Source organism: Triturus cristatus, chromosome 5_2 (assembly GCF_964204655.1).
Source record: "Triturus cristatus chromosome 5_2, aTriCri1.1, whole genome shotgun sequence".
NCBI classification, from domain to species: Eukaryota; Metazoa; Chordata; class Amphibia; order Caudata; family Salamandridae; genus Triturus; species Triturus cristatus.
In genome coordinates this window covers 676191596-677345028 of record NC_140588.1, presented here as the reverse complement: position 1 = coordinate 677345028, position 1153433 = coordinate 676191596, and positions in this window count along the sequence as shown.

Sequence of the window (1153433 nt, the reverse complement as noted above, 5' to 3'; positions counted from 1 at the left end):
GCAGTAGTTACATATATTCCTGAACGACACAAGGCATTTTAGCACCGCCTAGGTAGAACTTAGGTCATGCAAAGGGATACGAAAATAGGTACAATGGGTAATTCCAGGCTGAAAGATGTAGCATTTCGAAAACAGTATTTCTTAACATTCTTCTATTCCACCAGCACAAGTACAAACGCAGAATGCTGAAATTACCTGGGTTGAGTGACTCGTTTTTGGACAGGCTCCAATCTTTTTGTTGAAATTCATACCCTAAGGGATATAAAGAAGAATGTGCAAGGTGCTCCCATGATAAAAGGATTTTTTTTGTGAATTTGAAGTCAGTTCCTGCAATTTTCTCTCTTCTGGCATGTTCAGGGGGTTTTTCGCAAGTAATTTTCATGGATTTCTAGCACAACTGCTCAGCTATGAAAGCTCCAGGCTTAAACAGAAACCCATCTAAATAGAAAAGGCTTTTTATCTATGAACCTTATAAAAACAAGAACTCTCACTGCTGTGCTTTATAGCTGACAACGTTATTATAGTTGTAGCATACGGGTTTATAATGCAGTCTCTGGGTAGCTAAAGTCCTAAAGAGAAGAGAAAAAATGTACAGTGAAATTGCATTTCTACTTCTGCTTTTATTGGCAACTTCTGGGGCATATAGGCATACATTTTAGAATATGCGATTCGACCTTGATTCGCTATGCCAATATCTTACAGGTCGAGTCTGATCATTTAACCGAAATATCCCCATGAATATTTCTAGATCATTTTTCATTATAATATAACATGGATACAGAGTAAACGCATCTATTTTCTTGCCATAAATCATGATACCCATTAACAAATCCTTTCCGAAAATGATTTCACAGATGGGATTTTAGATCTTGGCATTTGATATTCAAAGCCCAACTCGTTGTGTACATAGCTTTTCACAAATACTCCAGTTATTCTATTGTATGTCTGAATTTCATCCCATTTGATGATTTGATAAGCATATTTGTTACTCTGCTTAGCCCCAGTCTGAAGACTGAATACATTCATTAGCATCGATTAGAGCAATATGTGTTTGCTTCTATTTCCCTCTGTACAATATCCCTGGGAAGGGAATATGGCGTAATGGCCAGAGCTGCCGACTTTGGATCTGGGGAACCAGGTTCGGGCATGGGCTCAAAATCCTGTGATTCTGGGCAAATCACCTAATCTTCCTGTGCCTAACAAAATGGATTTTGTCCCTGTGTGAAAGTAACTGGTACTCATGGAGGGCGCTCCAATACTTTCGGGTCGAGTTTGTTCTATATAAAACTGCAAAAAAAACATTCCTAGCTCAGCTTCCGCATGAATTAATCAATTGTCCTGATAGCTGATTATACTGCAGAGTTTAGGGTGTTCTACACAAATTTGCAAAATGTTGTAATACTTTGAGACTAACAGGCTATTTACAAAGGTAATTTACACTTGTGAGCAATATACATGTGTACTTTATTCCCACACAGAAAATCCAAGGGGTATATTCACAAGAACATGTGATAACTACCGCAAGAGTAGCTTAATGCAACACTCAACATCACAGCCTATAGTGGGAAAATTACGCCGTGCCAACCAAGTATTCACAACGTGGCGGTAGCATGCAATAGTCACCAGAAAACGTGTCAATTGGCCGCGCAAAAATCAACGCAACGCCGCAAAAATGCAAAACGCGAATGCAAAAAATCATGCGAAGAGGCCAATCTCAGTACAAAAAGTAGCGAAAACCAGCCACAGGCTTGCAAATCTCACGCGTCTGGCGGGAAAATGCACCACAGAAACAACACACCAGAAACAAGCCAAAGCACGTAGCAACATGGATACACCCTGACCCAGCGCAGAGGCCAAAGCGAACTCCACAACCCCAACAGACCACTAGCAAGGAAAAACGGGGACGGGGACGGCCGAGGAGAGGAGGAAAAGAAAGACGGAGTGCAGTCCACAGAAAAACCAGAGCAGCGTCACAGAGGTGACAGAACACTACCATCAACTGACCCACAAGTAGACCACCTGGAATGCAGTCAGAGAGCCGAGGAGGCCAAGAGGCGCTGGCATGACGTGACAACCTAAACCAGGCACAAACCCGCTGCCAACAGGAAGGCTGCTTCCTCTCTAAATGTATTGCATGTACTTTAGGTACACCACAGATTGGATTCTGGGGTACCCTTATAAGTCCCTAGTATATGGTATACTATGTACCCAGGGCATAGGTACCCCAGAGGCCTCTCAGGGGCTGCAGCATGTATTATGCCACCCCTGGGAGACCATTTAAAATGACACAACAGGTCTGCTACAGCAGCCTGTGTAAGGTGGTGTATGCACCCCTTACTCAGATATAGGTTCCCTATATTTATGCATATCACTGCACATATAAACCTATCAGTTGGGTTTTATGTGAGAGGGTGCCCATGCATGAGCTGAGCCCCTCTGCAGCCTTCAGAACCTTTATTCCGGGGTTGTTTGTGATGCCGCCAATCCATATACTCTTAAGTGCATTATAACCTCGTGGTAAATGCTAACTTTGGAATGGCTGCATGGAAACATGTAATGTTTAGTGTCAAACACCTTGAAATCATACCTCCCTGCCAGGTATGATTCCACCCTACTAGAGGGAGAAACATGACTTCACCGGAACACCCGGTACCACCTTAACTAAACCCTGGCATCACAAAATGGATGCTGCCAGCTACAGACACAAGTCTGCCCTCCTGCTGCTGGATGAAACTCCGGCAGGGGAGGCCTGGACAATAGGTTTCCTGTCACAGGGAGGTGTAACCACCTCCCAGACAGGCATTAGTGTATTGGGGCTGGGTGGGTGCACTCCAAGAGTGCTTTGATGTCTGCACTGGGGGCACATTTGGTGTCCCTGTGCATAGTCCTGCTCAAACTGGTTGCAGGGGCTATCAGCCCCTGCTCTGGCATGAAACTGGACAAAGAACATTGGTGTAGCCACCCCTCTGGCCTGACCCTCCCATAGGTGGGTCCCCAGAGTTGGTCCCACCGCTTCCCCGGGTATAAAGTAGGAACCCCTGACTACAGGACTTTTGATTTACATGGACTAAACTCTGCTACAGAATCTCAGGACTTCTGCTATCTACATGACGTTGGATGACCGTAGAATCTCCCTTGGAGTAAAGAAGTTACTCCCCTGCAAGGCACAAAAGACGCATCTGTCCGGCTTTTATCTACGCATCTCCTGAAGGACTCCGAAGACTTTGCAACACAGGAGGTGGGTTTCCAAGCTTCCCCAAGGCCGATCCATGCTCTCGGCAACCCTGAGATCCTAAGCCCTCATGGGGACCATGCAGCCTGAACCCCTGGACACCGTGCACATTTGCAGCAGCATATGCTTCTTGGCGATCCCTCAGGTTTTGCTTTGGGCTACTTATATTTCAGACCCCGAGCAGTGATTCCACTGAAGATTACTGACCTACACTCCTCGAGTGACCCGTGGGCTGGTATTTAGTGATTCCTCTCGAGGTCCCTTCGCGATCCCTTGTCAGTCAATTTGTGGGTCCCTGAGAAGGGTGCTTTGACTTTCAATGGGCTTACCTGGTTGCTCCAGATGTGCCCTGACTCTCCATTGCTTGGGGAGTCCACAGGACCTTGCTGGTCCACACCGAAGCCATTTAACTCTCACCATGTGGGTTTCCGTTGCCAAGGCTTGTTGGTCTCCAATCTGGACACCGACCCCCCAGCACTCAACATCTTTCATGGGGCAGCTCACCTGCAGACTGTGGTTGTTGTCGACGCCTCCTGGTCTCCGTGGCAGTGGAGTCAAGCTTCTCCTCATCGCACCTGAAACACCTGACATCGGTGGGCATTCGTCTATCGTGCCCCTGGTCACTGGCAAGTGACTCAGACTCTGTCCCCTCTGCTTTCACGTTGTTCACATCTTCGATCCAGGCTTGGATCGCACCAGACACTTTTCATTTAAACTGCAGTAGCACTTTGAAGCAACCCTCCATTGACTACATCGAAGATTCCCGACACCATTTGACACCTATGCACCCGGCTTCCCTGGGTTAGGTAACACAAGTACTCCAGTGCTCACGTGGGTGCTGGCCTTAGTACCTTCTAAGTCTAAAAGGGTTTTCTCCAAGTCCTCTCCTAAGTGTCCTTAAACTCTAAAATTGCAACTGTGACTTTCCCATAGGATTGTACAGAGCTCGCGGCTGTGTTCTCACACTGCACGCATCCCCCGTGGGTCCCCTGTGTCACTACCTTGGGTGGTTCCTTGTGGTCCCAGTGATTCTACGTGCTCTAGGCACTGCGTCTAGATAAGTCCTGGTTCTTATACCACTTTCTTAATATATGGTTTGGTGTCCCCCTGGGGCCCATTGTATACTGTGCTATTTACTGTTGTTTTAGAACTGTATTGTTGTGTGCCTTGCTCTCTAATCTCACAAAGAGGTTAATAGAGAGTGTTTAGAAATGAATATATATATTTTATATATATATCTCATGTGGTTCTCCTTTCATTTAGTTATTTAAGAGGTTATAATCTGGTAAACCAAGCTGCTTTACTCTCCTTCAAGACTTAGCCTGAAGGCTGCTCTCCATAGCTACCACTAGGATAGCTTCCAATAAAGGTTGTCTTAAACCTAATCATCAATAAGGATTGTTTGGACTGGTGCAAGGTGCCCACTATAACTAGTGGACAGCATATACCAAGCCAACTTCTCACAACTGCACACCCACAATTACCCAGGATCATGTCCCTGATCCCCTTGGCACACTGCAGCACCCAAACATAGCAAGAACAGCACACCCATATTGACAACAACGTGGTACAATGCGCAAAGCCGAAACTGCAGAACAGAGGACACAACTGGCTCCGCACATGCACAGAAACATGCCTAGTACATCTGACAGAGCAGGAAACTGTCAAACGGAAATGTCCGCTCACGACCTCACATCTGTCATGTAGTCCAAATATACACTGTCCCGCAGCAGTATTCAGCACCTCCCAAACAATCACAATGTACATTGTCATACAGGCTGCATGTAAACCAGAACAATGCGCCAACATACATGTCAAAACAATGTCAACATGCATCTCCCCTTCAAATTTCAGAGGGGCACACAACATCTCCAGCAGAGCACAGAAAACAACACAAATGTGATGCCGGAGAGGACCACCAAACCTTTGACACCGATGCCCTACAACAGCCCATAGACATCCCACGCAACCTGCCACCAGGACCCGGGCAGCCAAGCTACTTAGAGGAGAACACAGAGCCTGCAACAGACCACACAGCAGGAAGCACCCGCAAGCACAGCTGGCTCACGACACTTCCCCCACCGACACATGGCACCCCAATGCTATGTGTCAACACCCCAAAAGGAGGTGGCCAAACAGGTGTGGGTGGGGTCTGAACCCATGGAAGGCAAACTAGATCACATACGTTGGTGTCTATTACCCTTCAGGGACCACCCGCACCCCACAAAGGAGACCCACACTGCCATAGAGACACATGCAAATGCACATTCACAGTACAGAACCACGCCCAGGGGCATGCAAATAGCAGTCACACACCCTCGTTGGCTCTGTTATACACAGCACAATGTAATTTCATAGGGCCCAGGGCCCTCATGCATACAAGACCACAGGAACACACGCAGATATTATGTTGAACGGGCCACGGGCACGTGCACCCAGCCCCTTTATTGGCAGGGCCACATGTACAGTGATGCCTGTGCTAGATGTGTGTGGGGTGAGTGTAAGCCAGCCCACACGGAGTGCTTGTGCTGGCAACCACTTGAACAGTGGACACCAGTGCAACAGAAACTGAAAACACCTGTATAACAGAGTCAACTGCTGAGCAACATGGAGGGAGCCAGAGAAAGACCAGAGGACACCCAACATGCAAGCAGAAGTGTCCTTGAGTTGCAGTGCACTGAGGTTGGGGCACTACAGCTTAGCGCGCCCATGTGAAGAAAAAGTCTCGGATTGTGTCCCTTCGAGAAATTCCTGATGCAGATGCAGTGGGGTGTGTTAGACCTGCATCATCTTCCGCATCAACGTCCCTGGTCTCCCACATTGCTTGAGGTGACATTGCTGCACAACCTCTCCACAACACAAAACTCAATCAGTAATGAACGAAGGCTTGTGGTGCACTGAATCAGTGGCACCTGGAGTGCCGAGCAGGGTATCAGTCTGATGATGGCATCCATGACAGGTGTGAGCAACTCCGTAAGTCTGTCACGACCACCATTTCGACTCTGACAGATGGCGGTTGGAGGTGGTCATAGCGGTGGTGGCGCATGCCTCCTGCAGTGATGCGACGACCGGGCTGGTCAGGACTTGATTTGATGTGTGAGCCCTGGTGGACCACAGTTGAGGCTGGAGGCAGCGGACAGCGCAGGGTCACAGACACATGGCGTTGATGACCCTAAGACCATCGCTTCAGAGGCCATCCAATATCTCAGAAGAAGGGGTCCCGGACCTGACCAGCACAGAGTTAGTGGCCCCGGATGCACAGCGGCCGGAACAAGCAGCCTGCCGCAGGACCGTGACTTGCGGTGCACGGAGGTAGGTCCAAGTGCAGTGAGTGGGTCCTCATCGATGCCAAAGGTGAATGTGGCGGAGGCTTGCGGGGGACAGAGGAAGGTGTCCTCCAGGGCATGATGCGGGAGATCTGAGGTTATCAGGAAGCAGTAAATGGTGGAGTGGAAAGCGACAGCCTCATTTTCACCACCAATTCTGTATCAGCTACATGAGGATGAAAACTAGCCCCTAGTCCATAGACTCAGACTCCACCAATGTGCGACCAGAGAGTGTCCATGAATGTCGGGGAACAGACTTAGTGGCACTGGTGCTGAGAGGGGATGCAGTCTGCGATACGATGATGCTGGTACACTGATATGAACTCCACCATCGCTAAATCAAGACTCTGTGACTTACTGGACCGCAGTGTAGGCTGGAGGCAGCGGTCAGCAGTGGCCCACACCCACCTGTCGTTGGCTCGCGATGCAAAGAGTTAGTGACACCAGGGCAGTTGTCGGCAGTGTTCGATCACCTCCTTAACGATTATCCTATTCCCTCCGGACTGCAATGCGCCATCCTCTTACACCTCTCCTTGCTATGTATTCTGCCTTTGAATAATTGATGTTCAGTTCCAATTCTGTGACCTACTCGTGCGCAGCGCAGGCCAAGGCAGTAGTCCGCGTAGGCCCACAGACACTTGTGGTTGTAATGCTATGCAGAGACTTGGTGACACCACATCGAAGGGAGTATAGTGACATGAACTCTGCCTTAAATAATGTTCACTGCCATGGTGTAATCAAGACTCAGTTCCAAATGTGTGACCTACTTGACCGTGGTATAGGCCGGAGGCGACAGTAGAGGACGTCAACGAGAAAGGAGTAAAGCGGGCCTATGTCGTGGAGGCCACGATGGTCTGAGGAGGCTGCCAAGGTCACGGGCCTCGGGCTTGGAGCTTGCGCAGGCACGTGGTGGGCCCTCCTTGACACACGCCTGTCCCGGAAGGTGATCAGTGAGGCCTGGCTGCCCAGGGGCGGGCCTGAGGGGTTAGGTCCAGTGGGCCGGGGTACGGCAGGCGCACAGGATCGCAGGCAACTCCTCTCAGATAGAAGGCATCGGCCTTGTGGCGTGGGGAGAGGTGCCGCCCTGGCAGAGACATTGGGCTTTCCGGAAGAGGACCACACCTACAGCTACCTGCTTTTTATTCATACTCCTACGCTGGCCTGGCGTACGCCGGGCCATCCCACTCCGCTAACGCTTACGGGGGGGACGTAACAGGCAACATTTCAGCGAACTCCACCACTGGCCGGGGTGACATGGTTGCACCCACTGACCACTACACTCCATAAGCCAGAGGTGTATGTCACCATGGATATGTGTGTGTTCTGTTTACTGCGGTCTGTCCAGCACATCTCTGCCACTCTTGGCATTGTGTACTTTCCCAATCATGGTTCTCCTGCATCATTCACACATGCCTGGTTGCCACCTCTCCCCACAACTGGCTAGTGTGTGGCTGAGGTGCCATGCCATTGATGGCTCATGTTCACAGCTTGCCCTGGTTACCATTATAAGTTGTTCTGTCGTGTCTGGTGGGTGGGCATGTTCTTATGCATGTTGGTTTTGATTTTGTGACGTGTGCATTGCCAGAGTTGTGAGTTGCATGGTTGTGAGGTTGAGGTGAGTGGGGTGTTCATTTGGAACTTGCCAAGGGGCTGTGCATTTCCCTTGGTGCCATCCAGGGAATGCTGGTTGCTGATGGACTGTCGGAGGATGAGGGAGTCATGCACACTGGCTGGGTATTTAGAGGTGACATTGGTGGAGGTTCCACGGTGTTCGGATGTTGCCTGCATATTGATGTGAGATAGGATAGGATAGGATAATCATTTGTATAGCGCAACGAATGCCGAAGACATGTGCTTTCTGTTGCGGTGATTGTGTGCTGTGTCACCAGGGGGCACATGTAGGACATGTGTGCTGTGGTGTGCCCCCAACATGTGCATGGATCCAGCTATGGCGTATGGTCCTTGCTTGGTCTCCAGCAGATCCTGCGCATTGTGTTAGACGTATAGGGACTGGAGTACCAGGCTGATGGTGATGTCAAAGACAGGTGTGAGGGACTTGGAGGTGGGTGGCTGTGAGATTCCTCTGAGTCTGGCGGGTGTTGGTTGGGGGGGTAGCAGGGGCCAACAGTTGCAGCACAACCAGCAGCTTTGTGTGGGGTGAGATGTTGGTTGTCCGCTGTGTTTGTGCCATCGGCCTGTTGGGCGATGTTGGTTGTGGTTTGTGCCTGTAGTGGGCAATGACATTGTCAGGTGTTGGGTCTGTGAGGCTGGTGCGTTTCCTGGGGGTCCGCTGTCTTTGTCTGCGCTGCCTCAGTGGTGGTCCGGGTGGGGTTCCAGGTGGGTGTTGGGGTCCTGGGGTGGTGGCAGTGGGTGTTGTGGCCCTCTTGGGTGTCCGGGCCACAGGACCAGTGGCTCCATGGCATCTGTTGGTCTTCCTATGTGGCTGTGGGCTGGGCTCCCTTTTGTGGTGCAGGCTGTCGTCCGCCTTTGCACCAGGTCTGAGCAGGTGTTAGTTTCCGGGTGCTAACACGCCTTATCGCCTGTTTTGTGTTCTTATCGCTGATCTGGCTGGTCGTTGAGAAGGTTAAGGTGTGGTGTTGTCATGGCTTTTGGCACGGGCACGCCTACTCTGCATCTCATTAGCGATAGTAGCTGGGGTCATCTGTGGCGATGTTTTTGAGGCTGCTATCGCGGGAATACAGGTGCTGTGGGCTGTTAACACCAGCTTGTTATTGATGCGATAAGTTTATCGCAACTTTGGCTGCGATAAAGTGCCGTTAACTCGGCGATAGATCCTTGTGACTATGCCCCCAAGAGTACTTGGATGTCTTGACAACCTGAAAATGGGGGTGGAGACAAATTTACAAGAGTACATTACTACCACCAGAAAACAGTAGTAAGTCCAGCACCACACTCAGACAGCCACTGATATTGAAAAACTCTGCCATGGAAATAATGGAGGTCGGTACTTAAAAATAAAACCCCGTAGAAAATAATGTTGAATGAAATTGCGTTACCTAAAAAAGGTAAACATGTAAGAGGGCTAATCACAAAGGTAATACACCATGAGTAATTTTAATACTTGTGGCTATACAGAAATTCAAAGCGTAAAGTTATTCAAAAGTGTAGACTTACATGTCTCCACCCCACAAAAATTTGGATGGAGTGAAATGTATGGGTAAGTTGCTACTGCTAAAAAGAAACAGTAGTAATTCCTGCACTATACATGACCAATCACTGATACTGCAACACCCACCCTTAAAAAATATTGGACATAGGGTCTTAAAAAAAAAACCCATTGGAAATAATGTGGAATTACATTGAATTATTTATAAAAGTTATAAATATATATCATTTAAGTATTATTATTTAATATTAAACAAATCTAAACATAGAACATGTATTCCATAATTATAAAATATTGTAATCAGCTTCTTTAATGTATAAATTAATGGAACATTCTTTTGCATTAATATATAATTAATCTACTTTTAATTAATTTATACATCTCTTTTAATAATTATTAATGCGTAATAAAATGCATTATCTTCACTTTATGTGGAGTTTTAATTCCAAATTTAGTTAGTAGTGCTATAGCCTTTTAATATTATCTTCTACTACATGTCACATAAATCTACAAAATTAATTTGCAAAAATATTAAACATTTAGATATTTACTAATTTACTATAAATGTTATTAACTTTTGTTAAAGTTACCTTAAAATTGGAAATTTCCAGAGAAAGTCTCCCCATTGAAAATTATGGTGGAAAAGTAGAAAATTGTTTTAACCTTTATAATTTAATTAATGTAATTTAACATTATTTTCTGTGTGATTTTACTTTAAGTCTCTGCATCCATTATTTTCAATGGGAGAGTATTGCAGGACTAGATGTTGACCGTGTGTCTTGCTGGACTTACAACCGGTGTGAGCTGTAGTAACAGTAGAAGCACAGTCTGTGAATAGGAATTGGCTTACTCTTTTGAGGGTGGGTACATGCCTCTCTCTAAAGCCCTCCATAGCCTTGCTAAAACCCATCTCACTCCTCCCTTAATACCTTCCATTTAGAAGTAAGTATGCTCCATTTCCAGCCAGTTCCTCTTGTCCCTCCTGCATGTACTACTAAGTAATAGACATACATGTGTGAGGATTTCCTCCTAGAAAATGCAGGAGACGTGGAGATTTACACTCATATGTTTGTTAATAGCATTTTTAGTACTTTAATAGTACGGTTGTAGCACTACTAAATATATTACTAATGCAGTTTGTGAATAAGCACCGGAGAGTATTTCGGTCAGTTTGTCAATCCACCAGGGCAGAGAACTGATGTCCTCTGCTGGTCTCTAATCGGTTGATTGCCAGGCCAGTTAGGTGAAGATCTCATCAGCTTCAGCGGATCCTCAGGTGTGCTGTGTTCCCTGATTGCACTGACAATTTTCTAAGTAGGCAACGTGTTTAATGCATCTGCTTATCGAAGTTTTTTATTTTTGAAAAACAAAGTCCCAAAGCGGGAGTTAGTCACTAAGCAAGAGTTTGTTATTGAAAAACTAAAAAGAAATGTCCGTGATATTCTAGAGTTTTCTCATAACATAAGTAGGTAATTTGCTAGGTTTTCTGTTCTGATTACCAGGCTTTCTTTGGCGGTCCTGATCAGGAAATTACATTAAAATGTCTGTCCTATATAAGACAGATTTTCTAATGTGCCCAATATACATTGAGCTATCTCTTCAAGATTTCCACTGGCAGAGCCAGTGTAAGCTCTGCTGTAAGAAACGTGACAGTTCCCTCAACTCAAAATACAGCTGAGGACTATAGGTTTGGTCGATGGGACATCTGCCATGTTTTTGATTGAGTCCCTATCTGACAAACTCTAAATCAGGCCTGTAGTTTATAATAAGTCTTCATCAACTTTTCCTGTTGCCGATGCTATGAAATGTGTCCTTAATTACCATCTTAGTCTACATTGGCATCCATAACCATTCATTTCCCAGATTTGAGTATAACTTTTTCTTTAAGGGTAATATTTGCATATGAGTCCAAATCTCTTTACCAGTTTTTATTTATGTGTGGAACTTTAAACACCACCTTGAGTCAGGCCATTTGGTTATTTGGCACAATCAATCAACCATAGACAATAAAGAATTACAAATGGAAAAAAACCAATTCTGATCTTGGAATGGGATGTTTTTTCAATAAATCAGTACTGTGTCTCATTTCTTGTTTTCTTTGTGGCTTAATGGTAATCAGGAGAAATAGATTCTATGAGCAAAATAGCATTTCTTGCATTTAGTACACAGGTTGATGACTACTTTATTTTAAACTTCCCTCTTCAAAACAATCAGAATGCACTGGGTAACGGGGAAACCTGTTTACGCAGTTTTTCAAAAGCTAATGCATATCACAGAAATGCTAACCTGTTAGATCCTAATATCCCATTGATGCTTGACCACTTTTTCAATGAAAAGAGTCACAATTTGAATTCTTTGTATTTATATTCTCAAAGATTGAACGACAAATTACAATTTTTCAGAGTTCTGCTTAAAAGTGGTGTACATTGTAATAAATATGTGTTTATAGCATTTTTAGTTGATGACCTGGCAATTCCTCTGTAAATTGTTCCTCCTTTTTCTTGGCTAGGAGCGAAGTCTGTGACGGACTTCTTGCAGTGCAATGGTTTTATGTCTTATGCATTCTACTTGTTCAAGGAATGAAAAGTAGATATTTAGGTGTGGCCACTGTGTGACTATTGTGACTATTGTGTGAAAATTACTACACAGGAAGGAATTGTTGACCTCCACAATTTGTCCATAAAACCAAGTGTGGCCAATGTGCTCCTTGCACTGGGGACTCAAACAAATAACTACTGGCTGCAGCAGTATATCCTCTGGACAAGCTTCACATTTTTAGAATGTTTCAGTCTCAGTTTTTACTCTACCTCTCCCCCTCCTATTCCAACATCCGCATTTTGGAATTCATAGAGTTGATTTTGACAATAAATTGACATTGACTTTGTTGCAGGCCAATTCCAATAATATTCTTTCCCACTGTCATATGCACTGGTATATTGGGAAACGTGGGATTTTGTGCTTAATGTTCTCATTGTATGAGTGGAAGGGAACTGCAATCTCATATCCTTTCTAAGCGAGGATTTTCTTTAGTGCTGACGTCAAAACGACCGCGCTGGGATTGGACAGTCGGTCAAAATTGTGAAACTCTCCGGATTGGTGCATTAGTGTACGCCGCGCTAGGAGTGGAGAAATACAGGGTGATGTAGACGCTCCTTATTGGTGCGTTAGTGTGAGTCGTGCTGGGATTTGAGGATTGTGACAGTGATGTAGACGCTCCTTATTGGTGCGTTAGTGTGAGTCGCGCTGGGATTTGAGGATTGTGACAGTGACATAGACGCTCTGAATTGGTGCGTTAGTGTGAGTCGCGCTGTGATTGGCACAGTCGTAAAGAGAGACGAGTGATACGTGAAAGGCAAGAAAATGTATTACGATCCACCAGAAAAAGAGAGAAAAACATGATTAGGAAGAATCAAGATGTGGTTTAAGAAGGACAAACCAGTAAAGACTAGGGAAGGACAGTTACTTCCTCCACCGAAAACCCCTGCATCTTTTATGATTGAGAAATATGAGTATCATACTTGTATTTGGTTAGATAACTGGGTGAGATATAAAAAGGAAGACAGAGTATTAGCTTTTCCAGAGCATGGTTCATTTAATTTGGCTGTTTTGAGAAATTTGAGAGAGAAAATTATGAATTTAGAACTAAGACCTAGACCAACGCAGTTTGAGGCTTTGATGGAATGGGAAGACGAAATGCATGAACGAGAGAGACAAAGAAATGGTAAGGGATATAGGTACCTGTTTGGAAGACCTTACGGACATGAAACGCATAATGATCGAATGAGAAGATGGCGGGATGTGAGTATGACTGAGGGTGTGTTCCCTGTAAGAACTGTAGGAGAGAATGAAGGACGAAAGTGTGTAGAAAAGAGGCATAATGTGGAGTCGAGAGGGTATGGAGTGAATGAGTCCGAGGATGATGTTCTTGATGATATGTTCTATAAAAATCCACCACAGTATCGATCAGAACCAGAAATATTAACTCCAAGTGCCCCAATAAGAGAAACCAGGCGAATTATTAAATTGGAACCAGAATCCTAAGTTTGAGTAAAAACAGTGCTATTAGGGAAGTGGAAAAGAGGTCGGAAGAAAAAACAGATGGAGAAAATTCTGTAGAATTAGCAAAAACAGCCCTGGAATTAACTGAGAAAATAAGAGAATTGACTAAGAATCTAGAAGCGGTAACTGTTCCAGTAACAATAGGTCCAGTAATGCCTATTTTTGACAAACAGAAGGACAGTGAGCATTGTTTGACAGTTCCTTACAGAAGTAATAAACCAGTAGAACAACCAGGAGTGAGTCAGAATGAGAATCCATGGAGGCAGACTATGAGTGTAATGGAACTGAATTTTACAAATAATCCATTTGTAGATCAGAATTGTATGACAATGATAGAGACAGTGTCAGAAAAACAAAACGATTTTGGAAACAGAAGTATACAAAAACCAGTAGGACCATCAACAGAAGAGTTAAGTGAATGGTTAAGAAGCTTGCAGAGGAAAGACAAAGAATCCCAATCAATTGATGTGGCCAAGTTACGAATGGTATTGGAAGAATTAATAGTAGGGACTATCCCAACAGAAAAATTTAAAACCTATCAGGATGAAGAATTACTATTTTTGTGCAAGAGTGTGACCTGGAGAGCAAAAAACTTACATGAAAGGTTAGAAGAAGTAGCAAATGAGATGGGCATTGACATTGAAAAGGTAAAAGCCTTACAGAATGAGTTGTATTGCAGTGAGAGAAATGGATGTGCACTTTCTGTGTTGATCCAGAAGCATGGAAAACTGAGAAGACCAATTGCATATTTTTCATCGATGCTTGATCCAGTAGCTGTAGCTTTACCTCGATGTTTCAAAGCCGTGGCTGCAACATGTCGTAGTTTGGAGCAGAGTGAAGGAATTGTGATGGGATATCCATTGAAAGTGTTTGTACCTCATGAAGTAGCGATTCTGTTGACAAGGAGTCGTACTCAGTATATGACACACAGTCGACTGACTAAATATGAGAAGGTCATATTGGGTGCAACTAATGTGAGTCTTGCAAGATGTTTGAATGTGAATCCTGTAACTTTGTTGCCTGATGCTGAGATTGTGGAAGTAAGAGATGAAGTAGATCATGATTGTCTGGATGTACTTGATTTTTGTACAAAACCACGACCAGATATAAAAGATGTACCTTTGCCAGAAAGTGAGTTTGTGATGTTCGTTGATGGGTCATGTTTGAGAACAGATGAAGGAGTGCTGAGTGCAGCGTATGCAGTATGCACAGTCGCAGCAGTAATAGAAGCATCATATCTGAAAGGAATGAAATCAGTCCAAGTAGCAGAACGTGTGGCTTTGACTAGAGCATGCAAGATTGGGAAGAGTGTGAGAGTGACTGTGATAACTGACAGCCAGTATGGCTTTGGAGTGGTCCATGACTTCGGCCAACTATGGCTACAAAGAGGTTTCCTGACCTCGAGTGGAACTCCTATTAAGAATGCAGAAGTGGTTGGAAAGTTGCTTGAGGCGATACAGCTACCCAGACAATTGGCTGTTGTAATATGTGCTGCTCATTGTCAAGGTGGTGATTATATCGCCACAGGGAACAGGTACGCCAATGACATGGCACAGTATTGCGCACAAAATCAGAATTTGGTCAATCGGGCTAAGGAAAGAGAAATGTCTTCTTGCTCATTGATGTTTACTAACATTGTAGGGACTTGGGAAGAGGTAAGGCAGTTGCAAGAAGAGGCAGGAGATGAGGAAATGAGACAGTGGGTAAAAGTAGGATGTGCCCCAAGGGAAAAGGATCATGTGTGGGTCAATCGAGATGGAAGACCAGTTATGCCTGATAGCATGATGTCTACCATGGCACGGATGTATCATGGCCAGGGACATATAGGGAGAGATGCCATGATCAGGTCATTTAAGCAGACCTGGTACAATGCAAAATTCAGACTTGTAGCTGAAAGTCTTTGTCAAAGGTGCTTAATATGTCAGCAATACAATCCTGGAAGGAAGACAGTAGTGAGTCTGGGAACAATAGGTCGGGAAGGAGGGCCTTTCACCAGAATGCAAGTAGATTTCATTGAGATGCCTCCCTGTAACAGACTGAGGTATGTTTTGGTTGTGGTCGGCCTATTCTCTAGGTGGGTGGAAGCATTCCCAACAAGAAGAAATGATGGATTGACAGTAGCCAAGCTACTGCTGAGAGAGTTCATCCCTAGGTTCGGGTTCCCAGTGACAATTGAGTCAGACCGAGGAGGACATTTCCATAATGAGATTGGAGGATTAATTTGTGAAGCATTGAATGTACAACAAAAACTACATTGTGCCTACCGACCAGAGGCTTCTGGTGTGGTTGAACAGATGAATGGTACTATCAAAAATAGAATAGGGAAAATGTGTTTGGCCACAGGTATGAAATGGCCTGATGTCTTGCCTCTGGTACTCATGACAATTAGGTCAATTCCAGACAGAACTACAGGATTGAGTCCTCATGAAATAATCATGGGACGTGCTATGAGGCATGTGTTTATACCAGTCAACAAGCTGATGACTATAACTGATGACATGGTGTTGGAATACTGGAAAGGCCTGGCTGACGCAGTTCATTCTGTGTTTCATCAGGTTGGAGCAGATGCCACCACACTTGAAAAGAAGCCAGCCCATGATCTGAGCCCAGGTGACTGGGTAAGGATAAAGGTCCACAGAAGAAGAAATTGATTGGTTCCAAGGTGGGGAAAACCACGACAAGTCATTCTGACCACGAAAACGGCTCTGAAGTCTGCTGGACTGAAAAACTGGATCCATGCAAGTCATACCTTGAGAATTCCGAATCCGGTGGACAGCACAGGAAAAGAATATTTTGATGAATCAGAATCAAGTACTGAGTCAGATGACGAAGGGTCAAAGACACAAGAAAACTCTGAAAGGGGGAATTAGAACCAAGTCCAGCTTTGGTCCCCAGAAGTAGCTCTCTGAGAACAAGATTGCAGATTTCTGAATCCAGCGATTCTGGAAACGAGCAAGAAGCGCAGGGTTCTAAAAAGGAACACAGAAAGAAAAAAGGAAAGGGTACTGAAGATACAATAAGAGAAATTTGTGAAAAAGAACTACCAGACAAGAGACTGAGAGAAATTCCACCTGAAATAACAAATTTAAGTGAACAAGGGACAGGTACAGAGAGAGAGGGACAGATTTCTGCGGAAGACCCCCGAGGAGGTGTAGGGAACTGCAACATCCAGTTAGGTGAAGGGACAAGTAGCCAGCAGGAAGATTGTGTGTCAGAGAACCGAGGAGGGACAGAAGTAGGGAAAACAAAACAAGTGGTGGAAGAAGAAGTCGTTGAAAAGACAAAGCAAGTTGAGACAGAGTCTGAAGAGACTGAAAATGAAATGCCTGAAGGTCGAGTTCTAAGAAAGAGAGCTTGGAGGAATGAAAAGAATGACAAAGGAAGTAAAGTAAAAATAATTGCAAGAGATGATGTTTGGCCCAATAAAATAAGGCAACTGATATATCGACTGACACAAGTGAATTCACCAAGAGCTGAACAGGTGAATGAAGTGACAAGTCAAGAAAAATCAAAAGAAGACGAAATAACTGAGGATAAAGGGAGTAAAAGTACAAGGAAACCTAACCAGAAGTTTAAGTCACCGGAATGGATGTACGTGGCTCTGCCTGAAAAGTGAGAAGAGGCAGATAGTCAAGGAAATCCAGAGGAGGCTGTACTGAAAATGGTTGAAGAAGAAGTAGAATTGGAAATCCTGAGAGTTCTCTTGTCCGACATTGGAGAAGAAGAAAGTTCAGGAAATTCTGTATTTGGATGACGAGAGGAAAGTGAAGAATGATGAGATGCCAAACTGAATAAATCAAGAAAACTATTGATGAAGAGAACAAGATATTGAATCAAAAGATAGAGACGGGTAGAACCAAATAGGTGTTAGAACCTTAGGTTGGAAAACTAGTTGTGAAGTGAAAGAGGCTAAGTCAAAAGACACGGTACATTTTAACAGAGATGGCTAATATAGATAGTAGCAAAGGTAGAGTACATTCATGAAAAGATGGTGTAAAATGTGTTGTTGTTGTACAGGATTATTAATGCTTTTATGGAGCATCCTTGCTCTTGTCATTTCTTTTAAGGTTACTCTAGATACATTAGAAGGACATAGTGAGAACAAAACTAATATAGGGAAAATTCCAAAGGTAGTTCCAAATTGAATAGATAATAATTATTTGCATAAAGACAGGTCAATAACAGATTTTTCTAATAATGTGTTTTAAAAATTATTGTATGAATATGTAAAGACAATAGATATACGGGATTGCTACGTATGTATGCAGTTACCTGCATCTGTTTCTGAAGGAGTGACTTATCATCACCTTCCAGCAATGTATGGAATAACATGTAGTGTGATAGCTAGTTTATTTTATCAGACAGGGAAATTAGAATATTTTTTTTCTGATGTAGATAACATTTTTGCGCAAGTGCCTTCTTATAATAAATTAAACAAAGTAAAACCTGCTAGGGTATTAGGTGAATTTTTCTTAGGAACTAAAGAACTAACATTAGAGTATATTTTTAGAAACAATTTGACATGCAGTTTGAAGAAGGAGGAAAAGACATTCTTAGACATGGTTGAGGAAAGGAGATTGAAAATGAAAAGAAAGGCAGCAGAAGGGAAAGTGGAGAAAACAGTCTGGGATATAGAGAAAGAAAAACATTTGAAAGGGGAAGCTAGTCCAAGTATAGCTTTAGATTGGCCTCAGAAAGGGAAATTCTGCATCCAAAGGAATCAAACTGTGTATGATAATTATTTCCTAGGTAATAGTGAGTGCCATGATACATATTGAATCGTGGGTGGATGGGGATTTAAAGGTGGTAAAGATCCAGTCTTTCCTGGATTATATTTAATTTGTGGGAACAGGGCATATTATCGTTTGCCAGACCATTGGTATGGCACATGTTACGTAGGCCTGGTCTTTCCGCAAAATTTTCATATGGATAGAGGAGAATATGGTGTACATAGTTTAAGTAATCATTTAGCGAGGAGTAAGAGAGAATCTTGGGCAGAAATTGTAGGTGACATTTTCGAAAGGCATTGATACCACCAGTGGGAATAACCCTGAATGCAAACAAAATTTGAAAATTATCAACAGTAGTGGATCGCTTGTCAACAAGCACCGTTGAAGGATTTTTATTGGTAAGCACTGAAATGGTTGCCATGCGTGCTATGGTAATGCAAAATCGACTTACCCTTGATATATTATTGGCAAAAGAGGGTGGAGTCTGTGGAATGCTGAAAGTTCAACATTGTTGTACTTAAATTCCTGACGAACGTAAAGATCTGAAAATTTATATTAAGAATATTACTGAATTGCATGATGAAATTGTACCACTGGAGGTTGAAGGTGTTTGGGAAAAGATTGGAAAGAAAATAGCTGCTATTAAAAATTTCTTAGTAAAGCTTGGTAGTACATTTGTTGGCAAAATATTGTTTCCATTAACATGTGTAATTTTCATAATATTAGTAATTAGATTAGGTTGTATGTGCTGTAAAAATAAGAAAAATAAGAAAAGAATAAAAAGTGAAAAATTAAAAAGAAAGGACAAGGATCAAGATAGAGATTTGGAAGAGATAACATTAGAAGAATGGAAGGAGAGTATGTATAAAACAGCAAAAAGAGAAGAATTGGGTGAAACTGAATTATGATTAAGAGCAAGAAAACATTCTAAAAATTCCGTAAGACAGAACAAAATATTTGGGTGGCATGGTGATAAAATCACCAAAGGGGGGATTGCTGGAGCGGGTAATTCTAAAAAATATTTGTATACCCACCCCATTTTTGCATGTTTTTTATTAATTAGATTAATTAATTAATTATAATCAAACTAATGGATTGGAGTGATGTGGAAAATACTTACCAACCTAATTAATATATGAATTACATGTGGGATTTGCACTTGCATGGCCTAATTAATACATGAACTAAATTCTGTACGCATATTAATGATAGACAATTAGAAAATTGCATGATATATGTTGCTTTAAGTCGTGTAATTGTGATTTGTGCTTTATTCAGTAAGTATAAACCGTACTGAGTGTTGCTTTTGCTAGATAAATGCACACACATATGGGTATTAGCGAGGGAATAACATTTAATTAACCATTTTAATGTATTAATTAAGTTTTTGTGTTTCTTTGCTTAAGTTGACCATTTCGAATGGCCACAAAATGGCTGACTTCTGTATCCGATGAAACCGGCCCCATTGCACAAGTTTCTGGGTGAAGTGCGCATGCGTCACCGCTAGCAACTGTGGCCTGGAACCGACCCCAGATGAACATGTACCCTCCAAGGACAGCCTGGGACATCAGCCAAATATTTTGAACAAAGACTGTTGTGTGAACCGGAACTGACAAGGGTCATAACTAGGGGTGGGCGGAATTTACGAAATTAACTTTCGCAAATTATCGCGAAAATGTTTAAAATGATCGCAAACAAGCGGAAATATCGCGAAGATGCGGCAGTTTTTTTCAGGCATGTTCGCGAGATTTTCTGCATGGTTGCGGGTCGCCAACTTACCCATGTGGTTGCTTGCGGGCGCGGCCATCTTGTTTTGAGTTGTCTCGCGGTGCATGATCGCGAGAAGAAAGACGTGATCGCGCGACGCATGACGTCACTGCGGGCGCGAACTGTCGCGAGACAGCGCAAATGGCTAAAAAAATACAACATCTCATGGAGAACGCGACCGGATCAAGAAAACTTGTCGGCGAACGCAGGGATTCAGGTAAGGCGATCGCGCGCGCGTGAGAATATATTATTTTACAGCGCGAGCAAGAAACAAATTATCGCCAAGCTGCGGAAACCGGAATTTTTGACATTTTCGCGCTCTCCGCGGAACGCGAAAATGTCAAATTATCGCAATTTCCGCGAACGGAACGAAATTTTCGCCCAGGCCTAGTCATAACCCAAAAGACACTTTCGTCAGAAACCAAAAGGATGATCCCTGATTGTCCAATCAGCGAACTCAGATGCCCATACTTTGATACTTTTTAACATTGATTTTACTGTAAATTATGGTAGAATAGAGAGGTAAAAAAAGGTTGTTTCCAATTTCCTGATGTTATGCTGACGGAGAGGACGGTGACACTGCAGGACAGCTGTTTCCCTGAATCTTTGACAGACTGATCGGATGCCCAATTTCCTGATGAACTGAACTTTCAAATTTGACGGGCATAGATTGACGAGACTACTGGATTTGACTTAGAAGACGATAATTAGCCATAATAGGTAAATATGATGGTCAGCTGCTTGAACAACTAATGAAATTACCTGCATTAATTAGATAAAGAATTGATTTGATTCATTACAGAAATGAGTTGGTTTGTTTATTTATGAAAATGTATTAATGCGAAGGGAATAGAGAAATAGATAATCATCTAAACTGCAACTAGCAGATCCACCGCCAATATTATGAGAGGAATACTAAAGATGGAATATAGGGCCTAATGAGCAACTGAAGGTGGTGTAGATTTGTCACTCATTAGGGTAAAGTGGTATTTTCTTCTCATACTAGCGCCTGGAAGATAATCGCCTCCCACACGGATTAATGGTGAGTGAATGTTGGTGTTATGGGCCCCACCAGGGAATGTATGGCTGATGCGTGTATGTGAGATCTTTGGTCTGTGATAGAGGGAGGGATTTTGCACTCCACGCTGGAGCACGTGCATGCCTGACGGCTGTGCGGCGACTCAACAATTCTTCTGAGCCGCAACAGACCCTGCGACATGTTTCTCCGGTGATGCAACGGCATCTGATGCGACGGCGACACTCTTCTCCGGTGATGTGAAGCGCTTCGGCGATGTGATGCGACAGCTGCAGCTGCGATACCCTTCCTCAGTGATGCGACGACAGCAGCTGCGGTGGCGACACGCTTCTCCGATGATGCGACGGCGTCTGATGGGACGGCGACACTCTTCTCCGGTGATGTGAGGCGCTTCTGCGATGCGAAGCGACAGCTGCTGCGGCGACACCCTACTCCAGTGATGTGACGACAGCGGCTGAGGTGGTGACATGCTTCTTCTTTGTGAGTCGCGCTTCCAGCTCCTTGTGACACACAGTCCCTCAGATGGCCCAGCACTTCAAAAGAACTCTTGGGGAGCTGGTTGGTGAAGTCTGTGGTCCCTGAGACTTCAGCAGGAGGCAAGCTCTATCTCAAGCCCTTGGAGATACTTCACAAGTTGATTTGAAAGTAGCACAAAGTCCTTTCTCCTTTCTTTGGAAGTCAGGCAACCACTGCAGGTCAATCCTCCAAACATCACTCAGGTAGGGATAGTCTCTTCCTCAGTTTCTCTGGTTCCTCTCCTCAGCAAAGGTTCTTCTTACTTCCCAAAAGTGATCTAAAGTATTGGGGTCTGAGCCCCAGTATTTATACTGCCGTTCGTGCTTCTGGAACTCTGTCAGCTAACTTTGTGTTTGCCCTGGGGGTGAGGGACTGCGAGGCTCTGCAGCGGTGAAACCAGCTACAGCTGCGGCCTCTTCCCGGACACTCCCCTTTGCCTGCCTTCATAAGACGACTCACGGCCCCCGCTTCGGGAGCCGTTCGTGCTTCTGGAACTCTGTCAGCTAACTTTGTGTTTGCCCTGGGGGTGAGGGACTGCGAGGTTCTGCAGCGGTGAAACCAGCTACAGCTGCGGCCTCTTCCCGGACACTCCCCTTTGCCTGCCTTCATAAGACGACTCACGGCCCCCGCTTCGCGGGAGCCGTTCGTGCTTCTGGAACTCTGTCAGCTAACTTGGTGTTTGCCCTGGGGGTGAGGGACTGCGAGGCTCTGCAACAGTGAAACCAGCTACAGCTGCGGCCTCTTCCTGGACACTCCCCTTTTTGTTCCCGCTACTTATAAATACTGAGTCCAGTGACGCGGTGCGGGACGCGCGCCAGGCGAAGCCCGTGCCAAGGGCGGGCCCGTTCTAGCCCGTTACAGACCGAGCAAGACCGACCGGGCCCCCCCTCTAATGTCCTCTATTACCAGGTGGTGCATACTATACTTTGTCGCTGTCTAATACTATTTGGTTGTTTAATTATTTGTTCTTAACAATGGCGACTACACGAGGGAGTAGGAGCAAGGCGATCATGGATGCTACCAATATTACTGGCCCATTAGATAATTTCATTGTAAGAGCCAATTCAGTTATTGATCAAGGGATTGCTCTTATGGAACGAAGAGTGTCACAAGACTTACTACTAGCAAAGCGTTCCTCTATGGGCCATTTTGCAACAGCTAGAACTCCCGACCAACAAAGTAATAAAGTAGTCCCAATTTTAGCACATGCGGATTTACATAGTATCCCAAATGTAGTAGACTTGTCACTGTCAATGACGGAATGTATATCCTTCTCGCAATTGGAGAGGTCCCCGGTTCTTGTTGCAGAACCTTTGGTTCCAGTACCATTGTCACAAGACCCAATCAATAGCCAGATGAGGGGAGTGAATGAGGGTGCTATTCCAAAAACATCTAAAAACCCTAAGAAAAAGAAAAACGCAAATAAAGTAAAAAAGACTAGGAACTTACAAAAACTTACTACATCTGTGGATAAAGGGTTAGGTGAACTTCCCCTCAGGACTGTAGAGCGAACTGAACGGCAGTCAAAGGATGGTATTAACCATAACTGCCCAAGTGTGAATAGCATGAAATTGGATCTGCCTGGTGCTGTGGTCTCTCCTGCTATTTCTATAAATCCCAAGACTTCTGAGTCTGATCACAAGCTTTTTGAGCACATAAGGGAGCTTTTTAAAACATATCTTTCCTCCTTAGAAATTAGATTAAAGAAGATTGAGGCGCAGCTAATAGATTTGGCTGCTTTCTCTAAGACCTCGATTATCACCGAGGCATCAAAGGCTGTGACTGGAATATCAAAATGTACAAAAAATGCAATAGTGGGTTCTTTGATAGCTAAATCGCCAGCCCCCGTTACAAAGGTAAATAGAATGACTTCTGCCAGGACAGAGAAACATCCAATAGAAAAAATTAATAATCTATCTGTTAATAGTGTACAGGAGCCAAATACACTTAAAGATCGTAACGGGGGCCATTAATTTGCCTCCGGAAATATCTCCTTTCTTGGTGATTTTGACGGGGGTCCCCGAATTGAAGGAGGATAAAGAAGAACCTTTTGGATCATTAAAAAATAAGGTCCAACACTGCCTCAATACAAATCAACCACTCCCTCCTAATAGGATGAGCAAGATTTTAATGATCCGTAGGGTTCCCTGGATGGGGCCAGAAAGAAAATCAATTCCAGGTGATTGCGTTTTGGTCAATTTTGAAGACGCAGGTTTGGTTGATTATATTTGCTCCTGGGAGACGCAATGTAATAATGAGAGTATCGAAACCAAACGATTATCTTTCCTTTATCCTCCCAGACCTTACTCTTATCCACTTTATGACTATAACTGGGTTACTGTGGGCACCCAAGATAGAAGAGCGGTTACAAGGGAATGGGGAAGACAACCCACCAGGGATCTAACATACAGGGACTCGTGGAGAGGAATACCAACTTCCAACCGTTATAGTAGTCTGGAGATGGTGGATTGACTCCATTGGACTGGCCAAGCTTCACTTGATCATTGCTCTAGCCTTAATAAACTGCATAAAAGTTCTAATTACCTGGTAAATGGCCCCTCAATGGATGTCGATGAGGGTAGGGTCAAAAAGCTACTAGCTACCCCAATAGTTTCCCAATCTTTTTTTGAGGAATCATTTAAACAAGAGTATGAAATGTCTATACATTCTGTTCTTGATTCAACAAGTGTTCTAGCCTCAAAAGAACTCAAATCTTTCGTGGAGTTAGATATTGAAAGTAACTCTCCTCTGATAGAAACTAATGTTTGTGTTGATTGTCCCTCTGTCTTGGAGCGTCACGGAGATGTTGTCAGGGGGGAGTTGGCTCTTCTATCCTGGAACATAGTGGGCTTATCAAATAAGGTAAATGATCCCATTTTCTGCGATTTAATCGAGAAAAATGATGTTATTTGCCTGCAGGAGTGCTGGGAACAGGTCGAGATCCATCTTGCAGGGTACTGCACATATTTCTCCCCTGCAACTCAGTCAAGGAGAGGCAGAAGTTCTGGTGGGCTTTGTACTTATATCTCTAATATGGTTAATTTGGCTATAAAGCAGCTGACTATAGGAGGGCGTAATTGTTACCAGGTCTTCAGTTTAACTGCAGGAGGAAACCGACTCATTATTCTAGTCAATTTATATAATAACATCCCGAAGGATGATCAGAACAAAGTCTTCGAAGATTTAAATAACTCACTATGTTGTGCTATTGGCTCGATACAAAATGATATTTGTATCATTTTGATGGGTGTATTTAATTGCCATTTGTGCACTCATAGTAATTCTGGTATATGCGGAATGGTTAACCTAATTGGTGACCCATGCACACACTTCGAGCATACTTCACTGGGAAACTTGTTTAATAGTTTAATTTTTGATTGGAATCTGGGTTTTGTAAACGAACTATGCTCCCCCCAGGTCCAATTTCAATCCACTTTTAATGGGCGTGGTCTACAGTCTGTTATAGACTACACTTTGGTTACTACCACTCACCATCGTAATGTCCTGTCGTTTAAAACATTGGACATTGTGATGATTGGCCATTTTCCGATTAGCTCAACTTTTGAAATAGAGACGCGTCCAAGACCTGCCCCTAATGTAGCTGAAAATTTATATCGCCATGCTATTTCATTGGCAAAACAAAATGTATATGCCATAAAATGGAATACGGTTGACCCTATAAACTTTCTCCAGAACTTAATAGTGGATCAATACAACAATTTTAAGATTTGCCTAGAGGACTATCCTGATCCTGGTGCGATTACTTGTGCCTTTGATCAGATTACATTATATATTGGTAAAAAGCTAACAGGAACAATACGAGAAGGGGCAAGACAAAAAACAGAGGGATGGGTCAACTCGGATTGCACTAAAGCACATTCCAACTTAAAGCAGACCCTAAAGAAAACACCCAAAGATATGCTAGACGTTAGAGCCGCTAGGGCAGCTTACAAAACTTCGTTAAATAAACGGAAAATGGAGCTGAAGGAGAATGCGTGGAATTCATTAGTAAAGGCTAGCTCACTGAGAGATAACACTGCCTTCTGGAGAGCAGTTAATGCTCCCTTCTTCGTAGAAAGGAAATCTGATAAGATAGAGCTCGCCATTGAAGAATCAGCCTGGGTGGATCATTTCACCGAGCTTTATAAAAAAAGATGTTTTATTTACTATAAACTCTAATCCTCAAAAGCAGCAGGCTGTTATTGAGCCTATTCCTTCTGTTTTATTTCCACTGAGGATATTATTCTCTGCCTCCGAAGTGGAACTAGCTTTACTTGAAAGTGCAAGAAATAAAGCCCCCGGGCCCGATGGGGTCCCTATAGATATATATAGAGATACTGTTTCCTTATGGACTCCATTGTTGACCAATGTGTTAAATAGTTTTAACATTAGGGGATTTCCGCCGACTTGGCAGGAAGCCATAGTGGTGCCTATTTTTAAAAAGGGAGATCGAAATGACCCCAAATGTTACAGGCCTATCTCGCTACTTGATTCTCTGATGAAAGTAGTAGGTAGAATTATTTTAAATAGATTGCACACGTGGGCCGAGGAAAATGACGTTCTTTCTAAGTTTCAGTATGGCTTTAAGGCAGGTTTAGGTACCATTGAACAAGGACTCAACTTAGCTTTAATAACCGGCAAATATATGGTGGATAAAAAAGGCAACCTTTTTATGACCTTTGTTGACCTTAGTTCAGCATTCGATTGTTTGAACCATGAGGTATTATGGGATACTTTAATAGGGCTGGGTATAGATTTAAATATTCTTAATTTTATCAAAGAATTATATAGAGGGGCAGGGGCAAAGGTACGGTTTGGTAAAAATGGAGAGTGTACCAATAAGTTCCCAATAATGAAAGGCGTTAGACAGGGCTGTATTCTGGCACCTTTCCTTTTCAATTTGTATATAAATGAAGTGGCAGAATTTTTAATTAAACAAGAATTAGATTATCCTCAAATTGATGGCATGGCGGTTCCCATTTTACTATATGCGGATGACGCGGTTATCATGGCTAGACCCCAAATGGGCCTCCAAAAGGCTTTAACTAGCTTCTCTTTTTTATGAGTTCTAGGGGCCTAAAAATAAATATAGGGAAAACTTTCTCCATGTGCTGCTCATCAAAGAAAATTCTTTCCTGTAATATTTATATCGAAAAGTCTAAGATAGGACTCACAAGTACCTTCTCATACTTGGGGATTGTTTTTAACCAAAAATGCACTTGGAATGCAGCAATTAGGGCTAGGAATCTTGCATTTGCCCGTACCCTAGGTGCAGTAAAGCAGTTTGCTAACAAACTGGGGGGTAGGCCCGTCCGTATTCTAATGGATATCTATAAGTCCAAATGTGTGTCCACTGCTTTATACGGATCTGGTATATGGGGTATCGCTGATTGTCAGGAAATGCAAGTAAAATAAAAAAAATTCCTGCACTACCTGTTAGCGGTTCCCAAATCGACCTCCACATATATCTGCCATAAGGAATTGGATTTGGTTTATATTTCTGATCTTATTAAAATCAACCCATTACTGTTATGGCATAAGATATGGACTTCAGAGGCAACTGCTTTTAATAGAATCATCTTGACTGATTGCCTTAAATTAGAGAGATGGAAAGACATCCAGTGGATTTTTTATGTAAAGGAGTTTATGACCAATATGGGGTATTCAACCTTCTTTGATAATCCCTGCTCGCTATCCACGATCCCCAGAAAGGCTTTTAAAAAAAGTTGCATTGCCTTCCTGGAGAGCAAACGATGGCTTGAGGAGAGAAGCAAGATATCTGTAATTCAACACAACTTACTTGTGCAGGGCTCTGGTTTGCAGCCTTATCTGTCTTCAGATTATCTTAGCTATGACAGAATGTTGCTAACTCGATTGAGAACTGGCACTTATTATAGGCTGATAACATTCCCAGATAGTAATGATCGGTCCTCAAATTTGATTAAATGTCCTTGTGATGATCTTGCTATGCAATCGTCAATACATTGTGTCCTATTTTGTAAATTTTACATTTGGGGAAGAAAGAAATATTTGATTCCCCTCCTTAAGACCTGGGGCTTAAGGCAGTGTAGACCTGCGTATTTAAAGTTGCTTTTACTAGAAGATGAAATAACTATTACTGCTGTATCTAAGTTTTTAAAATTTGTAATTCGGTGTAGATCTTCTATGGACTAATTTTTTAGAGACTGTTTTTATGCTGGACACCCCGATTATGATGTACTTAAGTTGTATGTACTTCGATTTCTACCTTTGTATTTTAAATTGTATCTATTATTATTGTGCTTTTATGATTTTAACTTTGAAATCGAATAAAGCCATCTTTGACTTGACTTGACTTGACTACTCATATTCTCTTTGTTCTCTGAAGGCAGAGAGGCCTTTGTCTAGTCCAAACCAGTTCTGGTCAGCCCTGGAGCACTTTGTTTACAAGTCTCCTTCTTTCCTTTCACAGTGTAGGCCAGGGACATCAGACGCACCACAGGAGGTGGGGCCAGAATTGTGGAGGGAAGGCACAGCCCTATTCAGGTCCCAGGTGCAACTCCTCCCACCCATCTACATGCAGACCTCTCTATTCTGCCCTGTGCTGACTCACCCTGTCTCCTGGAATTCCCCAGCCCCTGTCACTCAAACTCCAGACAACGAATACATAACCTAGCAGAGGCAAGCTTGGATAGTTAGGCAAGAAAATACCTACTTTCTAAAAGTGGTATTTTCAAACACAGAATGTTAAAAACAACTTCACTAAAAGATGTATTTTATCATTTTGGGTTCAGGCATACTAAACTCGAATTTCTACCTAGTTCCCTGAGTCAGTTAGGATTATAAGATGTTATAATCAAACTGCCCATTCTGGCCTATGGGGAACAGGTAGCCATGCAATAGTGAAAAAACGAAAATGGCTGAAATTCACTATTAGGTGTAGTGAATCAGCCACTTTTGTGGTCAGACACCCTATGATGACCCTCAACCACCACCATTCTGTACTGACTTAAGTGTGTTCTGTCTTTTAGTGGAATAGTCTTTCCAAGAATAGAAGGTATGGGATGTTGAGGTGCAGTCTTGTGGGTGGTGGTGCACACATGTGCTCAATGTTGTATACTGAGGGATTAAGTGTATAATGTTATTTGGGTTAGGTGAATTATGACTTTGACCTATTGGCTTTGACGTTGTCTAATGTCATTCTACCTTCTGACTTTACCTTGCTTCAAACTTTTCTGTGTGCACAGTGGTGCTTGTAAGTTGTGTGGATGAGAATTATAGGTGCGGACTATTGCCTTTGACAGGGCCTCATGTCTGACTCTGCCTTGCTGCTGCGTGCACAACCGTGCTTGCAAGTTGTTTGGGTTATTCACATTCAAGGTCTTGGTGTTTTCCTGAGCGATTGTTTTTGTTTAGTGTACTGTGGAAGGCCTTGTGAGAGCTTCGTCAAGACAGAGGCTGGAAAAAGTGCGAATGGAGGAAGAGACTTGAGAGCTCCTTACTGCCATGGAGATGCTTGCTTGGAACTTGGCCAGTTCTGGTAAAATTCCTCTGGCGGTGGGAGGAGGTCTTTCACGAATCTTCTAGTGTGTTTATAGCTGAGGGTTGCAGGCTGAGAAACTGGGAGTTTGGATTCCGAGCGAGGGCAGACGTGTCTATCTCGGATTGAACCCTGGCTTGCTGAGCTCTGATCCCCGGCTGTAATTCCCCCAGTCAGAAGTGGGCAGTGTATGCACCAGGTGATGTATTGAGTTGTGTGGTTCTTTGATCATTGGAGGAGTTTTCTTTGTGGTGTGGGAGGTGCACATCCAGAGTACTCCTCTGCTCTCTATATATGTATATCTTTCTGATCTCTTGCAGGACATCCAGTGTACCTTATCTTATATCAGTTATTGCTTGTTTATTAATCAGTATTATAGTTTGCTCAGTTATTGATTCATGCCTTTAGATTATAAGTTTGCTACATATATTTGAATCTTATGCATTTGGTATCTGAGATTGCCTTTGCTTAGAGAGTATTATGTAATAAACCCCAAGCCTTATTCTAAAAGTGATAGAGTCTTTGCATTTTGTTATTTGCCTCCCAGGTGGGAGTGCAGGGATTGGGTGTGGCTTATTGGTGAGAAGCCACATTCAAAACATTAGGACACGCCACACACACCAGAGCATGTCCTACCTTATACTTACAATGCACCCTGCCCTTGGGCCTACCATAGGGGTGTCTGATATGAAGAAAAGGGAAGGTTTAGGGACTGGCAAGTGGGTGCACTTGGCCAGCCAACATGGCAGTACCAGACTGCACATGGGCTCTGCAATGGCAGACCTGAGACACACTTTTACAGGCTGCTTCTGTGGGTGGCACAACCAGTGCTGCAAGCCCACAAGCAGCATTTGATTTACAAGCCCTGGGCACACTCAGTGCACTGTACTAGGGTCTGACAAGTAAACCAAATCAGCCAATCATGGAATCACTAATCCATACATCAAGTTACCAAAGAAAGCACTTGCACTGTGGTATTGAATAGCAGTGGCACAGTGCGCAAAGCATCTAACACCAGCAAAAACAAATGAGGCAACAGCAAAAAATGGAAGGGAGACCCACTCCAATGGTGCCAGGTCTAACAGTCATTGATACCTCCTTAACCTCTCCCCACAACGATTGGTTTTCTGACAGTAAATTCATTGTAAAGGGCACGTTATTAGCCAGTATTAGCCTTGTTGATACTTCTCCGTATGCAGAGTTCATAAAATGACCAGCACGCTCACCCAGCCCATTGTTGATTCTGTAGGCATGGTTCCAACTGTAGGTACGTTTAATTATATTAAAATCACCCACCCTTAAAGAGAAACCTGCTTCAATTCGCTATCTATTTGATCCAGGAGAATGATTATGGAAGGGAAGAAATTGTGTAAGTGATAGGTCAATATTGGAATGGAAATAGCACCAATGATTCCACCACTAGATGGGATGCACTCAAAACCACATTTTGAGGTACCATGATTCATCTGATGTCCATTAAAAATAAATTCATATCCAAACAGCTAGCACAACTAGAATCCAAGATGCAGATTCTGAACAATCAACTCAGATATTTTAAGGGCTCTGGTACTCTAATGACCTGTGTACTTGCACATGAATACACCAAAATCCTAAGTATAAGAACATGAAAGTGGGTGGAGATCTCTACAGCTGGTAATTTATGCAACAGAAAGAGGGTCGGGAAAACACTGGTTACTTATCAGCAACATGCTAAAAATGTATTCCTTATACCAGCAAAAAGGAATGCAGCTGGGGAGGTTGTATCAACAACTCAGGGCATTCTGGAATGGATGCTTTTAGAACATTCTACAACAACCTGTATAATTCAAACCAAACAATCCCTTCAAACAAAAGCAATGAATACATAGACTCATGTGCTCTTCAGTTTGCATCCCAATAAGACCTGCTTACTCTCTTAATTCACCCATTGAGGAAGGGGAGATTGTGTCAGCTATCCATAGTCTTAGATCTGGGAAGCCAACAGGTATAGATGGGTATTTAGGTTGGTTTCATGAAAGGTATGCAAAGCTGGTTGTGGGCCTACTAAAGGCACAACAGCCAGGGCGGCCGACTCCAGAGCATGGTGCTCACGGTGCAATCCCCAGCAGTGGTCGCAGATCAGCTAAGCATCATGTGACTCTGTACAAAAGCTCGCTTAATCTCCCCGATGGCCCACATCACCTTGTGACCCTTAGGGGTGATTAGTTTGTGCTTTACAAGTACCCGGTTATTTAAGTCCATTTCTCATCAGTATGTGGACTCAGTATCTATCTTGGGGTTTGCAACCGAAACCAGGATTGTAGTCATTCTGAATGATGGGACATTTACAACTACAGACCCATATCTCTCATCAAATGGTGGGTAAAAAACGATGGATGGGGATGAGGACTAAGTAATGGACAGTGGCTGAGATTGATTAAAGTATTCCATCCATCACCTTTTTCTGACGCAGTTAAGGCCCTAAGTGCCAAGGGTATTCCCAGACGTGTGTCCCTTGTTCACCGTGCCACTGAAATCAAGCTATACCTGGCTGAAGAGCCCTTAATAATGCAACACCAGTCCTAGGTTGCTCGTTTTATGGTTCAAGGAGGACCTGTATTGGCAGTTCATGCTGGACGGTTCTCATTGGAGCAGGGCCACAACTGATTTGCATATGTCTGGGTCAAAACTGAGCTGTTATGGTGCGTGAAAAATGATGGATGCAAGTGTGGCCCAAACAATTGCCAGTTGCTTAAATTAACTCAAGCATTCTATCTATCAAATTGTTGTTGTTGCTATTCACAAATAACAGCATTAAGATTCATCAATATGCCGAAGATATACAACTCTGCTTGACAGTTTCTTCTGCTTTGCACATCCAATGCCTCAAATACTCTTGAACGCTATCCAGACCTGGATGTCCAGAACCTACCTAAAGCTCAACCCAACCTAGACAGAATAGGTAAACCTGTCTTAATGACATGAACCTTAATTGGTTTGAGCCCAGACTCCAACTGAGAATTAAATCACTTGGCTTCACCATGGACACCAACCTCTCCTTCAAACAACATGTTGGTGAAAAAACAAGAAGTTTTGTACCAGCTCTCTCTTCTAAATAATTCAAAACCATTTCTTCCAGATAGCAACTTGAGAACTACTGTGTAGGCCCTTGTACTATTGCATCAGGATGGTGCCATTGTCCTACTCCATGGCCTCTGAGACTCCATGCTGGCACCCATAAGGGGCATCATACACGCCACAGCATGTCTGATGCACAGCCTGAAGAAATATGATTACATCACACCCACTCTGCACCCCCACCCCTAGACAATGGGCCTTTTCCTTCTATACACCCAGTATCTGCAATATCATCCCTCCATCCAATAGTACACCCCAACACCATTCCAATGCAGGAAACAGATGGCAACTCACCTCTCTAAAGAACACTGCATCACAATGCATTATCCATATACAACTCAGCTTCCTCTCCAATTATTTGCTGACTTTAATCATTCCTTTGACTATGGACAGAGCTGTACTGCCTTATGGCTAGGTTCATGTTATAGAAGCACTATAGCCAAACATATATATATATACAGACATACATATAATTATATCTTCCATTGATTTATGAATAAACATGAGTACTTATAGCAGTACATCAGTGCCTGTCATTGCAATTGTAGAGACTCAGAAGGATGTAAAAGCATGTTGACATTCCATATGAACACCTAACAATGGTGTTAACATTCATCAATGTTTGCCTTAAAAAAACACAATCTTCTCTTAATGAACCAACTGGAAATGAGAATATATTGTCTCAAATCTGTATCTGAAATTATAAAAAGCATTACAAAAATAAGCAGGTATAAGTTAAAATGCAAAATATAACTCACACCATTACATGACTTCATGTCGACTGTGATATTCTCATGAGACAAAATTCCGCGAGAAATGTATGCAGGTTTCTAGCTAGTCTCCTAATTAGACTGTAAGCATTTGACTCCATTGAAAGGGTCATACTATGAGGAGATAACTTTGGCCAATGTGTACATTATTTCAGCCCTAATGCATACATTTTAAATTCTTAATATATTTTGAGCACTAGAGGCAGCTAATTAAGCATCTTCATTTTATTGCAAGAAAAATGTTTTAGCACATTCCAATGCTATTGCTAAATTCCACAACTAAAATTTGAAAACAAGAAATTGTTCATGTTACAGAGGATGTGCATCTCTGAATTGTGTTTGCCTATAACTTAGGCAACGTTTAACAAATCTTCACAAAACTTTCCTTAGAAAATATTGTTCCACCGCAGCTCCTTCCTGAAAAGTTTTAAGGTGATGTGTCAAATGGGGGGGTGGGAGGGGCAAGAAAAAGGATGGGTTCCAAAACATGTTTACCCCATTTATTTTCTCTTGGGGAAAATTAGACACAGCTACAGTCCAAACGATCAATGCAATTACACCAAATTTGGCATAAAGAAAGTTCTTGGTCCAGGAAGCATGAATTATATAATTTGGAGTAATTCTGTTCAGTATTTTCAAGATTTAAATAAGATAGATATTTCACACTGCAAAGGACAAAAGGATCTGACATATCTCAAGATGAGATCTGATTGGCTGCCCCTACGTAATGATGGGCATTTTAGTACTCAGGGACTCAGTCCCCTGTACTATTAAAAAGAAATAAACAAAAACATATATGGGACAGAGTAGGGATACCATGTCTCTCTAGGACTGGCGGGAGTACTAGGGGACCATCCATAATTTTCTTTTTATGATCGCTGCTGCGGATCGTGCCTTTTTATTTTACCCACAGGTGCAGGGCCCAAGTTGGCAGTGCATTCTTTTAATAAGGGTATAGGGGCATGCAGTCTACTTCCCAAAGCCTTGAATTGGCTCTGAGTAACCCATCTCCCAGGGGCAGTCTAATAATTTAAAGGGGTAGGGGTCACACAGCTCTCCTCCCCATGCCTTGCACAGGCCCTGAGGACCACATCCCCCAGGGATGATAAATTATCATTAAAGGGAGGGGCAGTCACAAATAGTTTCCATAGGAAGACAGTTTATTCATGTGCCAATAACTTTGGTGTTTGTTTGACAAACCTTTGTGAAAGTTTCAAAACAAATTTGCCACTCACACCAGCTACTGCGTTGAAAATTTCAGAGTGATCCATCAAGCAGGGGACGAGAAAAAGGGGGTCACAAAATGCATTTTCTCCATCTTAATTTCCGTAGGAAACTATAGACATGGCTACAGCCTGAACTGCTAATCAGAATTACACCAAATGTGGCAGAAATACAGTGCCTTGAACCCTCATGGGTGAGAAGCTCTGCTACAAATTCCTATTTGATTGGTCCAGAATGCGCCCTTTTTGTTAAATGGTGTAAATCCGTTCAATAGTTTTGGGGATATTTAAAGAAATTTCCAGTTGTATATCTGGGGATACGGAGGTTCAGTGACCCATCCTGATCTCATGCTCAGACCTGATTGACTGCCAATGATTCAAACCAGTAAGTGCTGGAAGCCATCTTGTTACTCAGTTGAATTTAGTCATATGAATTTTCTTTTTAAAGGGACCAGGGCAGAAACACCCTGACTCCCTATACCTCTTGGGGAGGAAGGAGTCCCACAGGGACCACCCATAGCAGAAAAAGTCACACTAGATCCGCAATTCCCACCAAAATCTTTTTTTTTTAAATAAGCGCAGGCTTCTGTACTTCGTTAAATATAGGTCCCTGTGTGGGCTTGGTCCCGGGGTCAGTTTTTATAGTAATTTGAGGGGTACCAATGAAGCACCCCATCACCCCAGGGACTGCCACCTCCCTGGGGCAAACATATGTAGAGTGATGTGGGGGGTCCGCATGACCCCCAGCAGCCCCAGGGACTGCCACCTCCCTGGGGCTAATTATCAAATAAGTACAGATAGGCATGTATTGCTCACCTGCAGCCCCAGGACCTCCTCTGGGCTATTGTAATGGAGGGGCCTTGCTGACCCAATGCGCTAAGGATCACCACCTCCCAGGGGCTTTCATTATTTGATATTGTTAGAATAGAAAAATAGGCTTTCACATTGATTTATGTAAGCTTAGCATTCGCTGCACCATTTTGTGTATGGCCGCCATTTTGAATTATAATCAAAACGAATCCTTTGCCATTTCCAAGAAACGGCATTCTCTAGGTTATGCACTGTTCTTATTAGCTCATACATTTCCTTTTAGATATAGGCCTTCTACCACTTGTCTAGCGGTGGGTACCGGCACAGTGACCTTGAATAGTAGATAATGTATGCCCGGCCTCAGAATCGAAACTTACTCCTTTGTAATTTAATGTCCAGCTGCATCTCTTTGGAAAATTCCATGGTGGGCGTGCTCTCATTGGTTTTCGAAGTGTACATATTGTATTGTTATGCTTGCTGATGTCAGTCCCTCTGTACCACTCCTAGCGACTGGGCAGAATGGGCTCCACTCTGAGTGTACCTAAATAAATATATATTTAGTTTGTATTCTTTACTGTCTGACCGACTCTTCATTTGGTATGGAAGGCTGAGAGGTGGTCGTGAGTGACCCGGATGACACTAATCGGGCCATTTCCTTGAATTGGTGCCTGAACAGGGAGTCCTTTGGGTGAGTGACCCATCCCCTTCCCCGGTTGGGGGGAGGTCGAGGTCATTTTTGGGTCACACAGACGGATCAGGGATTTCCGGTACTCACATCTGCCACTTCTGTCCTGCCAGACGGTGCCTTGCCCAGTGATCATCCCGACTGGAGTTCTGTACGGCGAAACCCTTGGATCTGACTGTTTGGTCTGAAGAGTCGCAGTGGAGAATTAATTTGTTTGACCTGTATATATCAGGTGAGTTTGTTTTGGTTCTTTGTGGATATGGTACCATTTTGGTTTGTATTCGGTAAGTTCTAAGGACCGTCTTTTGGATAAAAGGATTTGCAATTGCTTTACCAGGCATAAAATAGTGAACTTGTCTTCTTTTGAGAATGCCTGGGTTTGGTAAACTGTTTTCTTTGTGCTGTTACTTTTGTTCTGCAGATGCTTGATTGGAAAAAGTTCAGCCGGCGCCTCTAGAAGGCACTCCAAATGTTGATATGCATGTGAAGCATGGCCTTGGCCCTATTATGTTTAGTACATTATGGCACAAACATACGAGGGACAATACAGAGTTGCAGCAGCTGTTGAGAGGCACTTTCAATGAACAAAAGATTGAGTATTTACAAGAACAGTTGTTCAAGAGGCGAAGTAGGCAGTCTATGTTTGGCTCCCTCCAAACATGGCAGAAAGCAGCTAGTAAGAGGCGATCGAAGGAAGAAAAAGAGGCCCAGAAAGGGAAAATGCAGACATTGACTCAGAAAGCTGTGGCATATGACAGGGAAAAACAGGAAAAGGGTGTTGAATGTGAAGATAGAAGGTTACAATTACACATTGATAAATCATATGTGGTTCAGTAAGAATATGACACTTTTGTGGAAGAATTGTTATATACTCCATATGCCCTGCAAAGAATAGATCCCACTGTTCCGGTGCCATCACAGCTGCCCGGTACAGTTGCGTCCACTGTCTCTGTCCCTACATCTACTGTTGTTATTTCAACGGCTGTGGCTTTGGCTCCTCCTCCTCCTCCTCTGTTTCTTTGCCATCTGTGGCAATGGTGACTGTTAGTACCCCTGCCACACCTATTGTCTCAGCGCCCCTTTTGCCAGCTCTTTCTCCTGCGACATAACAATCAGCGACAATAGTGCCTGTTACTTCTGTTGCTTCTCCCACTATGGTTTTTCATCCTCCGACATTAGTAAGTACTACCAGTATGTGGATTTGAGGATAGGGGTTGGATGAAATAAAGAAGCGCATGGGACAGTTAGTGCGATCTGATGTGAGAGATAATGATAAACAGGTAATAGCTAACCAGGCTGCATAGTGGGCTCGTAATCCTATTTATAGTGTAGAGGATGTCAGGGCGACTATGAGAGATTTTGAGCCCTTATATAGCAGCATGCCCTTAAACACATGTGTGCAACTTTAATTGGTCTTCTGCAACAGTACTTTGAAGAAGAAGCGCCTCACATTTTATATGACATCAGAGATCGGGTGTATTTTGAATTGAGGCCAGAACAAGTTTTTGTTAATGTTATGACAATAATAGCTTATAGGGGAAGACTACATGAGAAAAGTCCGAGGTCAGTGTCTCAGTTTCTGATGCAGGTGGTTCATCCTATATATTATCCAGAATTGCCGTAATTAACAGATGGCCGTGGTAATATTACTAGGTCGAGGGAGGCGGGCCGTTTTCAGGAGCAATGGGTTTATACTCTCTGGAAAAGAAGTTAAGTTTTATCACTTAAGACTCATTTGCCTGACCCTAGGAAAAATCCTACTGCATATTATAAGGAATTGACTGAAGCTGCCTCTTCTACTGTAATGACTCTTGCTGATATTCAAATTGTTTTTGGTTTGCTGGTTCCGGTTGATATTTGGAGGCAGGTACGCACACAAGACCATGTGGTGGAGTTGGGAGGCACATGGGATCAAATTAAAGCATAGGACCAGGAAAGAAAGCCAGGTTATAAGCCAGCCCTGAGCAGAAATTTTAGCATTGCCAGGTCGTATTATTACCTATATGCATTCCCTTATTCTGCCAAGAAAAGTAGATTGGAATAAACTGTTGGCTTGTCGACAAAAGAAAGATGAGAGTGTGTCTGATTTTTTTACTCGGTTTGGAGGTAATTTTTGGGATTGCAGTGGGCAGGATTAGACTATTGAGCGGGGTGTTCAGTTATTTGTTCATAGATTTGTTTCTAATCTGTTTTCTGATATTGCGACTCGATTGCAGACCTCTAAAAGTACTTGGTCCACCTCTCCCCCCTCTGTTATTTTGAATATGGCACAGTATTATGAGCATAGGGATAATGAGAAAAAGGAGAGGACAGAGAAAAGGCATAAGGATTTAAAAACAAAGGTGTTGTTGCAGCAGGCTTTTAGAGGGAATGGCAGAGGACATGGTGGTACTGCTCGACAGCTTCTGCGTACTAGCAGGCAACCGAATACTACGCCTTTGGGGCTGAATCAGTGTGTGTACTGTAAGGAGGAGGGACATTGGCATAGCAAGTGTCCTGTGCTTTTGCAGGAGGTGGCAGTCTCTAGAGGATGAGGGTTTTGTGGTGGAGGTCGTGGAGCTGGTGGGGCTGATAGGGCACAGAATGCCGCAGCCTCACAGGGTCGTTCTGACAATAATGATTTTGAAGACCCTCGGGATGGACAGTACTATCATGATGATTATGATATGGATGAAGTGACGGGGATGTCTTACAGCTAGGACAGCCAGGAACAGAGTGGGGGGCCAACTCCAATACCTGTAGACCAGCGTGGTGCTTATGTAACAGTGGAACTGCAAGGTTCGACTAAGTCATTTTTGGTGGACACAGGTATGACAAAAAGTTCTGTTTCTCGAAATATGGTCCCTGGGGTCTGGCCATAATAACGTTTCGGTAGGTTTTTCTGGTGTACCGGTTGTAAGCCCCATTTCAAGACCCTTTGCTTTGACTATTAGTCCTTTCACTGTGGATTCACCAGTCTTGTTGACATCCAATTGTGGTGAAAATATGATGGGTTTGGATTTATTGAAGAAACTGCATGCTACTATTTATTGTTCCCGGCAGGAGTCTCTATGACAATGGGAAATGCAACCCCGAAACTGGTACTAGGATGCTTGATTCCGGTCCAGGGACAACATGGCTTGGCATTTTGAGCTGGACTGTTCCCATGAGGCACAGGGTCAAGATTGATTTGCATATGGCCATGTCTGAACTGGGGTGTCGTCGTGAGCAAAATAACGGTGGATTAAACCCAAATCTGTGACTGGGAGTGAATGTTTTGCCAATGTGCAACACTCCGTCCATCATCTTGTGTGTTTTTAAATATGACAATGGGACCAAGAGACGGGCAGGGGCGGATAACCTGAGCTCCCTAGATCACTTTGAGATACCCTTGGTGGAGAATTTCAACAGAGTAGCTCTAGGTGTCCCCTCAGGATCCCCTATGGACCCAATAATATGCAAAATTTTGAAGGAATTGGGCCCAGAAATTTTCCAGATACTCAGGCAGATCTGTAACCAATCTCTGACCAGTGGGCTAGTGCCGGCTTTCTGGAAACAAGCGATGGTGACACCACTCCTGAGAAAAGCAATGCTTGATCCAGCTTGCCCAAAAAATTTGAGAACCATTTCCCTTCTACCCTACCCGGTAAAGATGATAGAGCGTCTGTTTAGTAGGACACTCTCTCAGTTCTTAGAAACTAACAACAAACTAGAGGACGTGTAATTTGGCTTCCATTCAGGACATGGAACGGAGACCGCCCTGGTGACCGTGTTGGACGAACTTCGAATGCGAGCAGACAGGGGACAATCAGCCATGATTCTGCTTGACCTGTCAGTCGCATTTGACACGTTTAACCATGAGATCCTTCTGGCCAGGCTCAAGGAGGTTGGGTGAGAGGGTACATCACTGAAGTGGTTTCAATCCTACCTGTTTAATAGGCAACAGGCAGTTGCTGTCCCCCTTATCAATCTGAGTTTATTAACATACTGCACAGTGTTCATCAGGGATCTGCGATCAGTCCAATACTGTTTAATGTTTACATGAGCCCTTTGATTGCGGTCATAAGGGCTCATAATGTTAATCTTGTGAACTACGCAGATGATACTAAGCTTATCCTATCTCTAGAGGGAGACCAATCCATATCATTGGAAGATTGCCACGCATGTTTGCAGGACACTGCACATCGGCTGAGAGAGAACTCTTTACAATGTAATGCCGATAAGACAGAGGTTCTATGCTGTGCAGCTGGGAAAGTTCCTTCTCTACTTCCAATTAATTTTTGGCCCATTCCTATGGCCACCCCATTGGTACCCTCAGAGACGGTGCGTAATCTGGGAGTCAAGTTTGACGACAAACTGAGCCTAGAATCTCAAGTGAACACAACAGTTGGGTGTTGTTTCTCCCTAATTAGAGTACTCCGGAAGATTCTTCCGATGCTATCAACACAGCCTAGAGCATTGATAGTAAGATGTATTATCTCGAGCCGGCTGGATTATTGTAATGCTTTGCTGCTGGAGTCTCCAAAGTTTTTGATTGAGAGACTCCAGAGAATCCAGATAATGGCGGCTAGGTTACCCTTAATGATGCCACGATGCTCATCTGCCTCTCAGACTCTCTTGGAGCTGCATTGGCTCCCAGTATCACAAAGGATACAGTTTAAATCACTCTGCATTGTGTGTAAAGCTCTGCATGGTACTGGACTGAAATGAATGCAGAACAAATTAGTATGGTATGTTCCTACCAGGAGCCTCCGTTCTTCTTCTGCCAAATTGGTGAATGTGCCCAGATTTAGAAGAACAAAATCAGGAGGTAGGGCCTTTAGCACTGCAGCAGGGCGACTCTGGAACAAACTTCCAACTGATATCAGACAGTTGGAAGACTTACTTCAGTTCAGGAAAAGAATAAAGACATGGCTCCATCCTAAAGCTTCATTCCTATTGTTTTTTAGCCCTCCTTTGTCTAAATTGCTCACTGCCTATTTTTATCATCTGTTGACCAGTTGGGCACACGTATCATAAGCGCCAGGGTACCGGTAGGGTGATAGTGCGCTTTATGAGTGTCGATAACATTAACATTAACATGTAGTACATGCTAAACAGTGTTTGTCCAAAGATGAGCCTCTTCCTGTTGAATTTGCTGATGTGTCACCCACTTTGTGGGCGACAGGTGATACAGACGTGGGGCTACTGCAGATACCACCAGTTTCGATACATGTTAAGGATCGTGCTATTTTGCCCCGTATCCCTCAGTATAAAATTCCAAAGGCAGGAGAGGGAGCCTTATTGCCAAATATTCAGTACTTGATTAAGAAGTAAGTGATTGAGGAGATGTCTGCTAATATTTGTAATAGCCCTATTCTTCCAATTCTTTAATGGACACCTCAGTTCTCCTGATTATGATGAAGATACTCACCGTTTTGCGATTGATTTACGCGAAGTTAATAAAATAGTGGTTCCTCCATTTCCAGTGGTCTCTGACATTACTACTACTTTGAGAATGATTATTTCTGCTTCTAAATTCTTCTCTGTTATTGACTTGAAAAACATATTTTTTAGTATTCCTATTCATCCAGATAGCAGGTACTTGTTTGGGTTTACTCTAGCTGGCAGGAGTTTTAGGTTCTGTCGAGCTCCTCAAGGCTATACTGAGAGTCCAAGTATTTACAGTCAGGCTTTAAAGTCTCAATTGGATTCCCACTCGCTTCCCACAAGTAATATATTGGTGCAGTATGCTGATGACTTCCTTATTGCTTCTGATACTGAGCAGGGTTGTAGAGACAGTTTAGTTAAATTGTTGTTGCATTTGGCCCAACATGGACATAAGGTGTTTCTTATTAAATTTCAGTATTGTTGACAGGAGGTCACCTACTTAGGTCACCTACTGTCAAAGGAGGGTAGGAGATTGACCCCTGAGCGCATCAGTACTATTGTTAAATTTCCCATCCCACAGACTCAGACAGATGTGCGCGATTTCATAGGTATCACTTCCTACTGTCGGCAGTGGATACCTAACTACTCCTTACTAATCAAACCCTTGCTTGCACTAACCACTAAAGGCATGTTTGAGGCCCTGCCTCGGATGCCTGAATGTCAGCAGTCTTTTGAGCACTTGAAAACTGCGCTTTGTTCAGCTCCAGTACTTGCCACCCATGACTATAACAAACTGTTTGTGTAGTCCGTCCATGAGATGGCTGGTTGTGCGCTTTATGTTTTAACACAAAAATGTGGAGATAAGCAACACGGGGTACTTATTTCTCTTCTGTTCTTGACCCTGCCGCAAGAGCCCTCCCGAGCTGTCTAAGAGCGGTCGCAGCTGTGGCTGCCTCGATAAGACAATTGGCTGGACTTGTACTTGATACTGATCTCACAGTTATGGTACCTCATGCTGTAGATACACTCGTGAATAAGACAAAGACACGGCACCTCACCAGTGCACGTCTGACTGGCTATGAATTAACATTGTTCGCTAATCATATTACTGTTGGACTTGGGATTTTTTGCAGGGTTATCCCCAAACATTTAGCTTCTTCCTCCTATTTTTTCCTGACCTGTTGTTGTTGGTTTTAGGACTCTGGGCACTTTACCACTGCTGATCAGTGCTAAAGTGTATATGCTCTCTGTGTAAATTGTTATTATGATTAGTTCTCCCTGATTGCCATATTTGATTTACTGGTCAGTCCCTACTAAAGTGCACTGAGTGTGCTGGGGCTGGTAAATCAAATACTACTAGTGGGCCTGCAGCACTGATTGTGCCACCCACATGAGTAGGTCTGAAACAGTAACTCAGACCTTCCATTGCAGTGTCTGTGCACAGTTGTTAACTGCCATGTCGACTTGGCAAGTGCTCCCACTTGCCAGGTCCTAACCGTCCCTTTTCTTACATGTCAGTCACCCCTAAGGTAGGCCCAAGGTACTCCTGTAGGCAGGGTGCAGTGTAAGTGAAAGGTAGGACATGTACTGGTGTGTATGACATGTCCTGATAGTGAAATACAGTCAATTTTGTTTTCACTACTGAAAGGCTGTCTTGCCCTATAGAACAGACTGGAGAATGCTTTGTAACATTTTACAAACATATCTTCTCATAGGGATAAGATGGAATAATCAAGATAAGGCTCTCTGAACTCAGCATTTAATAACACATCTTTTACTAAAGATGGTTTATAAATTGTGTGTTTGAGAATGTCACTTTTAGAAAGTAGGCATTTTCTTGTTAAACCATTCTGTGTGCCTCTGCCTGTTTATGTATTGACTTTATGCTTTTGGAGTGACAGGGGCTGGGGAGGTGCATTCTCTCAGACAGCCACCGGGGGGGGATTGATGTGTGCCCTGCCTTTCCTGAATGAGTCAGCACTAGGTTGAATAGGCCTGATCTGCATATGGAGTGGTGGGAGGAGTAGCACCTATACCTGAATAGGGCTGTTCCTGCCTTCCACAATGCTGGCTCCGCCCCCCTGTGGTGTGTTTGGAGCCAAGGCTCACACTGACAATGGATGTTGTTGCGCACTTGCACAGTGCCCCCAGAACTGGTTTGAACTGGGCTCAGAACCCCTTGCACAAGGAGAACAAATACATTTTGGGGTGGAAGAGGTGTGGCGCCACTGCCAAGGCGACTGACTCTGGAATCTGGGGATCATGGTTCGATCCCCAGCACCGGTGGCAGATTAGCCCAGCACCATGTGACTCTGGGCAATAGCTTGCTTAATCTTCCCGACGGCCCCCAGCGCCTAGAGACCCTTACGGGTGATTATTCGCGCTTTACAAATGTGGATTATTATAAGTATAAGACCTAAAACCCCTGAACTTTAGACAACTTCTGTCATCAAGATGAACCTTTGCTGAGGAGAAACTGAGGAGAATTATTGCCCTTGCTGTGTGTCTAGGGTTGGCCTGCAGTTGCTGTTTCTGTCAAAAAAAGGAGAAGGACTTTGCTGTTTGCTGTGTCAACTGCTTGAGGAAAGTCTCCAAGGGCTTGAGTAGAGTTTGCCTCCTGTTTGGAAGTCTCAGGAACACAAAGGCTTCACCCCCAGCTCCCCTGGACTTCCTTGCTGGGAGTTCAGACCTGCCAGGAGTGCCTGTGACTGTGTGGGGCCTCTGGCGGTTGTTTATGCTGCGGGGAGTCGGAAAGCAATGTAACAAACAAGGAAGTCGATGCATCGCTCTTCTGGCAACAGTTTTCTGATGCAACACTGTACTGCGAGAAGAATCTCCTGCACCACTGCTGAGACTGACGCAGCGCCTGTCGTCACTGCAAGAATCAAAGCATCAAGTTATTGCAGCAGAAAAGGGTTGATACAGCGCATCGTTCGCCACCATATCCCATATTTCCATGCATTATCCCTGTGCCGCACATTTTCCCCGACGCATCACCCGTGATCGGAGTTGTCTCTGAACTGACGCATCACTCCCCCCTACAGACTGGACCCGACACATCGCTCTCCTGTGTACAGCAGAACTGTTGCATCGCATCCACGATGGTCTCAGGAACAACGCATCTCTTTGTTTTTCAACGCTTCTCATCACTGCGGCTGTTAAGCTTGGTGAACTTTGTCGCAACAACAGGTAATTTGCAAAAAATCATGCATCCATAGTTTTCTATGGACTCAGTTGCTAAAACCTTTTGAAAGTCATTTTTCTTAATACTTGTATGTTGGATTTTTGTTTTTTTGGTATTGTCAAGTTTAGATAAAGATACTTTATTGTTCTAAACGGGTGTGGTGTCCATTTGTGGTGTTATCACTGTGTTACTGTGAGTCTTGGTAAAAATACTTTACACATTGCCTTTGGGATAAGCCTATCTGCTCGTGCCAAGCTACCAAGGAGGTGAGCAGGGGTTATCTAAAGTGTGTATACCCCTTACCCTGACTAGAAAGAAGGGTCCCTATTTGGATAAATAAGGAAGAGGAGTTGGCCTAATAGCGAGGGTGGTCGACCTTGAATCACGGGAAATGGGTTCGAGTCTTGGCAATGAAGCTGAACATCCTGTGATTCTGGGCAAATCACTTAATCTCCCCGTGCCTAACAAAAATGAATGTGTCCTCATGTAATGCAACTGGTGCTATGTAAAGTGCTCTGATACCCAATTCGGGTCAAGTTCGTGCTATATAAAACTCTGTAAAAAAATATAATAAATAAACAAAGGTACCTACCTCTGCCAACTAGAGACTCCCATTTCTAACAATTAGGATCAAAAGATGTGCCGCTCTGAATCCAGCAACGTTACTGCCCCTCCCTTCTGAGAGTGGTGAGATTGACAGACAGAAGAAGAGACGAAAGGACTGGTAGACTTGACTGATGTTCCCTTATCTGACCAACAAGGGCAACTATATGTTGATGGCTCTTTTTTTAAATTACCAGATGGTACTACAACTGCTGCGTATGCTATCACCACACTGCGTACAGTAGTTGAGACATCACAAGTTCCTCATACAGTAGTTGAGACAGCACAATTTCCTCATCAGTCTGCCCAAGCTGCTGAGCTTGTTGCCTTAAAACAAGCTTGTGAATTGAGTGAGGGACTGGTTGTTAACATTTATACTGACAGCCAGTATGCCTTTGGCGTCACACATAACTTTGGTTGTCTCTGGGCTGAGACAGTGTTGCTTACTTCGCATGGCACACAAATTCAGCATGGGCACATCATATTGAGGCTTTTGTCTGCTTTGATTCTCCCTAAGAAATCGTCTGTAGTAAAGTGCAGTGCCCTTCGGAAAGTCACTGACAACGTAGGTAGTGGAAATGCTTTTGCATATCAGACAGCTAAGGAAACAGCCCAAACTAAAATGAAAAGCATGTTCGTAGCAGGTCCCGCTAGGTGGGTGCTTGAAGTTACCATGTTTGAGGATACACTCGAGAATGTGAAAGAGATACAAAGTGAGGCCACCATAGAGTAATTTGCAAGGCGGCAAGAAAGTTCAGCACAATTGAAGGATGAGGGATGTTGGATTGATAAGAAAGGGAAGCAGAGATGGATGTTGCCAGATGCATATGTTCTTCCTGTAGTCACAATGGCCCATGGCCCAGTCCATATAAGTGCTAAGGGTATTTGCAAGTTATTAGACCCTGTATGGCAGAATGATAACATTTCGAAAACATCTGCATATTTAGTGAAGTACTGGATGGTGTGCATGATGCACACTCCTGGAAAAGGTACGCCTACACCACCCGGTAATTTTGCACTACCCACTTTTTCTTTTGATGTCCTTCAAATGGATTACTAGAATTAGATAGGTGCAATAATTTGAAGTATGTCTTGGTTGTTGTTTGTACATGTAGTAAATGGGTTGGGGCTCATCCTACCAAAGATAATACAGCCATTATGACTGCAAAGGTACTCCTGAAGGAGTTCTTTCCCCGTTTTGGCTTGCCCCATTTGATCTGGACTCATAAGAGAAGTAATTTTAATGCCAAAGTGATTCAATTGATTTGTGATGGTCTACGCATTAAGCAAAAGTTTCAAGCTGCCAATCATCTACAGTCAGCAAGTTTGGTTGAGAAGTACAATGGTACTCTCAAACTGAAACTGGCAAAAATGCAGAAGAAAACAGGGTTACAATGGTCAGATGCTTTACCATTCGCTCTTTTGTCGACAAGAACAATAGCTCATTCTAGACCAGGTTTGTCACCGTACAAGGTCATGTTTGGATGGTCGGCAAATGTCTGGAGCATCCCACGCCCTCTTCAATTTTCCGATATTGAGTACCCATTGTTAGTGACTACCTTGCTCAGTTAATTGAAAGTTTTCGTTCTATTCACCAACAGGTCCGTGAGGCCCTGCCAGTTACACCAGAGGGGCCCGGACACGATATTCAGCCTGGCGATTCATGCTGGTAAGGAACTTCCAGCAGAAGAAGAGTTTGGAGCTATGGTGGAAGGGGCAAGAGCAGGTCCTCCTAACAACACGCACAGCATCCAAGGTTGCCAGCCGTAAGAACTGCGTGTACGCGACTCACTGTCGCAGGATACCTCTACCCTTGTCCTACGATCAATGGGTGAGGGATGGAGTAGCGGATTCCGAGTGTGAGACGGTGCCTCCGCTTGTCTCCTTCAGTGACACCAGGCTGATCTGGACCAAAACGGATGAGGAAAATGATGAAGTGATGAATGCAGCAGTTCCTCCGAAATACGACCTATCCAGGAGCCCCTTTTTGCTGATCCTTCTGTGCCTGGAGTCACTAGGTACAATCTGCGACCTCGGCTGAGGAACGGTGCACGAAAGGAAAAGTCAGATTAGTTAGGGATGGACTGTCTAAGTTAGGGTGTACTTAGCTATAGTACCAACTGCGTTAGTTTAGGGTGATGTGAGATTTGTGCACTGTTTGAACATTGGACAGGATAGATCGAATGTATCCCCTTGAGGCTACATTATCGTGGTCGACGTGGGAACCGGAGCTTACGAGAGATTTAGCTCCAACGCCTGTGCTCAAGAGCGCCAACATTTTGATGGACAATAGGAGCCTGTACCTGTGAGGCTCTGATGGACACTAGGAACTTGTGTATTCTTCTTGCTGGCATTTTGTCCCCTTGCTTCATCATTTGCTATGCATCCCTGTGGCAGAATGGTTACTGATGAAGAGTAGCCAGTCATTCCCCTTGTTCACACACGTATATCTTGGTCTACCAAGAAAAAGATATTATGTGCTAGTCTTGGGATTTTGCTGCTATTGACTCTGGGTGGGGTGTCCTGGGTTTTGGAACGTGATCAGGATGCGCCTTCATATACTAAGAATAAGGATGTTTCCCAAGTCCGCACAAAAAGGACAGCCCAGACTAATGTATTTCTAGACACACATAAAAGATTATTTGGAGAAGGTACAGCTTGATATCTGTTACAAGTTTATGGACTGCTTATCCATTGTCACTTGTCAATTATACGTATACCCGCCCAGCCCAGAAAGGGCAAGGGGTGAGATTGGTATGGGTTATTCTGGCCCTTGTTTGTATTACAGGAAGCCACGAGGAAGGGGATAGCCGGGTGTGACAATAATACCTATTGTGATCATTTGTATATGAAAGCACAGAACGTTACCTTAGTGGGCTGGCACTACCAAGATTCTACAGTCACCCCGAAAGCTGGTTAATATCCTGCCTGTTGTCCGATAATAAATGGTACTGACAAATTTCTGTATATTAATTGTTGTGGCATAGTGTTGTTCAAAAATACTATGGGGCAGTTTTACAAGAACTGAAGCATCTCTGCATATTGTGTCGCATGTACAATGCGGCGTCCCATGGAGCAAGGATTGACAGATGCGTGACGCATCCATTAGCGTAAAGGCAGCGCATTGCTGAAATCGTGTCACAAGCACGACGCAACTTCAGCAATGCTTCGGAATGCCTATTTCTATTATGCTGCGTCACTCCTTATGCCTGCTTGATGCAGTGGCATCGTAAAAGTGACTCAGTGAAATCTTGTAGATTTCACTGCGTCACTTTTACGAGGCTTTCTTGCGTCGGAACACAGGTATAATGTGACGCAGGGCTTTACAACGTGACACATCTCCATAGATGCATCATGTTGTAAATGTGTCACAAGGTGGCGCATTGTTTACGACGCTGCTGGGTCACAAAAGTGATGCAACGGTGGCCTAAAAGTGTCGCAAGGGCCTTATAAATCTGCCCCGATGTCTTTCGTGAAAGATAAGGACCCGAGCACCTTTGGAATGAATAACAGATATGCTGCAGTAGATTCTGAAGGACCACTTTATGCACACCCAGTATTTTATTTCTTGTCTAATGGTACCTACTCAAATGGTTATAATGGCATAGATGATGTTGTTCTAGGGATGGTGCTCTCTCTAGGTGTTCCATGTAAGTACAGTAAGCCAAGTGTAAGATGGGTACAAAAAACATTGACTGCAGAGCTCTATGACGGAGTGACAGATTTGGAAGTCAATAATTATAGCAATGGTATTACCTTTGGATATATTCTCTCCTACATTGTTACCTTTGGTGTTACTCCAATGGCCAGGGGTGAAAACTAGAGAATATTTTAGATGTAAGCTGCAGTTACAGTCTAATTCCACAGTAACAGCCTTGTGTGACATCACCACCCAATTGGGAAGCATGCAGATATATTCTGAACAGACTAGATATGCTGTTGATTTCTCACACACTGATAAGACGGAAAGTACTGCATTACATAAAGATACACAGAAAGGAAAAAAAGGACCAAAGGACTTGTGTCTCCGAAACTTGTGAAAATGGCTTCCATTTTGAAATACCAAGTTCATGTTACTAGTGTTACATTTATACATAATATACATATACAAAAACATGTACAACTTGAGGATTGGTGGTGCTATCTTGAACCTCCATCTGTATAATGAAAACCTTTAGGTCAGGAGGTGGAGAAATATGTCCACAATAGATTAAACGATATGTAGATTTCAACTGTGCTGTTTTGTACCAGACAGTGTGATCAATGTAACATTATAATCTAGTGCCTTAATAGAGGATGTTCCCAAATACTATAAGATAGCTTGCAATTTTGTTACGAGGTAAACAACGGCTTGGTCTCTAGATGCCCCAAGTGGGTTATGTTATATTGCTTGCAATCCCGTGGGTACTGTCGCCCACCACCTAGTGTGCGGCGCAATGTCTCAATGGAAAGCTTCTATACTTGTGGTACCCCAATCGCTAGAGTAAACATGCTGGTACTGCTTCTAAAATTTTGTTCATCAAGTGCTGTGGATGGTTGTATGTGATCATGTCTCTTGGGGTACCCTGCTGCGTCGTCCAGTAGTGAAACTCCGGACCTGTTCTGCAAATGCTATAGTATGTTAGAGTACTTTACTGATGCCTCTGTTGCCGTAATTTACATAATTACAATTTCTTTTCAAATCCTCCTTATTTTGCATACCTTGCCCACAACCATCAGCTGTGGATTCCACAAACAGGTAAAAAAGATAAACATATAATTCAGATAATATTGCATAACAATATGACAATATACCCCCTACATAACAGATGTCATGAAATATACATGTTTAAAAGACAAAGAGGTATCTCTTATCTGTCTTGGGCTGCCCTCAACCCAGGTGCAGGTGTGGACAAAATAAAGGGTAGGGGGTAAGTCCTGGAGTCGGACCCTTCCGTTTCTCCGTGATGAAAAGAGAGAAAATCCATAAATGTTTTATGGTAAGGTTAAAAACATGAAAATCATATGCATTGTAGATAGAACAAATTATGGTTTCAAAGCAGTTTAAATAGACAGTTGTAAAAGTTTGTAGAAGTATGTATCACTGTGCCAAGACCAACCAGGCAACTACTCAGATTATATCTTACTCTATTGCAATTCCTAGTATTCATAGAGATGGATACCTAATTCCTCATCCTGGTTAGGTCCACCAGGGGTCTTAGTTTGGAGGTTTATGATTTGCCAGGATTCTCTTTTATGTAGGTGAAGTTCCCTGTGGCAACCCATAGGATTCTGTTGGATTTGCTCAATAGCAAAATACATCAGGAGCGAGTTGTTCACGAGATGGTACTACGCAACGTGCCTCACAATAGGGTAATGGGGTCTTTGTTACTGATCGCTCTCATATGCTCAAGAACTCTTTTTTGGCAGCTAGTGTGGTGCTCCCTATATAGCGTAGTTTGCATGGGCACTCTAGTATGTATATTGCAAAAGTCGTGCCACGTGTGAGAAATTGATTGATGTTTTTTTCTCCTGTGGGTGTGTGGTAAGACGTCCTCATAGTGCTATTGCTGCATGCCTTGCAGTGCCAACATGGGAAAAATCCCTGTAGGCCATGGTGGGTGCTCAGGCATTTGTTGGTAATGTCTCCCTTCACTAACATGTCCCTGAGGTTCTTCCCTTTTCTGTATGTGATTTGCGGGTGATTTGGTAGTTTGACGCCAATGGTGGGGCCGGTCGTTAAGATGATCCAATTCTGGTCAAAAATTTTGGAGATATCTTTGGATTCTTCATTCTTGATTGTAAGTGAGAATGACACTTGTGGTGCCTTCTTCAAGTGATGTGGCTTTTTCTTGGAGTGTACCCTCTCTGTCAATTTTGCTGACCTTTTCCTTAGCTCTTTTTAGTACCCATTTAAGGTACCCATTTGGAGTAACCCTTTCCCTGAACCTACAGATCATGTTCTGTCAAGAAGTCATCCTACTTTCTGAAGTTCTTTCTCGCTCTCAGCAGCTCCCCATAGGGGATGCTCTATTTCAGGGCCTCTGGGTGACTGCTGAGAGCGTGGAGGAGACTGTTACCTATCGTCAATTTCCAGTGTAGTTTGGTACATAGTTGGTTGTCCCTGACCTGAACCACAACATCCAAGAATTCAATGAATTCTCTACGTATTGTGCATGTCATTTTAAGATTAAACACATTGTTGTTAAATTTGTTGATGGTTCTTTTTGCACTCTCTTCACTGCCCTTTCAAACAATGAATAGGTTGTCTATATACCTGAGCCATTTTACTACCTTACCCCCGTGTTTTCTGCTTCTAGATTTTTTTAACCTCCTCCTCCCATACTCCTAGGAAGAGATTAGCAAAACTGGGGGCAAAACACGTCCCTATGGCAGTACCAAGGATTTGCTTGTATAGTGTACTGTTAGCAGGTGTTTCTTTTTTTGAAAAAATTATGGCAACACTGTATGCCCAAAGTGTGGTCAATTATTGTATACCGGGAATTCACATCCATCGTCACCAAGAGGTAGTCTTCCTCCCAGGCGATGTCCCTGGTTTTTCCCAAAGAATTAGCCAGGTCTTCAAAATGACAACATCAGCACTTCACCAAAATGTTACCAACGCATTTCAATCCTTCCTGTTGTGTTCATGGCAGCTGTGTCTTGATTTGCAAATTACATCATGTGCTGTCATCCTGGCCAACTCGACCAATACCAAGGAACTTTTCAGTGTCATCCAAGAATTCACCAACCCACTCAGCGAAGCCACAGACATCATCCTATCCCAAGACCTCTGTGACAAGCTTGGAACCTATTTCCACCTCAAGATAAAAAACCTCTACAACTTCATCGACCATCCACCAGGTGCCACAGACAGCCCTCAACCCCAGAAACACCAGCCAGCCCACCATCTCCAACTGTACTCCGATCACGGCCGAAGACACCACCTCGACCATAAAAAGCATCCAATCGGGGGCCCCCACCAACCCCTGCCCCCCTCACATCTACCACAGAGCCACGGCTGCCATCGCACCCAAACTACAACGCACCATCAACACCACCTTCAAATCAGGCACCTTACAAGACAACTGGAAGAGCGCAGAAGTCAGACCTCTGCTCAGGAAGCCAACAGTTCACCCCACTGACCTCAAGAACTATCAGCCCATCTCGCTCCTCTCCTTCGCAGCCAAAGTTGCAGAGAAAACAGCCAACAGGAATCTGATGCGATTCATTGAAGAGAACGCCGTCCTTGACCCGTCCCAATCCGGATTCCGAGGCAACCACAGCACAGAGACTGCCCTGCTCACCGCCACAGATGACATCCGCACCCTCTTGAACCAAGACCACTCCGCAGCCCTCATCCTACTCCACCTATCAGCAGCCTTCGACACCGTCTTCCACCGCATACTAGTCACCAGACTACAGGACGCAGGCATACAAGGAACAGCCCTGGACTGGATCCGATCATTCCTTACCAGAAGAAGCCAAAGGATTCAGTCTCCCACCCTTCCTCTCTGTCCCCATGAAAATAACCTACAGAGTCCCACAGGATTCATCCCTTAGTCCCACCCTCTTTAACATCTACATGGCCCCCCTCGCAGCCATCGTCCGACAACATGGCCTCAACATTGTATCCTATGCCGACAACACCCAGCTCATCATCTCCCTCACCAAAGACGCCACCACAGCCAAACTCAACTTCCAGAAAGGAATGCAAGACGTTGCAGTCTGGATGACCAACAGCTGCCTGAAGCTCAACGCCAAGAAGACAGAAGTCCTTGTCATCGGTACCAACCCTTCTGCATGGGACAGCACCTGGTGGCTGACTGCCCTCGGAAGCCCATCTACCCCCTCAGACCACACCAAGAACCTCGGCATCGTACTCGACTCATCACTCACCATGAATCGACAGGTCAACGCCATCACCACCAGCTACTTCAACACCCTCTGCATCCTACGCAAGAACTTCAAGTGGATCACCCCTGAGTCAAGGAAGACAGTCACCCATGCACTCATCAACTGCAGACTGGACTATGGAAACACACTCTACGCCGGCATCAACAAGTCCCTACTCCGCAAACTCCAGACAATACAGAACACCGCCGCCAGACTCGTCCTTGGCATCCCCGACATGAACACATCAGTCAACACCTACGAAGTCTCCATGACTCCCCGTGGAGAAAAGAGTCACTTTCAAAATCCTCACTCACGCCTACAAATGCCTGCACAACAACGAACCCAAATAACTCAACGACAGAATCAACTTCCACATACCCAAAAAAAACCTCCGATCTTCCAACCTCGCACTGGCCAAAACCCGCGCATCCACAGAGCCAGAGCAGGCGGAAGATCCTTCTCTCACATTGCAGCCAAGACCTGGAACAAGCTACCGGCAGACATCAGACGTGCCCCCTCCCTGAACACCTTCAGGAAGAACCTCAAGACCTGGCTCTTTGGCTTAACAGATCTGTGGACCCCCCCCCCCCCCCCTCAGCACCTTGAGACCCTCACGGGTGAGTAGCACGCTCACAATTTCCTGATTGATTGATTGATTGATTGATTGATGGCTTTTATGTGCGTAGGCCTTCTGGTACTTGCATTTTCTTGATTATGTCGCTTCACCTTCACATACTTCCTGGGTTAGATGCATCCTTGTGCATCAATTAACAGCCATTGTATAATCTATTTAACTGGTATTTTCATACAGAGGAATATTGGCTTACATCCTCATAGCTTACTGCTGATATATTTCAATCTCCATTCACCTCATTCTGTCTTTTAGCGAAAAACGTTAAATAGCCCTTGCGTGTAATATAAAGTTTGTTTCCCAGCCGTATTTTCTGATTAAAAAGGTTTCCGTACAGTAACCAGTGTCTCTGGTTTTTTTGACATTCCTAATTGTCTATCATGCCACAGTGATGTAGAAAGCCCCTCGACCCCTATTATTGTGGGGTCGCAGTGGCAGAAAATGCTATTTAACCTAAACCACACACTCACCTCTATCCATGAGGCTGTCAACGGCATAACGGTGGTTGCAGAATTCCCCAAGGCACCTTAGAAGTTCTGGCTTTTCCAAGCTGTAATCGTCTTCCAATGTTTAATACACATGAAAGAACTGGTATTCCTTGTTCATTTCTGCACCGCCTACAGGTAAACAGTTCCTTAAACACCAGGCGCAACCTCTATATAAATCATGGAAAGCAAGGCAGTCTTTGACGGCGCGCTCTTACTGCAGGTGCGAGAATTTAAGATATGACCAGTATCCCCAAAATATTGGAAAAAACAGAATTAATCATGCTGCACTCCACAGGACTTCAAAATCACAAAGATTGAATTGGCATCAGCACTTCACCAAAACACTACCAACGTGTTTCAACCCTTCCTGGCTTGTCCACGGCAGCTGTGTCTTGATTTCCAAATGACATCATGTGCTCTCATGCCTTTTATGTGCACAGGCCTTCTGGTACTTGTAGTTTTTTGATTATGTTGCTTCACCTTCACATACTTGCTGGGTTAGATGTATCCTTGCTCATCAATTAACAGTCATCATCATCATCAAAATACGCTATTCGACTCAAAAAGAGCCATGAAAGTAGCCATGCATACATTTCATTAAAAAAAATGAATTTAAAAACAGTAAAATACAGATTACTAAAAATACCTAATATTTACTATGAATTTTAGAAACAGTAAAAAGGTAGATAATAATATCATTTATTTCCTAAAAAAAGCAGGTAAACCATCACCAGCTCATGAGCTCTAATCCCTGATGTCAGTAATAATGGACAAATAGACTGCCTCCTCTGGGGAATATAAGATTTACAAAATAAAATAAAGTGCTTAGTGCTTTGCGATGAAATGCTGTCACAAGGACAGACAGGAAGTGAGGAAAACTATGTGCCCTTGGTAGGAAATGAAGCCAAAAAATTTATGGTTTTGACACAGGACCTGGTCAGCAGAAATGTTTGACTTTCTTTCAGACTTATTTGCAAATAAAGGGCAAGTTCTATTTGTGCCTGATGAGAAAGCTCCAAATGTCCACCGGTATTACACACTGAACTTCGCTGCTCTTGGCTTTGATAAAAAAGTGATTTGATTGTAGCAGATGAGACATTTCTCAGGGTGTCGGTATGTGTGTAATATTCTGAGACTCCCCTCTTAGCAAAACTCGTTTTAATGCATGCAGGGTATGTCTAAGCAGTTGTCCAATTTCACTCAGTCTTCTAATATTGCTCTACAAAAATCAGCCTCTGGATTATTCTAATTTCGTACCCAGAACAATAATGGCTGCAGTGTAATGCCAATCTTTAAAAACAAAAACGTAGTCCATCTTACTCATGACAGAAAGAGGTGGAAGCACTCTATGGCACTGCAAGAAGTCTCCTTATACACTTATTTTCTGCCACTTGGAGTGAGTTACAATTTACATATCCCCAAACACCAGCCCCAAAAGTTACTGCTGAAAGGCTTTTGCTGTTATAGATACATAAAATGTCTTTGATTGGTTTATGGCCTAATCTCGTTGCAAATCTAAAAATGGTGTCAATTGACTTTTGAAATTGCATGGCTCTAACGTTTAATAGGGATTTCCAATTAAAATCCATGTCAAATGGGAATCCCAGATAAGTGAAATGAGGGCCTTTCTAAATGTATTCATCGCGAGTAAAAATTTCCTAGTTTTGGACTTTTTTGGCCCACATATCATTATGTATGATTTGGAACGATTGACCTTAAGTCTTAGATCATTCATGAAAGCAATAAAAGTTTCAATCAAAATGTGTAAGCCTTTAGCTGTTCTGGCAAGTAGGGCATAGAGCTATACAGGAATTCAGCATGAGTTAGTCCTCAGGGCCACCTTCCCCACCTTACATAATTGTTCGCCAAACCCATGAATTTATAATAAAAAAGAAATGGGGTCAGAAAACATCCCTGCCTAACCCCTATATCAGAGGAGAATTCTTCTATTAAATCCCCCGTTCTGTCATACCATTCTGAGGCTGATGTATATTCGTTGAGCCTACTAAGCAAGGTAAAAATTGCTCCATCGATCTCTAACTGTGCCATTATGGACCAAAATTTGGAACGGTCCACTGTATCGAAGGCACACGTTAAGTATTTGAAGCCTAAGTGTACACAGCCCTTTTGTGCAATTGTATATTTTTGAGCAATTAGTGCCAGATTTAGTGTCTGCTCCATTGTTCTGAGTCCTTGCCGAAACCCAAACTGATCGAGAGCACTTGGGACTCGATCACCCACATTTTTTATTTAGCCAAGATAACCCTGCCCAAGATTTTAACTAAGCCATCCAACACAGAAATCAGGCAATAACAATGGGGTTGGCTTTTATCCCCTTTTTTATAAATCAGGACTATAACGGCTTCTTAACTAAGGGTCCCACTATTGCAACTTTTATACATCAGTTATTAATGGGGCCCAAAAATATGGTATACATTTATACAGATCAATAGGAATGCTGTCCAGCACGGGGCTTTCTCTGGGTGGCTATTCTCTATTGCTGGAAGTACATCACTTACCTCTACTGAGTTACTCAGAGCCTGGGCTGTTCTTGTATCAGTGGGAGCTTTTGAGTCTGAAACCACATTTGCTGGCTGAGTGTTATGAGAGAATATTTTCAAAAGTGTCCTACCCTGTCTTTAGCTAATATTGTGGTATCTAGTTTGGGCATTTCATCACCAAGCAAGCAGTAGAGTGAACACCTTCCCAGAAAGCATGTAAGGATTTTAATGTAGAGGCGGTTTTTTAATCTTCCCAGGACTTCTCCTTCAGATACATTTTCCTAATCGTCTCTTTATAACCTTTCCTAGCTTTTGCTACTTCATCCTTATACCTCTGTATTTTTTTAAAAGTACGCCTTAATGTCATATGAGCTTTGGAGCATGCACCAATAAACCATCTTGGGGTATCAGATGTTCTACTGCCACATTTAGTTCATTTATCTGCCATACATCAGTTAAGGGTTTTAAAAGGCAATATCACATCCTCTGGGGTAGCAGAATCTGAAAGGACTAATTAAATGTGTGCCTGGTTATTTGCCATAAGATCTCTGAGGTTGGCAGCCTAATTGATTTTCTCCCATTTAATATTCACACCCTTATTTTTGTTACATACGGTCTTGTGTTGTAATTTCTTGTCCCTCTTATTACTCGAGGCGAAGATTAGAGTATTATGGTTTCTCATACAGCTAGCTATTACCACACATCCTTTAAAAAACTGTAATAAATCTTTACCAATCAGAATTTAATTAATAATTGAATTGGATGTGGCTCCCATATATGTTGGAATCCGGGGTAGGATGGTCATATCCAGATCTTGAGCAAATATCAAATTGTAATAAAAACAACTCTATTCAGCGAGTCCCTATAGGGTGTGTGTTTAAAGTGAATCTGGGACGGGTCTCTCTCCTCACAACTACCACATGATGCCTGAGCCTTGAGGTCACACATTTCTATATTAAAATGTCCGGTCCATATTATTTGAAGATCGTTTCAGTGGTCATATTGGGCTTGAGATATTGCATCCTCTAGGCCATCTATAATCTTGATCATCCAATCAAGAGAGGAGGGAGTTAGAAGAGATAGTTATCCATTCATTTTCCAAGGCATATGTCATAGATCAAGGGGGAATGGATCACTTGTAACCAAAAGTGGCGGTTCGTAAATCTGAATTTGAAAATATTAACACCTAGATAGGTTAAAAAGAGAGGTGGTGCTGCAGGATAGATTATGTACCCAAAACAGTGCTTTGGGTACATAATCTATCCTGCAGCACCACCTCTCTTTTTAACAGTCTCCCCACACGCCCACCAGAATAAATCTTCATTTCTTCAAGGTAGTGTGGGTACGACACTTTTAACCTCACTATTATCACTATTTGCACAATTATTACTGATCACTACCAAGAAGCAGTGGTTCCCTCCAGGTGGAGGCAGCATGATAAAAGAGACCCAATGATAATGCTGATGCGTATCTATAAGGCGGAGAATCAAGATAAACCGCCAAGAACCGCCCATACCACTCAAAAAATACGCTATTGAGGGTTCTCATTAACACCTATCTAGGTGTTAATATTTTCAAATTCAGATTTACGAACCGCCACTTTTGGTTACAAGTGATCCATTCCCCCTTGATCTATGACATCTATAATCTTGGTCACGGTTGGATCAAATACATTATAATAATAATTAATTAAAAGCAAATCAAATGACTTTTGCAGAGGGATTAAAAGCAACTGAAAATCAGCGATAAAGGACTGGAAGGAAGATCTGGACTGAAGCCAGCAGGCGGAACAGACAGTATACCTCTCCAACGGTTTCCCATGTAAATCCCCAAAATTATGGGATGACAATGGATGCTGTATCGGGGGTGCCCAACCAAACTGGGTGGGAGGCTGGAAATGTATTTGATGCTTAGTGAGGGGGGAGGGGGCCTTGAGATTAGCTAGGTAATACGGTGAGTACCACAGAGTCTAAGAACAAGCCAGAATCGATATTTGAAATTATATTTGCCCCCCTGCGAGTGGCCTGTTCATGGAAAATGTGTTCCATTGTAACTGTTATGTGTCATGAACCAACTGCCAAATAAATGAAAGTTAAAAAAAATCTCCTGAAAATTTGGGGATGTACAAAGTTTTCTAACCGTAATGTCCATCAGAGTCACTGAAATAAAGTAATCAGACCTCCTTTCGTTCGGTCTGGACTTGACGGGATTGCTGGAATGCAATAGGACTTATAAGAAAACAGTAGTTCATGCAAGGCCAAACAAGTCCTAGAGCAGCAAGAGCTGTTCAGTTAAGGAACTGTTAATCAATATGGCTATAGCATCGGGCATATACAGTCAATTAATGGCAGGAGGAGCAACATTAGGCAATTTTCTGAATATACGTAGGGAAACAGATGGGCTTTCGCATAGTAGAAGATTTATTTATAAATAATATTGCAAAACTTTTTTATGAGAGATATAGTTCAAGTGCTTACAAGAAAGGTAAGATGAGCATGATGTGGCGAAAGACGGTGACATTTAAAATACATACATCACATTGACAGCAGAGACAGAAAATACTGATTGCAATTGTAACAGGAAAGGAGTTGTTTGTTGTATAGAGGTTGACGGCGTTTTGATCGCACTGATTTGAAATCATCATTAGCACAAAAACTGGGAGCATGAAGAATCTATAGGAAAAACATAATAATGTACAAATGTTTTAGGCAAAGTCCCTGAGTCATAAGTTACAAAAACAAATAAGTTTTTATGCAGTGCTCCCAGTGGATCTGATCAAAGGCGTCATAGTTAATGAACCGGCAATTAAAATTAAAGTAAATCATAACAATGCAAATTCATGCAGTATGATGAGAGTTGAAAATATAGAGGAGAGATGAGATAATAAGAAAAAGTAAGAAAGGAGGCAGTGCTAAGTGTCTAAAAATCAGCAGCAGTAAGGTGAGTTAGCTGTAACAGAGGGGCAATTGTATTGTGTAGGGTTACTTACTAGGTGACCCAGAGGAAGCCGATGAGTAAAATGAACCCGGCGCTATTTAACCAATAAACCATGCAGGGTCACTCTCTGAAATTCCGGAACTGACTGAAGCATAAAAGGAGGGGGTGAACAATAACCAGGCTATCGGCATGCACAAGGAGCCTCTGATTATAAAATTAATAGGGGTGCAACCCACTTACAAGATTAGATAATACCAGGTTAATCCAGTGGGTATTTGATGGGGCAGGCGCATTTAGCGATTAAACAGCTTTGGCATGGGAGTCCATGTTCAAGAATGTGGGCAACCACCACGTAGTCGGTTGTCACCGCAGTCTAACCTGTCAATGGGTGAAGGAAGTGTTTAGGTGAGGCAGGCCGTGCGTGGCGCTGAGTGCAGGGCTACGTCACAAGTAGGTGCTAATTGGTACTTACTTAGTAGAGGGAGACCGCGTGTGTCGGTCGATTCCTAGGGAGATGGGCAGCCACTCCATCTCGATCCTTCGGATGAGTGACTGAAACTAAGTCAAGGAAACTGGAAGTTTTAGCAATATGCTTCCGGTCATCTCTAGAGTAACTACAACGCGCTTTGCGTACCCATTCGCAGGGGATGGGTGAAGTGACAGGCGATTGGTGATAGTCAATCCAACCAAAACCGGGGCTGATATCCAATATGCAATTAATGTACACGCATGAATATGAATATGGGGAGGGTGCAGTATCTGGCGGTTGATGGGTGTCAATCCACCCATAACCTGGGCTGAATTCAAGATGCAACTAATGCGCAAGCATGAATTGGAGTGAGCGGGTCTCATTTTGTGAACGTGCTGACTCCCTGGGCAAGGTCAATGATAACCGTGAGGCATTAGGGAGGACACAGGAGGAGGGACATAGAAAATGGGAGAGGAAAGAATATAGGGAGACCAATGAATGGGTGACATATCAATGATTACAATAAAAAAGGAGCGGGCTAGTAAAATAGAGTGAGTGGTGCTAGACTTTCAATTAACAGAGAGTACATTTATGCTGGAAAAAGGAGACAATAAAAGAATTGCATTCCACTCTTCTAGTGTGTTTACGCCATGATCGATAGAGCCTCATTTAAAGATCCATTTGCATTCAAGTCTATTCAAAGTCTGTTGATGCTCACCACCTCTGTGATGAGGGTGTAGAGCGTCAATAACTTGCCACGTGAAGTCCATTTCTGAATGTCCTTTCTCCATGAAGTGTTCCACCAGGGGGGCTGTGATGACCTTGCAGCGGATTCTGCTCTTATGCTGGGATATTCTTGATTTGATATTTTGAGTCATTTGACATATATACAACAAGTTGCAAGGACAATGAATGTGTGTTTCACATTCCCATATTCAAAGACTTTTGTATTTTCTGTAGAGACACATGCCAAACAATTGCTGCATTTGGAATGCCCCTGAACCGGGGGAAGTCCTAAGTAGGACGGATTGGAGGTCTCGCTGGGTGTGGGTTTATAGGCTCTCACCAGGTGGTCCTTGATATTGCGGCCTCTTTTGAAGGAGAAGAGAGGTGCTTAGCCTGCAAAGTTCACAGGGGCACGGACAGACCAAAGTTTTTTGATCATTGTTGTCAATTTATTGCAGACGGGGCAAAATGTTGTGAAACATGTGATTTTAGACATCAGTACTCTTTGTTTGGTTTGGAGCAGAAATTTTTAGTGAGAATACCAGGCACGTTTCAAGGAGCATTTTACCAATCATCTAGGGTAACCTCTGTCAGTGAGTTTTTACACAAGACCTCTGCTTCCTTAAAGAAATCCTTTTTAAATTTGCGATTCCTAAGGGACTGGCCATAGGGAAGTCCATCCCTGAGAGCTCTGGAATGTGAGCTGTTGTATTGGAGCAGGGTATTGCGTTCAGTGGGGTTGCGAAAAAGCATGCTGTAAAGTTCACCATCAAGACTTTTAACTGTCACATTGGTTGACAGTTGTTGAGCCAGACTCAGAAGTTGTGTAGTTCTGTATTGTTAACTAGCCAAATCATAAAAACATCATCAATGGGGTAGATTAAAAAACAGTTACTTTCCCAGACTCATCAGCCCACTCCGACACCTCTGACCCCGGAGCAAGTCCCAGTACCTCTTCTCACACCCCACATTTTTTAGGGAGAGGCCAACCATTCCTAGGGGACTGAGGCAGGGGCAAAGCCAATGCCAGGTGCAAATTGCCACCAGGGGAGCGTCAAACCAGATTAAACCTTTTTTAATTTATCACTACATTTACAACCACTCTAGTATGAAACATCCTGGCTCTGATTTCCTTAAACTGCTTCTGTCTCCTGGTTATGTTTGCTACAATATTTTGTCATCTTCCAATGTACACATTGTCCACTCTTGTTGCTTCTCATAGTCAATCAATCAATCAATCAAGGCATTTATATAGCGCACTACTCACCCAGAGGGTCTCAAGGCGCTAGGGGAGGGGGGTTTGCTACTGCTCGAACAGCCAGGTCTTGAGTTGTTTCCTGAAGGCGAGGTGGTCCTGGGTCAGGCGGAGGTGGGTTGGGATGGAGTTCCATGTCTTGGCGGCGAGGTAGGAGAAGGACCGTCCCCCTGTGATGGCTCTTCGGATGCGGGGGACGGTGGCGAGGGCGTGGCCGGTCGATCGAAGCTGGCGTTTGGGAGCGTAGAAGTTGAGGCGGCTGTTGAGGTATCCTGGGCCTTGGTTGTGTAGGGCTTTGTGTGCGTGGTTGAGGAGACGGAAGGTGATTCTCTTGTAGACCGGGAGCCAGTGCAGGTCTCTCAGGTGTCCGGAGATGTGGCTGTGACGGGGGATGTCCAGGATGAGTCGTGCTGAGGCGTTCTGGATCCGCTGGAGTATCTTCTGGAGTTTGGCGGTGGTTCCGGCGTAAAGGGAGTTGCCGTAGTCCAGACGGCTGGTGACGAGGGCCTGGGTGACCGTCTTCCTGGTCTCGGTGGGGATCCACCGGAAGATCTTACGTAGCATGCGCAGGATGTTGAAGCACGACGAGGAGACGGCGTTGACTTGTCTGGTCATGGAGAGGGAGGAGTCCAGGATGAAGCCCAGGTTGCGTGCGTGGTCTGTTGGTTGGGGGGCGCTGCCTAGGGCGGGGGGCCACCAGGAGTCGTCCCAGGTGGAGGGTGAGGATCCCAGGATGAGGACTTCCGTCTTGTCCGAGTTCAGTTTCAGGCGACTGTTCTTCATCCATTCGGCTACCTCTTTCATCCCTTCGTGAAGGTTGGCTCTGGCGGTGGCGGGGTCGTTGGTGAGGGAGAGGATCAGCTGGGTATCGTCGGCGTAGGAGATGATGTTGAGGTTGTGCTGGCATGCGATGTCTGTGAGGGGGCTCATGTAGACGTTGAAGAGGGTTGGACTGAGCGAGGACCCTTGAGGAACGCCGCAGATGACTTTGGTGGCTTCAGATCTGAACGGGGGGAGGCTGACTCTCTGTGTCCTTCCGGCGAGGAAGGAGATGATCCATTCCAGTGCCTTCTCCTGGATTCCGACGTTGCTGAGTCGCTGCACTAGTGTACGGTGGCAGACAGTGTCGAAGGCCGCGGAGAGGTCTAGGAGGATGAGGGCCGCTGTTTCTCCGTTGTCAAGCAGTGCTCGGATGTCATCGGTGGCTGCGATCAGGGCGGTCTCGGTGCTGTGGTTGGCTCGGAAGCCAGACTGCGAGAGGTCGAGGGAACCGTTTGTCTCGAGGAAGGCGGCCAGCTGCTTGTTGACGGTCTTCTCGATGACTTTTGCAGGGAACGAGAGCAGCGAGATGGGGCGGTAGTTCTTGAGGTCGGTGGGGTCGACTGATGGCTTCTTTAGTAGAGCGCTGAGTTCGGCGTGCTTCCAGCTCTCTGGGAAGGTCGCGGTGTCGAAGGAGGTGTTGATGATGTCCCGCAGGTGGGGTGCGATGACAGCGTCGGCCTTGTTGAAGACGTGGTGAGGGCAGGGGTCGGTCGGAGATCCGGAGTGGATGGAGTTCATCGTGCGGATGGTATCTTCGGCGCTGATCGGGGTCCAGGCGCGGAGGGTGGTGTTGGGGGGTGGTGGTTTGGTCGTGGCGTGCGTCGGTTGAGTGCTGAAGCTGTTGTGTATGTCTGCGATCTTGTTGTGGAAGTAGGAGGCGAGGGAGTTGCAGAGGTCTTGCGAAGGGGTGATGTCGTTGTTTCCGGCGTTGGGGTTGGAGAGCTCTTTGACGATGTTGAAGAGTTCCTTGCTGTTGTGTGCGTTTTTGTCCAGTCGTTCCTTGAATGTAGTTTTCTTGGTTGCGTGGATGAGTTGGTGGTGTTTTCGGGTGGCGAGCTTGAGGGCAGTCATGTTGTCCGGTGTTGGGTCTCTGCGCCAGGTTCTCTCGAGGGCTCGGCAGTCCTTCTTGGAGCTCTTGAGTTCGTCGGTGAACCATGGGGCTTTCTTGCTGCGGGGTCTGCTAGGCGGGGTCCTCAGGGGGGCGAGGTCATCTGCGCAGTCGCTGATCCATTTTGTGAGGTTGGTGGCCACTTGGCTGGGGTTCGTTGCGCTGGTGGGTGGGTTCTTGCTCAGGGAAGTCGCAAGCTTGTCGGCTGTGATCTTGTTCCAGCTTCTGCGTGCAACCTGGTGCTGTTGGTAGTGGATCGTGGTCCTTTTGAAGCTGAAGTGGACGCAGCTGTGGTCCGTCCAGTGGAGTCCGGTGGCGTGGCTGAAGGCGATGTTCTTGCTGGATGAGAAGACTGGGTCGAGTGTGTGTCCGGCGTTGTGGGTGGGGGTGGTCACCAGCTGCTTGAGTCCGAGGTTTGCGAGGTTGTCCAGCAGGGTGGTGGTGTTGCGGTCATTGTTGTTCTCCAGGTGGAAGTTGAGGTCCCCGAGGAGGATGTAGTCAGCGGAGGGGAGGGCGTGCGGGCTGATGAAGTCGGCGATGTCTTCGCTGAATGTTGTGCATGGTCTCGGGTGTCTGTAGATGAGGGTGCCTCTGAGGGTGGTCTTGGGGTTGATGTGGACCTGGAAGTGCAGGTGCTCGGCGGGTGCGAGGGTGTCGTCGGTGTTGGTCGTGATGCGGATGGTGTTCCTGTGGATGATGGCGATGCCTCCTCCGGTCTGGTTGATGCGGTCCCTTCGGATGATCTTATAGCCGTCTGGGATGGCGATGTCGGGCGCTGAAGAGGCGTTCATCCAGGTTTCCGTTCTGGTGAAGTAGTGTCAAGCAGGTTCCAGAGCTCGATGGCGTGTCTGTGGACGGAGCGGATGTTGAGTAGGATGCACTTTAGGTGGCTGCTGCTGTTGCTCGTCTTGGTCTTGGTCGGTGCAGGAGTAGTGCAGGTCCGGATGCAGGTGAACTTGCAGGAGTGGCAGCAGAAGGGTCCGTGGGTGCGTCTCGGGGTGGCTCGGTAGCAACCCGGGGTTCGGTCGGCGTTGAGTGCGTAGAGTTCGGTGGCGTCATAGGTCCGGCGGGAGGGCTGGAGTCTGCGGGGGTCAGGGGTCCTGGCACTGGGCGCGGTCCAGGCACGGACGGGCGCAGACGGGCTTACCTTTGGCGCACCTTCGGCGCTCAGTCGGTGCTCCCGCTGCGCGCGTCCGCTGCGCGGTCGCTGAGGGGGCGTCATAAGAAGGGAGCCGGGAGGGCGGGTCAGCTGGGAGGCGGGATCGTGGTAGTCAATCGTCTGGTGTGGGGGCGGGGCCGCAGGCAGGCAGCGGCGGGAAAAAACGGGTGCAGGCTAAGCGGGCGGCCCAGCGGCGGCTGGGGCGTTGCAATCGGCATCGGCTCGCAGCGGCGATGTGCTCAGGCAGCAGGAGGCTCAGGAGCTGGAGAGGTGAGGAGCGTGGGGGCGACCAGGCCGAAGGCGCAGTGGTCGCTCCCAAGTGGCAGGCAGGGCCCCCTTAAGAAGGGAGCCGGGAGGGCGGGTCAGCTGGGAGGCGGGATCGTGGTGGCCAATCGTCTGGCGTGGGGGCGGGGCCGCAGGCAGGCAGCGGCGGGAAAAAACGGGTGCAGGCTAAGCGGGTGGCCCAGCGGCGGCTGGGGCATTGCAATCGGCGTCGGCTCGCAGCGGCGATGTGCTCAGGCAGCAGGAGGCTCAGGAGCAGGAGAGGTGAGGAGCGTGGGGGCGACCAGGCCGAAGGCGCAGTGGTCGCTCCCAAGTGGCAGGCAGGGTCCCCTTAAGAAGGAAGCCGGGAGGGCGGGTCAGCTGGGAGGCGGGATCGTGGTAGCCAATCGTCTGGCGTGGGGGCGGGGCCGCAGGCAGGCAGCGGCGGGAAAAAACGGGTGCAGGCTAATCGGGCGGCCCAGCGGTGGCTGGGGCGTTGCAATCGGCGTCGGCTCACAGCGGGGATGTGCTCAGGCAGCAGGAGGCTCAGGAGCAGGAGAGGTGAGGAGCGTGGGGGCGACCAGGCCGAAGGCGCAGTGGTCGCCCCCAGTCATAATTGTATTATAAAAATATTGTAATTTTTATGAATGTCCACATACATTTTTAAGAAATGGCTTTGTCCAGTAGCTCTTTTATCTTTCAGCACTTTTTCTCCATTTTGCCCCTTTTGAAAACTCATGTCTGCAGAGATACTGTAGATTTTTCTGTTGCTTTTTTGTCTGAGCTTTTGCAGGCCTTCTAATTGTGTGTACTTATGTATATCTTGTTCTGTTGAAAAAATAAGTATATTTTGATTTTTACCATAGCCAACTTACAACCTACTTTAGTACTGACTTACACATAAGAGAAAAACATTTTTTATGGTATGTTGCAGTTTTTAATCTACAGACGAACTTAGAAATATTACTGCATGCACTTACCTCAATATATCTAACCCAAAACAAAACACACAACTTTATTTATTAGTTACCTTTTAACATTTTAACACCCTTTCCTACAACACAGCTGCACTATATCTCACTTCTAACTTATACATGGTGAAAGGCCAGTTTATCCGTTCTGTAGTACATTTTCAAATAAACATCAAGGCAAGGGAGTATATTTACAAGACCCATGTGCCAAAGCGTCACTTTTTTTCACCATTGGCATGGTGTAATGCTCCAAATTTTGAAGGCCACTTAAACACACTCTGCATAGCTTCTCGTGGCCTTGTAAATACAGGCCCTTTTCCGACAGCACGTTTTGTGAAAAGAGCGTTTCATGGGTGTTGCTGTGAGTGTTCCCATGCAACACCCAAGCATTTTCCCACATTTCCAGATTTTCGTACACCTGAGAATACGTCAGAATTCTACTCCTCCCCAGGGGAGATGTAGGGAGGCACAACAAGGAAAAATACTTTCATTTCTCCTCGTTTTTCCTCATTATATGTGTGCTGCATTTTGCAGAACACACAGAAAGAGAAAAACAACTCTTGTGAATGTTTTTGTGTAAGAAGCTGTGGCTTCCTGCACAAAAACAATCATCCAGGCAACACAGGCACCCTTGCACCATGCTACAAGGGTGTCTCTATTGGAGCATGACAGCCAGCTGTGCACCAGTGCAGGGGAGAGCACAGTGATCCATCATATTGTTGTAAATATGACGCATCCCTGTGCTTTGAAAGTAATGCAGCACGGCACAGCCAAATGGCTAGCATTGTCCAAGTAATTGCAAAGACTGTGTAACAGGTTGCATATATGATTCCCCACATGGTTCTAAAAGACTACATATTCTTCAGTAAAATTTGTAAATACATGGGTTTGTGGTTGAATACATCAGTACTACCTGGATAATTAAATGAGTGCATAGGTAGGGCCTAGGTGATTCCCTGGGTATACAAGTAGTGCCCAGATGATTTTCTGACTATGTCATAACTCCATGGGTCATTCCATTAACATGGGTGTTAAAATGAGCATACCACTAGTATCTGGGTGTTTGGATGAGTGCATGAGTAAAGCCTGAATGATTAGACTTGTGCCTGACTAATGCATCAATAATTCAATACATGCATAGATACTCATGGGATGGTTAAATGAGTGCAATTCTAGAGTCACCTGGATTATTGCAAGACTGTGCACATAGTATATTGGCGATTTTTGCACACTAACAGAGGAAGCGGGCTGTTTGAGCTCCACTGTTAGCATTTTATTGTTTTAATGTTTTAAAACGATAGAACCTTTTTAAAATAAAATCCGCTTCCCCTACCTGGGCGACCTGCTCGGCTGAGCCTTCCGTCGCGCCGAGGGGGTTAGCTTTCTAGTGTGCAACCCTGTGGCGGCTATATTACGCTACGCTGGAGCGACCGCGCAGCGGACGCGTGCAGCGGGGGCGCCGGCGCCGCGCCAAATGCAAGCCCGTCTGCGCCCGTCCGCGCACCATCTGCGCACAGCGCCAGGAACTATGCCGTTTCAGCCTACATGCCTGTAGACACTTCTAGATATCGCTACTCTAGAGAACAGCTGTGCGATATAGGTAAGCGCAGCTCTGTACCTGGTGTAATGGTCTTAAGTCATTTGGTGGGGACCGGTCTTGAAACATTACAGGTGGATGCCTTGACTTGTGGCCTCCTTAATGTAAGGTCGCTCCCTAAACACGCTACTGAAATTCAGCTGTCAATTGACATGTATAACTTGGATGCCTTGTTTATGACAGAGACCTGGATGGAGTCGGGGCTGGACCTTGAGCTGGGGTTAACATGCCCTGTAGGATTTAAAGCTTTTCACAAACCGAGATCCAGCGGCAGAGGGGGGGAACCGGGATCATATATAAAGATTCCTGGGATTTCGCTCCTCTGGACATAGATGAGATCATGCATATTGAAACCGTAGGCTTTTCTCTGAAAGATAGGTCAGGGCATATCCTGACTGGTATGGTCTGCTATCGACCCCCAGGTGTAGTGTGTGCTCAATCACAGCAGCAGTTACTTGAGGCGATTAGTAATTTGGCTCTCACTCACCATAGACTGCTGATATTGGGAGATTTCAATCTTTGGCCTAATGAGAAGATGGCGACAGCCTATAATAATTTTATTCAATCTTGTGTTAACCTGAATCTGCCGCAATTGGTCCTGGAGGCAACTCACACTGCAGGACATGTATTAGATTTGGTATTTTCTGGGGACAACCTATTGCCATGGATGGAATTTTACCAATGGGATGGTCTGATCACCATATGGTTAAATTCAGAGTGACTCTTGTCCATAGAATTAGGCCTTCTCCCCGGGAGGAAAGGTGTGCCCTGGGCAGGGACTGGAAGGCCTTATTGAGGAAAGCTCGAATGGCGCCGCTCTTTGGTCTTGACTCCTTTTTTGATCCTGGGAAGTCGGTTAACGAGAATTACTTGGCTGTTTGCAGGCACTTGACGGATACTATTGATCTGCATGCCCCCTTGAAGAAGATTAGGAAACGGGGGAAACCTTCTGCCCCCTGGTTTACGGAGGAATTAAGGAGCTGTAAGGTGCAATGTAAACGCGCTGAGAGACAGTGGAGAAGGCATTACACGGATAACGATAACGTTATTTGGAAGGATTGTCTAGCCAGGTATAAAAAAGCCATAGTGGCCACTAAGGCAACTTATTATGCGGATCTTATATTAAAAGCACCAAATAGTGCTAAATTTGTTTTTAATATTCTGAGAGATATTGCTAATCCGGACTGTGTTAGTAATAAGGTAACTCCGTCGCAGGAGTTATGTGACGGTCTAGCAGTTTTCTTTCAGGATAAGATCAAAGGAATTATTGAAGGCTTGAAACCAGATTCCCTGCCGGGCACTATTGTAGGGGAGGAGACAGTGTTAGACAATCCTCCATGATGTAGGGCACTGGGACGAAGCTGTCAATGCTAGGGACCTCCCTTGATTACTGGGTCCTTCCTACAGAGGAGGAGTTTGTCAGGGTGGCAAAGGCTATGTCTTCTGGTTCGCCGTTGGATCCCATTCCTCAGAAATTCTTGAAAGAGTTGGGCTCTGAGATCTTTCCACAGCTCTACCAGATGTGTACCCAATCACTCAGTAGTGGAGTGGTTCCGTTCTGCTGGAAGGAAGCGATGGTTTCACCTCTTCTAAAGAAATCTTTATTGGATCCTACTTGCTATGGGAACTACAGACCTATCTCCCTTTTGCCATATTCAGTAAAGATAGTGGAGCGTTTGGTGAGCCATGCGCTCTCTGGTTTCCTGGAAGGGAATAATAAGTTGGAGGAAGATCAATTTGGTTTCCGACCCGGTCACGGGACGGAGATCGCTTTGGTCACCGTGCTGGATGATCTTCGGATGCGAGCGGACAGGGGACAATCTGCAACGTTGCTGTTGCTGGATCTGTCTGTCGCATTCGACACGGTTAACCATGACATTCTGCTGTTAAGATTAGAGGAGGTGGGAGTGACAAATTTGGCTCTGCAATGGTTCCGCTCTTACCTGTTAGGTAGACGGCAGGCTGTGTTTATGCCTCGGTATCAATCAGCTTTTTTTCCTAATGAGCATGGTGTCCTTCAGAGATCTTCAATTAGCCCTATTCTGTTTAATGTATACATGCGGCTACTGGTGGAGATTATTAAAGCTAATAACATTAGTGTGGTCAATTATGCTGGTGACACTCAATTTATTGTATCCTTGGAGGGAGACCATGCTGACTCCCAAGAAATTTTCCATAAGTGTATGACTGAAATGGTGTCTTGGCTGAGGAACAACGCTTTGCAATTTAATAATGCCAAAACAGAAATTCTGCACTGTGTAGTGGGTTCTACCATCTAACTTCTGGCCGTTCCCCACGGACACACCTTTGGTACCCGCGAAGACAGTGCGTAATCTGGGGGTCAGCTTTATTGAGAAGCTCAGCTTGGAATCACATGTGAATAAAGTGGTTACGAACTGCCACTTGATTATCAGAGGCCTACGTAGAGTCCTACCACTCTTACCCTCTAAGGTAAGAGGTACAGTAGTCAGATGTGTTGTTCTTAGCCGCCTGGACTACTGCAATGCTTTGCTGCTTGAGTCTCCTGGCTACTTGGTTTCGCGGCTCCAGAGCATCCAGGCAGCAGCAGCAAAGCTTGTCTTAATGAGAACACGTAAAGCATCAACCTCTCAGGCATTAGCGGAGCAGCAGCGGCTCCCGGTGAGACAAAGGATTTTGTTTAAGTCCTTGTGCATTGTTTTTAAGGCTCTTCATGGGCTCGGACCTAGACCGCTGCAACGGAGATTCAGCTGGTATGCACCTACGCCCAGCCTGTGCTCCTCGGCAGCTAATTTGGCAAGGATCCCAAAGATAAAAAGATCTACCATGGGGGACGAGCGTTTAGCGTTGCAGCCGCGCGCCTGTGGAACAGTCTTCCATTAGAGCTGAGACAGATACAGGACATGTTGCTGTTTCGCAAGCAAGTTAAGACCTGGCTATTTCCCAGAGCGTAACCAGCTGTCCAGCTTAGCTCGCAGTTGTGTTTTACTTTTTGCTGTGTATTAGCCCCAGGATACCCGTAGGGTTACAGTGCGCTCTACAAATGTAAAATACATACATACATACATACATAGGGGATATATGCAGTGTATTGATAGTTCCTACATTATTGTTTAAGCCCATGCATAGCACCTAGCCCATTGGATGAGTGGATGAATAGTGTTTCAGCAATTGGATGCTGCCCATTTGCTTTTGGTTGAGTGAACAGATAGTGCCTGGATGTTTAGATAACAACATGGGTAATGGCTGGAGAATTGAATAAGGGCATCAGTAGTGCCTGGCTAATTAGATGAGTGCATGACTAGTATATGAGTGACTGCATGACTCCATTGTTAAAGCTTGCGAGATTGGATGGAAGTAATTGTACTGCTGGGGTGATTGTATATTAGTTGTCTCATTCCTTCCTCAATATAATCACTTACTTTCATGGCAACCACTGCACCATCTTTGTCTGCCGGTTTTATAATAACATCCATTCTCTGTTGAAGGAGGTGAAGAGCTTTTCTTTCTTCTCGGGTGATGTTATCAAAAATCCGTTTAGGTGTTGATTAACAAAATGCAGATGCTTAAAGCCAAGCTACAAAAAGAACTGGAACTTTTAAAGAACAAAAAAAGTGACTCTGAAGTGGCACACATACTACAGAGGATTGCAGTAGTAAAAAAGATGACTGCCAGGAAAGCTATTGAAATTAAATCTGCAAAACTAAAAAGAGATCTGTTAAGATTTCATATACCTCCTCTTCCAACACACCACTTCATAAATCATTCTGTTTTTGAAGATTTTCTTGTCAGTGAAAGCCCTGTGAGTAAACAGCATAAAAAGAATAGAAGATTTATAAGACAAAAAAGGCTGCATAGCATCAGTCAGCTACAACCCTTCCAGACATCCGACCCAGTTATTGACTTGACTGGAGGGCTCCTATCACCAGGCAAATTGAACCTCTTGAGCAAAGGCCTCTATTTCTGTCCTGTACCGAATGACCATAATACTGCCAACATGATGAGAGACCTAAAAACCTTGGAGAGAAGATGCAGACTTGCAGAATACTTTTACAATAATTCTAATGTTGATCTGCCAAGCTACCTTCCAGATCCATTTAAGAAGTTCCGCCATCCCAAATCATGGACTCCACAATGTGTTAGAAATCCTGTCCTTGATACATACATTTTATTCATCAAGAAACTCATCAAGGAATCAACACCTAAAAGGATTTTTGATAACATCACCCGAGAAGAAAGAAAAGCTCTTCTCCTCCTTCAACAGAGAATGGATGTCATTATAAAACCGGCAGACAAAGGTGGTGCAGTGGTTGCCATGAAAGTAAGTGATTATATTGAGGAAGGAATAAGACAACTAATGGATATCATCACTTACAAACCTTTAGAAACTGATCCCACAGAAGACTTGAACAAAGAAATGAAGGACATGGTTGTAAGATACAGGAGCTTAAACCTTATTGAGGAAACAACAGCAGATATACTTGTTCATCCCAAACCAAGACCTGGGAGATTTTATATGCTTCCCAAAATTCACAAAATGAACAATCCTGGCCGTCCCATCATCTCTGGCAATGACACAGCCACTGAGAGACTATCTTTATTTGTCGACCTGCACCTCCAGCCCATTGTACAGGAACTTCCATCATTTGTTAAAGATACCAGTCACTTCCTTCAGATTATTGAAAAATTAAACCAAACCTACACCTTTAAGGATGATACTCTTCTGGCTACATTTGATGTTACATCATTATACACCAATATACCACATGAGGATGGGTTTATGGCATTATCTGAAGCTCTTGATAAAAGAACTGTGAAAAAGCCATCAACAAATGTGCTTACCAACTTTGCGAGAGTTATCCTTAAATCCAACAATTTTACATTCAATGGTAAACACTATCTGCAGATACAAGGGACTTCCATGGGCATCCTATACAAATATCTTCATGGGCAAACTAGAGAACTGTATACTTGCTACTTCTAGCATCAAACCACTGGTATGGCTACGATACATTGATGACATATTTATAATATGGAATGTAGGAAGTAGAACATTGGAACAATTTACAGCTTATATAAACAATATCCATCCTACCATCAAATTTACCAGCAGCAATACCAAACAGAAGCCTCATCTCCCTTTTCTGGATGTGCTACTCACCATTCATGAACACAAAATTACAACTGATCTGTACCACAAGCCTACAGATGCTCATTTGTATCTAAACTGGACTTCATGTCACCCACACCACACTAAACTGAGCATCTTCTACAGCCAAGCATTCAGAATAAGACACATCTGCAGCAATGAGGAAACCTGTAAAGACCATCTACAGGAGCTTGCTACATTATTTAAAAGGCGAGGCAAAAGGTTTTTTCCAAAACCACCAGTCATTGCTTACCGCAGAGCTCCAAATTTACGATCTCTTATTGTGAGAGCTGAACTCAAGCAAGCTGTAACAAATGCAGGGGTTTATTGCTGTGACTCTAAAAGGTGCATCACATGAGAATATCTTTTACAAACATCATCTGTAACTAGTTCTGTTACGAGAAGGACCTATGCAATAAGGCAGCATCTTACATGTCGCTCAACATGCATTATTTATGTGATTCAGTGCCAACGGCAAAGCTGTAAAAAACAATATGTAGGCCAAACAGTGAATGACCTCCGTACACGATTCAGGAACCACAAATCTGCAATAATTAATAAGAAAATTGACCAGTCTGTAGCCAATCATTTCAACCTTGTGGATCATTCACTATCAGATTTGAAGATTTTCCCCGTGGAACATGTTTCAAAGGAAGAACTACTGGACTCCAGGGAAAACTTCTGGATATACCGTTTAAAATCACTGCATCCAGATAGACTGAACATTACTGACAACACAACCTGATTACTGCATATCTCAAGAGCTCTCAGGACTGCATTGAATCCACATTCCAAATGGAATCTTCACTCATGATGCTTTTTGAAAATTCTGCTGTGGCATCTGTGCAGCCACAGAGCAAACCATCTTGTACTACCTGAGGAAGGCGGAAGCTGAAACGTTGTAGTGGAAATATATTTTTGTTCTTTGGTGAATCTATCTGTTTGAGTCACTTCTTTCTTGGATATATATATATATATATATGTATATTTATCTATATATATATCACTAAACTAATCCAGCACCGCCACTGACAGTCAACAGGCGAAAAGAACGCTGGCAGGGACCTCTTCGAAGTGCTCACGCTGATAGAAATGAACAGGAATCCGGAATGGGTGCAGGCATTGATTTATTTGGCAAAGGCAGGTATAAGTCCATTACAATCATCGGACGTAGTGTCCACCATGACACGTTTCGCTTGCATCCGCGAGCTTGATCACATGACGCGCTCGGGAACGTCCTTGAATAAATGATAGCACAAGCACAATTTGCTTTAGAAAGAAACCTTAATGTATGCGTGAAACTAAACAACAGACTTCAAAAACGAATGCTATCAAGCCTCGAAACTACCGGCAGTCAAAAAATTCAATATTGGTAATAGATTACAATTTAAATAGAAACCAATGTTTTATAGCTGCTGAGATATAACAAATAGATATGGCAAATATTAATTTACATTCCTATTGAATAACACTTTGTAAATACCATCACTAGAGTCTCATCATTGGTGTAGAAAAAACAGCAAAGTTGCTGTTTATAAGTGCAAAAGATGCAAGTGCAAAAAGTCAAAATTGATGTGCAAATACCGCTAAGTTTTAGGCAAGTGCAAAAAGTCAGAATTATTGTGCAAATACCGCTAAGTTAAAGGCAAGTACAAATTGCCAAAGGAACATAAGTATGATCACAATGTGCAATAACATATGACAATTGAGTTGACAGTTGGAATTCTCAAACACTGTGCAAATAAGCATATCTTTTTTTTTTTAAATGACGAATAAGACTCATATATATCATGAATAAATAACATAATGGTATAGCAATGGATATACCATATACAGTACTACAATATAGTGCAAAATACAAAGGATAAAAAAAGCCAATCTAAATCTGATATACAGAAATAGTTGAAGAAGCAGCAATACAGAGAAACAATTCACACAAACAACTGTCAAGTCTATCTTGTTTGCATAAAAAATACCAAGAAGTCAAAATATGGTAAAAAGGTGCAATGTGCAAATCATAAAAAGCTGATAGCTAATATAGTTAGAATGAGGCAGTATGAATAATTTGCTCAAGCCTGAACAAATATACGGAGGTAAGTATTAAGAGCCTAACAAAAGTTCTCAGTGAGATATGTAGATATCATAGGGTAGATAAAAAATTAAAATAAATGACGCAATTAGCACAAATGAGCTGTTACAGAATATTAGAAGAGACTATGGCATAGTTAAAACAAATCAGGGCATGGATCCAAACTGGGGGGACTAAAGTAAGGTGGACTACAGAAAATTATGTAAGTCCTCACTAATATTAAGGCCATAGGGCATCTTAGTGTCGAGGGACATGATAAAGTGAGTCTCTAATTGGCGGAAGGTTTTCTCGCGGTTACCTCCTCTCACAGAATTTGGAACAGCCCCTAACACAGTGTATTCTAGATCCTTAAGTTTATTGTCATGGACCATTTTAAAATGCCTCGCCACTGGGTAGTTTGGATCCGAGTTAACGATAGCCCTGATATGTTGTAAGATCCGCTTATGTACAGGAAGTTTCGTGCTTCCAATGTACTCGAGGCCACAAGTACAGCGCAGTTTATAAATCGCAAATTCTGTGCGGCACGTGAGATAGTCCCGAATTGGGACTTTCTTGTTGTCAAATGCAGTGGTGTAGTCAGTGCTGTTGATGGCAAAAGTGCATGCACGACATGAATTGCATTTATAAAAGCCTTTTTTAGTCAACAAAGTTTTTTTAGGGGAGACTTCAGGACTAGATTTAACAAGGGAATCCCTCATTGAGGGTGCCCGTCTAAAAGTAATCGCAGGCAATTCTGGCAAAATAGGTTTAAGTGTCATGTCAGTGAGCACAATTGGCCACTGAGTATAGATCATTTTGCGAATTTGTTTATCCTGCTGACTGTAGGTGGTAACAAATCTGATGTTAGTTGAATCTGTCTCACCGTTAGATTGTAAAGAAGGTGTCACTTGTGCTTTTTTAACAGTCAAAAGATCTACCCTAGGTAACAAATTGGCCTTAATGAGTGCAGAGTCCAAAATTATTCTGGAATAACCACGAGTGAGGAAACGAGCGCAGGCTTCTGATTGACAAGTCAGGCATTGTGATTCCTCACTACAGATTCGGCGAATCCTAAGGAATTCGCTGTAGGGAATACTCCGAATAGTGTGACGAGGATGAGCACTCTCTGCGTGTAGAATGGAGTTCCCTGCGGTGGTTTTACGATGTAGTCTGGTGTGGAGTTGGCCATTGCTAACATAAAGGATCATGTCAAGAAATTCCACTTTAACATTGTCAATGGTTGCAGTGAATTTAAGATTTAGATTATTCACATTAATGGAATCAACAAATTGTAACACACTCTGTTTATCACCCTTCCAAATCATACAAATATCATCGATATATCACCAGAAATACATCACATTGTTAGTCCATGTGGCTTGATAGTGTAATCTGAGGACATGTTCCTCCCACCAGCCCACATGTAAACATGAGTAGCTGGAAGAGAAACATGCCCCCATCGCCACACCTCGCAACTGCTGATACACCTCTGTACCAAACAAAAAGAAATTATTACAAAGGCATAATTCGATCATCATTAGCAGCATTTTGTTGTGATCACACATACTGATATCTCTTTGCGCAAGGTAATACTGCACTGCTGCTAAACCATCGGAATGATTGATACTGGTGTATAGGGATTCAATATCCATCACGACCAGCAAGTAGTCTGGCTCCCATGAAATATTTTTGATTTTATTAAGAAAGTCAGGAGTGTCTTTGACAAATGAAGGAAGGGCAAAAACAAAAGGCTGAAGAAAATAATCCACATACTTAGACATCCCTTCAAGTAAACTTTTTTGAGCCGATATAATGGGTCTCCCAGGAACAGGATCAGTTTTTTTGTGAACCTTTGGCAAAAAATATAAAACAGGAATCACTGGAAAGTCTACTTTTAAGTAAGTAAATTCATCCTTAGTTAATAGACCTTGTCGTTTCCATTGTAGTAAATGTTTAGTGATAGTTTCTTGAACAAGTCGTATCTCTTGACGTGAAGATTTGTGGTAGCAAGTGTTGTCGCTAAGATGGCGCATAGCTTCTGCACAGTATTGATCTTTATGCCAGAGGACAACATTTCCACCTTTATCCGACTTGTTAATTATGATATCACATTTTTACTTAAGTTTGTTAATCAGAGTAAAATATTGGGCACTCTTGAAAACATGACTTCTAGTTCTGGGATTAATACCTCGGTTCAATAGTTTCAACTCTTCGATAACTTTCTCACTGAAAATATCAATTGCATCTTTTTGCATGAGAGGTAAGAAAGTGGAAGGGGGGCGAAAAGGACTGGGGGCAGGTTAGTTAGTGATGATGCCCATGTTGAGCAGTTGATCTTGAGTCACCATATCTTCCACATTTGCAGAATCCATATCAGAGAGGTGAAAGAATGTTTGGAGCAAAGGGACATCATTCACTTGCAGGGGCTCACCAGCTGTTTTGTTGACAGGAGTAGTTTTGGGTCCAGGGACTTTTTTGTTTAGTTGATAGAATTTTCTGAGTTTGATTTTTCTAACAAATTCGTAAAGGTCGATTCTTGTATGATTATTGGAAAAATTATTAGTAGGACAATAAGAAAGTCCTAGACTGAGAATTTGGGTTTCTGCATTAGTTAATTTTTCTTGAGTCAGATTAATTACTGTTTGGTATGGAATGCTTGTTGGTTCCTCCATTTCTTTCCCCTGTACCCTCTGTTGAAACCTCTTGCGACATTTGTTCTGCCTCTCCCTCCTACTGCGATTGAGGCTTGTTCTAGTTGCCCTTGCTTCATAGGAGGATGTCTCGGTCGCAAGGTTTGTCTCCGATCCTCTCTGATAAAATTTAGTTCCTCCGCTGGTGTTATAGGATTAATGGTTGTTGCCATGTTGGATAGTGAGTTCGGACCATTGTCATCAGAGTCACCATGCGAGGTAAGGGAATCGATATCCGAGATTGTGTTAGATGCTTGAGCTACCCCGGAGTTGTCAGGTTCAGTCACGGGTCTCTGGGTGGAGAGTGCTTGTCTCTTATAATTATCAAATTTTTGGGAAAATGTGAAAATACGCCCAGTAGCATAGTCATTGAGGTCACGAGCAAATTTGTAAGCCTTGCGAGTCTTGATGGTTTCCTCATGTTTTTTAATGCGGATATCGATCTCAACCCGACCTTTAGTGACAAGGTCTTTATCATTGATTACGTCCAATAGCTTATTAATACGTTCGATTTCAAGTAGTATTACTTCTCGGTCAATCTCTGCGTATTTAATTAATATATGGACCATATTCATGGAGGCCTGTAGGTTGTTATCAGCCCATTCCTTTAACATAGCTGGGTTGGGGTTCTCAAAAGTCGGAGCGATAAGGACTCGCAATCCTCTAGGTACACGATTGACCTCTCTGTATTTTTCCAAACTTTTATTTTCCCACCATTTAGTGAGTTCGTTTCTGAGGAGCTTTTCCAGTAATTTCAAGAGTGACCTTAAATCTTGATTGACAGGCTCACTGTTAATAGATGGTACTGATGAATTGACGTTAGGTAGGTTCAAAAAGAGTGCCTCCGCAGCTGCCTCTCTATCCCGAAGTGCGTCATTGGTTGCCATAATTGGATAATTAATATTTGCCTCAATTTTCAATGCACCAATCCATAAAAGATTTGAATATATTGATTTATAGTCCTGTAACAATGTTCATAAAAACAGAGTATATAATACCGCACCCTACTTGATAGCTGAATAAACACTGTAGCCAGAACTCACTCTTACCGTATGGGTGACCGTCGATCCCACCAGTCCTCCGACTCCGTGTGAAACACGGGCTCCCAGCCACTGTCCGAGTGAGAAAACGTGCTACTCCGTGAAAATAACAGATCAGTAGAGGGGCACAGCTATGGGTTACTTTTGAGGAAGAAATGGGACCAATTGAATTGGAAAAAATGGTTTAATTAAGTAGAATATCAGCAAACCCCAACAGCTGCCTCCTGATCCACAGCTGTCCTGTCTCCGTAACTCCACAGACTGGCCTCACGTAGTAGAACCCCTGTATCCAAGTTGCAGCTGCTAGGAAACCATTTAATGACATCACCAATTAGAATTTACATAAGATCACAACATATCCCCTTTCCATAACATATTTATAATAACATAAATTAAAATTCTAAAACGAATATAATCACGAAATTTCGCTGGAGTGATTCTCCTTCTTGTACTGAGCCTTGAACTTTTAACATCTTCCTCATTCACCTTGGGGTGTTTGATCCCTACATTACCTCTGGGATTAGATATAATTGCACAATCAGTTGTAGAACCTTCACTATCTTCCCCTACCTTACTTTTCAACCATTCACTAACCTCAGTCTCATTGCACTTAGTTACTCTATTAACATTCCACCACTTGCCATCTGATAATTTAAAAAAAAAAAAAACATTGTCAACCAAAACCTTCTTTGGCTCAGATAATTTAGAATTCCCTTTTCCAGGAAAAGAATCCAATTATACTCTAACCAACGTTCCTACACTAAATGATCTAGGTTTCTTGAGCGGGCTGTCATGCTTTTGTACATAAGATTTTTGATACATCTCAACTTTTGTCCTTAGATCTTGCTCATTTATTGCTTTCTTGCCCCCTCTACCCATCTACGCAGGAACGGCAATGGAACATGGTGACCTGCCCTTCAATAAACAAAAAGGGGTTTCACCCATTACAGAATGCGGTGTTGTCCTGTAATTCCATAACATGTTTTTTATATCCTCCTTCCAACAACCGTTATTTTGGAGAGACATGTGAATGCACTCACCAAGCACACGATTAAAGCGTTCAATTAATCCATTTCCCCTGGGGTGATATACAGGAGTTTTAGAATGTCTTATACCCCACCTTTTGAGAAACTCATAGAACTCACTAGACGTAAATTGTGAACCATTATCAGTGAGAATTTCCGCAGGACAGCCCTCTCTACGGAATACTTCCTCACAAAATTCAATAATGTTAGTGGTCTTAACCTCCCTGGCAAATGTTACTTCCGGCCACTTGGAAAAACAATCCATCATTACAATTGCATATCTGTTGCCCAAACCCAATATGTCAAATGGACCACTAATATCCATTGCCAACTTCTTCCATGCACGTTCTTGCCACTTAGAGTGATGGATGGGACTCTCTTGTACCGTATGAGTTTTATCACTTCGCGAACACGCAACACAATCCCTCACAAATCTCTCGATTTGTCTGTCCATTCCTGGCCACCAAAAGTCATTCCTAGCCTTCCTTTTCATTGCAGTCATTCCCCCATGTCCTTCATGCAATAAATCAATTAGTTTTGGTCTGAGGGAACTGGGCACTACCAACTTGTCACTTCTCCTCAGTACGCCTTCTACTACGGCTAATTCACTCCAAACTTCTTTGTACTGTAATAAATTCTCATGAAGTTTCCACCCATCAACACTGGGTAAACACTCTAACATCTTCTTCATGACACTATCTGCAAGCATAGCTCCCTTCCATTCCTCTTCGCTAATAGCTTGACACACTTCAGACAATTTCGCCACAACCCAATCATTCATCTCATGATCCAAATCCTCATTGTCAGGTTTGTCCACCCGAAGACGTGATAAGCAGTCTGCATTGATGTTCCTCACACTGGGAACATATTTCACACAAAAATCATATTCTTGTAAACGATAAATCCACTCAGCTATCCGAGGAGAAGCTTTACCTGCTCCCGAAGTGGAAAACAAATCTGTTAGTGGTTCATGATCTGTATGTAATTCGAAACTCGTTCCCCACACAAAGTTCCGGAAGTGTTGTACCCCCACCAGCATGCTAACGCCTCTTTTTCGATTGCGGAATACGTGCTGTCTGCTCCCTTCAATGTGCGTGAGGCAAAGGCTATCACCCGTTCCTTGCTATCATGCACCTGCATTAAAACTGCACCAATGCCATAGCCACTAGCGTCTGTCACTATTATACTTCTGTCTTTAGAATTAAAAGGTTTCAAAGCAATGGTATTTGCAACTGCTTTTTTTACAGACTCAAATGCTTGCTGACACATTTCAGACCACTCAAAATGTATTCTTTTCTTCATAAGTTCTTGCAAAGGAGAGACACATGTAGAAAAATTATGAATAAACCTCGAGTAATACTCTGCTAAGCCTAGAAATGATCGTAATTGATCTTTATTATGTGGAATAGGTGCATTTTCTAGGTCTTCCACTAGTTTAAATTTTGGTTTGACTCCCTCTGGTGACAACGTGTGACCCAAGTATTCTACTTCAGTTTTGCGGAATTTGCATTTCTGTAAACCTATAGTTAGTCCCGCTTGTTCTAATTTGCTCAACACCGTCTCTAGAACCTTATCGTGATCATGATTATTAGCAGCCCAAAGCAAAATGTCATCTTGAAACACTAAAACATTTGGATCATCACCTAGTATATTTTGCATAACCCTCTGAAACACTGCCGATGCCGAAGCTAACCCAAACAATGTTCAACACTCCGTCCATCATTTCCTTTGGTTTTGCTTTGTTCGCCATAAGTTGGCAGGGTATGCTCAGACGTGAGTCCCTTGCTCACTTTGCCACTGGATTCAAGCAAGCCTGGCTGAAGACGGCTGAAATGCCAGAAACTGGTCCTAGGAAGCTTGTTTCCGGTCCAGGGAAGACATGGCTTGGCAGTTCGGGCTGGACTGTTCCCATGAGGTACAGGGTCAGACTGATTTGCATATGGCCATGTCTGAACTGGGGTGGCAGAGTGGGCTAAAGAACAGTGATGGATTAAACCCAGATCAGTTGACTGGGGGTGAGTGCTTGCAATGTTCAACACTCAGTCCATCATTTCCTTTGGTTTTGCTTTGTTCGCCATAAGTTGGCAGGGTATGCTCAGACGTGAGTCCCTTGCTCACTTTGCCACTGGATTCAAGCAAGCCTGGCTGAAGACGGCTGAAATGCCAGAAACCGGTCCTAGGAAGCTTGTTTCCGGTCCAGGGAAGACATGGCTTGGCAGTTCGGGCTGGACTGTTCCAATGAGGTACAGGGTCAGACTGATTTGCATATGGCCATGTCTGAACTGGGGTGGCAGAGTGGGCTAAAGAACAGTGATGGATTAAACCCAGATCAGTTGACTGGGGGTGAGTGCTTGCAATGTTCAACACTCCGTCCATCATTTCCTTTGGTGAAGCTAACCCAAACGGCATGCGCACAAATTGGAATGCACCTTCAGGTGTGATGAATGATGTTAGATGTTTTGATTCCGAATGAAGCATTATTTGGTGGTAGGCACTCGACAAATCTAGTGTGGAGAATATGTTACCACCCTCTAATGTTGATAGCATTTCATTTATGTGTGGTACAGGGTGACGATCGATCCATATGCACTGATTTAGGTCTCTCAAGTCCTCACACATGCGGATACTGCCATTGGGTTTCCGTGCAATAACAATGAGACTTAACCAATCCGAGGCCTCAATGGGTTCAATGATCCCTTCCATGCATAACCTGTTCAATTCCTCTTTGAGAGGACCTCTAAGGGCCAAAGGAACATTTCTCACTTTGTGTACCCTGGGGACAGTCACCTCTTTCAAAATAATACGATTTTTGAATTTCTTCAAACATCCTAATTCTTTTTTGAATAGATTCGGAAATTTGGATTTCCAAACCTCAGAATCTGCAGATTCAGTTAACAAAACTTGGGCCGCATGGTTGGGATTCAAAATAATATCTAATTTTTTTTGTTCCCTCCATCCTAATAATGATTTACCTTTCTCCCCAACGTATATCTTCGCATCCGTTTCTCTGTCTTGAAATTTAATTTTTGCAGAAAATAACCCAACACCGGTAATCTCTGACCACAATATCCTACTGGATTCACATCCGTAGGTGCAAGTGTTTTAGACCCTAATTTTTCCCAGACTTGCTTGTCAATTATAGTAAAAGGGGAACATGAATCTGCCCATATTGGAATCATAGTATTGTCTATAATGAGATTACACTTTGGTGGAATATAGCTGTCACTCCCTTTCGCTCCAACATCATTAACATCGTCTATAACATATATTTCAACTTCACTCTCTTCAGAACTTTCTACGGAAATTTCTCTAATTGCATTTACCTTTGCAGGTTGAACTACATTAGACGCTTTACACACTCTAGAAAAATGGCCTATCTTTCTACATTTGTAACATCTAGTTTTTGCAGCTGGACAGTGAACGGCATCAGCGGAATGTCTATTGCTTCCGCACCTATAACATACTTTGGTTGCGTAGAAAGTTTGTTTCTTTTTGTGATCAATACTTTTGTTGCTTTTCTTTTCTGCTACCACCTCACAAACCTTTGTGTCGTTAGTTTCACTTTGTGTGGGATTGGGATTCGTCAATTCTTTAACATATCTTGATGTGTTTTCAATGCGTTTTGCTATCTCGATGGCCTTGTCCAAGGTAGGATCCGTTAAGTCCAACAGTTTTTCTTGAACTTTTTTGTTGCAAGTAGCATTGATTAGTTGATCCCTTATTATCTCATCCCGTAGATCCTTAAATTTGCAAGAAATGGCCAATTTCCTTAGAGCAGCTACATACTGCTCAATTTTTTCTCCCTGTGCCTGTTTACGCGAAAAGAACTTATGTCTTTCCACTACAATGCTCACTTTCTTCCCATAATTTTCCTCTAACATAGCCATTGCTACCTCATAGACGTCTTCATCATCCTCATCGTCAGAGTTTGCGTTTCCTCTTCCAATAGACATAGGTTTCGGCAGTGTTTTAAGATTGTTTCTTCCTTCCACCCCCAGGTGATGTTTCAAAATTGCTAACTTCCTGCTGGCTACATAAATATCCGCACCTATGGCTTCTAAATAGGTGACAAAGGACTCTTTCCAATCCTCCCAAATCATACACGGTGCGCCAGGTTCTTGCAGAAAGGTAGGGGGAGGTGTAATGGTTTGGTTCGCCATATTCCTGGTATACGATTTGATGTGACTTTATTTATTTGAATGTTTCAACTAGTAGCAATTAGACTTGTGCTATATTCCTAAGGATGACTACAACATGAGGAGGAAGGTCACGCTCAGTCCTCGAACCACACGCATGCGCGTTATGCGATGCACAATGCTCGGCGAGGAACGGGAATAAACAACAAGAAATGGTCGCATGTCCAGGCAACCGACTCGCTACCAACGGTAACGTTTCCGTGTTCACTTACAAAGACTTGTAGACTTGTATGTCAATACTGCGCTTAAACTGTTTCCCAGCTCTTTCCCCACGAGAATAATTGCCTTCTCTTAGTTGTACATTCCTCCTAATCAGGTTGCACAGTTCATTAGTCGGCGCTTGCGCTATTTCCAATATAATAGCTCCAAGCTCGGTGTACACATATTGCGCAAACCAAAAGTCTTCCCACTTCTCTTTCTCCGATGTTTGGAAGCAAACTCAGCTGAAATTATGGTGAACGCTCACCGGTATTTCCAAGTTTCACTTGTCTTTTCAGACTGGCTCCCGAGACAGTTTCAAGGCCACATCAATCACTCGAAACACTTTCCGTGATAAAACAACTGTTGATGCTTCCTCAACTGGATGCTTTCACGCCTTGGGTTCGCCGATGACCTCCTTTACGATCACTCTGCTGTATTCTTCACAAAAGGTCTAATACGTGTTTTCTTTTAAATGTTCTTGTTCTTCTTCCCTTCACCAAATGCTGGATCCCATCCTCGTCGCCAATTTTGAGGAAGAAATGGGACCAATTGAATTGGAAAAAAGGGTTTAATTAAGTAGAATATCAGCAAACCCCAACGGCTGCCTCCTGATCCACAGCTGTCCTGTCTCCGTGACTCCACAGACTGGCCTCACGTAGTAGAACCCCTGTATCCAAGTTGCAGCTGCTAGGAAACCATTTAATGACATCGCCAATTAGAATTTACATAGGATCACAACACTTACTCCTCCAGGAGTTATGCACGATACGCTTCAAACAAAACGCAGATGACTGACATCAGTAGTGCCTCTTAAGTGCGGGAGGGTCCCAGAGTCCGAAGTTAGTCTGCCCCGGCTTCCGCAATATCACAAAACTAATCCAGCACCGCCACTGACAGCCAACAGGCGGAAAGAACGCTGGCAGGGACCTCTTAGAAGTGCTCACGCTGATAGAAATGAACAGGAATCCGGAATGGGTGCAGGCATTGATTTATTTGGCAAAGGCAGGTATATGTCCATTACAATCATCGGACGTAGTGTCCACCATGACGCATTTCGCTCGCATCCGCGAGCTTGATCACATGACGCGCTCGGGAACGTCCTTGAATAAAGTATAGCACAAGCACAATTTGCTTTAGAAATAAACCTTAATGTATGCGTGAAACTAAAATATAGACTTCAAAAACGAATGGTATCAAGCCTCTAAACTACCGACAGTCGAAAAATTCAATATTGGTAATAGATTACAATTTAAATAGAAACCAATGTTTTATAGCTGCTGAGATATAACAAATAGATATAGCAAATATTAATTTACATTCCAATTGAATAACACTTTGTAAATACCATCACTAGAGTCTCATCATTGGGGTAGAAAAAACAGCAAAGTTGCTGTTTATAAGTGCAAAAGATGCAAGTGCAAAAAGTCAAAATTGATATGCAAATACCGCTAAGTTTTAGGCAAGTGCAAAAAGTCAGAATTATTGTGCAAATACCGCTAAGTTAATGGCAAGTGCAAATTGCCAAAGGAACATGAGTATGATCACAATGTGCAATAACATATGACAATTGAGTTGACAGTTTGAATTCTCAAACACTGTGCAAATAAGCATATCTTTTTTAAAAAAAAATGATGAATAAGACTCATATATATCATGAATAAATAACATAATGGTATAGCAATGGATATACCATATACAGTACTACAATATAGTGCAAAATACAAAGGATAAAAAAAGCCAATCTAAATCTGATATACAGAAATAGTTGAAGAAGCAGCAATACAGAGAAACAATTCACACAAACAACTGTCAAGTCTATCTGGTGGCATAAAAAATACCAAGAAGTCAAAATATGATAAAAAGGTGCAATGTGCAAATCATAAAAAGCTGATAGCTAATATAGTTAGAATGAGGCAGTATGAAGAATTTGCTCAAGCCTGAACAAATATACGGAGGTAAGTATTAAGAGCCTAACAAAAGTTCTCAGTGAGATATGTAGATATCATAGGGTAGATAAAAAATTAAAATAAATGACGCAATTAGCACAAATGAGCTGTTACAGAATATTAGAAGAGACTATGGCATAGTTAAAACAAATCAGGGCATGGATCCAAACTGGGGGGACTAAAGTAAGGTGGATTATAGAAAATTATGTAACTCCTCACTATTATTAAGGCCATAGGGCATCTTAGTGTCGAGGGACATGATAAAGTGAGTCTCTAATTGACAAAGGGTTTTCTTGCGGTTACCTCCTCTCACAGAATTTGGAACAGCCCCTAACACAGTGTATTCTAGATCATTAAGTTTATTGTCATGGACCATTTTAAAATGCCTTGCCACTGGGTAGTTTGGATCCGAGTTAACGATAGCCCTGATATGTTGTAAGATCCGCTTATGTACAGGAAGTTTCGTGCTTACAATGTACTCGAGGCCACAAGTATAGCGCAGTTTATAAATCGCAAATTCTGTGCGGCACGTGAGATAGTCCCGAATTGGGACTTTCTTGTTGTCAAATGCAGTGGTGTAGTCAGTGCTGTTGATGGCAAAAGTGCATGTACGACATGAATTGCATTTATAAAGCCTTTTTTAGTCAACCAAGTTTTTTTAGGGGAGACTTCAGGACTAGATTTAACAAGGGAATCCCTCATTGAGGGTGCCCGTCTAAAAGTAATCGCAGGCAATTCTGGCAAAATAGGTTTAAGTGTCATGTCAGTGAGCACAATAGGCCACTGAGTATAGATCATTTTGCGAATTTGTTTATCCTGCTGACTGTAGGTGGTAACAAATCTGATGTTAGTTGAATCTGTCTCACCGTTAGATTGTAAAGAAGGTGTCACTTGTGCTTTTTTAACAGTTAAAAGATCTACCCTAGGTAACAAATTGGCCTTAATGAGTGCAGAGTCCAAAATTATTCTGGAATAACCACGAGTGAGGAAACGAGCGCAGGCTTCTGATTGACAAGTCAGGCATTGTGATTCCTCACTACAGATTCGGCGAATCCTAAGGAATTCGCTGTAGGGAATACTCCGAATAGTGTGACGAGGATGAGCACTCTCTGCGTGTAGAATGGAGTTCCCTGCGGTGGTTTTCTGATGTAGTCTGGTGTGGAGTTGGCCATTGCTAACATAAAGGATCATGTCAAGAAATTCCACTTTAACATTGTCAATGGTTGCAGTGAATTTAAGATTTAGATTATTCACATTAATGGAATCAACAAATTGTAACATGTATATATATATATATATATATATATATATATATAACCTACTGGTTGATGAATCTTCGCGAAATTTCTAAAACTAATGGCCCGTTCCGGTCAGCTCCTATCCTGAAAGTTTGGGGGTGATTCATCAAGCGGGGGCCAAGAAAGAAAGGGGGTCCCAAAATGCGTTTTCCCCATGTTATTTCCGATAGGAAATTTTAGACACGGCTACAGCCCGAACGGCTGAATGGAATTACACTTAATTTTGCAAAAAGGTAGCCCTTGGTTCGGAAAGTGCTCTTTTTTAAATGGTGGAAATCCGTTCAGTAGTTCCTGAGAAATTCAAAAAATAGTGGTGAAAAAATCATTTTCCCATAGGAAACTTTAGACCCAGTTATTGCAAAAACTGCTGAACGGAATTACACCAAATTTGGCAAAAAGGTACTGCTTGGCTCAGAAAGCGACCTTTTTAAAAATGGTATAAATCCATTCAGTCGTTTTTGAGAAATTAAGAAATAAATATAGTGATATCTAGAGGCACGGTGGATCTGCGTACCCTCCCGATCACGAGCTTTATTCTAATTGGCTGTCAACACTCCAAACCAGGAAGTGTTGGCAGCCATCTTGTGCCTCGGTAGAACCGAGGCACAAGAAAAGAGAAAAACTAACGTGCAAAACACGAAAAGGGGGCAGGGTAGAAACACCCTGACCCCCTAGGCCTGCTCAGGGGGTCCCATAAGGACCCCCATGGCCAAAAAAAGCATTTTTTTTTTTTAATCGGCGAGATTCGCGCACTCAGCGCAAATTTCGGCCGAAAATAACAAAAAAAAGAAGTGCGGGCTCCCGCGCTTCGATTAATTAAGCCTCCGGGTGCTCCAGGTCCCAGGGGCAGTTAAAAAATGTGTGGGGGGCCCCAATCCCCCCCACACTGCCCCGGGGACTACCACCCCCAGGGCTTTCCATAAGCTATGGATGGTCTCTGTTATTCGTGACATGCCGTCCTGTGTGTTGAAGAGTTCAGAGGGTTGAGAAGGAATGGGGTCTCAACAGCTGTGACCCTCAATTTGGGTTCTGAGCCCACAACCTGGCATGGATCGTGTGTTCGGGGCAGTCTACGAAAAAAAGCGAACGCTCCCCCACTGCAGTCGACAACAACACCGGGGCTGGGTGACATGGGAGGGCATTCAACTGAGAATCAGCGCTTGGAAGTGGTTGAAAGCGGGCTGCGTTGGAGAGCGCTTCAGCCTTCCCTGCTGGGGGCTACAGGTTAAAAAAATGCAAAAATTGGGTCTACAGGTTGGCAGCTCAGCGCTTGGAGTTGGTTCACACCACGGAAGTATCACAGTTTATTACTTTCAAATACAACATTAACTTGCTTAATAAAGCGCTTCGAGTCTGCCAGGTTGTGGCAGGTTAACGCCTAGAGGGGTGCCAGCTGACAAGCTTGTCTCTCCGTGCTTGGGTATAGGCTGGGCTCTCCTCCACATAATCGTGCACAGATAGTGAGTGTTGGCTTCTAGGCGGTACTTTATTTTCCGAAGCCGGGTTGTCTGCATCTGGAAAGTCTGAGGCTGTACCTCCATGGAGCGGAGACTGACCTATGTTCGATGAGACGGGACCGGTTAGAAGTTTTTAGTGAGGAAAGACTGATCCGAGGCACAGAGGACAGACTCAGACAGGTACGAGGTAGCGCGGGCCATGACGGGCACAAGGAGGTAAAGAGTGAGCGATGGAGGTAAAGTGTGAAGCAGAGGTACAATTGATGCAAGAGGAGAGTGGAGGGCAGTGGGACAAGAGATTGATGTTCCACTTGGCAAATAACTGCTGACACCACAGACACGAGTCCCTAACAGTGAGACGCTGTGACGAGGTGCAAAACGCGAGCCTGACCAGGAACAGAAGTGGACGTTCAGGTGGCTCAGTGAGTTAGGCATTTGCTGCTCAGTGAGCCTGGACTGCAACAGAAGTGGCCATTCAGGTGGCTCAGTGAGTTAGGCACTTGCTGCTCAGTGAGCATGGTCTGCAAAAGAAGTGGCCATTCAGGTGGCTCAGTGAGTGAGGAACTTGCTGCTCAGATAATTTGGAGCTAGCAGATCATAAACAGGCCCCCACCATGACCAACCCACACTGTCATCCTTGTATTGGCCTGAGCACCAATAAACTGGGAAACGCCAACGCCTTTTACATACAGGGCTTAGAAACTAGACCTGCGGTACTAAGTGCTATGTAACACACATCACATGTTCATGCTATAGGCATTCCACCTATCCCCTCTACTACTTGTATTCTTTTCTACCTCCCTTTTCATTTACCTAGCCACTCACTACTGTATCCTGTTCCCCTGTCATTTATCCGGAAGGGATCTATCTTCCGGAGCCACCTACTCCATCATTTCACTTTAATACTTTCTTTTCACACTTTAACTTATTGTTCAACATGCCCATTGTCCCTTGAGAGGCCTCCGAGAGTCCTTCTTTTCTTTCTAAGCACCCTCCGCTTCCGCCTCATCTCTTTCATTCTGCCTCAAGTTCAGAGAAAGTGCTTCATGCTGTGACACAGTGTTTAACACGTGCAGAAGTGTATGCTACACAACTGGACTGTGACCCAGACTCTTCCCAAGAGAATATAGCGCAGGGAGACATTCACTTGCTGTTAAGGTGAGTGCTTGTATATGTGTGTGAAATCTGCAAGTCTAAGACTCATCCATTCATCCTTCCGAAGTAGATACATTGATTAATACTAGCGCCTAGTATGTACAGTGCCACAAACTAGCAGAGCGTCTTAGCAACCAGTATAAAAGCAAGTTATCAGGTTTTTGGGTTGTAATATTTAACCCAGTCATGCAGTACTATATACAGTGAATTGTCTAGAGGAATGAACTTCACACTTTTTCTGATGGCCACCAACCCTTTGTGTTAAGTAATTTCACAGCCCCTGTCCCTCCAAAATGACCAACTATCACAGTTATTTTATAAAATGTTAAATAGTGCACTCAAGTTACAGAATTTTATCGGCCTTTTGAACACACTTTCTGATAAATATAGATTAAGGTGATGTGAAGTGGCGCTTTACAGCTTCACACACCAGATGTACAAGGGAAGGGCAAAGCAAGTCAAACATTTGAGGAGTGCGTTTTCTAGACTTCATCTTTCCTAAAATGAATCCAATGTGTGAAATTGAACAATAATTGTGATCAAGTGAACAAAAACGTGTAAGGGACTTATGACGACTTCAAAGGAATGTTGACAAAAATGATGCTTATTTCTGCCTTATATTTGGTCTCATCATCTTTTGCTGCCAGTCGGTCTCACACCTATCCTGGCCTTTTAGCGAAAAACACTTTGCAAGTTGGTATTTTTAAGCCCATCCTTACAATTTTAAATATCAAACTGCAAGTCCCAAAACTCAGTGCTCTGTTGGCGAAAACATTAGGACTGGATGAAGATGTTTCACTAGAGATGGGGCCACAAAACTGCTCTGGCATATTTAGCAATCTGAACATTGCTTCCATGTTATTCCCTTTAACAGTGCAGTTAACACATGATAGTAAGCATGCTACAGAGAAAGGGGGCACACTAAAAGTGTCACAAGTGTGACCCTTACTGGAGGTAAGTGGTGGGCTTGTTGGCCCCCAGGGACCCTCAGAACTCAAGGGGACTTAATTCCCCAATTTACAATGCACCAGGGGGTGCATTTGGGCAGTGGTGCAGGGAGGGGGCGTGGCCTGATGTCACAAGTGCGCATTTTAAGTTGGGGAATTAAGTCCCCTTGAATCCTGAGGGTCCTTGGGGGCCAACTAACCCACCAGATATGTCCAGTAAGTGCCACAGAGTTGCATTGCGGAGAGGCGTAAAATGGGGCATGGCCTTGGACCACCTCTTTGCAATGCAGCTCTGTGGTGCTTACTGGAGGTACATGGTAGGCTAGTTGGACCCAGGGACTCTCAGGATTCAAGGAGACTTCATCCCCCAACTTAAAACGTACCACAGTGCGCCTCTGCACAGTGGTAAATGGAGGGGGTGGGGCCAGAGGTGACGTGTGCAAACACGCCCTGTGGCGCATTTTAAGTTGGGGAATTAAGTCCCCTTCAATCCTAAGGGACCCTGGGGGCCAGCTAGGCCACCAGGTACCTCCAGTGGGTGGTGCATTGCGGGTGCACAAGTTACAATTAGCTCAACTAACTATAACAGGCAAATTTCTCTCTGGTTTTATATGAGTCAAATGTTCAGCTAACTATAACATCCCTGAAACCTATGTTTTTTTAGTGAATTTCAAAGTTTTTTTTTAATGCTAATTCCTAACTATAACGTCTGTAAAACCTATGGCTTTTTCAGTGAATATATATATCTCACTCTCTAAGTATATGCAAAGCGGTCATATACGTTTAAAACTACATTTCCAAACACTTCTCAATACATACCAAACAAATACTACTTCTCTCAAATTCATATACAGGCAGACAACATGTTCTCATCTTATATTTCTCACTACACATAATGTTACTAAAAGTAGTACAACTCTCAGAATGAAAATAACAGATGTATCAATTATGCACATGATATTTAGACATTTAAAACATTCTTAGTTCCTCATTGCAACTTTCCACATGACTATACCTTTATTTTTCAATAAAATACACAATGTAATGAAGAGGTAGTAATTCATTTAAGCATTCACCACTAACCTCTTAAACACATACCATCTAATAGATTCAGTTCATCTCATATATTTTTTCACATCACTGTGATACTCCTTTTAATTAAACTCCCATATGCATCTTGATTTCTAATATGCATTTTTAAAATATTTACAAAGTTATATACATATCAGTGAATTGAGTTTGCAGATTATACTGCTGTTTTAGCTCTTTCTGGATAATTTTTACACTGTTAAGATTTGTAAAAACTAAGAACAAGAATGGTACACCATTCTCATACAAAGCAACTTTAAAATAGCAGCCTCTTAAACTTTCCACTATATTATCATGAATAAGGCAGCAAAGGAAATCATGTCTTTCATTTTAGACTACTGCATCTCCACTTGTGAATGGTTAGCAATCATTCCCCTCACTTTCAAAACGAGGTTCCTGTTGGTGCGTTTTCACAATGTTTTCACGATCATCATGGAGAAATCACAAAAAAAACATGAGTTCAAATCTATATCTAGCTTTATTTTTCTGCAATGTAAATACTACACAACAGTTTATAACATAATCCTGAGTTTCAGATTAAAACTTATCATTACTTTAAAGTGTTTCATCACTCCTCCACTTTAAAAAATGCTACGTCTTTTACACCCTTTCCCCCGTACAGTCTTAACTTGGTGTACCTAGCAAAACCAGTGGAACCAGTAGGTCACAAGTTCACAACACATTCTGAAGGAACATGCTGCTTCCAAATAAGATACATCAGGTGTGCTTCACTCCCCAGATTCAAAAGCACAACCATGTCTGTATTTCATTTCTTTTCTTAAACAATAGCCGATAATAAGACTTATTTCTAAGGCATCCGACAGACTACCTAATATTATTCACTTTCATGCTGACAGCATCAAATTTATTATATTTTTTTCAAAAACAAAACACCTTCATTTTAAATGCTTTGCATTGGGAAAACTACCTCAATGAGCTCAAGCCTTCTTGTGGCTACTATTGCTCCTTGACTTTAAAATGCTTAGAGTATGGATTGTGGGCCACATCTTTATATATTGGGCTATTGAGGCTACAAAAAAGAGAGGTATTGATAGGGACTTGGGTTTGCCAAATGTGCAGATTACTTGGTTTGGCCAGAGAGGGTTGAAGTTTCATCAGTTGTTGGTTTGGATCCCCAGCTCCACACCTCATGATTGTGCACTGAGGTGGCAATGACCTAGTGCACATTGGCTGGGGTAGGGCTTGAAATCCTAATGAAAGAAACCTTTGCAAAACTGATGTCACTTTTCCCTCACACTGTCTTGCTGTACACCAATATATGCCAATGACAGAAATGGAAGTGGTCAAACAAATCTGTCCACAGTTTTACAAAGCCAGGAAACATGTTTCTGCATTCCTCAGAGACCATTGCATGGGCTTTAACCATAACAACAATCTGCGTTTTGACATGTACGGAATTTATAGAAATGATGGAGTGCACTTTACAGATGAAAACATCAGGGTGTTTCTAATGACCCTGAATCTCTACCTCCGGTCTTATGTATAGCAGCCATATACACACAACCAACACAACAGCTCTTCTCAGAGTCACCCTAGAACCCAAATTGTTGTTAATTTTTATCATAAAAGGTATTTTTTTATTTAGTTTTTGGAGATCTTCGCAACAATGCCATGATTCTCGTGGACAAGTTGTGAAAACGGAAAATAACAGCAGACATTTAATAACCACCAAAACACCCCCAAAAAATGTAAAAAATCAATTTTGAACATTACCCTACACATTTTACTATATACATACTTCTATAATAAGATATTTTAACTCATGTTTTTGTACTACGTTTCTTTGAAATCAATCTTTAAGACCTATTTTCCATTTTCACGGTGATTCGGAACATCACAACGAAATTGTTAACCGTGATGACCGCACCTTTTCCATAAAGTCTAGAACACATATATCCACACATACTACAGTATTTTACACATTAGGGGTTTCTTACACTATTCTCTAAAGTCATGTTTTTGTAGAGAGTTATCTTTTCACTGTGACTACGGAGACCTTGTTGGCATCGGTAATCATGATCGCCGCCGTTACGTCGTGAAAATGGAAAACAAAAGCAGCCACTGAATGGCCACTAACATATCCAAAAATAATATGTAAAAAAATCAATTCTGAATATGGCCCTACACATATTACTATATGCACACGTCTTTCAAACTATGTTTAAACTCATATTCCTCCCAATGCTTTATAAATCACCACTTGCTTGGAGGTCATTTAGAAATCTGGCAATTGGGAGCTCTACCATGGCAGCAGAGGACTTTACTCTGTCACCCTGGTGGGACAATGGCCGAACCACTGAAATATAAACCGAGCCCTAAATGTCTCTTATTGAAGCTAAAGTGTATCTTAAGCATGAATTTCCGCCATTAAGAATTCCATAAAGCAGGGTTCTGATTCACAAAGCTTTAACCATGAGTAATCATGCCTTACAATAGAACATTTGCAAGTAGAGTAAACTATGACTACTCAAATAAACACAGGAAATGTTATCTGTGTAGAACTCCAGGTTGTAGGTGTAACTTGCTGTTCTTGCCATGAGCAGTTTCAAAGCTAATGGTTCAATACAAATACAGATGGACATTTTCACCTCAGTTCACTACATCGGTTATTTGGGGGTAAAGCAGACCAGAACCCTCACAGAAATGAAAATTGATCAGAGGTCCTGAGAATTCTATACAGGTGGCTGTTCGAGTGCACTATTTACAGGTATTTGGCAGTACTACAGTGACTGACATCTGCATATGTGTCAGTTTTTTTAGGTCTTGAAACCTCTTTGTGCTTTTTATCCCGCAGACCATTTTGCAATTTGCTGAAACAGAAATTAGCAGAATGCAACTGGCTGATCTTTATTTAGCATTTATAAAAATATTTGCAATAGAATTTTCGCTGTTACTAATTACCAAAAAATAACATTTGATACAGAGAAAAACTCCCATGTCCCCTGCTCTCAGAGCTCGAATCATCCATTATTGGTATATTAGCCGCATTGTGACTATTTTCTCCAGGCAGCACCTGTATCCAGCGTGTTAGAGGACTACTGTGCCCAGGATCCTTAGCGGGACTGCTAAGCTGCCGCACATGTGTTCAATCAAGGGCTTCAAAAGCGCCTCGCCGCTCCCGCTGTGCGGGAGCAGCATCGTGACTATTTTCTCCAGGCAGCACCTGTATCCAGCGTGTTAGAGGACTACTGTGCCCAGGATCCTTAGCTGGACTGCTAAGCTGCCGCACCTGTGTTCCATCAAGGGCTTCAAAAGTGACTCGTCGCTCCCGCGGCGCGGGAGCCGCATCGTGACTATTTTCTCCAGGCAGCACCCATATCCAGCGTGTTAGAGGACTACTGTGCCCAGGATTCTTAGCGGGACTGCTAAGCTGCCGCTCCTGTGTTACATCAAGGGCTTCAAAAGCGACTCGTCGCTCCCGTGGCGCGGGACGTGCGTGGGCGTGTGCCGGGCGAAGCCCGGGCAAAGGGCGGGCCGTCTGTGGTCGTCAGGGGCCAAGGGAGGCCTGGCCGGGCTGACTCCCTTGTTGGTTCCCAACGATTCAGAAGTGGGACTTTACTTTGGTACTATCTAACTAAACTGCTATATATTTGTTCAGTCTGAGCTAGGCGTTATAGATACGTTTTTAGCTTATTGTTATTTGGTATTTAAGTTTGTAAAGATATTACCGTACGTTGTGAACTACGGGGTTATTAGGCTTCTAATTATCAAGTTTGCAGTTGTTACAATATGGGTAAAACAAATCCTTCTACTTCTCGCCCGAGTACCAGACAAAATACAGCCTCAGTGGCGCAAATTCCAAGCTTAACTGCCATTGACAAAATGTTGCAAAAAACCATAGGGGTAGTAGCCTCAGGAATTGAGAATACTGAAAGACGTCTTTCTATCACTCCAGTTATACCCCAGGTATTGTTACCTGGAAATGTATCTTTAGGCACTTGTTTTTCATCTGATTCACTGCTAGCTCCTTCCTTTGCTGAGCTTCCTTGCGCTCAGACAGGACAAGTTTCTGGCCAAATTGTGCCAAATTGTCCCAAACTGGCTACTGAATCAGGTCCTAAAGTGACTAAAAAGCGCTATAAGTCCTGCCCTAGGAATAAGAAATCTAAATTGAAAAAAAAATCCAGCTAAGGTTACTACTCCAGCATTAGATACCGCCCAGGATGAGTTAGGCACCCCCTTTTCATCTTTAGCTCCCCCGATCTGGGTTACTCATCTATTCATCGATTTGCAAGTACAATGGAACAGCTTATCAATTCGCAGTTTAAAACTCTATCAAGTAGAATTGATAAAATTATTTCTTTGATTAATAATAAGTGCCATGGGGGAGAACATTTGCCATCCTTATGTAGGAACAATCTACAAATAGTGGCTGTAGGAAATACTGATCGTCTGGCACTCGATCCCAGTCTTAGTCATGGGTCACGAATTGTTAACCAGGCATCGGGTTCGTTATTAACGAACATGCCTGCATGTTCCCCTAATACTTTAAATGCCGGTCCTGATAACAGTCCCAGGGTACTCCCGGATAACTTCACTCTATCTATTCCGGCTCCACTTCCATCTCACAAACCTAATAGTAACCCGCAGAGGGTGGGGGGCCGGGTGCTCCAAAAAACAAACATCAACTTCCCAAAAGATGGAGATTGCCGATTAACATTATATCCCCAGTTACCCCCGAGGCTTCTCCATATGTGGTGGTATTAACAGGTCCCCCCCCCGCTGTTGGGCGATTGAGGTGAATCACATAGTGAGTTAAAGAATAAAATAATCTTTTGGCTAAATCGTCATAGACCATTAATGAGATCGGGACAGGGGGAAATTCTCCTTGTTAGAAGAGTTACTTGGTTGGGGACCAAATTGAAAGATATAGGAGGGGAGTGCGTGATTTTTAACTTTAGGGATCCTGGAGTGGTTAAGTATATTCTTGATTGGGGTGGCTGTGGTGAAACGGGTGATATTATTCCACTTCCTTTGGGGTATTTTTATACTAGGGATACCACATCCGGGGGACTTAGACCAAATCGCCACTATAAGGACAATTTGGAGGGCGAATACCATGTACCTATAGCCAACCGATATAGTGCTCTGAGTTGTGTAGATTGACTTCCACAACTACCAGGGCTTAACATATCTGCCTTTCATGCTTCGGGGGTCATTGTGGAGGCTACAGTGGCCTTGGAAGAAGGTACGGGATTAGCCCCTTCCTTAAATACTGGTGCAAATCCAATCACAAGCTTGCCGTTGGAGGGACTCGAATTTGTTAACCCCGCAGAGTCTTTATCCATCCATATGCCCCTTTCAGTCCTGCCTAGCCCCCAAGTAGCGGCCTCTCCAGGCCCATTAGTGGGTTCCTGGAATGTAGCAGGGCTGAATTCTAAGTTATGTTAACCAGATTGGGGGGAGCTGGTGGATCAATACGACTTGTGCTTGTTCCAAGAAACTTGGATGTTGCATCCGCCCAACAGGGTGGGTTTCGCAACATTGTATCTACCAGCAGTTCAGGGTCCTCGAGGAATACCCTCAGGGGGACTGTGTATTTGGGTATCTTTGTCCCTGGGGTGTTCGGTGAAAGTAGTTGTTTCTCACTCCCCAGATCTTCTTTCTGTCGTTCTTTAATTCCTGGATGGCTCATCAGTGTCGGTTATTAACATATATCTGCGTCGTTCCCCCAATGAGTTGGGGTTATCTATGCTAGAGGCTCTCGATGAGCTTCTATCATCTACTTTACCATCCCCCATAGAATCATTGGGGCTGACTTCAATTGCCACTTTGAACCCCTGGTAGAGATCCCTTCGGTAACCTTGGATGAGGATTCCATCTGGCACATCCACGAGTGCTTGGTGTATCCAGCCAGGGGTTTATCGCCAGTGGCTTTGCAGATTAATAAGCTTTTGGTAGCCCACTCTCTTAGGGCCGGTAATGGTAGAATCCCTCCTGACGTTCCAGGGAATTTTACATTTAACAGAGTGGGGAAGAGTCCTACTATTGACTATATCATAGTCAGTGTAGAACTTTGGTCCCAAATAAGGGCTTTTTGTGTTATCCAGAGGGTTGACAGTGATCATAACCTTCTCTCTCTGGAACTAAAACATAAACTGCGCCACTCACATGGAAGGGGGGAGATGGAGACCTTTGCTGACACGAACCTGATCTCAGTGGCGGGTAGCAGACGCATCAGATGGGCTAGGTTCGTGTTAGCTTCTGGAAAAGTGGCCGAGCTCTATTCATGTGTAGCGTGCAAATTAGCGGAGGCTTTCGATCTCCCTATTGGGAATTACGATCCTTCCTATTTCCAATAATTGGACCGCATCCTCTTTAGTCTAACTAGTAAATTGGCAGATTACTTCTACATCCCAGCAAATAACAGGTCACGAGCAAAAAAACAGGCCCAATGGTATAATAAAGCCTGTAGACAGGCGAAAAGTGTACTGGTCAGCAAGGTTAAAACTGGCCTTGTACAGAGCATTCAAGTGGCAAGAACTGCATATAAAGCCATAACAGCTGTGGCTAAGTTAGAGTGGGAGGAACTAAGATGGGCTAACATAAAAGAAGCCTTGGACAGGCATGATTATACCGAGTTCTGGAATCTAGTGAGATCAGGATCGCCAGAAGGGATTCCCGCTTTTACACCGAACCTGAGTGAAGAGGTTTGGTTAGCCCATTTTAAGCCGTTGTACTCCCTCTCGAATGTTGCTTCGGTGGCAGACCCAGGCCTCCCTGTTAGGAGCCCATTGTCTCTAGCATTGTTGGAGGAAGATGAGTGCCCACCCTTTTCCATCCAGGAAATTATGGTGGCCCTTAAAAGTCTGGCTTCGGGGAAAGCCCCGGGATTGGATAGAATCCCAGGAGATTTATTCTCGAGTGAGCAGCAGGTCTGGGTTCCCTGGGCTCGCACTTTACTAACAAGGTTGCAGAGTTGGAATGATGACCAACACATCCTGACCTCCCTTCAAGCGGTCTTTCGCTGTAAGGTCTCTACCATCGACCAACTGTTTAGACTTCAATTGGTCTTCTGGAAAACGGTGACTTTGGGGGCCGGTAGCCTGTATTTGATCTTTGTAGATCTCCGATCTGCATTCGATCTGGTCCAGAGGGATAAGCTCTGTGCCATTTTGAGGGAGATGGGAGCTCCAACATACTTGTGTCAATTATTTAAACGGTTACACCAAGGCACCTTCGTGGGGGTGAGGTATGGGAGAAACGGGGAGCTCTCCGCCCCATTCACGGTGGAACGGGGAGTGAGGCAGAGGTATGTGTTGGCCCCCACTCTTTTTTCTCTGTTCCTTAATGGATTGATTGACCATCTCCTGGGGGCAAGGGATTTGGATTCCCCCAATTTGGCAGCTCGGAAGATCCCAGCCCTGATGTTCGCTGATGATTCCCTTTTGCTATCAAAAACCTCTATGGGTATACAGCGAACACTGTAGGCGTTCTGCCTATTTTGGAAGTCAAGGAACTTGGAGATCAATTTGGCTAAAACCAAATTTATGGCTTTCAACGCAAAAATATCTAGTTGCTCGCACCCCCACTTGGATGGAGTGGCGTTGGAAAGAGTCTCCACCTTTGATTATCTAGGTGCAACACTTAACGATAAGATGGGGTGGGGGCCTCAGGTTGCCAAGGCAAATATGAAGCTGGCCCAATCCTCTGGTGGAATTCTAAAAGTTCACAGTGAGTCTCCACTCAAATCCCTGGGACCGCCCCTAGAAATATATAAGTCCCAGGCGAGAGGTGGGGCACTCTATGGGGTGGAGCTATGGGGCCATTTGAGCGCCACTTCCTTGACGATTACTGAGAACATCTTTATCAGGCGCCTAATGAGTCTTCCTCAGAGTACACCATTACTCCCCTTACGTTTAGACTTGGGTTTAGCCCCCATTCAGGGGGTTATCTCGAATCGTCCTGTGTTGTTTTGGAGGCGGCTCTGGTCAACCCCGGAGCTGCTAGGTTATAGGGATGATCTAAGGGATCTACTTTCCTTAAGGGAGGCTGGGAAAATTCCCTGGTTAAAATATGTTAAGCATGCGTGCCAGACACTGGGTAGGAGAGACATCTGGCTCGCTCCAGAGCAGAAGTGTCCCTTATTACCTAGGAGAGAGTTGGTCATTTTATTTAACAAGTATCGATTGGATCTTGCTCTTACTAATCCATCATTGGGCAGGCTGACTAACAGGTTTCTGGAGGTGAAGGACCACTATTGTTTCGAGAAATGTTTGGACGATATTCAACCCGCACTGGCAAAGAAGCTGTATGTTCAATTGAGACACGGGACACTTCCTCTGCGGGCTGCGATAAACAAGTGGGCAGTCGTCCCTATGGTTTCTAGCTTATGCGTAGGTTGTGAAGGTTGTGAAGAGACGGATCTGCATGCTCTGCTTTTTTGCTCCTTCTCACTAGGGCCAGAGCTAAATGGATTATTCCGCTCTGTAAACTATTGGGTCTTAGAGATTATAGGGGAAAATTTGACACTACACCCCTAATTGTTTACGCGACTTCTAGATACCTTTGGGCTATGTGGTGCGTTTGAGGTGCTAAAATTAAACAGCAATTACTCGCTTTATCTGTGCCACCTTAGACACAGCATAACTAAGGATTGATCTTATTCTGTATATTTTATGTTTTTATTGTATAGAATTATTATTTGGTCCTATCCACTTTTAATTACCTTAGGAGTATTTTATCTATTCATGAATTCATTGTGCTGTGGGATGTTGGAAATGTTGTATTTTTTTTTCTTGTGTGTATACTGCTCTTCTGGTTTGTAGCCAATAATAAAGCTTTATTGACTGACTGACTGACGGTATATTAGTGATGCTGTGGCATTATCATTTGTGACTAGTGTGGGGAAAAGTCATGTCCCCCACGAGAGCAACTAAATTGCAACACTAAATTTGCATTGAGATTTTTGCCTACACTGTTTCCTTTCCATATGTAGAAGCCTTAATTCTTGAAGAGGCGATATAATGACATGTGTGTGTGTGGGAACCATACTGTCTCCAATAGCTAGACAGGATCTAATACCTTAAGGCACACATCACACTTCATAGTAGACAGATGGTGCAGAATAAGGGGTGTGCTATATTTGTCCAATTTGCTTTCATGTAATGATGTGAAACGTCTGTACAATTATGTGCCATCATTTTTAATTATACACTTAAGGATCCACCAGTCAACACTATATGTTAACATGAAATGCATGCTCATGGTAATTTGTGACACGAGGATGCATATTACTCTTAAAGAAAGTTCAACAATACAATAACACCGTGAGCAACAGCCACTTGTGTTCTGTTGTTCCCGTTCATTCATGGTAAATTGTTCCTACAAGTGATGCACCCATTGTACATTTTTACCGCAAATGCAACTTAATTACGTGAAGTGGAGTAACGGTGTACTTTGGGAAATTAGTTTAACAGCATAACGCAAAATGCCTGAAATAACACATTATGCTAAGTCATTTACAATTCGCTCACATCTATGCATAACATCATCATATATGGGTAGCTGATACTTTAAATTTTCTTATGGACATTAGATTGAATCAGGACTTATTGCCAATGCCACAAATGCTTGCTTTGTGGACAGATCCTGTGATGTCAGCGGATGAGCAAAACTGCCTGTTGACCTTTGTCAGTTCATGCAGCAGTTGCAGAACTCTATCCCACACAAATGTTGCCAACATCATGAGTGCAAGTTGAGATGTAAGGGCAGATAAGCTGGTAATGTATTTCTGTACCACTGATTCAGAGATTCAATGCAGCCAAACATTTTCAAAGCAAGACATGTTCAGACTGTTACAATTTGACTTACCAGGTTCTGTAATTTGTCTGTTATCTGAAGCAGGTCCACATGAGAGCATAGCAAGTGCAAAACCTGTGGAGGTGTTGGCAGGTGGCTCAGGGACTGGAATCACAGTGCCTTCAAAGTTACAAATTACATGAGGAGAATGTGCATTTATAAAGCCGTATCACAAAAACTGTGCTTATGTTGCATGGATGTTTTATCAGGCAAATGCACACCCGTCTGTGTAGGAAGTGACATGACTGGGTATGCCATCATCCATCTGAACATGAAGTGACCTCACTGGATTTCCCATCATCCATCTGCATAGGAAGTGAAATATCTGGTTTCCCACCAAAACATCTTTAAAAGAAGAAGCCAATCAAGTGGATGTCGTTTCCCATCATCCATCTTCACAAGACGTGACGTCACTATTTTCCCGCCGACAGCACCGTGAGCTCTTTCTCCGTCCAAGGACCAACTTCAAGGCAGCTGCAGATCAGATGCAGTGTGTGGGCGTGTCACTGGCACGGCTAAAATGTACCAAAGGCAAGTTTGTCTGTGCCCGTCTGCACATGGATCATGCCCAGAACCGGAAACTCTGGTTCTGCCCTTACCCACCGCACCACATACCATGGAAGGAGCATTCGCATGTGCTTTCTGCAAGTTCTCCTGCAGTCTTCTACTCACTACACCCACCACTCCTGCAGCAAAAGCACCCCACTTGCTCACACTCACACAAACCAACCACCTGCTCACATTCACACAGCCCAAACACCATCCACACAACACGCCACACTAGTGTGTGTGCCCCCTATCACCTGCTCACTCACCAAAAATGCTCTGAAGATATGGGGCCTGCTGCATGGCCATGCTCTAGACCTGCTCTTTGTCACAGAAACATTGCGAAACGCAACCTTTGTACTGGACATCTCCACAGCCATCCCCATCAGCTACAAAACTGGTAGGCAACATTATCAGCACAAGCTCAGGGGTGAAGTCCGCCACAGGTTGTAGGCAGTAATCTGTCCCTGTGCAGCAGGCTAAACACTATAGCTTGACCAGACAGTCAGGTCATAAAGAGCGAATATTTGTGCGCAATCAAGATTCGTTTTCATAAATATTGACCCTCAACCAGACCCCTTCACCATCACAACTCAACTTCTCATCACAGCTGAAGAACACATCTTAACCTTGTAGCCCACCATCACTACTGTCGGAATCACTATTATCATGAAGACCATCCACTGGGGGTCCCATCTTACCCTTGTGCCCACCACGCCTTCCGCAAAGGACTCTTATCATTCAGCGAAACACTAACACCCATCCTCAACACCTCCATCAATTTAGCCACATTTCTAGACACCTGGAAACAGGCCATTGTCACATCCCTGTCCTCGTAACCCTCCACTGACCCAGCCAACCTTTCTAACTACAGACCTGTCTCTATCATACTATACCCAGCAAAGGTCTTAGATAGGCTAATCAACCAATTCCTCACCAACCACCTAAGCAACCACTAAATCCTTGATGCAATGCTGTCTGAATTCAGGCCTAACCACCATAAAGAAACAGAAATCATCACCACCTCAGATGACATCCACATGATCCTTGACAGAGGAGACATCGTAGCCCTCATTCTCCGAAGCCTCTCTGCCACAGTTAATACAGTATCACACCCCATCCTGATCACGTGCCTGCCTGAGATTGGAATCCAAGGACCCGATCTCCACTGGATCGGTTCCTTCTTAATGGATAGAACACAACCTGTCAGCCTGACACCTTACCCCTTAGAAACCTGCAAACTAATTTGTGGGGTGCCTCATGGTTAATTACTCAGGCCACATACCATCTTCAATGCATACATGATCCCTCTGGACAACCTCATCAGTGCACACAACATCAGCATCCTATCCACGCTGATAGCACACAACTCATACTCTCACTCTTGGACAAGATCCCTACCACAAGAAAAAAGTTCACCGCCTGCATGAGCAAAGCCGCTAACTGGATGGAAGCCACCTGCCTCAAGCTCAGACCCGACAACACAGAAGTAGTCATCTTCAGCAAGAACACCTCACTATGGGACTTCAATTGGTGTCCCGCTGCACTCTGACCTACAACCACACTAGGAACTTCAGAATAATCAACGACAAACTGGACATGATCACACAAGTCAACTCTGTCATTGCATCCTGCTTCCACATCCTGAAAAGCTTCAAATGGCTCACAAGCAAAAGTAGAAAAAAAAACGTTACTCATGCCCTATTCACCAGCAAGTTGGACTACCGTAAAACCCTGTATATCGGGATTACCAAGCCACTTAGTAGAACACTAGATACCATTAAAAAAGTAGAAGCAAAATTCATCCTCAATCTCCCACACAAAACTCACATCACACCATATCTGAGGTGGCTCCCAAAAGACAAACCTAAACATTTCTAACACTTCACATCACATTCAAGGCACTACACAACCTAGGCCCTACCTGCCTTAACAGTTGCATCTCCTTCCACCAGCTACAAAGACACCTTTGCACCGTAGGGCTCCTTTTCACATACATCCCACACATACAGTTCAGGAGGATGGGTGTTATCATATATGACTCCTAAAGCGTGAATAGGCCTCCCACTCCATATTAGAGCCTCTGCTCTCTTCTTTAACTCCTCAAGAAGCTGAAGACATGTCTTTTTAATTAACCAACCTACCGTAGGCAGGATTAGGCACACAGACCTGCTCAGCATCAGTATACCCTCGCAGGTGATAGTGCACGTTACCAATGCACAAAACATAACAAAACAGGTAGCTTTAGGGAAGTATATGGTATAGGAAGCTGGCTCTGTATGTATTATACCAAAGTAAGGTATAGTGTGCACAGAGTCCAGTAGATCCCCAAAGGTAGGCTGAGGGTAAAGTAGAGAATACCTTACTCTCTATTTGTGGTAGTGTGGGTGAGCAGTAAGGCTTTACAAGAGGGTAGTGCTAGGCATTTATTGTACACATTCAAGCAAGAAATTATGTCACACACTCAAAGACTGAACTCAGACTCTTGTTTGTATAAATATATATTTATAATATATTTATATTTACTTTCTAGAACCAAGCCGGGCATATGCAGTTTAAATACAGTTTGAATGCAGTGAATTAGTTACAGTATAATTACTTTAGTATTTGCAGACAGTCAGAATTACTTTGCAATTACTTTTCTTACGCAGCCAGGTATCTCTAGATGCTAGGCTGGTGTATTTCCTGAGGGAACGAAAAAGGAGACAATGCATTTTGCAAACTCATCACTAGTTTACAGTATTAATCATGAGCCACATTTAGTCCTGAGAAGGCAGCACATGGTTTATGGGTTCGTGGGTAGTATTCGGTCAAATAGGCACTTGAGTCACACTGCCAGCAGCACGGAGGTGGCTGGGTGCAGAGTGCAGAGACCACATGGCCGTGGGCTTTGGGAATACGGTGAGCAGGCCACCAAGTTGGGGAACATAAGCTCCTGGGGTTGAGGTCAGCGCTGTAGGGCCCAATGGCCAACACAAGAACAACATCACCAGCAACAAAGTGGCAGCGGGGGGAGGATGCGGTCTTGGCTGATGCTGTACATTCAGTTGGGGATCCCTCAGAGTCGGTCAGTGGCTGACGAGGCGAATGGGGTCTTTGGGAGTAGTCATCTTGTGACCACAAGCGTTCAGAGACGGAGTCGGACGGACAGTCATCTTTGATCTTTGTGGACTGCTTCGACTACAGAGTCGGTCAGGGTGTTGTCTTCGTGGCGGTTGAGGGGTCCAGGCTAGAATCATGGTTGGACCTCCTTACGGTATTGGGTCACTCAGGCTCGGATGCCGGGAGTAGAGTGTTGGAGACTCACGGAATCGGCCATAGACAGAGTGTGTTGGTTTTGAGCAAGTCCGGTGCTAATGGGAGACAGAGTATGTTTGGTTGTAAAGGCAGTGAAGGTTCTCTGGGTTTTTGAGGGCTGCTTGCTGCAGGAAACACCGAGGTTCTGCTTGAGAAGTCTGAGGTCGGACAGGCTGGTAGGGCTGGGACCAAGTCAGTGGGAGTCCTCCTCTTTCTCTTTCAGTGCGGCTGTTTGGTCCTTCTTCGTGTTTCTTCTTGTTTCTTTGGTCTGAGGAGGCATGGTTCTGGGTTGCCCCTGAATACTAAATGTAGGGGTGTTACAGGTAGGTACAGGTTGGGACCAATAGGTCCCTTCCTTGGGCTGGGTACACCCCCTATTATGCCACCCTCCATTGGGGTATAAGCCTCACTCTGGTTGGCTTGGTCCCCCCACCTGCAAGATGGCAGGGACTGAGACTTGTGTTTCACCGTGCCTCCCCCACCGGAGGGGTGGGATTGGCAAAGGTGGGCACACCACTCTTCCTAACTTGGTTTTCCCACCGATTCTCCCACCCAAAGTGGATGTCAGAACCGGTGGGGGACAGTTGCTGGGCGCATCAAATGGCTGGGGTAGCTCACAAAGGCGGTAGGCCTTTGAAGCTTCCCCTTCATGGACCCTGCCCATCTGTGTGGGTTCAATGTACTGAGAAGTTTGATATCAAACTTCCCAGTTTTCAGTAAAGCCATCATGGTGCTGTGGAGTTCGTAATGACGAACTTCCAAACCATATACTCTTTATGGAATGACTGCTCTTACAATGTCTAAGAATTTACTTAGACACTGTTGGGGTAGAGGGCTTATGCACTTGTACCCTCACCACTGGTATAGTGCACCCAGGGCAGTTGGTTATAGGAATGGCACACAGGGATTTGTGCCATGCAGACTCCTAACTTTGTTCTGTGTCAAAACACGCAGCCTGTAATGACAGTGTGTGTAAAGGTGCAGGGCTTCTAAGGGTGGCACAATGAGTGCAGTAGCCCTTAGTGGTCTTCCCTGGTCACAGTGCCCTTGGTACCTATGTTACCTTGTACAAGGGGCTTACATATGGCCAGAGAATTGCCAATTTGGTTTGGGACAGTACACTTTAGGAAAAGAACATAGGCCCTGGATACCTGGTTGGCAGGAACCCAGGGCACACTCAGTCAAAGTACATCACATATGGGCAAAAAGTGGAGGCAACCATGAAAAAATGGATACTCTTCTACATATGGTTTTGGCCATCATATGACACTAATAGCAGTAATGCATTCTTGGCTAGGCGATTGAGTTCTTTATAGATGCTGGCACTGGTTGAGCTTCTGCTGCAGGTTAAGGTGGTGCTTTTATAGCTGTGGCCTGCAAGGCAACACACATGGGCACAGTATAAAGGAGAGATAAAAGCCGTCAACACCACTATTTATGATTTGATTCGATTTTTGGGATTATATAGCGCTTGAATGCCTGGCGGCGTCTTGGCGCTGGAGTGGACAGGTGTGGCGTAGCCTGTAAAGCATAGTAGATACTTATTATCGGCATGTGAACAGCTTCTGAAAACTCAGGAAGTGGGAACACTTTTTAATAGGTAATGGTAAGGCATTCCAGAGTGTGTCCGCCTTCAGAGTGAAACTCCTACACCCCAGACCAAAAGCTTTGCTCTGGGGGTGGATAGAAGCCTCGCTTCAGAGGTATGAGCTTTCTGCTTGGGGAGTACCAGGCCAACTTTCCACGAAAGTAGCTAGGTCCAGAGGTATGCAATGCTTTAAAGGTTATGCACAGTGTCTTGAACTCTAGACGTTTTACTATGGGTAAGCAGTGCAAATTGACCAACGTTTGGGCTGCTGATTTATGTCTGGGAATTCCGGCAAGAAGTCTGGCTGCCGCGATCTGTAATGTTTCTCATTTATGTAATGACTTTTTGCGGGTACCAATGAGGAGCGCATTTCCATAGTCCAGCTTGGTCAAGATAAGTGTGCTAACAACCGTTCTTTGGAGCTCATTCAGGATGAACGGTCTAATTTTCTTTATCAGTTTTAGTGTAATAAAATACAGAAGAAGATAGAGCTTTTACTTGATGATCAAAGTGGAGCTTATCATCAAAGATGCCTCCCAAGTTCCTTCCTTTTTTTAACCAGTGTTGCCAGGGGACCCATGTTCTGGGGCCACCAAATTGGTGACCAAACAGACCTATCAATTCCGAAAAGTAGCACCTCTGTTTTGCCAGAGTTTAATTTTAGGCAAAGTGTTTTCATCCAATAATCAATTTGCATCATACAAGAGATGAATCTATGGCCCACCTCTTTCAGATCTTTGTGGATAGACACCACAATTTGTGTGTCATCGGCGTAAGACACAACCAAAAACTCCAGGGACTTTGTCAGTTTGACCAGGGGGGCGACGTACAAATTGAAAAGTGTGGGGCTTAATGAAGAGCCCTGCAGCACCCCTCATGGCAAACTGAATTGCTCAGATGTAAAGTTTCCCAATGCAACATGGTTTCTTCTATTTGTTAGGAAATCTTTCAGTAGGATAAAGGCTAATCCTCATATTCCCATCTCCCTTAGTCAGTTGATCAAGATGGTGTGGTTAACCATGTCAAAAGCCACCGAGAGATCGAGTAAAATCAAGACAGCTTGATCACCTTTATCAATGATCCAGCTGATCTCTTCAGAGGCGACGAGCAAAGCAGTTTCTGTGCCTTTCTTAAACCAAATTGGAAGGGGTTTAGCAGATTATTATTGTCAATACAGGCCATCAATTACTTATTTAATGCTTTTCCAAGTAATTTGGCTAGGAAGAGAAGTACGGAGATGGGTCTATAGCAACTAGGTTCGTGGGGGTCCAGGTTGCTTTTTTTCAGTGGTTTAGTTCGAAGGAAATGAAGACCTCCGTGACTTTACCTTGAAAGAAGCTGGCAAGGGTGTCACAGATAGTTTAATTTGATGTACTATCCTTTTTGGTTTCGATTTCTGATGATTTAGTTATCGTCTTAAAGAGTTCCTTGGCTGAGTTCTCAGCCAACAGAATTTTTTCTGTAAAGTATCTAGTTTTCTCCCTATGTATCAGAGTTTTAAATTCGACAATGGCTTTTTTGTAGGTCACTCTATCTCCAGGATCATATTTGGATCTCCAGTTTTGTTCTAGCCTCCTACAGCTTTGTTTCTGTGACCTTAGGGTCTCGGAGAACAGATGTTCAGACAGGGTGTCCTGCCGGTGTTTCTGCACTTTTTCGGGTCCTAGAAGGTCCTTGGCTTCTTTTATCCAGATAGTGTATTTATGGGCAGCTATCTCCACATCGTCATCCACTATATTCATTGTAGGGCGTGTATCTACCAGGGTTCTTTCGAGTTCATGTGAATTTATCTTGCTTCATGATCTGAAATTGAGGGCCCCTGATGATGACGCTCTGGCCCCCTTTTGTAACTGTGGAGGGCTGATAAAAAAGAATACAGCCTTATGATAAGACCATAGTAGGGGAAGAATGTCTGTGACTGCTAGGCAAGTATTATTTGAGAAAATCCCGTCCAGTCTATAGCCCGCCTTGTGGGTGGGAGCTTCAATCCTTTGGTCAAAGACTAGAGCCTCGATGAGTTCCAACAAATGGATAGTGCCCCGGTCGTTATCGTTTTCTAGGTGAAAGTTAAAGTCACCAAGTACTAGATAATCGGAACTGGTGACACAGTGCTCTATTAAAGTGCTCATATGTGCGAGAAATGTTTCTCTTGGCCCCGGGGGCGGTATAATAGTATTCCATTTAGGGAATAGTTTTTCGTTAGTTCTATTTGAAAAAAGATATTTTCACAGCTTGCAACATTTGTGCCTGCAGTGTACTTAATATTAATAGAATGTCTAGTAATGACAGCAAGCCCCCCTCCTCTCTTTATTTTTCTATCCACATGCACCATTTTATATCCTGACGGTATGGCTTCAATCATGTCTGGGCCTGATGCTTTGTTTGCCCATGTTTCGGTAATAAATATTATATCAGTGTTATAGGTGTCAACATGGTGTGCGAGTTTGTGTCTGTTCTTAACAAGAGACCTTGCATTTATTAATGAACATTTGAAGGGCTTGTTTTCATGTAAGTTATCTTGTGTCTTAGATGTCCTAGTCTTATAGTACCTGATTGGAACCTTTGTGAAGGATAACTTGCAGTAAGAACAAGTAGAAATATTTAGGTCATGGTGAGCTTTTAGTAGGGAGCGATTTCAGTGCTTACCAATTGTCCCAAATGCCCGAAGCTTATCGTTTGAGTAAGATAATGGAAGTGTTTTTCCTGGGATGAAAAGGGCAGGTGTTAGTTTACATGTATGAAGCTGTATGTCACTGGCATTTGTGACATGTACACCTCTGGCTGAAGTTTGAGATGTCTGCTGTTTGGGGATAGGGTGTCATGAGTTAGGGATCAGGAGAAAGTTGACATGCAGAGGCACAGTGATCCTCCCTGACCTGCTATTGATATTCCCTGCCATGGTTAATGGTTATCCCCTTCATCCAAGGGGCGTGATGGAGGGACATTCCAGGGCTGTCACCAGTAACACACTTCGCCATCATTATTCTGGTAAACTTGTCCTTCACCTGCCTCCTCATACTTCCATTTCTTTTGATGTTTTCCCATAATGTCCTCTTCAATCCCCTCCTGCCCCATGGCTGTGTCCTCTGTTCTACTGAGGGTGTTTAGAGGGATTTCCTCTCTAGTGGTTAACTACACAGTTCACCTCAGGGAAGTTCATTTTACTCTTCAGTGGGATGGTCTGGACCATGGTGACTGCAGCTGGTGTCTAGCTTCACGGCGTCACCCAGCATAAGGGGAAAGCACAGAGTCAAGAGCATGGATTTTATCTATTGGCTTGGAAATGTAACAATTATCAGGTGTGCCTTTTTTCCCCAGGTGATGACAGTTTACATATTGTTTTATTTTGTAGATTTACATAGAGTAGCCAGAGATCTATGGCTACACTATGTAGAACTATAGTTGGCCCAATATTGCTAAATGTACATCCATATAGATAAGTTACAGTTGTATTTTGAATTGCATGTCTCCCCATTTCCTCATTTATATCATTACAAGGGGATGGACATTTCTACGCCTCCTCCTAGGCGTACATCTTAGCCCACAGTTTGTGATTTGCATTCCCGCAGGTAATTACACTCATAGTGTCTGATCTATACACCTGTGAATTACCTTTGTGAATCATGCCCTGTGTGTTTTAGAAGATAATATTTTATCACAAGGAAGCCCATTTCCTTTTATCAAATGTACTTCGACATACTTCTGCCTTTAAATGTTTCATCAGCAATAAATACTATGAATAAAATACCCTATAGCGACAACCTTTGTGTGTCCATGCGTTCGGATGGGAGAAGGGTAACAAAATACTTTTGGTTAAAAATTAAGGTTAACTTTAACCTTCAGCATTGATGCCCTTTCTGCAATGTGAAATCAATGCAGAACAACGATCAACACATATTTCATATGCACAATACAGTGAGCACATCAATGACTGTGACAGATTGATGGAAAGTGGAAACGCTGCATTTACAAGTGAAATCTGAAATTAGTCATTCTCACCGATTTTCATGAGCCAGAATAAGAACTCTAACGCTGTTTTAAAACTGATTTCATTACCAAAAGGATAATGAACAAGAAGGCTATTTCCTTGTAAGGCCGTATATGCAAGGCTAGGTTGTGGTCACCAACCGCAATATAGCTTTTGGGTATGTATTAATCTCGAATTGTGATTTAGTAACACGTTACTGAACCACAAAATCTGTTTCAGCATACATACCGAATCACAAATTAAAAGGGGCATGTGTAGGGCATCCTATCCCATTTACAATTTCAAGGTATTTATCAATGGTTTGCCATCACAATTGAAGTATCAAACCATTGATTGGCTGCCAACACTGTAAATGGGACTGGATACCGAAGGGATCTTTTCCCCTTGGAGATTGTTGACGAAATCATTTTTTAGGACTAGGCAGTAATCCATGACTATCAATTTGGTTACTAGCTTTTACATGAGCAATGCATTCATGTGAAGGAAGAACATCTGAGCCTATTGCCATCTTGTACGTATACATTGCCATGTCAAAACGTAGGAAAAGAAAGGCCGTGGGCCCGATTTAAAAAGGTAAAGTTAGACAAAAGTCTAACTTTACTACTCTCCGTATTCACAAAGGGCAAATTGCCCTTTGTGAATACCGAAAGTATGTGACTCAGGCCGTGTGTATTAACCAAAATGGCGCAATGTGTAACCCTCTACTCTAGGCAAAGCCCTCTGTAGGCAGTTACTTTGGTATGGTATGTTGTTATGATGATTTTACAGCGCACTTTGCAGGTATGTTTAACTTGCATCAAGTGGACTGTGGGAGAGGTGTGGCGCCCCGGCCAGAGTGGCTTACTACAGAGCACGCGGATCAAGGTTCGATCCCCTCAATCACCTGGATACCCCTAGGGGTGACAAGTTGCGCTTTACAAAACTGGAATTCTTATTATTATTCATAGAGCCCTATCTTCAACTTTTTGCGTAATTAAAGAAGCAACTAGGAGGCTCTAATGTGGTGTCAGACGTTGTTCCATGCTTTAGGAGGCAAGGGTGAGAAGCTGAGGCCTCCAGTTGTGCTTTTGCCTATTCATGGTACATGCTCTAGTGAGAGTCCGGCTGAGTGCAGGAGCAGGCTGTTCAGGTAGGCAGGACCCATGTTTTGTATTGCATTGTATGTGTGGGGGAGGAACTTGAACTGTGCATGTTGATGTATATTGAGTCAGTGTAGTTTCCTGGGGTGTGATGTGACCTGAGGCCAGCATTGGAGGTTGAGGAAAAGTCTGGCAGTGCTGCTTTGTTTGAAAATGAGTCTCCATTCATTGTATTTTCAGAGGTAGTATTATGCGTTTATTTATGTCTATAATTCTCACAGAATCCAAACATTTAAAGAAAAAGATATTTATCTCTGTTTTCTTCTCTGGTTTCAGTCTGTTATCTCAGGAAGAGACATATTACTTCTTTGGTAAGTAGGTTTCTCTTCTCCCTTTAGGTCTCTGACTCTGCTCCCGGCAAGCTCATCCTAACTAGTCTTTTTTTCTGGAGCTTCCTCTTTCCTGTTTTTTTCCTTGTTTCCTTTTCTTTGAAGTCAGTCTCTTTTTTCTATATAGCTTGATGAGTTTTGTATCACTCCCTAAAAGTAAAAAAAATGAGAAGTGGACATCGCAGCCCCTCCAGTCAGGTACTGGCGTCTCTGTGAGGCCTGTGGGGTGCATATAGCTGGCTTGTGCTCCCTCGCGGATGGCTCTGAACTGTGCAGTTATTTCAGTCTGTGTGGCCCTCCAGTCCCTCCTTCTACTTGCTAGGGACTTGAGGGCATTATGCTCTCAGGATACAGGGCAGCAACCTCTCTGGAGGACCCCGAATTAGACTTTGTCGCTTTCCAACGGTCTAGTGTGACCCCAAAAAACATTCACAATAAGAGAAACATTTAAAGCATTGTTTTCCATCCAGGCTTTAAAAAGGCATAACTTTGTCCATGTATATTTGATTTTTATTGTTTTGATCTCATTTTACTGAGATAAATATTGACCATTTTTATAAACTGGTGTGGAGTACTATTGTGGTGTTTTCTCTGTGTTATTGTGTGTGTGTGTTAGTGTGTGTGTGCACAAATAATTTACACAATGCCTCTTTCGGTTATTCTGACCGCTCTGTGCCACGCTACTAAAGGGTGAGTACCGGTAAACTTTTAGTGTTATACGACATTTACCCTGACTGGGATTGTGGTTTCTGCTTGGACAGGGTGCATACAGACAGAATAACGCATCCAATAAAGAGAGGTGATGGAGCCTTTTCTGCTCAGTGTATAGCTGTTACTGTCTAGAAGAAGACTGTAATCTCGACCGGAGAGAAGGGGAGTCAAGTCTGCCTTTTCTACCTCACAGCCTTCCTATTTTGTGATTATTATGTGAACAGCTCTTTGTTGCCCTATTAGTCTATCTATCGCAACACAGGATAAGTTGTCTTTTTGCTCAAATGATCAGAGACCCTGTCTGGACTGCCAGAACAGTAGGGTCTATGTTCTGGCAGGGGAGTTAGAAATGTAGGTGTTGTGTGATGTTACCCAAGTGCACTTGTCTGAGCATGTGTGATGAACCATGTGTTTTTTCTAGGTGTGTCAGAGGTTATGTGTGTGTGTGCGTGTATGTGTGTGTGTGTGTGTGTGTGTGAGGTTGTGTGTGTGTGAGGTTGTGTGTCCACTTCATTTTGTGCATGTGCATCTGTGCTGCAAAGTGGTCTGAAAATACACATACAATTTTCCTCATTGCAGCATGCAGTTCTCGAAGTGTTTTAATAATTAGAAATAAAATGTAGTAAATGATTTGATGCAGATGAAGAAATGTACCAGCAGGTAAGCTTAATTGCAGACAGGGAATGCGCATCGCCGGCTCCGTGGAGGCACAATAAAACAACTTCCCAGCATTCAAACCCCAAAGTTCTGTTGTGGAATGCTCACACCAAGTAATCACATGGGGCTTGCATACAGAGGGAAGCACAAGGAGAGACTACTACATTATTTACCCCCTCTAAATGCATTTCAACAAAATAACTGGGAAACGGGACAGTGGAAGAGAAACAGGAAGGAAAAGAAAAAGGGGAGGAGCAGAACAAGCAAGGAACAACAGAATGGAAAAGCATAACAAGGGAGAGCCAGTGAGAGCAAGCTTACAAAAAGGTCAAATGAACAGATTAGCGAAATGTACTTGGAACAGAACTTTGTCTCCCACTCCTATGCAGTCTCACAGGTGAAGGAGAATTAGAGAGAAAACCATTTGACACATCAGGAGGACAGAAATAAGAGCTACTGTTGGGACAACTTAACAACTCTGGACATGTTCCACCAGTATTTGTTGTTCACCCTGACAGCATTTCCACAAACCTTATCCACAACCATGGGATCAGAGAATTTAGCATCCCCTTTCTTACAGTGCACAGGAATCTTTACACACTGTCAGACTCTAATTACGGTACTCAACTTACACAGGAACAGAGATGCTAGTTCCCAAATCCACCCCGACAGCAATCCAGAGCTTAGTGTGACAAGTCTCTAGAGTGGCTATCTAGGGGGAAGGGGGAAAATGGATAAAATAACAAAAGAGAGAAGAGACTGTTCTGCGGCTTCCTTCAGGAGTCCGTCCAGCAAACTTCTATTGCTGAAGAGATAACCTGTAGACAAGAGTTATTGTTATCATAAACTTTTAGTCCTTAACCTCTATTATCTCTTAACCCCTATTGTCTTATTTCCTTACCATGCCAATTTCAGAACTCAGCTTCTCTTCTATTTCTTTTCTGTGTGTGCTTTTATTCCTTAACTATATTCTTCGTCTGCAATTAAAAAGGAAATAGCTAGAACCCAAGGTTTATCTGCCTCATATAAATCTTTCTCTCTGTGCTTCTTACTTACTTTCCTATTTTTCTTTTCACTCTCCTATGTTTTATCTTCCTTGGTATCTGCCTTAGTTCACAGTTTCTTTTTCTTTTTGCACACCTGCAATGTATTTACATTTATCTGTTAAGAACTTCTGCTTTCTTTTTAACTAGGTGTTATCTATTTTAATTTGGTATTCTACTTACTGAGTTTGAGGTCTTTTCCTATTGGTAATTATTCATCTGTGTATTTAATGCTTTATCTTCTTTTCGTGGTGGAATTTTACTCTCTGTACTTAGCTACTGTTCGACGACTTATTTCTGTGGTAAGTATGGTTTTATCCTATTCTAATTATTAGTAGTTGCTCAAGCGTTCTAACCTGTATTGCAATTCTCTCTTCGTTTTTTCAGCACTTGCCGTTACAACTCATTACCTCTGTGAAGAATTACAGTAAAGCCACTTTCCTCACAGTAAGTTCTATGACTCTATTGATATCAGTAATTTACTTCAGTTCTCTGACGTGACAAATATACACTTGTTAACTTAGCTTCGTTTTTCTTTTTCTTCCTTCAGATGCTCCTGTTGACGCTGCTTCCTCTCCCTGACGACTCGGTGCAAAATCTTCACAAACTGAGATTTGCTGTTCTCCTCAAACGTCACCTTACTTCATTGAACTCGGATTTCAAACTTGTATCTACTGACTTCCGAAAGCCCTTCAGTTTAGATTCTGAAAAGCCTTCAAACGAAACCTGAAACACTTTTTGTCAGCGCGCTCTGAAGTGCGCACCTGACTCTCTAGAATACTTGGTGAAGTGCGCAGTTCCTAAGCAGCGTGAGCCTCACCTAGGATTCCAGCGCGTTCTCTGCCAAACACTAGAACGCTAACAGCTACTCGGTTCTGGTGGCCTTTTCTGGCGCCATTTCCGAGTCAGCTCCACCCATGTACCTTCCATTGCTCGGGGTGTACAAACTTTGAATCTTCGATGCGCAATTAAACCTATCTGTAATCTTGGGATCCTGGCACACGCACAGTGTCACCAATGACAAATGTATGTGGAACAGATCTTTTCCTAGCATCAAAATAGGATTTTTGGCATAGCTGAGCTTGGGAAACGTTCTTCCTCACGAGATCATCCACATCCACAATGGTATCCATTTTCACCCACTTAGGCATCCACCGAGGACACAACTTGTCGTTGTTGTTCAATACCCTGTTCATTCATTCCACAAGACCGTTGGATTGTGGGTGATAGAGTGAGCTCTGGGAGTGAGTAATTCCACCTTGAACTAGGAAATTAAAAAAATTCCTGACTGACGAACTGTACTCCACTGTGGGAAACAATGGTGCAGGGGAAACCCTCCCAGGAAAATATCCTTGAGAAAATCAATGACATTTTTGGAGTTCGGCTCACTGGAAGAAACAGACTTCCGGCCACTTTGAATAGTTATATATGGCAACCACAGCAAACCAGGAGGAAGGTGAAAAAAGATTGAAAGGGCCCACCAAATCAATTCCAATTTTTTCTCAGGGCCTGGCTGGAAAATCAATGGGTAGAAGGGGAGGAATTCTCACTTTCAGAGCTTTTTCAGCATTGGAACACACAACACACTCTCCAACATAAATATCAACGTCCTTGTCCATAAAGGGCTATCAAAAACACTCATGTAACCTTTGTTTGGTGAACGTTTATCCCAAATGCCCTTCATGGGCACCACTGACCAATCTGCCCCTCAGTTTTTCTGGAGGAACCAACCTGTCACCCACACCAAGACACCATCTTCCACAGAGAGCTCCATGGAGATTTTTACAAAAGTTTGTAAAGAGTAAGGTACGTTCTTCTCCGTGGGCCAACCATTCCTGACACACTTAATGACCTGGCAGAGTAAAGCATCTTTGGACAATTCATGGCTCCATTCACCCTCAGCCACAGCACACATATCACCCAGAACAATCGAAGCAATAAAACAGTTATCCTCATCATCGTCACAAGGAAATGAACCAATGTCTGTTACAGGAAACCTCGAGAAAAGTCTGCTCTGCCACTCTTGTTACTTGGAAGATAAGAAACTTCAAAATCATATTGAAGCAACTTGGTGGACAGTCTGGCGATCCTCGAGTATGCTCTTTGATTTTGTCCCCAGAAAGAATGGAGACCAGCGGGCTGTGATGAGTGCGAAGCTGGTTATGGTTACCCCAAATGTAGGGGTGAAATTGTCTGATGGCCCACCAACAAGCTAAAAGCTCTTTCTCAATAACAGCAAAATTCAACTCTGTTCCACGCAACACTCTTGATGCATAACCCAAAGTGTACTCCATCCCGTATAAGGTCTGAGTGAGAATGGCACCTAACCCAACACCACTAGCATCCACAGTGATGGTGCACATGACATTAGGATCAAAGGGTATAAGAATGTTCGGACCCACCGATTGGGTCTTGATCCATTCAAAAACATCCTGACAGTGATCATCCCAGACAAACGCCACACTCTTCTTCAACATGTAGTTTAGTGGTTGCACCTTAGAAGCATAATCAGGCACTAACTGTGAGTAAAACTCACAGAGACCAATGAAAGTTTTCAGACCAACCTTATCAGTAGGAGCAGAGCTGTCAACTATTGCCCTGACGAGACCAGGCCTCTGTTCCACACCATGTTCTGACAACACATGAACCAAGTACTTCACCTTCTGTACCATGAAAACACCCTTCTCTTGCAGGATATCAAGAACACAATACAAAGATTCATCATGTGACTCCCTAGACGCACTATAGATCAAAACATCATGTTGAAAGATGGCAACACCTTTGATCCCTTTGAGCATTAAGCACATGATCCTTTGAAAATGAGGCAAGTCCGAAAGGCATCTGACAGAATTGAAAAGTACCGATAGGTGACACAAATGCTGTGAGATGCCTTGAGGAACGATCCAAGACCACCTGCTGGTAAGCTGACGCTAAATCCAACTTGCTGAACCATTTGGCTCCATTGATCATGGACAACATATCTGAAATCTCAGGAAGGGGGTGAGAATCAACCCAGATGTTTTTGTTGAGGCTGCGTACGTCAATACAAACGCGAAGATCCCCATTCTTCTTCTTGGCCACAACTAAAGGAGAAAGCCAGAGAGTGGACTCAATAGGCTCGATTATGCCTTTATGGCATAAGCCATTAAGTCTGTGTTCCAGCTGATCCCTGACACTAAAGGGAACACTCCTGAGTCTGTGCTTGACCGGAATGGCGTTGTCCTTAACTCTAATCTGATGGGTAAAACCCTTAATCTGACCCAACCCTCCAACAAACACGGAGGGAAAACACCCGAAAAGGTTATCAGCAAAATCATTAGAGCTGACAATAGAAACCTGTTCCTTTGTTCCAGGTTTAAGCACCATCTCAAAAAGACCTTGGTGAAACCATCCTAGAATGGACAACCCCTTGATTACTATGTATACCTTCACAAGGTTTTTCCTACCTTTGAATTCAAGAATGTCATCAAAATAACCTGCCAGCTCTATCCTCCGCCCCTCATATGAAACAGGAGACATGTCAGGAGGTTCCAACGTACGAGAACCCCACACTTCACTGAACAATTCCTGGGTTAGTCATGGTTATTCTTGCACCAGAATCCACCAACAAACACACTTTTTTATCTCCAATGCCAATTTCAATTTATGGATCCACACATTCAGTGATATCACCTTTAAGAACATTTTCCTCACAAACAACCATACCATGTCTCTCAGCTCGTTCTGGATGCTGTGGTAACTATCAGAATCAGCACATTCCTCAACTGACACATTAGCAGTAGAAGAAGAAGAAGTGACCTGTTTGCCAACTTGAGAGGACACCCCACTATGTTTACTAATTTTACAAACCTTACCAAAGTGCCCAAGTTTCCCACACAACCTGCAAATAACATTCTTGGCCGGGCACCCTCTACCTATCTTGGTATGTGAAAGATTACCACAAATAAGCATATATTATTTTGTTTGAAAAAGCCATTATCAGAACATGAGGTGACATTGTTTTTAACATCCCTGTATCTAACAGCCCCCACCAGTTCATTGGATCTGTCCTCTAACTCTTTCACAGAAACTTTAGACAGTTCAATGCCCTTTGCTGTGCGAATAGTCTCTTCAAGAGAAGGATTCCCATGGACTGTAACTTCTGTTGGATAGTCTTGTCAGAACACTTACAAATGTACTGATCCCTGACTAATTGCTCCGTGTACGCTTCAAATTGACAATCAGCACTCAATTTGCAGAGAGCAGGAACAAAAGCGTAAATATCTTCTCCAGATCTCTTCTCCCGTTTGAAGAACTTGTGCTTGATTACTACCAGACTGGACTGAATATCAAAACGTAACTCCAACTTCTTTACCGCCTCTACATATTCATCAATGTCTTCTTCATTTTAGGCTCGTACCAACGTTGGCAAGTGTTTGAATATCGACCTACCTTCGAACCCTAAAGAATGAAGAAGGAGACATTTATTTCTTTCAGCTGTATAACAAGACGCTCCTATGGCACCTAAGTAAGTAACGAATGCATCATATCAACTTTTCCAAGTTATTGGTGGGTTACCAGGCACTTGGAGAAAAGGAAGTGGAGGTGATACAGACTGCATTGTAGAACTTAAAGTTAACAAAACAAAACTTCCAGTCAAAACCACTGTTTACAGCTGACCTATAAAAAAAATATGTCTAACAACAATAGTCTCCTGAAAAGCAAAAACAAGTAAATTAATTAACAAGAAACACGTTTCAAATGTCTCTTGAACCCCAAAAGGACAGTGTCATCGATAAAATTGCAAGTGTGGATGACATTTTTTTCAAAACAGAAGTTTGCGACACACAAGGTGTGCGTATCACCGCTGTTGAGACAAATACCCTTAGAGAAAATAAAAACAAAGAGTTGACTGGGCAGGAGCGTGCCACCGTAAACAGCTGAGTTGTAATAAACAACAGATGACACACAAAACGTGCATGTCACCAACACAACTTGGAGACTACTAGAACTTGAAAAGCATGACAAAATGATGCTGATGTTGTAAATGTAACAGCAAATAATAGTCAAAGTGTGCGTGTCACAGGTACCAACTGCATACTTAGTTCAGAGTTGTTCAAATTACTTACTAGGCCACAGTCAACATAATACCACAGCCAGCTTCCACTGACATCTATTCAGACGTGTGTAATTTTATTTTACATGAAAGGGCCTTTCCAACTGCATGTGTGCTTTTCCATTCTATACAATTCAGCGAAATGGAATCTCCCTCCATGGTGTTTGTTTGTTCATAAAATACAATATAATTAATTTTCCTACTCATGAGGAAGCTGTGCCAGAGATGTTCCTGTATATTGCAGCATTTAAGAACTTTACCTAAACTTCAGAAAGAGAGTTTGTTAAGATACATAAGCACATTATAATTTCCTATGAAGGTCAAACATATTAATAGGCAGCAAATTAGTTGTTTTCTCGAGGTAATTTATTTGATATATGTTTTGTATTTGAGTAGTCATTGGGTAAATTACAAGAAACTTTGTTAATCCAGCCCTACCATGTCATTTCTAGGACTGGGCTAAATTTCCGTTCCGCTTGCGGGATTGCGATAATTTGACATTCTCGCGTTCCGCGGAGAGCGCGAAAATGTCAAAATTTCCGCATTCCGCAGCTTAGCGATAATTTGTTTCTTGCTCGCGCTGTAAAATAATACATTCTCGCACCCGCGCGATCGCCTTACCTGAATCCCCGCGTTCGCCGACAAGTTTTCCCGATCCGGTCGAGTTCTCCACGAGATGTTGGATTGTTGGTAGCCATTTGCGCTGTCTCGCGACAGTTTGCGCCTGCAGTAATGTCATTGGTCGCGCGATTACGTCTTTCTTCTCCTGATCATGCACCGCGAGAAGAGTGAAAACAAGATGGCCGCGCCCGCGAGCAACTGCAGGGGTAAGTTGGCGAGCCGCGACCACGCAGAAAATACCGCGAACGGGCGGGAAAAAAACTTCCGCATCTTCGTGATATTTCTGCGTGTTTGCGGAGATTTTTAACATTTTCGCGATAATTTGCAAAAGTCACTTTCGCAAATTCCGCCCACCCCTAGTCATTTCACACCATGTTGATTGTGCGGCATTTCTTACCAATGCCTTGATGTTGGTAATTTGCCTAGAGGCATACTTTATGTCAGTTCTCTTGCTTGACTATATTTTGATTCTGGCTGGTACTACTCACTTTGAAGGTTACCTTACGTTGACGCTGTTACATTATTTCATTTTGACTTATTAAAAATGTTGATTCTTTATGACTTGACTAACAATCTTTTAGCTTTTTGTAATTATTTCAGTTTTGAATAATTCTATTTGATTTTGACTTGGTGCTAACTGTTAGTCTTCCTACGACATGCTAGGTCTTATGAAGGTTCAGACAATCCTGCTTATTCATATCAACCCTCTAGTTATTTAATTAGAGGGTTAACACAATCTTGCAACTCTGTCTGATGAGATGTTGCATCACCAGATCATCACCTGGGTCCGGCTAGCCAAACATTTTTAGATGTCACTATTTCATGTCCTTTGTGCAAACACTTATTACTACTGTATTATGAAAGCAGATATATGGAGGTGGTAATATCTTACAAAGGCAAAGTACATATTTAAGCCGAGGTTATAGATTCAGCCATACCACAATAATACACCACTATATTATAATAGTGCAATATGACTCACAAAAACAATCCAACAGAACAACAATACAATGACAAACCAAGAGCAAAACACAGCAATACAAGAGAACATACCAAGGCAAAACATCAAATAGACTTACCACAAATATACACAACATAAACATACACATGTGTAATTGTGTTGAGTTAAATTATGATATATGGTTTTGATATTGCACTTTTGTAGTGTTATTGTGCTGTGGGTGTGCTTGTGTTCTTGTGTGTGTTGTATTTTTGTGGTTTGCTGTGTAGCTATGTTTGTCACAATGTTCTATTATTGAATGATTATTCTGTTTATAGTGTTGCTCTGTTATTTTGTATTGTTCCATTGTGTTGTTTTTGTACTGAATTGTTGTATTATATTTTTAAAAGGTGTTGCTGTGTTCTTTGCCCATGTTGCTGGTTTGTGCCATTGTACCTCATTTTGTTGTAGTGACGCATTATATTGTTTTGTGCTATTATTTCTTTGTTGCATTGTTACATTGTTGATGTGGTGCGCTGTGGTTGTTGTGTTACATTTATTTTTGTTGGTTTGTTATGTTCTGCACTGTTTTGTTTTTAATGTTATTGAATAGTTTTGTGATATTTTCCTTTAGAGATACAAGCAAATGTTGCTTACTGTTCAATCAAAAAAGCAGCAGATTCCTTTAAAGATCCGATGAGAACCATTTTCCACTGTGTAAGATGGTAACATCCCAGGCCTCTATCTCTCAATAATTTAAGGTAGTATGAGGCAGAGACTATGCCTTAACTTACACCTTACACTCCTCACTTTATCTGATCTAGACTTGTGTGCCCAGGGTGCAGAGTTTGTGCATATTGTCAGATTCCACTTTTTGTCTGATACTATGGAATCAGCATTGAATTGAGTGTTCACAACCAGAAATGTTCAGAACTGCATTATTATGTTGCACACCTTTGAAAAATATGAAAATTCTGCAAACTCGTATGTATGGCACACAATACAACGTGCCAGTATCTTGTGGGACTTTTATACATAGGAGGATGCATGCTACATTAAAAAAACTTGTGAAATTCCAGAGCAACCCTAAATTATGCACTAGCCTAAAGGGTACATACTGTTAAGCTGGTATATACTGTTTTGTCTGGGCTATGAAATGAACATCAGGCATCATTTGAATTTCTTTTAATAAAGACATACCCCCCTCACCTGTAGTAAGTGTTCAGGTCCAAACCCATACCATGTCTCAACCAGTAAACCTTTCAGGGTCCTTTTCAACTTATGTCTGATTGCTATTAAGACTTCTTTATATTCTGGGTTCAATTGCCTGCAATCACCAGTCCCTGTCTCAGCCCAGTATTTGTCCAACTTTAGCACAGCTGCTAGACTCACCACGCCATCATGGCCTCTTTCCCTTTATTCTCTTTACTTCTACTGTTCCTCATCTCATCTTGTAACCTCTCTCTAACTTGTATCTTCACCCTAAGCAGGCATTCCTTCCTTAAGACATCTTCCTGGCTCATTCATACTGCTGCATCTAACTCTCTACATATTCAGAACCTTTCCTAAACTCCTTTCTCACTCATGCATGTGTGTTCCATTCTGAATTCCAGATTTTACCATGTCTGATTTTGCCACTGCTCACTATGCTCAGATAGCTTGCCTAATCACATCCTTCAACCTAGACTTTATGTATTCCTGAACCCTGGTTAAATGACTTCCCCTGTTCCATTCTAAACTCTCTTGTCCCCAAGACCTATACTATTATTCACAAAGACAGGCAATCCAAACTTTTTCTGGCATCACATTCATCTTTAAACTGTCCCTGTCAGGAGACTACCTGGGTGAGATCTGTTCATGATTAAATAACTACGGGTGTGTGTTCTCTGAAGAGAAAGGAATTTCCAGGGTATACAATTACATTTGAAAAAGTTAGAACTTGTTACTGTTGGGTTGAAAAGGAACAAAAGACAGATGCTAAGTACTGGAGCAGGTTGTGATCAGGTCCAGATCAGGTCCATTTTGGGCTGGACTGTACCCATGAGGCACAGGGTCAAGACTGATTTGCATATGGCCTGGTCTAAACTGGGGTGGCATGGTTAGCAAAAGAATGATGGATTTAACCCAGATCTCTTGACTGGGGGTGAATGTTTTGATTTGTTCTGCATTCCGTCCATCAATTGTGTGTCTTTTGCTTTCTCACCTTAAGTGCACCCGGTATGCCCAGACATTGGACCTGGGCTCACTGTGCCATTGGAATAAAGCTATATTGGCTGAAGAGGGGTGAAACCCTGAAACCAGTCCTAGGATGCTTTTTTCTGGTCAAGGGAACCTGGCTTGGAAGTTCGGGCTGGACTGTTCCCATGAGGCACAGAGTCAAGACTGATTTTCGTATCACCAGGTCTAAACTGGGGTGGCATGGTGAGCAAAACAATGATGGATTTAACCCAGATCTCTTGACTGGGGGTGAATGTTTTGATTTGTTCTGCATTCCGTCCATCAATTGTGTGTCTTTTGCTTTCTCTCCCTAAGTGCGCCAGGTATGCCCAGACGTCGGTCCTGGGCTCACTGTGCCACTGGAATAAAGCTATCCTGGCTGAAAAGGGGTAAAACCCCAAAACCGGTCCTAGGATGCTTTTGTCCGGTCCAGGGAGGACCTGGCTTGGCAGTTCGGGCTGGACTGCTCCCATGAGGCACAGGGTCAAGACTGATTTGTATCTGGCCAGGTCTTAACTGGGGTGGCATGGTGAGCAAAAGAATGGATTTAACCCAGATCTCTTGACTGGGGGTGAATGTTTTGATTTGTTCTGCATTCGGTCCATCAATTGTGTGTCTTTTGCTTTCTCGCCCTAAGTGCGCCAGGTATGCCCAGACGTGGGTCCTGGGCTCACTGTGCCACTGGAATAAAGCTATCCTGGCTGAAGAGGGGTGAAACCCCGAAACCGGTCCTAGGATTCTGTTGTACGGTCCAGGGAGGACCTGGCTTGGCAGTTCGGGCTGGACTATTCCCGTGAGGCACTGGGTCAAGACTGATTTGCATCTGGCCAGGTCTAAACAGGGATGGCATGGTGAGCAAAAGAATGATGGATTTAACCCAGATCTCTTGACTGGGGGTGAATGTTTTGATTTGTTCTGCATTCCGTCCATCAGTTGTGTGTCTTTTGCTTTCTCTCCCTAAGTGCGCCAGGTATGCCCAGACGTGGGTCCTGGGCTCACTGTGCCACTGGAATAAAGCTATCCTAGCTGAAGAGGGGTGAAACCCCGAAACCGGTCCTAGGATGCTTTTGTCCGGTCCAGGGAGGACCTGGCTTGGTAGTTCGGGCTTGTCAAGGAAGTTGCGCCAGAATCCCACGGAGGCAGAATGCTGCTAGCTCCCAATGCCCACCTCCCGGAACGCACTGTGAATACAATGGCTCCAGGCAGGGGGAAAGGGGAATGGGACAGAGAAGAGACACTCAAGCGTTTCTGGGCTCCTTCTTCTTTTCTTGATGAAACTGTCTTGGAGTACCTAATGCACAGAGGGAGATGTCACTTCAATCTTATTTACTCTAATTACCTGGCCGTCTCTGCTCTAAACATCTTTATTACCTCCCCTACCCAGATTCGCTGGTGTTTGGGCTCCTCTTCTGATTCAGCTGACTAACCTCTGGTAGGTGTGATTCTCAACCTAATGCACAAAGGGGATATAAGTGGGGTTATGTAGTCACCTATTCTACTCACTCTGTATTCTAACTGATCTACCTCCCTTTAACTCTTCTCTTACCTTGTGTTAGTCTGTCTGAATGGCTATTTAGTTACTCATGCCTGAGAGGACGGCGTAGCAGTTGAATAGTTGATCTCAAAGTCTTTAGTGAACCTTAGTTCTGATCAAGGCGGTGTGAACAACTGGAAATATTTGGCTTCAAGAGGAAAACGCGCAAAAAGGGAAGTGTAGGAAAACAAGGAAGGAAAGAACAGGTAAGTACGCCAGGGGAGGACAGGGAAGAAGCCAGCGTGCGTGAGTCTTTTCTTCTGTCAGCAAAGTCTAATACATGAATTCAAATATTAATTAGAATCGTTCTTACTTGTTTCCTTTCTTGTTCAGTCTCAAGTTCTTGGCCTCCCTTAGCTCGACGATATCCTACCGGAGCAGAGTGAGAGCCTCTGTATACCTTCTGGAATCTTCTTCGGCTTCCTGAACTCCAGGAAGACTGTTGCTCTCTTCTGGAGTGAATCTTTGCCTCACTCGAAATTCCTCTGGAGAATAGTTCCACTAGGGGAATATAGGAATTTATTCCCCACAATACCTTAACTCAGGACTCCTTCTTGCAAGGACGACTACTCCTTCGCAAGCGGACAGTAGCTCGGCTGAAAGAACGTGACGCGCACTAGAATTTACTCATTTTCTGCGGAGTGCGCCCAAATGCAGCTTCCCTCACTGGAGTCAAATTGAAGTGCGCACTAGAACGTTCGTTGCCGACGCACGAAACCTCGTTTCTCACGAGATCTCGAGCGTCAATCAGTCATGTGGATAGATCTTGGGGAAACAAGCGGCCATCTTGAAATGGTGTGGCTAGACCTAATAGGCTGTCATCCAGACATTGCAGCAGGAGGGCTTAACCGTTACTCGAGATCTTTTCTCATTCCGATTTACAGAAGCAACGGCATTTGCCTTTTTCCTGACAGGGCTGGACTGTTCCCATGAGGCACAGGGTCAAGACTGATTTGCATCTGGCCACGTCTAAACAGGGGTGGCATGGTGAGCAAAAGAATGATGGATTTAACCCAGATCTCTTGACTGGGGGTGAATGTTTTGATTTGTTCTGCATTCGGTCCATCAATTTTGTGTCTTTTGCTTTCTCTCCCTAAGTGCACCAGGTATGTCCAGACGTGGGTCCTGGGCTCACTGTGCCACTGGAACAAAGCTATCCTGGCTGACGAGGGGTGAAACCCTGAAACCGGTCCTAGGATGCTTTTTTCCGGTCCAGGGAACCTGGCTTGGCAGTTTGGGCTGGACTGTTCCCATGAGGCACAGGGTCAAGACTGATTTGCATCTGGCCAGGTCTAAACTGGGGTGGCATGGTGAGCAAAAGAATGATGGATTTAACCCAGATCTCTTGACGGGGGTGAATGTTTTGATTTGTTCTGCATTCCGTCCATCAATTGTGTGTCTTTTGCTTTCTTTTCCTAAGTGTGCCAGGTATGCCCAGACATGGGTCCTGGGCTCACTGTGCCACTGGAATAAATCTATTCTGGCTGAAGAGGGGTGAAACCCCGAAAACGGTCCTAGGATGCTTTTTTCTGGTCCAGCGAACCTGGATTGGCAGCTCGGGCTGGACTGTTCCCATGAGGCACAGGGTCAAAACTGATTTGCATATGACCAGGTCTAAACTGGGGTGGCATGGTGAGCAAAATAATGATGGATTTAACCAAGATCTCTTGACTGGGGGTGAATGTTTTGATTTGTTCTGTATTCCGTCCATCAATTGTGTGTCTTTTGCTTTCTCGCCCTAAGTGCGCCAGGTATGCCCAGACGTGGGTCCTGGGCTCACTGTGCCACTAGAATAAAGCTATCCTGGCTGAAGAGGGTTGAAACCCTGAAACCGGTCCTCGGATGCTTTTTTCCGGTCCAGGGAACCAGGCTTGGCAGTTCAAACTGGACTGTTCCCATGAGGCACAGGGTCAAGACTGATTTGCATATGGCCAGGTCTGAACTTGGGTGGCATGGTGAGCAGAAGAATGATGGATGTATCAAGATCTCTTGACTGGGGGTGAATTTTTTGATTTGTTCTGCATTCCATACATCAATTGTGTGTCTTTTGGAGCATAACAATATGGCACAAGCCAGGAAACAAGAACGCCAGTAATGGAGAGTGGTTCAGAGCCAAGCATGAGAAAGGTCCAGAATGTAAATAAAACAGGGTAAGAATAATTGTGCTCTCCATGAACCACGTTAGTGAATGGAGAACCACCAACAGGAAGTGATCTAGGAAGGAAATGTCTCATGGTAGAGGGAAGTACAAAGACCTCAATGTATAGGGTAGATGGACCAAAAAATGGACAGCACGATGTAGAGAAAGTAAGTATTACAAGTGGAAATGGGCATATTTTCCCTTTAATGATGTAAAGGCTGCTTCCTAAAGGGCCCTTGTGTGTGACAGCTAGTGACAGGATTTTGAAATCCTTACAGTCTCACAAATGCTCCCAAGTTCCTACATTATTCTTTTCAGCATTTGAATGCCTCAGTGTCTCCTTTAAAGCCTCACCTTCCTAAAACTTCTGTCTACATATAATCTACCATCCCTCTACCCTGAAAACAGAATTTGATTTTTAAATCTCTGACTACACTGCCTCTTGTCCATTGTCTTCACTCAATAACATCTACTGTGGAGCTCTAACATTGACTGAGAAAATGAAAGATGTTATGTTCCGATTCCGAAAGTCATTCATACACTTCCATGACCTGCATCATCTCTCCCCATTCCTCCCCATAACATAGGCTGCATCCTCAACTTCATCATTGATGTCAATGCTTCCCTCACCCACTGATTTTTCATGGCTCACCTAAGTGCTGCCACTTAGCAAAAATAGCTCAGACTTGGCCCTGATCGCCCCTAAAAGTTACCATAAAGATCATAAAATTTCCTTAGTTAGTCAGGACTTTGGAAAAATGTTTTTCTCTTCAACTTGCCAACCGTATCAATAGGGGTAACCCGTTCACGGTTCATCAGTATGGTTTCAGAACTGGTTACACCATCCAAACTGGCTGTCTAGGAATTCTTGATGATATTCATGTATTCTTGGTTGAGGTGGCCTACTTAACATACTGGACTTCACAATGGACTTAATTACCATTGATCATACTGAAAGTTATCCTTTCTTGGTCAATGCTTAGGAACGAAGGAATATGTCCTAAAATGTTTTGAATCCTTTTTCTCTAAACAGTCTCAAGTAGAAGGGATTGATGCCAACATCTCTAAGCCCACTCTCCTAATATGTGGTTTCCCTCAAGGCTTCGTACCCACACTTTAAATATTTTATTTAGCCCCTATCTAAAATTTGCCAACATGCAGGGTGCCTACCCTTCAAAATGCAGAAGATAACCAAGTCTCTCTCAAAACGTCTTCAGTTCTAGGCATATTAACTCTGTGTTTTGTCCTTCTCAATATTAAAGCCTGGATGTCTTATAACTTTCCCACTCTAACCCCACAAAATGGATCTTATTATCTCCAAGTTCAAAAAGTCCTTCAATCCAGATCTTGTAAGTAATCTCAACATTGCTGACATTTCACTGTCTCTATCTCTCTCTCACTGTTATGTCGCTTGTAATAACCGTGGTTCCAACTGGATCTTTCCTGCACCATGCTGGTTTCTGCTGAAGTGATCCTTCACCTCCAAGTGCTGTTCCTGAGGTCCTGAGGTCCTTAGATCCTTGGTTGTTTCAAGGTATACTCATCTTAACATCCTGAAAAATCTGGGACTTTACAATTTTCTGGCTCCAAAAGCCATTGAAGGACGCGTGACTAACATGCCAGGTTAATCTGACAAAGGTGCATTGCCACTGGACCAAATTTTCTGTTTTGTCTGGAGCTTCTCAAAAGCAGCAAATCTGTTTCAGCTGGATGTCACAGATAGGGTATTTAGTCTTGTGGAGCCCTGTTTGGCTAAAGCATACAGGCTTGTCACACTGGGGGAGTCAAAGCTAAAACAAAAGTGCCTAAGGGCCTAATTCAGAACAACGGCAGATAGGTTACTCTGTCACAATGGTGACAGATATCCTGTCTACCGCAATATAAATCCCATAGCAAATAATGGGATTTATATTTTGGTGGATGGTATCAATGTTGTGATGGAGTAACCCATCTACTGGGTGAGATTGCCAAACATTATTCAGTGAGCAAAGAACCTTCATGGGGTGCATATTTTTAAGTTCTCTTGCTCAGAGCTTTTCTGTCAAAAGTCAGAAGTCAACAGGTTCACCTGGACCTCGTCCCTGGACATAAATGATTGCTGTGACCTGGTGGGAGTTTTATCACTCCCTCCAAGCCTCAGCAAATGCTCTGCATCCAGCACTGAAAATGCTCCTGCTTGCTGGAAGCAGGGAAGTTTTGCCTTCACACACAGGGAGCTGCCTTTCAAGCAGCTTCCTATGTGTGAAAGCAATGCTGGCTTCTGCAGGAGACGGGGAGCCATCAGGGAGCTGCGGGGGCCTTCAGGCTCCAGCCTCAGTCCCAGTAGAGAGTGGGTGCACTGGATGCGCCCACTGTAAGATGGCAACGACCGAGGGGATGGGGTCCCCAGTGCCAGAGTCAGTCTGGGGAGGACCCAGCATGGCCCTCCTGTGCCATTTTCTAATGGAGGGGCCCCAAGGGATGGGGTCCCCAGGGCTGAAATCAGCTCAAGGAGGGGGGTCATGTGCCCCCACTGCCCTAATAAAAATAAATTAAATAAAAGTCCATGCCCTGGGAGAAACGGTCCCCTTGAACGAGATCAGACTGGTTACGACCCCCTTACCCCTTTGACCATACCCACACACTCACAGACCCTCTCAGAGACTAATGCAGTCACTCACAGACCCATTTAATCACTTATGCACCCACTCACAGACCCATACAGACACTCATGTAGCCAGTCACAGACCCACTCAGACACTCATGCCCCAGTCACAGACCTACTGAAACAGTGACTCACTCACTCACAGACCCACTCAGACAGCCATGCTTCCAATCAGAGACATATTCAGACACTGACACACCAACTCACAAACCCACTCCTACACTTATGTACCCTCTCACAGACCGACTCACACTCATGCACCCACTCACACACTAAGTGAGAGACTTATGCAGACACTCCCAGACCCATGCAGATACTCACACACCCTCTCACACACCTATTGAGATACTCATGCACTCAGCCACACACTCACTCTCACTTAACAAAACAAAGGTTACAGGAATGTTATTGTTAGGCTCAGATTTCACTCATACAAAGCCATAGAAATTCAGCAGTTGTAGTTATCTGAGCTAACTAACTACAACGTATGCCACCACAATGCACTGATGTTGTTCTAATGTGCTAAGTTCATGATTAAGCAATTGGATTTCTCTTCATAGTGACTCAAGATCCATTTCAGCATATTTCACCACGATCTGGACCAAATGAGTTGATGCCTCCCTATTGCAGTCGGCGAATTATTTCAAAATCACTGGGTTAGCTTTTTTATAAGTCGTTGCCAATAGAATGCGTGCTCCACAAGGAATATGCTCTACCTCCAAATACTTTTATAGGGATCTCCACTCCCACCTTTTAGCTTGTTTGTTTTTCATACATTTTACCAGTGTCCTAAATTTAATTTCCATATCTTTGAACCCTGAGACGGTAACCACTGTGCGAGACCGGCTGCTCCTCCAAATCAGACAAGTTCCCAAACAATTCATCAGCCACTTCTTCCCATGATCACAGCGCGTCAACAGACATCTTAACTGCAAGTATATTCAAACTTGCCGGATGTTCACACTCCTTAATCACAGCAAGATACAAGACCGCCCAAACTGCCCTCACTCACTCACCAGAGTGTATCACCTCCATAGGCCAGGTCCTCCAGCTCACACAATGTGATTCTTCTGCTGCAAAGCTTTCCAGGAGCAGTTGGTTGGTGATTTCTTCTCTTCTAAGCACTCCTTTGAAAATCAGCAAAGCCGAACCAGCTGCATGCCACCTAGCCTCCATAGGGAGGGGGTCTTTGCAACTGAGACTGCTTCAACTCTGTGTAAGTATCGACAACGTCCGTTAATCGTCCACGAATTTGGCTCAGACACTACTTCACTTTCTCTAGTTTGTTGCAGTATCTTCTGTCATGACACGTTTCGACAATCCTGGCCTTGATTACATACATGCCGCAATAGTAGAACATACTTTTTTATATTGATCACATAATGTGTGAACATAGAAAACATGCTATAAAAAACAGATCATAATGAAAATCTTGTGAAAATCAGGCAGTGTGCTCAAATTTATATAAATATTAATAAACCATCTAAAGCCAAATAAGACACATAGTTAATTGTTGCACATACTTAGAATGGGAATATTAATAGATTCCTGGATAAATCCATTAATGTATGCTAAAATTATCAAATTCTTCACTTAAGGTATTAATTTAATGTACCATTCACGTAAAACAAAAAATCTGAATTTGAAACAATTACTTTTAAAGGCCGAGCCAAACAAAGCAGATGATTGTTTATAAATTTTATTTATAGATGTGCCAACTAGATATATATATATATCACTGGATAAATTCATAATTTCAGTAACAATTCAATTAGCCTAGACAAAACCCATTTGCTTGTCAATTTGGCCCTGATTATGCAAATAGGTATTTCCCACAGCATAGCCACGGATGAAATACCTACAATCCACACAATAACATAGTGGAGTTTATATAAAGTATTGTAACCACATAATCAAAACCCAAAATGCAAAATAGCAAGCAAAAGTGTCATAATTCTAAATTGGCTCAAATGATGTTAAAATATATTCTCAATTAATCCTAAACAATTGCCCGAAACCCTAATCCACACACACACCTCTAATGTGAAAACTATACAAAAACTGTAAGAGATAGATAGTAGCTCAGTTGTTTCCCTAATGCATGATTCATTTCATATAAAAATCTGAATATATCGGGAACCTTCAGAAAATGTGTGGAAAACATACTCCTGATTTAATCTATTAGGTTATTTGGGGTCTAAATTCCAAATATATCTAGTCTCCAATTGCCTTAGCAATCTCTCACAATTGCCACCCTGAATCAATTAAGGAATTGAATCAATGACAAAATATTTATGCAATGGGGATTGCTATTGTGACGCTAGGCAAAGTGATGAGCCACCAGGTAAGATTGATCCATATTGATAATGGCTCATAAGTATTGCAAAAATGTTTGCGGACCTGCAACTTTGTACTGTCCATATATTTCAACAAGAAGTCACATTCCAAGATGTATACAGCATTCTCAGTGTTACAATTGAATACGCCATTGATGTTTTTACCAAAATTGCAATCCGTAGCAAAGCTACACCTATAAAAGCCATTACTCAGTTGTAATCAATTTTTTCTTTCTAAAAATTCTGGGCTGCTTTTAACTAAGGCGTCCCTCATAAATGGAGCCTTTCTGAATGTAATAGATGGTGACTTAAGAAGAGTGGGTCCTAGTACAGGATCTACCAACAATCAATGTCTCTTGAAGATAGCACTTAGTTTCCTCTCCTGTTTACTCTACATAAGGATCAATATAGCGGTGGAATTATGTGGATGTGTTTTCTAAATGTTTATGTGTGTTAAGTATATCTAACTCTTATAATTGTATTGTTTGGTTAATTTGTTATTTATTTATTTATTTAATTTTGAAATGAGAGCCAGATCCCAACTTGATGGACATAAACAGCTACATCTGTGTTGTGTTGATCTTTCTAATCCTCCCTGATTGTACATGAAAGTTTATGTTGGTGTACTTTTCCTTTTGAATGGATACACTGTATTGTTGTTAATTATTAATAACTTACGCAACTATGCTAAATTATATTGTTTGTACTACTAATTCAAGTCGCAACAATGCGACGTTTCAGTGATGTTCTTCTTGCTTTTTTGCTGTGCACATGATGTGTGACCACACAACATGGACATCTCTTAAGCTTGTGAAGCTAAGTGCCACTGCCACTGACAGTTTCAAGATGGCCCCATAGAAAGGTGCTACAAAGAAAGTGGTCAGTGATAAGAATGAGCTTACCACCACTGGTATGATGACCCCAGACCTTTTCCAGGCAAAAACATGTGTCTGCTGCATCGGCCTCCGAGGAACAAGTTGGAGCAGCACTCCTACATCAACGGTCCCACCCCAACCTGGGCTCAAGCCCATATCTGGCACAGAGGCAGCCACTCTAATTATGGCAATGCCAATGAGCAGTTACATTGAATTGGAGTTATCTCTTTTGCAAAGTAGTACTCAATCGTTGCCACAAACTCAGCTAAGAGAACAACAACAGCTGCAGCCAGCAATAATAGTTCCTCCCGAAGTAGGAGCACTTCAGGATATTGAGCTTCATGCTGAGGAAGTAGAGGAAACCCCTTTTTCAGAAGATCCATTGTATTCCAGATATCCAGCAAGAAAAAGGAAGAGTAGTCCATCACCTTCTTCTCCGAGAACCCTTCTGATGATCAAGACTCCACTTGGATGCCGCCTCAGTCTGGCACACACTAGGAGAGGCTAGTGAAAAGGAAGGTTCCTGAAAAACTTAGAGTTATGGATGAAGAAGAGCATGACTACGACCTAGGCATCATGGATGTTAGCCCAGGGGAAACTGACGTTACCTCATCTCAACCTGCTCTGAGGGATGTGGCGCTGACAAAACCACTGCCAGCTGCCATATTTGCATGGCCCATACAACCAACATCCATAAACATCTCAGAAGAAGTAGGCACTGCAGAAAGGCAAATGTCAAAACACCCACCTACCACCACATCTTCCGTTATTAGCAGTGGTAGTAGAGTCTGTAAATTGACATCCCCAGTTTGGGACTTCTTTATGGCTAGCAAGCAGGAGCCAAACTTTGCCTTATGATCCATTTGCAAAGCAAGCGTTAGTTGGGGTAAGCTTGGTGCAAACTATGGTACCGGAGGCCAAATAATCCATTTGAGAAAACATCATGCAATCCGCTGGGAGGCTCACCCTAGCCCAAATAATGCAAGTGGTGTTGGTGAAGGTGGTGATAGCAGGGAATCTGATCTGATCATGATGGAAGTTGAAGGTGGAAAAGAGGGTAACAATTTGCTACAAAAATCAGCCCTGTCCCTAGCAGTGCAGTAGTATCGCCCACTTCAGCAACACCACAATGGCACAGGACTTTGAGTTAGGAAAGAGCATACAGTGACTGTCCCGCTGAGATGCATATTGAGCCTACTACCTTCTATTCTCAAGAAGTTGCCTCCAGCAGTGGCACCAGAAAAAAAAAATCCAGGCTACTATTCCTGGCAGATTTTTAGTCATGAGGGGCATTACAAATGCAACCATCCAATGATACGTTTGTACAATGGTAAGCTGGCTAAAGTAATGGCGCTAGACCTCCACCCAATTAGTACTGGATTTTCGTATATTTGTGGTGGCCATTTGTCCAATATGAAAGGTTGCCAGCCGGATCTATTTTGGCAGAGTTGCTGTTACAATGCTACATCACGATGTGCTGGAATTGGTTGTACAAGCTTTGCAGCAGAGTGCTGTTCAAACTATCCACCTGATGGCAGACATGTGGACAAGTTGCCAAGCCACTGTTTACATGCACATCACTGCACACTGGATCTCTTTTGTTGGAGTCAAAGAAATGATATCTGTCGGTGTTGAAACTGCTGAAATGTTAATGGTGCTCAGAAGCATTCCATACAGCTGCAAACATCTTAGATGACTTTAACAATAAGGTCTCTGAATGGCTGTGACCCAGAGGGCTTAAGATTGCATTTTTTGTCATGAACAATGGCAGTAATATAGTTAAGGCCATGTCAGATGATGGCTATTTCAGGGTCCTGTGTTTGGCCCTCTGCATTAACATCATTGTACAGGACTTTCTCAAAAACGAAATCTGAGTCAGCAACTTACTGTCCACCTGCAGAAGAATCTGCTCTAATTTCAATCCTCCTTTTAAAGCCCGGAAGCAGTTCAGGCTCCTTCAGCGTGATAACAGAATGCCAGTTAAAAACACTGATATTGTAGATACCAACATGTTGGAACTCAACTTATAACACGTTGCAACATCTGTTTGAGTAGCAAAGACTGCTCAATGAAAATGTAATGCAAAGAGGAGATGCACTGTGACAGGCATGATTATTGAGATGGACCAATAGGGCTTAGTCAAATGCCTGACAGAGATGTTGCTTCCTTTTGAGGATGGGAAATCAACAAGTAACATCGGCCGAGCTATCCCACTAATGCATATGCTACAGGAACAGCTGAAGGAGGTGTCTGAAATGTATGCAGGTTTAGACGAAAGAAAAGATGTGCATGAGTTGGTGGAGAGCTTAATACTTCACTTGGCTGGTAATAAAAGGTGAAAAAATTAAATCTGTGCCACAAATATTGTTCCACAATACAAGCAATTACTGATCATTTTAGTTCCTTTTTCAAACATGGATATTTCGAACTACAAGACATGGATTGCTGAGCAGGCCAGCGACCTAAAAAAAGAACAGCTGGGAATACGAGGCCCACTCCTGGGCAAATGATCTGGGGCACAGCCTTCAACTTCCACTGAGCCTGAGAGCAGTGCTGTCGGCTCACAGCAGCCAATAACAACTACACCAGCAACAACAGTAGTAACAGGAACATTGCCCCCAAAATCTACATTTGCTTGCTTTAAAAGGCATGGATTAAGTCCAGTGTGGAGGTGAAGGCAAAAGAGGTTGAGCAAGTTGAAGCACCAATGAATTGAGAGGATGGTTCAGTTCTATCTGGATGACCCAACCAAGGTTTGTGTGGATCAAAATCCATTTGTATTGGTATGGAAAGAGGTGCCAATGGCCAGTGCTCAGCTTGCTTGTGTGGTAGCCAGTATGTCTGTTGAGCGTGTGTTCATTGCAGCTTGTGCATTTGTCAATGTGAGAAAGACTGGTCTCTAGCCATAAAACGTGGAGAGATTAACCATGAACAAAATGAATCAGCACTTTTTACCACAAATTACACCATACCTAAAGTATGACAGGAGGAGTATGGTGGTGAGTGATCAGACTCAGGTCATGGTAGTGAGTTATCTGACCAACCTATTGGTGAACCACATGATTTTGAGGACAAACCCTTGTTCCCTGACTATTGATTAGTCCTGGGACACCATAGAACTTTTTATTGTCTAATTTTTTCAACAAAGAAAAAAAGACATAAATACATTTAAAAAAAGGATATAATGGGGGAACATTATATTGACATTTTGTTTGTTTGTGTCTCACTGACTAATGCAACTTACTGTTTTAGACAAATGTAGTGTTCGGATTCTAGTTGGACCAGTGTGCAGTGAAGAACCCCTTCACCCCATTTTCTTCAAGGACATTGGAGAGACAAATCCCTGAATCCATCCAGTGCCTATCCTTTCTTTCATGTCTGACAGGATTGCCCCAGAATTTGATTTACAAGGCTGGCCAATGTGTGTTGCGTGAATCAAAGTGGATCGGTAATATACCACTGTGCTTGAATTGGAACAGGTAAAGAAGGCACCAATCAGTGATATATGAGTTATTTTTTGTGAGTTTTGAGATGATTCATGCAGTGGCAGACAGTGAAGGTGGGTGTTCAACTATAATTTGTAAGATTGATTGTTTTTGTGATGATTTACAATGTTGATGGCTTTATGGGTGATTTTTTTCCCCTGATTGTTTTGTTTTCCTTCCCCTTTGACACTTAGCGATATTTGATTACTGGGTACACACTGCTTTCTTTTTGGTTCACACTCCTCAAAGACCCAACTAATCAGTTTAGCTTACAAACAAAATCTAGTCTTCCCCAAAAAATGACTCAATATTTCTCTTGTTGTTCATCAACAGCATTGCATTACAGGTCATTCTCTTGCATTTAGGTCGGAAGTCTGAACGGAGTTGGACATATTCATTACTCAGAGTCAGGAAGATGATGGTAGGACTAAGAGCGTGACTACCACAACAACTGCCAAAAGAATGAAGTTACTAATTTCGTGGAAAACAACATTGTGATAACTTTAAGAGGCCTATTCAACTCTGTGGACAGGTGAGAGGTGCGTTGACTACTTGATTTGGGAAAGGCAAATGCTGCTGAGTGTGTGTGCTGGCTGGCTCATATTTAAAACTAAGGGGTCGGTGGGAGGCCTGCTGTCGTAAGTAACTGAAGACAGGCATGTGATGATGTCACATCACATCATCACATTATGTACATGCTAAGCTAAATGTTATGATGATGATCATGACAGTTGCAAGTTTGATCAGTCGAGACATGCAGTCACTTGCCTGTGTCTCAGGAATGCCATTGCAATGTTTGTGTGCAGTCTAGTACTGCCCATGTCGACCTGACAAGTGCACCCACTTGCCAGGCCCTAACCTACTATTTTCTTACATGTGAGTCACCCCTAAGGTAGGCTCAAGGTACCTCTGTGGGCAGGGTGCAGTGTATTTGAAAGGTAGGACATGCCCTGATGTGTGTGGCATGTCCTGATAGTGAAATACTGCCAATTTTGTTTTTCTCTATTGAAAGGCTGCCCCATAGGATAGAATAGGGAGTTTGCATATCACATCTTATAAGCATAACTGCCTATGGGAACATGATAGGAAAACTGAATTTCGTATGTTTGAAGTCAGAATCTAAAGCTGCATCTTTTACTAAGGATGAGTTTTACATTTTGGGTTTGGAAATACCACTTTCAGAAAGTAAGTATTTTCTTGCTTAGCCATTTAGTGTGCCGCTGCTAGGATTGTGTATTGACTGTCTGGCTTTAGAGTGACGGGGGCTGGGGATGTGCATTATATTCAGAAAGCCACTTTGGGGGGTTAGATGTGTCCTGCCTTTCCAGGGTGAGTCAGGGCTGGGCTGTATGGACCTGGGTTGCATTCAGAGTAGGGAGAGGAATTTCATTTCATACATGAATATGCCTGGTCTGCCTTAGACAATGCCCTCTCCACCTCCTACCAGGAATCTGCACGAGAGAGGACAGAACTGGTTTTGGGTGTGCGAAGAGCTTCTCTGTCGCCAGAGAATAAAGGAATTTGTGCTATAATAAGTGGGGCTCAGACCCCTGAGCTTTAGATTGCTGCTGAATTAAGGAATCTGCCAAGAAGAAGAACCGGGAAAGCTGGAGGAGGAGTACTGCCCCTGTGCTGTGTGCTGTTGTGGTTGGCCTGCAGTGGTTGCTTCTGTCTTGGGCATGGAAGGACTTAACTGCTGTTAGAATTGTCTCCAAGGGCTTGAAGTAGAGCATGCCTCCTGTTGGAAGTCCCAGGGATAGAAAAGACTTCAAAGATTACTTCTGAGATTTAGGAGGAACCTTTGCCAAGGAGAAGAGCTGGAGAAACTGAGGAGAAGTACTGCCTTTTTGCTCTGTGCTGTTTGGGGTTGGCCTGCAGTGGCTGTTTCTGCCAGGGAAAGGACAAGGACTTTGCTGTGTGCTCGTTTTCGTTTCAAAAACTTTATTCGATTCAGAACAAAAGAATCATAAAAGTCAAACAATTTCATTTACAAACATTATTTCAAATTCATTTTTAAAAGACAGTCTTACAATTATAACACTAAACTGTTAAAATTCATTAGCTAAAATAATCACAAATGAAGACCCCATAGCTTTTACTTCCAATCAAATTAGATGATTTCATAGATTCTTCGTACCAGGGCATATATTGAAGGGCCGGTTGAAGTAAATAAGAAAATCAGAAAATCACGATGCAACAATATACAATATACATGATCAAAGGGTCAGCTTCTTGGGGCCAGATTTAGCCGTACCGTTTTCTAATCAAGTGACACCCGTATAAAATATAACATTGCACAGCAGATACCAGGTGAAGACAGAGATAGTAAATAATCATAACCCTCTTTATAATGGCATGGTTGCTTTTCCTTGAGGATCGGCTTAATAAACCTGATTCTCGGGTCCTTATATAGGGAACAGAAAAGAACAATAATCATCGTGCTTTGGCTATCTTTGTCATTACAAGGACAGGGGGGCAGTCTCTCACACCAACCCCCCTGTTTAGGGAACGCAAAGAGAAAGTGCAGGATGTGTAACCTAAACCTTGTCAAGTAGAATCGCCATTGCACATGGTTTGTGAAGGATAAATAAAACTGGTGCAGCAAAGTAGCCTTAGGAGCATAAGGGCTAACCGGGGAATTCACAAACGGTGATTTCCAATAAGTTGTTTTGATTACAGCTTTAATGTCTCCCTGTATATTTTCGGGGTTGTCAAAAATGTCACCCAGGCCTATTTTATGAAGCATTTCATTTACATAAGATAGCCAGGGGATCTGTTTCATGTTTGCCAATTTTAAACAATCCCGGAGGATATCTCTGGTGAGCTGCAAGTCCTCTGATTGCCATATTTTGCCCCATAACAGTAAAGGGGAAAGGCGGATGGTGTCACTCACATAAATTAGACCTATTTCGTTGTGGAGAAATCTGTTTGAGGAGCCTGATGGAATAGCCAATACACGCTTTAAAAATTTGTTCTCCATGATCTGTAATGTGTCAGGGCTTTCGGTCCCCCAAACTCCTGCCCCATAAGTAGCAACCGACAAACATTTAGCTTTATACAAAGTTTTTAAATGTATAACAGGTTTTTGTCCTAGTTTGCCACAGAAACGAAATAGACCCTCTATAGAGCGACTAGCACTTTGAACTCGAGTCTGCATTAACGGGGCCCAGCTTAGTTTGTTGTTGAAGAGGTTACCCAAATAATTGAAGTTTTCAACCTTTTCAATGATGGAGTTATTAACTACAAACTTTCTGGTTTTAGTACCCTTTGGGCCACAGACCATAGCAAAGGATTTGGCAAAGTTTACCTTAAGGTCTAGGTCCAACATGAATTTGTGGAAGGCATCAAGACAGTGCTGCATACTGTTTCCTGTGAGTGTCATAAGTACCGTGTCGTCGGCGTAAGAAAGCATTGGAATGCTCCTGCCGTTGACCTTTGGAGAATCATGGCAGTTGTCCAACAGGTATTTTTCCAGACCATTGGTGTACACAAGAAACAAAAAAGGAGCTAATATGCATCCTTGTCGAACGCCCTCAGTTGAGGGGATAGACTTAGTTTTCTCTCCCCCTGGCCCAAACCTTATGGCTACAGTAGTTGATTCATGGAGTCTACGGAGCAAGGTGACCAAGGGTTCCTCGAAACCCATGACCTCCATCATTTGCCACAGCTTGCTCCGACACACAGTGTCAAATGCACTTGAAAGGTCCATGAAGGCGAGGTGGATGGAGGATTTCCTTGCCTTCATGTATTTCCCTATGATCAGGGCCAGGTTCAGGCACTGTTCAACAGTACCTTTACCTTTCCTGAACCCATATTGGGAATTCACAATAAGGCCCACCGAATCTGCCCATGTTTCTAGTCTAGCTAAAATGACCCTACCCAGTATCTTACACGATGCATCAATTAATGAGATTGGGCGATAGCATCGGGGATCTGATCTATCGCCCTTCTTAAAGATTGGCACCACTACTGCCTCCTTCCATGATGCCAGAATACGGCTAATGACAACTGTTCTAAAAACATTTAATAACAGAGGGGCCCAAACCTTAACATTATGTTTAAAAAAGTCCAAAGGCACTAGATCAGGGCCGGGTGCTTTTAATGGTATGCCTTTCGACAGAGCGTCTTCCACTTCTTGTAAGGTGAGCGATGAGCTTAAGGACAAAGAAGATTGAGAGACCACCAATTCCCTAACGTCTACTAGTGATGGTTCATTGGATAAAGTGCCATGTGGGTTAAAAATGTTCCCAAAATGTGATTCCCATGTTTCACATGCAATCTGCATCACAATGTTATCCTTACCATTACTTGTAAAAAGGGGGCGATTAATAACTTCCCAGAAAAGCCTGCTGTCCTTCAATTCCGAGGCCTTTTCTAGATCTTCCCAGGCTTTGTTTTTTAAGTCCAACTTCCTTATTCTTATGGCTTCTTTATAGGCCAGTCTAGATGCTCTAACCAGTTCTATGTCCCTGGGTTTTTGTTTTAATGCCGCTTTCAAGGATCTGTGTGTTGCCGAACATGCGGCATCAAACCATCTAGGACCTAGCATTTTGCTTTTACCAATTGGTTTTGTGAGGCGTTCGGCTACATACCCACATAGAGATTCAAAATTCCCTATAACCTTTTCAGGGGTAGTTGTAGGTGTTAAGCATGCCTCGTACTCAGAGCTATATCTATTTAGGATCTCAGCCTCAAGACCTGCCGCGTCTATTTTGCCCCTTTTAAGTGTGATACCTTTGTTCCTACTATACTTTACAGGTTGCTCCCAGACAGAATGTTTGGGTTTAACGGGACAAAGCAAGGATAAATTTAGAGGGTTGTGGTCACTAGCAGCATTAGCGATTACTTCCAACTTATCAACATGATGGAAGTGCCCACTAGAGACAATTACAAAGTCAATAAAACTCATCATACCTCTACTTCCCTGAAACGTCGGTATTGGAGCAGAATTTAGACCAACCCAGGGCTCCACTATGCATAGATCATTTAAAATAATGATGTTGTTTAAAGCGTCCCCCTGGGGTGTATGCTTGAAGTGTAACAAGGGTTGATCATGGGAGTCTCTCAAACCACACGCCTTCGAGTCCCCGTAGGTGCATAATGAACAGTTGAAATCTCCCACCCAGATGACAAATAGTAGGGGTTGCTCGAGGCGTGCCCTGGCTATGGCCTCCTCCAATTTCAACATTACGCTTGTCTCTTTGTTGTCAAAGATGTTGTAATACCAATTAATCAGCAACAATGGTTCAGGAAACAAATTAACCAACATTAGCACTTGAAACCATGGGGAGTCAACTATCTTAGAAGTTACAAGTTTACATAGTTTTAAAGAGGTTGCCATCATTAGGCCACCTTTTGCCCTACCCGCTTGTGAAGGTATCGCTAGGGTATTAAAAGCTTGAAAGCCCTCGATGTTCTGAGTGGATCGGCTCCATGTTTCCTGAAGGCACAGGATGTCATAGTCACCCACAAAGTCTAACCATGCCTCGTCCTCCAATCTTGAGGCGAGCCCAGCAATGTTCCAGGAAATAAGGCGCATCCTTACATCGCTTTGGTTTTTTCTGCCTAGTTCAGGTAGTACTTCCGGGTTATGCCTTAAGATGATTGGACTTGATTCGCTTTCTTTTGTAAGGCCAGCCTCAGGGACTTGGGGGTTAGATGTACGATCGTCACCAACGGAAACATTTTCCCGTGAGTTATCGTCACAGCTTTCTCCCTTCTCCCTCTGGCTCGGCTCTCCTGTTGTCAAGGTATTAGTATTGCCGGGAGAACTTAGTGATAGTCAGTCTATCTCTTCCATGCCCGCAAGTGCATCAAAGCGGTTTCTTAGGGGGATATTGCTTGGAAACCATCCTAGGTAGTCTTCCCCCTGGAATCTTGGTCTTAGTTCATTATACCGGGTTTGCAAGGAGTTGTTATTGTTATAGATTGATCCCCTAAAGAAACCGTCGCTCTGTTGCAGAGGACCCCAGTTGTTTTGGTTTGGCCATACGGCTCTATTTCTCCGGGCCCACCCAAGATGTGTTTCGCTGTTCGATGTCTGCCCAGTGTTTTTATAAAGCAAAGTCGCGGGAACAAGATTCAAATTTGGATAAAAATATTCTAGACCTATACATTGAATATCCCCAGCTCTAGCAAATCTTGGTTTACAACAGATGATATTTTTTACCCAAGTATCGCTGAAGTTGATCAGAATACAGTCCCCCTCTAGGTCCTTCTCACTTGGGCCCACCCAGGGAACTCTGCGTACACTAAGTATTTTTGTTTTAGAATCAGGAGGGAGTGGTCTGTTATTATTGAGCCAGTATATTACTTTGTTTTTTAATTCCTGGTTTGATTCCATTTTATTAAACAAAACTGGGGGTACTCCTGTGAGTATTGCCATAAAAGGGGCTGAATCTGGAGGCAAGTTTACAGGTGGTAATTTCCTTTTATGTGCTCTCTCGTTGTCATTATTTGCTGCAGGCCCCTGCTGTGTGCTATATCCCCTGCTTGAGGAAGATCTCCAAGGGCTTGAAGTAGAGCTTGCCTCCTGTTTTTTTAAGTCTCATGGATACACAGACTTCACCCCCAGCTCCCCTGAACTTCTTTGCTGGGAGTTCTAACTTGTCAAGAGGTGCCTATTGCTGTTCTAGGCCTCTGGTGGTTGTTCCTGCTGTTGGAAGCTGGAAAAGCAACGCAACGACAAGAAGTGCGACTCATCCGCAGCTGTTTCTGATGCATCGCCGAAGAAACTGACACAGGGCCTTCCCATGGCTTGAGAAATCGCTGCCCGGCACATCAAGTGCACCGTTCTACGGATTCCAATATCAGAGCACTGATTTCGATGCAGGCCCTGCTGTGCAGCTGTAAGAACCAACTTATTGTGGGACCTCAGCTGGAGAAACCAACACAGTGCCATTGCCACTGATGCATCGACAACCAACGCATACCCGATCCTCACGCATTGCAGAGGGGCGCCAAGTCTACATCAACAATGGGGCCACAGTCAGAAACCAACGCATCACTTCCCCTTCAGTAGTGAACCAATGCATCACCTCCCCTGCGTGGCAGCAAGGAACTAAAGCATCACCTCCCCTGGAGTAAGGAACAGACAGATTTCCTTCCCTGCGCGTAAGGAACTGATGCCTCACCTTCCCTGCTGGTGTTCTTGTTTATGATTTTGAAGCATCCAAGGTACTTTGTGTTAAAAGTGTTGCATCCATTGTTTGCAATGGACAGAACTGTTTCTACTTATTAAAAGTTGTGAATTTTTGTCATTTTGGCCTTGTTTGGTTTAGAAAAGATTACTTATTTTTCTAGACTGGTGTGCTGTCCATTTGTAGTGGTTTCACTGTATTTCTGTATATGTGCACAAATGCTTTCACACACTGCCTCTGAGATAAGCCTGTCTGCTCATGCCAAGGTACCAAGGGTGTGATCATGGGTTATTTTAGATGTGTATCCCCCTTACACTGACTAGGAAAAAGGGTCCCTACTTTGACAACGGTGCCATTGCCACCTAGAAACCTCCATTTCTAACAACTATGCTCTTGCTTGCCTCGGAGTCTTCTTGGTACACTACTCATGAAACATACCTTCTGTCCTTCTCCTTTACTCTACAATATAATTTCTGTTTTACAATCCACAGACCTTCTCTTCTCCTGCACAACAAAAGGCAAAAGCACTATAACACTCATGCTTACTTTACCAGACTGCTTCAGCCAGGCACCCAAGATTGACGGACAATCCAAGAAAAATGCAGATACACCGCCGAATTTGGCATCACAGGGAGTTGAATTTTTCTTTCAAGAATCCTTTTTTTAAAACTGGGTGGGTTTGCTTCACTCCTTCATAATTTGTATTTACTATTTTTAAAACCTAGGTGACAAAAAAGGTAGATATATATTAATATATTAACTTGGGTCTCTGGAGCTGACGGACTGTTTGAAATGCATTTAAATTAAATGTGTCATACTCATTCCTTCATTTCCTTCCAGAACACATAGATGATGTATGGCTGCTTATCACCCAGATGAATATTGTCTTTGTATAGTGTTTGTTTTTGTCACACCTTTCCCCAAATCCCCTTTCCAATCCATTGATCAAACCACTAACCCTCATCCTTTGGGCTCTGTAAATTATTGAGGTGTGACTTAATTTACAACATTAATTGATCACACACTTGGTGGGGGGACATTCGGTGAAAACAACACCGACTCACTGGAGGATCTTCAGTTCTATTACCTAAACAATAGCCCACACTGGGTCCATTTACCTACCCACACATAAAAAGTGATAGATATTTTAGATATAGAAGAACAACAAACGTCAGCATCATCATTCAGGCATTGTGCTGCGTGAATGCCTAACCTTTTCCCACTAACTCAGTGCTTTTATTTCAATTTAGTTGCCTGCAACAAGTAATCCTTCCAATTGATCCTACAGTTGGAGTGAGGCCTTTCTTCTGATTCGTTTACTGTTAGTGTCATAGAATGCTACTACTACCACCACCATAAGTAAAATAGGCACCATGGGAAACAATGTAGCCCTCACTTCTTCATATTCAGGAAAGAGAAGTATGGAGCATTGTTGTAGATAATATAGGCAGTGGCAACCCTTTCTTAGTTGTCACAATAGTTGCAAACTGCAGAGACCGGGAGACTAGTAAGACAAGGGTACCGAATAACTAATTATTATACATTATAAGCAAATGTTAAAAACAGGCTATGCAAAAAAGGAAGCAGTGCAAATTAAAACAACCAATATTAGATTTGAGGCATAAATGTGGTAAAATTAATATTTATTGCTCTTTATAGAAATATAATAGAACCCACCTCTTCCACCCACTACTCTCCCACCCCTCTCCCCAATCAAAACTCCCTGTCCCAAACCAATTACCAAAATGTTCAGCAAAAAACTAAAGTCCAAACTGTGCAGGTTCCAACTCTCATCACTCCCACCCACTTCACCCACAACAATTGCCACCCACCAAAACAAATTTTAAAAAGGGGGTAAAGAAGAGGGAACTAGACAAGGCAACCCATGAGCTTTCTGAGGTGCCCCTCCATGTGTACCTGCTTTGCTTCTATGCACGCTACCCTCAGCAGGACGCAGCATATACAGTTGCGGTCTGAAAATGAGGGGGGCACCAGTGATGGAATGACAGTGGGTGACTTCCAGCAGACGGCGGCACTGGTGTTGCTGAGAAGCTGAAGGTGCTGATGGTTGGCTGGGGCCCTGGGCAGCAGCCTCTTCCTCTGTCTACTGGGTCACCAGCTGCTGGTACTCTGCCTGTATGGCTGCCAGGTTTTGCTGCCACAGCCGAGCTGCTAGATCCTGCCGAGATGGACCAGCAAGAGTAGCTATATAAAAAAATAAATGTAAACAATGCTCTGTGCAAAACACTTGTTTAAAATATTGTAGTAGCACCTTAGCAGTACAGTGCTGGTACCCGAGGGCCATTCGATTAGGATGTGATTAGAGTCACAGCCATTATGCACACATGCCTCACATAAAACTAAAGGAAAATGGCAAATGCACTAAATGACAGGAATTAAGGAAGAATAAATAGCACGCCAGTTTAAAAAAGTTATTTTTTTTCTTTTGAAGGATTTCCTAGTTAAAAAAATAAACAGATATTTTGTGTGGGAAAATAAAATAAATTACCCCTCATTAATGAATAGTATTTCTCTCTTGTTGTCCTAAATTAATGGAGGCATGCTAGCTGGTGCACTAGTCATATATATTAGTCATACTTAGCTACTCTCTGCAGTCTGCAGCTGGGGCAGCTGTAATAGACAATTATCTTTTTCCAATGGCCCTGCTCTTTTCCAAAATGCCTTTCAATTTTACCCGGACTATAAGGCAGATAACTAGTAATGAATGATACTGTTAGAAATGGGATTTCGGGTTGGCTAGGGCTTGCGCCTAAGCCAGGCAGAAACCACCACTCTAGTCAGGGCAAGGGAGTTACACACTGAAGATAACCCCTGCTCACTCCCTTGGTAGCTTGGCATGAGCAGTCAGTTTTATCACAGAGGCAATGTGTAAAGCATTTGGGCAACACACACACAGCAGCAACATACTAGGCGTACCACAAAAGAAACCCCACACAAGGTTATATAAAAGGCTCCGGTCCCGCTTCTCCTTTACAGACTCCGTGGGGACTCTTTTCTTCCCCTAGGTATCTGGCAACGCACTAAGGCGGCTGGAGTTCCCTCACTTGGGTAGGCGGCTAGCTTCTCCTCGGCTGTGCGAGGCTCCGTCTCTCCTTCCGGCTTCACTTCCTCACTGCCCTCGGCATCGTAGGCCTCGCGCACAGTCAGGCATCCGGCACCTGGCTTCAGGGTCACTGGTGGCGGCGGCTTCTCTCTCTGGCTCAAAAGTGCGGGCTAGGCTCCCGCAATTAAACTGACACAAATGCGGGCTGAGCTCCCGCTCCACCAAGCATCCATTCCTGCAGCACAATCATGCTGGGTGTGCTCCGGCTCTATTCCCATGCCGTGCAGGCAGCGCAGGGGAATCCCTTTGTCTGCCCTGGCACAGGGCTTGGGGGAACCAGCCTCAACTGGTTCTGGGGGGAGGTGGAGCACTTTGTGTACAGTGCTCACACCCTCCTTTGTCAGGTGGGGGCTCGGTCATCAGACACTTCATAGGGGGGGAGGAGCCAGCATTCACCCAGGCAGACACAGACCTATTCAGGGAACTACTCCCCCCACTACTCCAAATGCAGATCTCCCATTCAAGCTAGCGCTGACTCACCCTGCCCTCCCTGGAGCCACACACACCCAACAGCCCCTGCCACTCCTGAGCCAGACATGCAATACACATCAGGCAGGCAGACAAATAGCACACAGAAATGCCAACTTCTAAAAGTGGATTTCTAAAATAGTGATAATAAATTTGCGCACACCATTGCGCAGCATTTATTATTACTATTCCAACCATACCAAACTTCACCACGCTGCTCCTCTCATATCAGGAATTACCACTGAAACACTTGCCAGGGAATGCATACCTATGAGAGGGCAGCCTCACAGCAGTGAAAAACCAAAATGGCTGTTTGTCTCTACCAGGACATGTCATGCACGTAATGTACATGTCCTACCTTTTACCTACAATGTACCCTGCCCATAGGGCTAGCTAGGGCCTACCTTAGGGGTGACTGACATGCAATAAAAGGGGTGTCACAAACGTGGCATACACTTTAGGTGTCACATCACAGCAGCAGTAACACTGCGCGCACAGGCCCTGCAATGGCAGAGGCCTGAGACAGGCTTGGAAGGCTACTGGTGGGTGGCGCAATCATCGCTGCAAGCCCACCAGTATCATTTAATTTACCGGCCCCGGGTATCTGTGATACCACTTTACAAGGGACTGCCAGTTAAATTAAATTAGCCAAACAGGTGTAGACCAATCATACCATGTTTACCACAGAGAGCACATGCCCTTTACACTGGACAGCAGTGCTAAAGTGCCCAGAGTCCTAGAACCAACAACACCATGTCAGAACAAAGGCTAGGAGGAAGGCAAACATTTCAGGAATAACCCTGCAAAAAGGACCAAGTCCAACAGACACACATTCAGACATTCTGTCTGCTTTAAGTAGACGGTGGAAAATGTGATGCACTGCCTGGCTGATGACTCAGCCGTCATCAGCCAGGATAGCTTGACTCCAGTAGCGTAGTGAGCACGGGTCCCACGTCTGGGAATACCCATCCCACTTAGGGCAAAAAGCGTTACAACAAACAAATGATGGACGGAATGCTGACAATGCAGACATTCTCCCCCAGTCAAGAGATTTGGGTTAAATCCATCGTTCTTTTGCCCACTACGCCACCCCAGTTCAGACATGGCCATATGCAAATCAGTCTTGACCCTGTGCCTCATGGGAACAGTCCAGCCCGAACTGCCAAGCCATGTCTTCCCTGGACCGGAATCAAGCATCCTAGGACCGGTTTCTGGCTATCAGCCGTCATCAGCCAGGATAGCTTGACTCCAGTGGCGTAGTGAGCACGGGTCCCACGTCTGGGAATACCCATCCCACTTATGGCGAAAAGCGTTACAACAAACAAATGATGGACGGAATGCTGACAATGCAGACATTCTCCCCCAGTCAAGAGATCTGGGTTAAATCCATCGTTCTTTTGCCCACTACGCCACCCCAGTTCAGACATGGCCATATGCAAATCAGTCTTGACCCTGTGCCTCATGGGAACAGTCCAGCCCGAACTGCCAAGCCATGTCTTCCCTGGACCGGAATCAAGCATCCTAGGACCGGTTTCTGGCTATCAGCCATCATCAGCCAGGATAGCTTGACTCCAGTGGCGTAGTGAGCACGGGTCCCACGTCTGGGAATACCCATCCCACTTAGGGCAAAAAGCGTTACAACAAACAAATGATGGACGGAATGCTGACAATGCAGACATTCTCCCCCAGTCAAGAGATCTGGGTTAAATCCATCGTTCTTTTGCCCACTACGCCACCCCAGTTCAGACATGGCCATATGCAAATCAGTCTTGACCCTGTGCCTCATGGGAACAGTCCAGCCCGAACTGCCAAGCCATGTCTTCCCTGGACCAGAATCAAGCATCCTAGGACCGGTTTCTGGCTATCAGCCGTCATCAGCCTGGATAGCTTGACTCCAGTGGCGTAGTGAGCACGGGTCCCACGTCTGGGAATACCCATCCCACTTAGGGCGAAAAGCGTTACAACAAACAAATGATGGACGGAATGCTGACAATGCAGACATTCTCCCCCAGTCAAGAGATCTGGGTTAAATCCATCGTTCTTTTGCCCACTACGCCACCCCAGTTCAGACATGGCCATATGCAAATCAGTCTTGACCCTGTGCCTCATGGGAACAGTCCAGCCCGAACTGCCAAGCCATGTCTTCCCTGGACCGGAATCAAGAATCCTAGGACCGGTTTCTGGCTATCAGCCGTCATCAGCCAGGATAGCTTGACTCCAGTGGCGTAGTGAGCACGGGTCCCACGTCTGGGAATACCCATCCCACTTAGGGCGAAAAGCGTTACAACAAACAAATGATGGACGGAATACTGACAATGCAGACATTCTCCCCCAGTCAAGAGATCTGGGTTAAATCCATCGTTCTTTTGCCCACTACGCCACCCCAGTTCAGACATGGCCATATGCAAATCAGTCTTGACCCTGTGCCTCATGGGAACAGTCCAGCCCGAACTGCCAAGCCATGTCTTCCCTGGACCGGAATCAAGCATCCTAGGACCGGTTTCTGGCTATCAGCCGTCATCAGCCAGGATAGCTTGACTCCAGTGGCGTAGTGAGCACGGGTCCCACGTCTGGGAATACCCATCCCACTTAGAGCGAAAAGCGTTACAACAAACAAATGATGGACGGAATGCTGACAATGCAGACATTCTCCCCCAGTCAATGTGATGCACTACAGTACAGGGAAAGGATTAAGGAACGGGATATAGATTATATTTGGTGTGTTTGTCACAGACTATCCCATCCATAAATGTCAAGGCACTTACTTAGTCCCACTTTACTCTCTGATTTCACCCTCCCCCAAACTTTAAAATTATTTTTTCCAACAAATACATTTCCCTGTCAGTAAGGAAAGGAAACTTAACTTACTCTACTAGAGTGTAAGTTAGAGGGATTAGGCTGGGCAAGTAGATGCTTTAATACAGATCAGTGGGGTGTCACAAATCTTCATTATGAGCCTAAGCTTTGACCAGTAGATCATTGTGACTGACAAATGTTGAAAGGGAAACATTTAAACAGGCTTAAATCAGTTAGGAAAGCCATGATGAAATATATCATTTGGCCTAACAAAGGTGCCAAGAATGGATTTTTATATTTTTGGGAAGGCTGGGACAGAATTTAGGAAAGAATAAAGGAGTAAAGTACAAGGAAGTGACTAAGTGGGCACTGTGGCGAGGAGAAACACTCCTTCTTTTCACTTTGCCATGCATTGAAAACTTTCTAAATGCCACATTAACCGAAGCACACGCACATTCCACAGCCAACATTGCAGTACCAGCTTTGAAAATGAAGCAGTTAGGTCATCATGGGTGGCACTCATGAAATGCCATAGATAGGGACGTACATGATGATTGATGAAGGGTGGAATAAATAATATCTCCCCCGCTTAAGAAATACGGGGATTCAATGGCGTTGATAGAAATACCGCCCCAACCCTTTGAATCAAACCTTTGATAAAACCTTTCCGAGCAAATGAAGAAGGTGAGCCCGGCCCTATCCAGAAGAGCTCCATTTTTTATTCTTCCAAGCAATTATCCATTCAACATTTCCTTGTTCTTGGCTTTGATATATACCATTTATTCTTTACATTCTCTCATCCAGTCTTTAACTATTGAAATCATCTATCCATAAATATCCATCCATCCAAACATTGCTCTCATTGAACCTTTACCAACATCCATTTACCCACCCATGTATCTTTCGCCCATTCACCCATCCTGCTTTAACCTACCCATCAATTCCTTTCACCTACCCATGCAGAAATCTTTTCACCCACACCCTTTCTCCTACCTGGGCAGGGATACTTTACCCCAAAACATCAAATCTTCATCCACACATGCATCCTAAAACCAATCTATATGCAACCTTTCACCCATGCATCCTTTCACTCATATTACATTTAACACATCCTATCTCCTCCCATCATTTTTCCCTCTTCCATCAACCCATTGTTTTTAAAGTTCATTATGAAACTTTGTCTGCTGAGTTGCAAATTAAACAGGCTATTAACTACTCAACTCCTGCTGTATCTTCTAAAGCGGGGTGTTCATGAGTCAACACCCCTGTGGAGAGTATATTATTAATTGTCAACAAGCAAGCAATGTGAATTGCCACCGCCGTCTCTCGCTACAGGCCCCGTCACTGTTGATCTCAGTAGCTAGAAAAAACATTACACATTTTAGATGCTAGATTTCCCTTCAGACTAGGCGGATCTCGATGTGACTAACGTTTAAATGATTCCCGCACGTGTGGGTGGTGGCTTCTCGGATTTGTTGGGCGAGTGGTACGAAGAGAGCGGACTTGGAGTCAAAGAAGTAAGCTTCTTTCTTGGGAGGGTCCTGCAGCCTCGAAATAACAGTAGGTGACGAGTTTCGTCTGACCTGGTATCTTTCTTTTCAGATTTTGTAAGCGCAGACGAAGGTTGCCGCTTTATGTAAGTACAGACAGACAGCATGTTTACAAACTTTCGTATTGAAAGAGGTCCTTTGAGGTGATTTAGGACTTTCCATTTTGTTTTTGTTTTTGATTCTGGTTTTGATTTAGTGCTCTCATAAGGAATTGGAATACGTGAGCCAAAGGTTTCACATGAAAGTATGAGTAAGTGTTTCTGTTTTGATTCAGGGAGGCACAGTTATAATTTGGTATCTCTTGAGAAGACATTATTGGTGGCAGAAATTATACACTTTATAGTTGACTCCACGGCACATTTTTGGTGTTACTTGGGTACTCGTTATGTGGGTTCGTCACCCCACTTGTTTTCTTTGGTTGTTTTGGGTCACTATGGGAATTGACGCTGACATATTTTATTGGGTGGTTTAAATGGGAGACATCTGTTTTCCTTCAGTGAAGTGACAATAATAATAGATGAGCTCAGATGGTGAAATACATTGGTAATTTATGTATGTTTTTATGATAGATACGTGTTGCAACTTGAGTCCTGATGATGGTCTCGGGAATTGAACTTTAGGAGACCGAAACGTCGACGCTGTGACACTTCTTCAACATAAATAATTTTCATGTGATGTGTTGCATATATTACAAATATGTTAATTGATCTTATGTCATATGACCAACTGTGTAAGGTGCATATTCTTGTAAAAGTGTCAATAACTACTGCTTAAGTTGTGAAATAAGACAGTAGTCTTGGTTGCCAATGTTCGAATTGAATGATGTTTTTTTACTTAATCAATGAAAGGTGTTGAAACATTCTAAAAAAGATTTATTTTAATATAAAAAGAACACAAAAGAATGAATTGTGGTCTTGTCTGAGTTCCTTGAAATGATGTTCACTATGGTGACTATTTAATTAACAAATATAAGTTAAATAAATCCTCAAGGTTTATTTTTGTGTCAAGATATTATACCCAATCCCTTGGGGTTTAGTGGTTTGCCCTATTGTTGTGTACGTCCCGGTGATACAGCGGCATCTGATGCGACGTCGATACTCTTCTCTGGCAATGTGAGGCGCTTGGTGTTGTGAAGCGGCAGTTCGGCGACACGCTTCTTGTTCTTGAGTCGCGCTTCCAGCTCCTTGCGACACGCAAGTCCTCAAAATATCCAGCACAACTGCAGGCACTTCAAAAGAGCTCTTGGGGAGCTGGTGGGTGAAGTCTGTTGGCCCTGAGACTTCAGCAGGAGGCAAGGTCTTTTCCAAGCCCTTGGAGATCCTTCACAAGTTGAATAAAAGTGCACACAAAGTCCTTTCTCCTTTCTTTGGCAGTCAGGCAAACACTGCAGGCCAATCCCCCAAGCAGCACTTCAGCTTAGGGATAGTCTCTCCTCAGTTTCTTCTGGTTCCACTCCTCAGCAGAAGTTTCTTCTTGTTTCCCAAAGTGATCTAAAGTTCTTGGATTTGGGTCCCAATATTTATACCTAGTTTCTCTTTGCTCTCTGAAGGCAGAGAGGCCTTTGCCTAGTCCAAACCAGTTCTGGTCAGTCCTGGAGCACTTTGTTGACAAGACTCCTTCTTTCCTTTCACAGTGCAGGGCAGAGACATCAGATGCACCACAGGAGGTGGAGCCAGCATTGTGGAGGGAAAGCACAGCCCTATGCAGGTCTCAGGTGCAACTCCTCCCACCCATCTACATGGAGATCTCTCTATTCAGCCCTCTGCTGACTCATCCTGTCTCCGGGAATTCCCCAGCCCCCTGGAATTCCCCAGTCCCTGTCACTCAAACTACAGACAAGGATTACACAGCCCAGCAGAGGCAGGTTTGGATGATTAGACAAGAAAATACATACTTTCTAAAAGTGGTATTTTCAAACAACTAATGTTAAAACCAACTTCACTAAAAGATGTATTTTATCATTCTGAGTTCAGATATACTAAACTGGAATTTCTACCATGTTCCCTGATCAGTTAGGATTATAAGATGTAATAGTCAAACAGCCCATTCAGGCCTATGGGGAACATGAAGCCTTGCAATAGTGAAAAACGAAAATGACTGTAATTCACTATTGGGACATGCCACACACACCAGGGTATGTCCTACCTTATACCTATAATGCACCCTGCCCTTGGGCCTACTTTAGGCGTGTCTGATATGAAGAAAAGGGAAGGTTTAGGCACTGGCAAGTGGGTGCACTTGCCCAGTCAGCATGGCAGTACCAGACTGCACACAGGATCTGCAATGGCAAGACTTAGACACACTTTTATAGGCTGCTTCTGTGGGTGGCACAACCAGTGCTGCAAGCCCACCAGCAGCATTTGGATTACCAGGCCTAGGCACTTCTGGTGCTCTGTACTAGGGTCTGACAGCTAAACCAAACCAGCCAATCATGGAGTCACTAATCCATACATCAATTTACCATAGGGAGAGCATATGCACTTTAGCAATGATCAGCAGTGGTAAAGTGCCCAGTCATAAAACTAATAAAAACAGGTCAGACAAAATACAGGAGGAAGGCAAAAATTTCAGGGATGACCCTTCAAAAAGGGCCAAGTCCAACACTAACCCTATTCCAAATTCCCCAAACAACATTTTGGAACCACTACCAAATTGAAATTAGTGATCGTTGCTTCTTGTCTCATTCTCAATTCCCTTTGAAGGTCCAACTCAGTCTGCATGTTTTTCAAAGCATAGATGCATGCTTAGTACACATCAATGAGAGATTGCTTGGGACTGTATGCGCTACAAACAAAAAAGGCACAGAGAAGTGAGAGAACGCTAACTTACTAATACTAATAGCTACTGCTATCTTAGTGACAGGACCGAGGAGTCAATAATTAGCCCAAGCCAGCACCAATGAGTAAGATTAGGTAGCGCTGAGCACCTGGCTAGATGATGATCACATAATGTTTGTAACATAAATTTAATTTACCTCTGAGAGTGAGCACATACTTGCTATTTGGGAAAAAATATTAGCATAGTGCACAACAAATAAATTATTAATATTCACAGAGCACCACAACCTCCATGGCCAGCAAGTCCTGTTCCCTGTCCAGGAAAACGGTCCAATGGGGCTACCCCAAAGCTACTGTGCATAGCCTGGCAGGCTCTCTCCCAGTGCTGCTGATGCTCCTGGAGGCCATACCCACTGCTAGGCCTGCTGCTTCCATGATGGAGGGCAGGTGATGCTGCACATACAAACCTAGCACAGCCACCTCCACCTCTGAAAAATGGTGCTTGGCTGCACCCCTTCACTGTGCTCCCAACACCAGGGTTGGCAGCTGGTGCTGTGGGTGGTTCGGGGGGCCCGGCACTGCCACTTCCCTGCTCTGCCATGGCGCTGGGTAAGGGGTAAGATAGAAACAGGAAAAAGAAGGAAGGAAGGGAAAAAAGAGGAAGTGAAGTGAGAAATAAAAGTACAAAAGTATTAAAAACACCCAAAAAATTACAAAAAACATAAAATACCCAAACATAAAGACACACACTATTATAATAAATAAACATGAGGGGTAGATAAGTTAGATAGGGGGAGACTGAATTAAAGAGATAAAATAATGATTGAAAAAATAGGTCCAGCACCATAAACAGATCAAAAACAAGATGTCCACACCCATGCAACTCACATGGTGCCATTTGCAAATGATTTCCATTGTGAGAATGCACTTCACTTTGAAGAAAACGTAATACCTTATGCGAATGGGCATAGCGAGTAACTTTGACCACTTGCGGAAGTTGCGTAGTGTGAAATAGTTTATTTAACACTTCGTGGAGTTCTACACAATGCGACTACCCAAACTCCACCCAGGCCTAATGTAAAGGTTAGTGATGGGGTGTGTAAGTGGCTGTATGGGGGAGTGACTGGTTGCATAAGTGCTGCATAGGTGAGTAAGTGAATGTTAGAGTGTCTTTATGGTGAGCGTGTTCTTGTGTCAATGACTGTATAAGTGAGTGTTATTATGTGTTAGTATCTGTATGAGGGAGTGGATGTGTGAGTGAGTGAATGTATAGGTGAGTGAGTAAATGGGTGAGAAGCTATGGGTGACTTACTCAGTGTGTGAGTAGCTACATCAGTATGAGTGGATGTGTGTCTGTATGTCTAAATAATTGAATGTGTCAGTGGCTGTATTGGTGGGTGAGTGGGTGCATGATTGGCTATATGGGTGGGCTAGTGGTTCTGTGAGTGGCTCTATGGATCAGTGAGTGGGTTTTTTGAGTACTTGTATGGGTCTGTGAATGGGTATGTGAGTGGTTGTGCAGCCGTGTGGGAACGTTTGTGAAGTTGTATGGTTAGGTATGTGAGTGGGTGTGAGAATGATTCTGTCGATGATGTCAACAGTGATGTCATTAGAAATGTCACCAGTGAAGTCACTGAGCATGTCATAAGTGATGCAATATTTGAGGTCATAAGCAGAGCATGGCGGGGCTATAAGTTATAGTTAGCTCAGGTAACTATAACTGCTTAATTTCTCTTGTTTTTGTACGAGTAAAATGTCAATCTAACTATAATGTTCTTGTGAATTTCTAAGTTTAAAAAAATTATATTTCCTAACTATACCATCCCTGTAGCCTTTGGATTTGTCAGTGAATTTCCAAGGTTTTTTAAAATTTCTTTCCTACTATAACTTCCCTGCAACCGTTGGTTTTTCAGTGTATTTCAACATTTGTTTAACATTTATTTCCTAACTGTAACCCATTGAGGTTTAATTTTTGTGAAATAAGCATTGTGTCGGAATGAACCCTACCCTGCATATTTATCCAAGAAGAGGCCACCATTTTGTGCAACACCTCTACCCAAGTGGAGTACTTTCTGCTGGCTAATTAGTAAGTGCTACCCAGTTTGGTGATGAATAGTGCATCTCCTACACTACAGCTGTATGAAGAATGTAAAGGAAATGTCTCTAGTGGCCTTGTGTGTCTATAACTTTGTCACTGTAATTGATGCTTGAGCGTCTTCAACATATAACTTTACAAGGCTGAATGGCAGAGATGAATGATTTGTACTTTACCAAAGTAATTGCTTCTTTGTTTGGTTAAGATGCAATTCAATTCCTAGGCACCAAGGAAAACCTGCTCTCTCTTCAATGAAGCAAAGCAGATTGCTTTTGAGCAAGGGGAGCTGCATGTCAGCAGCTCCCCTTGATCAAACGCAAAGCTGGCTCCCGCAGGTGCCAGGGAGCTGGCTGGACCGTGGGGGCATTGGGGCTCCCCCCATGGTCCCCACGCAGGCCGGCCCCAGGGGATGGGGTCCCCGGGGCCAATATTGGCCTAGGAAACGAGGGCCACGTGGCCCCCTTCCCAATGAATACATTTAAAAAAGAAGGCCAGGCCCCAGGGGATGGGGTCCCTGGGGCCGAAACTGTCCTCGGGAGGTCACCTTCACATTTTTATCTTTTGTTTTTTAAAGAGGGGTCAGGCCCTGGGGGATGGGCCCCACAAATAGTAAAAGAAGGGGGCCACACAGCCCCCCTTCTAAAAAATAAATTTCATTCCAGAGGCCTCACCCCCTCCCTGCACTGGGAAAACACACCTCCTGGCGCATTGTAAGTTGGAAATTTAAGTCCCCATGAATACTGAGGGTCCCTGGGGACCACCTCTCTTCAATCCAGCTGTGTGGCTCTTACTGGAGGTACTTGGTGGGCTAGTTGGCCCCCAGGTACCTTCAGTATTAAAGGGGACTTAATCCCCCAACTTAGAACGTGCCATGGGGTGCGTTTGCAGAGTGGTAGAGAAAGGGGGCATGGCGTGTGTCCACCTCTCAGCAATCCATTGTGTGGGGCTTACTGGAGGTGCTAGGTAGGCTAGTTAGTCCCTAAAGGACCCCCAACAGCGAAGGAGACTTCAATCCCCATCCAGGAGTGCGCCAGGGAGCTGAGGTTCTGGACTTTTAAGAGTCCAGAGGTGTCAGGGAAACAACACCCGAAGACCCCTGAGTTCCTCCTGTCCCGGTGCACAAATAAACAGAGACACAGGCTTCTCGATGGTGGCGTCAAAGACCAAGGTTTATTTACTGCAGGGACACAGAAATCATAGGAACCACACAGAGGCAGAATCTACGAGACTGTTCAAATTGCATTAAGTGGGTTTCTCTTTAAATACACGCAAATTGTCTTTAGGCAACATTACACGAATATTTCTCCTGCCCAACCCGGTATCCCAAACAAACAGTAAATTTGACATCAAACAATAATTAGTTGTAGGTTTTCGGTATTCGATCAGGTCCTCTCGACAGTTTTCCATTCTTCGCCCGATCCTCCCCATCATAAAAATCGTAACCTCCCCATTGTAAAAGCCCAGAAGGAAAGGAACAGAGCCAGGTGAAAAGGATTGAAATGTAGGATAAGAGGTGTTTATGGATCATAAACGGGCATGGCTACCGTCTTCGGCCTTTCAGTCAGGACAACGGACACGAGAACCAGTATAGCAGGACTGGCCTCAGGCAAGGGAGGCAGCTTGATTCTGCCTAGTCATGCAGCGTCAGCCTTTCTCGGGCTCGAGCTTACGTGTCCTTAACAAGGTGACTCTGCCGGGGTCATCGTCCGTTCATTGACTATGTGAGGGCAAGAAACAAGATGGATGCCGTAACCAAAATGGATGCCATGACTTTTACGACAGAATGCCCTATTTTCCAATGAATTAATGCTAGTTGCGCAGCGAAAACACTGTCATGTATACAATGGATCATTTGCGGTTCATTGGTACCGAAATCGTGTCAGTACTACGATACCGAATTCACGGGTTCGGATCGCTACAGAACCTCAGACCGTCCTTTTGCCCTTACATAGGCAATAACTCACTCTATGTCAGAGTCCATTTCTATGTTCATCAGGTCACTGATGTGTTGTTGCAGCATTACTTTATCTCGTGGCGTATCTCTAAAAACAGGTGGTCTTCTTACGCATGTAGAAATGCAGAGATTACATAAGGCAGGACCACACTGAACAATGAGACAGCACGAAAATAAAAATACTAATGCAACACCAGTGACTATCAGTACCTTCCATCCCCATGCGGACAACAGGCTCCAGAACCATCCCATTAATGACCAGTCACCTTCCTCTACATGAATAGAGTCAGAAATCTTATGTAACTTAGAGATGGCCTTGTATACTGTTGGCGCATTATCTGGAATAAAAACGCAGCAACTCGATTGGATCATCTTACATACTCCACCTCGATCTGCAAGTAACACATCAAGAACCATACGGTTCTGTAACGTCATGAGGCGATCCGCTTGAAGCTCAGCTGTCAGGTTACTAAGGGCACCCGCAGTTTCAGTGATGGTGGATTCAACTACCCGTGTTAGTTGACGTAAGTTTCTACTGTTGGCCATAGGCCCCCAGAATGGCCAGCAGTATCTTCTTTACTGAAAACACCTCTCACAACTCTAGTTTTGTGATAGTCCGGTGCAGCAGTGTATGTCGGAGGTAACAGTTGAGCGATGTAACATGAGCCTGAGAAGTCAGCAGGCAGCCATGTGTATGCTCTGTCTTGGCAAACAAAATAGGTACCCTTAGCAGCTAAGAATGCAGGGGAAGACTGTGACGGGAAAACATATGTTTCGATACAGTCACTTTTCCCTAGTCGAGCTTTCGGATTCCTCCCATTTCCTTGCAAACAGACTTGACCTTGGTGGGGTACGACCCAGATCGGAGTTGAGCTCTTACGTTTGTTCTCACACAGAGTAATGCCGTATTTCGTAACATTCCAACCCATGTAAACTCGCAATTCATCCTTGGGAATGTACGGAGTATTATTGACATCTCTCACCATGTCAGTGATTCCTTTTACCAAGGCTCTATTAGCAGAGTTATACCGAGTGGAACGCGGAGGTCGTGGGGGATAGGTCTCTAGGGCATAAGCGAACATGGTCTGAAATGCCCAGAATGATCCATTATAACTAAAAGGCAGAACCAAATAAGGGATGCCCTTGTCCATGGTATGTGGTATCAAGCCACACACCCAGCAGTTTGTTGTGTTGACCACTAGTTGATGTTGGTGCAAGAGCTGAATGAAAGTGTTATTTATAAACTCAGAGCGTCGAGCTTGCTCGTGGGCAGGAAAAGGATGGAAAGAATGAAGAGAAACAACAGTCGGAGAAACAGGAGCATGGGAAGATACTGTAGATGCAACAGGTGTAAAGATCAACTGAATACCAAAAATAATTCCGCCTACCAAGGTTATTAAGACAATCAGAAGTGTCAGAGTACATTGCATTAGGAAACATTTACTGTACAATATGTCGTATAATTTTGTCTTGTGCACATTTATGACATTAACCCGTTGTAATTCAGGAAGCTCCATCTTCTACAACCGTTCGCAACGGATGGTTTGTACCTGTTAAAAACCTGCCTCTGTTTATCCTGGGAGTTCCCAAGATAAACAGAAGAACCCGACCTAGTGTCTGATTCCCTGCAAATTAAAACAAGGCACACGTTACGACCCTACGGTAACCCAGATGGTAAGGTGAGAGAAACAAAAAAAATAAAAGATAAAAATTCTAGCAAACTTCCTGACTGAATGGAATGCAATACGATCAAAACAGTTTTACAGTTTTCAAACAGAAAGGTAATAATGCAATTTCATTAGTTCATCACATGAGAACGTAGGTTATATCTGTACTTCCCGGGTCTTGTCTGGTCTTGGAATAGCTGGTCTACAGGTGCGGAAATGTTCGACTCCACAGGTGACAAGTGTTCACTTTGTACAATACTCGGTTCAGGATTCAAAGGCGCGGTTCCTGCTGAGGTGTCAAAGTTCTGTGTTTCCGTTCGTGGGTGGTCCGTTAGGTACTCTGCATCACTGAAAGGGATGTGCCTAGGAACAGGTTCTGTCTCGGATACACCAATTCCCTGTCTAACCCAGTTGTCATAGGGGAGTGGAAGAGGGACACGCTTCGTATGGCTGGCGTGCACCCAATTTTTCCTGCCAGCTAGGCGTACTGCAGTTCTGGTTGTGAGGAGGACCTGAAACGGACCCACGAATCTTGGCTGAAGGTTCCGAGTACGTTCAAAGTTCCGAACTACGACCTGGTCGCTGGGTTTCAACGTGTGGCCTGGACTCTCCGGCAGTTTAGGCAAGGATTCGAATACCTGTTGATGAATAAGGCTCAATTTAGCAGTCAGATCATGAAGGTAATCAATCAACATTGGGTATTCAATCTGTTTGAATTCCTTTGGCCTAGGGACTCCCCAAACATTAGCAGGGTGGCCGAACACAATCTCATATGGGCTAAGCCCTACTCGAGAGTGTACAGTCGCTCTGGTGGACAGTAAAGCTAAAGGCAGTGTGTCTGGCCAAGAGAGACCAGTGGAAGCCTGAATTTTCGCAAGTTTCAGCTTCAGGGTGCCATTGTACCCTTCAACCAAACCCGCTGACTGTGGGTGATTCGCACTGTGAAATTTCTGGGAAATACCCAGACCCGCACACACACTCTTCATAACTTTCCCTACAAACTCACTTCCATTGTCCGACCAAACAATCCGTGGCATACCATACCTAGGGAAGTATTCTTTGAGGAGGATTTTGGCAGTGGACATAGCAGTGTTATCCTTTAACGGATATGCCTCAATCCATCTTGAGAAGGCACAGACGACCACTAGAACGTATTTGAGATTATTACACCTGTCCATGTGGATAAAATCCAACTGAATCACTTCAAAGGGACAAGAAGGGGGAGCAAAATGGCCAGTTGGGGTTGGGGTTCCCTTGCCAGGATTATGCATCAGGCATATCATGCAATTTTTCACCACTCTTTCTGCACACTTAGTAATTCCATCGTTCTTCCATACTGGAGCTAACATTTTACAGATCCCTTTCGAACTTATGTGCGCCGCTCCATGCGCCATTGTGACTACTGCAAGTACATACGCATCAGGTAACATCCAACGTTGCTGCTCAGACAAATCGACCCAATATCCACTTGAATCCATTTTACCCGTTTTCTCCTTCCATTCATTCTTCTCATTTTCAGTTGCTTCATTCTGGATTGCTTTCACACTTTCAATCGTATTCTCACACATTCCTGATTCCGCAATCCATCTTGCAGACGTTGCAACGTACATTCGACTCATCATGTTCTTGGCCGTTTCTTTAGCGACCTCATCAGCAAACGCATTCCCACGGCCAACATCATCCGTAATCTTCCGATGTGCACTACACTTCACAATTGCGACTTCATTCGGTAGAGTCAGGGATTCCAATAGATCGCTGACTAGCTGTCCATGTTGGATCTTAGTCCCATGGGACGTGAGAAAACCTCTTTCTCTCCAGAGACGCCCAAAATTGTGTGCAACGCCGAAGGCGTACTGGCTATCAGTAAACACATTCACTCTCTTTCCCTCAGCTAAAACACACGCTCTTGTTAATGCAATTAATTCTGCAGCTTGGGCAGAATTCTGACTCACTCTTGCAGTCTCAACAATTGTACTCAAAGTCGTAACTGCATACGCGGCCGTCACATCACCATTCTGTAGTTTAAAACAAGACCCATCGACATATAACGTGCCGTCTGGGTCTAGTAACGGAGTGTCTTTTAAATCAATCCTACCTTTTGTCTCTTCCTCAGTTCTGAAACAACAATCATGGGGCTCTGAATCACTCGACTCCTGAGTAGTCGGCAACAGCGTTGCTGGATTCAATATGTTGCATCGTTTGATCTGAATGTGACTTGCCAAAAGCGTCAGCTCATAGCCTGATAGTCTAGCACTGGTGAGGTGCTGAGTTTTCGTTCGATTCATGAGTGTATCCACAGCATGTGGAACCATGACTACTAACATGTTGTTCATGACTAGTCCGGCAGACTGTCGAATAGACACTGCAGCTGCTGCTGTAGCTCTCAAACAACTTGGCAATGCTCTGGCTACCGGATCTAATGTGGATGAGAAATATGCACAAGGCCGCTGCTTGTCACCAAATTGTTGCGTTAATACACTCAATGCACAACCTTCTCTTTCATGGACATATAGAGTAAATGGCTTACTGTAGTCAGGAGTACCCAACACAGGAGCTGAACACAGCGCATCACGTAAGTCAGAGAAGCTCTGTTGACATTCATCAGACCATGGCAAAGGGCTCGGAACACCTTTTCCAGTCAGGGCTACCAATGGTTTTGCCATGAGAGAAAAATTTGGGATCCATTGCCTACAGTATGACGTAATACCCAAAAACGCACGTACTTCTCTCTGTGTGCTTGGTACAGTCATCTGTGAAATTGCTTTGATTCTCTCTGGGGTCAACCTTCTTCCCTCCTTTGACAAAAGATGACCTAAGTAGGTCACTTCTTGGCAACAATATTGCAGTTTAGAAGGTGACACCTTGTGATGTAAGTCTGACAAATGATGCAACAAAGAAATTGTAGCTGCTTTGCAAGTTTCCTTGTCATCAGCGGCTAGTAAAAATCGTCCACGTATTGGATCAGAGCAACACCACGAGGAAGTACAAGGGCATCTAATTGACTCTTTAATGCTTGTCTGTAAATTGAAGGGCTTTCACAATAACCTTGTGGAGCGCGTTTAAATCTGAAACTGCGACCTCCTAAGGAGAAACCGAAAATGTCTCTACTTTCTTCGGCTATGGGAATGCTGAAAAAGGCATTTTTCAAGTCGATCACTGTAAACCATGAAGCTGAGGCAGGAATCAACGTCAGTAATGCAGTGATATCTGGTACCACAGGAAACTGTGGAATCACTATTTTGTTAACCTCTCTGAGGTCAATCACAAATCTGTAAATTGGAGGTTTGGAAGGGTCAGTACGTTTCAAAATCGGCAGAACAGGACTATTGCAGACGTTTCCTCTAGTTTCCTCAATCACATCTTTCTGTATTAAGTCTTTCACAATCAGCAAGAGTGCTCGTTCACCTTCATTCGAAATTCGATACTGTGGGATTCGTGGAAATTTAACATTCGCTTTCAGACTTACCACATAAGGGGGAATTTCCAAGAGGCCTACATCGTTAGGAGCAGTCGCCCAAAGAGTATCAGGGAGAGAACGCAGCTCCGGTGGGAGCTTGTCCATCGACATATACATTGGAGAGATGACTCGTTTGCCTAATGTGAGCTGTACTCCCGAAGGAGAACAGTACAGTGTCGCGTGCAGGCGTTTCAACAGATCTAAACCAAGCAGATTCTCATTACAACCGGTTGTTAGGATAAGGGGTGCTTCTAGTTCGCATGGCCCAACAGAAATTGACAAAGGACTAGAAACAGGATTGTGAACAGGGGCGCCTGAAAATCCTACCGAAGTGTTCGTTAAGCCAGACAAAGGTGCGCCAGGGAGTTTTGCATGCATAATTGAACTTTTTGCTGCACCAGTATCCAACAGAAACGGTTCGACCACGCCTGAGGTAACTACTGCGACATAAGGTCCACTCTGATCAACTGGAACTGATACTACTCCCTCTCTCTGCCTGCGCCTGTCCTATTGCTCGCTTCTTTGAATCTCTTCATTATGATCATAGTAATCTTCAACATGATACTGTGGAGATCTACCTGGTTGCGTAGGTTGTATATTTCGCTGATCGAAATAATTCGATTGGCGATCAGTCTGTGGTGTCATCGTACCACGCCCTTTACCTAGCTTGCATAAACCCAACATTACCTCTCTGAGCTGGGACACCACTAGTTTGTGGGTGCAGTACTGGACACTCATTCTTATAATGACCCTCCTTTTTACAATAAGCACACTGATTCCATGCTAACTGTTGTCGGGAAAAGCTATAATTAAATCTTTGGGCCGTCCCTTGCTGGAATTGTGGCTGTGGCTGAAACTGGGGTCGCTGCTGTGAATCTGACTGATTCGAACGAGGCGGATACGCATGTTGCAGAAGAACTTTGGTCTTTAAATCTTTCATTTTCTTTTCTGATTTTTCCTTCTCTTCTTTCTCTCTATTCTCGTAATACTGAGCAGTTGCAAGTATCTGTGCTGTCGTCGATACTGCCCATGCACTTTCAGAATCCTTTAACTTGTTACTAAGCTCAGGTAGTAAATTAAACACAAACTTGTCGACAAACAATCTCTGGCCTCCCTCAGTACTCATATCTTGCCCACTGTGATCTACGAAGGTCTCTTCAAATCTAGTGAAGAAGTCAGAGACGCTTTCGTCCTTCTTTTGCTTGCATGCCGATAATTTATCCCAATTGACTCGTAACGCTGGCATCAGCGTTTTCATCAGAGTAATTATTCTGCCAGGTAAGGCAGCAATCAGAGGTTCTGGTTTAGCACCGCCAACTTGTTGCGCATCTGCCGCTATAATAGCTGCCCAATCACCTCCTAAGGCGACTGGGTGGTTCTCTTGCCGAATTTTGGCCCATATAGGCTGTGGCACTACATTACCAAACAACATTTCAATGTCTGCCAAATTCATGACACACGCTTGAACTGTCTGCGTTAACTCTTTGTAATAACCAGCAGGATTTTTACGTGGGTCTGGTAATGCTTGTTTTACTGCTAATACTTCAGCCCGTTTCCAAGGGATGTGTATCCACACTCTCTGGAAATGTGCCGGGGCAGCTAAAATAACCAAGTTCCCATCAGCTTGAACTGCATCACGCCATATCGGTGGAACTTCCCTCATTGGATATTGTCCTCGTCGTTTCCTAGTAGTAATCGGTGAACCATCAGGGTCTCTTGTCGCTCGAAGAGGGGACTCATCCCTATAAGCTAAAATCAGTTCTATCGCTCCCCTTACTTCTGGACCTATCACCATTCCTGCGGCAAATTTCTGTTAAATATTTATCAGGTCAGAGGGGACGGAGTCTAAATCATCATCTTCCCATTCTTCACGCACAAGAGAACACATCACGTCAAAAACATAACGTTGAGTCGGTTCATTCCATTGCATAAATGTATCTAACACTCTTTGTGCATCATACTTCGCAGCTTTCGACATCCACCTAAGAGCTGTCGAATCTAAATTGTCTCGTTCTTTGGAACCAGGAAGCTGGCTACGTCTCTGTATAGAGTCAGAAACGGGGGTCCCAATTAAAGACCTGTAGAGAGGAGTTAAGATATTAGTTACAGAGTCGGTTATTTTCCGACGAACGGAAAGCGGAATCAGAATATTCACAGGGTTCGGGAGCAGGGCAGCTGGAGCAGATGAAATAGTAAGGGTGGGAGTAGCAGGTAAAGTAGTTTGCGAAACGACAGGCAAAGGCGGAACGGGCAACCCAGGAAGAGGGGGTGCCGAAGGAACATTAACCACGGGAAGGATAGGAGCTGTAATCAAAGGAAGTGGAGCAACTATTCCAGGCTGACCAGCAGCTGGCTGTACAAAAGGTAGCAATTGTGGTACTGTAATACCCTGTGCATACGGTGGAGGTGAATTCAACAGGTAAGACAACAGAGGATCCTTTTCATGATCCTCCATCGGCTTAGCGGGACAAGATGGCAATACAGGGTAACATTTATCAATTGCCAAATTATATTTTCTATTCGCCATCTCCATTGCTTTCTCAGTCTCGTTGACATGCAACTGCCTAGCAGACTCCATTAAAGTCAACCCTTTCTCTTTCTGTTCTTTCTTCGTTTTCCTAATTTCTCTCTGTTTGGCTTCTTTGCGCCATACGCGAAAAGAATCAAACACTGCCGGCCGGGCTTTTTTCTTGAACAACTTCATTTCTAAATTATCTAGTATTTCCGTTTCGAAGCTACCATGCGATGGCCAACTAAGGACACCATCTTTTTTGGTATAACGGACCCATACTTCATTATACGTAATAGGACCCACACCATGTTTACAATAGAGCTCATATGTAGGAGTTCCAATCGGAGGAACCGAACACGAATCTTCCAACCGGGAATCCCCGTTGCAACGTAACCAGGACAAGAAACAATTACTACTGGTAGTCATGACAACAAAAACAAATTCCAACAAAAAATGCGCAGAGAACTTAGGCCTACCAAAATGAACCAATACCAAAACAAAGATTATCTAAACAAGAGCAACCAATGATAATCTACTAATCAAACCAGAGCAACAAGGAACAACCAAATCGAGCGTAACTAAATACTTAACTGAAATATGGAAGACGTCACCAAGGAGAACCCGTCTACGTCTCGCCGTACTAAGGTCTGCACCTCGGGTCCAAGACAGGGCGACAGTCAGGGCAGCGGTCCTCTGTAGCCGTCTGGGAACGGGAACTCTCGTGGAAGAGATCGTCGGGCCACTTTTACGACATGCAGGGATCGATGAAGCGGGGTACCTCCCTCTGGAATCTTCACACGAAACTTCTCGAACTTTTCAGGCTTTGGACCGGTACCGGATGACGTCGCCCCACGTTGGGCGCCAATTTGAGGTTCTGGACTTTTAAGAGTCCAGAGGTGTCAGGGAAACAACACCCGAAGACCCCTGAGTTCCTCCTGTCCCGGTGCACAAATAAACAGAGACACGGGCTTCTCGATGGTGGCGTCAAAGACCAAGGTTTATTTACTGCAGGGACACAGAAATCATAGGAACCACACAGAGGCAGAATCTACGAGACTGTTCAAATTGCATTAAGTGGGTTACTCTTTAAATACACGCAAATTGTCTTTAGGCAACATTACACGAATATTTCTCATGCCCAACCCGGTATCCCAAACAAACAGTAAATTTGACATCAAACAATAATTAGTTGTAGGTTTTCGGTATTCGATCAGGTCCTCTCGACAGTTTTCCATTCTTCGCCCGATCCTCCCCATCATAAAAATCGTAACCTCCCCATTGTAAAAGCCCAGAAGGAAAGGAACAGAGCCAGGTGAAAAGGATTGAAATGTAGGATAAGAGGTGTTTATGGATCATAAACGGGCATGGCTACCGTCTTCGGCCTTTCAGTCAGGACAACGGACACGAGAACCAGTATAGCAGGACTGGCCTCAGGCAAGGGAGGCAGCTTGATTCTGCCTAGTCATGCAGCGTCAGCCTTTCTCGGGCTCGAGCTTACGTGTCCTTAGCAAGGTGACTCTGCCGGGGTCATCGTCCGTTCATTGACTATGTGAGGGCAAGAAACAAGATGGATGCCGTAACTAAAATGGATGCCATGACTTTTACGACAGAATGCCCTATTTTCCAGTGAATTCATGCTAGTTACGCAGCGAAAACACTGTCATGTATACAATGGATCATTTGCGGTTCATTGGTACCGAAATCGTGTCAGTACTACGATACCGAATTCACGGGTTTGGATCGCTACAGAACCTCAGAGTGCGTTTGCAGAGTGGTGGGCAAAGGGGACATGGCCTGCTATGAGAAATAGGAGGGGTAGTTGGCTCCCAAGGTTGTTGTTGGGGGCCAACTAACCCTCTTGTTACCTGTAGTAAGTCCCACACAGTAGGATTGCTAAGATGAGTAAGGAGGACATGCCCCCCTTTTTCCACCACTCTGCAAACGCACCTCCTGGCAGACTACGGGATGGGGGATAAAGTCCAATTTACTCCTGAGGGACATTGGGGGCCAAAAAGCCCTCTTGGTACCTCCTCTAAGTCTTATGCAGTAGAATTCCTGAGCACTGGTCAGAGGCCAAGCACCCTTTCTCCACCACTCTGCAAACGTGACTAATACTTAAAGCAGCATCTTTCTGCACCTCTGACTTAGAGGAAGTTTTAATCCCCCTTCCCTATTATGTACTAGGGCCTTACAGAGGAGGTCATGCCAATCACAGGGGTACCCCAACGCATAGTGTTCCCTAGAGTATGTGGGTGTTTTCACTGTATTCTAAGTGTCTTTTACCATAGCAGTGGCTCTAGGCCTGGTTAGTCAGAGTCAGTTACCACCAGTACCAGTCAACAAAAAGTTGGGGGCACAGGATGACTTTGCAACAAGGCCTCTTTCTGCTCCTCTGTTGGCTCTTTGTGCACATCTCTTGCTTCTTTCTGTACCTTTCTTCGGCTTTCTGGACTTCTGTTGCCTCTTTCTGCATTTCTCTTGCTTCTATCTGCAGCATTTTTCCTCTTTCTGCACATGTCCTACCTCTGTAGGCATAGTTATAAATTAGCATTTAAAAAACCTTTGAAATTCACTGAAAAAACCACAGGTTTCAGGGACGTTATAGTTAGAATTTAGCATTTAAAAAAACATAGAAATTCACAGAAAACAACACAGGTTTCAGGGACGTTATACTTAGTTGGACATTACACTCGTACAAACCAGAGAAAATCCACAGTTATAGTTAGTTCAGCTAACTATAACTTGTGCCCCCGCAATGCTGATGACTTCATATATTACATCATGCATGATATGGTCAGTGACATCACTGATGACATCACTGATGACATTGTATTGATGAGTGACTGTATGTATGATAGAATGAGTGGATGTGTGTGTGGACCTAGGAATCAGTAAGTGCATATGTATTAACTTGTATTGGTGTCTCTATGGTTTCGAAAATGGTAGTCTGTATTTCAGAGTGGGTGTATCAAAGGTTATATTAGGGTATTAGGAGGTGCATCCGATTATCACGTGGATGATGTCATCAGTGATGTAATTTGCGATGTCATCAGTAATGTCACTGACGATGTCATGAATGATGTAATATGTGACATCATCAGCAGTGCATTGCGGGGGCACGAGATATAGTTAGCTGAACTAACTATAACAGTAGAATTTCTCTGGTTTTGTACGAGTGAACTGTCCAGCTAACTATAACATCCCTGAAACCTATGATTTTTTCAGTGAATTTCTAAGGTTTTTTATATGCTAATTTCTGACTATAATGTGCCTGAAACCTATGGTTTTTTCAGTCAATATATATCTTAAATAGAAATAAAAAAACCTCAGAAGTTTACTTAAACAATCAAAGGTTACAGGGACATTATAATTCGTTCAAAACCAAACTAAATTCTGTAGTTTTAGTTACCAGAGTTGACTATAAATTAAACCCTAGCAATGCACTGCTTATGACCTCACATATTACATCACTCATGACATGGTAGGTGACATCACTCATGACAGCACTGATGACATCTCAAATGACACCACTGATGACATCAAATGAGCATAAGTGTTTTTCAGAGTTTATGGATGTTAAACCTACCACAAAAGTTAGAAGTAGTCTACTAGGTGCACTACCACTGAGTGCTACTATTTCTAACATATATTATGTGAGTGGCTATATCCTTTTGTGTATGGGTTTGTGAGTTGCTGCATGGGTGTATAAGTGGTTATGTGTGTAGCTGTGTTGGTGAGTGAGATGCTGTGTTAGTGGCTGTATTGATGAGTGAGTGGTTAGTAGTGACTTTATGGATTTGTGAATGGGTATGTTAGTGATTTTGTGGCTGTGTGAGTGTGTTTATGGGTGAGTGAGTGACTGTGTTGAAAGGATTAATTAGGGAGTGAGTGTGTGTGAGTGAATATGTGGTACTGGGAGTTGCTGTGTGGCTGAGTGTGCCAATGTGTGAGTGGCTGTTTGGATGAGCGACTGGTTGCATCAATAGCTATATAGGTGAGTGAATGGTTATATGAGTGGCTGTATAAGGGAGTGAGTGTGTGTGTGAGTTGCTCTATGTATGAGTCAATGCAGGCTTGAGTACTGGTATGGGTCTGTGAATGGGAACGTGAGTGGTTGAGTGAGTAGGAATACAAGATGTTGTGTGGGGTATGAGTGGGTGCATGAGTGGGTCTGTGGATGATGTCATCAGTGATGTCATCAGTGATGTAATTTGAGATATCATCAGTGATGTCACTGACCATGTCATGAGTGATGTAATCTAAGAGTTCATAAGCAGTGCATTGCAGTGGCGTAAGTTATAGTTAGCTCAGATAACTATAACTACTGAATGTTTTTGTACAAATGAAATGTAAGCCTAACTGTAATGTAGCTCTAACTTTTGTTTTTTCCAGGGCATTTTAAGTTTAAAAAAAAAAATCTATTTGCTAACTATAATGTCCCAATGATCTTTGTTTTTTCTATCGCTGGGCTTAAAATTCCACTTCGCTCTCGGAGATTATGGAATTTGACAACTCTGTATACTGGTTATGTGGAGTAACCAATAAACTCCTCACTCTGCAATGGAATGGAATTGTTTCTTCCGTTGGTGCACTCATCAGGTCCTTTTGCGCATGCAGTGAGTGTGACAAGACTTGCCAGGTGCTCACCAGCAGCCAGGCAACCCTAAGCAGCCAAGGAGAGTTCATCTCCCAACTAGAAGTGTACCAGGAGACCCCTGTGCAGAGTGGTTGAGAAAGGGGGCAGGGCCTCTGAAGACGTCTCGACAATAAGCCTAAGCATATACATGCCCAGGACCCTGAAGGGTTTGCTGGGTGAACCCCAAAACGTTCACCTCCATTTTGTGAGCTGCAGTTTCCCTATGCCCCAGAGTGCAGTGAACCAAATACCAGGAGGTGGTAAGGAGGCAGACAAGTGCAGACTTTTTCCTAAAAATTTAAAACGCGATTTTCCCTACCCATGATTGCATAATTTCAAACTTTTTTGCATATGGTTTTTACAGTTTAAAAATTGAAGTTTTTAGCCTGCCTGTGATTGCATCATTTCTCAATTGTTTTAGGTAAAAATGTATGGTTTTTATTTGCCTGCGACTGTCTGATTTAACCTGTTGAATTGTGGGATTTGAAGTCCAAAATCTTTTGGTCTTTTCCATACATTCCTTGTGACTATCTGTTTTACCTTCCTAATTTCTCCCTTGTTCTGTGCTCAGACCTAAATGTTAAGCAATCCACCCCAGCTCCTATTTTGTGCTAGAAAGTGAGTGAAACCAGACCCCCCACCCTTTTCCCCCTTAGCAACAGGGATATTCTACATCAGAGAGTGAACAGAGGGTGCTCTGAGACAGCAGTAATCTGCTGTTGGCTATTTAAGCTGTGTTTTGTAGGGATTGTGCACTCGTTTTTTGGCTAGGGGTATGAGTAAAGTATTATAAAAATGGTATTGTTAGAGGACAAAGTTTGATAGGCCCATACCTGCAGAAGTACAAAGTGTGGATTGATGTTGTCTGTCTCCTAGGAGATTCTAAATAGAGGAGCAGCTTCCAACTCCCTGGTCAGCAAACCTTGACTGAGGTCGCAGGGATCTTATATTTTCTGCTATTGGATTGTACATGTGTGCACTGATTGGTGGCTGCATCTAGTGTTTCTAATGGTTTAGGGTTAGTGTTCTCATTGGCTAGTTATTTGAGGGTTCTGATTGGTACCTGGGTCAGTGATTCTATTGATGTAGGGCTAAGGGTTAGTGATCTGATTGGTAGATAGGTTTAGGGTTTCAGATTGATTCCAGGGGTGGGGCTTTCTACTGGACGTAGGGCTTAGGGTTTGCTGTGTGATTGGTTGCTGGGTCTAGGGATAGGACTAGGACTAGGGTAAGGCTTTCTATTAGATATAGGGCTTAGGTTTCCTTGTGTGATTGGCTGCTGGGAACAGTGTTGGGACTAGGGTTGGGATTTAGGCTTTTTATTAGACATAGAGTTTAGGGGTTTGAGCCTGATTGAGTGCATGGACTAGGGCTCCGATTGGTTGTAAAGGCTTGGTTTTCTATTGGTTCTAAGGTTCAGGGCTAGTGTTATGATTGGTAAGGGTTAAGGCCAGGGTTCCCATTGGCTGAAGGGGCCACCTGATTACTAGGGCTATATTAGGCCAGGGCTTAGGGTGTCTCAGCCCAGGCATCACGGCTAAGAGAGGAAAGGACACGTGTGAGTGCCTGTTTGAGCCTGTTCGAGACTGGTCGGGACTAGGGCCAGAAATACTGCCCAATTTAATATGCTCCAGCACCCACACAATGCCACCCACATCCACAACCAGATTAACACACTTACACAAAATGTACTACACACATTTACTACAAACTAACCCTATGCACAAATCAATGTCTCAGCACCCAATACAAAACCTCACAAACCACACCTATATACCTTTCTATCCCAGCTACCACACATTTCCACCATCACCTACAACCAGTACATGACTCTACCCTATACCACTAGCCAATCCACTCATGACTAACACAACCCAATTCCACACCACACTGAATTATATCCCAACCAGACACACACTGCTTTAATTATACCCAACAGACCCCATTTTATCACTAACAAACCTGTATTCAGCCTTCCATCACTCCCTGACTAACACTCTCCTCTTCTTTTGCCCACAATTAAACAACCACACAACATCTACACCACACATAGTACCTCTTGCAGCAAACAAGTTTAAGAAAAACACACAACTCTAGTTCATTCCCTCCTACACACAACATAAACTCTAATTGCAAACATATCACCACCCCTTTACCTTCCAACTTTCACTCACAAACAATACTAAACTAACAAATCCATCTCTTAAAACAAATACATCAGCAACCCTTTTTCAATACTCCTCAAAAACAAAACATATCACGCACATCAGCACAACGAAATCTCTCAAGCGCAACACCTCTTAATACTTACCATCACAAACTACAAACATACAACCACCTTTCAAATGACACAGATGAACGAACTACAATACCAAGCTTTTGCTCTTCCCCACACCCAAAACATATACAGCATCACAGCAATTCTCTTTGAACCGCATCTCATCCAGTAGACAATTTAGAACCTTACTACATGACCTACTTTCTGCACTGCCACCCCTAACTCATACACCTTCCGCCCTAAACAGACACAAACAAAACATGCAACGTGCCACACCTCACAACTTTGCTTCTCCATGTCTATTGCACAACAAGGTTACACAACAAAAACAACACAGCACACCAACTCACTCTCAAACACCGTCTTCACCACCTATGCACGCAGACCCATCAAAATGCCTTCTTTGCCTGCTGGACAAAGAACACAATACAGAACAGTTACATGATTGCTATCATCATATACCTAGTACCAACACTAAGGACACCCCAGCTGCAAGCCAACAAAATACTGCTCACACCTCTACAAAACAGAGCCATGCTATCTCCAAAGCACATTCTCTAAGCTGTCAACTAATAAATGCTTGATCACTCTCTAAGAAAAGGCATCACATTCATGACCTTCCCACTGACGTAAAACCAGACATTCTATTCATTTATGAACCTTGGTTGGAGATGAAAGGGCGTCAGTCCTTTGTGAAGCCATTCCTCTAGGTTATCAAATGATCACCCAAAATCGCATAGGAAAAAAAGGAGGTGGCCTAGCTGTTATGTTCAGGCAAACATTACATATCACTAAAGTTGATGACACCTCCATACAAAATTGTGAAGCCCTTTTCACCAGATGCAATCCTACACCATCTTCCTCCTGTAGCTTCCTGCTTCTTCACAGACCTCCACCTAGCAAGGCAACTTTCCCAGATGCACTTCTAGACATGGTTTTAAACCTGATAACACTGCACTCCAACCTATGCGCTTTGGGTGACCTCAACATTTGGTGTGACAAACCAAATGTGCCCCAGATGAAAAAAATAATCGCTGGCCAAGAAGCACTGAACCTGCATCAGATCATCCATGAACCCAACCACATCGCTAGACACATTCTAGATGTCATTTTTGCTAATACAGAACTAGTTACCTTTCAAACAATGACTCCAGTCACATTGTCAGACCACCACTTGCTTGCGTTCCAACATAAAACAACACTAAGCGATGCACCTAAAACCACCTTACATGCATCCACCTATAGGCCGTGGAACAAACTCAATTTTGAACACTTAGAAACACAAGTAACATCCAGGAGAGAACTAGAAGCAATACATTTTTTTCAAAAACCATATGAGTGGCTACAGGAAGATTTGGTATCCTGACACCACTAAAAACCACACAACAGAGCAAAGGAAAACAAGCACCTTGGAGAAATGGAGAGATAAAATAGATAAAACAACATATTAGAAAGCTGCAATGTGCCTGGTTCAAAACAAATGCCAAACAAGATAAACTACAGATAATTAACAGATTGTACAAGTCAGCTATCAAAAAAGCAAAGAAAAAATACTATTCAGACAGAATTCAAAATGTTAAATGTGCAAATAAAGAATTCTATACATTTCTCAATGAACTTTGTAAAACTAATTGCCTAGAAGCAGCTTATCCCGTTACTCAAGAGTTCACAGACAAACTGGCAAATCATTACACAGACAAAGCAGACACGTTGGACTCATACTTACAACAGACACAAAGCATCAGCACTAACCCTTTTACAAAGCTACAATCCAAGAATACTCTAACCCAGCCTTTCCGTTCATTTCAAAACATTTCACACAATGAATTTATGGACCTGGTCAAAGCAAGCAAGCCTGTGGGCAGCCCTTCTGACCCATGACCACCACAAACCTTCAAGACTATTCTCCAAACAACCTCTGCTGCCACTCCATTAAGGAGAACCATCAACAACTCCTTAACTACCGGAATATTTCGATAAGAATTCAAAAAGTCATACATATGCCCATTACTGAAGAAAACAAACTTGGACCAGCTGAACCCTGACAACTACAGACTGATTTCAAATGGACCTTTCCTGGGCAAACTGATAGAAAGAGCAGCTTTCGCCCAGGAGTCACAATTCATTAAAGAGAATTCCATACTTTCATACTTCCAAACTGGGTTCTGTCCAGCAAGAGGCACAGAATCTGCCCCCCTTGCCATCTGGGATAACCTGAACACTGTTGACTGCAACAGGATTGCTGTGCTACGTCGCTTGGACCTCTTGGCAGCCTTTGACACAGTTGACCCTTACACTCTGAAACAAAGACTCTACGAAGCCGGCATAGAGGGGACTGCTCTAGACTGGATCGCGTCCGACCTTTGCAATACAACTAATGTCATCCATACCCCAACTTTCTCGTCTAAACCGTACTTCACAAAAGCAGAGGTCCCTCAAGGCTTTATTATCTTGCCCATGCTTTTCAACATCTAGATATAGTCATTACAGGCACTGATCAATCAATTTCACTTTTTTTTTTAAAATTCATATTTAACTTTATTGGTCACAGTCACAGAACAAAAAAGGGATGCATATCATTTTGTCTTTCACAAACACAAGAATACAAATCAAAAAGACATTCTTCTATTACATTAAATACAATTACAAATAAGTAAGTAAATACAGATGGATAAATGCACTGAACACTTATATAAATGTCATATCAAATCATATCATGTCAAGTTTCAGCAATAATTACAAAAATACTTTTAATCCCACTGAAGGCTAGACCAAAGCCGTCCAAATTTGACACATTATCTCAATCCCCTTGCTTTTGCCAATGCTAATTCCATTTCGTAGACTCCCCTCAGTAACAACCAAAATTCAGTAATAGTGGGGCTGGATTTTTCTATCCATACCCTAGCAATAGTCAGACGAGCACATGCCATAAAAATTGACACAAAAGAATTTGTCACATTACCGGTATCCAATAGTAGCCCTAATAGGATTTCCTTCTCTGATAAGACCGTTGTTTTACCAGTTAACTTTCTCAGTTCCTGGGCGATCCTACACCAAAATTCGGCGAGCTTAGGGCATGTAACAAACATATGTTGTAAATCTGCAGCAAATTCGTTACACTTGGGGCAATAAGATTTAATAGAATTACTTGAGACAGCCCATTTAGAAATCACATTTAGGGTATAGAACAGCATAAAAAGAATGCGGTGCTGTTGTAATTTTAAATTAATTGAAGTGACAGAGGAACTTATTCTAACAAGTGAGTCTGAAACCTCATCGGAAGTCACCTCTATACCAAACAAAGTATTCAATTTAGCTGTAATCTGTAACATATCATCGTCAAGTTCGTCCATAAAGCAGCAGTAAGCTCTCCCTATAAGACCACGATTACCTTTCTTAAAAATTACACGAAGGACTTCTGTTGTTAAAGGGAGAGCCAGCAATCCTTTCTCTTGCATAAAAAAATTCCTGATTTGTAAATATTTGAAAAAAGAATTATGCGTGAGCCCATATTCCATCAATAATGACTGAAAAGACTTGAAGCCGTGTTCATCATAGAGCTGCCCCAACATTGTAATTCCCTGTTGTTGCCAAAATTGCTTGACTGAATCCAAAAGAATATCAGGAAGCTTCGGATTACCCCAGAGATAAGTGAATTCGTGCCAATCAGGAAGATTACACTTTTTACAGATGTCTTGCCAAATATGGAAGATATGTCGAATAATCTTAAATCGGACTCTTTTGTAGTTGTTGGGATCTGACATAGACTGTAGCAAGAAGCCAGTATTTGAACCATGTGCCAACTGGTACGATAACCAAAATTTCCTTCCCTCAGGTCCCTTTATGAAAGACTGAATTCGGCTAATAAAGGCGGCCCAAAAATAAGTTCTAAAGTCTGGTAGTTTGAAACCTCCCTGCTTAAAAGATAGCTTGATGTATCTAAGCGCCCGTCTTGCTCTCCGATGATTCCAGATAAAGCTTCCAACAACACTGTCTACGCGCTTAAAAAAAGACACTGGAATTCTAAGGGGAATGGCACGAAAAAAATAGAGGATTTTAGGCAATACATTCAACTTTACTATATTGCACCTCCCAATAATAGTCAGCGGGAGCTTTTGCCACCTACGCAGGTCATTAGTGACCTTTTTCAAAAGCGGTGTATAGTTTAAGTCAAATATATCATCGATACAGGCGCTAAGGCATACCCCCAAATACATAGCCGAAGTTGTAATACCTAATGAAGGTGTGGCAAGTGTCGGTGTGAAATTTAAAATAGACTGTGTCTTATTCAAGTTCAGTTTATATCCAGAGAAGGACCCAAATCGCTGCGCTTCATGAGTTAATTCTGAGATAGTTTCTACTGGCCTTGTGGAAAAAACAGCAATATTGTCCGCATATGCGGTGACTTTCAAGGAAATACCATTAAAAACAACTGGTGATATGGACATATTATGAAGTAGATGTTTAATAAAAGGCTCGATATATAATGCGAATAATAGAGGAGAGAGCGGACACCCTTGTCGTGTACCGCGGGCAATACTGAACACAGACGAGGCAAAGCCACTATACTTAATCGTGGCAGTGGGTTTGTAATATAGTTTCTTAATAGCTGAGATAAACCTCCGACCGAGGCCGAAATAGCCCATCGTACACCACAAGGAGCCCTAGGCCACCCGGTCGAAGGCCTTCTCGGCATCTAGCATAATCATCCCCATCTGCTGATCCAGCCGATTTGCAACATCGAATACGGCAATAGCAGTGTTAATATGCGCAACAGTGTCCCTACCAGGTATAAAACCGTGTTGCTCCTCAGACACTAAGTAATGCATCAAAGGAGCAAGGCGGGATGCCAAAAGTTTAGAACATTTTTTGGCATCTGAATTAATTAAAGATATCGGTCTGTATGACCCGAGATTGTCTGGTGGCTTGTCTTTTTTGGGAAATACAAAAATATTTGTCTTATTCCAAGAAGGGGGAGAATCCCCACCCATAAGTATCCCATTAATCAGATCTAGCAGAATTGGGGCTAAAAGATCCTTGAATGTTTTGTAAAACTCGAGTGGTAAAGTATCCTCCCCAACTGCTTTACCCATGGGCAATGCCCCGATTGCGAAATTGAGCTCTGCCAGATCAGCATTCTTTCTAAGCTCGAAGTCTGAGAAGAATCCAATAAAGGCAGATCACTCTCTTGTATATAAGTAGTAGCTAGCTGTATATTAAAACTCATCGCTTCTCTATACAAGTCAGTATAAAATAAGCAGAACTGTTCCACAATCTCCTGCGGTTTCGAAAAGACGTTGCCATTTACCCCAATAACTTTTTTTATATATACCTTAGCTTTATGATCTGCTAACTGATGGGCCAGTACTCGTCCAACCCGTTCCCCATACTCATACTGCCGATTTCTATACTTAATATAATTAGTTGCCACTTTATCTTTAAGCTTTCTGCCAAGCTTTGCTCTCATATCTACGACCTGTAAATATATTCTATGTTCCTCCGCATCTTTTAGAACTATGGATTGGGCATGAAGCTGTTCTAACTCCATATATTTCTTATGTTCACTATCCATTAGGTTAAGGTTAGACCGATTTTGTTTAATTATATATTGGAGTGTAGTCCCCCTTACATATGCCTTCAGACAATCCCAAACAAATGCCAGAGATGTAGAGTGTAAATTATTGGCAATGTATTCCTTAAGGGCTTCTTGCATAAATGTAATATATTCTGAGTTATTAAGAAGATGCTTAGGAAATGAGAAGTCTCTCTTCTTAACGCCCTCATCATTACCCAACGCTAACATAAACATAATGGGATTATGATCCGAAGTGATCTTGGGGCATACTACCATACTAGATTTCTCCAACATATTATATTTGACAAAAATCATATCTATCCGTGAATAATGTTTGTGCGGGTGAGAAAAATAAGTAAAACCTGGCTGTATAGGATGTAGCACTCTCCAAGCATCCTCTAGTTGGTGCAAGTAAAGCAGATCTTGAATTGCTGTCCTCGCCCGACTCATTCTATTTCTAACTTTAATATTTGTAGTATCGATTTTCTTGTCCAAAATACAGTTTAAATCGCCCATCACTATAAGGTCCCGGACCAATCTAATAATTCCGAACTAAGAAAAGTGAAAATATAAGGGGAATCATTATTCGAGCCGTATACTGTACAAATTGTCATATTGTGCTTAGACACAGGAATCTGAACTATCACCCATCTCCCATTAGGATCAGCCATAGTCCGTGAGATTTTGAACACAGAATGCTTAGCTTTCAAAAGTGCTACCCCCCGAATAGACGCCGCCTGTGATGTACAAATAATTAAATCATAGCCTAATTGTTTGAGATGGTTTCTATCCTTAAAAGCCACATGCGTTTCCACAAGGCCAATGATATTTGGTTTAAAAACCTTCAACTCTTCCGCGACCAATCTTCTTTTATTAGCTTGATTCAGTCCACATACATTCCAACTCATAATTTTAAATATACTACTTGACATAAAATAGATTCATATTATTTCTAAGATTTCTAGATCCATCTGTAAGTAGACTGACATAATGAATTTGCAACCAACATTTTTTTACTTTACCCAATGTGCCGTGACCCTTTAACCCCCCCTTCTCCCCACTCAATCTGCAAACTCGTCCCACCCCACCCAGAAGGAACTTCCACCCAGTATCCATGGAAAGGAATCAACCCCCTAAACTTAGCTGTCCAGATGACAGCAAAAATAGAGCACCTCTCCCCCACCCCCCCCCACTGAGACCCACCACTCCCACCAGCCCCCAACCAGTTCAAAAAATAAAATATCATTCCACCAAAAAACCCTAAATCAATAAATTGTGATAGTAGAATTGTACTAGCATCGTCAAGGGAGAGTAACGAAGACATTAAACATAACTCAATCCTTTACTACAGGTTGCCATTTATGAAGAGCTCTTTTTGCATCCTGCTCATTAAAGAAGAAATAAATATGACCATCTTTAATAACTTTCAGACGGGCAGGTTCCTGTAAGATGACCTGAGAACATACAGCTTTGAGGGGATCCATAAGTTGCCGTAAAAGCCAACGCCTCTCCATAGTGGGTTTTGAAAGATCAGAACAAACAAATATAGAAAAAGAACCCACTTTGACAGGAGCTGTTGGGCGAGCCTTACAAAAAATGGCCTGTCGTAACAAAAAATTACCCAGAAAGACCAATATAGGCCTTTCAAAATTTCTTTTAGACTGTGTATCCCGCGGGAGAAAAAGTGGTAGCCTGTGTGCTCTTTGGACTTGAGTGTCCATGTCCCAGTCCTCTAAATCTGGAAATGCTTTTTGGGGAAGACCGACAATGTACGCTCGTGGATCAGTCCCTTCACTGCCTTCCGGGATCCCAAAAATCCTCAAATTCATGCGCCTCTGACGGTTTTCAAGGTCTTCTAGCTTTAGTTGGACACTGGTCAACTGCGATTCATGTATGCTAACCTGCTTCATAGTAAGAGAGTTATCCTCTTCTACTGCAGCCACCCTATCTTGAAGGTCGGAGACCTCTACAATTAGATGAGATACTTTAGTGGTGACCTCGGCCAGTGACTTTATAATTTCGAAGCTATCAGCCCTGACTTGTTGATAATGTTGTTGTCTTTGAATCTTAAGTGCTTGCATGATCCCAGATAAATATGGCTCCTCATCAGAAGTTTTATCCTGAGGACAACCTTCGAGACATTTCTCCCCCCTGATGGCTCCTGCAACCCCTAAGTCTGATAGGTCTCTGAATGGAGAGGGATAAACAGGGGTCATTATTTGGCCAGTAACAACTGTTGTAATTTCAGCTTCGAGTCCTATCTCCCGCGATACAGTCTGAGACCCATCCTGAGAACTATCCACTGCTGCCGCACTAACAGAAAGTAGGCCGTCTGTTTCCGTGACTAACAATCTCTTTGGAATGTCGGGAGGGAGGCCGCCTGGAACATAGTCAATTTGGTCATTTAAAGTAGTGGTTATAGTTGTGGTAAGAGGAAGAGGAGCAGGAATTCCTAAATTAGAAAGCCTGGAGACAATTGATCTGATTTCTCCCTTTGTAGAAACCCATTTCCGAAGAAGGCTCAGCTCCAGACCTGATTTTGTAACATTTACTGCCCCTTTCAGCCGTTCCCTTGTCTCTGATAGATAAGCCTTAGTGTTAGCCCCACTCATACCCCCTCGTCCACTGCCGCCTTTTCCAGTCCTGCCATGTTTATGCGTTTTCCCTTTCTGGGTCCTCCAATTCTCAGTGATGCTATTAGTAGTACCATGGCCTAACTCCTGAGTATCTAAATGTTGATTAGAGCTGGAGGGCGTCTTACCCGACTGCCTAGAAGAACATTTATTAGCCTTCTCCTTACCATTGGTGGCATTATCACTGACCCCAATTAGGTCCGCATCAAGTGGAGACCCTGGGCTCACAATAGTGGGATCGGGACAAGACCGCTGCTGAATGGAAGCAACACTAGCCCGTACCGATGAAGTAGAGATAGACAGATCTCCACAGACTTCATTAGAAGGAGATGGCCCTATATCTTCTCGGTTATGGTTATGACCTTCATTGTATAGCTCCTCAGATTGTGTTTGCAGGACCAAATCAGCCAAAGTGGAGGTTTCTTTGACAAGGGCAGGACTGTTACTACCCCCATTAATATTCTCAACAGAAGGGGAGATGAGTGTTTTAGTTAGTTCCTCTGCTTCACCCCACCTCTCATTCACTGCAGCGTTAAGCACATCAGCCATTTGATCAATAGGGGCAACTGAGTCCGATCCACAAGAGTGTAAAAGTGCGGATACTTTGCCGGAACGAAGCAGCTTTAACATGGGCTTCCCCAACTGCGGATTGAGAGTTGCAGCTTCCCTTTGTACCTCATTAATGACACAAGCCGCTTCAGGCGTACACCCACAGTTTAAACAATCTGACCTGACCACCTCTGCTCCTCCTGTCTGGTTGGGTGCAACTGCTGCTGTCTTCGCTGAGAGCCCCGCCCATCCTTGGCGGGTCGCTTGTGGGGGAGCCACTGTTCTCCGATACCAATGTCCACCTCCCAGATTGCCAGACAAACTCTTGCAGGAACTGCGGAAGCTACAACACACCCCACACCTATATGCACCTCCGTCCAGCTCGACAAAAGAACGCCGGTGATGTCGCTCACGATGCTCCAAATATGAACCAGCTTGCTGCGCGGATCCCCACCACCGCACAGCTGATCTCAGTTACCCGGCACATCGACAACGGCAGTGGAGGCTAACGGCTAAGGCAGCTGGGGGCGGCTGAGGAGCGATATTAGTAAAGTAAAAAGTCCATTCTCGTTAGCAGTCCTTTTCTGTATAACTCTCCCTTATCTTTTCACAGCATTCCTCTCGAAAATTCTTCAATCGGACAGCAGCGGAGGTGAGCGGGAGCCATTGGTGATGGCCATCAGTCGGGAGTGGGCGGAGGTGCTCTCAGGGGCGGAAACATTCCGCCATCTTCCCTTCCAGTCCTCGTTCCTTATTTTCCCCAATCAATTTCACCTCATGTGCTATAACTATGCAGATGACATGCAAATACTCCTTCAACTGCAATGCCCCAAAGACATTAGAAACATGCCAATTTTCAGTTGCCTCAGAGCTGTGGATCAATGAATGATGTGGAGCCATCTCAAAATGAATGCTGCCAAAACGGAATTACTCATGTGTGGCAATTGAAATCATTATGACCCGCTTGCCTCGTGGGCTGATGATCTGGGAACACTGCCTAAAATATCAAAGGAAGGAAGAAACCTCAGAATGACTATGGACTCCAAGCTATTGATGAATGCCCAAATGGACAAACTAGCCAGATCAAGCTTTGTTACTATAAAAATTCTGAGATGAATCTTCCCCCATTTGGGATTTCCACACAAGGTCCAGGCTACCATCTCCCTTGTTTTGTCCAAACTCGATTACGCCAACAGCCTCTACCATTTACCATACCACCTTTAACAACCATAAAGACTACAACTGATGCAGAACTCGGCTGCCAGACTACTGTTACATATAAAACCATGAGCCCACATCCCCCTGCTTTGAAAGCCCTGCATTGGTTACGGGTTTCCAGAATATCCTTGTTTCAGATGCTTTCTATCACCCACAAAGCATACATGGAATGGGACTTTCCTTTCATCAGGAATAAAATCACCAAACACATCTAACGAATGAACTTCCACTGTAAAGTGGCACCTCACCTAAAAATATCAAGATGCAAGAAAAAAACAATGGGTGGCAAATCATTTTCTGTTTAAGCAGCCAAATTATCGAACTCTCTACCCCCAACATAAGATCCACAGATAACCACCTTTTCTTCAGAAAACTACTCAAGAATTGGCTCTTCCCCACATAACCACCATACACAAACACATAGAAATATACAACATACCTCTCCGTATGTAAGCATTTATTTGTACTATAGATATGTATCTATATATGTGTATTGCTTTGTATAAACGTGTAGAAAATTAATGCTCAAAAAAATATAATAGGTAGACAATCATTAGTTCTTCTTAACAAATGTACCTATTACTGATAGTTACAATTCTATGTTTTTAATATGTATATATGACTGCATGAACAAGTAAATAATTTTATTATAACTATATATATGCAATTGCTTCACTATTGATCTAAAACAAATATAAAAATAAATACATAATAAAACAAATTTAAAGTACAACAACACTTGAAAGCCAGAGTTTCTTTAATGCATCTTTAATCTACATATACTACCTTAGTGTATGCATCTATATACATTCCATGTAGTTATGCATCTATATCTCCATTACTTTTGGATCTACATATTTATTAATTTAACTTATTTATTGCTTTTCTTCTAATTCAGCATATCCAATGCACTTCCCTATTTTTCACCCTATACCACTATCAATATATCTTCTAGCTCAACTCTCTGACTCATCTCAATCTCAAACCTCTTTCTACTGATCTTTCCAATGCACTACCCTATTTCTCACCCTATACCTCTATCAATATGTCCATTACCTCGACTCCCTCATTCATCCCAGACCCTACTATGATCCCCAAAATAACCCTTTCCAGACTCTTCCCCACTCCACCCCTCCTTGCATCATCTCATACCACATTTTAATATTCTGATCCTCCAAATCAAGCCTTTCTAAACCATCCCTCTGACTCCTCCCCCACCACCTCCCTTTTACTCATCCCAAACATCCTCCTACTGGTATGAGCTTCAAAACAAACAAAGGAAATTCTAAATCCTTCCACTATCCATTTCAATCCAAATAACAGACTTACATGTCCACTACTAAAATGAATTTAATGTTTCACTATACGTATTCACCGCTAACCCTTTATGAGTTCCGGAGTAGCGTGCTACTCGCCAAAAAAGCATCCCCAATCAGTAGTATGCGAGGAGACGCCTGTACAGAGTGGTTGAGAAGGAGCGGGGCTTCCAACAGGGTCTCAGAATTTCTCAGAAAGCTTGTTTCTGACCTTTATTCTGCCTTTTTCTGCTCGTTTATCACCTTGCCTCTTGCTGTTCATTTCTGTTCCCTATTTTCCCTCTTTCTGCTCATTCTGACCTTTATTTTACCTCTCTTTGCTTGTTCCAGACCTTTATTTTCCCTCTTTCTGCTCATTTCTGATTTCTAGTTTGCTTTTCGGCTCAATTCTCACCTTTATTCTGCTTCTTTCTGCTTTTTTCTGACCTCTAATCAGCCTCTTTCTGCTCGTTTCTGACCTATATTCTGCCTCTTCCTGTTCGGCTCTCACCTCTATTTTGTTTCTTTCTGCCCATTTCTGACCTCTATTTTACTGCTTATTTCTCACCTGTATTTTGCCTCTTTCTGCTTGCCGCTGACTCTATTTTTCCTCTTTCTGCTCATTTCTGACCTCATTTCTGCCTCTTTCTGCTTGTTTCTGACCTCTATTTTGCCTCTTTCTGCTCGTTGCTGACCTTTATTTTGCATATTTCTGCTCATTACTGACCTTTAGTCTTCCTCCTCCTGCTTGTTTCTTAACTTTATTCTGCCTCTTTCTGCTTGTTTCTCACCATTATCTTGATTCTGTCTGCTCTTTGCTGACCTTTTTCTGCCTCTTTCTGCTTATTTCTGACCTTTATTTTTCCTCTTTTTACTGCAGGACTTCATGGGGAGCCTCAAGGCCCTTGTGGTCCCAGCTCGCTCCCGACTCCGTCACAAACAGCGTGCTGCTGAAAGACAGTCTCTATGTGTCTGAGCAACATTTTCATCTGTTTCCCGGAAAGCATATTTGTGTGCTGAGAAACAGATGAAAAACTCTACATTCTGTATGTTTCTGTTGTGTTTGCTTTTACTTGGTTGGAGTGGTCAGCTCCTATTAAGCTAAAGCAAACAGCTAACTACTGAGGGTGGGCCCCTCCGAAGGTATTAGGAGCTGGCACTGGAGGGTGGTGGTCCCTATGGCCATATATGGCTCCAGGAAATGGGAAACGTGTCCCCCTTCCTTCTTTAAAATAGACAAAAGTCCCAGGGAGGAGGTGGTCCCTGGGGTGTGTGGGGGGTCCACGTAGCCCCCCTCCATAAGTAAATTAGCCCAGGAAGGTGGTGGACCCTGGAGTTCAGGGGTTTGGTGAGACTCCATAAGCATTTAAATAGAAGCCCTGGGTAGGTAGCTGTCCACTGGGCAATTTTAAGCCTTGGAGGGGGCCCCATGCACCCCCTCCATTTTTATATTATTCCTACATGCATGCAGGCACACACCGGCACACCCGGGGCTATAATAAAAACAATCATGAGAGCCTGCATTTGTTTACTTATACTTTTCTGGTTCACATTTGTGATATTTGTGAATGTGCAGCAATTTTTTATTAGAAAAATGCTTTTATTCCATGGCAGCATCCCAGGGGTTCCTAAGACCAAGGCTTTGGAGTTCAGGGTATTCTTACTCTACCCTCTTTTCTTTTGTTAAAATATTTCTTTTGGGATTTGATTGAAGCGGAGACTCAAGATGGTTGCCAACACTAACCAATTAGAGCGCTGTATTTCCCTGCATGAGCTTGTTATTTTTTGCAACTTAGTCGCAGCCACAGATATCACTATCTTTATTTTCTTACATTTCTTAACAAATACTGAGCAGATTTACACAAAATAACAAAAATCAAAATCTGCAGAACCAAATTAACTTCTCTGTCAAATTTAGTGCAATTCCATCGGGCAGTTCGGGCTGTAGTCATGTTCAAATGTCATATGGGAATTTATGTGGGAAAATTCACTTTTTTACACCCCTTTTACTCAGGCCCTGCTTGACGGACCAGCCCAAAACTTTCCATGCATAGATTTATCAAAGATCGCCAAATAGGCAAGTTAATAAATTCTTCCCCTATGAAAACATGGTTCTAACTATAACTACCTACTGGTGATCGGCAGTAAGCGATGCATGATATATATATATATATATATATATATATATTTATATATATATATATATATATTCACTTAAAAAACCATAGGTTTCACACATGTTATCGTTAGCTGGACATTTCACTCGTAAAAAACCAATGAAATTCCCCTGTTATAGTTAGTGCAGGCAACTATAACTCACGCGACCGCAATCCTCTGCTGATGACGTCAGATATTACATCACTGTATTTAGACACTTATTTACCCATGTCTTCTGCCATTAACCTTTAGCTATACATATATTACAAATATTTATTTTTCGGAAAGACACATATGTCATCAGTGATGTAATATCTGACGTCATCAGCAGAGGATTGCGGTCGCGTGAGTTATAGTTGCCTGCACTAACTATAACGGGGGAATTTCATTGGTTTTTTACGAGTGAAATGTCCAGCTAACTATAACATGTGTGAAACCTATGGTTTTTTAAGTGAATTTGCAAGGTTTTTTAAATGCTAATTCGTAACTATAACGTGTGTGAAACCTATGGTTTTTTCAGTGAATTTCAAAGGTTTTTTAAATGCTAATTTATTTTTTAAATGGGATTTTTAGCGTGCGCGTACGGTGCGCGAACCTTGCTTAATTTTCCGTTAATAATTTTTAAAACAATGTTTACGTGCGTTTTTTCAGCGATTTTTCGAAAAACAAAAACCATCTTTTTTTTGCCCTTGGGGGTCCTTCTGGGACCCCCTGACAAAGGTTAGGGGGTCAGGAACTGTCCACCCTGCCCCCTTTTCACGTTCTCCACCTTTGTTTTTCACCCCCTCAGACTGCGTGAGACAAAATGGCGGCCGACACTTCCTGGTTTCGACTGATTCGAATGTTTACCGACATCTAACAGCCAATCAGAATTGCGCTTGCGCACGGCAGGGTGCGCGCACCGTGCGCGCACGGTGCGCGTGTATAGATATTTCTATGCTTTTAAATGCTATTTTCTCAGGAAATACTGAACAGATTTACACGAGACCTTCAAAAGGCACTTCCTTGACCTTATGGCTACCTCTCTGCCAAGTTTCACGTAATTCTGTTCAGCCGTTCGGGCTGTACCTTTGACTAAAGGTCCTATGGAAAAATGCATGGGGAAAACGCGTTTTGAGACCCCCCTTTTTTTCGGCCCCCGCTTTACGAATCACCCCGAGACTTTCAGGGTAGGAGCGGAGCGGAGCGCCCTACCTAATTTGAAAATTTTGCGAGGATTCGTCAACCGGCGCCAAAGTTATTCCAAATAGAATGTTGCGGATTTCCTATGGAAACTAGGTTGTAACTATAACTATCTACTGGCGACCGCCAGTAGATAATATATATATATATATATATATATATATATATATATATATATATATATATATATATATTCACCAAAAAAAACATAGGTTTCAGGCCTGATATAGTTAGGAATTAGCTTTTAAATAACCTTAGAAATTCACACAAAAACAATAGGTTTTAGGGGTGTTATAGTTAGCTGGACATTTCACTCGAACAAAACCATTGAAATTCCTCCAATATAGTTAGTTGTACTAACTACATCTCACGCGCCCGCAATCCACTGCTGATGATGTCACATATTACATCATTCATGACATGGTCAGTTACATCACTGATGACATCTCAAATGACATCACTGATGACATCACTGATGACATCATCCAGTGAATGTGGTTTGGTTCGTTATTTAAATATGTATTATATATATATAGCAATTTGCATTGAAGAATGAGTGGATATATAAATATAAATATCTGGATGGAGGGGTTAGTAGTAGTGTGATTGACTGTTTACTTGACTATTTTATAGTGTCTCACTAAATATATTGGATAGTGACTAAACTGTGTGAATATCTGTATCACTTTGTCAGTTGTTATGTAAACTGCTGCACCAGTTGGTTACTAGCTACGTGAAAGTCTGTATTAGATATTGATTAGTTAACTGACTATTTGTATGGGAGAGTGAATGTGTGTGTGGTTCGGTGTGGGGTGTGTGACTGCCCAAAGATGTGTGAATAGTTGATTCAGTAGGTATATGAAGTTAAAACTACATGTTATAACAGTTGTTTGGGTGAGTAAATAAATATCTTTATATGTGTGGCAATGAGCCAATATATGTCTCAATGGTACATGTCCAACAAACTAGAAAAATAAACGCCAGTGTATGTTTCAGTTGTTGTATAGAAATAAGTATACATAAGAGTCAGTGATTGTATGAGTGACTGTATGGATAACTGTATACTTGTAATAGTATTTTTATAACACACTAAGTATGAGTTATTATCTATATGAATAGATGAAGTGGTGTTTTTATAAGTGTATAGCTAAGTAAAAGTAAGTTTCATCCATTGTTTGCAAAAGTGAGTAGGATGACTTCATAAGTGATTAGGATGTGTGCTGGTGTGTAATGTCGATATAGGTGTATAAGTTAATTTGATACTGTTCTATTGATCATTGACAGCATGTATGAGTGAATCTATAGGTAAGTGATTAGATGTGTGTATAGATCTAGGAATTACTGAGTGGGTGTTTAGAAATTTGTATTGGTGTGTCAATGGTTTTAAATCAGGCACTCTGTATTTTACAGTGAGTGATGAAAGGTGATGCTAGTGTATGATGAGGTGTATCTGGTTGTCACGTGGATGATGTCATCGGTGATGTCATTCGAGATGTCATCAGTGATGTCACTGACCATGTCATGAATGATGTAGTATGTGACATCATCAGCAGTGGATTGCGGGCGTGCGAGATGTAGTTAGTACAACTAACTATATCGGAGGAATTTCAATGGTTTTGTTCGAGTGAAATGTCCAGCTAACTATAACACCCCTAAAATCTATTGTTTTTTCAGTGAACTTCTAAGTTTTTTAAAATGCTAATTCCTAACTATATCAGGCCTGAAACCTATGGTTTTTTCATTGAATTTCAAATGTTTTTTAAATGCTAAATTCTAACTATATCAGGCCTGAAACCTATGGTTTTTTCAGTGAATTTCAAAGGTTTTTTAAATGCTAATTCCTAACTATATCACGCCTGAAACCTATGCTTTTTTCAGTGAAGGTTTTGTAAATGACAATTTTTAATGTATTAATTGTTATACTGTTTTTTATACTGATTTACTATATTTTTTTTAACTATTTCTTTTTAGATATTTATTTTTAATTACATTATAATTACATTATACATTACAATACAAAATATACTTTCTCAGAATGAATTACTTTAGTTTAAATACTTTGCAAATAGGCAATAGACTTTTAAGTACAGTAGTTACAGTTGTTGCAATGGGCAACACAATTTCAAACACAATGCAACATTGAGCTCAATGTGAATTTCTACTCAAATGCAATTAGTTACTTTATCCACAGGACTGGAGCCTAGATTCAGTCCTTGGACATCACCTGAACTGGGTTGCAGAGAGGTGTTCAGAGGCCACGGCCCTTTTTACAACACTCTGCAACGCAGCTCCGTGGCACTAACTGGAGGTACCTGGTGGGCTAGTAGGCCCCCAGGGGACCTCAGGATTAAAGAGATATTAATTCCCCAACTTAAAACGCACCACAGGTGTTTGCACACATATCACCTCAGGCCCCGCCCCCTACCTTCACCATTGTGCAAACACGCCCCGTGGTGCGTTTTAAGTTGGGGGATTAAGTCCCTTTGAATCCTGAGGGTCCCTAGGGTCCAACTGGCCCACCAGGTACCTCCAGTAAGCACCACAAGGCTGGGTTGCAGAGAGGTGTAAAAAGGGGTGTGGCCTGGAACACCTCTCTGCAACGCAGACCTGTGGCGCTTACTGGAGGTACCTGGTGGGCTAGTTGGCCCCCAGGGACCCCCAGTATTGAAGAGGAATCAATTCCCCAATTTAAAACGCGCCACAGGGTGCGTTTACAGAGTGTGCTTGTGAGGGGGCGGGGCCTAGGGACGATTGCGTCTTGTTTATTTTATTTATTTTTAAAGGGGAGCTGTGTGGCCCCCTTCCTTTTACTTTTTTTGTGGCCCTGGGGACCGCATCCCCCAGGGCCTCACCCCCAAATTCAAATTTCCACAAAATATTTACGGGAAGGGGGCCGCGTGGCCCCCCTCCCATGGCCAATTCTGGGCCCCAGGGACCCCATTCCCCAGGGCATGGCCAACTTTTTAAACCTTTTTATGGAGGGGGGCTGCGTAGCCCCCCTCCTTTGGCCACTTAAGGCCCCGGGGACCCCATCTCCCGGGGCCGGTCATTGATTTTTTATTTATTTTCATTAATGGGGAAGTGGGCTGCCTGGCCCCCCTCCCGGGCCACTTATGGCCCCGGGGACCCCATGCCCCGGGGCCTGGCCACCTCATTGGGGACTGTGGGGGGGTCCCAATCCCCCCACGGTCCCAGCCGGCTCCCCGGCTCCCTGCCTCCTGCGGGAGCCGGCATTGCTTTTCCACATGGGGAGCAGCTAACATGCTGCTCCCCATGTGGAAAAGCAATCTGCTTTGCTTCATTGAAGCGAGAGCAGGTTTCCCTGCTCTCGCTTCAATGAAGCAAAGCAGTTTGCAATGGCAGGATAGGAGCCACGAGGATCCCACCCTGCCATTGCAAAGAGCAGTGTCCCGGGGAGGGCTCCCGGGGACTCTGCAGGAGCCGTACAAGTACATTTTAAAGTTGCCCCGGGGGTGGCGGTCCCCGGGGCTGGGGGGCCTGAGAGCCCCCCACCCGTTTTAAACAAGCCCTGGGGGGTGGCGGTCCCCTGGGCTGGGGGGGCCTGAGAGCCCCCCACCTATTTTAAAGTTGCCCTGGGGGTGGTGGTCCTCAGGGCTGGGGGGCCTGAGAGCCACCCCACCCATTTTTAAGAAGCCCCTGGGGGTGACGGACCCCGGGACTGTGGGGGCCTGAGAACCCCCCCACCTATATTAAAGTTGCCCTGGGGGTTGGCGGTCCCCGGGGCTGGGGGGGCCTGAGAGCGCCCCCCACCCATTTTAAACATGCACTGGGGGGTGGCAGTCCCCGGGGCTGGGGGGGCCTGAGAGCCCCCCACCTATTTTAAAGTTGCCCTCGGGGTGGCGATCCCCGGGGCTGCGGGGGGGCCGTGAGCCCCCTCCATATTTTATGTTAGCGCCCCAGGGTGGCCGTCCCCGGGGCAGTGTGGGGGGGATTGGGACCCCCCACACATAATTTTTAAATATGCCCCTGGTATTTGGCTTCCCCGGGGCAAATCACCATATGTAGCGCGGGAGCCCGTGCTGATTTTTTTTGTATCGGCAGGATGCGTGCATCCTCCCGTTAAAAAAAACAAATTGGGGCCTTGGGGGTCCTTGTGGGACCCCCTGAGCAGGCCTAGGGGGTCGGGGTGTTTTTACCCTGCCCCCTTTTCGCGTTTTGTGCCTTTTTGTTTTGGGCTTCTTGTGCCTCGGAGTGTTGGCAGCCAATTAAAATTCAGCTTGTGATCCGGAGGGTGCGCGGATCCTCCGAGGCAATAGACATATATGTACTTTTAACTCTAGTTTTCTCAGGAACTACTGAATGGATTTACACCATTTAAGCCATAGGCACGAGTCAGAACTGAGATGTAATTCCGTTCAGCAGTTCGGGCTGTAGCTGCGGCTAAAGGTCCTATGGGAAAATGCATGGGGAAAACGTGTTTTGGGACCCCCTTTTTTCTCGGCCACCGCTTGTCGAATCACCGTGAAACTTTCAGGATAGGAGCAGACTGGAGCTGGCCAACAGTTTGGAAACTTTTGCAAAGATTCATCAATCGGCGCCAAAGTTATTCCAAATAGAATGCTGCGGATTTCCTATGGAAAATAGGTCCTAACTATATCTACCTACTGGATACCGTCAGTAGGTAATATATTTATATATATATATATATTCTGCTCGGTAGGGTCCATTAAATAAACCACACTCGAACGCGGGTCCGCTTCCCCAATAGCTTTTTATTAGGTATGGAAAACATCCTCCTTCAGTCCATCAAATGTCTGACTGCAAAGCTGACGCGTTTCGAGACCTTCCCTTCTTCAAAGCGCAGGCAGTCAACGAGTGCAGAAAGAGCTCCGCCTACCTATTACATATATATATATGAATTCACTGAAAAAACCATAGGTCTCAGGGGTGGTAAAGTTAGTTGGACATTTCACTCGTACAAAACCAGTGAAATTCCCCCATTATAGTTAGTTTAGCTAACTATAACTTGCGCGCCCGCAATGCACTGCTGATGACATCACATATTACATCACTCATGACATGGTCAGTGACATCACTCATTACATCACTGATGACATCTCAAATGACATCACTGATGACATCACTGATGACATCATCCTTGTGGTAGAGTGGCAGACCTTCTCTCACCCTAATATAACCTTTGATACACACACTCAAAAATAGAAACTAAAATTTTAAAAACAATGGACACACCAATACCAGTTACAACACACCTATTCAGTAATTCCAAGATCTACACATACATCCACTCATTCAGCAACAGTCCTATACAGTTATTCATACATGTACTTACTCATCATATGTACTCATAAACCTATACATCCTGTTACACACCACCACTCATCCATAGAGTTACTCACACACATAGTGACACATGCAAATAAAGTATCAAACATACATTTACTTGCACATACAGTTATACGCACACTACCACACTTACTTCTATAGAAACTTACACATACTTACTCTCTTAAACAATCACTTATAGAAACACATATTTATTTATACAGAAACTCTTCCAATCTCTCACTCTCACATATACTCACTGATATACACCAAAACTCACATATACTAGTTTAAAACATATGTAGTTACTCATAAAAACACTATTGAGACAGTCATTCACTCACTAACACACCCACACACACACTCATCCACCCATACAGTCCTACACACATGCTGTCTTCAACACATACAAACAGTGAGTCACTCATTCATGCATCTATGCGCTAAGTAATACCCTCCACCGAACCATACAGACACTCAGACACTCATAATGATACTCAAAAAAACAACTAATAACCCACATAGACACTCATGTAGCTACTCACCAACCTATGCAGCCACTTATGCACAAAGTGAGAGACTGATACAGATATGCACATATTTAAACATTACTTGCTAACCCACGTATTCACTAGGTAACACTTAATTAGTCAGTTATACAATCAATTTTACAAAAAAAATCATCCATTTAGACACTTATATACCCATTTAGTTTTCCATCGACCATGAGATATACATATATAAAATATATTTAATTTTCAGAAAAACACACATTCACTGGATGATGTCATCAGTGTTGTCATCAGTGATGTCATTTGAGATGTCATCAGTGATGTCATGAGTGATGTCACTGACCATATCTTGAGTGATGTAATATGTGACGTCATCAGCAGTGCATTGCGGGCACGTCAGTTATAGTTAGCTGAACTAACTATAACGGGGGAATTTCCCTGGTTTTGTACGCGTGAAATGTCCAACTAACTATAACGCCCCTGAAACCTATGTTTTTTCAGTGAATTTCAAAGGTTTTTTAAATGCTAATTTCTAACTATAACATGCCTGAGACCTTTGGTTTTTTAAGTGAATTTCAAAGGTTCTTTAAATGCTAGTTGCTAACTATCCCTGCAGAGGTAGGACACGTGAAGAAAGAAGAAAAAACGCACAGAAAGAAGCAAAAGAAATGCAGAAAGAAGCAACAGAAGTCCTCAAAGACGAAGAAAAGTGCAGGAAGAAGCAAGACATGTGCAGAAAGAACCAACAGAGGGGCAGAAAGAGGCCTTCATCCTGTGCCCACAACTTTTACAGACGGGTACTGCTGTTAACTGACTCTGACTAACCAGACCTAGAGCCAGTGGTATCCTAAAAGACACTTAGAATACAGTGAAAACACCTACATACACTAGGGAACACTATGCGTTGGGGTACCCCTGTGATTAGCGTGACCTCCTCTATAAGCCCCTAGTATATAATAGGGCAGGGGGATTAAAACTACCTCTTAAAACGCACCATGGTGTGCGCCTGCACACTGGTGAAGGGAGGGGGGGCCTGAGATGAAATATGTGCAAACACGCCCTGTGGGCGTTTTAAGTTGGGGGATAAAGTCCCCTTAAATCCTGAGGTTCCCTGGGGGCCAACAAACCTACCAGGTATGTCCATTCAGTGCCACAGAGTTGCATTGCAGAGAGGTGTAAAATGGGGCATGGCCTCGGACCACCTCTCCAAAACGCAGCTCTGTGGTGCTTACTGGAGGTACATGGTGGGCTAGTTGGACCCAGTTGACTCTCAGCATTAAAGGGGACCTAATTCCCCAACTTAAAAAGCGCTAAAGGGCGTGTTTGAACATGTCACCTCAGGCCCCGTCCCCTCCCTTCACCACTGTGTAAACACGCCCTGTGGCCGTTTAAGTCCCCTTGAATCCTGAGGGTCCCTAGGGTCCAACTAGCCCACTAAGTACCTCCAGGTTTCGATTTCGATCCTAACACGTATAAGGTTCTTAATATGTACATACATTGGAGAGCTTTTAAATGATACCCGGCAAACCGTGTCATTTCCATTCTCATGACTGAATACATCTATTAATTGCCGTAATTCAAAATAGAAGACATAAAAAAACTATCTTTCAAAATAGAAGGAAAAAAACATGCTAATATTACTCATCTGTATGGTTTTAAATTAAAAAAATGCGAGCATTTGTAAAGCGTAGACCTTCTACTGGAAAGGTGTGTCGGCACTCAGGGGCGTCAGAAAGATTAAGCAAGGTGTTGCCCACGGTGACATAGTGGTGGGCTAACGTGCCGCTGGAGCCGAGAATCAAACTGTGAACGCTGTTGTTTGAAGTCAGGTATCATAGCTGTTGCGTCACACTTTTTCCATGCTTATATGTTAATTACTGCTAATTCGGTTTCAAACATTGTTAAATTATAACTTATAACAGACTACTGTTACAGTTAGTTTTTCACTACAAAAAGTATGCACGTCTTTTTAAAACTTACTTACAATATAGGTTTCAGGGACATTGTAGTTAGAAATTGACATTTATAAAACCTTTGAAATTCACTGAAAAAAACATAGGTTTTACAGACGGTATAATTAGAAATTAGCATTTAATAAACCTTAGAAATTCACTGAAAAAACCATAGGTTTCAGGGCTGTTATAGTCAGCTGGACATTTTACTCTTACAAAACCATAGAAATTCTACTGTTATAGTTAGTTCAGCAAACTATAACTTGTGCACCCGCAATGCACTGCTCATGACGTCACATATTACATCATTCATTACATGGCCAGTGACATCACTGATTACATCACTGATGACATCTCAAATGACATCATTGATGGCATCATCCACAGGACCACTCAAAAACCATTCACAGACCCACACACCCGTACAACTGTTCACAGGCCCTACTCATCCAAAGAATCATTCACACTCACTCACACATACATCAACTCGCATAGCCCTTCACTCACCCATACAGCCACTTACAGATTCAGGGCCGCATGTAGGTAACATACTATTTACCGATTCCTAAATACCGAATTTTACCGATTCGGTATTTAAGAATCGGTAAATAGTATGTAGGTAAATAATCGGTAATTATTACCGATTCGGTAAATATCGGTAATTATGAATCGGTATTTACCGAATCGGTAATAATGCATCCCTTCCCATTCATTCCTATGGGCCTGGAGGCCCATAGGAATGAATGGGAAGCCAGTTACTATTACCGATTCGGTAAATACTGAATCGGTAATAGGGGAGGCATTATCATGGGTGGCAGGGTGTCACATTGACACCCTGTCGCACCCCTGATTCGTGCATGTGTGCAAATGTGGTGCACATACATGCCCTAAGGGCATGTCTGTCTGCCACATGGCACTTTACAAATAGCACAAAAATGCTTTTGTAAGGTATTCGTCATTTACCATCAACTTGTAGTTGGTGGTAAATAACGAATCCAGACACCAATAATGCACTCACTTGAGTGCCCCCTACATTGCATTTCTGGATTCGGTATTTACCGAATCAGTATTTTACCGATTTCTTAAAATTCCGATTCGGTAAATACCGAATCCAGAAATCAGCCACCTACATCTCAAGTGCCTCAATACCGGTCGGTAACGGGATTTTTACCGATTTTCGGACGTTACCGACCGGTATTGAGGTACCTACATGAGGCCCTCAGTCTTACAGTCAATCACACACCCACTCATACACCTATACAGCCACTCACAAATGCAGACACTCATTCATACAGGCAGTCACACACAAACTCACTCACCCATGCAGCAACTGACTTACCCACTCATTCATCCATGCAGGAACTCAGACACCCACAGCTGGTCAGAGTGCTGAGGTCTTGGAAGCTGGTGAGCAAAGATGAAGGGGGGCACCTGATAATGCACCACATAGAGGGACTTACAGGTAAACCCTGAGTGTTTTCTTAGAGTGAAGAGGTCACAAGGGCGCGGGGACCACAGGAGCAGGACTGGTTGTTTGGTGCTGGACCGGGTGAGGAGGGGTGCAGAGTGAACAGGTCTTTCTGGGATCAGTGCCTGCGGTGTGCAGGGGAGTGATAACTTCAATCCAAGGGAGCTTCTCTGTGCTTTCTTGAAGGTTGGAGGTGCCCTGGGGTTCTTGGAGTCCTCTCAGGTCTCATGATGACACAACAGCAGTCGTTGTCGAGTCCTGGGAGTAGCACGCAGGGTTTGGTGCCTTTTTCTTCTGCAGCAAGGCTTCAGTTCTTGTGCAACCGATCTTCTTTGTCCCAGTGTTTTCATGCCCATCGTATCTGTTGTTCAGGTTTAGGGGGGCCACCTAAATACTGCATGTAGGGTTATTACAAGGGGAGACAGATAGTAGCCAATGGTCTACCTACCATTAGAATGACCACTTCCTATGAGAAGAGGCACTACCCTGAACCTGATAGGATGTTTTCCCATCATCCTATGATGGGGGAATTTCAGGAGAGGAGTTCATGTTGCCTGCCTGGCCTAGGGGAGGTGCAGGCTAAGTGGGGACCCTCCTCCTAATCTAACAAATTTTCCCGCCTTGCCTCCTGGCAAAAATGGAGCAGGAAAGGGGGCTTGGCTTCCCCCACTATCTGGAGGTTCCTGGTTGGATTTCAAATAAGGCTTCCCGCCTGGGATGGCCATCCTGTCCTAGAAGAGGTGTGAAGCACATCTGCCCAGAGAATACTTTGTCTCAGTCCTCTGAGAGTGCTGGCTCCCAACCTATGAGGTCAGAAACATGCCTGGTAGTAGCAGGCTCACAAAAGTAAGTCAGGAACTATACTAGTACTTGGCAGGTATTCAGGGTACCCTGTGAAAGGGTCTCCTGTGTGAATATATTAATAAATCCACAATTGGCATCAGTGAGGATTAATGAAGGCAAGACTTTTTGTACCAAACACCTTATAAATCAGCGAGCCATCATGAAGCTGTGAAATATGTGCTGACAAGTAGCCAGCCCATGTGCTCTTCAAAGCTTTTCTGTGCACTTAAACATCTCAGAATAGACTTGACATTGTAGGGGCATATCGGAGAATGCTGATATGCCCACATAAAGGAAATAGTGCACCATGCCTTAGGGCTAAAGGCTTGCAGTAGGGGAGACTTACCTATATTGTATGCAGTGTATGGGTGGCATGGCATACACGGCTGTGTGCCGTGTTGACTCTTCAGATTTTTCTGCTCCAAGACATGTAGCTTGCAATGGCAGAGAGCATAGCCTTGGTGAGGGGTCTCTAGGGTAGAACAACTAGTGCTACAGCCCCAGAAGACCCTCTTAAGTACCCATACCCTAGGTACCAGGGGTACTATTTAATAGGGACTTAAAGGGGTGATTGAAGTTGTGCCAAACTTGGTACAGGATTTAGGAAAGATCTGCCAGTGGATACCTGATTAGCAGGGACCCAGTGCACTTACAGGGGGCAAACCTTGTCAAAAGGGGTACTTTCTTACAACACCCCTTCATGCTTCCTTGTATTTAAAGTTTATTCAGGGTTGCAAAAACCCTTCTATGAGTCATAAGGCTGGTCTGACTCTTAAAAGGTTTTTTGTAAACAGAAAACAGTATTGTGTGTTCGCAATGAGTTTACAAATTCCGGGATTTGTGACTAAAAAATACTTTTGAACATTAGGCCCTATATCATATAATTGAGATCCCTATTAATTTTTTTAAGAAATCCATTAGCACATTGAGGCTTTTGTTTCACTCTATTTAAAAAAAATGTTAAACTGGCATATTAATTTTCGATTTTTTCTTGATTGTTAGATAACTACTACTGGACAGCCACCAGAGTCTTCACAAAAGATCTCTCTTCCTAATCCCAACATGAAAATGCATGAACTGTACTTAAGAAATGTACAATCATAATCTATGGTATGCATGTGAGTAATATATAACATGACCACGGTATGCATGTAAGTAATATACAAAATGACAGCTCTCTATTATATAGTCCTGTCTTTTTTCTAGTTCAGCTTACTTCATATTCTCATTTGTGGAGAAAGCCCATTTTTGAGAGTTACAAACAGGATTACATACAAAGGGTGTTGATAGACTTAAGTCACAATATACATTTTTTGTTTGTGGTACCATACTGATGTTATATATTTCAAGGTGATTTTAAAAACGATGTTCGAGAGACAACTGATTTCTCTTTTGATTTTCTCACTGAGGTTATGGAGGTGATCAGAAGCTAAAACCAGAACATATTTTCTTTAAATTCACACTATCTTCTTCAGCCAGTCTAACATTGTGAAGAAAACATATGCTTTCAACAGAACAAGAATCCTGGCAGTTGATTCCCCAGTATTCTACCCCACACTGCCAGAGTGCTCTAATAAACAACTAGAGTGACAACTTTCTGTATTTATGACAAAAGTGTGGCATTCATGAAGCCATCTTGAAGGTCACAAAGCTGTAAAATGTAAAACTTAAAGGAGTTCCTTTACCAATGAACAAAATTAAGGGGCTTGTTTTGTCATTAAAATGATGGCTAGTGCTCTAGAAAGCTAAAATGAGGACATAGCTTCCAGGAGTTCTCAGATATCTTTTTCTTCTTTATCAATAAAATATCCTTACAAGCAGACAGAAACCTGTACTTTCAAGACCAGCAGTAGCCTGTCACTTAACTTCCTGGTGCTCTACTGAAGCCTGCGACAGAGTTCTTTGAAACCACTGGAGCACTAACACACTGCATTGAATATACAATTGTGGCACATCTGAAGCCGTGCTCATGTAATGAAACAAAGTTGTTAAAAATAAAGCATTTCATTTAGAAATTAATAAAATGAGGGGATTCTTTTTGTTATAGAAATTATGGTTAAACTCTAGAAAAGCTAAAATAAAGATTAATTTGCCATAAATACTCAAATAGCATCCTCATCTATTTCAGCAAAACATTCTGACATGCAGATTGAAATAGGTACTTCTAACATTAGTGGCAACCTGCTTGTTAACTCCTAAGTGATCAACTGCTGCTTTAAGACAAGGTTTTAATGAGCAACAAGAATTAAGGCATTCAGAATTTATAACAAATGTTTGGAATGCCTGTACCCAATCTTGATGGAATCAAAGCTGTACAACTGAACACATTTCAGAGGCTACTGTAGTAACTGAAGAAATGAGGGGGTTTCTTATTTATTATATAACATATGATCAGTGCTCTAAAACACAAAAATGTAGTACCATCATTATCTATTTCAGTAAAACATTGGGACTAGCACTTCTAAAACTGGCAGCAGTCTGTCAACTAACTCCCTAGCAATCAAATGCAACGTCACCACAGAGTTCCAATGAACAACTAAAGAGGTCACTTCACAAAAGAAATCCACTCCTGAACATCATTTTGTTTGGATAGAAGGTGTTGAACTTAAAGTCTTTCCTGAAGAGCAGAGTGAAGTAACTGAGCATTGCCATGTTAATGCAAGTATGAAACCAGAGGGTTAACACTGTGAGGGGAGGTGCGAGTTGTTAATAATTTGAGGCACAATGTTTTTCAAAGGGGCAGAAATTGTTAGAGCATAGTCTACATAAGCTCAGCATCCTTTTCCACATGTCTACTCAGTCTACCCATCTTATCAGTCACATAACAGCTCCCACATTTTAAAATGACAATACTTTAGTAGACACACAGGCACACACACGAGTGTGTGTGTGTGTGTGTGTATAGATATATACATATATATATATATATATCACTTACTAGCAGTGGATGTCTTGAAAATTTGAGGGTGATCCGTCCAGTGCAGGCCATGAAAATTATGACACAGCTACAGTCCAAACTGCTGAATGGAATTACACCAAATTTGGCAAAAAGGTAGCTCTTGGTCCAGAGTTTCAGTGGTTTCTGAGAAATTTAAAGATTTCTCAGATAAACAATTGAGTCCATGGTAGATCTGTGACCCGTCCTGATCCATAGCTTGAGATCTGAATGGCTGCCAACACGTCAAACCCGGAAGAGTTGGCAGCCACCTTGTGACTCGGTTGAACCAAGTCACAAGCAAAATGTAAAAAAAAATAAGATAAGGGGGCAGGAGAGAAATACCCTGATCCCCTAGACAGGGACCCACCCAGGCCAAAAAAGCATTAAAAAAAAATCTGCAGGAGTTGCTTCAGATTCGCACCTCATGCTAAAAATGAAAGAAAAGACAAAGCACGGACCAGGTCCCAGGGGCATTATTAAAAAATTGATAGGGGTCGCATGAGACCCCCGCAGCTCCGGGGACTGCCACCTCCCAATAGCGATATTAAATATTAATATGTGGTGGGGCTCCAGCCCCCCATGCAGCCCGAGGAATGCCACCTCCCCAGGGAAAATTCACTCAAATGCAGGTGGGCCACACAGCACTAGGGACCACCACCTCACCGGGGCTGTAATATAAAGTAATGCATGGGAGATCTAGCCCTCCCATGCAGCACGTGGACTGCCACCTTATCGGGGTAACTCTATATTAAATTATATACAGGGGCTGCGCAGCCCCAGCAGCCCTGGGACCACCACCTCCCAGGGCTTAATTAATGTTGGAGGGGGACCATGTGGTCTTCGTCATAGAGCTGCAGATGGTCGTGGGGACCACCATACCCCAGGGCTGTCTCCAGCAATGTCCTGGGGTATCCACACAAGGGACATTGCAGTTTGCTATGGCTTGGCAGGCCTGTCAAGCATAGCAATATAACCTTAGAAATTCACTGGAAAAACCTGAAAAGCTACAGGGACGTTTTAGTTAGGGTTTGATTTCACTCGTACAAAACCGAAGAAATTCAGCAGTTACATTTAGCTAAGCTAACTATACCTCGTACCCCCGCAATGCACGGCTTATGAACTCAAATATTACATCACTCATGACATGGTCAGTGACACCACTGATGACATCTCAAATTACATCACTGGTGACATCATCCAGTGACTCTGAGTGTTTTTAAAATGCTTATGAGTGTTAAAAATATATACCAATGTGTACTGATGAATGAGCGGCTGTATAAGTGCCTGTATGGATGATTTAGCTGAGCTAACTATACCTCGCTCCCCTCAATGCTGCAAAAGAAAAGTGATGAGCACTCCAGGCATTTGAAATTTCTGAATATTTATTTTATAAGTAACGAATTGTGAAACACACTGACAGACATGTTTCGGGCTCCTGGCCTTCATCGATGTCAGTTAATCAAAGTGAATGACCCCCTTATAAACCTACATTTCATTGGTTCGGCAGATTATTTCATGTAACATAAAAAGCGGTCTCAGGCAGTCCCCGCCATTAGATAGTATAGTAAACACTATGGCCATCTTGAAGCAAATACTGCATAATTTCCTGTCAACCATTCACATTTATTATGCCTTCTAATTCATTGTTTTAGCACACATCATGAAGAGGAAAGTCAATGATGATATGGAGAATTGGGATATGTTATCACAGAGTTATGGGGATCCTGTTAAATAGGAGACAGGTGTACACTACTCTGGGTGTCAGAAATAGTTCTTCTACCACTGCTCAGTCATATGATGCAATATTTAAAACAATAATTTATTAAATTAAACAGGAGGCCCTGAATGGGCTTAACGATGACCCTGTCACATGGTGCATTAATTGCATGTTTAGACGTGAAGCACTGTATGGGCTTAAAATACCTCTTCCCAGGGGCTATACTCCTGATTGTGTAAAAGAATGGTATGCCATATGTTCCCTATAAATGCCCAGTCTTGATTCTCCCTCATAGACGCTATCTCTGTTGTTGGTCCCCGATATATCGCAAATGTATACCTGGATTTAATAGTCTAATAAATAACCTCCTGATGGTTACTTATTTCACTTCCACCGCAGCCTGCGTTCACACCCTATATGTATCCATACTTCCTCATCACTATTATAATAATCCACATTTGTAAAGCGCGAACAATCACCCGTAAGGGTCTTTAGGCGCTGGGGGCCGTTGGGAAGATTAAGCAAGCTATTACCCAGAGTGACATGGTGCTGGGCTAACCTGCCGCCGGCGCCGGGGATCGAAACCGTGATCCCCCGATTCCGGAGTGAGTCGCCCTGGCCGCGGCGCCACACCTCTTCCCAGTACCTGTTGAGCCCTGTTGGTACCTTGATTCCTAATTCAATTATATAGCTGGACTCCAACTGTCTCAACAATCTCACTCGGTCTCCACCCCACTCCCTGTGTGTTACTTGATTGATACAAAAAAACCTAATCTATCACTCCTGCTTTGATGATGTTCAGCGAAGTGTCTCGCAACTTGAAAGGTGTTGTCTCGATTCTTAATCGCTCTGGCATGCTCTAGGACCCGTTTCCTAGCAACATGGACTGTGCTGCCACATACGTTTTCCCACAAGGGCAGATTAGACAATACACCACAAAGTCCAAATTGCAATTAAGCAATTTCTTAATTTCTTAATTATTTGTTTTTTATTTCTATCTATAACTTTGTAGTCCTTCACTCTAGTTCTATGTCTGCATGCATATATATATATACATATATATACACATTAGGTTATATATTTATCTAGGACGTCCTTGGGGCAACTACCCCTCCTGTTACCTCCAGTAAGTCCCACATAACAGGATTGCTTCAAAGTTGTCAGAGGCCATGCCCCTTTTCACCACCACTTTGCAAACACACCACCTGGTGCACTACTTGTTAGGCGATGAAGTCCCCTTGGCTCTTGAGGGTCCTTGGGGCTAGCTACCTCTCTTGTTACCTCAAGTAAGTCAAACACAGTTGGATTGCTGAGAGGTTTTTGGTGGCCACGCCCCATTTGTTCCTAACTCTGCAAACACACTTCCTGGCACACTACTAGTTGGTTATGAAGTACCCTTGGCTCTTGAGGGTCCTTGGGACCAACTACTCCTCCTGTTTCCTCTAGTAAGTCCTACACAGCTGCATGGCTAACAGGTTGTCAGAGGCCACACACTCTTTCTCCACCACTCTGCAGATGTGCCTCCTGGCACTTTGATGCTTGGGGGAGAAGATCACTTTATTCCTGAGGCCCTCAGGAGGCAAGTGGATGTCATCCCCTCACTAGCAGTGCACCGAGAGGAGCGTTTGCAGAGTGGTGGAGAAAGAGGTCATGGCCTCCGACCACATCTTACCAATCACACTGTGTGGGCTTACTGGAGGTACCAGGAGGTCTTGTTGGTCTCTAAGGACAGTCAAGGGGACTTCATACCCCAACCAGCAGTGTGACAAGGGACATGTTGGCAGAGTGATGGAGAAAGTAGGTGAGCCTCTAGCGAGTTGTCGTTTTATTTTCATTTCTTTGTTTCTGCAAATTTTTAGATGCAGCCCACTTCCCTGGGCTGTTTTGGGCCCCCGGGGACACCATCCCCTAAAGCTGGCCTTTGCAATTTGTGATCTAAAAAAAGAATACTAAGGGGATGGGGTCAAAATGGCCCCCTCCTGGACTGATTTTGGCTTGGGACCCCACCCCCCGGGGCATGACCTTTTAAAAAAAGAAAGTGTATCAAAAAAGTGAAGGGGCAGCACACAGCCACCTCTCAGGCCGAATTCAGCTGAGGGACCCCATCCACCAGGGCCTGGCTTTTTTTTATTATAAAAGGGAGGAGGGCCGAGCACCCTCCCACCCGGGGCCATTTTCAGCCCTGGGGACTCGAGTGATGGAGTGTGTTTGTAAGTGGCAATATGAGTGTATTAGTGGAGGTCTGATTGGCTTTATGGGTTTACGAGTGGGTGTGTATTGGTTTTATGGGTATGTGAGTGGGTATGTGAGTGATCATATGGGTATGTGGATCGCTGTGTGATTGGCTGTATCAGTGAGTGTTAATGGATATCAGAGTGGCTGTATGGGTCTATGAGTAGGTTGATAAGTAGTTTCATGAGTTTGTGTGTGGGTGTGAGTAACTGTATAGGTTTGTGAGTGATTGTGTGTGATCTTATAGATATATCAGTGGATGTGTAAGTGGTTGTGTGGGTTTGTGTGTTGGCCTGTAACTGGCTGAGTGAGTGTCTCTGTGGGTCTGTGACTGGGTGTGTGAGTGTCTGTGTGAGTCTGTGATTAGATGTGTAAGTATCTGAGTGGTTCTGTGAATGGGTATGTGAGTGTCTGTGTAGGTCTGTGAGTATCTATACGGTTCTATGAATGTGTCTGTGAGTGTGTGAGTGGGTCTGCAAGAAGATATGTGAATGAGTGTGTGAGTCTATGTGTGGGTCTCTGACTGTCTGCTTAGGTCTGTGACATCATTTTAAGTATACCAGTTACACTTTATCTTAAGTTAAACAAAACCTAGAAATTCATTAAAAAATAATATAGGTTAAAGTGATGCTATAATAAAGTGTTGCAATAAGGGAAAAACTCACCAGTTACATTTTACTGAGCTAATTATACCTTGCACTCCTGCCATGCACTGCTTATGACCTCACATATTACCTCACTCTTGAGGAGGAGGAGCAAAAACAAAACCACAGGCCACTCTGCCCAAATTGTGACCCGGAAGGTCTGCAACTGAGTGGTCTCTAGGGGGACTTCTTAGAAATATTTCCTCCAATTTATTGAATGTGAAACACATATGAACGAACCATACCAGACAGCTATTTGCTTTGAAGAGAAAGAGGGATGCTGATGATGGAACTTCTACATTAGCAGGTCTTCTTTATACTAGCTACAGACATTGTTCCTAGTGTGCTGCTATCATCTATACCAGTGCATTGCTCTGTATGCATGGACTGTGGGTAGTTCGTGTCTGAAGGAGAGAAGAATAATTCAGGCGGAGACAGGCTATTTGCTGCTTACAAGAAAGCCTGCAGAAAACATTTCGTTTTACCATTTAAACTGCCATAGCTCTTGTTCACCATTTTGTGTTCAACCCAAACATTGTTTACAAAACAAAACAGTAAAAAACACCTTCACTAAAAATAGAAAACAATTATATTGCTTGTGTGCATGTTTGTCTATTAATGTTAGTATTTTTTTATAGTGTGGTAAAGTAAGCTAGACTAACAATAAAAGGCCAGTGAACTGTTATAGTTGTAGGCAAAAGGAAAACACGTATAACAATAGATTTGCATTTTAATAGCAAGAATGCTGTACCAAACTATAAATGTGTAACTTCATTCAGCTGTATGATGACATAATCTACTTAGACATCTTTGTAGCATACAATAATTAGACATGTATATAAGGATATACTGGTCATAAAAGACCAACTGTAGAGGAAGTGATCTAAATGTAAAAACGAACGTTTAAAGCAAGGGACTGGCCCTTTAATAACTAGTATGTGATACTATGATTGCATATAAAATGATTAGAACATTTCCATCGATATGTGTGAAATGGTGTAATAGACAGCAAAACAGACTTCAGCGACATGTACAAGGGTTATAGCTTTCCTAAGTTTTCCTCTGAGGGAGGGTGGTAGTTACCAGCAGTCATAAACACAGAGAAAAGCTTTGGTATCTTGAGATAGAGGTCGCTCAGTGAAAGATTGTGCACAAGGGGAAAACCAAGTGCACTAGGAACTTGTCCACTAGTTTCCACTTGGCTATCAGCAAAGGTATTGGTATAGAATGAAGGCTTTGCATAGTAGGGGATTGGCCACCTAATGGGTCTCTGGTGTCTGGAGGGAGTGGGATCTATGTGAACAGTTGTGTACAGGGCAAAGTAAGTGCCTGTTAGGGGCTTTATCAAAGGGGATTTGGGAGTCTGTAGGGTGTGTGCTCTCTGTGACAGGTGGTGCACAATATGAAAAATATGTGCAACGGATACTTGACTACCTATATGTGGCTCATAGCCCACAACAGATACACTGTCTACTTAGGCATAGGTACAGTGCAGTGGCTGTGCATAGTAGTGGCCTCACCAGCTAATGGAGCTTGTGTGTTCCAAAGGAATGGGCTCTCTATGAAGATTTGCACACAGGGCAAAAACATTTTCAGCTGGTACTAGTCCACCCATGTGTAGTTGATTGCGTGCAAGAAGTTTATCTTTCTGCAAAGGGTTTGGTACGGAGCTAACACTATGTGCAGTAGGGGTTTTGCCTCCTAACTAGACTTTACTGTATGCAGCTGGTGGGCTCTCCATGTGCAGATAGTGAAGATGGTGTGCAACATGTACTTTCTATCCATATGTGGTTGATTGCCTATGAGAGGTCTGCTACCTACAAATGGCTGGCATAGTTAAGGCTGTGTGTAGTAGTGGCTTGGCCACCTAAGGTGGTATAGTCATCTAGAAGGAGTGTGTTGTCTTTTATAAGTTGTGCACTGGGTGAAGACTGTGTGAAGCAGGAACTTGACCACCAGTGCATGGTTAGTTCCCCGTGAGAGGTCAGCCATGCACAAAGGGTTTAAAACAGGGTTATCATTCTACATTCTACATAGTAGGTGTCAGGAAAGAAAGCAGCATAGCAGTGGTGTGTCCTAAAGGGAATATTTTCAGTGAGTTACCACTTATTTTAGGTTGGTCAAGTTGGTATTCAAGTATCCTGTTGCAAATCAAGGGAAGTGCCTGTGGAAAAGAAAACACCAAAATGTATTAAAAGATGGCAACTGCATCACACTATAAAAATCTGCAAGTTTCAGGAGCACTTCTCATGCTACTTGCGATTTGAATGTCTTAAACACTTGAGCCTTTCACTACACACTTCAATTGTCAGAGTTTACAGAGAGATCAGTGTCTCACGTTCATGCTGAATCCTGTTAGGACTGTGACATAGTTCCCGATTTTCTTAAGGCATCAATCCTGATTTGGTCTAACCTCCCCCTTTTGTACCCTAGTATCTTGCTCGGAATCGCAGTTCATTGTTACTTCAATCCACGTCCTGAGAAGAAGATGGAGGCAGCCTCACACCTATGTTTCTAGCGGCCAGCTTTCATTCTCTCATGTGTAAGGTGGGTTTTTTCTTATCGTTCCTCCTAAGAACTAATCTTCTTGTGATGTCTCAAGTAGTGCCATCTGTCTCTACATGAACATTGAAAAAACTACAAGAACTGTTAACTATGAACTGTTAAAGATTTACTTTCAATTTACATTTGTGTCACATATTTAAAATGCTTGCCAACTGCTTACAAGTTTCAGAAAAGAGGATAAAGTACATTGTTTATAGCATATGTAATAAGTTACAAGGCTCCTCTAACTACTTCTAAGTATACTGTGCATAAAGCTACAGCTTATATAGTTACTAATAATATATGTGTATATAATTGCATGTATTAAAATGTTGTTCTCTAAAAGATGAAGTGAAAGACAGTTGAACAGGATATAGAATATGAGAATAGAATAAGAGCAACCAGATGCGGGGAAAACCAGACAGAAGACTTGGAGCAGTCTCTTCTTAATCCCATTCCCTTTCACCCCCACTTGTTTAGCCTGGTAAATATGAAAATTTGGAGCAGGCTATTTGGGTGAAAAGTAGGTAATTTGTATACACTTTAATATGCACACTTGCTACTGTTTGAAGGGATATTATTGGAGATGGTGTTATTCAGAGTCTTCCATCTACTTGGGAAGAGTTGAGAGTAGAGTACATTCTCTTCCCACATCCTTCTATGCACACCTATGATCAGGGAGAGGGGTGTTAGCATGGAGGAAAGTTCCTCTCCACTCACTACTACACACACCCATCATATGAGAGACAGTTGTCAATGGAGAGGCACTCTCCCTCAACACACCCTACTATGGACACCTGTCTTCTGTGAGGGGGTCTGCCTGGAGAGGCAAGTCCCTCACAACACACTAGTATGCATATTCTTCATGTGTGAGAGAGGTCTGAAAGGCCAGGCATGTCATTCTCCACATACTACTATGCACACCCGTCATCTGTGACAGGAGTCTGAAAGGAAAGTCTAGAATATCCACAGACACTACAGTGCACATCGGTCATCTGAGAGAGGTCTCAGCCCAGAGGCCAGTCTCTTTCCACACACTCAACCATGCAGACCGGTCATCTGAAGGAAAGGTCTGAAAGGAGAGGCCAGTCCCTCCCTGTACCCTACTACACACATTTGCCATCTGTGAGAGAGTTCCAACAGGAGAGGACAGTCCCTCCCCATACACTACTATACACACATGTCATCTGAGAGAGAGGTGTGAACAGACAGACCTGTTAGTCTCCACACACTACCACGCACAACCTTCATCTGAGAGAGAGATCTGAAAGGAAAGGCCAGTCTATTCACACCCCCACTATGCACACTCATTATCCGAGTAAGGGGGTATCAGCGGTGTGGACAGTCTCTCTCCACACACCCTACTACACACACCCATCATCTGAGAGAGAGAAGTCTGGAAGGAGAGGTCTTTCTCTCTCCACTCACTACTATGTACACCCATCATCTCTGGGAGAGGTCTGAGAGGAAAGAGCAGTCCCTTCCCACTCATTACTATGCACACCCATTATCTGAGAGAGGTCTCAAAGGAGAGTTTACTCCATCCACATACCCTACTATGCACACCCATCAACTGAGAGAGAGGTCTCAAAGAAGAGGCCAGTCCCACAACACACCCTACTATGTATACCTGTTATGCAAGAACAGGTTCTTAGCACAAAGGCCAGTCCTTGCACATGCCCTTCTATGCATAGTTGTTATTTGAGAGAAAGGTTTGAAAGCAGAGGGTAGTCCCTCCTCATACTCCATTACGCATCCCCATTATCCAACTGGGGGTTTTTAGTGGAGAGGCTAATTCTTCTCATGTACTATTATTTCCCTAAAATTTTGTTGTGATCCCATGAGAGTCCCACAAGTGTAGAGTGCAATCATCAGGAAATGAGGCTTGTTGAATGTGGCCCAAAACACTTGCGAGACCCACATGGAAAATTGCTTAGCATGCCAAAAGGCATTTTACAATCCCACAAGCCTCTCGCGAGACCAGCATGGGAAATTACTGAGCCTGTCACGAGGTGTTTTACGATTCATAGCAAGTCTTGCGAGATTGTATGAGGAGAAGTAAAATAAAAGGCCAAGTCTCAATCAATAATTATCATTCTTATTGCATGGTTGAAAAAATTCTATGATGTGATTGGGTGCAGAACAAGAAATAGCTCAGTTTGTCCTTGGTGCTTTGGAGGAGAAGGAAGTCTGTTTAATTTGTGCTCAGCGGTAGTGAACTTATGGGGAAATGAAAGAGACTGGTATCTTCTTTAGCATTTAAGAAAGAACTTCAAGTTCAGGTATTTAATATTATATTTTATAAACTTTGTTATGAAGTGTTAGTAAGTGGGCTAATGTTGGTAAACGTATTCTACACCACGTTGACCTATTGAAAAGCTGTTTGGTGGGGTGCAGATGTGTTAATAGCCAAGGTGTATCAAAATGAATGTTCTGCTTTATAAACTGTTATAGAAGCAGAGTTCAAGGTGTATTATAATCTAATAGCAAAAATAAGAAAAGAGACTGGTTGAGAGTGAGGAATTTTTCTGGAGATAGCAATAACAAGTTACAGCTGCACTAGATACACATATCTGATTGTGGGTGAAAAATATAGTAACTTTAGACAATATAGTGATATTAGTGTTATGAATTATTGATCAGTATTTAATTTTCATATATTTTATGTCATCTTTTCTTACGAGGAAAATAGAAACTTGTTTCAGCAAAAAAAGAGCCTTGTTAACATATGCAGGATCATTGTGCTGTTCAGCTATAGCTACTTATCTTTATTCAGGTTTGGAGGGTGTGGAAGTGCCTGAAGAGTTGTGCAGTTCAGCAGCATGAGCCAACTCTGCATTAGCTAGGCTTTATGAACTGTAATTTATAGATATCCTGCTTTACTGAGATTTTCTTTCCAGCTAGCCTGCTATGATATACCAGGAAACTGAAGACCATTTGGCAGGCTTAAGTACCTAAAAGACTGGAAAAGAAGTGTTACATAAATCAAAATCCAGAAGGGAAATAAAGCTGAAGGGGGAGGGGGGCATTAGCGACTGCTGATGAGCATCAGAGAAAAATATGATATATTATATACTTGTTTGTTTTGTTTAAAGGTTGCTCATATAGTTTGGCAATAAAGTTGTAGTTTTGTATTGTTGTTAAATTGTTTAGCTGTAATAAAAAACTATAATGGTACTTTGATTTCTTTGCTTAATACTTATTATAAATAATAATTTTATTATGGTATTGCAATATTCACCAACACTGGCTGGTACACCTTCAGGGGCTGTACATATGGTGCTGGATATATATGTATTTCTATGGTACTTGCATGTCTTTTATCCTACAGAGAATTGGTAATTGAGAAGCCAATATTTTTGTTATGCAGCTATGGTGAATTGTCCTGCCACAGGGAGGTGTCAGTACACAGATCAGTCCTTGTCTATGCTATAGTAAAGGGACCTCTGATACAAGAGATTAGTCTTGGCACACAGGGCAGTGCATCTTCATACTCTAATATGCACTCCTATCAGCTGCTGTGCAGACAGTATTACGTATGACTGACACCATTGGGGGATGTCTGAAAAAGAGGTGTGTATGCTACTACAATCAAATATGGATACCAGCTGTGCAAGCCACAGTTTTTAACATAGAACATACTCCATGTTATACTATACTATGGACATTAATCACAATGAAGAGAGGAATGTACAGAGAAAACAGTTTTTACCCACAGTGTTCTTTGCACATGTGTTACTCTTGGGATCTATCTCAGCTAGCAGGGCAGTGTGTTTCTATACCATAGTCTCTATGGTTGTTAGGGAAGACAGACTTCTCAGTATGAAGGTAATTTCATCCCTAGATCTTACTTGTACATCTGTCATCCTGGGGAGAGGTGTGACCAGAGCATTAAGTACCTTTTAACACCACAATTTGCATACTGATCATCCAAAACACATGCCACAGGAGAGGGCCCAGGTGGCTGGGAGTTTGGGTCCTAGCTCAGCCGACACCTAGAGAAATCTAGCAAACCTTCACATTATTGAAAACTAGACACCCAAAAGAACACAGGCTGAGCTGACTTGCATGTCTCTCACCAGGTAATCTTACCCAGAAGCCCAGTTAAACCTCAAAGTTTAATTAAAATACATTTTCCTTACATTTCTCTGATGGAGAGTTCTGGAATCTGTGGGATCCACAAATGGTGTACTACCCACCATTCCCCACAGCTTGTCAAGAAAAATAGTACCTCACTTGTTAGCTCCCATGACAGGAAAGGCCCCAAAATGCAGCAACGACACATCTCATTTTTCCACAGAAAAATGTCCCTTTTTTGGTATGTGGGTAGCTGTGGGTTTTAGGCCCTAGCTCAACTGTTAAACCTAGAAAATCTGCAGTTTTTTTATAGCTAGACACCTTGGGGAGTCCAGGGTGGGTTGATGGTAATTTTTACCCAGAAGCCCTTGCAAACCTCGAACTTTGGCTAAAAACACACATTTTCCTCCCATTCCTGAGAGGAAATCCTCTGGAATCTGAGGAAAGTCACAAACTTCCTTACACCTTTTGTTCCTCCAAGTCTCCTGATAAAAATGGTGCCTCAATTGTGTGGGTAGTCCTAGTGACTGCATCAGGAAATACCTAAACTACAATGTGGAGACATCAACACTACCTGTCACAGAAATGGTCTTATTTGACTAGGGGAGGGATGCAGTTTTTGAGACATGGCTCGGCAGACAACCAAACTAAGTCACTTATGAAAATTAGACATCCATGGTAGTCCAGGGTAGTGTGCCCACTATAGATCCCACAAAGTTTCCTTACCCTCAATGCCCAGGCATCCTCAAACTTTGCCTAAGAGTGTACATTGTCCATGCATTACTGTGATTTAAACTTTTGGAATCAGTAGGATTTCACTAAATTACCACCACCCAGCGTTACCCCACTTGCCTCAATAGAAACATTACCTCGCTTGTGTGACTGGACCCAGTGCTCCTGACAGGAACAGGTCAATACACTGCCAAAGAAATGCCTAAAAACCACAGCTACCCATTTTTTTGATGTCACCACATTGCATCTTGGACCCCTTCCTTTTGTGGGTGCTAGGCATATCCACATAGGTGAGGTAGCATTTTTATTAAAAGATGTGTGGGAATGGTGAGTGGTAGGAAATGTGTGGCCCCTCGCAGATTCCAGTATTTTGACTCACAAATATGTTTGAGGTTTATAAGGGCAACTGGGCAAGCAAGTCTTGTTGGATTGACGTGAGACACACCACCCTGGAGACTCTTGGGCCCAGATTTACTCAAACATCATGTAGCACAGCAAGACAACATGATACTCTGCGTGACTGGGAGAGAGCAGGAATGAGCCATATACTAAGATATGATGCATTCCAGCTCTCTTCTTGGGCTAGGCACACCAGCCTAGCACAAATGCAGGCACCCTGGTACCATGTTGCAAAGTTGCCAGCATTACAGGCAGTATTGTTTTTGTGCAGGAATGGACACCTTCCTGATCAAAAAGAATCCTCAGAGACATTTTCTTGAGAATGCAATCTCCTTGATATGCCTCTGTTGGGAAGGCCTATCATTATGATACTTTCACAGATTTACAAATCAGAGGGTGGTTGAGGGCAATTGTTCCTAAGAGCACAAACTCCCAGTAAAGTGTCATATGCTCTAAAGAGAGTTTTTCTAGAGTGAAATACAAACCATATAATTTGTCAAATAAATACAGATACTTGGAGAGTGTATTCTAGACTACAAATCTCCTTGTCTTCTTTTATTTTGATACATGAGTGATTTACATTTGTTTGACATAGTTAATTTAGCTGAAAGTCACTTGTACAATGGTATCCCATATCCAGGTCCTGTACATTAAATGCTACTAGTGAGCTTGCACTGCTGCTTGTGTCACCACTTTCAGATGTACCCTTTTAAACCTGTCTAAGTCCTGCCACTCCAGTGCCTGTGTGAGCAGTTTACTGCCACTTCAACTTGGCTTTCAAAACTACTTGCCAGGTCTTTAACTCCCCTTTTATTACACATAAGTCACTCCTAAGGTAAGCCCTAGGTAGCCCTATGGGCAGGGTGTAATGTAAGTTAAAGATATGACAAATGCCCTAATTGTGTGGTATGACCTGGAAGTGACAAACAGTCAATTTTGTTTCTCACTACTTTAGGGCCTACTGCTCTCATAGGCTAGCATTGGGAATTCCCTTATATATATTTAGGTGGTAATCACTGATCTGAAAGGAGCCAAGTGGCCATCGTTGGTATGTTAGAATGGTAGTGATAAAGCATGCGTCTGGTGTAGGTGGATTTTTCATTACTATTTTAGAAATGCCACTTTTAGAAAGTGGGCATTTCTCTGTGTTTATAACTCTAGTGTTTTGCAGTCTGATTCCACTCTTTGTCAAGGGCAGAATGACGTTTACTCTTTGTGCATACTTTTCAGACAGCCACAACACAGGAAGTGCTGGGTGTGACAAAAGAGGTATCTGTATCCATCTGCATACTGATGGTCTTCCTGGGCTGGGAGAGAGGCAGGCAAGGTACACGTACATTTGTATAGGATGTGTCATGTTCTCACACAAAGGGATGATTTACTACCCTGCTATGCTTCTGGAGCCAGGGCTGAATGAAAGGACTCTGACCCCATGATGGGTAAAGCACTTTGGGAATGGGGACTGAACCTCTGTCAGACACATTGCTGCACTGCACAAAGGTTCATCCGGACTGCTCTTCTGCTGTTGCCTTGCATCCTGCTACTTGGGCCGGGTCTAAGTTACTCACTGAATTGCTTTTCTGCTTGTTGCACTACTGCCAGCTGCTCCCTGACTTTAGGTGCATTCAGCCCTGCTGGATTGGTAAAAAGAATGACCATAAAGTTATATCCCTCATGTGCCAGCCTTCCTACCCCTTCATGTCCCTTAGGTGCATACCAAGGGGCCCAGTACATGAGGAGAGCTGTTTCTTACTCCTTGGCTTCCCCTCATGTTCGTTGGGTGAGTGCCTTGTTTTTTATTGGCTCTGTGTCCTGCAACAAAGTGCACGATGAGCACTTTTCTCCTCATCCCCCGTGACAAGTTAGCACGTGATGAGCTCTTCATAATCCAGCGTGTGGTGAGCAGTGTATGCTGAATTTTCACAGCTCATGACAGCAAAGCATTTTTACACATACAGTACAGCACTTTTTTCGAGGGCCCCATGCACAAGGCTGGCTTCAGCTGAAGAGTCACCATATCTGAACTAGGTGTGTGCCCCCCGTAGGAGGTCTGCCCGAAATACAAAGTGGCTGTTTCCTCCCACCAAGTGCATATCATTCCTGATTCCCACAGTTGGGAAGCCTGTGTACTGCACGCAGCACTTCTGAGGCTGAGCCCGCCACCGGAGACACTTGTAAGTACTGTAAAGGTACCAAAAGGCACTATTTGAGAAATGTTATCAAAGAAGTGGCACCATTTTTGGGACCCACGGTGTGTTCAGGGGTGGCCTAAGTCGCTCCATGCCTTAACTCACAATGCTTTGTCCTGAATCTTGCATGCACCAATCGAAGCACCACAACCTCTGGGATTGTCTTGGGGGCATCTTTTCCTCTCCGAAGCAACCTACGAGGTGTAACCTCGACAGAGATCCTCAATCTTCATTGGAAGCTTGCTTCATTTGGGACGTTGCCTAAAATTACTGTTTATCTCATAACAGGCACTTGGGTGTACCAGTGCTCTATGTTTTGGGTTCGAAATGTCCTGGTGTCCCCAGGTCCCCTAAGAATCTCCAATATAACATGTAACAGGAGTGCAGGTGTGCTGCACCCTATGTTTTATGGGGTATTTGGCGATCCATGAGTTTATGGTGTCTTATAATAAAGCTGTGGTGATTTACATGCATTCATAATGTGATTCATGTAATATTGCGGATCAATACTGATTCCTGTGATTTTATAACTGTTGTATTACTTGTCCTGATGTAAGGATGTATGTAATTCTACCCCTTTTGCTGCCATGCCTTCCCCCCTCCCCCATGCCATGCCCTTTTTGACTATTTGGTGTAGTTCGCGCCTAGTTCCCCATGGTTTTTTGGGCCACAAAAGGCATCCATGCCAAATTTGCATCCTTTTTTTTCAACATCCTGAGGATTCTAAAGGTACCAGGGGGTTGTGGATTCCACTGGAGAGGACTGAGGAATTAGGCAAAATACAGCTAAATTGCTGGGTTTGCAGCAGAAGGAAGGATCTCTTATTTTTCGCTGCATATAGTATCAACAAAGGGTTTGTGGTGCTCAAATCACCATCTTCCCCACTTTCAGGAACAGGCAGGCTTTTGTAAGAAAACAAAAACTGTCTACACAGATTTGGCATTTTACTGGGACATAGCCCATATTTCCAATTTTTCGTGCTTTCAACCTCCTCCCAGTTAGTGGTAGAAATCGGTATGACACCAATAATGGATTTCGGAAAACTATACATATTTAGAAAGTAGATACAATTCTGAATTCAGCAAGGAATCATGTGTGTAGATCCTTCAAGGTTTTCTTATAGAAAGTAAGAGTTGAAATAAAAAAACATTTAAATTGAGTTGAAAAAAACCAGCCATTTGTGCTTACATTTTCACCTGTAAATTCTTCTAACTATGGCAGATTTTTAAATCAATATACTGTTACATCTGCAAGGCCCTTCTGGATGCGGGGCTTGTAAGGTCACTAAGAATCCGAGGTACCCAGAGCCAATAACTGAGCAGCGCCATACAATTGTTTCTCATTGTGTACCGGGTATACAGCAATTCATTTGGTAAAATATAAGGAGTGAAAATTAGGCATCAAGGATAACTATATATTTACCAAATGGGAACAAGATATGGAGTTTAGAAGCAGTTGTTGTTAGCACATCTCTGAATTGTGGGGTAGCCAGACTAGCATGTGAGCTCGAGGGACACTGTCTTACATTTGGAAGGTAGAAATGCATAAAAGGAAAACTGGTCAAAACACTTGTTCTACTATTATATTTTCCCCTAGGTCTCTTGATCAAAATGGTGCCTCATTTGTGTGGGTAGGCCTAGTGCCCATGACAGGAAACGGTCAAAAAGCAACATGAACACATCATATTTTTACACTGAAAACTCAGCCTTTTTTGCAATGTGCCTAGCTGTGGATTTTGAGCCCTAGCTCAGCCAGAACCAAGAGAAACCTAGCACACCTGTACATTGTTTGAATCTAGACACACAGAAGAATCCAGGATGGGGTGACGTAAGTGGCTATCATCAGGTGATGTTATCCAGAATCCCTTGCATACTTCAAAATATGTCTAAAAAACACATTTTGCTCATATTTCTGTGATGGAAAGTTCTGGAATCTGCAGGGAGCCACAAAGTTCCATGCACCCAGCATTTCCCCACATCTCCCTTTTTTTGCAAAGTGCCTAGCTGTGGATTTTGGGCCCTAGCTCAACCAGCACCTAGGCAAACCTAGAAAACCTGAAGATTTTTGAAAACTAGATAACCATCCAGGACTGGGTGACTTGTGTGGCTCTCAACGGGTATTAATACCCGGAATCAGTTGCAAACCTCAAACTTTCTAAAAAAAACCAACACATTTTCCTCACATTTCTGTAATGGATAGTTTAAGAATCTGTGGGGAGCAACAAACTTCCGCTGCCCCAGCATTTCCCGAAGTCTCTCCATAGAAATGGTACCTCAATTGTGTGGGTAGGCCTAGTGCCAGCGACAGGAAATGACCCAATAAGTAACGTGGACCCATCATGTTTTTCCACAGAAATCTGACCATTTTTAAGGCGAACTGGGGGAACGCTGGGTGGTAGGAAACTTGTGTTGCTCAGTTATCTTACAACTGTTCCACACAGAAATGCGAGGTAGCATTTGTATCAGGAGCCCTGCGGGAATGCAGGGAGGTGGCAAATTTGTGAGGGCCTGGTAATAACACAACTTTCCCACACAGAAATGTGAGGAAAATGTGACTTTGTAGCTAGAATTGAGGTTTGTAGGGGATTCTGGGTGAAAAAGCGTTGGGGTATCCACACAACCCACACATCCCTGGACTCCTCTCAATTCCTAGTTTTCAGAAATGTCTGGGTTTGGTAGGTTTCCCTAGGTGGCCGGTGAGCCCGATACCAAAAACCTAGGTACCCCCTTTGCAAAAACAGGTTGTTTGCTGATAGATTGGGGGTAACTAAACACCTGGGGGAGTCTAGGGATGTGTGTGTTACATGAATCACCCAAAGTTTTCTTACCAAGAATCACCTGTAAACCTCACACTTGGCTAACATGACAAACTTTTCCAAAATATCTGTGTGGCAAGGTCGTGAGATCACCGCACCGGCACAAATTTCCCACCACCCAACCTCCCCTCAGTCTCGATAAAAATGATACCTCACTTGTGTGGGGGCACAAAGCAGAGTCAGCCTAAAAACATACGAGAAACAAAAACTGCCCTTTTGGATCCACCTTAGTTACCCCTCAGTTTTTCATTTGATACAATTTTAGTTTCTCTTCTTTGGGCACCCACTAAAGTATCATGTTTATCAGGACTGAAGGGAACACTGTGTGGTGGGAAATTTGTTGTGCTGGTGCGGTGATCCCTCAACTTTTCCACACAGAAATGTGAGGAAAGTGTGACTTTTTAGCAAAATGTAAGTTTGCAGGGGATTCTGGGTAATAACATTCTGGAGGATCCACACAAGCCATACCACAAGCCAAGCGCCATCCATGCACACCACCAGCCAAGCTCCATCCATGTACTCTGCCAGCCAAACACCATCCACGCATATCACCAGCAAGCGCCAGTCGACACACATACCACCAGTCAAGCGACGGTCCACACTCACCTCCAGACATGCCATCCACACACACCACTGGCCAAGGGACAGTCCACGCACACTACCAGACAAGCACTAGTTTATGCACACTGCCAGCTAAGCGCTGAGCCACACACACCACCAGCAAAATGCAGGTTCACACACAGCCAGCCTAATACCAATACACACACATCATCAGCTGAACTCCAGTTCACACACACACAAAAACCTTCACTAGAGTCTAGTGGTTTTCTGCAGAGGAGCCTAAAAATATTGCTGATCTGACCCAAGGGGAGGCAGAAGCAGTCACAATGTGTTCTCAAAAAAGGGGAGCATCCCTTGACTAAGGGGCCACTGCCTGACATGCCCATAAACACATCTCTGGTGCCTAGTGTGCTTTCTGCCCCCCAGGGGGGGGCAGAAATACTGGGACAATTTTTTGGGAAGGGATCATTAGCCTTGTCCATTAAGGGCAGCCCACACCTCTCTTTTATTAAATAACTCCCATCTGTCCCCTCAAGGTGGGCAGAAAGTCTGTCCCTTTTTGTGTGGGGGGAGGGCCATTTTGGGCAGTTCCCACCCCCTATAAATTCAAAACAAAAAATCCCTGGTACCTAGTGGGTTTTCTGCCCCCGTGGGGGCAGATCAGTGGCTAGTACCCTCATATACTCCCCCCATGAGGGCCAGAAAGACTTCTGTTTTTATAATCGTGGGTGAGGGCATGGCCTTGCCCATTCTGGGCAGCCCCTACTCCTCTTTCAGATCAAAAAAATATCCCTGGTGTCTAGTGGGCTTTCTGCCTCCCCCTGGGGAGGGTATTGGAATAATAACCGCATCTACCTCCCGGGGCAGAAAGACTGCCCCTTTTGTGTTAGGGGGTAGGGCATTGGCATGCCCATTGTGGGCCCCCCACCCTTCAATTATTCAGAAAAGCAATAATCCCTGGTGCCTAATGGGCTTTCTGCCCCTGTGGAGGAGGGAGATCGGAGGCTATTGCCCCCATCTGCACCCGGAGAGTGCAAAAAGTCTACCAATATCAGGAAGGGTGGGTGGGGGCATTATAATGCCCATTTAGGGCACCACCCAGCCCTCGGTTTTCACACAAAAAAGAATCCCTGGTGTCTAGTTTCCTTTCTGCCCCCCAAGAGAAGCAGATTGGGGGCTACTGCACCCATGGCCCCCCCTAGGGAGGGCGGGAAGATTAAAAAAGGCCACACTTTTATGGTGGGAACAAATGCCTTTTCTAAAGGGACCGCTCCTCTCTCCGGTGTCTAGTGGGTGGGTCCGTGCTTAGAGATCACCCTTCTGCGGCAATCCCCAAGCAGGGATCCACTAGGGAAGGGTACCATTGGAAAGGAGAGATTGTCTCCTTTCCAATGATACCTCTCCCATCTGCCCACATGCTCAGGGCAGAGATAGCCCCAGGAGCACTTGATCAGTGATAGTGAAATGATCACTTTCACTTTCAGTGTAATGACGTCTACACTACACTGAAAATAAATGCCTTAGGTATCTTGGGAAGCTTGTACCCAGCTCCCGAGGCCGAATAAAGAAAAATAAATCTCTCTACTGTTTACAGTAGAGTGATTTCTGACTGCTGTGCCTAGGATGTTATGGTGAAGTCCTTGGTACAGCAGCACCACAGCAGAGGAGTTAACCATTACGTCCTTGGCATGTAAGGGGTTGATTCTTGCAGTGTCAGGATAATGAGTACTGACTCAGGATCTGCATATTATGCACAGTATTTATGATTCATATCCTTTTGGTCGAACTTTTATGTGCAATATACACTATGTATTTCAATATAAACGAGTGTGAAGTGTCTTTTGTTGCTTATGCATTATGTTTCTGTGTGAGTGTGTTGCTCAAACACTTTACTCATTGCATCAGATGACAAGCCTTACTGCTCAGACCAAAGCTACCAGAAGGTGAGCCCAGGTCATCTTTGGTGTGTAACTTACGTGCCCTGATTAGATTGGTGGGTTCTGCCTCACTTAGGTGCATACCCTAGCCAACCAGAAACAACATTTCTAACAACCAATCTATTGGTAGAAGCTGAAATATCAAGCATATACAACTGATGTAACTAAGCAAATAAAGCTACTGACAACTAGGTACCAAACAGAAAATATATAGCAAAAAATAGCACAGTCAGTTCCCTTTTACTCTCATGATTGTTCCCAATACTTCACTTGCATATGGTACAATTTAAAACATGTGGCACACATTGGTAAGGCTTAGAAGGACACTCTGCACAGTAGATACAACTCTACTTTTTTACTCATCCATCTTTGGGCACAGACTCTACGTCTCCCACAAGGAAAGTGTTTTTGGGTTGTTGGAGGAATGTATTCAGAACAGTGGAGATCATTCATTCTAGCCCCTTCCTTCACCACTCCGGTTCTAGGAACACTTGCATGGTTGACTGCAACTGGGCAGCATATTATAGACTGCTAAAACTGTACAAAAGTGATCTTGGAATCTGGAGAGCAATCTTTGAAAACAACATAAGCATTTAAGGATGCCAAATGAAACAAATGAACAGCAAACATCTTGTACCAGATGTAAAAATGTTGTAAGGCTCTATTCTTTGATCTGCTCTGTCTCCACTTCCCATATACGTGTTATGATAAAAAAATGCACACAGGTTTACAACCTTCTTCTTCCTGACTCCAAACAGTCACAGGTGAAGTGTTTTCATCGTGAATAGTTCTGAGCATGTTGACTTCTGCTCCATCTGAAAATGTCCAAGCAAGAAGTTTAATTCTACACAAAGCACTTCTCTGACCCCTTACATGTTTTTTACACAGAAGCTCTTTAAGGTAACTTTAACACATTTTAGCAGATCACACCACATGCTACAATGTTCAGTTTGAGCAATTCCTTAATTTATTGCACACCTGTGTAGAAATTATCCAAAGCAGAAGTGATGATCTTTAATAAAAAAAAGTCTTCTGACAAGTTTCCATACAATTTTATTACTAACTCCAAAGGCGGAAGGGTCAAGGTCAGGCCAGATCTTGAAGAAATGGTCACAATAAAGGTGATCTTGAAGCAATGATGTAGCATTTTCACCAAAATTGCAGCATCCGCTGCGGAAGCAAATACGGACCTCAACTCATGGTTGCTGATAATATAGAAGTTGCCATTGCTGGAGCGGGGATTCTTGTCTCTCAATCTTCAAGTATAATCATTAAATAACCCCTACTATTGGTTGTATTGACCTTTGTTCGTCAACAAGGAGAATTAAGAAGGAACACCCATTTCCCTCAAACACCATGGTCCATTTAGGGCTTCACATGAATAAAACAAAAAAGTTGATGTGAGTTAAAGGGTTTTATTAATTCTAATTGATTTATTTTGGCAGTAATTAATATTATTAAGTCATCATCATTTCAGATTCCTACAATCCATTATTGTTATGGTCCCAGCCATAGCCCAGCCTAATGAGGGTCCTCAACATACCCCAATCACATGATCCCCCTGTCACATCGCATGCTTGTTTCCTGTTACTATGTGTCCCAGTCCACAGGTCACAGAACCAATCTCCAAACCAATGCCCAGTGTCCAGAACTTAATTTAGGGACCTTCGGGCAGAAAAGGGCATATTTCATTGACTATGATAATTTATCCAATTTTCCCTGTATCCCTTATGGTAATGTAGGTTCCATTACACTTAAACATTTAAAGTAATTAAATCCACGTATTCCTGGTGGTAGTGGAGGTTCCATTACACTTAGAAAGCTATGGATGTTTCAACTGTGACCCTATATCCCTGCTGGTAGTGGAGGAACTGTAAGTTAAACAGCGCTACTTAAAAGTATTAAGATTCTACAAGAGCTCAGGAAGACACGTGATAGGGCAGCTATCTTGGATCTTCACCGTATTTAAACCACACCTGAGCTCAAGGCATCGATTAGCCTCATTGAGAAGAGAGACTCAACTGAACTACCAGCTTTCTGCAGTGTTTGTGGGTGGAACCCCTGACCCCTACTCCCTTGTGGGCCACGGTTACCTGTAAAAGACAAAGAACACAGAGAAATAACATTTCCTGTAAGGTACCAATCCCCGCGCATGCATGTGGAGTGCCCGGTGAGCAATTGCATTGCCATTTCAAAAAACCAACCTTGATAAGGCCTGACAGTGCTCATATCCCACAGACCAGTTGCAAGAACTCCAGCAAAGTGAAAATCTTCCCCAATGCAGCGAGCCATCAGTCTGTGAGCTAGTAAAAACTAGAAGTAGCAGTGTGAAAGAACTGATGCAAGAATGGGGTGCCTAACCCCGATTTATGATTTTGTTTATTTTGATCTCTTCATTTTTGACTAACACAAAAGAGACTTTGATTACCCAATAAAGTCTGTATGAACAAAGCCTGTGTCATTTGGTTCTAGGATCTATATAGGTTGTTCTTGTTAACTTGAGCAGGTAATCCTGAAACATGTTGCCAGTACAGCGTGCCATCCGCTGCCCCTGAGAACATTTCTTGTGTGTATAGGAGGTGCAGTGTCACCACATCGGAACATCTTGGGATTCTGGTGAGTGGCTCACCATACCAGAAGGCTAAGCCACAAAAATCAGTGTTCCTTTTGGGTGACATGGAGTCTCATGAGCATATTTATTCCTAGGACTTAGCTCACGCCTTGGCGGGGAAAACGCCTCGGGTGGCATAATTGGCCAGAATCTTATATCACTTGCAGAAAGAGGTTCACAAGTTAAAAGAGGAAAACACAGAGTTATGGGGAGAGCTGTTGTGATACAAACCTAGATATGTTGCTTAGGGGGATAATGCTTTTAAAGGCCCGCGCTGTGTTCTTCATCCCGTGAAATTCGGAGAAACGCTCCCATGGGGACACTGCCACTCCCCAACCTACACTCAATATCACTGTCACAACGCCTATTGCATTTCTTCTTGCAAACTTAGAACAATTACAATGAGATAGTGGCAAATTTGGAGTCTCCATGAGGTAATGCCTATTACACTTCATGTGTAAACCCAACAGTTTTACTAGAGATGCCACCAGCTGGTCCATTCAGTTGATCACTATTTTGTATAGCTTCCCTGCCTTCGAGGCTGCCATGAAGAAGCTATTTGCTAAACACGTCTTCTTTCAGTCCAGTTACAAGGAACTGTTGAATTTAAAACAGAGGTCAAGGAACCTCCTCATGTATATGACCATATTTAACAGCTTAGTAGTGGAGATGCATTGACCAGAAGAGAAAATAACTTCTTTCTTCTACCGAGGGTTGAGTGAAAAATGTAAGGAATTTGTGTCCCACATTGTTGACTTACCTGATGGCTGTGCCAAGTTCATTGACCTAGTTGTCAAGTTATATCACCACTTAGTGGAATGCAAAACCTTGCAGTGATACATCAGTAGTGGTAGTTGAAGCAGGGAATAGAGAAATGGACACGTAAACAACCAATGTCAAGCCTATGCAGACAGAAGACATTAAGGGGCCCTTAACAGATGAGTTAAAAGAATGTAGGTGAAGACTGCATCTCTTCCTATATTGAAGGAAACTAGGGCTGTCATGTGCCTGTGTTAGACCCATTAGGAATTAGTATTATTCTTGCATATACACAAATGCTTTTCCTGAAGTTGACTTCTATTTGCCACATTAGCATTTGACACACATTTTGCATTCATGATGCTTGGACTGGTTTTGCAGAAATACCGACCTTGGTGACAGAGAACACTTTTTGAGAATACTATCATACTGCCTTGGCATTAGTGCAAGACAGCTCACATGCGTAACACAAATGAGTTTATTTAACATACAAATGGTGATACCGCTATCTGTAGAACACAAACAATGGTTGCCCAATCACAATCTTGGCCCAAGGCAAGAATGCCATTATTTATATATAGCCTTTTGTTCACTAACACAATCAGAGGAGACACTTCTGCTGATGTCGAGGGGTCCCTGCATGCCTAAGCTTTCACCTAGCAGCTCACTGACATCCCTGTGAGGGTTGTTCAGTTCATGAACAAGACAGGGTCGTACACTCTTACCAATCAGGTAACGGGGTTAGATCATCCAGACGGGGGTCTCTTTGGCAGACCATACATTCATACCCAAGACACACAGGTTAGGGTTAGCATAGTATGGGTATGCTCAATTGTTATAATCGTTTATATATATTTTTATAGAACCTGTCTCAACAAATGGTGGGACTCTTTGTTTTATTCTCTGTGTTGACACTTATTATAACTGCTTCTATCTATTAGTCATTGCTGCCCATATATTCTATACAAGAATCAATCTGGTTAGAAAAATATTTAAAACACCCTTATGTGTGTTCTTTTTATATCTCACTGAGTGAAAGAAAGCATGAGTGACTGGACAAAAATACTTCCCGTATTCAGTCAGTCTCATCAAGTCCAGGCTGGCTCAGATGGTCTACTGGTTTTTCCTTGTTCAGGGGCGATCTCTGGCCTCTCGCATTGATAGGTGGGTCTCTTTCAGTTCAGGGCCGGTCTTTCTGCCGCTCACAGTACGGGCCTCCGGCCTCTCGTATCACTATGACATGTCTACAGCCTCTTGCACCACAGGGCTGGTCTGCACCTTGCACACTACCTGGCAAGTCTCCAGCCTCTTGCACAACACGGCAGGTAGACTCTGACCTCTTGCACCAGATAGCAGATTTCTGGCCTCTGACACCACAAGGCAGGTCTCATCCCTTTAGCACCACAGGGCAGGTCTGCTGCTGATCATCGCTGTATAAGACTGATGTTCCTAGGCACATTGTTTCATGGTGCTGGTGCCCTGAGGCACTGGGGTCTCCTCACACCTGACTACAGCCGGGAGCCGCCGGAGATCAGATGGTGCGAGCAGCGCACGAGGCTGAGTCAGGACTGCAGCCGGGAGTGGGGAGCCGCCTGAGCTCAGCACGAGTCCGCTTCTCACCAGGGCGGGGGACGGATGCAAGGACTGCCGAACTTCGCTTTTCACCCAGGCGGGGGCTGGTGCAAAGACTGCCGGAGTGGCGGAGTGCATCTTTAAAGGTTTACTGAGTGAGTGCCTGCTCCACTAGCCGCCTACATCGATCCGTGACTATTTGCCTTTCACCGGGGGCTTGCCGTGTTCACTTCGGTGGGAAGTGTTTGTGAACCTTGGGGCTGTGACCGACGGTGGAGGCTCACCGGAATACGTCCTTCCTATGACACAGCACGCCATCGAACAGACGGTGCTCATGGCGTAGTTGGGTGGCTGAGGTGGAGGCTCTCTTTTCCAGCAACCGCTGTGTGGTCATCATGTCTGACTGGGCGCCCATGGTGTCTACACTTTGTGTGCTGCCTCCTGCCCTGATTGGTGGTGGTGAGGTGGTGAGGATCCCATATAGTGGATCTGCCTTCATTGCTCCATGCACCACTTGCCGCTGGGACGCGCTCCAAGTGTCCTGACGCAGCTATCGGCTTGGCCTGGGGCGGCGGCTGGATTGGTGCTGCGCGCTGGCTGCCAAGATCGCAGCGGTGGACACTGCCTGAGTAGATGCCCCTGCGGGTGGTGAGTGTGACGCTTCTGCTCCTCCTCCCGTTCTGAATCGGACTCCATCTGTGTCCCCTGGCCCGACCATGGTTGCCAGTGCATAACCCCACCCCTCGCCCCAGGTGCTGTTAGACACTCTTGTGTGTTTCCTCTTGGGTTTGCTGGTGCGCTGTCGCCTGCCAAGAAAAGACCAACGCATACACAGACTTTGTTTTACGAATCCCAGGGTAATCTATCATCTGATTCCTGCTACTCGGAGGGTTCCTGGCAGTGAGCCTCACAGGAACTTCCAGTCCCAGCATCCTTAGCGGCGCCACAGGTGCCGCGAGTGAGGGGGAGGCATCACCCATCGCGCTTATAGCGCCATCTCTCCCCGGTGGCGCGCGGGACGTAGCCCTGACGAAGCCTGGACCAAAGGCTGAAGGAGGCTGGGCTAGGTCAGGTATCCTGGCTTTGGCAGAAGTGACTGGCCATTTGTTCTGACCCCTGTTTTGGGAATTTGTACCTCGTCCTGGATTTGAGACTGAAAGATAAGATTTGGGTAACAAGGTACAAGGAATTTGAACTACTTGCCATTATAACATTGTGCACTAAAGCACCTTCCTTGGGATCATGGCGCAGAGGGAATTAGCTAAGAGGAATTCGTTGGTTGGGCAGGGGGTGGCAGGCACTTTAGATGCTTTCTCAATGAGGGCGGAGACAGTGCTTATGCACGAAATTGCTCTTACTGAACGTAGACTTTCCTTTGAGCCCCAGCCCTCCCCTCCACATATTGATGCCTCTAGTGGTACTATCTCGGTCGTTCACCCTGACCCCGGCTCTTCTGCTGGATCACCTGCACCTTTGGCATCTGTCATTCCATTTGAACAGGTTCCTGCGCTATGTATTGCCCCAGTGAAAAACAAAAACAACTGTTAGATCCAAAGTGCACACTAGAAGGCAATTAAATAAGGATCCCCAAGGGAGTAGCACTTTATCCCAGCCTAAGAAACGGGAAAGGGCCGGACCCTGGCAAGCAGACCTCCCCATTATCTAAAAGAGGGCGTAGAGGTGTAGTGAGAGTGGCTATCGAGGTTGTTGAGGACATATCTGGCATTATAATGGATAATTTTGCCCTGGCTCCACCTCTTGTAGCCTCTTTGCCATCTATTGATGGCGAAGAGTTTTGGTCAAGATTGGGTGACTTAGTATCTGTTGCATTGAACCCACTGATGCAAAAATTGGCTATACTAGAAAAGGCTATCGATAAACTTGTGAGTCTGCTTCCTTAGATTCACAGAAGCAATTATGCCCTATAAATGCCTACCCTTTCCAGCCTCCCCTGTTCGGTGCCTCTAGTGCTAATTCTGTTCAGTATTCTGGGACCAACTGCAGTCGTATAGGCGAACCTACTTACTCTGGCACGGGCTCTTTACCAGCCCATAACCCCATTTCTTCTAATGGCCAAGATACTAATTGCACGGGGATAACATTACCAAGAGCAATGGACCCAGCCCATATTCCTAGTACAAATGAATCGTGCCCCAAACCCCAAACAATAATTTCCCATAAAAAGCTCAAAGACGTATGCACTGATGAATTTCAGTCAAAAAGGGGAAATGGTCCCCCGGATAGAGCAGGGAGTGATACGAAAGGTAATGACGTGCTCCATCTACCTCCCGAGGCGACTCCCTACACAATAGTGTTGGCTAATGTTCCTAAACTGCCTCTGGGGGCGCTGGAACACTGGTCCAGTTTGAAAAACAAATCTTTATTCGAGCTAACCAGGAGGGTAGGGTTAGGTAACCCGCTCCACTCAAACTTTAAAATGGTGAGACATGTTGGTTGGGTCGGGAATTCGATTAAGGCCAGGGATGGCGACTGTGTAGTAATCTCCTTTGGGTCACCCGAACTTGTTAATGCAGTCTTAGAAAGGGTCAGCAACTGGACGATGGCACAGACAGGGATTAGTGTCTTACCTCTTGGTTACTTTTATAAACACCATCGCATGATACATGCACCATTCGGGGAGCTTTTAGGGGAGGGGCAGAGGCAGGCTAGATATGCGATCCCAGTTAATAACCAGTTTGATATCTTCAACCCCCTGGATGAGAATGATTGACTGTTCGCATCGAATCCAGTGGGAAAAGGGCACTTTGATCATAAAGCCCCAGATAGGGGTATGTCTTCTGAAATTCATCCCTATACCTGTGTGAAAGATGTGGGGACCTCCGATTTGAGAGAGGTGGATAGTGGTTAATCTATGAAATCTATCATTGGTAGTTTCTGCAAAGTGAGTGGGCATACTGTTAACTTTTATACAAATGAGTTGCCCTTGGCTACCCGGCATGACGTCTGTGCCTTAACTCCAGGGTTTCAGGACGTCATTCTTTACACCGAACTAACAGTCGGGGATCTCCAAACCGTACCTACTGAAGAGACAATCATAATTAACTCTGATGGAGTAGCCGGTGCATCCGGGAGTGCCACTGACAGCAGTTCACTGGTAAATAATAGCTTAAGTATACTATCCTGGAACCTTGCAGGGATACAGTCTAAAATGCAAGATCCCGAATGGTTTACTGCCATGGGTAACATTGATATATGTGAATTTCAAGAAACCTGGGCCATAGACAAGGTGCACATTAATGTCTATACTTCTTATGGTGTGGATGCCCTCCCTCCAAAAACGTTTGGTAGGGCCAGTGGCGGCTTACTAACATTGGTAAAAAACGACATAGCCTGTAGTTATAAGCAACTCACTATAAACTCACCCGATATACTGGGTATTGAGCTTATCTTTCCGTCTGGTCTAAGTTTGACCCTGCTTAACGTGTACGCCATGTCCGAACCTTTTAATAGCGAATCGGTAGTAGTTTCACTGCTAGATGACTTAGTGGGAGGTTATCAGGTGAACTCTAAAATCATAGTTGCAGGAGATTATAATGCGAACCCAATGCCCTATTAAGTGCTTCCCTTGAAGAAGAGGACGAGATTTGGGGTGTTCCCAATTTGGTAATAGGTAAACCTGCCCAGCGTTGGTCTAGTGTGTCCTTGCAGATTGCCTCCCTAACTGCCGGTAGGAATATGAGGGCATGTAATCGGAGAACCCCTTCAGATTTAGCAAGAAAGGATACCTTTAAAAGGGGTGTCTTCACTAGCATTATAGTCTAACTGGCACATGCATCAAGAAAAGCTTTTGCGAGTCCTTAATTGCGAATATTAAGGACTCGCAATTAAGGACTCGCAAAAGCCTATGCATGTAGGAATCGCTATTAAAGTAGCGATTCCTTAACATTCATTAATTGCGACTCACAAATTGCGAGTCGCAATTAATGAATGTCTTCCCATTCATTCCTATGGGCCTCCAGGCCCATAGGAATGCATTGGAGATTGCGGGAGCAATTTGCGAGTACCAGTAGGTACTCGCAAATTGCTCCCGCAATTTCTCGGGTGCAAAGGTGTCAAAATGACACCCTATTGCACCCATGTATTTGTACTCTGCACACATGTTGCATACACACATGCACTAAGGGCATGTGTGTGCGCAACGTGAAACTTAGAAAAATGCAAATAAGTACATTTTTCTAAGTTTTAGCAAATTACCATGAAGTCCAGCTTCATGGTAATTTGCTCCCGCTAGTAGCGAAATCGCTATTTTTAAAACTTTCATGCATTGCATTTAAGGAATCTCAATTAGGGATTCCTTAAATGCAATTGCTATTTAAGGAATCGCTATTTTGAGATTCCTTCAATAGCGATTTTTGCATTTGGGATGATGCATCCCAAATGCAAAAATACCGGTCGCAAAGGGGCAGATTCTGAGAATCTGCCCGTTTGCGACCGGCTTTGTGGTTGATGCATGTGCCTGTATATCTTCGTTGATGTTAGAATATGGTCTTTAGTTGAAGATATGTCAATTGAACTAAGGACAGACAGTGACCAAAATTCTCTGTTTTTAAAATTAAAGGGTAAGGACCTGCTCAGGGGTGCACACTGTTATATTTCTAATTTAACTGAGCTAAGTCCAACTAACAACCGTAGGAGAGTTAGATGGCCCAAAATTCAAGCCGATCCAGATCTCCATGCAAAATTTACAAGTCTGTAGCAGTCACCCTATCTAATATGTCTAGTTTAAGGATAGTTCCATCCTGTCCAATGCTTTGTATGTCACTGCCGCACATAAAGAACTGTTTGAAGTTCTGCAGCTAGCCTTCCTAAAACCCAGTGGAGCTGGAAAAGTTACCAGTGTAAGGGCCCAAAACTGGTGTAATGATGACTGTAAGAGTGCCAAGAAAGCACTACAAATAGCAGTTAGAATCTGTCTAATTGTATATTAGCTGGTGGGTCCATCCCGGAACCTGGAGGGGGGCAGAGGTAATAACCATTTTTAAGAAGGGCAATCCTGCTATCCCCTCTAATTATAGACCCCTCAGTCTGATAGAAAATTTACAAAAGGTGTTTGCTAGACAAGTTTTAGATAAACTCCAAAATTGGATGGATGATAACAAGATATTGTCCTCAGCTCAAGCGGGTTTTCGTGCAAAAATTAGCACATGCGACCAAGCCTTCAGATTTTCTCTGTTGGCCGTAGGAAACAGCGGCTTTATGTGGCCTTTGTGGATCTGCGAGCTGCGTTCGACTTGGTACCACGCAACTTGTTCTGGAAGACTATGCTTGACCAACGTACCCCGGCTGATTTTGTGACTATGATTGCCAGGTTGCATAAGGACACTTATGCGCAGGTTAGGTGGAGGGTGAATGGGGAACTGACGGAGAGGATTCCGATAGAATGCGGGGTCCGCCAAGGATGCGTCCTTGCTCCCACATTGTGTTCTCTGTACATTAATGATGTGGTGAGCTGCTTAATGGATTGCAATAATGATGCCCCCTCGCTGAATAGCGCAAAAGTACCTATCTTACTCTTCGCAGATGATTTGCTTTTAATATCCACTACCCCCATGGGCTTACAAGTCTTATTGAATAAATTCCTGGGTTTTTGTAAGGATAGGAAACTGGAACTGAACACCACGAAAACTAAATTTATGGTGTTTGGTAAAACAAGGGGTGGTACTCGAGAGATTAATATCATGCATGAACCCCTGGAACGTGTATAGGATTTTGATTACTTGGGCATAGGCTTAAGTGAGTCACTTAGCTGGGATTATCAATTGAGGAAGAGCTACTTGACCTTATGCCAAAGATCGAAATCAGTATTAAGATTCTTTAAATAATCTTACACCCAACCCCTCTACCTGGCCCTCGAAATATATCGTGCAAAAGTCCAGAACGGAGCGGAGATCTGGGGATTCACCCCTGTAACACAGATAACAACCTGCGAGAACAACTTGGCAAGGGATCTGATTGCACTACCCGTCACAACACCACTTACCCCACTTTTTTGTGACCTTGGGCTAAAAAGAATCGGTGACTTGGCTGCCCTGAAACCCTTAATGTATTGTCTGCGCCTATGGACTACTCCCCAAATATCTGAATATCATAACTCTTTACGGGAGGTCCTGGCACCTAAGGGGTCAAAACAACTTCCCTGGTTCAAGCATATTGCTAAATGGTGCAAGTCACTGAACCTAATGGGTCTATGGGAGAATCCAGAACGGGCTACCGGACGTGACATTCTGTCCCTTAAAGCTATTTACTGGAAGGTGGTGGGGGAGCACTACACTAATAATATAGCTAGTGGACAGCTAACAGCAATTTTTTTAATTATAAAATCCTGCTCCTCTTTTGAACCATTCCTTGACTTGATCTCGCCTGCACTGGCTAAAAGTCTCTATGTCAGGTTTAGGTATGGTAACCTATTACTGAAATTTCCAGGGAAAGGGGAGAGGGGTTTAGTAATTGACACCTGCCCTGCATGCTGCAAAGCTGACGAAACAGAAGAACACATATTATTTGTCTGCTCCAAGTACAGGCAGCTACGCAGGAGATGGATTAGACCTATTTGCATTAATATGGGTGTCAGGAAGTATCAGACCGTGTTTAGAATTTTTAAAGTAGACACTTCTGGACCAATTGTTTTTTCCCTTAGTCATTTTCTGTTATTCTTTAGGTTCATCCATAAAAAATTCCTTCCCTAGCCGATTGATATGGTTTATCTTTCTTATGTTTGTTGGTTGCTTTGTTCCTCTCCATAAGCATGATTAGACTGATGGTACAAGTATTCATGTTCTTAAATTGATTCGATATGTCATTTGTATTCACGATTGCAAAGGTTTAATACTATTTTTATTGTAGATATATTAATGTTTTATATTTTGTATACTTTGATGGTTTTTACAAATGACCGAATAAAGATATGATGATGATGATGACTGATGTTCCTATGTTGTGCAGTGTGAGCTGCTTTCTGACATCTGTACACTGCACTTTCGTCGCAACTTAAATATCCAAGGTATGTTTTAGTTTGCCCGGTGCCCCTCCTGCTGCAGGCCATTACCTGTCTTGGGCTTCCTCCATGTGCCAGGCTGAATCTAGTCAGAGTCAAGGTGGGGACAGTCTGAGGCAGCTCACTCAGGGACCAAGCTCTTCCCTATGTAGATGCAGGAATTTTCCAGTGTGTTGGTATCACTTGAGAGTTGACACAAGCCCTCATCACCAGCTATCTGGACTCTGGCAATGCCTTATATGTAGGAATCACCACACACCTTCTACAGAAACTTCACACCATACAGAATGCCAAGCCAGACTAATCATTGGCCTTCCCCAATGGACCTACATCACACCCCCTCAGGAAACTCCACTGGCTCCCTGTACAAAGGAGATGCTAATTAAAACTGCTGGCCCACACACACATGACTCTACACAACCAAGGGCACACCTACATTAACCACCTCCTGAACTTAAACCATCCATCGAGAAGACTACCCTCCACCTCCTTTGCACTTAGCCATACTCCCAGCACCTACTGAAGCAAATGTGGAGGATGCTTATTCTCCCATATCACAGCAAAAACCTGAAACAGCCTCTCCATGCACATCTTGATCATCACCTCACTTCCAGAATTCCATATTGTCCTCAAAACCTGGCTTTTCGAATAAGCCTCCGGGGTTTGCAGGCACCTGGATACCCTATCAGTTGATTAGCCGCTCTAAATATAATTCCTGATTGATTGACTGACTTTGAAGGACCCTATGTAGTGGCTCACATGGACCTTCACCTGAATTTGAACGAGATGTGGGTGCATTCTTGCACAGTCAAGTCCACATGTTGTTTCCCCTTACAAACAAAAAACAGATGTCTTGAGGGTGCTATTTTATTGGGTTTACCATCTCACTTAATGGGGTGTCACGCTGATGACTCATTACACAGTGTGGGGTTGTTGTTTTGGGGTTCTGGGTAGTTAAAGGTTACTGGGCAGTATCACGCTGTGGTACTGTCATTTACTACTGGCTGTCAAAATTGGTTGGAAGAAAGCCCACAGGAGATGTTTGTTGGCCCAGCATTTAGAGCTATCAGTAGCAAAGCCAATATGTCACTTCACAGAGATGCACACACATAAACACAGTATTGATGAACAAACCAGTTCAATATGTTCTGTATTGCTGTATAGCCATTTCAATGGCTTTGAAATTATATGAAAGGCCCTGCTCTCAGCCTGTAACCGCTTCCTTTTGGTTCACCACCGGGATACAGAAAGAAACAAGTTCAACGTTTCACAAGTGATGTAAACGGACTTGGCGTAAAGGTCGATTCATTTGCGGGACAAGAACGGAGCTTCACGGTATGGACTGCATGGTAGCTGTCACTTAATTTCGTTAGTTTCAATGGACTATCTCTGAATTCTGTGAGTGTATAAGTTCACCGCGTTACGCTTCAGCAGGGGAACAATATACAATTGTACCACGCAGATTGGATATTGTTCCCCTGCTGAAGCGTAACGCGGTGAACTTATACACTCACAGAATTCAGAGATAGTCCATTGAAACTAACGAAATTAAGTGACAGCTACCATGCAGTCCATACCGTGAAGCTCCGTTCTTGTCCCGCAAATGAATCGACCTTTACGCCAAGTCCGTTTACAAGAACTGGACTAAAATTATTGAATATCGGCTTCCAGCTGAGTCGTCCCTCATCGGGCACCCAGCCTGGGCGCCTTGTGAGTTATTTTTTTCACATTGAGCACGGTGACACTACATATTCATATTAATTGAAACGCTTACCGATCAGGTGTCCCTACATTAGATTGTCCTGAGGAGACCCTTTATTTCAGACAGGGTCGAAACGCCGTTGACGAGACAGGCGAATCATTCTTTGACACTTAAAACGATCAAGTGTTATTTATTATTTCAATTCTTCTTTTGATCGCCTTTGTAATGATAGATTGAAACCGTTCTATGTTGTATATTTTTTGCTATTTTTTCTTTGGTTTGGTTCACTCACCGGTTTCATTGGGACACTTTTCATAATTATGTATTAAGACTGTTATTTGCTTGTGCTATTGAGACTGTTATTTGTTTTGACTGTGTACTATGAGATTGTTTTTGTATTTTTAATGTGCTCCTTCATTATAAATACATAAAAAATGTTTTCTACCTAATGTTCGATGTGTGGGGCTAACTTTTCTTTCTGACGTCACGTTTAACCCCTTCTTCCATTGTGATTTTTGACATATATTATATCATTGATTATTAACCCACGTGAGCCATTGTTTCCTTTCATAAACTATTACCCAGGCTCTATGTGAGTAGGGTTTCCTTGTTCCCTGGTTAGAGTGTTGGAGCAGGAGGCATCTGGGGAGAGGTGGTCTGCCCCGTCAGAAGTGTACTGCCCCTTGAAATCAGGAGGAAGGGCCTGGACCCCTGTTGTCTGCCCTCTCCAGTGCCTGCGTGACCTGGAGCATGACTTGTGCCTGCATCACCCCAGTCTGCCTTTGGAATGTCGTGTGTGCCTTTTGTGTCTGGAGTTCATGGGAGCAATCTGTGCCCAAGAGGACGGTAAGAATTTCACAGCACAGTGTATCCTTTCCTTGTGCAAAATGTTTACTTCATCACAGCATGCAAAGAATGCAGTGTCTTCCAATCAGCCGTCTCAGTGTACACCTTTGAGCCGCTCAACACTTATACTGGCCTCGCAATCCTTTGTAAGCAATTATCTTCCATATACTCCCCAGTACTTTCATCAGCTAGGTGCAAAAAGAGAGTCACGCTGAACCTAACCCTCCTAATACAGTACTCTGCCTGCTCGCAGAACTCCCCAGAATTTCACAGAGCTTTTCGGTAACTCCATGGAATTCTGTGGAGTGAAAATGCATGAACGCTGCCCAGACAACTTTGAAACCTGATGTGTAAAATCAATATTTTAATAAGACATCAGTAGTGAGGCTAACTTAAATCAGTACATTATGTTACATAAGTTATGTACTTACAATGCCTAAATAAGTTTTCCTACTTCAAATGTGGATTTATTATACACGTAACTCAGCATAAAAGTTTGCATGTTTCAGTTAAATGTGTTTTAATTTGCAAAATGAGAACATTTGCTCCATCACTATCAAGGGACTGGTAGACCAATATAAAGACAGTGATGGCTTCCTTAGCCATCCCATTAACACATTTACACCCTAGAACTGCATAATATCATGGAGCTTTGTGGGAGTCCACATGGTAGCTCTAGAGTGGGTATTATGTGTAGCACTGTTGTCCAGCACCGTTGTTCTGCATATATATTATACACATCATCAATAAATAGCCAGGAGAAATTGATAGGCAACAATCTCAGAATAGAAGATGGCCACTCTGTCGCCAGTTTAGGGGCAGAAAATAGCTAAAGCAGATACCTCTAAATTGGGGAGCTACCCTTTTCCAAGGGGCTGCTCCCCAGAGCAAACAATACATTAGTGGTGTCTAGTGGGTGAATTCCTGATGTGCAATTATGGTCCCAACCATGATCCTGCAGTAGAAATACACTTTAGAGAGACATCGGTAGAAGGGAAATAATATTTATTTATGCCCACTAGATCTCTGCCCTTCTGATCCCTCCCCAAGTGAGAACTTACATGGTTGAAGTCCTCCTCCCTTGACTCACTGAAAGCAAACGGATTCCAGTGTATCCCCCGAAAATGTTGATGAAGTTGGCGCATCGTGCATGTGCTGACATCATCAGATCACTGGGAGAGGAGTCAGAGAGGCAGCAGAAGAACTTTTACTTCCATCCCGGAAGAAGCCTGAGGGGGGAAAGGTGGAGTCCCAGCACTTCTCCCATGGGCAATCTCTAGAATGTGCTTGAGCCCTTCTGTTCACCTGAGCACTGGAGCTGTGGATGGCTCCAGCATGTCCACAGCACCCAATAGGTTCATCTTTTTTTATATTCATCAGGCCATATACACAAGCTGTAAACCCAAACAATGAGCCTCTCCTTTTCCAAGCTAAGGAGCAAAAGCTCCAACTCTGGGAATGCTTTAAAACATCAATAACTTTCCTTGGGGTCATATTCTAGATACCACAGGAAACATAGGGTTATTTTCCTAGGTATTTGTGGGTGGCTGCTGAACTCCCTCCAGCCCCCTGCACTACTCAAAAAAGCATGCTGATGGTGCCCCTGCCCATATTGGGGGCAACATCAGCAGAAAAATATATACAACTTAGTACATTAAAGTCATTATGGGTTGCTCCTTGCTAGGAATAGTGCAGTGAATAATAAGTGAGGGGCTCTGGCCGCTCATTTATTATTCACTGTTTTCACTGCTAATTTTTTGTGGTGGGACACACAGATTTAGTTTTTGTGGGGGCTGTGGGGAATACCCCAGGGCCCCCATGGTCCCTTGCAAGTCGCCCCATAACACAGCATTGTGCAGATTTTAAAAAATTAATCTGGTGTACCCGGTGCACCCCACAACATTTTTAATGTTGTGAGCTTTTGTGGGCCATGCAGGAGCCAGAAACATGAATGTTTTAAATTTATGTTTTTTTTTACTAGTTTGCCTCAAATCCACCTGGGTACCCACACCATATTCTATGGTTTTTCATCTTCTTTCACAAATTCTTCAGTGCTGGCACTACATACTCGGCTGCACACCCTGTTCTGCTATAAAACAGAGTGTGCTGCCCCCTGGGCCCAGGACCACCCCATGACAGGCAGTTTGGTGTTTTACAGTGCAGGTGTCTGTGCTTTTGATTTTTTTTAATTTGCTGTGGATCCTCCACTGATCCACAGGTCTGCTGAAAATGTGTGGTAAAATGGTATTTAAATAAATCATGTTTGGCCCCAGTGGGGTCCCCAGGATCCTCCCACCAGGCCTAGGGGGGCAAGCTTTCCTTGCCCCCAATACAATTTTGTAAACTTTTTTTCAAGACAGGACTTAGTCCCCTGAGTTCTAAAATAGCTACCATCACATATTTGCTGATGTGGTGTCAGCTAATCTGATCTTATCTCTAGATCTGTCAGTTCAGCAGATCCTTTGTGCTGAAAAATATCTATTGTATGGAATTACATCAAATTGCAAAAAGCATGCTTCCTGGACAAAGATATTGTTTCTGACAAATTTGGTGTAATTTATTTCAGCCGGTTTAACTATAGCATTGTGTAGTTTTAATTATAAATATATGTATGTATGTTTTGACACTTAAAAAACCAACATTGGTGTAGCAAGGTCCACCTTCAACAACAGTGTACCACAAATTGCCTAGTTTGGACAGCAAGCACCACAAGTGAAGTTATACCTGGAGTAGGGCGTGGCTTGATGCCGATGTAGGGAGCAGCATACCTCGGAGCTCCTCCGTGGCCTCCCTCCAACGCAATTACTCCTGATAAGGTGGGGTGGCCCCTGGCACCATAACTTGTGGCAGAATACCTGGTGTCCTTCTGGGTACACTCCCGAGGCGCTGGGGAGCCATGGTGCGGAGAAAGCAGCGACTTTCTTCCCTGCTCGCACTCCGGCTGTATTGTGGACAAAATGGCGGCCGCGACTTGCAACAAAAACCGAAGTGAAGGTGGCTGATGCGTTGGGTGCGCCTACTGATCGGCGGAGCGGTGTGCGGGTCTAGGCAAACAGCGGGAACCCACTCGCAAGACAGATGAACCGCAGAAGAAGCCTGACTCTAAGATGGCGGCGCGGGGAGCTCATGGCAGGATGCGGTATTTATTTTATTTATTTATTTATGTTGAAGGATTTATAGAGCGCGAACAAGATCCTTGCGGATATCAGAGCGCTTTACATTAAATCAGGCTAATTATACAAAACAGATAAATGCAGGTAAGTCACGTATACATAACAACTCGTGCAAAGGGAAGCATTAGGGTACAGAACAAAACATATCCGTTATGTCAGATAAAGTGACTAGAGTTTCTAGTTGGACCCTTGACATAGTAGGGATTACTAGTAAGGGTACGATTGATCTACGGGTCTCTTTAGTCTATGATCAGGTGAATTTTGCCATGAGAATCGCTTTTACTTCCTTTTTGAAAGATGCGGTAGAAGCATTCAGTCTGGTTTCTGGGGGAAGTGCATTCCATATCCTGGGCGCCATCCCAGTGAAGGATCGTTTATACGTTTTTTTCTTGTTGAATCTTTGAGGTTTCAGTAGCAGGTTCTCCGCACTTCTTGAAGATCTTGACCCCCCAGAGATCGTCAACTTCGGTGTGAGGTAGCTGGGTGCATTGTGATGTATAGCCTTATGCGTCATGCAGGCTATTTTTAGGTGAATTCTGGCTTCAAGTGGTAACCATTTCAGGGCTTTTAAGTTTGGGGAAATATGGGAACTTCGTTTCGAACCGGTGATGAGTCTCGCTGCAGCATTTATTGAGGTTCTTAGGGGTGCTGTTGTAGTTTTTGGGAGGCCACACAGAGAGACACTTCCGTACTCTACACGAGGGACGACTAGAGCTTGTACTGTCAGCTTGAAGTCATTGACTGGCAGAAATGGTTTCAGCTCCCTCAGTGTGTTTATCTGGAAGTTTGCTCCCTTTGTTGCGTTGCTAATGTGTTTCTGCATAGTAAGGTTGCTGCCCAGAGTTATTCCCAAGGATTTCGCTTGGTTTGAAGACCACAATGTTTGGTTGAACGTTGAAAGCAGTTAGATGTTTGATAAGGTCTTGCATAATGGGGACTTTGGCAGGAGGAGCTATAAGGAGAAATTCGGTTTTTAGAGCGTTCAATTTGAGATGGCTTTCTGCCAGCCAAATCTGCATGTTCCTGAGCATTGTGTTAGGCAAATTAATGTCTTCTAGGGTGTGAATCTTAAGATAAAGTTGTGTGTCGTCAGCGTACATATGATATTGCACGTTAGACACATGTAGCATTTCGGTGAGAGGTTCCAAGAACAGGTTAAACAGTGTCAGGGAATGTGAGGACCCTTGCGGGACCCCCAGCGTAACTGGTACAGGTTTGGAAAGAGAGTTGTTGACCTTGAATTTTTGTGAGCGATTATGGAGAAAAGAGGTAAACCAGTTTAGCTCTGATCCAGAAAGGCCCATTCTATGTTTCAGAATATATATCAGAGTCTCGTGTTTGACCGTGTCAAAGGCTGAGGATATGTCAAGCAGGATGAGTAGGCATGAATCGTTCTGATCAAGGATTTGTAGCGCATCGTCAATAATGTGTGTCATGGCTGATTCAGTGCTGTGACCTGCTCTGAAGCCTGATTGGTGTTTGTTAAGAAGGTCAAAGTGATCAATGTGTTTAGACACTTGGTGGTGTACACATTTTTAAAGTAATTTGGCCAAGGTAGGAATATTGGAGATGGGACAATAGGTATTTAGGTCCATGGGGCCAGCTGTGGGTTTCTTTAGGATGGGTGATACCTGTCCGACTTTGAGGGAGTCCGGGATGCAGCCTTGTTGGAGTGAACTGTGAAGTCATGGGGTTAAGTCTTTAACAGTGTTTGCCGGGAGAGGATCGGTGAGGTGATTGGCAGGCTTCAGAGCATTAAAAATCTTGCCTAACGCTTCTTCAGTGTAAGTAGAAAAAGATGACCAGGCTGCGCCGTTTTTTAAGTCAAACTTTTAGGGGATTTGGTGTGGCATGGTTGGTAGTGGAGGGGGTTGTTCGTGGGAGGACCTGAGAGTAGTAATAGGTCATTTAGGAGATCCTTCTTGATGTTGTCAGTCTTCTGATTAAAGAAGGTAGAAAATTATTCGCAGTTGGGTTGCGGGCGGGCTATGTCCAGTAGCCATTGCAGAGCTTCCTTAGATTGGGTTTTGATAAGCTCGAAAAGTTTTTGGGGACGATTTCTTGCTTGGTCTAGTTGGTGGCTGAAAAAGTCAGTTTTAGTGCGCTTAATCTTTCTGTAATAAGCATTTCTCATTTTCCTTAGTAATTTGAGGTGAGTAGAAGATGGGATTGATCTCCAGGTGCGTTCATGAGTTCTGAGAGACCGTCTATCCTCGTTAAGTAGACTGTTGTACCAGGGTTTAGAGTCTTTAGTGGAATCTCTCTTTAGTTGAAGGGGTGCTACCTCGTTAATAATCGAGGTCATAGAGTTGAGGTAGTGGTTGGTGAGATCATGGACGTCGGAAGATCCTGCGGGGGGAAGAAGAAGGTTGTAGCTGGAGGAGGGTAGTATGTTGTGGATGAGTTTTTTCAAGTCTCTTTTCCAAATCTGGTTTGGTTTTGTGAATTGAGTGGAGTTAAGTTTCAATGTTTCGTTAATAAAGAAGGCGATAATATAATGGTCTGACCAGTCACAGGGCTGGATCGACTTCAACTGAATGACGTCACTTTTGGAGATTATTAGATCCAGGATTGAACCTTTTTCATGTGTGGGGCTGTTGCAGATTTGGGTAAGGGCTACATCATCGAGGAAGTGTTTGAGATTATTGACAACTGCGTCATTGTGGTCGTTCCAATGGAGATTGAAGTCGCCCAGGAATATTTGGGTAGTTTGCCGTCCGGTGTTCGTTGAAACCATATCCATGAGGTGTTCGGTGAAGATGAGGTTGTCCCTAGGTGGATGATAGATGATGTGCAGCGAGCATACTGGTTTGCCGTTGCTGCTAATGTCGAGGCATAGGTATTCGCAAGAGGGGAATACAGGGGAAATGGCTCTATTTACATTGATGTTTCTACGACGTATACAGGCGATACCTCCCCCTATCTTATCGATTCTATCCAATCTAATGATGTCATAGTTAGGGGGCAGTAGAATGTCGATGCGTGGAGTGGAGGATTCCGTTAGCCAGGTTTCGGTTAATATTATTAGGTCCAGCTCCTCTGAGATGATGAGTTCTGCTATGTCTTCCGTGTGTCTAGAGGCAGATCTACAATTAAGGAGAGTGCATTTAAGACGGGGTGTGATGAGTGAAGAAGTGGGGTGCTGAATGAGGGGGACTCTTCTTAGGTTGTTATCGATGATTCCTCTATTGTTGTATGTAGAGGGCCTGTGTGGGTTGAGGGGCATAGTAGGTATGTACCCCTGAGTGGGAGTTAAGGGGTTCATAGGAGTGGGTTCGTAAGAGTGAAGTAGAGAGAGAAGATCGCTCTCCAAAAACAGGTTGATGCTTCGCCTTGGGCGGGTTAAGATATTACGAGAGGGAACTGTTTTCCAACTAGGTGGAGTAAATTTCAAGGTGTAAGTTGGGCGATTTGGGCTTTCGCTAGATGTAGAAGTTCTTGGGAGAGTAGTGTGCCATGATTGTCTCGACATCACCTCCTTAAAAGATTGGAGTTCCTTTTTGATTTGGTGAAGTGTGGTCATAATCCCACCCAGTCTTGGGTCTGATTAGGTTAAGAGTGAGGTGGGTGGCTGTGATATGCATGTGGATGGCTTAGAAATGTTCCGGTTTGGTGTGTGATCCGGTGTCGGTATGAGTAGTGTTGGCGGCAAAGTTGCGAAAGTGGATGGATGAGTTGAAGATGTAGATGGTTGTGTTATGCATGCGGATGGTTGCAAAGTGGTCCAGTTGGGAGTGTGATCAGGTGTAGGTATGAGTAGTATTGAAGGCAATGATGCGAGTGTAGGTAGATGGGTTGTGGATATAGATGGCTGAGTTGTGGGGGTGGCTGACTGGAGTGTGGATGTGGGTGGGGTAATTGGGAGCGGGGTGTGTTCTGAGGGCAGCGAGTTTTCAGAGTGGAGATGGGGTGTCCTATTATGTGCAAACAACTGAGCTGGGGGGTGGCCGTGATGCGGGAGTATGTGTCATACGTAAGATTATGAGGCAAAGATGAGGTAATAGGGGAGATGGATATGGGGGATGGTGTGAGGGGAACTATGATCTTACCCTGAGGGGGTTCACTATCAATTGGGGGAGCGTATGCTGTCTTAGACATGCTGGGAAGTAGGATGTGTGGGTTAGGTGAGGAGATGTGAGGTGTGTTGGTGGGAGGGGTAGTCTGTGTGGAGGTATCGTATGAATCAGATACCAGTAGTGGGTGGGGTGGAAGAGGGGAGAGGTTTTCCAACATGATGGGAGGTGTTAAATCTTGTGTACTGGTGATGGGAGCAGATTGGGTAGCAGCTTGGGGTTTAGACACCGATTTTTTTAATGATGGGGAAGATGTTGTCCAAGAGATATAAACTACAAACAGTGGCTTGAATGAGGATAGTTCCGTTGTGGTAGATGGTGATGGTTGCAGTGGCTTGGAAGAGCTGGGATGGGGAAATACAAATAACTAGACCATGTGCGGTTTTCCTCGTGGAAGAGATCGATAGTGCATCTAGGAATGCTTTCCTCCATTGGGCTCTTCGTTTCATGTGGAATATGATATCAGTGGTTGTAATCCCGTTGTGTGGTGAGAAATAGGGGTCAGAGAAGAGAGTTTCAGGGTGGTGTGTTATAAAATTGTGCTTTAATCGTTTGGCTGATTTTTTTGATAGGTTGGGGGGATAGATGATGTTGTAGGTGTGCTAAGACCAGCAGAGAAGGTGAAAAGGGATGGGGCGCAAGGTGGGTATGAGCCTCGTAGGGGTGTGTGGAATGTGGCGAAGAGTGCATAGGGGTGGGAGGGTAGGGAAGGGTGAGGCCAGTAAGAGGAGGTGGCTAACAAGTCATGGACTGAAGGGGAGACGGAGGGTTGGATCGCAGGTATCCTGGTGGATGCACCAGGGTACCTTGAGTAGAGTAGGATGTGGGGGGAAAAAAGGGGCTTAGTAGTAGAGTATAGTGGAATATATAGAGGGAAGAATGTAAAGAAGTACTGGCATGAGGTGCTATGTCCGAGTGGTATGTATGCGCGGAGATTGTGGGTTATACCTCTATGGAAGAGACAGTCTAAGATGGCTGATTCACTGGGAGAGGTCTTGCTAACTAGCTATGTGGTCCTTTGTCTGTGTCCATTAAGTGTGGGAGAGCCCATGTAGTCCTATTTCCCTGTCTATTAGGCTGATGGGGAATTGTGGGCTATCCTGTTTCATTGTCCATGAAATAGTTGTGGCAAAATAGTCCTCTTTCAATTGTGAGTAATTGTATATAGAGGAGATGCTGTTAGGCATAGATAGGAGTGTCCAATGGATGGGGGAGGCCCCTTGTCCTTGTTATTTATGACCACGGCCATTTTAGAAGATACCAACCCAGAGCCACTAGTAGTGCTGTCAATCTCCAATCAGGAGCGGCGTTTGAGAAGAGCTTGGTCCCCCTGAAAAGGCACCTTGTAAACTGCTCATAGAACCTGGATTCAGGGATGCTTAATTGACGGCGGGGGATCGGAGCCGGCTGGGAGCCTCAACAATAGTGAATGTAAGAGACCAGGGAGAACGCGTACCTGTGGTGAACCGAGGGGGTGGAACACGTGGAGCCCAGAATTTGCCCGTGACGGTGAGAGGCCCTGGGAGAAACGCGGCACTCCCTGCTAGAACGGAAAGCTGACCGCGGCGTAGAGACACCCTGCAATCAGAGGAGACCGAGGGGCGCATTAGACTACCTAGGGTGCAAGTTGAGCAACACCCCCGAGGCTGGGGACTGCTAATCTGAGTGCTTTAGTCCTTGCCCAGGCCTCATACACAGATAAGGGGCACCAGAACCAGACTCTGTTGAAGGGAGGCGATTAAGGGGTAACACTGCGCTCCTGCCTGGTTGCTGAACCCCTGCATGGCATTGGACCTACGTGGCTGACTAGGCTAACGCCGCAGACCCATTGGATGCCTGCTACATATCCCTGCAAGACCTGAGGCGACCACCTAGAGACCTTCCGTATCAAATATATTCCTTTGGTCTGTGTGCGAGAGGCTTCTCCACCGCCCTCTGTACGGAGGTGCGATTATGCTTACCGTGGGGCGTCCACGGGTGATAGAGAACTGACGGTATTGCACCCATTGTCGTGTCATACCCTGGCTCGGGGGTTTAGGGTTTACGAGACTCCTGCACCATCCCACTACTTCTTTCAACAGGTCACATGATGGGAAGAGTGTCCAGAAAAAAGGGATTTGAGGTCCTGCGGGTGGACGAGCCAGAGCAACCCACTGATGAAGATGAGAGTGCATCTGGTGGGTGAGCGGAGGGAATACCCGGGGACCCTACCCCGGCCGACATCATGCAGGCCATCACCTCCTCGAGAGAAGCACTGGAGACGAAGATTGACACCATAGGGGCAGATCTCACCCTGTTAAAGAACGATCACCGCAAGCTTAAGGAGAGAGTGACTGCCAATGAGAACACCATGAAGGACATTTCGGAAACCGCCGTCACCCTACAACATGCACTGAAAGTGGTAGAAACCAGGATCAAATTGTTGGAAGTGAGGGCTGAGAACAGTGAGGGGCGCTCACGAAGAAATAATCTGCGCATAGTAGGGGTTCCGGAATGTGAGGAGTGGGCAGATGCTGTCCAGTTCTTGGAGGCTTGGCTAAAAGCGGAGGTGGCCCTGGAGTGCCTCTCCCCCTTCTATGCCCTAGAGCGTGCCCATAGGGTCCCGGCCAACCCACCTAAACCTGGTACCTCGCCCCGGCCACAGGTGGTGCGGTTGCTACATTATCGGGATTGAGACTTCCTCCTACAGCGAGCCCACGAAAAGCAGTCCCTACAGATCAGAAACAGCAGGGTGATGATCTTCCCAGCCTACACTAGGGAGGTGCAACATCAGAGATCTTCCTTCCTGGTTGTTAAGCGAAAGTTGCGCCGGCTTCATCTCCCCTATGCCATGTTGCTCCCGGCTCGCCTTAGAGTGACTGCAGATGCGGAGACACATTTCTTTCTTACCACGCATGAAGCTTGGGACTGGCTGGAAACTCAACCCAGCAATGGATCAAGCTCTCCACACTTAGATTCACCCCGACGGCAATCAACCTCTTCTTCGCCTCCTCAGAGGGCCCCTTCGCCTGCTGGAAGTCGCCAAGAACAAGATAGGGCGGTGCAAGCAGTGGTGGAAATTAGTCATGGAGATGCAAGCCCGACCAGCAATACTACGGACTCTGAACGAGACAGATCTGGGAGCTCGAGATCAAGCAGTGTACATGGGCTCTCAGACACTGAGCTCCCTGATGTTACATGACAAACAGCGGAAGGCGTGTTCGGCTGACCAGACAATAGGTTGTATGTGCTGAGGATTGCCTGTTGATGAATGTTGGCCCTTGGTTCTAGAGGTTCAGATTGAGAACTGCCATAGGGCACACTTGCACTATTGGGGCTTGCTGAGTGTTATATTTCTGTGTGGGGGAGGGACCTGGGGTGTTCTGGGTCCAATGGTATCGGAACACGTTCTGCCACTTCCATGATTCACTGTTTGAGTGCCTTAGTTTGGATGGGGACCTGTTTGTGTAATCCTGTCCTGGGGAACAGGAGTTGGGTTATTTTACTGTTTGAGGAAATTGGTTTGGGCTAGGCATGTCGCTATGGGAGATTTACACCGAGAGGGACTGGGGATTGTACTATGGGTTCCACCATAGGTATCAAATGCATAACCTAGTATGTTAGGGGGATACACACCATGAGCCGACGGCACAAAATCCATGCTTATCTGGAAAGAAGAGGGGTGCAAATTGCATTATTACAAGAAACCCACCTAACGCAGAAGGAAGAGACAGCACTACAGCGCCGCTAGAGAAGACAGGTGTTCCACACCACATACTCAGCTTTTGCTAGGGGGGTGCGGGCAGAAGTCCACCTTTCAATGTGTAAGACAAATATTAGACCCAGAGGGCAGGTTTGTGGTGGTGTTGGGGCACCTAGATGGCCGGCATATAACTATAGGGAGTATATACACCCCTAATGTTGACCAACCCGTATTCTTAGCTCAGCTTTCACAGACACTAGCGCAGGTTCTGACTGAATCAGTACTCCTGGGAGGGGATTTCAATAGCATTACTGATGTAAATCTGGACCGCTCACACCCACCACTCCCTGACGCTCTTACACACAGGGTTGCAGAGGCCCGGCGGGATTGGCAGCGACATTGGGGGCTGACAGACACTTGGAGAGCCCATCATCCGATGGAGAGGGACTAGTCTTATTTTTCAGCTCTACATGAGCTACATGTACGATTGGACTCCATTCTCTGCTCCCCGGACGTACATGTAGGGATAACTTTTAGTGAGTATTTAGCTAGGACGATATCTGATCACAACCCCCTACTGGTATCCCTGAACTGAGTGTGGACTAGGCCTACAATTCCTAGCTGGCGTCTCCGACCGGAGGTGTTAGAGGATCAGGTATTTCAAACCACAATAGGCACTGTTATAGAGGAGTATTTCCAGATTAATACTAACACGGCTACCAGCCCCCACATTGAATGGGATACTTTCAAAGTTGTGATAAGGGGTCATTGTATTGGCGAAGCAGTGGGCGTACGGAGGGTCCTCCTAAGCGATGTACAGAAAGCGGAACAACGGCTCTGGGAGGTGGAAAGAGATAGACCGGGAAGAGTGGACAGGCAAGCAGATCTACTGGAGGCCAGGGAATGCTAGCAGTACAGGTGGAATGGCTGAGATGCTTTGACCACAGGGCCTATGCGGCCCGGGCCCATGCTGAGAGGGACAAGTCTGGGGCGTTACTGGCTTGGCTAGCCAATCCAGCGTGCAGAGGGACGACAATCCTAGAGTTCAGGGGGAGGGATGGCGTGACTCATTATGTACAACAGGATATCAATACACAGTTTTTGGAATACTATACTACCCTGTACCAGAGTCAACAAGACCCAATGGTGTTAGAAGGCGAGGGATTTTTAGATGGTATTGAACTTCCTAAAATTGATGCAGATGCAGCGGAGACCCTAGGCTGGGATATAGAACTAGGTGAGATCAGGGGGGTTATAAAACACATGGCAAGAAACAAAACCCCTGTTACCGACGGGCTCCCGGTCGAGTTCTACTCCACATGTGTGGATGCCTTAGCTCCCCGCTTGATAGCCCTTTACAATAGATCGAAGCGAGATGGGTGTTTGCCCGTATCAACGAGGGAAGCGGTAATTATACCGCTCTTAAAACTGGATAAGCCAGCCTGGTATCGCACTGCATACCGCCCCTCGCCATGCTCAACCAAGATTATAAGATATTAAGCCGCATCTTAGTTAACCGCCTGATGATTCACATGACGGCGCTTGTGCACATAGATCAAGTGGGATTTATTCCATCCCGGAACACGGCCATGAATATAAGACGACTGCTCCGGCTGCTGGATGCCCCCACTTGTGACAACCATGAGGCGTGCATCTTATCGACTGACATCGAGAAGGCCTTCGACAGCCTTGAATGGCCATATCTTTTTAGAGTTTTGATGGCCTTTGGGCTAGGAGAAGGATTCGTGGCCTGGACAGCAATACTGTATAAGAGCTCCACTGCCAGAGTGCGCACGGTAGGTGTGATCTCAGAGGCCTGCGCTGTGGTCAGAGGAACGAGACAGGGATGTCCGCTGTCTCCCCTCTTGTTTGCGCTGGCAGTGGAACCTCTGGCTAATTATGTGCAATTGGGGCGGTATTACTGGGGACTGGACGGGGTGGGCCAATCCCAATTTATTGCATTATATGCAGATGATCTTCTAATGTTCCTCGTCAACTCTGCAGAAGATCTGCAAGGTGCCAAGGACTTACTGGCCAGGCTGAGAAGAGTGGCGGGCCTCAAGGTCAACTCGAATAAGACGTGCCTTTTTCCTGTTTTAAGTGGAAGGAATGACCCTCCAGATGGATTAGATTTAGTATGGGAAAGCTGATGTCTGACTTATCTGGGAGTACGTATTTATCACACAGCCACCGACTTATTGGAAGGTAACGTTGGACGAGCGATACAAGCCACCAAGAGTAACTTTGAATTCAGGGGGACTCTCCCGCTCTCAGTGGCAGGACGGGTGGCACTGCTAAAGATGGTCACACTACCCCACTTGCTCTATTATTTTGGCTTGTTACCACTATGGATCCCGCGAAAATTCTTAACCCAACTTAACACCATGATCAGAGGATTTTTAAGGGGCTCTGGGAGACGCAGAGTAGCGCTCACCACCATGATGAGACCTAGACGGGAGGGTGGCTTTGCAGTGCCTGATTTTGAGGCCTACTACCACGCAGCTCAACTTCAGTGGTTCACAAAATGGATGGCGGGAAGGCTTCGCAATGGGGCGGACCATGGGGTACAGATCCGGATCTGGGACAGCTCTCTTGTGTGCTGCTTCGGCTCCCCTTGAGCGAAAGAGAAGCTCCAGGGGACCTGTGGGTGATGCGCCGATGCTGGAACCGGGCTAGTAAAAGATCCCAGCAGGGACCCCCATATGCGCCTGAGATTCCGCTGCTGGTTTGGGAGGCACTACCCCACGGGGGAGACTGGCAGGGACTACGGATCTGGGAAGAGGCAGGGATCTCCACTATCAGAGACCTCTACGAGGACAATACCCTGCTACCCTTTAATGATTTATTCGGGCGTTGCGAGCTTCCCAGGAGGGACTTTCTCTTACATGCCGCTCTGACGGCAGCCATCCATAAGCATTGGAAGAAGGGGATGGTGGAACTGCCGATCTCTTTACCATGCCAGTAGGTAGTATCAGCAGCCAGGACAATCAAAGCAGTCACTTGCCTTTATAGGCGGCTCACCCAGGAGATAAGAAGTCCCTTGGAGAGCCTGCGTCTTAAATGGGAGCCAGACCTCGAGATGCCCATAGATGAGAAGCCAGGGGAGGCACTAGTAGAAAGAGCATGGAAAAGTTCCAGAAATGCGCAATTCCAGCTAATCCATTTTTTTGTCCTCCACAGAGCATATCTCACCCCCCAAAAGATTAATGAGTATTTTGGGGCCCGATCAGCCTGTCCGCGGTGTAAATTAGAAAATGCAGAATTTTTACATATGTTCAGGGAGTGTCCATTACTAGAGGGGTTCTGGAAGGAGGTATCGACTAAGCTAAGCGAAATACCGGAAAGAGACAGCACACTGACCCCGGGATATTGCCTACTACACTGGTTGCCTCACACTGCCCGGAATAAAGTTACCAGCAAATTTATAGACCTGGGGTTAGTCCTGGCTAAACGAGAAATTACCAGGCACTGGAAGGCGGCCAGTGCCCCTAGTGTCTCGAGGTGGCTGTGGGAATTTATAAAATGGGCAGATTGTGAAGGGATTCTTAGACTGCAAATGGCCCTGAGAATAGGCAATGAAAAAATGCTAGACACGGCGAGAGCATGAGTGGCGTTAGTAGAGTTGCTCAAGCACCTGACTGATGATAACGAACCACCTCTTGAATGGGTAGAACTGTGTGTGGGGGTTGAAACTTTGTCCTCTCTGGACACGTAGTCTGATGGATTGAAAGCATATATTGCATAGCGGCTTCCACTTTTTGGATTCCTTCCTACTGGAATGATTGTGCCTGATGCCTTACATGACTGGATACTATTCTCCACAGAGACATAGATGATTAAGCAACATGCCTGGGGGGGCAGGGGTGGGGAAGAGTTGAATAGGTGGGGAGGGGGGAAGAGAGTGTTTCGTTATTTTATTATTTGCTGTGATTCTTTCGAATTCGTACTGAACGGACTGTTGAGATGTCGATCTCCCACCACAGGGATGTAGAGCATAGCTCCCCTGAGAACTCTGATTTGACCAACAAATACTGTTACCATTTTGTGGAAGGACCACACATGGTGAGAACCTGCAACTGGTAATGTGCGACCGTCAGACATGATTATCGATAATTGTTGTCAAAAACATGATATAAGCTCTAGAATCCCATTGTATTGCTCCTACATGCTTGGATATTACTGAATAAAATCTGTTTACAAAAAAAGAGAAGTTATACCTAGAGATCCAAGATGGTCACTGTATCACTAGACATATGAGAGTTTGTAGACCACTGGGAAATGCCGTTTGCTGCAGTGGCACATTTTCAATGTGTGTGCACCTTGAATCCAGTCAACGCCTAGAGTCTATACGGACTGCACTCCTTTCCCTTGCTTGAAGTAGCTCAGCATAAATTATCTTAACTCACTGCTCAAGGTACTGCTTTCTCACACACAAACCTGCCATGAAGGTAAGTAACATGTTCAGTGACACATCATGACACTAGCGCAAAGAGGTCCAGTAGATGATAAAATATAGCATCAAGATTAGTTTTCTTTTTTTTCTGTCTAGAGCCAACAATTGGATTTGTCACTGTTGCGTGAACAATTGAATGCCACACTGTATTAAAAAATGAAATGTGAATTAACTACCAATAGTTTTCTGTATCATTTGAAAAAAACATAGCCTTGTCCACATCAGAAAGAGTGATCTTACCCAAAATGTAACATTTTAGTTAGACACGTAAAACTTGTGAATATCCTCCAACAACTTTACTATCCGACCATAATTTATCATAGATTTTGCTTCTTCTTGTTATCAGTTGATTTTGATCTACTAACTCTCTATTGTATATCTATTACCAAACACATTCACTTTAGCAGCAGTACAAGAACCTTAAACACAGGAAGCCTGATTCACAAAGGGAAACTTACACTTTTGTGTTGGTTAAAAATGTGTTTAATGTTCACAAATGAAGAGTTAATAGTAATTTTATGACTGCAGAGACTGCAGTGGGGCAGAGAACTCTGCACATAAAATTGTAATATTTCACTGGTAGTGCAACAAGGCTTTTGAACTCACGACCACCACCTCTTCGTTCAACCTCAGCTCACATTTAAAAGGTAAGTCAAAATCTCTTATTTGAGAGACACCTTGGTTAAAGTAGGGATTGTTGCTCGCATCTCCAATGTTGACTTGAACTATCCTTCATCTAATTAAATATTTGCTTTCCCTTCTTTTGTGATTACTTGCTGCTGATTTACCATAATGTTTAGCTGATTACTTCTTATCCCGTAACGTCCCTGCTGGTATGAACAGTCTGCTTCTCATTTTCCTGGTGCTCACTGGATTTCTTATGATGTTTGTTTACAAGAACTTAATTCCTGCTTTCTTGTAATACACTATAAAGACTTTGTGCCAAGTCAACACTTTATACCAAAATGAATAACCATTACTTGAGTGTCAATGCAAATATTCATCCACTTCAACATTGTAATTCCATCTATCTGATCAGTGGAATACATTTGTACAATACTTAAGGAAACTCGCAATACACATAGGCAGGTCAATCAACCTCTACTTGATTGCAAAAATGTGTTTTAAATTGGTTACAGCTCTCTCGCAGCATACACCATGTGCAATTGAAAAAGTACTCCTTCAGCGCATATTCTTTCTTTAGGGAAGCAGATTCTAGCCCATAAAAATATTCCAACATTTTGCTTTTGGAAAGCTGGTTTTGACCCAGAGTAATGAGATCTAGAAACACATGAATGGAGTGCTCTGAGTGCTTGCACATGTTGTGGACGTGTAGGGCTTCTGTGATTCATGTCCATTTGTGTTTGTAGTTTGTGAATAAGATCTAGTAACACTTTCCTTATTGATCTACACATCCTATAGATTTGTTGCTACTGTGTTGCAAGGTAACCTTTTGCTTATACATCATTTGTACTACTGTAATATACTCATCAGTCATATTTGTGAGCTGGGATGCATTGTACTTTTCCTTTATATAGTTTGCATTTTTTGCCTCTGGAGTGGCCTAGAGCATTTTTTCCTGCATGTACATAGTGATTCACAAATTGCTATTCCCTAACTTTCTCAACAAAAAATGTGGGAGAGAAAGGTAGAGGCTAGGTTTATCCTCCTTATCGATATGTATTCTCAAAAATAGAAAGATTAAATAAGCCTAGGGAAGACTGTATGAGATACGCAAATCTCCACTGAGATCGTTTAGTAGGAAAAAAACGTTTTTCCTAGAGACCCCTCACCCACCAGAGTTGCCCCATGGTGGCATGCTTCAGCATTGGGGTTCATCCCAATCCTCTACGAATTGAGGCAAGCTATGACCAAATGGTTACGCTGGAGCACTTACAGATTAAGTCTATGATAAAGGCAGTGTAGGTGAATGGGAGTGGAAATTAAGTGCTGGTAGGATAAGAATACCTGACTAGTAGGATTATTGTTTTATTCCTGCCTGTAGCCGGTAAGATTAAAATCAGGGGTTGTGACTGAAGGAGTGGACTGTAATGAGTCCATTCTCTTCAGTAATGATCGGTCAACATGTTTTGAGCCGTTCCCGTAATGGCTCTTCTTCAGGACCTGTAGGAAAACTAATCCCATTGGTACCACTCCTCAAACTCCTCTAATAAGGATATAATGGATAGCATGCCATACGCATACCCCTATCATACATACGGTAACTTTTGTGGCATTCTGTATATTTTTGATGCCTTACTAGTGTGTCATGGTCTTGCCAGGGAGGAGGGGCCTATAGTCAAACCTTTGTCAAGCCCGTCCTCGGTCTTCTGATAGCTATATTATATTTGCAGGCCATGCCTTCTGTAAATGCTTGTTTTGCTATTCTTTGTTATATTCAATACATTCTCAGGTCTAAGAAAACCAGTCTGTAAAGTAATTTGAGTTTTAATGTTCTTTTTTTAATTTAAATGCATTTTACTTGTCTTTTGTGGCTCTGAGTCATTTTTATATGTATTTCCGATTCGGAATTGTACTGCACTAGCTTTATTTATCAGAGCAAGTGCTTTTTCTGCCACCCCAAATTATTAACTGTTAAAACATCCTTTGTGATTCTTTATGAGTCCTTCTTTATGGACTATTTCAAGGTTTTTTGTTCGTCTGGATTCGTCTGAGCTTCGTGGCACTTTTTACTGCATTTATCATAATTGTAACTTATCCTATATATTTGCACTGTTATCTGTATTTATTGTGTTTTTAATTTCTATATTGTGCATTGTATGGTTCATAGAGCCGAAATAATGTTGTGACTGCCTGATTGACCTTTCAAAAGTCAATGTGGGAGGCTACACAAAATCTGGCAAATTTTCCTCCAGTCCCTTGGCAGGAGAGATGATTCAGGTGACCGAAGTTCTTCCAGTTAAACTCTACATCAGGCTCATATTCGTACCCTGAATCTGTGCCTACGGACAAGACATGACTATTCGCAAGATGTCTTTAAATCATATCATAATTGCTGTACCATCTATGCAAAGTTCACCTCTCTGTATTCTAGACAGCTGTCGTGTTTTCGAAAAGACAGTCCTGGAAAATCTACAATGCAATCACGCTGAAGTATGCAACTTGAAAATAGGAATCCAGCAACACTGATCATAACATTCTGTAAAAATCTGAGATTTTTTTTAATAAAAAAACCACAAACGTTTTTATACGTAATGTGACTCACATTCAATGATCTTCATATTGTTTAAAGGAAGTCTCAACGCTTTAACCACCAGGGAATAGAGCGGTGCTAAAACAATTTACTTTTTTTCATTCACTAAAAGAAATATGATTCGATTCTTCTCAGTATTGAAGCGAACACATTCATCAACCATAATTGTCAAGGAGCATGGGAAAGAGGCAAACGAAAATGTACTCGTCGAGCCACAGTAAACAAACCTAAGATAATAATCGTCAAACAGTCCAAACTCTTGTTTAATCCGAACCCTAATGAAACCAGGGCCTTTCTCTGCCAAGCACCAGTTTGCAAAAATTAGAATCTTAGGTTCCATATGCGTACCTGTAATTTCCACCTCCATGTCACAGCTGGTCTGTTTCCTAGCTAAATCCCTTCACAAACTCTAAATTGTTGATTGGTAAAAAGGATTATTCATCTGAAACCTAAGCTCGTGCCTTTTGATATCAGTGAAAACACCACAATATAGTTAATTATCCATTTGAACATGAAATGATGCTGAGACGTCCATTTTGGATTCATAATTTTCAAAAGAACAAACATAAGGTTGTGTCATTAATGGAGTACGTGCTATAATTTATTCTTCAAACTGCGTGTTTGAACTGCTCAATCAATGTTTTACGATGCAGAATAACTATCACTTCAGGTACCTTTTAACCTCAAACAAACCGTGCTACAAACGAAGACTGTGGATTGCGGGGTACCTTCATCTTCATATCTATAGAGAACAAAGTACAGTAGAACTATTTTCTTTAAATTACCCTTCCGTTGCATTATGCTTTAGGACAATGTTGCTTAGATTAGATGCGCAACAAACAGAGATGCAAAAAGGAGGGTAGGTAAACAAACACTGATAAATCAAATAGTGTCGGTTATGTTGATCAATGTGTATTATATTTTAATGTATTTTATGTTGGTAAATTTTGTTGATAAATGTTGATACATTATTTCTCAAAGACTAACATAAACATGAGCAACTGAAGCGAAAACTCCCTCATGTGCAAGACATCACAAGCAGTAGCAGTGAAACGAGTACACTACTGGCAGCCGCAACACAGGCTCTTGTCAAACATCCAACCGGTACAGCACTGGCAGCAGGAGGGCAATATGGACCCCAAAACAGAGAACAGGAGCAGCATGGGAAACAGCAAAGAAAAGCAGCATGGGAAACAGCAATGAAAAGCAGCATGGGAAACAGCAATGAAAAGCAGCATGGGAAACAGCAATGAAAAGCAGCATGGGAAACAGCAATGAAAAGCAGCATGGGAAACAGCAATGGAAACATCACACACAATCAAAGAACAGATCCTGCATTGGTACCGTTAATATCCCACCATCTTGTATCCCCTATATTGTGGCATTATAATTATGTTGTTTCGGTTGTTAACTATGTCTGTTTTAGATAACTAACAGCTGTGTATGGTAAGCTCTCAAACACAAGGCATAATCGCCTTGGTCAAATATTAACAGGTGACACCAGTGGAGTGGGCGGGTCTTTCACTGGCAATTTGATGACTAATTTTATTTTAATTGTTTTTTACAAGTCAAGGGTTTTTAGGCATTCATGAAAAAGTAAATATTTCACTGTTGCTGCGTAAACCCAACTTGGTGCAGAGGGAAGAGACTACAATGAATTTGAAATAGGACTGGATTACATAAAGTATTCTGCAACACGAATTTACTCACAGATACAAAAAATACTCTAGATATGAAATCTGACATGGCGTCCTATAATATTTCAACTATATAAAGCATATCCCTACATTCTTTTTCTTCTTTCTTTCACTTTCTTCTCCTGAATTGCAGGTAATTTCTCTCCCAAAATCTGGCCTCGAACATGGTAGATAAAGATATCCCTGGGGACAAACAGATTATACTGGTTCAAACAGCAGACATATTTACAGACTGTGCAATTATCCAGCAAATTATAGAGACCGCTAATTGACAAGTAGTCCACACAATCGTTTGGTTACTTTAATATTACAGGTTTACAAATGAACCAGCAGTTATACATGCGGTACTGAATTGCCTTCGCCTGTGTTGTGAAATAACCACCATGGAAGCAAACAGGTGTTCTCTTCTACCACCAGCATGCTCTGTCAGCAATTAAAGATTTAAATGCACAAATATTTGCAATCAAATAGGTTTGGCGTGTTTCAGAAAGGCACACATTCTTTCCCCCAAATATTGTTTTGCTATTTTCAACAAATACATTTTGTTCTAAATTATGAAATGATTATTTATTCAACAAATAATTTCTCGTAATTGTATGCGAGTACACTATTTTTTATTTGTCCTTCCTGAATAATTTTAGCTTGTCATTCATTGTTTGTCCTTGCCGTGTTTAATCGAGCCCTCATTTTTGTCTACAAATGCCAACTTTGCAATTTTCTAACAAATACAAAATAATTTTCTCAAATACTATATTGCCATTTTTCCAAAATACATATATTTCACCACAACCATAATTTTTCTGAAAAAAGTATGGTGCTTTCAAATATTGCCTTTTTATTTTAGATACATTTCCTACTTACATACTCGAATATCGACGTGACATTTATCCTTGTCCCATACAGCAATAATCTACGTGTTCTCTTTTACTGTCACACATACTGAGGTTCAGGCTTGCATACAAAGAAGCAGTCTTAAAAGCCGGGCATCCTAACAATACGTCTGTGATGCCACTGATTGCATCATATTATGGAGAGATGGGGAAACCAAGTTTCAGGGATAAAGTCCACATTTATATAGGGAATGATCGTCTCAATGCGAGAATGATAACCGTAAAGCTAGAAACGCCTACCGTGATATTAGCACTGCAAAAATATACTATCTAGGGTGCTCGTCTTAATGGCAGAGATTGTTCTCATCATCATTTTTGTGATGACAAACGGTGGAAGACCAAGTGATCTCTGGAATCCGTAACAGGAATCACTGGAAATAAGAAGCAGCTCTTTGATCCTCCCATCTGACTTAAATTAGGGCATATAAACCCCAGTGATCAAGGGGATCCCACAATGATTATGAGATGACTGAGAGCGGGACCCTATCGGACTTACAGTACGGTTTCAGAGCACATAGAGGGACCATGGACCAATGTTTAAACCTTCACCTTATCATTAGTAAATACACTGTGGCGAAGGGTGGGCTTCTTTATTTGGGATTTATGGACTTATCTTCTGCTTTCGATTTGGTAAATCGCTCAAAACTTTGGATTATTTTGCGAGACATGGGTTTGGATAGCACCTTGGTTAATTTTTTGCACGACCTTCACCAAAATCTGTCGGCCTCGGTTAGGGTCACAAGGGAAGGGAGATGCACTGCGAAGTTTAGGTCAGGAAGAGGGGTCAGACAAGGCTGCATTCTGGCCCCTCTCCTTTTTACACTATATATTAATTCCTTGGGGAAATCCCTGGATTCAGCTACCTTGGACATACCGCATATGGGGGGGCTACCCATTCCGGTACTGCTGTATGCGGACGATGCCGTCCTTGTAGCTCGGACTGGTACGGGCCTGCAAAGATTATTAGATCATTTTGGTGGTTTCATGGAAGCCTTAGACCTAAAGATCAACACCACTAAATCCCATGTTATGGTTACAGGCTCACGGAGGAAAAACATGAAGATTAGGGCCTTTAGCTGTAACAATTCCCCAATTTCGAGGGTACCCTTTTTTTGTTACTTAGGAGTCACTTTTGATGAGAAAGGAACTTGGGGTGCCCAACTAAAGTTAAAGGAGAATGGTGTAAGTAGATCTACCACAGCTCTTATGCATTTTGCTAAAAGATTGGGTTCGAGACCCATGGAAGCCATGACTTGTATTTATAGAGCCAAATGTGTGGCAATTGCATCCTATGGGGCAGACATATGGGGCTACGTTTCAGCCCCAGGCATTCAAATCGTGGAAAACAATTTTATACGAGCCTTGTTATCACTCCCGAAATCATCCCCCACATATTCAATACATAACGAAATAGGTTTGGGTTATGTCACCGATCTCCTAAAAATGTCCCCACTGTTATGTTGGATTAAAACCTGGACAAACAAGGAGATCACATTGAACCACTGCATTCTTAAAGATTGCATGTCTTTGGACAAAGCAGATAGTATACCTTGGCTAGCGTATGTTAGAGCGGCATGCGCTAGGCTAGGTCGCCCGGATATGTACTCTTCTCCACAGAACCTTAAAAAAGAAGATGTAAAGTGGGTCAAGCAGCACTTTCGAAATCTGTTGGAAGCTGAGAGGGAAACGGTTGAGCTTTGTAAACCAATGGTAAGATCACTTTACCAACTTTCGTCGTCTTTGGCCATGGAACCTTATTTAAAATATGTTACTAAACCATATCATCGTTTTCTACTTATAAGGTTCAGGTTCAATCTGATACACCTTGTGCTTGGCTCGTATACAAAGTGGGGTATCCCAGAAGAATCCCCACCCTGCTCCTGCGATTTTTTCTCTACACAGGATACCCTGCACCTAGTGATGCTTTGTGATCATTATTTGGTGGCCCGCAAAAAATTTCTTTTTCCTATTTTGAAAGACTTAAATTTTGCGCAGGTACGGCCGGCTCTATTATATTTACAGATGTTGAACTCGGTACAGGTTACATATGGTGTAGCGTGTTTTTTGGTAGCAGCCGCTAGACAAAAGAAAATCAGTCTGGCCACAAAGATCAATCACCAAACCTGACATTTGTAAATTTGGCACTCATTATTTTTATTGATATGTTCCTTTTATTTTAGGATTTGCAATCACTTCTTAAATCCGTTTTACTGAATTTTTAATGTTATCTTATGTATTTTGTATTGCTTTTATGGTTTTTAGTAACCGAATAAAGTTCTTTGACTGACTGACTGACTGAGGTCTTCAGGCGGAAGATAAAAATGCACCTATCTCATAAGCAGCACTTGCAGGGCCTCAGTCAACAAATGTAGACACTATGCCACCCTGGCCACTTTGACAACAAATCCATGTTATTATATTTGGTGTCTTCTTTCTGTACGTAGTCCTTAGATTACATACAGGTTTTCCGGTTTTCTGATTCTCCTCACTAATGTCACTGGCTGCGCCTAAGTAACCCTCTTGAGCTCTCTGGACTTCAGCCAGTCATAATAACCAGGACCATTTGCTCTAGAAGGCAACCCTCTCAACAGCATAAATGTAATTAATAACGTTGTGAATTGTATGATATTGTAATAAATGAAAGGAAAAACATGGTACTAAGCTGTATATCACGAGAAGTGGTTCTTGCCTGTTAGGAATTTTTGGCCAACACTATCTGTGGTTGACCTCAAGGGCAACACAGATTTATTTAATAAAGGGGTTAATAAGACACTTAATGTTTTGATTCCTATTGATGGAGCTTCGTATTGCATTTTACATATCTGTAGGGGTGCATCTTAATCATGTGTAGAGTGTACCCGCATGTGAGTGTTAGAATTGTGAATCGTGTTAATGTTTCTACGTAACATATTTTAGTTTAATGACAAGTAGTATGAGGAGTTAACGTAGGAAATACATCTAACTAGCAGAAAGCGTTAGTTAACAAGAAGAACGAGTATTGTGAAGTTTGACACTCCTCATGTGCTGAATGTGTTTAGTAATGATACTTTCTGTAATTAGGTAAAGGAGTTAGTTGAAATGTAAAATTAGATATGCAAACGTGTAATGCTTAAGTGATACGTTATTATGTTAGCCAAAGCTGAGGCCTGAAAAGCAAACCCCTGATACGCTCTTGCTTTAGGATTTCTTTCTCACATGTTGGATTGCAGGTGGAGAAGCATTCTCTTAGGCAAACTAATGTCTTTCTTTTGGCAGCTAAGCAAGAAGAGAAGAAGTTACAATTCCATGGCTTGAAGACACTAAGGGAAAAAGTCGGTTTCACACGGGAGAAGGCACGAGAACCATGGACAAATTGTTGCAAAGGATCTACATAGACAACATTGTGGAAAAGTGCGCTCATGACTGTACCCATTATGGAAAACGTGCAAGAAGTGCATCATGGGAATTCTACTTATGAATAACTGGTTGGTGGAATTAGGGATAGTACCACACATCTTTTTGCCTTCGGAGAGGGAGTATCTCAGAATGAGCTCTTCCTCTTTTGATGGTGGCTTTATGCTGCTTGACCCATCTGAACGGTGGAGAGACTTTTCAGGAAGACTGTCACATTTCCTCCTGATACGAAATGCTTACTTATTAACGTAAGGATGTCATCTTAGCGATAGAGTAGGGATAGCTTTAAATGCTCTTCCTTCACCAACGCCCGATGCAGGGAAGTTTTGACTCTTGCATCTTGATTGTTTGTATCCTCCTTCCTTAACTAATATTTCTGTTCATGTTGCACCATCTGAATTGGGTGTGTAGGTTTGTTTTTTCCTTGTATTTCTATACCCTCATGGTGAGGTGTGTCTATGTTGAATTATTTTAGGGTTTGTAATAAATCTAACTAACCATCCTTAATTGTCCTTTGACTATTATGTATCAGGAAGCAGCATTTCTAAAGTTACTGAATATTAATAATTTTCTCCCCTTCACACTTTCATGCTGCTTAAAAGACCCATCAAAGTGCGTCTCTAGAAAAGTTCCAAAATGAATCAAAAACAACCCTTTCAGTTGGCAGCAGATAGGCCTGGGTGGTGATCTCCGCTCTGTTCACGGAGTTTGCGGAGTTTTCTGCACTACGTGCATCGCAGAAAACTCCGCTCTGCATAGTGCAGTGTAGTTTTTTCCCCGCTTCTGCTCGCGAACGGTAAATTGGTGAGTGCGAGCGGTAGAATTTCACCTCGAGCGGCAAGAAGATCAGCATGAACTGCAGTTCCCACTGCACTCTGCCACTTGCAGAACTCCGTGGAGTTTTTTTGGAACTTCACAGAGTTCTGTGTAGTGAAACTCTGTGAACTACGCCAAGGTCTTGTTGTAGAGTAGGATGGATTGCACATAAAGTAAGGGGAGAATCTAGATTTGGAAGCATAGGTGGAACCTAGAACTCCAAAAGCCCTGAATTAGAGCCCAATAGTTGAGAGCAGAAGAGAATGGAATCAGGCGGATACGGACGGAGTTTGACCATAGCAGCGAGATCAGCAGTAGAAGGAGGATTGAGTATTAACAGTATGTATGTAGAATGTCAGATTGCGGGAATGGTTTGTTTGTGTGATGTCTTGTGGAGATAGAGTGAGAATCCAGTGAATTGGGTTTCAGGTCTGACATGGCCCAAGGATTGAGATTTGAGTTGTAGGTCCTGGAGAGGCCTAAGATCCTGGGATATTGAAAGGTGTAGAAGACACTACAATTGTCTGACTGGAGAATTGATGAGCTGTCGCGAGTCGTCACCCGCAGTTCCACCTATAACAGGGAACTTTGTGTGAATGGGGCCTAATGAAATTGTCTAGTGGACCTTGTGTACAGGGGTTAACTTTACTGATATGGGTAATCCACTCTGGTTGAGGGTTACTGTGTGTGAATGCTCCTGAGTGGTTGAAGTCTATTGATCTTTTCGAATGGCAGACAATTACGAACTTAAGATGATTGTTGAGTGAATGCGTACAGAGAAATTGTGAAGGAGGGTGAGCGCTGCGAGGAGTAAGAGTGATATTGGATTGTGCTGCGTTGTGATAGGTCGGTTGATGTAACGCCATGCTGGGCTAACGAAGATAATTTCATCTTATTGATTGAACAAATATTACATTTTGTTGGGGAAAGTTCTGAATAGTGTTAGAAAACATGTGATGCTTTAGGATGTTACAGGATCTCGCCAGAGGTGACGAAGGGGTTGTTACTCGAGTGTGTAAGGAGGTGCCACCCGAGGATACTCCAGCTCACTATGTGTCCACAAAGGTAAGGCACAAAATCACTGAAAAGGAGGGAGAATTGTCATTTCCATGCTTTAGCACATTCAGTCTGGAGGCATTGACCCAACTTAGGTGGACAATGTTTTCAATGTGACCTTTGCCCAGACCCACAAAGGTTGAAGCACTAGATGCATGGATACATGCAGCTCATGCTAGGCAAAGGGAGAAATATCAAGGGAGGATGAAGAAAATGATGAATACATATCATGGTGCACGGTGAGATGCTAAGCTTAAGAGGTAGAGAGCAGATATATTATTGAGGAGAGAGGATATACCCAGTATTGGTGGGGGATGGAGAATTGCATCACAAGGACAAGGGTAGAGGGTGAATGGGAGTGACAGTAGTGATACTGAAGAAGCTTGTTGGATAAGTTGTTAGCTGAGCGTCCACCACCTTACAGTTTACAACTGGGAGAAGTGGGACAATGTCCTGAGGGCACTGATAATGTGGGAGGTGTATTATCCCAAGTGGCTCCTGATCCAGGGGAAGTGGGAATGATATCTGCAGAAACAAGGGGGACAGGAGTGTCTATCTTAGGAGCTATGAAAAAGAATGGTGCTGACGCTACTTCACAGGTGCCTGAAGCTCTTACTTTACCTGTTACCATTGGACCTGTCAATACTATTTATTACTCAGGCCCGACAGGAAGCCTTAGCCTGAGACCATCCATGCATGTGGAAGGGACACTTTTAGGTAGAGCATGTAGTGAGAATGGGGGTTTCTCTCCTTTAGCTCCCATGGAATCAAATACCCCTCTGGCGGTTACTGACGACCCTTCCAGAGTATGGCTTGGTTTCAGAGCAATAAGATCTATACTGATGTTAAGTGCCAGTTTAGATCTGCAAATATGGGATCCTCCTGTGAGAGGATCGAGTGGTATGTCTCCAGAGGCAAGTAGAAGTCAGAGTACACTTGAGAACCAGCACATCTTAGACATTGCAGGCTTGGAGTCCTGATTGAGGGACCATAATGACAGCAAAGAGAGCCTGAATATTAAGCAGAGTCAGGATCCCATTGAAGCTGTAATGAAGGTGAAGATAGTGGATGTGGTGAGAATGAAAATGGAACTAAATTAAATTATCAGTAGGAATCTAGCTCTAGAGAGGATAGAGATTTATGATCCAGGCGAATTGTTATTCATGGCTAAGGACATCACTCGGAGGGCCGAACAAGCACATGAGAAGTTGTCGGATTTGGCTCAGAAGTATGGGGTAGATTTATCCCGAATGAAGGCATTGCAGGGAAGCACAGGTTTACTTACACTGACCAAGAGATAGAGGAAAAGAAAGTTCCTGGCTTGAAGATGCACATCCGGGAAATTGTAATAGGAAAAAGGGCTTGGAGTATGCTGGATAAGTGAGAAGAGAGGTGGTCAAGGAAGAAGAGCTCAAGAAAGGTGACAGGGAAGACGCCTCCTCCGGGAGGGAAAACATAGGGAACAGAGGCCTACCCATTACAGCAAGTGCCTAGTGAAGGGTATGTGCATGTTCCTTAGAGTCGAGGTGATCTTGCTGTGTTCACCAATGATTTTCCAAGATTAAGAGAAAAACATGCTGAGTAGTATAAGCAAGTAGATCAATTTGTTAAGATCTCAAAAGTGCTGTGGATCAATTTAAACACCTTGTTTGAAAATGCGGTACCTAGTGATCTATGGTCTACTTGTAGGATAGCTGTCGAGTGGCATAGTGCTGAGCCAGAAAGGGACTCAGTAACTCATGACCATTTGCCGTTGGACATAAAAAATAACGATCATGTGACCACATGTTTGCAGTCCAAACTAGCTCCACAGGACATCGATTGGGTCAAGATAGATCAAACGACCCAGGAGCCTAAGGAGTCGGTGCATGCCTACTATGAATGGCTGTTACAAGCATTAAAGCAGTACTTTGGGTTAGATACCCTTGACCCCAAAAGATATGGGACAATTTGTGTCCAAGCTTGTGACTTAACTGAGGCCGGAGATCAGCCATTGATCCAACAACATCTAATCTACTAGGAAAACAAATCAGTGGACAAAATTCTACGGTATGCCAGGTACTGCAGTGAAAAGGTGGACTCCAAACATCAGAGGGTAAAGGAGAAATTGATGTTAGTCCAGAAAAGAAAGCAGGTGCAGGGAATGATTGGAGCTCTAACTCATGGTCAGAGAATGCTCGAGGAGGCGTACAAGTACAACTTGTTGGAGGGCCCATTGGTCAGGGAAAGGGAGAGGTATCCCTATAGATCCAAAGACAGAGATAGACGTCGCCACCCTGAAGAAGTCCACTGCGTGTTTCTTATGTTGCAAGATGGGCATTGGAAGGGTGAGTGTTGCTTCAATCCTGCAAACCAAGAACAGGGAGGAGAACTCATCCACATGGCAGATGCTGTGAACCAGTTACAGACAATGATCAGGCCAAGATTGTTTAGTGCAGAAGGGAATCATAACCAATTAGTGTAAGTGCATTAGCCTCTGAGAATTTCACAGGGCAATTGGACATACCACCAGATGCCCTTGATGGAGTCTCAGGATGGATTTGGTCTGGAGCCGTCCTTATGACGGTGCCTGAGAAGGGAAGAAGACTTGGCACAGTCTTAAAGGTAGACCAGAATGGATGCTATGTAGAAGCAAATATGGATGGTCATCCCATTATACTCTTGATTGATACTGGTGCTACCTATTCTACGGTGAGATCTACGGTAGCCAAAATTGATCCAAGTTGTAGGAGTCGCTAATAAAAAGATGACAAACCCTTTGACCAAAGAGCTGCCTGTAAAAATAGAATCCTTCCAGGATCACCATCAGTTCGTGGTATGTGATTCAAGCCCAGTCTGTCTCTTAAGGTGTGACCTGGGTAAACTGATTTGTACCATCTACTTCATACCAAAGGGAACTGAGTTGCAAACCAATGATGCGTATGTCGCTTTCAAATTGGTGAGCAAGAGCCTTTGCACTATCATGTTTCCTTTACTGACAGTGGAAAACATGCCACTAGATCTCAGAGACACTGTCTCTGCAGTGGTGTGGGACTTCTCAGGAAAGGAAATCAAGCTTATTCGAGGTGTTAAGCCAGTCCACATACATGTCAAACCAAATGCAGAATTTACAAGAACACCTCAGTAGAATCTGACCCCAGAAACGGTGGCAGGGATTACACCCATTATTCGAGTCCATGATTGTGCAGTGCATTCTACAAAAGATCATGGGAAGTGCAAGCAACTCTCCTTTTATAGGTTTGCAGAAACCCAATTAAAAATATTGCATTATCCAGGACCTCAGGAAAGTTAACAGCGTAGTGGTTCCATGTTGTTCCATTGTACGGAATCCCTCCCTGATCCTTTTCCAGATTCCTTTTTGAAGCTCGATGGTTTCGGGTGCTTGACCTCTGCCAAGCATTTTTCTCGATTACATTGCATGAGGAGGGGCAATTCTTATTTGCTTTCGGTCTGGAAAATTGTGTCTTATTGTGGTGTTGCATCCTTCAAGGGTATACTGAAAGTACATGCATTTTTAACCAGATCATGAAAAAAGAACCTTGAAAGTCTGATTCTGCCCCGAAACTAGTACTGGTCAAATACATTGATGACCTTCTCATTGCGTCCGAGAAGCAAGATTCTTGCAGGGACGATACCATTACCTTACTGAACCACAGGGCTGAGAATGGGCATAAAGTGTCTCCAAGCAAGCTTTAGTACTGTCTAAATGAAATACAGTACTTGGGCCATCAAATTGAAAAGGGCAAAAGGAAGGTGTCACCGGAAAGAGTGGAGGCGATCATGAGATGAATCCACCTAGTACCCAACCAGAGGTCAGAATGTTCTTGGGAATGGTTGGCTACTGTCGACTGTGGATTGCGAAACCTTTGTAAAAGCTGCCATCCAGACCCTTGGAACAACGATTGCCTACTTGCCTTCCCAGAGTTCAGAAAGTGCCTGTGTCACGCTCTGGCTTTAGGAATGCCTGATTACAACAAGGCATTTTTGCTGTTCTGTCATGAAAGGGAAGGTGGTGCTCTATCTGTACCCAGACAGACACATGGAGATGCCTATTGACCAGTGGCCTATTTCTCAGCTACTCTAGATCCTGTGGCTTCAGCGTCTCCCGGAAGTCTCAAAACTATTGCTGCAACAAGTGTCAGAATTAAACGATGCGAGAGCACTGTGATGGGTCATCCTCTTGTAGTGTATGTACCACGCTTCTGATGATGAGAACCAAGACACAGCAAAAATAACCAATTGATGAGGTACGAGCAGGTGCTTCTCGCCACTGAGAATGTTACCCTGAGCAGTGTTCTGTGTTAAATCCTGCTACCTTGCTACCCATTCCAAGTGCTGATGGGGAAGAATGTGAAGACCTTGACTGTGTGGATGTCACTGAACTATGAACAAAACCAAGACCTGACATTGTCATTGTCGATGAACCATTATCTGATCCTGATCAAGTCTTCTTTGTTAATGGCTCATGCTTAAGAGACAATGAAGATAATCTGAGAGCAGCGTTTTCTTTCTGTACCATTTCTGGAATGGTGGAAGCTTCTTGGTTACAGGAAGTATTTTCCACACAAGTGGCTGAAATATTTGCCTTGACACATGCCTGTCGCATCTCTGAACAAATCCGAGCCACGATCTACACCAATAGCCATAAGCAAATGTAGAGCACTCCCGCATATAATCTTGTTTTGTGTAAATGTGAGTGCTAGAATTGAGAACCATGTTAATGTATCTAAATGACATATTTTAGTGTACTGACAAGTAGTATGAGGAGTTCATGTAAGATATAAATATAACTAGCAGAAAGTGTTAACATGAACAACCCATGTTGTGAAGCTTGACTAATATACTAAATGTGTTTAATAATGACGCTTTCCATAATTAGGTAAAGGAGTTAGTCAAAATGTAAAATTAGTTATGCAAACTTGTAATGCTTAAGTGATATTCTAATATTAGACAAAGCTGTAGGCCTGAAATACAAACCCCTGATACACTCTTGCTTTAGGATTTCTGTTCTGAATTTCATGTTTACTGTGGAAGCTGTTCTTTTTCACAATTTGCATTTCAGGTGGAGAAGCATAATCTTTGGCAAACTAATGTCTTTGTTTTAGCAGCTAGACAAGGACAGAAGTAATTACAATTACATGGCTTGAAGGTGATAAGGGAAATAGTCGGCTTAACACAGGAGAAGGCACGGGAATTATTGCAAAGGATGTACATGGAGAATATCGTGGAAAAGTACACTTATAACTGTACCATTTGTGGAGTAGGTGTGTGAAGTGCATCATGTGAATTCTACCCGTGGATAACTGGTTGATGGAATTAGGGATAGCCCCCCACATCTTATTACCTTTTGAGAGGGAGCATCTAAAAACAAGCTCTTCCTCTTCTGATGGTTGCTTTATGCTGCTAGAGGAATCTCAACGGTGGAGAGACTTCTTAGAAACACTCCACAACCGACACCTACTGATATGAAGTGCTTACTCATTAACGTAGGGATGTCATCTTAGCGATAGAGTAGCGATAGCTTTAAATGCTCTTCATTCACCAACCCTCGAAGCCGGAAAATTTGGGGGCATATTATCAAGAACGGCGTTAAAATGATCGCTGCTTTAGCGGCTAGAAACTGCCTCTAAAGCAGCGATAATGGGCTTGATAATATGCCCTTGAGAATTCCAATAGAAGCCCAGGTTCACACCAGAACATGGGCTTCTATTGGAATTCTCAAGGGCATATTATCAAGCCAATTATCGCCGCTTTAGCGTCAGTTTCCTGCCGCCAAAACGGTGATAATTTTAATGCCGTTCTTGATAATTTGCCCCAGAGACTCTTGCTTCTTGGTTGTTTGTATCCTCCTTCTTGAACTAATACTTCTGTTCATTTTGCACCATCAGAATTGGGTGGTTGGGTTGGCTTTATGTTTTTTCTGTTATATTTCTATTCCCTCATGTTGAGGTGTGTCTATGTTCAATTATTTTTGGCTTTGTTGTAAATCTAACTAACCTTCCTTAATTGTCCTTTTTTTTTAGTATTATATAACGCGAACTCGAAGAAAAGGTATCAGAGTGAATTACATGAACACCAGTTGCGTTACAGATGGACACATTCATTTTTGCTAGGCGCAAGGAGATTATTTTGCCCACAATCACAGGATGTTGAGCATCTCTGCTGAGACTCAAACCCGGTTCCCCAGCTTGGAGGTCGACCACTCAAGCCATTAAGCTACATCCTCTCCTTTGAATATTACGTATCATTAAGCGGTGATTCTAAACTGAGTGTGCCTTAATGATTTTCTCCCATTCACACTTTATGCTGCTTATAAGAGCCATCGGAGTGTGTCTCTAGAAAAGTTCCAGAACGAATCAAAAACGTCCCTTTCACTATACAAAGGCAAGTTGCCTAATGACCTCTGGTCCATGGCTCTCTTTGGACTTGAACATAGCTAAAGGCTATTCTAAATTATTAGAGAGTGTTTTGAGGTAATATTTTAATCCTGAAGATCTCGAATTTTGAAGACTTTAACTCCTTTGTTACAAATAAGTAGTCAGGATGGCTAAAGTTAATTGGTATAAAGTCAGAATATCGATGTTTAAATATCGATATGCCATAATATCGATGTTTAAATATCGATGTGACACAATATCGACCTGTAAGAGTATTGTTGACAAGAATATCAACATGCAGGTAAGAAATACAGTTTTTGTTAATATCGAAGTTGGTAATATCGTTAGTCAAAATATCGTTGTTAATAATATTGAAATTTATTTTAGTGTTCTGTATTTTAGTATATGTGTTAAAAGTATAGTTTATTTTTCAAATGTATGTTTGAAATGTTTAGAAGTAATAAATTATATGTTAAGTAATTTTTACGTATTTTAGTTCCTTAGTGTGTTGTGGGTTTATAGGGGAATAGGGTGTGAAGTAATTTAATATATTTATTAATACATTTTTAGAAACTATACATTTTTTAAGAAATTAAATATTGCGTTTTAGTTCCGCAGCGGGTTGTGGGTTTATAGGGTAATAGGGTGGGAATTGATTTAATTAAAAACAATTAATTACTAATGTTAATTAATTAATATTTTTGTATTTAATAATTGTTAATTGTGTTTATTGATTTTGATATTAATTTGTTATTAATTGGTTGATAATTATTAATAATTAATTGGCAAATATGATAATTGTGTCACTTTTTTAGGAGTGGGTTGTGGGTTTATAGGGGAGTGGGTGTGGAGTAATTTAATTATAATTCATTTATCAATATTTGTATTAATTAATATGTATGTATTTAATGTTATATGTTGTTAACTGTGTTAAATATTGTGTTATTAATCAGTGATTAATTGGATGTTAATTACTATTAATAAATTGGTAAATATCTTAATTCTGGATTTGTTTAAGAGCAGGTTGTGGGTTTATAGGGGAGTAGGCTGGGAAGTAGCTGAAGTATAATTATTTAATTCACAGTGTTTATTAATTAATATTTGTGTATTTAATATTTCATATTGTTAATTGTGTTAAATAATTTGTTATTTATTAATTATTAATTGGTTATTAGTTATTAACCCCTTCTATGCCACGCCCTTTCCCCCTCCTGTGCCGGGCGTTACATTAGTGGGTGGGGTTCATGACGAGATAGTCTCGTCATGGGCACAGCGCGACCGTGCTCCATGACGAGACTATCTCGTCATGGGCACAGAAGAGGTTAATAATGAATTGTCAAATATGTAAATTGTGTACATTTTTTATGAGCAAGTTGTGTATTTAGAGGGGACTAGTGTGGCAAGTTATTGAAAATTGATATCATTTTTAAATTTTTCAGATAATATTTATCTTAATAGTATGAATTAATTTATTACTGATTGTTTTTAATATTATTGTTTATTGTTATTAGTTAATTAATTAATTGTTCAGCAATTTTGTTAATTGTGTCATGTTTTACAATAGTGGTGGTGTTATTTATAGGGGTATTTAGTGAGAGGTAAATTATTTTTTATTATTTAATATTTGTTAATTAATGTTTATTATTTTGCTGGAGTGGGAATAGTAAATTATTCACCTCCACTACCTAATACACTTTCCCTATTTTTGAAATTGTTGGAGTGGGAATAGTAATTTTATCCCCTCCACTATCCAACACTTTCCCTACTGTAGCTCTTGCTGGAGTGGGAATAGTAAATTATGCCCCTCCCATATCCAACACTTTCCCTACTGTTGCATTAGTTGGAGTGGGAATAGTAATTTTATCCCCTACGCTATCCAACACTTTCCCTACTGTTGCACTCTGTAGAGTGGGAATAGTAAATTATTCCCCTTGGCTATCCAACATTTTCCCTACTGTGGACTTGCTGCAGTGGGAATAGTAAATGATTCCCCTCCGCTATACCAATACTTTTCCTCCTGTTGCATTTGTTGGAGTGGGAATAGAAATGCTATCCCCTTTGCTATCCAACACTTTCCCTACTGTTGCACTTGCTGGAGTGGGAATAGTAATTTTATCCCCTCCGCTATCCAACACTTTCGCTACTGTTGCAGTTGCTGGAGTGGGAATAGTAAATTGTTCCCCTCTGCTATCCAACACTTTCCCTACTGTTGCATTCCCTGGAGTGGGAATAGGAAATTATTCCCCTCAGTTATCAAACACTTTCCCTACTGTTGCACTCGCTGGAGTGTGAATAGTAATTTTATCTCCTCCTCTGTCCAACACTTTCCCTACTGTTGCACTCCATGGAGTGGGAATAGTAAATTATTCCCTCTGCTATCCAGCACTTTCCCTACTGTTCACCTGCTGGAGTAGGAATAGTAAATTATTCCTCTCCACTATCCAACACTTTCCCTACTGTTGCACTCCTTGGAGTGGGATTAGTAAAGTGCCCTACGCTATGCAATATTTTTTTTTTAGTTAATGTAGTGTAAAATGTTGTTTTAAAGATAAATATTTATTTTAATATTTTATTTTATCATATATATAATTTATTTTTATATTTATCTTGCAGGTTTATATATATATATATATATGTGTATTTATAATTTTTATTATGCTTAACGTTTTATAATTTAATACCAATTTTTTATTAATATTATTAAGTAAATATATATATATATTTTTATATATGTATGTTTAATTTATTTTTATATTACACTTATTATTTATAATTTTCAACATTTTTAAATAATTCTAACTATGAGGCCTATAGCATGGCGGGCGGACCTCCTCCGCCTGTCGGGCGGTGGTGATCCGCCCACCAAAACACCCCGCTGGATGGCCATTTACCCCTGCCACATTACCATGGCAGGAGGTACCGTGGCGGACGGAAAGACCGTCCGCTGCTTTTCTGCCGGTAGGCAATCGGCACGATTGCCTGCCGGGCTGAAAAGGCCCATAATCACTATCATCCATATTATGATGTGTGTGGTGGAATGCCTTTCCATGGTGGAGACTCCGCCATGGAAAGGCATGCGGAGTTTACTTTGAGGGTCCGTTGTGGGCCCCAGGGGATGTGGGGGCTACACTTAGGGGGGTACCCATGGTATTCCCCTACATTGGCACTCACAAGGTGGCAGGTACCGTGCGGTGCCTGTCACGTTGTGTATGCCAATGCACAACATGCATTTTCAACATTGTGGCGGGTGCTGCTTACAGCACCGCCCGCCACAATGTTGAATATGCGGGATGCGACCGCCAGGGTGGCGGCCGCACCCTAATTGGCAGTGCAGGACCGCCGCACCACTGGCGGCCAGTCCCAGCACCGCTAGGGTGGCGGGCGGACTTAAGTCCACCCACCATCCTAATGGGGGCCTATGTTTTTATTTATTATATTTAATTTTTAATTTAATTTATAATATTTTTAAGACATTATAAAAAACGATATTTTGAACAACGATATTTTAAACAACGATATTTTTGTTTCGATATTTTTGTACTTACCTTTGTAGAGACAGGATGTTGATATTTTGTCCATCGATATTCTTGACACAATTTTCTGGTAAGGCGATACTGTTGTCGTTGATATTATGTCAGTGATCAAAGTTAAATACCTTCGAAATTATATTCTTCAGTCCGAATATCCCCATGCTCAAGTAAAGCTTGGCATCGCCCAATGAGTATGCTTCTTGGATTAAGTCCACTCAAGAAACTTGTTCTCAGTTAGCACAATTTTAAAAAAAGAAAGTAATAAGTTCACTGGCTGACTGTTAGTGTGCTTTCTTTCCCACTTTTTATAGATTGTCTCTGTCTCGCCAAGTCTTTCTTGGACTTGTTTTGTTTTAGCCATTGCAGAACAGGTAGCTTCTAAACTCTTTATGACTTCTACTTCTCCACATAACTGTTACCCAAGACACCATCTTTGGTAATTTATATATTAACTGCCCTATGTAATTCCTCTCTATTTTCTGGAGTCGTACCTACCTCTTGTCAATTAACCTTTATAATTCTGTTACTTAAAAGATCAAGGGGCCGATTCCGATCCTGGAAAAATATTCCCCGTACGAATCGTATCTGGATTTTTTACCTACGAATCGTACAAGTCCCGTACAAACTGGCAAGTACGATTCGTATGTTAAAAAGTCCATACGAATCGCATTGGGTAAATTCCCCGACACGTCCTCTGGTCGGAAAAGGTGTCCGACACGTCCCCGGACATTTTTACGTACGAATCTGAAAACTGAAGTCCGAGCGCGCAAGTACGATTCGTACCGTCCGTCCGATTGTACAACCGTATGGTAAAAAGACCGCCCGGAGCGAACTCCTATAGCAACCATGGAGACATCCAAACAGGTGTCCGGTACGCGCCGTCCCCGCCCAGCCCCCCGTATGTACGCGCCGTCCCCCCCAGCCCCCCGTATGTATGCGCCATACCCCCAGCCCCCCCGCGGATGGATGCGCCGTACCCCCAGCCCCCCCTGCGGAAGGACGCGCCTTACCCCCAGCCCCCCCACGGAAGGACGCGCCATACCCCCAACCCCCCGCGGAATGACGCGACGTACCCCTAGCCCCCCCGCGGAAGGATGCGCCGTACCCCCAGCCCCCCACAGAAGGACGCGCCGTACGCCCCCACCCCCGTGTGTACGCGCCATACCCCCAGCCCCCCCGCGGAAGGACGCGCCGTACCCCCCCCAGCCCCCGTATGTACGCGCCGTAACCCCAGCCCCCCGCAGATGGACGCGCTGTACCCCCAGCCCCCCCGCGGAAGGACGCGCCGTACCCCCAGCCCCCCCTGCAGAAGGACACGCCGTACCCCCAGCCCCCCCGCAGAAGGACGTGCCGTACCCCCAGCGCCGCCCGCGGAAGGACGCACCATATCCCCCAGCCCCCCGCAGAATGACGCGCCGTAGCCCCCCAGCCCCCCAGTGTGTACGCGCCGTACCCCCAGCCCCCCCGCGGAAGGAGGCACTGTACCCCCCCAGCCCCCTGTGTGTACGGCGCGGTCCCCCACCCCCGTAGGTACGGTGCGGACCCCCAGGGCTACGTGCTGGGGGTCCGCACTGTACCTACGGGGGTGGGGGTATGTGCCGTACATACATGGGTGGGGGTACGCTCCGTACATACACGGGTGGAGGTCCGCGCCGTGCCTACGGGGGGTGGGGGTACGCGCCGTACATACACAGGTGGGGTTCCGCGCCGTACCTACGAGGGTGGGGGTATGCGTCATACATACACGGGTGGGGGTCCGCACCGTACCTACGGGGGGCTGGGGGGGTACGGCGCGTCCTTCCGCAGGGGGGCTGGGGGTACGGCGTGTACACACGGGGGGCTGGGGGGGACGGCGCGTACCGGGCCCCCTATTCCGCTCGCATCGCGGCGTACTTCGCTTTTCCGGCACTTTTTGGGTGCCGTAAAAATATTGCCGTCCGGACTGCTGTCGGTACGAATCGTACTTGCTGGGACATAAAAACATGCCTAACTCCGTCCGGACGTCACGTCCGCGGTGTCCCGGATCACATTCGTATGTATTTTGCAGTCGGTCGGGGTTTTTTCCGACTCGTACGGAAATGGTGTTTCCGTACGAATCGTACTTGCAAGTTTGTATGGTGTTTTTACCGGGTACGAGTCGGACAGAGAGAACGCTCCGACCGATAGTTCGTACCTGGTTTTTACAGGATCGGAATCGGCCCCCTAATGTCTATCCTTCCATCCTCTTTCGCTATACCGCTGGTTCTTCCTTTTGGTGCCAAATTAATGAAGCATTTTCTTAATTTGAAACTGATTTTTGATTTTTACACAGCTTGCAATCTGGCTTCTGCACGAATGTCAGTACTAAAAATGTTCTCACGAAGGCCTCTTATGACATGCGCATGATTTTGAATGCAGGCGCGGTTTCAGCCTATTCTTTCAGTCTCTTACAGGATCCCTTCAAGCAACTTGCATAGCTAGGTGTTGGTGGCCAGGTCTATGACTGGTTCTCCTCCTTCATAGCTACTCATACACAGATAGTAACCTTGTCCCTCTTTCCACTTTTAAGTCGTTTAAGTCCATCCCGTGGTGCCAAGGGGCTCGGTCTTTAGTCCTACCTTATTCAGTGGGTATGTCTTTTCTAAATCGGGTGTGATAGACTTCTTCGACTAAAGTTTTAGAAGTGCGAAAATCATCCTCAGGTTCGATTGTGATGTGCATTCATCTCAGGGAAAGTGTTTTCTTGCCAGCCTCCTGAATGAGAGATTCAACTATCTAATTCTGATGCCGGAAAAGCACATGTTCTCATATTGGCAAGACAGCATTATGGCCTCCTGAGTGGGGCTCTGGTATTTTAGGCCCTCTTCCTGCTCAAGCTCAATGCGCATGGAATCTAGGGGTCTTTTTTTATCGCCCAGCTCACTTTTGATATTCACATAAACAACTCTACTTATTTCAATGTATTGAGTCTCATCATAATACCCCTGCGGTATCTGCACTCTTTCCCCAGGAAATCTTTGGTGCGGTATACAATAATGTCTAGATTAGATTAGGGGAACTTCTGCTCATAGGCCACCCTGACTATCTGACCGAGAGACTTCGGGGCAGATTTACAAGCCCCTTGCGCCTCTTTGCGCCACCATTGGGTCACTTTTTTTGATTCAACGGCAGCGCAAACAATGCGCCCTATTTACAACGTGACGCATCAAGGGAGATGCGTCACGTTGTAAAGCCCTGCGTCACTTTATACCTGCGTCAGGTATAATGGGGCAGATTTATGAGCCCCTTGCGCCACTTTTGCGTCACTTTTAACATGAGAAAAGTGACGCAAAAGTGGCGCAAGGGGCTCATAAATCTGCCCCAATGTATGCAGGGGGGCGTTCCTAAGCAGAAAAGCATCGTAAAAGTGACGCAGTGAAATCTACAAGATTTCACTGCGTCACTTTTAGGACGCCACTGCGTCAAAACCTTACGCCTGCTTGAAGCAGGCGTAAGGAGTGATGCAGTGTAGTAGGAATAGGCCACGAAATCCATTGCTGGAGTTGCGTCGTGCTTGCGACACCACTCCAGCAATGCGTTACTTTTGCCCCAACAGATGCGTCAGAATTTCTGATGCATCTGTCAATTCTTCCGCCATGGTGCGCCGTATTGTAAATACGGCGCATCCATGGTGGCGCAAGCATTTTTCCTGGTGGCGCAAGGAAAGTGACGCATCTCTAGAGATGCGTCACTTTCTTGTAAATCTGCCCCTTCATTTGTTGAGAAACTCGTAATCGTATTTTGGTTTTGTGCCTGAAAAAGCAGTCTTTCATCTCTTCCCACTTGACTTCATTTCAGTGGCAAATGATTTCTAAACGCAGTCGATTTAAGGCTGTGAGTTTTACTCCCCCGCTTCTAGAAATTACACCTCTACATGTTTTTCTCTGTACAATCCAATACGCACTCTCCTGTACAGATCGATTTATTTTCTGTCTCTACCTAGATACAGAAAGGTCATATCGAGTGGCGAATATGTTGCTGTGGTAACACAAAAAAGCCTGGAACACTTTGCCACTTAAGCTTTATGAAGCATTTGAAAAAATGGCTTTTTTCACTCTCTATGTAGGACCGTCTTGTTGCTTCCTGTTCCAATCAGCGCCATAACACTCTTTTTTAGGGTAACTGTGTGCATCACAGTTCTATCAAAGCAGCAAAATTGCCACGCAGCCCAGGGCAACTTCCCAAACTTATATTTGCAGCAACCTAGAAGAATTATCATCCTCCACGCCCCTTTCAATAGGGAATCAAAGACATTGGAAAGGCCTCAGGTGGCTGAAACATAGCACTGATGTAGAGAGGGTGCATTTAGCCGTCTAAATAGTTGGCTTTTGGTCCCCAACATGATTGGTGCCCCCATCTCTTATGCAATTTGCTTTGTAACTGAGACAATTGCTTACCCGCTGAAAGTGAACTTCAGCATGGTGTATTCTAAGCTAGGGGATCCCGACCAAGCCCACCAGCTGATGTCCACAAGCGTTTTATCTTACTAGTAGCACACCGGAGGCTCCAGCAACCGAAGATATCATTCATTCATGATTGATACATGTAGCCGATGTGCATTCTTCTGACATGAGCCTTTTAGTGTTTTCACTCTGGCCCCAAATGGAAAACCATTTGTATCATTGCCAACTTACTCCGAGGCATGGATGTGCCGTAGTAAGAATGAATGCACCCCTAATTGTGAGCCAGCAATTCACAGCAACCAGCTGTTCCTTCATTGCTTGTATAAATGGCAACCATAAAATCCCTGGTCGGTCAACATCAGTCACACCCTAATTGCCACTCCACAATGAAACAGCACGTACACTCCTACCACAAGCCTTGTGATCATTCAGTTGGCAGCCTAAGCCACTTTTTGATACAAGCAAGCATCAGGACCCACGGCTGGCATGCACACTGTGTGATTCCATGAATGTGCAGTGCTTCCATCCATGCAGAGCCATCTTGTGCAAACATAGTTATTTGTCAAACACTATATTTTCTTCGTTACAAATAAAAACAAGGCACATATAAAAATGAAAAAATGACAAAAAATCTCAGAAAAATAGATAACATCATGCAGCCAAAAGCTACCCATGACAATAGCTGCTGTAATCCTGCAGGGTATCAGACTCAAACCTCAATTACTTGCAACATCAGCACTAGAATAGTGCATATAAAAGAAGCAAGGAGTATTTACATGGATTAAATCATAGCTTTGATGGACCGTGATGTTTCCTAATTTCTTTCAAGACAAAATCTAGTCCCTGACAAAAATATTAAAGGAATGCTTTATGACTTCAACACTAAGGGATTAAATGAATTGGAGCAAACCAAATGATATTGCTAAACAGACACAATGAGTACCTGATTGCAGTCTGGTAACTAACGTTTGATGAGACAAGCTCAGTCCCAGTTTCCTCTGAACTACTACACTACTCCTTCACCAGCAATAACCAGTACTAATGCACAGAAGATCAGCATGTACACACATTTAAACCTGCACAGTCATCTAAAACTGATCAGAATTGTTCCACAAATAAACTGGGCCATTAAGGTTTAGGATCATACACTAGACAACATCAAAGAAAGCCTTACTCAAAAAGAGTATGTGGGATGCTGAATTGTGCTATCAATAATCAACAGGCACAGACACACACAGGCAATAACACAGTCATTAAAATTGTCTAATGTTTCAAAGTCATCCTATAACCAGGGCACCCCAACATTTTTGCTGACTGGTACTGGTCGTAACTGACTGTGACTGATTCTGGGCTCTGCCTAACCAGCCCTAAGGCCAGTGCAATGCTGAAAAGATACTTAGAACACAGTGAAAACACCTACACACACTACAGTACACTATGGGAGAGAGTACCCCTATGATTGGCATGATCTCCTCAATAAGGCCCTAGTACATAATAGAGCAGGGGGATTGAAACGTTGTTTAAGTCCCTAGTATATAGTAAGGTAGGGCAGCTTGGAGGCCAGCAGCTTTTCTGCACTTGCATGTGTGCACTGCTGAAGCCTGAGGCCAGTTTATAAGCATCCCAGTGTTGCAGGACTGCTTTTAAAATGCAAATTTTGCCCAAACTCGACTTTGGTGTTTGGGGCACTTAAAAACTAAGAATCTGCAATGTTTGGGCATATTATTAAGTAACCCCATGTTCTCCCCTAGGTGTCCCAGGGGTGGGGGGAAGGTATTTATAAGAAGGGTCCTCATAAAAAGGTTATTATATGCCCTGGGGTTAGTGAAATTGCACAGTTTACTCCCCACATTACAGTAAAGTGCTTCCCAAAACCGTGCTAAGAACACTGTGAAGTGAGGGTCTGCAATATTTTAACATATTCAGAACCACTTAAGTCTCCCCTAGGTTTTCCAGGGGTGGGTGGGGGGGAGTCCTGTAGATATAGGAAGGGTCTTTATAAAAGATGTTTTAGAAGCCCTGGTGTTGGAGATATTGCCAGTTCATTTTCCTCAATGCAGAGCCCCAGCCACATAGGTTAACATGACAAGAAGTTATTAAATAATAACTAACTACAAGTACATGATGAAAATATAATTCAAGGACTTCCTAGAATGGTATTCATAAATCCAACTATATGATATTATTGAATTTATCCTAAAATGTACAGACAAGAAGTTATAAGACTTTCTTGTCTGTTAGTCAAAATTCAGCCCTATAGTGCTTTGATCTGATTGGCTAGAGCTAAATGGCTTAGTCAGGCTGCTTTGATAAGGTGATACCTAGCCCAGACATTTCAGGGAGCCATACTGCGTTCTGCTACATAGGAGTGCTATGGCTGGGGAGGGGTCGTAAAACATCTTCTTCAAAGTGAGGAGGGGGCAGACAGTGTAACTCAGGTCCAGTCACAGCCCAACCCTGTGAACCCAGCCAGATTCCAGGTGCAAAGGGGAGGGAGCATATGTAGATGAGCCATCCTGTAGGCTGGTTTAGTTAGCTCTTCTCTCTATGCTGGAAAACCGGCCATGATGAATTTTGGAGAAATGGTGCTCTCTGGGAGAATACAGTAGCACACTTTGGAGGATGTAGTCATACCCTGGGGTGTTGCCCTGTGCCTCGTTGGACAGGAATGCCCTCCTTCTTGATCCAGAGAAGTTGGAATAAGTATCAGAGAGGGGCAGAGCCTCTCAGATCTGCTGTTTGAAACTTAAAGAAGAAGAAGGGTCCATGCTGGAAGTTTGATTTGCACCAACCAGGCTCGGCACTCTGACTGACTGCACCAGCTCCACAATCTGGAACTACAGCCCTGTGGATCAAACCTGATTCAAAAGAACTATAGAGTGTACTCCGTGCAAGCTACAGGTTAACAGAGCTCACCTGGACAATCACCACCAAGAATCCCCAGCCTGGAGTATTGCCAGTGGATTTGTAGGGGTTTTGCTCAAGGGGATCATGGGAATTGTCCAAAACTTTCAAGGACCTTCTTGGAGCTTCCAGACTCTTGGAGTAAGTGTTGGATGACACTGTGGTACCCTCAAAGGAAGAACAGGAAGAAGATCCAGAAGTTTGAAGAAGTTTGGAGCAACTGTGGAAAAAAGCTTTATAAGTGGACCAACTCAACCTGACCAGCCAAGCCGTGACCCTCAACCGCGAGCCATCCTACCGTCCAGGGTCATCGAGCTGAAAAGCTCCTTAGAGTTTGACTGGGATTAAGCTGAAACTCAAGCTGGTGAACCCTCACCAAAGCTGGCTTGGTGAGAGCAGTGAGGGACACACAAAGAAAAAGCTCCATAAAAGTTTCTACGTCCAAACATAGGCGAGGTGACCAGGACCAATTGCGAGAGTTAAACCACCATCCTTCAACCGTGAGCTGCCCTGGATCCTTGTTTCTTCCAGCTGAAAAGCTCCAGAGGTCTGACTTCCACAAGTTTGACCGGGAGCTTGTTGCAAGGCACCCTCACTGAATCCGATGGGCTGACAGCTTCGAGGGACCCCAGGAAGAAAAGCTACAGAAACGTTTCTAAGCACAAACGTGAAAACTTTGACGGCGAGGGGTAGTCGTGCAGGGCTACAATGCAGTCAGACTGAAACTTCGACTTTGTCCAGGTCTAGTGCAAACAGATGTCCCACTAGGCGATATAGGTTTCTGTGCACTATATAGTGATACATCTTTAAAAATTCATATCTCCAGTTCCCTACAGTGGAGTTCTTACCTTTTAGAGTCATTTTGAAGATCAAAATATTTCCTATTTTAATAAATTGGTGTTGGATTTTAATTGTATTTTGTTTCTTAATTATTTACATATTTGTTGTTTTTTAAATACTTTACATTCCAGTCTTTGAAGTTAAGCCTGCCTGCTCACAGCCAAGCTACCAAGGGTTGAGCATGGGAATAATTTTCTAAGACCTATACTGGGCCCTTTATTTTGTTAATTGTCTTATTGCCAGTGGTAGACATATACTTACCACTGCTAATAAGCCACTCTCCAACATCTAATAAACTAATTTCCTATGATAAAGCACACTTTTGAAAATATCCAGAAGCAACACACAGTTCCCATTCTACTATCATATACGTTTCGTTATAAAACACAACCTACACAAACCTAAATGGAATGTTTTATCAGATCTACAAGATCCTTCCAATATAAGACACTCATACTTTATTCGCGGAATACATGATGTACAGCATATGAATGTGCACCGTCATATGTATCTCGTGTTTATTGTTTTGCCATAAGTATTCAATAAAGCTGGTTTACAAAAAAATCTGATCTACAAGAGCCCAGTCATAAACTTCTCCAATGAACTCCATCTATTAAAGTAAAAGACACTTTCTGTACGAATCGTACAAAACTACGTGCGGCTAAAAATACCCACAATTCCGATCCGGGACATCGCGTATGTGACGTCCGGACGGAGTCAGGCAGCGTTTTACGGACCAGCAAGTACGATTCGTGCCTACGTCACTCCGCACGGCTCATTTTTTAAGGCAGCCAAAAACTCCCTGGATATTGAGGACGACGCGAAGAAGGAGCACCTGCACGCGACAGACAGCCATGGACCCCATCCTACGTGTAATCCCGGCCCTCCTAGCCTACGACCTGGTGCACAGAAACCGACGCAGATGCCGCAGAAGGTCAGAACAACACCCATGGTCAAAGGGGGGGGGGCGAGGGACATGAAACTTAACCTCTACCCAAATTATACCACATATATCATGTACATACAGTACCTCCAGGGTCTGGTCTCTTCGGGCGGTGTGTCCCCCAATCCATGCGTCCCGTCACAACGGAAGTGGACATGGACGCGTCCCGTCACCACAACAATGGTGGTACGGCCCGTACCCATGCCCTCAGAGCGTGGGTACGGGCCGTACCACGCGTACCCCTACATCACCACAACAATGGTGGTACGGCCCGTACCCACGCTATGGGGGCGTGGGTACGGGCCGTACCACCATTGTTGGGGTGATGTAGGGGTACACGTGGCGTACCACCATTGTTGTGGTGATGTAGGGGTACAGCCCATACCCACGCTCTGAGGGCGTGGGTACGGGTCGTACCACGCGTACCCCAACGTCACCCCAACAATGGTGGTACGGCCCGTACCCACGCCCTCAGAGCGTGGGTACGGGCCGTACCCCTACGTCACGCTCTGAGGGCGTGGGTACGGGCCGTACCACCATTGTTGTGGTGACGTAGGGGTACGGCCCGAACCCACACTCTGAGGGCATGGGTACGGCCATACCACCATTGTTGTGATGACGTAGGGGTACGGCCCGTACCCACGCCCTCAGAGCGTGTGTACGGTCCGTACCACCATAGTTGTGGTGATGTAGGGCTATGGCCCGTACCCACGCTCTGAGAGCGTGGGTACGGACCGCATCACGCGTACCCCTAAGGCACCAGCACATTAGTGATACAAGGCATACACATGCCACGAATGTTGTCATAGGGCCTGGTGCAGCATCTAACCAGTATATTGGGGGGGGGTGTATGCCCAGGAGAGCAGTGTACTGCACCAAGGGTGCAGGTGGGTGGGTGGGTGTCTGCCTCGGATTCACATCAGTGGACAGAGTCATGTGAGGGGTGGGTGCCTATCACTCCCAGCAGTGGACAGAGACATGTGAGGGGTGGGTGCCTATCACTCTCAGCAGTTGACAGAGACATGGGGGTGGGTGCAGAGGACTCCCAGCAGTGGACAGAGACATGGGGGTGGGTGCCCATCACTCCCAGCAGTGGACAGAGACATGTGAGGGGTGGGTGCCTATCACTCCCAGCAGTGGACAGAGACATAGGGGTGGGTGTAGAGGACTCCCAGCAGTGGACAGAGACATGGGGGTGGGTGCCCATCACTCCCAGCTGTGGACAGAGACATGTGAGGGGTGGGTGCCTATCACTCCCAGCAGTGGACAGAGACATGTGAGGGGTGGGTGCCTATCACTCCCAGCAGTGGACAGAGACATGTGGGTGGGTGCAGAGGAATACCAGCAGTGGACAGAGACATGGGGGTGTGTACATCATCCTCAGATGACCACAACTCCATGGGTGTATGAACGCATCCCCAATGTGCGACTACGTTGAGAATGCCATAACAACACATCACTGACAGCAGTGTCCCACTCCCATGAGGATGGATGTCCTTCCCCCACTGCATGACACACCACATGTGTGTGTGATGACAAATGACACATGCATACCCACCCCTGGCGGATGCAGCACAATACACACACTGAGATCATGCCACAAGACTGTATAGTCATGTTAAAGCCTACTAAACTAAGAGAGCCAAAGGGAACACACACTGTCACGCACATTCCAGGACTGATAGGAATGTACAGGTGCTGGAACAGCCACCAAGTTGTTTTCTCCCATGGAAGGAATAGGGTGGAGTTCCCACAGATACAATGCCCACAATTATGAGTCAGGTGCCCAAATACCCTGCAGAACAAGTAACATATGTGTGCTAGGCTGGGAGTACACACATGCATAGTGCGTAAAAGGGACAATTTCTATGTGAAGGCATGGCAACATACTCTATACACAAGTACAGTGACTACCAAGGATGGCACAGATGATGCAGGCGGAGACATTACTCAGCAGGCATGGCCATAGTTGAAGGGATCCGTCACCCACCAAGGAAATGTAGACACAGGTCAGCACAACAATTGTGCAACTCCCTGCAGGGAAGGTATCAGGTGCCACAGAGGAAGGAACACTCCTTGGGACAATGTCTCCAAACACAAAGGGCATACACGACCAAAGAATTTTTGCAGAGACCTTGTGATGGCACGCAGATACCGGGGTCCACCCCATGAGCAGCAGACTTCAACATTTCCCAGACACCTAACACATTATCACCACCCCAACTCATGGAGCATCAGCACCAACATCAATACCAGAAAAGCAATAGTGTTCAAAGGAAAAACAAAATGCTTTATTCAGCATTAAATTAAAACGGATAAAATGACACTATTTACAAAGGCCATAGGCCAGTCCAGATGTGAAGTCCTGGGAGGGGACACATGGCCACGTGTCTCCCCTAGCTTGCCTGCACATTAGACACTTCATGTTCATCGACTGGGGGGGAGCATCATGTGGGGAAGGACCATGCACTGCAGGGACAGGAGGGGGAAGGGTAGGTGTTGTGGGTGCAGGGACGGATGACTCCACCACAGGGGGTGGGGCAGCGCCAAAGGTGGTGGTTAGCACGGCGCTGCACACTTCCGCAGGCTCGTCCAGCGTCCCCCCTGCACCCGAAGAAACCACTGGCCCCATGGAGGGGGGGTCGGAGGGATGGGTTGCAGCGCTACTGGGGGAGGTGGTGGACAGGGGGGAGACTCAACTCCCCTACCCGTGGAGTGCCTTGCCCGTTTGCGGGCTGGTGAATCAGTGGGGCTGAGGCCCAGCACAGCCAAGTAGGTCTCCTTCTCAGATTGTGGGGCAGGGGAGCCGAGGGGAGTGACATTGGAGGGACTGGGGAGTGAGGAATGCGGACTCCAACTGTGGCTGCGTGTCTGCCTGTGTGCCCCAGACCCAGTGGGTGTGCCTTCTTCCCCCTGAGTGTGCGTGACAGAAGGTGTGCGCTTGCCCTTCCGTGTTGGTGTGCTGCCTGTGTCTGGTGGGGTGCGTGCCTGGGAATGTCTGGGTGTGCTTGGGACAGGCATGGGAGTGGGAAGTGTGGATGGTGCAGGGTTAGGGGGGGACGAAGCACTGCAAGAGACTCACTGCTGCCGTCAGTGACGAGTCCATGGACCTCAGTAACATCTGTTGGTCAGACATCGCTGATGACATGCCCTCCATGTATGACACCATCTGTGTCAGCAGTCTGGTGTGGCCATGGAGGACACTCAGCAGCGATGTCTGGCCAACCTGCAACTGCCGCTGAATGTCCACAGACTCGGCAGTGAGGGCAGCAGGGGAGACAGGGGCAGGGGGTGCGGTGCCTGGCACGAAGGAGACGTGTTGTTACCCTACACGGACAGAAGGGACCGGAGCAACTGGGAGGGTGGAGATGGGAATGGAGGGGGCGGTGACAGATGTAGTGCTGCTGCCAGCTGTTGGAGCAGCCTCCGCCCCCTCTGGGAGTTCAGCCTCGGACCCGTCAGCGTCGTAGTCGGTGTTGGTACTAGACAGGTCCTCCGCCTGACTCCCCTCGTCCTCCGTGCCACTTGCTGCGCCAGACTCGCCAGCACTGGTGGCACCGGTGCTGGATCCCTCCTCCACGTCCGTACAGGTGTCTCCCTCGGTGTCCCCCGATGATGCTGTGGGCAAGGTGAAGAGACAGGAAATAATCAGACACCTGTATACATATGACACATGAGTCCAAACAAAATAGGTCACAGTGCATATCAGGAAATGCATCATGAGTAACATCTAGAATACTCCACACATATGTAAGCCCTGCACTCCCCAGTTGGTTGACCCATCATGCCACTTGGAAACAATGAAAATTAGGACACAACAGCAAATAACTCGATATCCAATTATACAGAGGATATGGTGTCTGGGAATTGTTGAGCACAGCCAGACTATGGAGGCATGCCACCTCTTGTTCACTGTGAAAGAAACAGTATTGGTGCACCCAAGGCCAAATAACAGACGCCAATGCTGAAGGTGTCCCCACACTCAGAGACCTGTGAGTAATTTGGAAAGTCAAAAGAAATACATTGTGAACCCTTGGGAATCACAAAACTTTACACAATCGACGTGTTTGGAATGTGTGAATGTGCCCCTTTTTGATCAGAACACACATGTGCCTGTATAACAGTAGTCCTACAAGGAGGTGCACACAAAACTACATTTACACAGTCATTGTATGAGCTGGCAGCCTAAATCAAATAAGCCACTGTAAAGAAGAAATGGGGTATCAGTAAGTACATATACATGGCACCATGGTGGTCTGGAGGACTTGACACTCGTAAGTTGGTATCAGCAACAACCAAGGACTTACCCAAATGCAACCACACTGTGGGAACATGTGTATGTATAATCTCTAAACAAATTTTTTCCTAACTGTGCCTTTGTTTTAAATGTGCCAGCGTGTCCCAGAAAAGTGTAAAGGTGGTGTCTTGTGCACTTCCTTGGGAGACATCTGTCATGCAGGCACATTATTGTCATTCACTACAAAACATCAAAGTCATGCATATCAACTATTGAGACATGTTGACAAGTGTAGTGAGTGCCAACGTACAAAACTTCTTGACTAACAACTTGAATCATGCCACCTGTCACATGGCCATCCGTACCATGATGACACATTTGGCAACACATCTGACCCACTACCTGTCATGTGGAGTGGCACACATGTCCAAACACAGGACAATGCATTAGCTAATGGCCCTGCAATTGTGTCGGAATAAGGAGCACCTGCACTGAGGAGACACCCTCATGGGAACCAAGATTGTCCACACAGATGTCAGCACACACAGACCAAACTACGTAGCATCTGGACCACACACCGGTGCCAAAAATGGATGAGCAGGAACCATGTATTTTAACTTTTGACACATGCTCCAAAGCACAAACATTAAACCCTGCACAAAAGGACTGGGTCACTGCATGTTGAGTGTCTGTCCAGACAATTATCATACACAGGTCAGACCTGGCAAGGAGACATAAGTTATGGACATGTAGGCCTTGCCCGCACAAACACCCCCTTCCTGAGACAATGTGATTGAGACAGAGCAAGTACTTACACCTCTTAATCTGGGTTTACTAAAATGTGCATCAAGAACTCCTAAATGTACTCAACATCACCTCGTCACACATATTAGTGACAAACAACCATCATCAGATAGTTGTACATAGACTACCAGGCACTGGCCAGTGTGAGTATGCACAAGCCAAATGGGGTCACCCTGTACAGTGGACACATGTAGCACACTTTACGTAAATACAAATGAGGCCAGGGAACAATGCCACAGAGGCCAACCTATGCTGAACACACCGAGAATGGGCACAGTGTTGGATGACACACATGATTCCTAGGAAAAGGTGTTTCAGGGGACTGTAGTGGGCACACTGCTCCATGGTCCTGGAATGATCTGACTGTAACAGGAGCAACCGTCCTGGCACTATGCATATCTCCCACTCATGCACATCATGTCTGAGGCCACAACATCGGTCATGCATACTGCAAGTCTGTTCCTTTTAAACCTCACACTCCTATGTTGAGACTCAGCATCAGTGCCAACAATTATGGACCCCCAAATTACTGAACAGGACAGGGCACAGGCAAGGTACCAACACATGTCACAGACCACCCCCACACATGATTCAGCAAGCATTGTGCACTTGGATTAACTGGCAGCCTAGATGACCATGTGCAAGAGTGATTACACACAGACCAGGAAACACATGTCAAGGAGAGGAAGTGAGGAAGAACAGCCCCGGTTGACTTGGGGAAACAGGATATGCACTGCACATATAAACCCTGGCAGTGTATCCATGCGAATGAGCACTTCCTAAAGCTGGTGACACACAACAAACACACATGTACCTACCACCTCCTTGCTGCTGTCCCTCCTGTAACTGCCTATCCATGTCAGGGAAGACCACCGCCAGGACACGCTTCATCTGGTGAGTCAGTCGTCGACGCCTGCCGTGGGGGCGTGGAGGTGAGTCCCCCAGCAGGACCCGGGCGATCCTCCTGGTCCAGCACCGGATGTCCTGCCAGCGTTTCCTCACTTGGGCTAGGCGCCAACTGCGACCCTCCACCGACATCACGGCCCTGACGGCCCCCTTCCAAATTCTCCCCTTCTCATAGGCGGTTACCTGTGAGGATGACAAAGTGAGACAACATCACTACACCTGCTCCATGTCACAGAGACACACATTTGAACATCTTTGATTTTTTGAACAGGGCATAGTATGCTGCCAACTAATAGTACCTTTGTCATAGGGACATTATCCTCTGGGGAAGCCCCAATGCACTACATGGCATTGAAAGTACACAGGTGGCATGAGGGGTGCAACCAACTCCCTGATCATGGCTCACATTGTGCATCACAAGCAACACAAGGCTGATGGACAGCACCTCAAAGCAGTCACATGCCCCAGGCCACTGATGCAACCTCAGCAGAGTACACAGACACACACAGGCACAGATCAATCACCTGCCATTGGCAACAGCGGATACAAACCTCACTCTGCACATGTGCCACTTGCCTGGGGGGTGTCACAGGTGTGGGGCTAGCTCAGCACGTCATACACACAGCACAGCTTCCTTCTCACATCAGATGGGTAGAGCAGTTGCCTCCTCCATGCAGCTGTGGTGCAACACTCCACATAGACACTCACCCACATGAGAAGTAACATTCACACACATCAATGTCCAGGGGGCGTACACATCATTTGGACACTCTCACCACAGCTCCACTCAACTCACACACATCTGTGGGTACAGTCACCTGTCACACCGGGGGGACCACTGAATCACCTCAGGACTAGGCCTGGGCTAAATTTCCGTGCCGCGCGCGGAAATTGCTATAATTTGACATTTTCGCGTTCCGCGGAGAGCGCGAAAATGTCAAAATTTCCGCAGTCCGCAGCTTAGCGATAATTTGTTTCTTGCTCGCGCTGTAAAATAATACATTCTCGTGCGTGCGTGATCGCCTTACCTGAATCCCCGCATTCGCCGACAAGTTTTCCCAATCCGGTCGCGTTCTCCACGAGATGTTGGATTGTTGGTAGCCATTTGCCCGCGAGCAACCACATGGGTAAGTTGGCAAGCCGCGACCACGCAGAAAATACCGCGAACGGGCAGGAAAAAAACTTCCGCATCTTCGCGATATGTCCGCGTGTTTGCGGAGATTTGTAACATTTTCGCGATAATTTGCGAAAGTCACTTTCGCAAATTCCGCCCACCCCTACTCAGGACTATAGAACAAAAATGCCCAAGAGGATTAGCCAGGCTGAATGTGCCATGCACCATACAGTGATTGTCACAGTAATCACAATGCAAGTGAGGAGTGCAGACATGAACTACATCATGCTCTGCATGAGAGACATAAGGCATTCCTCCCCCCTGGGACCCACTCTAAACAACATTGCACGTCTGTCACACCTGGACACAATGCCAGAAGTGACAGCCACAAAAAAGGTGCACAGTCAAAGATAGTGGAATCAGCACTCACCTGCTCCCCTGGTCTCCCATACAGACTGGGGTACTGTGGGAGGATGACGTCCAGCAACGCCTCATTCTCCTCCTGGGTGAAAGGCTGGGCCCTCTCCACAGACCTGGACATGGTGACAGAGGAAGCAATGACAGCAGCAGTGGTGTCCAATGACATGTTGTGCAGGCAAGTGCCCTCTCATGGGTTCTGGCTGCCTTATATCTGCCTTGCTGGGCTGTTTCATTTACAGGAGTACAGAGTGATTGGTCAGACTCATTTGCATCCTACGTTTCCTCCAATCCCTTTAAACATACACCAGTGAGTGCCTTTGCATGGTTCAAAATGTGAGCATCATATCAAGTCAACAACCACTTTGCAACATGGTATATTGTCTCCAACCGACTTTTGCTAGCCCCCCGATGGAAAAATTTGAACTGGAAACTCGGTCTCCATGACAACCAGCATGCATTTAGGCCATAATACTTGTCCCTCATGTGTCCCCTATGTAATTTTACAATCCACACACAGGTACGGTGCGTTTCACACATACCCCTACGGCACCAGTTGCACAGTGCATTTGACACGTACGTGTACACACTGGTCGTACACGTATGTGTACACACTGGTGGTACACGTACGTGTGTACGGTCTGTACACACACGCGTACTCCTACGCCAAGACCAATATAGTGATACGGACCGTACACACACCCTCAGAGCGTGTGTACGGTGCGTTTCACATCTTCCACTGGTGATAGGAGGTACACAGGAAAGGAATGGAGGTCTCAGACTCGCACAAGGCTGTACATCAAGTCATTGTCAGTGCAGTCCTTCTTGTGCAGGGCCTATTTGTGACATATATGGTACATGTCTCCTCATGTTTTTGCACAATAGATGTGTGATGACCTGTGTACACATGCCATGTGTGCATGTAGTACAAACGTATCAAGCACTGCATCACTGGTATGGCACAGTCACCAACACCCGCAACTGTCCCCTGATGCCAGGGACAGAGACCCTAACACCTGACATCTCACTACCAGCGTGCCCCGATGTGACTATGTCGTGTGTGTCATGTGCTCCCATGAGCTTGCTGTTGGTGTTCCGTCAACTGCATCTGCTGTTGCTGCATCCAAAATGTGTCTGTGCGTAGATGGCCATGGCACACATATCTGCACACCATGCCACATGTGGATTCACACATTACGTGTGTCTGGATGCTTCGAACATGTTCTTTTGACATGAGGACATATCTGCGTCATCTCCATGTCTGTGTTTTCTTTTTTCACGTGTGCCCCTTCATCGCAATGTGTGTGAGCTGCTAATTTTTAATGACATGTGCCCTGTGCATCTAGCTTGCCGCCAGCTGTCTGTATGAGATGACATCCTTCAAATGCAGATATGTGGATGTATGTCACTCCTGTGATGTTTCTGGCTGTTCACTTACACTGGCCCACAGCTTGTTTCAGGGCATGTAATGTAGAACTTGACAATCAACGGTTGTAGCTGGCTCTTCGTAGGAGTCTCACCTGGCTGGCATACGTGTCCTGGATGTATTGCACAGACCAGACTCTGTATTTAGCAGATGTGTATTAGCTGTTGAACATGTGCTCAGTTTATTGACATTGGTGTTGTAATGTACTCACTCTTCGTTATTCCTTCCAAATTTCTGCAGGGCACCGCCTCTCCCCCGACCAATGCCAGACTTGGGTGCCATGAGGGAACGTGACTGCATAAGACGCTACCGCTTCTCACAAGAGTTGATTGAGCACTTGACCGCCCAGCTGGAACCACACCTCCAACCGCTACACAGGTATCCTACTGCACTGACCCCCAAGATGAAGGTGATGGCAGCCCTACATTTGTTTGCCACCAGTACGTTTCAATACACCATAGCTGATGTTGGTGGCATGTCCCAGACCATGTTCAGCCGTGTCCTGCATGATGTTTTAGAAGCCATGTTGGAGCACCTGGATAAATTCATCCATTTTCCAACTCGTGAGCAGTTGACAGGTGTCAAGGGTGAGTTATATGCCCTGGGATGGATGCCCCATGTAATTGGGTCCATTGATGGGACACATGTGGCTTTGGTACCACCACAGGCACAGGAGGTAGCCTATCGAAACCGAAAACATTATCACTCCATTAATGCCCTTGTGGTGTGTCTACCTAACATGCTGATTTCCCATGTGTGTGCACGTTTTCCAGGGTCAGCACACGATGCCTACATCATGAGGCGTAGCAGGGTGCTACAAATGATGCTGCGGCTGCACAACGAACGAGCATGTCTTGTTGGTGGGTAAACTCTGTTTGTCCTGTATTTAGCGGTATCTTTGTATCTTACAGCATCTCCTGACCCACTTCTTTACATGATGTTTCCATATAGGGGACTCTGGCTATCCCAACATGCCATGGCTGATGACGCCTCTCCGCAAACCCAGAACAGCTGCAGATCACCGTTACAACAACACCCACGGGAATACCAGGCGAGTGATTGAGAGGACGTTTGGCCTCCTGAAGAGCCGATTCCGGTGCCTTCACAAGACAGGCGGCTCCCTCCCATATGCACCGGTGAAGGTCTGCAAAATCTTCATTGTGTGTTGCATGCTGCACAACATGGCAGTGGAGAAAGCTGTGCCACTCATCCTGCATCCGGATGAGCAGGAACATCCACCCGTGGAGGATGAAGGGCTTGGTCATGAGGCAAGTGAGAAGGAGGAGGAGGAAGAAATTTGGAGTCAGCTCATGCGCAACTTCTTCTCATAATGGTAAGTCCCTGGGTCTGAGTGTGCACGCTATGATCCTTGTCTGGCATGTGTTGCAATGTGTGTGTCCAGCTGACTGTATGCTAAGTGACTTAGAGGTGTGTTCTGATGTGTCACTCGAGTGATGATGTAATTCCACACATTGTAGCTGAGACAGTAAATTTAAAACTAGCATGGTGACAACCTTATTCCTGTAGAGTAAATGACCATGCATGCGGTTAACTATCTTTTCGCTGACTTCTTGTGTGTCTGTCATCCCCAGGTAGTTGCGCATGCTGTCTGCTTGTGGCATCGTTGGGCTCCTGCTATTCCTCATGAGTATTGCAATGTGTGCTGAATCAGCGTTATATGCACGGACATGGTGAAAAGTCTCCTTTGGGTAAGGATTGCAGCAAGGCATTTTGGGTGTGGTAGTTGTTTGGAATGTGTGGGCACTGCTCCTGTGCAGGTTTTGTTACTATGCATACATGTCGACACACCCTGGGGCACATGACATGTAGCATGACTCACATGAATTGATAGTCACCCTACGTGACAGTCATCTGTCATGGGATTGTGGATTGTGATGAAGGCATCAATGTGTGTAAAACTTCCCTCTGAAACATACAGGAGGCTACGGGTGGACATAGTGTGGGACATCCCCATAAGAAGCTCAATGAGGAATTGCAGCCTCTCTGTGTGCAGCAGGGGTTGTTTGGCTCACCCTCTTCACTTGTGTGCCACTTCAATGGATTTACAGCATCTGTGGTGTGAAGGGGGTGTCCAGTGTAGGTCCCACATGTTCAGCCAAATGACCTGTGAGTATGTTCATATTGATGCATTTCCCTAGGTGTGAGCCTGAGTAATAAAGGTGTTCCTCACCCTCCAAGGTGCCTCATCTCTGTCAATGCAGGTCTCTTGCCACTGTGCATATGAGTCTATGTGTAGATTAGCAACATGCATGCTGCTCTTCATGGATTAGAATCTCTATTGTGCATGAAGTCCATGGTTGTGTATGTATTTGGGCATGTTGGTCCCCACAACGGGCCCTCAACACCTGCTGAGGGTGTGTTTCCTGTGCGCAGCTCGGCCTTCAGTTTCCTGATCCGGTGTCAGTCATCTTTGGTGATTGTGCATATATTGTCTCTGGGTGTGCCATGGAAAACCGGACACTCCTTCCTTTACATACGCCTGTTGCAGTTGTCCTTTCTGACATCCTTGTCTTTGTGTGCAACTTGTGGCATATTTTCCAGGACATGCCGCCTGCTGCTGCAGCCCCTGCAGCAAGGGCACACAGAGTTTCCGGATTTGGCAACACACACGCCTCAAAGATGCTCCTCCCTTCCTCCCTCCACCCATTCATTTGGCTGTCATCAGCTTGTCTGTGCCACTGTTGCGGCCACGCGGTGCCAAAGGCTGGACCGTCTGCACATGCAACGTGCACATTACACGACCCTTATGTCCTTGCATGACCCACATCACACTACAGTCTGATGTTGCAGCCACCCTCCAAGCAATGTCCATCCGCATATCTACCGCCTTCTCTCAGGCATACACTAAGCGCACACACAACACCTTTGCATGATGAGTGTGCAACTCCGACTGCCTACACAGCGCTGCCATGCCTTCCAAGCCCTGTCACACCAACCAGGTCATGTCCCTCCTACTCCCCACTGGCTCTGTACCCCAGCAAGGCCATGGGAGTGGGATTCAAGGCTTCTGCATGTAGTATGGTGTCGTCGTCTGGCACATGGCACTGGTATCATCTCTCAGCGTGTTAATCTACAATGTGTCCAGGACCCCCCTCACCACCATCACATGCGCACAGCACCTCATCATTAGCTCGTATGCCATTGACAGCCAGGTGCTCCTCACACTCACCAAAGACGCAGACATTGCTAGTTCCAATATTCAAGACTGCATGAGATCCATTGATGAATGGCTGAACATCAGCCACCTGAGGCTGGACTTGTACAGGACTGAGGTAATCATCTGCGGATTGTCCCCTTACAGCTGGGTCAACTGCTTGTGTCCCACCCGCAAGAGCCCTGCACAAGCACCCAGTGGGCACGCACACAAGATGGTGTGCATCATGTATTGCTCGCTCACATTTGCCATGCTAATCACCAGCATCTGTACCTCAGGCTGCAACACCCTCTGCATTATGCACATGATCCACAGATAGATCCACTCCAAGGAAAGACAGACCATCCTCCAGGTCCACGACAACATCCGTGTCAAATACTGCCCTGCCCTCTATGGAGCAAGTACATCCATACTCCCGGGAAACTTGTACACATCCAGGGTGCATCTACACACCTCAGCTTCAACATCCAGAGCCCCAGCCACATCATCGTCCAGCAGAGATAGCTGCAATGGATCACTGTCTGCTGCAGGATGACCTTCTGACTCCCCACCCACACTCAGGAGGCAGGCCACAACCCCAACCCCAAACCATCCTTGTACCACTGTCATCCGAGACCCCGTTGGGCCATCTCCGTGCATCCAACTTTGCCCTGGCCACCATTCTTCACATCCACCGTACTCCAGCATGCAGGACCTAGTTCTCCCACCTGGCAAAACATACCGGGGACTCCTTCTCCGGGAACCTCCACATGAGCCATGACCTCTACGCCTTAATGATACTCTTCCAAATAGGTCTGTCCGCACAGTATTGCAAGCCCCCCCTCAGCAGCTTGAGGCCATCACAGGTGAGTATTGTGCTCCATGTCTGCATTGAATGATACATTGTGACCCATGTGTGTCCTGTACCAGACTCAGATCCCAGGGTATGGATGGGTGGAGTTAGTTCAACACTCAGGCATAGTTTGACATTTACACACACATATGTTGTGGACTAATGCAAAATGACTGCAACATCTCATTAAAAAAGATAAATCTTTTTATTTGCGGTGGGGTACGTGTTTTGGTAGATAAAATAAGGTGCTCTACCGGGTGCATGGAATCCAAAGTTCACATGGGGAGATGGTATCCTTGGCATTTAAAGTCATCAGAGTCCAGACAACAGTGTTGGTCATCATTGGTCAGACTGTGACCAGCAAGTCCATGTGGCAGATAATGTCATTGGATGTGGTGCTGCTGTTGCGCCAGAGGGCCAGGTGCCAGGCCAGGTGACCTGGGAGATGTGGATGGTCCGCTGCCTCTCACGGTCTTTTCCGTGGACGACCCACCTTCCTCCGGGGACCCTCAGATGCAGGTCTTGACGATGTTTGGGATGCTCAATCGGACGAATTCTCCTCCTCCTCCTCCTCCTCCTCCTCCCTCCCTGTGGCTGGTGCTGGTCTGCGCCTGGTGTCACAGGGAGGGTTGCCCATGTTGTCGGCGATCCGACGGAGTGAATGGCTTATGTCCCTTTGCACCGCCAGGAGCTCAGCCAGTCTTGCCTCCATCCGTCCTTGGTGTTGTTGTTGACTGGCATGTTGCTCGGCCTGCAGGTTCTTCATCTCGTCGAGGGTCCCCTTCATCTTGTGAGGCTCCCCACTACCTGGCTGATGCCCCTGGTGTCACACCGGTATGGGTCCAGGATGTGGCGTATGTTTGACATACCGGTTCCCTCAGCTGGCTGGTCAGGTTCGCGCCTCTGCCTGCCTCCACTCCCACCACCCCTGCCCACACGAGCCTGGCCTGCCGTTGTGGGCACATCGGGTCTACGGGACCCCTGAGGGATGACATTTTCTAGGTTGCCTGCCTCCTCCTGGGTGCCCGGAGAACCTTGTCCCTCCTGGTCAGACTGGTTCTGTTGTTCAGTGCGAGCAGGGCTCCTGGGTGTCTCCTGGGATGTGACAGGAATGGGAGTGGTGGTTGGCACAGATGTACCTGAAGCAGGTGCTGCAGGGGCTTGGGCACCTGAGGGTCCAGGTTGGTCGGGGTCATCCACGGAGTGGTGAGAGTCGTCGCTGCCGGTGGGATCATCTTCACGCCGAGCCTGGGACTGTGATTGTTCCCCCCCATTGTTGGGGGGAGATCCATGACGTTGCCCTGTGTGTGAGAGAGAGACAATGTCAATGCTGTTTCATGCGACATCCATGTTTCATACATATTCAAGTTGGCACAGTTCCTCCAGGTAGTGTGATGTGCCTAGCATTCCTCTCAATGTCCACTTGTGGATGGGTATGTTGCGGGGGACAGATTGATATGTTCTCCTGAGTGTTTGACCTGTAGAATTGTGGCTAGGATGCTTATTTGGCTATGGATTGATCTTGTTGTGTCACATGTCCATTGTGAGAGTGGGTAAATCCGTTGCCTGCCCCAGGGGTGTGTTCTTGTGTAAGGAGGGGGTTGTGACCGGGCCTGCTGTTGTGTGTAGTGTGATTTGTCAGTGGGTCTCCCAGGTGATGTGTCTGTCCCCTCATGGTGCATGCTGGCATGACAGTGAGTGTGTGTGTTCCTGTGCTAGATATCTGAGCTTGTGGAGTTGGTGTTTGAGTGTACAGTGGTCACAGGAGGGCCTTGTGCTCCATACAGCAGGCCAAGTGTCAGCTACCTTGTCAGTACTTTGCCAGTCCCTGTGCCTTGTGCATGGTGCATGGGTATTTACCTAGGCCATATGGGCTGAGGGCATTGGTGTCTGCTTCTGAGTGTCACAATGTGTTTTGTGAGGCTCACCCTCCCAGCATCCCGTACATCCAGTCTTGGGTTTGTGGTTCGTGTAGCCTGGGACATGGCATGGCCTTGCTTTGTGAATGGGGCATGGACATGTTAGTGGCATGAGCGTGCTTTTTGAGTGTGGTTGTGTCTGGTGAGGGCCTGGGGGTAGTTGCGTGCATTTGGTGTATTTGGGGTGTGGATGCCATTGATCCCATGTTACGTAAGTAGTTTGTGTACTCACCAGGCTCTGCGACTCCTTCGACTCTGTGTACTCCCACTGGCAGAAGCAGGGCCATCACCTTCTCCTCCCAGGGATGGTAATGTACGGGTCTGTGGGGCAGCCCACCTCCAGTGATGTTGCTCTGGGCGTATTCCTCGTTCATTTTCCGCTTGACTGCCCTGCGCAGCTCGTACCACCTGGCTTGGCATTCATGCCTGGTCCTTCGGATGGGCGCAACAGCATTCACCTTACTGACGATCCTCTGCCACAGGCTAGTTTTTTGGGCTATGCTGGTCTGTCTGACCAATGTTCCAAACAGCTGTGGCTCGACTCTGATGACTTCGTTGACAAGGAGGTCCAGCTCCACCCTTGTGAACTTTGGATTCTTGTCTGTGGGCATGGTGTGGGGTGTGGGTGTGGATGGTTGTGGGTGTGTGGGTGTGAATGTGACGGTGTGTGTGTGAATGTGAAGAGGGGGTGTTTGTGAAGGAGGTTGTGTGAAGGTGTGTAAGTTAAGGTGTAGTTAAGGTGTAAAGAAGGTGCAGTTGTTTGTCTGTGGGGTCTGGCAGCAGTGGGTCTGTTGCAAAGGCTCATGGGTTGTGTGTGTGGGCCCTTTTTATTGGTCCATTTGTGGGTGTGGCTGGGTTTGAATTTTTGGTGGGTGTGTTATAAGAGGTGGTTGTGATTTTGGGCCTCTGTTTGCCTGTTTGGATGTGCCAGGTCAGTCATTGAGATGTATTTTGTCATGTAGACGTGTTTTGTGGTGTTGTGCGAGTCGAATTGACCCTCCTTGTGCTGTTTTACAGTGTCTTGGTTCTGTACGAGTCTTTTTCGCGTAGGTAAGGTCCGTACATATGCGATGCTGGGTGAGGGTGCTGGGGTACGGTGTTGGGGTACGGTGCATACAGGTACGGTGCTGGGGTACGGGCCTGGGGTGCGGCGCGTACAGGTGCGGGGCTGGGGTACAGGCCTGGGGTATGGTGCGTACAGGTACGGGGCTTGGGTACGCGCCTGGGGTGTGGTGCATACAGGTGCGGGGCTGGGGTGCAGTCCTAGGGTACGGTGCGTACAGGTACGGGGCTGGGGTACGCACCTGGGGTGTGGCGCGTACAGGTGCGGGGCTGGGGTACGGGCCTGGGGTACGGTGCGTACAGGTACGGGGCTGGGGTACATGCCTGGGGTGCGGCACGTACACGTGTGGGGCTGGAGTACGGTCCTGGGGTACAGTGCGTACAGGTACGGGGCTGAGGTACGTGCCTGGGGTGCGGCACATACAGGTGCGGGGCTGGGGTATGGGCCTGGTGTATGGTGCGTACAGGTACGGGGCTGTGATACGGGCCTGGGGTGCGGCGCGTACAGGTGCGGGGCTGGGGTACGGTCCTGGGGTACGGTGCATACAGGTACGGGGCTGGGGTACGCGCCTGGGGTGTGGCGCGTACAGGTGCGGGGCTGGAGTACGGGCCTGGGGTACGGTGTGTACAGGTACGGGGCTGGGGTACAGTGCGGACAGGGGGGGTACGGTGCTGACATATGGGGGTACTGTGCTGACATATACGGGGGGAGGGGGGGCTGTACGACTCGTATCCGGGCACAAGTTTACCTGTGTACATGTGAGCTACTGCGTTCGCTCCGTACGGGGCCTTTTACATGCGGTTGTGTATTCGGATGGGCGGTACGGATCGTACTTGCGCGCTCGGACTTCTGTTTTACGATTTGCACGTAAAAATGTCCGGCTCCCTCTCGTACACTTTTCCCGATGCTATTCGTATGTATTTTTAACGTACGAATTGTATTTCGCCGGTTGTAGGGCACTTGTACGAATCGTACGTAAAAATATACAGATACGAGTCGTACGCCAATTTTTTTTAACGTATCGGAATCTGCACCTTTGAGAATATATTTTGATCGCTCAGTCTAATAAAGATCAATAAAGGCTAAATGTTCAATAGTCCTAGCAATCATTTAGAGGGTTCAATGATCTGATTATAAGGATGTTTCACCATGTTCAAGCAACTACAATTCTCAGATATGTGAATAGTAATTGTATGAGACTTTAAAATACAGGAAGGTAATAACCCAAAAATTGTCATCCTGGAAAATGGTGCTCTTCCTTGAAATTGTGTCACAAATATGTTCAGTCTTTTATATTGTTGATGAACTATTGTAATGTCATTTCACTTGTAGAACATCTAAAAATAATATGACACGCTGATCCAACACCTGACACTGCCGTGAGGGGAACGGCTTCATTTATCCTCTGCACAGCAGCCATGAGGGGAACGGCTTACCTGCGCGAATATCCCGCCATGAGGGGAACGCCACCAGGTGGCAGGCAATAGATCTCCCAGCAGGCATGGGCAGACGTCTGCTGACGAAGTCATCTGGAGCACCGGAAGACGTGATAAGAAGCACGCCGGGCTCCAGCAGCACGGGACGCACGTGGGCCAAGCCCGGGCCAAGCTTGGGCCAAGGGCAGGCCCGTCTGCGTCCATCCTAGACCAGACAAGGCTGGGCCACCCCCCTTGGTGTCACACTCGGATGATCGACTGTGGGATAGTGAGAACTCAGCAGGCAACTTCAAGGTCAGTGCACTTACAAACGCACACTGCTTGCTTTTCCCTTGAAAGCCACTAAGAACCTTATGTACTGTTGAGGACTATTCCACAAGCAGCCATAGGTAAACGCACTCCCCCAGCGAAAGGTCCCGTCACCCGGCAGAAAGCTCCATCTGCACTCTTAACCGCTCAACCGACCTCAATTGATAAAATGCTCCAGCGGGCAATCGGAGCAGTGTCTAACGAAATCGAGTGCACCGAGAGATGCCTCACTTTAACATTGATTCTAGGCCCAAGTCCAACTCCATCTGAGACGGGGACTTTGTCTTTATCTCTAACATCAAACGTGATCCTAGACCCAGAGCCTCCATGTACTGAAGCACAGACAGGAGCGGGCCATGTCCCTAAGAGGCGGTGGAAAGAAGAAGAAAGGAGGGAAACGGAAACCTGTCACACACAAGGGAGCTAAGCAGAATACACAAGCCCCTGAAATGCTCTCAAGCAGGTCCCTGGGGGGACAAGGAATAGAGGAGCAATTGCAGACGACCTCAGAGCAGCCTCTGTGGGTATCCAACTTGGTATCGGAACTTAAATCTCACTTTACCTCGACTGTAAGAGTTGAACTCGATGCTTTAACGATACAAATTGATAAACTATCATCATTGATGGACCATTGGGTGGGCAAAGCTGATTTTATTCTTAATACAATTGAGTCCATTAAATCCCCTGCTCCAGAGCCGGCCTTGCACCTAAAGAAGGTAACAACAACTGCTCCAGACGTATCGTCTGTCCCAATAGGGCCTAACATAATCGTGCAAAAGGATGAAGCTTTCACTCATAGACTATCCGCCCCGCAGAGCTGGGATCCGGTTAACCCTCAACAGAGGCCTTTTCGTTGTCCCCTCTCCGAGACTGTAAACAGGCCAACACTGATCACATCAGGCCCTCCTGATCAACAACAAGTTGGAAATAACCAAGATGGCTATAAGAGGACCCCATCAAACAAAAAACCAAGGGAAATCCAATCTGCACTACCACGTATTGACCTGACCCGACCCTAGCCTCCACTCCCTATGTCATTGTATTAGCCGGAATACCTGAGCTGGAAAGAGGCTTAGGAGAGACACATTCTGAACTTAAAAACAAATGCATTTGTTGGTTAACCAAATACAGGCCTCTTCCTTATTAAGATCAAAGCGATATTTTATTCACTCATAGGGTAAGCTGGCTGGGGTGGAGGCAAAAGGACATACCTGGAGATTGTGTTGTGATCAACTTTAGGGATACCCAGGCTGTCCAACACATCTTAGATTGTGGTTACTCCAGGGAGACTGAGAGTATCCTCTCCTCGCCCCTGGGATACTTCTATCTACCCAGGCAAATGCCGCATAATGAGGGAAATATGGTCAAGGGCTGGGGGCGAACGACCAGAGTGGTGCCAGGCCAAAAATAGGCTGGGAATAGCCAACACCAATTATGTATAACTTGATCCCTCTAATAAATGGTCCAGTGATAAATACGAGGCTAGATTGGGATACATGCATCAGGATGGCCTCTCACACAAGGTTGGACACTGGAAGAAAAAAAAACGTTTTGAAGAAGATCAGTGTGGGTAGCGTCTTAGATCATACACCCACCCTACTTAGTAACCTAAACTGGGCGAATGATTGTAGTCATAAGGGAGGGGTAGGGCCAAAGATACACACCAAGCTCAACTAGAGGAAAGCCTCACCCCCCAGGCCCCTTTAGCTAACTCAGTAGAACCATCAAGCACTCGGATCTTATCCTGGAACATAGCAGGTCTCAACTCGAAACTGGATTTCCCAGATTGGGGGGTATTCATAGACCAACATGAGTTATGCTTGTTCAAGGAAACATGGTCGAGGTCAGTCACATTTAGAGTGGGCAACATGTCGTACTGTATTCCAGCAGTTTAGGTGGCTAGGGGGAGACCCTCGGGGGGGGTCTGTGCACATGGGTAGGAGTGCACTTAGGATGCAATGCTAAACAGTTTGAGACCCCATCCCCTGACATTCTGTGCGTCCTTCTCTCCTTTCCTAACTCTATGAGGATTGCAATAATTAATGTCTACTCACGACCAGTAAGTTATGGGCAATACTCTCACACGCTTGATTGCCTAATCTCATTTCTCCCCACTATACCAGAGAACTGCAGGGTCATTGTAGGAGGGGATTTCAATTGTCAATTTGAGCCCCTGAATAACCTATCTACTAGTATTACAAGTGAGGAGGACTCGGTATGGTCAATTCTAGAACCTAATACTCAACCAATACGGGCAAGGACTCCTTTAGTCCTACAAATGAATGCAATTACACTTAGCCATTCACTAAGGGCCTGTAATGGTCGATTTCCATCCAATAGTCCCAGTAATTGCACTTTTAATAGACCTGGGCAGGCATCAATACTAGACTACACCTTGGTAGACGTTAGCCTCTGGTATAGTGTTATCGATTTTAAGGTTGTTCCCCGTCACGAGAGTGATCATAATACTTTGATCTTAGAAATATCACTTCTGTTTGCTGTAGACCACCCATGCACATCCCCAAACCCTAACCCAAGCCTAGTATTGGCTGAAGGAGGGAGGAGGGTACGCTGGGGAGAACTTGCTCAAAAACTGGATAAAGTGGCCTCTCTTTTTCAACAAATTGTCCCCTTTCTTGAAGCCGCGTTTCGAATATCAACAACTAGCAATAGTATAGCGTCCCAACTGACATTGGAAAAAAACCACCAGGATCTGTTTTCGGCATTAGCGCAATTTGTTTTTAACCACAACAGGCCCTGCCCGAATTTTAAACAAAGGCACCCATGGTACAACAAACATTGTAAGGTAGCCAAGCAAGCCCTTCTAACTTCTATCAGAACAAACGATAGGCCACGAATTAAGGAAGCCAGGAATCAATATAAAAAATTATAACTGGAGCAAAAACTAACTGGAAAAATGATAAATGGGAAGCAATAAAAACCGCACTGGATAACCATGACATGAAAGCCTTATGGAATTTAGTTAAGACAGGAAAGTCCGAAAGCCAATCGGTTATAGGTCCAAACCTAGGGGAAGCAGTTTGGAGATCTCATTTTAAATCTTTATATTCAAGGTCCGCAGTGGAAGAGGGCAGGGTAGAATCAGTTACCTTAGATGTGAACCTCCCAAATTTAGATGCTCCTCTTTGTACAATGAAGGAGATAACAGTGGCATTGGGCAATCTACTCCTAGCTAAAGCTCCGGGGCTGGATAAGATACATAGTGACCTATTTCGCTCTGAACCCACTGTTTTGGCACCCTACCTGTGGTCTTTATTTAATGCCATTTTACAAGGCATGGCTCTGCCCCCTACCTGGGCGGGAGCAGAAATTATCACCATCTATAAAAAGGGTTCACCACTTAACCCAGCAAATTATCGCCCCATAAGCCTCCTGGACGCTACCCAAAAAATCTTCGCTCCCGTACTTCTGGGGTGCTTGCAATCTTGGATAGAAGAGAACAACGTACTAACACCTTTACAAGCAGGATTTCGGGCCAAGATCTCCACCATTGACCAGATCTTCAGATTACAACTCATCCATTGGAAAACTGTGGTCCTAGAGGGTGACAGCCTCTATCTCACATTTGAGGATCTTAAATCCGCTTTTGACTTGGTGCAGCAAGATCAGCTGTGGGGCATACTTCTTGATTTGGGAGTACCAGAATATCTTTGCCACCAGCTGAAATGCCTACACCAAGACAACTACGCGAGAATTAGATATGGTAAAAATGGTGAACTTTCTGCCCCTTTCGCTGTAGAGAAAGGGATGCAACAGGGATGTGTCCTGGCCCCGACACTCTTCTCTCTTTTTAAAAAAAGTCTAAATGAAACTTTGTGAGATGGGAAAGACATTGATGCACCGAGGCTGCTGAATCGCAAAATTCCTGCTCTTATTTTTGCGGATGATACGTTACTACTCTCTAAATCATCCATGGGTATGCAGAGGGTCCTCGAGGTATTCAGCTCTTTCTGCAAAAAGAGGGGACTGGAGATCAACCTCCAAAAAACCAAGTACATGGCTTTTAACGCTAACACTGCAAATTGCCCACATCCCTAATTGGATGGAAGGGCCCTAGAAAGGGTGTCCATTTTTGATTATCTAGGGATCACACTTACTGAAAAAATGGACTGGGGGACACAAATAAAGAAAGCCAGTCTAAAATTGACTCAGTCCACGGGGGTCATCTTAAAAGTCTATAAAAGTTGCATGCACAAAGTGATAGGTCCCGTAGCAGAAATCTACAAAACACAGGCCAGCGGAGCATCACTGTACGGGGCATAATTATGGGGCCATTGTCCATCAACTTCCCTATCTATGCCAGAGAACCTATTCCTTAGGCAAATGCTGGGCTTCCCAACGAGTATCCCATTAACATCAGTCAGGGTGGATTTAAGGATTTGCCCTATAGCAGATGTAGTCTCCACTAGACCCCTTCTATACTGGCGACGCCTGTGGAGTACACCTGAACTAGCTAATTATAAAGAGGAGCTGAAGGATGTTATGAGCCTTCTAGGTGCAGAGAAACTCCCTTGGCTAGCTTATAGCAGGAATTCTTGCCAGGCATTAGTGAGGGCAAATATGTGGACAACACCAGAAGAGACCGGTCCCACAATCTCCAGAAAGGCACTACTTGACTCCCATAGAGAACACAAACTGGCTTTACTATGGCAGGGGACTAAACAGAGCTGCTTGACCTCCAGGTTTCTGGATATCAAGCAGCAATACAGGTTAGAATCAGCACTTGATCACATCAAACCCTTTATGGCAAAGAAACCTTTTTTTCAATTCAGACACGGGGTGCTCCCGCTTTGAGCATTTACTAATAAATGGCAGGGAGCCCATAAACTTGACTGTCTGGGGTGTGACAGAATTGAGGAAACTGAATTTCATGTCCTTTTCTTTTGCCCCGCCTAGGGAAAGCCAAGGTCTCGGTGGCTGTTGCAACTGTGCAGAAACATGGGGATTATACACTATGGAGAGGTTCATAGGCTTTTTAGGCATGAAAACAATACTTTTATTGTGTTCACCATTTCTCCGCTCCTACACTCAATGTGGTGCATTCGTAGAGCTAAACCCTTTTAGTAAACTTTTAGTTCCTAGCAACCTTTACATATGCTGCTATGCCATGTTTGCACATATTAATTGTATGATCATTTCTACTGTAATTACCCCCTCTCTAGTTTTTTTTAATTGTATAATGCTATTCGTTTTAACGTGGATTTTTTAACACTGCTACATATATCAATCATATAAAGTCAAAAACTTTGTAACAACCGACAGGTGTTTCACTTACCATTGAATTGGTTATCTGTTTAAACATGTGTTACTCTATCCCCTCCTGCACCCAAGGTAGAATCTACAAGCTCTGTTGTACATTGCACCGTACCCAATCATAGTACCACGAGTTGTCATGAGGGAGCGTACTCAAGAATGTACTAGAAAACTTTGCACAATTTAGAAATGTACTATTTTTTAATATAGAACTAATGTACATAGTTTTTATGATGATATATTCTAATGTCTTCTCTTTTTATTCAAATTGCATTGTATTGTCTATTTTATGTGCCTTTATGGCCTGTATGGTCGAAATAAAGCTTTTTTGACTGACTGAATATGAACAATTTGTTAATCATTACATGTTTTAGTTATAATCAATTTTAGATATTGCTGTATGTAATTTTATGATATACATTTTAATAATGTTAAGTAATTAATTACATACTTAATAATTTATTGATTTGTTTTATTATTTATGTTGTTTTGACAGTGTTGTAGGAATAGTAGGGGAATTGGGTAGGAAGAATACTTTTATAGTTGTTATTTTTTTGTGTTCATTTGCAAATGATTAGTTTTTTTGCCTTACATTTCAAGTATTTACTTTATCTTTTTAAAGCATAACTTAATTAAAACATGTTTTATAACATTTTGGTGCCGATTCCGATCCTGTAAAACCCGGGTACAAATGGTCGCACGGAGTGTTTTCTCCGTACGACTCGTACCCGGGAATTCCACCGTACAAACCAGCAAGTACGATTCGTACAGAAATACCATTTCCATACAAATCGTAAAAAACACCGTACGGCTAAAAAATACATACAATTCTGATCCTGGACAGCGCGTACGCGACGTCCGCACGGAGTCAGGCAGCGATTTACGGACCAGCAAGTACGATTCGTACACACAGTACTCCGCACAGCTATATTTTTACGGGAGCCAAAAAGTGCCGGAAAAGCTAAGTATGCCGCCATGCACGAGGAAAATGGGCCCCGCTACGTGACGTACATGCCATCACCCACATCGTACGTTTCATCATGTATGGTGCGTACCCCAACATTGCATATGTACGGACCGTACCCCCCACCCCCGTATGTACGGACCGTACCCCCCACTCCCCACGTATGTCCGCACCGTACCCCAGGCGTACCCCAATCCTTGCGTATGTACGGTCCGGGGTACGGTGCGTACATACGCGGGTGGGGGGTATGCCTGGGGTACGGTGCGGACATACGCGGGTGGGGGGTACACCTGGGGTACGGTGCGGACATACACGGGTAAGGGTACACCTGGGGTACGGTGCGGACATAGGCAGGTGGGGGGTACGCCTGGGGTACGGTGCCTACATACACGGGTGGGGGGTACGCCTGGGGTACGGTGCGGACGTACGCGGGAGGGGTGGGAGGCTGGGGGGCCGTACGACTCGTACCCCAGGCACAGGTGTACTCGGGGTAGGGCTCATACAAAGTTCGCTCCGTACGGAGCCTTTTCCATGCGCTTGTGTGTTCGGACGCGCGGTACGGATCGTACTTGCGCGCTCGGACTTCAGTTTTACGATTTGTATATAAAACTGTCCGGGGACGTCTCGTAGACTTTTCCCCAGGCGATTCGTATGTATTTTTCATGTACGAATCGTACTTCGCCGTTTGTACGGGACTTGTACGATTCATACGTAAAAAAATACGGATACGAGTCGTACGGGAAAAAAATATCCAGGATCGGAATCGACCCCTAAGTGTTAAAATATTGTTATGTCAAAATATTGTTAATGTAGTATATTGTAATGTATATACAGTTTGTTTGTAGTATAATAATATTAAGTTAGTGTAATAAAATATTAATTTGTATATTTTTTAGGAGCGGGATGTTGGGTTTATAGGGGATAAGGGTGGGGAGTGTTTTAAAATAATTGATTTGAATGTATAAAAAATTTGAAATCAAAACTTATAATTCAGATTATATAATTTCACATTTAGAATAATATTTTTTAGGAGCGGGATGTTGGGTTTGTAGGGGAGAAGGGTGGGGAGTGTTTTAAAATAATGTATTTAAAAATGTTCAAAATTTAAACTTATATTTTAGAAATTATATTTTTTCAAATAAAAAAAAAAAATGTAGTAGTGGGATTTTGTGTTTATAGGGATAAGGGTGGAGAGTGTTTAAAATAATGTATTTAACATTTTAAGAAATTAGGAAGTTTAAATTACAATTTGGAAAAAATATTGCAATTAATTGTAATAAATATAGCACTAATTTATTATGGGTATTGTGAAACAATTAAAATTTAATGTATATTGTAGTTAGTTAGATAACATTAATTTTAATAGGAAAAGAAATATAGGTATATTTTAATTGTCTGCCAATCCTTTTTATTTTACTGTAAATATAGTTGGTATAGTAAATTCATAAAGTTTACTGTTCAGAATTTACCATTCATTAATACTAACTGGAGTGGGAAAAGTAAATTAATTAAGTTTAGTGTCCAGCACCTACCCCCGATTAATACAACTGGAGTAGGAATAGAACATGAATTTACTTTAGTGTCCAGCACCTATCCCTAATTAATACTTACTGGAGTGGGAATAGTACATTTATTATGTATTGTGTCCAGCACCTTTGCCAATTAATACTAACTTGAGTGAGAATAGTTAATTAATTAAGATTAGTGTCCCCACCTACCCTGATCTAATCCTAACTGGAGTGAGAATAGTTAATTAATTAAGTTTAGTGTCCAGCACCTACCATGATTTAATATTAACTGTAGTAGGATTAGTAAATTAATTTACTTTAGTGTTTAGCACCTACTCCAAGTTAATACTTACTGGAGTGGAAACAGTAAATTAATTAAGTTCAGTGTCCAGCACCTACCCTGAGTTAATACAAACTGGAGTAGGAATAGTAAATTAATTTACTTTAGTGTCCAGCACCTACCCCTAATTAATACTTACTGGAGTGGGAATGTTAAGTTAATTAAGTTTAGTGTCCAGCACCTACCCTTAATTAATACTAACTGGAGTGCGAATAGCAAATTAATTAAATTTAGTGTCCATCACCTACCTTTAATTAATACTAACTGAAGTACGAATGGTAAATTAATTTACTTTAGTGTCCAGCACCTACCCCTAATTAATACTTACTGGAGTGCGAATAGCAAATTAATTAAATTTAGTGTCCATCACCTACCTTTAATTATTACTAACTGAAGTACGAATGGTAAATTAATGTACTTTAGTGTCCAGCACCTACCCCTAATTAATACTTACTGGAGTGGGAATAGTAAATTAAATACGTTTAATGTCCAGCACCTACCCTTAGATAATACTAACTGGAGTAGGAATAGTAAATTAATTCACTTTAGTGTCTAGCACCTACCCCTAATTAATACTTACTGGAGTGGGAATAGTAAATGAATTAATTTTAGTGTCCAACACCTACCGCTAATTAATAATTACTGGAGTGGGAATAGTAAATTAATTAAGTTTAGTGTCCAGCATCTACCCTGAATTAATAATAACTGGAGTGGGAATAGTAAATTAATTACATTTAGGTGCCGATTCCGATCCGGCAAAATAAATTTGCGTACGACTCGTATCCGTATATTTTCACGTATGAATCGTACAAGTACCGTACAAACTGCGAAGTACGATTCGTACGTGAAAAATACATATGAATTGCGTCGGGAAAAGGGTACGAGAGGGAGCCAGAAATGTTTACGTCCGAATAGCGTCGGGAAAAGTGTACGATAGGGAGCCAGACATTTTTACGTGCAAATCGTAAAACAGAAGTCAGAGCGCGCAAGTACGATCCGTACCGCCTGTCCGAATACACAACCGCATGTAAAAGGCCCCGTATGGAGCGAACGCTGTAGCACACATGTACACGGGTAAACATGTGCCCGGATACGAGTCCTACAGCCCCCCCTCCCCTGCATATGTCAGCACCGTACCCCCGTATGTCAGCACCGTACCCCCCCTCCGCACCGTACCCCAGGACCGTACCCCAGCCCCGCACCTGTATGCGCCACACCCCAGGTGCGTACCCCAGCCCCATACATGTACGCGCCACACCCCAGGCCCGTCTCCCAGCCCCGTACCTGTATGCACCGTACCCCAGGCCCGTACCCCAGCCCCGCACCTGTACGCACTGTACCCCAACAACGCACCCGAGCCCCCCACTGTACGTGCCTCACCCCAGGCCCGTCTCCCAGCCCCGTACCTGTACGCACCGTACCCCAGGCCCGTACCCCAGCCCTGCACCTGTACGCACCATACCCCAACACCGTACCCCAGCTCCCACCTGTACACGCCGCACCCCAGGCCCGTACCTCAGCCCCGTACCTGTTCGCACCATACACCAACACCGTACCCCGGCCCCGCACCTGTAAGCACTGCACCTGTAGGCACTGTACCCCAACACCGTACCCCAGCCCCGTACCAGTATGCACCGTACCCCAACACCGTACTCCAGCCCCCCACATGTACGTGCCGCACCCCAGGCCCGTACCCCAGCCCCGCATCTGTATGCACCGTACCCCAGCCCCCCTCCTGTACACGCCGCACCCCAGGCCCGTACCCCAGCCCCGTACCTGTACGCACCGTACACCAACACCGTACCCCAGCACTGCACCTGTAGGCACTGTACCCCAACACCATACCCCAGCCCCGTACCTGTACGCACCGTACCCCAACACCGTACTCCAGCCCCCCACATGTACGTGCCGCACCCCAGGCCTGTACCCCAGCCCCGTACCTGTACGCACCGTACCCCAACACCGTAGCCCAGCCCCGCACCTGTACGTGCCATACCCCAACACCGTACCCCACCCCCCACCTGTACGCGCCACACCCCAGGCCCGTACCCCAGCCCCGTACCTGTACGCACCGTACCCCAGCACCCTCACCCAGCATCACATATGTACGGACCTTACCTACGCGAAAAAGACTCGTACAGAACCAGGACACTGTAAAACAGCACAAGGCAGGTCAATTCGACTCGCACAACACCACAACACACGTCTACATGACAAAATACATCTCAATGACTGACCTGGCACATCCAAACAGGCAAACAGAGGCCCTAAATCACAACCACCTCTTATAACACACCCACCAAAATTTCAAACACAGCCACACCCACAAATGGACCAATAAAAAGGGCCCACACACACAACCCATGAGCCTTTGCAACAGACCCACTGCTGACAGACCCCACAGACAAACAACTGCACCTTACTTACACCTTAACTACACCTTAACTTACACACCTTCACACAACCTCCTTCACAAACACCCCCTCTTCACATTCACACACACACCGCCACATTCACACCCACACACCCATAACCATCCACACCCATACCCCACACCATGCCCACAGACAAGAATCCAAAGTTCACAAGGGCGGAGCTGGACCTCCTTGTCAACGAAGTCATCAGAGTCGAGCCACAGCTGTTTGGAACATTGCTCAGACAGACCAGCATAGCCCAAAAAACTAGCCCGTGGCAGAGGATCGTCGATAAGGTGAATGCTGTTGCGCCCATCCGAAGGACCAGGCATGAATGCCAAGCCAGGTGGTATGATCTGCGCAGGGCAGTCAAGAGGAAAATGAACGAGGAATACGCCCAGAGTAATATCACTGGAGGTGGGCTGCCCCGCAGACCTGTACATTACCATCCCTGGGAGGAGAAGGTGATGGCCATGCTTCCGCCGGTGGGAGTACACGGAGTCGAAGGAGTCGCAGAGCCTGGTGAGTACACAAACAACTCACGCAACATGGGGGGAATGGCATCCACACCACAAATACACCAAATGCACGCAACTTCCCCCAAGCCCTCACCGCACACAACCACACTCAATAACCATGCTCATGCCACTAACGTCTCCATGCCCAATTCACAAATAAAGGCAATGCCATGTCCCAGGCCACACCAACCACAAAGCCAAGACTGGATGTCCGGGATGCTGGGAGGGTGGGGCTCACACAACAAATTGTGTAACTCAGAAGCAGACACCAATGCCCTCAGCCCATATGGCCTAGGTACATACCCATGCACCATGCCCAATGCACATGGACTGGCAAAGTACTGACAAGGTAGCTGACACTTGGCCCTGCTGTAGGCATCACAAGGCCCTCCTGTGACCACTGTACACTCAAACACCAACTCCACAAGCTCAGATATCTAGCACAGGAACTCACACTCACTGTCATGCCAGCATGCACCATGAGGGGACAGACACATCACCTGGGAGACCCAATGACAAATCAAACTACACCCAACAGCAGGCCCGGTCACACACCCCCGCTCACACAAGCACACACCCAGGCAACGGATTTACCCACACTCACAATGGACATGTGACACAACAAGACCGATCCATAGCCAAATAAGCATCCTAGCCAAAATTCTACTGTCAAACACTCAGGAGAACATATCAATATGTCCCCCGTAACATACCCATCCCCAAGTGTACATTGAGAGGAATGCTAGGCACATCCAGCTACCTGGAGGAACTGTGCCAACTAGAATATGTATGAAACATGGATGTGGCATGAAACAGCATTAACATTGTCTCTCTCTCACACACAGGGCAACGTCATCGACCTCCCCCCAACAATGGGGGGGAACAATCACAGTCCCAGGCTCAGCGTGAAGATGATCCCACCGGCAGCGACGACTCTCACTACTCCGTGGATGACCTCGACCAACCTGGCCCCTCTGGTGCCCAAGCTCCTGCAGCACCTGCGTCAGGTACATCTGTGCCAACCGCCACCCCCATTCCTGCCACATCCCAGGAGACACCCAGGAGCCCTGCTTTTACTGAACAACAGAGCCAGTCTAACCAGGAGGGACAAGGTTCTCCGGGCACCCAGGAGGAGGCAGACAACCCCGCAAATGCCATCCCTCAGGGGTCCCGTAGCCCTGATGTGCCCACAACAGCAGGCCAGGCTCGTGTGGGCAGGGGTGGTGGGAGTGGAGGCAGGCGGAGGCGAGAACGTGACCAGCCAGCTGAGGGAACCGGTATGTCACACATACACCACATCCTGGACACATACTGGCGTGACACCAGGGGCATCAGCCAGGTAGTGTCGAGCCTCACAGAGATGAAGGGGACCCTCGACGAGATGAAGAACCTGCAGGCCGAGCAACATGCCAGTCAACAACAACACCAAGGACGGATGGAGGCAAGACTGGCTGGGCTCCTGGCAGTGCAAACGGACATGAGCCATTCACTCCATCGGATCGCCGACAACATGGGCAACCCTCCCTGTGCCACCAGGCAAAGACCACCACCAGCCACAGGGAGGGAGGAGGAGGAGGATTCATCCGACGGAGCATCACAGACATTGTCAAGGCCTGCATCTGAGGGTCCCCCCAGGAAGGTGGGTCGTCCACGGAAAAGACCGCAGGCCATCCACATCTCCCAGGTCACCTGGCCTGGCACCTGGCCCTCTGGCGCAACAGCAGCACCTCATCCAATGACATTCTCTGCCACATGGACTTGCTGGTCGCAGTCTGATCAATGATGACCAACACTGTGGTCTGGACTCTGATGACTTCCAAAGCAAAGGATACCATCTCCCCCTGTGAACTTTGGATTCTATGCACCTTGTAGGACATCCTAGTTCATCTACCAAAAGACTTACCCCACCATAAATAAAAACTTTATTTTGTCATGAGATGTTGCTGTCATTTTGCATTAGTCCACAACATATGTGTGTGTAAATGTCAAACTATGCCTGAGTGTTGAACTAACTCCACCCATCCATACCCTGGGATCTGAGTCTGGTACAGGACACACATGGGTCACAATGTATCATTCAATGCAGACATGGAGCACAATACTCACCTGTGATGGCCTCAAACTGCTGAGGGGGTGCTTGCAATACTGTGCAGACAGACCTATTTGTAAGAGTGTCATTAAGGCGTAGAGGTCATGCCTCATTAGGAGGTTCCCGGGGAGGGAGTCCCTGGTATGTGTTCCCAGGTGGGAGAACTATGTCCTGCATGCTGGAGTACAGTGGATCTGAAGAATGGTGGCCAGGTCAAGGCTGGATGCACGGAGATGGCACTACGGGGTCTCGGATGACAGTGGTACAAGGTTGGTTTTGGGTCGGGGTAGTGGCCTGCCTCCTGAGTGTGGGTGGGGAGTCTGAAGATCATCCTGCAGCACACAGTGATCCATTGCAGCGATCTCTGCTGGATGGTGATGTGGCTGGGGCACGGGATGGTGCAGCTGAGGTGTGCAGATGCAGCCTGGATGTGGACAAGTTTCCCGGGAGTTAGGATGTGGCTGCTCCGTAGAGGGCAGGGCAGTATTTGACACGGATGTTGTGGTGGACCTGGGAGATGCTCCGTCTTTCTTTGGAGTGGATCCTTGGTGAGGGTGAGGAGCACCTGGCTGTCAATGGCATAAGAGTTGATGATGAGGTTGTGTGCGCATGTGATGGTGGAGAGGGGGGTCCTGGATACATTGTAGATTGACACGCTGAGAGATGATACCTGTGCCATGTGCCTGACGACAACACCATACTACATGCAGAAGCCTTGAGTCCCACTCCCATGGCCTTGCTGGGGTACAGAGCCAGTGGGGAGTAGGAGGGACATGACCTGGTTGGTTTGACAGGGCCTGGAAGGTGTGACAGTGCTGTGTAGGCAGTCAGAGTTGCACACTCATCATGCAAAGGTGTTGTGTGTGCGCTTATTGTATGCCTGAGAGCAGGCGGGAGATTTGTGGATGGACATTGCTTGGAGGGTGTCTGCAACATCACACTGTAGTGTGATGTGGGTCATGCAAGGACCTGAGGGTCGTGCAATGTGCACGTTGCATGTGCAGACGGTCCAGCCTTTGGCACCGCGTGCCCGCAACTGTGGCACAGACAAGCTGATGTCACCCAAAAGAATGGGTGGAGGGAGGAAGGGAGGAGCATCTTTGATGTGTGTTTGTTGCCAAATCCGGAAACTTTGTGTGCCCTTGCTGCAGGGTCAGCAACAGCAGGCGGCATGTCCTGGAAACTATGCCACAAGTGCCACCCAAAGACTAGGATGTCAGAAAGGACCACTGCAACAGGTGTATGTAAAGGAAGGAGTGTCCGGTTTTCCATGGCACACCCAGAGACAAAGGATGCACAATCACCAAAGATGACTGACACCGGATCATGAAACTGAAGGGCGAGCTGCGCACAGGAAACACACCCTCAGCAGGTGTTGACGGCCCGTTGTGGGGACCAACATGCCAAAACACATACACAGCCATGGACTCCATGCACAATAGAGAATCAAATACATGAAGAACAGCATGCAGGTTGCTAATCTACACATAGACTCATATGCACAATCTTTGACAACTATGCCAGAGATGCCACATGCACAGTGGCAAGAGACCTGCATTGACAGAGATGAGGCACCTTGGAGGGTGAGGAACACCTTTATTACTCAGCCTCACACCTATGGAAATGCATCAATATGAACAGACACACAGGTCTTTTGGATGAACATGTGGGACCTACACTGGACACCCCCTTCGCACCACAGATGCTGTAAATCCATTGGACTGGCACACAAGTGAAGGGGGTGAGCCAAACATCCCCTGCTGCACACGGAGAGGCTGCAATTCCCCATTGAGCCTCTCATGAGGATGTCCCACACTATGTCCACCCGTAGTATCCCGTATATTTCATAGGGAAGTTTTACACACATTGATGCCTTCATCACAATCCACAATCCCATTACAGATGACTGTCATGAAGTGTAACTATCAATTCATGTGAGTCATGCTACATGTCATGTGCCCTATGGTGAGTCGACATGTATGCATAGTGACAAAACCTGCACAGGAGCAGTGCCCACAAATTCCAAACAACTACCACACCCAAAATGGCTTGCTGCAATCCTTACCCAAAGGAGACATCTCACCATGTCCGTGCATGTAACGCTGATTCAGCACACGTTGCAATACTCTTGAGGAATAGCAGGAGCACAACGATGCCACGAGCAGACAGCATGCGCAACTACCTGGGGATGACAGACACACAATAAGTCAGGAAAAAGATAGTCATCCGCATGCATGGTCATGTACTTTACATGAATAAGGTTGACACCATGCTAGTTGAAAACTGAGTGTGTCAGCTAAAATGTGTGGAATGACATCATCACTCGAGTGACACATCAGAACACACCTCTAAGTCACTTAGCATACAGTCAGCTGGACACACACATTGCAACACATGCCACACAAGGCTCCAAGCGTGCACACTCAGACCCAGGGACTCACCATTATGAGAAGAAGTTGCGTATGAGCTGACTCCGGATGTCCTCCTCCTCCTCCTCCTCCTCATCCTCCTCACTTGCCTCGTGACCAAGGCCTTCATCCTCCACGGGTGGATGTTCCTGCTCATCGAGATCCAGGATGAGTTGCACAGCTTTCTCCATTGCCATGTTGTGCAGCCTGCAGCACACGAGGAAGATTTTGCAGACCTTCACCGGTGCATATGGGAGGGACACGGCTGTCTTGTGGAGGCACCGGAATCGGCTCTTCAGGAGGCCAAACGTCCTCTCAATCACTCGCCTGGTCTGCAGCTGTTCTGGGGTTGCGGAGAGGCGTCACCAGCCATGGCATGTTGGGATAGCCAGAGTCCCCTACATGGAAACATCATGTAAAGAAGTGGGTCAGGAGATGCTGTAACATACAAAGATACCGCTAAATACAGGACAAACAGAGTATACCCACCAACAAGACATGCTCGTTCGTTGTGCAGCCACAGCATCATTTCTGGCACCCTGCTACGCCTCATGATGTAGGCATCGTGTACTGACCCTGGAAAACGTGCACAGACATGGGAAATCAGCATGTTAGCAAGACACACCACAAGGGCATTGATGGAGTGATAATGTTTTCGGTTTCGATAGGCTACCTCCTGTGCCTGTGGTGGTACCAAAGCCACATGTGTCCCATCAATGGACCCAATTACATGGGGCATCCCTCCCAGGGCATAGAACTCACCCTTGATACCTGTCAACTGCTCAGGATTTGGAAAATGGATGAAATCATCCAGGTGCTCCAACATGGCTTCTAAAACATCATGCAGGACACGGCTGAACATGGTCTGGGACATGCCACCCACATCAGCTATGGTGAATTGATAGGTACCGGTGGCAAAAAAATGTAGGGCTGCCATCACCTTCATCTTGGGTGTCAGCGCAGTAGGATACCTGTGCCGCGGTTGGAGGTGTTGTTCAAGCTTTGCGGTCAAGTCCTCAATCAACTGTTGCGAAAAGCGGTAACGTCTTAGGCAGTCACGTTCACTCATGGCAGCCAAGTCTGGCATTGGTCGGGGGAGAGGCGGTGCCCTGCAGATAATTGGAAGGAAGAACGAAGAGTGAGTACCTAACAACATCAATGTCAATGAACTGAGCACATGCTCAACTGCTAATACACATCAGTGAAATACAGAGTCAGGTCTGTGCTACACATCCAGGACACGTATGGCAGCCAGGTGATACTCCTACAACAAGCCAGCTACACCCGTTGATAGTCACGTTCTACATGACATGGCCCGGAACTAGCTGTGGGCCAGTGTAAGTGAACAGCCAGAGACATCACAGGAGTGACATACATCCACAAATCGGCATTGGAAGGATGTCATCTCATACAGACTGCTGGCGGAAAGCTAGATGCACAGGTCACATGTCATTGGAAATGTACAGATCACACACATAGCAATGAAGGGGTACACGTGAAACACGAAAACACAGACATGGATACGGCGCAGATATGTCCTCATGTCATAAAATCATCTTTGAAGCATCCAGACACACGTAACGTGTGAATCCACATGTGGCATGGTGTGCGTATATGTGTGCCATGCCCATCTACACACAGACACATGTTGGATGCAGCAACAGCAGATGCATTTGACGGAACAACATGTTCACATCGGGGCACGCTGTTACTTAGATGTCATGTGTTAGTGTCCCTGTCCCTGGCATCAGGGGACATTTGCGGGTGTTGGTGACTGTGCCATACCAGTGATGCAGGGCCTGACACGTTTGTACTACATGCACACATGTGCATTGTGGGAAGGGGAAGTGTGCCACATACTGCCCCATCACACATGACATGTGCACACAGGTCATCACACATCTATTTTGCTAAAACATGAAGAGACATGTGCCACATCACTGCCTGACACACCTAGGCCCTGCACATGTAGGACTGGAATGAATATGACTTGATGTACAGTCGTGCACCAGTCTGACAGATCCATTCCATTTGTGTGCGCCTGTTATCACCTGTGTAAGCTGTGAAGCGCACCGGAAACAGGCTCTGAGGGGGTGTGAATGGTCCGTATCATCACACTGTTGTTCCCCCGAGAGTACGGGTGTGTGTACGGACCGTACACACGTACGTGTACGACCAGTGTGCACACGTACATTTACGCCCTGGTAGTCCACGTACGTGTACACACTGGTCGTACGTGTATGCCCTGGTAGTCCACGTACGTGTACACACTGGACGTTCACGTACGTGGACTACCAGGGCATCCATGTACGTGTACACACTGGTAGTCCACATACGTGTACACACTGGTTGTACACGTACGTGGACTACCAGGGCGTCCATGTACGTGTACACACTGGTAGTCCACATACGTGTACATACTGGTCGTACACATACGTGGACTACCAGGGCGTCCACGTACGTGGACGCCCTGGTAGTCCACGTACATGTACACACTGGTAGTCCACATATGTGTTCACACTGGTCGTACACGTACGTGGACTACCAGGGCATCCACGTACGTGTACACACTGGTAGTCCACGTACGTGTTCACACTGGTCGTACACATATGTGTATGCCCTGGTAGTCCACGTACGTGTACACACTGGTCGTACACATACGTGGACTACCAGGGCATCCACGTACGTGTACACACTGGTAGTCCACGTACGTGTTCACACTGGTCGTACACGTACGTGGACTACCAGGGCATCCACATACGTGTACACACTGGTAGTCCACGTACGTGTTCACACTGGTCGTACCCATATGTGTATGCCCTGGTAGTCCACATACGTGTACACTCTGGTCGTACACGTACGTGGACTACCAGGGTGTCCACGTATGTGTACGCCCAGGTAGTCCACGTACGTGTACACACTGGTAGTCCACGTACGTGTACACACTGGTAGTCCACGTACGTGTTCACACTGGTCGTACACGTACATGTACGCCCTGGTAGTCCACGTACGTGTACACACTGGTCGTACACATACGTGGACTACCAAGGCGTCCACGTACGTGTACACACTGGTAGTCCACGTACGTGTACACACTGGTCGTACACGTACATGGCTAACACTATGTGCAACTGGTGCAGTAGGAGTACGTTTGAAACGCACCGTACCTGTGTGTGGATAGCTAAATTACGTAGGGACACATGAGGGACAAGTATTGGGGCCTAAATGCATGCTGGTTGTCATGGATACCGATTTTCAAGTTCAACTTTTCGATCATGTGGCCTGGAATAGGCAGTTGGCAACTAAATACAATGTTGCAAAGTGGTTGTTGACTTCACATCATGCTCAAATTTTGAACCATGCAAAGGCCCTCACTGGGGTATGTTTAAAGGGATTGGAGGAAACTTAGGATGCAAATGAGACTGACCAATCCCTCTGTACTCCTGTAAATGAAACAGCCCAGCAAGGCAGATATAAGTCAGCCAGAACCCATGAGAGGGCACTTGCCTGCACTACCTTACACTCGACACCACTGCTGCTGCTTGTGATTCCTCTGGGAACATGTCAGGGACTGTGGAGAGGGCCCAGCCTTTCAGCCATGAGGAGAATGAGGCATTGCTGGATGTCATCCTCCCATAGTACACCAGCCTGTATGGGAGACCAGGGGAGCAGGCGAGTGCTGACTCCACTAGCTTTGACAGTGCCCCTTTTTTATGATTGTCACTTCTGGCATTGTGTCCAGGTGTGACAGACATGCAATGGTTTTTAGCGTGGGTCCAAGGGGGGAATGGCTTATGTCTCCCATGCAGAGCATGATGTAGTTCCTGTGTGCACTCCTCACTTGCATTGTGCTTACTGTGACATTCACTGCATAGTGCATGGCACATTCAGCCTACCCAATCATTATGCTGAATTTTGTCCTATTGTCCTGAGCTGATTCCCTGCCCCCCCCGGTGTGACAGGTGACTGTACCCACAGATGTGTGTGAGTTGAGTGGAGCTGTGCTGAGTGTCCAAATGATGTGTACGCCCCCTGGACATTGATGTGTGTGATGTTCCTTGTCATGTGGGTGAGTGTCTATGTGGAGTGTTGCACCCCAGCTGCAAGGAGGAGGCAACAGCTCCACCCATCTGAGGGGTTTAAGTATGCCGTGCAGAATGTCTGACTTGCTGAGCTAGCGCCACACCTGTGACACCCCACAGGCAAGTGGCACATGTGCAGAGTGAGGTTTGTATCTGCGGTTGCCAATGGCAGGTGATTGATCTGTGCCTGTGTGTGTCTGTGTACTCTGCTGAGGTTGCGTCAGTGGCCTGCGGCATGTGACTGCTTGGAGGTGCTGTCCATCAGCCTGGTGTTGCATGTGATGCACAGCGTGTGCCATGATCATGGAGTGTGTTGCACCCCTCATGCCACCTGTGTACTTTCAATGCCATGTCCTGCTATGGGGCTTCCACATAGGCTAATGTCCCTATGAGAACGGTGCAATTGGTTGGCAGCATAATATGCCCTGTTCTAAAGATCAAAGATGTTCAAATGTGTGTCTCTGTGACATGGAGCAGGTGTAGTGATGTTGTCTCACTTTGTAATCCTCACAGGTAACCGCCTACGCCAAGGGGGAGATATGGAAGCAGGCCGTCAGGGCCGTGAGATCTGTGGAGGGTCGCAGTCGGCGCCTCGCCCAGGTGAGGAAACGCTGGCAGGACATCCGGTGCTGGACCCGGAGGATCGCCTGCTCGCAGCTGAAGGACTCACCTCCACACAAGCACGGCGGGGGCCGATGACTGACCCAACAGATGAAGTGTGTCCTGGCGGTGGTCTTCCCTGAGTTGGATAGGCGGTTACAGGAGTTGCAGCAGCAGGAAGGGGGTAGGTACATGTGTGTTTGTTGTGTGTCACCCGCTTTTGGAAGTGCTCAGTTGCCTGGATACACAGCGAGGGTTAATTTGTGCAGTGCATATCATGTTCCCCAAAGTCAAACGGGGCTGTTCCTCCTCCCTTCCCCTAAATGACATGTGTTCCCTGGTCTGTGTGTAATCACTTTTGCACATGGTCATCTAGGCTGCCAGTTAATGCAAGTGCACATTGCTTTCTGCATCATGTGGGGGGGGTCTGAGACATGTGTTGTTACCTTGCTTGTGCCCTGTCCTGTACAGTCATTTGGGTGTCCATGTTAGTTGGCACTGATGCTGAGTCTCAACTTAGGAGTGTGAGTTTTCAAATGAACAGACTTGCAGCATGCATTAACAATGTTGTGGCCTCAGACATGATGTGCATGAGTGGCAGATATGCATAGTGCAGGGACGGTAGCTCAGGTTACAGTCATATAATTCCAGGACAATGGAGCTGTGTTCCCACTACAGTCCCCTAAGACACCCTTGCCTCTGAATCATGTGTGCCATCCAACACTGTGCCCATTCTCTGTGTGTTCAGCATAGTTTGGCCTCTGTGGCTTAGTTCCCTGCCCTCATTTGTATTTCTCTGAAGTGTGCTACATGTGCCCATTGTACATGCTGACCCCATTTAGCTTGTGCATCCTCACACTGGGCATTGCCTGTGTGTCTATGTACAACTATCTGTTGATGGTTGTTGGTCGAGATGCTATGTAGTTTGGTCTGTGTGTGCTGACATCTGTGTGGACATTATTGCTTGCCATGAGGGTGTCTCCTCAATGAAGGGGCTCCTTATCCAGACACATTGCAGGCCCATTAGCTAATGCATTGTCCTGTGTTTGGACATGTGTGCCACTCCACATGACAGGCAGTGGGTCAGATGTGTTGCCAACTGTGTCATCATGGTACGGATGGCCATGTGACAGGTGGCATGATTCAAGTGTTCAGTCAATAAGTATAGTACCTTGGCACTGACTACACTTGTCAGCATGTCTGCTTTTTTCCTATGCTTCTTTTTGCTAGTTGGTTGTGAGGGACAATATTGTGCCTGCATGACAGATGTCTCCCAGGGAAGTGCAAAAGAAAGTACTTTTACACTTTCCGTGGACACGCAGGCACATTTCACTGGAAGGCGCAGTTTGATTACCAGTTGTCTTCTGAATATACATATCCATGTTCACACAGTGTGTTTGCATGTGTGTAAGTCCTTGGTTGTTGCTGATACAAACTTACGAGTGTCAAGTCATCCAGACCACCATGGTGCCATGGATATGTACTTACTTCTACACCATTTATTATTTACAGTGGCTTTTTAGAAATTGGCAGCCAGCTCATACAATTACTGTGTAAAAGTATTTTTGTGTGCACATCATTGTGTGACTTCGGTCATGCAGGCAGATGTGTCTTCTGTTCACAAAGTGGCACATTCACACATTCTAAACATGTACATTGTGTAAGTGTTGTGAGTCCCAAGGGTTTGCAATGTTTTTGGCTATGGTTTCCTAAGTACTCGCAGGTCTCAGAGTGTGGGGACACCTTCAGTATTGAGGTGTGTTATTTGGCCTTGGGTGCACCAATACTGTTTCGTTCACAGTGAACAAGAGGTGGCATGGATTAATATTCTTGCTGTGCTCAACGGTCCCCAGACACTAGTTTCTCAGTATGATTCGATATCAAGTTATTTGCTGTTGTGTCATGATCTCCATTGTTTCCAAGTGTCATGGTGGGTCAACCAACTGGGGAGTGCAGGGTTACATATGTGCGGACTATTCTAGATGTTACTCATGATGCATTTCCTGATATGCACTGTGACATTTTAATTGTGACTCATGTGTCTGTTGTATACAGGTGACTGATTATTTTCTGTATCTTCACCTTGCCCACAGCATCATCGGAGGACACTGAGGGAGACACCTGCATGGACGTGGAGGAGGGATCCAGCACCGCTGCCACCACTGCTGCGGAGTCTGCGGGAGCAAGTGGCACGGAGGGCGAGGGCAGTCAGGCGGAGGACCTGTCTAGTGACTACACTGACTACGACACAGACGGGTCCGATGCTGAACTCCTCGAGGGGGCAGAGGCTGCTACGACACCTGGCAGCAGCACTACATCTGTCACCACCCCCTCTATTCCCATCACCGCCCTCCCAGTTGCTCCGGTCCCTTCTGTCCGTGCTAGGCAACACCGTGTCTCCTTCGTGCCATGCACCGCACCCCCTGCCCCTGTCCCCCCTGCTGCCCTCACTGCAGAGTCTGTGGACATTCTGCGACAGTTGCAGGTTGGACAGACATCGCTGCTGAATGTCCTCCATGGCCAGAGCCGAATGATGACGCAGATGGTGTCATACATGGAGGGCATGTCATCAGCGATGTCTGACCAACGGATGTTGCTGAGGTCCATGGACTCTTCACTGACGGCAGCAGTGAGTCTCCTGCAGCGCTTCATCCCCCCCTACCCCTGCACCATCCATACTTTCCACTCCCATACCTGTCCCAAGCACATAAAGACATTCACAAGCACGCACCCCACCAGACACAGCCAGCACACCACCACGTAAGGGCAAGCGCACTCCTCCTGGCACACACACTCAGGGGGATGAGGGCACACCCACTGGGTCTGGGGCATATAGGCATACACGCAGCCACAGTCCGAGGCCGCATGGCGCACTAACCAGTCCCTCCAAAAAAAAACTCCCCTCGGCTCCCCTACCACACCTCCAGAGAAAGAGGACTACTTGGCTGTGTTGGGCCTCAGCCCCTCTGTCTCCCCAGCCCGCAAACGAAAACGGCACTCCACGGGTAGGGGAGTTGAGCCCCCCACCCTGTCCCCCCCTCCCCCAGTAGCGCTGCACCCCATCACTCCGACCCCCCCGTCCTTTGTGGCTGTGTTGTCTTCGGGTGAAGGGGAGACGCTTGATGACCTGGCAGCACTGAGCTGACCTCCACCTTTGGTGCTGCCCTACCCCCTGTGGTGGAGGCGTCCGTCCCTGCACCCACCACACCTACCCTTCCACCTCCTGTCCCTGCGGTGCCTGGTCCTTCCCCACATGATGCCCCCCCCCAGTCGAGGAACCTGCGGGTTCTAATGTGCAGGCAAGGTAGGGGAGACGCGTGGCCATGTGTCCCCCCCAAGGACTTCATATCTGGACTGGCCATGTGCCTTTGTTAATAGTGTCGTTAACTACTTTTTATTTCATTGCTGAATAAAGCATTTTATTTTCCGTTTGAACACATTTGCCTTTCAGGTATTGATGTGGGTGCTGATGGTCCCGGAGTTGGGGTGGTGGTAATGTGTTATGTGTCAGAATAAAGTTGTCGTCTGATGCTAATGGGGTGGACCATGGTATCTGCCTGCCATCACAATGTCTCTGCAAGGTATATTTTGTCGTGTGTGCTATTTGTGTTTGGAGACATTGTCCCAAGGACTGTTCCTTCCTCTGTGGCACCTGAAATCTACCCTGCAGGGAGTAGCACTTTTGTAGTGCTGACCTGTGTCTAAATTTCTTTTGTTGGTGACGGATCCCTTCAACTATGGCCATGCCTGCTCAGCAATGTCTCCGGCTGCATCCTCTGTGCCATCCTTGCTAGTCACTGTACTTGTGTATTGAGTATGTTGTCATGCCTTAATGGCGACAATCAGCATTTTCAACACTATGCATGTGTGTTATCCCAGCCTAGCACACATTTGGTACTTGTTCTGCAGGGTATTTGAGCACCTGCCTGACAATTGTGGGCATTGTATCTGTGGAAAGTCCACCCTATTCCTTCCATGAGAGGCAACATCTTGGTGGCTGTCCCGGCACCTGTACATTCCTATCAGTCTTGGGATGTGCTTGACAGTGTGTGTTCCCTTTGGCTCTCTTAGTGTAGTGGGCATTGACATGAGTATACAGTCTTGTGGCATGATCTCTGTGTGTGTATTGTGCTGCATCCGCCAGGGGTGGGTATGCATGTGTCATTTGTCCTCACACCCACATGTGTGGTGTCATGCAGTGGGGGAAGGACATCCATCCTCATGGTAGTAGGACACTGCTGTCAGGGATGTGTTGTTATGAAACTATCAACATAGTTGAACATTAGGGATGCGTACATACACCCATGGAGTTGTGCTCATCTGATCATTATGTACACACGCCCATGACTCTGTCCACTGCTGGGAGTGATATGAACCCATCCTTCATATGTCTGTCCACTGCTGGGAGTCCTCTGCACCCACCCCTCATATGTCTGTCCACTGCTGGGAGTCCCCTGCACCCACACTTCATATGTCTGTCCACTGCTGGGAGTCCTCTGCACCCACCCCTCATATGTCTGTCCACTGCTGGGAGTCCCCTGCACCCACCTCTCATATATCTGGACACTGCTGGGAGTCATCTGCACCCACCCCTCATGTCTCTGTCCACTGCTGGGAGTGATAATCACCCACCCCACATATGTCTGTCCACTGCTGGTAGTGATATGCACCCACCCCTCATATGTCTGTCCACTGCTGGTAGTGATATGCACCCACCCCTCATATGTCTGGGCACTGCTGGGAGTCCTCTGCACCCACCCCTCATATGTCTGTCCACTGCTGGGAGTCCTCTGCACCCACCCCTCATATGTCTGTCCACTGCTGGGAGTCCCCTGCACCCACCCCTCATATATCTGGGCACTGCTGGGAGTCCTCTGCACCCACCCCTCATATGTCTGTCCACTGCTGGAAGTCCCCTGCACCCACCCTTCATATGTCTGTCCACTGCTGGGAGTCCTCTGCACCCACCCCTCATATGTCTGTCCTCTGCTGGGAGTCCCCTGCACCCACACTTCATATGTCTGTCCACTGCTGGGAGTCCTCTGCACCCACCCCTCATATGTCTGTCCACTGCTGGGAGTCCCCTGCACCCACCCCTCATATATCTGGGCACTGCTGGGAGTCCTCTGCACCCACCCCTCATGTCTCTGTCCACTGCTGGGAGTGATATGCACCCACCCCTCATATGTCTGTCCACTGCTGGTAGTGATATGCACCCAACCCTCATATGTCTGTCCACTGCTGGTAGTGATATGCACCCACCCCTCATATGTCTGGGCACTGATGGGAGTCCTCTGCACCCACCCCTCATATGTCTGTCCACTGCTGGGAGTCCTCTGCACCCACCCCTCACATGTCTGTCCACTGCTGGGAGTCCCCTGCACCCACCCTTCATATGTCTGTCCACTGCTGGGAGTCCTCTGCACCCACCCCTCATATGTCTGTCCACTGCTGGGAGTCCCCTGCACCCACACTTCATATGTCTGTCCACTGCTGGGAGTCCTCTGCACCCACCCCTCATATGTCTGTCCACTGCTGGGAGTCCTCTGCACCCACCCCTCATATGTCTGTCCACTGCTGGGAGTCCCCTGCACCCAACCCTCATATATCTGGGCACTGCTGGGAGTCCTCTGCACCCACCCTTCATATGTCTGTCCACTGCTGGGAGTCCCCTGCACCCACCCTTTATATGTCTGTCCACTGCTGGGTGTCCTCTGCACCCACCCTTCATATGTCTGTCCACTGCTGGGAGTCCCCTGCACCCACACTTCATATGTCTGTCCACTGCTGGGAGTCCTCTGCACCCACCCCTCACATGTCTCTGTCCACTGCTGGGAGTGATATGCACCCACCCCTCATATGTCTGTCCACTGCTGGGAGTCCTCTGCACCCACCCCTCACATGTCTCTGTCCACTGCTGGGAGTGATATGCACCCACCCCTCACATGTCTATGTCCACTGCTGGGACTCCTTGGCAGACACCCACCCACCCACCCACACCCTTGGTGCTGTACACTGCTGTCCTGGCCATGTACACACCCCAATATGCTGGTTATATGCTGCACCAGGCCGTAAGCCAACATTCGTGGCGTGTGTACGCCTTGTATCACTAATGTACTGGTGCCCTAGAGGTACGGGTGATGCAGTCCATACCCACGCCCTCAGAGCGTGGGTACGGCCCGTACCACCATTGTAGTGGTGATGTAGGGGTACGCGCCGTACCCACGCCCTCAGTGCGTGGGTACGGCCCGTACCACCATTCTAGTGGTGATGTAGGGGTACGCGTAGTATGCGCCGTACCCACGCCTTCAGAGCGTGGGTACGGCCCGTACCACCATTGGAGAGGTGAAGTAGGTGTACGCTTGGTACCGGCCGTACCCACGCCCTCAGAGCGTGGGTACGGGTCGTACCACCATTGTAGTGGTGATGTAGGGGTACACGCCGTACCCACGCCCTCAGAGCGTGGGTACGGCCCGTACCACCATTGGAGTGGTGAAGTAGGTGTACGCATGGTATGGGCCATACCCACGCTCTGAGGGCGTGGGTACGGCGCGGCCCCCTACATCACCACTATAATGGTGGTACGACCCGTACCCACGCTCTGAGGGCGTGGGTACGGCGCGTACCATGCGTACCCCTACATCACCACTACAATGGTGGTGCAGGCCGTACCCACGCTCTGAGGGCGTGGGTACGGCCCGTACCACGCCTAAACTTACTTCACCACTCCAATGGTGGTACGGGCCGTACCCATGCTCTGAGGGCGTGGGTACGGCGCGTACCGCGCGTACCACTACATCGCCACTCCAATGGTGGTACGGGCCGTACCCACGCTCTGAGGGCGTGGGTACGGCACGTACCACGCATACCCCTACATCACCACTCCAATGGCGGTACGGGCCGTACCCACGCTCTGAGGGCGTGGGTACGGCGCGTACCACGCTTACCTCTACATCACCACTCCAATGGTGGTACGGGCCGTACCCATGCTCTGAGGGCGTGGGTACGGCACGTACCACGCGTACCCCTACATCACCACTCCAATGGTTGTACGGGCCGTACCCACGCTCTGAGGGCATGGTTACGGGCCGTACCACCATTGTAGTGGTGTCGCGTACGCGTACGCGGGGATTGGTGGACACGCCCCCCGAAGTGACCAGACCCTGGAGGTAATGTTAGGACAGTATATGGTATTTAAAAAATTTGGCGGAGGTTATGTTTCCTGCCCCTCGTTCCCCATTTACCCCTGGGTGTTGTGCTGACATTCTGCGGCATCTGCGTCGGTTTCTGTGCATCAGGTCGTAGGCTAGGAGGGCCGGGATGACACGTAGGATGGGGTCCATGGCTGTCCGTCGCATCACACAGCTCCTTCTTCGCTTCGTCCTCACTTTCCCGGGAGTTTTTAGCTGCCGTAAAAAATGATCCGTGCGGAGTGACGTAGGCACGAATCGTACTTGCTGGTCCGTAGAACGCTGCCTGACTCTGTCCGGACGTCACGTATGCGATGTCCCAGATCATAATTGTGGGTATTTTTTAGCCGGTCGGTGTTTTGAACGACTCGTACGGAAATGGTATTTCTGTACGAATTGTACTTGCGGGTTTGTAAGGTGGTTTTCCCGGGTACGAGTCGGACGGAGAATTCGCTCCGTACGACCATTCGTACCCGGGTTTTACAGGATCGGAATCTGCACCTTAGTGTCCATCTTCTACCATGTATTTATGCTAACTGGAGTGGGAACAGTAATTTAGCTATATGTGTATTAATTTATAATGTACAAAAATTATCAGAGTTTAAAGTAGTATAATATTTTAATTATAAGATAGTTATAAATTAAAATGTAAACATTGTATATATATTCCTACTTAAAACATATTATTTTAAAAAATATATTTAATACAAAGAAATGTAATATATAATATTGAATATTACCTTAAGAAAATTATAGACAAAAAATTTGACATTTTAAGTTTTTTAAAGAAGTTCATTTTTCTTAAAGTACTTGGAAACCAACAAGAAACATTTATTTTAATAAAAATATGTTAGATAAATAAAGACATAGAGATGGAAAATCATATTTATTTAACCAATACAAAATGTTTTGTACGTATGAATATTTTTACATGTAACCATTAAAGGAAAACATTTGTTATAACATTGATACATTCTTTTAAACATTTATGTAAAGTTTGCAATAGCAGATAATGTAGGTTAACATTTTTTTATATACATTAGAAAAAATATATATTTATTTATAACAGTAGTTAGTTTCAGTTTGGTATTGTGAACATGTTTTTTTAGGTACATCTTTTGGTAACATATTAATCATATAACAATGTTTACTATTTTTTAAAGCATTTTTTAAGTATAAACTTAGTTACAGTTTCCCCCAAAAATTAATACATTTTAATTAATAATATTAATATATAAAATATTAATGGTATTAATTATTACCATGTTTAATTTATAAACTTTTTTTAATAAGGTACACATTTTTTAATTATAAAAAATATTAATGTTTTATAAATGTTGTATGTAACTTGTAAATAAATAGAATTATAAAAATATATATTAGGGGGTTGATTAGGATGGGGGTCGGAAAACCACCATGGTAGCGGAAATCAACCGTCCGCTGATACCGCGGCAAAACCGGCGGTCCAATTAGGATCAACTACCAAAATATCCCGACAGCGACGGAACAACACGACAAAAGACAGACGGTAGCAGGCAAAGCTGGTGAAAATCTGTCCGCGTTAGTCGGATTCACGGTGGAAACACACTAAACCGAATGGAAAATTAGGATTCCCCCGATGTGACGGCGGTACGTTCTCTGTTTCCGAGTTCCGCGATCGCAAACAGTGATGAATGGGAGAGCCGGCGGAAGGGCTGTTGCATAGCCACCGATGCGGACGCTCCGTGACAAATGTGGTGCTCGACAAAACAACACACCACAAGGCCACCAAGTGCACACATCAAACTAGCTCTGCCCCCAAAAACACCTAACACACCCCAATGACCCACCCCCATAGCAACTTCAAAAATACAAATCCCCGGACAACCCACACAACATACCTGACAGGAATACCCCATGTTGACACACCCACATAGCTGAGTATAAAACCGTCCGCTGGTACCGTGGCAAAACCGGCAGTCCAATTAGGATCAACCACCAAAATATCCCGACAGCGGCGGAACGACACAACAAAAGACAGACGGTAGCAGGCGGAGCTGGTGAAAATCTGTCCGCGCCAGTCGGATTCACAGTTGAAACACACTAAACCGCATGGAAAATTAGGATTCCCCCGATGTGACGGCGATACGTTCTCTGTTTCCGAGTGCCGCGATCGCAAACAGTGATGAATGGGAGAGCCGGCGGAAGGGCTGTTGCATAGCCACCGATGCGGACGCTCCGTGACAAATGTGGTGCTCGACAAAGAAAACACACCACAAGGCCACCAAGTGCACACATCAAACTAGCTCTGCCCCCAAAAACACCTAACACACCCCAATGACCCACCCCCATAGCAACTTCAAAAATACAAATCCCCGGACAACCCACACAACATACCTGACAGCAATACCCCATGTTGACACAACCAGTCACAGGGAGGCGAAAGCAAACAGGTTAAGCGCCCCTGTGACTCGTTGGTGGCTGGTATGTGGGCCCATAGCTCCAACTAGGTAATAGACCTGAGTTCATAATCGTGGAATTTTTTCCGTGATTAACTGTGAATATACCTCCTGTTGAACTAACTATGCTGTATGTTGTTTCTTTGTGTTTGTCAGTCCTTTTTATTGGTATGTGTCCAGGGAGGTGATCTTTGACCTCTTTTCGTCCTGATGAATTTGCCACAAAATAATTGGCAATGAAACATGTTGGCCGTCATTAACAAGGTATTCAACATGCTGTGTTTTTAAACAGCGGGATAGACTCCTAACAATAATAAAAAGTACATTTGAGAGTCTACCCCCTTCTCTGTCTTTGTTGGCACATCTTTTGTGTTCGTCTTCACAATACACATTTTTTTGTTATGTGTGTGTTTTTCTTTGCACTGGACACTGCACATTTTTCCTAAGAGAAAGTTACCAATGATGAAATAGATGTGGGCAAGCTGGTGAGAACCAACCAGTAGCTCCTCTGGTGGTGCGCACGTGAGGTACTTTCTCTGTCTTTACACATTTTTTCACCTACTTTTTTCCATTACTGAGGGTGTGTGTAGAGCGAATTAAGTTGTTTGAGTAAGCTGTGGACTGACTTTACACCTTCTTGCTTTTCCCTTGTCTGTTGTTTTTACAAAAAAATTTAAATGCTTGTAGCACACTGGATTGGGTTATACTATATGATTCAATGAGTACTGGAGGTTTTTGATAAAGCATTCTTTCTTCCACTCATTCCAGATTACATAAATTTTTGCTAATTGGTGCCAGTTCTTGTGTGTTGAAGCCATCGTATTACAACAAACAAACCTACAGGTGGGTATCCATCTTCCCAGGGAGTGGTGTTTTGGGGTGGGAGGCCTGAACTACAACTCCCACCAGGGACCCCTGTCCCACCCCTGAGCAGGATGGAGCACTCAAACACACCCAAAAGCATGTGGCAGCCATTTGATTAAAACAAACAAACTTACATATAGGTTGCCATCTTCCCAGGGAGGGCAGTTTGGGGGTGTGAGGCCTGCACTACAACTCCCACCATGCACTTCTGTCCCACTCCTGAGCAGGTTGGAGCACTCAAACATACCCAGAAGCATGTGGCTGCCATTGCATTGTTCACCTTCATATAACAGGTAGGTAGCCATCTTCCCAGGAAGGAAAGTTTGGGGGTGGGAGACCTGCACTCCAACTCCCGCCAGGCACCCCGTCTCACCCCTGAGCAGGATGGAGCACACCCACACCAGAAACATGTGGCAGCCCTTGTATTACAACAAACAAACCAGGTGTGTTTTGGGGTGGGTGGCCCACACTACGACTCCCACCAGGCACCCCTGTGCCACCCTGAGCAGGATGGAACACTTAAACACACACCCAGAGAGATATGTCGGAAAGTCCACCCCAATGTGACAACAGGTAAGTAGACAGTGCATGCATCCCACCATTCCTCTCAAAAAGCATGGAGCCATATGACAACACCAGCCCTCACATTCCACCAAAAAATTGACACAGATACAATAAAAAATTACAGTGTAGACAGCTAAGTGTATGTAACTGTCACAGAAACAAAAGTGTGACTCACCAAATCCCATGTTGGAGAAAATCAGGGCACAAACATGCACAGCACTGAATGCTATCTGTAAGTTCCATGGGGGCTGAGCTTGAAGGACCATATGAAAACAAAGCAAGCACGGTCTGTAGAACAGATAAATCCACGCAGAGGACATGGCAAAGGTATGGATGAGATGACAATGGCTAGTTCATGCCCAGATGTAACGCCTGCCAGGCAGAGTAATTAACAAAGATGCTTCACATCAAGTTGTTTTGCCGCTAGTTGTCAGATGACAACATTTCCTCGTAATCACAAAATCTGCACGTGGGGCATGGTATCCATTGATGTGTCACACCATGTAAAATTAATGTATGTACCACCACATCATGTCATGAAGCACATTACTGTGCAGACATACAATGTGAGAACTAGTAAACTGCGTGTTGCATAACCTGGAAATAAGATACATTGAACACCAAGGGGGTCATTAGTATGGCGGGCGGACTTTGTCCGCCCGCCATACCCCCGGGAAATAGGACCGCCCGTAATGAATGCGGTGGTCCCGCAACTACAATTAGGATGCGCCTGCCACACTGGCGGGCGCATCCTGCATTCATGACATTGCACCTGTCACAATGCCACAAAAGCAAGATGTGCCTTTCAATGCACAACGTGACAGGCACCGCGCGGTGCCTACTACTTTGTACATTGAAATGCAGGGGGTACCATAGGTACCCCCCATGTGCACCCCCCACCCCCAGAATCCCTGGGGGGCCACTACGGGCCCCCAATGTCGAAGTCCGCATGCCTTTCCGGGGCGGTGTTGCTGCTACGGAAAGGCATGTCCCCGCCTGCATATTGATATGGATGGCGGTGTCTACCAGACACCGCCACCATGTTAACAGCTTTTCTGCCCGGTAGGAAATCGGATGGATTGCCTACCAAGCGGAAAACCGGCGGACGGTCTTTCCGTCCGCCGGGGTCCCCTCGCCATAGTAATATGGCGGAGGGAATTGGCATACAGACGGGAAAGAATGTCGGGTGGATCACCACCGCCATGTGGGCAGTGGCGGTGGCGATCCGCCTGACATTCTAATGGGCCTCCAAGCTTGAGGGGTGCACGTCAATGACCATTTCCTCTCTGTTCCACAGGTGACCAAGAACTGACTGCAGAGGATGACAACACCAACCTGCAGGGCCAGTCTCCAACCCCAGAAAATGGACTCTCTGATGATGACTCCCTGGATTTTGAGGATGCGAAGCTTGAAGCTGGCCCATCTGGCATGCCAGGGCGCAGCAGGTCCAAGGACCCCACTGTCCCCCCCACCTCAGCAACAACAACAATGACGCTGACCCCTGCTGTAACGACCTGTGTAGCCTCCACCACCACCACCACCAGTGCTGCCTGCAACACTCTCCCTGCCCCGGAGGATGACCACCCTACACCACCAACTGTGGAGGGCAGGGAGAGTAGGCGGGTGCATACAGTGGTGAGGCAACAGGTCTGTGAGAGCAAGGCAGGTGGGAGGGCAAGGGGGAGTCGAAGCCAACCGGACACTGGGACCAAAGCCCTGGACAACATCACCAGAGTCCTTGGGGCCTATGTAAGGGCCCAGGGACAAATGGGCCAGGCTCAGGAGGATTCCCATGAGCTCCACCTGCTGCTGAGGTCCATCGACACCCATAAGGGCCAAATCGTGGACCTCTTGGGCCAGCTAGTGGTAGTTCTGAGGGACAGGCCTGCGGCACAAACAACACCTCCACCTCCTTACAGTGGCCCGCAGGTTGACAGTTCCACATCCCCCCCTGTGGCCACGGAGAGGGGGGATTCCTCAGAACCAACTGGCCCGTGGCAGAGGCCCACCTGCCAAATGACCAAGGGGCCATCCAAAGAAATCCAATAGAGGAATCCATGGCAAAGCACTTGCCAAACGCCAGTCAAGGAGCCAGCCATGATGTCACCCCTCTTCACCTTGCCATTGACTTTATTGACTGTCCTTCCTCACACTGCCTAGCTAATGGCATCCGTCTGTTGGACTGGGCCACCGCATCAATGTGGTGACTACTTGATTGTCTCATCTTCTTTCACTGACAACTCATTGCTTCACTATTCACCTTTTTGTAAATATTCACTCCCCTGTCACATGTACCCATTGTAAATAAATACTCCTTCACACCTATGTCTTTGTGTATGCTCCATGTTTATCACAGGATGTGCAATGTTCACCATGATTACAATGTACCAGGAGCACAGATTGTTTGTAGGCAAGGAGAGGCTGAAGGGACCTCAGAAAACACAACAGAACAATATTCACTAGTCAGGCGGTGGCATCACAGCCATCACACAACACTTGTCATCAAGGTACTCCAATCTGCACACATTACAATGAGCAACAGTACCGACATAGACATCCTGTATCTGTGCCAAACTACCCTGTCCCAGAAATATTGGCAGCCAGCACTGAGTCACCAACAGGCTGCAGTCACAAAGCTCACATAGACCTTTTCACCAACAATGACATCAGCAGACAAGGGCCCCATTGTACATTGTCACTCACCTTCAAGTGAAGTAGCGGTTGATGATCTGTTGACGCAGGTCGACACATTCCTCCTCTCCACTATCCTCATCACTGGACATGGGTTGGTTTGCAGGCAGGGGCCTCGGCTGCTAATCAGCGTCCAGAAGCAGGGGGATCTCCTTGCGCAAGGCCAGGTTGTGGAGCATACAGCATGCAACTACAATCTGACACACCTTTTTGGGTGGGTACATCAGTGCACCTCCGGTCTTGTCCAGGCAGCGAAATCGTGACTTCAGGAGACCAAAAGTACGCTCCACCACACGACGTGTTCTCCCATGGGCATCATTGTAGCGGGCATCACTTGGGGTCCTGGGATTCCACAGTGGGTTTAGCAACCAAGGACAGTTGGGATATGCAGAGTCACCTAGGTGTGAGATACACAGACCAACTTTGTAATATAACTGTGGCAGAGGACAGCATGTCACACACACAGCACGCTAGTTGACTCTGCGTACTCACCCACAATCCATGCACACTTCGGAAGCACATTAGCCATCAGCTGCGGCACAATGCCGTTACGCATGATGTACGAGTCATGGGCTGAGCCAGGAAATTTGCCACAGACGAGTGAGATGATCATATCCACCTGGCACACCACTTGCACATTGATGGAATGGAAATGTTTCCTGTAGATGTTCTCACGTGCGTGTGGTGGAACCAGGCCAACATGTGTGCTGTCAATGGCACCAACAACATTGGAGATGTGCCCAAGGGCATAAAAATCCCCCTTCACAGTCACCAATTCATGCCTCCTGTGAAATGGATGTATCTGTCCTTGTAGGTCATCATAGAGGACAGGACATCACGTAGCACCATGCTGAACATAGGTTGCAACATTCCCCCTGCGCTGGACACTCTGTACTGGAATGATCCAGTAGCAAACAAATGCAGGGCCGCCATCACCTCGTACATGTTTTAATATAGCTAATATGTGTTCACACTGAGCTCTTTATATCATGATCTTCTTCTTGCAATGAGTTGTTGAATCATTTGAACCAATTGACTGCCTCGGGATTTTGTTTTCAATTGTTCTCATCATCCTCCATGTCTGCCAGCACTGTGAAGTGACGATGCACATTTGGTCTCCTCCTAGGTGCGATGAAAGGGGACACATGTCAATGCAATCAATCATGAGATGTGTCCAACATCTTAAGTTTTGACTGACTCAACGCCAACAATGACTGTCATCACAGTTCAGCTTACAGCCCAACTTACATGTAGGGACACCTTTAGCTACACTAGTCATACACTTGTCCACTTTTCACACAGCGAGTACCTCCAAAACAATATCTGACTATGTGAATGCCCAAAGCGATATGTGCGTAAGTAACTGGAGCTGAATGCTCTAGACAGGGGCTGCACTACCTATGTACACTCAAAGGTGAGTATGTAACAAATTAGGCAAGGCTTATAAGATACTTAAATCACTGAAATTAGTAAACATCATCAAAATCAATGTATGTGGTTGGACTTAACAAGAACCATTCACAAATCTGAAAAACGGATCAAAGCTTCTTCTTGTTGAAGTGTTGTTTAATCACACTCTTTTCAAAGTTCAACAGTTCGTGATACTGTGATCCACATCAAATGGAGAGTCATATGTCAAAGCTCAATTGTCCCAATGCATTTCGGGCGTGGTGTTTCGCCCTTCTTCAGGGGATTTCTATTAATGAAAAAGAAACACTTGCATTCACTAATTCGAAACGAATTGATAGCAAAGTTAAGGATAGAGAGGCTCTATGCCACCTGACAGTATTAAATGAAGTCTGAAAATTGAAGATTGATAACACGTCACCGATAGAATTGAGAAAAATAGCTGTGTATACGGGAAGGAGGAGCGGGTTGTCCTGTGCATGAGAGCAAAGGGTCAATAAAGATCACCATGTGCAAAAAAGATCACCATGTGCAAAAAGAGCTTAGACCCAACACCTACACAAATTATTTAAGAACACTACCTTTAAATATTGATTGAGCCGGTTTCAACAGCAAGGTTGAAACAATGGAGTGAAGTTGCCTATAAGGATATATAAAGGACGGTGTCACATAGGATGTTGGTGATACTGAAAGGCGGAGTGGGCACTCCGATAGTGCGCTGAAAATAAAAATAATAAGATGACTCACCGAGCGTTCGTTGAACACTTAGGTCCAGGTTGCTATGAGACAAACGCTACGTGCGGTTGCACGAGCAGAATAGCACTGAGAAACTTGGCGTTGTGTTGGAGTAAACAGGGAAAAAGGGAACCTGGAAAGAGCGTGAGAGTTCGAAGGTTAGAAGTTGTGTTTTGTATGTCTGGATGTGCGTATTGTGAAACCTGTAAAGTGTGTGTGAGTGGAGAAGTTACCTGATAAGATACTCTCTGTCTCCGCGCGCTGAATCCGAAAAAAGTCAAGGTGTTAGAGCAAACTGGAATCTAGATGTAGCGGCGGCGTCCAAACCACGTCAACGTGGGGAGGTGCCGGTGCCAAAAAATAAAGAATGGACTATGGAGAGTGTTGTGGATGCAAATGGGTGGCCATCTTAAGTTGGGAGATGTCCTAAGTGGAAAATGACGACAATGTTGGAAAAGTAGGGATATGTCTACATCTTGCATGAGTAGCCCTGAGAGTAGTTCATACAGCAAATATGTGAAACTGCAACACTACTCTCTCCTACCTATCTGCTGTACCTGCCACACCTTGTGTATGTCGAACAGGGCACACATCAACAACATAATGATCACAGACTGTGCGTTAACAGCAAGTTTGTGCATGAGCCTAGCAAAGTAGACAGTGACATATGCACAATGTGTAGTCAGACATTCATCACTGTGAGTTGCTCAGCCCTATCACACATTGACATGTGTACCCATTGGAGAGTCCATCACACGACTATTCTGTGTACATGCCCAACAATATCACAAGTGACATGTGAGGGAGTACATGCCAATGTTTTAAATCATATACACCAACATGGCATGTGTAGTCAGCAGTCGGGTAAATGTTACATTGGCATTGTGTGCACAATCTTGTGCCATGAATCATGTGTCTACTGTGCACTGTTGAGAACTGGCCGTTGGCCATTCACAAAGCATGATGTGTCCATATGTGCTGTCAAAGTGCTCCGCAACACAAATCAGGGTCACTGGCTCCAATGTATAGCAGCCATTCCGTGGTAGCGACCGCCTGGCCTCAGAGGTGTGTAACTGCCAATGCCAAAGCCACACTCGCGGTAGTGATAGATATATATTTATGGTCAAATGGCAGTTGTCATGCTCCGCCATCCAAATCACAGTCATAGGCAGCAATGTATAACAGCCATATCGCGGTAGCGACCGCCTGGCCTCAGCGGTGTGTCACTGCCAATGCCAAAGCCACACTCGCGGTAGTGATAGATGTATATGTATGGTCAAATGGTGGTTTGTAGGAGAGTAGGATCTGCTTCTCATGTTTACCCCCACTTTTTGCTGGTGTTTCACTGTTTTTTGACTTTAGTCTGGCTGGAACCCTGCTATTCAGGGTCCCAGCCTAGCTGCTTCCTCTCTAAATTGATTGCATGTACTTTAGGTACACCACAGATTGGATCCTGAGGTACCCTTGTGAGTCCCTAGTATATGGTACACTATGTACCCAGGGCATAGGTACCCCAGAGGCCTACCAGGGGCTGAAGCATGTATTATGCCACCCCTGGAAAGCCACCCAAAATGACACCACAGGTCTGCCACTGCGGCCTGGGTAAGGTGGTGCATGCACCCCTTACTGTGATATAGGTTACCTATATCACTACATATATACACACATTTAAACCTATAAGTCACTCCTATGGCAGGCCTTATCAATCCTGAAGGCAGAGTGCTTGGTTCTTATGTGAGAGGGTGCCCCTGCATGAGTAGAGCACCTCTGCAGTATTCGGAGACCCTTCTCTGATGCTGTTTGTAGTGCAGCCTGACCATATACTCTTAAGTGCATTATAACCTCGCGGTAAATGCTAACTTTGGGATGGCTGCACGGAAACCTGTTGTGTTTGGTGTCAAACACTTTGGAATCCTACCCCCCACCAGTTCTGGTGGCGGGGGTAGAATTCCACCGTTCTAGAGGGAGAGACATGTGCCCACTGGTATACCTTGTAGAAACTTAATAGAGCCCTGGCATCACAAAATGGATGCTTCAGCCACAGACACGGGTCTGGCCTCCTGCTGCTGACTGAAACTCTGGCAGGGAAGGCCTGGACAATAGGTTTCCTGCCACAGGGAGGTGTAACCACCTCCCAGACAGGTTTATGTGTATTGGGGCTGGATGGGAGCACTCTGAGTGCTTTGAAGTCCTGCACTGGGGGCACATTTGGTGTCCCTGTGCAGAGTCCAGCTCAAACCAGTTCAGGGGCTTCCAGCCCCTGCTCTGGTGCAAAACTGGACAAAGGTTATGGGTGTAGCCACCCCTCTTTCCAAACCCTCCCATAGGTGGGTTCCCAGAGCTAGTCCAACCCCTTCCTTAGGTATAAGTAAGGAACCTCTGTAACCAGAACTTTAGATATCCCTGGACAAAACTCGGAAGCTGAATCCTGGAACTTTGACACTCGACTCAAGACTAGAGGACTGAAGAAATCTCCCTTGGGGTCAAGGAGTGACTCCCCTGCTTGGCAGGCACCAATGAAGCAATTTGCCAGTCTGCATTTCTGAAGCTCCTGCTGGACTCCGAAGTATTTGCAGCCAAGGAAGAGGATTTCCAGACATCTCAGAGGGTGACCCGAGCCCCCAGCAAAGCTGAGACCAGCAGCCCTCGTGAGTAGTGTGGAACCAGAACTGCTGGTCACCGTGTACTTTTGCTAGTGCATTGACTTCTCGACGTCTCCTGAAGTTGTGCTTAGGCTGACGTGTAGCCCCCACCTCGAGCACAGAATCCACTGAAGATTGTTGGCCTAGTCACCCCAAGTGACCCGTGGGCTTCCATTTTGTGTTTTGTCTTGAGGTCCCTTCGCGATCCCTGGTCTGTCGACTGGTGGGCCCCTGAGGGGGTAGTTTTGAATTTCGTTGGGCTTCCCTAGTTGCTCCAGATGTGCCCCGACTCTCTACCAAGTGGTGAGTCCCACAGACCTTGCTGGTCTGCCCCGAAGCATCTTTCTTGTTTCTGTGAGGGTTGCTGTTGCCAATGCTTGTTGTGTCCAATCCGGGTAACCAAGCTGCAGCACTTGACATCCTTAGTTGGACAGCTCGATCCACCTCCTGGTCATCCTCGACACCTCCTGGTCCTCGTGGCTGAAGAGTCAAGCTTCACCTTCTTCACCTGAAATCACCCGACATCGGTCAGCATCTGCCTATCGCCTTCCTGGTCACTTGCTAGTGACCCAGACTCTGTCCCCTCTGCTTTCAGGTTCTTCTCATCTTTGATCCAGGTTTGGATCTCTTCGGACACTTCGCATCTTACCGGCAGCAGCACTTCTTTGCCTGCTCCCATTGAAATCAACGACACGACCTGACACCATTTGACACCTTTACACCTGGCTTCCCTGGGTCAGCTAACACGACTACTCCAGTGCCCCCATTGGTGTTGACCCTAGACCTTCCTAAGCACCAAAGGGTTTGGTCCTGACTCAATTCTAAGTGTCCCTAATATTTAAAAATCTAACCGCGACTTTCCCCATAGAAGCTAACGGGAGCTCGTGGCTGTGTTCACACACTGCACACAGCTCCCGTGGGTCCCCTGTGTCACTACCTTGGGTGGTTCCTTGGGGTCCCAGCGATTTTACAGGCTTTAGGCCTTGTGTCTAATTAAGTCGTGGTTCTTATACCACTATTTTAGTATATGGTTTGGCTCGCCCCTAGGGCCTGACGTGTATTTGTGCTTATTACTGTCCTATATGAAGTGTAACTTATGTGTTTTGACCTCTAGCCTCATAAAGAGTCTAGGTAGGTGTGTTTAGAAATAAATACATATATTTTATATATCTATACCTGGTGTGGTTGTCTTTCATTTAGGCACTCAAGAGATTATAGACTGGTAAAACAACCTGCTTTACATTCCTTCAAGACTTAGCCTGAAGGCTGCTCCCCATAGCTACCACTAGGATAGCTTTCAATAAAGGTTGTCTTTCACCTATAACCAATAGGGGCTGTTTGGACTGGTACAGGGTGCCCACTATAACTGGTGGACAGCATATACCAGGCCATCTTCTCACATGGTTTTCATGCTCCGCCACCCAAATCATGGTCATAGGCAACAATGTATAGCAGCCATATTGTGGTAGCGACCGCCTGGCCCCAGCGGTGTGTCACTGCCAATGCCAACACCACACTCGCGGTAGTGATAGATATATATTTATGGTCAAATGGTGGTTGACATGCTCTGCCACCCAAATCACGGTCATAGGTACCAATATATATCAGCCATATTGTGGTAGCGACCGCCTGGCCCCAGTGGTGTGTCATTGCCAATGCCAAACCCACACTCGCTGTTGTGATATATATGTAGTAAGATGGCGGTTGTCATACTCCACCACCCAAATCACGGTCATAGGCACAAATGTATAGCAGCCATTCTGCGGTAGTGACCGCTTGGCCCCAGCAGTGTGTCACCGCCAATGCCAAACCCCTTACAGCCAATGGGAACCGCAATCGCGGTAGCCTAATGCAATTTAGAAAATCACGGTAGGCGTGCTCCACCACCGCGGGCCCAGTCTTTGGATGCAATTGAAAGATGCACAACCACGGTAGCGACCGCTTGGCCCCTGCGGTGTGTCACCGACAATGCCCAAGCCCGTACAGCCAATGAGAACCGCAATCGCGGTAGCCTAAAGCAATTTTTAAAATCATGGTAGACGTGCTCCGCCACCGTGGAGCCAGTCATTGGATGCATTTAAAAAAAAAAACGGACCTGGAACACCAATTGCAGCAGCTTAGAACCACTGAAACTACCCCAGGGGGCTATATATGTGTGGGAGAGAGCCTCACATTTCCACTGCTTCCAGACACTGCTGCCTGACACCCCTTACCACCAACCTCTGCTGCTCCTGTCTCCAGAGCCTCCTGCCTGACACACCTCACCACCAACTGCTGCTGCTCCTGTCTCCAGACACTGCTGCCTGACACCCCTCACTACCAAATGCTGATGCTCCTGTCTCCAGACACTGCTGCCTGACACCCCTCATCACCAACTGCTGCTGCTCTTGTCTCCAGACACTGCTACCTGACACCCCTCACCACCAACTGCTGCTGCTCCTGTCTCCTGGACCCAGTGATGGCGAGGACTGAGAAGATCAGGGTCTGCCCCTTCACCAACAAGGAGCTGGAGGTCCTGGTGGACATTGTGTTCACACAGTATGGGAGGCTATATGGTGGTTCAGATATCATGGTAAGTGTTTCAGAGTGGAAGTGAGATGCAGGGAGTGCACACATGAAGTTGATCTGCTGCAGTATGTGCCAGAGAGTTTGGGGTTGCGTCATACACTGCCTAGCATGCTGACTCCAGGGGAAAGGGGTGTGTAGCCTATTTCACACGTTTCCCTAGCTGCACATCAGATTGGGAGGGACATGTATTATTTTGTCAGTCATACAGTGATGCAGCAAGTAGGTTAAGCAGGTGTCAGGACAGAAATTGCCTGTGTGAATGGATGTATGGGTCCATGATGTTCTTCACAGGCTCATGTGTGACATTACCCAGGGTTTATGTCCAGAGGGTACTGATGGAAGTGTCTGTCTCAAAATTGCCATCATGTATAGGCCAGCACTATGCTCAGGAATTAAATGCCAGAGAGTGACACTCTTGGTGGTAATTCACCTATGACACAGCAGATTGTTGTACTTTTGTAGAGAGCCCCTTCCATTTTCACCAGCATGTGTACTGACTTGCTTGTGTAAGCTCTGTTTACGCTCTCATATTGTCCCTTCATGTGACATTTCTGATGCCCCACGTTGGACCTCAGTGTGAACCCACCTGGCCTGCACAGTCACTGCCCAATCTGACAAGGACACATCACAGAATGTACAGAGTGAAACATATGGGTTGTCTGCTAGACTATCCATCAAAGAGCTATATCAGCCCTGTAGATTGCACATGACAGACATTGTGAGAAGGGTGTGAAATTGTAAGATCATGTTCCTAAACGTGACCTCCTTGACACTGTGAGCCACTCACAGGGCAAGGACATTGAGGGCTGCGCATTGTTGGACACAGTGAGTCTGCCCCGAAACATAATTTCCAATGTAATGTATGTCTTGCTCATCCACAAACTGGATAGCAGATGTGGGCCCCCTACACATAGCTTTCTGTGCTGGCATACTACATGTGTATGAGATGGGCAGGTACTGTGTCCACCCTCATACCTGCATGCATTTTTGTATGATTCTCCCATGCTAATGTACTATGAGAGATGCTGTATTGTCTCTGCTAGACATATCTGTGAAGTAGTGCTGAGTTAGTATGATGTTCCTGTACTGAGAGATAGTGATACATAACCCTGTGTTACTGATTTTTCCCCTCTTGTCTCCAAAGCCTGCAGCTCAAAGTCCACCAGCGTAAGGCCAAGTGAGGGCCATTGCATGCAAGGTGTGGGCTCTGGGTGTCTCCAACTGACGGTGCACACACTGTCACAAGAGGAGGGATGACATCTGCAAGGCTGAGCAAAAATATGGCAGAGATGACGCTGGGGCTGCTCCCTCGGACTGGAAGGTTGGCGCGCAGGAGCATGAGACCACTAATGGCCCACATCTTAAATGTGATACAGCATGAGCTGGATGAATGTTTGTAGGACCATCAACAGCAAGCTGGGGGTGAGTATTCTAGGAAGGGTGACTTCGGTTGTGAGTGACTGCATGTGTTCCAAGCCTGGGCCAGTGCTGAGCTCTGTGATGTTGCTAGTGTGATGCAATGGCTTGTAAGTGGCCTCTGTGTTGGGTGCAGATGCCATGTATTTTCCCTACCTGTACTTTCTCATATCAATGAAGTAATGGCCCTTGACATTGCATTCTGAGTTGTGGCCTTCTGGCATCGTCTGCATTGGGGAAGTCAGGGACATCCCATTGAAGGGAACGGCAGTGTGCATCATCTGATTGTTCTTTCATCAATGTGTGCATTGCCTGATGTCAGAATTGTGAGGACTACACATCTGACACCAATGTGCAACAGTAGTTGTGCCCCAAAGTATAGCATGGTGGATGGCATGAGCTCATGGCCATTGTGGACTGATATGTTGGAGTCTGTATCTGTGTTGTCCCCTTCTGCTGCCTCCAGATTTGACTGTGGCAACATGTTGGGAGGTACATCTTTTCCCTCCTCAGGGCCCTAGGTTATTTGGCTGTGTGGTCATCACATGGGTCACTTATGCCAAGTTTTGCATGATTACAAGAAAACAATGGTTCTGTCGGGTTTAAGTAAAACAATTGCTTTGTTATGCAAACGAATCAAAAAATGACCACACAATCTAAAAGTACAAATCACGTTAACGCTAGATTTGGGGGGTGTGATGTCATTCTTTATATATAAATTTCATCATTTATATGAAAACACCCATATCACTTGTAACGCAAGGTTACCAACGTAATAAACTGTAACGTGAAGCAGTGAATCAGTGACAAGGTGACAAAAGTGACAGATTTGTGCAAAATATGTACAGTGATCAAATACAGAAAAAACTTTCTATGTACATCATATACAAGAGGAGGGCCAGTATCAAGGAAAATCACAATGACACTGTTTCACGAGTAAATCAAAAAACATATGGAAAACAGGTCTTGAACTGGTCCTAGCAGTTATCGTCGACGTTTCAACCCAGTGTAAGCGACATTAAATCGTCATGCAGGGTCTTCATCAGGACATTAAAATAACGATGGCAACCTGCAAGGGCAAGTAAAGTGTGTGTCAATATCGTAAAATGCTTATATTTTAATGTGTGGTCCCTAATAGAATGGCCGTAACTCACCTAGCCGGTGGTCTAGGATGGCCTGGCAATCAGTTGTTTGCGTTTCGAAGGACAGAGCGCCTCATCAAATGTGGTCTCTGTAAGTTAAGGGTGTCATGCCTTCATTAGTCCAAAATGAGAAAGCACCTCTCTAATATCACAGTGAAGGGGAGTATGAGAGGGGAGTGGGAGTTAAAACATACACCGGTTAATCCCCATAGTGATTGGGTTAACGTATAGAGGAACAGAGCGGCTCATCAACCGTTGTCTCTGTAAATCAAAGCGGAGCGTGTGCTGCCGTTATTAAACAAAATGCGCCTCTAAATTGTACAAAAAGGGGGAGAGTGATGGTTGGTGAATACACTAATTAACCCCTATTACGACAGGTTTGGGAAGCTGGGCACGGCAATCACGGGTTGTCGGAGACCAACAACGGTGCTTCAAACGGGGGCTCACCTCAACGGGCGTACCGAGTCCGGTGAGTGGGATGCGTCAGAGATTCGAAATGAATTCTGTAACAAAAAACATTCGTTGAGGGCACAACCATGACCGGGTGATTAATCCAAGAAAAACAACAAGGGGGCGATTTAGTGCTTACTTGATTTGGAAGTCGAAGCTAAGCGATCATGACTCACGCTGCGGCACCTCCTCTCTTGGTCGGAGGAAGCCGCAACTGACAGAACGACTGCTAAATGAAAGGAATCCGGGGCAGTCCTGTCTGACGTAGACAGTGTGACGTGTCAGGCGAGTTGCCTAGCAACCGAGCGCGCTTCAGAGAACCGAAGCAGCTGAGACCAACATGAGAAGGATCGCGCGCTAGGCTGACGTCAGTAGCTGTGTCAAATTACGTGGTTAAAAATAAGAGAACCGGCGAGCCTCATAAAGAGTCTAGGTAGGTGTGTTTAGAAATAAATACATATATTTTATATATCTATACCTGGTGTGGTTGTCTTTCATTTAGGCACTCAAGAGATTATAGACTGGTAAAACAACCTGCTTTACATTCCTTCAAGACTTAGCCTGAAGGCTGCTCCCCATAGCTACCACTAGGATAGCTTTCAATAAAGGTTGTCTTTAACCTATAACCAATAGGGGCTGTTTGGACTGGTACAGGGTGCCCACTATAACTGGTGGACAGCATATACCAGGCCATCTTCTCACATGGTTTTCATGCTCCGCCACCCAAATCATGGTCATAGGCAACAATGTATAGCAGCCATATTGTGGTAGCGACCGCCTGGCCCCAGCGGTGTGTCACTGCCAATGCCAACACCACACTCGCGGTAGTGATAGATATATATTTATGGTCAAATGGTGGTTGACATGCTCTGCCACCCAAATCACGGTCATAGGTACCAATATATATCAGCCATATTGTGGTAGCGACCGCCTGGCCCCAGTGGTGTGTCATTGCCAATGCCAAACCCACACTCGCTGTTGTGATATATATGTAGTAAGATGGCGGTTGTCATGCTCCACCACCCAAATCACGGTCATAGGCACCAATGTATAGCAGCCATTCTGCGGTAGTGACCGCTTGGCCCCAGCAGTGTGTCACCGCCAATGCCAAACCCCTTACAGCCAATGGGAACCGCAATCGCGGTAGCCTAATGCAATTTAGAAAATCACGGTAGGCGTGCTCCACCACCGCGGGCCCAGTCTTTGGATGCAATTGAAAGATGCACAACCACGGTAGCGACCGCTTGGCCCCTGCGGTGTGTCACCGACAATGCCCAAGCCCGTACAGCCAATGACACGTAATTTGACACAGCTACTGACGTCAGCGTCAGCCTAGCGCGCGATCCTTCTCGTGTTGGTCTCAGCTGCTTCGGTTCTCTGAAGCGCGCTCGGTTGCTAGGCAACTCGCCTGACACGTCACACTGTCTACGTCAGACAGGACTGCCCCGGATTCCTTTCATTTAGCAGTCGTTCTGTCAGTTGCGGCTTCCTCCGACCAAGAGAGGAGGTGCCGCAGCGTGAGTCATGATCGCTTAGCTTCGACTTCCAAATCAAGTAAGCACTAAATCGCCCCCTTGTTGTTTTTCTTGGATTAATCACCCGGTCATGGTTGTGCCCTCAACGAATGTTTTTTGTTACAGAATTCATTTCGAATCTCTGACGCATCCCACTCACCGGACTCGGTACGCCCGTTGAGGTGAGCCCCCGTTTGAAGCACCGTTGTTGGTCTCCGACAACCCGTGATTGCCGTGCCCAGCTTCCCAAACCTGTCGTAATAGGGGTTAATTAGTGTATTCACCAACCATCACTCTCCCCCTTTTTGTACAATTTAGAGGCGCATTTTGTTTAATAACGGCAGCACACGCTCCGCTTTGATTTACAGAGACAACGGTTGATGAGCCGCTCTGTTCCTCTATACGTTAACCCAATCACTATGGGGATTAACCGGTGTATGTTTTAACTCCCACTCCCCTCTCATACTCCCCTTCACTGTGATATTAGAGAGGCGCTTTCTCATTTTGGACTAATGAAGGCATGACACCCTTAACTTACAGAGACCACATTTGATGAGGCGCTCTGTCCTTCGAAACGCAAACAACTGATTGCCAGGCCATCCTAGACCACCGGCTAGGTGAGTTACGGCCATTCTATTAGGGACCACACATTAAAACATAAGCATTTTACGATATTGACACACACTTTACTTGCCCTTGCAGGTTGCCATCGTTATTTTAATGTCCTGATGAAGACCCTGCATGACGATTTAATGTCGCTTACACTGGGTTGAAACGTCGACGATAACTGCTAGGACCAGTTCAAGACCTGTTTTCCATATGTTTTTTGATTTACTCGTGAAACAGTGTCATTGTGATTTTCCTTGATACTGGCCCTCCTCTTGTATATGATGTACATAGAAAGTTTTTTCTGTATTTGATCACTGTACATATTTTGCACAAATCTGTCACTTTTGTCACCTTGTCACTGATTCACTGCTTCACGTTACAGTTTATTACGTTGGTAACCTTGCGTTACAAGTGATATGGGTGTTTTCATATAAATGATGAAATTTATATATAAAGAATGACATCACACCCCCCAAATCTAGCGTTAACGTGATTTGTACTTTTAGATTGTGTGGTCATTTTTTGATTCGTTTGCATAACAAAGCAATTGTTTTACTTAAACCCGACAGAACCATTGTTTTCTTGTAATAATTCTACCCAGGTTCTGAGGGACACAGGGTCACCCCATTGCTTATACATTAAGTTTTGCATGATGACACGCAAAATTTGAGTTTTTAATTGAGGTTGCACAATGTTACTGCACAGGGTGGAGCGCAACATGGGGATATCATCATCTTGTTTAGTTATTTGCTTGCATATGATGTTTGTGTTAATGCCACTGAACTGACCCTACATCTCTGTCTCTTGCAGCATCTAGCGTGGGTAAAAAAGGACAGGGGACGGACACCAGTGGTGGGCATCAAGCTCGACTGCTACACATGAGCACACTGACCCTGATGTGACCAGCGCCTCAGAGGGGGACAGGAGTCTGCTTGAGGAATCACAGCCAGAGACACCAACCTCAACGTCATCTGACGCCAGCGGTGACACATCTATGTTGGCGGGCACAGGGAGCGGGATCCCTGCCTCCTCTTCCACCTCACAGCATCCAGTGCCCTCCCTCCCAGCTATTTCCACTAGTGCTGCACGTGCTCGCATCAGTAAGAAGGGAAGAATGTCCTTCATCCCAGGCACCGCTGCCCCTGCCCCTGTCTCCCCTGCTGCCATCAGTGTTGAGTCTGTGGACCTTTTGCGCCAGCTGTGTGTGGGTCAGACAACTCTCCTCAATGCCTTCTTAGACCATGACAAAAAGTTGGCACAGGTAGTTGCCTTCATGGAGGGTATTCATTCAGATGTGGGTGGGCTACACAGGACTGTCCAGTCTTTCTCCACCACAGAGACGGCAGCGCCATTCAGCTGTCACAGTCTCAGAGTCCAGCTCCAGTCCCTTTGGCCACCCCCCTGCCAGTGGCTATATCTGACGATAGTGACCACACACCACAGTCCTCAGGCTCAAGATACAGCACACACAGCACACAACAGCAGCAGCCCAAGCGGGCCAGAGTGCAGACACCATCCCCCCAAAAAACCAAAGCCACCCCAGAGCGCAAAGGCAAAAGCCCTTCAGGCAACACTCAGGGGCATAAATCCAAGAAGCAGGATTTAGGCTCACATGCCTCAGAGGCATCCCCAGCCAAGGACTCTCCTGTACCAAAAGCATCTCGCAAAGAAAAACAGTCAGTTCCCATTCCTGCTGTGAAGCTGGTGCCTGCTAAGGGTCCACAGAAAAAGCCTGCTAAGGCAGATTCACCCACAACCTCAACTCCCATCCAGACTCCTGTGAAGCAGGGGAAGGAGGTCAGTGTAGGGGGTTCACCTGGTAAACAGGTGGTGGAGTTGAATAGGCAAGGCCAGGTCAAACATGCCTCCAGATCCAGAAGGCCCCCAGAGGGAGGCCCACCGGCTGCACCTGATGCAGCTTTGGTGGTGAAGGTGCCTGTAGCGCCCACCCCACTTACCACTCCTACCAAGATTCCCCATCGACTCCCCAAGAAGTGGAAAGGCACCCCTCCACAATCTCCCACCCACACTGTGTCTCACAGCAGCATGACTTCACCACCACATGCCACCACACCACCTGGTCAAAACAGCCCTCCTGCTTCCAAGGCCACTGCCTCTACCTCAGTCAAATTCCCCCTCACGCACCTGTCTTTCCCACAGCAGTGTCTGGACTGCTCATTGTTATCCCCCTAACTGTGTTGCTGACCATGGCAGTGTACAGTCTCACCCATCCCCTGTGCAGGATCTAATGCACACATGTGCCTACTCTGCACTTTGTACTGACCACTGACCTTGCTGTTTATTACTGTGTTTGCCCATTCCTGGTGCAGCTTCTCATGTACCTACTCTGCACTTTGGACTGGCCACTGGCCTTGCTGTTAATTACTGTGTTTGCCCATTCCCTGTGAAGCTTCTCATGTACCTACTCTGCACTTTGGAGTGGCAACCGGCCTTGCTGTTCATTACTGTGTTTTCCCATACTCTGTGCAGCTTCTCATGTACCAACTCTGCACTTTAGACAAGCCACTGGCCTTGCTGTTATCTACTTTTGATGCCTATCTGTGTAATATGTGAATGAAGACAGTTACTCCTGTTGTCGGCTTTGTTAGTGTCCTTGCTAAATGAAGGGTTTTATGTGTGGGCATGCTTTAATGTGACACATGCTCTGTATGCCACTTAAACATTGCCAATGGCTGATTTCATTTTTTCAGGGTTTTGCAGAGGTGACAGGCACTTCAGTTCTTCTTTTTGACTCTGAGGCTTGGGGGTGCAATGATGGTGTGTTTGTGATGAACTGCTGTTTTCATACTCAATCTATGATGATGTTAGTTAAATTGTACATATGTCATGTTTGGATGCACCGCCAGCAAAGAGTGGAATTCTATCCACAGGATTGCAGGCAGGCTGGCCAGGGTCCATCATGTCTGTGTGCTCTTTCTTGATGTGTGAACAGCAGTGTTGGTGTATGCTCATCTTGTGATGGCCAGTCATCCTAGTCACATGGCTAAATTTCAATGTGTGCACTTGTGTGGTCATGAAGTGTGCAGTGTGAAGGGGTGACTTTGTCAGTAGTGTTGATGTGTGTGTGCCCCTGCGATGGCAACTGCACACGTGTCAACCTGGATTGGAGTGCCTGTTAGTTGGATTGGTCAGCCCTGTGCTTGTGATTGTGTGCACACGTGGGAGCTGCAGGCTGTGCAGTGTGTTGGTGTGTTCTTGCACTTCTGGGGGACACCTACTAGTTGTTGGTGGCAATTGTGAGTATGCAGAGTGTGTGACTGGCAAGTCAATGTTGTGTTTTGTTGATCAGCCGTGTGTCTTGATACTGTTTGTGCTCACTGTGCAGACCTGCACAGCCACACTGACATTATGGGTGTGTTTTCTCATGCATTGCTGTCACTCAAGTCATTTTTTGATCCTGTATGGCATGTGAGATGTGGAGTTGTACCACTCCTTATCTGTGCTTGTGATACCTACCCATTGTGAGTAAGCACTCCATCTATTTGTGTATGGTGTACTCCTGCCATGTCCACTACTGATGTACACACCACTTCACTCTCATGTCAGCTCTCCCCTTGAGTTGCCAGTGTGTGTGCCTCCCCACAACTTCATTTGTTACACTTTGCTTTGTGGTGCTGATCTGTGCACAGGGGAAATGTGCCACTCAGGACGGTCTCCTAATTGTTTAATTGGGATTTTCTTATACTGGTTTGCTGTAATGGTTGCTCATGTGCAGTGCAACTGTTTGGGCAGCACAGTCCTCTAATCATGTTGTTTGCATCTGGGTGTCCCCGACTCGTGCATCTGTGGGTGATGGGTAAGCTGTATATGTTTGCTGAGGTACTACTACCCTTCCTGAGTGTGATGGTGTCTGTGTTGTGGGGGTTCATGATGTGGCACTCAGATATGTGTGCTACTGTTTTGGTTAGTGTGCACACACTGCTTGTTGTGCATGCAGTGCTGTGAGTGTATTTCGCCTTGTAATTGCCTGGTGTGCATCCCCTGATGTCCAGCTGTGTTTCAATGTGAAGGACTGTCATATACATCTGTTGTGTATTTGCTGAGAATGTGTGCAATATTTGGGCTGTGTTGTCTCTTTCAGCTGACAGATGCTTTGTGTGTGATGTTCTATTTGCCTGTCATTGTGTGTTGTATGTTTGTGCATTGTGATACTTTCAGATGTGTGTTGCAAGTGTAGTGTGCATTACTTGTGTGTCTGTCACATGCACTTAGGAGTATTCTTGTTCCTGAGCTTGTTTTGAGTGCACCTTGGTGGTTTCTCCTTTCATATTTGACCTGTCACTTGTCAGGATTGTGCATGTGCATGCATGTGGTATGCTAATACACCATGTTGACTTAATGGGTGATGTGGTATGTCTGTCTGTGTTTTCGTATTGGCCCAATGCTCCCAGTTTGTGTCCATGATTGTTTTTAGATGATGCACTTCTTGTCTGTTTTGGGGTATGGTGACTGTGCATTGGTCCTGAGTGGTGGTTGTGTACACCTGTTCTGTCTGTGATCCCATTGTCTTTCCACTGTTTGTCTGCACAAGTCTGTGCATGTTGAACTTCTGTGTCTGTTGTTTGTGAAGTTTGTGTTTGGCTATTGTATTTGTGCCTGCATTGGTCCAGGCATCCCTGAGTGTGTGTGTGTGATGTGTGTACACCCCAGGGAGTGTGATTGTTTGTCAGTGTATTCACAGGACAATATTTGCACCATTCCATGTGTTTGACACTAGTGTTGAGTGTTACAGGTGTGTGGTGGGTGGAGGAGGGGAATGTGTGAAGGGTCCAAGTTGTGTTTGACAGTCATGGAGTGGGTAAATGGGCCCTGTGTGTTGTGCTGATGACATACACATATCAAGTAAGTAGGTACAGTTGAGTGACTGCTCACTATTTGACTTCACTCACTTCCTATCATCCCTTTGCCTATGCATGGCTTGCATTGCTGTCTCCCTGAGTTGTTGCACAGAGATCACTGTGGTCTGATTTCACTCACTGTGCCAGCCATGTTTTATTGGTTGGCCTAAGGGTGTTGTGATCTGTTCATTCTCTTGCATGTGATGTACAGTTGCTTTGTTGCTAGCTTCTTGTGTTCCCATCACTGTCCACCTCAGTTTTGTCTCGCCTACTTCTTGTCCTCCATTGCTGCTGCCATCTGGTTTGTGTATGTGACTGTGTGTCAGGTGGGGTGTGTCTGGGTGGCTTGACAGGCATTGTGTACAGTTAGGGTATTGTTCATATTCAGTGTGAGTGTTCATTTTGTGATTGGACTCAGTTTGCTTGACATGAGTGGAGTGTGGATTTTGGGTGTTGGGAGGAGGCTTGCCCTGGTCCTGTGCTTCTGTGCTGCGTGTTCCTCTTCAGCCCCACCTGCTGCGACTGGCTCCCTGGTTGTTTGGTGTGTGTGGTGCAGGGTCTGGGTTCACCTTGCTAGTTAATTGTGCAGGGAGCACACAGCATGTCCCCTGATGGGTGTGGGAGGCCTAGTGTTTGAAGGGTATAATTGTGTTATGTTATGTTAAACTGGATTTGTAGAGGGCACAGCTACTTAGAAGAGTATCCCGGCACTAAGACAAAAAGATGCAGAGGCCAGGGATGGGGCATCGGTCTCTGGGTGGTCGGCCATTATACAGCTTGTTGGAAAAGCCAGGTTTTCAATTGTTTCCTGAAAACCATTATGCTTGTGGCCTGCCTCAGCAAAAGAGGCAGCTTGTTCCAGAATCTAGCCACTAGCACTTGAAAATAACGTCCGCTGCAGCGGGCTCTAAGACACTTAGGGATAACGATTAAGTGTTGGTGTGCTGACCTAAGGGATCTGCCAGGTACATAATGTGAAAGTTTTCAACGGATGTAAACTGCCCCTATGCCATGTAGAGCTTTAAAGGCAAGGACAAGAGCTTTGAAAAGTATTCTGCATCGGACAGGCAGCCAGTGCAGCATCTTCAGGTCGTGGGAGATCCGGTCTCTGGGTGCGAGTCTCAGGACTGGCCTGGCTGCAGCATTCTGGACGACGTGCAGTATATTGAGTATAAACTCCGGAAGGCCCAGATAGAGGACGTTGGCATAGTCCAATCTGGAGGTGATAAGGGCCTGAACGACCATCTGTCTGTGCGAGGTTGGTAATAGGAAGAGAAACCTACGTAGCCTTTTCAAGATGCCGAAGCACGTGCCCACAACTGACTGTACTTGGGGCGCCATAGATAAGGCATCGTCAATTTTCACTCCCAGGTTTTTTACAATCTTAACTGCTGACTGGGGGGGGAGACATGTCAGTGGGCCACCATTGTTTCCAGGTGTCCAGAGGGGGGGTACCAAAAAAAATAATTTCAGACTTGTCCAGGTTGCATTTAAGATGGTTATGTCTGAACCAGGCAAAGATTTCTCTCAAGCATTTGTTAATCTTCTCCCCGTTAAATTCCTCCCCCTTCTTGCAAGTGAAGAGCAGTTGAGTGTCATCGGCATAGGATATAATCATAGCCTCACCCGCTTCCTCCAGGGTATCCAGGGTAGCCATATACAGATTAAAAAGTACAGGGCTCAAGATAGATCCCTAGGCCACGCCAGCCTTCAAGGGCGGAACACTGGCCGAAAATGGGGTCAACCAGACCTCCTGATTTCTATCCTCCAAAAATGAGGAGAACCACTTCAACACCTTGCCCTTGAGTCCATATTCCCGTAACCTCTGCAGGAGGAGACTGTGGGGCACGGTCTCGAAAGCCACAGATAGGTCATGGAGTACTAGGACATCTTTGCCCCCTTTATCCAGGGTCTCCTTGATGGAATTGGAGACCTCCAGCAAAGCTGTCTCTGTGCTAAGGTTCTGCCTAAAACCAGACTGACTCGGGTGGAGAAGATTATTGGCTTCTAACACTAGTTGTGGCCCTGTAAATCTTTGTGGACTGCCCATGCCTGGCACAGGCCCTGCCTACTACATTGTGCGCATGTTTTCCCGTGTCTTCACCGCTGCGGTGACGTGACAGGGAGATTGCTGTGATTTCGCAGTTGACGGGTGACCTGGATGCAGAGGGGTGGTTTTGTGACATGTAGGACATGTGTGGGTACACTTGTGGATGTGTTCCTGTCCCCCCGAGAGTGTCTGGTGTGGACAGGAACCGTACATCAGCCCAGGAGTTGTGTGTTGTGGTTGTGTGCAGAGTTGTGTGATTGAGTACCTGCGACGTTGTCCGCGACGGTGCATTACTTGCTGGTAGTGTATCAGGTGCAGCACCGGGAAGACGTGTAGAGCTGGATCCATTGCGGTCGGGACCGGGTGGAGGGGACCTGGAGTCTTGTTTCACACTCCGGTGTCATGCTTCCTCCATCTCTGGTTGTGTGGTTTCTCCGCTCCAGTGTGACGGACTGTTTGGGGCATCCTGATTTGTACGGCCGACGTGACATCATTCCGTATGGCGGTGGGTCTCTATTGGCTCCCACTGCCGCGGTGGCGGGCGCATTTTTGCGGCAGTTCACGTCGCACCATGGCGGACAGGAAATGGGCTATGTTTGCCCATTGTAATATGGCGGGCGTGAGGACCGCTGCTCGCGTGCAGAAAATGGCATTGTCCGCCACCGCCAGCACCGCGGTGGTGCCTCCGCCCGCCATCATAATAGGCCCCTATGTGTTTAATAATATTTATTGTTATCATTTTACAATGATATAAAAATAAAAAATACATTTAAACAAATAAGATATCCATTGTAGTATTTAGATTAAATATGTTAGCAATTTAAATATAATGTAATGACATTTTTTACATTAACTTATATTTACTTTATATATTTGAAGCTGCCATATTTGTTTGGGGCTTTTACTTTGGAATGCTCGCCTTTTAGTTGGATTATTTCGAATGTGAGATGGTCACGGTCGGGAGCTGCTTCGCGTCGTAGTTATTTAAAATAGATATTTGTTTTAATTTGAAGGTGGTTAACTTGTAATTAGTGTGTGTAGAGTTAGGTATTCTTTATGCGCTTGTTAGGTTTTAATGATTTGTGTATCGTTATTTTCTGAGGGCTAGTTTAGAAGTGCTAAAGTCTGGTAGGAACTGTGTTATTATTTTGTGAATAATGTTTGTAATACTGTTATATTGTAAATTATGTGTATATTTCTGTGGGTGGAAATGTTTGTGTGTTTTTTACAGGTTTTGGTCGATCGGAGTTGCGGTTACTACAAGATTGACGTTTTTTTAAATTGAGGAAGTGTATATTAGTTTAAGTAACTAATCATTATTTTACATTTCCTTAATTTCTCAGGTTTTCCTGGAGCGTTTTTTTTTTAAAACACTTTTTCGGGTTTTATTATGGTTTATGGATTGTGGATTTACGGATCGAGGATTACTTTTTGGAACAGTTGGATTTTTTCATTTTTTGGGGGGTAATTTTTCTTCTATTTGGAACATGAGCTACCAGCTTTGTTTTAGAAGATGTGGAATTTTCTGTCTACAGCTACGGAAACGGTAAGTTAATTTAATTATTAATTGTGGGAGGGAAATGCTATAAGATTTACTGTTATTGTTGTTTTTTTCTAAAAACGAATTATCATGTCTATATATATATATTTATTTATTTATTAATAAAAATATATTAGCCAAATTATTTAGTTTGAGAGTTTGGAGTAGGCTTTGGCAATTATTGATAAGTATTCTAGGCCTCTTGTTGTAGGTATTCAAACATTTGTTTAGTTTGTTTGGATAGTTTAGGCTTGATTTGTGTGACTGATTGCTCCATTCTTAGCTGTTGGTAGCTCTGATCTTTTTGTAGGGAGAGCATGAGTTTGTGTAGAGTAGGTGTACCTCGTCCTGTTGTTGCTTGGAAGGCATTATGCCAACCTTCAACAGCATTGTTTGTTTTTGGTTCTTGATTTAGTGTGCTAAGGTAGACATTCCGCATGGAATTTGGTATTTTGGTTGTCTCCTATCAATCAATCAATCAATCATACAGGGTATTTATAAAGCGCGCTACTCACTCGTGAGGGTCTCAAGGCGCTGAGGGGGGTGGGGGAGCGGATACGGATCAGTCAAAGAGCCAGGTCTTGAGTTCCTTCCTGAATGTGTGCAGGGTCAGGGAGAGTCTGATGTTCACAGGGAGCTTGTTCCAGGTCTTGGCTGTGATGTAGGAGAAAGCTCTCCCGCCAGTTCTGTTTCTGTGGATGTGGGGGACCTCTGCCAGGGTGAGGTTGGCGGAGCGGAGGTTCCTCTTGGGTACGGCGAAGGATACTCTCTCGTTGAGGTACTTTGGTCCAATGTTGGTGAGGGATTTGTAGGCATGGGTGAGGAGTTTGAAGGTGACCCTCTTCTCAATGGGGAGCCAGTGGAGGGCACGTAGGTGTTGGGTCATGTGTTTGTGATGCGGTGTCCCGAGGACAAGTCAGGCTGCGGTGTTGTGGATGGTTTGGTGTTTGTTTAGAAGCGTCCTGTTGATTCCGTCGTAGAGGACGTTGCCGTAGTCCAGTCTGCTGGTTATGAGTGTGTGGGTGACGGTCCTTCTGCAGTCGGGGGGATCCATTTGAAGGTTTTACAGAGGATCCGAAGGCAGTTGAAACTAGTGGAAGTGACGGCGTTGAGCTGTTTGTTCATGGAGAGGGAGGAGTCCAGGACGATGCCGCCATGGAAAGGCTGGCAGGGATTGGTTTTGGGGGCATGTTGCGGGCCCCCTTGTGTGGGGGTGTCGCTGCACTGGGGGGTACCGATGGTACACCCAGTCATTTCCATGCACCAACTGGCAGTACCTTTAACATTGCGGACGGTGCTGCAGCCAGCAGCACCACCCTCAATGTTAAAGGCCAATGATGCGCCCACCATGGTGGGTGCATCCTAATTGCAGTGGTGGGACCGCTGCTTGTCTGGCAGACGGTCCCAAACCAAGTCCACCCGCCATCGTAATGAGACCCTTAGTGTTGATTTCTGAAGGTGTCTTCATAGAAATTGACTGAAATTATAGTAACATCCCTGAATTGATGTATGTGGGTAGGACTTTAGAATAGCACTTATCATAGCTTGCTCAAAAATATATTATTATTTTATGTGGAAAATATTATTTGTTTCCTGTTTAATTTTACTTAGTACTTCCATATATGTGGAGTTCTGTTTATTGAGTAGCAAAGCATAGACAAGGGGATGTTGGTGTTCTGATATAGGTCATGAACAGTGTATAATTGACAGAATGGTTTGGGACAGATTTTAAAAGTGCTGTCCATCATCCATGTTGCTGATTGTTGTAATTTTATTAAATTATTTGCAGTTGTGGCTTTTTTTGTGCGAGCTATCGTTCTTTTCAATGAAGAAATTGAGGGCATTTGCCCAGTAGCATGTTTAGGTTCTCTAGGCAGCAATTCCTCAGGTATTTGAGTTGCAGGTGTCTGTGAGTGAGTGCTAGCTTCTTTAATGTTATCAAGGGCAGTCCTAACTTCTATTTAAGTAACATTTGGAGGATGGTTATGATCCCTTATATACAAAACAGTTGTGTCTCTAGTTTTTGCCCGACCATAACACTTATTTGAATAGTACTTGCCACATTTCCTTTTTGGGATGTGATAAATTGGGCACCTTCTGTCATTGTGATGTGTTAAATTATACAAAAAATGTATATCAAAAATATTAAAACGAAGGTTGCACATGTTTTTTTTCTTAATAAATACACATTGTTTTTAATATACTTACAATGTTGGTTTTTAGCTGCTTTTAATTGGAGATGTTTTTTCTTTGTTGGTTGGATCTTTCAAGTTGATGATCTTTCTGTTGGAAGAGGAAAACATATTTTTACTTATCTTGTAAAAATGTATATGGGGTGGGGTGGGTGTTTGGGATGGATTTGGGGTTTGGTTGGGTGTTTTATAATTTTTAACAATCCTGTTTGCTGAATACTTACTTTATTAGTTAGGTGATTTTCGAAGCTTATCTGCAATTTTGGAGATGGTTTGCGAGTTACCTGTGGATGCATTATAAATTGAAAAAAGATATATATTAATTATTTGAGTATGATAAAAAGTAGTTTTTGAGTATTAGTATTACATTTATTTGATAGATGGTAATGTACTTACTTTTTGAAGAATGTAATATATTTTTCTTTGAAGAAGTGCTTGCTTCTGGTAGAAATCCGACAGAGTTTTGGCTTCTTTAACGTTTTTGGTTTAAGGTGTAAACTAAGAATACGTTTTTCTTCTTTATATAGTCTTTGTATTAATTGTTTTGTTAACCTCATTAGTTTATTTAAATTTTGTGTGTTTTTATTGGTTAATCTTTATTGTTTTAATCATTGTGGTAGTTGTTTTCCATATATGGAAAACGCTAATTAAGAGTCAGTTTTTTTTTACACATGTTAAATTAATTAAATGTGTAATATATTATATGTGATGTTACATGATGTGTGTACATAATCTAAATATAACATTTAATTATTATTAATAGAGTATTTAACATGTCATGTTTTAAAATATGTTTTAGTATTTGCTAAAATTATGAAATATATTGTATTTTATATGCAGTGTATGTTTAATTATTTAAATATAATTATGGTGTTTAATTTTGTTTGTTTTATGTATTTTTGAATTGTCGATATTTTTACAAAAACGATAATAGTGTTGTCTATAATATTGTGATCGATATTTTGTATGTGTTGTATTTTTAGAGAGGGTGTTCGATATTTCTGTTGCCGTTATTTATGTGTTCGATATTACTGTAATCGATAATTCTGATTGACGATATTGTGGGGTCGATAATAGTTTATGTTGTTAATTTAGTATAGGGTATCGATATTAGTGTTGTCGATATTTTTATGTCGATAAAATTGTAGGTCGATATTGTGTCTGTCGATATCATGTCAGTGATTCCCCACAGGTACTCCATGACTGATTTGAGTGGCTGTTGAAGCTGTGAGGCAGCACTATACTGAAAAGAATCTTGCTTCCACAGCTGCCAGAGCAGGTGACTTTGTACACTCAGTTGCTTGATATGCACCATGGACATGGTGTTTTCCATTTGCATGACCATGTCCATCTGAACGTGAGAAGAGAATGCCAGCAGTCCCTCACAGATGTCAATTCCCTCTAATCTCATTGGCTCCACACCCCTAAATATTCATCTGACTGATTTGAGACAATGGTGCCTGTGGTATGAACTACAGGGGCTCATCAAGCTCAAAAGAAACCTCTGTGCTGGTTCAATGTATTTAACCACCATTGCAAATGGCTGCAAAAGTAAGTGGTAATCAACTGGTGTTGACCCAACTTGACATCAAATTCTACATACTCATGTGAACCAGAGGAGCTAAGGAGTTAGAGGTATTGAATACATGAAAAATCTAAGGGACCAGAAAGACTGTGGAGCTCATGTGAACCATGGCTCACAGTCACTTTTTGACAAGAGGAAAGGGGCAGAGAATGAAGAAAATGTTGCACAGACAGAAAACATCACGAGGCAAGACACACTTTCCTCTGTCAGAAACAAGACCTCATCGAATTCCATGTCCTGTGATGGGAGAGATGTGACTTGCAAAGTTTCCACAGAGACCATGCTGATAAAGCACCTGGTAAATCCTTCCGGTCACCAAAACCGTTTAATCAGCTTAAGTAACCCTGATCAGGCAGTGATCCTGATGAGATTAAACATCGAGTCCACTTGAGTACAACAAGCCCATCCAGGGAGCAAAGACTTTTATGAAGTTCCTGTATTTGGATTTATGTCAAATGGTACAAAAACAAATTGAAAATTCTAATAACATAAACATTTCCAATGACACTCACTTTTGGGACACAGAGATAAGCATCCTAGGGGGACAATGGTAGAATGAAGCTCCGGAGCTTCATCAGGGATAATAATGATACCCCTGATGAATACTGATAGGATCTTGAGCAGAAACCTTATCTTCTTCAGTCCGAGAAGCAGCTGAAACCCAAAAGTGACCTGTCATGCAATGAAGTTAATATAGCCTAACTCTTGACCCTCCTTCACTGGGCGAATTGGAACATCTGTCTTCTTCATCAAAGGTTTCAAACTACCATCCTCCAGGACAACTTGGTGTCCCAGATACCTAGGCCAGGGAGGGTCCCTCCAAACACCATTGAATGTGTCATTGTCACAATTTTGCATTGGCCTGAAACCAAGTACATTCAGATGTCCACCAAATAGGAGTTTTCCATGGTTAACTCAACCTCCACTCTATACAGCTATGGTAATGAGTCTTCTCCTACCCCAAATAAGATCCAAACCTTGGCAGTTCCAGTGCACTTATCAGTGTTCTCAGGCTAAACTCCACCCTGGATTTTCTTTGGAACGGAAAGGTATACTAGCAATTCTAAAGGACTTCCTCTCACATCCTTAATGCTTGAGGAGTATTCTCTTTCTTCTTCCGTTTGAAAGAGCAGTATTACCATTCCCTAACAAACAAATAGAATGTTAAACCCACTGGCACAACCCTTCTGCATCTATAGGGTTGCCATTATTATAGGCATCGTCTGCCAAATCAAAAATCTTTGTTAATGAAAAATGATCCAATCACATCAAACAATCTGTCTTCACAAGGCTTTAAACCTCTATTCAGACCTTTATGGGGGGTCCCTTTCTCCTTTAAGTATAGAAACTAGATCTTAGCAACTATCACTGGGTTCAGAGCAACATTATCTGGAATAGTAGGTCTTTGGGACTCAGACCTCCCTCTTTAACCAATAAACCACATATTGGTCCACATGAGAAAAATGTGTCTTTTCTGGAGACAAGGGGTGATGATCATGTGTGAATCAATCATGTTATCGCCAAATGGGTCTACAGGAACAGCTTTTGAGCCCTTTCCTACCTCCTTGGTAGTCTTTTGTATTTCATCGCCAGAAAATATGGAATTTTATTCAAATCAGATGTGCATGAAAGCTTAATTTTCTTCAGTGCCAGAGAGCACTAACCCGATCTTTATTACTTGCTACTGAGTTCTTCTCTTCTTCTTAGGGCCAAATAATAGGCTTCCTCTGATCCTCCTTTCCATTGCACACTGCCAATTCATCCACCACAACGTATTCCTTTGTTTACACCAGTTGTTTGATTCACAATTGCCTCAATAACTTTTTGACCTAAAATAGGCTATAAACACATTTTTTTAAATATATGTACTCTGTGATCAATTGCATCAATTTTACCTCTTGGTCAGAAAAAAGGGGTCATCGGTGAAAGGAGGAACATGGTGGCTGGCTAAGGCGGGTTGCAGAGAATCCTCTGTGGAGAGGGGAATGAAGAAGTCTGAACACAGTTAAGCCATGCCTGTCATGGCGGGTAATAACTGGCAATATAGGTGGTCACCAAAATGCTGGGAAAGTGCCCCCTATGGCATCCTCCAATTACAGCCTTCAGATTAGACCTCCAAGGCTGAAGTTGAATGTGGAGATCTAGTGTCTGAGGTCTAGTCTCTTGCCTCTCGGTTGGAGGCAAGTCACACCCTTGGTGCTGTGTGGCTATGCTGTGTCGGCCTTGGTCTCCCTGCGGGGAGCATTTGGAAGCATCAGTATAGGAATAGGGGGATTAACTTCCCTCATAGGGATTTTATTGTTTAGGGGAGATGGATGCAATCGGATGGAGCAAGCCAAGGAGGCACAGAACTTGCTATCCTCCTCTCCCTTCCCTACAAGACTGGACTGGACAATGTAGCAAAAGGAGTGGCAGAATGATCTCCCCACCCCATCTGACCACAAATGAGATTAAGTACCAGTGCGTGAACTGGGGAAAGGGGAACTGGACTACATGTTTCAACCCTGGAGGGGGTGCAAATGTGAATGCAAGTCAGTAAAGAAGCTGATTGTCCTCTCACATCCCTGACTCCTGCCCAAGCAAAGTAACCACCACACCTAAAGAAACAATGTACAGTAACAATTGATACAGCCTCGTGTCAACTAAACTGAAGGAAAGCAGCTCCTTGTATGGAGAGAAGAAGGGGAGGTCCACTACAACCACTCTACAAATCCCCAAGATCCTCCATGAGTGGTACAGGGGTTAAGTTGTGAGGCAAAGAACTGGTAGTACAAGAAGCCAGGTTAAAACAAATAAGGTCCACTCCATCAGTGAGTTCATATTTTAAGATCATGGAGAAGCAAAGTAAAGAGACTAGGGACCACCTACAGAGGGTGAGCTCAAATGAGCATGTTATTTACCAGAGGCATAAACCAGGAGTAATGGAAGGGGCAGTCAAGGGGGCAGTTGGTTCACATACCCAGGCTCCCATGGCGACAGAGGTAGAAGTAGCAAACAGGTACCAAGTGCTATCCACTCTCGCACCTGTAAAAGGAGCTAGTAGGAACAAAACGTCTCATGTGGGCTCCAACAGTCTGCCTTCTGTAGGGAATATCTCTAAAACATCTCAGGGTGCAATGTCACAGGAAACTGATAGCCCCTCTGTAGCAGACTTTTTGGTATCTCTAAAGACAAATGTTATGCAGAGATTCAGGACCTCTGAACTAAACCAGAAAGAGGTACAAGGTATCTGCCGCACACTGGGAGAAAAGCTGGATGGACTGACTCAGTGTCCTAATGCTTAACAAGGGAGAATTGCCCAAGTATCCCTGGAGTTCTCCAAGAATGCACAAGGGCTGAAGGCCCTCCAGGAGCAAAACAAGCTGCTGAGGGAAGATGTCAAAAGGTTAGAACTACACTCTGGAAAGAACAATCTAAGAATTATAACTGTCCCATAGGGTGCAGAGTGCCAAAACATAAAAGCTTTTATCATCAAAGCCCTAAAGTCAGGTTTTTTAAGGGTAAGCCCGATACCAAGCTGGAGATCAACATCCAGAGAATAGATAAGGATCCCTTCAGGCAGAACCCCAACCAAACAACACTGAGAATGAACCTGGTAATCCTTTAGACCAATGCATTAAAGGAGCAGATCCTTTTATCCACCCTAAAAGCGAAGTCACCAACATACGAGAACTACACTTACCAGATAAGGTCTGACTTTGGGAGTATCACAAACCAAAGCCAACGTGAGCTGTGCCAGAAAATGGAGGAGTTGAAGTTCCTTGCTGTGTTGGTACAATTTAAGTTTCCATCCATGCTGAAAGTTATGTGGCAGAACGAGATGCATAAGCTCAAGAAAGGGACTAGGTTGATGAATTGATCAAGAAAGTGAAAGTGAAGCAGTCAGGTGCCCCCAAAGGCTGATTGATTGAAACAACAAACTGTTTTTTTTTCCATTTTTTTTTTTACACACTCATTGGCGCTTTCTGTGGCTCACTATGCAGCGGAAGGGGATTGGCCCAAATTTCATCAGGGCAGTTAGGACCCTGTATACAAACTCAGTGGCTAGAGTTAGTATAAACGGGGAATCATTTAGACCCCTAAGAATTACAAGAGGGACGCGGCAGGGCTGTCCATGCTCTCCACTGCTTTTTGCACTGTATATAGATCCCTTTTTACAAAAACTGGAAGGCAATTCAAACATAGCCTCCGTAATAACTCAATGCTGCAATACCTCAGGTTCTGGCATATGCCGATGATGTGTCATTGGCCACCCCTGACCCTGATCTAGCCATAAAAACCATTGAGGGAGAAGCAGCCGTCTTTAGAGTGCTGTCAGGGTACTCCCTGAACAGGAGGAAAACACAGATAGTTATCAAAGAATATGTCACAACAACGGACAGTAGGGTATTCGAGAGTCCTAACTTCCTGAGGGTTATAATTAGGGTGGACCTGGACGCTATTGTATACGAAAACCTAACACCCGTAGCGGAAAAAAACAAGCTGAATTTGAGGAAATGTGATAATCTGCATCTAACATTGGTAGGTAGGTGTAAATTGATAAAATTGGTTTAATTCCCCAAATTGTTGTACCTGATGAGAGCTATTCCCCTTTTATTCCCTGACTACTGGTTAAAAAAATGTGAAAATATATTTTCTCAATTTATCTGGGCCTACTCGAAACCCAGACGATCAGCTAAATGGCTGACACTACCCAAAGAGAGTGGTGGGTTGGCATAACCTAAACTAAAGTTATATTAATGGGCTACGGCATTAGTCACTCTACAATCCTTCTGAGGGACTTTCCCAGCGCTGTTCCACTCCTAACTGTATCAACTTCTGATCGGTATTGAGGCCTGGGGATGCCTGTGGCGCTAGCTAGAATTGGGGTACTACAAAAGGGTTAGATTTAAGACCATCATGGCAGCCTATAAAATATGGGTCTCTATTTGTCGGCTCCGGGGATTATACAGGCTCAACTTTTATACTCCAGGAAAACCCACATCTACCAGAGATATTCTCTGATACATGCATGACTAGATGGTTAATGTCTAGGATCAATAAAGTTGGGTGCTTTTATTTTGCTCTAGGTTTTGTTGTGTATAACAAACTAAAGACTAAGTTTAATCTTACACATACAGAGTTTTTAAATTCCTCCAGACAAGGGACTTTTTACAGAAGAAAGAGGGTGGGCCAGGGAAAATAACAGAAAGTGAATATTTACCAAATGGGGGAATTTTTCAGAGATAAACTACGACTGAATGTAGTTATGATACCTGCCTTGATCCTACTGGGTATGCAAGAGGGAGTGAGCAACTACGAGGGAAGATAATTATTGTGTATCTCAGTGGCTATTTTTAGGTTATGTGTTCCCTAGGCCTGGCTGGATCCAGATACAACAGCCTTTCAGCAGTGGCTGGTCCGACTGCTGTTCACCCACAATCTGGAAAAAGACATCTATGCACGGAAAGGTTCTAGGGTGCGAAAAAAGGGCCTTTTAAATATGGGAGCACTTGGCCTGTTTGGTAGACCAAGATAAGGGATAGCTCCACATGCACTTTATAGGTTTAATTGCACAGAAGAAGTAGCTTTTTAGGCTACTGGGGATTAACTACCCTTCTCTTTTATGCCCTGTGTTTTACTTGGCCTGATAGTTGATTTTCGATCACACATGCACTTTATAGAATGCACTGCATTTAATATTTGCTTATACCTAGTAACTTGATCGTGATTGTGTGAAATGCACATGTATTTACTTCTCCTTGTGATTTGCATTTATTTAGGTTATAGAATATGTTCTCTGTAGAGTCGGTTCCCTTTTTCTTATGTATGTAACATCGCCATGGGGGAAACGGTGGGGTGCAGAAGGGGGGCAAAAAGAAGGGGGGTAACAACAACAAAAAAAACGTGTTTAACCCTTCCGCTGCGGCGGGAATTCCGCCGCAGCGCTGGGGGGGGTTTGGGGGCAGCGCGGTGGCGCGGTGCTTATGACGGAACCACTCCGTCATGAGCCGCGGTTGAGCTGTGCTCATGACGGAGTGGTTCCGTCATGACTCCGCCCACTGCGCTAATCGCCCGCACAGGCGGGGAATTAGCGCCGCGTGGGCGGCGCGGCCGCCAACGGCCGCAGCATGACGGAACCACTCCGTCATGAGCACACGGCGACCGTGGCTCATGACGGAGTGGTTCCGTCATGAGTGGGGAAGGGGTTAAAGCAGAAAGTACTAAGACTGAAATAAACACAGTGGACAACAGATAATTAACAAAGTTAAATAAAAAGAATTAAAAAGAAATCCCTAGGGCCAAGATTTCAGTAGAAGATGAAGGATAACACATCTAGAAGAAGATGGAGCAGTGCTAGGGTTGTCTCATGAAGATTTTGAATGAAATAATTGCAGTTAATCATCAAAGGTTTTGCTTGTTTGCACATGTAGAAGCCCAAGCAGAAAAGTGAAAAGTGAATCTGCCTGATTCTATATTCTACTAAATGTCTGACTATAGACAAACATGTGTAACCTTACCAAAGCTAGTTGTAGAATAGTGGGTATTGGCATTCTAACAGTTGTTGTAGTAGCAATTAAAGTCCTTCTAATTGGAATGAGTTTTACACTAGAAATAGAAACATGTACACCTACACCTGCACCTACAATGCCTGCTCACATAGTAGATGAGACTCAATTAATAGCTTTATGTATAGATTTCTCAAAAGAAGAGTTTTTGACCAATGTTTATTGTAGATTAATTGAGGAATACACTCAAGCTTTAGACACTAAGGGGGGCCGTATGGGGGTGGCCATCTGCCCACCATTCTCCACCACCCGCCAAACATTTCCCCCGCCATATTACGATTGTGGTGGGGACCCAGGCGGACAGAAAGACTGCCCACCGGTTTCCCCCAGTAGGCAATCCGCCTGATTGCCTACCGGGTGGAAAGGGCCAGCAATATGGTGGCCGTGCCTTGCAGGCACCGCCATCCATATTAGGATGATGGCGGTGAATTGCCTTTCCATGGCAGAGACTCTGCCATGGGAAGGCATGCAGTCTTTTCTTTGGGGGCCCGTTGCGGGCCCCCAGGGGGTTGGGGGGTGGGTGGCTGCACTTGGGGGGTACCCATGGTACCCCCGACATTTGCAGGTACAAGATGGCAGGCACGTTGCGCATGCAAATGCACCACATGCAGTTTTTACATTGCGGCGGGTGCTGCTTGAAGCACCACCCGCCGCAACGTAAAATATGCTTGATGTACCATTAGGTACTCGCAAATGCAATTTCAAGGGTGCCAAAATGACACCTTGCTGCACCCCTAAAATAGTGATATGCACGCATGTTGCGCACACACATGCCCCAAGGGCATGTGTTTGTGCAAAATGAAACTTTGAAAAATGCACTATAGTGCATTTTTCAAAGTTTTTGCAAATTACCATCAAGTTCAACTTCAAGGTAATTTGCGCCCCCTATTAGCAAAATCGCTATTCTAAAGTGGTTCTTGCATTGCATTTAAGGAATCGCAAATTGCGATTCCTTAAATGCAATCGCAATTTGAAAAATTGCAAATAATTGTGAATTCTCAAATTGTGTGGTCCTTGAACCATGATGCATCGCAAACGCCTTTTTCGTGGGCGTAAACGGACACTTTTTACGAATCGCACCGTTTGCGCTCGAAAAATGGTTGATGCATGTGCCTGCTGGTGCTTTGCTGGTTGTTAACACATAATTAGTTGCTATTATATCAATGGTTTTGAAAAATCAATAATCTTTAGATATTTTGTTGCCAGAGAATTGAAGAGTCTGTGAAATGTTGAAAACTCAATATTGTTGCTCTTACATTCCTGGCAAAAGCATACAAATAGAAGAATTAGCAAATAGCATTTCTGACCTGAACCCTGAATTAGAACATTTAGAGACCATTAATATATTAGGGAATTTAGGCAAAGGAGCTTCTCTCATTGGCAATTGGTGTGCAACAGTAGGAAGAGGACTTTTAAGAGTTATATTGAGACCTGCACTAATCATTGGCATTTGTTTAATATGCTTTGTATGACGGATTTAGATATTATATGACAAGGAGGAAGAATAAAGAAAGATTAAGGCAGATCAGAGGAGAAACAAATAAAAGAGAGAAGAAGAGAAGTATAGAAAATATTAGGTTTTGGAGGAAATTAGAACCCTGTAAAATACAAAGAATAAAAGAGCACTCTAAAGATTCATTTCTGAAGAAGAAATGGCTATGTTTTTTCCGTCATTGGAGGGTGAATCTGCCAGCGTGGAATTTAATTACAAATCAATTATTAATAATGTGCATAACCTATGCTTAAATGGTACTAAAATGAAAAGATTTTTTGTAGTAGGCAATCATATTTATTAATATAAGCCTGCAAGGGAAGATAAAAGGTACTGGTTTGAGTTAGCCTGACTGTTGGTGGCATGGTAACTGAAAAAAATTATTAACATTCAAAGACCTGTTTTCATGTTGAAACGTTGTTTACACAGGATATTTTTATCTCTTTTCTGCAGATGTTGTAATTTTTTAGAAGCCTTTTGTTGGCTAGTGAATAGGCACTCGTTTTGTATTAGATAACTGATAGTCAGGTTCTCACTAGGACCAACACATAGAAGGGGCAGGGTAGGGATACCCTTATCTCCTAGCCCTCATGGATGGGTCCCACTGGAGGACCCCCAACTGAAGGGTCAAAAAGCTAATTAAAACAAAAGGAAATGTTACAGTGTTGTGGTCCAACAGGACTCCCGCAGGAGTCAGCTTCGTCTCCCCCCTCCCATGTGACCCATGGGAACCCTAAAAAAAAAAAAAGAAGGAAAAGAAAATATGGGCGTTCTGTGGCTGGCTGGCTGGTCCTGGGGAATTGGCCTCCCGCGGGCAGTTGGGGGCAGGGCCCAGCATCAGGGCATGCTCTCCAGAAAATACCCTGTTGGGCACGGCCGAAGAAACGTGCATTCCAAATCCTAGGTGAGACAGGGTGTACTTTACTCAGAATTTTTTTTAATGAAATACGCACACAGGTATTGGTATTGGTATTGGTATTGGAATTGATGAATCATGTTTTGATTTCATTGTCGATGTGTATTTTAATGAAAGGTGTCCTAACAGGATCACTTCAGAGTTCCTAATTGTTTTAGCTGGTTTGGGTCACACATCCCCGCTGCTTGCCAGAGGCAGTAGATGTGGACCTTTTTTCTGATTGCCACATAGGTGTCTGTAGGATGGAGCTAAATCTCCTAAAGTTGCAATTCATTGCATGTGACGTTTTGTGGTAGTTATTCAGTCAATAAGATGTAATTTGGAATATTGAGTTAATTCAACCACACACACAGACAACACATTCATGATGTCTAAAACTAAGACAAAATCTCTGTGTTTTAATAATAGAAAGAAACTGCTAGAAACATGTCCGGATCCACTTGTCCTCTGACTGAAAGATATTGGAGCATACATGTGATGGATTTGAAACCTTTTGATGAATAGAAAAATGGGGCCATATTTATGAAGATTGTGGTGCAGGGTAGCACAGCAAGTCACCTTTCTGCACTGCCCTGCATCACAGAGAAAGGGAAGGAATGTACTGTATTTAAGGCGTGGACCTCAATCCTGCCCTCTCCTCCTTCACTGGCGCACAATGGGAGGCATACAGCCAATGCAGGCACTCTTGTACCATGGTGCAGGTGTGCCTGTGTTGCATGCAACATTGTTTTTGTGCAGTAAAGAGCATCTTCTTGCAAAGAATCAATCCTTAGAGGCATTGTAATCTTTCTATGTGTGCTGCAAAATGCAGCACACAGAAAGATGAAGTAACAAGCAGAAACAAAGATATTTCTTCTTGTTTTGCCTCTCCTGAGGAGGTGTGTTATTTTGGCATATTCCCATGTTTATCAAGTTTGGCAAATCTGTGAATGCATCAAAACCATGTAATTTGCATTGGAACTCCCACCACAATGCCTAGAGAACGCCTCACTTGCGCAGAGTAATTTCGCTCCGTTGCACCGCTCCATATTTTTAAAGCCATGCAAAGTGGCTTTGCATGGCTCCAAAAATATGACTTAGAAGTTTGCCCCACGCATGTATCATGTTATGTGGTACAAGCATGACACAAAGCTCTCGCAAATATGCCCCATGGTTTATATTATTATGGGGGCATCCTAGAGCTGTTTATGTTCAAAGATGATTTGACACATAGCTACAATTGCCCTCAATTGATCCAATGTTATCCTAATAGGTGAAACAAAAGTGCCTTATGTCTGGATGTCTGATTAATATAGTAGAAACACAAGAATGTAACCAGCTGCTGTTGGAAACTCACCTTAGATACAATTTCAATTCAGTCATCAATTTGAAGAAATATTCAAACCAAAATGAATTGGGCATTACATAACATTAATCCCCTTCCTAATATATGTTCTTTTAGGATTATCCCATAAACTATTTTCTCTCTCGAAGGGTCACCTGTGAGTTGTTTTCAACTTAGAGTTAATTGGACACTTTCCAAAAATATTCTGAAAGTAAGTTAATGTCAATATCAAAGTAAAGATATATAATTGAACTGACAAATACTTTCCCTTCTTTCTAAAACACCTGATGAGCAATAATTCTTGGTGATGGTGCAGTTGAATGTGAATTTGTTCATTTCCATATGTACTTATCAGGCAATGGATGACGCTCTGAGAGGATTGTTCCCAAGTCAAGATTTGAGAAATCATATTTTGTAATTTATTGTTCATTCCTATCTGCATGAAGCACCACTGGAATATAAATTAACCTGCATAAGAAAGGGCATTATTTTTGTTGTGGTTATTCTAAAAATATAAGAATTTGCATAACACCCATTGTGCTTACACTGTAGAGCAGTTTAAAATCACTGCAACAACACATGCCAATGAAAAGGAATCTTGCCGTTCGAAAACGACATCTACAGTGGGAGTTTGATTAAAGATTATCGAACATTGAGGAACCTTTGCTGATTCAGCATCCTGCTTTGCGACACGGATGGAATTTCAGCTCCAAAAAAGTGAACTAAGAACCCATGTAAAAGCTTTGACAGATGCTGCCAGCTTGGCCAATACGACTCCTGCTTCATTGCATTTAGCCTGGAAGTGTGGCTATGCTAATTGGTGCGTTAGGATTTTTTGGGTGCTTTTTGCCTTAAAAATCTAAAAATCATATCACTTGTTCCCCCTATCCTATTTAAATTGTCTTGGTTTCTTTTTGCTTCTTATATTTTGTTTTCTTTTCCTAAATTGGTATGGGGATTTTGTGTTGTTTTCCTAACTTTAAAAGTGTTGCTACTGTTTGTACATAGCACACATTTCTCTTTGGAACTGCTTGCTGTTCATTCAATAGCTACTAGGGTTGAGTAGTGATTCGCTTATAACTGCGCTGTGACCTATCCTGATTGCATTTATTAAGTTGGTAGTGGCTTAACCAGACTGCATTTATTAAGCTGGCAGATGTGCCACTTCCAAAATTAATACCTCCAGTTCTGACAAGGAGTGTGTCTGTTCACATTTTCAAATGTCTGGTAAATGTTCCACTGATAGAAACATTATGTCAGGCCACTGCAGTTTTGTATTTGGAATTCTAGTCTTATATGTGGTCCCCTGCAGCTGAAGGAGGTGAGAACCTAACAATCCGCATGGAAGTTCATGTTGTTAAGGTGCAAATGACTGGACAGACCAGCAACCATTGAAGTAGGCAGTACTGAGTTTCACTGTTAAGACAGTTTCCTGTAGAGAGATGAAACTTGTAAATGGATGAGAGTTCTTCCCTGCATCTACATTAGCACTTGAACAGTCTGCCATGTGTCTGAACTAAAAAAATGAAATACAAACAGGATTTTTTTCTGATTTGTCACAGCCTGCACCACAGCAAAGGCCTTCTGCTCACCGCTATTCCCTGGGAAGTAGCTGTCTGCAAATGAATGCTACGTGTTGGTTCTGTCCTCTTCATTAACCTGAGAATGCCCTTCCCCTACACTGTGCTCTGAAGCATCTGTCTGCATTGCAAATCATTTGCTGAAATTCGTGTCCTTGAGGGATGATGCATAAAACATGGGTCCTGATCTACTATTTTGTGTAGGTTTACATTTTTCTTTTGCTATCACCAACTACAAGTTAATAGTAAGTTTATGACTGCAGAGAGTCTGCACGGGGAATTCTGCACATAAAAATATAGAACAGGTCTATAATTTTATGTGCTGTCCTCTCCACCCTGACAGCGGAGACTCCACAGTCATAAACTTCCTATTAGATTGCAGTTCTGTGAATACTGAACAAGTGTATACTTACACATACATGTACGTTTAACTTTGTGAATCAGGCCCATGGTTCCAAGTTCTTATAATACTCTGCTGTGCAGATCGATGTTTTGAGTGTCAATTATGTATAGTGATTGCTGGACCTGGAACTTTTTGCAGGGTTATTCCCAACCTTCTGCCTTCCTCCTGTATTTTTCTGACTGTGCTTGTGCTGGTTTTAATACACTGGGCACTTTACCACTGCTGACCAGTGCTAAGGTGCAAGTGCTCCCTGTGTATATTGTATTGCTAATTGGTTTATCCGTGATTGGTATATTTTATTTACTAGTAAGTGCCTAGTAAAGTGCACCAGGTGTGCCCAGGGCCTGTAAATCAAATGCTAGTAGTGGGCCTGCAACACTGATTGTGCCACCCACATGAGTAGGTCTGCAAACCTGTCATAGTCCTGCCACTGCAGTGTCTGTGATTGCAGTTTTCAATCACCATTTCGTTCTGACAAGTGCACCCACTTGCCAGGTCCAAACCTTCCCTTTTACAACATGTAAGTCCCAAGGCTGCCCCATGGATGGGGTGCAGAGTATTTAAAAGGTACTGGTGTGTTTTTCTCACATGGCCCGTTGTCTTTTTCCCTATGTTAGCTTAAGTATGCAATTTATAGGCAGTTTTGGTTTTTGCACTTGTTATTAAATATCACACTTGCTTTGTGCCACATTGTATTTTCGCTCAGAACCAGCACATTTTTGCATATTATTCTTTTCCTGAGATTTAGTTTGAACAACCTAAGCAAGGCCAACCAACCTTGCCCCTTATTATTTTCTCTGGTCAGTCCAAGCACCTAGACTTTGTAGGAGGATGCAGCTGCTGTTTTGAATACACATATCTTGTCATATACTTAGGGACTGGGGTTCTGGAAAACAACAGACTCACCAAGCAAAGGTCCTGGGATAAGAACGCTGCATCAGGCAAGATGTAAAACATCCACCTCTGTATGCCATTGTATGGGGTCCGCCACAGAACACAGAGATCTATGATCTATAACCATTTAGATCTAGTAGTAGGAGAGAGTTTAGGCAGATCTGTCAGATAACATGACAGGGTTCTTAGTTGTATATGGTTTATTAGCCATGTTGATGACGGTATTGACATGTATGTGTTTAATATTTGTGGCACAATTATTGCATCTTAGAGCACAATAGTTTAGATAAAAATGGTAAACTTCTTTCATGTCTCTTTTTTATCATACTGTGGACAAGTACGTGCGAGCGAGACAAAAGTGTGTGTCCTGTTACTGCGATCCCTGAGAGGGTCCGTAGTGTTGTGTTCTGGGGTGCCAACTCACTTGTCTCTCTGGAAAGGTTAGGAGGGCAAGAGAGGCACTATAGCTAGTCGGACTTGAGCTCATAAATCAGTGATACTCAAAGTATGACACCTTCATGTGTGGCCCCCTGTTCAACAGCAGCACTGGGCTGCTGTTTATTCAACTCAGTACAAACCTTAAAATATGTTATATAAATGGGGAAGCATATATTTAAATGTTAATTACACTTAAAGAAAGGAAGTAACTAGATGTTGTGCACTGCTTAACTTTAGGAACACATTGATTTATAGACACCTTGCAGCAAATGTGCAAAAATATGATGTAGTCTGCTCAAATTAAAAAAATTGCAGAACCTTTTCTTTTTGATAAATCAAATGATATCAGGGCATTGAGAAGTATTATTTTAAAAGTGATAGTTTTCAAACATGAACTTCAGAAGCATTTATGCTTCTCTCCTCACCTTGACAACAATGCCTATAGTGAAATAAGAGGCAAGTCAATTTATATGTGTACCCTTATTGTGGTCAGGTTTGCGATTATACACAAACAACATTATAGTTTATTAAATCAAATACAGGAGACGTTTTTGGACAGCGCACATCGTGAAGTCATGTATTTCGAGGTCCTTTTATATGTGGTGATGAATAAAAAGGAGGGAAAGTAAAATAAAACAATTGCCCTGGATCACACAATTTGATCAAGTGGGGAAGCCAAGATTGATCCCAGGTTTTCTGATTTCACATTGTGCATTTCAATTCAGTCACTAGATGTATATACTTCGAATCGACTACAGCCATCTTAGCAACCCCCAACCAACCCCCTGATCACCACCCTAACGACATCAGTGTGGCCCTTAGTCCATCCAGTGACCAAACATTTTGGCCAATGGGAAAATGTTTGCGAGAACCCATGTCATAGATACTGATCTGGTATGGTGACTCAGTACCCTACATACTGATGTTCAATAGTCCCAAACAAAGGTCGTTTCCTGAGCAGCATCCCTGCAACAGTAGGACATGTACTGTTGTGTTTTACATGTCCTAATAGTTAAATACTGCTAATTTCGTTTTTCACTATTACAGGGGCACTCTCTCCCCCATAGGGTAACATGGGGTTGCCTTGAAATATCTTTTATGTTTAATTTCCTATTGGGAGCAGATAGAGATTTGGAGTCTCTGCACTCAAAATCTAAAAATTCCTCTTTTGCTGAAGTTGATTTTTATATTGCGTGTATGAAAACGCCACTTTTATAAAAATGGGCATTTTCTTGCTTAACTGTTCTGTGCCTCTGCCTGTCTGCAGAATACATGTCTGGGTTGGCTGATAGTAGGGCTCTTGTATATTCACTCTAGACTGTCACACAAGGAGCTGAGGTATGCCTTGCATATCCTGATGTGCCATCACCAGGCAGATAGGCGTTGGGAGTAGTTGTCCCTGACACCTGAATAAGGCTGTACCAGTCCTCATACAAAGCTGTCTCCACCCCCCTGTAGTGAGTCTAGAGCCAGGTCAGGGAAAGGCAGGGTTCGGTGCACTACAACGACTTTCCTTTGTAGTTTGCCTACTTCCACAACAGAAAGGGGTATAATTATTGGACCTCGGACACCCCAAAATCATACTTCTGGACTGAGGACATTCTGCCAAGAAGAAGAGCTGGATGCTGTAGGAAGGACTGCCACTCTGCCTGTTGCTTTTTTGTGCTAACCTGCTGCTCGCTGTATCTGTCTTTGAAATGAAAGGACTGGACTTTGCTTTCAATACCCTGCTTCTAAGATTCTCCAAGGGCTTATGCTTGCTTTCCTCATGTTAGGAAGTCTCATGGCCATCAAAGCCTTCACCTGCCAGTGCCTGGGCTCTTCTGCTGAGAGTCCTGACTTGCTGAGTGGTGCCAAATTCATGTCCTGGGACCTTGGAAATTGAATCTAGTGATCTGAAGGAAAAGTGTCCACACATCGACTCCCAGTGCCTGTTTTCTCGATGCATCGCTGCCCAAGATCGACGCATGGCAGTTGCCTGCACGAAGCATAATTCCTGATCAGTGCATAGACCCCTTCTTTCACCTCAAGCCGCAGCTTGCCATTGCAGCACGTCAGAAAACGTTGCTGTAGCGTGAGTTTTGAGCACTGTGTCACCGATGTCCATGATCCCTGCTCCAACTCCGACGCAGCACCTGCTTGAGGCTGTGAAATTGACACAACACCTGCTCTGCATCTCATAAATCATCGCAGCACCTGCTCCGCTGATGTTTCATCGACGCTGAGTATCTGGATTTTTGACACATAGTCCCTGGGTGCCGATTCTTCATTGACACGGCACCAAAGTAAGGAACCGAGCTGTTTGTCCGAAAACCAACACATCACCTCATCTGTCTGTAGGGAACCAACGCATCACCTCCCCTGCCAGTAAGGAACCAAAACATCACCGCTTCTGCCTAGCAGTGGAGACCACAATCATGACCTTCCCTGTTAGTCAGGAACCGTTGCATCACCTCCTAGAGCTTCCTAGGTATACTAGCAACCCATCATCAATGTTTAACTAATTTGTGACTCACTTTGAAGGGAAGCAATTCATCGTGTTCTTCTTTGACATTACGTTATTACAAAGGGTAAACCCACAAATCACTGGGACCTGGGTAATAGAGCAGTATAAGAGAGAGGGTCCCAGGGTATACAAACTATTTGTTATAAAAAAAAAAAAAAAAAACTAGCACAAGATCAATCACAGAAAAAAGCAAAAGAAATGCAAAGAAAACTTGCCAAAGTGTTATTTAATCACACTTTAGGAAGGTACACATTTACTAATAAATACAATAGACTTAGATCAAATAGTGCGGGGTGCCAAGGAAGGGAAAGAAGTGGATGGTGATTTGAGTGAGGAATGGGGGGTAAGTGACATATAAATTATAAACACGTCACAATTTAATTGCAAGGCAAAACAATTTCAAGCCAAAGCATCCAGGTCAAATTCATTGAAATGAATATCAGAATTATTTACAAAAACCATGTACAAGCAAAAGCACAGTGTCTATTACACTGTTGGCAGTACTGGCAAAGAAGTGTTGTCGACGTTTCGACCCCTGGACATAGGTAGGTAAGTCAGCTCCTTACTAACGGGGTCTTCTTCAGGACAGAGACAATGTGACAAGGGGGGTGGCACCTAAAAAACATATATATATAAATTAATGACAAAAATTCGAAATCCCAAACTGGATTGATTCAAGGGGACTCCAAATAGGACAAGTAACCATATTTACCCAAAACAGGGATGTACAGGTGATCAGTATCTTCTTGGCGTCAAATGACGCAAGGGCTGAAAAGCTCCAGAGAGGGGGTAGAGTGAGTGGCACCTAAAGGGAAATTATAAGGTGTCTGAGTGGAGATCCACAAAAGCACATATAGGATTCAAAAGTTAATTCCACGAAGAGAACTTACTTAATTGTCAGTCTTGAAGGAATCGGGGAATGCAATATCTCCCGAATCAGACGCCATGGTGCATACTCAAAAGGCGACAAAGGAATTAATCGCAGGAAAATCCAGTCTCTAAAGGTAAAAACAAAGGAGTAATATAACTAAAGTCTTAAAAAACCTTAGCCTAGGGGAAGTACAGCTAAAAGAGCAAAGAAACCACGCCATGTCATCAGACGACATTGCTTTACAAGGTATGCTATTAATCGGCCCCTAACGAAAAGGGGTTCAGCAGAAATGAATAAAGTTAACCTAAGGTATCTGGTCAGCAAATTGAATGGGTAAAAACAGGTAGGCTCAATCACAAAACCCACTGTGTGATGTTACACAAAGCCAGCGGAGGCTAGAAGGGATTAAAGCAATGACCAGCGAGAGGTAAATTGAATTACAAAATAGCCCGAACTAGCGAGCAGCGAGCAGCCGGACAAATGGAAAAAGTCTCGGTAACTAGGCATACAGTAGCAGGGGAGTGGGGGCGGGGGTTGTTGAACCCTTACCGTAGGACGCGGCAACACCGACTCGCCTCGTAATCATTCAGAAGTCACAGAGAACTGCACCGTTTGTGCATCTAAATAGGCAGACGCGCCGCGTGACGCTAGACGCGGCGCAGACGCTAGATGCCTGCAGTCTGAGATGAATTAGAAGAAAGACAACCGAAGTTGCTTTCTCAAGGCAATTTCCGCTAAAGTCAAAATTATGGTAAAACAGGGGGGAGAAGGACACATAATTGCTGATTTGATGTTCATGTGCATATCAGTAATAAAATACAGATTGGCCCCAGAGGTGGACAGTGTCAAAGCGAAACAATGGGGCATATACAGACTAACAAGTCTGGGTCTGATTAAAGACAACATCATATCACAACATGCATTGGTAAACAAATACACAATCGATTGTTATGTCAGTAAATTAGACAGCAGTAACTGAACCTTGCCAGGGAGGGTACAAAAGTAAACATAAAATCGACAGATGTTTAACATAGTCAGTAAAGTGAACACAGTTAGACTAAGTGTATAAATAGACACATAGGTTTTTTCTGGCCCCCGAACAATGTCATAGATAGTAAAAACGAGAAAGCCATGGTTCACCATAATAGACATTTGTAGGAAATTGAGGTAGTTGTCGAAAAACAACAGATATATACAAAAATCGATCATGGGCGAAATACACAAAGATGTACAGTGGGCGAGTACACAGACCTAAAGGGGAAACCTCTAAGAGGTCTAACCCAGCATCAGGGTGATTTGCAGAAGGCTAAGAGGCCCAGGAAAACGGGGTACCTAGGTGTTTAGAATAGCTAGCTGGGCATTGCTAAGGTCCTGCTCATTCAGACCCAAGTTAATTGTATCAAAACGAATCATCCATTTGCACTCCCTGACCGTAAGTACAGAGGATATATCACCTCCCCTTGGCCCCAATCTGGTTTTTTCTAATACAATCCACTGCATTTGTTCTGGGCGGTGTCCCACCTGTTTGTAGTGTTCGACTAGAGGTGCCCCAATGACCTGACATCTTATTCTACTTTGGTGCTGTAATATTCTCACTTTAACCTTCTGTTGTGTCTGGCCAATGTACAGTTGGCCACACGGACAAAGAATCCCATAAATAACGTCAGTAGAGTTACAGTTGGTGTGGGAATCAAGTGTGACAACATGATGTTTGTATGCAAAAGTTTTAGCTTGAATCGTTGTCGGACAGGCCTTGCAGGATCCACATTTGAAATGGCCTATAATTGGTGGCAGGTTCCACAGTGACTGTATCGTTGGTTCCACTGGGTCTTCAAGAAAAGAATGAACAACATGATCTTTAATACTCATTCCTTTTTTGAAAGAATGCATGGGTAACGATGGTTGATCAATTTCAGTGGACACAAGGCTCCAGTGTTTATTTATTATCCTCTTCACTGCGTTGCTTCTAGTAGAGAAGGTAGTGACGCAAATCATTTTTTGATGGGCTGAGGCGGTAGGTTCTCTCGCCGTTAGTAAGGTTTCCCGTGGATTGAACCACGCCCTCTTCTGGGCCTTTTTCACCAGGCGCTTTGGGTATCCCCTTGAAATAAGTCTGATGCTCAGATCTTCAGATTCCATTAAGTAATCAGACCTCTTGGTGCAATTTCTACGGATTCGTAGGAATTGGCCAACCGGCAAGTTATCTCTTAAACCTCGTGGGTGGTGACTACTGTATCTTAGAAGTGAGTTCCGTTCAGTGGGTTTTCGGTACAAGGTCGTACAGAGCTTTTCATCTTCACTGAAAATTTTTAGATCCAGGAATGGTATCACCCGGGGGTCCGACTGAATAGTGAACTGAATGTCCCGATCACACTGGTTCAGCCATTCGTGAAATGCATTAAGTTGAGTTATATCGCCATTCCAGATTAGCAATATATCGTCGATATATCTCTTCCATAGTTCTATTTTTCGAGAGAAGGGGTTGTTGTTATCGAAGATATGACGTTGTTCAAAATTGTCCATATACAATATCGCCAGATCTGGGGCAAATGCAGCTCCCATCGCTACTCCCTTCTTTTGGATGTAATAGTTTCCTTGAAAGTAGAAAAAATTCTTTTTCATTGCAATAGCAAGAAGTGCAATGATGAAATCCGTGGGTACCCTCATTGGTGCTGGTCTGGAATTCAAAACTTCTCTCATCACATTTAAAGCTGGTTCCTGAGGGATACTAGTATAAAGTGATACGATGTCACAGGTGACAAGTAATTGTTCCGAGGGGTTGAAAGATTTTTGGTCAATGATAGTAATTACTTGCATGGTATCACGTAGGTAAGTTGTTGTTTGTTCAGCCAGTGGCTTTAGAAAGAAATCAATATATTTACAAAGAGGTTCTAGTAATGAACCACAACCGGACACAATGGGACGGCCGGGTGGGTGAAGGAGGTCCTTATGTATCTTAGGTAGGGTGTATATAGTTGGTAAGCGTGGATTCCTCTGATTGAGATAATCAAATTCCAAATTGCTTAGAAAGCCAGAGTCTAATGCCTCACTAGTGATGTGGTGTATTTCCTCCGCCAAATCCTTGGTGGGGTTAGACTTAAGTAAAGAATAGCTGACACCATCGTGAAGTTGTCTCATGATTTCAGACTTGTATGTCGTAGTATCCTGAACAACTATTGCCCCACCCTTGTCGGCAGACTTAATGACAATGTCCTTATTGTTCTTGAGACTCAGAAGGGCCGCTTTCTCAACTTTGCTAGTATTAGGTATCGTATGCTTATAGGCTGACAGTAGGTTGTTGACATCACTTAGAACCATGCTCTCAAAAGCCAGAATTCTGTTGCTCATTGTATGAGTGGGCGGTACGAACTTAGATGGAGGACGTAGTCCAGTGATAGATTTAGAGGGAGTATCATCGGAGTTCTTAAAGAAATATCTCAGACGGATCTTTCGAAAGAAACCATGGAGTTCGGTTTTCAGGTTGAAAGCATTAGGGTGGGCTGTAGGAACAAATGACAGCCCTTTGGAAAGAACCGATTGCTCCTCTGTATTCAAAGAGTATGTGGAAATATTGACTACTGGGTTGATATTAGAGTTCACCACCGATATACTTTGCGTCTCGTGGAGATCTCCCCGTGGTTCTCTGGTTGGAAACGGACCTGTTTGGGGATCGCCCCCCTGCCTCTGTCCCAGTTCGTGCTCCCTGGGTTCTGTTGGCCTCTCGATGGTCCTCTTGGCCAATTGCCCCGGCCCCGTGGTGGTCTCCATTGGCCTTCCCCTAAAAAAGGAAGATATCCTTGAGGGGGGTACCAATTATCCTTGTAGGTGTAGTCGTAGCCTTGGCCCGAGGCTTCCTGTTCACTATCCGAGCTCACCGATGAGTTAGAGAAAGTGGTGTAGTTCCTTCTTCCCCTGAAGGCTCCTCTACCTCGCCCTACGAAACGGCCTGAATTATCTTGTTTATAATAATCCTCGTTGAGGTAAGGATAAGTGATCTTTTTGTCGTAAAATCTGATATCTTTGGAAAGTTTATCCAACTTTTTGTTCTGAGTTGTAGTCTCAAAGTCTTTTAAGGATTTGCCAAGATTTTCCAGGGCACTTTTTGCATTGATCAAAGTGGCATCACCCGCTATTTCCTGTTTTAGGGCAGCGATCTCTCTCGACAACACTTGAACCTGTTCTGCCGCTGTTTCCACCCCTAGTACCATCCAATGTCGTGAGGCATTATTGGCTATAAAACTAAAACCTTCTTTAAATTTAGGGATATCAACAAAGATTGCTGGTTCAATTTTAATCTGCAAACCAACAGGTATTATGTTAGCCTGAAGGTATTTGGTAAGTAAGTGACCGTGAAGTTTAGTACGAATTAACTTCTTTTCTAAACGTTCAAGTTTCGCAATTTTATCATTGAGTGTAAAGTCAATGTTAGGGGTGTCTGAAGAAAGGAATAGGTTCCTCGGATCTTGTAGCAGCTGGTTAATGTACTCCTCGGTATAGGAAAGGGTCTCACTCTCCACCATTTTAAGAAAGGGGAAGAGTCACATAAAATACCTCGCAGGTATGCACCTGCCCATGAGTACGTTATTACAAAGGGTAAACCCACAAATCACTGGGACCTGGGTAATAGAGCAGTATAAGAGAGAGGGTCCCAGGGTATACAAACTATTTGTTATAAAAAAAAAAACTAGCACCCCTAACATTGACTTTACACTCAATGATAAAATTGCGAAACTTGAACGTTTAGAAAAGAAGTTAATTCGTACTAAACTTCACGGTCACTTACTTACCAAATACCTTCAGGCTAACATAATACCTGTTGGTTTGCAGATTAAAATTGAACCAGCAATCTTTGTTGATATCCCTAAATTTAAAGAAGGTTTTAGTTTTATAGCCAATAATGCCTCACGACATTGGATGGTACTAGGGGTGGAAACAGCGGCAGAACAGGTTCAAGTGTTGTCGAGAGAGATCGCTGCCCTAAAACAGGAAATAGCGGGTGATGCCACTTTGATCAATGCAAAAAGTGCCCTGGAAAATCTTGGCAAATCCTTAAAAGACTTTGAGACTACAACTCAGAACAAAAAGTTGGATAAACTTTCCAAAGATATCAGATTTTACGACAAAAAGATCACTTATCCTTACCTCAACGAGGATTATTATAAACAAGATAATTCAGGCCGTTTCGTAGGGCGAGGTAGAGGAGCCTTCAGGGGAAGAAGGAACTACACCACTTTCTCTAACTCATCGGTGAGCTCGGATAGTGAACAGGAAGCCTCGGGCCAAGGCTACGACTACACCTACAAGGATAATTGGTACCCCCCTCAAGGATATCTTCCTTTTTTAGGGGAAGGCCAATGGAGACCACCACGGGGCCGGGGCAATTGGCCAAGAGGACCATCGAGAGGCCAACAGAACCCAGGGAGCACGAACTGGGACAGAGGCAGGGGGGCGATCCCCAAACAGGTCCGTTTCCAACCAGAGAACCACGGGGAGATCTCCACGAGACGCAAAGTATATCGGTGGTGAACTCTAATATCAACCCAGTAGTCAATATTTCCACATACTCTTTGAATACAGAGGAGCAATCGGTTCTTTCCAAAGGGCTGTCATTTGTTCCTACAGCCCACCCTAATGCTTTCAACCTGAAAACCGAACTCCATGGTTTCTTTCGAAAGATCCGTCTGAGATATTTCTTTAAGAACTCCGATGATACTCCCTCTAAATCTATCACTGGACTACGTCCTCCATCTAAGTTCGTACCGCCCACTCATACAATGAGCAACAGAATTCTGGCTTTTGAGAGCATGGTTCTAAGTGATGTCAACAACCTACTGTCAGCCTATAAGCATACGATACCTAATACTAGCAAAGTTGAGAAAGCGGCCCTTCTGAGTCTCAAGAACAATAAGGACATTGTCATTAAGTCTGCCGACAAGGGTGGGGCAATAGTTGTTCAGGATACTACGACATACAAGTCTGAAATCATGAGACAACTTCACGATGGTGTCAGCTATTCTTTACTTAAGTCTAACCCCACCAAGGATTTGGCGGAGGAAATACACCACATCACTAGTGAGGCATTAGACTCTGGCTTTCTAATCAATTTGGAATTTGATTATCTCAATCAGAGGAATCCACGCTTACCAACTATATACACCCTACCTAAGATACATAAGGACCTCCTTCACCCACCCGGCCGTCCCATTGTGTCCGGTTGTGGTTCATTACTAGAACCTCTTTGTAAATATATTGATTTCTTTCTAAAGCCACTGGCTGAACAAACAACAACTTACCTACGTGATACCATGCAAGTAATTACTATCATTGACCAAAAATCTTTCAACCCCTCGGAACAATTACTTGTCACCTGTGACATCGTATCACTTTATACTAGTATCCCTCAGGAACCAGCTTTAAATGTGATGAGAGAAGTTTTGAATTCCAGACCAGCACCAATGAGGGTACCCACGGATTTCATCATTGCACTTCTTGCTATTGCAATGAAAAAGAATTTTTTCTACTTTCAAGGAAACTATTACATCCAAAAGAAGGGAGTAGCGATGGGAGCTGCATTTGCCCCAGATCTGGCGATATTGTATATGGACAATTTTGAACAACGTCATATCTTCGATAACAACAACCCCTTCTCTCGAAAAATAGAACTATGGAAGAGATATATCGACGATATATTGCTAATCTGGAATGGCGATATAACTCAACTTAATGCATTTCACGAATGGCTGAACCAGTGTGATCGGGACATTCAGTTCACTATTCAGTCGGACCCCCGGGTGATACCATTCCTGGATCTAAAAATTTTCAGTGAAGATGAAAAGCTCTGTACGACCTTGTACCGAAAACCCACTGAACGGAACTCACTTCTAAGATACAGTAGTCACCACCCACGAGGTTTAAGAGATAACTTGCCGGTTGGCCAATTCCTACGAATCCGTAGAAATTGCACCAAGAGGTCTGATTACTTAATGGAATCTGAAGATCTGAGCATCAGACTTATTTCAAGGGGATACCCAAAGCGCCTGGTGAAAAAGGCCCAGAAGAGGGCGTGGTTCAATCCACGGGAAACCTTACTAACGGCGAGAGAACCTACCGCCTCAGCCCATCAAAAAATGATTTGCGTCACTACCTTCTCTACTAGAAGCAACGCAGTGAAGAGGATAATAAATAAACACTGGAGCCTTGTGTCCACTGAAATTGATCAACCATCGTTACCCATGCATTCTTTCAAAAAAGGAATGAGTATTAAAGATCATGTTGTTCATTCTTTTCTTGAAGACCCAGTGGAACCAACGATACAGTCACTGTGGAACCTGCCACCAATTATAGGCCATTTCAAATGTGGATCCTGCAAGGCCTGTCCGACAACGATTCAAGCTAAAACTTTTGCATACAAACATCATGTTGTCACACTTGATTCCCACACCAACTGTAACTCTACTGACGTTATTTATGGGATTCTTTGTCCGTGTGGCCAACTGTACATTGGCCAGACACAACAGAAGGTTAAAGTGAGAATATTACAGCACCAAAGTAGAATAAGATGTCAGGTCTTTGGGGCACCTCTAGTCGAACACTACAAACAGGTGGGACACCGCCCAGAACAAATGCAGTGGATTGTATTAGAAAAAACCAGATTGGGGCCAAGGGGAGGTGATATATCCTCTGTACTTACGGTCAGGGAGTGCAAATGGATGATTCGTTTTGATACAATTAACTTGGGTCTGAATGAGCAGGACCTTAGCAATGCCCAGCTAGCTATTCTAAACACCTAGGTACCCCGTTTTCCTGGGCCTCTTAGCCTTCTGCAAATCACCCTGATGCTGGGTTAGACCTCTTAGAGGTTTCCCCTTTAGGTCTGTGTACTCGCCCACTGTACATCTTTGTGTATTTCGCCCATGATCGATTTTTGTATATATCTGTTGTTTTTCGACAACTACCTCAATTTCCTACAAATGTCTATTATGGTGAACCATGGCTTTCTCGTTTTTACTATCTATGACATTGTTCGGGGGCCAGAAAAAACCTATGTGTCTATTTATACACTTAGTCTAACTGTGTTCACTTTACTGACTATGTTAAACATCTGTCGATTTTATGTTTACTTTTGTACCCTCCCTGGCAAGGTTCAGTTACTGCTGTCTAATTTACTGACATAACAATCGATTGTGTATTTGTTTACCAATGCATGTTGTGATATGATGTTGTCTTTAATCAGACCCAGACTTGTTAGTCTGTATATGCCCCATTGTTTCGCTTTGACACTGTCCACCTCTGGGGCCAATCTGTATTTTATTACTGATATGCACATGAACATCAAATCAGCAATTATGTGTCCTTCTCCCCCCTGTTTTACCATAATTTTGACTTTAGCGGAAATTGCCTTGAGAAAGCAACTTCGGTTGTCTTTCTTCTAATTCATCTCAGACTGCAGGCATCTAGCGTCTGCGCCGCGTCTAGCGTCACGCGGCGCGTCTGCCTATTTAGATGCACAAACGGTGCAGTTCTCTGTGACTTCTGAATGATTACGAGGCGAGTCGGTGTTGCCGCGTCCTACGGTAAGGGTTCAACAACCCCCGCCCCCACTCCCCTGCTACTGTATGCCTAGTTACCGAGACTTTTTCCATTTGTCCGGCTGCTCGCTGCTCGCTAGTTCGGGCTATTTTGTAATTCAATTTACCTCTCGCTGGTCATTGCTTTAATCCCTTCTAGCCTCCGCTGGCTTTGTGTAACATCACACAGTGGGTTTTGTGATTGAGCCTACCTGTTTTTACCCATTCAATTTGCTGACCAGATACCTTAGGTTAACTTTATTCATTTCTGCTGAACCCCTTTTCGTTAGGGGCCGATTAATAGCATACCTTGTAAAGCAATGTCGTCTGATGACATGGCGTGGTTTCTTTGCTCTTTTAGCTGTACTTCCCCTAGGCTAAGGTTTTTTAAGACTTTAGTTCTATTACTCCTTTGTTTTTACCTTTAGAGACTGGATTTTCCTGCGATTAATTCCTTTGTCGCCTTTTGAGTATGCACCATGGCGTCTGATTCGGGAGATATTGCATTCCCCGATTCCTTCAAGACTGACAATTAAGTAAGTTCTCTTCGTGGAATTAACTTTTGAATCCTATATGTGCTTTTGTGGATCTCCACTCAGACACCTTATAATTTCCCTTTAGGTGCCACTCACTCTACCCCCTCTCTGGAGCTTTTCAGCCCTTGCGTCATTTGACGCCAAGAAGATACTGATCACCTGTACATCCCTGTTTTGGGTAAATATGGTTACTTGTCCTATTTGGAGTCCCCTTGAATCAATCCAGTTTGGGATTTCGAATTTTTGTCATTAATTTATATATATATGTTTTTTAGGTGCCACCCCCCTTGTCACATTGTCTCTGTCCTGAAGAAGACCCCGTTAGTAAGGAGCTGACTTACCTACCTATGTCCAGGGGTCGAAACGTCGACAACACTTCTTTGCCAGTACTGCCAACAGTGTAATAGACACTGTGCTTTTGCTTGTACATGGTTTTTGTAAATAATTCTGATATTCATTTCAATGAATTTGACCTGGATGCTTTGGCTTGAAATTGTTTTGCCTTGCAATTAAATTGTGACGTGTTTATAATTTATATGTCACTTACCCCCCATTCCTCACTCAAATCACCATCCACTTCTTTCCCTTCCTTGGCACCCCGCACTATTTGATCTAAGTCTATTGTATTTATTAGTAAATGTGTTCCTTCTTTGACATTTGGCAGAACTTTCATAATGTGCTTACTAATCTTTTGTAGCAGAACCTCATTTTCCTGGTCTTGTCTCCATTCTAATTCTTCCAATACTCTACTAAGTACTGAACACACCTGATGAACCACACAAACTCACAGGTTCTTTGTCTTGAGAAGCGCCCTGGATAAACTATCTGCAGCACTGTTTTTAACTCGCACTGTGTTAAAGCCAACACTAGTATTTCTGCAAAAGGTGCTACGATTTAGCAATGCAGAGAGTGGCATACCCTTCTCCATGAGTGCTAAGCAGACCTACGGGAGATCCGTTCTTAGGATGAATTTATATCCCCAAATAAATCGTTTGAAATATTGCATTCCCTATCACATCACCGATGCTTCCTTCTCAATAGTAACGCATGTGGATTCCCCATTTCTCAATGCTTCAAATGCAAAGAAACAATCTAATTTTTCCTGTTATGCCTTTTTTGCTTCAAAACATCTCAGAGATCAATATTACTTGCATCACTAACTATGATGCTTCTGTCATTGGTATTGAATGTCTTGCGAGATTAAGTGCTGAAACTCCCCCATTTAATTTGTTTTCGAAGGCCACACTGTACTGATCACTCCACATGTACTACTAAAGTTTTCAACAACTTCCATAGCACACTTGATTTTTCTGCCAAATTCAGAAGAAATATTGCATGGTATTCTACAAGTAATACAAAGGAATGTAGCTGATCCTTTTGTTGGGTGGCTGGTGCACACTCAATGTAACTAAGAATCTTAATTTTTGGTTCAATACTTTTCCAGATTTTGTCCTAGGTAGTCAACATCACCTTCCATAAACTTGCATGTACTTTTTTTAGGTGTTAAGCTCTTGGCTACAAGGATTGTCAACACCTTCCTTAATCTTTCATCATGTTCACAACTATTTTTGCCATACGCAAGGATGTCTTCTTGGAAGTAAGTTACTCCAGCAAATTCCTGTAATAATTCTCCCCATCAAAAAATGGAGGCAGTGAACATCAGACCGAACAGCATGTGCATATAATGGAATGCACCCTCCAGAGTCACTACACATTGAGAAGCCTGGAATCTATATGTAACTAAATTTGATGATATGCCCGAGCCATATCAAGCAAGGTGAATAAGTCAACAACTTGCTGATGTTGCACTTGAAGGTCGAGAAGCAGTCTCAAAGATTTGTCAACTTTGAGTGCCAGGACAACTGAAGCCAACGATTTAATTCCCTCAATGAGTTCAATTATGACCAATCCACACAACCTTTCACGTTCAATTAAAATCTTGTCCTTCATATTCAAGAGCACCCTGTGAATCTTGAGCACTACAACTTTTGCAACCTTTTTTTTTAACACAATCCTATCTTGAAATCCCCCCATTGTTCCCCAAATGTGGTAATGAATACTTCAGGAAATTTCTTGGCCCCTGAATCTACAACATCCTCTGTCACTCAAATATCTATTATGAAATAGTTTTTCCCTAGAGAGTTGGGATGATTTAAATAAAGAATTATATCTAATTATCCTTGCTTATCCCACACTGACAAATTAGACCCATTCTTGGCTATGTAGACAACACATTTTGCAACACTAACTTCCAACCTCACCTTGGCATCAAACCTGCCTAGTATTTCTACTTTATTATCTACTTTTAATCGCTCCCCCTAACAAAACATCCACTATCCTGGACTGGATGAAGCACCTAACAGCTATCAAAGAACAACCTCTCATTGTCGAATCAGCGAAATCGTTAGGTGTGACTCTGGATAGTAACCTAAAGATGCAGAAGCATTTCAGCTCTTCCACAAAAGGAGCTAACTTCCACATGAAGACCTTGCGAAAACTGAAACCCTTCCTGCCAGCTTACGATTCTCATGGCTAAATTCACGTGAATTTACTGGCTTATTACTGTACTTTAATTACTAGCTCTGTGTTATGGAGCTCCGAATCTCAATCGCTAGTTTTTACCTTTTTGAGTATCGTATATCTGAATCAACTATAACTGTGTTTGTTATGTCTATTCCTGTTTCCTACTTCTGACATGTAAAGCGTTCTGATACCCACAAGGGTCTTGTTCGCGCTATATAAAACCTTCGAATAATAATAATAAACAATAATAATAATAATTAACCTCATAGGCAAATAAACTGATATTAGAGTGCTTCAAAATAATCTGACCAACGTTTTACAGTTCTTTATCCCCTATCAAAGTCGAAGTAAATGGTAACCCAGAGTTTGCTGTGACCCTTACTTCACAAGTATTGTTTGAAGTATTGCAGATTGAGGGGTTTCCTTTCAATGTTTTACAGTTGCCAACTTACCAGTAGCAGCAATTTGACCAGAATTACCATTCATCATCAATACATTTACAGTTATCATCCTTGCACTTACTTTGTTCAATAACTTTGAACATGTGATTACTACTAACTATGCACATGATACCAATTTTGCCTATGTGAGCAAAATGTTTTTTTTACTACATTTAGAACAAAATTGACTAGTTGTTAAAATGTGCTTTGCTCCCACAATTGAAGAACAAAAGTTATTATTATATTCTCGTGCAATTGGTATTAAGGAACTGAGAATATAGTTTTGCAAATTGATATTGGTGGGGTTTTCACTGTTCCAAGTTGTACAAATGAACACATTTCTCACTACTTTGTAATCATCATTTGCACAGGAAAACACTTATTTCACACAGTGTTCTGAATGTTCGATTCCTCTGCCTAAGGTCATAGCTGTTTCAATATCCAGATCGTCCATAGAGAGTAATTTCACTTGAATCCTTTTCTTGTTTGTCTTTTTAATTAATTGATCATGAATGATCTCATCCTTGAGATGGTGATAATTTCAAGTGCTTACAAGTGTTCTCTAAGGTGTTATAAACATGAAAAATTAATAATTGTAGCAAAATCAAAAGATTGGCAGTAATAGGGTGCAGATTGACATTTGGAAAGAACAGATTACTGCAGGATAAGTAGTCCCATAAGTAATTATTCTGCACACAGATTAAAAATGTAAAATAACCTGCTTTTCACAGAGCTTATAAAGATGCATACAATGAATTGTGCATGCACTGGTTAGTTGTGTCCTGTACCTCTAGGTGATTTTAGCCATAGACTTTCATTTACCATTAGTATCTTGGGACTGAAAAATCAAAGCATGAATTTCAGGATAGCTCCTTTGAGCCCATCCTGTCATGGGTTCACATTATTAATGAGACTGCATTCAAAAATCTGCGAAACAAAAATACAGTACATCTTTATTGGTAAACTTTGTTTTCCACAAGATTAAAAGGCTTGACAAAATAAGTAGAGAAATTATATCTCGATAGAAAAGATTACACACAGTAAAGAGTCTCAAAAAAGAGCAGGCGTGTTCATTTAGAGAGCAGCAATCAAATGATAACTAGTTGGGCCTCTGTTCTTAAATAAGGCTTGTTAAGTAGAGGGTCCTGCAATACAGAAGACATGATTGAAAACAACACCTATAAATAAGCATGCATGTTTCTATAGAAGAAGGTAGCATGTGGTTGTGAGTAGGCCTGGGCAAAAATTTCGTTCCGTTCGCGGAAATTGCGATAATTTGGCATTTTTGCGTTCCGCGGAGAGCGCGAAAATGTCAAAAATTCCGGTTTCCGCAGCTTGGCGATAATTTGTTTCTTGCTCGCGCTGTAAAATGATACATTCTCGCGCGCGCGCGATCGCCTTACCTGAATCCCTGCGTTCGCCGACAAGTTTTCTTGATCCGGTCGCGTTCTCCATGAGATGTTGTATTGTTTTTAGCCATTTGCGCTGTCTCGCGACAGTTCGCGCCCGCAGTGACGTCATGCGTCGCGCGATCACGTCTTTCTTCTCGCGATCATGCACCGCGAGAACAACTCAAAACAAGATGGCCGCGCCCGCAAGCAACCACATGGGTAAGTTGGCGACCCGCAACCATGCAGAAAATCTCGCGAACATGCCGGAAAAAAACTTCCGCATCTTCGCGATATTTCTGCTTGTTTGCGATAATTTTAAACATTCTCGCGATAATTTGCGAAGGTTAATTCCGCAAATTCCGCCCACCCCTAGTTGTGAGGGTATACATGTATGAGGAAATCCTCACTCTGAGAAAAAGCAATGCTTGTTCCCACTTCTCCCCCACACATTCAAGAAACTATCACATTAGGCCGCACCTACCTGAACAGTAGCATCTCCCTCCACCAACCACCCACACACCTCCACTTTGCAGGACTCTTACTCGCACATAACCCATTCTTTCACAGAACTAGATGAGGAGGGTGTGCTTTGTCTTGCATCACTCATAAAGCCTGCAACTGTCTCCTACTCCAGATCTGTGCCTCCTCCGCTCTTCTTTAATTTCTCAAGAAGCTGAAGACGTGGCTTTTCAAACAACTAACCTCCCTCAGGCAAGGGTAGGCACACACTCCTGCACAGTGCCAGGATACAAACGCGGGTGATGTTACGCTTTACAAATACACGTAACACAACACACCATAACACGGTAATTTGGTTAGGGTCTTGCCAATGATGATCTGCGTCGATGGGAGACTGAAATTATGAATCAGAAGTGTGCATTTTATCAAGGCTTGTGAGTAGAGCAAGAAGGATGACGGTGTAGGAGAGGTTTGCCAGCATAGATAAAAGGACAAAAGGGGAGTTGCCAAATGAGTACTGGTGACTGTCCCACAGTCCAAGAGACTGCATGACAGAAGACAAAATGAATGCAAAGAAATTAAGAAGGTTATTTTGAAAAGTGAGCATAAAAGACAACGGGCCCGATTCACAGAACTAACTTAAGACAAAATCCTAAACTTACTACCATTTTGGTATTCACAGAAGGCACTTACTCATTTTGGTATTCACAGAAGGCACTTACTCATTTCGGTATTCACAGAAGTTAGGAGTCCTAACTTTAGGACTCCTAAATGCCTTCTGTGAATACCGAAAGTCTTAAAATTAGGATTTTTCGCAGTTTAGTAATAGTATAGTTAGGACTCCTAACTTTAGGACTCCTAAATGCCTTCTGTGACTACCGAAAGCCTTAAAATTAGGATTTTTCTCAGTTAAGTAGTAGTATAGTTAGGACTCCTAACTTTAGGACTCCTAAATGCCTTCTGTGAATACCGAAATTCTTAAAATTAGGATTTTTCTCAATTTAGTAGTCCTAAGTTTAGGACTCCTAACTTTAGGACTCCTAAATGCCTTCTGTGACTACCGAAAGCCTTAAAATTAGGATTTTTCTCAGTTAAGTAGTAGTATAGTTAGGACTCCTAACTTTAGGACTCCTAAATGCCTTCTGTGAATACCGAAATTCTTAAAATTAGGATTTTTCTCAATTTAGTAGTCCTAAATCTAAACTTAGGACTACTAAATTGAGAAAAATCCTAATTTTAAGGCTTTCGGTAGTCACAGAAGGCATTTAGGAGTCCTAAAGTTAGGAGTCCTAACTATACTACTACTTAACTGAGAAAAATCCTAATTTTAAGGCTTTCGGTAGTCACAGAAGGCATTTAGGAGTCCTAAAGTTAGGAGTCCTAAACTTAGGACTACTAAATTGAGAAAAATCCTAATTTTAAGAATTTCGGTATTCACAGAAGGCATTTAGGAGTCCTAAAGTTAGGAGTCCTAACTATACTACTACTTAACTGAGAAAAATCCTAATTTTAAGGCTTTCGGTAGTCACAGAAGGCATTTAGGAGTCCTAAAGTTAGGAGTCCTAAATTTAGGACTACTAAATTGAGAAAAATCCTAATTTTAAGAATTTCGGTATTCACAGAAGGCATTTAGGAGTCCTAAAGTTAGGAGTCCTAACTATACTACTACTAAACTGAGAAAAATCCAAATTTTAAGACTTTCGGTATTCACAGAAGGCATTTAGGAGTCCTAAAGTTAGGACTCCTAACTTCTGTGAATACCGAAATGAGTAAGTGCCTTCTGTGAATACCAAAATGAGTAAGTGCCTTCTGTGAATACCAAAATGGTAGTAAGTTTAGGATTTTGTCTTAAGTTAGTTCTGTGAATCGGGCCCAACTTCTTTACCAAGATCGATTGTCATGTCACTGATTTTGTTTTAGGTTGGCGTACTAGCTAACATAAGCAATGTCCCTTACCCATATGTATGATGAGACCACAGATTACTTAAGCCTGCAGCCCACAACACACTTTAAGAAAAAGTAGTGCAACAAAGCTCAGAAACCAAATGTGCGGCTCTGCATATCCATATCTTCAAAGATATAGTGCTGCTGTTCTCTTCCCCAGTGCTGTCACACAATCAGGCTGCTTGCTATCCAACACACACCTTTGCACTGTCCAGCACAAAATACCATTCTGAGATTAACTTCAAAACTTTTCCAACATTGAATGTGATGAAGCAGATAAAATGCTGAATCCCTTTAGTTAAAACCAAAGGAAATGATGGACGGAGTGTTGAACATTGCAAGCACTCATCCCCAGTCAACTGATCTGGGTTTAATCCATCACCGTTCTTTAGCTCACTCTGCCACCCCAGTTCAGACATGGCCATATGCAAATCAATCTGACCCTGTGCCTCATGGGAACAGTCCAGCCCGAACTGCCAAGCCATGTCTTCCCTGGACCGGTAACAAGCTTCCTAGTACCGGTTTCTGGCATTTCAGCCGTCTTCAGCCAGGCTTGCTTGAATCCAGTGGCAAAGTGGGCTAGGGACTCACGTCTGAGCATACCCTGCCAACTTATGGCGAACAAAGCAAAAACCAAAGGAAATGATGGACGGAGTGTTGAACATTGCAAGCACTCACTCCTAGTCAACTGATCTGGGTTTAATCCATCACCGTTCTTTAGCCCACTCTGCCACCCCTGGGGTGGCAGAGTGGGCTAAAGAACGGTGATGGATTAAACCCAGATCAGTTGACTGGGTGGCAGAGTGGGCTAAAGAACGGTGATGGATTAAACCCAGATCAGTTGACTGGGGGTGAGTGCTTGCAATGTTCAACACTCCGTCCATCATTTCCTTTGGTTTTTGCTTTGTTCGCCATAAGTTGGCAGGGTATGCTCAGTCGTGAGTCCCTTGCTCACTTTGCCACTGGATTCAAGCAAGCCTGGCTGAAGACGGCTGAAATGCCAGAAACCGGACCTAGGAAGCTTGTTTGCGGTCCAGGGAAGACATGGCTTGCCAGTTCGGGCTGGACTGTTCCCATGAGGCACAGGGTCAGACTGATTTGCATATGGCCATGTCTGTACTGGGGTGGCAGAGTGAGCTAAAGAACGGTGATGGATTAAACCCAGATCAGTTGACTGGGGGTGAGACTTATGAGGTGACTCCCTCGTTCATCCCGCCTTCTTCCCATAACTTTACCCTACCAGGACCCGGTCAAACCTTTTCACCGGTGTTTCGAACACAGCACTGCCATGTTTCACTTACAGCCCTGAAGAGTCACAAAGTGTAACACGTTGTGACGAAACTTGTGTCGGCTGGTCTGTTGTTTCACACTGTATTGATCTTGATGAAAATACATATAAAAAATCCTTGCATATGACATATCTGATGTGGATCCTCATGATTTCGAGAACAAGAAAACTCCTTGATTTCTGTGTAATTACCCGTTGGGTACACTTTTAACTTTTACTCCAATACGTGTGCACAGGACCTATTTCTTTTTGATGGTGTGGGTTTCGACCCTCATACTTGCAGGGGCTGTTTTCTTTTGGGTTTGGTTCCCCTGACCTGTCAGCACCGTTTATACCTTTCTTAGCAACAATCCAGATGCACACACATGAGCGCCATTGCTTCCTTCACTCTAACGAAACCCTCCAGTATTGTTAATCACTGACACAATACCGACAGACCAAATATCGACATACAAGATTATTGAGTCTAGAATATTGATAGACAGAATATCTACATCCTATCTTTAAAAAGGTAAGTACAAAAATATTGAAACCGAAATATCGTTGTTTAAAATATTGTTGTATAAAATATAATTTTTTTTAAATGTCTTAAAAATAATATAAAACTAAGTAAATATATAGGGATCTATTAGAATGTCGGGTGGATAGCCACTGCCCGCATGGCGGTGGTGATCTGCCCGACATTCGCCTCCGCCCTCATGCCATTTTCCCCCACCAAATTAGTATGGTGGGGGGACCCCGGCGGATGGAAAGACCGTCCGCCGGTATTCTGCCAGTCACACAGGTGACCGGGCAGAAAAGGGGCCTGATATGGTGGCGGTGTCTGCTAGACACCACCATCCATATCATGAAGGCAGCGGGAAGCAGCCCAACGCCACCACGGAAAGGCATGCGGTTTCCTCAGTTGGGGGCCCGTTGCAGGCCCCCAGGTTGTTGGGGGGGTGGGAGGGCACATGGGGCACATATGGTACCCTCCTGCATTTGCATGGACGACATGACAGGCCCCGTCCGGTGCCTGCCACGTTGTGCATGCAAATGCGCACATGCCTGTTTTGTATTGCAGCAGGTGCTGATGCGCCTGCCTGTGTGGCAGGCGCATCCTAATTGCCCATGCGGGACCGCCGCACTCTAAGCGGGAAGTCCCATTTCCATCATATTAGACCCCAAAATATAATTAATAAAAACATTTTTAAATGTTAAAAATGATAAATATAAAATATAACATTAAAAAATAAACATACATATTAAAATATATGTAGTTGGGAGTTTCGTCCTTAAGCTCTGGGCATGTTTTGGACACATTTTTCACACTGCGGCTCCGGCCGAGAAGGATTGCACCACCCGCTTACCGAAGATGCGGGACTGCCGGTTTGGAATTGTGCCAGGCCGATTCACAGCGTGGGGTTCTCACTGCAGTTGCGGCCGCTTTCTCACCCTGAGGCCCACTGGAGGGCATTGAACTTGTTTTTAAAGCAGATGAATTATGTCAGGAATCACGGACCCCACTGAAGGGGAAGCGGAACTACAACACCCAGCATGCTGCAAAAGTATTCACCTGTGAGCAGCATGTAATTGTAGTATTAAGATCAAAGTGTACCTCGTGACCTGACAGCTGCTTCCTATGATTAAGGGGCGGAGCCCCAAAACGCGTCAGGAAAGTTAAATAAAGTCAGAGTGGTAAGGCTGCTGTTGAAAAAAGTTCATGTTGAACAGAACTCCTGGGAGTTGCATCCTTAAGCTCTGGGCATGTTTTGAACACATTAAAATATATATATATATTAATTTAATAATATTAATATATAATTATTTTATTTAAGTATAAAATGTTGGAAACATAATAAAAATTATAAATACATATATATACATAAACCTGTCTAATAAATATACAATTAAAATATATATAATAGATTAAAATATTTTCATTAATAATTATCCGAGAGCTGTTCGTAGCCTTACCTTGCGACCGACCCGTACCCGGAGCCGGTCCGTCCTGTTGATGAAGTACAATGCACAGAACTGCAAAAAAACCCGACCGACACGTAGGCTGTGATTCAAGCTTCATTCTCCGTCCGAGCCGTAACTCCTAACGCCGAACCGAGTCGCCCGGAAGCAGTATCCATAGCAGTTTCCGCCCTGACAAGTACGATGCGTACTTCCTACGTGCCGGACGGGTCGCCACGTACGGCATGTCACAGCATCCGGAAAAGAAGCATATCAGGTACGATTCGTGCCAGAACTCAATCCACGGCTACGAGATGGACCAGCTTGCAACGTAGGCCTGGGAGGTAAATTCTGTTCCGTTCGCGGAATTTGCGGAATTTGGGTAATTTCGCGTTCTGCGGAGAACACAAAATTGCCCAAAATTCCGCTTTACGCGACTTCGCGAAATTTTTGCTTGTTTGCGTTCTCAAAATGCGTGTTCGTGAGATATTTCTCCCCGAGCACGCAAACAGCGATTGTGAACAGGAAAAAAACATCGTGAAAAAGCAATTCCGCGTGTTTGCAGAATTTCTGCGTGTTCGCAGAGATTTTTTACCGTTTCGCGGAGATTTGCGTAACTCGATTACGCAAATTCCGCCCACCCCTATTGCAACGGGTACAAGACGGAGCAACAAGCTGCGTGTACGATATGAACACATCATGAATCCCATTGCGCAGGTCATACCAGTACTCCACATCTATGACCGGATCAGGAACAGACGTGGACGGCGCAGACGGTAAGTCAGACACCTACCGCACAAACAAACGACACGTACCCGCAAAATGGCACACACACACAGGGGATCCATATCCTGGCCACTAACAACAGGCCATCATAGGGGTTGTATGGCCAGCACCACTACCACTCCCACCCATAGGGCTCATGTTGCCCATCACTACTGCCAACCCCACCCATAGGGACTATGTTGCCCAGCACTCCTGCCACCCCCACCCCTACGGACAATGTTGCCCATCACTCCTGCAACCCCCACTCATAGGGCTTATTTTGCTCATCACTACTGCCACCCCCACTCATAGGGGACCTGTTGCCCAGCACTCCTGCCACCCCCACCCATAGGGGACCTGTTGCCCATCACTCCTGCCACCCCCACTCATAGGGTTTATGTTGCCCATCACTAATGCCACCCCCACTCATAGGGGACCTGTTTCCCAGCACTCCTGCCACCCCCACCCATAGGGGACCTGTTGCCCAGTACTCCTGCCACCCCCAACCCTAGGGACTATGTTGCCCAGTACTACTGCCACCCCCACCCATAGGGACTATGTTGCCCAGCACTACTGCCACCCCCACCCATAGGGACTATGTTGCCCAGCACTCCTGCCACCCCCACCCATCCATAGGGGACCTGTTGCCCATCCCTCCTGCCACCCCCACTCATAGGGGACCTGTTGCCCAGCACTCCTGCCACCCCCACTCATAGGGGACCTGTTGCCAAGCACTCCTGCCACCCCCACTCATAGAGGACATGTTGCCCAGCACTACTGCCACCCCCACCCATAGGGCTTATGTTGCCCATCACTACTTGCACCCCCACCCATAGGACTTATGTTGCCCATCACTACTGCCATCCCCACTCATAGGGCTTATGTTGCCCATCACTCCTGCCACCTCCACTCATAGGGGACCTGTTGACCATCACTACTACCACCCCCACCCATAGGGGACCTGTTGCCCAGCACTACTTCCACCCCCAACCCTAGGGATTATGTTGCCCAGCACCTCTGCCACCCCCACCCATAGGGACTATGTTGCCCAGCACTCCTGCCACCCCCACTCATAGGGGACCTGTTGCCCAGCACTACTGCCACCCCCACCCATAAGGACTATGTTGCCCATCACTCCTGCCACCCCACTCATAGGAGACCTGTTGCCCAGCACTAATGCCACCCCCACCCATGGGGCTCATGTTGCCCATCACTACTTGCACCCCCACCCATAGGGCTTATGTTGCCCATCACTACTGCCACCCCCACTCATAGGGCTTATGTTGCCCATCACTCCTGCCACCCCCACTCATAGGGGACCTGTTGCCCATCACTACTGCCACCCCCACCCATAGGGGACCTATTGCCCAGCACTACTGCCACCCCCAACCCTAGGGATTATGATGCCCAGCATTACTGCCACCCCCACCCATAAGGACTATGTTGCCCAGCACTCCTGCCACCCCCACTCATAGGAGACCTGTTGCCCAGCACTAATGCCACCCCCACCCATGGGGCTCATGTTGCCCATCACTACTTGCACCCCCACCCATAGGGCTTATGTTGCCCATCACTACTGCCACCCCTACTCATAGGTCTTATGTTGCCCATCACTCCTGCCACCCCCACTCATAGGGGACCTGTTTCCCATCACTACTGCCACCCCCACCCATAGGGGACCTGTTGCCCAGCACTACTGCCACCCCCAACCCTAGGGACTATGTTGCCCAGCACTACTACCACCCCCACCCCTAGGGACTATGTTGCCCATCACTCCTGCCACCCCCACCCCTAGGGACTATGTTGCCCATCACTCCTGCCACCCCCACGCATAGGGTTTATGTTGCCCATCACTACTGCCACCCCCACTCATAGGGCTTATGTTGCCCATCACTCCTGCCACCCCCACTCATAGGGGACCTGTTGCCCATCACTACTGCCATGCCCACCCAGAGGGGACCTGTTGCCCAACACTACTGCCACCCCCAACCCTAGGTACTATGTTGCCCAGCACTCCTGCCACCCCCACCCATAGGGACTATGTTGCCCAGCACTCCTGCCACCCCCACCCATAGGGACTATCTTGCCCAGCAATCCTGCAACCCCCACCCGTAGGGGACCTGTTGCCCATCACTCCTGCCACCCCCACCCATAGGGGACCTAGACACACTAATCAATACAACCTGTGCAGACTGTAGGTGTCCGGTCACAAACTCCCATTCCATGCCAGCAATGGCACCTAACAACCAGGATGAATGTGCAGAATGATGTGATATGATTCACAGGGACAGCAGGGTAAATCACAAAAACAACATCCAGACAATGGCCCACAACAGCAATACCAATGCACTGGTGCAGACGCACAAACACAAACAGGCAACCTCACACTGCACATCTGACACAACATGTGTGTGTGTGTTTCAGTATCCCCATGCAACTACACAACACATGAGGGGGGGCTGAACCACAGTGACACAGATGTGGACACAGTGCCATACAAAAGTAACCCATCAATGGGCCCCCCTTAGTGGGCAATCAGGCATTGTGAGATGAGCAGCAGCACAAGCTGGAATGAACAGCAACTGACACAGCAAGAGACTGACACGCAACAGCACTACCCCCAGGGACCAGACATTGGGGTGACACAAGCATGCATGACACCTCCACTGTGCTGACAAAAGTAGATGTCGTACAAACTGAGAAACCCAGACATGTGTCCTGTGCCTCAAACGTACATCACACCTACACAAACACATATCACTCAGCATGGCCATTCATCCATGGACAAACGGGAGCTAGGGGCACATCCATGCAAACATTTACATCAGTGCACCCTCAACACCACACACTCTGAACTGCACCAATGTGCATCTGTGAAGCCCACATGGACAGTTGACATTGCACATGCACCCATGACAAACACAGTAATGTCGGGAGGAACTAAGATGCACTGAATCATCACACAAGGACAGTGTACAACCCTGGTGAATGACAGACATACTGCAAAGTATGCGGTACATGGCCATGACGTCAAAGCTCACGTAACCTGCGGAATACCTGCCACAGTCCCAGGACAATGCAGAAGCCAAGAAGAACCACAAGGCACACATGCTGACACCTGTAAACATTGCAGCCCTGAACCGAACAAGTGGGAGCAGTCACACACACATACACATGTCTCAAACACTGAAAGGTACCACCTAGGGTCAACTACATGATTTTGCGAGCAAACAAGTGCCTTAGGGACCCCTGACTGCATCCCATCTGCGTCTGACAACATCACCACCACTCAGAAGTGACAAATCCCAATGATGAAACACCAATTAACAGTAGTGTGTCATGCACCCACACATCTGGTAGCCCATGGCAAAGTTGGGGGATGAACACAGTACCACTCAGCAAGCATAAACAACAGGAACATATCAAGGGAATACTGCCTGTGTATGAAAAGGGATGTGGACACACGCACACATGTTCACACAACACACACCATGGGCCCAGGCAATGTCACGGACCAACACACTTACTTGAGGGGACTCAACTGCTGTGGAAGCTCAGCATGCCAAACATAGTCCCAGCAGGTCTGAGTCATGTCAGCACAACACTTGGTCAGTCAGCCATCAGTTACCACACAATGAAGCCTCGGGTCACAACAGCCTGTGTACGGGAGTGTCCCTTAAGTCATCTGCACATACTCAACACTTATGTCCAGCAAGTTGCACAGAGGACCCAGTTGCTCCAACACCAATGATGTCCACACCTGTAGGTCCATTGGAGATGCTCCCCAAGTCAGGGAAATAGACAAATTGGACAATGGGAAGCACATCATATGTGCATGTGTGCAAGCCACATATGTGACCAGTCAAATGAAATGTTCACAGAGATGTTCACAAATTGTTGATCATGACACACCCAGTTAGCTGCAAAGGATGACATGGATACCGACCAGAATAGGATACATATCTCATGGACCACATGGAGTACCTCACATCAACATCTCAGTATTCAACAATGGAAATCCAGCATTAGAACTGCAAGGTCATGGTAAACATAATCAACATAATGTGCAGCTAAATCAAATTCACAAGGATAAAGAAAAAAGCTTTATTCAGCAGATAAAAAATTAAATGTCTGTTCAAAACAAGGGCCAATGGCCAGTCCATTATCAAATGACAAGGAGTGAACTTGAGTGACAACTGTCACACGTTGCTTGCCTGCACTGCTAAGGACAGGGGACATCCCCTCGGAGGGGCATACATGGGGGCAGACCTGGCACCGCAGGGACAGGATCAGGGCGCAGCATAAGGAGGCAGTGAAGGGGTGGTGGATGCAGGAGAGTCACTGGCAACTGCAGTGGAGCTGACTGAAGTGGTGGGTACAATCACAACTGTGGGGCACAAGTCAGATGGGGTGGGTGCCGGCACAACTTCTGTGGGCAGGTCAGATGGAGTGGATTGGGTCCCCACTGCAGTGCCCAAGTCAGACGGGGTGGTCGTGGACTCCACTGCAGTGCCTAACTACATGGGAGCGGAATGGGGTTCAGGTGAGGTCGGCAGGACAGAGGGGGGACACGGTCCCCACATCAGTGGCACTAACCGTCTGACTGGGGGTGGAAGAGCAAGTGGTAGGGGGAGGGCCTCTACATTTTGGGGATGGTGTATCTGTAGGTGGGGGAACCCGGGGCAGGGTGTGGCGGGAGAACCTCTGGAGTGGTAGCCTGGGGATGGAGGATGGAGACTTTGCTCTGGAGCAGCGGGGCAGGGGTGGGGTCTTGCTCTTCCGGCTCCTGGTGGGACTTGTGGGTGGGGGCTATGTCTGACTCCGCCTGGGGCAGGGTGTGCGGGGCACTCCCCTCTGTGTGTGGCGACTTCCTCTTCCTCTTGTAATCTGGATCTGCTGGGTAGGTGGGGAAGAGGCCAAGGTCACAGAGGAAGAGCTTCTGTGGAGATGGGGTTGCAGGTGAGGCAAGGGAAGGGTGCTGGGAGGGAGAGGTATCAGAGGACTGCGGAGTGGTTGTGGATGACTGTGTGTGTGTCTGCATACCATCCCCTGTGAGTGTGGTATCAGTCCCCTGCGCTTGCTTGTGTGCACATCTTGACCTTGTTTTGGGTGTTTGTGTGCTGCCCTGTCTGTGGCTTTGTGAGAATGTGCAGGTGTGTGTGTGCTTGGGACAGGTAGGGTGCTAGGAATCGTGAGTGGTGCAGGGGTAGGAGGGGTGCAAGACTGTTGGAAGAGGGACACTGGTGACATCAGGGAGGAGGCCACGGACTGATTGGTCCTCTGTAGGGCAAACATGCCCGATGAAATGACCTTCATGAATGACACCACTTGCATCAACAGACTAGTGTGTGCATGGAGGACACTCAGCATTGATGTCTGCCCTACATGGATCTGTCTAAGCAAGTAGACAGATTCCTCACTCAGGGCAGCAGGGGACACAGGAGCAGGGGGTGCGGTGCCTGGCACAAAGGAGACATGCTCCCGAACACGGGAGCCTCCACGGACCTCTGGGATGGGAGCCAATGTGAGGGTGGTGATGGTGGTGGTGGGGGCGGTGGCGGGGACAGCCTCACTAGCTGGGGTTTGGTGGCTGCTGACACCCGCCTCCACAAGGGAGTCATCCTCCTAGCTGCTGTGGCCCTCAGCTGGGGTGGATGTTGCTGAGGACTCCTCAGTGTGGCTCTACTCGCCCCCCGTGCCACTGTGTCCCCCCGACTCCTCTCCTTTTGTCCCAGTCAGGCTCTGTGCTCCTCCTGGTCCATGGAACTGTCCCCTCCTGTGGCCGTTGATGTATCTGGATAGAAATAGGAAGAAAGAGAACAACATCAGTCACCTGCATTGACTGCACACACCACAGTGAGTACATCACATCACATGGCAAGGCCTGGCATCCTCAGCTGAACACTGCTCAAAGTGCTCACACTGTTTAGAATAAGCCAATTGTCAGTCTCACCATCAACCATGGCACACATATCCCTCCTGGACTTGCACCCATATGTCTGTTGCATGTTGGATGCTAATACCCCAATGTGCCGACATGCACCACTCACACATTTTTTGGACATGCAAGTGAACATGTAGGAGTATGTCACTATACACACAGCACATCTCTCGCCACTGACTCAGTACAGGTGTGCGGATGAAGGGATGGCCAGAGAGTCATTTCACATGCTTGTGATGCATGCCAGCAACACACACTATGATGTCCTCATGTCCTGATAGTCAGTGCCACAATGGGGTGCATGGAGCACACTTGAACACAATGCAGGATCACTCATAGCAAGTTAAATGCCATGGCACTGGCATACCTGGAAAGTCAGTCAACACTATCTCCTGTCACAAGGACAGGGCATCCAGACAACAACAGTATGCACTGTGTCACAATCATAGCTCAGAGGTAAAGCAAACTCTGCAGCTAACAAGTGCACTTGCCCATCCCCTGCAGACAACATATCCTGGACCCAGAAGACCCTCATCATGCAAATCAGACATATGAGTCTCTGCAAACACAACTCCCTGTACATCAGCACATCACAGTCTGCTGTGCATGTAACCCAGCTGCCTGAAGTGCACAGTTGCATACACCATTGTGCGCTGTCAAATGATCACACACCTATATGTCCTACAGGTCTTGTCTCTCATAGTCACATCTCAGATGTCCTGCTGACCCTCAAACTCATGAACACCCCAGTTGTACGTAACAGGAAGCCACACCACAATGACAGAGGCAGACACCTGAAGGCACATGTCACTAAGCACAACCTGTAAATTGATACACAGGAGTGGGATTGCAGAGTGTTTGTAAATGCCCTTGAGTAGGCATGACTGCCCAGGTCTTTGTGAAACAGTGTGTGGCCCTGGACAGTTGTCAGGTGGCTAAGCAAGTGTGACATACTTTATATACGTACTCCTGAGGCCCACAAATTGGAGTCCCCTGCTGCATGGCTTTGTTTGAAATACCCCAGCCACATGTGGTGACTCAGACCAGCAATTGGAACACATATCAAGGGCACACACAGATCACATGTCAGATCTCAGGCATTGGGGAAACAACTGAACCACCCATGAAACGCACAACAGAGTCACGGGAACAGATGCTGTCCAGAACCTGAAGCATAGCTGACTGCAGGGACACAGTGCCCAAGTGACACAAGCAACAGACTGTAGGGGCCACACCTGTGGATCAGATGAGGAGGGTGCCTCACACAATTTAGGGACCTGAGAATTGGACTACAAGACCTACATAATGTGGAAGTGTGACCAGGCCAAAAGACTGCAAATAGCATGTCAGACATAGTACACAGATTAGGCATGGACTTAATCCCTCCTTGCTGCTGTCTGGCCTTCAGCTGTCTATCCAGGTCCAGGAAGACCACCGCCAGTATCCGGAGCATGTGGGGGGTCAGGGTCCGGTGTCTGCCCCTCCTGCGAGGAGGCGACAGCTTCAGCTGGACCCTTGCGATCCTCCAGGTCCGGCCTTGAAGGTCCTGCCACCTCTTCTGGCAGTTGCGGATCCGGCGCTTGTAGACCCCCACCGAACGAACTGCCTGGGCGATGGTCAGCCATATCTCCTGCTTCTGATGGGCATCAACCTGTGAGGATGACAAAGTTAAAAGTACATTAACACACATGCCCCATATTTGTGCTGCACACATTTGGATATACATGTCATCATCACAAAGGGAAATGAGTGACACAGGTAGTGCACCCATAGAAAAGGACAAATGGCCTGCATATCTGACATGTTAACAATGCCTGGGAAGATTAAGCTTGCACAAATGCACTCAACTGCAAAACACCTGTTCATTACATGAACCTACACACTTTGGGGGATGAAAGTACTCAGGGGCATATCAACAAGGCGGCGATAAAAAATTATCGCTGCCTTGGCGCCAGTTTCCGGCGATAAAGCGGCGATAATTTTATCGCCCTATCAACCAGGCGACGCTAACCCCTGTTAGCGTTACTTTTCCGGCGATAGCGACCGGAATTTTATCGCCTTTCAAGCCAGCGATAATTATTGCTAATGACATGCAAAGTAGGCGTTCCTGACTGAAAAACCACGAAAAAAGTCGCTAACACAGCTGCTCACTATTAGTAAGGTTATCGCCAAACCGCTTAGCTACAAAAAAACGCACGCTAACTCCAGTTTTTAACACCTGATAAAAACCTGACTTAAACTGGAGATAAGTGGGTGTATATAAGGGAGAGTTGGCCCGAGCCTTCCCAGAACAGCCACAGAAGCCATGGAGATAGTCATCATGTAGCTTGGAGTCCCACCAATGCAGCAACAACAACAACCACCGCCAATGCCACCACCACCACCCATGCAGCAACGAAGTAGACAGCGGTTACTGTGCAGACGTGTCTACCTCACAGACTTAAGGCCAGAGGAAGTCATAGCCCACTACAGGCTCAAAAGGACATCCATCCAGCACATCCTGACCCTCATTGCCCACAGGCTGACGACACCAACACAGCGGACAACCAATATCCCTCTGCAGACAAAACTGCTTGCTGTGCTGCACTTCTTGACCTCTGGGATATTCCAACCAACAACAGCCAGAGTCGGTGGAGTATCACAGGCTTCCTTCTCAACCTTCCTCCCCACTATCTTAGATGGTATACTCAGCCTGATTCCTCAGCACCTACACTTCCCCAACACTGTGCAGGAGCAGATTGCCATCAAGCAAGGATTCCATGACATTGCTGGCTTACCACAGGTGATCGGTGCAATTGACTGCACACATGTACCATTTATGCCCCCTGCGCACAGGGAACGCATCTACCGCAACAGGAAGCACACCCATTCAATGAATGTGCGGCAATAGTGGACCACCGCGGACTATTCACAAATGTCGTTGCCAAATTTCTAGGGAGTGTGCATGATGCATTCATCTTCCGACACTGCATCATAAACCAGCGCTTCCAGGATGGCACAAATGGAAATGCATTGCTTATCGGTAAGTACCAACTGAACACACCACATGCACAAAAAAACACAACATGTTGACCCATCTAGAGGGAGGATGTAAATACATTGCCTAGGTAATGATTGGGGGGTTGCACAAAATGCATGGGCACATGCTGATGTATTGTGTACGAGGATGATGTATACTGGCTCCACTGTGTAAAGCAGGGCTACTCATAGTATGGCCCACGTGCTGCCAGCGGCCTGGCAAGTATTTCTTGTTGGGCCGTGGACCTTGCAGACATTGTACCTGTGTGCCATGTCTGCAGATTTCATAAGAGTGCCACCAAACACTGCTGCACCAGCGCAGACTCCGAGAGACTCTGCACCATGGGGGCTGTGCGAGTCCAGCGATAGTCAGAGTGGAGATGCATGTGCGCCAAGAGGTGAAATATAACAAAAACTCGTTAACAAGTAAATGGTCCATGAAAGACCTCTGAAGTACTGGGGTGTGGCTGTGTGTGTGTGCCCATGAAGCTGTCCCAGCCCAGGCTGCCAGGAGGGGGAGACAGAGGGAGGGAGAGATAGAGCAAGGGAGGGAGCGATAGAGCGAGGGAGGGAGACAGAGAGAGGGAGGCAGAGAGAGAGAGAGAGAGAGAGAGAGAGAGAGAGATGTGTGTATGCCAGGTCTAGTGGCTCAGTGAATGAGTGGATCTGCACCAGGGGCCTGTGTCGAACCACATGGTCAGTCTACATTCTCACTAGCCCTGCCCCCTTCCCCACTGACCCCGCCCCCACCCGTTTGGCACACTGCCACAAACCACACTGCAAATTTTGGACTAGAGAGAAAGTATGTGATTACCCATGGTGTAGAGTAACCCCCAGCACCTGGCCATATATGTACCTAATCAAAGTCATCCTCATTGGTATCCCAGTCCAGTGTGTGGTCGCATTGTTGATGAAGATTATCATGTTGCAGTTCTTGTTGCTGGTGACCTATTAGTGTGAACCAACGTTGCATAAGTATTCACCGATGTACAATCAGTGCGCCCGATTCACAGAACTAACTTAAAACAAAATCCTAAATTTACTAATTTTGGTATTCACAGAAGTTAGGGTTTTGTCTTAAGTTTATCTTAAGACAAACTTAAGACAGACTTAAGACAGTCTTAAGAAAGACTTAAGACAGACCTAAGACAAACTTAAGACAGTCTAAAGACAGACTTAAGACAGAATTAAGTTGGGATTTTGTCTTAAGTTTGTCTTAAGTCTGTCTTAAGTCTGTCTTAAGTTTGTCTTAAGTCTGTCTTAAGTCTGTCTTAAGTTTGTCTTAAGACAAACTTAAGACAAAATCCTAACTTCTGTGAATACCAAAAGTAGTAAGTTTAGGATTTTGTCTTAAGTTAGTTCTGTGAATCGACCCCAGTGTGCCAATTCAGAGGTCTGTTGTGACCACGGTTGTAACAATGCACTTTGATGGTAGGAAGTGCAGAGTGTGGCAAATGTGCATGCATAGCTCGGAAAATCTGTCATGAAACCACCATACAGCGCCATTGGTGTTGACTGCAGAGTTGTTGGTGCTGCTGTTGATGGTGTCTAGTAGCATCTCCTCTCTTACTATGTCACACATATTTCTCAATCTCACCCCTGTGATATGGTGTGTCATGTGGTTGGCCGATGAGTAAGTGGATGTCTATTCAGCCAATACTTGTGTGTTGAAATAGATAGGTCAAATGCTAAACAATTACAAATGCTAAGAAGTGTGCAAAGGTGAGCTATGCCATGTGTATCAGCTTGGTGAAGTGTGTGGCCAGTCATATCTGGTCAAATAAACCACATAGTGTAAATGATTTGGAGAAGTGGAGTCATGTGAGTTTCATGCCCTGCTAGTGACAGATGACCCAGGCCATGAAGTTTACGTTGTGTCAAAAGTTAGTGTTGATGGTGTTTTCAAACCTTCACTGTCTCCAGTGGGCCCTTCAGGTGAGGTGGCTGTGGACTGTCCCTCATTATCTCACGGAACATACAATTGCATGGCTTGTGTGGTGTCACAGGTCTGCCATCAGCATGAGATGCATGTCTGAAAGTGAGCTGTGTCATGCAAGGACGATGGCATGTTACCATTCACATGGAGGTGACTGCAAGGAGTGTGGATCAGTGCCCTGGCTAGATGTCCGGAGAGCCAGGCTGCCTGTTGGTGTCTGTGGTTTTAGGGCAGGTCTCAGTTCCATTGTGTACATTTGTAGTGACGCGTATGCAACTGTGCAGCAAACACAAGCTAAATGGCTGGTTGGACGATCAACACTGAGGCAATGTACTCAGCATTGATGCCGCTAAATAGCTAGAAGCAACACGTCTAACCTAAGTCTAAGGATTGCTAAAATCACAAGATAATAAACTGTCAACACTGCCAACGTAGTATGCCTAATGAATCATGTACCCATCTATCCCTCACATTTCATAGGTGATCAAGGATATGGTCTGTGTCCATGGGGGATGACACCCGTCCGAAACCCCACCACCCAGGCACAGAGGCAGTACAATGCTGCACATCGCCGCACACGTGGGATTGTGGAGCGTACATTCGGCGTGCTCAAGTCACGTTTTCGTTGCCTGGATGTTAGAGGTGGCAAACTGCTCTACAGTCCAGCAATGGTAAACAAAATAATCCTGGCATGTTGTGTACTGCACAACATTTGTGTGCGCACAAATGCACCGTGGATACAAGTGCCTGCAGCACCGGGCGATGAACAGGATGAGGACCAGCAAGGTGGCCCACACCCCACAGCCACTGTGGCTGGAATTGCCCAAAGGGACCGGATCATAAATAATTTCTTCACATGAGCACATAAGATTGTCATTTACAAAAGCAAATACATGTATTTAGAAAAGGACCTCAAGTTCTGTTTGGTAAAATAAACAAACTCAACGCACATAGCCTGTCTGCAAGTTACTCTCCTGCATCTGTATATCACTATGAAATGTTACCATTGTACAATAATTGCAAGTAAGAGTACCAAAGTAAAATCATGCTGTGTATGGTTCATCATCCCAGAGAGTTCCAATAGTGCGTCAAGCGTGCACAAGCTGACTTTACAATTAGAAAAATCGGGCACACAACTCCTCAATGGTTGTGTCAAATACTATGTAATACAAAATTCACAGGGTGTACTTGACATGATAATTTATAATGTATGGTCTATGAACTGACAAAAAATGATTTCATTGGTTAATTAGTTGTTTAATATAACTGTTAAGGCTGTGATAAGGGGGCCAAATTAGAAAGTGGGTGTGGAATGGTGCTCAAATATGAGAGGTGGGTATGAACTGTGTGTTCCAGCAGAAAAATGGGTGTGAATTTGGTGCTCAATTTGGTAAATTGTGTCCTAAATTGGGTGCAAATCTTAAATGCGGGTGTGAACTGTGGGTCTAAGCTGTAAATTGGGTGTGAAATGGTGCCAAATGGTGGAAAGAAACCCTGCATGCATCCAAGACATTGAATGAGCCAACAGCAAGGCTCACATGCACACCTTCCCTAGACACCTTCATGAAGACCGTCAAGACCGGTCACGATGTTTAACAAATTGGCTCATTGGCAGTATGACCCAATAGACAATGCGAACTATCTGACCATCTCCCTGCAACCCGTGGTGGACAAGGTCACTGAGAGACCCAGAAACACCCAGCTGACTGGCTACATTGAAGAGAACTCCATCATGGACCACTCCCAGTTTGTTTGGGTCTCAAGCACAGCACCAAGAATGTACACCATGCTGACAATGCTTAAATATGCATGCCACTTGACCTGTGTCACATTGCGGACAACACATCCTACTACACCTCTATGCAGCCTCAAACACCCTCTCACTCACCACACCCCAGATGCCAGACACCACCACAAGGGGATACGAGGAACAGCCCTCACCTGTATCCACTCTGTCTTCCACGCAATAAGCCAAAGGACCCTCACCCACCCCTATCTCCTAAACCACAGGCAACAACTGCGGAGTCTCCTCCACCTGCTTCAACACCCTATGTATGCTCAACAAGATCTACAGATGGATCCCGACAGACACAAGGAAAACAGTCACCTAGGCCCTCGTCAGCAGCAGACTCGACTACAGAAACGCACTCCACGCCGGAGCCACCACCAAGCTCATGCACAGACTGCAAAGAATCCAGAATGCCTCTGCACGCCTGATCCTTGATGTCCCGCGCTGCAATCACATCACCCCACACCTGAGGAACCTACATTGGCTCCCCGTCGATAAAAGAATCTCCTTCAAACTCCGGATCCACGCACACAAGGCCCTCCACAAGACCGGCCCGGACTATCTCAACAGTCGACTCTCCTTCTACGTACCCAACATGAAACTCTGCTCCGCAGACCTCTCCCTGGCTACCGTCCCACGCATCCATAGAACCACAGCCGGAGGCAGATCCTTCTGCCACCACGCCGCAAAGACCTGGAAGACCCTCCCCCTCAACCTACGACAAACCGAAGACCTTCTAACCTTCAGGTGATGACTCAAGACCTGGCTGTTCGACCAGTAGCAACAGCACCCCCATCTCTACCCACCCTCAGTGCCTTGAAAGCCTTGCGGGTATGTAGTGCGCTGGAAAAATTATTTGATTGATAAATTGATTGCTTGAGTACCACATGGAGCGTCACTAATTCACACGTCTTGCTATATGCACATGTCCCCAATCACTGCCATTGCTAGACAGCACTGGGTAAGCATATCATCCCACACAGACAACACACAGCACATCCTCCCCCTCACGAAGAACGCAGAAGACACAAAAGCAAGCTCCCTGGAATGAATATCGGAACTGAATGAATGTCAGATGACACACCTCTGCATAAAGATCAACTGCGAGAAGACTGACCTTCTCATCTCCGCTCCATCCACATCCGCATGGGACAACCTCTAGTGGTTGTCTGCCTTTGTGAGCCCGCCCTCACTGACAGACCATGCACGCAAGTTTGGCATCATCCCAAATCCACCATCATCCTGCACAGCCAGATCTACTCCATTGCGTGCTACAGCTGTCTACAGATCTAACCAAATCCATCACAATGGATAACCCCAGGATGCATAAAAATTGTCACTAACGCACTCATCCCCAGCAGACTGGACTACTGCAACAAACTCTACTCAGGGAGATACAAAATGCCACTACACAAGTTCTAACACAGCCTGAAAGCTGCAGACACACCTGTCTTCAGAAACCCATGTCACAAACACAAGAGGCAACACATACAGAACATCCAATGTAGCACCCACAAGGAGAAAGTAAGCCTAAAACTACTCACACACACCTCCAATTCACTACACATCATCAGGCACAAAGACATCCAGGAGAGAGTCAACCTCAACATACCCAAGAGGAACTGCTGCTCTGACAACCTTGCTCTTGCAGACTCAACTGGGATCGGAAAATCACAAGGCAGAGGAAGAGCTGCCACCTACGCCGCCTGAAAAGCCATGGATGAGATGAAAGTCAACTTCAAACAATCTCACACCCTGCATGCTTACATGCGGAACCACCAGACATGGCTATTTGGCTGAGGCGGTGCTGCACACCCACTCCCCCACAGTGACTTGGGAGCCTCACGTGTGAGTAGGGCACTTCATGCCCACCCTTATTATCGGATTGATCTGCGCACATACTCATCACCTACAGACCACCCCAGGTGAGTAGTGCCCTTACATTTCACATCTCTTTTTTGAATGAATGTCGGTGAAATTACCAAAAGAGGTGGTGATAAGTAATGTCACATGCCATTTTGGGTGTCAACTGTCTTGGAACATAAAAGGTAGTCTGTGTATACCCTTGAGGAAGTGATGTCTATGGAACAACAATTCCCATTCTGTTGGATGCAGGGGGATACACAGTACCTGGGCCTACAACCTGCTCTGACTCTTAACTGTACAGCGAAGCGTAAATATTCAACACTGTTGGATGAGACGGCTAAGGTGCTGGACGCCTGCTCAAAACTGAGCTTCACATGGTTTGGATGCATAGCGGGAGTGAAAATGTAGATTCTTCCACGCATTTCCCATGTATTTCAATTTGGACACATGGTGTCCCACCCCCGTGCACTCACACAATTGCAAGCCCTCATTAATAAGTCTGTCAGGGAGGGCAAGCGGACTTTCCTCTCACTTGTACAGCTTACACGGCCGAAAATGCAAGGTGGCCTGGGATTGCCCCTCATTGGTGGCTACTAACAAGCCACATGCCTTTGATATATAGTTGAATGGAATAGGCTGCTATGGGAGAAGCAATGGAACTTCATGGACCAGTCTGTGGCGGCTAAAAACATCTGGATCTAACTGTGGCTAGCCCATAAGCACTGCCCCTGGGGCTTGTACTCTTTGCCGGTTAGGGCGACCACCCACAAGGTCTTGGACAGGGGGGCAATATGGAAGGGGTGGACCTCTTTCCCCACACTGACGAACTACAGCGTGGATATCCCGGACTTGCCGCCGGATCAGGAATCAGCGATATTCCTTCGCTGGCAAAAACAGGGCTGAAAGAGCATAGGGTCTATCTTTGATCTAGAAGGGCTTGTGCCATATCTGCGGCCCCTACAGGATTATGATTTTCCCGCTGCTGGTGTGTATTCATAATGCCAAATAACACACTGGGTCACAGGACTCGACGTTGGTTACGTCATATGCGAAGTGGTTAGCGCGTAAGGAGGACAAACATTCCCTCATATCTGAGCTGTACAAAATGCTTTTCACCAGTCTGAGTGGTCAGTGCACAAAAGTGCAGGTTATGTGGGAAATGTAGCTGGTGAGGCCAATTTCATCCAAGCAATGGGAACGTATCCTGTATTACGCAAACCACACTGCGCACAGTGTAGCGGGGATGGAACCCCCTTCAAGGTTTGCTCTCATTGGTGTTTCACACCTGTGCAACTACATGTCTGGGAGAAAAGCAAGCCAGATCGCTGCTGTCGGGGATGCTGGATGACTGGTACCCTCGTGCACTTACTCTGACATTGTCCAAAATTGTAAAGATATTGGGGTGAGTCCTTAGATAACATAGATACAGCGTGCGACATTGCAATGCCCGGCGCACCGGAGTACACTCTCCTTGGCCTCTCACATCCGAAGGCCTTCCCACTAACATCCCCCAGGGGTAGGCAAATAGTCCCAGATTGCTGGCGGACAGGCCGGTTATCCTAGCACAGTGGGGTACAGTGGCCGTTCCAGGGCTCCTGTCCTGGTTACAACGTCTAAGGAACCTATTAGCTCTGGAGCGTCTGTCTCGGGGTGAAGAGGGAAGGGTGAGAGATTTTGCAACTTCGTGTTGCCCCTTTGTGATTTCATTGTCCAGAGATATGAGGGAAGTCACATGCCCAAAGTACTTGCAGGTCTGACGCATTGCACCGATGGGGCAATCATCCTCCGCCGCTCACCCAGTGGAGTGACGAGGGGGCTCCCTTCCACACATATTGTGCATGCTTACTATCACAGATTCTGATCACATTTCATGAAACTGGTCGCATACACCTTACAGTAATGTAATGTAATGTAATGTAAGTGCCAATTTGTATCGCGCGGCAATCGCTCCAAGGAGCATCTAGGCGCCCAGAAAGGACCACCAGATGTTAGGTAGTCCCTATGCTTACTTGACCGAGAACCCGAATTAAACTAGGCTTCTGGCAGTTATATCTTGGAGATTAAAGATCCAGGTTTTTAGATGTTTACGGAAGTCTATTTCTTTATCCAGTAATCTCAACTGGGGGGGAAGAGTATTCCATGCTTTTGCTCCCAGTACCGCCAGGGATTTGCCCCCTCGAGTTTTGAGTCTAAAACTCGGGACGGTAAGCAGGTTGGCCGTTGCAGAACGCAGTGCTCTGGTTGGACAGTATCTGCTGAATTTTTTCCTCAGATAGGACGGGCCTAGGTTGTGAACAGCTCTAAAAGTAATTAACAGTACTTTAAACAAAACCCTTTTTGTAATGGGCAGCCAATGTAATGCCTTGAGGGCTTTGGTTGCAGATGATCTTTTCGGCCATTTTAGAACCAGCCTCGCTGCTGCATGTTGCACCATCTGAAGTTTGTGTGTGACAACTTTATTTGTACCAGCATAGAGGCTGTTGCAACAGCCTCTATGCTGGTACAAATAAAGTTGTCACACACAAACTTCAGATGGTGCAACATGCATGCGCGATGTTACAAGTGCAACCGTAACTGTTTTCCTTGCTTCAAGGGGCAAAAGATCAAAGAACTTTCTCAGTCCCTTTATTACCCCAAAGCACATGCCTGCCACTCTAGCTGCTTGTTGTCTAAAAGACAGGTCAGAGTCAAAATGCACCCCCAGATTACGGGCTGAGTTGGTTGTATGAGGTGGTATTTCAGCTTTTTCTGGCCACCATAATCGTGGGGTGAACTCATTTTTTGGGCCTATAGGCATGATCTCTGTTTTACCTGTGTTGCATTTCAGGTGATTTAGGCGCATCCATTCAAAGGTGGCCGTTAGGCAACCTTTGAGCTTATCCTCCCAGGCTTGGTTATCCTTATCCATTACCAGGATAAGTTGTGTGTCATCGGCATAGGCTATAGCGTCTATGCCAAATGACGATATTAGTTTTATCAGGGGTGCAGTATAAACATTAAACAGGGTCGGGCTCAGGCTCGAACCCTGCGGAACTCCCGTCAACAGCGCTTTTTCACTGGAGCAGAATTCCCCCAGGGTCACCACTTGCCTCCTGTCACTTAAAAAGTTTCTTATCCACTCAAGCACTGTCCCTGTGACACCAGATGTTATTAACCGGTCTAATAGGATGGCATGTGAGACCGTGTCGAAGGCCGCCGATAGGTCTAATAAAATCAGGACGGCCTTCTTGCCTTGGTCTAGGGCTGAGCGGATAGTTTCTGTAGTGAACAGGAGGGCCGATTCGGTGGAATGTTGGGCCCTGAAACCTGCCTGGTTGGGGTGCCATACATCACTATCTTCCAAGAAACGAGTAAGTTGTTTATTTACAATTGACTCTGTGACTTTGCACAGAGCCGGAAGTAGTGAGATGGGTCGTAGGTTCGACAATGTGGTGGGGTCAGGGAGTTGTTTTTTTTGCAGTGGTTTCACCGCTGCCAGTTTCCACTCTGGGGGGACTTTGGCTGTGGACAGTGAGGTGTTGACAATGGCATTTATTATTGGATTGGCAATGTCCACAATGAGGTGTAAAAGTCTAACTGGGCATGGATCGAAGGGGGATCCGGATTTTGTTGCCAGAATTCCTCTTTTGGTATCCTCCAGGCTAACTGGAAGGAAAGTTGTCAACTGCGTGGCCCCTTGCCTCACTATATCATCCTCTGTTCTTGGCTCTAATATAGGGACATCGAAGTCCTTCGTCAGCCCCTGTACTTTTCCCTCAAAGAAATCTGCGATCTTGTCACAGAGTGCCTGCGAGGGCGGGATATCCTGCGCTAAACATTTAGGCTTATTAAAGCCGTTTACAATTTTAAATATTTCCTTTTGTTTGCTGCTGGCTGTTTCTATTGCCAACGAGAAGTACCTTTTTTTAGCCTGTTTAATTAGCGCATGATAGGCATTTTTTATCCTTTTGTATTTGCTACGTTCTAGGCTAGAGTAGTATTTCCGCCAGCTTCGTTCAGCTCTTCTAAGCTCCCCTTGTTTATCTTTGAGATCTCGATCGAACCAGGGTGCAGATGTTTTCTTTCTACCCTGCCTCGTTCTATTTTTTCCCTGCCCAACTGTACCTTTCAGATCATTCATCCATGTTCCAGTAGGCCTATGGACATTAGCGGGCCCTTAGCGTGCAGATTCTGATCGCATGTATTCAGCCTCATGACATTAGCTGCCCCGTAGCGTGCAGATTCTGATCGCATTTCATGAAACTGGATGCATACACATTACATTAGGCCTATGGACATTAGCGGGCCCTTAGCATGCAGATTCTGATCGCATGTATTCAGCCTCATGACATTAGCTGCCCCGTAGCGTGCAGATTATGATCGCATTTCATGAAACTGGATGCATACACATTACAGTAGGTCTATGGATATTAGCGGGCCCGTAGCGTGCAGATTCTGATCGCATGTATTCAGCCTGAAGACATTAGCTGCTCCTTAGCGTGCAGATTCTGATTGCATTTCATGAAACTGGACGCATACACATTACAGTAGGCCTATGGACATTAGCGGGCCCTTAGCGTGCAGATTCTGATTGAATGTATTCAGCCTGATGACATTAGCGGCCCCTTAGAGTGCAGATTCTGATCGCATTTCATGAAACTGGATGCATACACATTACAGTAGGCCTATGGACATTAGCGGGCCCTTAGCGTGCAGATTCTGATCGCATGTATTCAGCCTGATGACATTAGCGGCCTCTAACACACAGGAAGTGATGTATGCCTGCTTCCTGTCTCCTTGTGTGTGGGATTCACTTTCACTTTCTCTTTTGAGCACATTGTGTGTTATTTGGCTGAGTGAGGAGGTGTTTTGGGGATTGTGCTGGTGGAGAGTGTATTTAGGAGTGTTGCTGTGTTGCTGTGTCCTGTCTAACGTGTTTTTTTGGATTATTTCACATTTTATTTACTTTTTACTGTCTACTGTCCTCAGTCTTGTTGTGTTTGTTGTGGGTTATTTTCCTTTATTTGTATTATTGGGTTTTCTTTTGGTAGTCTGGGGTGAGAACTGGGGTGTGTGGAGATGGCTGCGGTGGGAAGGTCTGGGAGGATGTCAGAGGGGGCATTGGGGGCTTCCTGTGGCTGGTGCGGTGCTACCTGCCTCTGATGCTGGAGAGGTGAGGACGTATCCTCCAGGGCTATGGTGTGGCAGTGCGGAAGTTGCGGTGGGAGCGTGTGCGGGTGCAGATGCTCCGCTGCTTCAAGGTGAACAGGACCGTGCGCAAGTGGAAGCACCACTGGCAGGACATGCTGGCGCGGGAGGCAGACCTGCTCGACTACACCAGAGTCATGCCTGGCATCCAGGGTGGTAAGTACCAATTCCCTTGTTGTCCACAACTAATGTTACGTACATATATGAGTGACGTGTGTGAAAAGAAGATAAGATGTCTTAATGCTGTCCCAAGACCGTGACACTGTAACAACGTGGTTAATGCAATGTGACTTGCTATACTTGCGCATGATGGCCTTGACCTTGGATTTGCATGACTCACTCTTCCCCTACAGTGTGTGCAATAGTACAGAAGGTGTTGAGATAGTCAATCAAAATACACATTATTGATGTGCGCCATGCAGTGCAAGGTGGAGTGATGATTGGCATTGCAATGACCGCGTAGATTACGTTTGCCATTGGAAATACCACATAGAAATGGAGATCCCCGGTGTTAAACATCCCAAAATACACATGCTTAATGTGAGTGTATACTCAGCAGGAAGGGTTGCAGGGGCGTGGCGGTGTTTGCATGTTGAAGTATAGCAAGGGGTGTGTCTGTCGAAGAGCAATGTTCAGAGTTAGTGCTTGGAGATGGGGAGCAACGTTGCCTGTCACAGGTGTAGCGGAAGGTTGCCACAGGCCATATCTGCAAGGTAGGAAAAGGAGCAGACTCACAATCTGGTCTCTCTGGGGCGGTGGAACACGGCATAGGCCAGCTGGTCGGGTCGTCGGGTCCTTTGATGTGCCATGGAAAGAGAGTTGTACGTTAAGGTATGTTTGCCCAGTGTTGTGGATAGCTGTGTGAGCCTGGGTGCACATCTTGAATGTGACTCTAGCTTTGATGTGGAGACAGTGGAGTGTGCGAAGGTGGTGGGAGGTGTGACAGGGTCCTGGCAGTGTGAGGATCAGTCCAGTGGTTGCATTTGAGATGTCTTGCAGCTTGCAGATGTGGTTCATGTAAAATCTGTCATGGACTGTGGTGCCGTAGTAGGGTGAGCTATTGCACAGGGCATGAGTGAGTTTCTATGTGTGTTTGAGTAGGAGTCATTTGAGTGTCTGACATAGGAGGCAGAGTGTGTGGAAGCACGATGATGAGACCGTGTAATTACATGTGTGGATGTTTTTGCGCTTGATGGGTACTTATATTTTGTTGTTGCTCACTTTTGTGCAGCTCTTTGAGATTCATCTAGAAAGCTCTTGCATGGATTCACAATACTTGTGTTTGCTGGAGTTGTGTTGGCTGGATGTGTCGAGGAGGAGTTGCCAGTCACAGGGACCGCACCTACGGAGTAGGACTAGGAATTGCCATCGTCAACAGGAACACTCTCAGAGTCTCAAACAACAACGACAACATCCTCATCAACGTCGAACACCTGCACTTCCAGGTCCACACCAATCCCAACACCACCCTCAGAGTAACCTGCGTCGACATAGCCTCCAGACCCCTAACACAGTTCTGCAACTCCATCACCAACTTTGTCAGTACACACGCCCTCACATCCACAGACTACATCCTTCACGTTGAGCTGAACTTTGTGTACATTAACGGCACCATATCCACCACCCTGATCGACACCCTGGCCAACCTCGGCCTCATACAACTTGTCACAACACCCACCCTCCACAACAGCCACACGCTTGACCACATATTATCCACAAGCTCCCACGTCTACTCCAACCACACAACCATCCTCCACTGCAACAACCATCGATGCATCAACTTCGCATTCCATGAAGACACCACATGCCACCACACCCAACAGATCCACTGGCACTGCTGGAGCAAAGTCACAGAAGCACAGCTAACCAGCAGCCTTGCCTGGAGCACATCAACCACCCACACTGACTTCACCGCCCAGGACCTCAGACAAGGGATCGGCAACTGCGCCAACACACTCGTACAGATTAAGACACTCCAACAGACACACCAGCAAGTAAGCCAGCTGGTTCAATGCAGAACACCAGGCCTCCATGCTGACCTGCCATGAGTTAGTGAAGAAATTGCACCATGCACAGACACTGGACAGCTACGCAACCCACAAAGACGCCACACGCAGACACCATCACCTCATCAGATACGCAATCGGGCCTCCTTCAAAGACCGCATTGACAACAACGCACACACCAGCTAAGTGCTCTTCAACCTAGTGAAAGAACTCTCCAACACCAGCTCCAACACCAACACCATCCCACCTTTGCAAGACCTGTGCAACTCCTTGGATACTTTCGTCCATCGCAAGGGTGCAGACATCCACAACAGCTACAACGCCACGACTGCCACAAATAGCACTGAGACCTCCATCCCCACGGATCCCATACGCACCAACCCCCTGCTCTCCTGGACCAACGTAAACGACACAAACACAATGCACATCTGGTACAACATCCACTCCAGATCAACGTCAGACACATGCCCACACCACATCTGCTCCAAAGCCAGCCCCACCATGGCACCCCATTTCCAGATGAGCCTCAACATCTCCCTCATGAATTCAACATTCACGTAGAGCTGGAAGCACGCCAATATCAAACCCTTACTCCACAAACAAAAGACTGACCCCAAGGACCGCCTGAACTTATGTCCCATCTCCCTGCTACCATTCCTGTGAGGTGTCATTGTGAAGAACATCAACAGACAACTGACCCACTAACTCTATGGGAACAGCATCCTGGATCCGTCCCATTCATGCTTCAGCAGCAACTCCTGCAGCAAACTGGACACATCTCCGCCACCAATTACAAAATGCCACGGATGGACAACAGTGAAACAGCAGCACTCATTGTCCAGGACCTGTGATTTGCCTTCAACACTGTCTTGCACCGCACACTATGCACACGCATACACAACACCAAGATCCAAGACAAGGCTTGTGACTGGACAAACTTCTTCCTCTATGGCAAAATGCAGTCTGCCCACCTCCACCCTTCCTACTCAGAGTCCACAGTAATCTTCAGCGGATTACCCCAGGGGTCATCCCTCACACAACATTGTTCTACATGTACATGTCACCACTCGCACCCGTTACCCGACTGCACAACCTCAACATCATCTCCTACGAGAATGACAGCCATCTGATCTTCTCCCTCACCATGGCCATCCTCACTTACACAACCATACACCATGTAGGACTGTAAGACGTTGCTGAGTGGAGGAAGAACTGCCAACAGGAGATAAATATCAGACAGGACAGAAATGCTCATCCTTGAATCCACCCCCTCCGCATGAGACACCTCCTGGTGTGCAGCCACCCTTGGAACAGATCCAACACCAACCAACCACGCACGCAACATGGGGTTCAACATCAACTCTACTCTCTCCATGTCAAAGCAGGTAAACGCTGTCTCGTCCTCCTGCTTCATCACCCTCCAGATGCTTGTCAAGTTCTGCAGGTGGATTACCACCGAAACATGGAGAACAGTCACACAAGCACTCAGCAGCAGCAAGTAGGAATATGGTAACACCCTCTATCTAGGAGCCTCGACTATACTCTAAAAATGACTTAAACGCATTAAAAACGCCTCTGCACACCTGCTCCTCAACATCCCTCGCCGACAGCACATCACACCCCACCTGGGAGACCTGTACTGGCTCACCACCTACAAGTGTATCACCTCCACGTGCAAGAACCACGCACAAAAGCCACTCCACAACACCGGACATGCATACCTCAACAGACGACTCAGCTTCTGCACCCCAATCCAGCAGGTCCACTACGCTGACATTGCAATCGCTACAGTCGCCCGCGTCTGGAAAGCTAAGTCCTGCAGAAGATCATTATGCCACCTCAATACAAAGAAATGGAACACTCTCCCCACCCTCCTGTGGCAGACACAGCACATGCTAACATTAATGTGACTCCTCATGAACGGGATTTCCAAACAGTGGCAGACTCCCACCCCCCCGCTCCTTGAGACACTCACGGGTTAGTGGTGCACTATAAAGATGTTGTCATAGGAAAATTATCTAGATTGCTTTTGCACATACACGGCCATCTCACTGCCTATCCGTGTCAGGTGACACATGTACATTGATTGAATTAGCCTTGCTGGACCTTCTTGTGAATTCACGGCCCCTTACTTATTGCCTTAGTTAAATACTTGCTTGTGCATGGTAACACGCACCTGTGTGATTTAAGGGAATTTATTTACAAGACAAGGTTTTGCATGTAACAGAAGTGGCCCATAGGACATGGGATTGGCAGGATGCCTGTTGGAGTAGCAGTCCATTGTGAGTGACAGAACCAGGGGAAGAGGCAGATTTTGCTGTGCCATTGTCAATGAACAAGAGGAGATTTGCTGTAGGTCAATGTGTGGGTCTAAGCTGTTGGTGGACGTCGGCAGAAAGTGGGAGAAGAAGGACAGTGAAATGTTGGTATGTACAAACCGACATGCCTTTGTACATCACTGCTAGCTGGACTTGCGCATTACCATGGTGGCAGTTTCATCCTCAGATTCGTCCGATGATGTGTCGTGTCTCACATGTGGGTGGTGGTATGGTGGGAGCAGCACTGTGAGGCACAGACACATCAGGGTGTGGAGCTGAGGATGTGGATGCGCAAGCAGCAGATGTTGTTGCAAGACCGTGGGGAGGTAAAGATGTCATAGGGAGAAGCATGGCCTGCCATGTCTGTTCCAGATTATCCTGGAGTTGAGGCGTGGAAGGCATCTGTTGGAGCTCCCTCCGCTCCCTGGCCTCCGTTATCCCTGCCAGTCTCGATAGTGCAGCATAGACACTGCTGGAGCTATCCTGCCGGGACAGTGTGTCCGCTCTCCAGATCAGGACCCCAGCAATGTCATCCAGAGTGCGTTGGATGTTATTGAGGGTTGTGTGGATGTCTGACTTCCTCGCAAAGTTGTTTTCGAGGCGATTCAGACACCCACTGAGTTCCTCAGATTTGGCTGCCAGGCTCTCCAAGCCCACCCGCACAAAGTCCCGTGTCTCCCGTTGGACCTCAAGCGCCATGTTGTGAAAGAACGCATATGGGTTGGCTGGGTCCTGGGAGGCAGCTGTGGGAAGAGATGCTTGCTGCTGGGTGGTTTGTGCAGGGGGTGGGCTGGGCGCAATGCTGCTGGGTAACCCTGCTACTGGAGTTGGTGTGTCGAAGGAATCGAGGAGACGCTGAAACTCGTCCACATTGATGGTGGGTGTTTCGGACGAGTCATCGTGGCAAAGTGGGTCGTCCGGCTGTCCAGGAGGTGTTGTCGCTCCTTCTGAAATGTTCATGGGAGATACTGTTTAACAGTGGTATCCATGTATGGGCATGCATTATTTGACTTAACAATCAGACTGAGGGAGACTGTGCATTATAGATATTTTGTACAATATGCATGCTAGTTTCTGGATGGTGATTATTTCAGAGACATCACGGATGTGAGGGTGTACTTGTATGTTGTAATATCACAAGTTGGCTAGGTGAGAAATGTGTCTTGATAGTGTCTACACACAAATGCTACCTGTTGTATCCTGGTTTGTGTAGTGTGACTAATGCAGTCCGCAACACCTATTAGGCAATGTTAATCTACTCAAATTGGTATGTGTGTACACTGCATTGTGTGATGGTGGCACCTGCTGCCTTTGTTTAGCTGCCCCTTGTCCCTTTCATGAAATGGGCCTTTGGCTTCCATGTATGGACAATGCAGACATGTGGAAATCTGTGTGGATTGTGTGTCCTTGTCAGAGTTGTGACACTTGTGCATAGTAGCTCATCAAGTGTCTTGTTCACATCGGGGGTTGTGTGTACATGAGTTTGTGACAGGGTGTGACATGTTCCCTTGAGGATGAGTTCCACACTCCGCAACATCAGTGAGGTGTCCTGCACTATGTGAATCTCTTTTTCCTGCAGACATGCTATTCATCATGCCCTATCACATGCATTATCAATGTGGCTCAAGGAGTTGTAGCTTTGCAGGCGCTTGCACATGTGCATGTGTTTAGTGTGCTAATAGTAGTGTGTGATGAGTGCCCACTTTTGGCACATTGGCAATGGGAGCCTACTTGGGGGCATGTTATCATGGACGGCCATGGTGCTATCGGTGCTTTACCGGCAGGAAACTTCCGCTACAAGCGGCAAAGATGTTCTTGGAAATATGCAGCATAGAAATCCAGGAGAAGCACATGTTCTTGTGTGAACATGGGCTTTGATTGGAATTCTCTGCAGCATGTTCTCAGGCACATTATCACCACTTTGGTGGCAGTTTCATGCCGCTGAAGTGGGGATAATTTTAAGAACGTCCTTGATTATATACACAGTGTTTTTTCTACAAGCTGCACTGTGTAGGACACATGTGCCTCTAAGTCGCTTTGGCTCCTTGCAATTTGTGTTGGGTGTATTGCGTCTGTCATGTTTAATCTTGCATGGTTTGCTTCCTGTACTTCTTTTGGATTACCCTTTCAGAGTATGGTGCAGCATGTACAGCAATTGTTGTTGCTGTCTGAGCAGACTGTGTCCACACCCATTACCCACAGATTTGTTCCCACATATGGAGTGTGTGTGGCAGTGGTGGGCCATTTTGTGCATCATACCAGGCGCTGACCTTCTAGACTCTGCATGAGCGCTTTGATTTTAGAAGGGGGGACTACATACTCCATGCAGCAATCACAGCGGATATTCGTGCGCATTGTAAAGGGGACCAAGCAGGACCTGAGCTTTCTTTAGGGTGCCAATACATATTGACAGCAGCTGTAAAGTTTAAGGCAGTCACATGCCTGTACATGGGCATGGGTCTCGTGGATCTGCCCACTTTGGACATACTTAATTGAAATGGGAGGTAGATGTAGGGAGAGAGATACCAGAAAGGGCTTGTGCTGAGATTGTAGAGTGAGCATGGAGGTGCACCAGGCACACCTGCTTCCAAAGGCTTCTTTTCAATGTTTTACATTGCCTTACCTCACACCGGCAAAAAGTCCAGGCATGTTTCTACACTGACTCATAGGAATGCACAAGGGTTCAGGGGGAGGGGGCAAACTTCCCTCAACTGATTTGGGGGTGACCACTTTGGGCTACTTATTGGACCGTAGTGATGACACTATTGAAGGTGTTGATGGACAGGGAGGTGGATCTGTCGTAGGGGGCTTGTATCCTACATTGCTTCCCACACAGGGCTCAAAGTGGGCTTGCCGCATGTTTATGGATAGGGGATTATTAGTGGCCAGGGGGGGATATGACGATGCACTGGAAGGCAAGTGGGGCCTGGAGTTTAGATCAATGTGAGTGTGAGTTCCACCTAATGGGCAGAGTGTGGTGGGATAGTTAGGCTACTACTGGTCAAGGGTCCCGTGAGAAAGGGATCACTTGAGGCAGCTAGGGCATGGGACCATTTCTTTGGACCATTGGTGGAGGAAGACAGTGAGAGCAATGTTAACACTGAGCCAGGTGAGCTGGTACCAGGGTAGGGCCTTTATAGCCCGTAGATGTGACCATTTGACACCATTGTAGACATGCATGAGGGGTGAATCTAAAGCGGCAGCCTGTATATTGTGTTGTTAGTGTTTACCCTCTGGATACCACAGAATACGCACTGCTAAGACTATCAAGGAGTACAGAGCAACATGGGTAGTGACATGCCTTGAATGAGTGTGAAATAGACTTTCGGATGGATTTGGGATGATGATATTTGTTTATATGGCCTGTGTTGTGAATTGGTTGTTACTCCCCTTTTTGCATGGTTCTTAATATTAAAGGTAGTAGAGGAGACATGTCATAGCAACAAGCCAAGGATCCTATGCTCAGAAAGTTGAACTTCATAGTGAGGGGAGAGGGACTAGGGGCCATATAATCAAGATCCGTGTTAAAATTATGGCTGCTTTAGTGGCAGGTAACTGCCACTAAAGCGGCAGTAATGGGCTTGATGATATGCCCCTGTGAATTCCCATAGAAGTCCATGTTCTGGTGTGAACATGGGCTTCTATGGGAATTCACAGGGGCATATTATCAAGCCCATTGCCGCCACTTTAGTGGCAGTTTCCTGCCGCTAAGGCAGCGATAATTTTAACGCTGATCTTGGTAATATGTCCCTAGGTTGGCGCAATGGTTAGATTTTAAGATCTAGCTTTCGCAGACATGAAGAGTTTTTTAATTTGCTAGAGAAAATAGTACATGCCATGCGTTGACATGGGGCGGGAGAGGGTGGTGAGTATTATGGACAGGGCTATGTGTGAATGCAGGTAAGTTTCCTTTGGATGACTGAATGGATTTTATGGTGCGCCCTGCATCGCATTTTGCAATGGAGGGCACACGACTAAGGGGCATATTATCAGGGACGTCATTACAAATTATCGGCACTTGAAGGGCAGAGAACTGCCGCTTAAGCGGCAATAATGGGCTTGATGATATGCCCTGGGGAATTCCAATAGAAGTCCATGTTCTGGTGTGAACATGGGCTTCTATTGGAATTCTCCAGGGCATATTTTCAGGGCCATTATTGCCGCTTTAGTGGCAGTTTTCTGCCGCTCAAGCGGCTATTATTTTAACGCCGTCCTTGGTAATATGCCCCATAATCCGTATTTTTGGTGTGACATTGCATGTGTTGTCAGTATGCAGAGTCACTCATTACTTTCTCATCTTGCTGTACACAGTGCTGCATAGCATGTACAGGCAAGGGGGCATTTTTGTAGTATAGGCATCAGGTTGTCACAATGTCCCCCTTGCCTCATCACCACACTTATCCAAATCTTCTTCAGAAGTCCGCAACTCCCATGGGCCAAAATTAGTGTGCAGTGTGAATGTGACTGGTCACGTGCACGGGTAAGCATGCCAGTGACAGGCTTAGCACACCTGCAACATTGCACATGTGTCTGGCTCGTGTGCAAGGTTGTGTGTGGCCCTCCAAGTCACCCTTGTTGGCCACGCACATCCTTGCACATAAGTCAGCCACATGTGCTATTTTGCAGGTGTGCTGGTCTTGCTGTTGGCATGCTTACACGTGCACGTGATCAGTCACATTCACACTGCATACTCATTTTGGCACATGTAAGTAGCGGCCTTGTGGAGATGATTTGGATATGCGTTGTGATGGTGCAAGGGGTGCATTTTGGCAGCATGCTGCGTCTCTATGTGATGTGGCATTTTGGTATGTGATGTGGCACTTATTTTGTGGTCTGATGATGTACCTGGACTGTGTTTTTCTGATGTTTCAGCGCACATTTCAATGTCAGTGTGTCCGTCAAAGTGTTTCTAGCAATGTTTATGTTGGATCAGTTGATGTGTGTCCATGCCACCTTGCACAGGGCTATCTGGGACCTGAACCACAGTAATTGTGGGCATGCAATGCTATTTATTGTACATGTGTGCCATTGTGGCCATCCACCCCCGTCCACCCACTCCATGTTTGTACTCACCCTGTGGTTGTGTCTGTTCACCTGCAGCGGTGTCCCGACCCGGCACTCCAACCACCATCTCCTCGGTGATGACTTGCGCCACCATTTCCTCCTGCTCATCCAGCTCCAGAAGGGGCACAGGGCTACCACCTCCAGTGGCCATGGCTGCCCTCCCGTTGGTGGCCATCTTCTCCTTAGTGTTCTTTTTGCTGTCGTTCCTGCGCTTCTTTACCTCCTCCACGGTCCTCCTCTTCCTCTCTCCCACAGCATTGACCTTTGCTGTGATCTCCTCCCAGATCAGTTTCTTCCTGGACAATGGCACTGTCCTCCGGATAAAGAGCTCCTGCTGGTGTTCAGCCACCAGGCTATACAGGACCTGATTCTCCTGGTGGCTGAACCTGGGGTTCCTCCTCCTCTTTTCCTTCCCCTGGCTGGCTCCCTGCTCCTCCTGGCTGGCTGTGGGGTTTGCTGTGGTCTCCGTGCTTGGCCCCGCTTCATCCATTTTTTTTCCTGGCCTGCTTGGGGGCCTTTTATAGTGCATATTCCCACTTGCTGCGTGCAAAATGCAGGCCTGTTGGCAATTGTTGGGCTGATTTTGGAGATAATTGGCTTAGCGCGAGTTTTCGCGGTTTAGCGTGCGTGTTTTTTTATCGCCGGTGCTAAGATTTTATCGCCATCCATTGGCGCTGGAACTGATTGTTATCGCTGGCTAGTGGCACCTTGTTAATACGTCGCTACTGCGGCGATAAAAAAAGGACTTCGCCGGCGATAACATTTGTAGCGCTAACAGCGCTTAGCGATAATTATCGCTATTTGTTGTTGATATCCCCCTTAGTGAGTATGCTTGCCACTGGTGTACACACTGCTAGTACTGCTAGTCAGGCAACATCCACAATTAGGAAGGCAGTGGACTGCACACTCACCTGCTCCCCTGGTTTCCCATACAGCTTGCTGTACTGTGGAAGGAGCCCCTCCAGCAGGGCCTGGTTCTCCTCCTCAATGAAGGCTGGGGCCCTCTCCAGAGTACGTGCCATAGCAGTAGCCAGAGGATGCAGGGACAGCAGCAGTGGTAGCAGGGATGTCGTCCAGTAGCATGTAGTGCAGGCAAGTGAGCTCCTTGGGGGCCAGCCAGCCTTATATCTGTGCTGCAGAGGCAGACTCTGTGCCATGTGTCCCCAGTGATAGGTCCAACACGGTTGAATTCTATGAATCAGGCCAATCCATGGAAATGTACGACTCGTACACGTCTTCCCCATTGTTCAAATCTTCACCTTCATAAAACCCTAGGAATTGCAACATTGTTGTAGGCATCCAACTGAATTTCCAGCGCACAACTCGTACAAGTTTTGAATCCGCATCCGTCTCCATGACAGTCCAGAGCCAATGGGTGCGTATGGCTTGGTCAACTGACTGTACAACGCGTATTTTGAATATACACATGCACCCATCTCCATATGATCCAATGGCCAAGGCGTACGCCTGTCTCGGAACATGCCTGCCCGATGCACATGCATGATAGTCACCCGTGTCGGACCTCATTGCAGTCAATGGCAAAGCGTACGCACGGCTCGGTCATGAACCGTGCAATGCGTACGCATTGTCACCCACGTTGGTGCTCATTGCAGTCAATGGTAAAGCGTAAGCAAGGCTCAGTCATGAACCGTGCAATGCTACGCATTGTCACCCGCGTCAATGCTCATTGCAGTCAATGGCAAAGCGTACACACGGCTCGGTCATGAACCGTGCAATGCGTACGCAGTGTCACCCGCGTCGGACCTCATTGCAGTCAATGGCAAAGCGTATGCACGGCTCGGTCATGAACCGTGCAATGCGTACGCATTGTCACCCGCGTCGGACCTCATGGCAGTCAATGGCAAAGCGTACGCACGGCTTGGTCATGAATACGCCTGGGCGAAAATTTCGTTCAGTTCGCGGAAATTGCGATAATTTGACATTTTCGCGTTCCGCGGAGAGCGTGAAAATGTCAAAATTTCCGGTTTCCGCAGCTTCGCGATAATTTGTTTCTTGCTCGCGCTGTAAATTAATACATTCTCGCGCGCGCGCGATCGCCTTACCTGAATCCCTGCGTTCGCCGACAAGTTTTCTTGATCCGGTCGCGTTCTCCATGAGATGTTGTATTGTTTTTAGCCATTTGCGCTGTCTCGCGACAGTTCGCGCCCGCAGTGACGTCATGCGTCGCGCGATCACGTCTTTCTTCTCGCGATCATGCACCACGAGACAACTCAAAACAAGATGGCCGCGCCCGCAAGCAACCACATGGGTAAGTTGGCGACCCGCAACCATGCAGAAAATCTCGCGAACATGCCGGAAAAAAACTTCAGCATCTTCGCGATATTTCCGCTTGTTTGCGATAATTCTAAACATTTTCGCGATAATTTGCAAAAGTTAATTTCGCAAATTCCGCCCACCCCTAGTCATGAACCGTGCAATGCATATGCATTGTCACCCACGTCTGAGCTCATTGGTGTGACTATTTGACAGCTTCAACACACAATTGCTTGCCAGGGACACATGAGCACACTTACCACACTACAGCATTGGCCACACAGTATCCCATGGCATGTAAGGCTGCATTCCCAGTGTGTTGGGGGGGGGCAACATTTGGTTTGTTGTGTGGCACTTTTGGGCAGCCACTCCCAGGCTGTGCATGTGTTCATGGGGGCAGAATCCTTTGTGTGTTTTACACATTACCAATGTGATGTCCAACTGTATAGATATGGGCATGAGTAATGGACACAGTTGCAACTTGGATATGTTTAGGACATGTCACATACACCCTGAGTCCTGGGGGTGATGGCATGTACGTCACAGTGAGACGTGTAGCCACAATTCTGATGTGCACCTACAGTCTGTGCACATGTTGTGTCTCAGATGTGGATGATCAAATGTGCCCAATGGGAGACAGTCTCCACATTCATGTGGTATGTGCAGCAACCTTGATGGTGTGTGTGTGTCTCAAAGACATACATGTAGGGCCTTCAGAGACAACAGTGGCCACTACCTGTGGGATTCATGCTTGCCTTGTGGTGTGTACGTGATATGCCATGTCATGACAGTGTCGATGTGGCAATACAGGGACCCTGGGTATCTGCATGGCAAAGCTCTGTGAAGCCTGGGAGACGTCAGGCCTCACTTGTCACTGTGGTGTGTGTTTGTAATGTCACAGCAGTACATAGGTAGGGTGACACAGCCCAATGATTGGCCATTGCACTACATGAGACTTATGTGGACATGTGGAATTGAGATGTGAGGTGATGATCATGTAGGTGACATATGTGTCCATGTCCAACAGCACACACCTCAGTACATTGTGTAATGTCATGATGTATCATGTGATATTTAGCCTGGTCATAGCCACATGGGTGGATGAACCGACAATCTTCCTTTGTGCATATCTGTTCTGCAGGGCACCAGCTGTCCATCGACCGTTCCCAGACCTTGAAACCATGCAGGAACGCGACTGCATCCGACGCTTCACCAGGCCACTGATTGAGGAGTTGGAGGAGCAGTTGGCGCCACATCTGCTACCTGGCCAGACATACCCTACAGCACTGACCCCAAAGGTGAAGGTGATGGCAGCCCTGCACTTCTTTGCTACTGGTACCTTCCAGTACACTGTGGCTACTGATGGTGGTATGTCGCAAACTATGTGTAGTCATGTGCTACGCGATTTCGTGGAGGGGATGTTGCATTTCCTTGACCTGTACATCAAATTCCCTAGCCCAGCTCAACTCCCTGAAATAAAGGATGCCTTTTATACACTGGGGAGGATGCAGAACGTCATTGGATCTATTGATGGGACACATGTGGCCCTGATACCACCACAGGAACATGAGCAGGCATACCGGAACAGGAAACATTTCCACTCGATCAATGCTCTGGTGGTATGTCTTGCAGACATGTGTATTACACATGTGTGTGCACGTTTCCCCGGTTCTGCACACAATGCCTACATAATGAGGAGTAGTCGCATTGTAACGCTGATGTCACAGATGCCAGACCAGCGTGCCTGGCTTGTCGTTGTGTACTGACTGTTTACCATTGTGTGTGTTTGGCAATGTTGTATTTCGCACTCCTACAAAACTCAGCTAATTGTTCAATTATTTGTGTGTAGGTGACTCCGGATACCCCAAAATGCTGTGGTTGTTGACACCCCTCAGGAACCCTGTGACACCAGCGGAGATGTGCTACAATGAGGCACAAGGTTGGAGCAGGAGGGTGATTGAGCGGACATTTGGCCTCCTGAAAAGCTGCTTTAGCTGCCTGGACAATACCGGAGGGGCCCTCCCATATGACCCTTCAAAGGTGTGCAAAATGATCCTTGTATGCTGCGTGCTACACAACATGGCAGTGCGGAAGAAGGTGCCTCTCATCCAGGATTACGATGACCGACCTCAGCCACCTGTGGAGGATCAAGGTCTGGGCCACGATGCCAGTGATGATGAAGATGAGGGTGACGTCCGCACACAGCTCATCAACAACTTCTTCAGCTGAATGTGAGTTTACAGGGTTGTTATATCAATGTATGGAGTTAGGGAAAACCAAAGGGGATGATGGACGGAGTGTTGAGCATTGCAAGCACCCCAGTCAACTGATCTGGGTTTAATCCATCTTCATTCTTTAGCCCACCCCAGTTCAGACATGGCCATATGCAAATTAGTTTGACCCTGTGCCTCATGGGAACAGTCCAGCCCAAACTGCCAAGCCATGTCTTCCCTGGACCAGAAACAAGCATCCTGGGACCGCTTTCTGGCTAATCAGCCGTCATCAGCCAGGCTAGCTTGAATACAGTGGCAAAGTGAGCAAGGGACCCACGTCTGGGCATACCCTGCCAACTTAGGGCGAACAAAGCAAAACCAAAGGGGATGATGGACAGAGTGTTGAGCATTGCAAGCACTCACCCCCAGTCAACTGATCTGGGTTTAATCCATCATCATGTATGGAGTTAGCCTGAAATGTGTTGTGGCTGCTCGGTTGCTGTCTGAGTGTGTCTGTGTGCCACTTGACTGGATGTGTGCAGTGATGTGTCCATTCAGGTGGTCTGTACTCCACAATAGGGTAGTACTGCTAAGTTGTTTCTGTGTAGGGTTCTTGTGACATGTTTTTGCATGCGTATTGCATTTCTCTCCTGTTCTGCTGTTCTTTTGACTGTGTCTTGTGTCTGTCCTTCCCAGGGTACTTTGCCTTTTGTTTGATCAACACTGACCCCCAACACCCAGAATACAACACCAGTGTGGGATGAGTCAATTGACATCAAGTGATGTGCCACACACCCCTGGACTTCAATTCTCAGACACCTTGTGATCGTGTGTCCACCGTAATGTATAATTGCCTTGCAACTATTTTAGAATAAACATGTTGCTGATGTGTAATGAACCTGTGCTATGCCTTGTTAGGTGTGTTGTCTGTTTTCCCACATCTGAGTGACATTTGCTTACCTCACCTGTGGACTTGTTACCACTGACTGTGGATAGGTGTTGTGTCTGTGCATACCAATGTGTTTCAGGTCGACATCATTGTGTGGGATGAGTAACATGGCCATGGTGAGTATGTGTTGTGGTGCCATAGTGGTGTGTCTCCCTCACATGTGTCACATCATCATGACTCACCTAACGGTGGTCACGTTGTTGTAGTATTTGGCATGCACTGTGTTGTTTAGCAGATCAACATCTCCATGACAAGTTGGAATCACAACAGAGGCAAGTATGGTGTACTGGTGAGTTTATTTTCGAACACGTGTGAGGAAAGTGCACAGGATGGTGGGTGCTGTACATTGGGTTTTAAATCCAAAGTTCACAGTAGAGTTGGAAGGGTTGGTAGATGAAATGTCCAGAGTAAAGTCCACAGTCATCTGCTACATTGGACCAACATGAACCCTCCATGTCATATGGGCGAGTTGTGTGCGATTGGACAAGGTGAACGGGTTGCGCACAAAGAACATTGTCCAGAACAGGTTTAGAGGCCCTGGGGGATGTGCAGGGACATCTGCATCTCACATGTCCTCCTTCGGACGACCCCTCTTTTTCTTGGGGGGGATCCTCCGGTGCAGGCCTCTGCGGTACAGGGGACTCTCCGCCAGAGTCCTCCTCCCTCCCTGTGGCACTGGCAGATGGTGTGGCAACAGATGTTGTGGCCACACAGGGAGGTGTGGACATGCTTGTGGTGATATGGCGGAGGCATTGGAGTATTTCCCGATGCACCGCAGTAAGGGCATCCCACTTTGCCTCCATGCGCGCATGGTGGGCAGCCTGCTCCTGTTGTATGTCCTTGAGGATCCCCACTACCTAGCCAAATTCTCCAGTGCTATCCTGGTACGCATCCATGATGCGTGCCAGTTGGGGGTCATCATGCAGTCCAGACCTCTCTGCAAGGTGCACCCTCTGCCTCCCACCCCTCCCAGCACCCCTATCCACACGGGCAGGACCTGCGGCGGCACGCACAGGTGACACTGGGACCCCTTGGGTGGTGTTGCTGGTGGTGTTGACTGCAGCTTACGGGGGGTCCTGTGTCCCTGTGCTGTCGGTGTTCTGTGGCCTTGGTCTGTCCGTGTTTATGGGGGTGCCCTGTCTGTTTCCAGATGCTGGAGGCGTGGGTACAGGGGGTACAGATGTTGGTGCTGCTGGTGCTGCATGATGACTCACACCAGAGATGCCAGGTTGTTCTTCGTCATCCGAAGAGGACAAAGACAGAGTCAAACCAGAGAGCTGAGTGTCCACCAGACTCTGGGACTGGGAATCCTCTTCAGTTGGTGCTGTGTCCCCAGCACCACCTGTGTTTGAAAGAGACACACAATGTAAGTTATGTTACTACAGACATCAATGGTTCACAAACATGACATTTTCTACTGTACGAACGGATGCCTGCCTGTACAACAGAGCCCAGTGTCAGACATCTTGACATTCCCTTCCTACTCCCTGTGAGGTGAGCATGGTTCAGTGTGAGCTTGCTGGGCCATGTGGGTGGCTGGGGATTGTCTGTGACTGCAACTCCCATCATGCTCCTGGCTACACCCCCTTCCCAGCATGCCCATACTTCCTACCTCTTGACTCTGCTTCTCTGTGAGGGTGTGTGACAGCAATGGCAAGATGGCTGACTGTGAAGTCCTGGTGTTTGTTGTTGCCCAGTTCCCAACATGGCCTTGTGCTCCCCACAACAAAGCCAAGTGTCAGACATCTTGACAGTCCCTTCCCACTCTCTGTGAGGTGAGCATGGTTCAGAGCATGGTTCAGTGTGAGCTTGCTGGGCCATGTGGGTGGCTGGGGATTGTCTGTGACTGCAACTCCCATCATGCACTTGGCTACACCCCCCTTCCCAGCATGCCCATACTTCCCTTCTTTTGACTCTGTTTCCCTGTGAGGTGGTGTGACAAGATGGCTGACTGTGAAATCCTGGTGTTTGTTTGGCTACAAGTACAAAGAGAGCCCCTGTGCTTCACACAGCAGCACCCAGTACGGGGTATCTTTTGCTGATATTTCACTGAGATGTGGGTCAATGCATTCACATACAAATTAAGGTAACAGTTCCTAAAGAAATATATATGCCAGTATGGTCTACTAAGCAGGGAAGAAAAAAAAGGGGAGGGGAAATGACAAGTTGTCTCAGATGAGGTTCGCAAGTGGTAATGTGGTGGAGACTAGAGACTCCTGGATGGTACTAGAAGTGCCCTCACACACCCTTGCGGGTGCAAAGCATCATCATCGGGCTGTGCTCCTCGTGGGGGTGGCGCTGCAGTCCCTCACGGGCCCTAAAAGGGCTCTCTATCGGAGATCTTTTGGTGGAGTCGCCGTAGTTGTGCGTGTGGGTGTGTGGGGAGGGGGGGTGTGTGGTGGTGAAAACTAAAAAGACCTAATGGTGCCCTAACTATTTATTGGTGGGCCCAGGAGGTCTATTAAAAATTAACGGGGATTGATGTTATATAAACATACAGAGTGGGGAAAAATGGTAAATACGTCCCACTACTCTCGACCCGTAAGAGTGAGGGTTTAAAGTGAGAGAGAGGGGGTACAAGTGGTGGTCAACATGTTTCGCGCTGTTGCCGGTCCCTAATGGATCCTAGCGCTTCGTCAGGACCGAGGTGGTGATTACAAGGTAAGGGATGGGATTCAGAAAAAAGAGGGGGAGTATTCTGTAATCCCAGAGACACACAAAAAAGGATAGTTGGAGGATCACGGGTTATTCGTGTCCTAGACGTCGAACCCGCAAGAAGTCAGGGTCCAAGCTGTACCGGATCTTGACAAACTGGGGCGGGGGCTACAGATCTGCCCCGGGAAATCGCGTCGATAACCTAAGGTGCCTCCAGAGTCGCCGGTGACTCTGGAGGCATACCACTCTGTATGTTTATATAACATCAATCCCCGTTAATTTTTAATAGACCTCCTGGGCCCACCAATAAATAGTTAGGGCACCATTAGGTCTTTTTAGTTTTCACCACCACACACCCCCCCTCCCCACACACCCACACGCACAACTACGGCGACTCCACCAAAAGATCTCCGATAGAGAGCCCTTTTAGGGCCCGTGAGGGACTGCAGCGCCACCCCCACGAGGAGCACAGCCCGATGATGATGCTTTGCACCCGCAAGGGTGTGTGAGGGCACTTCTAGTACCATCCAGGAGTCTCTAGTCTCCACCACATTACCACTTGCGAACCTCATCTGAGACAACTTGTCATTTCCCCTCCCCTTTTTTTTCTTCCCTGCTTAGTAGACCATACTGGCATATATATTTCTTTAGGAACTGTTACCTTAATTTGTATGTGGATTGATTTCAGGAGCACCGGTACAGGACCTTCTCCCTCTCCTACTTATCCCGCTCCTTGTCCCCCCATTCTCTTTACAGTGTGTATACACGGTCAATGCATTCAACCTGGTGAGTTGTGTGGAGTTTGTGTTAAGGGGATGGGGTGTCTCCACATGCTGGTAATTATGGTGAGAGCTGTCAGTCCTCCTTCCCACCCGGCCAGACATCCCACCATGGAACGTGCTTCCATTGGAGGGCGTGCAAGTTGTCTTTCAGGATGTCGGTCAGTGGTGGCCTGCTTCTGATTTGCACACAACCCCTACCCGGGCCTTGTGCTCCCCACAGCAGGACCCAGTGTCAGCCATCTTGTCAGTCATTTTCCACTCCCTGTGATGTGGGCATGGTTCAGATAGGTCTTGATGGGCCAATTGGGAGGGGGAGCAATATCTGTGACTACAAACCCCATCATGCTTTTAGAACACTCACTTCACCTGCATACCCACTATTCCTTCCTGTCAGTCAGCTGCACGGTGAGGTAGTGTGTTTGGGTTGGCAAACTGTCTGACAGTGTTTATTTGGCTTTATGCCACTGGCTTGCTCTATTTGTTGTTAGGTTTGTACATGTCATGAAACAGTTCCAAGTCACTATCAGATAGCAGGTATTGTGTTTGTCTCACTAGCATACACATCTTGGGATGATTATCTATTGGTTACTGTGGCTTTGCTTACAGTGCATGGTTTCACTGTCCCCTTGCCACACAATATTGAGTATGTTGGTTGTGTACTCACCAGGCTCTGGTATGTCTGTTAGACTCTGGACGCTCTCTGGTGGTAGGATGTCCCGCACCTTCTCCTCCCAGGTCCTGAAGTAGACTGGTTTGGCAGGAGGTCCACCAACGGTGCGCTGACTCAAGGCATGATCTTTCTCGATGAGTTTCTTGACCCTCCTGCGCACGTCATACCACCTGTTCTGGATATCGTCTTTTGTGCGCAACGTTGGTGCTTGTGCGTTCACCTTGTCCACAATCCTTGCCCACATCTTTGTTTTCTGTGACATGGGGGTTCTTTGGACCAATGTACCAAAAAAAGTGGCTCTACTCTGATGATCTCGTCTACCAGCACTTCTAACTCATCATCTGCGAACTTTGGATTATTCTTTGGAGGCATGGTGATGGGGGGTGGTAGTGAGTGATGTGTGTGTGAGGGTGCAAGTGAGGGTGGGTTAGTGTAGGTTTAGCTAGCTGTATGTGTGAGTGCTTTTGGTGAGGTGCTAATGGTGTGTGAGTTGTGTGATGGGTGAGTTGTGAATGTGTCTGTGGTTGCTGTGTGGTGGTGTTTGCTGCTGGCTGTGTCTCCTATTTGCAAAGGATCATGGTAGTGATTGATGTCCTTTATATAGGTGGAGTTGTGGGTGTGTCTTTATGCCAGTTTTTTTGGGGGGGATATTTATTGGCTTTGTCATTGCTTATTTGGTCCTTTTTTTGTCTTTTTTCCTTTGGGTTTTCTAGGCATGAAAGAGACGTTCTTCTGACCGAGAAGGATGCTGATGTTGGCTCGTGGGGGCTTCTCCGCCTCGTTCACACTGACTTTCTTCTGTGTTTCATACACGTCGGCCGCAGAGTTCTCTATTACTTGTGGGCCCTGTTTTCTGTGCGTGTCGGTCATGCGGCTTGGGCTCCGTGCGAGTCGGTTTGTGTTTACACGCATTGCATCGTACTGCGCGGATCGGACATCGCAGGTACGTGTCGGTCGGGTTCATTCTGGGTTTGTGTCGGTCAGTGCAACTCGCATCGGTTTTCCGTCTGGATCACTATTTTCCCTACGGCTCGGTCGTATGGCTTGTATTCCGTACGTGTCGGTTGTAATTCACACTCTTTGCATCATACTGCACGGGTCGTACGGCGCCGGTCCGTGTCGGTCGGTCTCCGGTCCGGGTCTGTGTCGGTCGGTACGTTTTGCAGCCGGAATCGGAATCGGCCACTAAATAAAATGTTGGATAGTGTAGGGGATAAAATTACTTTTCCCACTCCAGAGAGTGCAACAGTAGGGAAATTGTTGGATAGCGAAGGGGAATAATTTACTATTCCCACTCCACGGAGTGTAACAGTAGGGAAAGTGTTGGATAGCAGAGGGGTTAAAATTACTATTCCCACTCCAGTAATTGCAACAGTAGAGAAAGTGTTGGACAGCGGGTGGGTAAAAATTACTATTCCCACTCCACTGAGTGCACCAGTAGTAAAAGTGTTGGATAGCTGGTTGGTAAAAATTACTATTCCCACTCCAGCGAGTGCAACAGTAGGGAACGTCTTTGATAGCGGAGAGATATACATTTATATTCCCACTACAACATGTGTAACAGTAGGGAAAGTGTTGGATAGCGGGTTGGTAAAAATTACTATTCCCACTCCAGCAAGTGCAACAGTAGGGAAAGTGTTGGATAGCGGGTGGGTAAAAATGACAATTTCCACTCCAGCGAGTGCACCAGTAGGGAAAGTGTTGGAAAGCGGGGGGGGGGGGAAATTACTATTCCCACTCCAGCGAGTGCAACAGTAGGAAAAGTGTTGGATAGCGGGTGGATAAAAATCACTATTCCCACTCCAGTGAGTGCAACAGTAGGGAAAGTGTTGGATAGCGTGTGGGTAAAAATGACTGTTCCCACTCCAACGAATGGTACAGTTGGGAAAGTGTTGTATAGCAGAGGGGTAAAAATTGCTATTCCCACTCCAGTAATTGCAACAGTAGGGAAAGTGTTGGATAGCGGGTTGGGAAAACATTTATATTCCTACTCCAGCGAATGCAACAGTAGGGAAAGTGTTGGATAGTGGGGGGGGGAAATGATTATTCCCACTCCAGCGAGTGCAACAGTAGGGAAAGTGTTGGATAGTGAGTGACTAAAAATGACTATTCCTACTCCAGCGAGTGCAACAGTAAGGAATGTATTGGATAGCGGGTGGGAATAATTTACTATTCCCACTCCATCAAGTGTGACAGTAGGGAAAGTTTTGGATAGTGTAGGGGAATAATTTACTATTACCACTCCAGCAAATACAACAGTAGGGAAAGTGTTGGATAGCGGAGGGGAATAGTTTATTATTCCCACTCCTGCAAAATAATTAATATAAATTACCAAATAATTAATTTTTCTAAAATAATTTACCTCCCACCATATTCCCCTATAAACCACCAATATTGTTAAATATTACACAATTAACATAATTAACTAACAATTAATAAATTAACTAATATGAATTAACAAGCAATTTAAACCCCATCAAAAATAAATTCGTTCACACAATTAACACTGTAAAATAACTTTAAATAAATATTATATATACAAATTAATAAAAAATGTATTACAATTAAATTACTTCCCACCCCACTCCCCTAATAACCCACATCCCGCTCCTAAAAGAATTACACAATTATCATTTTACCAATTAATTATCAATAATTAATATCCTATTATTAACATTGGCAATATATTTGGCCCTATCATTAACATAGGATTTGCCAGTGGAATTTTCCCTACTCAATGGAAACGGACCTCAATTCTCCCTCTCTTAAAGAAGGACAATCTTGATAGTTCAGGACCCGGTAACTACCGCCCGATTGCATGATTACCCTTCGCTGCCAAATGTATTGAAAATGTAATGAATAAACAAATTACTCAACACATTGAATCTAATTTCATACTAGATGAAACACAACACAGATTTAGGAAGCATCACGGCACTGAGTCAGCCTTAATTATTGCGACTGAAGACATTCAGTCAATTTTAGATGAAAGAGGTACGGCCGCTCTGGTGTTGCTTGATCTCTCGGCGTCCATCGATACGGTCAGCCATGAGATCTTGGCTGTTCATATGTAAGAAGCAGGAATAAAAGGCACGGCACTCGAACTGTTAAAATCCTTTCTAAGCAATCGGCAACTTAATGTAGCAATGGGGTCGGCAACCTCTAAACAATTCTCGTTACCATGTGGAGTTCCACAGGGCTCTGCCCTGAGTCCCACACTTTTCCATCTATATGTTGCACCACTTGCCTTGATAAAAAAGCAGGATTCTTCTTGGCTTCCTATGCTGACGACACACAGATTGTGGTGTCTTTAACAAAGGGAGCAAAGCACCCGGGTGAGGCCTTTAAGATCTGTGTGAAGAATGTGAGTGATTTGATGGATGTCAACTGTTTAAAATTGAACAAAACTAAAACAGAGGTCATCATCTTTGGTAATAAACCTTCCCTCTGGACACCTGACTGGTGGCCACCTGCACTTGGTGTGCTACCAACACCCGCTGCCAAAACCAAGGACTTGGGTATCATTATCGATAAAGAACTTAAATTTAAAGCCCAAGTTAACAAAATCACAGCCATCTCTTTTTGTGCTATTAGACTAATTAACAAAATAAAGCAATTTATACCAGAGGATCTCCTAAAAACAGTGACTTTGGCTCTGGTCCTCTCCCGTCTACATTATTACAATAGCCTTTACCTTACCATCAATTCAGGCCTGATCAACAGGCTCCAGATTGTACAAAATGCGGCAGCTCGCCTCATTCTGAATATCCCTAAGAACGTCTCAGCCAAAGAAGCCATAAAAAAACTACATTGGCTCCCAGTCAGGCAGAGATGTAAGTTTAATGTCTTATGTCTGGCTTTGAAATCATTGCACAATCTGGGACCAGCACAGTTCAGGAACAAACTAAAATGGTATGCTCCCAATAGAACCCTACGGTCCGGAACAGCTAGGAGCATGGTAATTACCCCCTTCAAAAAGGCTACTTTGGAGGCAGGAGCCTTTTCAGATCAGCAGCTAGGCAGTGGAATACACTACCCATCACCTTAAAATCAGCTCCCTCTTTGATCTATTTTAGGAAAGGTTTGAAAACCCGGCTGTTTACACAAACCATCTAACACGCTCAACCAGATTACGGCCTTATGCGTATGTTCTCACTGTTCTCAGATCATGCATAGCGCCAAGACGCCTTCGGGTATATGCTGCGCTTTATAAATTTAACTCAATTCAATCGAATTCAATTCAATTAATAAAATAAAGACTGACACAATTAACAATCTACAATATTAATTACATAAATATTAATTATTACAAATCTTAATTAATTATTTATAATTAAATTACTTCCCACCCTACCCCTATCAACCCAAAACCCACCCCTAAAATAATTACACAATTAACATATTTACCAATTAATTATTAATAACTAATATCTAATTATTAACTACTTAATAACATTTTCTAACACAATTAACAACATAAAATATGAATTACATAAATATTAATTATTTAAATATATATATATATATATATATATATATATATATTTATATATATATATATAATTAAAATACTTTCCACACTACTCACCTATCAACCCACAACCCGCTCCTTAACCTATTACACAATTAACACATTTACCAATTAATTATTAATAACCAATTATTAAGTAATTAATAAAAAATAATTAACACAATTGACAATATAAATTATTAAATACAAAAATTACAATTAATAAAATTAATATTTAATTAATTTCAATTAAATTACTTCCCACCCTATTCCCCTATAAACCCACAACCCCCTACGAAACTAAAATACGCAAAAATTAATTAACATAAAATAAATTATTTCTAAAAAATTCTAACATACATTAAAAAACTAAGCTGTACTTTTAATGCATATACTAACATACAGAACACAAAAAAAGTCAATATTATAAACAACTATTTTTACTAACGATATTACTAACTTCGATATTCAGTAAAACGATATTTCTTATCTGCAGGTCGATATTCTGTCATATCGAGATTTAATCATCGATATTTTGGTATATCGATTTTTAAAACTCAATATTATGACTGCATACCTCTTTACACACCTATGTGAGCTCCATCTTTATCACAGGATGTACAATATTGATGCCTATTCCAATGTACCTGAAGCTAGGATTGTGGTGAGGCATTGAGAGGGGAAAGGGATCTAGAAAGACACGAGAGAATGACATTTACTTGTCAGGTAATGGCATCACAGCCTATACACAACACTAATCATCAAGGCTCACAACCCAACACACATTACAATGAGAAACAATTTCAACATAGACATCATGTGGCCGGTCATGACTACACTGTGCCACAAACATCAGCCATCAGCACAGAGCCAACAACAGGCAGCTGTCAGAAAGCTCCCCTAGGCCTTTGCACAAACATCAAAGATAGCAGACAATGTCACTGTTGTGCAATGGCACTCACACTCAAGGGAAGTAGCGGTTGATGAGCTGTTGACTCAGGTCGACACCGTCCTCCTCTCCACTATCCTCGTCAGTGAACATGTGTGGCTTTGCAGGCGGGGTCATCTGCTGCTCATCATTGTCCAGGAGCAGGGAGATCTCTTTGCACAAGACCAAGTTGTGGAGCATGCAGCATGCAACTACAATCTGACACACCTTCTGTGGAGAGTAGAGTAGTGCACCTCCGCTCTTGTCCAGACACCGGAATGTAGACTTTAGAAGACCCAAGGTACGATCCAAACAAACGACGTGTCCTCCCATGGGCCCATTTGTAGCGGACTTTAGCCTGGGTCCTGGGATTACTCAGTGGGCTCAGCAACCAGGGCCGGTTGGGATATGCAGAGTCACCTAGGTGTGAGCTACACAGAGCAATTTTGTAATATAACTGTGGCTGAGGACAGCATGTCACACATACAGCACGCTACTTGACTCTGCATACTCACCCAAAATCCACGCTTGTTACGGATGCAGATTTGCCATCAGCTGTGGCACGATGCTGTTACGCAGTATGTAGGAGTCATGTGCAGATCCTGAAAATTTGGCACAGACCTGGGAGATTTTCATATCCGCTTGGCATACCGCTTGCACATTGATGGAATGGAAATGCTTCCTGTACCTGTAGATGTGCTCACATGCCTGTGGTGGAACCAGGACAACATGTGTGCAGTCAATGGCACCAACAACATTGGGGATGTGGGCAAGGTCATAAAATTCATCCTTCACAGCTGCCAATTCATGTTTCCTGGGAAAATGGATGTAGCTGTCCTTGTAGGTCATCATAGCGGACAGGACATCACGTAGCACCATGCTGAACATTGGTTGAGACATCTCACCTGCACTGGCCACCGTGTACTGGAACAAACCAGTTGCAAAGCAATGCATGGCTGCCATCACCTTACACGTTGGTGTCAAAGATGTCGGATATGTTCTGTGAGGCCTCAGATGGGGCTCCAACTGAGAACATAGGTCTTGGAGGGTAGGTCGGTCCAAACGGAATTTACATATGATGTCCTCATCATCCATGAGCACAGTGTATGCATTAATATCAAGTATAGACATAAGTCCAGCAATCTACACAGTGAAATAGGCACATATGGAGTAAGTCCATCATGAATTTGGCTTGCTTAGCCATCTCACACATTGACATGTGTACATAGTTGACACACAACAGATCTGTGTTAATGCACAACAACATCATAAGTCACATGTGAGGGAGTACATGCAAATGCATGTAATCCTGTGCACTGACATGGCCGGTGTAGGCATCAGTGAGTTATATGTCACACTAGCAATTGATTACACTATCTGGTGGCATGATTCATAGTAAGTGTCTACTGTTCAATGCTGAGAACTGGCAATTGCCATAGACACAGCATGATGTTTCCATAGGTGCCGTAAGCCTGCACCTCCACCACTATCACAGCTATTGGCCACAATGTAAAGCTGCCAAATTGCGTTAGCGACCGCCTGGCCCCTGCAGTGTGTCACTGCCAATGCCCATGCCCCTACAGCCAATGGGAAACACAATCGCGGTCGTGTCGACACCTTTTTAGAATTATACACGGGTTGAGAGCAGCGGGACTACGTTGTGTCTCCCCCGACTCATTTTTAGCGCAATCTGCGCTTACATCCCCGGACTACTTTTAACCTGACCTTGAGGACCCACGAATAAAATTATAGGGTACTGATAGGCCATTTTAACACACCACTCACCACCTTACCCCCACACCCGCATGCACAACTGCAGCGACTCCTTCTAAAAGATCTCCGACAGAGTGCCCTCGACGAGGGCCCGTGAGGGACTGCAGCGCCACCCCCACAAGTAGCATTGCCCAATGATGATGCTTTGCACCTGCATGGGTGTGTGAGGGCACAACGACCAACTGCACAGGAGTCTCGTCACCCTACTCTGCATACATTTCCGAACTCACCTCTTGGAGATACCCACCACCAGAAGCAGCACCTACCAGGACTGCTAGAGTGCATACTCATCCCAACCTTTAGGAACTATTACCCCCAGTGTTCGCACTTGAGTAGTCAATTCAATTCAATTCAATTGAGTAGTCATACAGTGGGAATGGCCTGTCATTGTCAGTAGTGTTGATGTGTGTGTGCCCCTGCAATGCCAACTACACACATCTATGACCCAGGTAATGAGTGCATGTTTGTTCAAATTGTCAGCCCTGTGCTTCAGATTGTGGGCACATGTAGGAGTTGTAGGTTGAGCATGTAGAGTGTGTGACTGCAAGGTCTGTGTTGGGTTTTGCTGAACAGCCACGTGTCTTGTTTCTGTTTGTGCTCACTGTACAGACCTGCTCAGCCACACTGACATTATTTGTGAGTTTTCTCATGCATTGCTGTCATTTGACCCATTTTTGGTTACAGTATGGTATGTGGTATGTGCAGTCATGCCATCCCCTATAGGTGCTTAGGATGCCTACACATTGTGTGTGTCTCCTCTATGTGTTTTTGTACAGTACACTCCTCACCTGTCCACCCCATGGCTTGCCAGTGTGTGAGCCTCCCCACTACTTCATTTGTTACACTATGCTTTGTGATGCTGAACTGTGTACAGGACCAATCTGCCACTCAGGACAGTTTCCCAATTAGTTATTTGTTATTTTCTTCTGCTGATTTGCTGTCATGGTTGTTCATGTGCAGTGCATACGTTCGGGCAGCACAGTCCTCTAGTCTGGTTGTTTGCCCCTGGGTTTCCCTTAGTTGTGGATCTGTGGGTGTTGGGTAAGCAGTTTGTGGGTTTGCTGTGGTACTGCTACCCTTCCAGAGTGTGATATTCTCTGTGTGCTGTGATGATTTGTGTTGTGGGCGTTCATGATGTGGCACTCATATGTGTGTGCTACTGATTTAGTTGGTGTGCACACACTGCTTGGTGTGCATGCAGTGTTGTCAGTGTATGTTGCATTGTACTTGCTTGGTGTGCATCCCCCTGATGTCCAGCTGAGCTTGCAATGTGATGGATTGGTATATGCATATGTTGTGTTTTTGTTGTGGATGTATGCAGTGTTTGGCCTGTGTTGGCTCTTTCTATTGACAGATACTATGTGTGTGTGATGTTCTAGTTGCATGAAATTGTGCGTGAGTAGTTGTTGCTGTGTGATACATTCAGATGTGTGTTGCAGGCGTAGTGTGGATTACTTGTGTGTCTGTCACATAAGGCAAGGTGCATTATTGTTACTGGGCTTGTTTTGAGTGCACATTGGTGGTTTGTCCTCCTATTTTTAACCTGTCATTTGTCAGGATTGTGTATGTGCATGCTTGTGGTACATTATGGTACCTTGTTCACTTTATGAGTGGTGTGGTGTCTCTGTTTGTGTTAGCTGATTGTCCCATTGATCCCAGTTAGTGTTCATGATTGATTTTTGAGGATGTACTTTTTGTTTGTGTTGAGGTATGGTGTCTGTGCATTGGTCCTGAGTGACAATGTTGTGTACTCCTGTTCTGTCTAGGGTCACATTGCCTCTCCACTGTTTGGCTGCCCATGTGTGGGCTTGTTGGACATCTGTGGATGTTGTTTGCGAGCTTTGAGTTTGGCTATTATTTATGTGGCTGCATTGGTTCAGGCATCCCTGTGTGTGAGTGTGATGTTTGTGGATGTACCACAGGGATTGTGATTGGTTGTCATTGAACTCACAGGACACCGTTTTGACCAATATGTGTGTTTCTCACAGAGTGTTGCAGGTGTGAGGTGGGTAGAGGATGGGTATGTGTGAAGGTCCTACTTGTGTTTGACAGTCAAAGAGTGTGACAATGGGCCATGTGTGTTGTACTGATGACATACAGATGTCAAATGAGTTGAGACAGATGTGTGACTGGTCACTGTATGACTTCAGACACTTCCTATCATTCCTGTGCATTTGCATGGCTTGCCTTGATGTATCCCTGAATTGTTGCACAGAGGTCACTGTGGTTTACTTTCACTCACTGTGCCACCTATGTCTGATTTGATGGCCTAAGGGTGGTGTGATATGTTCCTTCTCTTGCATGTGATGTACAGATGCTATGTGGCTTGCTCCATGGTTTTCCAGCACTGTCCACTTCCCTTTTGGCTGCCCCATTTCTTGTCCTCCATTGCTGCTGCCCTATGGTATAAGTATGTGTCTGGGTGTCAGTGTTGGGTGTTTGTGTATCAGTTTACAGGCAGTGTGAACAGTTCCGTGGATGTTCATAGGCAGTGTGAGTCTTTATTTTATCATCATACTCAGTTTGCTTCACATGAGTGGGAGGTAGTCTTTGCAGACTGCCCATGCCTGGCGCGGGCCCTGTCTACTACATTCTTGTTGTTGTATTCTTCATGTGTTCTTCATCGTGATGTCACCATGTCTTGTACCCAGCAACTGCATCCTAGTAACTGCTGTTCCGCAACGGGAATCCAGTCTGTTGGAGTCATGGAGACGGAGGAAGAAGTGCACTGGATGACAGCTGTTGGGGGTTGCTGCAATTACTCCAAATAAACCTTCTTCTTTGAAATTAATCAAGCTTGATTCTTCAAAAATGGCGACGAGGATGGGATACACCATTAAAATAGAAGATTAAGCGTCTCTGATTAAAAAGAAATAATCGTGCAGATACATGATTCCCTGAACCATTGAAGACCCTCAACAGAAGAAAAATAAATAATTCCAGTGTTGTCAACTTCTGTATCTCCTATCGAGGTGTGACCTTGTGAAGACGCTCTGTATTTCGATTTTCGTACAGACGAAGACAAGAGAATTCACAACCTAGGAGAACCAGAAATGTGCATTGAAGGATTGTAGCAGCACTAATATTCTCCCTGGTGAAGGACCTTGGTATAATGTTTGCGTTTCAACTTATGAGTGCAAGCGGAAACAAGAGAATTAAAAAACCGGGAGATACTCGAAGAGTGCATAAGAAATCGTTACAATATATGAGGCGCATTTGAAGATTGTTTCCACATTCCAACAGTGTTATGTCAGCGGAATTTTTATACGTGCAAGTTGAATTGTAATTTCATCGGACCAAGTACCTACAATGTAAGTACAGACTATACTTATGTTTTGTCGTTATGGATGTGCATCGGCGAGACGAGTTTTGAACAATCACAAGTGGAACGCGCGATCCTGTCTCTCGCTCAAGGTGAAGTTCGAAGCTCAAAAGCAACGCGCGTTGCTGGGAATCTTACTACGGACATCACGTGACTCACGTTACGTTAGGGTCACGTCGTGCGTGCCGCCACTTTGTTTAAAAAAAAAATAAATAACACCGATACGGATTATCCTGCTTATGTATCGGAAGTGTGTCTGCAGAGAATACATCGTTTTAATGTGATCAGACACGGCACATTTTAGGTGAGAGTTTACATTTATTTAAATACCCCGTTTTGCTATTCAGTGCGATTTGGTGAAGCTCTGCCAGTTTACACTAAAGCATATTGGTAACAAAAGATCGCTGGATTTTTGTGGCGATCCCTTTAACATCTATCTGCATCTTTGACAAAATACAATTCAGTGTTGGACCTTAATGATTTGAACAAATATGTCCAATCAAGCCATTATTCCTCCCCCCCCACATTTTTACAAGAGCCTGGTGCACCTTGCATGGCTTGGGAAGATTGGAAAGAGTCTTTTGCCACATATTTGGAAGCAATTGGTGCAGAAGTTTATATTTCCAGTAGAAAATTAGCGATTTTGAAACATCATCTAGGTGTAGAGGGAAGGAATGTATTAAAAATCCTTCCAAAACCTTTAGCAGCTGTAAGAAGCGGTGGTAATAACAACTCTAATTCGGATGATGATGACGAAGATGTATATGAAGTTGCCATGGTTATGTTAGAGGAAAACTATGGAAAAAAACTGAGTATTGTAGTAGAAAGACACTTAGGGGCATATTATCAAGACAAGCGATAAAATTATCGCCGCTTTAGCGGCAAAAAACTGCTGCTAAAATGGCGATAATGGGCTTGATAATATGCTCTATGGAATTCCAATTGAAGCCCATGTTAGATGTGAAGGACATCTAACATGGGCTTCAATTGGAATTCCATAGAGCATATTATCAAGCCCATTATCGCCGTTTTAGCGGCAGTTTTCTGCCGCTAAAGCGGCGATAATTGTATCGCCTGTCTTGATAATATGCCCCAAAAAATGTTCACGTAAGCAATTGCAAGGAGAAAAAATAGAGCAATCTGTAGCGCCATTAAGAAGATTAGCTACCACATGTAAATTTAAAGATCTACGTGACGAAATTATTAGAGACCAGTTAATCAATGCCACGAGCAACAAGAAGGTGCAAGAAAAATTATTAGATCTGATGGATCCCACTTTGGACAAAACTATACAAATTGCCAAACGAATTGAGAACACATGACAATATGTTAAGGAGTTAACAAGTACTGGACCTTCTCAATGCGAATCAAACACATCCAAAGTTTGTGAAGTGAACGTCGGTGACAAACAGAGCAACAAAAATGTAGAAAACAAAAGTGAAAAAAAGAAACAGTCTTTTAATGTCAATAAGATATGCTACAGATGTGGTAGTAACAGACATTCTTCTGACGCTATTCATTGTCCAGCAGCGAAAAGTAGATGCTACAAATGTAAAAGAATTGGTCATTTTTCTAGAGTGTGCAAACCATCTAATGCATTTCATCCTAAACCAAACGTGAATGCGATTAGAGATGTGTCCACTGCTGATTCTTATGAAAGTGATTTAGAAATATATGTTATTGATGATGTTAATGATGTGGGTGCAAAATCTTGCGATAACTATAACCCTCCCAAATGTGACATTATTATAGAAGACAAAACAATTCCTATGTGGGCAGATTCATGTTCTCCATTTACTCTCATTGATAAACAAATTTGGGCAAATCTGGGTTCTAAAACACTACAATCTACCGATGCTAATCCAGTTGGATACTGCGGATAGAAGTTACCTGTTTTGGGATATTTTTCATCCATGATTAAATTCAAAGACAGGGAAACTGAAGCTAAGATATATGTTGTAGAAAAAGGAAAATCATTACTGGGTGAAATATGCACCCTTCCCTCTTCCTGCTCTGCAGAATTCCTCCCTCCACAGACACTCTAATGCTTAGCCCTGCTGAGTGAGGGACTCAGAAGAGGGCAGCAAGGATGAAGGCAAAAGGGTAAGTGTAACAGGGAAATAATGAGGGATGAAGGGAAAGTGATACCAAGGTAAAAGGTGAAAGAGAGTGAAAGAGAGAGAGGAGACAATAAAGAGGAACAGCAAAATGAAACCAGGAGCACAGAAGACACCGAATGATGAAGGCGCTTGTGGCAGCAGTGCTGGGCTGACGATGCTCTTCATCCTAGACTGTAAGCATTACCATCACTCCGAGTCAAAGCGCTTTATAAAACAAGGTGATGAGAGCCTAATGTAATGCACAGCGAGTACTGCACCGTCGCTAGGCGTTTTACCAGCACTCGACAGGTTCAACGGCTCTGTTATATTAGTTCTGAAATCATAGAGAAAAGATGTTTAATTTGTCGCCTAGGTCTCTGAATCTTTGTCGTTCGGATTCGCTCATGGCAGCATTATTCTATCTCACCCCCTGGCTCCTGTGACCCTGTTTATTCTGCACCGTTGTCTCTATTTCGTTACCTTGGGGCTCCCGTTATAGGGTCTGAGTGTTCAGAATTTTGAACTTATACTTTGGGCGCATGATTTTGAGAGCATAAGGTGTGCCCAGGTATGCCTGAATGCCAACAAACATGGGAATCTTTAGGGTTTGATATAATAGCCTGTTCTAAGTCTCCAGAGTCAAACCCCTCACAACATGAGATAGTAGGAGAACCGATTTCAGGGGCTTTGTAAATCCCCCTGCCAGGCTAAAAGAAGGCAGTGAAAGGTCTGTGGCCCTCGGGATGTGTTTAGGCTCAGCAGAGCTCTTTAATCTTTAGTAAGTTCGTCATTATTTGCATTTTTCAGAAAAAAAACATCATGCCAATATAAAAGTGTATCCTGCAGTCTGGGCATGTAGCCAACCATCCTCTGTAGTACGTGCCAGCTACATCGCGCTCATTCATCAACTGCTGAAGTAAGTACTAACCTCAATGCACTAGTTCTGCACATCACAGGACTACACACACAACTCTATACCAACTAGCCATTGTCACAGATCATGAACGCTCAGAACAGATTAGTCCGTGCCATTTCTAAGAAACCAGTAAGTGTTTGGTAAATTCCTGACGGTGGGAAAAAATCAATGTGTGATTTAGCTGAGCTAGGGCCAGGAGGTCATTTTATAACTCAAAGCAGTCAGCCGGGGCTTGTTGTGTTGCTGCTGTACACATAGAGGCGGGCAGATTGCGGTGAATGTCGAGCGGGCGTCTATGATAAAGCCTGTCATGCTGTTGCATTTTGTTTGCTTTGTTTTAATAGCGCGAGCAGCCCCAGGGCACTAGAGCTTTTTAAAAAATTCCTCTTTTTGGCAGAATAACACAATGTACCGAGGCTGCGATTAGAAACTTGTTCCCCATGTACCAGAGTAGGCAGATTTAGCCTATAGATCACACCCTTTCCCATTTTTCCGGCATTAGGTTTCACCAGGGTATGAAGCCTTGATTTTGTGAAGCATACATAGGGCACTGAAACTTCAGAACCACTGTAAATTCCCTCAAGACATAGGTCATCTAGTTTCAAATGCACTGCTTCCCCTCCTGTTATCCTCCCACATTCGTGCCCACTTACATACTTCTATCTCCTCTCAGATATTAATCACTTCCCATCTCTCCTGAACTCACTTCTGTGCTGCAGAAAAAAATATGTATAGGAGAGTAGGATCTGCCTCTTATGGTTACCTCCACTTTTTGCTGGTGTTTCACGGTTTTTCGACTTTAGTCTGGCTGGGGCCCTGCTATTCAGGACCCCAGCCTAGCTGCTTCCTCTCTAAGTTGATTCCATGTACTTTAGGTACACTCCAGATTGCATTCTGGGGCACCCTTGTGAGTCCCTAGTATATGGTATACTATGTACCCAGGCATAGGTACCCCAGAGGCCTACCAAGGCTGAAGCATGTATGTGCCACCCCTGGAAAGCCCTCCATAATGACACCACAGGTCTGCTACTGCAGCCTGGGTAAGGTGGTGCATACACTTACTGAGGTATAGGTTCACTATACCTCACCTATCACTGCACATAAAAACCTATCAGTCACCCTTATGGTAGGCCTTATCTATCGTGAATGCAGGGTGCTTGGTTATATGTGAGAGGGTACCCAGGCATGAGCTGGGCCCCTCTGCAGCCTTCGGAATCTCTTGTCTGGGGTTGTCAGTGGTGCAGCCTAACCATATACTCTTAAGTGCATTATAACCAAACGGTAAATGCTAACTTTGGATTGGCTGCACGGAAACATGTCATGTTTGGAATCATACCCCCACACCAGTAACTGCTGTGGGAATATGATTCCACCCTTCTAGACGGACATGACAGCACCGGTATACCCGGTAGCAACTTAACCGAGCCCTGGCATCACAAAATGGATACTGCAGCCACAGACACGGGTCTGGCCTCCTGCTGCTGACCGAAACTCAGGCAGGGGAGGCCTGGACAATAGGTTTCATGTCACAGGGAGGTGTAACCACCTCCCAGACAGGCTGATGTGTATTGGGGCTGGGTGGGAGCACTCTCAGAGTGCTTTGAAGTCCTACACTGGGGGCACATTTGTTGTCCCTGTGCATAGTCCAGCTCTAACCGGTTCAGGGGCTCCCAGCCCCTGCTCTGGCGCAAAACTGGACAAAGGAAATGGGTGTAACCACCCCTTTTTCCAAACCCTCCCATAGGTGGGTCCCTAGAGTTAGTCCAACCCCTTTCTTAGGTATAAATAAGGAACCCCTGGCAGCAGGACTTTAGATATCCCTGGACGCAACTCTGTAACTGAATCCTGGAACTTTGACTGAAGAAATCTCCCTTGGGGTCAAGGAGTGACTCCCCTGCTTGGCAGGCACCAACAAGGCATTTTGCCTGTCTGCATCTCTGAAGCTGCTGCTGGACTCCGAAGTATTTGCAGCACAGGAAGAGGATTTCCAGACTTCTCAGAGGCCGACCCGAGTCTCCAGCAAAGCTGAGACCCACAGCCCTCGTGAGTAACGTGGAACCGGAACTCCTGGTCATTGTGCACATTTGCAAGTGCGTTGACTTCCTGATGTCCCTTGAAGTCGTGCTTTCGGTTACTCGTAGCCCACATCCCCAGCACCATCTGCACCGATGATTGTGGGCCTACACTCCACGAGTGTTCCGTGAGCCCGCTTCTTGCATTCCAGCTTGAGGCTCCTTCGCGATCCTTGGTCCATCAACTGGTGGGTCCCTGTGATGGCAACTTTGATTTTCTTTGGGTATCCCTGGTTCTCCAGACTTGCTCTGACTCCCCACCGTGTGATGAGTCCCTCAGACCTTGCTGGTCTGCACCGAAGCATCTTTCTCCTTTCTGTGTGGGTTGCTGTTGCCAAGGCTTGTTGTGTCCAATCCGGGCACCGATGCTGCAGCACTCGACATCCTTTGTAGGACAGCTCAAATCCAGCTCCTGGTTGTCCTGGACACCTCCTGGTCCTCGTGGCTGAAGAGTCAAGCTTCACCTTCTTCACCTGAAATCACCCAACATCGGTGGGCATTCGTCTATTGTGCCCCTGGTCACTGGCTAGTGACCTAGACTCTGTCCCCTCTGCTTTCAGGTTCTTCTCATATTCGATCCAGGCTTGGATCTCTTCGAACAGTTCGCATCTTCCCAGCAGCAGCACTTCTTCGCCAGCTCCCATTGAAAACGACGACGCAACCTGACACCATTTGACACCTATGCACCCGGCTTCCTTGGGTGAGGTAACTCGAGTACTCCGGTGCTCCTCTGGGCGTTGACCCTAGAACTTCCTAAATCGAAAAGGGTTTGGTCTCATCTCTAAGAGTCCCTAATCTTTAAAAATCTAACTGCGGCTTTCCCCATAGAAGCTAATGGGAGTTTGTGGCTGTGTTCTCAAACTGCACACGGCCCCCGTGGGTCCCCTGTGTCACTACCTTGGGTGGCTCCTTGGGGTCTCAGCGATTCTACAGACTCTAGGCCTTGTGTCTAGTTAAGTCGTGGTTCTTATACCACTATTATAGTATATGGTTTGGATCACCCCTAGGGCCTAACCTGTATTTGTGCTATTTTACTGTAATATTTGAAGTGTAACTTATGTGTTTGGACCTCTAGCCTCATAAAAAGACTAGTAGGATGTGTTTAGAAATAAATACATATATTTTATATATATACCTGGTGTGGTTGCCTTTCATTTGGTCATTCAAGAGATTATAGACTGGTAAAACAAGCTGCTTTATATTCCTTCAAGACTTAGCCTGAAGGCTGTTCTCCATAGCTACCACTAGGATAGATTTCAATAAAGGTTGTCTTTAACCTATCATCAATAAGGGGTTGTTTGGACTAGTGCAAGGTGCCCACTATAACTAGTGGACAGCATATACCAGGCCAACTTCTCACAATATGTATTGCATCAACCCACAAGTTAGAAAATTAAGAGGCTCTAAAAGGAAGTTTAGGCAGGAAGGGAGGCGAAAAGAGGAGCAGAGTCAGTGGCAGTCCACCTCAGGATCGGATTGAGACAGAAAATAGACACAGAGCCAATAATTTAAGTTGCCCCTATTCGCTAATCAGATAGCTAAACATGTGGCCCACATTTGCAAGATGCAGCAGTTTTCAACTTGTACAGACATGCTGCACGGGTGCTATGCAAGGTTTGAAAGACTGCCTGACAATGTTAATGGTGATATCAGGGAAGTCAACAGTACAAATTGCCCCACAAGACCATATACCAGAACGAAAAACAGCCAAAAAAGCCCCATACACTGGCCCTTCTGGCACTGCCAAATTGCACAGTAGGACAGGGTGACTCAGTTCTCTATGGTCTGCCTAGTAACGACCATTCCATATGCAATATTTTTATCAAGTATTCCCCTCCGAAAAGTTGCAGGATAAATCTGATTGTAAAGCTTTTCTTGGCCTACTTTATAGGTGAGGCTACTTTATAGGTCACAGTCTGTATTTAGAAGATGCCAAGAGGATTAAGACATGCAATATCTATCCAAAAAGACTCCAGGTAAAATACTGCTAAGGTAACTCGGGTGATTAATGCATGTGATCGAGATCACCATGTAGTCTCTGGTCGCAGGTTTAAATTATCATAAAATACCTTGGAACTTTAACATTTGCCTTGTACGTACCCAATGTTTCAGAGACAGATATTCTATATAAGGTCGGCTCATGGATTACATGCACTTTTTACAGAGATCCTTGTGCATCGTGTAGTTTTAAGTTTTAATATTGGTCAAATAGTTTACTGGCTTGTGTGCTCACGGTAAACAGTTGTGTGTAAAATTCAAAGGATCAATTTGAATCCTTGCAGGTATGACCTTATTCTTTAGTCTTCTAAAGTAAAATTAATGGATGTCTCCGAGAGGGTAGTAATAAACATACAGACAGGATGAACCTTTATCTGCATCTGTGGCCCTAATCAACTCACCAATCATCTTGATGACGCTTTAATGTTTTTTTTTGTTAATGTTACAATCTTTTGTTTCTGAATATAGGCGTGTGCCACATCCAATTACATTCTTGAAGAAGTATAGTAGTGTGGTGACTGAAATGATGGCTCAGTGAGCTGATGGTTGGACATCAGGAAGAACGTTTCAACAGTTATAAAGTCATAGCTGTTCAGGTGTGTTTCTGTAATACTTATAGTTACTTATAGTTCTGCCTTACGATAGGACCATGGACGTTCTCCAAAAGCTCCATCATATGCAAAGTAGTATCTGTCTGTGTCACGCGTTACAGGCTTATATTCTTCCGTGTCCTAACTATAATTGCTTTATTAACAATATTGCTTTCTCAAATTTGTCCACTCTTTTTTCAAAATATTCTCGGGGAGAACCAACCGAACCGCCCCTTATGAAGGAGTGCACTCATACCAAACATATATGCCTACTACTTTGAAATGTTACCAGCCGTCACTGGCACATTAAAAAATTTGGAAATGGAAAGTCGAGCACACAAATTCCCCAGCATGGTGTACAGCAGTCACCGAATAATTGCATTAATTGCGACTGTCACTAAGCTCTGCCCATGCTCCGCAGTGGCCGCAAAGCAGGTCCATGGCATGATTTGAATTCAAACACAGCTGATGTCCATCATCAAAGTTGACACACCTACAAATCAAGTTTAAAAGCACACCTCATACCAGACCATGATTCTTTGACCCTACTTTTGAAAACTGTCAGAACTTGCATAGAACTCAGCCGTTATCATAACTGCAGCACACACTCAACACACATATACTACACAAATCACCATCACATTCCTTGTTTAGATCACTATTATAGTTTTATTCACTGTCATACACCTCTTTTTTTTGTTTATTTTCAACATGTCACCAGCCAAGAACCCACATTTTACGGACACAGAGTTGTCAGAGTTGGTTGAAAAAATCGTCCGAGTAGAGCCACAATTCTTTGGATCCAAAGTCTAACAAACCTCTCAAACTTGAAGAAATGCTATATAATACCATATTGTCATGAAGGTGAATGCTGTTGGTAGCACTGTTCGTACAAAGGAGGACATCAGGAAGAGGTGGCATGATCAGAAGATGAAGGGGAAAAGACAGGTCTCCAGACACCACCTTGCGGCCCTCTAGCCTAGCGGTGGTCCAGGAATGCAACTCACTGCCAAGTAGGAGGAGAATGTGCAAGCCATCCTTCAGTCAGAGGGCTTGAACGGAATTCCTGGGTGATTGCAGAATGGTAAGTAACACTCCAATTACTCTTTTCAATGTATGAATGCACACATCACAGCTATTGACATTGTAATGTTCATTTGCTGTACAACCATGCAAAATGTTCTGTTGTTTGATCACTAAGCAAGATAGATAAGTGATGTTTGTCAAGACCCACTTGTCAGCCATCTTGCAGCTTAACAGCAGCTCACATGCAGGTAGCCATTGCTCCAGTTTGGGGGGGCTGGGAGACTGAAGTCACCACACCTACTATCAGGCCCTGTTGTTTTTGACACCAAACAAGATATACTAGTGCTGTTTGTCCAAACCCACTTGCCAGCCATTTTGCAGCTGAACTTCAGCTCACATGTAGGCAACCATTACTTACGTCAAGGGAGGCTGGGATACTGAAGGCATTACATCTACCATCAGTCCCTTTTGTCTTTAACACCGAACAAGATGTACCAGTGTTATCGGTACGGCTGCCCAGAGTCAAGACACACCCCAGACTCCATATCCAACCCATGATCAAGCCTTCAGTGATGCTGGCTCTTCTGGAGGAGAGGACGAGGAGGATGGAGCTGGCCCATCTGGTGGGCCTGGGCAGACAGCAGCAGTGACTCTCAGCATGACCACAACCATATCTCTCACCCCAGCACCAACATCTGTGCCGACCTCCGCCCCAACAACCTGTGCACCTAGCACAGCCAGCAACATCTCCTGTCTCCCAGTCAAAACTGAGGAGGTGAGGATCAACAACCCTCCCAGTGAGTCTGTGTGAGGGTGCAGGCTGTGTGAAGGGCACAGTGTTGGTGTGAGAGTTTCAGGCAGCCAGCTAAGTGAGGCCACTGCTGCCAGTGATGCCCAGGCCAACCTTGAGAAACACCTTGGTGTCTATAAGGACAATCAAGAAGTGACGGGGCACATAGTAGTAGACCTCTGGGAGATGAAGCAGCTACAGCGGTCCATAGATCAGCGGCTTGAGGCCCACAATCAGAATAGTGTTAAGCTGATCGAGGTGCTGAGATAAGTATCACACTCTGCCCCCTCGTCTGGTACCACAACATTTAACTCATCAATACCTGTAGCTGCCACACGAAGGGAGGTCCTCAGCAAATCAATCAATCAATCAATCAAAACATTTGTAGAGCGCACTAATCACCTGTAAGGGTCTCAAGGTGCTGGGGGGGAAGGGGTGCTGCTACTGCTCGAATAGCCAGGTCTTGAGAAGCCTCCTGAAGGTTAGTAGTTCCTGGGTCTGCCGTAGGAGGATGGGGAGGGTGTTCCAGGTCTTGGCGGTGAGGTGGGAGAATGATCTGCCACCGGTGGTCGCTCTTCAGATGCGGGGGACAGTGGCGAGGGCGAGGTCGGTGTTGCGGAGCCATCGGTTCGGGGTGTAGAAGGTGATCGTCTGTTGAGGTTTGCCAGTCCGGTGTTGTGGAGCGCCTTGTGTGCATGGGTGAGGAGCTTGAAGGTGATCCTCTTGTTGACGGGAAGCCAGTGTGGGTCTCTCAGGTGTGGTGTGGTGTGATGTGGCTGTGGCGAGGGATGTCGAGGATCAGGCGTGCAGCGGCGTTCTGTATGCATTGTAGTCGTTTCAGGAGTTTGACCGAGGCTCCTGCATAGAGGCCGTTTCTGTAGTCCACCCTGCTGCTGACGAGGGCCTGGGTGACCGTTCTTCTTGTTTCGGTGGGGATCCACCTGTAGATCTTACCGAGCATGCGGAGGGGGTTGAAGCAGGAGGACGAGATGGCGTTGAATTGCTTGGTCATGGAGAGTGTTGAGTCGAGGATAAACCCCAGGTTGCGTGCGTGGTCGGTGGGTGTCGGTGCTGCTCCCAGAGCGGAAGGACACCAGGAGTCGTCCCAGGCTGAGGGGGTAGAGCAGAGGATGAGGACCTCTGTTTTGTCCGAGTTCAGCTTCAGACGGCTGTTCTTCATCCACTCGGCAATGGCTTTCATTCCTTTGTGGAGGTTGTTTTTGGCTGTGATGGGATCCTTGGTGAGGGAGAGGATCAGCTGGGTGTTGTCAGCATAGGAAATTATGTTGAGGTCGTGTAGTTGGGCGACGTGGGCGAGCGGTGCCATGTAGACGTTGAACAATGTCGGGCTGAGGGATGATCCTTGGGGTACGCTGCAGATGATCTCGGAGGCTTCGGAACAGAAAGGGGGGAGGCAGACTCTCTGGGTTCTGCCGGAGAGGAAGGGGGTGGTCAGAGGAATCCTCAGACACATCTGGCCTTTTAGCAGTGGATCCCCCCACACATCAGGGTCCAGGACATCCTCATATGAAATACAGGAGAATCAGGTGGCAAGGCATCAACTAATGCCAGAAATAAGCATCACACCGGATGTCCCACTTTGTTTCCCAAAGCTTCCCTTTGCAGACTCTACCATTACACATTTGCATTCTTATTTGGGGAGTTTGTTGGACTTTGAACTAGAGAGTATGTGGCTACTAGCATATTGGTTTCAACCACCAACACTGACTACTACTTTCTTAATATCACTCTTGTTTTCTATCCAATTTTTAATTATATATCAGTTTGTGTAGTACAAAAAATTCACTAATCACAATGTCTCAGGCGCCTGTGGTATCATTGATATCTAGCAAGGTTCATGTTTTCCCCATGTGTAATTCAAATTCTGACTATGACCAATGCGTGGTTATAATAACATGTGGTGTGTCTACTATGTGCATCGGAGTAACACAAACATCTCACACCAAGATAGACACACAAGTGTGTAGCCTCAGTCCAAGTTTATTTCAGAGCCCAAACCTTAGGCGTGCATTATGTTAGTTACAGATACAGTAGCATACAACAGTGAAATGGTCAGTGTCGAACACAACAAAGATATGTTGAGTAGTGTACAAAATGGTAGGAGGTGATACATTTCACAATGCCAAACCATGTTGGCCCAAGCCAATTAGCCCATGTCTACAGCTGGGGTGATAGGTATTCACTCACACGTGGAATCGCACATCAGTGAGGACAAATGAGACAAGAAACATTTGAAATACAGGTGTCACTGTAAAGGTCCTTTTCAAATCTCTGTAGCAGCCTCTGGTAGTATGTATTACACAAATGTTAGTGGTATACCACATGCACCGTGGCTCACAATGTGCATCATCATCAGCAACACATCATCAGCTACATCCAGTCCATACACATAGAGGACTTGGCCTGTGTGAAGGGAGAAACGCATGAGCTGGTTGACCTCCCACAATCTGTTGGAGCACATCATGGCACACATATGGCAATATGAACACCGCACAACAGGAAGCAAGTCCAATGGATTCCCAGAACTTCCATCCTATCAAAGTGCAAGCAGGCTTGGTACCAGAGTTGCACATCCAAAGGCTGTACCAGACATCTCCTGGAACAGTCCATATCCACTTCTTATTTTGTAACAGGATCAGATACTTGTGGATGTCACAACCCAGAAATACCCAATTGAGGATGACATTGTGAAGTTACCTGCAACAGATCAATACATAGATTAGCAAGGAAGCCATACATTTAACACAAAACACAGTGCAGTCATGGAATACACAGTAGATGGTCAAATATAAACTGCACGCATTAACAACTTCAATGTCAACATGTATCATGAGCTAGCTCCACAGGCATACTATGCACCGATTATTAGACAAATGTACGTACCGAACAGCTACCCAGCACCAATCTCCTCCCATCATCACAACTACCGTCTGTAACAGGCAAAGTAATTGTAACACACATCATACTTACACTCATGAGAAGAAGTTGATGACCCCTTAACACATTAAATTTACTCCTGCTTCACCATTGATATCATCATGTGGCATTTCTGAATCCTCACCCTGTGGCACCTGCTGGTCTCCTTCCTCTGCTATGAGAGGGATGTTTCCTCGCAGTGCAAGGTTGTGGAGCACACAGCATGCAACGATGATCTGACACACCTTCCCGGGTGAGTAGAAGAGGCCAGATCGCTGAAACTGGCCTTCAGGAGCCCAAAAGTCCGCTCAACTGCCCGCTGTGTTCTTCCATGGGACCCATTGAAGCAGACTCCCCCTGGCCTTATTGGATTCCTCAGCAGTGTTAATAACCATGGACAGTTAGCACATGTGGGGTTCCAAAATGGAAGACAGACGGAAGTGCAATAAATATGTAAAAGATTTACTTATCATGCAACATGACATTACAAACACACAAAGGTTGGACATGTCATTCTCACCAACAAGGCAGACCCTCTCCGGAAGTAGTCATGACATCAGCTGGGGTACAGTGGTGTTACTCAATATGAAGGAGTCATAGATAGAACTGGAGAATCTGGCAAAGACATGTGATATGTCTAAATAGGCTCAACAATCATCTTACACATTGATAGAATGGGAGTGCTTTGTGTTCTGAAACACCTGTTCATTGCCTTGGGTGCCACCAAGCCGATATGTGTGTCATCTATTAATCCAATCACACGACAAAAGCGACCCAATCCATAAACGTCTCCATTCACATTGACCAAATCTTGATGCCTTCAGAACTGAATATAGCTGTCCATGTGTCTCACAATGGCTGTAAGTACATCCCGTTGTGCAGCACTAAACATAGGTTATGACACTCCTCTCGATATGGCTACAGTGAACTGAAAGGAACCTGTCGCAAAAAAATTTAGTACTGCCATTACTTTCACCATTGGTGTCACAGCCCCGAGAAAGTGTCTATGAGCACATAAATCATGTTCCAACTGTGCAGATAAATCATCTATTTTCTGCCTATTATGGAGGAACTTCATGATTACATATCGTTCTTCCATAGTTTTGAGGTCCGGGAATGGTCAGTATACTGGAGGCTGTTGTCTCCTCAATCCACCACAGAACCTATATATAGACTGAAGACACAAGGCTAGAGCTCAATATGTCTACATGAAGATGTATCAAGACACACACACAACTGATAGGAAATCTCATTGATTTTTACTTGAGCACATCCACTGCTCTTCACATCATGTACAACTAAATACTTTCATACATGGATTCTGTACATAAGATAAAAGTGACTGCGATGTATTATACCGAGATGTCTTCAACATTTTCCAACTGTGTCAATCACTATACATATATATTGTCAATATTGTATGTAGAAAACAGTCAAATTTTGTATATATAGTTACACTGACAATGTAGAGGCCAAAATTCACTAATGGGACATGCAACCTCCGGCTGATTTGTACTGCACAGTAGCTGTGTCTGACCAATGCATTCACAGCCATTGGAGCAAGTTTTTACTTGCAACCGCCGTGTCAGATGTGATATTTTGTCGAACATAGCAGACTGCCTAAGGTGATGCATGAATTCCCTAATAGAATATGCCCCTCAGGCATTCACCCACTGATTTGAGCCACGCAGTAGGCATGTCCGGCCAATACAGTCAAAGCCATTGGAGCAGGTTTTTACTTGTGACCGCGGTGTTCAGAAGTGATGTTTTGATGGTGATGCATGAATTCTCTGATAGAATATGCTCAATCGGCATTCACATGCTGATCTGAACCTCGCGGTAGGCGTGTCTGACCAAGCGATCACAGCCATTGGAGAAAGTTATAAAATGCAGCCTCTACGGTCCTTTGTACATGGCCATCTACAGTAAAGACCGCCTGTGTATTGTATATATAGGTTGCTGTTGCTAACATTTCCCACTTGCCTTAAGACACTGCTGCAAAGTATACCTCTTCATATGTAGCTGCTGTTTCGCATCTCTGAGAGCTACCATGACATGGTGTACAAGTCAGAGGGCTCCTCTCTTCTTTCCAGAGGAGCTGCAAACGCTGGTAGAAGGGGTCCTTCCCCTGTACCGCCAGTTCTTCGGCACATCAGAAGAGCAAGTGAGTAAAGCACTTATTTTATTTCTACTCCATATACATAAAGTTTGGACTACACCATGACACACAAAGTGGTTCTAATTACCATGCTGATGTACATTTTTAATATATATTAGGTGAGGGCCACAACATAGGACTCTGACAGTTATGGCTCATGTGGCACAGCTAATTGCGGAAGTGACAGATTCAAGGTGATGTTCCTACATTACAGGGCCATACACCAGTTGTCTGTATATAGCTAGGGATGCACATACCTATTGTGTGAGACCACAGACTTGCCGCATCATGTAATGGCAGTCATGACATGTTATGTGGTTTCCTATTCAAAGTTGATTAGGTGTCCTGTGAGTAGTATGTAATGCTAGGAATGAACGTATTATGCAGGCCCACAAAGTATTCACTCAGCACACGACGAATAAGCATAGTTGTCTTCAGTCAGGTAACAAGACCTAACAGACAACCTTACTGTGACCCACTATGCTATATTGACATATATGATGGGCAGTAAATCTATGGTTTTGGATGGTATATATGGCCATGGGATGCCATAGTGGGTATAATGTGCACATCATATAGAGATCATGCCACAACATCGATATGTAACTGACATCCACCATGGCCCTGGCTGGAGCAGTGTATATTCCCTAAAATGTCACAGATGTACATAGAACTCCCCCTGTGGACCTGGAGTTCAGCAGATGTGGGCAACAACAGAATAACTGGAACATGATTTGGCATCAATGTACCTAGTGAGACTACATTAGGTATGATGCATGATGACAGACACATCTGAGACCTATTCTCAGTGTTTGTCATTGCCTTAGCACAGGCCCTTGGCTCCCATATGCTTTACATTTTGACTAATAAAAGGTTGCATATGCAAACATACAGGAAAAAGTCAATTTTTAAATTATTTATGTCTGATGGACAAATCTGAATTGCTGTTCAAAAGAGCATCAACAGCGGTGTTAGAATGTGCAGTTGTGCAGTATGTACAATGTTATATAGGTGTTTGCCAAATAAACTCTGCCACATATGGCATACAGAGTATTCCTTGATTTCAGTAACGAATACTCAGACACATGCAGTTGTCGTCTGAGGATCACTTCAGGATCTACATATCCATTGAGCCACATACTCAATATAATCTTTTACATGCATGTCAGGCCTCTTTTGTCCACTCTATCCAACAAATTTAATCTACTAAGTGCAATGGTGGTATTGATGTTTTGGCCACATGAGATATAAATCCCGTTTCCACCCTGCACTGGTTTCTGTGCATAGGAACAATACAAGTTCAGCCTTCTGGAGGACACATTAGTGTATGGCATTCATTAGAAACACCTTACATAGCACATGTCTTGAGTGCCATGGGTATGTGATGTCAGGGATGTGGTGGGTACAGACATAATCAGGATTTATGGTAATACATATAGGAGCAATAAAGATATTAGTAATGTGATGTCAGTAGGTCAGCATGTGCACTTCAAACATGCCATATATCTAATGTTGTGTATTTTCAATGTTAGCTATGCAGTATCTGTGTCACCCTAGCTGATGACTTATATTGTGGCATGTTGACTCTGTATATTCATCTGTTGCATCTATACAGAACAAGGCCCATCATAAGGCAAAGATGCGGATAGCCATCACCCGGAGGGAGCGAACCCCGGGGGTCAAGCATCAGTGCAGTGCTCATTCCAAGGAAAGGTGGTAGTACCTTAGAAGATGGACTATGAAAATTGCAGAGGTCAAGCTGGGCCTATCCTCCCCCGGCAGAAGGGGTGCCCTGCCGAACCATGAACCCCCTAATGGCCCGTCTACTGGTGGTGACATACCCCAACCTTGATGGTCAGTGGCGAGCCCATAAAGCAGCTAGGAAGGGGTGAGTATTTCCCTTAGTGTAATGTCATATACATGACCAAATCTTCTGTTTGTCTTACAGGCAGCTATTGACTATTTTAGGTGGACGTTTACACATGTCCCACTCAAGGAGTACATATTTGAATGTGTATGTCTGGTTGTAGGACCATGTTTTTTTAAAGAAACTTTAAATGTCACCATGATCTAAGCATTCTGAAGTCACATGTGTCCTATTTTCGAGCTTCCACTTGTCTGGTTATTTTCTGATAGTAACAACATCATCTTTGGTAGCAATACCAGACAATGATTCACTTATCAGCTTTGTATCTTGACTGTTGCTCCCACAGTACTGTGTGTCTTTTGATGGTGGACCCATCACTTATGGCATGTGATACAATGCACTGTGGATGCAGACATTGAGCACTAAATCTTCTTGGTAACAAGATTTGGCTACAACACATGGTAGCCTATATGTTGCTGCCTACATTCTGGAATGTGTTAAGTACTGTGTTGTACTGTCATATGTTCCACTGATCCATACATAATGAACAGGGTGTCCAAGTTGTCCTGACAATTTCCCATATCATATCATGTGTTGTTCAGTGTGTACATGACAATATTAATAAATGAGGGGTATACAGAGTATGTCAGCACGTATTTAATGTGCAGACATCAGTTGGTGAGTCACACATCAGCATTAACTTACATCATTACACAGGTCTAATGTGGTGGTACATACACACATGTTTGTACAAGCTACAACGTTTTTGGAACAATGATCGATTGCAGAATATTTTTAAGCGTATGCAGTAATACAAAATTGCATCTGTATATGGCCATTATATGGCTGGTGAGGTACCTCAGGGATTGGTATGCTGACATGTTGGGCTCATATATGTGTTGCACCAGTCAGTGCTATATTGATATATTTGTTAGCTATTCATGACATTTGAAGTGAATAGACTCCTCTATTGGACATGTGTAATCCTGCTTTGTGGAGTAAACATTACCAATACCTCATGTACAACAAATGTACTGATGTCGTTGAGACATTTACATATGTAGTAAAGTACGTAGGCTCACCACAGTCAATATGGACATTTACCTTGACAACAGGCACCAAATGGAACTGCTAGGTCTATGTTTAATTCTTCTGTGGTACATTTGGCACTGACCCAGGCTTCTCTGAGTAATCTAAGCAAACACAGGAGATGGACGGAGTGCGGAAACTTTTCAGACACTCACCCCCAGTCACAGATCTTTGTTGAATCCATCATCGTTCTTTAGCTCACTTCGCCACCTCAGTTTAGACCCAGCTATATGAAAATTAGTCCTGACTCTGTGCCTCATGGGAACAGTCTAACATGAACTGCCAAGCCAGGTCTTCCCTGAACGGAAACAAGCATACCAGGACCAGTTTCGGGGTAACACCCCTCATCAGCCAGGCTAGCTTGAAACCAGTGGCAAAGTGAGCAAGGGACCCACGTCTGGGCATACCCTGCCTAATTAGAGCAAACAAAGCAAACACAAGGTGATGATAGACGGAGTGCTGATACTTTTCAGACACTCACCCCAGTCACAGATCTGGGTTGAATCCATCATCGTTCTTTAGAACACTTCACCACCTCAGTTCAGACCCAGCAATATGCAAAGTCGTCTTCACCCTGTGCCTCATGGAAACAGTCCAGCCCGAACTTCCAAGCCAGGCCTTCCCTGAACCAGAAACAAGCATCCCAGGACTGGTCTCGGGGTCACCCAGACTGATTTGCATATAGCTGGATCTGAACTGAGGTGGTGAAGTGAGCCGAAGAACGACGATGGATTCAACCCAGAACTGTGACTGGGGCTGAGTGTGTGAAAAGTTTCAGCACTCCGTCCATCATCTCCTTGTGTTTGCTTTACTCTGAGTAATCTGTCAGGCATTGAATACGAATAAATGTGTCACATGTGAAGTGTCAACAATGTATAATGTATAGTCACTTTTATGTTCATGTTGTGACTCTGTAGATACAGCCACTTCTCTGTAGCAGGGGCCCAACTGTCCTATTTGTAGTGTCTCAATGAAACCTGTGCTAAAGTAGATTGCAGGGCCTTATGTTCGTATTCCTTACTTTTAATTATGCATCCCATTAGATGAGCTAACTTACCATTGGTATGAGCTAAGGACCTAGGTAGACAGCTTGAGGACATCATTTGATATCCAAATAATGCAGGATTATGGACAAGGTGCATTTGGAGCTGACAATGGCAATGACGCCATTATTTGAATCTGTGCACAGATCATTCACCATTTATATATGTCCTCATGAGACTGTAGGGGTAACGTAATTTTTTCCTGACGATTTGATTAATCAGCTACTGGGTGATGTGTTGTGTAATGAAATGTTATTGTAGTGTGGTCAGGCTATTACAGCTTACATTTTTCTCTTCTTGTTTTAGCATCAACCCAGGGCAGTGCAAGAGATAGGGCTGAGACAGGTGGTGACACAGCTGACCACAATGGTTCAATTCAACCAAGTGACACAGAAGGACCCTGTGGCCCAGAAGATAGTGGGGATTTCAGAGAGGAGCAACAGGATGACTCTACATCAACATCTTCATCTGGCTCAGGTGGACAATCCCCAGTGGTGGTGGACTCCCCTCGACATCAGTCTGCTGTACCTGTATCCACCATCATCCCTACCATCTCCATCCTTCCTTCTGTTCCCCAACCAGCTGTCCAGGCCCGCACCCCTAAGCATGGAGAGTCTCTTTCACCCCAGGTACCTTACCCTCTGCCTCAGTCTCTCCTGCTGCCCTGATTGTGGAGGCTATTGACCTCCTAAGGCAGATCTCTGTGGCCTTAGACAGCAGTGCCGAATGCCCTTCAGGTGCAAACATCACATCAAAACATGATGGTGTATTACCTGGAAGGAATTCATGCTGACATGTCTGTTTTACAGAGAACTAGTCATACTCTGGCTTCCACACTCATGGCAACCTTCCAATGTTCCCAAATTTCCACCCCACCTCCTGCCCCTTCCCCAACCACTATCCCTATCCTCCTACCTGTCCCGAGCACACACAAATGTCATACATCTACATCAACAGTCACACGCGGCACTAACAAAGATAAACATAAGATGCCAAAACCAGCTCACCCACTCTCCATGCAGTCATTAAACATTTTCTTTCCATTCCACAACAACACACACAGACACCACACCCACAACACCAGCCAGAGACACATTCACCATCACACAGACAGACACCACACCCACGACACCATCCACAGACACATTACACACTTCCAAACACAAGACACACCCAGAAATATGCACACACTGCACATGCATCCATGCATCCACACCTCAATACTCACATCCCTCTAACTCCAAAAAACAACCCCATGCAATTCCTCCTCCCCGAATCGCAATGCTCGTACCTTGTGTGCCCTTGACTTTTACCCTGCCACAACTGGCCCCCAACACAAACCCAAAAAGTCTGGATGCCCACCCCTACTCTATCCTTCTACATTCAACACCCAAAAAAACCTACCTACTCTGGTTCAAAAAAACCTTCATCAATCAGATCAGCTCAACCTTTGTCCTACATTTGGTACTGATGCTATTAGTTACCCAAGAAACTTTTTTGGGTGTGTGACAACAACAGGCTTGGTTTCCCCATGATAGCTTATCCATTTGCAGCATGAGCCAATTTGCGCCTTGGAACATAGTATAGATTGACCAAGGACATGGGTCTCTGTAGTGTGATTTTTAGGCCTGGGCTAAAAATCCGTTCCGCTCACAGAAATTGCGATAATTTGACATTTTTGCGTTCCGCGGAGAGCGCGAAAATGTCAAAATTTCCGCAATCCGCATTTTACCGGAAATGTTTTGCTTGCCCGCGCTGTAAAATAGTACATTCTCGCGCGCGCGCGATCGCCTTACCTGAATCCCCGTGTTCGCCGACAAGTTTTCCCGATCCGGTCGCGTTCTCCACGAGATGTTAGATTGTTGGTAGCTATTTGCGCTGTCTCGCGACAGTTCTCGCCCGCAGTAACGTCATTCGTCACGCGATCACGTTTTTCTTCTAGCGATCATGCACCGCGAGACAAGTGAAAACAAGATGGCCGTGCCCGCGAGCAACCGCATGGGTAAGTTGGCGAGCCGCGACCATGCAGAAAATACCACGAACGGGCGGGAAAAAAACTTCCGCATCTTCGCGATATTTCCGCGTGTTTGCGGAGATTTTTTACATTTTCGCGATAATTTGCGAAAGTGAATTTCGCAAATTTTGCCCACCCCTAGTGATTTTACAATTTTACTATATCCCAATTGTGTCATACATTTCTTTGTGTGTCATATGCCATGCTTATTAGATTAAGTCGCCTTGAGCAATGCCCTCATCTATAGGCTTCCAGTACTAAGGGCCGGATTCACAGAACTAACTTAAGACAAAATCCTAAACTTACTACTTTTGGTATTCACAGAAGGCATTTAGTAGTAGTAAAGTTAGGATTTTGTCTTAAGTCTCTTAAGTCTGTCTTAAGTCTGTCCTAAGTTTGTCTTAAGTTTGTCTTAAGTCTGTCTTGAGTCTGTCTTAAGTCTGTCCTAAATTTGTCTTAAGTTTGTCTTAAGTCTGTCTTAAGTCTGTCTTAAGTCTGTTCTTCTACTTTTCGTATTCACAGAAGGCAATTAGTAGTAGTAAAGTTAGGATTTTGTCTTAAGTTTGACTTAAGACAGACTTAAGACAGTCTTAAGCCAAACTTAGGACAGACTTAAGACAGGCTTAAGACAAAATCCTAACTTTACTACTACTAAATGCCTTCTGTGAATACTAAAAGTAGTAAGTTTAGGATTTTGTCTTAAGTTAGTTCTGTGAATCGGGCCCTAAGAGAGCTGTGTGTTGGTAATGTGTGACATCTGTGCAAGTAGGTTCTAAGCAAATATTCTTGTATGATTGTTACTTTTTGAGGCACATGCGTGCTTTTTCGTGTGTGCTCTTGCAACATTCTTCACATGGTTGTTTGACCACAGTTGGTGCTCTGGGGTTATTAGTAATTTATTCCACTTACACATCAGCCACATCAGGATGGCCAATATATGAGAACATTAGTTGTCCCATTTCCAGCGTGTGCCAATTATCCTATGGACATGTTGACATTGATGCAGGTGAAACCTGCATTGTATCCTTGGCCTGTTACCTTCCAGGAGTAGAACTGACTTGGATGCCCACATCTGCAGAGTGTCTTTACAATGTGGCCTTTACATAAATCAGACTGTAGTTATCGACTAACCCATTGACCTGACTCATCGTATTTATGTGTGTGATGTAGGAAGGTGCACTACAGTGGTATTGTAGTGTAGTACTTCAGATTGTGACACAGACATTCATACAGTTCTTTTATCTTTGTCAATACAAGAGTTAGCTTTTGTATAATGTGGGTGTATCACAACTTATGAGAGTTATGTCCTTCGTGAGGAGGTGCTGTTTTGTGACACTGTTTATTGCACTGTGGTTCTCACCTGTTTTTGAACTGTCCACACATGTGTAGTATGAGAGTAGGTGGTTGTAGATTGTCACTATTGTGGACCTATGCTACACAATGCAGATGTGATAGGAACATACATTCAATGATGTTACATACAAGGTCCAACTACTTATATTTGGACCTGGAATTCCACACCCTAGCCTTATCCACAGTGTGGTGTTTGGGCAGGGGGTTTTGTATTGTGTGGAAAACATTATTGATGTACAATGTGGGTCTAAGTTGCCTGGTGATGTTATCAGTAAGGTGATGTGCATTGTCTGTTACTTTGCAGTGGGGATGCTTCACATACACTGACATATGCACACAATCTCTGTCATGTGTGTAATGGTTGTTTTTCACTGTTTGGTGAAATGTGTGTTTGTATGTGTTTTTGGTGTACTCCACAACAGTACTTTGAGTGTGATGAGTGTTTTGGGAGAACTCGTTCAGGTGCGTGGGTCAGGTCCATGAGAACATGGCTTACAAGCATGTAAGCTGCACATATGTAATTGCCATATTGTCACAATCATTCGAACATCAAAGTAACTGTGGATAGTATTTGCATTGGAGTGTTGCTTTTTGGCCTTTTGGGTGTTACTTGCGTTGGTACTAGTAGTTACTACTCAGACTTTTTACTAATATATCTATGGTGATGCTTATCTGGCTTACAAATACTGCTAATTGACTTATAAGGGTCTTACTGGTACTGCTGCTGAGTTGGTTATAGTTCACACCCTGATTGAGGGGATGATGCGGAGAATCTGATGGCACGCTTTTCTGCATCATCTTTTTATACCTGATGTAAATGACTACCAACGACCCCAGAAAAATTAATTGACTTCAACACGAATGTCATTACTCAGTCTTTCAAAGGTCCCTTCTGTCCCTGTCATTTCTGAGTTCTCATATATGTTGTAGTTAGTAGTCAGCAAGTGTTCATTTGGGGACATGTTGCTTGCACCCTATGAACAATAGTACAGGTCTGCTCTAGCATGAGAGTCACTGAATTTGGTTGTGGACCATAAATGTGCCTCTCGATGTGTCACTTACTGGTGATGGTGTCCACGAAGATTTGATTTGGTCTGTGGAGAAACAGCTACAGTATCGGCATGACGTGCAGCATAGGCTCCATATCAGCACAGGAAGTGGAAAACTTCTTGTCAGACTTTTATACCCTCCTTTCTACATACTCTGATAAGGTGATTGGACCACTACGCTCGGCTCGTCTGAATGACACATCGTAATGGGGAGGGCAGTCCATATGCTAGTGTGCTCTCCTACAGCCTTCATTGATCCATTCTGAGACCATTGCGGTCGGACAGACCGTGGCAGTCGGACTTCTGTGCAGACACATGCATTGTAATCCGGCAGTCGGAGCGACTGCTTCTGACATGACAGCGGTAGTCAGTCCTCTGACCGTACTACAGAAGCCAGTCCGACCGGCATTGTAATGACCCCCTATGTCTCTTAGGGAGAGTTTATGTTTGCATACTAGGACTGCTCGCAAATATGGTACTTTGGGAACATCTGCCATGCAAAATTGTCTTTTTGAGCTCACTCATGTGCTTTTACAAAGAGACTGTTGTTTAGAAATTATGCATACTGGATGGTTCGACAGCATCCGTGATGACCACCACCTTTTTTGCTATAATATGTGTCTTTTTCATGCTCCATGACATTTACCCTATACAAACTGACCAGTGGACTGAGTGGTCTGAGCAGACGAGGTGACCCAGGAGGTGTCACCCCGGAACTTGGGGATTATATTATAAATTGAAGTGACAGAAAGGACTCAACACATTTGGCTCTTTCTTGCGTGCTGAGAGACATATCATTTGCTTCTTTCCTTGCAGGCTTTCTTGTCTTTCCTTTGGCTGATGCATACGCTCTGTGCGTAATTCCCAGTCCTCGTCCCTCATGGGAGAGAAGCTTTAAGCTGATATGGTTCATGTCCCTTCCTTCATTCTTCCAGGACTTTGGTAATTGTTAGCAATCAAAAGAGTAATTTTATCATTCTGCACTCCTAAATTTAAATGTCTGATATTAATGTATTTACTCTTCCTAAATTTCCTGATAAAAATTTTACTTTAACTAAATAATGTTTCCATCTCTTCATGTTTGTCTCTTATAAATTGATTGTGCATTCCAATTGATGAAGAGAGGGGAATTCCAGTAGAGAGATTTCTGGACAGCAGATTCTAATGTTACTATTCTGCATTGCTCTAACTGAATTTTTTTTTGCCTCATTCTAGTTCAACTAAATTTCTTCAGGATATTTGATCTAGCTGTGATAATTCTGTACTTGTAGCTTAGTTTTATGAGTTATTATCCACTTGCGGTTGCCAGTAGATAGTTATAGTTAGGACCGAGTTCCCAGAGGAAATCTGAAAATTCTATTTTGAATAACTTTGGCGCCGGTTGACTTATCTTCGTGAAATTTTCAAAACTAATGGGGCTCTCCACTCAGCTCCTACCCTGAAAGTCTCGGGGTGATTCGTCAAGCGGGGGCTGAGAAAAAAGGGGGTCCTAAAACGCGTTTTCCCCATGCATTTTCCCATAGGACCTTTAGTCGAAGGTACAGCCCGAACGGCTGAACAAAATGTTCTTGAAATTTGGCAAAGAGGTAGTCCTCAGATCAGGCATGTGCCTTTTGCTTAAATGGTGTAAATCCGTTCAGTAGTTCCTGAGAAAATCAAAAGTAAAATCACATATATATCTGGGCGGAGCCTAACCACACATCTCATCGTGAGATCTGATTGGCTGTCAGCACTTCATCCAAGAAGTGTTGGCAGCCATCTTGGGACCAATATACATGATAGCACCTCATTAAAAAGCATTGCAGTTAATAGAAGGTTTTAAGACTTTAGTTACATTATAAATCATTTGTTGATGGTACCATACTCATTTTAGGAATTGTGGTGTGTTCTAAGGTGATTTTACCATGTGAAAAAGCCTTCTGCTGTGATATCATGAATCATGTTTGAGAGAAAACTATTTTCTCATGCTTTTCCCACAGAGGTTTGAAAGGTGATCTATAAGCTAACTGAGAGCATATTTTCTGTAAATTCACATTATCTTTCTCAGTCATGTGAGAATGAAGTCTGACATTCTCACTAAAACATGTACATCCAACAAGGGCAGAGACTGTCAGTTGATTCCTTTGTGTTCTACTGCAGCTTCCCAGAGTGTTCTAAAGAACAACTAGAGCGCTAACAGTCCTACTTATGACAAACGTATGGCACAACTAAAGCCATCTTGGTTGGAATAAAGTGGTAATTCTTAAAACATTTAATTTAAAAAGGAACACAATGAGGGGGTTCATTTTGCCATAGAAAGTATGATTAGTGCTGCAGAAAGAAAAATTAGGGCACATTTTGAGTGACTTCTCAAATCCTCTTCTATTTCATTAAAAAAATCTGACATGCAGACTGAAACATGCACTTTCAATACCAGCAGCAGACTTCCCTGGTGAGCAGTAGCATTACTACAGTGATCTAATAAGCAACTAGAGTGCTAACATTCTGAATTTATGGCAAATTTGTGACACATCTGAATGCCTTCTTGATGGAATCAAAGTAAAAAACTGAAAGTATTTCCTACTGAGGAGACTGTAGTAAATGAGGAAATTAGGAAACATCATAACAAATAAGTCTCCCAAACTGGCTGCCAGAGACAAAAGAGCCCAAATGTAGCCCAAATATCACCCAGATGTAGCCCAAGTATAGCCCAATGACAGAATGTCCCAGAGTGTTCTAACGAACAACTAGAGCGCTAACAGTCTTACTTATGACAAAAATAAGGCACACCTGAAGCCATCTTGAATGGAATAAAGTGGTAACACTTAAAACATTTAATTTACAAAGGAACACAATGAGGGGATTCATTTTGCCATAGAAATTATGATTAGTGCTGCAGAAAGAAAAATTAGGGCACATTTTGACTTCTCAAATCCTCTTCTATGTCATAAAATATTTCTGACATGCAGACTGAAACATGCACTTTGAATACCCGCAGCAGACTTCCCTGGTGAGCAGTAGCTTTACTACAGTGATATAATGAGCAACTAGAGTGCTAATATTCAGAATTCATGGCAAATGTGTGACACATCTGAATGCCTTCTTGATGGAACCAAGTAAAAAACAGAAAGTATTTCCTACTGAGGAGACTGCAGTAAATGAGGAAATTAGGAAACTTCATAACAGATAAATCTCCTAAGATGGCCACCAGAGACAAAAGAGCCCAAATGTAGCCCAAATATCACCCAGATGTAGCCCAAGTATAGCCCAATGACAGAATGTCCCATAGTGTTCTAACGAACAACTAGAGCGCTAACAGTCTTACTTATGACAAAAGTATGGCACACCTGAAGCCATCTTGATTGGAACAAAGTGGTAACACTTAAAACATTTAATTTACAAAGGAACAAAATGAGGGGGTTCATTTTGCCATAGAAATTATGATTAGTTCTGCAGAAAGAAAAATTAGGGCACATTTTGACTTCTCAAATCCTCTTCTATTTCATAAACAAATTCTGAGATGCAGACTGAAACATGCACTTTGAATACCAGCAGCAGACTTCCCTGGTGAGCAGTAGTTTTACTACAGTGATCTAATGATCAACTAGAGTGCTAACATTCAGAATTTATGGCAAATGTATGACACATCTGAATGCCTTCTTGATGGAACCAAAATAAAAAACTGAAAGTATTCCCACTGAGGAGACTGCAGTAAATGAGGAAATTAGGAGACTTCATAACAAATAAATCTCCCAAGATGGCCACCAGAGACAAAAGAGCCCAAATGTAGCCCAAATATCACCCAGATGTAGCCCAAGTATAGCCTAATGACAGAATGTCCCAGAGTGTTCTTAAGAACAACTAGAGCGCTTACTGTCTTACTTATGACAAAAGTACGGCACACCTGAAGCCATCTTGATTGGAATAAACTGGTAACACTTAAAACATTTAATTTAAAAAGGAACACAATGAGGGGGTTCATTTTGCCATAGAAATTATGATTAGTGCTGAAGAAAGAAAAATTAGGGCACATTTTGACTTCTCAAATCCTCTTGTATTTCATAAACAAATTCTGATATGCAGACTGAAACATGCACTTTTAATACCAGCAGCAGACTTCCATGGTGAGCAGTAGCTTTACTACAGTGATCTAATGAGCAACTAGAGTGCTAACATTCAGAATTTATGGCAAATGTGTGACATATCTGAATACCTTCTTGATGGAATCAAAGTAAAAAACTGAAAGCATTTCCTACTGAGGAGACTGCAGTAAATGAGGAAATTAGGAAACTTCATAACAAATAAATCTCCCAAGATGGCCACCAGACACAAAAGAGCCTAAATGCCGCACAAATATCACCCAGATGTAGCCCACATGTAGCCCAATGACAAAAGTGTGCAAAACACTTATTTTTTGTGTATTTGCAGTTTTATATAGTGCAGACTTGTCAGGTATTGGAAGACTTTACATGAGCATTGGTTACATCACACTGGATCAAATTCATTTTGGTTGTAGACATGGGGAGATTAAGTGATTTGACCACAATCACAGAATGTTGAGCTGAAGCAGAAACTCCAACCTGGTTCCCCAGTTGCAAAGTCTGCAGCTCTGGAAGTAACACCACATCCTCTAGCCAAGGTGCAACATTTAATCAAGTGGTCAACTGGATAAAAAAACAGAAAGATTACAAATAATTTAAAAGTTCTTTGTCGCTATTTGAAAACTCAGAAAATATGTCCTCATTTTAGTTTTTTAGAGCACTAACCAAATTTTGATGCAAATAAGACACTCTCATATATGTAATTTCTAAAGGAAATACTCTAGGTATTACAGTTTTGATTACATCAAGATGATGTCAGGCGTTCCACACTTTTGTAATAAATATAGAATGTTAGCAATCTAGTTGTTCATTGGGATACTTTTGAGAGGCAGAGGCCAGGGGCACGGACTCTGAAAATTGAAGGCAGGTAGGAGAGTGCAAAGGCAACAATTTGACCACACTGGGCAGGCAGGAAGGGCAGTGGCAGCAACAACAGACTATGGAGGGCAGTGGAAAGGGGGGCAGGGGCAACAAACCAACAATACAGGACTGGCAAGAGAGGCTGTGGCAATATAAAGGACCATTGTGGCCAGAAGGAAGAGGCAGTGGTAGTACAACCATACATGCCAACAGACCCGTTTCAGCCAGGAAACGTCCAATGTTTTTAAGCTCAAATGGGCTTTATTTGATCTGTCTCCTGTCTACAATCTCCTCTTTTTCAATGTAACTCAAAGGGGAAAATCAATACCCCATTTTTTTTTTCAAAATCTCCCTCTTACCAAGTTCAAAATGTTCGCAAGTATGGTACATTGAATCATGGTAGGCAGGAGGAATTGGGGTAGGGATATGGACTCGGGTAACAGAGGACAGGAGGGACATGGAGAGGTGCACCAAACTGACCCTACAAGGCAGGCATCAGGGTTTGCAGCAGCACAATACACCACAGAGCGCATGCGGGACGGGAGTGCAGCACAAAAATCCATAGAAAGCAATAGGGAGGGGACAGGACCATGCACATGGACAACAGAGAACAGATGGGAAAGAGGCAATGGTAGCTAGCTGACCATAATGGACAGACAGGAGAGAAAGCTGCAGCATAACAGACCATAAAGGGCAGGAGGGACGGATCAGGGGCAATACAATGGAACAGACAAGCCAGGAGGGAGGGAATAGGGGGTCTGTACATGGAAACAGAGGGCTGGGGGAAGGTGGCAGGGCAGGAGCAGCAAGATGACCATGGAGGTCAGGCAGGATGGGCACTAGAAACAAGACACACCATGGAGCGCAACAATGAGACTATGGTGGCATACACACAGACCATGGAGGGAAGGTGGGAGGGGGTCAGGGACGGCTAGCTCTCCACAAAGGGAAGGTGGGAGGGGCCATGCCAGCACAGAAGACCATGCATGGCAAGCGGGAGGGTTAGTGGCAGCACAACGGCTATGATGGGCAAGAAGGAGGGTGCAGGGGCATGCACAAAGGACCATGGAGGATAGAAGGGAGGGTCATGACCTGGGCACAGACAAGAGAGTTCAGGGGAAGGGGCCTCACAACAGACCATGCGGGGCAGGCAGGAGTAGCAGTTGCAGCACAACAGATCAGGGAGGGCAGAAGGATGTGGCAGTAAAATGGACCATGGAGGACAGCAGGAAGGGGTTAGGGGCATGGCATGTGGACAGGCAGGGTGGAGGTGGCAGGGACAGGTTACAGTCATCTGACAATGCTAGGCAGGTGGGAGGGGAGTGGCAGCTCAACAGAACACTCAGAGTAGATAGGAGTGGCAGGTCCATGGAATATAGTGGGCAAAAAGGATGGAGCAGGGGCATGCACAAAGACATCGGAGGGCAGGGGGAAGGCGAATAGGGGCAGCAAGCTAAGCACAGAGGCTAAGCAGGAGGTCAATGATGGGCCATAGAATTGGGCAATGGAGGGCAGGAGGAGTGGACTGGTACATCATGCTAAATGGAGGGCAGTGGCAGCACATCAGATCATGCATGGCAGGAGGGAGGAGGCTAGTCCATGGATTCAGACAACAGAGGATAGGGAGGAGGTGGATGGGGCAGCAAGCTAACTGTTCAGAGAAGGTGGGTATTAGGAACTTTATTGTTTTTAAAATGTGTGTCTGTGCGAACTACTTAAAATATGAACAAGTATGCAGCACAATCTCACTTTTATTCAGGAAGAAGAGGACGTTTGTGACTGTGACTCCGGGCTCACTTGGCAGAAACACCCCCTGACCCTCCACCCCCATCGCAAAATGTAATGCCCGTGAAAAGGGTAGGTGGACGCAGTGTTATATAGAACATAGTCCAGAGAGCCCGATTGAAAATGAAAACTAGATGTAGTATATGGTATAAACTATGCACCAAAAAGTGTGATATAAGATGAACCGGGGCGTGAAATATAATATGCAATACATTGTGCGCAATGACAGATTCATTGGAGAGCGCGAGATAGCACAGGCACTAGCGCGTGCTATGCGATATGCGCCTTGGAGTGTAATATGCACAGGGCAGTGTTGTGTAACATAACTAGTCTCTAAAGTTGTAATATAAAATATGAGTTGGGGAGTGTAACGTTGCATATGCACTGTGACAAAGATATGGATCCCAGATTGTAATATGTATGGCTAAGCGCTGTGCGTTATAACATACACATTGAGGAAGGCACGTTAGATGGGGCAATATAACCCGTGCGAAGGCAAGTGTGGCATGACATATTCACGGGGTGGTGTTACAGTGCACATGGGCTAGAGAGTGTCATAGCATACGTACTAGCTGGTGGACTACAACACAGAGGTGTGAGGCAATCGGCGGGCACTGGTGGGTGTAACACAGCATTGGGCTCAGCCAGGAGCACGCCGTGACTCTCAAGTGAGGTTTGTCTCCTTTCCAGAGAGTAAAATAAAAAGTATTACACATCCGGCGGTGGATGTGTTTTTTATTAACCGTGAGTGGGGTTTCTTGCATAGTTTGGTCGAATTTTTGTCGAATCCCCTTTGAATGGCTTGGTGCGCGTGTATATTAAATGTGCCCGTCAATAGCTACCCATGTTTGTATAAATAAACGACAAGGGTGTCTACTTGGAGAGTACCCACCGGCGGGGGCGCTGGGATTAGGCACGTTAGGGCGTCAGATACGCCAGTGCTTCACTAGCGGTGTAAATACATTCCATGTGGATTCATTCTATGCATAGTCGCCTTTTAATGAATATCACACAAATTTTCATGGTGATAGGTACATACGGTTTGTCCAGCATGTCCTAGGTGTTTCTATAAATATATATTTTTTAAAATAATAAAAAACAAAGGCCGGCCCGAGGGATGGGGTCCCCGGAGCCATCAGTGGCCTGAGGAGGGGGGCATCGCAGCCCCCTCCTAAAGAATTTAAATAAAAAATGGCCATGACCCGGGGGTTGGGGTCCCCGGGGCCGATTAAGGCCTTGGGAGGGCCAAATTAAGTTTTTTCAACAAAAAAAATTAGGGTGCAGTCCCTGGGGAATGGGGTCCCCAGGGCCAGTAAATTAGAAAAAGAAGGGGGGGCCACACAGCCCTCCTTCTTACAAAAATAAAATAAATAAAAGACCGGCATCGCGCTGGAGGCCACCAGTAAGTGCCACTGCTCTGCGTTGCAGAGAGGTAGTGCAGGCCGTGCCCCTTTTTACACCTCTCTGCAATGGCGCTTACTGGACGTACCTAGTGGGCTATTTTGCCCCTAGGGATCCTCAGGATTCAAGGGGACTTAATCTCCCAACTTAAAAAACGGCCACAGGGCATATTTACACAGTGGGGAAGGAAGGGGACGGGGCCTGAGGTGACGTGTGCAAACACGCCCTATGGCGCGTTTTAAGTTGGGGAAATAATTCCCCTTCAATCCTGAGGGCCCCTGGGGGCTAACTAGCCCACCAGGTGCTTCCAGTAAGCGCCACTGAGCTGCGTTGCAGAGAGGTGGTCCAGCCGTGCCACTTTTTACACCTCTCTGCAACGCAGCCCTGTGGCGCATACTGGAGGTACCTAGTGGGCTAGTTGGACCCTAGGGACCCTCAGGATTCAAATGAACTTAATCTCCCAACTAAAACCGGCCACAGGGCGTGTTTACACAGTGGTGAAGGGAGGGGACAGGGCCTGAGTTAACGTGTGCAAACAAGCCCTGTGGAGCGTTTTAAGTTGGGGAAATAATTCCCCTTCAATCCTGAGGGACCCTGGGGGCCAACTAGCCCACCAGGTGCTTCCAGTAATCACCACTCCGCTGCGTTGCAGAGAGGTGGTCTAGGCCGTGCCCCTTTTTACATCTCTCTGCAACGCAGCTCTGTGGCGCTTACTGGAGGTACCTAGTGGTCTAGTTGGACCCTAGGGACCCTCAGGATTCAAGGGGACTTAATCTCCCAACTTAAAACAGCCACAGGGCATGTTTACACAGTGGGGAAGTGAGGGGACGGGGCCTGAGGTGACGTGTGCAAACACGCCCTGTGGCGCGTTTTAAGAGGTAGTTTTAATCCCCTGCCCTATTATATACTAGGGGCTTACAGAGGAGGTCATGCTGATCACAGGAGGACAGCAACGCATAGTGTTCCCTAGTGTATGTAGGTGTTTTCACTGTATTCTGAGTGTCTTTTAACATAGCACTGGCTCTAGGACTGGTTAGTCAGACTCAGTTACCACCAGTATCCGTCTGAAAAAGTTGAGGGTACAGGAGGATTTTGCAACAAGGCTTCTTTCTGCTCTTCTGTTTGTTCTTTCTGCACGTTATCCTTCTTCCTGCACTTTTCTTCGTCTTTGAGGACTTCTGTTGCTTCTTTCTGCATTTCTTTTTTTTCTTTCTGTGCGTTTTTTCTTCTTTCTTCACATGTCTCTGTAGGTATAGTTAGAAATTAGCATTTAAAAACCCTTTGAAATTCACTGAAAAAACCATAGGTTTCAGGCACGTTATAGTTAGGAATTAGCATTTTAAAAGCCTTAGAAATTCACTGAAAAAACCATAGGTTTCAGGGGCGTTATAGTTAGCTGGACTTTTCACTCGTACAAAACCATTGAAATTCCCCCGTTATAGTTAGTTCAGCTAACTATAACTCGCGCGCCCGCAATGCACTGCTGATGACGTCACATATTACATCACTCATGACATGGTCAGTGACATCACTCATGACATCACTGATGACATCTCAAATGACATCACTAATGACATCACTGATGACATCATCAATGTGATAGAGTGGCATACCTCCTCTTCCCCTAATATAACCTTTGATACAAACATTCAAAAATAGAAACTACAATGTTCAAAACAATGGACATACCAATACCAGTTAAAACAACCTATTCAGTAATTCTAAGATCCACATACACATCCACTCATTCACCAACAGTTCTATACAGTCACTCATACATGTACTCACTCATCATATGTACTCACACACCTATACATCCTGTTACACAATGCCACTCATCCATAGAGTTACTCACACACATAGTCACTCATGCTAATAAAGAATCAAACATCCATTTACTTGCATTTACAGTTATACACACACCACCACACTTACTTCTACAGAAACTTACACATACTTAGTCTTTTAAACAATCACTTATAGAAACACATACTTATTCATACAGGAACTCTTTCAATCTCTCACTCTCACATATACTCACTTATATTCACCAATAGTCACATATACTAGTTTAAAACATATGTAGTTACTCATAAAGACACTATTGAGACAGTCTATCACTCACTAACACACCCATGCACACACTCATCCACCCATACAGTCCTGCACACATGCTGTCTTCAACACATACAAACAGTAAGTCACTCATTCATGCACCTATGCACTACGTAATACCCCCCACCGAACCATACAGACACTCAGACACTCATACTGATACTCAAAAAACCAACTAATAACCTATATAGACACTCATGTAGCTACTCACCAACCCATGCAGCCACTTATACACAAAGTGAGAGACTGATACAGATATTTACTCATTTAAACATTACTCACCAAGCCATGTATTCACTAAGATACACTTAATCAGTCAGTTATACAATCAATTTTTCAAAAACAAATCATCCATTTAGACACTTATATACCCATTTATTCTTCCATCCACCTTGAGATATACATATATAAAACATATGTAATTTTCAGAAAAACACACATTCACTGGATGATGTCATTGAGATGTCATCAGTGATGTCATGAGTGATGTCACTGACCATGTCATGAGGGATGTAATATGTGATGTCATCAGCAGTGCATTGCAGGCGCGCGAGTTATAGTTAGCTGAACTAACTATAACGGGGGAATTTCAATGGTTTTGTACGAGTGAAAAGTCCAGCTAACTATAACGCCCCTGAAACCTATGGTTTTTTCAGTGAATATATATATGAATCTAATTACGAGTTTGTAGGTCAGTTACCCAATTTCTGGTCCTCAATGGGTAACTGGATTGGATCCCCTATATCCGACCCCTCAGCACGATTCAAGATCCATCGGAGGACCAAGTAAATTAACCTGAGATGTGGTGTTAGGAGTTAAAGTGAGACAAAGTAAATGGGTCCAGTCGCGCTATAACAAATGTTTGTTGTACAGTACAACACTTTGTTGCACTGGAAAGTAACTACTTTATCAAGACCTGCACTAGTTTGTCACACTTTCTGTCACATTATAGCAGCCATGGCTAGTCCATTGGGGCTGAGGGGCCATGCCCCCCACCTTTTGCCCCTCACGAACAGTGTCTGTCAGGCAGAACAGGGAACACTGTTCATTTTCAGTTCAGGCAACTAGGAGGCAGACATGTGCTAAATGTGAAGACTCGTGGCTGCCAGAGCTTAAATTTGCTGGGCTGAGGAATTCACAGCTCCTGTGGGCATGACGTTCTCAGCTCAGCAAACGTCCCTGAAGCCCTCCCCTCAGTGACGAGGGGTAGCGTCACTGATTGCCTCGCACCTAGGTGCTTCAGTTTAAACCCTGAAGTGCCCAGGGTTGAGTGTCAATCAGTGACACTTCATCACAGAGTGGTGTAGGGTCAACAGTCTCACTGACCCCATCCAATTCTGCAATGTTGATGGGATCACTGCCTTCCCTTCTTGGCTGACCAAGCCTCCTAGGACCACCAAGGCAGAGCTGCAGGTAAGTGTATGTTTTTAAAAAAACGTAATGTTTGGTGCGTGTGTGAGTGTGCATATATATGAATGTTTGGTAATGAGTGTTGTGAATGCATGTGTTTGTGTGTGGGCACGCGGGTGAATGCATGGCTGTGAGTGTGTATGTGTGTGCGTGTTTGTCCTGTCCGTCCACCGCCTCCCACTGAAAATTTCCGCCCACCTGGGCCTTGTACTGGTTTATTAAATCTTGAAAAATCTTCTCCTTATATATTTAGGAACAGTATGTGAGAGCAGCACGTGGCATACTACATGGCTCTCACGTGGCACGAAAGACTGTTTTAAAATCTGGAATTTGCAACCTGTACACATGTCAGCATCGTGATTATGGGCCAGGTGTACTAAGGGGTTTTTACTCTAGCAAACCCTGTGATTCACAAAATACCAGTGATTGTGGCTGCAAAATACCTTTTTTATATGTTCTACCTCCATTTTGAAATTCAGAAATAGTTTTTTAAGAATTTCAAAATGGGTTATCGGACCCATATCAAGTCGCAATGTTCGCAATGTGGAAGGCACATGTCAGGGGTGTTTCTTTCAATTGAGAGTCGCTATGGTATGTATCAATTGTTTGCAACTGAACTTGCCTTTGCAATCCAATATTCAGTTACTGACTCCCAAGTTGGGTTGCTAAAGGATTTGCAGAGTGTCCACTTTAGGAACTTAAGTGGCAGCTTTGGAGGGGTAGGCCTGTGGTCTAGGAGAGCACTGCCTACTCCCAAATGTTTTCAAAGGTTTTAAGGCTGCTCCAGTTTCTTAAAGGAATTCGGGCTATTTTTAAAAGGCTTTCTGCTTTTGGAATACTATCATGATGAAAGTCTTCTGCTCTTCCTTGCGGCCAATTGCAGGGGATTGCAGTCTTTTACCTGCCTAATGGATGTTAATTTGTCAGGTCATTGTATGAATCCCTGTGATTATCCATATTGCAAATCAATCTATTATTATGAAAGTTGGTTTGTAAAATCTGATTTGGTCAGCAGAATGACTGTGTGCATCACATTTTTAGAAAAATCCAACCGTAGGTCTGCTGTGAATTATGTCCTACTAAATTGGATTAATGGTCAATAGATGGCTTGTGTCCTAGTCCCTTGTAGCCTTATAGCATTCTGCCAAGATCTATATCGGTTGTTAAAGGCCCTGGACCAGAGTTATTGGCCTGAGCTGCAGGCCAAGGGCTATAAAGAGAGTGAGGGCCCTTAACAACAGGTATAGTCTGAGACATAAGGGGTATAAAGCTATTAGAACATTCCATTCACCAAGGGTAAAATGTTCTAAATTAAAAAAGGAAAAACATGAAGACAAACATTGGAATGTTGAAGTCCTGGGTTTATACAAGCTATTATGAGCTCAGAGCTACTCCAGTGTCTTCATTGGAGCGTTTAGCATTCCAATGTTCTAACAAGCAATGGAGAATTAGCATATGTCTACTATGAAGTAATTGTTTGTAATTATTACTGAGCAAGAAGTAAGGTCTACTTATGTCCTTGGAGCTCATTGCAATTGGTCCTGTGAACCCACAGCTGTAAATTACAACTCCTCTTATAATTCTACATAATAATTTGAAAAAAACTCCTCTCAAACAGATCTGGGCAACATTTATTTCACAACATTATAAGACCATTTAATATTACAACATTTGTGAAAGCAAAGTAACAAAATATGTTTAGCAGTGTGTTGAGAAAAATGAATATAATCAACTGCTTTAAATTAATATTTGTTATCTGGAAGCTGACAAAATAAAAAGATATGGCAGCTTAGAATTGGTAATGTACTTTGCATAATAAAAAACCTTCTGTAGCTCACTCAGTAGTAAGCATAATGAAAGGGACTACACAGAAAGCCATTTGATCTTTCAAAGCAAAACGCTCTCCATTAAGGCAAACAGTTACAATTATGAATATAGTGCGCTTCAGTTGAGGAATACGACATTTCCATTAGAGAAATGTGGATGCAAGTTGAGCACAGACGGTTTGTAAGAGCAAATGAATTTTGCGAACTGACCTATGTACTAATAGGTTGGGTCACAAATTTCTGAATCATAGTGAGCCACAATCCCACCTATCTCATCAATATTCTTCGGGTAGGTTGTAAATTGCGACTTACTAGTACTGCATACCATCACAGTGATGGGGCCTGCTGGGGTCTGCCGATCACCTGGCTGGTATTCATTTTAAATAAAGTCAACTTTTATTTTTTTACAGAGCCTATTTTCCTTCAAAGAAAGTTTTTGTGTTGCTTTGTTCGAGAGTGTCAATGGTCCTATGGATCACAGCCTAATCCCCAATTATGTTTTTTTAACATTCACGACCTAGTAGAGGTCCCAGCAACCCATTTCCACATGGTTTACCAAGCCCTTTTTGGTGTTCCTAACATTTCAATGTTTTGCGACTGACTTTCAGTTGCACAATATTGATAGATACCTCAACAAATCGCTATTTGGAAGGGATATCCTATGCACCCCATCCAAACAGCAATTCATTTTGGGTTTCTAACCCCACTATGCATTTTAGTAATCTATTTCTGAATCGCAAAATGCGCTTTGTATAACCAAAAAGCTATTTTGTAAATTGAAGTCCTTGCAACTGCAAAGGAGCTTTGTGCGTCATGTTCATTGTGTGCTATGTTGACATGTTGCTTTTACTGGGTGCTTTCAGTTTCAATGGCTATAGACAATAATGTTTCTGTCATACAGCGAAACCAAATATTTCAGACACGAAGTTGGCCTCAACACATAGGGGCAGATCTATATTGGAGATGCGCCACTTTTACGCCGCCGTTGCGTCACTTTTGTGACGCAGCGGCGGTGTAAACCCTGCGCCACGTTGCGCCATATTTACATCGTGACGCATCTATGGAGATGCGTCACGATGTAAAGCCCTGCGCCACGTAAAACCTGCGTCAGGTTTCACGTGGGCGTGTCGACAGAGGGAGGGGCGTTCCGTCGCAGGAACGCCCCTGAAAAGTGACTCAGTCAAATCTATAAGATTTGACTGAGTCACTTTCCCAACGCTGATGCGCCAAAACCCTGCGCCTGCTTGAAGCAGGCGTAAGGCTTGACGCACCATGTTAGGGATAGGGTAGGTTGGAACAGTGCTGGAGTTGCGTCGCGCTTGCGACGCAACTGAAGCACTGCGCCAACCTTACACCATCGGATGCGTCACGCATCTGTTTATTCCTGCGCCATGATGCGCCGCATTGTAAATGTGGCGCATCATGTGTGGCGCAAGGGTAAACTTGCGTGACGCATCATTCCTGGCGCATCCTTGCTGATTTGCAGGGATGCGCCAGGAAACATAAATCTGCCCCCATAGTCCCTTTAAACCTGAATAGTGACGTAGTACACTAATTTGTCTGATGCCAACACATGAAGAGCTGACATTCTGTTCATTATCAATTTAACAAACAAGTCTCAAGGTTTTTGCTCTTTTTAAAGACACAGTTCAATTTAATTAAGACTGTGTAGAGGAAACACAATGTTCTGGTTTGGGAGAATAGGGTCTACATTAGTCTTCATTTTCGAGACTACTTAATTATGAAGGAAATATTGAATTGATGCATTTAATAATTTCATTTGTGAGGAAGAAGTGCCGTCTAAGTGATCTCTCACACATCATGAGAAAAAGGATAATTTTTCTGCAATAACATTTTTTTTTAGCAAATTAAAATGTTGTTAAATAATCGCGAATGGGATAATTACTATGGGAACATTATACATGATGTGACACTCATTTCATATAGTCTATTCATGAAGGCAACAGTAGAATTTGCTTTGAACACAAGTGAAACCTGTCTTACTCTACCAATGGCTGGATGCATTACCTGCATTCAGATGTCTGTGTCACATTTATGCTGATGCTATGAAGCTGCTGTCTCTATTCAAAATACCTTTACAGTAACGTGAAGGGGACTCTCCTGCATAAGAAAAGATTATACAGTTCAGCACTTGTCTGACCTTGTTTGCACTGTTTCAGACATTTTGTCATTTGTGACACGTCAAAAGGGTCATTGCCCGGCCACCTGTGAAAAACACTGCATATTGCCCCTTGACTTTGCCTACACTTAAGTGCTCAAGTTAGTATTGTTCAGTAAAACATGACTTTTGTTTCTTCATGAACACAGGCAGTGCCCAGGTCAGCCCTTTTAGCCTCTCCAAGACTCTGAGACAGAAGCGAAAGTGTTACGCCAGGATCCATCCACAGAGTGCTTTTTAAGAACACAGCACTCTGTAGATACCTGTCTGGATTGCACATGTGTGAGTGTCGTAATTAAACTATTGGTCCCTTACACAGGAACACGTCATTTTATTTAGCAGACACACTGCGCATGTCCTCAGGTAATTCTGCACATCTGCTGAAATGGGGCTGGCAAGGCACTCATCTGTGCATCCCTGAGCCAAGTGAGAATCCACACAGAGCAGCAGTGGTGGGGGCCTAAGCCCTGACCAGGGCTGGGAATGCAGCACTCTCTGAAACTGGATGACAGCTTGAGACACGTGTTCCTCTTGTGTGTGGCTTTTCATTGTCATTCTCATTCCTATGTCCAGTGCCGAATTCCTACACTGCTGCTGCATTGGTGGAGTCATCAGCAAATGAGAGGTATCAAGGTAAGAAAAACATATTCCAAAGTTTTTATGAGGTAGAGAGTTTGAGAGTGAAAATGTAGAAGTGGGTGTGTGACAGTAAGTGTGTGAGAGTATGTGGTAGGTAGGTAAGTAATATTTTATTGCATAATTTAAAAAAAATCAATACAATACCACAAATTCTAGAAGCAGCCTAATAGATATTTATAATGTCAAATGTGATTGATTGTCATCCATCAATTAAACTTCATATGCATGACTTTATCAGTTAACACAACCAATATATATTATTTCTAATGAGCCTTTAAACACAAACCCGCCAACTACATAAATGTGCTTATAAACTCAATTGATTTGTTGGGACGTCCTGCAGTGTGGCATCTTTGAGTTTCCTTGTATCCGCATGTGAAAAGAGTGTTTTCAGGTACTTATTTCCTCAAGTCCTGTTGGCAGAGCATATGCTCTATGTTTTCATAGAATATGTTACGCAAGAAACAATGTCTGTTATTATCCCGTCTTTTTCAATGACATCTCAAACTGCAACATGGAATGTATAAAAGCTTAAAATGCAAAAATGCCTTTTTTGTTTATGGATTTAATTTAGAATCTAGATGAAGTTGCCTCTTTTTCAGAATTTTCCATATGTCTAGTGAAAGTTTTTATATTTAGTTATAGCAGTTACATCACTCTCATAGGATACAAGTTTTATATTCTTTTTAATATACAGCTTACAATTTATCTTAGGTTCCTATTAAGAGTCTGGTGGTCTAGCGGATCCAGCCATCGCCTCACCGGTGGTCCGACCCCCCGATTATGACCTGAGCAATCGGAACACCCTGAGACCACCAGCTCTGGCAAGAAACCACTGTTCCCTGGTGTTGGAGCAGCAGTCAGTGGCTGCAATTTGCTTGTCAGGACCGCCACGTTCCTGCCAAGCATGATATATGAGTTTCCTCTCTTTCAGGGTTTTCATGGCAGTTCAACTGCCATAAAAACCCTGGCAGAGAGGAAACAAAGGCGGCCTGGTAGGGCCCCCTGTGCCTCCACCGCATGTGGTTGCACACACGGGGACATAACATGTGCCCCCCGGTGTGCATGCACGTAGGCTTCTCCATGGCATGGATGTTCAAGTGCTTGTAGTGTGGTCCCATTACGGTGCCTTTTTCAAAGGTACAGTTGTCTTTAAAAGAGGCCCCACCATGGGACCCCCATGCCGCCCACCTGCCAGACTACTTTTAATGTGTAATCTGGCAGGTGGGCAGGACGACCTTCGGCGGAGTGCGGGTGCGGCGGTTTACACTATCGCTACACTGAAAAGTCATAATCGGACCCTAAGGGCTATATTGTGGGAAGCTGATGGTTCCCTAGTAGATGCTCTAACTCTGGGTCAGAGGCCTCCGTTCTTTCTCTTTGGTGTATTTTCAGATCTTCTCTGATGAGGACTTTTAGACTGAACGATGATGCATTCTGACAATCACATAAATATTTAACATTTATTTAATTTAAAACATCACGCTGAGTGAGACCAAATCCTAATCTTATCAGAACATGTGGTTTCAAAGTTTGTCATATGATTTTTAAAAAAATGGTGTTTAAAGTCTCCCTCATTTGTTCATTCAATTATATTGCCCCTATAGAAGTATTGGCTAGATTTTCATTGCTAAAACCATTCATGTGGGGCCTTTGCTACCCCTCCATACAGGGGTGCAAAGCATGCAATGGCTCTCAATGATTATGTCAGTGTATTCCTGATCTATTTACAATGTGACAACCATGTTAGTTTTAAGTTATAGGTAACTATTAAATAAGTATACTCCATAGCTTGATCAATTCCCTTATCCAATTGCCAAGAAAATTTAGACTTTGATTTACCAAACAGCATAATTTTTGTTTTAGTGTAGTTATTAGAGACACCGGGCCCGAACTAACTTAAGACAAAATCCTAAACTTACTACCATTTTGGCATTCACAGAAGGTACTTACTCATTTTGGGATTCACAGAAGGCACTTACTCATTTCGGTATTCATAGAAGGCACTTACTCATTTCGGTATTCACAGAAGTTAGAAGTCCTAACTTTAGGACTCCTAAATGCCTTCTGTGAATACCAAAAGTCTTAAAGTTAGGATTTTTCTCAGTTTAGTAGTAGTAAAGTTAGGAGTCCTAACTTTACTACTCCTAAACTGATATAAATCCTAATTTTAAGACTTTCGGTATTCACAGAAGGCATTTAGGAGTCCTAAAGTTAGGACTCCTAACTTCTGTGAATATCAAAATGAGTAAGTGCCTTCTGTGAATACCAAAATGAGTAAGTGCCTTCTATGAATACCAAAATGGTAGTAAGTTTAGGATTTTGTCTTAAGTTAGTTCTGTGAATCGGGCCCTATGTATTTGGAGGTTGCAGTATGGTTACACTATTTGGTATTATTCAGGGACATTGCCAGGAGATATATGCTTCCATGGATGAAAAGTAGTTCCTCTCACAACCTCTATTAAAAAAGCCAAGCTAGCATTTAAACAAGGTATCAAAGAGTAGTAATCCTCATTCTTTTAACCCCTCTATTTTCACTTGATCAATATTCATGCTCACCCGAAGCCACTGACCTCAACATAGGTCCATGTCTTGTCCAATCTTCTTTTCTTCTTTAGAGGAATGCGTTTGGAGTGGTTACCAAAAAGTAAGTACATGGAAATGCATTCAAAAGTGAGCAAAGCTTTACCCTATAAAGTCCTTCACTTAACAGTGAGAGAATTTGGTTATAAGTGAAAGTACAATAAGAAGTAGCAGTAGCAAACGCATGGTCGCCATTTTGAGCATGGATGAGTAGTCATTCGAGGAAACAGCAGTCAAAGGTTTGTCACCACCAATTTCTACTACACAACTTCACACCACACAATTCCATGCTACACAATTCCACAACAAACAATTCCTATCCATATCTCTCTCACACTGCCACTACCCCCTCTCATCTCGCAATCCCACTGCCCCCTCTCATCCCTCCCTCACACTCCCTATCTCCTCTCTATACTGCCTGCTCACACATACTAAGCTCAGTTTCTTTCTCGTGCCTTCTCGAGGTTTCCGTCCCTCAAACCTGCGCTCTCCTCCTCTTCTTATGGTGCCTTCTGCGTACACCGGTCCTCCCTCTTTATGTGTCTCTGGACTGCTTACCCCTTCTTTGCCTCTTTCTCACACAATCTTTCAGCTCCTCTATCTCGAGTTCATTCACAAATTTCTGCACAAACTACGTATCCCTTTCTATCTTCCTTTCTATCAATTCTGTGCTGCTCTCACCCCTATCTATTCACCATGCCACATAATTCCACTGCACAAATACACTCCACGCCACGCAATTCCACCCCACACAGTTCCCCAATTGACAATTGCAATAGACCCCATATAATTCCATTCCACATCATATACATCCACTACACTCCAAACCCCCAAAAATAGGTGAAAGACATTGTAATTTACAGCGCCAATAGCTCTAACTCTCGGTATTGTGAGACCTACTGCATTGCAATTGCTTGTAATAGAATTGCGTTTGGAGAGATTACAGGCCTTTAAGTCTTTTTAAACCCTCTCATCGAGATAAGGAAACCAGAATTGATCTCGGAGAGCTTGTTTTGTGGGAACAATTCCATGATGTCCTTCATCTGCCACTTCAATTATTTTCTATTGCAGACTGTCCGGAATTAGGATTCTTAAACCTCACAGTACAACTCCTTCCTGAATTATGGACAGTTCTTTGAAATTTTAGCTTTCTTGATATTCACCATCACTGGTGAGAAGGCGAGTGTGTTGGTCCCATGACTGTTGTGTAATTGTGTCCTTCAACTTTAGCATGTCACAATCATGGCTCATGGCAATGATAAATTGGTCTAACGAAACAGCTGCTAGTGCATTTGATTTTACAAGGAAACCGATATAGGCTTCAGCTGTCTTGGATGGATTACCATGACCTTGTATAGGTACTCTGGAAAATTAGTCAGCAGAATTCTGATTAAGGCTGGGCGGATTTTGCGAAAGAGCCTTTCGCAAAATGTTGCGAAATGGCAAAAAATCTCTGCAAACACGCGAAATTTTGCGTTCTCGCAGAGATTTTGTGCTGATTAATGCGTTACTGAATTTGACCTTCAACTCGGGCACCTGCTTTATTTATATCTGTAAGTGCTTCCTGTTGAGGTTTAATTTTTGTGACAGGAGCATCGTGCCAGAAGGAATCCTGCCTTGCATATTTATCCAAGAAGATGCCACCATTTTGTGCAATACCTCTTCTCAACTGGAGTACTTTCTACCGGCTAATCAGTAAGTGCTACCTCTTTGGGTAAATGTATAGTGCTTTTCCTACACTACAGCTGCGTAAAGGGCCAGAAGAGCTGTCTCCAGTGACCATGTGTGTCTGTAACTTTTGCCACCGCGCCGATGGCCACCGGGGTCCCTCGAGTGAGCTGTCCATCATAGTGGGGAAAGGGCGGGAAGACGTTGCACACCACTGGTGTGTGGGCTGGGGCCAAACAGCGGGGCTTCTATGCAGTTCACATGCCTCTTGTTTATAAAGGTCAGAGACCGACCAGCGCAGCAGATGAGGAGACAGAACCTCCTGGTGTCAGGAACTACACAGGAATTGCGCTCGAGAAACTCATGGATGCACAGACCTCCATCAAGGATTACAGCAAATTGTTGACGGTAGATATGGGGAGAAAGCACACCTGCCTAGCCTCCACTGTGCTCACGAATCTTTTGGGCTGATTAATGCATTACTGAATTTGACCTTCAACTCGGGCACCTACTTTATTTAAATCTGTAAGTGCTTCCTGAGGTTTAAAATGACAGAAGCATCGTGCCAGAATGAATCCTGGCATGCATATTTCCGTTCCGCCGCGGATCGTGGAAGTTTCGACATTTTTGCGTTCTGCGAGCGGAACGGAAATTGACGCCCACCCTTAATTCTGATCCATCCCTGGAGGATGCACAATGGCATAATTGTACTCTTGTAATCGTAGTCTCCATCATTCAATGCAAGGAGAGATTTTAGCCTTTGGATTGCCAAATATAGTCAGCAAAAACCTGATGATCAGTTACCAGCATGGGCGACTTTCCTTACAGGAATATATAGAAGAGTTCACAAGCCCAACCCACAGCTTACGTTTCTTCTTCAGGTTATGAATATTCTGTTTATGACAAACATTTACTTGCATATGCCACAATATGCCTTCAAGCAGTCAGGTGTCTGCTGTGCCACGCAAGGATAGCATATAATATGACTGAGCTAGCATGAACAACAATCTCTGCATGAAGTTTAGAATTTAAATATGCTATTTTATTAGCATTCTCAATGGCCTGCTTGATATTCTCCAAACGTTTTGCACATTCATCTTACTAATGCAATGGAACATTCTATTTCGTCAAGTCTCTAACAGTGGCAAAGTCTTCTATGTAACTGGCCGTGGACAAGAAATGAACGCACCTTGGAAACATCTTGAGGGGGATCAGCATTTGACAGTGCTTGTACCTTAACAGGATCAGGTGTCATACCCCCATCAGAAAAGATATGGGCAAAGAATGTTAGCTTTGTCTCGTGAAACTCATACTCATCTGCATTCAAAGTCAAACCTGCACCAGCAAGTAAATGACATACTTGAGTGAGAGTATTATCATGCTTTTCTGTGCAGGCTGTATGATACATCGAATAGCGTCTTGAAAAGGTTCTGCAGCCAATGACACACCAAAATGTATTCTTTTGTATTGAAACAAACTAACATGTGTAAAAATGTTTGCAATGTACCTGCAATTTTCTTCGAGTTCCAACTGATGATACCATTTACTTGCGTTATCATGTCATCAAAGTGTGGGCCTGGATGTCGTTCTTGTAAGTAACCATTCAAGTTCTTGTTCAACAGCTTCTTGTAAATGTAAAGCAATTTCTCTATGTCTTTGAGCAACAGGATGGACATCCTTATTGATATGAAACTTTACTCACATAGCCTCAAGCTTTCCCAAACCATGAAACAATGAATGTAATTGAGCTACTATTTCATAGTTAGCATTCATGTTGTAGTTCACAGAAATCATTCCCATATTATGGCTGTGCTGAAACTGAGTAGGATGTGCCTTGAAGCACATGTATGGATGCTTGCACCTTAGTTTTCTTGTGTTTCATTGTCGCTGCAAATGAACCCTGACTTTTAAGGGCATCAATGCAGCCCATGTGTACATTTTGGTTTTCAATGGCAAAAATTCCAGTAATGGAGACAAGTCATTGCACTTCTCCTCAGGCATAGCGTTTATCGATGCACCACGGTCGATAATGTAAACTATTGTACAACCATTCATTTTCAGTGCAATCTTCAGACAATGTTTGAGTGACTTAGGTGCTTTGGCATGCCTACTTTTCTTTGATAGACATTTTTCTCCCCATGTGGCCAGTCCAACATGTGCATGCTTTTTTGAGGTAAACATCGCCAAGACGCAACCATCTTTTTCACTTTCACTTGATACTGATATAGAAGAACTGTTTAAGGGTGATTTAGATGATAATCAACTTCATACATTGATTTTTGTCAAAACTGATGTCGCTGCTTGGCCTTGTGGGTGTGTGTCGAACGTTGCTTCTGCTATGGTCAGGTGGCAATTTTGTCTTTGCATCTTTCAATCAATCAATCAGGGGTTATATAGCATGGCTACTCAACCTTGAGGGTCTCAAGGTGCTGAGGAGGGAAGGGGCTGCTGATCTGTTTGGGCGCAGGGGTTCAGTCGAAGAGACAGGTCTTCTTTTAACATGTAGACATCACTTTGTGCCCTTCATGCTTTTGCTTTGGCTTACTTTTCACACTCATGACTTATTCTTTCAGGGCACCTCCAGCTTTCATGTTAGCAGCCTCACTATCAACATGCTCTTCAGCTCTGGCAGGCCTCAATATTCATTCCGGACTAAGTGTTTATCTCAACACTCGTCATCTGAATGAATCTGACAAGCATCCATCAATAATTGTAAGACGTACAGTTTCTTCATCATTTATTGAACTTACAGTGTATTATGACTGTGTCAAACCTCTTTACAAATTCCTCAAAGTTTTCTCCAACCTTCCGGTGTTCTTGGTTGAGGATGTATCTTCTCCAATCAACATTTGGCATTGCATTAAACTTGAGATTCAAAGTTTCTTTAATCTGACGGTATGTGTCATCAGTTTGTGGCATTTTCTTTATGACTTCTTTTATACCATCACCAGCAAGATTTTTCAGATACTTAATCATCTTTTTTTAATCAGTCTATTTAAGTGCTTCAAATTAAATCTTCAAATGTCTCTATTCAAACATACTTCTATTGCCAATATTTAGATTTTTTTAAAGTATCAAAAGGTGGTGTTGGTTTCAGGAGTGCCTGCTGCATTGTAGAGCGTTGGGGAACTTAATGAGGCAGGAAGCCTTGTTCTTTCTGATGGTGTATGATGATCGCTGCAGGCTTGTTTGTGCATATCACGCATTAGGGCTTGCAATGTGCTGGCCTCAGGGTCGTTGCAATGTCCTGGCCTCAGGATTGTTTTTGACATTGACTGGAAGCATAGTTTCTTTCTTTGCTGCCATTTGTACAATTTCACAAATCGAAAAGTCACCTTTGGTTCTTTAATTTTTTGAAGACCCATGAAGTGGTTCTGAGCCCCTCCTGGCAGCTTTGGTGGCAAGCCATTTCAGGTATGGACAGCTCTGTAAGTACAATCTTTGGCACTTCTCCATGAGCCACTTCACAGAGCGTTGTGGTATAATGAATCTCTTTAATGGGTTCGGTAAGTCAATTATTTCTTTTTTTCTCAATGTTAGTTTGCACTATGGGACACCTGGTTGATCTCTGCCTTGCAGTGTTTCTGTACACAGTGTTATCTTGCAAATTGTGATTATCAATGGCTGCTCTTTGGAAGCCTGGTTGTATCCACCTTCAGCATTAATACTCCATATGACCATTTGTGGCTGCACAAGCACTTTGCCCTCAGCCCAGGGGATTACATCGGCCATTGCACAACACACCAGGAGGCGCCAATGCGAATCCTGATGTGCCAGCGGCGCATAAAGTCTTCCTCGGACTTCCGTGGCGCTGAATACACACGGGCATGCCAGGGCCAATGGCGGGCCCATCTGTGCCCGTCAGCGGCTGGAAGAGGCTGGGCTGGGCCAGGTCTCTTGGCTCCCACTACGGAACTCTATGGTTGGGCCTGGATCTTTCCAGAACACTGTTTTTTGGAATGAATCTCCAAGGTCAGGAACAAAGTACTTTGCACAATTCTTTTTAAAGGTGTTTTTTGACTGTATTCCTTGGTACTTTACTTCTTAGTTCCTTAAGATATCAAGCAAATTGGTGGCAATAGAGTCATGAGGAAGTCTCTGCGGACAAAAACCCCACCACTAGCTGAACACAATGTGGAGTTGCTGCTGGAAACCCTCTTTGTAAGGCTAGAGACTTTGACTAAAGATCTTTTAGCATCTATAATCTCAAAGCTGGAACGGGTTGAGAAGAGACTTAACTCTTTTGTTCCGATGTGTAATAACTGTCTCCTAGGGCCTGAAATAGCAGTGTGAGGGAGTTTCTTGTTTGGCGTCTGGTGGTCTGACCCAAGTCCTCCAAGTGAGTAGTACCCAAGAACCAGTGGGCATGGTTTTGTCCTGTAAAACTAAAATCAATTGTATATTGGGGGCGATTATTGTACCCCAAGTGGCCCATATGGAAGGGCAGCCAACACCTAAGGAGGGTCCATCATCTACACGTTCTTTGTCCCACCCCTTAATGGCCATGGCTGAAAACCAATGTATACTCAATCTCCCCCCAAATCAACACCCCTAGTTGCTGTTCTATTAGGGGTTTCATCAAGTCAAGTCAAGTCAAATCAGTCTTTATTTTGATCCTTCTGATCATAAAAGACACAGATAATATTGACAATAAAGCATTGTGACTGAAAAAGTTAAAACGCTGTTGATGTGAAAATATATAGTGCATTTTTGGACAATAAAAATAAAACGAAGTTTAAAAAACGGTCATGTTAAACATTAAAAAAGTTATTAAAAATTGATAAAAAACAGGGAAGCACATTAGTCTAGCATCTCACCTTTAGCTACCATTTTGAATACAGACTTCTGTTTCATCATAAAACTAAAACATTCTATAAAATAGGACATAATCCTACTAACTATGTAAACAGGTCCCAATAAGCAATATACGTTATATTCTCGGGCAATAATCACAGTGCTTTATAAACAAGGTTACCATTGGTTAGGTCTTGCTTCTTCAGGTTATTAGCTTGGATGCCCCACGTCCAGCTCAGAAATTTGGCCATGGCTATCGCTATGTGCTCTTGTGTATTGGTCTTCAATATTCGAAGAGCCGTTGTACTTGATCTAGTACCCATATTAGAGCAAATTGTCTTAAGCCATTTATTTCTGGGAAACTTGTACGCTGGACAAACAAATAATATATGGGGAATTGACTCAACCTGCTCTTGACACGATACACATTTATTGTCCAATGTGCTGTGCTATTTTTGTGTAACTGATTTGACCAAGAGTGTGCCTGAATTGGTGGTACAGCTTTCTGTCACAAGGTTTAGATATGAAATCCCAGTAATCCTTGAACTGGGTGTAATGTTTATGCTCCAGGAAAATGCCTGACAAAGAGGAATTCTTAAAAGATGTCAGACAATTTTCTCTGGCCATATTCCAATAAGCTTCCTTGAAATCTTTTTTAGAGGGAAAGGAACTACCTAATGGATCCTCCCACAAGTGGCTAAGCCCCAAATTCACCAGAGTGCACTTTATATTTTGTAAGTCAGCTTTTCTAACATCTTTTAGCACATTTGCGTAAATTGACAGCTCCGGGGTGGACCAGAGCCTTCTCCGGAATACCATGGTCCTATATCGAGCTATCTCCTCAAACGTACAACAATCCAGGTATAGGTAGAGGGGCTTAAGTAGGGTGGATTGCGGTAGACCAGTGTGGGCTCTCAAAAATGTGTCCTGGGCTATAATTAAAGATGTCACATTATCAAAACTCCAGAGCTCTGCACCATATAAAATTGAGGCCCTGACCTTGGTGTTATATATCTTTAATGCAGGGCCTACCGGCTTTGTTTGAGAAAGCCTCTGTTCTTTTGATAGCGCTCCTGCAAGTTGTGCATGCTTAAGGGCTATTAGGTCGATCTGAGGTTTCCAATTTAGCTTCATGCCCAGAGTAACCCCCAAATACGTAAATACGTCAGTTTGTTCCAGTTGTACATTGTTCATGAAGACTCTCCCTTTGATCGCTTTATATTTGTGGAGGACCATGAATTTGTTTTTTTCCACATTAACCACCAACTCATGGTCAACACAAAAATCCTCAAATCTGTTCACTTTACGCTGCAACCCTTTTTGAGTTTTTGATATGATGAGGGTGGCGTCAGCAAACATAAGTAAGGGTACCTTCATACCAGCAAGTGAGGAAGCGTCTGTGGGGTAAGTAGAAAAATAGTTAACAACCCTATTTAAAAATAAAGAAAATAGGGTTGGAGCCAAGACACACCCTTGGCGAACCCCTTTAGATACTAAAAACCTGTCTGTAACGTTTCCCTGTGAGCCCCAGCGTACCTGTGCAAAATTTGACTTATGCAACTTGACTACCAGGGAAAGTAGTTCTAATGGCATCCCTAAATCTTTTAGTGCCCCTCATAGCTTATTGCCGCATAAATGGTTTCTCCTGCAATAATTGTGACTCACCAATAGATTAATATAAACCTAAAAACCTGGTCTATAGTACTAATGTGTGGGCAGAAGCCAGCCTGTAAAGGTGATAAAGTATAATTATCTAAAATCCAGGTTTGGATTCTGCTCAGCACTAGCCTGGCCATGATCTTTTGTATGGAGTCTATTAAGCTGATTGGCCTGTAATTCCTGGAGCTAGAGTGGTCCCCTTTTTTATAGATTGAGAGTATTTCAGCACCGCGCCAGAATTCTGGTATGGGAGCTCTACTGGCTATCGCATTAACAAGTATGTGAATGTACGTAAGCCAATTGTCTTTATCATATAGGAACAAATCTGCCGGGATGCAATCGGGGCCGGGGGCTCTTCCTTTTGGTATCGCATTCAGGGCAGATTCAACCTCACCCTATCAAAAAACACAACAGTATCTGGCTTAGGTATTTGTAGCTGATCTATGCTGGCACTTGTGATGGCAAATTGTGCCTGAAAATGGGAAACCCACTGGTTGGGGGCCACGTGATTAAGGGGGGGTTTGTCTAATTTCACCACTACCACATTTCACTATCTGCCAGAATTTCTGAAGGCTTTTTTCTTTACTCTCTTGCAGGAGGTCTTGCCATCGTTGTTCAGCCGACTCCTTTTTAGCTTTATATTGGGTTATTTTATACATTTTCCGCGCATATTTAATATCGTCCATTATTTTGGATTTTATGGCTTGGGAGAGTTGCTTGTAGGCTTCTCTACAAGCCTTGTTATAACATTTTGCTGACTTAGGAGAATCTCTACGGTTAGGTTTATGGGTTTTGATGAAGAAAGATTTAAGCTTAGCAAAAATGTTGTCGTGTACATGCGTAATGATGGCATTTATGTCATCCTGAGTGTCTAAATTTGTAAGGGCCATTAATGTGCACTCCACCACTGCCTTCATCTGCTCTAATGAGGTGTCATTTTCGATTAACATGGCCCATTTGACCCTTCTCAAGTTATTTGATAGAATAACATCTGCATTCACCCTCTCAGTTATCTGAGGCTGTGTATGTAACCCCTGCATCTGCAATGATAACAACAGTGGGCTGTGGCCGCTTTCGCTTCTCTCTTGGACCAACATGTCGATAAGGGAAGACCACAACTCCAGGTTAATAAAAAAGTAATCAATATGGCTGCTTCTTAACCCAATACTGTAAGTGCAAGAACCCTTTCTATCTGAGGGTGTCCTCCCATTTGCTGCCCTGATAACCCTCTCCAGACACAGGCTTTTTAATTGAAGGGCAGCCTCTGTTCATTTCATTATCTGTGGTAAGGTTAAGGATGGGATGCTCCACTGGGTGTCGTCTTCATCACTAAGGCTGCCGTCCTCATGGTCAGGGGGCTCAAATAAGCAGTTGAAATCACCTGTAACCACCATATTACTTCTGCCCCTATATTTGTCTATAAAGCTGTCAAGTAGGGAAACTGTATTAGATAGTTCAGTACCCACCACCCCTCTTGCATACACATTAATTACTAATACATCAGGGGGGTGCTTCGGGCGTAAAAGTATAGCCAAGATGTCAGAGCTGTCAGTCATTACTTCCTCAACCCTATAGCCAGAATGTTGCCTGACCCCAAAAGGTGAGCCCTCCCGAGGGTCTACCTTTTTGACCACCAAGGGCGGGTTTTTAGAAATTCAGATACCCTGGGTGGTAGATTTGGTTCAATGGACCACGTTTCTTGAAAAGCCCATAAGTCATGGTCCTCAATAAATGCGGACTAGTCTGCTGACACTATTTTCGATTGCAGTCCCGCTATGTTCCAGAAGGCAAAAGCTAACCTTGACTTGGTGGGTTCAGGGGTGATAAGACTAGTGTCTACTTAAGCACAGTTTTCCTGAGCACTTGACAACTCTCCTTGGTTTTTATTAATGGGGGGGGGGGGGAGTGATAAAGCTGACATTTGGATTTTCTATGGGCCTAGCCACCCCAGCCACTGACCCTGGCCCCTCTGTGCCAATACTAAAATAAGCCCTGGGATGACAGATAGTTTTACCCTCTTGGGTTGTTTCTTCATTATACTGTATTCGTGGGGGGTGTGCCTTAAACATCAATCTACCTTTTCTAGGGAAGAACCCTCATTGCAGATTCAGGTTACTTTGTTACAGGTATTGCTGGTATTCGGTGCTGGGGGTGTTATATTTTATCCTGATGTTAGATGTGGTCAGATGGGATGTCCTTAATTCAAATGCCACTAAATTGTCTGCTAGGTCTACTGAATTCAGTGTAAGACACACATAATCTGTACTAGGGCAAATCGACACAAATCTTTTAGCAGAAAGTATGTCTTCTCTTATTACTGATCTACACTTCCTCACATGTCGTAACCATTGGATACTTTTATTGATCAGGGATTGTTCATCTTCCCTATTCAGACTAGGGGATGTTTTTGGAATGGTAATGAAGAAAATTTGGCATTTGGAGGAGCTGGTCAATAATTTATCTTGGATTCTATTGACCCCTTGCGGAAAAGGGCCTGGGTTCCTAGGGAGATTGGAGAATGATCTTGCTTAGTCTCCATGCCCCTTAATCTGCTGCGGAAGGCTATTCTGCTTATCTTGGCTCATATGAGCGTGCACATACAATCTGCCCTGAATTGACTGAGATCTTTCGTTAATAATTGGTTGGGGAACTGCTGAAGAAACAGCTGGAACGTCATTTATCCTGCCCATACTGCCGATGTTGGGAACACTGTCAGTTGTATGCCTAGGTGTAGATGATCTGGCAATATCTTGGGAAGTGTTTTGAGCTGACAATTTCATGGTGTCAGTTAACTTGTCAATCAAAACCTTTAGAGAGATAACAAGCTCCATGAACATACTGGTCTGTGCCCTTAGTCTCACTATCTGATGTGTAAACTGACCCGTGCACAAACACTTGCATGGCCCTAGGGAAACTACAGCGTGCGTGTCTCCTGCTAATCCTATGCTGTCTGTTTGCTGTGAAGGCACAGTATCCTTGACTATGCTCATCAGGGGGGCAAATCTATTACTACACTCTATTACACATCCAAATTGGTTACTTTGTCTAATTTGACACACGAAGGTGGGGATGGAATCGGCTATGTTAGTGGTTCGTCCGCTGAAGCGGATGGTGGGGGTTCTTTCTGGATTGATCTTTTGAACATATGGGGGATAGATTTGAAAACCTGGGTGGATAGGGGATACTTAATAGGGGTTGCATCAGGTGTACCACTATCAGTGCCCAAGGGGGCTGTTAGAATCTCTTCACAATTGCTAATTAGATTGTCTATGCGGGTCATAACACAGTTACTTATTTTGAGCGTTGGGTGTTTGATCGACCTTTTGGTCTTCTTGCCCTTCCCTACTACTCCTCCCCCAAGGCATCCACAGCCTTCCTTTTGCCCATACTGAACGGTAATAATATCGGCTACACAGTGGCTAAGAATAATACAATCAATATGCAGCAGTGCAATTAGTAGTTCAACCAAACACAGCCTTCAAAACTAACTGGACACCCAGAGGGCTGATAGCGCATAAAATATTGCTTACATTGTTCTGGTTTCAGTCAGTTGAATCCTCTGGGCTGGATGCTGTCATCGGTATGATGAAATTGTCTGCTAAAAATGGAGGGCCAAATAACAATAATAGGGTAACAGTACCTTATAGGTGTCCCAGTCCTGAGGCCGTTGTTAGGGGGGTGGCCCTGCCCTGCCTCTTCCTTGTAATTACAGGCAAGGATCGGCCCGCCCTTGGCCCGGGCTTTGCCCGGCTGCTGCCCACGCATGTCCTGCACCGCGGGGGGAGAGGCAGCGCTTTAAGCGCAATGTCAGCTCTAGTGCCTACCCCTCACTTGCGGCACCTGCAGTGGGAGCGATGAACACTGGGACGGGTAGTCCCCTGCAATGGTGATGAGCACCTGGAAGTGCTGGCGGCACTAGCGTGGATGGACCCTGGGACTCCAGTCCCACCAGGGCATGATGAGGTGAAGGCTGTGACCCCAACCAGCAGGAAGGCGACAACAAAGGCTGAGCAGGCTCCCACTTAGGGGTTTCATCACTTACACAAGGCACTAAGGAAACCTCTTTGGATCTTATCCATAAGACTTCCCATTGCTGCAACAACAAAGTGGGTAATGGTCTTAATATATATCCTCTGACATCATTATGGCCAGAAGAGTGGGCTGTATTGGATGTAGGACTAGGAAAAACATTGAGGGGGACTGCATAATTGTTAATTTTAAGCACTCCACGCAGGCCAAAGCGTTAGCAGGATGCCAATCAAGGGATGACACCAAAACAAAAATTAGAACAGTTTTTTTTTATTCTTTTAAACAACCCCTAGCAAACCTTTCAATGGCAGCTGCCTTTTAGGTTGGCTAAGCCCACCCAAGACAGAAATGTGGACCCAAAAATACCTTTGATAAATCAATACCTATCTTTACATAGCCCACAGGGCCTTGATAAAAATTACTGACTAACGCCGGTGGCAGAAAAAACACATGGCCATAAATTGCCATCTAAGGCTTCCACTAAGCTAAGACTACCTGCTTCTATCCCTCAACTCCTGCTGGATAATCCTCCCTATTCTATTCCCACTTCAGCAATCTCTGCTCCTCACATGAAGGTACTCTCAAGGAATACAGCTGGCCTTAAGTAAAAGAAGGGCAATATATCTTGGTAACACTTTCTTGCTAGACACCATATTATCACCCTGCAAGAAACGTGGGAGTCTAATAACAGTTTTTACTTGGATGGTTTTACTTAATTTTATAAATATGCCAACCCCACGAACATGGGAAGAGCTAGGGGGGGTCTCCTTCTAATGTTTTCACTCAAACTTTCTCATCAAGTCAAATTAATAGACTGCTGATCACCCCATGTGCTAGCAGTGGAATTGTCATGTGAGAACCTCCCCACTTTGCTAGTTGTTAATTTTTACAATTCCTTCTCTAGAAACCATGAGACAGAACATCTATGGAAAACTACGGGGAAGGTAGACAAGCTTATCATGATATGATAATTTTAGGGGATTTTAATACCCACCAATGTTGTTTTAATTGCATTTCCATGTCGGAACAGGGGGATGGCTCTCAGTTGACAAATCATTTTGAGCACACACCATCAGGCATTTTTTGAGGTTTCTTTCAGTCTGTAATCTGTACTGCCTACAGCAAACAGATGTATCTGTCTTGGTCCCTACCTATGCAAGAAGTGGCAGCCCTACCATAATTGACTATATCATGCTTTCAGCCCTATTAACCCCGGTTGTGGAAAATCTAAGGGGTATATTCACAAGTACGTGTGATAACTACCGCAAGAGTAGCGTAATGCAACTTTCAATATCGCAGCCTATCACTGGAAAATAACCCCATGCCAACATGGAATTCACAACAAGGCGGTAGCATGCGCTAGTCACCAGATAACGCGCCAAATGTCTGCATCAAAATCAACACCACGCAGCATAAATGCGATACGCGAACGCAAAACAACAAGCGATGAGGCCAACCGCGGTACAAAAAGTAGCAAAAACCAGTCGCAGGCCTTCAAATCCCACGCGTCTGGCGGAACAATTCCCTCTAAAAACCACAGAAAAAATACACCAAAAACAATCCAAAGTGCATAGCAACATGGATGCACCCTGACACAGCGCAGGGGCCAACCCGAACCCCAGAACCCCCAGAGACTACCAGCAAGGAACAACGGGGTTGGGGAAGGCCAAGGAGAAGAGGGAGAGGAAGACAGGGTGCAGACCGCAGGAAAACTAGACCAGCGCCACGGATGTGACAGAACACTACCAGCAACTGACCCATTAGCAGACCACCTGGATTGCAGTCAGAGTACCCAGGAGGCCAATCCAGGAGGCCAATAGGTGCCGGCATGAAGTGACTACCTAAACCAGGTACAAACCCGCTGCCAACAGGAAGGCAGCAACGGCGACAGGAGGTGGCAGTCCAGCACCAATGGAGAAGCTGAAGGAAACCCAGTACACAGTCATCAGTGTGGAGACGGTGCAAGGAGTAGGGAGTACGGACACAGCTCGAGAGGACCTGACACAACATCAACAGGGAATGGGGGACGGGGGAGTGGGCACAATGGCATACAGGCACAACGAAGTGTAGCAGACTGCACACCCACAATCACCCAGGTCCATGTGCCCGATCCCCTTAGCAGGCTACAACACACACACATAGCACAAACAGCACACCCACATTGACGAGGAACAACGCGCATAGTCGACACTGCAGAACAGAGGACACAACTGGCTCCGCACATGCACAGAAACATGCCTACTACATCTGACAGAGCTGGAAACTGTGAAATGGAAATGTATGCGTAAAACATCACATCCGTCATGTAGTCCAAATGTACACTGTCCAGCAGAAGAATCCAGCACCCCCGAAAACAGTCACAATGTACATTGCCATACAGTCTGCATGCAAACCTGCACAATGCGCCAACATATATGTCAACGCAAGGTCAATATGCACCTCCCCTTCACACCACAGAGGGGCACACAACACCATCAGCAGAGCACAGAGTACAACACATCAGTGATGCCAGAGAGGACCACCACACCGTCAACACCGACGTCCTACAACAGCACATGGATATCCCATGCAACCCCCCACCAGGACCGGACAGCAAAGCTACTCATAGGAGAACACCCAGTCTGCAACAGTCCACACAGCAGGAAGCACCCGCAAGCACTGCTGGCTCAAGGCACTTCACCCACCCTCACATCACACCCCGATGCCATGTTCCTGCACGACAAAAGGAGGTGGCCCAAAAGGTGTGGGTGGGAGCTGAACCCATGGAATGCGAATCAGGACACATACGTAGGTGTCCATCACCCTTCAGGGGCCACTAACACCCCACTAAGTTGACTGACACTGCCACATGCAGTTGCACGTTCACAGTACAGAACCACCGGCAGGGGTGCTCAAATTCCAGTCACACACCCAAGTTTGGCTCTGCGTACAGCAGACCTGGCCACTCCCCTTACAAATTGAGTGGGTAACGAGAAAGCTACGTGTCCAAGCTCCAACCCGCTGCCTGCGGTGACACGTCTGCATCCGATGTACACAGCACAATGTAATGGCATCGGGCCCAGGGCCCTCATGCATACAACAAGACCACAGGGACACAATCAGATACCATGTTTAACTGGCTACAGGCACATTCTCCCGGCCCCTTTATTGGCAGGGCCACATGTACAGTGACGCCTGTGCTGGATGTGTGTGGGGTGGGTCTAAGCCGTTCCACATGGAATACCTGGTGCTGGCAACCACTTGAACATTAGACACCAGTGCAACGGAAACAGAAAACACATGCATAAAAGAGTCAACTGCTGAGCAACATGGAGGAAGCTGGAGAAAGTCCAGAGGACAGCCAACATGCAAACAGAAGTGTCCATGAGTTGCAGGGCACTAGGGATGGGACACTAGAGATGAGCGCGCCCATGTGAAGAAAAAGTCTTGGATCATGTCCCTCCAAAAGACACCTGATGCAGATGCAGTGGGGTGTTTCATACCTGCATCATCTTCCCCATCAACGTCTCAGGGCCCCCACACTGTTTGAGGTGACATAGCTGTGCAGCCTCTCCACAGCTCATAACTCAATCACTAATGGACAATGGCTTGCGGTGCACTGAGTCACTGGCATCTGGAGTGCTGAGCAGGGTATCAGGCCGATGATGGCATCCACCACAGGTCTGAGCAACTCCACAAGCCTGTCAGGACCACCGTTTCGACTCTGGAAGATGGCTGTTGCAGGTGGTCCTTGCAGTGGTGGCATGTGTCTCCTGCGGTGATGCCATGTCCGGGCCGGTCAGGACTCGATTTGGTGTGTGAACCCTGGGGGGGGGGACTCTGTTGGGCGTACAGTGCAGGGCCACAGAGAAATGGCGTTGATGAACCCAAGGCCAAATCTTCAGGGGCCATCCAATATCTCAGTAGAAGGGGTCCCGGACATGACTAGCACAGAGTTAGTGGCCCCAGATGCACAGCGGCCAGCACAGGTACCCAGCCACGGGATAGTGACTTGCAGTGCAGTCAGATGGGCCATGCGACCCGAGCGGGTCACCATCAATGCCTGAGGTGTATGTTGCGGAGGGTATCGGGGGACAGTGGAAGGTGTCCTCCAGGGCATGACACCGAAAGGTTTGATTTTATCCGGAAGCAGCAAATGGAGGAGTGAAATGGGACAGCCTTGTTGCCACCACCAATTAGGTATCAGCTACATGAGGATGAAAACTGCCCCCTAGTCCCAAGGCTCAAACGCCACCAAGGTTTGACCAGAGAGTGTCCATGATTGTCGGGAAACAGACTTAGTCGCACCAGGGCTGGGAGGGGATGCTGTCTGCGATGATGTCGGTACGCTGATATGAACTCAGCCATTGCAAAATGAAGACTCTGTGACCTACTGGACCGCAGTGTAGGCCGGAGGCAGCGGTCAGCAGTGGCCCACAGCCATGTGTCATTGGCTGGCGCAGCACAGAGTTAATGACCCAAGGTCAGTTGTCGGCAGTGTTCAAACATCTCCGTAACGATGATCTTGTTCCCTCCAGACTGCAATGCATCATCCTCTTACACCTCTCCGTGCATGCGATGACATGTATTCTGCCTTTTGAATGACCGATGTACAGTTCCAAATGTGTGACCTACGTGACCATGGTGTAGGCCTGAGGCAGCGGTCAACAGGGCCCATTCATCGAGTGTTGCCAACATAGGTTGGATGGCCCCACCAGCCTGTTCAGTGGCACCAGGTGTCGCCGGCTGGCGTTGAACAAGGTTAGTGGCACCACATGTCGCCGGCTGGCGTTGAACAGGGTTAATGGCACCACGTGTCCCCGGCTGGCATTGAACAGGGTTAGTGGCACCACGTCTAACAAGAAGCACATATGGAACTATGCCTCACTGATCGAAGTGAGTCTGGTGCTGTTGCCAGTGGCCCAGATTTGGGGTCACTGCCATTCATGACTCAGGACACAGTTTAAAACATGGGACCTACTGGGCCAAGGAGTAGGCCTGAGGCGGCAGTAGAAAACGTCAACGAAAAAGGACTCAAGCGGGCCCGTGTTGTGGAGGCCGTGATGGTCTGAGAAGGCTGTCAAGGTCGCGGGACACGGGCCTGTAGCTTGAGCCAGAACGTGCTAGGCCCTCCTTGACACATGCCGGTGTCGACAGGTGATCAGTAAAGACTGGCCGAGCAGGGGCGGGCCTGATGGGTTTGTGATCAGGCAGGTGCATAGCTTCGCAGACAACTCCACTCTAGAGGATGGCGTCGGACTCGTAGCGGGGTGAGAGTCACCGCCCTGGCAGAGAAGTTGGGCTTTCCGGAAAAGGACCACGCCCAGGGCTATGTGCTACTTATTCAACCCCCTACGCTGGCGTGGCGTACGCAGGGCCATCCCACTCTGGTCACGCTTAGGGGGGGCATAACAGGCAAGATTTCGTTGAGGTCCCCCACTGGCTGTGGTGACATGGTTGAGTCCACTGACCACTACACTCCATACACCAGAGGTGTATGTTGCTATGGATATGGGTGTGTGCTGCATACTGCGGTCTGTCCAGCCCATCTCCGTCACTCTTGGCATTGGGTACTTTCCCAATCATGGTATTACTGCATCCTTCAAACATACCTGTTTGCCACCTCTCCCCACATTCGGTTGTTATGTGGCTGAGGTGCCATGCTGTTGACGGCCCATGTTCACGGCTTGGCCAGGTAACCATTGTAAGTTGTTCTGTTGTGTCTTGTGGGTGGGCATGTTGTTGTGCATGTTGGTTGTGATTGTGTGACATGCGCATTGCCAGAGTTGTGATTTGCATGGTTGTGGAGTTGACGTGAGTGGGGTGTTCATTTGGAACTTGCCATGGGGCTGTGCATTTCCCTTTGTGCCATCCTGGGGACCCTGGTTGCTGATGGACTGTCGGAGGATGGAGGAATCATGCACACTATGGCTCTGTATTTGAAGGCGACATTGTTGGAGGTTCCACGGTGTTCTGTGGTTGCCTGCACATTGGGGCGGGACGTGTGCTTTCTGTTGCGGTGATTGTGTGCTGTGTCACCTGGGGGCACAGGTGGGACATGTGTGCTGTGGATTGCCCCCAACACGTGCGTGCATCCTGCTATGGCGTATGATCTTTGCTTGGTCTCCAGCGTGACCTGTGCATTGTGTTGCACGTATGGGGGCTGGGGTACCAGGGTGATGGTGATGTCAAGGACAGGTGTGAGGGCCTTGGATGTGGCTGGCAGTGAGACTCCTCCGACTCTGGCAGGTGTTGGTTGGGGGTACCAGGGGCCAAAAGGTGCAGCCAAGCCTGCAGCTTGGTTTGGAGTGGAATGTTGGTTGTCCGCTGTGTTGGTGCCGCCGGCCTCTTGGGCAATGATGGTCGGGATGCGTGGGGTGGTTGTCCCTTTCAGCCTGTGGTGGACAGTGACATTGTCAGAAGTTTGGTCTGGGTGACGGGCACGCTTCCTGGGATTGTGCTGTCTTTCTCTGCGGTGCCTCTGTGGTTGTCTGGGGGGGTGTTCTGGGTGTGGGGTGGGGTCCTGGGGTGGTGTCGGTGGGTGTTGTCTCCCTCTTGGGTGTCCGGGCTGCATGATGGGTGGCTCCTTGTCATCTGTTGCACTTCCGATGTGGCCCTGGGCTGGTACCCCTATTGTGGTGCTGGCTGCCGTCTGACTTAACACCAGGTCAGAGCAGGTGTAGATTTCCTAGTGCTAATGCGCCTCATCGCCGGATTTGTATTATTATCACAGATCTGTCTGGTCGTTGTGAATGTTGAAGAGTGGTGTGGTCGCGGCTTTTGGCACAGGAACGCCTACTCTGCATCTCATTAGCAATATTTGCAGGGGCCCTGTGTGGCAATGTTTTTTGCGGCAGTTATCACATGTAAACTGTTGATAATGGCTGTTAGCACCAGCTTGTGAATGGGGTGGTAAATTTATCACGACTTTGGCTGCGATAAAGTGCCGTTAATTCAGCGATAGCTCCTTGTGTTTCTTGGAACTGCCATAGTGATCACAATCCTCTAACAATGGATCTTTTCCTTTCAGCTGCCCTAAAAGGGGTGGTGGCCAGCCATTTCTCTAAAACAAACATTAACACTAAAGATCAAGCACGGAGATTGAAGTGGGAAAGGATTACCCCGGACAGTTTCTGGGTAAAATTTCAATCAGACATATAAAACATCAGTTTCTGGACAAGCGGCAGAGGTTCATGGAAGAGGCAGAGCAGCCATCCCTCCGTTAGAAGGTTTGCCACATTGAGCTTGAATCAACAGATGCAACCATATTTATTTTATGTTCACAAAGCATACTTGTTCTGACTAGATTCCATTTGAACTTGGTCCCCTGGCTATTGGCATTTCCTCAAGGATATGCGAAACCCGGTACACTAAAACCTTGTCCTTGTGACAATTTCTCCGAGCAGGACACTCTCCATTTTACGTTTTTCTGTGCCTAGTACACCCTCCTGCGCAGAAAATACATACTTCCACTACTCAGATATTGCCAATTTGTCCAATTCAGGCCTGCTCTGTTTTTATCTCCAAATGGTATCTTCCCCTAATGGTCTGCTTTGAGGTGGCAAGTTTCTCAATAGGAGCTATCAGACATAGAAAAAAGTTGCCATTGCAGTAGCCACCCTGTTTTTCCAGGCTGTGGCAAAGCGCTTTTTAATACAACACTATATGTAGTTTATGAGATAACATCTGTAGCACTTGGCCTCATGCATAGCACTGCAGCACTTTACATGATGTATTTTCTGTGGTTTAATATATGATCTTTGAAACAGCAACACCAGTCTTTTTTATCGCCTCCTAAATTTATTTTTAATATATTTATGTGATCTAAGCTCTATGTATAGAATGTACCCCATTGAAATGTGCTCCTTTTATAATTGTTTGCTTTTATGGCTCTTGGCTGCCGAATAAAGTACTTTTGACTTGACTTGACATTATATTACATAGCTGCATGGTACATTTATGTACTGCCTGACCAGCAGGTTCTCAGCAACCGATATGTAGATTTATCTGCAATGCTTTAGTTCTCTTCAACTTCAAGCAGCTGGAGCTGCGCTTTGACTCCACATGCATCAAGCGTTGATTTTGTACTTCAACAATGGCACATGTGGCATGCACCGGCAGTCTGCTTGGACCACAGCAAACTTTCTTGGAGAGCACTGTTGATCATTTGGTTACTTATCCCTTTTCTCATTGCCAGTTGTAGTGTCCTCCCCAGCCAGAGTACCCACCAATGACTGCACAACACACAGCGCTTAGCACCAGACATTTCTTTTCATTGGTGTCTAACTGTAAACCCAACATTCTAAAATGCCCTTCACTGCAGTCCATCAGGAGCCAAAAGGGTTCCGTCATTGGTTACTCTCAAGACACTAAAACATGGTGGTGATATTTTTTGGGTTTACGGTACTGGATCTGGCGCTTCTTTTGGATTGTTTTGTTTGTAAAATGGCAACTTTGTTGCATGTAATGAGCAGAGTTAGAGAGTATTGATAAGGGTGAAGGGTTGCCCTGATGCTTGCCACCGAGTGCTCCTGTATCCAAAATCACTCTATCGAACACCAGCACACTTTACAGTTGCTACACTGCTCACAAACACTACTATCTGGTTTTTGTGCATGCAAGGTGCTCCTGCAGGTGAAATTAGCACATACTCATCCACCTTTCCCTTTGAATTTCTTCATCCCAAACCTTTGACTGTAGAAATCCATATACTGCGTAACCCTGGTTAATGCCAGATTGTGTTTTCCATCTTACGTTTCACTGCCCAGTAGTGGAATATTTCTCGAGTCTTACTGTGAGATTCGTAATGAAACAGCAACTCTAAAAATATAGGAATTAAAGCAGGCTCAACCTTTTTAATAGGCCTACTAAACAATGCGTGTGGATGTCTGCCACACAGTCATGTAAATATTTATTTGTTAACAAGTACCACCTTGATAGAAGCCCACACATTACTTGAAAAATGCAGAAAAAGTGCATTCAGATTTTCATGAAGCAAAAAATGCCTTGCCAACATTCTTTGGATGAACCTTCTAAGCGTTCACGGTGCCAGAATGTATACTCATGTTTTAGAAGCTTTTATAAACCTACAGTAAATTCTAAGCAAAATAAATTAACTATATAACATATTTTTCCTAAAAATGCATGGCTGCTAATTCCGGAAATCAGTGGTTGTAAAATGCCCAAAGTATGTGATTATCAATGAACCTTTCATTCAAAGAAGCCATTAGGCCTTAAAGGTACCACATCAAAAACGTAGGGCCATATTATCAAGAACGGCGATAACATTATCGGCGCTTTAGCGGCAAGAAACCGCCGCTAAAGCAGCGATAAGGGGCTTGATAATATGCCCTTGAGAATTCCCATAGAACCCCAGGTTCTGGTGTGAACCTGGGCTTCTATTGTAATTCTCACGGGCATATTATCAAGCCCCTTATCGCCGCTTTAGCGGCAGTTTCCTGCCGCTAAAGCGGCGATAATGTTATCCCCGTTCTTGATAATATGGCCTGTAATCTTTTTTAATCTTCAGTTGACACAGAAAGACAATTCCCATCCGAGGTTGCCATTATTCTTACTTTAGTACAAAAACAAATATTCAATTGGCATTTCTTTTAGAGTATGATTGCCGGATTATATCACTATACCTATTAATCCGAATAGTGTGCCATTATAAAATGCTTTGAATGATTGTTCCAAGTTAGAAAGTAGAATATTGTTGTCTCTCCTTTAATACACACCTAAATGTTGGAACTAGCTTGAGGGGCTGCCTGTCTCACCCTGGTGCTACGACAAATAATCTGTCTGTGCGAGTTCGATTCATCTAACATATCTGAGAAATCAGTATCCATATATTTAAATTTTCTTTAAAAATGGATAATGAGTTGTTCTCAATTCTCAGCCTGGTAACAGATTCTGTTAAGTAATTATAAAGACACCCCCGAAGCTATTTTTGATTGACTTCCACTGTGACTTTTTATAACGCCTTTTCCCAGCTGGACAGGAAAATAACGATGTCAAGAAATACCTCTCAGGACATTTGCATTCATGCTTTGAGATTTGGTTGAAAGTGCTGTACCTAAGTAGCACTCCTGCTGCACAGCGTTTTTCCTTCCCTGTTTCAGGCCATAATTGTAATACCTTTCAAACCCACTAATTACATTGCAAACATACTGAGGCCTCAGTCAGTTCAATCTTCCAATGCCTAATGTACTTCCTTTAACACGTCGTTGCCATCAAGATTTGGATGCATTCACAAATGATAATATTGAACAAAGTCTCCGAAAAAATAAAGGATGGGGCTATTGCATTACTTCTCCTCCTTCCTGTCACACGCCAAATTTTTCTGTTCCTGAGGAAGAAACTTTCTAACTTTATTGTTGTATTTCTTTTGTTCCATCTGGTAATGGTAATGCATGTGGGAGAATATGTGGTGTAAAAGATAAAAAGAGGGTAAATGCAATATGTGTCTGAGTCAATATTGTTATGGCGTGATTCACAAAGTATTTATCACACCTAAATTACATATGGATGCACATAATGAGCACTTTCAATCTTAGTTTTCAGATCCAGGATTGATAGAATGTTACATCCATAAAGTGCAATAACAAATGTAGATGTTCTACTTCTACAATGACATTGCTGCATTCATAATTTTTGTAATAAGGCTTGTTACCAATATGCTGTGGCTTAAATATCGTCTAACAAAAATAGACTGCTTTAAATATACTTTACAAAATATGACCCCATTGGAGCAAAATTGTTGTAAAGTATACATAGGGTGCAATATTTAAGAAAGGCTATATTTCAAAATGTTAACATATAGCCTTGGGATAGGGCGTGGATTTTCTGCACTTTTTAGGTCGAGCCTAGAGGCAGCACGCATGTGTTGCTCTACGAAGCATACTGTATTGGAGTATGCATTAGAAGCCCCCCCCACTCCCCGCCTATATTTTTTATTGGCTTGTGTCATTGCCCTTCGTAAATGCTGGCTTCTGATACGTAAATAGTTAACACATTTGCCGAGGCACACATAAACTGTAATGAACCAGAGAAGCTGGTATCAACAAATAGTTTGAGCGTGTCAAAATTCAATACACTTCAACATATATGTGCCAATGTTTATTCATAATACAAAATATTTATGTTTGACGAACTATGGACATCATCAATGCAGTCATTTACTTGTGTTAGGTGAGAGTACTTGATAAGGGATCACCCTATACTTTTTTCTTTTCTCTGTTCCTTTAGTCCTTGGTGTTGGTTTCGGTTTTTTGATAGTGTTACAGGCACTTTTTTCTTTGGTGTTGGTTGTCACTCTATGAGGATGAACAAGCATGACTCTGTCTATCATAAGACAAACTGAGTGGTGTATTATATATGTTGAAGTGTATTGAATATGAAACATGATTTATCTATTATCTTAAAAAGTAAAGGGTTTTAATATTGTAAATGCCTTGACAGCGTATGCAAATGATTATTACTATGTTAATGAGGAAATATATGGTGGGTGACTGCTTTTTTTGTATGTGATGGTTTTCTTTTTCTATGTATTGTTTACAGCCTTGAAAAAGTCCTTATGGACGAAACACGTGTCGGCTGTTTTGTGCACATATCTGGATTGTGAAAGAAGAATTATTAAAGAAATATGCAAGCGAAATTTTGAAAAACCACTAATGGACTTTAATTTTGACACGCTCAAACTAATTGTTGATACCAGCTTCTCTGGTTCATTACAGTTTATGTGTGCCTCGGCAAATGTGTTATAAGTTTGTGGATTCCAGAGAGATTTTTGTCTCTTTTGGAGTTTTGGTTTATCCTCCAAAGGCAGAGGAGGATTACATGCTTGAGAGCACCTCTAATACAAATTGTATGGGAATAAACCTATTGACTATAGGACTTAGTGGATGTGCATTTAAAGGTTCTGGCTAGCTTCTGCTTGGTTCTTCGTGTGAAAGCTGATACGTAAATAGGCTTGTTAGTCAATCCTTAGTACCGCCTTGTCTTGATTTTTAACCTCCCATGGTGACTGCCCCTTTCACTTGGCTTGTTACACAGTGTGCATTATAAGTAGGTGAGCACTATTTAGTTTATTGCTGATTAATGGGGACAATGGCGGCTGCCTTTTGTTGTATTTGCAGCGTGTCCACACAGGACAATGGCGGCCCCTTTCGTATTGAGCGCTATGTAGCTCTAACTTAAAAAGTGCCTGCCCCCTACCTCCACAGTACATTGGCAACACTTTTCTTTTTTTGATTACTTTTAAGAAGAACTTTACTAGTGAGTGTGGCGCCCACTTCAGGGACACGTGCTTTGTTTTTTTGATTTTTTTACTTTAATAGTGAGCCTGGCGCCCGCTTAAAGGACACTGCGCTCTGCAATACAATAGGTCTCTCTTTTGGCAAAATCTGACCTATTGGTATGGTAAATGACAATGCCTTTAAATAAAATTACAGACATTGCCATTTACAAAGCCAATAGTTCAAAACCTTGCAATTGCAAGACCTTTCACATTGTAAATCCTTGTTTGTATTCTTACACAGTTCAATGTACATAAACTCAAAAGTTTGTGAGTATTCGGGATATCTTTTCTGATCCTAAAAATACAAAATTGCTCCTTAGGCAAGGAGGTGTATAGCTAGGAGGAGGTAGAATATTTTCTGGTTGGAATTGGTATAATAACCCCATAAATCATGGCAGTTTAAATGGCACCTTTATTCTATGAGAAAAAACATATTTTCCAATTGGAACGAAATGAAAATTGGAACAACTACATTTGTATTCCATTTACATATAAAGCAGTATTTTACAATCTTAGGTTGGGATAAGCCACCTGATGGTCAATTTTAGAAATCTACCCCTTTTCTAATGCAAATACGTATGCATGTAGGTTCAGGTTTTTGTCCAGATTAAAGCTGAAGCATTTTGCATTGCCTTCAGTAGAAGGTTGTCAGTTAAGCAGATTATTTTATTTCCACCAATCATGTATTGATATTGTACAGTGAGAGGGGGGGCGTTGGGGATTCTGCTTGAGATGGTGTATCATCATCATTGCCTGTAGATCGTCTAGGGTTTCTGGAACATCAGCTATAACATCAGTTTAGGATACCTTCAGACGTAACTAGGAGGTCACAACCAATAGGTCAAGTTACACCTAGATCGAAATGTTGGGTCTGTCTCCAGCTGTACAAGTTGAATGAAATAATGATCTTGAAGCAGGTTCCCCTCGCACTCTTGTAATTAACATCCTCAAAGTGCAGGTTAAGATGACCCACAAATGCAATTTTGTTCCTATCAGAACTAAAAAAAGATTGCAAAAGAATTGAAAGTGAGTGGAGGGGAAACTATAATGCGACTGGAAAACAGAATTATAAGAAAGCAGCAAAAAGCTATCACTATGCTACAAGAGAAGCATGTTCCACCTTTATTGTTACTCAGATTGATAATGCTTCTAATTCAGCAAAAGAGTTAATTAAAATAGGTAACTATTCATATTCACATTGGTGATGATGGTCTATGCTCACTCGATCAGAGAGAATATTGCTTACTAATACTACTGGACCCGTCAGTGATATTCAACGCTGTCAATCATGAAACTTTTCTGAATCTATTAGAACTCAGAATAGGTCTCTCTGATACCGTGTTAGAAGGGTTCATCTCGATCCTTCACAACAGCTCTCAGTAGGTTCTAATCAACCACACTCTTTCTGGTCTGTGGCCAGTTACGCTAGACCTCCCCAAGGTTCCACTCTCTCCTTGACCCTGTTCAACCTTTACATAGAGCCCCTGACCAAAATCCTCAAACTCTCTTGCATCTCCTAGCACATGTCTGTAGCTGATACTTAACTCTACATGAAAATCGGCTCTTCCGATGACATTAGTATCCAAAACAACACCTTGACTAAAACACAACATTGGCTGAGACACAACCTCCTCATATTTAATACTCTCAAAACAGAATTCCTTCTGATCTCACCACACGGTGTCACCCCTAGTATGAAAGACTGGCTCCCACATCTTACTACTTTGAACTGTACACCACACATCATTTACTCAGCTATATAGGAATAATGACAATGCCCTCTCCATGCAAAATCACATCAGTACCGCCAATAGAGGAGCTAACGATCAACTTCCAGCATTAAGGAAACTAATACCTTTCCTTCCCATGGCAGATCTCAAAACAGTGGTTCAAGCACTTGTGAAAGCTAAACTAGACTATGGTAGTGCTGCCATTATTGGACTTCTGAAAAACAAACTTGCACTGCCACCTGCTCTCCAGGTCCCACGTCAACGACGACAACACCATTAAGACCATGAACACCATCCACTCAGGCTCACCATCTGACCCCTGCACTCACCACATCTTCAACAAAGCAAACTGCATTATCACACCTCAACTTCGGAAGATCATCAACCGCTCCTTCGAGACCGCCACCATCCCGGAAAGCTGGAAGCACGCCGAGATCACCGCCCTACTCAAGAAACCCACAGCAGACCCAAAGGACCTCAAGAACTTCCGGCCCATCTCCCTTCTTCCGTTCCTGGCGAAAGTCATCGAAAAGATAGTTAACAGGCAACTGACCCACTTCCTTGAGGAGAACAACATCCTGGACTCGTCCCAAACCGGATTCCGCAGCAATCACAGCACCAAAACCACCCTCATCGCTGCCACAGATGACATCAGGACCCTACTGGACAACAGCAAAACCGCGGCCCTCATCCTCCTGGACCTCTCTGCCCCCTTTGACACCATCTGCCACCACATCCTATGCACTTGCCTACACAGTGCAGGAATATGCGACAAAGCCCTGGACTGGATCACCTTCTTCCTCACTGACAGAACACATAGGGTCCGCCTCCCCCTTTCTGTTTCGAAGCCACCAAGATCATCTGTGGTGTGCCCCAAGGATCATCCCTCAGCCCTACCCTTTTCAATGTCTACATGGCACCGCTCGCCAACATCATCCTCTCGCACAACCTCAACATCGTCTCCTACGCCGACGACACTCAACTGATCCTCTCACTCACCAAAAACCCCGCCACCGCCAAAACCAACCTCCAAAAAGGAATGAAGGCCGTCGCCAGTTGGATGCAGACCAGCCGCCTGAAACTCAACTCTGACAAAACCGAGGTCCTTATCCTCGGATCCACTCCCTCCAGCTTAGACGACTCTTGGTGGCCTGCCACCCTGGGAGCTGCACCCACACCCACTGACCACGCACGCAACCTGGGGTTCATCCTGTACTCATCACTCTCAATGACCCAGCAAGTCAACGCCATCTCCTCCTCCTGCTTCAACTCCCTCCCGAATGCTCCGCAAGATCTACAGATGGATCCCCACCGGAACCAAAAGAATGGTCACACAGGCCCTCGTCAGCATCAGGTTGGACTGCGGCAATGCCCTCTATGCGGGAACCACAATCAAACTTCAGAAGAGGCTCCAATGCATACAGAATGCATCCGCACACCTCATCCTCGACATACCCCACCACACCCACATCACGGCCCACCTGAAAGACCTGCACTGGCTTCCAGTCAACAAGAGGATCACCTTCAAGATCCTCACCCACGCCCACAAAGCACTACACAACGCCAGTCCAGCTTACCTCAACAAGCGTCTCACCTTCTACACCCCGAACCGACATCTTCGCTCCGCCAAGCTCGCCCTCATCACCATCCCACGCATCCACAGGACCTCCACTGGCGGCAGATCTTTCTCCTACCTCGCTGCCAAGACATGGAACACCCTCCCCACACAGCTGCAACAGAACCAGGGCCTGCTGACCTTCAGGAGACTTCTCAAGACCTGGCTGTTCAAGCAGTAGCTGCACCCCCACCCACCGCTCAGCGCCTTGAGACCCTCATGGGTGATTAGTCCACTCTACAAATATGTGATTGATTGATTGATTGCTGAAGGCTAACTTGAATGTGGCTGCAATCACATGGCTCAAAAAAAGAGATAATATCACCCCCACCTCAAATTAATTGGTTACCCAATGAGGACAGGATCCATCTCAAAATTGACTGTATGTCTCAGAAAGTGCTACACCACAACACCCCTTCTTCCCTATCCCAGAAACCAACCCTATATGACAGAAACAGATCTTCTAGAGGCACAAGCTTGTTTCTATAAATTCAACAAAAAGAAAACCTACAACTGATCCTTTTCCACAATTGCCCCTGCAATCTGCAACTCCCTTCCTCCTTGAGATCAGGTGCAACCCTTCCACTTCTATCTTCAGGAATGAGGTAAATCTTCTCTAATCCAATAGATTCCTCTCACATTGAGGTCATAACTCATGTTCCTCTTTCACAACTTCTACCTGCCTGTCTGCCGTATTTCTTTATCATGCCTTTGTCCACATCACTGTGATCCGAACTATTTTTCTGTTTCCCATCTTTCTATACACTGCATTGACACCTATCAGACTCAGTCCATGCCAATATTTATGAATGACTATGTGTTCGTGTCTGTCTTCCTATTACTTGCTCATGTACTCATACCAATTTTATGTATGTACTTTTATGTATATCGCTTATTGTTTGTGTCATAATTCCCTTTCGTTATTAATGTAAAGCATTCTGTCACACAAAAGGGTCTTGCTCGTGCTATATAAAACTCTGCAAAAAAATAAATATAATTCTTGCAAAAAGCTTACTACACCCCCTCCATCTGAGTCCCACTGTCATATGCTAGCTAAGTGCTTTCTTGAAAAAGTCAATAACATTTACTCTGCCTTTGCAGAGAGAGTAGAGCATGATAAGACATTTAGCTGGAGTCCTCACAACAGTGTATTAAATGGTTATTCTCTTGCCTTTCCCCATATCAGGAAGGTAGATATAGATGCGTCAATGAAGACAGTGAAATCAGGCTCTCCATTAGATCCTGCTTTTTGTAGCGATTATGCAAGGAGGAAATGTAATCTACCCTCTTCTAGCTGACATTTTTAAACCTTTGCTGGATCTTGAATTTGCGGGATGGAAAACTACAGGCCAATATCCCCGATACTGGGGTTAAGTAAAGTGTTGAAAACCTATGTTAACCAACAGCTGTCATAATTTTTGGAAAAGCATAAGGCTCATCACGTCACTCAAACCGGCTTTCGCCCAGGATGTTGCATGTAGACAAGGCTTTTAGCTGTCATGGAAGAGATGAGAAAAATTCTTGACTCAGTTGGATTGACTTCAGTGATATTATTGGATCCCAGATCAGCCTTTGATATAGTATCGCACCCAATCCTACTACACAGACTAAAGGAGGTTTGAGTAACCAGCCTAGCTTTGAAATGGCTTGACAGTAGTTTCCAGGTTATAAGGAATATGAGGAACCTTTTTTATCAGAATTATACCCCTGGTGTAGAGTGCCCCAGGACTCATTACTAAGTTCCAATTTCCATCTATATGGTCATCCTTTGCCAGAGATTATCCATTCACACGTGTTTTCATATGCAGATAATACCCAGATTGTCATCTTGCTTACTCGCAACACCGTGGAAGATTCATACTAGCTGAGCATCTGCTTAAATGAGGAAGCAGAATGGATGTTGGCCAATTACCTTAATCTTAATGGATGGATTATCAACAACAAGGGCAACCCTGAGACCTGAACCAGCAGGAGACAAAGATTCAAGACGCCAGTAGGTATTTATAGTTAGGACCTATTATCCATAGGAAATCCGCAACATTCTATTTAGAATAACTTTGGCCATCTTGGAACCAATATACATGATAGCACCTCATTAAAAAGCATTGCAGTTAACAGAAGGTTTTAAGACTTTAGTTATATTATACATCATTTGTTGATGGTACCATACTCATTTTAGGAATTGTGGTATGTTCTAAGGTGATTTTACCATGTGAAAAAGCCTTCCGCTGCGATATCACAAATCATGTTTGAGAGAAAACTATTTTCTCATGCTTTTCCCACAGAGGTTTGGAAGATGATCTATAAGATACAGTGAGAGCATATTTTCTGTAAATTCACATTATCTTTCTCAGTCATGTGAGAATGAAGTCTGACATTCTCAGTAAAACATGTACATCCAACAAGGGCAGAGACTGTCAGCTGATTCCTTTGTGTTCTACTGCAGCTTCCCAGAGTGTTCCAAAGAAGAACTAGAGCGCTAACAGTCCTACTTATGACAAACGTATGGCACACCTGAAGCCATCTTGATTGGAATAAAGTGGCAACACTTAAAACATTTAATTTACAAAGGAACAAAATGAGGGGGTTAATTTTGCCATAGAAATTATGATTAGTGCTGCAGAAAAAAAAATTAGGACACATTTTGAGTGACTTCTCAAATCCTCTTCTATTTCGTTAAAACATTCTGACATACAGACTGAAACATGCACTTTCAATACCAGCAGCAGACTTCCCTGGTGAGCAGTAGCTTTACTACAGTGATCTAATGAGCAACTAAGGTGCTAACAGTCTGAATGTATGGCAAATGTGTGACTCATCTGAATGCCTTCTTGATGGAATCAAAGTAAAAAACTGAAAGTATTCCTACTGAGGAAACTGTAGTAAATGAAGAAATTAGGAAACTTCATAACAAATAAGTCTCCTCAGATGGCCACGGTAGACAAAAATGTAGCACACATATCACCCAGATGTAGCCCAAGTATAGCCCACTGATAGAATGTCCCAGAGTGTTCTAAAGAACAACTAGAGCGCTAACAGTCTTACTTATGACAAAAGTATGGCACACCTGAAGTCATATTGATTGGAATAAAGTGGTAACACTTAAAACATTTAATTTGCAAAGGAACAAAATGAGGGGGTTCTTTTTGCCATAGAAATTATGATTAGTGCTGCAGAAAGAAAAATTAGGGCACATTTTGACTTTTCAAACCCTCTTCTATTTCATTAAAAAATTCTGACATGCAGACTGAAGCATGCACTTTGAATACCAGCAGCAGACTTCCCTGGTGAGCAGTAGCTTTACTACAGTGATCTAATGAACAACTAGAGTGCTACCATTCAGAATTTATGGCAAATGTGTGACACATCTGAATGCCTTCTTGATGGAACCAAAGTAAACAAGCATTGAAAATGCAATAGGTCTCGCCCTCGTTTAAGTTAAAACAATTCTGTTTGTAATTAGGTGGCTCTTTAGCTTTGCATTTCTTAGTGTTTTTCAAACTTTCATGTACATAACATGCATATGCATGCATATATGTATATGTATATGTATGCATGCATTTATATTTGTATTTATATTGACATGCAGATTATAAATATGTTTATATATGTATGTATATATATATAAAAAATCAAAAAGGGAGTGGACCAATTGTCCTGTGTAGCCAGGGTCTTTTCGCTGTTGGTTCCTTCATAAAAAAACCCTCATAACTATACACAGGTACGACGGCGGCATAAACTGGGTTACCGCTTACGTGTAATAGTGCAGCATCATCATTGGGTCTTTTTTGTAATGTATGCTGCCCTCCACCTGGAGGAAGACCTTCTGGTTAGACAGTAGCATCCAGACATAAAAAATAGGGAGGGTGTGAGAGGGTTCCTATCTGGTGAATTAAAATCTCTTGGTCATGGTTTCGATTGTGACTTTATTCTTGAAATCTTGATCAGAGAATGATAAAAAGAAAGGAGTGCGGCGTGAGACCGAGTTACTGGTCTGCCGTACTTTTCAAAATGTAGGGGTCAACATGTTTCAGCCTTCTGTAGTGGTCTAAAGGCTTTCATCAGGACCGATAAATGTAGGAAGGCGCATTGTCGCTCCTAAAGCGAAAAATGTTTTCCACTTGTTCTGATTAGTGAGGTCAGATCAATAGTATCTGTACCTAGTGGGGTAGAAAAAGTTATATTCACATATTCTTAGGTGGCTAAAAATCATGAGATACTGCTTCATGAAATTCTTTGGTGGAGCTACTTTCGTAGGTGGGAGAAGTGAGGTTAAAAGTGAGTTTAACAATTGGCGAACGGGGGAGGCGGCTATGTGAAGAGAGGGGACCCAAGTTATAGTGAGGTGAATTTAAAAAGTGACTATGAATACGTTCTCATTGGTTAAGACTGGAATGCGGACACTTATCTTAGGGTTAATCGGTAAATACATAATGATCATTATCGTGTGTAGTCGATATGTAATTTCGTGACCAATATTGTGTATAGTCGTAGGTGACCCTTTACATAAATCTATGAATACATTATTGAAGGAGGGCATTAAATAACATTTTAAGTGATAAGAAATCGCCTCTATCAGTGGTTTGGTCATAAGTAAACAAATCATGATCTGTGAATTCGTCATACAAGTTTACCTTCGAAAAAGATATTTGTGTTCTTTAGGTGATGCCCGGGGGCAGGTGGAGAACTCCGTTGCTAGAGTTAAAGGGAAGCACAAGTAGGGAAAATTAGAGGCATCTTACTTCAGTTTATCTCATAGTCCCACTTGTTCTCCACCTGCCCCCGGGCATCACCTAAAGAACACAAATATTTTTTTCGAAGGTAGAGGTGTAGAGGTAGAGAGGTAGAGGTAGAGAGGTAGAGGTAGAGAGGTAGAGGTAGAGAGGTAGAGGTAGAGAGGAAGAGAGAGAGGTAGAGAGAGGTAGAGAGGTAGAGAGTAGAGGATGAGTAGTAGAGAGTAGAGAGTGAGTAGTAGAGAGTAGTAGAGAGTAGTAGAGAGAGTAGCAGTGAGTGAGTAGTAGAGTGAGTAGTAGAGAGTGAGTAGTAGAGAGTAGTAGAGAGTGAGTAGTAGAGAGTAGTAAAGAGTAGTAGAGAGTGAGTAGTAGAGTGAGTAGTAGTGAGTAGTATAGAGTGAGTAGTAGAGAGTAGTAGAGAGTAAGTAGTAGAGAATAGTAGAGAGTGAGTAGTAGAGAGTGAGTAGCAGAGAGTGAGTAGTAGAGAGTGAGTAGTAGAGAGTAGGACTAGTAGAGAGTGAGTAGTAGTGAGTGAGTAGTAGAGAAAGAGAGAGTAGTAGAGAGTGAGTAGTGAAGTAGTAGAGAGTGAGTAGTAGAGAATAGTAGAGTGAGTAGTAGAGAGAGTAGTAGAGAGTGAGTAGTAGAGAGTGAGTAGTAGAGAGAGAAGTAGGGAGTAGTAGAGAGTGAGTAGTAGAGAGTGAGTAGTAGAGAGTGAGTAGTAGAGAGAGAGTAGTAGGGAGTAGAAGAGAGTGAGTAGTAGAGAGAGAGTAGTAGAGAGTAGTAGAGTGAGTAGTAGAGAGTGAGTAGTAGAGAGAGAGTAGAAGAGAGTGAGTAGTAGAGTAGTAGAGAGTGAGTGGTAGATAATGGAGAGTAGTAGAGTGAGTAGTAGAGAGTAGTATAGAGTGACTAGTAGAAAGTTGTAGAGAAAGAGTAGTAGAGGAGAGTAGTAGAGAGTGAGTAGTAGAGAGTAGTAGAGAGTGAGTAGTGAGTGAGTAGTAGATAGTGAATAGTAGAGAGTGGTAGAGATTGAGAGGTAGAGAGTGAGTAGTAGAGAGTAGTAGAGTAGTAGAGAGTGAGTAGTAGAGAGTAGTAGAGAGTGAGTAGTAGAGAGTGAGTAGTAGAGTAGTAGAGAGTAGTCAGTCAGTGTCAGTCAGTGTCAGTCAGTCAGTGTCAGTCAGTCAGAGTCAGTCAGTCAGTCAATCAGTGTCAGTCAGTGTCAGTCGATCAGTGTCAGTCAGTGTCAGTCAGTCAGTCAGTGTCAGTCAGTCAGTGTCAGTCAATCAGTGTCAGTCAGTCAGTTTCAGTCAGTCAGTGTCAGTCAGTGTCAGTGTCAGTCAATCAGTGTCAGTCAGTGTCAGTCAGTCAGTGTCAGTCAGTCAGTGTCAGCTAGAGCAGCTCTGCTGACCTGGTTCTCTGGCTCTAAAGCAGATCTGCAGACCTGCTTCTCTCCCTCTAAAGCAGCTCTGCTGACCCAGTTCTATGGCTCTAAAGCAGTTCTGCTGACATGGTTCTCTGGCTCTAAAGCAGCTCTGCTGGCCTAGTTCTCTGGCTCTAAACCAGCTCTACTGACCTGGTTCTCTCCCTCTAAAGCAGCTCTGCTGACCTGGTCCTCTGGCTCTAAAGCAGCTCTGCTGACCTAGCTCTTAGGCTCTAGAGCTGCTCTACTGACCTGGTTCTTTGGCTCTACAACAGCTCTGCTGACCTGGTTCTCTGGCTCTAAAGCAGCTCTGCTGACACGGTTCTATGGCTCTAAAGCAATTCTGCTGACCTGGTTCTTTGGCTCTAGAGCAGCTCTGCTGACCTTTTCCCTTGGCTCTAAAGCAGCTCTGCTGAACTGCTTCTCTCCCTCTAAAGCAGCTCTGCTGACCTGGTTCTCTCGCTCTAAAGCAGCTCTACTGACATGGTTTCTCTGGCTCTACAGCAGCTCTGCTGACCTGGTTCTCTGGTTTTAGAGCAGCTCTACTGACCTGGTTCTAAGGCTCTAGAGCAGCTCTGCAGACCTGGTTTCTCTGGCTCTACAACAGCTCTGTTGACCTGGTTCTCGGCCTCTAGAGCAGCTCTACTGACCTGGGTCTCTGGTTCTAGAGCATCTCTGCTGACCAGCTTCTTAGGCTCTAGAGCAGCTCTGCTGACCTGGTTCTCTGGCTCTACAATGGCTCTGCAGCAGCACTGCTGACCTGGATCTCTGCACTCATGATGCACGCACCCGACTTCACGAAAATATAAGTTTATTATAAGTACAAATATATTATCTTAGATAATCTCTTGTCCTAATACGACACATACATACCATTTTGGAACCTACATTTCTTGGGCAGGAGTCACGCACCCAGCGCGCCCCAGCACATATTTCACATCACGCGGGACCCGCAACCACGCAAGCATTTCGTACCGTAAAGCGCTTGTGTCGCAAATGCGCGGGAGCAGGAGTTGCGGACTGGTCGCATACCAATCGCGCACATCACGTAATATTAAATGTATATGATATAACTGAAAAACATGCAGCCGTCGCACACAGGTTTCAGGGACATTATAGTTAGCTGGACATTTCACTCATACAAAACCAGAGAAATTACACCATTATAGTTAGTTCAGCTAAGTATAACTCGCGCCCCCGCAATGCACTGCTGATGACGCTACATATTACATCATTCATTACATGGTCAGTGACATCATAGAGGACATCACTGATGACATCTCAAATGATATCACTGATGACATCACTGATGACATCATCCACGTGATAATCTGATGCACCTCCTCATACCCTTGTATAACCAGTGACTGTGTGTTTCTGTAAAGTTTAAATATGTTTTATATATATGCCAAGGTGTATTGAAGAATGAGTGGGTGTATAAGTGTCTGGATGGAGGATTTAGTAGGTGCGTGACTGACTGTATAAGAGAGTGATTAAATGTGTCTTACTGAATGAATGGGTTAGTGACTAAACTGTCTGAATATGTCTATCAGTATGTCTGTTGTTGTGTAAGCTGCTACATGTGTTGGTCAGTAGCTACATGAGTGTCTATATGGGTGATTGATTGGTTGCCTGAGTATTTGTATGGGAGACTGAGTGTGTGTGTGGGTGGGTGGGAGGTGTGTGACTGTGCATAGATGTGCGAGTGGTTAATTCACAGGGTGTATGGGTTCAATAGTGCATGTGGAAACATCTGTATGAGTGGGTGAGTATGTGTATGGATGTATTGGTGAGAGATTGGATGTCTCAGTGGTACATGTTCAAGTAATTACATATGTAAAAGGCAGTGAATGTGAGAGTTCGAGTCTATAAATGACTATACGTGAGAGTCAGTGGTTGTGAGAGTGCCTGTATGGATGAGTGAGTACTTGTATCAGTGATTGTATAAGATAGTAGGTATGTGTTAATATATGTTTGAATAAGTGAGGTGGTGTGTGTATAACTGTATTGGTGAGGAAATGGGAGTGTGAGTAACGCCATGGATGAGTGGCGGTGTGTGACTGTCCGTATAGGTGTATGAGTGCATATGATAGTGTTGTATTGATGAGTGACTGTATGCATGAGTGATTATATAGGTGAATGAGTGGATGTGTGTGTAGACCTAGGAATCAGTGAGTGCATATGTAGTAACTGGTATTGGTGTGTCGATGATTTCGAAAATGGTAGTCTGTATTTTAGAGTGGGTGTATCAAAGGTTATACTAGGGTAAGAGGAGGTGCATCAGATTATCACATGGATGATGTCATCAGTGATGTCATCAGTGATGTCATTTGAGATGTCATCAGTGATGTCATCTGTGATGTCACTGACCATGTCATGAATTATGTAATATGTGACTTTATCAGCAGTGCATTGCGGGGGCGCGAGTTATAGTTAGCTGAACTAACTATAATGGTGGAATTTCTCTGGTTTTGTATGAGTGAAATGTCCAGCTAACTATAACGTCCCTGAAACCTATGGTTTTTTCAGTGAATTTCAAAGGCTTTTTAAACGCTAATTTCTAACTATAACGTTCCTGAAACCTATGGTTTTTTCAGTGATTTTCAAAGGTTTTTTAAATATGAAACTACTATTCTGCTATTTGTCTTTAGTACTCTTTTTTCTAACTTTTCCACAATATAAAAGAAAATAAACTGTAAAACTGTTGTGTAATGTAATATATTTCAGAAATTACAGTGTTACTTATCAAATAATACAACATAATTTATCATTTTGAAAACATATGTTTCTCCCTTTTTCTGCTGTTATCAGATTCTACTTAACTTCACTATTCACAGTGATGTCAGTGTAGTATCATCATAAGCAACTAGATTGTGAAAAAAAAACAAATAACTAATTCTTGCAAGTACAATACGAAATCAACACAAATAACACATCCAATACTATTTCCAATTTTTAAATCTTACTCTGTAGTATCCGTTCGCACTTTTCCTCAAGGCCAAATAATGTGTCAACCTATTTTTTTTTAATTATCCAGTACGAATTCCTTAAAGCTTCTTCCCATTTTCCCGCTAGGCCGAATAATGTATCTAAAATTTTTGTTTGAGAAATATTAAATAAGAGTTCGGTAACTTATAAGGCAATCTCGGTTTTATTTCCAAGTGTGTACCGTGACAGTGACTCCAACCATTATTGCATTTTAAATATACATTATAATGTCCACATGCGGTAGTAGGTCCAGCATGGAAAACAATAGCCAGTGTTGTGAAAGTTCTTCCAGAAATAGATACCTGACTAGCAACAAAAAATGTAATTTTCATTTCCACTTTTCGTCCATTTGGTCTACAGCGTTGTAGCATTAAAATTAGATATTTCCCATATCTTTGTGGGCATAATGCAGATAACATTTCTGATTGACAACAAGATCATTTCATATAATGATTTGCTTCTTTTACTAATTTCGGAAAAGTACAGATTTGCAGTCAGATATTGTTAAAAACAGAAATAGTTCTCTGTCGACTATAGTGCTGGACGTTAATGAACTCTGTTCACATTTGTGATCCCATTTGTAACTGAGTCAAAATAAACTCTCAATCTGGATTCCTTCATCTTCTAATACTCCAAGTATAACCATCAGAAACTCTTGTGTATCTTGTTGAATATTAGGGCTGAACGTTAAAGATCCAGTACATGTATCCACAAGTTGGCGAATACCAGAAGCAGTATGGATCTTACTTCTGTCAGTTCCTAATTGTTCAAATAAAGTATAAAGTGCAAAACATAATCTTTTTTCCTGACTTTCCATAATTTCACCATAAAGATCTTCTAGACAAAATGTAACATTTAGAGTAACATTACCATAGCAGTTGACACCAGAAGCATTTTCTAATTAGTATCCCACATCATCACTTTTTTGTATTTTCTATTTCTTTGCATCTTTCCTTTTCTCTTTATTTTTTTTCTGCTTTTCAACCAGACTTGATTCATCAACATTTTTCCGTTTTGAACACACAACATGTTTTTCATAAATAGGATATTCACCTAAAGTTGGTGCATAAAGTCTTCTTTAACGATTATACTCTCTTACACAATTTACATCAGCACTAACGAAATCAATTAAATACAAACCAGACAATGTTCTAACTCGAGATAATGCAACGTATGCCATTCCCTCTTTAAGCACAGTTCTTCCAACATTTACTAAAGCACTATCTATACTTAAACCTTGAGATTTATGAATGGTTATTGCATATGCTAAACAGAAAGGAAACTGTTTCCTACGAACATACAAGTCTTTTACCAGCAAAAAACATAGGTCATTATACCTTAAGCTTAGATATGGTACTCTACCTCTACACGAGTTTCAGACAGGGTGGAGTGGCAAGCAGGGTGCTGCAAAGGGCTGTCCGGGCTGCGCCTCCGCCACGGAATCAATTGCCCACTTTCTGTTTGCTTGTCGGGCATACAGCCAGGTACGATCTAGATGGCTGAAACCAATCTGTTCAAATCTGGGCTGCAGGTCAGCCAGGGTGGCCCTGCGCATCCTTACTTACGAGACAACAGTCCCTAGTGTTACCTGTGGGACTGCTAAGTTTTTTGGGGGGGCATGGAGGATTAGACAGAGGCTACTTAAGAACTGTTAGCCTTTGCGCCAAGTCCAAATGTTCCCTGTCTGAGACTAGCCCTAGCACCATTTGAACGGGCCTTGTTGCTGTACTTGTCCTTTTTTTACACTGTATTGATTGCTGATTACCTCTCCCCTTTGGGCCATGAATTATGCTGCTATAGATATTGTAACAACCTTCTCTTGCTTTTATTTATCTTAATCTCTGATTTTATATGTTTTATACTTTTATGATATTTTATATGTCGAATAAAGTTTTTTGACTGACTGACTGAAAAAACATACAGCACAACCCCATATCTGTCTTACCTCTGTAATCTGACCAAATTTAATTTTCAAGAATTCAATTGCATTTCTGTTTTGATATTTTACAAATGCAACAATTTCCCCATTGCTCCATTCACTAAACCTACTTCTATATTAAAATTACACCTCAAAATGACCTGACAGTTTATACTTACATCTACATTTTTTTCTAAGCCAGCAGTTTTTGATACAGACTTTTCCAAAGAATCCAATTTAGTCTGTAGTTTATTTGAAAGAAGAATTGTTATTCCTTGATGCTTGATTTTAACAATAGCTTCAATGTGAACTATTTCTTCATTTTCCAATTTCAGAAGCTCTTGATTAAATGTAGAACACTCTTCCACTCTAGGCATTAAGCAAACTATATACTTTTTTTCTGCAATGTTCTTGTACAGGACTGCTGCTGGTGTGTTTTCAGTTGTAAACAAGTGCTTTAGTAGATGACTTTGTAAAGCTTTTTTACCATGTTTGCTTAGAAATCAATTCTTACATCTTTCAGAATATTTCCATACTCTTCATCACTTGCTTATCACATATTCTGAGTGAGTTCTTTATATTTTAATTTAACCAGAGATTCACATTTCCAATACTTCCCAAAGATTTCCTAGTGTCTTCATGTAGAAGAGTTTCAAAGACTGGTTCTCCTTTTACAGGAGTTAGTTGTAGCAGATCTCCAAATACAATTAAATGTTTTTCTCCAAAGAGAACATCGTAATCTGTTTTTAATACCTGTTGCATTCTTAAATGCACAAAAGCAAGCATTAAGTTTGAGACCATGCTCACCTCATCAATAATTAAAAGTTTCATCTTCTTCAGCACTCTTGACACTTCATAAGAAGCTTCTCCAGACAACTTCTGATATTCAAATGTTATCATGCTCAACTGGTAACATCAGTAACCTATGCAAAGTTATTCCTTTAACATTGTGCCCAGCTAATCCAGTTGGAGCTGTTACCACACAAGATAAATGTGAACCAGTAGTTTTTTTAAGATAACTGGTCAAAACTTTAATTAAAAAACTTTTACCTGTTCCAGCTTGACCACTAATGTACATAAGAATCGGTTTGAATGATGAACATACACATTCTTTTTTTCATATAACAAACCATGTTCTATCTGTTCTCTTACTTGTACATATATTTCTTTCTGTTCAATATTTACTTGTTCTTCTAACTTTTCCAATATAATATTCTCCTCTTGTGCTTGTTGCATTGCAATGTCAACTTCATGCATAGCAATCGCTGCTTCATTTTCCACTATTGGCTTCCCAAGTGGATCTTGACTACATGTACCAGAACTTTGACTATCTTGAGAACTATAATTCGCAACTTCAGCTGTAACAGTCTTTTCCTGTTCAACTTCATAATTCAACATTTTTAAATATGTAGGGAAAATTGAAAATGCAATGCTATCTTTACATGCATTAAAAGAATCTTCATAGCACTCAAAATCTCCATGTAATTCACTTTTGCGACACCATGGTTTGAACAGTTGGAGAATTGCTTAATAGTAAATTCTCGCTCATCTGGAGTTTCACAGCTGAGTTTCTTGTGGTTGATACAGTTCCCTTTTGTGTGTTTTACTAAACATCCATGACATCCAACTACTGCATAATTTCCTTCTTTTAAATTCTGTTTAACATTTCTTTTGAAGCTGTAATGTTGAAGTACTTCATACAGACATAGCTGTTCCAGATGTCGACTCCTTTTCAGATAGTATGTATCCAACATAATAGTTTTAAGAATGTCTGTACTGTCTGGGTTATTTGCTGCTAAGTATTCCATTTCTTCTAATGATTTCATCACTTTATTCCGTGAGCAGGCAAGACCTAAACTTACCCAAATGATCCCACGTGATTTTGAATATAAACTTGAAGAGGACAGGTGGTCTGAACATTCATAGGATCCAATTTCTCTGTGGGAAAGCATGTTTAAAGTAAAGCTGTACAATGTTTTGCTAAGGCTCTTCTCTGGTGCAATTTCCTCCCACATTTGTTTCCTCTCATTTTTTTCTGATTTCGTTATGTAAGTTGTTACATAGCGTTCAACAGCAATTGAGTTGTCTGCAACATACTGGATGTCCATATTTACATTCCACATTTTTAAAATAACCGGATTGTAGTCATTAATATACTTTGTCAGTTCTGTTCTTTTTAAGTTGTAGGTATTCTTTGGAGATTTGCGAGTTATTGTGTGCCTTACAGAAGAAAAAAAAGAATTTACTCTTTCTTGAGAAATTACTGGATGTGGAAATCAAAACCGACACTTGGTATAACATTTTCCTTTAGACTTGTATTTTCGTCGGCAGTACTTTCCACAATGGTGACTTTGGAAACTCAAAACTTGCTGTCTCAAGCTTCTATCTCCACCTTCTCTTGGAACCTCACATGTCACATACTGTTCAAAGAAAGACAATAATATTTCATCTGAATCACTTCCAAGTTTAGGTGCATCCTTGATCCACAATGACATATGTATTTGAGGAGCACCTCTTGCTTGGTACTTCATTCTCCAAAAGAAATAGGTAACTTCTCCAAGAGGTGATTCTTTTTATTGCAGATGAAAGACATCATAGCTTGAAACCTATGATTGAATCTTCCCATGCATACTCTGCACAGCTAAGTGTCACAAACCATGTTGGTGTACCTAAGTTCCGTAACATACACTTCCGTTCTCCATGACGACGATACCAATACTCATTTGTTCTTCGTTGACATGCCATCAAGTTTAATTAACTGTGCTTCTAAATTTTCATCTGTTTCTTGAACTTTCTCTACAAATTCTTTTGCTGAAAGAAGTGATTGATGAACGCCAGTTTTCAGTATGTGGTTCACTGCATAGGGCAGAGAAGACAGATCACTTTCAAACCAAAGGTGAAATATATATGGAATACATTGCCGGAATCTAGGATCTTTAGAGTATAATCTTGTTGAGCGATATTCTGAAACTGGAATCCGTACAGGCCGGTCATCATATCGTCCACCTTCTCCAGTAGGAGACAGCTGTGGAAAACAACGACCTTCTAAGCTTTTCTCCCATACACTCATTGGAGTTCCCTTTGCTTTTTTCATTTGAAATAGCTCAATGCTGTTTCCTATTACTTGTTTTGAATGTAGAGGACATATTGTGTAATGTTCATAATTCTCTTCACTCCTTGACTTGTCCACTTTCTATATTTGACCACTTGAAATTTCAGTTTCATCTTCCAAACGTCTTACCTGTTCTTCCACATTTACATTTTTATAAAAAAAATATTATTCTCCACAAGATATAAAGTAGCCTTTTGAAGTTTTTTAACATCAACAAATTCTTGCCATTTTTTCCGACTCTTCGTTGGTACTCCATTTACTAGAATGACTACTGCTTCATTTTCATCTTTGTCTCCACCAACAATTTCAATATTTTTCTTAAAATCCAAAGGTAAGTACACCACTCTTCCTTTCAGCCCTCTTTGTAAGTCTGTTGGTGGCAGTTTACCTGTTTTTGGCTCCATGCGAATTATAGTTTAAAATGGATTACCAGATTGAATTAGAACTGACTCATGTATTCAAATCTGCAAGTTCCTCTGGAATAGCTACTAATTCTAACTTATTATGTACTGCTCTAGCGGGCATTTTGTTCTCTTCTAATTTGTTGCAACAATATTTACAAACACGATGATCACTGCCTAATTCAAATTGACCTTCCACTAACAAGTAAATTGCAAATTCCTTCCATTTATCGTTATTCTTCTTTTCATATTTGAAATACAAATCAACATTCCTAGTTTGAATTTTATAATTAGTATGTCGACAACAAACACAAACATAGTTTGGAATGTCAAAGCACACTTTTGTTAAACTTTCCAATTTCTTCTTCAAACTGATCAATGCTAATCACTTTCCCATCTTCTTCAACATCTGTAATTGTCAATCTTTCACTTTCTATGCACTGCTCTTCAGAACCAAAATATCGGAATTGAATATCATCACACTTTTTTTGTACATCTGATAAACAACCGTATAAAAGAGCTGTATTTAGTTCACTTAACATAATGCAGGATTTTTTACATAGTACACTTTCCTTACAAACTTCCGCATTTCTGAATGGTGCACTGCTAACATCCTCAAGTGATGATAAACACTTTTACACATTTTTCTTAAAAGACAAGCCAGAGAATGCCCAGGTTTCTCAGTATATTTCTTACATTACATGGATCTAGTGTTTGTAACAACCTAATCTTCTGTTTTACACTTTTCTGTGCACATTCTCATAACAAATTGTGCATTATATCAATAGATTCCTGTTGAATACTACAAATACTACTACAACCCCACTTATACACAGTAGCTTGTGTGCGTTCCTCTTGCACTTCTTCAGCTATTAACTGTTCTGCACTAATAGTAACCATTTCCTCTTTTGGAACAGGACAACCATTCTGAACTTCGTAGCAACGACTTCCAGTATCAACTGCAAAGGGTAAACTATTTTCTTGGAAGTAACACTCTTCATTAAAAAAAGGTTCACTATTAGATGTATGTTTCCATTGTCCACTGAAGATTTTATAAAAGTTGCTTCTGTTTCCACGTCTTTTTTAGTTTTACTTTTGTCTTTCAGAATCTTCATTGTTTTATCCAACACTTTCATCCTCTTCAAAATCAAAATGAATATTTTTGTTTTAACTTAAAAGCAGTATCCACTATGATTTCAACACGCTGTTTCTCTTTCAATTGCATCACTTTATTTTTCTATTTGCAGCATCCTTTTATTAAATTCTGAATTACTCTATTTCAAAAAAGTCTTTGACGAATTTCTTGAAATTGTTTGTGTCTATGGGTAACAAATACTCTTCCTTATCACGATTTTTTTTCTTGCAATTTGAAGTCGAATTTTGCTTCTCCTTACTTGACAAATCCTTCTTTTTCCTTTTTGTGCTGTTATTTTCATTAAATGTTCGTAATACTTTTTTAAAACATGTTCTAGTGTTTTTACCAGAAGACACTCTTTTTGTAGTACTCTCATTTACTTGTAATCCACATTTTTCACTTTTCTTTAAGTAGATTGCCTTTTTTTTATTCTGTTCGTCTCAGAAAATGAATAAAAGTTTCAATTGTTTGTTTTATCTGTTCAATATGTCAAAATAATCACATACATTTACATAAGTTCCACTGGCAGCTTGCAGAGGAAATGCTGCATGGTACTAGAGCAGAATAAGGGAACAGTAGGGTGGCAGGTAGTGTCACCGGACATACAGCAAGTATTTATTAAAATATTTAGATTCACCTTCCCATTCTATATGTGACTCCACTACCTCCTACTTTTCCCCTCTCCCCCCGCCCCACCCAACCATCCCACACACCCCACTGTCCCACAGCACTTCCTCTGCAACCCACTGCAGATGACTTTGTAGATACTATTTTTGTAAAATTGTGATCAGTATCTTTAGAGCCATATTTTCAACTAAATGGCACATGTACACGTTACCCTTATTAGTTTAAGACTTCTATCAGTAACTTAGCAAGCATAACACTGCACCATATTAGCAAAGATATCGTACAGACTTATATTTCATTGTGGATGTACATAAACAAATACAGATCAACTGTTAGAGATCAACAAAAACGACCGACATGGAGATGGAGAGGGTGGAAACATTAAGTAAGGTGCTTTTCCCATTTTGGTAATGTGCCAGCGCAGTCCTGTACGGAGCTGTAACACAGCAGAAAACCGCGTAAGTATGTTAATTTACATTTATGTGTGCTTTACCACTGCAACCAACACTTTGGACCCCTGAGACCATTGTCTTGAAAAATAAACAAACAGAGGTTTATCTAGTATAAAAATAGCGAACAGTGGAGTGAGACGTCCCCTCCCTCCCACACGACCAGGCTCGTAGAGGGAGAGCTGCGGGCCACTGGCTCCTAGAGGGACAGCTGCCTTCCCGCTCGCAGACGGAGTCACATAGGGAGAGCTGTGGGCCGTCGGCTTGCAATAGATTACCTGCAACCGCTAATGTGGGGTGAGGGAGGGTGAAGGGAGTATCTGGCAGCGGGAAAACTGCTGTATATTTCCAGTATTGGCTTGCAGAGATAGACCTGTGGGCCTGACGGCTTTTAGAGGGAGAACTGGGAGCCGTTGGCTTGCAGAAGAACAGTTGCATGCCAATTTTCAGAGGGAGAGCTTCGGGCCGGCTCGCACAGCAGCAGCTGTGGGCCACTACAGGTCGGTGATGTGGGGCGAACGAGGGTGAAGGGGGTATCTGGCAGAGGTACAACTGCGGTATATTTTCAGTGGTGGCTTGCAGAGTTACAGCTGCGGACCCGATGGCTCACAGTGCAAGAGCTGCGAGCCAACAGGCTGCCTCGTAGAGGCAGAGCTGTGAGCCGACGGCCTGGCTCGCAGAGGGAAGGCTGCGGGCCCTACCGCTCGCAGACGAACACCTGCGAGCCGACAGGCTGGCAGGCAGAGCGACAGATACGGTATATTTTCAGTGTTGCCTTACAGAGGTAGAGCTGCGGGCCCGACGACTCGCAGAGGAAGAACTCCGAGCCAACGGGCTGGCTCGCAAAGGGACAGCTACGGTATATTTTCAGTGCTGGCTTACAGAGATAGAGCTGCGGGCCCGAGGACTCACAGAGGAAGAGCTCCAAGCCGACGGGCTGGCTCGCAGAGAGAGAGCTGCGGGCGGGCTTGCATAGGGACAGCTGCGGGCCGACTCGCTTACAAAGAGCTCAGAGCCCTCGGATACCTGCGACCGCTGATGTGGGGTGAGGAAGAGTGAAGGGAGTATCTGGCAGAGGGAAACCTGCGGTATATTTTCAGTGTTGGCTTGGAGAGTTACAGCTGCAGGCCTGACGACTTACAGAGGGAAGCTGCGAGCCGATAGGCTGCCTCGTAGAGGGAAAGCTGTGAGCCGACCGGCTGGCTCATATGGGGAGAACAGCGGTATATTTCCAGTGTTGGCTTGCAGAGGCAGCCCTCCCCCTACGAGCCAGCCAGTTGTCTCACAGCTTTTCCTCTGCAAACCACCGGTCGGCTCACAGCTCTTCATCTGTGAGGCATCGGGCCCGCAAGTTTATCTGTAGAATCCGTCGGGTCTGTAACTCTACCTCTACTAGTCAACACTGCGAATATAACGCATCTCTCCCTCTACCAGATACTCCCTTCACCCTCCATCATCCTGCATCAACAGTCCACAGCTATCTCTCCGGAAACTAATAGTGAGAATATACCACAGTTGGCTCTCTCCGAAATACCACCTTCATCCTCTCTTGTCCCGCATCACCGGGCATTCCATATTATATTTAACACTATGATCAAATATTTCAAACCAATATGGGGGTGACACATGAGGAGAGTAAACGGAGGTGTAATTTCTAAACTTTTATTCTACTGTTCCTTCAACATACGTATATTGAGGGTTTTAAGTGGGATGAAAAAAATTGTGGGTGTCTAAAAGGGATACCAGTGTTCAACACCGGTAAGACCCAGCCCACTTAAAGTTCTGCGTACATTCAGCACAGAGACACACCATAACAATTTTCATCACTTTTAATCAGTTTACAAGTGTGAAAAAATCGTACAGAAAATGTACTAAGAACATTTTTATTTCTTTTTTATCTCACAAACATTTATAAAATATATCTTGTAAAGAAACGCCCCTCTTCACCTTTATTTGGTAAGAACGAGCAATAAATAACCCCTTTACCAGCATTTAGTCACTAACTACTAACACTGTGCACTGTACCCAATTGTAAAGCAGAAACAGTGTTTAGATTATATCTTAAAGTATCATCAAATGATTCAAACCCTATATACATATATAAAGTAACGTGCACGTTTACTTTGTCCCTTTACTGTCCATATAATCTGTGCACATTCTGAACGGGTTTGCAGTATATCACCTGTCTTCACTTATACTCAAATGTACTTCACAGTGAAAAAAATGACATCCCAACCTATGCATATGAAATATTTCCAACATGATAAAGTGATGTTTATTATACCATTAAACTGATTGCAACATTCTCTATATAGTACAAATCCTACGAATATGCCAATAAATCTATAAGTTCTAGTTTTTTAATACCAAAAGCTGTATTAGATTATTTTTATAAACAGTACTGCTGGGGGCACAAAATGGTGGTGGAAGGTGGACACAGTAAATGAAGGTCGGACCATGCATTTATCGATTTTCAAGTGCAGGGACCCTCTGAACTACAGATACCTGTTCCCCGCACTCAATACTCATATAGACAATGGTATAAAATCAACCCAGAGCCTTTTGCACTAGCCTTCATACCTCCTAGGTATTCTCTAAGCCTGGGCGTTGAACTACGCTCCGTTCGCGGAGCTTGCGAAGTTTAGGTAACTTCGCGATTCGCGTAGAGCGCGAAGTTGCAGATTGCTACGCAATCTAGCGTGTAGCATAGTAGATTTGCTTCGTCGCGCGCTCAATATTCATTCTCGCGTGCGCGGTAAAGTCTTATCTTTATTCTGCGATCGCCAACTTGCTTTTCTGTCTGTTCGCGAGCGCCACGAGATTTGTACTATGGCTGCCCAAGCCCGCGAGAGTGTGCGACCCTGAACACGTCATTGGTGCGCACTAGCAGACTTCCGGCGGCTGTTTTGGTAAGATCACGATCCCGAACATGGAAAAACTGCAATCTGGCAAAGAATATCTCGCGAGCTTCATAAAACCTTCTCTAAAATGATAATTTTGCTCAGAAAACTCCTCAGATTGTGATCTTGCTGTAGTCTTTTGTGTAAGAAAGAGTCCTTTAATTTTTTTAACTCTTTTTTTTCAAGAGGATGGAAGTGCCCCTGAGTCTACAACTTCCTGTTCCTGTCCAGCAGGCTCCTCCCACGTGCTTTGTGCATGTGTTGTTCACTTTCATTTGGATTTGGAGCTGGAAGGATCACTTTTTGTGTCTGTCTGCTGCATCATACCATTGGGATTTGAGATTTAATTTACTACAAGTAAGTTGGAGAATTGGTGTGTTTGTTTCATTGGGGCTTGTTTGTACCTACCTTTTTCTGGGATTTTTATTGTTTTTAAAAATTATTGTTGTGGTGGGTGGCCTGTACTACTTTCAATAGGGGCCTAGTTGTTTTTCTCTGCAATTTCAGCCAGTAGGGTACTCATGGGTCCATGTTTTGTGGTGTCTTTAGAATTTCTACATCATGTAGGGCATGGATGGCATAGGATTGAAATGCTAAACGTGGCTGTGGTGTATTTCACTGTTGGTGTGTGTGTGTGATTTACCTTTGTTGGATGTGTGTGCTTGTGGCCTAGTAGTCTTCCAGTAGGCCCAGAGGTAGTCAGCCTCCAATCTGTGGTGCGTGATTTAAATGTACAGTTGGTGTTGTCTGGTGATGTTCCTTTACTCCATGGATGGCTTTGGATTTTATTGCAAAAGGTGTGTTTGGGGTGGAATAGCATTTTTTGGGTGTGTGCTAAATAAATTGGGCTTTTTTGGCCAGTATGTAAGGCAAGGGATTCAGCTCGCGAACTTTCGGTAACTCTGCACAGCGCGACAACGCGGACTTACAGTTTTCGTCATTTTTGCGCTCGCAATATGCGTGTTCGCGCACGCGAGAAAGCCTTTTTGTACAGTTCGCGATCCCGAACACGCAGCTTTTGCAATCTGGCAAACAATATCTCGCGAGCAACATAGACCCTTCTCGAAAACGCTTTTTTGTGCATTTCTGCACAAAAAACTCCTCAGGCTGTCATTGAGCTGTAGGTTTGGAGCAGGGAGAAGCTGTTATTTGTCTGGAAAACATTTTTATGAGAGGGATTAAGTTCCACAGACACTACAACTTCCTGTTCCTGTCGTTTGCAATCACTTTTAGTTTATTATTGTGGTGGGTGGGCTGAGCATGTGTGTGGCGGCCATTTTAGGAAGGCATGCATTGTGCCTTTGCCATAGGCGTACATTGACTGTCTCCCATTTCTTGTGGTTGTTGTGGGTGTGCGGCGGCCATTTTGTGGAGCCATCCAAGCAGTGTGCTTGCTTTTGCCATCCGGTTCCAAGCTTGTGGCCTAGTAGTCTTCCAGTAGGCCCAGAGGTAGTCAGCCTCCAATCTGTGGTGCGTGATTTAAATGTACAGTTGGTGTTGTCTGGTGATGTTCCTTTACTCCATGGATGGCTTTGGATTTTATTGCAAAAGGTGTGTTTGGGGTGGAATAGCATTTTTTGGGTGTGTGCTAAATAAATTGGGCTTTTTTGGCCAGTATGTAAGGCAAGGGATTCAGCTCGCGAACTTTCGGTAACTCTGCACAGCGCGACAACGCGGACTTACAGTTTTCGTCATTTTTGCGCTCGGAATATGCGTGTTCGCGCACGCGAGAAAGCCTTTTTGTACAGTTCGCGATCGCGAACACGCAGCTTTTGCAATCTGGCAAACAATATCTCGCTAGCAACATAGACCCTTCTCGAAAACGCTTTTTTGTGCATTTCTGCACAAAAAACTCCTCAGGCTGTCATTGAGCTGTAGGTTTGGAGCAGGGAGAAGCTGTTATTTGTCTGGAAAACATTTTTATGAGAGGGATTAAGTTCCACAGACACTACAACTTCCTGTTCCTGTCGTTTGCAATCAATTTTTGTTTATTCTTGTGGTGGGTGGGCTGAGCATGTGTGTGGCGGCCATTTTAGGAAGGCATGCATTGTGCCTTTGCCATAGGCGTCCAAACTCGTGGCCTAGTCGTACAGTAGGCCCAGGGGTACAACTCAGCAATCATCACGGCGGGTGCATGGAATGTAAACAACTGTTTTTGTGTTGTGCATTGAATTTCAACATCATGTATGGCTTTGGATTGAATTGTAAAATGTGGCCTATACTTTTTAGATTTCACTTTTTGGGTGTTGTAAATAAATGCCTTTAGTTTTTATGTGTATATGTTCGTTGTGTTGTTGCTCCCTGATGCTGCATCCATCCCATAAGATTCACACTTTTATTTAGGTCAAACAGGCTAGACTACATTTATGTTTTTGTTCCTTGCTATTCTTCTTCCTCAGTGTACACAGTACAAATACAACAGGATCCCTGGCCTTGTCAGTCTCTTAAGAGTCTTAATGGCTGGCTATACTGGTGATGTTGTTCACTAACTTCATAAAATTTAATAATTGTGTTGACCACCCACCAGACAATAATAAGTTATATATTAAATTATGGGTCTTTTGACTGATGTTCTTCTGGCTTTTTTGCTTTTAGGTGCACAAAAGACAGAGGAGGTGTGTCATCACCATCCACTGTTGTGGTGCCAGACCGACGTCCTGCTGCTGTACACAACGTGACGTGTCAGTGACCTGACCAGGCATCTCTGCAACTTGTGCAACTGAGTGCTGTTTTGACATCTGTTGAAGATGCCCCCAAAGAAAGCAGGTAGCAGGTCCTCCGGTACCAAGAAAGTTGCCATGGAGAAGAAGGAACAGAAGAAGAAGGAAGTGTCACTTAAGTCTGGTGTGCCTCCCAAAACCTTTTTTGGTACACCAAAAATGACGCCTGCAGCAGCGGTGTCGGGGGGCCAAGCTGGGGGCAGCACCTCCACATCAGTGGGCCCAACCCGCCAACCCATGCCCAAGCAGATGAGTGTGGAAGAGGTAGCCAGCCTTATGGTGGAAAGCAGCGATGCTGAGCCTGAACTACACTTATCGCTATCTCAAAGTAGTACACAATTAACGCAGGAGGGAACATCATCAACACAGCAGATAAGTGGTCAACAGCCGCAGCCACCGCCCGCAATAGTAGCTGTTGTTCCTCCCGAAGTAGGGGCAGTTCAGGAAATTGAGCCTCATGCAGAGGAAGAAGAGGAAGCCACTCCTTTAGAAGTTGCATTGCCTTTTAAATCACCAGCAAGGAAAAGCAGGGTTAGTACATCAAGTTCTTCACCAAGCCCCCCTTCTGATGATCTAGATGTCACTTGGAAGCCACACACTGAGTCTGAGAGGGAAACACATCACAAGAGCAGGCATGGGAAAAGGAAGGTTCCAGAAAGCCTTACACTTATGGATGTTGATGTAGAAGAGCAGGATGATGAGGATGATGATGATGATGAGCCAGTCATCACAAACATCACTCCCGGGCCTGAGGAGATGGAGACCAACATTTTTACACTATCCAAAATGGATGCGAGGGATGTAGCACGCATACCTCCAACACAGGTAACACCAACACGACCTCCAGCTTCCATATTTACATTAGCAAAGGGCCGGCAGCGTCCTACATCCAGCACAACTAGCACCACCTCAGCAGAAGTAGGTAGTGGTCCCGCACAGAGTCAAATTCAACACACAACCTCCAGTTCATCCGGCATTGGGAGTGGGAGTGGCACCTCCAGCAGGAGACAAAAGTTAAGCTCCCCAGTGTGGGACTTCTTTACGGTTAGCGTAAAGGAGGAGAACATTGCTGTATGCTCCGTTTGTCATACCTCTGTTAGTCGTGGAAAGCTTGGTACAAACTATGGTACCGGAGGCCAAATGACCCATCTGAAAAAACACCACGCAATCCAGTGGGAGGAGCACCTTAGGCTCATCAAAACTGGAACCATTGGTGTTGGGCTTAAACGAGTAGAAAGTCCACTCACGGTGGAACAGGAAGAAGAGGGAGACATTCTCTGTGCTAGTGGTACACAAAGTAGCCCTGTCCCTAGCACTGCAGTGGTAACGCCCACATCCTCAGCCACATCTCATTGGCACAAGAGTAAGAGTCAGCCTGAGACACCAAGGAGCACTGCTGGCCCAAAAAGTGCGACGTTGACCACAGGAAGGAATACCATGCAGCCTACCATTCTGAGCATGTTTGGTAGGCCGGAGGGGCAGTATGAACGCAACCACCCAATAGCACGTTTGTACAATGCAAAGCTGGCAAAAATGTTAGCACTGGACCTTCTCCCTTTTTCTTCTGTTGAAGGGGTGGGTTTTCTTGAGTTTGTGACCACCATCTGCCCAAAATGGAAAGTTCCCAGCCGCTACTATTTCGCAAGAGTTGTTGTTCCAACACTACATCACGACGTGCTGGAAATGCTTGGAAAAGCCTTAAAACAGAGTGCTGTTCAGAGTATACACCTGACAACAGACATGTAGACCAAATGCCAAGCCACTGATTACATGTGCATCACTGCACACTGGGTCTCTTTTTCGGGTGTTAAAGATAAGGTATCTGACGGTGTTGTTGACACCACCGAGATCTTTAAAGACACTCGCAAACATGCAACTGTAGCCATGTTTGCTATGGAGAAATCTCATACTGCTGTTAACATTTTGGATGAGTTTAACAGCAAGGTGTTTGAGTGGCTGCGACCAAGAGGTCTTACCATTGGTTTTGTTGCCACGGACAATTGCAGTAATGTAGTTAGGGCCATGAAAGATGGTGGCTATTTCAGGGTGCCATGTTTGGCACACTGCATTAACATTGTTGTTCAAGACTTTCTGAAAAATGAAAGCAAAGTCAGCAGCTTACTGACCACCTGCAGAAGAATATGCACACATTTCAACCATTCTTTTAAAGCCCGGAAGGAGCTGAGGGTCATTCAACGTGACCATAAAATGCCAGTCAAAGCACTCACCCAAGAGGTGCCAACACGTTGGAACTCAACGTATTACATGCTTGAGTGTCTGTTTGAGCAGTACATACCACTTAATGCTTATGTCATGAAAAGGTCAGGGGATCCTACAGTGAAAGGCATGAGAGTTGAGATGACCCAATGGGACCTTGTCAAAAGCCTGACAGAGATGCTACTTCCTTTTGAGGTCTTCACACGTGAAGTGAGCAGGGAGGACTGTACTATGGGCCAAGCTATCCCATTGTTGTACATGCTAGAGCAACAGCTGAAGGAGGTGTCAGAAATGTACGCAGGTGTGGATGACAAAGTAGACGCACATTATTTGGCAGACACCTTATCCGCTCGCTTATCTCACAATACAAGGATTCAAAATAACATTCTGTCACATCCACATTACATTACTGCCTCAATTTTGGATCCACGTTACAAATTATTGCTGCGCAGTAATGAAGTCATTCCTTTTTCAGAAGTGAATGTTGCCCAGTACAAAACTTTGATAGCTGAGGAAGCCACTGAGTTTGAAAACGAAAGTATCTCCATTAAAGGCCCGCCCCCCCAGGGCCGAAAAAGTACTGCAGGGCACCCAGAACAAAGTTCTACTTCAGAGGCCAAGAGCAGTGCGTTTGCCTCCCAGCAGTCAACAACACTGCCAGCAATAACATCAACAGCACCAACAGGATCATCAGGCACATTTACAAAAACGGCAGGTGATTGGTTTCTACGGAAAGGGTATTGCACATCCATGACTGATGCAAAGGCAAAAGAGGCCCAGGAAATCGGAGCACCCCTGAACATTGAGCGGATGGTTCAGGCCTATCTAGATGACACAACAGAGGTCTACATGGAGCAAAGCCCATTGGTGTATTGGTATGGGAAAAGAAGCCAATGGCCAGCGCTCAGCAGGCTGGCAATTAAGTATGTGGCTTGCCCTGTTGCAAGTGTCTCTTCAGAGCGTGTTTTCAGTGCTGCTGGTGCCATTGTTACTGTCAAAAGGACCAGTCTCTCGCCCAAAAGTGTTGAGAGGTTAACCATGATCAAAATGAATCAACACTTTATACCACCAGAGTACAAAATACGTGAATCACAGGAGGAAGAGGAGAGCGACTTTGATGACATAAGTAGTGGGTTGTTAGACGTACTTCTGTCCGCACCACCAGAGTTTGAGGACGAGCTCCTCTTCCCTGACAACTAGGCTTTCAAATTGGTCTCCCTTCCTTTATTTGTGTGTGACTGTGTGTATCTGTTTTTCTGGTTCAAAATCTACATTCACAACAAATCCATCAACAGTCTCCTCTTTTTATTTCCCTATTGGAGTTGCACGTCTGTGCATAACTGTCCACTCCAATCCTCAGGGTCCTGCTCCATGTTCCTTACTCTCCCTAAGTACATTTCAAGCAAGTCAGACATTGGATGGAGATGGAGAATAGTACAATACAGGTTGCCTCTAACAGTCCCTCCATAAGAAGTGAAACGTGACTCCACCTATATTCCATTTTGTTTCCAAGCCGAAAGAAACTCATCACTGACTGGCAGAAGGCTAGGCAGGCATCAGATCAGACAGCCAAAGAGAACACCAAGACAGGTAATGAATGATTATTGTGAATGATGGTGGCATGCATTGCATTGGATGCTGGCTGACTACGAAGAATTGTGCATGCCATGAAGTAGAACTATACTAGTTTATCGACAAAGTAAAAGTGACTCAGGTGTGGTGACAGTTAATGTTTCCTTGTTGTTTAATAATGACCACATTGTACTCCTACCACTGCAGGTGCCGGCCAATATCCGTTGCAATTTGGTAATATGGAATATATTATAAACTAAATCAGTCACTACAGACTGAGTTGGTGTTGGAGAATACGTACCACACGGTCACCATCATGAGGATGCTGAGCATACTGTCTTTGCACACAGTCAGTTGGATTGGAGAAAATTGATGGAATAACTGCGTTTCATGGGCTGACTTAAAAGGTAAAAAGTTTGAACAAGAACCACAGCAGACCTAGGCTAGATGTCCGTGTAGTGGTGTGGACTGGAGTAGAGTGTAGTGGTATGACGGACAGTGGCACATTGATTTAGTCACTTCATTGGGAAAATTCTAGGTTGCTGCAGTGCATATGACATTTCTCTTGCTCTGTCAAAATGTAAGTAAGGGGTAGGGTGCCTGGCCTGTGCCGTGGTTCTCCTGTTCTGTGGCTGTGCTGGCTCCTGAATCCTGTCCCGTTGTTGTTGTACCTTAATGCTGTAGAGTAGACACTATGTAGCCTATCCAAGCTGCCTCAGTCTGAAAGTGTTCTCTCCAGAGTGTTGTCTTGCACTCCACTGTAATTGAGTTTATTGTTGTAAATGCTGTAATTTTTCAATACCCTGTTTGTTTTTCCATCTAAACTTACAGGCCAGCCTTTACCCTGTGCTACAGTGGGAGAAACAACTCACACGTACCTTACCAATCTGCATCAGGCAGGCAGTGGTACCCAAGATTGATGTGCGGAGTGCCCATGGAAGGGAGGACCAAGAGGAATGACGAGAAGGATGCAACTCCACATTTGGACCAGGATAATACAGTAACTTTAGTATCATCATTCGTCTTTACATTTATTTGCTTGCTTTTTTCTCTTCAATCATTACGACTGTGTGTTGTGGTTTGTTTGTTAATTGATCCAACTTTTTTTTAATTTCCTTAGCTAGCTTGAAAAATAAAAGTAAGCCCGGTACAGCATGTAATTGGGTTCGGTCTGAGCTCTGAGGGCGGCAGACAGGCAAGGCAAATTTCAATTTCGTCCCTGACTGTACTGTCTCATTGGGTCATAGTAGTTATAGTACAACTCATTATCATTAACCATCAAGTTATCCTCCTCAGCATGCATGCATTTGCTTTCTCTCACTTCATACTTTGATTTCTTTGATAATGGATCATGGTCGTCTTACAAGATTGTGTTTTACTTTTGTTGTGTCCATGCATATTGTCTGTTTTTCTTTCTCAAACCTTTCCCAAAACCCCCACTTCCCATCCAATCATCAATCCCTAACCCTCTTCCCCCGGGCTGTGTGATTTATATTGAGGTGTGATGTGATGACTATGTACACCAATTGATCACACGCTTGCTGGGGCAGATGTGGTGAAAGCAACACTAATTGAAGTTCAACTAAGGCAGGGCAAGGATCTTCTTCTGCTTGACCACCCATGCTGTAGTTTACTTTGTGTTCTGTTCTACTACTCCTCCCAGAGTCTCAGTCAAGTGACTTTCTCTTTCTTTTTTCAAACGCTATTGCCAGTGTCTACTACCACCACCACAATAATGGCATCTACTCCGTCAATTTGGGAAACCAACCATGCAGCCATCAGTGTGCCGAACTTCATCATCAATCACAGGTAAGATACGTTTGGTGGGAGGTATGGACTAGGAGGAGAGACTGACAGTACTATTATGACAATTAAAAATAACTCAGTGAGGGGTACTGCATCTATCGGTTTGTGTGTTACAAAATCGGCAGATCTTTTAAATCAAACACTGGCTGTGGTCATGCAGCAGCACGGAAACAAAGTAAACAACCATGTAACTTACATTGAATTCGGAAAACTGTAACCCACCACAAAACATTAACATTGTATAAATAAATAGTAAGTATATTTTTAATGACCCCTAACAAAAATAAACTATCCCGCTCTGACCTAACCCACCCCCCTGCCTAACCCCAATGAAAAGAAACGAAAGTCCCAAGTCCCAATGTCTGTAGAAATCCCCAATGCCCACAAACCCACCCACCAACAAAAGGAATTAAAAAAGGGGCAAACAACGAGGTCCTCTATTGTCGGCGGGCCTTAAGGTGTTTGTCCACCAGGATCTTTACCCGCTCTTCCATGTTCTCCTCCAAGCGGGCCATCCGGCGGAGCAGCTGGTGGCGAAATGCCCTACAGTTACATCCAGGGTGGGGGACAGCAGTGCTGGAAATAGAGGCGCGGCGGCGGGCGGATGCCGGACCATGGCGCCGTGAAAGTGGAGGCCAGGCCTGACTGGGGCCCGGGGCATTGGAGGAGGCTGCAGCTGCAGCCGCCTCCTCCTCCTCCTCCTCCTCCTCCTCCTCCTGAGCCACCAGCCGGCGATAATGCTCGCAGATGGCCTCCAGTTTCCGGCGCCGGGCCCTAGCGGCCAACTCCTTCCTTGATGGTTTAGTGGAAGGAGTATCATCTATATCAAGAAAGAAAAAGAACATGTTGGAGCCAATACTCTTAGCAAAACAGGAACACTAAAATCATTTAACACATAGTGCCACAGTATCACTAGCAAGCACAGTTCATAACATTTGTGATTTGGTGGTGGGGTAAGTATCTCTAATCCTACTTCCTTGGACCCTAACATTTGTGACAGTTTCAGACATTATTTATAAATATAATCGTACTATGTATGTACTCCGGTACACCAGTCGTGCTGTTCTTATCTGTAGTTTAGCCCAATTACATAACCTTGTTGTAGGCGGCATGCCAGGTCCATCAGCTAAGCTTGCACCCAAGAGAAACAGATATGAGCCACATGAAGCAGACTCACGTTAGTTTTATTTACTACTACTGTCTGCAGGTGGGGAAGCTCATCTTTTTGTCTGACGCCTTACGGCCGTTGGCACTGGTCATACTCTGTTACATGAGGGCAAATGGCATGCACAATTTCACTTACACCCTGCCATGGGTACTACAAAAAGGCTGATTATTTATCGGATCCAACGATCATTGCTTATATTCATATTATAGATGCTGCTAGTGCTAATACGATATACGACATCAGGTCGGTAGCGGTCGGTGGTGGGAGTGCTGCCGGTCGGTGACGTGGGAAGGTGCAGGGTGGGGATAGTAAACGATGGATTAAGGACATTCACAGGTAATTAAAGAATACATAAAAAAAACATTGCTGCACACAGTGGCACACACTGCATCGCATTCGGCGGTGCAGTGCGCACCTTGAAAATAATTTTATTTATTTTTATGTTGATTACCTGTATTTGGCCGTAATACACAGTTTACTCGCCAGTGCCACCCACCCGTCCCCTCCCCATGTCACTGCCCACCAACAATCCCACCACCAACCACTACTGCAGAGGGTACTTTGCTTTCATTGATTGTGTAACCAATATCCATAAACAACAGATAGGCCACCCTTTGCAGGCTGGCTGCCCAATTGAAAATACATTAATAATAATAGGTAGGGAGTGGTCCCCAGAGTGGGAGGAAGGTGTTTCCGCTTGATAATATATGACGTGCTTGCAAACTACTGCAAGTGTACTGTATGCTCATAATACTACCTTGATTCCCCTAGGCTTTGCTACTGTCGCGCAGTTTCTTTTACATTTTCTTCAAAGTAAGAATCTCCAGTGACACTTTCCACCTATACTGTCTCCTGGTGATAGTACATCCAGGCATACATCCATTAAAGTAAACGTCTATCCTTTTTTATATATCTCTTAACAAACCTTAGTTGGTTTCACCAACAAACACCCATGCTTCTGCTCCTTCCTTCCTTACCTTGGCTTTGAGTTTGAACCAAAAACACCGCTGATTCTTGCTATCTAGTACTATCCACCCATACTGTGTCGCCCACCCAGGCAGGCATTCTTTCACCTTCCACCCATCCTTCAACAACCCATGCATCTGATCTTATTACTATCAGCCACCTATGCATGCTTCCAACAACATATCCTTCTCTGCCAGTCAGTCATATTGTTTATCTCGCCCGTCCTTCCACCCTTAGTGCTTTCCCTCTTTGTTCAACACATCCATGAAGGTCATCTGATCTGAGTTTGTCTTCTCCATAAAACATTCACAGCTGATTTTGGAGTCAAATAGAAGAGGCCATTGGTTACTCTACTCACGCTGGTAATGCTACGTAAAGGGTGTCTTCTTCAACCGCTGTATAATAAGTCGCACAGTACAGTGAAATAGTGAACACAGTTCCATCTAGCTGTAATGTCAAGAAGTAATGAATATGACTTACCGCCGCCGGCCATTGCTGCTGGATCCCCCATGGGCCCTGTGTCTCCTGCAGGTGCCGCCAGTTCGCCTGCTCCCTCCGGAATGGCCGCATCGCTGGCCCCGACGGCACTGGTGGATGGTAGTGTGCCTAGAAAAAAGGATCACAAATTTTTTAGATGCCTGTAAACCTCCCCCTATTTTAAGTGTTCACTTGGAACATTGAAAAAAAAGTTAATGCGATGCAACATACATCAGCACTAGACAGTAAGTACAGTCAGTAGACAGACACTAGTAGGATATGGTTCCACTTCCTAGGGTCATGTAGTCCTACTCTACTCTTTTGAAAGTTAGCCTGAGCCATGAGTAACCCTTTTAGATTCATCATGTCGACTACTACTCTTTTGGTGCATATTATACCTGCCAGCTTATTGACATGTGCAGTAGATGCCTTTAAGGCCGCTTGACTGTTGCGTACAAGTGAAGAGGTCGAAAAAAACCCAACTTATATTGACTTTGTTTAGTTTATATTGCTTAGCCATCACACATACATGTTACACTTTTTGGCATGCCTGCAAAATGCTAGCATTCACCAGTATACTATCTAACGGCTAACTCGCAGCGTTTTTCTCATATATCATAGGCGGAAGATTCCCTTCTACAAACCAGAGATTTACAGAGCATATTGGATGCAAGATGATGTAACCAGTATTTCTACGTTCTACGGTGAGGGGTCTTCCAGAATTCAAAAGATCTTGGCTCTTGTTCTTGTTGTCAATCATGCACTTGTAAATGTTTACTGTTTTAATGTTAGGCTTTTTGCTGGCTTATTGACTATGGCTGTAGTAAATTAAATTTCATATTAACGATGTACAGAGTTTGATACTTGTTTCAAATAAACCTTTTGAACTTACACATAGACTCTGTGGTATTTGGTGTGGTGGAGTGGACTTACACAAGTGTGTGAGCAAAATGGTGTTTGTTATTATGTTCTGGGTTGTCTCTGTCTCAGTCATCATCAACATTGTGTATCGTCTTCGTGGGGGGATCGGGAGTGGGACCCTAATGTGAGACACTATAGCTAGTCGGTCAGGGGATCCTGGGTTCTTCGGACTGAGGTGTGATCAGTAAGATCCAACCTCCCATCAGCAACATCCTATTTTGTTGTGCATAGTTCTGTATGTGGCTCTGCAGAATCCTAGACAATAGTAGTATCATGTACTATCCGATCAAAAATACTAGTCAAATATCTGGTTGGGCATTTTGTTTGTGGTAATTGTCAAAGCCTCAACATTGAGAAGACTTGAAGAGGACAACCCAAAGGACAGGACCCAGTGGCTAGAGCTATTGGTCAATCAGAGTTTTATTGTTGCAAAGAAAACCTTCTATTAAAGAGTGGGCAACTGTGCAAGCTTCGCTACACACAGAGTAATAATAGTAATAGTAGTAGTAGTATTAGTAGTACAGAGAGTCATAGCAGAGGGAGTTAGAAGCAACTTAGAGGCCGGGATACACAGAATTAGTAAACAGATAGTCAAGGTCAAAGAAGTAAACTTTTGTAAAAAAGAGATTCAGAAAGTGGAACCATAATTTAGAGTTTGGGAAAAAAAGATGCAGTAACATAACATTTAGGGAAATATAAATGTCAATCTAACCAATGGAGGACTTACTGGGGCCAGCTGCAGGAGCCTCAGTAGAGGAGCGGTCCTGGGGTTCCCCCGCCGACTCCGACCCCGTCGTCTTGCCCCTGGGTGGTGCTGATGATCATGTAAAATATAATAAAGAAAGAGACCAACATTAAGGAGTGCTGTGAGAAAAATAATAAATCATTTGGAAAAATAAGTCAAAGAACATTTTAGGAAACAACAAGTCCAATAAAATTGACCTATCTAATCAGATGGATCGTCTACTTATTTATGAACACTCCAGTGTTCCATGATCATTCTGATTCCAAATACTAACAAAGCCTAGTAAGTACCACCTGACCTACACCACCTATTCCAGACGTGCCAATTGTTCACTAAGTCTGCACTTCAATTTTTTTCAGCCATCAAATGCATAGATGAGATGGAGGACACATGCATAGTTGCATACATTAGTGCATACATACAACAAATTGTGGGTTGGTTGCATAATTCTGATCTAGTTCTGCTACTGACTGACCATGCTAAGCCTACCACTCACTAAACAAAGTACAAAACGTTCGACGGAGGACTGGAGTAAGCAGCACTCAGTGACAGAGGCTGCGTCACGCAGACCGCATAAAACAATTAGTAACTACTACTAACAAACTAAACCTAGTATCCAATATCCATCCACCACTATTTCACAGTAGGACAATGGAAGGACTAGAGTCTCTCTAGCAAATCGCATTACCTAACTTCAGTTCTATAAAGTAAACTCTTACATAATCGGCATCAGCACAAGCTAGCGCAAACTAAGTTGCAAACAAGTAAGAGTACCACCGTGCACCTGGGTCCTTAAATCAAAGAACATTTTGCTTTTTTGAACTTAATTTACCAGCAACGCTTGGCACGCAGCAGTAATCTTGTTGTTCATCTAATTTAATATACACAATCAGTTACTCACCAAGCCCGACGACCTCGACACCTAGCAGGTCCAACAGGTCCTGCTCCCGGTCCAGAATGTCGGACCACCGGTGGGCTAGCTGGTTGTGGGTGCGCCGGATCCTAGTGCACCGGAACACGGCCCGGCGCACCTTCGCCCACCAACGGTGCCGCTCCTGGGTAGCGTACCCGGAGCCGGGCCTGCCGCCTGCTGCCAAGGTCAAGGGGAGGAGGCGCTGGATGAAGAAAACAAGAGCCGCCACCTCCTCAGCCCCAAACAGTTGCCGGGACTGCACCCCTGCAGGACGCATTCTGCCGCAAGGCAGGCGGCACTTCTCTGCGCCTGCAGGTCCCTTGCCCTTGGGACTTGGTGTGCCCTTGGCCATGGTTCTGGGGTGGGTGGGAGGCGGAAAAGAAAAGTCCGAAGGGGAAAAAAAGTTAGGGGGAAGGAGATAGAAAGAACTTTATAAAAGTAACAAAAACGCAGTAAAAGTAGAAATAAAATGCAAAATATAAACTGAGGCAAACAGAGAGATAGATAATAACTAAAAAAAGTCAGGAAAAAGGCTTTAAAGGCAAAGGATTGCTAAGATAAAGGGAGGATACAAAAGTAGGCCCAGAAACATGGCATAGAGTGAAAAACAAGATGGCCACGCCCATTCCCGACCGCGTGGGTAAGTTCGCGCGATATTTCTCGCGAACATGTACTATTCATCGCTAACAAGTAAAATGCGCTCCCGAACACGTCAATGCACATCGCGAACACGCTATCCGCGACCCGGAACAGGAAATAAGGCATCGCGAGCGGGCGGGACTATAGAAAAACAAGATGGCCGCGCCCATTGGCGACCGCATGGGTAAGATCGCGAGATATATCCCCCGAGCAGGCAAACAGCTCCCCGAACATGCTTACCACGCTCGCGAACAAGAAAAAGCCATCGTGAACAGGTTGCCACAAGCAACTACGCAAGCTCGCAAAGCTTCGCGAAGGTCGCGTAGTGCAATGACATCTTCGCGAAGCTTCGCGAAGTGCGACTACGCGAACTACGCCCAGGGTTAGTATTCTCCACGAAGCAACATTGAAGAAAACCTAACCATATTTAACAAAATGGCCCGAGCTGTCATTGACTCGATTGCCCCACTGAAAATCTGCTTGAAAGCACCTAGACAATCCCAGGCCATGTGGTTTACTCCCGAACTTCACAAGAATAAAAGCCACTACAAAAATTTGGAAAGGAGATGGCGACAAACCCATATTGAAGCAGATAAAGAAAATTATAGGGCTGCCCTCGCCCTCTATCTCAAAAATATTAGGCGGACTCGCAAAACCCATATAGCCCAGCAATTAAGCCAGGCTGACAATCCACCTAAAGTCTTATACCAGAACTTGACAAACTTCACTTGCCCCAAAGCCTGCGAACTAGAAGAAAATTTCTCCCAGCCTCTTTGCGATAAAATTAGTGCCTTCTTCATACAGAAAATTGACTTCATCTATAATAAATTCACCAAGACAAGTTGCTCCTCACCATTAGATAACACATCAGTACCCCTCAGCACTGGGCCTAAAACACCGCTGGCCTTCTCTCCTCTATCGCAAGAAGAGACTGCAGAGTTAATGTGCAAGGTTAAATCAGGCACACCCCTAGATGTCTTACCTGCAAAAACTTCAGCCTCCCTCACCAACCTGCTATCCGATCCCATTTGTTCTTTATTAAAATCATCTCTGAAGGAAGGTCACTTACCTTCAACATGGAAAGCGGCTCAGATCATCCCGTTGCAGAAAAACACCAAAGCTCCCATGGAAGATCTTTCAAATCTCCGTCCTATTTATCTCCCACCCTACCTTAGAAAAGTCCTGGAAAAACATGTCAATAAACATCTATCTGACCATATAAAATCGGCTGGCTACCTGGACCCATCTCAGTCAGGCTTCCGCCCCAATTACAGTACAGAAACTGCATTGGTGGCATTAACAGACAACATCAGGCTTGCGCTAGATCAGGGCTAATCTAACCTCCTGGTGCTTCTAGATCTCTCTAGCGCATTCGATACGGTCAACCACCAGACTCTTCCCAGAAGAGTGAGGGAAGCAGGGATTGGGGGAGTGGCACTGCAATGGATAACCAGCTTTCTCTCTAATCGCACTCAGACTATCAATCTGGGCCCATATCGGTCCAATACAGAAAAACTGACCAAGGGAGTGCCTTAGGGCTCGTGTTTGAGCCCAACTATGTTCAACATCTATGTTGCCCCCTTGGCAACACTGTTAAGGAGCCACGGGTTTGTCCCGATATCCTATGCAGACAACAACCAACTCACCTTCTCATTTAATAAATCATCCCGGACAGCCCAAGCCTCTTTTTCTTCCGGCATGCTGGCCATCTCACAATGGATGAGTATCAACTTTTTACAACTGAATGCTAGTAAGACGGAAATCATGCTTTTCGGAGAAGCTCCGCTTTTATGTGCACCAAGCTGGTGGCCTAAAGAGTTGGGAACTGTTCCTGCCTCAAAAACGACACCAAAAAATCTAGGGGTGAATCTCGACCAGACTCTAACAATGAAAGAACATGCTACCCACACGATTGGTGCATGCTTTCATGTGTTGGGCCTTCTGAGAAGAGCTTTCCCCTACCTCCCGGACTCCTTACGAAAGACTCTTATAAAAGCCCTGGTACTGAGTAAGCTAGATTATTGCAACGCTCTCCTGATCGCAGCCAACGAGTCTGTCTTAAATCGCCTTCAAGTGGTACAAAACACAGCAGCACGCTTAGTTGCAAACGCTTCCCACAGGTCAGCCTCGCTCCCTCTTCTACGACAACTACACTGGTTACCTGTACGGAAACGGGTGAAATTTAAGATCTGCTGCCTGACACACAAGGCAATATGGGGAAACAGTCCCTCCTACTTGGCGGAGAGGCTTCACCAATATATCCCCCCAAGGGACCTGCGATCTTGGTCGAAATCCCTGCTCAAAATCCCTAAGATTAAAAAAACACGAACAGGAGTAAAAGCCTATTCATACCAGGCACCTTTAATATGGAATCAGCTCCCTTTGGCCTTAAGACAATGCCCTGATTACCTGAAATTCAGAAAGGCCCTGAAAACCACCCTTTTTTAGTGTAGCATACCATCACAACTTCTTCTGAAATTCTGCAAGTGCCGAGATACCCCCCTGGGGGTGATTCATGCGCTATATAAGCTAATAATAATAATAATAATATTAATTCCAAACTTTTTATGTACTGTCCCTTTACTATACGTATATTAACAGCTCTAATTGGGATGAAAAAATTGGTGGTTCTCTTAAAGGGGTGGCGGAGCTCAGTACCGATAACACCAGCACCACTTAAAGGCCTACGTATATTCAACAGAGGAACACGCCCTGACAATTACTATCACTAATAATCACATGTACTTCAGCACTGTGAACAAAATTGTACAGAAAATATACAAAGAACATTTTCATTCCTTTTGTATCTCTCACATCTTTATAAAAAATGACTTCTGAAGAAACGCTCCCAAACAACTTAGATTTCTTAAGAACACCCAAATCCAAAGCCTCGCAGTACCACACCATCCTTGACTAATATTGAAATCTATCTCTCAGTGTAAAAAATGAGACCACAAACTGTGCACATAACATTTCTGGTTTTTGTTCCATCTCTGTTAAGTTAATAACATGTAATTTTCTACTCTCACCCCTTCCCCACTATTTCCAGACTAAGCATAATTTGCAGACATACAACAGTCTGTTTATCTCGCCGGAATAGATATACATATCCAAATTAATGCTACAGCAAATTTTCAAAACCATACAGTCTTTTACTGATGACAACTTACACCTTTCCTTTGAGAAAAACTCCTAAACATATTCTTGTTTAACAACTAGTCACACCTTTTACATATTTTAGAACCAATAAAACACCAGACTTTACTAACACTATGTTATTTAGTAATAAAAAAGTTAAAAATATCGCCTCAAATACTGGACCACTACTACAGAACACATAACACACCTTCTTAGTTTCTAACTTACCTTCGTAGTTGGTGCGCAGATTTCAAATGTCACAAACAGATGCAATTCTTTCTTTGTCACACAGTACATGTACTGCAACGCTTTCATCAAGGATGGAACCAGTAATGGCACAATTTCCCTGTTGCTCCACAAATAAATACATGTAAAGAACAAATAAGAATGGTTCCTTGATTTGTTTGCATTGCTAAACTTCTCTCTATTGGTTATTTTTGAACTTTCCATAGAAACAGTTTTTTAAGGACACATAACATGCAGGTTGAAAGTTCATCATTTTTTTAAACCAAACGATATGTTTTTTGCAACATTTTCTCCAACATTTAACGGCATGTGCAGGTCAAAAGTTCACCATTGTTCCAAATTCAAACTGCACCTTCCAAATACAATTATCAGGTGTGGTTGACCTGAGCAAATTTTATCCTATAATATATACTCCACATATATACTGCTTTCTTATTAACCAATGACAAAGATGCTTTTCCTCAAAACTAATATGCAGCCTACTTTTTAGGAAACAAAGCACTTCATCTCCCAATCGGTTAACGTTTTGTATGAAAAAAAGTAGTTCCCCATCTTTAAACATATCTATCATTCTACGAACGGACTGCATGAGCTACAGACATCTATCCATATCTTCCATCCATACCTTCAACGCAGGGCAAAGACCACCCTGAAGAGGTCCATGCTCCCTGCGGACCTTATGAGCTGGGATTGATTTAAAAGGAGCGGGACCCGCCCAAAGTGTTCCAAACAGTAAATGACATGGAGGATTCAAGCCGAGAGATTTTGGTAAACACCGTGAGGCAAGGGAAAGTGAAGCGCATCTGCCCTTCACGTTTGGACTTCAGGCTTTCAGGTTCTTCGTAAAATTGAAAATAGCAACAGCCTTATAAATATTGAGCATACAAACATTGCTTTGAATGAACTCATTATGTTACACGTTGCACTGCGGAAATACCCAATATTTTAATACTATGATGGGAAATGAATAGCAGTGAAAACACTTAAAGACAGTGAGACTTTACATTCAAAGTGCATTGTGGGAATTGCAGTAAGTTAGGACTATGTGAAGATATTCGTAGTCCAATGGAGGCGTACAAAGCACGCAGTCACGCCACAATTTCATGTAAGCAGCTCACCTCTGATCAAGGCACCGATGTTAGCTGAAACCCGTAAGGACTTTGAACGAGGCTGTTTCTTTGTGGAATAAAAGTGCAAGTTAATCCCTGAAGACTGGTCGAGCGTGCTTCTTTTCAGTTGAATTGGAGTTTTGTTGGATTTCTATAGGGGTTGTCTGCCCCTAGCACCAAGACCGCCCTGAAGAGGTCCATGCTCCCTGCGGACCTTATGAGCTGGGATATATATATATATATATATATATATATATATATATATATATATATATTATCTACTGGCGGTCGCCAGTAGATAGTTATAGTTATGACCGTGTTTCCATAGGAAATCCGCAACATTCTATTTGGAATAACTTTGGCGCGGGTTAAAAAATTCTCGACAAATTTTCAAAATAGGTGGGGCGCTCCGCTCCGCTCCTACCCTGAAAGTCTCGGGGTGATTCGTCAAGCGGGGGCCGAGAAAAAAGGGGGGTCCCAAAACGCGTTTTCCCCATGCATTTTTCCATAGGGACCTTTAGTCCAAGGTACAGCCCGAACGGCTGAACAGAATTACTTGACATTTGGCAGAGAGGTAGTCCTCAGGTCAGGGAAGTGCCTTTGCAGGTCTGGTGTCAATCTGTTCAGTAGTTCCTGAGAAAATTAAAAGTAAAATCATATATATATATGTGGGTGGAGCCTAACCACACATCTCATCCTGAGATCTGATTGGCTGTCAGCACTTCATCCAAGAAGTGTTGGCAGCCATCTTGGGACCAATATACATGATAGCACCTCATTAAAAAGCATTGCAGTTAATAGAAGGTTTTAAGACTTTAGTTACATTATAAATCATTTGTTGATGGTACCATACTCATTTTAGGAATTGTGGTATGTTCTAAGGTGATTTCACCATGTGAACAAGCCTTCTGCTGGGATATCATGATTGAGAGAAAAATATTTTCTCATGCTTTTCCCACAGAGGTTTGGAAGGTGATCTATAAGCTAAACTGAGAGCATATTTTCTGTAAATTCACATTATCTTTCTCAGTCATGTGAGAATGAAGTCTGACATTCCCAGTAAAACATGTACATCCAACAAGGGCAGAGACTGTCAGTTGATTCCTTTGTGTTCTACTGCAGCTTCCCAGAGTGTTCCAAAGAACAACTAGAGCGCTAACAGTCCTACTGATGATAAACGTATGGCACACCTGAAGCCATCTTGCTTGGATTAAAGTGGTAACTCTTAAAACACTAAATTTAAAAAGGAACAAAATGAGGGGGTTCATTTTTCCATAAAAAGTATGATTACTGCTGCAGAAAGAAAAATTAGGGCACATTTTGAGTGACTTCTCAAATCCTCTTCTATTTCATTAAAAAATTCTGACATGCAGACTGAAACATGCACTTTCAATACCAGCAGCAGTTTTCCCTGGTGAGCAGTAGCTTTACTACAGTGATCTAATGAGCAAAAAGAGTGCTAACATTCTGAATTTATGGCAAATGTGTGACACATCTGAATGCCTTCTTGATGGAATCAAAGCAAAAAACTGAAAGTATTTCATACTGAGGAGACTGCAGTAAATGAGGAAATTAGGAAACTTCATAACAAATAAGTCTCCTAAGATGGCCACCAGAGACAAAAGAGCCCAAATGTAGCCAAAATATCACCCAGATGTAGCCCAAGTATAGCCCAATGACAGAATGTCCCAGAGTGTTCTTAAAAACAACTAGAGCGCTTACTGTCTTCATTATGACAAAAGTATGGCACACCTGAAGCCTTCTTGATTGGAATAAACTGGTAACACTTAAAACATTTAATTTAAAAAGGAACACTGTGAGGGGGTTAATTTTGCCATAGAAATTCTGATTAATGCTGAAGAAAGAAAATGAGGGCACATTTTGAGTGACTTCTCAAATCCTCTTCTATTTCATTAAAAAATTCTGACATGCAGACTGAAACATGCACTTTTAATACCAGGAGCAGACTTCCATGGTGAACAGTAGTTTTACTACAGTGATCTAATGAGCAACTAGAGTGCTAACATTCAGACTTTATGGCAAATGTGTGACATATCTGAATACCTTCATGATGGAATCAAAGTAAAAAACTGAAAGCATTTCCTACTGAGGAGACTGCAGTACATGAGGAAATTAGGAAACTTCATAACAAATAAATCTCCCAAAATGGCCACCGGAGACAAAAGAGCCCAAATGTAGCCCAAAATCACCCAGATGTAGCCCAAATATAGTCCAATGACAGAAGTGTGCAAACCACTTATTATTTTGTGTTTTTGCAGTGTTATATAGTGCAGACTTGTCAGGTATTGGAGTGCTTTACATGAGCATTGGTTACATCACACAAGAACAAATTCATTTTGGTTGTAGACATGGGGAGACTAAGTGATTTGACCAGAATCACAGAATGTCGAGCTGAAGCAGAAACTCCAACCTGGTTCCCAAGTTGCAAAGTCTGCAGCTCTGGAAGTAACATCACATCCTCTCCCCTAAGTGCAACATTTAATCAAGTGGTCAACTGGATAAAAAAACATAAAGATAACAAATAATTTAAAAGTGCTTTGTCGCTATTTGAAAACTCAGAAAATATGTCCTTGTTTTAGTCTTTTAGAGCACTAACCGTAATTTTGATGCCAATAAGACCCTCTCATATATGTAATTTCTAAAGGAAATGCTCTAGGTATTACAGTTTTGATTACATCAAGATGACGTCAGGCGTTCCACACTTTTGTAATAAATATAGAATGTTAGCAATCTCGTTGTTCATTAGGATACTGTTGAGAGGCACGGACTCTGAAAATTGAAGGCAGGTAGGAGGGTGCAAAGGCAACAATTTAACCACACTGAGCAGGCAGAAAGGGCCGTGGCAGCACAACAGACTATGGAGGGCAGTGGAAAGGGGGGCAGGGGCAACAAACCAACAATACAGGACTTGCAAGAGAGGCTGTGGCAATGTAATAGACCATTGTGGGCAGAAGGAAGAGGCAATGGTAGTACAACCATACATGCCAACAGACCCGATTCAGCCAGGAAACGTCCAATGTTTTTAAGCTCAAATGGGCTTTATTTGATCTGTCTCCTGTCTACAATCTCCTCTTTTTCAATGTAACTCAAAGGGGAAAATCAATACCCCAGTTTTTTTTCAAAATCTCCCTCTTACCAAGTTCAAAATGTTCGCAAGTATGGTACATTGGATCATGGAAGTAAATGGGGTAGGGACATGGACTTGGATAACAGAGGACAGGAGGGACATGGAGAGGTGCACCAAACTGACCCTGCAGGGCAGGCATCAGGGTTTGCAGCAGCACAATACACCACACAGGCCATGCGGGACGGGAGTGCAGCATAACAATCCATAGAAATCAAGAGGGAGGGGACAGGACCATGCACATGGACAACAGAGAACAGAGGGGCAAGAGGCAATGGTAGCTAGCTGACCATAATGGACAGACAGGAGAGAAAGCTGCAGCATAACAGACCATAAAGGGCAGGAGGGACGGATCAGGGGCATTACAATGGAACAGACAAGCCAGGATTGAGGGAGTAGGGGTCTGCACGTGTAAACAGAGGGCTGGGGGTAAGGGGGCAGGGCAGGAGCAGCAAGATAGCCATGGAGGTCAGGCAGGATGGGCACTAGAAGCAAGACACACCATGAAGAGCAACAGTGAGACTGTGATGGCATACACACAGACCATGGAGGGACGGTGGGAGGGGGTCAGGGGCAGCTAACTGACCACACAGGGAAGGTGGGAGGGGCCATGGCAGCACAGAAGACCATGCATGGCAAGTGGGAGGGTTAGTGGCAGCACAATGGCTATGATGGCAAGAAGGAGGGTGCAGGGGCATGCACAAAGGACGATGGAGGATAGAAGGGAGGGTCAGGACCTGTGCACAGACAAGAAAGTTCAGGGGAAGGGGCCTCACAACAGACCTCACGGGGCAGGGAGGAGGAGCAGTTGCAGCACAACAGACAAGGGAGGGCAGAAGGGTGTGGCAGTACAATGGACCATGTGGACAGGAGGAAGAGGATAGGGGCATGGCATGTGGACAGGCAGGGTGGAGGTGGCAGGGACAGGTTACAGTCATCTGACAATGCTAGTCAGGTTGGAGGGGAGTGGCAGCTCAACAGAACACTCAGAGTAGATAGGAGTGGCAGGTCCATGGAACATTGTGGGCAAAAAGGATGGAGCAGGGGCATGCACAAAGACATCGGAGGGCAGGGGGAAGGAGAATAGGGGCAGCAAGCTAAGCACAGAGTTTAAGCAGGAGGTCAATGATGGGACATAGAATTGGGCAATGGAGGGCAGGAGGAGTGGACTGGTACATCATACCAAATTGAGGGCAGTGGCAACACATCAGACCATGCATGGCAGGAGGGAGGAGGCTAGTCCATGGATTCACACAACAGAGGATAGGGAGGAGGGGGATGGGGCAGCAAGCTAACTGTTCAGAGAAGGCGGGTATTAGGAACTTTATTGTTTTTAAAACGTGTGTCTGTGCGAACTACTTAAAATATGAACAAGTATGCAGCATAATCTCACTTTTATTCAGGAAGAAGAGGACGTTTGTGACTGTGACTCCAGGCTCACTTGGCAGAAACACCCCCTGACCCTCCACCCCTATCGCAAAATGTAATGCCCGTGAAAAGGGTAGGTGAACACAGTGTTATATAGAACATAGTCCTGAGAGCACGATTGAAAATGAAAACTACATATAGTGTATGGTATAAACTATGCACCAAAAAGTGTGATATAAGATGAACCGGGTGTGAAATATAATATGCAATACATTGTGCGCAATGACAGATTCATTGGAGAGCGTGAGATAGCACAGGCACTAGTGCGTGCTATGCGATATGCGCCTTGGAGTGTAATATGCACAGGGCAGTGTTGTGTAACCTAACTAGTCTCTAAAGTTGTAATATAAAATATGTGCTGGGGAGTGTAACGTTGCATATGCACTGTGACAAAGATATGGATCCCAGATTGTAATATGTATGGCATAGCACTGTGCGTTATAACATAGGCATCGAGGAAGGCACATTAGATGGGGCAATATAACCCGTGCGAAAACAAGTGTGGCATGACATATTCACGGGGTGGTGTTACAGTGCACATGGGCTAGAGAGTGTCATAGCATATGCACTAGCTAGTGGAATACAACACAGAGGTGTGTGGCACTCAGCAGGCAATGGTGGGTGTAACACAGCATTGGGCTCTGCCAGGAGCGCGCTGTGACTCTCAAGTGATGTTCGTCCCCTTTCCAGAGAGTAAAATAAAAAGTATTACACATCCGGCAGTGGATGTGTGTTTTATTAATCGTGAGGGGGGTTTCTTGCATAGTTTTGGTCGAATTTTTGTCGAATCCCCTTTGAATGGCTTGGTGTGCATGTGTATTAAATGTGCCCGTCAATAGCTACCCATGTTTGTATAAATAAACGACAATGGTGTCTACCGGGATTAGGCACGGTAGGGCATCAGACATGTCAGAGCTTCACTAGTGGTGTAAATACATTCCACGTGGATTCATTGTATGCATAGTCGCCTTTTAATGAATATCACGCAAATCGTCATGGTGATAGGTACGTACGGTTTGTCCAGCATGTCCTAGGTGTGTCTATAAATATATATTTTTTAAAAATAATAAAAAACAGTGGCCAGCCCTGGGGATTGGGGTCAAAAAAATATAATTAGGAGAGAGGCCCTGGGGGATGGGGTCATCAGGGCCAATAAATTAGAATAAGAAGGGGAACCACACAGACCCCCTTCTTAAAAAATTAAAATAAATAAAAGACTGGCATTGTGCCGGAGGCAACGCCCCCTCCTTGCAGCACTCTGCAAATGCGCTCCCTGGCGAGTTGTAAGTTGGGGAATTAATTCCTCTTCAATACTGAGGGTACCTGAGGGCCAACTAGCCCAACAGGCATCTCCAGTATGCGCCAGGGAGCTGCGCTGCAGATAGGTGTTCTGAGGCCAAGCCCCTTTTTACACCTCTCTGCAACGCAGCTCTGTGGCGCTTACTGGAGGTACCTAGTGGTCTAGTTTGACCCTAGGGACCCTTAGGATTCAAGGGGACTTAATCTCTCAACTTAGAACAGCCACAGGGCGCGTTTACACAGTGGTGAAGGGAGGGTACGGGGCCTGAGGTGACGTGTGCAAATACGCATTATGGCACGTTTTAAATTGGGGATATAATTTCCCTTCAATACTGAGGGCCCCTGGGGGCTAACTAGCCCACCAAGTGCTTCCAGTAAGCGCCACTGAGCTGCATTGCAGTGAGGTGGTCCAGGCCGTGCCACTTTTTACACCTCTCTGCAACGCAGCTCTGTGGCACTTACTGGAGGTACCTAGTGGGCTAGTTGGACCCTAGGGACCCTCAGGATTCAAATTAACTTAATCTCCCAACTAAAAACGGACACAGGGCATGTTTACATAGTGGTGAAGGGAGGGGACGGGGCCTGATTTAACGTATGCAAAAACACCCTGTGGCCTGTTTTAAGAGGTAGTTTTAATCCCCCTGCCCTATTATATACTAGGGGCTTACAGAGGAGGTCATGCTAATCACAGGGGGACCCCAACGCATAATGTTCCCTAGTGTATGTAGGTGTTTTCACTGTATTCTAAGTGTCTTTTAACATAGCACTGGCTCTAGGACTGGTTAGTCAGACTCAGTTACCACCAGTATCCGTTTGAAAAAGTTGAGGGTACAGGATGATTTTGCAACAAGGCTTCTTTCTGCTCTTCTTTTTGTTCTTTCTGCACGTTATCCTTCTTCCTGCACTTTTCTTCGTCTTTGAGGACTTCTGTTGCTTCTTTCTGCACTTCTTTTTTTTCTTTCTGTGCATTTTTTCTTCTTTCTTCACATGTCCTATCTCTGTAGGCATAGTTAGAAATTAGCATTTAAAAAACCTTTGAAATTCACAGAAAAAACCATAGGTTTCAGGCACGTTATAGTTAGGAATTAGCATTTAAAAAACCTCAGAAATTCACTGAAAAAACCATAGGTTTCAGGGGTGTTCTAGTTAGCTGGACTTTTCACTTGTACAAAACCTTTGAAATTCCCCCGTTATAGTTAGTTGAGCTAACTATAACTCGCGCGCCCGCAATGCACTGCTGATGACGTCACATATTACATCACTCATGACATGGTCAGTGACATCACTCATGACATCACTGATGACATCTCAAATGACATCACTTATGACATCACTGACGACATCATCCTTGTGATAGAGTGGCAGACCTCCTCTCACCCTAATATAACCTTTGATACACAAATTCTAAAATAGAGATTATAATGATCATAACAATGGACATACCAACACCAGTTAAAACAACCTCTTTAGTAATTCTAAGATCCACATACACATCCACTCATTTACCAACAGTCCTATACAGTCACTCACACATGTACCCACTCATCATATGTACTCATACACCTATACCTTCTGTTACACAATGCAACTCATCCATAGAGTTACTCACACACATAGTCACTCATGCTAATAAAGAATCAAACATACATTTACTTGCATATTCAGTTATACACACACCACCACACTTACTTCTACGGAAACTTACACTTACTTAGTCTTTTAAACAATCACTTATAGAAACACATACTTATTCATACAGGAACTCTTTCAATCTCTCACTCTCACAAATACTCACTTATATACACCAATAGTCACATATACTAGTTTAAAACATATGTAGTTATTCATAAAGACACTATTGAGACAGTCATTCACTCACTAACACACCCATACACACACTCATCCACCCATACAGTCCTGCACACATGCTGTCTTCAACACATACAAACAGTGAGTCACTCATTCATGCAACTATGCACTACGTAATACCCCCACCGAACCATGCAGACACTCAGACTGATACTCAAAAAACCAACTAATAACCTATATAGACACCCATGTAGCTACTCACCAACCCATGCAGCCACTTATACACAAAGTGAGAGACTGATACAGATATTTACATATTTAAACATTACTCACTAAGCCATGTATTCACTATGATACACTTAATCAGTCAGTTACACAATCAATTTTTCAAAAACAAATCATCCATTTAGACACCTATATACCCATTTATTCTTCCATCGACCTTGAGATATACATATATAAAACATATTTAATTTTCAGAAAAACACACATTCACTGGATGATGTCATCAGTGATGTCATCAGTGATGTCATTTGAGATGTCATCAGTGATGTCATGAGTGATGTCACTGACCATGTCATGAGTGATGTAATATGTGACGTCATCAGCAGTGCATTGCGGGCGCGCGAGTTATAGTTAGCTGATCTAACTATAACGGGGGAATTTCAAAGGTTTTGTACAAGTGAAAAGTCCAGCTAACTATAACACCCCTGAAACCTATGGTTTTTTCAGTGAATTTCTGAGGTTTTTTAAATGCTAATTCCTAACTATAACGTGCCTGAAACCTATGTTTTTTTCTGTGAATATATATATATATATATATATATATATATATATATATATATATATATATTATCTACTGGCGGTCGCCAGTAGATAGTTATAGTTAGGACCTATTTTCCATAGGAAATCCGCAACATTCTATTGGGAATATCTTTGGCGCCGATTGACGACTCTTCGCAAAATTTTCCAAACTTTTGGCCAGCTCTGCTCCGCTCCTACCCTGAAAGATTTGCGGTGATCCGTGAAGCGGGGGCCGAGAAAAAAGGGGGGTCCCAAAACGCATTTTCCCCATGCAATTTCCCATAGGATCTGTTGTCGCAGCTACAGCCCGAACCGCTGAACGGAATGACACCAAATTTGGCAAAGAGGTAGTCCTTAGTTCGGACTCATGCCTTTTGCATATTTGGTGTGAATCTGTTCAGTCGTTCCTGAGAAAATTGGGGTAAAAAAGTTAGTGATATCTATGGCCGCGCACCCTCCCGATAGCGCGCTGAATGCTAATTGGCTGTCGAGCGTCTCTCTACATTCGAATGAACTTATCTTATCAACACCCCCGCACTACCTACCTGGTTGTGCAATGCATCCTGGGACTTGCAGGCCACAAGAAACCCGCGACCTGCAACAGGTGATCCAACGTAATTGGGGTGGAGCGGTGCCAAGCCAATCAGCTTGAGGCGGGACCTTCATACAGTGATGTTTTTTGAAAATGCCTCCCAAACACCCCTGGCGCTGATGAAGGCTGATGGAGCCGAAATGCATTCGCCGATGTTACTGCTGAATAAATGATGTTTCCTTGGTTTCCCCAGTGCGGCCTCTGCTCTTTCTTTTGGAGGAGAATTATGGTGATTTTCAAGCGTCAGCCAGAGACGCTTTCCAGAGGTCCCTGCACCACAAGATGTCCTTGTCTTCACTGGCTGCTGCTACGGCAGCGTTCCCTGTGTTCTCCGAGGTATTGGAGCGACTTGAATCCACCCCAGTGTTCGGAAGGAGAAGGGGCGGTGTTGAGGTTATTAACCTCACGCTGGGTGAGGTGGATTTCCATTTCTGTCCCCGCCGATTGGACTTTTGAACCCGTGGGTTGGTGCAGTTTGGGGAGATAATGAGGCGCATTCATTCAACAACAGAAAAACAGGAGTATAGCAACTTTCAGCATCACAGACTGTCTCGCTAAAGCCCGCATAGCCACAAGGTCTTATCAACACCCCCGCACTACCTACCTGGTTGTGCAATGCATCCTGGGACTTGCCGGCCACAAGAAACCCGCGACCTGCAACAGGTGATCCAACGTAATTGGGGTGGAGCGGTGCCAAGCCAATCAGCATGAGGCGGGACCTTCATACAGTGATGTTTTTTGAAAATGCCTCCCAAACACCCCTGGCGCTGATGAAGGCTGATGGAGCCGAAATGCATTCGCCGATGTTACTGCTGAATAAATGATGTTTCCTTGGTTTCCCCAGTGCGGCCTCTGCTCGAATTATGGTGATTTTGAAGCGTCAGCCAGAGACGCTTTCCAGAGGTCCCTGCACCACAAGATGTCCTTGTCTTCACTGGCTGTTGCTACGGCAGCATTCCCTGTGTTCTCCGAGGTATTGGAGCGACTTGAATCCACCCCAGTGTTCGGAAGGAGAAGGGGCGGTGTTGAGGTTATTAACCTCAAGCTGGGCGAGGTGGATTTCCATTTCTGTCCCCGCCGATTGGACTTTTGAACCCGTGGGTTGGTGCAGTTTGGGGAGATAAGGAGGCGCATTCATTCAACAACAGAAAAACAGGAGTATAGCAACTTTCAGCATCACAGACTGTCCCGCTAAAGCCCGCATAGCCACAAGGTCTTATCAACACCCCCGCACTACCTACCTGGTTGTGCAATGCATCCTGGGACTTGCAGGCCACAAGAAACCCGTGACCTGCAACAGGTGATCCAACGTAATTGGGGTGGAGCGGTGCCAAGCCAATCAGCATGAGGCGGGACCTTCATACAGTGATGTTTTTTGAAAATGCCTCCCAAACACCCCTGGCGCTGATGAAGGCTGATGGAGCCGAATGTATTCGCCGATGTTACTGCTGAATAAATGATGTTTCCTTGGTTTCCCCAGTGCGGCCTCTGCTCTTTCTTTTGGAGGAGAATTATGGTGATTTTCAAGCGTCAGCCAGAGACGCTTTCCAGAGGTCCCTGCACCACAAGATGTCCTTGTCTTCACTGGCTGCTGCTACGGCAGCGTTCCCTGTGTTCTCCGAGGTATTGGAGCGACTTGAATCCACCCCAGTGTTCGGAAGGAGAAGGGGCGGTGTTGAGGTTATTAACCTCACGCTGGGCGAGGTGGATTTCCATTTCTGTCCCCGCCGATTGGACTTTTGAACCCGTGGGTTGGTGCAGTTTGGGGAGATAAGGAGGCGCATTCATTCAACAACAGAAAAATAGGAGTATAGCAACTTTCAGCATCACAGACTGTCCCGCTAAAGCCCGCATAGCCACAAGGTCTTATCAACACCCCCGCACTACCTACCTGGTTGTGCAATGCATCCTGGGACTTGCAGGCCACAAGAAACCCGCGACCTGCAACAGGTGATCCAACGTAATTGGGGTGGAGCGGTGCCAAGCCAATCAGCATGAGGCGGGACCTTCATACAGTGATGTTTTTTGAAAATGCCTCCCAAACACCCCTGGCGCTGATGAAGGCTGATGGAGCCGAAATGCATTCGCCGATGTTACTGCTGAATAAATGATGTTTCCTAGGTTTTCCCAGTGTGGCCTCTGCTCTTTCTTTTGGAGGAGAATTATGGTGATATATATATATATATATATACATATATATATATATATATATATATATTATCTACTGGCGGTCGCCAGTAGATAGTTATAGTTAGGACCTATTTTCCATAGGAAATCCGCAACATTCTATTGGGAATATCTTTGGCGCCGATTGACGAATCTTCGCAAATTTTTCCAAACTTTTGGCCAGCTCTGCTCCGCTCCTACCCTGAAAGATTTGCGGTGATCCGTGAAGCGGGGGCCGAGAAAAAAGGGGGGTCCCAAAACGCATTTTCCCCATGCAATTTCCCATAGGATCTGTTGTCGCAGCTACAGCCCGAACCGCTGAACGGAATGACACCAAATTTGGCAAAGAGGTAGTCCTTAGTTCGGACTCATGCCTTTTACATATTTGGTGTGAATCTGTTCAGTAGTTCCTGAGAAAATTGGGGTAAAAAAGTTAGTGATATCTATGGCCGCGCACCCTCCCGATAGCGCGCTGAATGCTAATTGGCTGTCGAGCGTCTCTCTACATTCGAAACCAGGAACTGTTGGCGGCCATTTTCTGCCTCGGTAGAAGCGAGGCTGAAGATGGAAGGGAAATAAGTGTGTAAAAGATATAAAGGGGGCAGAGTGGAAATACTCTGACCCTCTAGATCCGCTTAGAAGGTCCCAGAAGGACCCCCTGTGGCCCCCCTTTCTTTTAAAAAAAATGCGGCGAAATGCGCGCACGGTGCGCGCATTCTATCGCGTTGGATGCATGGATTCTCTCGCGGTGGGTTCGCAGATCCAAGGAAAAAAAAATGAAATTGTTGGGAGATAAAGATTAAGCTTAAGTGTTTTGTTCTTGAGTGACTCTAAATAGAGCCGTTGTGTTCATTGAGAGTTTTTGGTACTTATAAGTAAGTACCTATACAGAGTCTAAAGTTGTTGAGGAAGATTCTGTTTCCTTCATCAGTAAAGTGTACTCCATCTGTCCTATACATCTCTTGCATATGAAAGCGCAGATTGTTATTGTAAATGGACCCCATTCTGTAGTCTCAGAGAAAAGCAGAAATAGATTTATTCACATGTTTCCTAGCTTTCTCAATCTGTGGACAAAAATGATCGGACCAGTTCCATTTCTGTCTTTGGCATATGTTAGAATACACAAAGGCAGTTTTAGGGAAAAGTGAAATCAGTTGTGCAAAGGTGTCCTTCATAAGCATTTCCAGACCTACCCCAGTCAAAGTGCCTAGGTCATTGCCACCACAGTGCACTATTATGAGCTCAGGGTGTTGGACTTGCATGAAGGATTTCACCAATGGCATCAATTGGTGCCACTTTAACCCTCTCTGTCCAATCCATTTAATGTCTACATTTGGCAAACCTAGGTCTTTGTGAATGCCTCTGTTTTCTGCATACCTTTGGCTCCAGAAAATGTAGCTGTGTCCCACAATCCACACTGCAATTTTGAAAAAAGACAAGAAATCATTGGTTGTTTGACAACCTTCTACGCTGAAAGGTAGGGTGCATATTTCTGTTTTTTAAATGCATGATTCTTATTGGTTAACAAAAAGTGTGTGAAAGGAACATTATATATGATAAGCTGATATGTTGAGAAGTCAAGCACACTTGCTGTTTTGATTAGCAATATTGTGTGTGCTGAACTTGTGACCTGTGTGCTCAGTACAGTGTTCCATGACCTGTTTCTATGGTAACGGGCAGAAGGCAGATTGGGGGAAGGGTTGAAGTTTATGTCATTTGAAAAGGATTGAAATGTTTAACCAATAGAAATGTGTGTTTGCTTTTGAATTTATGTAGGAAGGAATGGGATTTGATGTTTACATGTATATGTGTGGAAAATGAGAGGGAAACTTTGCCATTCTTTGGTTCCGCTGACAGGTGCACAGTGCAGAGATTCTGTATAAGAAAATCTGGTGTGTGACTGATATCTGGTGTGTGACTGATATACTTCTTAATCTACAAAACATCTTGAAAGGTGAGTTATTTAATTGTGAGGGGATATATGTAGACTTTTTATTTTAATCAGACTAATGTATTTTTTCTGCTAAAGTGTAGGGAGTATTTTCTTTCTCTACAATCTTATTGACAGTGTGTGTGCATGTGGAAACCATTTTGTGATAAGGATTTGTGTTTTTTCATGTGTTTGTAGACAGATAACTATGCAGTTCTTATATTTTGGTAGATTTAGAAACCACTTATTGTTTATGAATTTGTGAAATGAGTTATGTTTCTGCAGTAAAATGTAGTACTCCTTGTAGATGAAGAAATGTGTTTTGGTATAGTGCAAAGGATAGTGTTGTTTGTCTAGAATCACACAGAGAGCCTGTGTGCATTTGAGAACCACTGTGGAGAAGCGTTTGGTAACATCGTACATTTGCTGACAGATAACTGTTTTGAAACCTGTCATGTTGTCAAGTTTTAGTAGCATTAGAAGACCGTTATGGCTTATGCTTTCATTAAATGAGTTAGGTATTGACAGTAAAGTGTAGTCGTGAAATGTGTAGATTGTGTGCAGTTCCCTTACCACTTCCAGTGTAGTGAATGAGTTTTGGTAAACTCCTAGGGATACTGGTGCTTGTCTAGAATCACACTGTGAGTCTTTGTGCATTTGGGAACCACTGTGAAAGAAGCGTTTGGTAACATTGTGTATTTGCTGACAGAAAACTGTTTTAAAACTTGTCATGTTGTCAAGTTTTAGTAGCATTAGAAGCCAGTCTCTGCTTATGTGTTGATTAAATGAGTCAGGCATTGACACTAAAGTGCAGTTGTGAAATATGTAGATTGTGTGCAGTTCCCTTACCTCTTCCACTGTAGTGAATGAGTTTTGGTAAACTCCTAGGGATAGTGGTGCTTGTCTAGAATCACACTGTGAGTCTGTGTGCATTTGGGAACCACTGTCAGAGAAGCGTTTGGTAACATCGTGCATTTGCTGACTGAAAACTGTTTTGAAACCTGTCATGTTGTCAAGTTTTAGTAGCATTAGAAGACAATCTTTGCTTATGTGTTGATTAAATGAGTCAGGCATTGACACTAAAGAGCAGTCGTGAAATATGTAGATTGTGTGCAGTTCCCTTATCACTTCCAGTGTACTGATTGAGTTTTGGTAAACTCCTAGGAATACTGGTGCTTGTCTAGAATCACACTGTGAGTCTGTGTACATTTGGGAACCACTGTGAGAGAAGCGTTTTGTAACATTGTGCATTTGCTGGCAGATAACTGTTTTAAAACATGTCATGTTGTCAAGTTTTAGTAGCATTAGAATCCAGTCTTTGCTTATGTGTTGATTAAATGAGTCAGGCATTGACACTAAAGTGCAGTTGTGAAATATGTAGATTGTGTGCTGTTCCCTTATCACTTCCAGTGTAGTGAATGAGTTTTGGTAAACTCCTAGGAATACTGGTGCTTGTCTAGAATCACACTGTGAGTCTGTGTGTATTTGGGAACCACTGTGAGAGAAGCGTTTGGTAACATTGTGTATTTTCTGAGAGAAAACTGTTTTAAAATCTGTCATGTTGTCAAGTTTTAGTACCATTAGAATCCAGTGTTTGCTTATGTGTTGATTACATTAGTCAAGCGTTGACATTAAAGTGCAGTCGTGAAATATGTAGATTGTGTGCAGTTCCCTTACCTCTTCCACTGTAGTGAATGAGTTTTGGTAAACTCCTAGGGATAGTGGTGCTTGTCTAGAATCAGACTGTGAGTCTTTGTGCATTTGGGAACCACTGTGAAAGAAGCGTTTGGTAACATCGTGTATTTGCTGACAGAAAACTGTTCTAAAACTTGTCATGTTGTCAAGTTTTAGTAGCATTAGAAGCCAGTCTTTACTTATGCGTTGATTAAATGAGTTAGGCTTTGACACAAAAGTGCAGTCCTGAAATATGTAGATTGTGTGCAGTTCCCTTACCTCTTCCACTGTAGTGAATGAGTTTTGGTAAACTCCTAGGGATAGTGGTTGTTGTCTAGAATCACTCTGTGAGTCTGTGTGCATTTGGGAACCACTGTGAGAGAAGCATTTGGTAACATCGTGTATTTGCTGACAGATAACTGTTTTACAACCTGTCATGTTGTCAAGTTTTAGTAGCATTAGAAGCCAGTCTTTGCTTATGCGTTGATTAAATGAGTCATGCTTTGACACTGATGTGGTGTACTTAAATATGTAGATTGTGTGCAGTACCATTAACTCTTCCAGAGTAGTGAATGAGTTTTGGTAAACTCCTAGGATAGTGTTGCTTGTCTAAAATCACACTGTGAGTCTGTGTGCATTTGGGTAAGGAATGTGAGAGAAGCATTCGGTAACATCGTTTATTTACTGACAGATAACTGTTTTAAAACCTGTCATGTTGTCAAGTTTTAGTAGCATTAGAAACCAGCCTTTGCTTATGTGTTGATTAAATGATTCAGGCATTGACACTAAAGTGTAGTCGTGAAATATGTAGATTTTGTGCAGTTCCTTTACCAGTTCCAGGGAAGTGAATGAGTTTTGGTAAACTCCTAGGGATAGTGGTGCTTGTCTAGAATCACACTGTGAGTCTGTGTGCATTTGGGAACCACTGTCAGAGAAGCGTTTGGTAACATCGTGCTTTTGCTGACAGATAACTGTTTTAAAACCTGTCATGTTGTCAAGTTTTAGTAGCATTAGAAGCCAGTCTGTGCTTATATGTTGATTAAATGAGTCATGCCTTGACACTGATGTGCTGTACTTAAATATGTAGATTGTGTGCAGTCCCCTTACCCCTTCCACAGTAGTGAATGAGTTTTGGTAAAGTCCTAGGATAGTGTTGATTGTCTAAAATCACACTGTGAGTCTGTTTGCATTTGGGTAAGGATTGTGAGAGAAGCATTTGGTAACATCGTTTATTTACTGACAGATAACTGTTTTAAAACTTGTCATGTTGTCAAGTTTTAGTAGCATCAGAAGCCAGTCTTTACTTATGTGTTGATTAAATGAGTCAGGCATTGACACTAAAGTGTAGTCGTGAAATGTGTAGATTGTGTGCAGTTCTCTTACCTCTTCCACTGTAGTGAATGAGTTTTGGTAAATTCCTAGGGATAGTGGTGCTTGTCTAGAATCACACTGTGAGTCTGTGTGCATTTGGGAACCACTGTCAGAGAAGCGTTTGGTAACATCGTGCATTTGCTGACAGAAAACTGTTTTGAAGCCTGTCATGTTGTCAAGTTTTAGTAGCATTAGAAGTTAGTCTTTGCTTATGTGTTGATTAAATGAGTCAGGCATTGACACTAAAGGGTAGTCGTGAAATATGTAGATTGTGTGCAGTTCCTTTACCTCTTCCACTGTAGTGAATGAGTTTTGGTAAACTCCTAGGGATAGTGGTGCTTGTCTAGAATCACACTGTGAGTCTGTGTGCATTTGGGAACCACTGTCAGAGAAGCGTTTGGTAACATCGTGCATTTGATGACAGAAAACTGTTTTGAAACCTGTCATGTTGTCAAGTTTTAGTAGTATTACAAGCCAGTCTTTGCTTATGTGTTGATTACATGAGTCAGGCATTGACACTAAAGTGTAGTCGTGAAATATGTAGATTGTGTGCAGTTCCCTTATCACTTCCACTGTAGTGAATGAGTTTTGGTAAACTCCTAGGGATAGTGGTGCTTGTCTAGAATCACACTGTGAGTCTGTGTGCATTTAGGAACCACTGTCAGAGAAGCGTTTGGTAACATTGTGCATTTGCTGACAGAAAACTGTTTTGAAACCTGTCATGTTGTCAAGTTTTAGTAGCATTAGAAGCCAGTCTTTGCTTATGCGTTGATAAAATGAGTCATGCTTTGACACTAAAATACAGTACCATGTAGTATTGTCTTTACTGCACCAGAACTGAAAATTTAATATTTTTACCCAGGCACTGTCCTAGAAGTAGTCTGATGATTTAGTCAGTTTCTAAGTACTTATGTTGTGAACCGTTAATTACCAAATAGACTGCTTCAAATGTCCATGCAGTATGCATGTAGTTCTCTAACCACCTACACAGTTGTTTTTCACACCTTCAATTCTCTAGACAGTTCCCATACACTTCCAGGAAACACCCTATCACTCTCTTTGTAGTCTTCTAGTGACCCATTCAGCACCATGTAGTAATTCATTCACTGTGCCAAAACCCCAAAATTTATAAATTCACCAAGACACTCTCTTTCCAGTACTCTAATGATTCAGTTACTGTCTAAGTATTCATGCACTGAGCCAGGACTTAGCACATGGACTGCTTCAAACCCTTATGCACTATGCAAGCAGTCTTTTAACCACCTAGAGATTTGTCTTTTATACTTTCAATTCCCTAGTCAATATCCATATAGTCCAGCAAACATCTTGTCACTCCCTTTGCAGTCTTTTAGTGACCATTTTATTACCAAGTACTAATTCATTCCCTGTGCGAAAAGTCTACCAGTTATAAATTCATCCAGGCAGTCTCCTTGCTGTAGTCTAATCATTTAGTCAGTACCCAAGTACTCATGCAGTGAGCCGGGCCTTAGCACATGGACTGCTTTAAATGCCTATACAGTATGCATTCAGTTCTCTAATGAGCTACACAATTGTCTTTTGCAGCTTCAATTCCCCAGTTAGTATTCATACACTTCTAGCAAACACCCTGTTACTCACCCAGTGTGTCTCTTTTTAGTACTGTAATCATTCAGTTAGTTAGCATGAAGTCTTTTAGTGAGGTAGGCTTTAGGGCATGAACTGCTTCAAAGTAGTATGCATTATGTATGTAGTGTTTTAATCATCATCACACATGTGGTTCAGGGCTATAGTTTTTTAGTCTGTTTTTATATAAAATGTGTTTGTACAGTAATGGAATATTGTAAATTTGAAAGTTATTAATATACATTTATTTGTGACTCTTTTTTGCAGATACTGTTTTTCAACTTTAAAATCGAGAAAGTATGCCAGAAAGAAAAAGAAAAGAACAGAGACAGGAGGATTATTTGAAGAAACATCAACCACAAGTATTGAATGAAAAAGATAATGTGGCTAAAAGGAAAAAATCTTCTGGTAAGATCACGAAGCAATTTATTAAAAATGTTTGTAGGAGCAAACAGAATGTAGAGAATGCTGCAACTTCAAATTATTTTTTAAGTAAGAAAAAAAATCAAAATAAGAGGAAAAGTAAAAAAGCAAATGTTCAGTCAAAGGCGATAAAGTATGGTAAAAGAAGACAAAATCAGTATAAGGAATTACGCAAAAAAATATTTTACAAGAGAGTAGTGCATAATTTGCTGAAAGATGTAAAGAAATATAAAAAGAGAGCTTTATTTTATAAAAAGAAGAAGCATATTGAAAGCATTGTGGAAAAGGCTTTTGAAGTAAAAAGGAAACTGTTTATTTTAGTGTTAAACAGAATTCGATCACTAGATCATTCAATATATGTAATGAAGGCCAAAGGTAGGAGGAAAAGAGTTATTAATAAAAAAAAAATGTGATTTTTTTTGGGAGAATGGAAACACAGTTCTAGTTCAGAGCCTTTTTTTAATGAAGAGAGTTATTCACTAAGTGAAAAATTATTGTATGCAGTTGACACCAGTGGTAGAGGTTATGAGGTTAGTGATGGTTGTCCGATGGAGAAAGAGAAAATGGTTGAAAGAAATGCAGAAGAAGTGATAGCTGATTAAGTTTTAGGGAGACCTGCTAAAGACCCTGTGTACACTTGGGATTGCAGTAGTGTTTGTAGTGTATGACAGGAATCTATTGAAAAATTATGTCGTTTTTTACGAGTCTATACTAAAAAAAGTGTAAAACGAAAGATTAAGCTGATGCAAGGACTAGACCCTTGCAGAGTGAGAAAACATACTGGTTTGCAAGGTCATTCTCTGGCTTGTCTTTCTAGGAGAGTTTGTGAAAGTGTTTTTCACCATTTCAGAATGCTGGCAGTACATAATACTCAAATGCGGAAGTTAGTGAGAAGGTTGTATTATTCAAAAAGTCCAGCACTAAAGTTAAGTGAGTTGAACAGTGCTCTTTTGCGTGGGTCAGTTTCAGATGTGATGCAGGTCTGTGAGGATATTGAGTTTTGTTACTTTGGGCCTCAGCAAGAGAGTGAAGAAACTGACACATTAGTAGAACAAAATGTTGAAGACAATGTAGAACCTGTAATTACAGAAAAATTTGAGGATGAAATGACAAAGTTTAAGGTAATTTCAGGTGAAAGACCAAATGTTTCTTGTATTTGTTGTCGGCGAAGTCACTATAAAAATCAAACTAGGGGTGTCAATCTGTATTTAAAAAGTGAAATAGAAGATAATGATAAGTGGATAGAATTTGCAACTTATTTGTTGGTAGAGGATTGTTTTGATTTGGGATGTGAGCAGCGTATTTGCAAATATTGTTATAATAAATTAGATGAGAATAAAATGTCTGCTAGAGCTGTTCATAATAATCTAGAGTTGGTTGCTATTCCTCCAGAGCTGATAGATTTAAATATGTATGATTCTATTCTGATACAATGTGTTCACCCATTTCAGGCTATTGTTCGTATGGAGCCCAAAACAAGTAAATTACCTCCATCAGAGTTGCAAAGAGGATTGAAAGGAAGAGTTGTGTATTTACCATTAGATTTAAGGAAAAATGTTGAAACTATTGGTGTAGATCCTGCAGAAAATGAGCCACTAGTCATTCTAGTTAATGGTGTTCCCACTAAGAATAAGAAAATCTGGCAAGAGTTAGTGGATGTTAGAAAAGTGCAAAAGGCTTCATTATATCTGATAAAAAATAATGAGTACTATAGAAATGTGTTTGTTGGAGAAGAAGAAATAGATTTAGGAGGGGGCGTGGCTAAGCGCCCGAGGGGAATGGCGGCGCCGGAGTAGCGCTCCGTCGGACCGAGGTTCAGCTGGCGGTTCCGTGCGTTACTCGCGCACACCGAAGGGGAGCCTCTGCTACATAAGTACGGCGAGCATGCCCTGAAGTTACTTTTACCGCCGTGAGGGCATTTCTTCAAGCGTTGCTCTCCTTCATGTCCCGGTCGCGGGTCTGAAACGGCCTCGACCGCCATTTTTTTTTTTTTTTTCTCTGACCGGGATCTCTTCAGCAATGCGCCCAGCGCGCATTAAATTCCTGGAACTCTAACCATGCCGATGTTATTCATGGCAGTGCAGGCGATACAGTAGTTTCGACCAAGCACTTTCAGGTGACTTTCTTTCTTATTTTCATGGCTTTTTCCTGATTCAATGGTCGTTTCTGGCTCTCCTCAAACCCGGCAGTCATCTTGAGACTTCTTTCTGCTTTTCATGGTTCTTGGCATTTTTTTTTTTTTTTTTTTTTTGCTCTTTCTGGCCTTTCAAAGTTCCTTGGACTGCGCAAAGTGCCTGTTTTGATCTCAGTTTTTGAACTGTCCCTGGTATATTTGCGCTTCATAGGCGTGTCGATGGCTGATTGCTCCACTAAGGTTCACAGACGCAATTATATTAAGAATTCCAAGCTCTTCACAGAACTGGCTCACTTTGAAGCCTCCCAGGCTCTGTCTGTTGATGAGATGACGTCGCACGTAGAAGCCTCTTCACAGCCCGCAGCAAAAACTATGTCTAAGAGGCTGAAAAAAGATCCACCTTCACCTCCCAAATCTTCTACGACCATCTCGATGGAGTTACTCCTTGAGGAGATACGAGCCTTGCGCCCTTTATGGAAGAAACCAACGCTAAGTTGCAGGTCCTTACTGACAATTGGACTTCAATGAATGAAAGAGTGTCGTCAGTGGAGCGTGATGTCTCTTCTCTTCAAGAATCTTCCGCCAAAACCACCCATTTGCATGCGCAGGTTTCCTCTCTCCAGAAGCAGGTGGAGGAATTGGAAAATCGAAATCGGCGCAACAACCTTCGCCTTTATGGCCTGGTGGAAGGATGCGAGGGGAGCGACCCTATCAATTTTTTTAAGTCATTTCTTCCCAAGCTTTTACACCTGCCCGAAGACATATCGCTTAACATCCAGCGTGCCCACAGGCTGGGTCGTGTTTCCTCCTCTTCATCTGCGCCAGTGAAACCCAGAGGGGTAATAATGTATTTCCTGGAATACACAGATCTGCTGAAGGTTCTCTCAGCGGCTAGTGTCTCTCCTCGTCTTACATGGTCGGGTTCCACCTTGTTTTTTGCGCAAGATTATGCCAGAGCTACCGCAAATCGACGCAAGGCTTTCTTGGATATGAGGCCTGACCTCCGCTGACTTGGCGCTTGATATGGCCTCTTCCACCCTTGTTTGTTTAAAGTAACCTATAACAATAAAACTACGACATATGAGGACCCTACGCGACTTCGAAGCTTCCTGAATTCCTGCAGTCAGCATGCCATGGAACTTTCTGGGCCTTCTTCTTCTCTTCCACCGTGACTCTTATTGATGCTGTATTATGTTGCTCCAGCTTCAGTTGAACATTGATTTCTCTCATTCAATTGTTCTTTTGCTGAGTTTATATTTTTCACTGAATTGTTTGCTATTTTTGTCATAATCTCTAGGCTTGCCCTATCCCATGTGTGTCTTCTGTTTTTGCCATTCGCCGTTGTCTAACCCTGTTATCTTTCTCCCCTTGTAGTTCAATGTCCCACGCTCCGCCCTGTTCCTTTTGGTTCGACGCCGCACTGACCCCGAGTGTCCTGCCTTCTCCAGTTGGCCTTACCTCCCTCCCCTCATATCCACGTGCATCTCTACATGTTCCTGTTCCTGACCGTACCTCCCCAAACCCACCCCTCGTAAGTATCCCTCATATCCTTTATTATATGTCTATTTTTGTTCTATTACTACCGACCTTGATTTTTCCCGTCATGTTCTCAGTTTTTTTTTTTTTTGTTTTTTTTTTAAAACCTTTATTCGTATAATTCAGATACACTGCTATTCAGCCGACAACCCGGAGGTTCGGCTGCTCCTCAATCGACACGTGCAGTCATCTACAGCTCTCATACAGGATAAAAACAAAGGTTCCAATTTTTACAAATGAACACAACAAGCAAGGCAATATACATCATGAGTTCGCGTCAGCTCCCAGCGAGGGGGCGGCCCCATTTCCAACATCAGATCAAGCCACCGATTGAGAGGAGGAGAGAGAAGCAGAGGCGCTAACATTCTAGCAGAGGTGCATCAGAAAGACCCAAGTCGGACGCGAGGCTAGGGGGAAAGTTACTCCTCTAGTGGTTCAGTGGCAGGAGGCAAACATATGTACCCCCTATACTGGTTCCAACCTCCCCATACCTTATGCCATTTCTTGGGCCTCCCCCGCGCACTATACACCGTTTTCTCTCGGAATATGCACCAGTCCATGTTGTCCTTCCAAGCATCCAGGGTGGGAGGGCTAGGGGATCCCCACAATCTTGCAATATCTCGCTTAGCCACCATATTACCTAGGGTCACCCATTGAGTCTGCGCTTCGTCGTAGTCTGTAGGACCCCACACATTCAAAAGACAGCGCCGCGCCTCTGGGTGCAATACAATGCCCGTGACCTCCTGCATCACAACGTGAATCCGCTTCCATAGTTCCGCAATCACACCACACTCCCATATAATGTGCAGAAAGGTGCCCACCATCCCGCAGCCCCTCTTACACAGCCCATCCTCGGAAAAACCCATGTGGACCAATCGGGGCCCAGTGACATAGACTCTGTGGAGTATCTTAAGCTGGACAAGCTGCAACCTGGCGGGGATTGCGACCTCCTTAGGAGAGGAGACCGCGTACTGCCAATCCTCATCGTCCAGCTCAAGTCCGTCTCTAGTCCACTGGTCCCGCACCCCCAGGAGGAGATCGGTCCGAACGTTCACTAGCTTTTTGTAAATTAGGGAGATTGTGCTCTCCGGCATATGGCCGTCCAGGATCCGGTCCTCCAATGGAGAGGACTCAGGCACCTTTTCCCCCTCATCGAGGACCGACTGCAGCGCATGGCGCACCTGCGCATACCGGAAGTATTCCGTGCCCTCAAGCGCATATTCCGACCGCAGCTCATCGAACGACTTAATCCGCCCCTTGGTCAGCATATCCCCCACCCTGGAGATGCCAATCAGATCCCATTTGTCGAATCCCTTAGAGTGCCAGAGGTTCCCCAACATGTCCGAATCATACAACGGAGTGGCGAGGGTGAGCCTATCCTTCCATCCCAGGGAGTTCGTGACTGTCTTCCACACGTGCACCGCCACCCCGGTCGGCCCTGTGAGGGACCCAGCCGGTGGCTTTGAATAAAGTGCTCTATAATAGCCACCACCCCGCAGCAACCACCGGTCCATAGCAAAGCCAGGGCCAAGCGCCGGACCGTAGACTCCATGATTGATCGCGCTCAGTTGGGATGCCCAATAGTATCTTCGGATGTCGGGAAGCGCGATACCCCCGTCGTACCAAGGGAGAGTTAATTTTGCTATCGCTATACGCGGGCGGCCGTCCCACAGCAGCGAACGCTGCAGACTCTCAACCTCCCGAAAGTAGCTGGCCGGAACCAGCTCCTGGGTGTTCTGCAGGGCGTAGAGAAAACGGGGAAGAGACATCATTTTGAATAGCACCGCACGGCCAAGGAGGGAAAGCGGCAGCCGCCGCCAGCCCGCCACGTCCCGCCGCAGGCGCGCCAACGGAGGGAGCAGGTTCCTCTCATACCGTACCGTTGGGTCGGCAGAGATATAAATCCCAAGATACAGGAAACCCTCCCGGGCAATCTGGATCGGGCAATTCCGCGGGGGAACCGGGACGTCCCCACACAGGGCATACAGATATGACTTACCCCAATTAATGGTTAGCCCCGAGTTCATCCCGAAGGAAGTCAATATGTCGCAGACAACTATAAGGGACTTCCAGGGTGAAGTAAGATAGAGCAGAATATCGTCGGCATAGAGGGAAATGCGGTCTTCGTGATCAGGGGACCATCGAATCCCCCTCACATCTGGGTGCCATCGTATCCAGGCCGCCAGCGGCTCAAGGGCGAGAGCGAACAACAGCGGCGATAGAGGACAACCCTGCCTTGTACCCCTCCCCAGGTCGAAGGGACGGGACGCCCTACCGTTAACTGTGACTTTGGCGAGAGGTCCTTCGTATAATAGCTTTACCCAGCCCACAAATCCGGGCCCGAAGCCGAATTTCGCAAGCGCAGCCCACAGGTATGCCCACTCCACCGTGTCAAATGCCATCGTCGCGTCGAGCGCAGCCACCATGGCCGGCTCCCGCATCGTCCCCACCCTTGCGATCACTCCGTGGATGCGCCTAAGATTCAACGCGGTATTACGATGCGGGATGAAGCCAGATTGGTCAGGGTGGATCAGATCCCCGACCACCCTGACCAGCCGGTTTGCGAGGATTTTGGCAAGGATCTTCGGCTCAGCATTAAGGAGCGAGATCGGCCTGTATGAGCTGCACCGGTTCCTGGGCTTGCCATCTTTGTGGATGACCACGATCGTTGCCAGGCGCTGGTCAAGTGGGAGGCAGCCCGTCTCCCGCGCCTCCACAAACATAGCCCGCAAATGCAAAGCGATCTTGTCCGGTCGGAGTTTGTAAAGCTCAATTGGCAGGCCATTCGGACCCGAGGCCTTGCCCGGACGCAAAGAGCGGATAGCCCCCGCAATCTCGTCGACTGTGATGTCGCCATCAAGATCGTCTCTGTCTATGTCGGAGAGGCAAGGCAGGGCAAGATCGCGCAGGAGCTCACATGAATCCTCCACTGGCCTGTCAGACACAGAGGTATAGACCGTGTGGAAGTAATCCGCAAAGCACTGGACTATGCCGTTCGGCTCCGTGACCATGACGCCATCCTCCGTCACAAGGTCCGGCACAACACGATTGGCCCGCTCCTTTTTATCCAGCCACGCGATCAATTTCCCGGCCTTGTCCCCGACGTCGTACAGACGGCCCCGCTGTTCCCTACTCAGGGCTTTGGCCGCATCCGTCACGAGGGCCCTGTACTCCGATTGTTTAAGGCTCAACTTGTGTAGCGCCTCCGGCGTGACCTCCCCTTCCAGAGCCAACTCTAGATCCGCGATCTCCGCCTCAAGCTGGGCGACCTCCGCGTCTCTCCGACGCTTGGCCGCTGTTATCAAGGAGAGGGCCTCACCCCTAATCACTGTTTTGAACGCTTCCCACAAGGACACCGCCGACGTGACCGAACCGAGGTTTTCTTGAAAGTAACGGTCGACCGCCTTCAGTACCGCACTACGAGTCGCAGGGTCCCTGAAATACCACAGGTTAATTGGGGCCACCCTACCACCTACTCCTCTGCCAACATCCATACAGATCCACACCGGGGAATGGTCGGAAATACCTCGTGCCATGTGCCTGGCCTCAGAGACAAAGGAGGCGTGTGCAGCTAGGGTAAGGACATAATCAATTCTGGAGAGACTGCCATGCGCCCCTGAGTGGAAAGTATATTGTCGTTGTGTGGGATGCAACAGTCTCCAACAATCAACCAGCCCAAGGGTATCTATAAAATCAGGAAGCCACTTCTGAGCGCCCCCCGAACTCCTCTGCGGGTGTCTGTCGAGCAGGCCAGAGCCAACCGCATTAAAGTCGCCACCCACCACCAACATTCCCTCTGGGAGATCCAACAATGTCCTCTCTAAGTCCGCTAGTGTAGAGGGCTGCAATGCAGGGGGGACATAAACCGACACCAGGACCAGGGTCCTACCCTCCCACCGCCCCGCTACTGCCGCAAAGCGTCCCCTATCGTCAACGGTAGTGGAGTCAACCTCGAATGGCAGAGAGGACCTGACTAGTATTCCCGCCCCTCTAGAACCCGAGGAAAACCCGGAATGTGCAACAAATTTATAGCCTTTACGATTGAGTGCATAGCACGTGTTACCAATCAAGTGCGTCTCTTGCAATAAGACAATATCAGGGGTACATCGCTTCATGTTCTCAGTTTTAATGGTGTCAATATTTTTTCCACAACCTTTTTCTTCTTCTATCTCTCTTTCCTTGTTTTTCTTTATCTTTTATTGGCTCCCTAGATCATGCTTCTTTCTCACTCTACATTTTACTTCCTTATTACTTCATCTCTCCTTTGACTTACATCCACTCTCTTTTCTCTCTGGTTGTTTTCTCTCTCAACATACTTCTTTATTAGTCTTATTATGCATGCTCGTTTTTCTCTTTTTTTGCACTCTTAATATTATTATCTTTGGACTTTATTCTATCATTTCACTGATTTTAATAACATCTTGGTCCTCCCCTATCTTTTTGACTTCTCTTAATTTTCTCTCATTCTTCTTGCTCCTATTCATTCTATTTCTTCTCTACTTCTTTTTGCTCTCTCTCTCTCCTACGTTCTGTATTTTTCACGAGGCTTTTTGTCAATGCTTTATTCTTTCTCTGCATTATTCCTTTAATAACCTTTGATGTCAATACGTATTGTATCCTGGAATGTTAAAGGTCTTCACTCTCCCATTAAGAGGCAAAAAATTCTCTCTCATCTTGCCAAGCTGAATGTAGACATCGCCTTTTTGCAAGAAACACATTTGTCTGATGTTGAAGCTGCTAAACTCAGGAGGGGTTGGGTTGGTGATGTTTTCTCTGCTCCTGGGGATGGTAAAAGAAATGGTGTGGTTGTTCTAGTTCGTAAATCTATCTCTTACTCTCTCTTATCTTCTGAATCAGACCCCGAGGGCAGATGGCTGTATGTCAAACTTTCCTCGAAAGGCACTCCCATCTCCCTTTTCAACATTTATGCACCTACTGGTGGGGACCCGGCCTTTTGGCGCACAATGGCCTCCCGTATTTCTGAGTACGTTGATGATAATTTTATTATGGCAGGAGATTGTAATTTACCTCATGACCCTTTTTTAGACAGGCATTCCAAAGTATCTTATATCCCCAATAAATCGCACAAACTGTTTGTTCAAGCAGTATCCCAACACAAACTGGTTGATGCTTGGCGATTATGCAATCCTACAACTAGGGAGTTTACCTTTTATTCCCCATCCCACCAATCGCAGTCCCGCATTGATTACATTTTTCTTTCCCATCACATCTCTCAGTCCCTCACTCACGCCGATATTGGCCCCATTTTGTTTTCTGATCATGCCCCCGTTTTGGTTAATATTGACGTCTTGCCCAAATCTACTGGGCCAAAGCGATGGCGCTTTAATAATACTCTCCTTCTTGACCCCAAGTTCACAACCTCCTTTGTTGAATTCACTACTGAGTTTTTTGCCATTAATGACACGCCCAATCTCCCCAAGCATGTTATTTGAGACGCTTACAAAGCTGCAGCCAGAGGTTTCATCATTGATTTTGTGGCCAAAAAGCGTAAATATGCCCGTAACCGTACTAATGATCTTCTCCTTACAATCAAACAATTGGAGCATTCTTTTTATACCTCCCACTCGCAGGAAAGTTTGACTGCTCTCATTGAAGCAAAGATGCAATTTAATAAACAATCCACTGATGATGCTTCGTTATATCTGTTGAAATCTAGTTCGAAATTTTATGGGGGTAAGAACAAAGCAGGGAAGATTCTAGCCAATTATTTAAAAGTTCAGCAACATAAACTGAATATTGAGTCTGTTTTTGATGTTAATCTTGTTTTAAGGCGCACAGATGCTGATATTCTGGAAGAATTTTCACGCTTCTATGCTACGCTTTACTCCTCTGAAACCCACCCTACTCCCCAATCCCTCGCTACTTTCTTCTCCAGCATTCAGGCTCCCCCCAACTTCCCTGTTGATTTATCTACTCTCGAAACACCCATCTCTAACCTCGAACTACACACCGCACTTCAGACACTTAAGAAAGACAAAGCCCCGGGTCCAGATGGATTCACAGTAGAATTTTATTTGCAATTTTCTAAATTACTTCTACCCAGATTACACTCTCTCATTGATTCCTTTACCCTTAGCAGCACCTCCTCTGGCACTTTTTCTGACGCCCACATATGCATAATACCCAAAGAAAGAAAAGATACCCAATTTTGTAAGAATTATAGGCCAATCTCCTTAGTTAACATTGATTACAAAATCTATGCTAAGTCCCTTGCCATAAGATTAGACCCCTTTCTTCCTGAATTATTAGCTCCCGAGCAGTCTGGATTTGTTAAGGGTCGTTTCATGACGGATAACACCAGACTTTTGTTCAATGTCCTGTCTAAATCCTCACGATTCCAAGACTCTTTAGCAGCAATTGCCTTGGACGCAGAAAAAGCGTTTGACAGGGTAGAATGGACTTTTCTTTTTTCCGCCCTCAGATGGTTTGGGTTTGGTCCTAATTTTATTTCTTTTGTTTCTTTCCTTTACTCTAATCCTAGAGCGGCGGTCTGTGCTAATGGCCTAATCTCTCCTTTTTTTAATTTGGGTAGAGGAGTCCGTCAGGGCTGTCCACTTTCCCCTTTCCTCTTCAATTTGGCCTTAGAACCATTCCTCTCAAAGCTCCGCCAAAATCCCAATATACACGGTTTCCATTTTTCTCAGACGCACATTAAACTTGCTGCCTATGCAGATGACATCCTTCTTTTTATTTCCAACCCTGTCATTTCCATTCCTGCTTTCCTCACTGAAGTTCACGAGTACTCCCAAATTTCCGGGTATAAGCTCAAGAACGACAAGTGTGAAATCTTACCCCTCACAAAATTTACCTTCAAACCTGATTTTGCTGCGTCCAATTTCACTTGGAGTTCCTCACATATCAAATATCTTGGTCTGCACGTTACCCCTTCCCTTTCAGATACTGTTTCGCTATGCCTTAGCAAGTGTACTCAGAGACTGTCTGACCTCACTTCCAGGTGGCACCCGCTTTACCTTTCCTGGTGGGGCCGCCTTGACACGATTAAAATGATGCTCGCTCCAATAGTTCTTTATACTATTTCTAATATACCAGTTCCTATTCCAGCTAAATTTTTTAGGAAAATTAATGCTATCCTTTCTTCTTTCCTTTGGTCTGGTAAAAAAGCCCGTATGTCCTTGCTCAGACTACAACTCCCCAAACCAGAAGGTGGGGTCAATTTTCCAGATTTTCCCTCTTATCACAAAGCTTTCCTTCTACGGCAAGCTTCCCTTTGGTTACGAGATCCCGCTGAATCTCCACCTCTATTGCTTGCTGTTGAGCGTCTCTCTTTATCACCCTTTACTTTTGCTGAATATCTCTCATTTTCTCGTAAACCCCAGCTCACTCTTACTCCCATCCATAAGTTCACTGCCAAGCTTCTTCTTTCCACCTCCCCAAGCCCTCCTTCTTCTGTAGCTGAATTTCTCAATACCACCATTTGGCACAATAACAGCATCCTCATTAATCATAAGCCCTTTTACTGGAAATCTTGGAAACAAAAAGGATTGATCTGGGTTTCCCACCTTTTCTCTGGCCCTGATTTTCTTCCTTTTTCTGTTCTTTGCCGTAATTTCCATCTCCCCTCCTCCTTTGCCCGTAAATATCTCCTGCTCAAGGAGGCAGTCATGTCCACCCATACTCAACTCTCTAACTCTCCCGCCCAACCAGTCTCCTCCAACTCTACTCTGCGCCTTCATTCCCTACTCCGTACTCACAATACTGCCTCCTTTATTTACCACTCATTTCACAAGACCCCCACCCCCAGGCCAAAATCCAAGGTAGAGGAACAATGGGAATCTGATTTTGATGTCTCTTGGCCCACTTCTCTATGGGATAAGATGTGGACCAAACTCCGCAAATCTTCCAGGGCTGCCTCCCTCACGCAAACCCTTTTCTTTATTTATAACAGGCTTCTTTTTTCACCCCACATGCTTAATAAGAAGTTTCCTCTAATTCCTGACCATTGTTGGTCCTGTTCGACGCCCAAGGCTACTCTTTTTCATATGCTTTTCTCATGTGCTGCCGTGTACAACTTTTGGAAACAAGTTTGGGCTCAGATTAATGCCATATTCCACACTGCTTTTCCCTTCTCCCTTGTTAATGTTTTTCTAGGAAGCCTCTCTTCTTGCTGGGCCGATGTTGATTTTAATGCTCAGATTGTTGACCTGTTGTTAGCTGTCGCATTCCAACAAATTACTGTAAATTGGAAAAATTTTGCTAATATCTCTTTCAGAGCATGGTGGTACAACGTATGCCATAACCACAGGTTAGATACCGTTTTTATTTATCCCCTTAATCTGGCTAAAAAACGACATGATCTCTGGCTACCTGTGACTTTGTACCTCGATTTTTGTGCTAAGCGCTCTTCTCATTTGCCTCCCTCTCAACAAGAGGTTTTCAAGCCTCCCTGATAGACCTTTTTGTTCCTTTGTATTTTTTTGTAACTCATTCTTACTGCATATTGTTTCCAGTATTGCTTTTGTCATATAGCCTCAATCATTTGTTATTTCTCAATTCTATGTGTATTTTTACAGATATGTTTATTTTATCTATTATACTGTGGTGATATTTTAGCCTTCTTTCCTCATGTTTTTGACACCTCTATTCCTCCAATAAAAATCTTTTGAACTTAAAAAAAAAAAAAAAAGAAATAGATTTAGCAGAAGACAGTGAAACATTAAGTGGACAAATTGAAAAAGTGGACATGTCCAGAAGTGAAGAGATCTATGAACATTACAGTGTACATCCACTTCATTCCAAAGAGGTGATAGGGAATACAATTGAGTTGTTTCAAATGAAGAAAGCAACAGGAAGTCCCATGAGTGTATGGGAAAAGAGTTTGAAAGCTCGTTGTTTCCCTCTGTTGTTTCCAACAGGAAAAGGTGGACGATATGATGAACGTCCTGTGCAGATTCCTGCATCTGAATATCGGACAACAAGATTATATGCAGAAGATCCAAGATTTCGACAATGTATCCCTTATATGTTTCATCTTCTGTTTGAAAGTGACTTGTCTGGACTTTCATATGCAGTAAATCACATTTTAAAAACTGGAATGCATCTGCAAAATGTAACTGCAAAGGATTTTATGGATAAAGTGCATCAGAGAGATGATCATTTAGAATCTCAGTTGATTAATCTGATGGCATGTCAGCGTGGGACTAATTAATATTGGTACCGTCGACATGGAGAACTGAAATGCATGCTACGGAACTTGGGAACTCCTACATGGTTTGTTACACTAAGCTGTGCTGAGTATGCTTGGGATGATTTACTTGAATTTCTTCGAGAGGCAAATTCCAATATAAATAATATTGAATACAAGACACCTGGAGAATTGTGCTCTTTGGATCCTGTCAATGTATGCAGATATTTCAATCATAGATTTGAAGGTATAATGTCTTTCATCTGCAATAAAAAGAATCCTCCTCTTGGAGAAGTTGTGGATTTCTTTTGGAGAAAGGAGTATCAAGCAAGAGGTGTTCCTCACATACATATGTTGTTATGGGTCAAGGATGCCCCCAAATTTGGAACAGATTCAGATGAAAGTGTTTTGTCTTTCATTGAAGATTATGCTACATGTGCTGTACCAAATCGCAGAGAAGACAAAAACTTAAAAGAACAAGTCTTACGATTTCAAAGCCATAGGTGTGGAAAATACTGTCGACGAAAGTACAAGTCAAAGGATAAGTTCTACACCAAATGTCGTTTTGGATTTCCACGTCCTGTATTAGCCAAAGGAAGAGTGAACAGTTTCATGTCAGCTGTACGACATACCATCACAAGAAAGTCTCCGAAAAACTCCTACAACTTAAGAAGAAGCGAAGAATCAAAATACATAAATGACTACAACCCAGTAATTTTATCCATGTGGAACGCTAATATGGATATTCAGTATGTTGCGGACAATTCTATTGCTGTTGCTCGATATGTAACGACTTACATTACTAAATCAGAAAAGACTGAATTGAAAGAAATGTGGGAAGAGATTTCTCACGAGAAGAGTCTAAGTAAGAAATTATACAGTTTCAGTTTGAAAATGTTATCGCATCGTGAAATTGGAGCATATGAATGTTCAGATCGGTTATCATCTGCAAGTCTATATTCCAAAAGTAGAAGAATCATTTGGGTGACTCTAAGTCTTGCAGGAATGCGAAATCGGGTACTGAAATCTGTTCAAGAAATTGAATATTTAGCAGAAAATGACCCTGAAAGTACAGATATTTTGAAAACCAATATGTTGGACACATACTATCCAAATAGAAGTCATCATCCTGAGAACATGTGTCTCTATGAAGTGTTGCAAAACTACACTTTTAAACGGAATATTACAGAGAACATCAACGATTGAAAATATGGAGTGATTGGTTCTGAAGGATGTCTGGTGAAACAAAGGAAAGGAAATTTAATTATTCACAGAAATCTGAGTTGCGACACTGCTGACAAAAGGGAATTTTACTATTTAGCCCTTTTGCAAATGTTCAAACCATGGCGTTCTGAACTGGAATTACTTGGAGATTTTCCCAGCTATGAAGATTAATTTAATGCTTGTAAAGATAGCATACAATGCAGTGCATTCGCAAATTATGTGAAAATGTTGAATGATGAAATTGATCAAGAAGCTACAATTGCAGCTGAGATTGCTACAGAGAGTTCTCAAGACAGTCAAAGTTCTGCTGCACTGAGTCAAGATCCACTTGGACAACCAATTGTTGAAAATGAAGCAGCGATTGCCATGAATGAGGTGGAAACAGCAATGTATCAAGCACAAGAAGATGCAATACAGTTAGGAAACTTGGAAGAGCAACTAAATGTTGAACAGAAACAAATATATCAGCAAGTGAAAGAGCAGATTGACCATGGATTACTTCATGCAAAGAAAGACTGCTCATGTACATCATTTCAACCTATCCGAATGTATGTGAGTGGTCAAGCTGGAACAGGAAAGAGTGTCTTAATTAAAGTAATTACAAGTTATCTGCAGACAACAACTGAGCCGCATTTGTCTTGTGTTGTCACTGCTCCAACTGGGTTGGCAGCACATAACATTAAAGGAATTACTTTACATCGTTTACTAATGCTGCCAGTAGAGCATGAGAACAAATTGGAATACCACAAGCTATCTGGAGAAGCTTGCTGTGAAGTTTCAAGAGTGCTGAAGAAAATGAAACTTCTCATTATTGATGAGGTGAGCATGGTTTCAAACTTGATGCTTTCCTTTGTGCATTTAAGAAGGCAGCACATTCTTAAAACAGAGTATGACGTGTTATTTGAAGGAAAACACGTCATAGTTTTTGGAGATCTACTGCAACTGACACCGGTAAAAGGACAACCGGTATTTAAAACACTTGCCCATGAAGATACTAGAAAGTCTCTTGGCAGTGTTGGTAATGTGAACATTTGGAGTAATTTAGAATACAAAGAACTGACAACAAATTTGCGACAGGCAAATGATGCTGAATATGGAAGTATTCTTCAAGATATAAGAATTGGAATTCTTTCAAAAAAAGGGAAAGAAGCTTTGGAGAGTCGATTACTTTGCAATGTCTTTCCAAATGAAAATGCAGTTGCTGCAAAAGTGTACATGGAAATTGCTAAAAATAAGTCAGTGATTTTAATGCCAACACTGCGTGAGTGTTCAATATTCAACGAAGAATTATTAAAATTGTCAAAATGGAAGCCATCGATAAAATACTACATGAAGGGATCACTATTATTTTAACGGGTAAGTTGAGATCAAAACTAGATTGTTTAGAAAAAAAAATATCTAACACTGCTGGTTTGGAAAAGACACTGTATGTGTGTGTAAACTGTCGGGTAATTTTAAGGCGTAATTTGGATGTAGAGAAAGGTTTAGTTAATGGTGCAATTGGCAAAGTGGTGGATTTTGTGAATTATCAGTAAAAAAGAAGGAATTGAATTTTTAAAAATTTAATTTGATCAAATTGATGAAGTTAAAGAAATTGGTCGTTGTTCAGTTCGTTTTTTGCTTGTTAAAGATTTATATGTCCGTAGGAAACAATTTCCATTTTCTCTGGCATATGCAGTGACTATTCATAAATCTCAAGGATTAAGTGTAGACTGTGCATTGGTGAACATTGGATCTACTGTATTTAAAGAGGGTATGGCATATGTTGCTTTGTCGCGAGTCAGAACATTATCTGGTTTGTTTTTGATTGATTTTGATGAGACAAAGGTTACTGCAGATGCAAACTGTGTAAAAGAGTATTATAGGTTAAGAAGGGTGTATGCTCCAAATTTAGGTCAATATCCTGTATTTGAAAAGCGTGTGGTTGGTCGAAAAAGAAGGTTAGAGAATATCTGTTCCGAAGGTATCAAGAAAAGAAAAGAACAAGATAATGTTGTGATTGCAGGTAAAAAGAAATTGGACACTGTTGAAGAGATTGTTGGTTATCAGTTTGAAAATAGTTCTGGTGTCAACTGCTATGCTAATGTAGTGGTCAATGTTGTTTTTTATCTTGAAGATTTGCAAGAGCAAATTATGGAGAATCGGCAAAAAAGATTTTGTTCTCTGTTGCACTCTGTTTATGAAAAATTGACAACAGATAGAAGTAAAATACAATCTGTTTCAGATGTTCGTAGTCTTTTGGATGTGTGTTCTGGTTCTACACAATTTACACAAAATATCCAACAAGATGCTCAGGAATTTTTAATGTATATGCTTACCATTTTTGAAAATGAAGGTGTAGAAATAGAAAATATTTTTGGCCTTTATTACAAATGGGAACATCATTGTGAAAATTGCACGTATACATGTAGCACCAATGTAGACACTGAGAGATTTTTGTATTTAACATTACCAGACTGTAAATCAGTGGCTTTCAATAAATTAGTGAAAGGTGCAATTCAAAACATGGAGTGTAGCCAATGTAAATCAGAAATGTTATCCACATTATTGTTAACAAAATATGGAAAATACATAATTTTAATGATGCAACGTTGTACAGCTGATGGAAGAAAATTGGATCCTTTAATAAAACAATTTGTAGCAGCACAAATATCAATATCAGGAAGGACTTTTGTAGCAATTGCAATAATTTTCCATGATGGTCCTTCCACCACATCTGGACATTACATCGCCTATCTAAAATGTGACAAAGGCTGGACACTTTGTAATGATGCCCAGTTGGTTTTCAAACAACGTTTGCCTAGGGAATTACAAAATTCCTACCTAATATTTTTGAAGCCAAAGTTTTTGGAAGCTAATTCACTCTCTGAGGAATTTATTATTATAATTTAACAGAACTACCATTGAACAGTTTACATAAAGAAGCAGTGCAAAAATACCATTTGGCCTCAAGGAAAGGTATATTTTTGAATTATTGACTTTTTGGTGGTCATTTATTCGGTGATTATGTTAATGTGGCAACATTTACAGTTTTTATAAGTTAAAGTTATAAAATGTTGTAATCTGTAAGCATTTCATATATGTATGATTTGTATTTTCTGGTACTTTACTGAGAATAGTATGATGGTTTTTTTTTAACAATCTTTCTGATTGTTTTTTTTTTGCCCGCTGTTAAGTGATGAGTACCATTGAAATCACTATTTCGAGTGAAATTCAATATATTCTGAGAACAGCAAAAAAGGCAAAAAATTACTTTGTGGAAATGATGTTGTGTTGTAAAAAATGTATTATTATGGTGCCGATTCTGATCCGTTATACCCTCATCCGTATTTTTTTACGTACGAGTCGCACAAGTACCGTACAACCTGGCAAGTACGATTGGGACGTGAAAAATAACTATGAATAGTGTTGGGAAAAGTCTACGAGCGCGCGTTTGGAAGTGTCCACGTCCGAATATCGTCGGGAAAAGTGTACGAAAGTGATCCGGACAGTTTCACTTACAAATCGTAAAACACAAGTCCGAGCGCGCAAGTACGATCCCGACCGCCCCTCCGAATACACAATTGCACGTAAAAAGGCCCGTACGGAGGCAACGCAGTAGCACACATGTACACGGGTAAACTCATGCCCGTGTACGAGCCGTACAGCCCCTCCAACCCAAAATATGCCCGCACCGTACACTACCCTGTCCGCACTGTACACCAGCCCCGCAACTGTACGCGCCGTACCGCCCCCATGTACGTGCCGTACCCCACCCATGTACGCACCGTACCACCGCATGTATGTAGTGTACCCCCAGCCCCCCACCGCATGTACGCAATGAAGCCCTGCACTGCATGTACGTACTGTACCCCCAGCCCCCACCGCATGTACGCACCGAAGCCCTGCACTGCATGTACGTACTGTAACCCCAGCCCCCCACCGCATGGACGCACCGAAGCCCTGCACTGCATGTACGTACTGTACCCCCAGCCCCCACCGCATGTACGCACCAAAGCCATGCACCGCATGTACGCACTATACCCCCAGTCCCCCCACCGCATGTAGGCACCCAACCCCGGCACCGCATGTACGCGCTGCACACCAACACCGTACCCCAGCCCCCTCACCCAGCATCGCGTATGTACGGATCGTACCTAAGCGAAAAATACTCTTACAGAACCTGGACACTTGAAAACAGCACAAGGAGGGCCAATACGACTCGCACAACAACACAAAACACGTCGACATGACAAAATACATCTCAAAGACCGACCTGGCACATCCAAACAGGCAAACAGAGGCCCAAAATCACAACCACCACTTATAACACACCCACCAAAATTCAAACACAGCCACACCCAAAAATGGACCAATAAAAAGGGCCCACACACACACCCCATGAGCCTTAGTAACAGACCCACTGCTGCCAGACCCCATGGACAAACAACCCCACACAACTGCAACCTTTGCTACACCGTCACTCACACACCTTCACACAACCACCTCCACACAACCACCTTCACAAACATCCCCCTCTTCACATTCACACACACACACACACACACAACCATCCACACCCACACCCACTCCCCACACCATGCTCACAGACAAGAATCCAAAGATCACCACGGCGGAGCTGGAGCTCCTTGTCAACGAAGTCATCAGAGTCGAGCCACAGCTGTTTGGAACATTGGTCAGACAGACCAGCATATCTGCAAAATCTGCCATGTGGCAGAGGATTGTCGACAAGGTGAATGCTGTTGCGCCCGTCTGAAGGACCAGGCATGAATGCCAAGCCAGGTGGTACGATCTGCGCAGGGCGGTCAAGAGGAAGATGAATGAAGAACATGCCCAGACCAACATCACTGGAGGTGGGCCGCCCCGCAGACCTGTACACTACGATCCCTGGGAGGAGAAGGTGATGGCCATGCTGCCGCCGGTGGGACTACACGGAGTGGACGGAGTCGCAGAGCCTGGTGAGTACACAAACAACTCATGTAACTTGGGGGGAATGGCATCCACACCCCGACCACCCGAGGCGCAACTAGAGCAAAATTTCGGGGGAGGCTAAGAAAAAATTACGTGAGTGGATGAATCTTGTAAGCCATAGGCAGAGTGGAGCTGCAGGGGCTCTTAAAGGGATGAAACAACAGCGAGGCCTCATTAACATGCAAATGGCCTGTTAAAGACCTGTGATGTGCTCGGGTGCGGCTGTGAGTGCGCCGGGAAGCTGTCTCATCCCGGGCTGCCACACACGACGGGGGGGGGCTGAAGCCCTGTGAGTCCAATGGTTGTTGCGCGCCTGCCAACCACAACAAATGCACGCACCTACCCCCAAGCACTCACCGCACACAACCACACCCAGAAACCACAGCCATGCCACGAACGTCACCATTCACCCATCACAAATCAAGGCAAGGCCATGTCCAAGGCTACAGCAACCAATAACACAAGACTGGATGTCCGGGAGGCTGGGAGGGTGGGCCACACACATTGTCAAAATGAGACGCAGACAACAATGTCATCAGCCCATATGGCATAGGTACATACCCATGCACAATGCAAGGGACTGGCAAAGTACTGACAAGGTAGATGACACTGGGCCCTGCTGTATGCCGCACAAGGCCCTCCTGGGACCACTGTTCACCCCAACACCAACTCCACAAGCACAGGTATCTAGCACAGGAACTCACACTCACTGTCATTCCAGCATGCACCATGAGGGGACACACACATCACCTGGGAGACCCAATGACAACTCACACTACACACAACACCAGGCCCGGTCACAACCCCCCCCTAACACAAGCACACACACCGGGGCAGGAACGGATTTACACACTCCCACAATGGACATGTGACACAACAAGACCAATCCAGAGCCAAATAAGCATCAGAGCCAACAATCTACAAGTCAAATACTCAGGAGAACATCCCAATCTGTCCCCCGCAACATACCCATCCCCAAGTGGACACTGAGAGGAATGCTAGGCACATCCAACTACCTGGAGGAACTGTGTCAAATAGAATATGTATGAAACATGGATGTGGCATGAAACAGCCTTAACATTGTCTCGCTCTCACACACAGGGCAACGTCGACGATCTCCCCCCAACACTGGAGGGGAAGAATCACAGTCCCAGGCACCGCATGAAGACGATCCCACCAGCAGCGACGACTCTCACCACTCCGTGGATGACCCCGACCAACGTGGCCCCTCTGGTGTACAAGCCCCTGCAGCACCTGCATCAGGTACATCTGTGCCAACCACCACCCCCATTCCTGCCACATCCCAGGAGACACCCAGGAGCCCTGCTCGCACTGAACAACACAGCCAGTCTGACCAGGAGGGACAAGGTCCTCCGGGCACCCAGGAAGAGGCAGGCAACCCTGCAAATGCCATCCCTCAGGGGTCCCGGAGACCCGATGTACCCACAACGGCAGGCCAGGCTCGTGTGGGCAGGGGTGGTGGGAGTGGAGGCAGGCGGAGGCGCGAACCTGACCAGCCAGCTCAGGACCCCGTCTGACACACATACGCAACATCCTGGACTCATACCGGCATGACACCAGAGGCATGGACCAGGTCGTGGCCAGACTTTCCGGGATGCAGGGGACCCTCGATGAGATCAAGAACCTGCAGGTCGAGCATCATGCCAGTCATCAACAACACCAAGGACGGATGGAGGCAAGACTGGCTGAGCTCCTGGCGGTGCACAGGGACGTGGGACAATCACTCCGTCAGATCGCCCAAAGCCTGGCAAACCCTCCCTGTACCACCAGGCGTAGACCAGCACCAGACACAGGGAGGGATGAGGATGAGGAGGATTCGTCTGATGGAGCGTCCCTGACATCATCAAGGCCTGCATCTGATGGTCCCCGGAGGAAGGTGGGTCGTCCACGTAAGAGACCGTGAGAGTTACCGGACCATCACTGTCTCCCAGGTAACCTGGCCTGTCACCTGGCCCTCTGGCGCAACAGCAGCACCTAACCCAATGACATTCTCTGCCACATGGACTTGCTGGTCACAGTCTGACCAATGATGACCAACACCGTGGTCTGGACTCTGATGACTACAACTGACAAGGATGCCATCTCCCCCTGTGAACTTTGGATTCTATTCCCCCGGTAGAGCACCTTGGCACATCTACCACAAGACTCACCCCACCAAAAATAAATTCACATTGTTCTGCACATGAGATGTTGCTGTCATTTTGCATTATTCAACGACATATGTGTGTGGAAATGTCTAACTATGCCTGAGTGTTGAACTAACTCCAGCCATCCATACGCTGGGATCAGAGTCTGGTACCGGACACACATGGGTCACAAGGTATCATTCAATGTAGGCATTGAGCACAACACTCACCTGTGATGGCCTCTGGCTGCTGAGGGGGGGCTTGCTAAACTGTGTGGACACACCTATTTGGGAGATCATCATCAAGGCGTAGAGGTCATGGCCCATGTGAAGGTACCCGGGGAGGGAGTCCCAGGTATGTGTTGCCAGGTGGGAGAACAATGTCCTGTATGCTGGAGTACGGTGGATGTTAAGAACGGTGGCCAGGGCAAGGTTGGATGCACGGAGATGGCCCAACGGGATCTAGGATGACAGACGCACAAGGTAGAATTGGGGTCGGGGATGTGGACTGCCTCCTGAGTGTGGGTGGGGAGTGTGGAGGTCATCCAGCAGCAGACAGTGATCCATTGCAGCTATCTATGGTAGACCGTGAGGTGGCTGGGGCGCAGGGTGTAGAAGCTGAGGTGAGCAGATGCCCCCTGGAAGTGGACCACGTTCCTGGGAGTGCGGATGTACTTGCACCGTAGAGGGCAGGCCAGTATATGAGACGGATGTTGTCATGGACCTGGGGGATGGACAGTCGTAACTTGGAGTGGATCTATCTGGGGATCATGTGCATGATGCAGAGGGCGTTGCAGCATGAGGCACAGATGCTGTGGACTAGCATGGCATATGCGAGCGAGCCAAACATGATGCACACCATCTCGTGTGTGTGGCCACTGGGTGCATGTGCAGGGCCCGCAGCAGCAGGCGCCACCTCCCTGAAAAATGCCCCATTTTGCACACAAAGACTAGGATGTCAGAAGGACAACTGCAACAGGCGCGTGTGTAAAGTAAGGAGTGTCCAGTGTCACATGGCACACCCAGAGAAAATGCATGCACAATCACCAAAGAGCCATTACACCGGATCAGGAAACTGAAGGACGACCTGCGCACAGGAGACACACCCTCAACAGCTGGTGATGGCCCATTGTGTGGTCGACCTTGCTAAAAAACATACACGACCATGTACTTCGTGCCCAATAGAGAGCCTAATCCATGAGCAACTGCATGCATGTCGCTAGACTACACATGGACTCCTATGCATTATAGACAGCAAGTATGCCAGAGATGCCGCATGCCAAGTGGCAAGAAACCTGCATTGACAGAGACGAGGCACCTTGGAGTGTGACGAACACCTTTATTACTCAGCCTCACACAAATGGAATTGCATCCATTGGAACAGTATCACAGGTCATTCGGCTGACCATGTGTGACCCACACTGGACACCCCCTGCAACACACAGATGTGGTACATCCTACTGAGCTGGGACACAAGTGAAGGGGTTGAGCCTCACACCCCTTGCTGCACACAGAGAGTGTACAATTCCCCATTGAGCCTCATATGGGGATGTCCCACACCATGTCCACCATTGGCATCCCGTATGTTCCTGAGGGACGTTATACACACATTGATGCCTCCATCACAATCCACAATCCATGACAGATGACTGTCAGGAAGGGTGACTATCAATTCATGGGAGCCATGCAACACATCAGGTGGCCCATGGTGGATCGACATGTATGCACGGTAATACAACATGCACAGGAGCAGTCCCCACATATCACAAACACATACCACCCACAAAACGCCTTTCTGCACTCCTTACCCAAAATGACTTTTCACCATGTCTGTGCATGTAACTCTGCTCCAGCCCATGTTGCGAAACTCATGAGGAATAGCAGGAGTGCAATGATGACATGAGCAGATGACAGCCGCAGGAAGCTGGGGAGGACAGACACACAACAAGTAAGCGAAGAGCTAGTAATCCGCAGACATGTACATGCACTCTACAGGATTTATGTTGTCACCATGCTAATTATGAGATATGTGTACCCGCTGAAATTTGGGAAATGACATCATGACTTGAATTACACATCAGAACACACCTCCAAGTCACTTAGCACACAGTCAGCTCGACACATACATTGCAACACATGCCACACAAGGCCCTAAGCGTGCATACTCAGAAACAGGGACTCACCATCATGAGAAGAAGTTGCGGATGAGCTGACTCCAGATGTCCTCATCCTCACTTGCCCCGTGCCCGAGCCCCTCATCCTCCACGGGTGGATTATCCTGCTCATCCGGATCCAGGATGAGTGGCACGGCCTTCTCCACTGCCATGTTGTGCAGCATGCAGCACACAAGGAAGATTTTGCAAACCTTCACCGGGGCATATGGGAGTGCACCGCCGGTCTTGTGGAGGCACCGGAATCTGCTCTTCAGGAGTCCAAACGCCCTCTCAATCACGCATCTCGTCTGCCCATGGGTGTCGTTGTACCGGTGTTCTGCGGCTGTTCTGGGGTTGCGGAGCGGCGTCATCAGCCATGGCATGTTGGGATAGCCAACGTCCCCTACATGGAAACATCATGGACAGAAGTGGGTCAGGAGAAGCAGTAAGATATGAAGATACCGCTGAATACAGGACTAACAGAGTATACCCACCAACAAGACATGCACGTTCGTTGCGCAGCTGCAGCATCATTGAAGGCACCCTGCTACGTCTCATGATGTAGGCATTGTGTGCTGATCCTGGAAAACGGGCACAGACATGGGATATCATCATGTTAGCAAGACATACCACAAGGGCATTGATGGAGTGGTAATGTTTGCGGTTACGGAAGGCTACCTCCTGTGCATGTGGTGGTACCAAAGCCACATGTGTCCCATCAATGGCCCCAATGATGTGGGGCATCCCTCCCAGGGCATAGAACTCACCCTTGACACCTGTCAACTGCTCACAAGTCGGGAAATGTATGAATTCATCCAGGTGTACCAACATAACCTCTAACACATCATGCAGGACACGGCTGAACATGGTCTGGGACATGCCACCTACATCAGCTATGGTCAATTGAAACATACCCGTGGCAAAGAAATGTAGGGCTGCCATCACCTTCAACTTGGCTGTCAGTGCCATAGGATACCTGTGGAGCGGTCGGAGGTGTGGTTCCAGCCTTGTGGTCAAGTCGTCAATCAACGGTTGGGAGAAGCGGAAGCGGCGGATACAGTCACGTTCCCTCATGGAAGCCAAGTCTGGCATTGGTCGGGGGAGAGGCGGTGCCCTGCAGAAATTTGGAAGGAATGACGAAGATTGAGTACAGCACTACACCAGCTAATACACATATGCTACATAAAGAGTCTGTACTGTGCAATGCATCCAGGACACGTATGCCAGCCAGGTGACACCCCTGCCAACAGTCAGCTACACACGTGGGTGCTCAATTTCAACATGACATGCCATGAAACTAGCTGTGGGCCAGTGTAAGTGAACAGGCAGACACATTACAGGAGTGACAGACAAACACATATGTGCATGAGAAGGATGTCTCATCATACAGACCGGTTGCGGAACACCAGATGCACAGGTCACATGCCCTTGAAATAGGACAGTCCACACACCTTGCCATGAAGGGGTACATGTCAGGAATGATCACACATACATTGAGACTACGCAGATATGTCCTTGTCTCGCAATACCATGTGCCATGCATGCATACAGCCGTTACGTCTGATTCCACATGTGGCCTGGTGTGCGTAATAGTGTGGCATGCCCATCGACACGCACACACATGCTGGATGCAGCAACTGCTGATGCATGTCATGGAACAACTACAGCAAGCTCATGGGAACACTTGACACACACATGACATAGTCACATCGTGCAACGCCGGTAGTTACATGTCAGGTGTCATTATCCGTGTACCTGGCATCAGGGGACAGTTGCGGGTGTAGGTGACTGTGCCATGCCAGTGATGCAGTGCCCGACTGTCCACAGAGGGTAGCTCCTCTGTATCAATTGATATCAAGTAAATTTGCTGTTGTGTCATGCTCCCCATTGTTTCACAGTGGCATGGTAGCTAAACCAACTGTGTGGTGCAGGGCCTACATATGTTTGTGGTATTATAGATGACACTCATGTTGCTGTTCATGCAATGCGCTGTGTCCTATGTAGTTTGGACTCATGTGTCATATGTCTACAGGTGTCTGATCATTTCCTGTCTCTTCACCTTGACCACAGCATCGTTGGGGGACACCGAGGGAGACACTGACACAGACGTGGGGGAGGGATCCAGCACCGGGGCCACCAGTGCTGGGGAGTCTGGCGCAGCAGGTGGCACGGAGGCCGAGGGGAGTCAGGCGGAGGACCTGTCCAGTCCCATCACCGCCCTCCCACTTGCTCGGGTCCCTTGTGTCCATGCTAGGCGACAACAGGTGCGTGAGAGGCGGCAAGGAGGTGTATTTAAAAGGTGAAGGGTGCACTTCCACTCCGGATCATTCTGTGGTGTGTAGGCAGATTCAATTGCATGGTGCAGGTCATATGCACGCTCATGATTTAGCTTGTATTCTGAAGTGGATTCGTGTGCCAGTCATGACCCCGTCTTGTGCACTGCTTGATAATGGTAATTATGTGCTGTTCAATGAAGAAGGTTGCTGTGGGATTGGTGAAGAGTGTACTGTAGTTACTTTTCTTCGACATTCTGATTGTGTTTTTTTGTTTTTCCTTTGCAAACGTATGTTTTTCTGGTATTGCTGTTGGTGCTGCGGCTCCCTGAGTTGGGGTGGTGATGATGTGTTGTGTGTCTGGGAAATGTTGTGGTGTGCTGCTCATGGGGTGGACCCTGGTATCTGCATGCCGTCACAAGGTGACTGCATGTATTCTTAGGTGATGTTGGCTCTTACTGCATGGTGACATTGTCCCAAGGTGTGTTCCTTACTCTGTGGCACCTGCCATCTTCCCTGCAGGGTGTTTCCCAATTGTTGTGCTGAGCTATGTCAACATTTCCTGGGTGTGTGACACGTCCCTTCGACTTTCGCCATGCATGCTCTGCTATGACTCCACCTGCATCGTTTGTGGCATCCTTGCTGGACACTGTACTTGTGTATGGAATGTATTGACATGACTTCATGTGGACATTTTCCCTTTTCTGCACTATGCATGTGTGTACTCCCTGCCTCACACACATGGGTTACGTGTTCTGCAGGGTATTTGGGCACCTGACTGACAATTGTGGGCATTGTATCTGTGTGTCCTCCACCCTTTACCTTCCATGGGAGGCTACAACTTGTTGGCTGCCCGGCACCTGTGCATTTCTATCATTCCTGGTATGTGGGTGACAGTGTGTGTTCCCTTAGGCTCTCTTACTTTAGTGGTGTTTGACATGAGGATACTGTCTTGTTGCATGATCTTAGTGTGTGTATTGTGCTGCCTCCGCCAGGGGTGGGTATGCATGTGTAATTTGTCATCACACCCACATGTGGTGTGTAATGCAGTGGGGGAAGGACTTCCATCCTCATGGGAGGGGGACACTGCAGTCAGTGATGTGTTGTCATGGCACTCTCAACATTGTCGCACATTGTGTATGCCTTCATGCACCCATGGAGTTTGGCTCATCGTAGGGTGATGTACACACCCCTCATGTGTCTGGGCACTGCTGGGAGTCCTATGCACCCACCCCTCATATGTCTGGGCACTGCTGGGAGTGATAGGCACCCACCCCTCATATGTCTGGGCACTGCTGGGAGTGATAGGCACCCAACCCTCATATGTCTGGGCACTGCTGGGAGTGATGGGCACCCACCCTTCTGTATGTGTCCACTGTTGTGGTACGAGCCATACCCACGCGCTGATGTCCTGGGTACGGCCCGTATTCCTGCGGCACCCCAACTTTGGGGGTGCGGCCCGTACCCATGCCTTTGGGACGTGGGTACCGGCCATGCCGCCATTGTTGGTGAGACGCAGGGGTGGGCGTGGTATGTGCCGTACCCACACGCTGATGCCCTGGGTACGGCCCGTACCCCTACGTCACCCCAACTTTAGGGGTGCGGCCCGTTCCCATGCCTTTGGGACGTGGGTGCCGGCCGTGCCGCCATTGTTGGTGTGACGTATGGGTAGGCGTGTTATGTGCCGTACCCACGCGCTGATGCCCTGGGTACGGCCCGTACCCCTACAGAACCGCAACTTTGGGGGTGCGGACCGTTCCCATGCCTTTGGGACGTGGGTACCGGCCGTGCCGCCATTGTTGGTGTGACGTAGGGGTAGGCATGGTACAGTCCGTACCCATGCTCTGGGGGGCGTGGGGACGTCCCGTACCACCATTGTGGTGGTGACGGGTACGCGTCCACATCCACTTCCATTGTGGCGGAATGTGGGATTGGTGGACACACCCCCCGTAGTGGCCCGACCATGGAGGTAATTATTGTGCAGGTTGTATTTGTATTTTGTGGGGTGTGGGTTATGTTTCTTGCCCCTTAAACCCCACCCCCACCCCTTTGCCCCTGGGGGTTGTCATGACCTTCTGCGGCGTCTGCGTCGGTTTCTGTACACGAGGTGGTAGGCTATGAGGGCCAGGATGACGCGTAGGTTGGGGTCCTTGGCTGTCCGTCGCGTATCGTACTCCTTGTTTGCGTCGTCCACAATTTCCCGGCAGTTTTTGGCTCCTGTAAAAACTGCTGCATGCGGAGTGACGTCGGCACGAATCGTACTTGCTGGTCCGTCGAACGCTGCCTGACTCCGTCCGGACGTCACGTATGCACCGTCCAGATTCAGATTTGTATGTATTTTTTTGCCGGTCGGTGTTTTTTACGACTCGTACGGAAATGGTGTTTCTGTGCGAATCGTACTTGCGAGTTTGTAAGGTGTTTTTCCCGGTTACTAGTCGGACAGAAAAAATGCTCCGTCCAACCATTCGTACCCGGGTTTTACCGGATCGGAATCGACACCTATATATTATAATTTTTATTTTATTTTTTTTCAGAGATCCAAATTTTAAAATGAGCAATTTTTAAGAATTTATATTTTATTGAAAAATAGGCAAAAATGAATAAAAAATTTTATTCCTATAACTGTGAAGGTAAGTTTAACAAAGTCTCAATATGCAGAATGAAGAGGCCTGCAAGAATCTACAAAGTTGAAACACGTTTCTTAAAACACTTTGTTTATGTAGTTTTGAAATCTGACCATAATCAGATATCAAGTGACCTGCAAAAAAAGAGATTTGAGGGGTTCATAATATTTCATCTTTTTAGCTGTTGAAGGACCGCAATCATTTCAATCATTCTTCTTTGAACATCTTTGCAGTCAAAATTCTGTGCTTACCTTCTATCATTCGCAAGGAAATTTAAAAACGGAAATATGTCACTTTTTGTAACATAGTTATTGTGTAAGATACTCTTTCATATTTTCAAAGAGAGGAAAAGGCACTCTGTGCACTTTTTTATACTCCATGAAAATATAACCTCATCATGCAGACCACTTTCCGTTGAAAGGGTGTTCTATAAGTGTTGTTGTGCATGATTGCACTTAATACTCATAGAACAAGACACATCTCGATATGTGTGTGCATGGTGCACCATTCTACAATTGGTGTAGGAAAGCACACCAAAGAGAGTTGTTTTAATTTCTCCACATTTTTATATCTTCAATGCATGCTGAAATGTTCAGCATACATTGAAGGAGAAAAATCCATTTTCTCATTGTTTTTGTACAGGAAGGTGTGTCTTCCTGTAGAAAAACAAACAGCACATGACACAGATATCCTTGCACTATCGTGCAAGGGTGCCTGTGTCACCACATGGCTGCAGTTTGAGCAGCCGTGCAGAGAGAAGCATAGATTTGCAACATATTTATGTACATATGTTGCATCCCTGTGCTTCGGAAGTACTACAGCACACTACAATTAAAGAGGTTACTCTGTGATGCTGCAGCACTTCCTTATAGTTCTGCACTTATACATTCACCATACGCTACTAATGCATTCATTCAGTCAATTACGTACTACACATACATTCATCTAAACTTTCACACACTAACAAAGAAATGTAGCTCTTTTTTAAACCAGGAAAGTTAGTTCTTACAAGTTTTTTGGGGGGTTTTCTGAACAATTTTGTGATTTTTTTGGTTTTTCTGAAAAAAAAAACACAAAAAAAACCAGGAGAAACCAAACAATGAACTTCAGAGAACAGTAAAAAACAAACAAACAAAAAAAACGAGCAAATATGACTTTCCTGCCGGCGGAAGATGAGGTCGATTGACTGCTCGCCATAGCACAAAGTCTTATTGCACTTAGTGCAGAGCACTTTTAAAAATTGAAATTGAGGACGGATGTCCATGGTTTGGTCTGAGGGATGCACTCTTGACATGCTCGGCTGCGATGAGGTGGATGGTGCAGGAGCAGGAGTGTCTCTCATCCGTCGGCACTCTTCACGTGCAAGATTGTTTGGATGAAGGCTCCTTATGTGCTTCATCATACTTGCCGTGCCGCAAGAGTATTTCTTGGTAGGATCCCCTCTCGAGAAGACTCTTTTGCAAATCTTACATGTGACCAAGGTGGCATTGGTCTTATTCTGTCCTTCGGGAAAAGTAAAAAATGTCCACACCACTGAAGCTAAAAGTTTTTTCTGTGGTTCCTCCGGCAAAAATTCATCCTCAGAGGTTTGGGGTGATGAAGGTGATGCCTGCTGTCCTGCAGCCATTTTTGGTTGCAAAAAGTTAGAACTAAGTGTATTCTTAGTCTAAAAAAATCTTCTTCTATCGAAAGAGGTGGTTCTCCAAAGAAGCTCAAAGAAGAATGATTGAAATGGATGGGATCTTTCAATAGTTAGAAGAGGAAGTGTAATGAACCAATAAAATCTCTTTTTTTGCAGGTCACATGGGATCCGCGCACCGTGCACTTACGCAGCACGCACCCAGCGCGCACCCACGAAATTGAATTAAAAAGAAATATAGGATTAGATGTCAAAATATATTAGTTTTAAGACTAGTTTAGAGTTTGTCTTCAATTAATATTCACATGCAATACATAAATATGTTTTTTTAAATGTTAAATACTTTGCGGGATCCGCGGACCTACCGCGTCACGGACGCATATGACGCAACGCAGAAGCGCGTAGACGTCGCGTTACGTACATCGAACGTATCGCGTATAGGCTGGGAGTCGCGTACCGGTCGCATAGCGATCGCGCACTAAACACGTACCCAACGCATACCATGCGCGGATGCTATCGCGTACGGATCGTGAACGGTGCACTTAGGGTGCGCGGATCCAAAAATATTTAAAAAAATATATATCTAAAATAAAGTTTTGCACATATAGTTAAAAAAATATTTTGAAAAATATAAAAAAATATGTTTGAAAAACCCATTAAGTTCAAATAATATTTTAATTTTTAAAAGAATTAATTGAAGAAATATGTTTAAAAAATGGTGATAAAAAAGTATTTACAAAAAATAAATAATTAATGAAATTGACACACTGAATTTGAAAAATATAGAAATCCAATCAAAATCATTAAACATGATATCTTTAGAGATAAGTTATAGATAGGAATTAGCATTTAAAAAACCTTTGAAATTCACTGAAAAAACCATAGGTTTCATGCACGTTATAGTTAGGAATTGGCATTTAAAAAACCTTTGAAATTCACTGAAAAAACCAAAGGTTTCAGGGGCGTTATAGTTAGGAATTGGCATTTAAAAAACCTTTGAAATTCATTGAAAAACCATAGGTTTCATGCATGTTATAGTTAGGAATTGGCATTTAAAAAACCTTAGAAATTCAATGAAAAAACATAGGTTTCAGAGGCGTTATAGTTAGCTGGACATTTCCCTCGTACAAAACCCTAGAAATTCCCCTATTATAGTTAGTTCAGCTAACTATAAATCGCGCCCCCGCAATGCACTGCTGATGACGTCACATATTACATCACTCATGACATGGTCAGTGACATCACTGATGACATCACTGATGACATCTCAAATGACATCACTTATGACATGACTGATGACGTCATCCATTGAGTATGTGTTTCTGAACAGTTTTAATATGTTTAATATATATAGGGAAAGGCCTGTTGAAGAATAAGTGGGTGTACAAGTGTGTGAATGGGTGATTTTCTAGGTGCGTAACTGACTCTATAAGTGAGTCATTAAATGTATCTTACTGCAGACTAGTGACTAAACTGTGTGAATGTCTGTATCTGTCTATCTGTTGGTGTATAAACGGCTGCATGGTTTTGTGAATAGCAATATGAGTGTCTCTATGGGTTATTGATTGGTTGTCTGAGTATCTGTATGGGTGCCTGAGTGTATGTATGGGTGGGGTGTGTGTGACTCTGTGCATAGATGTGTGAGTGGGTGATTCTATGGGTGCATGGTTTTAAGAGTGCAACTGTGATGGACTGTATGGTTGGGTGAGTGTATGTAAGGATGTGTTAGTGATTGAATGTATAACTCAGTTGTACATGTGATAGTAACTACATATGTGAAACACAGTGTATATGTGTATAAGAGTAAATAACTATCTATATGTGAGAGTGTGTGATTGCGGGACTGGCTGTATGGATGAGTGTGTGTTTGTACTAGTAATTGAATAAGAGTGTCAAGATTTTTTAGTATTTTTATGAGTAAGTGAACTTGAGTGTGTTTAAATGTATAGGTGAGTCAATTGGACTGTGTTTAATTATTTGCACAACTGACTAGGTGTGTCAGTACCTCAATGGATGATTGGCAGTCTGTGAGTGTCTATATATCTGTATAAATGCATATGCTAGTCTTGTACGGAGTGACTGTAAGTATGAGTTACTGTACAGGTGAGTGAGTGGAGGTGCATGTAGACCTAAGAGTCAATGAGTGGGTATGTAGTTATTGGTATTGGAGTATCTATGGTCTTCAAAATGGCCATCTGAAATTTTGAGTTGGTGTATCAAAAGTTATATTAGGGTGTGAGAAGGTGTACTAATTCATCACATATATGACGTCATCAGTGATGTCATCAGTGATGTCATTTGAGATGTCATCAGTGATGTCATCAGTGATGTCACTGACCATGTCATGAGGGATGTAATATGTGACGTCATCAGCAGTGCATTGCGGGGGCGCGAGTTATAGTTAGCTGAACTAACTATAACAGGGGAATTTCTAGAGTTTTGTACGAGGGAAATGTCCAGCTAACTATAACGCCCCTGAAATCTATGGTTTTTTCAGTGAATTTCTAAGGTCTTTTAAATGCCAATTCCTAACTATAACATGCATGAAACCTATGTTTTTTTCAGTGAATTTCAAAGGTTTTTTAAATGCCAATTCCTAACTATAACGCCCCTGAAACCTTTGGTTTTTTCAGTGAATATATATATATATATATCACATACTGGCAGTCGCCAGTAGGTAGTCATAGTCCATAGGAAATCCGCAACATTCTATTTGGAATAACATTGGCGCCGATTGACGAATCTTCACAAAATTTTCCAAACTTTTGGCCAGCTCCGGTCCGCTCATATCCTGAGAATTTCACAGTGATTTGTCAAGCGGGGGCCGAGAAAAAAGGGGGGTCCCAAAACGCGTTTTCCCCATGCATTTTCCCGTAGGACCTGTTGACACAGCTACAGCCCGAACTGCTGAACGGAATTACACCAAATTTGGCAAAGAGGTAGTCCTCAGTTCAGACTCGTGCCTTTGCTTAAATGGTGTAAATCCGTTCAGTAGTTCCTGAGAAAATTAGAGTTAAAAAGTTAGATATATCTGGGCGGAGCCTAACCACACATCTCATCGTGAGATCTGATTGCCTGTCAGTACTTCATCCAAGAAGTGTTGGCAGCCATCTTGGGACCAATATACATGATAGCACCTCATTAAAAAGCATTGCAGTTAATAGTAGGTTTTAAGACTTTAGTTACATTATAAATCATTTGTTGTTGGTACCATACTCATTTTAGGAATTGTGGTGTGTTCAAAGGTGATTTTACCATGTGAAAAAGCCTTCTGCTGTGATATCATGAATCATGTTTGAAAGAAAAGTATTTTCTCATGCTTTTCCCGCAGAGGTTTGGAAGGTGATCTATAAGCTAAACTGAGAGCATATTTTCTGTAAATTCACATTATCTTTCTCAGTCATGTGAGAATGAATTCTGACATTCTCAGTAAAACATGTACATCCAACAAGGGCAGAGACTGTCAGTTGATTCCTTTGTGTTCTACTGCTGCTTCCCAGAGTGTTCTAAAGAACAACTAGAGCGCTAACAGGCCTACTTATGACAATCGTATTGCACACCTGAAGCCATCTTGATTGGAATAAAGTGGTAACTCTTAAAACATTTAATTTAAAAAGGAACAACATGAGGGGGTTCATTTTGCCATAGAAAGTATGATTAGTGCTGCAGAAAGAAAAATTAGGGCACATTTTGAGTGACTTCTCAAATCCTCTTCTATTTCATTAAAATATTCTGACATGCAGACTGAAACATGCATTTTCAATACCAGCAGCAGACTTCCCTGGTGAGCAGTAGCTTTACTACAGTGATCTAATAAGCAACTAGAGTGCTAACATTCTGAATTTATGGTAAATGTGTGACACATCTGAATGCCTTCTTGATGGAATCAAAGTAAAAAACTGAAAGTATTTCCTACTGAGGAGACTGCAGTAAATGAGGAAATTAGGAAACTTCATAACAAATAAGTCTCCCAAAATGGCCAACAGAGACAAAAGAGCCCAAATGTAGCCCAAATATCACCCAGATGTAGCCCAAGTATAGCCCAATGACAGAATGTCCCAGAGTGTTCTAACGAACAACTAGAGTGCTAACAGTCTTACTTATGACAAAAATATGGCACACCTGAAGCCATCTTGATTGGAATAAAGTGGAAACACTTAAAACATTTAATTTACAAAGGAACAAAATGAGGGGGTTCATTTTGCCACAGAAATTGTGATTAGTGCTGCAGAAAGAAAAATTAGGGCACATTTTGACTTCTCAAATCCTCTTCTATTTCATAAAATAATTCTGACATGCAGACTGCAACATGCACTTTGAATACCAGCAGCAGACTTCCCTGGTGAGCAGTAGCTTTACTACAGTGATCTAATGAGCAACTAGAGTGCTAACATTCAGAATTGATGGCAAATGTGTGACACATCTGAATGCCTTCTTGATGGAACCAAAGTAAAAAACTGAAAGTATTTCCTACTAAGGAGACTGCAGTAAATGAGGAAATTAGGAAACTTCATAACAAATAAATCTCCCAAGATGGCCACCAGAGACAAAAGAGCCCAAATGTAGCCCAAATATCACCCAGATGTAGCCCAAGTATAGCCCAATGACAGAATGTCCCAGAGTGTTCTTAAGAACAACTAGAGCACTTACTGTCTTACTTATGACAAAAGTATGGCATACCTGAAGCCATCTTGATTGGAATAAACTGGTAACACTTAAAACATTTAATTTAAAAAGGAACACAATGAGGGGGTTCATTTTGCCATAGAAATTATGATTAGTGCTGAAGAATGAAAAATTAGGGCACATTTTGAGTGACTTCTCAAATCCTATTCTATTTCATTACAAAAATTCTGATATGCGGACTGAAACATGCACTTTTAATACCAGCAGCAGACTTCCGTGGTGAGCAGTAGCTTTACTACAGTGATCTAATGAGCAACTAGAGTGCTAACATTCAGAATTTATGGCAAATGTGTGACATATCTGAATACCTTCTTGATGGAATCAAAGTAAAAAACTGAAAGCATTTCCTACTGGGGAGACTGCAGTAAATGAGGAAATTAGGAAACTTCATAACAAATAAATCTCCCAAGATGGCCACCAGAGAGAAATGATCCCAAATGCAGCACAAATATCACCCAGATGTAGCCCACATGTAGCCCAATGACAGAAGTGTGCAAAACACATTTTTTTGGGTGTATTTGCAGTTTTAAATAGTGCAGACTTGTCAGGTATTGGAGTGCTTTACATGAGCATTGGTTACATCACACAAGATAAAATTCATTTTGGTTGTAGACGTGGGGAGATTAAGTGATTTGACCAGAATCACAGAATGTTGAGCTGAAGCAGAAACTCCAACCTGGTTCCCCAGTTGCAAAGTCTGCAGCTCTGGAAGTAACACCACATCCTCTCCCCTAGGTGCAACGTTTAATCAAGTGGTCAACTGGATTAAAAAACATAAAGATTACAAATAATTTAAAAGTTCTTTGTCGCTATTTGAAAAGTCAGAAAATATGTTCTCATTTTAGTTTTTTAGAGCACTAACCATAATTTTGATGCAAATAAGACCCTCTCATATATGTTATTTCTAAAGGAAATGCTCTAGGTATTACAGTTTTGATTACATCAAGATGACATCAGGCGTTCCACACTTTTGTAATAAATATAGAATGTTAGCAATCTATTTGTTCATTGGGATACTGTAGAGAGGCAGAGGCCAGGGGCACGGACTCTGAAAATTGAAGGCAGGTAGTAGAGTGCAGAGGCAACAATTTGACCACACTGAGCAGGCAGGAAGGGCAGTGGCAGCACAACAGACTATGGAGGGCAGTGGAAAGGGGAGCAGAGGCAACAAACCAACAATACAGGAATGTCAAGAGAGGCTGTGGCAATATTATAGACCATTGTGGGCAGACGGAAGAGGCAGTGGTAGTACAACCATGCATGCTAACAGACCTGTCTCAGCCAGGAAACGTCCAATGTTTTAAAGCTCAAATGGGCTTTATTTGATCTGTCTCCTGTCTACAATCTCCTCTTTTTCAATGAAACTCAAAGGGGAAAATCAATACCCCAGTTCTTTTTCAAAATCTCCCTCTTACCAAGTTCAAAATGTTTGCAAGTATGGTACATTGGATCATGGTAGGCAGGAGGAATTGGGGTAGGGACATGGACTCGGATAACAGAGGACAGGAGGGACATGGAGAGGTGCACCAAACTGACCCTACAGGGCAGGCATCAGGGTTTGCAGCAGCACAATACACCACACAGGGCATGTGGGACGGGAGTGCAGCACAACAATCCATAGAAAGCAATAGGGAGGGGAAAGGACCATGCACATGGACAACAGAGAACAGAGGGGAAAGAGGCAATGGTAGCTAGCTCACCATAATGGACAGACAGGAGAGAAAGCTGCAGCATAACAGGCCATAAAGGGCAGGAGGGACGGATCAGGGGCATTACAATGGAGCAGACAAGCCAGGAGGGAGGGAATAGGGGTCTGCACATGGAAACAGAGGGCTGGGGGCAAGGGGGCAGGGCAGGAGCAGCAAGATGACCATGGAGGTCAGGCAGGATGGGCACTAGAAACAAGACACACCATGGAGAGCAACAATGAGACTATGATGGCATACACACAGACCATGGAGGGGAGGCGGGAGGGGGTCAGGGGCAGCTAGCTGACCACACAGGGAAGGTGGGAGGGGCCATGGCAGCACAGAAGACCATGCATGGCAAGCGGGAGGGTTAGTGGCAGCACAATGGCTATGATGGGCAAGAAGGAGGGTGCAGGGGCATGCACAAAGGACCATGGAGGATAGAAGGGAGGGTCAGAACCTGGGCACAGACAAGAGAGTTCAGGGGAAGGGGCCTCACAACAGACCGCGCGGGGCAGGCAGGAGGAGCAGTTGCAGCACAACAGACCAGGAGGGCAGAAGGGTGTGGCAGTAAAATGGACCATGGAGGACAGGAGGAAGGGGATAAGGGCATGGCATGTGGACAGGCAGGGTGGAGGTGGCAGGGGCAGGTTACAGTCCTCTGACAATGCTAGGCAGGTGGGAGGGGAGTGGCAGCTCAACAGAACACTCAGAGTAGATAGGAGTGGCAGGTCCATGGAACATGGTGGGCAAAAAGGATGGAGCAGGGGCATGCACAAAGACATCGGAGGGCAGGGGGAATGAGAATAGGGGCAGCAAGCTAAGCACAGAGGCTAATCAGGAGGTCAATGATGGGCCATAGAAATGGGCAATGGAGGGCAGGAGGAGTGGACTGGTACATCATGCTAAATGGAGTGCAGTGGCAGCACATCAGACCATGCATGGCAGGAGGGAGGAGGCTAGTCCATGGATTCAGACAACAGAGGATAGGGAGGAGGTGGATTGGGCAGCAAGCTAACTGTTCAGAGAAGGTGGGTATTAGGAACTTTATTGTTTTTAAAATGTGTGTCTGTGCGAACTACTTAAAATATGAGCAAGTATGCAGCATAAACTCACTTTTATTCAGGAAGAAGAGGACGTTTGTGACTGTGACTCCGGGCTCACTTGGCAGAAGCACCCCCTGACCCTCCACTCCCCATCGCAAAATGTAATGCCCGTGAAAAGGGTAGGTGGACGCAGTGTTATATAGAACATAGTCCTGAGAGCACGATTGAAAACGAAAACTAGATATAGTATATGGTATAAACTATGCACCAAAAAGTGTGATATAAGATGAAGCGGGGCGTGAAATATAATTTGCAATACATTGTGTGCAATGACAGATTCACTGGAGAGCGTGAGATAGCACAGGCACTAGTGCGTGCTATGCGATATGCGCCTTGGAGTGTAATATGCACAGGGCAGTGTTGTGTAACCTAACTAGTCTCTAAAGTTGTAATATAAAATATGTGCTGGGGAGTGTAACGTTGCATATGCACTGTGACAAAGATATGGATCCTAGATTGTAATATGTATGGCATAGTGCTGTGCGTTATAACATAGGCATCGAGGAAGGCACGTTAGATGGGGCAATATAACCTGTGCGAAGGCAAGTGTTGCATGACATATTCACGGGGTGGTGTTACAGTGCACATGGGCTGGAGAGTGTCATAGCATATGCACTAGCTGGTGGAATACAACACAGAGGTGTGTGGCACTCGGCGGGCACTGGTGGGTGTAACACAGCATTGGGCTCAGCCAGGAGCACGCTGTGACTCTCAAGTGAGGTACGTCTCCTTTCCAGAGAGTAAAATAAAAAGTATTACACATCCGGCGATGGATGTGTGTTTTATTAACCTTGAGGGGGGTTTCTTGCATAGTTTGACCGAATTTTTGTCGAATCCCCTTTGAATGGCTTGGTGTGCGTGTGTATTAAATGTGCCCGTCAATAGCTACCCATGTTTGTATAAATAAACGACAAGGGGGCACCGGGATTAGGCACGGTAGGGCGTCAGACACTTCAGAGCTTCACTAGCGGTGTAAATACATTCCACGTGGATTCATTGTATGCATAGTCGCCTTTTAATGAATATCACGCAAATCGTCATGGTGATAGGTACATACGGTTTGTCCAGCATGTCCTAGGTGCTTCTATAAAAATATTCTTTTTAAAAATAATAAAAAAACAATGGTCGGCCCCGGGGGATGGGGTCCCTGGGGCCATAAGTGGCCTGAGGAGGGGGCAACGCATCCCCCTCATAAAGATTTTATTTTTAAAAAGGCCATGACCCGGGGGTTCAGGTCCCCGGGCCCGATTAAGGTCTTGGGAGGGCCAAAATAATTTTTTTCAATAAAAAAAATTAGGGTGCAGGCCCTTGGGGATGGGGTCCCCAGGGCCAATACATTTGAAAAAGAAAGGGGGCCACACAGCCCTCCTTCTCAAAAAAATAAAATAAATAAAAGACCGGCATCGTGCTGGAGGCCACGCCCCCTCCTTGCAGCACTCTGCAAACGCACCCCCTGGCCAGTTGTAAGTTGGGGAATTAATTCCCCTTCAATACTGAGGGTCCCTGAGGGCCAACTAGCCCAACAGGTATCTCCAGTATGCGCCAGGGAGCTGCATTGCATACAGGTGTTCTGAGGCCACGCCCCTTTTTACACCTCTATGTAACGCAGCTGAGTGGCGCTTACTGGAGGTACCTAGTGGGCTAGTTTGACCCTAGGGACCCTTAGGATTCAAGGAGACATAATCTCTCAACTTAGAACGGCCACAGGGCGCGTTTACACAGTGGTGAAGGGAGGGACAGGGCCTGAGTTGACGTGTGCAATCACGCCCTGTGGAGCGTTTTAAGTTGGGGAAATAATTCCCTTTCAATCCTGAGGGACCCTGGGGGCCAACTAGCCCACCAGGTGCTTCCAGTAAGCGCCACTGCCCTGCATTGCAGAGAGATGGTGCAGGCCGTGCCCCTTTTTACACCTCTCTGCAATGGCGCTTACTGGACGTACCTCGTGGGCTATTTTGCCTCTAGGGACCCTCAGGATTCAAGGGGACTTAATCTCCCAACATAAAAAAGGGCCACAGGGCGTGTTTACCCAGTGGGGAAGGGAGGCGACGGGGCCTGAGGTGACGTGTGCAAACACGCCCTATGGCGCGTTTTATGTTGGTGAAATAATTCCCCTTCCATCCTGAGGGCCCCTGGGGGCTAACTAGCCCACCAGGTGCTTCCAGTAAGCGCCACTGAGCTGCGTTGAAGAGAGGTGGTCCAGGCCATGCCGCTTTTTACACCTCTCTGCAACACAGCTCTGTGGCGCTTACTGGAGGTACCTAGTGGTCTAGTTGGACCCTAGGGACCCTCAGGATTCAAGGGGACTTAATCTCCCAACTTAAAATGGCCACAGGGCGTGTTTACACAGTGGGGAAGGGAGGGGACGGGGCCTGAGTTGACGTGTGCAAACTCACCCTGTGGCGCGTTTTAAGAGGTAGTTTTAATCCCCTGCCCTATTATATACTAGGGGCTTACAGATGAGGTCATGCTAATCACAGGGGGACCCCAACGCATAGTGTTCCCTAGTGTATGTAGGTGTTTTCACTGTATTTTGAGTGTCTTTTAACATAGCACTGGCTCTAGCACTGGTTAGTCAGACTCAGTTACCACCAGTATCCTTCTGAAAAAGTTAAGGGTACAGGATGATTTTGCAACAAGGTTTCTTTCTGCTCTTCTGTTTGTTCTTTCTGCACGTTATCCTTCTTCCTGCACTTTTCTCCGTCTTTGAGGACTTCTGTTGCTTCTTTCTGCATTTCTTTTTTTCTTTCTGGGCATTTTTTCTTCTTTCTTCACATGTCCTATCTCTGTAGGCATAGTTAGAAATTAGCGTTTAAAAAAACGTTGAAATTAACTGAAAAAAACATAGGTTTCAGGCACGTTATAGTTAGGAATTAGCATTTAAAAAACCTTAGAAATTCACTGGTAAAACCATAGGTTTCAGGGGTGTGATAGTTAGCTGGACTTTTCACTTGTACAAAACCATTGAAATTCCCCCGTTATAGTTAGTTCAGCTAACTATAACATGCGCGCCCGCAATGCACTGCTGATGACGTCCCATATTACATCACTCATGACATGGTCAGTGACATCACTCATGACATCACTGATGATATCTCAAATGACATCACTGATGACATCACTGATGACATCATCCTTCTGATAGAGTGGCAGACCTCCTCTTCCCCTAATATAACCTTTGATACACACATTCAAAAATAGAAACAAAAATGTTCAAAACAATGGACATACCAATACCAGTTACAACAACCTATTCAGTAATTCTAAGATCCACATCCACTCATTCACCAACAGTCCTATACAGTCACTCATACATGTACTCACTCATCATATGTACTCATACACCTATACATCCTGTTACACAACGCCACTTATCCATAGAGTTACTCACACACATAGTCACTCATGCTAATAAAGAATCAAACATCCATTTACTTGCATATACAGTTATACACACACCACCACACTTACTTCTACAGAAACTTACACATACTTAGTCTTTTAAACAATCACTTATAGAAACACATACTTATTCATACAGGAACTGTTTCAATCTCTCACTCTCACATATACTCACTTATATACACCGATAGTTACATATACTAGTTTAAAACATATGTAGTTACTCATAAAGACACTATTGAGACAGCCATTCACTCACTAACACACCCATGCACACACTCATCCACCCATACAGTCCTGCACACATGCTGTCTTCAACACATACAAACAGTGAGTCACTCATTCATGCACCTATGCACTACGTAATACCCCCCACCGAACCATACAGACACTCAGACACTCATACTGATACTCAAAAAAACAACTAATAACCTCTATAGACACTCATGTAGCTACTCACCAACCCATGCAGCCACTTATACACAAAGTGAGAGACTGATATAGATATTTACATATTTAAACATTACTCACTAAGCCATGTATTCACTACGATACACTTAATCAGTCAGTTATACAATCAATTTTTCAAAAACAAATCATCCATATATACACTTATATACACATTTATTCTTCCATCGACCTCGAGATATACATATATAAAACATGTAATTTTCAGAAAAACAAACATTCACTGGATGATGTCATCAGTGATGACATCAGTGATGTCATTTGAGATGTCATCAGTGATGTCATTGCGGGCGCTCGAGTTATAGTTAGCTGAACTAACTATAACAGGGGAATTTCAATGGTTTTGTACGAGTGAAAAGTCCAGCTAACTATAACGCCCCTGAAACCTATGGTTTTTTCAATGAATATATATATATATATTCACTGAAAAAACCATAGGTTTTACAGACGTTATAGTTAGGAATTATCATTTACAAAACATTCGAAATTCACTGAAAAAACCATAGGTTTTAGGGACATTATAGTTAGTTGGACATTTGACTCTAACTATAACTCGCGCGCCTGCAATGCACTGCTGATGACGTCACATATTACATCACTCATGACATGGTCAGTGACATCACTGATGACATCTCAAATAACATCACTGATGACATCATCCAGTGAATGTGTGTTTCTCTAAACTTTAAATATATCTATGCCATGCCAATGTGTGTTGAAGAATGAGAGGATTTACATGTGCCTGAAGGGATTATTTAGTAGGCACATGACTGACTGTATAAGTGAGTGATTGAACGTGTCTTACTGAATGAATGGGTTAGTGACTAAACTGTGTGAAAGTCTGTATTAGTCTCTCAGTTGGTGTGTAAGCGGCTGCATGGGTTGGTAAGTATCTACATAGATGTCTATATGGGTTATTGATTTCTTGTCTGAGTATCTGTGTGAGTGCCTGACTGTCTGTGTGGGTCGGTGGAAGGGGGGTGACTCTGTGCACAGATGTCTGAGTGGGTAATTCACTGGTTGTATGGATTTAAAAGTGCATCTGGAAAGGGCTGTATGGGTGACTTAGTGTGTGTATGGTTGTGTGGTGAGTGAATGAATGTCTCAGTGGTATATGTGTGAGCAAGTACATATGTTTTAAGGCAGTATATGTGAGTGTTGGAGTATATAAATGACTATATGTCAGAGTGGGTGTATAAATGAGTGTCTGCTTGTATCACTGATTGTATAAGACAATAAGTGTGTCTTAGTATCTGCATAAATAAGTGATGTGGTGTGTGTATAAATAACTCAGTTGGTGTATATAACTGTAAACATGAGTAAATGAGTATGTAATTTATTCTTTGCATGACTAACTAGGTGTGTGACTAACTCTATGGATGAGTGGTAGAGTGTGAAAATGTATAGGTGTATCAGTACATATTATAGTACTGTATTGATGAGTAACTGTATGTGTAAGACACTGGATGTGTGTATAGACCTAGGAAATAGTCGGTGCTATGTAGTATCTGGCATTCTTGTTTGTATGGTTTCAAAAATAGTAGTCTGTATTTTAAAGTGTGTGTATCATAGTTTATATTAGGGCATCAGTATGTGCATCAAATTATCATGTGGATGATGTCATCGGTGATGTCATTTGAGATGTCATCAGTGATGTCATCAGTGATGTCACTGTCTATTTCATGAGTGATGTAATATGTGACGTCATCATCAGTGCATTGCGGGTGCGTGAGTTATAGTTAGCTGAACTAACTATAATCGGCGAATTTCTCTGGTTTCATATGAGTTAAATGTCCAACTAACTATAACGTCCCTGAAAACCTATGGTTTTTTCAGTGAATTCCTAAGGTTTTTTAAATGCTAAATCCTAACTATAACGTCTGTAAAACATATGTTTTTTTCAGTGAATTTCAAAGGTTTTTTAATGTTAATTTCATATTTTAATATTAATATAACCTATATTTTTTCTAATTGTTTTGTAATATTTTGCAACTCTATTATTCTTTTTTAACTTTAAAAATTATGTAATGTTTTATATCTTCCCCCAAAAATATGCATTTCAAACTTTTTTTTTTAAAGAAAACTACAGTCCCGTACCGGTACTCTACCAACCTCGATCAGCACGCGAATCCTATCCACCACATTTAAATGATGCGTATTTCGTATCCAACAGGTTTGTGACACCACGTCCTGCGTAACAACATGTACGTGTGAGGTCGCGCCAGCTGCTACTTTAGTATGCGACGGGTACGCACTACCAAGTCGTGCATTACGTCATGTACGTATGGGGTCGTGCCCGCTGCCACACTCTGTGTTACATCATAAACATACGGTGTTGCGCCGTGTACGCCATTCCCTCATTTTTTTTCCTCAAAACTATATCTAAATAACTAGAAAGTGTATATGAGAGCAAGCGATAATCTAACATATTTTAAACATTTATACATTTCTAACTGCAATAAACGTATATTTTAGCAATTATATTTTCTCAAAATCACGTCAGGTGCGGTCTTCTTGTGCACTATGTGCGCGATTGCCATGTGACCATAAAAAAAGCACTTCATTCGTTCATAAAATTTCCCATTGTAACAGTTTGAAAACGCCACCCATTTTAGTCAATCTCTGTACTGCATTTAATGAGACACACCACTTCTGCATAGAGAGCTTCTTCTAAACTTTTTGCAATGCACACATATCTTACACTACACAAAAAATGCAACCATCATCTTCATCAATATTCATCGTCTGTAAAGTAGCCTTCCACCTGTGATAGACATACACCTACAAGTTACATAACCGAAGTTTTCCCCACTACCTGAGGTAACCATAGGTAACATAGTTACATACACTGCCCACAGCACAATGTAATATCATACGGGCCAGGGGCACTATCATACATAGATAATGAACACACGGACATAGATAGATAGTGGAAGTGGGTATGAGCACATGCGCTCAACACCTTTTTATTACCAGGGTCACATATCCAGTAACGTCTATGGTGGATGCGTGTGGAGTCAGTGTAAACCATTGCTCAAGGAATAGTTCCTGCTATCATCCACTACAACAGTAATCATTGGATCACACACAGACATTCAATAATAAAAGAATCAATAGTTTGTAAAGTGAAGTAATACAGAAAAATATTCTATCGTAAGAGAAACACAACTTATGGTATACTGAGACACAATTAATAGATCAGAAATAATACACAAAAAGATTTTATCATAAAGGGTCCATCAGTTTTAGTGCACTCAGAAAGCCACATCAAAATCATTCAGCATGTCAACAACCAGCAATGATGTGTGCTGTAGACGAGCAGGCCGTACTTGGAGTAATATCTGTTGCCATCAACAGAACATCATCAGCAATAGCAACTCAATCTAAATTGTGAACACTGCTGTCTACAGTGTAGGCCAGAGAGAGCGGTCAGCAAGGGCCCAAATCTACATAAGGTGGAATTCAGCTACACAGTTTGTCGTACGCGAAGCAACAAAAAGCGTGTCTCGAGCCTGTAATAATACGTATTCATGGTGTGGACAGAGCGCACTGGAGCAATGTCTTTTCCAACAGAACTGCGTCATCTACAAGACCAACTCGATCTGAATTGTGAACACTGCTATCTGCAGTGTTAATTGTAAACAGTACTCACACAGACATTCACAAATACTTTCTCTCACTTCCTCATAACAAAAGACAACAACATAAATTGCAGAAAAATCTGCAATAAATAAAACAAAACAATTCACATACCATTTCTGCTGTCTACAGTGTAGACTATCCAGTGTTCCTTTGCACTTGTAAATTAAATTTGGTCATTGTACTAAACCTATAAGTCATTTCAAAAAATGTCCTCATAGAAGTACACTAAAAATATAATATGTATATTCCAATAGACGTTGAACTTACTTGACTACTGGATTCTATAATTAAACAATCAGCACTCGATCTGAATTGTGAACACTTCTGTCTGCATTGTAGGCCAGACTCACTATTCATTAACACCTGACAGCCATGTACCATTCAATTTGAAAGCATGGACTTACTTGCAGCAGATCAGAAGGGGTACACAGAAATAAAATCAAACTTCAACTTCTGACATCCTCAATCATACAATCTAGACCCCATTACACAGTTCGGACCTGCTGGAGCACAGTGTACTCCACCGACTAGTGTCAACCAAGCACAAAAAAAATGTGCAACAGTTAGCTATGGAAACATAGAGTCTGATGCACCTCAACAAAGGGAGTTCTATGAAAACCAAGCAACAAGTAATATCGGACATCTTCCATTGTGGAATCAAGACACGGTTCCACTATTGGTACCTACAGCTACTTGCACCTGGTCGAAGGGAGTACCTTCATCTCCACTCTCAGATAAAGTTCTAACATCCTCCATTGTCAGATCAAGACACCATTCCACTGTTGGGACCTAGAGTTTGATGTACCTCATCGGAGGGGGTATCAAAAATCATCACAAACTGTAACTTCTGACATCCTTAATCATAGACTCAAGACCCCGTTCCACTGTTCGGAACTGCTGTACCGTAGTGTACTCCACCAACTACAGTCAACCAAGGCCATTCATCATGTGCAGCAGTTAACTACGGAAGCACAAAGTCTGATGCACCTCAACATGAGGACCTCTGAAAATACACATGCACGTTATATCGGACATCGTCCATTGTGGGATCAAGACACCGTTCCACTGTTGGGACTTAGAGTTGGTTGCACCTGGTCAAAAGGAGTGCCTTCATCTCCACTCTCAGATTCAGTCCTAACATCTTCCATTGTGGGATCAAGACACCTTTCCACTGTTGGTACCTAGAGTTTGATGCACCTCATCAGAGGGAGTACACAGAAATCATCACAAACTTAAACTTCTGACATCCTCAATCATAGAATCAAGACCCTGTTTCACTGTTCAGACCTGCTATACCACGGTCTATCCCACCGACAGCAGTCAACCAAGCCCAATAATCATGTGCAGCTGTTAACTACAGAATCACAGAGTGTGATGCACCTCAACAGAGACAGTTCTGTGAAAACCCAGCAAAAGGTTATCGGACATCGTCCATTCTAGGATCAAGACACCATTTCACTATTGGGACCTAGTATCTTCATCTGCACTCTGAGATGCAATTCTAACATCCTCCATTGTGGGATCAAAGGACCGTTCCACTGTTGGAACCTACAGTTTGTTGCACCTGATCAGAGGGGGTACACACAAATCATCACACACTTTAACTTCTCACATCCTTAATCACAGAATCAAGACCCCGTTTCACTGTTCGGACCTGCTGTACCACGGTGTACTCCACCAACTGGTGTCAACGAAGCACAATAATCATGTGCAACAGTTAACTACTGAAGCACAGTGTCAGATGCACCTCAATGGAGGAAGTTCTATGAAAACAAAGCAACAAGTAATATTGGACATATTCCATTCTGGGATCAAGACACTGTTCCACTATTAGGAGCTGGTTGCACCTGGTCGAAGGTGGTACACATAAATAAACACAGACTTTAACTTCTGACATCTTCAATAATAGAATCAAGACTCTGTTTCAGTATTCGGACCTGCTGTACCGCGGTGTACTTCAGTGACTACACTCAACCGACCCCAATAATCCTGTACAGCAGTTAGCTACGGAAGCACAGAGTCTGATGCACCTCAACACAGTGAGTTCTGCGAAAGACAAGCAGCAGGTAATATCGGACATCATCCATGGGGGAATCAAGACACCGTTCCACTGTTGGGACCTAGAGGTACTTGCACCTGTTCGGAGGGAGTACCTTCATCTCCACTCTCAGATGCAGTTGTAACATAGTCCATTGTGGGATCAAGACGCCATTCCACTGTTGGGACCTAGAGTTGATTGCACCTGGTCAGAGGGGGTACACAGAAATTATCACAGACTTTAACTTCTGACATCATCAATCATAGAATCAAGACCAGGTTTCACTGTTCGGACCTGCTGTACCGCATTGCAATTTCAACCTCATGCATAGCAATGGCTGCTTCATTTTCCAGTATTGCTCGTCCAAGAAGATCGTGACTACATGGACCACTAGTTTCACTATCTTGAGAACTTTCATTACTAATTTCAGCTGTAATAGTCTTTTTCTGTTCAACTTCATCATTCAACATTTTTAAATATATAGCAAAAATTGTACATGCAACGCTATTTGTACATGTATTACAAGAATCTTCGTAACAGTCAAAGTCTCCAAATAATTCACTTTCACTACACCACGGCTTAAACAGTTGCAGAAGTGCTAATTAGTAAAATTCTCCCTTTTTTAAACTTTCACAACTAACTTTCTTGTGGTTTATGAGATTACTCTTTGCATGTTTTACTAAATAACCATGACATCCAACTACTGCATATTTTCCTTCTTTTACATTCTCTTTAACATTTCAAGCTGTAATGCTGAAGTACTTCATACAGACATAGCTGTTTCAGATGTTGACTCCTTTTCGGTTAGTACGTGTCCAAAATATTAGTTTTAAGATTGTCTGTACTGTCTGCTTCATTTACTGCTAATTCTTCAATTTCTTCAAATCATTTCAAGACTCCATTTCATTTGCATTCAAGACCTAAACTTACCCAAATGATTCCTTGTGACTTTGAATTTAAACTATAAGAGCACAATCAGTCTGAACATCCATACAATCAGTCAGTCAGTCAGTCAAGGCTTTATTTCGATAAAAAATATATCATAAAAGCATTACAATAAGAAAATTGTTCATCACAGCTTTAAAAATCATCATTATATTTACATTAAAAAGTGAGAAATATCATAAATAGGTGATAAAAACGTATTAAACAGTTATTTTAAGCCTATTAATTCTAATACGCCATGCCCAAGATAAATATTTGGAAAGGGCACAGGCGTAAAGTGGCCGAGAGTCAGACCTTAAAATACGTAGGGCCTCAGTATGCTGCCGAGTGCCTAACAAGCGGCACAAGTGTTTGAGCCATCTGTTTCTAGGGAGTACATAAACCTGACATTCAAATAGAAAATGTGCTACAGTTTCAGGTCTATTGATACAGAAAGGGCAAAATTCTGTGGTCTGTGCAGGGAAATTCCAGCCAGATGTAAAGGCATAGAGTGGGAGGGTCCCAGTTCTAAATTTAAAGTAAAGGGTCCTATCAAACGGTCTCTCTATAACATCTAAGTAAAGTTCCCGGAGCGGCAGGTCTTTGAAGCTCAGAAAATCCTCCGTGAGTCTGCCCAGGGCATGATTAGAATTCTGCTGGGATGCAATCCAGTTCCAGTACAGAGTTTTTAGCGTAGCTTTCGGAGGGGAAGACCTGCTTTCCCATGCTGTACTTAGACCAAGATTGCAAAGGAGGGTTTTCATGTCTTTTAACCATTTGATCTTATACCATCCGGGAAGTGACAAGACTTCAGAGAGGCCATTAGCGTATTTTTCTAATTCCGGGACACGCCATAGTCGGGCCCATAGCAATAGGGGGCGAAATTTCGCCAGCTCATCAATTGGGCGGCAGCCCAGATCAAGCATCAGTGGGGTCGTTGGAGTACCCTGGGGGAGAGACATAATGGCCCTACAGAACTTTCTCTCCGATCTTGCCAACTCACTAGAGTTACATGAACCCCAGAGTTCAGACCCATAAAGGGCGGAGCTGACGCCCCTTGCTGTATAGATTTCCATAAGAGGGGCTATAGGTCTAATTGCGCAAGAGCGCTGCTCCTTCAGGAGTGCCCCTGTCACCCTCTTATGTGCTAACAGCATTTTACATAAATGGGGGGCCCAAAGCATGTTGTGTGAGAGGCGAATGCCTAAATAATCAAACACATCCACCCTCTCTAAAGGTACATTATTCAGCCTTGGAGGACGTACAGGTTTCTTGGGTGGGTTCATCACAAGGAATTTTGTCTTGTTCGTATTAATTACTAGACCCCTTTCTCCACAAAAGGACTGGAATTTGTTTAATAACTTTTGGAGGCCCATAGGGGATTTAGAGAGTAGGAGTGTGTCATCCGCGAAGAGGAAGGTCGGAATACGATCCCCAGCCAGGGAGGGTTCGTCTGCAGGATCTTTCAGCAGATGCTCTACCACACCATTCACATACAAAGAGAACAGGGTGGGAGCCAACACACAACCCTGGCGAACCCCTCTCTCCACCGGAATTCTATCAGTTTTTTCTCCGTCTCTGCCCCATCTGATCTGTGCATAGGTGTTTTCATGCATCCTGATGATAATGGATAGAAGGTAATACGGGACCCCCAAATCAGTGAGTACTCTCCACAGGGTCGCTCTCGGTACGAGGTCAAAGGCAGTCTTCAGGTCGATGAATGCGAGATAAAGACTGCCCTTGGCCAGGACCACGACCTTCCAGTACACTAGCAACAATCTAAAGGCCTGTTCGATTGTCCCAGTACCTGATCTGAAGCCTGCCTGGAGGTCGGAAAGGATGCTGTTTTCCTCAATCCAATGGAGTAATCTTACCAACAGCACCTTACCGACGACCTTTTGCGTTACATCAAGGAGGCTTATAGGTCTGTAATTAGATGGATCATCCCTAGCCCCTTTCTTAAAAATGGGTACGACCTCTGCACCTTTCCATGAGGCGGGAATGGGTGCACCTCTGTTGATGGCGTTAAGGAGAGTGTGGATCAATTTCCCCCATTTCTTGATGTCAAAGCGCAGCAGGTCCCCAGGAATGCCATCGGGGCCAGCGGCTTTTTGAGGCCTGATGGAGCTAATTGCATGTTCAATTTCTTTAATGGAAAAAGCATGAAACACCAGCTCTGGCCCTCGGGCAATACAAGGAGTAGGCGGGGATAAATTGCCTGCGGGATGATCAAATCCCCTAGAAGGGGCAACAGAGTTGATACACTCCAACAACTGGACTTGTTCTCGATGAAACGGAGTTGAGGCAATATCACCATCATGGTTGGAATATAATTTGGAAAAATGAGTAGTCCAAGCCTGGCTAGTGATATTGCAAATTATAAGCTCGTTGTCTGGTCTGTTTCTGGTTCTAATTATTTCCCAGAAGCGTCTAGAATCCTTCCCGGAACTAGCCTCTTTTAACGTAGACCAATACTCTGAGTCCCATTCTTTTTTAGCGTGTGCCAGGACTGCATTATAATTTTTCCTGGCTGCCTGAACCTCTGCTTGAATTTTGCTTTTGACAGCCTGGATTAGAATAGTTTTGGCCTTTCTGCAGGCAGGTGTGAACCATTCCTGCTTACCCCTAGAGTTTCGCACTACAGTTTTCTTCCCCACGCAGTTTTTTTTAAAAACGTTTCCAATAGTTTCAAGAGTTCCCTCAAAGATAGATGTTGTCCTCTCTGTATGTGAAGGGGCTGGGTCAATAATGTCCAGTTCAATTTGAGAAGCCATGAGCATTGCATTAATAGAATTAAGCTTGGCTTCATCCACTGCGACCGTTTTCCACTTTAAGCGCCTCCCGCACGGCGCGACAGAGATAGTGTCTGACGACCTGGAGGATAATTTAGTCGCTTCATTAGGCCAGGGATTCTTAAGAGAAAGGGAAAGCGAATTATGGTCGCTTTCAACTGTGGGCAAAACTATCATGTCCCGTACAAAGCTCCAAACGGAGAAATCAAGCATAATATAATCAATTCTTGAGGTATGCTTGTCTCTGTTGTATGTGGCCGCTCCCATGGAATCGGAGATTGTGCGGCCATTAGCAGCTCTTAAACCAAACTCCAATGTAAGAGCATTCAACTGGATTGCTGCTTGTGTCCATTTTCTAATCGGGGGGATAGATAGGGTTGGGATGCCCCATCTAGCATCGTCTTCACCGGGGTCAGAAGAATCATCCGTTGTGAGAGGCTCATAAGTACAATTGAAGTCTCCCGCGACCAGGATTTGGGTTGCAGCTATGTTGTTCCTGAGTTCCCCTTCAAGGGAAGCCACTGTCGGGGACAATGCTCCATATTTAGTGCCTCTGGCGTAAACATTATACAAATCAAGGCTGGGACCCAGATGGGGGCCTCTTAGAGAGATGCCTAGGATGTCTGATGAATTAATCTTTTTCCTGTCTATTCGACAATTCAGGGCAATGTTTACTCATATAAGCAGGCCACCAGATGGTCGGCCTTTGCCATTCCTGGGGAGATTGGCTGGGACAAAGTATGTAACGTAACCAACCCGATAGGTCGGTTCGAGAGACCATGTCTCCTGGAACAGGCAGATCATGTGAGACTCCACAAAAGCACTCCAGTCGGGTAAACACAATTTCCTTTGAATGCCCGCTAAGTTCCAGCTTAGGATCTTTATCGTATCCAAAGGATAAGAATAAGTTTTAGGAAAGCTAGGACAATCATTGAAAGGTATAGGGACAACAGCTGTTGAAGTTGAACATGGACTTATGTGTGGAACCTGCGGAAGATCATAAATGGCGGGCTTCTGGATCGAGGGAATGAGATTAATATCTGTAAAAGTATTTTGAGGGCCATTAGTAGACAGCGAATGGCTGTGGGGGATGTGGTCAGAAGCCACCATGCCCTGTCTTATAGATGGTGATGGTCAATCCACCAAATCCAGGCAACTATATCTATTGGTCAAAGGCAAGTCACTCCAGCCTAAGTTGAAGGGTACCATCCTACCCCTTTGAACCTGCCAGCCATCCCACGCCCTACTGCCAACCCTATTGGAGTCCTCAGGGCCATCCCTTCCTGAGTCAAGGTAGCGATTAGAGGGGGGATAAAAGAAGGAAAGCCTTCTTGTCTCAATTCCATCCTGCTTGGCACTTAAGCCGCGGCGGCAGATAAATTCCGCCGTGTATGGGTTGTCGAAATTTACAACAATACAATCCCCACAGGTCCGTTTTTTTCCACTACCTACCCAGGACACCCTTCGTACCATTAAGATTTTACTTGCGCAAGAAGGCGGGAGCGGTCTGTTATGGGTAAGCCAGTGTTGGACCTTATTTTTTAGGGAGCCCAGGGGTTCCTCCGTATTAGACCTTAGGCCCGGAACACCTGTCATTATGACAACGTAGGGGTCAGCTTCAGGTGGTAAGTTTAGATGCTGACCATTCAAATCCCTATCGTTGTCAGGATTATTCATTCCCCCAGGAGATTTAGATGGTACGGAATTCAAGTGTACAATTGGGGGTTGGGGTTTGGCTGATTCGACAGCCTTCTTACGTTCACCCACAAGTGGCTCAGATCTTTTATTCGAGTTCTAAGGTGGTAGTAAACCCGTCCCAGTGGGTGGATTGATGGGTTCCATAGATACAGTCAACTCGCCTCCTGACCCTGCATTCAGAGGGATAATCGAGGAAGATATGTTCCTAGATGACAACAATTTTTCAATGTTCAGAAGTGACAGTTCTACAGGTCGTAGATAAGATTTGATAAGATCATCTATTCTGGACAAAAGAAAGTTGTTGGCCTCGCAAATCTTGCACCCCTCTTCCAATCTTGTAGATACCCCAGGTATGATTGAATTCAAGGGGGAAACTGGGGCATCCATCGGTCCTCCCTGTATGAGAATACTATTTCTGTGTTGGCGAGTAGTAGGGGCTTTTTTGACAAGTTTGCGTTTACGCTTGTTTACCTCCCTAGCCTTCTTAGTTTTAGGGATAGCACCTTCCCCATTGCCCCTTGATACATCGGTAGTCGGGGGCGCCTGGCCAGGGCTCCTAAGGAGGGCTGGCGTCCTCGCGAGGGTCATGCTAGATTGCGAGTCTAAGGATATCAAAGATGCCGAGAGATCGACAGTATTAGGAACTCCATGTGTCTCGGCCTGTACTAACATTAAGGGCCTAGACTCCCTAGGGTTTACAGGAGACTTGGATAGAGCTAATGCACCTAAAGAAGAGCGTCTTGCCATGGCCAGATCTTGGGACACCCTACGTTCTAAAAGTGATATGCCTTGGTTGATAGCCTCATTCGCTCTGGTGATATATTGGTCAATTGGACCTGTCACATGTGTTGGACCATTTTTGCTACCCCTCGTCATCATTGTGCTGCTTTACTTGGATAAGCTAAGACAGATCTAACTCAGAGAAGGGATAACTAAACACCAAATGAGAAGTGGCAACAACAGTTGGAGGAATAGTACTTCCAGGTTAGAAAATTCAAAAAGGATTATCAAAAAGGAGTGTCCGAAAACAGTCTTACCCGAACTTCTGACGGGTTTAGGGAAGTCCACTAGAAGACAATACTTGATGGTTGATACGTCTGCAGGGCGCTCTCTTGCGTCAAGAGTCGTTGGTGCTTTTTGTAAGACAAGCTCCCTTAAGGGACCTGACTCAACCTCTGTGCCCACAGTGATGGCGTCGCTCAAGTCCCCTTTTGTGCGCAAAATTCGTCGAGCCAACGTTAGAGGGATGGCCCAGCCCAGTCTGGTCCGGTCAGGGACGGGCAAGGACGGGCCCGCCCGCGCGCGTCCCGCGCTGCGGTGACACCTGGCGGCCTTAGTAGTGATCCGGCGCTGCCAGGTGTCGTCACCGCAAGCGCCGCTCGCAAGGGATGCCGGGATGGTTAGTTCCGAAGTGCCGTTCCCCTCACGGCGTCTCTGAAGGCGTCCGCCAGCACAGCGGAAGAAAGAGGCAAGGAGACACCTCGCAGGAGCAGCCGTTCCCCTCACGGCAGGTAAGTAGCAATGGCAGCAGGCAGGTCCCACAAGGAAAAGCGTCCCGCGCTGCGGTGACACCTGGCGGCCTTAGTAGTGATCCGGCGCTGCCAGGTGCGTCACCGCAAGCGCCGCTCGCAAGGGATGCCGGGATGGTTAGTTCCGAAGTGCCGTTCCCCTCACGGCGTCTCTGAAGGCGTCCGCCAGCACAACAGAAGAAAGAGGCAAGGAGACACCTCGCAGGAGCAGCCGTTCCCCTCACGGCAGGTAAGTAGCAATGGCAGCAGGCAGGTCCCACAAGGAAAAGCGTCCCTACAATCCAATTTCTCGGTGGGAAAGCATTTTCAAAGTAAAGCTATACAATTCTTTACTAAGGCTTTTCTCTTGAGTAATTTCTTCCCACAGTTCTTTCATCTCAATTTTTTCTGATTTTGTTATGTACGATGTAACGTAACTTGCAACACCAATTCAGTTATCTGCAACATACTGAATGTCCATGTTCACATTCTACATTTTTAAAATGACTGGATGGTAATCATTGATACACTTTGACACTTCTCTTTTTTTTTACTTGTAGTTATTCTTTTGAGATTTCCGAGTTATTGTGTGCCTTACAGAAGAAAAAAAATAATTTACTCTTCGTTTACAAATGACTTGACCGGAGAAACCAAACCAAAATCTGGTGTAAAATTTTCCTTTAAAGTTGTAGTTTCTTCTGCAATACTTTCAACAACTGTGACTTTGGAAACGTAAAACTTGCTATCTCAAGCTTCTATCTCCTTCTTCTCTTGTAATCTCACATGTCACATACTATTCAATGAAAGACAATACTATTTCATCAGAATCATTTCCAAATTTAGGTTCATCCTTGATCCATAGTAGCATATGTATATGAGGTGCACCTCTTGCTTGATACTCCTTTCTCCAAAAGAAATCAGTAACCTCTCCAAGCGCTGTATTCTTTTTATTGCAGATAAAATACATTATAGGTTGAAACCTATCATTACAATATCTGCACACATAAACAGGATCCAAAGAACACAGTTCACCACAAGTCTTTATTTCAACATTTTTTATATTGGAATTTGCTTCTCTTAGAAAGTCAAGCAAATCTTCCCATGCATACTCTGCACAGCTAAGTGAGACAAACCATGTTCTTGTACCTACGTTCCGTAACATGCACTGGAGTTCTTCATGACGACAATACCAATACTCATTTGTTCCACGTTGACATGCCTTCAACTTGATTAAGTGTCATTCTAAATTTTCATCTCTTTCTTAAAGTTTCTCCTCAAATTCTTTCGCAGAAAGAACTTATTGATGAACTTTAGTTTTAAGTATGTGGTTCACTGCATACGACAAAGAAGACAGATCACTTTCAAACAAAAAGGTGAAATATGTATAAAATGCACTGTCGAAATCTAAGATCTTCAGAATATAATCTGAAATTTCAGGTGGTCAAATAGAGAAAGTGGACAAGTCAAGGACTGACGATATTTATGAACATTGCACAATATGTCCTTTGCATTCAAAAGAAGTAATAGGAAGCAATATTGAGTTATTTGAAATGAAAAGAGCACAGGGAACTCCAATAAGTGTATGGGATAAAACCTTGGAAGATCATTATTTTCCACGGCTGTTTCCTGCAGGAGAAGGTGGACGGTATAATGATCCACCTGTACCGATTGCAGCTTCAGAATATCGATCAACAAGATTCATCTTCTAAACTTATTACCTGTTCACGCACATTTACAGTTTTGTAATAAATATTGTTCTCTATAAGATATAAGGTAGCCTTTTCAACTTTATTAGCACCCACAAAATCTTTCCATATTTTCCGACTTTTTGTTACTACAACATTTACTAGAATGACTACTGCCTAATTTTCCTCTTTCACTCCAGCTATAGTTTCAATATTTTTCTTAAAATCCAAAGGTAAGTACACCACTCTTCCTTCAAACCTCTTTGCAAGTCTGTAGGTGACAGTTTACCCGTTTAAGACTCCATCCGAATTATAGTTTGAAAACAATTAACACATTGAATTAGAACACGACTCATATGTATTCAATTCTGCCAGTTCCTCCGGAATAGCTACTAATTCTAAGTTATTATGTACTGCTCTAAAAGGCATTGTGTTCTCTTCTAATTTGTCATAACAATATTTACATATACGTTAATCACTACCTAACTCAAATTGACCTTCCACCAACAAGTAAATTGTAAATTTTACCCACTTACCATTGTTCTCCTTTTCACTTTTCAAATACAAATCAACATTCCTACTTTGAGTTTCTTAATCAGTATGTCGACAACCAACACAAACATAGTCTCGTATTTCACACAACACTACATTAAACTTTTCAATTTCTTCTTCAAACTGATCAGTGCTAATCACTTTCCCATCTCCTCCAACATCTGTAATTGTCAAACTTTCATGTTCTATGACTTGCTCCTCTGAACCAAAATATCGCATTTCAATATCATCACATTTTTTTGAACAACTAATAAAGAAGCATATAAAAGACTTGTACTCAGTTCACTTAAAAATAATGCAGATATTTTTACATAGTACACTTTCCTCACAAACTTCTGCATTTCTGAATAAAATACTGCTAACATCCTCAACTAATAATAAACACTTTTACAAACTTTTCTTCAAAGACAAGCCAGAGAATGCCCATACTTCTGAATATATTTTCTCGTTACATAGATCTAGTCCTTGTAACAACTTAATGTTCTGTTTAATACTTTCTCTTCAAAATCACAATGAATAACTTCTGTTTTAAATTGAAAGCACTATCCACTATACTTTCAATACGCTGTTTCTCTTTCAATTCCAAAACATTCCTTTTATATTTGAAGCATTCTTTCATTGAATTCTGAATCACTCTATATCGAAAAAGTCTCTGACGATTTTCATGAAACTCATTTTGTCTCCAAGTAACAGATACTATTTCTTTATCATCTTTCCTTTTCCTGGTATTTGAAATTGAACTCTGCTTTACCTTACTTGAAAAATTCCTATTTTTCCTCTTGTGTGATCCTTTTTTCATCTTGTACTTATAGGAGAAATTTCTTTTTCTGTACTACTCCCATTTTTTCCAAATACAATGTGCCTTTTGCACAAATATATATTTTTCTTCTCTTTTCTTGTTTTTTACTTCTTCTTGGTATTTCCAAATTTTAATCCAAACGAAATAATTTTCTGAAAAAAGAAAATCGATTCAATTATTTTTCACATGTGTTCACTATGTTAAAATTATAACATACAATTGCAAAACTTCCACTAATGACTTCCACACCCAGTGCTGCAACGTGATTGAACACGACAGAGCAGCACTAACATGACAAGTAGTGCCATAGAACATACAGCAAGTATTTATTTAATTATTTACAAACACCTTTACAATTTATATGTAACTGCACTACCTCATACTTTTCACCTCTCCGCCGCACCCCACCACCCCACACCACTCTCTCTGCAACCCACCACAGACAACTTTATAGATAGTATTTTTTTTAAATGTTAATCTATGTACTTAAGATGATATTATCAACCAAAAAGCACACACTAAAATTACCATTATTAGCCTACAATTTTATCTACAACTTTCCAAATATAACACTGCCCCCCCGGATTTAAGTGCGGGGGGGTGTCTGTGGGTGTCTGAGCAACAGCACTTTATTTTAGGTGGCCTCAAAACAGGTCTTTATGGGGGTCTACTTTCGAGCCTCACATACAGCATCCATTTTTTTTCTTTATTTTACTGCAGTGAGACTGTGAGAGCATGCACATTACTCACTACTTAGAAGTGCAGACATCATGCCAGGTGACTCGCATTCTAGGAGAAGGGAAGTCCTTTAAAAAGACACTTTTTCTCTCAGAATTTCCCTTCTCTTTTTGCAACACAGGAGCAACATCATCGTGGGGTAATTAGCAAACACACCACCAGGTGTGCATTGCCCATTGCCCCGGACTCTCTCAAACAGCTTCCTGAGCGCACACACACAGCCGCACCCGAGTACTTCACAGGTTTTCAAAAGATCATGTTTTGGTAAAGAAGACTCTGTTCTTTTTCATCCCTTTTTACAGCCCCTACATCCCCACTCTGCCTATTGCTGAAAAAATTTAGTTTCCCCGAAATTTCGCTCTGGGTGCGTCTCTTCAAACGACCTCAAGCAAGCAACTTCAGCACGAACCTCCTCTGACCTTACACATTCTCTTGTTTTAGGGCTACGAAAACACATGATTTGCCTGCCTCACTTAGTTCTCACACCCCCTCTTTAATATGAACATAAAAGCTTTCCACTTACTTTTATATTCCTATACTGTACTTCACATGGAAATATAGAAATCAAGGTTCTCACCACCCCAAAATACCTCTCTGGTATACTTTCTCAAATGTAAGAAATACAGGTATTCAGTATCTGTCAGTCACGGCCACTTTTAAACAGCGTACCTATATACAACTCGACAAAATGTTATGTTTCTATATTAACGTCTTACACTTAAAAGCTACTTTACATTTCTTTCGCTATATGTACCTTTCTTTAAAACACCACCAGAGAAGGATGGTGAAGTATGCACCACAAAGAGCAACTCAAAGCTTTGTTATTCTTTATAAAATTATCTGCCTGTCAATGCTTTTCGCAAACCTTTTTGACCCCTTAACAGGCTGGATGGATGAGTATAATATGTCCTATTTAGGATCGGGGGCGGACGATGCCCTAAAATATGAACGGATAGTTGAATAAAAGGCGAGTGGATGCATGACCAGATGCATCAATTCATATATACATAGATGGATGTATCAATGTATGAATGGAAGGATAAATGATTACAGGGACCAGTACTTACGATAGACTGGTGGACTGATAGATGCTTAGGATTGGTTATGGGACAGATGTATCTATGGATATATAGGTGTATGGCTGTATGAATGACACAGTGCTTACAATAGGTGAGTGCGCTCATAGATGCTTAAGATAAGTGCAGGAACAGATGTATGTATGAATATAAGTAGGAATGAATGCATCAATTAAAAGATGGTTGGATGGCACAGTGCTTAGGATAGATGAATGCTGGGCTTTAATTGGGACGGGTTTGAGGACCAGCACTTATTTTCAAGGAGCCTCCAAAAGGGTCTCTATCAGGCTCTATTTCAGCCCTCGCAAACATAGTCAATTTTATTTTCGGCCCTCGCAAACATAATCAATTTTTTTTTTTTTGTTATTGCACTGCAGTGAGAGCATGCACATCGATGTACGCATGCTTATTTTGCTCATTACTGAGAACTGGAGACATCACGCTACGTTAGCCACGTTGTAGAAGGAAGGGAAATCCTTTAAAGAATGTTTTTTTCCAAACGTAGGATAATTGGAGAGGGTTTTCTAAAGCACACAATGATACTTATCTTGATTTAGATCACAGCCCAACTTGTATAGCCCACACCCCTTTAAGAGCCTTGCCCCCCCCCCTTTTAGAGCACCCCCACTTTCTGAAACGCTCATAAGCAAATTGTATTAAAACATGCCAATTTGCGAGTAAAACATATACCATGCCATAGGGCACTTTATAAGTGCTCCCAGTGGTACTACATCACCTTTATTAGCTCGACATCTGCACTTTACTATATTCTGTGTTTAAATCAGAAACATACCCACCTCCCCCACACCCACACCCACCCACGCCCTTTCTTAAACATACAAAATCTAAAAGAAACCCCCACCATTCCTAGAAGCGCCACTATACCCATACACAGGCTTAATTTTAACAGGTGTGTGCCGGTACACTTATCAACAAAAAGTATTCAAACGTGCAAATTTGCGGGAAAAACATAAACAATACCATAGCACAGTTAATAAATGGGCCCAGTGAAACTGCATTACCTTTACTAACAACACATGCCCACGTTACAAATGTCCGTCTTATAATCAGCAACATACACACATCCCCCGCCTGCACCCGTACCATGCTTAACCTTACCAAATCAAACAACGAGCCGTTGCACTCCCGTTACCCCCACTATAGCCATAGATAGACTTAATGTCAACAGGTGTCTGCCGGAACGCTCATCAGCAAAAGCTATTAAAACTTACAATTTTGCAACTCAAACATACACCATACCATAAGACGGTTTATAAATAGTCACTGTACCACTACACCACCTCAACACCCGCCCTTGCTTAACTTTAAGCAATAAAAGAAAGAGCCCCACAAACGTAGAAGCGCCACTATAGCCATACAGAGGCTTAATTTCAACAGATGTCTCATGAAAAGCTCATCAGCAAAACGTATTAAAACATGCAAATTTGCGGGTAAAACATATACCATGCCATATGGCACTTTATAAGTGCTCCCAGTGGTACTACATCACCTTTAGTACCTCCACATCTCCACGTCACTATATTCTGTGTTTCAAACAGCAACATAACTACCTCCCCCACGCCCACCCCCGCCCGTGCTTAACAGTACGAAATCAAACAGAAACCCCCCCATTGCTAGTAGTGCCACTATACCCATAAACGATGTTAATTTTAACAAGTGTCTGCCGGAACACTTATCAGCAAAAAGTATCCAAACATGCAAATTGGCGGGTAAAACATAAACCATCCCATAGCACGGTTTATAAATGGGCCCAGTCGAACCACACCACCTTTACTAGCTAGACATCTATATGTTACGAAAGTCACTTAAACACACTGTAGAGTGTATAACAGGGCATGGGGAGAGTAAACAAGTTCTAATTCCCAAACTTTTGATATACAGTCCCTTTACTGTATCTATATTAAAGATATTAAATGGAATGAATAAACTGACGAGTGTCTCAAAAGGCATAGTGAAGCTCACCATCAGTAAAACACGAACCACTTTAACACCTACATATATCCACCACAGCAACACAGCCTGACAAATGGTATCACTTATAATCACATGTAGTTCTCTAATGTCAACAAAGACATACAGAAAATATACCGCACATTTACATTTTTTTTATCTCTCACACATTTATAAAGCACTCCCCAACTACTTCTATTCCATAAGAACAGACAATAATTAATAAGTTTACTACCATATATTTTAGTATATCTACCTTTTTATTATTCACTAGTCTGAAACTACAAAAACTATTAACTATACCCAAATGTAAACCAGAAACCATATTCTGATTATATCTCAACTTAGGATCACATCATTCAAACTATGCGTACATATAAAAGGAACGTATAACTTTTCCTATCTCCATCTCCTCTCCATGTAATCTCCAAACACTGTATACGGCCCCACTGTACAACAACCTACCCTGACTTACATTCAAACCTACCTCTCAGTGTCAAAAATAAGACCACAACCTGCCCACATAACATATCTGCATTTCGTTTTATCGCTTTTAACTTAATAACATATACATCTCCTACCACCATCCCCCACCCCACTATTTCCTCAAAAAGTATCAGTTGCAAACATGAAACATTTTCTTTATATCTCCCCAAATACATTACAAACTCAAATTAACGCTGTACCTCATTTTCAAAACAATACAGTCCTATTAAGATGACAAACTACAGTTCTTGTCAGTGAAAAAATCCGAAACATATATAAAATACTTATATAACAACAGCTCAAATGTTATGCATATTTCATAACCAATATCAAACACCACACTTTAATAACACTATATTACTTTGAAATAAAAAATACTTTCAAAATTAAAAACATCACCTCAAATACTTAATCAATACTATAAAACACATAACACACCGTGTTCATTTCTAACTCACCTTTGTAGTTCTTATCCAGATTTCAAATGACACACGCATACAATTCTCTCTTTCTCACATAGTACATGTAAAGCTCCGACTTCATCATGAATGAAACCAGGAATGGCACAATTTCTCTGTCGCTCCACACATAAATACATGTAAAGAACAAATCAGAATACTTCATTCCTTCAACAACATTCCAAAACTTACCTCCATTTGTTAATTTTGAATTTTCCTTCCGAAAAGCTACTTATTATTCCGCGCCACATACAGGTCACAAGTTCAACCTATTTTATCACCACACTTTCTGGAACCTTCTACGACACCTGCAGGTTAAAAGTTCATTATTTTTTTTTAACCTAACGATATACTTTTGCAACATTTTGTCGAACATTTAAAGGCACGTGCACGTTAAAAGTTCACAATAGTGGTCAGTAGTTCATCAGCTTTATTCCCAACTCCAGCAGCACCTCACCTTACGCCCCCAGCGCCATCAGACCTGTAGGAGTCAGTGATTTCCACTTTCCAAATACCAAATTCATTTCATACACACAAATTTACCTTCTCACTCCCTATATAACACCCCCTAAGCACCATACACAAGTTACAATGTTCGAAACAAAAGTTCCTCCAAGTAGCTATACCTACATACTGACACTACTTGCACAGATGTGGCACAGCGGCCAGAGCACATGACTTCACAGCATATGACACACAGTTTGGGCTCATGCTTTCATCCCGAGTCCGGCAGCAGCTCAGCTTAGCAGCATGAGACTCTACACACTACCTCACATATTTGCCATTCCCAGGATTTTCACACCACTACAGGTCAGTAGTTCATCCTAATAGATATAAACACATGCTGACACTCCTTCCACAACTGTACTGCAGCGGCCAGGGCACATGACTTCAAAGCATAAGACACACAGTGTGGGCTCACACTTTAATCCTCGAGTCGCGCACAAGCTCACCTTAGAAACATCACAAACTAGCCAATTCCTCACTTAATTTTCGATTCCTAGAACTTTCACACCAGTATGTATGATTAGTTGACTTTGCACCCCCTCTATAGCACACCCTAAACACCCCACAGAGGTTACAGTGCTCCTGCCCTCCTATTTCCCACTTTTTCTGCCTTTTTTTTCCCCTTACTCGCTTCAACGGAATCACAAAACGGCGGCCAACATTTCCTCCTTCCATGAGACTCTAAACAATACCTCACATATTTTCCGTACCCAGGATTTTCACACCACTACAGGTCAGTAGTTCATCCTAATAGGTATAAACACATGCTGACACTACTTCTACATCGGTACTGCAGCGGCCAGGGCACATGACTTCACAGCATAAGACACACAGTGTGGGCTCACGCTTTAATCCTCGAGTCGGGCAAAAGCTCACCTTAGACACATCATACACTAGCCAATACCTCACTTAATTTTCATAGCCTAGAACTTTCACACCGGTAGGTATGATTAGTTCACTTTGCACTCCCTCTATAGCACACCCTAAACACCCCACAATGGTTACAGTGCTCCTACCCTCCTCTTTCCCACATTTTCCCCCCTTTTTCCCCCTTACTCGCTTCAACGGAATCACAAAATAGTGGCCAACACTTCCTAGTTGCAAACGCTTGCAGCGCTTTAAGCCAATCAGCAGCAAGCTCGTGCTCGTGCTCGTTACACCTCAGCCAATCAGATAGCAGAATTCCCAAATATCGATATCTGTAAATTTTGATATTTCTCAAAAACTACTAAACGGATTTACACCAAATAAACAAACGCGTGCTTTGTAGACCAAGACTCTTCTCCCTGCAAAATTTGGGGTAATTCCATTTACCCGTTCGACCTGTAGCCTTGTCTAAAGTTTAGGGACCCCCCTTTTTTCTCGGCCCCCATTGACGAATCACCCCTAAACTTTTAACATAGGAGCTGATCTCAACAAGGAATTCGTTTTTAAAATTTCACGAAGATTCATCAATCGGCGCAAAAGTTATTGCGAATAGAATGTTGCCATTTTCCTATAGTAACTAGGCCCTAACTATGACTACCTACTGACGACCGCCTGTAGGTAATATATATACATATATATATATATATATAAATAAATACCAATTAACAAGTAACGCTATGAGTGCGGCTCACCTTTCTCCTTTGTGAGGAAATATGCAAATATAACATCGGTTTGGTCCCACCGAAGAGCGACGCACCACCACAAGAGCGCCATAATTGCCCGCCTTGGACCTCTTCTGTAGCTCGTGAAAACGTCCTAGGGCAATGCGGTGCCGCCGAAGACTATCTCCGGTATTGGATCCCTTACTAGCCTTGAAAATGGGTTTGTTGAGGGGGTAGCGAACTACTGTTTAGGAACAATAAAGTCAAATTGAAAAGAAAAGCCTGTGTAACAGCAAAGAAAAAAACACCGCCCACTGGAGGGTAAGAGTTACGCACCGCAAGCCGAACCACATGTCCCAGAATGCACTTATAAAAGGATCCACTGGAGGATGTGAAAGCAAAATGGACATTAACGTGGGAGCAGCAGCGGTGTGTATGGTGTTGGCTGCCTTTGAAAAAGTTCTAAGCAGAACGAAACGCGGCAGGATTGCCATGCTGATACACAAATGAAATAAATACCAATTAACAAGTAACGCTACGAGTGCGGCTCACCTTTCTCCTTTGTGAGGAAATATGCAAATATAACATCGGTTTGGTCCCACCGAAGAGCGACGCACCACCACAAGAGCGCCATAATTGCCCGCCTTGGACCTCTTCTGTAGCTCGTGAAAACGTCATAGGGCAATGCGGTGCCGCCGAAGACTATCTCCGGTATTGGATCCCTTACTAGCCTTGAAAATGGGTTTGTTGAGGGGGTAGCGAACTACTGTTTAGGAACAATAAAGTCAAATTGAAAAGAAAGGCCTGTGTAACAGCAAAGAAAAAAACACCGCCCACTGGAGGGTAAGAGTTACGCACCGCAAGCCGAACCACATGTCCCAGAATGCACTTATAAAAGGATCCACTGGAGGATGTGAAAGCAAAATGGACATTAACGTGGGAGCAGCAGCGGTGTGTATGGTGTTGGCTGCCTTTGAAAAAGTTCTAAGCAGAACGAAACGCGTCAGGATTGCCATGCTGATACACAAATGAAATAAATACCAATTAACAAGTAACGCTACGAGTGCGGCTCACCTTTCTCCTTTGTGAGGAAATATGCAAATATAACATCGGTTTGGTCCCACCGAAGAGCGACGCACCACCACAAGAGCGCCATAATTGCCCGCCTTGGACCTCTTCTGTAGCTCGTGAAAACGTCATAGGGCAATGCGGTGCCGCCGAAGACTATCTCCGGTATTGGATCCCTTACTAGCCTTGAAAATGGGTTTGTTGAGGGGGTAGCGAACTACTGTTTAGGAACAATAAAGTCAAATTGAAAAGAAAAGCCTGTGTAACAGCAAAGAAAAAAACACCGCCCACTGGAGGGTAAGAGTTACGCACCGCAAGCCGAACCACATGTCCCAGAATGCACTTATAAAAGGATCCACTGGAGGATGTGAAAGCAAAATGGACATTAACGTGGGAGCAGCAGCGGTGTGTATGGTGTTGGCTGCCTTTGAAAAAGTTCTAAGCAGAACTAAACGCGTCAGGATTGCCATGCTGATACACAAATGAAATAAATACCAATTAACAAGTAACGCTACGAGTGCGGCTCACCTTTCTCCTTTGTGAGGAAATATGCAAATATAACATCGGTTTGGTCCAACCGAAGAGCGACGCACCACCACAAGAGCGCCATAATTGCCCGCCTTGGACCTCTTCTGTAGCTCTTGAAAACGTCATAGGGCAATGCGGTGCCGCCGAAGACTATCTCCGGTATTGGATCCCTTACTAGCCTTGAAAATGGGTTTGTTGAGGGGGTAGCGAACTACTGTTTAGGAACAATAAAGTCAAATTGAAAAGAAAAGCCTGTGTAACAGCAAAGAAAAAAACACCGCCCACTGGAGGGTAAGAGTTACGCACCGCAAGCCGAACCACATGTCCCAGAATGCACTTATAAAAGGATCCACTGGAGGATGTGAAAGCAAAATGGACATTAACGTGGGAGCAGCAGCGGTGTGTATGGTGTTGGCTGCCTTTGAAAAAGTTCTAAGCAGAACGAAACGCGTCAGGATTGCCATGCTGATACACAAATGAAATAAATACCAATTAACAAGTAACGCTACGAGTGCGGCTCACCTTTCTCCTTTGTGAGGAAATATGCAAATATAACATCGGTTTGGTCCCACCGAAGAGCGACGCACCACCACAAGAGCGCCATAATTGCCCGCCTTGGACCTCTTCTGTAGCTCGTGAAAATGTCATAGGGCAATGCGGTGCCGCCGAAGACTATCTCCGGTATTGGATCCCTTACTAGCCTTGAAAATGGGTTTGTTGAGGGGGTAGCGAACTACTGTTTCGGAACAATAAAGTCAAATTGAAATGAAAAGCCTGCGTAACAGCAAAGAAAAAAACACCGCCCACTGGAGGGTAAGAGTTACGCACCGCAAGCCGAACCACATGTCCCAGAATGCACTTATAAAAGGATCCACTGGAGAATGTGAAAGCAAAATGGACATTAACGTGGGAGCAGCAGCGGTGTGTATGGTGTTGGCTGCCTTTGAAAAAGTTCTAAGCAGAACGAAACGCGTCAGGATTGCCATGCTGATACACAAATGAAATAAATACCAATTAACAAGTAACGCTACGAGTGCGGCTCACCTTTCTCCTTTGTGAGGAAATATGCAAATATAACATCGGTTTGGTCCCACCGAAGAGCGACGCACCACCACAAGAGCGCCATAATTGCCCGCCTTGGACCTCTTCTGTAGCTCGTGAAAACGTCATAGGGCAATGCGGTGCCTCCGAAGACTATCTCCGGTATTGGATCCCTTACTAGCCTTGAAAATGGGTTTGTTGAGGGGGTAGCGAACTACTGTTTAGGAACAATAAAGTCAAATTGAAAAGAAAAGCCTGTGTAACAGCAAAGAAAAAAACACCGCTCACTGGAGGGTAAGAGTTACGCACCGCAAGCCGAACAACATGTCCCAGAATGCACTTATAAAAGGATCCACTGGAGGATGTGAAAGCAAAATGGGCATTAAGGTGGGAGCATCAGCGGTGTGTATGGTGTTGGCTGCCTTTGAAAAAGTTCTAAGCAGAACGAAACGCGTCAGGATTGCCATGCTGATACACAAATGAAATAAATACCAATTAACAAGTAACGCTACGAGTGCGGCTCACCTTTCTACTTTGTGAGGAAATATGCAAATATATATATATATATATATATATATATATATATGAACAGCACTCCTCTCAAAACAAAAGGACACGACGCTGTGTCTTTGACAAATCCAGCCAGGGTTTATTCAGTGGCTCTGTCGGATGCGTTTCGCCTGAACCAGCAGGCTTGTTCACCAACAAAATTTTGCCAAACAATTTCCACCATTTATGCTGTGCACGTGATACGATCATGTGAGGACTACAAGATAAATGTGCAAGAAAAAAGACTCGTAGTTTTTACCCGTTGCGATTGATAAATCGAGAACAGGATACAAACAACTTTAAGTAAAGTATAATACATTCAAATATGACCCACATTAATAGATCTCTATTTACAATTGTATTATAACATTTTTATAAAACACGGTCCATTTTTTAAAAAGCGCCATATATCCAGTGGCAATTACAAAAGCCAATTCACCCGTGTGGGTTAGACATATTATTTTAACACTTTCCTCTAATTCAGCCCCAGTGGGCAAACCTGATTGTTCTGGCTCATCTGATTACTAAATGCCTCACATGAATCAAAATTAAAGTGATATGAATCAGTTAATTAATTCCTACTTAACAAAACTAATAATCCATACATTTGTAATTAATACACTATAATGTTCAAAATTTGTTAAAAACGGAAATTCCAGGAAGGGTACTTAAAGCTCTACAAAGGCCCTATAAGTGTGTATACAAATCTTCTTCAATGTTAAGGCCCATTGGTGCTTTACTATTTATTTCCACAATGTAACGTGATTCTAGTTTTCTTAAAGCTTTCTGTCTATCACCACCTCTCACATTGCGTGGAATCGCATCAATGACAAAGTACGATAAGCCTGTCACATTACTATCATGGCAAACCACGAAGTGGCGTGCTACCAGGTATGTTTTATCCACGTTTTTGATGGCCCTTAGATGCTGAAGTATTCTTTTATGCACAGGGAGAATTGTACTGCCCACGTACCGAAGATTGCATGGGCAGCTCAGCACGTAGACGGCAAAATTCGTTCTACAATCAAACTGCCCTCTGATGTTTTTCTCAATTTTTGAGCAGCCTGTTGCGAACTTCTTGGGATTGATACCATGCTGACATGCCTTGCACTTCACACATCTAAGGAATCCATCTTGGCGTTTTAACCATGATGTTTTAGGGGGTTGTTTGCAAGATTTCGGTGCCATATTACTCACTAGCATTTGTTTGAATGATTTCGCTCTTCTGAACGTTATTAAGGGTTTATTTGATACAATTTGGCCCAAAATAGGGTCATTGCGTATCAAATGCCAATGTTTCGACAAAATACTACGTACTTGCCCATGTTGTTTGTTGAATGAAGTCACCAATCTACACTCATTTGAGTCTTGTGATTGTTTCTGTTTGCGTTTGTTTGTTTCTGAGGGCTGAAATAAAATTTCTTCTCTTGTTTTGAGCTTGACCTTGTGAATTGCACTCTGAATGCACTCAGCGCCATACCCTCTAGATTTAAAACGGGAACGTAAGGTCTGGAGTTCTATTTCCCTAGTGTCAGCTTCACTACAGTTACGCATTGTTCTTAAACATTCCCCATAGGGGATGCTCTTGATGAGATTACTGGGATGGAAACTTGTTGCATGTAGCAACGTGTTTCCTGCTGTTGGTTTTCGAAATATCTGTGTCTGTAAATGACCATTCTTCACATAGACTGTGAGGTCTAAAACATTCACTTCATTCTTACTTATGGTGCTAGTAAACTTTAGATTGAGATTGTTGATCTGAAGTTTTTTAACAAAATTATTGGCTGATGTTTCTATTCCCCTCCAAATGATAAACAAATCATCAATAAAACGACTCCAATGGAGGATATTATGGTCCCATTCCTCCTGGCACTGCTGACGGACCACCTGCTCCTCCCACCAGCCCATGTGTAGATTGGCATAGCTGGGGGCGAAGCAGGTGCCCATCGCAGTGCCGCAGAGTTGGTGGAACAATTCCCCATTGAAGAGAAAGAAATTATTCTTCAGGCAATATTCCACCATGGAGCATAACATTTGACTATGAGCCCAAAGGGAAATAGGTCTTGTTCCTAAATAATGTTTTATGGCATTGAGGCCATCTTGATGTTTTATACTCGTATAGAGTGTGGTGACATCAAAAGTCATTAACAGCATGTCATTTTCCCATGGTACATCATAAAGGCTTTTCAAAAAATCGCCTGTGTCTTGAATAAATGAAGAGAGTAATTTTACCATGGGGCATAAAAATGAATCGACAAATCTGGACGTATTCTCCAAGCTGCTCCCAATGGCCGAAATGATCGGTCTTCCTGGGGTATTATTGAGATCTTTATGGACTTTTGGTATAAGATAAAAGACTGGAGTCACTGGATTTTTAATCTCTAAATATCGAAGTTCGTCATGTGATAACAAACTTTGATCATGCCACTGCTGCAGTTTGGTATTAAACACTGAATTGCTGTTTTGCATCATAATAGGCGAGATTCTTGCATAGTTATTTCTGTTGTTAAGTTGTTTGTACGCTTCATCAAGGTATTTCTGTCTACCCCATAAAACTATGTTACCGCCCTTATCAGCATTTTGAACAATACAATCGTTATTTAAAGATAGTTTCTTAATAAGATCCATGCAATTTTTTTGTTGCTGTGACCATTTTTTATGCAAGGAACCTGTACATTTCTCCAAATTCTTTAAATCATTAATCACCAATTCATGAAAAATGTCTACTGAGTCCTTTGCAGTAGTGGGAATAAATTTGGACCGAGGTCTAAAACCTGTCGACACACTTTCCAAAATCACCAAACCCTGTTCTGATGCAGTTGACTCTGCATGCTGGAATGGTACTTCTGCAGTATCTGCCTGTTCAAGCTCCTCTTCATTGCCCATTTGTCCTAGCTCCAATATTAAGTTCATATTGTTGACCTGTAGATTCCGAAGGTCATTCTGTAGCCCAGTACCCCTTTGAACTGCTGGTACTTTGTATTTGCCAGGATACATTGCGAAATGTTTTTTTAATTTCAACATTCTGGTGTATTTGAATGTATCAATTCTGGTGGAAACATAATTAAATCCCGCAGGAGGGCAAAATGAAAGACCAAGTTGGAGTATTTCTTCTTCTTTGGCTGATAGTGGAATTGTGGTTAGATTAATGACTGCAGTGGTATTTTTAGAAAGGATTGTATCATTTACTTTCTCTTGTTCTTCCCACTGCTGATGCCGCTGTTTGGCCCCTTTGCGCCTTTGTTTCCTCTGCCTCTTCCCTTTCCGGGTCCTGCATAGCTGGTTGCAGTTCCTGGGCGGAGATTGAATATCCGTTCTTCTTGTAAAAAACCGAATTCATCTAATACTGAAGGGATTTGATTACTAGTGGCATTGCTGGGACCTTCATCTGCAGATGTCTCAATCTCGGAGCTTAATAAACTACCAAGTTCTGACTGGGCTCCCCCTGTTTGTTGCATCCCGGGGTTCATTTTTTGTCTGCGGACATTTTCAAATTTCTTAGTGAATGTGTATATTTGTCCTTGTTCATAATCGCCCTTGTCTTGTATGAATTTGATTGCTTTCCTCTCTTTGATTGAGACCTCTAATTTGTGCAGGCGTTCTGTCATATCTTTTTTGTATTTCCTGATCACTTCTTGATCCTCTTCTTTTTCCAACATCTCCGTTATTTGGCCAATTTCTTCCAATATCTTGGTTCTATCAATGTCAGCGTATTTAATTAAAATGGCAAGCATTCTACGTGAGGACTCTTGATTATTGTCAGCCCATTCGCGTAACATGTTAGGGTTGGGATCCTCATAAGTGGGGGCTACCAAAATTCGCAAGCCCCTCGGAATTCTCTTAACTTCTAGGTAGCGTTGTAGGGACTTCGCTTCCCACCACTTCGACAGTTCGCTACGTTTTAATTTCTCCAATCTTTTGAGTCTGACTAGCACATCAGATATCTTGTCATTGGGCGTTGTGCTGGCTGTACTTCCCGCACCTTTCTTTACGACCTGTTGGTTGTCGTCAAAGTTCGATAGAGCTGCCTCTTCCCTTTCTTTCATTTCCGCAGCCGACATCTTAAACCCTGTAATTATTCTCGTCAAGAACCGTCAACTGCTGCTCTCCAAACTGGAAGCTGCTTTTACAATCAACTGTTGGCTTCCCCGCTTCCCCTCACGTCCACTCGATGTAGCTCACCTGAGAAACTGAGTTTCCGCGGGTCCTCCGACTCACCGGACGCGTTTCGCCTGAACCAGCAGGATTGAGGAAAGTGTTAAAATAATATGTCTAACCCACACGGGTGAATTGGCTTTTGTAATTGCCACTGGATATATGGCGCTTTTTGGAAAATGGACCGTGTTTTATAAAAATGTTATAATACAATTGAAATAGAGATCTATTAATGTGGGTCATATTTGAATGTATTATACTTTACTTAAAGTTGTTTGTATCCTGCTCTCGATTTATCAATCGCAACGGGTAAAAACTACGAGTCTTTTTTCTTGCACATTTATCTTGTAGTCCTCACATGATCGTATCACGTGCACAGCATAAATGGTGGAAATTGTTTGGCAAAACTTTGTTGGTGAACAAGCCTGCTGGTTCAGGCGAAACGCGTCCGACAGAGCCACTGAATAAACCCTGGCTGGATTTGTCAAAGACACAGCATCGTGTCCTTTTGTTTTGAGAGGAGTGCTGTTCATATTTAGCGGACCGAGCTTGAAGGTTCGCCTGACGACGCACCCGCTGATCTGGAGTTTGCGGTGGCTGTTCTAAGCAACGTGGCAAAAGATTTTGTTGCCGCCGCCCCCCCCCTCACGCAAGAAAACGTACGAAGAATTCCTCGGCAAAGCAACCGATGGTCCGGTGAGTCGGAGGACCCGCGGAAACTCCGTTTCTCAGGTGAGCTACATCGAGTGGGCGTGAGGGGAAGCGGGGAAGCCAACAGTTGATTGTAAAAGCAGCTTCCAGTTTGGAGAGCAGCAGTTGGCGGTTCTTGACGAGAATAATTACAGGGTTTAAGATGTCGGCTGCGGAAATGAAAGAAAGGGAAGAGGCAGCTCTATCGATCTGTGACGACAACCAACAGGTCGTAAAGAAAGGTGCGGGAAGTACAGCCAGCACAACGCCCAATGACAAGGTATCTGATGTGCTAGTCAGACTCAAAAGATTGGAGAAATTAAAACGTAGCGAACTGTCGAAGTGGTGGGAAGCGAAGTCCCTACAACGCTACCTAGAAGTTAAGAGAATTCCGAGGGGCTTGCGAATTTTGGTAGCCCCCACTTATGAGGATCCCAACCCTAACATGTTACGCGAATGGGCTGACAATAATCAAGAGTCCTCACGTAGAATGCTTGCCATTTTAATTAAATACGCTGACATTGATAGAACCAAGATATTGGAAGAAATTGGCCAAATTACGGAGATGTTGGAAAAAGAAGAGGATCAAGAAGTGATCAGGAAATACCAAAAAGTTATGACAGAACGCCTGCACAAATTAGAGGTCTCAATCAAAGAGAGGAAAGCAATCAAATTCATGCGAGACAAGGGCGATTATGAACGAGGACAAATATACACATTCGCTAATACATTTGAAAATATCCGCAGACAAAAAATGAACCCCGGGATGCAACAAACAGGGGGAGCCCAGTCAGAACTTGGTAGTTTATTAAGCTCCGAGATTGAGACATCTGCAGATGAAGGTCCCAGCAATGCCACTAGTAATCAAATCCCTTCAGTATTAGATGAATTCGGTTTTTTACAAGAAGAACGGAGATTTAATCTCCGCCCAAGAACTGCAACCAGCTATGCAGGACCCGGAAAGGGAAGAGTCAGAGGAAACAAAGGCGCAAAGGGGCCAAACAGCGGCATCAGCAGTGGGAAGAACAAGAGAAAGTAAATGATACAATCCTTTCTAAAAATATCACTGCAGTCATTAATCTAACCACAATTCCACTATCAGCCAAAGAAGAAGAAATACTCCAACTTGGTCTTTCATTTTGCCCTCCTGCGGAATTTAATTATGTTTCCACCAGAATTGATACATTCAAATACACCAGAATGTTGAAATTAAAAAAACATTTGGCAATGTATCCTGGCAAATACAAAGTACCAGCAGTTCAAAGGGGTACTGGGCTACAGAATGACCTTCCGAATCTACAGGTCAATGATATGAACTTAATATTGGAGCTAGGACAAATGGGCAATGAAGAGGAGCTTGAACAGGCAGATACTGCAGAAGTACCATTCCAGCATGCAGAGTCAACTGCATCAGAACAGGGTTTGGTGATTGGGGAAAGTGTGTCGACAGGTTTTAGACCTCGGTCCAAATTTATTCCCACTACTGCAAAGGACTCAGTAGACATTTTTCATGAATTGGTGATTAATGATTTAAAGAATTTGGAGAAATGTACAGGTTCCTTGCATAAAAAATGGTCACAGCAACAAAAAAATTGCATGGATCTTATTAAGAAACTATCTTTAAATAACAATTGTATTGTTCAAAATGCTGATAAGGGCGGTAACATAGTTTTATGGGGTAGACAGATATACCTTGATGAAGCGTACAAACAACTTAACAACAGAAATAACTATGCAAGAATCTCGCCTATTATGATGCAAAACAGCAATTCAGTGTTTAATACCAAACTGCAGCAGTGGCATGATCAAAGTTTGTTATCACATGACGAACTTCGATATTTAGAGATTAAAAATCCAGTGACTCCAGTCTTTTATCTTATACCAAAAGTCCATAAAGATCTCAATAATCCCCCAAGAAGACCGATCATTTCGGCCATTGGGAGCAGCTTGGCGAATACGTCCAGATTTGTCGATTCATTTTTATGCCCCATGGTAAAATTACTCCCTTCATTTATTCAAGACACAGGCGATTTTTTGAAAAGCATTTATGATGTACCATGGGAAAATGACATGTTGTTAATGACTATTGATGTCACCACACTCTATACGAGTATAAAACATCAAGATGGCCTCAATGCCATAAAACATTATTTAGGAACAAGACCTATTTCACTTTGGGCTCATAGTCAAATGTTATGCTCCATGGTGGAATATTGCCTGAAGAATAATTTCTTTCTCTTCAATGGGGAATTGTTCCACCAACTCTGCGGCACTGCGATGGGCACCTGCTTTGCCCCCAGCTATGCCAATCTACACATGGGCTGGTGGGAGGAGCAGGTGGTCCTTCAGCAGTGCCAGGAGGAATGGGACAATAATATCCTCCATTGGAGTCGTTTTATTGATGATTTGTTTATCATTTGGAGGGGAACAGAAACATCAGCCAATAATTTTGTTAAAAAACTTCAGATCAACAATCTCAATCTAAAGTTTACTAGCACCATAAGTAAGAATGAAGTGAATTTTTTAGACCTCACAGTCTATGTGAAGAATGTTCATTTACAGACACAGATATTTTGAAAACCAACAGCAGGAAACACGTTGCTACATGCAACAAGTTTCCATCCCAGTAATCTCATCAAGAGCATCCCCTATGGGGAATGTTTAAGAACAATGCGTAACTGTAGTGAAGCTGACACTAGGGAAATAGAACTCCGGACCTTACGTTCCCGTTTTAAATCTAGAGGGTATGGCGCTGAGTGCATTCAGAGTGCAATTCACAAGGTCAAGCTCAAAACAAGAGAAGACATTTTATTTCAGCCCTCAGAAACAAACAAACGCAAACAGAAACAATCACAAGACTCAAATGAGTGTAGATTGGTGACTTCATTCAACAAACAACATGGGCAAGTACGTAGTATTTTGTCGAAACATTGGCATTTGATACGCAATGACCCTATTTTGGGCCAAATTGTATCAAATAAACCCTTAATAACGTTCAGAAGAGCCAAATCATTCAAACAAATGCTAGTGAGTAATATGGCAAGGAAATCTTGCAAACAACCCCCTAAAACATCATGGTTAAAACGCCAAGATGGATTCCTTAGATGTGTGAAGTGCAAGGCATGTCAGCATGGTATCAATACCAAGAAGTTCACAACAGGCTGCTCAAAAATTGAGAAAAACATCAGAGGGCAGTTTGATAAAACGGATTTTGCCGTCTACGTGCTGAGCTGCCCATGCAATCTTCGGTACGTGGGCAGTACAATTCTCCCTGTGCATAAAAGAATACTTCAGCATCTAAGGGCCATCAAAAACGTGGATAAAACATACCCGGTAGCACGCCACTTCGCGGTTTGCCATGATAGTAATGTGACAGGCTTATCGTACTTTGTCATTGATGCGATTCCACCCAATGTGAGAGGTGGTGATAGACAGAAAGCTTTAAGAAAACTAGAATCACGTTACATTGTGGAATTAAATAGTAAAGCACCAATGGGCCTTAACATTGAAGAAGATTTGTATACACACTTATAGGGCCTTTGCAGAGCTTTAAATACCCTCCTGGAATTTCCGTTTTTAACAAATTTTGAACATTATAGTGTATTAATTACAAATGTATGGATTATTAGTTTTGTTAAGTAGGAATTAATTAGCTGATTCATATCACTTTAATTTTGATTCATGTGAGGCATTTAGTAATCAGATGAGCCAGAACAATCAGGTTTGCCCACTGGTCTGAATTATAGGAAAGTGTTAAAATAATATGTCTAACCCACACGGGTGAATTGGCTTTTGTAATTGCCACTGGATATATGGCGCTTTTTAGAAAATGGACTGTGTTTTATAAAAATGTTATAATACAATTGTAAATAGAGATCTATTAATGTGGGTCATATTTGAATGTATTATACTTTACTTAAAGTTGTTTGTATCCTCTTCTCGATTTATGAATCGCAACGGGTAAAAACTACGAGTCTTTTTTCTTGCACATTTATCTTGTAGTCCTCACATGATCGTACCACGTGCACAGCATAAATGGTGGAAATTGTTTGGCAAAACTTTGTTGGTGAACAAGCCTGCTGGTTCAGGCGAAACGAGTCCGACAGAGCCACTGAATAAACCCTGGCTGGATTTGTCAAAGACACAGCGTCATGTCCTTTTGTTTTGAGAGGAGTGCTGTTCATATTTAGCGGACCGAGCTTGGAGGTGCGCCTGCCGACGCACCCGCTGATCTGGAGTTTGCGGTGGCTGTTCTAAGCAACGTGGCAAAGTATATATATATATATATATATATATATATATATATATATGAATGTAAATTCGTCTCTAATGCTGCCTTGGTTAGGAAGACGAAAGAACGGACCCAAAACTTCGGTGCCAATCACTGAGATTTTAATTCAAATTTCTCTGTACCAGTCCGCCATGACGCGTTTCAGCCCCCACTCGGGCCTTGATCACATGACTGTTCTAAGCAACGTGGCAAAGTATATATATATATATATATATATATATATGAAACAAGAAGAACCCACAGCTTCGGCATCCTTTCAGGGTGACAACTTTATTGTGTCTGAAATACATGGCAGCTTGACAACTCTTTTACGTCCTTACGCGTTTCAGCGCCTCGCGCCTTGATCACAGGTGAGTTGATTTTGAATCCAAGTGGTCACGTGGTCTTTCCTTTAGACCACCATTCCCAGAATGCACTAATATGCAAATTTCAGCTTTGGCTCGACATAGTATCATTTTTGGCATTAGTATCCTTGTATTATTGTCAAAGTCCAATCATTATCTTGATTTCTTATGCTGCATTCCGGTGAAACATTTAAAAAGCACAGTGCACTTATCTGCCATGTAGCGAGTAGTTTCCTGACAGAAAAACACGAAGACTGCTGGATAGAGGTAAGAACCTCCATCCCCCTTTCTCTTCAACCACGCAAATAGTCACGGAAGTCCATTTTTCGACTGCTGTGGTGAAAGAGCGAGTCATGCCCCTCCATTTGATATATTTGCAAATCTCCACTTTGCCGGGGCCCCCAACTCTGCAGGGCGGGTTCAGGACAGGAATGGAGAATCCTGTTTAATTCAACACACGAAACAAGAAGAACCCACAGCTTCGGCATATATATAAATGTGTTTTGCAAGGGTGTCCTGAGCCTGGGGACGCACTGCATCGTAGGCTGATTTAACAAAATCTTTACATCCAGGGGAACCAGCAATTTTATTCCTGAGTTGAATTCACAGCCTGACATGTTTCAGAGCCCCCAGCTCCTTCCTCAAAGGCACAACCACAGCTTCGCGCAAACAAACACCAAAACTGCACTCTTTGTTTCACTCTCAATGTATTGCCTTAGTAGGTTGCAGGTGAGTAATTTTGCATAGGATTCTGGTATCCGTAGTGCACCTTTATATATTATCTACTGGCGGTCGCCAGTAGATAGTTATGGTTAGGACCGTGTTTCCATAGGAAATCCGCAACATTCTATTTGGAATAACTTTGGCGCCGGTTGACGAATCCTCGCAAAAGTTTCAAAATAGGTGGGGCGCTCCGCTTCGCTCCTACCCTGAAAGTCTCGGGGGGATTCATCAAGCGGGGGCTGAGAAAAAAGGGGGGTCCCAAAACGTGTTTTCCCCATGCAATTTTCCATAGGGACCTTTAGTCCAAGGTACAGCCCGAACGGCTGAACAGAATTACTTGAAATTTGGCAGAGAGGTAGTCCTCAGGTCAGGGAAGTGCCTTTGGCAGGTCTGGTGTCAATCTGTTCAGTAGTTCCTGAGAAAATCACAAGTAAAATAATATATGTATGTGGGCGGAGCCTAACCACACATCTCATCCTGAGATCTGATTGGCTGTCAGCACTTCATCCAAGAAGTGTTGGCAGCCATCTTGGGACCAATATACATGATAGCACCTCATTAAAAAGCATTGCAGTTAATAGAAGGTTTTAAGACTTTAGTTACATTATAAATCATTTGTTGATGGTACCATACTCATTTTAGGAATTGTGGTATGTTCTAAGGTGATTTCACCATGTGAAAAAGCCTTCTGCTGGGATATCATGATTGAGAGAAAAATATTTTCTCATGCTTTTCCCACAGAGGTTTGGAAGGTGATCTATAAGCTAAACTGAGAGCTTATTTTCTGTAAATTCACATTATCATTCTCAGTCATGTGAAAATGAAGTCTGACATTCTCAGTAAAACATGTACATCCAACAAGAGCAGAGACTGTCAGTTGATTTTTTTGTGTTCTACTGCAGCTTCCCAGAGTGTTCCAAAGAACAACTAGAGCACTAACAGTCCTACTTATGATAAATATATGGCACACCTGAAGCCATGTTGCTTGGATTAAAGTGGTAACTCTTAAAACATTTAATTTAAAAAGGAACAAAATGAGGGGGTTCATTTTTCCATAAAAAGTATGATTAGTGCTGCAGAAAGAAAAATTAGGGCACATTTTGAGTGACTTCTCAAATCCTCTTCTATTTCATTAAAAACTTCTGACATGCAGACTGAAACATGCACTTTCAATACCAGCAGCAGTTTTCCCTGGTGAGCAGTAGCTTTACTACAGTGATCTAATGAGCAAAAAGAGTGCTAACATTCTGAATTTATGGCAAATGTGTGACACATCTGAATGCCTTCTTGATGGAATCAAAGTAAAAAACTGAAAGTATTTCCAACTGAGGAGACTGGAGTAAATGAGGAAATTAGGAAACTTCATAACAAATAAGTCTCCCAAGATGGCCACCAGAGACAAAAGAGCCAAAATGTAGCCCAAATATCACCCAGATGTAGCCCAAGTATAGCCCAATGACAGAATGTCCCAGAGTGTTCTTAAAAACAACTAGAGCGCTTACTGTCTCCATTATGACAAAAGTATGGCACACCTGAAGCCATCTTGATTGGAATAAACTGGTAACACTAAAAACATTTAATTTAAAAAGGAACACAATGAGGGGGTTCATTTTGCCATAGAAATTATGATTAATGCTGAAGAAAGAAAATGAGGGCACATTTTGAGTGACTTCTCAAATCCTCTTCTATTTCATTAAAAAATTCTGACATGCAGACTGAAACATGCACTTTTAATACCAGGAGCAGACTTCCATGGTGAACAGTAGTTTTACTACAGTGATCTAATGAGCAACTAGAGTGCTAACATTCAGAATTCATGGCAAATGTGTGACATATCGGAATACCTTCATGATGGAATCAAAGTAAAAAACTGAAAGCATTTCTTACTGAGGAGACTGCAGTACATGAGGAAATTAGGAAACTTCATAACAAATAAATCTCCCAAGTTGGCCACCGGAGACAAAAGAGCCCAAATGTAGCCCAAAATCACCCAGATGTAGCCCAAATATAGCCCAATGACAGAAGTGTGCAAAACACTTATTATTTTGTGTTTTTGCAGTGTTATATAGTGCAGACTTGTCAGGTATCGGAGTGCTTTACATGAGCATTGGTTACATCACACAAGAACAAATTCATTTTTGTTGTAGACATGGGGAGACTAAGTGATTTGACCAGAATCACAGAATGTCGAGCTGAAGCAGAAACTCCAACCTGGTTCCCCAGTTGCAAAGTCTGCAGTTCTGGAAGTAACACCACATCCTCTCCCCTAAGTGCAACATTTAATCAAGTGGTCAACTGGATAAAAAAACATAAAGATAACAAATAATTTAAAAGTGCTTTGTCGCTATTTGAAAACTCAGAAAATATGTCCTTATTTTAGTCTTTTGGAGCACTAACCATAATTTTGATGCCAATAAGACCCTCTCATATATGTAATTTCTAAAGGAAATGCTCTAGGTATTACAGTTTTGATTACATCAAGATGACGTCAGGCGTTCCACACTTTTGTAATAAATATAGAATGTTAGCAATCTAGTTGTTCATTAGGATACTGTTGAGAGGCAGAGGCCAGGGGCCCGGACTCTGAAAATTGAAGGCAGGTAGGAGGGTGCAAAGGCAACAATTTAACCACACTGAGCAGGCAGGAAGGGCCGTGGCAGCACAACAGACTATGGAGGGCAGTGGAAAGGGGGGCAGGGGCAACAAACCAACAATACAGGACTTGCAAGAGAGGCTGTGGCAATGTAATAGACCATTGTGGGCAGGCAGAAGGAAGAGGCAATGGTAGTACAACCATACATGCCAACAGACCCAATTCAGCCAGGAAACGTCCAATGTTTTTAAGCTCAAATGGGCTTTATTTGATCTGTCTCCTGTGTACAATCTCCTCTTTTTCAATGTAACTCAAAGGGGAAAATCAATACCCCAGTTTTTTTTCAAAATCTCCCTCTTACCAAGTTCAAAATGTTCGCAAGTATGGTACATTGGATCATGGAAGGAAATTGGGTAGGGACATGGACTTGGATAACAGAGGACAGGAGGGACATGGAGAGGTGCACCAAACTCACCCTGCAGGGCAGGCATCAGGGTTTGCAGCAGCACAATACACCACACAGGGCATGCGGGACGGGAGTGCAGCACAACAATCCATAGAAAGCAAGAGGGAGGGGACAGGACCATGCACATGGACAACAGAGAACAGAGTGGCAAAAGGCAATGGTAGCTGACCATAATGGACAGACAGGAGAGAAAGCTGCAGCATAACAGACCATAAAGGGCAGGAGGGACGGATCAAGGGCATTACAATGGAACATACAAGCCAGGAGGGAGGGAGTAGGGGTCTGCACATGTAAACAGAGGGCTGGGGGCAAGGGGGCAGGGCAGGAGCAGCAAGATAGCCATGGAGGTCAGGCAGGATGGGCACCAGAAGCAAGACACACCATGAAGAGCAACACTGAGACTGTGATGGCATACACACAGACCATGGAGGGAAGGTGGGAGGGGGTCACGGGCAGCTAACTGACCACACAGGGAAGGTGGGAGGGGCCATGGCAGCACAGAAGACCATGCATGGCAAGTGGGAGGGTTAGTGGCAGCACAATGGCTATGATGGGCAAGAAGGAGGGTGCAGGGGCATGCACAAAGGACGATGGAGGATAGAAGGGAGGGTCAGGACCTGTGCACAGACAAGAAAGTTCAGAGGAAGGGGCCTCACAACAGACCGCATGGGGCAGGCAGGAGGAGCAGTTGCAGCACAACAGACCAGGGAGGGCAGAAGGGTGTGGCAGTACAATGGACCATGTAGGATAGGAGGAAGAGGATAGGGGCATGGCATGTGGACAGGCAGGGTGGAGGTGGCAGGGACAGGTTACAGTCATCTGACATTGCTAGGCAGGTGGGAGGGGAGTGGCAGCTCAACAGAACACTCAGAGTAGATTGGAGTGGCAGGTCCATGGAACATGGTGGGCAAAAAGAATGGTGCAGTGGCATGCACAAAGACATCGGAGGGCAGGGGGGAGGAGAATAGGTGCAGCAAGCTAAGCACAGAGTTTAAGCAGGAGGTCAATGATGGGGCATAGAATTGGGCAATGGAGGGCAGGAGGAATGGACTGGTACATCATACTAAATTGAGGGCAGTGGCAGCACATCAGACCATGCATGGCAGGAGGGAGGAGGCTAGTCTATAGATTCACACAACAGAGGATAGGGAGGAGGGGGATGGGGCAGCAAGCTAACTGTTCAGAGAAGGCAGGTATTAGGAACTTTATTGTTTTTAGGTCTCTGGACCATCCGGTCTGCCGAAGGCAGAACCGGAAGTCCGGAGATTTAATGTTTCTGAGAGTGGCTCTTTAGCCTGCCTCTCTTTTTGGCTCTCCTCCATTGGCTGGCTTCCTAAACGGAGGCCAGCCATTGGAGGAGAGAGCCGTCCCTCCAAATAGGCTCCGTCTTTTTCAGATTCGGGGGCGTGTTCCGTGCTGTTCTTTCCACTTTTTAGCCACGCCCTTTCTCAGGCGTGTTTTTCTCTCCTCCAGCCAATGGCAAGAGGATAGAAAAAGAAACACGCCCCCGAATCTGAAAACGCCGCTGCGTTTCTCCGAGGCATTTCTGCTTCGCCTCGGAGAAAGGCAGTGGTGTGTTTGTTTGTTAGTGCTCCTATGTTAGGCCAGGCTCGGGTCTCCTGTGACAGAGCTATCAGTAGGTAGGTGCAGTGGCAGGCAGCTCCGTGAAGGGGGGCGGGGTGGGGGGAAGGGCGGGGGGCACTGCGCCCCAATTCTGTCTTTTACTACGCGGCCACGGTGTAATGTTTGTTCACAGTTCCGACCCTTGCATTGTTAATCGTGTGCGCAGAGGCGTACGTGGCAGGGCTCGAGACGTCGAGGATCAGAGTGGCAATGTTAATTATCAGCACAAAAGCACACTGTGCGTAGTCTCTGGCACTGGTGATGTCACGAGCTTCCCACAAAGGGCGCCGGGTGGGAATGGAGAGGGTGCCAGAGGATGGGGTGAGGGGGTCCTGGGAGATGCTGGGGCTGTGCAGAAAGAGAGAAAAACAGTTCAGGATCAAACCTGTTTCCGGGTCGAGAGACGCCTTAGAAAGAGGAGTGCCCGCGGACATAACAAGGCTGGCCAGAAAAAGAGAGTTCCAAGCGTCTCCAGGCATCAGGGGTCAATCACGCAGTGCAGTGAAAGATGTCACAAAAGAGCCAACCCCTCCTGCTGACGTCATGGTCCATCAAACCTCCTGGAGCGCCAATTGTTGCGGATTGTTAGTAATTCAGCGCTAGGTAAAAATAACTGTCTTTTTCACACAAAGTCATAGGGCCCGATTCACAGAACTAACTTAAGACAAAATCCTAAACTTACTACCATTTTCATATTCACAGAATGCACTTACTCATTTTGGTATTCACAGAAGACACTTACTCACTTCGGTATTCACAGAAGTTAGGAGTCCTAACTTTAGGACTCCTAAATGCCTTCTGTGAATACCGAAAGTCTTAAAATTAGGATTTTTCTCAGTTTAGGAGTGCTAAAGTTAGGAGCCCTAACTATACTACTACTAAACTGAGAAAAATCCTTATTTTAAGGCTTTCGGTATTCACAGAAGGCATTTAGGAGTCCTAAAGTTAGGACTCCTAACTTCTGTGAATACAGAAATGAGTAAGTGCATTCTGTGAATACCAAAATGAGTAAGTGCCTTCTGTGAATACCAAAATGGTAGTAAGTTTAGGATTTTGTCTTAAGTTAGTTCTGTGAATCGGGCCCAATGTCTTTAAATAATGACCTCATTGCAGACAGAGTCACCCGTTTCTACATGCCAGTCGCACAATATGAATTGCTATAGCAATGCAAGAAGGCCTCTCTAAGAATAGTTTTTTTGTTGCAGTGCGAACTCGACCCGAAGGCATCAGAGCGCTTTACGTGAGTACTAGTTACATTACAGACAGACCCATTCATTTTTAGGCAGGGGAGGTTAAGTGATTTGCCCCGAATCACTGGATTATCTGAGCCGCCGGCAAGACTCGAACCTGGTTCCCCAGCTGCAAAGTCGGCCGCCCTAGCCGTTAAGCCACATTCTCTAATACTCGCCACACTGCTAGTGGTAGCAAAGGTGTCATCATGCTACCTTTAACCCCTGCCCCTATTGTGACATGACTTCAATGACTCCTTGTCCCACCTTCGTCGCTCAGTAGCCTTTTATTTCCTGCTGGGGGCTCAGGACAAGTAACCGCAACTACCGAAAGTAAACAATGCGCTAACGACCCGTGGTGTCATGCCTGAAATACTGCATTCACAAATCCGGGTCAACAGACGTAACGTACGCAGTCACAAACCCCCCGCAATTATTGCGACACTGCCTGCAAACATTGCGAATCATTGTGGCCTGGAAGAGAAAGGGGCCATTCTAGGACCATTTCTCCCACTTAGAATCGCAATGTCATAAACAAACGATTTGCAACTGTATTGGGGTCTCAAATCTCCGAATGGGTGGCAACCGGTTGCAAAGTGAAGGCTGCGGTGACAACTTGCGCTCGGTTTGTACACTCTGCAGACATCGCATGGTGCAGAATTATTTTCCTAATCTTTCCTACCCAGCTTGCTAGGGGGAGGCCTAGTGTATCTGGACGTACTTCGCGGCTAGCTGATAATGCATCTGGCGTCGCATTGTGCCTAGAACCAGGATATTTTTAAGCAGGCAGAATCTTGTGAAATGTTCAAATTTCACAACATTTCTTGTAATTTGAGAACATTTCGCATGCTTTTCACCAGCTGAAGACTGGTTGGAGTTTGGAACAGTAGAACTGCAGCTGGGAGACATTTTCTCCTTAACATTTCATACCCCTAATTTTCTCCTCCCCCTGCTGGTTTCTCACATGACTTTTGAAAGCAGGCTTTGCCCCAAGATCAGCTTTCACCCAACACACCGGCCAATTACATATTCTGCAATACATGTAATTCTGCATAATTTATCACAAAAATGTGCATATTTTGCAAAAATTCCAATGTCGTCCACATGTTAATCAGGGCCACTTGAATTATGCGTCAATGGAGGGTCAAACTATGCAGCAGAGTTGAGTAAATTATGGGACAAGAAAAGGTAAATTATGCGGCACATTTTGTGACAGTATTATTTCATCATGTTGACAGTTTTTACACTTGATGACACTGTCTGGGCATTGGTTCTATCTCATTAGTACCAATCTAATACACAAATATAACAATAAGCAACAGAAAGGTACCCAGCCAAGCTTAGCAAAGGGCCTTTCATTGTGCTGCTCCACGGTCGCTGCGTTTTTAGTAACATTTGAACCGGTTGCTGCAAAAAAACGCATCGGCCGCACAATTGTATAATTCCATTGGTCCTGATGTTATTTAATGAGACAAGTGGACACAGGTTTGGTGCGGTTTGTGCTCGCCCCGGACGCACCGCGCTAGCGTGATAAAAATATGACGCTTTCAAGCCTTTCTCCAGATAATCATCTTATTTTCGTTTCATACTGGGCTCCCTCGCCAGCAAAGAGGACTCTTTCGGCGGGGCATGGAGGGCAGAGGCAAATTAGTGACTATGATAGGAGGCGCACAGGACTGCAGAAATACAAGAGGCCCTGCATCAGCATCATGGGATTTATAAGATTGTCAGGGGTTCTCCAAATTACCAAGGAGTAGGGGACCAGACACCACAGACTGCTCTGGGTGTATGTGAAGGACGAAAAAGCGTCACTGAGGATGAGGTGTGGAATGACGCATGTTGCAAAGACCAGATGTAAAGCGCTCCTATACCTTCGGGCCCATGGCGCACTGATATTCCTGTGGGCTGTTTGCATGGCCGCAGATTTGGGGGCCTGCTCCTGCTCGGGAAGCTCGCTCGCGTGCTCGATAGGGGTTGGGCCGCCGTCAGTGTGTTGAACCACTGATCTTGGCGTTGTATACGCGTTGGCGGCGCTTTGCTAAAGCGTATCACTAACAAGCTACTCAAGAGGCTCCCTGAAGGCCCTGTCGTGGGGGCCACCGACACCTGGGGCTGGGGTTTTTAGTGTTTGCACGAGACTAGGCCCGATCTGCATCCCGGTCACCGGGGTGCGCTTTCGCCCGCTCCCCAGCGCAGCAGAGCGATGTGCTGCTTTACGGACGTATATCTTTAGCGCTGGGCGCACAATTGTTTTCCCTCGGTATCGCTCTCATATGCAGTCTCTAGTCTTGTGGTGATTCCAGGGCACTGTGTAAGTTAAGAAGGGTTGGGCATGGTTAGTACTTGGATGGGAGGCCTGTTTTGTGTCTCGGCGGGTATGTCATAGCGGGCCTAGAGCAGAAGGGGGAGTCTTCAAGGATCCATAGCTTGTGACCATTCTGATCTGTTGGCGTTTTGTATGTACCGCGTGAAGCTCTGCCCCTTTGCCACAGCATTGCCGTTCTCCGCGAGAGTGTGTGAGTTCTACAGCATGTGAGTCATTTCACACACAGCAGGCACTACCTCACTCTCTATTTCAATACCTCACTCTCTCTCTCTATCTCACTACCTCACTCTCTCTCTGCTAATGCAATAGGTATCACATATGCAAAAAAAAAGCTAATGCCAATAGAAATTACAATGCCATTTATTTAGGGATACAAAAATGATAAAAAAACTAATGAGCAATACCGATAGCTCTACCTATAATATTGCCGAGACCATTGCATTGTAAATGCTTGTTAAAACGTGTGTCTGTGCGAACTACTTAAAATATGAACAAGTATGCAGCATAATCTCACTTTTATTCAGGAAGAAGAGGACGTTTGTGACTGTGACTCCGGGCTCACTTGGCAGAAACACCCCCTGATCCTCCACCCTCTATCGCAAAATGTAATGCCCGTAAAAAGGGTAGGTGAACACAGTGTTCTATAGAAGATAGTCCTGAGAGCACGATTGAAAATGAAAACTAGATATAGTGTATGGTATAAACTATGCACCAAAAAGTGTGATGTAAGATGAACTGGGTGTGAAATATAATATGCAATACATTCTGCGCAATTACAGATTCATTGGAGAGCGCGAGATAGCACAGGCACCAGCGCGTGCTATGCGATATGCGCCTTGGAGTGTAATATGCACAGGGCAGTGTTGTGTAACCTAACTAGTCTCTAAAGTTGTAATATAAAATATGTGCTGGGGAGTGTAACGTTGCATATGCACTGTGACAAAGATATGGATCCCAGATTGTAATATGTATGGCATAGCACTGTGCGTTATAACATAGGCATCGAGGAAGGCACGTTAGGTGGGGCAATATAACCCGTGCGAAGACAAGTGTGGCATGACATATTCACGGGGTGGTGTTACAGTGCACATGGGCTAGAGAGTGTCATAGCATATGCACTAGCTAGTGGAATACAACACAGAGGTGTGTGGCACTCAGCAGGCAATGGTGGGTGTAACACAGCATTGGACTCTGCCAGGAGCGCGCTGTGACTCTCAAGTGATGTTCGTCCCCTTTCTAGAGAGTAAAATAAAAAGTATTACACATCCGGCAGTGGATGTGTGTTTTATTAACCGTGAGGGGGGTTTCTTGCTTAGTTTTGGTCTCATTTTTGTCGAATCCCCTTTGAATGGCTTGGTGTGCATTTGTATTAAATGTGCCCGTCAATAGCTACCCATGTTTGTATAAATAAATGACAAGGGTGTCTACCGGGATTAGGCACGGTAGGGCATCAGACATGTCAGAGCTTCACTAGTGGTGTAAATACATTCCACGTGGATTCATTGTATGCATAGTCACCTTTTAATGAATATCACGCAAATCGTCATGGTGATAGGTACGTACGGTTTGTCCAGCATGTCATAGGTGTGTCTATAAATATATATTTTTTTTAAATATTAAAAAACAGTGGCCGGCCCTGGGGATTGGGGTCAAACAAATATAATTAGGAGACAGGCCCTGGGGGATGGGGCCATCAGGGCCAATAAATTAGAATAAGAAGGGGAACCACACAGCCCCCCTTCTTAAAAAATTAAAATAAATAAAAGACTGGCATCGTGCCGGAGGCCACGCCCCCTCCTTGCAGCACTCTGCAAACGCGCCCCCTGGCGTGTTGTAAGTTTTACACCTCTCTGCAATGCAGCTCTGTGGCGCTTACTGGAGGCACCTAGTGGTCTAGTTTGACCCTAGGGACCCTTAGGATTCAAGGGGACTTAATCTCTCAACTTAGAACAGCCACAGGGCGCGTTTACACAGTGGTGAAGGGAGGGGACGGGGCCTGAGGTGACATGTGCAAACACGCACTATGGCACGTTTTAAATTGGGGATATCATTTCCCTTCAATTCTGAGGGCCCCTGGGGGCTAACTAGCCCACCAAGTGCTTCCAGTAAGCGCCACTGAGCTGCATTGCAGAGAGGTGGTCCAGGCCGTGCCACTTTTTACACCTCTCTGCAACGCAGCTCTGTGGCACTTACTGGAGGTACCTAGTGGGCTAGTTGGACCCTAGGGACCCTCAGGATTCAAATGAACTTAATCTCCCAACTAAAAACGGACACAAGGCGTGTTTACACAGTGGTGAAGGGAGGGGACGGGTCCTGAGTTAACGTGTGCAAAAACGCCCTGTGGCCTGTTTTAAGAGGTAGTTTTAATCCCCCTGCCCTATTATATACTAGGGGCTTACAGAGGAGGTCATGCTAATCACAGGGGGACCCCAACGCATAATGTTCCCTAGTGTATGTAGGTGTTTTCACTGTATTCTAAGTGTCTTTTAACATAGCACTGGCTCTAGGACTGGTTAGTCAGACTCAGTTACCACCAGTATCCGTCTGAAAAAGTTGAGGGTACAGGATGATTTTGCAACAAGGCTTCTTTCTGCTCTTTCTTTTGTTCTTTCTGCACGTTATCCTTCTTCCTGCACTTTTCTTCATCTTTGAGGACTTCTGTTGCTTCTTTCTGCACTTCTTTTTTTTCTTTCTGTGGATTTTTTCTTCTTTCTTCACATGTCCTATCTCTGTAGGCATAGTTAGAAATTAGCATTTAAAAAAACTTTGAAATTCACAGAAAAAACTATAGGTTTCAGGCACGTTATAGTTAGGAATTAGCATTTAAAAAACCTCAGAAATTCACTGAAAAAACCATAGGTTTCAGGGGTGTTATAGTTAGCTGGACTTTTCACTTGTACAAAACCATTGAAATTCCCCCGTTATAGTTAGATCAGCTAACTATAACTCGCGCGCACGCAATGCACTGCTGATGACGTCACATATTACATCACTCATGACATGGTCAGTGACATCACTCATGACATCACTGATGACATCTCAAATGACATCACTGATGACATCATCCTTGTGATAGAGTGGCAGACCTCCTCTCACCCTAATATAACCTTTGATACACACATTCAAAAATAGAGACTAAACTTTTCAAAACAATGGACATACCAATACCAGTTACAACAACCTCTTCAGTAATTCTAAGATCCACATACACATCCACTCATTCACCAACAGTCCTATACAGTCACTCATACATGTACTCACTCATCATATGTACTCATACACCTATACATCCTGTTACACAATGCCACTCATCCATAGAGTTACTCACACACATAGTCACTCATGCTAATAAAGATTCAAACATACATTTACTTGCATATACAGTTATACACACACCACCACACTTACTTCTACGGAAACTTACACATACTTAGTCTTTTAAACAATCACTTATAGAAACACATACTTATTCATACAGGAACTCTTTCAATCTCTCACTCTCACATATACTCACTTATATACACCAATAGTCACATATACTAGTTTAAAACATATGTAGTTACTCATAAAGACACTATTGAGACAGTCATTCACTCACTAACACACCCATACACACACTCATCCACCCATACAGTCCTGCACACATGCTGTCTTCAACACATACAAACAGTGAGTCACTTATTCATGCACCTATGCACTACGTAATACCCCCCACCGAACCATGCAGACACTCAGACTGATACTCAAAAAAACCAACTAATAACCTATATAGACACCCATGTAGCTACTCACCAACCCATGCAGCCACTTATACACAAAGTGAGAGACTGATACAGATATTTACATATTTAAACATTACTCACTAAGCCATGTATTCACTATGATACACTTAATCAGTCAGTTACACAATCAATTTTTCAAAAACAAATCATCCATTTAGACACTTATATACCCATTTATTCTTCCATCGACCTTGAGATATACATATATAAAACATATTTAATTTTCAGAAAAACACACATTCACTGCAATGCCGCTCAGTGGCGCTTACTGGAAGCACTTGGTGGGCTAGTTAGCCCCCAGGGGCCCTCAGTATTGAAGGAAAATTATATCCCCAATTTAAAACGTGCCATAGTGCGTGTTTGCACACGTCACCTCAGGCCCCGTCCCCTCCCTTCACCACTGTGTAAACGCGCCCTGTGGCTGTTCTAAGTTGAGAGATTAAGTCCCCTTGAATCCTTAGGGTCCCTAGGGTCAAACTAGACCACTAGGTACCTCCAGTAAGCGCCACAGAGCTGCGTTGCAGAGAGGTGAAAAAGGGGCTTGGCCTCAGAACACCTGTCTGCAGCGCAGCTCCCTGGTGCATACTGGAGATGCCTGTTGGGCTAGTTGGCCCTCAGGGACCCTCAGTATTGAAGAGGAATTAATTCCCCAACTTACAACTCGCCAGGGGGCGCGTTTGCAGAGTGCTGCAAGGAGGGGGCGTGGCCTCCGGCACGATGCCAGTCTTTTATTTATTTTAATTTTTTAAGAAGGGGGGCTGTGTGGTTCCCCTTCTTATTCTAATGTATTGGCCCTGATGACCCCATCCCCCAGGGCCTGTCTCCTAATTATATTTTTTTGACCCCAATCCCCAGGGCCGGCCACTGTTTTTTATTATTTTTAAAAAATATATATTTATAGACACACCTAGGACATGCTGGACAAACCGTACGTACCTATCACCATGACGATTTGCGTGATATTCATTAAAAGGCGACTATGCATACAATGAATCCACGTGGAATGTATTTACACCACTAGTGAAGCTCTGACATGTCTGATGCCCTACCGTGCCTAATCCCGGTAGACACCCTTGTCGTTTATTTATACAAACATGGGTAGCTATTGACGGGCACATTTAATACACATGCACACCAAGCCATTCAAAGGGGATTCGACAAAAATTCGACCAAAACTATGTAAGAAACCCCCCTCACGGTTAATAAAACACACATCCACTGCCGGATGTGTAATACTTTTTTTTTTACTCTCTGGAAAGGGACGAACATCACTTTTGAGTCACAGCGCGCTCCTGGCAGATCCCAATGCTGTGTTACACCCACCATTGCCTGCTGAGTGCCACACACTTCTGTGTTGTATTCCACTAGCTAGTGCATATGCTATGACACTCTCTAGCCCATGTGCACTGTAACACCACCCCGTGAATATGTCATGCCACACTTGTCTTCGCACGAGTTATTTTGCCCCATCTAACGTGCCTTCCTCCATGCCTATGTTATAACGCACAGTGCTATGCCATACATATTACAATCTGGGATCCATATCTTTGTCACAGTGCATATGCAACGTTACACTCCCCAGCACATATTTTATATTACAACTTTAGAGACTAGTTAGGTTACACAACACTGCCCTGTGCATATTACACTCCAAGGCGCATATCGCATAGCACGCGCTAGTGCCTGTGCTATCTCGCGCTCTCCAATGAATCTGTCATTGCGCACAATGTATTACATATTATATTTCACGCCTGGTTCATCTTATATCACACTTTTTGGTGCATAGCTTATACCATACACTATATCTAGTTTTCATTTTCAATCGTGCTCTCAGGACTATGTTCTATATAACACTGTGTTCACCTACCCTTTTCACAGGCATTACATTTTGCGATAGGGGGTGGAGGGTCAGGGGGTGTATCTGCCAAGTGAGCCTGGAGTCACAGTCACAAATGTCCTCTTCTTCCTGAATAAAAGTGAGATTATGCTGCATACTTGTTCATATTTTAAGTAGTTCGCACAGACACACATTTTAAAAACAATAAAGTTCCTAATACCCACCTTCTCTGAACAGTTAGCTTGCTGCCCCATCCCCCCCCTCCCTATCCTCTGTTGTGTGAATCCATGGACTAGCCTCCTCCCTCCTGCCATGCATGGTCTGATGTGCCGCCACTGCCCTCAATTTAGTATGATGTACCAGTCCACTCCTCCTGCCCTCCATTGCCCAATTCTATGCCCCATCATTGACCTCCTGCTTAAACTCTGTGCTTAGCTTGCTGCCCCTATTCTCCTTCCCCCTGCCCTCCGATGTCTTTGTGTATGCCCCTGCTCCATCCTTTTTGCTCACCATGTTCCATGGACCTGCCACTCCTATCTACTCTGAGTGTTCTGTTGAGCTGCCACTCCCCTCCCACCTGCCTAGCATTGTCAGATGACTGTAACCTGGCCCTGCCACCTCCACCCTGCCTGTCCACATGCCATGCCCCTATCCTCTTCTTCCTGTCCTACATGGTCCATTGTACTGTCACACCCTTCTGCCCTCTCTGGTCTGTTGTGCTGCAACTGCTCCTCCTGCCTGCCCCGTGCAGTCTGTTGTGAGGCCCCTTCCCCTGAACTTTTTTGTCTGTGCACAGGTCCTGACCCTCCCTTCTATCCTCCATCGTCCTTTGTGCATGCCCCTGCACCCTCCTTCTTGCCCATCATAGCCATTGTGCTACCACTAACCCTCCCACTTGCCATGCATGGTCTTCTGTGCTGCCATGGCCCCTTCCACCTTCCCTGTGTGGTCAGTTAGCTGCCCCTGAACCCCTCCCACCTTCCCTCCATGGTCTGTGTGTATGCCATCACAGTCTCACTGTTGCTCTTCATGGTGTGGCTTGCTTCTAGTGCCCATCCTGCCTGACCTCCATGGCTATCTTGCTGCTCCTGCCCTGCCCCCTTGCCCCCAGCCCTCTGTTTACATGTGCAGACCCCTACTCCCTCCCTCCTGGCTTGTCTGTTCCATTGTAATGCCCCTGATCCATCCCTCCTGCCCTTTATAGTCTGTTATGCTACAGCTTTCTCTTCTGTCTGTCCATTATGGTCCTGCCTCTTGCCCCTCTGTTCTCTGTTGTCCATGTGCATGGTCCTGTCCCCTCCCTCTTGCTTTCTATGGATTGTTGTGCTCCATCATGAAGGTATTCAGATATGTCACACATTTGCCATAAATTCTGAATGTTAGCACTCTAGTTGCTCATTAGATCACTGTAGTAAAACTACTGTTCACCATGGACGTCTGCTCCTGGTATTAAAAGTGCATGTTTCAGTCTGCATGTCAGAATTTTTTAATGAAATAGAAGAGGATTTGAGAAGTCACTCAAAATGTGCCCTCATTTTCTTTCTTCAGCATTAATCATAATTTCTATGGCAAAAGGAACCCCCTCATTGTGTTCCTTTTTAAATTAACTGTTTTAAGTGTTACCAGTTTATTCCAATCAAGATGGCTTCAGGTGTGCCATACTTTTGTCATAATGAAGACAGTAAGCGCTCTAGTTGTTTTTAAGAACACTCTGGGACATTCTGTCATTGGGCTATACTTGGGCTACATCTGGGTGATATTTGGGCTACATTTGGGCTCTTTTGTCTCTGGTGGCCATCTTGGGAGACTTATTTGTTATGAAGTTTCCTAATTTCCTCATTTACTGCAGTCTCCTCAGTTGGAAATACTTTCAGTTTTTTACTTTGATTCCATCAAGAAGGCATTCAGATGTGTCACACATTTGCCATAAATTCAGAATGTTAGCACTCTTTTTGCTCATTAGATCACTGTAGTAAAGCTACTGCTCACCAGGGAAAACTGCTGCTGGTATTGAAAGTGCATGTTTCAGTCTGCATGTCAGAATTTTTTTATGAAATAGAAGAGGATTTGAGAAGTCACTCAAAATGTGCCCTAATTTTTCTTTCTGCAGCACTAATCATACTTTTTATGGAAAAATGAACCCCCTCATTTTGTTCCTTTTTAAATTAAATGTTTTAAGAGTTACCACTTTAATCCAAGCAAGATGGCTTCAGGTGTGCCATACGTTTATCATAAGTAGGACTGTTAGCGCTCTAGTTGTTCTTTGGAACACTCTGGGAAGCTGCAGTAGAACACAAAGGAATCAACTGACAGTCTCTGCCCTTGTTGGATGTACATGTTTTACTGAGAATGTCAGACTTCATTCTCACATGACTGAGAAAGATAATGTGAATTTACAGAAAATAAGCTCTCAGTTTAGCTTATAGATCACCTTCCAAACCTCTGTGGGAAAAGCATGAGAAAATATTTTTCTCTCAATCATGATATCCCAGCAGAAGGCTTTTTCACATGGTGAAATCACCTTAGAACATACCACAATTCCTAAAATGAGTATGGTACCATCAACAAATGATTTATAATGTAACTAAAGTCTTAAAACCTTCTATTAACTGCAATGCTTTTTAATGAGGTGCTATCATGTATATTGGTCCCAAGATGGCTGCCAACACTTCTTGGATGAAGTGCTGACAGCCAATCAGATCTCAGGATGAGATGTGTGGTTAGGCTCCGCCCACATATATATATATGATTTTACTTTTGATTTTCTCAGGAACTACTGAACAGATTGACACCAGACCTGCAAAAGGCACATCCCTGACCTGAGGACTACCTCTCTGCCAAATTTCAAATAATTCTGTTCAGCCGTTCGGGCTGTACCTAGGACTAAAGGTCCCTATGGAAAATTGCATGGGGAAAACGCGTTTTGGGACCCCCCTTTTTTCTCAGCCCCCGCTTGACGAATCCCCCCGAGACTTTCAGGGTAGGAGCGGAACGGAGCGCCCCACCTATTTTGAAAATTTCGCGAGGATTCGTCTACCGGCGCCAAAGTTATTCCAAAGAGAATGTTGCGGATTTCCTATGGAAACACGGTCCTAACTATAACTATCTACTGGCGACCGCCAGTAGATAATATATATATATATATATATATATATATATATATATATATATATATATATATATATATATATATATATATATATATATATATATATATATATATATATATATATATATATATATATATATATATATATATATTCAGGGCATACATCAAAAATGCTTATACTATTCAAAATATGCTTATACTCTTCAAAAATAAAAGAATCTAAAAAATTATACCTATATACAGTGCAAAATGCGAGATTCAAAAAGCAAAGTACAAAAAGGCCCATGTATAAATTCAAAATTCAATACGTGCAAATTGTATTAGTAAATAGATACATTTTTAAGACTTACAAAAAACATTGGCGCTCAACACAGTACACACAAAGAAAGTAAACAATGCGAAGTCTAATTTCAAAGTGGAACAGGGAATAGTTATACACAATAGGAAGTTCAGAACTAGACAAAAACAACACAAAGCAAACAAAATGCGCCCTCTTCAGTTAGGGCCACATATATGAGTTGACGACGTTTCGACCATAATATAATTGATTGGTCATCATCAGGACTGAACCACAATTACAGGAGCATCCAAGTTAATTCATTAAAAACATGTTTTCAAAAGGTAGATCGAACCGTAAGTACCACAAACTTATGGAATCCCCAATATGGAAGACTCGAGATTCGAATATTCCAAAATGGGATATGATAATGCCAATCGGCATGAAAAGCAGAGAATGATGGAATTCAACAATTGGCAAAGTTGTCAAACCTACTCCTTTGGTATATAAATGCAAAGCCAAACTAATGGCCTAGAGTAGGCCTTTAGGCCTGTGCCTCTACACTCTTTTAGAACTATGTTGCAAAATGGTACAGCTACCTAAGAGAATGAATTCAAATCTACAGAATTTGCCTCCTGTCTGTTTCTACTCTCTTTAGTAAATTGGTTGGACCATGTAGGGACGCCAATCACAATTGCCTGGTATCAATTAGGAGTTCATACTGCGCAAGAGTCACTAATTAATGAGAATACAATGCATTGTTATAGCTTAGTGCTATAATAGCTTTCTCCCTCTCAACACGGGTACTTGTCTTTTTTAATTTTAAGAAAATGTCTTCCCAAATAGGAACTCACAGTTAATTTAATGTAAACACAGGAACTATTACAATGACATCCCTGAATCCTCACTGTCTTCATATAAAAACACAATGTGACTAGTATAAATGTTTTTTCAAAGCAAATGCGGGCTATCCTTTCTCTAGTTTAAGCTGATGCTCTTCCCAGTAAAGAAACCCATAGTTACCTAAAAGTAAAAACAGACTAACCCACTACCATTACACAAATGATCCATATGCACCCATCAAATAAGAACCCTGGTTTTCTTTCAGCTAAAAAACGAGATGCTTTAGCCATTAATAGGGACTTATGATTCTTCTAATCCAGAGCTTGAATGAAAGTCTGAAATACAATAAACACTACCATTTCCTAAGAACAGACAAGGTCCCATTTGCCTCATTTCTGGTCAAATAAATACCATACCATTTAGATACATTTCTGAAAGGGTTTTATAGCATGTGTGAGTATATATCTCACAAAAATGGACATCATCCTATGTTTTTTTCCCCAACTATTATGTGTAATTCTTTTTTCACATTTGAAGCGTTAAAAAAGTTGTGCTTACATAAAAATAATTTTCCCTCTCATACAAAAGTGGTAAGGTGAATAGTGAAATTTATGAAGTGAATAAAATAACAACTGTTAACTGTTTACTAAGTATTAACCCTCTTATCAAGTATGTACTGATTTGCAGCCTTGAAAAAGTCCCAGGCCTGCAAACCACTAGGGAGCAACATGTGTTAGCTGTAGACCTCTGACCTGCAACTAAGAATACAAGTATCCAACAAACTGCTCTTCTGCATATACTCTTCATTTTATCCAAAACTGTATTTAATTCTGATGTATAATATAACAATGTGATATATCGTGTGCCAGCAATCTAACAAAATTTAAATATTTGTTTTTAAGGTTCGAACTCAATAAATATAAACTCCTTCATTTATAATAACCCCCAAAATATAAACTCAATTCTATAATATAACTAACCAAAACAAACATAACCAAGAAATGCAAAAACAAACAAATAATACATGACACAACTAAACCCAAATATACACCACTATCTACAAAAATAAAATGTAACTATAATGGCAAAACTTGTATTCCCTAAGAGATAGGAAGCCAACTTTTGAATGTAAAATAACTCCAAAAACCATGCCATACTATAGAGCAAAACAAAAACCATACCGTAGGACCTGACCATCTTTGCAGGTTCACCCCCAAACATTTTCCCTTCACGCTCCTGTTTTCTGAACCAATCTTTGTAGGCCTTTAGGACTCTGTGCACATTATCACTGCTAGCCATTACTAAAGTGCTTGTGCTCTCTCCTCTAAAAATGACAATATTTGCTGGTACCCTATTGACATAATTTATTCACTTATTCGCCCCTATTAAAGTGTAATAGTTGTGCCCAGGGCCTGCAAATTCAATGCTACTAGTGGGCCTGCAGCACTGACTGCTAGGTGTTGGCAGGATTGGCCACTCTGAGTTAACGAGGGTGTGGATTTGTCACCTACCATACGTGCACATTACAAAAGCTCTCGCTGAGCACTCTCACAAGGTGCCTGTCACTACTCTTTTGTGAACCCCAGAATAGCTTTGACCAGAACAGGGTAGAAATGGATGCCTGACATCCCCGAGGGATGGACATCTCTAGAAGCTTCCTCAACCTCAAACCGGGCACCAGGTATAAATATTGAACCTCAGATCCCAACTCTTCAGTACACTTCTGGACATGTAGAAGACTCTGAAAGGAAGTAGGACTGTGCTGCTGGAATGGACAGCCACTCTGCTGGACGCAATCCTGAAGGACTGCTACAATGTTTTGTTAATCTGCTTCCCGCCTGCCTGGGTGTAAAGGACTGGACCTACAAACAGCATTCAGGACTATCAGAGTGATTCCACTGTTTAGTCTCTCCTAACCTTCACCTGACTCTGCAACTGTGAGTCCTTCCCTGCCAAGTGGTGTCACCCCTGCCCTGGACCCTTGTAATTGGCCCTAAAGGTGCAGTATATCTGTGGACCCAGCAGAACTGACACGTCTTTTCTGCTGGATGGCGCAACCACTAGCAAAACCAATGCACCATGTCTGATGCATGGAATCTTCTAGTGCTAGGACTTTGCATTGCCCTCACAGCCCATAGCCTAATCCGAACAGCAGATGTGTGATGCATCCCCGACACAGACCCTCACATCACAACTCCCTCATTGATTGCATCCACGACGACAGCGCAGGACTCCACATTACAAGCGTCACAACTTCTTCGGAATCAGCGATTGCACAACGTATCTTCGACACAGGACTTTGCATCGCAAGCCCCTTCATTGCTGGCCTCCTCAACTACCTCACATCCTAGCATCTTGGAACCAACACTGCATGATGCAGCTCCAATCAGCACCTTGCATCGCCTCAGCAGCGCAATGTATTTTCAACACCAAACTTCCAAATGCTCCACAACCAGGTCTTAAGGTACTCTTGTTCAATGGGCATAACTAGATCCCTGGAACCGTCCCACGCTCCATCGTGATTGGCCTGAACTTGTGACTTTGTCCCAGTTTGGCAGGACCAGATCACTACCTTTCTGCTCTTAGGTACCATTTTTTTTTTAAAACCTTTAAAAATCTCATGTCCTACTAATTGGACTTTTGTTGTTTTGACTCTAAGTTAAGCCTGACTGCTCTGTGCAAACTACCAGAAGGTTGAGCACAGGTAAATTTGGGCTTGTTTATGACTTCACCCTGTCAAGGACTGTGAAAGTTGCTTGACTAGGGTTTCACCCCTCTCAACCAGTAACCCACTTTCTTACATGTACCCCCTAAAATATGAATTTTACAAATCTGTCATATTAAAACACTACCCACTTAAATCGACAATTTAATCCACAACCCAACAAAATTAGATATAATTAATACAAAAAAATGAATGCCGTGCACAAATAGTAATCCACATACTCATGCATGCTACATCATACAAGTAAAAAAGATATACCTACCCTTGTCTCTATATTTGCAATCATAATATTATGACTATGAAATTACTGCACTTGTACTATTTAGCTACATAATTCAGTACCGAGTACAAACATTGGGGCCAATCTCAATAGCATTCATGAGCTAGGAACCTACTCGTACATGCCTTTGAGAATCGGCCCTGAAATGCCTAACTCCTAATTAGTAAAAGTTTAAGAGAGTGCACAGTCATTTCTATTTGTATAACTTGTATATTCATACACCCCGATTATTCCCTTTTTCGATGTGGGACAATTCGCAATGGCTTGCAAGTGTGGGTTAAATAGAACTACTTTCCTACATCCTCTAAAATGCCTTTGTGAATAGGCCCTTCGGCGAGGAGTGAGGGCCTTGGTAGTTCCATACTCACTCTTAACGTCACCCAGCTCGTGCACAGTGTCTGACAATCAAATACATTCCCCTACAGGCCATGAGTCAGAGAGCTCATTGTATAGTCTGAACGCTAACCATATTTGTTAAAATAAAGCATAAACTGAGCATAATTTCAATAGCATTTCATTTAAACAATTGAAATACTTTACTATTTTCCCACCTTTGCGCGTGCACTTCTCTGTGATTTAAGGACAAATATTCGAACGTGCTTTTACATTATAATTTGCCTTCCAAGCGGTATATTTGGGCGCGTGACCTCTGTGAAGGTACGTTTTCTTCCTTTGAGGAAATATGTTCATTATCTTTTCATAATGGTGCATTACATCAAATAATAAGAGAGCGGCCGCTTATTTTTTTTTTTGTCAACAATCACATTATTGAAGGTCAGCATGCGGACTCACATGGAATAAATATCAATTTAAAAATAAGTTAGCCATTTGTGTGCAATGCAGCTTTGTCCTCTACCTACATTATCGAAAACACACACCTACATCCACACGTTAATATGTTTTATAGGCGTTCTACTCATTCGCCCGCAGTTAAATTAACTGAATTGGTTCTGCAAAGCAGCAATTGGAAGACGCTAATTTTTCATAACGTATTTTTGTCGTTTTCAAAATGCAGATTGCATGATTGTATGTGAGAAAGCTAATTACATATAAATACGAAACCGGCAGCCTAATAACAATGATTATAATCATCCTACAGAGAACAGCTGCGCCTTTCATGAAGACAGAGGTTTGATGCAGTCACTCAAAGGGATTCCTAATTCATGTAAAATAAAGAAGACGTGTTTCAAAATACCTTTTGATGGGAATTCTTCAAGAATGCGCACTCAGGATGAAATGTAGGCTTCGTCACCTTTAAATGCTTTGTAGACAAAGAGAAGTCTAACATCACATAGCACACATCACAACAATGCACCAACAAAGGATAGGTAATTGGATGTGATCTTTTATAATTGGGAAACGTGCCCAATCTATTAATGCATCTTCAAATGGAGCGTGCCATGTTTGTGTGGCTTCTGTTCCTAGTGTGACAAGTGTAGCAGTGCCTTCTAAATTAAAGTTGACACATTTCACCTGTCTCTGGTTAAAGGTGGCTGATGTATATAACTTGTGGCTTAGTAGGGGATATCAAATAAGTTCTGGGTGTGTTGTAATCACTGTAAAACCTACCTCTAGACATCATACCACCAGGGACATCTTAAGGATTTAAGGGGCCTGTGGCCGGTAGTTTTGAGGGGTCCCCTGTCCAGAACAGTTTGGAATTTATGATCCAGTTTCAGCTCTTTCATGCCCTCTTAGGCCAGGTCACTGACAGTGCACAGGCAGACTCGTACAATTCTAAAGTTGTTGCATCTAATGTTCATGGATAGTGGTGAGTGTTTTCAATGTTGTAGCACAGCAGCAGCTCACTTACATTACTGCAAATAATCTTTGTGACACCCGCACACTTCTCATATATAAAGTCCTGTTTTGATCTAAATGAATCTTTAGTTATGGATTTTGCAAGAAACAAACACAACATTTCGCTGCAAAATCTTTGGAATAGACTTTCGCGCACCACTCACATCAAAACTAAATTCAAGAGAAACAGTATTTAAAACAATCTGTCGATGAATTATTCAAGGTCATCAGGGCAAGATTTGCAGAACAGAGCTGGCTTTATCAGGGGGACCCAGATTGCAGAAAGGTTTTCACACTTTGCAGTGAGGGCATTGTTTAGTGGTGTGCTGTGCAGATCATCTGTCAGAAAGCGTCAGATGTATAGTCTGTCACATTTGAAGTGGCATTGACATCAGTGGAATATTAAAGATTCTCTGCAGTGCGGTGGACATGTGAATTAACACTGTGACCTCGACTGTCTTCAAAGGGATATGTCACTGATTGTGGAAATCCTCTTTTCTTACAAATCCTGAAAATGCGTGTTTGTATGGTGTGAGAGAATGGATTTTTTAGTTGGGGTGGATAGTAGTACACCACAAGTAATAATGTCACTCTTCCTGTTAGGTCCAATAAAGGTTTCAGTAATTTACATTGGAGCTCAATCTTTGGCATCCATAGCACAAAGCAGACAGGCTTATGCTTAAACAATGAAAGAGTCAAAAGCACAGCAGAATAATCTCCACTCCCTCACAATTCATAAATATAGAGAACAATTGAATGAACAAAATAACACCAAAATGACAAACACCTGATGAGGGGAACTGGATATAGGACATTTTAAAGTTTAAACTAAATATAGCCAAGAACCTTTACTGGTCAACAACCATAATTTAGTTGCACTTAACTGGTTCCATGGAGCAATTTACAGCTGACCTCAAATGAGTGTGGCTCAAATACAGAAACCAGGTTTGACCCTGTCAGAAGAATTTTACCTTCTGACGTAGTTTCTAAAATGGAAATAAAATGCTCTCAGCAGAGTAAGGCAGCAGGCTGTGGCCGAGAAGGGATCCTTGAGGAAGGATAGCTGTTGAACGAGGAAATGGTGAAGCAGCTGACTGTTAGCAGGAAATCTCTGAGTGGAAGAGATAAAACATTTGCAATGAAGTAAAGTTCCTTACCATTCAGATACTATAGATTTCTTCACAGATTTACTGCTGCGCAAAAGCTCAGAGAAGAAGCAACCTGACTCTTTTCTCCGCAGCATCACACCTATGTCAGATTGATGTGGCAGATTTGCCTCCGTCCTTCTGAGGTCTTTGGAGTCAAAATGTTTCTAGGTACCAGGGTTTTCAGTAGGTTAGGAGGAGCACACTTTGGCACAATCAAGTATCCCAGGACTTAAGGAACAGCATTTTGGGGGACGGGGGTCAAGACTTACTCCAGCAGAATCCAACTTTAGGCACCAGGGCTGGTCGAGTTGGAAGATGTCAGCTGTTTGTTGTATCCCTAGCACTAGCCTGTAGGGTGGCTGAGTCTCCTGGTCTGTCTTTAGCCAATAGGTTAAAAATTCTCAGGGGTAGCCATTATCTTTTTTGCAGCAACTACTGCAAGCCCTATTGCAAGCAATCCCACAGTGTGCCTCTCTGCCTAAATGCAACATAGCAGAACATTTCTTGCCTGGTTTAGAGCTAGCCTGCCCACCTTAGATATGTTGCCATGGACATGAACAACCCCTCCTCTGTGGTCACTCAAAATCAGTTCTGGGGGCAGCTCCTTTCCCACGGGAATTGGTGCATGGTTAACTAGAGGGACAAGGGCAGGAGGAGCCCTAGGTGTCAACCCTTTTTAAAGTGTAGGCATTTTTAAAGTTAATTAACTTCCTAGGCATGGCCTAGATGGCCATCCTGTTGGAGGAACGGCACACCTCCCCAAAGGCCTTTGTCTCCACTCTGAAAGCTAGTTTACACCTCATGAATTGACTATTCAGCTCTGTGGTGGCAGCTGGAACCTCATGCAAATGGCCTTCTTCCTTAAAGTTCTTGTTATAAAATATTATTTACAAATCCAAATATACCAGTCGATTGGGCTTGTAATAAATATTTGAAAAAATCTAACACTTGTTTTTATGGGTATTTACTAGGCAGAGAGAACATTATTCCATTAAATATTGCATCCTGATGCTTTACTATGGAACAGCTCATCCTGCTACATTGAAAGTCGTTTTGGAAGAATTTTCCCTACAGAGACATGTTCAACATTAAACATTTGCATTTCCTACTATTAAAGACCACTTGTCCTCCCTAATGGGCATCAAGGCCTACTTAGAGGTGATTTATTGATACTTAAAATGGGGGATTAGAACTGTCAAAGGGTGTTACTTTGACAGGTCGTATTTGCAGCTTTATAACTGCTCAAGCAGGCTATAAAGGTAGCGCTGCTGTTAAATCTGCACTTTAGTGGGTGGCAGAACTGGTGCTGCAATCCACTAGGGACATTTCATTTACAAGCCCTGGGTACAATTTGCACCAGATACAAGGTACTTGTAGGTAACTTAAATATGCTAATTAGGAGTATCACCAGTTTTGACAAATGTTAGGGGTTGCATCACAAGCGTTGGAGCATGGTTAACAAAGTCTGAGTGCACAGAGTCAAAAACCCAGCAGAATCAGTCCAAAAATAAATGGGAATGATCATGTAAAAAAATACATTTTCCTAAAAATGTGAAAAATCACACCCTTCTCCCACACTTATTTCAATGTGTTAGGGTCTGCTTAACAAATGTATTGCAGCCTCTGATAGACTATGCAGTCTATATCACCCAGATGGTCAAATGGTCAGGGACCACAGCCATAGGCTGTTGAAAGTGGCACTACTATACTGATCATCCCACATTCATAATGATAGATTGATTGCAACTATTATTTATGACACACTGAGTTTTGAGAGGACCGTTTCATTCCAAAAAAGGAGTGGTGTCCTAGTTTGCCTCATTGAGGCAAGCATTGGTGCAGAAGTTTCCTAAAAGGAGCATAATTCAGGACTGAACTAGATTGCTGGTTATCACTCGGTCAGTATATATGTCGGTGTTTTTTAGCACCCATGGCTAGGAATAAAGCTCTGAAGTGTTTGCTACCAATTACATAGGAGGAAACATATTCAAGGGGTGGCCAGCATGTGTGACAAAGTTAGGCTAGTTGCATAAGATGTTCTGTTTATTGAGCTAGCGTTTCCCATTATCTACAGTTTTTTAGCCCTTAGAGACTGTGCTGTGGCTTGGGACTGACTTGATGAATACATGCTATTCTATCATTGACCTTGAGAATAGACAAAGTCTGACCCAGAATTCCCCTGATTAATTGCCTGCCTTCTGTCAGTGAGAGCCCCCTTGACATTTAAAGGGTGATATTAACTGTGTCTCTGAGTGACCAGGGACAAAAGGAATAATCTGCAAGTGTCCCATTTGTATAGTACTGTGGCAAGACAGTAGACTGTTTTTCTGATGCAGCCTTAGTGTAAAGGGACTCGGACTATGCTCTCACAGCATAATAGTAACTCTTGGCAAATTGTTCAAATCCATATTATTTAGTATCCACAATTTGCATAATGCAGCCCTGACATAGGTGTCTTAATTATTTTTGTAACCTGGGAATCAATGGATGCCACTAACCATGTGAATTCATCATTAACCCTTTCATAATTATGAATATTCTCAAATTGTGTGCATGGATATTTAGGATGATGACCACATTTGGTTTAAAGCTGTCTCCAGTACAGTGGCCTTATTTAATGGCATTTTGTTGTCAGCCTTGAGATGATGATAAGTACCAGTGGTATATTAAATGCCTGGATACCCTATAAGGTGATTAGCTGTGCTATATAAATCCTGATTGATTAAGGGCTGTGACACTATAGAAGCACTTCTAGACAGATATGGCCAACATTCACTTACTTAGCTACATGCAAGTAAAGCTTTAAATTGTGAGTTAAACAGATATCTGATGGATTGAAGAGACTATTTGCATCTTAAATTGGCTATAGTCAATGGCCCCAGACAATGGCACTTTCCAACAAGTCTCATGTATCTATTCATCAATGTACCCATCCTTCATTTTATTAATTAATCAATCAATGAACACAGCCCAATCTTCAATCCATAAATGCATTCACATATTCATTCATATAATTGTACCCATGCAATCATCTACCCACGCACTCAGTCATCCAGCATCCACTCATTCAGTCATCAATCCATTCATAGAGTTGCATTCATCCATACAGGAAATTGTTCACTTATCCATCCATGGACTCACAAATCCATCCGTTCATATGTATTCTTCCAAAATGTTATCCACTCACACTCACCAACTCTCACTTCCACACAAAATCGCAATTAAAGAGGCACTTTGACATACGTATTTCGATTTTCAAATTAAAGTTTAGTATGTAAACAGAGTGAATATATGTGGGAAGATATGCAAACCTTAGGTCAGCCAATGAGACAAGGCAGCTGTCCAAAGCCTCGGAGGTCCCAGGTGAGTTGGGACTGCTGTCTTCCCTCATTGGCTGACCTCAGGCCGTTCAATGAGGGAAGGCAGCAGTCACAGGTTTGTCACAGAGTGGGATGGGATCAGTGAGACTGCTGACCCCAACCCACTCTGTGACGATGTGTCACTGATTGACACTAAGCCCTGGGCACTTCAGGGCTTAAAACTGAAGCACCCGTCATCTGAGGCAATTGGTGACGCTCCCCCTTGTGACAACGGGGAGGACCTGGAGACACTTTTGTCAGGCTGAGGAGGTCATGCCCACAGGGCTGTGAAATCCTCTGCCTGGCAAAGTTCAGCTAGGGTAGCCCGGAGCCTGATCCTTTAGCACATGGCTAGCTCCTGGCTGCCTGAGCTGAACAAGATGAGTGTCTGTCAGACTAACTTTTGTTCAGCCTCACAGACACTCTTCTTGCATGGAAAAAGGTGGAGGGTGTTGCTCCTCAGCCCTTACGTATGGGCCCCTGTTGCTGCTGGCGCATTTCACTGAAAATAAATTGTGCAAAAAAGCAAAAGCACCATGAGGAACAGAAATTCAGGTTCTGCTGTAATTGTTCCTGTGTGTTTGTGGTTTAGTTGTACCATGAATGGTTTGTAATTATGTGAACAGGTGTAATGGCATACTTCAGGAATTTCCCATAACATGTCCAGTGTGGAATTCCTGAAATTAAGTGAATTATGCCCACATAATTATTCCTCAGTCCTGAAGTTGGAACACCATATTTCGGAATACCATCATCTAGCTATCGGTCTGTCTAATTCTGAGCCTGTAGTGGATCCTCACATACCTTACTTATTCATGGTGCTCCATAGAGTGAAGCGAGGGTCAGCTCTTACTGAACTCCTGTTTTATTACACAGGACAGTGAAAATGCTTATAGCTCAACACAAGAGCCTCCTGGTACTTGTCTTTCTTCTTTCTTGTTACAAGACAGGAACCTACAAGGTAATTTCTTCATCTAGTCACCTTTCAACTGCTGTATTTTTGAGGAGCATAATAACATTGACATTTTTATTCTTTGTTCTATAAGGATAAGTCTTAGAGAATCATGGAAATAAACCACACATTTTATAAATTTCATTATTTAGATAACTGGGCCTAAATTCTTGTCCCTGGATTTGCACTACATATGCAAGCACATTTTAATGCACAAACTGTAACCATGTTAGTAAACATTCCACACCTGCATTTCATGAAAATATGTTTTAAAAAATACATGTCTGCTCGACAATCTTCATGTTGTATCAAGATCCCCTTTTGTACACATCTGGGGCCTCATGTAGGTAGCCAAATACCGGTCGGTAACGGCCGATTTTCGGTAAATATGCCGTTACCGACCGGTATTCAGACAAGTGAGATGTAGGAGTCCAAAAACCACTTTTCGGTAAATATGAGGCGGTAAATACCGATTCATAGTTACCGAATTCTAAAATACCGATTCATATTTACCGAATACATTATTAACGAATCGGTAAATATGAAGTGGTAAATATGAAGTGGTAAAAATTTAAAATGACATGTAGGAGCAGTCGGTAATTAAGAAATCCAGGAAAATCGGTAAATAAGAGTCGGTAATTAACACGGATGGAAAGCAGGTGGTAACCATCAACAATGCACATAAGCAAACCCAAAATGCAACAGCGTGGACAACATGGCCGCCATGTACGTCATTGCAAGGCGCCTACGTCTACAGGCAGCAGGACTGAGGGTGTGGCGACGGGAGGAACAAATCTACAGACAGCGCATCACACTATTCCAGCTGACTGATGCAGAGATACATGAGAGGTACAGGCTACACCCCGAAACCATCATGGACTTAATCAGGGACCTTCACCCATTCCTGGACCAGCCAATAAGAAGGGCGCACGCCATACCCCCACATGTGCAGGTGCTCTGCAGCCTACATCTGTTGGCATCCGGCAGTTATCAGGTGGTGATAGCTGCGGTGGGTGGGGTATCCCAGAGTTGCCTGTCACGTTTCTTCAGGAAGTTCCTGGATGCCATGATGCAGAGAATGCACCACTACATCAGCTTCCCAAACACACAGGCTGCACTGCAGAAAACAAAAACAGACTTTTATCACATGGCACAGTTCCCCCATGTCATCGGCTGTATTGATGGTACACACATCCCAATCTGTCCTCCAGCTGACACAGAGCACATCTACAGGAACAGGAAGTCCACCCACTCCATCAATGTGCAGGTGATCTGTGATGCAGGGAACATCATCACAGATATTGTTGCAAAGTTTCCTGGGAGCACCCACGACTCTTACATCTTCCAGAATAGTGGGATCTACACACGACTGAGAGCCGGAGAATTCGGAGAGGGATACCTGCTGGGTAAGTAACAGTGACGCCCCTTGAAACCTGCAAATCAGAGTGTATAGAGGCATGTAACTGATGGTTCCCTTTTACTCATCCAGGCGACAGTGCATATGCATGCCGTTCATTCATCCTCACTCCCTACCTACACCCAGCAACCCAGAGTGAGAGACGATACAACGTGGCCCACAAATCTACACGCAATGTGGTGGAGCGCACGTTTGGACTGCTGAAGAGCAGGTTCCGCTGCCTCCACAAGAGCGGAGGCGCACGCCAGTACAAACCCATCACCTGCTGCAAGATAATTGCCACTTGTGCAATGCTGCACAACCTTGCCACGAAAAAAGGTACAGATGTGGAACTAACATATTTTGAGGACAACGAGGATGAGTCAGGCCAGCCAGAGGGCAGCGCAGCTAGAGTGCCAACTGCAATCGATGGGAGAGAGAGACGGGCAGAGATCACATGCAACTATTTCTGAGTAAGTGAGGGGACACAGCGAGTCGTGAGAAGTCATGACGTAGTTTAATGTGGCACCACGCCATGAACACATGAACAGGCCAATCTGGCAATATGCCATCTATACAATGAGTATGTCCAGGGTTACGTCACCCAATGGCAAGTGGATAAGCAGGGCCACATCAATGTTTGCGCATACGCGCTGCAGTGGTGGATTGCACGGCCTGTGCATCCTCACTAGAGCCAACCCCAAGCCGCCTGCTGCTCCTGCGTGCTTCTGGGACGGGGGGTGTGATGCTGCTGCTGGTGTCGATGCTCTCCGCAGCATCCCCTGCAGCAGTTGTCGACGCCTGACTTGTCAATAGCACCCCTAGTGCACTTGTCACCTGCACCATCCCCCGTGACAGGTCGCTGCAGCACTGTGTTAGGCCCTCCTGCATCGTCACAGAGCGCCGGCAAAGTAGGGAAGTCGCAGTTGCCAGACGGTTGAGTGCCCTGCTGGTAGTGTCCCTTCTCTGGCGTTCCCGGCGCCGTGCTTCGATGTCAGCATCTAATTTGCTGCACAACTGCTGGATTGACTGGGACATGTCCCGAATGCCCGCAGCCATGCCGCCAATGTTTGTGTCCATGTTGACTAAGCTTGTCCTCATCACCCGCATGTGCCTCTGGACTGACATTACTGCCTTTGATTGCAGGCGCTGTTGCTTCAACATTTGGCCCTCGAGCCCCAAGAAGACACCATGGCCGTCAGTGGGTGCTGGTGGACTCTGGACACGCGACCTGCGGCGCCCTCTTGCTCCCGTCTGTGCTGCCTGTGAGGTGTGGGGCACAGTGGGATGGCTCCCTTCCTGGGGCCCGGTGCGGTCTTCTGGGCCCATGCTGTCGTCTGACGAGGTGTCTAAGGCTCGTAGCCTGGCTGCTGGACGCCTCCTCATTCTCACACCTGCAAGCGGAGATGTGGCCGGTGAATCGAACATGAGTGGCGATGCTGGCTCTGGTGGTGGTGATGCTGGCTCTCGGTGAGGTGATGCTGGCTCTGTGTGCGGCGAGGCTGGCTGCGTAGGTGGTGCGGCTGCAAGTGGGCCTGCTCCCTGGTCTGCACTCGTGCTGGCTAGAGGTGATTTTTGTGGCCGGTGTGCCGTCTCCCCTGCAGCATGCCCTGTACTGCATGATGTCACATCTGTGGACAGAAAAACAACATTGGCTCAGTGTCCCCGAAGGGCTGCATTGCAAGCGTCACAATAAATCATTTCACATTCCAATCTGTCATCTGTCTCCTTGTGCCTCGAGTGCGTGACATGCCTTGTTGCCCTGTGACATTTACGTCATGGTTAGTGTTGCCCTGACTACATCTCCCGGAATGCATTGCCTGTCTGCACTGACACGTGTGGACTGCAGTGTGATTCTCGTTTCACAATGGGGGATGTGGGATAGGGGTAGGGGCGGCTACATTGCTGTGCTTTCGTCTTACCTTGGTGTGTTGCGGCTCTGGCAGAGCTGTCGGCGTCCCCAAGACCCACGACGCTCTCTTGCTCGAGTGTGGCCGCCACCAGCTCCTCCAGTTCGGTGAGGGCAGGTGCCCTGTTGGTTCCACCTCCGGTCTGGCTGGCCTCCTTCTGGATGTCGCCCATCTTCCTCTTGGTCACAATCCTCAGGTCATACCAGCGCTTTTTGAGGACCTCAATTTCCCTGTGGGTCACTCCCACAGCATTGACCTGCGCCTGGATGGCCAGCCATATGTTGCGCTTTTCGGCCTCAGGCACTTGCAGGGATTGCCTCCCAAACAGCTTCTGGTGCTGCTTCACCACCTCCTCCACCAGCACCTGGAGTTCCTTGGGGCTGAATTTGAGCTTCCTCCTCCTTTCCCCTCCGTCTTTCTGTGTGCTCTGGCTGGACATGCTGTTCGTTTCCCGCTCGCACATGCAACTGCTCCCTGCCTCTCCTCTGCACTCCGAGCCTCTCCAGGGTCGGCTAATTATGTACACCTGCCTGGGTGTGGCCACTTCGGCTAATTGTGTACACCTGCCTGGGTGTGGGCAGTTCCTGGTTGGGTGGGCTGTCGTTGCACAGGATTAGCTGTTTCGTCAAGTCATGTGATGTTATTTACCGAATCCGTACGTACCGATTCGGTATTTTCCGATTCGGTAGATACCACCTCGGTATTTTCCGATTCGGTAGATACCACCTCGGTATTTTCCGATTCGGTAATTATCACCTCGGTATTTACCGAATCGCTGAATTCCGATTCGTATTTACCGACTGTTACCGAATCGGTAACTGTTACCGAATTTTTACCTACATATAACTTACCGATTCTAATTTACCGATTCGGTACGGCTCGGTATTTAAGAACCGGTAAAATTTATTTACCTACATGAGGCCCCTGGTGCGTTAATGGGCCAAAAGTTGATTTTAACTCTTATCTCAACATTATTGCAAAGATTTTGTAATATGATCCGAAATCAACAACTTAAGCTTCATAAAGCCACAAAGTGGACAGAAATGGGTGCAAAATGTTTCAAATGCACTTTTTTGTGCAAACATTGCTTTGCTCTGGAATTTCACCTGAAAGTAATGCAAAGCAGTGCCTGGGTCTGATTTTTCATTACTTTGCATAAGGGGGCATTCCATGGGTGGTACACGCACGTTCCCTTGCAAACCCCCCATTACTTTTTAGGCAAAACCCTCTGAAGTGAAATTTCGCATAGAAAAACAAAGTAGTTTTGACATTGGTAGCATCAAGGAGACAAGTTTTTTTCTCCAATCTTTCCCCACATTACATGTGTGCTGCACTGTACAGCACACATCCAAAATGAGAAAAGTTTAAAAACGTAATCTAAACATAGTATTTTGTACTGGAAGGCTACCTTCTAGTAACAAGCCTACGTTTTGTACTAGAACGTACTAGGAGAATTGATGGATCACCTTTGCTGTGCAGGGCGACCCTGAGCAGAATGGATGCATCTCTGCTGCTATGTGGATTGGGAACCACACAAAGGTTTGCATCACTGCTACAGTCCCATCACCTTCTAAACTGCCACTATTCGACACATCCTCAGTGCAAGTCCTTGCATCTCTCATTGACAGCAGCCTCGATGACAACTCCGGACTCCACATTGCAGCATCGCCTTCACTATGCGCTACATCCTAGACTCAAGACTTCGCATCACAAGCCCCATTGATGGGATCTTTAATGGCGACACAGGTCCTCTTCACACTGCAGCCTCACTGCATTTCAGAACCGAAGAATCGCTTTGGCTATGAAATGCATCTTCAAAGTGGATGCATGCACATATCCGCAAACCAGGATTTAAGGTACTCTTTTCAGCGGGTCTATTCAGGTGCCTGTAAGTGGCCCACGCTCTATAGCAGACAGCCTGAACTTGTCACTTTGCCCCAGCCCATAAGATCAGATATCCAAACTTGTCACAAAACATAAAGGTTTACCCTAATAATTCCACAGCAGGGACAAATTGGATTAATTAGCATCAACAATGACACAATTAATTATAACTAAATATGGATTATTTTAATCACAATAAATAATTCTCAAAATTATATAATCATCACCAGATCAAATCCTGGAAACATTTGACCAAAGCAAATATACAAAAGATTCATGCAAAAAATGAACTGTGTTCTGTTCCATTACTTCTTTGTTGCTTCCTCTATTTTAACAAAGGTGAGTTGATTGTCCAAAACACTTCCAATGTTCAATCTACCTGAAGGTAGTCCTGTCCCGAATGTGAAATGGGACCCAAGGCATACCAATGCATCAGAGAAAAGCCAAGAAGAACCTTCCATCTCTGGATGGAAAAATTACAAGTTTACTTACAGCAGGCTAATAGCCTCCACTAAATCATAGATGCATCCATGTGGGCCGACTGAATAGGGTCTAGGCGGCGTGCATATATTAGCCACCTCTGAGAAAAAGTCAGCAGGCAGGAATCAATCTGATGTACTCTAACACTGGGCATTTTGGTAGCAGGGAATCCTTGGGCGGGGCATGAAAAAGCTTTGAGGGCTTTTGGCTGAGAAGGGAGTGCAAGATTCAACTGGGATTGGCCAATGCCTACCTAAAAAGGATATCATATAGAAAAAATACAATGCTGGACAATTTGCATGGAATACAAAATCAAAAGTTACAGATTTCCAACACCAAGCAATTCAGATCGCTGACAAGACTGAAGTAGACTATGGTGCCGATTACGATCCGGTAAAAAATTTCCCCGTGCGACTCGTATCCGGTCTTTTTACCGTACGAATCGTACAAGTGCCGTACGAACTGGCAATCACGATTCGCATGGTAAAAAGTCCATACGAACCGCATTGGGAATCATTCCCCACACGTCCTCGGGTCAGAAAATGTGTCCGACACGTCCTCGTACGATTTACCGTACAAATGTGAAAGGTGAAGTCCGACCGAGGAATCACGATCCATCCCGTGCGTCCGAGGTTACAACCGGATGGAAAAAACACCGTCCGCACCGAACTCCCATAGCAACCATGGAGACGTGCCCGGATACGCGCCGACCCCCCCCAGCCCCCGTAGGTACGCGCCGTACCCCCCCCAGCCCCCGCATGTACGCACCGTACCCCCCCCAGCCCCCGCATGTACGCGCCGTACCCCCCCAGCCCCCGCATGTACGCGCCGACCCCCCCCAGCCCCCGTAGGTACGCGCCGACCCCCCCAGCCCCCGTACGTACGTGCCGACCCCCCCCAGCCCCCATAGGTACGCGCCGACCCCCCCCAGCCCCCGTACGTACGCGCCGAACCCCCCTGTATGTACACCCGTGTACGTTCGAGTCGAACCCCCCCGTGTACGTTCGAGTCGAACCCCCCCCGTGTACGTTCGAGTCAAACCCCCCGTGTACGTTCGAGTCGTACCCCCACCCGTGTATGTACGCGCTGGGGGTACGCACCGTACATACACGGGGGGGTTCGACTCGAACGTACACGGGGGGGTTCGACTCGAACGTACACGGGGGGTTCGACTCGAACGTACACGGGGGGTTCGACTCGAACGTACACGGGGGGGTTCGACTCGAACGTACACGGGGGGTTCGACTCGAACGTACACGGGTGTACATACAGGGGGGTTCGGCGCGTACGTACGGGGGCGGGGGGGGTCGGCGCGTACCAATGGGGGCTGGGGGGGGTCGGCGCGTATGTACGGGGGCTGGGGGGGGTCGGCGCGTACCTACGGGGGCTGGGGGGGGGTCGGCGCGTACCTACGGGGGCTGGGGGGGGGGTCGGCGCGTACCGGGCCACCTACTCTGGTCGATTCGTGCCGTACTTCGCTTTTCCGGCACTTTTTGGGTGCCGTGAAAATATTGCCGTCCGGACTGCTGTCGGTTCGAATCGTAATTCCCGGGTCGTGAAACGCTGCCTGAAAGCGTCCCGACGTCACGTCGCAGCATTCCCGGATCACATTCGTATGTATATTTTCGTCGGTCGGTGTTTTTTACGATTCGTACGGAAATGGTGTTTCCGTACGAATCGTAATTCCATGTTTGTAAAGTTTTACGACCGGGTACGAGTCGGACGGGGAAACGCTCCGACCGACGGTTCGTACCCGGTTTTTACCGGATCGTAATCGGCACCTAAGTCTCCTGGAGAACTAGTAGGCACTCCTTGAGTCATGGGTATATCTGCACATTTTCAAGAGCTCTGTGGACACGGATGAATGAATGAATGAATATGATTTGTAAAGCACAAACTCATACCAAAGGGCATCTCAGCGTTATAGAGGGCAGGTATAGATGCAGAGCTGTTAGAATAAGATTTCTTGCAGATGGTTGTGTGCCTGCTAGGCCTGTGAAAACAGCCAGGTCTTTAAGGCCTTCCTGAAGACGAGCAAGGAGGGAGCAGCTTTTAGTGTCAGTGATAGGCTATTCCAGAGCACAGCTGTGGTCCTGAAAAAGCTCTGCCCACCCCAGGTGGTCTTACTAAATGGGGGGACAATCAGATTCATGGCAGAACCTGAGCAGAGAGTCTTCCCTGGGACTTACCATTTGAGTTTCTCCTTGAAACGGACTGGCCCCAGACCGTGCAGTAATTTATAGGCCTGATAAAGGGCCTTGAACCTGCAGCGTTGTCTGACTGGTAGCCAGTGGAGGGTCCTAATGGCTCCTCTAACAGATTAATATTTTGGAATTTTGAAGAGGAAGCGTGCAGCTGCATTCTGCAGAGTTTGAAGCCTCTTCAGTGAGCCTGATGTAAGATTGAGATAGAGTCTGTTGCAGTAGTCGATCCTTGGAAGTACCAGTGCAATGATCACAGTTTTCAAAAGCTCAGGAGGTAAGAACTTATAAACCTTTTTTTCAAGCCTCAGAGAGCAACAAGAGGTGGATTTTGTTCACTTGGTCTTTGATCTCCAGCTCGTTATCTAACAGAAAGCCTTTATTTGTGGGTTTAGGAAGTAGGTCCAGCTCAGGCGGACATCATGCCGCCGTCCAAAATGAGGTGTTATTGTAGAACATTATGACCTCAGTCTTTGTGGCATTCAGTTTAAGACAATTGTTATCCATCCACTTGCTCACATTACTCACTGAGGTCCTAAAGACAGAGCCAGAATTATTTTCGGATTTTGCTAGTGTCACAACAATTTGGGTGTCGTCAGCGTACGATGCCAGGGAGAAACCAGACTTTTTTATAAGAGTCGCCAGCGGCGTAACATAAAGATTGAACAGTGTTGGGCTCAATGCCGAGCACTGGGGGACTCCACAGGGCAGGGAGAAAGGCCTATCTGTGAAGTTACACAACGCCACACTTTGTTGTCTATTGGCCAGGAAGGATTGCCGGAGATCTAGTGCAGTATCTCGATCCCCAGACTCCACATGAGGTAAACCAGAATCTTATGGTTGACCTATAAAATGCCATGGAGAGCTCCAGCAGAATCAGAGACGCCGTCCCCCCCTTATCCAGTGGGTCTCGGATACCACCAAGGCAGATTCTGTGCTCCAGTTTTTCCTGATCCCATGCTGTGTGTCGTCCAGGAGAGAGATTTCCTCTATGTACACGAAGAATTGTTAATTCATTACTTTCTCTGCCAGCTTGGCGGCGAAGGAGAGTCTTGATTTGGGGTGATAGATTATTAGATCCAGAGCATTCAGATTGTCCTTTTTTAGCTGGGGCAAAACAGAGGCATGATTCCAGTGTATAGGGAAGATTCCTCCTGTGAACATATTGTTAAAGATTTGCCCCAAGTTTTGGGCCACTTGTGCTTGGATCAAGTGCTTTATTTTCGGAGGAGAGGGGTCTTGCGAGCACTAAAATTAATTGATGGAATTAACTTTGTACGTTGTTCTTCTGAAGGGGCATTACAGGTGAAAAATCTGGCTTGACCTGGCATGGTACGGTCTGTACCTGAGGACTCATGGGGCCGTAGGGGTACGCACCGTACCCACGCATTCATGCGTGGGTACGGTCCGTACCACTGTTGTCATGGCGCCGTAGGGGTACGTGTGATACGCACCGTACCCACGCATGTTGTTCTCACCTTCTGCGGCATGTGCGTCGGGTGCGGTGCACCAGGTCGTAGGCCAAGAGGACCGGGATGACACGTACGATGGGGTTCATGGCTGTACGTCGCGTACCGGGGCTCCGTGGCGTTGCCGTTCGCGTCGGACTCTGCTTTTCAGGCTATGTTTGGCTCCTGTAAACAAAGAGCCGTACTGAGTGACGTCGGTACGAATCGTACTAGCTGGGCCGGAAAACGCTGGTGAAATACGTACGGACGTCGCGTACAAGCATTTCCGGATCGGAATCGTGGGTAATTTTTGGCTGTACGGTCTTTTGTACGATTCGTACAGAAAAAGGCTTTCTGTACGAATCGTACTTCCTAGGTTGTGAAATGAGTTTACCTGGTACGAGTCGTACAGAGAAAACGCTCCGTACGACTATTCGTAGGGCCTTTTTACAGGATTGGAATCGGCCCCTAAGTAAGTATATATATGATATATTTTATATATATGTGTAATTAATTTTTTATTAAATTATATATATATATTAATTATTAATTTTAAACATTATAAAATATATTTAATTATGTTTATTTTATTTATAAGTATTATTTGGTTTATTTTACATATTTTTTTAACTAAAAAAAAACTTAATTTTTAATAACGATATTTTTGACATCTATATTTTATTTTCGATATTTTTGTACTTACCATGTTGTAGATAGGATGTCGATATTTTTGCTCCGATATTTTTGTAGGTCATTTTTTGACCTTCGATATTTTGTCAGTGATCCAAACAAAATATATCAAAGAAGTGCAAAAATATTTTAGAGGGACTTACCAAACTTGAAGACCAGACCATAGCACTAGAACTTAAACATACGCTTATTCATGAGTGTGCAGAAGGACAGGTTGCTCAAATTAAAGATATGCAATGGAAGCTGGAGGATTACAAAAATAGACAGTGTAAAAACTACCTTAGGGTTTGAGGAAGAAAGGACTGCGTGGAAGAGGATGATGTGAGATATTTTATCTTTGGTTTGTTTAAAACAGCTTTTCCAGATTTTAATGATTGAGACTGGGTTAAAAAAATGCAGAGGGCTCGTGGATTCCTGGTTATTCTGGGAAGGCTACACAGCTTAATTAAAAAGCCAGGAATGAGACCCAGAGCAATAGTGGTATTCTTAGGAAACTTTCTCTGGAAAACGTTTGAAGCAGCTCACCACATTGCAGAAAAACAGCTGAGGGTCACACATTCTCTGTTAGACCTGACTTTTGACATGTACCTGTTTTTGCTTTTTTCATGGGAGGGCTCTCATTGAGTGGTTCTATGGGGCTGGGGAAGAGAAGCAGGTTTAGACAGTTGAAGGGAGGAAGCAGGGAAGAGTTAGTTGTGGGAGGGATTAATGGGGCAGGGGGCAACTGGGAATAGGTGATGAAAGATGCACACAGGGAGTAGAAGGAAAAAAATTGCCTCTGCCCCCTAAAAAAAGAAGTCAATGAAAGAAAATATATTTTACTAGACTGCAGAACTGGGCTTTTTTGATTTCATAGATACAGGTAGTATGCATAAGCTAAGACTCATCTCAATTATTATAAGTCGGTTAAATTACAAACAAAAAAGGCTAATGTTAAAGTAAGCATCTAAAACGCTTGAGCCAGAATTGTTATGTATTCCGAAGACACATACTGCCTTTATAAATATGAACGGTATTGGTTATTTAGGGCTAAGCAATAATAACACTACCATCCTCGACCTGGGGAGTACAATTCTAGCTAATTAAAATTTCTGAAATTCACAAAAGACTATATATGACCATTTGTGAAGGTGGGTAATAGTGAAATGTCTGATGTGATCACAGATTTTCATTCTTTATTGAATAAATGATTCAAATGTGGGTGCTCTTGGGGTTTATGATACTTTAAACCTGGAGCTAGCACACTGGCCCACACTGCTAATTTTATGTGGAGACTTCAACTGTTATATTACTAACAACTTCATCGGAATACAATCTATTCATCAATCCAACATTTTAGACTAAATTAGGAGGCTTATACAGATGCACAGCCTTGCTGATGCTTGGGAAAAAGCTAGAGTAGAGATCCTGGCTATTCTTTTGTTCTGCCAGGCTCATAACAAATATTTTGTATTAATTTTTCATCTCCCCATGTTCATTGTGGGATATGGTTATAGGCCGATTTGTGTTGTCAGTTACATGTAATTGGTGAGGGTTTTAACAAAGCAAAGAAGTTGCTTCAGATTGCGCAGTAGGTGTTTTAGATAGAGATCCACGTTAGGTGATTTTGAGGTGCCAGTTACATGGGATTGGTTGGAAACCATCCAATGGAACAGTTAAACTGTTTTTAAATGAGTGATAATGATTGGTTTGGATTTGGATTTAAGTTTTTGGTGAGTGTTCTGTGAATGGTGCTGTAGGGTTGCGGAGGTGGTGTGATTGTTGAGAGTCTTGTTTGCATTTGGTGGTATTTGCCATGGCCACATTTTCATGTTTATGTAGAAGGGATACTGCATGGATTGGAACTGGATTTGGAAGGTTAGTGATTAGTTTTGGGATATGGCTGATTTTATAATAGTCACTGATATGTGGCAAAGAATGATAGGATAGATTGGTTGAAGATTATCTAGTATGTTTATGGAGTTGGAAATACAACTGTATGAGTGTTCTGGGTGGTAGGCTGAGATGTGTGGGTGAATGATATTTTTTTTGTAATTATTTGTGCTTGTGTGGAAAGTACAGGGAATGGATTATTGTGCACCATGGTTGATGAACTATGTAACGGATTGGTGATATTTTTTTATTTTGAATGATTGGTAAAAATATTGAATTATAAAATGATTGTTAGCTTGTGGAAGGATAAATTAGAATGGTTAGGAATAGAGATGTAAAGAAATAACACAGCTTAGCGATTCGATCTATCTATTACAGGATCTACTCACAAATGAAAAATTAAGTAAACGATACCTGCTAGATGGAGATTTGGATTTTTGTCAATTATCTTTATGTAAGTACCTTTGGGGTAATTGCAACAAAAACAGGTCTTAGTGTTTTTACATAAAAGTGAATGTATACAGCTAATATGTTTTTGTCAGTATACGTTATGCGAATATAAGAATATTTATTTTGCTTATTTTTATTTCATTTTTGGGAATATGTAGTTGGATCTTAACATCCTCTGGCTTCATAGGTGATTTTTTTGTATTAACTGATTATATCTTGAATGCATAGTTATTGATTGTGAGATATATATGATATATAACGTGCATTTGATATGCTTGTTTCTTGTAATAAGGCGATGAAGATCAGTCAGTGGTAGTTCAGTTAATTTGTTGTGCTTTATAGAATGAGATAGGAAACATTGTGAGATGAAGAGCCATAATATGTGATGATGATCTTTTTGTTTATGTGGTTTTAAGAGTGTATATGTAAGCTTTTTTACAGCCCTGATGAAGTTCTCTTTTGGAGGACGAAACACATTAGCCAGGCTGAAAAACTATGGGCCATATGTACAAGGACTGGCAAAAACTCGCAAATGTTAGTTAGCGGCAGTTTTTTTACTGTAGTGTACCTCTGAAAATAATCATCGTCACGTTAGCGATGTATTTACAAGCCTTTGCTACATGGGGATAGCTTCAGGGATCGGCGGTGAAACAGCCACTAACATTAGCGCAATGGTGCTAGGAATTCTGGCGTTTGCGGGTGAAAACCAATGAAAGGCCCATTAGCGGCAAGAAAAACTCACTTTAGTCATCCCAACGTGAGTCTTTTTTTGCCTCTATTGAGTCGACCTCCAATATAAAATAGACAAAAAAACTCAATGAAATGCAGAATGGAGCAGCCAAGGCCAAGTGCAGCAAACATCAACAATCCCTCAAGCCACCCAACATCCTGGATGACCAGGATGAGAGCCTGGATGCCTCGTAGGACCTGCACCTGTAGCCTGGATGCATAGCTGGACCTGCATCAGGAGCCTGGATGCCTCACTGGACCTGCATCTGGAGCCTTGGTTAGGATACGGACCTGGTGGGGAAGTCTAGCAGGTCGCATGGAGACACGTTGCTGACCTGTGTGAGAATTATTTATTTATTTGTGTATTTTATAAAGCGCACAGCTGCCCCAACGGGGCGTCCCGGCGCTGGGAACTCTGGAAAAAAAGAAAGGGCAAAGAGTGGGGGACCTGTCTAGGAAGAGAAAAGGAGGGTCTTCAGAGATTTACGGAAAACTAATTCTGATTGGCAGGTGCGTAGAGCTAGCGGGAGCTTATTCCAGCGCTGAGAGGCACAAACCTCAAAGGTTTTTCCACCTGCACGAACTCGTTTAAATCAAGGAGTGTCAAGAAAAAATAGAGAGTTGGAGCGCAATGTCCTAGAGTGGACATACGGTCGCAAGATGTTTTTTAGATGAGCCGATCCGGTGCCTTTTGAGGCTCGAAAAGCGAGCGTCATGGCTTTAAAGATACTTCTTTTAGCAATGGGCAACCAGTGCAGTATGCGGAGAAGACCGCTTTGAGCCCCTTGGAGATGTGAATGGTAGAGGCACTCCTGCACACCAGCATAGGGAGGTCTGCATCCCATACTACGATCCATCACTACACCGGGGTGCATGGAAGGAATTACCAATGGTGGGCGGTGCCTCTCTGCATCACAGGCCGGATGATTTTGCGCTGGCCGGACGCTATGGAGGGTGACGCATCTGAGCTGCACCGAACTTGTGTGGTGGGAGCGCTGCAACTTCACACCTAAGGGGGCCCTGCTGCATCAACTGCATTGGGATGTTCACCAGCAGACTTTTCTGTAACTGCTGTACCCAGGCCTGTGAAATCCCACCTGGCTGAGGCTCCTGCTGGCTGAGTCACAGATTTGGAGAGAGTGCAGAGGATTGCGCCACAGTGTCAATGTCCAGGTAAGGAGAAGGTGGAACGCATAGCAGAGGATGTCCAGGGTTGAGTCGCCATGGCCTAGCACCTGTAAATGATACACACCCAGTGGCAGCTCATCCACTATGGCGGAAGAGCGTTACCCCACTGTTTTCAAGCAGTGCAAGAAGAGGAAAAATCATCACATGATGATAACTTCCTGATGTAATCGTGCTATGTTTCCTTTGCTTAGGGCTGCTCCACTCACGGAACAGGGCAGGGGCGCAATGACTGTTTGGTCGGCCCACTCAGTCCACCCAAAGCAGTCATGCGCACTGGCCTGTTCGCAATGCAGGCTGCATTACAGCCTGCATGGACAATATGCCCACCCTTTCAGTCCCTGGCTGAACTCCTTTTCCCGGCGCCATTGACCAATCCCAACGCTGCATTGCAGCGTAGCGATTGGCTTAGGGGAGGGAGCCTGGCTGCCTACTTCCTTTTCCTGGAAGCAGACTCAGGACAGCAGAAGCAATGAAGACAAGGGACCCGGCCTCGAGGTAAGATTTCCCTCATTTAAATATTTAGAACACCCGCTCACACACACACTCCGCTTCCATGCCCTAGCCAGTGTTCTTTCCGGCCCAGATGTCCAGTCCCCCCACAGCACTTCTGAATGGCGGCCGCTGTGTGGCCATGCGCAGCGCGTGTACCACTGGTGTGCCAAAGGTAATATGAAGTTACGATGCATACCATTACATTGCACTCCATTACAATGCAGACTAATATTAGACATATTGCAACAGTAGGGAATGTGTTGAATAGTGGAGATGTAAATATTACTATTTCCACTGTGAGTGCAACCCTAAAACTAACCCTTGCACCCCAAAGCAAACCCTGAACCCTACAACTCATCTTTGAGCTCCCAAACACACACTAAAAATCATATTTGACCCAAATGAACACCCTAATTTGCATAATTGACTCTGAAACACCCCCCAAATTTCACCCCATAATACACCCCAAATGTCATCTCCAGCATCCAAAACCCACACCCACCCTACCCTAAAACTTAAAAATATCCCATTACTGACCTCACAATGCATTGTAATGGAATGCAATGTAAATGCACCTGTGTTGTTGGGGTTGCATTGTAAAGGCTTTATGATGTAATGCCTGCATTGTAATGGACGTCTCCAAGGCCAAAGGCATGCCATAGGCAAGCCCGTCTGCGTCTGCCTGCCCCTGGAACGTGCTCAGCACCAAGCACCCTTCCTCTCGGACACTCCACCGCTATGACATCAGCACCCTCCTCACCGTCAACCCTGGATGCCACATCGCCTGCCAGGACCAACCTCTGTTCCGGACTGGACATCGCCATCACTGACGGCTACTAAATCACCTGTAAGGAACACCCCGACCGTCCAGGAGGAGGCATTGCCATCACCTACAGCAGCACACTCCGACTGACCCAGTGGTGGCTGGTCTTAAGGGGCGTATGGGGCGTTGCCCCACGTACCAGCATCGGGGGAAAACTAAAGGGAGAGAATGAACTCAACTCACCATGGAGCAGTTTTAAGAAGTGCTCACACTGCTTGGTGCTCCCCCGTGAGGCTGTGTGAAATCTTTTGTTTGTGCTCGTCGTCTCGAAGAGTCTTTCTGCTCCGCATGTGCAAAGCTGGGCGAGGGCTATTCCTCGCCCTCAAGGAACAAGCGAGGAGGCAGGTGAGTGGTGACATCAGCCTTGAGGGAGTGGCCACATAAAGCGGCAGTAAATGGATTACACATGGGGCACATAATGGGAAGGGGCAGGGCTGGTGCACAGTGCAGGGGGTGGAAACAAATGCAGCAAGCCTTTCGCCACCTCGTGAATAAGGCTTCCTAATTGGGTACGTAAGGCTGAGGCGACCTTAGGGGAGTGGCTGGCTATGCATTAGTTTGGCAGCTCCTATTTCCAGGACACAGTTGCTGGAATTGGAAAAAGAAAGGCGCCTGCAGCCGTTACTTTCAAATGAGCGCGCAACAGGTTGGTTTACTTTTAGCAAGTTATCGAGTGCTGAATTGGGGCTCGGGCTGCCATTAATTTTAACAAATGTACCTGCTTGATTATTTGCGATGTGATGACCTCCTTTGTTTCCCACAGTAATTAGGCTACAACCTTGGTGCCCCCGCCTTTTACAGCTCCCACCGGATGCTATGCATTATGTTTTAATCTTCCAACTCCCCAACCCGAGCTAGATGTCACGGAACCCAGCACAAAGACTGATTGCCTCCCTCCCCGAGCTGGATATTTTATTTTCTATGCCCCTGGTGCAACATTGGCCGTAAAACGACGAGGGGCAGGGCGAGGTGGCGGACTGCCTGAGAGAGAGTAACTTAATCTACTCTCTCCCAGTCTCTCCATTACACAAAACAAAATCGCTAATTATTTGGCAGAGCTGTACAGCTGTGTTTAAACTGCATTCCTGCCCACGCGGCTGATCGAGGATTTGAGGGGAATTAAATGAAATAGTAAAGTGTTTAACTCCCGCCAGACAGAGAACTGTGAGGTATTTTTACAACCAAAGTCTGGGAACTGATTGTCAGATGTCAGGTTTGTGTGCTTAGCCGGACCTCAACACACCGTCCGGCAGGGTCTCACATGTCAATGTGAGGGATTTAAGAGGAGAAGACAGATGGAGAGGCGCAGGGAGAGGAGGATGGGAAAGGGGTAGAAGAGGTGAAGAGGGCAGAAGAAGATCACAGGGCAGAAGGGGGGCAGAGCCTAGACGGGGTGCATCAGAGTGTAGAAGAGGAGCATAAGGCGCGGAGGATCAGAGGGATGAGGAGGTACGTAAAGCTGAGGAGATACGCAAGACAGAGGATGCACGGAGGGTAGAAGAGGCACGGAAATCAGAGGAGGCGCGGAGGGCCGAGGAAGCATGGAGGGTAGAGGAGGCACGTAAGGCAGAGGAGGCGCAGAGGGCAGAGGAGGCGCAGAGGAGACACGTAAGGCAGAGGTGGCAAGGTGGCACAGAGGGTAGAAGAGGCACGTAGAGCGGAGGAGGCTCGTTTAGTGCTGTAATATGGGGTATTTTGTAATGTATTTGCATATTTCAAGTCTACACCTTCAGAATTGCTTTATAAACATTCTTGCCCTCTCAAATTTGCTGTAAAATGCTCCATTTGCACACACTTTGCAAGTCCCTCTCCCCTCGAGTCCCTCCAATGATAGTCGGCTCGCTCGCTATCGACATAACACTTATCCTCAACTTTTACGCCTCACCAATTTCAAATGTCACCAGCCGCCCCTGGACTGACCACGCACTCTAATGACCCAATGGTGATCATGGAACACCTCAATTTCCAGATCCAGACCAACCCCAAACCCATCCTCTGCGGCACCCTCATCTGTAGCCCCCCCGGGCCATGGACCCCCATTCTCCAATACCATTGTCGACCTCATTGCACCCCACGTTCTCCCATCCACCGACAACATCCTACTCAGTGAACTCAAGTTCTTCCTGGACAACCCCAGTGGCCAGAACACCGCCCCCTCCTGGGAAAGCTCCTCAACATCAGACTCTAGCAGCTAGTCACTGCAGCAAGCCACATAGCAGGACACACGGTTGAGAACATCCCCTCTGCCAGCGGAAACTTCAACTACAGCCACATCAATGGAGTCTCTTGGATCGACCATCATTGTATACATCACGTCTTCACCATGTCCACCATACACCACCGCCATCATTGCCCCCCCCAGCAGCTGGATCAAGGCCACCGAAGAATGTCTTGTCAACTCCCTCAGCACCACCACTCCGCCAATGCTTACAGAAAATAATACCGCAGCGTGCAACCGCCACCGATGGATCTCCAACTGCGCCAACACCCTGGCACCCCTCAAGAATGGCACTGCGTCAGTACATTATGCCTGACTGATGGCAGGCGTAAGGGTGACACAGTGTCACAGGGATAGGCTGTCCCCAGGCATTGCTGGAGTTTTCTCATGGTTGTGACACGACTGCAGCAATGATTCTAATCCATAACTTAAAAGTAATTAGTATACCATCAATCTATGAGGTATATCTGGGCTACAATGCCAACAACCTTTTTGTGAGGCTATTACACACTGTCTTCCTGAACATGGCCATTGTCTCTCCTGATGGCTGGCTTTATGCCTTTGGCGTGAAGGATGGATAAGCCATGCTGTGGGATCCAAATGAGGGCAACCACCTGTATACCCTGCATAGTGGTAACACAGTCAATACTTTGTGCTTAAGCGCCAACCACTACTGACTGTGTGCAGCCACTGGCCCCAGCAGCAAGATTTGGGATTTAGAGGGAAAGGATATTGTGAACGAACTGAAGCAGGAAGTGATCAGCAACAGCAGCAAACCTGAACCACCTCAATGCACCGCACTGGCATGATCTGCTGATGGGCAAGCCTCGTTTTCTGGGTACACAGATAACCTCATCAGTGTGTGGCAAGTCACCATCAGGACACAATAAATATGTAGATAAAAATATGCCTTTATTTTTGTTCTGAAAAATATAAAAATGAAAAGAAAAATTAACGTTCAAAGCAAGTGCAATATTAAACAATATTATATGATCTTTATAGATTTGGAAAATGATTACAAAGCTGTTCCAAATAATCACTGGGGTGGATTCCTGTTAAAAATGGGGTTTCTAGTTGGCAGAGGTATGCACCCTGCCAAAGTAGGGACTAGCACTCTAGTAAGGGTAAGTGTAGTATGCGGTCAAAGTTTACCTGTGCTCACCCTCTGGTCTCTTGGCACAGAGCAGTGAGGATAAACTAAGGAGGCAATGTGTAAAGTATTGTGCACACATAGAGTAACACAGTAAAAACACCACAAACGTACACCAATCTAGTTTAGAAAACCAGCCATTATTTATCTGTGTAAATCAAGACCAAACTGAGACAAAAATCCAACATACAGAAGTCAACATATGAATTTTACAAGAATAAATCAAAATACATTGCTTAGAAATCAATACCTTCCACTGGGGCTATCTGATTGTGCTTGACCAGGACAAATCTAAAAGTTAAGTCCAACCACAATGGAGTGCAGGCCAGATACAGGAGTCATGCAGACCCGTTGACAGTACCTAGAAGGCATCAGAAATTGAAGATGATGTGAGGCACAGAGGAGGTGAGGCATCAAGAAAGCAGGTGAGGCGTTGGCTTCTGAAGGCTGTGCAAGGTTATTGCTCTACTGTTCAGGGGCGATGCAGTGCATAGAGAAGGTGATGCTTCGATTGCTGGTGTGAGGCCTCGGATCCTGAAGGCAATGAAGCGTCGATGATGTGCTGATGTCAAGAGTACCATGCATTGATTCCATGAAAACAATGTCAAACTGCTGGACTGCAGGTGCTGCGTCAGTTGGAAGCCACGAAGGACCGGGATTGCATTGGAGTCAGAATGGTGCGTGACAGACTTTGGTGAGGTGGTGTTCAAAACTCGGTTCTTCAGAGGTGCTGCAGCAAAGTTAGGTTGTTGCGTTGCACACTCGACGAGCAATGTCCACAGCTCCAGTGCAGGTAGCGGTGATGCGTCAATTTTGAAGGGATGCATTGGTTCCAAAATAACGCTTGGGGGGTCAATGCATCAGTTTCTTGGTTGCAGCACAAAAACTCACTTCTAATGGCCCAGGACTCAAATTGGCACCACTTGGCAAAGCAGGACTAACTGCAAAGGAGTCCAGTTGCTGGTAGCAAGATGCAGGTGAATGCTTTGTTGTCCCTGTAACTTTAGCAACAAGAGGTAAGCCCAAACTGGAGAACCTTTAGATGCAGGATGTAGAGAGTAAAGTCCAGTCTTCTCACTCCCAGGCAAGAAGCAGTAAGAAACAGGCCAATACAGCAAAGCAAGCAGCAAAGTTGCAGTCCCTCCTGGCAACACAACAGCTCTTTTTTTCTACCAGAATGTTCTCAGTCCATATGGACTATTGTGTCAGAGGTCCAGTAAATATCACCATTTTAGCCTTTGAAGTAGGGAGACTTCAAAGAAAGGTCTTTATATTGCAGCAGACCCTTCCCTTCCTGGCCCTGACTCCAGACACACTACTAGGGTTGGGTATCCAGCTATTTGTGTGGTTACAGGCACAACCCTATTCAGATGCAAGTGTCAGCTCCTACTACCATTCTAACTCAGGAAGGCTCATCAGTCTGGTAATGGGCCATCAGGATATGCATGGCACACCTCAGATTCATTTGTGTGTGACTGCCTAGAGTGCAATCATGAAGGACAGCTGTCATCCCACCCAGATGTGTATGCTAGGGTCAGGCAGAGGCACAGATTGAAGAAAGTAAGACTATGGCAACTTTACAAAAGTGACATTTTCAGGCCTGCAATTTAAAAACCAACTTCACTAAAAGATGTGTTTTAAAATTGTGAGTCCAGGCACCCTAAACTCCAATTTTCTATCTGCTCCCAATTGGAAGTTACACTTGTACAGTCTTACAAGGCAGTTCCAATGCTAACCTATGGTAGAGATAGGCATTACTGTGATGAAAAACTAATTAAGCAGTTTTTCACTAGCAGGAACTGTAAAACCCAAAGTACAAGTCCTACCTTTTAACTACATTGCACCCTGCTCTAGGGGCTACCAAGGGCCCACCTTAGGGGTGCATGAGAAGTAATAAAAGGGAAGGTTTGGACCTGGCAAGCAGGTGAACTTGCCAGATCGACATCGCTTTTTCAACTGCCTACACAGGCTATGCAGTGACAGGCCTGATAGAGGTTTGAAGGGCTACTCATCTGGGTGGCACAATCAGTGGAGCAGGTCCACTAGGTGCATTTGTGTTACAGGCCCTGGGCACATGTAGTGCACTGTACTAGGGACTTACCAGTAGATCGAATATACCAGTCATGGAGAAACCAAATTCCATTACATTTTAAAATACAGAGCACATGCACTTTGGCAATGATCAACAGTGGTAAAGTGCCCTGAGCCCTAAAACCAGTAAAAATGAAGTTCAAGACACAGTTATACACAGGAGGTCAGAAGCTAAAAGACAGGGGAAACCATGCCAAGAGATGCCAGGTCTAACAATTCCTAAACATAAGTGTGGAAAAAGTTAACATTCCAGAATGTATAATGCTAGGTGGTCTGAAGTTACTCTCACCAAATATTACAAATCAGAACTAGTAAACAATGTTCAAAAGGTACTACACCCCAGCTTAGCAATGAAGGAGGAACCACAGGGACAACTATCATTGTTCCCTCGGTGGGAAGGTAGAAGTCGTATAGTTCATATGCTTGTATCATGCACAATTTTACTTCAATATTGGAAGAAAAATATGCCTTTATTGGGGCACAGATTGTAATTCAGAATTCACTGAGGCCATACATAATTGTATTAGGAAATGATGATGATATTGACAGTAGCCCACTATTCTTTTTTGTGATTACTATCAGCCAAATCTGCATAGCTTCTGAATGCCTCCGCCTAGAACAATGGATTTTTTCAACAATGGATCAACCGATGTTTATCGTGTTACTATATAGAACAGGCCCTTTACTAGTGTGAAGAAAGGAGTTCAAAGAAAAAAGGTCCCTTACCTTGGAAACCGCTGAAAAACTGGCTTAATGATCGTATCATCAGTGATTGAGGTTTGAATTGAGGTTTGACTGGGAAAAAGTAATTCCAGATTGGAGAAGGAAAGAAAGAGAAGGGGAAAAAAGACAAAAGAAAGGGAAAAAAGGAGAAAGACATGACCTCTATTATTTAGTTTCAGAAATTATAATTACCCTGTGCTTTCCTCTAAACTTATTTTGTAAACTTTGTGTTAGCAGAAACACATTCCACAAACCACTGGGTGGGTGGTATGTCACATTGTTAATTTTGTGCTGCATCCAATCTGCATTAATCTATAGTTCATGGTAAATCTGCATGTACTTATTTCTTCTTCTGATACATTAATAGAATAATTTATGTTTTCAACCGTCCATTCACAGAAGACACAAAGGTGCAAATCTTAACATTCTTTCATAATGCATTTTTGCATTTGTTGAATTATTTGAGTATAGTCATCAAAAATAAAAGTAGAGAAATATTGGCTTTGAATTCAAATGGTCAACCTAGAGATGTCTGTTTGTCCCAATGGACTATATCTTCATGGTTCTATTTGTATGATTCGAGTCCTTTGTTTGGTTACAACGTTACCATTGAACATAAATGGGTTTTTGCTGTCATGTAATGATCTCTCAATTTAAATTTAGAACGATTCACCACTAGAGCTAAATCACAAAGCTATGATGGATTTGCAGAAATGAACCACACTTGATATCTTACCGCCAATTATTCAAAAGGGATAAATGGCAGTAAGTAATTCCAGGAAGGATAAGCAGGCACTTCTTACCTCCCTGTTACTCCCTGGAAAGTCACCCTGAAAGCCTCCACATATCATGTTGGTGGACCTGCCATGATGGCAGGATTGATAGTACATTCATCCAGGACGCTTTCACTTCACATTGTTATTTGCTGTGCCTGCTATGCCTATGTAGAAACGCCTGCTGGAATACCATTTGTTTGTGGCTCTAACCCTGGGTTCTTTACATTCCTTGCTTGTTCATTCATTGAGGGAACATAACATCCAGAAATAAGACTGATATATCATGTATGCCGGGCCTGTCAGACAGTAGCGGTCTGTGGAGGGAGTTCGGTGGGGCAGTGAGGCGGGGCGGGGGAGGGGCAGGGTGGGGAAATGTAAACACCGGAATATGGATGAACGGAGGTAAGTACACATTTAAATAAATAAAAGAAATTCCTTTGCGCGGGCTGCTTCGCAAAATGTGATGCAGCGCGCGCAACGAAATTTGTTTTATTTATTTAAATGTGTACTTACCTCCGTTCATCCATATTCCGGTGTTTACATTTCCCCACCCTGCCCCTCCCCCGCCCCGCCTCACTGCCCCACCGAACTCCCTCCACAGACCGCTACTGCTGTCAGATCATAGTACTGAAACAGCACATAGTAGTGGTCTATTACCGAGGTAGTAGGGTTAGATACGCCAGGATGGAATCAGCCCCACTTTATTGCTACAGAAGTGAAGCACAATATCAGCTATGGAAGAGAAAACTCTGTACATAGGAGGAAGAAATATCACTCTGCCAAGGCGGTGCTCCTATGTCTACGGCAGTCTTTACTGGACGGAGACCTTGTTGCATCAGTGGCTTGGATATAAGAGATTTCAGAGTTCATGCTCACGCGCACTGTTCTTATTTAGATGATTGTTCCTTAATCTTGAATAAACATGTACCGTATTCAGAGATCTTCAAACAATGGAGAAAAGGAAAGAAACAGATCAATGTAAATAACAATATATTTGAAATGTACATTTTTATGATAATAGAAAAGCAAAATAATTGAAACAATCATTAGAAACCTTTTCAGTTCCTTGTCACTTTCCTGGTTCAGACGAATGTTAAAGCGGCAGCACAGATGTGCCAAGTGAATACAATCATCTATCTGTTACCACTATACTCGACAACAGATGATTGAACTCAGTTTGAATGAAGTATCTTCAAAGCTCTGTCATAAATACAAAAATAGAAACCAGGTGATTGCCTTCTTTGAACTAAACAAAATATAATTGAATGGCAGATTCCGATGACACAAATGATGCAGGTTTAAGCAATATTTACACACAAGGCTATAAGACAAAAGTACTTCCGCGGCAATCAAAATGTGGTATGCTGTCTGAATGGTTAAACAATAACTAAAAAAGAGATTGAACAATAAAGAAAGGAATGTATGAAGTTTTTAGAGAAACCGGAAAATAATAAAAATTTTGGAAAACGAAGTAAAGCACAAAACAATGAAATAGGGAAGACAACACTAGATTCCATTTTCTTTCTGTTTAAGTGAAAAAAGAAAAAGCATAAGAAATTGTGCTGTCAGTGGGCAATTCTGTAGGCCCTTAACTGTTGCTGGCCATGCAGTAACACGCTGCAAACTGTGCTCCTTGACTCACTCTCTCTCAGGTTACCTGTCAACCACCATAGAGTACAAGAGATGTTTTTGCTGAACAGACAGATGTAGACAAGGGCACAGCATGGAACCAGAGGAGCATCACAACAGTCCATATCCGCCTGCTCTCTGGCCTTAGGTATTCTGGCACGTGCACGTCTAGTGCTGCTGATGTGGAGGATTTTGGGCAGTGGGAATCAGGCTTCCCACTGCACGACTCCCCTTGCTGCTAATGCTTCGCATGCATAAGTGTTGCTGGGGTGGGTGACGCTGAATACTGACTGGAGTTGAGCTGAGTAGAAATTCTGCAACCTCCTTCACTTTTATATGAGTGTCAGGAGCAATTTTAATTTCAGTTTCTTCATTCCCTTTCATAACAAAAATCATATGTGCAAATAAATCAATTAATAAATAAATGAAAAATCGAGAAAGGTGGTGATGGTGCTTTTCCACAAAATCAAAATACTTATCTTCTCCAGCGACCTCTCCGTTGAATTGCCCATGAGAAAACAAGATATAGTAATGCATCTTGTTATTGAATGTGCTTATATAATCAATCATCTGGGGCCTTGTTTCTTTACATAGTCAAAGAATTATTGGTTACTTTTGACATTCCTTTCAAAATCCACTTCAACAGAGATAGTGCTCAGAGACATTGACGGAGATTTTGAGACTGACATCCCCCGTTTCCCTAGCTACAACTTACTGGATCTTTGGAACCAGTTGACTCATCCACTTTGCTCGGACAGGGGAAAGCAGTAGATACCAATAAAAAGATTTGAACCATAAATCCAATTCAGGATAATTTGTCTCATCATCATAATGTCACGATTATCAGTGCTTCCTATCACCTTTACAAATGATGGTGATGAAGGTGCTGTGTATAAAAAGCTGTTAATATTGTTTCATATAAGTACACAATATTCATAATTTAATCGTGTATCAAATCCAAGGATAATCATATCATTGGAAACAAATCTTAATTTTGTGAATTTAAATATATATATTTAATCTCATAATATTTTTTCAAAAAGTCTGTTCTACTTATTCTCAAGTTATATTTGACAAACCCTCTAACATTTTATTGTTTCAGTACTATATAATTATAATGTGGTACTGTATTTTACTATTGTTTGTAATATTTTATTATATATTATTCTTCAATATAGAAACTGCAGGCATTTATTCCTTAGAAGGAACACATGATGTGGGAGGGCACTCACATTGCTAGTTTCTCCTAGGCCTCACTCACTGAGGTAGTGCAGACATATTTTACTAATCATTTAATGAATCTAGTGCTCTCTATGGATGTTTTTCAGTAGAAGTCAAAAGAACACATTACACACTATCACACCTTGTAAACCCAAGACCTGATCCCCAAACATGGGGGCCATATGACTGCTACATGACCTGGTTTGCAAGCTACTCAAAGTAACAGAACTTCATGAAGATGATAGATTTTGAGGACAGTTTACAGTCTTCTTCAGAACACATCTGAGCAGGGAATGACACTGAGGTCACATATTGCCACTAAAATGTCAGAGGGGAAAAACAGAGTAGAACAATTATTGAAATAAAAAGAGGAACAGGCATCTCAGTCTTGATTATGTTATCATTAGTAGAATAAGTGGTCACCCAAGGTTGTTCAGCCACTAGACACAATTAAATAGTTAGGTATCTGTCAAAAAAGAGGAGAAAGAAAATACAGATCTGGTGCTTTTCTGCACAGACACACAAAGATAAAAGGCTATACCAAGAAACCAAATAAAAATTGTATAGCCTGTCAGATGGAATACCAGCCAGTAAAATGGAACATCAGTCAAGAAAATGAAATATCAGTGATATCATGAAAAGAAATATAAGAACAAAGAACAGATAATAGAACGATTAAATATGCTATTAATGAGAGACAAGCCAAGAAGAACTAGAAATTTAGGTTGGACACACAATTGAGCAAATGTTGCTTATATCAATTAGCATCTATTGGTAATAATACGTATTATTCCTCATTAAATATTCTGTAGCAACGCATTGATCTCCAAAATGGAATCCCATACCCTCTTACAGTATAATGCATTTCTTCTGGTTTTGAGTATTTGGTACCCTCCTAATACAAGTCTACCTTGAGCACTGTTGGGATTGCATACTCAAGAAACATATTGTGTGGCTGTAAGCAGGGAATTGATGTTCAAGATCAACATTCTACTCTTTTATACTAAAATGTAGAAAAAACTCTCAAAATCCAAAACATAAAAAAATTGAAATGCATGATCATTGCAAAAAGATATAGTAATATTATAAAAGCTAAATAGAGATAAACATTATTTTATTTAAATTTGTTAAACCAGAAAAAAGAAAAACACGGACCTCAAGTAGCATGATAAATTAAAAATATACAAAAACTACAACATGCAGGATCCAAAAGAGACGAAAGGATAAAATGTAATTATAAGTATGAAATATGAAAGATTTACATAAACTATGAATATAATTAGACTATTGTAATTAGGGGTGGGCGGAATTTGCGTAATCGCGTCACGCAAATCTCCGCGAAACGGTAAAAATCTCCGCGAACACGCAGAAATTTCGCGAACACGCGGGATTGCTTGTTCGCGATGCTTTTTTCCTGTTTGCAATCGCTGTTTGCGTGCTCGGGGGGAAATATCTCGCGAACACACATTTTGAGAACGCGAACAAGCAAACAATTTCGCGAAGTCGCGGAACGCAGATTTTTGGACAATTTCGCGTTCTCCACGGAACGCGAAATTACCCAAATTCCGTGAGCGGAACGGAATTTTCCGCCCAGGCCTAATTGTAATATAGTTTAAATATTATTATAATTCACAAACTCCAATCTGTCAGAAACTGCAAATGAGCAGTATGAGTTGCATAAAAGAGCAAGTTGATGTTGTGTGCATGGATGACATTGGCCAGAGGAATAATGTATGCAGTTAAGAGGGATTCACCTTGAGGAGTTCTTTAGATGAGTTTGAGCACTTCCGAAGAGTAAGGTGGTACGATGACAGCTTGTGTGCTATCCATTAAGAAGGAACAGATTCAGTGAAGAGTAGGTCCATGGATGCCAATCTTGGGCAGGTGCTTGATGAGGATAGGGTGTGGAAACGTGTCAGATACTGTTGAGTGGTCCAGGAAAATGAAGGCTAATGTGTCGCCTTTGTCAATGATCATGTTAATGTCATCTGTGGTAGCCATGAGTACTGTTTCTGTACTGTGGTTGAGTCTGAATCCAAACTGTGTAACATTGAAGAGCTGATGGTTGAGGAGGTGGTCGGTGATTAGTTTCTCTAAGACCTTTGCCGGGTATGGTAGAAGGCAGATGGGTCTGTTGTTGGAAAGCATGGCTGGGTCAGTGGATGGTTTCTTGAGCAGGGCCACGGCATGTTTCCAAATGTCTGGGTAAGTGGTTGAGTGATGGAGGCATTAAGGAGGTGTTAGTGCTTCACTGATTGGTTGGAGTCCTTTGGTGAAAGAGTGGTTGTGGTAAGGGTCAGATGGAGTCCGCGAGTGGATGGTCTTTATGCTAGCAGCTATTATGACAGTGGTGACAGCAGGCCACGAGGTCAAGGTTCATTCATGGGCCGTGGTTGGAAGTTGAGTTGGAACAGTAGTGGGGTCCAGTTGAGGGTCGAAGGTGCTTTAGTGGAGGTGATTTTATTACGGTATCAGTTTGCTACTATAACATTTACTACGGTTGTCCTGGCATAACAGACATTGGAATACTATTCTGTACATTTGCAGGGTATTTGTTTTGTCAGTGCTACTTTCTTTATGCATAGCTCATGGAACTTCAAAATGTTTTCACGGCATAAGGATTGCCAATGTAAGTTGACTGCTGTAGTTTAAACCTTCAAATGGATTGTCAAAATAACCCTTTTGAGTGGGACCCCCTTCTTTTAAATAATAATAAGAAACCCATAAGTAGGTCTTGTAGCACTCAAGGTAGGGTTACTAGAATTAGAAGTGGGAAGTGTAGAAATGTAATTTTGGCATTTTCCTTCAGTGACAAATCCCCAAAACCTAATTTCACTGTGGTTGGTTCTTGCTGTTCTATGAGTGCAGATTAAAATATTCATTCTACTAACAAGTTTGGGACTGGTTAGAAAAATATTGACCAACTTTTTAAAATATTTATAAAAAATCTAATTCAATGGCACAGTTAGCTTTTAATAAATATTTAGGGAAGGTAATAATGAAAAGTAACATTGCCACTGCCTGAAGGTAATGGAGCTTAATTTGCTTTAGTCTGACAGCAATTGGCCCTCCAAGCGTGAAATCTGCTCGTCAGAAAACAATGGCTTAGTCCTGGTGGCAGAATGGGATAATTGTGGAGAGTGTGATACATACCGGTTCAAAAAGGGCAGCCGGGGAGGTTCCAGGAACTTCATTAACTTGAAAGGGACAGAGATGAGGCATACTCATTTTTAGCTTAGAGAAAGATGAGACCTGAGAAAGGAAAAGTCTTGTCCTTTACACCCAGTGTAACCAGTTAAGCCCCAGCTCAGTGGGACGGGGATCTGTTGCCAAAATCTGTGTGATGTGGCTGAAGTGGAAGGGACTGCGCCGTAGACTAAACATGTCCCTAGCTGGCACACAGGCTCCCTTCAGGGGCAGAAGGCCTGTGTCAGCTTGGATCTCCCTTAATATACAGCTTTGGGGAAATGTTTGTAGTAAGGCAACCAGGACTTGCTGCAAAGGTTGTAAGGTTTGCCACAGGGTACTTTACTCCATTGGTTAGGAAGTAGCCAACCCACTGGCTAGTGAAACCTACAAATCTGGCACCTCACCCACAGATCCTCAGAACACTTTCTGGACCTGTAGAAGAATGAAAGAAGAACTTTACCTGCTGTTTGACACCTGTGAAGGACACTGAAGGGTCGGATCTGCTCCTACGTGTACATAAAACAAAGAAGTAGGCTCCAGGGCTGTGTTGGCTGACATCCTGGCGGGCTACAGAGAAGGGGTATGCTTCAAGAGGGTTGTTTCCTGAAGTATCCACCTCACCAGTTGGAACTGAACCAGACTGAACTCTGCTGGTACCTTTTGCTGGAGTAGGTTGCCCCCCCTAAGTGCTGCACCTGAGATCCTGGCACCCTTGGCTGTATCTAGCTACACATCATCAACAATCTCTGAAACGTTGCAACTTCCAGATCTCCAGAGAAACTGGATCAAATAAGTCCATCTCAACAAGGCACACTATTGTTGTGTGAGAAAATCAAGTTGGTCCCACTTAGAGCTTTTTACCAGTCAAAAGGTTTGTTGTTGTTGTTGTTGTTGTTTAGCGATTTCTAAAGCGCCTGGTGACCCAAGGGCATCCCCGCGCTATGTAACTTGGATCCTAGTGAGGGGGAGAGAGGGGAGGAAGGCGACCGAAGGGTGTTATTTAGGAAACAGATGGGTCTTTAGTTTTTTGCGAAAAGCAAGGTAGTTGGATTCTAGTCTGAGGGCGCGAGGGAGTGCGTTCCAGCCCTTAGCCGCTTGAACGGAGAATTGTCGACCTCCTGTGCGGGTTCTTTTGAATCTGGGGGTGCTGACTAAATTCTCATTTTGAGATCGTAGGGATCTGGTTGCAGTATAAGGTGTGATCATTTTACTAAGGATCGCTGGACCAGATCCGTTGTAAAGCTTGTGTGTGGTACACATTGCTTTAAAGTGCACCCTTTGGCGCACGGGGAGCCAGTGCAGGGCTTTGAGGGCTGGCTTGGCGGACATTCTGGAGGGAGTGTTAGTAATCATGCGTGCTGCCGCGTTCTGTATCCGCTGGAGTTTCGTGATAGTGGACTCGGGGGCTCCCAAGTAGACCAGGTTGCTGTAGTCCAGACGGGACAGCACTAGTCCCTGGATAAGGAGCTTCCTGGACATAGGTGGGAGTAAGGGCAGGATTTTACGGGTCGTGCGCATGAGCCCGAAGCATGTGCCCGAGGTTTTGGTTGCTTGGGTTTTCATCGTGAGCTGTGGCTCAAGCCACACCCCGAGTGTCTTGATTTCGCGTTTTGGGGGGGGAATTTCTCCGAACACATCGGGCCATAGTGTAGGAGGGATAGTTGTCCATTGCTTGCCAAGTAGCATTACTTCTGTCTTTGTCCCATTCAATTTTAGTGATGAATCGTTCATCCAGTTGTGGATACCTATAAGGCAGTTAGTCAAATTTTCAGGATGGTCAATCAGCTGGGACAAGGAGACGACTAGTTGGGTGTCGTCAGCGTAACTCACCATTTTTATGTTAAATGGTGTTACCACGTCCTCGAGGGGGGCCATATAGACATTAAAAAGCGTCGGGCTCAGGGAAGAGCCCTGGGGGACGCCGCTGGTGAGTGGGAGGGTGGATGAGTGATGGTTATCGTCCCATACTTGAAAAGTGCGTCCTGTAAGAAAGGATTCGATCCATTTGATTGCTGTCCCGGTAAGTCCTGCATTCGCCAGTCTATGCAGAAGGACACGGTGGTTGACCGTGTCAAAGGCTGCACTTAGATCCAGGAGGATCACTGCCACTGATCCTCCTGAATCCAGTAAGCCCCTTGCCTCTTCAATGACTGCGAGGAGTGCGGTGTCCGTTCCATGGCCCGGGCGAAATCCGGTTTGGGATTGTCGGAGCAGGTTATTATTTTCAAGGAACTGGGATAGTTGTAAGTTTACCAGTTTCTCAGTGACTTTGCTGATGCCAGGGAGTAGGGATATTGGTCTGTAGTTGGACAGGTCCGATGGATCTAGCTGAGGTTTTTTTAAGAGTGCTTTGACCACAGCACTCTTCCAGCTGTCGGGAACAGTTCCGTGGTCGAACGAGCAGTTGATGAGATCTGTGATGGTAGGTACAATTACTGAGGCTACGGTCTTGAGGAACCTGATAGGGGCTGGGTCCAAGGGTGATCCACTTTTCATTTTTGTTGGGGTTCGCTCAACCTCTAGGGGGGTGACAGGTCGGAATGTCTGTAGCGTGGGGCAAGAGATGCTTTCAGTCTGTTTGAGGGGAGTACGGCTTTCCGTGAGGCTGGGGGGAGGGAGGGAGGCCAGGATGCGGGTGATTTTATCGTTGAAGAAGTTCGCTAGCTCATTACTTCTGTCAACTTTGGGGGTGTTGGAGGGGGAGGTGGTGGGGACCTTAATCAGCTCTTTGACGATTAAAAAGGATTCTCGGGCTGAATTAGATGCTTCTTGTATTCGTGTATCATAGTATGAAGCTTTAGCTGATTTAATGGCCTCTTTATAGAATTTGACCGAAGACTGGTAGGCTTCTTTGTTGGCATGTTGCCAGTTTTTTCTCCAGCGTCGTTCGGCTTTTTTGCAGTTTTTACGAAGTATTCTTAGATCTGCGGAATACCATGGTGCTGAGCCATGTTTGCCGTTTTTGTCTTCCCTATTTCTGAGTGGGAGTACTAGGTCTAGGGAGGCGGTGATCCAGTCCCTGAATCTTCTGTCTGCCGTAGTTGGATCTCCAGCGTGAGCAGGGATGTTTTTTCCAAGGGTCTTAGCCCATTCATCCGTAGGGAGTCTGGACCAGGTCCTGTCCTTACTGAAGGTGGGGGGTATTCGGTTTTTCCTGAAGGTTCCAGGTAATTGGAAGGGAACAAGGAAGTGGTCTGTCCAAGGGAGGGGAAGGGCCTCTTTCGCTAGCATCAAGGGCGAGCTGGTAAACACAGGGTCTAATAAGTGGCCCTTGGTGTGGGTGGCTCCGGAGTTTAATAGGCGGATGTCAAAAGCCGCTAAATCTTGAATCAGATCATTGGCTACCGAGTCGGCCGGATCCTCTAAGTGGATGTTCAGGTCCCCAACTATCATATAGTTTGATAGGGAATGGGCCTGAGTTGTGACTAGGTCTAGAAGAGAGCAGGTGAAGGGGCCTGGGAGGCCAGGGGGGCGGTAGACCAGGAGTCCTGTTAGTGAAATGGTTGGGTTGAGTGTAACGGTAAAATGCAGACTTTCTGCGTCAGTAATCTGTGCGTCATGGGTTTTGCAGTGGAGGTGTTCTTGATGGATGATAGCTACACCGCCTCCTCTACCTAGAGGGCGGGGTAGGGATTGGATACAATAGCCCTGTGGTGTTGCTAGTACCATATCTGATTGCGAATGAGGGCCGAGCCACGTTTCCGTGAGGAAGAGTATATCAATTCCATGATCTTCTATGATGTCGGTAATCTGTGTCGCATGTTTTGGAAGTGAACGACAGTTTAGAGAGGCAAGGTTAAGGATGGCGGGTTTAATAGTTTTAGTGGGGAGCGTGAGCTGGACTGGCTTGCATAGGGAGCAGCAAGTGAAAGGTCCCTTGAGATCATAGGTGTAATCACAGGAGGGTGGGGGGGGTCTGAGGCTCAGTAGTTCTCTACGAGAGTACCTTATGTTAGGGTGAGATGAATCGGGCAGGAGTTCTGGCCCTTGGCCCGGTCGTGCGTGGACGGGCGCAGACGGGCTTGGCTTTGGCGCGGCTTGCGCGCAAATGGCGCTCCCGCTGCGCTCGTCCGCTGCGCTGGTATGGCCGACCCATATCTAGTCTCTGTGGGTGGGTGTGGCCTCGCGGTGGGCGTGGCTACCGCCTTGGGCGTTCCCTGAGTCAGCGCTGATCGCTGTGTCAGGTGTGGTCGGGGAGGGCTGTGAGAGCGCGTTTCGGTTCGGCGCTTCCGAGCAGGTGAGCTCTAAAATATATATTTTTTAAAATAAACACAAGTGAACAGTGCAGTTTTAAAAAATCAGTGGGAGCACAGTCCTCCGGCTTCCGCCTCAGAGGATACACAAGTTAGAAGTCCAGTCAGCTTGTGATTCGCGTGTTAAATAGTCTCTGTGGGTGGGTGTGGCCTCGCGGTGGGCGTGGCTACCGCCTTGGGCGTTCCCTGAGTCAGCGCTGATCGCTGTGTCAGGTGTGGTCGGGGAGGGCTGTGAGAGCGCGTTTCGGTTCGGCGCTTCCGAGCAGGTGAGCTCTAAAATATATATTTTTTAAAATAAACACAAGTGAACAGTGCAGTTTTAAAAAATCAGTGGGAGCACAGTCCTCCGGCTTCCGCCTCAGAGGATACACAAGTTTGAAGTCCAGTCAGCTTGTGATTCGCGTGTTAAATAGTCTCTGTGGGTGGGCGTGGCCTCGCGGTGGGCATGGCTACCGCCTTGGGCGTTCCCTGAGTCAGCGCTGATCGCTGTGTCAGGTGTGGTCGGGGAGGGCTGTGAGAGCGCGTTTCGGTTCGGCGCTTCCGAGCAGGTGAGCTCTAAAATATATATTTTTTAAAATAAACACAAGTGAACAGTGCAGTTTTAAAAAATCAGTGGGAGCACAGTCCTCCGGCTTCCGCCTCAGAGGATACACAAGTGAAGTCAGCTGACCTTCACAGTAAGCCTATTTGACATTGGTGCAACTTTCCAGAATGCAGGTTTGAACTGCTGAAGGACTCTGAGCTCTGCAAAAGAGGCTAAGTTCGAATGAAGTAATCCTGACTCTGGTCAAAGGTGAAAAAGTATCTGGCCTATGATTGGACTTTTATGAGAGCAAAATTTGAATTTCTTGTGCTTTTAAGCTTTTGCCAGCAAAACAGCTTCAGCTGAACCGCATACAATGACTATATGGTTTCAAGGAAACTTCCTCTATTTCAGACACTAAGAGCCTGATTATGAGTTTGGCAGTGTGGGAGCCAGCCGCCATGCCATTGCCCTGATCCCACACTGCAAAATCTGACCACCTGCCACCTGCCAGATGATGAGTTACCTCGTGGTCTGGTGGGCGATCCTTTGGCTTTCCCATGGCAGGTCCTATTAAGAAGGCCATTAAATGGGAGTGCGAATGCACATTCCTGTACGACATGGACTGTGCAGTCCATGCCATGCAGGAAAAGGGACCCATGCAACATGTGCCCCTTTCCATGCATCCCATGGCCCTGAGTCAGACCCCACTTATTTCCTCAATGCCACTGTTTTCATGGCAGCCTTACCACCATGAAAACTGCGGCAGTGAGTAAACTCCAAATAGTCTTGGCGGCGCCGCAGCAGCACCACCAAGCATATTGGAGCCTCTGACCACCGCGCCACCACTAGGAATCATGGATCCATGGCGGTTCCAGCAGTCCTTTTGTGGTACAACCGCAATAGTTGTAATACGGCGGTTGGTCTGTGCCGCAGTCCTTGACCACCACCGCACCTCCACCGTGAGTTTGGTGGTCCGATGGACTGCCAAATTCATAATTAGGCTCTTTAACCATGATTAATCTGTTTGGCGTATCCAACCCATGCTCCATTGCAGTTGGCTTGAAATTGCACTAGGTCCTGGTCACTCCTTACTGATTGGCACTTGACTTTTCCTTGACATATTCTTAAATATAAAAAAATCTTATTGCTGGTGTCCCTTATTGGATGTTTGCTGTTTGCTTTCATTTTGTTTATTACTTTTTAAAATATTTTTATGAATTGGAGTAGGTTTGTTATAGTGTTGTATTGTTTACTTTTTAACCATGCATGTACTTCTAAATGCTTTGCACACTTTCGCCAAATTAAGCCTGTGTGCTCTGTGCCATAGCTTTTAAGGTTTGAGCTCAGATTTTAAATCACTGAAAATTTTACCTGGACCTAAAAGATTAGTGACTTTGGGGCACATGCATCAAGCATTTTACCGGTCGCAAACATGCTGATTTGCAGAATCTGCCCGTTAGTGAGTTGAAAAATGCCTTTTCCGATGCATGCACCTTTTTGCATTTGCAAAATAGGTAATCACATTTTTTTTGCGATTACCTAAATTGCGAACATATTCCAATTCATTCCTATAGGCCTGTAGGCCCATAGGAATGCATTCCCTAATAGCAATTCACAATTTGCGAATCGCTATTAGGGAATGTTAAGGATTCGCAAGATTAATTGCGAATCCTTCATGCATAGGCATTTGTGATTACCAAATAGCGAATCCTTAAAATTCTCTATTTGGTAATCGCAAATGATTACCTTGATCCATGTGCCCCAAAATTACTTGTGATAGACTTCCATCCACACCAATTTATACTTGCTTCCTTACTGTTCCATATACTAGAGTGGGAGTTGTAAATCTGCTCTAACCAAGCTTTAACTTGGAGGATTCATATGACCAACTTCCCCTCTAAAGTGAGCAACAGTAGGGAAAGAGTTAGACTTTGGAGGGGTCAAATGTCGCGCACCTGTTTTACCTGAGAGCCACAAGGGGGACGACGAAGCTCCTTTCCACTAGCTGTCCAAGCACACGCCCACGCCGTGAGGGAAACGGCCAATGCGAGTCTGGGTCAACGGGCCGTGCTGTGAGGGAAACGGCAGTTGCACACAATACACATCCCAGGAGGCTCTGGGAGGCGCCAGAAGATAGCGTCAGCCCAGCGCCAGGGGGCATATAGAGCGCCCATTCTTCCCGCAGCGCGGGTCGCGCACCTGTTTTACCTGAGAGCCACGAGGGGGACGACAAAGCTCCTTTTCACTAGCTGTCCAAGCACACGCCCACGCCGTGAGGGAAGCGGCCAACGCGAGTCTGGGTCAACGGGCCACGCCGTGAGGGAAACGGCAGTTGCACAAACTACACATCCCAGGAGGCTCTGGGAGGCACCAGAAGATCGCGTCAGCCCAGCTACAGGGGGCATATAGAGCGTCTATTCTTCCCGCAGCGCGGGTCGCGCACCTGTTTTACCTGAGAGCCACGAGGGGGACGACGAAGCTCCTTTCCACTAGCTGTCCAAGCACACGCCCACGCCGTGAGGGAAACGGCCAATGCGAGTCTGGGTCAACGGGCCACGCCGTGAGGGAAACGGCAGTTGCACAAACTACACATCCCAGGAGGCTCTGGGAGGCTCCAGAAGATCGCGTCAGCCCAGTGCCAGGGGGCATATAGAGCGCCCATTCTTCCCGCAGCGTGGGTCGCGCACCTTTTTTACCTGAGAGCCACGAGGGGGACGACGAAGCTCCTTTCCACTAGCTGTCCAAGCACACGCCCACGCTGTGAGGGAAAGGCCAACGCGAGTCTGGGTCAACGGGCCACGCCGTGAGGGAAACGGCAGTTGCACAAACTACACATCCCAGGAGGCTCTGGGAGGCGCCAGAAGATCACGGCAGCCCAGCGCCAGGGGGCATATAGAGCGCCAATTCTTCCCGCAGCGCGGGACGCGCGCGGGCAGTGCCCGGGCGCAGCCCGGGCCAAGGGCGGCCCTGTTTGTGCCCGTTGGAGACCGGCAGGAGGACGGGACGGGGCACCCCTCTGTGGAGTGCCGAAAAAGGTCAGTACCTTACTGTTGGTGCGTAAGGCCATAGTTGCGCACCGGGCCATTCCCATAATGTTATTGTCACTTGTACATTACGGTACCTACCATATTGCTTGTGTGCACACTAGACTATGGCCAAACATAGGAAACCTACTGGAGGCTCTGTGTTGGGCACCTTAGACCAGTTTATTACACATGCATCATCGGCATTGGAGAGAGAAATAATCATGACGGAAAAGAGACTCTCTATGGACCCCACATTTGATAGAAGGTCTTCTTTGGGTAATCTAGTGCAGGCAAAGTCCCCCCATGATACCCCTGTTGTTCCTTTGAACACAGAGGATGATGCTACCCCAGGACACGCTAGTATAGCGTTTGCGTCTAGTTTTTCCAATTTGGAAGGGTGCACTAAGAGGGTTTCGACAACTAATCTTGTGGATAGCAGCATTCTGTCTGAGCCTACGCGGAGATGCACCCATACCCGTAGTGTAAAACACGTCCCTACTAAAAATAGCCTAACAACGGACATAAAGAGGAAACGAACAGACGTGCAACAAAACGGAAGGAAGGCGAAGGCGAAGAAGCCCAACCCGGAAATGGACGATAATGGTCCCCCAGTGATAATAATCCCCGAAGCTGCCCCCTTAGAGGCGAGATCGACTGCCCAAACATCAAGTTCTAGGGAGGAGACATCATTCAGCTGGGGAGAGGACATGTGGGGCAAAATGGAAAACCTGTTTATTAAATCCTGTGCCCCCATATATGACAGGATGGATAAAATAGATATTAGATTGAGTATACTTGAGGCAGAAGTAGCAAGGGTCCATGGAAGAGGGCCCGCTACTCTGGGGGCAAAGGGGTTGGAGAAGGAGATAGGAAAGCAGAGGAGAGGAATGACAGAACCAGTAGCTGGGATGATCCCAGCTTCCCATGGTGATGAAGGATTGTCTGGTAATAGTCATTCCCAGGCATCCCATTTAGATCTTCAAGGGCAGGATAGTGGCCCTGTGTTAACAAGAAGTGTCTCAGTATCCCAACAATGCCTAAGGGGCAAGGGTTGTGGCACCACTACCGTAATTGCGAACCCTCCCGAGATAAATATCATACCCCCCAGTGACCGACAGCGGGAAATCCTATCACGTATAAACCTCCCCCTGGAATGTGCACCATACGTGGTAATACTAGTGGGGGTACGACCGGGTCAATGGGAGGATTATCCTGCTTTAAAAAGAAAGTGCATTCAGTGGTTGAATGCTAATCGCCCGCTGCCCCCTATGTGTGGGTAGGGGGTAGGAAAAAGTCGGTGAGGGGTGATTGTATAGTAATCAATTTCAAGGATACCAGAGCCATAAAACATATATGTGGGTGGGTGCAGGAAAGGCCTAGGCCCCAAATAAAAGCTGTTCCCCTTGATTATTTTTATTCAGAGGGGAATATACCCATAGCGCATGATCGTCCACGAGTAAGAGGGGGGGCCACAGGAAATTTATGGGGTTTAGAAACTAGGAACATGTATGATGCTCTTTCAGGGCTAGAGGACTGTGATTGACGCCACTTGCCCCAGGCACAGGCTGGAAATATGGATGGCCGAAGTATATTTGCAATGGAGGGCTTAGGGATAGATAGGGGTTGTCAAAAAGGACTTTCAACTGGCTCTTGTGATCAATCTCTAGGGGGAAAACTGGTATTCCATGCTCGGCTAGATCCTGAGGTTGGGAATGCTAACCCACCGCTTAACACCATGGTGGCTGAGCTGGATTCCCTAACAGTACCAGGGATAGACAAGAGTATAGCCCGGTCCCATACTATGGACCGTGTGGATACTACAGAAAACCCTCCTTTTTCTAATGTTCCCACTTCGAGTAATTTGTCCTTGCTGTCCTGGAATATAGCTGGCTTAAGCTCCAAGATATCACAGGATGAGTGGGCTGATTTTATTGAGGGTCACGATATCTGTTTGTTCCAGGAGATGTGGGCCGTGCATCACGTTTTTCACCAGGGTTACTTGAACTTCTATATCCCCGCGGAAAAGAAAGATAGGGGACGGCCAGTGGGTGGTTTAATAATTTGGGTTAGGCAGACGGTGGCCTGTACCATATCCCAGTTACCCACAGCAAGCAGTGATATCTTAGCTGTAAGAGTGAAGATGGGGTCAGGGAAACAAGTAGATATATATATAACATCTATGCACGTGGTCTTCCTGGAGGGTGTTGTTCTGAGGGGGTGGTAGCACTAGAACAGTTGTTAGAATCATCGCCTAGTGAAGTCTGGCAATTAATCGGGGGAGATTTTAATACTACGTTTGAACCGATGGGTCACGAAGATGGATGTCTAACGGAAGAGGAGGACCGTAAATGGGGAATACCTACTCTTCAAATCCCACCGATAAAAAGATAGACAGAGGCGGCTATCCATTTAAAGGGTCTTTGTATGGGCCTGAAGTTGAGGGCGGCCAATGGCCGAACCCGTTCTGATAGGTCCGGGGTTGTAACTTTTGATAATGGGTCATCGTCAAGTCTCATAGACTATTGGCTGGTTAGTCTATACCTGTGGCAGGGATGTATGACGTTACAACGCATGCTATTACAACGCATACCTTTACATCGCATTTTTTACAACGCTAGTACTACTACAACGCATTATTTTACAACGAATTCTGTTACAACGCAAAACCTATTACAATACTGAAAAGTGCTGTTACAACGAAGTATATTACAACGCATACCATTACAACGCGATTTTTTTTTTTTTTAAATTAAAAGTACAATAAAATCTGGCACGGGATGCAGGGAAATTAGGGGTTTTAGGGTGGGGAAGTGTATTAAAATGTGGAGAACAACTGAGCGTAAATCTACTGAAATGCTTAACCAAATTAATACTCGAGTATTAAAATTAATACTCGGGTATTAAAATTAATACTCAAATTCCCCAATTAAATTCCGTTTTCACACATTTCAAAGATTAACAAAAAGAACGATAGTTAAAACAACAGTACTAACACAATTTTTATTATGAATAAATCGGAAAGTAAGTAAACAGAGTAAAACACACATACACATAGGCGCCATTTTACCCATCTCACTTGTAAAACTTGTCCTACCACAGTTTCTATGTAAACAATACCAAAAGACATGTTCCAAAATGGATGCCAAAACGGAGCAAATGATTAAAAACATTTTTTCTTTTAAAGCATTTTTAAATTATCATTTTCCACAGTAAAACAAATCATTAAAAAAAACACAACGAACGCAGTTTTTTAAAAAATTAATAGTGACACACACTAAAACTTATAAATACAAGTGAGACACCATTTTGCACTCAGTTGATTATCAACTAGCAGAGAGAGCAGACGTAATAAGCTGACCCTCTGTCACCTGCACTGCGACCTCCTCAGAGAGAGCACGGAATTCACTCGAGAAAGCCTAACAACAGAGCAATTACTAGTAAGTTATTAATATATATCCAAACGTTAGTTTTTAAAAAAATATACTTTCTTAAGGCACAAAAAATATTTTTTCAATTAAGAATAAAAACTTAAGAAATGAACTGTTTCCAATATATTATCAATAAAATAAAACAAAAAATTAAAATAAGTAATATATTTCCCTCAACCAGAAAATCGGAAGATTTTTACATTCCACAGCAGCTGAACCTATTTGGCCATCCCCACTACGAAAACGACTGACAAACTCAATTGTTAAGGTAAATGTTATTTATGTGTCATGGTTTTACTTGTAAAATGTAGTTTTAAAAATTTCATAAAGTCATGTATGCCAAGGGTTTTTTTTTTTTAATACTCAATCTTACCGCATAATAATCTAAATATTACCATGATGCTGGAGTAACAATTTCTACTATGACTTCAGTTAGTTAGCACATCAGCAAAAGCGTTACATATTACATACAAAAATATTTCTAATCTAAGTCCATGAATTTTCTGCATTTTACTAGTTTAGTAATAGTTTGGAAATTACCTCTAATTTTTTTGTTGAAAAAAGCATAAAATATGTAGTATGTTTTCTCTCACCAATTGTTACTCATACTCCTTTTTCTTATTCCAAATTTTTTTTTTTTTTAAACCAACGAAAACAAAGGAACAATTATTTATCTTTTTTTTTTCTCCAACAGTGAACATCTATTCCCCAAAACCTTTTAACCTCCTGCAAGCATCAGGATAAAGGCACGATAACAAAAAAACTAATAGAAAAGGTATGTTATCTTTTCCATTTTTTTTTAACGATATATTATTAATCCTTCCTTTTGCAATAATTCCTCCTGTATCGTACATAATTTGAAAACTAATGGATAGTTTCGAGAAACAATAATCAATTTCTTCTCTAGGACAGAGCACCATCAGTGATATTTTTGTGTAGGGTAGGGGTACATATCTCTATTTCTACTGCAGTAAGGTGCATTGATTAGGACAGTATCATGTAGTACTTGTTATATTGTATGTCTGTTTAATTTTAAAGATACTCAGGTACTACATTTCTAACCACCCTTAATTATCTTTTTTTCCCCTCTTTTCCCCCATAGAAAAGTATTTTTTTCACAAAACTAAAATTTTGAGCCAACAAAGAAAAACATCTTCAGCAACCTCATCCACAAAAGCAAATTCTCCAAAACAAGGTATTTTTTAACAGCACGTATTCTTTACCATGTAAATATTTGACTAATTATCACATCGCTAAATTTAAAATAACTAATCAATGTAATTATGATTAAATTTTCCCATGTTAGATTTAAATTTCATGTCTAAAGGATGGTTTATCAATACGGAAATAGTTATGTGCAGCAACTTATATCACATGTGCACTTTTTGTGCAATAATTGTACAAAACACATTTCTCAACATCGTACTGTTTTCCAATTTTTTTCTTTTTTCACATTTCCAGACATTTATTTATCCATTCCCCATCAAATCACCTCAAAAGTGTCTACACAAGCCTACTCAACAAAACCACTGAACAAGAGTCTGCCAGAAAACCAATTCGGATAAAAAAAGGTAATTTAGACCAACATTGTAAGTTGCAACAATTTTTAAAATGTATCATGCTATAGAGGTAACAATTGACTTTTCCAAAATCTGAAAGGTGCAGCAGTAGGGAAAGTGTTGGATAGTGTAGGGGTATCAATTTACTATTCTAACTCCAGGAAGGTGCAGCAGTAGGGTAAGTGTTGGATAGTGTAGGGGTATCAATTTACTATTCTAACTCCAGGAAGGTGCAGCAGTAGGGAAAGTTTTGAATAGTGTAAGGGTATCAATTTACTATTCTAACTCCAGGAAGGTGCAGCAGTAGGGAAAGTGTTGGATAGTGTAAGGGTATCAATTTACTATTCTAACTCCAGGAAGGTGCAGTAGTAGGGAAAGTGTTGGATAGTGTAGGGGTATCAATTTACTATTCTAACTCCAGAAAGGTGCAGCAGTAGGGTAAGTGTTGGATAGTGTAGGGGTATTAATTTACTATTCTAACTCCAGGAAGGTGCAGCAGTAGGGTAAGTTTTGGATAGTGTATGGGTATCAATTTACTATTGTAACTCCAGGAAGGTGCAGCAGTAGGGAAAGTGTTGGATAGTGTAGGGGTATCAATTTACTGTTCTAACTCCAGGAAGGTGCAGCAGTAGGGTAAGTGTGGGATAGTGTAGGGGTATCAATTTACTATTCTAACTCCAGAAAGGTGCAGCAGTAGGGAAAGTGTTGGATAGTGTAGGGGTATCAATTTACTATTCTAACTCCAGGAAGGTGCAGCAGTAGGAAAAGTGTTGGATAGTGTAGGGGTATCAATTTACTATTCTAACTCCAGAAAGGTGCAGCAGTAGGGTAAGTGTTGGATAGTGTAGGGGTATTAATTTACTATTCTAACTCCAGGAAGGTGCAGCAGTAGGGTAAGTGTTGGATAGTGTATGGGTATCAATTTACTATTGTAACTCCAGGAAGGTGCAGCAGTAGGGAAAGTGTTGGATAGTGTAGGGGTATCAATTTACTATTCTAACTCCAGGAAGGTGCAGCAGTAGGGTAAGTGTGGGATAGTGTAGGGGTATCAATTTACTATTCTAACTCCAGGAAGGTGCAGCAGTAGGGAAAGTGTTGGATAGTGTAGGGGTATCAATTTACTATTCTAACTCCAGGAAGGTGCAGTAGTAGGAAAAGTGTTGGATAGTGTAGGGGTATCAATTTACTATTCTAACTCCAGAAAGGTGCAGCAGTAGGGTAAGTGTTGTATAGTGTAGGGGTATTAATTTACTATTCTAACTCCAGGAAGGTGCAGCAGTAGGGTAAGTGTTGGATAGTGTAGGGGTATCAATTTACTATTCTAACTCCAGGAAGGTGCAGCAGTAGGGAAAGTTTTGAATAGTGTAAGGGTATCAATTTACTATTCTAACTCCAGGAAGGTGCAGCAGTAGGGAAAGTGTTGGATAGTGTAAGGGTATCAATTTACTATTCTAACTCCAGGAAGGTGCAGTAGTAGGGAAAGTGTTGGATAGTGTAGGGGTAGCAATTTACTATTCTAACTCCAGGAAGGTGCAGCAGTAGGAAAAGTGTTGGATAGTGTAGGGGTATCAATTTACTATTCTAACTCCAGGAAGGTGCAGCAGTAGGGTAAGTGTTGGATAGTGTAGGGGTATCAATTTACTATTCTAACTCCAGAAAGGTGCAGCAGTAGGGTAAGTGTTGGATAGTGTAGGGGTATTAATTTACTATTCTAACTCCAGGAAGGTGCAGCAGTAGGGTAAGTGTTGGATAGTGTATGGGTATCAATTTACTATTCTAACTCCAGGAAGGTGCAGCAGTAGGTAAAGTTTTGAATAGTGTAAGGGTATCAATTTACTATTCTAACTCCAGGAAGGTGCAGCAGTAGGGAAAGTGTGGGATAGTGTAGGGGTATCAATTTACTATTCTAACTCCAGGAAGGTGCAGCAGTAGGGAAAGTGTTGGATAGTGTAGGGGTATCAATTTACTATTCTAACTCCAGGAAGGTGCAGTAGTAGGAAAAGTGTTGGATAGTGTAGGGGTATGAATTTACTATTCTAACTCCAGAAAGGTGCAGCAGTAGGGTAAGTGTTGCATAGTGTAGGGGTATTAATTTACTATTCTAACTCCAGGAAGGTGCAGCAGTAGGGTAAGTGTTGGATAGTGTAGGGGTATCAATTTACTATTCTAACTCCAGGAAGGTGCAGCAGTAGGGAAAGTGTTGGATAGTGTAGGGGTATTAATTTGCTATTCTTACTCCATGAAGATGGATCAGTAGGCAAATGAAAGGATTGAGTACATGTTATGTTTTGTATACATATATTAAAATATATCAGGCTAAATTTTTTATCTTCTCTCCTTTTTCAGATAATGTCTAGCCTTGGAGCAGCAAACTTCATCAAATCCAGGAAGGGCAAAAATTTGTTAAACCATGGTGGATACATATATAGTAAGGAAAGAATAAGTTTAACTAGAAATCATTGGAGGTGCGTGCAATACTACACTACCCATTGCAGTGGCAGAGCGGTTACTGTTGATAATTTGGTTGTGAAAACCACAGAACATAACCACTCTGCCTCTGCAATGGATGTAGAAATCAGAGAGACAATAAATGAGATGAAAGCTATTGCAAGCACCTCTAATGATTCTACAGGATCCATTTTAAGGGAGGTTGCACAGCATGTCCCCAGTCATGTTGCTAGCAACATGCCTATAATACCCAATTTGAGAAGAATTATTCAGAGACAAAAGCAGGCAAGTAATATTCAATTGTCTACACCACATACATTCTCTGACATTAGAATTCCTCATGATCTTTCTATTTCTTTTTCTGATGAACCTTTCCTTCTGCATGACAATGAAAACCCTCAGAAACGTATTTTAATTTTTAGTACCCCCCGTAACCTTGCTAAGTTAGAAAGTAGTGAAATTTGGATGATGGATGGGACGTTTAAAAGTACACCCCATCCTTTCACTCAAATTTACACTATACATGCTAAAATTAACAATAGTGTAATTCCCTTAGTGTATAGTTTGCTACCTGATAAGACTTCTGCAACATACACTGAACTTTTATCAGTGATTAAAAGCAAAACATCTGCAAGTCCTCGAAAAATTATTATTGATTTCGAATTGAGCATGATCAATGTGATCACTAAAACGTACACGGATACCCAAATTCAGGGATGTTTTTTCCATTTTTCGCAGGCATTTTGGCGTAAACTACAGAAAACATCCCTAGTTGCAGAATATTCTCGGGATAGCAAATTACAGTTTGAACTAAAAAAATTAACTGCACTTTGTTTTGTTCCTCCCGATAGTGTAGACGAGTACTACACTGCAATTATAGAATCTGTTTATTATACGAGTAACGAGGAAAAATTGGCACCCATTCTAAATTATTTTGAGGACACATGGATTGGACACCTAAGCAGATCGGGTCGCAGGAGGAAGCCACGATTCCATGTGGAGTGGTGGAATTGCTACACGAGTTGTTTAGAGGGAGAGGCCAAAACAAACAATGCCATTGAGGGGTGGCATAACTCCTTCAATCATACAATTGGAAAACCACATCCTAATTTCTACTCATTTTTGGAAACTTTGAAGAAGGAGCAAAGTTTCCAAGAAATGAGATTAGCACAAACACTCGCAGGTAGTCTAAACCCACGAGTAACAGTCAAAACAAGGGAAATGTCTGAGAGACTATTGGCAATTCTACAACAGTTTTCGTTGTGTGTGGCTATAGACTACCTGGAAAATCTTTCTAACATTCTTTCGTTTTAAATCAATGAATTTACTTACTTTCCTGCTTTGCCCAAAATTTATAGTAATTACAATTATTAAATTTGCATATAAAGTTTTTTTTAAAAAAATTTTTTACAAATTAAAAAGTCGGGTTTTTTCCTTTTTTTCAAACAAATCTTCATTTCATCCAAAATAAACAAATGATGACAAATTTACTGTTCCATAGTATTTCAACCATTTATCATTATCGGTACGCCAATTTTCAAATTACCGAAAAAATCCAATTAAAATTCCGACAAAACCAATCACCAATAGTCAATACGATGTATAAAATACAAATTAAACCATATTCCTTAAAGCACATTGCAGCTGAATCATCATTTGTATTTCAATGATCATTTTTCAAAATATAGAAGTACGCACAATTTTTGTACAAAGAAATGAAGATCGACAGTACATCTTAATCTTCGGAAACAAACAAATCAACTGTCTGAACCGTAACTTTTTATTTTGAAAGAGTTACATACTTTTTTAAAATAAATAACTTACTTTCAACGACCCGACATAGGCATGTATTAATGACATTAATGTGGACATGTTTACCAACTTTTAAAACATCTATTAGTTTTCCAGCAACCTCCCCTTATTCTTTCCTTACTATATATGTATCCCTTTAAAAGGTTTAATCTATAATATCAACTGAAAATTTTTCCTACCTGGACGCAGATCAGCTTCCTGCTGCTTCCTCCTCCGATGCTCTGCAAAATGGCGCATTACGTCGACGCACACGTCCTTACGTCATCGCGTGCTTCTCTGTTTATGGCGGACTACTTTTTTACATTCAACTGTAAATAAATGTTAATATATGTTATTAAAATATTTTTATTTTGTAATAAAAATGAAACTTACTTTGAAAAATTTAAGAAAAAATATGTTTATTTTTTACATGTTTTATAAATCAAATAAAATTGTGAAAAAAATAATTGTTTGCTGTCATTATTTTTAATTAAGTTTTATAAACTCCATTATTGTAATTTAAGTAATGTAAAATTACTAAATATGTTCCTTACCTTGGCTCTATTGTCTTTTGCTTTCAAAACTTCCTCTTACTTCACTTTCTGTACCTTCTTTTCTTGTTCCGCGGGTTGTATATTCTGAGGCTGCCAAAATAAATGAAGGACAAACACGCTCATAGACTTAAATGGAAAACCGTGGGAAATAAATTTAAACAGTAAGTTGTAATTATTATTTAATAATTTTTAAATTTTAAAAATGTTAAATTGTTATATTTATTACTGTAAATATTTTTTAATGTTTGTGTTAATATTTATATTATTTAATTAATTTATTTATATTTTAAAAAAATCATAAATACACTTGCATTTATTTATAAATGAACACTTTCTTTTTAACATATAAATACTCTAGTCTTTTCATATGTGATAAAAATACTCAAGTATTTAAATTTCGTTACTCAAACATTTTTCTTTAAATTTTAAAATTATATACTCTTTAATGTTTATTAAAACTTATTGTTGATTAGATAAATACTCAACATTTAAAATAAGTTTGTAATAAGTATCTATTTTTTATTTTTTAAAACACTGTTAGTTTTTTAAACTATCCATCAAATAATTTGCTACTAAAGAAAATGTCCAAGAATTAAAATATAAAAACTCAAGTATTAAACATTTCTACATAATAAAATACACATGTATTATTATTTTGATAATCTACTCACTTGTTCAAAATATTATAGCTTTATTAAACCAAACTAAAAATACTAAAGTATTAATTTATCAGCAAACAAACCAAACTTTTCTACTAGTCACAATACTCAAGTATTAATATTTTTATAAACTACTCACTTATTTCAAATCAATATTGCATTTTTTTAAATTAGTTTAATACTCAAGTATTTATTTATCTGCTAACCAACCATTCATTTCTACCAGACAAAATACTCAAGTATTAAAATTTTTATTAACTACTCACCTTTTTTAAATTAATATTGCTATATAAAAAAAAAAATAATACTCAAGTATTAATTTTACTGCTACCCAAGTAATAAACAAGATAAATATTTTGCAAAAAAAATGCGTTGTAATAGTATATGCGTTGTAAAAGTACTTACAATATAACATCTTGCGTTGTAAACACATGCATTGTAAATGCATGCGTTGTAAATGCATTTTCCAATAATGCGTTGTAAAGGTATATGCGTTGTAACAGTACTTACCATATAATGGCACGCGTTGTAAAAGCATGCGTTGTAAAAGTTTTTGCGTTGTAAAAAATGCGTTGTAATAGCACAGCGTTGTAAAAGTTGCGTTGTAAAGGTAGTTCCCCCTGTGGCAGTACCTCATCGACCATAATCCACTAATAATGACTCTGGCAGGGGTGTTCTGTAAGGCAATCCCTATTAGGGATACCATGTCAAACCACGATGTCGTGGTTAGTAATGATATGCGCCACCTTAAGTGGAATCACATAGTCACTCACCCAGAGATAACGGCCAAAATGGAACAGGAGTTAAGTATAACCATGGGTATACTGGGTATCAAAGATGATAGCCAGGAATGGAAGACGATGGTGATGGAGGAGCATATAGCCCTCTTTAATCGCCTGAAGTCTTATTTTCTCAAATGTGGTAGGTCTGGGAAACCAAACACAAGAAAATCCCATAGGTGGTACAACGAAGACTGTTGCCAGGCTAGGGTTGAGTTGGGTACTGCTCTACGATATAGAGATGGGGGCAGAGTACGTCTGGCAAGGAACAAATATAGGAAAACCGCTGGTGCTGCTAAAAAACAGTGGGAACAGGATAACTGGGCTGATTTACTAGAAGCCTGCAAGGATAAAAACCCGAAAGCATTCTGGAATAAACTTAAATGGGCAAAGGGTGAATGCCCAGATCCCCCTCAGAATAATGTTGCCCAGGAACAGTGGGTGGAGTACTTCAAACCACAGTACGCATTACCACCAGATGAACTAGATAGTAGATCCTTTAATGACAAACCCTTTAATAAGTGGGTATTTACTCTGGGTGACGTGACTAGGGCATTAGACACAGTGACACCTGGTAGAGCCGCGGGGTCTGATTGTGTTCCTGCTGATGTGTTTCTGAATAATAAATCGCTGTGGTGTAGTTATATGCAAATTATTGCTAACACAGTCGCATGTGGTGCTCCAATCCCGCCCTCATGGAAGGGAGCGGAAATAATTCCTGTCTACAAAAAGGGCGATAAATCGGTGGCAGGTAATTACAGGCTGATCAGCCTCATCGATTCCATGCAAAAGGTCGTAGGGCGGTTGATTCTGCAGAAAGTCCAGTTATGGATAGATGAACACCATATACTTACCCCATTGCAGGCAGGGTTCCGCCCCCTCACAAGCACAATAGATCAGATATTCCATATACTAGAGTGGGAGTTGTAAATCTGCTCTAACCAAGCTTTAACACCTTCTATTCTGTTATTCAGGTTGGAGCAGAAATAGTAACTCAGACCCCACCGAAATTCAACACTTTCACAACTGTTACTTACTTTGGAGTGGGAATAGTAAATGTGACCCCTCCAAAGCCTAACACTTACACTAATGTTGCTGAGGAGTTCAACACTTTTCTTACTATTGTTCAGAAGGTGAAAATAGTAAATATGATCCCTCCACAACTTTCCCTGCTGCTGCTTCTGCTGGTGTAGGAATAGCAAATTTGGTCCCGTCAAAGTTGAGCACTTTCTCTGTTATTGTTCAGGTTGGAGAGAAATAGAAAATCTCCCCCTCGAAAGTCTAACACTCACCCTACAGTTGTCTAGGTTGGAGTGGAGATAGTAAATATGACACTCCAAATTCCAAAACTTTCTCTATTGTTACTTACGTTGGAATAAAAATAGTACATTTGACCCCTCCAAAGTCTAACTCTTTCCCTACTGTTGCTCACTTTAGAGGGGAAGTTGGTCATGTGAATCCTCCAAGTCTAATTTTTGTATGTAATGTTTTTAAATACATTATTTTAACTTATATTTTTCTGATTCATTTTACAAGCTATTTGAGTTTAAAGTATTTTTAATATATGTTTTGAATAATAATTGTATTGGATTATTCTTTTGTTTTTCATATTTCTATTTCATGTATGTTTTATACTTTTTAATATCTAGTATTTGTAATCATTGATTAGTGTTTTCATTTATTGTTGTTTCATAATTAAATGTATTTAAAAATGGTGTTTATTGTTTCACATTTATTTTAAAGAATATCGTGTTTTATTTTTGTATGTTATGAAAATATATTTTTAATATAATTATTTATATTTTTCAAATGTCCATTTTTATATTTCATATATTTAAGTTAATATAATTATCATTATTTAAAATTCCCAATACTTGCCTATCTTAGGGCAATATTTTAGCCTTCTATATGTTTGCTATCAATATTTTTGTACTTTGCAAACAAGATATGTAAAACTAATATCTGTGTCCTCCATACGTTTTTGCTGATGTTGTGTATTTCAGTATTTTTGTTAGCGTTATTGTATCATACATTGTGCACCCCTGTGACTATGCTTTTAGGCAGAATTTGCAAGCCTACAATAATTGCAAGAAAGGAAACAACATCCTGCATGTCAGATCTATACTGACAAAGCTGTTCCACGCTCCCGATGCGGAATCAATAGAGAAGAGTATTTAGCCATATACCAATTTTAATTTCAACAAAACCCAAGTCTAAACATAGTGGGATAGTGGGTGTGCTCTGTGGGGTGCCCATCAGAACTTCCATCAATCAACTGTCTGACTCTCTAATTTCATCAAAAGAGTGAGATCACAAGAATCGCCAAACCTTAGCATCATACGCTTCTGCAGACTGGGCTAAAATCATATGTACCTCTATCACATACGATAATACTTTCCTATACAGGTTTAAAGTGAGTTAAACTGTAGTGCCAGCTTGTTGTGTCAGAAAATATTACTTTTTATTACCTATTGATTGCACTTGGCATCCAAACTCAATCTGATGACCAAGTAACCAAAATTAAACACCCATTTAAAAAGACTAATGCCCAAATGTAGCTTGTTCTGGAATGTCTTTTGTGGATTCAATGTCATTGATTTAGATTTTAAGGTATTAATGATTAACCCAGTCTCATGACAACAAAATAAAAATCTATCCATTAGGTTTTTAAATACCCACTGATGTGCAGGACACTAGTGAAGTGCCATCTGCAAAAAAAAAGATGTGAGATGTTCATGTCTCCCAGGCTTGGAAGATAATTGATGCATGATGCTCGGATTGCTACCACTTGAAAAGTATGCTGAAAAAGCTAAATTGGAGCCAGCAAACACACTTGCTGGACACAATCTGTCACCGGGAGAGTACTAGTTTGACTGTCCTGGATTCACCGGATCACTGCATGAATACATATTGGAACTGCATCAGAACATTTCACACTGCACTGAAAAGTCGCATTTCCATCAAAGAAGCCCATGGCACATCCTGAAATTTTGAAAAATTTAGACTTTATGTCCCCAAAGACCACATAATGGGACTCTTTTTTAAAAGACGTATATTCTTCCACTATCATGTAACAGCTACAAATTTGGTACAGGTTATCCTTTTTCCTTACAACACAAGGAGAGGGGCTCAGTCATGTACAAAGAGATATAGCACCAGTAACTGTTAGGTTAAAAAGAATTTTCTCTTTGTACTCAAATAGAGACTTCTGTTACGTAAACATACCTTCTAACAGTCATCCACATACACACTTTCAAACAAGATTATGGCCACCTAACATTAATGTTGGAAAGTTATCCGTAAAAAAACTCTATCATAAGTGACAAACATTAGTTGCAATTTATTGACAGATTAAAAAGAGGTATCACGTGATCACAATATATCAAATAAAATAGTCAAACACAAGTGACTAAACGTCAAAAGCCACAATTGTGACAGTAAAATAGGAATTATATATATGTGCGTTATATCAGAAGGCACACACCATTATAAAATAAAACTTTCAATACAGATTAAAAAGGGACAATTGGACATACATACAATTCTGTAATAGGAGGAACAAAAACAAACAACAAAATTATGTTTTGGATGTGTGGATTTGTAATTACAGTACACAGAGATAATCTGGTGGCAATGCACCCTAACTATTCAGGATTCTGTTCCGTAACAAATTCCACCAAACAATTTATGCGTCGACGCGTTTCGGTGGTGTATAATGATAAATACCACCTACTTCAGGACTGACAGATTTAGTTCCTCCACAAAGTAACTTTAACAAGAGTCCCTAAACATAAAACATAATGTAAACATTAGGGAAGGGCAAAAAATACGAGAAAGTAACATACATATACATCTTAAGACAACATGATTAAACATTATATTCCTTTTCCTCTATCACTAGATAGCAAACAATAACCTATAGAGAGTCTCGCAGCATGTTTATTAAAAACAGAGTGACCTCAAAGTTTCCAACATTACCCTAAGGGGACTATATCTAAGACAACAAGAATCTCATTCGTCATTCATACCTCTATCATTTTCAACCAATTTCATAATGAAGAGAAAATGTTATTAATAATATATGGCCACTGTATAGATGTATAAATCAATTTTTTCTAATGTTTGGCCCGCCTTTATTTTTGTTAAGTGAATTCTATATCATCAGCCATAATTTTGGTTATATGAAAACATGATAAAAAGATATGTGTACCTATATATCTGTCCCAATAAAAATTGTTGTCAGGCGATTCAGAGGCTCAGACGCTCAGACAAAGCCCGCCATTTACGTGGAACTTAGTCTGAAACGAATACAAATTAAAAAATATCACAAAATTCTTAATATGAAAATTATGTGGAGCCCATTGTTAGTACTGCTCCCACTCCATATTCGCAATGTTTTTTATCCAAGGACTATTTTTATACCGTGTTGACTAACCTTGGTGCAGTCAGATGGAGCCTCACTGTATACATGGGGTCGTGTTCATTATTTAAACATTTCAGGATGTGCATGGACGCACGAGAGATCCCAGATCTGTTTGATTATCCTTGGGAATGATACTGTCTCTAGGGGTAAATAATAATAAGGATCCAATGTCACCCGTTGGTTTAAAACATATCGTTAGAGGAATAGGTTGGTACTAAGTCATTTGACTAGGACACTTACCCTATATGGCGATGAACCAATGGATAATCAGTCAAATTACTGAAAACCTCCTTTGTGTAAGCCGTCCTATCGGGGCAGGATAATATTTTTCTAATTCACCCGGAAATCTGGGTATGGCTAAAAATAAAATAAAAATAGGGTTCAAATTAACCATGCACAACACAATATTGTTCGAAAAAAGAAACAGGCGCACTAGTTTAGGCACTGTCAATTGTGCTGTAGTTCGTAAATTACTATACTCGCTCCCTCCCTAAAAGTGAGCTAATCCCACATCAATGGGGGCTAAGTTATACTCATTGCAACCCAATATAGGGTTAAAGTTAATCATGCGCAATAAAGTATTATTTAAAAAAACACAGACGCATTGATCCTAATTTAGGTACTTTCAATGGTGCAGGAATTTGTAAGTTGCTACACTCGCTCGTCTCTTGGAAATGAGCTGATCCTGCGTCGATGGGGGCTAGGTTGTACTCATAGCGACCCCGTCTCAAGCTCACCTTTACACAAAATATTCGTGTTTGGCTCGTTGCTATATACCGTACATGCAGAGGATTACCGATAGTTTAAATCCTTGCCTACTGCGAGCTGTTAAACACCAGCTACTCAATGTCGAAAACGGTAAGAGAACGGCTTCAAACAACTTTATTGATGAGTCTGTTCCCCGCACGTCCCTAGTAATGGATCCCACATATATACTCAATTCGTTTAGTTAGCCGAACCGTTCCATTTCCCAATAGTCTAATACGAGTCAACGAAATCGCCCACGGATACCGGCACAGTGTTAAAGGATCTTGTGGCTTCTTACCTATGTGACTCAAGATACGCGCTTCAACAAACGTCGCTGGGTTCACACCGCCTATCACAGGACCTAATGCAACAAGTATCCTTTTTATTGCCGCTTATTTGGTCACGTGGTTTCGGAAATGGGCATAGAAAGCGGTAAGGGATTCTAACATAGGATTTAGAGGAGGTTCTTGGCCCAGTGTTAAAAGTCAACTCCATATTGGAGTGGAAAATCGCTCGGAAATCGTTTTGTTTATAGGTACCAGATCCAGGTTAGCAATTCCTATAAAGATATAAATGCATACGTTGTCTTCAAATGCATACAAATTAAATGCATAGATTAAACCAATTGCGCATTAATATATCTGCGATGCGCATGAATAAAGCATATTCCACATTATCGTGTGTAACATGTCATTCTAGATGAACAAATTTGCACACATCAAATGAGTTCTAAATCCATAGACGTGGTGTATATAATGTTCCAATTGGTTCATATGTAAAATAAGGGCCTAAGAATTATTGGGAGAACCGGGTTTGTAGTAAACACATATTTGATTCGTATATGGGAGATATTGAGAGAACAATAATAGCTGAACCGTTTAACAAAATGAAAATGTTAAGTGGAAACAAAAAAATATATATAAGGATGGAAAAAACCAGGTTTCTTATTTTAAAATCACAGAAAAAGAATATCAAAATAATCCTATGGAGCGATATTTAACAAACAGGTTGAAAATCAGAGGAGTGTTCAACAATAGAAAAGTGGAGATCCTATGTACTAAGTTTCATCCAGTCTTCCCTGGTGTTGAGACCTTTATAGATGGTATTAAGAATGGAAATATACCATTGTTCTCTGTTTTTTCTTTTCATCTCTAAGTTGCCCCCTCTAAGGCTTCCAGAGATTTTTTCAATTACATACCACTTAAATTCAGTATGTTTGTGCTTCAGAGTATTGAAATGTTCAACCAGGGGAGCATTTTGTTTGTTTGTTTTTAATGCTGATCGATGCTCCAATAAACGTACTCTAAGCTCTCTTCCGGTTTCACCTACATATGCTAAACCACAAGGGCACAATAGGAGGTAAACCACATTGCAACTTCTGCAGTTGCTCATATCTTTCGATAGCATTGTGAAGCCGTTATGGGTAACCGATTCAGTGGTCAGGCAATGTTCACAAATGCTACATGTGCCACAGGGGTAGCTACCGATGACTTTCCGCATCGTAAGTGAAGATTGTACTTGGGGCTTGATTGTTCTATATGTGGTAACCAGATTTTTGCGGATGTTATCGTTACGCTTGAATGCGAAGAGAGGTTTAGGAAGCGCAATTTCCATACCTTCATTTAGGATATGCCAATTCGAATTAACAACATTCTTGAGTTTGTTACTGATGTTGGAAAATTGTGTCACAAACACCAGACGTTTATCCGGGTCGTCAGGTTTCTGTTTGGGATAGTTCTGTTCTAACATACTGTCTCGATTGTAGAATTTGGCTCGCTTGAAGGATTGCTTAATCAACTTTTTCGGATATCCACGATCTCTCAATTTGCTTTTCAGAGATTCAGAATGTTTATAAAAATCATCAAGTGATGTACAATTTCTCCGTAAACGGAGAAATTGACCGAACGGTATATTGTCTCTCTGAGCCTTGGGATGGTAGCTTTTATAGTGCAACAGTGTGTTTCTGTCCGTCGGCTTTGTGAATAATTCAACACTAAGGGTCCCATTGTTGTTTTTTATTGTGATGTCCAAAAAGTTGACAGAAAAGTTGTTATATTGGGCCGTGAATCTAAGATTAGCGTCGCCCAGATTGAGCCATTCAAGGAATTCTAGAAGGGTAACCTCATCCCCCTCCCAGATAAAAAAGATGTCATCTATGAAGCGGCGCCACATCATGATGTTTTCATAAAATGGCGCCGCCTCATTGTAGACATGTCTCTCTTCAAAATTACCAACGTAAAGGCAGGCCAGGCTCGGAGCACAGGTGGCCCCCATGCTGGTACCTTTACGCTGGAGATAAAGATCTTCCTTGAAAAGAAACATGTTGTTTTTAAGGACCAAGGTGATACAGTCAATTATAAAGTCCTTATTGGCACCTCTAGTGGCTTCTGGTGTCAGCAATTGACTAATAACCCTGATGGTATCGTCCTGGGGGATATTAGTATATAGGGCTTCGATGTCGAGGGTCACCAGCCATTGTTTATCTACATGAAAACTGGTGCCCTCGAGCATCGAAATAATGTGTGCTGAGTCCCTAACATAGGATTTCTGTTTAATGACTAAGGGCTTAAGGAATGAGTCAGCGTACTGACTAAAGGGTTCTAGAAGAGAACCAATGCCACTCACAATCGGTCGCATCGGGGGGTTGGTCTGACTTTTATGAATCTTTGGGAGTCCATAAATTGCAGGAGTCAAGGTGTTCTCGTTTGTGAGGAATTTCAATTCCGCATCACATAGTAGGTTATTTGATTCGGCTACCTGCAACATGTCCCTGACACGTTTGTTTAGATCCACCAATCTAGAGTGGGGAACTTTAGTATAATGTTCCTTGACTTCTAACAGTGTTAGCATTTTTTGGTCATAGTCTCTTGTATTGAAGACCACCACTCCACCGCCCTTGTCCGCTGGTTTAATAGTCAAACTTAAATCATCCTTAAGCCATTTAAGGGCTGTTCTCAAGGTCTTGGCCATGTTGTTATTATCGGGATGGGCATTTTTAAGTATGACTTTAATTTTTGCATCTATAGTATGTTCAAATATTTCCACATTTTTATCCACTGAATGAATCGGTGGTGTAAATGTGGATTTGCCCTTTAGGCCTGAGATATTTTCTGGTGTAACATATTCTCTATTTTCAAAAAACCTGGTGAGTCTGATCTTTCTAAAAAATGCTCTAACATCTTTTTCTAGCGTGAATTTATTGACATTAGACATAGGGGCAAATGTAAAACCTCTGCTGAGAACTTCTATTTCCTCACTTGTTAGGACCCTATCGGACAGATTAACTATCGGGATTTTGTTGGTGACTTCATTATTTAACGCCAATATCGTTGGTTGCGGGTTTTGAGATACTCCTGGGGGGGATTCCGTTGGTATTGACCCCTTCCCTGTCCCGAGTTGTTCCTCGACCCCCTCCTCGGGCGATGCTCTAAAAAATCACTATAATTACTATGTGAGGCATGATTATTAGCCTGTTCAGCATTAGAGGAGGATAACTTTCCAACATTAACGTTAGGTGGCCATAATCTTGTTTGAAAGTGTGTATGTGGATGACTGTTAGAAGGTATGTTTACGTAACAGAAGTCTCTATTTGAGTACAAAGAGAAAATTCATTTTTAACCTATCCCTTTTCCTTAACCAGCTTGGGATTGTGAGAGGATGCCATTCTCATATATAGAGGATTAAAGTATTGTAAGCATGTTCCTCTCAAATGTTTTGTGAGAAGGGTCAATAAGGGTGATTGCTGGACCATCATTTTTGAGACCGAATGGCATCTAATCCCTTATTATATCTGAGGCATAGCTATCAATGGTGCAGCAGGTGCAGTACACTGAGATCCAGAGGCCTAAGAGCCGCACTGAGCCCTCACTATTGCTGTATTTTACTACCCAGCCAGTAGTGGGGGTGCTCATTTTCTTGCTTGCACAATAGTCTTTTGTACCCTTGTTAGGTCACTTCTTCATATGAGAACAAATCAAGAGAAAAATCAACAATGATATTGCCATTATTTATAAGATTAAGACTGGCAAATTCTATCTGTTGGATGAGCCAACCCCTTAGATGTTAGTTCTGTACCGAGAAAGACCAGTAAGTAGCTATGCTTTTTAAGAACTTATGTTGGTTTCGTGATATTTATCTTTTTCTGTTCAGACATTGCAGTCATAGATTATGTGTGGCTTTCATGTATTTTGTTTATGAAATGTCCACTAACCTTATTCAACTGTGTTGGGTTGAAACCATATAAACGAAGCATCTAACATTTTGGAATGGGTCATTAATGTCATGCTTTAAATTTTGGGCTGATTCACAAAACTGCTTTTTAATAGTACGTTTATGAGTTGTAGCAGAGAACTCCAAACTTTAAAAGATAGGCAGGTTGGATCTTTTTATCTGCTGAGTTCTCCACCCCCACTAGAGGGTCTCCGTACTTGTAAACTTACTATTAAAATGTAGTTCTGTGGGGGCGTGGCCAAGGAGGCCAACATGGTGGGCGCACTTTACGGTGTGGAGAGACTGTGATTGCGGAGTGCGGCTGACGGCCCTCCAGCCGTGTGGAGGCGAGGGGTCACACCACTTCGGGCTTGCCCATCTTCCCGGTGGAGCCCGTGCTGTAACGTCTGGGCCCCTAGATGGGGAACACCCTATGGATGGCTGGCCCGATGGTTCATTGGGGCTGTGGAGTGTGTCCGGGGTGACTCCGCAGTGGGGTCTGCCCGATCTCTTTGAAGCACCACCCCTGAACACAGGGTCGTCCTGGCAGAGCACCGGATGTGGCCATGGTCTTTTCTTGTCTGCCACCCTCTTCGCGGGCCCCCCTCCTGTGCATCTGAAGATCAGGGGCCCTGGAGGTACCGAAGCGGCAGGGACCGTAGTGGCCCTTAATGACGAGCAGCTGAGAGAGCCGGACAGATGAGATCCATTCCCTCCCTGTTTGGATGGATGCAACCGAGTGAAGTTCCCAGTATGCCAAAATGAAGAGCAGACTCACCTAGGCAGGCGGTCCTGCAGTCAAGGTATTGTGGGGATGTGCAATCCAGGTGGGGAGGGGGCCTGCCTAAGGCTCTAACGCAGAGGCGGGCCCCAACCCTGTGACTCGGCAGACTGACTGGGCGTTCAAAAGGGCCTCTGCGATCCGGGCCTGCCTTGGCACTAGACTCCTGATCGCTGAGGCGAGAGCTGCCCGGGGTGGAGACCAGATGAAGACCCACTTGTATGCCTGGCTGCCGGGGGTACAGGGAGCCACCTGAACCCTTGGCTCATCCCTGTGCTTCACAAGGAGAGGCGTGAGTGACACTGTAGCGGGCCGGTCCTGGAGCTCTTGACTGGGGCCTCTGATCATCGTTTGGGGGAGGTTGTTGACCGGCAGAGGATTGGACGGGGGACTTGGCAGGGGAGGCTGAAACAGTGCGATTCGATATTCGTTGGGCAAGCAGGGCCCTGGTGGGGATCTCCCCCCGCTCTCGCTTGCAGTGTCCACTGGTAGAAAGCATCTGTTGATTCCCCCAGAAGGATTTTCATGAACGTTGCATTGGGTCCCCCAAGGGGCTACAACAGTGATCGGGTTGCCCCAAAGACAAAGGGACCCTAGAGGCTTAAGGGCTGGATCCGCACTGTGCTTCCAACCAACTCCTGGGGGGCTGCAACTGGGCCACCCCTACTCCTGTGCTGCAGAGGTTGGAATGATGGCATGAACCCTAGGGGATCAACCCTGGACTGTAAATCTACGTTCCCTGGAACCTGGGACCTCACACCGACCTCACAGATTGAAAGGGTAAGCACCATCCCTATGCTCTCTCCAGGGAACGAATAATGAAGTCTCTGATACATGGCACTATGATGGGAAAGGACTGTCAGGCCTGTTAAGGCACCATGCAGACCCAGACTAAGCTGGACCAGTATACTTGCCCCGCAACAAACTCCTCAGTCTGCCCTGGTGGCGAAGGGCCAGGCCCCTCTAACCCTGATCTTGCCATGATACTACAGGCCATTCAGACTTCCCAGTCAGTGGTGAAGACCAAGATAGTAGAGGTACGAATGGATGTGGCCCTGTTGCGCCAGGATCTCAGCAACGTTACAACCAGACTGACTGAGGCAGAAACCTGGATCTCATATGCAGAGGATGACATCGCAACCCTACGAAAACAAGTCTCCGCACACTAGAACGGCAGACCACCACAAACAAGCAGATGATACAGAGAACCACTTCCGGTGGAATAATATCCTCATAGGTGTCCTGGAACTGGCAGAGGGAGATGAGCCCAGACAAGTGGTGGACCCAGTAGAAAGTTGGGTGAAATCATGGATGCCAGTCGACTGCCTTTCCTTATGGTTTGCCATTGAAAGGGCACACCGGTCCCTTCATTGTCCGTATCCTGAACTTCTGAGATAGGGAAGCCATCCTCGAAGAAGCACAAAGACAAGCATACCTGTGTTTTGATGGCACCAAAGTTCTTCTTTTCCCAGATTAGTGAGGTCGAACAGAGACACTGTTCATAGACACAAGTTAGGCAGAAGCTGAGGGTGATGGGAATTCAATACTGACTTCCTTTCCAGGTGTACCTCCGGTTCCTCTTCTTGGGAAACTCCCTCTTCTTTGATAAACCTGAGATGGCCTGGCAGTGGCTCACAGAGGAACAACCGCTACGGTGAACTGATGCCTCCCCCTCCTGGTGGCAGTGAGTACCAGGGACACAGGACCCGCAGACTGTGTCCAAACCCCACAGATCAAGTAGGAGGCAGAGGAGGGGCAGCTCACTATCCCCTCCAAGATTCCCCCAGGAGACATCTCCATCACGTTCCAAGTGATTACCCAGTCCTGCAGCAGAGGAGCGGGGTCCCCACAGAATGGGCTTAATCATCCATCATCCAGAATCAGACTTGTCTTGTAGCCCCAACTTCAAATAAATACCAGCTGATTGCCTTCTCTTCTACGTAATGTAGAAGATCTAAGACTTGGAAACTGTGTTTGGTTCCAGCTTGGGGTGCTGGATTTATACACTCCAGTCCTGGCTAGAAGCATTGGTGAGATCGGTTAACTCATACACACATGACCTTTCAGATTATGTCATGGAATGTTAATGGGCTGCTAGAGCGGGTGAAACACGCAGTTGTCCTAGACTTTCCACACCAACCTCACTGGGAAGCCCTCATGCTGCAAGAGACCCACCTCTTAGGGGAACTCTGCCCCTTCTAAGCACAAAAGGGCTATGATAGGGTCTATCATGTGGGGTTCTCCCTTGGGGCAGTGGGGTGGCCATATTGTTACACGGCTCTTTTCCATTGAAGGTCACACAGATCATGCAAGACCGAAAGGAGCGTTACATCCCACTTAGGGCAAAAAGCGTTCAAAAAATGATGGATGGAATGCTGAGTGATTCAAACATTCTTCCCCAGTCAAGAGATCTGGGTTAAATCCATCGTTCTTTTGCCCACTACTCCACCCCAGTTTGGACCCAGCCATATGCAAATCAGTCTTGACCGTGTGCCTCATGGGAACAGTCCAGACCGAACTGCCAAGCCAGGTTCTCCCTGGACCGGAAACCAGCATCCTGGGACCAGTTTCAGGATATGTCACCCTTCATCAGCCACGCCAGCTTGAATCCTGTGGCACAGTGAGCAAGGTACCAACATCTGGGCATACACATCCCACTTAGGACGAAAAGTATAGGGAGAACCTGGCATGGCAGTTCATGGACTGGACTGTTCCCATTGGGCACAGGGTCAAGACTGATTTTGGCTGGGTCCAAACTGGATTGGCATGGTGAGCAAAAAAACAATGGATTTAGACCCAGTTCTCTGTACTGGGGTTAGTGTATTACATTGTTCTGCATTCTGTCCATCAATTGTTCTTTTTTGCATGGGGTATTTGTGACGCCTCGAAGTCCTGGCACCCCGACATCAGCAATTCACGCACACCTTTGCAGCTCACCACATGCAGTCCTGGATAGACCTGTTTTTCTCTGCCGGCCCCCAACTGCCTGAAGCTGGCTCAGATCCAGACACTGTCCCGAGGTATTTCGGACCATTCTCTCTTGTTGTGTCTGTGACACCCAATGGGAGGTCAGCGGCCTATGTGGTGAATTAATGCATGGCACCTCCAGGACAAGGATTACACTTGCAGCCTTAGGTCTGAACTCCAATCCTTTTTTTACGGCCAATTTCGGCTCTATGATGATGGAAGGTACACTATGGTCAGCTAGTAAAGCAACTTTGCGCCGCTTTGACAAACAGTACATTAGGGGCAAAGACTGGGAGCGGTCAGACCTGATTACTCGATTGAAGGCTCAGACTCTCTGGCTAGAGCAGCAACTAGGAGCAAGACCGCAGGTGGAAATCTCCCACTGACTGAGTTTTGTCAAAGAGAACATCCAGCTGCATTCGCTGGATTCAGCCAAACACCTTTGGAGGGCAACAACGGGCAGAATTTACAGCTGGGGGGACAAAAACAGGAAATTACTTTACTGGCTGGCATCGCACGCACAGGCCAACAGGATCATACCGGAGGTTCCCCCATGCCCAGGGTGACCCACAGTGTTCTCTGTCAGAGACAGTGCAGACCTTTGCATCTTATCACAATAACCTATATGCCACACCGTTGGCTAGAGATAAGGCCGCAACCCAGGCCTTCCTCGACTGACTTCCACTCTCCAAGCTGCCCTCTTCTGACATCTGTGTCCTCATTGAACCCCTTACATTGGAAGAGATCGTTGATGCACTGTCCAGAGGGGCACCAGGAAAAACACGGGGTCGTGACGGAATCCCGATAGAATATTACAGCACTTTCTGAGCTTCTTATCCCTCACTTATTGCAGTTCTAACAAGAGGTTCCGCAGGAGGCATTCTTCCCGGCAGAGATCGACTACACAACCATGGTAGTGATACCCAAGACGCAGCCCCCTCCACCTCATGTGCAGACTAATGCCTGATCTCGATCCTTAATGGGTACGTCAAAATCTGGCGAATCGACTCCGACGCTTTATCATGACTCTGATGCATCTGGGCCAGTGTGGCTTTATGCCACTCCAGAGCATGAGACACTGCATCAGACGCCTGCATGTGGCCTTTCTTCTCCTTGACTTTGAAAAGGCGTTCGACTTGGTGGACTGGGGCTACCTGAGTTTGGTACTCACCCGATATCGGGCCCCGATTTCAGGGCATGGTGAAGGCCCTAAATGCCAACCCCTCAGCCAGAGTTCAGGTCTAAAGTTTTTCCCATTGAACTGGGGACCAGGCAGGGATGCCCCCTGTCCCTCCTCCTCTTCGACTTGGCGATAGAGCCCTTTGCTGCACTTATCCTCGCAGACCCTCATTTCACAAGTTGGAGGTGGGGGGCAGGCCACGAAGACCACATTGTGCTGTATGTGGACTAAGTTCTGATATACCTGGTCCAATCAGCAGTGAGTGGACCCCGCTGCCTCCAGTTGCTCGGGCGGTTTTAAGAAGCATCCGGCCTGAGACTGAATCCCGACAAACCTGTATTGGTCCCTTCACGCCGTCTCTGGATTGCTGTGACTGGCAGGAAATGATCCCCTTGCACAGATTCAGCTTCAAGTATTTAGGCATATGGGTCACTCTGCTTCCAGAAAGCCAAATCAGACCTCCTAAGTGGAGCTCCCTCCCCCTCAATATTTTAGGCCATCTCACCCTATACAAGATGATGATCCTTCCACGATTCTTGTACGCCTTTCAGAACTTACCCCTTCAACTGTCCCAAACCTGGTTCTCGGCACAAGACAGGTTCACAACATCATTCTTGTGGAAGGGCTCCAGACCACGTATCATTCACGCACATTCCCAGTAAGGACCTTACAATGGGGGTCTGGGCATGTCCAACCTCTATCTTTATTACCTATCTGCCCATCTGCTTGTCATTCATGACTGGCTCAACAGGGGGTGGTCGGACCCCGCGTACAGAGTGGAGCTCGCACAGCTGAAAATCTCACAGATCCAGAGATTGCTCTGTGGAGCACCTATCCCCAGCTCATTGCCAATGCCTATAGGGACCCGGGTGGTAGTTTTGGCATGGAGATCAGCCATGCGACACGTGTGTTCGGGGTACAAACTTACACAGCAAACTCCACTTTGGGATGGCACCTGGTTGAGGGAAACGGCGTTCCTTAGTGGCTTTCGACCCTGGGACTGCATTGGAATAACAAGGTTGCGGGATGTCTGGTCAGGAACTCATATAAGGTCCTTTCATGATTTGTAGCAGACATATCACCTTGCAGACTCCCAGTTTTACAAGTATCTCCAGCTCAGACACGCACTTGCAGCCCAATCTCTTTCATCGGACCCCCTGCCAGAGTTCATCCGCTGGAAGCTAAACTGTTGATGGGTCACTTGTGTAAAGGGATGACTTCACAGATCTTTTGCACACTCATTATTAACTCGCCCGGGACACTGGACCACCTCAGGAACTGATGGGAGGAATGGGTGGGACCTATGGAGGGCAAAGACTGGAGGGATGAACTAATGGCCCCACTGGAACTAACTACAGCAGCCTGGTTGCACCTCATCCAAACTAACTATCTGTATTTTGTTTACCTCTCCCTGTACTGCCTGCATAGGGCCGGTCTACACCCCACTCCCACCTGCCCCTGATGCAGCATGGAACCTGCTGATTTTTACCACATGGTCGAGTCTGTGATGTCCCAGCTACCTACTGGACAGGGGGGATTGGAGAACTATCAGGAGTTCTGGGCCAGGAGATTCCCCTGTCATCCACACTGATTTTACTTGGAGTGCTTGAGGGGACAGGGGGTACAAGGGCTGAAAGGTCCTTCTTGGGAACGGCCATCTTGGTGGCTAAGTGAGACATAACCTCACAATGGTTGGCTTGTAAACCCCTCACCCTGGCCAAATGGATTAGGGGGTGGACTGGTGCTCCCAGCAGGAGCAGGTGTTCTACAAAGCCCGTAGGTGCCCCCGGAAACACGCCAAGGTATAGTGAAAATGGCTGGGGCAGTTGGCCTAACATGATGCACTATCTTCTCTGTCACCATGCACCATCCATGCAATGTTTCCAGTGTGTTGAATATGTTGCCCTGTGTAGAACTTTGTATCTTGTATATTTCATGTCGCTCTTGGGTATGTGTGCTTCACTTAACTGTTTTACCACTGTGTTGGTGTTTAAACTGAAAAACTCAATAAAAGTGGTTTATTTAAAAAAAGCAATGTAGTTTTATGAATTCCAAAACAAACTTACACTAACACAAAAGTGTACATTTACCTTTGTGATTCAGGCCCTAAGTGTCCATCCTGGTAATTAGTTGGGTGTATATGTTTTTATATTGTTTATTTTATTTTCAGAGTCGCCATTAGTGAGTGCAGATTGTTATTGACTGAGGATTATGTTTTACTCACTAGGGTATTTATAACACAGTGCCCATCGAATGTTATTCTTTAATATTTCACTTATACAAAAACTTGTTATTTGAATATTGATATTTGCAACACTGGTGGAATTTAAATTTTTGGGGTTCTTGAAAGGTTTGATAGAATCGCATAAACCATTCACACAGGTTGTTGTGTTAAATCTAGTTCTGTGTTTAAGCCCCTGAATCATGTATTTATATTAGATGTTTGTATAGAACAATGCCAGAGCCTAATTTGTAAAATAGTGAGTGCAGGTGCTCACATTTTTTAGGAGACCACATCTACATCCCCGGGCTGGCTTTATCCACTTACTCTATTGGCTCCACCCACATGCTTAACTGGCACTGCTGAAAGCCACATGTGATACCCAATCTGAATCTCAGGAAGGAAGCCTTCCTCAAGTGAGGTTTTGATAGGATGATCCCCCCTCCCAAGAAAAGTTTTAAAAAAATAAAACAAAAAGTGTTTTAAAGCACAATTTTGGAATAAATTGGTTACATGACTAAAGCACTGAAACAAGACACATGAAATATTCAAGTACTGTATGTGCCAATTTGTGGAAAGTACAATACTGGGGTATGTAATGGCCACAAGCAAAGCCCGAAGGGAGCAGAGTTGAAAACCAGGAGTTCTATGGGGGGGGGGGGGGCTTAACATCAGGATTATTCAGGTTAGGATGACTGTGTGCAATGCTAAAGCCACATATGATTCTAGTACTGTCCCTTTCATACTCTATAGAATTGAAGTTTCAACTGTGGGAGAGGACCATTAAACTGACTGGGGTTCCAAAGCTGTGGGAGCATGTGTGCTCTGAGGGAGGGGCGGGATGAATAAGTTGGTTGTACTGCTGGAAAGGCATACCCTTCCTGAAAGCAGCCTCCCAACTATAATTGGAATGGGGTAACTAACTCCTTACAATTCAGTGGCTCAGCCCCTCTATACATGTTCAAACCTTGTGGCACATGCTAGGGTACTTACAAAGAAATTTGGAACAGCATTACATTTTGGAAAATACATATACTACCATTGTCTAATAATTAGGTTCATTGTTATTTCTTTTTAGTGCCTGCTTGTATAAGTTTATAGATGTCTTTTTTAGATTCTCACAGTCTGAGGCAGGCCACGAATTGCATATGGTGGTGATATCTATAAACCACCACATAACACAAAACATAACATATTATTGGATAATTACACACAAAACTATGCTGCAGCCTCGTCAAGGACAGGTATAAACTATGAACTATGAGGAGGAACTCAGATTTAAGAGCTGAGACCCCTGGCTTCAGCTGCTACATTACTTTGCTTGGTTTTTAATCAACATATCGCTGTGTGTAAACATTCACAGATGAATGTAGCATGGCAGCTTTGCCCCTACTGTTCCAAGAATATCTGCAGAGAACTCGACCCATTCATACTATAGTCTGTTTGCCACACCTGCACCACTCCCACAAATCATTTCTGTTTGATGCACCTGCATCACACCCACAAATCAAGCTGAGGATACTAATTTTATTTCAAATTCCTTCACATTGACAGTACTTTTTAAAATTTCAGTTGTACATTTAGCTTCTTTACTTATATACACTTTATTAATATGTTAATGTTATATAATTTAGGCCCCTGAGAGGTCCTCAGACCACAAGTTGGGAACCACTGAGCTACAGCATTCGCTCCTCCCTTCCCTCTACCAAAATTAAATTCCTTTTTACCTCACACACCCAGGCATAGTCCCCCTTCATTTTACATTTCAGACAAACCTGCTATATGACTGGGCAACTGTTGGCGATAGCTAAATGTTCCTTGTTAGAATCACACTAACAGCCTTATTATGATGCCGGGCAGACATGCGGAATAGGGATCGAGCGACCTCCGGTCAGCGGTCCCAACTGCAGCATTACAATGTAACCCCACATGGTGCGGTCTCATACTCCCATTTCTCTATGGGAACATGTGCTTCGGCCATAAACTGGCCGTAGCACAAGCTCCCATACAAAAATGAGAAATTCGGTTCATGGTGCATGCCACATGGTGGAGGGCAAATAGGGGGGCAACCTCGGCCAACAACCACAGGCCAAAGTGAGAAGGGGGCCCTACTAGGGGCCCCCAAAGTCGCTTCCTGGCAGGCTTCCGAGTCAGAAAGCCCCACATGGAAAGCATGTCAGAAACCGACATCGTAATCCCGATGACGGAAACAACATCTATTGGAATTACGGTCAGGCCTCTGACTGGCCGACGGTCTAAGGAGCCTGTCAGAATCCAACTGGAATGACAGGCTGGTTTCACTTTCAACCCCCTGCATTTTAATGCGGTGGTTGAAAGCGAAACCCATGGTGGGAGCCGGAAAGCCTCTGACCTGCAGTGGAGGCTTTCAGAATCTTATCATAATGAGGCCCTAAATTGGAATTATCTTTATCTGTTTTTCCCTCAGTCTCCTCCATCACCCTTATTGAATTCCTGGTCTTTTCAATTTATTTTTGCCTTTCTCTACCTCCTCTCCCTTGGCACCGTTTTCTGACATTTTCATCTGTCCTTGACTATTGTTAATTATATTATGTGCTCCAATACCTTGGGGTCGAGTAAAGGTTATACAAAACTGCAACAAAAAAAATGGTATTTCCATTACCTCCAGCATTCTGGTGAATTAAGAACCTTGGTTTTCAGCCCTGATTTAAGAAACAAAAAACTACACCAGAACAATACAATAAGCAAAGCCGAATGGGTCAGCATGATTAGCTACCAGAGAAGTGTCCTATCACTGCTACCAAAGTAATTTGTCAATTGCCTAAACACGATGGGAGACACCAGTTCAGAGCAGTTGGGTGGCATCTTTAATATGATGATCTGGGGAGGGATTTTCCTTCAATTGCCTTTCTCATCAAGTCCCTGTATTTTCCAAAGAAATGCATCTGTCTGGGCCTCAATTTGTTGAAAGTGTAGTGCTTAAGCATTACCACTTTATCCCCATTGACTCACTGTTTAATTTATGTATTGCAATTTTACATAGAGTGAACTTAACACTCATCTCCCCGGGCCTACCAAGATATGAATGTAACTGGTAACTGGTGCTTACGGCACATTCATTTCTTGGTAGGCACGGGGAGATTAAATGATTTGCCCAAAATCACAGGGTGTTGAGCCGATGCAAAGACACAAACCTGGTTCCCCAGCTCCAAAGTCGGCAGATCTGGCCATTACGCCACATTTCCATTTCATTTATGCAACGCTCAATACCTGAATTTCTCTCTTTGCCTGCCTCGCCATCTTGTATCTGTGACACATTCCTTACATTATGAGAATCTTACACTGAAAAGGCTGTTTGTTGCCTCAAAGCCAAAATTTACATCCTGCTAGCTGAACAGGAATACTACCAGCAGCGATATAAATTCCTCATTTTACTGTCACACATGCAGGGCCGGACTGGGATTGCAAAACCAGCCCTGGCAATTACGTCCGACCGGCCCCCGGGGATGGGGAGGCAGTTGGATGTAATTGCCAGTACTGGAACAGTGCTGCTGCACTGCTGCAGTGTTTTTGCTTTTGTTGCAAGGGGCCGATTTTGCAACCCTGCTGCAAGACCAGCCCCCAGGAACAAAAATGGCCCCCATAGGTACAGAAACCGGCCCCCACCATTCTGGCCCTCTGGGGATAAATGCCCGGTGCCCGCTACAGCCAGTCCAGCCCTGCACACATGATGTCGTGCTGAAATGGAGAGCAGACTATAAAGCAGTTCAGCTCACACGTTTCATTACTTCACGTATTGTTACGATTACGAAATTCAAAATCAAATCAAATCAAATCAGGTGTTTGTTAAGCGCGACTACTCACCCGTAAGTGTCTCAAGGCGCTGGGGGTGTGGTGGGGGGGGTGTTCACAGGTTCCAGTCCATCAAGGAGGGGGTCTGTTAAAGAGCCAGGTTCTGAGGTTGCTTGCGAAGACGGGGAGCGATGTTATCTGTCTGAGGTGGAGCGGAAGGTCGTTCCAGGCTCTGGCCGCGAGGAAGGAGAATGAGCGGCCTCCTGATCTGGTCTTTCTGGTGCGGGGGACCACTGCGTAGGAGAGCTGGGCTGATCGTAGGGTCCTTTTGGGTGTGTGGAATTTGAGTCGGCTGTTCAGGTATGCTGGTCCGGTGTCATGGAGGGCCTTGTGAGCGTGGTTTAGCATCTTGAAGGTGACTCTAGCTTCGATGGGGAGCCAGTGGAGTGTTCACAGGTGCTGGGAAATGTGGCAGTGTCTTGGCAGGTTGCGGACCAGTCTTGCGGCAGCGTTTTGGATGTTCTGTAGCGTGCGGTGAGGTTTTTGTTTATTCCGGCATAGAGTGCATTGCCGTAGTCGAGCCTGCTGGTGACCAGGGCTTGAGTGACGGTCTTTCTGTGTTCGAGGGGGATCCATTTGAAGGTCTTACGTAGGAGGCAGAGGGTGTGGAAGCAGGAGGACGAGACGGAGTTGATCTGGCGGTTCATTTTGAGCTCTGAGTCCAGGATGACTCCCAGGTTGCGTGCGTGGTCCGTGGGGGTAGGCGGGCTTCCGAGGGCGGGGGGCCACCAGGTGTCATTCCAGGTGCCTGGGTTGGGGCCCATGATGAGTACTTCCATTTTGTTGGTGTTTAGTTGTAGGCAGCTGCTCTTCATCCATTTTGCGACGGCTTCCATGCCTACTCGAAAGATGTATCTGGCGGTGTTGGGTTAGTTGGATAGGGAGAGGATGTGTTGGGTGTCGTCTGCGTATGACACAATGTTGAGTCCGTAGGTTCTGACGATGGGGGCGAGCGGAGCCATGTAGATGTTGAAGAGCGTAGGGCTGAGGGAGGACCCCTGGGGGGCTCCGCAGGTGGTTGGTGTAGGGTCTGAGAGGAAAGGGGGGAGTCTGACCCGCTGTGTTCTGCTGGAGAGGAAGGAGCGGATCCAGTCGAGGGCCTTGTCTTGGATCCCTGTGTCATGGAGTCTGCGTATTAGGGTGCGGCGAGAGACTGTGTCGAACGCCGCTGAGAGGTCGAGGAGGATGAGGGCTGCTGTTTCTCCTTTGTACAGTAAGGTACGGATGTCATCTCTTGCGGCGAAGAGGGCGGTTTCCATACTGTGTTTTTTTCTAAAACCGGATTGGGAGGAGTCGAGGATGTTGTGCTCTTCGATGAATGTGGTGAGTTGGCTGTTGATGGCTTTCTCGATGACTCTCGCTGGGAACGGGAGAAGGGATATGGATCTGTAATTTTTGAGGTCGGTGGGGTCCGCCGAGGGTTTCTTCAGAAGGAGGTTGATCTCAGCATGTTTCCAGTCATCAAGGAATGAGGCGGTTGCCAGGGAGCGGTTCATGGTGTGGCAGAGCATGGGTGCGATGGTGTCAGCGGCTCTGTTGAAAATGTGCTGGGGGAAGGGGTCCAGTCAATCGCTGGCTTCAGGGTGTAGGGGGTGGTTGGTGAGGGTTCAGTGTGTTGGTTGTCTTCGTCGAAGTTGTCGTAGATGCTCATGATTTTGTGGTGGAAAAAGGTGCTGATTTTGTCGCAGAGGTCTTGTGAGGGAGGGATGTCGGTGGACTCGCTAGTGGGTTGGGCGAACTCCTTGATGATGTTGAAGAGTTCTTTGCTGTTGTGTGCATGATTGGAGATTCTGTCTTCAATCGCTTTTTTCCTCATTTTTCTGATGAGTTGGTGGTGGGCGTTGGTGACGGCTCTGAAGTTGTTGTTGGCTTCTGTGGATTTGGTGTTCCTCCAGGCCTTTTCGAGGCAGCGGCAAGTGCGTCTGGACTCTCGAAGTTCAGTGGTGAACCATTTAGCTTTCTTGGCGTGGGTGATGTTGTTTTTCTTGAGGGGGGCTATGGTGTTGGCGCTGTCGGAGAGCCATCGGTGCAGGGTTCGGGCTGCGGTGTTGGCGTCGTCGTTTTCTGCGATGGTTGGGGTGGAGTTGCTGAGTGATGAAGTTAGCTGGTCTTCGGTGATTCTGGTCCAGTTTCTTCGTGGGAGCAGGTGCTGGTGTCTGTGGATGGTAGGTGTTCTGAAGGTGAAGTGGACGCATCGATGGTCAGTCTATGGGAGTTTGGTGGTGTGGCTGAAGGTGATGGAGTTTCCTGTTGTGAAGAGGGGGTCGAGGGTGTGTCCTGCTGAGTGCGTGGGTTCGGTCACGATCTGGTGGAGTCCAATGTTGTGGAGGTTGTCCAGGAGGGATGTGGTGCTGGGGTCCAGTTGATTGTCGAGGTGGAAGTTGAGGTCTCCCAGTAGGGTGTAGTTGGTGGACAGGATGGCATGCGGGGAAATGATGTCCGTGATGGAGTTGGTGAAAAGTCTGCGGGGTCCAGGGGGTCAGTAGATGAGGGTTCCTTGGAGGGTGGAGGTAGGGCTGGCCAGTATCTTGAAGTGAAGGTGTTCCATCAGGTCTGTGGGCTTGTCGGGCAGTGTGCTCAGACGGAGGGTGGATTTGTGGACGATGGCAATTCCTCCACCCGGGCGGGTGGGGCGGTCCTTCTTGGAGATCTTGTATCATTGGGGAATGGCGAGGGTGATGTCCGGTCCCGAGGTGGTGTTGGTCCAGGTTTCGGTAAAGAATGCTGTGTCAGGGGTAGTGCTGTCGAGGCGGTCCCAGATTTTGGTGGCGTGTTTGTGGAGGGATCGGACGTTGAGGAGGATGCATTGCAGGGTCTTCGATTTGGTTGTGTTCTTGTGGGCGGATTGCGCTGAGTCAGTGGTCTTGGCAGTGCTGCAGGTGTGCCGGCAGGGGTGACAGCTGAAGGGTCTCAAACCAACACTTGATAGTGCAGGGGCAGGCCTCACTTAATGGTGGAGCTGCGAGGGAGGGAGAGCAATTTCACTGACAATGAGTCAGTCTGAGGGCTACTGCACGATACTCTACTTGCTTTGTCTGGCTAGCGAAGTGGCTGCAAAGCATGCTGGGCTGGGCGTTGGGGACACTGGTCACATTGGCACGGCTCAGGATGCTTGACAACAAGGAGGGACGGGCTAATAGTCTATTTGTAGGTGGTTTTTGGTAACTAAAAAGTGAGTGCTTCTATGATTGAGGATGGACCTGTTACACTCACTGAGGCAGTGACCCACCCAGGCAGTTTTTGACAGTGATGTGTGGATTTTGATAAGGCAGACGACATCAAATAAAAAAAAAAAATGTATGCACTGTTTGAAACACAGCACCAAATCCAGCCCAATCAGTGATCCAGTGGTGCTTTTTTCCACACAAATGTTAAACATTTCTTCCATCTGTGTCAGAAAAACACCCAATCTGGCAACGCTGAACACAGGCATGGATGAAATAGATTTACCGTGTGTGGTATAGGCTCTTCACCAGGTGTCTGGAGACCGTGTGAAATGACCTGATATTGCATGTGGCACGTTTACACAGTGTGAGCCTAGTCCGGACCCTGAGAAATAATGTGCCAGTGCTAAGCACCAAAAACCACTGGCACAAATTAAGCACTAAACAACGTACAACATGTTTGTGTATTACGATTTATTATTTAAGTTTGTTAATTGATTAATTGTTTGATATTTAGCCCTGAAGAAGTCTGTAAGAGACAAAACATGTGTTGGCTAGAGCAAGAATTAAAGGAACCAACAAGTATAAACAACACTTTTGTTTGGACGTATTGCTTTAAGATGATCAAGGGTCTTTGCTTTTGAAATTGAATTGGTCCTTTTGAAGATTGAATAATGGCTGCTTTTTCCCTCTTATAGCACTGGATAATGATTTGGATACATTTTGACAGACTCATCTTTGATATAATAAAGATGTGATCCTGCCTATTTGCCTAGCCACCAGAATATGGGGCATATTTATGAGTGGGATTGTATGACTCTTTAACCACGCCACATGGTGCATGTAAGACACAAGCACAATCTGTGATTTATGAAGCATTGCAAGGCCACCTTGTGTGGCCCTGAGTTAGTACATAAACCCAGAGGAATGCAATGCAGGGCAAATTGCTGCATTGCACCATGGAAGCATTCCATGGGTGTTGTGTGAGTGTTTCTACGCAACACCCATGAATCTTGACGCATTCCCAGATTTACAAAAAGTGATAGACCTGCGAATTCACAAAAATGCTTCGCCTTCACAGGTGAGGCATAACAAGGGGAAATCTATTTTTTTCTCTTCGCAAATTCCTCTTTCTGTGTTCTGTGTGTGCTGCATTTTGCTGCATTTTGCAGCACACGTAGAAAGACAAAAAGGTCTCAGGGGCCTGTTTTTGTGCAGGAAGGTGTCCCTTCCTACACAAAAATACTCCTGCCAACAATGCAGGCAGCCTTGTACCATGACGCAAGTGTGCCAGCATTGGTGCTAGGCAGCCAAAATGTCACCAGCACAGGTACAAAGGCAGGATTTCTCCCTTTTCTTTTAAATACGGTCGATACCTGCCCTTTAGCTGTCGTGCAGTGCAGCAAGGTGACTTTCTACACTGTACTGCGCTGCATGACTTTGCTATAAATATAGCACATAATGTTATGATAAACCAACTAGTTTGGCTTTTTAACATCTGAAGACACACAAAGGAAATCCTCAGCACACGTCTTTAGTGTAGCGAAACATTTATCTGCACATTGTATGCACTCGAGAGTCATGGTTCTGGGCTAACAAGCTCGTGGATTGGTCAGACGGAGACCTTTCCTGAATGAAGAACCAATTTTAACGCAGAAGACAGATATTTTACCCATTGTGGGTTGGAAATATTACCACATAAGAACCTTGAGAAAGTCGCAGGACGATTTCCCATTGTATGCGACTAAACACATGTCGGCTAAAGAGAAACTATAAGAATAAAGAAAGAAAAACAAGAAACTCAAAATACTGTGTTAATATTTATGCATACAATGTGCAGATAAATGTTTAGATACACTACAGACGGGTGCTGAGGATTTCCTTTGTGTATTCAGTGGCCAAGGCAGCAATTTTGTGGGAGGTTGGTGGTTCTCCTCACCTTCCAGCACCTTCCAGAAGTCAGGATCTATTGAAAGTAATATATGTGCGATTTTCCTGAAAGGAGCCGTTACACCTCACTCAATACCACTGCCCGTTCAAAAGACATCCGAAGATACTTCTTCTTTGATTGACAGGTTTGTGTGTATACATAAATGAATGCGAGAACAAATAAGTGCATGAGTAAGTGAGTGAATCTATGACTAGATGACCAAGCCATGTACTCACTCCTTATTCACTCGTTGTACATTCCTGCACACTCTCCCCATTTCATCCATGCTTCTCTGTTACCATTCATGCATTTATTCATTCATGCACTTATTTGCTCATACATTCATCCTTCATTTCACTCTCACTCACCTTTTGTCCACTCACACATCCCTATGTAATACCATAGTAAGACTAATTTTCACAGTTACCTAATTACCAAGCTTTACAACCAAATTACTGCACCTTTATTTAAAAAAGGCCTGGCCTTACACATGTTTACATGCAAATACTCTTTGGGAAAAACATAAAAAGTTTTGGCATACCCCATCGTAGCAACCAAAATTGCGTTGCAACAATGGAAAAGATAAAAACAGTGCCATATTTACAAATACATGGAGCTGTTTTTCTCTCCACCAGTGCTAGTGTACTTTTGGTTGCCACGCACCAATGTAGACACCCTTGCAACAGAGTGCAGGGGTGTGCACATCTGTAAGGATCCCAGTACAAAAACTATTCTTTAATACTTTTCCAACTTCATATACATGTTTTTTTGTTGTCCTCATTCACCTCAGGCGTTGATGACTTTTACCCTTGCCAAACCTCCATGACAGAGAAGACCACAGACCCCCCACCAGGGGTGGAGGGGATAAGAAGGCGCAGGTCAAAGAAAACACCATTATCCTGCTTGTATATCTCTCTCAGACAATGTCCGATGTCCCGGCGGCTACATAAGATGTACTATAGGGGCCCATTGCAGCTAAGTCAGAGAGTTCTATTGGCATAATCATTGGACCGGGGTTTCTTATAATCACCTTTTAACCGTCCGTTAAGCCATTCACTGGCTTTGGTTATCCCCTACCCAATTTTGTAAATCTCCTAGAATTGTTTCCTCTTTTTTGACCCATTACCCAACAAGTCTATTCTTGACATATAGAACGTGGACTCTAACCATTTTGCATGCTGCAGCGGTGTTTCACTTATCCAGTTGTGACAGATCTCCCTTCTAGCAAGCAATAGTGCATAAAACAAAAAGTTCCTAGATACTCCTATCACACACTCCTTCACCCCAAAGATAATTTGTTCGAGGCTTACCCTCCTATGTATTCCCAAAATACCTGTAAGTGTTATTTCAACTTCATGCCAGAAACTTTGAATATGCATTAATTGGAAAAACATGTGTACATCTGTTGCTTTTTCTAGGCCGCACTTTGCACAGACTGCCGGCGTTCCCTTCTCCATTTTGGACAGCTTCTCAGGAGTTATATATGCACTATGAAGTGAAAAAAAATGTGTTTCCAAAAAGCAACCTTGACAATAGAATAAAGTGTGTGCATCGATACTTGCCAGATATGTTGTAAGTTGCAAGTCGGCAAGCATCTGCCCAATAGTTCTTTTACCACGGTGAATTGTCCGACGATGTTATCCTGTAAACCCCAGTACCATAGGGAGACTTCTTTCACATCTGAAGGTTTTGTCCTTCATAAGATCCTTTATCTCACTCCATGCGATAAACTGTCCGACCTGAGTAATCTCGCCACAGACCAGTACACCTGTCTCCCTCATTGACAAAGCCAATTTATTCTTAAGGCATTCAGGAGTTCCTGGCGAGACCCAGATTGGAGCAATCAATTTGCACCCCCACTACCTGTTGGGGTGTGTCCCCAGGGCTACGAAAATACATCCTGTTGTTGTTTTATCTCCAAACTGTACACAAAATCCTTTTATCGAGTAAATGCTCAACCAAATGTTTCAATTCATGTGTTTTTATTTTAATTCTTCTGAAAAATCCCTGTAGTTTAATTTCACTCCAGTTCATTCATAAACATGACATTTTTAATTCCCAATGCATTTCGGCCTCTATGCGGCCTTCATCTGGGGATAATCTGTAACAACAATTGAATATCCTTATTCACCATACATGAAGTTTGCAAAACATACATAATATTGAATCTGTAAACAATACAAGAGCATATACTCTTCTCAAACAACTCATTGTTTCTAAATTAAAATGTATCTACATTTGCACCTCTATGAACGATTGGTTTGATTGATTGGGTGATTGCCAAATAACTTCTGATGGTATATCACATTCTATATGCCAGGTTGGTTGAATGTGACAATTATTATCGGCTTGAAATTAAGCAATTTATAATCACGCTGTAAGTAATATGCGTGGGGGTACGTCCTTTGAACAATCTATTTATGTGTAGCGGCGCCTCGACTGCCTACGCATTTTAGAAATGGAGCTTATAGCGGTGCTTGCGTTCACATGTTCGGTCCATGGTTGTCAATATTTGATGAGAAAAATTAACAATAGACCTCTTTTATAGCTAAAAACGGTGTGTGTTCGTTATGGATGTGGGTTAACTGTGGGTTCTGTTGGAAGCTTCTAACAATGCTTGCGTTTAAATATTTTTAAACGCCTGATATTTGATTTAAACTATGCTGCGCTTAACATGCTTAACATAACTAACGCGCTATTACGATCTATATGCGTTTGATTTTGATTACAACAAAAGTCTGGCTCAAATGACTCGGTGCATTGTAGACTGCCGGCGTTATGGAGGTTCATCTAACGGACTTCCGTATTACGTACTCAAGTCCGATCACGTGATTTTTAACAACATAGGACATGGAAAACAGACTATTTTCAAGTGACTTGCTTTTACGTTATGGCGTTTGGATGTTAATGTAATTATTGAAATGGCTTATAATATTTTTTGTTATGCTCCAGATGTTATATACCTCATTGGTAAATTGCCAGGTTTAAAATGTGTTTGCTTAAACTAAAACTAAAATTCCGACACGTGATTGCCAACAACATAAATGAAGGACTGTAAATTTTCATTGATCTCCCTATGTAATAACCAAACTTAAACATCATGATAACCACAAATGTAAATACAAGTAAAAAGTGAGAGTAACACATGTTTGGTAATGCACTTAAGATGTATGCGTACTGCTCATTTGGTATTTTCCATATTTACAGGGGACCTCATCAGAGATATTATGAGTGTAAATGAGATTCATAAGTAGCATTGATATTCCATTCTGTCATTCAGTCCGTGGGGTCTCATAGAATTTAAAAATTGGATCCATTGGTTTTCACGCTGTAACAAGTGCTTATGGTTGTCCCTTCCTTCTTGTTGCACCACTGCCTCAAGTACGCAAAATTTTAACTGGCGAACATTATGTTGAACTTCAATGAAATGCCTTGCTACGGACGACTTTAGTGCTTTGGTTCTATTGTTACTTTTATGTTCATTGATTCTAGTTTTGAGTTTACGTTCCGTCTGACCTACATATACTTTGCCACATGGGCATTTTAACATGTAGATTTTGTTAGCTATATCACAAGTCGCATTAACTTTCAACTTGATTTCATGTCCTCTCATGGGATGTGTTATTTGAGAACCTTCGATTACATTGTTGCAGTTGTTGCAATTCCAGCATGGAACAGTTCCTTTGAATGTAAGTGGTGGATCTTCTTTTGGTTCTTGATGTTTAATGATTTCTCCTATATTTTTGCCTCTAGTGTATGCAAAAACAGGCTCTTCATCATAGATATTGTTAAAGTCGGGTTCCAAATCTAAAATTGGCCAATGCTTCTTGATAATACATTTAAATGTGGTACTTTTGTTGAAAATTTGGAAATAACTGTCATGCGATTTTTGATGGATTTTTCTTTGGGTGTCAACAATTCTTCCCTGGTGTAGTTTTTGGTTCTTTCTACAGCTTGGTTGATAATATCCTCTGGGTAATTTCTTGCCTTAAAGCGTTGGACTATCTCTTTGGTACGTTCAATGCATTTGTTAGGATATGATACAATTCTCTTGACTCTTAGTATTTGTGTAAATGGTAAATGTTGTTTAAATGCTGGTGGGTGGAAACTGCCATAGTGAAACGTGTTGTTTCTGTCTGTGGTTTTTCGGAACAAATCTGTTTCAAAGCCTTTAGAGATTTTTGTGATTTTTACGTCCAGAAATGTGATACTTTGTTTTTGGATTTCATATGTAAATTGTATTCGTTCATCTATGAGGTTTGACCCAGATTGGGAAAGAGAAGGAATAGTAATCTACTCTAAGCCGCCTTCGTATCATGTACCACATTCTAGTGAGAGCTTGTGGTACTTTTAGCTTAATCTTCTTGAAAAATGTACGGTCCCCAAACATGAAGAGGAAACCGTTGTGTCCCCCTCTACTTATTGCAGAGAAAATAGATCCAATATCCATGTCGGGTTCTATAAAGCATTCTGGAGTTGAAGAATATAGCTGGATATCCGGTAATGATAGTCCCCCTTTCTCTCTCCATCTCTGCAGCTTTTTCCAGGATATCTGGACCCCTTTGTATGCCCAGATAAAAGACTTTATAGCCTGTTGGATTTTGTCTGCAGTTGATTTCTCAAAATGGAGAGGTATGGTGTTAAATAGATATGTGATTTTTGGCAGAATCACCATCTTGAACAGGTTAACTCATCCAAAGATCGTAACCCAGCTCCTCAACAATTGCACTATTTCCACTATCTTGATACCCAAAATATTTCATGTCCTTTTTAATCAACGGGTTATCTATCCTCTGATTCCAGACCATGATATCAGTTTTGGCCTAGTTTACCTGGTAATCTGAAATTTGACCAAATCTAGTAGCTATCTGTAGGGTGGAAGATAGTGCAGCCTCCAGGTCAGAAGTGAAGATAACCAGATTGTCCGCATATAGAGCAACTTTCTTCTCCCAAGACCCCCAACAGAAGGCCTGGATGTTTGTTGTCATCCTCAATTTCTGGGCCAAAGGCTCTATATACAAGTTAAATAACAGGGGGACAAAGGGCATCCCTGTCTTGTGCCTCTTGTGATTTTAAAAGGGGGTAGTTAGGTTCCCATTTACTAGAACTCTCGCCGTAGGGTTTTGATATATTAATTGTGCTGCCCCACAGTATTTATCCCCCAGCTCTAGTCTCTTAATAACCACTATGCATGTTGTACATTGCAGCAGAATGGACATTTTGAAATGTTTCGAGAAAAGAAAACTTTTCTTAATCCTTACTTCTGCCTCGAGGAGGTGTTCTGTTTTTGCCAAAAATCCCTGTCTACCATTGTTACTAAATAAAAATGCTGCATGGAAAATGCCTGTGTCTAACCCATGGAATGCCGCATTAACACAGAGTAGGGCACATCGCTACTTTGCGTTACTTTAGGCAGCTTTTTAAATCCTATTAGGATTTGCGTTGAAAATTAAATCACAACACAATATTTTGTTCTGGATTTGCATCATTTGTTAACGCAAAGGCAGCACAAATTGCTCATAAAATTTTTTCCTATGAATAAAACACATTCCATTTGCACTTTACTGCCTGTGTAATTTGTGCATAGCAGTGTAAGGAATGTATGGGGATTTGTATCAATGTGCACCTTAAATATAGCGGAATACGTGGTTATTGCAATGATGAGATTACACAGAGTTTTCTTTACAGGGCTTTGTGAATATTATTGGGAGCTAGGTGAAGTGACATTTTGTTGTGTGCATCGGGTTACATTAATATGCTTCTTAGTGTAATTCTGCCTCACTCCTCTCTGATGAGCCCACAACATCTGACTAGTACAGAGCTACTTTAGAGAGACACCTATCTCAGAATATGTGTTAATCTGACTGTTAGTTCATGAAGTAGTCAAGCCTGTGTTCCAATTCTGCTTAAATTAAATTAGCCTAAAATGGATACCGTTGACCAGAAATAGTTCACATTTCGATTAATTGCTTTTTATCTTTCCTTGACTTAAACATACGTATTGCAGTTATATCCAACAATGGCTTCTCCACTGTGTTTTATTTGCATTATTTCTGTCATTTATGCATGTTTTAAAATTGCTACTTTAATATGCATGTATCTTTTATTATATTAAAATAGCTTTTCCTGTGCTTAAGAAAAAGTAATTTGCTCACTGAATGGGCTTTCCCTAAATTCCAGTTGTTTTATCTCTCTAGTTCTATACTACATGCAATATAAAAGAGACACATTTGTATGTAGCTTGTTCAAAGGAGTGCTGAGTAAGTGGAGAACAGCATGACTGTTGAGATTGTTGAGAATAACCTCAGGTTATTCTCTTCACTGATTTTTCCTTTCAATGTTATATGCTGATTTATGTGCGCTGAAGTCTATTATGACTCTGTGGGCTAGAGTACCTGCTGCTGAGATGTGTATGTGCTCTGCATGCCACAGATTTTAATCCTGGCAGACTCCAAGGAAGCAACCATTCTTCTGAGATTTAATAAAACAAGTGGATTGGTTTGAGAAATTACAATACCTGCGCCTTCGGAGCCTTCAGCCTCTATACTTTAAATTTATGATTAATATTATGTTTGTTGCAACTCACATATGCTTGCTTGAAAGAGTTTCATTTATTTTATTTATTTGAAAAGTTTTATATAGTTCTGGCTAGACCCGGAGGTATCAGAGCGCTTTACATGATGACGAATATTGTTTCAAAGCATAGTTACAAGTTACATGAGTTGCTGGAGCGTAGTTACATGCGTTAAAAGAGTTGCAAAAAAAACCATAACATAGACGTAAGACACAAGGGGGCAAGGGGAGAGAGAATCAGGGGAGAAAGGATAGGAGCAGGGGAGGAAGATTAAGAATAATAGAGGGAAGATGTGGGGGAGGGGGAAGGAAACACAACCGGGAGACGAGGAGAAACAGTGTCCGACGTTCGGCTGGGTAGGTGACTGACGAGGGGTGAACAAGGGTCAAACTCCTCTATAGCTGTGTAGGACAGCTCCACCGGTCATCGGCCAAAGGTTGCTTGGGCACCGCAGTACATACAGAAGGTTCTAGTTTCCGCCTAGGAAGGCATCGTCAAAAAATAATCCATTGAGAGCGGAGTACGGTGCTGTGCTCCCAGTGGTGAATGTATCATTCCCACACCTCCACTGTGTGTGGCTCCCTTAACGCTGTGGACTCTCGCAGAGGGGTCTCTGAAACTCCAGGGAATAAATGCTGGATCCCTCCCCAACAAGGGGATAAGGAGTGCTTTGGCAAAGGGCACACACATTGTGGTAATTTTAGGGATAGTGGTGTATTGTGTGGTATAAAGGTGTATTGTGTGGATGAAGACTGGCACCCTGAATGTTTTTGTTAGAATTTGGAGGCGTGAGTTCTTTCAGTTATATTCCCCATTGTTTGCATTCCACTGATCACGTCATGCCTTTGTTGCAGAGGGCGTTGCAGCCGGTTTGCCTGACCACGGGGACCCGCCATATTGTGATCAGGCACCCAGGATGATGTTGTTAGAGGTTGGAGGTGTTAATTATTTCCATTGAGTCCCTGCCTCATGGCCTATACTGGTGCTTTATGTGGCCACTGCCTGCGCTCAGCTGATCATTAGCTCGGGTGCTGCTGCCTGCTTAGTTATGGAGCGTCTCGGCCGGTCTCGGCCTATTGTTTCCCTACTCCGAGGAAGAGACTGGAAACTGAAGTACTTACTAGATCAAGGGCCCCGCAAGCTTCCACGTGATGGTTGGGTACATGCGGACACCCACAGTATAGGTGATGGTCATGGAACAATGGCTGAACCCCAGGTAATAACTGCTCTTAAATCCCAAATAAAAGATAGTGCACCAAAGGAACCTTGTGCTAATACCAACTTCACTATGAGCCCAAAATATATTAGCCATGTGCCAATCAAAGTCAACACTGCTAACTCCTGACCCGGAAACAACAACGCCCTGGTTATGCCAATTTTTCTAATGGGGGTACTGGCAACAAACAGCATCTTACAGTGCTGCAACTCCCCCAAGAAGCTACACACCTAGTGTTTGTGCTTAAAAATATTCCAACTTTACAGCCTCATGTAATTGAAAATGATAATCAATTAAAACATCCACTGGATGGGTAAAGCACTTAGAAATTTCAGTTGTGATGTTCTAGACGAAGAGATAATTGCAGTTCAGAATGTTTTTTGGGTGGGCAACATTCCAAAAAGGGAGACAGGTGATAAAGTTGTAATCAATTTCGAGGACCAACAGCTGGTTGGTTTCTTCTCCAGAGATTTTCAGATGTAGGGGGAAGATCAAGACAGCGTTTTTTTGGATGGGCCTGTGAACAACCTATGCACAGAACTCCTTGTGTGATTTGGTAGCCAATTTCATTAAATTGTTCTGGTTAGAATTGATGGTGCCATATCACTTAATGTGCCTTTGAGTCACAGTTGGTGTGAACACCCTCTAGCTTTACCCATGTGACACTTTCAAATTACAAAAAGTGCTGCAGAAGCTTGTGTGGCCCCTTCTGTAACATTGATCATGTTGGTGCACATACAGCACCGGTGCATTGTTAAGGGTGCGCTCCCATATTTGCATGGGGTTGACCCCATGCAAATGAGGGACTCACTTTAGCTCTGCGCACACATCATATTATGGATGCACATACCTAAGAGAAATAATCGTTCATTAGGAACATCCTTTAAGCCTTTAAATGGATACTGATAAAAACGGATTCACATTGAAATGACTCCCAAATGTCATACTTTTGTATCAGTATAGACATTTACTCAAAAGTTAAAAACGCAAGAAAAACCAAGACAAGTCAAGCAAAATAGTTGTTTTGGGGTCAGTGACCATAAAGCATCGGACAGTACAATAACATGCATATCTTACAAATCGCAAAGGTAGAAATGTCATCTGCATCTGCTCGTGGCACATTACAGGGATGCAATGGCATATACAATTAAGTGTAAAATGACCCAGAAGACTTCCCAGATAAACATTCGTTTTCTTACTTTTAAGAATCATGGGAATATCTTAATTTCAACCTGCCAAATTTTAAAACCGTTGAAAGGAAGGTGGGATGACCAAGCGGAGGACTATAAATCATATCCATTCATGACCCATCAAACGGAGACTCTTCAAGTGCTTGCTTCAACATTAACCCTCCAATCTTTGAAAAAAACATTTGTGAGACAAATAATAAGATAATGATCTATCTCAACTGGGATATAGAACATTTTGCAAACAACCAACCACCCTAATTGAACTCTGAAGCAAGTACATTTAAATCCATCATTCACCATATCTTGATACATTTCTCTAACTTCGATCTGTGTCAACATTTTTAAATCAGTATAACACCAGAGAATGATTATAATCATCAGTACTACAAGTCACTCAAAACAGGAAAATCATGCAGAATAATACACTTGATTATAATTTACTACAAGTGAAAGATCAACATTTCATTAAAACAAGAACGCAAAAAGAATATTAGTTAAGGACTAATGAGTTAGTAACATTCATCGATTTCTGTTCGGAAAGTAATATTGAAGCATGCGTTTAGTTTTATATCTTCTCAAACATGTAGGGACTGCAGGTTAAAACTTATCAATCATTATTTGATTAAAAGCAGTCATCAAATACCCATAGCCAAGTGAAACTTCGGTAAATTGCTGAGAAACACCTTACAAGAGCCCCAATCATCTAGTCTAGATAGTTAAAATTAAAAATGTGAAGCCCAAATACAGATTAGCGATAAAGGAAATTAAAGATACTCTACAGCAGTAAGCCTGGACAGCTTTACAAAAGGCAATTTGAACAACAAAAGCAAACGTTTCTGAATGCTGACTTGGGCCGGGACTTCATTCCACGTCCTGCCATGGGCTACTCCATACTGAATGAGATATAGAAGGTGCTAATAAAGGGCCATTGCAGCAGTCCTCATTTCTTCTGACTATCTGTGTTAACAAAGATCTTGTAGGAACTCAAGGGGAAACTTCCATCTTGATAAAAAAGAAGAACGCCGCAGGCAGTTGTCCTAAATGGTATGTCAATAGCCCTGATAAAACGAGACTCTCTCTTGTTGAGGTATTCTCCTTACATGCCTATTTAATGAAATAGTGCAATTACAACACATTCCATCATCGTTGAAGGGCTCGAAAATGTAACCTAAACAGAAAACGGGCTATAAAACCAATCCCCTGATTTTGACTGATCAGTTTTCTGGTAGGAGAAGGCAAATTATTTGCTAAATACATACTGAACAATTTAACTAACTGGGTGAACAACAACCCAGATGGTCCACAATCGACAACATTTTGGCCAACCATATGCAAATAAAGAACAAGTCGCTTTAAGTATGCTATATGTACTACAGCACAGCATTTGATAAAGTAAACTTCAAAAGGTTGTGAGAGAAAATATCAAGGAATGGTATCAACTCCTAATAATAGCCTGCACAATGAGACATGGGTGATAATCAGACTTTCTCACAACAATAGACTCTCAGCAATTATGGTCTTCGAAAATGGAGTTCAACAAAGGGGCATGCTGGCACTTCTTCTCTTTTCCCTCTATATTTCAGACCTGCCTTATTATATAAACAGGGTTGTCAAGTTTCCACCTAAATTGAACAAGAAAATCGTAAGCCACTTGGCATATGCAGATGATCGGCATGCAGACAAAATATTGAGTTTTATATGTCGACTTACAGAAATTTCGAGACCTAAATATCTTGAGAAATATTGACAGCAAGATTATTGGGTCAAGAATATCGATTTAAGGTAAGAAATATTGATTTAAAAAAAATATCGTTTGCAAAAATATAGGGGGATATTCTCAAGAACGTGTAATAACTATCGCAAAATTAGCTTAACGCAACTTTGCATATCACAGTCTATCGCGGGAAAATAACGCTGTGTTAACGTGGTATTCTCAACCTGGTGGCTCCATGTGATAGTCTCACGATAACGCGTCAAATGGCCGCGTTAAAACTAACGCGTCGCCCCAAAAACGCAAACCACGAATGCGAAAAATGTTGCAATGTGGCCATTCGCGATACAAAAATATGCATTAACCGGCAACAGGCCTGTAATTCCCACGCGTCATGCAGGAAAATGCACTATAAAAACACCGAAAACAAACAAAATAATTCAAATAGCGTAGAACCATGGAGGAAGCCGGAGCTAGTACCAAGGACGACCAGAACCCCACAAGCCCCCAGTAGGACCTGCCTGGTACCTGGGGATCACGGAAGGGCAAGGAGAAGAAGACGAGGTTCAGTCTGCAGGAAAACAGGATCATCTTCACTGAGGTGATAGAACACCACCAACAACTGGTCGTCACCTCCAACGTGCCATTGGCAAATAAAAATGCAATATGGCAGACCATCCTGGACAAGGTGAATGCAGTCGGAGTGAGGAGGAGGACAATTGGAGAGGTCAAGATGCACTGGAATGATGCGAAGTGCAAAACCATGAAGAAACTCGCTGACAACCATCAGGCAACAATGCAGACTGGAGGTGGCCGTCCAGCGGAACACCAGGAGCTGGATGAGATGGAGGAAATGGTTTCCACAGTCCTCAGTGGGGAGACGGTGGCAGGAGTTGGGGGTCCGTACACTGCACGACATGACCTGACACAATAGCCCCAGGGTGAGTACCAAACAGGGACTGGGGACGGGGAGATGGGCTCAATGGCACACATGCACAATTAGGTTGAGCACACTGCACACCCACAATGACTCTAGAGCATGTCCCTGATCTCCTTGGCATACTGCAGCACACATACAAACACCAAGTAGGCCCCTGTCCAATATGGGCATAAAGGTGTCCCCCCGCACACAGCACCAATCTCACAACCAACCCATGCACACATGTGAAAACCAGCAAAGCTGCGTGTCTGTGAGCCACACAGACAATGCAAATGACACTGCATGACAAATAGCATGGCTGCAGTCCAATTACCATGACATGCTGCACGCCATGACACTGAGGTGGCTGAGTGTGGAACACATCCGGAAAGGAGCAGGTCACACCCTGACACATCCATGTGCACACACAACCCCTGACGGCAACAACACATCTGCGGATAAACCATGCCCAAGAGCCCAAATCAGCCAAGTCTGCAACATCTCAGCACTGTAGAAGAACAGAAGTCAAAGGCACACCGCCTTAAATGGATAAGGGGCAGCAAAATCACAGCTGCAGGGGTGTCTCACCCACAATGCAGCACAAACACATAGCAACAACAGCACATCAACAGTGACGACAATGTGGTACGAAGTGCAACACTTTCACTGCAGAACAGAGGACAAAACTGGTTCCGCTTGTGCCTAGAAACTGGTCAATCACATCTGGCATAGCAGGAAACTGTGAGATGAGAGTGTATGTGTACAACCTCACATCCCTGATGTAGTTCAAATGTCCACTGTCCAGCATGAAATAGTCAGCTCCTGCCAAACAGTCACAATGTACATTGTCATGCAGTCTTTATGTAAACATGTACAATGCGTCACCATACATGTAACACACTGTCAACCAGCATCTCCCATTTACATTACAGAGGGACAATCAACACCTCCTTCAGAGCAGACCAGACATCTCTTCAGTGATGATGAAGAGGACCCCCTGGACTTTTGCCCCAACACCCTCCAACGGCTCGTGGACAGCCTCAGCACCGCACCCCAGGCCAGCTGCACCGAGGTGACCCTACCCCCTGCACAGACCACCCAGCAGGAAGCACCCACCACCAGGGCTGGCTCCCGCACATCACCCAAGAACACATGGCATTCCAAGGCCAGGTGTTAGACTGCCAGAAGGAGGTGGCTGAACATGTGCGGGTGGGGTTCGACAACATGGCAGCCAAACTGGATGACATACGTGGGTGTCTGAGTCACATCAGGGACCACTTACACTCACTAACGGACACACACAGTTTGCTCCATGATGTCCAAAAATCCATGCCCGACACTGCTGGAGTCATGCCTCTGAGAGGAGAACAACTGTCTACTCAGAGTATCCTCAGTGATGTCAGCCGAGAGTTGGCACAGATGAGGAGGATAATGGAAAACATGGAGCAGATGCATGCGGAATGAATGGCTGCAATGGATGCACACCAGTGAAAAGTTGTTGGTATCTTCCATGCCCTACAGAACCTCATCATGGCATTGCTGCTACTAAGGCAGTCACAGATGCATGCTGCTGGTACTTCCACAAACACATCTCCGGCCCCAGATGTGTCAGTGGCACACAGTGCTGCAGACCAAACATCAGCACCCACATGTCAGACAGATGACAGAGAGGACGAGGATGCGGGTGATTCCAGCTGTGTAGTAAGAAGGAGACAGTAGCAATCCTCTCGCCATATGCCCTGTTTCATCTTGATGATGCCCTGTAACAACACCTCCCAATGTCACCAGAAACAATCCGCAACACTCACCTTGGACCGCGACATGGACTGCCATATACTGTTTGCTCAACAATGACACGGCAATCACACTGCGGACTATACTCTACCTCTTCCAATGCACTAGTCAATCCCTAAATGACTCTGGCTGGCACTGCACTGGTCTACAATGTAATGTGGTGTTTGCATGGCCATGTACTGCTCCAGCTCCGACAATCCCTACAAATGTGAATAAAACATTCAAATTGACACTGATGTGTCATGTCCATAATCGATCAAGTTTGAAAGTATGGATGAATTTAAGGACATTGATTGAGCAAAAAGGCACACCGTGGGAAATGAAAGCAATGCGCATGTTTGACCGTGACACACATACGCAGTGAGATGACTGGGAATGTGTGCACTAATTGTGGCCTCATTGCACCGAAACAACACTTGCACACTTTCACAACTTTGCCCCACGCAAAATTAGGAATAGGGCTGTGTATGTAATGTCTAAGTCATTGGCAAGCCTAAAGTAGTGTCCCCCATCACATTTGACAACAGAACATCTCGTTGCATACCTATTCACACTCAACTGGGTGGACACAGCCTGTAGTGATGGATCACATTGATACACATGGAAAGAAGTTGGACACCGTACTCACATTGCTGAAGACACGTAGGAGCACAGGTCTATCAGCAACTATCCCAACCACAATGTCTGGCTCACAGAGGTGGAGCTGGCAATAGGGACTCACCCCTCAGTGAAATGCGTCAGTCAGTCACTCACTGTGTACAGACAATGTTTATTGAGGCTCACGATTTGTCATTCTAATCAACACTCATCACAATTGAACACTAGTGAAGTTGCATATACTTAATTTGCATGTGCGTGTCAGTACGGGCAAGACAACGGCCACAACATGCAGACCAATGCATCAGACACTAACAGGCAGCATTCGGTCACGGTACAGTTCCACGTGACAGCCGTTGTGCATGTGCCCGGGATGTTTGGACAGTGCGTTGGTGGCTCTTGTATAACCGGCACTCCTCAGGCCTGCTGCAGTTATCTGGATGAAATGCCACAGCACGGAGCAATGATTCGGATGTGTGTGCAACATTTGGACTTATGGGTAGTTGTGTACGTAAGGGTCAAGGGCATTCCATGCAAGAGTATCTCGAGCCAGGACTTCTGTGTGTGTGTGGTGGATACATTGCTTTTCATATGCGCTGTGCGTAGTGTGGGAGTCGTCATCATCTGCTATGTTATCTCTCTCAGAGAGTGCCGGTAGCATGCAAGATCAAGGTCGGAGGTGCAGATGTCCTTCCGCATTATGTCGTGGGACAAAGGTGCTTTCATCCCTACTGTTAGTCTGACAACTGCTTGTATTCTGGAAATGTGATGTGGCTTTCGCACTGCAAATGAGGCTAGGCCTTGTGCTTACGGTGCACCAATTGCAAAAAGAACTATTGATGGACAGAATGCAGAACAATGTCATACATTCACCCAGTACAGAGATCTGGGTCTAAATCCATTGTTTTTTTGCTCACCATACCATTCCAGTTTGGACCCTGTGCCCAATGGGAACTGTCCAGCCCGAACTGCCAGGCCAGGTCCTCCCTGGACTGGAAACAAGCATCCTAGGACCGGTTTCGGGTTTCACCCCTCTTCAGCCAGGATAGCTTGATTCCAGTGGCATGGAGAGACCGGGACTCACGTTTGAGCATTCCCGTTCCACTCGGGGTGACAAGTGCAAAAAGAACTATTAATGGACAGAATGCAGGACAATGTCATACATTCACCCTAGTACAGAGATCTGGGCCTAAATCCATCGTCTTTTTGCTCACCATGCCATTCCAGTTTGGACCCAGCCATATGCAATCCAGTATTGACCCTAAGCCCAATGGGAACAGTCCAGCCCGAACTGCCAGGCCAGGTCCTCCCTGGACTGGAAACAAGCATCCTAGGACCGGATTCGGGGTTTCACCCCTCTTCAGCCAGGATAGCTTGATTCCAGTGGCATGGAGAGAACGGGACTCACGTCTGAGCATTCCCGTTTCACTCGGGGTGACAAGTGCAAAAAGAACTATTAATGGACAGAATGCAGAACAATGTTATACATTCGCCCAGACCTGGGCCCCTTGCTCACTTTGCCACTGGATTCAAGCTAGCCTGGCTGATGATGTCTGATTAGCCAGAAACCGGTCCCAGAATGCTTGTCTCCGGTCCAGGGAAGATATGGCTTGGCAGTTCGGGCTGGACTGTTCCCATGAGGCACAGGGTCAGACTGATTTGCATATGGCCATGTCTGAACTGGGGTGGCAGAGTGAGCTAAAGAATGATGATGGATTAAACCCAGATCAGTTGACTGGGGGTGAGTGCTTGCAATGTTCAACACTATGTCCATCATCCCCTTTGGTTTTGCTTTGTTCGCCCTTAGTTGGCAGGGTATGCCAAGACGTGGGTCCCTTACTCACTTTGCCACTGGATTCAAGCTAGCCTGGCTGATGACGGCTGATTAGCCATAAACCGGTCCCAGCATGCTTGTTTCCAGTCCAGGGAAGACATGGCTTGGCAGTTCGGGCTGGACTGTTTCCATGAGGCACAGGGTCAGACTGATTTGCATATGGCCATGTCTGAACTGGGGTGGCGGAGTGAGCTAAAGAATGATGATGGATTAAACCAAGATAAGTTGACTGGGGGTGAGTGCTTGCAATGTTCAACACTCCATCCATCATCCCCTTTGGTTTTGATTTACATATGGCACTTTCCTGCTCCCCAGAGCAAGACTGGGAACACAAACCAGCCTTGGCAATTCATGTGGACTGGTCCTGGGGGGCATGCTAATGAGAAGCACTGTTGTTGCTTTCGTTACAGGGGGCCGATATTGCAGCACTGCTACAAAACCAGCCCCCACAGCTCAAAAACCATCCCCCACTTTTCCGGCCCACTTGGAAAATGCCGAGTGCCCACTATGGCCAGTCCAGCCCTTCTGGTTCCTCCCTGTCACACAATGAAGCGTAGCATTTTTTGCTGCTGTGCTGCGTGGCTTCTTTGAACATCTGCCCCTAACCATCTTAGGGGTCTGTTAGGATGGCGGGTGGATGACAACCGCCGGGCCGATGGTAGAAACCGCCTGACCGGCGGCAGACATTCGCCCGCTATCGAAACCCTGAAAACCTCCAGTCCGATTAGCATTGCGGTCGTGACAACAGCGGTGTGATTTTCCGCCCACCACTTTTCCGCCGGTTGCAGTCTGCCCGCTTGCCTGGCATGCGGAGCTGGACCGCTACAATTGTGGCGGATCAGGGCCAAGCACCGCCGGCACAATTATGATGCCGGCGGTAGCCAGCCTTTCCGTGGTGGTGGGACCGCCATGGAAAGGCATGCAGAGAATGTCTCTGAGGGTCCATTGCAGACCCCCAATGTGTTGGGGGGTGTGGGTGCACTGGGGGGGTACCCATGGTAGCCCTCTACCCCCCTACATGTCCCTGTACCAGGTGGCATGCACTGTGCAGTGCCTGCCACACAGTGCAGGGACATGCAGTACATGCTTTTTGGACATCGCGGCGGTGCTGCTGGCAGCAGCAACCACCGCAATGTTAACTGCTGAAATCCGCCTGCCGCGGTCAGTTTTCGACTGCGGAGCATACTAATTGGACCGGCGGTTTTCCTGCAATCCTAGCGGACAGTGTTTTCCCGCTACCATGGCAGTCAGAGTGATTTTCCGACCGCCTTCCTAATAGACCCCTTAGTAATGTATTTGACTGTGTAAAAACATCTATAGAGCAACTTCAGTAATCGGAATGACTCCTGTTTTGGGATGATATTATTGAAATAATGCCCGGCTTGAAAAAATATTTTTTGTTCTATACAAAGTGAAGGCATTCAATAGTGTTGATGTATGAAGTAATAATTGTGATATATTCACTCATCAGTTATGGATTGTGCTGATATATGTTTGTTCATAGATTCTACGCGAAACAACTTAGTCGAATTTATGAATGTATATATTTGAAGTCATATCTCTACAATAATCAAATAATTGGAGGTGAAAATGAGAATAGGAATTACATGATAGCTATGTTTACGGATTATGAGCTGAATGACAGTATTAATTCTGATTTAAGGAGATCCAGAAAGCAAGAAACAGGTGAATCTTCTAAACGTACCTTCATATATTTAAAAGGAACTGGCTCTTACTTCTCTACTTTCTGGTCTCAGGAAAGGTTAAGATTTAAAAATAAAATGATTCAATATATACACAAAGAAATGAATATATCGATAAACAGCGCTGTGCTCTGGTTTTTGTTTTAATCTGGATACTATGTTCTCCTAGAAGATGTTAACATTTATGCATTTAAATTTGAGTTCTTAAGAGTATGTCCAAGGATTGTATTTAAGACTTTTTTTAGCAGATCTAAGACATGGTTTTAAGTATTTTTGCAGCTTTGACAAAAGGGGGTACCTCGAAACACGGGCTGTCTGGTTTTGGATGTAAGGCTGCTTTGAAACCATCATAAGAATAAGGTTAAAGAAATAAAAAAAAACTGCTTTCTTGAAAACACGGAACTTAGGCAAATTTGGAAGTGACATTAATTCATCATTAAATACCTCCTATATTTATATGATGCAATATGAAGTAGTACAGAACTGGTTCTTTGTATTTTAAAACGAAGTATTTCAAATGCTTTACTCACTTGCTGTGCATGTGTCAGAATCAAACTCACAGAGTAAATAATTGCCTGAGCCCATTTAGTTCTAGCTTAATTTTACCAAAATAACGAGAAGTGAATTAACAAAATAAATTGGACCAACTTCTTAGTTTTCCAGGAAAACATACTTCAATAATTGAAGAACAATTCTTAAAATCTAAAAATCTTGCTCAAACATGTTGTTTGAGTACCCTAAACCTTCTTATCTTTAGTTCCCTTTTCTATTGAAGACACGAAAGCACAGTAGACTTTTGGGACGTAGTCTAAAAGGATAATGGGACCATAGTTCCCTGAGTCATTTGTGTCACCTTTTTTATACGATGGGGCTATTTCTACTCCTAAGTTCCAAGAGCAGGTGCACCATTTAAGATTTAATTACTCAAAAGAGCCCTGGTGCCTGCCCCAGTTTTTTCTCTTAATGACAACCATAACCCCTTCAATGAGAAAAAATCAAGATGCTTAGGCCAGTGCTTATTTTGTGCCGGGGCTTTCCAGTGCTGAGCACCAGCACTTTTTTTTCAGGGCCAGGTCTATTGTAGAGGTGGGCAGACTGAATCATTCGTAAACATTCAGCATGGGAAATCCAAATTGGTACAAGCCGAATGCTTTCAATCTAACCTCTTCTCCTCGTTGTGTGGGGCCTGTCTTGTTTCGGGCTCTTCTGGTAAGTCCTGCGCTTGTTTTGACTTTTTATCAGGCTAGGGGAGGGTTCAAGAAACGCAGGATCACAGAGGCAGGAGGAGCTCCGGCACCCATGCTTTGCATGAAGAGCACTAACTCCTAGACCAGCCAAGGGGCGAGGCCATGTACTGGAGTGGCCAAATACAATACAAGTGGAGCAGGAGAGAAATAACACACATCCCACTGCCGTGAACTATGCACACACAGAAGTGTTTGAGTGGAACAGCAGAGCCAGGCGCTCCACCTACAGGCTGGGCTGGGAGTTCCAGCGGTGCCTCCTAAGCTCTGCTCTACAATTATCCAAAGTTCAAAGTCACCAGACCTGATTCAGCGCAGATCCCAAACGCCGGCAGGTCTTAGATTATTTTATTAACATTGCCCTGGACAGTGCATGCAGTGAGAAGGAAACAGCAGAGAACAGAAACCGAAACCATTCAGCACAATTGCTCACTCGCACCTGGCATTAAATGCTGTTCACTGCTGGCATGCTCCTCTGCACAAAGGCCATTCTTGCCCAGCCAGGGACACTCATGTAAAGTGCTCCAATATCTTCAGTCGAGATAGCGCTATATTAAACTGCAGGAAAAAAAAACGTGAAGCAGTTTTTGAGCATGAATCCCTTATTTCCACCCCCTCCCACCCTCCATAACATGCCCAGGGTTCTTCTGAGACACTACAGAATGCTCCTTCAGAGCTGTATGGTCTGGGGTACCATTTTATGCCAGGTGTGATGTCAGTTTTGGTGCACAAGTTTGAAGCTGTTCTGGCAAATATGTCATTCTCATAGTGCTATTTGTTTTGAATGGCAGACTGCGTCAAGAGCGTTGCTTATATGGTGATATTTATTAGTGGTAAATGGGCAATGGGAACGTCCAACAACTGCCATGTCAGTGTGCTACGGGGAGGGATGGTGTTTTTTCCTTGTTGCCATGCAGCGTTGCAGAGGGTCCACAGAGTGTTTTTCCATGGCTGCTGGGATGTCTTTGGCTTGGTGTGGAAGGTGCACAAGCAGGGCACACCACGCAGGAGAATGTGCTGTACCTACCATTTGGATCAAAACTTTCAAAATCTGTGAGACATAGTGTAGGCTGCAATTCTTTCAACTTTTGGAAGGGTGAGTTTAAAAACCCAGGGAAGTTGTAGAAAAGATGAAGCACATCAGATAGGTGGCCTGGGGAGGGAAACCTAGAGATGAGAGGTGGTGTTTCCATTAGCCTAAAATAATTCTAGGCACTGTTGAGAAAATACCAGGAAAGTCAGCAATTTCCAAGTTATATGATGATGGAGAGAGTGCCTGGATGCAGGGCCTGGTGAGTCATTAGAGTAATGTATTTATTGCATTGATCTGTGTTTGCAGTGCACTCATCAGTCATAAGTTAAAAACGTTGCTAGACCATGCAGGCTTTCATCCTCGAGACAATATGAGTATTCTTGAGTTAGAAACACAATAGTGAACATGCGTTTCACGAAAGGTGAGCAACAGAAGCAAGAAAAGGTGGATTTAATAGATGATAGCAGGGGCATAGTGACCAGTGGTGCAGCCGGTACAATTCACCGGAGCCCAGAGGTGGAAGGGGCCCAGTCTGGCTTGCACCAAGTGATAACATTTCAGAGGGTCTCTGTCCCCATGATGTGTTGTCCTGGTCTCATCTGTGGACCCTAATGCTGCAGCTTAGTTTAGAAACTTGCACAATACTTGTAAAACAATGTTGGAAGGCATTGCTGAGCTCAGCTTTACTGCTCTCCTTTGATGGCTGCAGCACAATAAACCCACACAGGTATTCTGCTAATTCCAGAGCATCAGGGCATCCCCCAGTCTCTGCTAGTGCTGCTCACTCCGCATCCGTAGTTCTCACTGGCTGGGCAGTGGCCCTTCACTCACAGCTCTGCTGTGCCACCTCAGCCCAGAAATTGGGCCTTTAACAGACACTTTTATCAGGATTACCAAATGTGATGCCACAAAACATCTTTTGATAGCATAAAACCATATCACTGGTTTAATAATTGCTATTGTGTGTCTTGGACAGCACAGCAATGCATTGATGAGACAGGCCAAGAATGATACAGCCCTGTCACCCCTCATCTTTACATAATAAGTTATTGTATAGGTAATTAAGCAGAGGTGTACTCTTTTCATGCTTTCCCTCAGTATCTACTTTTCTTTCTCCCCTTCACACCTCACACCTTCGCTTCTCTCCATTCTTCCTTCACTATCTGCCTTATGTCAGTCTTTCCTCTTAATCGGTGCCTTTTCACCTTTCTCTCTTTCCCTTGCACTTACCTTTCACATGCTGCCTGCTCTTCTTCCCTTGCCTTTCTCCTCTTTCCACTTTTCATTCTCATCATGTTTAACTTCAATCTTGCACTCCCAATCTCTGCTTTACCCACTTCTCTTCACAGTCTTTGTCTACCATATCTTTCTTTGCATTCAGCCCTCTCCTTCTTCCTCACTCTCCCTTTTATGTTTTTCAGTCTTGAGCATATATGCATGTCCACTCCAGGAATCTGTGTTTGATGTCAGGGTCATAAATCTAAATCTTGATGTGACCACTCAGTCGTTTTTCTTTCTGAGGTCGATACAATTAGTGCAATTGAGCTGGATAACAACATTTTTATTCGGTGTCAAGAGCCCCTCTGGTGAATATGTGTTTTGAAAACATAAACAGTGTGTTAAGAACACAGATATGTATTTTAATTGTTTATTTTTCAATTAATTTCTTTGTAATATTACACAGCCATTATTCCCTCTGTCTTTCCTTGACCCAGTACCTTTCATAGACGTATCCATTCCCCTGACCTCCTTTCTTTACTTCATGCCATCTTCTTCTTTCCTTGTTCTCTCCCTCAGCACCTCCTGCCATGCCTCCTTTCCTCTTTCCTTTCTTGCTTCCTTACACCCTCATCCATTCCCCATCCTCCCTGCCTTGGTCCTTCTTCCTCCTTTCATTCCATACTTTCTTTTTTTCCTGGTCGTTCCTTCATCCCTTCTTTAATTTCTTCTTTTCTTACCTTCAACCCTTCCTTCTGCTTTTCTTCCTCATTTCCTTTCTTCTTTCTATTCATCCATCACACATCATCCACTTCCTTTCTCCCTCATTCCTTCTATCTCTTCATGTCTTCCTTTCACATTATTTTCTTCTTTTCTTATTTCCTCCTTCTTTAACCATTACTCATTTAATTCCTCATTCCATTACTCACCTTCCTGCCTGAATTTGTTGCTGTCTTCTTAATGTATTCCTTCCTTCATACCTTCCTTTCTTTTAAACAGCACTGTACAAGCACATTCTCTTTAGATTATATAGTTGCCTCAGGCCCTCAAATGATCCTACTAATGGTAAATTTTGAGATTTACACACATTTTCTAATTTGAGTTCACTTTAATGTTGTTGCCATAGGCTTCTCAAATGTTAAAATATGTTATATTGATTCATATAGCGCACTAATCAGGTGAGGTCTTTGATGGGCTATGTGAAGAACTAGGTCTTCAGCTCCTTGCGAATCTCAAATGAGGAGATAGCTCTAATGTGTTTAGGCTTGTGGATGTGGGTAGGGTCAATAAAGGAAGTGGGAGGAGCCACTGGCGGTTGTGGGCGGAGCTGGGGAAGTGGGTGTGGCCTCCTAAAAAATGGGAGCACCTGCACTTCATATTTTACAAATTAAGCACTGGCGTGTATAGAATGACAACAAACAACTATGCAACACAGGAAGTGTTCTAATGGCGGCAGTGGTATAATTAAGTACAATTTTCTCAAAAATTGCTTGACTATAATGTATTCACACAACTGTGGCTTATGGGTTGGCTCAAATCAGAATGATAGAAATGATTGTGCACTTTTAACAAAGCTAACAAACTGGAAATCTTTTAAAATCACATGCAATACGGAAGATGAGCAAATAGTACTGCAGCACAGTGTAAAGACTAATTACTCAGAAAAAATAACCTTACTAGAGGCAATAGCTCAGGATGTTTGCATCTTAGCTTGATTTTATGAGCTCCTCTATGAAGCTAACTTTGGAAATGCACTCAATCTAATTGACATATTCCCTCTGGTTATTTTTTGCAGCTTACAAGTGCAATATTGTTCAGACGTTTTCCTTGTAATTTGTGTTTTATGTGCTAAATAAAAAAAAACGTTAAATGCTCCTTTTCCGCCCACCTATACATTCCTTCAAAATCTTCCTTCTACTGCACTCTTAAATATGTTTTACAAACACAACATTATAGTGTTGTTTATGAGCTAAATCCTGTTTGTTATAACTTATTATATTGAAGCAAGCGCGCCAGCTCCTTCTGTCCACCATGATGCTTGAAATATAAGTAAGAAATGGCGACAACATCTGAGGAGTGAATACAGACGTGGAAAGGTAATTTAGTTAAATTGCAAGCCAAGTTGTGTATTTTGAAAGACAACCCTTGTAAAACATAACATTTTGAGCGCAGTTCCTCCTATAAACCAAAAGATGAATTACCTTCTCTGAAAAGGCAGAAATATATCCATTAATGATTTATCCCATGATGTGAATAGATTTCAAGGGACATATTATCAAAGAATAGCGATAAACATCGCTAAGCGCATTAAGCGCATTTCTGTTTATCGCCGTCTATCGCCGGATTACATCGCCGTGTTAGCAGCGTATTATCAACGCTTTGCTACCAGGCGATGTAATTCCAGCGATAGAGGACGAAAATGAGAAATAGCGTGTGAAATCCAGCGAAGATTTCACAGCGCTATGGGCCTGCTTGCTGATAGGGGAGTGTGGACCTAATATACAATCCACCTCCCATTATTAGCATTGCTAATTCAAATAAAAATATGACGTTAAATTCCAGCGATAAACGCAGTTAGAGCATTTTTTTTATCGCTTCGCGGGTTGTGCTGCAGGGTTGTGAATAGCGCGAAGCCGTGTCAGCGTGAATTGACATGGAGTTATGGAACGGAAACGCCTACTTTGCATGTCTTTAGCGATATTGATCGCTCACATGCAAAGTTGCAAGGAAACACGCCCTAACGCTTGTTAGCGTGTCCTTGTTGATTGAGTGAGAAAAAATAACAGCTTTTTCGGTGCTATGTGCAGAAAAAGCCGCGATTACACCCTTGATAATATGCCCCCAAATGTTTAAGGGATTCACAAGAAACATCGAATCCTGCTTGTGGAAATATAGAAACCATGCAGATCCCTAAACTTACATATAACCATAATTAGATAGATTTTCTTCTGGAGAAAAATACATTGGCTCATGGTTAAGATTAGTGCGGAAATGTCTCTTATTACTGTTTCTTTTTTTCCTTCAGACAGGACTCCAATGGCAACAAGGACATCCCATTCAGTTTTGCGAGCATCTTCTGTACCGTGCTGATACAGTTTTTTCTTTACCTTTCATGCATATGACACTTTCAAGTACTTTATAGGTCTTGAGGTGAGTCATGGAAGTCTTTAATCGTACTGAAAATGTATGTCTCCCTCTGACTGCTCCATGTTCCAAAATGTGTTATTAAAAACTGCCGTTTTTAGTCTTCGATGCACACCTTATTTGGAAGATCGTTGTAATCCTTTGCTGCAGCTATAGGTCTGCCTGTGATCCATGCTGCCCAGGCTAGGTCAATATGCCAATTTTAGCATATTCTTTGCCACCCATCTCTTTTAAGCCCACACTGCCCTGATTGTCAAGTACATTAGCCTTTTGTGGACCTGTGTTCATTTGCCATATATGATCTCTTTGAAAGATAATGGGTTGGTCAAGGTCCTTCAGCATGCACATGCGGGGGGACCGACTATGGGTGAACCACATAGAGATGTTAAGTGCCTAAACTACCATGTAGTAGATGTCTAGGTCACAGATACCCTAACCCCATTATATGTCTGTGCCAGATGTTCTGGCCGATGTTGCCCTTTCCCACATTATTCTCCTACAATCAAATCTGATCTTGGAAAAAGAATGCCCGGCTAATCTCACAGGGATATGCAAAGACCACCAGTGTCAGCCAAGCATTCATGCTGCCGCTCCGAACTGGCTTTATCAGAGCCTCATATACATGCACAGCCTACGCCCTCCAACTGGGGTGTACAGATCCACCGAGATGATCCGCTCAACGGGTACCGATTGTATATTAATCTCTATGTAAATAGTATCTAGACTCTTATTTTTCTTTAGGCAGTGTTGAATACCACACTTAATAAGGCTGCACATTCATCACAGGTCTATCTAAATCATGTCTTAAATACATGAATACAAATGAATTTAATGTTGCTTAATTTTCATAAAATACACAAAAGATGATTGGAAGAATGCTTGCAAGAGGTCTAACCACTGGCAATTACTCGACATGGCATTCCAACCCATCCTTCTTTTGTCCACCATGCCACCTCAGTTTGGACCCAGCTTTAATTTAATGTTTTCATAGGCATGGGCATTGATGTTAAATTGACATAATGTAGCACATGTAGCTATGGATACTTTTGATTTTGGGATTGAATTACTAAAGTGTATTTTACATGCAACCACATTGAAAAAAGAGAAAGATACCCATGTGCATTTTGGGCCAACAATGCAGTGGTCCTTTAGTAGTCAGATTTGTACAATGAAGATGTGGGAGACACATAGGTCAGGTGTATCAAATGTTTTTGTTTTGTTAACTATATTTTATTGAAGTGTTAGGCAAGAATAATGTCGACAATAGCAATACAAAAATAAATATGGAATAATAATTTAATTTACAGGATATAGCGATTGCTGTAGATATGACAAATAGTATAATACGTGTCTTAATATACATTAGATATATTTTTTATATAGAAAAAAGTTAAGAGAGAGATAGTGAGGGGAAGAGAAAAGGAGAAAAAGAGACCAAAGAGAGGAAAAAAGAAAGAGAAAGAAATAAAGAAAGAAGGAAAGAAAGAAAGAAAGAAAGAAAGAAATAAAGAAAGAAAGAAAGAAAGAAAGAAAGAAAGGAGAAAAAGGATAGAGAAAGACAATAGGAATGAAAGTAGAAATATATCTAAGCTATAGGTGAGTGAGAAAAAAGATATGGAGTGCAAGGGAACCAGTATAAATCAGATTTATTTTTTGGAGTTTACGATAATGACGAAACAGTAGCTATTCATTGCTCATCACAAATAAAATTCCACCATGTTAATGTATCACCTTAAAAGCAAGTGCATTAAAGAGATCAAATAACATGGGTTAGAAAAAAGGTGATCAAAGTCAGGTGAGGCAGTCCCAAGAAAAACACTTTAAATTGATAATTAAATGGTACATTGAAATATTTTAAAACATTTTAACTAGATTGTTTCCCAAAATGTAAACACATGAGAACAATAATAAAGTAAAACAATTAAATTCCATGTAGAGGAAGAAAAGGACCAGCATGTTGGGATGAAGATGGAAAAAAAAATTGAAATACATTCGGTGATACTGACAGTTCTATTATAAACAGAAAAAAAGAGATTGTGTAATGGGTGCAGCTTTACATGTCTTGAATATTTTAAGCCACATTTTATCCAAAATGTGAAAAGGAAATGAGATAGGGACATGAGCTTCCCATAGAAATTCAATGGACGTTTTGGATCTTTCAGTAGTAGGGAGTAAGACCAAGTTATACAAATAAGTAGTCATGAGAAATGTTATGTAAGGGTGTGAGGGGTGTGAGTAACAAAGTGTCAGAGGGGAAATAGTTAGTTGATAAAATGGATTGAATAGCAGAAGATTTTAAATTGTACTCCTGTAAAAAAGAACTTGGTGGATTGTATTGTGTGTGTAATTGGGAAAAAAGAATAACAGAATTATGTTGTACAAGCTGAGAAATAAACATAATACCTTTCTCTTTCCAGTGTTTAAAATAGAATGACTTATGTCAAAATTTGACAAACGTGTTATACCATATAGAAGAAGTAAGGAAACACTGAAAAAAATCAAAACCTTCCGAAAATAGTGTATGTAACATATGTTGGAAATGTTCTAGTATAGGATTTGTTGATATAAAGGTGCAATTAAACATAGAAATTGCATCCTTCAGTAAAGAATGTTCAAATACAATCCATTGTGGTATGGGAGTATCTTGAAAATCAAAGGTTAAAGCAAAAAAGTGTTGAATTAAAAATGCAAATGACTCAACTTAAAATCATTAAAGTTGACACTGCCTTCATTCTTTGGACGTTTAAGTTTATCCAAAGCAATATGCAAATTTTTATTATTCCAAAGAAGTTTGGTACAATTAGAATTAATTTGAGAAAAATTGGAAATAGGTATCTTAGAAGGTAGCATATATAATATATAAAGGACATGTGGAAAAATCATCATCTAAAAAGGTATTCAACATACCCCACTATGATAGGTGAAAACGATACCATAATGAAATTGATTTTAGAATTTTAAGTATTAAAGTATTAAATGTATTATTGATTGTGTTTGAAATGGTAGAGGAAAACCAAATACCAAGGTATCCTATTTCGTCAGAGCACCAGGTTAAATTAGAATCAGCAAACGTAAATTGATAACATGAGGAGTTTAATGGTAAAATTTCATATTTGCAAGAATTTAGTTTATATCCCGAGATACTCGAATGCAATTGAATTTCCCCTAAAAAAGGAGTCAAAGAGCAGAGGAGGTTAGACATGTAAATTAAAATATCGTCAGCATAAGACAATAACTTGGTTTCAATGGAATTGTGTTTAAAGCCTAATATAAATGTGTTACAATGAATTGGTCGGTATAGAAAACAATGGTCCTAGACTAATTTCCTTAGGGAGGTGTTCATTAAGTCAAAATCTATGAACATGGTACACATTGAACTCAAGTCACATCATAAGTGTACCCCAGTAGTTTCTCAGTTCAATTAAGTATATCCTCAAAACGACACACAAGCACAATAAATAGCTTCAATAGTCACTGTTTAATCTCACAGTTATTAAAACAGATCACTGTAGAGATTTGTTTCAAAGCGGAGAAACAGGGTTGCTCCAGAGGGAGTGTGGAAAAAAAGGATTGTGCTTGTGAGAATAGAACAGATATATAGGGAGAGAAATCAGAAAGTAGTTAAAACAACCAATTACACATAGTAATGTCCTTAATAAACTGCTTGCAGTTTACAATAGCTCCAGTTTTACAATGGGGCCTGTCTCTCATGGAATGCGAAAGCTCTTTTCTGGTTCTTGATGTTGTACAGAGTATAATCTTCTGTAAAGAGGTAAGGATGGGGTGAAGTAGGGTACAGGCCTACTAGGGAAAAGTGTCGACGTTTCGACCCTGGCACATAGAGGGTGGTTTGTATCCTCTGCAGGCGGGTCTTCCTCAGGACTGGGATAGGAGCGGGAACAACCTAATGGTGCAAAAGAACTTAATTAGAGACAAAATTAATTAGAGACCGAAAGTAGTTGCAGAATTTGTGTGTCTACTCACTAACCTGTATCAAGGCGAAGTCAGGGTTACAGCCCCTCAGGTGGCGGTCTGTAAGGGTATGAGGATATGGGTTAAAAACTATATAAGTGTTCAATGCTGTAGCCCAGTAAAAAACCGTCTACTTCCCCGCATGATTGCAGTGATGAATTAGAATGGTTATTGAAAATTCAATGTGCAGTATTCAGGGCAGCAGTGTCGATTGAATCCTAACACTGGTAGATTAGGGCATCTAAAATAAATAAGGAAAGTCGAAGGGCTAATTAATTGCCATTTAATGGATATGAGCTGAAATGAAAAAACCAGCATTGGAGACCCGTGAATATCTTAGTAAGCCTTCCTGGCGCAGTCCCGGTGATCAGCGCTGAACTCCTCGAGTCAAGGACTCCGAATGAGTCAGCAAGCTAAAAATAGAGAAAAAAAACCTAATCAGGAGAGCGTGCAGGTTGCTGACGTGCAGCCTCACTGTGCCACGTAGCTGGAAGCCTGCCAATAATTCACGTAGCTATCTAAAGAGGACAGACTGTTTCTAGCGAAATGAAATAATTCAGTCAGAAAGTCCGATTGGGAGGTTAAAGGCCAAGGCAAGTTGGATGAGTCTGTGTAAAAGTATTTCAAGCCTGCTGTTGTATTATCAGTTCGAAAATCAAACTGCTTCTTTCATGAATTCCAAATTCTAAAACAGGTCGGAAGGTCAGTTTGGTCACAAGCCAAATGGACTTAAGATACATCACAGTCTGAGACTGCACCGGACAAGACCGCAGGCCCTCTCCTCTATCTGTACTGATTGTTTATCCAATGTCTCATCCGTATCTGATTGATTACCTATCTCCCCTTACCTCTCCCCTCCCCCTTCCCACTCTCTCATATCTGTCCATTGTAACCTATATGTTTGACAAAATGCAAATAAAGATATTTAAAAAAAAATGTGTTACAATGAACAAGTTCAAAAAATGTCTCAAGACAAAAAATAAAATGCAAAGAAGAAACGGGACCACCTTGTCTAGTACTTCTGTGTAAAAGAAAGTAAGGGGAAAAATGACCATTAACAAAAACACTGGCAAAGGAATCAGAACATAATAATTTTACAAATTAAATAAAATTAGGCCAAAGCCGAACCAACAGAGAGTGGTAAACATAAATTCCCAGTTGATGTGGTTAAAAGCATTATTGGCATCTAGAGACAATGCAGCAACGGGAGAATGAACAACACAAGAGTCCCTGTCATTAACCTAAGAAAGGCATACAATATCACCCTGGGCCAAGTGTCAATAGTTCATGAAATTAGTAAATTATCTCAAAAGGGGCTATTATTATGCATTTATCTGTTCTCTAAAATATTTTTGCACTTCAACCTATCAAACAGACACCCTGTATTGTGTATACACCAAAATCTTGAAAAAAAAACTTTTTATAAAAAACCAAAATTATTTATTGTTAAAAAACACAGTTTGACACCACAATACCTTCCAACATTGGGTTACAATCTTTATTAATTTCAGATAAAACTAATCTAAGATTGTTAAACTAAGACTTTTAACAATTATGATTAGTTTTATCTGAAATTAATAAAGATTGTAACCCAATTTTGGGAGGTATTCTCAAGGCAGGATGCCAACATGTTGATGAATATTTTACAATCATAATTGATTAATGAAATAGTATGTTAATTTTGACAAAGGTTATGATCTTCACTGGATTTGGGAATTATGACAATCAATGTTTCTGAAAAAGATCCAGTTGCCTCAAAGTTTGAAAGAAAATAATTAAAAAGTTCATATGGTTTGAGGGGAAAATTGAAGAAAAATAAGAAAAAAAGGTAAATTGAAAATCTATCCTGAACAGGAACCTTGATTTATTTAAGGAGTTAATGGCATCTATATTCTCTTGAAGTGTTATTCCAGCTTCTAATAATTCCAATTGTGTGGGTATAAGGAGGAGGTTTAGCAAGACCATTGAAAAAAGTATGCATAGTGTTGTCTAAAGGATTAGGGTTGTCAGAATATCATTATTTGTTATACTAATATGTGTTAGAAATAGTGTCACAGGATGCAATTTTGTTAATAAATTCATTTAGAAAAGGTCCAATATCTTTATGTTCAGATTACATTTTTCAATACTTGGCAAGCACTTTATTTTGACCTCTGATATTTAGCATTAACTTTAGGAAGATATTGCAGGCATCAATCGTGGTGATAGAGATTATTATGGGTAGGCTTGGCTTTAATCAATTAGTGTAAGACAGAGGAAGACTTCGAGGTAAAATAAGTATGTTCTAATGTTTTAATTTGCTGTAGTAATGTAGTATATTGGGCATTAGTTAGTTGTTTTCTTTTTGCTGAGTGTTCTATGGTGAACGCTAAAAAAAGAGCCCTTAAAAGCATCCCATTTGTTCAGAATGGATGTATCAAGGGGTTGGTTAAATGTACAAAACTCATTAATGAAAGCAGTAGCTTCTGAAAGGAAGTCATTATCTGAAAATTATTGAATTTCCAGTGACCAGTTTTAGAATGTTTTAAAGATAAATCAAAAGAAGATAAAACAGGGGCATGATCTGAGATAAATATGGAGCCAATTGCTGAGGATTGGTTGGAGGGAAGTAGGGGTTTAGTAATCAAAATATAAGCTATTCTAGAGCTGGTGTGATGCACATTAGAAGAAATTTAAATTCACAGGGGTTACATGTTTTCCAAACATCAAATAATGGACGAATGGCAATGGTGGATTGAAATGATTTATGGGATTTATCAAGATTGGATTCTCAGTAAAATAATCTAACCATTAATTAAAGCGTCATGCAATCATAATGTTAGGATTTATATTGAAAGCCAATGTTATCTTAATGTTGTTCCAGAAATCTGGTCCATAGATATTAGATAAAGAGATCTGTCTATTATGAATTACAACTGTAACCAATACTCATCATCCATCATTATCACATTGAATCACTATAATCTGTGCATGCAGCGATTTATGAAAAAGAATGGGAATACCCCCTTTATGATTAATGGCTGCAGAATAAACAGCCTAGCTTACCCATTGTCATTTCAATTTAAGTGATTCAACATCATTACAATGTGTTTCCTGCAAAAAAGTAACATGAAGTGAATTTAGACTAATAAGAAAGTACCTTTTGTCTTTTGACAGGGTGTCCCAGACCACAAACATTCCACAAGACAATGGTAAACATATTGGGGATTGGGATGAGGGTGAAAGGCACAAGCAGTAAAAATGTAAATGGGAATAAAAAGGCACACTTTATATAACAGGTACACAATGCAAGCATAAGAACAATAAACTACATAAAAGCACTCACCAAAAAAGAAGAGGAAAAAGTGTAAATGTTAAAAAGCAAAAATGAGAAATGGATATTAAAATGAAGAAAAAGACCAAGGAAAAAAATCCAGATCTGAAATGAAGAGCATAAGAATTTAGCATGGAATGTTACAGCACCAAGAATAGCAGCAGGCAGACAGAGAATAGAATATATAAAAGACAGCCATACAGAATAATGATAGAAAAAGAGAAACAGTAAAAGAAATATAATTGACAGAGTTATTTAAGTGCACTGAACAGTAGCATACATGGAAAGGTTCTCCCGATTGAGTGGAGGGAGGAACCGGTGCATATTTCAATTTCCTACCTCTGGCCCACACACCGGAAGGGGCGGTGCTTCATAGGGTTCTTAACCCCTATGCAATTCCCTTTGGGCAGGGGACGCGCTGGCGGCACACCAAAGGCAAGCCCGTCTGCACCATTCCGCACCCGGACGGGCCAGGGGCCACAACCCCTGCATATTTTTTCTCGCATTTCAGGAGCTACAGTTCTCACTCCCTTCTCAAACTTAGGGGAGTGACCTCTGCAAGCTGCCAGCATTCATGGAACGTGGCAGATGAACACAACACCTGCCTACACTGTGGGTTCCATTTCCAACCGACAATCACTGAACCTGTCCCCTCACATAGAACACCCAGCGAAGTATGTATCTCTTAAACTGTAGATCACTCCCTAAGCACTCCACCGAAATCGCAATGCTCTTAGAAGAACTTAAACCGGATGCCCTATTCTTGACAGAGACCTGGCTCAATGCAGAGTCAGAACCGGATCTCATCCAAACCCTCCCTCATGGATATCACATACAACGAGAGGACCGTAAAGAGGGTAGAGGAGGAGGCCAAGCGATTATTTTTAAAGATAGTTATAAGTGCCGCAGTTTTCCTAACTTGGTACCAGACTGCGAAAGTCTTTCCTTCGCCATTGACTTCTCCTCCATAAGTAACTTCACTGGGTTACTCATATATCGCCCACCGGGACCCTTGGGCAATTCCTTAATGCCCTCCCCCCTATCATAGCGGATCTGGCATGTAGGCCGCCTAACTTCTCATTATTAGGGGATCTTAATATCCACTTCGACGATGCCTCCGACCACACCGCCAAAGAACTGACCATGAGCCTCTCTGCACTACAACTCAAACAATTACTGTTCGAACCCACCCACTCCACACCGTTTTTAGTAACTGTGCAGATCTCACAACGGGAACCCCTTCCCCGCTCCCATGGTCGGATCACTTCCTGATCCCTCTCTTCTGGGTCATCCCCAATCCCCACCTCCCCACTAATACGATCATTCGTAGGGAACGGAACAGGTCTAAACTCCCTCTGGAATGCTGGATGACTTCCCTTGAAACCTCACGACCACCCATTAACCATAATCCGATCTTAGCCAATGAGGAATAAAATAGCTGGATCCATAACTCCTTAGATTCTGTGCTCCTCGTGAAATGCTCTCAAACAAAGCACAGCACCACAACTTCTCCCTGGAACTCCCCCAAATTACGGGAACTTACATGATACTGTAAAAAGCTAGAGAGGAAACGGCGGTTGATTATTCCCCTACCAGCAAAACCGCATATAGGGAGGCATTAAAAACCTATAAAGACGAAATGAAAGCCTCTCAATCAGCCTTTTATGAACAAAAAATTAAGGCAGGTGCTTTCTCACCCAAAGAAATCTATCGAATCGCAAAAACTCTCCTCCTCAAACTTCCCCAGAAACCACCCAACCCTATCGACGCCCAAATCTGCTGCAACAACCTGGCAGATTTCTTTCTCCAGAAAATACAAACAATATACACTTCCTTTTCCCCCACCCAGCTTGACACAACTATTGCCAACTTTTCAAGTGCAGGACCTTGACCTTCAGCCACCCTCGTTACCCTCCCCCCTCTCAATCTCACCACATTAGAACCCATTATGCACCGGGTGAAATCTGGCTCCCCCCTTGACCCGGCACCCCCACACGCCCTGCTGCCAGTCATAGGCAACATCCTTCCTACCACCTTCGACCTGTTTAATGCCTCCATTTCCTCCTGCATTGTCCCTCACCCCTGGAAGCGCGCTATGGTCAAGGCTCTCTTAAAAAAGCCCAACCTAGACCAAGACAATACCAGCAATTACCGGCCAATCTCCCTGCTACCGTGGCTGAGTAAGATCCTGGAGAAATATATCAACTCTGTGCTGGTAGAGTTCTACTTGATCTCTCCCAGATGGGATTCCGTCTCCTGCATGGAACTGAATCCGCCCTCCTCACAGTAAACGAGGAGGCCAGGAAGATCCTTGATCAAGGAGGCTCTGCAGCAATTATCCTCCTCGACTTAAGTGCCGCATTTGACACTGTAAATCACAATATACTGATACACCGACTTAGGAGTATCAGGAAATGCCATCACCTGGTTTAAATCTTTTTTGGCAGACCACTCCTTCCATGTCTTTGAGGGCGATATTGCCTCTCCCAGCAAGCCACTCAGTTGTGGTGTACCTCAGGGCTCTTCCCTGAGCCCCATACTATTCAACGTATATATGAGCCCCCTACCTGAGATTGTCCGTCCCTTCGGCATAAAAATCATCACTTATGCCGATGACACTCAGCTAGTGGTGGCCCTTAACCAGCCGAATATCTTTCCAAACAACCTGAGTGGCTGTTTGGAGGAGGTTTCCAATTAGATGACACTCTCCTGTTTAAAATTGAATGGGGATAAAACTGAGCTCATGCTCTTAGGCAACACCTCCAAGCTCAATACGAATTCACTGTGGCCCATCTGCCTCGGTCCCGCTCCAGTGCCAAAAAACACAATTAAAAGCCTTCTGGCTGGATAACTCCCTCAACTTTAACCACCCAGCAGCTAAACTTTCAGCCACTTGCTAAGGCTTACTCAGGTTACTACGGAAAATCCTTCCTCTACTTCCATATCAGGCGAGACAAATCATGGTCCAGGGTCTCATTCTATCACGCCTGGACTATGGGAATGCCCTCTATCTAGGGGCCCCTCAATCCACCATGCACAAACTCCAAATCATCCAAACCATCAGATTCCCTGTCGACACTCAATTAATCTAGGATTAAAGAGCCTGCACTTGCTCCCGGTCAGGGAAAGAATTGGATTTAAGTCCCTGTGCATTGCCCATAGGGCCTTCTGGAAGATGGGTGCAGCCATTAGGCAATCACTGATCACTCCCTACCAATCGAATAGACAGCTTCGATCAGCATCTTGCGTCCTCGCCCTAGTGCCTAAGATCAAAAGAGCTAGGTGTGGTGGCTGCTGCTTTGCCTATAACTCAGCTAAACTTTGGAACTCTCTCCCCACCCACCGGCGGGCAGAGCCCAACCTGCTACCCATCCGTAAATGTTTAAAAACTATGCTCTTCAACAAACCTGTATAGGCCCTAACTGCATTCCCTCCCACGTTGTCTGCAGCGCTAGGACGCCTCAGGGTAGCGACCGCGCTTTACAAATGGTCTTTTCATTTAATTTCATTTCATTCATTTCATTTCAATACTTTGAATAAAAGATTTTAGCTTGACAGGATCATCAAAAGATCGTGTGATGCCCTCATAAGTAATTTTACGTCGGCACGATGCAGAATGCCATAGCAAATGTGCAATCATCCTATCTGAGGCCCTAAAAGCAAGCAACACTCTTTCCTTCTGGCATTAGGGTAATTGGAGACATCTTAAGATATGAAAATATTATGACCAGCCCAGATAAGACAACATTTTCCTTTTACTGACCTCCACAACGCTTAAGGTCTGTAAATTCTACAAATAACATTATAATTTCTCTAGGTCTTGCAGAGTGAGGTTGAAGTTGACCAAGAAAATGTGCTTATTGAATGTCCAGAGGCGGGTTGTATTGAAGGTCTAAAAGTTGGGGCAGGAATTTCTTCAAGAAGGCAAAAAGGTTGGGACCCTCTAAATTCTCTGGTAGACCATATAGATGAAGGTTATTACGTATTTTTCTGTTTTCAAGGTCCTCTTTATATAATTTTGCTTTTGGATTTCTTGCTCCAGCAGAGGGATCGTAGTAGTAGCATCATGTAGATCACGTATGCATTGCTCCATATCGTGAAGGGTTTCAGACCCTTCAACTCATCAAGTATAGTATCCAGAAAAGGGTTGTGAGGCTACATAATGATTGATGAGGGGTGACATTTTTCACCTGCCTTGGTTTAATACACGATGAAGGCAGCATAGAAGTAGAAAGACGATCACTAGCCATTTTAGTGTAATGAAGAGGGTGATGTGTGATCTTTGGGAGTGGTTTAAGCTTGCCAATACACTATGTTGATTAGAAACAGAAGTATCCAAGTGTACAAAGTAACGAGTAGTAATTTCCAAGATGCAGACAAATGATTGAAGTATCAAGTGCAATGTAGAAGTGTGATAACAGGAGCAAAAAAGGCGCTCAAAAAGTGTATTCCAACATGTAGAAGTAGTTAAAATGCAGGAGAGAAGGTTAGGAAAGGAGCAATATTTGAAGAAAAAATGCTTGGGAGGAGCTAACAGCATTTAGACAAAATGACTGGCATTGGTTGAGGAACATTCATGAAAAAAAATGCCAAAATAAGTATGAGGAAACACAGCCCACATGACCTGTGGTGGCGGGGCATCTACAGTGCTGGTTCAAAACTGCGAGGGGTAATAACCAAGCGTATTTAGAGGAATATGCTGGTGTAAATCTGCAGGGATCCAGAGAGCACAAGCGGCACATTACCAAAATGGTGGCACCTCAGATCAGAGGAAAAACTCACTGCCGCAGCTCCGGAGTTTAAAGAACACACTGGAAGAGCTATAAATTAGCTCAACTTGTTGCAGGAACAATGCGAGGCATTTTATTGGGTTATCAGCTAAATGAAGCATGGAAAGGAATACTGAAACAGTGGTGAAGGGCTCTGCGCTCAAATGGAGCTCAGCAGGTCCCGCCATCTTGATTGGCGCTCAAACCATGGCCCCATATATACATTTTTTGAGAGACAAAAGTGTAGCTTGTGATTGACTTTAATATTTCCTTATTCTGCATTGTCCCTGTCTGAAGAAGCCTCCCAATGCCATTAGCTCCATGGGAGAGCAGTATAGACTCGAAAGTTCAGTTGAAGACAATGAAGCAATGATATAGCTTAGAATTTCTTTTTGGGGTATAGATGTTCGGCTTCAACATTGTAATGCTTGTCTTTCTGTTTTTCCCTGTTTACTTTATAACATTTTACCCTGAGTGAGTGGAATGTTCTATATGAGATAAAATACCCACTGGCATACATGATAGTGCAGGTCAACAAGGATTTCTGTGAGAAAATAGAGTAACAAGGCTGAAGGTTAAGGACTTTTAAAGGCCAGGTGTAAGAAATGGGGTTTCTAGGTGGCTAGGTTATGCATCTATGCAACAACTGTTGTTTTTGCATTTGTCACCCCAAGTGGGACGAGTATTCCCAGACATGGGTCCCGTGCTCTCCATGCCACTGGAATCAAGCTATCCGGGCTGAAAAGGGGTGAAACCCTGAAACCAGTCCTAGGATGCTTGTTTCCAGTCCAGGGAGGACCTGGCTTGGCAGTTCGGGCTGGATTGTTCCCATGAGGCACAGGGTCAAGACTGATTTGCATATGGCTGGGTTCAAACTGGAATGGCATGGTGAGCAAATAAACAATGGATTTAGGCCCAGATCTCTGTACTGGGGTTAATGTATGACATTCTTCTGCATTATGTCCATCAACTGTTGGTTTTGCATTTGTCACCCCGAGTGGGACGGGTATGCCCAGACGTGGGTCCCGTGCTCTCCGTGCCACTGGAATCAAGCTATCCTGGCTGAAGAGGGGCGAAACCCCAAAACCAGTCTTAGGATGCTTGTTTCCAGTCCAGGGAGGACCTGGCTTGGCAGTTTGGGCTGGACACAGGGTCAAGACTGATTTGCATATGGCTGGGTTCAAACTGGAATGGCATGGTGAGCAAAAAAACGATGGATTTAGGCCCAGATCTCTGTACTGGGGTGAATATATGACATTGTTCTACATTCTGTCCATCAACTGTTGTTTTTGCATTTGTCACCCCGAGTGGGACGGGTATGCCCAGACGTGGGTCCTGTGCTTTCTATGCCACTGGAATCAACCTATCCTGGCTGAAGAGGGGTGAAACCCTGAAACCGGTGCTAGGATGCTTGTTTCCAGTCCATGGAGGACTGTTCCCATGAGACACAGGGTCAAGACTGATTTGCATATGGCTGGGTTCAAACTGGAATGGCATGGTGAGCAAAAAAACGATGGATTTAGGCCCAGATCTCTGCACTGGGGTGAATGTATGACATTGTTCTGCATTCTGGCCATCAACTGCTGTTTTTGCATTTGTCACCCAGAGTGGGACGGGTATGCCCAGACTTGAGTCCCGTGCTCTCCATGCCACTGGAATCAAGCTATCCTGGCTGAAGAGGGGTGAAACCCTGAAACCGGTGCTAGGATGCTTGTTTCCAGTCCAGGAAGGACCTGGGTTGGCAGTTTGGGCTGGACTGTTCCCATGAGGCACAGGGTCAAGACTGATTTGCATATGGCTGGGTTCATACTGGAATGGCATGGTGAGCAAAAAAATGATGGATTTAGCCCAGATCTCTGTACTGGGGTGAATGTATGACATTATTCTGCATTCTGTCCATCAACTGTTGTTTTAGGATATGCATCTAAGCCGGACATAACCCACCACTCTAGTCAGTGCAAGTAAGTTACACACCAAAGATAACCTGTGCTCACCCCAGTAGTTTGGCACAGAGCAGTCAGGCTTATCCCCAGAAGAAATGTGTAAAGCATTTGAGCAAAACACTCACAACAGTGACACAATGAATACACCACAAAAGAGATACCACATGGTAATATATAAATATTATCCTTTGTAATATGCATAAAAACACATTAGACCATAATCAAATACTCACAGTGCCACTAGGCACTTGTCATGAGATCATATAGATCCTAAAATCACTTCGCCAATCAGGCGGTTGTCATAACATAAGTAGTGTAATCAAGTAATTACTGGTAGGTTGCACATATTATAACAACAGACCCCCTCATGCACATATTATGCAGTACCAGAAAGAATACTTGTAATCCTGTCATACCAGGGCATTGCACCACATGAATCAAATATCAGGGCATTGAATGGAACAATTAGGCTACAACATATAGACATACACCTGGATCAGAACTGCCTTGCAGACTATGCTAATCCTGACAATATAAGGCAAGGTCACATATGTGATAGCAGCCGGCCCAAACAAATACATGAATTACCACATTAGCCAACATCAGGTCAAGTTGGGTAGGGTAGAGCATATGAATCACCATATAGGCTTGGGTCACTCATGATACCTCCAAGGCAATAGGGTACGGAAAACCCATTCTCACAGTAGGTGTAGAGCGGTGATTCAGCATAAAGAGGAAGGGCACAGATCTCTGTGCACCTACTACCAATAATACAGCAATTCCGGAAATTATTCCGAGGTGACCCCTTTCTCACTTGGGGATCGCTCTAGCGGCTTTCACTAGGCACATCCATGCCCTAGGCTCTTTTTCAGGTAAGGGCATACTCCCAGGAAAGTATCATGGGGCTAGAGACCACCAAATTTAACACTGTGTCCCAGGAGGAACAGCAGCTCAATAGAGCGAGTAGTGGTGGGGGGTTTCCTTCCCCCTAACTTCTCAGGGGGCACTGCATCAGTGATCCTATGTCAGAGGGGATTCCCTAGCAGCCGCTCCACAGACACAACCGCAGACTCCGGTCCACCACACCAGACTTCTGGCTCTTGGGAGGGTGGGGCTTGCGGTTCAGGGCACTCAGCGGGTAGACAGAGGTGCAAACTTTAGCCCATAAATCCAATAATACATGCTAGTACTGGGAGTGGAGCTTGGATTTGTTAGGGCGCTCTCTCCTTGCGGGTGATATTGGCTGTCAGCTCCTGAGGGGAGGTAGGAGCACCAGTCAGTTGCACCCTTGCTGCAGGCGTCAGAGGAATCGTTACTCCTTGGCACGCTGACAGAGGGGACTCACCTCCAGCCCATAACAAAATATTGGTAGAAGTGATTCAGCTCAAGCGAAGAAGGAGCACTTCAGCAAATAAGAGCGGGAGCACTCCAGTCCAAGGAAAATGCTGATTTGTAGACCCTCAGTATTTGCAGTGTCAGAACAGCGTCATTCTCGACTGTGGTTCTTGAGGTCTCTGGCAGGGCAGAGGTCAACAGGCAGTAGGGCAGCACAACAAGGCATGAAATCAGTCTCTTAGGTCCAGCAGAGTGGCATTCCTCCTAGCACAGCATTCTTTACTACAGCTGAGTTCCATGCAGGTCCAGTCATGTCCTCAAAAAGTGCTCAAAGAGTGTGGGGCCAGAGCCCCTGCACTTATACTCCGGTGCCTTACTTCTAGAAGATGGTAGAAGGTTACAGCAAAATCTGATCAGTCCCAGGAGTTTCCCTCCACCTTTGCACTGGTGCCAAACATCAGCAAGGGGTATAGAGCCCTTTGTGTGAGTGCAGGACACAACTTATACAAATGTGAAGTGTCAAACCCCCTCACTCTCCCAGCCCAAGAAGACTATTCAAAATGCAGATGAATGCAGATACAACCCTGTTCCAACCAGGCCTCGTTGTGTGATAGCTGTCTGGAAAGTATGGACAAGCTGAGCTCTGCCCTAGATATGGATTGGAGTCAGGCTGCAAACACATGAGAGTTATGAGCACAGTAAAATGCCTACCTTCTAAAAAATGTAATTTCTGAAATAGTAATAAAAAATCCATTAACGCTAGTAAGCGTGATTTTTCACTACAATCCCAAACGTACCAAACTTTGTAGCACTACTCCTTCAGGATCAGGAATTAGCACTGAAAACCATATCAGGGAATTGCCAATGCAAACCTATGAGAGGAGCAGGCCTCACAGCAGTGAGCATCCAAAAAAGGCTGTTTGTCACTACCAGGACATGCCACACAACAAAGGCACATGTCCTACCTTTTACCTTCCCAGCACCCTACCCAGAGGGCAAGCTAGGGCCTACCTTAGGGGTGATTTATATGTAGTAAAAGGGGAGTTTCAGACATGGCAACCACTTTAAATGCCACGTCACTGCAATAGTAAACTGCTCAGGCAGAACCTGCAGTGGCAGAGGCCTGAGACCGGTTTGAAAGGCCTCTTATGTGGGTAGCGCAAGCAGCGCTGCAGGCCCACTTGTAGCATTTAATTTACAAGCTCTGGGTATATGGGATACCTGTGTACAAGGGATTTACATGTAAATTAAATATGCCAAACAGGTGTAGACCAATCTTACCAAGTTTACAAGAGGGAGCACATGTACTTCAGCACTGATTAGCAGTGGTAACGTGCCCAGACTCATAAAACCAACATAAACAGGCCAGAGGAGGAAGGCAAAATGTTCTAGGATAACCCTGCAAAAAGGGGCAGGTCCAACACAACCACCTTCCAGCCTAAAGCCAGAGTAGTCTAATAAATACCTTGATAGGATTCCCTGCTTGGGGCGTTAATACATGGACCCTGGCCCACAATTGCAGAGGCAAGTTCCAGTTCTACGTCAATCTGAGCCCATGTGGATCCCTCTGTCCCTGCTCTCAGGACCAACTAATCTAACCTATAGGGACTCCTTAGCCGTACATGGCCAAGACCAGGCCCCAGGCAATCCAGGGGTTTCTGGTCCCTGCTATCTCACAGAGTGGGGGGCGATAGCGACCATGCACCAGAAGTTATAATCTGCCACTGATCCTTCAGCCTAGGCTCTGCACCGTCAGGCTGGTCAGGGGTCACGGTCGAGGCTCCCCTCCCACTACCCCTGATTCTGGGGTTTCGCACCCTCATCCTAGGAGGGGTACCCCAGAACCTAGAACTGTGAGGGTGCTGGTATCAGCCATCCCACACAATACTCTCACCAGTTCAAGGGTGTTACCTTTCAATTGGTTTTACAACCCAGGGACCGCACCCTCATATTGAACTGGCCCCCTTCCAGAGTTATGTACCCTCCTACCTGGAGTGGTACCCCCAGAAGTCAACACAGTAAAGACACTGCAGTAGTTGTCCCTCCCTCTAGGTCAGGGGTGAGACCGTGAACCTGGTCCTGCCACCCAGGGTCTGTACCCTTAGACTAAACAAGAGCTGGTGGAGAGTCTTCCCTACCCCTTAAACTCCTCCATCTGGAATTCTGCACTCTCCTCTGTGGAGTGGTGCTGCCAGACACCAGAACAGGTGGGACGCTGGTCTCAGTTGCCCACTCCCCCAAGTTATCCAGATGCTATGGGTTCTCCCTCAGTAGATGGCCTCCCGGTAAAAACTAGATTCCCTTCCTGGGGCCTCCTTGTGGTGCTCTCCAGGAGCTAGGGCTGGGCATTGGGTGCCCAGGGACTTCGCCCACCTCCACCTCTCCTCCTACATTAAGAAAAGGACATGGGACCCTGTACTCACCCAACTACACTGGGAACTGTCTGGGCTACTCTGAACCTCCCCTGCCCTCAGTTGGGTGAACCTGAGCCTGAGCCACTCCCTTTAAGATCACTCCCAAATGCCTTTCCAGATACTCTAGAACTCACCCAGAGGTCTTCCTCTTGAGCAAGTTCCCTGGGATCAGAGAACTTACACTCCAAAATGTGTCAGCATAGCCCTAGAAAACAACAACGGAACATGTGCTCTCTGACAATCATATAGAACAGCCATTCAAAATCATTAGCTGTGCTACCCTTCACCCAACCCTCCAGTGCATTGCAACAATTCTCTGTTTCCTACTACCCCTCAACCTCAACCCATACTCTTTGGGGTTACACCCTCCTCCTGGGAACTAGGTCCAGTGTTCTAGGATCTGGAAATGGAAGTTCCTACACTGGACACAACATTTCTGCTACCACTGGACTCCACCCTTACAGGTGAGTCCTGAACACTGAAACGCCCGTGGGACAACCTTTCCTCCTGAACCAGTTTCACTCTGATGAAGGCCCTTTCAGCCTCCAACATCCTCTCCTGGACTAGGGCTCTTTCAGCCTCTAGCCATCTCTTCTCAATAACCAGCTGTGTTAGCTCCTTGGCATGCTCCAACAGCTGGTGCTCCCTTTCCTCTTGCCTGTCAGCCAACTCCTCTGGGGACAGAGAAAGGGATGTAACACTTCTCCTGGCGCTAGACCCAGCAAGGACTATGGGGTCCTCTCTAGCTACTGGAATCCCTGCCCAGTCGTTTTCTTCCTCAAACTCTTCAGGGCTACTGTCCAGAGGGCATACAGGGCTAGTTGAAGGCTCTCTTCAGTAGATTCCAAACTCACATACTTCTGGGTCAAAGGAAGATCCCATTGTGTCAAGTTCCTCAACACCAGTGCAATAACAAAACCTCCAGGTGTAAGAAACCTTATGGGCCTGATTCACAAAGGTAAACTTGCACTTTTCTGTTAGTTTACGATATTTTGGTCTTCACGAAGGGATTTACGAGTAGTATCTTTTCAAGTGCAGATTCTTTGCACCTAAAAATATAGGATTGCCTATCTTTTTTGTGTAGAGACTCTGCACTCATAAAGATATGACTGGTAAATCGCTTTGTGAAAACCAAAGAATTGTAAATGTACACAAAAGTGTAAGTTTAACTTTCACAAAACTATACGTTTACCTTTGCGAATCAGGCCCTTAGGGGCATATGTTTCAAAAAAGAGAATTGCGATTCTCAATTAGCGATTTTTAGCGAATCGCTAATTGAGAATTGCAAAACGCGAGGCCAATATAAATTTGAAAATATTTAGCGATTCCTTACAAATCTCAAAATCCAATAGCGAACTCCATAAGAGTGATTCCCTGTTAGCAAATTCACTAATAAGAAATCGCAAAATTAGCGAATCGGCTATTCAGGTGCACCTTGATGACATCACTCCCAGGAAGTGTGCCTGCCCATGCTGTTCCTGATTGCCTGAGGCTGTGTCAGAGGCTGGGAGGAGAAGCATACCACTGTGAACTGCAACACCACCAATACACAATGGACCCACAGGAGAAGGATAAGGAGGCAGCTGAGAGGAAAAGAAAGCACACATTCAGTGAGAAGGAGCAGGAGGTACTCATTGAGGAGATGGTTCAATAGCCATGAATTGCTGTTTGGAAAAATATCCCTTCATGTCCCTCAATCCAAAAAGCCCAAAATATAGCTGGACATACAGGCGAAGGTGAACGCCATGGGTGTAACCCAGCGCACCATTGGTGACCCACGCAAGCGCTGGTATGACAAGCGCTCCAGGTCTAAGGACAAGGATGCCACCAGGCTTGCGGAGGCGAAGAAGACTGGTGGGGGTACATCCACAGAGACAGAATCCAAAACACCCCTGAAAGAATCAACAGGGGGGGCAGACATCGATAGCTTTGGCACGCCCAACACCAGACAAGGTAAGAAGCATGCTCAATCAGCCCTTATACATTACCAAACTAATTACACACTCAGGAATGCCCCAATTACGAAGTAACAATGCAACTCCATTCCACATTTTCCAGCCCACCCAGCAATGCATCATGGGAGATGTAGTCACACAGATAATACAGTTGAGCAATGCCACACAGCAATGCATAACCAGTTGAACCAAAATAATAAAGCCAAAAATGCAAGACAGTACTTAGGTAACCTAAATGCAGAAAACTTTATTCCGTGAACAATGGAAAGCAGAACACACAATAAAAAGTTATTTTGTATTTACAGTTAAACCTGAAACACAGGGTGACAACACCAGAGCCGAGGATGCAGCACACACACAGGACCAGGCTGGGGGAGGACACAGAGCGGACAACACTGCCAACACCTTTCCCACGAAGACACTGACACATTGTGCCTCCACTCTCGGTGTTGGAGGGAGGCCCCGAATCCATAGAGGATGACGCACTGCCAGAGCAGGTACAGCGTGCACAGCAGGTCCATGATCAGCCCCCAATGCACTGTGGTGACGAGAGTGGCGGGAGACACATGCCAAGAGCCCAAACCAGAGCAGACGCAGGAGAGGATCCAGCTGTATTTTCCGGCCTGGAAGACACAATGGTGAAGGTCCAGTGCCTGCAAGCCTGAAGCATGAAATCAATACACAGACAGCTGGTGTTTGTTAACCATAAACTTACAGACATGAAGGAGGGCATCAGAGAGCTCAAACAGAGTGGGTGAGGAACATAAGGCCTGTGCAGACAGAATCAGGAAAATGACTGGAGCAATAAAAGAACTCTGCCACAATGAAAAGGGACCAGACATCCAGACGAAGGGGAAAACAATGTCTGTTCACCCGTCTGGTCATATATAGCAAGGCGGTTAACCACTTGTCAAATGCCACATCGGTACTGTCACGCCGCACAGTGACCATGCAGGTAGAAATGGCACACTGCAGCCAGGATGTGGCCAAAGGGTTGGTGCAGGTTACCAATGCAGTTGACCAGCTGCAGACAGCTACGATAGGTGGCATAGGTCTCCTGGGCTCAGGGGACAGTGAGGAGCTCTCCAGCTGAAGCAGCATCACCCCACCAATTGCAGAACCCAGACAGCGTAGTGTGAGGCAGGGAACACCATCAGATGCCTCAAGGGAAAGCAGGGGGCACCCTGATCGTTCAACTGCAGGACATGCATGCAAGAAATGAACTGTCACCACAGCTGACTGCTAATGGTTGAAGTAACCCATGGCATATGGACATTTGTAAACCCATTACCCATGTACTGTGTACATGACATGTGCAACAGAAACTGCCACACTTAAAGTGTGTTTGTAGGCTGTATGAATGCAATTTACCTGACGCTAAGGTAAATTAAAACACAGTCATTCAAAAATCATCTATTGCATTGTGTCATCATTACTTACCTAGAAATAGTTGTGTGTAATTTCATCACATCTCTGTCAGCCCGCAGTGGCCCCTGCACCACCTGCTGGTCTGTAATATGGACCTGGTACCTCATCCTCATCTGAATCTGTGAGTTCCACTGATATGCCTCTTCTAGTCGCATTGTTGTGCAGCATGTCACAAGTAGCCACAATCTTGCAGTGAGTCTCTGGCCTGTATTGCAGTGCTCCTCCACTTTTATGCAGGCAGCGCGTTGACTTGTGTGCGCAATTGTATCTTCGCTCTCTTGGATTTCCGGATTGAGGTACGGTGCGAGAATGAATTTGCGCACTGCATATGCACTGTCATCTACAGGATGAAAGACATATGGTTAATCACTGTCCTCTCACTTCAACCTTTAACTGTATGGAAGAGTGCTTGAAATGCATATACCTAGCAGGTAGCCCTCGCCAAATTCGCCACCAGTGAGACATGTGTATATCCCACTGTGTCTAAAAATGAAGGAATCTTGTGTACTGCCAGGGTATTTTGCCACTATATCAGTTATGATATAATTTGCATTGCAGATGACCTGTATGTTGAGTAAATGGAATGATTTGCGATTTCTGAATACGTACTAATTGTTTGAGGGGGGTAAGAGGGCTACATGGGTACCATCGATGCAACCAATGACATGGGGAAATTGGGCAATCTGGTAGAAGTCCAGTTTGGTTTGCTGCAATGCCTGTTGTGTGGCGAGAAATGTGATGTGATGATGCAGCCTCTGTACCATTGCATACAAGAATGCATGGAAGAAGCACAACAGACAACTCTGGGAGACCCGTCCTGCTGTTGCTATCACACCCTGTAAGCTCCCTGATGCCAGTAAGTGCAGTGAACACAGGACTTGCACATGTGGTGGAATGTTTTGGGTCCTGCGGGTTGGGTGTTCAAGCATAGGTTTTAGGTCAGCAATCAAGTCCAGTATGGTAGCTGAGTCCAGCCTATTCTTCTCATGTATCTCTTCCTCTGTCTGTTGGAACAGAGTGATGTGCACTCGGAAGACCCGTTTCTGTTGCCTCCTTCTCTGTGCTGCTGCTTGAATCTGCATCCTCCTGGCTATCACATACAGCGCTGCCATTGTGGAAGTCCCTGTTGCATTGTGGGCATGTTTAAATAGGTTGCACCTGATTACCACCTCCTTTGAGTTAGTGGTAAAAATCAGGTGCAAAATTGCGAATTTTGTAGATTCGCAATTTGCGAATTTTTGTTACATAGGTTTGCGAATTTGCTATTTGAGACTAAGGTATTTGCAAAAATTGCAAATAGCGCTGCGGCTTTTGCGAAGTCGCAAGTCGATATTCACAGATTGTGGGACTCGCACAATAGGTATTCGCAAATTTAGCGAATACCTATTTTGTGATGCAAAACCCTGTTAACATTGGAAAAGGGTATTTTGCGAACGCAAACACTGTTTTTGTGCGATTGGAAGCATTTGCGACTGCAAAATACCTTTTTTTTATACATACGGCCCTTAGCGATTTAATCCTTCAAATGAAAACAATTGTAAGGTTGCAAACATGAAGAATAAAGGAGAAACTGTAGTGTCAAACTAAACACACCAAAATTGTAACTTGTTGCAAAAACATTTTAGAATAAGTTTAATGTAAGTCACATTCAAAATTATGCAGCTCAGAATGTGTAGAAAGAAATGCCATCATCAGTGTAATGACCCAAACCATGCAGGAAATAAGCATGTCGTCATAAATACCTTGTTTTTGCGGATCATTTTTCTTTTTAGAAAAAAGGGATCAACAGATTGAAATGATAGCGCTTCTTTCCCTTGTTTAAACTGCAACTGTGAACATAATCTCTTTCTCCTTTGCTGCTGGCTCTGGAAAAAGGCATGTTTTTTTTAAATTAAGAAGTAAGTGAAAATAGAATCATAGCCCCTGTGCCTCTAGCTTTAGTAGTTTTAAAGTCTCTCTCCTGTATTGTAGGCTGGAGCCTTTGCATACTGTTACATCCCTAAACAAAGGCTTTACTGCAACAGTATGTCACTCAAAAGTGAGCTACCAAGGAATTCTGCTGATTGGATGTATCCTTAACATTAATGGTAATCTATAACAGTATTAAATATGATGAAAACATTGAAAATATATGTCAATGAGACAAAATTAGTTTTTCCTTTTTGCCCGAAATCATTTTTACTTATATTTGTGTAATCCTGCTCACAGACATCTTTCCCAAGAGCACCTTTAATAACAAGATTGTCTATTTATCTTGTTAGTGAGTAATATCTTGCCCATTTGCTAAGTACAGTTTAAGGATAATTTTCTTTGTATGAATGACAGGGAAGTACATCATCTTTGTCATTCTGCTCATGTGATCGCTTCATTGTGCTGGCTTGAGCTGGGCAGTGAAGACTCTGAGGCCCATGACTGCAGGGCCAGTCCTGATGTGGTGCATGGAGCTGGTTTGTGGGAGGGCTTTCTCAATACCCCCCACCCTTCATCAACCTTCCTTATCTGCCAGATTACAGATCACAGGCCATCTTGCAGATGGGCGGTCTGTCTGTGCCTGTGCCCTTGTTGTTATTGTTGACCTCCGACTTTGGGCTCAGCGAGAGACCAGTGCAGCCGCAAGGCCCCCGAGTGGCACACAGAGATGGAAGCCACTGCAGAGTCACTGAGGACTTTGAGGTCTGCGAGGGATCAGAAAGAGGTGAGGTGGCGAAAGCAGTAAGAAGAGCGGTAAGAAGAGTAATACTTGGTCAGGGTGAGCATCCTGTTTGATTAATTTGAGCATTATTCTGCATCCAGACCATGGGACCTTCTCCCTAGCCAAGCCCAGGAAGGCCTATACATACAGTGATCAATCCTCGAGCCTCCACTGCCACTCTAAACCAGAACTTACAAGCCAGGTGGGTCTGCCAAGCCCCCGGGGAGGCTGCCTTTAGGATTCGCCCCAAAAAGGCGTTAGCAGCTCTGGTGGCAATCTGAGGCAGGTGGTCTAGTCACCAGTACAGCTTGTGTGCCCCAGAGCATCCTCCAGATGCTAGGAACAGATGATCCCTACCTCCTTCTGTGTACTCTAAATTAGCCAGGTAGAAGGGAGGAAGCAGGTGCTTGGCATTAGCAGTTCCCAATCAGTGCATGTATAGGGAGGGTGCGCAGCGAGAAGCATCCATGGGAGCTCTGCGCGGGGGTCTGGAGAGGAGCGGGCCTCTTGACAGATGCCTGCATTACTGAACACTTACCACATCCGTAGTGGGATCCTCGAAGGAAACATATTGCGCACTTCTGGGAGAAATCATGCAGTGCTTGTCCTGAGGAGAACCCATAAAGGAATTGGGGTTTGAAATGCGTAGACCATGAACAATGGGGTATCCTTGCACAATGCACATCAATATGGAGGAAAATAATTACGTTTCAGCAAAAAATAACTTTTTAAAGTCCATATTAAATAAGCCTGGACCCCCCATACTGTGTACCAAGAGCGTCTGTTGTTAGTGTAACGCTCTGGCTCTCCAATTGTAGGACTGGTTGAACACTGAATGTCACATGTTTTGCCTTGTTTTGTTGTTTACGCTTTCATATTTGTTTGTTCTCTTTTGATTGAGCGCAATATTTTTAAGAATTTGCATATCTCAGAATCGATGTCAGGTATCACTCCCTTCTTTGAATTAATATTGAAGTGTGAAAAGTGATGTAGTCCGGTGTAAAAAAGAATCAGAGGTCACGTTTATTGTGTAAAATGATCTTTACAAAAAAGTAAAAAAGTGTTTAGATCACACCGCCACCTATTGTTGTTTTGCGTTTATCTTTCTGTGTACTCAGTAGAAGCTTAAGCATGGGCATATGCTCAGCCGCAACGTAGCCCAGAAGGCTTAGATCGGTACCACCAGTGGTAGCAAAAAGAAGAAGAAAAAACCCTGCACAGGGTAAACATCCTAAGACAGGCCCAATCTTACTCTAAGAGTGTCTCAAATTAAATCCATAAATCTATGAACAGCACATTGTTGGAATGGGGAAACACAATGTCAATGAATGCCGTAATATGTGCAGGGCCGACAACGGCAATACCAATAAATGCAATGTCAACGTATGCAATCACCTCAGTCTGCACAACTGTGCTGATACTGACAGTAACAACATCAATGTATGTCATAATCCATGTACGAATGACAATATTGTTACCAGTAAAATCAATGTCAATGTAAGTCATGATCTAGGAATGCAAAACTATGTCAATGTTGGAAAAAAACAATACCAATATATAAGCTATGACAACTGTACACCAACTACTGAGAATGTAGTTAAAAATGACACCAGTGACTGCTATATTATTTTCAGGAGTTCCAGTGAAATCGCACCATAACTGTTGGATTTATCCAAGGTGAACTCCTCATCAACCCTGAGTCAGAGATATATGGTCAGAGAGGCTCTAAGACCCACACCCATGCATATGGGAGAACAGGTCATGCCCAGGGAAACCTTCATCAATCCCACAGATAGATAGTTGCACCACAAACAGGTCCACAGCAATTTGCACCAATAAAACATGTTTAGCCAGAGGCTTGTGTTCCCTAAAAATACCAAAAAGCGAGATACCACATGTAGATAGAAACACTCAGCCAATCAGGAAACGATATGAACACTATATGTAGCGATCACGCATTCCTCAAACCAAACACCTGAAAGCATAGACACTTGCCCACACTAGCTCTCTCCAAGGCTGAGATCAATCTGTGTCCTTAGCAGATGCTCAAACTTGTTAATTTATGACTGAGATGCTTTTCAGTTATGCAGAAAGGGTTTTATTGTACTGTATTGTATTGTGTATAAAACCAGCCAAAACTTTGCACACTGAGAGGCTTTCTTCAGACACATTCTGTCGAGACTCTCGCAGTCACTGTGATTAATTAAACCAATTAATTTCTGTTTTTGCAAATGCCTCTTGCCTTTTCATTTCTTTATGGTAAATTTGGTGTTTGACTTCTTCAAAATAGCTGAAAAAGAGTGCAGAATTGCTCTGCTGGGAGTGGGCAAACCCGCAAGTGACTCCTTGGCAAGCAGTTGCACCACTAACCCAGGACGTATAGGCAAAGATCTTGAGGAGGATAATAATGGAGTGTACAACCATAGCATGAATTCCCAGGAAGCAGAACCCATAGGCATTGTTGCACTGAGCTTGCCACATCAATTGCCCCTCAATATCTGGACCACACTAAAGTCAATAGCCCAGTTCACACTTGGTTCACCCTGTCGTCACCAGTGATGATTTCACCGCCAACCTCCTCTCCAATCTAAAAACTGGGCCTGTGGAAGTACTGATAACAATACTTTTGGAATCCATTCGCCACAAGAAAAGGTCAGACAACAAAGGAGTTTAAAAAGCCTTGTCAAACATCCAAACCTTGTAACCCATCCCTTCTTTTCTTCATACCTGTATAGCCAGCCACTAAGTGAAATGCAAGTGATCGAGGAAATAAAAAATATAACGCTTGGAGCACTACAGTCCTCTCTTAGCCCCATCCAGCTGGGGGCTGTGCTTCTAATTCAAACAATCAAGCACCTATAGCACATATACATGCAGCTATTCAAGAGAGTAGGAAGAGCAGTAACCCAGAGGGTTGTCTACACTCCTAGACACACTGCGTCTGGATACCCTCACAGGTGATTAGCCATGTTCAGCAAATTCACATAACATAACAACTGCAGGCAACCGTGCAGGCAATGAACTTTCACTCTGCAAAGTTAAAACTGCAAGTTGACAGACTGAACACTATGGCAACAAATGTTTCAGGAATAGATGCCAAACTGGAGGCGCTAAAGAAATTATACTCAAGAGCCCAGAGAGACCTAGAAGCTGCATTCATATCATGTCACTGTGCATCAATATTGGCAAAGCTGTGCACAATGCCACAGTTTCTTAGTAGCCTCGTAGAGGAACCTAAAAAAACTACAAGCCATGTGCACCCCTTAACAAGTTACAAGGAAAGTATACAACCAACAGTCAAGGCAGCTCCATCACGATTTCAGGAGGTGCAGATCGTTGATCCCCTGTGAAACTACTGACCTACACTGAAGTTACCCTATTGGAAGAGGTGCAACCTAGAAACTCTCTCTTAAAGCCTCACATCTGTTGCCAAATCCCCTTCACCTGGTGCAATCCTGGTCTTTTTCCGGAGCCTTTAATCAGCAATGCCAAGTTTGTACGGGAGGACACTTTAAAACCAATAATCCACCTGGCCTCTCCGGCAGCTCTTCTATAAGTGAATAAATATGATCCCTGCCACTCCTTTGCTCTTCCACAGGTTCCAATACAGCCAGGAACTAACACAACAGCAACAAATGCCTCCAAGGGCCAATCAAACTCCGGTGGCTGCACAGGGAGAGGAGGTATCGAGTCAAGCGATAAGATCAAGAGTCAATATGGCACACTGTCAAAGTGAGAGCGGAAAAGGCTCCATAAACAACGAAAACGTTGTTCTAAAATAGCTGCCCAGGTGACAACGAGCACTATAGGGAAATAATTTCCAATCTTTACAAAAAACTTAGCCTGGACAGGTGAACCAGCCACCGATAGGGAAAACACTTACTGTCCCAGTCAAATTGAAGCCCTCACCGGAGTGGACAAATATGACACATCAAATTCCAGCGGGGCACGAGTCAGCCTATCCAGGGCAAGTGTACGACTAGTATCAGTGAAGCTGCCTTCATTGGAAAAGAGAAACAAGAGCCTAAAGGAGCATAAAGCCCTCAAAGCAAAAATGGTACATACCGACCCCAATCAATTATCCAATAAGATGGCTACCAACATTGATTGGTGACAGCCCAAGCAAATAGGCAGTAAAGTCCTGCTGGTGCCCCAATATACCTTACAGGGGTCATATGACATATTAAATTGTGGCAACCTGATACAACCTTTTAGGAACATAAGTACCTCGAAAACCTTAAATTATTAGACAATCCTTTGATAGCATTTGTAAAACCTAGAGGATTGCAAGTGACAGACCCCGTTTTGATCACCAAGGCATCATCTGACCTAGCACTCAAGGTGCTTGGAGAAAAAGAAATGTTTTGTGAATAGGGCACTACGATCTCGCCCTAATACGATAATCGCTACCCATCTCCTTTGACATTTGCACAGGAGCCTTCAAACGGAATGAATCCATAGACAATTTCATAGGTACTGGATCAGCCAAATGAAAAGCCATCTTGGGCAATTCATTACCACAGAGAGCAATTGAGCGTGACATGCAGATTGGAAAGAAGCAGCTGTCGCATTCCTTTTTCCGTTCTTATTAACCCCATTGGCAATTACATTTCTACTCAATGGGTTCAAACTCTGACAGTCTATAGTGATGTGTAGAAGCCTGCCCATACTACAACACATAAGAATAATAAGAACTTGACTTAACCCTGCTAAATGTGACTTCATAGTGAATCTAGAGTCCTGATCTACACCTCGCTTTCAACTATCACCAGGAATTAAACAAGCAGTTGCAATGCAATTGGTTTTGCCTTTGGGACCTTATATGTATTTAGCTATGCAGCACATTAGCCTGGGTGCTGAAACATCTACTGTTCTTTAACCCCTTCCATGCCCATGACGGAACGGTTCCGTCATGAGCATCGGTTGCGCTGTGCTCATGACGGAACCGTTCCGTCATGGCCCCGCCCGCGCTCGAACCCTTCAGCACCGCGGGGGAATTCCCGCCGCGCTGAAGGGGTTAACATGGAGGGAAAGTAAGCACCAAACTGTGTGACAGGCCAGGTGTGGGAACACATGGTGAGAAATATTGCCTTTCAGCGGGAAATGGCATAGTCCAGAGCTCTGTTTTTAATATAAAATCAGGGCCTTCAGAGGTCATATCACTGAAAATACATGATGTGAGAAAAATATTATTGTCTACGGGTGCTCGTGGAAGACAATTTTTATGGACTGGAATCTAGAGAATGCTAAAGTGATTCTGGTATTTTACTGATCTCTGCTGGTCGTTTTCTATCAAGAAAGTTAAATAGAGGCTGTTGCCAGAAAAATAAAAAAAAGAAAGTCCCTCAGCAGGAAAGAAATTCTGATATTTTAATGACCGCCACTGGTTGTTTTCAATCAAGACAGTTAAATAGAGGCAGTTGAACAAACAGAAAGCAATTCTGGTATTTTACTGATCTCTACTGGTCATTTTTTATCAAGACAGTTAAATAGAGGCAGTTAAACAGAAACAAAGTATGTAAGCGGAAGCAGACAAGTCCTAGGGCTGATCTCCAGAGCCCACAAAGTGCATACACATATAAGTATATACTAAATTATATACAAAAGGTCTCAAATGCTAGACCTAAAAATACTACACAGAAGCCCGCAACAGTTCATGAACAATGACTTACGACGTGCAATAAAGAAATACTGCTGCTGTGCCATATTTATGCAAATTATAATTATCTACCACTCAAATGAATGAACTGAGGATGTGAACACGTCATGTAACATTAAGTAGTGTGGTAAGTATAGTGTGAACACTAAATTGCTTAAGGACTGAATTAATGACAAATTAAGTAATGAAAGCCAGCTATACCTAATTTATTGAAATGATCTGTTTAATTTGTATATTGGCTTATATTAATCATTCCTATAGGCCACTTTGCATCAAGAGCATTGCCACATAATTTTTCTTGAACGCCCTTCCAGTTTGAAAAACACTGTCAGGTGAATTAAAGATAGCGTGGATCGCTATAAAGCAGATACATAAATGCATAAGCGCGGCCTTCAATGATATCAAGTAAAAGTTGTAAAAATTTTACAATAGTAACGTTTTCAATGTACAAGAAATGGAGGCCCGTTCATATATTTGTAATCACATCAGTACATGCTTCAGTCAATTGATTTACGCGTGGATTAGAACCAGCACAACATTTTCGGTGGTGTTTAGGATCAGAGTGGACAGCACTGGATAATCTCCTGGTGGGCCGGAGGCGTGGAGATCGGATCATGAAAGGCCCACAGCCATCACTCCCTCCAGCTTCCATTTTTTCAGCTGGCCAGGTGCAGCAAACGTCACACCGCCTGCCGCGTTGTCAAGCATCTTGGAAGTGTCTCCTGTTGCAGCGGGCACAAAACGTTCTGCCGAATGCAGCTCAGAAAGACTCCAAGGATCAGGGCCCCAGGGCCCTACCACCTGGATCCCCACTGTGAGTGCATGACATGCACAGCATCTCACAGGCTGGCTGGGATGGGGCTGCGGTTGCAAACTGTGCTCACAAAGCCCGTACCACTGCACACCGAATTTGAGTTCCACCGTCATATGGCATGGAAATTCATCATTTTAAAGAGGTCCAGTGCTGTCAGACTGCTAATAAATACTCGTCTCAAAGTTGGTTGCAGGTTGGCAAGTCATGGAATTGAAGTTGTGTTCACATATGCTAAGCCTGTGCGCCATCATCACCTCACCAATCCCAATCTTGTCAAAAGATTAAATACATTTGTGGATTTCTAACACTGGAATAAGGATTTGAATTGGGAAGCATAAAATTGGCATACTAGTTTCGCACTTTGTGATAAAAGGGTTCTGTGGTGATGTCACAATAATTCCATGTGTTCAAGTTGTGTGACGTTAAACAGAGAGCATTCACAATGGCCTTTCACATTATGTCAATCGGATTGATTGGTGGAAGTAAACTCCCTTGTAATCTATATGCAAAGAACCATGCATCAGCATCTGTTCAATTGTTAAACAGTCCACCATGTAAATTAGGAAGACAGTACTCTGAAACGTGAGGGGAGGGGAAAACAAGCACCACACACAGGAGGAGCGCGCATGTGAGCTTCCTAAATGTGGACCAACAAAAACTTGGAATGTGGGCATGATTTCAAGATCAGCTATTCTTACCCATGCAGGAGACTCTGGCGGGGGCAGAATGGCAGAAATGATGACATTTGGAGTGTACAGAGATCTGCTCTGTCTCACATGTCAATATTGATCAAATGTCCTGTTTTCCCACTTGAACGTTGGCATTGGAAATACATCCATGAAGTGAACACCCCAAAATGATTCTATTGTAATAAACTTGGACGTCATTTAAATGTATTTATCTCGCCAATCAAACCGGTGCAGTGCAAGACACCTCCACCTTCTCCAACATTCTAAACAGGAGTTCATTCTGGCACATTTTATGATTATCAGATTAAAGGTTGCTGAGGGCTGTTCAATGCCTATCAGCATAACAAGATGAATACTGTGCACTACAGTTGGTCCATGCAACAAATCTTTCCTACATGGAAAGAAGTGGAGTGCTAGAAATAGACCTACGAAGTATTCCCACCAATGTCACTTTCTAAGCCCTGTCTTAACTGACGCAGTAGTTGATGGCCTCAGCAGCACTGACAAGCAAAGCCTTATGTGTGATTATCAAATTGTATGCTTTAAAAGAAATATAATTTCAGGATGCTGATTTCTTTCCCATTTTACAAAAATGTTCGGGGGAATACAACCCCCCCCAAAAAAAAACCTGCCTTGCAGTGTTGCTCCGTGCATAAGGCTGGGACCAACCTTCAATCCCAGTTTGACCATCATTGAAGAGGCCGTCCCTCTCAGCTTACTGTTAAAATACACAAGTAAATTAACATTAGTCAAAATCTACATGAGAGATGCCAGTGTTTTGAGCAAATATGACCTGGCTGAGGAGACCCCAGAAAATGAAATGCTATGTGCAAATGGTGTTTGTCCTGATTTTTATAAATCAAATCCCTGGATGTGCACATTTACATGAGAAAAACGGTTGATAATGGAGTAAATGTAATGATTTCATGTGCCATAAAAGCAACCTAAAGCAAAGGAGCGGTACAATTGCCTGGGATGAAATCACAATTTCACGAGTGGTACATGTATGCTGGCATGATCTGTAATACAGAATGGCCCTTGCAAGAATCTCCTGCCTCTTCTGTAATATCTATCTGCCTCCGGACACTTTTGATAATATGGTCGAAGGTCAAGAGGAGATCACTGGTAGGCCCTGAGGCACCAGTGTGCATACTGTTCATATGATTTAAAAGTGTGGTGTCAGCCTCCTCGATCCATGAGGCACGTCTCTCAGCAAAGTGCCACTGAAATGGCTGCCTCAATGAAATGTGCGAGATCACCATTTGATGATGAACAGAGCACTAATTGCAAGGATCATGTGATTTGGTAACTATGAGGAACAGATCTGCAAATGATATTCTAATCAACTCTGTGCCTATCGTGTCTATTAATTAATATAAACAAGTGTTCCGACAAGCTTTTGAAACTTTTATAAAATAATATAAAAAATGAAGTTATACATTACCAAATCCTGTTTAAAAAAGACCAAACAATTCTCCCACTCCTCAGGGGCACATGACACGTACTCTAGCTCGGATTATATATTTGTCCCGGGGGATGAGTTGAAGGAGATATGTCACGCAAGGTGTCTCTCTCACCATTCTCCATTTTTGGTTAGAATGGGCTTGAGGGGTCGAAGCAATGACCAGGGATGGAGACCTAATGCTTGTGACTTACAGAACAGTAAAGTGTTGAAGGGTATCCGGATGGACACAGAAATATATTTCCAGGAAAATAAGAATTCGGTCTCCTCTGGGGTGATGGTGTGGGAGGCTTATAAGGCAGTGCCTGGGAAAAAAAGAAAAAAGTAGGCACCTAGAGGATATGGAACATAAAATACTAGACCTGGACACTCAAGTGTCCCAAAGAAAAGACCCCATACAGATCCACAGCCTGACCCCTCTGAGACAAGAATATAGAGAATTAGCCATGGATAATTCCAAAAAACAAAAATTGGCTACACAACATCGCCTCTACGAAGTGGGAGAGAAGGCAGTGAAAATCTTGACCTGGATAAGCAAAAAAGAGATGTAAGCCAGATTTTTTTATCAGACCCGTATCCTAAATTCACATGCAGAGATAGGTGAATATCTAGCATCAATTACTACTCCATCAATAGGAAGGGAGGAATCCCAAGATTTAGAAGCAGACCTGTCCCTGACAGAAATCCAGGAGGCGATAGCGAAACTGCACCCTGGGAAGACCCCCCGCACTAATGGGTTGCCGGCCGAATTCTAGAAGCGCTATATCGACCTTTTAGGCCCTCACTTACTCCGGCTCTTTACCGATGCACATACAGAAGGCATACTACCCCCGATCTGAGAATGGCAACCATAGTGGTCATACACAAGGATGGTAAACCTCACGACCATTGTGGCTCGTACAGGCCCATTTTGCTGCTAAACACAGAAGTGACGGTATTGCCACCATCCTGGTGACCCGCCTCCTTAGGTTCATCACAACCTTGGTTCACAATGACCAGTCTGGATTCATTTCAGGCCGAGCTACCTGTATGAACCTCCGAAGGACCCATAACTGTTTAATGAAGGTGAAGGACTGGGAAAATCCCCATATATTTCTATCACTCAGCGCTGAAAAGGTCCATTGGCCGTTCCTGGACTGCACTCTGGCTATATTCGGGATAGATCCTAAATTTCATAGTTGGGTTGTTCTCCTCTATAATCACTCCATGGCCACGGTGTGAACTCATGGGACGTGTTCGGAAACATTCCCTATTAAGAGAGGGACACAGCAGGGCTGCCATGTCTGGCCGCTTCTCTTCGCGTAAACCCTTGAGTCCCTTGCCTGCAAAGTTCGAGATAACCCAGCTATCTGGGGTTTCCAAAAGGCTTTCTCAGACAACGGGGAGGAGAAGATTTCCCTCTTCGCTGATGATATCTTACTGTATATCACTAACCCTGTAACTACAATCCCGGCCTAGTTGAACATCATAGAAGAATATGGCAGTCACTCCGGTTATAAAATAAACTGCAATAAGTCCACTCTATATGCCACAATAATGTCCAAATAGGATGACTACTCCCTGGTGAACTGAGGATCATGCAGGAGGGCTTTCAATACCTAGGGATATTTGTGACCCTGCATCGCGAGAAATGTAGGTAAAAAAACTTCTGAAAGGTCCTGCGCAATTTTAAATTAGACACAGAGCAATGGTAGGACCTGCCTCTCTCCCTGCTTGGATGAGCAGCCTTTTTAAAAATGATTACTAGACCCTAACTGCTGTATGTATTCCAAAACATATACCATACACTCCCCAGGGGCACCTTCGCAGAGCTAAACAGTAGACTTAGGGCTCTATGATGGCAAGGCCTGGGATTTGTACCCACTAACAGGATGGACAAGTTCAAGCTATGCGTGGAAATGAAGGAGTTTATCTGCAAACTGAAACTACAAGCTTTTTTTAATAACAAGGAAACATCGGAGGGCCAGATATCTGATACCGTACTATGACAAAAATCTACCTTCACCCCCCTGGACTCAACACTGCCAGTGGACTTACTAGCTTTCGAAAAAGCAGTGATGGAGGAACTGACTAATATACCGACTGAAGACAACACCACCTTCCAGACACATCACGACTGAAGAAGGAAGCATTACAACAACTGGCTGACAATACAGACATCGTTATAAAGCCTGCAGACAAGGGGGGAGCAATAGTAATACAAACAGCAAACTACTACGACACCAAATGCAGAAACCTTTTGGAGGACGGTGGGAACTACAAAATACTCAATGATGATCCAACAGAGGAGATACGGGTGTGGATTTTGGAGATGGTAGAAGAAGACACGGCACATGATTGGGTGTCTCGGAAGGAGCCTGAATTCCTGATCCAGAAATCGCCCAAAACACCATATTTCTACACCATCCCCAAAATCTATAAAAATCTGGGAAAAAATCCCCCCAGTCATTCCGTTGTGTCAGGGATTGGTTCTATCTTGGAACCATTATCCAAATTTGTGGATGCATTCCTCCGCCCTTTGGTAAAAAAAACAGGTACCTACCTTAAGGACACCAAGGCCATCCTACAACTCCTCAATGGTCTCCCTTTTGACCCAGATCAACACCTCCTGCTGGGGCTTGATGTGGAAAGCTTGTATACAAGCTTACCGCATGACGAGACTTTGAACATCATAGAGGAAGTTCTATTTACCACTCCATGGGAGTACCACACACCTCGTAACATGGTCATAGAATGTGTATCTTTGGCCCTTAAGAAAAAAAAAATTCTATATGAGGGGACATACTATCTACAGAAGCACAGAACCAGCATGGGGAGCACCTTAGCTCCCAGCTTGGCTGGTCTCTATGTATATCATCTCGAGACCAGCAAGATGCACCTGGATAATCCGTTCTACAACAACATCGTAATATGGAAACGCTACATTGACGATGTACTTGTGATATGGAGAGGCAACGCCGAATCCATTGGAGCGTTCATGGTCTGGCTCAACCAACAGAACACCTATCTCAAGTTTACCCACACAATGTCAAACACCAACTTGGTGTTCTTAGATTTAAACATCTATCCGGATAGTGGCACGCTTAAGACAACCACTTATTTATAAACCCACCATGAAGAACTGCCTGTTGCTGTACAATAGCTTTCATCCCCGATACCTCCGGGATAACCTCCCCTACGGACTATTCCTCCGTCTCCGGAGGAATTGCTCTGAACTCTCTGACTTCAAAAAACAAGCCTCCGATCTGAAAACAAGATTATATAAACATAATTACCCAGAATAGATCGTAAAAAGAGGGATGAAAAGGGCGAGGAATAATAATAGAGACGCACTCTTGGAAGACAAAATACCAAAGGAACAGGAAGTAAGACCAATATGCGTCACCACTTTCAATACACACTCCAACCAGGTATCAAAAATAGTGAACAAACACTAGAGAATTCTGAACTGCGGGAGAATTAATTTACCAAAACTCATGTTTTCCCACAAGAGGGGGACGAATCTAAGGGATATCCTAATCCATACCAGACCACGAGTAACTCCCACAGTGGATCTTTCAAATTCACTCCTTTCTCCATTCAAGGCCACTATCCTTGTGGCAATTGTAGTACATGCAATCTTACAAAGAGGAGTAAATTCAGGAACGTAACATTATGGGAGCAAAGAAAGTTCACAAACTGCAACAGCAGAAATGTGGTATATATGGTCACGTGCCCTTGTAAGTTGGAATACATCGGAATGACATCAAGACCAGTGAGGATTCGCATTGGTGAACACAAAAGTAACGTTCGCTGCAAAAAAAGGCACCACCAAGATGGCCACATACTATCTAACCATGGCCCACAGCGCGGATGGTCTACAATGGGCAATCATTGAACAACTCAATAATGAGAACTGCCTACTAGAGAAAGAGCAACAATGGGTGTTCTGTCTGGGCACCCACATAACAGTTCTAAATGATGACATACCCTGGGGACAACTGTCATGAACCAGGGCGTGAACACTAACTGGCCCCGACGAAATAACAACGCTCTTTACGAGTAATCCTGTATGATTTATGTTCATAGGGCAGATGCGACCATATCAACTATTGGACATTAGGTCGTCATATTGCCCCCTCTTCCCTGTCTATATACCCCAGATCCAATCCACCACTTTGGCGGTTATCTGCCCTTAGTGCAAACGCACTTACTCAACTAACCACCCGGCAATCTCCAGGCTCTGGCCCTAGTGCCACGACATTTTGCCATAGAATTTTTAATCCTATACGCCCTTTATCATTGCACCAACGTGCACTATTAGCATTCGTTATTCCCCTCTAACGTGCATCCTTTTCCATCTCTCCTTTTTTCCGCCCCTCCATTTGCCGCAGTCACTAGACACTGAAGGGCAGTGGCCGTCAGGCCCCTTATAGAACGGGACCAACATGTGCCGTTTTGACACAATAATGATGTGTAATTCCTTCGTACATATTTTTTTTTCATAGAAATATGGTCCCAAATGCAGACCACATGACAGATATTGTGAGTCTTTGAGTTTCCGGTCCTTCCAACAGACGCTTCTAGGATTCTACGGCTGACTTTTTAGTTTTTAGTTTTTAGCATTGAGTTCATCCACCTAGTACAGGAAGTGACTTCTGTCTACTTCCAGGTTAACTCTGATAAACAGGTTGTCGCTCTAGTGCGTAGCTCGATTCCCCTGGCACAGAAAATGACCCCCAACCACTTCTGGGTGAATTTTGACTAGTAAAACATGTGCATTCTATTTGGGTGGCAACTCGGCATTCACTGTCAGTTAGTGGCACTATATAATGAGTCCTCCCCGCTGTCTCATTATACCATGGAGCCGTGAGTAGGTGTTTAATTGCCCGAGGTAGTGTCAACAAAACTGTAAGTAGGGCATAGCCGCTGAGAAGGAGCAGTCCAATACGCTGACTTCGAGATTCTGAATACCTCCCTCCCCTTTTTTCCCCCCCGCCTTGTCTCCTCTGGACAGAATTCAGTTGCAACACCCTTCCCACCCGTTCTTGAGGCTCATGGAGCATTGTCTCCTAAATAACTAAGTATGTATTACCATATTATATTTACCATGCATACCTGACTAAATTTCTCATTCTCTACCCCGTTTTTTACAGACTATAGAGTGTGTGCTTTCTGTTTAGTGTGTGTATGTCTTGTCTGTCATTTTTTCCAAAGAACACTGCACGAGTGGGTATATACACGATTATGGCTAAATATACATTATTCACCTTGTGGTACACTTCTCTTACAGGTGACACGTGTTTGCGCAGAAGGAGGCGCAATTTTACTGTTTATAATTAATTGTGCTTTCTTTTTCCAGATTAACAATTAGAATACCAAAAGTGTATTGTATACAGTGCATGATTACTTGCATCCTCACTTATTTGTACATATCACTAGTTTCACTTTATTGATATAATTCCTGTTATACATAGTGAGAATAGAAGGGATCAGTTACAGTCGGGATGAAGAACCCCAGAGCTTCGAAACATGTTGACTTGATTAGGAGTATCCGCAAATTAACGTAGGACATCTCCGGCCCATTGCTTTTAATAGGACCAGCTCCAAGGAATATTAACGTTTTTTAGCCCACAGGGGCCAGGTCCTTTTTAATTTCACTTTTTCAGTCACCCTTGACCCTTCCTCTCACAAACTCCTACACCACACATAGTACTGAAATTCAGTGCTCCCGCGTAGTCGTAGGTCGTAGCACGCCCCGTCCCGCAGCGGACGGGTAGACCTCTATGATGAAGGATGACACCAAGGGCACTTTTGGTGTGTGAGGGGTATTTAAGCTAACACTGTGTGTTTCCAACCAATGTAAGAGACACACTCTAACCAATGTGAGAAATTCCACTGAAAGAAACACATCTACAGGTGGATCCTTGTGTTATATATAGATTTCCAGAGGAGGACGTATCCACCTCCAGTCCCCGTAAGGACACTACCTCTTCACTCCCTCTCTTGTTTTTCTAGCAATTTCTATACTAGCCAAAATTGTTTGTGTAGGGGATAGAGTGTCTCCAAGTGCAAACATATTTTTCATGTGGAGAAACAACTAAGTTATAAAAAGTATACATACTTACATGCATTTCTTTACATGTACAATTGTAATTGTACGCTATTTACTATTATGCACTCCAAACTACCTCCTAGTGATTGTAGCTAGGGTTTCACAAAATGATTCCATGAGTGCCCCCAGGAAACCTTCAGCTTCAAGAAATTGGGTTATTAGCTCAGAGGAGAGGAAACCCTACTCAAATAATAAACACAATCTGTGTTTGGGTGAACCACAAACAGTTACAAAATTAACGTATCAAAGGTGGTAGGAAGCAGACTGCCTGAAATCCCAGCACCCAGTGCGCTCAGATGCATTATGGTAAATGTTGTGGATGATAACACTTTATTTAAACGTCTTTTATTTCTCTATGGTTGGTGTGGACACTGCTGTGTATCTCTAGACATGTTTCAGTATAATTGTCCTTCTTCAGTAGAGAGTAACACTTCATGTTAGGGGTTCTAGCCATGCTAGTCCCAGCCTTCTCAGGCTAATATACTACTCACTGAGCACAGGTGTGTCAAATCAAGCTTGTCAGCTCAGCAACTCCAAGGAGTCCAATCAAACAAAGCGGGTAGGGAGCACACTGACTAACATCCAAGCACCTGGTACGCTCAGATGCATTATGGTAACTGTGGTGCCTCATAACACTTACTTCAATTAAAAGTCTTTTGTTTTTACCATTGTTGGTGCAGCCAGTACTGTGTCTGTCTAGGCAGGTGTCCTTCATCAATAGAGAATAACACTTCCTTTAGAGGGTTCTGAACGTGCTGCTCATCGTCTTCTCAGGTCTCTGTGCCAGTCACTGAGTAGTTCAGGTGCATCAACCGGAACTCATCAATTTACCAGCTCCAAGGAGCCCAATCACACAAAGAGTTAGCGCGCACACTGACTGACATACCAAAGGACCGCAAAGGATTGGTTAAGTTAAGTGAGGAACAAACATAGCACAGAGCTAAAAGACATTGACTGGAAGAGGGCCTTAGAGAATGCACATAGGTTCTCTAGGGATGGTTGATTTAAATGTATCTAATTCCGCTACCTACACAGGGGTTATCTGGTCCTAAAACAAATTAACTAAATTAATGTTTTAGTTAATTTGCAATGCATAGACTCACTCTGGAGTATTCCACATGGTATATGGGTGTCCCAGCAGAACTCAGCACTGGCCGTTGGTCACAGAGCGTTTCTACATAGTTTCCACACACAAATCGGAAAAAGTAGGCAATAAATGAATCGGACATGAGTCATTGCAGTTTTGTGGAAGTCATCTGAGGTTCCCCATCCAACAATGGCGCACAGCCCAGACCTGGGCAATAGATAAAAGTATTGTGCCACGTAAGGAGCCAAAAAGAGGGCAGAACAGCTGTCCGTAACCTCACAGTGGGATGGGGTACTGAAGAGCTTCAAAACTGGGCAAGGCCAGGCAGAAGGCTGGTTAACACGTATCCGGCAAAGGTGACAACGATCATGAGGGCTGAGGGGAAAACCATTTAAAAAGCGCTAGACAAATAACACAGAGGTGAACGAGGGGTAACTATGAATCTAGAAACAACACGCAAACAAGAATGGAAACTGGAAGTTCGCACAGTTGAGATGTCGAAATCCCCATTCCCATCATCCCTCGAATACCCAATTTCCAATACAACAAAACAGATTCTGTGCCACTGCTGACCCCAATGAGAAATACATTGTTACCACCTTGAGTAATAACAGACACCAAGTCCAAGCTAAGCATTTGGTTGTATTAATTGGGTAATAGCACTGTGATGCTGTATTGAATGATTATGATTCTAATGCTGTAACCCCACCGCATAAATAATCTGAAATGGTTTATATCCTACCAGTCACAAGACTACCACCAGTGTTATTAAAATGTGGTCCTGATTCATATTTAAAACATGGGTAAGTTGGCGAGCCGCGATCACGCAGAAAATACCACGAAAGGGTGGGAAAAAAACTTCCGCGTCTTCGCGATATTTCCGCGTGTTTGCGGAGATTTTTAACATTTTCGCGATAGTTTGCGAAAGTGAATTTCGCAAATTCCGCCCACCCCTAATCCTGGGTGTTATATTCCTGCAAGTGAGTTTTCATGATTTCTGTTAGAAAATGGTATTAACTATTTGCTGCTTAGGGATTTGGGGTTTAAAGCCTGAAAAATGCATTTGCCACTGCATTCTTTGTGCTCCTGCTAGGAAAATGGGAATTGCTAGTTTTCACAGGAGGAATGATGGCCCTTGCATATCCTTGACATCATGGATGTCATTTTGGGGTCACAGATGTCACAGCTGCGACTCCTTGCTTGCCCTTTGTGACTCCTGGCTTTGCCTTTGCAACCCCTGGCCTCAAAGGCGGCAAAAACAGTTCCAGGAATACAGGGGAAGCTCTTCCTTATTGAAGTCAGTTGGGGCTCCAGTTTTCTTGTTTTAGATCTTTTTCTTTATCACACTTTTAGTGAATAATATTATATTATTCACAGTTAGTGTAATAAAACATGGAGTACAACTAGTTGGAATATGTCTCTCCCTGGCAGCTGAGGTGATTAAAAAATGCATTAAAATGTCTCTTATGTGTTTGTGAGACGCACAGTGTATGTGTTAATGTTGGTGCATGTGTAAGCATGTGTGTTTGAGGAAAAGCAAAGATCAAATGACGTGATGTGGCTTCCACTACCTCTGGCATTTGGTGAATTGACATTCCTGCTGGACATAGGATTTTAGATATTCCTCTTGGGATAATGAGCATAGCCATTTTATACATGGAGATAATGTGTGTTTAAAGGCTGTTACATATACCAAGGACAACTGGAATTATGCAATAGAGGAGGACTACATTATGCAATAGGTTTTCCTAAATCATGCAGCAAGAAAAGGCAAATTGGCGACATAATGAACCTCATTTTGTAATATGATTACATCATTATTTTGTTATTTTTACATGTTAACGCTATTTGGGAAAAGGATTAGCCACATGATTGCCAGTATGACACTGAACTACAGCAATAAGCAACAGAAATGTGTCCAACTTTTGCAAAAAGCCTTCTTCATTTTAATAACCTTTTATCCGATTTAGTAACCAACACAGTTTTGTATTTAAAAACAGCAGAATAATCAGCAGATAATGGATTCTGTGGCAAATTCAGCAAATCTATATTTCTTTTTTGTTAAAGCAGTAACTGTCAAATGTCATAATTCCAGTGACTATGCATATACCTGCCACTGTATTTTAGTTATTTGATTGAAAAAGTGGGCATATCTATTTTTTTTTACATTGGGGTGATATGGGTTTAACGGCTGTTACAAATACCTGGTACTGTTATTTGGCAATTGTTAAAGAAAAATGGACAGTTATGTTCTTCAATGGGATTATCAGAGCTAAGGGGCCGTTACAAATACCAGGGACTGTATTAGGATTGTTATAGGCAGGCAATATTGGTAGTATTTTTCTACAAGGGGGAAGATGGGTTTTAACCCCTTTTGTGCCCATGACGAGATGGTCTCGTCATGGAGCACAGTCGCGCTGTGCCCATGACGAGACCATCTCGTCATGGGACCCACCCTTGGGGGAAGCGCTGGCGCTCCCCCCGTGATTCCTCGATTTGTTTTTTTTTTACTGGGGAGGCAGGGGAAGACCTTCCCCTGCCTCCCCCCGCCCCCCCGCCCGCCTCATCAATGACGTCAGCGTGCGAGCCGCGCTGACGTCACCGGAGGCTTCCCCTTTGCTCTCCGAGGCGCAGGAAGCCATTTGCTTCCTGCGCGTCGGAGAGTAAAGGTCAGTTTTGGAGCTGGGGAGGGGGTATTATTGCATCGGTGGGTTAGGTAGGGTGGGGGCACAATGTTGGGGGGGTGAAAATTTTTTTTTGTAGACTCCGCTTTGTTCCTGCGCTTGGATCGTCCAAGCGCAGGTGATTTTATGTGAAATGGATTTTTTTAAAAACGCTCGTTTTCATTTTTTTGTCGTTTTCTGTGTAAGGGGTGCTGCTAGCGTGGGATGGGGTGGGGGGCGAAATAAAGTAAGCCTTTGGGGTTGCAAAGTGGCCAGATTGATTTTATGTGCATCCAAATACACCAGCATCACATAGTTTTCCAGTGTAGTGCTACTTTCGTTTTCTGGTCTTCCTTTGAACAGCATTGTTGTTCCCCGGCGGCAAAATAAAGTTAGACAGAGGGATTTCAAAGTGGCCAGATTGATTTATTTTACATCTTGTGATCGGTGGGTGCTGGTAGGGGGGTGGGGGGTGAAACAAAATAAGTCAGAGGGGTTGCAAAGTGCCCTGTTTTTTTTTTTTTAGTATGCAAATACACCAGCATCACAGAGTTTGCCAGTGAAGTGCTACTTTCGTTTACTCGTGTAACGTTGAAGAGCATTGTTGTTCCCAGGGGGGTGAAATAAAGTGAGACAGAGGGGTTGCAAAGTGGCCAGATTGATTTTATTTGCTTCCAAGTACACCAGCATCAGAGTTTGCCAGTGAAGTGCTACTTTCGTTTACTCGTCTAACTTTGAACAGCATTGTTGTTCCCAGGGGGGGCGAAATAAAGTAAGACAGAGGGGTTACAAAGTGGCCAGATTGATTTTATTTGCTTCCAAGTACACCAGCATCAGAGTTTGCCAGTGAAGTGCTACTTTTGTTTTCTCGTCTTCCTTTGAACAGTATTGTTGTTCCCAGGGGGGGCTAAATAAAGTAAGACAGAGGGGTTGCAAAGTGGCCAGATTGATTTTATTTGCATCCAAGTACACCAGCATCAGAGTTTGCCAGTGCAGTGCGACTTTCGTTTTCTCGTCTAACTTTGAGCAGCATTGTTGTTCCCAGGGGGGGGGCGAAATAAAGTAAGACAGAGGGGTTGCAAAGTGGCCAGATTGATTTTATTTGCATCCAAGTACACCAGCATCAGAGTTTGCCAGTAAAGTGCTTCTTTCGTTTTCTTGTCTTCCTTTGAACAGTATTGTTGTTCCCAGGGGGGGCGAAATAAAGTAAGACAGAGGGGTTGCAAAGTGGCCAGATTGATTTTATTAGCATCCAAGTACACCAGCATCAGAGTTTGCCAGTGAAGTTCTACTTTCGTTTTCTCGTCTAACTTTGAACAGCATTGTTGTACCAAGGGGGGGCGAAAGAAAGTAAGACAGAGGGGTTGCAAAGTGGCCAGATTGATTTTTTTTTCAACCAAGTACACCAGCATCAGAGTTTGCCAGTGTATTGCTACTTTCGTTTTCTCGTCTTCCTTTGAACAGTATTGTTGTTCCCAGGGGGGGGCGAAATAAAGAAAGACAGAGGGGTTGCCAAGTGGCCAGATTGTTTTTATTTGCATCCAAGTACACCAGTATCAGAGTTTGCCAGTGAAGTGCTTCTTTCGTTTTCTCATCTAACTTTGAACAGCATTGTTGTTCCCAGGGGGGGCGAAATAAAGTAAGACAGAGGGGTTGCAAAGTGGCCAGATTGATTTCATTTGCATCCAAGTACACCAGCATCAGAGTTTGCCAGTTTATAGCTACTTTCGTTTTCTCATCTTCCTTTGAACAGCATTGTTGTTTCCAGGGTGGGAGAGTGTACTATTTCTGGAGGTACTGCAATACCTGGTTGATGGGTGAATTGGAAAACACAATGTGCACCATGGTTCTGTGTTTATGGATGTGGTCTACCATACTGCTTATGTTTTGTAAGGATGTAAGCAATGGACAGTGAAACGGTTCGATCGTTTAGGTAACCATGTTGTTTCTGCTTACATTTCACATGCTTTGCATTCCCTAGGAGTGTTTTTTTTTTTTAGGCAGCGTATTACTCTTATCAAGTGCATAATTTGAATTGAGCCACATCCAAGTGTTTATAGCGGGCACAATTAGGTTATAGCTGAAGGCAGTGCGAGTTTCTCTCAGTGGGCAAGTATGGCATTCAGTGGGGATGTGGCACTATGGCCGGAGCTGTTGAATTTGGAAATGGGGAACCGGGTTCAGCATTCATGACCAGTCCACCACACCACTGTACTGAGGGAGCACATTCCCATGCTACACCGTAGAAGGCCCCACTAGACCTTGGAAGGCTTGATGTCTTAGCACAAGCAGGTGTACTGTAGTGGTGTCAACTTACAAAAGAGTACAAAGTACAAGTAGAGGTATAAAAGTGCAATAAATTGCAGACACGCAAAACACAGGAACACACTGGGTAGGCACTTCTACGGGCATGGAGAACAGAATTTCCTATAATGTAAAGACTTCCTTCACACAATAGAGAGGGTGTGAATTAAGTTTGGAAGTGTCTTTGCAGGAGGAGAACTTTGAGGTTAGTTTTGAAGGACTGGGAAGAGGGAGGGGGTGGTCCGGAGCTGAGGCTCAGTTCCAGATTCTCGCCGCGTTGCTTGTAAAGGATTGGGCCATCGATCTTTCCTTTTTGAAAGTGGGAGGGTCAAGCAATACATTTTGCTCAGTACGTGATGGTCTAGAGCCTTATATGCATATGTTACAATAAAGTTTTTTTCTTCTTTTTATTCTAGTCTGAAGCTTTTCGACGGTGGCTGTTCTGCAGTTTTGTGTAGTTGCATTGTGTTGGTAAGAAATTTGTTGTTGTTGTATTTACACCAAATGAGTAATAATATAATGTCTGAATCAATTTTTTTGTAAGTGATGTCATAATGGCGGCATATTTAGTTAGTGGTTTGAGCATGAAATTCTTTGCGATGTGTTTTGCATAGTCTTATGTGTAATTGCTTTTCTCTTTCTTTTTTAGTGGGATATTGTTGATCCATACTGTGTCTGTACAGAGTTGGTGGTGGTGAGTAGTTTAGCTGCCTCTGGCAAGTGAGTGGTATTGTTTTGGAGTATATTTGAGTTTTTGATAAAGGTGCTTTTTGTTTATTACTTATTTTACAAAGAGTTTGTTGTTGTTGACTTGTTTGACAAGTTACCTTTATTAGTAAGCAATATGGCTAGCCGTAGAATGACTGCTCAACAGGTGGTCGGTATGCTTCTTGAATCTTCCTCTGAGCATGATTATGAGACTGACAGTGCGTCTGAGGGAGAGGAGGGAGGGGAAGATTCTGGCAGTGAGTTTCCACTCAACATGGAATCATCGGATGATGAAGGTACTCTCAGTGCAGATGAAGGTACTCTTGGTGTGGATGAAGCAACTCTCAGTGCGGATGAAGTGCCTGTCTTAGAGGAGGAAACTGCTGTGCCGATGGTGCAAGAGGCATCTGGATTGCAGTCTGAGGCTGCTAGGCTTCCTACTGGAAGTGCTGGACTTTGGGTTGATCCAAACATGGTGCAGCCGGTGTTGCCTGCCTTTAGCGGTGATGCAGGGTGTACAGTGAATTGTGAAAACTTTTTGCCTATACAGTTTTTTCAGTTGTTTATGGATGATGTATTTTTGGGTGAGATTGTTGAGCAGACGAATTTGTATGCTGAACAGTTTTTGAGGAACAACAGCGACAAACTTAGGCCCCAGTCTAGAGCTACCCGGTGGACTCCCACATATCTGGAAGAGATTAAGAAGTTTTTGGGTTTGACTTTATTGATGGGTGTGGTAAGGAAGCCAACCTTGGCTTCATATTGGTCTACTAGCCCCTTGTTGGCAACTGCCATATTTCCTGCAGTTATGCCTCGTAATCGGTATTTACTTTTGCTACGTATGCTGCACTTTGTTGATAATTCTATGGCGTTGCCACAAGATCACCCTGACTGTGACCGTCTTTTTAAGATTCGGCCCGTTCTTGATCACTTTGTGGATCGATTTTCTGAGATCTATACTCCAGGGAAAGAAATATCTATTGATGAGTCTTTGGTCTTGTTCAAGGGCTGTTTGGTTTTTAGGCAGTACATCCCTAGCAAGAGGGCACGCTATGGAATTAAGCTGTATATGTTGTCTGAGAGTAGGACAGGATATGTTTTTAATTTTCGTGTGTACACTGGTAGAGATTCTGCTATTGACCCCCCAGGTTGTCCGTCCACTTTTGGAGTTGCAGAGAAAATTGTGTGGGATCTTGCTAGGAGACTGTTTAACAGAGGCCACCATTTGTACCTTGATAACTTCTATACTGCTGTGCAATTATTTCAGGAATTGTATAAAGTGGACACTTTTGCATGTGGCACAATCCGCTCTAACCGTAAAGCTTATCCGAAAGAGCTTGTTTGCAAAAAACTTCAGAGGGGGCAGTGCAGTTCCTTGCGTAGTGATGAACTACTAGCTGTAAAATTTGTGCACAGGAGGGATGTGTACATGCTGACTACCATCCATGATGAGAGTACTTCACCTGTGACTGTTTGGGGTCAGGTTGCTGAAGTGCGCAAACCTGTGTGCATTCTAGACTACAATAAGCACATGGGTGGTGTTGACAGAGTAGATCAGAGGTTGGAACCTTACTCTGCTATTCGGAAGGCTTATGTTTGGTATAAGAAGTTGGCCATCCATTTCTTCGAATTAGCAATGTTCAATGCTTTTATTGTGTTCAAGGAGTGTTCTCCTGCGTCAAAGTTGACATTTCTTCAGTTTCAGCACTCTGTGATAGCTAGCCTTGTTGTTGTGGAACAGGCAAGTGTTCCTAGATTTGGAGTAGTGGAGGATGTGGTTCGATTGAAAGATCGCCACTTTCCTGATTTCATCCCTCCCACACTGGCAAAAGATTTTCCCACTAGGAGATGCAGAGTCTGTTGGCGAAGAGGTACGCGGAAGGAGATTCGTATGTATTGCCCCGACTGTCCATCTAAACCTGGGCTGTGTGTCCCTGCTTGTTTTAGAGCGTACCATACGCAAAAGAATTTTTGGGAGCATTCATGAGTGGTAAAGTTAACTGATTGGTTTGTATTCTTTGTAAAATGTGATTCTGTTTCAAGGTTGCCGTTAGTGCAATGTGTTTAGTTTCTGATTTTGTGTTTGTAGATTTGTATCTATTTGTGATTTGTTTGTGTTTCTATTTTTGTCTAAAAAAATCCTAAATGTGTTGGCAGTGTGTGTGAACTGGCACTTCTTTGGCGGTGTACGTGGAGTGGTGCTTGGCTGGCGGTGTGCATGGACTGGTGCTTGGCTGGCGGTGTGCGTGGACTGGTGCTTGGCTGGCGGTGTGCGTGGACTGGTGGTTGGCTGGCGGTGTGCATGGACTGGTGCTTGGCTGGCGGTGTGCGTGGACTGGTGCTTGGCTGGCGGTGTGCATGGACTGGTGCTTGGCTGGCGGTGTGCGTGGACTGGTGCTTGGCTGGCGGTGTGCGTGGACTGGTGCTTGGCTGGCGGTGTGCGTGGACTGGTGCTTGGCTGGCGGTGTGCGTGGACTGGTGCTTTTTTCAGCTAAAATTGAGGTTTGCAGGGGATTCTGGGTAAGGAAACATTGGGGGATCCACGCAAGCCATACCTCCCTGAAAGCCCCCGGGTGTCTAGTTTTCAGAAATGTATGGGTTTGGTAGGTTTTCCTAGATGGCCGCCGTGCACCGGGCCAAAAACCCAAGAGACCCCCCTTGCAAAACCAGGTGGTTTTGAGATAGGCAATTTTGATGTCACCTCACTATGTTTTGCGCCGTTTCCTGTCGCGGGCACTAGGCCGACCCACACAAGTGAGGTACCGTTTTTCTCGTAAGACTTTGGGGAACGCGGGGTGGGTGGAAATTTGTGGATCCACTCAGATTCCGGAACTTTCCACGACAGAAATGTGGGGAAAATGTGTTTTTATTGACAATTTTTTAGGTTTGCAAGGGATTCTGGGTAACAGACCCTGGTGGGAGGCACTCAAGTCACCCCATCCTGGATTTCCCCTGGGTGTCTAGTTTTCAAAAATGTATAGGTTTGCTAGGTTTCCCAAGGTGCCCGCAGAGCTAGGGTTCAAAAACTACAGCTAGTCATTTTTCCAAAAAAGGGTCATTTTTCACTGCGAAATTGAGGTGTGACCAGGTTGCGTTTTGCGCCGTTTCCTGTCGCGGGCAATAGGCCGACCCACACAAGTGAGGTACCGTTTTTCTCGTAAGACTTTGGGGAACACGGGGTGGGTGGAAATTTGTGGATCCACGCAGATTCCGGAACTTTCCACGACAGAAATGTGGGGAAAATGTGTTTTTTTTGGCAACTTTTTAGGTTTGCAAGGGATTCTGGGTAACAGACCCTGGTGGGAGGCACTCAAGTCACCCCATCCTGGATTCCCCTGGGTGTCTAGTTTTCAAAAATGTATAGGTTTGCTAGGTTTCCCAAGGTGCCCGCAGAGCTAGGGTTCAAAAACTACAGCTAGTAATTTTTCCAAAAAAGGGTCATTTTTCACTGCGAATTTGAGGTGTGACCAGGTTGCGTTTTGCGCCGTTTCCTGTCGCGGGCACTAGGCCGACCCACACAAGTGAGGTACTGTTTTTCTCGTAAGACTTTGGGGAATGCGGGGTGGGTGGAAATTTGTGGATCCACGCAGATTCCGGAACTTTCCACGACAGAAATGTGGGGAAAATGTGTTTTTTTTGACAATTTTTTAGGTTTGCAAGGGATTCTGGGTAACAGACCCTGGGGGGAGGCAGTCAAGTCACCCCATCCTGGATTCCCCTGGGTGTCTAGTTTTAAAAAATGTATAGGTTTACTAGGTTTCCCAAGGTGCCCGCAGAGCTAGGGTTCAAAAACTACAGCTAGTCATTTTTCCAAAAAAGGGTCATTTTTCACTGCGAAATTGAGGTGTGACCAGGTTGCGTTTTGCGCCGTTTCCTGTCGCGGGAACTAGGCCGACCCACACAAGTGAGGTACCGTTTTTCTCGTAAGACTTTGGGGAACGCGGGGTGGGTGGAAATTTGTGGATCCACGCAGATTCCGGAACTTTCCACGACAGAAATGTGGGGAAAATGTGTTTTTTTGGACAATTTTTTAGGTTTGCAAGGGATTCTGGGTAACAGACCCTGGTGGGAGGCAGTCTAGTCACCCCATCCTGGATTCCCCTGGGTGTCTACTTTTCAAAAATGTATAGGTTTGCTAGGTTTCCCAAGGTGCCCGCAGAGCTAGGGTTCAAAAACTACAGCTAGTCATTTTTCCAAAAAAGGGTCATTTTTCACTGCGAAATTGAGGTGTGACCAGGGTGCGTTTTGCGCCGTTTCCTGCCGCGGGCACTAGGCCGATCCACACAAGTGAGGTACCGTTTTTCTCGTAAGACTTTGGGGAACGCGGGGTGGGTGGAAATTTGTGGATCCACGCAGATTCCGGAACTTTCCACGACAGAAATGTGGGGAAAATGTGTTTTTTTGGACAATGTTTTAGGTTTGCAAGGGATTCTGGGTAACAGACCCTGGTGGGAGGCAGTCTAGTCACCCCATCCTGGATTCCCCTGGGTGTCTACTTTTCAAAAATGTATAGGTTTGCTAGGTTTCCCAAGGTGCCCGCAGAACTAGGGTTCAAAAACTACAGCTAGTCATTTTTCCAAAAAAGGGTCATTTTTCACTGCGAAATTGAGGTGTGACCAGGGTGCGTTTTGCGCCGTTTCCTGTCGCGGGCACTAGGCCGACCCACACAAGTGAGGTACCGTTTTTCTCGTAAGACTTTGGGGAACGCGGGGTGGGTGGAAATTTGTGGATCCACGCAGATTCCGGAACTTTCCACGGCAGAAATGTGGGGAAAATGTGTTTTTTTGGACAATTTTCTAGGTTTGCAAGGGATTCTGGGTAACAGACCCTGGTGGGAGGCAGTCAAGTCACCCCATACTGGATTCCCCTGGGTGTCTAGTTTTCAAAAATGTATAGGTTTGCTAGGTTTCCCAAGGTGCCCGCAGAGCTAGGGTTCAAAAACTACAGCTAGTCATTTTTCCAAAAAAGGGTCATTTTTCACTGCGAAATTGAGGTGTGACCAGGTTGCGTTTTGCGCCGTTTCCTGTCGCGGGCACTAGGCCGACCCACACAAGTGAGGTACCATTTTTCTCGTAAGACTTTGGGGAACGCGGGGTGGGTGGAAATTTGTGGATCCACGCAGATTCCGGAACTTTCCACGACAGAAATGTGTGGAAAATGTGTTTTTTTTGACAATTTTTTAGGTTTGCAAGAGATTCTGGGTAACATACCCTGGTGGGAGGCAGTCAAGTCACCCCATCCTGGATTCCCCTGGGAGTCTAGTTTTAAAAAATGTATAGGTTTGCTAGGTTTCCCAAGGTGCCCGCAGAGCTAGGGTTCAAAAACTACAGCTAGTCATTTTTCCAAAAAAGGGTCATTTTTCACTGCGAAATTGAGGTGTGACCAGGGTGCGTTTTGCGCCGTTTCCTGTCACGGGCACTAGGCCGACCCACACAAGTGAGGTACCGTTTTTCTCGTAAGACTTTGGGGAACGCGGGGTGGGTGGAAATTTGTGGATCCACACAGATTCCGGAACTTTCCACGACAGAAATGTGGGGAAAATGTGTTTTTTTGGACAATTTTTTAGGTTTGCAAGGGATTCTGGGTAACAGACCCTGGTGGGAGGCAGTCTAGTCACCCCATCCTGGATTCCCCTGGGTGTCTACGTTTCAAAAATGTATAGGTTTGCTAGGTTTCCCAAGGTGCCCGCAGAGCTAGGGTTCAAAAACTACAGCTAGTCATTTTTCCCAAAAAGGGTCAGTTTTCACTGCGAAATTGAGGTGTGACCAGGGTGCGTTTTGTGCCGTTTCCTGTCGCGGGCACTAGGCCGACCCACACAAGTGAGGTACCGTTTTTCTCGTAAGACTTTGGGGAACCCGGGGTGGGTCGAAATTTGTGGATCCACGCAGATTCCGGAACTTTCCACGACAGAAATGTGGGGAAAATGTGTTTTTTTGGACAATTTTTTAGGTTTGCAAGGGATTCTGGGTAACAGACCCTGGTGGGAGGCAGTCAAGTCACCCCATCCTGGATTCCCCTGGGTGTCTAGTTTTAAAAAATGTATAGGTTTGCTAGGTTTCCCAAGGTGCCCGCAGAGCTAGGGTTCAAAAACTACAGCTAGTCATTTTTCCAAAAAAGGGTCATTTTTCACTGCGAAATTGAGGTGTGACCAGGTTGCGTTTTGCGCCATTTCCTGTCGCGGGCACTAGGCCGACCCACACAAGTGAGGTACCGTTTTTCTCGTAAGACTTTGGGGAACGCGGGGTGGGTGGAAATTTGTGGATCCACGCAGATTCCGGAACTTTCCATGACATAAATGTGTGGAAAATGTGGTTTTTTTGACAATTTTTTAGGTTTGCAAGGGATTCTGGGTAACAGACCCTGGTGGGAGGCAGTCAAGTCACCCCATCCTGGATTCCCCTGGGTGTCTAGTTTTCAAAAATGTATAGGTTTGCTAGGTTTCCCAAGGTGCCCGCAGAGCTAGGGTTCAAAAACTACAGCTAGTCATTTATCCAAAAAAGGTTCATTTTTCACTACGAAATTGAGGTGTGACCAGGTTGCGTTTTGCACCGTTTCCTGTCGCGGGCACTAGGCCGACCCACACAAGTGAGGTACCGTTTTTCTTGTAAGACTTTGGGGAACGCGGGGTGGGTGGAAATTTGTGGATCCACGCAGATTCCGGAACTTTCCACGACAGAAATGTGTGGAAAATGTGTTTTTTTTGACATTTTTTTAGGTTTGCAAGAGATTCTGGGTAACAGACCCTGGTGGGAGGCAGTCAAGTGACCCCATCCTGGATTCCCCTGGGAGTCTAGTTTTAAAGATGTATAGGTTTGCTAGGTTTCCCAAGGTGCCCGCAGAGCTAGGGTTCAAAAACTACAGCTAGTCATTTTTCCAAAAAAGGGTCATTTTTCACTGCGAAATTGAGGTGTGACCAGGTTGCGTTTTGCACCGTTTCCTGTCGCGGGCACTAGGCCGACCCACACAAGTGAGGTACCGTTTTTCTCGTAAGACTTTGGGGAACGCGGGGTGGGTGGAAATTTGTGGATCCATGCAGATTCCGGAACTTTCCACGACAGAAATGTTGGGAAAATGTGTTTTTTTTTTACAATGTTTTAGGTTTGCAAGGGATTCTGGGTAACAGTCCCTGGTGGGAGGCACTCAAGTCACCACATCCTGGATTCCCCTGGGTGTCTAGTTTTCAAAAATGTATAGGTTTGCTAGGTTTCCCAAGGTGCCCGCAGAGCTAGGGTTCAAAAACTACAGCTAGTCATTTTTCCAAAAAAGGGTCATTTTTCACTGCGAAATTGAGGTGTGACCAGGTTGCGTTTTGTGCCGTTTCCTGTCGCGGGCACTAGGCCGACCCACACAAGTGAGGTACCGTTTTTCTCGTAAGACTTTGGGGAACGCGGGGTGGGTGGACATTTGTGGATCCATGCAGATTCCGGAACTTTCCACGACAGAAATGTGGGGAAAATGTGTTTTTTTTTACAATTTTTTAGGTTTGCAAGGGATTCTGGGTAACAGACCCTGGTGGGAGGCAGTCAAGTCACCCCATCCTGGATTCCCCTGGGAGTCTAGTTTTCAAAAATGTATAGGTTTGCTAGGTTTCCGAAGGTGCCCGCAGAGCTAGGGTTCAAAAACTACAGCTAGTAATTTTTCCAAAAAAGGGTCATTTTTCACTGCGAAATTGAGGTGTGACCAGGTTGCGTTTTGCGCCATTTCCTGTCGCGGGCACTAGGCCGACCCACACAAGTGAGGTACCGTTTTTCTCGTAAGACTTTGGGGAACGCGGGGTGGGTGGAAATGTGTGGATCCACGCAGATTCCGGAACTTTCCACGACAGAAATGTGTGGAAAATGTGTTTTTTTGACAATTTTTTAGGTTTGCAAGGGATTCTGGGTAACAGACCCTGGTGGGAGGCAGTCAAGTCACCCCATCCTGGATTCCCCTGGGTGTCTAGTTTTCAAAAATGTATAGGTTTGCTAGGTTTCCCAAGGTGCCCGCAGATCTAGGGTTCAAAAACTACAGCTAGTCATTTTTCCAAAAAAGGGTCATTTTTCACTGCGAATTTGAGGTGTGACCAGGTTGCGTTTTGCGCCGTTTCCTGTCGCGGGCACTAGGCCGACCCACACAAGTGAGGTACCATTTTTCTCGTAAGACTTTGGGGAACGCGGGGTGCATGGAAATTTGTGGATCCATGCAGATTCCGGAACTTTCCACGACAGAAATGTGGGGAAAATGTGTTTTTTTTGACAATTTTTTAGGTTTGCAAGGGATTCTGGGTAACAGACCCTGGTGGGAGGCAGTCAAGTCACCCCCTCCTGGATTCCCCTGGGTGTCTAGTTTTCAAAAATGTATAGGTTTGCTAGGTTTCCCAAGGTGCCCGCAGAGCTAGGGTTCAAAAACTACAGCTAGTCATTTTTCCAAAAAAGGGTCATTTTTCACTGCGATATTGAGGTGTGACCAGGTTGCGTTTTGCACCGTTTCCTGTCGCGGGCACTAGGCCGACCCACACAAGTGAGGTACCGTTTTTCTCGTAAGACTTTGGGGAACGCGGGGTGGGTGGAAATTTGTTGATCCATGCAGATTCCGGAACTTTCCACGACAGAAATGTTGGGAAAATGTGTTTTTTTTTTACAATGTTTTAGGTTTGCAAGGGATTCTGGGTAACAGTCCCTGGTGGGAGGCACTCAAGTCACCACATCCTGGATTCCCCTGGGTGTCTAGTTTTCAAAAATGTATAGGTTTGCTAGGTTTCCCAAGGTGCCCGCAGAGCTAGGGTTCAAAAACTACAGCTAGTCATTTTTCCAAAAAAGGGTCATTTTTCACTGCGAAATTGAGGTGTGACCAGGTTGCGTTTTGTGCCGTTTCCTGTCGCGGGCACTAGGCCGACCCACACAAGTGAGGTACCGTTTTTCTCGTAAGACTTTGGGGAACGCGGGGTGGGTGGACATTTGTGGATCCACGCAGATTCCGGAACTTTCCACGACAGAAATGTGGGGAAAATGTGTTTTTTTTTACAATTTTTTAGGTTTGCAAGGGATTCTGGGTAACAGACCCTGGTGGGAGGCAGTCAAGTCACCCCATCCTGGATTCCCCTGGGAGTCTAGTTTTCAAAAATGTATAGGTTTGCTAGGTTTCCGAAGGTGCCCGCAGAGCTAGGGTTCAAAAACTACAGCTAGTAATTTTTCCAAAAAAGGGTCATTTTTCACTGCGAAATTGAGGTGTGACCAGGTTGCGTTTTGCGCCATTTCCTGTCGCGGGCACTAGGCCGACCCACACAAGTGAGGTACCGTTTTTCTCGTAAGACTTTGGGGAACGCGGGGTGGGTGGAAATGTGTGGATCCACGCAGATTCCGGAACTTTCCACGACAGAAATGTGTGGAAAATGTGTTTTTTTGACAATTTTTTAGGTTTGCAAGGGATTCTGGGTAACAGACCCTGGTGGGAGGCAGTCAAGTCACCCCATCCTGGATTCCCCTGGGTGTCTAGTTTTCAAAAATGTATAGGTTTGCTAGGTTTCCCAAGGTGCCCGCAGATCTAGGGTTCAAAAACTACAGCTAGTCATTTTTCCAAAAAAGGGTCATTTTTCACTGCGAATTTGAGGTGTGACCAGGTTGCGTTTTGCGCCGTTTCCTGTCGCGGGCACTAGGCCGACCCACACAAGTGAGGTACCATTTTTCTCGTAAGACTTTGGGGAACGCGGGGTGCATGGAAATTTGTGGATCCATGCAGATTCCGGAACTTTCCACGACAGAAATGTGGGGAAAATGTGTTTTTTTTGACAATTTTTTAGGTTTGCAAGGGATTCTGGGTAACAGACCCTGGTGGGAGGCAGTCAAGTCACCCCCTCCTGGATTCCCCTGGGTGTCTAGTTTTCAAAAATGTATAGGTTTGCTAGGTTTCCCAAGGTGCCCGCAGAGCTAGGGTTCAAAAACTAGAGCTAGGCACTTTGCAAAAAAAGGGTAATTTTGCATTGTGAAAATGTGGTGTGACCACGTTGCGTTTTGCGCCGTTTCCTGTCGTGGGCACTATGCCTACCCACACAAGTGAGGTACCATTTTTATCGGGAGACTTAGGGTAATTCAGATTTGTAAAGGAACTGTTAATTATCTATTGACTTTCCATGCATTTCTGCTTTCCAAATGAAAGATATTGTGTAAAAAAGAAGTCATTCTAAAAAATGACTGATAATTCTCATGCTAGTATGAGTATTCCCAATTTCAGAAATGTGCAAAAATCTACTGTTTCTAAACTCTATATTTTGTTCCCATTTCAGAAATACATAGCTGTCTTTCATACCGATTTTTCCATGTACACTTTTTTACAGAATAATTACTATATACCCGGTACATAATAAAAAACCATTGCAAGTTACTACTCAGTTTTTGGCTCTGGGTTCGTCGGGTTCTTGGTGAACCTACAAGTCCTATATATCCCCACAACCAGTAATGTCCAGCGGATGCAACGGTATATTGCTTTCAAAGAGCTGTCATAATTAGAAGAAGTTACAGGTGAAAACGTTGACACAAAAGGCTGTTTTTTTTCAACTAAATTTCAATTTATCCTACATTTAACTGTTTGTTTTTATAAAAAAATCTTGATGGATCTACACAAATGACCCCTTGCTGAATTCAGAATGTTGTCTTCTTTTCGAAAATGTATAGCTTTCCAGGATCCACTATTGCTTTTGTACCCATTTCTGCCACTAACTGGAAGGAGGTCAAAAGCACAAAAAATTGCAAAAATAGGCTATGTCCCAGAAAAATGCCAAAACTGTGTAAAAAATGTTGGGTTTCTGACAAAAGTCAAGTATCCCCGAAAAGCTGGGAAAATGGTGATTTCAACCCCACAAACCCTTTTTTGATAACATTTGCAGGGAAAAACCCAGATGCTTTCATTTGCAGCCCGTTTTTCAAATTTTTCCAAAAAAACCCAATATTTTGCTGTATTTTGGCTCTTTTCTGTGACCCCTCCAGGGGAATCCACAAACCCTGAGTACCTTTAGAATCCTCATGATGTTGGAAGAAAAGGACGCAAATTTGGCGTGGCTACCTAATGCGGTCAAAAAGTTACAGGGGCCTAAGCGCGCACTACCCCAAATAGCCAAAAAAAGGCCTGGCACAGGAGGGGGAAAAGGCCTGGCAGCGAAGGGGTTAATGGTTGGAACGTATACCTGCCTCTGTATTGTCATTGCAATCGCTATATTTGTTTCTGGTTCTGGGCAGTAAATGGATGTTAAATACAATGGCCACTGTATTCTAATTGTTCCTGTCAGTAAAACAGAAATAGTATTTTTTTTACATGGGGTATGATATGTGTTAAATGGCTGATACAAATACCAGCCACTAGATTTTAACAATTGCTTAAGGGAAAATGGCATGCCTGTGTTCTATATGGGGGTTATGGGTGTGAAGTGGCTGATGAATATATTTGGCACTGTATTAGACTTGCTCCTGGTAGGAAATGTGGATATGGGTTTTCTATTCAGGGGGGGTGATAAGTGTTAAATGGCTGTACTGTACTAGCATGATTCCTGTAATGAAATGGTAATAGCTATTTTTTGCATAGGGATTATGGGCTTCAAAGAGCTGATAAACTCATCTTTCATAGTATCTAATAATATCTGTTAGGAAAAAGTGAATCACTAATTTGTACATGGGGTATGATGGGTGATACATTGCTGTTACATATACCTGCTACTGTATTTTAATAATGGCTGAAAGAAAATGGGCAAATCGTTCTTCTACTTGTGGGATTATGCACAATAATTGGCTGTTTAATATATGTGGTACTGCATTTGGCTTGTTCTTGGCAGGAAATGGTGATATTTATTTTCTACATGATCATTAGCTCTCTTACAAGGTGGGTCTTTATAAGACTCTTGAATTAATAATCTTATGTCGCACTTCTAATGTAATCCGGTAAAAGATTCCAGAGCTTCTGGACCAAAAAGAGAAGGAGCACCCACCTGGTCTGGTTTCATTAATCTTAGGAATACAGAGCAGGTTGTGGGTAGGTGAGCATGAGGCTCTGAGATGTAGGTATCTTTTGATTTTATCAAAGATATACAGGGTGAGCTTTTTAAGTCATTCCAAAGCAATTGCCTTTTGGGAATATTGGACACTGATCTAGCCGCCACATCCTGGACTCGTAATATGTTCAGCAAAGTGTGTAGATAACTCATTAGCTGATAAAGATGTGTGATAGCATATATTTTTGTTCTGCCATCTGCTGGCTTTAAAATGATACTGCACATTGGTATGTGTAGTGCATGCCTCCTGCAACCAAATGAAAATATGTGAATCAGTACTGTGCTACAGGATTTGAGCCCATCACAGTGTCCTTCCCTGAAAGTTGATTTCCAGGACGTTGCATCCCCAGAAATTTCTTCCGGTGCTTTCCCAGCCAACTGACAGATACGGGTAACCCACTGGTCCCCATTCCTGATAGAGACTGTGGATTGCAATTGTTTCCCATGAACGAGAAATTCCCAGTAAGAGCAGATCATGCATTTGCTTTGATTAAGTCCTTGCCCTTTGTACACACTAATGTTGCTACTACCGATTGGATAGTTTAGTGAGGTCCTCAGATTGGAGTGCCAAGAAGACGATCAATGTTGACAAGAAGGTTTCCATTGGTGAACCTGTGGAAGGATCATTAACAGCGGAGCGGAGCGGAGCGGAGCGGGCCGAGGCCAACCCCTTGACCGCTTCCCAGATGGAATCCTCAGGCATAAGGCCCAGCCCTCCCCTTACCTGCCCTGGCTGGTGGAGTGGTGTGCGGCAGTCAGGGTGCTTGGGCATTGGGTGGGCTTTACCACCTGGGATGACCTGACTGACACACTTGAGAGGGACCCCAGCCTCCCACCCTAGGAGTGGCATGATGGAAAGCCCTCCTGAGACAGAGTCCCACTTACCCAGCACAACCCCAGGGGCTAGGACTACCCCATAGGCCCTGGCACCAGGGACTTCCCATGGCCAGGTTTCGGCGACAGAGGAACAGCTCATCTCGGGCAGCAAGGCAGCCTGGAGGAGAAGGAGCTGGAGCCATGAGGGAACCTCGGCTCCTCTCTGCGTAGGTGCCATGCCCCCACTCGAAGCAAGTGCAAACTGCTTTAGACAGGGGGTGTGTCGGAGGAGGAGCCTTCCCAGCTTTTCCCTTCTGAGACCTCCTACCAGGTCAGGGTGGGTTCAGCCCAGTCCACTGGCATGGCTTGGGCCACCTCCTAATCAGGGGACACTCAATGTGCAGGGTTCGAGTCCGGTGGAGTATGGGCAATGTACAGGTGTGGTGACCCTCCCTTGTTGCCAGGTACTTGGTTTGTCCTAGTCCCGTGAGGACAGGCTGTAGGTTTGAACACAGTCCCTTCTGGACTTCCAGGAGGTACCACTGGCAGCAGGGATTACAGCCTACCTCTGCTGCCCCAGGAGCCCCTTGCCTACAGGGAGGGAGCTCCTGGACCAAGCACCTAAAAAAGCTTTTTGAATTGTAGAGGCCATCTCCCACAGGGAAGCCTGATGAGGCACCGGTCCATATCTCACTGCATGGGTGGCAGACAGTCAGTGTTTTCTTCCTTCCACCTTTCCTGCACCTGCAGGTGGGCAAACGTTGCAAAAAGTTGCCTGTGGCTCTAGGCAGTGAAGAATTTTGTGGGGATGCTGGTTAGGCTTCACCATACAATACTTCCAAAAGATGGTCCTTGGATGCACACTAATACATCCTTAGCTCAGTCCTAGTAGTGTAGCAAAGAGCGATAAGGATTTACTGGAGGAACATTTCTTAAGCATTTGTTATGTTATGTTAGTTGCATTTTAATGCGCACAGCTGCTCCAGCGAAGGAGCGTCCTGGCGCAGGGAAAGGTAAACACAACACAACACTAGGTCCGGTAACAAAAAACAAACAATAAAAGCTAGAAACAATTAAAACAGGAAGGTTTTCAGGGCCCTGCGGAAAGACATTAGGTCATTCGAAAGGCGGATTTCCAAGGGGAGCGCATTCCAGAGGGTTGCGGCTTTCACGCGGAAGGAGCGACCCCCCATCCGACTAAGTCTGAAACGGGGGACGACCACCAAGGACTGTCCAAGGGATCGTAGTGAGCGGGTAGGGACATAGGGAGAGATCAGTGTATTGAGTATTCCGGGTGCCAACTCTCTCAGAATTTTAAAAACCAGGCAGAGAGCCTTGAATTGGATACGCTTGCATATCGGGAGCCAGTGCAAGGACCGCAGGGTGTTAGAGGTAGGGCATTTCAGAATACCAACATAGATGATAAGTAATTGACACGACTCAAGAGAAATCCAACACCAATTTATAAAAATAGAGTGCATTTTATCTTAATTTAGACACCAAAATGAATGGTATAACAGGAACGATTTTAGAAGCAATTTAAAATCAGTGCAAAATAATACAGTGAAAATGTAACGTTGCAGTCAATGCAAAAAAACACTAGTGCCAGTCGGTAACTTCCAGGTCGAGGTGCATGGTACCCCTGCAGGGTAAAGTTAATGTGGGTCCAGGGACCAGGCCATGAAGGTAAGATCACTTTTACCTGGCCCATTAAGCCTGAGTGCAGAATTGTCTTGGCTTTCCTTGATTCTGAAAGGGAGCCTCTGGAGACCTGCTTTTACTGCTTACAAGGTGCTTAGGGGAAAAAGATGTAAAAACAGAGCAACGGGGTGGTTGCTGACATCAGTTGATGGTTGGATGGAGTTCCCTCTAGGTGCAGTGTCAAGTGGAAGGGGTTGTTTGCTGGACTGGCAGCAAGCAAGCCTTGGCAGCAGCAACACTTGGAAAAAGGTACTTGTAAGGCGGATGGTCCTGGAGAACGAGGTAGCTGTCTGTAACTTGGTGGAAGGCAGGGCTACAGTTCCCTCAATGCACTAGACCATCTGGATATGGGCAATCCAATGGAGGGCCCGATGGCATGTGATTCTTTGGCTGCAGATCATTGTTTTACCTGCAGTTTGCAGGGTACTAGTGCTGCTAGTTCAGGGGAGTCTGAGGGTGCTTCAGGCTTCCCCAGGAATCCCTCTGTCTGGAGGAACCGAGGAATAGCCTAGGATGAGTCTCAGTCAGTCAGTTCTAGGTGCGTTGCCACAGGTTCAAAGGATCCCTCTTTTGTTTTGTGCAAGCCCTGGAGTCATAGACATGGGTCTCTTCTCTGTCCTCTTCCATGCAAGGCATTCAGAACTGAGGTTCTGGTGTCAGGGGTAGCCCTTAAATCCTAGATTAAGGGATGTTAGGGGAATAGGTGCAAGTTGCCAAAGGGTTGCTTACCCTACTGTTTAATATACCCCTGAGGTGGAAACATCTGTGGGTGTATGTTACCTTTTCTACCCAGAACTCTCTATTCTGTCACTTCTAAAAATAGCAAAACTCTTCTTTCAGTGTACAGAACAGGCTGCCCACCCTGGAGGTTTGCCTGACCTTCTGACCTAATTGCATACCTAATTTCCCACCTGCCCAGGTGCACATTTGCCTGAGGCAGGGGGTAGACTGTTTCCTTCTCTTGGAGTCAGCCCTGATGCATATCAGAGGCAGTGCAGCCTTTGACACTCAATGCCTTGAAGGGCCACTTCACTAGTCTTCATCAGAAGGAGGAGGTGTGACCTTCCACCTGCCTAGGTCTTTGTTCCCAACCCATGGGAGTGATCACACTGCCTGGCAGGAGGTCAGAATACTGTCTTGGTAGCAGCAAGTGCAGGCTGCGAGCCAGAACACAGATAAGCTGTGGAAAGCAGGTGGGCAACCTCCAAGGTAGCCAACTGGGTGCATGCCACATTACTCTCAATACAAGATTCCTGTAAGGGATGAGAAAGCACATTGTTTGATTTGAAACTCAACATATTTAGGAGGAATCATGAGGGCACTAGCAACCTCAGGTTTGCCGGAGTGCTAGCCCATGTTTTCCTATGGACTGCCTATTACTTCTACTGTACTCCAATGTTAATAGCCACTATAGAGACATTTAAGCTTAGACTTACATGTCCACACCTTTAACATACAACACCCTTCCTTCTGGGTGGGTCAGGAGGGCTTTCTTAGGGGTGGCTGACATATACTAAAAGCAGTGCATTGGCTTTGTCACACATGGTGAGGGCAAAGTCGAAACAGAGCATTTGACACTGCAATGGCAGGACTGCTGCCAGTAGTGTGCTTGGATCACTCAGGGTTGCTCAAACAGTGCTGCAACACCTGAGGACCCCTATCCCATGCCCTGCATACCACTGGTTCCATATACTAGGGATGACTTCCACTGATCACCCATCGCATGATCCTAGCCCCAGTTCTGTTGCAGAGATACTCTGCCAGTACTGCTAGCCTTTCGCTCTCTCACTTAGGTGGGGTGCAGGTGGGCAACCTGTCTGCCACAGGCATGTCCCAGGGTACCTTTCGGTATGGGGCTCTGGCTGTCTGTGGTGTGCCACAGTTGACTGTGGTCACCGCCTCTGCGACCCACTTCCGTGGTGCGGGAGAGGGCCTCCTGGCTGCCCACAGGTGCTGGTTCCCACCCCAGACCCACCTACTCTGTAGTCTCTGATCTGGGAAAGGGTGCGCTGTCATGATCTCAGCCCCTGCAGACTTGCTTTCCGTCTTGGCTCCCCCCATGCTCCAGTATCTAGCTATGACCTCAGATTAGACATGGCGACCCACTGAATTTTTAAGCATATTACTAAGATGAGGAAAAGAAACTAACCAGGGTTCACTCAGTAACAGCGAGTGAAGATGGAAAAGCCCAGCGCCAAATTCCCACCCAGTGGCGGATACAGGAATTGTGGCATACAGAAGACAAACTCCCCGTTGTTGCTCAGGGAGGCCTATGTCCTACTGATCGAGGCCCACCCTTGGTAGGCCAGTAGTGGCCCGGCGCGCTGGGGTTGAGTCTTCTCGGAGTCAGGTTGCTTGGGAATGCAGCCCAAAATAGGGTGGTGAACTCCATCTTATGGTAAATATGGGTGCAAGACCAATAGCCAACAAGTACAGTACGGGAATGTTGAAAAGGACTTTGAAGAGTGAGTTCAAGAGGACGTGAAACTGTCAAGAGGTAAACGAATGAGGTTCATGCAGTCTGCCAAGAGGATTCAACAGGGTCAGTCAGCCAGGAGAGGGGATCCTCTCTGTGGGACTGCCATCGAGGCACACATGAGCCCTGTAGGGCACATTTCCTCTGTAGCTGTGCACCGTAACTTGCTCTGTGTCTGCTGGGAAGGCTTTGGGGTGGTAGGTGGCTTTGCTCTCCAGTGGAGAGTGTTACAGCCACTCTGGCAGCAGCTTTGCTGTGTCCATGGGCCGAGGGAGATTTGTCCCCACTTCTTACTCTTGTTGAAAACTAAAACAGCGATATGATTAAGCATTCACTTAAGACATGAATTCTCTAGAGTCAAAATGTGTTTCTTGTCTTATGTTGACTAATGTCCGGACTCCATTTTGTATTGATTATGTCTCCACGTGCCTTGCACGAGAAAAGTCCTACCTTTTCGCTAGTTGCTCTTGTAATCTGCCTAGTAACAGTCTATAAATAGCTCCTTTGTCCGTCTAGCGCATGCCCAGACTTGACCACATCTGTTATCAGTTAGTTCTTGTTTGACCATGTTTTCGCGGGCTCAGGAAATTGTTAACTCTGCCCATATATTGATCCTGTATCGAAAATGTCCATAAATGGTAATGAATTTTGCTCTATGTTGTATCTACCCACTTATGAGCCCCTCTGTTGTGTATAAAAGGGGACCACGTACGCAAGTTCTTTGTGCTACTCTATGCAATACTGAAGAGTGTTGTGTAGGTTGTAGGACCACCCTTAAGGGTTAATAAACTCTGTCTTTGTATTTGCAGTTTCCGTGCCAACTTCCTTCTAGCTTTTGTTACAGGAGAGCGAACCCTTGTATTCTGCGGGCCTAGCTGGGGCCCGTACTCATCAATTGGCGCCCGTCACGTGGGGCTCATCGGCGACTCGGATGCTCGAAGGACTGGTCGTGACGAAGGTGAGGAATTTGGCCGGGGATGTGATCACTGCCAGCGGCGTCTTTTAGTCCTGGCATCCCGAGGTTTCTTCCTTCCTTTCCGAGCTGACCATCTGGGTGGCGCCGGTCCTCGACTAAGACCTCTTCTGTCGGTTTGCCGTGTGATAGCCGTTTGGGCGAATTTTGGAACTTGGCAGTTGGAATCTGGACGCTCTTGATTGGTAAGAACCGTTGTACGGTACTTGCTTCGAATTTTGAAGCCTGGGTTGGCTATTTGAGTTTGATTTGTGATGACCGGTCATATTTTGTATTGATTACTGTGAGAATATATGCGTTGCAACACATATAGGCAGGTAATGTGGAGATATTTCTCCGGAGTTGTTTAAATCTGAACGGCGCAAAGTTTAAGTGCCATTTTTTTGATAATACTGCATATTTTGCATTATTTTTGAGCATGCCTGCTTTTAGCGCACTCCGTAAGTGGTGCTGCTGCTTTGGAAACCGGTTAAATCTTGAGGAATCTGCTCCAGCCCCCCCAGAGGGGACTCCTAATAGGGATATGTATGTGAAGCATGGTCTTTCCTCTATAATGTACAGCACAGTGTGGAGGAAATACACCAAAAAGGATCCTGAGTTACGATGGCCTTTGTATGGATCGTTTGATATGCGTAAGATTGAGTATGTGGAACAGTGTATGTGTAAACGGCGTGCTCGACAAGACATGTTTGAATGTGTACGGTTATGGGTGAAGGAAGTGCGTGAGCGAGAGAAACGTGAGAAAGCGCTGATTGATAAAGAGCAACGGAAAAATGATCATGTGAGAGCACAGGAAGCGAAGCGTCGGGAGGAAAGAGAACTGGTGGGAGACAAGAGAAAGAGGGTAGGTTGCAAGTCTCGCCAGCCACTTTATCCTGTCCTTACTAATCTCGAAGATGATTTTCATTTATTAGATCGCTCTCCGCCCCCTTATGTTGGCGCGTCTGCCCCGAGGTCACAGGATTCTGGATCGGTTTCGGATAAGGTAGACACGCGGTCCATGTTATCAACTGATCGTATGGGTGAGCTTCGGAAAATTTATTTTCGTGCGCTTAAAGGCAAGCTATCTCTTACTGAATTATTGGAATTTTTGGACAATTGGCAGGATAGAGAAAAGTTGTATTTTGTTGAAACTTTTTCTGATGAAGTGATTACAGCCTTTCGGAAATATTCTGATGTTTTTGTGCCTGATGATGTAGTATCAGATTCTAAAGCATTACGTAATGGTGTCTTTTCTCCCTCTAAGGTACCCGATGCGGTCCGACGGCTGTTTGCATTGCGGGACGCGGCGTTTGAACTTAAAGAGAGAGCACGCCAAAAGACAGGGGAGAAGGAGCAATCGGATTCACACGTCGGCGGAAAACAATCGTCTACCTCCCATTCAGATAAGAGCGAACTAGTGCATGCTAAACCGATGCGAGAGGCGGCACCTTTGTATGTTCCTCCTAAAGGAGCAGGAACTAGTCTAGACATGTCTTCCCCCGATGCTAGGGGATATTTTGTGTATAATTGGGTTTATACTCCCTGGCATAGGACTGATGTTATGGCATTAAAGAATGCATTGCCTGACCCCCGCAAGTATCCAGCGGCCTTTTACGAAGAGGTCGAAGGGGCCTTGAATTCTTGTACTATGACTTTAGCAGATATAGATTTGTTCTTTGGGCTCATTTTACCACCGGATATGTGGCGATCTGTGCGGAAGGTGGATGATCAAGCCGCTTTCAAGGCCAAGTGGTCTGAGATTGAGGATGAGGATAGGGAGAGAAAACCCCCGCAAAAACCGCCCCAGATTATTTTAGATCTCCCTGCTGCTATCTTGACCAAGTTGAAAATGATTATTCCCCCTAAAAAGATTGACTGGAATATGTTAGCCTCGTGTAAACAGAAGGTTGATGAATCAGTTTCAGACTTCTTTACGCGCTTTGAGGAAACATTTCATGATTTCAGTGGTCAGTCGCTTACGGATGATACGGGTCGACATCTTTTTGTTGATAAATATGTGGCGAATTTATTACCGGGAATAGCAGCTCGATTAAAGGCGAGTGAAAGTTCTTGGTCCACCTCGTCTCCGGCATCCCTCCTGACTATGGCTCAGTATTATGAGCGTCAGGAACAAGAAGCGAAGGGGAATGAGGAGAAGAAATCGAAAGATTTGAAAACTAAGGTGATGTTAGCACAAGTGTATGGTCATCCTCGTCGGGGTGTTGAGAGAGGTGGAGGAGGATTCTATGGTCCCCCTTCGGGTCGGTCAGATGTTAATAGAAATCAATGTGCGTATTGTAAACAGTTGGGTCATTGGGCCAGGGATTGTCCGGTACTATATGCACCCCATCAGGGACGTGGTCAGGGACCGCCGAGAGGTAGAGGGGGCTTTTCGAATTTCAGAGGGAATTCCAATGATCGTGCTCAATTTGAGCCTAACGTGCAGCAACGAGATAGACCTAATGTATTTGATCGGCAAAATCAGTATCAAATGGCTGGGAATGATCGTTCTGGGTACCATGATTCGCAGCATGCGTAGGATTGCGTTGGATGGGGGTTGGAATCAGTTGAAGTGCCGGTTGATCAGAGGGGTCCTTATGTTTCAGCAAATGTTCTGGGTTCTACTGATCAGTTCCTAGTTGATACAGGAGCTACTCGCAGTGCGCTGTCCAAACAATTGGTTCCGAGGGCTCCCCCATCTGGCTTAATGGTTACATCGGTAGGGTTTGATGGTACACTCTCTCGAAGCCCTCTATCCCGACCCCTTGCATTTCGTGTTGAACAACTTTCTGCACCTTGTCCGTTTTTGCTTGCCCCGAACACACCTGGCAACATTATGGGTCTTGATATGCTTAAGCACTTCAGAGCTATGATCCGCTGCTCCCCTACTGGAGTACGTGTGATATTAAACGATAATCACCCTATGACAGAACGGGTGTGTGTGGTTGCAGAGGATACTGTATTAGCTTCTCTCCCTCGTACTTTGTGGGCCACTTCGGATACTGATGTGGGACAGATGGTGATTCCGCCTGTCCACATTAGTGTCCAGGAGGGTGCGGTATTACCACGCCTCCCTCAGTATCGTATTTCCCAGGAGGGGGAGGAGGCACTCATACAGATTGTGCAGGATTTGATTAAGGTGGGAGTAGTGGAGGAAGTTCCCTACAACGTCTGCAACAGTCCTATTTTACCCGTTTTGAAGAAAGATACCGATACTAGGGTTTATCATTTTATTATTGACTTAAGGGAGGTGAATAAGATAGTGATACCTCAGTATCCAGTGGTTTCTGATATCACAACGTTACTTACTCTGGTCCCGCCAACGGCGACCACATTTTCGGTTATCGATTTGAAAAATGCTTTCTTTTCGATTCCTATTCATCCTGATAGCCGATACCTCTTCGGCTTCACTTTGAATAATCGGTCTTATAGATTTTGTAGAGTCCCTCAGGATTATATAGAGAGTCCTAGTATTTACAGTCAAGCGTTGAAAAGACAATTGGATTCCTTTGTTCTGCCTGATGGTGTCGCCCTTATACAATATGTCGACGACATCTTGTTGGCGGCCGAGACTCCTGAGCTGTGTGAGAAGTGCACGTTATCCTTGCTTTCCTTTTTGGCATCTCACAATCACAAAGTGTCGAGGAAGAAATTGCAATTCTGTAGACCAAAGGTGACTTATTTGGGTCACCTTTTGTCTAAGGAGGGGCGTGCACTCACACCAGATCGTATTCAAGCAATTTTGGACACGCCAGTACCTTCCACACAGAAGGATGTGCGTGCATTTTTGGGTCTTGCTTCTTTCTGTAGGCAATGGATATTGGGGTTTTCACACATAGCTAAGCCATTGTTTGCACTTTTGTCAAAAGATACCCCAATTCCTCTTCCCTGGTCGAATGAGTGTGAAATTGCCTTTCAGCAATTGCGACAAGCCCTTTGCTCAGCACCAGTGTTAGGGACCCCTGATTATACGAAGCCCTTTACATTGTATGTACATGAGAAAGATGGATGTGCATTATCAGTTTTAGTGCAGATGCACGGCGACAAGCAGCGCCCTTGTGCATATTTTTCGGCTGTACTTGATTCTGTTGCCCGAGCATTGCCTGGTTGTTTTCGCTCGGTTGCGGCGACAGCTCTGTCAATACGCCAAAGCGAGGGAATTGTGTTATCTCATAAGCTGTTGGTATTAGTTCCCCATGCTGTTGATGCTCTGCTTAATCAGACAAAGACGCAGCACTTGACCAGTGCTCGTTTAACAGGATATGAGTTGACGCTTTTGGCTCCTCATATTACGTTAAAGAGGTGTGCAACGTTAAATCCAGCCACATTGTTGCCGTTCCCCGAAACTCAGTCTGAAGCACGAAAAGCACATGACTGTATTCTTGTGACTGAGGAACAGACAAAGGGTCGTATTGATCTCCAGGATACGCCCTTTACAGATGTAGATGTAGAACTGTGGGTGGACGGATCATGCCTGAAGCTACCAGATGGTACGACTTCAGCAGCGTATGCAATTACCACATTACAAACAATAGTGGAGACAGCACGCATACCGCAGAAATCAGCTCAGGCAGCGGAACTGATAGCATTAACACGAGCATGTGAGCTCAGTGCAGGATTGTGTGTGAATGTTTATACAGATAGCCGCTATGCCTTCGGAGTAGCGCACGATTTTGGCCTACTCTGGAAGGAGAGAGGGTTCCAAACGTCACATGGAGCACAGATAATGTATGGAGAGTTAGTTCACAACCTTTTGACTGCATTGACATATCCAAAGAAGATTGCTATAGTTAAATGTAGTGCCCATAAAAAGGTGGTTGATAAAGTTGGAGAAGGGAATGCTTTGGCAGACCGGGTGGCACGAGAGACTGTGATGCAGCCTGGCTCTACTGCAATGTATGTTGTGAAGTCACAGGCAGAAAGATGGCACAATGCTAGGAGAGAAGTGCTGGAGATACAGAGAACCGCTTCCGATAAGGAACGGGAGCAATGGTCCAATAATGGAGAATTAGATGATGAAGGGTGTTGGAGAAGTAAGCAGATGGATAAATGGAAGTTACCCACAGCTTTCGTACAACCTATGGTTCAGATGGCACATGGACTAGCGCATGTCGGAGCTTCCGCAATTGTCAAATTACTCACACGAGTTTGGGAGCATCCGGAGATCGCTAGTACGGCAAAGAGGGTAGTGCAGACTTGCATGATTTGCCTGAGGTATAACCCAGGAAAGGGTACACAAACTCCAGCAGGATGATTTGCAACACCTACTGCACCCTTTGAGGTTTTGCAGATGGATTACATTCAGCTTGAGCGCTGTAACAATCTGAAGTATGTTCTAGTAGTGGTTTGTGCCTTCAGCAAATGGGTTGAGGCATACCCTACGAAAGACAATACTGCAATGACTACAGCCAAGATGCTATTGAAGGAGTTCTTCCCTCGATATGGTTTTTGTAGATTGTTGTGGAGTGATAACGGACCTCATTTTGTAGCAGACGTTATCAAGTATGTCCTGAAAGGACTGGGAATTACCCAAAAGTTCCATGCAGTGTTTCACCATCAGTCTGTGGGATTGGTTGAGAAATATAACGGTACTTTGAAGCTTAAGATCGCTAAGATCCAAGCTTCGACTTCTTTGACTTGGCCAGACGCTTTACCGCTGGCATTATTGTCAATTAGATCGATACCGCATTCTCGGACCGGTCTCACGCCATATGAGATCGTGTTCGGACGCCCAATGAATATTTGGGGTCCACCGAAACCGAAGTCAGTGTATGATGTACCTTGTGTAATGATGAATGATTATCTGGCACAGTTAACGGATAATTTGGTTTCTACTCATCAACAGGTTCGAGAAGCGCTCCCTGATCGGTCCACAGGTGAAGGACATAACCTCCGGCCTGGAGACCATGTCATGATCAAGGTGTTTGAAAGGACGAACAGTCTGGAGCCGAGATGGGTTGGTCCTGAGCAGGTCTTGCTCGCAACAAGGACAGCTGTGCGAGTCTCCAATCGGAAGAACTGGATCCACTCCTTGCACTGTCGCAAAGTGCCGCCTGGATTAGTGGAGCCTGCTGTATTGACCGACCATCGAGAAATCCTAACGGCAGAGACAAGCCGTGCTGTGGAACCAAACGACACTAAGGAGCTCTTCCCGGACCAAGCGATTCCTGGAGGAGGAAGATATCATCTCAGACCAAGGAAATGATTTCTTTCTGTATCAGGACACGTTGTCAGAACGGCCCTTAGGTTAGTGAAACGGAGAGCCAATGAGGCAAGGGGGGGGATCAGCCCTGCATTAGTGTAGTGATACCCGTCTTGGCCCGCTGGTGAAGAAATCAACGGCTGCCTAAGGGGAAGAGTTCTGACAACCTTTTAGTTTCAGGAAGATATTGACTTTTGCTATAAAATGGAGAAGAAGAAGATTTTTTGTGCAACAAGTTTTATTATCATTGTAGCCATTGTTGGTATAACCACGTGGTTTGTTGAGGATGTGACTCCTGCCCGTGAGTTACTTGTTTTGACTACTCCAGTGCCTGAGTAGCACTACTTTTACACCCTTCCGTATCAAGAATTGAAGCATCGCCAGTCTTATCTGAATAATACTTTCATCCAAATGTTGCATCATACCCATGTTGGTACAAATGCTACGAACTGTTGGATATGTGGTATGATGCCAGCTCATCAGAAGAAAGGAGGAACGTCGTTCATACCTCTTCCTTTCTCTCGTAATGGCTCTTGTAGAGCATGGTACACTTTGCTTTTTGCCACACGGAAAACTACAGTGGGACGACTACTTTTTAGACTTAATAGGGAATGTCATCAAGATAAAGCAGGCTATCCACAAGCGAATGGGACAATATGGGAGTGGGAAGAATATCCACCAGAAAATGAATCGATCCCCTACATCTTCACGAACACCAGAGACACTGCTGGGAATGAACAATTTGTGATTCAAGTGGCACAAGCTCAAGCGGACCTGTGTGTTCAGAGTACGTTCTATCTTGGAAACTACAGAGTTACAATCAATCACACCTGTACATTTTATCATGTCTTTGGCTCATATAGCGATGAAAGAAAACTTTTTCAAGTTTGAGAATACCATCTACTTGCAGATCTCGGGGACCAGCATGGGCAGTGTCTTCGCGCCCAGCTTAGCGAATCTTTATGTCCCTTCCTTTGAGCAAGAACATGTATTGGCCCCCACCAACCCTTTCCTTGCATCGATTCGCTTATGGAAGCGTTATATTGACGATGTTCTGGTGGTGTGGCGGGGAGATCAAGATTCCATTGGCTTATTTCATCAATGGTTAAATACACGCAATGACTATTTGAAATTCACAGTAGAGAGTGATAAGATGCGCCTGTCCTTTTTGGATTTATCCATCTTTGTGACATCACAGGGCCTTGCGAGCGAACTATACCGGAAACCCATGGCTCGCAACTCACTCTTACGGTATGACAGCCAACATCCGAAAGCTCTCAGGGACAATCTGCCCTATGGTCAGTTCCTGAGGGTTCGAAGGAACTGTTCCACCACAGAGGGGTTTGTCAAACACTCTAACCATTTGACAGAACAATTAAAAGAGAGACTTTATCCACACAAATTGGTCAGACGTTCTTACAAGAGAGCTTCTAATAACAACCGGGAAGCCTTGTTAGACCCACCTGTGCCCAAACCGCCACTTGAACTTTTGACGTTTGTCAACACTTTCAGTACCCTTTCTAATAAAATCAAGAAGAGTATTAAAAAACATTGGCGGATCCTTAATAGTTGCGAGGATAAAATTGCCCTGCCGCTGTTCGCCTTTAAAAGATCAGGCAACCTGAGAGACAGACTGGTACACACACGCCCTCAGGTGGACCTTGCAAGGCCAGTGGGTAGACTTTGGGATTTACCGCCAGTTACTGGACATCATCCTTGTGGGGCGTGCTCTGTTTGCCCACAAACTACTCACACTACGACTATTGACATAGGTTCCAATAGGCCCTGGATTCAAACGCAGTTCACCAATTGCAATAGTAGCAACCTCATCTATCTTCTCACATGCCCATGCCAAACCCGGTATGTAGGGATGACTACTCGGAAAGTGAGGGCACGCATGCTTGAACACAAGAGCACGTTCAGGTGCAAAAAATCTCACCACAAGACTCACTAGACATTTTGCAGAGGCCAATCATGCTGCAGAAGACTTTTATTGGACTGTACTAGAGAAACCTACTATACCTCTACATACGAGTGATATCTCCAGATACTTGTTCATTAAAGAACAGAAATGGGTACATAAGCTCCAAAGTGATAGTCATGGTCTAAATGATGACATATCCTGGACTAATTTGTAGACATTGGGCTCACTATAAGATCTAGCAGTTTTATGAGCATTATCATGAAGGGTTTCTCCATTGACTGAACCAGGGCTGTCTGGAGATACAATATCCTCTCCTAGACATTTGATTGCACATTCCAGTGTCGCGATAAATGATTTATAGTCCACTCTAGTGATACACTACTAACTTAACTAATTCTTTATTTTGTACTACTGGTACCATTATTATATCAACATCAGTTCATGGGTAGATGCACCCCCACAGACACTTATCCGGTCCCTTCTACACTAATATCCTACATTATCTTGCTCTCAGTTGTTCAAGATACACTAGTCGTAGGTACAGCTGAACCTGTCAGCTCATTACAATTGTGATATGCGATTCTATCAATCCAATCACGATTTATTTTTAAATCATTGACATCGCTATATTTGACATATAGTGATGCCTACGATATTTTGAACACAGTTCCAAACAGCCAAATGCGGACAGGGCACCTTGGGAGCTATCATCTCTTTTGCTCGATTTTTTCGTTCTGCACACTTATACATCGACGGAACTACATTTCCCAAGTTTGTCGACATTATTGTGTAGTTCTTCTGAGTTAACAACGTGATGGGTGCACCGAGTGATGCGAGGGTTTTTGATTGGCCAATAGGTACAGCATATTACAGCTACGATCTAGTATTTACTTATTAGATACTGTCTTGTTTGGGATGTAGCGTTTTACATATATATATATACTCCCCGCCGACATCGATAAACTACATTTCCCAGAGAGGATGACGTCATTTTGTAGTCTCTGTCAGACGCTACGTCAACGTAACGACGAGTCACCTTGAGGGGCGTGTCCTAGAGTGTCAATGGGCTTCAGCTGAGTTGGACGCTACTTCTTAAGCGCCCGTACCACGTCCGTCGCTGCCTCCCATCCAGCTCGTTCAGCCTCGAGGTAACGACGGACAGGTAAGCGCTCCTGATTTGGCCGATATCAACTTTGAAATACACGTTGCCTTTGCTTTATGGTGAATGTTGACACGTGCCTGGTCGAGCGTGGAGCATGGAACTTTTAATAACGGGCCCCTTGAGTCCGTGTAATTTTCACAGTCAAAGTTTGGTGACTGACATCGTAGCGCGGCCGTCTTCTTTGAGACCTAGATTTTGAAACAATGATTGAGGTATACTTGGCGATTCACAGTGGGTGCAGGGTGATTAGTCCTAATTGATAGAGAACAGTGATGTAACTTTACTCTGAATGTTCACCACATCACGCAATATGAGAAGACCTCTCTCGTACTAAATATACTTGAAAGTATTTCAAATAATTTCTTTTAAAAATAACAAAAAATTACAAAATATTCAAATCATAACAAACAGTAAAAAAGTACAAAACTTAGTAAAAATGTTGTTTTTGTTGTGATTTGTGTCACCCTTGATATAGAGCGGGGCCTCTTACACACGAGCATGGTGCCCGGGTAGGTGAGGTATAATCCCAGATTACATGTGGTAAGCAATGTTTACATGCTTTATTTTTAATGCAAAGTATGATTCTTGCTTTAATCTACAGCACTTTTTTGATTGATTTGGATGGTTGCACATGGTGCATTAATTGTTTTATTTTCTAGGTGATGACTACACCCTATGATCTAGAGGATTTAGATAACTAAAGGTTGTATTTACCTCTTTTTTTCAACCTTATATATGTTAGTCATATTTCACACTTATTAATGTGCCTTTTTGCAGTAGCTTGTGTTTGTGCAACATAGGTCCTGACGAAAGCCGGAGGTAGGAAAACCCTGCTGGCTGAAACATGTTGACCTTAATATAGCAGTTACTTGCCAGCACTGCTATAACTTTGTTACACCCTTTTAATCAAGGTGTGTAGATTGCATGGAATATTGAGAACTATCCCTTCTACATAACCTTTTTTAGCTTTCACTAATTCTTTTTCTTGCATTGCACTTCATAGGATACTTTCCCCTTTCCGTATCCTTCACACCTGGTGTGTTGCTGGTCAAACATTTTTCTAGCCAGTTTGAGCAACAGAGCTTCAATCTTGCGAGACAATCCCCATGATCAAGGGATATATCTCTGCCAATAGTTGGATCACCAAATGATATCAATGATCATGAGAGCCATCTTTCTCTCACTATTTGCTCGACTTGCTGAGTACTATTGAAGGTTATCCATGCTCTGCTCATGGTTAGTTTTGGCTGAGTGCACCTTGGCTCCTTCTTGTTCATCACTTTCGTGCTGTTTTGTTATAAGACCCCCAGTTTCTGTTTTTGTGTTCTGTTCAGAGTGTGGGTCATATTCCTGTTGGTGTTAGTGACTGTATTATTGTTTTCAATATAGATGGATTAAATAATAGTACTTTCTTAGCTTCCCATAATACGTATTTCGTATGTGGGAATAAGGGTTATTATCGCTTACCAGCCGGCTGGTCCGGAGTATGTTATGTAGCGTTCTTATTACCCCCTGTATTATTAGCACCTGCATCCTATCATAAAGACTTGAAGTTATTGAATAATGTAACTGTAAATAGGTATAAACATACTTTATCTATTGATGATGTTGACCAAACTGACACTAGCTTACAGCAGTATGTTCATTTTAACTTAGGATTGTTTTTCTTTGTTGGAGCTGCCTTAAATAGTAGGAAGGTTCGACGATTAACAAGAGTTGTAGAGGCTGTAACAAATCAAGAAGCTGCTGCTCTTGGGAATCTTACGGAAGAATTGCAAATCACTAGAATTGTTGCGTTACAGAATCGTATGGTATTAGATGTTATGTTAGCAGACAGAGGTGGAGCATGTAGGATTATCAGAAGTAGCTGTTGTGTATTTATCCCTGACCACACGCCATCAGTCTATAACGCTATTAATAAATTGCATAAAATCGCTGCTGAAATTCATACAGAAAATGGCACTTGGACCTTTTCTGGATGGTTTTGGGCATTGATCACTACATGGGGATGGAAAGTTTTAACTGGTCTCTGTATTATTGTAGCAGTTCTGTTTTCCTGTTGCATCTGTGTTCAGTGTGGTCCTTTACTCTGTTCTTTATGTGTGTCATTCTGTATTCCTGATAAGAAAGCTATTGCCAATGTCACCTATCAGAAACATTTAAACAAAGAGGTGGAAGAGATGATGAAAATTGACATATATGATGATTATCCTAACAAGCCGAATGTCTTCAGTGAATGCTGAAAGGGTTGTCTGTTGAAAACTAAAACAGCGATATGATTAAGCATTCACTTAAGACATGAATTCTCTAGAGTCAAAATGTGTTTCTTGTCTTATGTTGACTAATGTCCGGACTCCATTTTGTATTGATTATGTCTCCACGTGCCTTGCACGAGAAGAGTCCTACCTTTTCGCTAGTTGCTCTTGTAATCTGCCTAGTAACAGTCTATAAATAGCTCCTTTGTCCGTCTGGCGCATGCCCAGACTTGACCACATCTGTTATCAGTTAGTTCTTGTTTGACCATGTTTTCGCGGGCTCAGGAAATTGTTAACTCCGCCCATATATTGATCCTGTATCGAAAATGTCCATAAATGGTAATGAATTTTGCTCTATGTTGTATCCACCCACTTATGAGCCCCTCTGTTGTGTATAAAAGGGGACCACGTACACAAGTTCTTTGTGCTACTCTATGCAATACTGAAGAGTGGTGTGTAGGTTGTAGGACCACCCTTAAGGGTTAATAAACTCTGTGTTTGTATTTGCAGTTTCCGTGCCAACTTCCTTCTAGCTTTTGTTACAGGAGAGCGAACCCTTGTATTCTGCGGGCCTAGCTGGGGCCCGTACTCATCACTCTGGCAAGCGCCCTGATCCCTCTCGGGTGTGGGCCGGAACTTGAAGGGATATAGGCACCCATGCTTCATTCACAACTATTGACTGGGACAGACTGTGCTCAGTGCACTCCACCCGTGTCATACTCCGGGCGGGGGATTAACGCCGGGTGTCAGGGGTCTATGGCAATGTCAGTTACCCACCTGACCCATCTTGAAAAACAGACAAATGAGTATAGCATGTGTGCAAGTCAGATGGCTGAGTGAAACCCTGTGGTGCAATGAAGGTGAGGGGTAACACGTGCTGGCTGAGGTGGTATCCTACCATGTCCCAGTGGTGGGCACAGTACTCGCCCATCCTTCCTGTTCATCGGGGAGGTGGATCATGAGTGTTTGTGACAGTACCCGAAAGATGGTGAACTATGCCTGGGAAAGGTAAAGCCAGAGAAAACTCTGGTGGAGGTTTATAGCACTCTTGATGTGCAAATTGGTCACCCGACTTGGGTAAAGGCTCAAAATGTAATCAAACCATCTAGTAGCTGGTTCCCTCCCAACATTTCCCTCAGGATAGCTGGTGCTTAAAAACCCCAGTTTTTTTCTGGTACAGTATATGATTAGAGGTCATGGGGCCAAAACAATCTCAACCTATCCTCAAATCTTCATTCAGAGGTGGGCGGAGCTCATGTAGTTGTACTTCACGGAATTCCATGGAGTCACATAAAAACTCCATACAATTCCGTGGACTTCTATTCCACCCACCATGATATTCTAGCATTGAGCACCACACTCAACACTCTGTTATTGTACCCATTTCCTGACACTGTGCACTACCACTGTGTGCTCAGTCGGCGCTCCTTACCATGGCCTTCCAGTATTGAGAAACATGCACAACGCTCGGCAAAGGTATCTCATTCTATTCAGCAGCAACACCCCTGTGCACTAGAAACCCCCTCCATGGTCAGACGTTATATCCCAAAATGGTTCTACAGCTGTACACGTGTTTTCTGACTGAGACGCTCAGTCTGCTCCACCACTGCAGCATACCATGGCCATGGTACCTCTTCTTCTCCTACACACACGTCTATCGATGCAAAACAGTTGGTGATGGTATTAACTATCTAGCAAACAATCTAACCTCAAATTTCTTGATCAGCAAACACAATAAGCTAAAGGAAAACCAATACATAGCTGTGCTGATGCTAGGAGCAAATGTTTTGTACACCAGAGGAACCATCACTAGGGTAAGAAATCAAACATTTGCTACTTGCAGTTATTGTAAAGATGTTTGTGAAAGAATTGCTCATATTTCAGGTGCAAGTCTTAAAACCAAGGACATAAGGATCAAAAGACATGACAGAATTTTTGAACTACTCATTATAGAGCTAAAAGGTGTTGTTGGATGACATATAGGGAATCTCATGTGAAAAACAGTCAAGGTGAACTACGAAAACCAGATGTAGTATTTACCAAAGATGGTACTGCTGTAGTGATAGGTGTCTCAATTCGATATGAAAACTCACAAAAATCCCTTGAGCTAGCATTTGACAGTAAAGTTAAAAATTATCAGGAGTTATTGCAGGAAATCAAAAATCTCATCAAGTGGTCCACTGTAAATTTAATACGTTTATTATAGGATATTGGGGGGTTTGGCCTCAGTGTAATGAGTTCGCTCTGGCAGATCTAGTTTTACAAATGTGTTTCCCACTTAAGAAAAATATTTCCCTGACTACTTTAATGGACACTCTTAAAAGATACCTCTGGGCTCCAGGTCATATCTCCGTCAGCCCCCCTTACCTGAGGACCAGCTGGGGCTCCGAGAAAGAGGCCTCAGAGTCCCTGTCCCTTCCAAGGGCAAGTGGAAGCCTTTATGATGAAGGATGCTGCACCAGATGACTGTCCTTCAAGCCCGACCATCTGGTAACTTCGAGACTTCGGGCATCTTGTTGTGTGCTGTGCATTCCTATGTAGCATCTCGATGGCCGGCCTGCCCTGGAAGTTACAATTGCTTCTTCATGTCCAGCCAGTGCTCCAGGAGGTCAGGTGCATTTGCGCCGATGGTCCACTCTCTCACTCGGTGCACACAGATTAGAAGGAAGAGGGTAGTCTTCCTCTAGAATATTATGCATAGGGTACTCTGGACCCTCTTGCAGTCCAGTGGTTCTCCACATGGGTGCAGCTAGGGCTGAGGTCTCCCGCCTGGGCCACAAGCGTCCCGGAACATTTGCTGTCTACCAGCCCTGTCTGATGGACTGTCTCTCTGAACCTGCCATTACCAAGAGCAGACAGGGGCATGAAGCCGACATCCCCATAAAAGGCCACCTGCCCTAGAAGCGTCTGGTCAGGCCGATCGATTGGGAACACACGTTCCATTGGTTAGCCTATGCTGTTAGGAAGATCTGGCCTAGCAGTTCGGGCTGGACTGTTGCCATTGGGCGCAGGGTTATGACTGATTTGCCTACGGATGAGTACAAACTGGAATGGCATGGTGAGCAAAAAACGATGGATTTAGGCCCAGATCTCTGTACTGGGGTAAATGTATGACATTGTTCTGCATTCTGTCCATCAATTGTTGTTTTTGCATTCGTCACCCTGAGTGGGACGGGTTCCGTGCTCTCCATGCCACTGGAGTCAAGCTGTCCTGGCTGATGAGGGCTGAAAGCCCGAAACTGGTCCTAGGATGCTTGTTTCCAGTCCAGGGAGGATCTGGCCTGGCAGTTCGGGCTGGACTGTTGCCATTGGGTACAGGGTTGAAACCGATATGCATATTGCTGGGTACACACTGAAATGGAATGGTGAGCAAAAAAACGATGGATTTAGGCCCAGATCTCTGTCATGGAGTGAATGTATGACATTGTTCTGCATTCTGTCCATCAATTGTTCTTTTTGCATTTGTCACCCTGAGCGGGACTGGTATGCCCAGACGTGGGTCCCGTGCTCTCCATGCCACTGGAGTTAAGCTATCCTGGCAGATGAGGGCTGAAAGCCCGAAACTGGTCCTAGGACGGCTGTTTCTAGTCCATGGAGGATCTGGCCTGGCACTTCGGGCTGGACTGTTGCCATTGGGTGCAAGGTCAAGACTGATTTGCATATGGCTGGGTACAAACTGGAATGGCATAGTAAGCAAAAATCGATGGATTTAGGACCAGATCTCTGTACTGGTGTGAATGTATGACATTGTTCTCGATTCTGTCCATCAATTGTTCTTTTTGCATTTGTCACCCTGAGTGGGACGGGTATGCCCAGATGTGGGTACAGTGCTCTCCATGCCACTGGAGTCAAGCTATCCTGTCTGATGAGGGCTGAAAGCCCTAAACCAGTCCTAGGATGCTTGTTTCCAGTCCAGGGAGGATCTGGCCTGGCAGTTCGGCTGACCTGTTGCCATTGGGTGCAAGGTCAAGACTGGTTTGCATATGGCTGGTTACAAACTGGAATGGCATGGTGAACAAAAAACGATGGATTTAGGCCCAGATCTTTTTTCTAGGGTGAATGGATGACATTGTTCTCGATTCTGTCCATCAATTGTTCTTTTTGCATTTGTCACCCTAAGTAGGACGGGTGTGCCCAGATGTGGGTACAGTGTTTTCCATGCCACTGGAGTCAAGCTATCCTGTCTGATGAGGGCTGAAAGCCCTAAACCGGTCCTAGGATGCTTGTTTCCAGTCCGGGGAGGATATGGCCTGGCAGTTTGTGCTGGACTGTTGCTATTGAACGCAGGGTCAAGACTGATTTGCATATGGCTGGGTACAAACTGGAATGGCATGGTGAGCAAAAAAAACGATGGATTTAGGCCCAGATCTCTGTGCTGGGGTGAATGTATGACATTCTTCTGCATTCTGTCCATCAATTGTTCTTTTTGCATTTATCACCCTGAGTGGGACGGGTATGCCCACCCTGGGTTCCGTGCTCTCCATGCAACTGGAGTCAAGCTATCCTGGCTGATGAGGGCTGAAAGCCCGAAACTGGTCCAAGGATGCTTGTTTCCAGTCCAGGGAGGATCTGGCCTGGCACTTCGGGCTGGACTGTTGCCATTGGGCGCAGGGTCACGAATGATTTGCATATGGCTAGGTTTAAACTGGAATGGCAAGATGAGCAAAAAAAAAGATGGGTTTATTCCCAGAACTCTGTACTTGGGTGAATATATGACATTGTTCTACATTCTGACCATCAATTGTTCTATTTGCATTTGTCACCCTGAATGAGACAGGTGTGCCCAGACGTGGGTCCCGTGCTCTCCTTGCCACTGGAATCAAGTTATCCCGGCTGATGAGGGCTGAAAGCCCGAAACTAGTCCTATGATGCTTGTTTCCAGTCCATGGAGGATCTGGCCTGGCAGTTCGGCTGGACTGTTGCCATTGGGTGCAGGTTCAAGTCTGAGTTGCATATGGCTGGGTAAAAACTGGAATGGCATGGTGAGCAAAAAAACGATGGATGTATGCACAGATCTCTGTACTGGGGTGAAAGTATGACATTGTTCTGCATTCTTTCCATCAATTGTTCCTTTTGCATTTGTCAGCCTGAGTGGGACGGGTATGCCCAGACGTGGGTCCTGTGCTCTCCATGCCACTGGAGTCAAGCCATCCTGGCTGATGAGGGCTGAACACCCGAAACCAGTCCTAGGATGCTTTTTTCCAGTCCAGGGAGGATCTGGCCTGGCAGTTCGGGCTGGACTGTTGCCATTGGGTGCAAGGTCAAGACTGATTTGCATATGGCTGGGTACAAACTGGAATGGCATAGTAAGCAAAAATCGATGGATTTAGGACCAGATCTCTGTACTGGTGTGAATGTATGACATTGTTCTCAATTCTGTACATCAATTGTTCTTTTTGCATTTGTCACCCTAAGTGGGACGGGTATGCCCAGATGTGGGTACAGTGCTCTCCATGCCACTGGAGTCAAGCTATCCTGTCTGATGAGGGCTGAAAGCCCTAAACCAGTCCTAGGATGCTTGTTTCCAGTCCAGGGAGGATCTGGCCTGGCAGTTCGGCTGAACTGTTGCCATTGGGTGCAAGGTCAAGACTGGTTTGCATATGGCTGGTTACAAACTGGAATGGCATGGTGAACAAAAAACGATGGATTTAGGCCCAGATCTTTTTTCTAGGGTGAATGGATGACATTGTTCTCGATTCTGTCCATCAATTGTTCTTTTTGCATTTGTCACCCTAAGTAGGACGGGTGTGCCCAGATGTGGGTACAGTGCTCTACATGCCACTGGAGTCAAGCTATCCTGTCTGATGAGGGCTGAAAGCCCTAAACCGGTCCTAGGATGCTTGTTTCCAGTCCAGGGAGGATCTGGCCTGGCAGTTCGGACTGGACTGTTGCCATTGGGTGCATGCTCAAGACTAATTTGCATATGGTTGGTTACAAACGGGAATGGCATGGTGAGCAACAAAAAGCGATGGATTTAGGCCCATATCTCTGTACTGGGATGAATGTTTGACATTGTTCTGCATTCTGTCCATCAATTGTTCTTTCAGCATTTGTCACCCTAAGTGGGACGGGTATGCCCAGATGTGGGTACAGTGCTCTCCATGCCACTGGAGTCAAGCTATCCTGTCTGATGAGGGCTGAAATCCCAAAACCGGTCCTAGGATGCTTGTTTCCAGTCCGGGGAGGATATGGCCTGGCAGTTTGTGCTGGACTGTTGCTATTGAACGCAGGGTCAAGACTGATTTGCATATGGCTGGGTACAAACTGGAATGGCATGGTGAGCAAAAAAACCGATGGATTTAGGCCCAGATCTCTGTGCTGGGGTTAATGTATGACATTCTTCTGCATTCTGTCCATCAATTGTTCTTTTTGCATTTATCACCCTGAGTGGGACGGGTATGCCCACGCCTGGGTTCCGTGCTCTCCATGCAAATGGAGTCAAGCTATCCTGGCTGATGAGGGCTGAAAGCCCGAAACTGGTCCTAGGATGCTTGTTTCCAGTCCAGGGAGGATCTGGCCTGGCACTTCGGGCTGGACTGTTGCCATTGGGCGCAGGGTCACGAATGATTTGCATATGGCTAGGTTTAAACTGGAATGGCAAGATGAGCAAAAAAAAATATGGGTTTATTCCCAGAACTCTGTACTTGGGTGAATATATGACATTGTTCTACATTCTGACCATCAATTGTTCTATTTGCATTTGTCACCCTGAATGAGACAGGTGTGCCCAGACGTGGGTCCCGTGCTCTCCATGCCACTGGAATCAAGTTATCCCGGCTGATGAGGGCTGAAAGCCCAAAACTAGTCCTATGATGCTTGTTTCCAGTCCATGGAGGATCTGGCCTGGCAGTTCGGCTGGACTGTTGCCATTGGGTGCAGGTTCAAGTCTGAGTTGCATATGGCTGGGTAAAAACTGGAATGGCATGGTGAGCAAAAAAACGATGGATGTATGCACAGATCTCTGTACAGGGGTGAAAGTATGACATTGTTCTGCATTCTTTCCATCAATTGTTCCTTTTGCATTTGTCAGCCTGAGTTTGACGGGTATGCCCAGACGTGGGTCCTGTGCTCTCCATGCCACTGGAGTCAAGCCATCCTGGCTGATGAGGGCTGAAAGCCCGAAACCAGTCCTAGGATGCTTTTTTCCAGTCCAGGGAGGATCTGGCCTGGCAGTTCGGGCTGGACTGTTGCCATTGGGTGCAAGGTCAAGACTGATTTGCATATGGCTGGGTACAAACTGGAATGGCATAGTAAGCAAAAATCGATGGATTTAGGACCAGATCTCTGTACTGGTGTGAATGTATGACATTGTTCTCAATTCTGTACATCAATTGTTCTTTTTGCATTTGTCACCCTAAGTGGGACGGGTATGCCCAGATGTGGGTACAGTGCTCTCCATGCCACTGGAGTCAAGCTATCCTGTCTGATGAGGGCTGAAAGCCCTAAACCGGTCCTCGGATGCTTGTTTCCAGTCCAGGGAGGATCTGGCCTGGCAGTTCGGGCTGGACTGTTGCCATTGGGTGCAAGCTCAAGACTAATTTGCATATGGTTGGTTACAAACTGGAATGGCATGGTGAGCAAAATAACGATGGATATAGGCCCATATCTCTGTACTGGGATGAATGTTTGACATTGTTCTGCATTCTGTCCATCAATTGTTCTTTCAGCATTTGTTACCCTAAGTGGTACGGGTATGCCCAGATGTGGGTACAGTGCTCTCCATGCCATTGAAGTCAAGCTATCCTGTCTGATGAGGGCTGAAAGCCCAAAACCGGTCCTAGGATGCATGTTTCCAGTCCGGGGAGGATCTAGCCTGGCAGTTTGTGCTGGACTGTTGCTATTGAACGCAGGGTCAAGACTGATTTGCATATGGCTGGGTACAAACTGGAATGGCATGGTGAGCAAAAAAAAAGATGGATTTAGGCCCAGATCTCTGTGCTGGGGTGAATGTATGACATTCTTCTGCATTCGGTCCATCAATTGTTCTTTTTGCATTTATCACCCTGAGTGGGACGGATATGCCCACGCCTGGGTTCCGTGCTCTCCATGCAACTAGAGTCAAGCTATCCTGGCTAATGAGGGCTGAAAGCCCGAAACTGGTCCTAGGATGCTTGTTTCCAGTCCAGGGAGGATCCTGCCTGGCACTTCGGGCTAGACTGTTGCCATTGGGCGAAGGGTCACAAATGATTTGCATATGGCTAGGTTTAAACTGGAATGGCAAGATGAGCAAAACAAAAGATGGATTTATTCCCAGAACTCTGTACTGGGGTGAATATATGACATTGTTCTGCATTCTGCCCATCAATTGTTCTATTTGCATTTGTCACCCTGAGTGAGACAGGTGTTCCCAGACGTGGGTCCCGTGCTCTCCATGCCACTGGAGTCAAGTTATCCCGGCTGATGAGGGCTGCAAGCCCAAAACTAGTCCTATGATGCTTGTTTCCAGGCCAGGGAGGATCTGGCCTGGCAGTTCGGCTGGACTGTTGCCATTGGGTGCAGGTTCAAGTCTGAGTTGCATATGGCTGGGTACAAACTGGAATGGCATGGTGAGCAAAAAAACGATGGATTTAGGCCCAGATCTCTGTAATGGAGTGAATGTATGACATTGTTCTGCATTCTGTCCATCAATTGTTCCTTTTGCATTCGTCAGCCTGAGTGGGACGGGTATGCCCAGACGTGGGTCATGTGCTGTCCATGCCACTGGAGTCAAGCTATCCTGGCTGATGAGGGCTGAAAGCCTGAAACTAGTCCTAGGATGGTTGTTTTCAGTCCAGGGAGGATCTGGCCTGGCAGTTCGGGCTGGACTGTTGCCATTGGGTGCAGGGTTGAGACTAATTTGCATATGGCTGGGTACAAACTGAAATGGAATGGTGAGCAAAAAAACGATGGATTTAGGCCCAGATCTCTGTAATGGAGTGAATGTATGACATTGTTCTGCATTCTGTCCATCAATTGTTCTTTTCGTATTTGTCACCCTGAGGGGGACGGATATGCCCAGACGTGGGTCCTGGCAACTCCATAACACTGGAGTCAAAATGTCCTGGCTGATGAGGGCTGGAAGCCCAAATCCGGTCCTAGGATGCTTGTTTGCAGTCCAGGAAGGATCTGGCCTGGCAGTTCGGGCTGGACTGTTGCAATTTGGCGTAGGGTCAAGACTGATTTGCATATGGCCTGGTACAAACTGAAATGGCATGGTGAGCAAAAAAACAATGGATTTAGGACTAGATCTCTGTACAGGGGTCAATGTATGACATTGTTCTGCATTCTGTCCATCAATTGTTCTTTTTGCATTTGTCACCCTGAGCGGAACTGATATGCCCAGACGTGGGTCCCCTGCTCTCCATGCCACTGGAGTTAAGCTATCCTGGCAGATGAGGGCTGAAAGCCCGAAACCGGTCCTGGGACAGTTGTTTCTAGTCCACGGAGGATCTGGCCTGGCACTTTGGGCAGGACTGTTGCCATTGGGTGCAGGGTCAAGACTGATTTGCATATGGCTTGGTACAAACTGGAATGGCATGGTGAGCAAAAAATTGATGGATTTAGGCCCAGATCTCAGTACTGGGGTGAATGTATGACATTGTTCTGCATTCTGTCCATCAATTGTTCTTTTTGCATTTGTCACCCTTAGTGGGACGTTAATGCCCAGACTTGGGTCCCATGCTCTCCATGCCACTGGAGTCAAGCTATCCTAGCTGATGAGTGCTGAAAGCCTGAAACCGGTCCTAGGATGCGTGCTTCCATTCCAGGGAGGATCTGCCCTGGCAGTTCGGGCGGGACTGTTGCCATTCAGCGCAGGTTCAAGACTGATTTGCATATGGCTGGTTACAAACTGGAATGGCATGGTGAACAAAAAAACGATGGATTTAGGCCCAGATCTTTTTTCTGGGGTGAATGTATGATATTGTTCTCGATTCTGTCCATCAATTGTTCTTTTTGCATTTGTCACCCTGAGTGGGACTGGTATGCCCAAATGTGGGTACCGTGCTCTCCATGCCACTGGAGTCAAGCTATCCTGTCTGATGAGGGCTGAAAGCCCTAAACCAGTCCTAGGATGCTTGTTTCCAGTCCAGGGAGGATCTGGCCTGGCAGTTCGGGCTGGACTGTTGCCATTGGGTGCAAGGTCAAGACTGATTTGCATATGGCTGGGTACAAACTGGAATGGCATAGTGGGCAAACATCGATGGATTTAGGCCCAGATCTCTGTACTGGGGTGAATGTATGACATTGTTCTCAATTCTGTCCATCAATTGTTCTTTTTGCATTTGTCACCCTGAGCGGGACTGGTATGCCCAGACGTGGGTCCCGTGCTCTCCATGCCACTGGAGTTAAGCTATCCTGGCAGATGAGGGCTGAAAGCCCGAAACCGGGCCTAGGACGGTTGTTTCTAGTCCACGGAGGATCTGGCCTGGCACTTCGGGCTGGACAGTTGCCATTGGGTGCAGGATCAAGACTGATTTGCATATGGCTTGGTACAAACTGGAATGGCATGGTGAGCAAAAAAATGATGGATTTAAGCCCAGATCTCTGTGCTGGGGTGAATGTATGACATTGTTCTGCATTCTGTCCATCAATTGTTCTTTTTGCATTTGTCACCGTGAGTGAGACGGGTATGCCCAGACATAGGTTCTGTGCTCTCCATGCCAATGAATTCAAATTATCCTAGCTGATGATTGCTGAAAGCCCGAAACCGGTCCTAGGATGCTTGTTTCAGGTGCAGGGAGGATCTGGCCTGGCAGTTCGGGCTGGACTGTTGCCATTGGGTGCAGGGTTGAGACTGATTTGCATATGGCTGGGTAAAAGCTGAAATGGAATGGTGAGCAAAAAAACAATGGATTCAGGCCCAGATCCCTGTAATGGAGGGAATTTATGACATTGTGCTGCATTCTGTCCATCAATTGTTCTTTTTACATTTGTCAACCTGAGTGGGATGGGTATGCCCAGATGTGGGTCCGGTACTCTCCATGCCACTGGAGTCAAGCTGTCCTGGCTGATGAGGGCTGAAAACCCGAAACCGGTGCTTCCAGTCCAGGAAGTATCTGGCCTGGAAATTCGGGCTGGACTGTTGCCCTTGGGCGCAGGGTCAAGACTGATTTGCATATGGCTGGGTACAAACTGTAATGGTATGGTGAGAAAAAAAACGATGGATTTAGGCCCAGGTGAATGTATGACATTGTTTTGCATACTGAAGTACTCTGATTTTTGAGACCCCAGAGGTGCCAGGGGTAGCACCCTATGACTTCGAGTACTTCCTGTTGTGGTATTTGAAAATTCCACTCTAATGGTAATATAACAAAGAACTTGGCAAAGAAGCTGAAATATGAAAAGACATCTTTATTAAACTCAAATGAGTGAGACTACGTCGCACAGAAGCCTTAGCAACTGAATGAGGCAGTCTGCAGAACAAAAACCAGTGTTCTCTTTTATACAGACTATTACGCACTGGGCAACACCGCCCTTCTCTTGCAGTTGGTCATTCACATATTTTACTTCAAAGAACAAGCAGAGTCATGATTACAATCCCACATTTCAGTTCAGCCAGCCCGCAATTATTTACCTAGCGAGGCTCAGATCCCTCATCAGATATCAGCAGACCCCAATAAACACGGGCAGCTCCTGTTTGCAAAACAGGCCATAAAGCAGGAACAGTCAGGTGTGAAAGAGATTAGCCGGAGGCTTGTGTGGGATGAAAAGGCTTTATGGTGTGTCAAACCCTGATGCTAATCACAGGTGGCCGTAGGACGGGCAGCTCGTGGGACTGGACTGACCTGGGGCGGTGGAGCCAATTCGCACAGGTCACAGAGAAGTCAAAGGAAGGCGCATGTGTTCTAGAGGCCTGTATTTGTTCTTAAAGTGTAGCCTATGTGAGGGCAACTATAAGATGGCCACCGCTCCAAGATGGAACCCACGGAGCCAATGCATAACATCGTATACATAGTATTTTTATCAATGAAATATTATGCAAAGTACTTGTACATACCGTATTGGCCATTTGCGGTTCGCTAATGCCGGAATAGACAGGGGTAGGGGCCTGCCTCCTACACGGTCCCAAATTTGAAAGTACCACAGACCCTCCTTTTGCCCTTACATAGGCAATAACTATACTCATATCAATCCGAGTCCAGGTCTACAGACATGAAGTCATGGAGATGTTGCTTTGCACCACTTACAGCTCTTGAGGCACAGCCGGGAGCAGGGCACTGACAGCCCATTTTAAAACTATCGGGACTAATATTGTCTTGGTTTCTTTTACTTTGTGCCGCATTTCGAACCTTCTCCTACTCAGCAGAGTGCTTGCTGACGTAGGCTCAATTTTCCCTGCTGAAACGACGGGATTGGCCGGTCGCTAGGCCACGCCCACCTCTGTAGCCACGCCCCCTCTGACATAAACGCACGCTGATCTCGAGCGCCGCGTTTGCTTGCACCACTTACAGCTCTTGAGGCACAGCCGGGAGCAGGGCACTGACAGCCCATTTTAAAACTATCGGGACTAATATTGTCTTGGTTTCTTTTACTTTGCGCCGCATTTCGAACCTTCTCCTACTCAGCAGAGTGCTTGCTGACGTAGGCTCAATTTTCCCTGCTGAAACGACGGGATTGGCCGGTCGCTAGGCCACGCCCACCTCTGTAGCCACGCCCCCTCTGACATAAACGCACGCTGATCTCGAGCGCCGCGTTTGCTTGCACCACTTACAGCTCTTGAGGCACAGCCGGGAGCAGGGCACTGACAGCCCATTTTAAAACTATCGGGACTAATATTGTCTTGGTTTCTTTTACTTTGCGCCGCATTTCGAACCTTCTCCTACTCAGCAGAGTGCTTGCTGACGTAGGCTCAATTTTCCCTGCTGAAACGACGGGATTGGCCGGTCGCTAGGCCACGCCCACCTCTGTAGCCACGCCCCCTCTGACATAAACGCACGCTGATCTCGAGCGCCGCGTTTGCTTGCACCACTTACAGCTCTTGAGGCACAGCCGGGAGCAGGGCACTGACAGCCCATTTTAAAACTATCGGGACTAATATTGTCTTGGTTTCTTTTACTTTGCGCCGCATTTCGAACCTTCTCCTACTCAGCAGAGTGCTTGCTGACGTAGGCTCAATTTTCCCTGCTGAAACGACGGGATTGGCCGGTCGCTAGGCCACGCCCACCTCCGTAGCCACGCCCCCTCTGGACCCCTCTGCTATAAAGCATGTGTCCCCACCGGAAGCGCAGCGGACGAGCGCAGCGGGCGCAACGATTGCGCGCCGAAGGCGCGCATAAGGCAAGCCCGTCTGCGCCCGTCCGCGAACGACCGGGGCGCGGGGCAGGACACTCTGGCTCCTCTACCATCGATATAAGCTCTGCTAAGAGAGTGGACCAGCTGAGACTCTGCTACTCTAGCGCGACTCTACACAACTTGGGTAAGACCGCCAACAAACTTTGTTTACATGCCATTGACCCCAACTGTATCCCGCAACACTGTCACATATGTAACTACTCCCCCAGCAAGGCTCCTGTATATAAGGCCCCTACTCCCAAACTCAAAATGCTGCTGCTAAATTGTAGATCGATGGTAAAACACAAGACGGAATTGCGAGAGATACTACAGTCACAAGATTATGATGTGCTGTTTCTCACAGAAACATGGTTAGACGATTCTTCAGCCCCTGACATCGTAGAGGCGATACCTTTGAGTTATAGCCTTTTAAGAATCGACAGACCTAAACTACGTGGAGGTGGAATTGCATTAATTTGCAAAAAGGAATTACAATGCACACTCACTGACACTGCTAATACTCATAGCGAATGTGGGACCTTCTCAATAAAAATGACCCCATTGATGACCATTACCGGCCTTCTTATATATCGTCCCCCTGGAAACGCAACTTCTTTCTGTAACCAGCTTATAGAATCAGCTACTCAATTAGCGATAAAACATCATAACTTCATGATTTTAGGTGATCTGAATCTTCATCTGGAAGATAACAATGCTAAAGAAGCCCAAATACTTAGAACTGCTTTACAGGCGATAGGAGTAACACTGCTATCAAACTCCCCCACGCATCAACAGGGACATCTTCTTGATCCAGTCTTTTCTACCTGGGAGGACATTGAAATACTCCCCCCTACACCTATCATATGGTCTGACCACCACCTGATCACTTTTTATATTCCCATTAACAAGAGTAAGCTAGCCCCCAACAAACCCCTGTTCACTAAACGACGAAACTGGAAAAACTACACCCCGGAACGTATGGTCAGTGAATTACAGAAACACACCCCGCCAATAGGACTCTCCTTACAAGATACCTGGAAGAATTATGAAACATGGCTGAGCAAGGCACTCGATACTATTGCACCGTGGACGTCCAAACCCCCCGTTAGAAGAACCAAATCTGAACCCTGGTACACGGAAAAATTAAAACTTGCGAAATCACACTGTAAAGTGACAGAACGCAAGTGGAGGAAAAATTACTCCCGTGAGCTTAAGGAACTATATAAACTAGAGCTAAAATCATACCAGAAAATGGTTAGAGAGGAGAAGAGTTCCTTTTACCAGACAAGAATTGAAGAGGCAACTAACCCCATGAAAGAACTTTTTAGCATTTATAAGGAACTTACAAACACCACTACCCTAGATATGCAGGACACATATTCTGATGACATATGCGATCAGATAGCTGACTTCTTTGTCAATAAAGTCGAGAAAATACATGCCACTTTTTCAAACCATGTCATAGAAGGGAAAGAACCACTCCTTACCCAAAAAACCACGCTCACACGCTTCATCACTCCTGACAAAGAAAAGTTGATCAGCATTATCACTAGTATCCATTCAGGATCCCCTAAAGATGTGTGCCCTTTAGGTAAAATTAAAGACATCATGAACAACGGTCTCATTGATCAAATCAGACACTTGATCACTTTGTCCTTTCAAGAATGCTACGTCCCAGAAGCATGGAAGACAGCACAAGTCATCCCTCTCAAAAAAAAACCTAACATTCCGGTTACTCAATATCAAAATCTTAGACCCATCTCCCTCTTGCCACAATGCGCTAAGATTATAGAAAAAATAGTCAATAAACAACTGATGACTTTTCTAGAAGAAGGAAACATACTTCATCCGACACAATCTGGTTTTAGACCTGGATACTCCACGGAGTCGGCGGTTCTTTACTCCACAGAGTGCATTCGCAAGATGGTAGATGAGGGGGAGACAGCTGCACTTGTCATGCTTGACTTAAGTGCAGCTTTCGACACTGTGCTTCATGACACCCTGTTGTCCCGACTATCAGACATTGGAGTAAGGGATCATGCCCTTGCCTGGTTTAAATCTTTTCTCTCCAAAAGATCATTCCATATACATTGCCCACCCTTCAAATCATCTTCTCGCGACATCAGCTATGGGGTCCCTCAGGGCTCTAGTTTGAGCTCTACCCTGTTTAACATCTATATGGAACCCCTAGCTCGAGTCGTAGAGAATTTTGGGGTGGGCATTGTCAGTTATGCTGACGACACCCAGCTCATGTTCAAACTCACCCCAGACAGCGAAAAATTTGCCACCAATTTTTCTAGCTGCATGGCAGCGGTCGCCACCTGGATGGATAATAACTGCCTCCGTTTGAATGGCGACAAAACGGAGGTGCTAGTGGTAGGGAATAAAACCTCCATATGGTCCCAGGCTTGGTGGCCTACTACTCTGGGCGATTGCCCCCACCCAGTCGAAAGGGTCAAAAACCTAGGAATAATGATTGACTCGGATTTGTCGGGAAGAACACAAGTCAATAAAACAATTGGCAAATGTATGGGCACGTTAAAAATCTTACGTAAGACTATTGATCTTGTTCCCATTGAAGCAAGGAAAACGTTAGTGCATGCACTGATAACGCCCCACCTGGATTATGGAAACGTTCTCCTTTTAGGTGCGAACCAAAAACAACTGCACCAGCTTCAATGCATTCAAAATGCGGCTGCCCGCATGGTACTAGGTCTACCAAAAAGAACATCCGCTACAGCAACCTTGTCCAAGCTTCACTGGCTTCCAGTTAGAGAAAGAATCAGATTTAAGGCTCTCTGCTATGCCCACAGAATTGCACACAACAAAGGACCCACTTATTTGAGAAATCTTCTAACTATCCACCGCCCTACCAGAAACCTCAGATCCTCGGGTATGTCACAATTCAAACTTCCCCGGATCAATAGAGCAAGACTGGGCGGTCGCTCCTTTAGTTTTCTTGGAGCAAAGCATTGGAATGCCCTGCCAGTTCATCTGAGAATGGAACCATCAGAAATTCCCTTTAGAGCTAAACTAAAAACTCATCTCTTCCCTTATTAACATCTCCCTGTCTCTCTGTCTCGGTGAGCTGTAAGGAGTTTTTTGTCAGCAATTAGCGCGGGGATACACAGTTGTGCAGCCATGCGCTTTATAAAACGCTTTATTATTATTATTATTATTATCATCCTATTACTTAGCGACTCTCACGGGACACGTCTCCTTACACATGTAGTAGCACAAAGGCCACATATGGCAGGACAAAATAAGGAATACCTCTGTCTGTAGTAGGCGGCATAAGATCACACACCCAATAATTAGTGATGGTCATTACTAACTAGTGTTGATGCAGAAGCTGTACAAAAGAATTGCTTACGAATTCTGATCTTCTAACCTGCTCATGTTCAGGAAAAGGGTGAAAAGAGTGCAAAGAAACAGTAGTGGGAAAAGACATAGGTTGGGAAGCGGGTGCAGAAGTCAATTGGGTAGAGAAAAACAATCCCACCCATAAATGACAATGTCATGTTTAAAAAAGATACTAGAAAACACGTTATTAAGAACATATAGGGAGAAAGTAGTGACCACTATTACAAATGAAATAGTAATTTTTCACAACCGTAAGCGAAAGCAAATCCTAAAACTATCTAGTAACATTTTTAGGGCTCCTATGCAATTCAGTGATTTGTTTTGTATGTTCAGGTGAAACAGTGGTGAACCTCATCAATGCTCTGAGGTGAAAAAGGGGGTACTCTTTCCACAGAAAATGGACTTCATTCTGTTTTTACTAAACAGAATAGTACTTTAAAAACAATGCCAGCAAAACAATCTGTCTCCTTAACACCTACTCTATACAATCACACGGAAACCTCTTGTGAAACCACCTATGCCCAGAGTCCGTTCAAAAAACCTCTCTGGCAGGCTTCTATTGTCCATCAAATCTTCTTCTGTTGTTTTCTTTTGCATGGGCCTCTTCATTCAAGCCTTACATGAGAAAAGTACTGCTTAGTTGGAGTGCCCTCCTGGCAAACACCCACAGCTCACTCGAGAATCTCAATGTCTCAAGGCAGTGCACCAGTATCTTTCCTTTGCGGCAGGCACTACAGGTAGTGTGCTCTCCATTGATCAAGGGCATAGGTCATCTCGTGCAGACCCGGGACCATTCTCAGGCTCCAACACTCATCATTCAGTGTCAGAGGACGCTTGGGCTGTTCTTTCATGGGCCCTAGAATTAGTGCCTTTTGTCAATCTTGGATCTGCCGGTGCACTGCACTTCCATTGGAGCAAAGGAAAAAGAAGGGGGTGTGTGGCCAAAAACTCAGGCCAAGGGGCTCAAGGGACTGCACACTGTCAGAGGTTACCAGCACATGACAGGCGCTCTTGTGCACTGAAATTCTGGTTATGTGGCAAAACCAGCTCCTCCTTCTTTTCTTATGTTGAACGCCTTCTGATGAAGCAAGTGCGATGCTTTAAACAGTTCATTGTATAACAAGGGGACTGCAAACAGGTGGCCTGCGGTCTTTCAAAGGAGTGGCCACACGCCATGGGACAATTTTGGTCTAGAATACACTGTCATTCTCAAAAAGCAAAACAAATAAAAAGGCAGTAGGTAAAACAGCGTCTCTAATCTTTTCAATTGGGTTTCCGTGTGAGAGCCTCCATCATCTAAGGGTAGATAACTACACGAGAATTCTATATACATGGATGTCTTCACATATGGTGGCATTGTGTAATGGGGCAAACACATATTTTTTTTCTCAATGATTACATCTAGGTGTTCCTAAATTCCTTATCTAGAACATCTCAATAGAGAAATCACATGGTACAGATTATCATGGGCATGTAGAAAACTTTCACATCAGGTGCAATATGCAATACACAGGCTAATAGTCAAATATGCAAACAAAAGACAAGAACTAGAGGGTCCTGATATTTGCATGATTAGAACACATCTGATCCCACCAAAAATTAAAGCAGCAGGAACAAAAGGGTAAAAACCACATTAAAAATAGACATTGAAAATTCGTCATGTTAAAAAAGTAAACGTAAGATATCTCCTTTTGAGATGGAAAACTTGTCTTACTATAATATTGAGTCAGTTAACCAGTCTATCGCTACTCTGACAGTCAGGCTGGAAAACATTGAAGCAGGCCTAAGGAAAATTCTTGAAAACCAGTCTGGTCATACAAAAGGGAATTATACATAATATGGGGGTCCCTGGTACATCACTGTAGTCTGGAAATGTGTACCTGAACAATACACCTACAATAATAAATGGGCTGACTGGTGAAAGGAATACGGAAAAGGGAATTGGAACTAGGACACAAATAAAATCCCCAATAACTAAGCATAATGCGACATTGGTCAGGGGAGAAGCAACAAAAGAAAAAAAATCTATAGGAAGAACAAAAATTATTTGGATGATAGTCAGGCATGTGACACAACATCAAGAGTACGGATGATACACTAAAGGCCAAAGTTACACAAATGTTAACTCTACCGCTGGCGACTACACCATATACGGTAACCCTAGGTAATGTTCCAGTTCCTTCTTCAGGGAAAAATATGAAAACCTGGTTTTTCTTTTAAGGAGCAAGAGCCATATGCTACTTAGGAAACAGAACATCATTAACTAATGTAATATAGAAATTAGGCCACCTTGAGTCACAGATCTATAATTTCATCCTTAGGTCCAATCAAGGATACATAAATGTAAGGCTGCCTGTTCCTTTAAGGGAAGGGGCAGTAACGTGACTAACTACAGGTGACACACTTTGATCCTGTATATCTCTTTTATTTCCCTTCAATACAATTATAGCCAAATAGACATGCACTGGTAAAGTGTTGTCTCTCATGTTCACAGCATGAAATATCATTAGCTGTGGAATTTAGTAGCCAGAACAAGTTCAACCAACTGTTGCGTTGCGATGGGCATCGTCATGACCATCCCCTCACAACACAGGTAAACTTGTAATAGTATCAAAAGCAGCAACAAAAACAACGAAAACATGCAAAAAAAAAAAAACGCACAAAACGTCAAGCCATCAGATATACTTGCTGTATATCAAGCACAAAAAGCATAGACAAATTTCAATAGCATATGTGAGTAAGCGGTGACACACAAACACCATGTCATGTACTTTATGCACTGTAAAACTGCAGCCCAAAACCCAATATTTGGGCCTGTTTAATTTGTCAGGTTTAAAATCCTTACCCTCCTTTTGACAGCAGATCACCAGGCAATGGAAATCTGCTGTCAAATATAACTTTACTGTTTCTCTTCTAACGTACAGGACCAGCAAGAACAATTCATGATAGGACCAAATACACAAAAATACATTTCCAGTACTCAACTGTTACCCTCTTGTCAGTCCTTGCAACATCAAGCCACCATAGTTTTACCTTTCTGAAAGTAAAAATCGTTACATGACACTCCATATTAATTTGGCACCTACAATTTCCACTGTGAAAAAGAAGTCTTAATTGGCAATGCGTTCTCACTGTGGAAATATTGATTTTTCTGGTCAGTTATGTCCCCTATCTTGGACCCCAACGGTTCCATGTGCATGTCACAAGTACATGTATGTTCCCTCCAGTTCCAGTTATGAAGACGCAAATACATGTGCGTCCACCGTCAACATGTCCTTTGACAGATCCGCCATGTATAGGCCGGATATCCCATTCCTAAATATGAAAGGCCATCGGCTTTATATGGTTCACTTATGCCACTTTACAGTCCAGGCAAGTAGGCCCTGATTCTGTCATCAAAACTCCTCTTGCCTTCTGCCTCTGAAAGCTCCAGTCCGAGCCTGCATCTGTGACCATGAACTTTGTCTCATTCTCTGCGCGGCTCACGAAGCCTGACATCAGCCTACTCTCTGCCAAGAACTGTATTTCACCTTCGAATTATCTGCCTCCCCCTCAGCCGATGCATTCCTGCCTAGTAGTTTAAGTAAACATTCTTCCAGTTACCAAGTGTTAGAGTCGGGGATCTCTGGTTGGCGCAAGGTTGCCCTTGTGTCAAGCAGGAACCCTCTCCTCCACGTCAGGGCGCAGGATAACCCCTCGCGAATGACCCTTGCTCACCCTCTAGGTGCGTGGCGTGAGCAGCCAAGGCGATTCCTCAGGCGTTGTTGGTTAAGCACTTACAATCGTACACACAGTAAATACATCAATCCCCCCAGAAACGGACACCAGACTTGGATATATATAAAAATACGATTCTTTATGTAAAAATAAGGTATATATATCTCAGCAGACTTATCACAAGACCAATAACGTTTTCGCTATGCCACCAGGTTATACAGCAGGCAAATGTTCTTGGTTCGTCGTTTCAAATGGATAGTTCGTAGGTTCTTTACTTGTAGTTCCAGTACTCACAGAGATCGGTTCCTGCGAACGGGGAAATAAGGCGTTGCGGGCCCCGAGCCCGATACTGGAACTTCTTTCGTGATGTGGAGAGTCGGCACAGGTCGGTGCGACTCTCAGCTTGGGACGTGTTCTTGGGTCCTCAATCAGCAGGTGTGGGCAAGTAGGCAGGCGCGGCCCACGACCCTTTAGCACGGCGGTGCAGGAGGGTCTCCACAGCGGGGGCGGCGCGGCCTGAGATGTCCGAGGATAGCGAAGCGGGGTCGCAGGGCACGGTTAGTGCAGCTGGGTGACCCGGCGTAGATCACAGTCGTCGGACGGCTTCCGGCAGGAGGGGTGATAGCGCGTTCAGCGCACTCCAATGGCAGGCGGTGACAGGGATGCAGGCGGCCTGGCCCGGGGACAGAGAGCGGCTCGGGACGGAGCGGGGCTCTCACGGGTTGGAGGCAGGCGAGCTTCTGAGTGTCACGGCCCTAGGAGGGGCGATGAGGGGCGCAGTCTCTTTTCCAGCGGGATGCACACACGGCTCGAATTGGAGGACGAGCAAGAAGCACAGAGAACCCACTGTTCCTGGGGTTCAGTTCAGGGGGCAAGCTCAGATCAAGCCCTTGGAGAATGTTCAAGCACAAAGTAGCAAAGTCTTTTCAGTAAGTCTCTTCCTCTCCTCTCTCAGCAAGGCAAGCAGCAGGCCAGCTCCTCCGGCGTCTTCTTCTCCTTCTAGTCGGGCAGAGGTTCTTTGTGGTAAACAGGATTCTGATTTCTTAGGAGCCAGGCTCCTACTTTTATACACCAATTCTTTTGTTCTTTAGCGCCAGGGGGCCTAGGCCTGGCACAGTCCAGTTCTGGAGCACTTTGTTATGGTGACTCTGCTCTTTCCTTTCAGCAGCAGGGCAGAGACATCAGCCGCCCCACAGGGGGTGGCGCCGGCTTTGTGGTGGCAGAGCACAGGTCTATTCAAGAGTCAAGGTGTACTCCTCCCACCCATCCAGGTGTAATCTCTCTACCCACCACCTGGCAGCCAACCTGTCTCTGGGGATTCCCCAACCCTGCTCTTTACTGTTGCTGGGCAGAACACACACACATAGCAGAGGCGGACTGAGATGGTCAGGTCAGTAAATACTAACTTTCTAAAAGTAGTATTTACAAACCCAGGATATTAAAATAAACTTGACTACAAGAAGTATTTTATCATCCTGAGTTCAGGCATACTAAACTTGACACTTCTACCATGCTCTCTGAGTCCACTGGGGTCACAGCGTTGGCGTGATCCCGGCAGCCCATTCTGGCCTATGGAGAGCAGGTAGCCTTCAATAGTGAAGAACGAAAATGGCTGTAATTCACTACTAAGACATGCCACACACATCAGGGCATGTCCTACCTTATGCCTACAATGCACCCTGCCCGTGGGCCTACCAGAGGGGTGGCTAATATGTAGGTAAGGGAAGGTTCAGGGACTGGCAAGTGGGGGCACTTGCGCAGTCAGCGCGACGGTCCCGGACCGCGCACAGGGTCTGCGGTGGCAGACCCTAGACACACTTTACAAGGCCGCTTCTGTGGGTGGCACAACCAGTGCTGCAAGCCCACCAGCAGCATTCATATTTACAAGCCCTGGCACTCCTGGTGCACTTTACTAGGGGCTGATAGTAAACCGAATAAGCCAAACATGGACACCAATCAATGTATACATTTTACCATAGGGAGAGCATATGCACCTTAGCACTGGTCAGCAGTGGTAAGGTGCCCAGAGTCATAAAACAGCCAACAACAGGTCAGAAAAAATACAGGAGGAAGGCAAAAAGTTTAGGGATGACCCTGCAAAAAGGGCCAAGTCCAACACAACCCCCTTCCAGCCAAAATGCAGGGTAGACCAATCACCACCGTGATGGTCTTCCCTGCTTGGGGCGATAGAACAAGGACCTGGCCCGCAACTGCAGGGGCAGACTCCATTTCTACGCCAATCTGAACCTATCGGACTACCTCTGTCCATACTCTCAGGGCCCACCAAGCCAATCCATGGGGAACCCTTCTCCTCACCTGTGGACACCACCTGTGCAGCACCTAACCTTAACTGGCCCACAGGTGTGTCCCAACAGACAGACAGCAAAATGCTACAGTGGCCACTGACAGTAGTCAGGGATGAGACCCAGGCCGTATGCTTCTCAGGGCTCTCAATCCTCTGTGGCGCCAGGGAGCGGGGGGCAGTAGCCCCAGGTGCTTGGCACCCTTTGTCCATTCTCCCCCTTGTCAGGCCTGGTATAACATCCTGGCACTGACCCACCAGCCCCAGGACTGTACCCGGAGGCTGGACCCAAGACTGTGGTGGCCTCTCCCACACCCAGTCCTTCTCCTTGGGGCTCTGTACCCTCCCACCTGGAGTGGTACCCCCTTCCAGAATTGCCAGGGCACCTGGGGCAGGTGTCCTGCACAATTCGCCCACCAGTTCAGGGGTTCTATCCGGCAACTGGGCGTCCAGGTCAGGGGGGACACCCTGAACCTGGCCCTCCAACCTGGGGTCTAAACCCTTCAGTTGAGCCGGGGTCAGAGGTGAGGACTCCCTCCCTCTGCACCCCCTTCCAGAGTACTGCCCACCCCCAACTGGTGTGGTACCCCCAGAAGCAACATGGGTCAGGACACTGATTACAGTGGTCCCACCCTCCAGGTCAGACAACACCTGAACCTGGCTTCCCAACCCTGGGACCAACCCATGCGGTTGAACGCTCGCCTGGCGCACCAGGACTTCCCGGGGAGCACGCATGCCCCCCCTGAGGGTGACACATAACTCAGGTGTCGTGTGACAGTCTGCCTGGCGCTGATCTCCCGACCCCTGTCCATCTGACAGTGCCTGAAGATCCCCCAGGACAGAAGTGGTGTCACCATGGTCACTCACGGGGGACGCAGCCCTTCTGGCTGGCCCCTGACCCACTGGTTCTTCCACTGGGGACTCTTTCCCCCTCTCACCCCTCAATCTGGACCTCTGCACCCTCCCAACTGGAGCGGTACTGCCAGACACCAGAACTGATGGAGGCCTGCTTACAGACACTCCCAGCTCACCAGACACTAGGGGATCCCCCTCAACGGGCGGCCCATCAGGACAGCCTAGGCTCCCCGCCTGGTGTTCCCTTAAAGAACCATCCAGGCTCTGAGACTGGGTTTCGGGCACCTGGGGGCACGCAGCCCCACACTCACTCCTTCTCCACTGAGACAGGACGTAAGCCCCTACACCCCTCCCACTACCAGGGGACCTAGCTGGGCTACTCTGCACCACTTCCACCACTCTGGGTTGGAAGATACCTGAGCCACTCCCCACAGGGTCACTCCCCAATGCCTCTCCAGACCCTCTAGAATCCACCAAAAGGTCTGCCTCCAATGTGAGTTCTCTGCGGTCAGAGAACTCACTTTCCAACAGGTGTTGACATAGCTCTGGAAAACAGGGACTTAAAATATGCTCTCCCACAATTGGATCACACAGCCCCCTAGCAGGGTTAACCAAACTATCCTTCACCTTACCATCCAGTGCCTCACACACGTACTCCACATCACTCTCCTGAGACTGGCAAGACAGTATCTGACTGTCTCTGTCCCACAACCCACACTCTTCTGGGCGGTCTTCACACTCACCCACCAGGACTTCAATGTTGGGGGAACCCCTCTCCCCGTACCTCTCAGCTAGAGTCAGTAGAGTGTCCCTCCCTCCACTAGGACTATGAACCCCTGCGCCAGTTACCCTATTCCCTTCAGGGATACTGCGCACTACTGGAGCTACCTCATGCCCTTGAACCTCCTGGTGTATGTTAACCCCCTCCTTCAAGTCAGGCGCCACATCTCTGGGTGTGCGTACTACTCTCTCAGCACTGTAAAACTCAATATTGCTGCCACCAGAGGGAGAGCGGTCTAAACTCTTGATCTTGCGATCCAACTCCCTCATTTTTAGATCATGATCCATTTGGCGTCGTTGTGCCTCCAAGGCCAACTTCTGCTTCTCCCTTTCCATTTGTCCTGCCAACTTTGCCATCTCCATTGCATGCGCCCTGTCTGCTGCCCTGTCCGCCAGCTCTTCCGGGGACAGGCCTCTGGTGGGCTCCACAACGTGGTCGGGTGGAACGATGTCCCCCGCATTCTGTGGGTCTCTTGACTCTTTCCAGGCTCTCAACGCCTTGAGGTACTGGTCCTTCTTCTTGAATCCAGCATGGGGAACTCTGAGTTTTAATCTGTAGCCTTTCAATTGCCCCATCGTGTAGTCCTCAAGTTTCTCCCAATCCACCTCATCCATTCCAGAAATCACAGAGAGTGCTCTTCCAGCAGAGAGTGAGCCAGGCATGGTTGCAGTAATGGCAGATGACTCAACAAAGTTCAGAAAATGAAAACCTGTGGCTGCGTTACTTGGTCTGCTCTCACTATCTGGTGATTAACAATTCACTGTATGCAAATTACAAGTGCAAATCCGAAATCCCAACCGCTGCCAACAATGTTAGAGTCGGGGATCTCTGGTTGGCGCAAGGTTGCCCTTGTGTCAAGCAGGAACCCTCTCCTCCACGTCAGGGCGCAGGATAACCCCTCGCGAATGACCCTTGCTCACCCTCTAGGTGCGTGGCGTGAGCAGCCAAGGCGATTCCTCAGGCGTTGTTGGTTAAGCACTTACAATCGTACACACAGTAAATACATCAATCCCCCCAGAAACGGACACCAGACTTGGATATATATAAAAATACGATTCTTTATGTAAAAATAAGGTATATATATCTCAGCAGACTTATCACAAGACCAATAACGTTTTCGCTATGCCACCAGGTTATACAGCAGGCAAATGTTCTTGGTTCGTCGTTTCAAATGGATAGTTCGTAAGTTCTTTACTTGTAGTTCCAGTACTCACAGAGATCGGTTCCTGCGAACGGGGAAATAAGGCGTTGCGGGCCCCGAGCCCGATACTGGAACTTCTTTCGTGATGTGGAGAGTCGGCACAGGTCGGTGCGACTCTCAGCTTGGGACGTGTTCTTGGGTCCTCAATCAGCAGGTGTGGGCAAGTAGGCAGGCGCGGCCCACGACCCTTTAGCACGGCGGTGCAGGAGGGTCTCCACAGCGGGGGCGGCGCGGCCTGAGATGTCCGAGGATAGCGAAGCGGGGTCGCAGGGCACGGTTAGTGCAGCTGGGTGACCCGGCGTAGATCACAGTCGTCGGACGGCTTCCGGCAGGAGGGGTGATAGCGCGTTCAGCGCACTCCAATGGCAGGCGGTGACAGGGATGCAGGCGGCCTGGCCCGGGGACAGAGAGCGGCTCGGGACGGAGCGGGGCTCTCACGGGTTGGAGGCAGGCGAGCTTCTGAGTGTCACGGCCCTAGGAGGGGCGATGAGGGGCGCAGTCTCTTTTCCAGCGGGATGCACACACGGCTCGAATTGGAGGACGAGCAAGAAGCACAGAGAACCCACTGTTCCTGGGGTTCAGTTCAGGGGGCAAGCTCAGATCAAGCCCTTGGAGAATGTTCAAGCACAAAGTAGCAAAGTCTTTTCAGTAAGTCTCTTCCTCTCCTCTCTCAGCAAGGCAAGCAGCAGGCCAGCTCCTCCGGCGTCTTCTTCTCCTTCTAGTCGGGCAGAGGTTCTTTGTGGTAAACAGGATTCTGATTTCTTAGGAGCCAGGCTCCTACTTTTATACACCAATTCTTTTGTTCTTTAGCGCCAGGGGGCCTAGGCCTGGCTCAGTCCAGTTCTGGAGCACTTTGTTATGGTGACTCTGCTCTTTCCTTTCAGCAGCAGGGCAGAGACATCAGCCGCCCCACAGGGGGTGGCGCCGGCTTTGTGGTGGCAGAGCACAGGTCTATTCAAGAGTCAAGGTGTACTCCTCCCACCCATCCAGGTGTAATCTCTCTACCCACCACCTGGCAGCCAACCTGTCTCTGGGGATTCCCCAACCCTGCTCTTTACTGTTGCTGGGCAGAACACACACACATAGCAGAGGCGGACTGAGATGGTCAGGTCAGTAAATACTAACTTTCTAAAAGTAGTATTTACAAACCCAGGATATTAAAATAAACTTGACTACAAGAAGTATTTTATCATCCTGAGTTCAGGCATACTAAACTTGACACTTCTACCATGCTCTCTGAGTCCACTGGGGTCACAGCGTTGGCGTGATCCCGGCAGCCCATTCTGGCCTATGGAGAGCAGGTAGCCTTCAATAGTGAAGAACGAAAATGGCTGTAATTCACTACTAAGACATGCCACACACATCAGGGCATGTCCTACCTTATGCCTACAATGCACCCTGCCCGTGGGCCTACCAGAGGGGTGGCTAATATGTAGGTAAGGGAAGGTTCAGGGACTGGCAAGTGGGGGCACTTGCGCAGTCAGCGCGACGGTCCCGGACCGCGCACAGGGTCTGCGGTGGCAGACCCTAGACACACTTTACAAGGCCGCTTCTGTGGGTGGCACAACCAGTGCTGCAAGCCCACCAGCAGCATTCATATTTACAAGCCCTGGCACTCCTGGTGCACTTTACTAGGGGCTGATAGTAAACCGAATAAGCCAAACATGGACACCAATCAATGTATACATTTTACCATAGGGAGAGCATATGCACCTTAGCACTGGTCAGCAGTGGTAAGGTGCCCAGAGTCATAAAACAGCCAACAACAGGTCAGAAAAAATACAGGAGGAAGGCAAAAAGTTTAGGGATGACCCTGCAAAAAGGGCCAAGTCCAACACCAAGCAAAAAGGCCCATCTTCTCTGTCCTCATGCAAGTAATTCATAGCCCTGTTACCATGGAATATTCCTACCCCCTCGCATTCAGTGTAGACACTTAGACGCTTGTACACGCACGCACAGTCAGTATAGAATAGATTCTGTCCGAGAGTCCCTCTTTTATGGATAACATAGTTCTTTAAACATAGGATGTTAGATATGATTTGGGATTAGGTTGACTTGACCCCCCAGACTTCTCGTCTCCACATATAGAGCTAAATGTCAAGTCCCCGTCACCCCCTAGTTACACGTCAATCACACGTCATACTGCTGCGCGCGCATCTATGCCAAGTATTATCTTATAGATCCACCTATGTATTACATCATAACCAATCATGTTCCTTTTTACTCATTATTACACCCATTTTCGGTTACGCAGACCAAACGTCAATGTCCTTATCAATTGTTACGCCTACTGTATTCACTTCATTATAATGTATGTACTATAAAAGTTACTTCTTGTCAATAAAGTAGGTACTTCACTTCCTGAACCCCCGTGGTGATGGAACTTGAAGCATCCGATTATAATCGATTATTGGAATAAAGCCCATTCCGAAACTCTAATATCACGGATTCTGCCTCTCATTTTACTGAGCTATTTTATAATGTTTCTGTATCAAATTCAGTCCCGGTAAAGGAATTTTTATTTACCACATGATGGCGCCCGAATAGGGACACTTTCTCATCTCACGCGCCGGCGGTGAGTAGCAGGCCCGGTCTCCTGCCACAGCTGGACGGACAATAACGCGTACCAGCAGGATTTCCTGTATCTCCCTCCGGTCAAGCGGGGGCGACTGAGACTGCGAACAACACCCAGACGAGGCGGTGAGAAGTGCGAAGTATCCCGACCAGAGCCTAGCTGAGAGAGCAAGATCCGAGGTACACAGAGACCCACCAGTTCGAAGTCAAGCCCAGTTTCCGACGAGGCGAGTCGAGTCCAGTCCGGTTCAAGTTCAAGTTACCGAGGCCTTCCGTTTCCGAAGCTACCCGGTGAGTACCATTACTGGGGAGGCATTTCTGACGTGCACATAGGTTGTGCCGGTCAAGACGGGTTTGGGTACACAAATCCGGTCTGCACTGTTTTAGCAGTGTATCTGTACTGTTTAGCAGTATATCAAGTATTCCGAAGTATCTAGTAAGTGTCAAGAATTAAGCATGGTGATTAGTTATGCAGACGATCATCATTGTTGTTTCAGTTAAAGGTTTAATGTTTTAATGTTTAATGTGTTAAACGTCCTGCATATTGTGGTATGAATGGTTGTCCATTATTGTGCTTTTGTATTTAGTGTGTTCAAGATTAAGTATCAGATCAGATTGTCAATATGCCGCTCTTCTCGAAATTAAGACAGATCACTACTAGAAAAGGGGTACTTGAAGAAGCCGTCCCTATTCCTCCTAGGGATACTCCAGGGCACTTCATGTATCACAAACATGGCTTAGACGCTATATTATTTCTTGATTTATGGGTAGACTACACCAAGGGATTACCAGAAAGTCAGAGATGGCCCGCAGCGGGAACCTGGGATGCAGAGTGCATCATGAAGGTCGAGGAAGAGTTATGGAAAAGGAAAGTCAGACAGTCACAGAAAGACGCCGTTGAGTTATGGCGTAAAGAATCTCATAGACGTACGGAAAAAGCACGTAGACAGGAAGAGAAGAGTAAAGAGAGTTCAAACAAAATTCAAGAAAATCTATTAATTGAGGAAGGTATCCGAGTGAAATCAGAACAAGTAGACAGACAAAGAAATGCCCTTATGAATGGTATGTATCCCCTTCTGGCCGAAGGATTACCTAAGGCTACTCCAGAGATACCGAAAGACTTGCCACCCCCATTATTCCCAATCAAGGTACATCCTAAGGGGCATCCTAGAACCGCAGAAGATGTTTTTCTTTCCTCATACTTAGATGACGCAGCTCCCGAGTATGCTAATTCCGCCCCACGTAGACCGCATACCAGGGAGGTCCAACGCCAAGATCCAGCACCCGTATCCCTGCAGCAACAAATCGAGTCACAAGTTCCGGCAAGCACATCTGTTTCTGCATCTGTTCCTACAGGTACTTCTATAGCTGAGTCCACACCTATAGTTGCTGTGTCACGTTCGACGAATCCTTTCACACCCGACGCCCCAGACGGGGCCACGGGAGGTGCTACCAATATTTTTTCTACGCCACCTAGAATAAATAAACTTATTTTCCAAGAGTCAGCGCATTCACGTACACCCAAATTCGTAAGTGATCGTACGCTTAAGGAACTTCTTATAGATTGTAGATATGACCCGGTGCTCGGTAAAGAGGACGAAATGATCCTGGCATCATTACGTATCAGACGAGCCGCAGGGTATTTAGCGAAGCTACCAGGAATGACTGCGTATCTAGATAAAATATATCATTTTGTTCAAACAGGGCGAGATCCAGAATGTATTAACAGAGCTATGGAATACCAGAAAGTAGAGATACAGGGGGAACTGTTGCGTTTCCTCATAAACTGTGTGATCAGAAATCAAGACCGACCGGGGGTAGATCCGGAAGCAATGAAAATTCTTACAAAATGGAGCCAGAATATATCAGAAGGGAGACACGATAAGCAAAATTGTATAATAGCCATGTGCCGAAAGATCCGTAAAGAAATAGAACGCCTACACGAAGAGAGATTAGAGACAGACGAGTTCGAGCAAAGCGAGGAAGAAGGGTCAGGACTGCCCGCCGGACAGTCAGACACCATAGCCTATGTAGGTAGAGGAAGATCTTGTAATAGGAATCAGACTAGATGTCATACTGACCCAATACGTCCAATATGTCCAGATAATGACAGGAATTTCCAAATACCTATAATTAACATAAGGTCTAACGAGCATTCGTTCCAAACCGCCGACAAACTACTCCGAGAACGAAGGGGTTATCATTTTCTCGATTCTATGGATGAACAAGATTTAGCGAGGGCAGCTGTTCATTGGGTGGACAGTCCCGGAAAATATAGTGATGAGACAGTAGTACGCACATTTTTGAATCTCACCCCAGATGAGCAGAGGTTAGCTGGGATTTATATGATTCAACAACTCATTATACTATATCAGAGTCAGCATTCGGACCCTGGTCCCTTACCTGACATATTGACTGAATTGCTTATGAATAAATGGAGAGGTCCAGGTACCAAATTAATTAAAGAAATTCTAGTATCTAGAAAGCAGTATATTCTTTTTGTATGCTCAGAGCATGTCTCATTGCCTGTCAAGGAAAGAACGACGTATCACCTGGATAGACAGAATCCCTTACGAGAAGTACACCCAATAAAAGGCGAGGACAATCAGTTTAAACGTGTATTTGTATATACGCCTATATCGAAAATAGAATTGTTAGAAATGAAGAAAGTAGTACCCAGTCATGACAAGGACCCAGCGGGTTTTCACCGAGAAATTAAAGACATGTTACTCATGGGAGAGTATACCTACCCCGACATTATGACAATATTAAAGGTGTTGATGCCTGCTGGCATTTATGAGAAACTCAAGGAAAAAGAGTGGGAGGTAGGTGATCAAAAGATAGAATGGTCAGCATTAGAAGCAGAAGAAAGGGCCCGAGGTCCAGGTTCGGGGCTTGGGGACAAAACTAAAGCACTACCAGGTCTACTAGTACAGGTACTGCCACGTTTATTAACTACGAAAAAGGAAGATTGGGGTACAATTTCAGCCTGTAAACAGAAGCAAGATGAAGACACTAGCGATTACTATGCCCGATTCGAGAAATGTTTTGGTATAAATAGTGGCATAAAAGCAAGTAGCGAATCATACCCGCATCTGTTTGTAACAAAATTAGTGGAAAATGCCCTGCCCCCAGTAAAGAATAGAGTATTAAAATTCGAGAGTACCTGGCAAGGTAACACTCCAACACAAATGTTACAAATGTTACAGTACCACCACAATAGAATTAAAGAGGAACAAGAACATGAACACAGACGCATGAAAGACACGAAAATGAAAATGCTAGTTTCCCAGACAGTTCCAGCTGAAGGACATAAAAAGGGTATGACACATTCCGATTCAGCAGGACCTGTAAAAGGGACATGCAATTATTGTAAAAAGCCAGGTCATTACGTACACGATTGTCCAGTGCTAAAACATAATATCGCCATAGGTAAAACACAAGAAAGATCACGGCCACTAAGACAAGATCAGAATGAACAAGGAGCTACGCAGCATGCCCAGGCCATGCCAGCCGCACAACAGCCAATACAGTTTGTGCCAGCTGCACCACCGTTGCCTGTTGCTGCCACACAGACAACAACACGACAAATGTATCAGACTGCACAGTATGAATATCCGGAGTATCAACGTTACGCATGAACTAGCCTAGAGAGGGAAGTTGACTTACCCCTTATCGAGATTCCTGTAGATCAAGAAGGACCTTATGTACATAGTGAATTATTAGGTCAAGATAGAAAATTTTTACTCGATACAGGGGCAAGTCGAACAACTATAAAACGAAGTGAAGTCCCAGGGGCACCCCTCTCAGGCTCACAAAATATTTCCCTTGGTTTTTCAGGAAAACCTATTGTTAATGAAGTGTCACAGCCTCTTCCACTTACGATAGGACCTCTGACCCGAACTACAGATTTATTGCTTACTAAATCATGTCCAGAAAACTTGTTAGGAATAAAAACGTTGAAAGCCCTAGGAGCCATAATATGTTGTTCTCCGGAAGGAGTAAGGTTGTTTTTACGTGATTTTAAAGGTCACTATGTATCTAGAGACATGGATCCCCGACTGCAGACTTTACCTACACATCTATGGGCACAAGGCCCTACTGATGTTGGTTGCATGAATATTACACCATATCGAGTCACACTAAAGGCAGGAGTGGTGCTACCACGAATGCGACAATACAAGTTACCACCAGATGCTGTAACGGCTTTACTACAAATCATTGACGAGCTTATTGCCCAAGGAGTAGTTGTAGAAACAGACTCCAATGTATGTAATTCACCGATAATTCCGATTCTTAAACGAACAGATCCTACAGCTCCGCCAGTATATCGATTGGTTATTGATCTGCGCGAGTTAAACAAATGTATTGTGCCACAATTTCCTGTGGTCCCAGATATCTCGTCATTATTGACAGCTATTGATTCCGAAGCAACATTCTTTACTGTAATTGATCTCAAAAATGCCTTTTTCAGCGTCCCAATAGATCCGGAAAGCCAATATTTGTTCGGATTTAGTTTAAATGGGCGTAGCTTTAAATTCACCCGCGCACCTCAAGGATTTACAGAAAGCCCCAGCATCTATAGCCAAGCACTGAAACGAGAACTTGACAGTATCCACATGCCGGTTAACACTGCCCTGCTTCAATATGTCGATGATCTGCTGATCACCGCTAGAAGCGAACCCGAATGTGAGAAAGCATCACTGACAGTTTTACAATTTCTAGCCGAAAAGGGGCACAAGGTGTCCCCTTCTAAGCTGCAATTCTGTGTCCAGCGAGTTGTTTATCTTGGTCACTCGCTGTCCAAGGAGGGAAGGCAGCTTACACCCGACCGCATTCAGTTAATTGCTAACATGTCAATACCCAAGACACAAAAGGAGGTGCGGGCTTTCATAGGCCTCACTTCATATTGTAGACAGTGGATCCCTCAGTATGCATTTCTAGCAAAACCACTCATTCAATTGACAACACAGGAGGCAGCCACACCGACTGTTCTCCCTTGGACTCAGGAACACACACAAGCTTTTGAAAGCTTAAAGAAAGCTTTATGTCAAGCACCCGTTTTAGCAACGCCATGTTACAGAAAACAGTTTACACTCTTTGTTACAGAACGCGAAGGTACGGCCTTGTCAGTACTCACACAGGAACAAGCAGGAGCACACAAACCATGTGCTTATTTTTCTAGTACATTAGATCCCGTAGCTCAGGCTTTGCCTGCATGCCTAAAATCAGTAGCAGCAACAGCTTTAGCAATCAGACAAAGCGATGCCATAGTGTTAGGACATCCATTGACAGTTCAAGTACCACATGCAGTAGAGGTTCTTGTAAATAGAACGCAAACACAACACTTGACTGTAGCGCGACTTACAGGATACGAGCTTACATTGTTTCAACCACATATAGAAATCAGACGCTGTAACACATTGAATCCTGCCACACTTTTACCAGTAGTCGGAACAGACCCACTAGCCCATGACTGTATTGAAGTTATTACAATAACAACAAAACCCAGACAAGACTTAACCGATGTCCCATTGTCAGATCCAGACCTGACCTTGTATGTAGATGGTTCATGCATGAGAACAAGTACAGGAGAGTTAGTAGCCGCCTACGCAGTCACAACAGATACTGAGGTCATTGAAACTAATCGTATAACTACTTTGTCAGCTCAAGCCGCAGAACTTATCGCTCTGACACAAGCCTGTATTCAAGCCATGAATAAAAAAGTCAACATATACACTGACTCACGTTATGCATTCGGAGTTGTACATGACTTCGGCGTGCTGTGGCGAGAGAGAGGTTATTTAACTTCCCACGGTGCCCACATTCAGCACGGACCCCTCATTCATGCATTATTAGATGCAATACATCTACCCACTGAAATATCAATTATGAAATGTAAGGCCCATACAAAGGTTACTGATATCATTTCCCAAGGCAATGATCTAGCCGACAGAACAGCTAAACTGATTGCTCAAACTCAAACCCCCGATATGACAAAGACAATAGTCCCGACACCGACACATTGTATGACAGTTAAAGATCCTACTCTTGACGTAATTGACATACAGACACATGCTACACCAGACGAAATAAAGAAATGGACTGAATTAGGAGGGATCCAAACGGACCAAGGATGGATGATGAAGGAAAGGTCTGTATGGTTCCTTCCTGATTCAATGGTCCAAGTCATAATTAACACTATACATAGTCCAGCACATTTAGGAGAAAAAGCTATGCTAGACAGCATTCAACACATTTGGTTCAATAAACATTTACGAGCAGCAGCAAAACAAAAGGTCCGTACCTGTATGATCTGTTGTCAGTTCAACCCAGGAAAAAGCGTTCCCGTAGAACAGGGTGGATTTCATACCCCTAATCATCCTTTTGAAGTACTCCAGATGGATTATATCCAGATGGAACGATGCAGAGGATTCAAATATGTTCTCGTAGTTGTTTGCGCTCTGTCCCGTTGGACGGAGGCATACCCGGTTTCAGATTACACTGCCCCGACTACTGCCAAACAGTTGGTTCGAGAATTCTTCCCACGATACGGTTTACCACGTGCTGTCTACTCAGATAACGGCCAGCCGTTCTCATCCGAATTAATAAAACACGTTTCACTTCTGTTAGGATATCAGTGGAAATTCCACTGTGTCCGACATCCCGAGGCAGCAGGTCTCGTAGAAAGACATAACCAGATACTGAAAATTAGAATGTCCAAAATATGCAGAGAGAAAGGTGTCGACTGGGTAGTAGCGTTACCAGTTGCACTCTTTTACATGAGAATGGTAGCACACTCTCGAACAGGGCTATCCCCGTATGAGGTGATCTTCGGTAGACCACCGAATATGTGGGGGACGCCTATACCACGCAAAATAACTGATATTGACTGTAATATGCTGACAGATTACTTGGCTTCCTTGATGTCTGCACTACAATCTTCTCGTTCACAGGTAGCTGCAGCCTTTCCCGACAACACTGAGGTGAAACCCCATGACGTTGTTCCGGGTAATCTTGTCTTTGTGAGGAATTTCGACCGAAAGACTCAGCTGGAGCCCAGGTGGAAAGCACCCAAGTTGGTCCTGTTGACCACAAGAACAGCCGTGAAGATCGAGGGCCGCAAGGGCTGGATTCATTCAAGCCACATCAAGAAATTTCATGGACTATCTTCGGATATAGACATTGTGCCCTGCACTCCCTCACAGACTGATACAAAACTCCCTTTTGTTGAACCTAACAAATCTGAAAATTACAAACTAAAGCTTAGGCCCAACCAGTCGAGCAATTTGATTGTTTAAGTCCTCTCCAAGGTGAAGCGGTTGAATTGTCTCTGACATGTATCCCTTGGACCTGAGTAGAGAAAATACCCGAAAAATGTTGAAACGACAGGCGTATTGTAAATCACTGCGTAGCCACTGCATAGTGACATTATTAATTTTGTTTTTATTGAGTCTTTTAATAATTATTACAAGTATGTTGTTGCACATATATTACCCTATTTCTAGACATGTTTATAATGTTGCTGCTGAACATTCTTTTAGTGACTTACCTCCGCATGAATTGTCTTATAGACTTGCGCTGCGCAATAACACTTTCATTAGTATGTTACATCATTCCCATCAGACTAGTAATGCCACCAATTGTTGGGTGTGTGGCCGACTCCCTCCCTATCAGAATTATGAAGGAGTCCTGCCTTTCTTTCCACATCCATTTACACATAATGGCTCCTGTGGAGCATGGTTTAGCTTAATTAATTCCATAGACTCAGACACAGCAGTTTACCAAGATCATTGGGTATGGGGAAATCTGAACCTAGCTTTATTCAAGGTCTGTTACCCTGACAAGGAGGGTCGCCCCAAAAGAACAGGAACTGATCTAGAAAATGAAGTATATGGATTAGGTAATTTTACACCTAATCTCATGATTCTAAATGTCGTATCTGAAATTGAACTAGTCTTACCCACCATGTCAGTATTCCCAGCGAGGGGTGAATTATGTGTAAGAAAGGTTGGTTCCATACATATGGGCCATAGTAAATGCACTACTATAGTAGAATTCAGTGATCAAGGAAAATCTTCATTTAGAGCTTCTCGCCACTCCTACTTTATATGTGGTCAGACTGCATATACGCGTCTACCTCTAGATTGGGATGGTACCTGCTACATTGCATTCCTTTTGCCACCTGTTTTCCTAGCTCCTCCTGATTATTACAGAAATATTCATTTAGTACACAACAGAGAACGGAGAGATCTCCCCATTGTCGATTACACTGAGACGGCATGGGACAAGTATGTAGATTTTAATAAAGGCATCTTTCCCTATATAGGTACTGTTACTAATAGTAAGCTGATATGTAGATTAACTAGAACTCTTGAAGCAGTAGTGAATGAGACTATTTCCGCCTTAGGCAATTTAACGGAAGAGCAGTCTGCTATGCGGATTGTTGTGCTTCAAAATCGTCTTGTCCTTGACGTCATCCTGGCTGATAGGGGCGGAGCTTGTAGGGTCATCGGATCAAGCTGCTGCGTATTCATACCAGAAAATTCGCCATCTGTATATAAAGCCATCACTCGCCTTCATAAGATTGTAAGCCAGATACACCAGAACCCAGGCACTTGGACTTGGTCCAGTTGGTTTTGGAATGCGGTATCAGCCTGGGGATGGAGAGTTTTATCCTTCCTAGGTATTGGCCTTCTCATACTATTCAGTTGCTGTCTATGTCTACAATGTGGACCAGCAATTTGTGGTCTGTGTGCCACATCGTGCATTCCACATCAAGATTTTCATTCAAGATCCCGGAAGAAGAAAGAAGAACAAATGATGCTATATGAACAGATCAATGGATTGATGAAGATTGATATCTCTTGAAGGGCAAGTAGGGGACAAGGAGGGAATGTGGAAATATTGATTTTTCTGGTCAGTTATGTCCCCTATCTTGGACCCCAACGGTTCCATGTGCATGTCACAAGTACATGTATGTTCCCTCCAGTTCCAGTTATGAAGACGCAAATACATGTGCGTCCACCGTCAACATGTCCTTTGACAGATCCGCCATGTATAGGCCGGATATCCCATTCCTAAATATGAAAGGCCATCGGCTTTATATGGTTCACTTATGCCACTTTACAGTCCAGGCAAGTAGGCCCTGATTCTGTCATCAAAACTCCTCTTGCCTTCTGCCTCTGAAAGCTCCAGTCCGAGCCTGCATCTGTGACCATGAACTTTGTCTCATTCTCTGCGCGGCTCACGAAGCCTGACATCAGCCTACTCTCTGCCAAGAACTGTATTTCACCTTCAAATTATCTGCCTCCCCCTCAGCCGATGCATTCCTGCCTAGTAGTTTAAGTAAACATTCTTCCAGTTACCAAGCAAAAAGGCCCATCTTCTCTGTCCTCATGCAAGTAATTCATAGCCCTGTTACCATGGAATATTCCTACCCCCTCGCATTCAGTGTAGACACTTAGACGCTTGTACACGCACGCACAGTCAGTATAGAATAGATTCTGTCCGAGAGTCCCTCTTTTATGGATAACATAGTTCTTTAAACATAGGATGTTAGATATGATTTGGGATTAGGTTGACTTGACCCCCCAGACTTCTCGTCTCCACATATAGAGCTAAATGTCAAGTCCCCGTCACCCCCTAGTTACACGTCAATCACACGTCATACTGCTGCGCGCGCATCTATGCCAAGTATTATCTTATAGATCCACCTATGTATTACATCATAACCAATCATGTTCCTTTTTACTCATTATTACACCCATTTTCGGTTACGCAGACCAAACGTCAATGTCCTTATCAATTGTTACGCCTACTGTATTCACTTCATTATAATGTATGTACTATAAAAGTTACTTCTTGTCAATAAAGTAGGTACTTCACTTCCTGAACCCCCGTGGTGATGGAACTTGAAGCATCCGATTATAATCGATTATTGGAATAAAGCCCATTCCGAAACTCTAATATCACGGATTCTGCCTCTCATTTTACTGAGCTATTTTATAATGTTTCTGTATCAAATTCAGTCCCGGTAGCCTTAAAAACATTTTTAGAAAAAGGCTGCATCTTGTTTTCTGTCTAAGACTTAATGCAACACTTCGTTTTCTGTCAAATAACACAAATGTATCAGTTCTGCAAAGCATTTAACATGATGTTTGGGCTTTCAAAGAAAACCCCTTTTCTATATTTTCCCTTTGGAATTAAGTTCTTTAGTTTTAGTGATGTTGTTATGGAGAAACCAGAAACCCCAGCTTTAGAGGCCCGTGTAGCAAGGTCATTCTGCATTCCACAGAGGCAAGGCCCTAATTTAAAAGGTCATAAATGTCAACGTGGCAGCCTACTCCATTGTTTACACTAAAGATAGCATCTCAGCAGCGTGACCGAGCCAGCCTCTGCAGCTCTCCCAGCCCCCAGCTTCTGCCACTCTGAATTTGTCAAAGCCAGAAGGCCTTCCTAATTCCTCCTAACTTGCAATAATTCACTCTATTTTGAAAAATAATTTCTCCTTTTTAGGCGCTAAAAAAATTATCCCTATTCCCAGATTATTAAACTACATGTACTGTGAATAATTCACAAAACTTAATAACACACATTTTTTAGAATAAATGCTTGTTGCAATCCTATGCAATGGTACACATTTCATCAACTTTAAATTAATGAACTTCTCAGTTGGCCCAGCTGAAGTTAGAACCTTCAACCCTGATATTAAAACAAGCCGTTGTACTGGCATATTAACTCATTGAATCATAAGAAGGCACAACCTGTAAATATATATCAAACCTAAATGTATGTATTTACTGAAGCCTGAGACACTTTAAAAAGTACTCTGAATGAAAGAAAATGCAGTTTAAACAGCGCTTTTACCCAAATTCAACTTTGATATTTAAGGCATTAAAAAATGAGTATCCCACAACTCTCCTGCACAACATGCACCACCAGAATGTCCACCACACAACCCATGAGTCAGGCACTGGAAACAACAACCTATACTTTATAAAAATGAGCCTGTCTGCGCCTGCGCCAAGGGAAAACTGTGCACACAAATGCTTGCCATTTTAGTGATGCAACACAACTCAAATCAAACTTTAATGCTAGGAGGTCACAGCATGAGCACTAAGCTCCATAAATATCAAAAAACGATTTTGAAAAGTACTTATTTTTTTAGAATAATTTTTCCATGATTAATAATTTTCTTAAAAAAAAAAATCATCCCAATTATTCGTTTTTGTGATAATTCCATGTAAAAAAAAAACAAGCTGCATCCCATGCCTATCATCTTGGACACATTTAACTTACAAGCCTAAGCGCATAAGCCCAATTTGAAACGCGTCATATTTTTGCACCACTTTCATTTAAAAGGACGGTTATGCAAAATTCCACCCGTGTTTAACTGGGAAGGTGCTGGCTGGATGAACATTTTCTCAAATATACTGCAGCTGAAAAGTTTGCCTGTGAACATCTAATACAATGCATCTAAGGAAAATGCTGTAAATGTAGTTACTTTTGCAAAAATAGATAATTTCGTTTTTGGGGCCTTATTTATATCTATTGAATGTGTTTCTAATTATATCCTTTAAGCATTTAACGGCAATTTTGTATATGTGCACAATTGCTCATTCTATAAATTAAAGAGCAACATATAGCTATTTTAGCACATCACACCGTTCATTTCTGCATTTTCTTCCTAAGTTTCTACTTGATATTAATTAACCAACATTTTACTTAACAGACTGAAAACATCAAAAGACCCACAAACACATATTGAGCTCATTTCAGACATAAACGGAAAGGGGGTCAAACAGACAATACAGCGTGCTTTAGCCATTTTTCATAAATAGCGCCGTCGCAATTTACTTACAGAAGTTGCACTAATGAGAAAACCACATAGACATTTAAACACACAGTTGACAAATCAATACGCATGACAGAAAGAAAGAACAGCTCACAGACTATACTTGAACCAAACCATTTGCAAATACTAGTTGTAAGTCATATTTACAAGAAACGCTTCTCAATAGTGTTCCAAAAGGCTGCATAAACAGCCCAACAGACTGATGTATCTCCAAGAAGTAGTGAATACGCTCAATTCACTAGCTTGGGCTAGCAGAACACCAAACAAAATCGTTCTGCATATCTTCATTCATAAAACTGCGCAGAACAAAGGATCCTTGTTTTGTATTATGTCATATTTTAATTCCCTGGGGATACAAAATCACCAAGGAAGAAATATGTTTTCAAATCTAACCGATTTTAACTATGGTACCTTCCAAAAAAGCAACACATTTTTTTTATGTGAGCTTACAAACAGGCATGCCAAAAACACTGCGGAAACCAAATGGAGAAATATCTCCTCATTACCTGCCTACACAAATTGCAATTCGCATATTCAAACCTATACACCAAAGTTCCAAAGCTACATTTCCAAATTTGCTAAAATCAGGCATCTTATAGCTCACTAATCTAGCTTCAAACTTCAAGGGGTTATCTCTACCAATACACTCGCAAATACACGAGACCCTTGACCATGGTAATTGCAATGACCAAATCAAAAACCAAGAAACCAACCCCTCGGCTTTGGTAATTGCGATAACCAAATTAAAGACCCAAAGAACCAAAGGACTGGGAGCGACCCATTTATACCTAATTCTTATTTTTACTAATCAAAATGTTACCAAATTCTAACTGCCAAGTTCTACATGACTAAACGGTCTTTTATAATACTCACGCCAAAAGGGTTCTCATGCAGGAGTGACATCATGTGTAGGATCAAAATCAGGAAGATCAGAAATATACTGGGCTGCATAAAAGAATCTCCAGAATCCCTGTGCACAGATTACCTTCTTGGTAGAGTCCTGTTCTGTCCTCCTCAGTAGATTTCAGTCTCCTGACAAGATCACTCCCACAAGAAGTCACTTCGCTGATGAGCCACTCTGTTGGGGCGCCAACTGAAGTACTCTGATTTTTGAGACCCCAGAGGTGCCAGGGGTAGCACCCTATGACTTCGAGTACTTCCTGTTGTGGTATTTGAAAATTCCACTCTCATGGTAATATAACAAAGAACTTGGCAAAGAAGCTGAAATATGAAAAGACATCTTTATTAAACTCAAATGAGTGAGACTACGTCGCACAGAAGCCTTAGCAACTGAATGAGGCAGTCTGCAGAACAAAAACCAGTCTTCTCTTTTATACAGACTATTACGCTCTGGGCAACACCGCCCTTCTCTTGCAGTTGGTCATTCACATATTTTACTTCAAAGAACAAGCAGAGTCATGATTACAATCCCACATTTCAGTTCAGCCAGCCCGCAATTATTTACCCAGCGAGGCTCAGATCCCTCATCAGATATCAGCAGACCCCAATAAACACAGGCAGCTCCTGTTTGCAAAACAGGCCATAAAGCAGGAACAGTCAGGTGTGAAAGAGATTAGCCGGAGGCTTGTGTGGGATGAAAAGGCTTTATGGTGTGTCAAACCCTGATGCTAATCACAGGTGGCCGTAGGACGGGCAGCTCGTGGGACCGGACTGACCTGGGGCGGTGGAGCCAATTCGCACAGGTCACAGAGAAGTCAAAGGAAGGCGCATGTGTTCTAGAGGCCTGTATTTGTTCTTAAAGTGTAGCCTATGTGAGGGCAACTATAAGATGGCCACCGCTCCAAGATGGAGCCCACGGAGCCAATGCATAACATCGTATACATAGTATATTTATCATTGAAATGTTATGCAAAGTACTTGTACATACCGTATTGGCCATTTGCGGTTCGCTAATACCGGAATAGACAGGGGTAGGGCCCTGCCTCCTACGCGGTCCCAAATTTCAAAGTACCACAATTCTGTCCATCAATTGTTCTTTTTGCATTTGTCACCCTTAGTGGGACGGGTATGCCCGGACTTGGGTCCCATGCTCTCCATGCCACTGGAGTCAAGCTATCCTAGCTGATGAGTGCTGAAAGCCTGAAACCGGTCCTAGGATGCGTGCTTCCAGTCCAGGGAGGATCTGCCCTGGCAGTTCGGGCGGGACTGTTGCCATTCAGCGCACTGTCAAGACTGATTTGCATATGGCTGGTTACAAACTGGAATGGCATGGTGAACAAAAAAACGATGGATTTAGGCCCAGATCTTTTTTCTGGGGTGAATGTATGACATTGTTCTCGGTTCTGTCCATCAATTGTTCTTTTTGCATTTGTCACCCTGAGTGGGACTGGTATGCCCAGATGTGGGTACCGTGCTCTCCATGCCACTGGAGTCAAGCTATCCTGTCTGATGAGGGCTGAAGGCCCTAAACCAGTCCTAGGATGCTTGTTTCCAGTCCAGGGAGGATCTGGCCTGGCAGTTTGGGCTGGACTGTTGCCATTGGGTGCAAGGTCAAGACTGATTTGCATATGGCTGGGTACAAACTGGAATGGCATAGTAAGCAAAAATCGATGGATTTAGGCCCAGACCTCTGTACTGGGGTGAATGTATGACATTGTTCCCAATTCTGTCCATCAATTGTTCTTTTTGCATTTGTCACCCTAAGTGGGACGGGTATGCCCAGACATGGGTACAGTGCTCTTTATGCCACTGGAGTCAAGCTATCCTGTCTGATGAGGGCTGAAATCCCTAAACCGGTCAAAGGAAGCTTGTTTCCAGTCCAGGGAGGATCTGGCCTGGCAGTTCGGGCTGGACTGTTGCCATTGGGTACAAGCTAAAGACTAATTTGCATATGGTTGGTTACAAAGTGGAATGGCATAGTGAGCAAAAAAACGATGGATTTAGGCCCATATCTCTGTACTGGGATGAATGTTTGACATTGTTCTGCATTCTGTCCATCAATTGTTCTTTTAGCATTTTTCACCCTGAGTGGGACGAGTATGCCGAGACATAGGTCCCGTGCTCTCCATGCCACTGAATTCAAGCTATCCTGGCTGATGAGGGCTGAAAGCCCAAATACGGTCCTAGGATGCTTGTTTCCTGTCCGAAGAGGATCTGGCCTGGTAGTTTGTGCTGGACTGTTGCTATTGAACGCAGGGTCAAGACTTATTTGCATATGGCTGGGTACAAACTGGAATGGCATGGTGAGCAAAAAAACCAATGGATTTAGGCCCAGATCTCTGTGCTGGGGTGAATGTATGACATTGTTCCGCATTCTGTCCATCAATTGTTCTTTCTGCATTTATCATCCTGAGTGGGACGGGTATGACCACGCCTGGTTTCCATGCTCTCCATGCAACTGGAGTCAAGCTATCCTGGCTGATGAGGGCTGAAAGCCCGAAACTCGTCCTAGGATGCTTGTTTCCAGTCCAGGGAGGATCTGGCCTGGCAGTTCGGGCTGGACTGTTGCCATTGGGTGCAGGGTCAAGAATGATTTGCATATGGCTAGGTTTAAACTGGAATGGCAAGATGAGCAAAAAAAAAAGATGGATTTATTCCCAGAACTCTGTACAGGGGTGAATGTATGACATTGTTCTGCATTCTGACCATCAATTGTTCTATTTGCATTTGTCACCCTGAGTGAGACAGGTGTGCCCAGACGTGGGTCCCGTGCTCTCCATGCCACTGGAGTCAAGTTATCCCGGCTGATGAGGGCTGAAAGCCTGAAACTAGTCCTATGATGCTTGTTTCCAGTCCAGGTAGGATCTGGCCTGGCAGTTCGGCTGGACTGTTGCCATTGGGTGCAGGTTCAAGTCTGAGTTGCATATGGCTGGGTACAAACTGGAATGGCATGGTGAGCAAAAAAACTATGGATGTATGCACAGATCTCTGTACTGGGGTGAAAGTATGACATTGTTCTGCATTCTTTCCATCAATTGTTCCTTTTGCATTTCTCAGCCTGAGTGGGACGGGTTTGCCCAGACGTGGGTCCTGTGCTCTCCATGCCACTGGAGTCAAGCTATCCTGGCTGATGAGGGCTGAAAGCCCGAAACCAGTCCTAGGATGCTTGTTTCCAGTCCAGGGAGGATCTGGTCTGGCAGTTCCGGCTGGACTGTTGGCATTGGGCGCAAGGTCAAGACTGATTTGCATATGGCTGGGTACGAACTGGAATGGCATGGTGAGAAAAAAACGATGGATTTAGGCCCAGATCTCTGTACTGGGGAGAATGTATGACATTGTTCTTCATTCTGTCCATCACTTGTTCTTTTTGCATATGGTGGTATTTCAAGCATAGAGCTTTTACCCCACCAGGGACCAGCTGACCCGAAGCCTGGCTTTAGCGGATGTCCTACCTAGCAGCTGGACAGCTGGGCAGCCTGGGAGCCGGCACCCCCCCCCAGTGGCCCAACCAGTGTCAAAGGGTTTGGGTTGTGCCAGGGTCCAATAGCCACCAGGTGGTCTGGGCCCCACGCAACATGCTATTGCCTTCCTCCACCCAGTGCATTTTCACAGCAGCTCAGAACGAATATTTCATGGGGTATTCCCGCCTCCCAGGGCGCACCCATGCATCTTGGCCAGGCTGCACCTCGGCTCGCCTTTCCCATCTCTCATCGCAGAGAGCACCATGCCTACCGGTGCAAATGCACCCAGTCTGTCCCCCTGCAAGACTACAAGGTAGAGGCTTCCACCTGACAGTAGGCTCCCAAGGGTTCAGAAGGTCGGTCCAGGAAAGTCGTGCGGCTTCCCCAACCCCACCCAACAGGTATGGCTACCTGGTCAATCCTGCCCGTAGCTTATGCTTGTCTCAAAGATTAAGTTATGCACATGTATGTACAAATAGCCAGTACACTGAAACTGCAAAAGGCTCATTAAATCAGTTATAGTTCCTTTGATCGCTCCACCTGTTACTTTGATAACTTTGGGAATTCTACTACATGCTGCTGAGCGCTGTACTCTTGAAATTTGTGCATTTATCAGAGCAAGACAAATCCAGTCTCGTCTTGCCACTTTGGTAACTCTAGATAATCCCAAGCCAAACACACGTCACTATGATGGTGACAATACATTCGGATTCATACCCTATCAACTTTCAATGGAAGTTTCTGTGCCTAATATGGTGACCATAGGTAACAGGGAATAAGGGTTTGACTCAAGAGAGGAAACCTGAGAAATGGCTACCACATCCAAGGAAGGCAACAAGTGTGCAAATCACCTACTTCCAACTCGGGAAGTTAGTGACAAAAATTAACAATGTAGGACTCTTTCGATGCCCTTTAACTGGAATGACACATGTAATAAGCTGGCAGTCAGCCTTGAGCTACCGCCTGTGCTAAACCCTGCCTCTCTGCACCTCATGAATACTCTTTACTGCGTGTTCTGCAAAAATGAGAGTGTTCAAAGCAGACCGATCACCTGAATACTAGGCAAGGCATGATAGAACATGACTAAGGTTTTATTTGTTTCATTTTCTTAACTGGGGCCATGATTAAGAGGAGCTGCCAGGGGTATTTGTATTGTCCCGTAAGAGGGGGAATTCTTGAACCAGCGCAAGATGTACCCAATCGAAATTACTTGCCTATAATGTTTTCATTAATCAAGAATGAAAGTCAGAGGTTCTAAGACGATCAGATACCATTTTGGGTCCGACCATAAGTTTTGCCTACTAGCAATCTGATGGCATTATTCCCATGACCTGTTGAGCAGCTTCAAAGAAAACAAAGGCTTTGGGTTATGGAGGAAGTATGGTTGCAAGGCTGAATATTAACTGACAGAAGGGCACAACTAGGAGTGCAACCTGCAGTTTAATTTGACTCAACAAGGGGGCTTGTATTTTACCACACCAGTATTTGAATTGGAGCGCTGTTGGAGCACACTACTCATATCAAGGGACCTAACCACAAAGAACTAAGCCGTTGATGCCTGGGCCCCTGGGGACTGCAAGCCCCATCAACCATTGCCCACACAAACTCTTCTTGCCTGTGCTATAAAAGCATGCCATGGTCTGCTGCTTTGGAGGACATGTTTTTAACCACACCAGCATTCGAATTGGAGCACTTCTTGGGTGCACCACTCACATCAAGGCATCTGAACAAAGGGTTACGTCACCGATGCCTGAGCAACAGGGGACTGCAAGTCTCATCAACCCTTGCCCACACTAACTCTTCCTGCCTGCGCTATAAAAGTGTGCCATGGTCCCGCTGAGCGGGTCGTGCCCGTGCAACACCCGGGCCAAGGGCGGACTGGTCAACCCCTGGAGGACACTTGGCAGGGGCCACCACTCTAACGCCTTATTCAACTAAAGGCACTGTTGACTGTTGCCCAGCATAACTATTTGTTTGCATCCATTGTACATTTTCTTCATAAGTCACTTGAGAAGAACTGTATGTTGCTGAATTTTTGCAAGCAAGTTATTCTTGCTTTGTCAAGTTGTTTTGTTGCACTAGCCCAAATTGCATTTTGGTTCCTGGGCCACTTGTGTTCAATCATGGGGAAAAGGAAGGCTATGGAGGGAGGGTAACGTCTAGCAAAAACAAAGAAAACAAAAAAAAATGCTGGGGATAACTGTATTTTAGACAGAATAGATAATCTGTTGACCGAATGAAAGAATATTTTAGCTCCTGCATCGACTGCTTCTCATCCAAGTATCTCCAACCCCCCTTCCACTAACCAAAAGGGAATCGCTGAGATGTTTAAGAGACCTAGAAAACAGGACCAGGGACTTATTACTAATGATCAAACAGACTCACTGCTAACACGTTCACTTGTTCCACCTGGCTCTGCTTCTCCAACCCATTTCACCTGAGGTGTTTTTCCCTGTAGTAACCAATTTACTCACTTGTGTGAGACATCAATTGATCAGACTTTTGCTTCTGACAATAACAACCCTGTGTGTATTTCTGTGGAATCTGCTGTGTCTGACTCTTATTTTCCCAATAAGGCTTTACTTTGCCTCTCTCATGCAAGATCTGAAGGCTGAGGGGGATGTTAAAGTCAATGGTATCTTCCCTGACCACTACTCTGAATCAGTTTTTAGCCTCTGCAGTCACTGCTCATCTAGCTCCAACCATACCTATTGGCAGGTCACCAGTTGATCTGCCCAGGTTACAGGTGGGCTCTTTAAATCCGGGGCCTGTCCCCTTGGTAATTCATGGACAGCACCTTCCTAGGCCTGTGGCACCGTGGATTGTCAAGCACAATAGGCCAACCATCAACACACCTGGTGCTCAGATCTATAGGACTTATGATAATCCCATCAAATTTGATAGTACCTTAGCTCGTAGGGCCATCCATGGACGCATTTCCAAACCTGCTTTGTATCAGAGCACAAGCAGGCATACTACTACTGATCCCATTATGATGATCAATGTCCCTAAGCTGAGCCCTCTTGCTAGTCACGAAGGGGAGGATTCCATAAAAAACAAAGTAATTCACTAGATGCAGCATGTTAGGGGTTGTTGTTCAGTTGTTTGTAACAACATCAGTAGCGCTAAAAAGGTAGTAAATTCTAACTCAAGCTATGATATGGTTGAACTAATTCTTAGGAACGTGTACCTGCCTGACAATCTGGTGGCTCTTGAAGTTAGGATTTGTCCGCCTAGCCACTGAAACATCCAACTTAAGTATCCCAGGCCAGCCTATTACACAGATAAGCAATCTAGTTTGGTGATAGAAAGGCCGTTACTCATTCCCCAGTGAAAATTATTGACTTAGAGGGATAACTGGTGTATGTCCCAATCTGACGTTGCCTTTGTTACCACAATCCAGTCAGTCCCATCTGTCAGAGGCTAATGGGGTGCTTGCTTCTTCAACCTGTCTATTCTTCTCTGAGCCTTTGCTAAATCGAACCCAAACTCCTTGACCACTGAAGTGCTCTACTACTTTAAATTTTCTTGATCCTAAATTTTCCAATAGCTTTGTCTTGCATACTGCAAATGAGACATTTCAGACCAGTGTCATAAAAGAGGTATCTGTAAGGCTAGAGTTTAGTAACTTGTCAACTTGTCTCTTGGAACATGGCTGGATTAAGGCCTATGTAAGCATTGTCTGACTGGAACGCTTTTATTGAAGACCATGACATTTGTTTACTCCAAGAGACTTATTTACGATATTGTGAGACAGGGTTAATCCATCCCAAGCATGATATATATCCCATCTGCCAAATTACAATTCCATTTTATGCTATGGAACTTGCAATACGGTGGACGGAATATCCGTCTCTTTTGTGACGGAGTAACCTATTTGCCAAGATCATAATCAGGCCCTTGGTCCTTGACTCTACTCACTGGCCTGGCTATCTCAATTTTTCCATTCCTTCAATTCCAAGCCAGAGTGATACAGACTTTGGTGGCCTAGTTAAGTGGGCCAGAGTTTCACTTAACTGTCAAATACATCAACTTAATAACAACTCACCGAATATCATGGCCATTAAGCTCAATAGTGAGACAAAGCCCAGGAGAGTAATTTTTAATGTCTATACTATAGGGACTACAGGGGGTGTGGTATCTCACACCCTCAAAGTACTAGAAATGTATCTCGAACAGTGTTCTGATCAACAGCATCTGATCTTGGCGAGCAATTTGAATGTAACACTTGAGCCCCTCGACAATGATGATGTTCACTTAACAAAAGATGGGGATGCAGCTTGCGCTGTCCCCCTTCTGGATATTCTGCCAATTTACAGATGGTCACAATTAGCTCTTCAACGGAAGGCCCTAACAATCGAGGTTGGGATCAGGACTGCCAATGGCTGAACAAAATCTGATTTAATAGGAGCTCACACATATAATAAACCTTACCACACAAGTAGAATCAATTACATCTTAATCGATCTAAGGCTATGGCCATCTGTCATTGACATGGTTTTGCTAGAAACATTCGAAACTTGGAAACCACACATTGCCATGGCAGTTTTTTATTGCCCAGTACGCAAAAACGTACTATTTATAGGGATAAGGAAAGAAGAATTGTCACAGCAGTAAGCCTGTTGCCTAACACGTAAGGCACCATTTTCATGTTACTTACTAGATTATATAAAACACCACTGCAATTTAACAATGGATTTTGCTGTATCTAGCATCATGCCATTACCCACATTGAGTAGATATATAAAGCACTGGTGTTGTGACAGACACCAGTTTGACATTTTTTTAATGCAAATTTTAGTGAAAAGAACTTTTATTATCCAGAATTCTCCAGGAACCCTCAAATAGGGCTTCATGCATTTGTAGTTGCATGTAGCCAGGATTTGGCATGCACAGGATGCCTCACTAAAGGGATGGGGGCACCAGCCACTAGCAAATTGTAATGCGAGGCCACCAAGAATGCATTATTTTAGAAAGTGGCACTGTTGTGGGCATGCAGCACCCCATAGGCACAGTTCAGAGTAGTAAATTCTGCATAAAGTTCTTTTTGGTGCTCCGCGAAGGGTAGGGCCACCAACAATGAAGTGAAAAGCATTTTTAGGGGGCTGCCAAATATGCAGCGCTGATTCCCGGAGAGTTTTTCACAGGAGTCACCCTAAGTCTCCTAGGGGATTATATTTGTGAACATGGGAGATGTTTCTAAGGTATTCAAACACTTTTTTATTTTTATTACTTTATTTTCAAGAAATTTTTGTTTACAACTCAAACAAGAAGCAGAGTGCAGCATCCTGTCTGCAGCGAAGCACACACATGTAACCTATTATACCACAATCCATTGCCACATCAAACGGATTGATCATAGTGCAGCACAACATAAGGAGTAGGAGTCTTTAAGCACCGGGATATACGTGTCATAGTTATTCTCAACCCTACCAGAGCAACATGTATGAATTCCCTATTTTGGGGGAGTCCCTGTTCTGCCATCCTCGTGTCTGTCACGCAAAGTTATTGGTGGAGTCAGTCCACGACTGACGTGTGGTCCGGCTGTGGAATGTCCCCTTCGATCTCTGCTTGTTCCTGTCCCCTGGTGTTAATGTATGTCATGTACAATGCCCAGAAGTTTTTAGGGCGGCTCCTGGGTGGTAGTAGTTCACTGTAATTCTCCGTCTGTGTGCTACAATAAAGCATATCGCGTGACCACTGTGTCATAGTGGGTGTAAGGCCTCGCATCCAATGGATAGCGACGTTACGTTTCGCAAGCAGCAGACCCATATCTACCAGTCTGCGTTTCCCTCGTGCAACGTTTTTGGTATAGCCCAGCAGTGCCAGGGCAGGATCCGGGGCAAGCTCAATTTCTAGTATTTTTGCTAGCTCCTTGAAAATCAATTCCCAAAATGTATATATTCTTGGACAAGTCCAAGCCAGGTGCATAAAATCTGCTGTGGGCTCTGGACATCTATCGCATGCCGACGTGTTCCGTATTCCATATCTATTTAATCTTTGCAGGGTATAGTATGCACTATTGAGGTACTTAAAATGGATCAGTCTGCGTCTCCCATTAAGTGATATACGGCGTGTGTTGGTGCAGCAATATGTCCACATGCCATCGTCAATTGGCTGTTGCACATCTTGTTGCCAATCTAGTCTGGCCTTCGAATATTGGTTGGCCCTGTATGACATGGCCATCTTATAAATATTGGAAACTATCTTGCGCTGCAATTGAGCCTTAATGACATATGGGAGTTCCGCAACCTCTGGGGGCTCCAATAGGTCATCATCCAGCACATCCTGTATGGCGTGCCTAGTCCTGTGATACTGGAAGCGCTGCAATAATGTGCCAGGAGGCTTCTGCTGCGCCAATTCTTCCCGTTGCTTAGCCTTTCCATTATAAAATAGATCACCGACCTATTGCAGCTGTAAAGAGTGTAACGCAATTATCACCCCTCGATCTCTACAGGGAGTCAGCCAACGTGCCCAGTCTAATGGCATCTCTGAGGAATATAACAGGGCTCCCACCTGTAGCTACAGCAAAAAATGCCATGCATGTCGCGTGGCGTTGATCGAGTCAAGTGTCCCTGTCCCGCGGTCAGGATCTTCCGTCAGTAAGGCTGGGAGTGGCAGCAGTTCTGCCACAATCGCCTCAAGTCGGAGGTGTGGAGCGTCCGTTGGGCCATGTATCCAAAAAAAGGCGTGCAAACATTGTGCAGCTCTGTAATATAGATTTAAATCCGGGGCACCCAGGCCCCTCATGTGATATGGCAAAGTCAACGTCTGCCACTTTATCCTAGCATGCTTGCCCGCCCAGGCTAATTTTGTAAGAAGCGTCGTGACCCGTCTAAAGAAGGATAGAGGTAATGGACAATGAATTAATGAGTGCTGCTTGTCACATACCATCAAACTGGGATAGTAGTCTATGCCTCCTCAGTTGTGCAGGCCTTGGACTGATTTGCTTTGTTATGCAGTGTCTTGTAGTTCCCACTAATCCATAGAACTTGCATGTTTGTTGGGCAACATAAACTTTGATTCCAGGCACCCCCAAAGGATGTGTTGGCCTAGAGACCAGCTAGCTCACAGTGCTACCACAAGCCCCCCTAAGCTCACCAGGGAGCGAATGGTTTTGGGCAACAACTGAACCTGACAACCCTGACTCCTCAGGGATCGAGGAAACAGATCCGAAACTTTTGCATAGTCACCCATGCTTACTTGTACTCAGAGAAAGATACAGAGAATACACAGTGAGATGTTTTCAACATATTTATTGAACCAAAGTTATTCTTGTATAGAATACATTTTCTGCAATAATCAATAGACAGAAGCTGATGAAAGTGATTACAAGCATCAAAAGAGTAAATAGTAGGTACAGCTCTACCATGGTGCTAAAACAGTGTGAATATGCACACATATAAACAAAAGCAGTAATCAGGCGTGCTCCTATTATGCAAACCCTACTCTAAGTGTACCTAGAGTGTATGTAGGTGTCGAGCCAAGAGTCTCCACAAGGGATGATCCAACCCCATTACCTGGCGGAAGAGAATGAAGAATTGATCTTGGTCATGAACTGTACACCCCTCTGACCGCTGCGTGGTGATGTCTCAGCAAGCTGGGACCCTCGGTGTCAGCTGAAGTGCCAACTCTGCTAATTTATGGATGTTCATTATTTATATTAGAAAGCAGCCTTGGAATGTACGTTGTAGATTAGCGGTTATTCATGTGTAGATAACTTTGTCACCCCGTGGATGAAGATAGAACAACATTTGTAGATCATGCATAAGGCCTTGTACATGATGTTTGAGGCTTTGTGATAATATTGTGCGAAGCTACATGTGCAAATATGTGCAAATGTTCATGCCAGAAATGTTATTGTGAAAAAGAGGACAAATTAAGAAATGAGCAGCTTCGCTACCTGGGCCTATCCTGAGAATATAGCAGCAGAGAGAGTTAAATACTACCATGGGGCACTTGATTCCCAGTAAAGGGAATGTTGCAGACTTATTACCTGTGCAGGACTCACATCCTTGGCAATTAATAACCTATTTTCTTACAATCACCATACAGGTACTGTGAAGTGGCTGGTGTTTGACTTGGCACTCTCTGCAGGGTTACCCCCAAACCTTTTGCCTTCATCCCTCCTATTTTCCAAACCCATTTTTGTGGGCATTTAGGACTCTGTGAACTTTACCACTGCTATCCAGTGCTAAAGTGCTTGTGCTCTCTCCTTTCAACCTTGTAAAATGTTCTTGCAAGCAATGGGCACATTTAAGTGCCTAGAAAGTGGTTCTTGATGTACCAAGGTCCTGTAAATGAAATGCTACTTGTGAGCCAGGAGCACTTTTTATGCCAGCCACTTACGTAGCATATTTTAAGCATGTATCAGGCCTACCATTGCAACATTTGTGCACTTTTAAACTGCCATTTCAACCTGGCAAAATTAATCTTTTGCCAGGCATAAACCTTACTTTTTAATACATATAACTCACCCCTGGCATAGCCCATAGAGTAGGGTGACATGTATTAAAACAACAAGTACTTTTAACTTTCACGTGCCCTGTTAGTGAAAAACTTTTAAATTCATATTTAACTGCTGCATGGCCTACCTCTCCTATAGGATAATATTGCATTACCTTATTGATCTAATAAGTGCAAACTTTCGCTTGGTAGAAATGTCATTTTTGGTTGCCAAAGAATTGCAATTTAAAATTCACTTTAATGGTAATGTTGAATTTCAAATACCAATTGTGAAAATGTCGCATGACTAGGTGCACTTGCAAATCAGCCTTTGTGTATTCCCTGAATACAGTTTAACAATGGAGAACTGGTGGTTGGAAGGATTGGCACCCTAACAGGATGAGTGGGACAGAGCTGTCACCTACCACACTTACTCACAAAGGACTTCCCACTAGCCTTTTGCCACCCCAAACATCCTAGGACCAGGGCATGGTCGAAGGAAATTCCAGAATTATTTGTGGGGTAAACTCTAGAAGTTTCTCCCCCTTCAAAGCAGGCACCAGATATAAATATTGGACCCTGAGACCCACTCTTCATGTCACTTCTGGGCCTGTGGAAGACCAAGGAGAAGGACTGCTCTCTTGCCCTGCTGCTGCTGTAAGGACTGCACTGTTTCCCTGCTGCAAGAAGTACTGCTCTTCTACCCTGCTGTCCTGGTGCCTGAGGAAGGAAGACTGGATTTGCTTCTCTAAATCAGAGCCACCAGAGTGACTGTAAGGGCTAACTGTCAGGCCTCTTGTTTTAAGTTACAGGGTCGTAACTCCAGAGACCTGTCCTGCAACTGCCCAGCTAGCCAGACTCCAATAAACCTGCTTATGCCTTGCTACTGGGCTCTGCTGGAGTGAATCCTGATATCCAAGAGCTTCCCCCAGGTCCTGGACCATTGACTAGCATCAGAGTGTACTCCCCATGGCCCAACTGTGGGTTCCCTCAGAACTGATGCAGCATGATGCATCTTGATGCAGCGCAATGCAGGACCTTTCATCGCAGCGCCTCACAGCTCCTGATTGGTGGCCTAATCGCAAACAACACAGCCTGATGCATCTCAATGCAGGAGCTCACATCACAGCGAATTGCAGGTCCTTATTGGTGGCCTATCCCAAGATAGGACCTTAAATCGAAGCACCTTGTATTTTCTAATATGCAGCATAATTGGAACAGTAACTCAGCACAGCGTAACTAGACACAACAACTCACAGCTCCTGATTGGTGGCTCCATCAGACTCGATGTAACTCGACGCAGCACGACGTAGCAACTTCCATCTTAGTATAAGTTCAACCAGGCGTACTGTCCAGTAGGCCAAACTCTGTCTTGTACCCAGCCCCCACTTCATCGTAGTAGGCTTGAACTTGTTTGCTCAACCGGGTCCGATTCAATTATATAACCCCCATTGGCACATTGTGCATTTTGCCAATATTTTTACTTAAGATTTTGAAACTGCATATCTCTAGTTCTACTAATTGTTTTTTTGTTTCTGAAATCATTGTATTTGTTAAAATGTGGTCTATTTTACTAAATTGGTGTCGGATTTTCCTTCTGCTGTCTATTCATTTTATTGCTGTTTTGATTGTTGTTGCATACTTTACAAATTGCTCCTAAATTGAGACCTATTGCTTTTGTGCCAAGCTACCAGAGGGTTAAGCATAGGTTACATTTGTGACTTTTTGAGGTTTACCCTGACAAGGATTGCATCTGTTGCTTAAAAAGACTAACAACCCCCTCAACCAGCAACCCAATTTCTCACAGTTGGCTAGCTTGGTGATGCTTTGGTGTGGAATGATATTCCTGATCTGATGATTTTGAAATGCCACGCTTTCATTTTCGGATTCGTTTGCTGAATGGCTGTGTAAGATGTGATTCAAGATAGGATTTTTTTTCTTCAAATTTCAGAGTAAAGATTTCAAAGAACCTTGCTTTGATAGGGCAGCTACAATGACATGAGTATTTTCAGGCTGCATATGTGATACCATACCACTTAAGCAGACTTCAACACAATCCCTCCTTGTGACTGTACTAACTATCTTTGTGATTCCAAACGGCCCCTAAGCCTAGGTGTATCATGGCAAGAATGCCTTCATTCATCTGACTCAAGTCTGAAAGAATTTTGTTTTCTTTTTACATTGCTCACCACAAGCATTCACTTCTGCTTTAACAAGGGAAATCTGGGACGGATTTAATCCTGGACCATTGCATCAGATAGCCCAAAGACTAACCAACATGTTTGGGATTGTTCCTTATCAACTCAAAGAATATGTCTGCAGGAAAACACAGAAAGGCTGTAACTTAATGGGAACATGGGTTTAGCAGTACCTAATCATAATAATGGCTTTACGGACACACAAAGTGTGTCTCTCAAGTAGTGAGAAAGCTATATTTAGTGCTGTGACCTTTTATTTGAACTTGGCTAGTTGGTAGTGAGACTCACCCTCTATTTAGGCCAAATAAGCAGGTACCTATATTTAGGTATGTATTTATTTGTGTTTTTTGTGTAGAGCTTACAAAATAAGGGTATGAGAGCTCTTAAGAAAATAAAACATGTTAAAGCAGGACGTCTGACATTGAGGAAATCAAAATAACTTGATACCAAGCAGGCAAAAGAAAAAGTTGAGTATTGACTGAAGCGTAACTAGACACTGCTAGGAAGAGGGAAACAAGTGATAGTAGAGTGAATAAGATGGAGCCTACACTTTCCTAGTAAATGTTAACCTTTATGCTGAAAGAAGCTGAGTGGTCAAATGTACATTGAAATCACAGTCACATAGCATATGACTCAAGACCCGGAATAGCCTATGAATTGTCTTTAGCCTAGAGGTTAAGAAACTGCACGTAAACGGTGCATGGGCAACATGACACAGAAGCAAGGACTATATAATAAGGAAATTTCAACATAGGGAGGATCTTGATGTTAAGACTAAAGGCAGCTATTGCAAGTGTAGCATTCTACACCAGCCCGGGTTCATGCAAATGGTCATGCCACACACGGAGCTTAGTATTACGTGTCTTTATTCCTCAGAGTGTAACCCATGCACTTACGTCACTGTTCTACAGATTCCATCAGGAACCAAAAGGGTCCCTTCATCTCTGTCTCACAAGGTACTACATCTCCCTCTCTGTTAAATAAAAACTAACAATTATACATATATCCATTACAACTCTTCTATAAGTTATTTTGGTGCTCAAATCAATCACCCAGATCTGGTCATGTGAGGTTGTTGAGATACCGGAGAAGTGTCCATGACTGGCACTGAAGACACAGAGATCGTTACAGTCATTAGGTTCTTTTCATTCTCACCATCAATTACCGGTCACTACACCCTTGCATCTTCCTCCTGCCGTTTCTGTGTCTGCGTATGCTGGGAAACTTGCTTTAGTTTCAAGCAGTCAAAACAGCCACTGTTCTACAACAGTTACAAATGGTAATATAACTATGTCCATTTAGGTTAAGCAGACAGGGGCATTGGTTGTGCACTGCAAAAGATGAGTGTGACTCCAACCAACAACATGAAGGCGCTATGAGCTGTGTTGAATCAAGCAAAATTGTCCCATGTTTTCACTCTTCTTTACTAATTATAGTCTATTACTTTAAAAACTTTTTTATTAGGTCGCACCTAGGCAGCGCTTGCGCTGTCTCTTTGAGACATGCTGTATTCAGGATATGTGCAAAAGAAACAATTGATGGATGAAATGCTGGACAATGCAAACATTCACCCCACGTCACAAGGATCTGGGTTTAATCAATCATTATTTTGCTCACTACACCACCCCAGTTTGGACCCAGCCATAAACAAATCAGTCTTGACACTGTTCCTTATGGGAACAGTCCAGCCGGAATTGCCTAACCAGGTCCTCCCTGGACCGGAATCAAGCATCCTGGGACTGCTTTTCAGGGCATCACCCTTCATCAGCCAGTCTAACTTGAATACAGTGGTGTAGTGAGCACGAGACCCACGTCTGGGCGTATCCTTCCCACTTAGGGCGACATATGCAAATGAAACAATTGATGGATGGAATGCTGGACAATGCAGCCGTTCACCCCAGTCACAAGGATCTGGGTTTAATCCATCATTCTTTTGCCTACCACACCACCCCAGTTTGGACCCAGCCATATGCAAATCAGTCTTGACATTGTTCCTCATGGGAAGAGTCTGGCCCGAAATGCCAAGGCAGGTCCTCCCTGGACCGGAAACAAGCATCCTGGGACCGGTTTCAGGGCATCACCCTTCATCAGCCAGGCTAGCTTTAATCCAGTGAAGTGGGGAGCACGGGACCCACATCTGGGCATACCCTTCCCACTTAGGTCGACATATGCAGAAGAAACAATTGATGGACGAAATGCTGGAAATCTTCAAAATGTATGTGATGGGCCAGCCACAGGCTCTCTCAGTAACATTTATTCACTTATTTATTTATTTTATTGAGATTTATTAACTGTATTCATCAAGCATAATACAGTGATAAATTATGCAATACATTTCACAATAGTTGCATTGACATCCCAGATATACTCCGTGTATTAAAGCAAATAGGCTTACAACAAAACAACAAACAGAAAATCAAAAGATACAGAACATGTGGTATGCAGTACCACCTATTCGCTTACAAGTCCACTGCTGTCCGTCAACATACGTGATACAATAGTTGAACATTATATTCGACTCTGTGCTTCCCACCCAAGAGCCATGAGCTGACATCACATTTGTGTGTTCTAACAGCAAGTATGTAAGAGGCGCCCAGATGTTTTCAGGTCTAGAGGCCTTTGGCAATTACTCTGTGTAAGTGTCCAACTGTTCTTTACAATAAACCAGTTCTTTCAGACAATGCCCCACCTTGGGTGCCATTCTACCACCCCAGTGCTTTGCAACCATTCGCTTCGCCAATAAGGTAGTGACAGCTACAATGTGCCTGTTACATGGCTTAAACTTTTTTACCATGCCCAATAAGCACATTTTGGGAGAGCATTCTACAGTTTTCATAATAATCCACGTGACTGTCCGTGTAACATTCGTCCAGAAGTCATAAATAGAGCCCCATGACCCGGCTAAATGTGCAAAACCTGCCCCATCCTCCCCACATCTCACACATCTAGCATCCTCACGCAGCCCATATCTTTGCAGCCTCTTCAGTGTATAATACATTTGATGCAGGAATTTGAAATGAATGATTCTGAGGTTACAATTGGCCGTGAGGCAGCCTGTCAGTCCACGACATGCCACCCAGTCTTCCCAGACCAATGGCACTTCCAACTGTCTTGTCCAATTTCCAAGGAAGTGGAACTTTTCACATCTATTTCTCTCTGAGAGGCATTATACAGCTGGTTGATAAGCCCTGTAGATTCCCCCACTGATAAAGCAATTTGCAATGCTTTTAGAATTGTTGTCTCCTCTGGGAATCCTGCATCCAACGCTCTAACAGCCATGCGCAGCCTGGTGTAAACAATCCCCTGCATTGCATTATATTGGGACTCTGCTGTAAAGTCATTTAGGGATAAAAACTTGCCATTTAAATACATATCTCCCAGTTTAGTAATGCCCGAACCGGACAATATAGTCAGTACCCTCGTCTTGCATGCTACCAAACTATTCAGATGCACTGCAATTGGCATAGCTGGAACGTGTAGATATTCATGTCCTGCACAGGTACCCAAGGCCTTACCCGCCTTAACCGTGCACGCAACCGTATCTATCTCTTTCTTGTTTCCCTGTGCTTTATATTGCAATATCATAGCAGTGAACAGGGTCGGATGTGCGTTATCCGCCTCCACCGCCAGGTGCTGCAGGTAACGCTGGGGGAAGTACTAATAGTGCATGAATTGGGCTTGCACACAATGATAATATGGCTGCAGACCTGGAGCTTCAAAGCCTCACCTTTCAAATGGTAATGCCAGTGTTTCCCAGCTGCATCTTGGTTTTTTGCCCGCCCAAACCAGTTCCAGCAAGCATGACTGCATAGCTTGAAAGATGGCTCTATTAAGTGGTAAGGGGATATTCACAAACAAATAAAATAAGTTGGGGAGAATTGTCATTTTGGTAACTGGTCAGCGAGAGATAAGGGGAGGCGGGTTCATCTGGCAACCTAGTCATCTAGTTTTACGATCACTCGTCCGTAGTTCATGCTAATCACAGTTTCAGGGTCTCTATGCAGCCAGACAGACCAGCGGAAACTCCAGCACCATCTCCTTCATGCACTCAGTTAGCCTGAGTATCATTTGGAGCAGACATACTCCCTCAACAGGGAATCCAAATGCAGCGCGGGTTCCCTCACATACAATATCATGTCATCTTCATACAGGGAAATAGCGGGCGGGTGCCGCCTGAAGCCCAGAGCCGCGACTATTAATGCCTGACGCAGTAAAATGTAAGAATTGGAGCTTACTATACTGCCATTTACTTCTCAACTGACCTATGCATTTGCTATTGTATGTTTTATTTGATTGAACTGTCTAATAAAATGTTTATAAAAAACCTATTTATACATATAATCTAAAATTCTATGACACTGGTGAACAAGAACTTTCAATTCTTTTAAAAACACAGAGGTGACGATTAAACATTATCATCTTAAAGCAAAAATGTGAATGCATAATCAGAAGCATTCAGTCCTTTTTTTTAAAATTTATTTATTCCACAGTAACAAAAACAACCACTATAAGAAAAATTATTTCATAAATTCATATGGTCACAAAAAGCCCCCCAATTGTACCTGCCCATTTTCTGTTTCCTTGCCCCCTTTGCTGAATACAAACTCAATTCTAAATGAAATAAATTATACATTTTAGCACGCCAATGCTCGAACGAAGGGGGCGCAGGTTGAAGCCAGTCAGAGGCGATACACAATCGAGTCATAGCGATAAAAATAAAAAAAACGATGTTTATGCAAAGGGTACCCCTTTTCTATGTCTTGCCCAATTCCTATTAGCATTAAGGCAGGGGTAATATTTATCGGGGTCCCAGTAATCAAAGACAGAAATTTTTCAATATCAGTCAAATACCTAAACAATTTTACCAGCTAAAAAATATATGAAGATTGTCCGCATTATCCTACCCACAACGAAAACATTTCCCATCGTGCCCCCCCCCCCCACTTGAGCCTCCGTGCTGGAGTACAATACAAATTGAAAATCGTTTTAAAAAATTGTGTTTTCAGGTTGGCGGATAGGAGAGTTTCCCTGGATCTGTCAATAGCACTCTCTATTGATATGTTATGTTCCCCCATTCAGTCCTATCAATGAATCTATGTAAACTTCAATTATGAAAGAGACTGAAAGTGGTAGATGTGTACTGTGCTACTTCCCAATTCCGCAGTTTATCATAGAGCAACAACCACATGTGCATCTTCATGATTGGACAAATCAGTTATTACCTTAAAAGTGTTTATTTAAGAAGTTAATATCTATGCACCACAGAGCCAGGTTGTTTCCTTTACACAGCTGTTTGTAGAGTCACTGTCTGGATTTGGTCCACAGTATGTTCATTTAAAAGACATCTGTCAGTTGCAGAATAAAAGGGCAGTGCCTGGTGTGTGCCAGACAACACAAAATGTTGTGCCATGAATCATGAATGTGACCCCAGAGAAGAACTGCGTACCAGTTCTGAAGAAGTTTTACAGTCTGCAGCTCAGACAAAAAGGCAGTAATTTGACCAGTTCCTACCGAACAACTCAGACACGCATAGGGTGTGCCTCAGCCCCTGCTCCAACCCTTACAGACCCTTAGGGCCTGATTCACAAAGTTAAACTCACACGTTTGTATAAGTTTACTCTTTTTTCGGCATTCACAAAGCTGCAATTTAATAATTTTATACTGGGTAAACTCTGCAGTCAGGGCGGGGAACTCCGCATATAAAACTATAGGCCTTTCCTGTCTTTTTATGCATGGAAATCTCCGCCCCAACAGCAATTCTGTGAGCCCCCACAAAAAGTGAGCTTACACAAACGTATACAATGCTACGATGTTTGGTACCAAGCTGAGAAGCAACTCCGTGTGTCTTGAGTCTCCAGCCTCTTTCTGATCCTGTTAGCCTGCTCAAGCCAGGTAGCTTCATATTCTCCTTTTGGTTGGCGGCGTGGTCGAGGCAAGATGTTTCAATTTGCATGTGACAAGTGAGTTATAAAAAAAAGAAAGGCAGATGGCTTGACGCCGACCATTTCAACATTAACTAAGCAGCTAAAAGTGTGCGGTTCCAGATGGTGTGACTGTGGCACCTTAGTAGGTCCAAGAACAAGCACATAGGCTTATTTTTCTCTGATGGCTGGTTAAACAAAATGGCCGCACTCGATCTACTTTCAGCGGGAGCAACACGCCGCTTTCTTCTTCATTCCTGAGGTACTCTTGTCCAATTCATTCCTTCAATTTTTTGAAGGTATTTTCTGGTGGTGGGGGTACACTGATGTGCAGGTGTACCAAAAGATATCCAAGAGTGACTTTCTATTTTTCTTCAATTTGTATTTGCTATCACAAAATGGCGATGTTCATCTGTGTCATGGGAATGTTGCGTTCCGCATTTGACTACTTCGACACAAATTGCTGGAATACTTACGCTCTGAAACTTCTGTGCCTCATGAATGTTTCGCTGCTCCTTACAGCAACACTAAGCATGTTCTTCAAATATCTATTGAGCACACTGTGATTTCCTGTTACTGCCCTTACCCATTCCATATGTATGCTCTTTAGCTCTCTGGGTGGGTCTGCTGTGTCCAATGTTTCTGGATGTAACAGCAGTGGCTTTCATCTAACATTTCTGCATTTTGGCCTCATAAGCATTACTTTCTTTTACCCAGAGTTGAGTGGAGGCGTCTTTAGACTGGCCCTACATATGCAGTGACTATACCAACCTTTCTATTAAGTTTTAAGTCTTTGGGAGCCCTATGTAAGACATATATTCACTGGTCTCAAATACCAATCCAAACTTTGGTCCAATTTCACTAGCTTTTCCTGTGGTGATGAGCTATGCCTTCAATTTGTTGTCCTAGCACGGAGTTTTATATAGGGAGAACTTGACCCGAAGGTATAGGGTATCAGATCGCTTTACATGAGCACCAGTTGCGTTACATGAGGACACATTCATTTTTGTTAGGCATAGGGAGATTAAATGATTTGCCCAGAATCACAGGATATTCTGCGTCATTGCCAAGACTCGAACCCGGTTCCCCAGATTCGTGGTCGACCGGCCTAGCCGTTAGGCCAACTTGTCTCCCCTAAGTTCCCCTCTCTTCTGTGCTCCGTCATTAGGAACTCTTTCCCACATCAACAAGGTTTTACTACATTTTGTCAGAGACATTCTCATTTTTTATATCTGAGAATTTATACTTATGGGCTTTAGTCTCTAGAGCTGTGGTTTTCTACTCCTCATTGTGCACCTGATTCTGCCTTGCGTCTTTGAAGGCTCTACTTTTTACATGCAACGTATACATTGTTCTATATGACCGCTATTCTTTTATGTGGGGAGATTGAAAAATCTTAAGCTCTCGACTTCCGCCAGGCATACTGTACTCTCAGATTGACACTCTATTTGTAATGACAATCAAAGACAATAATCATAATAAAAATGAATCTTTACCAGGAGCTATCGCAAAAACGCAACACTCAAACAAAATGTCAGTGAGTTCCACTAAAAGACCAATAAAAGATCCCCCATCCCCAGTGCACTCCTCCTCAGCCTCCATGGATATGATTCTTGAAGAGATTCCTGCTTTAAAACACTTCATGGAGGAAACTAATAAGACATTGCAACATCTGGATGACAAGTGGTCCTCCCTGGAGTCACGTGTGCTTTTTGTGGAACAAAGAAATGATTCCTTGCAGTCTCCCTGCTCTCGTGTTTCTTTTTTAGAATCAGAAATATCTCTTCTCAAGAAACACATCGAGGATTTGGGAAACCGAAACTGCAGGAACAACCTTCATATTTATGGACTCCCTGAAAATATGAAAGGTTCTAATCTGACAATATATATTCTAACTTTCTTGCCTGAGCTTTTGAATATGCCTAATATTGCTCCACTCAACATCCAACGGGCTCATAGACTTGGTCCTAAGGTCTCTTCTAAACCTTGTGGTATCATCTTATTTTTCCTGTAATATACTGACCTGCTACAAATCTGTTCTTCTCTCAGGATGTTGCTGAGGCCACTGTAGATCGTTGGAAAAAAATCCTTGATCTTCGTCCCCAGTTAAACTATAACTGCTAGATATGGTCTAAGGCACCCTTACCTTTTTAAGGTTACCTACAAAAGAAAAGACGACCACATACGAGGAATTGGCTGCATTACAGGATTTTCTTCAGCAACTCGGAGCAGATGTCATGGATACTTCAAAGTCTACCTAATTGTGATTTAGTTTTCTTGCTGTTCTAATTTCTATATGATTATCTGAGTATGTGTCTTACTCCTATTTACATTTTTTAAGTGTTTTGTATTTATATTTATTTTTTTTCTCCTAATATAGATGTGCCTTTTGCTTCCCGTTTCCCATATGGTCTACTCTGTATGTTGATGTCAGTACCCTATTTAAGGCTGCCCTGAAGTCGATGGAGTTCGAATGCTGTTGCCGTCATCTTCTAGTGTCACCACCCTCACTTTGTTTTTGTATTTTGTAGGTATGTTTTTCAGTCGTAATTTGTATAATAATAATAATAATATTAATATTCCACATTTGTAAAGTGCAAACAATCACCCGTAAGGGTCTCTAGGCGCTGGGGGCCATCGGAAAGATTAAGCCAGCTATTGCCCAGAGCCACATGGTGCAGGGCTAATCTGCTGCCGGCGCCGGGGATCGAACCGTAATCCCCAGATTCCGGAGTCAATGGACCTGGCCACGGCGCCACACCACTCCACCATTATGACTTGTACTGTCTTTTTGTCTTTTGATTTGATTCCCCTTTCTTGGTATTTCCTTATATGGCTCTATTCTACCCTTTTCTCCTTCTCATTACCTATGTCATCATTCCCCTTTTCCTTCCTCTTCTCATCAAACAGAAACACTATTTCTATCCCTTTTCCCTTTCATATCTGTTTCATCCTGTTCTTAACTCTACTACTATAGGCATATTGATTGTTCATGTTATTATTTTCATGTTTCAAGTCCCATTCCGGGTTACTACTTGGAGTATTAAAGGGTTAGGTAACTCTATTAAAAGACAATGGGTGTTATCCCACTTAGCTAAACTAAAAACTGATGTTGCATGGCTTCAAGGATCACATTACTCTGAGCTTCAAGCTTCCAAATTGAAGAAATGTTGGGTAGGTAATGTATTTTCTTCTCCTGCTTTAGGGAAGAAAAATGTGGTTCTGATTCTCTTTCATAAAAAACTACTTATTTCATTTGTTAATCAGGAATCAGAAAACTGAAGGCCGTTGGGTTATTGTTTAACTCCTTATACCGTTAGTAATCTTTAATGTTTATGGTCTAGTCTCTGTTGATAAGGTTTTCTGGACAAAAATCTCTGATGAATTGCTTTTATATGACGATGATTATATTATACTCAATGGTGACTGTAATGAAACCCACGATCTAATATTAGACAAACACTCGACAGTTGAGTTAGGCCATACTAGAATGCACTCACAATTTGTTTCCAAAATAAAACATAAATTGTTAGTTGAATTTTGGATACTTTTTTCAATCCAGACCTCCTTGCCTACAGTTTTTATTCAGCTCCACATCATTCACAATCCCGTATTGACTACCTTTTTCTCAGCAAGTCCCTGGCTCAACACGTTCTTCAGTCTGAAATTGGTTTGATTTTAATATCGGATCATGCTCCAGTTCATGTTGACTTTGATCTAATACCCCTTTCACCACATTCAGGTAGATGGCATTTTAATAATTCCCTAATTCTAGACCCTAAATTTACCAACCAATTCAGTTCTTTTGCCTCTGAATTCTTCATCATCAATTCAACTCCGTAATCTTCTTTCATAATGATTTGGGATTTCTTTAAGGCTGCCGTTAGGGGTTTTATAATGAACTTTGTTTTGTAATAGAAACAATCTATAGATGCCCAATCAACTCAATTACTTACTCAAAATCAAACAATTAGAATATATTTAGTATCATTGTAATGATGAATCTTCCCTGAAAAATCTTATTGAGGCTAAACTCACTTTTAATAGATTATCTACTGATGCAGATTGTTGCGCCCGTCACTCAGAGGCGGCACTTAGCCCCACGGTCAATTTCCTCACCATTACAGGGGCGCTTGGTACATGAAGCACACACGACTAAAAATAAAGTGTCAGAGATGCACTCGTTTTCGCTCGGAACAATCTCTGGATTAAGGGACTGGCTACAATGTCTTTCCTTTGAATTCCCTCTAGAATTAAGATAATTAGGCACAGAAGAGAATTGCTGGCTTTGGGAGGCTACCTCTATTGGCTGATGAGGAGCCCAGGAGAACAATCTGCCAAGTAAGAATAAATCGTGCTTAGACACTATCACTAAACATTATAACTGAGCTCTGAATTGTGGTCCGCGGAGCAAAACTGTTGGATCAGTCAGTTCTATGGGCCATTAGATAGCCCTCTCTTACAAGCACATTTATATACGTATCATGCTCAATTTGTCGCTTTTGTTAACCTGGGGTGCAGTGCAAGATCCCCATTTTAGGTCTTAGGTTCATTAGATGAACTACACCGATGCTTGCCGCAAAATGGCTGGCTTATCATTTTAAACAAAGATAGGACTACTCACTCATCAACAACTCAGGGAAAGAGACATACGACTACGATTTAAGGATACAAAAAGAAAAAAGGATCAATCTCTGCAATTTGTGACTGGAAGGTGACAGAGGGCTATTTCCCAGAGAAGCATGATTCAGTGAAAGAGTTATAGGACTACTCTCCAGACTGGAGTTCTCATGACAGCCATCTTAGCTAGGGCAAGGTATTTTAAGTTCTCACATATATAAGTCTAATTACACACCAAAATTAGTCAATTTTAATAATAGAGAGCTATCGCACTGAGGAGATAGATGATGTTTAAACTAGTCCGGTCCAAAGATCCAAAATCATCTAAGAAAGATAGAAACATTGATACTGTACTCTAAATAACCAAGGAAGCACACTAGTTACAGTGAATACCTCCCAGTTTCAAATAGTGGACTCAAAACTGGAACCATCGGGCCACAATGCGAATACTATCAAATGTCCCCCCAACCTCTACAAAAATGCATCAAAAAACTCAAACACCTATTACTCAAAGCACATCCAGAAATGCTTATCTTAGACCCTTATTTTAGTATCACCAAGGGAACAAGAACTAGTGACCTTATATTCCACACAAAAAAGAGCCCAATGGAGAAATACTCTACACTCCATGTTAAGCATCACAGGCACCAGAAAAACACCTCACAAACTTAGATTAATGGTATCTACCTCTCCACTATGCAATGCAAATGCTACCATATCCATTTACAATAATGGGATTCTACTAATTCAGTCTTCAAATGAAAATCTAACCTTAATTGACAAAATTTCCACATCCTAAAAAAGTGGATCTACAACAAGCCCAATCTCCCCACCCAAAATCTCCCTAACGTGATTGATGGAACACCCTCATCCTCCTTAGAGTACAGGGACACTCCCAACTCATTCAACTCCACTGTGGTTCCAGGGGATTGCCGACCCACCCACGAGGCCACTACCCCTCTTCCAGAACCATCTACCCAATTTATGACTGAGATCGCTACTGGGAATATTGCAACCAACTCCCCCGCCCAGACCCTCAACAACAAAACTAGCTTAGAGCATGACTGCTTAACACTTCATCCCCCACTCACCCCCGCTTACTTCACCAGATCGCACCAATGAGGGCTCTACCATCACGTCCTCACTGACCCCCCATACAGGAAAAAATAATTTGGCATTTCATCCCCCCATTCACCCCCTCTTACTTCACCAAATCACACCAATGAGGGCTCTACCATCACGTCCTCACTGACCCCCCCATACAGGAAACAATAATGTCCTCATGCTCTCAACTAGGCACCCTTGACGGCAACACAACATTATCAGATCTCGAGACGCAACCCACCACTACCCTAAACCGGAGTATTGGGTAATGTGACTCAGTGAAATCGATTGTTGCCTAAAGTACCTTAAAGAGGATATACAGAGACTTACTTCAATCACAGCCAATCTTTGGCCCTCTCGCAACGCAAAAAGCCCCAAGATAACCAGAAAGGACACCCATACAGACATCACCTCAACCGAGTCCACTCACACAGCCAACCTGGGATCGCAAACTACACTTTCCCCCAACAAGGATTCCAGACTAAAAGATCAAAGCAAGAACTATCAAACAATGAGATCCATGAACTCCTCCTATATTATAAGTCTGGATTAAATACGAGCAAGGCTGTTCATAATACAATCCAATCCATCCAAGCGAACCCTTTCAGAGAACTGATTCACAATCACAGAGGAATAAACAAGAACAATCTTAAACAAATCACTTTATCACAAATGGCCTCTCATCACAATACCAAACAGCTAAAGTGCATGCTCCTCAACTGCAGATCAGCAAATAAACACGCAGCAGACTACGACTCACATAAGTTCGATATAGTTATCCTCACGGAAACATGGTTAAACAACTCATCCCATCCCATCATAGATCTACTAGCCCCACCTAGTCACAATATCATATGACTAGACAGAACAGGGAAAACGGGTGGTGGAATAGCATGCATCTATCACAATACTTTTCTCATTACATCAATTGGAAACAATAGATGTAACAACATGTGAATATCTTAGCATCAATATCTCTTGCAACAACAAAGTTATTTGTAATCTACATGTCTTCTATCACCCTCTGGGTGATAACCTAAAGTTCATCGAACAAATCATGGAAATAGTAACAATAAATATTAATCATCAAGGACCCAAGATCTTCCAGGGTAATTTTAATCTGCCCTGGAATGACCTAAATGACCCCTCAGTGAATAGCTTAACATCCTTCCTATTAAACCATGAGATGTTCCAAATCTGCGACGGTCCCACACACAATAAGGGAGAGACTTTGGACCTTATCATCTCTAAGTTGGACACTATCTCCTTAGAGTCTATTACCCCATGAGATTGGTCAGACCATTATCGCATCACTTTCCTCATCAACTTTAAGGAGATCCTTAGGAATGGCCAACCAAAGAAAATCAAACAGTGGAAAAGGAATCTTAGCAATATAAACCACAAATGATCTAACCACTCTATGCAACAACACATTGATCCCACAGACCAATATTGAAATGCAATGAAATGAAAATTGACCAGGCCAGACATAGGCCCAAAAAACAAATCAAAATAGTCAAACAGCAATCACTTAACACATCAAACCCCATAGACTCCGGACCCAGTACCCTACCAAACTGCGAAGAACTAGCCACCTTCTTCAAGGATAAAACAATAAAGATAGAGAATGAACTTCAACTAGAGAAGGAACTACTACAGGTCCTCCCAGTCGACCTATCTCACAACTCCCAATCTACGGAAGGGATGGAACCACCCTGCCTTACCTGCAATAATAATCCCACTTGGAACGCCTTCTCCTCAAGCAGCGAACAGGAAATCTACAATATTCTCTTGCCTTTAAACCCATCTAACACCTTCTCGAACCCTCTACCTGCCAGCATATTCAAAGAGATCAAAACCTGTATCCTTCCACTATGGTCAAAGATTATAAACGCCTCTCTACGCCAAGGAACTCTCCCAGACTGCCTAAAAATTGGTCAAGTAACACCCATTATAAAAAAACATAAGGCAGAAGGCTCTGACCCTAACAACTTCCGGCCCATCTCCAGCATCCCTACACTGACAAAGCTCTTAGAAAAATGCATACAGAAACAACTCTGCAATCACATAGAAAAGTTTCAACTACTCGATCAATTCCAATCAGGCTTCGGTCAAGGTCACAGCACAGAATCTGCCCTTACCCATATTGTGGATGACATACTAAAAATGGTGGACAAGAACGAATCATGCCTTCTAATATTGATTGATTTATCTGCGGCCTTTGACACAGTCAAACACGACACCCTACTAAAGCTACTTGAACAAAGAATGGGCTTATCGGAGCCTTATTACAATAGGTTGCTTCTTTCCTCCAGAACAGATCCTCACGAGTCAAAATTAATCCATCTCTATCTAAGCCACAAGTGATAACTCTTGGTGTTCCTCACGGATCCACGCTCTCCCCCATTCTCTTTAACTTATTCCTGGAACTACTAGCAAACCTCCTAAAATCAGCTAACATCCACTACCATATGTACGCTGATGACACCCAGCTATATCTCAAAATTGCCTCTCCAGATGACATTATATCCATCAATTCCATCCTACAAAATACACACCTCTGGCTTACGGTTAACCACCTCAAACTTAATGCTGCTAAAACAGAATTTCTTCTCACCTCTCCAATAAATAACAACATCAAGAATTATCTGTGAATGAATAATCTTATAGCCTTCAAATGCTCACCCCACATCATGGACTCTGCCAGATCCTTAGCTATTACATTAGACAAAAACCTAAATATGCAGAGTCACATTAGTGCTGCAACCAAAGGAGCAAACTACCAACTGAGCATGCTGTGGAAACTAAAACCATACCTACCTCATGAAGATCTAAAACAAGCAGTACAAGCCCTAGTATTACCCAGATTGGATTACCGTAGTGCCACACTAAGTGGCCTACCTAAATACAAACTAGCACCACTAAGAGCCTCTCTCAATGCAGCAGCAAGACTTGTCCTAGGAGCTAAAAGAAATGCACACATCTCACCAGCCCTAAAAACCTTAAATTGGCTACCATATGAAGTAAGAATCCAACTGAAAATTGCTTTCATCACAAGGACAGTCACCTCCTGCAGATTCCTTCAGTTACATGGACAGAGGTTCTTCTTGTTGTCCAGGAGCAATACAAATTGTAGGGGTTTCCGCACAGATATTTATACCCCAAAGGTCTTTGTTCTCAGAAGCTACAAGTCACTGAACCCAGCCAAAACCAGTTCTGCTCAGTCCTGGAGCACGTTGTTTACCAGGCTGCTTCTTTCCTTTCAGAGTGCAGGGCAGAGACATCAGACACACCACAGGAGGTGGAGCTGGCATTGTGGAGGGAAGACACAGCCCTAGGTCCCAGGTGTCTCTCTATTCACCACTGGGACACCTCACCCTGTCTCCTGGAATTTCCCAGCCCTGACACTCCAGAAACAGACAGCCAATACACATAACAGCAGAGCACACTGGAAGGCTTAGGCAAGAAAATACCTACTTTCTAAAAGTGGTATTTTCAAACACAGAATATAAAAATAAACTTCACTAAAAGATGTATTTTAATATTCTGAGCTCAGGCATACTAAATTTGTTTTTCTACCATGTCCCTTGTGTCAGTTAGGACTATAGAGTGTAATAGTCAAACTGCCCATTCTGGCCTACGGAGAACCAGCTGAGTGGTCGCTCCCTTTGGCTCCGGTATCGTTGTGTAACGCTTCTTGCTGGAAACTGTGTGAAATTAATTGCCTGCTGTGCGCTTTGTATGCCGCTTTGCATATTTCATTATTAAGATTGCCAGCGCGACTTTCCTGCTCTTTTAGTGTATTCCCCCAAGCGCCCTCCATTTTGTTGTTGTTGTCCTCCTACTTAGCCCGCCCCGCCTCCCAGCTGAGCCGCCCTCGCCCCTCCCCCCCACCCTCCTTCTATGGCAACCGTTCCCGCGCGCAGCGTTCACGCGCAGCGACCGCGCCCAATCCGCGCCGAAGGTGCGCCAAAGGTAAGCCCGTCTACGCCCGTCCGCGCCTGGACCTCGCCCAGCGCCAGACCCCCTGGCCCTTGCACCCCCCACCCCTCCCGCATCACTTACGATGCCACCACCCTCCTAGCCCTTAACCCCGGTCGCGCCCCCAACTGCGTCCAAGCCGCTCCCGGACACAGCCATGGACCTTTCTCTTGCTACTCCTGCAAATTCAGCGGCACCGACAACATCTCCGCTACGACCACACCACAAATTCCCGACCCCAATCACCTACAATGCATCCTTCTCAACACCCGATCGATCCACAGGCACGCCATTGACCTATGGAATCTACTAGACACCATCTCTCCGGACGTCGCCTTCCTAACAGAAACATGGATGAACGCTTCCTCCGCCCCAGACATCACCATTGCCATCCCTGAAGATAATAAGATCACACGCAAAGACCGTACCGGCCACACAGGAGGAGGAATCGCTATCGTCCATAAAAAATCAATCCGCATCTCAACCAGCTCTGACACCAACCTCGCCAACTCCGAACACCTTCACTTCCAGATCCACATCGACCCCAAGACCACACTCAGAGGCACCCTCCTCTACAGACCACCAGGACCCCGCGCAAAATTCAGTGAAGAAATCACGGACTTCATCACTCCACACGCGCTCCCCTCCAAAGACTACATCCTTCTGGGAGACCTCAACTTTCACCTTGAAAAGATCAACGACCGCAACACCACCACCCTCTTGGACAACCTCGCCAACCTCGGACTTAAACAACTGGTCACTTCCCCCACCCACATCGCAGGCCACACACTCGACCCCATCTTCACCTCCAGCAAACATGTCTCCTTCAACTACACTACGGATCTCCTCTGGACTGACCACAGCTGCGTTCACTTCACCTACAACCAGCCAAAACCCACCAACCACCTCCAACCAACTCTGCAAAGAAACTGGAACAAAATCACCATCGACCAGATCTCCTCATCGCTCCTTCTAAACACCCCAGCCCACTCTTCTAACCCAAACCAAGCCGCCGCCAACTTCACCCTTTGGTTATCCAACACCGCCGACACCTTAGCACCACTGAAAAAACGAAAAATCAAACTCGGCAGCAAGAAGGCCTCATGGTTCAACGATGATCTTAAGAAATCCAAGAAACTCTGCCGCTCCCTCGAAAAGGCCTGGAAAAAAGATCCAACCACTAGCACCAAGGACGCCTTCAAAAACGCCACCCGCACACACCACCAATTAATCCGAAAGGCCAAGAAAACAGCATTCAAGGATCGACTTGACAACAGCGCCCACAACAGCAAGGAACTTTTCAACATCGTCAAGGAGTTTACCAATCCCTCGGCCAACTCCAACAACATCACCCCCTCTCAAACCCTCTGCGACTCCCTAGCCTCATTCTTCCACAACAAAATTGCAGACATCCACAACAGCTTCGACAACCAACCCGAAGACCAACCCACCGAACCATATGCCGAACATTCTCCCCCCTTGAACACCCTTAACGACTGGAACCCAATCTCCACTGAGGACACCATCCGCCTGATGAACTCCATCCACTCAGGATCCCCCACAGACCCATGTCCTCACCACATCTTCAACAAAGCAGACTCCGTCATAGCACCACACCTCCGAGACGTCATCAACTGCTCCTTCAACTCCGCCACCTTCCCGGAAAAATGGAAACACGCTGAACTCACCGCCCTTCTGAAAAAACCCACAGCGGACCCCACCGAACTCAAAAATTACCGCCCCATTTCGCTCCTTCCATTCCCGGCCAAAGTAATCGAGAAAGCTGTCAACAACCAGCTCGCCGCTTTTCTCGAAGCCAACAAATCCCTCGACTCCTCACAGTCCGGCTTCCGAGCAAAACACAGCACTGAGACCGCCCTCATCGCAGCAACAGACGACATTCGAACTCTACTGGACAATGGAGACACAGTCGCCCTCATCCTCCTCGACCTCTCTGCAGCCTTCGACACAGTCTGCCACAGCACCCTTTTACAACGCCTCAGAAATATCGGAATACAAGGAAAAGCACTTGAATGGATCACCTCGTTCCTCACCGGTAGAACCCAGAGAGTCCGCCTTCCACTATTCAAGTCCGAGGCCACTGAAGTCATCTTTGGCGTACCACAAGGATCCTCACTCAGTCCCACCCTCTTCAACGTATACATGAGTCCCCTCGCGACCATCGCCCGCCAACACAACCTCAACATCATCTCCTACGCGGATGACACTCAACTGATCCTTTCTCTCACCAATGACCCCAGCACCGCCAAAACTAACCTACACGAAGGAATGAAAGAAGTTGCCGAATGGATGAAACACAGCCGTCTGAAACTGAACTCAGATAAAACAGAAGTCCTCATCTTAGGTACTTCCCCCTCTGCTTGAGACGACTCCTGGTGGCCGGAAGCTCTTGGAAAAGCACCCATCCCGACAGACCACGCACGGAACCTAGGCGTTATCCTGGATTCTTCACTCTCAATGTACAGACAAGTCAACGCCGTATCCTCATCCTGCTTCAACATTCTTCGCATGCTCAAAAAAACATTTCGCTGGATCCCCACCGAAACCAGAAAAACAGTCACCCATGCTCTGGTCACGAGCCGACTGGACTACGGAAACACCCTCTACGCAGGTACTACCGCTAAACTCCAGAAGAAACTCCAACGAATCCAAAACGCCTCAGCCAGGATCATATTAGACATCCCGCGCAACGAACACATCTCTGGTCACCTGAAAGACCTCCACTGGCTACCCGTCAATAAGAGGATCACTTTCCGACTGCTAACCCACGCACACAAATCACTCTACGACATCGGACCAGAATGCCTCAACTCACGACTGTCCTTCTACACCCCCTCCCGCCAACTACGTTCTTCCAGCCAAGCCCTCACCACTGTACCTCGCATCAACAAGACCACAATGGGAGGCAGATCCTTCTCATACCTGGCTGCTAAAACATGGAACTCACTCCCCACTTACCTTCGCCTTACCCAGAACCACCTAGCATTCAGAAAGCAACTTAAAACGTGGATATTTGACAAGTAATCCTCCTCCCCTCCCTAAGCGCCTTGAGACCCTCCGGGTATGTAGTGCGCTATATAAATTCTTTGACTTGACTTGACTTGACATGTGCACTTTACCACTGATCAGCAGGGGTAAAGTGGCCAGAGTCATAAAGCCAACAAAAACAGGTTAGGAAAAATCCAGGAGGAAGGCAAAAAGCTTAGGGATGACCCTGCAAAAAGGGCCATTTCCAACAAATACACTTAGTACCAAATATTTTATTGTATTAAAAAATCTCTTTCACAAACTGGGCTCCCGCATAACCGGCATTTATGTGAGATGTTCAGAGAGAATGCCTATGTTGGTTATTCTTTGATGTGTAGGTAAACAATGATCCAGCGCTAGCAGACCGTCATGACAAAGCAGGGGCACATGGACTCCCTGCAGCTACACAATGTTGGAGCTTCCTTACCCAGTCCTGCTAAACCTAGGCTCTGGCACTAAAAGGATATATCAATGAGTGGACCTGTAGACAGAAATAAAATGAACAACTAAAAGGATCACTCAAGGGCAGTCATTTTCAAGTGGAGGCAATTCTGATTAGGGTAAGACAATGCTGTCATTCACAGTGCAGGAGAGTCAATAGCTGAAGAGGGAAGTCCCATTGACCCATGCTGTATCATGGAGTAGACAGGAGAAAAATATGAATGAATGCTGAACAGATCAATGACCGAGCGGGCTGACCTGAAGTCCCACCATATATATGCAAGTATATGTATTTTTTCCAATGGATTTGATTACAGGAACCTAGCAACTAGCTAAGCCTGTCAGGCTGGACATAAAAATCAAAAAATACTCCCTCTGTGTTTATTTTCTATGTTGTCTTTAGAATTGCATAGTTATTGAAGTCTATTGATATTTCTCATTTTCTATTCAATAATCCCCACTTTTATTTATTACTTTTCGTTTTCATGCTTCTAGGACATATTTCTGTAGACATAGGTGTTTTTAATGAAACAAAGCAGTGCTGCTGGAGTGTGCACAAAAGGCAAAGTCATAAATAATGCACAGCATGAAAGCTACTACTTTACGATCCATGTGCTATTGTTCCCATTGTTAAATAAATAGTAGGCATTCATCATCTTTCAATTCAGGTCTTTTTTATTCGAGTTAGAGCATGCGTGCACAATGTTCGTCTTACAACTGTGCAGTGAAGAAGGTCAAAAATGTTTGCCACAAGAGTGTATAATCAAAATGTAATAGCATTCATCGACAACTGAAAATGTTGCAGTGCATGAGAAAGACAGGTTCTGTCTTAAAGTGTTTGATATGAAGCTGTAGTAGACAATGTAAGGGTACATGATGAAGATGACAAAGGTGATGATGAAAATAGTCAGACGATAGCACCTGTAGACATGAAACAGGTAGCCACGCCTGTTTTGCCTGCTGCTTTAATGGACGAGAGGGGTCTTTTATGTAGGTAGCTATGAGTGTGGCTTGTCCATCAACATTTTCTGCAGCAGTGGTTGACTGTACCTTTGGAGAGGAGAAAAGGATGTTTTTGATGAGTTTAATTTTATATCTATTGGAAAAGACTATACAGCATAAGATCATCTGACGATGTATTTCTCACTTTTACCTGACAAGCAGTTTATTATTGATTTGAGGGGTCACTATTGCTGAACAAAACAGTGCAAGCCTGCAATGAAAAAGAAAATTGCACATATTTACAATGTTGGGAAGGGCTTGCCACGTATTAGCTCTTTCAGAAGGCTGTAGGAAAAAAAGGAAGGTAACTACTGTTAAGGTGCCGCTAGCACCGGCAATGTCACCGCCCTTTGTACACTTTCCACAAACACAGTTGTGTCTGTTACAGGCCGCCGTGCTAGTGATTGCCTCGGTGGCCATTTCTTAAAGAATAATAATACCAAATTGAAACTCACAGTAAGGATTGGCAGTAAGGCAAAAAAACCAGATACACATCAAGACAATGTGCAGATATTATCCTATTATCCCATCTTGACCTGTAGAACACCTCCAGGACCATGGTAAAGATCACTGTTCCACCACAAACGATGCTTCCTAATCAATTCATAGAGCTCGCCCAACCCCTCTCTGATGCCTTATGTTGTGGGCAATACACATACTAACCAGGCATTATGTAGAACCAGCCAGAGAAGCCCTGCTAATAGCAGCCACCAGAGTGAGCATACTCCAGATCCTCAACAAAAATAGAATGTACACCCCAACGGTGGCCTACTATGCATTACTGATACCAGCTCAATGAGTGAAAACGAATGCAGAACAAGAATAACAAGGTATGCTCGCCGTGCACATACAAGAAGGGGAAATTGGAAACTACTTACAGATATCAAATATAAAGATGGGAACTGATTGCCCCATTAGCCACACGGTAATGATGGTTGAAAATATCTGACCACGTTAAGAAATGTGATCGATTTGTTATAGTTCTCTATGTCCATGCACATGTGGTGGCGATTGGGATTGTGAGTATTAACCCACATGGATCCCCTATCTGAAGGGTCCAATTATACATATTGTAAACACAGGTGCTCAATGAGCCTGTTCCTACAAGACTTTTCACCTAATAAAAAGGTGATACACACTGTACCCATATGTGTTCGATGTGCTTATCCCTTTAAACATTGGGAACATATGAATCGGGGACATATGATATGTACATTATAACCTTAATGCAATCAAATGAGATGTTTTTCCTTTCTTCTTTAAGTAAGATGTCTTGCAGACCTCCTAGATGGTGGGGTAGGCTCTGGGGAAAAAAATGATAAATGTTGTCTGTTTTTAAGCTTTAGTGTAGTAATGTTATGTCATGTATATTTTAGTTTTAAGATATATTTGCAATATGTAATCATGTTAATGTCTGTGTATATGTCAGTTATTAATATAATGTACATATATATGTGTATTTATATATTTTTTCTATGTATTGTTGACAGGCCTGATGAAGTTCAATGTATATTGAACGAAACACGTTGAATGTATGTTTTGGTTGCTGGACCATATATTTGAAAAGTGAAATAAAATAAAATAATAATTTTTCTAGACACATACTTGAAGGTTTGCTGACTATTTCTGTGGGTGCACCATCCCATCTTTGAGCCTCATTACAGTGTTGGTTGGAAAGGCTCCGAATGGCATTGGCATTTTCCCAATCCCAGTTGGAACCCATGTTTCTGAATGACATTTCCGACCGACGAATTATGATAGTAGGTAACCCTTCGGTCTGTCCTACTCGGTTCCGACCGGCATTCAGAGGCTCCGAGTCTGTAGCAGCCAAATCGTACAGCTCTTTGTACCGCGTTTCCAACCACCGTATTATGATGTTGGATTCAGACAGCCTTTCCCACTCGGTTTGTCCAACATGGAACGACTTCCAGAAACTGACTTTAGGGGCCCATAGCAGGCTCCCCTTCACCCTGAAGGCCTCCGGTTGGGGCCAGGGTTGTACCCATGGGGCCACGCTTTCACACCATGCACAGTGCGGCAAGCACCTTGGGGTGCCCGCCACCGGGTGCCGGGTTTTCTGCAACCACTCCTTTCTTCAATGCGAGTCTGTGTTGTCGGTCGGAATACAGGCTCTTCTAGAAGTCAATTGGAGTCCAACCGAACGGTGTTTGGAACAATCGTAATCAGCCAGTCGCACTCCCCGATGTCGGAATGAGGCCCTTTATTTTGAACTATACCCCAAATCCTCCTTTTGGTAAAACACTCTTGATGATTATATTTTTAAGAGCCAGCTAAACAGTAGTAAACCATAACAAACTGTGTTAGTACAATGCTAAAATGACATCGATCTTGACTTGGGATATCTTGATATCTGCTCTCAGGAGAATTCTGGGGTCCTTAGAATTGTTAATATTTGTCGCTCCTTTGTACGCAATGAAAGTTATTGCTCACGAATGTCTGTGCCTGAACTGTAAAAAGAAGCCTTTCAGTGCAGCGTGAAATCAATCTGAAAAGAAAATTCTATATCAGTTTCTGCTCATCTAGCATATCTCTGACACAATAGAACCAGTTATCCACCTGGAAAATGTTTACAGCGCACACAGGGCCAGATGTATCAAGACAGTTATTGTGATTCCCTAATTGCGAATCACAAGGATTCACAATTAGGAATTGCAAAATGCCATGTATGAAGCTGTATAGTACACCTTTTGCGATTCCTAGGGGTTGCAAATGACCTACCTCATGAATATAAATGAGGTAGGTCGCAATTTGCGACCCCCTAGGAATCGCAAAAATCACGTGGATGGTGCCCTGCTGAGATCAGCAGACCACCATGTCCGTGATTGCTTTTAAATAAATACTAATACTTATGTTTCTGGGAAAAACGATTAGCCTGGAGAGTGGTACTCTCTGGCCTAAACGTATGGGAGACATGCCGACGCCTAAAGACCAAGTAAAGAGCTTGGGAGTCTGGTTGGATCACAACCTTAGTTTTAAAACTCAGGTGTCTAGGGTCGCTATGCCATTCTTTAAATGATGCGAAGTATCTTGCCCCTTCTGCCTTTTACAGCCAGGAAGCTGCTGGTACAATCACTAATTTTATCTAGTCTTGATTATGCCAATGTGCTTTACCTGGGCTCTCCCTGTTCGACTATAAAAAAGCTTCAAACAGTCCAAAATTGTGCCGCACAACTTCTTATGCAGGTTCATAATAGAGAATCCGCGAAACCGTACATCAGGGGACTCCATTGGCTGCCAGTTGATAAAAGAATTCAATTCAAAGCTTTGTGTATTGCTCACAAATCTTTGGTGGCTAGCTCTCCCCCGATCCTTCAATTGATTATTTCATTGTATGTCCCCAGAAGACCTCTTCGATCTGAGTCGAAACATCTTGCTACTGTCCCTAGATTCAAGCGAGCCCGGTGCGGGGGCCGTCTTTTCTCTGTCATGGTTGCTAAAAGTTGGAATCAGTTGCCTGATGTTATTCGTCTTGAGGCCAACCATCTTATCTTTCGCAAGCATCTCAAAACCTTTTTGTTCTCTTGAGCAGCTAGATTTGCAGTTTTAGGTGTGTCTTTCTAAGCGCTGGGAGGCCTTTGATTGCCATGCGCTTTACAAGTGTCCTATTCATTCATTCATTCATTCATTCAATCTTTTCTTTTTGTAAAGCAGCCCGTTTTCCTTAAAGGAAAACGTGATGCTTTACAAAACGAAAAATGAAAAGTTTTCTTTTCATTTTTAAAGAGCAGCCAGTGTTCCGTGGGATCACTGCCTGCTCTTAAAAATGGTTTTACAAACATTCACAAAGGCGAATGGGTTATCACCTAATGTTTTGCCACCTCCAATGCGGTCACAAAACATTCACACATACCGATGCGATTCGGTATTAGGAAGGTACGCCCTAAACACGCTCCTTCCTAATACCGAATCGCAAACCCATGTTGCGATTCGGTAACAGGTTAACAAATCGCAAAATGAGGTTTGCTGCATTGTAAAAGCAATTTTTTCATTCGCAAACGGGCAGATTCTGCAAATCTGCCCGTTTGGGAATGCAAAATGCTTGATACAAGAGTTTGAACCCTGCAAGTCCACCAGAGTGTTTAAGGAAATGATCATCAAAATAGAATGGGTAGTTCAGCACATGCAGTCTTGTTTTATGCACAGTACAAGTCGTTATCTCCAAAACAGCAAAATATATTTTCATTTTAGTCTATGCAGGAGCATAGAACGATTTGTATTAGTGTAAAAACATTCTCTATCTCCAGTCCTTATTACTAACACCCCTTATTTCATGTTGGAGCATTACTATGAGTAACGTAATACTAAAAGGCTACAGTTTTGCTCCAGATGAGATTTCCACTGTGCTATCTAAACCATTGCCAGCTAATGAAAGAGTTGTGCATTTTTCCCTTTGTAAGTTTTGGTCGTCGGGTTTGTCATAGGACTCTGTGGATCTCAACCTCTTGATTATTTGATAGCAAATACTTTGGAGGTCTTAGTACAGACTGAAATAAAGAGAAGGAGCATTGGACCTTTTAATTTGGTAATGTCTGTATGATTTGCTTGAAGCCAGAGCAGTCTTCCGCTGCCCACCCTGTAACCTGTATGTACTGTTCTAAAACCCCTTCCCGCTATATGCCATTTACAACAATCCTTGGCAACATGCGGTTTCCAGGTCTTTATCCACCTCAGTTCCCTCGACATATAACCACCAGTTCATTCCCCACAGTTCTACTTGTCCTGCACCACTTCCTGTTCTGCAAGAATACTTGTCCTTCACCACATCTTGCCTCTGACTATTATCTGCTCCACACTGTCATGTTATTGTATATTACAGACACGTGCATGAACTCTCAAAAGTCAAGGCTTATTCTTTCTTTTTCCCAAAAAGACGATAGCATAAGCTACGATTTGTACTGCGGTAAGGGACATATCTGCACGTGACTCTTGACAACAGTGCGGTAATGCCATGCTTGGTATTACCGTTGGTATTACCATTACTAAACAAGATTAGATTATTAAGCAGGATTATCATCACAGGACCATGTGATTATTCCGGCCTGCAATGGGGAATAACTGACACCATCTGTAATACTGTCTCTTTTTCTAGGTTTTCCCAAATCAACTGGCACTTTTCTAGGCATGGTTTCCACCTGCCTCTAGAAAGTTTATATGTGCTGGAAATTCTAGGTAGCTTGTTATCCTGTTTAGGCCAAAATTTGAAACAGGTCTTTAAGCATGCTTGGAAATGTAGCATCTATCACTGAGCAGTGGCAGCCCACACACTGTTCTTAAGGGCACTTGTGCTCTATCAATGGTGTACGTAGAACTGTTCTCACTCACACATTTTATGTAGTCTGCCGTATAGCCTAAAAAAGATTTGTGAACTGACTGTGGAAAGGCACTCAAAATCAATGCAAATCCTGTAAAGATTGTGAGGTCTCTAAAACTGGTTGAGTAGAATTTGGAAATGCTTAGGTGTACACTGCAGGGACTACGACGTGGGGATTAATTATCACATTGCATTCAATTGCAGTGAGAGTATAGAACTCTGAATTATAATGCCTGCATTTCCGTAAGCAGTAAGGCATGGCTGGTGAATGGAAAGACAATGCCTGACCTGACCTAAAAGAATTAGCACCAGGATGAGTCCACAATCCACCACATGGCTAAGGCTAAGCAGGATGGAGATCACTACATTTCCTGTGTCTTCAGAAAAATAAAAATTCCTTGTGTCATCTCAAGGGCATTCCTGATCTCAACAAAAGGCTGGAGTTGTTAATCACTACTTATTCAGTAAACATAGATACAAGTGGAAGATTTAAAAGAAGACTAAAATGATAAGTGTAAGAAATTGGGTTCTTGGTTAAGGTGGATGGAAGCCCCAATCTTGCAACAACCATAATCCTTGTCAGGGGGAACCACAAAAGTCACTAATTAACCTGCGCTTAACACACTGGTTGCTTGGTACAAAAGCAGACAGGTTTAACTTAGAGGCAATGATCAGGGTATTTTTGCAGCACACAAACAGTAATAAAGTAATAAAGTGAAACATGACAAAAGAAAAATTCCAAACGAATTTAGTAAAATAGAATACAATGTAATACATACAATGTCGCCAAATTCCATTCAGTAGAACCGGAGTTCTGAATTGTAAAGCTATTTAGTGCAAAATAGAGTCTAAATGCTCAAAGCACCAACCAGGGGTATGTGGTCACACAAGACTGGGGCAAAGTCAAATTTAAGGCCAGCTGCGATGGAGCAAGGGTCAGATACTAAAGGAGAGTTGGGCCATGTCTCAGCTTACCTTTGGACTTGGAAATTGTTTTGAAGAAAAGTACCTGGGAAGGTGGAATTCAGCAGGGCAAGACAGCTGGAGGCATCAGAAGAGCAGGTGTAGGCGTCAGGGAGCCACGTGACGAAGCTACGGTGAAAAGTTTGACATTCGGATTTAGCCACTTATTAGAAGTCAAACATCTCCAAAGAGACAAAGCCAATGAGGACGCAAAGAAACCGAATATTTTTGCAAAGAGGTCCTGATGTGCTGCTGCTGAAAAAAACATAGCTCGAGCTACCACAAAGTCAGGCCAACTAATTATATACCTTGGGCAAATCGTCGTCTGTTGGTTCTCAGGGCCCTGTTTGGTAAAATTATTTCTAAGTGCCACGTTTTAGGGTTAGACAGGAGCAGGACTTTCTAACGCCTATTCCAAGGGCCTATTACCTGGGGGCACTTCTTGGTGGGATTAGGACTCACTCAGCATAGACCAGGTGCAGAGTTCAAAGCCTCAGGAGCATGTCACATCCCTGTAGCACACACAGGAGCCCTGCCAACTAGCCCTTGAGGTAATTTCTTGTGGTCATGGGTTCAAGGAGACAGTCCAGTTCAACTTCAAGCAGCAATGCAGACCTTCAAGCAGAAGGACAGTCCTCTAGTAGGAGCAGAGCAGTGCTTTGGGGATCCAGGCACACTTTCTGAAGTCTTCCACAGGCCCAGGACTGTACTGAAGAAGTGTTCTGAGGGGACAGTATTTTTACCTGCTGTCAGCCTTTTAATTGAGGGTCTTCCCTATGCTACCCCAACAACTGGTTCTGGAAATTTCTTCCTTCCTCCTGGTCAGTGCTTAATGAAGTTTGGGGTGACAAACAACTAGTGTCAGGTTCCTTTGTGTGAACTGGAGGCAAAACCCATTGAAATGCAACTGGGGCAGGGTACAGCTCCGCCCCTAACCATCCTGTCAGGATGGCCCATCCTGTCCAAACTTAGTCCCCTATTGTCTGACTGTGTGAGAAGAATACACAAAGCCCAACAGCAGAGCAATTCTCAGTCATGTGACCCAGGACCCTGGCAGCAGCACAATTGTTTAGGACAAGAAAATGGCCACTTTCTAAAAGTTCAAACACCACAACAAATTGTTAGCACTGACTTATCTTTTACAAACACTTAGTTGCCTTCATTCCCACTATAATCAATAGTAGTGATCATCATTTTTTGTTCAATCAAAATTTGTTTTAAACTTATATGAAACGATCATCATACACAAAAGAACAAACAGCACATATCAAAATATTTACATTTCATTATATCCCCCCAATGGCATCACTATCCAAGCCATTGGAGACAAACAATGTCATAAAAACAATACATAAAACACAATACACAAAACTATTATATCAGTTCTCAATTTTTTGATTTGCCAACTAGGAGATAATTAATTATTACATAATACACAGACATCATTTCTCCTTCAATGGGCAGAGCAACCTAACAATCAACCACTTGTAAAACCAAGTGTGTTGATAATGTATGATATACAATTACTTCCACCCTGATTTGCAGTAATATGGGATTATTGTTCTTTTGTGTGTGATGATCTTTTCATATACGTTTTAAAAAAAAGATTTTGATTGCAAATTAAATGGCAATCACTACTAATGATTATAGTGGTCAAGAGGGCAACTAAGTGTGAGTTAAAGATAATTAAGTACTGGCAATTGGTTGTGGTTATTGAATTTTAGTGGCTCAGACTTGCTGACAGATAAGGCCGAACCCCTGATGTAGGTGGGATAATTTTTTTTAAGTGGCAGTTTCAGAATTGTGACTTAAAATCCTACTTTACTATTAAAAAGTGTTTTAAATTACAATTCATTTGAGTTTAAAGATGACATTTCTTCTTGCTTCACATCAAAAGTTAGCACTTATTAAATGTAATAAGGTAACCCAATGTTATGAAATGGGAGAGGTAGGCCTTACAGTATTGAAAAATTAATTTAAGAGTTTTTCACTTCCAGGGCATGTGAAATACCACATATCCTACATTTTACTTACAATGGACCCTGCCCCATAGGCCTTTTAGTCCTACCGTAGGAGTGACTTATATGTATGTATTAAAATGGTAGGGTTAGGCTTCACAAATGTTTATTTTGCCAGGTCTAAATAGCAGGTAAAATTGCACTACAGGCTCCAGTAGCAGACTTGAGATAAGTTGTAAAGTGCTACATTAGTAGGTGGCACGATGAGTGCTGCAGGCTCACTGGTATCATTTAATTTATAGGCACTGGGTACCATGTAGCACCATATACTACGTACGTAGAAGTAAAATAAATGTGTTAATCGGGTGTAGGCCAATTTTACCATGTTTTAGGGAGAAAGCACACACACTTTAGTAGTGGTAAAGTGTACAGAGTGCTAATGCCACCAAAAAAATAATTCAGGAAACAGGAGGGGTTAATGCAAAAAGTTTGGGAGAAGACCACGTGAAGGATGTCAGGTCTAACAATGAGTTTGGAAGGACCTCCTGGGGATTCATATCAAGAAGTTTAATGTCTCAGTTGAAGGATAGTTGGTATAAACCGCTGATAATGTGAGGCATTAATTTATATTTAGACTGAAAATGCAAGAACCAGTTAATAGCAGTATTTTTAAAGGCTACAGCTGGAATGTCATTGCTTAACCTTGAACATTTGCTAACATTTACCAATATTTTAAGTTAAAAACTTGTCTGCTGTTGAATAAATCAGAAACAGAAAAACTGTCCAGAATTACAAGGACCTTTTTAATTTTATTTTTTGTTCATGAGCAACTAACATAGAATTAAACCTCTGAATATAGCCGGAATATCTAAATGCATTTTATGAACTTATCATGTCAGAAGTTAGCTATTGAGTTACATAGAGTTCAGGATGAAATAATCTCTGTTAATCTATCACTTGAATTTCTATGACACTAGGAAAGTACAGTTTGTTTGGATTGGAATTTTACTGTTTTGCACTGTTTATTAAAATGTTGTGGGTTTTTGGAACTTTGTGCTCTGCAACCTTAAGAGGGTCTTTGAAAGAATTTTTTTAGTCCACCTAATGATCAGTCCATTAATGGGCATTTATTGACTCTGAAGACATTTATTGGTCTCTTGCACTTTGAAGAGTAGAGAAATTTGCAATTATCCACCAATCATTGGATAGCCATAGGTGGTTTGCTTTCAGTGTTACCAACGAAGGGAGCTTCCTGTGCCTTTATCAGCATCTGACTCTAAATGGTTACGGTTACTGGCAGGCTTTACATTTACTCAAGAACACAACTGATGTATTGATAAGCAATGGCTATGACTTTACACATGTTTGCCTCATCCTGCAGGTTTAATTTATTTAGGTTTTAAAAGCTTTTTTGAGATAAAGTAGAGAGCACTCTACAGTCATGAATACATTACCAATTAATATTAGTAAATTAGCAATAAGAATGAGTACAAAAGAACAAATGTGAAACACTAGTACATATGGTAAGTACCAAAAGGTCATAGTATAGAACTGAATAATAATGAAATGCATTTCATAAACCATATTACATAAAAAAGCTTATATATGAAATATTGTTGTAAAAGGGTGTGGGGAAAGGGACTAGGCAAAGTATCAGGTATACAGTATATTATTCATTAACCCAAGATGATCAATTGTCGTACTTTAGAATTTGGGACCGCGTAGGAGGCAGGGCCCTACCCCTGTCTATCCCGGTATTAGCGAACCGCGAATGGTCAATGCGGTATGTACAAGTGCTTTGTGTAACGTTTTAGCGATAAATGCACTATGTATACGTTATTATACATTGACTCCGTGGGTTCCATCTTAGAGCGGTGGCCATCTTATGGTTGCCATCACATAGGCTACATATTACGAGCAAATACGGGCCTTTTAGAGCACATGTGCCTTCCTTTGACTTCTCTGTGAGCTGGGCAGCTTGGCTCCGCTGCCCCAGGTCAGTCCGGTCCCACGAGCTCCCCGTCCTTCGGCCACCTGTGATTAGCATCAGGGTTTGACACACCATAAAGCCTTTTCATCCTACACGAGCCTCCAGCTAATCTCTTCCACACCTGACTGTTCCTGCTTTATGGCTTGTTTTCTAAACAGGAGATGCTCGTGTTTATTGGGGCCTGTTGATATCTGATGTGGGATCTGAGCCTTGCTGGGTAAATAATTGTAGGCTGGCTTAACTGGAATGTGGGATGGTCATCATGACTCTGCCTTTTCGTTTGAAATGTATACATGTATATGGCCATATCATAAAACAAGGAATGTATGCCTGAAGCAGGATATTCTGTATTTAAGGAGAAGCCCGTTTCTGTAATTTTTAGCACTCTCCTGAGAACATACACGCTGTTGTACTTCTAGGATACCTGTAATTGGTCTGCAGCCAATAAACTGATCTTTGACTTCAACCAGAAGACTCTGTGTTTCTGTAGGTCTGAAACAGGAAGAACCCGAATTCATAGGGTGTGTTCCCCTGCACCGCTGGGCTTAAAATTCCCAGTACTTCATTGGCGCCCAACTCGGGATGATTTCAGCGGTACCGGTCCAAGCCAGAGGTTCGTGAGGAGCTTCGTGTGGAAATTCTGGAGGAAGGCCGCCACTTCATCGATCCCTGCATGTCGACGTGGTCCGAAAGTCTTTTCTGCGAGGTTCTCCGCGTCCCGACGGCTACGAAGGACTGCTGCCCTGATTAATCGCCCTGTTTTGGACCCTTGACGATTTTGGTAGAGCGAAACAACCGAGAGAGTCTTCTGGTGAGGCCATCGATCATCGATATTCAGTTAAGTATAAGTGGAGCGTCTCCCAGTTTAGTTTGGTATCCTTAGGGATTTTTGGTATCCTTCTGGAACATTTCGATTTGGAGTTTGCAAACCCCAAAGCCAGAGGACTCGTGTATTCACGAGACTATCGTAATCGATAATCCTTTGAAGTTTGGAACTAGACTAGTGAGCAAAGATGCCTGGTGCTAGTGTATTTGGAAGATTGTTTTGTTTGAGTTGTGGAAGGGACTTCCAGTTAGAGGATTCATGTCCGGTTCCTCCAATTGGAACTCCAACTTATGAGCTTTATGTAAAACATGACGTGGGCCCCATTGCATATAATGAAGTATGGATCCGATACACCAGAAAGGACGGTGTTTTAAAATGGCCCCAAAATGGTAGTTTCGATACAGATATCTTAGACAATTTGGAAGTGAAATTGTTTAAAAAGAAAGCCCGGCCGGCGATGTTTGATTCTTTCCGCCTATGGCGAAAGGAAGCCAAACAGAAGGAAATTAAGCTAGCGAAAAGAAATAAGAGAGAAAGAGGTATGTCAGTGATGCAAGCAGCTGTGCAATTTAAAGATAATGAGGAGGAACAAATGAATGAGCAATTGCACAGACAGCGCAAACTAGGGATTGATAAATGTTACCCTGTTTTGTCACCCCTTGTGCAAGATGAGACAAAAGAGAAAGAGAAAGATTCCCTAATGTCCCATTTGCTAAGTTCGCCACCCCCATATGCGCAAAACGCCACAGCACCTCCACAGCTTGTAAATGTGCAGCCTCCAGTAAATATGCCGCAAGCCTTTCCGCAGCCGCCAGCTCCTCTTCAGCTGGCTCCTATCCCTGCAGTGCAGCCCTCTCAAGGGCCGCCAGTTTTGTTACCTGTTACCCCCGCGCTTCCTGTGACTTTGCCTAGCACGCCAGCGGCTTCCCCTGGTGCTCCTTCTTACACTACCCAGGTACCTGTATCTGACTCCGCTTTTCTTCCCTCTGTTTATCCCCCCGTTCCCGCCTCAACTTCTCCTTCAGCACGACAACGACTAGCTAATGTAGTTACTAGTTTAATGTCGCCTCTCTTTGGGTCATCTAGTGCGACTCCTGGCTTACAGCGTAAGCAATTGCGCAGTCAGCTGCCTGGTCCCGACGAGAAAGAGGTGTTAGATCATCTGGCGCGTAGGTGGATTGGTTTCCCTTCACTCTATGATGTGGAATCAGTTGTTAACGTTTTTCACCAATGGGATGCCCCAAAACAGAGGTATGTCTTTGACAAAATGTGTGAATTCCTCTGTGAGGAATTGGAGGATAATGGTGCAAACCCAAACCCACAGGAATTGTGTCGAGTGCGATTGGATTTTCAAACAGGTATAATTGTGGGCCCCAATGTAGATAAAGCAGTTGCGACTTTACTGTCCCTCAGAAATGGGGATTGTCAGCAATCATTGTTCGAACAGGAACTCCCTGTGGGGAAAAAGGTAAAAGCGCGCCAATATCCGATGCGTGAGGTTCCCCCAGTTTGGAGACCTGCTGATCCTAATGCTGTATTGTATTGTATTGTAGGCGGTTTTATATAGCGCGCAGTTACCCTCGGGCATCCCAGCGCTTGATCAGTCATACCCTAACCAGGAACAAGAAGGCACATCAAAGAGGGAACAGATAGGTTTTCAGCAGTTTCCGGAAGCGCAGGGTGCCTGTTTCTGAACGCAACTCGAGCGGGAGCGCATTCCAGAGGGTAGCGATATGCACAGCGAATCTTCTGCCACCAGTGCGGGCCTTACACACCCTGGGGACCTTGAGAAGGGATTTCTGGTCCGAACGCAGGGGTCTAGAAGCTTTATAGGGTACCACTAATTTAGATAGAATAGGGGGGCCTTTGCCCTGCAGGATTTTATGGGCAATACAGAGGGACTTAAACTTAACTCTCTCTCGTACTGGGAGCCAATGCAAAATCTTCAAGGCTGGTCTGGCTGACTGCCTCCTAGGAGCATTGGTTAGTACCCTAGCCGCGGCATTTTGCACTTGTTGGAGCTTGTTCAGCGTGGCTTCAGGGGCACCAAGGAAGATCGCATTACAGTAATCTAACCTAGATGTAATCAGGCCCTGAATAAGTAGCTTCCTGGAAGTAGGGGGGAGAAGGGGCAGGACCTTACGGGCAGAGCGAAGAAGCCCAAAACAGATCCCTGCCGTCTTCTTTGCCTGCGTCTTGAAGGTAAGGTCCTGCTCCAACCAGACTCCCAAGCTCTTGATCTCCTGTTTGGAGCCGGGGAGCTCTCCCAGGCAGCTAGGCCAGCTGGACAGAGGGAGAGGGGGAGCCTTATGCCCCAGAAGCATAATCTCAGTTTTTGATCCGTTGAGTTTCAACGCTGAGTCGCACATCCAGGTGTATACATGAGACAGGCATTGATGCAAAACCTCCGGATTCTTCATCAATTGGGAGAGAGCCACCACCAATTGCGTGTCATCAGCATAGCTGACGATTTTTATCCCGAAAGGTGCAACCACATCCTCCAGGGGAGACATATACACATTGAATAAAGTGGGACTCAAGGAGGAGCCCTGTGGGACCCCACACTGGAGGGGGATAGGAGAAGACCGCGCATTACCTTCCCATACCTGATAAGTACGGTCAGTAAGAAAGGAGCGCAGCCACTGCAACACAACACCTCTTACTCCCACGTTGGACAATCGTTGGATCAGTACTTGATGGTTAACAGTATCGAAGGCAGCGCTAAGATCCATGAGGATCACTGCCACTGACCCCCCCGAATCCAGCATGCTTCTGGCTTCGTCCACAACTGCTAGGAGGGCGGTGTCCGTGCCGTGGCCTGGGCGGAAGCCGGTTTGGGTTTCTCGAAGCAGCCCGTTGGACTCCAGAAAGCTGGAAAGTTGATAATTAACCAGCCTTTCTGCGATCTTACCAAGTCCCGGCAGAAGAGAAATAGGCCTGAAATTAGCCAAGTCCGAGGGATCCAGACTAGGCTTTTTCAGGAGGGCCTTCACCACAGCCCTTTTCCACCCTGGAGGAACCACCCCTTGAGTAAGGGAAAGATTGATGAGGTTCGTGATAGGGGCCGTGATCACAGAGGCAACTTGTTTGAGGAATCTCATTGGAGCAGGGTCGTCTGGCGAGCCGCTCTTCATCGAGCTGAGTTCCCTTGTCACTTCCATCTCAGTTATCGGGTCAAAAGAGTCGAATAGAACGTGAGTGCCTTTTCCTTGATCTGCTACGTAAGTATTCTGTGTGGCCCGAGGTAGCAGAGAAAGAATATTCTCGATTTTGAGATGGAAGTAGTCCGCGAGTTCCCTGCACTTTTCCGCGGGATTGTCGTGGATGACTGGCGGCTCGGGGATTTTGAGAAGCTCCTTAATCACTCTGAATGTCTCTCTAGAAGAGTTAGAGGCGCTAGTAATTTTTTCCTCAAAAAATTTGGCCTTGGCAGCGCGAAGGGCTTTCTTATATGACCTCATGGCTACCCGATAGTTCTCTCGACTGGCCGCCTCCCAGTCCCTTCTCCATGTCCTCTCCAGCTTCTTACAGCATCTCCTAAGGGTGCGAAGTTCAGCGGTGTACCAAGGGGCCGAACCCGTTCTGCTCCTACTCTTAGCAACTCTCTTTTTTGGCAAGATGGAATCAAGAGAGTTGGTAAGCCATTGATCAAAGGCCAAGTCAGCCGTGGAGGGATCATCGGCCAGGGAAGGGAAGGAGCTCTGTAGCTGCGCTGTCCAGCTTTCAAATGAAAGTTTAGACCAAGCCCTTTCCAAGGAATAAACTCCAGGGGACGGGTTGGCCTTGGTGTCACGTTGCATGGAAAAAGGTATCAAAAAGTGGTCTGACCATGGCAGGGGGCAGGCCGGTAGAACTTCTACATGGGGGATATTAGAAAAGATCGGGTCGAGAAGATGACCTTTAATGTGAGAGGCTCCCTGATTGCTAAGGGTCAGATTATAAGCCTGACCTGTCTTAGCGCATTTTCAGCGTGTTTGGGTGCATGTCCCTTGGAAACGATCTGAAGTAATAGCGCTCAAGCAGACATTGCCTGACCCCCGTAAAAACCCTACAGGATATTACAAGGAGTTATCACAAACTGCAGAATCATGTGTCATGAATCTGGCTGACATAGATATGTTATTTGGGAATGTTGTTCCACAGCCTTTGTGGGGATCCATCCGTAATACGGATCATACGGCAGAACTAGGGGGTACATGGGCTAATATCGTTGCTGCAGACGCTAGACAAGTTGGTGGCGCAAAGCCTGACCCTTTGGTAGCAGAACTCCCTGGTAGAATTATCACATACATGAAGACTATAATGCCCGCGATGCGCGTAAATTGGGATAAACTATCCGCATGTAAGCAGAAGAAAGATGAGACAGTGTCCGATTTCTTTACCAGGTTTGAAGAAACGTTTATCGACCACAGTGGTCAAGACATGAGCACTGAAGGTGGCCAACGGTTATTTGTTGATAAATTTGTGCAGAATCTACTTCCCGAGTTGTGTAAAAAATTAAAAGACTCAGAAAGTTCTTGGGCTGTTTCCTCTTCAGCGCAAATACTGGCTACTGCACAGTATTATGAAAATAGAGACAAAGATGAGAAGGATAGAACAGATAAGAAAACGAAAGAACTGAAAACAAAGGCCCTCTTGCAGCAGGCTTATCCGCCACGTGGGGGACAGAATAATTATAGGCAAACACAAGGTATCTATCAGCAACCCCAACAGTTTCAGAGTAATCAGCAAATGAATGGGTATTATCAACCACGAATCTCTGTAGGTCCCAACCAATGTTCATATTGCAAAGAGGAAGGTCATTTTAAATATAGTTGCCCTAAATTAATGCAGCGTAACAGTAATGAGTATGGCGCAAGAGGTAGAGGTTGTCAGCAAGCTCCTAGAGGCAGAGGGCGTGGAAATGTTCCCCAGAACGCGCGTCCTCTTCCGCCTCAAAATACCATAAATAGCTTTGATCAGCAAGCCAACGCGACTGGTAATACAGCTCAGTACTACAATAATGATTATTATGCAGAAGATGACAATGTAGAAGATAATGATTACTAGGACAGCCGTAGACAGAGAGAGGGAGTTGTTTCAGTGCCAGTGGATCAGAGCGGACCTTATGTTAAAGTAACTACAGCAAATGTAACGGAGCCCTTTCTGCTGGATACTGGTGCTGCAAAGAGTTCAATCATGCATTCAAAACTCCCTGGCGCACCTTTGTCTGGCGAAATGAATGTTTCAGTAGGTTTTTATGGCGCCCCAGTTAGGAACCCGATTTCTAGTCCTATGTCACTTTCTGTTGGACCTTGCGATTTAGAAGCACCCCTCATCCTAACGACAGGTTGTGGTGAAAATTTGCTAGGATTAGATTTGCTAAAAAGATTGCATGCAACACTATATTGTTCTCCCTCAGGAGTACAACTTACATTAGGCAAGAAAGTGATTTCCCCAATGTATTTGTCTAAAAATGCAATGCCACCTGAATTGTCATCCCTTCCGGATGGCCTTTGGGCTACTGGTCCCAATGATGTGGGTTTTCTGGAAATACCGCCATACGTGGTCACTTTAAAAGCCAATGTCAGATTGCCACGTATTCCCCAGTACAAGATCTCCAATGAAGGTCAGAAAGCATTGTTAGCAATTGTCAGTGATTTGATTAAAAAGGGTGTAATTGAAGAGACAAGAGGCAACGTTTGCAATAGTCCTGTTTTACCTGTCTTAAAAAGAACGGACCCTTCACAGCCACCTGTTTACAGATTTGTGATTGATCTTAGAGAGGTTAATAAGATTGTTGTGCCACAGTTTCCAGTTGTCCCTGATATAACTGCCTTGTTAACCATGATTCCAGCATCCGCTGCATGGTTCTCAGTGATCGATCTGAAGAATGCCATCTTTAGCATCCCAATTGCAGAGGAGAGCAGAGACATTTTTGGCTTCAGTTTAGGAGGTCGCAGCTTCCGCTTTAAACGCGCTCCCCAGGGCTACTGTGAGAGTCCATCAATATATAGTCAAGCTTTAAAAGCGCAGCTTGATGCACTGGTTTTACCTAGCGGCGCTATCCTCATTCAGTATGTTGACGATTTACTAATCGCCGCGGATACTGAAAAGATTTGCAAAAACGCTACCTTGTCATTGTTGCGTCATTTGTCTGCCTTTCATCACAAAGTGTCTCTCTCAAAGCTGCAATATTGTCGACAAAGAAGTGACCTACTTAGGTCATCTCTTATCGAAGGAGGGAAGGAAACTGACCCCAGAAAGAATTCAAGCCATTGCACAGTTGAGTGTGCCAAGAACACAGAGAGAAGTGCGTGCTTTCTTGGGCATTACTTCATACTGTAGGCATTGGATTCCCAATTTTTCCTTGTTGGCAAAGCCTTTGTTAGCATTAACATGCAAAGACACACCGAATCCTATCCCATGGTCTGAAGAGTGTCAGAAAAGTTTTTTGGTATTGCGTAATGCATTGTGTTCAGCTCCTGTGTTGGGTACCCCTGACTACAGCAAGCCTTTTACATTGTATGTTCATGAGAAAGATGGTTACGCATTATCAGTGTTAACACAGCCTTTTGGCGATAGACCGCGTCCATGCGCATATTTTTCGTCAACCTTGGACCCGGTAGCGAGGGCATTGCCAAGTTGTCTGAGAGCTGCAGCCGCCACAGCTATGTCTATTCGACAGTCTGCTGGCCTAGTAATGGATAATACATTGATTGTTATGGTTCCACATGCTGTGGACACATTGTTAAACAGGACCAAGACACAACACTTAACTAGTTTGCGATTATCTGGATATGAGCTGACACTGTTAGCAAATCATATACACATAAAGAGATGCAACACGTTGAATCCAGCTACACTATTACCAATTCCAGCAGACCTAGATGAGATTGAGCAACATGATTGTCTGTTCAGAACCGAAGAAGAGACGAAAGGGAGAGTAGATCTTAAAGAAACTCCCTTGACTGAGTGTGATGGTACTTTATGGGTGGATGGTTCGTGTTTCAAGCTTCCGAATGGTGATACGACTGCTGCATATGCTATCACGACTTTGCACACGATTGTTGAAACTGCACGTGTGCCACAAAATTCGGCTCAAGCAGCAGAATTGATTGCCCTTACGAGAGCATGCGTGTTGTCTGAAGGAATGAAAGTGAACATATATACGGATAGCCAATACGCCTTTGGCGTGGCTCATAGTTTTGGGCGATTGTGGAAAGAACGTGGGTTCCTGACTTCGCATGGAGCTAAGATTCAGAATGGCAAGTTGGTGAATGATCTCCTTGAGTCACTGACCCTACCGTTACAAGTTGTGATTATGAAATGCAGTGCGCACAAGAAAATCACTGATGATGTTGGTCATGGTAATGCGTTTGCTGATGAAGTCGCGAAAGAAACAGCAAAAGATGTGAAGACTCGAATGTATGTTGCAGGCCCTGCAAGATGGGTTGGTGATGTTGGAATGTGTGAAAACACAATAGAAAGTGTAAAGTCCCTTCAAGCTGAAGCCACAGAGAAAGAGTTGAGCAAGTGGAGAGAAAGTATGGGTAAGTTGGATGAGAATGGTTGTTGGATTGATCTGTCAGAACATAGGCGATGGTTGTTACCTGATGCATATGTGCTTCCAGTGGTTACTATGGCACATGGAATGGCACATATCAGTATGAAAGGAATCTGTAAGTTGTTGGCTCCAGTATGGCAGAATGCTGGAATTCCCAAGTGTGCAGAGAATGTGGTCAAGAATTGTATGGTATGCTTGAAATACAACCCTGGTAGGGGAACCCCAACTCCAGCTGGTCATTTTGCGCCTCCATCATATCCATTTAAAGTTTTGCAGCTAGATTTTATCCACATGGAAAGGTGCAACAACCTGAAATATGTAGTGGTGGTTGTTTGCGCTTTTTCAAAATGGATAGAAGCCTATCCCCTAAAGGACAACACTGCTCTATCCACAGCCAAAGCCCTTGTGAAGGAATTTTTCCCTAGGTTTGGAATGCCAAGAATGGTGTGGAGTGACAATGGGAGTGAGTTTGTGGGTCAAGTGATGAAGAATGTGTGTGAGGGATTAGGGATCAAGCAGAAGTTCCACGCTGCAAATCACCCCCAATCAGCTGGATTAGTAGAGCGCTACAATGGCGCTCTAAAACTCAAGCTGGCCAAAATCCAGGCGAGCTCCGGTCTTAAATGGCCTGACGCTCTGCCTCTAGCACTCCTGTCCACCAGAATGACCGTACACTCACGAGTGGGACTTAGTCCATACGAGGTTATTTTTGCCGCCCGGCTAATGTATGGGGTGTGCCAAGACCGACGAAATTCAGCGAAATCGAACATCCAGTACTGCTTGATTACTTGTACAAATTGACGGCTAAATTGCGTGTTTTACACCAACAGGTGCATGATACTCTTCCCCAGGCCTCTGAGGCTCCAGGACACCCTATCGACCCTGGCACATTGGTGCTCGTCAAAAATTTCCAGCGCAAAAGCAACGATGAGCCCCGTTGGATTGGCCCTCATCTCGTACTTCTGTCTACAAGATCAGCTGTTCGAGTAAAGGGGAAAAAGAACTGGATCCACGGCGCCCACGTCAAAAGGATCCCTTTGCCTCTGCCTTATGACCAGTGGGTCCAGGAGGGTATCGCTGAGTCTGAAACAGACACTGTACCTCGTTTTGTGCCATTCAGTGATGCACGCGTGAGAGGCACAACTTCAGCACAGGAAAGTGACGATATTTTGCAAGAAGCTGTGCCACCGTCAATTCGATTGGACACCACAGAGCCTGAACTCTTGTTTCAAGATCAGACAGTACCTGGCCGTCTCCACTATAACTTAAGACCAAGGCCTATGGAAAAATAAAGATTTCCTTACCTTTTTGTTTTTGATAACCATAGCTCTCCCATCTGAAGGACTTTCTTGATTTTTGTTTTTCGAACCACCATCCGGGTTCAGCCGCAGGGTCGCGGTGCCAAGACTTTGGGGTACAGGCCGAAGACGTTAGGTCAACGGTTCTGGTTGGTCTAGGGCGTTCCCTGGACTGACAGGCGTACTCCTTAGCAGAAGAACTCACCCGTCGCGAGCGGCACGATTAGAGGATGGAGTTTTTCAAGATGGAGAGACTCGCTGAGGAAATTAACTTTAAAGCAAGAATGTGTAAAATAATGAAGAGCAAACGTTTTGTATTTTTATGTTTGTTTATATTATGTAGTATGGTAGTGTTTACTGTAGGATTTATATTATGCTTCTCCTCTCAAGAGCCCATTGTACCCACTGTACAGCCTATACCTCCTCCTACTGTCTCCTCACACTCTTTTCACCCTCTGCCTGAACACGAACAAGCTAGACGGTCTGAGTTTGTAAACAACTCGTTTATTCAGCTCCTGCACCAGCACCAACTAGTCATGAATACCACCAATTGCTGGGTGTGTGGTTTAATGCCACATACCATTAATAAGGGTATTCCTTATCTAGTGCTGCCGTTTAGTTACAATGGATCGTCATGGGCATTCCAGACCATGTTTCTCTTTGCACTAGATGCCTACTCCCCGCGACAACCGCGTTCCATCAGACCTAGCACCAATAATAAAGCCTTAATGAAAGGAGTTGCCGATATGAGCAGAGATATCGATGCATACTCATCTATTCCCAAAGAAGAGTTGAGAGCTTATGTAGGGTGGAATGCGACAGGGTATAGTATTAGTCTGGGTGAAAGACAGCGAAAAATCTCATCCCCAATTTGGGTCGTACCCCACATAGGTCGGTTCTGTTTACAAGGTAATGGTCAGAATCCAAGAGCTCAACTGGGGAGAAGTGACTGTACTGAAACGTACACTTTTCCGTCACAGTTTTCCCCTGCGTTTTTGGCTGCCAAGGGTACATATTTTATCTGCAATGACCGATCATATACATGGTTGCCCCCTGACTTCTCGGGCACGTGTTATATTGCAAATTTGCTACCGCCAACATTTACTGCCGCCTCCGACTATCACAAGACCAGAGTTGTGAGAGGCGTGATTAGTAAGGAGGATACTGCCGGTCAGGAAGCGGGAGATTTCTTTTTGGGTTTCCTGCCGTTTTGGGGACCTATGGTCAATAGTAGGAACCTGAGACAGCTGACTCGTGTGGTAGAATCCACTGTTAATGTTACGGCTGGTGCCCTAGGTAATTTAACAGCTGAGCTCCAAGCGGATCGCCTCATGACTTTGCAGAACCGCATGGTTCTAGACGTTATACTTGCAGACCGCGGTGGGGTATGTAAGGTTATCCAATCTAGTTGTTGCATTTTCATACCAGATAACGCTCCAACAGTTTATCAAGCCATCTCCAAACTGCATAGAATATCTGAATCCATACACGTGGATAAAGGAGATTGGTCACTGGTGGGGTGGTTCTGGGAACTGATATCTGCCTGGGGTTGGAAGATTCTGATGGTCATTGGAATGATCTTAGCCATCCTTTTCCTGTTCTGTCTGTGCATACAGTGTGCTCCTGCGATATGTGGCCTCTGTGCTACATTATGTGTAAGGAAACCTGTATCGAGGGACGAGCTAAGTAATAGGATGATGCTACAGCAACATCTCCATGACTTCGTGAATATTGACCTAGACTCGGATTGAAATGAGCATAGTTATTGCCTATGTAAGGGCAAAAGGAGGGTCTGTCGTACTTTAGAATTTGGGACCGCGTAGGAGGCAGGGCCCTACCCCTGTCTATCCCGGTATTAGCGAACCGCGAATGGTCAATGCGGTATGTACAAGTGCTTTGTGTAACGTTTTCGCGATAAATGCACTATGTATATGTTATTATACATTGACTCCGTGGGTTCCATCTTAGAGCGGTGGCCATCTTATGGTTGCCCTCACATAGGCTACATATTACGAGCAAATACGGGCCTTTTAGAGCACATGTGCCTTCCTTTGAATTCTCTGTGACCGGGGCAGCTTGGCTCCGCTGCCCCAGGTCAGTCCGGTCCCACGAGCTCCCCGTCCTTCAGCCACCTGTGATTAGCATCAGGGTTTGACACACCATAAAGCCTTTTCATCCTACACGAGCCTCCAGCTAATCTCTTCCACACCTGACTGTTCCTACTTTATGGCTTGTTTTCTAAACAGGAGATGCTCGTGTTTATTGGGGCCTGTTGATATCTGATGTGGGATCTGAGCCTTGCTGGGTAAATAATTGTAGGCTGGCTTAACTGGAATGTGGGATGGTCATCATGACTCTGCCTTTTCGTTTGAAATGTATGCATGTATATGGCCATATCATAAAACAAGGAATGTATGCCTGAAGCAGGATATTCTGTATTTAAGGAGAAGCCCGTTTCTGTAATTTTTAGCAGTCTCCTGAGAACATACACGCTGTTGTACTTCTAGGATACCTGTAATTGGTCTGCAGCCAATAAACTGATCTTTGACTTCAACCAGAAGACTCTGTGTTTCTGTAGGTCTGAAACAGGAAGAACCCGAAGTCATAGGGTGTGTTCCCCTGCACCGCTGGGCTTAAAATTCCCAGTACTTCACAATAAGAGTCACAACATAACTTATTGCTAGACCTGTCATCCTTGGGATGGCCTACCAACAACTTTTTGCCTGCTTACTTCCACTGTTTGTTGTATCTTTTTGCTGGCCTTAGAACTTTGAGCGCTTTACCACTGCTAACCAGAGTTAAAGTGCATGTGATTCTCCTGTAGACATGGTGAAATTGGTATATACCTGACTGTCATTTTTAGTTTACTTATAAGTTCATTGTAAAGTGGTATACCATATACAAGTGGCCTGTAATCTAAAGACCATCAGTGGGCCTGCAGCACTGGTTGTGCCGCCCACACAAGTAGCCTTTGAAACCTGTCTCAGGCCTGCCATTGCAGGGCCTGTGTGTGAAGTTTGCTGCCACTTTGTCTCGGCATTAAAAACCACTTGCTGAGACTTAAACTCCCTTTTTACTACACATGGGTCACACCTACGGAAGACCCTAGGTAGCCCTATTTGTAGAGTGCTGTGTAAGTAAAAGGTAGGACATGTACTTTTTTACTACTGTGAGGTCTACTCCTCTCATAGGCTAGCATTGGGAATGCCTTAAAACACTTTAAAGCTATAATTCCTGATTAAAAAGGTGTAGCTAAATCATGGTTCATATCTTTGGAATGGTAATGATAAATGCTAATTAGTGGTAAAGTTGGATTTGACATTACTATTACAGAAATGCCACTTTTGGAAAGTGGACATTTCTCTTCTCCTAATTTTGCTCTGTGTGCCTGCAGCCTGTCTCCAATACACATCTGGGCAGGGTGACAGCTACACTTTGTGCATTACCTATAGACAACCACAAACACAGGAAGGGTGGGTGTGACAGAGAACTCATATGCATTCAACTGCATTCTGATAGGCTTCCTGATCTGGAAGGGGGAGAGGGAGCTCACACTTATATCTGAAAAGGCTATATCATGTCTCCACAAAAAGGACTGATTGCCCCCACACACTCAGATTGCCTGGCAAACAGGACTAGGATGAAAGGGGGCCTGTGCAGTTTAAGGAGCTGCTTTGAACTCACCCCCCACTTCCAAGGCACATTTCATTATAAGTACTGGTGCTCTGACCCTACCAAATTAATACACCTGGGAAGAACTCTGCTGAAGTATAGCCTGCTGTGCTCTAAGGATTGCCACTTTGCCTTGACTGACTGCCTGAGGAACAGCTTCTCTACTTTGCTGAGCTGCACTGCTGCTTGCTGATCACTTTTCTGCCTGGGACCAGGACTGAAACAATCTCACTTGAACCTAAAGTGACTCCAAGGGCTTGCTGGCTTGCTTCCTGATTTCTGAAGTCGCAGGGGTTCATAATACTCCCTATAACTCTCCTGGTGCTGTAGAACCCAGCCATCTGGGAGTTCTACCTTTGTCTGAGGTGCCCCTCCAGTCATGGGCCTCAGAAGTGTGTTCATGTAGCTTTTTCCACATCTCCGTTGATGCAACAGTGACTTTTCTCTTATCGGAACTGGTGCATCACCTTCTATGCAGAAGCAGCAGCCGCCCGATGACAGCAATTCTACATCAGGCATGGCACAGCACCTGCATCGCAAAGGGGATCAACACTGAGGTTTCCTTCAATGGGGTGGATCATTGCTGATGCTTGCCTTCATCCACTGATTGAAAACCGTGAGGCGCCTCCTCGCCTTGGGTCTCTGACCTTGACACTTTGCTCCATGCAAGGTACTTTGTTAGTGGGACATGTCTGAGTCCTGTAGCTGGCCTGCCCTCCTTCGTGGTTGGCCTGCTCTTTAGAATTACCCTGGTCGCTCGCTATCTCAAGTAACCTTTTAGCACTATTGACTTCTAAGCACTGTTTTTGCTTTATTCTTTAATAATTCACAACTCCTACTTATTGGAGTTTTGTCTTTTTAGTCTTTATTTTCTCATAAAAATATTTACAATTTTTCCAGACCTGTGTGTATTCTTTTTGTGATGTTTTCATTGTGTTTAGGCGTGTGTGTTGCATAAATACTTTGCACATTGCTTCCTTAGATATGCCTGACTTAGGGGCATATCATCAAGGCCATGCGATAATTATCGCTCAACGCTCTAAGCGTGAGGATTATTATCGCCGGCCAACTTTGAATTTTATCGCGGAGATAGCGTGCTATCAGCAACGCTTATCTCCAAAGCTATAAAATTTGGAGCGCAAGCTGCCAATTGTGCGATTATCGCTGGAAATACAGCGATAATCGCGCAAGGTTTGGCGAAAGCTTGCTGATAGGGCAAGGCATACTTAGCCATGCTATCCACCATACATAGGATATCATGGCTAAGTGAGTTTTGAAGCGGACATAAGGAAAGAAGCGATAACAGAGGTTATCGCTACTCTGCTTGTCGCTCTGCAGGTTAGCCTGCCCATTGATAATTGGAGAAATGTCGCTTAGCGACATTTCTCCAGTTATGTCAGGGCAGGAACGTCCACTTTGTATCTCATTAGAGATGCAAAGATGGGCATTGGGGGAAAGGGCGATAATGCAAGGATTCACGCGATAGCTTGACCTTGCTGATAACATTATCGCCGCTTTCCGTCTGAAAACGGACACTAAAGCGGTGATAATTTTATCTCCGGGGCTTGATGATATGCCCCTTTGTGCCAAGCTGCCAAAAGTAGAGCACAGATTAGTGTATCTAGCTTACCCTGACTAGAGTGGTGGTTCCTGCTTGGACCATGACATAAGGCTGTTTCATGAATTGAAGTCTTTTTTGGACTGGGAGGGGCACCCACTATACTTTTCTATTTGTGGTGGAAGTCTACTGCCTTCACCAGGAGTTAATGTACACATAGTGAATTGGAAAAGACAATTTACAAATAGTGAATTCAATCACATGTAGGGCGGGAAACAAGAGAAGGGACACCACAGAGCCTGGAAAGGTAAAGGAAATCAATGTTTTTTTAATGTATTTCTGTAAGTAGTTAAGAAGCACTACAGTACATACTTTTATAAAAAGACCATAATACAGACAAAGTGGGCACTGGGCGTGCTGGTGAGAAGTGAACAGCGCAGTGACACAAAAGTGCAACAGAACAGCGTGAACGGCGAATTGGAAAAAGTTTTTAAAGTGGTCAAAAGGACTGTAAAACTTTATATAGGTTATTTGTACAATAGTATTTAGGTAATTGAATTGACCACAAGAGCGCCTGAGTTCTTGGCTGTGTGGTCGACGGCGTCTCAACCTGTATGATTTCAGGGTATCTGTAAAAGGTTAAATGCAGGGATAATACAGTGCTGGCCAGTGTGTGCATAGTGAATGCGCGTGCTAGATCTACATGTGCCTATGAGGGTATTCTACCTTTACTACGCGGTCATTACTTCATATTATCACTACTATGCATATTTTAGTTTGCAGATGCCATTACTTAGCATGCATTTACTTAGTATGCATTTACTACGCATGTTCCATTACTTACCATTCATTTACTATGCATAATGGAGTTACCGTGCAAATTAAAGTTTTGGGGTACAGGGGTATTTTTAGGGGTCAGGGTGGGTTAGGGTTTTGGGGTACATGGGGTATTTTGAGGGTTCAGGGAGCGTTTAAGGTTTTGGGGTGCTGGGGTATTTTTGGGGTTCAGAGTGCGTTTAGGTTTTGGGGTACAGGGGTATTTTTAGGGGTCAGGGTGGGTTAGGGTTTTGACGTGTAGGGGGTATTTTTAGGGTTCAGGGCACATTTAAGGTTTTGGGGCGCTGCAGTTTTTTTGGGGTTCAGGGTGTGTTTAGGTTTTTGTGTGCTAGGGTAGTTTTTGGGGTCTGGTTGGTTAGGGTTTTGAGGTGTGGGGGTAGTTTTAGGGTTCAGGGTGCGTTTAGGTTTTGGGGTACTGGGGTATTTTTAGGGGTCAGGGTGGGTTAGGGTTTTGGAGTGCATGGGGTATTTTGAGGGTTCAGGGTTCGTTTAAGGTTTTAGGGTGCTGGGGTATTTTTGCGGTTCAGGGTGCGTTTAGGTTTTGGGGTACAGGGGTAATTTTAGGTGTCAGGGTGGGTTAAGTTGTAGAAGTGTGGGAGGTAATTTTAGGGTTCAGGATGCGTTTAAGGTTTTGGGGTACTGTGGTATTTTTGGGGTTCAGCATAGGTCTAGGTTTTGGGGTGCTGGGTTAATTTTAGGTGTCATGAAGTATGTGTGGCTGTATATATGTGCTGGGTGGATGTGTGCCTGTCAATGGTACAATACATGGAGGACCCTCTGTTCCAATTTGGAAGACCCAGACTTACATAATGAAACATGAAGAGGATGTAGAAAAATCCCCCAGACAGAATTGTTGAATTGCTGCATTCCTGTGAGCTGGTGCTGCCACATTGGGGACGGGAGATCCAGGCTCTGCTTTACCATTCAAAGGGTGCTCTTTGATTCATTGAGAGTTCACATGGAAGGGGTCGAGGCACATATCAGGAACAATATAGGGCTGATAAGAGAATCATTAAAAGTAGGGCTGGTGCCCTTGGCTAAACTTGTGATGCACATATCACAGTGGCTGATATCCAGGTTTGAACTTCAAAATAAACAGACCATCAACATAAAATATAAAACTTCAAAGACTTAAACCCTAAATCACATTTAGTGTCTGGAAATGGACTAAAAGAAGGAGAGATTGAAACCTCAAAAATCGTCAACTGGCTAAGCAGCCAAACAGGCTGCGTGGGGTGGGGAAGCTCTGCAAGACCTCTGTCTGTGGCCAGGACTGGGGGCCAAGGCCTTCTAGTCTCCCTGCTGGGTGAGGAAGCATCACCCAGGGAATCCAAGGTCACCTTTCATGGAGCCTGGAGCACCAGCATCTGCCTCCTTGCCAAGACCAGTATGAGGAGAGCGTTGGAGAGAGTGAAGTCCAGTGGGTAGACCTGTCAAGTGGACTCCCTCTGTGAGGTGTGAGGAAATTGCTACTGCACCTAGTTTAGAGGCACTTCGCTAAGTATTTGAGTAGCACACAAACAGTGATAAAGTGAAAACACAACACAAAATGTTAGAAAAACATTGTAAAGTTTTATAAATTAAATGAAAACAAAATGACAAAAATCCAATCGGTAGAACCACATATCTGCACTTTTAAAAGTTTAAGTACAAATAGCACCATGAAGCATAAAGCTCAAGCTGTGGTTATCTGGTTGTACTAAACTGAAGAAAAGTTGCAAGTTCAGGCCGACAGCAAAGGAATGCGGGATAGATATAGGGACCAAGATATTTCCACTGAAGAAGCTACCTTCTCAAAGCCCAAAATGCAGAGTTCAGAACTTCAGGGTTTCTGATGCTAGTGAAGGGTGTGGAACCTGGGAAGGCACCCTACGAGGATCAGAAACTCATTCCAGCAGATGCCAGCAGGGCTCAGGCGGGCCCTGTTGCACATCCAGGCAGGCCCAGTTGCCGGTGAAGCAGGGCCAGTTGCAACAGGCAGTGAACTGAAGAGTGGGTGTGAGGGTCCATTGTTCATACCCAGTGCCAGTTTTTAGGAGGAAGAAACATATGGAGTTTTACCCCCACAGATGGTTTTGGAATTTCCTTCCTCCCTGACCAAGTCCAAAGATGTCTAGGTGACAATAGACTGGTGTCAAGTTCTTTGTGAGTGGACTGAGGCAGCTCCTTTGAAATGTGAGTGGGGTGGGGAACAAATCTATTCCTCCATTCTGGCAGGTTGTCTCTCTACCATATGCACCCAGGTCTTATTGTTCACATATGCCACACAGGTTCACGAAGCTGAAAAAAACTAGAAGTACTTATAAGGCTTAGGGCAGGAAAAGGCCAACTGTCTAAAAGTGGAATTTTAAAATTTCTAACTTTCCCATGCAACACAATTTTAAATTACAATTCATCGGAGTCCAAATATGAAATTTCTACCTGTTCCAAATCAAAAGTTAGCACTTAGATGTAATAAGGTAACCCAGTGTTATTCAATGGGACAGGTAGGCCTCACTGTAGTGCAAAAATAAATTTGGGAGTTTGGTAAGCAAAACTTAAAAACATATGCCCTGCTTTTTATATACAATGTACCTTGCCCAATGGGCTGTTAAGAACCTGCTTCAAGGGTGGCTGACATAGATATGAAACAGAGAGGCTAAATAATCAGTGACTCAGGGAAAAATAAAGGCACCTGCATGTGAGCAAAAGATAACAATCGCTCACAGAATCAATTTCCACAATAAATTACTGAAATGCCACAATGGTGCACCTAAAGTTAAAGCAAAAGAGATATAAGTAGGTTCAGTCATTTAATATGTACCAACAAGGAATAAAAAAAAATGAAAAACTTCATGTGAAAGAAAACCAAAGGATGTAAAATAAATACAATTGATTAGAATAGAGTAAACCATTCAGAAATATCTAAGCAGAGGTTGCTACTAAGCTTTATTTGAGCTGAAGAGGGGATGTTTAAAAAGTAAAATGTTCATTACAATTGTGAGGAGAGGTGTGGGGGAGAGTAATAGATAAAACTGCATGATGAAATGCCTCATGGAAATAGAAAAAATATGTTTTGCTCACACCTGAAGCACATAGAATAGATGCCTTCTTGTTTCGTGCCATTTCAGGTCTATGGGAATGGCGTTCTGAGCAATATTTGTTTGTAGCAGCACAGCACTCCCACACTGAGCTGCCATCTTCCTCGGCATCTAAGCCATGCCCCCCATCCAACAGGTTTTCAGACCAAATGGGGAATACTGTTCACATTGAGGGGAATGATAATAATACTTTCAGGGTTGTAATCAATGCTGTGGACAACTCAGACTGCTGAATGTTTTAATAGGTTTCTTGGTAAGATTTGAGATCCTAGCAGATCACATCTTACGGCATAGTAATGTAAAATTAGAATTTGTGACTTACAGCATTAAAACCCTTTATCAAGCGTCTATCCATTATAGCACACCCTAACACCTTAAGTTGGAAAGGTGTATGTTATTGATATATTTTTTACATATGTGGCATAACTTGGAGACTGGTTTTTACAAATGCAGCTTTTGCCAAGCTTGCAATTTTGGGGTAATAGTTTTGCTTATACTACAGAATTCAGTCCCACACCAATTGTGTTAAAAGGCTTCTACAATTGAAGAACTGAATATGCATTATATGTCCTCTGCACTTGTGGTCTGCGCTATGTAGGCAGCACTAAACTGCAAGTACATGTTTTGCAACATCTAAGAGCCATCATGAATTCAGATCCATCGTATCCAGTGGTTTGTCATTTCAAGGATATCCATGATAACAACCTCAATTGCATTAATTATTTTGTGATAGAGGCAGTTCAGCTCCTCAAATGAGGTGGCAACAGAGAACAATTATTGTGTCAGCTCGAAACCAAATTTATTTTGGAACATAATACTACGTCACCCCATGGCCTGAATGCCAGTGATGAATTACACAATTTCTTATGATTTTTTTATGAATGTTTTACAAATTGGATTTGTATTATAAAGTTCAACTAGCTTCTTTCTCCTATCCCTTTTGCTCATGACGTTTCTCTAGGTCATATATATATTTAAAGTGAGATTTGTGATATGAATTTGGGCCTTATGAAAAAATTCCAGTATATTGCTATATTACAATTACCTGTTTTCCTCTGACTGATGCTTTACTCCTTAGCAGTAATGTACAGCACGTGCACTTTAGGTTATTGGGCACTTTAGCACTAAGGACTTTAGATCAACAATATTGACGCTTACTTTTCCGAACTAGGTTTGATTGTGAAATATTCCAACCTTAGTCTGCATTCATGCAGTTATGTGCTAGATTGCAATATGGAGATGGATGTTTTGTGCACATTGCACTTTATAGTAGGTACTGCCTGGACTATCCATTTTCAAATTTATTCTGGACATCTTTGCCCAATCCAATTTGGTATGATAGACGTGATTGCTATTGTGGGACGTTAATGTATACATATTCCCACTATGTCAGTGCATGGAATCTGTACAATGTGTTCAATTGATGCAATGTTCACTTATGCACATGCACTTAGGAATGTATACGATATGTCTATCACCTGGCAATATACATCAATTAATCGATTAATATTTGACCAAAGTTTGACAATTAATGTGACGGGATGTCCTATTTGTCCTTAAAATCTTGGCAAGGCTTTACCAAATGTTCATTTTATTTTACATCATGTAAATTACAATTCAACCAAAATGTAATAAATGTATCATTTTCTGCACTGCATCATTTGGGGTCTGTGCCCGCTTCTCACGAAATATTATCGGGATTTCTTTCGGATATATATATATAATTCACTTAAAAAACCATAGGTTTCACACACGTTATAGTAAGGAATTAGCATTTAAAAAACCTTGCAAATTCACTTAAAAAACCATAGGTTTCACAAATGTTATATTTAGCTGGACATTTCACTCGTAAAAAACCATTGAAATTCCCCCGTTATAGTTAGTTCAGATAACTATAACTCGCGCGACCGCAATCCACTGCTGATGACGTCACATATTACATCACTCATGACATGGTCAGTGACATCACTCATGACATCACTGATGACATCATCCTTGTGATAGAGTGGCGGTCGCGCGAGTTATAGAGTTATATACACAAAATGGCGGCCGACACTTCCTGATTTCGACCGATTCGAATGTTGACTGAAATGTAACCACCAATCAGAATTACGCTTGCGCGCTTATAGATATTTATGTACTTTTAACTGCAATTTTCTCAGGAACTACTGAACAAATTGACACCATATATGCAAAAGGCACATGCCTGACCTGAGGACTACCTCTTTGCCAAATTTCAAGTAATTCTGTTCAGCCGTTCGGGCTGTACCTTCGACTAAAGGTCCAATGGGAAAATGCATGGGGAAAATGTGTTTTGGGACCCCCCTTTTTTCTCAGCCCCCGCTTGACAAATCACCCCGAGACTTTCAGGGTAGGAGCTGAGCGGAGCGCCCCATTAGTTCTGAAAATTACGAGAGGATTCGTTAACCGGCGCCAAAGTTATTCAAAATTGAATTTTCAGATTTCCTATGGAAACTCGGTCCTAACTATAACTATCTACTGGCGACCGCCAGTAGATAATATATATATATATATATATTCACTGAAAAAACCATAGGTTTCACACATGTTATAGTTAGCTGGACATTTTACTGATAAAAAACCAATGAAATTCCCCCGTTATAGTTACTGTAGGCAACTATAACTCACGCGACCGTAATCCTCTGCTGATGCTAATACTGTATTTAGACACTTATTTGCCCATGTCTTCTTCCATTAAATTTTAGCTATACATATATTACAAATATTTTTTTTTCATAAAGACACATATGTCATCAGCAGAGGATTACGGTCGCGTGAGTTATAGTTGCCTACAGTAACTATAACGGGGGAATTTCATTGTTTTTTTATCAGTAAAATGTCCAGCTAACTATAACATGTGTGAAACCTATGGTTTTTTCAGTGAATTAGCAAGGTTTTTTAAATGCTAATTCCTAACTATAACGTGTGTGAAACCTATGGTTTTTTCAGTGAATTTGTACGGTTTTTTAAATGCTAATTTATTTATGTATTATTTTTTATATATTTATTTTACAATAAACTACGTATTAAAAATTATTATTTTTTTTTTTTTTGGTTTTCACCCTGCGAATTATTTTTTTTTTTTGGATTTTTTTTTTTTTTTTTGTGTTTTTCAGGGTGCGCGCACTGTGCGCGCACTCCCGCGATTTTTAAAAAAAAAAAATTTTTTTTTTTGCCTTCGGGGTCCTTCAGGGACCCCCTGACAAAGGCTAGGGGGTCAGGAACTCTCTACCCTGCCCCCTTTTCACGTTCGCCACCTTCCTTTTTCACTCTCGCACTGAAAACAAACAAAATGGCGGCCGACACTTCCTGATTTCGACCGATTCGAACGTTGACTAACATGTAACCACCAATCAGAATTACGCTCGCGCACGTTAGGGTGCTCGCACGGTGCTCGCACGGTGCGCGCACCCTGCGCGCATATATATATATATATGCTTTTAAATGCTATTTTCTCCGGAAATACTGAACAGATTTACACCAGACCTGCAAAAGGCACTTCCTTGACCTTATGGCTACCTCTCTGCCAAATTTCAAGTAATTCTGTTCAGCCGTTCGGGCTGTAGCCCTGTCTAAAGGTCCTATGGAAAAATGCATGGGGAAAACGCGTTTTGGGACCCCCCTTTTATCTCAGCCCCAGCTTGACGAATCCCCCCGAGACTTTCAGGGTAGGAGCGGAGCGTAGCGCCCCACCTATTTTGAGAAATTCGCGAGGATTCGTCGACCGGCGCCAAAGTTATTCCAAATAGAATGTTGCGGATTTCCTATGGAAAAGGGGTCCTAACTATAACTACCTACTGGCGACCGCCAGTAGGTAATATATATATATATATATATATATATATATATATATGTATATGTATATATATATATAGTTAGGACAGTGTTTCCATAGGAAATCCGCAACATTCTATTTGGAATAACTTTGGCGCCGGTTGATGAATCCTCGCCAAATTTTCAAAATAGGTGGGGCGCTCCGCTCCGCTCCTACCCTGAAAGTCTCGGGGGGATTCGTCAAGCAGGGGCTGAGAAAAAAGGAGGGTCCCAAAACGGGTTTTTCCCATGCAATTTTCCATAGGGACCTTTAGTCCAAGGTACAGCCCAAACGGCTGAACAGAATTACTTGAAATTTGGCAAAGAGGTAGCCCTCAGGTCAGGGATGTACCTTTTGCAGGTCTGGTGTCAATCTGTTCAGTAGTTCCTGAGAAAATCAAAAGTAAATTCATATATATATGTGGGCGGAACCTAACCACACATCTCATCCTGAGATCTGATTGGCTGTCAGCACTTCATCCAAGAAGTGTTGGGAGCCATCTTGGGACCAATATACATGATAGCACCTCATTAAAAAGCATTGCAGTTAATAGAAGGTTTTAAGACTTTAGTTACATTATAAATCATTTGTTGATGGTACCATACTCATTTTAGGAATTGTGGTATGTTCTAAGGTGATTTCACCATGTGTGTGAAAAATCCCTCTGCTGGGATATCATGATTGAGAGAAAAATATTTTCTCATGCTTTTCCCACAGAGGTTTGGGAGGTGATCTATAAGCTAAACTGAGAGCTTATTTTCTGTAAATTCACATTATCTTTCTCAGTCATGTGAGAATGAAGTCTGACATTCTCAGTAAAACATGTACATCCAACAAGGGCAGAGACTGTCAGTTGATTCCTTTGTGTTCTACTGCAGCTTCCCAGAGTGTTCCAAAGAACAACTAGAGCGCTAACAGTCCTACTTATGATAAACGTATGGCACACCTGAAGCCATCTTGCTTGGATTAAAGTGGTAACTCTTAAAACATTTAATTTAAAAAGAAACAAAATGAGGGGGTTCATTTTTCCATAAAAAGTATGATTAGTGCTGCAGAAAGAAAAATTAGGGCACATTTTGAGTGACTTCTCAAATCCTCTTCTATTTCATTAAAAAATTCTGACATGCAGACTGAAACATGCACTTTCAATACCAGCAGCAGTTTTCCCTGGTGAGCAGTAGCTTTACTACAGTGATCTAATGAGCAAAAAGAGTGCTAACATTCTGAATTTATGGCAAATGTGTGACACATCTGAATGCCTTCTTGATGGATTCAAAGTAAAAAACTGAAAGTATTTCCTACTGAGGAGACTGCAGTAAATGAGGAAATTAGGAAACTTCATAACAAATAAGTCTCCCAAGATGGCCACCAGACACAAAAGAGCCCAAATGTAGCCCAAATATCACCCAGATGTAGCCCAAGTATAGCCCAATGACAAAATGTCCCAGAGTGTTCTTAAGAACAACTAGAGCGCTTACTGTCTTACTTATGACAAAAGTATGGCACACCTGAAGCCATCTTGATTGGAATAAACTGGTAACACTTAAAACATTTAATTTAAAAAGGAACCCAATGAGGGGGTTTATTTTGCCATAGAAATTATGATTAGTGCTGAAGAAAGAAAGAAAAATTAGGGCACATTTTGAGTGACTTCTCAAATCCTCTTCTATTTCATTAAAAAAATTCTGATATGCAGACTGAAACATGCATTTTAATACCAGCAGCAGACTTCCGTGGTGAGCAGCAGCTTTACTACAGTGATCTAATGAGCAACTAGAGTGCTTACATTCAGAATTCATGGCAAATGTGTGACATATCTGAATACCTTCTTGATGGAATCAAAGTAAAAATCTGAAAGCATTTCCTACTGAGGTGACTGCAGTAAATGAGGAAATTAGGAAACTTCATAACAAATAAATCTCCCAAGATGGCCACCAGAGACAAAAGAGCCCAAATGCAGCACAATTATCTCCCAGATGTAGCCCACATGTAGCCCAATGACAGAAGTGTGCAAAACACTTATTTGTGTGTGTATTTGCAGTTTTATATAGTGCAGACTTGTCAGGTATTGGAGTGCTTTACATGAGCATTGGTTACATCACACAAGATCAAATTCATTTTGGTTGTAGACATGGGGAGATTAAATGATTTGACCAGAATCACAGAATGTTGAGCTGAAGCAGAAACTCCAACCTGGTTCCCCAGTTGCAAAGTCTGCAGCTCTGGAAGTAACACCACATCCTCTCCCCTAGGTGCAACATTTAATCAAGTGGTCAACTGGATAAAAAAAACATAAAGATTACAAATAATTTAAAAGTTCTTTGTCGCTATTTGAAAACTCAGAAAATATGTCCTCATTTTAGGTTTTTTAGAGCACTAACCATAATTTTGATGCAAATAAGACCCTCTCATATATGTAATTTCTAAAGGAAATACTCTAAGTATTACAGTTTTGATTACATCAAGATGACGTCAGGCGTTCCACACTTTTGTAATAAATATAGAATGTTAGCAATCTAGTTGTTCATTAGGATACTGTTGAGAGGCAGAGACCAGGGGCACGGACTCTGAAAATTGAAGGCAGGTAGGAGAGTGCAGATGCAACAATTTGACCACACTGGGCAGGCAGGAAGGGCAGTGGCAGCACAACAGACTATGGAGGGCAGTGGAAAGGGGGGCAGGGACTACAAACCAACAATACAGGACTGGCAAGAGAGGCTGTGGCAATATAATAGACCATTGTGGGCAGAAGGAAGAGGCAGTGGTAGTACAACCATACATGCCAACAGACCCGTTTCAGCCAGGAAACGTCCAATGTTTTTAAGCTCAAGTGGTCTTTATTTGATCTGTCTCCTGTCTACAATCTCCTCTTTTTCAATGTAACTCAAAGGGGAAAATCAATACCCCAGTTTTTTTTCAAAATCTCCCTCTTACCAAGTTCAAAATGTTCGCAAGTATGGTACATTGGATCATGGTAGGCAGGAGGAATTGGGATAGGGACATGGACTCGGATAACAGAGGATAGGAGGGACATGGAGAGGTACACCAAACTGACCCTACAGGGCAGGTATCAGGGTTTGCAGCAGCACGATACACCACACAGCGCATGCGGGATGGGAGTGCAGCACAACAATCCATAGAAAGCAATAGGGAGGGGACAGGACCATGCACATGGACAACAGAGAACAGAGGGGAAAGAGGAAATGGTAGCTAGCTGACCATAATGGACAGACAGGAGAGAAAGCTGCAGCATAACAGACCATAAAGGGCAGGAGGGACGGATCAGGGGCATTACAATGGAACAGACAAGCCAGGAGGGAGGGAATAGGGGTCTGCACATGGAAACAGAGGGCTGGGGGCAAGGGGGCAGTGCAGGAGCAGCAAGATGACCATGGAGGTCAGGCAGGTTGGGCACTAGGAACAAAACACACCATGGAGAGCAACAATGAGACTATGATGGCATACACACAGACCATGGAGGGAAGGTGGGAGGGGGTCATGGACAGCTAGCTGCCACACAGGGAAGGTGGGAGGGGCCATGGAAGCACAGAAGACCATGCATGGCAAGCGGGAGGGTTAGTGGCAGCACAATGGCTATGATGGGCAAGAAGGAGGGTGCAGGGGCATGCATAAAGGACCATGGAGGATAGAAGGGAGGGTCAGGACCTGAAGTTGAAGTTAAAAGTTCTTGATAGAGCGCACTGTGACCTAAAGTAGAAGGCTGAGATGAGTGGAGTTCTACCGAGAGGAAATCAGCAGGAGTACGCTTGGGAGAACAGGAAGGTCTTAAGGGCCTTGCGGAATTGTAGATAGACTGGAATGGATCTAATGGACAGTGGGAGACTGTTCCAGAAGCGAGGGGCTAGTACAGAGAAACTAGTGCCTCCAGTTTTGGATCTGCGAAAGCGCGGAACATTGAGAAGGGCTTGATTGGAGGAGCGGAGGGCGCGGTTGGGAGTGTAGGGACTGATGAGGGAATTAATTAAAGCCGAGGCAGTACGGGCACGAGCCATGAAGGCCAGGCAACCCATCTTGAAAAGGGATCTCTGGCAAATGGGGAGCCAATGAAGGGATTTCAAAACAGGAGTGATGTGGAGGGACTTAGGAAGGTGAAGAATAAGACGGGCGGCCTGATTCTGGATAGCCTGTAGACGGCGTAGTTCGTAGGCCGGAATGCCCACGTAGAGGCTATTCCCGTAATCAAGACAAGAAAGAATCATTGTCAAAATAATACATTTAAGGGCATCGGAAGAAAAGAAACAGGACACTTTCCGAATGATCCGGAGGGAAAGGAAGCAGGAGGAGACAACTGAACTAATCTGGGCATGCATGGAGAGGTCCCGACTGACTTTAATGCCCAAGGTCTTAGCAGAGGCCGCTGGTGTGGGCGGGGGGCCAAAGGTGGAGGGCCAAAAGGTGGCAGACCAGGGGGAGGTAGTAGGGCCAGTCAGGACCAACTCCGTCTTGTCCAGATTGAGTTTAAGTTGGTTGTAGTTCATCCACTCAGAGATGAAAGCTAGGGTAGAGTGGAATTTAGGTAGGGAATCAAAAGGAGAGGAAAGATCAAATACTGACAGGAGGTCGTCCGCATAATTATACACGGAGACCCCCATGGCAAGAAGAGAAAGAATAAGGGGGTGGATGTAGAGATTAAAGAGAAGGGGGGACAGAGAGGAGACTTGGGGGACCCCACATGGAACCAAGCGGGTGGGGGCAGTGAAACCAGAAAGATGGACAGGCTAAGTCCGTTCTTTAAGAAAAGAGGCGAGCCAAGAGAGGGCAGTGCCCTGGGCACAGACAAGAGAGTTCAGGGGAAGGGGCCAGGGAGGGCAGAAGGGTGTGGCAGTAAAATGAACCATGGAGGACAGGAGGAAGGGGATAGGGGCATGGCATGTGGACAGGCAGGGTGGAGGTGGCAGGGACAGGTTACAGTCATCTGACAATGCTAGGCAGGTGGGAGGGGAGTGCAGCTCAACAGAACACTCAGAGTAGATAGGAGTGGCAGGTCCATGGAACATGGTGGGCAAAAAGGATGGATCAGGGGCGTGCACAAAGAGGGCAGGGGGAAGGAGAATAGGGGCAGCAAGCTAAGCACAGAGGCTAAGCAGGAGGTCCATGATGGGCCATAGAATTGGGCAATGGAGGGCAGGAGGAGTGGACTGGTACATCATGCTAAATGGAGGGCAGTGGCAGCACATCAGACCATGCATGGCAGGAGGGAGGAGGCTAGTCCGTGGATTCAGACAACAGAGGATAGAGAGGAGGTGGATGGGACAGCAAGCTAGCTGTTCAGAGAAGGTGGGTATTAGGAACTTTATTGTTTTTAAAATGTGTGTCTGTGCGAACTACTTAACCCCTTCAGCGCTGGGCGAATTCCGCCGCGGTGCTGAAGGGTTCGAGCGCGGGCGGGCTCATGACGGAACGGTTCCGTCATGAGCACAGCTCAACCGTGGCTCATGACGGAACCGTTCCGTCATGAGCATGGAAGGGGTTAAAATATGAACAAGTATGCAGCATAATCTCACTTTTATTCAGGAAGAAGAGGACGTTTGTGACTGTGACTCCGGGCTCACTTGGCAGAAACACCCCCTGACCCTCCACCCCCATCGCAAAATGTAATGCCCGTGAAAAGGGTAGGTGGACGCAGTGTTATATAGAACATAGTCCTGGGAGCACGATTGAAAATGAAAACTAGATATAGTATATGGTATAAACTATGCACCAAAAAGTGTGATATAAGATGAACCGGGGCGTGAAATATAATATGCAATACATTGTGCGCAATGACAGATTCATTGGAGAGCGCGAGATAGCACAGGCACTAGCATGTGCTATGCAATATGCGCCTTGGAGTGTAATATGCACAGGGCAGTGTTGTGTAACCTAACTAGTCTCTAAAGTTGTAATATAAAATATGTGCTGGGGAGTATAACGTTGCATATGCACTGTGACAAAGATATGGATCCCAGATTGTAATATGTATGGCATAGCACTGTGCGTTATAACATAGGCATCGAGGAAGGCACGTTAGATGGGGCAATATAACCCGTGTGAAGGCAAGTGTGGCATGACATATTCACGGGGTGGTGTTACAGTGCACATGGGCTAGAGAGTGTCATAGCATACGCACTAGCTGGTGAAATACAACACAGAGGTGTGAGGCACTCGACGGGCACTGGTGGGTGTAACACAGCATTGGGCTCAGCCAGGAGCACACTGTGACTCTCAAGTGAGGTTCGTCTCCTTTCCAGAGAGTAAAATAAAAAGTATTACACATCCGGCGGTGGATGTGTGTTTTATTAACCATGAGGGAGGTTTCTTGCATAGTTTGGTTGAATTTTTGTCAAATCCCCTTTGAATGGCTTGGTGTGCGTGTATATTAAATGTGCCCGTCAATAGCTACCCATGTTTGTATAAATAAACGCCAAGGGTGTCTACTTGGAGAGTATCCACCGGCGGGGGCACCGGGATTAGGCACGGTAGGGCTCAGACACGTCAGAGCTTCATTAGCGGTGTAAATACATTCCATGTGGATTCATTCTATGCATAGTCGCCTTTTAATGAATATCACGCAAATCGTCATGGTGATAGGTACATACGGTTTGTCCAGCATGTCCTAGGTGTTTCTATAAATATATATTTTTTTAAAATAATAAAAAACAAAGGCAGGCCCCGGGGGATGGGGTCCCCGGGGCCATAAGTGGCCTGAGGAGGGGGGCAACGCAGCCCCTTCCTAAAGAATTAAACAAAAAAAGTCCATGACCCGGGGGTTGGGGTCCCCAGGGCCGATTAAGGCCTTGGGAGGGCCACATTTATTTTTTTCAACAAAAAAAGTTAGGGTGCAGGCCCTGGGGGATGGGGTCTCCAGGGTCAGTAAATTAGCAAAACAAGGGGGGCCACACAGCCCTCCTTCTTAAAAAAATAAAATAAATAAAAGACCGGCATCGCGTCGGAGGCCACGCCCCCTCCTTGCAGCACTCAGCAAACGCGCCCCCTGGCCAGTTGTAAGTTGGGGAATTAATTCCCCTTCAATACTGAGGGTCCCTGAGGGCCAACTAGCCCAACAGGTATCTCCAGTATGCGCCAGGGAGCTGCGCTGCAGACAGGTGTTCTGAGGACACGCCCCTTTTTTCACCTCTACGCAGCGCAGCTCTGTGGCACTTACTGGAGGTACCTAGTGGGCTAGTTTGACCCTAGGGACCCTTAGGATTCAAGGGGACTTAATCTTTCAACTTAGAACGGCCACAGGGCGCGTTTACACAGTGGTGAACGGAGGGGACGGGGCCTGAGGTGACGTGTGCAAACACGCCCTGGGGGCCAACTTGCCCACCAGGTGCTTCCAGTAAGCGCCACTGCTCTGCGTTGCAGAGAGGTGGTGCAGGTTGTGCCCCTTTTTACACCTTTCTGCAATGGCGCTTACTGGACGTACCTAGTGGGCTATTTTGCCCCTCTGGATCTTCAGGATTCCAGGGGACTTAATCTCCCAACTTAAAAAACGGCCACAGGGCGTGTTTACACAGTGGGGAAGGGAGGGGACGGGGCCTGAGGTGACGTGTGCAAACACGCCCTATGGCGCGTTTTAAGTTGGGGAAATAATTCCCCTTCAATCCTGAGGGCCCCTGGGGGCTAACTAGCCCACCAGGCGCTTCCAGTAAGCGCCACTGAGCTGCGTTGCAGAGAGGTGGTCCAGGCCGTGCCACTTTTTACACCTCTCTGCAAAGCAGCTCTGTGACGCTTACTGGAGGTACCTAGTGGGCTAGTTGGACCCTAGGGACCCTAAGGATTCAAATTAACTTAATCTCCCAAAAAAAACGGCCACAGGGCGTGTTTACACAGTGGTGAAGGGAGGGGACGGGGCCTGAGTTAACGTGTGCAAACAAGCCCTGTGGTGCGTTTTAAGTTGGGGAAATAATTCCCCTTCAATCCTGAGGGACCTTGGGGGCCAACTAGCCCACCAGGTGCTTCCAGTAAGCGCCACTGCGCTGCTTTGCAGAGAGGTGGTCTAGGCCGTGCCCCTTTTTACATCTCTCTGCAACGCAGCTCTGCAGTGCTTACTGGCGATACCTAGTGGTCTAGTTGGACCCTAGGGACCCTCAGGATTCAAGGGGACTTAATCTCCCAACTTAAAATAGCCACAGGGCGTGTTTACACAGTGGGGAAGTGAGGGGATGGGGCCTGAGGTGACGTGTGCAAACACGCCCTGTGGCGCGTTTTAAGAGGTAGTTTCAAACCCCTGCCCTATTATATACTAGGGGCTTACAGAGGAGGTCATGCTGATCACAGGGGAACCCCAACGCATAGTGTTCCCTCGTGTATGTAGGTGTTTTCACTGTATTCTGAGTGTCTTTTAACATAGCACTGGCTCTAGGACTGGTTAGTCAGACTCAGTTACCACCAGTATCCGTCTGAAAAAGTTGAGGGTACAGGATGATTTTGCAACAAGGCTTCTTTCTGCTCTTCTGTTTGTTCTTTCTGCACATTATCCTTCTTCCTGCACTTTTCTTCGTCTTTGAGGACTTCTGTTGCTTCTTTCTGAATTTCTTTTTTTCTTTCTGTGTGTTTTTTCTTCTTTCTTCACATGTCCTAACTCTGTAGGCATAGTTAGATAGGTTTCAGGCACGTTATAGTTAGGAATTAGCATTTAAAAAACCTTAGAAATTCACTGAAAAAACCATAGGTTTCAGGGGCGTTATAGTTAGCTGGACTTTTCACTCGTACAAAACCATTGAAATTCCCACGTTATAGTTAGTTCAGCTAACTATAACTCGCGCGCCCACAATGCACTGCTGATGACGTCACATATTACATCACTCATGACATGGTCAGTGACATCATTCATGACATCGCTGATGACATCTCAAATGACATCGCTGATGACATCATCCTTGCTGATAGAGTGGCAGACCTCCTCTCCCCCTAATATAAACTTTGATACACACTTTCTTTTTTTTTTTTTTTAAATCTTTTTATTGAAATCAGGACAAGAGATCAAATCGACAATGCATTTAAAGATACAAAATAATGTATACATTATCATATCAATAGATCTTGCAGAGCATGGATGGAGATGTCAGAATTAAGTTTCAGAGGCGAAAAGTTTATATTTGTTCAATGGCAGGTATAACAGACAAACAGAAAAGAGAAAAAAAGAAAAAGAAAAAAGGGAAAGGGGGAAGGAGCCCCCTTTTCAATCTCAGTCAAGTAAATGAGGACCCCAAATTCTATCTATCTTCTGTAGAGATTTGACTCCTCTAATTTTACCTAGAGAGGATTCCATAGTATAGATTCCTCTAACAAGAGTCCACCATTCCATCACATGTGGTGGATTGCTTGCGATTCAAGTTCTAGCTAAAGTCAATCTAGCACAACCTATTAAGATATTTAAAGGTCTGATTGTGAGTCTGCTTGTAAATTGTTGTAGATCTGGATACCAAGCAATACGTTAGTTATGTTACGTGTTATTGATCTAGACATAATCAGAGCCATTCCTTGTTTTACATTAGTCCAAAATTCCGTGAGTCGAGGACACGTGAACAGCATATGTTCTAAGCTTGCAGCTAAAAGATCGCATTTAGGACAGCTAATCCGTTGGTTACCAGTACTATTACTATACCACTTGGAGAGTCTTTCGGGAGTGTAGTATAGCTGACAGATAGTTTTATAATGCTGTAACCTCAAACTAGAAAAATGAATTATGCGATTTATATTGTAGAAAGCAGAAGAAATTTGATTAGCAGTAATATTTAAGCCTAATCGAGAACTCCATTTCGCCGCTATTTTCCCACAATCGTCTGGTTTATATGAGATTAAAACACTGTATCCAAAACTGATAAGTGACCTGTCCTTGCTGGAATAGAAACATTTCCTAATATCAGAGTCAGGAATATTTAAGAGCTTCATTTTACGCATGAGATAGTCATGAATCTGTATGTATTTGAAGCGTGAAGTTTCAGGTAGTTTGTAAAGTCTTCTAAGTGTCTCGAAAGTCAGAAGGCCATCATTGCCATATAAATCGCCAAGTGTTTCTATTCCAGCATTTTCCCAGATTTTAAATGACCCGTCGTGGAATATTCCTGGGAGACCTGGGTTCACCCATAATAATAATTGGGGATGATAGAACGTTGTATTGCATTTAGTCAGGATCGATTGCCAGATTTTAAAACTGTCTTTGACAGTCTTAAATTTAACTCGTTTAAAGTAGTTTGGATCGTTCATTTTTGCTAAGAACATATTAGAATCCTCACCCAGCGAAAGTTGATAACAAAAACATGTATTCTTATTACGAATAAACAAGCTATGGAGGCGGCTGAGGAAAGCTGAAAAAAAATATAATCTAAAATCAGGAAAGTTAAGATCACCTTTGTGATAGGGCAGTTTGAGTAGATTAATTGATCTGCGAGCCTTTTTATATCCCCATATATAACTGCTAAAGATCCCATCTAATCGTTTGAAATAAGAGTTGTTGACATAGAGTGGTATAGACCTAAATAAGTATAAAAATTTAGGTAGTATACTCATTTTAATTAAGTTAATTCGACCTATGATACTAAGAGGAACCTTATGCCATTTTTTTAATGTTAGAGCTGTTTCTTTGAAAAGGTCCTCGTAATTAAGAGTGATTATTTCATTAATATTAGAAGAGATTTTGATGCCAAGATAAGTAGCTATTCGACAAGTACCTAAGACCGGAGCAGGCGGCCTATAGTTCAGGATAACTTGTGTCTTATGTGTGTTAAGTTTGTAGCCAGAAACAGACCCGAATTTATTAGCCTCATCAATGATACCCAATAAAGCTTCTGATGCATTAGTAGAATAGACCGCTATATCGTCGGTGTATGCCGTGATTTTTAACGAAGTCTGGCCATATTCAAAAGGACTAATTTTGGGATGAGCTTGTAGAGCTGCTAAAAAGGGTTCCAGAGATAGCGCGAATAGCAAGGGTGATAATGGGCACCCTTGCCGTGTTCCACGAGAGATTGGAAAACTGAGCGAGATTATCCCAGCATAGCTAAGCTTAACCTTTGAGAGGTCGTATAAAGCCTGTAGCCATTTGAGGTATTGGTCATTAAAGCCCATAGTAATCAGTGTTGACCAAAGGTAGTCCCACCCCACTCGGTCAAACGCCTTTTCGGCGTCCAGAAGTATCATACCGAGTGGGGTGGAACCAATCCCAGCCACATCGAATGCTGTAATAGCCGTATTGATCTGGGAAGTAGTATCTCTTCCCATAACGAAGCCATGTTGATGGGGAGTCACCAAATGAGGTATACATGGAGCTAATCGTGTGGCCAGTACCTTAGCAAAGATTTTAGCGTCTGTGTTGATAAGTGAGATGGGTCGATATGACCCACATTGGTCTCCTGGTTTGCCTTTTTTTTTTTAAAAACTATCCTAGTTGAGTTCCAAGATTCAGGAGCCTTCCCAGTAATTCCTATATTACTTATCACAGTAGATAATAGAGGTATAAGTTCCTCTGAGCATAATTTATATATTTCAAGTGGAATAGTATCCTCCCCAGTAGCTTTACCTGGGGGGAGTGAATTAATAGCCAATCTTATCTTTGGCTCGGTAATATTAGCATAGAGCAGCTCATATCCTTCAATCTGTTGATCCTTGACTAAATTTGTATCTAAATATTCTTGGATCTGATTCATGGTCGGATGCTCCTCTGGAGTATATAATGCTCTATAGAATACAGCAAATTGCTCCAGAATCTGCTCTGGTTGAGTATATACTATATTATTTTGTCCCTTATTTTCTTTTACAAGAGTTCTAGACTTATCGTCCGCAACTTTATACGCAAGGATTTTGCCTACCCTATCTCCACTCTCATATTGAGAGAGATGGTACTTATGTGACCTAATCGCATTTTTTTCCATAAGCCTTGTTTTAATATTGAGTATAGAGCTGGCTAATTTTTGGCATATATCTGCTATATTTGGTAAGCCCTGGGTCAGAGCCAATGAAAGTTGTTTTTCTAATATACTTACAGCATTGACCAAGACATCCAGACTAAGTTTATATTGTGAGTTTTGGTTTAGAACATAGTATTGTGTGAAACCCCGAATACTCGCTTTGACCGTGTCCCACACTATACTGGGTGTAGCTGAATTTATATTAAATGTGATAAACTCCACTAAATGTGCTTTTAATTGTAAGATATAATCCTTATTAGACAGCAGATGCCGTGGAAATGTAAATGACCTTGGTTTTGAGCAACTCTGTTGAATAGTAAACGATAATATAATAGGATTATGATCCGAGGCAACTCTCGGACAGATCTCCATGGAGCTGTTTGTTAGTATACTGTCTGAAACCCAGGCCATGTCGATCCTTGCCTGCTGGGATTTGTAGTCTGTTGCACCAATTACATCCCTCCAGTGGGTTGGTAACTCGTGTCTCGGGTGGGACTCAATCCGTTTGAATTTCATTGCCTGCCACGCAGATCACGGAGATGAAATTTAAACAGATTGAGTCCCACCCGGGCTGAATGGAGAGCTAACATTGGCCCCAAAAGAGACACGAGTTACCAACCCACTGGAGGGATGTAATTGGTGCAACAGACTACAAATCCCAGCAGACAAGGAAGAAAAAAAACGGATCAACCGAGTGGCACACCGGATGCCTGTTAAAGGGAAGCTTGCAGAGGATATTGTAGCAGCACATGACAAGGTGGCTCACGTGTGGCCTCTGAAGAAAGGGAAGGGTTCCCTGAAACGCGTCAGGCCAGGGGGCTTTTAAGGGGGTGAGAAGCAACCCGTTTTTCTTAATAAAAGTGGTGACGCTTACCTGCCTAGGAATGCGGCCTCATCTCTGGGGAATTTTTGGAAAAATACATTCACGGCGCTTCCAGGCCATGGAGGCGATGCACCGCCCCTGGAATATTTGGGGTCTGCGCGGAGAAACTGCATCTCCGTGATCTGCGTGGCAGGCAATGAAATGTAAACGGATTGAGTCCCACCCGGGCTTAATGGAGAGCTAACATTGGCCCCAAAAGAGACACGAGTTACCAACCCACTGGAGGGATGTAATTGGTGCAACAGACTACAAATCCCAGCAGGCAAGGAAGACAAAAAAACAGATCAACCGAGTGGCACACCTGAGGCCTGCTAAAGGGAAGCTTGCAGAGGATATTGAAGCAGCACATGACAAGGTGGCTCGCGTGTGGCCTCTGAAGAAAGGGAAGTGTTCCCTGAAACGCGTCAGGCCAGGGGGCTTTTAAGGGGGTAAGAAGCAACCCGTTTTTCTTAATAAAAGTGGTGACACTTACCTGCCTAGGAGTGCGGCCTCATCTCTGGGGAACTTTTGGAAAAATACATTCACGGCGCTTCCAGGCCGTGGAGGCGATGCACCGCCCCTGGAATATTTGGGGTCTGCGCGGAGAAACTGCATCTCCGTGATCTGCGTGGCAGGCAATGAAATTTAAACGGATTGAGTCCCACCCAGGCTTAATGGAGAGCTAACATTGGCCCCAAAAGAGACACGAGTTACCAACCCACTGGAGGGATGTAATTGGTGCAACAGATTACAAATCCCAGCAGACAAGGAAGAAAAAAAACGGATCAACCGAGTGGCACACCTGAGGCCTGTTAAAGGGAAGCTTGTAGAGGATATTGTAGCAGCACATGACAAGGTGGCTCGTGTGTGGCCTCTGAAGAAAGGGAAGGGTTCCCTGAAACGTGTCAGGCAAGGGGGCTTTTAAGGGAGTGAGAAGCAACCCGTTTTTCTTAATAAAAGTGGTGACGCTTACCTGCCTAAGAGTGCGGCCTCATCTCTGGGGAACTTTTGGAAAAGAAAAAAAAAAAAAAAAATATATATATATATATATATATATATATATATATATATTACCTACTGGCGGTCGCCAGTAGGTAGTTATAGTTAGGACCACGTTTCCATAGGAAATCCACAACATTCTATTTTGAATAACTTTGGCGCCGGTCGACGAATCCTCGCTAATTTTTCAAAATAGGTGGGGCGCTACGCTCCGCTCCTACCCTGAAAGTCTCGGGGGGATTCGTCAAGCGGGGGCTGAGATAAAAGGGGGGTCCCAAAACGCGTTTTTCCCATGCATTTTTCCATAGGACCTTTAGACAGGGCTACAGCCCGAACGGCGGAACAGAATTACTAGAAATTTGGCAGAGAGGTAGTCCTCAGGTCAAGGAAGTGCCTTTTGTAGGTTTGGTGTAAATCTGTTCAGTAGATTCTGAGAAAATAGCCTTTAAATCAATATATATATCTGAGCCAGCTTACGGTGCGCTTACGGTACGCTTACCGTACGCGTACGGTGGCGTGCGCGAGCGCGATTCTGATTGGCTCTTAGATCTTAGTAAACATTCGAATCGGCCGAAACCAGGAAGCGGCGGCCGCCATTTTCTCTCTCGCACTGAGAGTGATGTTTAAAATATAAAGCACAAAAACATGTAAAGGGGCTGTTTAGACAGCTCCCACACACATAGCAATGTTGAGGGAGTCCCCAAAGATCCCCCAAGGCCAAAAACGGAATTTTTTTTTTTTCGCTAATTTCGCCGATTACGCTTACCGTACGCGTACGGTAAAAAATTATTAAAAAAAAAAAAATTATCCACACTCTCCCCACCCCGTGTGCAATTGGTGCCCGAAGGGCACCAATTGTGCATGGCTTAGTAAAGATGAGTTAAACTAAAATATTTTAAAAAAAAATAATAAAAAAAAAAATTATCCACACTCTCTCCACCCCGTGTGCAAATGGTGCCCGAAGGGCACCATTTGTGCATAGCTTATAACATATACGAAAAATTAAAATATTACCTTTCAAAACGAAGTGCATCATATGTTCTCCATGTGCGCACGGTGCGCGAAGCGCATCGTGCGTACATGAACCATCTAGCGTAACGTGGGCACGCGGTGCGCGTAGCGCACCGCGTGCCCACCGTGCGTGCACGGCACTAACTGCGTAAAGTGGCCGCGCGTGAAGCGCACCGCGTGCTCACTGTGCGCGCACAGTGCGCGAAGCGCACCGTGCGCGCACGGAACGAACTGCGTTAAGTGGGCGCGCACGCCACGAATGGCGTAAAGTAAATTAGCATTTAAAAAACTGTACAAATTCACTGAAAAAACCATAGGTTTCACACACGTTATAGTTAGGAATTAGCATTTAAAAAACCTTGCAAATTCACTGAAAAAACCATAGGTTTCACACATGTTATAGTTAGCGGAAATTTTACTGATAAAAAACCAATGAAATTCCCCCGTTATAGTTAGTGCAGGCAACTATAACTCACGCGAGCGCAATCTTCTGCTGATGACATATGTGTCTTTATGAAAAAAAAATATTTGTAATATATGTATAGCTAAAAATGTATGGAAGAAGACATGGGCAAATAAGTGTCTAAATACAGTATTAGCATCAGCAGAGGATTGCGGTCGCGTGAGTTATAGTTGCCTGCACTAACTATAACGGGGAATTTCATTGGTTTTTTATCAGTAAAATTTCCGCTAACTATAACATGTGTGAAACCTATGGTTTTTTCAGTGAATATATATATATATATATATATATATTATCTACTGGCGGTCTCCAGTAGTTAGTTATAGTTAGGGCCTTGTTTCTATTGAAAAAGTGTTTTTTCTTTTGCTAATATCTTTTGCGCCGTTTGGCGAATCTTCGCGAAATTTTTAAAACTAATGGCCCGCTACGGTCAGCTCCTGTCTTGAAAGTTGGGGGAGTGATTTGTCAAGCGAGGGCAGAGAAAAAAGGGGGGTCCCAAAACACATTTACGCATGTTAATTTCCATAGGAAAATATAGACACGGCCACAGCTCGAACTGCTGAACAGAATTACACTAAATTTGGCAAAAAGGTAGCTCTTGGTTCAGAAAGCGACCTTTTTTTCAAATGGTGTCAATCCGTTCAGTAGTTTCTAAGAAATTCAAAAATAAAAAAATATCGATATCTGGGCGGAGCCTAACCACACATCTCATTGTGAGATCTGATTGGCTGTCAGCACTTCATCCTGGAATTGCTGGCAGCCATCTTGGGACCAATATACATGATAGCACCCCATTGAAATGCATTGTAGTTAATAGAAGATTTTGAGGGTCACTAAAAGGAGAACTATATAGGGTGATAACAGACTTTAGTTACATTAGAATTCATTTGTTGATGGTACCATACTAATTTTAGGAATTGTGGTGTGTTCTAAGGTGATTTTACCCAGTGAAAAACCTTCTGCTGGGATATTATGAATCATGTTTGAGAGAAAACTATTTTCTCATGCTTGTCCCATAGAGATTTGAAAAGTGCTCCAGAAGCTAAAATGAGAGCATATTTTCTGTAAATTCACATTATCTTTCTCAGTCATGTAAGAATGAAGTCTGACATTCTCAGTAAAACATGTTTATCCAACAAGGGCAGAGGCTGTCAGTTGATTCCTTTGTGTTTCACTGCAGCTTCCCAGAGTGTTCTAAACAACAACTAGAGCACTAACAGCCTTACTTATGACAAAAGTATGGTACACCTGAAGACATCTTGATTAGAATAAACTGGTAACACTTAAACCATTTAATTTAAAAAGGAAAAAAATGATGGGGTTCCTGTTGTCATGGAAAGTATGGTTAGTGCTATAGAAAGAAAAATTAGGACATGTTTTAAGTGAGATCTCAACTATCTTCCTGTTATATTCCAACAGGAGCAGCCTGTCAGTTGATTACATTGTGTTCTACTGCAGCTTTCAAGAGTGTTCTAAAGAAAAACTAGAGTGCTAACAGTCTTACTTATGACAAAATTATGGCACACATGAAGCCATCTTGATTGGAATAAACTGGTAACATTTAAAACATTTAATTGAAAAAGGAACAAAATGAGGGGGTTCATTTTGCCATAGAAATTATGGTTAGTGCTAGATAAAGAAAAATTAGAGCACATTTTGAGTAACTTCCAAATCCTCTTATATTTCATTAAAAAATTCCGACATGCAGACTGAAACATGAACTTTCAATACCAGCACAGGACTTCCAGTTAACTCCCTGGTGAGCAGTAGATTTACTACAGTGATCTAATGAGCAACTAGAGTGCTAACATTCTGACTTTATGGGAAATGTATGACACATCTAAACGTTTTCTTGATGGATTCATAGTAAAAAACTGAAAGCATTTCCTACTGATTAGACTGTAGTAAATGAGGAAATTAGGAAACTTTATGACAAATACGTCTCCCAAGATGGCCACAGGAGAAAAAATAGCCCAAATGTAGCAAAATATAACCCAGCTGTAGCCCATATATAGCCCAATAACACTTTTAATTTTTAGTTTTTTTGCAGTTTTCTATAGTGCAGACAAGTCAGGTATTGGAGCGTTGCATCTTACTTGCGTATTTTGCACAAAGTACTTGAGATTGATCTTTGCACAATGTACTTGAGATTTATCTTGTGAACTTTACTATTCTGTTAACCTGAAGTTGCTCTGAGCAGGGATTTTTTAACACCCGTTTTTACATACGGGTTTTCATTAATTCCCAGTGTATTGTATTAAGAAAGAGGATTGACTGTTTTTATGTATACTTTTATGGTCTATGTTTCTAAATCAGAACAAAAAATGTTTATTGAATTGATTAGAAGTCTCCCAAGATGGCCACCAGTAAAAAAGGAGCCCAAATGCAGAACAATTATTACCCAGATGTACATGTATAGCCCAATGACAGAAGTGTGGAAAATTCCAGAACCAGTTTGGAAAGGGTTAATATGTCTAACCAATAGAAATGTGTTTTATAATTTGAAATAATGTAGGAAGGAATGTGATTTGTTACTTAAATGTATTTGTGTGGCGAAAGAGAGGGGAACTTTGCCATTACTGGTTTTGGCTTGCTGAGAGCAGTGGATTACATTATTGTGTGCATAAGAAAATCTTTTCTGAGTTTATGATATTTTATATTGTACAAATCAATTTGAAAGGTGAGTTATACATTTGTTAGGTGTATTATTTGTAAGCTTTATTTTTCAAGTTAAATAATTAATCAACAACTTTGATGTTGGAAATATATTATTAAATGTAGAGATGTTTATTTTAGTTTGTTTTATTGTAGCTTAATGTTGTTTGAAATAGATTCTGTATAGTATTATGTGTATATTGGAATATGGATTAGTGGTTATGGTCGTTTTTTTTAGTGTACGGATATGTATATTTGTAGTATATCGCAATATTTTAGCTATTGCTTTAAATTTGGAGGTGGAGTCTGTCAAACTTTTAGGCCTGGGCTAAAATTTCATTCCGTTCACGGAAATTGCGATAATTTGACATTTTCGCGTTCCGCGGAAAGCGCAAAAATGTCAAAATTTCCGCATTCCGCAGCTTGGCGATAATTTGTTTCTTGCTCGCGCTGTAAAATAATACATTCCCGCGTGCGCGCGATCGCCTTACCTGAATCCCAGCGTTCGCCGACAAGTTTTATTGATCCGGTCGCGTTCTCCATGAGATGTTGTATTGTTTGTAGCCATATGCGCTGTCGCGCGACAGTTAGCTCCCGCAGTGACGTCATGCGTCGCGCGATCACGTCTTTCTTCTCGCGATCATGCACCGCAAGACAACTGAAAACAAGATGGCCGCGCCCGCGAGCGACCACATGGGTAAGTTGGCGAGCCGCAACCATGCAGAAAATCTCGCGAACATGCGGGAAAAAAACTTCTGCATCTTCGCGATATTTCCGCGTGTTTGCGATAATTTTTAACATTTTCGCGATAATTTGCGAAAGTGGATTTCGCAAATCCGCCCACCCCTACAAATTTTAAGCTGTGCATGGACTTCTGTCTCAAGTATGTTTGTACTTGTATATGTATTTTCATATGTCTTATACATTTGGAGGTGCATGATGTATAACAAAGAGATGGTGTAGCTTTTTATGTGGTAGGCTCAAGACTGTGAGTACTAGTAGAATTGTGAAGATGCAGCACACAAGTGGTGTAAAAGATGGTGACATAAGGTGTTATTAATTAGGCTTCTTTTTCTAGAGAGGTACAGTTGAAGTATGCCACATAATTGTTGATGTTGCTTGAAATTGGAAGTTTGTTCTGTGTTTTTTTGAGGTTTGGATAGTGTTATGGTACAGACATATTCATGTATTGTTTTAGTAATATGGTGAGACTTTTACTAAAGATATGTGAAGGGTTCCACCTTTCTATTTGATTTGGGTAGGTGTAATATTATAAGTAGTTGTAGAATAGTTAAGCAGTAGCCTGAAAATGAGGTTTGAGATGTGTGTAGAGATGTTATTTATTAGAGTAATTTGTATGATGTAAAAAAGTTATATTTCATATACTACCTTTGCACTCCTGTGATCACTCAGGCAATACCTTAGTACTTCTTTAATCACCCAGGCAGTACTTATGCACTTTTAAAATCACCCACTCACTTGCAATGTATTGCAGTTATCTCCAAGATATTATCCCGGCAGTCATGCAATCACTCAGGCACTAGTTATGTACTACCCCTACAGTTATGCAATCATGCAGGCTGTACCTATGTAGTCATATAATAACCCGCACACTATCCTTGCAGTCATAGAATCACCCAGGCCCTTCTGTTTCATTCATCTATTCACCTAGGTATTACTCAAAAACTCATCTATGCAGTCAGGTGCTATTTATACATTTATCTATGCACTCAGCCTGTATGTTTGTACTCATGCAATTAGCCAGTCACTATCCATCTTTTCCTGCAATTATCCAGTGACTACCCTTCAACTCATTCAATCACCCAAGCACTACCCATGGAGTTTTGGAATCAGTCTGGCAGATCTATTACATGTCTCAGTTTCTAGGGTTTACTATATTCCAGAAATATGTATGGTGTTATGAAATCGCCCAGGCACTACCTTTGTGCTCCTTTATTCACTCAGGCAGTACCTCAGTAGTCATGCAATCAGCCAAGAAGTACTCATGCACTTAGAAATCACCCAGTCACTTTCTATGTAGTCATGTAAATCCAGATTTTACCCCTGTAGTCATGCAATCACCCAAGTCTTAGCTATGTACTCCTTTAATCCCCCAGATGTTACCCATGTACTAATGCAATCATGAGCTCCTCTGTCTGACCTATAATAAAGCCCTTAGGTGGAGTTTTGTCCCAGCGCAAACGTATGTCTGCGCAGGTACAATCTACTTTCTACCCACGTAAAAAACCCACCCCTGTCCCGTGCATCCAGCACTGCCTAATGTAAGTGTTCAGGACATATATGGTAGCTATGGTATGTACATGGTGATTATGATATGTATCTTTGAAATTCATGGTAAAAGTCGCTTTTCATGTATTACGGGAGTAATATGGCATGTATTCTTAATAAAACATGGTGGTAATATTTTTGTCAGTATTGCAGGCTTACACGCGGTAAAACGGGCTCACGCGCTAACAAGCGCATCAAGGAACAACACCGTGCTGACTGCACGTTGCCTCGCGCTGCAATCGTACAACGTGGCAGTCATTGGGGCGTGGTTCGGGTGTTGCAGACTATAAAAGCCACACCCGAGCTTCGAGAAGGCGCTTAGCCTTCTGTCTGTAGTCGCGTCAACAGCAATTCTACTTACCTGAGTTCCGGATTCCTGCTCTCCGACTTCAGCATTCGTCTTCATGCATCTTCGCGGATACCTGAAAAAGAAAGAGAAAGCTAAGTGACCTTTTAATTCTTCTATGCATAAGGCGCCCACCGCAAGACAGCAACATTAAAAGGCGCGCACAAGAAGGACTAATTTTTGGACACTCTTTTTGTGATACGAAAAGACAATTTAGGCATAGCTGAAATTCTTAGAAAGAAAACAAGCATTGCTAAATCTATGTTATTTGAAAAATGAAGGTTTGTGTATGTGTATTTATCTCGTATGTAAAAAGAATCAAACACTAGAGAGATGGAGTAGAAGAACAACAAAGTGTGACAGAAGCTGTGTAAGTTAGGGTGTGCAATGATAACAATAGAATAAGCACCTTATGAATATAAGAATTGAAAGAGTAATATGTAAAATCTTTTTTCTGTTCAGAAGAAGAAATCCTCAACACTTGACGAACACATCCCAAGAGACTCCACTGATGTGACAAAGTTACGACAACTTCCTCCATCTTCCTACACCATCCAGGATGCTAGGAACATCCCTGTAGAATCGCAGGTAGGGCATTTTACATTTTTAAAAGAAAAACACACCTGAATGTAACCTTAGGGAGTGTAGAGTAACTAAACGACTTATAAGACGAATACCTTACAGATTTTCTTGTTGCCTCGCAGGTTGACAACAGGAATCCAACAGCATCCGAACCCGGCCCTCCTCCCTAGTTTCTATTTTGTAGCGATAGTGGTGCACAAATCTTTGGTTATACTCTAGGGCTCTTGGGAGGTTGGCTCATAGTGTCTCTGCAAAACCACACCAAGCACCTTACAGGTAAGAAGAGACACCTTGCAGGTAAGAGTGATTGGTAATCTGGCAGATGCAGGCACTACTCTTGTACTTATATAATCACTCAACCAGTATTCATGCATTTTTTAAATAACCCAGCCACTACCTTTGCATGCCTGTAATCACTCAGGCAGAATCTTAGTACTTCTGTAATCACCCAGAGAGTATTCATGAACTTATGAAATTACCCGCTCATTTCCTATGTATTCCAGTAATCCTCCAGATATTACCACCGCAGTCATGTTATCACCCAGGTACTAGGTATTTACTACCACTGCAGTCATGTATTCATTTAGTGTGTGTCTATGCACTCATGTAATAACCCACACACTACTCTTGCAGTCATAGAATCATGTAGGCTCTACTGTTGCACTCATCTATTCACATACGCAGTACATAATGGTTCATCAATGCCTTCAGTTGCTATTAATACACTTATCCGGGCTCTCAACATCTATATCTGCACTCATGCAATTAGTCAGTCACTTTTCATATTCTCCTGCAATTACCTAATGTCTACCCTTGCTCTCATATAATCACCCAAGCACTATCCATGGAGTTATGCAATCACTCAAGCAGATCTATTACACGTCTTAGTTTCTAGGTTTTACAATATTCCAGAAATGTTGTATACATATTTCTTTTGCTATGATGATGATTTGAAAAGTAGAGTCATATGTATATGTGCTTGTAACAATATGGAGAGACTTATAGTTGAGTCATGTAATAGTCTGCTGCTTTATATTTGGCTAGCCCTAAATCTCATGCAGTTATAAGAACATCCAAGTACTCGAAATGCAGTCTTCCAATGGTGCAGGCACTACATATGCAATGTTGTAACCACTCAGGCATTACTGCTGCTCTGATGCAATCATCTAGGTACTATCTATGCACTCATGCAATCAGCAAGGTGGTACCCATGCACTATTTCAAACATGTAGCCACTACTCATGCACTTATATAATCACCCAGACATTATTGTTGCAGTCTTTCAATCATGGAGGCACTACCCTTGTACTCATGTATTCACTCACCCAATAGTTATGGTGTTATGAAATCACCCAGGCATTACCTTTGCACTCCTTTATTCACTTAGGTAGTATCTAAGTAGTGTTGTAGTCAGCCAAGAAGTACCCATGCACTTATCAAATCACCTAGTCACTTCCAATGTAGTCATGTAAACCCCCAGGTATTACCCCTGTAGTCAAGCAATCACCCAGGTGTTACCTATGTACTCCTTTGATTTCCCAGATGTTACCCCTGTACTCATGCAATCACCAACCCATTAAGTATACAGTGCTTCAATCAGACAGCCACTATCTTTCCACTCTTTCAATCATTCAGGCACTACTCATCCACTTGTTCAATAACCCAGCACTACCCATGCACTGATCCAAATCACCTGTGCACTACCCATGCACTCCTCCATTCACCCAGCCAGTACCTATGCACTTATCCAGTCACTCCACCAATACCCAAGTGCTTATAAAATTACCATGCACTACCAGTGCACTCTTAGAATCACCCAGGTACTACCGATGTACTCATGCAATCATCCAGGCATTACCCATAAACTAATCTAATTAGTCAAGTATTACCCATGCACTCTTCAATCACCCATACATTATCTGTGCACTCATGCAATCACCCAGGCACTACCCATGCACTCCACCAATCAACCAGGCACTACTCATCCCCTCATGCAATAACCCAGGCACTACCTATGAACCCCTCCTATCACCCAGCCATTACCCATGCACTTATCCAGTCACTCCGCCAATACCCAAGCACTTATAAAATCAACATGCACTACCCTTGCACTCTTACAATGACCCAGGCACTACCCATACACTCATGCAATCATCTAGGTATTACCCATAAACTCATGCAATAAGTCAGGCATTACCCATGCACTCTTCCAATCAACAATGCATTACCTCTGCACTCATGAATTCACCCAGGCATTAACCACAAATTTACATAATCACCTAGCCCCTACCCATGCACTCTTCCAATCACCCAGGCACTACTCATCCACTCATGCAATAACCCAGGCACAACCCATGCACTGCTCCAATCACCTATGCACTACCCATGCACTCCTCGAGTCACCCAGACACTACTTATTCACTCCGTCGATTACCCAGCCAATAGCCATGAGCTCCCCCAATCACCCAGTCACTACCCATGCACTTATAAACTCATCATGCACTATCCTTGCACTCCTCCAATCACGCAGGCAGTACCCATACACTCATGCAATCACCCAGGCAGGACCCAGGCACTCATGCAATCATCCAGGCATTACCATCGCACTCATGCAATCATCCAGTTACTACCCATAAACTCATGCAATCACTCAGGCAAAAACTATGCACTTACAAAATCATCCAAACAATACCTATCCACTTACAAAATCACCCAGGCACTACCGATGCACTCATGTAATCACCCAGGCACTACTCATTCACTCATGCATAAACCAGGCAGTACCCATGCACTTATCCTGTCACTCCACCAAAACCCAAGCACTTATAAAATTACCACACACTACCCGTGCACTCTTGCAATCACCCAGGTACTACCGATGCACTTATGCAATCATCCAGGCATTGCCTGTAAACTAAAATATCAGTCAAGCATTACCCATGCACTGTTCAATCACCCATACATTACCTGTGCACTCATGCAATCACCCAGGCAATAACCAAGCACTCACAAAATTATCCAGGCACTACCCATGCACTCCTCCAATCACCTAGGTACTACTCATCCACTCGTGCAATAACCCAGGCACTATCCATGCACTCCTCCTGTCACCAAGCCAGTACCTATGTACTTATCCAATCACTTAAAACAACACCATGCAATACCCTTGCACTCTTATAATCACTCAGGCACTACCCATAGACTCATGTAATAATCCAAGTATTACCCATAAACTCATGCAATCAGTCAGGCATTACCCATGGACTCTTCCAATAACCCATATATTAACTCTGCACTCATGCCATCACCCAGGCATAAACCAAGAACTTACAAAATCACCCAGCCACTACCCATGCACTCCTCCAATCACCCAGGCACTGCTCATCCACTCATGCAATAACCCAGACACTACTGTGGAAATATGGATTTTTCTGGTCAGTTATGTCCCCTATCTTGGACCCCAACGGTCCCATGTGCATGTCACAAGTACATGTATGTTTCCCTCCAGTTCCAGTTATGAAGACGCAAACACATGTGCGTCCACCGTCAACATGTCCTTTGACAGATCCGCCATGAATAGGCCGGATATTCCATTCCTAAATATGAAAGGCCACCGGCTTTATATGGTTCACTTATGCCACTTTACAGTCCAGGCAAGTAGGCCCTGATTCTGTCATCAAAACTCCTCTTGCCTTCTGCCTCTGAAAGCTCCAGTCCGAGCCTGCATCTGTGACCATGAACTTTGTCTCATTCTCTGCGCGGCTCACGAAGCCTGACATCAGCCTACTCTCTGCCAAGAACTGTATTTCACCTTTGAATTATCTGCTTCCCCCTCAGCCGATGCATTCCTGCCTAGTAGTTTAAGTAAACATTCTTCCAGTTACCAAGCAAAAAGGCCCAACTTCTCTGTCCTCATGCAAGTAATTCATAGCCCTGTTACCATGGAATATTCCTACCCCCTCGCATTCAGTGTAGACACTTAGACGCTTGTACACGCACGCACAGTCAGTACAGAATAGATTCTGTCCGAGAGTCCTTCTTTTGTGGATAACATAGTTCTTTAAACATAGGATGTTAGATATGATTTGGGATTAGGTTGACTTGACCCCCCAGACTTCTCGTCTCCACATATAGAGCTAAATGTCAAGTCCCCGTCACCCCCTAGTTACACGTCAATTACACGTCATACTGCTGCGCGCGCATCTATGCCAAGTATTATCTTATAGATCCACCTATGTATTACATCATAACCAATCATGTTTCTTTTTACTCATTATTACACCCATTTTCGGTTACGCAGACCAAACGTCAATGTCCTTATCAATTGTTACGCCTACTGTATTCACTTCATTATAATGTATGTACTATAAAAGTTACTTCTTGTCAATAAAGTATGTACTTCACTTCCTGAAACCCCGTGGTGATGGAACTTGAAGCATCCGATTATAATCGATTATTGGAATAAAGCCCATTCCAAAACTCTAATATCACGGATTCTGCCTCTCATTTTACTGAGCTATTTTATAATGTTTCTGTATCAAATTCAGTCCCGGTAAAGGAATTTTTATTTACCACACTACACATGCACTCCTCCTATCACCCAGCCAGTACCCATGCACTTATCCAATCACCCAGGCACTACCCAAACACTCATGCAATCATCCAGTTATTACCCATATACTCATGCAATCAGACAGGTATTACCCATACACTCTTCCAATCAGAGATACATTACCTCTGCACTTGTGCAATAACCCAGGCACTACCCATGCACTGCTCCAATCACCTATGCACTACCATGCACACTTCTAATCACCCAGACACTACTTATCCACTCCTTCAATTACCCAACTAGTAGCCATGCACTCCTCCAATCAACCGGTCACTACCCATGCACTTATAAAATCACCATGCACTATCCTTGCACTACTTCAATCACGCAGGCACTACCCATGCACTCATGTAATCATCCAGGCACTACACTTGCACTCATGCAATCTTCCAGGCATTAACCATAAACTCATGCATTCACTCAGGCAAAACCTATGCACGTACAAAATAATCCAAACACTACTCATGCACTGCTTCAATCACCCATGCACTCCTCCAATCACCCAGCCAGTACGTATGCACGTATCCAATCACTCCACCAATACCCAAGCACTTATAAAATTATCATGCACTATCCTTGCACTCTTACAATCACCCAGGGACTACTGATGCACTCATGCAATCATTCAGGCATTACCCATAAACTAATATAATCAGTCAAGCATTACCCATGCACTCTTCAGTCACCCATACGTTACCTGTGCACTCATGCAATCACCCAGACATTAACCAAGCACTTACAAAATCAGCCAGGCACTACCCATGCATTCCTCCAATCACCCAGACACTAACATTGTAGTTATACAATCACCTAGCCATTATGCATGCGCTCCTTCAATTAGTCATGCACCATCAGTTTCAGGGATGTTATACTTAGAAATGAGCATTTAAAAAACCTTAGAAATTCACTGAAAAAAACATAGGTTTCAGGGATGTTATAGTTAAATATTAGCATTTAAAAAAACCTTAGAAATTCACTGAAAAAAACACAGGTTTCAGGGATGTTATAGTTAGAAATTAGCATTTAAAAAACCTTAGAAATTCACAGAAAAAACCACAGGTTTCAGGGACATTATAGTTAATTGAACATTTTACTTGTAGAAAACCAGAGAAATGTGGCCGTTATAGTTAGTTGATCTAACTATAACTCATGCCACCGCAATGCACTGCTAATGACGTCACATATTACATCATTCATGACATGGTCAGTGACATCACTGATGACATCTCAAATGACGTCACTGATGACATCATCCATGTGATAATCTGATGCACCTCATCACACCCTAATTTAACCTTTGAAACACCTGCTCTAAAATAAAGAGTACCATTTTCGAAACCATAGACACACCAATGTTAGTTACTACATACCCACTCACTGATTTGTAGGTCTCCACACATATCTACTCATTCACCCATACAGGCACTCATACATGCCAGTCAGTCATCAATACAGCACTATCATATGCATTCCTACACCTATACAGACACTTACACACCGCCACTCTCCCACAGAGTTATTCACAAAGGTAGTCAGTCATGCAAAGAATCAATCACACTCCCCTTTACTCACCTATACAGTTATACACATACCACCACACTTATTCATACAGATACTAACACATACGTACTCTCTTGTACAATCACTGATACAAGCACACACTCGCCCATACAGCCACTCTCAAAATCACTCACTCTCACATATAGTCATTTATATACTCAAATACTCACATATACTGCCTTTCACATATGTAGTTACTCACACATGTACCAATTAGACATCCATTCACTCACCAACACACCCATACACACACTCACCCACCCATGCAGTCCATCACAGATGCACACTTGAACCCATACACCCAGTGAATCATCCAGTCACACCCCCACCCACCCACACAGACACTTAGGCACCCATACAGATACTCAGATAACCAATCAATAACCCATATAGATACTCATGTAGCTACTCACTAACCCATGCAGCCGCTTACACACCAACAGACTGATACAGTCATTCACACAGTTTAGTCACTAACTCATGCATTCAATAAGACATGTTTAATCACTCACTTATACAGAAGTCACGCACATACTAAATCATCCATTCCGACACTTATGCACCCACTCATTCTTCAATACACCTTGGCATATATATAGAAATATATATATAAAATATATTTAAACTTTACAGAAACACAGTCACTGGATGATTCCATCAGTGATGTCATCAGTGATATCATCAGTGAGGTCGCTGACCATGTCATGAATGATATAATATGTGACATCATCAGCAGTGCATTGCGAGGGCGCAAGTCATTGTTAGCTCAACTAACTATAGCAGCCGAATTTCTTTGGTTTTGTACGAGTAAAATGTCCAACTAACTATAACGTTCCTGTGTTTTTTTCAGTAAATATATATATTAATGAGCATATTGATTAGCGACTTGTAAACTATTTCAAATTGAATGCAATGACTGCAATGTCCCCACATAGAGGAATAATGGAAAACGATTTGCAGTCAAACGATTGAAGAAAAACGACAATCAAGGTGCATTCTGGGGCTAATAGTATTATGAGTCTGTCCTGAGATCTAGTAGTCTCAGTTGGGCATATAAGAAATGTGAAGTTACGCCAGAATCACATAGATGCCTCATCTATGATCAAGGATAGATCGAAGTGTCAGGACAGATGAAGATCTTAAGCAAGCAGCTCTCTCTGTTGTTTATTGATTAAAGCACCTGATTCTCTGAGGTGCCATGTGCGGCTTTCTTCTTTGAGAGAAGACAAAGGAGTTTGTTGCTGTATATATGTTGGTTTCTCTGTCCCCGTATGCCGAGGCCACCCTACTAAGGTCGAGGCTCCCTTACAGAGGACATGTTGTGTCTGTATATATAAGTATATATTTATTTATAGTATTAAATATTATTTACATTTATTTAATTTACATTATATTAAAGTTATATAGTAAAATATTTAGGATTTAGCATGTTAATCTCTCTCTCTCGCTATATATATATATATATTACCTACTGGCGGTCGCCAGTAGGTAGTTATAGTTAGGACCGTGTTTCCATAGGAAATCCGCAACATTCCATTTTAAATAACTTTGGCGCCGATTGACGAATCCTCGCGAAATTTTCAAAATAGGTGGGGCGCTCCTCTCCGCTCCTTCCCTGAAAGTCTCGGGGGGATTCGTCAAGTGGGGGCTGAGAAAAAGGGGGGGTCCCAAAACGCGTTTTCCCCATGCATTTTTCCATAGGACCTTTAGTCCAAACTGCAGCCCGAATGGCTGAACAGAATTACTTGAAATTTGGCAAAGAGGTAGTCCTCAGGTCAGGGATGTGCCTTTTGTAGGTCTGGTGTAAATGTGTTCAGTATTTGCTGAGAAAATAGCATTTGAATCAATATATATATCTATGGGCGCGCTCCGAGCGCTTACGGTAAGCTTAACGTACGCGCACGGTGCCATGCACGAGCTCAATTCTGATTGGTGGTTACATGACTGTAAACATTCGAATCGGCCGAAATGAGGAAGTGTCGGCCTCCATTTTGTGTGCCTCACACTGATAAAAAAAAGGAGGAGAACATGGAAAGGGGGCAACAAAGAGAGTTGCAGACCCCCTAGTGTTTGTCAGGGGGTCCAAGAAGGCCATAAAAGTATGAAAAATACATTTAAATGTTTTTTTTAAAAATCGTGGGGTACGGGGTACGCGTATGGTAAGCTTACCGTACGCGTACGGTGGAAAATAACAAAAAAAGAAGAAAAAAACAAATTTAAGTGATAAGATATTAGGGGGCTCTAAAAAGAGCCGTTGTGTTCATTAAGTGTTTTTTGGTACCTACAAGTAAGTACCGATGCAGAGTCTAAAGTTTAAGAGGAAGACTCTGTTCCCTTCATCATTGAAATGTACACCGTCTCCTCTATAAATGTCTTGCATGTTGTAATGCAAGTTGTTGTGGTATATAGAACCCATACCATAGTCTCTGAGGAAAGCAGAAACAGATTTGTTGATGTGCTTTCTTGCTTTGTCAATCTGCGGACAAAATTGGTTGGACCAGTTCCACTTTTGCCTTTGGCATATGTTAGAATATACAAAGGCAGAATGAGGAAAAAGCGACATCAATTGCACAAAGGTGTCCTTAATAAGCATTTCCAGACCTACACCAGTTAAAGTGCCTAGGTCCACCACAGTGCACAATAATAAGGTTAGGGTGTGGGAGATGTAGAAAGGTTTTCACCAAAGGCATTAATTGGTGCCACTTTAACCCTCTCTGACCAATCCATTTAATGTCTACATTTGGCAAAGCAAGGTCTCTCACCATACCTCTTTTTTCTGCAAATTTTTCACTCCAGAAGACATAGCTGTGACCTACAATCCACACTGTGAACATCTTTCAAGGAGATCTGGATGCACTCTGAAGGTGTCTTTCAGTAGAATGGCAAAATTAAATGAAAGACAGTTTGAAAATGGAGGCATACATATTTTTTTTAAATGAAAAGAACTCATTGGCTGTTTCACACCATTCTACACTAAAAACTAGGCTGTATGTGTACATTTATAGAAGCATGTTTTGGATTGGTTCAGAAAATTGTGTTCCCACAGAAGAATAGTTTGGATTTGCTGTTAGGTTGGACAGGTGAAGCACTCTTGGTCTTTCCATTTGAAACATTGTGTGGTGAACTTCTGACCTCTCTCCTCACAGCAGTGTTCCATGAGCTGTTGCTATGGTAGCAGGCAAAAGTCAAGTTGGGGGAAGAGAACATTTGGAAAAGGGTTGAAGTTTTCAACCAATAGAAATGTATGATTTCATTTAAAAAAAAGTGGGAAGCACTGAGATTTGTAATTAACATGTATATGTGTGAAAAAAGAGAGGGAAACATTGCCATTAATTGGTTCTGCTCAGAGGAGAGAGGTGTACAGCTCTGATATTCTGACTGTGATAGTCTGCTGTTTGAGTGCCACATTTCTTTCTCAACTAACTAATTTTAAAGGTGAGTTATGTGTTTGAGAGGGGATGTATGTGGTGAATTTTGCATGAGTCTATGAGCACAGAGGAATTGCTGTCAGAGATGTATTTCATGTCTCTCTGGTTCTTTTGGGAAGTAACCATGCGTATGTCTGTTGCAACTGAAAATACACTGTCTGCATAAGCAGACTGTTAGCACACACCCAGCAGTTTATCCTGTAGAATCATGCTGAGTATTCACAAGTGACTGGTGTTTTATGAAAGCAGTGAGTAACGCTAATACATTCAACATCACTAAGGCTGATTTCTTTTGCTGGAGTGTAGTCAGTCACCAAGGTCACACAAGTTCATGGTCTGAAAAAGCTGTTTGGACATGTGCTGTTTTCTGTGTCTGAAAACTGTAATGAAAATGTATGCAACTGTTAGAGTAATTAACGCTTGCAGGAAAAAAACAGTACTAAGTGTGCTTAGAAATTGGCAAGCAAATTTTGTTTTCTGCTTAAAAACACAGAAAACAGTAGTAAGTGTGCTTTGAAATTGGCAAGCTAATTTCATTTTACGCGTAAAATCACAGCATGAGTCTGTGAGCATAGAGGAATTGCTGTCAGAGATGTATTTGGTGTCTCTTTGGTTCTTTTGGGAAGTAACCATGCATATGTCTCTTGCAACTGAAAATACACAGTCTGCATAAGCAGACTGTTAGCACACACCCAGCAGTTTAACCTGTAGAATCATGCTGAGTATTCACAAGTGACTGGTGTTTTATGGAAGCAGTGAGTAACGCTAATACATTCAACATCACTTAGGCTGATTTCTTTTGCTGGAGTGTAGTCAGTCACCAAGGTCACACATGTTCATGGTCAGAAAAAGCTGTTTGGACATGTGCTGTTTTCTGTGTCTGAAAACTGTAATGAAAATGTATGCGACTGTTAGAGTAATTAACGCTTGCAGGAAAAAAACAGTACTAAGTGTGCTTTGAAATTGGCAAGCAAATTTTGTTTTCTGCCTAAAAACACAGAAAACAGTAGTAAGTGTGCTTTGAAAATGGCAAGCAAATTTCATTTTACGTGTAAAATCACAGCATGAGTCTGTGAGCATAGAGGAATTGCTGTCAGAGATGTATTTGGTGTCTCTCTGGTTCTTTTGGGAAGTAACCATGCGTATGTCTCTTGCAACTGAAAATACACAGTCTGCATAAGCAGACTGTTAGCACACACCCAGCAGTTTATCCTGTAGAATCATGCTGAGTATTCACAGGTGACTGGTGTTTCATGGAAGCAGTGAGTAACGCTAATACATTCAACATCACTAAGGCTGATTTCTTTTGCTGGAGTGTAGTCAGTCACCAAGGTCACACATGTTCATGGTCAGAAAAAGCTGTTTGGACATGTGCTGTTTTCTGTGTCTGAAAACTGTAATGAAAATGTATGCGACTGTTAGAGTAATTAACGCTTGCAGGAAAAAAACAGTACTAAGTGTGCTTAGAAATTGGCAAGCAAATTTCGTTGTCTGCCTAAAAACACAGAAAACAGTAGTAAGTGTGCTTTGAAAATGGCAAGCAAATTTCATTTTACGCGTAAAATCACAGCATGAGTCTGTGAGTATAGAGGAATTGCTGTCAGAGATGTATTTGGTGTCTCTCTGGTTCTTTTGGGAAGTAACCATGCGTATGTCTCTTGCAACTGAAAATACACAGTCTGCATAAGCAGACTGTTAGCACACACCCATCAGTTTATCCTGTAGAATCAGGCTGAGTATTCACAAGTGGATGGTGTTTCATGGAAGCAGTGAGTAACGCGAATACATTCAACATCACTAAGGCTGATTTCTTTTGCTGGAGTGTAGTCAGTCACCAAGTTCACACATGTTCATGGTCAGAAAAAGCTGTTTGCACATGTGCTGTTTTCTGTGTCTGAAAACTGTAATGAAAATGTATGCGACTGTTAGAATAATTAACGCTTGCAGGAAAAAAACAGTACTAAGTGTGCTTAGAAATTGGCAAGCAAATTTCGTTTTCAGCCTAAAAACACAGAAAACAGTAGTAAGTGTGCTTTGAAATTGGCAAGCAAATTTCATTTTCTGCGTAAAATCACAGCATGAGTCTGTGAGCATAGAGGAATTGCTGTCAGAGATGTATTTGGTGTCTCTCTGGTTCTTTTGGGAAGTAACCATGCGTATGTCTCTTGCAACTGAAAATACACAGTCTGCATAAGCACACTGTTATCACACACCCAGTAGTTTATCCTGTAGAATCATGGTGAGTATTCACAATTGACTGCTGTTTTATGGAAGCAGTTAGTAACGCTAATACATTCAACAGCACTAAGGCTGATTTCTTTTGCTGGAGTGTAGTCAGTCACCAAGGTCACACATGTTCATGGTCAGAAAAAGCTGTTTGGACATGTGCTGTTTTCTGTATCTGAAAACTGTAATGAGAATGTATCAGACTGTTAGAATACTTAACACTTGCAGAAAAAAACAGTAGTAAGTGTGCTTTGAAATTGGCAAGCAAATTTCATTTTCTGCGTAAAGTCACAGCATGAGTCTTTTATGGCATTTTTGGACCCCCTGACAAATGCTAATGCATTCAACATTACCAAGGTTCATTATCTTTGCAGGAGTGCAGTCAGTCTGCCAGGTTACACATGTATATGCTCGAAAAAAGCAGATTGCACATGTGCTGTTTTCTGCCTCTGTAAACTATAAAGAAAATGTGTCAGACTGTTAGAGTAATTAACAATTGCAAAAAAAAAAATAAAGTGTGCTTTTGAATTGCAAAAGAAATATCGTGTTCTGTCTAGAATTACACCAAGAGTCTGTGTGCACACAGGAATTGATCTTAGAGATTACATTTGTGTTGGTTTTCTTGTGTTTTTCACTTGTAGGAAAGGGATAGATAGTGTTATAAGAAAAGAAAAGATCATGACAAATATAGTAATATATTTAAATTACAAAAAAGGTATTTTTTTTTAGTTTCTTTCAGGTATTGCTGCAGAGCAGTGAAGGAAATATAAGATGCCTATAAAATCAAGACAGAGAAAACAACAGAACAAAAAGGTTTATTTGAAGACAACTGAAGGACCCAAGTTAGTTGACGATGCTCATGTTGGGAAAAAGAAAAAGTCTTCTGGTAAGCAGACAAAGGAATTCTTTAAAAATATATTCAAAAAAAGGAAATTTTTTAAAAATGCCCCCATTGGAAAAACTGTTTCAAGTAGAAAACAACAGGAGAATAGTGAGAATTTACTAAATGCTAATGTTCAAGCAGAAGCTATAATAATTAACTTGAAAAGAAAATCAGCATTTAAAGAGATCCGTAGGAAAATGTTTCAGAGAAGAGTGATGTCCAATTAGCTAAAGGATGTGAAAAAATATAAGAAAAGAGCTAAATTTTTAAAGAGAAAAAAAGATGTTGAAGCCATTGTAGCAAAGGCTTTAGACTTAAAAAGAAAACTATTCATTTTAATTTTGAACAGGATGCGTACATTAGAAAAAATAGTTAATGTAATGAAGTCACAAAGCAAAAAGAAAAGAGTAGTAAAAAGAAATAACTTTTGTAAAGTGTTTTTAGGAGAATGGATGCATAGTTCAAGTACTGAACCATTTTTTAATAAAGAGAGTTATCTTCAAAGTAATAGTTTGCTGCATGCAGTTGACACCAGTGGTCGAGCATATGAAGTTAAGGATGGTTGTATAATGGAAAAGGAGAAAATGGTTCCAAGAAATGAGGAAGAAGTGATTGCAGATGAGGTTATGGGGAGACGTCCTAAAGCCCCAGTGTATACTTGGAATTGTAGTAGTATTTGTACTTTGCGACAGGAATCTATTGATAAATTACGTGAGTTTTTAAGAGAATATAGTAAAAAGAGTGTTAAACAGAAGATTAAGGTGCTTCAAGGACTAGATCCATGCAGAGTGAGAGAGAATACTGGTTTGCAAGGTCACTCTCTGGCTTGTTTATCTAGGAAAGTTTGTCAAAGTGTGTTTCACCATTTTAGGATGCTGGCAGTTCATCATACTGAAATTAGGAAATTTGTGAGAAGATTGTATTTTGCTAAAAGTCCAGCACTAAAGTTAAATGAGTTGAATAAGGCTCTGTTTCGTGGATCTGTATCAGATGTTGAGAAGGTTACTGATGAGATTCAGTTTTGTTACTTTGGGCCAGAACAAGAAAGTGCAGGGAATGACACAGTTATTGAGGAAAATGTAGAAGAGAATGTAAAACCCTCCGTAAATAAGAAATTTGAAGATCAAATTACAAAATTTGCTATCATCTCTAATGAAAGACCAAATATTACTTGTATTTGTTGCCGGAGAAGCCATTACAAAATCCAAACAAGGAATGTTGATCTCTACAAAAAAAGTGAAGAAGAAGATAATTATAAGTGGGAGGATTTTGCAACATATATATTTCTTGAAAATTGTTTTGATTTGGGTGAAGATCATCGTATTTGTAAATACTGTTACAACAAGTTGGAAGAAAATAAAATGCCAGCTCGAGCAGTACATAATAATTTAGAATTGGTTGAAGTTCCTGCAGAACTTTCTGATTTAAATACGTATGAGTCTATACTCATTCAATGTGTTCATCCGTTCCAGACCATAGTACATATGGAGCCAAAAACAGGCAAATTACCTCCTTCAGATTTACAGAGAGGTTTAAAAGGAAGAGTTGTCTATTTGCCGTTGGATTTGAAAAAAAATATGGAAACTATTGACACAGATACTTTGGAAACTGAACCATTAGTTATTCTGGTTAATGGTGTACCTACAAAGAATAAGAAAATTTGGCAGGAACTGGTAGATGTACGGAAAGTACAAAGAGCAAATTTATATTTGAAAAGGAATAATAAATGGTATGAAGCCATTTATATGGATGAAGATGAAGAAGATTTAGTAGGAGACACAGACACACCAACTGGACAAATTGAAAAAGTTGACAAGTCAAAAGAAGAAGAAATTTATGAACATTTCAGCATACATCCTCTTCATTCAAAAGAAGTTATGGCAAACACCATTGATCTGTTTCAAATGAAAAAAGCACAAGGAACTCCTGTGAGTGTATGGGAGGAGAGTTTGGAAGCTCGATGTTTTCCCCAGCTGTTTCCTACAGGAGAAGGTGGACGATATGATGAACGTCCAGTCCAGATTCCTGCTTCTGAGTATCGGACTACAAGATTATATGCAGAAGATCCCAGATTTCGTCAAAGTATTCCTTATTTGTTCCATCTGTTATTTGAAAGTGACTTGTCTGCACTATCTTATGCAGTAAACCACATTTTAAAAAGTGGAACACATCTACATAATGTGTCTGCTAAGGATTTTATGAACAAAGTGCAGCAGCGAGATGATCATTTGGAATCACAATTGATCAATCTGATGGCTTGTCAGCGTGGGACGAATGAATATTGGTACAGATGCCATGGAGAATTGAAATGTATGTTACGGAATTTAGGAACTCCAACATGGTTCCTAACCCTAAGCTGTGCCGAATACGCTTGGGATGATTTACTGGATTTTCTACGAGAGGCAAATTCAAACATTAAAAACATCGAATACAAGACAGCAGGAGAAATGTGCTCATTGGATCCGGTTAATGTTTGCAGATATTTCAATCATAGATTTGAGGCTATGATGTCCTTTATCTGCAACAAAAAAAATCCACCACTTGGAGAAGTTTTGGATTTCTTTTGGAGAAAAGAGTACCAAGCAAGAGGTGCTCCTCACATTCATATGCTGTTGTGGATCAAGGATGCTCCAAAATTTGGAACAGATGCTGATGAAGCAGTTTTATCTTTCATTGAAGAATATGCAACATGTGCTATACCTAAAAGCACAGAAGAGAAAAAGTTAAAAGAGCAAGTTTTACGTTTCCAAAGTCATCGCTGTGGAAAATACTGTCGATGGAAGTACAAGACCAAAGATAAATTCTACACAAAATGTCGATTTGGATTTCCAAGACCTGTTCTTTCAAAAGGAAGAGTCAACAGTTTTATGTCAGCTGTGCAACATACTATTACAAGAAAATCTCCCAAAAATACGTACAACCTGGGAAGAAAAGAAGAGTCAAAATATATAAATGACTACAACCCAGTCATTTTATCCATGTGGAATGCTAACATGGATATTCAGTATGTGGCAGACAATTCTATTGCTGTTGCTCAGTATGTCACATCGTACATTACTAAATCTGAGAAAACAGAATTGAAGGAAATGTGGGAAGAGATTTCTCACGAGAAGACTGTCAGTAAGAAGCTGTACAGTTTCAGTTTGAAGATGTTAATGCATCGAGAAATTGGATCCTACGAATGTTCAGATAGGATATCATCTGCAAGTCTTTACTCGAAATCCAGAAGAATAATTTGGGTCAGTTTAGGCCTTGCAGGAATGCGAAATCGGGTACTGAAATCTGTTGGAGAAATTGAATATTTGGCCGAAAACGACCCAGAAAGTACAGATATTTTGAAAACAAACATGTTGGACACATATTACCCAAAAAGAAGTCATCATCTTGAGAACATGTGTCTCTATGAAGTGCTGCAGAACTACATTTTTTCACGGAAAGCCACAGAAGACATCAACAATGGAAAATATAAAGACATTGGTGAGGAAGGATGTTTAGTGAAGCAAACAAAAGGAAGTTTGATTAATCACAGGAAGCTGAGTTGTGACACTACTGACAAAAAGGAATTTTACTACTTGGCACTTTTACAGTTGTTTAAACCATGGCGTTCAGAGGACGAACTACTTGGAGAATTTCAAAGCTATGAGGATTCATTTAATGCATGTAAAGATACCATTGAATGCAGTATTTTCAGGAATTATGTCCAAATGTTAAACGAAGAAATTGAACAGGAAGCTACAATTGCAGCTGAAGTAGCTAGAGACAGTTCTCAAGACAGCCAAAGTTCTGGAACGCTCAGTCAAGATCCCCTAGGACAACCAATCGTAGAAAATGAAGCTGCAATAGCCATGACTGAAGTGGAAATGGCTATGAATCAAGCAAAGGAAGATTCAATAGACTTACCAGATTTGGAACAACAACTGAATGAAGAACAACGACAAATGTATGAAGAAGTCAGAAAAAAAATTGATCACGGATTACTACATGAAAATAAAGAGTGCACATGCACAGCATTTGAACCAATTAGGTTGTATGTGAGTGGACAAGCTGGAACTGGGAAAAGTTTCTTAATTAAAGTCATCAGAAGCTACCTACAGCAAAAAACTGATTCAACTTTATCTTGTGTTGTTACTGCTCCAACTGGATTAGCAGCATATAATATTAAAGGAATTACTCTCCATCGCTTGCTAATGTTACCAGTGGAGCATGAGAACAAAATAGAATATCACAAGCTAACTGGCGAAGCATGTTTCGAAGTTTCCAGAGTGTTGAAGAAGATGCAAGTTCTCATTATTGATGAGGTAAGCATGGTATCAAACTTAATGCTTGCCTTTGTGCATTTAAGAATGCAGCAAATTCTAAAAAGAGACTATGACGTGCTATTTGGTGGAAAACATGTTATAGTTTTTGGGGATCTACTGCAGCTCACTCCAGTTAAAGGACAACCAGTGTTTAATACTGTGACACATGAGGACACGAAAAAGTCATTAGGAAGCATTGGTAATGCGAATATTTGGTCATTCTTTGAGTACAAAGAACTCACTACCAATATGAGGCAAGCAAATGATGAAGAATATGGAAGTATTCTGAAAGATATCAGAATTGGACTACTCACAGAAGTAGGCAGAAAAGCAATACAGAGTCGGTTGCTACATAATTTATTTCCAAATGAGGAAATAGTTGCAGAGAAAATATACAAGAACATTGCAGAAAAAAATACTGTAATCTGCTTAATGCCAACACTACGTGAATGCTCGATATTCAATGAAGAACTTTTGAAATTGGAAAAGGAAGAGATTAAGAAAATGGAAGCAGTGGACAAAATCCAACATGAAAGAATTACTATTACATTAACAGGCGAACTGAAAAATAAATTGGATTCTCTAGAGAAGAACATTTCGAAAACAGCTGGATTAGAAAAAAATCTATATCTTTGCATGAACTGTCGAGTATTTCTAAGGAGAAATTTGGATGTTGAAAAAGGTTTAGTGAATGGAGCTATGGGTAAAGTTGTGGGTTTTGTTAACTACCAGAAAAAAGAAGGAATTGAGTTTTTAAAAATAAAATTTGATCAGATTGAAGAGGTAAAAGACATTAGTCGTTGTTCAGTCCGTTTTTTGCTTGTGAAAGACTTATATGTACGTAGGAAGCAGTTTCCATTTTCTTTAGCATATGCTGTAACTATTCACAAGTGTCAAGGATTAACTGTTGATAATGCATTTGTAAACATTGGATCTACTGTGTTCAAAGAAGGTATGGCATATGTTGCTTTGTCACGAGTGAAAACATTATCTGGTTTATTCATGATAGACTTTGATGACTCAAAAGTTAGTGCTGATGCAAATTGTGTTAAGGAGTACAATAGATTAAGAAGAACCTATGCTCCTCATTTAGGTCAGTATCCTGTGTTGGAGAAACGTGTTGTTTGTCGGAAAAGGAGATTTGAGAATATCTGTAATGAGGATGTAGAGAAGAGAAAACAAAAAGAGAGTCATGTGATTGCAAGCAAAAAGAAAAAGGACAATGTTGAACAGGTTGTTGGTTTCCATTTTGAAAATAGCTCTGGTGTCAACTGCTATGCAAATGTAGTGCTGAATGTTGTATTTTATCTTGAAAGTTTGCAAGAGCAGATAATAGAAAATCATGAAAAAAGATTCTGTTCTGTGCTAAGTCTTCTTTATGAGAAACTGAGTGTTGATAAAGCAAAAATAGAAAGTGCGAATGAAATTAGAAATCTATTAGATGTTTGTTCAGGACGAACACAGTTTTCACAAAATGTCCAGCAAGATGCACAGGAATTCTTGATGTACATTCTTTTGGTACTTGAAGATGAAGGGGTAGAAATAGAAAATATGTTTGGTCTGTCTTATAAATGGGAACATAGTTGTGAAAACTGTTTCTACACATGCAACTCTAATGTTGATTCAGAAAGGTTTATCTATTTAACATTGCCAGAGACTAAATCAGTGACTTTTAGTAAATTAGTTAAAGATGCCAATCACAACATGGAATGTTCGAAATGTAAATCAGACATGTTTTCATCGTTATTTTTAAAGAATTATGGACAGTATGTAATTTTAATGATGCAACGTTGTAGAGCTGATGGAACAAAATTGGACACTTTAATAAAGAAATTTACAGGACAGCAATTATCAATTTCTGGCTAAACTTTTGTAACAGTTGCAATAATTTTCCATGATGGGCCTTTTGTAACTTCTGGTCATTACACAGTTTTTCTTAAATGTGAAAAAGGCTGGACACTGTGTAATGATTCTGAATTGGTTTTCAAGCAACGTTTGCCTTTTGATTTAGCAAATTCCTATTTAATTTTTCTGAAACCAAAATTTTAGAGAGAAATTGCAACATCTGTAGAAATCATTATTACCATTTAATTGGATTACCATCGGAAATGTCATCAAAAATTATTATAAAAATTACCATTTGGCCTTACGGCAAGGTAATAATTTGCATTGTGGACTTCTTTGACACAAATTATTTTGGTGATTATGCTTATGCAACAGAATTTTCGGACGATATTTACTGAAATTAGTGATTGTTCTTACGTGAGGTTTATATTGCAAATGTTTCATTTCCATTATGGTATGTTTTAATGAGAAGAGATTCTGGGCTTTTTTTAAACAATCTTTCAGATTGTTTTTTTTTTTGCCCGCTGTTAAGTGATGAATGCAATTGCTTTTACGATTTACAGTAAAATGCAATATATTCTGAAAACAGCAAAAAAAAGGCAAAAATATGTTTGATGAAAAATGAAAATATGTGCACTGTATTCTAAAAAGTATTGTTAAATATTAATACCTTTTTCTTTTTTTACAGATTGAGAAAGGAAAAATATAAAAATAAACTTCTTTACAGCAAGTAAAATAAATCACTTATTTTTCTTTTAGTTATTTTCTTTGTCAGGTGAGTGTGAAATTTCTGGAATTATCACACATTTACTTTAATGCTCACTTTTTTTCACTACTCTTCTCTATGCTTTTTTCATTTCTGTAGTAGTCCCTCATGGACCTTGTAGGTCGATTAAATTTTGGGGGTTTTTAAAAAAAAAAAAAAAAAAATGCACGCAAAATAAACGTGCGCACGGTAAAAAAATAAAAAATAAAAAAGTCATTTAAAAAAATTTCAAAAAAGTTAAGAAGTAAGGTTGGCTCTTAAAAGAACCGTTGTGTTCATAAAGGGAAAGAGGAAAGAAAGAATGGGAATACTAACAAGGACCACAGATGTGCTGGTCTATCCTATTGTTTATGAGGGAAACACTGGTCTCCGCATGAACAATTAGGCCATGACATCTTGTGCACCTCATTGTAACCCTCCCAAAACGAGGGTTTATATCCAGAGGACCAGAAAAGGGTGATGCTCCCACCGCAGAGGAAGTGCTCGGCTGAGCTGCCGAAGAAGTACTCGGCTGAGCATCTGCAGGTGTGCTTGGGTGACTTACTGGAGATGTTTCTCCAGTATGTCTAGCATAAGTCCTGGGATGTTTATCCTTAATGTGTCTAACCATAGAGTGATTTCCAAAGGAATACTTCTTCCTAGGATTCCCTCTAGATAAGACACGCTCACAAAGTGAGCAGGTGACTAAAGGAGCATTTACCTTTTTCTGCCCCTCTGGATAGGTGAAATATTCGCATACAAAAGAAGTCTTTTGTTTCCTCCTTCTCTCTCTGATGATGCTGCTACCTGGCTCACTCTCAGAAGAGGACTGCTGTTCTGCCATCGTATCACAAAGTCAACTCAGCTCCTTCTCCTAAGGGATCACAAGCAGGAATGAGGGGAATGGGTGTGGTGTAGGAGAGTTCACGAACTGAAAGTAGTTTAAACCAATCAAAAGTGCTGTTTCTTGATCACATGACCAACCGTGCGCGTACGTTACGCTTACGGTGCGCTTACAGTAAAAGTATGCATGCGCGTATAAAAGACACGTGCATGCGCACATGCGCATAACAGACACGCTCCAACACTTCCGCGTAACGTGCGCGTGTAACGTATGCGCTTACACGTCGCGTACGCAGTACGGACGTCTACGTAAATTGCGTAACCATACGCAAACCGAGTAGAAATATTACGTACATAAAGTAAAACGTGCGCTTACGGTAAGCTTACCGTACGCACACGTAAAAAAAAAAAAAAAAATGGAAAAAAAGATTCACTATGTTATACTACTATATCTTACCTGTTTGGTTAAAAAAAAGGTGAAAAATTATATATTGCAGAATTTTTAAAATTTTGCCATAGTGTTTAAAGAGAATATAAAGTTAAAAAAAAATCTAAAAAAACCTTGCAAAAAGAAAGGAAAAAAAATAATTTCACACACGTTAAATATAAGAATTAGCATTTAAAAAACCATACAAATTCACTGAAAAAACCATGGGTTTCACACACGTTATAGTTAGAAATTAGCATTTTAAAAACCTTGCAAATTCACTGAAAAAACCATAGGTTTCACAGACGTTATAGTTAGCTGGACATTTCACTCGTAAAAAACCAATGAAATTCCCCCGTTATAGTTAGTTAAGCTAACTATAACTCGCGCACCCGCAATCCACTGCTGATGACGTCACATATAACATCACTCATGACATGGTCACTGACATCACTCATGACATCACTGATGACATCTCAAATGACATCACTGATGACACCACTGATGACATCATCCTTGTGATAGAGTGGCAGACCTCCTCTCACCCTAATATAACCTTTAAAACACACATTCAAAAATAGAGACTACAATTTTCAAAACAATGGACCTACCAATATCAGTTACAACAACCTATTCAGTAATTGTAAGATACACATACACATCCACTCATTCACCAACAGTCCTATACAGTCACTCATACATGTACTCACTCATATGTACTCATACACCTGTACATCCTGTTACACAATGCCACTCATCCATAGAGTTCCTCACATCCATTTATTTGCATATACAGCTATACACACACCACCACACTTACTTCTACGGAAACTTACACATACTTAGTCTTTTAAACAATCACTTATAGAAACACATACTTATTCATACAGGAACTCTTTCAATCTCTCACTCTCACATATACTCACTTATATACACCAATAGTCACATATACTAGTTTAAAACATATGTAGTTACTCATAAAGACACTATTGAGACAGTCTATCACTCACTAACACACCCATACACACACTCATCCACCCATACAGTCCTGCACACATGCTGTCTTCAACACATACAAACAGTGAGTCACTCATTCATGCACCTATGCACTAGGTAATACCCCCCACCGAACCATGCAGACACTCAGACTGATACTCAAAAAACCAACTAATAACCAATATGGACACTCATGTAGCTACTCACCAACCCATGCAGCCACTTATACACAAAGTGAGAGACTGATACAGATATTTACATATTTAAACATTACTCACTAAGCCATGTATTCACTATGATACACTTAATCAGTCAGTTACACAATCAATTTTTCAAAAACAAATCATCCATTTAGACACTTATATACCCATTTATTCTTCCATCGACCTTGAGATATACATATATAAAACATATTTAATTTTCAGAAAAACACACATTCACTGGATGATGTCACCAGTGATGTCATCAGTGATGTCATTTGAGATGTCATCAGTGATGTCATGAGTGATGTCAGTGACCATGTCATGAGTAATGTTATATGTGACGTCATCAGCAGTGGATTGCGGGTGCGCGAGTTACAGTTAGCTTAACCTCTTGAGTGCCCATGACGAGCTGGTCTCGTCATGGGCCGCGGTTGCGCTGTGCCCATGACGAGACCAGCTCGTCATAAACCCCGCCCGCTAATGCAACGGCCGGCACAGGGCGGGGAAAGGGGCGGGCACTCAAGGGGTTAACTAACTATAACGGGGGAATTTCATTGTTTTTTACGAGTGAAATGTCCAGCTAACTATAACGTCTGTGAAACCTATGGTTTTTTCAGTGAATATATATATATTTATACCCATGGGCACTCGTAAATAAAGAAGTTTTGATGAAATACTGGTTGGTGGGCCCAAGGGATTTTCTGAAAGGGAAGAGTTTGTCATTCTGAATATATTGGCAGTGACGCCTGCCAAAGAGCCCAGACCCGACTGGCAGGGCGTCCTTCTGCGTCAAATTTTCATTTGGATGTATTGCTATAAGGAAGCCCGCCGGCTGCTGATTTTGAGGAAAAGAAGAATGTGAGGTGAGGCCACTGTTGGTTGAAATGGGAGGCCTGCCACATCCCAATTAACTGAGAAAACGTTAAGCAGCCAGGGTTTGCGGGGAAAGTGTTCTCTGCACAGCCAGTTTCCATGTAACATCTTGAAATCGAGGTTGACTGTGGAGGAGAAATGTTATATTTTTAGGCAGAAAAAACATGTTGAGAGAACGTAACCAACATCGACTCGATCCGTGCAAGAGTCCTTCCATAGTGTCAACTGATGAACAATGTATCTAAATGAGCATACTCAACCACTCAGCATTACCGCATGATCAAGATCGGAAGAGGAGGTCGAAACATGTAGTGCAATTATAGTCATGAACACTCGTAAATAAAGTAGGTTTGGTGAAATACTGGCTGGTGGGCTTGAGTGCTTTTCTGAAAGGGAAGAGTGTGTTGTTTGGAATATATATACATATATGCATATATTTATTAAAAATAACATTTTAAAGTGGGTTTTTTAATTATTAGTGTGAAACAATATTTTTTCTGATATTTTTGTACTACATTTATAATTATATGGATACAATATTTTTGTAATTGATATTGTCAGTGATTCCATCCGACACATCAGTCACAAGGCCCCTCTTGCAGCCATCATCAGAAGCCACAGACTCAACATCGTCTCCTATGCCGATGACACCCAGCCAATTCTATACCTCACAGACGAACCCAAAGCCACCAAGAGCAACTTCAACAATGGGATGAAGGCAGTCTCCACCTGGATAAAGGATAGCTGTCTCAAGCTTAACACAGACAAGACTGAAGTCTTCATCCTGGGCTCTACCCCCTCTGCAGACTCCTTGTAGCTCGAGGTGCTCACAACCCCCCACATCCAAAGTCTGCGCACAAAACTTTTACAACAACCTGGGCGCCTTGCTCTAAATGAACGCCAAATCAATGCCATTTCATACTCCTGCTTCCACACGCTCTGCCTGCTTCATAAGCTCTCCACGGAGATCTCTGTGGGGTCCAGGAAAACAGTTACTCGTGCATTTTTCAGCAGCAGACTCGACTACGTCATTGCACTCTCTGCTGCACCACCCAGAAACTCTAAAAGAAACTGCATAACATCCAGATCGTCTCTGCCAGAATCATCCTAAACATCCCACTCCACAGCACATCACTGGCCACCTGAGAGACCTACAATGGCTACCCATCAAAAAAAGATTTAGGTTCAAGCTCCACACAAACACATGCAAATCCCTCCACAATGCCGAACTGCATACCTCAACCACTGTCTCTCCTTCTACACTCCCACCAAACATTTCAGCTCTGCCCAACTGGCCAAGGCAACCATCCTACGGATCCACACCTGGAGAAAGATCTTTCTCCTACCTTGCTGTGACCTGGAGCTCCCTGCCTGTGCACTTTTGGCAATCACCATCGCTGCTGCAATTCAGTAAGGACCTCAAGAACTGGCTCTTCGAATGAATTGCAGATCCGCCCCTCCACTCAGAGCTTAAAACCCTTACGAGTGAGTAGTAGCGCTTTATAAAAAAACTGATTGATTGATTGACAAAAAGTCACAATGTTGATGTAGCATTTTCATGATGGAAGTTTTGGAAAGAGTTGCCACTGTGCATAGTAAACAAATGTCTCAATTTATTTAACAGGCATCTGACCTTGCATGTGCTGTTCTGTAAGCCATCTAAAATGCCTGTTTTTCTTAGTAAACTTAGGGCGTGAAGGTTATTGCAGATCTTAGCAAATCGTTTAATAAACAACAACCATACTGCAACAAACACATCTTTTGTTAAATCAAGCTTACTACTTGTTCCAGAAAAAAAACTAGAAAATTATAGTTGAAAACAACTACTAGGTAAACCAGAGCAGTTTCCTATAACGGCAATGTTGTAGAGTGATCAATGGGAAATTGTTCTCAGAAAACTGAAATGGACAGTCCCCCTAATGATTTTCATCGTGTTGTCTGACCGAAAAGCATTGATTCCTGTGAATTAAATCCAATTTTGATAATCCTAATTCATGTCATGCTTTGTATGCTGGAGACAAAGGTGAAACTGCGATAAAAATGTATAAGCTATTTTAGAAAGCTTTTTGATGGTGTGTCAGAGAAGGGATTGATTTATGGCACAAAGTCTGAAAGCAAGCTCCAAATGAAGAACAGGGAAAAAGGATTGTTAATTGGCCAAAAGACAAAAAACAGCGAGTGTCAACAAAAGAGAAGAGTTCATAATGAAAGGCGGTCCGTAGGTGTGGTGTTTAAGCCAATCAGTGGGTTGGTCGTTTTTCAGTGCCTTGACATGCATTAGGAGAGATGCAGCGTGCTGAAAACTCACACCATAAATACATGAACACAGTAATAGCATCTGTTTATTTAATAAGTACGCCGCAACACAAAGAGAGAAAAGAAAATGTGTTATGCTCATATTATAGCTAGATATGTTTTGAACGTGCATATTCCCTTATCTTTGAAATGTTCTCTTCAGTTAAGTAAAAGATTGAAGGTAATGTATATTTCTGCCTATCCTAGACTGAAGGTAATGTATATTTCTGCCTGTCATAGACAGAATACATTTAAAGGGAAGTCTTCATCGTGGCATAGGTCATTTGTAAGCATCAGGAAAATTAAAGGTACTTTTCGGATAACTAAGTAAAGAACCAGTTTGAATGGAAATGGTTTGGTTTGGGCACTGAATATAACACTTCAGGTCACATTAGTATGTATTTGTCTTAAATTTCATATTCTTATGCTGGACAAAAATGTCATGGTATGAATGCCTGTTCCTTTTGTGGGCAGAATTTCGTACTTAATGATGGTCAATGTGTTTTTCAATTAAAATGCAGTGATTCATTTGAACAAGTCACACATTTGATATTTGACAGCTGCATTGCGCAATTAGTTACCGACGAAGCAATAACTCAGCGTAATTTTTCAAACAGCTTTCAAAGCTTTAGGAATAGTACTATGTTTTGCACCGTGTCGTGAGCTGGTCAAGATAAGCGGAACATTGAAGCGAATTTATGGAGAATGGAACAAGATATAATTCCGAAAACCAAACGCTCACCTTACAAGCTCATTGAACACTGCGCTGAGACCAGATCGGATAAACCCTAATTTACGGGCTTAATGAGTGTTTAGCGACACTTTTAATGAGGCTTGCGACCGTGGTGATATGTAGCAGTTGCTACTGAGAGGTCAGTGTAAAACAATTCAGGCAAACAGCTACGCTTACATTCTTTGCGAAATTCAGAGTGTTCTAAAAGATGTGGCGATTATTAGCTAAGAACAGTTATTTCCCAAGTCACCTCTCACATGTTAATACCGTTTGGTGCTTGCAGTGTGAGAGCAAACAATTCAAGGGATCTCATCAACTTTCACGGTATCCACGGAAGTATCACCTTCCGTGACCATCAGTTCCCCTTTCCATGTTAATGAAGACTTTATCGAATGAAAATCATGGACGAGAGACAAGAGGCAGCTTCGTGATTTTACTTGTGAGTACACCCAGAGGCATATTTACAAAAAAAGTCGCACAGTGCAGCAAGTCACCTTGCTGAGCTGTGCTGCACGACAGAGATAGGGCAGGAATGCTCAGTATTTAAAAGAATATGATGCATTCCTGTCCGTAGCCCTGCTCTAGTCCCATTGTGGCTGTTTAGCACCAACACAGGCCCCCTAGCACCATGGTGCAAGGGTGCCTGCATTGCAGAGAGGATTGTTTTTGTGCAGTAAAGGATATCTTCTAGCACAAAAACGACCCCGAGAGGCAAGTAAAGCTAATTCTCCTCATTATGTGCAGACCTTTTCCCACACTGGTGCACGTTTTTTTGATGAGGAAGAAGGGGGTCCAGCCTAGGTAGCCACCATGTGGTGATGTCCAGTGTATTCTGTGTGTGATTATAGATGCCTATTTTCTCTTTCTTCTCCATGCCTCCTTTCCTGCTGGCCATGCATCAACAGACATTTTGTGAAGCCTGTGTGTGCATGTGTATGTATATGTGTATGTGAGATAGATGGCCATTTTATCTTTATTCTCCATGCCCCTTAACTTGATGGCCATGCACCAATGGCCTTTGGTGGAGCTTGTGTGTGTGTGTCATTCATAGAAGGCCATTTTATCTTTGTTTTCTATTCCCCCTTTCTTGCTGGCCATATAGCAACAGCCATTTTGCCGTTGTACAAGGCTCTTTCCTTGCAGTGTAGTAAGTTGCCACTATTCACGTGTACAAGTGGGTGTTTCTAATTATTTATCTTTAAATTCCATTTTTTAGGAGTATTGATATTAGAAGAATCCCATGTCATTTTTGTTCATGTTTTGCTTTTTCATAATATTTTTTTCCTGAAATGTTTATTTATGCTTGTGGCTTATGGTAGTTGTCTGTAGTATAAAGTTGTTGTTTTGGTGAATGTTTCCGATTTCTGCTCCCTCCTCTCAGAGGTTCCACAGGCCCAGGAGGGACACCAATGGGTATTTATTCACTATATTAAAATTTGACTTGCCTCCCATAGGGTCCCTCGTGCCCTTAGGGGGGGAACCTTCTAATATTTAATTCATTAATTTGATTTCTGTCTGCCTTCCAAAGGGATTCAAATATTATTTAATTAATTGATTTTTGCCTGCCTGCCCCTGCCTCCCATAGTCCCAAGGAAGAACAACGCTTAGTGCTTAACCACACAATAACGGAACAAGATGGCTACCAAGAAGGAGATTCCTATAAAACAATTGGTGGGTGAGGAGAAGAGTAAGTCTGTTCTTAGTGCCACTATTGACGTGTTACAGAAATGCAACATACCCTCTGCACCCACCTCTGTACATGAAGAGGCTGTGAGGAGAATTGCCCATGGATCAACGGCACCAGCAGCAAAACCAAGGCCCATGTCTCAGCACTGCAGTGGCTGCAGTCATTGAGAGCAGTACATCTGAAATCAATTTGTTCCAATAGCAAACCAAATATTCATAGGAAATTCATCAACAGGAACCACAGTCAGCAACAACTGATCTTGTAGAAGTAGGAGCAGAGCAGGATATTGAGTTTGCTGCAGAGCACAATATGGTTGTAACTGCTCTGCCAGTGGACACATCAACTTAGCTATTTCTGTCTCCGGCTCTTTCCAACCTTCTATACGCTGAAGACCTGGTCTTAATAAGCCACACCCGGGTAGGGCTTCAATGCCAACTCAACATTGTGCTATCAACTCAACGCACTGGAGAGGTATAAATTCCTGGGAGTAATTATTGACAAAGCTGGATCCTTCACCTCACAGAAGGAGGCGATGAGAAGGAAAGGTATTGCACTAGTCTACTCCTTTGTATAATTAACGTAAAATTGGTGCCTACCATAGGCTAAGGGGTTGTAGCTATGAGAAGGATGGATGAAAATAACTTGTATAACATATTGACCACACATACACAATGATGTTTAGGCTCTCTACTTATACCTCTCTGATGCAGATAAGGCTGGAATTTGGTTTCCAGAGGCAAAGCTTGCCAAGGAGCGGAGCATACATCAATTTCTACTTATGGAAAGAACTAAAGAATATAGCCTCCTGTGCAGCAAATGAATATCTCAAGGATTCTCTAATCAAAGCAGGGCTAAGTCAACTCTGGGAGATTCCCATTAGATATTCCAGCTCCCCAAATAAGTTTTACCTGCCCAAATAAGGCTGGAATTAGGCCTCCAGAACCAGGTAACAGAAAGAAAAGGAGCCTTTGTAAAAAGCTGGCACAAAATCAGAGCTGCTGACACAGGGTCCTTGAATAATCAGCTCTGGCTTGAGATGTCCCGCACTGGAAAACTGCCAGCCAATGTGTACCTTCAGGAATCCTTACAGACTCTAGGTCTGATAGATGCCTGGAACACCTCAATGGGCTACTCGGTTTTTAAAAACTAGTACCAAAGTCAATAAGACTCATATCAGCCATAGAGGACAAGAAAGCAGTATCCAAACAAGCTCACGGATGGGTTGTGCTCAATAATTATGAAGATCTCAAACCCCAACCCTATCTCAAGGTCGATACTAAGCTTGTGACCAAGGAAAAATTCCTAAGACTCCGCTTGGGAGTTGGCCCAATCAATCTGTTTTTACTATCTTGGGAAGGAAGAGGGGGAGATCCGCTGTGCCGTCTGTGCACTAGTGACACTGAGACTCTGATTCTTATCATAAGTATATGCAAGAAGCTAAAGGACATACAGAAAACAATGTTAAAACCATTGTTTAACCAGCACGGAGTAAGGTCCTGTAGGCAGGCAGTGATGCTGTGCTTTAATCCAACTTTAGTACAGCTAAACTGTCGCCTTACAATTTAATTTGACCTAACAGCATTGAGGCTGAAAAATCTACTCTCAACAGTTAAGATCCATCCCCATACAATGGTTATGGGCACTGCCTGAGCCAGCTCCGTAATATAACACAATGTCACATCACAAATGCACCTGGTTAACCCAACCAGGGGTAACAGAGTAGTGTAATTGCTGCACAGGACCACTTTACTGTCTTAAATAGAAAGTTCTTATCCAATTGACTTTTAACAGACTAGTAAAACAGCGCCAGCAGTGCTACTACCTTTGAGATTATTTTACGTATTTTTATCTATAAAACAAATGCATTTTAAACTTTGTAACTTTTGTATTAGAGCTATATTCCTCAATGTTATTGTTAACCCCTTCCATGCGGGGCGGATTCCCCCGCGGTGCTGACGGTTGCTTGCGCGGGCGTGGTCATGACGGAACGGTTCCGTCATGAGCACAGCGCAACCGACGCTCATGACGGAACCGTTCCGTCATGAGCGTCGAACGGGTTAATGAACTGTATGCAATGGTTTTAATTAATCACGCATAATAAAACTTATCAAGTTATCGTTAGTGAACTTTGCTTTTAAAAAATGGTGAGCAAAAGTCACTTTCCATTCTAGAGGACATGGCTGCTTTGACCAAGAGAAGCAATGGTTAGTTTTGAATAGTTACAAAATGACCAAGCCTCAATCATATCTCCAGGCAGGTCATAGTAATAGAGCTAAGGAGAAATTTCTAAAATACTACTTTGGACTGCTGGCATCAAAGTTATACTTACCACGGTGGCAGAGAAACATAGGCCGAGTAGGTGTGGATTATGCAATGAAGAAAGAGAGGATCTGCCTCACTTAATATTCACCTGCAAAGATCTGATACAGGACTGGAGACTACTTTTAAAAAGGTCTTTGGATGTAGCCTTATGGCTAGATAGAGCGGGGAAGCTGGGGAACTGGATTCGATGCTCAACATCGTATGATTCTGGGCAAATCACTTAATCTCCATATGCCTAACGAAAACATTAATGTGTCCTTCTGTAACAAAACTGGTGCTTATGTAAAGCGCTCTGATACCTGATGTCTTGGGTCTAGTGTGGGCTATATAAAAACACTCCAAAAAAAGAGGAATCAATTCATAAAGGCACACTGCATTGGCATGTATCTCCCCAGTTACCTGCAAAAGAGAAAAGGAAAATGGAGGCACCAACAACACAATTGGGACATCCCTTCACTCTAAGGGGTAGATTTACAAACATTTTGCACTGGATTAGCATCACAAAATTGACAGTAACCAGCAGGTCTTTTGACCCAAAACCCTATCTACAAACAATTGTAGACAGGGATTAGTGCCAAACGTTAACGCCATTTAAAAAGAGACTTTAAGAAAATAAATGGGTTTTTTTCTCCTTTCCTTTCCAACTTTGCATGTGTCCTGCACTGTTTTAGTGTATTTAAGTATAATATTTTGTACTTGAAGGGTACTCTTCAAGTACAAAACCTATGCTAGACTCAGGGACACACCCTTGCACTATGGTGCACGGCAGCTGAAATCTGCACTGGTGCTAGGGAGAGGGGAAGAGAGAGACATATCTTTGTAGATATGGCACTCTCCTGCCCCCTCCCTGTAACAAAAAGAAGAACACCATTTTTGGCTGCCTCGGTGCAATCCATGACTTCTTTGACATTCTGGGCCCAAGGCCCCTCTGCTCCACTGATGACTCCAGGTGACCAGCACTTAGCTAACTTTGACAACAGGTGCCCTTAGCATCCGAGATTGCACAAACAGAATCACGATGTGGAGCTAGTTTTACATCCTAGTCATCTCTCAAATTTTGCTAACAGCCAAAAATTGCACATTCAATTTCCTAGTACCTAACTTTTTTGTTAATTTCACAACAGCTTCCATAAGCTCAGATAGACAGAGGGCCGGTCTTCCACTGCAAGACTTGCTCAGACTGCAACACGCCGTAAAAAGAACTCTTTGGTAAACCGTTTGCAGCCCAGGGGACCGCCACCTCCCCGGGGCTCTGTTTTTTGAGAAATGTGGGGGTCAAGAGCCCCCCCACACGCCCTGGGGACCACCAACTCCCCGGGTCATTAAATATTTAAATGTCGTGGTCCCTTGCAGACCCCCGGGGACCACCAACTCCCCGGGGCTTTAAAGACAGAGGGAGGGTGGCTGCATGGCCCCCCTCCTGGAGCCCTCGATGGCCCTGGGGACGGCCACCCTCCAGGGCTGGCTCCTGCAGTGTCCCAGGGTACCCACCCCCAGGAAACTGTTGTTTGCTGTGGCAGGGTGGGAGCACGGCCATAGCAAACTCTGCTTTGCTTCCTTGAAGCGAGAGAAGGGAAACCTGCTCTCCCTTCAATGAAGCAAAGCAGCTGATTGCTTTTGAGCAAGTCGAGCTGCATGTCAGCAATGCCGGCTCCCGCAAGAGGCAGGGAGCTGGCGGACTGTGGGGGCATTGGGGCTCCCACCACAGTCCCCTACGAGAGGCCTTGCCCCGGGGGGTGGGGTCCTCGGGGCAAAAATGGCCCCGGAGGGGGGCCACATGTTCCCCCTCTTTTTAATAAAAAATAAAAAAAGATTTGGCATGCCCCGGGGGATGGGGTCCCCGGGGCGAATACAAAATAATGGAACTGGACGTGTTTTTTTTGCCAATGTTTGGAGTCACGACCCGAGCTCACCGCTGAGCGTGCCCCCCTAGTGTGAACGCGATGAGTGCACTGCTCTCAACGCGGCCCCAGTGTAAATGCTATGGGTGCACAGTTTTTAAAGTGATGGTTGTGCAACTTCAATCAAAAATATTTAATGTTTTTTTTCTAAAGCTTGGTTATATGTTGGGTTATTGGGTGGCTCTAAAAAGAGCCCTTGTTTTGATTGGGAGATTGTTGTAGCTACATATAAGTGCGGATGCAAAGCTTTGGGTTGTTGAGAAAGTTTCTGTCATCTGTAAAGTGTACTCTGTCACACCAGTAGATGCCATCCATATGGAAATGTAGATTGTTGTTATATATGGAGCCCATTCTATGGTCTCTAAGATAAGCAGAAACAACTTTATGGACATTTTTTCTAGCTTTCTCAATCTGTGGACAGAATTGATTTGACCTCTTCCATTTTTGTCTTTGGCATATGTTAGAGTATACAAAGACAGTTTGAGGCAAGAGCAACATCCATTGTGCAAAGGTGTCCTTTATTTGCATTTCCAGACCTACCCCAGTCAATGTGCCTAGGTCATTGCCAACACAGTGCACAATCATGAAGTCAGGGGGATGGAGATGTAAAAAGGTTTTAACCAAAGGCATCAATTGGAGCCACTCTATTCCTCTTTGTCCAATCCATTTAATGTCCACATTTTGCAAAGCTAGGTCTTTCTCAATACCTCTGTGTTCAGCATACCTTTTGCACCAGAAACCATAGCTATATCCCACAATCCACACTCTAAGCATATTGAAGGGAAGTTTGGATGTAATGAAAAGATATCTGTAGTTGAAGTAGTCAGTTGGTAGAATGAGAGCTATCTAAAATGGTGGACAAGATGTAGTTTTAAAAAAAAGAAGAGACATGATTGGCTGTTTAAGAACATCCCTCACTCAAAAATAAGGTGAATGTTTTTATCCTTAAAAAGCATGTTTCTTATAAATTAGTAAAAAATGTTTGAAAGGTAAAGTAGATAGGATAAGCTTACATATTGGAAAGTCAACCACACCTGCTGGTTCAATTTACAACAATGTGTGGTTAACTTGAAAATATGTTGAACTTGTGACCTGTCAGTTAATTTCAATGTTCCATGAACTGTTACTATGGAAACTGGCAATAAGCAGAATGGGGGAATGGTTGGATCTTAGCTGTGGATTTAAAATGTGAAATTGTGATGTATATGTAAATGAAATTTCATGAAAGTAAGATTTTCCAAGTCAAGAATATCTTTATAAGTGGGGTGTTCTTAAAAAATAGTTGATTTTTTATTTGTGATATGTTTTTGAACTCCTGTATGGGTTTCGCGGCTCCATCGCGGTGCGGTCGCGACTTTAGATCCTTCAAGAATGAGTTTGGTCAGTTTTAGACATCAGTAAAGGTCAATATGTCTAACCAATAGAAATGTGTTTTGAGATTTCAAATAATGTAGGAAGGAATGTGATTTGTTACTTACTTGTATATGTGTGGAGAAAGAGAGGGAAACATTGCCATTATTGGTTTTGCCTTGCTGAGAGCAGTGCTTTGCATTGATTGTGTGCATAAAAAAACCATTCTGAGTTCCTAATATTTCATATTCTACAAATCAATTTGTAAGGTGAGTTATAACTTTGCAAGGTGTATTATGTGTTACATTTATTTTTAAAGGTAAAAATATATTCAAGAATTTTGATGTTTGAAATATATTATTAAATGTAGAGCTGTTTCTGATAGTTTGTTGTAATGTAGTTAAATGTTGTTCGAAATAGATTTTGTATAGTATTATGTGTATATTGGTATATGGATTACTGATTATGGTAGATTGTTTTAGTGTGTAGATAGGTATATTTTTACTATACCGCATCATTTTAGCTATTCCTTTAAGTTTGGAGGTGGACTCTGACACATATTAAGATGTGCATGGATGTCTATCTCATGTATGTTTCTACAGGTATATATATTTTCAAATGTCTTATACATTATATGGTGCATAATGTATAAGAAAGAGCTGTTGTTGCTTTTTTATGGTTGGGTCAGGAAGGTGAGTACTAGTAGAATGGTGTAGTTGCAGCACAAAACTATGCTTTAAAGGATGTACACATAAGGTATTATTAACTAGACTTCTTTTTTGTAGTTTGTACAAAGGTATAGTTGAATGAGTCCACATAATTTTAGATAGAATGGTGAAGATGCAGTACAAATGTGTGCTTTGAAAGATGCTCATATAAGGTGTTATTAATTAGGCTTCTTTGTTCTAGTCTGTAGAAAGGTATAATTGAAAGATGCCGCATATTTTTAGATGTTTGGTTGAAATTGTAAGTTTCTTCTTCATGTATTCACGTATGCAGTACTCAATGACTTATGAATCCCTTGAACTGCTATTAATTAATTAATTTATTTATAAAGTTGTATATATCGCGAACTTGATTCCGATGGATATCCGAGCACTTTACAATATGAGGGAAAGGAAGGGAACAGTTCAGTACATGAGTCAAATGGGAATATAAAACAGACAATGAATCAAATAGGGTGCTCATAACAAGGCCGGTTATAACTCCTGGGGTCAACAAAGAATGGACTAGTAACTGATACATAGTGACATAGGAGAGGAGCAAATGAATCAACAAGAGAGGAAGAAGAGAAAAAAAAAACTATATACAAGATTAACATCCACCTCTGGAGTATGTCCAATGCATTAGAGAGACAATTGCACATCTTATTAAGGTAAGAACTTATTCATGAGGAATCTTTTTACTTCCAATTTGAGAGCAACCTTGGAGGAGATTCTACGAATTTCCGGTGGAAGAGAGTTCCAGATATTCGGTGCAGAGCCAGAGAAAGCTCGTTGGCATGTTTTCTTTTTGTGAAAGATCTGAGGTTTCATGAGGAGAGAGTTAGCATTCCTAGACAGTCTACCCCCTCCGGATAGTTCTAGCTTTTGCGCTAGATCGTTGGGGGTTTTGAAGTGGAGGGCTTTGTGAGATAGACAGGCAATTTTTAGCTGAGTTCTTGCTTCATAGGGCAGCCAGTTTAGGGATTTTAAGACTGGGGAGATGTGTGCATTTCTCTTGGTGCCCGTAACCAATCTGGCCACCGAGTTCAATTATGCCCTTAGTGGGGCCAAGGTATATTTGGGGAGGCCACAGAGCATAGCACTGCCATAGTCAAGACTCGGCAAAACAAGCGCTTTAACCACTTGCTTGAAGTCAGCTTGTGGTAGGAAAGGTTTGAGATTCCTGAGTATCCTCAGAAGGTGTTTAGTTCCCTTGCACACCTTGCTAATATGTGTCTTCATGTTCAGTTGCTTGTCCAGGGTGACTCCTAGAGATTTGGCTGAGTCAATAATGCGGGGGAGCAGTTAAAGGTGGTGAGTTGGTTCAACCAGAGATCGATTTTAGGAGTGTGTTTCGGGGGAGAAATGAGGAGGAATTCTGTTTTAAAGATGTTTAGCAGGAGATGGTTCCCAGTTAACCAGTTTTGAGTAGTCAATAGTGTGGAGTTGAGTGAAGTGATGTTTTCCGGGGAGGAGATTTTCAGATAGAGTTGGGTGTCATCTGCATACATATGGAAGAGAATGTCCATGGATTTTAGTTCATTAGCTAATGGTTCCAGGAACAGGTTGAAGAGAATAGGAGATAGAGAGGACCCTTGGGGAAACCCCATGGAAACTGGTGATGGTTGGGAGAGAGAGTGGTTCGCCTTAACTCTTTGGGATCTGTGTTGGAGGAAGGACAAGAACCATTGCAGCACCTGATCAGAGAGGACCATCCCGTGCTCCAGAATGGCTAGGAGGTTTTCGTGATTGACAGTGTCAAACGCAGAGGAAAGGTCAAGGACGATAAGATTCATTTTTGTCAAGCATTATTAAAATGTCATCCATCACGTGAATTAGAGCCGATGCAGTGCTGTGCCCACTACGAAAGCCAGATTGATGTTGGTCCAGGAGATGGAACTTTTCAATGTGCGCACAGAGTTGTGACTGGACGCATTTTTCTAGGAGTTTGGCTAGTATGGGGATGCTGTAGATACGGCAAAAGTTGTTAAGATCAGCGCTGTCTGTGGTAGGTTTTTTTAATATAGGTGTTACTTGTGCAGCTTTTGGGCATTCTGGGAACGTGCCTTGTGACAAAGACGCATTGATGATCTTTGCCCAGATGGGAGAGACGGCATCCTTAATTTCTTTGAAGATGGAGGGTGGTAACGGGTCACTAAAGTGATTAGATGGGTTGATACTCCGAAGAACCTTTTTAATGTCACTTTCATTGAGTGGGGTAAAGGTATCCCAGGATGCATTGTTCTTGATACCCCGGCTACTTGATTCAAACGTGTCTAGTAAGACCGGGGGGCACAGCCCCATTGGGTAGTAGTAGAGTCCGCCTGGTTTCCAGATCCAAGATAATGAGTCTAGATTTCTCTGTAAAGAAGGCAGCCAGATCATCACATGAGGGAGGGCTGACTTCAGAGTCAGATCGGTTAGGGGCTTCTACCGATTGTTGTTTAACCAGTTCAAAAAGTTTCTTGGGGCAATTTGCAGCTTGGATAAGTTGGGATCTGAAATAGTATGCCTTAGCTATCTTGATTTGTTTGTTATTAAAGCTTCTTGCTGATCTAAGGATGTTTAGCTGGTCCTCGGATGGGGTGGATCTCCAGGAACATTCGATAGCCCTTAGGTTGCGACGTTCCGAGTTTAGGTTGCTGTTGAACCAAGGTTTGGATATTTTTGTAGGTGAATATTTTTTGTTGGAGTGGAGCCATGGAATCCATGATGCTAGAGATAGAAGAGTTGTAAAAGTCTGTGAGTGCATGGACCTCGACCAATCGCAGGGGATGATGGAATCCATTGTGATGGTGTGTCCTTTGGTGATGAGGAGATCCAGAGTTTTCTCCTTAATATGGATTGGCTGGTCACAATGTTGAATCAACTCGTGATCATTCAAGAAAGAATTGAGGCATTTTACTGCTTGGTCATTAGGGTTCGACCAGTGAAGGGTGAAATCCCCAAGGTAGATGTGAGACAGCGCAGAATCCACATTGCCAGAGATGATTTCCATTAATTGTTTTATGAATGGGAGCTTGCCCCCGGGGGGTGGTATTAGAATGTGTGTAGTTTGCACACCAGGTGATTGTTACTAAAGATTTTGAGACAAAGGTATTCGCATGTTAATGGCGTAGAGGACTCTGAGAGGTTGACCGCAAGCGTGCACCGATGTATACAAGCTAGGCCACCTCCCAGCTTCTTCACTCTGTCTAGACAAATTATGTCATGGGTAGGGGGCACCAGGAGGTCTAGGATAGGCGTGGACTAGGGATTGAGCCAAGTTTCCGTGAGGATGATGATGTCTATCTCATTGTGTTGTATGAGGTCGAAGCTATCGAAGGCGTGTTTGTTGGCTGTCCTGCAATTGAGTAGTACGCATTTGAGTTGTGCCGGTGTATCGAGGGGAGGAGTCTGAGTGATATTCACTCTTGTGAGGTTGTCATTGTTTATGACTCTGAGGTTGTGGGGGGTTCTCAGTTTGGGTTAGGGTGAATGGCTCGTATTATTTCCTTTGGAATCTTGTTTATGTCTGTGCTAGACGAGTACGACTTGAGAAGGTCATTGATTTTGTTGGGCGCAAGACAGGTCATCGAGCTTCTGGGGTGAGAGGGTGCGTAAGTTAGGGGTACAGTTTTATAGATAGTGGTGGGAGAGAGTTGGTCAAGGTGGGCTCTAGCATTGTGCTAGCAGGGCCTCTGGGTAGATTCGGGTGAGAGGGGAGGGAGCTTATCAAGGGGAGATATTCAAGTGGTAGGGCTTTCAAATCGTGGAGTTCGAGGGTAAGTAGGTGCAGCTAAAGAAAAATATCGTCCATGCGTGCCACCAAGTCTGGGTGTTGGGAAAGGGGCGGAAGTTGAGTGGGGAGATCAGAAGAGGAGGGAGAGTATCATTGTGTGCTAGAGGGATCAGAGGCGGTAATGGGAGGTTCCAGAGGAGGGGGTAGGTCACTGAGCATTTGCGGTGATCCAGGATTCATTGACAAGGAGGTTGGTAAAGGTGAGAGGGTTACTCTTTTAGCATCTGGTCTGGCTTTATCTGAGATTGTTTGCCGGAGGAGGAAATTGCCGAAGATTACTAATATGGGCTGTGGTCTATCCCCCTCCTTTGCAGGCACGTGTGGTTTAAAAGGAGTACGATGCGCTCTTTGTATTTCTACTGCCCAGTTCCACTCAGACAATTCGGGGAAGGCAGCCTTAAAAAGATCAATTATATACGCCCTGGCGTCGGACCCCTCCAAACCTTCCTGCACCTTTAAGATTATTCCTTCTTTGTCTATTTTCAAATTCTTCCAGCTTCCACTGGATATCTTGAATTTGTGATCCTTGGGCCTTCACCAGGGCCGCGGCACTTGATGTTTCTGATTCCGTTGCCACAATTCTGTCTTCAAGGTTCGTGACTCTTTCTCCTATATTGAAACAGGTTTTAGAGAGCTTTCTGACGACCCCCTGCTTTTTCCTCATAGTTGCCTGAGTTTTCCGGCTATCTTGGTGTGTTTCCTCCCTGTGCACCAGGATAGCTTGGTAAATGATATCCAATGTGGGGGATGTATCATTAATCCCATTAGACTCTACTGGTGATGTACCCAGGAGTGGGCCTGGTAGAGGAGCAGCCAATGAATAATCCCATTTCAAGTCATTCTTCCCCCGACTTAGCGTAGCGTTTTTTATGGAAGATTTTTTTTTACCAGTCAAGGGGCGGTCGACATCACTGTCTACAGAATCTGATTCTAGGCTACTAGCCCCAGGTGATGTGCTCAGGGCATCGTCTGACCATTCTGCCCCTTCTGAGACCGAAAAGAAACAATCACTGGGTTCCTTATCTTGTTCACCTCTAGCTTTATCTAATGATTCTGTTGACATAGTCACTTTGTTCAGTTCCGGAATAGAGGTCACAGGTTGCCCTCTTTTTAGGCTCCCATGTTCCTGTGCCATTCCTGCTTTACCTTTTTTATTAGCCTTAATTTCTCTGCCATCGTTACCATAGTTGCCATCCATGTATCCCCCTTTGCCTATTTTGAATTTGCATGCTGCCTCTACAACCTCTACAACCTCTAACACCGCCAACCCTTCAGAGGAGGCTAGAGGCGAATTTTCTGCTCCAACAGCAAAGTTCTCCTCTCATAATGCTGGTCTGGCATTCTCCTCACCTCCGATATCAACTAAGGAGGGGGTGGTATCTCTTTCTCGACCTCTCCTTCATGTACATATATTGAGGTAATGTCATCTGTACCGGGGGTGTTCTGTCTTTCCACCCGAGCATCTTCCCGACTCACCTCCTTATTCTGACCCCAAGCGCCGTCATTGTTTACAACCGCTACTCCAGCCGCTGCTCCAGCCTGCGCTTCCTTCGTGCGCAGGAAGAGCTCCACCACGGATGGACCTGCCGGGCAGTTCTTGTTGTTGGCTCCACCTCTTCCTCGCCTCGGTGCCGGCGGGTCAGGTGAAAGGATCGGCTGCGAGCAGCCGGGAGAGTGCACCAAAGCCGTCGGAATTTCGCCCCGTGCTTTTCGAGCAGCCGCCACCGCTTTACTGGTAACGGAGCTTGTCGCTACCTTGGGAGCCATCGCACGACTGCTTCTCGGCTTCTGGGGCAACAGCACGGTGAGGTACTCTCCAATAATTCGCCCGACTGCACGAAGCACGAATCTTGAGCAAAGTATCAACATTTTTTTACGAGGGTATCGCATGGGGGAATAAGGAGGGGGGATTCCTGTAATCAGACCGGGTGGTTTTTCAGTTTTTTCAGTCTTTACATGTGTGTCAATTCATAGAGTCAACCCGCCATAGTCTGCTAGCGCTGCAGCCGACCTCCTAAGCGGCCGCCATCTTGCCTCCGATACTGCTCCCAGGTGAGAGGGTTACTGCCGCAAAATGTGTGGATCAGTCAATTCAACACCAGGCAGGCACGAGGGACGGGTGGTGGGCGAGGCGGGAGGTGAATCTGAGGAGGAAATGGGAGCATTGCTTTGGAGTATCCTTGAGTTGACTAGTGCTAGATCTTGTCGCAAAGAGGTTGAATTGTTAGCCACAGAGTTTTTGATATTCACAAAGAGTTTGTCGAACTGCTCTAGGTTTCGATTGGAAGCTTGAGTGAGAACGATCCCGTTGTTGTAGATGATAATGGAGAGATTGGCTTATGCAGTTATCCATGCACTGAATGTGTATGTTTGCACTCATAAAATTAGCCAGTTACATTTCAAGTTGTCCTGTACGTACCCAGTGACTTAAAGATGACTTATGTAATAGTGTGCTGCTTTCTTTTACAGTAGGCCGAACTGTCATGCACTTATAAAAACACCCAAATACTCACCATGTACTCTTACAATGATGCAGGCACTACAACTGCAGTGCTGTAATCAGTCAGGCATTACTTCAACACTGATGTAATCATTTAGGCACTGTCTATGCACTTATGCAATCACGAAGGTATAACTCATATAGTTATATAATCACCCAGGCACTACTGTTGTACTCCTTGAGTCACGGAGGCACCAGTTTTGTACTCTTGTCATCGCTGAGCCAGTAGTCATGATGTTATGAAATCACCCCAGCACTACTTTTCCAGTCTTTTCTTTACTCAGGCTCCACCTCAGTAGTCCTGCAATCACCCAAGAAGTACCCATGCACTTATAAAATCACTCAGTCACTTCCTATGTGGTCATGTAAATACCCAACCTTTATCCCCACTAGTCATGTAGTTTTAAATTCCTCTAGTCACTACCTTTGAACACCAGAAATGACTCAGGGAGTATCTTACTAGTTCGGTAATTAGCCAGGCGGTTCAGAAGAACTTATAAAATCACCCACTCACTTGCTATCTACTTCAGTAATCCCCCAGATATAACCCTTGCAAGCTAGGAATCACTTGGGGTCTACTTACGTACTACCCCTACAGTTATGCAATCATGCCGGCTGTTGCTATTCAGTCATCCCTTTACCTACACACTACCCTTGCTGTCGTCAAATCACCCATACCTTTCTGTTGCATTCATGTATTCACCTAGGCAATACTCAATGACTGATGAATCCCTTCAACTACTATTTATACAGTTATCCATGCACTGAATGTGTATGTTTGCACTCATGAAATTAGCCAGTCACTTTTCAAGTTGTCCTGTACTTACCCAGTGACTTATAGTTGACTTATGTAATAGTGTCCTGCTTTCTATTTGAGTAGGCCGAACTGTCATGCACTTATAAAAACACCCAAATACTCACCATGCACTCATACAATGATGCAGGCGCTACATATGCAGTTCTGTAATCAGTCAGGCATTACTTCATCACTGATGCAATCATTTAGGCACTGTCTATGCACTTTTGCAATCACTAAGCTATAACTCATGTAGTTATATAATCACCCAGGCTGTACTGCTGCACTCCTTTAATCACGGAGGAACCCGTTTTTTACCCTTCTAATCACTCAGTCAGTAGTCATGCTGTTATGAAATCACCCCAGCACTACTTTTCCAGTCGTTTATTTAGTCAGGATCTACCTCAGTAGTCCTGCAATCACCCAAGAAGTACCCATGCACTTATAAAATCACTCAGTCACTTCCTACGTAGTCATGTAAATTCCCATCCTTTATTCCTTCAGTCATGCAATCGCTGATGTGTTACCTATGTACTCCTTCAATTTACCTGGAACTGTTTCAATCACATATGCCCTTTTGTTGTACTTATGTAATCACTGAGCCACTAGTCATGTAGTTTTAAATTCATCCAGTCACTACCTTTCCACACCAGTAATGACTAAGGCAGTATCTTACATTGAGGACATCTTTTTACTTTGGAAGGATACTGAACAATCTCTTATATCCATGATTGACGTTTTGAATGACATTAACCCACACATACAGTTAACCTACAACATCCAAAAGGAAACTATCCATTTTCTGGATGTACAGATTTTCAAAACACCATCTAACCGATTTGAGACATCAATTTATCACAAACCGACTGATCGCAACAGTGTTTCGGCATATTCGAGTTTCCACACAAGAAGTCTCATAAAAAAAATATAACTCTTTCTCAATTCATTCGGATCCGCAGGATTTGTTCGGACTCCCAAACATGCAATTTGAAATTACAAGAATTTCGACAACGCTTTCAATCATGTGGTTATCCTGACGAAGTGTTAAAAAAATGTCTAGATAAAGCACTTGTTAAATCTTGCACTGAATTACTTATTCAACAACCACGTCAGACAGATCAATGAACTGTATTTGTATCAAGATTCTCTACCGCATCACAATCCGTCACAATCCGTTAAAAAAATCATCAATGCCCGATGGGAATTATTATAAAATGAAAATGATTTCAATGGTTTATTTCAAGTTAAACCTCTCTTTGCTTATACCAAAGGGCAAAACTTACGCTCTTTACTAGCATCACCGAAGCCCAGTTCAAAACCGGAGGATTACCTTGGCACTAAAAAATGTACCACTTGCATACATTGCAATAACGTCATCACTGGCAATATCGTAACCCATCCAGTTTCAGGATCCAAAATTAAGCTAAAACACACCAGTGACTGTAACTCATCCCATGTGATTTACTGTATAAAATGCCCCTGCGGGAAAGCATACGTGGGTAAAACCGAACACAAGCTTAAAATTCGAATTACTGAGCATAAAAGCAAAATTAGAAACCAAAATACCACATCAAGCATCACTACTCATTGGTGTGAAGCAAAACACACAATATCTCAATTGCGTTTTCAAATCATTGAAAAAATTAATGTATGTCCAGGCATTGATATTACCAAATCTTTATGACGAAGAGAAATATTTTGGATACAAAAACTTCAAACAATGTCCCCCACTGGGCTCCATGACCGATTTGATATGAGCTGTTTTTTGTTATGTTTCACACAAACTCTGCGTCACCATATGGTCGAAACTTTACTAACCAATCACTTCGCTGGTGAAGTTTTTTATTTACATTTTTATTTATCTTTTTTTCATCTTTTCATACATCATTTATCATATAATACTTCTATTGTACTATTTTTCTATCAGGTATCATTCTCCTCTTAGTGCCCCACATTGCTTCTGGACTAGCCTGTTCACAGTTGTTCCACCCGTTGCTAAGTTTATATTCTTTACATATTGATTATTTCTCTTAGTTTCTCTTGGATCCTTTCCCCCATTCAAGATGGCCACCATTGTTTTTACCATAGTCTTGTTTCTATGTTTACCATCTGCGTGCGTATTTCAGAGATCATCTCCCAGGTTTAGCGTTATCATCACAGTCATTGACCCGCTTTATTGCGTTCAGCCTCGAGTAACTTCACGAACACTAAGCGTCCTGGTTCTTCAGGCGGCTCTCTATTCATTCTCGACCACAGTTTCACAGCGCGTTCACTTTTGTCTCACTTTTTCATTCTTCACAGATTACCATTGCGACCACCATGCCACTTTGTTAACTTTACCCGAGTTTTGTGTAACACACGGCCTGCGGGGTAAGTCCATATTTTCCTCACAGCGTAACATCACCGACTTGTAAACCGTTTGTTTGTTATATGAAACTCACACGCTTACTTGCTTTCACACCCGCTTTTTCAGCTCACCAAGCTTTTTAAAGTTGTCAACGGTCATGAACCAAATATTCTCATATGAAGTGAGCTCACCCCCATTTACGTACTTTTAGGAACCGATCTCTTGCTTCTCTTCCTTTCTTTGCCAACGCATTCGGGCAGATATTTCATAAATTAATCCACACACTGCTACTAAACTGACTATCTACTGTATTCTGTGGACCTCTTTCAGGATTTTTTTAAGGTCATACTAACAACATCAGCAATCACCAGCATGACTTATTATCTGACAGACCACAGTAACACAAACTAGAGTTCTTATCCTTTGCCACATTACTTGGTTGTGGTTAGCTTACCTAACACATTATGCTGATGGGGTATGTTTAACTATTTCCAGTATAAGCAGGCATGTAATGTTTATATATTTTTTCTACAGGTTTCCCCTGAAGAAGGGACGTGTCAGTCCCGAAATGCATCGGGCTTTCTTTAATATGTTCATGTACATCATTCACATGTTATGATTCTGATGTATTTATTTGTTGACAAGCCAAAAATTGTATAGTGGCGTGAATATACAATTTTTACAGCTGGTTCTAGCTAGTCATTATATATATCAGACTGGTTCAACGTGTTCATTGTTGTGCTATTAAGAAGTATTGCACTACAAGAGTTCCTCAGCAACTCACAGGACTGTGCACAGTGTAAACTATCCTAAACGCTAGTTTTGCATTTACTGTTTATTTTTATATGCTTGATTCGACAGCAAGCATAACACTGTAGCACCTTGATCAAAAGTTTTCTTTAACTTATATACAGGATTAACAGGTGTGCGCTCCCCCCTCATTTTTCTTATCAGAAACATTGTATACATATTTCTTTTACATATCATCATGGTTTGCTACCATAGAGAGATATGTATGCATGCTTTTAACAATTTGGAGACACTTATAGTTGAGTTAAGTAATAGTATGCTACTTCATTTGACTAGGCCCAACTCTCTTGCAGTTATAAAACACCCACATACTCACCATGCAGTAGCCTACTTGACTTTTTTCCACCTATATTGTCTGTTTCTGCAGTTCTCTTCACTTATCTTGCCCCTTTCTGTAGTGCTGTTACCTAGTTTCCACCTCTGGTACTTCTTTTGCACCTCTTTTACTTTATTCTGCTCTTCACTTGCCTTTTTCTGTACCACTCTTGCCTGTTTGTGCACCTATGTTGGTTATTTCTAAACTGCTCTACCTTCGTCCTGCACCACTGTTCAAAATGTCTTCAGTTCTTTTTCCTTTTTTCTGCACCTGTCTTCCCACTGTCTGCACCTCTCTTGCCTCACTCTGCCCACCTGTTCCTCCTTTCTGTATATCATTTGCCTGCTTCTGCAACTTTCTTCCCTCGTTCTGCACCTCTGCTGGTTCTTTCTGCATTGATCTGCCTTCTTCCTCCACCTCTGTTTCAAATTTCTATATCGCTCTTCCCTTTCTTTGCACCCCTCTTCCCTCTTTCTGCACCTCTCTTGCTTTACTCTGGATACCTGTTTCCTCTTTCTGTACCTTATTTGGCTCTTTTGCACCTTTGTTGATTCTTTTTCACTTTTGTTGCTTCTTTCTATGACCTCTCTTGCAAATTTCTGCACCCCTCTCATACACTTATAAAAACACCAAAGTAGTCGCCATGCAGTCTTACAATGATACATGCACTAGATATGTAATGCTGGAATCATTCAAATATTACTGGGTTTTTTCCCAGCATCTCTTTTCACTTATTGTGCAGCTCAGGTGTAATTGTTACCATAAAAAAATTACCATATATGCATTTCTTTGTAGCTTTTAAAATAGAAAGTGTTTCTTTAGTAATATATAAGTATATATTTATATAGTTTATTTAATAATAGAAAATTCTTTTTTAAATTCTTTTTTCAGATATTGTGCATTATTATTAAGAAAGAATAACCATGACAAGAAAAGCGCAAAGGAAAAAACAACAAAGAAAACAGTACTATTTAAAGGAAAAAAAACGCACGAATTAGATGAACTACAACATGTGGCAAAAAAGAAAAAGTCTTGTTGTAAGAGAACAAAGCAATTTATTAAAAGAATTTCAAGGAAAGGAAAGGATTTTGAAAATGATGAAAATAGAAAGAATAGTTGTAGAATGAAAAAGAATGAAATGAAAATTAATAGAAATTCAGGAAATGAGAAACAAAATCTATGTTGAAAGAAGAAAGAAAGAATTTTATGAAATTAGGAAACATATGTATAGAATTAGAGCGCTACAAAATTTGTTGAAACATGGCAAGAAATATAAAAGAAGATCTGCATTTTATAAAAAGAAGAAAAAGATTGAAAGTATAGTCGAAAAGGCTTTTGAATTGAAAAGAAGATTGTCCATTTTAGTTTTAAAAAGAATGCGAACAATAGATAAACCAATGCATTCTATGAAGAACAAAACCAAAGGGAAAAGACTAACCAACAGAACTAACATTTGTAAAAAAAAATTGGGTGAATGGAAGCATACTTCTAGTTCAGAACCATTTTTAAAGGAAGAGAGCTATTTTTCAAACCAATACATTAGTTCACGCAGTTGATACTAATGGTCGTGCTTATGAAGTGAAGAACAGTTGTGCAATTGGGAAAGAAAAGATGGTTCCTATAAATGTGGAAGAAGTGATAGCTGAAGAAGTTCAAGGGAGGCGTACACAAGCTCCAGTGCAAACATGGGATTGTAGTAGCATTTGAAGTATACGACAGGAGTCTATTGATATTGAAATTTGTTACAAGAGTATGCTAAAAAAATATTAAACAAAAGATTAAGATGTTGCAAGGACTAGATCTTTGCAAAGTGAGAAAAAGTACTGGCTTGCAAGGTCACTCTCGAGCTTGTCTTTCTAAAAAAGTGTGTCAAAGTGTTTTTCATCATTTGAGAATATTAGCAGAACATCACTCTGCAATGCGGAAGTTAGTAAGAAGATGGTACTATGTAAAAACTCCTGCAATAATTTTAAGTGACTTAAACACTGCTATTTTGCATGGGTCAGTATCAGATGTAAAAAAAGTTTATGATGATATAGAGTTTTGTTTCTTTGGTCTTAAACTAGAGTGTAGAGAAAGTAATAGCTTGATAAGTGTAAGTGTTGAAGAAGAGGTAGAAGATAATAGTACTGAGAAGTTTGAAGAAGAAATTACAAAGTTTCAGGTAATTTGTTGTGAAAGACCAAACTATGTTTGTATTTGTTGTCGACGTACTCACTATAGAAATCAAACTAGGAATGTTGATCTGTATTTAAAAAGTGAAGAAAAAAAATGATAAGTGGAAGGAAGAGCTTATTTGTTTGTTGAAGATTGCTTTGAGTTGGGTAGTGATCAAAGTATTTGTAAATATTGTAATACCAAATTAGAGGAGAACAAAATGCCAGCTAGAGCTGTACATAATAACCTAGAGTTGGTAGCTATTCCTCTTGAACTGGTAGATTTAAATCCGTATGAGTCCATTCTGATTCAATCTGTGTACCCATTTCAGGCTATTGTTCGTATGGAGCCTAAAACAGGTAAGTTGCCTCCCACAGATTTACAAAGAGGATTAAAAGGAAGCGTTGTGTATTTACCTTTAGATTTAAAGAATAATATTGAAACTATTGGTGTAGAGAAAGAGGAAAATGAACCTGTAGTTATTTTAGTTAATGGTGTTCCTACAAAGAGTCGTAAATATGGCAAAAAACTAGTAGATGTCAGCAAAGTACAAAAGGCTACGTTATATCTCATTAAAAACAATCTTTATTACAAAAATGTGTATGGGGAAGAAGAAGAAATAGTTTTAGGAGATGATAGCAAAATTCCAAGTGGCCAAATTGAGAAAGTGGATATCTCCAAAAGTGAAGAAATTTACGGACATTATAGTGTACATCCTTTATATTCAAAGGAAGTGATTGGAAATACTATTGAATTATTCCAAATGAAGAAAGGCAAGGGAACTCCCATGAGTGTTTGGGCAAGAAGTTTGGAAGCTCGTTGTTTTCCACAGCTCTTCCCCACTGGAAAAGGTGGACAATATGATGAACGACCAGTACAGATTCCAGCATCAGAATATCGTACAACAAGATTGTACTCAGTAGATCCAAGATTTCGAGAATGTATTCCAAATGTATTTCATCTTTTGTTTTAAAGTGACTTGACTGGCCTTTCGTATGCAGTGAACCATATATTAAAAACAGGAGTTCATCTTCAACATGTTTCTGCAAAGGAATTCATGGACAAAGTACAACAGAGAGACGATTATTTAGAATCTCAATTGATTAATTTGATGGCGTGTCAATGTGGTACTAATGAGTATTGGTATTGTTGTCATGGAAAATGTAAATGTATGTTAAGGAACTTAGGCACCCCTACATGGTTTGTTACGCTAAGCTATGCTGAATAAGCCTGGGACAATTAACTTGAATTTCTTCGTGAAGCAAATTCAAATATTAAAAACATTGAATTCAAGACAGCTGGAGAACTTTTGTTCCTTGGATGCTGTAAATGTGTGCAGATATTTTAATTATAGGTTTCAAGCTATTATGTCTTACATCTGCAAAAAAAACAACCCACTTCTTGGAGAAGTTATTGATTTCTTTTGGAGAAAGGAGTACCAAGCTAGAGGTGCTCCTCATATACATATGCTTTTATGGATCAATGATGCACCTAAATTTGGAACTGATTCAGATGAAACGTGTGGTATTCCAAAAACAGGAGAAGAAAATTCCTTAAGACAACAAGTTTTACAGTTTCAAACTCATCGATCTGGCAAATACTTTCGACGGAAATACAAGTCAAAAGAAAAGTTTTATACAAAATGTCCTTTTGGATTTCTGCGTCCAGTAATTTCAAAAAGGAAGAGTCAACAGTTTCATGTCACCAGGGAGGCATACTATAACTCGAAAATCTCCCACGAATACTCACAATTTAAAAATATAAGTGAACATTCAAAGTATATTAATGATTACAATCCAGTGATTTTGTCGATGTGGAATGTAAATGTGGATATCCAGTATGTTGCAGATAATTCCATTGCTGTTGCTCGCTATGTTATGTCAAATATAACAAAATCAGAAAAGATGGAGTTGAAAGAATTGTGGGAAGAAATTTCACAAGAGAAGACTCTTAGTAACAAATTGTACAGCTTTAGTCTGAAGATGTTGTCCCATCGACAGATTGGATCCTATGAATGTTCGGATTGGTTGACCTCTGCATGTTTATATCCAAAGTCAAGAGGAATCATTTGGGAAAGTCTAGGTCTTGCTGCAACACAAAATCGAGTATTGAAATCTGTACAAGAAATTGAATATTTAGCATTAAATGATCCGGAAAGCACAGATATTGTTAAAACAAACATTTTGGATACGTACTATCCTAAAAGAAGTCCCCATCTCGAAAACGTATGTCTCTATGAAGTACTACAATATTACAGCTTTAAGAGAAATATTATAGAAAATATAAATGAAGACAAATATGCAGTGATTGATTCTGATGGATGTTTGGTGAAACATAGTAAAAGAAATCTCATTAATCACAGGAAACTGAGTTGCGATACTCCAGATAAAAGGGAAATTTACTATTTAGCACTTCTGCAACTGTTCAAGCCTTGGCATACTGAAATGGAATTACTTGGAGATTTTCAGTGCTATGAAGTTTCTTTTAATGCATGTAAAGATATAATTGAATGCACAGTTTTTAAAAATTATCTACAAATGTTGAATGAAGTGATTCAACAAGAAGGTGCTATTGCAGCTGAAATTGCTAGAGACAGTTCTCAAAACAGTCAAAGTTCTGCTCCACTGAGTCAAGATCCACTAGGAGAACCAATTCTTGAAAATAAATCAGCAATCGCCATGATCGAAGTAGAAACGGCAATGCATCAAGCTCTACAGGATATTATGGAGTTGGGAAACTTAGAAGACCAACTAAGTATTGAACAGAAAGAAATATATCAGCAAGTTACACAACAGATAGACCATGGTTTACTTCATGAAAAAAGGATGCAACTGTACATCATTTAAACCTATTCCAATGTATATCAGTGGTCAAGCTGGTACAGGAAAAAGTTTCTTAATTAAAGTTTTGACCAGTTATCTACAGAAAACCACAGGATCACATTTATCTTGTTTTGTAACTGCTCCAACTGGGTTAGCAGCACACAACATTAAAGGGGATACATTACATCGTTTACTGATGCTTCCAGTTGTCCATGAAAACAAGTTAGAATATCACAAACTATCCGGAGAAGCTTGTTATGAAGTTTCAAGAGTACTAAAGCAAATGAAACTTCTGATACTTGATGAGGTGAGCATGGTCTCAAACCTAATGTTTGCCTTTGTACATTTAAGAATGCAGCAGATTTTAAAAACAGATTATGATGTACTATTTGGAAGAAAATATGTGATTGTTTTCAGCAATCTACTGCAACTTACTCCTATAAAAGGGGAACCAGTTTTTAAAACACTTGTACATGAAGACACCAGGAAATCTTTGGGAAGTATTGGAAATGTCAATATTTGGTCATATTTTAAAGACAAAGAACTTACTAAAATTATGCGACAGGCAAGTGATGAAGATTATGGAAGTATTCTTCAAGATATAAGAATTGGTGTATTGCCAGAACATGGTAAAGAAGCTTTGCAAAGTTGGCTACTTACAAACTTGTTTCCAAATGAAAATATTGCTCCGGAAATAATATACAAAAATAATTGGAGAAATTAAATCTATAATTTCCCTAATGCCAACACTGCAAGAGTGTTCTACATTCAATCAAGAACTTTTAAAGCTGGAAAAACAACAAATAATAAAAATGGAAGCCGTTGATAAAATAGAACACAAAGGAATTACTACTATTTTGTCAGAGAAATTAAAAACAAAATTGGATTCTTTGGAAAGGTCTATATCTGAGACTGCTGGCTTAGAAAAGAATGTATATGTATGTGAAAACTGTAGGGTAATTTTATGGTGTAATTTGGGAGTGGAAAAAGGTTTAGTAAATGCAGCCATGGGAAAAGCTGTTGATTTTGTTAACTATCCAAATAGAGATAGAATTTAATTTTTGAAGATTCAATTTGATCCGATAGGTAAAACAGATTGGACGTTGTGCAGTTCATTTTTTGCTTGTTAAAGACTTATATGTTCGTAGGAAATAGTTTCCTCTTTCTTTAGCATATGCGGTGACCATTCATAAATCTCAAAGTTTAAGTGTAGACAGTGCTTTGGTAAACATTGGAAGTACTGTGTCTAAAGAGGGCATGGCAAACATAGCATTGACTGGAGTCAGAACTTTATCTGGATTGTATTTGATTGATTTTGATGAGAGAAAGATTAGTGCAGATGCAAATTGTGTAAGAGAGTATAATCGGTTAAAAAGACTGTATGCTCCCAACTTAGGTGAATATCCTGTATATGTAAAGCGTGTAGTATATCCAAAACGATCATATAAGAAACTCTGTAGTGAGGTTAGAAATAAGAAAAAAAAATCATGAGAATGTTGAGATTCCAACCAAAAAAAAGGGGCACTGTTGAAGATATTGTAGGATATCAGTTAGAAAATAGTTCAGGTATCAACTGCTATGCTAATGTAGTTGTGAACATCATATTTTTTCTAGAAAATCTTCAACAACAAATCATGGAGAATCGAGAAAAAAGGTTTTGTTATAGTTGCATTCTATTTTTGAAAACTTGACAACCGGTAAAACTAAAATCCAAAGTGCTTCTGGCATTCGGCATCTTGTCAATGCTCAAAAATGTCTTATGTTTATGCTTGCAATATTGGAAGATGAAGGAATACAAATTGAAAATCTGTTTGGACTTCGTTACAGATGGGATCATAAATGTGAAGATTGTTCTTTTTCTTCTACCACTGAAATAGACACTGAAATATTCATATATTTGACAATACCAGATGGCAAAACAGTGTCTTTGAACAAATTAGTAAAATCAGCTAATCAAAATATGGAATGTACTCACTGCCAACCTGAAATGTTATCAACATTATTTACAGAAAAATTCGGACAATATGTCATTTTAATGCTACAACGTTGTAGAGCAAATGGGAGAAAATTGGAAACTAAATTTAAAGATTTTGTGGCAAGTCAACTGTCAATTTCAGGAAGAACTTACAAAGCAGTAGCAATTATTTTCCACAATGGACCTTCTACAACATCTGGACACTATACTGTGTATTTAAAGTGCAATAAAGGATGGACACATTGTAATGATTCCCATTTAGAATTCAAATGCCCTATGAATTACCAAATTCATATCTAATATTTTTTAAGCCAAAGTTCTGAGAACATCATTCGGCCTATTGGGAAGATGTCAACATAAATTAATGAGTTAATTTGGATATTTTCAATACAAACGATTTCGGAAACATCATTTGGCCCATTGGGAAGATGTCAATATGAATTAAGAAGTTTATTTTGGATATTCTCAATGCAAATGTTTTCAGAAACATTATTCGGCCTATAGGAAAGATGTCAACAATTACTCTTTCAATTATCGTTTCTGTTCTTTGATATTGTATTTAGAAAATTATTTTTGAAAGAAGCAGTTTATGTATTTGATCTTTGTATTATATGCAATGAAATTGAGGGGGTTTATGTTTGAAAATGTAAACAGATAGTTGAGTTTCTTGTAAATATTTTGAACACAGATTTGTTTTTTTTTACAATCTTATCGATTGTATTTTTTTGCCCGCTGTCACATGATGATCAATATTGAAATCACTGTGTATGGTGAAATTCAATAGAATCTGAAAACAGAAAAAAAGGCAAACTGAATATGTTATGTAATTGTAAAATTATATTGTGTTCTTAAAACTATAAAATTATAAATAATAATAGTATTTTTTCTTCTCTTTTACAGACCCTAATACTAAAGTTTCAAAATGTTTAAAATTTACATTATAAAAAGAAGACCTAAACAAAATGGTTTCAATGACTTTCATATCTACTTCAAAAAATGTAAGATTAAGTAACCCAAGCACTACCAATTGAATACTACAATCACCTGTGCACTACCAATGCAGTCCTCCAATCACCTTGACACTACGTATTCACTCCTTCAACTACCCAGATAGTACCCATGCACTCTAGCAATCACCCTGTCAGTACCCATGCACTCTTCCAATCACCCACCTAGTACCATGTAGCTATCCAATCACTCAGCCAATACCCACGCAGGTATTAAATTCAGCATGCACTCCCCTTGCAGTACTCTAATCATCCAGTCAGTACCCATGTACTCATGCTATGACCCAGGCACTAACCATCCACTGCTACAATCACCTGTGTACTACACAATCAGTCCTCTAATCACCTAGACACTACTCATTCACTCCTTCCATTACCCAGGTACTACCCATGCACTCCAGCAATCACCCTGTCACTACCCATGCACTCCTCCAATCACCCAGCCAGTACTATGTACTTATCCAATCACTCCGCCAATACCCAAGCACTCCTCTAATTACCCATCTATTATCCATGAGCTCACTCAATCACGTTACCACTACACAAATATTCCTAAAATAACCATGCACTAGACTTGCATTTCTCCAATCACCCACACAGTGTCCATACTCACATGCAATCACTCAGGTAATTTTTCTTTTTTTAACCAGTAGATGTGGTTCCATTTGCAGAGTGGTGCAAAAAGGGGCACAGCCTCGGACCACCTCTCTGCAACGCAGCTCTGTGGCGCTTACCGGAGGTACCTGGTGGGCTAGTTGGCCCCCAGGGACCCTCAGGATTGAAGGGGAGTTAATCCCCCAATTTCCAGGGGGCACATTTGCACATTTGTTATGTCAGGCCCTGACCCTCCCTGCACCACTGTGCAAACGTGCCCCCTGGTGCATTGTAAATTGAGGGATTAAGTCCCCTTGAACCCTGAGGGTCCCTGTGGGCCAATTAGCCCACCGGGTACTGCCAGTAAGCGCCATAGAGCTGCATTGCAGAGAGGTGTAAAAATGGGACGTGGCCTCAGAACAGCTCTCTGTAACGCAGCTTGAGAGAGGGGTGCCGCATGGCCCGATCCCCCGGGGCCGGCCCTTTCCGTTGGGGACCTTGGGGGGAGCCCCAGTGCCCCCACGGTCCCGCCGGCTCCCTGTCTCCTGCAGGAGCCGGCATTGCTTTTGAGCAAGGGGAGCTGCTGACATGCAGCTCCCCTTGCTCAAAAGCAATACTGCTTTGCTTTGTTGAAGAGAGAGCAGGTTTCCCTGCTCTCGCTTCAACAAAGCAGAGTTTGCTATGACAGGGCGGGAGCTGTGCTCCCGCCCTATCATACCAAACAGCAGTGTCCCAGGGTGGGCAGCCCGGGACACTACAGGAGCCGGCCCTGGGGGGGTGACTGTCCCCAGGGCCATCACGGGCTCCAGGATGGGGGCCGCAGAGCCCCCCTCCTACGTGTTCAAAGCCCCAGGGAGGTGGTGGTCCAGGGGGTCTGCTACGTACCCCCGTATTTTTAATTAATATGTGCCCCGGGAAGGTGGTGGTCCCCGGGTCATATGGGGGCTCTTCCCCCCCACACATCATTTTAATTTCGCTACAGAGCCCCGAGGAGGTGTCGGTCCCCGGGGCAGTGTGGGGGGAATAGGACCGCCCATAAAAAAAATTATAACCCCGGGGAGGTGGCGGTCTCTGGGGCTGCAAGGGTCCGTACTGCCCCCCACACACAATGAAATAAGCCCCAGGGAGGTGGCGGTCCCCGGGACTGCGGGCCCCCCACAGGGGCTTTTTGAAGACTAAGCGCAGGAGCCCACGCTTGTTTTTTTTTTTTCACGGCAGGATTTGCGACCCCAAAGCGAATTCTGCCATTTAAAAAAAAAAATGCTTTTTGGGTCCTGGGGTCCCCTGAGCAGGCCTAGGGGATCAGGGTGTTTCTATCCTGCCCCTTTTCTTGTTTTTCAACCTTTTTTATCCTCTTTTCTTGTGACTGGGTTACCGAGTCACAAGATGGCTGCCAACACTTCCTGGTTTGGAGTGGTGGCAGTCAATCAGAGTGAAGATCGTGCCCGGGAGGGTTCTCGACTCGGTGCTCAGATATCGATATTTTTCTTTTTCTAATTTCTCAGGAACTACTGAACGGATTTACACCGTTAAAAAAAAAGCCTCTTTCTGAGCCAAGGGCTACCTTTTTGGCAAATTCCGTTCAGCAGTTCGGGCTGTTACCTCTGTTCAAAATTCCTATGGAAATTAACATGGGGAAAACATGTTTTGGGACCCCCCTTTTTTCTCAGCCCCCTCGTCAAATGGCGTGACAGATATTGGCAAAAGGAAAAACGCTATTGGAATAGAAACTAAGTCCTAACTATAACTACCTACTGGCGACCGCCAGTAGGTAATATATATATATGTATATATATATATATGACAGAGTCATCACTGAGCTGAAATCCCTGAATAGAACTGTGTCTTTTCAATCACAACAGAAGGATTATAGAAATAATCAATACCACACGTTGATTACTAAACTTAAAAAAAAATCAAGATCTTATTATAAATAAATCTGATAAAGGTGGTAACACGGTTTTATGGTCACGTAATGATTATTTGGCAGAATCTGAACATCATCTTTCTGACACCTCATGTTACAGACATTCTACGAAATTTGAAATGAGAGCTGCAGAATATAGAACCCGTAAAAAAATCCATCAAATGGAAAAGAAATGGGTTGGTGACTAAAGAAGAAATGAATTTTCTCATCGTAGAACATCCAGTCACTCCCGTATTATACTTTCTGCCTAAAGAACATAAGAAGGTCACCCCTGTGCCAGGCCGTCTGATCATCTCAGCACAAGGAAGTATGAATGAGAACTTATTGAAGTATGTCGATTTTTTTCTGCAGCCGCATGTGGCCAGTCTGCCGTCATACATAAGAGACACCACTGATTTTTTAAATAAGTTCAAAGATGTAAATTGGTGTTCTGATTATTTGTTGGTGGTGATGGACATTGAATCTCTTTATATGAGTATAAATCACTGCCATGGTATCAATGCCACATAACATTTTTTGGATAACAGGGACATTGATATGAGAGATCATAATAACATGCTGTTGGAAATAATTGATTTGTGTTTAACGACCAACTTTTTCATGTTCCAGAATGATATTTACCAACAGGTGCGTGGTGTGGTGATGGGGGCATGCTTCTCCCCCAGTTACTCATGTTTACATGTGGGCTGGTGGGAGAAGCATGTCCTCAGAACCACACACCGACATTGGTAGAGTCATATAGTGCATTATTGGCGCTATATAGATGACATCTGTTTAGTCTGGAGCGGGTCTAGAGAAGATGCCATGCAATTTGTAGGAGATATCAACTCTAATGATTTAAATTTAAGGTTTACTGCCCAAGTTCGAATTTCTTGATGTCCTGTTGTATGCAGATAAAGGTATTCTGCAAACTAAGTTACACAGAAAGTCCACCGCTGGTAACTCGATTCTTCACGCAAACAGTGCAAATCCCCGTCATCTTATCAACAGCATCCCATATAGGGAATTCATCCATATTCGGAGAATTTGCAGTTCTGATATAGTCTCTGAGTCAAATGGCAGCTTTTCGCAAATTTCTTAACAGGGGTTATAAGAAACACCAATTGACCCTTGCCCTAAATAAAGCCAATAATCTGCAAAGAGATATCATGCTCCTGCCCCAATCCAGTACTGAGTCTGAGAAAGAGAGTTTGGAGAAAGATGTTTGTCCTATTCGGTTGATAACTACTCTTACTGCACAAGAACAGGTTATTCGCAAGATTATCTATTCAGAATGGCCTATTGACTTGACCGATAACATCCTTGGTCCCATTCTACCCAGCTTACCAGCCATCACCTTCAGAAGGGCACCCTCTATGAGGGATGCCCTTGTTAAATCTATGCCTGAGGTGAAATCTAAAAGTACTTGGCTTACTAAGACGGGCTTTTTTAAATGTTATTCTTGCTGTGCGTGCACATTTGCCAAGAACAGTACTCACTATAAAACAGCATTTAGTGAGAAGGAGATAGCTATTCATGAGCATTTCACATGTTGTACCGAATATGCTATTTACAAATTGAAATGCACCTGCAATCTGGAATATATTGGCAGTACGAAGCTCCCGGTGCATAAACGCATTCTTCAGCATGTTAGGGCCATCGTGAATTCTGACCAAAATTATCCGGTGGCCAGACACTTCAAGTTTATTCATGACAACAAATTGAAGGACTTGGAATACACGGTCATAGGGTCAGTTCCTAACCCTGGACGGGGAGGAAATTGAGATAAGCTATTGAGACAACGAGAATCCCATTTTATTTTAGCTCTCAACACAAGAGACCCTAATGGTCTTTACATGAATGAAGATTTGCACAATTTTTTATGATGGTTTTTTATGATGGTTATTTATCATGATGGTAATGTAGTATGATGGTCATCTGTTTCATTGGATCAGTGTTATGTATATATTTTTTGTTCTCTGTAAAAGTGGTTTGTTCTGTGAGTTTACTATTTTTATTGCACTTGCACTTTAGGATCGTTTAGGCCTAACTGCTTCAGGGTTTTTTCCCTTGCTGCTAGTGTTAGAGTATGTTTGCACAGCACTATTTTGCACTTTTTGCACTATGCACTTCGTTTTTTATACAGACTATTTATTATCACATGGCACCTTAATTGTTTCTATATATATTTTTTAGCATGCAATTTTGATACTAACTGATTTTTTACATTTTTGTCCTCCTTTTAGCATTGGGTCTCTTTAGTTTTGATCAGTTACCTGACAATATTGCACTTGCAGTTTATTGTAGAATTATTTGCTGCTAATTAGACAGATCTGTGATGGACAGTATGTATCTGTATTCTTAGAAACCATTTGCAGGACAGATATGTGATTATATGATGCCTCGTTTTTCATGCATGGCACTTTATACACTCAGGTCGCCTAACTTCTTTTATATTGGTTATTGAGAGAACTGTACTTTATGGTTTTGTATTTTGGGCACTTGCCAAATATTGTTTTTAGCAGACATCACCAACCTCTATTTTAGGTTGCTGATTGGTGGATGCAGTATATACTTTTGCACTATGTATGAAATGATGTTTTCATCTATTGTATTCCGCTGCTATGAAATCATGTACTTTTCTCTCTATACTTTATTACGCATTGTCATTCAGATATTGTCGATGATGATGGTAAAGTTCGAACATTAGTAACTGACCGCATTAGTGCCGCAGTCTGTCTTCTACATTGTTTTACAGTGATACTCTGTTTCTTCAGTTGATTGTGCACATTTTTAACCTTATATACGTCACAGTGTGGAGACGCATCACGTGATCAAGCTCCCCTCGAGGAGCGAAACGCAACATGGCAGGCACTGCTCCTGTGAATTTTTAGTTTCAATAAATTGACACTGCTTCACCCACCTATGCTTCGTGGGAGTCCGTGATTTGTCCCTGGTGTCTGGAGGTCCGTGCCTGTGGTTCCGGAGAGGGAAAAAGGAAGGACAGGACGTTTTCCATATATATATATATATATAGTTATAGTTAGGACCTAGTTTCCATAGGAAAAACATTTTTTGACTTGGCTATAACTTTGGTGTTGTTTGACCGATCTGCATGAAATTTTGCCCAAAAAGTGTCATGTGGGAACTATTCAATGGAAATTTTTGGGGTGATCTGCGCAGTGGAGACAATTAATTTTGGGCACGAAATAAGGTTGTGTTGTAATGTTAATTCCCATAGTATCCTTTAGCCACCTCTACAGCCTGAACCCCTGAACGGGCTTACATCAATTTTGGCAGGGAGGTAGGTGTCGGTTCAATTAAGTGCCTTTTGCTTATTTTGGTGTAAATCCGTTCAGTAGTTTTTGAGAAATGTAAGTTTAAAAATTTGAAGGATAATTCTGGTCGCCGATATATTGCTGAGGTTTCGCGATTAATTACGAATGCACGCGCCACGGTAATGCTCTAATTAGCTGGACGTAACCTGAAAAGAAAGATGCGAACCTCCATTTTATCTATTGGGAGTGTTTCCCAGGGCTGAAATCTGTGTAGAAGCCCACATAAGGGTTCAGGCTGGAGTTACCATGACATCATGATTGAGAAATGGAGGTGTTAGTGACAGAAGTTTCAAGCTCAAAATTGCTTTTTTAATTCACCTGTGATATTCTCGGTGTTGCCGCTAGTGCCTGTGTATCATTGCGGGGACATCTGGACTATTAACGTAATTGCGAATATCAGTGAAATTATTAAAAAATCATTAGTACTCATTGTTACAGAGATATTGATAAATGTTTTTATAGATTTATTTATATAGTGAGTTATCTAATGTGATGGTTAAATTAATTATATAGTTATAATTTTTTAATGAGGTGGTGGCTAATAAATTCCTTCTTTTGTTTTCTGCTTTTGCAGTGTAACCATGGGGATCGCGATGACCAACGTCATCACAATCTACAGCCTCACCGCGAAAACAGAAAATTGGTTTTAGAGATGGTTGTTCTAGAAATACAGTAAAAAAACATGAGTTTGAAGTTTACAGTAATAAACCTCTAGTGTATAGACTACTGTAATATGTGTGCATGTATGTGGTTTGACTTTATGGGTAAGATGCGATCGTCATGGTTAACGACAATTTTCGCAATGCCCTGAATAAATGCAAAAACTGGAAATAGGACTAAAAGATATTTTTTTTAGAAACTTTGAGTTTAAACATGCTTTGAAAGAAGTATGTTTATAGGTATGTGTGTAGGGCAATGTTCAGAACGGATTTTTTTACATATTATTTTTGTTTTTTGGTTGTGTTGGTGACCATGAATGTCTGCTTAATTTTTCCATTTTCCTCAGCCACTATCCATGTACTCATCAATTCACTGAGGCGCTTCCAACAGAGACATCCATTCACCCAGGCACTATCCATGTACTCATCTAATCATGCAGGCACTATGCATTCATTCACCCAATCAACCAGGCACTATCTATACACTCACCCAATCACCCAGGCCCTACCCTTGCACTCATGGAATTACCGAGAAACTACCTTGCACGTATCCAGTCACTCAGGCATTACCCTTCCATTAATTCATTTACTCAGGTACTACCCATGCTCTCATCCAATCACCCAAGCACTACCCATACATGCAATCATTCACCTAGACATTATCCATGCACTTACCCATTCACTCAGCCACTACCCCTGGACTCCTCCCTTTTACCCTGGCACTATCCATGCACTCATTAATTCACTCTGGCACTACTTTTGCACTCTTCCATTCACTCAGACACTAACCATGTACTCATCCATTCACCCAGACACTATCCTTGCACTTATCCATTCACTGAGGCACTACCTAAATACTCTTTCATTCACCCATCCACTACCCTTGCACTCATCCATTTACTCAGACAGTATGCATGAACTCCTACATTCACTCAGACACTACCCATGCACTCATCATTCACTAAGGTACTATCCATGCAATCCTCCATTCACTCAGTACTACCCATGCACTTATCATTTCACCTAAGCACTGCACATGCACTCATCCATTCACCCAGGCACTATTTATGCACATATCCAATCACCCAGGCACTACCCTTGCACGCATCCATTCACTGAGGCACTACCCATGCACTCCTACCTTTCATCCTGGCACTATCCATGTACTCATTCATTCACTCTGGCACTACATTTGCACTCTTCCATTCACTCAGACACTACCCATGTACTCATCTATTCACCCGGACAATATCCTTGCACCTATCCATTCACTGAGGCTCTACCCATGCACTTCTCCATTCACCCAGGCCCTATCAATACACTCATCCATTCACTGAGGCACTACCAATGCAATCATCCAATCACACAGGCACTATCCATGTACACACCCAATCATGGAGCCACTATGCATTAATTGACCCAAACACCCAGGCACTATCTATGCACTCATCCAATCACCCAGGCACTACCCTTGCAACCATGCAATTACAGAGAAACTACCTTACACTCATCCAATCCTTCAGGTGTTGCTCTTCCATTAATTCATTTACTCAGATACCACCCCTGCTCTGATCCATTCAATCATGCACTACATGTGCACTCAGGCAATAACCATGCACATATTGAATCACCACAGCACTACCCTTCTAGTCATCCATTCACCCAAGCACTACCAGTGCACTCGTCTATTCAACCAGGCACTATCCATGCACACATCCATTCAACCAGGCACTATCCATGAATGCAACAAATCACCGAGGCATTACCCCTGCACTCATGCATTCACTGAGGTACAACCCAAGCAGCCCTCCATTCACTCAGGCACTACCCATGCACTCATTCATTCACCCAGCCATTATCCATGCACTCATCAATTCACTCAGGCACTACCATTACACTCTTCCATTCACTTCATATGCACTCATCCAAACACCCAGGCACTACCCATGCACACATTCAATGGTCCAATCACTCAGGCACTACGTATGCACTCATAGATTCACTCTGGCACCACTGCTGCTCTCATTGTAACATTCATGCACCAGTTGTGCACTCATTCAATTTTCCATATACCAGTCATACACTCATTCCAACATATCTACATAATGTATATTTTCTAAGATAGTTCCAACAGGAACCTTTTTTATTTATTTTTTAAGGCTTTTGTAAAGTTGTAAAGCTTTTAGTTCTTTTTTATAATAACAAAAATGTCAACTGGGACAGAAGGAATTTAAAAAATGTGCACTGAAAAATATACAAAACATACAAAAGGGAAAATAATTAGCATGTATGCTGTTTTGCCACATTGCGAATAGCTTTAAAACTCTGCTCACCAGCACTAATGACAACACTACAGTCCATGAAGTATGTGGCCATTCTTCACAACTCTGGAGCCATATCTGTTGCAGTAGTCTGCACCTCAGAAGGGAGTTTCTCACCAGGAATTGTTGCTGCTGCCACTGAAGTGAATCGTCCTCCGGCTTCCCTCTGCTTGGTTGTCATTTGGAGAGGTTCTTTATGATAGATCTTTAGATGGTATAACATGATCGTTGTTCCACATGAATATTACTTGTTTGTCCCTCTAGAGAGGGTCTTCTTGCAGATTGTGCATTCCACAAGTTTGGCAGCTGTTTTTGATTCCCCTGATCGGATTGTAAATAAATCACATGCCACTCTGGCTCTCATTTGTCGAGATTCTCCTTCTTCCTCATCTTTAGTGTCCACCTACTCCACATCCTGGTCCAGCTGCTGATACTGCTGACGCCCATCACCTTGCTGTATTGCCATTTTTGTTAGAAAAAAAGACCAAAATGTTTGCACAACAAAATGAATCCACCTTCTCAACATGAAGTTCTATGAGAGAAGATTTAAGAAGGAGGAGTGGCTGTGTATTTTCTGTTGATTTTGCTGAAAAGTATATTATCCAAAGATATTCCTTGCTTTACTTGTCATGTGATATTTGCAGTGACCAAAACAGTCGCAGTTACAAAGATAAACTAAACTTGTTCACAGTACCTTTACAGATACGTTTCAGAGTTGTTGGAAAACGTGCGCTATCCGTGACTCCCGATTTCATCGCGTCTTCCTCTGTCTTTGCAGAGATGGGAAAAAGTGTTTGGAGACACTTACTCTGGAAACTCACTAGAAAAATATGGGTCTAAAAAGTACACTAATAAACCTCTACAGGTAAATACACTGTAGAATATGCATGTATATACGTTTTACACTTTGTATAAACCATGCGCTCTACGTGACTACTGAATTCATCGCGATGACTTCGGTAGTCACAAATAAAACATTTTTGGGAGAAGGTGGCTTTCTTCTAAATTGATCATAAAAAGAAAAGTTAAAGGAATATCTACTACATATTTTGAGTGAAACTATATTTAAAATGTTTAAAGTGTATTTTTCAGTAGGTAAAATACATTTACTGATGACAGAATCTCCACTGTAAATGCAAGAATGTTATGCCAACTGACAAAACTGTTAAAAATAAAATCAGTTATTAATGTATTTGCTGATATAGACCTTTGAAATAAAAAAAAAAGTAGTGCATTATATAAGTATAATACAGAATATCCAATTATGGAAAGAAAATACAAAAATCTTACAGGTTCACTTACATTACAATTAAGAAATAGAATTAAAAAAACCTTAGAAATTGAAAAAACAAAGGATACAGGAATGTTATAGTTAACAATTAGCATTTAAGAACCTTAGAAATTCACTGAAAAAACAAAGGTAAAAGGATTGTTATAGTTAGGCTGACATTTCACTCGTACAAAACTAGAGAAATTCAGCAACTATAGTTAGCTGAGATAACTTTAACTCTTACCCCTGCAATGCATAGCTTATAATCTCACATATTACATCACTCATGACATGGTCAGTGACTGCACTGATGACATCACTGATGACATCTCAAATTACATCACTGATGACATCACTGATGAAATCATTCACAGAATTTCTGACGCAGTCACTTACACTCCCATGTATCCATTCATACACCCACTCCAACTTTCACACTACCATTCTCGAAACCAGTGACAAACCCATACCAGTATTTTTCGAAATTAGCTCTATTACTGTGCCCTACGTGGAGAAAGGATTGAGGCTTGGACATTTTCTAACGATTCAAAAAATTGCTTCTTTTAGTGAATATATCTATAGATATACATAAAGTATATATATATCCAAGACCAAACAAACGCATTCGGGGATTCACTGCCCATAGAGGGACGGCGAGTAAACCGGCCGAGTAGTCCGGTAATTATTATCAAGCAAAGTTGATGAGTATAGTACGCTCTTGTGTCACAAATACACCAGCCAAAATTGGCTGGTGTATTTGTGACCCGAGAGCGTGCTATGCTCATCAACTTTGCTGGATGTATATATATGTATATACACATACATATATAGATATAAAAATATATATTATGTATTACATAGAGGTATAATAGTTCTATGTAAAATATTAATGCTGTTTAATTGTTATGTCTAAATACATTATTTATTTTTGTTTATATTTTTTACCATTGTCACTCCTTTGTCATCTATTTTTCAACTCTATCTACTGCACTGTTTCCTACCTTTGCCATGATTTTCATTGCTTTTACTTTATTGTTTTTCTAGCATTTACAGTACTTAGCAAAGTATTTTTACATATATTTTATACTTTCTCCTTTCCGGGCACACACTGACGTATACACTGACACACCCAGTTGAACACTGATGCATACACTATCAAACCCAGATACTCATTAAACCATATACTGATACACCCAGGCACATACTGATGCATTCATTCACATATTAAATTTCACCCACTCACTCATACACACACTGAGACACTCTAGGACTCAGTCATACATATACTGGCACAACCAGAAACACACCAATCCATTCAGTAGCACATTCACACACTCATTCATACACACCATGACACAACCTAGGACTGACTGATACATACACTGACCCACTAAATGACACACTCATGCAATTATTTACTTACTCATGACTTCATAGGACAAAACACTAGTTAGTAGTTACCAAATAGGAGTGTGGGGAAAAAAAAGAATAAGTAAATGGGACCAGGGAGAGCAAAATTATGCAAATGACAGAATAGCCACGTAAAGCCAGACATTATTACAGAGGAGGAGAGAGAAGATAACAGGAAAGAGAAGGAAAGAAACAAAAGCCTCCTTGGAGCGGTAACTCTACGAAAAAGATGTGCATTTAGAAAAAAGTTGCCCCCTAATAGAACCTCCCAGCAAAGGGAGATGGGGGTGAAAGGAGAAACATCAGTCTCGAAGTCACTCAAAGATTTTTTGGGCAAACACTTGAAAAAGAACAAACCTCTAGCTGAGTCACAGCTGTGCAGAGAAAAGCAAATAACATCTGACGGTCGGGTATCCCAGGATTTATAGTCATCCTATCTAAATTATCATGATATATCAATTATCAGTGAACTACTCTTGGATCTAAAGTTATGCTTATTTTCCCATCTCTTCTCTCCCTTCGAAGAACGAGAACCACAAGAGGAGGGGCGAGAAAGATGTAGACAGCGAATTTTGCAGCATGGGGCCCAGTAATCATATAGGAGAACAATTGGAGGTTATAGTTATAGTAAATTACTATTTGTAACAATCCGCTTCTAACCTCGAGGTCACAGCAACACCAAGGGGCATCTGTACAAGCCCCTATCACCACCACAACGTCACCTATAGTGACATTGTGGTGGCGATACCGGATGTGCCTTTTGTACAAGGCAGCATTAAGCCACTTAACGTGGCTTAACGTGCCTTGAACAGAAGGCCCCTTTCACACTATGATCAGCATGAAATAGGTAGCCAGTGGGTGTTGCGGTGGACGTTCCACCACAACACCCATTTATTTTGATGCTGCCCCCTATGTACAAGGGTGGTACACATTGAAGGCAGCGCCAAAATTAAGACCAGGTAAAAACTGGTCTTAAGATAGCGAAACAAGGAGTAATGCATTATTTCTCCTTGGGTTTGCTTTTACCATGTGTGCTGCCTTGTGAAAGGGATGGATTTGACAGAAGAAATAATTGCGTTAAACCTTTTTTGAATAACCACTTGGGGCGGGGACCACGGCAAGTCAGGCTGATTGAACAGGGATATGATGACAAAAGATGCCATGAAATTAACGGAAATAGGGAAGGACTAACTCTAGCAAATAGATACCATGCTCTTGCTTCTCCTGCAAATGGGAAAATGGATGGTTAAGAGAGATTAAGTATACTTACTTGGAATATTAATGGTTATAACAGAATGTCAAAACTGGAAAGTTTTAAAGGATTCATCGGCCACTATGAGATTGTGTGCCTACAGGAAACCTGACTGGGCAACCAAACCCCAACGATTGAAGGGTATGTCAAGAAAAGACAATTTGGTTGACCCTCTGTTGGTCAAATAACCCTGATAACCACAACAATCTCTGAGAAGGTATATCAGAGAGATTTGCTCATTGAGATGGGTGATTTTAATCACAAACTAGACCCATGTAGAGTTGATCCATGGTGTAAGGAGCGTTTGTCGTCATTTAAGATAAATACTGCCAGCTTCCCTAAGGTTGATTTGGCAGTGCAAGATATAGCTCTATAAAAATGTTTGGGTTTAAATGGTTTTGTCTGCATAAATGGGAGGATGAAGGCAGATCAGCCAGCCAATTGTACATTCAAGATAGGCCATCAACTTTGACCTATTGATTTTATTTTGCTGCATGCATGGAACTTTGAATTAGTCAGGGGCTTTCAGGTGGTAAGAGGAATGAGATAATTTCCCCTTTAAACTGAAAATAGCAGGAGGTAATGAAAAATGAAGAGATAAATTCATCCCTGTAGAAATGGACTACCCTAGGCGTCTTACCACCCACACTTCAGAGGAACATATGGAAAAATTAGCTGCCTTCCAGCAGAGTCAAATTTTAGAAAGTATGCCCAATATTAATAATACAGGATGGTTTGAAAATATAATCATGTATTCTCAATAAGGAGCTGAAGAGGAAATTGCATGCCAGATCACCCTCCAATCATCATGCATTCAAACACCAGAGATCTGGAACTGCTAGGCACCCTTACATATATAAGATTGGTATGGGGGATATTCTTATCTTCACCCAAACTCAGATGCTCATTTATGCAGTCTGACCTAATCCTCTGTGCCCATTAGGTTAATATTTTAAAACAAACACAGAAAAGAAAGGAGTCAGTCAAGTCACTCAACATACAACATACCCACTCTAATTATGTGTATGTGTACCACGAATAAAAAACTATGTGGAGAAATGAGAAAGTATCTCACGTGCGCACCACCAGAGGAGCTACTGGCAGGTTCTCACCAGCTTGCCCATGTTCTTGTCTTCACCGATAACTTTCTCATATAGAAAAAAGTGTGCGTCCAGTGAAAGAAAGGTGTAAAGACAAAACATTAAAGAAAGACCCTGTGAAAAACAAGACAGGAGAAGTCTCTAGTAAAATTGAGCTAAACTGACACACATACTTGTAACTTTTTATTCCACGATGTGAGTTTTCCCAGTATTAAAAACACAGCATCTTGTGAACCACTTCAAGGACAGCCAGCATGTTTCATTGCCTGTTATATATTAGCGGCACATTCGTCAGGGCAACCGATGTCAGCAATCACCTCCCTGGACTTCTAGCAATAATTCAAGATTGACTGACAAACATACAGAAAAGAAAGGAAATGAAGAAATTATTAGAGAGAAACGCCCCCATATCATGGCTTATTTCAGTACAGGTATTAATAAAAACAGGGACTGGACTATGATATAGCACCAAGTCCTTTCCTATAAAAATCAGAATATTTACCTAATGAGAGCCAAGGGCCCACATACCAGCTCTCACTTAGTCATAAGGGTGAATTTCATTTATACTTGTGGTCCCTTTCAAACAGCACATTCGTTGCTTATAGGTTTATCTGTGGAAATAGACATATCTCATTAAGTACTCACAATTTATGCCCCTGAAAATAGCACAAAATCATTTGTATGGATTCCATAAAGGGGCTCAACCTCACTTCCAATCCCAAGTGCGCCCCGATATCTAGCTGAATATTAGCTTAAGGCATACCCCTAATAATCATTTAAAACACCATAGCCCGGCATCATCCCTGTCGCACAGCATCAACTGCTTCATGTTTAGCCACGCATGAGCAAAAACACGCTGCCCAGACAGAGTGCCTCTATTACTTCGTTAAAACTTCATACAAACTCATATAATTATTCTCCAAGGTTGCATCACTCATACCGCCATCCTATAATCCAACATACTCTTAACGCTTTCCAGAAACCTTCATGCGGTAACTCGACCCGGCGTATCGCTCACGAGCGATTTCCTTCTATTTCAACAGAACACGGTCACCCTCCATTGGCGTCATGACGTTATTGCAGTCACATGATCGCCATTACATACTCGCTGTTACTACTGGTGTATCGTGCACCATCTTCGAATGCTACACAATAGTAGATATAGATCCCTGGATATTTATTTTATAGTGTAATAATGGAAAAAGTAAATCGCAATGTGGCACACCCAAACTGCCTTTTCTTGTTATTTATTTATTTCAACTGCAATGTGGCTCAAACACAGTACCTGGACTTCTTGCCTGATATATCAAATTAAACCAGTGTGGACCCACAATACATATCAATTATATTATGCAGTATAAGAACATGTACACCTGTATCAACCAACATGCAATAGAATATAATACAAAAGGATAGTTTTATCCTGTGTCCAGAGAATGTATATTCATGGACCAGGTATAGGAGTATACCCATTCAAGGGCTGCCACTACCCCCAAATGTATTCACAACAACACATCATCATACCACTAAACCTCCTAAAGGATGTATGTGGTTGTCTTAACATTCACAGGCTGCTACCCCTGAATGTATAAACAAAGGCACACGTTTTCTTCACAACAAGGTGATGTGGATTGAGTTTAAAATGTGTTCGCAATCATTGTCAGCAAAGGAGGGCAGCCAATACTTCACATGGTTCTTGAGTCATCTCTATGTCACTATTTACTGATTTTATTCCACTCAATTTGGTCATTGAGACCAATCTGGTCTGCTTTCTTGGCAAATATCCAGCGAGCCTCTTTGGTAGCAAGTATCTTCTCCAAGTTACTCGACTCGCCCACTACCTTTTCTAGCACCGCCCATTTCAATGCTCTGTGGTTATGTTGATGTTCCCGATAGTGTTGTACCAAACGTGTGGTCACTTTTCCTGATTTAAATGTGCTAAGATGCTCCTGCACACGGACCTTAATTTTGCGAGATGTCAAACCGATATAATGCAACCCGCATTGACATGTCAATCTGTAGATCACATTCACTGAGTTACAGTTGCTGATTGCCACGTCCTTCCATTCAACACCTGCACACTCATAGTCTTACATTCTGCCTAAAATCCATAAGGCTCAACGTCCACCGCCTGGGTGCCCAAAAGTTTCAGGGAATTCCTCTGTTTTGGAACCTCTGTCACGTGTAAAGCAACCGTCCTGTGTCCAGGACACCACCGATGTCCTGAATACTATTGGGGATATGGATTTTGATCCTGCACAACAGTTTTTAGTTACAATTGACATTGAATCTTTGTATACTAGCATACTCCAAGAGGCAACGCTGGTGCTTGAAGTTCACATGGAACATAAGCAATGAAACATGACTTATTTGATTTGGATATTGGAGTAGTTAACATCAAGCTTAGCACAAGTGTGCATCAAAAACCAACGGATAAGAACTCGTTGTTGCACTACCAGTCGTTCCACCCGAGAGCCCTTAGGGATAATCTCCCAGTGGGCCAGTTCTTTTGATATCGTAGGAACTGTTCCTCCATGTGTGACTATCTGCAACAATCTGAAAGCTTGACTGAGAAGCTAGTACAGTGGGCATATCCAAGGAGAATTGTCAACAGAGCTTGTAAAAGGGCTCATAACACTCCCCGGGAGGCACTTCTTCAAAGGAATTGCAAAGAATCTAATAATTGCCTGCCAGTCGTGCTGACCTTTGATCCCTTGTCTACAAAAATCCGACAGGCCATAAGAAAACATTGGTCTTTACTGTCCACCACAGAGTATCAAATGCCGCAACCAAGAGCGCACAGGCGCGCACAGAACCTAAGGACAGGCTTGTCCATACAAGACCTATGCAGCGCACTGTGAACACCTCTATTGCGTCTGGGCACTACCCATGTGGTTGTTGCTCAGTATGTGACTTAACAGAAAAGACTATGAGTGTGCAGTTGTTGAATGGAAGGACGTGGCATCTAAACAGATTCAGCAACTGTAACTCAGTGAATGTGATCTACAGATTGACATGTCAATGCGGGTTGCATTATATCGGTCTGACATCTCGCAATATTAAGGTCCTCGTGCAGGAGCATATTAGCACGATTAAATCAGGAAAACTGACCACACGTTTGGTACAACACTATCGGGAACATCAACATAACCATACAGCATTGAAATCAGTGGTGCTAGAAAAGGAAGTGGGCGAGTCAAGTAACTTGGAGAAGATACTTGTTACCAAAGAGGCTCGCTGGATATTTTCCGAGAAAGCAGACCAGATTGGTCTTAATGACCAAATTGAGTGCAATAAAATCAGTAAATAGTAACATAGAGATGACTCAAGAACCATGTGAAGTATTGGCTACTCTCCCTTGCTGACAATGATTACGAACACATTTTAAACTGAATTCACATCACCTAGTTCTGAAGAAAACATGTGCCTTTGTTTATACATTCAGGGTTACCAGTCTGTGAATGTTAAGACAACCACATACATCCTTTAGGAGGTTTAGTGGTATGGTGATGTGTTGTTGCGAATACATTTGGGGGTAGTGGTAGACCTTGAATGGGTATGCTCCTACACCTGGTCCATGAATATACATTCTCTGGACGCAGAATACAACTATCCTATTGTACATTGTATTGCACGTTGGTTGATACGGGTGTACATGTTCTTGTACTGCATAATATAATTGATATGTATTGTGGGTCCTCACTGGTTTAATTTGATATATCAGGCAAGAAGTAAATGTACTGTTTTTGAGCCACATTGCGTAACGTTGTCCATGAGTACGCTACATAAGGAACCTCCAGGAATCTGCACACATTAATGTATTGAGTAATCGGGCCATAAAAATATGGCGCACGATTCACTTGCACTGACAGTGAGTATTTGAAGGCGCGTCCATGATTTTAACTACGTCATGATGCCAGAGTAGTTTGATCGCGATATGGTGAAATAAATAATAAGCAAAGGTAGTGTGGGTTTGCCACATTGCGATTTACTTTTTTCATTATCACACTATAAAAGGAATATCCAGGCACACGATTCACCAGTATTGCGTAACGTGTTCCATGAGTACCCCACATAAGGAATATCTAGGGATTTGCACACACGAGTGTATTGAAAAATCGGGGCATTTAAAGATGGTGCCCGATTCACTTGTACTGACAGTGAGCATTTGATGGCGAGTACGTGATTGTAACTATGTCACGATGCCAGAATAGTTTGATCATGGTCAGTCGAAATAAATAAATAACAAATAAAGGCAGTTTGGGTGTGCCACATTGCGATTTACTTTTTCCATTATTACACTATAAAATAAATATCCAGGGATCTATATATACTATTGTGTAGCATTTGAAGATGGTGCACGATTCACCAGTATTACCAGCGAGTATGTAATGGCGATCATGTGACTGCAAACACGTCATGACGCCAATGAAGGGTGACCTTGTTCTGTTGAAAGAGAAGAAAAACGCTTATGAGCGATACGCAGGGTCGAGTTATTGCATGAAGGTTTCTGAGAAGCGTTAAGAGTATGTTGGATGATAGGATGGAGGTATGAGTGATGCAGCCTTGGAGAATAATTACATGGGTTTGTACGAAGTTTTAACAAAGTAAAAGAAACACTCTGTCTGGGCAGCGTGTTTTTGCTTGTGCATGGCTAAACATGAAGCAGTTAATGCCGTGCGACAAGGATGATGCCGGGCGATAGTGTTTTAAATGATGATTGGGGGTATGCCTTGAGCTAATATTCAGCCAGATATCGGGGCGCACTTGGGATTGGAAGTGAGCCCCTTTATGGAATCCATACAAATGATTTTGTGCTATTTTCAGGGGCATAATTTGTGAGTACATAATGAGATATGTCTATTTCCACAGACGAACCTATAAGCAATGAATGTGTTGTTTGAAAGGGACCAAAAGTATAAATGATATATTGATTGATAAATGATATACACCCTTACGACTAAGTGAGAGTTGGTATGTGGGCCCATGGCTCTCACTAGGTAAATATTATGATTTTTATAGGAAAGGACTTGGTGCATATCATAGTCCAGTCGACTGTTTTTATTAATACCTGTACTGAAATAAGCCGTGATATGGGGCGTTTCCCTCTAAAAATTTCTCAATTTCCTTTCTTTTCTGTATGTTTGTCAGTCACTCTTGATTTATTGCTAGAAGTCCAGGGAGGTGATTGCTTACCTCGGTTGCCCTGGCAAATTTGCCGCTAATATATAACAGGCAATGAAACATGTTGGCCGTCCTTGCAGTGGTTCACAGCATGCCGTGTTTTTAATACTGGGCAAACTCACATCTTGGAATGAAAAGTTACAAGTATGTGTGTGAGTTTAGCACAATTTTACTAGAGAGTTCTGTCTCGTTTTTCATGGGGTCTTTATTTAATGTTTTGTCTTTACACCTTTCTTTCATTGGACGCACACTTTTTTCTGTATGAAAAAGTTATCGATGATGACAAGAATGTGGGCAAGCTGGTGAGAGCCTGCCAGTAGCTCCTCTGGTGGTGCGCACATGAGATACTTTCTTATTTCTCCACATATTTTTCTTTGTGGTACACATACACCTAATTAGAGTGGGTATGTTGTATGTTGAGTGACTTGACTGACTTCTTTCTTTTCTGTGTTTGTTTTAAAATATAAACCTAATGGGCACAGAGGATCAGGTCAGACTGCATAAATGAGCATCTGAGCTTGGGTGAAGATAAGAATATCCCCCCATACCAATCTTATATATATATAAAGGTGCCTAGTAGTGTCAGATCTCTGGTGTTTGAAACTATTGAATATATAATCAGCCATCTGGTCTAATGTCCAAGGGTCGAAATAAAAAAAAAACAGTTCTGGAGAACTTCTTAAGAAGAGGAGTAGAGTAAAAATAAGGACTGGTTCAGTGAGGAATGCCAGAAATTACAAGCAATTACTAGATAAGGGAAAATGGAAAAAAGATTATGGCTAAAGTATGAGCTAGAGGTGTTCAATTGCGTTCAGAATGTAAAGAAAAAATATAAAATGGTTATTAGGAAACAAAAAAGAATGCATAAAGAGAGCTGCTGGGGAAACCTTTTGGCAGCAATAGAATCAAAATATATTAAAAAGGTTTTGGCCCTAGTCCTAGAATGCTCCGGTAAGATACAGGGGTCTTTGAACTGTGTGGTAACTGAAGCGGCTTGGGAAGGTTATCTAAGAGAAATATATGGGGAAGGGGTAGAACCTGTGTGGCAGAGAATTACATGTTGGCCAGACATTGAGGAGGATATTAGGTCCCTCTTTATGGCAATTAATGTCAGATCAACTATAGCAAAGTTAACTCTGACCCGCGCACCTGCCCCAGATAACCTCCCGGCAGAGATTGTAAAGACCCAGCCTGATTGGAAGGCAAAATTCTTCTCCAAAATGTTTGTTAAAATACTCAACTCAGAGCAGATATCTGAAAACCGGAGAAGGGCAATTATCAGACCTATCAACAAACGGGAAGACATAAAGGCACCAAAGAGTTATACGTTAATTAACTTACTGGATGTGGGAGAAAAAGTATTTTTAAAAATAACTCTGGAAAGAATTAAGGAATGGGCAGAAGTAAATCAGATTGCACATCCAGAACAGGGATATTTTAAGGAGGGCCACTCTATGGTTGACCATTGTTTCTCACTTTGGTCCATTACATGAAAGTCGATGGAGCGGGGGGGCAGTTTGTTCTGCTGCTTTGTCAACTTCAGGGCAGCATTCAATCTGATGGACCAAAGTCGTCTGTGGGAGACATTGACCAAGTGGGATATCCCTAAAGGTCTCCTGGCCATAATCCAAGACCTACAAAGCTATAATTTGGCCAAGGTTATTCTTGATGCAGATGGGATCTGGTTGCAGGCGATCTTAATGTCAATACATCGGGTTACAACAAGAGTGCGGCCTGGACCCTCTACTTTTCTCCCTATTTATTTCTGATTTACTGTCTGCCTTGGTTGCGGCTTGGGTGCCAGCCCTAAACTAGGTGAGAAACAACTTTCAAGCTTACTTTACACAGATTATCTTGTAATTGTAGATCAGAGAAAGCTGAATGTGTTTAGGGAATATTGCAGCTACAAAATCTTTTAGTAAATATGAAAAATCTAAGGTACTGAACTTTGACAAGATGTAGCTGTATCCTGGGCTCTGCAAAGCTGCAAATGGTGAATGAATAAAAAATATTTAGGGATTCGGTTTGAGAAATCCCTGAAATGGCATACTCATCTGGATGCATTGAGAGTAAGGGCCCTTGCTTCAGTTAGCAGTCTTAACAAATGTAAAAAAGATGCCAACCCAGTTCCAAAATTGAGTGGAATTGTTATATGTAAAGGGTAAAAATGGGTGGGACTTTGGGTTAATGCTTAAAAAACCCTTTTGTCACCACCCAATGCCTTGATGATACAGGCGATAAGAATGAATACTGGAATAGTATCATAGGATATAAGGGCATGAATGGTGTTAATAAGATCCTGGCAGTGATCGGACTGGGGAGAGGAGCAGGAAATATCACAATGGTGGAAAAACGAGGTACTGCAGAGTGAATTAAAGTGGGCAAAAGGGGTTTGGGAAACTATAATCAAGGCTTGCAGGGACATAAGAGTCAAGTCGTGTCCACAGAATTTGCAAATTACAGTTGCTAAGAGAGAACTTAGGGCATTGGAGAAAGAAATATCTCAAGATCACAATCACCAGTATCTTGAGAGGATAAATTAATGTGTTTTACAATTAATTCATGGCAACATGAACAGCATTTCCCGTATTTAAATGTACTACCCAATTGTTGGCTTAGAACTGAAAGTTTAAGGTTAAGGATTAGAATAAATCCTTGCTATGCCAGCAATGGGATGAAAGGGGGCCTGATTGACACTAAAGGAAACTACACATGCAATTTAGGTACAAATTGTATTATTTGGCACATATTATTAGATTGTTTGAAAGTTCTTCCCACACAGAAAATGTTTTTAAATCCAGTTTTCTAAAATATGGTATTGGAAATCGTGCACAAGCTGTTGATCTGTTAATTGAAAAGCGTTCCTTACAGATATAGACTTAGACATACACTGACACACCCAGGCATACAGTAATGTAGTGACAGATTCAAACATACACTTACACATACACTGACACAAGCGGACACTCATCTATGCATACACTGACACACCTGGGCACACAGTGATACATCAACTGGCACATCCACAAACACACTCATTGATACACTGACACACCCAGGCACAAACCTACGGATACACTGACACTCCTAGACACACAGTGACATATACACAGACACACCTGTATACAGATGTGTTTTGCAGTGACAATTCCAAACACAGAGTAACACCTAAACTGACTCATTAAGACACACACTTATTTAAACACTGACATACCAAGCCACTCACACATGCATACAATGACAAACCCATGTATACACTTATTCATGCAGTGACACACTGAAGCCAACACTGACATATATACTTACACACAGACACACACTGACACACCTATACACATGTTTAGTCATACACTAACACACCCAGACACACAGTATGGAAAATGTGCTTATTTTGCAAAAAACACTATTTCCCATAGGAAAAGAGTGAAATTTTATACAAAACTGTTGCATATTTATTACAGTCTACTATTTTAAAACATTAAAAAAAGGAGAACAATTAACAAAAGTGACTCTTCCGTTTCTTCACCAAAAAAATAATGTCTTCATATTTTCAATTATTTCTTGGTACAACCACTATTTAAATTTCAATGCGGTTGATTTAGTTTTAATTTTCAAAGATGGTTAGCTGATGGTACATCTTCTTGCTTCTCTGATCAATTGAGAAACTTCCCATTTCTTTTACAAGTATACCATTGGCACATGTTTTTGTATTTTTACAATGAAACAAAACAAACAAAAAGGAATTAACAATGGTGTCCCTTCTCCTTCTCCAATATGGTGATATGGTCATCATTTTCTTTCAAAACAAGTTCTTGGCATTTAGTACAGTGAACAACCATTTCTTTAAACTCTGCGCAAGTTGGTGCAATGCTGATATTTGCCTAACGATGACTGAGCATAGATTACGATCCACTTATGTTAAGAGAAGATGTTGCTTTCTCTGGCAGCATTTTGAGATATGCTCGTTCATAGTTGGTCTTGATGTGCTTACACATCAAGGATGTGCCATAACTGTACTTTTTCACAGTACCTCTGGAAAGTTTTTTCCCTCACAACTTGCATTCAACCTACATGGCTGTGGGTTTATTCTCTCCAGAAAGTACAACAAACCAGCTCCACACATCACTCTTATTTTGGGTGGAAGTAACTTATTCTTGTTCCACTACTCCTTCTTTCTCTTGTGCAGTTAAAGAAGCTGGTACATTTGCTTCTGCCGTAATGTAATGCACAAATCAGCTGAGCAGCTTTGTCCTCCAACAGCCATGATCAAAGTGACTGTTTTGAATGTGGTTTCCCCAAGACTTGGATTTGGTTGTGGAGGAAGCAATGGAACTGAAGCTTTGGTTGCTATTATTGAGCAAGCCTGTGGATTCCGCCGCAAATCCTCAGATTTCGGTAATAATAAAACAGCTCATTACACTAGAAAATTGTAAAAAATATTTTAAAAAGTTTGAAATATGCTCAGCCTAATACTATAATGTAATCAAAAAATTCCTACGCCCTAAAACAATTGTTAAATATTTCGGGGAATCGTGGATTGAATGTGCAAGGTCGTTGCTCCCAAGTAAACCTAACAAACAACATAGCGTTGGAACTGGAGAAGTCCTGAGGTTTTGCAAAAAATCCACAGATCCCAAATGTTATGTTAAAAAGAAAATGCAGTTATAATACTAAATACATATTATTAGTGTTTAATTGTTTTCCCCCAAAAAATGTACTATTATTATGTACATTTTACTATAATTATCATTCGTCATCTGTTTTTTAAATCTATGTTCTATATTATTACCTACATTTTTGCATCATTGTCACAGCTTTCACCTTACTATTTTTTTATTATTTATAGAAATTTCTCATTCAATTTTTCAAAAAAATGTATACTTTCAATTTTTTGTCATATTTTGCATCTGCATATTCTTTCTTTTTTCAATACTGTGTACACTAATATTCATCTATCGGATTGTCCAATGACGGTGGTTGTAAGCAGACATCCAGCCACCAACCTACCATAACATTAAAAAAAAAATACTTTGAAAAAAAGAAGAGACGCTTATGTATTAAACGTAATTTGAAAGACTTTGCAGATTATTTGCAAGCCACTTGCGACGCAGGTACATCCCCTTTGCCCATATTAAAATTGAAGCACCTGTAGTGCAAGGGGCTTGTAAATAGGACCCCTTTAGTAATTTAGTTTAAAAAAAAAGGTTTGTAGAATGTTACACTAAGAATTTTAAAATGTGAAAAAAACATAGAAATTCACAGAAAAGACAGGGACTTTAAAGTTAAGAAATAGAATTTAAAAAAATTACAAATTCACTGAAAAAAACAAAGGTTCCAGGGACGTTATAGTTAGGAAAAACAATTAAAAAAACCTTAGAAATTCACTGAAAAAACTAACAGTTACAGGGAAGTAATAGATAATAAAAATTCAGCAGCTATAGTTAGCTGAGCGAACTAAAACTTAGACCCTCGCAATGCACTGCTTATGACCCCACATATCACATAATTCGTGATATGGGCAGTGGCATCACCAATGACATCTTATATGACATCACTGATGACATCTCAAATAACAAACATATATATAGTCAATATATATGTATGTAATTCAGAGATTATCTACTGCCGGTCGCCAGTAGATAGTTATAGTTAGGACCGTGTTTCCATAGAAAATCCGCAACATTCTATTTGGAATAACTTTGGCGCCGGTTGACGAATCCCCGCAAAATTTTCAAAATAGGTGGGGCACTCCGCTCCGCTCCTACCCTGAAAGTCTCAGGGGGATTCGTCAAGCGGGCTGAGAATAAAGGGGGGTCCCAAAACGCGTTTTCCCCATGCAATTTTCCATAGGGACCTTTAGTCCAAGGTACAGCCCGAACGGCTGAACAGAATTACTTGAAATTTGGCAGAGAGGTAGTCCTCAGCTCAGGGATGTGCTTTTTGCATATATGGAGTCAATCTGTTCAATAGTTCCTGAGAAAATTGCAGTTAAAACCACGTACATATCTATAGCCGCGCACCGTGCGCGCACCGTGCGAGCACCCTGCGAGCACCCAGCGAGCACCCTGCGCGCTCCGTGCGAGCACCCTAACGTGCGCGAGCGTAATTCTGATTGGTGGTTACATGTTAGTCAACGTTCGAATCGGTCGAAATCAGGAAGCGTTGGCCGCCATCTTGTTTGTTTTCAGTGCGAGAGTGAAAAAGGAAGGTGGCAAACGTGAAAAGGGGGCAGGGTAGAGAGTTCCTGACCCCCTAGCCGTTGTCAGGGGGTCCCTGAAGGACCCCGAAGGCAGAAAAAAAAATCGCCGGGGAGCGCACCGTGCCCGCACGGTGAAAAACAACATTTTTTTTTAAAAAAATTACAATTCTTTTAATAAGTAGTTTATTGTAAAATAATTATATCGAAAAATAATAATACATACATAACTTAGCATTTAAAAAAACGTACAAATTCACTGAAAAAAACATAGGTTTCACACACGGTATAGTTAGGAATTAGCATTTAAAAAACCTTGCAAATTCACTTAAAAAACCATAGGTTTCACACATGTTATAGTTAAGTGGATATTTCACTCGTAAAAAACCAATGAAATTCCCCCGTTATAGTTAGTTCAGATAACTATAACTCGCGCGGCCGCCACTCTATCACAAGGATGATGTCATGAGTGATGTCATGAGTGATGCCACTGACCATGTCATGAGTGATGTAATATGTGACGTCATCAGCAGTGGATTGCGGGTGCGCGAGTTATAGTTATCTGAACTAACTATAACGGGGGAATTTCATTGGTTTTTTACGAGTGAAATATCCACCTAACTATAACATGTGTGAAACCTATGGTTTTTTCAGTGGATATATATATATTTATATATATATATATATATATATATATATATATATATATATATATATATTCACTGAAATAACCATAGGTTTCAGGGGCGTTATAGTTAGCTGGACTTTTCACTTGTACAAAACCATTGAAATTCCCCCGTTATAGTTAGATCAGTTAACTATAACTTGTGCGCCCGCAATGCACTGCTGATGACGTCACATATTACATCACTCATGACATGGTCAGTGACATAACTCATGACATCACTCATGACATCTCAAATGACATCACTGATGACATCACTGATGCTATCATCCAGTGAATGTGTGTTTTTCTGAAAATTACATATGTTTTATATATGTATATCTCAAGGTCGATGGAAGAATAAATGGGTATATAAGTGTCTAAATGAATTATATGTTTTTGAAAAATTGATTGTATAACTGACTGATTAAGTGTATCTTAGTGAATACATGGTTTAGTGAGTAATATTTAAATATGTAAATATCTGTATCAGTCACTCACTTTGTGTATAAGTGGCTGCATGGGTTAGTGAGTAGCAACGTGAATGTCTATATAGGTTATTAGTTGGTTTTTTGAGTATCAGTAAGAGTGTCTGAGTGTCTGTATGGTTCGGTGGGGGGTATTACATAGTGTATTGGTCCATGAATGAGTGACTCACTGTTTGTATGTGTTGAAGACAGCATGTGTGCAGGACTGTATGGGTGAATGAGTGGGTGCATGGGTGTGTTAGTGAGCGAATGACTGTCTCAATAGTGTCTTTATGAGTAACTACATATGTTTTAAACTAGTATATGTGACTATTGGTGTATATAAGTGAGTATATGTGAGTGTGAGAGATTGAAGGAGTTCCTGTATGAATAAGTATGTGTTTCTATAAGTGATTGTTTAAAAGACTAAGTATGTGTAAGTTTCTGTAGAAGTAAGTGTGGTGGTGTGTGTGTATAACCGTATATGCAAGTAAATGGATGTGTGATTCTTTATTAGCATGAGTGACTACGTGTGTGAGTAACTCTACGGATGAGTGGCATTGTGTAACAGGATGTATAGGTGTATGAGTACATATGATGAGTGAGTACATGTATGAGTGACTGTATAGGACTGTGGGTGAATGAGAGGATGTGTATGTGGATCTTAGAATTATTGAATAGGTTGTTGTAACTGGTATTGGTATGTCCATTGTATTGAAAATTTTAGTTTCTATTTTTGAATGTGTGTATCAAAGGTTATATTAGGGGGAGAGGATGTCTGCCACTCTATCACAAGGATGATGTCATCAGTGATGTCATCAGTGATGTCATTTGAGATGTCATCAGTGATGTCATGAGTGATGTCACTGACAATGTCATCAGTGATGTAATATGTGATGTCATCAGCAGTGCATTGCGGGCGTGCGAGTTATAGTTAGCTGAACTAACTATAACGGGGGAATTTCAATGGTTTTGTACAAGTGAAAAGTCCAGCTAACTATAACGCCCCTAAAACCTATGGTTTTTTCAGTAAATTTCTAAGGTTTTTTAAATGCTAATTCCTAACTATAACGTGCCTGAAACCTACGTTTTTTTCAGTGCATTTCAAAGGTTTTTTAAATGCTAATTTCTAACTCTGAATACAGAGATAGGACATGTGAAGAAAGAAGAAAAAAGCACAGAAAGAAAAAAAAGAAATGCAGAAAGAAGCAACAGAAGTTCTCAAAGACGAAGAAAAGTGCAGGAAGAAGGATAACGTGCAGAAAGAACAAACAGAAGAGCAGAAAGAAGCCTTGTTGCAAAATCATCCTGTACCCTCAAATTTTTCAGACGGATACTGGTGGTAACTGAGTATGACTAACCAGTCCTAGAGCCAGTGCTATGTTAAAAGACACTCAGAATACAGTGAAAAAACCTACATACACTAGGGAACACTCTGCGTTGGGGTCCCCCTGTAATTAGCATGACCTCCTCTGTAAGCCCCTAGTATATAATAGGGCAGGGGATTAAAACTACCTCTTAAAACGTGCCACAGGGCGTATTTGCACAAGTCACCTCAGGCCCCGTCCCCTCCCTTCCCCACTGTGTAAACACGCCCTGTGGCCGTTTTAAGTTGGGAGATTAAGTCCCCTTGAATCCTGAGGGCCGGTAGGGTCCAACTAGACCACTAGGTACCTCCAGTAAGCGCCACAGAGCTGCGTTGCAGAGAGATGTAAAAAGGGGCACGGCCTAGACCACCTCTCTGCAACGCAGTGCAGTGGCGCTTACTGGAAGCACCTGGTGGGCTAGTTGGCCCCCAGGGTCCCTCAGGATTGAAGGGGAATTATTTCCCCAACTTAAAATGTGCCACAGGGCTTGTTTGCACACGTTAACTCAGGCCCCGTCCCCTCCCTTCACCACTGTGAAAACACGCCCTGTGGCCGCTTTTAGTTGAAAGATTAATTTCATTTTAATCCTGAGGGTCCCTAGGGTCCAACTAGCCCACTAGGCACCTCCAGTAAGCGCCACAGAGCTGCGTTGCAGTGAGGTGTAAAAAGTGGCACGGCCTGGACCACCTCTCTGCAACGCAGCTCAGTTGCGCTTACTGGAAGCACCAGGTGGGCTAGTTAGCCCCCAGGGGCCCTCAGGATTGAAGGAGAATTATGTCCCCAACTTAAAACGCGCCATAGGGCATGTTTGCACATGTCACCTCAGGCCCCGTCCCCTCCCTTTGTAGTATGGGTTAACCGCTCCCTATGTACAACGCTAAGTTAGCATAACCTCGATGGCTATTAGAAAGCCTGCTTGCCGCTTCTGCCGCTTTTGCACGCGACACTGTTGTTACATGTTATTCATTCGAGAACTGCTGACTCGACTTTGATTCACATGAGAACCTTCTGTTGTTTAACATCCTTAACAGTGAGCTGTGACCTTGGTCTGTACACCGTGTAAGGAACGAGTCTGGGTCACTAGACGGGGCAGGTTATTGTGTTCAGGTTGATCGTACCACTTCTTAGCCATAACATACATACAGCTGCCAATACCTGAAAGACGAGCCCTTTAATATTACAGAGCAGCATGTTTTCTGTTACATTCGAAACGAAGAGCTGTTGCAGGAGAGAGCCTAGCTGATCCTGTGATGTGATTCCACTAAGCTGATCTATAAGATATGGGGTCCCCCATGCAAGCCTAAGAGACCTTCTATTAGTCTAATAATACCTTATTAGTTGCTAGAGAAAGGAGGGTGGTTTCTTTCAACTGTCATTATTATTATGATTGCTACTTTCATTTTCTATGGTATTGTAACAATGTTGTGGACTGATATATAGCTACCAACGGGTACTTCGGATTCCCACCACTCCTGAGAGCATCTAAGTCGCTTGTTCTGGGTTGTCTATACATTGGGACTGCCGAGCTAAATCTCGGATAACGAATGTGACACTAAGCTAGTCGGATAGGGGTTCTTAGTTCTGAGGGGAGTTTCTGGTACACCACAATTCTCTGAGGTCCTGGTTTCCTGCGCATAGTTCTGTGCATAAGCAGAATCCCTGCAACATGGCACACCTAACGTTTGGTCTTTTGATCTGAAACGCCTTAGTAGTGCTTTTATTAGTCCACAACGCCCTCACTCTAGTTTCCGGAGAGCGGGAGTAACGGCTTAACCTACCTAGGTTTCGACTAAAGGTTCCTTCAAGCTTGATAATTAAAAAGGTTTTCTTTTTCTGAACCCCGGTGCTACAGTATAGATCTTCGTTGTTCTTGAAAGTGTCCCGATGGCGGTCAATGTTGCCGCGCATTGTCGGGCTCCCCATACCACATATTTGAGGGTCTATGGGGTCCCGGATGATGGCTTGGCTGTTATTTTAGTAGTAGGCGCTGATGCTGCGTTCCCGTATGAGTTGTTTTACTCTTGGGTGACGTTTGAGAAAGTGGATGCAAACGACAATTTGTTCCACGAATATTCTCACACCGCGGTGCCTGCAGCCTATGCCCCTTATCGGACACTTGAGATTCCCCTTACTGCCTGGCAGCATACTATTTGGTTTAATGGCGCCCTTCCCCATGCGGTAGTGCCGGCGAGAATGGGCCCGTTGTCAATTGCAGTGGCCACATGGCCGGTGCTGGCCGGTTATACACCTCATCCCCGCTACATGACTGTGGCGGTGGCGGAGTTACGAGTGCTACACACTGCCCTGATTACGGTCCATAGGGCGTTAGTGCAGTACGTGTCTCGCAATGTACAGGAGGGGGCACCTGCGGTTGCGGGCCACACGACTGACTATCATGCGATGGTCATTAGTTCTGTTATGGTTAATTCGGTTGTCGGCAAGCGCCCCCAAAATAGGGATGAATTCCCTTACTGGCTTGTTGAAAAATTCGATCAATTTGAAGCCGTGTTTCCAAATACTTCTCCTGTGGATAAACACAGGATCCTCACTATAACTTTGCCGAAGGACCTAGTCCCAGATATTGTCGACTGTGACAATTGGGGCAAGGTCTTTGCTGCGACCTATGAGAAGTGCTACGGCACTCCGTCTATGTCTGTACTGCCCTCGGTCATCAAGAAGGTCCAAGACAATCATGGTGCCGAGGCAGCAATTGAGTTGGGATTGAGGCTTGTCGATAGCTTCGATGTGGTTTGTTCCATGGGTATGGGCAACCTCAAAGGAGATGCCATGCAATTCCAGGTGTGCAATATGTTGGCACTTGTGGATCCAGACGACAGGCCAAAGGAATTCGCTAAAATTATAACGAAAGCCTACAGAATGGTGGGTCGTAGCGCCTTGGGTGTGAATCCCGCCGTGATCATTCCAACTGCAGTGCAGCAGCCTAAAGTGAGTTCGTCTACAAAAGACGAGAAGCCCAACTTTCCAAAACAGAGTTGGCGTGCTAAAAAACAGGGGAAGCAGCAAGAGAAACGGAGGTCTCGTTCTGCGTCGCCGGTGCAGATACAAAGTGAACGCACTTATGATTTGCGCGACCGTTCTAATATTAAGTCACCTGATAGATTTCAGGTTCCTGAACAACGCTCTCCTCGTTCTTCACAGGAAACATCGGCTTATCAATCCGGTGGCGGAGATCGTGGGAAGGGAAGGGATGCTCAAGGTCATGAGCAGCCCCGTCAGACTGACGGTAAAGGCAAACAGGACGAGTCTGCACGTCAAAGACCCCCGTTTCAAAAGAAGAAAGTTGCTGCTCTGACTGCGAGATATGCCTCAGATGGTACGGACACAGCTTCTGAACCAGACATGGGTGCTAACGCTGCTAGACAGCGCGGCGGAAGTTACAGTAGTGCGACAAGCGCTGCGTCCGTTTCTGGCGGCGACAGCAACTGATACATTTGTAAGTGTTGAAACTGCTGATACTCACGTGGCTCCCCCTGAACGAATGTTTAAAATTGACCTTTTAATTGAGGGTGACATACAACATAAAATTAAAGTGGTATTTTGGGATAATCTAACCTCCACCTATGATATCCTTTTGGCGGAGGTGGATTGGCCCCGCGGCTTTTGTGTTAGAGGCTCCTAGAGGGGAGGTGGTAATCCTCCCGTCCTTTGGGCACACAGTGCCACTGGAACATTCTAATAGGTTAGCTGGAGAGTGGGCGCAGGTGCTCGCGCCTGCGTTGTACCATACTCAGGTGGGCTGGGCCAAATTTTCTCCCAACCATGCGATTCCGTTGCGGTCGGAACCCCAGCCACAGCCCCAATACCCCATGCGTCGCGAAGCTCGGTCTCACGTCGCGTCTATCCTTGAGCAATTGGAATATCAGGGAGTAATTGAAACATGTGTATCACCCATGAATAATCCTTTATTCACTGTGACAAAGCCTGACGGATCGTACCGCCTAGTTTTGGATTACCGGCACTTAAATTCACACTGCCGGACAAGTGCGGTACAGAATACACACAGTTCGGCTCTCGTCGATAGTCTCGTGGGAAAACGTTTTAAAACTACTCCTGACATCTCCAATGGCTTTTATAGCCACAACCTGTCTCCTCATAGCTATGAGTGGACGGCGTCTACCTCGGGTGGCAAACAAAAGAGGTTCAAAAGGCTCCCGATGGGCTATAAAAACAGCCCCGGGGTCTTTGCTGCTCGTATGGTCTCACTTTTGGAGATGATTGGCCCGGAAGCATATTCGTATGTAGATGACATCTACCTAACGGACGAGGAGTTGCTTCCACACCTTGCTCGCGTGGATAACATAATAACTATGTTTGCTGACTTTGGTTACAAGTTCAACTTTGCCAAGTCCCACATTGCCGAGTTCACAGTGTTGTTCTTGGGGTACGAACTCAATCATGAGGGTCGGGGCTTGGCTCCGCAGTTCCTTGAGAAATGCGCACGCCTCAGTACTCCTACGACACTGAAGAAATTACAATCTTTGCTGGGTTTTCTGAATTTCGGTCGTACCTGCATTCCTGATTATGCCCAGCGTATCAAGTCGCTTTATGCCTTGGTACAACCTACTTTTACCAAATCTTGCTGGCTGCCTGAGCATTCGGCTGCATTGCAATCTTTGCAGTCTGATCTCCTTGCATCAAAGTGTTTACAAAGTCGTGATAACCACACTAACCTAGTCATTAGAATCGTACCGGGTGCAGTGGGTTTCACCTACTTGACGTTCAATGAGGGCGACACAGTCCCCATTGCATACAAATCTCATCTGTACACTTCGGCTGAGCTGCGCTTCTCCACTGTTGAGAAAGTACTGACAGCAGTTCAGATGGCGATCCTGAAAGAGAGAGCGCTATCACAGGGGAAGCACATGCTGGTGGTAACACCGTACCCTGCCCTTGAGGCGGTTACTAAAGCCAGTGTACCTAATTCTAAGGCTTTGCATCCAAGGTGGATACAATGGGCAACCTCCTTGACTTCGCCTGACGTCACATATATCTTTGACGCGGCATTACAGACACAGGAGTTCTTGGAGTATGAATTTGTTCATCCGGCTCCTCTGACTTTGCGCCCGCTCGAGGAGTACCATTGTGTCATTTACACTGATGGGTCTGCGCAACCCGCAACTGGATCAAAGCACGCCTATTCAGTGGCCTGCGCAATTGTAGTAGGTACTTTCATGAACGGTGAGTTCCAGTCTGATGTCGTGCATACGCAGTCATTGGGTGATTGTACCGCGCAGTTGGCAGAGCTGAAAGCTCTGGTGCTTGCACTGGAGTTTGCTGATCCTCGGGTCACCACTCTTATAGTGAGTGACTCGTTCTATTGTGTTCAATAATACAACGAGAATTTACACTTTTGGAGTCAAAATGACTTTCGTGATTCGAAAGGTAGCACAGTGCCCCTCGTGAATGTAATTCACACTCTTGGTCACCAACGTGTTGGTGTCCATGCTGTCGGTAACAGTTTGGCTGACGAGGCAGCAAAAACTGCAGTGGCGACATATTTAGTAGCAGCAGTTACGAGATCCAAAACTAGGATTGATGATGACATCTTGGCAGCTATTGCTGCGTTCGAGACAGGGACGGGCTTTCCGAAAGGATTCCCTTCCCGCTACCATTATTGTTTAAGTCCTGATAACGTCCCGTTAGTGAGGATTAATGACGTTGGTGACAGATTGATTCCCAACGCGGACTGCAGACCATCTCTGATTACAGCTGCCCACGAAGGTGTTGCGTCTGCGCACGCCGGCGTTTCGGCGACTGTATCTCTTTTACAGCAATGTTACTGGTGGTACTGTTTGTACAAACAAACGCGAGCTTATGTTCTTTTATGTGACATTTGCCAGCAGATTAAACCTTCTACTGTCACGCGTCCACCACAAACGCAGCTGTTTATATCTAATCAACCACTTGCGCGTGTGTTTATTTAGATCACTGCGGTCCTTTTTCCTCTGATACTGCGTACAAGTACATCTTGGTTGCAGTGGATTCGTGCACACGTTTTCTGTGGGTGTGGCCGCAAAGGAGTACTGATGCCCGGACGGTCATCAGGGATTTGCGTGTCTTTATTGGGAGTTTTGCATGTGGTACCCTTCATTCTGACCAGGGCCCTGCGTTTGCCTCTAGGGCTTACAAAGAAGCCATGAGAAGTTTGGGGGTACAAGTCAAATTTTCGTCTCCATAACGGCCTGAGGGCAACAGTGTTGTGGAGCGAATGAACCGTGACCTAAAGCAATCTTTGACAGCAAGGGTTTTAGGTACAGGCCGAAGCTGGCTGACCCACTTGTATGACGTGCAACGTGCACTTAATAATCTCCCTAGAAGGTCTCTGGGTGGGCGGACCCCATACATGATGCTCTTTGGAGTAAGAATGTTTGTTCCAGACCTTGAGGGTCTAGACTTAGCGGCGGCTGCCGCGCCTTTTGACCTAGATGATCACTGTGCTGTATTGCAGAATCTACAAGAAGCAAGAGACACTCTGGCGAAGAAACACGTACCCTCTACATGCAAAGCTGAGCTCCAGATTCCGGTAGTCGGCTGGCTACCTCGAGTTGGTGATCTGGTCCGTGAGAAGGTGGAGAACAAGAAAGAGTTTGGCCCCTCTTATCGTGCACCAGTCCCGGTGCTTGGAGTCCAGGGTACACGTACAGTCATTTTACCACCACTTCCTGGTCGCAAGGAAAACAGGTACATCTCGATTGACAATGTCAAGCTACAGCGAATGGCCGATACTTCAAAGTATGACACCTTCAGTTTCTTGCCCTTCAATTCTGCGAAATTCTGTTGTGATGCCTCCCTCGACCATCATGCCTGAGGTTGCCGTTCAGATGCATGCTGTTGCTTCCCCTCCTATACCGCCTATTGATGGTGGTTTGCCTGATGATCCTGAGTATGCTTATCCTGCTTGTGTCCCGTTGCCTCTTTTACATTCAACAGCGATTAACCAGTCCCGTTCTTCCTTTGACACTGAATCAATGACTTCCACTGCCCCTTCCAAAATTGCTATATTTTTTGCCTGGTTCAAGAGACATTTTTTAGTGGCACCATGGACTTACATCTGGCTGGTGCTAATATGTATTTTTTTGTTCATGACAATTGGCTTTGTGGTAGTGTTTTTTAAAATTATAAATGGACACTACCTGACTGAACGATCTACAATTGGATCAATTGCTGGAACTTTGGCCCCCCATTCCTCATCACACATTATGAAAAGGGACCAGACTTTTGTGAACATTACTGCCTGGCCTGTGCGTGATGGGATCGCTTGGGATGCTGTTAAATTTCAAATTCATGGACCTACCGAAGTGATTAATGTGCCTAATGTATTTCGTGTTTCTATGGGTGATGTAGTTAAACAGAATATCCGATTTGATGATTGGGATGTACATGCAATAGAAGCACTATTTTCTGATCTAAAATACTATGGTGCATTTGATGCTGAAGATTTATTTTTAAATTCTGCTAATTATGGTGAACAATTTTGTTATCAACATTATGGCACTCATTTCCTACACAGAGCAAATACTTTTCGAAATTTTGTTAATTACACACAATGGGAACATTGTCCGGCCCCTCATCATGGCAGTTCTACAACGTTAGTGAACAAGTTCACATACTTTTCGGATTTTAGTGTGTCAAAACCGGCCTCCTTTTATTTTAAGATGGCGCCTGAAACCGCCTCGAAGGTAAGGTTGACACATACCAAATTATTATATTCCAAGTCCTTTATGGACAAATTGGCTGTCGGAGGCTATGAGCTACGGAAAGCTACTATCGATCTTAAATCGGTTTGGGGTACTAAACCATGGCAGGTTCAGGGCACAGAGGCTTTGCATCGCGCCTGTCTTATCCCAAACCATATTTTATTTTTGAATTCATCTATTTTTCAGATGACTTGTTTTGGTTTGGCAACGTCTAAAAAACTGAATTCCCCCACAGTCTCGGATCTGGGTGCTTACCCCGGCTGGGGTAATTTCACAGATCTAGCCCTCGTTAAGTTGCAGTCCCTCATTTCCAACACCTCCTTTAATGTTTCAACGTTTAATCCTGAGGGGTGGTTGGTATGGCAAACTGGTTCGGATTCCTGTCAACGTCGATTTTGAGCCTTGGCACCTGGGCACACCAAAGTCAGGGTAGATCCTCGTTTTGAGTTATCACACACTGTAACTACCTACTCTGTGGGTAAGTTATGCCAGTCGTGGCTGCAACATTCCACATTAGCGTCTGTTAAACTTCATTTGTCACGTTTAGATGACAAAATTGATTTGAATGATTTTATTAAAGGTCCTGTAGTAGGCAGGTCCAAAAGATGGGTATATGCTATTTACAACGAAGTTTGGAAATTGTCACAAATTGAGGCTGCCTCCAGATTACGTACTATTGACCAGGCCAATATGGAAAAAGTGTTGGCTGTGATTGATAATAGTATAAACACCTTGTCTTCTAGAATTTACACTTTAGATAATATTGTTTCATCTGTCGTGGACATTGTGCAGGATGATTTGTCTGTATTGTACCATGGCCAGAATCAGTTGCGTTCTGTTATGCAGTTTGCATGGACTTTACAAACGTTAAAGGCAGGGAAGGTTCCATGGGATTACATGAATGTTTCCTCTTTGTTCCTCCCTTTTAATTTAACTGCCAAACTAAAGTTTATGTCTATGAAGGATGCGACTTATTCATTGCTGCACATTGAGAAGTTAGAACCATTGCCTTTTTCTATTGCTGAGTTAAATTCAGCCGTGTGGCTTATCCACGACGTAATCACTTTACCTTTTTCGCTTTTTAAATTTAGTTCATGCATGAAACATTATGCTCTTAGCAGATATGAACAACTTGGTAGTGCATTCCTGCACGAAGTTTTGTCGCTCCCGTTTACATATAGATGCATGCGGGAGGGCACAGAGGTTTATCTGAAGGGTGTGGAATGCACTTCTGCTCCTGATCATTCTGTGGTGTGTAGACACATACAATTACATGGTGCTTGCAATGTACACGCTCCTAATTTAGCTTGCGTTTTGAAAGGTGTACCTGTGCCAGTTATAACCCCTTCATTCACACTGCTTGCTAACGGTAGTTATTTACTTTTAAATAATGAAAATTGCTGTGGGATGCTAAAGGGCATTCCCTACATAGTCACTGTTTCACAGCATGTAGTTTGCTGTAGTAATGTCCTTTTCCCACCCCCGCATGGCCGACTCGATGTTTCTATCTGGCCTTCGATTCCAACCTTGAGCGCAGAGTTCAACCAGATGAGCAGAATGAGGGCTCTTTTGTCTCAAAGGGAGGTCGCTTTAACTTCGTCCCGTGAAACCTTTCTTCTTCACGTGGCAAACACCCGCACGGAGTTGCAGGCGCTTTTGAATACTGACCTCCCCTTCCATTTTGGAACGTTGATACAGACTATCTTTAATGCCTCGTCTACGACCGGCATAGTTCATTTTTTTAAACTAGTGGGCTCCGGCCTCGTGACCTCCTTTCAGACTATTTTTGGTGTGATACCCTCATTTTTTCATTCTATTTTTTCCAGCGTCTTCGGAGGTCTTCCTTTGCTTCTTGCCCTTATTGCTGGAATACTTTTACTGGTTTGCGTCCTACGCAATGGCTGCGCAACTTGCGTACAACATGCCCCGGCTGTTTCATCTGCGTAACCAGATGCTTTAATACTAAGGCACGTTGCCCCTGGCGACTTTAAGTGTCGCGTATGGATTATCCTTCCGGTTTCCCTTCTTTACTTGTGTGCAACCCGTCTTTCACTGCCTGGATTATCCATTCCAGTGGGCTCTGGATTTGTGTCTTTCAACCTCGGTGTCACCTGTACCGGATTTTGGTCAACTGATGGGCCCCTTAACGGCTCATGAGTATAAATGTTCCGGTGTTGGGTTTATGGCCTTGGGTGCGGCACATGGAGTCCTTGGAAATTGGGCCATTGAAGAGGCTGCGATTGACTTTCTGGAGCGAAGTTATATCGAGGAGCCTTCCTGTTGTCCCCGTGTGGTGCTGGAAGCTCCTATTGTGAGTGAACACGTGTGTTCCTTTCCCTTGATAAACTGGATGGCAGATACTTTTGCGGAACACTCCAATGATTTCCTCTTGGAGGCTGTTGCAACTTATTGTGCCTATACTTTTATGGATTGACTATTTCTCTTGATCGACCCTTGATGTATCGATCGGTGTCGTATTTTTTCATGGTTTTTTCCACCTGACGACGTCTTTTTTCTGTTTTTGAATTTTTTTTCTTTTTCGAACTTTACACTTACCTTATATGGACTTATAGTTCATGCCCTTAGTTCCGTTCTTTCTAACTTGAACTCTGCGTTCTTGATAAGTGCGCCCCTAGTGGTTATTAGTCCGATCAAAGGGGGGTGTAGTATGGGTTAACCGCTCCCTATGTACAACGCTAAGTTAGCATAACCTCGATGGCTGTTAGAAAGCCTGCTTGCCGCTTCTGCTGCTTTTGCACGCGACACTGTTGTTACATGTTATTCATTCGAGAACTGCTGACTCGACTTTGCTTCACATGAGAACCGTCTGTTGTTTAACATCCTTAACAATGAGCTGTGACCTTGGTCTGTACACCGTGTAAGAAACGAGTCTGGGTCACTAGACGGGGCAGGTTGTTGTGTTCAGGTTGATCGTACCACTTCTTAGCCATAACATACATACAGCTGCCAATACCTGAAAGACGAGCCCTTTAATATTACAGAGCAGCATGTTTTCTGTTACATTTGAAAGGAAGAGCTGTTGCAGGAGAGAGCCTAGCTGATCCTGTGATGTGATTCCACTAAGCTGATCTATAAGGTATGGGGTCCCCCATGCAAGCCTAAGAGACCTTCTATTAGTCTAATAATACCTTATTAGTTGCTAGAGAAAGGAGGGTGGTTGCTTTGCACTGTCATTATTATTATGATTGCTCCTTTCATTTTCTATGGTATTGTAACAATGCTGATGGTGCTGATCCTAACCATTTGTCTGCTTGTGTTAGCCAAAGTACTGCATCTTAGGACGCAAGGTTTATAAAATAAACTCTTTAAACTTTACCGTGTCTTTGTTATTCTGTTGTGGACTGATATATAGCTACCAACGGGTACTTTGGATTTCCACCACTCCTGAGAGTATCTAAGTCGCTTGTTCTGGGTTGTCTATACATTTGGACCGCCAAGCTAAATCTCGGATAACAAATGTGACACTAAGCTAGTCAGATAGGGGTTCTAAGTTCTGAGGGGAGTTTCTGGTATACCACAATTCTCTGAGGTCCTGGTTTCCTGTGCATAGTTCTGTGCATAAGCAGGATTCCTGCAACACCTTCCCCACTGTGTAAACATGCCCTGTGGCCATTTTTTAAGTTGGGAGATTAAGTCCCCTTGAATCCTGAGGGTCCCTAGGGGCAAAATAGCCCACTAGGTATGTCCAGTAAGCGCCATCGCAGAGAAATGTAAAAAGGGGCACAGCCTGCACCACCTCTCTGCAACGCAGAGTAGTGGCGCTTACTGGAAGCACCTGGTGGGCTAGTTGGCCCCCAGGGTCCCTCAGGATTGAAAGGGAATTATTTCCCCAACTTAAAACGCGCCACAGGGCGTGTTTGCACACGTCACCCCAGGCCCCATCCCCTCCCTTCACCACTGTGTAAACGCGCCCTATGGCCGTTCTAAGTTGAGAGATTAAGTCCCCTTGAATCCTAAGGGTCCCTAGGGTCAAACTAGCCCACTAGATACCTCCAGTAAGCGCCACAGAGCTGCGTTGCATAGAGGTGTAAAGAGGGGTGTGGCCTCAGAACACCTGTCTGCAACGCAGTTCCCTCGCGCATTCTGGAGATACCTGTTGGGCTAGTTGGCCCTCAGGGACCCTCAGTATTAAAGGGGAATTAATTCCCCAACTTACAACTGGCCAGGGGGCGCGTTTGCTGAGTGCAGCAAGGAGGGGGCGTGGCCTCCGGCGCGATGCTGGTCTTTTATTTATTTTATTTTTTTAAGAAGGAGGGCTGTGTGGCCCCCCTTCTTTTTCTAATTTATTGGCCCTGGGGACCCCATCCCCCAGGGCCTGCACTCTAATTTTTTGTTGTTGAAAAAAATTAATTTGGCCCCCCCAAGGCCTTAATCGGCCCCGGGGACCCCAACCCCCGGGTCATGGCCTTTTTTGTTTTAATTCTTTAGGAGGGGGGCTGCATTGCCCCCCTCCTCAGACCCCTTATGGTCTCGGGGACCCCATCCCCCAGGGCCGGCCTTTGTTTTTTATTATTTAAAAAAAATATATATTTATAGAAACACCTAGGACATGCTGGACAAACCGTATGTACCTATCACCATGACGATTTGCGTGATATTCATTAAAAGGCGACTATGCATACAATGAATCCACGTGGAATGTATTTACACCGCTAGTGAAGCTCTGACGTGTCTGACGCCCTACCGTGCCTAATCCTGGCGCCCCCGCCGGTGGGTACTCTCCAAGTAGACACCCTTGTCGTTTATTTATACAAACATGGGTAGCTATTGACGGGCACATTTAATACACACGCACACAAAGCCATTCAAAGGGGATTCGACAAAAAATCGACCAAACTATGCAAGAAACCCCCCTCACGGTTAATACATCCACCACGGATGTGTGATACTTTTTATTTTACTCTCTGGAAAGGAGACGAACCTCACTTGAGAGTCACAGCGTGCTCCTGGCTGAGCCCAATGCTGTGTTACACCCACCAGTGCCCGCCGAGTGCCACACACCTCTGTGTTGTATTCCACCAGCTACTGCGTATGCTATGACACTCTCTAGCCCATGTGCACTGTAACACCACCCCGTGAATATGTCATGCCACACTTGCCTTCGCACGGGTTATATTGCCCCATCTAACGTGCCTTCCTCGATGCCTATGTTATAACGCACAGCGCTATGCCATACATTTTACAATCTGGGTTCCATATCTTTGTCACAGTGCATATGCAACGTTACACTCCCCAGAACATATTTTATATTAGAACTTTAGAGACTAGTTAGGTTACACAACACTGCCCTGTGCATATTACACTACAAGGCGCATATCGCATAGCACGCGCTAGTGCCTGTGCTATCTCGCGCTCTCCAATGAATCTGTCATTGCGCACAATGTATTGCATATTATATTTCACACCTCGGTTCACCTTATATCACACTTTTTGGTGCATAGTTTATACCATATACTATATCTAGTTTTCATTTTCAATCGTGCTCTCAGGACTATGTTCGATATAACATTGCGTCCACCTACCCTTTTCACGGGCATTACATTTTGCGATGGGGGTGGAGGGTCAGGGGGTGTTTCTGCCAAGTGAGCCCTGAGTCACAGTCACAAACGTCCTCTTCTTCATGAATAAAAGTGAGATTATGCTGCATACTTGTTCATATTTTAAGTAGTTCGCACAGGCACACATTTTAAAAACAATACATTTCCTAATACCCACCTTCTCTGAACAGTTAGTTTGCTGCCCCATTCACCTCCTCCCTATCCTCTGTTGTCTGAATCCATGGATTAGCCTCCTCCCTCCTGCCATGCATGGTCTGATGTGCTGCCATTGCCCTCCATTTAGCATGATGTACCAGTCCACTCCTCCTGCCCTCCATTGCCCAATTCTATGGCCCATCATTGACCTCCTGCTTAGCCTCTGTGCTTAGCTTGCTGCCCCTATTCTCCTTCTCCCTGCCCTCCGATGTCTTTGTGCATGCCCCTGCTCCATCCTTTTTGCCCACCATGTTCCATGGACCTGCCACTCCTATCTACTCTGATTGTTCTGTTGAGCTGCCACTCCCCTCCCACCTGCCTAGCATTGTCAGATGACTGTAACCTGTCCCTGCCACCTCCACCCTGCCTGTCCACATGCCATGCCCCTATCCCCTTCCTCCTGTCCACCATGGTCCATTTTACTGCCACACCCCTCTGCCCTCCCTGGTCTGTTGTGCTGCAACTGCTCCTCCTGCCTGCCGCATGCGGTCTGTTGTGAGGCCCCTTCCCCTGAACTCTCTTGTCTGTGCCCAGGTCCTGACCCTCCCTTCTATCCTCCATGGTCCTTTGTGCATGCCCCTGCACCCTACTTCTTGCCCATCATAGCCATTGTGGTGCCACTAACCCTCCCGCTTGCCCAAGCATGGTCTTCTGTGCTGCCATGGCACCTCCCACCTTCCCTGTGTGGTCAGCTAGCTGCCCCCGACCCCCTCCCACCTTCCCTCCATGGTCTGTGTGTATGCCATCATAGTCTCATTGTTGCTCTCCATGGTGTGTCTTGTTTCTAGTGCCCATCCTGCCTGACCGCCATGGTCATCTTGCTGCTCCTCTGTTTCCATGTGCAGACCCCTATTCCTTCCCTCCTGGCTTGTCTGTTCCATTGTAATGCCCCTGATCCATCACTCCTGCCCTTTATGGTCTGTTATGCTTCAGCTTTCTCTCCAGTCTGTCCATTATGGTCAGCTAGCTCCCATTGCCTCTTTCCCCTCTGTTCTCTGTTGTCCATGTGCATGGTCCTGTCCCCTCCCTATTGCTTTCTATGGATTGTTGTGCTGCATTCCCGTCCTGCATGCCCTGTGTGGTGTATTGTGCTGCTGCAAACCCTGATGCCTGCCCTGTGTTTTATGAAATAAGCACTAATCATAATTTCTATGGCAAAATGAACCCCTCATTTTGTTCCTTTGCAAATTAAATGTTTTAAGTGTTACCACTTTATTCCAATCAAGATGGCTTCAGGTGTGCCATACTTTTGTCATAAGTAAGACTGTTAGCACTCTAGTTGTTCATTAGAACACTCTGGGACATTCTGTCATTGGGCTATACTTGGGCTACATCTGGGTGATATTTGGGCTACATTTGGGCTCTTTTGTCTCTGGTGGCCATTTTGGGAGACCTATTTGTTATAAAGTTTCCTAATTTCCTCATTTACTACAATCTCCACAGTAGGAAATACTTTCAGTTTTTTACTTTGATTCCGTCAAGAAGGCATTCAGATGTGTCACACATTTGCCATAAATTCAGAATGTTAGCACTCTAGTTGCTTATTAGATCACTGTAGTAAAGCTAATGCTCACCAGGGAAGTCTGCTGCTGGTATTGAAAGTGCATGTTTCAGTCTGCATGTCAGAATTTTTTAATGAAATAGAAGAGGATTTGAAAAGTCACTCAAAATGTGCCCTAATGTTTCTTTCTGCAGCACTAATCATACTTTCTATGGCAAAATGAACCCCCTCATTTTGTAAATTTTTAAATTAAATGTTTTAAGAGTTACCACTTTATTCCACTTTATTCCAATCAAGATGGCTTCAGGTGTGCCATACGTTTATCATAAGTAGGACTGTTAGCGCTTGTGTTGTTCTTCGGAACACTCTGGGAAGCTGCAGTAGAACAAAAAGGAATCAACTGACAGTCTCTGCCCCTGTTGGATGTACATGTTTTACTGAGAATGTCAGACTTCATTCTCACATGACTGAGAAAGATAATGTGAATTTACAGAAAATATGCTCTCAGTTTAGCTTATAGATTACCTTCCAAACCTCTGTGGGAAAAGCATGAGAAAATAGTTTTCTCTCAAACATGATTTATGATATCCCAGCAGAAGGCTTTTTCACATAGTAAAATCACCTTAGACCATACCACAATTCCTAAAATGAGTATGGTACCATCAACAAATGATTTATAATGTAACTAAAGTCTTAAAACCTTCTATTAACTGCAATGCTTTTTAATGAGGTGCTATCATGTATATTGGTCCCAAGATGGCTGCCAACACTTCTTGGATGAAGTTCTGACAGCCAATCAGATCTCACGATGAGATGTGTGGTTTGGCTCCGCCCAAATATATATATGTGCTTTTACTTTTGATTTTCTCAGGAACTACTGAACGGATTTACAGCATTTAAGCAAAAGGCATGACTCTGAACCAAGGTCTACCTTTCTGCAAAACTTGGTGTAATTCCGTTCAGCAGTTCAGGCTGTAGCTGCGGCTAAAGGTCCTATAAGAAATTGCATGGGGAAAATACGTTTTGGGACGCCCCTTTTCTCTCAGCCCCTGCTACACAAATCATCCTGAGACTTTCAGGATAGGAGCGGACAGGAGCTGGACAAAAGTTTTGAAAATTGCGCTCTCAACCCTTTACCTTTATAAACCCCACAACCCATAACTAAATAAAACAATTGATTACACAATTAACATAATTAATGATCAACTAATTTATATTAATTAACAACTAATTAATGAACAATTAAAAATAAATTAATTCCCACCCTTTACCCCTATAAAACCTACAACTTACACCTTAACAAATTACATAATTGACATAATTAAATAATACTTAATGGATTAATATTAATTAGCAAGTAATTGTTGATTAATTCAAAATAAATTACTTCCCATCCTTTACCCCTATAAACATCACAACCCGCACATACAATTTACATTAAAAACTGTAATAGCAGAGTTAGCATAATTAAATATCAATTAAATAAATATTATTAAATAAAAAATAATCATTAATATATTATAATTAAATTACTTCCCACCCTATACCCTTTAAACCGACAACCCGCTACGTAAATAAAATCACAAACATGTATTACATTTAATTTAATAACTACAATAAATGTAACAAATAAATTATAACACATAAATAATGATTATACAAAAAATGTATATCATGTACATGTAAAATATAAACTATAATAAATCAATATTTCTTACGTACAAATGGATATTCTTGACACTGACATTCCTGCTGTTGATATTTCCACATCACAATATTTTGGACACAATACTTTGGTATGGCAATATTTTTTTTGATATTTTGTCTTTGAATTAATTTACAGGGCATTCACCGGCTTTGTAAAAAGTCAGCATTGTTTTAGGAGAAATGAACACAGCACTTTTGTATGGTAAAGAATCAGAGGGTGAAAAGGTTTGTGAGGATAAACAATTCAGGTTTTTTGGTCTTGAAGTAGAATCTGGGAAAAAGGAGGCGTTGGTAAGTCTAGGTGTAGAGGAAGAGAGCACTAATGTTAGTACTGATAACTTTACACAAGAAATAGTAAAGTTTAATGCAGTTTCTACAGAGAAACCAATCAATTTTTGTATCTGTAACCGGCACACTCACTACAAAGGACAGACATGAAAGCTTGATGTGTTTTCAGAAATTGAGCAGGAAAACAGAGAAAAGTCTCTTCACTGTAATCTTTCTAGGAGTGGCCTTGACTGCATTACTTGGTGAAGGAGAACCAATACTAAAAGAAGTTTGCATTTTTATCATTTTGCATAAACTCTTGTTTAAAGATAAGCATCAAATTTGGGTTGTTGATGGAATCTAAACTGAGAAGACAATGTATGATGTTTACCATAAAAGAGATATTAAGAACAACATGCAAACAGAGATTGCTCGAGCACTGTGGCAATAGAGGTTCTAGCATGGTTCGAAAAAGCAGTTTCACTCAAGTTTATTTGCTCGTGTAAGCCTGATTTGCAGGAAACAATTGCATTTTTATGAGTGAAAGATGTCTTGTCTTTGATATTCATAGAAGTCAGTTTCACACGTGAAAAAAGATTTAATATGCCAAACATTTTTGTGTGAGTAAATCTCATCTGGAAATGCTCTCGATATTAGTTATGTTATGCAATCTTTATTTTGCCATTGCGCCATAAAAGGGAGAAAGCACATAAAAGCATTACAAGTACAAATCTTATATAAAACACACAAATAAAATAAGATTATCATCCTTCTCCATGTTCATTAGAAAATTTGGGGGTCCATTAGGATGTCGGGGGGTGGCACCACCGCGGTACCGGCGGTGCGGAAAAATGCTTTATTCCGCCCGCGAGCAGCGGTCCTCTCACCCGCCATATTAGTATGGCCAAACATAGCCCATTTCCTGACCGCCGCGGTGCGACGCGCACTGCCATCAAAGTGCGCCCGCCACCGCGGCAGTGGGAGCCAATGGAGACTCTCCACCGTGTGGAATGACGTCCACCCTGCTCCACAAATTAGAATGACCCAAACAAGCAGACGCACCGCAGAGGAGAAACTGCCCAACCAGAGACGGCAGAAGCACGACACTGGAGTGCGAAACCAGAGTCCCGGTCCACATCATCGGGTCACGACCGCCATGGACCCAGCTCTACACGTCTTTCCAGTGCTGTACCTGCTACATCACCAGGAACTCATGGACCGCCGTGGACGCCCCTGCAGTTACACAATAACACAACACACTACACACAACACATGGGCTGACACAGGTTCCAAATCCACATCAGACACCCTGGTGGGGACAGGGACTTATCCACAAGGGCACCCACCCATCACCCACCTGCCACCAAGTCACCCATCTGCATCCTGGACACACATCTTCCACGACCATGCAGCAATGTCCCGGTCACGTCACTGCAGCAGTGAACACAAGGCAATACATGCGCACAATGCAGAAGGCAGGACCAGTGCCAGTCATGCACAGGGCACAAAGACCACAGGGTCACACCCCCTCCCACCACACACTAGCACACCCCATGAAGGCACATGCCATGTTCCCCTCCTGTGCACCCCATGCACAACAACAAGCCATGTCAATACACACCCTGCATCACACAACAAACAACCAGGGAGAGTGACACTGCAGGAGTGGCTGCACAGGAACACACAACACAGTAGCACAGGGCCAGGGAAACACACACACCACCACACCACCACACACAAGGAAACTAAAATGAGAACAAGTACCAAATGAACACATACAAGGAACAAACATCCAAATGGACACACAGCCTGCATAGTCAAACATACATACCACAGACTGACACACATACACATACACACCCCACATGCTAACAGCAATGGAGAACAACAAATAGGGAAACAAAGTGGGATGCACACAAATGGAAGGCCAGGGAGACACACAACAAGCATGTGTACATCACATGCAAGACAAGGAACAGAGAACAACACCCTCACACCATCAAAGCACACATGGCTGGTACAGTCATTGAGGTCAAACCACAGACATCACAGTGCAACAACACAGGGAGACAGCAAGGTAAACCATGTAGAGGAACAAGGATGAAAGGAAGGCCCTGAAGTCAAACTGTGAACAGCCACACATCTACACAAATACTTCACAGGAGTACACCAGCAGCACTACACACAGGGACCATTGACACATGCCATTACTGACAAACACCATTAGGAATCTACACACATACCCTCCTCACACCAGCAGCACACAACACCAGTGCCAAACACACTGAAGGCTGGCAATACTTGCTAGTCAACACACACACAAACAATCACACACCCTGGGGGTAGCCACAAACATCACACACAGGGATGCCACAACAAATGTCTGCACAAAAACAACACACATACACATAACCCAACATAAATACACACAGAACCACAACAAGAACAGACATGCCCTGTGCAGCTAAACTGGGGAATGGCAATGGGAGCACAGACACAACAGGAGGGCACAACATCATCACTCAGGAACAATGCACAGACAACATTCCACAACACACACAAGAAGTGCACCATCACAGAAAAACACAGCCACATCAAACAAACAACAGATGCACAGGCACAAAAATCAGACAGTAAACACAGCAGGACATCAGGGGATGCACACCAGGCAATGACAAGGCAACAGACACACACAGCACTGCATGCACAACAAGCAGTGTGTGCGTCAGTGACAGCAACCCACACAACACCATACAGCAGAGCACAAAGACAACAGCACACCCAGGAAGTGAAGCAATAACACAGACAACACACATACATCCAACACAACACCAACAGATGCACAAGTCCGGGAAACAAAGGTGGAAACAACTTGACCAGAGGACTGGGCAGCACACACAGTTGGACTGCATAGGATCACCCATGACTGCAAAACAGCACCAGCACATCACATACAACCCATTGGGGAAATGGGGGATGGCATTACAACACACACAACATGGCACCACCTGACAGCATGGCATGAGAAAACAAAACCACAATGGCAGTGTGGAACAGCAGGTCTGCACAGTCCCCACAAACAGCCACCAGACACATGGATGTGCAACAAAACACAACACTGACTCGCCAGACACACACTCTGCATACTCACAAGTGACAAAAACAACAAGTAGGAGTCAGACAGAACTGCAAGGACACACCAACACACTGCACAGTGTACGACATGCAACTCACACATGTGCATACAACCACATCCACAGGGCTGAACAATCAAAACAACAGGCATACAACTCCTGGGTGACACGTGTGTAGTTCACAATGCAGGGGCATGCACACCTTAACACTCCCCACAAACTCACCCCCTTCACACTGCACACCACCTGACCATCCAAGAGCACACATGGAAAGTAAGCCATGGGACTAGGTGACTGGCTATCACAAGATGACCACACACATACACCACTGGGCACACATAAAGGAAGAACACACATACATGATGACCCTGGACAGCCTGCCTGCAAAACTGTGTGCAGAAACCCACTCTGTGCCGGCAGTGCCCCCCAACCTGACATGTGCACAATATAGCCAACATGAACTAATCAAGTAAATGACAACTGCTGCACATTGTAAAATTACACCATTGCCCCCACAAGTATCTGGTTCATGAAGAACTGAAGTCCCTGTCACCCCATAAAACTGATTCGTAAGTGAGCCCAAACATTGCCCATGTTGAAGTGGCACACAGAGCATGTGGCACAGTAAACCATATACACACAGCAAAATAACTTTATTCAGTAAGGACACTGACAAAATAGAAAACAGGAGCAACTGTCTTTATTCACATATTGCACAGATAGGCACCATGACAAGAGAAGCGTAAGGCACAAAATGCAGAGCATGTCCATGAGACGCTGCACAGGCCGGGGGCACACAGCAGTGAACGACAAGGCCAGTGGGCAGGGCAAAGTGCAGAGCATATTCCATGAGAAGTTGCACAGGCAGGGGGCACACAGCAGTGAACAACAAGGCCAGTGGGCAGGACAAATTGTACAGCATGTCCATGAGAAGCTGCACAGGCAGGGGGCAAAACACAAGGCCAGTGGCCAGTCCAAGGTGCAGACTGAGTCCATGAGAAGCTGCACATGCAGGGGGCAAAACACAAGGCAAGTGGCCAGTCCAAGGTGCAGAGTGAGTCCATGAGAAGCTGCACAGGCAGGGGGCACACAGCAGTGAACGACAAGGTCAGTGGGCTGGACAAAGTGCAGAGCATGTCCATAAGAAGCTGCACAGGCAGGGGGCAAAACACAAGGCCAGTGGCCAGTCCAAGGTGCAGACTGAGTCCATGAAAAGCTGCACAGGCAGGGGGCAAAACACAAGGCCAGTGGCCAGTCCAAGGTGCAGAGTGAGTCCATGAGAAGCTGCACAGGCAGGGGGCACACAGCAGTGAATGACAACGCCAGTGGACAGGACAAAGTGCAGAGCATGTCCATGAGAAGCTGCACAGGCAGGGGGCAAAACACAAGGCCAGTGGCCAGTCCAAGGTGCAGACTGAGTTCATGAGAAGCTGTACAGGGAATGTGTGCAACTGTACCTTTCCATGGTCAGCAACACAGTCAGGGGGTAACAATGTGCAGTACAGGCCCACATGTGTGAGAGAAAGGTGTGTGAGGGTAACTAACACTCAGACTTGGCTGTCAGGCAGACTGGGAGCTGGCTGTGTCTTGGGGACATCCGGGGCACCTGAACGGGGAGAGAGAGGAACAGCTGAGGTGGAGCTATCAGTGACTTGGCAAGCCGGAGGGCTCCTTGGACCAGGTGGTGTAGTGGAGGTGGAGTCATGCAGAAGGGAGACACGGTATGGCTTGGAGACTGTGGAGGGGTGCTTTTCCACTTCTTGGTGATTCTAAATGGCTTGCCTGATTTTGGATCAATTGTAAGTGGTGTGGGCACAAGAGGCACACTCACCACCAAAGCTGTATCAGGTGCAGGTGATGGCACCCCCTCTGGTGATGTGCTGGACCCAGAAGAATGCTTTGCCTGGCTTCACCTCTGCCCCCTTCCCCTGTTTACTAGGTGTTACCCCCACAGTGCACTCTGGCCCCTGCTTTACTGGGCTTAGAATGGGAGTCGAGGTGGTGGGTGAATCTGCCTTGGAGCCCTTCTTAGGTGTACCCTTGGCATGCACCACACCCTTGGTGGGCACAGACACTGTATGCTTCTCTTTGCACGATGCTTTAGGGGCAGGAGAGTCCTTGGATGGGGATGCCTCTGAGGCATGTGTGCCTGAGGCCGGCTGCTTTGCTTCTTGTCCACTGGTGTTGCCGGACGGGCTTTTCTCGCTGCGCTCTGGGGTGGCTTTGGTCTTCTGTGGGGATGGTGTCTGCGGCCGGGACCCCTTGGGTTGCTGCTGCTGTGTGCTTCATGTGCTGTATCGTGACTTTGATGTATGTGGACTGTGGTCACTATCGCCAGATGTGGCCACTGCTAGGGGGGTGGACAAAGGGACCGGAGCTGGACTGTGAGTATGTGCCTGTTGAAGGGCAGACGTCACTGTCGATGACAAAGCCTGGACTGTCCGGTGCAGCCCACTCACATCTGAATGTATGCCCTCCATGAAAGGAACCACCTGGGCCAATTTTCTGTCATGGTCAATGAAGTCATTGAGGACAGCATTGAGGACAGGGCACAAAAGGTCCACAGACTCAGCACTGATGGCAGTAGGGGAGACAGGGGCAGGGGCAGTGGTGCCAGGGGTGAAGGACATTCTTCCCCTCTTACTGAGGTGGACACGGGCAGCACCAGAGGAAGTGGCTGGGAGGGTGGGCAGGTGGGCAATGGCTGCTGTGTGGTAGAAGACAATACAGAGTCCCCTTTCCCTGTGCCCTCCAACATGGATGCATCCCTGCTGGCATCAGATGGTGTGGTGCTTTGCGTCTCAGGATAGGATTCCTCCAGCAGACTCCTGTCCCCCTCTGAGGCACTGGTGACATCTGTGTCACTGAGCTCCTGTGCAGCTGTTGGGCTAGTTTCACCCCCACTGGTGTCTGTCCCCTGTCCCTCCGTGACCACAGGAGATGCTGCATGAGAGAGAGAGAGATGTAGGGTCAGGTCAGTAACAGCAACAGAACAAACATATGCAAGCAATGCATTACAAAAGATGACCACATCTACATGTTGCACACCACCCTGTGCAATCACATCGTGCCAACTCACTATATAGACTCAAGCAGTGCGTGGAAACTGGAAACTCAGGCATGAGTGAGCCATGTGATGACCACACAGCACAACACCCTGCTTGTGGCTCTGTTCAACCAGACACACAACTAGCTCTGAGCACACCTAGGCACATGATGGGGGCACACTACTTGTTGCCAATGGCAGATCTGGATGGAACAGGAGGGGACAACACAGACCCAGACTACAACATGACAGTCCACAATGGACATTATCCCATGCCACCCACCATGTTGTACTTTGGGGCCAATATAATGGTGCACATTGCTGTCAGATGTGTAGGCCTCCCCAATCTGGGTGCATGCAATGGACGCATTGATGAAGGCACAGTCAGATTGGGCACACTGCCGTTCCCTCCCATGGGATTCCCAAAACTACCCCAATGCAGAAGAAACCTGAAGAGCACAACTCAGAATGTAATGTGAATGCACAGCATCCAAATCACCGTTGTCAGTACAGGTAGGGCAAATGCATGACAATGGCACCAAGTCTCAGCAGCCACTTACATGCCACAGCATCACACTACCAACATCACATAGGCCAGCGCTGGCACAGGCTCTGTACACATGCAGCCACTCCCAGCCAAAGTCACCCTCTCCAATTGCTCACCCCTGGCTTGCTGCTGATGCTCCTTCAAACATGCATCCAGCTCAGGCTGTGTCTCTGCCAAGATGAGGCTCATTAGTGGTGTCATGCTGCACCGTGCCAAATGCCCAGTGCGAGGAAGCAGCCCCAAGGTCATCTCCGCCACGTTCTTAGCCAGCCGGGTGATGTCATCCCACCTCTTGTGGCAGTGGATGCGCCGTCGGTTTGAGACCCCCAGAGTTTGAACCTTTGCTGCAATGGCCCTCCACACGGCCTTACACTGGTGTACCTTGATCTGCAGGCATGGGAGACAAGAGGGGAAATGATCAGTGACACAGTGTCATGTACCGACATCTATCAGTATAGCAGCAAGATACAATCTCATCACATAGCCAACGATATGTCTATCAGAGACTAGAGTACATCTCACATGGTGCATCTGCATGGAAAAAGCTGATGTGAATGCATGCAGGTGTGAGGGGGAACACAGTCCCTGCACATCTCACACACATGCAGGATGCCAGCACTGGAACCCTATGTAGCCTGCCCACATCTCCAGTCCATTGTTGGTTTGAGCAACACATACATCACATATCAACTTGTATTTGGGGGGTGACCCACTGTGTCCAAGACTGCACAGCTCCAATGTCCCTGCCCTGTGAATAGATAACTGTGTCATGGATGTCACATTGAGGGACATGATCTCACAACTACAAAATGCCGTTCTCAAGGGCGGTTGTGTGCAATCTACAGTTCTGAGATGGCCCATAGCTGGAGTGCAATGTGAAAAGACTGATGTCGTACTCTGTAAGTGAAGTGATATGTCCTTGTGTTTGTAGATGGGGACTGTGCTGCCCAGCTGGGCTCACACTGAGATGGACTATAGGGGCACACACAGCTATCCAGCCAAGCAATCACTGTCCTGACTACAGCATGAACAACCTTCTGTGTCACTGTATGGCTGACAACACAACACAGGTCACTCATGCATACATGTGCAGAGAGGGACACCTGTGGCATTGGGTACACACACCTTCCCCCTGGAGACATCATGTCATGCAGTGCATGACACTACCCCACACTCCCAGGCACATACTGCGTCAGTCCAACTACATGTGTTGCCCCCTGCCCATCGGCCCTGTTGACAACTTACCACAACATTTGGGGCACCATATAGCCTTGGGTACTGTGTGAGCACCTCATCCACCAAGACCTCCAGCTCCTCGCTCGTGAAGGGACTGGCACGGATCTTCTCTGTCCTTGCCATCACTGTGGACATGAGACAACAGCAGCGGAATTGGGTGGTGAGGGGTCTCAGGCAGCAGTCCCTGGAGGCAGCAGCAGGTGAGGGGTATCAGGCAGCAGTCCCTGGAGGCAGCAGCAGGTGAGGGGTCTCAGGCAGCAGTCCCTGGAGGCAGCAAAATGTTAGGGGTCTCTGGAAGCAGGCTCTGGGAGCAGTAGAAATGTGAGGCTCAATTCCACACATATATAGCCCCCTGGGGTTGTTTCAAAGGTGCCAAGCTGCAGCAATTGGTGGTCCAGGTCTGCCTCTTTTAAATGCATCCAATGACCGCCCCCGCGGTGGCGGAGCACGCCTACCGCGATTTTCAAAATTGCATCATGCCACCGCTATCGAGCTTCCCATTGGCTCTAGGGCAAGCTAATGGTGGTGACACACCGCAGGGGCCCGGTGTGTGCTAGCGCGATGGTGCATCTTTCAAATGCATCCAATAACCGCCTCCACGGTGGCGGAGCATGCCTACCGCGATCTTCAAAATTGCATCATGCCACCGCTATCGAACTTCCCATTGGCTCTAGGGCAAGCTCCATGGCAGCGACACACCGCTGGGGCCAGCTGGTAGCTACCGCAATATGGGTGGCAGAGCATGCCAACCGCCATCTCCCCATGTCTGCATGCCTATCACTACAGCACATGTGTGAATGGGGGTGCTGGTGACACACCGCCGGGGCCAGGCAGTAGCTACCGCGATATGGGTGCCATACATTCGCAATGGCCATCTGGCAAACATCAACAGTGCACAGTGCCCACATCGTCAATGCCAATGTTCCATTTACTCCACTGATGACTACACATGGCATATTTGTGTGTGTGATTTCGTAGATTGGCCTTTACTCACTCACGTCACTTATGGATTTGATGGTTGGATGGGCAGGACAGTGTTGTTCTGGACTCTACAATGTGTACACATGTCAATTTGTTGAGGTGCAGTGACAATCAAAGCAATGCTCGTCCTAATGAATGATGATCCATTTTGCATCACCTCTCACGTCTGCTCATGCATACATTCGTCATTCCTGTGCCGACAATGGTCATTGTGTGGTGGATGTGTGCCAGGTTGTAATGACGCATTAAGGTGTGACAGGTACAGCAGCTAGGTATGAGACAGTGGGTTTGATTTGTTGCACATATGCTAGATGCTATACTCCCAGGCGTGCCCATGTGAAATGTGGCCATCTCCCTATGTGCATTCACATTGACCAAGGTGGTGTTTGAGGTACTTGTCTTGTGTAAGTTGACAGGTGTGCCCTTTGTGTAGCTGAAGGTGTCCCTACATGTAAGCTGGTCTGTTAGTCAATATTAATGTCAGCCATTGTTGTTGTTGTGTCATCCAGAATGTGATACGCTGTGCACATCTCATGATGTATTGCATTGACATGTGTCCACTATCATCTCAAATAGGAGGAGGCCAAATTTGATTCATCACTTGACAGTGCTGGAGGACATAGAGGATGTTGCAATCATACGGAAATGCAATCTAGATAGAGCCACCCTGAAAACCCTTTGTGATCTGTTGGAGCCCCACCTGCAGCCTCGCCAGACATATCCAACAGCTTTCACCCCTACTTATAAGGTGATTGCAGCCCTGCACTTTTTTTGCCACTGGGTCGTTCCAAGAGAAAGTGGCCAGCGCAGGTGGGATGTCACAACCGATGTTCAGCATGGTGCTGCGTGATGTACTTTCCGCCATGATGATATACAAGGACAGATACATCCATTTCCCAAGGGGTGCTGAATTGCCAGCTGTGAAGGGAGACTTCTATCCCCTTGGACACATCCCCAATGTTGTTGGTGCCATTGATTGCACCCATGTCGGGCTTGTGCCACCACAGGCAAGTAAGCACATTTTCAGGAATTGCAAGCATTACCACTCCATAAATGTGCAGGTGGAGTGCCTGGCAGATATGATCATCTCCCACGTGTGTGCCAAATTCCCAGGCTCGGCCTATGACTCCTACATCCTGCAGAACAGCATTGTGCCCCAGCTGATGGCTAATCTGCTTCCCGAGCGTGCATGGATTGTGGGTGAGTATGCCTAGTCATATTGCGTGCTGGGTGTGTGAGCTGCTGCCCTCAGCCTCAGCGACATTGCAATGTCTATTTGTGTTTGTCATACCTAGGTGACTCTGCATATCCCAACCGTCCATGATTGCTTAGCCCACTGAGGAATCCCAGGACCCCAGCTGACGTTCGCTACAAGGAGGAACATGGGAGGACAGGTCGTGCGGTGGAGCGTACTTTTGGTCTGCTCAATTCACGTTTCTGCTGCCTTGACAAGACCGGAGGTGCACTGGCATACTCACCAGGGAAGGTGTGTCAGATTGTAGTGGCATGCTGCATGCTCCACAACCTAGCCATTCGCAAGGAGGTTCCCCTGCTCCTGGATGATGGTGAGGGCCCAAGGCCACAGCCTGCAAACCAACCTGTGTCCAGTGATGAGGACAGTGGAGAGGAGGAAGGTGTTGACCTGCATCAACAGCATATCACACGCTACTTCACTTGAAGGTGGGTGACAATGGGCAACATACCCATTGTCTGCTGATATTGCTGTTGTCGTGAAAGGGCATGTGAGAATTGTAACAGCAGCCAGTTGTAGACTCAGCGGTGTTTGGCAATGTTTCTGGGACAGGTCATTTGGGAACATCTACAGGACACTATATGTTGACACTTGTTGCCCATTATGACGTGTGCATGTTGGGTTATCCTGATGGTAGGGGTTGTGTGATGTCTGTGATGCCACACCCAGACCAGTGAAAGCAGTTCTGTTGTGTCTCCATAGGTGCCTTTAACTTCTCCTTGCCTACATGCAGCCCATGCTCCTGGTACATTGTGATCATGTTGAAGGCTGTACATCCTGCAATAATATACAGAGCAGGCACAACAACATGTGTGCAAGGATATTTTATTTGCAATGGTGAGATGCGAGGGGGTGTACATTTCCATTGGGGGGTGGAGCAGTGAGTTGACAATTGTGGTAGATGAGATAATTGAGTAGTCACCACATTGATGTGGTGACCCAGTCCAACGGACAGATGCCATTCACAAGGCAGTGTGGGGAAGAACAGTCCAAAAAGTCAATGCAGTGGTGGAGAGGGTTGCCATCATGACTGGCTCCTTGACTGGCATCTGGCAGGTGCTTTCCCTCCAGATACTCCCAGGGTCTTCTTAGGATGGCCCCTTCGTTGTTTGGCAGGGGGGACCCTGCTGCAGGGCCAGTGGGGTCTGAGGACTCACCCCTCTCTGTGGGTGCAAGGGAGGATGGTGAACTATCATCCTGCGGCTCACCAGAGGGAGGTGGAGGTGTTGGATGTGGCGCATGCCTGTCCCTCAGTACCACCACTTGCTGGCCCAAGAGGTCCACGATTTGCCCCATGCGGGTGTCGATGGACCTCATCAGCAGGATGAGCTTGTGCAACAGTTTGTCTGACCGTTCGCCCCTGGGCCTGTTCGTATGCACCCAGGACTCTGGTGATGTGTTCCAGGGATTGGGTCCCAGCCTCCTGGTGTCTGTGGGTGACCCTGCTCCTCCCACCTGCCCTGCTGCCATGGACCTGTTGCCTCACCACTGTGGGCACCCACATCCTCTCTCAGCCCTCTTGTCAGTGGTGTGTGTTGGTCATCCTCTGGGACAGGGAGGGTGTTGAAGGCAGCACTGGGATTGGCGGTGCTGGTGGTGGTGGTATTGGCGGTGGCCGCACAGGCCATGACAGCAGGGGTCTGCTGTGAAGTTGTTGTTGCCACAGATGTGGTGGGGGGACAATGGGGTCCTGGGACCTGTAGCTCCCTGGCACACCAGATGGGCCGGCTTCGAGCTCATGGTCCATGGAATCCTGGGAGTCAGCATCTGAGAGTCCATGTACGGGGGGAGACTGCCTCTGCAGGTTGCTGGTGTTGTCATCTACAGTGAGTTCTTGGTCACCTGTGGGTAAGATGGGAAATGGTCATTGTAGTGCACCCGGCAAGCTTTGTGATAGCTGTGTGTCATTCACTTTTTGTACACTGTACAATTGACAGATCATCACATTGTTTCCTAAGTGCACTACTGTGCTTCCTGACATGATGCCGTGGTACATGCATTACTTGTCCATGATGTAAGGTGTCAAAACATACCATGCGACCCGTGCACAATTAATGATTACAGGGACTTGTTGCCATCTAGGGCCCGGCACAACATGTTTTTAATTGAGGACTCATTGCTGATTTGTCTGACCTGGCAGGCGTCACATCTGGTCATGGACTGGCTATTGTTATCTCCTGCATACCTTTGTCCTATCATTTGCATATCTTGATTTGTGCCACCACACATGTTCTCGTATTTTTCGAATGGTCCTTGTTGCACTTGCCCCATGGCGATGCACATTTAAATAGGTGCTGTGCATGATTGTGCCCTGACTATCTTTTACTTGTGCATTGGTGTGTCACAGTTTGGTAGCTGTGACAGTTTCCTTAGCTTACCTGTGTGCACACTGTGGAAACTCAGGCATGAGTGAGCCATGTGATGACCACACAGCACAACACCCTGCTTGTGGCTCTGTTCAACCAGACACACAACTAGCTCTGAGCACACCTAGGCACATGATGGGGGCACACTACTTGTTGCCAATGGCAGATCTGGATGGAACAGGAGGGGACAACACAGACCCAGACTACAACATGACAGTCCACAATGGACATTATCCCATGCCACCCACCATGTTGTACTTTGGGGCCAATAGAATGGTGCACATTGCTGTCAGATGTGTAGGCCTCCCCAATCTGGGTGCATGCAATGGACGCATTGATGAAGGCACAGTCAGATTGGGCACACTGCCGTTCCCTCCCATGGGATTCCCAAAACTACCCCAATGCAGAAGAAACCTGAAGAGCACAACTCAGAATGTAATGTGAATGCACAGCATCCAAATCACCGTTGTCAGTACAGGTAGGGCAAATGCATGACAATGGCACCAAGTCTCAGCAGCCACTTACATGCCACAGCATCACACTACCAACATCACATAGGCCAGCGCTGGCACAGGCTCTGTACACATGCAGCCACTCCCAGCCAAAGTCACCCTCTCCAATTGCTCACCCCTGGCTTGCTGCTGATGCTCCTTCAAACATGCATCCAGCTCAGGCTGTGTCTCTGCCAAGATGAGGCTCATTAGTGGTGTCATGCTGCACCGTGCCAAATGCCCAGTGCGAGGAAGCAGCCCCAAGGTCATCTCCGCCACGTTCTTAGCCAGCCGGGTGATGTCATCCCACCTCTTGTGGCAGTGGATGCGCCGTCGGTTTGAGACCCCCAGAGTTTGAACCTTTGCTGCAATGGCCCTCCACACGGCCTTACACTGGTGTACCTTGAGCTGCAGGCATGGGAGACAAGAGGGGAAATGATCAGTGACACAGTGTCATGTACCGACATCTATCAGTATAGCAGCAAGATACAATCTCATCACATAGCCAACGATATGTCTATCAGAGACTAGAGTACATCTCACATGGTGCATCTGCATGGAAAAAGCTGATGTGAATGCATGCAGGTGTGAGGGGGAACACAGTCCCTGCACATCTCACACACATGCAGGATGCCAGCACTGGAACCCTATGTAGCCTGCCCACATCTCCAGTCCATTGTTGGTTTGAGCAACACATACATCACATATCAACTTGTATTTGGGGGGTGACCCACTGTGTCCAAGACTGCACAGCTCCAATGTCCCTGCCCTGTGAATAGATAACTGTGTCATGGATGTCACATTGAGGGACATGATCTCACAACTACAAAATGCCGTTCTCAAGGGCGGTTGTGTGCAATCTACAGTTCTGAGATGGCCCATAGCTGGAGTGCAATGTGAAAAGACTGATGTCGTACTCTGTAAGTGAAGTGATATGTCCTTGTGTTTGTAGATGGGGACTGTGCTGCCCAGCTGGGCTCACACTGAGATGGACTATAGGGGCACACACAGCTATCCAGCCAAGCAATCACTGTCCTGACTACAGCATGAACAACCTTCTGTGTCACTGTATGGCTGACAACACAACACAGGTCACTCATGCATACATGTGCAGAGAGGGACACCTGTGGCATTGGGTACACACACCTTCCCCCTGGAGACATCATGTCATGCAGTGCATGACACTACCCCACACTCCCAGGCACATACTGCGTCAGTCCAACTACATGTGTTGCCCCCTGCCCATCGGCCCTGTTGACAACTTACCACAACATTTGGGGCACCATATAGCCTTGGGTACTGTGTGAGCACCTCATCCACCAAGACCTCCAGCTCCTCGCTCGTGAAGGGACTGGCACGGATCTTCTCTGTCCTTGCCATCACTGTGGACATGAGACAACAGCAGCGGAATTGGGTGGTGAGGGGTCTCAGGCAGCAGTCCCTGGAGGCAGCAGCAGGTGAGGGGTATCAGGCAGCAGTCCCTGGAGGCAGCAGCAGGTGAGGGGTCTCAGGCAGCAGTCCCTGGAGGCAGCAAAATGTTAGGGGTCTCTGGAAGCAGGCTCTGGGAGCAGTAGAAATGTGAGGCTCAATTCCACACATATATAGCCCCCTGGGGTTGTTTCAAAGGTGCCAAGCTGCAGCAATTGGTGGTCCAGGTCTGCCTCTTTTAAATGCATCCAATGACCGCCCCCGCGGTGGCGGAGCACGCCTACCGCGATTTTCAAAATTGCATCATGCCACCGCTATCGAGCTTCCCATTGGCTCTAGGGCAAGCTAATGGTGGTGACACACCGCAGGGGCCCGGTGTGTGCTAGCGCGATGGTGCATCTTTCAAATGCATCCAATAACCGCCTCCACGGTGGCGGAGCATGCCTACCGCGATCTTCAAAATTGCATCATGCCACCGCTATCGAACTTCCCATTGGCTCTAGGGCAAGCTCCATGGCAGCGACACACCGCTGGGGCCAGCTGGTAGCTACCGCAATATGGGTGGCAGAGCATGCCAACCGCCATCTCCCCATGTCTGCATGCCTATCACTACAGCACATGTGTGAATGGGGGTGCTGGTGACACACCGCCGGGGCCAGGCAGTAGCTACCGCGATATGGGTGCCATACATTTGCAATGGCCATCTGGCAAACATCAACAGTGCACAGTGCCCACATCGTCAATGCCAATGTTCCATTTACTCCACTGATGACTACACATGGCATATTTGTGTGTGTGATTTCGTAGATTGGCCTTTACTCACTCACGTCACTTATGGATTTGATGGTTGGATGGGCAGGACAGTGTTGTTCTGGACTCTACAATGTGTACACATGTCAATTTGTTGAGGTGCAGTGACAATCAAAGCAATGCTCGTCCTAATGAATGATGATCCATTTTGCATCACCTCTCACGTCTGCTCATGCATACATTCGTCATTCCTGTGCCGACAATGGTCATTGTGTGGTGGATGTGTGCCAGGTTGTAATGACGCATTAAGGTGTGACAGGTACAGCAGCTAGGTATGAGACAGTGGGTTTGATTTGTTGCACATATGCTAGATGCTATACTCCCAGGCGTGCCCATGTGAAATGTGGCCATCTCCCTATGTGCATTCACATTGACCAAGGTGGTGTTTGAGGTACTTGTCTTGTGTAAGTTGACAGGTGTGCCCTTTGTGTAGCTGAAGGTGTCCCTACATGTAAGCTGGTCTGTTAGTCAATATTAATGTCAGCCATTGTTGTTGTTGTGTCATCCAGAATGTGATACGCTGTGCACATCTCATGATGTATTGCATTGACATGTGTCCACTATCATCTCAAATAGGAGGAGGCCAAATTTGATTCATCACTTGACAGTGCTGGAGGACATAGAGGATGTTGCAATCATACGGAAATGCCATCTAGATAGAGCCACCCTGAAAACCCTTTGTGATCTGTTGGAGCCCCACCTGCAGCCTCGCCAGACATATCCAACAGCTTTCACCCCTACTTATAAGGTGATTGCAGCCCTGCACTTTTTTTGCCACTGGGTCGTTCCAAGAGAAAGTGGCCAGCGCAGGTGGGATGTCACAACCGATGTTCAGCATGGTGCTGCGTGATGTACTTTCCGCCATGATGATATACAAGGACAGATACATCCATTTCCCAAGGGGTGCTGAATTGCCAGCTGTGAAGGGAGACTTCTATCCCCTTGGACACATCCCCAATGTTGTTGGTGCCATTGATTGCACCCATGTCGGGCTTGTGCCACCACAGGCAAGTAAGCACATTTTCAGGAATTGCAAGCATTACCACTCCATAAATGTGCAGGTGGAGTGCCTGGCAGATATGATCATCTCCCATGTGTGTGCCAAATTCCCAGGCTCGGCCTATGACTCCTACATCCTGCAGAACAGCATTGTGCCCCAGCTGATGGCTAATCTGCTTCCCGAGCGTGCATGGATTGTGGGTGAGTATGCCTAGTCATATTGCGTGCTGGGTGTGTGAGCTGCTGCCCTCAGCCTCAGCGACATTGCAATGTCTATTTGTGTTTGTCATACCTAGGTGACTCTGCATATCCCAACCGTCCATGATTGCTTAGCCCACTGAGGAATCCCAGGACCCCAGCTGACGTTCGCTACAAGGAGGAACATGGGAGGACAGGTCGTGCGGTGGAGCGTACTTTTGGTCTGCTCAATTCACGTTTCTGCTGCCTTGACAAGACCGGAGGTGCACTGGCATACTCACCAGGGAAGGTGTGTCAGATTGTAGTGGCATGCTGCATGCTCCACAACCTAGCCATTCGCAAGGAGGTTCCCCTGCTCCTGGATGATGGTGAGGGCCCAAGGCCACAGCCTGCAAACCAACCTGTGTCCAGTGATGAGGACAGTGGAGAGGAGGAAGGTGTTGACCTGCATCAACAGCATATCACACGCTACTTCACTTGAAGGTGGGTGACAATGGGCAACATACCCATTGTCTGCTGATATTGCTGTTGTCGTGAAAGGGCATGTGAGAATTGTAACAGCAGCCAGTTGTAGACTCAGCGGTGTTTGGCAATGTTTCTGGGACAGGTCATTTGGGAACATCTACAGGACACTATATGTTGACACTTGTTGCCCATTATGACGTGTGCATGTTGGGTTATCCTGATGGTAGGGGTTGTGTGATGTCTGTGATGCCACACCCAGACCAGTGAAAGCAGTTCTGTTGTGTCTCCATAGGTGCCTTTAACTTCTCCTTGCCTACATGCAGCCCATGCTCCTGGTACATTGTGATCATGTTGAAGGCTGTACATCCTGCAATAATATACAGAGCAGGCACAACAACATGTGTGCAAGGATATTTTATTTGCAATGGTGAGATGCGAGGGGGTGTACATTTCCATTGGGGGGTGGAGCAGTGAGTTGACAATTGTGGTAGATGAGATAATTGAGTAGTCACCACATTGATGTGGTGACCCAGTCCAACGGACAGATGCCATTCACAAGGCAGTGTGGGGAAGAACAGTCCAAAAAGTCAATGCAGTGGTGGAGAGGGTTGCCATCATGACTGGCTCCTTGACTGGCATCTGGCAGGTGCTTTCCCTCCAGATACTCCCAGGGTCTTCTTAGGATGGCCCCTTCGTTGTTTGGCAGGGGGGACCCTGCTGCAGTGCCAGTGGGGTCTGAGGACTCACCCCTCTCTGTGGGTGCAAGGGAGGATGGTGAACTATCATCCTGCGGCTCACCAGAGGGAGGTGGAGGTGTTGGATGTGGCGCATGCCTGTCCCTCAGTACCACCACTTGCTGGCCCAAGAGGTCCACGATTTGCCCCATGCGGGTGTCGATGGACCTCATCAGCAGGATGAGCTTGTGCAACAGTTTGTCTGACCGTTCGCCCCTGGGCCTGTTCGTATGCACCCAGGACTCTGGTGATGTGTTCCAGGGATTGGGTCCCAGCCTCCTGGTGTCTGTGGGTGACCCTGCTCCTCCCACCTGCCCTGCTGCCATGGACCTGTTGCCTCACCACTGTGGGCACCCACATCCTCTCTCAGCCCTCTTGTCAGTGGTGTGTGTTGGTCATCCTCTGGGACAGGGAGGGTGTTGAAGGCAGCACTGGGATTGGCGGTGCTGGTGGTGGTGGTATTGGCGGTGGCCGCACAGGCCATGACAGCAGGGGTCTGCTGTGAAGTTGTTGTTGCCACAGATGTGGTGGGGGGACAATGGGGTCCTGGGACCTGTAGCTCCCTGGCACACCAGATGGGCCGGCTTCGAGCTCATGGTCCATGGAATCCTGGGAGTCAGCATCTGAGAGTCCATGTACGGGGGGAGACTGCCTCTGCAGGTTGCTGGTGTTGTCATCTACAGTGAGTTCTTGGTCACCTGTGGGTAAGATGGGAAATGGTCATTGTAGTGCACCCGGCAAGCTTTGTGATAGCTGTGTGTCATTCACTTTTTGTACACTGTACAATTGACAGATCATCACATTGTTTCCTAAGTGCACTACTGTGCTTCCTGACATGATGCCGTGGTACATGCATTACTTGTCCATGGTGTAAGGTGTCAAAACATACCATGCGACCCGTGCACAATTAATGATTACAGGGACTTGTTGCCATCTAGGGCCCGGCACAACATGTTTTTAATTGAGGACTCATTGCTGATTTGTCTGACCTGGCAGGCGTCACATCTGGTCATGGACTGGCTATTGTTATCTCCTGCATACCTTTGTCCTATCATTTGCATATCTTGATTTGTGCCACCACACATGCTTTCGTATTTTTCGAATGGTCCTTGTTGCACTTGCCCCATGGCGATGCACATTTAAATAGGTGCTGTGCATGATTGTGCCCTGACTATCTTTTACTTGTGCATTGGTGTGTCACAGTTTGGTAGCTGTGACAGTTTCCTTAGCTTACCTGTGTGCACACTGTGCTTGGCAATGGGGTAGGTGTGCATCTTTGTGCAATGAGAGGGCTGGTGTTGTCATATGGCACCATTCAATTTGTGACGAATGTGTGGGTGCACGTACTGGCTACTTACCTGTAATGTGCCCACATTTGGGATTGTTATGTCACACATGTGTGTGTGCATGGTGGTGTCTTACATCCTGCTCAGTGGGGTCACAGGACAGAGTCATATGTCTACCTACCTGTAAGTTTGTTTTGTGTACTGCAATGGCTTCCAACTGCTTATGGGTGGGGTGGGGGAGGGTTCCATCCTGCTGAGGCAGGGGGCATGTTGGGAGTGGCAGTGCAGGCCTCCCACCCCCAAACACCCTCATTGTGAAGATGGCTACCTACCTGTAAGTTTGTTTGGTGTACTGCAATGGCTTCCAACTGCTTCTGGGTGGGGGGAGGGCTCCATCCTGCTGAGGTGGGAGGCAGGGGGCATGGTGGGAGTAGTGGTACAGGCATCCCACACTCAGACACCCTCATTGTGATTATGGCTACCTACCTGTAGGTTTGTTTGGTGTACTGCAATGGCTTCCAACTGCTTCTGGGTGGGGGGAGTGCTCCATCCTGCTGTGGTGGGGGCCAGGGGGCATGGTGGGAGTGGCAGTGCAGGCCTCCCACCCACAAACACCCTCATTGTGACAATGGCTACCTACCTATATGTTTGTTTGGTGTACTGCAATGGCTTCCAACTGCCTCGGGTTGTGGTGGAGGGCGCTGTCCTGCTGAGGTGGGTGGCAGGGGGCATGGTGGGAATGGTAGTGCAGGCCTCCCACCTCAAACACCCTCCCAGGGAAGATGTCTACCTACCTGTGATTTTGTTGAGGGTAATGTAATGGCTGACACATGCCACTGGGTGGGGTGGGTGGAGGGCTCCATCTTGCTGATGATGTGGGACAAGGGGGCATGGTGGGAGTTGTAGTGCTGTCTGCCTGTACACATGCCCCCATGGTAATGTTGGTAGCTATATTTGGGGAGAATGGGAGTGGGTGAATGTTGGATCTGTGAGACATGTTTTTGTGAGTGTGTGGTGCAGATGGATGGAATTTGTCCTATGTGGTGTAGCTTTGTAGTTGTGTGGGACTGTACATAGCAGAATGGTGGTAGACATTTGTTTGTACTTACCAGCCTCCACTTCCCCGGCTACTCCTGTGAGACTCTCTGGATGCAGTATGGCAAGCACCTTCTCCTCCCATGGTGTGAATGATTTTTATGGAATGGGAGGGCCACCGCCAGTCCTCTGAGCCAGCTCACGGTTCTTGCTCCTCCTCTCCTGGAACACCCTCTTCAGATCATGCCACTGCTTCATGATCTCCTTTTTTGATCTTGGGGTGGTCCCTACTGCATTGACCCTTTGGACTATGCTTGCCCACATTTGTGTCCTTGTGGCTAATGATGGCTGTTGAACCAGGCCACCAAAAAGCTGTGGTTCCACTCTGACTATCTCATCTACCATGACTGTCAACTCACTCTCTGTGAATTTGGGCATTTTCTGTGTGGCCATGGTGTGCAAAGTGGTTGTGGGTTCAGGAGTGTAAGTAGTGGTTGAGGTTGTGATGTGTATGGTGTGTGTTGTGCAGGGGGTTAGTTGTGCAGGTGTGGAAGTGGTGGTGGTGCTGCGTGTGGTGTGGCTAGTGATGTTGTGTCCTTTGTCACTCTTGTCAGCTGGGGTGTGTGTCCCTTCTCTCATGGAGTATTGCAAAGGATTGTGGTCAGGGAAGGGGCTGGTTTTATACTCAGCTATGTGGGTGTGTCCAATTGGGGTATTGCTGTCAGGGGTGTTGTCCTGGGATTTGTATGTTTCTTTTTGCCATGTGGTTGTGTCATTGGGGTGTGTTTTGTGTATTTGGGGTGCATGGCTAGTTTTCTGTGTGCACTTTTTGGCCTTATCGTGGGTTTTTTGCTTGGTCCGCCATATATTTTACGGATCGTCTGCAGCGGTGGCTGTGCTTCAGCTCTTCCGCTGGCTCTCCTATTCATCCCATTCTGCGAACGCGGCGGTCGGAGGCAGCGGTACGTACCGCGGAACCGTCAGGGATTCCTAATTTCCTGTGCGGTGTCTCCGCTATACTTGCGGAGGGTTGGTGTTTTTCTGCTGCAACTCCGACTGCCGCGGACGGATTTTGTCCATCTCCGCTACAGGCATTTTTTCTTGGCCCCGTTCCGCCGCGGTCGGTGTTTTTTGGCGGATGATCCTACTTTCACTGCCGGTTTTTCCACGGTGCCGGCAGGCAGTTGTTTTCCGCTTCCATGGTGGTCGGGGTGGTTTTCTGACCGCCATCCTAATATGCCCCTAAGAATGCTAAAAAGCCTTTAAAAATTTGATTACCACAAATTTTCAAAATGATTGTCAGCATTTGTGTTTGGGAATGTGTGGGCAGTTTCTCTCAAGTAAGCGATTTAAAAGAAGATATCCGTGTGAATATCCTAAGAAAATACTATTTTTACCAGACATTAATGATCAAATATTGGGAGCAAGCTCGCTGTCTTTATTTTTAAGGTGTGTGTGCCTATTTTTCCTGGTATTACCATTCACAGTCTAAGGTGGGCATTATGATAGCGGGCGGATCGCCACCGCACGTATGGCGGTGGTGATCCGCCCGCCAAAATCTACCGCCCCCATGACATTTCCCCCGCCACATTACGATGGTGGGGGGGGACCCCGGCGGACGGGAAGACCACTTGCCTACCAGGCGGAAAAGCCCAGGAATATGGTGGCTATGCCTTGCAGGCACCGCCATCCATATTATCATCATGATGGTGAACTGCCTTTCCATGGCGGAGACTCCGCCATGGAAAGGCAGGCGGTTTTGTCTTTGGGGGCCCATTGCGGGCCCCCAGGGTGTTCAGGAGGTGGGGGGTGCACATGGAGGTACCTATGGTACCCCCCTGCATTTGCATGCAGAAGGTGGCAGGCACCGCGCGGTGCCAGTCACGTTCTGCATTCGAATGCACAACATGCATTTTACACATTGCGGGGGGTGCATCCTGCAGAACAGCATTGTGCCCCAGCTGATGGCTAATCTGCTTCCGGAGCGTGCATGGATTGTGGGTTAGTATGCCTAGTCATATTGCGTGCTGGGGGTGTGAGCTGCTGCCCTCAGCCTCAGCGACATTGCAATGTCTATTTGTGTTTGTCATACCTAGGTGACTCTGCATATCCCAACCGTCCCTGGTTGCTTAGCCCACTGAGGAATCCCAGGACCCCAGCTGACGTTCGCTACAAGGAGGAACATGGGAGGACAGGTCGTGCGGTGGAGCGTACTTTTGGTCTGCTCAAGTCACGTTTCTGCTGCGTTGACAAGACCGGAGGTGCACTGGCATACTCACCAGGGAAGGTGTGTCAGATTGTAGTGGCATGCTCCACAACCTAGCCATTTGCAAGGAGGTTCCCCTGCTCCTGGATGATGGTGAGGACCCAAGGCCACAGCCTGCAAACCAACCCGTGTCCAGTGATGAGGACAGTGGAGAGGAGGAAGGTGTTGACCTGCATCAACAGCATATCACACGCTACTTCACTTGAAGGTGGGTGACAATGGGCAACATACCCATTGTCTGCTGATATTGCTGTTGTCGTGAAAGGGCATGTGAGAATTGTAACGGCAGCCAGTTGTAGACTCAGCGGTGTTTGGCAATGTTTCTGGGACAGGTCATTTGGGAACATCTACAGGACACTATATGTTGACACTTGCTGCCCATTATGACGTGTGCATGTTGGGTTATCCTGATGGTAGGGGTTGTGTGATGTCTGTGATGCCACACCCAGACCAGTGAAAGCAGTTCTGTTGTGTTTCCATAGGTGTCTTTAACTTCTCCTTGCCTACATGCAGCCCATGCTCCTGGTACATTGTGATCATGTTGAAGGCTGTACATCCTGCAATAAAATACAGATCAGGCACAACAACATGTTTGCAAGGATATTTTATTTGCAATGTTGAGATGCGAGGGGGTGTACATTTCCATTGGGGGGTGGAGCAGTGAGTTAACAATTGTGGTAGATGAGTCAATTGAGTAGTCACCACATTGATGTGGTGACCCAGTCCAACAGACAGATGCCATTCACAAGGCAGTGTGGGGAAGAACAGTCCAAAAAGTCAATGCAGTGGTGGAGAGGGTTGCCATCATGGCTGGCTCCGTTACTGGCGTCTGGCAGGTGCTTTCCCTCCAGATACTCCCAGGGTCTTCTTAGGATGGCCCCTTCGTTGTTTGGCAGGGGGGACCCTGCTGCAGGGCCAGTGGGGTCTGAGGACTCACCCCTCTCTGTGGGTGCAAGGGAGGATGGTGAACTATCATCCTGCGGCTCACCAGAGGGAGGTGGAGGTGTTGGATGTGGCGCATGCCTGTCACTCAGTACCACCACTTGCTGGCCCAAGAGGTCCACGATTTGCCCCATGCGGGTGTCAATGGACCTCATCAGCAGGATGAGCTTGTGCAACAGTTTGTCTGACCGTTCGCCCCTGGGCCTGTTCGTATGCACCCAGGACTCTGGTGATGTGTTCCAGGGATTGGGTCCCAGCCTCCTGGTGTCTGTGGGTGACCCTGCTCCTCCCACCTGCCCTGCTGCCATGGACCTGTGGGTGTGGGTTCAGGAGTGTAAGTGGTGGTTGAGGTTGTGATGTGTATGGTGTGTGTTGTGCAGGGGGTTAGTTGTGCAGGTGTGGAAGTGGTGGTGGTGCTGCGTGTGGTGTGGCTAGTGATGTTGTGTCCTTTGCCTCTCTTGTCAGCTGGGGTGTGTTTCCCTTCTCTCATGGAGTATTGCAAAGGATTGTGGTCAGGGAAGGGGCTGGTTTTATACTCAGCTATGTGGGTGTGTCCAATTGGGGTATTGCTGTCAGGGGTGTTGTCCTGGGATTTGTATGTTTCTTTTTGCCATGTGGTTGTGTCATTGGGGTGTGTTTTGTGTATTTGGGGTGCATGGCTAGTTTTCTGTGTGCACTTTTTGGCCTTATCGTGGGTTTTTTGCTTGGTCAGCCATATATTTTACGGATCGTCTGCAGCGGTGGCTGTGCTTCAGCTCTTCCGCTGGCTCTCCCATTCATCCCATTCTGTGACCGCGGTGGTCGGAGGCAGCGGTAAGTACAGCGGAACCGTCAGGGATTCCTAATTTCCTGTGCGGTGTCTCTGCTATACTTGCGGAGGGTTGGTGTTTTTCTGCTGCGACTCCGACTGCCGCGGACGGATGTTGTCCATCTCCGCCAGAGGCATTTTTTCTTGGCCCCGTTCCGCCGCGGTCGGTGTTTTTTGGCGGATGATCCTACTTTGACTGACGGTTTTTCCACGGTGCCGGAAGGCAGTTGTTTTCCGCTTCCATGGTGGTCGGGGTGGTTTTCTGACCGCCATTCTAATATGCCCCTAAGAATGCTAAAAAGCCTTTAAAAATTTGATTACCACAAATTTTCAAAATGATTGTCCGCATTTGTGTTTGGGAATGTGTGGGCAGTTGCTCTCAAGTAAGCGATTTAAAAGAAGATATCCCTGTGAATATCCTAAGAAAATACTATTTTTACCAGACATTAATGATCAAATATTGGGAGCAAGCTCTCTGTCTTTATTTTTAAGGTGTGTGTGCCTATTTTTCCTGGTATTACCATTCACAGTCTAAGGTGGGCATTATGATAGCGGGCGGATCGCCACCGCACGTATGGCGGTGGTGATCCGCCTGCCAAAATCTACCGCCCCCATGACATTTCCCCCGCCACATTACGATGGTGGGGGGGGACCCCGGCGGACGGGAAGGCCATTTGCCTACCAGGCGGAAAAGCCCAGGAATATGGTGGCTATGCCTTGCAGGCACCGCCATCCATATTATCATCATGATGGTGAACTGCAGGCAGGCGGTTTTGTCTTTGGGGGCTCATTGCGGGCCCCCAGGGTGTTCAGGGGGTGGGGGGGTGCACATGGAGGTACCTATGATACCCCCCTGCATTTGCATGCAGAAGGTGGCAGGCACCGCGCGGTGCCGGTCACGTTCTGCATTCGAATGCACAACATGCATTTTACACATTGCGGGGGATGCTGCTTGCAGCACTGTCCGCAGCAATGTTTAAAATGCGGGATGCGCCCGCCAATCTGGCGGGCGCATCCTAATGCCACTTGCGGGACCGCCGCGACAATGGCGGGCGGTCCCTTTTCCTTCGTAATAGGCCCCTAAGTGTTGTGGTCAACTGAAGCAGTTGAGATGAACTTCTTCCTATTACACTATACTGTGAGCAAATATTTTGACACTGCAAATACAATATGTGGCCTGCGTGTGCCAGGCAAACCCTAAATTCCTAGAAATACTTGTATTCCATTTCTATTCGATTTGATGATATCAAATACTATGGGCTTTGTTTGTACGTGTAATGCAACAGGTGGAACATCTGAGATGTTTGAGACAGAGTATCCTGACTCCCAAACTCTGAATAAGCCATTGCTGTGTTGGAACGTCATATAAGAAAACCGTGCTCTAACTCATCACTCAGTGCTGCCATTTAGAGACAGTGTTTAAATTCATCAAATCGCTAGCTGTCTGAATATTCCAGGTACACACCGATTGAGATTGCACAATCTTTTCGTTTGTTGATTCACAAATAGCATCATAAAGATTTAAAAAGATGTACTTTACTACAGTAGATTGGGTAATCGTACAACTACGAACGACTTAACGAACTACGAACAAACTGAAAGAATTAAAAGGCGTCTATCCACAATATTTTACTGATATTCATGAATATTAATATAATTACAATAATTATGTTAATGATAATGACAGATTAAATGAGAATATAACTATTTGTTCATTATTTAATTCTTTATTTATTTTTGGTTTTTACTATAGTGTTTAAGACCCTGGACAAAGAGTGAAAGAGTGTTTTACAAAAATAGCACGGTGCTACAAAATATTGGTGGAGATGAAGCAACATAGTTTAATTAGATTAGTAGTACAGTAAGACAAGCAGGGGATACATTAAGCATTCTCTTATGAATACTCAAATGTATTACAAATGTGAAGATAATCAAAGATGTTTATGAAAGTGGTGTTTGAGCTCCCTCTTGAAATTAGACAGGGCCATTCCGATGTGCACCAGGAGAGGTGTCCATATCTTTGACTTGCTAAGATTCTTGCTTCTGGAGGAGTTTTAAGGTCTTGTGACAAGTATGAGTATTTATTTCAGTAGGATATTCTTATAGATATTTCAGCGAGTGTTGCATACTGGGAGACTATCCAGGGGAATACCATAGTCTATATCTGAAATGTTTAAGCCCAGATAGGTAGTCTTTTCTTCTTCTTTTTTCAATTTTTGATGTACCTAAATGGAAGAGACTTATTAGCAAGTTATCATCATTTTACCCATCAGTTATAGTAGATGCAGTTCATAATTTCTTTAATTATTCGTATGGAATATAGATTTCAATCAATGTGAGAATTGCCAGTGCTTATATTTATGTGCATGTGTTTCTAGGGTACTAAAAAGCTGCTAGTGTATAAAGCAAAATTATACTCCATTTATCAAACATGACTTGTGGATGAGCCTAACAATCAGGGGAGGAGGAAGCATACTGCCAGCATTCTGCACCAGTTCTCCCATTGCATTATGGTAGATGCAGTTCATATTGTTTTAGAATTACTCACAAGCAGTAGAGTGTTTTCTTACAATGTTGGTGCAGCTAGTGCTGTCAGTGCTTGCATTTTTGTATCATTAGGCTCCTCCTATAGTACTACAGTTGACAAGCAATGGGATGCACCTAAATACTTTGGAGTGGCAGTTTACAGAATGTACTACAAGCACCATTTCAAGCACCCCCAAGCCTACTTGCTACTTTTTACCTAAGGTGGTAAGAAACTGTAAATGTTTGTCCATGAAGCGCAAGCACTGCTGGGGCCAGCACTGGAGGCAAACACTCTTCTACGTGTGAGTAATTCAAAACCTATTTGAATTGCATTCACCTGGATAAAACGGGAGAACTGCTGCTGACTTGCTGGGAGTGTACTCCCTCAACCTTGACAGTTTCTAATATATGGTTGGTTATTATCTTCATATTACAGAAAAGCATTAACTATTTAGTTGAAACATCATTGAGGTACTTAATATACAATTAGAAAAAGTGAAAGGATTGGAGTTGAGTTTCTCAGTATAGGACTGTAATGAGATTTGAGAAATAATTGTCTATTTTGATGCACTGTCCCCACTATGAAATATATAACTTTTCAATGCTGCGAAACGTTCCTTCTACACCCATTCTGTTGTTAATGTAATTTAGGACAGTTTCATAGACAACAATATAAAAAAAGTTTTCTGGGTCAAAACGGACTAGGAGGCAAAAAAATACTTCTTGCTCAGGCAGCATTGTCTAAAGTTTTGAGAACAAATGTTTAAGCACTGTGATAAGATCAGAAGCTAGATTGGACATATCCTAAGATATGATTACTGCATGTATTGACTTCCAGGTGGTTGACAACATATATGTCCAGGGTCTTGGAGAATAAAGAGTGGCTAGTAAGGAACCTGCAGTTATTAAGCATTACCGAGATGTTTTCTTCATAATGCTCTTTGAAGTTTACAAAGGCATTATTGTAATTTTCATTGCATTTATATAGCGCTTACTACCCTTGAGGAGGTGATGAAGGTCTTTTTGGTGAGTAGCACGCTACTCAGAACCCATAAAGGATTAGTGGTGAATTAGTTGAGTGAAATATTAAATTGATTTGAGCATTGGACATGTTCGTCTGTTATTTTGGATTGAAAAGGACAGTGAAGGGAAAGAAGAGGGAAGAGTTTGCATTTATAGTGCGCTTGCTACCCCTGATGAGGTGTTGAAGCTCTTTTTGGCAAGTAGCACGCGAGTCCGGAACCCAAACAGGGCTAGTGGTGAATTAGTACAGGGAAATATGAAATTAATTTTAGCAGTCGACATGTTAGTCTGTTATTTGGATTGAAAAAGGAGAGTGGAGGGCTAGAAAAGGGAAGGGTTTGAAATTACTTAAAGTGCTTGCTGCCCCTGATGAGATGTTGAAGCATATTTCGGCAGGGTAGCATGCTACCACAGAACCCAAACAGGATTAGAGTGGAATTAGCATAGGCAAATATGAAATTAATTTGAGTGGTGGACATGCAAGTTTGTTATTTGTATTGAAAAAAGATAGTGGAGGAATGGAAGAGTAAAGGGTTTGTAATTATATCGTGCTTGTTACCCCTAATGAGATGTTGAAGCGCTTTCAGCTGGTAGCACACTACTCGAGGACAAGAACAGGAATAGTTGGGAATTAGTAAGGTGGGACATATGACATTAATTTGAGCGGTGGACATGTTAGTTTGTTATTTATATTGAAAAGGAATATTGGAGGGATAGAAGAGGGAAGGGTCTAGAAAGTTTTTTTAGGGGGGATTTTATAGCAGCAGGAGAGAGTTTGGGGTGAGTAAAGTGGGGGTCGAGAGGGAAGAGTCAGACGGAAGAGTTTGGAAAGGCTTGTTTGGGAGACCTTAATAGTAAAAGAGGTATGAGATGCTGCAAGGCAGGGTAGAGGAGGAAAGAGTCTAGAAAGGGTTATTTTGGAGATCATAGCAACATAGTTGCGGTATGGGGTTTGTGGATGTAGAGATATATTGAGATTGTTATAGGGTGAGAAACAGGGTAGAGCATTGGAAAGGGTGGTAGAATGAGGTTTGAGATAAGCCCGAGAGTGATGTAAAGGATATTTTTAAAGAGGTATAGGGTGAGAAATAGGGTAATGCATAGGGGAGAGTAGTAGAATGAGGTTTGAGATGAGTCAGAGTGGAGGTAGAGGATATATTGTGAGAGATATAGGGTGAGATATAGGGTAGTGCTTTGGATGTGGTGAATTAGAAGCAAATAAATACATCTAAAGATACAGAAGTACATGGAAGGTATATATGTGTATGTAAGCATGGTAATATATGTAGATTAAAGATGTATTAATTAAACTCAGACTTTCAAGTGTTGCTGCTCTTTAAGTGATTTTTTTCTTATTTTTTGGGGTGACTCAATAGTGAACCAATTTTAGATAAATAGTTATGATAAAATATTTACCGATCACAGCAGCATGGATCACTGCGAGCTCTATGATGAAGAGAATGTGGTGTGGGTAGGGTGACTTTCAAATAGGCTTCAAGCATCCTGACAGCTACAATTTTAGAGGATTGTTATTCCTCTACAAACATTGAAAAGTAAAAATTCTGAATCAAATATTCTAGGATTAAAAAACATTGCAAACAAAAAACACAACACTGGACAGCCCACTGTCTATACACAATTAGTGTATAAAGCAGGGCCTGGCCTGTGTGCAACCATCAACCTTTGTGCCCGACCATTGACACGCTTAGCCTTTGGCAATCCCAAGAGGTCTTGCAGCCACCAATAGGTTTGATGACTTCTTTCTTTTTTTTACTTTTCTAAATACTCAAAACTCCCGATTGTAAGCTTGCAAATATCTATTATAGAGCTTCAGCAGTATGAATGTGCTTTTTGTTGTCTGCCTTTCTTCATCAATGCTGAGCCTCTCTGTTCTTCAGTCTTGATTATAGTAGTGCATATCTGTGCATTCAATTTCTTTTTTTTTCTCTGTGAAAATCACGAGCTGGGAAAAATAGTGGCCTCATTCTCTTCAATTTTTCAACATTTAAGAGTTTATTGTCCACTAAATACATTTTTCCTCATTGTTTTGTGCTATTTTTCACATCTCTTGATACCTGTTAAAACTCTTCCATCCTCTTTCTGGCCTAGAAATCATCGGGTCTCTCCTTTTCTGTGTGGGTTTGGGCAATTTCATGAGATTCAACATGGCAGGCAAGAAATATAATGTATGCCCTTGTTCAGACAATCACATTTAAGTGCAAATCAGATATGATTGACAGAACTCAAATTCGTGCTTGGAGGTGTAACAGACAGACATCTACTGATAGCTTTGCCACATGAATCAAAGATTCTAAGGCTTTTGTGTTTGTGTGTTTAACATATCAGGAGTTTATGATTACAGCATCTTATTTAAAAGACAGAAGGTGTGTTATGGTAATTATTTTGACAGGAGTAGTAAAGTTGTCTGACAAGCCCAGTTGGAGATAGTCTAAAATATTTGTGTTGTATGTTTTGTGAAAATAAGGTCTAAAGTTCAGCTCATGTGAGTATGGGAGATGCAATGTTGAAATAGGCTCTACGTGGTTAAGAAGGATTTCAGGAGAAATGAGTGAGTATGTACCCTAGTTCGTTTCCCAGTGTTTTTTTTTAATTCCCAGGAAAGTTATATGAGTTGATCCATGCAGTGACGAATGAAGTACTTAGTGAAGATCTATTTCCTGCCAGATAGTCGGTATAGAAAGTTTAAACTCAGATGTCTTGGTATTATGTTGGTAATCTCTACCTTGAGACATTGAACAGAGGAGAGATAATTGAGTGTAAACGTTTGCATCTAAAAGATCAATTGTGGATAAGGGCAATCTCCCACCCACTTTCTCAGCTCTTCTGAAGTGAAGAATGTTTTATCCAAGTAGAAAGATAACATCAAATAATAGTGTGGAGGATGGGTTGAACACGGTATACATACGCACAATACGAACACAGTAATAACCCTTAATGAGACCAAGGGGCATATGTAGAAGCCCCTATTGACATTGGAACGTCACTTTTTGTGATGTTCCCATGGCGATAGGGGTCTTACCTTCTGTACAAGGCAGCATTAAGCCACTTAATGTGGCTTAACGCTGCCTTGTACATAAGGCACCCGTTCACGCTATGTTTAGCGTGAAAGGGGCATTTAGTGGGTGTTGCGGTGGGCGTTCCACTGCAACACCCATTGTATTTTACACTGCCCCCTTTGCATGAAGCAGCACACATGAAAGTTACAAAATGGCATTTTAGGATTGTTTATGTGCAGGAAGGGACACCTTCCTACACATAACCAATCTTCCCCTGCACACAGACACCCTTGCACTCTGGTGAAAGGGTGCCTGCGTTGGCGCTAAGTTATTGAACTTAGCCCCATCGCAGAGGGAAACGCAAGGCTGCACCACATTCTTGTAAATATGGTGCAGCCTTGCAGTTCCTAAGTGGTGGAGCATGCAGTTAAGCCCAGAAGGCTAATGACACGCTCCGCCACTTCATTGTACATATCCCCTAAAGAGTTTGGGAGGAAAACTTTGATGTGAGGAGTAGGTCTGTTTTAATGATATCCAGTCTGTGACTGTACTATTTGGCACTGATTAAAGTTTCTGGATTATCAGTCAGGGCACAATGTTTGTGATATTTAAGATTATTTACGGTGCCACTGTGTCACTAAAACTGACGCAACAGTTGCGCAAAAGTGACGCAGGCCTTCATAAATACGGCCCTATGTTTTTATTGAAGCAGATTTTCTGTCTGACTGTAGGGTCTCAAAAAGGAACAGCCATGCATAATTTTCCTAGAAAGATGCTATATTTATGTGATCAGTTAGTTGATAGAGCGTCTTGTAAGATCAGCCAGGGGAATCTCGATACTCCAGCATGCATTGAAACTCAACCGAGGCTGTTTTCACCATAGAATAACTTTAGCTATTCAATCAAATTTTAGCTAAGTCTGCATTGATACGCTCATGTTATTGGAGGAACATGAATCAATTAATTAAATCTTGAACATTTTGATGAGAGGATTTAGCCAATATTTTATTCCATTTCTCCACTTTTGTAGACCTGAAGAGTGAATTATACCCCTGTTATTAACTCAGTATTGTAATAATTTGGAAGAGAAATCTCCTACTATTAATAATGTGATGTTATGTTAGTCTATTATACAACTAATACCTATGCAAATCTGAGGATAATAACTGTACTAGTAGTCAACTAAAGTGTATAATGGCAGGTTTTTTAAGGCCTTTCTGAAGGCTTGGGAATCAATAGGGTGAGCGCACTAGAAAACTCTGCTTCACCGGTGGTTCGTGGAGTTTTTGCTGAACTCCATGCTCCAAGCAATGCGTGGTGGGGCAAAACTCTGCGAACCGGTGGAGCAGTGTTTACTACCCACCTCTATTAAGACGGTAAACACAGATCACTTTGCTGAGCTACTTTAGACTACATACATATTTTTCTTCACTGGTCAGGCATGTATATTACATAAGTACTGGGAAACATCTCCGGTGAAACATACATCTCCCAAGGCGTCCATTATAGTTATGGACAGCATTTGGAAACATTACTGAGTTTTCATGCATAACTGTAGTGACCACTAAGCTGCCAATTTTATGCGTAGGCTCTGAATTTTTAAGTCTCACCTCTGTTACCAGAAGAAATGCACTCTTAGTTCCAAACCCTGATGCCAAACTCTGAGCAACCTATGGACCAGTCAGGGCTTCAACTTTCCTAAGTATGTTTTGAATTAACAAGTGGTACAATACGCTGATAGTGTCATACAGAGGACATTGCTCGCCATATCATTAATCAAACTTGGGAAATGTTGCTTTCCAAACCCTGATGAGCCAGTTTGTGTCTTGTATGAATGAATTTGACATAACATGCTTTGATATATTAATTACCACATGATGTTATTCAGAATGGTGTTTCTATGTCCTTGAGAACCAATTTGGCATGCAGTGCCAAAGAGTTCTTGACACAGAATGCATTTGGACCTCTAAGAAGGCATGGGGAACACACAACCAACATTAGCAAATGGTATATTCAAAAAAGACATTTTTATTAGTTTTTGATTGTTTGGATGCAATGCCACTTGTAATACACTTAAGATCCTTGCAGAACCCAGATCAAATATTAACACTTCTTTTTTTTCCATTATTATTTAAAAATTGTATGGATCAAACCGTGAGGAGTGACTGACCTAATACAATAAAAGAATGGAAGGGTGCTCTTTCCACCCCACTCCAATTGCATTTTCATATAAATGCAACTCCTCTTTAAACACCTGACAATATTTGTGATTTTATCATACTGTGGAGCTGAAATATCACCAGTTCGGTTGAATAAGAAGGAAACAGCTAAACTTGTGGCTTTTATGAATATGAGGCTGCAAATTAGAAAAATAAATAGGCACTCTTAGAAAGAGAATGCTTTATTATTGTCTGGCCACTAAACATATTCAGATCCCAAGTCTTTGGCAACCACTCATAGTGCAGGGAGAATATAGACCACTTTGCTGCCAATTCAGTACAAACTTATACAAATCAAAGTCTTTCAGGTGTGTGATATGTTGTCTAGGGCTGAATGAGATAGAATGGCACACCTGGAAGTAGGCATTCCAAAGTCTGATGATGTCTTTAAAATACCCAACCATGTAGATTAATTTCATGCAGAGGTACATCAAATATCCTTTTTTTCAAATATCTTTATTTGATTTTTATAAACAACAAAATAGTTTAAAATGCAATGTCTGGAACATCAAAGGCATTTAAAACATCAGGGTAGGGTACTCCACCGATACAACCATACCATCAGTTACCACAACGGAGAGGGACATATTTGCGAGTCCCTTGCACTATCGCAGCGTCACTTCTTGTGATGTTCCAGTGGCACACAACACAAAATCATATCTATGAGGCCATGGAAAGCCACTATGTTTGGTTTTGAATGGCCCCATAGACATGAAGTAAGGCAAAGCTGTGCACATCGCTGTGTTGCCTTATTCCATGGGCATTTATTTCTATTTCTATTTAGGGAGTTTTGTAAAGCGCTTGGTGACGCACAGCGGCGTGTCCCCGCGCTAAGGAGCGGCTGCTAACTGGAACCTACAGAAGTGGAATACTTTACTGTTCGAATAGTGTAGTTTTGAGCTTGGCTCTAAAGATTAGTTCAGATGGTTCGAGACGCAATATTAAGGGTAATGTGTTCCATCTGACGGCTGCAAGGTACCTAAAGGATCTTCCGCCCATTCGTGCTCTGGACACCTTGGGGACAACAAGGCGTCCCGAGCCAGAAGATCTGAGGGAGCGGGACGGTTCATAAGGTGTCAGCAGTCCTTTCAAAGGGAGAGGAGACCTCCCGTTGATGATCCGATGGCACATGCAGAGTGCTTTGAAATCAACCCTACTTCTGATCGGGAGCCAGTGCAAGGACCGAAGGGCCACCGAGGATGCGGCTCTTCTGGGTAGTCTAAGTACTAGCCTAGCAGCGGCATTCTGTAGGACCTGTAAACGGCTCAGATTCTTCTTCGGAGTCCCTAGATAGAGGAGGTTGCCATAGTCCATCTTTGAGGTGACTAGTGCATGCACAAGGGTTTGACGGGCCTTTACAGGTAAAAACTTCAATGCCTTCCTGAGACTTTTGAGGGTCCCAAAGCATGATCCGACCACCCGGTTGATCTGAGGGCCGAAGGTCAGGTCGGAGTCGAACCAAATGCCCAAGTTCTTTGCTTTCAGGCATGGGATAGGTGTTGAGCCAAGGCATGGAGGCCACCATGCCGACGTCCACGCCGATCGGTCTCCCCCTACGACAAGCACCTCGGTCTTATTTCCGTTAAGCTTAAGGCAGTTTGCGGACATCCAGGCAGCTAGGTCTTGCATACAGGCTCTGAAGATGTCCGCCGAAAGATCGGGTGCGCGCGACAGGGAGATCACCAACTGCGTGTCGTCGGCATAGGAAACCATTCGGAGGCCGTAGCTCTCTACCAAGGAGGCAATCGGGGCTACGTAGAGATTAAAAAGTGTTGGGCTCAGGGACGAGCCCTGCGGCACCCCCTGGTCCAGAGCAATTCGCTCAGAGTAATAGTCACCCTGCCTCACTTGGAAGCCTCGGCCTGCGAGAAATGAATAAATCCATTTCAACGCTGCCCCTCTCACCCCACCTTTGCTCAGACACTGTAGCAAGATGGAATGTGCCACAGTGTCGAACGCCGCGCTAAGGTCTAAAAGGATGAGAGCCATGGTTTGACCCTCGTCAGCACCCTGCCTGAGAGTTTCGGAGGCCCTAAGAAGGGCAGACTCGGTGGAGTGGCGTGGCCGGAACCCGAATTGAGTCGGATGAAGAAGGTTACTGTCCTCCACATATTTCATTAGCTGCTTATTTACCACCTTCTCTGCTACCTTCGAAAAATATGGCAGGAGAGAAATGGGGCGTAAGTTATCCAGCTTATCGAGGCCAATGTTAGGCTTCTTGCGGAGGGGAAGCACCACAGCCTGTTTCCAGTCCACAGGTAGAGAACTGGATCGAAAGGAGACATCTAGCAAATGCCTGATGTAAGGTTCCAGTGTCTCTATGCTGTCACTCAGCCTTTTTGGGGAAGCAGGATCGCGTGGGGAGCCAGATCTGACGGATCTGCAGATTTTAACGAGATCCTCCGATAGAGGAGTGGTAAAATGAAGTAGCAGATCTGAGTCAGCTTCAGCTCCTGCTAAATCTGCAGGTTCTTCCGCTAAGGGTGGCGTGTCGGGAAAAGCAGAGTAAATCTTGCGCACTTTGTCTCCGAAGTAGTTAGCAATGCGATTGCATGCTGTTACTGAGTGATCTTCATCTCGAGTAACGGTTATTGGGGTGGAAAGGGATTTATATATGCTAAACAATTCCCTAGCCGAGTTTTCAGCCTCGTGAATTTTATCTGCATAGTAGGTGGCTTTTTCTATACGGATTTTATTATGATAGGATCGTCGTTTTGTGAGGTAAGCCTCTTTCATCCGATCATCATAAGCCATTCTCCATTGTCTTTCTGCTCGTTTTCGCAGTGGGTTTTCCCATGCAACACCCATGGATTATGACACTTCCCCAGATTTACAAGAGCATGTAAAGCTGGGGAAGCACCAAAACCTTACGCCTCCTGAGGTGAGGCGTAAAGAGGAGAAATAACTTTATTTCTCCTTGTTTTGTCGTCTTTCATTGTGTGCTGCGTCCTGCAGCACACATAAAAAGAGGAAACCATCTCTTAGGATTGTTACTGCGCAGGAAGGTGCTTCTCGCTGCACAAATCAATTCTGCATGCAACATAGGAACCCTTGCACAGTGGTGCAAGCGTTCCTGTGTTGGCATTACACTTCTGAAATGGCACCAGCGCAAGGCGAAAGGACAGGAATACACTGTATTGCATAAATACAGCACATACCTAACCTTTTACTTTGGCACTGGGCAGCACAGCAAGCTGACTTACTGCCCTGCCCTACTCCAAATCTGAGTAAATGAGGGCCCGAGTGTCCAACAAGGGAGAGAGTTCACCACATAACTAGGACTGTAGATCTTCTCAGACCCCGCCCCCCCAAGCAGCATCCGTAGCTCCTATGTCTCATGGTACCAGTCTCATCCCCCTCAGGCAGGCCCCAGATTGTAAAAACATATTCAGGGTCCTCATACTTTGCTGAACTTGGGGGAAACCCCCTTTTCTTATAGATGACTTGCTCTGCAGTCATATACATGTCCATACCTGCCTTCCATTCATCCAGTTTTCAGATATCCAATGCACCCCAGTATTTGGCTCATCTCTCTTCGCCACAACCAAACCCAGATTACAGAAATGTTGTTGAGCTCTTGGAATATCTATCTCTGTTGGTATCCCCAGAAGGACACATTTCTGATCATTTGAGGCATTCACCTGCAGGATAACCTGAAGTTCTCATATAACCGCGGACCTGTAAGTCTATATGTTAGGGCAGCCCAAAAGTGTGTGCAGGAAGTCACCTCTAGCCTCCGTACATCGTAAACAATCCAGGGAGGCTGCCTTTCCCATCCTATGCAGCCTGGCTCGGTCATAGTATACTCTGTATAGTACCTTAAACTGTATTGGCTGAAGGCTGGACTTTAATGCAACTTCCAGTGTATGCATCACGGCCACCTCCAAATCTGTGTCGTGCAGCTCCCCAAAGTCATCACCTATATTTCTTACAGTTTACCTAACATGTGAGGGATATTATTACTGATTGTTTTATAGGTGTGCAAGATCCCTTGTGCTCCCAAGCTCCCCCATAAGTAACCTAACCTCAAGAAGAGTATATTCAGGTATGTCAGCGATGTCCACCCTTCGGCCAGTCAGGCATGTTGGGAGTGCACAACCTTTAAGTAATGATTCAGATGAAGGTGGTTTAAATGCCCCAAATAGGGGAAGTGAAACTAAAGGGGGCAGTATGGCCCAATTGTCCAGGTTCTGGCTGCTCCGTTTATGTATAACAAGAGGGTGGGCCAGAGCCTGTTTTATTTCTGCGTATTAAATTAATTCTTGACCAAACATATTACTCTTATTTGATCTGGTATTTTATTTATACCTTTGTTTTACACTTTTTTTTGGATTCTTTGTTTTGTATTAAAAGCAAAAAAAGACAGTGCTGTCTTTATACAGAGAATACTTGTGTACATGTGATTTACAACAAATTAAACAACAATTTTAAGTTTTAAATACACCATCTAAATAAACAATAATGTGAGAGGTTCAAATTCAAATATCCTAATATATTGAAAATATTATATCCAAGTCATATTTCAAATATCAATATTATTTCATCAATTTTCAAATAGTGCTATATGGATTAACATTTCATTTAGAGGAAACATAGCAAAGAACATAGAATTTTTCTTATATCCTGACAGAACCAATCAATAAAAAAATTCCTCCATGTTTTTATCATAAATCATAGTGAAGCCGACGCGTTTCAAGTCACTAATATTCAATATACGGACTCTCATCAGGGCTCTCGATTATTTGCAGCAATGAAGGTTTCTGGGAACTAGTGTGTTTTTTTGGCCGTTTGATCTTTATCTTTTCTTTTAGCTGGAAAAACCTTAGCTTTGGGCTTTCCTGCCTTTAGAATGTTCCGTGTATCAGCTCTGGGAACTTCAATTTAGACCGGTAAAACCTTCATATTAACAGCTTGCTGTGACTGTTTTTTAGAACAAGCTGTATTATTATACGCGGTGAAATCTTCGTTTTGAATTCACTCGCGCAGGGCTTGTTTTCGAGCTTTTGTTTTTTCCGGGCACAAATACTTTGTCTTCATGCGGTGTTTTTCAACTGTAGCGCGCGTCTTTCTTGTGGTGGTTCTGTTCTGTTCTGTTCATTGCTTTGATTATTTCAGTTGAGGCCAAATAGGGGAAGGGCATTCAGTCTTCATCTTCCAGTATGTCACATATTTTGGAACTGCCAATCAAGTCCCAAGGTTCAAACCCATGTAGCTTCCTAAATTCTCTCATCATGCCCCTCCCACAATAGTGTTTCCCTTGTTGTCTTAGACACCCAGCCTATAGCTCTGCTGGCCCTCCTCCATACCTCCAACAGCACTTGCATTTACCGGCATTAACCTGCTCAAACCAACCCTGCAATACAAATAGTGTAGCGGGGAGTGCAGAAGTAGCTGGGCCCTCTCCAACATGGAAGTTGGGTAATCTTGTGGTGCAAACATCTATTGGTATGAGGTTAGCTGCCCAATGGTAGTCTAGCACATCTGGAAGGGATATGCCCCCAGTGTATGCGTTTCGCCGTAGCGTCCGCAGCGCCACCATAGGGTGTCCCTTATTTCACAGTAGCATCCTCTCCTTTATGTCTATTTTGATTAACATCTCCTCCAGGATAATAAAATACGTATTTTGGAGGCTATAAAGCATTTTGGGGAGTATAATCATCTTGAAGATGGCATCCCTCACTATCATATCATTTATCAGCAGGATTTTTAGAGAGCAGCTTAACACCCCTGGGGCTGTCCAGGCACCGAGGATGAGCCATTTAGTCAAACAGCCAGGCCTTGAGTGCTCTCCTGAGGTCAGCAAGGGTGATGGAAGTCCTGAGGTGGAGGGGCAGGTAATTGAAGGACTTTGCAGAGAGGTAGAAGGATCGGCCTCCTCTGCGGATCTGATGTATGTGGGACGTGTGCTAGTTGGTCTGAGGGGAGTTGTCTGGTGCGCTTGTGGAAGGTCGGGCAGTGGTTGACGTAGGCCTGTCCAATATTGTGGATGAATTCTAAGCGTGAGTGATTAGTTTGAATTGGCATCTCTTCTTGATTGGGAGCCAGTGGAGGTCTCAGAGGGGGGATGACACTTGATCACCTTGGGAGATCAAGGATGAGTCTAGCTGCTGCGTGTTGAATAGGTTGGATTTGTTTCAGGAGATGGGTGGTGATGCCAATGTAGAGGATGTTTCCATAGTCCAGTCAGCTAGTGATGAGGGCCTGTGTTACTGTTCTCCTGGTCATGGGTGGGATCCACCTTAAGCTCTTGCAGAGCATTCAGAGGATGTGGAAGCTTGTGAATGTTACTGCGTTAACCTGGTGCTTCATGGAGAGCTCGCCCCCACTGGCCTTTGCCTATATATTTGTAAAATAACACTAAAACTTCTGACACCGGCCGGATGTCTAAGCTTTAAAACTGCTCAAGCCAATTGTCTCAAAACTAGCGCGGACTTCTGTATTTGGCTACCCCATCGCAAACTTTCTGTAAATCAAATACCCAAATGGTCAAACTGCTTGACAATATCCAGGGGAATACCTTTGACCAAAGGCTTTTGCTTAAATCAAGAAATGTACCAGCATTGTTTTGACCAACGTGCCATCTAGCACTACTCCTAAGAAAGTAAGGGGAATTCTCTGTAGAGAGTTTGTTGTATTTAAATTTCCCAGCAATAAGATCATTGAATTCAGTCACAGAATTAGTAGAACTATATACAGTTTCCAAATGTTAATGCGTTTCAAGATAGCAAGGGCTTTCTGCGAAGTAATTTCCTAATTTTTAGAGACATAACAAATAATAAAATCTCTAGCTAAAGCTTTGATTGTGTCCCATATAACATAAAAAGGAATATTAGAGGATGAAGTATGAAAAAGAAGTCTGTGACAAAAGCTTGAAATGTGGAAGTAAAAACTGAATCTATTAATAAGGAAGTGTTGAAACGCCAGTGTCTATTTCCAGTATTGATTGGAAGTAATTCTAAAACTAAAATTACTGCAGCATGGTCTGAAATCAATATACGGCCAATGTCTGCATGAAAGATGTGTTTTGTTAATGGCTTGGAGACAAACAAATAGTCAATTTGGGATTGAGATAAGTGAGTAGGAGAGAAAAACTTGCACTCTCCTAATTACAGATTATATAACCTCCAGGAATTGACAAAAGATATCTGATCAATAAGTGAGGTGAATTGTTGATGTATAGTAGAGGGAACAAATGTTTTCTTAGAAGAACGATCTTAATGAGGATCTAAAACTAAATCACAATTGCCAGCAATTATCACATATTCTTCAGAAATAGACATTACTTTAATTGAAATAGAAGACAAAAATGCATTATCAACTTTGGTAGGTGCATGCATGTTAAATATAGAAATAAGAACATTATTAATCCAAGATTAACAATTACCCAACATCCTTCATCATCTGATTCTTGGGAAAGGAGTTTAACATGAAGGTTTTCGTGTCAAAGGATAAGAACTCCATTTGTTTTGCTGGAACCAGGTGATGAAGAGAAACTTCCCACCTGTTGGCTCTTCAGCTTTTGAACTTCAGAAGCAACCACATGGTTTTCCTGTAAAAATACTATATTCGCTTTAAGTCCGGCTAAATAAGCGAGCACTCTTGCATTTTGATTGGTGAACCCAAACCTTTGACATTCCAGGATACAATATGCAATGTCATTTAAACAGTTTAAAAGATACATAATACAGATGATAAAAATTATTAAGAATAAAGTGTAACATAAAGAAACACTTTAAAAAATAGATGAAAAATAGAAAATGGATAACATAAGCAATAGGGATACATAGAAGAAAATAGTAGAGAAAAGAGGGGAAAAGGAAAGGGAAGCAGACTCCAAATAAATGATCAATAAAATGACATACCAGGACCACACACAGAAATCGGGGGTGGTTAAGCAATATTAGGAGGATGACACAACTGTCTGGAACTTCAAGGCAGGTCAAGAGGAAGGATAGACCATCAAAATGCCCTAGGGGTAACAATGATCAAGTGTGTAACAGCACTTAACAAAAATACAAAAGTAAAACAAATTATTCAGAACAAAATACAAACAGGTATGACATTAACAAGTATAGAGTTTTGAGTGAAATTGGTAAAGAGTAATCAAGTGGTAGACAGTGTGGCAACGTTTTTTTATTCTTCTTTGCAGTTGTCTAAGAACCGCTATAACAAAGCAAGATCCTCATAGGACTTAGTCTTATTTTTATAGGTAATTTTAAAAAGGCAAGGATGAAAAAATCTAAACCTGGCATTAAGATTCTGCAGGGCTGGCCTCGTGTCTAAAAATGTATTTCTTCTATCTGCCGTCTTCTTGGCATAGCAAACACAAGGAGATGATGGACGGAGCGCTGAAACTTTTCCGATACTCACCCCCAGTCACAGATCTGCTCTCCTTAGGGGCATATGACCATAGAAATGTTGCTAATCTGCCCACAAGCTGGGTAGAAATTGGCAATATGTCTATACAAAAAAAGGGGAGCTACCCTTGCTAAGGGGACGCTCCTTGACATGCCCATAAGCATATCTCTAGTAACTAGTGGGCTTTCTGTTCCCGGGGGGCAGATTAGGGACTATTGCACCGATGTGCCCCCGAGAGGGGACAGAAAGACTGTCTATTTTTGGGGCGGGCATTGGCATCCCCATTCTGGGCAGCTCCCACCCATGAACTGCAAAAAAAAGCATAGTACCTGGCTTCCAAGTGGGCTTTCTACCCCCTGGTGGGCAGATTGGGTCTATATCCCCAATATGGCCTCAGCAGGGTTAAAAAGACAGTCCATTTGTTTTTGAGTGGGGTTGGAGCACTGGCATGCCCATTCTGGGCAGCTCCCACCTTTACTCTGTCTGAAGAAAATACTCCTTGCTGCTTAGTGGGCTATCTGCCCTGCCGATGTGGCAGTTCGGGGGCTATTGCCCCATCTGACCCCCAGGGGGGTACAAAGTATGTGGCTACTATTTTGGGGTGGGGGCATTGGCATGCCCATTCTGGGCAACCCACAGCACTAAATTTACATAAAAATGTAATCTCTGGCTTCTAGTGGCTATTGCCCCATCTGTCCAGAGGGGAGCAGAAAGACTATGCCTTTTTGTGGGTTGGGTAGGGGCATTACAATGCCCATTCAGGACAGCTCCCACCCCAAAATTTACATTAAAAAAAATCCCTGGTTTCTAGTGGACTTTCTGGCCACAGGGGTAAGATCGGGGGCTATTGTCCTAATCTGACTACCGGGGTGAACAGGAAGATTGTGGATGTTTTTTGGGGTGGAGGAATTGGCATGGCCATTTTAGGCAGCCAGGACACTGTCCCTTTAGTTTGTTTTTGTCAGGGTGGGGCATTGACAAGCCCCTACCAGTACATACTGAAATAAAAACAATACCTGCTGCCTAGTGTGGTTCCATTGCCTCCATATGCCCCTCTGGGGGGCAGAAGGACTGAAAACTCCCACAATAGTTTGGGGGGGGGGAAAGGCCCTTCCCCAAGGGGCTGCTCCCCCTCCCTGATGTCTAGTGGTGGATCCCTGCTTGGGGATCGCCCTCCTGCCGTGATCCCCAAGCAGGGATCCACTAGGGAAGGGCACCATTAGAAATGGGAGATTCTCCCCTTTCCAGTGGTATCTCTCCTGTCGGCCTACATGCTCAGGGTATTGAGATAGCCCGTGAGCCCATAGGCAATGAAAGTGAAATGAACCAGTCCTTCATTTCACTCTCACTTTCAGTGTAATGATGTTGGCGCGCCGATTGTCATTACACTAAAAAAAAAATCCTTGGGTAGCTGGGTACACTTCCCCAGTTCCCGAGTCTGAAAAAGTAAAAAGGAAATCCCTTTGTTGTTAACAGCAAATTGATTTCTGAATGGTGTGCCTTGGATGTAACAGTTATGTCCTCAGCACTGGTGCGCCAAATCAGAGGACGTAACCGTTACATTCAAGGCACCCAAAGGGTTAAGGTTTTTTGCATTTTGTTGTTCCAGTTTTGTCACACCAATGATTCTCGGCCTGTATTTATTTTCAGGATTCCAGAATTGTGCAAATGATGAGCTATAAAGGAAACAACTTTTTCTGTTCTTATTTGGAAACACACATTCTGGTACCAATCTGATGAAGCAACACAAAGATAAGCAAAAGTACAAATTAACAAAGATGTTTAAAACAACATGTAAAGTAATTCTGTACGTTTTATTTTATTTACGCACTTTTGCGATAATAAGTGTTGGTTGCACCCTGAGTGTCAAGACTAACACTTCATTTCGAATTGATAATGCGGTTGTACCATTCACAAAGTGGTAAATATAGGCAACTTCATTAGAGAAGACTTGCCACAATCATTTGCAAATACCAAGAAGGGTCTGTGTCATTGTAACAAGAAAGAGAGAAGATGGTCCTATTATTTGCTAGTAAGTCTCATTTCCGAACTACCTTGAATTTGTTGCAGGCCCAAACGTTATAGGTCATTTACTCTTTTCTAACACACAATTGTCAATATGCTTTGTTCTTAGATAAGGAAGAAAAATTACTACCTACAAAATTATGAGAGTATGCTCTGTTTGTGTTATAACTTATTCTTTAAGGTAACTTGCCAACTGGTCAAAGTTGGGAGAGCTGGCTGGCGCTTGGCAGTGCCCCTTGGTGGGTGCAAAGAAAAGTAAAAGTTACAAAAGGATACCAGTGGGCACTTCATTTTATTAGAATGTATGGTTATTTTTCTGACATTATCTTTTTCTGACATTATCTGAAATGTGACATTGTAGTAAAAATGTGGGCAATCTCAATTTGATTTCCCTTTGTTTCCGCCATTTATAAAGAAGTAGGGTGGTTGATTAAAAGGAGATCCCATTCCCTACTTCAGGAGATAAAAAACCCACCTATCTAAGATCATGTTTCTCAAATGTCAACCCACTTTAGTAAAGACACTTGATAACTAAAGAAATAACTTCCTCCCAAGAAACTCGACACGTTTATGCTCTGCTTACCTAATTGGACTGTTTGGTCCCCACATGGTCCATATCTTCTGGACAGGGGTGTTAGCGCAGTGGGAGCTGTAATTATTAATGTTGTGTGTTGTTGGTTGTAGTACAAGTATATTTTATGTACCTAAGTATGAAAAATAAAAGTGAGTGAGAATAAGATCAAGATGTCAAGCTCACCCATCAAGTAACTTTATAAACGTTGTCCTGTGATACTTTCCCAGAATCTGTGAATCAAGCAACTAAAGGGATTGAATCATCAGAGGAAGACATCTAATCTTGATTTGCGTTGACAAGAAAAATACTTATTCAGGGTATTTTTGACATAATGATAGTTATGTGCACAAAGCACATACCAAGTTGAATCAGGGTAGTGTTCAGAAATAGAGTGAAATTTGTTCTAGAAATCAGTTGTGCGACAATCAAACCAGAATACGCACAATGCAGATCGGGTTACATACCCTGACATAGCTACATACATCTCCCACCTGTATGTTTGACCTCATGTAACATCACCAGCAAATTTTCAGATCAGACCATTGAATATGCTTTGGACATTGGCTGAGATTTTCTCTAACTTGAGTGAAATGTTTTGAGTAATTTTTATAATGTCAAATGTATCAAACCCACTAACCACTAACCCTCCACCATTTGCTCATGCGATCCACTACTGAGTCTTTGCCTTGTTTTTAAGCTTGAGCGTTCTTTAACTGTTTTTTTGCATCAACTTTATAGAGCTATTTTGATTACCTTTAAATAATAAAATACTTACAGTAAATGATCTTTCAGTGACTAGTCTCCCTTGTATCCCTGATTCTATTATTTCAATCACCCGACATTTCGTGGCATTTAGCTATGGCCAAATTCTCTCTTTCTCCCTTTTTCTGGACCTTGCGTTCTTTAAATATCAACGGTTCTGCCATTGAAAGTCGTGTATCTTGCATCTTCAGCAGCTTTTGTTTCTTCAGCCTTAAGACTCAGCACGCTGCTAATATTAGTGGCAAGACGTACCTGATAGCGTTTTTGGTCATGTTAAGTCTTTGATAAGGGGGCGTGGCTTGGCGCCCGACTCGAATGGCGCATTCCTGTGATGCTCCACGAGGTGGACCGTGACAACCACATTCTGCGGTGTCCTTCGCGAAAACAGTGAGCGGTTTCAGACGTCGGAAGATGTGCTGACACGCAAAGTCTGTTCCCCGAGACCTTTTGAGACCTGTGGCACGAAGAATTCCTTGTTCCGTTCCTAGCGCTTCACTGCCATGGACCACAGCCGCCATCTTGTTTTTTTGCACCTCTCTCCCTGAGGAAAAATCCCGGTGAGGAAATTTCGCGCCCACAGGCATACGAAGAATTTTTCTTCTTCTGAATGGGTAAATACTTTGAATTCAGCGGTCTCATTACCTACAGAGCCTCCCGCTGGACTTTCATCTCCATGTTCCAGGTACTCTGTTCAATATTCTTTTTTTAGCATTGTCCATGATTTGTTTTGAAAGCTCGTCTGTTGTGGAGCCCTGACAACCTCACGGATTCTACAATTTCTTTAAAACTTGAGATGGGGTCTCTTGTTGTGCATGTTTGTTAACATCCCAATATTGTCACTGAGTCCGAAGGAGCCCTAGTCTTAGCAACTGATTTAAAGAAGTGCATTTTGTTTGCTCTGTCTTCGGATCCCGTGTAAGCATTCTGTTTTTGGGAAAAGATAAAGTCATAATTAACAAAGCTTCCACTATACAATCCAAGCTGTCTTCCACACTCCACCAGCAGGGAGAGAGATGTGAATGCTGGTAACTATAAGAGTAACTGCAGGTGCTTCAATTTCTTGTATATGACTTTCCTCATCACCTAGTTTTTCTCTGGTGACTACGTCGCTCGAATTGTACTCTATTTGCAGCTCATTCAGCTATAACTTTTCAGAAGAGGTAGTCTTGACCCCATAAGATCTCAGTGCTACTAAGCTTTATTGCACCATCTCTCTATCTCTCATATGGGAAGACTTAAAATGTTGGGCTCCTCTACGCCACGCATTACACATACGTTTATCCAGAATTCTAGAATCATCTCAGAATTTTCTAAGATGGAGGAGTCATTGGTACCTGTCTCCAAGACAGTATCTCCTTTGATTGCAGGCACTTCTACGGCTGGCAAAGCTACTACCAAAAGACTGAAAAAACACCCGCTTTCTCCACGAAAGCATCTTCTCCTATATCTTTGGATATATTATTGGAAGAGATAAGGGCGCTTCGCCCCTTTATGGAACATACTACTAAACTGCAATTCCTGATGGAAAACTGGTCTCAGATGAATGAGCGTCTCACTACGTTGGAACAAATTATCTCTTCCTTTAACCACACTCATGAGAAGGTTACTATGCTTCAATCTCAGGTTTCATCGTTGCAACAACAGGTCGAGGATTTGGAAAACCGAAATAGAAGAAACAATCTTCGCATTTATGGACTGCCAGAAGGCTCAGAGGGATCAGATCCCCTATCTTTTTTCAAATCCTTTCTTCCTAAAATATTGCACCTACCTGAAGGAACTTCGCTCAACATTCAGCGAGCTTATAGACTTGGTCATCAACGCGCAAATACCTCCTCTTCACGGAGACCAAGAGGGGTCATCAAGTATTTTCTAGAATACACAGATCTCCTCAAGGTCCTTTCAGCGGCCAGGTCTATTCAACGTATTTCATGGTCTGGTTCTACATTATTTTTTTGCACAAGATTATGCTAAGTCTACAGCAAATAGAAGCAAAGAGTTTTTGAACATGAGACCTGCCTTACGCGATATGGGTGCTAGATATGGCCTTTTTCACCCCTGCCTCTTTAAGGTTACATATAACAACAAAACAATGACCTATGACGATCCCGTCAAATTGAAAAGTTTTATCAATTTCTACAAAACTTATTCTGTGGACTTTTCTGGAACTTCATCTTCTCTACCTGTTTGAATGTTTTTTTGATGTGGGCAATTACCATATACCCTCACCTTATTGTATTGTTGTGGTTTGTTTTTGAGACCGGCTCTATGGGCTATGGGTGTTGGATTTGATCTCTTCCACCCCTGCCGTTTCAAGGTTACTTACAATAACATGACGACGATTCATGAAGATCTTGTGAAATTGCAAAATTTCATCAATCTTAAAAGAACTGACTCTATGGATTCTGCTGGAGTTCTTCTTTCCCAGTCTGTTTAATTGGTCCTCTTGTTTATTGTAATGAAATCTCCTCAATGTTTAGTGTTTTTGGGACTTTAGGATCTAATATTTCCATTTATAATATTTGTTGTTTTTTTGGACCATTTCTTTTGTTAGCTCTTGTTATGGTATTGTGTCTATATTATGTTTGTTTTATTTCTTTGTAATGATGAATAGTGTTGTCTTTTTTTTCTTTTCCCCTCCTCTCTACAGGTCCTTTGATGTACACACTCATTTTATACCCTCAACTTATTTGAGTTACTGCGGTTTGTTCTCATCTTCGTTTCGTTGAGTGTGGACGCGCCATTCGTTCGTTGTGGCTTCACCTCCCGCCACTCCTTGTGATGTCTCTTGTATTAGGTATGTTATATCTTTTTCATTGTCAGTCTTTTTTTCCCTCCCTTTTCTTTTCTTCTCGTTTTAATTGTCTGCCATTAAAATACCAATGATGAGTGCAAACCTCTTTGACACACATTGAACACAGGAACATAAACAGCAGTGGATTATCTGCTTACTTACACCCAGAAGAGGCAGAACGCAGAAAGAGAACCAGTCCCTCGCAGGCTGACTTATGGCACAGAGGATAGCAGTGCACGTTTCCCATAGAAGTGGGATGGCTCAAAGCAGGAGGCAGCAATGCAAACTTCACTCGTAAGCAGTAAAGCTATGGGACAGGCAACAGTTGTGCATGCTTTCTCTACACTCAGAAGAGAGAGGGTTCATATAGCAGTGGTTCACACTTCGTACAAGCCAGATAGGCACGCCGCAGGGGAGCAGGAGTGAAGGCTTGCTTCACAACGGGGAAAGGTATGGCATAGAAAGCAACAATGCATGCTTCCCGCAGGAATACATTAGGCATGGCACATACACAAGAGATGCAACCTTCCCTCACAGGGTAGGAAACAAAAAGTCGCAGAAGGGGAACACTCTTGAACTTTGAACCCAATGTTGATAAAAGGAAAACCACTGAGATATGTGATAATACATGTACACAGATAGCGCTATAAGAACCCTAACATTGAGGCCGGGAGCACTAAATATAAAAGTAGTGCACATAATAAATAGGGCAAAACTACATGTGGCAATAGCAGCAATCCATCCATTTCACGAAGGAATACATGTACTGCACTGATTATAATAAAGAGATCATTCAATTCTAATAGACACCGTTGTCTTCGGTGGCGCTGGCACACAACAATGAAGAGCTGGGACAGCTTCTCCCACATATTGTGGCCTAGGCCTACAGACACCTGGGAGCCCGCTGATTGACGTACTCGTAAGGCAGGAATGGATGCTGCTTCCCCGGATTTGGTGCATGGATGCAGGCACGTGCATGAATGTGAATGACTGCCTATGCAGGTCAGCCAATACCTTGCAACCTGGGCGTGTGACTGCAGCTAGAGCAGCTGCCACAATCTTTGAGCAAACTATGGCACTCACACAAAATTAAGTCAGATAGTAAACAATGAATATTTTCATAAATAGATATACAAACTCTGGAACCAGGTGTTAGTAACAAAATACAACTCTGTGAATATCGTTATCTAGAAATAAACCGCATGTATACTATTTATCCCATCTTTCAATTTTAATGGCGGGTTTTATACTTCACCTTGTGGATCGTGATGAACAGGGGAAGATTGTTAATTCGACGTAGCTGTCACATTTTACACATCTTTGTGCACGCCTCACTATCTCGAGTCAGAATATGCAGCTCAGATTTTCAACTTCTTCAGGTATTGTCAATTTCCAGTGAGACCAGAGCGCACTGTGAAACATCTGGAATCTTGGGATCAAAACGTGGGTGCGTGAGATGTGGATAGTCAGACAAATCTGCATGTTTCAAAATCAATATGATATCATAGCATTAGTGTCCTTCTTCTGTTTCTACTACTCGTATTTGCATGGACGTTTTAAATCGGTGTTGAAATTATCAATGTCTTTATCATTAAAAACTTTGTTTAAAGATTGCCAGTCCACTCTCTCTAGTTTTTTTTTTCAGTTCCACGCTGTGCCATTCTGAAATATCATTTTTCAAGAGTGAGCACCACAAAGAGAGAGGAGGCATACCTATTAGCAGACTACATTTTAAAGTACAGTATTCATAACTGCTGCAGCCAGTCAGAAAAAGAGGTGATAGCAGTTCCTGGAAGGGTAGACGAAGCCGGAGGTACAGGGACTCATTCACGTGTCCATCCCTTCCTACTGCGCAGCCCTCACTCACGCGCAAGACATGCAGTGGATGAAGTGGGATGATCCACTACTTAATGACGTATACTGTGATGAGAGGTAGGAATATACGATGTTACCCCGCTAACAAGCACTCCGCATACCATCACCACGAAATTTTTACAACGCAAATTCAATGACCCAACAAATTATGACAACGCAAACTTTACCTTTACCACGAATGTCATTACAACGCAAAGGCATGCGTGGTAAAGGTATACTCATAGTAAGCGTTTTAAAGGTAAGTGAGAGTACCCTGCCCTACCCTACACCCTAATGTAGTACCCCTGCATGACCCTCCCCCAACACCCAGGCCTCTCCCTACATTTACACTACCCAGCACGACCCCCCGACACTACCCTAAACCACTACTCTGCACTACACACACACCACAACACTACCCTAAACCCTAAAACACTACCCACAGCACAACCCTCCCCCGACCCTCAGTCCGGTCCCTACACTCAAACACTACCCTGCACAACCCCACAACACCACCCTAAAACACTACCCTACACTACACAAACACAACAATACTACCCAAAACAATAAAAAACTACCCACAGCACAACCCTCCCCCGAGCCCCAGTCCGGTCCCTACACTCAAACACTACCCTGCACCAACCCCCAAAACTACCCTAAACCCTAAAACTCTACCCTAGACTACACAAACACCCCAACACTACCCTAAACCCTAACACACTGCTCCCAGCATGACCCCCCTGACCCCCAGTCCCATCCCTACACTCACACACTACCCTCCACGACCAACCAACACTACCCTAAACCCTAAAACACTACCTTACACTACACAAACACCACAACACTACCCTAAACCCTAAAACACTACCCCCACATGACCCCCCCGACCCCCAGTCCCATCCCTACACTCAAACACTACCTTGCACGACCAATCAACACTACCCTAAACGCTAAAACACTACCCTACACTACACAAACACCACAACACTACCCTAAACCCTAAAACATTACCCTACACTACACAAATCCTACCCTACACTACACAAACACTACCATAAACCCTAAAAAATTAACCCCCACCCTAGGCCCAATCCCCTCTACCTCTCTCCTCGTGGTTCCTCTCTCTTCCTGGTTCCTGCTTCACATCGTCTGCCTCTGAGGGGCGGTGCACGTAGTTGTGAGGAAACGGAAGAGCCTCTGTTTCCTCACAACCATGTGGATCGCCCCAATTTTTTTTCTACAAGGCATGTGCATTTACCATACATACCTTTACAACGAATTTCGTTGTAAAGGCATGCATGGTAAATGCACATGTGTTGTAAAAAATAATGTGGAGTAATGGTATGCGGGGTAGGTGCACTATACGGAGTAATGGTATGCGGGGTCAAAGTCCCCGTTATAAAACATTTGTTGTGAACCATATTTACCGAGAGGGAGCAACATCAGAATGGCGCTTTACGAGACCAATAGATGAAGAAGGCTGACTGAAAATACCCTGTACTATTGTACACTTTGTATTATGTTTTTAGAAAAGATGAGGGTGTCGAGACTTCTAAAGGTGTCTCCGGGTCAGAACTAAAAAGTAGTTTGTGATATGACCAGCGGAATGATACAAGTCATCCAATCAAAGTTAACCGAGCCTATGCTTCAGAGGGGTGATCAGAAGAAGAGGAAGGAAAGCCATCGAAAAGAAGGTAAACAAATATGATTCACAAAAAACGCAACCAACTAACAGCAATGGGCTGACCCAAAGTCCACTGAAATCATACCTTATCAGGTCAGGTGAGACCTAAAATGGCTGCTGGCTTCCACTGTATGCCCGAGACAAAAAGTGCCCCAGAGGTGAGTGCACAAGTAACAAAGTACAATTGAGCAACTTGTGCATGTTTGTGCATTCTGGTCATCGCCCATTTACAGTATATTAGATATTTTCGTTCAGTATATAGACGTGAACGTTATTTGTATGGCATCGAGGAGAATGTTTTGTTCAGCTCAATGCACTGGTCACTCTCTCTCTCTCGTGCACTCTCTCTGCCTCTTTCTGTAGTTCTCTCTCTACCTCTCTCTATAGTTATTTGTACCCGACTCTCTCTCTTTCTTTCCCCCCTCTTTCTCTTTATATCTTTCCATCACCTCTTATGTCAATTTTATAGCATGTCTTCTTGTTCTCGTTGTATCTTTGTTGCTCTCTCTCACTGTCTCACAGGCATTATTTTTGCCTGTTTCATGTTCCTTCTCCCCCCCTCTCTTTATCATTCTGTGTTTCTCGCACTGGTGCTCTGAATTCTCTCGCATATCCTATTCACACTATAAGAATTGCTTCGCTCTTCCTATCTTGCCGTCTCTCTCTCGCGCGCGCTCTACCCTCTTCCTTCCGTTCTCTCTCACTCTTTCTGTCTCTCTTTCTATCTCTCCCCACCCACGTTTGCCTGTCTTCCTCATTTATGGTATATGGCGAAAATGCACGTTGCTAACCAATTTTCGATGAAAGCTTTTCCGTTCTATGAATTAATGAACTGGGCTCTTGTCATGCAGAGATCTTAATGTAATTCAGTGCTGTAAAGGTCATTTTCAGGTAAAGCTGGATCTCTAAATGGCAAACACTCATGTTGTGTAAATTGAAAGAAGTCAAACGTGATCACATGTTGGTAGGAAATTAATTGGTAAGTGAAAACAAATTTCATTTGAAAGAAAAAAAAAAACAACCCTCGAAAAAGAGTGACAAATTCTTTACATGAATTAAGGCAGTGTAATTGGTTTCAAGGGACAAGGAATCTGCCTGTGCATGCAGCCTGAAATATATTCCTCATAATTAGTACAAGCAAATTTCAAATCATTGCTATTCTGTTCTAGTTTCCTCGAACATTCGTAGAAGCGAAATAACACCAGTAATAAGCCCTCCGCATACCAGCACGTTCTAATAGCTGTACCAGAGCCAGGAAAGGCAAACCCCACGTCATTTACGTCCGTTTTGATGGAGAAAGAGATGATGTAGTTCATACGCGAAGGTGGTCTGCTTTAGTACTGACCTTAATGTGTCACACAGCTCACTGCTAACTATAGATTTACTCAGTTTTCTACATAGAAAATAACAATATGTAATATTATACAGTACATTTAAGGCCTGATTGCGAGATTGGCGGCCCATGGGACTGTCAAAACCGCAACGAAAGTGCAGTGGCAGTCGGACCTCCTGAGAACAGCCGCATATGCCAGGGATCTGCGGTTCCTGCCGGTAGCACGACAGTCTGGGGCCACAATATGCTTGGAGGTGCCGCTGCAACACTTCCAAGAATATTATGAGTTTACTCACTGCCCTCTTTTTCATGGAGGTGAATCTGCCATGAAAAGGGTGGTGGTGAGAAAACTTAGGGGGCCCTACAGGGCCCTACATGATGCTTCGGTGCATGCAGGGGGCACATGGTGTGCCCCCCTGTCTTTCTGCACCCCTATTTCCAGCACAGCATGGACTTTAAAGTCTACACCATGCTGCTAAGCACTGTGGCTGTCACATGGTGCTGCCTTTCTAAGGCTTTTCTATAAGCCTTTTCTGCTAGCTCAATGCAGGCGGTCCCACCGCCACAGTTGGCTCATCAGAAAGCCAAAAGTAATTCGCATGGGGGTAAACATCTCTGTACTGCCCTATCACAGCTGCCTTTCCCCGACCACCGTCGAGTTGGTCTGCAAATGGCTGCCGGTGTCAGTGCTGCTCTGGAAGTCTTTCGTTCAGCAGACTGTCAAACTCGTAATGTCATTACACAAAAAAGAACAAAGCAGAAATACCACTTTCCACATGCACATCTACCCCCTTCGTCCGTCGGAAAGTGATTTCTCCGGAATTTGGTATGCTGTAATGATCTCCAAGCATAAAGCCTCCCTCTGCCAATAGGAGGCTAAATCAACTCTCAAGGTGCAAAAAATGTCCTACTTGAGGTTTATATACAAGATTCACAAATGCCGAGGCACAAAAGGAAGTCCAAATCTGTACAACTAGTTTTAGCCACCCAAGTATGCAACAAGGAAGTCCATAAGACGGTCTCTATTTTCCATTGTATGTCCTTTATTTCATATCAAACAAGATTTCCGTAACATCCGAAACAGGCAGCCGACACGAGTTTCGTCTGAAAGGACTTTCTCAAGGCTGCAAATAATATTAAATCAATAATTAAAACTGTGGATAATATAACAATATCCATATGTAAAAGTTAAAAAGAAGATAAAAAGCAATATGTGAGATGGTGACAGTACAAATGTTGGACTTGTAACCATTTGCTCCCAAGAAGAAAAAACACCACAAACTAGCGCCATGAGGAAATAATTCATAAAACCAAGAGATATGCTGTAACCACAGAAACCACAGATAGAACAGGTGCTATTAACTTAATTCTGTATCTGTCTATACCCAAATAGAGAATGTACCCACCCCCAAGAGCTGGTGGTTCCCTTCTCACATTTGAAGACTTAAAATAGAAAAACTTACAAAATGGGCATAATAGTACACCCTCATCCTGCGACATGGCAAAAACAATTTTTGTGGCACCACAGAACAGGAAAGATGGAATCTACCACCAAGATAGTGATTGGTATAAAGGTCAAACCGTTATAACACCCAAATAGCTGTGTTGATGGGAATGCAGAATATACGCTGCATCTTAGCTAAACAGAATAGTAGAACATTTTGGACTTCAACGTTCTCTTTCGTATATAATGTATAACACCCATATTGAGGGTGTGCCACCTAGTGAATATAAAGAGCAAAATACCAATTAAATATAATGTAAAATGAGGAAGATAGTACTAGGTATAATCTCACCACAATATTTACAGCCCCTGACCCTCTAGGTCCGGCTGATGTGAACCACTGCAGCACAAAAACTAACAACAATAGGTATTCCTGGACTTATTTGTAAGATAACGTATCTTCTCTAAATATTGGTATTTTTGATCTAAAGCCGGTAATGTTAACTAAACAGAGGGTAATGCATAGTAACATGTATTGTGTGAAATTCATAACGAAGCATCAACTAAGTAGATCAAATAAAAATTGCTGGTCCACCAAGGTGAAAGTACCATCAATCGCATTGTTCATAAGATTAGACCGGTTTGTAGGTGGGTACCTCATTGTAATAAACCAATAGAGATCCCTAATAGTCCGGCAATGGCAGAGGTCCATACATGCCATGGCACTTGGCTACCAAAAAGAGCTCACACATGTTCAATGTGTACTGTGTGTGTTCTCATAGTATCAAGAATAACTTTTCATCTGTGATGTGAAACCAATCACTCTCTATATAGCCACACGTAATAAAAAGATACGTCGCCATGAATTTAAAGCAGCCAACATGTAAACGGTATAGAACTTATACATCTTTAAAAAGGAGGAATCTACCCATGTTGAACACAAACTACAAAATTAGAGAAAGTTATATCAGCAGACAGCAAACAGAAAATGTCTGGCGTTACCTGTAGCACAGAGAGTCGGTAGTATCCGCTACCGCTACACTCCGTGTCTGCTCAACCCGGTCTTGATAAACCTGCATAGAGTTAAGAAATATATGGCACCACGTGTAAGACATCTCATACTCACAAAGCACTTTCTCTGATTAGCAGTGCGAAAATACCTTTTTGTCGAAAATTACCTGCGGCAATGGCCGGTCTGAACGTGAACAATCCCGACAACAGTGAGACACCACAAGAAAACCCACGTTTAAATCCAAGACATGAGGTAATGGAGATAGAAAGAGGAGGACAGAGAGGCTCATACTGCTTTGCACGGTCGCCATTTTAGAGTGTGGATGAAAGTTAAAACGCTGATATGCAGTACGTCTTAGTTGTCTAAACAATTAATGGAAATAGAAAGGAGACAAACAGTGTGAAGGAAACCAAAATGTGAGCCCATTTATCAACATATCCACCAGATGTACGCATATACCAACCCGTGTATCCCCTTTCTTCCATATTATTGATAAACGCACAGAGGTTCCTGACAGTCCTGATAATCCTTTTGACCACATAATATTCCTGATTCACACAGTTGATGTGAGAGAAACCAATGACAACTTGGTGTTCTTCTAATTGCTTATGTATGTTATGATGTAATACACAATACAGGGCAACCCCAAAATACCGCAAATGTTTGCCAGTATACTTTCATACAATCTATACTTGTGTTTGACCCCATTAGATTTCACCTTTGTTAAACCACAGCACATATTATTTGCATGCACATTGGTCTCCGCACATTTTAACATAATGCGTTGCTAAAAAACATCAACAGGGAAAAGAATAGAGAGTATAACATCAGTTGTCACATATACCATAAGCTTGTATGCATATTCCAGTGACATCTTCACCCCTAGACATTAACATAGGGCCACTATATATATAATAGGGTCCCTATTGTATCTCTGTAGACATAGATGTTACCTATGGCACTGGGATCATAGCAGTAACAACGGATTGTTGACATGTAAAAATCTTTATCAAACTTCAGTTAGACTCTTTATTACAGGAAAGTGTGTAATTTCCTGTCTATATTGAGGCCGATGTCAACTGACCCAAGTCTTATAAGCCACCTACTCTCTAATTGTCTGAGGTGTAAAGTTCTATCCCCAGCTCTTCCGGAATTTGTTAATGTTTTGATCCCATGAAATGCGATTTTCATTTGGCCCTCAACTGTGTGCATGCTATTGTAATGTACTGCCAGGGAGTATTCAGTGTTCTTATTCTTAATAGCCCGTACATGTTCCTTAATCCGTTCCTTTAAAGGTCGGATAGTGCTGCCAATGTAATCAAACCGCAGCAACATACAATACAGTATACACATATTTTGAGTTACAATTGATGAAATTGTTGATTGTGTATGTTTTTTGTGTGTTATACTGAAACTCTGTTGTTTTGTTTTTCGCTAGGCAGCACATATTGTATTGTCTGCACTTGTAAAAGCCATACGGCAATGACAGTAGCCAGGTAGTAGCTGGGTTGTTTTTCAAATAGCTATGGCATAGGGTTTGTCTAAGTGTCCTTTCCCGACTGTGTATAATGTTTGGCTTTTCCGTGATGGTCTTACTCAATGTCTCGTCCATTCTTAAAATATGCCAATGCCTCTATAAAATCTTATGTAAGTCAGGACTAGCCGCACTGAAAGGAACCACAAGAGCACGTTTCTGTCTCGTATCTTCCTTGCTGTTCTTCCCTGAGTTTTGCCTGTTCTGTAAAAGATCTTTACGTTTTACTTTCTCAATCCTATGTTTTGCTTTTGATATGATCTGTCCAGAGTAACCCCTATTAGTAAATCTGTGTTTTCGCTGTATTTTCATTCATGCATTGCGCCAGGGTACTTTGCGATCGCAAAAGGGCTATTTTTGCGATTCACATCTTGCAATTTTTTAAAGGGTTGATGCATGTGCCTGTTAAGGCATGAAGGGATTTTTTAAGGTATTTAAAGACAAACAGCATTTTGGACTAGGAATTTTATTATTTATGGGGCATTTTTACAAGGGCATTGCGCGGCCAAAGCTTGCAAGGGTGCCTGCATAAGGGTGCCTGTGTTGACGTTAGGCAGTTTTTTGTAGTGCCAGAGTAAGTGAAAACACATGGGTGTTGCATAATTCTTGTAAGTACAGCGCATCCCTGTTGTTTTGCAATGATGCAGCGCGGCACTGCTAAATTGTGTGCAGCGCCGCGCTGCAACATTTCCTTGTAAATATCCCCAATTGTGTGATACATATACATGTTTAGAAAAAGGTGACTAAACATCAGTGTGGGAACATTGTTTGTGTATTCTAAGGTCAAAGCTTTCAATTATCCCCTTGTGCTTAGGACTCGGTTACCATTTTAGCCTTTAATAGAAACACACAGTTAAGTGTTTGAGTAAGGGGCTTAGGATCGCTGAGTATTGTTCATGTTCAATATATGTTATTGGAGACAGCAAATGGCGAGCACTGACACACAGTATTATTGTCTGAAAGAGAGACAAAGACAATGTTTAGTAATTTAAGGGAGGTATTCACAAAGGTAAATTTATACTTGTACAAATCTACACCTGTAAGTTTACTCATACACTTTGGGCCTGATTTACATAGGTATGTTACAGTTTTTAGTAAGTTTACACTTTGTAGGAAGTTTACTACTTTCTGTATTCACAAATGCAGGGCCTGATTCACAAAGGTAAACTTGCAATTGTGGGTGAGTTTACTATTTTTTACTATTCACAGAGCTCTAGTTAATAGTAAGTTTACAACTGAGGAGACTCTGCAGTTGGGGCAGAAAAGTCTGCACATAAAAGATAGGACATGCTACACTAAACCCCTCTTACTCCTCCTGAATCGCATACCCTTTTGTACCAAGAAGGGCCTTTTTTCTCCAAGTCCCCCTAGTCCATCCCACGTTTTCTGCAAAAATTGATGCATACATGTGCAAAGACACAGGAGTCAGGGTAGAGAACTCTTGCACATATAAATATAGGCAAAACCTACACTTTGTGGTATGTTTTGTATTACTACAAACAACACTACAAAGTTCAGTTTGTGAATCAGGCCGTTGGTACTAAATTTGCTATTTTGACCATTTGGGGTGTAAATCTACTAGAAAGTGTATAACTTACTTGGCTCTACCACCTCAGTGTATGGGTAGAGTCAGATTTAACACAATTTATTAACACAAAGTTACTACAAGTAACTTTACAATCGTATTTTACGTTCCACATGCTTTATGGAGACCTCAGCACATGAGACGGACCCCTCTGCATGAAAAGCAATAGAAATTATATATAACTCAGACATATTATACACATCTAACACCAATTCCCTTCCAACCACGGAAATACTATGCACACCAGCATTCAGATCCTGCAGCCACCATATTTTGCCTGAAGGATGAGAAAGTTCACTGATGCGTTGACAGTCCTTGTAGTCAATATTTGGTCAAATGCTACAGACAACTACATGGGCTGCCTCCATTCACTCTCAGCAGAACACAGTAAAATGACACATGACAGGAGGTGACAGACTCTGTTAAGGTATTAGGGTAGGAGGCAAGCATCATGGTTGATAGTCAAAAGAAGTGCAAAAAAGAGAGGAGGTTGGTGAAGGAGAAGTTATTCAGGTTTCAGCTGGCTGAAGTTGTTCCTAGAGGGCCAGCTGGATCAAGGAGGCTGGCCTCTCCACAATACACCCTGACCTGCTAAATGACCTGACTCTTCCAGACAACATTTATGTGGTGCTAGGTAAGATTACAAACCCATTTATCTCTCTTCCTCTCTTCCTCTCTTCCTCTCTTCCTCTCTCTCTATTAAAACAAACCTACAACAATTCACCAAAATCTGTGCTTCACTAACACCTCTATTGTTAGGCACTTATGTATAACCTTCAAAATCACCCTCAAAATACCTTCTAGCACTGCCCTGTAAATTTATACACTTTTTTCATAAAGCCACTCTTTCAACTAGATTGCATCAACTGGAACAGGAGATGTTCAGCAGGGCAACACAAAGGGGAGGTCGTGCAATACAACCCACCTACACACACAGATATGTCCTTATGCTAGCTATCTGACTAACATACGAAAGAGGAGGTCAAGCGCTTTTTTCATCATACACTAACATGATATTGGACAATATGTTTTAGAATGCCTTTTATTGTAGTCAGATTTAAGCTTGACCTGTATATTGTTACACTATTATATAATTATATTTTTATTTGAACCTTTTTCGACCTGTGCTATTGTCCCTACCACCACCTGCCACAACATCAAATTCTGCTAATTGCAATGAACCAATCACCCAGACTGGCACTACAGAGCTGATGGATGGTAGACACTGGTGAGTTACATTTCTGTTCTTTTGCCTTTGGATCTAACCTCTTTAATTATTGTTAACAAGGTAGCCGTGCCAAAAATGAAATGCTATTGGTGTAGATATAATGTCTTATAATATTGCCCTTAAACTTGTCAATGTATGGATGGCACTATAAGATATATTTTAGTTATTGCGTTAGAGCAGTCTTTGAGGGTCCCAAATTAAGTAGTGAACCAATATAAATAGAATATTCTTGTTTGATTTTCAATGACTGGCTCCCCTAAGTGTTCCTCTCTTCTGTCAGCTTCTGGTATTCAAGAACCTGTGACACTCACCTTGAGAAAATCAACATCGATGACATCAGGGGATATCCAAGCAGCATCTATTAAGCCTTCTAGCATCGGTTATTCAGGTGATTCTCAGAAGCTATACCTCTTATCATTAGTCCTTTTAATGGATCTCTGACATAATATTGATTAAACAAATATTGAAACATAAAAATATCGGAAATTAAAAATAGATACCAAAATATCAACTCCATTTACTTAACTATATACATTTGTACATATGTTGAAAACAAAAATATCAGAAACATAAATATCGTTACCTTTAAATAAACATAAACTATGTGAAAAATATCAATCCACAAAATATTGAGTACACTATTATTATCAAAATAAATACCCATTAATAAAACACTAAAACACTTATCACATAAAACAATTATGTTAAATAAAACCAAAACTTGATATTTACATATTTAATTTAAATAAAAATATATTACAACAACAAAATATTTACCATTCACCCCATTAATTTATAATTCTAAAGTATATGCAATAAACCCACCCCAAACATTTTTTACAAACAAGTAAACATCAAACTAAGGGGCTGATTACAATGGTGTTGGTGGGACCGTTGACAGCCTGTCGTAGGTATTCCAACCGCTGACAACCCTTTGGTTTGACTGTCATATTATGATGTTGGCAGTCGGACCTATAACTGTTGGATGCCATCTCACTGCCTCTGCCAGGATAATAGATTCCGACGGTGCCAGTTGGAAGGAGTGTCCAGGAATCGCCGCAGTGCTGAGACAGGCACCTCTGTGGGGTTTAGGATATCCCTTTCTGACAGCCTGTTCATGGTGGGAACCCCGTCATGAAATGGGTGTTGGAGAGAGATAGCGGGGACCCCAAACAGGGCCCCTGGAAAACTGTCCCAGAGTGCACATGTAGTGCCACCCTTCTGTGACATGGTGCATGGCACATGGTGCACAGACGTGCAGGTGATGCTGCAAGGCATTGGCAAGTGCTGCACCCTTTTCCATGGCCGCATTATACCCCGACGAGTTTCCTACCACCAGTCCAGCACTTGTATCATGATACAGAGGTCAGACCACCTGCATGCTTGTCGGCAGTCTCCTGACCGCCGCAATAGCAGCCAGCAATCCTACCAACCGGCACCATAATGATGCCCAAATAAATGTTACTTAATATACATATATACATTTTTAATAAACAACAATATGTAGCTATATATTATACATGAATAGTAAACCAAAAATCTGAATTTACCATCAAAGGATTCATATGACAAAAAATATTCAAACCACAGTAAACCAAACAATAGAGTTCAACTTTGCACAACTTTAACCAATAAGATCAAACAAACATCTAAATCAACAATATAAAAGGTACACTAATTAAAACAAAACTGCAAGACTAGGAAACTCTGCCAGATTCTTTCTACAAACCATGCCCTGCAGACAGAGTCACTCCTGAGGCGGAAGCCGGGAGCAACAGAAACTGATTTGATACCTGTGTGTCTCTTTTAATATTGTATACTGTGCTTTTAAAACGGATTCACTTATTTAGCTAAAACCTGACACCCACCTTAACCACGCCGATCAGCTGATAACTTGCTGAAATCGGTAAACGCTCGCTTTCCCTGCCGCCATTGCTAGGAGCGAGGAGCCTACAGACACGCCCATATCTGGTGGCCACGCCCCCTTTGTATTATAAACAGCGCGCGCTGACCACTAGCGCTGCCCTGCAGACAGAGTCACTCCTGAGGCGGAAGCCGGGAGCAACAGAAACTGATTTGATACCTGTGTGTCTCTTTTAATATTGTATACTGTGCTTTTAAAACGGATTCACTTATTTAGCTAAAACCTGACACCCACCTTAACCACGCCGATCAGCTGATAACTTGCTGAAATCGGTAAACGCTCGCTTTCCCTGCCGCCATTGCTAGGAGCGAGGAGCCTACAGACACGCCCATATCTGGTGGCCACGCCCCCTTTGTATTATAAACAGCGCGCGCTGACCACTAGCGCTGCCCTGCAGACAGAGTCACTCCTGAGGCGGAAGCCGGGAGCAACAGAAACTGATTTGATACCTGTGTGTCTCTTTTAATATTGTATACTGTGCTTTTAAAACGGATTCACTTATTTAGCTAAAACCTGACACCCACCTTAACCACGCCGATCAGCCGATAACTTGCTGAAATCGGTAAACGCTCGCTTTCCCTGCCGCCATTGCTAGGAGCGAGGAGCCTACAGACACGCCCATATCTGGTGGCCACGCCCCCTTTGTATTATAAACAGCGCGCGCTGACCACTAGCGCTGCCCTGCAGACAGAGTCACTCCTGAGGCGGAAGCCGGGAGCAACAGAAACTGATTTGATACCTGTGTGTCTCTTTTAATATTGTATACTGTGCTTTTAAAACGGATTCACTTATTTAGCTAAAACCTGACACCCACCTTAACCACGCCGATCAGCTGATAACTTGCTGAAATCGGTAAACGCTCGCTTTCCCTGCCGCCATTGCTAGGAGCGAGGAGCCTACAGACACGCCCATATCTGGTGGCCACGCCCCTCCTACGCCTAAGCTCCTACAATAAAATCATGAACGCATGCCGGAAGCGCAGCAGACGTGCGCAGCGGGCGCGACGATGGCGCGCCGAAGCCGCGCCAAAAGGGTGCCAGTCTGCGCCAGTCCGCGCCGGACCCGCGCCCAGAGCCCTAAATCCTACCCAGCCTCCACACCTTTCTAGTAAGTCTCTGAAATACTCTTCCTCCTACCTGACAGAGATTCGAAGCACCATGCTCCGCCAGGATTGCCCACTTCTTAACTTAGACGCGCATCCCGACGTAATTTACAAAGCTTGCCCTAAATGCAATCTCAAATGCACCCACTCCTTTACTCAGACACCCCCAATTCCTGGAGCACCACATAAAGATACCATAAGCATTAAATGCGCACTAGTGAATGCGAGATCTATGTGCAAACACAAAGAAGAGGTGGCCGAACTAATATCGGCACACAAGTTAGACATTCTGTTCATAACAGAAACATGGGCCGACTTGGCTTCTGACCCCGATCTCGTGACAGCCGTCCCTGAGGGCTACTACATTGTCAGACAAGACAGACCGGCCGGAAAAAAAGGAGGCGGCCTCGCCATAATCCTACTGCAAAATCTAGCAGTAAAAACTGGAACTTCAGCCACTATCCCGGCTGAAACACTATCTTTCTCCATCACGCTTTCCCCCACCCAAGTGTTCAATGGAGTCCTGCTCTATCGCCCCCCTGCGGCCCGAACACCATTTCTCCAATCCATCAGCACTTTATTAGAAACTGTGCCAGAAGTCTCTGACTTCACAATACTCGGAGATTTTAACTTTCATCTAGAAAACACCCTAGACAAAGATACTCTGAGTTTGATTGAGGACCTTAAGGCAGCCGGCCTAAACCAGCTGGTCACCTTACCTACACACAAAGCAGGCCACATTCTTGACGGATTGTTCACGAATAACCCGGCCATTGCCCCCCCTACTGTAACTCCAATTGTATGGTCAGATCACGCAATGGTGGTTTTCTGCGTTAGTGTTAAAAAACACAAAAATCAACCCTCGGCAAAAAAACAACAGAGGCTCTGCAGGGATTGGAAAAATATAGAAACGATCACCTTAGCCGAAACTCTCGGAAACACGAAACCACCCCCAGTATCTGACCCTCAACTAGCAGCAAATAATTATAACCAATGGCTTACAGATACTTTAAATCAAGTAGCGCCTCTAAAAAGAGTGCGGTCTAATCGTGCAACACCATCAGCCCCATGGTTCTCCGAACTGCTAAGAATAGAGAGACAGAAATGCCGCAATCTAGAAAGGCATTGGCGAGTCAACTATGATAACAACGACAAAGAAAGATACAAACAAGCGCTATCAGACTACAGGAAAACGCTAAGACAGGAAAAAAGCAAATATTTCTGTGAACAGATAGAAAGAGCACAGAATTCCAGTAAGCAACTATACCAGATCGTGGCTACATTAACAACGATACCAACAGCCAATATCACTGAAACCTCCCAAGACCTTTGCAATAAAATGGCCGACTTCTTCAGGACCAAGGTAACTGAAATTTTCGATAAATTTAACAACATCACGAATGAGGAATTGTCAGACGACACCAAGAACATAGAACTCACGTCCTTATCTCTGAACGAATTTATCCCCCCATCACTAACAGAAATAAAAGACCTCATTAAAACCACCATGTCAGGATCCCCTCTTGATCCATGCCCACCAACCATTATCAAACTAACATCTGATGTAGTAGCACCAATCCAGGAGAACATCTGCAGCCCCATTTGTGAGACAGGAACATATCCCCAAAATTGGAAAACTGCAATAATAAAGCCTCTATTAAAGAAACCAACTCTTAACACCTTGGAATTAAAAAATTACCGCCCTATAGCAGCTCTCCCTTACCCATCAAAAATTCTTGAAAAAGCCATAAACAAACAGCTGGCCAACTACATTGATCAAAATAACCTGTTGGATAACACCCAGTTCGGGTTCAGAAGAGGACATGGAATGGAGACAGCGCTCATCAAGGCCTCTGAAGAGATCAGACAGATCATGGACCAGGGCGGTTCGGCTGTTCTGATCCTGCTAGATCTATCAGCGGCCTTTGACACGGTCGATCATAACATCCTGATCGACCGTGTCAAAGCTATGGGCATAAAGGGCAGGGCTGTGGAACTTCTGACCTCTTTCCTAGCCAATAGAGAACAGTCAGTGAAGATGGGGAACTTCTATTCACCAACGTTCGTGCTGCCATGCGGAGTCCCCCAGGGATCCTCGCTGAGTCCGACACTTTTCAACATCTATGTGTCGGACCTGGCGAGGATCATTAAAACCCATGGAATGGGAGTGACTTCGTACGCCGACGATACCCAGTTGGTGTTGGCAGTACATAAGAACGGGATTGAAGTAGCAGCCAACTTTCAGACCGGTATGAGAGCCATTAGTCACTGGATGGACAATAATTGTCTAAAACTAAACACCGATAAGACCGAGGTAATGGTGTTTGGAGACCTAAAACCATCTTGGTCTCCGATCTGGTGGCCATCGGAAATGGGCAATCCACCTATCCCAGTTTCTAAGGTCAGAAACCTAGGAGTGTTGTTCGACAACAAACTAAGTTTCACCAATCACGCCAACGCAGTGGTCTCCTCTTCCCTCTTCACGCTACGGAAGGTGAAAAAGCTACTACCCTACCTACCACTGTCTGCTGGGAAAACCCTGATGTCCTCCTTGGTGTTATCCAAGGTGGACTACTGCAACGGGCTTCTGCTGAACGCCCAGGAGCAGGTCCTCAAAAAGCTACAAATGGTGCAGAAAGCCGCGGCGCGAATCCTGACCAGAACACCCAAGTTTGCACCGATTTCATCAGTCATTTACCAACTTCACTGGCTCCCAATAAAAAAGAGAACTAAATTCAAGGCTCTGTGCATTATATACAGAGCACTGAACAGCCAAGGACCCGACTTCTTTAGGGAATCACTGCAGCTGTACGTTCCCAAAAGAGCGCTAAGATCAGCCTCATCCGCTTCACTATGCATTCAACGAGTGAGAACAGTCACCTGGGGAGACAGACGCTTCATGGTGGCCGCCTCGAGGCTATGGAACTCCTTGCCCCATCACATAAAAACCAGCCCCTCACTATTGCTCTTCAGAAGGCAAGTGAAGACATGGCTATTCACTCAATAATGCACAGGACGTGCCTCCTTGTCTGCCCAGCGCCGAGACACCATTTATGGTATTTGTTCGCGCTTTAGAAATTTAGAAATAAAATAAATAATACATTTAGAAATAAAATAATAAATAAAGATGAAAAATTGCCATCGATCAATGTTATAAAAAATAACAAAAAAATGGAACGTATAATCTAAATAATATAATGCAAGCAATTATTTAATATATACTATTAAATCACATGTGAACATAATGTTAAAAATATATATGTAAAAAAGTTAATAACTTTTACCAATAAAAATATCACTTGAACATGTGTAACAGTCACACTGGTATGTAAATATCACTTGAAAATGTAGAGCAGTCACACTGGTATGTACAATTGCTTTGCAACCACAAATGCAGTACTAGAGTTGTAAAAAAAAAAAAATTACTAGAGTTTTTACAGTTTTCCTAGAGTCAGTCTATATTTCCTAATTTTTGTGTTTTCATCTTGTAGTTTGTCGTGGAAAAAGGAATAAAACACATGGGTGATCCTTGTAAACCATGTATGTATAAAAACAGACACAATTATTGATTCAGCAGAGGTCATTTGTGTAGATCATTCAAGGTTTCTTTTTCCAGTGGAAATTAGAAGGAACAAATTGGGGTTAGCAGAACTCATGGAGATTTACTCCACTGAATTACGCAGAGTTATCTAAAACTCAGGCGAGATTCCGATGAATTCCGGTAGCAGTAGAATTTCAGTCCGTCGTACTACCAGCACTGATTTTTAGCCCCAAGAGCTTGTCCTGTGCTGTATAACAAGTGGGAACGGCTCCATGCGGTGCAGCAGAGGACGATGTTTCTTTCTGCAGCTTCAGTAGATTGTCTACGTGAGTGGCAGTTTTCGTAATGCGAGTAGCAACGTTCTCAACGCGAACAGTAGCAACTTGCATCGACTGCCCGCATTGAGAATTCTCACCGGAAGGTGGTCTGGCACTCATTTTTTCTCGTTTGTGCTTGCCAATGTTGGTGAGCTCCGCATGAGAAAAACTTCGCCGCATGGCGTGTGGCTGAGTTTTTCCAAACTCCGCACTCCAATCAGAGTACAGAGTGGGCAAACCCCTATGAACTCCAATGGCGGAGCAGGGTTTACCACCCACCCATAGAAAAAATAGCCTGTGGTCACAACATTTATATCTGTCATTTTTTGTTGTGATAAGAGATTCACAGAAGCAATATTTTGTCGTGTTCAGCGACCCTTCTGTGACAGGATTATATAACTGATTTGTAGCTCATAATGATTTTACATTATGTATGGTCCATACAGCAACTAATAAAGTAAAATAAAATTAATGTTGGTACGAGCTCTGCCACCATCCAGGAAAACCTACCAAACCCAGACATTTCTGAAACACAGGTAAGTCTATAGGAATGCTACTCGTGTGCATCCCATGCAGTCTTCCTACCCAGAAGGCATTGTAAGCTTCAAACTTTGGCTAAAACCATGCATATTCATCAGGTTTCTGTGAGGAAAATGGCCCTAAATCACAACATGGACAGATCAAAACCACCCAGGGATACCTTCTGAAAACTAGACGCCAAGGGATGACTAGGGTGCTCTAGTTTGCACATATCCTGCTATACTTTCGGAAACATAATGCTATTCAAACCTAAAACTTTGGTAAAAATGTAGTTTCCTAATATTTCTGTGACATAAAGTTCTAAAACCTGTGGGGTTCCACAAATTTCAAAAATCCAGATAATCTTCACTACTACCAGAGACAGTAAAGATGAATTTCAAATCTGAAGGATTGGTAGCTAATGGTTGAATATTCTGACGAAGTTTCTCTTTAAAGGCATTACATATCAAGAATAAATCAGCAATATGTGTGAACCAAATTTGTATCTCATGGCTACATTGTTCTAATTCTTGATCATAGGTTTTTCAAAGGCATTTGGCTCACTTCCAGTCTGCTGCCAAAATCGGAATTGGAAGTGACGTGATGTGAGTCGACAGCAGACAGTGGATGAGCAGCAAGCTCCAACCACTCCAGCTACACCAAATCTCAAATCACGCCGCAATCCAGCCCAGCCACAATCTGAGCGCTAGAGCTACACACCACAGGCTGCAAGTTTGGAGCCGTAGAGGCTGGCAGCAGATGGTAGTGACAGTAGCAGCAACTGAGCGAGCGAGCGGAGCAGGGGCAGGGGCCACATCTCAGAAGCAGGAGCGGCAGGAGCAAAGAAGGGTGGGGGACCCAAATGCAGTGAACTGGACATGCAGTTTGGCAACCCCTTGGAAGTGCTTTGGCATTGGAGTCAAAGGAGCCAGCTGAGCCCGCAGGTCTTGTCTTTTAGGGCCATTTGAGATTGAAATAGAGTATCCAGACAGCCCATCGGCCATAGGGGTAGTAGCAGGAGATGAAGCAGCTGAAGATAAGGAGATACACAATTTCTACTTCTGCCTCTGACAAGGTAAGAAGCTGATTTGTTAACATGCCATCCAGTCACCCACTCAACCTGTTGGCCCGCTGGCCCACCAGCCCATTGGTATACCAGGCGTAACAAGTGTGTGATGCCCTTTATTGTGCCCCCGGCCTTGGTTACAGTCAAGGGGGTGGTCCGGTGAGGTGTGTGTGGCTTTAGCTACTATTACCATAGCAGTTTGAGCCCAGGTGCCATTGAAGTGGCCTTGCTAGGTACATGGCGGCTGGGGACTTCAGAGGGCTCCCTCCCTCTTGGACCACCTCCCCCTGATATAGGATAAGGATCTGCGGTATAAAACTCATTTCATTTGAGTCGGCATGTTCATGACAAGAAGCAACTCTATGCTTTCCTGAGTTATAAAGCTGCGACGAAGTCTGGCAGTATGAGGCAGGCACTACTGATTAATCTCAAGCACAGGAAGCTGGTTGAGGCAGATATCTCAGCAACAGGGCAGCAGGCTTTGTCTCCCGTGCTTAACTCTTTGGCCACAAACTCAACAACTAATCCAGATGAGGCAAGACCTGGCAACTGGGCCAGACCAATTTGGCTTTGCACTCCTATAATGATTGACTTCTTTTGCTGGAAAATTATTAAAACTGAAATGAAGCTGCTGACACAGGGTGGAAGGTTTTTTGCATGTGATCTTTTAGAGTCCATTGACGTGGTGATGACGCAAAGGGCAATTGTTCATTCTAAAGGAAGGCAGTGATGTGAAGATAAGTTCAGTGGATTCCCAAGGAAACAGACTGAAGAATATATTCTTAGGTAGTGCTCTTCTCCTGCCCTACTAGTTGAGTGCCCCCCCAGTGGCTGTCCCCCTGACATGATGTCACAGGACTGTTTTGAGGCTACCAATCCTCCTCTTTCCTCTAATATTCCTGGAAGCCCTAACCCTGGGTTGGTGCCAGGTTATCATAGAATTGAACATGAATGTAACACAATTGCTTTATTAGTAAGTCCGACACTTGCAGTCCCCCAAGAAGGTGAGCCCCAACAAAATGTGGGTCGTGCCGTTCAAAGGCATGTTTTGACTTAAACACAAAATGCCAGTTTAGTGCATCATCTGCATGGTAGGACAAGGCCAAAGAGGAGAACATTACTTTGTTATCTCCAACGAAACCTTCTCAGTTGGGTGACATTGGCAATAATCAGTCAAACACTGCTGGTTTGGAACCAAATGATCTATCACTACTGGAGCTCTCACATTCTTTTCCCAATGAGCCCCGCAATTGTGGCACCACCAGCAATGGTAGTTCCAACTGCCCCCTGCCAGTGTTGGATCCTACCTAGATTCATTCCTGCCTACCCTACAGTTCATGGTTAATGCCCTTAACTATCATTCGGATATGTTGGATCTTCAGATTGCTCTTTTGAATAACCTAATTGTTTTCACTGCAGGGATAGATAAAAAGCTTGACAATCTGAATAAATTGATAACCAGAATACAATCTAGCACCAACCTGGTACAGACAATGTGTTGCTGTTCACCAATCTTTAATAATTTGTATTCTCTCCCAGCCTTCCTTAATACTGAACTATCTGACATAAAAAGACATCAGAGTAGGGGTTGGGCAAAGTATGATCACTGCTGCAGCACCCAATATCCGAGTTCTCATAGCCCCATAGCAAGAAGTACAACTCTTAGCAAACTGCAACAGTGATGGTGCAGAGCATGTCTCTCTGTGCAGGATAGAGCTGTTGGATCACACTAAAACGGTGGCATCTTTGACAGATATCACCGTGCATCTTCAGTGAGCAGCCTCCAGGTTGGAGAAGTAGGGCAATTGGGACTTCCTCCCTTTAAATTCAATCCTGGCCAGAGTACGTTACAAGTAAGATGACAACTATAAGGTCGTCTCAGGCCAGATGTGATAAAACGCCTTCCTCATATCTGTCTGCATCTCCCCTAAGTAAAGGGGAAAGGAAACATCATCAGAAGCAAAGAAATAAAGACCACAAGCGTTCAACTGTAGTAGATAAACAACTGATGTATCCTATGTTTTACAAAAGTAGTGCTTTGAGTGCATCGCCTATGGATAAAGGGAGTGCCAACCATTTACGCCCAGAGGTACTTCGACTGGAACATAATGTTGTGATTGGTACTGATGATTATAACCCTCAGACTCTTTGAGTAGGAATTTAAGCCCAGAAGGAACAACGCCATGCTAACAAATGTTCAATACTGCTTGGGCCCCAGACTGCTTGATCAGGAAAGGGGGGAGGGGCTGGTTTCCCTTGTAACCATGGTGGTATAGAACCAGAGTGGAATGAGAGGATCCTCATGGGCTTCTGTATGCACGAACCCTGGAAAGATTACATTTCCGACGCAACAAGTAAGTCTTTTTTGGCCAATTGTGCCTGTAACTGTGGACAACAGGCCGAAGAAGGATTTAAAAATAGGACCATTCACCAAGTGACATACTGGTAAATAAGAATATGGACAGTTATAACTTTCTGACTGCCAGCATAGTCAAATCCACACTAAACTCAAGCAGAAGTGTTGCTAAACCTATTGTCTTGTCCCAGTCTAATGTCAAACTGCTATTCATCCTAGAATTCCATTTTGTGGGTCTCCATGACATATTGAAGTGGGGAAGCATTCTAAGCCTAGTGAAGGCCATTTCTGAGGTTAGTAAATTGAAGTGAAAGGACATCATCGCAATTACGTTTTTTACTCCAAGGGGCACACAGATTTCTGACCCAACGTTGGCAACGTTCACCAATCCTGACTTTATGCAATTAATTTTGTCAAAAGAAAAGGAGTTTAATACCTGGGGCATTAATCTCGGCATTTATAAAGAAAAGGGCTATCCATTGGTTCTCTCAAAACAAAAGACAGTGCCAACAGTGTCTGAGCAGGGGATCTACTCCATCTTGAAATGTGCAAAAGATCACACGTCACCGGCCTTTTGAGATCAGCACATGGCGGCAGGGAAAACTCCCTGGACAAATTCCTTGGCTGCAATCAACCTTCTGTAAGCATATTGAACCAATTGAAAAAAGCACCCATGCATGGATGCAGGAGCATCTATCTTTCACAATGCTCCAGGAACATGTGTTGCCTTGTCAAAAATAACACAACACAGATCTCTTGGAGTACTGGGAGGGGGGGGGGGGGGATTTGAAATCATTGTCCTTGACACAACTTGGTCCACTGAAGAGTTTCCTATACTGTTGCACCTTGACCTATCTCATCTCAGTATCATGTGAACTAGGGAGGGACCACCCCATAACTGACTGCATCATAACCAGGGATTTCAATATTAATCTATTCCAAGATAGTAAGGATGAGGCTCCAGAGCAGGCTCAAGAATGTCATGGAGCATATCTGAGCAGATAAAACCCAGGGGAAACCAAAGGATTTGGCTGGGGGAACTGGTGATTATGCATATCAACGTCGTGGGCTGTATGGAAAGTTTCTGCATGATGTTCTGCCTTAATCAACAAGATCAGATGATAAATCAAGGTCACTTCTTGACTACACATTCTGTAATGTGAAAATGTTCAACCTTGTGGAAAGCTACGGCCTAGTATCCTGCTCAGAAATCGACCATCGTCCCCAAGTTATGAGACTGATCCCCAGTATGGTGCAACATACCGTGCCTTGTGACTCTAGTAATGGAGCATTTAATGAAAATCTTAAGAGGATCAAATGTGTTAGAATTCCAAATAGGGCTGCTGCTGAGAACAGGTCTCCAATCTCTGACTGGAACAGTCTAACCTCCCAGTTACTGGTGAAATGTTCCTGCACCATGGCAGCTGAAGTGCAGCTTCCATTTCACTCAAGAGTGTTTTCTCCCACTGCTACACAGGACTGCAGACAGCCTTTAACATTTTCCTGGGAGCAGCGCATAGAAATCCAGGCTGCAAAGAACTAGTGACTGAGTCCAAGCTGGCACATAAGCACTTTAAGCAAGCAGTATGGGCTGAGAAGACCAGATGCATTAGTCAGTTTTGGGCAAAGCTCCTTTATGAGAGCACAAGGAGTAACTCGAAGACCTTTTGGTCTAAGGTCAATCAACAGGAGAATGGAGGAGGCAGAGGCAGCAATGCTAACATCTCCGAAACTGATTGGTCATCACTTCTGAGTAGATATTTCATGTCTAGTGACCTTGCAGAAGTTTCAGACCATCATGAGGTTCAGTTAAGAAACCAGCCCTGCCATAGAAGCTCTGTGGAGGCCTTCAGTTCTGTTACCTCTTGTGTTGCCGCGGGGTCTATCCTCCCCTATGCAGCATTTAGCTTTCTCTATGCAACCACCGGATATGACCATGGTGAAAGCCAGACACGATGGAGCTCTAGAGTCAAATGACCTCTAGCAGGCCCTATTCAAGCAGAATATACCTTTTTGGGCTAGTATTAGATTACTGTCCGAGAAGCTCATTAATCCTGGATGGCGCGGTGAAATCATTCAGCCTATTCATAAAGGTGGCCCTAAAACTGACCCCAATAATTACAGACTGATAGTTCTATTGGACAATGAAGCTAAATTCAATTTTTCAACCTGCTCTTGCAGGAGTCACAGCAATGGGCAACATACACGGATATTATCCCAAAGAATCAAACAGGGCTCACTGAAAATTCAGGTACCACCACAAACCTGCTGGCAATCCCTTCTTTCAGAGAGGGTGGTAACATCTCTGCGTATGCTGTACTGCTGCTATGTGAACTTGAGCGCAGCATTCAAACGTGACCCAAGGGGGCCTGTGGAAGAAACTAAGGAACCAGGGAATCCCACTGGCCTCCTCGAGGCCATAGTAAAAAAGCACACCAACATGTGGATTCAGGTTCAGCTGGGCGACGGAACAGCATGTGTAGGAAAAATACCACCTTGCTGGAGGTTAAGCAGGGGTGCATGCTTGCCACATTGCTGTACATCATGTACATCTCTGACCTGCCTAGCACCCTCAACAAAATGAACAGCCCCCTCAAGATCGGGGATGAACACATCACCAACCTGCTTTATGCAGGCAACAAGACCTCCAAGGAACAGCCATTTAAGTATCTTGATGTTACAATTGATGCAGGGTGTTCCTTTCTTCATCATGTGGGGGTTAGGGCAGCGAAAGTCCTGGCTCTTTCGTCTTCTTTTTCAAAACTGCCTGGCTCGCTGTGGGGAATGAGCCTTGATCCACTTCTTAAGGTGATGACAGCCAAGGTCTGTTCAAACCTTGGTTTATGACAGTGAGATACTGTTAGGGAGGGATGGGAAGCTCCTAAACAACCTGGTCACTAGGATCTACAAAGCCACTCTTCACCGCCCAGATTTAACTGGAATTCGGCCTCTTTGATCTATGGGTGGCTCAGGCAGGTGCCTCTTTAAATGCTTGCCACAAACTCCGACTGGCCATGGGACTGTGCTTGGAGTCTTTATTGTGGAATTACATCCAGTCAGGCTTGGTCAGATGGCCTCACTCTTTGCCTTGAGGAAAGCTGAATGCCACAGAGCTTTACAACCCACACGTACACCAAAATGCCTTCAAGCAAAGCATCAGAAGGCGACTGCGATTTCCTTCATGCAAGCTTGCCATGGGTGTTTTAGTGGTGCGATTTCCTTCGTGCAAGCTTGCCATGGGTGTTTTAGTGGTGCGATTTCCTTCGTGCAAGCTTGACATGGGTGTTTTAGCAGTGCGATTTCTTTCATGCAAGCTTGACATGGGTGTTTTAGCAGAGCGATTTTCCTCATGCAAGCTTGACATGGGTGTTTTAGCAGTGCGATTTCCTTCATGCAAGCTTGCCATGGTTGTTTTAGTGGTGCGATTTCCTTTGTGCAAGCTTGACATGGGTGTTTTAGCAGTGCGATTTCTTTCATGCAAGCTTGCCATGGGTGTTTTAGTGGTGCGATTTCCTTCGTGCAAGCTTGACATGGGTGTTTTAGCAGTGCGATTTCTTTCATGCAAGCTTGACATGGGTGTTTTAGCAGAGCGATTTTCCTCATGCAAGCTTGACATGGGTGTTTTAGCAGTGCGATTTCCTTCATGCAAGCTTTCCATGGTTGTTTTAGTGGTGCGATTTCCTTTGTGCAAGCTTGACATGGGTGTTTTAGCAGTGCGATTTCTTTCATGCAAGCTTGACATGGGTGTTTTAGCAGTGCGATTTCCCTCATGCAAGCTTGACATGGGTGTTTTAGCAGTGCAATTTCCCTCATGCAAGCTTGACTTGGATGTTTTAGCAGTGCGATTTCCCTCATGCATGCTTGACATGGGTGTTTTAGCAGTGCAATTTCCCTCATGCAAGCTTGACATGGGTGTTTTAGTGGTGCAATTTACTTTGTGAAAGCTTGACATGGGTGTTTTAGTGGTGCGATTTCCTTTGTGAAAGCTTGACATGGGTGTTTTAGCAGTGCGATTTCCATCATGCAAGCTTGACATGGGTGTTTTGGCGGTGCGATTTCCTTTGTGTAAGCTTGACATGGGTGTTTTAGTGGTGCGTTTTCCTTCATGCAAGCTTGACGTGGGTGTTTTAGCGGTGCGATGTCCTTCATGTAATCTTGATATGGATGTTTTAGCAGTGCGATTTCCTTCATGCAAGCTTGACATGGGTGTTTTAGAGGTGCGATTTCCTTCATGCAAGCTTGACATGGGTGTTTTAGCAGTGCGATTTCCTTTGTGCAAGCTTGACATGGGTGTTTTAGCAGTGCGATTTCCTTTGTGCAAGCTTGAGATGGGTGTTTTAGCAGTGCAATTTCCTTCATGGGAGCTTGACATGGGTGTTTTAGCGGTGCGATTTCCTTCATGCAAGCTTGACATGGGTGTTTTAGCAGTGCGATTTCCATCATGTAAGCTTGACATGGGTGTTTTAGCGGTGCGATTTCCTTTGTGTAAGCTTGACATGGATGTTTTAGTGGTGCGATTTCCTTCATGCAAGCTTGACATGGGTGTTTTAGCAGTTTTAGCTTTTTGACATAGTGGTGCCTGCTGATTTGTGGACTAAATGTAAAATCACAGTCGATTGGCCAAATGATGAGTATCCGAGAAACGAGAAAACAGGAGCCCCGTCAGAAGAGGTTATGAAAAAATGTAACCATGTAATTACTTTTTTGAAAGGGAAAATTCCCCCAAAAAAGACTGATTGGATAAAGATAGACAGAACAGCTCAGGAAAAAGATGAGTCTGTCCATGCGAACTATGAGTGCCTCCTACTGGTGTTCAGACAGTATAGTGAGTTTGAAAGTATTGGGGACAAAGATATGACTCATTTTATGTATCGATTTGTGTCAGGATTAAGAAAAGAAATTTCTGAAATGATTAAACAGCATAATTTGTGTTGGCAAGCAAAGCCCATAGATGAGATTTTAAAATATGCAAAGTACTGTGGAGATGAAATTAACAATAGACGAAATATTCTAGAGGAGAAAGTGATGTGGGCTTAAATAAAACTGGCAGAACAACAGGAACTCCAGTTAACTAACATGGCAGGAAACCCAGGAAAGGGGCAAGGAAATGGTGAAAATAATGGGGGTAAACCAAAAGGGCGATTAAACAGAGAAGAGGCAAAGGCAAATTTCCCTTGTCATGGGTGAAGAAAATTGGGGCATTGGAAGAACAAGTGTAAAAATATACACAATACTAATAGCCCAAATCAAAATTTAAATCCTCAGATGCAGAATTAAGTGATAATGAGTCAACCACAACAGGTTGTAAACCTGCAGAGTCAATTGCCACCTGCCCCTTTGCCAAATTTTGTGAGTCATGCCAAGTGCAGTGCGGACACCGGATTTCAGGAAGGAAGTGGTAAGAAAAACTACTTAACATAACAGTTTCTTTTGCCGGATCCATATTTTGAAGATCAAGATCAATGACGGTGCCCAAGAGGGGGGCATGAGGAGTGCGTACTTGGCACATCCTTACCAGCAGATCAGTTAGGTCCATTTATTGATGAAAGGTAGAAGGAAATGAAATCATCTTTTTGTTGGACACTGGTTCTACCCATTCAACTGTGAGAACAGCAGACATTCCAAACCTACCCGTCTCGGGAGAAGCGATCCAAGTAGTGGGTGTTTCTAAAAAACAAATCAGGACCCCATTACAAAACCAATGGAAGTGTGCATTGGTAACTTTAAAGAGATGCACAAGTTTGTGGTATGTGACTCCAGTCCTGTGAATTTATTAGGGGAGACTTGTTGTGCAAAATGAATTGCACCATCTTTTACACACCGGACGGTGTTGCCATTCAAACCCCAGATGAAGACGGGATATATAAAATCATACTAGCTGAACAAGGAGCACAAGTAAATGATTTGTTTTCAATGATAACCCAAGATGACTCACCAGAAGAGGTGTAACATTGACAGTAAATCCGAAGGTGTGGAATTTTACTGGAAAAGAAGTAGGGTTGATGACAGATGTAGATCCTGTCAAAGTGACAGTGAAGGAACATTGCAGTCTATCCAAACACTCGACAGTTCAAGATGAGTCCTGAAGTTAAGGCTGGTTTTGCAGCAGAAATAAATTGAATGGTCGAACAAGGCATTTTAAAGGAAATCATGAGTAGTCCTTGTAATTTCCCTATAATTGGCATTAAGAAACCATACGGAAAATATAGGGTAGTTCAAGATTTAAGAAAGATTAACAAAATTGTTGTGCCCTGTTGCCCGGTAGTGCCCAACCCTGCAGTGATTTTGTACCAAATGCCATGGAATGCGAGGTGGTTTACCGTGATTGATTTATGCCATGCCTTTTTCGTCATCCCATTGCATCCAGATAGTCAGTTTTTATTTTCTTTCAAATTTGAGAATCGTGTTTATGTTTGGAATCGCGTTCCTCAAGGGTACACAGAAAGTCCTTCGATCTTTAATCAAATTTTGAAAAAATGTCTTGAGACCTTAGTGATGCCTAAGGAGTCTGTCCTAGTTCAGTATATCGATGATCTTTTGGTTACCTCCAAAACACAAAGTGGCTGTGTAATTGATTCCATAGCTTGCTAAACCATTAAGCCAAAGGTGGACATAAAGTGTCCTCTGAGAAACTACAGTTTTGCAGAAAAGAAGTAAGATATCTGGGACACCAGATAGAACGAGAAGAAAGGAGAGTGACATCAGAAAGAATAAAAATAATAAAACAAATGAAGTTACCGCAAACACGGAAAGAAATAAGAATGTTCCTTGGTATATTCGGGTATTGTAGGCAGTGGATTATGGGATTTTCCCTACAGGCGAAACCCTTGATACAAATGACAAAGAAACGAGCAAAAGACCTGATAGAATGGGATGATCAGAGCATGACATCCTTTTTGAAATTACGAAATTGCTTGTGCAAAGCACCTGCCCTAGGTATGCTAGATTACTCGAAAGATTTTGCATTATTTTGCTGCGAGAGAGATAACTGTGCCCTCTCAGTCCTAACTCAGTTACATGGCCTGATGCGACACCCAGTGGCATCTTTTTCTGCTACCTTAGATCCTGTAGCATCCGCTTTGCCCGGATGCCTAAAAGCTGTGGCAGCCACGTGTGTGAGTCTGGAACAAAGTGAGTCAATTCTGATGGGACACCCTGTAAAGGTGTATGTTCCACATGCAGTTGTTATTCTTTGAACAAGAACACAAACTCAGTCTCTTACCCCAAGCAGATTAACGAAGTATGAGAGGATCATAGTAGGAGCAGAAAATGTGACCATAGTCCAATGTACTGTACTTAACCCAGCTACTTTGTTACCAGATCCACATAATGAAGAAGTGAAAGATGAACCTGAACATGAATGTCTTGACGTAACAGAACTCAGTACAAAACCACGTCAAGACATACAGGATGAGCCATTAAAAGATGCTGAGCATTAATTTTTTGTAGATGGTTCATGCATGCACCATGAGGAGGGAGGATTGAGTACTGCTTATACTATGTGTACATTGGCTGAAATAGTCAAAGCATCCAATTTACCAGGAGTCAGGTCTGCACAAGTAGCTGAATTGATTGCTTTAAATAAAGCTTGCAAAAAGGGGAAAAATTGGAGAGTAACCATTTACACTGACAGTCAGTATGGTTTTGGGGTTGTGCACGACTTTGGCCAGCTTTGGATGCAGTGAGGCTTCCTGACTTCCTCAGGGTCTCCCATTAAAAATTCACAATTCATTAAAGAATTGCTTGAAGCAATACAATTACCAAAACAAGTGGCAATGGTCAAATGTGCTGCACACCAGTCGGGAAATGACCGTGTGACTGCAGGTAATCGTTATGCTGACCAGGTTGCCCAACACTGCGCAAAATTTCGAATGGCAGCAAACAGAATGATTGAACATTGTGGAAATTGCTGCCAACATATGCTATTGTCAGGTTTAGAAACATGGAGAGAAGTAAGAGAACTACAAGATGAAGCAGAAGCAAACGAGAAAGAAGAATGGGTGAAAATTGGTTGTACAAAAAGGGCAGAAGATGGTGTATGGGTTTACTTTGATGACAGACCTGTATTGCCAGACTGTATGCTTGCACCAATGGCTAGAATGCATCATGGAAACACCCACATAGGCAGAGATGCAATGATCAGACTTTTCAGACAAGATTGGTTTAGTCCAAGGTTTAGAAATGTTGCTGAAAGATTATGCCAAAGGTGTTTGACATGCCAACAAATGAATCCAGGCAAGAAAACATTAGTCTATATGGGGAAAATTGGAGAATCTGAAGGTCCCTTTATAAGACTTCAAATTGATTTCCTTCAGTTCCCTGCTTGTCGAGGACTGAAATATGTACTTGTCATTGTTTGTTTATTTTCAAAGTGGGTGGAAGCATACCCCACCAGAAGAAATGACAGCTTGACAGTGGCCAAACTCTTACTGAGAGAACTTATACCATGCTTCGGTTTTGCAGTAACTACAGAATCAGACCGAGGGTCTCATTTTAATAATGAAATAATTCTATTAATTTGTGAAGTATTTAAAATTGAGCAAAAGCTGCACTGTGCATACTGCTCAGAGGCATCTGGAGTGGTAGAACAATTGAATGGCACAATTAAGTCAAGGCTGGAAAAGGTGTGTGCATCCACTCCACTGGACTGGCCTGATGCTTTACCTCTTGTTCTGAGGACTTAGAAGTATTCCAGACAAGAATACTTGATTGAGTCCCCAGGAAATAATCATGGGAAGGGCAATGAAGCAAGCATGTATACCACGACATAGACTGTTCAATATAACTGATGATTTGGTACTGGAGTATTGCAAAGAGTTGGCTGACCAAGTGCATTCTATATCTCACCAGGTTGGAGAAGACGTAGTTCCCAGGTAGCCAAACCGAGTGCATGATCTGAATCCCAGTGACTGGGTTGTAGTGAAGAATCACATTCGAGAATCATGCCTAACACCAAGGTGCGATAAACCACATCAGGTTATATTGGTTACAACAACAGCTGTAAAGTGTGCTGACTTGGTTAATTGGATACATGCAAGCCATACTAAAAGAGTACCAGCACCTGAAGAGGACGAACCTCAACTGACTCAAGCAGTTGAGGGGGCAGAAAGTTGCACAGCTGAAGGATGCCAAGTGATAGATCCTGAAGTAGCTGACAAAGAACAACCGAGCACCAGTCAGGATGAATGGATACCAATAGTAGATATACCAGAAGTAATTGTGAGAACAAGAAGCCAAACTAGACAAGATAGTCAGAAAAAGAGTGATGAACGCGTTCGGGAGATTGAAAGCACGATTGTTAGGGAACCTGAGCAGGACCAGATAAGGAAAGTGCCAATTACTTTGACAGAAGAAATCAAATTCACAGATCCGGAGTCTGTGGAGGGACAGGTAGGAATTAGAGAAAACGTTCATACAGAAGACAATCAAGAGACAAAAAGGCCTGAGCAGGACCAGATAGGAGAAGTCAAAGAAGTTCAGGTGAAAGAAGAAGAAATACCAATAAAAATTAAACCTGAACAGGGTCAGACTAGGGAAGGTGAACACATCCAGGCAGGTGACAGTAAAATAATAAGCCCTGGACAAGGTCAGATAGAGAGAGATTCTGAAGACGAAAATAACCAAATTGTGCCTCAAACCAACGAGAACAAAAGAGCACTTGAAGAAAGTGACAGAGAAGTGCAAGCAAAAAGAATCAGATAAAAGATGATAATAGGCCAGGTGTTATCAAGAGATTGAAATATCACCTTAAAACAATACCAAAAGAGCCAGAGCAGGTAGACGAAGTATCGAGTCGATCTGGACCATCAGCTGAAAACCTAAAACGAAAACGCCCCAGAGCAAAAATTATAAATATTAAATTCAAGGGTCCTGAGTGGACATACATAATTCTCAAAGATTTCGAGAATTTGGAGATAATTGAAGAGGAAATTGAAAATTTTAATGCAGAGCCAAATTGACGAAGAAGTGAGACCACCCTGAAACAAATTTCCCCCTCTTAGACTCAGTCCCAAAGTTGAATTACTCAAGTAGAGAAGAGAAATCTTCATATCCCATTAGAAAATGGCGGACAATAGAGCTGCTGGAAAACCGAAATGTTTAAAGAAATGTTGCAGAATGTGTAAATGTAGCATATTTGTAGTACTCATAATATGGGTAATATTAACGGTGGCCATACCTTATTTAATGGTCACAAATGTACAGAATAACACTAATACACATGAAAAGGTAGCTACTATCAAAGGAGTTAGAGTAGAATTAGAAGCACCAGATGAGTTAGATTTACATCACACTGTGAATAAAAATGATACTTATTTAAATGTTTTTACCAACCTATTAGTACAATATGTAGAAACTATGGAGGTTAGTGACTGTTATGTCTGCAGGAAATTAACCTGCATCTGTAGTAGAAAGAGTACCTATCATCATTTACCATTAACATATGGTATCTCCTGTAGTGTTTTAGCAAGCTTATTTTATAGA